General features: G+C 42.9%; 8 protein-coding genes, 1 long non-coding RNA gene, 1 other non-coding gene and 3 pseudogenes across 19 annotated transcripts; 6 read left to right on the top strand and 7 right to left on the bottom strand.

The window, feature by feature from the left end:
- Positions 1-3,814: 3,814 nt before the first annotated feature.
- Positions 3,815-25,242, bottom strand: INO80C (INO80 complex subunit C). The gene is made up of 5 exons (XM_047087028.1): positions 25,047-25,242; positions 12,659-12,769; positions 11,619-11,730; positions 10,619-10,686; positions 3,815-4,231 (listed from the first exon to the last, which is right to left on the bottom strand). Exons 1-5 carry the CDS (start codon positions 25,200-25,202, stop codon positions 4,100-4,102), a joined length of 579 nt encoding a protein of 192 aa, XP_046942984.1. The 5' UTR covers positions 25,203-25,242; the 3' UTR covers positions 3,815-4,099.
- Positions 25,243-110,993: 85,751 nt separating this feature from the next.
- On the bottom strand, positions 110,994-123,671 carry LOC124517529 (Y-box-binding protein 1-like; annotated as a pseudogene).
- Positions 123,672-143,948: 20,277 nt separating this feature from the next.
- GALNT1 (polypeptide N-acetylgalactosaminyltransferase 1) lies at positions 143,949-224,037 on the top strand. The gene is made up of 12 exons (XM_047087090.1): positions 143,949-143,982; positions 159,640-159,885; positions 168,654-168,828; positions 197,776-197,942; positions 203,566-203,773; positions 207,750-207,920; positions 210,140-210,257; positions 211,988-212,168; positions 213,042-213,181; positions 217,810-217,908; positions 218,591-218,725; positions 221,823-224,037. The coding sequence occupies exons 2-12, from the start codon at positions 159,747-159,749 to the stop codon at positions 221,967-221,969; spliced, it is 1,680 nt and encodes a 559-aa protein (XP_046943046.1). The 5' UTR covers positions 143,949-143,982; positions 159,640-159,746; the 3' UTR covers positions 221,970-224,037.
- Positions 220,030-259,587, bottom strand: LOC124517654 (uncharacterized). The gene is made up of 2 exons (XR_006963521.1): positions 259,297-259,587; positions 220,030-220,216 (listed from the first exon to the last, which is right to left on the bottom strand). It is a non-coding gene; the product is annotated as an uncharacterized LOC124517654 (long non-coding RNA).
- An 11,821-nt stretch (positions 259,588-271,408) lies between these two features.
- LOC124517645 (40S ribosomal protein S24-like) lies at positions 271,409-271,801 on the bottom strand (annotated as a pseudogene).
- Positions 271,802-364,947: 93,146 nt separating this feature from the next.
- On the top strand, positions 364,948-366,935 carry LOC124517528 (60S ribosomal protein L7a-like; annotated as a pseudogene).
- A 26,206-nt stretch (positions 366,936-393,141) lies between these two features.
- On the bottom strand, positions 393,142-393,252 carry LOC124517667 (U6 spliceosomal RNA). The gene has a single exon (XR_006963529.1). It is a non-coding gene; the product is annotated as a U6 spliceosomal RNA (small nuclear RNA).
- Positions 393,253-395,311: 2,059 nt separating this feature from the next.
- CUNH18orf21 (chromosome unknown C18orf21 homolog) lies at positions 395,312-401,309 on the top strand. Its single transcript, XM_047087072.1, has 5 exons — positions 395,312-395,483; positions 395,564-395,586; positions 397,806-398,005; positions 398,943-399,139; positions 401,123-401,309. Exons 1-5 carry the CDS (start codon positions 395,407-395,409, stop codon positions 401,271-401,273), a joined length of 648 nt encoding a protein of 215 aa, XP_046943028.1. The 5' UTR covers positions 395,312-395,406; the 3' UTR covers positions 401,274-401,309.
- Positions 401,310-406,924: 5,615 nt separating this feature from the next.
- Positions 406,925-488,802, bottom strand: RPRD1A (regulation of nuclear pre-mRNA domain containing 1A). Of its 6 annotated transcripts, XR_006963506.1 has the most exons (9): positions 488,519-488,802; positions 464,712-464,841; positions 461,646-461,752; positions 461,468-461,565; positions 458,434-458,560; positions 458,150-458,325; positions 420,832-423,619; positions 407,897-408,100; positions 406,925-407,283 (listed from the first exon to the last, which is right to left on the bottom strand). XR_006963506.1 is itself a non-coding variant. In XM_047086928.1 (8 exons), the coding sequence occupies exons 1-7, from the start codon at positions 488,667-488,669 to the stop codon at positions 423,470-423,472; spliced, it is 939 nt and encodes a 312-aa protein (XP_046942884.1). In that variant the 5' UTR covers positions 488,670-488,802; the 3' UTR covers positions 420,114-420,902; positions 423,422-423,469. The 6 variants fall into 6 exon arrangements, 4 of the variants coding, with proteins under 4 accessions (XP_046942884.1, XP_046942883.1, XP_046942886.1 ...); XR_006963507.1 differs by lacking the exon at positions 407,897-408,100 and having other exon boundaries at positions 406,926-407,283; XM_047086928.1 differs by lacking the exons at positions 406,925-407,283; positions 407,897-408,100 and having other exon boundaries at positions 420,114-420,902; positions 423,422-423,619.
- Positions 488,803-521,412: 32,610 nt separating this feature from the next.
- On the bottom strand, positions 521,413-543,680 carry SLC39A6 (solute carrier family 39 member 6). The gene is made up of 10 exons (XM_047086948.1): positions 543,293-543,680; positions 540,714-541,448; positions 539,068-539,251; positions 537,619-537,788; positions 535,588-535,806; positions 530,045-530,150; positions 526,220-526,597; positions 524,942-525,022; positions 523,434-523,624; positions 521,413-522,298 (listed from the first exon to the last, which is right to left on the bottom strand). Exons 2-10 carry the CDS (start codon positions 541,437-541,439, stop codon positions 522,146-522,148), a joined length of 2,208 nt encoding a protein of 735 aa, XP_046942904.1. The 5' UTR covers positions 541,440-541,448; positions 543,293-543,680; the 3' UTR covers positions 521,413-522,145.
- A 322-nt stretch (positions 543,681-544,002) lies between these two features.
- On the top strand, positions 544,003-589,268 carry ELP2 (elongator acetyltransferase complex subunit 2). 3 transcript variants are annotated; one of them, XM_047086946.1, is made up of 22 exons: positions 544,003-544,324; positions 547,363-547,441; positions 549,872-549,942; positions 554,061-554,217; positions 554,479-554,556; positions 557,004-557,068; positions 557,824-557,890; positions 558,371-558,511; positions 559,595-559,690; positions 561,107-561,207; positions 561,405-561,536; positions 565,534-565,683; positions 567,796-567,984; positions 570,297-570,366; positions 570,897-570,992; positions 571,137-571,194; positions 571,937-572,009; positions 579,434-579,626; positions 581,046-581,167; positions 583,615-583,748; positions 584,738-584,851; positions 588,707-589,268. In XM_047086946.1, the coding sequence occupies exons 1-22, from the start codon at positions 544,187-544,189 to the stop codon at positions 588,861-588,863; spliced, it is 2,481 nt and encodes an 826-aa protein (XP_046942902.1). In that variant the 5' UTR covers positions 544,003-544,186; the 3' UTR covers positions 588,864-589,268. The 3 variants fall into 3 exon arrangements, 2 of the variants coding, with proteins under 2 accessions (XP_046942902.1, XP_046942903.1); XR_006963508.1 differs by lacking the exon at positions 583,615-583,748 and having other exon boundaries at positions 588,707-588,794; XM_047086947.1 differs by lacking the exons at positions 583,615-583,748; positions 584,738-584,851 and having other exon boundaries at positions 588,707-588,838.
- Positions 589,269-599,553: 10,285 nt separating this feature from the next.
- On the top strand, positions 599,554-656,469 carry MOCOS (molybdenum cofactor sulfurase). The gene is made up of 15 exons (XM_047086867.1): positions 599,554-599,695; positions 605,898-605,987; positions 609,058-609,124; positions 610,032-610,673; positions 612,848-612,924; positions 615,020-615,219; positions 621,921-622,037; positions 623,331-623,789; positions 631,094-631,256; positions 637,825-637,903; positions 639,160-639,281; positions 645,067-645,172; positions 649,037-649,175; positions 654,364-654,468; positions 656,317-656,469. The coding sequence occupies exons 1-15, from the start codon at positions 599,554-599,556 to the stop codon at positions 656,467-656,469; spliced, it is 2,661 nt and encodes an 886-aa protein (XP_046942823.1).
- A 15,530-nt stretch (positions 656,470-671,999) lies between these two features.
- Positions 672,000-1,147,397, top strand: FHOD3 (formin homology 2 domain containing 3). Of its 3 annotated transcripts, XM_047087059.1 has the most exons (29): positions 672,000-672,164; positions 733,320-733,426; positions 750,162-750,226; positions 877,215-877,282; positions 885,169-885,274; positions 953,184-953,278; positions 968,995-969,106; positions 976,017-976,111; positions 982,632-982,775; positions 998,399-998,634; positions 1,022,405-1,022,506; positions 1,025,514-1,025,867; positions 1,026,283-1,026,357; positions 1,031,963-1,032,070; positions 1,051,185-1,051,319; positions 1,055,475-1,055,525; positions 1,061,475-1,061,689; positions 1,079,729-1,080,007; positions 1,088,306-1,089,189; positions 1,098,873-1,099,031; positions 1,109,319-1,109,501; positions 1,110,905-1,111,024; positions 1,111,711-1,111,872; positions 1,116,411-1,116,601; positions 1,122,924-1,123,116; positions 1,128,256-1,128,279; positions 1,129,829-1,130,003; positions 1,136,957-1,137,118; positions 1,147,315-1,147,397. In XM_047087059.1, the coding sequence occupies exons 1-29, from the start codon at positions 672,000-672,002 to the stop codon at positions 1,147,395-1,147,397; spliced, it is 4,848 nt and encodes a 1,615-aa protein (XP_046943015.1). The 3 variants fall into 3 exon arrangements, with proteins under 3 accessions (XP_046943015.1, XP_046943016.1, XP_046943017.1); XM_047087060.1 differs by lacking the exons at positions 1,022,405-1,022,506; positions 1,025,514-1,025,867; positions 1,026,283-1,026,357; positions 1,128,256-1,128,279 and having other exon boundaries at positions 998,399-998,646; XM_047087061.1 differs by lacking the exons at positions 1,022,405-1,022,506; positions 1,025,514-1,025,867; positions 1,026,283-1,026,357; positions 1,055,475-1,055,525; positions 1,128,256-1,128,279 and having other exon boundaries at positions 998,399-998,646.
- Positions 1,147,398-1,153,433: the final 6,036 nt, after the last annotated feature.

Here is a 1,153,433-nt window from a genome sequence, read left to right as displayed (position 1 = left end):
CTTCCAGCTTCATTTAATTACAAACTATGGACTTGCTTCTTTTTAATAAAGTTAGCTTTCCAGATTTGTACTTAATGCTTTTATGTATTTAATCAATTTGATATCAAATACCCAAATATTTGGTTTGTACCTATATGGTCTTTGTTCACTGTGTTCTCTATTTGTTTGTTTGTTTGTTTGTTTGTTTACATGTAGTAAATTTTTTTAAAATATGAAATTATTGTCAAATTGGTTTCCATACAACACCCAGTGCTCATCCCAACAGGTGCCCTCCTCAATGCCCATCACCCACCCTCCCCTCCCCTCCACTCCCCCCCCCCATCAACCCTCAGTTTGTTCTCAGTTTTTAAGAGTCTCTTATGCTTTGGCTCCCTCCCTCTCTAACCTTTTTCCTTCCCCTCCCCCATGGTCTTCTGTTAAGTTTCTCAGGATCCACATAAGAGTGAAAACATATGGTATCTGTCTTTCTCTGTATGGCTTATTTCACTTAGCATAGCACTCTCCAGTTCCATCCACGTTGCTACAAAAGGCCAGATTTCATTCTTTCTCATTACCACATAGTATTCCATTGTGTATATAAACCACAATTTCTTTATCCATTCATCAGTTGATGGACATTTAGGCTGTTTCCATAATTTGGCTATTGTTGAATGTTTATTTATTTTTGAGAGACAGAGAGAGAGAAAGAGAGAGTGTAAGTAGGGGAGGGACAGAGAGAAAGGGAGACACAGAATCTGAAGCAGGTTCCAGGCGCTGAGCTGTCAGCACAGAGCCCAACGGGAGGCTCAAACTCACAAACCATGAGATCATGACCTGAGCCGAAGTCGGACACCCAACTGACTGAGCCACCCAGGTGCCCCCCAGTAGAAGAGTATTTTAAATAACACTCATCATCTCATGCATTTGGAAGAGGACATCATTCCCAGTCTCTTCGCAAGGTTCCTGCCCTGTTTGTTCTGTCCTATTTGGTTAGGTTCTTTACTCCCTACTCCACCCATTTCTTTCCTTACCCTTTATTTTTACTAAGTTAGGCACTCCCAACTCAGTTATAGGTCACTGGAAGCAGGATCAAGAGTCTGATGTCTCTTTCCAATGGCCATGGATTCAGAAATGAGATTTCCCACCAAAAACACTTTTGGCCCAATTATAAAACAAAATTCAAAATCCAGACGGATGTATCCTTTAACTTCAGAGATGGGGGCAAAATAGGTCCCTCTCATCCACATGGGCCTTGGAGATTACTTGTCCAACATTACAAGAGGTTCTAATCTATGTGTGATAATAGATTGTCCTCCTCCTCTTAAAGTGAAGACAAGTTATCAGACAGATATTGGGAAAGAGTCAAACTCTACTCTGAGCAGACTGGACCTCAGTTTGGTCTTATGAAAACAATCTGATTTCTCAGCTAATGTTTTTCTTTTTTCTTTTTTTTTTTTTTTTTTAAGGGGCTGAGTGTATCCTTTGGACATTAGAGGCCAATGACAGAATTGACAAGGTACCTGAGACAAATTGGACATGATGGGCAAAGTCAAGTTCTCATCCGAAGTTGAGGAATGGCCCTCTGCTCACAGAGGGGAAAGCAGAGGGGTGGAGATTAGACCATTGGAAAGAGAGTTGGGAGGACAGTGAAAATGTCCAGGCAGGAGGTGATGTATTCCTGAAGTTGGGTAGGAAAAGGACTAGACAGAAGAGGAAGGATCAGTGTGAGCAAAGAGGGGACATGGGGACATGGGGACTGATTAAACATGAGAAGAGGGAAGAAGGAGGAATCTCCAATGTGCTGGGATGCTGCATGAAAAGGAATCCTAACCACCCCCTGCCCCCTGCCACACACACATTTCCAAACTGCCCATGGCCCTGTAATGCAAGAGGCAGCTGATCTGTGGATTTGAAAAAATACCCCGTGTGCAATATTCACTTTTTAGTTAGAGCAAAGGTTCTTGACATGGCTGCACATTAGTATCATCTGGGGAGTTTGAAATTCTTGTGCCTAGGCCCCAGCTCAGGCCAGCTGAATCAGAATCCCTGGGTATTTTCATACCTCTCCCCACCTTCCCCTGCAACAGAGGTAAGGCTAACGTGCAGCCAGGGCTGGGAGCCTCTGGGCCGGGGGACACAGCACACAACTACCTGCCTGGACTCCTTATTGGAAGTGTCCACAGCTTGAAGCTTAGTTTGGCTCAGCTTGGACCCCTGTTGCTTGGAGTGAGAGAAATGACCTGACCTGTGGGACTCAGCCCTCTGTGCAGAGGCTGGCAGGGAAAGCCTGGAAGGGAAACAGGAAAGGAAGCCAGGTGTATGGCACACGTGCTTCCCTCTGCCTGTGGAAGGAGGCAGCTGTCACACTTCTACATGTCACGTTCACACAGGGACATTTGTCAGATGCAGATGCCTGGGTCTCACTCTCTCCTTGGGTCAGGAGTCTAGGGTTCGGCCCAGGAATCTGCATCTTAATGGGTCCCAGGTGACAGTGACAGAGGGTTCACCGCACATGTGTGCACGTGCACATCCCCCAAAAACCCTGCAAGGCCTGCAGGAGCAATGGTCTATGGGCCCCTGTGATGGACACGTACAGGCAGAGATTCTCCTTCACCCTGGACCCCGGTCCAGGAGATTCTGAACAGTTGGGACTGAGGTAGTGCCCAGCAATGTAAGTGTTAGAAACGATTAGAACTTCCATTTCTAAAAATGGTTAAAATGTCCACTTGGGGGCCTTCGTGGAAAAGAGGTGGACCTGCCGAAGTTTTCTTTGTTTACTAGAAGGTGGAAGTGAAACCGGAAGGGCCCTTGGCTCACTTACTCCTTATTCCCACCCAAAGGGAAACTGGGGGGCTTTCCGAGGCCGACGCTAGCAGCAAGCGCCAGAGGTAAAGTGGGAGCCGAAGAAGCAGCCTCCGGTCTCAGAGAACTTCAGTTTCTGCAGTGGGTCTCAGGCCGGAGGACCCCTGCCCCAGAGGCTCGGATGTTCAGTGCTTGTGGGCTTAGGAAAGGTTCCCACCTGTCCTGGCCCTCCCTTAGGCCCTCTCCGTGGGAGAGGAGAGCCACACAGCCACCTTGCCACCCTCACCACTGGTCACTGGGAAGGTGCTGAATGACGCAGGGGTTGCTGTACCCGGAGAAAAGGAAGCCAGGTTCTGGGCAGGTGCCACCTGCCCAGCAGGCTGCTCTCCCAGCTTTGTTTTTCCTTTCTCTAAGCCAGGAGAGGGTTGTGGGAGGGGTGTTCCCTCAGGAAGAAAAGGCACCTGGCCTCCTAATCCCCCAAAGCAGAGGCAGCTCAGGCCCAGAGGCCCCAGGGTCTGGTTCCACTGTCCTCCCTAGAGAAATATGGGAGTGGGCTCGGAGAGGCCCAGGAGTGCTTCCGTGTCTCATAGGAAGGGGAAACAAACCCTGCTGTTCCAGAGCAGGCTTCGGTCAGAGGGGCAGCAGCCGGTACCAGGACAAAGGCCCTTTTGGAGGAGGTGTCAGTGTTCACAGCCCACACCCCAGAAATGGGGCCTGGGCTGGTGTTTTCGCCAGCTAAGGCAGCTATAACAAAACGCCACAGACTGCGCGGCTTAGGCAACAGACATGTATCTCAGTTCTGGAGGCTGGGAAGAGGCTGGCCCAGTGCAACAGGGCGATTACTCAGCTCTGTCTTCTCCAGTCCCAATTCTGGACCTCCTCCATGCATTCTGATCAAAAAGAAGGACTAATCTGCTCTAAAGTGGGAGTCACCAGGAATAACCCAGCCCTGTTGTCAGGATTCATTGTAGAGCTTTAAATGTGTTATAAGACAGTTTACAACGTTGAAGCAAAATCCAGGGATGTACATGGGTTAAGTTAAAAGCACAATTTTATATTTTCTCGTCAAACAAGTTGACTTGAGGCAACAACTGAAGTATAATTTAATTCAACAGGAAACATCCCACTTGGAGGGAAAACAGAGAACCAAAAAAAAAAAAAAAAACAAAACTTAAATTAAAGCCAAACATTCTTTCCAAGGCACAGCACTGACATTTCCAGATTGACAAGCACAATGAGTTTGTTTCCATGAAACAAAATCATGAGTCCAGAGTTTGCCTTTGAAACAGCTTTCCACATCATCTCCATTCCTCAAGGCTCAGGGAACGATGCTCGTGGCCTTCCTCAGGGCCAGGTAGCCAGTGACGACATCAGATGGCAGCCTCCGGATATAGGAAAACTCTTCAATGGTGCTGAACCGCAGCTTGCTCTGGGGGTCAGTGTAGTTGGCCTGGGTGGGAAACAGGCACAGGGAAAGGCGGAAAATTGTTGTTAGTGCTGAACATTTTAAGTTCAAGCTTAAAGTTTTTTTCTATTGTACTTAAAGTAAAATATCTTCATTTTGCCTTCCTCTGTCACCACGAATGCTAAACTGCTCACTTTGGCAAAGACTGGTTAATCTTCCCAGACTTGAGAAATAATTCAGGGTATGGACGAAGGGAAGAGGAGTGACCACATCAGACACTACGATTCTTCTGGTTGGTGTCACAAAGGCTAGAAGAAACAGGTCCAAAGTGGAATTCATGAGGATCATCCCTCCCTGGTCCCTGCCTTCAAACCCCCCCTGCTTTGGGGCTCCTGGGTAGGTCAGTCGGTTAAGTGTCTGACTCTTGATTTTGGCTCATGTCATGATCTCACGGTTCGTGAGACTGAGTCCTGCATCAGCCTCTGTACTGATGGTGTGGAGACTGCTTGGGATTCTCTTTCTCTCTCTCTTTCTCTCTCTCTCTCTCTCCCCCCGCCCCCTGCTTCAAACAGATGTTCTAGCTCCATCCCCCAAGGCAGGGAACAGGGGCTTGCCGTGCACACTCGCCCCTCCCTGTCACACCACGCCTGCCCCATGTGCACTCCACTCCTGCTCCTCCACACCGTCCCCGTGCCACTCCTGGGGCTCCCTGGGCTACACCGCAGAGCTGGAGGGGCCGCCCACACCCACCCTCCCACTGGAAGGGACCACCGCCCTACAACTGCAACCAGAGCCATCTTCACAACTTGTGCTTCTGATCATGTCATTCATTCCTCAGCAGATCTCTCAGTAGCTGCTCTCTTTCCTCAGGACAAAGGGCCACATCCTCAAGCACTGCTCCTCAGAGCCGGCAAGCCCTCCTGGGCCCTCCTCCTTCCCAAGCCTCTTCGGCAGCCACACGTCCCCACTCTGGTTCCAACTGCTCTGGCTCTCAGGCCCTCCCTGCATTCATGCCCCATTCGCCCTTTCCTGAGGAGGGGCCCCCAACTGGGCCACTTTACTCCCTAATTGCCTGCTTGTCCTTCAGGACTCGGCCCCCAGTCATCTCATCAGGGAAGCTTTATCTGCTCCCCACTCTCCCCACATCTGTCTCTCACTCTTACACTTATTATCTGCATAACTCTTTGACTAAGGTCTAGGCTGAGAGGCTCCATGAGGCAGGAACCCTGTGCTTTGCTTATCACCGCATCTCTGCCCCTAGTGCAATACGGAGTGCACGGTGGGCCTTCAGGTGGTGTTTGCACAGCGAGTGATGACTGAATGAATGAACGAACAAATGGACTATCAGGATGATCACAGAAAACAGAACTCACTTCCCACTGACATATCAAAATTATCTTTTAGTGTGTTTTCCCCACATGCAAAGTGGAGAAAATAAATTCACTGACTGTATTACCTCAAGTCATGTGGCTTCTACAGATTTTGAAACAAAACATGAGGATGAGTCATTTGGAACTCCTTGAAAAAATTATAAAAGATGCCATTAAAGTCTAGACAGATAACGTCCAGTTACTCGAGTGTGGACTGTCTGCTCAGCGCAGATCAGCTCTGTGTGGCCCCCAGACATGCAGCAGTGCTGTTATTTCAGGGGAGAGGGAAGGCTGAAGAAGCAGGAAGCTGAAGGGAGTCAGTGGTAGGTTTCTCACACTCTATAAAAAGTCCTCAATTCAGCCACAGGGGATCTCCCGAAGCTATTTAACATCCAATGTGTCAGGAAAATGAGATTATTCCTAAAGATTCATTAAAGCTCTCCATAAAATAAAACTTCAATCCTTTGGCTTAATCTAGATCTTGCTTTCTGTACCACATTTCCTGTAATGACAGTAATATCAAGGAAGGCTTAAGTAGAGAGAGAGCAACAAGTCCCCTTTGAGGGCTCCTGGCCACGCAGCGGCCGGACGAACTGGCTGGCAGGGGAGGCTCTACTGCAGTTCCAAGCAGGGGTGCAGGCCTGTGCGTCTGGCTTTGATCATCTGGCCTCCGTATATGAACCAGCTCTGGCCTGGCTCCACTTCTGTGGCTGCCTCACTCCTACCACCACACTGTGCTGAGCCGGCCCGCCCAAGTTCAGACCTCGGTGCCAAGAAGGCTGAGGAATAAATAACGCAGAATACAGAGATACTCTGGCACCGACAGAAAGGTTACCAACAAAAGCTCGCACAGGCCGGACCTGACCTAGTATTCTGAGCAGAAGGGAGGAGGCCAAGTGACACCCCAGAGGTGAACAAGGGAAAAGCTGCACTCCTCCAGTCTGCCCTCCTCGGATTCCACGCCTTGAGCCTGAATACAACAATGACCACCTTCCCGTGGGGCGCCAGTAAAGACCTGTAAGGCTCCCCTGGCTGCAAGGTGACCGGCAGTGTTCACTGCTCACCCAGAACCACTGTACTTCCCATCGCTTTGTAACGAGGGCTAAACACAGGTGTGACCCTGCACACCTCCCTGCCTGCCCACGCCCAGCGGACAGGTGTGGCAGTGTTAACATGAGCTGGGCTTCATTTTTAATTATGTAACTTTAATTAAAAAAAAAATTTTTTTTTCAATGTTTATTTTTGAGAGAGAGAGGCAGAGTGTGAGTAGGGAAGGGGCAGAGAGAGAGAGAGAGAGAGAGAGAGACAGACAGACAGAATTCAAAGCAGACTCCAGGCTTTGAGCTGTCAGCACAGAGCCCGACATGGGGCTTGAACCCATGAACCATGAGATCATGACCTGGGCCGAAGTCAGATGCCCAACCGACTGAGCCACCCAGGCACCCCTATGTAACTTTAATTTACATAAGCAACAAATGGACATATTCAGAGGAAAGGGAAGAGAAGGGAAAAGGAAAAGAAAGGGAAGGAGGAAAACATTATGAATAAGACTAAAGTCCTCTTTTCCAACCCTCTACCATCCAAAAACCCTTGCCTTTCCCCAAGGAAACCACTGTAAATGGGCACGCTTCCAGACCTTGTTTGTATATACCCTTACACATATATACAAACACACCAGAGAAATTACCCAGTATATTTTTGTGAGTGGGTGTTAGTTTCTGCATAAGTGGTACAATGCTGCTTCTACTACTTTGCACCCTCAGTAAACGATACAACTCGGAAGTTTATCCATGTTATTGCATACACGTCAGCCTCACAGGACAGTATGAAAACACCCCCAACCCCACACCCCAGTTGACTGACCTTGATTTTGTTTCCAATATTTTGCTCACCATCACATTTTCTCATAATCACTTCTGCATGAAGCTCCTTGTGCACACTGCTTCCCTAGAAGGCAGACTGCTGGGTCCCAGGCTTTAGCTTTTCTGCCTCAATAGGTATTGCCAAATGTCTTCCAAATAACCCAGACCAAAGTATTCCCACCTCAAAAGGGCCATGTGTGAGGATATCCACTTCTCTATGTTGACGTTTATAACCAAACGTTTTCATTTCTTTTTTTTCTTTTTTTAATTTACATCCAAGTTATTTAGCATATAGTGCAACAATGATTTCAGGAGTAGATTCCTCAATGCCCCTCACCCATTTAGCCCACCCCCCCCCACAACCCCTTCAGTAACCCTGTTTGTTCTCCATATTTAAGAGTCTCTTATGTCTTGTCCTTCTCCCTGTTTTTATTTTTGCTTCCCTTCCCTTATGTTCATCTGTTTTGTCTCTCAAAGTCCTCATGAGTGAAGTCATATGATTTTTGTCTTTCTCTGACTGATTTCGCTTAGCATAATACCCTCTAGTTCCATCTAGAGGCAAATGGCAAGATTTCATTCTTTTTGATTGCCGAGTAATACTCCATTGTAGATATATATACCACATCTTCTTTATCCATTCATCCATCGATGGATATTTGGGCTCTTTCCATACTTTGGCTATTGTTGATAGCACTGCTATAAACATTGGGGTGCATATGTCCCTTCGAAACAGCACACCTGTATCCCTTGGATAAATACCTAGTAGTGCAATTGCTGGGTCGTAGGGTAGTTCTATTTTTAATTTTTTGAGGAACCTCCATACTGTTTTCCAGAGTGGCTGCACCAGTTTGCATTCCCACCAGCAGGGCAAAGGAGATCCCCTTCCTCCACATCCTCGCCAACATCTGTTGTTGCCTGAGTCATTAATGTTAGCCATTCTGACAGGTGTGAGGTGGTATCTCATTGTGGTTTTGATTTGTATTTCCCTGATGATGAGCATTTTTTCATGTGTCGGTTGGCCATCTGGATGTCTTCTTTGGAGAAGTGTCTATTCATGTCTTTTGCCCATTTCTTCAAAGGATTATTTGCTTTTTGGGTGTTGAGTTTGATAAGTTCTTTATAGATTTTGAATACTAACCCTTCACCTGTTATGTTATTTGCAAATATCTTCTCCCACTCCATCAGCTGCCTTTTAGTTTTGCTGATTGTTTCCTTCGCTGTGCAGAAGCTTTTTATTTTGATGAGGTCCCAATAGTTCATTTTTGCTTTTGTTTCCCTTGCCTCTGGAGAAAAGGTTCATTTCTTCCCTACTGATGATTTTTTTTTTTTTAAGTTTATTTATTTTGAGAGAGACAGAGACAGTGCGAGTAGGGAGGAGCAGAGAGACAGAGGGGGAGAGAGAGAATCCCAAGCAGACCCTTGCTGTCAGCACAGAGCGCAACGTGGGGCTTGAACTCACAAAACCATGAGATCATGACCTCAGCTAAAACTAAAGAGTAGGACACTTACCTGCCTGAGCTACCCAGGCACCCCTCTTTTCTACTGTGGAGGCTTTTCCCTTATTATCAGTGAGACTGAATATCTACTTACTGGTCATCTGCATTTCTTCCTTGTAACTGTATTCATATCCTTTTAGCCAGCCCTTCTATGGGATTGTCTTTGAATGATTTGGTAGAGTTCTTTGTATATTCAAATTTTCTTAATTCTTACATACAGTGCGGCAAGAAGTTTTAGGTTAGGTATGACATGACAAGTCCTTGTCCATTACACAAAGGGACCTGGAACAGTGCTTCTCAAAACGATTCTCATGCCTCCTGATGTGTGCAAACCAGTGCAGTAGCCCATGAGCTGCCTAGTGGTGAGGATAAAGCTACCTGCCCATAAACCCTAGCTTCTCCAAGGAGAAATGTCCATTTGGAACCGTAAGAAAATAACTGCTGCCAGACTAGCTCTCCTGCTCTGAACAACTTTTAAAAAAAAAGGGTCAAATACATAAGGTGACTATTTTCAGGCAGGAGACAAATCAGCGTAGGACTACAACATTGCTCACAAGTTGAACTCCCCTCCAAGGTTAGAAGGGGATATGTACTTTGAATGGAGGGCAAAAGAATCCACCACACACACACACATACACACACACACACACACGCATGTGCATGCACACACACGCTGTGTTACAGCACTTCTCTCCCTGTTGTTTTTTTTGTGATCACTGTTTAAGGGTCTATGTTAGAAAGTTTGTAGTGCACCGAGGAGTGTGTGCTTTCCGGAGGAAAAGCTATAATACACAACTGATTCAGAAAGTATAACTAATATTATTTTCAAAAATATAAAAAAACCTCAAATCTTCCCCAGTGTAAAATGTAGCCCATTAGTTCAGTTTGTTACAGATGTTTGGAGTCCTACATTTTTATAAAAATGTAAAGCATTTAAATGATGTCTATGAGTTTTGAAAAGTGAAGTGTGCCTCATATTTCTACAGTTACGAGAAAAGGCCCATCTTCCAAACATAAGAGTGGTGAAAAGGACGGGGAAGCGGGGCTGAAGGAGATGAGGTTCTCTGAGGTTCCCAAGTTCAGCAAGTTGCCCAAGTCTTACTTGTCCAACAACGTTGCTGGTGTTGGAACTGTGTTCCCCAGAAGCACTTTAGGGGTCACAGAAGTGGGGAGGACAGAGGACCAGATCCACACGGGACCACACTGGGTCAGTGGGCTCCCAGGGATTCTGTCAGAGATTTCACTTGGAAAAGCGATGCATAAAATGTTTCCAATGCTTACAAATAAGTTTGAAAATCACTGCATTTACCATAGTGTGTCTTTAGTCTTTGGAGAAGTTTAAATTTGTTTTTTAGAGTACGATCATTTGTAAGATGCGAGAAATTTTTTAAACCTCAGCAGTTAAAAAAGAAGTTATTGTTTCATTCTTGTTATCTCCTATATTAATGAGAAAAGGAAGGGGAAGTGAAACTTGTGTCTCCCACCTTCTGGAGCAATCTTCCCTCCAGCCTGCCCACACGGATGCCCCAGGCTGCAGCCACTCTAAGATAAGCCTGCGAGTGCTTCAGCACAAACCCATTACCTATTCAAAGTATGCAGGCTCCAGGCAGGGTCAGGGCTGGTCGACATCAACACTGTCTAAATAGTATTGTGAAATCTCCTCTTCAACTCAGTGCTAGGAGACAGAGATGTAATTATACTCACAAGAAGACCTGAAACATCAGAATACTTCTTAGCTGGTTTGAAGGATGGAGGAGCATCAATACTGAAGTCTATGGTAGGAAAAAAAGAAAAAAGAAAAGGAAAGAAGATAACTAGGCTGGCTTTAAAATATTCAGATCCCTTTCCTTTTCTCTCCTAAAATGCTGTTGGATAATATTTCTGAAATTAATATTCTGCGATCAAGTGCTCCCAAAACTCTCCAGGGGGATAATGCATTACGTCACAGACCAAGTGCAGGCTCTGGATGCAGCCCTGCCCTGTCCCCAGGGAGCCTGTGCTCCAGCAGAACCACCGGAAAAGCTCATCTGCCCACAAGCCACTCTCACTGTCAGAGGCTACATGGGCTGAGGGCGATGCCAAACAACCCCCGAATTGGGTCTGTGCACCCGGACACCGGAATGTCCACACCCGGACTGCTGACTAATTCACTTGTCACCCATCTGAGTCACCCCCGTGAAAGATGTGCCATGGGACAGGACGCAGACAGAGATTTGACCTCTACTTTCCGATGAAGTTGAACAGAACTTACAACAGTGCTTTACACAGATTGGAAAATACTGCAGCATAAAGCATTTACTCTGAAAAACAACAGCCCAGAAAGCAAAACAGAGTTAGCCTCTAAGCTAGTTGTTAGAAACCCTCCTAAATCTTGGGCAGCCTTGGAAAATACATTTTAAGGGGAGACTCTTGAGTAAGAAGTTTGCCTGACAGAAACGCCAGTACGACCATATCAGGACCTATTCCTCCAGACGGAAATGTTAACGGTGACACCAAAAACCACACACGCATGACGACACAAACAGGTTCAACACAGATACAGTTATGAGGAAATACGTACAGTATCTCCCTATAGTAAGGCAACTATAGAATTCTTAGGCTAAAAGTCGTTTCCTACATTAATGAGGACACAGCCAAATCATGTAGGTTTGCTAGAAGTTGCTAGTCTGAACATTATAAACATGAAAGGCTCCAGACAGCTCACAGTTAGGGTCGTTCAGTTGCCACGGCAATGCCCTTTCCGAAGCGAGGATCTGTTTCAGGTTCTTCCAGGTTCTGTTCTTCTTGCCAGCTACCGCGCCACCGTGGCCAGAGTGCTTGAGTTAAAGACGTGGATCAGAAGAAACAAAACTCAGTGGAGGCTACCATTTCAGAATCTGAATCATGCTCATTCATAACTGTAACACAGCCCTCATTCTGTCAGCTCTCTTGTGCCCCAAGGGCTGTTTTTTTAATTTTTAAGTATGATACTGTACACTTTAATCTTACTTATAAAAACACAACTTTTGGATTATCAAAACCCATGAGTTAGTTGGTGATAGAATAGAAATAAAAGGTGGTTTGTTTGTTTTAATATGCTTATAGAAAATCACATCCTTTGTTAGGACTAACTTTATAGAATTCACTCATGAATTTCCCATTACTTTAAAAGAAATGCATTACAAAATTAAATTTAAACTCATGACTACATCTCTAAACTCCCTTCTGAGGGCAGGTCACTGCCTCATAAATTACTGGAGATCCTGGAAAACCCAAGTAAGCCTCCCATCATGGCATGGCAAACCTTCTGGAAATTTCTTTTTTGTTGTCATTCTATAAAAATGACAAAGTAAAATGGAAAAGAATAACAAAGTCTGTTGCAGGCACTGGTAATATTGTATTTTCAAAACTAATTAATGAAAAACTTCTAATGATGTAATATGAGTCTCTATAATAATATAATTATTATATCCTTTAAGAATGAAAAGAAGAGTAGCCTATTTCTACTTTAGAGCAACATAAGTTAGATTTACTTATGCTAAGGAGGAGCACTCCTCCTTCAGTTAATTATTTTAAGCCTCACCTAAAACTTCTGTAAAACCAATGAAAAGGGATGGTGAAGAATCATGGAAATGACCCACCCTCAAAATAGTATCTTTAACCAGTTCCACAAAAGACACCCAAATCCTTGGGAACCAGCACACTGGGAGATCAGTGGGAAGGGCCCTCCTTCTGCCCCCACCCGTCTCCTAGCAGCCTCCTTACCACAAAGTTTGGATCCTTAAATGGCAATGGCTTGGCAGCTTTTTCCATAGGTCCTGTACTATAATCAGAGGGCACCATTTTATTCTCACTCATGGCTTCCATGCTGATACCCTTAAAATATAATAAGGATAGTCTGAGGTCAGGTTCTTCTAGGTGAGTTCCCTAACTCGGCTCCCAACAAGACACAAGATGATACCACAGGACATGTGAAGAAAGACAGTGTCCCAGAGCCCTAGCAGGTGGCCTGCACCAGAGAAGGCCATTCCAGACTGGGAGCAGCCCCTGTTGTGCAGAAGCCACAGCAGAGACAGCCAGGACCCCAGTTCCCGGTTCCCTCAATGTGCCAAGCATTAGAGATGGGTGTCCTACCTGAGCCAGCTCATTTAACTCGGACAACTGCTCTCTTATCCCCAGTTTCCAGAAGAGAAAATAGAGGCTCAGGGGTATGGCTTCAAGGCCACACAGTGATTGCCTCTGGATTCAAACCTGCTGATCTTTCTTGTCAAACTGTGTCTCAAAACATTGAGACAAAAAACGCTCCAGCCCTTGTAAGGGTGTCGTCAGCCAGAAAACCCAGGCTACAGCTCTTATGCTTAAGGGGCGCAGCAGGATAGAGGCATTCGGAGGAAGGAACAGAGAGAGGGAGAGGAGGCTGAATGTCCACAGGTCAGCTGGCTAGAGCCAGAGCATCCTGACAAGCAGGCTAAATACTTTAAAACAAAAAACATTTTATTTTTATTTTTTAATGTTTATTTATTTTTGAGAGGGAGAAAGACAGCTGTCAGCTATGTGCTGACAGCAGACAGCAGCGATGCAGGGCTCGAACCCACAAACTGTGAGATCATGACCTGAGCCGAAACCCAGAGTCTGACGCCTAACCAACTGGGTTACCCAGGCATCCCAAACAAAAAACCTTTTAAGTCAACCATCACATAGAAAAAAAACAAGCCAAACTAAGAACCACTTCTGATTTTTAATGTGATTTCCAGACTACCATATTGGTTTTTTTTTTTTTTAATGATACGTAATTTACATACAATGAAATGCACAGATCTTAAGTGTAGGTTTCAGGAGTTTTGCCAAATATTTACACTTGTTTCATCTATGTCCCTATCGAGATACAGAACATTTGTATCATCCCAGAAAGTTCCCTCAGGCCTCTTCCTAGTCAATACCTTCCACCCTCAGGTGGTATCTCCCAGAGATGGGATCTGACAGCGGGTACTCTTGTGTTGGCTTCCTTAGTTCAGCACAGAGCATTTGAGACCTGCAGTGTTGCTGCAGAGGTCAGTAATCTGTTTCCCTGTATTTGTGGCCACTCAGCAGAGGAACACCACCACAGTTTATCTACTCTCTGCTGATGAACATTTGGGGCAGTTTTAGTCTTTGGCTATTATAAATAACGCTGCTGTGAACATTCTGTACCAACCTTTGTGCAGACCTGTGTTTTCACTTCTCTTGGGTAAATACCTAGGAGCAGAATGGTTGGGTAACAGGGAAACTGCCAACTCATTTTCCTAAATGGCTGCCCCCTTTTACACTCCCAGCAGCAGTGTAGGAGAGTGCTGGTTGTGTGTGTGTGTAAATTCCATCACCACTGCCCCCACCCCCTCAGGGACATCCATGTGGGGGCCACGGGGCCACTCGCTCTGCTGCAGTGGTTCTCTGAACAGTCTCCTCTCAAAGACCATCCCAGACTCTCTGCCAAGGTCTCTGCATGTGGGCCTGTGCTCCTCCTCTGTCCATACCACCTCTTTTGTCAGGCATGCCCCTCAACTCATTCCCCCTTCACGATCTTTCCTAACTCTTCTCTATTCCAGAGCCCAGCTCGGTGTCAACTCTGTAGGAGCTAAGAGGCTTCCAACTTCTCAACCTTTTCCCACCATCCATAGCCACGAATGTTCTATCTCTTCTCTCTCCCTCCCTGTCCCATGAGTCCTTCCCTCGGCCCTCAGCCTGTATCTGCACCGTCCTCAGCTCTCGGCCTGAGGACGGGCCCTGTGGTGCACACCTTGCCCAATCCCTTCTCTCCAGCACAGTCAGTGACACACTCTTAAATGCAAGCCCGATGTGAGTCCGCAATTTACAGCGGGCCAGTGGGCCCCAGTGACCTTCAGATTAGAAACACACCCTGGCCTCCTCTCCTGCCTCAGCGTTCACTCCCCCATCTTCCTGTATTTTTGTATTTTCTGGTACAAAATCCATTGAGTCATTTTCTATATGGCACAAACAGTTTCCAATTTTCCCGTGCTCATTTGTGCTTTACTAAGATTATTTTCATTGGGATTACTCCATGTCAGTTTTAATTTTGTAACAAAGATTAGATTTAGCATTTTGTACATAACTTTTATTGCCCTTCTACTTTTTCCTTCATGGTCATGACATTTCTGCCAGGTACGTGTATCCTAGGAGACCCAATGTGATGAGGAAAATTTGATTTTCCCATCACATTTAATCAATAATCAATGTTACCTTGTATAGGTTTAGCCAGTTGTCAATGTTATTTTGTGTTGACTATTTGTAAGACTAATATCTATTATAAATTAGATAAATGATGGATAGTTCGTGTTTATGTCTTAGTCGATGAAAAAACAGCAGCTTTATGAAACAGGGAACAACAGACCAGAAGAAGGAGAGACCAAGAGACAGGTGAGCAGATGAGAGACGAGACTCAGAGAGTGAGAAGGCAGAGCAGGGACACACCCTGCCTGCTTCACTGTATAGCTCAGTCTTCCGTCCCCTGCATCTTACCCAGTGCCTGGCACAGAGTAGGTTCCAAATAACAGCTAACTGATTACCTAGTTGGCTAGAGTTAAGAAACAAGACAGCACAGAGTAACTCAGTGCCAGCATCCATATCTTAAGATGCACATGCTCAGGAATTTATTGTAAGGAATCCTTTCTGGGGGGAATGCAGTGGCCGAACACAAGGAAACACAGGAAGGATGACTCAGAAATGACAGGGCCAGGTTACCTATGGGGCATGGGGAACCGGGTGGAAAGGACAAGGAGATGGGAAGGGCAGACAGGAGTAAAACTTCTCTGAGTACAGCTTTGTGTAGAGTTTTGACCTTCTGAACCATGTTAAAGTTTCACATACTAAAAACAAAAAGTAATAATAATAGTAATAAAACCAACAAGGATGGGCAGCAGGTAGGGAAAATGGACTACAAACGAAAACAAATCAACCTAACTGTATTTTGAATGACAAACATAACCACACTGAAGGGGAGGAAGGGAGAGAGAATTCCAGTGACCTCTGAACACAGTATTTTAGCAATATAACCTAAGGCTAAAGGCAAAAATGACCATAAACAATTGGTAGGTTTTTTTCTCACAAGGGTACAGGTTAAGAATTCCGAAACTACTATATACGTATTCTAAGAAGGAGGAGATGAGGAATGACGGAAGGCTAGAATGAAGCCTGTGCTACGGGGCTGAAATCAGAGGTTAGCAATGTGGACTCATGGTTTTAACACAGCATAGATCAAGAAAGAGATACAGAGAGTAAGGGGGAAGAACACACACATACACAAACACACCGATAGTTGCTAACTCTCTCCACTGAGAGGGCTGGAAAACAACAGGCACACCTGTGTTCAGATCCTGGTTTCTGAAAGTTATCTCCATTAAAAAAATAGCTGGTTCTAGGGCTGGGGCAGAAAAGTACAAGATGAGCCTGTGGTTCGAGAAAAGTAAGAAAAGAGCTGTATCAGTTTGCTAGGGCTGCCATAACAAAATGCCACTGATTGGGTGGGTTAAACAACAGAAATTTATTTCCTCACAGTCTGGAAACTACAAGTCCAGGGCAAGATGTCTGCAGGGTTCTCCTGAGGCTGCGCTCCTTGGCTTGTAGATGGCTGTCTTCTTGCTGTGTCCTCACATGGCCTTTCCTCTGTACACTCCCCTTCTTGGTGTCTCTTCCTCCCATAGGGACAATGGTCGTAAGGGATTAGGGCTCCACCTTTATGACTTCATTTAACCTTAGTTACCTCTGTGATGTCCCTATCTCCAAATACAGTTACATTCTGAGGTGTGCTAGGGTTAGGACTCCCTATAAATCTTGAAGGGAGGCGCACTTGAGTGGGTCAGTCAGTTAAGCGTCTGACTTTTGATTTCAAAGAAGGTCATGATCCCACAGTTTTGTGAGTTCAAACCCCACATCGGGCTCTGCACTGACAGTACAGAGCCTAATTGAGACTATCCTCCTCTCTCTACCCCTCTCCTGCTTGTGCTGTCTCTGTCACTCTCTCTTGCAAAAAAAAAAAAAATCTTAAAGGGACATAAATTCAGTCCCTAACAGCACTCAAAAACTGATGGGGGTATATTAAAGGACACAGAAGCCAATTTGAAGAGGTCCCCACTAGCTAAGGACACTTTGAGCAAAAAAACAAATAACACTGATCTAGAATATATAAAGAATTGTTATCACTCAACAACAAAAAGACAATTCCATTTTAAAATGGGTCAAGGATTTCAATAAACATTTCTTTGAAGAAGATCTACAAATGGTCAACATCATTGGTGATTAGGGAAATGTAAATCAAAACCACAATGAGATACCGCCTCACACTCACATGGCAACATACAGGATGGCCACAATCAAAGACATAACGTGCTGGCGAGGATGTGGAGACACCGTAACCCTCATATGCTGCTTATGAGAATGTAAAAGGGTATGGCCACTTTGAAACATAGTTTGGTATTTCCTCAAAATGGTGAAGAGGATTATCCTATGACCCAGTAATTCAACTATTAAGTGTATACCCAAGAGAATTAAAAAAAAAAAAAAAAGTCTGTGCAAAAACGTGCATGTTCATAGAAGCATTTTTCATAATAGCCAAGAAGTGCAAACAACCTACCTGTCCATCAATGGAGTGTTATTCAACCATAGAAGGGAATGAAGTACTGATATATCCTACACCACGGATAAGCCTTGAAAATATTATGGTAACTGAAAGAAACACACACAAAAGGCTGCATATCATGTGATTCCATTTACGTGAAGGGATTAAGATCAGAGATGGTCAGGGGCTGGGAGGATGGGGGAATGGGGAGAGACAGCTAAGAGGAAGAGGGTTTCTTTTCAGGGTCATGGAAATATTCTAAAATTAGATGGTGGCACAACTCAGTGAATATCCTATAAACCACTGATGAGTACACTTAAGAGGGTGACTTTTATGGTATGTGGATTATAACTCAATAAAGCAGTTAACAAATAAACATGGATGAATGAGTAAAGCTAGTCTCAAAAAAAAAAAAAAAAAAAAAAGCTAGTCTCAAAGTATCTCCCCACAGCATACCTTAATACAAACAGTGGAGAAACCCCGCAGACACCATCTGAGTAAGTGCTCCAAGCTAACACTGTCAGTAACAGAACATGTGGCCATCGTGTGCCAGGATGTGATGCACTGAGAAGGGGACAGTGTCACTTCTGTACTCCTGCCAAAAAGGTATTACGCATATCTAATCACGAGGAAATATCAGACAAGCCCAAACTGAGGAATATGCTATAAAATAAGTGACCAGTACGCATCAACAGTGTCAGGTCGTGAAAGATAAAGACCAAAGAACTGCTCTACATAAAAGGAGGCTAACAACATATGACAACTAAACACAATGTGTGATCCTAGACTGGACCCTGGACCAGATCAAAGACAAGCGTACGTTCTATGTATCGGTGTCAGTGTTGCTTCATTGTGAATGCCCTAAATTGGATGGCTGTACTTTTGTTATGTGTTGGAGAATGCCTTTGGTTTTAGGACATCCACACTGAAATATTTAGAGCAGTAAAACAAAACAAAACAAAACAAAACAGGGGTACCTGGGTGGCTCAGTCGGTTACACATCCGACTCTGGATTTCAGCTCAGGTCATATCTCACAGCTCGTGAGTTCGAGCCCTGCATGGGGCTCTGCACTGACAGCTCAGAGTCTGCTTGGAATTTTCTCTTTCCCTCTCTCTCCGCACTTCCCCCACTTGCACTGCTCAAGTGCACACTCTCTCTCTCTCAAAATAAATGAATAAATATTAAAAATAATAATAATAAATAAAATTTTTAAAAAGTACAGTGGCCAAGAGAGATCTCTCCCCTGGGGTACAGCCAGCTGCTAACCTGAAGGCGAATGAGCCAGAGGCTCCACCGACCTCAAGAGGAAGCTATAGCTGGCATGCAGGTCAGGAAGAGTGACAGTCACCTGCTCTTTCAAAAGGCAAAGGAGGAAGCCTAGCCCACTGGCTGGAAGACACATGAGATGAACAGGTCTAAGAAAACCCACTGCTGTCAGAAGAAGCAAAGGGGTCCTTTTCTCAAGAAGCTTAGAACCAGGGTGGCTACGGGACTACTCCATGAGGAGCAGGCTGATGGGCATGGACTTTCAGGAGGCTGGGCCTACAGGATGGCCTAAAGTACATGAGAGACAGGAAAACAGCCCCAAGAACCATGCAGGGAGCATCACATCAAAACAGAAAAGCATACTGTTGGGGTTTTTCATTAAGAAAATGACTACTTATGTAATGTCTCCACCTGGGAGAGAATAAACAAACGGAGCTGCTAAAGCAGCAAGGAGAGATCCCAGAGGGACATGGAAAAGCAGGCCCCAAGCCCCCCCCCCCCCCCCCCCCCCCCGGCCCAATGATTACAAAACCATCCACAGAACACTCAGCTGGCAGCCACCAGCCTCAAGCTATAGCCTTAAGGCTTTCCTCCCCTGCAGGAACTGCAGAAAGATGGCATCTCTCCCTTTCTCTGCATGCCTCTTTCCTGATTCCTAGTGGAATCAGGTGCTGTGTGCACAGTGAAAAACTGGGAAGGAATACGGGGCGCTCTTTGATGCAGGCTGTTCCCAGGCCCCAGGGAGAGACGGGAACGCTGGCGGGCAGAGAGGCCTCGCTGAGATTGGGGAGGCCACCGAGAAAAGCAGGTACCTCAGCAAGTGTGTGCGGGTGGGAAGGTCTGGGAGCTCTGCCAGGGGAGCGGAGGCACCGTCAGACAGGTGCATCTGCTTGGGGGGGGGGGGGAAAGGGTGGGCGAGACAGCCAGAAGTCTGCATCGCCGCCGTTCCAGGCGGCACCACAGAGAAGGCAACAAGGGAACGGAGGTGCTGTGCTCAGGCCCTGATTTTCAAAGCGGACCCCACCTGCTCATTTGGTCCCTCCATCCTCTGTCCTTCCCTTGTCAGCAGGCCAGTGAGGAGCCAGGCTGAGGAAGGCGCAGAGAAAGGAAGCCATCCCAGGGAGACCCGAGCCACATGGCTCCAGAGCTGCCTCCTGCCTGGCAAACTCATGGCTCTCCTCCCTCTCACACCAGGCTCCAAGAGAACACCCCCACTCCGGGCCCACAACTGGGTGTTCTGCCCTTCTCTCCTCCCTCACCCCAACCTCCCAGGGACTGCGCCCTCATTCTTCCCTCCCCAGGGCTTCAGCCATGCCCAGAGCCTGGTGCCTATTAGTGACGCGATCAGAGGGAGCGGCCTGCAAAGGGAGGATCAAGTCTGTGAGGCTGGAACACAATCAAATAACATTTTGAGTGATGTGCAGTTTCCACATTACTAAACCACGTTAACACCAAGAGACTTCATGAGATGAACCGTCCCATCCCTGAGACATGAACACCCTACGAAGAAGAAAGAAGTAATGCTTAGCACTCAGGGCTACCCCTCTGTGCAGCTCGAGAAGAGCTGACCTAAGGCCCAGGGAGGAGATACCTGGCCGTACCAAGGCAGCACAGGCCTGCAGTCCGTAAGGCCTCCGCTCGCCCAATAACAGCTACATCTCTCTGGAGGGCAGCCTGCATAACTGACCCAGACTTCAGGATAACGTGGTCACAAAGAAGAGAGACAAATGCCCTTTGTCTTATCACTGAAAACCCAAATCCTCAGTTACATCCGTCTAACAGTATTCTAGAATCAAATCGCTGAGCCTAAACCAAAACTATAGCGTTGTGGTAGGGTTACTGAAAATAGCTCAAGTGTGAGAAGCAAGCTAACTATTCAATCAAGTAGATTAAATAAGAGCACTCAATCCCTTGAGAAGTCTGTCAACACAGAGAGATTCATGAAATAACGCTAAGTGAAAGCAGGGTCCACAATGTCATACATCAAGGACAATGATGAAAAACTGTATCTCCACGTAGAAAACACAAGCTGTCGGGGAAGAAGTGGGTGACTTTTTATGTCCACTTTAAAAATAGAAAAAAGGAACTTCTAAATCTAACATTATCATGATTTTCTTTTAAAGTCGGGGTAGAATGATTACTTTTTGGACGAACAAATCAGTCTAGCATTCTCTGGTGCCTCCAATTACAGAAGAGTCTATGATCAACTGCACTCTGCATAATAATAACCTTCTCAAGGAGCAACTGCTGCTGCTTAACATATTTAGTTAGATGTTGTGTTCACTGCTTAACCATCACATATCAGTCTATTGTGTAACACTCAGGCGACAGGACAATTAGGTTTCTCTGCAGATTCTACCAACTTCAATATGCATCTGGAAAGTCTACAATGCCATATACTGATCTAATCAACCCCCCCCCAAAACATTTCTCTGTACCATGGATTTGGTTCTATCAAATATTTAATTCTATCTTCCAAGGTAGAAGAGTGATAAGAGTGATATCAAGAGAGGCAGTCAAGAAAAGAGAATGTGGACTCTGGACAATCCACCTGGGTTCCAATCCTGACTACTGTGTGTAGTTTGTGTGATCTCGGGAAAGTTACTCAATCTCTCTCTCTCTCTCTCTCTTTCTCTCTCTCTCTCTATGATCCTGTCTTTTTATCTGGAGAATAACAATTCACAGAGGTTTATTTTAAGAATTAAATGAGGTAGGGGACCTGGCTGGCTCAGGCAGTGGAGCATGCGACTCTTGACCTTGGAGTAGGAAGTTCAAGCCCCAAGTTAGGTGTAGAGATAATATAAAAAATAAAATCTTAAAAATAATAATAATAATTAGGGGCGCTGGGTGGCTCATTCGGTTAAGTGTCCGACTCCTGATTTCGGCTTAGGTCATGATCTCGAGGTTTGTGGGTTGGAGCACTGCATCGAGCTCTACACTAACAGTGTAGAGCCTGCTTGGAATTCTCTCTCCCTCTCTCTCCCTCTCTCCCTCTCTCTCTCTCTCTCTCTCTCTCTCCCTCCCCCTCTCTCTCTCTGTCCCCCTCCCCAACTCGTGCTTGCTCTCTCTCAAAATAAATAAACTTAAATAATAATAATAATAATAATTAAATAAGATAGTACTTAGAAAGTGCTTAGCACACATTGCCTGGGATACAGTAAATCTCAATAGATACTAATTATTATTATTTATAATGATTTCTTTCCCTTTAGCAAGTGTATCTGTTCGCCAACCTAAGTTAACACTAATCATTTCAATGTATCATAACCAGAGTGAAAGGGAAATAGCACTTTCCAGATTATGTCATTATTGATCAACACCGGTATTTTACACGGAAAATACAAATCCAGTTGTACAATCTGTACAATTTAGCAAGCACAAACAGTAATTTCTGCTGAATTAAAGATTCACTTTGATGAAATAATGAAATTATTTTAGTACTATTAAACTATTTAATACTATTTCCTAGGACTGACATAAAGGAATTTCTATAAATGCTTTGCTCAGAATATCAAAAATATCCTTGGGACACTTGGGTAGGTTAAGTGTCCAACTTTGGCTCAGATCATGATCTCACAGTTCACAAGTTCAAGCCCCGCATGGGGCTCTGTGCTGACAGCTCAGAGACTAGAGCCTGCTTTGGATTCTGTCTCCCTCTCTCTCTGCCCCTCCCCCCCTCCACACACTCTGTCTCTGTCTCTTTCAAAAAATAAAAATAAACAAAAACTTTAAAACATATTCTGCTCAACTCCTGAATACTTCCAAACATAAAGCCCTTTAAATTTCATCTATGTACACAATTTTACTTGAGAAACAGCATGCACATTCTAGAAAGTAAAACCCACCTTAAGAATCCACAATATCAAGTTATTTTAACCAATTTCAAAAAGCATTCTAATGTCGTATATAAATGTCCCTTGTAAATTTTTAAATCCCATGAAAGTTTTACAGACACTGCTTTTTTGTAAGAAACAAAATAGCTGAAACTATTGAATTTAGGAAATTTAGATACTGAAAGATCTGTAAAGTCCCTTTGAACTCAAGAAATACAATTGTTTATATAAAGAGCACTCATTTCCCACTGATAAAACCTTAAGCAATCTGATATGTGTGCACAGCTCCAGCCCTTGAAGGCCCTCCCCATTCAGACCCACCACCCCTCAGAATCCACCTCAAATCCCTCTGCCTCCCCACCTTTCCTTCTGTGACTACCGTCCCTGCATGAGTCCTCATCTTCCTGTCTCTCACCACCTTAGGGCACCAATACCATAGAATACCTATAACCAACTTTGGTACATGGTTAGAAATTACTGTATTTTCCTAATTGTTTCATAAATGTGACAGGTAGAATTGTTAAGAAGGCCCTTCAGATCCCTGGCTTCTAGTGTTCATACCCCTTCTACCAGTTATTCAAGCAAACGCTAATATAGGTACCACTATGAAGGGGTTTTGCAGATATAATTTAGGTCTCAAGTCAGCCGACCTCACACAAAGGAGACTATCCAGGTGGGCCTGCCCTAATCACATATATCCTTCAATCTGGGTTCAGAGCTCAGTGTCAAGAGAAGTCAGAAACATCTGTATGTGACAGGGATTGGATGCAAGAGATTCTCCACAGCTGGCTTTGAAGATGGACGAGGCTGTGTGGCAAAGAATGAGACCAGCCCAGTCAACCCTTTGATTTCAGCTTTGTGATACCCTGAGCAGAGAACCAAACGTCAGTCACACCGTACCAGGACTTCTGACCTACAACGAGATACCTGTACACAGCCACCAGAATGGCTAAAATTAAATATGGATGATGCCAAGTAGTGTTGAGAGCATAGAACAACTGGAACTCTCATTCTTTACTGGCAAGAATACACAATAGTGCAGCTACTTTGGGAAATGCCGTTTAACAGTTTGAGGTAAATGTGTGTCTAAATAGTGGATCCAGCAATTCCACTATTATCCATTTACCTAAGAGAAATGAAAACCTGTATTTGCACAGACTTCTATAGGAATGTTCAGAGCAGCTTATCCATAAAAGCCAATCAAATGTAAACTCAAATGTCCATCAGTTATGGTATGTTTACACAATGTACCAGATACCTTGATATAGATAATATGAATGAATGAATGACTCTTGAAAAGTTTCACAGAGAAACTTAAACACAAAATAGTATGTTCTATATGATTCCATTTATATTCTGTTCAAAAAGCAAAGTCAATCTATGGTGAGAAATATCAGAACACTGGTTACCTGTGGCAGGGAGGGTATTGACTAGAGAGGGTCGGTCACTGGGGAATTTTCAGGGGCTCTTGGAAATTCCCTTGATCTGGCCACATAGATATATACATATATAAAAAGTCATTGATCTGTACTCTCAAGATTTGTGCATTTTACTGCATGTCAGTCCTATCTCAATAAAGTATTTAAAAAGGGCAGGGGGGAAGACTACCCATTACAACTACAAAATGCAACGGGCACTTAACATCTCTAGAAGGTCGCTCTTGGTTCTTGGTGAATGATGCCACGCTATGTGCTGTAGAGGACAAAGGAACACACTCTATCTTTTCCCTCTTATTGCTTTAAATAAAAAAGCAGAAGCTAAGAAAAATACTAATCTAACCAAAATACTAATCTAACCAAAACACTCCTCTGCAGAAAATCCTTTGCTGGAATTGTGGAACCTAGATTGCCCAGATACCGTGAAACCTGTGCCAGGCACTGTGCTCAGGGCTTTCCGACCATGACCTCATTGAATCCTTTGAACAACTCCATTGGGAAAGACCAAACCCACTTTGGGACGAAGAAACAGAGTCAACAAAGTACTTTTCTGAGGATGAAGGAAGCCATTCTTGGTATTCCTACATGTAGGACATTCGGGCGCTCTGCACCTCACAGACACTCGATAAACGTCCAAAGAAAGGACGAAGGTGAGACACGTTGACTGAAAGAGCAAAGTCCTGAATCTCCATCTAAATGCGACCTCGACGAAGGAACGATCATGCTACTAAGTCGGTATTAACCCCACCCTCCTGCTCTCAAGGAAAACGCAATGCAGTTGGTGCTTGAACCAAATCCCACTTGTCCACACTAGGGAAAAAAATGTTTCATTTGCACCGCAAATGAGATCCGCATCCACCGGAGGCAAGACAGCAAGGTCCCACACCTTCGCCGGGCCATCAGCGCCTGGCCGCCTGCGCCCTCGCTCGGCCCCGCCCTGCGCACGCGCCTTCGCTCCGCCCCGCACGGCCCCGCGCACGCGCAAGCTAGGCGAGCCACAGCATACCTGCGTAAAGCTGGCGCCAGCCACTTTTTTCTTCTTACTGGCGCTGTAACCCCCAGCGCTGCTGCCGTTGTGGGAAGGACTAGCTGGCCTCTTCTTGCTGTTCCGGGCTATCCCCGGAGTGGAAGTGGTGGCCACAATTGGAATTTGAGCCGCCATCCCTACCGAGTCTTCCTCCACCCCCACCCCCCACCTTCTCTGTGTGGGCTTTGGAACTTCCGGCTCGCTGTTACTTCCGCCTTCATGTGTGAAAATCTGGCCTGGATTCCCAGCGCGTTCGCGGACTTCTTTCGGCCAAATCTAAAAGGCGGAGGTCGGAGCAGTCCCTTCCGTGGGGGCTGGATGGTGTCAGCAGGCGGTGTGCTGCTACTCAGGCGCTCTGAACCGGGGCACGTGCTTGTAAATCCTCAGTGACTGAGGAACAGAAGATCTCCATCTTTTTTCAAACACTGGGTTGTTCTATTAATAACCGTGTTGCCTTTTCTCACGTTGTCAGAAGAATAATTAATAATTGATAATAATAATAACAATATCTGAGAGTAGAGGTAGGGTTGGTCTGAGTGGACTGAACAGACTGAACAGTGGTGCTGGCATTCCCCTTGGTCTCTGCCTTCTCGTGTGGAAGAAATTTGTGTATATTCACTAGGTGTCCAAATGGACTGGAAGGGTAGAGTGGTTTTTAACCTTTTAGGACCCCCAGATCCCTTTGAGAATGTAAGTCCCTTCCCTACCCCCACCAAATGTATACAGGTGTAGACAGAATTTTACGTGTGGATTTCAGGGAATTCACGGATCTGCTAAAACCTAATTATGAATTTCAATCCCCTCTCCCCTGTTATTTGCCATATACTATATGGGTTGTAAGGAGTTGATTAAACCATGTCTTTTTTGCCTCCTACTAGAATGTAAATTCTATAAGGTGAAGGCTAGTTATCTTTTATTCACTTACCTTTCCTGGGTCATACTGCCTTGCAAGTCGTTGGTACAAATTTTGTTTTTAATGAAGTAATTCATAAATGAACAAATGCCCTGCAGTAACTAGTTGAAGCTACCGTGTTCTAAAACAGGAAATGTACATGTATGAATCTGGGTATTTGAAGGAAATAGGCTGTAGAACAAGGTAGATTTAAGAGAGAACAGTTAGGGAAACTAGCTATAATGTTACTGACATCTTTTCTCCTTTGGAGAAGGGAATGCCCTACTGGTGTTAAAATGTTCTCTCCCGTGCCCCAGTTGCTACCCTATTGTCCTCTAAATCTAGTCTTCCTTATTCTTTATCTCAGTGACTGACCCCTCCAACCAGTCACCAAAGCCAGAAACTAGGTGTTGACCCAAAGCCCCTCTCTCTACTGTCCCACCCCCTCAGCTCACTTCTTTCCTTTACTCCTACCCTGATGACTCCATCCCCCTTCATCTGGGTCCCTGCAACGGCCTCCTGATAGAAGTTTGGGCTTCCATCTTTTCCTAATCCTCCCTGACTCCAAGCCTTCCTTCACACCAGCTGCCAGAATGGGCTATCTGAATCATAACTCTAATCATGCCATTGATTTCTTGTATTCTTCAAGGCCCTTTTACCTACAGGAGGAAATCCAAAGAATTTTTTACCTTGGTATATAACTGGGCTCTGCCCCCCTTCTCTTGCTTAGTTCCAAACACTTAATTCCCTGTGCTCCATCCAGGGACTAACTCTATTTCCTAAACTGAAGGTTGTTCTAACTCATCATACTTTCGCTTTCATTTCTTCCTCTCCTAGGAATGCTTAGCTCCTTGCCTCCGTTCAGATGCTACTTCCAGCAAAAAGCTTTCTGCCATCTAGTGCACCCTCCTTCCCCTCCTCCTCCCCTTTTCTGACCCCTGCGCACCCTTCTCTGAGGGCTTTGACCACTGCAGGCTCTGTTGGGCTCCTTTGTATAATCCCTTGGTAAATGTTTATTGAGTTCAAATACCAATCTGTACTTTTAAGGAGTCAGGCAAGTGGATGCACCGCCATCTGTCTTCCCGTGGTGAATTAGGTCCTGATCTTGGCTGAGCCCTTCTTCCTGAAACCCTTCCCTGGGGATCTGGAACACACCATCCTTTTATTTTCCTCTTTCTTAACTAGTTGTTCTCTCTCTTACAGTTATCATCCTCTACCAAATGGTTTCTAGTCCTACCACCAGTTTTTCCCAGTGCAGGTCATATAGTGCTATTCCCCCAACAGATACACATAGTTAAAGTTTTCCAGGTGATTCTAATAATGAGCCACGATCTCCCTGCTCGCTCCTGAGACACTCAGTGTTCTTGATGCTTGGTCAAAGTCTCTCTGTCCTCCTCAGTCTGGACTTACCCCAGCCCTTTCTCCAGCTCATCAAGCCTCAGGTACCATCCAAATATAGACCACTTTCAGATTTGCTTCTGCTACGTAGATCTTTCTCCAAAGATGCATAGCCAGATATAAAATTCCCCACCCAGATATAAACTCAAGATGCTTACAGGATCTTACACTCAGTATAGCAAAAACAGAATTTATCATCCTCCTTGATCCTCTAAAATATGTTCTTCTTCAGTCTTTCCTATCAGTAAATGCCACATTATCTACCAGTTGTTCAAACCAAAAACCGGGTAGCCACCTTTGACTCCTCTCCTTCATCCACCTTCACACCATAACCCTACACCAACCACCATCTCTCTCTCAGACTCCCCCATCACCTTATTTGTCTCCCTGCTTCCACCTTTGGTCCCTCCAACCCAGTCACCATTTGGGGTTCCAGGTGGTCTCTTTGACAATACAGATGTGCATCTTTAGATCACACCCTCTATTTGAATCCCTTCAGTGGCTTCTTATGTTTCATACAATGAAGTCCAGTGTCCATAACATGGTTTCAGAGTCCTTCAGAGACCCACCCATCCATGTCTCCAGCCTTGCCTCTTGCCCAGGTCTCCACATTTCCGTTCAGTTTTCCCTTCTGTCCATTAAAACTGACCAGTTGGCTCCCTCCTCCCTTGGGCCTTGACATATACAGCACCTGCTTATGCTTGGAAGCAGCTTTTCTCCTAGCCATCCTCCTCTGGTCACATTTACTCCCACCCACCCTTCATATTTTTTTTTCAGCCTCCTGTATCCCTGTGGTCTGGTTAAAATGTCTTGTTCCATGTTTCTACCAGTCTCGGTCATGTAGGACCTGTTGATTGTGTGTTTTATGCCAAGCCCTGAGGATGGAGACAAGGATAGAGATAGGAGAGAGACCTTATATTTGTCTTCTCAGCTGCATATAAACTCATTTGTCAGAGTCATCAAGGACTGAGCGGCAGAGCACCAACAGATAACAGCAAGGAGAGTGAGTGGAAGGTGGGAGGATGTCCACTCCAGGGAGCAGGAGCTTTGGCCTGGGGAGAAACCTCTCCTATGTCCATCTGGGCAGCACCCAGCACTGCAGTGTTGGCACATGTAGAGACTGTATGCATCTGGTGCGTGTATAACTCGTGCTCCCATGCCTACTGCTAAAGATAAATTTACACCGATGACCCATGACCTGCTAGCTTGCGTGTTGAGGCGGGGCCTTTCCCAAGTCCCCTCCCTAGTTATTCCTGAGAAGTTGCGGGGCACGTCTCATCTCTGCTGCAATATGAGCCCTCGTGTATTTCCTCTCCAGCATCCTTGCTGGGACCTGCCATTCCTGTGTCCTTCACCAGTGCCACACTTCCTTCGGCAAAAGCTGCTGGAGCCCCCACCGGAGCGTTCATGCCCTCATTGGGGCCTGGAAGGGAAGCAGCCTCAGCCAGAGTCTTGATCCCAGTTAACACTTAATGATTAAAAATGCATAATATACTTGTTAAGCTATCCCATATCGTTTGATGCACCCATGTTACCATCTCGAAAAATCTCAAGAAACACAGTGGATATCTGGAATCACACTACTGGACAGAAGACTCACTGCCCATCTTCTCTTGGGAACTTGTGTGAAGTGTGATGGTCACTGCTCACTGCTCCAGTTGATGCGGGGACTCCTTGGTGATGTGACGAAACCTTGAAGCTACAGTCAAGACCCTCAACTTCCCCAAGGTACAGCCACCACAACAGGCAGTAGAGTGTGCAGTGCATTTCTGAATTGTGGGGATGTGCGGCCCCAGAGAAACCCACTGCCATGAGAAGGTGCTGGAGCCCCTCGGAGGTCACTGTCGTCCTCTCCGGAGTGTGAGAGCAGGGTTCACGTGGACTGGGTGGGAGGTGAACTTCTCCCTGTTGTTCCATCTATCGGGAGCCTTCTCTAATCTCTGTTTCCACTCTTTAAGCCAAGCGAGATGTCAGATAAGGAGGCATTCACAGCAACTGGTTTCCTCCATCACAGATCTTACTACACAGTGTGGTAAATGCCTGTGGGTTGTACCACATTTGGGCAGAGACAGTTTCTTCTTCGTCACTGTTTTGCAAGCACTGCAGACCCGCAGGGATGATCTGCTGAGTGCCTCATTATTTAAACAATCATTGTGTAGAAGGAGAGAGCCAGGCAATGGGGGCTGAGAGGGAGGGAGCTTTGTTCACACAGTTGTTTGCTTATTTTTCCCCTGACAGATGCATGGAAAGCAGGAAAAAATGTGATTGAAAATAAGCCTGACCCTAACCTTTGCAGGGTCCAGGGCAAGAATACACATGAAAGCCTCCATACCATATGTCTTGAGATTTAAATGTACAAATCAAGTACTATACTGTAAAACAGAATACATTCAACCCTCTATCTTGGCAAATATGCCTTCATAACTCAGAAGGCCAGAGCTGGATTTAGTATTCTCAGATCCCTTAGAGTTTTGCCCCAGACATGGTAGCCTGAGGAGAGCCTTTAACCTGCTCCTTTTCACCCCTTGGTGCACTGGGCATTGTGAGGCAATATGTGCACACATGTGGAAACCCAAATACTCAACTTCATCTGTCTTCTGCCCTACCTCATGAACAGCTTCCTCCTTACCATGCCTCCGGCTGGGGGTCTATACTTGGACCTGGGGGAAAGGCCCACAGGGTCATCTGGACAGGAGATTCTGGGGTCCCCAGTACCCAGAGTATGTGCTACAAGAGAGGTGACATGGACCCAGGTGGACACATATCCCTGTCTCCATAGACTCCTTGTTCAGTTCAGAAGACCTTGACCACAAGTGTGGTCCGAGGGACTCCCCTATTACTGAGGTCCTACTCCTAAGAAGGCATCAGATAATGAGCATGAGTGAGGTGAAGAGGGCTTCAGCTTCCCCTGAAGCTGAAGGGGGGAGGAACAGGGAAAGGCAGGTGAGGTAGAGATACAGTTTTGGATTAAGTAGCAGGAAGTTATTGTGATTTCCATCTCTTAGGCTGGGTTTTCTCAGTGAAGGGAAGGTAGTGTCACCTTCTAGGTGAAGTGACAACTCTTAGGAAACTTTGGAAAAGCCAGTGTTTAACAGTATCATGAGAAAGGGCTGAGAAGGAACCTGCAAGAAACTTCCAGGCAGTGCCGAAGGCCTGCCACAGCTGCCCACATACACTTGGGCAGGTAGGGTACGGCCCAACTCCACGATGCACTTTTTATGTCACCCCCGTGTGAATGGCAAGCCCTCGAGTCAGGTTTGCTGCCTCTTGCACAGCCACACCTGGTGGACGGAGGCTCAAGCCATCTCCCTTGAAGTTTGACCTCAGCAGTTAATATCGCTGTGCAAAGTCTGAATGAGGGGAAATAGTTTGAACAGTGCTTATAGTGGCTGGAATTACTTCTTAAATCTACGCCTGTTATGTAAACACTAATTTAACATTACAAATATGGCCCCAAAAGGCTGACAAAGGTTTTCTTAAACAGTGGGGTGCTTACCTTTAATTCTGAGTCCCAGGATCATGCTCCCAGGATAGTATTTTCCTCATCCCTGTAACCAACCCTGGTGAACATTCCCCTCTCAGAGCTCTGGTCCCTCCCTCCTCTCGTACCAGAGGACCCACCCATTACTTAAAATGAATTATTATTTTACTCTGTGCATACCAGAGAGAAAGAAAATAATTATAATTACTATAATTCTCCCATCTCTGAGATTCCCTCCCTATTTTGCTCTCCCTAAACCTCAAATTTGCTAATCCCCACGCTGTGACAACACCTGCCTTCTTAAATTGTCTGCCTGCTTCTATCCGCACCCCCCCCCCAAAAGCCCTGTAGCACATGGTTCCTAACTCTGGGCTATGTTGTTGATTTTTGTTTTTATTCACATGTGACATTTTGTTTCCACTAGCTGTACTTGCACTTTGAGAAAGTACTGGAAAAAAGTCAGTCCAAAACCTCTGGGGACAGTTGCTTGTGGAATAAAACAGAGATGGTATGGAAGCTCAGAGATGTTCATTTTCTAAGCTCAGAAAGAAATCCTCATAAGACTCTGAGAAGCTGGGTCTTCCTCCAAGGCACCCTTCACTCTGCGTCCTCTGTGTCCTCACAAGACAGGGCAAGTGAATCAACCAGTCCAGCTCCTAGAGACTGCCTCAGCCCTGGGGACAGGGGGCAGGGCCAGAAGAGCCCATGGCCAGCCGAGTGAGGGACACCTAATCTGAACAAAAGGATAGTGTCAGCCACCTTCTTCCCTGGGATATGATTTAGTAGATACTGCAAATAATTTTTGTACATAAGCCCCCACTCCCTGCCTTGTCCGGGGAAACCAGACTTGCTGATGAGGCTTCCACCTGCCATTGTTCCAAAGAGCAAGAAATGGAACACATGATTGTGCTCTCGGTGTTTTAGAAAACCGTTCATTCTATAAAGTCTCAAACTACTTAGGATGCACTATGACTGATCTCTGTCCTTCCTTTAACTCTCACTGGGACTTGGTCGGGTTGTGACCACGCCCAGCTGCCCTGCCCTCCATCCGGCTCTTGGAGGGCAGCCCCCTACCCCAGCCTGGCTTCATTCCTACCTCAGCTCCTTTGAGCCCAATCCCTGGACCTGTGTACAGAGTGACTTCTGGCCTCTTGCCTCAGCAACCCCCTGAGACTCTTGTGGAGCTCTTTTCTGAAATGTTCTATTTGGTTCCACCTACTTGCAGTAAGAATCTGAACTTTTCACAAGCATTGGGAATTGTCAGAGAATTAAACGTCTGCACATTTGTACTTTGCTCTAACACAAGCAAGTTCTCATGAGTTATAACTGGTGGATAAGGCATTTTCCCTGTACTAAGTGGCCCCGCACCAATATGCAGTTTGAGTTCTGGCCTTCTGATTTTCATTTCTGCCATTACAGAGTTGGTTTAGACATCCTTCCAGCACATCCATATATTTGGAAGATTTTTTTTTGTTTCTAATATGTTGTGGACTAAAGTGATGGATCCCCAAAGGTATGAGAAGTATGTCTAAAATTGGGGTGCCTGGATGGCTTAGTCAGTTAAGTATTTAACTTTGGCTCAGGTTGTGAAGTCATGGTTGGTGAGTTCTAGCCCCTCCATCGGGCTCTCTGCTGAGAATCCCAAGAGTCTGCTTGGGATTCTCTTTCTCCCTCTCTCTCTGCCCCTCCCCCACTCACACTTTTTTTCCCTCTCTCTCAAAAATCAGTAAACATTTTTAAAAATCTATAAAAAAAGAAGTATGTCTAAAATCATTACAGATTTATGGGAATAAGGCCCTGGTGGGGCCAGAGTGGGCATCCATGGACCAAAGGCACATGCTTCAGTGTGTGGACTTTGGAAACTTCAGTTTGACTGATTAAGGACTTCATCTTTAAGTCTTATAACTTTTTGGCCTCAGTTTCCTTATCTGTAAAATAAATTAACTGTCCTTGTTTACCTAAGTTTTCAGAGATTTTTAAAATATTTTATTTTAAAAGCTTAACACACATACAAGAAAGTATAAGAATCATAAGTGTACAGTCAGATGAATTTTTACAAAGTAAACATATTAATAATCCAGGTCAAAAGACAGACCATGATTGGCACTTAAAAGCCCCTGTTTTATGCCCATGGCCAACCCCTTCTACTCCCCAAAAGTTACCACTGTTGTGGCTTCTAACACCAGAGATTCATCCTGAAGTTTTTGCAAATGCAATCATGCACATTGTATTTCTGTTGTGTCTCTCTTCTTTGGTGACATTCATTTTTGTGTCCTATAGCAGTGGTCCATTTTCAATGCTGTAAGTTTCCCATTGTGAGAATGTACCACATGTATTCACTCTGCTGCTGAACATCTAGGTTGTTCCCAGGGCCTTTTGACTCTATTGAATTAAGTTTCCATGAACATTGTACATATTGGTGCACACATGTACACATCTCTGTTGGATTATACCAGGAATGGAATTTCTGGGTCATAGGATATGATATGGTTTAGTAGATACTGCAAATAATCTTTGTAACAATTTCCTTTCCCATGAGCAGCAAATGAGAATTCTAATTATTTCAAATGATCAAGGAATTTTTTGTCAAATAAATGCCCTTAGCAAAGGGAGAGGCAGTGGAGCATGGTAGCAATCATACTAAGTGAAATTCAGGTGAAGCATGCAGTCATTCTGGACCTCGAAAATCCTCATTTCTGAAGCAGTGCTGATTTTAACAGCACTTTCATCTGTAAAAGTCTTGGCTCATTTTATGAAATTCCATGAATTGAGATGGGACCTATACCATTTAAAAATGAATATATAATCTTTCATGGTGTTCATACACACGTACCCACATTGCTGTTTTTATGAGAAATGCTTCGTTCATGTACTTTCTGGCATCTTCCTGTGCCAGGTCCAGTACTAACTCTGGGTGGATGCTAAACAACAAACTTACACATGTGTGCCATAGACACACTGCTTCAAATGAAGGGATTGAATTGGAGCAAGGACACTGTATGATGGAGAGAAATTTGCAAGAAGAGTTCTTGCCACAGAGTGGAGTTATTCCACTCAGGTAGCAAGGCTGAGCTGGCAGACAGTCAAAATCCAGAAGGAACCAAGGACAAGGCAGTGCCTAGATCACTGCAGGCAAGCCAGCACACTGCTCAGTAGCACACACACCTATCTCCTCTATGGCTGGGCAAGGTAGGTAGCTACTGCCTCCTCTGCCAGCCTCCTGTCTGCAATGCCCTCCTGTGTCAAAATATGGGCTGGGGCCATTGGGGGGGGATGAAGCCCGTAGTCTGTACTCAGGCCCTAGCAGCAAAGAAGACTTGGAGAATGAGGATCTGGCATTTTCAGCTAGAGAGAAGGGGGTCCCACACCCTGGAAGGGGTTCAGGTGTGGGACCACTAGGCCTATGGTTACTGATGATAACAAGAGCTAAGGCAATTACCATCTGTTCATTCTTCCTGGATTTTTAAAAAAAAATTTTATTTAAAATAAAAATATAAATTTAAATTTATATAAAATTAAAAAAAATAAATTTGTTTATTTTTGAGACAACGCAGGAGAGTGCAAACGGCCAAGGGGCAGGCAGAGGGAGACACAGAATCTGCAGCAGGCTCCAGGCTCTGAGCTGTCAGCACAGAGCCCAACATGAGGCTCGAACTCACGAACTGAGAGATCATGACCTGAGCCGAAGTCAGACACTTAACCGACTGAGCCACTCAGGTGTCCCTCTTCCTGGATTTTTAAAACCACAATTAAAGAGTATCAAAACACTCTTTAATTCTTTGTTGTTTTTGTAGTTAAAGCTCCCAAGATCCACACCTTAGTCCAACTCCACCCCGCCCCCCCCAAAGGGCACAAACTGCCAGATGTTTAGAAGTGACACAGCTTCTCAAAACCATGCGAGGGATTCAGGAGAACTGGGCAAACCAAGTGGTGGTTGGAACAAACCACTGCAGTTCCCCATTGTCTCCAGCGCAAAGTTGAATAGAGGAATGAGAGCAGACTTCCTTGTCTATTCCTGACCATAGGGGGAGAGCATTGATCATCAACCATTCAAGTGTGATGTCAGCTATGGGTTTTTCATAGATGCCATTTATCACATTGAGGAAGTTTCCTTCTGTTCTTACTTTGCTGAGAGTCAGGAATAGAGAGGTTAGGTTTTTATCAAATGCTTGTTCTATGTCTATTAAGGCTATCATACAGTTTTTCTTTTTAGTCTGTTGATATGGATAACGATTGAGTGGGTTTTTTAAAATGTTTTTTTATTTATTTTGAGAGAGAGAAAGAGAGAGAGCGTGAGCATGTGGGAGAGGGGCAGAGAGAGAGGGAGAGAGAAACCCAAGCAGATTCCGTGCTGTCAGGCTCCAACTCACAAACCGTGAAATTGTGGCCTGAGCCAAAATCAAGAGTGGACAATTAACTGACCCAGCCACACTGGTTGAGTGGTTTTTGAATGTTAAATCAACCCTGAATTCTTGGGTTAAATTCCACCTGGTCGTGATGTAATATCCTTTCAGTATATTGTTCGATTCAATTTGCTAAATGTTGTTAAGAATTTTTACATCTATGCTCATGAGAGATATTAGTCTGTAGTTTCTTTTCTTGTGTGCCTTCCTGGTTTTGGTATTAGGGTAATGCTGACCTCATAGATTGGGTTTAGAATATTCCCTTCACTTCAATTTTCTGGAAGACCTTGTGTATTATTTCTTCCACAAATATTTTGATGAATTCACCAGGGAAGAAACTATCTGTGGCTATTTGAAAGCTCCTTGGTTGTGATTTTTTTTTAATTATAATCCAAGATACGTCAACAATTGCCAATCCCAATTGCTATTATTAGCATCAACATTCTCATCAGTGGGAGATAGTGTCATTATTGTTAAGCATCCCCACTAGCTTCCAGGAAGAATGGAGCTGGCATCTGAATGATTCTCAGGTGGTACCTCATGGGGCTGAATTCACAAAGAGCTTCTTTCTCATGTGACCCAAATATTTCAGAAACCAATGGTTTTTGAGAATTACTATTAACTATTCCAGACGGCTAAATGATGTTTTCAGCTCCCAGACACTGACCCCTCAGCCCCCTCACTCAGAACCCTCAGTCAGCCCTGTGCTCAGTATATTTGGTTTGTACTCCTTCCTCTGTGCCCATGGTCCCACTGCCCCCACCCCCCAAATGGCATATTCTCTCTCTTGTGGTGCTCCCATTCTCTCCATCCTTCCAGGCCTAGCTGGCATCTTTCCCAAATTCCTTGAGAACCTGTCAACACCACATGGGCCTTTCTCTGAATTCTTGTCACGCCAACAGCCAGAACTACACAATTCAGTCTTTTGTTAAATCCTGCCTTGTGTTATTTTCTCATCGATTCCTCCATATTGCTCTCTAACTAGATTATAAACTACTTGTCTTATATTGCCTCAGAACACCTGATACGAGGTTGACTGATTTGAGGCTAGACATTGTAGCATATGGCATAAGAATTTCTAATTTCACAATGCCTGTTCATTCAACAACCACTCCCCTAGAAAACAAATACCAGGAAGAACATCTTCTCATATCCAGTTTTCTCTCATAAATCATTGCCTGTGTTACAGTTCAGATCTGCTTACCTGCTAAATGTTCCTTGGTTTTCCTGTTGGCAAGATAACTGAACTGATTTTTTAATAAAAACTCTAAATGCAATATGACAAAAGATAGTACCTCCTACACCTGAAGCATCTTTGCCTACATTTCATTACACTCTTCCATGAAGTGAAGAGAGAAAGTCTTCTGTTTACACGGTACAAGGCCCATCTTTCCAGCCCTGACACTGTCGTTCTTCATCTGTGCTTGGTCTCACTACTCACTCCTTGGGCCCCCATGATCTTGGCCTGGAAATCCACCAGGGTCCAATTCAGACACATTTTCAAGTGAATACTATTCACTTCCACTCTCAAGCAGAATTAAAGGTTTGAGGGTTATTTCTAAAACCATACTTTAATTTGCTTCATCACATTTTAAAATATTTTTTAAATGTTTATTTATTTTTGAGAGAGAGAGAGCATGAGGGGCAGAGAGAGAAGGAGACACAGAATCCAAAGCAGGCTTCAGGCTCTGAACTGTCAGCACAGAGCCCGACGTGGGGCTAGAACTCACGAACCAGGAGATCATGACCTGAGCCAAAGTCGGATGCTTAACCAACTGAGCCACCCAGGCACCCCTTATTTTAAAAAATCTTTAGAGGGGCGCCTGGGTGGCTCAGTCGGTTAGGCGGCCGACTTCGGCTCAGGTCACGATCTCGCGGTCCGTGAGTTCAAGCCCGGCGTCAGGCTCTGTGCTGACAGCTCATAGCCTGGAGCCTGTTTCAGATTCTTTGTCTCCCTCTCTCTGACCCTCCCCCATTCATGCTCTGTCTCTCTCTGTCTCAAAAATAAATAAACGTTGGGGCGCCTGGGTGGCGCAGTCGGTTAAGCGTCCGACTTCAGCCAGGTCACGATCTCGCGGTCCGTGAGTTCGAGCCCCGCGTCAGGCTCTGGGCTGATGGCTCGGAGCCTGGAGCCTGTTTCCGATTCTGTGTCTCCCTCTCTCTCTGCCCCTCCCCCGTTCATGCTCTGTCTCTCTCTGTCCCAAAAATAAATAAACATTGAAAAAAAAATAAATAAATAAACGTTAAAAAAAATTAAAAAAAAATCTTTAGAATTCATTAGTAAAATATATTTTCATTTCAAAAATAGTGAGTTGAGGGGTGCCTGGGTGGCTCAGTCGGTTAAGTGTCTGACACCTTGATTTTGAACTGTGAAATCAAACTCTCACCAACCGAGATCGAGTCCCACATTGGGCTCTGTGCTGATTGCACAGAGCCTGCTTGGGTCCCTGTCTCCTTCTCTCTCTGTCCTTCTTCTGCTCGCTCTCTCTCTCTGTCAAATAAATAAATAAGCTTAAAAAAAGTGAGTTGAAAGTCATTTCTATCATTGGAGAGTTGATCAGTATTTCAAAGGGCAGCGAGCATTTGTTCTAATGGCAAAACCCAACCTATCAGCAGTTGTTAAAATAAACACGCTTACCATCCAAACACACAGTCTCAATATACCGTCTCCCTGTTTTCCACTTCCCCATTTTTCTGGCCCCTGTTTCTCCGTGTAGATAATCTTGTTGTCTCTTTGCATCTGCTCATGGTTCTGCTTTGGCCCGGGTCTCCTGGCTATTTGGTTTCTCTTCCCTTTCCTGTTTTTTCCCTGTTACCTTCTTTACCCTTTGGTTGTAGCCATAACTTGGGCTGGCTCAGCATTAGGTCATGGGAAGTCTTGGCCAGCAGGTGTCAAAAGGGCAAGCAAGTCTCAGAAACTTTCCTAGTCACAGAGCCCCACCCTAGTGAGGCACTGAGGAAGACTCCATGTTTTCACTTCTTGCCCCCGAGAAAGCTGGCTCATCATGTGCCTTCAGAGTTTCTCCTTCTTATCTAATATCTGCAGAACAACCATGAGCCTAAGTACTAGTACTAGTACTAGTACTGAGTACTAGTCAGCAGTTGTCTTGACCTCCCCTCATCCTGAGTGTCAGAGGCACTTAGCTCACACACAGCCCCCTGCAGTGTGTACCCAGATCATAGGGCAGCTTAACTGACATGATGATGTGGATTTTATGTGATTATATTTTTGTTTCTATTACATTAAAAACTATTTGGGGATAAAATAACACTTTAGCCTTAGAAGTCCAATGTTACATTTTTACCAGTCTTCCATTTACCATACATTTGGGTTTTAATTCTTCTTTAGATGTCATTTCTTTTATATTTTACACACCTGAAGAGAGGTCATTGACTTCTCTATTCCAAAGATACCTATCTAAAATTGGAAAATCTTCCTCTCGCAAATGACCTTCCAGATCTATCTTCTGCGCTTCCTCCTGCTTTCTACCCGAGGGCTGACCCAGATGGACACACCAAATTCTCTTTCCTCCTCTGGGCTCAGGTGGGTTCAGCTGATGGGGAGCCTCAGCAGGAGGTGGGTCAGGGGATTTATTCCACTAGCTCCCTCTGGGCAAGGTCACTTTGAGTAAGCTGTATCTCTCAACCAGAGGATCCAGCTCTTCTCAAGGAAGCCATCTCTATACCTCTTCTCTTCTTCTTCCAGGTTTCCATAACAGCCCTGGGAGCCACACTCCTCCTCGTGATTTCCACACCTCTCTAAACTGTCCCTGTCTATTTCCTACTGATAGACTTTGAAAAGTACATGAGATCCCCATTTAGAACCGATGACAGACTGAAAAACTGCCACACCACTTTTGGGTGTAGGCTCCTTGAACCAATCTCATAACAAAGGACAGCAAGTGGGGCATCTGGGTGGCTCATTCAGTTAACTGTCCGACTCTTGGTTTCTGCTCTGATCACGATTTCATGGTTAGTGAGTTCAAGCTCTGCGCGGGGCTCTGAGCTGACAGTATGGGGCCTGCTTGGGATTCTCTCTCCCTCTCTCTCTGTCCCTTCCTCACTCATGCCCTCTGTCTCTCACAAAATAAACTTAAAAAAGCTAATCCCCCCCAAAAAAAAGAAAAGAAAAAGAAAAAGGAGACCAACTAGCTCAAAGGAGGCACAGTTGAAAACTCCTTTGATTTCCACTCAAGGCAGTTGTATCTCAAATATATCATTTAAATTCAATGATTCCATAATTATCATAAATCAGTATACTATAACTGCAAATCCTGTATTGGAGTTGATTAAAGTATTTTTTCTGTTTCCTATTTTATTTTTTTTTATTGAGGTATAATTGCATATAACATCTTATTAGCTTTAAGCGTACAAAAAAATGACTCAATATTTGGATGTAATATGAAATGGTTACTCCAATGAGTCTAGTTAACATCTGTCACCATGTATAGTTATAAAACTTTTTTCTTGTGATAAGAACTTTTTTTTTAATGTTTTTATTTATTTTTGAGACAGAGAGAGACAGAGCATGAGTAGGGGAGGGGCAGAGAGGGAGGGAGACACAGAATCCAAAGCAGGCTCCAGACCCTGAGCCGTCAGCACAGAGCCTGACACGGAGCTGTAACTCATGGACTGTGAGATCATGACCTGAGCTGAAGAGGGACGCTTAACCGACTGAGCCACCCAGGCGCCCCAATTGTGATAAGAACTTTTACGATCTATTGTCTTAGCAACTTGCAAACATGCAATACAGTATTATTAACTATAGCCATCATGTTGTACATTACATCCCCATGGCTTATTTTATAACTGGAACTTTGTATCTTTTGACCCCCTTTACCCATTTTGCCTATCTCCCACCCTCTGCTTCTGGCAACACTCATCTGTTCTCTGAATCCATAAGCTCAATTTTTTGGGTTTTGTTTTGTCTTGTTTTGTTTTTAGATTCAACAAGTGATATCATATGGTATTTGCTTTTCTCTGTCTGACTTATTTCACTTGGCATGATGTCTTCAAGGTCCATCCATGTTGATGAAAATGGCAGAAATTCCTTCTTTTATATGACTGAATAATATTCCTGTATGTGTGAGTGTATGTATGTGTGTGCATACACCACATTTACTTTTCCCATTAATCCATTGATAGGTGGATTGTTTCCATATGTAGACTATTGTAAATAATGCTACAATAAATATGGGGGTGCATATATCTTTTCATGACAGTGTTTTTGTTTTCTTCAGATAAATATCCAGAAGTGGAATTGCTGGATCATATGATAGTTCTATTTTTAATTTTTAATTTTTAATTTTTTTTTTATTTAAAGAAAAAATTTTTTACATTTATTTATTTTTTGAGAGACATAGAGAGACAGAGCACAAGTTGGGAAGGGGCAGAGAGAGAAGGAGACACAGAATCCAAAGCAGGCTCCAGGCTCCGAGCTGTCAGCACAGTGCCTGACGCAGGGCTCGAACTCACAAACTGTGAGATCATGACCTGAGCCGAAGTGGGACGCTTAACCGACTGAGCCACCCAGGCGCCGCATCTGTTTTCCATAGTGGCTGCACCAATTTATATTCCCACTAATAGTGCACAAAGGTTCCCTTTTCTCCAAATGCTCCACAACATTTGTTTTTTCTTGTTTTTTGATAAGAGCCATTCTGACAGGTGTAAGCTGATGTCTCATTGTGGTTTTGATTTGAATTTCCCTGATGATTAGTGATGCTGAACACCTTTTCATATACCTATTTTCCATCTGTATGTCTTCTTTGGAAAAATGTCTATTGAGATCCTCTACCCATTTTTAATTAGATTGTATGTTACATGAGTTCTATATATTTTTTGGATATTAACCCTTTATCAGATATATGATTTACAAATATTTCCTCCCATTCTGTAGGTTACCTTTTTGTTTTGTTGATATGGGTGTGAGGGCAATCTGGCTGTGACATCTGTCGCCCCAGTGACATTGGTCACCAGGGTTAATTTGACTGATCTGGTCAGCTGCGCGGATGTTCCCTTCCTCCCTCACTACTCCATGTGTATCCCTCCTGAAGTGGACAGACTTCCTTGATAGAGGAGGGCCATTCTTGGGTCAAGGGTATATGAGTAGCTGTGCTTCCCTGCTTCCCTAGAACCTCCAAATAAGCTCTCAATGCCCATTTTGTTGATAGTTTCCTTTACTGTTCAGAAGCTTTTTAGTTTGATGTGGTCCCACTTGTTTATTTTTTTGCTTCTATTACCTTTGCTTTTGCTGTCAAATCCAGAAAATCATTGCCAAGACCAATGTCAAGGAGCATATCACCTATATTTTCTTCTAGGAGTTTGATTACTTCAGGTCTTATGCTCAAATCTTTCATTCATTTTGAGTTTATTTCGGTGTATGGTGTAAGACAGAGGTCAAATGTTATTCTTTTGCATGTGGCTACCCAGTTTTCCCAACCCCATTTGTTGAAGAGACTGTCCTTTCCCCACTGTGTATTCTTGCCTCCTATGTCATAAATTTACTCACCATATATGCATGGGTTTTTATTTCTGGGCTGTCTATTCTGTTCCATTGATCTATGGACCTGGGGATTTTTTTTGGCAATATCATGCAGTTTTGATTACTGTAGCTTTATCATAGAGTTTGAAATCAAGAAGTGTGATGCCTCCAACTTTGTTTTTTCTTTATCAAGATTGCTTTGGCTGTTCAGCATCTTTTAATTAAAGTCTTAAGGTTGTAAAATTATTACAAAAGGAGTAAATACTGTCAAAGTTGTTTTGAAATGTCTTTTAAATTGAATCAAATTTGGAGTGGGAATTTTAAAAATCAAACTCTTTTAGTTTGAGAGTTTAAGAATCAAACTCTTTCCCTCTTTCTTCAGGAAGGGTAAGAGGAAGTTGAGTTGTAATTTTTTTTTTAAACAAAGTGTTTTTTTTTAATGTTTATTTATTTTGAGAGAGAGAGAGCAAGTGGGAGAGGGGGAGAGAGAGAAGGAAAGAGAGAATCCCAAGCAGGCTCCAAGCTGTCAGCACAGAGCCCAACTGAGGGCTCAAACTCATGAACCGCGAGATCATGACCTGAACTGAAATCAGGAGTCAGATGCTTAATTGACTGAGCCACACAGGTGCCCGGAGTTGTGATTATATGGCACCAGTATAAACAACTTCATTTCACTTTGCTCAGCCAGTTGATGTTTGGGGAAGGCCAAAGTTCAGCCTGAAAACCAAACCTACAAAAGTCCTCAGGCATTTGGGGTGCCTGGGTGGCTCAGTCAGTTGAGTGCCTAGCTCTTGATTTCGTCTCAGGTCGTGATTTCACTGTTTGTGGGTTAGAGCCCCGTGTCAGGCTCCACTCTGACAGTGTAGGACAGAGCCTGAATGGCATTCTCTCTCTCTCTCTCTCTCTCTCTCTCTCTCTCTCTCTCTCTCCCCTCCCCCTCATGATAAATAAACGTAAAAGAAAAAGTCCTCAGGCATTCAATGTCCTTAGCATATCCTACATGCCAGGACCTGTGCCCAGCATGTCACGTCCATTTTCATCCATCCTCTCTCCATCTTTTGGTGTCTCTCCCCCTCTCACACACCCCCCTCACTGGACCTGCTATGCTTTGGGCTCCTTAATTTCATGATGTCCCTGCAGGCTACAAAGGCAAGCAGACAGCCTCTTGCTTGGAAGGGGACACGCAGGGGACACCACTAATGACTCACTCAGGCCTGCCCACAGGTCACTTTACCTGACCGAAGTCACCAAATTATGAAGCAGGACTGCCCCATGATAGCAGGCTGACTCATCGCTCTCACGGCCCATACTGTGATATGCCTTTCAGAAATCAGATGCCGTATCTGTTTTGTCTCATGGAGGGAAAACGGTCTCTGTGAGGACGTAAGCTCCTTTCTCACTCCTCATGAGTGATGTGTTGAGGGAGCAAACACAAAGTAGAATCTTACTGTTTCTCAGAGACAGAGACTCTGGGGCAGCTCCGGGGCTCCTACAGGAAATTGTGGTGATCCCACAGAAGTCCCTGTGAGGAACTGAGCTCTCTGCCCCTCCCAGGCCACCACTGGGCCAGGGTGTCAGAAATGTTAGCCCTTCCTTCAACTCAGGAATGCACCCTGGGTGCATAAATCTGGGCGGTGTATAAATCCGGGCGGGTTCACCTGTTAGTTGGCTGCACAGGCTACTCAGACCACTTGATTATTCCTTGTAACCCGACCCTGTGTTTTACACTGAATTTGGGAGGGCCCCTCCCCCATAGCATTATGGCAGGTGTTATTGTGTCCAAGTGACTTATGAGTCAGGCAGTTTCAGACAGTGAACGGGGAGCAAAGTTGACGGTTCCGGCAGCCCCAGTGTTCCTTTGCCCCATCGGGTGGCAGCCTTTTGAGGCCTACAAATGCTTTCTGACCCCTCTCTCCCTGCCCTGGGTTCATGGCCCCTTGCACAGCAGATCCTCCACCAGACCTCTTGGGCAGATAGCCCCTCTCAGCCAGGGTTTCCCACCCAGGTTCCCTGCTGTGCTTTATGGACTACAGAGTGCTCGGGCTCAGGGGCCCTCCAGGAGCACTGGGGGCTGATGTTGGCCCCTCAAGGACACCCGCTGCGTAGAGAGAAGTAATCATGTTCTCAGAAGTCACCAGGTCTAATGCCACAGAAAAAGAGAAAACGTTGCTGCTATTGGCGTGGTTCCAGACTTCACTATTGGTGTGGTTCCAGACTTCACTATTGGTGTGATTCCTGTCTTCCCTCTTGGTGTGGTTCCACTGTTCACTATTGGTGTGGTCCAGTCTTCTCTATTGGCCAGAATGCCTCCACAGCTTTGCTCCAGGCTGCATTTTTGTGACACAGGACTGAGAAGCATTTAGCTCTCCACCACACACCTCTTCCCGAAGCGGGTCATCATATCTTTCACACACACACGCACGCACACACACACACACACACACACACACACATAATGCATGCACACATACATATCCATGCACAAAATACGTGCATACCTATATCCATATATCACACATATATTCATACACATATGCACACACATTACACATAACATGCACATACTTACTCATACACCTTTGCATACATAACACAGACACATACATCCACACTCACATACCCACACGCATATACAAATACACATACAATCAGCCTTTAGCAGTGTCTCTGTCTGTTGTCCAGGCAGGGTGGCTGTAGTTCTGATTCAATGCTCTCCATCCCCAATCTCCCTTTGATGGGAAGTTGGGGGTGCAGGGTTAGTGGCCACTGGACCAGTTCATCCCTATCACGGTGAGGTGCTAGTCAATAAATAACCTCTAATTCAAGAAGTGGAGTAGCCAGGATTTAGGACATGTATGCTTGTGGCCAAGGTGAGTGTGCTTCTGAGAGTCATATGTTTTCTTCCCTCCAGCTTTGGAGGCATCCAGGACACAGAGGCTTTTTACCTTTTCATTTTTATTTTTTGATGCTTTGTTTGGTTTTGCCTTAAGTCCCTATCACAGGCAGGTGGCGGATGCCTGGTTTTAAGGAATCGATAAACAAATCCATTAGCTAAAAACAGTGACTGTCAATAATGGTGACGACGACCACAAAAATAGATGTTTGAAAGGATGGATGAGAGATGATATGAGAAAAAAGATAACTTGATAAACTCTTACTTTGACCTTTTAATTTTTTTCTCTCAGCAACTCAACTACTCAAAGAAAAGCCACTTGATTTTTTTTTAAGCGATAAATTAATTGCTGGCTCCTAGCCCCAAATCTTCCTGGCTGGTGAAGAACATGAGCTCTCCCTGCTGGAATGTCCTCCTCCTTCCCAGCCTACAAAGCACCAGGGTATGTAAGTGGTGGGGAAACAGCTCTTGTCCTCTGCCCTCAAATGGCCTCTTCGGGACTGGGCTTCTTTGCAGCATCTATTCCAAGGGCGCCTCAGGGAGTGGACATGTGGGTCAAGACAGCCCGTGGTCCGGGTTTCCAAGCTGGGTCATTGGCTCCAGGCATCCGGAATCCAGTGAGTGGACATGAGTGGGTCCCTCTAGGGCCAGACTCTAAAGAGCACTGGGTTGACCACGAACCAGAATGAGGTTCAAATTGTTTACAGCACCACACTCAACAAGGCATCGGTTCTACAACCAGGTCTGGTTTGTGGCCTCCCGGTGCCAGTTCTGCCTCTCAGAGAAAGGGCTCAAACCCGGAGGAGATTGGGTACTTCTGTAATTCTCCTAAGGACATATTTAGAGCACAGCCTCATCTCCAGAGGGCGCAGGATGCCAAGCAGCTTGAAGCAAGTTTCTCTGCTTTCAGGCCCCCACAGGGAGCCCTGTGTGTGTGCATCTCCCTCCATGTCTCCTGCCTTCCCTTCCACATACTCATCCTCAGGGCATCGAACTAAGAGAAGGCTAAAGCAGCCCTACACATTCTGTCCACACCCAGAGGAAAGAGGGAGAGCTCACTGAGAACTACTGCAGTGACTCCAGGGAGGTGGCCTTTCCTTGCCTCTGGGGCAGACTGGTGGGGAGGACAAGGGGGCAGAGCAAAGAAGAAAGTAGCCACACCCTTTCCTCCCTCCCTCCTTAACATGCTTCCTTTGGAGGAGGGGAGAGATTTAGGATTAAATCTGGAGAGGAGTTGACATTTTTTTTAAGTTTTATTTATTTATTTGTTTATTTCTTTCAAATTTTGTTTTAATATTTATTTATTGTTGAGAAAGAGAGACAGAACATGAACGGGGGAGGACCAGAGAGAGAGGGAGACACAGAATCTGAAGCAGGCTCCAGGCTCTGAGCTGTCAGCACAGAGCAGGACATGGGGCTCAACCTCGTGAACCAGAAGATCATGAGCCAAAGTCAGATGCTTAACTGACGGAGCCACCCAGGCGCCCCTTATTTTTTAAGTTTTTTAAAGTTTATTTATTTAGAGAGAGAGAGAGAGAGAGAGAGAGAGAACAAGTGGGATAGAGGCAGAGAGAGAGGGGAGAGAGAGAATCCCAAGCAGGCCCTGCACTGTCAGTGCAGAGCCCAATGTGGGGCTCGAACTCACAAACTGTTGAGATCACAACCCAAGTTGAAATCAAGAGTCAGACCTTAACCAACCAAGCCACCCAGGTGCCCCTGGGAAGGGTTTGGCATTTTAAATTAAATGGCACTGGATTCTCCCAACCCTCAAAGTAAAAGTAAGTCTGAGATGGCAAGGAATCAGGAATGGAAATTCAACTGAGTATGTTTAAAGACAGAAGGCAAAAGAAAGCCATTTCCTGTTTGTGCCCCAGCAGGTTCAGCCTACTAAATAGGTCAACTTTCTCCAGGCCCAGGAGACCCTGTCTACCCTGGGGAAATCCTTCTTGCTTTGAGTTTGTTCCAGACTATCTGGATCTGACTTAGGAGCATAGGAAGATAGAGTCAATCAGACTTAGAGAGACTAACTCTACTCAGCTGCCTGCTGCATCCTTCCCAAGGGAAAATGAGGACAGGGCTGACCCCAGCTCAGACAAGAAGCTGGGCAAAGGGAAGATATAAGAAAGAAAAACTATATACAGATTACTTTCAAAAAACCTTAGTCTGGACACACCAGTAAAAACAAAAACAAATAAAAACAGAGATCAGAGTGGTAAAGAAGAGGGCTGTCCAAGCAAGGAGGTATCCTTGGCTTCCCAAAGACAGGGGCATGATGACTCCTTCCACTCGCTCATACTCTCCGCCTTTAAAGCAGCCAAGGAATCTCCATCTGAGGTCTTGGTTTTCCCTGCCGTCAAAATAGACACCAGAGCTGGTGCCAGCACGAAAACTGCATAAAGCCACTGTGTACCCAAAATTTCCCCCGTCGTCAGTGTTGCCAATTACTGTGGCCCTTATGGAGACTGGTTACCTCTGTAATTCTCCTAAAGATATATTTAGGGCATTCTTGCTCTGTAACTATCTTTGGGACTTCGCAATAATACAGTATTCTGCTAATTTTAAACACGCACGGTCCCAGCTTACAAACAAGTTGTGTTCCAAAAGTAGACACGCAGGTTGGTTAGTTGGCTCCCAGAATTCAGTTTCACATAAAAACCGTGCAAAACCAAATCCATGATAACATGTGCAAACTAGTAAAAAACAATCCTGTTGCAATGTGGTAATGAGGCCAAGCAGAAAAATATATATATATTAAAATTGACCAAGTAGATAATACACTGACTAACTTAAATCCAGGTACTTAAAAAATTCTCCACTAATGCTTGAATGTTGCTGTTTCCTGCCTCTTGAAGCCTTGCGCTGGGTATAAAGTAGATGTAACAACGGGAGATGTGGAAAATTGTGATGGAATTTTTGGCAAGTCAGAGCAACCCACACATTTCCCCTCTTGGACTTCCCGGAGCCAGCCTCCCTAACCGTCTCTATCCACCGACCACTTCCTGGCTCCACCCCACCCTTAACACATTTCTCCGTCTTCCTCCTCCACCTTTGGCATGAAGACCACACACAAGGTGTTAAGGTTTAGGGGAAGTGGGGCTGTCATTTCTATTTTCACATTTACTGAGATAATTGAACTGCAAAAAAAGAAAGTCACAGGTCCTCAATTGCCAGGTGCTAACGCAGCCTGATCTGACGTGGCCGATGTGCTTTGGTGGCACCATGTCCAGACTGAGGGGGCTCAGGGATCCATCTTCAGTCAGTCTCTCCCTGCATCTAGCATGGTTTTCCCATTTAGGGCTGCAGACCGTGTGCTCAGGGCAGGCAACATCATTTGTGGGGCCCAGTACTAAATAAAAATGTGGGGCCAAAAGTATTGGCTTTTTGTTCAAAAACTATTAAGAATTTAAAGACAGTGACCAGCAGAACACTATATTCAACCACAGGGCACCTATACCTTGTCACCATACGGGCTGCGTACACCCTGAACGTGGCACCAACGTGTTGGACAATCTCTACTCTCCTGGGTCATAACCATTTCCCTTCCAGATTCGCCAGTTGACTTTCTTTAGCCTCCTTCCATTGTGGGAACTGTGCAAGGAACCCCTAAGAAAGGCACCTCTGGGGGAGCCTGGGTCGCTCAGCCGGTTAAGCGTCCAACTTCGGCTCACATGATCTCACGGTGCGTAAGTTCGAGCCCTGCGTCCGGCTCTGTGCTGACAGCTCAGAGCCTGGAGCCTGCTTCGGATTCTGTGTCTCCCTCCCTCTCTGCACCTCCCCCATTCACACTCTGTCTCTCTCTCTCTCTCAAAAATAAATAAACATTAAAAAAAACAAAAACAAAAACAAAAAGAAACAAGAAAAACTTCCCCTAATACAAGCTTTCAAAAATAGGAACTCAGGGCTCTCCCACAAAGACAACAGACATATGGCTGCAGTGGTCTCACTGGGTCCTTCCTGTTTCAGTATCTGTTTGTTCATTGGTCCACACCTTCAGCATGTTGGCTATATCCAGGCCTTTCTTTAGTGCTGTAGCCAATACTAAACCCCAGTATGATTGTTAATTTTATGTGTCAGCTTGACAAAGCCATGGAGATGCCCAGATATTTGGTCAAACATTATTCTGTGAGGATGTTTTTGGACGAGATTAATGTTTGACTCAGCAGACTGAGGAAAACAGATGGCTCTACCCCCATGGGGGTGGGCATCATCCAATCAGTTGAAGGCCTGAATAGAACAAAAAGGCTGACCCTCTCGTGACTAAGGGGAAAAAATATCTCCAGCCTGATTGCCTTGAGCTGGGACATCAGCCTTCTGCCTTCAGACTCAAACTGAAACATTGGCTCTTCTTGGTATCCAGCCTGCTGGCTTTCATACCTGGGACCTCCACCATCAGGTCCTCTGGGTCTCCAGCTTGCTGACTACAGATCTTGGGACTTGTCAGCTTCTATAATCGTGTGATCCAGTTCTTTATAATATCTGTCTATCTATCTATCTATCTATCTATCTATCTATCTATCATATTTGTAAATAAATGTTTGTTTTTATATGTCAAGGGATATGCATGTATGTGTATATCCTATTGGGTCTGTTTCTCTGGAGAGTCCTGACTTACACACCCAGTCTGTCCAAAAAGTGCAGTTAGGGTTGAAAGTGCTCATTACAACAAGCAAGTGACCAAAGGCCACCAGAAACACACCTGTAGTTGACTTAGTGGGTTTATTACTCATCACACTGGAGAGCATGCTCACCATGAGGAACTGGGGGCTTCTGCATAAGAGGGTATTAGAAAGAATTATGGTAGATTTGGGCTTTGGGGGTATTTGAGGAGGAGCCTGGACTGCACAAAAAAGTGAGGACAGAAAGTGAGACAATTCTGTCACTGAGTATCTCAACGAAACTTAGCTACAGAGAGGGCTCACTAGAGTAGGTATAAAGCCATCGTTCATATTAGCCAAGAGAGGGATTTATTTATTTTTTTAAATTTTGTGGGTAGCACAGTAACTTTGTGCTTGTCTGCGCTTGGACAAAATTATGAAGTGCCCTTGTTTTTTGTTTGTCTTTTGTTTTTTTATATAAATTTAAAAAGTTTTTTAATGTTTATTTATTTTTGAGAGAGAGACAGAGCGCAAGCAGGGGAGGGGCAGAGAGAGAGGGACACACAGAATTGGAAGCAGGTTCTAGGCTCTGAGCTGTCAGCACAGAGTCTGATATGGGGCTTGAACTCGTGAACTGTGAGGTCATGACCTGAGCTGAAGTCAGACATTTAATCAACTGAGCCACCCAGGTGCCCCTTTTTATAATTTTTTAAAGTTTATTTATTCATCCTGAGAGAGAGAGCAAGTTTGGGAGGGATAGAGAGAGAGGGAGTGAGAGACAATTCCAAGCAGCTCAGAGCGGGGCTTGAAACCACAAACTGTGAGATCATGACCTGAGCTGAAACCAAGAATTGATGCTTAACCTACTGAGCCACCCAGGCACCCCTGAAGTGCCCTTGTTTTGTCTCACTTTATCATGGTTTCGCACTGACCTCTTCTGATGCTGGTGCTCTGTGAGATTATTTATGCCCCTGCCCATGTTCTCAGGCATTTCTACTCCCCTGGTTCTCCAAACGTCTGGCCTGCCCCTCCACCCAGAGGAGAGCCGAAAGCTTAACCTGGGAGGCAGATGGGCTGGATGTCCCCTGTGCCACATGGAGGGACCCGGGAAATTCTGAGGGGAGTAGCCACAACACGCAAAATCTTCTCTCTTGCTTATTGTGGCTCCTTTTCTAAAATCTCCAAAAACTAAGTGCTGTGCTGAGTCCTTTACATATATTCATGAATCCAGTCCTTAACACAACCTCAAAAGGTAAGTATAGGATTGTTCTCATATTATTGATGAGGTATCCAAGGTACGCACAGAGTAAATAATGAACAGCCAAGAACTCCCCTCCACCCCCCAGTAAAAAGCCCCTCGTGGGCTTGGTCACGTGGCACGATGCTGCATTTCTGCATCATGGCAGTCACAGTAAAGTGTCATTTGGCCATCGATCAAAACAACCTGCACTGCTCCCTACTGCCTAGAGAATTAAGCCCAAATGTCCTAACAGCCAGACCCCACCCAATCTGGCTCTCAACTACTCTGTTGTCCTTTGTTCCCTCTTTGCTCCTAAGTGAACTCTCTGCTATAGCCACAGCCATACATCGCAGCCCCCTGAACACAACAAATGCGCTTCCATATCTGTGGCACTCCACTCAGCGAGAATATTCCCGTACCCCCATCCGATCACCGTTCCATCCCTCCTTCCCAGCTCGGGTCTAGCTTCCTCTGTATGGCTTTCCTGGCAAGTATGCTGTGCCACTCCATATTGTTACTTATGTTGTTATGCATCACCCCTGCTGTTCCAGTGAGACCTGTGGTGGGGAGTTTGCAAAGTGATCACAAAAGTTACCCCCCACGGCCGTATGCGGCTCCTCCCTAGTGTGACTTCTACATTCAAGAGGCAGGGTCGATGTCTTCAGTCTCTGAAGTTTGAATTTAAATCTGACCTTTTATGGCCAGTGGAACGTTAGAAAACTCTGACACCACCATGATAGGAACCTGGGGAAGCCCGTGAAGGGGGAGAAACCACCAGGAGCAGAGATAGGTTATCCCAGCTGGTCAACCAAAGCAAAGACGAGCTGTCCTAGGACCAACCAGCCTGCCAACGGCCAAACGTAAGAGTGAAGCCATTCTAAATCGTCTAGCCTCAGTTAAGCTGACCTGGACAGAAAAGGCATCCCAGTCCACCCATAGAATTATGGACAAAATAATAAATGGGCTTTTTTTTTTTTTTTTGGTATGCCAGTGCATTTTAGGATGGTGTGTGTTATGCAGCAAAACATCAACACCTCAAGCTGTCCAGTCAAAGAACAAAAGGCAGTGATACCTGGTGCCCTGCCTAGGTTTAGTGACATTCTGCTTGATCACCATGGGCCTGACTGTGGCTCCCCAGAGAGATTGTAGTAATCACATACCCAATCATTCATGATTGGGTATTGAGTGCTTGTAGCTTAAGGGGTAATAATTTTAAACATTTTATCTTTTTTAATGCCCTCAGCAACCCCGTGAGACAGGAACAACTATTGTGGGTTTTTTTTTTTAATGTATATTTATTTATTTTGAGAGAGAGACCGAGAGCACAAGCAGGGGAGAGGAAGAGAGACAGAAAGAGAAACAGAATCCGAAGCAGGCTCCAGGCTCTGAGCTGTCAGCACAAAGCCCAACGCAGGGCTCAAACCCATGAACTACAAGATTATGACCTGGGCTGAAGTCACATGCTTAACTGATTGAGCCACCCAGGCGCTCCTATTGGTTCTTTATAGATGAGAAAAGTGGAGCATTGAGAACTTAAGTAACTGGCCCACAGTCACATAGCCAACAACTAGCAGTTCCGTGGCTTGAACCCAAGTGTTGTTGTTTTTGTCTTTCCAAAAGCTTGCACCACTTTAGACCTGGGCTGTTAATAGAAGACTGTTCTATCTCCTTTCCTTCCCTCCTCCCTCTCCTCCTCCTCCAGAATTTCAGTGATTCTGCAGCCTGGCAGTTATTTGGGTTGTAACTGGCCTCATGCTATTTTAGCTCTTAGAGGATTGGAAGTGCTTCTTACACATCTCTTTATTTCTTGTTTACCTTTTCTGAAGCTCAAAACAAATAAGAGAGAGCATGACCTGTTCCCTCTAGACAGCTCCTGAGTGAGAGCCTTCCAGAACTGTCAGCCAGCATTTAGCCAACACCAGCCCAGTTCCAGGGTAAAAGTGACTTAGAGAAGACGTTGAGAGGCTCGCTGGTGCTCCTGTCCCAGCGCCAGGCAGCAGGTCTGGCATGTCACAGATGCCACAGCAGTCACCGCTGGCGAGTGAGTGAGTCACCGGATCCAAGATGCAGGAAACAACCTCACCTGTCGATCCAGGACCAGGTTTTTCTACTTTTAGTTACAGAACGTTTTTTTATTTTTTAAAAGAAAAGTCTGGAGCAATCCCTTCCTCCCTCCTGGATATGGTCCTCAGCCCCTCTCCCTCCGCCTCTCCTCCCCTTCCTTTTTCTCAGTGCTTCCCCTCCTTCCCTCCTTCCCTCCTTCTCAGCCCTGCACTTCTCTCCCTCCCTCCCTCTCCCCCTTCACACACAAGATTACCTTTCCCTTTGGTAAAGTCCAACCTATAGTAACTGCGCCCAATTCAGAGCAGCAGGCCTGTGTTACCATGGCAACCCGTTGCCACTGAAGCTTTTCAGCACTCACTTCTCCCCTATATTTTAAATAGAAAATCTGCATGCTACGTCTTGTCCTTCCCTACTTGCCACTTCCAGTTTGAGCAAACCCCAGCCCCAGATTCTCCAACATCTTTAAATGTTTGTAAGCAGCCATATTTCTTTCATAAACTATTTTTTATTGTATTTTGAATAACTTCAGATGTAACGTCATCAATTGAGTTAATTCTGAATACATCAGAACACTTTTTCTCCGTGGGGTGTACCTGGCTTACTTAATGAGGGTGGACAGTTTGAATCTGTCCTTATGCAGAGGCATTGATGGCAGCTGAATTGTGCACACTGAGCAGGATAGGGTTCCGTGGGACCCCTGGAGACTCCGAGGGAAAGCAGGAGCAAACCAAAAACCCAAGGAAATTGCCCAGCCCACCGGGAGCAGGCAGGAGCTTGTAAAAACCACAAAATCATCCAGAACTCAGCATCCCCTCCCAAGTCCTTGCTGAGCAGAAGGTCATAAATCTGTTGCCAAGGGAAGAGTATGTCCTTTGAAATCAAGCAGAACCAAGTGTTTTTCTCAACTTTGTTATTGAGCTACCTGTGCTGGGTAAGCTTGGCCAGGTTCCTTACCTTCTCTGCGTCAGCTCTGTAGTCTACCTTTCACAGTTATGGAGAAATAAATAGGCTAAGTATGTAAAAGGACCTAGAGTCATCCTTGGCACACTCAGTAAAGACTAATTGCCATTATTACTGTTACTATCCTGAGCAAAGCCCTCCAAAGTATCATCGAGATGCAAAGCCAGAGTGAGAACACAAGAAGCCAATACCAAGGTTACCAAATAATCAGGCTAGCTGCACAGCTGGTAACTAACCAGGAATCATGGTCTGAACACACCAAGGTTCAGGGTATGAGCTGTCATGAGAAGCTAAGCCACAAAATCTCCTTAGGCACTGTTACATGAGCAACATCCTAGAGTTGTCAAGAGGAGGAAGTTGACCCAGCAAAAGAACCATATACTGACTGCCTTCAAGGAATTCTTCACTTCTCCTTGGCCTCCTGCAGTTGGAATGTGTGTTAGGCAGGCTGAGGATGGAGTGTGGAACAGCGTAAGGGAGAGAACTCGCACGTGCTCCATCTGGGAGCCAGGTCCCTGCTCGGGCCCAGAAAAGAAGGCTGAGCACACACAAAATGGGCCAGTTCACCTGGGCAAGAATTGGGTTTGGTTCCAGGGCTTGACTCTTCAAGCTGAAAAGTACAGCACGCAGAAGAGTCTTAAACTGAATGCGTAACAGGATGGTAAGTGAAACACTTCAAGAACACCGGGGCCAGATCAGCAGTGCTGTACATTCTGAGACTATACCTAAAAAAGCAATCACTAGCCCAAGACCCCCTTCTGGGAGACGATCAGGTAAAACGAGTGGTGGCTCCTTCTGTGGAAGTTGTCTCCCAGGTGGAGGGAGCAGGGAGCAGGACAGAGAATTTGGCACATGTCTGTTGGAAGGTGGTGGGCTAATGTTTTAGAAAAACCTAAGTGAGAAATTTAAAGTTTCTCCTCTTGGCAGAAGAAGAAGGGGAGCCAGCTCTACTTCCAGAGGCAAAGGTATGCAGGTCTCATGAGTCCGCCATGAGCTCCCTGAAAAGGAACCGACTGTACAGTCACAATTCATGCATTGTTGGAATGCAAAAAGAGGTACAACCCCCCACAGAAGGGATCGGGAAACAGGAATGTCTAGAAAAAGTACATATGCAATCACTCTTCCACATAGCAACTTATCCATGGTATTACATGCCTCCTTCTCTTAAAATTTCACCTTAAGTCGCCTCCTCCAATAGACTTCCCTTGACTTCTCCTGCTAAAGGAGCCCTCCCCTCCCCTTACCCTATTCCCTCTACTCGGTCAGGCTATTCCTTCTCATCTTAAATTCGTCACAAGTCAAATTCCTACTATTTACCTATCATGTTTACTTGTTCATTTTCTCTCTCAAAAGTCAGTTCATTCTAAAATACTAAAGGAAGGGGTGCCTGGGTGGCTCAGCTGCTTGAGTGTCCAACTCTTGATTTTGGCTAGATCATGATCTCAGGGTCATGGGATGGAGCCCCACACTGGGCTGTATGCTGAGCATGGAGTCTGCCTGGGCTTCTCTCTCTTTCCTTCTTCCCCTCTTCCCCACTCATGTTCTCTCTCTCTCTCTCTCTCTCCCTCAAAAAAAAAAAATATATATATATATATAATTAATTAATTAATTAAAATACTAAAGGAAAAAGACCAATGACCCTGTAGAAAAGAAGGGCTAGATAAGAAGGCAATTCATAGAAAGAGAAATGCAAATTGTCCTTCAACATTTGGAAAGATTTTTGATCTTTCTCACAATAACAGAATTATTAATTAGAACCATGATATCTTTTCTCCTGGATGACAAAAAAATCCAAAAATTGGAAGAGGTATTTTGTTGATGAGTCAATGGAAGCACTAACATATTCATGCATTCTTGTTAGAATGTAAAAAAAAAAAAGTATAACACTCATGGGAAGGATTGGGAATATCCAGCAAGAGTACCTGTGCTATGACCCTTTGACACAGCAATCCATCTTCTAACAGTCTTTCACACAGATATACTGACAAAAATATGCAATATCATAAGCATAAAGCTATGAATTATAGCACTGTTTGTAATAAATAGCTACAGCCTGGAAACAACCCAGTTTTCTACAGAGGGAACTGGAATGACTAAAATATGGTACATCTATGCAATGCAGCACACAATACAGCTATGCAAAGGAATGAGGAGGGTTTTTATAAACTGTTCTAGAGTGATCGCCAGGATATATCACTAAGTGAACAAAATCAAGGTGCAGAACAGTGTGTGTGTGTGCACGGTTCCAAAGTCAGAACCATAAGACAAGACACATTCTGTCAAGTCTAGTTTTACATCCCTGCTTCTCTCCATCCTGTTTTCCTCCTGTGCCCATAAGTAATCATGGCAACAGATTTTAGTTTTTACTTTGATTTAAAAATTATAAGCATATATATGTGTGTGCTATATGTATGTGTGTATGTATGTATATGTATATATATATATATATATCTTATAATTTGTTATGCACACATATTTAATTTCCTATTACTGTTGTAATAAATTGACACAAATTTAGTGGCTTAAAACATAAGTTTATTTTCTTACAGTCCTAGAAGTCCTGGAAGCCAGAAATCTGAAAGGAGTCTTGTGGGGCTAAAATCTAGGTGCTGGGATTTTGGTTCCTTCCAGAGTCTTGGAGGGGAGAATCCATCTCCTTGCCCTTGTCAGCTCCTAGTGGCTGCCTCTATTCTGTGGCTTGTGACCCTTTCTCCCATCTTCAAAGTGCATCTCTCCAACCTCTGCTTTCATCATCACACCACCCTCTCTTCTCTGTGTATCAAGTCTCCCTCTGCCTCCCTGTTACAAAAATACTTGTGATTACACTCGGGACCACGCAGGTGATAATTTACGATTATCTCCCCATCTCAAAGACCTTAACTTAATCATATCTCCAATGTTCACCTCCCTCCCTCCGCCCATGTCCAGTAACACTCACTGTTTCCAGGGATTACGACCTTAGGATCTGGATATCTTTCAGGCCCATTTTCAGACTACACATTTTTACATAAAACCTTTAAAACAAATGATAAATTAAAATCTACTGAAAATTATTATTTATGGGAGAGGAAGGAAATAAAAAGACATGAAAACTATGTATGTATATATACATACATATATATATATATATATCTTTAAAGTCAGCTTCACTTTTTAAAAAAAAAATTTTAATGTTTATTTATTTTTGAGAGTGAGAGACAGAGCATGAGCGAGGGAAGGGCAGAGAGGGGGAGACACAGAATCCGAAGCAGGCTCCAGGCTCCGAGCTGTCAGCACAGAGCCTGACGCGGGGCTCAAACTCATGGACCGTGAGATCATGACTTAAGCCACCCAGGCGCCCTGAAAACTATATTTGACTGTATATATCTTGCTGTATGGCTTTGACTTTGCAACTATATAAATGTTTTGTGCAACTATAAAACAGAATAAAAAAAAAAAAGAAAAAAGAAAATGATACAAATTTAACTATCCATCTGATGGATGCTTTAACCATGTAATCAACAGGTAGTAATGTGACTTTAAAACAGTAATTTTTATGGAAACCAATTTGACAATAAATTATATTTAACATAAAAAATAAAAATAAAAAAATAAAACAGAGGAATTTGGGGCACCTGGGTGGCTCAGTCAGTTGAGTGCCCAACTTCGGCTCAGGTCATGATCTCACAGTTCATGAATTTGAGCCCCACATTGGGCTCGCTGTTGTCAGCTCAGAGCCTGCTTCTGATCCTCTGTCCTCCCCTCTCTTTGCCCCTCCCCTCCCCTCAAATATAAACATTAAAAAAATAAAAATAAAACACAGTAATTTGAGGGAGGTGGGCAGGTGGGTTAAATAGGTGACGGGGATTAGGGATGGCACTTGTCATAATGAGCACTGGCTGATGTGTGGAATTGTTGAATCACCATGTTGTATACCTGAAACTAATGTAATACCGTATTAGTTAGAATTAATACTAAAACTTTAAAAAATAATAAAATAAATAAAACATAGTAATTTGTATCTCACCAGTAGGATAGATTCTGACATCAAAGAATTGTGCACACACCCACAAAATTACAAGTATTGTTAGTGTAGTTTGTAAGCTATTATGCGTACATAGTAAGATAAAGCAAACAAGCAAATGTGGTAATACTGTTAAGAATTTAGATATTTAGCACACACACAAAGAGACAAATATAAAATCAAAGAAGTTAAGTAAAATTTCTGTGAGCTTAAAGGAAATAACAATGTGAAATCATGATGATTACTCTTAAAACAATATTGCTCAATTTTGTCCAACAAAAGGTACACAAGCAGTAAGTAACTCAGTAACAATAAACACCTCTAATAGACTGGAGTCTTTAATACATCTTTTTTTTTTTTATGTTTGTTTATTTCAGAGAGAGAGAGAGGTAGAAAATCCCAAATGGCTCCACACTGACAGCAGTGAGCTGGATGTGGGGCTCAAACTCACAAACCAGAGATCATGACCTAAGCTGAAGTCAGTCACTTAACCAACTGAGCTACCCAGGAACCCCTTCAGATTGGAGTCTTTAAAGACAATTTCTCACTAAAAGAAACTATATTAAGAAATGGGTGATTTCAGGTCTGGGATATGACACAAGATGAACCGGAAGCATCTTTCATAACAAAAAACTGCTAAAGTCATGTCAGAGGTCTCAGGAGCCAACTTAAAGGATTTCACTGGGCAAAGATGAGCAATTTGCACCTAGGTATGTATATGAGATACATAAAAATATTAAATCCCTGTGCTTTTAATTTTACTTTTGGAAAATACCCCTGAACTCCTTTGGACCGTCCTTTAGAGGACGCTAGAGCATTAACTCATTCTAAAAATTGGTAAATAATTGGAAGGAATCATTTTCCCTGCTTTTCCTATGTGAAACGTATTTCAAAGTAACAACATAGTTAATGAAATTTCTCCTTTGTAAGAGATTCAAACTATTAAATGTAAAATAAATGGTATATTTAGAATATTGCCATTTTGGCGCGCCTGGGTAGCTCAGTCGGTTGAGTCTCCGACTTCAGCTCAGGTCATGATCTCATGGTTCATGAGTTCGAGCCCCGCGTCAGGCTCTGTGCTGACAGCTCAGAGCCTGGAGCCTGCTTCGGATTCTGTGTCTCCCTCTCTCTCTCTGCCCCTCTGCCACTCGTCCTCTGTCTTTCTCAAAACTAAACATTTTAAGAAAAAAAAATTTTTTAAGTAGAATATTGCCATTTTGCAACCATTAATGAAATAATGTATCTGGGCAATGATCAACAATAACTGCTAAAAAATACTAGGTAACAGGCCAGCACAGAACTGTTAGGTTTTTAATATTCACCTTTATTAATTTTGTCCTGGATGTGCACATGAGGGTTTTGGTTCGGAGGCAGATTTCTCTTTATACTCACAGCAAGACAAACAGCCAGAGGAACCCTGTAGCACTATTTCCCCAGGCTCAGCAAACACCACAGAGTGCCATGCCAGAGACAGCTGGAAAAAAAACAAAAACAAAAACAAAAACAAAAAACTCCGCACACCCCTGGTGGGCTAACTTCATAGGTGAGATACAGAGAAATATGTATTTCTTCTGTTTCTGAAGGGCAAACATCACTTTCACACACACCGCCCCCCCCCCCCATCACCTTCTGAAAGTGTCCTTGGGGATCAGATAGAAGAGATCCTTATCCTAACCCTTTGGTATGAAAATAAATCTCTGAGGGGAAAGATAAGGCCAATGTCTCTAGTTTTACAACTCCAAGATCTCTCCAAGGCCCTGGTCCTCTTAACCACCAGAGTTAGGAAAATCTCTTAGGAATGCTCTCACTGTCTGATTAGTCACAAATTGACTTCCAAGCTGGCTCTCAGGTTGGGGGGGGGAAAATCAGTAAAATTTTTCAGAAAGCCCCAAGTGTACAGAAACATATTTTCCTCTACAATCTCATAAAAACTTTATAATAAATGGATCAGGATAATATACCTGAAGCCACTGATCAATCTTATATCATCAAAAGCCCAGATAACCAGACATTACATGCTTCATGATGCGATATAATAGGAAACTCACAGTACCTCCTTTGAAGTGTTCTTGTCAAATAAGGAAACTAAACCTAATCAAGCCTCTAGACCCAACTACCAGTTTATAAGAAATAAGGAATAGAAGAATATGTTAGATGATGCCACAGGGATGCAATCAGCCAAAACCAGAGTCTGGGAAATTCTACAGGGTAAATGACTTAGTTTCTACAATATCTAAGTACCAAGGAAAAAAGGGGAAGGGGGAAATTCAGAAATTAAAAAGACTTAAAAGACCTAGCAACCAATTGGTATAGGTAGAATTTATTTGGATCATGATTTCAACAAACCAAGTGAAAGAAAAAAAAAAAAGCCTGTTTATGAACACTCAGGAAAGTTGAACACCGGTTATTAGATATTAATTAATTATCATTAATTTTAAAGATATGGTAATGGTATTATTGTTGTTTTAAAAAGAAATTTTATCTCTTAGATATACATTTGGAAATATTTACAGATGATAATTGAGATTTGCTTTAAAATAATGAGTGGAGGGGTGCCTGGGTGGCTCAGTCCATCAAGCATCTGACTTCAGCTCAGGTCATGATCTCACTGTTCGTGAGTTCAAGCCCTGCGTCAGGCCCTGTGCTGACAGCTCAGAGCCTGGAGACTGCTTCAGATTCTATGTCTCCCTCTCTCTCTTTCCCTCCTCTGCTAGCACTCTGTCACTCTCTCTCTCTCCTCTCAAAAAATAAATAAACCTTAAAAATTTTTTTAAATAAAATAAAATAAAATAAAATAAAATAAAATAAAATAAAATAAAATAATGAGTGGAGAAGCACCTGGGTGGCTCAGTTGTTTTAGCATCCAACTCTTGGTTTCAGCTCAGGTCATAATCTCACAGGAAAAAGAGAGTGTGGAGGTTAGCACTTGTTGGTTATAGGCAAAAGAGATTAACTTGGAAAAAAATGGATCTATTTTATTGCAGTATAAATTACCAGAGAATGACTTCAGAATGGTGAATGTCTTGGGAAAATGCAATCAAAGGACATCATGCCTAAAAAAAATAAATAAATAAAAATTAAGGGGCACCTGGATGGCTCAGTTGGTTAAGCGTCTGACTCTTGATTTCAGCTCAGGTCCTGCTCTTGTGGTTTGTGAGATGGAGTCCTGCATCGGGCTCTGTGATGACAGTGTTTGTAGCCTGCTTGGGATTCTCTCTCTCCCTCTCTCTCTGCCCCTCCCCTGCTGGCTCACTTGTGCACTCTCTCTCTCTCTCTCTCTCTCTCTCTTTGTCAAAATAAATAAATAAACTTAAAAAATAAAATAAAATAATGGATGGAGATCCAGAGGGAATGGGTAAGTATAGATGAAAGAGATTGGCCATTTGTTGGTAATTGGTGAAGCTTGGTCATGAGTACCTTAGGGTTCATTATACCATTCTGTCCGCTTTTATGTATGATGAATATGTCCATAATAAAAAGTTTTTTGTTTTATTTTGTTTTTTCTTTTATTTATTAAAAATTTTTTTTTCTGTTTTTATTTTATTTTTGAGAGACAGAGTGTGAGTGGGGCAGGGGCAGAGAGGGAGGGGACAGAATCTGAAGCAGGCTCCAGGCTCTGAGCTGTCAGTACAGAGCCCGATGTGGGACTTGAACTCCCGGACTGCAAGATCATGACCTGAGCCGAAGTGGGATGCCCAACAGACTGAGCCACCCAGGTGCCCTGTTTTGTTTTTTCTTTTAAAGCAAGTTCCAGGAAGGTAGGAACATTGTATCTCCCTCCTTCCATATTAGTTTCTCTAAGGGCTGGCATGACAAAGTACCACAGACTGGGGGCTTAGTCAATGGAAGTTTATTTTCTCCGTTCTGGAGGCTGACAGTCTAAGGTCAAGGTGCTGGCAAGGTTGATTTCTCCTAAGGGCCACAAGGGAAGATGTGTTCCAGGCCTCTCCTTGGTTGGTAGTTCGGTGTCTTCTCCCAGGGTCTTCACATTATCTGCCTCTGTCGGTATCTGTACCCAAATCTTCCTTTTCTTGTAGGGACACAAGTCATACTGGAATACAGCCCAACCTAATCACCTCTTTTAATTTAATTACCTCTTCAAAGTAATTTTGACTCTAAGCACAGTCACATTCTGGGGATCTGGGAGTAAGGGCTTCAACATATGAATTCTGTGGGGACACAGTGCAGCCCATAATACTTACCTATCCCCAGAACCTGGTCCAGTGCCTGGAAAATAGAGGGGCTCAATTAACTGTTGAGTGAATCAATAACTGTTAGAAGACAGCAGCTGGGCAGCAAGACTGTGCCGCCTGAATCCTCCCTTCTCCTTGTGTCTTCTGGTTATAGTTTTTTTTTGTAATGTTTATATTTATTTTTTGAGAGCAGGGAAGGGGCAGAGAGAGAGGGAGAGAGAGGATCCAAAGCGGGCTCTGCGCTGACAGCGAAGACCCAACGCAAGGTTCGAACTCACGAATCATGAGATCATGACCTGAGCCAAAGTTGTATGCTTAACTCCACCCAGGCGACCCTAATGACAGTGGTCCTTTCCTCCAGCCTGTGGGCCTGAGCTTGTGGCTGTGGGGGGATAGTTAGCAGGAGAGCAGTGCAAGGCAGATAGATCTGCATAGGGTTGGATTTTATGGCCACTACAGGTCTGACAGTCTCTGCCACGTGCCCTGATTTACTGGGAACATTTTAGTAAGAAGCAAGACAATCAGACAAGGCTGAATGCATGGCCCCAGGCAGGGTTCAATAAGACCTGGCAGGCTCTGCCTCCCCAACCACAATTGCCTTTCTCCAACCACAACTGCCCTCTTAACCTTTAACTAATGAGTGTTCAGAACCTACCCTCTCAAAGGTGAGGGGGAGACGTAAATTAACATTAACATACAGGAGTTCCATTGAAATGTTTAAAAGCCAATGAAGTGTCTTTAATTCAGCTTTACGCATTAATTACCAAAATGAAACAAGAGCATACCCATAACAAAAATTGTGAATTAAAACCCTTTCAGTCTTGAATACATTTATCTACTTAACTATAGAACCATTTATTCCTTTGATTTTTGCCTGTGATATGAAAGAAAAAGAAAAAATGAAGCAATTAGAAGTTATTGAACATATAGCCTATTTTAAGATTATGTTTAAAACCTCAAAATCAGGCAATTACAGCAATATTTAAAGCATTTCAGATAAATGCTGTTTTACCAGGCTATTTCTTTTTCTTTCCTTTTAATTTCTGGCTTGTAAAATTCAAAAGGGCATTTTAATTTTTTAAGGTTTTTCTTCCTAATTGTAAAGGTAATACATCCTTATTAAAGAAAATTTTGGAGATAGAATAGCATAAAGAAAACATCTAATCCAACCCTCAGAGAAATTCATTGTCAGCCTTCTGGTATATTTCCCTCCAGTGGTTCGTTATAATATTTAAGGTAATGTGATTATTCTCTATAAAGTATTTTGATTCTGACTTGACCAGATCTTTTCCTTATGCTATTAGAATTCCTTGTAAACATCATTTTTTTCTATTTACTTGTTTATTGTGATATTTCTTATATTCAACAAGCACACAAATCTTAAGCATACAAATTGGTGAACTTTGACATATGCGTATACCTGCATAATCACCATCCACAGTTCCACGGGGGGGGGGGGGGGGGCCGCCTGCATGGCTCAGTCGTTAAGGGTCTGACTTCGGCCCAGGTCATGATCTGGTGGTTCGTGAGTTCGAGCTCTATGTTGGGCTCTCTGCTGTCAGCTCAGAGCCCACTTCAGATCCTCATCTCCCTCTCTCCCTCTGCCCCTTCCCTGCTCGTGTTTTCTCTCTCGAGAATAAATAAACACGAAAAATAAAAAACAAACATTTCCACTAATTCACAAAGCTCCTTTTTGCCTCCTCCAATCTTGCCTATTTTTGAGCTTGATTTAAGTGGAGCTAAATTGCAGGTTATCTTTTGTAGCTTAACCAACTGAATCACCCTGGTGCCCCTCACCAGACCCCTTTGTAAAGTGATATACTGATTACCCTCCCACCAGCACCAGGTGAGAGCTCCAGTTATTCCTATTCTCACCAACACTTGACACTGTTAGGGTTTTTTTCCCCCATATTGTCAGTCTTTTCAATTTTAGTCATTCTCCTGGGTATGTTGTGGTTTCTCATTGTGATTTTAATTTGCATTTCCCGCGTCACTAAAGGCATTAGGCACCTTCTCTTTATGTCCTGTTTAAAAAATCTTTGCCTATGCAGCACCTGGGTAGCTTAGTCTGTTAAGTGCCCAACTCTTGGTTTCAGCTCAGGTCATGATCTTACAGTTTATGAATTTGAGCCCCGGATAGGGTTCTGTGCTGACATCTTGGAGCCTGCTTGGGATTCTCTTTCTTTCTGTCTCTCTCTCTCTCTCTGTCTCTCTCCCTCTGTCTCTCTCTCTCTCTGTCTCTCTCGTGAACTTCTCCTGCTTGCTCTCTATTTCTCTGTCTCAAAAATAAATAAACATTAGGGGTGCCTGGGTGGCTCAGTCGGTTAAGTGTCTGACTATCGATTTCAGCTTAGGTCATGATCTCAGGGTTTGTGAGATTGAGCCCTGAGTTGGGCTCTGAGCTGAGAGTGTGGAGCCTGCTTGGGATTCTTGATCTCTCTTTCTCTCTCTCTCTCTCTCTCTGCCCCTCCCCTCTTGTGGTCTCTCTCTCTCTCTTAAAAATAAATAAATAAAAACTTTAAAAAAGCAATAAAATAAATAAAAATTTTAAAAAGCCAAATCTTAAAAAAAAAATCTTTGCCTACAACAAGCTGTGAATTTTCCTAAAACATCATTTTTAATGATTATATAATATTTCATTCTGTAAATTCACCATTTTCCTATTTTGAGATACTTAGGTTGAACCCTACTTCCCACCAGTGCAAGTAAAAGTGTTAGTGCTTGTTGTCTTATGTGGGCCAGGTTCTGTGTTAAGTTTTTACATACATGCTTAAAAGAATTATCCAGCAAGTACTGTTTTCATGCCCCTCTTATAGAAGGATAAAGAAAGGCTGGGGAAAGCTGGTAACTTACCCAAAGTCATATGACTAGTGACGGAACTGAAATTTCAGTCTAGATCGCTGTGCCTGTAGATCCAGGATGATGAACTGTCTTCAGTAAAAGAAAACCATTTACTTTTCAAATGATTATTTCCTCGTGATAAATACCTAGAAGTGGAATTTACTGGGCTGAAAGGTAGGAGCATGTGAATATTCCTGGCAAACACTCCACCAGTCTCTCCCATTTTAATCTCACCATTCATTCGCATTGTAGGATTCCCCGTCTCTTGGGCTTCTTTACAGGGAGAGATTAAGAGTTTTACACACTAACAATTATGCTTAGAACAATGATTACGGTAAAAGAAAAATTTTTTTTAAGTTCTTAGGTATTGAAAACTAACTGTGGGCCAAGCACTTCACATACATACTTTATCTTATTTAAAACCCACAATCATCCTGCAAGGAAGGCAGTGCATTTAGTATTTATAAATGCGCAACCAGGATCAGAGAGAGAAAAGAGTTTGCCCAAAGGCATGTGATTCCTCAGAAGCACTGAGGACTCAAAACATCTAATTTCTGTGCTTTCCAGCTACCACCTGCCACTTTGGCAGGTACAATAGACAGTTCTACTGGCTTCCGTTCCCAGCCTGCCCCACCCTGTTTCCACGATGTGTGCCCCAGGAGGCAGCCTATGTCGGCTCCCTGGCTCTCTGGGGAGAGGCCAGCAGATTAGTGGGAGGAAGGAAGGGAGTGAATTCTAGGTATTCCCACCGACCCCCGACCCCCAAGGTCCCTTTCTATGGGTTGCCTCATCTGCCTGCATCCCCAGACAAGAGCTCTCTCCACACCGCGCCCCTTCCATCCCCTGGTTCTAATGACAGCACCCTCCTTCCCTGCAGTGGAGTGACTGCATCTGCTGTTTCTAGCCTCAGAGTTCTAGATACTTCTTTGTGGTTTAACTGGTTTTTTTTTTCTTCTTGAGACCTTGAAGGAAAGAATCACCTGAATGACAGCAAGCTTCAACACTGTCCCACCAACACACTTGGGCCTTCATCAACCCATCAACTGTTGCAGCTGAACTCTTTTTACAGGCGTGTCCCCTAGTCAGATCCATCCCAGGTAAGGGAGCAGCCCAGCCTCCCTCGCCCCGAGGGTGCTGGTCTCTCCTTCGAGGTGGGGCTGTTGGGACGTTGTGCAACCTCATCTCTCCAATGGCTTCAAAAACATTATTGGAAGTTAGTCTGCCTCATTTTGTGTGTGTTAAGAATGATAGTGATGCTCCTTCCAGCTCTCTACATCCTGAGTAGAATAAACTGATTGTTTTTTAAAAAAACTTTTCTTGGGGCCATAACTTCAAATTTTCAGAAATGTTGCAGATATATGATGCAGAACACTCTTTTTATAGCTGAATTCTCTCAATTTTAACATTTTGCCACGTTTGTTTTGTTATTCTCTCTCTCTCTATCTCTCTATCCTGAATCAGTTGAGAGTTGGCTGAACGCCCCATGCGCCTTCACCTACTAAGACTTGGGTATAGATTTCCCAAGAACAAGGTTATTTTCTTTCATAGCTCTACTGCAGTCCTCAACTTCAGGCTATTTAAAATTGGCATAACACTTTTATCTAATCTACAGTACATATCGTGTCTCTCTCTCTCTCTCTCTCTCTCTCTCTCTCTCTCTCTCTCGTTAACCCAGTAATGTCCTTTACAATGGCCCTATGGGAGAGGCAAAAAATTTGCCTTAGATTCTTTCCCCTTCAATCTTTCAAATGGAATAAAAGCCTTAATCTGTGCATGACCATGCTCTCAGTAGGGGGTGGGGGTGGGTGGGGAGGAAAACCAGCCCAGCTTCCTTAGGCCATTGGTGAAAACTCACTGTAGCCAGGAACAGGGTAAAAACAAAACTGTACCGTGGGATAGGCAGGATTGTGCCCACGACCGCAGCTGGAAGAGGGGCAGGAGAACCGAGAAAGCCCCTCCACCCCCTAAAACCAGGGACATAGTGCATACCTACATCTGAGGCTCAATCAGACCAACATAGGAAATACAGCACCACTCCCTCGATGCCCCCTGATTGCTAAACGAGCACATTTTAAATAATAAGTAACAGCAGAATCTTGGGAGAGAGACAGGATAGCAACCAAATGTTCAAACAGACGCTCTTAGATGTGTGGTGCAAAGGGAAGACCTGAAGTTCAGACTTGAACAGGTATTGTTCTGATAAAGCAAGCCCCATCCTAAACACGAAGGGTCCCTACTGGAATTTGCAGCTTGTGGCACACAGACGGTAACCGCAGCCACAGTTCATGGCAAACCCAGTCTGATGCCTGTCTGCATTACTTCAAACCCCCATACTAACGGTCTTACTGAAGGAAAGACATGTCAATTGCCAGGCATAAAAATGATGACCTTAGTCTTTTTGTCCTCCACAAGATGTCCACTTCCAATAAAACATTATGAGGCATACAAAGAGGTGTGAAAAAACATACTCCCAAGAGACAAAGCAATGATCAGAACCAGACTCAGATATGACACAGACATTGGAACTGACAGGACATTTAAAATAACTCTGATTAATAGGTGACTAATGGAAAAGGTTGACAACATGCAAGATGGGATGACTAATTTCAGCAAAGAGATGAAAACTGTAATAAACTATAATAAATAATCAGATAGAAATCCCAGAAAGGAAAAGCACAGTAGTTACTGGCTGGTCAGTAGACTCAACACCACTGAGGAAACAATAAGGATGTTTGAAGGCGGATTAATAGAAATTCCTCCAACTGAAATACAGATAGAAAAGAAGAGTGTATATGTTGGGTCGGGGGAGGGGAAAGAGAGCATTCAAGGAGTTGAAGGGACAATATCAAACAGTCTAACATATGCATAATTGGAATTCCAGAATGAGAAGAGAGAGATGGGGGCGCCTGGGTTGCTCAGCTGGTTAAGCTCTTGGTTAAGGGCTTGGTTTCGGCTCAGGTCCTGGTCTCGGGTCTTGAGTTCCTGCCTGACCATGGGCTTTGCACTGACAGCAAGAAACCTGCTTGGGATTCTCTGTCTCCCTCTCTCTCTGCCCCTCCCCCACTTGTGCTGTCTCTGTCTCTCTCAAAATAAATAAATAAACTTAATTTTTTTAATTTTTAAATTAAATTAAATTTTTTAATTTTTTAATGTTTTAGTTATTTTTGAGTGAAAGAGCGTGAGTGAGGGAGGGGCAGAGAGAGAGGGGAACAGAGGAGATCCAAAGTGGGTTCCATGCTGACAGCAGAGAGGCCGATGAGGGGCTCGAATCCACAAACTGCAAGACCATGACCTGAGCTGAAGTCAGATACTTACTGACTGAGCCACCCAGATGACCCTAAAAAAAAATTTTTATTTTAAATTTAAAAAAAAAGAAAGAGAGAAAAGAGAGAGGGAGAATGGGGCACAGGAAATATATGAATAAATAATGGCTGAGAATTTTCCAAAATTAATGACTAGCAACACTAAATCACAGACTCAAGAAGCTTTGGATGAATACCAAAGCAAAACAGACACACACAGACATATCGTATTCAAAGTACTGAAAACAAACACAAAGAGAAAACCTTGAAGTCAGCTAGAGTGCAGAAACATTACATACCAGAGGTACAAAGATAAGAGTCGACAACAGATTCCTTATAAGAAAATAAGGTCCCCTGGCTGGCTCAGTCAGTGGAGCGTGCAACTCTTGATCTCAGGGCTGTGAGTTCGAGCCCCCCATTGGGTGTAGAGATTACTTAAAAATAAGATCTTTTGGGGCGCCTGGGTGGCGCAGTCGGTTAAGCGTCCGACTTCAGCCAGGTCACGATCTCGCGGTCTGTGAGTTCGAGCCCCGCATGGGGCTCTGGGCTGATGGCTCAGAGCCTCGAGCCTGTTTCTGATTCTGTGTCTCCCTCTCTCTCTGCCCCTCCCCCGTTCATGCTCTGTCTCTCTCTGTCCCAAAAATAAATAAACGTTGAAAAAAAAATTTAAAAAAAAAAAATAAAAAAATAAGATCTTTTAAAAAAAGAAAAGAAGAAGACAATGGCATGACATCTTTAAAGGGCTGAAAGAAAAAGCTTTCAACCCAGAATATCCTATACTCAGCAAGAATGTCTTTGAAGAAAAAAAGAAAAAAAAAGGAAAAATAAATACTTTCTCACACACACACTGAGGAAATTCACTGCCAGCAGAACTACTCTACAAGAAATAGTAAAAGAGGGGCTCCTGGGTGGCTCAGACGGTTGAGCGTCCGACTTCAGCTCAGGTCACAATCTCTCGGTCCGTGAGTTTGAGCCCCGCGTCGGGCTCTGGGCTGATGGCTCAGAGCTTGGAGCCTGCTTCCATTCTGTGTCTCCCCCTCTCTCTGCCCCTCCCCCGTTCATGCTCTGTCTCTCTCTGTCTCAAAAATAAATAAAACGTTAAAAAAAATTTTTTTTAAAAAAGAAATAGTAAAAGGAAGTTCTTCAGGCCAAAAAAAATACATATCAGACTGAAAACCTAGATCTACACCAATAAGTGAGGGGAACTAGAAATTGAATAAATTAAAGTAAAATATAATTCTTTTTTTCCTTATTTTTAATTACTCTAGGACATAACTTACTGCCTAAAGCAAAATAGTAGTAATGTATTACATGTTGTAAGTAAATGTAAAAGTAAAAAAGTGTGACAATTGCACAAAGAATGAGAGAAAGAAATTGAGAACATTGTTGGAAAGCCATTACACTAAATGTGAAGTGCTATAGTATTATTTCAAGATAGATTCTGATCAGTTTAAAAAACTGTATTGTAAATCCTAGGGAAATCACTGAATTTTAAAAAATATTTTTATTTATTTTTGAGAGGATGGGAGAGAGAGAGAGAGCAGGAGACAGAGGATCTGAAGCAGGCTCTGTGCTGACAGCACTCTGATGTGGGGCTTAAACTCATGAACCACGAGATCATGACCTGAGCCAAAGTCGGTCGCTTAACTGACTGAGCCACTCAGGCGCTCCACTAAAAATCTTTTTAGAGAGGTGTACATCATAATTATAGAGGAGAGAAAACGGAATCATAAAGAGTGTTCAAATTACCTGAGAGAAGCCCAAAAAAGAGGAAAAAGAGAAAAGCCCAGCTAGCAGAATGATAGGATTTAACCCAATCATATCTATCACATCAATAATACATTGAATGTGCTTAGGTCGGGAGAGATAAAACATGTAAACAGGAAGCAAAAGGAAGCTGCAGGGGCTGTATTAACATCAGAAAAAAGAGATTACAGAGCAAGGAATGTTATTAGGGACTAAGAGGTATTACATCAGAAAAAGGAGTAGATTCTCCAAGAATATGTAGCAATCCTAAACGGGGATACACCTAGCAACAGACGTCCAGCCTCTGTGAAATACAAAGTGTTGGAAGTGAAAGGAGAAACCGTCAAATTCACAACTGCGGCAGAGACTTCCTCTTTCTCCTTTCTCTGTCATTGACAGAACAAGGAGGCAGCAGATCCACGAAGATAAAAAAGACGTGAACATCACAACCAACCATATCATGTTTCCTCAGCCTCCGGGGTTGGCCTTTCTAAACTCCAATTCTTATTTTTCTCATTTTTCCCGTGTGATTTCCCTCCTCCCCCCGTCCCAACATGGAAGCATTTAGGATCTCCTCTTTATCCCTCATATTCTGAGATGTCACGATAATGTTCCTCGGTGTGAGTCTTTCCTTCTGTTTGACTGGGCATTTATTTGGTCAGCTGATGCAATCTAGAGATACTGTGTTCTCAGATCATTTCTTCCCTCGTGTTTCCTTGTTCTGTTTTCTGGAACTCCTATTGGCAGATGTTGGATTTTTTTTTTTTTTTATTTTTTTTATAAAAATTTTTTTTTTCAACGTTTATTTATTTTTGGGACAGAGAGAGACAGAGCATGAACGGGGGAGGGGCAAAGAGAGAGGGAGACACAGAATTGGAAGCAGGCTCCAGGCTCTGGGCCATCATCAGCCCAGAGCCCGACGCGGGGCTCGAACTCACGGACCGCGAGATCGTGACCTGGCTGAAGTCGGACGCTTAACCGACTGCGCCACCCAGGCGCCCCAGATGTTGGATTTTTAAAGTTTATTTATTTATCTTGAGAGAGAGAGACAGTGCACACATGTGAGTGAGTGGGGAAGAGGAAGAGGGGGAGGAGAGAGAGAATCCTAGTCAGGCTCCACACTGTCAGCGCAGAGCCCGGTGCTGGTTTTGAACTCATGAACTGTGAGATCATGACCTGAGCCCAGGTCAGCCACTTAACCGACTGAGCCACCCAGGCGCCCCAAATGTTGGATTTTTATATTAAGTCTCCAATGTTCTCAAATTATCCCTCCTACCTTCCTGATTTCTATATCTTTGCCTTTTAAACCTACCTTCTTGGAGATTTTTTCTTTTTTTTTTCCTTTTTAAAAATTTTATATTTTATTTATTTATTTATTTTGAAATTTATTGTCAAATTGGTTTGGTTTCCATACGACACCCAGTGCTCATCCCAAAAGGTGCCCTCCTCAATACCCATCACCCACTCTCCCCTCCCTCCCACCCCGCATCAGCCCTCAGTTTGTTCTCATGGAGATTTTTTTCAACATCATCTTCTATGCATTCTATTACATTCATATATTACAGTTATATTTTTAAACTCCAAATGATCTTTCTTGTTCTTTAATCATTCCTCTTTTTCATAGACTCCTATTTTTATTTCAGAGTGAAATGTCCTTTTTTAAAATGTTTTTGAGGATGGTATTTACAGTGTTTTCTTTAAATTATCTACTGCTTTCTTCATTGTCTCTTTTCTCCAGGTTCCTTTGCTTCCCTTCAATTTGTTTTGCAATCTGACTCATTTTGAAGCCTCACTTAAATGTCTAATAGTCTTGATTGGAAGGGACTACCATTATTTAAAATCTAACTAAAACTTCAGAGTGCATGGAACAATAGACTTTATTATGGAGTGATAGGGGCCTTTCTGGTTACCCTCAGGTTTCTAGAAGCTTCTAGAAGCCTTTTTTTTTTTTTTTGGCCATTCCAACTCTCCAAAAAAGAGTGAAGGAGGAGTTGTGGTGACAGACTCAGCCAGAAAATGTATGAAAGAAATGAGGGAAAATGGGCAGTAAGGAGACTATTGGAATAAAAGAACATAGTGAAATAAATACTGGGTTAGGAATTCCTTCAATCCAAATACGGCAATGAAAGTTGGGAAAAGTTAGGATAAAAACTGGGGGGACACTTGGGTGGCTCAGTCGGTTAAGCGTCCAGCTTCAGCTCAGGTCATGATCTCATGGTTCGTCAGCACAGAGCTTCCTTGGGATCCTCTGTCCCACTTCCCTCCTTCATGCGTGCGCGCACGCATGCGTGCTCTCTCAAATAAAATAAAATAAAATAAAATAAAATAAAATAAAAATAAATAAAAAATAAATTTCTTTAAAAAATACAAAAATACTTTTCTAAAAATTCGGGATATGCCGAGGTATTCAATGTGTGGTTACCTGTGTTGTGAAGACGGGACAGTAGAGAGGGTGATGTTCGGTATTTGCTGTTCACGTGATTTTACCTGTTGCTAGGCCTGCATGTGACCTCCAGCCTGCACTGACCACAGCCGGGCCTGCACTACTCCCTTGCATCCCTATATGTGAGCCTCAGCATTTCACAAGCCCAACTACTTAATTTGTGGGGTCCAGCACAAACTGAAAATGCAGAACTCCTTATTCAAAAATTATTAAGAATTTCATGGGGGAAATGGGGAGATACTGGTCAAAGGGTACAAAAGGTACAACTTAGTGGAAGTTTAGGGGAAACAGTTAAGTGCATGAGATTGGTCTGCTATTTATGACTTCAAAGAGGTATGCATAGGGGTGCCTGGATGGCTCAGCTGGTTGACTGACTTCAGCTCAGGTCATGATCTCGGGGTTCAAGCGCCATGTCGGGCTCTTTGCTAACAGCTCAGAGTCTGGAGCCTGCTTTGGATTCTGTGTCTCCCTCTCTCTCTCTCTGCCCCTCCCCCATTTGCAATCTCTCTCTCTCTCTTTCTCAAAAGTAAACATAAAAAAAAATAGGTATCCATAAAGAAGTAAAGGTTATGAGAGACCCTGGGTCAACAGCAAGTTCACATGGACTTTTGGTGAGGTATTGAATGTACATTTCTCTGCTGGGCCAGCTCTAGAAACAGACTGCCAGGGCTCCTATCCCAGCTTTCCCACTGAGCAGACGCAGGACCTGGACATGTGTCACTGCTTCTCTTTACCCTTTAGTCTTCTTACCTCTACAGCAGGTATAATAATAGTAGCTATCTCATGGTTGTTATACAATAAAATGAGTCAGTGCCTGAGAACCCAAAAACATTGACTATTGAGGTGGAGACAGGTAGGTGAATCTCTGATGGCTGAGGGTAACAGCACCTCTGTGGGATGCTTCCTCTCCAAACAGGAACAGTTAATGGGCTCTGAACAGAACAGTGGCTGGTCTGCTTAAAGCTGGAGGACAGTTCTCATTTTGCCTTCCATAGGTGATGATCACTTGGTTTACCAGGTTGACCTTGGCCTGGAGTCTGGAGGAACAAGCCACTATTTCCATATCTGAACTATTGGTTGAGATGCCGTCTTTCCTCTCTTCTCTTCCATTTCAGTTTCGAAGTCCAAGCCTGTAGGTCTGGAGGGTCCAGATCTGACCCCGCCTTCCCCAAATCCAGTTACTGATGAGGGCTGTCATTGGCTGGGATCCCACTGGCACGTGGGGCACACGCCTGCTGCCCAAGGCTTTTTTTGGATGCTAGTGGCAAAAGCACAGATAGTGTAAGATTAAATAAGAAAGTTTGGGCTACAGTAAATAATCTATGACAAGGCAGGATAGAACAGGCCTCAGAGACAACAGCAATGTGTTCTTTCCCTTCATGTGCCATCTTCTGCCTCTACGTGGCTCTCATTCTCTCACACTAGTGCATATGCTTTGTGAGGCTATCTAAGATATTGTCAACAAACCTAGAGGAATATATGGTGCACGGTGGATAGTGTTTCATTGTGAAAGATAAAGGCTGACTCTGTAACACATCTGAGAGTTCTCATCTCCTTGGACCTTGAGTGACGATAGGCAAAAAGCAAATGACTTCAGAAGGGAAAGCCAGAGTAGAACTGAACACTGCCTGCAGGGACCTTTGATCTTCGTCCACCCAGGCTAGCTTTGAAATGAGCTGTATAACTCCTGAGCATTGGAAATGTTCTGGAGCAGAGGCCAGTTACTGTACTGCACCTGAATAAACAAAGAGTCACGGGACTGCCTCCTCACTTCCCCTTCATCAAAAGCAATTCCCTTCTTAAAGGGATACTTATGTTTCTGCATTCATAATTTCCCTGCCAAAAGAACGAGTTAATGTTATTCTGATTCCACTTGAGAGAAGAGGTAAAATTCCTAGATCCCCTGGAAGAAATAATATACACTCCAGAAAGAAGGAAGCTAGGAAATGTAAGATTCAGAGGAAGTGAATAGAAATAAAACTTGAATCAAAATATTGTTGACTAGGGGCACCTGGTTCGCTCAGTCAGTACAGCATGCAGCTCTTGATCTCGGGGTTGTGAGTTGGAGCCCCAAGTTGTGTGTAGAGATTACTTAAAAATAAAATCTTGAAAATATTTATATTGTTGACTAGAAAAAAAAGGTAGCAGAGAAGTGCACCTGAGTGGTTCTGTCAGTTGAGCATTAGACTTTTATTTTTAATTAATTAATTTTTTTGAGAGAGACAGAGACAGTGCAAGCACAGGAGGGGCAGAGAGAGAGGGAGAGAGAAAGTCCCAAGGAGGTTCCATGCTGCACAGGCAGGGCTCGAATCCACAAACCGGGAGATCATGACCTGAGCCGAAAACAAGAGTTGGACACTTAATCGACTGAGCCACCCAGGTGCCCCGAATGTCAGACTCTTGATTTCAGCTCAGGTCATGGCCTTGGGGTTGTGAAATCAAGCCCCATGTCAGGCTCCATGCTGAGTGTGGAGCCTGATTAAGATTCTCTCTGCCCCTCTGCCCCTCTTCCTGGCTTGCCTCTCTCTCTCTTTAAAAAAAAATAAAAATGTATCAGAGAAGAAAGAAAAAGTGAACAACCATTGTAATGCTAGAGAAGCCCAGTTGAGTGAGAATCTGTAAAACCTTCTGGAAAAGCAACATGGGATGGATGAATGAATAGGAGATAGATAGATGATAGATAGATAGATACACAGATGATAGATAAATAGTTTTCCTGATTACTGGTGATGTTAAAGACCTATTCATAAGCTTCTTGGCCATTTTTATACATTCTTTCATGAACTGTCTGAATGACTTTTTTTTTTCAATGCCAAGATCAGCAAAAGGGACTATAAATAACTTCAGAAACAAGAGAAGGGAGAATGTATAATAGATGCGATGTAACAGATCAGAAGGATAATGCAGACTCTTCAACACCTATTTTGCTTTAGTCCTCTATTTCATGAAGCAAAATCTCCAGGCTAAAAGGAAGAAAGGCAGCCCCATGTATAGGAAGGAATGGTGGATCCATAAGACAAATTGGGGAGTAAGGAAGAGATCTAGTGGTCCACTGATAACTATTTTCCTCTTCTTTCTTGAGAACTTCCACATTTTAGCTAGATATGGGATAACCAACTTTCCTGTTTGCCCAGGATTGAGAGGTTTCCCAGGAGGCAGGAGATTCAGTGCTAGAATTTGTGAGAAGTAAGGGAGATGATTCATTTTCAGAAATACTAAATACAAGCTGTGCTGTCTAATTAACAATAGGTTTACAGCCTATTGGAAATATGTATGAACCAACCCCGCCCGCCCTGCAATGGAGTCCCAAACCCTTGGGTACTTCACTTTCTGGTCTTCTTCCCCTCTCCTTTTCTTGGGCTTATTTTCATAGGCTTTGCAATGAGCGTGCACCAAGAACAAAGGGACAGGTACTGAAAGTCTCTGCATCACCTCTGGGAATGTACATTTGTTCCAATCAGACAACTTTTTGCCTTACATGGGCATAGGTGACTTCCGGGTAAGGCTGTAACCTCTGTAGTACTCAGCCAGTGAGGAATCAGAGGAGGGACTTGCACGCTAGGAGATAAATTGCCTGTTCTAATGGCCTGTCTGTCAGACACCTGCTCTTCAAGAACGTTGATTAAAGCCTCACTTCACTGTGTTCTGAGTCTCCGCGTCCCTCCTTTGATTGGGTCAATGGGCTTATTTCTAACAACCTGGAAAAGACCCAGGGAAACCATGATCACCTAGGTAGGTCCTCGGCGACTCAAGACGAAAATGATTATTTCCCAGCCTCTTTTCCAGCTACATGTGGCTATGGGATTAAGCTAGGACCATGAAATAAAAGAAAAGGTGATGTCTGTACTTTCCGAGGTTTTCACATTAAAAGAAAGAGCCCTTCCCTTCCTTTCTGTCTTCCCACAGGCTCAAAAGGGGAAGAGAGAAGGAGCAGGTAAAGCCATCTTAAACTATGAGATCGAATCCACCTGTTAACAATGCAAGAGCAGCAGGAGAGGAGGATGCAGACTTCCTGGTTATTAGGAAGCTGCCGTAACAACTAGAGATACTTACCCAGCTTTTCTGGGAGAGAAAATAAACTTCTATTTTGCTTAAGCCCCTGTACTTTAGGCCTCCGTTTATAGCTGCCTGCATAATATAAGAGCTTAACCAGGTAAGCTAAATGATGTCAATGGATTTAAACAGGTGTTTTTGAACTTCAGACAAAGGAAGACTGCATGGCCCATAAACCTTAAAGTGATGAGTTTGAAGACAATCTTGGGTCATTTTCCAGAGTAGATTAATAAAAGGATGTTGATGAGTCACTTTAAAAGGCAGCTGAAATTGCTAGGCTCTAAAATGGTGGCACCAAGAGCAAGCCTTGTTAAGCTTGTCTTGGTTTCACTCTTTTGAGACGGTTCCTATGCTTGTAGGTCAGCAGAGCATATACTTGTGACGAGGCTACTGAACAAGAACATGCGTGACATCCATGCAGACTTGTTCTGGGTACACATACAACTAGGTGGGGTAATAACTGGTTGAACAATCATACCCAAAGGGTATTGAGTAATACACCAACGTCAACTTGGAAGGAAATTTCAAGGTATAAGCCTGGATCTAGCTAAATATTTTATCAGTGATTTGGACTGATAGTGAAGTGCGCATCGAATTGGCAAATGACGAGGAAAGTAATAAATACTGGTGAAGATAGAATCAGGACTAAAAGTTCTTGTTGGCTAGAGTGGCAGGATGAAACTAACAACGTGAGCTGATAACTGTGTGTTCGTGCACTCAGATTTTTTTCTGAAAAAACACACGTCTAATAAGAGAAGAAATGGGGAAGATATGAATGAGTGTTGTTTGTGGGAAAGAATTGGAATGTTTTAGCTGATGGTTCAACATGAGTCGATGGGCAGAGCTCGAGCAGTGCTGGCTGACTGCATTAATGGAGTGACATGGTCTTCCATGGAGGGGGGAGGGTGGGTCTGGCTCTGTTAGCAACATTCAAAGTGGCAGTTCTCATACTACCATGTGAAAGGTATAGAGGCACAGCTTAGAGAAGTGGAGGAAACATGAAACTGACCTCAAATATTTGGAGGGCTATCCTGGGGCACTCTCCACAGCCATGACCCTGGTCCCTCTCTCTGATGTTCACCTTTTCCTCCTCTGTTTTATCTGACTATCCACCTGAGGTTTTATCTGACTATCCACCTTCTCCTGAGGTTCAGCTTGGCACTCTGTTCCTGCCGCTTATCTTCACTTATCATTCATCCCGCTGCTTTCCGTGAGAAATAAGCCCACTGACCCAATCGGAGGAGGGACACAGAGACTCACACAGTGAGGTGAGGCTTTAATCAACGTTCTTGCAAGACAGGGGTGTCTGATGGACAGGCACACACGGGGCAGTTAAAGCAAGCAATTTGTCTCCTAGCGTGCAAGTCCCTCCCCTGATTCCTCATTGGCTGTGTGCGACAGGGGTTACAGCCTTACCTGGATGTCGCCTATGCCCATGTAAGGCAAAAAATAGTCTGATTGGAACAAATGTACATTCCTTGAGGTGCTGCAGAGACGTCACTTCTTTGGCACACGCTCATTGCCAAGCCTGTGAAAAATAAGCCAGTGAAATGGAGAGGGGAAGAACAACCAGGAAATGAAGTGTCTATGGGTCTGGGACTCCACTGTGTGTGTGTGTGTGTGTGTGTGTGTGTGTGTGTGGAGGGGGGGTGGTTCGTACAAATTTCCAATGGGTTGTAAAACCTATTGTTAACTAGGCAGCACAGCTTTTCTTTGGTATTTCTGAAAATGAATCATCTCACTTACTTCTCATATCTCTGCTTTGGGAATACTCTCTTTCCGACCCAAGACACTGATGTCAAGGAGATTGAATGGACACAAGAGTGGAGGAGCTAAGGGTGAGCAGTGGGAATGGTTATGCCCCCAAGCACTTCCTCTTAAGAAGGTGTTTTTTCAAATTATGAGATGCATGAAAAAGGTAGTCAAGGGGAACACGTCTTTTAATTACAGGGTCATGAGTTCGAGCGGCAGATTGGGGCAGATTGGGCGTGGAGCCTGCTTGAAAAATAAAATTTAAAAAAGTAGTCAAGGGGCATCTGGATGGCTCAGTCGGTTAAGCATCTGATTCTTGGTTTCGGCTCAGGTCATGATCTCACGGCTTCATGGGTTTGAGTCCCGCACTGGGCTCTGCACTAGCACTGCAGAGCCTGCTTGGGATTCTCTCTCTCTCTCTCTCTCTCTCTCTCTCTCTCTCTCTCTCTCTCCCTCTCTCTCTCTTTCTGCCCTTTCCCCACTTGCGCTGGCTCTGTCTCTCTCAAAATAAATAAATAAACTTAAAAAATTATAAAATAAAGTACCCTCACCCTCATTTTTTTAAAAAAACAGTAGTCAAAAGAAGCAACTTTTTAATATGTTCTTTTCTTTGAATTGTAGAAGTTTTCTATGCTTCTGAGGACTAATTGGTAATACAGGGCAGTATGATGAACTATATACCTTAAATAGCCCTCTAAAGAAACAACTAAAACTGCTGAATAAAAATTTTAAAAACATGTATTTATAAATGCATCACTGAAATTGCACTAAAAAAGCTTCCCAAGCCAAAAATGAAATGAAAATTGAAATCCAGATAGGAAAAACGGCCCTGAGGTTGGCTTTCACCTTGAGGCCATCTGCCCAACTCTAGTGACCTTGAGCTTTCCTTACATAGCCCTTCAGGGCACAAAACTCAGAAGCTAAACTCCAAGGCCTTCCTAAACTGCAACATCTAGAATGATACCCTGCATAAAGCTGGGAACCCCAAAGACTACAGCACCAATATAATGAACTACAAATAAATTTGCTCTGATGAAAAACACAAACTTGCTATATTGACTTTTTAACATTGGATCTGCTCTAGTAATGTGTAATCCTCAGGAGAACTCATGACTCATATGAGTTTTGGCCTCAATTACAACTACCTACGAGGTTTTAAAAACATCAGTCTAAAAGGTTAAAATAACCTTGGGCACCCAGAGAAGCAAGCCAAATATCTTATGAAAGAACATACCTGAAAGTCAAGTCTTAAAGAATTTTCACAGCTTAAGTTCCAGAGAACAGGAGTTCTCTGGCAAGTATTACATAGTATGCAAGAAACAAGGCAACATACATGAGTGAGAGCAGACAAGAGATTCAATCTATAAAAACTTGCATTAATTGGAATTGTCAGATACTGATATAAAGTAAATTTGCTTAATTTATACATAGAAATAAAAAAGGGAGGCACACTATGCTTAGAGAGAAGAGCTAGTTGAAAATAACCAAGCATATGGGGGCACTTGGCTGGCTCAGTCAGTGGAGCACGTGATTCTGGATCTTGGGGTCATGAGTTCAAACCCCACGTTGCCTATAGAGATTATTTTTTTTAATCTTAAAAAAAAGAAAAAAAATAACCAAGCACAATTTTAACGGCCAAAATGTAAATGACACTACAAACCAACTAGACCCAATAGTATGTACAGAACATTCCATCCAATAACAGCAGAATGTACCTTCTTCTCAAGTGCACATGGGATCTTCTCCAAATAGAACATATGCTAGGGCATAAAACAAGCCCCAGTAAATTTAGAAATCAGAGGCACCTGGGTGTCTCAAACAGTTGAGCGTCTGACTTTGGCTCAGGTCACCATCTCTCGGTTCACGAGTTTGAGCCCCACCTCAGCTGGCTACTGTCAGACTGTCAGCGCACAGCCTGCTTCCAATCCTCTGTTCCCCTCTCTCTGGCCCTCCCCACGTGCCCTCCCCCTCCAAATTAAGAAATCAGTATTAAAATCACACTATTTTTCTATATTATATATATTAATGTACATATTAATATATAGATATATAGATTAACATCATATATAGATATATATCATAATAGATATATATATAGATTAAAATCATACTACACATATACCGTATGTATCTACATACTTTATGTGTAGAGTAAAATCATACTATATATTTATCATACTATAGACATCTGACCACTATGAAACAAAATTAGAAATCAATAACAGAAAAAAAGGAGGATATTCACAAATATAGTATATGGAAATTAAATAATATACTCCTAAATAACCAAAGGGTCAAAGAAGAAATCACAAGGGAAATTAGAAAAATACTTTGACATGAATCAAAATGAAGCACAACACACCAAGCCTTATGGGATGCAGCAAAAGCAGGACTTTGAATGAAATTTATGCTTGCAAATGCCTATATTTATAAAGAAGTGGCACACCTGGGTGGCTCAGTCAGTTAAGTATCTGACTCTTGATTTCGGCTCAGGTCATGATCTCAGGGTCGTGAGACTGAGCCCTCTGTTGGGTTCCTCACTGAGTGTAGTACCTGCTTAAGATGCTTTCTCTCTCTCTCTCTGCCCCTCTCCCCCACTTGTGCACACATGCAAGCTCTCTCTGAAAAAAAAAGAAAGATCTCAAATCAAGAGGGTAAACTTCTACCTTAAGAAACTAGCAAAAACAAACAAAACAACAACAACAAAAAAAAAACGTGCAAGCTAAACCCAAAGCAAGTGAAGGAACAAAATCATAAAGACTAGCAAGGAAATAAATAACACAGAGAATAAAAAGAAAACAATAGATAAAATTAACAAAACTGAAAGTTTCACTGGTCTGAAAAGATATACAAAGGTGACAAAATTTTAGCAAGACTGACAAAGAAAAAAAGAGAGATTCCAAATGGTAAAATCAAGAATGAAAGTGGGGGTGGGGGTGGGGGGGTGTGCCTGGCTGGCTCAGCTGGTGGAGCATGCAACTCTTGATCTTAGGGTCGTGAGTTAAAGCCCCATGTTGAGTATGGAGATTCCTTAATTAAAAAAAAAAAAAAAAGAACGGAAGAGAGATATCACTTTTAACCTCTCAGAAATAAAAAGGAGTATAGGGAAATACTATGTATGCCAATAAGTCACATAAACTAAATGAAGAACAAAATACTAGAAAGACACAAATTACCAAAAGCCACACACACACACACACACACACGCACAGAGAGAGAGAGAGAGAGAGAGAGAGACAGAGAGAGAGAATCTGAATAGAGCTATAAGAAATAAAGAGGTTAAATGATTAAAAAAAAAACTTTTTATGAAGCAAAACTCAAGTCCACATGGCTTCACTAGTGAATTCTACCAAACTTTAAGGAAGAATAAACACCAATCCTTTACAAACTCTTCCCAAAAATAGAACAGGTGGATCTACTTCCCAACTCATTCTATGAGGCCAGTATTACCCTGATACAATTAGACAAAGACATAAGAAAACTACAGACGAAAATACTTTATGAAAACAGACTCAAAATACCATCATCAAAATACTACCAAATTGAATTAAGCAGCATATGAAAAAGATTGTACACCATGACCCCATGACCAAGTGGGGTTTATCATAAGAATGCAAAGTTGTCTTATGAAACCGTGAAGACCAACAAATGTAATACACTCTATTAATAGAATAAGAGACAAAAACCACTTGATCATCTCAACAGAGGTAGAAAAGCAGTTGAAAAAACCCAATAGCATGTAATGAAAAAGTACTCAATAAACTAGAGATAGAAGAAAAATTCTTCACTTTGTTAAAGGCCATCTGTAAAAAGTACACAACCAACTACATACTTGATGATGAAATACTGGATGTCTAAGATCAGGAAAAAAGTCACTTCTATTCAACATTGTACTGGAGGTTATATAGCCAGGGCAATTAAGCAGAAGAAAGAAGTGCAAGGCATCCAAATTGGAAGGAAGAAGCACAACTATCTCTATTCATAGATGACATGATCTTATGTAGACAAAATCCTAAGACATTCCTACAGACAAACACAAGTTTTAAAACTAATAAACACTTCCATCAAGATTGCAAGATACAGTATGAATATATAAAAGTCAATTAAATTTTTATACATAAGCAAAAAATATCTGAAAATTAAATTTAACAAAATTATGTATATAATAGCATCAAAAAGAATAAAGCGCTTAGAAATAAATTTAACAAAAGAAGTGCAAGAGCACCTGGGTGGCTCAGTTGGTTGAGCATCTGACTTCGGCTCAGGTTCATGGGTTTGAGCCCCCAGTGGGGCTCAGCACTGATGATGTGGATCCTGCTTGGGATTTTCTCTCTCTCTCTCTCTCTCTCTCTCTCTCTCTCTCTCTCTGCCCCTCCCCTACCTGTGCGCGCTCTCTCTCTCTCTCTCTGCCCCTCCCCTACCTGTGCGCGCTCTCTCTCTCTCTCTCTCTCTCTCAAAATAAATAAATAAACTTAAAAAAACAAAAAAATAAAAAAACAAAAGAAATGCAAGACTTATACACTAAAAATGACAGAATGTTATTGAAAGAAGTTAAAGGAGACCTACATAAATGGAAATACATCCCTTGATCTTCACATTGGAGGTTAGGATTTCAACATATGAATCGGAGGGGTGGCACAAACATTCAGTCTATAACAGGCACCAATAGGACAAAGAATAATCTCTTTGGAAAATGATTCTGGGACAACTGGATGTCCACATGCAAAAAAATGAAATTGGACTCACCTCATACCAGGTACTCACCTCATACCATGAACTCAGAATGGATCTAAGACCTAAATGTAAGAGTTACATAAAGTTCTTAGGGGCACCGGAGTGGCTCAGTTGGTTGAGCATCTGACTTTTGATTTCAGCTCAGATCATGATCTCATGGTTGTGAGACTCACATTGGGCTCTGTGCTGAGTGTGGGGCCTGCTTAAGATTCTCTCTTTATCTCTCGCTCTGCCCCCACCCCCAGCTTGCACATGCTCTACCTCTCTCTCAAAATAAATAAATAAACATTTAAAAAAAAACTTAGAAGAAAATATAAGAGCAAGTCTTTACAACTTTGGATTAAGCAATGTTTTTTTTTTAATCTTTTAATGTTTATTTATTTTTGAGGGAGAGAGAGAGAGAGAGCAGGGGAAGGGCAGAGAGAGAGGGAGACACAGAATCCGAAACAGTCTCAAGGCTCTGAGCTGTCAGCACACAGCCCAACGCAGGGCTTGGACCTAAGCCAAAGTCAGACGCTTAACCGACTGAGCCACCCAGGCGCCCAGCAATGGTTTCTTAGATATGGCATGAAAATCAAAAGCGACAACAGAATAAGTAGATGAATTGGATTTTATCAAAACTAAATAATGTGCTTCAATGGATACCATCAAGAAAGTGAAAAGACAACCCATAGAAAGGGAGAAATATTGTAAATCATATATCTGAAAAGGGTCTATTATCCAGGGATGCCTGGCTGGCTCAGTTGGTAGAGAGCATGCGAATATTGATCTCAGGGTTATGCATTTGAGCCCCATGTTGGGTGTAGAGATTGCTTGAAAGATAAAATCTTTTTTTAAAAAGGTGGGGGGGAGTCTTGTATCCAGAATATATAAAATCTCTTACAACTCCATAATAAAAAGGCAGATAACCCAATTTTTAAAAATGGACATGAGATTTGACTAAAGACGTCTCCAAAAAGAAATACATCAATAAAATTATCAGTGAGTCTAAATATTGTTAACCTTTATGGAACAAATAGAAATAGTGTGTATTTAATCTCTAAACTACCAGATGGGTAAAAATTGTGAAAGGGAAAAAGCAGAATGGATGTTTTAAAAGGCAAAAAAGGACACAAGAAACAAAACAAAAAGGTAAGACAAGTAGAAAGTAAAAATAATAATTTAAAAAAGAAAGTAGGGGGATGCCTGGGTGGCTCAGTCAGTTCAGTGTCTGACTCTGGCTCAAGTCATGATCTCACGGTTTGTGGGTCCAACCCCTGCGTCGGGCTCTGTGCTGACAGCTCAGAGCCTGGAGCCTGCTTTGGATTCTGTGTCTTCCTCTCTCTCTGCCCCTCCCCTGCTTGCACTCTGTCTCTGTCTCTCTCAAAAATAAACATTAAAAAAAGATTTTTAAAAGAAAGTAGAAAATAAATAGGAGAAACAAATTGAAATATGATTCTAAATAGAATATACTCCGTTTTAAAGACAAAGTTAGGGGCGCCTGGGTGGCTTAGTCAGTTGAGCGTCCGACTTCAGCTCAGGTCATGATCTCATGGTTCATGGGTTTGAGCCCCGCGTCAGGCTCTGTCCTGACAGCTCAGAGCCTGGAGCCTGCTTCAGATTCTGTCTCCTCTCTCTCTACCCCCTGCCCCCCCCACTCACACTCTCTCTTTCAAAATAAATTAACATTAAAAAAAATAAAGACAAAGTTGCATGGATTTTAAAAATCTAGTTATATGTCATTTTCAAAAGACATACCTAAAACATAAGGCACAAAGAGTTGTGAATGAAAAGATAGGAAAAAAGTACCAAAACAGAAAGATAGGTGGTCTAGCTATATTAACATCAGAAAAAAAAGATGCGAAGGTGAAATTAAAAGAAGCGGATTTCTTGTCAATGTAAAGAAGAAATGTCTAAGGGAGTCAAACAAAAGTGACACAAGTGACCTCTGGAGTCACTAAATTCCCCATCCCTTGAGAAATTCAAATCTGAGGTGATGACTATTTGGTCAGTGTGTCAGGGGGACATTAAACCACCACAGAAAGGATGGGACTTAATGACCACATAGTTCCTCTCTATCGGGGGACATCCTAATATTTTATCTCATTTTCCCATCGTCTTTCAAATTGTTTCATTCTCTTATGGCTAGAAGATTTCCTGATTAGTCATGCATCAGCAGGAAACTTCTGACGTTCCCACCTCATTATGAAGCCTCATCTTTAAGGTAAAAAGTCTTGTGCACATGTGTGTATAGGTACGAGGGTGATTTATGTGTGCATTAGACTGTATGTGTACCCACATGTCCACTGTTAGGACATCAATTTCCTCCACTTGAAGATTTGTCTTCTAACTATTTGTCTGAGAAAGCCTCCCAAAGGGAGATTGTAATGTCATTCATCATCTAAGTCAACAACTGTTAGTAGCCTGAGTTACTAACAGATAAGCAAAGCAAGATAAGCATTGCAAGGCCTTCAGAACAGGCAACATCTTTTGAGGGTGGGGTGGGCGGCAACTACTTGGCAATAGTATTTGGCTGTTCTTTTGCAATACAGGTCCTGGGGTTTTTAACTACCATCTCACAATGTGTCAAAAAAAAAAAAATCTCAAAGAATTTTCGGGAAGCTCTGCGGGGCTGGGAGTGGATAAGAGCCAGCTCTACCTGCTCCACGATATTCCAAGGGTGGGGCCCGGAGAAGTGGTTTCCTAAGCATCTCCAGAGGATTCTGAATCACATAAAGGACTGAGAAACATGAATTTAAGGTATCTCAGGGCCTTGGCATAAAAGAAGTAAGCTCTTTTCCCATGCTTTTAAGTACCAATGTCTCTAGAATATTCCTTGATTGTTTTCTTTTACAGGAGACACAGAGATTATAAAGACATTAGGAGGTGGTATTCCCACTTTATTCATTTTGGGGGGAAAATCATTTCAGGTCTTTATTTTCAGTCATATTTTACTTATTTATCCACTTTGAAAGGAGATCATGTCATTGCTCAATGTGATGGTCTAAGTGGTCTCGGAATGTACCCACAAGAAAAAGACAAAATATTTGTGGTTTTATTTTCTTTGCTGGTATAGAAACCTAGGTTAGGGAATGTGAGTACTATGACCCTGAAAGAAAGTATAGTAACAGTCTCAAGAGGACAAACCAAGCCAGCAAACGCTCATTATAGATGTGATCAAGTTGCAGGACAAGCCAAAAAGAGGAAATGAAAATAATTGCAACTTCTATAGTCACTTGCTAACTAAATGGTCTATAATAATATGATTTGAAGTGTTTATTTTAAATTATTATTTTTTAAATGTCTATTTATTTATTAAAAAAATTTTTAGGGGCACCTGTGTGGCTCAGTCGGTTAAGCTACCAACTTCGGCTCAGGTCACGATCTCTCTCCCAGTTTGTGGGTTCAAGCCCCGAGTTGGGCTCTGTGCTGACAGCTCAAAGCCTGGAGCCTGCTTCGATTCTGTGACTCCCTCCCTCTCTGCCCCTTCCTTGCTTATGCTCTGTCTCTTTCTCTCTCAAAAATAAATAAACATTAAAAAAATTATTTTAACGTTTGCTTATTTTTGAGAGAACAAGAGAAAGACAAAGCACAAGCAGGGGAGGGGCAGAGACAAAATCCAAAGCAGGCTCCAGCTTCTGAGCACAGAGCCTGATGCGCGGCTCAAACCCACTAGCAGTGAGATCATGACCCAAGAGGAAGTCAATCGCCCAACCAACTGGGCCCCCAGTGCCCCTTAATATTTACTTCTGAGAGAGAGAGCGAGAGCCCGAGCATGAATGGGGGTGGGGGTAGAGAGAGGGAGACAGAGGATCCCAAGCAGTCTCCAAGCTGTCAGTGCAGAGCCCAATGTGGGGCTCAGATTCACAAACTGTGAGATGACCTAAGCTGAAGTCGGACATTTAACCGGCTGAGCCACCCAGGTGCCCTTAAATTATTTTTTAATGACAGTAATGGGGAAGGATTCATAGAAAAGGTAACTAAGTTTTATTAAAAAAAAAAAGAGGCAATAGAGCAAAGGAACAGCTGACTTTGTTCCCTCCTCACAAAGTCGCAGAATTTAATATTTTTACCAGAAGGTACAAACATGAATAGACTTTAGTAAACACAATCTCATCAGACACAAAATATGTCTGAATTCAATTTGGCTCATTATGAATTCATTATGTAAGAGCCATTTAAGAATTCAATCTCCAGCTAAACTGCATGTGTTCTCCTATAGATTAAAGCTCTCTGAGAAATAATTGTGTTCCTCATATATGTACCCCGTATGTCTTCACCACTGCTGACCATATAATAGGATATCAAAAATGCCTGTTGGTTAAATAATTGAATGCTTTTCAAAAAGCATTCATTGTGAACTCGCAAATCCTAATGAAATTTCAGTACACTCAGTTAAAGAAAAAATACTTAAATGCTTCCTGAGAGCAAAAACACCTCGTTCGCAGAGAGGGGAATCATATTGGCTTTCAGATTCTCCAGCTTTAGGCTGGAATACAATGGAACGATGCCTTCAAATGCAAACAGAAAGTGGCTTGGAACATAGAATTCCAAACCTAGCCACTTTATCAGTCTGCAAGTTGGACTGAAAGAACTCAATATTTATCTGGGGGAAAAAAATCACTTGAGTATATGCTCTAAGAAAATGAAAATAGAAATCAAAAAAGGTGAAGCTATGAAATCCAAGAAATAATGGCCACATCTCAGAATAGCAATAAAAAGAATCCCTAGGCTGTTGGCTGGGCAGCAGGTATAAAAGCAGTTGGTTCAAAGTAAAATACATAGAAGACTTGCGGACAAATGTGTTTGATAAGAAAATGGATTCACTTCAACAAATAATGTGATTTAAGAGTTGTATGAACTTAGAGACAGAGTGAAGGTGATTGTTTCTTCTGTCAATGAGGAAAAAGTAAGGCAAACAGAAACTCCCTCAAAAATGAAAATCATGGCTCGTATAAAACAAATCACATGTAGCATGATTCTGGATAGCATATAGAATATCATGAGTGAGAAAATATTAGCTCTTGGTATTGGAAATATTCATTTTGGAGCTATACGTACTGAGGAAAAGACTCATTTCCTTCTTACAAGTCCAACTACATTTCTTGAGTCTACAGAATATCTACCACAATGAGAGTATTTTAAGGCTCCTTATTGGATTTTAGTTTAGTTTTTTTTTTTTTTGAATCAGCTTGTATATAACACATAGAAGACTTAATTATAGTTCCAAAATAGAAAGGAAATATAATAAACCTTCACAATATACGAGTTAGAAAGGGATAGAAAGGGAAGAGAGAATACGGAAGTATAAAGGTACACATATTTTCATTTTTTTATTATGAAGACTTGAAGATACTATCTAAATTTGGGTACTTTAGGCACTGTCTGAAGTTGAAGGGTCAAGAAAGTATTTTTTTCTATAAAGTTATAAAGTAGAACTACTTATAATACATCTAACACAATTTTGAGAAAAGGAGGGAGACACAGGTGGTGTTAATAAGCTCAATTCCTCATCTTTGACAAGTGGGAATCAATAGAAACTTATGTGGGGTAGACTGGATCATTGTTCCCAACTTTCTACTCCCTCTTTGCAGTAGATTATACATCCATACTCTTTGTCATACGATTTTTGCTGTGCCTCCTGGTATGGCATATACCTACCCATTGACTCTGGGCTTAGTCATATGAATTATTTGGAACAATGAGATGTGCTTTAACTATGGCCCTCTGCCTGGGAAGAGCACGTGCCAAGTGATAGACCCTACTTTAGCCCAAGTCCCCAAACTAGAAGACACTTAGAGCCAAGTCTAGCCAAGTCCAGGATAGTGGCAGCCAATGACTCCTAAGCTTGTATAGTGTTTATTATAAGCCACGATTTGGGGATTGTTTATACGACAGCAGCAACTGATAAGCACATTGTCTAAGGTTGATAAATCAAGAATTGGTACTATAAGTATACTATTTAGAGTTAGGAGAGGTATTCATCAGGAGAGGTAGGGATGACAACCACCAAACAAATTAAAGGTCGCTACCTCTGGGGATGCTGTTGGGGAGAGAATTTGTTTTTGCTTCATATCTTCCTATCCTATTCAAATTTTGTATCATATGTATTACTTTTATATTCAAAATGTACAAAATACAGGCGTGCCTGGGTGGCTCAGTTGGTTGAACGGCTGACTCTTAGTTTCAGTTCAGGTCATGATCTCATGGTTTGTGGGATTGAGCCCTGTGTCTGGTTCCATGCTGTTAGCATGGAGCCTGCTAGGGATTCTGTCTCTCTTTCTTCTCACTCTCTCTCAAAATAAATAAATAAACATTTTTTAAAAACGTACAAAGCACAGTGCAAACCATCCAGGAGGTGATAGGAGCCTTAAACACATAAAATGTTATAGCAACAAAATGATGAGGCAGCTAATTTGTGTTGGGGGAAAAATATGCTACAGATGAAGAAGTCATAGGAATTCAGGAGAAAGAAAAGATCAATCTGATTGAAGAGGTTGTCAAATAATCCCGAGGGACTAAGATTGGTGGAGGAAAGTAGTCAAGGCAGCAAATAGTGAAACATGTGGGGAGTCAGGAAGAGTGAGGTAGGTGGTGTGACGGTAGCAGAGAAGTCTTATGAGTGAGCTGAGGGCAAGAGGGCCTGTGGCAGGTGGAAATAGGGCCAGACTGTGCAGAGCCTGGAATCCCTGACTGACGTGTATAGACAGAGAGCAGCTTTGTGAATGAGGTGTTTTAGGAAAACCAGTATAGCAGGGCTGTGTAGGATGGGTGGCCATCAGAATCCTCAGAGCTAGTGGAAACCATCTGAAGGGTCATTTAGACACATGGTACGGCATAGGTGAAGGCATGGTTATTAGTCATGTAGCTTCTGTTACCATATCCCTTGGGCCTAAATTTATAAAACGGTAGGGATATGTAGAATATTATGCAGATAGACTGATGTCCTGCAGGACCAAAAAGCTATGACTTGAGGCAAGAAGAGGCCAAGAAAATGTATTTTATAGATCTCTAAAAGCCACTTTGGGCTGGTAAAATTCTGCAGTCTTCTCCCCAACCCTGTGCTATTCAACACGTTCTTTTTTTTTTTTTTTTCCCATTGAGTCTTCCTAAAGCCATCTAACCATACCATGAATTCCTATGCATTCCCAGTTAAAATTGTGGTCATTTAACTCCATATTATGTCTCCGAGCCCCAAACCCATCAGCTCTTCCATTTATCTTCATTTCAGGTTCATGCCATTTGATTTCTTTTTAAATAATGACTGCCCAAATCTGCTGCCAATTAAGACTTGCTTCTATTGTCCTTGATTTTTGCCCCCAAATTAGGTTTTCCTTATATCCTGACTCCTGGTTTCCTTAAAAATTTTAAAACTTTATGTTGATCACTTTTTCTTTTTATTTATTTTTAAACATTTTTATTTAAAAAAAAGTTTTAATGCTTATTTATTTTTGAGAGAGAGAGAGCAAGTGGGGGAAGGGACAGAGAGAGAGACACACAAAATCTGAAGCAGGCTCCAGGTTCCGAGCTGTCAGCACAGAGCCCGTTGCAAGGCTTGAGCCCATGAGCCGTGAGATCGTGACCTGAGCTGAAGTCAAACGCTTAACCAACTGAGCCACCAGGCGCCCCATGACTCTTTTTAAACTTTATTTACTTAAATAATTTCTACACCCAACATGGGGCTCGAGCTTATGACCCAGAGATGAAGAGTCACATGCTCTTCTGCCCCAAACACCTCTGACTCTTTTATCTTCAGTTTCTTAGGTTCATTTTCATTTTCAGCTCCTTAGTTCTTTCTCCGACATCATTGGCCATGTGTCCAAATGGTGTATCCTGAGCCTTATCAGTGCCTGGCCTGTTCCACCTGAGCCTCTGGCTCTGGCTATCTCAACCTTCTCATTCTGCCATACTTACTGACCTCAGATTCCGCTGAGTCTCTGATCTAGCAGTTTCCGGCATCCCCCACCCCCCGGACCCCTCGCATTGGTTTCCATATAGTAAACATTGTGGCCCATGCAAATGTCCTGAGTGTTATGTGTGGGATTCCCAATAAACCTGCAGTAAATCTTCCCTTCCTTCTGACTCAAGAAAGCCTATTGGAACACAAGAAACTGGACGTGACATTTTTATAGGAATAATCTGCAATCTGCTCTATTTTATGTTTAAAATTTTTTTTTCAACGTTTATTTATTTTTGGGACAGAGAGAGACAGAGCATGAACGGGAGAGGGGCAGAGAGAGAGGGAGACACAGAATCGGAAACAGGCTCCAGGCTCTGAGCCATCAGCCCAGAGCCTGACGCGGGGCTCGAACTCCCGGACCGCGAGATCGTGACCTGGCTGAAGTCGGACGCTTAACCGACTGCGCCACCCAGGCGCCCCTCTATTTTATGTTTTAAAACTTTATTCTCAACTTCTGTTTCCAGAACAAGATGGACTCGTGAAGGAGTACACTTCCCACTAAGAGCAGCTAAAAGCCCCGAACGTTGTATATAAAACAAACATGAGAAAACTCTGAAAGGTAGGGAGAAGAAGCCAAGTTACTAAGGACCGTGGGATCTGAGGAATGACAGGGCAATGAGTTCTCTGAGTTTTCTTTTACTTAATATATCCTGGTCTGAGTGCTGGAGAAGCTGGCAACCTGGAAATACTGTGGGGACAGATTTAAAAAAACAAAACAAAACAAAACAAAACAAAACAAAGCCCAAGAAATGCCTGCTCCCGCTAGCTAAAGAACCAGGAAAGGGGCAACCTAGAAAATGTTTACACAGTAACTACCCAATTCCAGCCAACTGCAGGAAAAAATGCAACCTCACCCCATCCCAGTCAGGGAAGGCTGAATGGACAGTCTACCCTCCCACCTTCACCCTATTGTTACACGACAGGCAGGGCAGCCGTGGTGACTCCTCTAACCTTGGCTGGATGGTGTCAGAGAAGACCAAGTGGGGAGCCAGGCCCAGCTGACAGAGTGATTAGCATAAAACAAAATGACCCAAGTACATGCAAGGGTATTATGCAGAGTAAAAAAAAAAAAAAAAGGCCAGTCTCAGAAAGGTCACATCCTATATGATTCCATTTATATAACATTCTTGAAATGACAAAACTATAGACATGGAAAGCAGTGGTTGCCAGGGGTTAGAGATAGTGGGGCAGGGAGGGGTAGGTATGACTATGAGGGGCTAGAGTGAGGAAGATCTTTATGGTGATGGAATAATTTTGTAGCTTGCTTCTGGAAGTTGTTACAGGAACCTGTACAAGTGATAAAATGGCACAGAACTCTACACTCCCATTGTACTCATGTCAATTTCCTGGTTTTGATTTTATGCTATAGTTAAAAGTTTATAGTCCGTTTTCCGTTACAGATGTAACTGAAGGGGGACACCTGGCTGGCTCGGTCGGTAGAGCATGTGACTCTTGATCTCAGGGTGGTGAGTTCGAGGCCCAGGTTGCATGTAGAGGTTACTTAAAAACAAAGATGTAAAAGGGGGGAAATGGATGAAGGGTACAAAGGACCTCTCTGTACAACTTTTACACGTTCCTATGAATCTATAATTATTTCAAAATTAAAAGTTTAAAGAAAGTGTTATCCTCCGATTTTCATACTTCTGATAGTTATTAAAGTTATAATCCAAATTTTCGCAGCTCTCTGCTTTCTGGGAACAATGCCAAAATTGATTGTATTTTCCTTCTCCTTTAGAAGTTAGATGTGGCAGGGGGTTTGATTTGGCCATTGAAACACAAGCATAAAAGAGACACTTGGGGAGGAAGTATAGAGACCATGTGTGGAGAGGAGAATGGGCAGCCATGGTCTTAAGGCTTCAGCCACAAGGCTTTGGTTGGAAAAGCAAAACAAGGAATAAAAAATCATAAAATGATAGCATTTACACATTCTGCATAACTACCACCTTCTTCATGTCATTTGACTCCTGTGTGGGCTTGTGTTTGCCTATCCCTCTTTCAATGGCACCTTCTTCAGTTCTTCCCCACCCTGTCAGGACATCTGACACCCAATTCTGTAACAGATCCCCTCCCCCTCCTCCTGCTGCCCACCACAGGGCCCAATTATCCTTGGGCAGTTTACCCTGCTTTGGGCAATCTCCCACATCTTCCCATTAACATGAGTCCATCTCTTTCCAGCTAATTGGGAACAAACAACTTGTACTTATTCACAAAAAGAATATTAGCATTATTATTATTGGAAACAAGGAGAGCCAGATAGGAACAATGCACTGACTTAATCATTCACTCAATAGAGCAGCTCCCCTGGTATGCTTCTGAGGCGCCTCAGTGAGAAAAAGTCAGGGCAGGTAGACTAGTTCTTGTAGGTTCGTCCACTTTCAGGGTCGCCACAAATTAAAGGTTAATTTCTTCCATGGTAAAATCATGAAAAAATTCTCAGTCATACCATTATCCAGCCCAAAGACAGTGAGTGCTCCCTCTGAGCACAACAATGTGGAGTTCATCTCCACAACTGGAAGAATCTGGTGAGTCTGGGGCACAGGACTGAGGGGGAAACAAGAATAAAATCGGAAAGAATATGTCAATGTCCTCTTTGGATTCCCAGACTGAGCCCTTTACACCCTGCTCCTTGTTGTAAGATATTCAGTTCTTTCTTGCTCTCAAGCATGTTTACTCTTTTCTACCTCATTTCCAATTCTTTCAGTGGGTAAAAAGGACGATATATTTTGAATGAATAGGAGTAGGTACATTGAGGGTGTTGAAAGTTATGGTGCTTGGTTACACAATCAGTTGTAAAAAGTGCATTTTATTACCTTGTACTGTGCAAACAGCACATAATTTTCCATGTTTTATTTTATACTTTTTTAAAAGTTTATTTTTGAGAGAGCACGCATGCGCAAACGGGGGAGGAACAGAAAAAGAGGGGGACACGGGATCTAAAGCAGGCTCTGCTGACAGCAGCAACCCCGACATGGGGGGCTCCAACTGACAAACCATGAGATCATGACCTGAGCCGACGTCCTACTTTCGACCGACTTTCAACCGACGTTCAACCGACTGAGCCACCCGGGTGCCCCTACAATTTTCCATTTGTTTTAAAAGTTTATTTTACTGCTAAGAACTTGCTACAACTAGATAAGGTGCTATTATCTTGGGCTACTTCTTGGCACACAGATTTTTCCCACTGTTTTATTGAGGTAATATTTACATACCATAAAATTCATTAGTTTCAAACGCACAATTCAATGACTTTTAGTAAATCTATAGAGTTGTGCAAGCATTACCACAATTTGATTTTAGAGTATTTCCATCACTCCAAAAAGGATCCCTTGTTTCCCTTTGCATTCACTTCTTATTCCCACCCCCAGACCTAGGCAACCAATACACTGTGTAGATTTGTCTTTTCTAGAGGTTTCACCGAAATGGATTTATACAGTATGTGCTTCTTTGCATCTGCCCTCACATAGTTTAATGTTTCTACGTGTATCTTCTATGAATATTTCATTCTGTTTTATTGCTGAATAGCATTCCGTTGTATGGATATACCCCCTTTCGTTTATCCATTCACCAGTTCCTGGGCATTTGGACTGTTTCCACTTTTTGGGGATTATGAATAATGCTGCTGGTGAATACTTCTGTACAACTTGCCATATGGGCATGTTTTAAATTTTCTTGGGTATGTACCCAGGAAATGGAACTGTTGGGTCATATGGTACTTTTTACACGTAACTTTTTGAGAAACTAACAAACTTTTCCAAAGTGACTGTACCACTTCATGTTCCCATCTGTAGTGTATGAGGGTTCTAATTTCTCTGTCTCCTTACCAACACTTATTATTGTCAGGCCTTTTTTCCGCCCCCCAGCATCGAAGTGGGTGTGAAGAGCCTTCTCACTGTATGTAGTTCTGATTTGCCTCTCTGTAGAGACTAATGATGTTTTACATCTCTTCATGCTATTGTTGATCATTGAAATCTTTTTTTTGGTTGAGATGTCTTTCCAATTCTTTTGCCCATTTTAAATTGGATTATTAGTTTTATTGAGTTGTAAGAGTTCTTTATATATATATATATATATATATATATATATACATGTATGTGTATATATATATATATTCTAAATACAAGCCCTTATCAGATCGATGATTTGCAGGCCTTTCCCCCCTAGATACAGTATTTTATTTTCTTGACACAATATTTTAAAAAGAGATACAAACTTCAAAGTGAAGTTTCCTTGTAGTCCCCACAGGCCAATCACGATTCACTTAATTTCAAAATATTATAGATGTACCTTTAAAGAGCAACTTTTATTTTAGAATACTTGAAAAATGTAGACAAACACAAAACAGGGTAGTTCCAAAGATAACCTTCGGTAACATCTTTTTGCTTACAGCCTTCTGGTTCTTTCTGTGAACATACACAGCATTTCTTAAAAGAGTAAAACTGGGGCCATTAAAATAATAGTATCAACATTAGTCTCTAATCATTCCAGCTCTTGGATGGCAAGCAAGGCACACAGACCTCTGGATGACTTAAAAGGAGAAAATTAATTTATTAGAGAACGGTTGGTTATGTGTGAGTGACAGAGGACCAGGGTTGTGTCCTCCCTTCGGAGGAAGGTACCGCTGGGGAATGGACTTAGTGCCAAAGCGGAGCTTTTCCCCAGAGGGTACAGTGGAAGGGCCCCTCTCAGAGCACTACGCAGGAGACTCTGCCCCAAACAATCCCCATTCTGCAGGGGGCCGGGGCTGTTTTCGTCCCCCGAGGCCTGGCTGCCTCTTCCGGCGGTGCCGGTCGGTGGCCTCGCCTCTCACCGCCCACCCTGGCCCCCGGACCTCCTGCATCCCGGTCGCCTGGCGCAGGGCTCAGCAGGGCCGCACGAAGGTGCCGCCGGCGGTCTTCCAGCTCCAAGTGCACCTCGGCCGCTCCCGGGCGACCCCGCCCGGGTCCGGAGCAGCCTTGGGCTCGGCCCGGGGTCGACCCAGAACCTCCACGGCGCGGTGAGGGCACCTCCGTTTCCTCTCACCCCGTGGTCTGCTCGACGTGAAACGGCCCGAGTTTTATTCTACTTGCTGCGGCGGCCTCTTTGTCCGTACACAGGTTTAGGTGGAGGCCATCGGCCCGGACGGCACGGCCCCAGCCCGTCGCGGACGGAGCCTCCCGCCCACGGCTACGGCCGGCCGCGCGGCGCCTCGGCTCCGCGCCGCCCCGCGGGTCGGGCAGGCAGGGGTGGGGGCGCCGAGACGCCGGAACCTCCCCCCCGCCCGCGCCGCGGCCCCGAGGGAAGCGCCGCGGCCCCGAGGTGGGCTCGCCGCAGGGGCGGGGGACGGCGCATCCGGGTGAGCGCGCGGCGCCCCCGCCTCCCCCGCGCAGCCGCACGGGCCGCCGCCGCCGCCGCCGAGCACGCCGCGCGCCGAGAGCACTGCGCCCCAGCGGCCTGCGCGGGCGGCCTTGCGGCCCGGCCCGCCGCGTGAGGCGGCCCTGAGCGAGCGGCAGCGGCGGCGGCATGCGGGGCGACCGGGAGTAGCGCGCCGAGCCCGCGAGGCCCGGCGCGGAGGCGGGGGCGGGCGCGGCGGAGGCGGGGCCCGCGCCGGGCCCGCCCGCCCGCCGGGGGAGCCGCCGGCAGTGGCCGAGGAGGCGGCGCGGCGGACGGCGGCCCGAGAGTAGCGCCCGCGCTGCGGCCCGCGGGACCGCGCCGCGACCGCCCGGGCCGGCCCCGAGGAGCGCCCGCCGCCGCCGCCGCCGCCGCGCGCGGACCGAGGTGAGTGTCCGCCCGCGCCCGGGCCGTCCCGGAGCTGCGGCCGCTCGCGCGGGGCGGGAGGAGGAGGGGGAGGCCCGGCCGCGGCCGCGTCTCCCCGTCCTTTGTGGCCGGCGCTGCCGTGGCCGGGGCGCGGGCGCGCTCGGCGCGGGGTCCGAGTCCGGGACTCCGGGGCTGCCGGACACGCGGCGCCTCTGCTTGGCAACTGCGGCGAGCAGCGAGTTTCCGTCCTAGTTTGTCATTGAGTTAGAACCGTTCTTCTTTGGGAGACGGAAGTTTCTTTTATTGACCAGAAATACAGCTAAATATGGCTCCTGGGTTCGGCCCGGCGGCGTGGTACTTGGAGCCGTGGTGCCGGGCTGACCCTCGCCGGGCCGGCGCTACGGGGGAGGGGAGGACACGCGGGCGGCCCGGGGCGGGGGCTTCCCGGCGCACTGCCCGCGGAGGGGACCTGAATTCGCAAAGGTCTGTGGCTGGGAAGTAGCGGGCTTTAGGTAATGTGGCAGCTCTTCCTGGAAGATCGAATGAATGAAATGTCATTTACTCATCCACAGTCAACACAGTGCCCATTTAAAGATTTGCCAGGAATTGTGTTGATGTGCATTGTCATTGCCTCTCTTACCTGATCAGCCTTGCTGAGTGAGGGTCCTCCCTCCTCCAAACTTGTGACCTTGGCCTCATTCTCAAAGCCACTGAGCTAACCAGTCCTTCAAGCCAAGGCGCTTGGCATTTTCTGGCGAGTGTGGGCAATAGGCAAAGTAGTCTTTGTGATTGTGAACTGTTTCTGGAGGGCAGAGAATGTTACCTTAATCGTACCTTATGCTTACTACATTAATTTATAATAATTTCTGAGAAGGGTGTGTGTGTGTGTGTGTGTTGGGGTCTTGTCCTCATTTTTCAGAGGAAGGAGTTGAGGCCTGAAGAAGTTGTAACTTGACAGGTCACAAGCTAAAGCAGCAGAGCTGGGGTTCAATCCTAGGCCTTATCAATCCACTGCTCTTTACATCACATCCTTGTCCAGACTTGGATTGTCCCTTGTGGTAGCTACTAACCACATTTGACTTTAAATTAATTAAAATTAAGTTTAAAAACATTCAGCTCGTCAGTTGCACTAGCTACATGCCCAGTGTTCAGTGTCCAGATGTGACCAATGACTACTGTTGAACAGTGCTTATCAGGACCATACATCCATTTACTGCGAAAATGAATGTTTATTGAGTGCTGTCTATCAGGCATAGTTTTAAGTCTTGTGTGTACTGTGGTGAATAAGAGAGACGCAGTGTCCTTGCCTTTTTGGAGCCTGCTTTTTGCATGATAGTTTGAGGGATGTTTCCATGGTAGTTCAGAACCTTGCTGAATCAAAGTGTGGTTCGTGAACCAGCAGCAGCATCCTCGTCTTCTGGAAGTTGGGAAGAAATCCAAAATCTCAGGTCCTAAACCACGTCAACCGAAAAAGTATCTGTTAAAGTGAGTTAACAGATCTCAGGTGATTCGTTCACATCGAAGGCCTTATTGAGAACATCAGTGATACCCGACTTGAACCAATACCTGATGGATTGTTTGGTAGGGTTTTTAAAAAGCAGGCTCTAAAACTCTTGGGAACACTCACCATTTATGCAAATACTTTTTAAATGCCTGGTTTCTCCAGGCATAAGGACATAAGCTTTATGAAAGCAGAGATTGTGCCTTTCTTTTTTTAGCCTTGTATCTCCAAAGACTTCATAGTGCCTGGTAGGCAGCAGGCACTTAATAAATGCTTGCTGAGTGTATGAATGAGCTTGCTAGGAAGTCAGAACTGGTTGTTGGTCTCCAGCGATTGCAAGCAAGTTAGTTCTCATGGCATCAGGTAAGAGCATGGGACAAGAGTCAAAATGAAGGTATAACTATGTGTAGTTTTTCAACTGTAAGCCCCAGCTGAGGCCTGAGTTTCACTCTTGGCTAACTTGCATGCCCTCTTTTTCTCTCTCTCTCTTTTAAATTTCTTTAAATGTTTCTTTATTTGAAAGAGAGAGAGAGAGAGAGTGCGAGTGGGGAAGGGGCAGAGAGAGAGGGAGGCACAGAATCTGAAGCAGGCCCCCCCCGAAGCTGACCGCTCAGAGCCCTTCGTGGGGCTCGAACTCCCGAACCACGAGATCATGACCTGAGCCAAAGTTGGACGCTTAACCAACTGAGCCACCCAGGCGCCGCACTCTCTTTCTCTTTTTAATGATATAAAATAATATCAACAAGTTTAAATCTCAATCATGTTAATCCTATATATATGTGTGTGTGTGTAAATTATATTTTTTAAATTGAATTCCAGACTTTATTTGGATTTCACTAGTTTTTCCATTAATATTCTCTTTATGTTCTAGGATCCAGTCCAGGGTACCACATTGCATTTAGTAATTATGTCTCCTTAGTCTTTGGTCTGTAGCAGTTTCTTTCTTTATTATTTTTCGTAACTTTGTAGCCTTGAGGAGTACTGCCCTGGCTCTCTCCAGACAGCTTTCCGTATACCAGATAGGATCATCCAGTTCTGGGGAAAGACTCTCATATTCAGGACAATAAGGCTGTGAAAGGAATAACTTCCTCTGCTCTTGTTCATTTACACAATACATATATTAGGCTTATGTAACAACATACAACTTTAGTACTTTTTATTCAGTAACAGATTTCTTGGGATACAGTTCTTGATTGGTTGAGATTCAGAAGAGTATTACAGTATTGCCATTGTGATGCACTATTTTAAAAAATATTGAGTTTTTATTTTTGTGATGGGTTAAGAGCTGGGCGGAGGTGGAGGAGCAGGGGAAAAGATTGGCTGAAAGAGGCAGCAGGTGAGAGAGGGACCAAGGTGAACGGAGTGACGGGTAGTGGAGGAACAGTCGAGAAGAGAACTAGGAGTGAATACTTACTGTGTGTTCACTTGTTCAATTAATACTCATTGAGTGCTTATTGTGTGCCAGACCCAGTACTAGATAGTTGAGATATCTGAAAGTGGGACAGCATTAAGCAAATAAACATGCAAATAAGTATGTAATAGTTACAACTTGTGATGAGTGCTGTAAAGAAACAGTAAAGGATGCTGGAGAGACTGTGGGTGGGGGCAGCTGCTGCTTTTGGTTGTCTGGGTTGATGAGGAAAGGATTCTTTGAGTAAGTGAAATTTGACCTCTCTGTGACTTTTGAGGACCTTCCATAATTACACCACACTGTTTTTTCCATATCGCAACATGTACATGCCTCTTTCTCCATAGGAACTGTGCTGATTTCTAGCTCCGTGTCTTTGTACATGATTTCTTCTCAATAAATCATTGATTGCTCAAATCCCATCTCCTTTATGAAATCTTTCAGTGTTGATTAATGCCTCTGTCATTCTACTCGAGTGTATGGTGTTTGAGGGTAGGGATAGTATTTTACATTTATATCTGTGTGTCTTCATTTAGTCCAGCACAAAGCCAAGATTAATAAGTAGTTCTTAAGAGGCTAGAGCCATTCTGAAGTGTTAATATTTGGATGATGAACCTTAGAGCAGTGAGTGAAGATCCAGTTTGTTTTTTAAATTAAACTTTTTGTGGCATAACTGTAGATCCACATGCGGTTATAAGAATTTAGACCCTGTGTGCCCTTTACCCCGTTTGCCCTCGGTGGTGTCATTTTGTAAAACTATAGTATAGTATCAGACCCATGACCGTGTCACTGGATAGTCAAGATACAGAACATTTCCACTACAAGGTTTCTGCATGTTCTGTAGCCACACCCACTTGCTTCCTACCTTCCTACGTGCTCCTTAAGCCCTGGCAATAACTAATCTGTTCTCTATTTCTATCATTATGTCATTCCAAAAATGTTTTATAAATGGAATCATACAGTGAGTCCCTTTTGGAATTCGCTTTTTTTTTTCACTCAGTATAATTTCTGGAGATTCATCTAGGTTGTTGCGTGTATCAATAATTGATTCTTTTGTGTTGGTGAGTAGTACTTTATAGTGTGGGTGTACTTTTATGGTTCTTTCAACCATTTATCTGTGTAAGGACATCTGGTTGTTTATAGTTTTTGCTGTTACAGCATTATTTGTTGAAAAGGCAACATCTTTCCTTCATCAAATTGGTTGTGTCTTTGTAAAAAAAAAAAAAAAAAAAAAGCAGTTGGGTATATTTGCATGAATCCATTCCTGGGTTCTCTGTTCTGTTCCATTGGTCTGTGTGTCTGTCCCTCCACCGCTGTCACAGTTTTGGTTACTGCGCTGTATGGTAAGACATAAGTTGGTGTAGACTGATTTCTCCCAGTTCTCCTTTTTCAGAATTGTTTTAACTATTCTTGTTCCTTTGCCTGTTCATATAAATTATGGAATAATCTTGTTTATATTTATACAAAACTCTTGCTGGCATTTTGATAGGAATTGTAGTAGATCTGTGTATCAGTCTGGGGAGGATTGACATTTTACTAAGTTGTGTCTTCCAGTCCGTAAACATGGTATGTCTTTCCATTTATTTATATTTTTGATTTCTTTCATTAGTATTGTGTGGTTTTATCATACAAATCTATGTTTTGTTTTTTTTTGTGTGTGTTTTGTTACATTTACATGTCAGTATTTTTATTTCAAGCAGTTGAAAATGATACATATTTTAAACTTTGGTGTCCATGTGTTAATTGCTAATGTAGAGAAACATTAAATTTCTCATGTTGATCTTGTTCCTGTAGTCTTGCTGAATCCATTTATTACTTCTAGGAGTTTTTCTGTAGATTCCTTGTGACTTTCTAAATAGATAAGTATGTCATGTATACATAGGGGCAGTTTTATTTCTTTTCAATCAACTTGACTTTAATTTCCTCTTCTTGCCTTCTTGCACTGGCTAAAATTCCAATCCTATGTTGAATGAGAATACTGACAGAGGACATCTTTGCCTTGTTACTGATTTTAGGGGGAAAGCATTTAGTTTTTCATCATGTTTGGGCCAGTCTCAGTTTATCCATAGTGATACTGTTGATTAGAAATGTCTGGAGCTCTCACCGTTCGTAGACTTTTCCCTTTTGCAGCCAGTGTTGTGGACTGGCTCTTGAAGTTCTTATTATGATTGCAAGACACACCTCAACAACAATCTTTGGTGAACTTTGACAAGATGATAAGGTTTCTTACACACAGGTCCTTGAGGGTACACCCCACGTCTGGGGCACACAGCAGATAGAGCATGCACACCTGGGGTTCTGCTTTTAATGGTGTAGATGGTGAGGTGTCTAGGGTTTTGCAGGTTCACTCTTTACTGGTTAATTTAAAACATAAGAGTGGGAATTAGGGCATGGGAAGGGAAAAGAAAGCTATCCAATGGTTAGTTACTTAAGTGTAATAGCATTTCCTAAAAAAGAGTGGGTGGGGGGACTTCATGGGTGGGGCAGCCTGGTTCTTTATCTAATTGTGTAGCAGGCTGTTCTGTTTATTCAAGATGGGATGATGTCTTTGAAGTGGATGCCTGGGCAATGAAAAGCTTAATGTCAGGCATTCATACTACAGTTGAAAAAATGAATTGCCAGGCACTGATACTGTGCACTATTACGTGTATTATTACCTGTAAATTTTTTGTAGATGCTCTTTATCAAGTTGAGGAAGTTGCCCACTATGCCTGTCTTTCTGAAAGTTTTTATCATGAGTGGGTGTTGAATTTTGTCAAGTGCTTTTTGTGCATTAGTATGGTCATGTGATTTTCCTTCTTTAGCGTGTTGATAGTGATGGATTATTTTGGTTGACTTTTGAGTTGAGCCAGCATTGCATCCCTGGAATAAACCCCACTTGGTCATGGTGTGTAACTGTGTATATTGCTGAATTCTATTTTTGCTAGTAATTGTTGAGAATTTTTTGCATTTATATTCATGAGGGCATTTAGCACTATAAATTTCCATCTCAACATTGTTTCAGCTGTATCCTACAAATTGTGATAGGTTTTGTTTTTTGCCAACTTTTGCTTTCGGCTCAGGTTGTGATCCCAGGGTCGTGGGCTCCAGCCCCGTGTTGGGTTACACGCTGAGCATACATAGAGCCTGCTTAAGATTCTGTCTTTCCCTCTGCTCCCGCTCACACTCTCTCTCTCAAAAATAAAAACATAAACAAAAAAGAGTAAGTTGTTTAGTTTCCAAGTGTTTGGAGATTTTCTTGTTATCTTTCTGTTTTTGATTTCTAGTTTGATGCCGTTGTAATTGGAGAACACACCGAATCATGTTGTGATTTCAGTTGTTTTAAATTTGTTGAGGCTTATTTTATGGCTCAATATATGGTCCCTCTTGGTGTATGTTCTGTGAATGTTTGAATAGAATGTGTTTTCTGCTGTTGAGTGAATTGTTCAGTTAGATCCTGTTGGTTGGTTGTGGTGTTGAGTTCTTCTATACTTGTTGGTTTTCTGTCTGGATATTGTGTCAGATCTTGAGAGGGATGTTGAAGCCTCCAAGTATATTTGTGCATTTGGCTGTCTTTCCTTTTAGGTTATGGCAGTTTGTAGTTACGTATTTTGCTGCTCTCTGGTGCATACACATCTAGGGTTGCTTTGTTTTCTTGATGGATTAACCCTTTCTGTCATTATATGATGTCCTTCTTTGTGTCTAGTGATTTTCTTTGCTCTGAATTCTACTTTATCTGATATTAATATTGCCACTACTTTTTCTTTTGCTTGTTTTTAACTGGGGAATATATCTTTTTTTTTTTATTGTTTTACTTTTAACCTGTATTGTTACTTTTGAAATGTTTCTTGTAGACAGCATGTAGTTGGATCATGTCTTTTAATGCATTCTGCCAATTCCTGTCTTTTCATTGATGCATGTAGGCCATTTACATGTAATGTAATTATTTTTTTGTTAGGACTTAAGTCTGCCATTTTATTTTTTGTTTTTTGATTGTGCCTTCTGTTTTTTGTTTCTCTGGATATCCTTTACTTCCTGTGGATTATTTGAACATTTGTTTTTGGAAATCATGTTGATTTATCTATATTGTTTTTGAATGTTTTTTAAATTTAATTTAAATTAAACAATTTAAATTTTATTTCTGTTTATTTAAAAAATTTTCAAATTTTTTATTAAAGAGGGAGAGGGAGACACAGAATTTGAAGAAGGCTTCAGGCTCTGAGCTGTCAGCACAGAGTCTGATGTGGGGCTTGAACTCATGAACCATGAGATCATGACCTGAGCCAAAGTCAGACGTTTAACCGACTGAGCCACCCAGGCACCCCAAACAAATTAATTTTAATTTAACAAATTAAAATTGTTTTTTTACTCATTGCTTTAGCTGTTACATTTTATATACATAACTATCATTGTGTATTGGTATCATCATTTTACCTGTTCAAGTGAAGTATAGGAACCTTATTTCCTTTTATATCCCTTTACCTTCCCCAATTTTATTTATTTTATTTATTTTAAAATTAATTTTGGCGGGGGATGGGCAGGGAGAGAGAGAAAATCATAAGCAGGCTCCAGTGTAGAGCCTGACAGGACTCTGTCTTCATAAACTGTGAAATCACGACGTGAACTGAAATCAAAAGTTGGACACTTAACCGACTGAGCCACCCAGGCACCCCTTGCCTTGATTTCTTCCTCATTCCTGAAGGATATTTTCTTTGGTCATAGATTCCATCTTGTTCTTTTCTTTCAGCACTTGAAAAATGTTGTACTACTTTTTTCTGGCCTCTGTAGTTTCTGATTGGAAATCTGTTGTCATCCAGTTATCCCTCTGGTTAAGGGGTCATTTTTTCTCACTGTTGTCAGGAGTTTTCTTTTAGTTCAGTTTTCAGAAATTTAATTATGATACATCTTGGTATGGATCTCTTTGGGTTTATACTGTTTGGGGTTCACTCACATTCCTGAATCTGTAGGTTTATGTCTTTTACATAGGTGGGACATTTTTCACCATTATTTCTTTGAGTACTTTTTCAGTCCTTGTTCTTTCTCCTTTCTTTTCAAGACTGATGACTTAAATGGTAGATCTTTTATTATGGTCCCACAGGTCCCTACTGTCTGTTTTTCTTTATTTTTCTCTGTTCAGCTTAATTTCAGTTGCTATATTTTTCATTTTATTTTTTCTATTCCTTCCATTCTGCTCTTGAGTCCATCCACTTAGCTTTTTATTTTGATATTTTTCAGCTCTAAAATTTCTGTTTTGATTCTTCTTTATATCTTCTATTTCTTTTCTAAGGTTATTTGTTTCAAGCATGTTTGAAATCTGTTCAAGCATTTCTGCCACAGCTGTGTTATAATCATTGGCAGATAATTCTGATAAGTCATTTTAGTTTTGGTGTCTACTGATGTGTTTTTCATTGAGTTTGAATTTATCCTAACTTTTGGTATGATGGGTGATTTTTAAAATTAAAACCTGGAAATTTTCACATTCTATGAAATTTTGGATCTTATTTAAGCCCTTGTTTTAGCTGGCTTCTTTTTGACACCACTCCAGTAGAGGCAGGGGGCAGCATGTGGTGCTGTTTTGTTATTGCTTAGAGGAATTAGATGTGCAGGCTCCCCACTTCGGCTTCCTTGACCCAGAAGTAGAGTGTTTTGTTTACCAGGTGGGGTAGAGGTCCAGGGTTTCTGAGGGTGGTGGTGTGGAAGGGTGCCTTGATGCCAGCTGACGTGGATGAAAGCCTGGGCTCCCTGTTTGGCCTTGTCAGTGTCACTGTACCGTGGAGGGGCTTGAGTGCCTTGTTACAGCCTGGTGAGAACATGTAAGTCTAAGCTACTCACCTAACCTTTGCTGGCCTAGGTTAGAGCACAGTTTTTTCTGTATTATTTGTCTGGAGTAGAGGGTTTTGTTTTGGTTTTGGTTTTTTTCCCTGTAAGAGTCTTCTGTCTTGGTAGGATGTCCCATTTCTGGTCCTCCGGCTAGAGAAAACAGGCTTTTGTTGGGATTTATTTTGTCTCTGCCCGTTGGCATTCCCAGGTTGCCAGCTTATTCAGCTCCAAGTCTGGGATGTATGAGGCAAAAATAAAACCCAGGAAACACACCATTGTGTTGCTCCTCAGGGCCTGAGGTCTAGTCTGCCTTCTTTGCACATCTGAGAGTCTTATGTTTGTTTTATATGCAGTTCAAATTTTTTATAGTTAATGGGAGGAATAGGAAAAAGTACATCTACTCCATCTTCCCAGAAGCAAACATTCCTGAAGGACCAGTTTTTAACACCCCTCCTTTGTCATGCGTTATGTAACTCCCAGATTTTTAAAATCATTAGGTTTAATAGATATAAAATTTCTGTCAAATTGCAGTCAGAATTTATAAATGCTTACTCTCAATCTCTGTATGTACCTTTTCATGGAGTAGGTATAAGCAATTTGCTCTCTAAGGACTACACTTTGGTTAGTCCTGCCTAGATCTTAACGACTTAATTCTTTTTGAAGTTATAAATGAACGATTAACAGTTCAGCTTAGTTTCTGCTCTACTGTTTTCCTTGTACTTTTGTCTTTAGAGATGTTCTCAGTGTGAAACCCCTTTAGTCCTTAAGGAGAAGGAATGTTTAGGATTGTTTAGGGCAGCTGTAGTAATAGTGATGAGTGTTGAGACTGCATCTCTGGTTTATGGACCCATTTCTCCTCTAATTTTTAGAATTCCTTTAAATTGTTGTAAATCATAAAATAAATTCTTGTAAGTGTTTATAAGAATATTTTACAGTCGTGGCAGGTTATGATTTCGGAGGTTACAGAGAGCATATGATTCTTTTTGGTTCTGTAAAGACCTCTTTAGGCTTCGGTATATTTCTTTTTTAGTTGACAACCTCAGCTGTAAGACCTAAGAGACACTAGGTAAAGCCTTCTGGAGTGCCATAAGGTGATTTAAAAACTTTTTAAGATGTCATGGTTTTTGCTATATTTTAGTGTCTTTGGTAGTTATGACTTCCTTCTCATTAAAAAAAAATGTTTATTTCAAGTATCAGTTCAGTTATTAAAAGGAGCAGAATTTGCATTGCATTGAGAAGGCCATATGTTAAGTTACTGGGTTGTTCTTCAGAAATTACACATTACATTTTATGATTTATTATTTTCCTTAAGGTTAAGTTTTCTGGTAATAACTCTTATTTTTCCATCCCTAGGAATGAGCAGGGTTATTAATACACAGTTTACTATTATTCCCAAGTTCCTGTGCATAGCAAGGACTTTAGAGGGTTAGAGGGCAGCACTGTCATGATGGTGAGGGTTGGCTGCTTCAGGTATTGAAGTCCATCCATATTCTTCTCATAATAACATTGCAGAACTTAATTTTAATTAAAGTGTTTCCATGCAAAGGGAACACTATCTGATATAATAGAACTGTTGCAGGGATGTAGTAGTCATGAAAGTTTCAACTTTTACCCAGATTAGGGACACAGGAGAACTAAAACACTTTTGCCACGGGGCATGGAAAATGGTGGTAGGATTGCCTTTGATCTGAAACTTAGGAGAGAATTGAGAAAGTCGAGGGAAGAAGAGGATGGTTAATTGTAGACTAACAGTCTTTGAACAGGGCTGGAAATCTTTTGATGAGCAACCTCTGGAGAATTTCAGTGCTTGAGATATAAAGGACACTCTTGGAGAGAAAGGCGCTTTGTGGTGGAAGCTATTGACGGGAAATGCCCTTCAAGAGGGGTGGAATACTGGCAGCTTAACGGCTGGTGCTTATCAGCTGTGGGCTTTTACCTTGGAAGGGAAAGTGAAAAGCTTTAAGGAAGAGTGACTTGGTTCAGATAGACTGGGATGTAGGCTATTGCTAATTGGAGATGGGGTGGTAAAACACAATGTGTATGGCACTGACCTGCGCCAAGAACTATTCTAAGGGTTCTCCTTATCACTTAAGTCTTTATAACAACACTTGGAGGTAAATGCTTTTTTAAAAAGTTTATTTATTTTGAGAGAGAGTGCACATGGTGGGACAGAGAGAGAAAGTGAGGGGAAGAGAGAGAGAGAATCCCAAGCAGGCTCTGCACTGTCAGTGTGACCTGAGCCGAAATCAAGAGTCAGATGCTTAACTGACTGAGCCACCCAGGCACCTCAGAGGTAAATACTTTTTATCATTATCCCCGTTGTACAGATGAAGGAACAGTAGTACAGAGGGATCTGCATCTGTCCTTGTTTCTGTGCGTTTAGCATGGCAGTCTGGCTGCAGAGTTTTTGGTCCTAACCACCAAATTAGACTGCTTTGTGAGAATAGTGTGGACAAGATTGATAGGAGCTTTGAATAGTATGAACTTTGAAGGCAGCAAGGAGCCATTGAAGGACTTTGATGGGAGTATTGGTAGACATCAGAATTTAGCTTTAATGTGCCCATATTTTAAAAGATTAGAGGCAGGAAAATGAGGCTAATGCACTAGGTCAGTTACTTGTGTGTATAGGAACATACAGGTGCATTTTTAGAGATGGAAGCAGTTGTTCTTGTCAATGAGTTAAAGAAAGAGAGAAGTCAGTCACTCAGCCTGTAAGAGGATGTTAACGTCAACAGCAACAGGAAAATAAATTTTGTTTGAGGATAGTTAATGAATGTGTCTTGAGACATGTCCAATTGCAAGTATCAGAATGGGACTCCAGGTGGAATTATCCTGCAGGCATCATAGTAACAATACTTGATCTTGGGAGGCCAGGTCAGGTCTGGACAGGACAGATAAGCATGATTAGCATTGGGGTGCTAAAAATAGGGAGTGGTAGAGATGATTGAGAAATGAACCTGAGGGGATGCTTACATTAGGACTCTAGAAGAGGAGTCCTTTATGTCCTCATCAAGCAAATATTGGTAGCGTGTTGCATGCCAGACACTGTGAATACAAAGTGAATAAAACAGACTTGGTTTTGTTTTGATCACACAATGTAATGGGGCAGACAGAAATAGAAACAAGTAAACAGGGGAAATGACATTTCAGTTGAGACCCAGGGTTCAAAATGGTTTTCATACAGAGAGTGGTGGCAAGAGGATTCCAGGGGAAAAGAATGGTGTATGCAGAGACTGTGTCACTGAGGAGAACTCATTCTGTTTAAGGAACTGCAAAATCCGTGTGGCTGAGGGGTCGCTGGTGCCACAGAAGGTGGGGTGAGATGAGAGAGAAAAATCCGCATGGGGCAGATGTGGCAGGACCGTATTTGCAGTGCTGTTGAGAGGTTTTGGGCAGGAGAGAGCTCTGTTTTGAATTTTAAGCAGACCACCCCTGCTGCAGTGTGGAGAATGGATTTGGGAGAGTTTAGGATGACTAAAAAGGAGGCCTGGTGGCCAGTTGGGAGAATTGCAGGGGGCCTGGACTAAAATGGTGACAGTGGATCTGTTGATGCCGAGGGCGGCTCCAGTGTTTCTCTCAGCAAGCTGCTCTGGCCCTCCCTGGACTTCTCTTTTGTGCTTCTTTTTTCCCCCCTTCTTATCATATCAAGTATTATGTCGACACTGTCATTGTATCCATCTGTGTCCATTCTAGACTGAATTCCTAAGCAAGGGCAGGGACCTTGTTTTACCGGTCTCTTAAGCACCAGTCCCTACCAGCTGACAAGTGATCAGTATGTGTTTAGTAAATCAGTGTGCTTACCTTCAGAGGTGTGAGACTGTGGTCAGTTTTAGACTGAGTCTTTTTCCTGTTGTTTTTGTCCTTGGGGAAACTCTGAAAGCTGGGTTTGCTGGTGGCAGTGTTACAGGGACAGCGTATGCTGACGGGGCCCGTGTGTCATTCAGAGGTGTGGCTAGGTCTCTAACCACGGAAGGTCTATGTGATTTCTGTAGCAGGAGAAAAGCCCAGGTGGAAGACCTTCTGAAGGATGACAGGCACCTATGTCCAGTGCTGTTGAGCAGGCAGAAATGTGAAAAGCGTTCTTCCACTTCCTTGCTTTCTCTGCTCTCTTCAGTTTCGGCAGAGAGGTAACAGTGGAAATCACATTACAGGGGGTGTAGGAGTGAGTGCATAGTGCTAAGTGGGACAGTGAGTGTGGACCCTTCCTTGAAGGAAATATTGTGGGGAGGGGGAAGGGGGGGTGTAGCTTGAATTGGGATAGTTGAGGGAAATGTCTTTTAGAACTGGAAGGAGCAGAGCCTGTTAATTGCAAGCAGTGGGCTGGTGTGGTGGTGGCCGTTTGTGAGACTGGGAGGTAAGGAGCATGCGAGTCTTTTGACCAGGGACAAAGAAAGAGTAATGTGGTGCATTGGAGATGGCAAATACCCATTGAAAGGGGGCCACCAGTAATCAGCTCCTGGGATTTTGCAATTTGGGTGTGCTCATTCAGTGGTGGCAGAGGATTCTAGTTTACCAGAGAAGCCAGGAATCTTGATTTTTCCAGTGAAGTGTCCTGATTTGTAAATGTTGACAGTTCAGTTTTTAAGAGTATTTTTTTCGTGGAGACGGGAGGGACAAAACCCTTCAGGCGCAGTTTGCCTAAAAGTTACCTCGAGAGAGAGGCTAGTGAAGTTGACTGGTGAGTGTGAAAGAAGAGAGGAGTGTTGTGGAACCAGGCTTCTGAGGCTGAAGAGGATGCAGTCAAGTGTACAAGTGAGGCGAGCATGATCCTTGAAAAGGAGGAAGGACTCAGAGGGGAGCAAAGGGAGTGTGAGGTGAAAGTGAGGTGGAGGGGACTTGAGTGTGAGGAGGTGACACTGTAGAGTCAGAGGCCAGGATCCTGTGGGGTGGTCCATGAGGGTGCGCACACGGGAGGGGGTGGTGAGGGGCATCCAAGAGAGGGTTTGTAAAGAGCGGTGAGGGCCCCTCCATCTGGCTACTTAGCATGGCTGGACCGTGGACTCAGAACTTTGTCTGTGATGTTAATATCCTGGAAGTTGGAGCAGAACAAGTGGGCAGTGGGACTCGTCTAGGGTTAGGGATGGACAGGCTGAAGATGTCCAAAAGGTGAGGGATTTTTTTGTATGTGTCAAAATGGCGTAATCACAAAGGTTGTGTGACTTCTAGGTCGGTAGCTAAGCAAGTGAAACTAGAAGCCTTGTGGTTAGGAGAACGGGAGGGGACTAGGAAGCAGATGGAGAAGAGCAGGTTTGGCAGGCAGGGTGAGGGAATCTAAGCGCCAGGGGGTCAGGAGATGGTGGTTGGGTCGTGGTTTGCATCTGGATTTGGTTTTGGCCGAAGTGTCAGTTTACAGGTTGATAGGCAGGTAGGTTGGTGTTTGGCTCCGTGACCAGGATGGTGGCTGCTGAGGATGACAGTGTTTGAAGTCAGCTTGTGTGTTGGAGCCCATAGGATCGGGGGAGGTTTGGTGTGGGGTGGAAGATGGTGGATTCAGTGCTGACTGACATCAGCTCACTGGGGAAGTTGGATGGTGCCTTGAAGATCAGTCTCCTAACAGAAGGATAAATCTTTTTTGGGGGGCAGGGGTGCTAAATGAAGTAGCAGATTTTGACTAGTCTACAATTCAGATTTAACTATTATGATATGCTATTATAATATTATGTAAAATACTCACATAAAAAATAATATATATTTATTTAAGGCCTTTATTAACAGGTGCTTGCTGTTTGTTGACTTTTTTTGGGAAAAAAAATCAAGGTGTAAACTTTTATTACAAATTAAAATGAGGCTCTTAAAAGTCTCAACTTGACCAGATATGAAACAATTTAAAAATCTTTAAAGGTGTATTGGAGGGGGAAAAAAGTTTTTTTTTTTTTTGGTTTTAAGAAAAACCAGGCTTTTTTTTTTTTTTAAACACATTTGTCATCACCAAAAAGTGATGTCTTTAGGTGAAAATAAAAACCCCATGCTGCATAGACAATGCAGATCTGTTTATCTGGTCAGTGGGGAAAAAGCAGTCTTTTGCTCATTTCTTTGTTGGATGACTAAACCAGATGCTTGTAGTGATGGTAAGCTGGCATTTACTCAGCCCCGTCCTGCTCAGCCTTGCTAGCGGACGAATTCTCCACTGGTGGATCGGCTGCCTGTGTCTCTTTGCCATCTTGTGGTTGAGGGTTTTCTGGGTGTCTGCTTCTCCGTAATTGGAAGTTGCGGCGGTACCAAAGCTGAGCTGGCTGCTGACCTTGGGTCTCATCTCCTCGCTCTTCCTTCTCTTCTTCATTGCCATCCTCTCTAGGCTGCCTTTAGCAGGGAGGACCCCTGCAGAATCTTTGTCTGTAACCTCGGTACTTAGTATGTCTCACTGGTCTACCTTGTTCTCCTGCATCCTGCCTGTCAGCACCTTCCATCACTTCCCCCTGCACAGGAGGCGCCGAGGACTGTGGTCTGCATCCACGAGGTCTCTCCTGGTACTGAAGTGGTAACCTCCGCCTGTGCCAGGGCCAGTGCTATGGGGCCCGGCCTTCAGGAGCACTCTCCCATCCCTCTTTTTTTCTCCCACTTCCACTGTTGTAATTCTGCTGGGAATTGCGCCCCTGCCGCATGGAGAGTGTCTGTAATGGTTACGGCCCGCTGCATATTGACTGCCCTGTGCTGGAACTCCACCGGGGCCTGTCACGTTTGCTGCCTCGGCTCCCTTTCTCCTCCCACGACATCAGACCCCAGTCTCCCCTACTGCCTACACTGCGAAGGTATTTCCTGGGATTCTTCTTTATGGCAGTCTGGTGTACAAATACATCTTCCTCTGTGTCATTCCTGTTGATGAAACTACATCCGTTTCTTCCATTGAACCATTTGACTCTGTTGCCATGGGCTTCTTGTCCCCAGCAGGCAAGGTGCAGCCGATAGGAGGCCTCGTTCCCTGTGCCGCTGCCTGTGGTGCCCGGGTTGGTGCGTGCAGCGCTGCGGGCTGTGGTGATGGTGACTGGGTCCTGATGGTGACCTGGCCGGCAGCTGTGGCTCCGCCCAGGGTGTGAGGGTAACAAGGCCAGCTGCGGCGGGCTGCTCAGGGCTCTCTGGTGTCTGCTCTCTGCTCCCGCTACCGCTCAAACTCTAAAATAACATATGAAAAGATTTGGACTGAACTGTTTTGCTTAGGCTGGCAGGGTGGAGTGTACCAGGGGTTAACTTGACCCACACCTACAGAGATGCTCGATTGCCGGCCCTGACCCGTTCTGTTCTGATTTGCCAGCCACTCCCAGACTTGTGAGAAGTGGCAGTGACTAACCCGGTCATTCCATCACCGGGAACCTGAAGGTACTTACTTGCAGCATCACTTCCTCAGGGGTCAGACACTTATAAAAGGTCTTCAGATTTCTCCTAAACTTTCATCAGTGTCAGACCATCAGTTTGTTTAACAGTCAGACCTTAAATCAGTGATAACCAACTCCTGCTTGTCCACTTGCCAACCTCCACAAACAAAAACAAAAAATGAATTTAGAGATGCTTTCTTCTCCTCATCTAATGTCCACATATTTCTTTTTAAAAATTTTAAAGTTTTTATTTATTTTGAGAGAGAGAGAAGGCGTGTGCAAATAGGGGAGGGGCAGAGGGACAGGGAGAGAGAGAATCCCAAGCTGACATGCAAGCCCCAACTCACAAACTGCGAGATCGTGACCTGAGCTGAAGTCAAGAGTCAGATGCTTAACTTATGAGCCACCCAGGTAGGTGCCTTAATGTCCACATATTTCTGCATACAGATACTACTGGGAAAGTAACAGTAAGGTAAAAAAAAAATTTGTGTTATTAAGTAATTGGGATTTTTCTTACTAGAAAAACAATAACATGTTTGTGTGGTGAAATATCGTTACGGTACCAAAAGATATACGATGAAAAGGAATTTTTCCATCTTGTTTTTTTCTTTTTGTAAACTTATAAATGGAACTCAGAGATATTTCTGGGCCAGATGAGAGTTGGTTCAAAAACTTTTGTGTGAATTAGAATATTATGAGGGAATATGATAATTAAGCTAGGAAAGAAACCCACCAATTGGATGTGATTTGCTAGTAGGCAGTTTTTAAAAGTTCAGTTTGGGGTGCATTTTGAGAATTGGAAGAAAGTAGGGAATATGTATTTTGGAAAGGGAAGATTCTGTGGAGACCAGGGAAACAGGACGGACTTTAGGGAGAACTTGGGACACTGAGCATTGGATATAGAGGTTAGGGTAGGGTAGCTTATGTCAGAGCAGAGAGAAGTGCACAGTCACTAAGCAGGAGTTTATTTGAGTCCTGAACTGGGCCAAACTTGTTTTCTCCAGAGATGCAACATGAAAGCTAAAAACAGTAGCTTGATTCAGATTGGGCAGAAAGATGGAAATAGGTAGTAAAGTCAAAGCAGACTTGGATTTAGTGACTTAGACTAGGGTAGTAAAAATAGAATTCCTGGAAAATATTGTTGAGGACTTTAAACCTAAACCTAGCCCACTGGATAACTTTTACACTGTTCTCCTACCTTTGAATATTCTCTGCCCTTAAATGCTCTTGAGCTGTAATAGAGTTCCATTTATGGACTTGACCCTTCTGTATGTCAGAGTATGCTGACCTAGGGAAAAAGGATTTCCACCAGAGAGAGAGAGTAAGAGAGGGAAGGTCTTCCCACTTTCTGTTCTGGTACAGATGGCACCAGTGAACCTGAGGTTATGCTTTTTTATCATGTAACTCTTTAGAAGAGGCCTCATAAAAATACTTGGCCTAGAATTTCACCAGGCAGAAATTCTCATTGGGAAGTAGTTGGTCTCTCTTCTTCCTATGTAACTTACCTCTCACATGGTGGGTGGACCAGATCTCTGGGGGCAGTCCTTCACACCCCTACACTGGAATAAACTTTATCCTGTTGCTTAACAACTTAGCCTTCTGGCTTCTCCCTGTACTTCCAGAGAAGCATCTTTCTAAGACTTGCCTTTTTCATTCTCACAGAGTCCCCATTCCACTCTTGAATCTTAGCACAGTACTTTCATGCTGTACTCCAGTGACCAATCTTGGTCCATTTCTCAGTTGAGATCTTTAGCTACAGGTGTAGAATTTGGCTCTACTAATGTAAGCAAGTAGTAGTTAATCAGAAAGGAATTGGAAACTTAAAGAACTGATAGGACTGCTAGAGAACCAAGGTTAGAAACAGGCAGAAGCTGGGGGGAGTGGTAGGAGGCTGCGGGGAGGGCTGCAAACTGCATTACAGGAATGATCTGGTCCGGATGTTTCCACTGGGATGATGAACTCCACCTCCTTATTTGAACTTTGCAGGTAACTTGCTCAAGATTTCAGGCCCCTGGAGAACACATCTGATTGGTTGAGCCTATGCCATGCTAGGTATACCAGTGGCAAGAGGAGGAATTTAGTTGCAGGAACCCTCCAGAATCCCTGTGGCCTCCATAGTGGGAAGATAGGCACGTGGATTTACAATCTCGGCAAGACTATAAGGCAGAGGAAAGGAATTCTCCAAAAGGAAATTAGGAAGGGGAAACAGATGGGTACTGGGCAGCTGAAAAGAAGTATCTTCTACACACCCATTTTCAACATTAAAAAAAGTCATAATTTTCCACATCATAGTAGTTCACTTGTATGAGACAAATAATAGCAGGAATGTATTTAGTACTTTGCTAAATACAATTTACACTCTGATCCCAGCCCTTTACTTGCTGCCCCTTTAATGTTCACAACAATATTGTGATGTGGGTAATCACTTGTGTGGACTTACCTGATAGCAGGTGTGAGAGCCAGGTGCAAACCCAAGTAGTCTGGTGCGGCACTGCCTCTATGCCATTTTAAAAATTACCATGAGTTAATACTTTTAGGTGAATATGGATTTTATTTTAGAGTATCTGTATATATTTTTAATCAGTATTTCTCTCTCTCTCTCAGTACACATGCATGTTATATAATTTACTCAGAGTCAGGCAGTTTTTCAACTTCCCAAGGCTTCTTGGGCTGTATATTAGGAGTCACTGGCTGTCCTTGTAGTTAAATATGGCTCTTTCCCCACCATGGCTTCTAGTCTTCCCTACTGTGTGGTGGTTGGTGATGGACCTTGAATAATCTAAGGCAATCATGGAAGTCTTATTCCCTTTGCTAGGGATTGATTCAGAAATGGCATATTACCATTTTAGGCTGAAGGAAGTTTGCAGAAGCTTCTAAAAAAGACTTTTTCCTTGTCCTGTGCATGGGAAGACACTACCTCTCCATATGTGAATGTGAGGCTCTGAGCTGCTACAGCAGTCTTGTTATCAAACCCAAGGAGGAAACTAGCTCAAGAAGGTGGCGGAACTGAGGGAGTTGAAGAGGGGCGGAGCTAAAACTGCTAGGTTTAGCTGTCCCTGGATTTCATCCTACCCCTGGACTACCAGTTATGTGAGCCAGTAAGTTTCCTTACTTTTAAGCAGTTTGAGGTGTAATTTCTGTTCATTTAACAGCTAAAGTTATCCCAACTGATGTCATGATTCAGAATTACAATGAAAAGAGCTAACAAGATCTTTCTGCTGGATGTTCAAAGTAAAATTATTAAGATACTATTAAATAGGCTAGTACCCTAACCTGGCAAGGTAGAGACTAATGTGAATCAGAGTTGAAAGGACCTGGACTTTAGTTTCTATTTTGCCATTAACTGTGTCACCAGATTTAAATTTCATTATCAGTAATGACAAGGAGGTTGCCCTGGATACATTGTAATGCACTTTCCATCTCAAATATTCTCTAATTTTGGAACCCATGAAAAATATCTGGTTAAACTTAATTATGAATTAAGAAGATGTTTTTTGAAAGGCAGTTAGCCGTCTTAGATTTTTACTATGATCTAGTAGTGCCAAGACACTCAATTTCTACAACTTGTCTATAAGTAGCACTGAAGTCTTTTAACGGTGTTATTAAAACCTTTTTCATTCTGAGGGCTTAAAACCAGAATGCTTTTTTTTCTTTTGGTTTAAGATTCTTCAGATTGTTCATATTCTCTCTCTCTCTAACTTTTTTTTTTTATTGTGGGATATATGTAGAAGTAGAATAGTATTAATGAACTTATGATATTTTCATCTTCTCACCTCAGGAATTATCAACATTTTGATAGTCTTAAACCCAGTAGCTTATAAGTGCTCACATTTGACTCTTCTAGACAGAGACTTTTTTCCATCTAAACTTTGGAGCTAAATTAGGCCTTCCTTGCTTTTAAGGTTTTAGTTGCCTGCCTGTGTTTATTTACTATTGTTCTTTTTGGCATCGAAAGAAGTTAAAACACTGTGAAAACTTTATTTTAGCACTTACGAGCAAACAATTGTGAATATTTAGGCATTCATGTTTGTGCATGTCAAGGTAGGATGAGTCATACTGTACTAACATAAAACCCCCAAATCTCAGTGTCTGAACACAACTTGTTGGTTTTGTTACTGGTTGTCTGGGGACTCTGTTGTGCCTCATCCTCCTCAGGGACCCATACTGAGGGAGCAGTTACTGTTTTTGTATGTTGGGAGCATTGTCACAGAAAGATAGAGAACAGAGCAAATGGTGCACTGTCTCTTTAAGCTTCTTTGTGGAATTAAGGCATGTCATTTCTGTTCACAAGTCATGGATCAAAGAAAGTCAAGGGGACAGAAAAGTGCAAATCTGCCATTGTCTGTGGCAGACAGAGAATTTCTCAGAGAATCAGAGAAATTTGGTGGATAGCACTAATGACTATCATAGCGTTGTGATAAATAAAAATTCTCATCTGCCTTTGAACTTTATCTGTTAACAGCTCAGGCTTCAAGACTTAGTTACCCTTTAAGACCAAGTGTTGGCAGTGATATTAAAACTAACCTTATTGTATTCTTAACTGTTGCTTATTTTAAAGCTACTTTAACCAGTTCTAAAACATCCTCAAAAGAGGAAATGGCAGTTTCTAGGTTGGATCCCTGGTTCATTCTGGAAGATAAGACTTTTCAGTTCTCTCAGGTGATCTAGTGTCCCAGGGAAGGAGCAGAATAATTGTAGCTTCTTTACTTTGTGTTAACAGAAGACCTTGCTCAGCCCTGGCCCTCCTCCTTTTTAAAGTAGCATTTTGGATTTGAATTTTGACATGGGTAAAATCCCAGGTCAGACCATTGGAACGTTTCAAGTGGGGTTCAGGATTCTAGATCAGTTCTCTTTGTTTGTGTCCTTTACTTTTGGAGGCTGGGATTGAAACAAATAGATTCTGACCATCCCATATGAGTTATATCAGTCATAGCACCAGCCACATTTATATCATCTTCTGGAGGAAACTACCTAACCCTTACAACTACTGTTCATAGGTCCTCTTGGTTGATCATATTTTATACCCCTCAGAAATGCGTACCGGACCCAAGGCAGTCAGCTCACTAGTGGCTGCTGTGACATGATCTGGCTTGAAAAGATAAGTGAGGCCCCCTAGCTCTTCTCTTTTTCCAAGAAGTTAACTTAAAGATTGAGACAGAGGCTCTGAGTCTAACACCATGCCTTGAGAGAGTAAAAGCCATGATTATCCATAGACCATCTGAGGAAGCCTGAGAGAATGGTGGTGGGGATAAAAGAGAGCAGACAGAGCTTGGGGATGAGAAGAATAGGAAGCCAGCTCCTGGAGTCCTGTGTCATCGTACAGTCCTTGAGGAACACTCTGCTAATTCCAACTGCTGGGGTCCTTGTGTTCTTCAGAGCTTTTGCGTTTTTGCTTCCCTCTGTGAGTCCTGGCCCTATGTTCATTTCTGCCCTGCTTCACTTGGGACTTCTGGGTTTCTTGCATGCATTCTGTAGGATAGGATTCGTACTTGTTACAGAGACCCAGGTAAGAGTAGCTGAGAGATACTTATTTTTCAATGTCTAAATCTAGATGTAGACAGCTCGTGGCTGGTATCCATGATTTTCTGGATTCTTGGTTTTAGCTTTCTTTTTTTTTTTAATTTTTTTTTTTAACATCTTTCATTTTTGGGAGTGAGAGAGACAGAGCATGAGTGGGGGAGGGGCAGAGAGAGAGGGAGACACGGAATCTGAAGCAGGCTTTAGGCTCTGAGTTGTCAACACAGAGCCCAGTGTGGGACTTGAACCTATGGACCGCGAGATGGTGACCTGAGCTGAAGTGAGACGCTTAACCAGCTGAGCCACCCAGGCGCCCCATTGGTTTTAGCTTTCTTATCTGCCATCCTGGGGTGTATCTTCATCCTTATGGACTAAAATGGAGCTTGAGCCATCACATTTGTATTCCAATATGAAGGAGGAAGACCAGAAGAAAGAGTATTCTCCAGTCCTTTTAGATAACTCTAAAAGTTGCACACAAGACTTTGCTCCTATTTTATCAACTAGAACTTCACTGCAAAGGATGCTGGGAAGTATATCTTTATTCCAGCAGACCACACGTCTAGTAAAAATGGGGAGTCTGTAAGTGCAGAAAAAGGGGGCATGAATATTGAGTGACACTTCGTAGCCTGCTTTACGTATCTTGAAGACAAACTCTGTTGCTTGAGGCGGTCTCTGTGCTTTGGTATAAAGAGAGCCTAAATTTCCTCTCAGCATTTCCTTCTTTGATTTTATGCCCATTTGTATTTGAGTTTCTGCTCCAGTAATTGTTTCAGCCAAACTAAACAAAGATTTTCTTGTTTGTTCATTTATTAAACATTTTATTCATGTACTTCAAGTATGGTTCTAGGTATTGAAATGATACAAAAATGAAATAGTGTATAATTTCTCCCCTCAAGGAGCTCACGGTTTGGCAGAGAGAGGATGTGTAAGTAAGTGATAACAGTATAGTGTGATAAATGCAGTAATGAATGTTGCAGTAATGAATGTACGGTGTACCTACTAGGATGACAGAGAAGAATGCTGGCCGTGTCTTCTACCTCTTTTCTTTTTTCAAGTCATAGGAAATGAAGACCCACGCCTGGCAGGGGCAGTGTCAGTCCAAATTCAGAGATTCTTTCTTATAAGAACTTCCCAATTCTACCCTATCAGTGGACAGAATAAAAGCTTTTTAAAAATAAATCTCCAGACTAATCACAGTAAAGAGCAATATACATATAACTGTATGTACAATGCTTTATGTCCTAGAAAATTCTTCTCATTACAAACCCCAGTTTCCAGATAATCCAGTTACCTAGTTTGATCAAAACCAAGTTTGGGGTGCCAGGGTGGTTCTGTCGGTTAAGCGTCCAACTTTGGCTCAGGTCATGACCTCACGGTTTTTGGGTTCAGCCCCTGCGTCAGGCTCTGTGCTCCCCACTCAGAGCCTGGAGCCTGTTTCAGAATCTGTGTCTCCCTCTCTCTCTGCCCCTACCATGCTCATACTCAGTCTCTCTCTCTCAATAATAAATAAATGTTAAGAAAAAAAACCAAAAAAATACCAAGTTCTCCTTTGAAAATTTCTTTACGTGACCATCTTTTCATGGACTGACTTAACCAGTGGTGTTTTGTTTTACTTTAAATATTTTTTTAATGTTTATTTTTGACAGAGGGGAGGGAGGGAGACGGAGACAATCTGAAGCAGGCTCCAGGCTTCGAGCTGTCAGCACAGAGCCCTACACAGGACAGGGCTCAAACCCACCAGCTGTGAGATCATGACCTGAGCTGAAGTCTGACACTTAACTAACTGAGCCACCCAGGCATCCCTGTTTTACTTTAAATCTCATCCTCATTTACTCTTCTTATTGTGTGTCTTTAACAAATTGATCTTTGGGGCGCCTGGGTGGCTCAGTTGGTTAAGCATCTGACTTCGGCTCACTCAGGTCATGATCTCACGGTTGGTGAGTTTGAGCCCCGTGTTGGGCTCTGTGCTTGACAGCTCAGAGCCTGGAGTCTGCTTCGTATTCTGTGTCTCCCTCTCTGTCTCTGCTTCAACCCCCCCAGCACTCTGTCTCTCTCAAAAATAAATAACAACAAAAACCTAAAAAGTTGATCTTTGGTATAGTAGTGCTTTAGGGGATATCTACATAATAAGCTTAGAGTGAAATGAATTTTTATACAAAAAAATTCATGTCAGTTAAAGTGCTGTCAGTTTATGCAGAATATATGGAATAAAATGAGATTAATAAAGCATTGCTCCTACAGCCCATCTCCTGGTATGTGGAAATAGCTTTGTTTTTCAGACCTCTTCTTTGAAATGGTGTTTTTATTTTACCTGGAGCCCATTACTACCATTGGGCCTCTTCTCTGTTTGCTCTGTCAGATTTTGTGTTCATTGTACGAGTTGAAACCATTTTATTTTCCATAGTAGATTATTGGATTAATTATAGCTCTTTTTTTTTTTTTTTTTTTTTTTTTTTAAAGAGAGCGTGTGTGCTTATGCTTGCTGGGGAGGGGCAGAGGGAGAGAGAATCTTAAGCAGGTTCAATGCTCAGTGTGGAGCCCAGTGAGGGAGGGACTCAGTCCCACGTTCCTGGGATCAAGACCTGAGCCGAAATCTGGGGCACCTGGGTGGCTCAATCGGTTTAGTCTCCAACTTCAGCTCAGGTCATGATCTCACGGTTTGTGAGTTTGAGCCCCACATCGGGCTCTGGGCTCACAACTTGGAGCCTGAAGCCTGCTTCAGATTCTTTGTCTCCCTCTCTCTCTTTCTACCCCTCTCCCATTCATTCTCTCTGTCAAAAATAAATTTAAAAAAAAAGACCTGAGCTGAAACCAAGATGCTCAATCACCTGAGCCCCCCTTGCCGCCCCTATAGCCACCTACATTTTATTTATTTATTTATTTATTTATTTATTTATTTATTTATTTATTTATTTATTCAATATGTGAAATTTATTGTCAAATTGGTTTCCATACAACACCCAGTGCTCATCCCAAAAGCCACCTACATTTTAATTTTAATTCTTTACTGTCTTGATATCATAATACTATTGGGACTGTCCCCCCTAAAAGTTTTCCTGTAGGAGAATTATAGTTGACCCTTGAACAATGGATTTGAACTGTGGGTGTCCACTTATGTGTGAATTTTCTTCAAAAAACACAGTACTGTAAATGTGTTTTCCTTAAGATTTTAACATTTTCTTTTTTCTAGCTTACATTGTTGTAAGAATACAATATATAATGTACAAAATATGTGTTAATAGACTGTTTCTGTTATTGGTCCATAGTTAAGTGTTTGCGGAATCAAGTTATATGCTGATTTTTGACTGTGCGGGGGATGGTACCTCTAATTCCCATGCTGTTCAAGAGTCAACTGTATTTTCAAAAGTGGAGGGTAGGAAAGACAGATTATCAGAAGCATTTTGGAGAAAGCAGTGACTAGGAGACAAAGAGAATTATTTTTTTATACTGATTATTATGAGCTCTGTGCTTAGTATTAATTCCTTTAGATTCTTGGCTTTGAATGACATATGTTATAATAATGATATCCCAAATAATATTTAGTATTTTTTATGTTTAAAAGTGAAATTAGCTCCTAGGATTTGAATTGTCTTCCATGTACAATTGTTGTTTTTCAAAGACGTAGAATATAGTTCTAAAAGTCATTATTCTGAAACAAATGGAACATTGGTCACCTCAGTTCTGTTTTTTGGAGGTGTACTTTTACAGAATAATAGAATGTTAGAATTTCAGGGAATAGAGCAACTATATAATGTATGTCCAGTGCAAAATGAAAATGTGGGGCCCTCACTAAAAAACTGTTCAGTACTTCAAGACAGTGATGGCAGAGCATTAAACCCAGTGCCAGGGCCCTTTTGGTGCCTGTGTGATGGCATAGGTCATGGGTCCATGAAACGCACTGCAAGGAACTCTGAGAATTCATTTAGTGCTGAGGCGCCTGCATGGCTCAGTCGGTTAAGCGTCTGACTCTTGGTTTCAGCTCAGGTCATTATCTCATGGTTTGTGAGTTTGAGCCCCACATCGGGTTCTGCACTGACAGTGTGTAGCCTGCTTGGGATTCTCTGTGCCTCTCCTACTCTGTCTCTTTCTTTCTCTCTCTCAAAACAAAACAAAAACCACTTTAAAATTACTATTAGTTATTCTCAGTGGTCATAAAAATAATGACAAGAATTGAAATAAATCCCAAAGAATTTTATCTGGAACTGTTTGCTAATTCTCCATCCAACAAGGATTTTTGTTTTTAAAATCTGTTTTGCCCTGGTGCAGAATTTGTTGGCTTAGATTTAAATTTCTTTGTTTTCTTATAAATTCTTTGAGAGCTCTAATGGGCCTTGAAAGGACCCACAGGAAGGGGAGTGAAAAGAAGCAAAGGGGCTTTATAATCTACAATGTAGATTAACAAACTCTTTATAACTGAGAGTGGTGCTCGTGTCAGTGTGGCCGAAGTCCTGTTGCTCATAGGACACACAGAAGAATAGGCAGCATGTGTTTGTTGTGGAAAATCTGCTGTGTACATCCTTTGTCACTATAGTTTTAACCATTAATCACAGTTTCTGTTTTGCTTTTGCAGGATCACGTTAATTGTGGCTGCTGATAGAAATAAATGGAAGCAACCAGCTATTTACGCATGATTCATGGTTAAATCACTTTAAAATGTGAATATTGACCCTGTGATAGCTACTTTTGGGGTGTATTTTTGTATGTTATTAGCTGACAAGATTTTGTGTGATGTATTTTGGTTTTTGTGTGTGGTTTTTGTTTTGTTTTTGTTTTTGCTAAATACCATTTATTTAGATACTTAAATAGATATTTATTAAGGCTTATATTCTCCCGAGGAAGAGTTATCTGGTGTTGTCCTTGACTCCATAAACAGTTCAGAGAAAGTGACACATTCTAATGTTCTAAATACAAGTCTAAATAATACAGCTTAAACTTTAACTCACAGGGTCTTTCGGAGTAAATCATTTTCATTTTATGTTTTAACTCACAGACAATAAAATGAAAATAAGACCTGGTCTTCTAGCATTGTAGGCTCAGATGAATACAGTAGATAGCCAACTGAAGAGAACTTTTAGAAGAGTTTATGAGGAAACAAGCTTGTTCATAGCATGTGAGAATTAAGAACATGGTAAGGTTAAGGGATTGGTAATGTAAATAGCTACCATGTGGTAGTTCTGCCTCCACATAACAAATCAGTTCAGCTGATGAGCAACAAACAGTAAGAATAGACACGCTTCTAAGTGAAATAATTTTACTGTTTTGCTTTCTGTGTGAAGTTGCCCCCTAGAACACTAAATCCACTTTACTTAACCTTCAGTTTTCAACTGACTTTTACAATAGTCCAGTATCTGTCTAATGAGGATTTGCTTCTCTGCAAGCTGAGACCTATGATGTGGATACTGGCCACCTCCTACACCATTAGGGTAAACCAAACAGGACGTATTCCTGTTTGAGAATGTTGCCCTTTGCAAAAAGGCTTTCGAATTTATTAAGTACTTTAGAGATGACATTCAGTAATGTTAATGTGACAAACATTTATGGAATATGTGTGATGTAAAAGGCACAGTGGTGGACTGAGTGGGTGATAGAAAGATAAGCCATAATTCCCACTTTTAAGAGATTAGACATAAAAATAGCTGTAGTTAGAATAACAACTGTGATTCAGTGACTTAGTCATGGTTTGATAGTTATTAAGCACCTACCACTATGAATCAGGCACTGTGCTCAATGCTGCATTCAGAAGTGCCTTCAAGGACTCACCATCAAATGGGTGGACTTAGCATGCAAAAATACAACTGATGACATCAGTACAGGTGGTACAGAGGGGGAAGTCTGCGGAGGTGAGAACCCATTCTTTTGAGTCCCAGCAGTGCGTCAGCAGGCACAGCCGTAGGTCCAGGGAATATGAGAGCTCTGCCTTCATGGACCTTTGGCCCGAATCTTGTGTGAGTTTAACAAGTGAGGACAAGCAGAGGCCATATGAAACAGTGGGAACAGCACGTGTGGAGACATGGAAGCGAGAGGCAGCAGGGCTTATTTGGGGAACTAGGAGTTGTTGGATGTGACTGAAGGGCAGGGCACCTAAAGAAGGTGCAGAGCAGAACTGAAGTGTGGTCGGGGTATGGTGGGCAGAATCCCAAAGGCTCTGCTTGAGATCCTGTTCTGGCTGGCTGCTGGCCCTTCTTTCCAGTCTCCTCCTCCTCCATGACGCTGTCTCAGAGAAGCCTCTCCTGATCACCCAGTGTAAAGGACCTGCCTAGTCCCCTACCAACACGCTCCTTCCTCTTTATTTATAGAGCATTCCTTATTAGCTGACACTTTTTGTTTATTTTTGCTTATTGTCTATATTCCGACACATCATTACATTCAGTGAGAGCAGGAACCTGGTCTGTCCTGTTGATTGCTGTGTCCTCAGCACCTAGAACCTAGCATAAAGCTGGTATTTAACAAATGTTTGTGGAGCAAATGTAGGTATGGATTTTTTTTTACTATGAATTTTGTTGTATTGAAGACCTCAAAACAAAATTTTGTTTTGTGGGTTATGTCTATTAATATTTATGATATTAAAGATAAAAACCTAGACACTTCAAAAAACATTAATTCATTTAAAATAATAAGCCCATTACCTGTTAACATAAATACATTTTTATGAAAATAACTGCTTTCAAAACAAAATTAGTGAGGAATGTGCCCTTGTTTTATATTTGTGTAAATCTCATTGATGTCTGGCTTCTCATAGCTAGATTCTTGCTTCTTCTTTTGCGTTCCTTCTGTTGTGATATCACATGTCGTGTATCCTCTGGAACTCAACTACTCATGACAGAACAAGAGGAAACAGACAAATAATAACTTGGTTTACAAATAGTTTCGACCTTGCAGCCTCCTTAAAAGGATGTTGAGGACCCTGGCGTTGGTTCCTGCTGCGACAGGTGGATGGTTTTGAATCTTTTTAGTGGCAGGAGTACATTTTCAGATATCTTCTACCAAGCTCCAGTGTATAAAACACATAAAGGAAGGTACATATGTATTGGAGGTTAGGGAGGAGGAGGTCCCTGGGGCCCTGCTTTTCCTTTCTCATTTCCTTGGCCTTGCTGCTGAATTGACCATGGGTTTGATGCCTCCAGCATGAGAATACTGTGTCTGAGAGAGAGTGAGGCAGGTGAGCATTATGTGCAGATTTTGCACTCTACCATAGCGTAGCTGTCAGTGACTTCTTTCATGGCTCTTTATATCATAGCAGGCATCGGAATACTTGTATTAATATGTTATCGAGGCCATTTTCCTTTACGTGTGTTATCATTGGTTTGTTTTCATAAAAAGATTTAATTGGGGTGCCTGGATGACTCGGTCAGTTTAGCATCCAACTCTTGATTTCAGCTCAGGACATGATCTCATGGTTCATGAGGTCTAGTCCTGCTGCTAGCCAGCGCTGAGCCTGCTGGAGATTCCCTATTGCACTCCCTCTCAGCCCCTCCCCCGCTTGTGCTGTCTCAAAAACAAGAACAAACACAGTTAAAAAAGATAAATGAAAAGATGTAATTGCAAGGCGCCTGGGTGGCTCAATTGGGTAAGCCTTTGACTTTTTTTTTTTTATTTTTTAATGTTTATTTTGGAGAGAGAGACAGAGCGCAAGCAAGGGAAGGGCAGAGAGAGAGACGGAGACACAGAATCCAAAGCAGGCTTCAGGCTCTGAGCCGTCAGCACAGAGCCCAACGCAGGGCTCAAACTCATGAGCTGTGAGATCATGACCTGAGCTGAAGTCAGGCACTTAACGGACTGAGCCACCCAGGCTCCCAGGTAAGCCTCTGACTCTCGAACTTGACTTAGATCATGAGCTCAAGGTTTGTGAGATTGAGCCCTGCTTCGGGCTCCGCAGCCAAAAAAAAAAAAGCCTTCTTGGGATTCTCTTTCTCCCTCTCTCTCTGCTCCTCCCCCACTCTCTCGCGCTCTCTCTCTCTCTCATTCTCTCTCTCAAATAAATAAAAAGATTTAATTGCAACCAGAGACTTAATTTTGTTTCAGAGGTTTACTTTTCCAGCTTTGTAAGAAAATTTAACGGAAATTTGCAGCAACCTTGTAGAAGTATTTATGTCATCAGACATCATCTAACTCAGGTTTTTTAGACAATTTTCTGTCTTTCATGTCTGAGAGTATGTAAAATAAAATATAGTCAAGGCCCAGTACATAACCAAGATGAAAGTAAGGAGCTAGAGGAAGTCTAATTCTAGTTGCCAAATAGAGGAAGAATTCTTACTGTCTGGAAAACGGAGTAGAAAGTAGCTAGCAGAGGACAGGAGGTTGGACGGTGCTGAAGCATTCTTACCTCTAGCTGATTTTAGTATGTTACTATTGTCTGTCTCAGGCAGCATTCTCAAGACAGTCTGTTTGTTACATGGAACCATTTCTAATTTTTTGTCCTTAGGGAGTCTTCTTTGACATACAACATAAAGTGGCTGTGCTGGAACATTCATTCATTACATTATTACATTATTTATTACTTGCATCATTAAAAAAGATTGTTGTATATAATTATGACACAGTGTTTGTAATATAAGCTCTAGCTTTATTGTCTACCTTATAAGACACGGAAGGAAAAATTGAGTAATACAGAGAAAAGCAATGACAATAATTATAGGACTTAAAAGTACGGTCTTGGATTTGGAGCTAAATATTTTAAGGCATGATTTAATAACTCAACTTCATACATGATTCTTCTTATGAAAAGAGAAAATCCTGTTTTAAGTAGTTATAAATAGGGTAGTAGAGCTCCATAAAAGATAGAATGAAATATAATGGGACTAATTGCCTTCTAGATTAGGTTCAGCATTCGTAAGAACCGCCTAATAGTGATAATTAAATTCTAAATATCTTTAGAAATATAAAAGATAGTGCACATTTAACCATTTTTTCAGTAAATATTTAAGTGCCTACTTTGATCCCAATCATAAGTTTATTTTTATTTTTCTAACATTTTTTTAAAAGTTCAAGTAATCTCTACACCCATTGTGGGGCTCAAACCCACCACCCTGAGATCATGAGTCGCATACTTGGGGCACCTGGTAGAGCATGCGACTCTTGGTCTCAGGGTTGTGAGTTCAAGCCCTCCACTGGGCATGAAGCCTACTTAAAAAAAAAAAAAAAAAAAAAAAAAGTCGTATGTTCTTCTGACTCAGCTAGCCAGGCACCATCATAAATTTATTTTTAAATTCCATTTATTTGAGTTTTAGTTTTTGAATAGGTAGTGTCATAACTTTTTGAGCATCATCTCCAATTATTGATATTAAAATGTGTTCCTATTTCATTGAGGTATGTGGAGTCATATAATATTAACAGGTCTATAGATTGCTAGCCATCCTACTTCACATCAAGAGAAGAAAACTCATGGTTTCTTATGATTTTGTTTAAAAAAATAATTGGTATAATCTTGTGTGGAAATACGAGGTGCCTTACCTTTGATCCTTCTACCTGGCCAATTTCTTCTTTCTTACCATTGCTCTTACTGCCTTCTGTGATACAGGTCAGTTTTACTTATGTTTTTTTTGTTTGCTGTCTGTGCACCTCTCCTTCCACATAGAGTTTTTGAATGCATTAATCTTTGTTTAGTTTACTGATATAAGCCAAGTGCGTAGAACAGTGTTTGGCAGATATTTGTTAATTGAATGAATTATTTTTCCTTTGGCTTTTAGAAGTAGAGATACATTTCTTCTAGGGAAAAATACTCAGGTAGCAGACTATTCAAATATTTAGAGGCTTCAGTTTCTGGAAATGTGTCAGGCTACAGATTTTTTTTTTAAAAGTTTCCCTTTGTATAAGATTAAAAATACTGGACCAGATATTCAAAATAGTTTTTAAAATGCATAGTTGAGCTGACAAACAGGTAAGGAAACACCTCAGTGGTCAAAAACAAGAAATCTTGAATCCAGAGAAGTAGACTAATGTTGACACTGGCTGCTATGCTGGGGCTTCTGGTATCTGTCGATCCCTGGAAGCCTAGAGCTTTGAATTTTGCAGGGTGACAATGGGGTACTAGGTAGAGTGTAGGGATCAAGCAAGATGAGAAGATGCACAGTCTGTGTATAAAGCTGAAACTCCATGAAAGGTGTTGGTGGGTAACTTGGAAAAAAAATTAGACACTTGTCCCACAGTGAGGGGTGGGGCAAGTAGGAGTAGGGGAAGGAGGGTTACTTGTCTCAGCCTGTCTTTCATCGGAGAGGGGAGTCTTCCTTGAGAAATGGTAACTGCAAGTCCACTCTCATTGGGTTTGGACTTGGAGATCCTACTGCTTGAATGGAGCAAAAAACAAAAACAAAAATCCAAGCCACAATAAAAAAAAAAAAGGGATACTTGACCGCAGTTAAAAAAAAAAAAAGCTACCTAGGAATAAATATAACATATTGTCATATAAATATGACAAGTTATATAGAAAGTTATAAAAGTTACATTAGAAGACCTAAATAAATTTGGGGGCCAGCTATGTTCATAGGGAGAAAAACTATGTGTTATAAACATATCAATTAATCTGTCATTAATGTATAAATTCATTGCTATTTCAATAAAAACCCTGCAGGGTATGGCTTTATTTGTTTTTGTGGGACTTGACAAATTAATTCTAAAATTTATTTGGAAAAGCAAACTACCAGGAATAGCCAAGATATTTTCTGAAGACCACTTGTCTTGCTAGATTTTAAGACTACTGTGAAACTATAGTAATTGAGATCATGTAGTAATAGGGCAAGGATAGACACTGGGGAATGGAGGAAAATTGAGGTGAAATACAGAACTGTACATACTTGGAAATCTGATACATAACGGAGCTAGTGTTACAAATCAAATAAGGAAATGGAATACTCTGGAAGTGGTGTTGGTATTATTTATCCACATTGGGGGAAAAAAAGATTTCAACCTCACACCATATTAAAAAAAACTAATTCCAGATGGATTAAAAATGTAATTGTGAAATGATAAACGTAAGCTTTCAGAATAAAATATTAGAGAATTTTATGACCTCAGACTTTCTTAAGAAGATGCTAAAAGCAAAAACAGTTGCAGGAAAAGGTTAATAAATGTGGCTGTATTAAAATTACGATCTTTTATTTCTTCTTTACAACAGAGTGTAGAGACTAGTCACAAGTACAGAAGTAGAAGATATTTTTTGAAGAGATTTCTAATACATACAATTGACAAATTTTTATCACAGTGATATACACACGTATGTATATATATCCACACACATATATGACAATGAGAAAGGTAAATGGACAAGCCATTTCGTAGAAGAAATGAAAAGAAAAGCCATTTCGTAGAAGAAAAATGTTAGGCATTAAATATTTGTCAACCAGGAAATGCACAGGAAAACTATATCGAATATAAAACTTGGACAATATCAGGTATGCCACTGCAGTGCTCTGTGGCAGAAGTCAACAAACTGTCTGTAAAGCTCCAGATAGTAAATATTTTAGGCTTTGCAGGCCATACAGTCTTTGTTGCAGTTCCTCAGCTTTGGTGTTATAGTGCAAAAGCATCCATAAACCATTCATAAAGAAATAGAATGGGTGTGGTTGTGTTCGCATAAAATTTTGTTTATAAAAATAGCAATTTGCCAATCCTCTGCTCTATGGCACCAAAGAAAAGTTAGTCAGCTATTAATACAGCAATGTGGACAAATTGTAAAAACGTGTTGGAGTAAAAAGGTAGCAAAAGACTGTATTCTATTATGATTCCATTTCTGTAAACTCTGGAGGTAGATGATAAAGGCTACAGATTTATGGGTTTTATCATGATTACTGGGACTTGGCTGATTTTGAATTCCGGTCTTTAGAAATTCTGTGTGACTTTGGCCAAATTACCCAACCTTTTAAAGTGTCTGTTTTCTTATCTGTAAGGTGAAGAGCATAACAGTACCTAGCTCACTGCTCAGTGGGAGGCTTATGTAACATAGTGCCTCTGAGAGTGCTTAGCTCTCAGTAAGTGCAGTAGCCTTTGCTGTGCTTTCATTCTCCTTCTTTAACTTCTCTACCCCCATTAAAGGAAGGAGTAGTCTTTCTAGCTTTAGGAACTGTAGATTTTTTTTTTTTTTATCCGTAGCCTTCCACTACATATGGCTAATGGGATTAGTAGTAAGGTTTGAGTAGTGTTTCATTTCTTTTACTTAGCACAGTTTAGGAGACCCTCTGGTGTTTTTTAGTGTCATATTTAAATCACCAAACTCCCTGCAGCTTGCTAAATATTGACAAAAACAGCTTCCAGTGTCACTTAACCTTCCTCTGTAGCATTTTGTCTTGTGGAGAACTCCTTTCTGAGAACTTGGTTCTTTTTTGGTTTTATGTATCACTCTCCAGATTCTTCTTTGACCTCTTAGACCTTCCGGTTCTCTAAATGTGGATGTTCTGCTTACTCCTAAAACATGACTCTTGAGCTTCCTCAGCTGAAACATGAAGATGAACCCACTTGAAAGGTTTGTTGTTAGTCTGAAATTTTCTCATGCACAGTCATCTATAGAGGAACCCTCTACCCATAGATTCTTTTATGCTGAGGTGGAGTCTTGTATGAAGACAGACAGAACTAATGAGTTCTATTAGTATAGAACTCTCTTCTATTTGAGAGTAGCAGGGATACATGGATGTAATGTACATGGCACATCGCAGGCAGTCTGACAGTTTTCCGCTCAGTCTTTTGTCTGTGGCTGCTATTCTCTGTGCCTTCTTTCTGACCACCTGGAATCCTTTATCACAGGTATTCATGGTGACTGTGTCCTCCCTAAGGACAGTGACATTGTCTAACTCTTTGCTCTCCCAGGGTCTAATAAAATGTGTGGCATATAGTAAGTGTGCATTATTAAATTGAAGTTAAGTGAGGGGCGCCTGGGTGGCGCGGTCGGTTAAGCGTCCGACTTCAGCCAGGTCACGATCTCGCGGTCCGTGAGTTCGAGCCCCGCGTCAGGCTCTGGGCTGATGGCTCAGAGCCTGGAGCCTGTTTCTGATTCTGTGTCTCCCTCTCTCTCTGCCCCTCCCCCGTTCATGCTCTGTCTCTCTCTGTCCCAAAAATAAATAAACGTTGAAAAAAAAAAAAAATTGAAGTTAAGTGAATGAGTGTATTCATGCCTTGATTTTGTTCACAAAATGCTAATGTTTGCAGTATTTGGCCTGCCACAGTGGAATGTTAAATCCATTCATAATTCTAACTTAGCTTTGAGCTATCTAGAACAAGCTTAAAAGTTATTTTTTTTTGTATTTCAAAAAATTCTAAATATATAAAAGAAATAGTAAAATGAATCTCCTTAAACCTGTATCCATCTTCCATATTCAACTAAGGTTAAGATTTGCCACATGTGCTTTACTTCTCAATCCCTGCTACTCTTGACCCCCAAGCCCAAGTATTTTAAAGTAATTCAAGACATCATGTCATTTTACCCATAACATTCTTCAGTATGGATCTTTAATAATGAGAATGTTCTCAAATCTAGCCTTATTGCTGTTGTTACTCCTGATAAAACTAACATTAATTCCCTAATGTCATCTAATACCCAGTCAGATTTCCCCAGTGGTCTTTAAAATGTCTGAGTTGGTTTGTAGAGTTGAAAGTCAAACAAATCCACACGTTACGATTGGTCTTTGTGAAAAAACTCTTCTGTGGAGAAATAAAACGATACCTAATTTTTATTATTTCTCTCTCCTTCTCCTTTGCTCTTTTTAAAATAACTCTCCCTCCAGATTAAGGTTCTTTATCATAAAACCATAAACTTTGCTGTATCAGGTAACTCTTTCATCTCCTTTAAGACTACTTTGCTGTTCTTTTTTTGGTAATCAAGCACTTCATGTATATAGGGCAGTACTACAGTTAACAGCACAGCAAAATGCAAAACTGAAAGTTATAGTTAAATTTAACTGTTCTCTGCAGTGGTGTTAGGACTTCTCATTAAAGCTGTAAAATTATTTTATATTCATTAAAAAGTATATGCTCTCGAGGTGCCAGGGTGGCTCATTTGGTTAAGCGTCTGACTTCGGCTCAGGTCGTGATCTCACCATTCGTGAGTTTGAGCCCCGCGTTGGGCTCTGAGCTGACAGCTGGGAGCCTGGAGCCTGCTTCAGATTCTGTCTCCCTTTCTCTCTGCCCCTCCCCCATTCACGCTCTGTCTCGCTCTGTCTCTTAAAACTGAATAAAAGTTGGGCGCCTGGGTGGCTTGGTGGGTTAAGCGTCCGACTTCGGCTCAGGTCATGATCTCACGGTCTGTGAGTTCGAGCCCCGCGTCGGGCTCTGTGCTGACAGCTCAGAGCCTGGAGCCTGTTTCAGATTCTGTGTCTCCCTCTCTCTCTGCTCCTCCCCTGTTCATGCTCTGTCTCTCTCTGTCTCGAAAATAAATAAACGTTAAAAAAAAAATTTTTTTTTAAACTGAATAAAAGTTAAAAAAAATTTTAAATAAAAAAATAAAAAGTATATGTTCTTTGATAATGTTTAAATGTATCTTAACTATTTTAATTATTTTTGAATTTATAGTTAAGGAAGCTAAATCCAGGCTGGAACATAGTAGGTATGTTTGAAAAACCCTGGTCATGTGTGAACTTAATTCTTAAATTCTGTAAAGCTAAAGTAGAGAAATGTCATCTGCAAAAAAAACCTACCTTAGTTACATTTTTATTAGTAATAAAAACATGTGCAACTGTTGAGTGTTAAGTAGGAAGCAAAGAGAACCCTAGTGTTCAGAGGTTTTAGCAGAATTGGGAGAATTCAGTGGAACTGAAAAAAATAATGCAGAAGAAGTGTTTTGAGCTATTGATGTGAATATAGCAGGATTCTTTCAGGGATTTTTTTTTCCAGTAATTTTCCTGTTAACTTTCTACTACATTCTTAAATGTAAACATACTGATCTCAGAGGTTGTTGTCTTGTTTTGTTTTGTTTCTTGGTTCTGAGATCAAGAAGCAAATCCTATTATCTGCCCCTAAAGGACTGAAAAAAATTCCAAGAAAAGGCACTTGGGATGCTAGGGCCTAGTATGGATCTCAGCTAGTGTCAGTGCAGAAGCCATCTGAGACTGGGGGAAAACCACATTGAGGGAGTGAGGTGGGGAATAGCTATTCACAGAAGCACAAGGCAGGGGGCCAGAAAGTTGAATAAAATCAGCAGCAGAGAATGCAGAACAACCACTAACGTTATAAGCTAAGAACAAATTTAAGTGGCATTAGAGAGAAACCAAATAAGTGAGAAATCAAATTAGGAAAAAAAAACCCACGCAAAAACGAATGTACCAAATTGCTGACTAGGTAAGGAAAGAAGATGAAGGGTATGTTTTGCATTGTGTGGTACTTGTGGTAAGTCATGACCACTTAGATTATTGTCTTTCTGTAACAGGCCAGTAAGTACACAAGGACTTTGTTGTTGTTTTCTTTTGTTCTTTTTCACGTGGTTACCTAAATATTTCAGACCATTATCTTGCACCAAAATCTAAAATCTACCTTCATTCCAAACTTGTGTTTTCGTCTGGTCTGTTGAGCAAATTTAAAAAACTTTTAGATCTGAAAAGGTCACTTAAGTTAGTAATGTCACACAGTGTTTTGGATGAAGTAGTTCTGAAAAGAACCTTCCTGTTTGCAGTTGTAAGAGACAGCTAAATTTTATCTGAAGGTACCGTTGTCCTGTGATATTTTTGCTTCTCAGATGATCCAGTTGTGGAAGCAGAAAACTGTGGCACCAGCTCTGGGGAATGCATGGAGAAGGAAAAATAGGGAAAAGGGAATGACAACAGAGATTTCCATTTAGTCTGCAAATTGTTTTTGGTGTTTCTCATCCCTAGCCCGAGCCAAGAGACTGTGGGATTGTTTTGTTATCCAAACTGGCGGTAGCAGTGCTGGTGGCAATAGCATAGTAGCGGTCTGCGCTCTCCAAGTGTGGTTGGCCCGTGTCTGTCGAATTCTTTATCCACTCTGGTTGGCCACCTCATAAAGTATACGTGTTGCCTTTGTAGTTTTTCTTGGTCTGTGGGCCAGCAGTTGTCTGTGGTTAACATTTGAGAATCTCTGTTTCAAATCTGAGGGATAAAAGATTTTTTTAATAAAAAATTAAAAACAGAAAAGTACAGTAGCACAATCTGCCTTATCTTCACACTTTCCCCCTGTTTTCTTCTGTGTCAGTTAGCCTAGCCGTAGGTTTGGTTGCATTTAAAAGATCCCTGCAACCTTTCTTCCCCCTGGAAAAGGTGCTTTAAAAGGGACTTTTTTCCTCTCTGGCTGTGGCAGTTGTTTGGTTCAAGGACTGGACATCTCACTTCTGCTTTCCAGTCCTTACCTCGTAGCTTTCTTTTTTTCTCAAGGTCATCATCTCACAGTTGCGGCTCCATCCTTCACGTCCCTATTCCAGGCAGGAGAATAAATGAAGGAGTAAGGGCAAAGGGTCCCTGTCCCCGTGAAGTCCTCATCCTTTCAGTATCTTTCCCATAGTCCCACTCGGTGATTGCTGATTTTATCTTGTTGGCTACCTTCAGCTTGCTGGCAGGCCAAGAGAGGTAAATTGCCACTGTTATCAATACAGCAGTTTGATGTATAAGACAGAGGAAGAAAATTGGTATTTGGTGAGAAACTAGCAGTCTGCCACAATTTAGATCTTTTGTGTAAAAAAAGTTCCAGTATTATTGAAGCCCTTCCTTCCCTCCTCAGAAATACCCATAATGTGAATTTGGCATATTGTATTCCTGCATGTTATGCTGTTTTTACAATATATGTTTGTGTCCATGGGATGTTTTATTTTAATATGCTTTAAAACTGTGTATAAATGGAACATACTATACATACATTGCTTTTTTTTATTCAATAGTGTTTACCAATATTGATGCACATGGTTCTAGTTTAATTTTAATTGCTTTATATTATTCTGTCACAGTTTATTCATTTTCCTCTTGCTGTACATCTAGGTTGTTACCTCCCCCCCCATAAACCATGCTATAGTCTTTGTTCATGTCTCCTTGTAAGTATGTGAGAGAGAGTTTCTCCCAGGTATATACCTGAAGTGGAGTTACTGAATAATGGGGTAGTGTTTTCTTCAGGTATTCTGGATAATGCCGGACTGCTCTCCAAAGTGGCTGTGCCAAATTACACTTGGAACAACATTGTATGAATGTCCCATTTATTCCTTATTAACATTTGTGTTTTGCCAGTTTGATGAGGTCACATTCATTTCTCTGAATACTATTGAAGTTGAGCATATTTTCATGTTCATTGGCTTTTTATGGTTCCTTGCCTGTGATTTACCCATTACCATGGTAATTTTCATATCACCTTGTTGTTTGTTTTAAGTTGAAGGGTTTTTTTTTAAGTTTATTTATTTTTATGTATTAAAAAAAATTTTTTTAAGTGTATTTATTTTGAGGCGGGGGGGGGGGGGGAGAGAATCCCAAGCAGGCTCCACGCTATCAGCACAGAGCCCAATGTGGGGCTTGATCACATGAACTGTGAGATCATGATCCGAGCTGAGATCAAGAGTTGGATGCTTAAGCAATTGAGCCACCCAGGTGCCCCTGTTTATTTATTTATTTGAGAGAGAGAGAGAGAGAGAGAGAGAGAGAGAGAATGAATGAATGAATGAATGAATCCCAAGCAGGCTCCATGCTGTCAGCAGAGAGCCCACATGGGGCTCTGTCTCCTGAATTAATGAGATCATGATCTGAGCCTAAACCAAGAGTTGGACTCTTAACTGACTGAGCCACCCAGGTGCCCTGGAGAAATTATTAATACATTCTTATATTAATCTTTTCTTATAATTTCTCTTGTGGATATTTCCTCCCTAGTCTTTGGCTTATCATTTAACTGTCTATGATGATATCTTTGGTTATATTTAAAAAATTAATTTTCATGTAGTAGAAATTACTTTTTCCTTTTATGGTTTGTGCTTTTGGGGATTGTTTAAGAAATTCTTCATACCCAAAGATACAAAGATACTTGCTTATATTTTATTTAAAAATTTTAGAACTGTATATCCTCAAATCTTTAATTCACCTAGAATTAGGGGTTTTTTTAATGGTGTGAGGTGGGAGTTTTATTTTTACACGTGGATGAACATTTATTAAACAGTCTATCTTTTTCACACCGGTGTATAGTGACACCTGTCGTGTATCACGTTTGTATGATCATTTGGGTCTGATTCTGTACTCTTCATTCTCTTCTATGGTCCTTTAATCTGTCTCTGCCCATGTATCACACTGACTTAACTACTGCAGCTTGATATGTGGTAGAGTTCTCTCATCCTGTTCAAACTTTTATTTGCTTCCATGGCTTTGCTCTCCCATGTGATTTTACCCTGCTTTTAAAGTTCTATATATAAAAAAAAATTGTATTGAGATTTTGATTGGAACTGTATTAAATGTATAGATTAATATTGAGAAGATTTATTTCTTTAATAAACCATCCATATTTGAGCATGCTATTTTTATTTTTTAAAGAGACTTTCTAAGCAATTTTCTAGTTATTATCAGCAAAAATAGTTTATTGAACTTTGCATGTTGAACTTGTATCCAGCAGGCTTGCCAAAGTTCTCATTAGTTCTAAATGTCTTTATTTGCTTGGATTTCTCTATCATTTCTCTCTCTCTCTCTCTCTCTCTCTGTTTTTTTCTTCTGCTTTCCAATTCTTAAATCTTTTGTTTCATATTCATTCTTGTTTTACTCTTCTGGGTATGACTTCTAGTATGTCGTTGAGAGGAAGAAGTGATAGAAGACATTTTTATCCTTTTACTAACTTTAAAGAGAATGCTTCCAGGACTTTACCAGTAACTGTTTTGTTTACTGTAGATTTGGGGCAGATATCCTTTATCAGGTTAACAAAGTTTATTCTTCATTTCAGTCTCCTGGGATTTCTTTTGTTTGTTTTAAATACCATGAATGGGTACTAGGTTGTACTATTTCACGTAAAATGTAAGTCCCTTGCAACTATGTAGTTCCACTTACTCCCACCTCTATTGTTTGCTCTAATTTTTGCATATATTACATCTTCATACTTACAGATCTGGTGTCACTTCCCTTCTGCCTGAAGAACTTCCTTTATATCATTGCATGTAGTGCAGGTCTGCGAGAGACGAGTTGTTTTGGCTTCTCTTTACCTGAAAATTGTTTTGTGTAATGAGAAGTCAACTGTTATTTTTTCCTCTGTATATAATATGTCTTTTTCCTCTGGCTGCTTTCAGGATTTTCTCTGTATCTTTAGTGTTCAGCACTTTTTTTTTTTTTATTATAAGGTGTTTGTTTTTTTTTAAGTTTATTCACTTATTTTGAGAGAAAAAGAGAGAGCATGAGTGAGGGAGAAGCAGAGAGAGAGGGAAAGAGGGAGAGAGAGAATCCCAGGCAGGCTCTGCGCTGTCAGTACAGAGCCCAACTCAGGGCTTGAACCCACGAAACCACCCAGGTGCCCCTAGTGTTCAGCACTTTTAGTTGGGATTTTCCTTGTATTTATCTTGCTTAGGGTTCACTGGACTTAGATTTGAAATTTTATGTTTTCTCCAAATTGTGTACATTTTCAGCTGTTATTTTTGCATATACTTTTCTGTATAATTTTCTATAGGATTTTTGTATAATCTCCTTTTGCGACTCTGATTTCATATATACTAAACTCTGTGATATTGTACCATAACTCACTGAAGCTCTGTTCATTAAAAGATTGTTCTTTCTTCTCAGATCTTCAGATTGGATCAGATTGGATACTTGCTTTTTTTTTGTTGTTGTTGTTTTTTAGAGAGAGACTGGGCAGTGGAGTGGCAGAGAGAGGGGGGGGGGGGTGGGGGGGAGAATCCTAAGCAGGCTCTTTGTTGTCAGTGCAGAGCCCAGTGTGGGGCCCGATCCCACAAACAGTGAGGTCATGAACTGATCAGGAGTCAGACACTTCACCAACTGAGCCATCCACGTACCCCAGATACTTGCTTTTTGATGTATCTTTAAATTGACTGATCCTTTACAAGCATACCTCATTTTATTGCACTTTGCGGGTGCTGTGTTTTACACACTGAAGGTCTGTGGCAGCCCTGTGTTGAACAAGTGTATTGGCACCATTTTCCAATGGCATCTGTTCACTTTGTGTCTCTGGGTCATATTTTGGTAATTCTTAAAGTATTTCAAACTTTTTTCTTATATTATTATGTTTGTTATGGTGACCTTGAATCAGTGAGCTTTGATGTTACTATCATAATTGTTCCGGGGTGCCATAGACTGTACTCATGGAAGACAGTGAACTTAGTTGGTAAATGTTGTGTGTGTTCTGACTGCTTCACCTCTCTCCCTTTCTGCGGGCCTCCCTATTCACCAAGACACAAAAGAAATGAAGTTAGGACAATTTTAACCCTACAGTGGCCTCTCAGTGTTCAAGTAAAAGGAAGCGTCACCTGTCTCTTACTTTAAATCAAAAGCTAGAAATGATTAAGCTTAGTGAGGAAAACATGTTGAAAACTGAGATAGGCTGAAAGCTAGGTGTATTCCACCAAACAGCCAAATTGTGAATGCAAAGGCAGAGTCCTTGAAGGAAATTAAAAGTGCAACTCCAGTGGAGAATGAGAAGAAAGCCAAACACCCTTATTGCTGATACAGAGGAAGTTTTAGTGGTATGAATATTATGTCAAGCCAGCCACAACATTCCCTTAAGTCAGAGCCTAATCCAGAGCAAGACCCTAACTCTCTTCAATTCTGTGAAGGCTGAGAGAGGTGAGGAAGCTGCAGAAGAAAAGTTTGAGGCTGGCAGAGGTTCATGAGGTTTAAGGAAATAAGCCGTCTCTACAAAAGTACAAGGTGAAGCAGCAGGTACTGGTGTAGAAGCTGCAGCAGTTGATCCAGAAGATGTAGCGAAGCTAATGAAGGTGGCCACACCAAACAACCGATTTTCAGTGTAGATGAGACAGCCTTCTATTGAATGAGAATGCCATCTAGGAATTTTATAGCTAGAGAGAAGTCAGTGCCTGGTTTCAAAGCTTCAAAGGACAGCCTGACTACCTTATTGGGGGCTAACACAGCCGGTGACTTTAAGTTGAAACCAGTGTTCGTTGACCTTTCTGAAAATTCTAGGGCCGTTAAGAATTATGCTGCGTGTGCTCTAGAAATGGAACAACAAAGCTTGGATGGCAGCACATCTGTTTACAGCATGGTTTACTGAATATTTTAAGCCCACTGCTGAGACCTACTGCTCAGGAAAAAAAACCTTTCAAAATATTACTGCTCATTGACAATGTGCCTGGTCACCCAAGAGCTCTGATGGAGATGTACAATGAGATTAATGTTGTTTTCATGTCTGCGACCACAACATCCATTTTTAGCTCATGGATCAAAGAATATTTTTTTACTTCTAAGTCTAATTATTTAAGAAATACGTTTTGGGGCACCTCGGTGACTCAGTCGGTTAAGCGTCTTGACTCTTTCTGCTCAGGTCATGATCTCTGGGTTCGTGAGATTGAGCCCTGTTTTGGGCTCTGTGCTGATGGTGTGGAGCCTCCTTGGGATACAGAATGTTTTAAATGTGTTTTTGTGATGTATAATTCTGTTTTCTCCTAAAGAGTGTTGATTCTTTCTTGTTCTAGCAGGCTGGCTGGACTTAAATTCCAAACTCTGTTTCTCCTGCATTGGGCAGTACACCTGATATCTTGCTCAGTTCTTTCATCCATTTTAGCTGTTGCTCTTTTGGGAGACCTCTGGAGTCTCCTGTGTTGTGTGTTCAGGGCTCAGCTAAGGATTGTGGCGGAGTTTACATATATTAACATATCTAGGATTTTCTTCCTCACTTTCTAATTGCTCTACTAGCCCCAGACTTCATTAGTTGTTGCCAAGAGCCAGTGAATGACTTTCCTCTAGTTTGACCTACTCTACGCTATGCAGGCTTGTATCTGCCCGTAGGCAAGCAGCAATATAAAGGCAAATCTCAGTTCTCCTATTTCAAGGATTGGCTCCTCTTTTCTGTCTTTTGGTTGCTATCCAGTGCTTCTCTAATTGCTTTAATTTCTTTTTTTTAATGTTTTTATTTGAATTACAGTTAGTTAACATACAGTGTAATATTAGTGTTACGTATACAATATAGTGATTCAACACTTCTATACAACGCGGGGTGCTCATCACAAGTGCAGTCCTTAATCCCGATAACCTATTTAACCTATCCAGTGCTTTTCAATAGTGGTTTTTACATTTTGGCCAGAGTTTATAATTGTTGTTTGTGGGAAGGTTAGTCCAGTATAAGCTATTTCACCTTTCTGTGTGTCTTTCACGCTTTCATTTTTTTAAAAGACTTTTTTAAGATCAGTTTTAGGTTTACAATAAAATTGAGGGGAAGGTATAGAGATTTCCCATATGCCTCCTGCCTTCACATGCTCATAGCTCCCCTGTTATCAGCATTACTCACCATAGTGGTACATGTTTTCACCAAAGATAAACTTGCACTGACATATCATAACCACCCTAAGAGTTCACTTTTCGTGGTATACACTGTATGGGTTTGAACCAATGTATAAGGACATTATGTACAATAGACAGTATTTTCACTGCCTAAAAATCGTCTCTGATCTGCCTATCTCAACCCCCACCCCTGCAACCATCGATCTTTTTTTGTCTCCATAGTTTTGCTTTTTCTAGAATGTTATATAGTTGAGATCATACAGTACGTGATTGGTTTCTTTCACTTGGCAATATACATTTAAGATTCCTTCATGCCTTTTCATGGCTTGATAGCTCATTTATATATATATATGTGTGTGTGTGTATATATATATGTATATATATGTATGTATATGTATACGTGGGTGTATATATATACACACATATGTGTGTGTGTATATATATGTGTGTATATATACATATTGTTTATTTTGAGAGAGAGCACGTGCATGCAAGGTAAGGGCAGAGAGAGGAGAGAGAGAGAATCCCTGACACAGGGCTTGATCCCGTGAACCGTGAGTTCGTTACCTGAGCCAAAATCAAGAATTGGGTGCTTAACCGGCAGCCACCCAGTTGCCCCTCCTGTTTTATTTTTAATTGATTGATATTCTTTCTTTCAACTTTGGTTTTTAAGTTGTACATTCTGTTTTTACTTTATTAATTGTTACCTTTAAATTTTCAATAATGTTTAATCTTAAAACGTCTAAAATTAATCACCTATCTTTATCCTGTACCTGAACATAACAACATTAAAATGCTTTAATTTTAGCTACCTTTTTTCTTACACAGTATTGCTTTCTGGTTTTTCATTTATTTAACAAATGATGATTGAACTCTTATGTGCTAGGTATTATTCCAGATGGTATAGTAAAATCATTAAACAGAATTTCTACCCTCATGAAGTTTGTGACACAAGTAATAAATTAATCAATATATATTTTGCTGTAAATTAGTGTTTGGTGTTAGAATGGAAAGTAGAGCCTAAATGTCCATCAACTGATGAATGGATAAAGAAATTGTGGTTTATATACACAATGGAGTACTACAGAGCAATGAGAAAGAACGAAATATGACCCTTTGTAGCAACGTGGATGGAACTGGAGAGTGTTATGCTAAGTGAAATAAGCCATACAGAGAAAGACAGATACCATATGTTTTCACTCTTATGTGGATCCTGAGAAACTTAACAGAAACCCATGGGAGAGGGGAAGGAAAGAAAAAAAGGTTAGAGTGGGAGAGAGCCAAAGCATAAGAGACTCTTAAAAACTGAGAACAAACTGAGGGTTGATGGGGGGTGGGAGGGAGGGGGGAGTGGGTGATGGGTATTGAGGAGGGCACCTTTTGGGATGAGCACTGGGTGTTGTATGGAAACCAATTTGACAATAAATTTCATATATTGAAAAAAAAAAGAATGGAAAGTAAAACATTAGAAAAGGATAAAGAATGGCATTGGGGCAGAAATGCTTTATCGCATATTCCTTTCTGCTGTCTTCAGACATTTTATAAGATTTTTAGGGCTCAGGTGTGAAAAAGTAATTATCATGCTGGAGGAGCTTGCAGGCTAATGAGAGAGTCCCAGGAAGAAGACACAGATACGGGACCCACTGGCACACCAGGGGTGAATCTTTACACTTGGCAAATTTCCCAAGGAGGGTGTGTGGAGTGACAGTCAGCCTGGGGACAGATCCAAGGCAGAGTGGGAGGAACTAGTAAAGAAGACTGCAGAGGATGATCAGAAAAGGAGGAGAACAAGGAATGACCCCGGAGGACAAGAAAAGAAGATGTTTTAGATATTACAAATGATTCGGAGAAAGAGACCTGTTTTGGTAGTTAGAATACTAGAGTAACTTGATCAAACTGTTCACTGAAGCGAAGTCAGACCACACTGGGTTGAGGAGTTGAGAAATTAGAGAATAAAGACAACGTGCACAGAGATGATAATCTGGGGGAGGAGGGCAGATTATGGAGCCCAGGGCTATGGTTGGTGTTTGGGCAGAAATACAAACACCTTTGGAGACTTTGGGGACTTCATAGCCAGAAAATAGGATGAGCCCCTGGCCTGGAGGAAGTTCCTGCCGGATCCTTCCCAAAAACTACTTCCCACTATCTGAGGGGTTTGTCGTTGTTGATGGTGGCCGTGTTCTATTTCCTAGTATCTTGAGTTCATGGTTGGAGGAAAGGTGTACATTTTCTGAAACTGCAGTGACTTGGCATTTGTATAAAAGGGATAAAAACATGGGAACACTATGGTCAACATTGCTCTTCGAACTCATTAGCTTGCTAATCAAGATTTTTCTTGTTCTGAACATACTCCTTCAGCCATGTCTTCCAGTTTTTCTTTGCTGTCCCCTAGACATCCCCTGCATTTTCCTGCCTCTCTTATTTTAGCTCAGACCGTTTTGTCTCCTTGAAATATCCTTTTTCCCTTTCCTAACTCAAACTGGTTCCTCCATCATTCTCCCCCACCAGTTTCTCTCCTTTGTGCACTACAGCCCCTTGTGACGTGGGACCTGTTGCAAATATGTAAAAGCATTTTATAAACTGTGAGGCGCCACGCAGACTTACCTTGTTCTCTCTCCCCCGTGAACTGCAAGCTCATTGAGGACAGGCACTGAGCCTTTTTCATATTCATATGCATCAGACTACTTATGTGCCTTGCACATATTTGGTATTTATTAAAGTTTGAATGAATTAGGGATATGTGAGTCTGTGGTAGATTAAATAATGCGGTGTCTAAGATGGGCATGTTATACACCAAGTTCTGTTTTGTAGCTATTAAATTTATGCTGAAATTCTGCTTCTTTGCCATCTCCTGTAAAAGTAGACTCCTTAATTTGGACCCTTAACTGATTCGCATCTTGTTTTTTTCTTCATAGCATACATACCTGTGTAAATCAATAACTGTAGGTTGCGGCGTGGTGTATTGGGATGCTTTCAACTGTAGTAGCAGAGTACCCGGTTAAACAATGAGGGTTTTATCATCTCAGGTAACAGTAAGTCCAGACATAGATTTCAGGGTTGGTCTGTTCAGTGGCTCTGTGATATTGTCAGGTTCCTATGTGCTTTCTATATTTTAACTTTGTCACCCTAAACATGTTGATGTTGGCTTCCCTCATGAGTCAAGATGGCTGCTATAAATACACTTCTAAATATACTATACACACAATATCCAAAGGTAGAAAAGTATAGTTTCTCCTTCAACATCTTTGAGAGAGGATAACTTTTCCTGAATGCACCCAACAGATTTCCTCTCAGGTGCTCTTGGTTGGGATTTGGTCACTTGCACCAGCAAGAGGAATAGAACAGCCATGGCTGGCTTGAATGAAACGAAAATACAAGAATAGGTAGTCTCGCAGAGAATGATCAGTTGAATTCAGTTGGTAGTCTAATGGAGTGAAAAACATGGTGGGTTGGGGTGGGATGAGGAATAAACAGGACCTGCTCCAGGTGCTATTTGTCTTTGGACTTCCCACCTGGAATGTTAATATCCTGTTAGATTTCTAAGAGGAGGAATGACTCTTTTATAGTCTTTCCACTGAGCTTGAGGTTGGATCTCAGTGATATTTTATTCATTGACTCACTCATGCACTAGACATTAACTAAATACCTACTATGTGCAAGGTTTGGAGAAATACCTATTATGTGCCTGTGCTCAGCATTGGGGAAGTAGCTGAATAAGACATGGTTTTTGCCCTCAGATGCGGCTGACCTAAAGTCAGTGGAATAGCATGGCTGAAGTAAGGGGGGAGGATAGAGTTATTCTGTAATAATCTGATTTTAGGAAATTTATTTTTCAACAGGACATGTGGGACATGTGGATTTGGGATATGAATTCATTTGAAAAACCACTTTGGGGTAAGTTGATAGCTGGGAGTGAATTATTTCAGGGTTTCACTTCCCTTACCTTGGGGTTTGCTTTTACAGCTATGTAGGTTTCACACTTATGTTGATTGGACTTTATGCCTCATATATACATAAGTTAATGGTTTGTACTAAAATCCAAGTTTAGTTATTTCAGAAATGTAACCATCAAGCATAGTCCTGGTACTAATTAGTGCATTCATATTTCATTAGGGAGGTCATTTTGAAGACTAGATGAATGTAAAGTTTAGAAATAAAAAGGTTCTTATTATTTAGGTTTAACCTGCTTGAGCTCACCCAATAATCGTGTCAAGTGGGCTGGAAATCACTCATAGAATCAGTGTTGAAGATTCAAGGTTGAGAGTGCTTAGGTTGTTCAGTCGGTTAAGCATGAGACTCTTGATTTCAGCTCAGGTCATGATCTTGTGGGTCGTGGGTTTAAGCCCTGCATCAGGCTCTGCACTGAGAGTGCAGAGTCTGCTTGGGATTCTCTCTCTCCCCCTTTCTCTCTGCCCCTCCCCAGTCACATAACACTCACGAAGTGTGCACGTGTGCTCTCTCAAAATAAATAAACAAAAAAAGATTCAGGATTAAAGTTTATCTCTGAGCTTTGCAGTACTGTGGCCATTTGAATAATCATTATATCAGTACAAATATAAAAGCTTCCTGATTTTTTGTTTTATCTAAGAAGGTGCCTCTAGAAATACTATTCAATATTTACCGAGCGTGTAGTATAATATTTAAGTGTTGTACATGACCTCATTTAATTTAGTGAAACGGAATTATAAGGTGGGCATGTTTTTCTCAGAGGAATGAAGAGCTCCTGGTTTATGCAAATAAAGAATAACATTGCTAGGATTGTTTATTTATTTGCTTATTTCATTTATTTATTTATTGAGAGGGAGAGAGAGAGTGAGCATGAGCAGGGGAGGGGCCTGATGTGGGGCTCCAACTCAGGAACCCTGAGATCATGGCTTGAGGCAAAATCACCAGTTGGCCACTTAAATGACTGATCCACCCAGGAGCCCCTGCTAGGATTGTTTAACTAGTAAGTGTTGGAATTGAAATTTGAACCCAAATTTGAATTTTAGCATTTGGCCTAATAGACACTTCTTTTTTCATATGCTGATTGTGTTGCGGGTTCCCAAGGCCTTCCCCAGGTTTAGTGATTGGCTAGGAGGACTCATAGGATTCAGCATATAGTTATAATAACAGCTAACATTACAGTGAAAGGATACAGAGCAGTATTGGCAAAGGGAAAAAGTACATAGGGTGAAGTCTGGAGGAAACAAGGCACAAGCCTTCAAGAACCTCTCCCAGTGGAGTCACATAAGCTGTGCTCCAGTAATAAATTGTGACAACATATGTGAAGTGTTATCAGTTGGGGAAACTTATTAGACTCAATGTCACTCTATTTATTCTGGGCTGGTCATGAAGGCACCCTCTGCCTAGCATGTACCAAAATTTCAGTCTCCCAGAAGAAAATCCGGTGTTTTGCACAAACCATATTGTTTGTACAAACAGTTAGACACAGTTAGACACTTATCACTTGAGCTAAGTGTTTTAACAGTGTAGGGAACTGTTTGTCATTCAAATTCCCAGTTGCCAACCAAGGGCCAACTTTGCAAGCCAGCCTTTCTAAGGATAAGAATCTTACGCCTGCTTTGTTAACTTTTCTCCTGTACATTGATTTATTCATTTAAGTAGATTGTGATTATGATCATTTAGCTTCTGAAAAATAATGAGAGAAGTGGGTATTATGGCAAACCAAATGCTTTAATGGTGTTTGTTTTGTGTGTGTGTGTGGGGGGGGTGTCCCATGAATGACTGTCCATTAGTTTGGTTTGCTAGAAGGACTCCCCCAATATAATGTTGTCCTCATGGCTAAGGTTTATTAAAGCAAAGGATACAGTACAGGAACAGCAGGAAAAAAATACATGCAGGTGAATGCCAGGAAGATCAGGCACAAACGTCCATGTCTTTCCTCTGTGAGGATCCCAAGGACATGACTTTCTGTGGCCAGCCCTGGTAACTAAAATTTAGGACCCAACCAGACACCAGGTGCACATCATAAATCTTGGTGATTACTTTAAACAATGCTGACAGCCTGATACATCCTGACCCATTGCCTTTAACATCCTTACCCAGTGACTGTGAACATTCCAGGAGTTTAGTTCTCAGAGTTTGGCCAGGGGTCATTGCCATGGCTCCAGGAATGCCCCAGAGATTAGCATGGACTGAGTGAAACAGACCTGCTATGTTAACTCTTTCCTCACAGTATCCTATGTGGAATAATGTTGCATTTGTTGAATGTACCGTTTAAATGGTGATATATTCTTCAGTACATGATATTCTAAACTTAGAAAAAACAATTGATAGTAAATAGTTGCTAAATTTCACTTCTTTAGAATTCTTTTCATTTCTTCTAGATTCTTTTAAGGATTTATAATAATGGTGACTTCTGGATTTACCATTTTTGTTTACAACTATTTGTGCCATAAATGTTATATTAAATAATAGTACAGAAGGGTGCCTGGGCGCTCAGTTAATTGAGCATCCAGCTTCAGTTCATGGGTCGTGAGTTGAAGCCCCACGTCGGGCTCCCTATCATCAGTGCCAAGCCCTCTTCAGATATCTGTCCCCCTCTCTCTTTGCCCCTCCCCTGCTTACGCTCTCTCAAAAATAAATGAACATTTATTTAAAAAAAAAAAAGATGGTACAGAAATATGAACTTTAAACAGTTCAATTTACATATTACAAAATTAACCTTTGCTTTATGAAGATCTTCCTTGTGAACATGGTAAGGTCTCTTTAATAGAATTTGCAGGTGCACAGAAAAACCATTTTTGCTGGAAAAGAATAACCCATACTTTAAAAACTGGCTGATTGCAGGATTTGAAACCAATCCATTACTTAATCTATTGCTATTTGAAACCTGTTTTGTGTTATGCAAAAAAGACAAAATGGATGGGAAAAGTTCCATGCTTGAAAGTGAGAGGTTCTGAGTTAACTAAATGAAATAGGTTTCTTTATTGCAGAACTTCATAGAACCTTTAGGGCAGTCAGTAGTAGACAGTATGAATCTCCCAGGGCGTATAGAGTATATAACGTTTTCCTAACTTATTTGACCATGGAATTTCTTTAGTGACAACTTGCAGGTATGAGTCGTGCAGTAATAGTAAGAAAAGTAAGAAGCCATTAAACGGTTTTAGGTAAAGGAAAGACAGAAACAAAACAACTACAGAAAAAAAATTAAAGAAAACCTTGTTGCAGAAAAGTTTAGTATCTTGCACTGCCTTCTGATAAAACCTGTTCAGAAACTTCCCTATCTGTCTGTCTTTTTCCTGTCAGGTTTCCTGAGTTGATGTTTGTCTTTTGTGATGTGAATGGCGTGTCTCTTAGATTGGTGTTTGACAGCATAAGTTTCCAGGGTGTGATTTGTTTCAGGCTAGTACCATCTGCAGTACCTGACATGGTATCAAGAACATGGTTGGCCAAGACTCAGTAAGTATCAGAGAGTACAGAATTGACTCTAAAATACCGAAACTTTTTTTTTTTTTTTAAGGAACAACAGTATAGTAGACATAAAAGTTGGACGCTATACATTTATTTTAATAGTGATGTCATTTTATAAGACATTTTTGGGTTTTTCTTTTCTTTTTTTCTTCTTTTTTTAATGTTTATTTATTATTGAGAGACACAGAGAGACACAGCATGGGCATGGGAGGGGCAGAGAGAGGAGGAGACACAGAACCCGAAACAGGCTCCAGGCTCCGAGCTGTCAGCACAGAGCCCGACGCGGGGCTCGAACTCACAAACTGCGAGATCATGACCTGAGCCAAAGTTGGACACTGAACTGACTGAGCCACCCAGGCGCCCCTGAAATTTTTATTTTAAATGGCTCTTAAGTTGAACTCCTTATCACCAACTTCTTTTTTATGACTTGTATCATTATTTATTTACTATTATTTTTAAAAATTATATCCAAGTTAGTGTATAGTGCCATAATGTTTTCAGTAGATTCCAGTGATTCGTCCCTTATGTATAACACCCAGTGTCTATCCCAACAAGTGTCTTCCTTAATGCCCTTTACCCATTTAGCCCATCCTTCCACCCACAGCCCTTCCAGCAACCCTCAGTTTGTTCTGTGTTTAAGAGTCTCCTATGTTTTGTCCTCCTCCCTGTTGTTATATTATTTTTGCTTCCCTTCCCTTATGTTCATCTGTTTTGTATCTTTAATTCCTCATATGAGTGACATCATATGATTGTGTTTCTCTTATTTCGCTTAGCATAGTACTCTCTCATTCTATCCACGTTGTTGCAAATGATGAGATTTCATTCTTTTTGATTGCTGAGTAACACTCCATTGTATGTATATACCACATCTTGTTTATCCATTCATCAGTTAATGGACATTTGGGCTCTTTCCATGATTTGACTATTGTTGATAGCACTGCTATAACAGTGCCCCTTTGAAACAGCACACCTATATCCCTTGGATAAATACCTAGTAGTACAATTGCTGGGTTGTGGGGTAGGTCTGTTTTTATGACTTGTATCATTTTTAATTTGTTTTCTCAGAACAGTAGAATTGATCCACCGTAGACATGTAAATTCTTTTAACTACTAGATTTTTTTTTCAGTATGTGGAATGTTTTTTTTTTGTTCATGGGAGTTAAATGGTTGTCATAGCTAAGGAAGGCCAGTGGGTCAAGGGTAGCCAAGGCCCTCCTTAAGAAGTGGTACAAGGTGAGAAGGCTTCTTTAGCATCTATTAAGAATTATTATAAAGCTGTAATAAGTAAGACAGCAATGTGGTGTAGGGGTAGACGAACCAGTGGAACAGAAAGTAGAAACCTGGAAATCAGGTTTATGACAAAGTTTGCATTGCACACCTTTAGTAAGGGGATGAACGTTCCATACATTGTACTGGGACAGTTGGTTATCCACATGGCAGAAAGTGACATTGAATCTCTACTTAAACCTGAAAGGTAAAACTTAAAAATTTTTAGACATTAGAACAGTATCTTTAATGATCTCTAGATAGAGAAGAATTTCTTAAGACATAGAAAATGTGAACCACAAAAGATACCTCTTATTAAGAAGATAAGGTATAAACTGGGAAAATATTCTTGCAGTGCATGTAATCGACACAAGATTAGAATCCAGACTGCAACAAACATCTTTACAGACTAACAGAAAAAAGAAAACAACCCAGGGGTGCCCAACTCTTTATCTCAGCTCAAGTCTTGATCTCCAGATTGTGAGTTCGAGCCCCATGTTGTGCTCTGTGCTGGGCATGGAGCCTACTTTAAAAAAAAAAAAAAAAAAAAAAAGACAAAACAACCCACTGAATGGAATAGTGGACTAGACTTCGTAGGCACATTAGAGAAGAGGAAATGGAATGACCAGTGGAAATGGAATGACCAGTAATGGCAGAGACCATGGGGAGATGCAACTACATTAAGATACCAACTACACGCACCCGATTGTCAAAAAATAAGAAAGTCTGACATCAGTAAGTGTTGCCAGGGATATAACACATCCAGAGCTCTCATTTTGCTTACTATTTTGCTTCAACCACCTGGGAAAACAAATTGGTCATATTTAGTCACATTGAAAATATGCGTACCCTATGACCTAATACCCTTATGTATGAACTCTAGATCAGTGGTTGGTGACAACTCATGAGTTAAAAATGGTTTTTAACATTTCTAAATGATGAAAAAAAATTGTGTAATTTGTAATGTGAAGATTATATAAAATTCAAATTTCAGTCACCATAAATAAAGTTCTGTTGGAATACTATCATGCTTACTTATTTATATATCATTATGGCTGCTTTTGTGGTGTGGCACCAGAGTTGAATGGTTACACCAGAGATCTTCTGTCTAGTAAAGCCTAAAATGCTTACCACCTTACTCTTTGCAGAAGTGGTTTAGGACCCCCTGCCCTAAATAAATACTCGTGTGTGTGTGTGTGTGTGTGTGTGTGTGTGTGTGCGCGCGCGCGCCAGGAAACATGTTTAGGAATGTTCATAACAGTACTGTTTTTGATAATAGAAACCTAGAAAGCATCACATGTTCGTTAAATATCGAATGGATAAGCCGTGGTATGCTAAGCCAGTGGAGTACTGTTCAGTAGTGGAATGGACTGTAATCATATGCAACATATGGATGGGTCTCAGAACTCAGTATTTAAAAAAAAAACGCAAGTCTCAGATTTTTCCATGTATAAGCAGTTCAGAAACAGACAAATAAATGTAAAAAGGCATTGCTAAGGATACCTGCGAGGTAAAACTATCAGGAAAAGAGAGAATGGTAAGTTTGGAATAGAGGTTGCCTTGGAGGAGCTGGGGAATAGATAGTATTAGAGAGGGAACTTTAAAGATTATGCTCTTCTTCCTTTTTAAAGTCTCATTTTAAGTGTTTTTATTTTTGAGAGAGAGAGAGAGAGAGAGAGAGAGAGCGCGCGCACACACACGAGCGGAGAAGGGGCAGAGAGAGAGGGAGGCAGAATCCCAAGCAGGCTCTGAGCTGTTAGTGCAAAGTCCAGTGTGGGGCTCAAACTCACGAACCGTGAGATACGACTTGAGCTGAAATCGAGAATGACACTTAATTGACTGAGCCACCTAGGCTCCCCAGATTATGTTCTTATTCTTAAACTGGGTGGTGGGTATACATGTGTGTTGTATTGTGATACTTTGTTTCAGTGCTGTGTTTTATACATACTTTTGATATTTGATAAGTTTTTGTGATTTGGAGCATTAAAAGGTACCTTTTCAAATAGTGTAATTTGCCTCATAATGTACAGTTATTTATAACTACCAGAAGGGAACCTCATCAGTGGGCCAGAACCTGCTTGATTTCACCTATAGGTCACTTCCTCTCGTGACACTGCCCGCCCGTGCCCCCCCCCCCCCCCCACCACCAACATCCCAGGTGTTCTGGTTGTGTCAGGAACTGATTTCAAACTCTTAAGCAGAAAAGGTGATTAGTAGAAGGATTGCTGATGTTTCTAGAAGCCAAGGAAGAGTCAGGGACTTGGTCTCCATCGGGACCCTCTGCCTCTTGTTCTGTATGCCTCTGCTTGGGCTCATTCTCTTGGGCTACAGGCGGGCTTTCTCCATGTGTTGGGCATTGTGGTTGACTGCAGAACTACATGCATAGCCTCAAGCTCTGTGACTTAAGAAGCCAAGGGAAGAGATCTTGTGGTTGGCCTGGCCAGATCATTTGACTGTGGCCAAGGGGCTGGGTCTATTACCAGAAGAAACCTTTGGGAGAAGGCAAGGAGAGCAAGGGTCAGAATCATGAACCTGGAAGCCCTCTCAGTTTGCATTTATTTTATGTCTGTTCTTTAAGTGTAAATCAGTATGTGGCATTCAACATAGCTTGGTGAATATCAAGGCTATTTTGAAATGACAAGACATTTGTTATTGCCTAGGACTTGATATTCAGTGGTTGGGTGGGGAGGGGGGTTAGAAATGTCTGTTGTGCGTATTACTCAAAATCAAAATATAGCATTACCACAGAGATCTCTCTTGCTATCCCCTTTATAGTCATACCCATTTCTTTCTTTTCCCCCTAATAAGGACATTTAAAGATATTAAAATGTTTGAGTCAAAATAGACATTATGAACTTGCTTGAAGACATTTACTATATTCCAAATGACTGGGAGGACACTTGGCCCATTGGTGGTATTGTTTAACTGGGATTAGTCGTGTTTAGGTGGTTTTGTATCTTTTACTTTTTTGTGTTTGCCAAATTCCTTGCATTGAGCATATATTACTTTATAATTAGGAAAAATATTAACTTTTAAAGGTATTGCTATAGGTTAAGTCAGTTTATTACCTTGGAAACTGAGATTCCATTCAGGATACTAGTAAATTTTATAGGAGTCTATACCGTGAGAACCCCAAATGATAAACTTGTTCCCCAACCTGTAAACTTGTTAACACCTGGGAAACAGAGAAAGAGAATATCCAAATTCGTATGGAATGTGGACATCATTTTATACAGAATTTTTAGACTAGTTCTTAACTAGTCTTTGTTCAATACTCAGAATGAGAGTATGCTAATACCTAAAAATTGGTTTGCGTTTTTGTCTGGTGAATGAGCCTTCTCAGTGCCAAATTTAGTCAGTAATCACTTGACAACTCAAAGACAGTGGGAGAAATGTTGGCCTAAACACTGCTTCCCAGGAAGCAGAAACCATAAAATTAAAAACTAAAGAACCAGAGGCCATACTTACCTTAGGCAGTAGGTAATAGGCCAGAATAGCTGCTCTTTGTTTTGACAACTTTGTCTTCAGTTATTATCTATTCACAGATTTACTTTTGTTACTGGTATAAGGTAGGATCTAAATTTATTTTTTACCATATGGAAAGCCATTTGTCCCTGTACCAGTTTTCTACTCTGATTTGTAGTAGCACCTGTCCAGTTTTCCACACATGTACAGGTTTGTTTTGGAGAACCACATGGTTTTGGATTCTTTTGTTTTGTTATAAATCCAGTCTCCAACAGCTTACTTTGTGTTTGGATTAGAATTATATTAAATTTATAGATTAATTTTGGGAAGAGACTGTTGTTTTTCTTTACTGAACATAGTATATCTATCCATTAGTCAGGTGTTCTCTTATATCTCTCAATAAAGCGCCACATTTTTGTTATGTCTTACACATATTTTTTTAAGTTCATCCTCAAATACCTTAGGGTTTTTATAGCTATTTTGAATGTAATTTGTTTTCTCTTGCATATTTTAATTAGTTATTACTATACAGGAAGTTGATTGATGTTACATGTTCATCTTGTATTCAGCAACCTTGATGAAACCATGATTAGCTCTAATGGCTTATCTATTGATTTCTTTTAGAGTTTTGGTGTAGAAATCATGCTGTCTGCAGATAATTTTGTCTCCCCCCCCTGCTCATCTTTTCCTTTTCTTGTCTTATTGCTTAGATTCTAGTATGGTGTCAAATTGAAGTAAAGATGCATAAGTCATGTTACAGAAATGCATGAAAAGTTCTGTCATTAAATATGTTTACTATGGGTTGAAGAATTTTCTTTCTAGGCCTATTTTGTTGTTGAAATCTTATAATTGATGAATAATGAATTATCTCCAAAGTTAATGACTCCAAACAACAGACATTAATCGTATTTGCTTTGGGTCAGGAATGCAGGAACAGCTTAGCAGGGTGGTGTTGACTCAGAATCTTTCTGGATATTGTAGTCAATGTCAGCAGGAGCTACAGCCATCTGAAGGGCTAATTGGGACTGCTTCCAAAGGGTTCACTTCCGTGCCTGGCGGTCTGTTGGTAGGAGGCTTCAGTTTCTTTCTATGTGACCCTCTTTATATGGATGCTTGAGTATCCTTCTGACATTAGTGCTGGCTTTTCCCAGAGTGTGATCTGAGAGAAAGCTAGGAGGAAATGTGTTTTATGACTAGTCTTGAAACCACACACCATTACTTCCACCATATTCTGTTGGTTAGAAGCAAGTCACTGAGTCCAGCCCCACTCTAGGAGGGAAATTACAGTCCACAGAAATTATTTTTCATCTTAATTTTTTAAAAGTCTGTCTGCCCTGGGGCGCCTGGGTGGCACAGTCGGTTAAGCGTCCGACTTCAGCCAGGTCACGATCTCGCGGTCCGTGAGTTCGAGCCCCGCGTCGGGCTCTGGGCTGACGGCTCAGAGCCTGGAGCCTGTTTCTGATTCTGTGTCTCCCTCTCTCTCTGCCCCTCCCCCGTTCATGCTCTGTCTCTCTCTGTCCCCAAAATAAATAAAAAACGTTGAAAAAAAAATTTAAAAAAAAAATTAAAAAAAAAATTAAAAAAAAAAAAATAAAAGTCTGTCTGCCCTAACAAAGTTGCATAAGATCAAAGGCTTCTCTCTGTATATCTTTACCTTAGACACCTCCTTTGAGCCTCAAACTTTTGTATCCTAGCTGTGGTTAATATCTCTTCTTGAAGGTATCAGGGTTACCTCGTACTTAACATGTCCAAAGTCAAACTTAAGTTTCTTCCCATCTTGCTTCTCCTTCTTTTCCTCTTTTGTTGGTCACTGTTTCTGTGACTGGCACCATTCTGCATCCAGTTGCATAAGCTAGTATTTCCTCCTGTCTAATTCATCCTTAAATCCCATTGAATTTGTTCCTGAATACCTCTTGAATCTGCCCACTTTTATCCAGCTTCCAGCTTTATCTTAATCACAGGTTTCCTCTTCTTTTGTCTTTGATCCTCTGATCTTTCAGTGTTGGGCTCCTTTCTGCTACAGACCCCTTGCTACTCACCGCCTCAAATTTTTCATCTCAAATCATGTCTTCCTCAGGGAAGCCTTTTTGACAGTCAGATATTTGTTTATATTGCTGTGTACCTCCCCTCAAAAAGTTATCACCATTGAAACTTTATGTATATGTGACTGTTTGATTAATGCTTGCTTTCCTGGAGCCAACTCTAAATTTCATAAGGGTAGGGAGTGTGCATTTTGTCTATTTTTGTATTCCCTACATTTGACACATTCCCTATATTTACCGAATTTGTGTGCATTGAATGAATTAATAAGCGAATTAATATGTTTGATTATAGCTCTGAGAAATAAATGGAATATATAACTAGTAAATAAAATAATTTAACCTTCCCTTACTATGTTAGAGGATAACTATCATGTTTTTAAGTCTTTAGTGTTTCTGACAAGTTCCAGCTACAAATTAAGTGAATAGATCTGCCGAAAGGGCCCATCTCTCCTATCTCTGTTGGGTCAGTATGATGCCAAGCTAGTGATCCGAGGTGCCTGAGAATACTGTGTTCTTGTTAGAGGAGAGATATACACTCCGATGTACCCAGAAGTCAAAAGCTTTAGGTCTAAGAGAATGAAACTTCCATTTTTTCGTAAAGGTACTATTGAGCCGAGACTCTCTTCTTAGGCTTGAAACTTCTGGAGAGCCTTGATTAGAAGTATGAACTGTAGGAGAGAATAATTAGTTCTAGGGGCGCCTGGGTGGCTCAGTTGGTTAAGTGTCTGACTCTTGGTTTCGGCTCAGGTCATGATCTCACAGTTTGTGGGTTCAAGCCTGTGTCAGGCCCTGCACTGACAGTGCAGAGCTTGCTTGGGATTCTCTCTCTCTCTCCCTTTCTCTCTGCACTTCCTGTGCATGTGTGTGTGCACACACACTCTCTCTCTCTGTCTCTCTCTCTCAAAACATTATAAACTTTAAAAAGAATAATCATTTAGCCCTAGAAAAAGCTGATGAATCTTTGGAGGAACTTGACAGTATGACATAGAGTAGGATCAGAAGTTTGCTGGTACATGCTTTCAACAATAGCCAAATTATGGAAAGAGCTTAAATGTCCATCAGCTGATGAATGGATAAAGAAGATGTGGTTTGTATATACAATGGAATACTACTTGGCAATGAGAAAGAATGAAATCATGCCATTTTGCAGCAATGTGGATGGAACTGGAAGGTATTATGCTGAGTGAAATAAGTCAGAGAAGGACATACCATGTTTTCACTCATAGGTAGATCTTGAGAAACTTAAGACCATGGGGGAAGCGAAGGGGAAAAAAAATAGTTACAAACAGAGAGGAAGGGAGGCAATCCATAAGAGACTCAAATACAGAGAACAAACTGAGGGGGGATATGGGGGTGGGGGAGAGCGGAAAATGGGTGATGGGCATTGAGGAGGGCACTTGTTGGGATGAGCCCTGGGTGTTGTATGTCAGTGATGAAGCATGGGAATCTACCCCAAAAACCAAGAGCACACTTTACACACTGTATATTATCCAATTTGACAATAAATTATATTTAATATATATATATAAATAATTAAAAAGAACTCTGCTGATATAATTGATCACTGTACTTTGATATTAATTATGATTTTATAACTTAAAAAATTAGGTAGTCAAATGCATTTCACATGGAAAGTTTTAATTTATCATTGTTGGGACAAAAACTGTGAGCTTTAAGTGACTTCCAAGATAAATTCTGGTGTGTGTCATTTGAGGAAATGTACACCGTTTGTCTGCTTCTGAAATTGGCATTGTTTCTTTGAAGTATTCCCCCCATATTTATCTTTCTTTTTTTTAAGGGAATTGAGGTTGAATTCAGCTTGCCTTTTTAGATGTAGTTTTATGAGTTTGGACAAATGGACAGAGTCATCTGACCACCACCACAAGCAAGATCCTGGAATGTTTTCATTATCACAAGTTCCTTCATGCCCCTTTTGAGGCAGTTCTCCCCTTCCTCCACAGCCCCTGGCAACCGCTGATTGATTTCTGTGTCCATAGTTTTGCCTTTGCTGGATTGCCCTATAAATGGAATCATGCAGTATACAGTATGCAGCATTTTTGTGACTTCTTTCACTTAGCATAATGCTTTTGAGATTCACCCAAATGATTGCATATATATCAAGAGTTTGTTCTTTTTAGTTGCTAGGTTAGTATTTCACTGGTGTGGTACAGTTTGTTTATCCATTTACCAGGTGATGGGCATTCGGATTGTGTCCAGATTTTGATGATTACGATTAAGCTGCTGTAAAGATTTATGTACAGGTCTTTGTGTAGACATATGTTTTCCTTTCTCTTAAGTAAATAGCTAGGGACGGAATTGCCAGATTCTTGTAGGAAGAAACTGCCAGTTTTCCAGAGAGGCTGTACCCTTGTGCATTCCCCTGGCAGCATTATTACAGTTGCAGTTGCAGCAATTCCTAGCTAGCACTTGGTAGTTTTCTTCTTCCCTTTAACCATATATATTGGCACATAGTGGTGTTTCATTGTGGTCTCAATTAGCAGTTCCCTAAAAGCTAATGATATTGAACATCTTTTCACGTGCTCATTTACCATCTGTATTGCTTTTTTGGTGATAAAATTGATGAAACTTTTTGCCTATTTTACTGGATTGTTTTGTGTTTTTTTAAGTTTATTTATTTTGAGAGAGGGAGGGAAGGAGGGAGAGAGAGAGCGAGCACGCAGAAGCAGGGGAGGAGCAGAGAGAGAGAGGAAGAGAGAATACCAAGCAGGCTCTGCACTGTCAGTGCGGAGCCCAGTGTGGGGCTTGAACTCATGAGCCACCAAATCATGACCTGAGCCAAAACCAAGAGTCAGATGCTTAACCGACTGAGCCACCCAGGTGTCCCTGGATTCGGTTTTCTTTTCTTTTCTTTTCTTTTCTTTTCTTTTCTTTTCTTTTCTTTTCTTTTCTTTTCTTTCTTTCTTTCTTTTTTTTTTTTTTTTTTTTTTACTGTATTTTAAGAGTTCTTCTATTCTGGATATAAGTCATTTATCAGATATGTAATTTGTAAATGTCTTCTCCCAGTCTGTGACTTGTTTTTTTATTTTTTTAACTGTCTTTTGGAGAAGATTTTGATTGTGAAGTCCAAGTTACCATCTTATGATTTGTACTTTTTTTGTTCTGTTCTGAGGAAACTTTGCCTCACCCAGGGTCTCAAAGACTTTTTGTCTCTCCTTTATCCTCCTTTCTCCCTACACCTCCTGCTTCATCCATACCCCTCTTCTCCCAAACACATACATACCCACTTCATCTTCAATTTTCTTAATTTTTTTTTTTTTTTTTCAATGTTTATTTATTTTTGGGACAGAGAGAGACAGAGCATGAATGGGGGAGGGGCAGAGAGAGAGGGAGACACAGAACTGGAAACAGGCTCCAGGCTCTGAGCCATCAGCCCAGAGCCCGACGCGGGGCTCGAACTCACGGACCGCGAGATCGTGACCTGGCTGAAGTCGGACGCTTAACCGACTGCGCCACCCAGGCGCCCCTCTTTTTTTTTTTTTTTTTTTTTTTTTTTTTAATTTTTTTTTTTTTTTTTCAATGTTTATTTATTTTTGGGACAGAGAGAGACAGAGCATGAATGGGGGAGGGGCAGAGAGAGAGGGAGACACAGAACTGGAAACAGCATCTTCAATTTTCTAATCTCATTGTGCTGCCTTGGAAAAATTAAATAGGAATGGATACAAAGTAATAGAGATTTACACTGGAGTATTGTGGGCTATAAGCCTTTAAAAAAATAACAATCAGATTTTCGAGAATAGAAAGCTACATTTGAATCCCAGATACTGTACTAGCAGTCAGATTGTTTTACTTTGCCAGTGACCAAAAGAGACAGCTTTTCATGTAAAGTAGCTCAAAATAAAAATTTGTATCTATCTAGCTTCTCTGGAGAAAACTATTGCTTTACAATGCTGTGCACTATAGTGCTTCTGGCCCCCCCCCCCCCCCCCCCCGCCCAACCCTAGTCACCCTAGTTATCAGTACTTGCTCACCGCATGGGACACAGTATCAGATATTAATTGAATAAGTACAATTTTGAGGCAAGCGTATGACAGTAATATACATCCCTGTTCACTGTGCAATCAGGGAATGTTGGTTTGATGAAGGAGGAATGTCAAGAAAACAAAGGTCTCAGAGCACAAATAATACTTTACATTTCTAAGTATCACTTAGTATTTTTTTGGGTGCTTTTCAGGTCGCTGTCTAGCAACCTTGTGAAGTAGGCAAGAACTATTATATATCTTTTTTATAGATAAACTCTCTGGCCTGTCCTGAATTGCTCAGGTAATAAGTACCACTCTTGCCCACCATGGCATGTAAAATTGCCCTTTAAGAAGCTGCTATGTTGCCCATCAGCCCAATCCTTCAGAACATCTGCTCATTTGGCTTTTTTCGTGAGGCACATGTGCAAAGTGTGTTTCTTCTATCCACTTCATCTGAATGCACTTGGCTTGTCTCCCTCCTGATCAGCAGTGACATAGGCCTTTGAGCTTCCATGTCAGCTGCTTATCAGAATGATTCCTGACCTCTCTGAGGTCCCTCACACTGCTCCAGAGCTCCCCAAGATGAGCTCCTTAGTAACAGAAATGTTACTCGTTAGACTATCCCAAATGACTTTCCAAATTGGGTGACAGTTCCTTCCGTCATTTTCTTTGGTGTTTTAACAGATTGAGGGGTGGGGTGGGGGGAATAGAGACTAAAGATCAGAGAAGTCTGTAAAATTACTGTCAAGAGCCAGGACTAGGTCTCGGATCTTAAACTCTTTTCTTCTCCATTATACTTGCTGTGAGTGTTTCTGAATGGCTGGTGACTGTAGTGTTTTAGAATGGGATTCAATGGAACAGAGGGATAAGGATTAGCCCAATAAACTGCTATCGTACAATACTGGGAGACCTCCTATTAGTCCTTAGGACCTGGAAACCTGAATGGACTGAGAATCACTGGTTTCTTAAACTCCTGTGGCAGTTAATGGCTTAGCATTTAACATAGCAGTTGAATAGAAGGCAGTTCAGCCCTGTGTGTTTCATGGATATGAGATAGTGGCACACTATTGTTTTAATTTGCGTTTTCCTAATACTGAATTGAGTGCTTTTCCACATTTATAGGCTATTCAGGTTTCCTTTCTGCATAGTGCTTGTGTATATTCTTCACCCATTTTTCTTTTGGATTGTTATATATTGATTTGTAGGAGTTATTTGTACACTCTTGGCACTATTAATTTTTATGTATTTTACAAGTGTTTTTTAAGTCAAAATTTTAAACTTATTCTGAATAGTAAAATTTCATGTGCATGTTAAATTAATCTTATAGCTCATTTTTAAGGTTCTGATATTTTAAGTTATCTTTTTTCTTTTTGTCTCTATAGGTTATGAACGTGATTTCTGATGAAACTGGATTGGAATAGTTTTCATGATCTTTGCATATTTATATATATATATATATTTTAAAATTTTGCATTTGACTTAAAGTGCCATGAGAAAATTTGCATATTGCAAGGTGGTCCTAGCCACCTCCTTGATTTGGGTACTCTTGGATATGTTCCTGCTGCTTTACTTCAGTGAATGCAACAAATGTGATGAAAAAAAGGAGCGAGGACTTCCTGCTGGGGATGGTGAGTGACGTTTTACACTGATACATCTGTTTCAATAAGTATGTCACTAGTTTGTTCACTAATTTGGATACTATAAAATTTTCATTTTTTTAGATTAATAGTAATTCCTGACTTCCTAAATATGATGATCATGTTACCAACAGTTTTCCAGTGGGTTCCTCCAACAGTTAAAAACAAGATTCAAGTCTCAGTATAGAGTTGCTGAATTCAATATTTGTGTTCACTGTTACTTGTAGTTAATTTTCTGCAAACTGTATTACCAAGTAATGTGGAGAAACTAATATTAATGGTTTTGAAACTAATAACTAATAGTTGGAACCAACAAAATGGTATGGCATTAGTGTAATGACATAAATGCTGAATAGAGTGTTAAAATTTCATTGTTGGGTATTAAAAGATGTTTTTTCCTGCCTTCCCATCTCATTGCTGAGGGAAATCATTCTAGATGGAGGTGGTCTGGAGAGTTCTTTTTGTTAATGCTGTAAATAGCTCCAGTTAGCACTTTTGAGAGGACTTTTGTAAAGATGAGGCTGTATAATAAAGACCACAGTGAGACTGCAGTATCTGGTATGGAAAAGAAAGGAAACACAAATATGAAGGACCTAGGTTTGAAGTCCTAACATTTTGGGCAGTGGACACCTGGAAAATTCAGTTTTGAATACCTGTGTTCAAACCAACAAACAAGTGCTGCTTTTTATTTTTTTAACATAATGAAAATGACTTTGCATTATGAGCCAATAATTCATCTGTTCTGAGCTCTGAACTCTCTATGATTAGTTATAGAAAATCTGGCTATGCAGTAATTCTACTATTTTTAGGAATTCTATGTGAATGATTACTGTTTTAACATCAGTTTTATTTGAATATGTAATCACAGTTAAATTTTTTGTATTTTTATAATGAGAGCACCTGGTCCCCTAAAATTTATAATCTAAAAATATTTGTTTGTATTGGTTAACTGTGCCTACTTACTGTAATTTTTATAGATGGGTTTGTATAACAAGTTCTGTTCATTTCTTCTTGGGAAATTTACCTAAAATTAGATTCAGTTGCTTGCACTGGCTCTAGTAATACCTAGGCTATAATCCCTCCCTGACTTTTTAATTTTCACTTTCCCCTTAAGTTTTTTTTTTTTTTTAATCTTTATTTATTTTTGAGAGACCAAGTGTGAGCAGGGGAGAGGCAGAGAGAGAGACACACACACAGAATCTAAAGCAGTCTCCAGGCTCCAAGCTGTCAGCACAGAGCCTGATGTGAGCCTCTAACCCACGAACTGTGAGATCATAACCTGAGCTGAAGTTGGACACTTAACCGACCAAGTCACCCAGGCGCCCCTCCCCTTAAGTTTTAATAAAATATACTTTAATTCAAAGTCAGCTTATTAATTTGTTGACTTTCCTGGTTTACTCTGTGGCTCTGCTGTTTAGTACCTTTGTTGGTTGACTCCTTAACTGTTGTTAGAACTGTAACTCTGTCTAGATTTAACTCAGAGGGCAGGTATTACCATCTACCAGTAAGTTGGATATTCTTTTCCCAAATAGAACAGATTAACTTTCCCCTCACCCTGCTTTAATTTGTTGCCATTTATAGCGGAAGCTCATGGTGTTCTATTTTAAACACAGAGATGTAAAAGTTAGAAAGAATAGGACCTCTAGTGTGTGAAGATCCACTTGGTGAATATTTTTAAAACTCTGATACGTGCTGGGCAGTATATATATGCTACACAGTTCAATAACAAAAAATAAGGCAAAATTCCTCCCTTTGAGGAACTCACAGTTCAAGAGGAGAGAAAGAATAAGTAAAATACTGATAGAATAAATAGCATTCTAGAGATGTGCACAAGAGCAGAAAGTACTGGGAACATCTCGGGGTGTCTGAGAAGGTTCAATAGGGAAATAATGCTCATGTTGAGAAGTGTCATGGTGAGCAGGTGTTTTTTACGTTTGATAAATAAGCAAAGGAAAGAAGCATGTGCAAGATATGCAAGTGAGAGAATAGAGTTGATGGATAGAGAATGTGAGGAAGGAGCACAGATGAAGCTTGGGAGGTTAGCAGAAGCCACATTCCCAAAGGCCTTTTATGGCATCCTAAGGATTTTGGATTTCTTCCTGTAGGCAGTGGCATGCCATTGAAGGATTTTAAACAAGGGAGTATGTAACCTGATGGGATCCAGACTTTCGGAAGAAAGCCTCGGTGGGCATGTGGCTGGCGTACTAGAAGAGAATAAGGCAGCAGCTAGTCGAAGCTGTCATGAAAGTTTAGAGAAGTTCTTAGAGCCTACAGTAAAGTGATACTGAGGTAGAAAGGAAAAATATATATACATAAGAAATACATAAACAGTGGAATTTACGTAACTTGAGCCACTGAATGTAGGTAGTAATGAAAGAAGAGTTTAAGATACTTCTCAGGTTTCCCTGTTCGATGAATTGATAGGAGGTGGGCCCCCAGAGGCGGAGCAGCTTTGATGGAAGGTGAAAGGATGAGCTGGGTTGGGAGTATTTAACTTGGAAAATTCTGGTAGAGACGTTCTGCAGGAGAGAGCAGTCGAGGCGCAGAATGTAGGTGGTAGCATAAGCCTGGTCTGTGCAGAGGACTGCATCAGGAGCATGTGTAGATTCAGAAGGGACACACCCAGTGTTGAAGAGCATCGTGGAGGTCAGTAAAGAGTCATCTCAGGAAGTTAGAGGTGGAAGGGGAAGCCAGAGGGAGAGTGCTCATGAAAACCCTGGAGTGTTGTTTGTCAAGAGATTTTATCTGCGATGAAGAGGAAGTGTTTCTATATGTTTCTATATGAGGTTTGTTTTGACCCTGGCAGGTGCCATCTGATTGCCAGTAGGTTTGATGTACCCGTGAAGAGTAGAGATGTGTAGCTTATTCTTTAGGAAGCTTCAACACAGAAAAAGGGGTGGTGCATGGGGTGCCTGGCTGGCTCAGTTGATGGAGCATGTGACTTGATCTTGGGGTTGTGAGTTTGAACTCTACATTGGGTGTAGAGATTATTCAAAAATAAAATCTTAACGGAAAAGACAAAAAAGAGAAGGGTAGCGCAGTAGTTAAAGGAATGGAGGCAAAGTTTTATGTTTGTGTGTATTTTTTATGTACATTGAGGGGGAGGTTAAAATATAAGGGACAAAACTAACACCTGAAAAAGCAGGTTCTTAGCAGATGAAACTATGTGGTGTCAAAACCATAAGAAAAGGATTGTATTTGAAGAAATTGCCAAGGTTAATACAGTTTTGAAAACAACGGTGGCATGAGCATCAAAGATAAGAAGTAGCTTTTATACAAAGTACAAAGGTACTAGGTAAAGGAGAAATGGTCTGGGAGTAACGGTGTGGAGATGTGAGATCTCATCCGAACCTTGTGAGACACAGAGAATGACCAGTTCTCCCAGAAGAGGTTTGTGAGGGTGGTGGGCTCTGGGGGTGGGCAAATTTGAGTGAAATCTGGTAGAAGGGCCTATGTGTTGTGGAGAAAGAGAATGAAGAGGCTTTACATTGGTGGGGGGTAGAGGGGATCAGGCTGTTTCACACAACTGAGGAGGAGGGAAGCATGAGAGAATGGCTGAGCAGTAAGCCAGGAGGTGAGGAAACTGTAGGAAGGGAGACGGGGTGAGAGGCTGAGGGTTCCAGACGGGGCTTCAGAGCTAGCATACTTACTGGTTTATATACTGTAAGGAAGCAGAAACATTCCAGCTATCATTGTAAGCTACATCCCAATCAGAGTTGTTAAAATGTGGAAAAAATATTTTGGAATACATAAAAAAGATAATGCCTAAAAACAGTAGAGATGATAATTGTGTACGGGCGCCTGGGTGGCTCAGTTGGTTAAGTGTCCCACTCTTGATTTCGGCTCTGGTCATGATCTCACAGATAGTGGGATCAAGCTCCTCCTCGGACTTTGCGCTGACGCACAGATCCTCCCTCTCTCTCTGCCTCACCCCTGCCTGTGTGTGCTCTCTCTCTCTCTCTCTCCCTCTCAAAATAAATAAATAAACATTTTTTAAAAAGATGATAATTGTGTAATAAGAGAAAATCATTTAGGAGAAGTGGTTTTAGCCTTTTATTTGTATTTTTCCCCAAAAGGGTATCATAACTTTATACCTCTTTATTCTACTTATTTGAGAAAAACACAAGTTAAAATTTGTAAGATTTATTAAAATACATTCAAAGGTAGGTCGTGTGGCTTGTGTATATTAATCTGGTTTGGTGGCATTCAGAGTGAATCTGTAGTTTTCTTGGTAATTAAGTTTTTAAAACATGATACTTTTTGGTTGGCTCATAAGACCAAGAGTTGTGAGTTTGAGCCCCACATTGGGAGTAGAGATTATTTAAAATAAAACATGAGACTTTATTGTTTTATAAGTGAGGTTTACCTGAAATGTAAAATACATTTGTTCTCACATAATACTGTGGATTTAAAATACCTTAGTCTCTCCCTTGTCAGAGTTGATTTGATTTTTAGAAATGATCTGCATGTAAAATTTTATGCCAAGGAAGATTTTCTTTCAGTTCAGAAAATGATATCCAAATCCCATTTCAGTTGGTTTTAAACAAAAATTTTACTGAACTTAACTTTTAATTTACATAAAAGACTGGTAAGTAGAGTGCATGGAAAGTTAATGCTTATCATTTAATCTGCAAGTGCATTAGTAGGAAAAATATATTCATTATCCACATGCACTTTATCCTGAGCTCTTTGCCAAAGAAAACTAGTTTACTAGTCCATTTAATTATTTAGGATATTATAATCTCTAAATTAGAGTATTGTGGTGGATTCTGTAAGTCATCTAGTAGTCATATAATTTTTGGTAATTTCTATTATAGCTTGGAAATTTCATGTGTACCAGTAGGTTGAGTTACTTAATATGGACACTGTACTAGATATTCAGGTTATTAATAAGTACCAGGTGGTCAAATTAGTAACATGTCACAATAGCAGGATTGTGTATGTTGTAGAGTTTTGTCTGCTTCTTTAAGATCTTAAGGCCAGAGTTTTACTTCACAGTGATTGGGCAAGATTTTAACTTTCTGGTCATATAGTCTCTTAAGCTATAAGCAATCAAGCTTATACTTACTAGTCCTCACAGAAGTAATATCTGGAGTCCTCCTTCATGCTCCCACAACCCCCAGGGAAAATGTCAAATATAAACAAAAGTAGAGAAATAGAACTCCCATATACCCACCATCTGGCATCAGCAGTTTTCATTTCAGAGCTGGTCTGGTGGCAATGGATGTGTGGATACCTTTTCTCTCTGTCCTCCCTTTCAATATTTTTGTTGTTGATAATGAAGAAAAAATCGGGTGTTCCCCCCCCCCCCCCCAGTTTCCCACAGTTAGGATTTGCATCCCTTTAACACTTTTTGTCATGTCCTTTGGTGTCTTATATTTTCTGTGAATTGATAGGTAGGTCCGAAGGCTTGATCAAATTCAGGATCTCCCTCTTTCCCCCACCACCTCACCCCAGCAAAAATATGTTGTAGGTGGTATTCTGTATAACTTAATACTCTTACTTTTTTTTTTTAACTTTTTTAAAATTTATTTTTGAGAGAGAGAGAGAGAGAGAGCGAGCATGAGTGGGGGAGGAGCAGAGAGAGAGGGAGACATAGAATCCAAAGCAGGCTCCAGGCTGTGAGCTGTCAGCACAGAGCCTGACACGGGGCTCAAACCCACGACCGTGAGATCATGACTTGAGCTGAAGTCAGACGCTTAACCAACTGAGCCACCCAGGCACCCCATGCATAACTTAACACTCTTAATTTAAAAGCCAAACAGCATGAAAATGTTTTTTTCCATTTTAACTTTAAAGCATCGTCTTATACTAAAATAGGGTTCTGATAACGAAAGATATTTATGATCAGAGCCACTAAATGTCTCCCACCTACTCTTTGTGTTAACTATGCTCTCCATGCACACAGTATAATTGCCACATCCAGAACTCTGCTGCTTTCTCTTGACCCCTGAATATCCCAATCCCCAAATCTGTTGGTTGCTTTTTTTTTTCAGAGACAGACTCAATTAGAATTGACTCTAATAAGAGTTTTATAACTTGTGATTTTTAAATATTTAAAATCATATATGGGGATTATACATCTGTACTTGTATTATAGTTTTTATTACACTTGTGATTGGGAAATCTTGAAATTGTATCAACCCTGATATTTAAAGAGCTTAGTTACTTGGCAAACATTAGGCTTTGTTTTTAAAAATTGTTTTACATGAGTTTCCTATAATTTTCCTATAATTGAAGTTATTTGCTAATATATTTTTAAAGTTTATTAATTTTGAGAGAGAGAGAGAAAGAGATTGAGCTGGGGGAGGGGCAGAGAGGGGGGGAGGAAGGGGGAGAGAGAGAGAGAGAGGAAATATGAATGAATGAATGAATGAATGAATGAATGAATCCCAAGCTGGCTCTGCACTGTCAGCATGGAGCCTGATGTGGCGCTTGAACTCTTGGACTGTGAGATCATGACCTGAGCCAAAACCAAGAGTTTGTCACTTAACCAGCTGAGCCATCCAGGTGCCCCTATTTCCTAATATTTTAATGCCCTCCCCAAATCACAGTTCATTCTGAGAACAAGAGCAAGATTATCTTATACCATTTTTTTTTCTTGATGGTTGTCTAAGACGGGTGTTTTTATATTCTAGACAGAGTTGTTGAAGACACAGTAATTTCATATTCTCTGGCTCTGGTGTTGGTAGGTTGCTTTGTACCACGATCTGAAACAGTCTACAGGTCAGCTTTACCAACTAGTCCTATTCTTGGGCAGATGAAGCCTGGCTGAAGAGAGATGGCTTGTCTACTGCCTTGATGTCTCGATTTTTGTGCAGACTTTTTGGAGGTGCCTAAAACGTAAACAATGGGAGAATAAAATTTTCAGTTTTAAAAATAAACAAAGTAATGAAAGTTTTTGTAATGTTTATTTTTTTATTTATTTTTTTTTTTTAACGTTTATTTATTTTTGGGACAGAGAGAGACAGAGCATGAACGGGGGAGGGGCAGAGAGAGAGGGAGACACAGAATCGGAAACAGGCTCCAGGCTCCGAGCCATCAGTCCAGAGCCCGACGCGGGGCTCGAACTCACGGACCGCGAGATCGTGACCTGGCTGAAGTCGGACGCTTAACCGACTGCGCCACCCAGGCGCCCCGTAATGTTTATTTTTGAGAGAGAGGGAGAGCGCACTGCACACATGAGTCGGGGAGGGAGCAGAGAGAGAGGGAGACAGAATCTGAAGCAGGCTCCAGGCTCCGAAATGTCAGCACAGAGCCTGATGCAGTGCTCAGATTCACAAATTGTGAGATCATGAACTGAGCTGAGGTTGGACGCTTAACCGACAGAGCCATGCAGGTGCCCTCAAAACAGGTATTTTTATCCCATTCTTGGCCTCACCCCATTCTCTACCAATCCCTTTTATTTTTTTAAAATTTTTGCCCCATCCCTTTTAGATGAGAAGTTTAATACACTTTTTTCCAAGTTTAATATATCTGGGAACTTGTTTTTCTTGGAACATTTTTTAATATGTCAAAAGTATAAAACAAGGAATATTTCGAAACTGCTGATCTAGAATATTACCCTTTTTATGTTATCACGAGATAACATGACTTAGAATGATCTTTCATGATACTCCACCTTGCTTGATGCTTATTCTGATGTCTATTATCATTTCTGGGGTTTCATTTTGGCTTATTTTGAATAGCACTTTTGCTCTCATTAATTCAGCATATACTTATAAAACTCCTACAGGACACTGTGCTCAACTCCCCAAAAAGTATGCGAATGAATCAAACCTCAGCTAAAAAGAGATCGTAATCTAGTGGGGAGCCCACAAGACAGGTTAACAATCATTATGGAGGTAGTACTTGATTAGAGATCTAAGAGCCCTAGATGAAATGATGTGGCAGTCAGGAGTAGCAGATGATCGCTGCAGAGAGATTTGGAAAAGCTGCAGGCAAAAGAAGCTGTTGTAGCTGGGACTTGAAAGACAAGTAGGGGTTTGGTATTGTAGAAATTGGAATGGGGAGATGCCATGGGAGGGGACCAGTGTGAGCAAAGGCACCAACACAGGAAAACATGAAGCACTTATGAAGGGAAGTAGTGAGTTGCTGTTTGACTGAAGGATGATGACACACTGGAGTGGGCGTGGGGGGTGGCATGGTGGAGGGCTGAATAAGTGTTAGGTTTGGGAAATTTGGTTAAATTTTCTGTTAAAGAGGGGCGCCTGGGTGGTTCAGTTGGTTAAGTGTCCAACTTTGGCTCAGGTCCTGATCTCACAGTTTGTGAGTTCGAGCCCCATGTCAGGCTCTGTGCTGATAGCTCAGAGCCTGGAGGCTGCTTTGGATTCTGTGTCTCCCTCTTTCTCTGCCTACCCCCACCCCCACTCATGCTCTGTCTCTCTCTTTCTCTCTCAAAAATAAACATTAAAAAAAATCTTTTTTAATTCCCTATTAAAGGGTTAGACTTTAGGAGATCATGGAAATACCATAATGAAGGTCATGCTTTAGAGAGGTTAATGTGGTGACAATATTTGAGATGGGAACGCCAAGGCTGCGTGCGATTCAGGTGAGTGAGTAGTGCAGGGTGTGGAGGTCTTGAGTGAGGATACTTGTGTGGAAGAGGAGGACAGGGCAGCCCCTAGAAGGTGTCACAGACGTAGAGGACGGGCTCAGAAATGGCTCTGGGTGCTGAGGGCACAATTTAAACTCATGTTATTAAACAAATATTTACATTTGCTGTAAAATTGTTAATTAAGTTTCCTCCTTATTCTTAGTTCTAGAGCCAGTACAAAAGCCTCATGAAGGTCCTGGAGAAATGGGGAAACCAGTTGTCATTCCTAAAGAGGATCAAGAAAAGATGAAAGAGATGTTTAAAATCAATCAGTTCAATTTAATGGCAAGTGAGATGATTGCACTCAACAGATCGTTACCAGATGTTAGGTTAGAAGGGTAAGTACCTAGTGTGGTCCTGTTGGCATTTAATTAAACTGAAAAGTGTGCTCTCAAGTCCCAGTAAGTTGCACTTCAGTGTTGACAATTCTGAAAGTGAATGTTATATCACTGTTATTACTTATCCCATTTAACTTATTAAATGTTGATGAAAATAGTACTGATCATTAGGCTATATATTTTAAGCTTTAGATTAGAAGTGTATTTTAAACTTATCAAAATGTTCCTATAATCAGCTTTTAAAAAAGATTCTTTTAAGTTGTAACTTAAAACAGTAATGTATGTAGTCATAGGTGTACATATTAGTGAATTTTTACATATACATATACACCTGTCTCATCATTATCCAAATCAAGATATGTGTGTTAAATGAATATACCATAATTTATTTACACATTGATAGACATTTGGGTTGTTTCCACCCTTTGACTATTACGAACAAAGCAGTTGTGACATTCTTCTGCGTGTCTTTTGGAGGACTTAGACTCTTGTTTCTGTTTGGTATGTCTAGGGGAAAGGAGTAGGTTATACATATATCTAGCATTAGTATGCGCTGCCAAACATTTTTCCAGGACGATTGTGCCACTTTGCATTCCCACCCCCAATATAAGAGGCCCAGTTGCTGCGTGTGAAAGGTACACAAGATATCTGGGCTAGGGGACAACAGGCCCAGTGAAGAGCAAAGGAACTATGCAGAAAACACACGGAACAAGTGGGCAGATACATGTAGCTCCTGAGACCCTACCACCTTGCCCTCTGTGGCTCCCATTGATGCCAACAGCCAGGCCTTCCCTCTCCTTCTCCAGGCAAGAGATTGGAGGATCATTCGTAACACAATAGGACTAAACACAGAGAGGTGGAGGAAAACTGATATTAAGCATCATTCAGAGCTAATAATCACCTTTTTGGTTCCCTATTTTTATAACAAATAGGTAACCAAGGAATATTAGACGATCACAAGAAACCCTCAAACATGGAAAGTATAGTCCCCAAAAAGAGAAGTAAGCAATTTGGGAGAAGCAAAAACTATTCAGGTAGAAGAAAACTTAAAAAAAATAATCCCAAAGAAATAAAATATTACAACCTTAAAACAAGAGTAGGATACTATTCAAAAGATACACTAGGAGAGCCAAAAAGAGTTTTTGGGAGTTTAAAAAGAAAGAAAGAAAAAGGCAGAACTCAATAGCAGCTCAGCAGCAACCCTAGAAACAAAGGAGCAACATTCTAGAGGAAAATAATTTCCAACTTAGAATCTATATCTGTCCAAACTTGCAGTCAAACACACAGGTTAAAAAGGGACGTTTTTGGAAATCCAAAAAGGTCTCATAACACTGAGCTGCCACACATCCTTTCTTGGGAAGTTACTGGAGATTATGCTTCACCAAGTGAGGACTCAAACCAGGGAAAAGATGGACACAGGATATAGAAGACAGGAGATGTGACATAAAATTAATGTGGTGAGAATCCCTTGAGGATGGTGAAGGGAGAGCCCTGGATGAGAGTTGTGTAGGCCAAGAGGCGGCCCACCCAGATGGAAGGAGGCCAGGATACTCAGGCCCTGGAGAGACTTCAAGAAGATGGGGGATGGTACTGCTCAATGTCTCTAGAAGAGATTTAAATCTGACAATTGATGGAGAGTTTGGGATGCAGTTAATATTGTGCATATAAAAATTAAACCGGGGTGGGGGGGATTGAGAGTATCTATATGTTCATCCAGCAGATTCATTGTAAATCTTAGGTTTTCACAAGCTCTTTACTCTCCTGAACAATTTAAGAACAATTTTCTTACTAAAGAAAGCCAGACTCTTCAGGGAAGCCTGCAGTTAAAATTTGAATGATGTCTATGTTAAAAAAGACTCAATTATTTTTGTTTTGGCAGAGTTATTTTTGTAATTGTATTAATTCCCCTATGTACATTACCACTCTTAACACATTTTGTTAAGCATTTACGTTTTGAACAGTGTTTAAACGGTGTGATACACATGCTTGTGCACTGAATTTTGGGCTTGTTGAAGACTGCTCAGATTCGAAAGTCTTACTTTGCACAAGCTGCTAATACATAGTCCTTCCTGCCAGACATTTGGGCCCTGTGGGAGTGGGCCACTTGGGAAGCCGGCACAAGGTCACTACTGCAACTGAACAGCCTTTTTACACCTTCTTGCTCCATCTCTGTGCAAGTGTCCTTTAAAGTTGTTGTTTGTTTAACTTTTATTGTGGGAAGTTTCAAATGTATACAGAAGGAGACAGTAGTATAATGAATCCTCATGTGTTCATCACCTTGCTTCAATAATCCCTAATAGTCTCGTCTCTTAATGCCCTTTTATATGTCCCCCCAGCAGTCTCTGTCTTCTGGTATTTACACCTCTATGTATTTTCTTCCTGCACTGCACTAGCATTGGTCTGTATGACCAGTAGAACACAGTACAGTGATGGAGTGTCACTTTCAGGATTAGGTTATAAAGTGCATTGTGGTTTCCAGTTTGGTTTTTTATTCTCACTTGGATTATTAGCTCTGAGATTAGCCAGTTGACTTGACATGAGCACCCCTGTGGTAAAGCCCATTTGGTTTGTGGCCTTTTGTGGATAACCAGCTGAGTGCTCTTAGAAGCAGATTCTCCTATTCCAGGCAAAGGCATATCATTTGTAAATATTTCATTATGTATCTCTGAAAGATAAGGATTTACAGAGAAAGGAAGGAAGGTAGGAAGGTCATGATACCATTTTTATACCTGAAAAAATAATTAACAGTGACTCCTTAATAACATGAAATACCTAGGTAGTGTTCAGATTTCCCTAGTTACACCATACTTTTATTTTTTTTGTAGTATTTGTATCAGGATCCCAATAAGGTCCATACGTTGCAACTGGCGAACAGGTCTCTTAATTCTTTCTTAGTCTCTGTAAGTTTCCTCTCCATCTTTTTTCTCCTTAGAGTTTTGTTGTTGGAAGACCAGGCTGAATATCTTGTATCTTTCCTCAGCCTGCATTTTCTGGACTGTGTCACTGTGGTGTCGTTGGCTCTTCCTCTGTTCCCTCTCTTCGCTGTGGATTAGTAGCTTAAAGGCATTTTGTACCAGTATCCTTCAAGTCAACTAAATTGCGTGCTTGTGGTAGGAAAGGTGTGCACTCTGGTCAGTCATGTGCGTCTCCATTGGACAGGTGCGTTCTGTGTCCCATCTGTCTGTTTTTTTCTTTTGGAACTCCCATTAAGCCAGGCTCTGGGCTACCCGAATTGATTCTTTTAGTCTCTTATATTTTCATCTGGTCTTTTTTCTCCTTCCAGGGAAAAATCCTAGACTATCTTTGAGCTATTCTCTTGAATTTATTTGTTAAATTTTTTATTACTAAGTCTTTGCCATTGTTATCTGGCATTTTAAAAATGTAGGCACAAAATCCTGCACTTTACCATTTTTATACATGTAAGAATTTGTGAGATATTTAGTATAACAATAGCATTTTAATCTTTCTAGTTTTTAATTTGTTTCAGTTTATTTATTTTGAGAGAGAGAGAGAGAGAATGAGCAGGGGAGGGGCAGAGAGCGAGGGAGACAGAATCCGAAGCAGGCTCTGTGCTGAGCCTGAGTGTGGGGCTCAAACCCACGAACCGTGAGATTATGACCTGAGCTGAAATCAAGAGTTGGATGCTTAACCGACTGAGCCACCCAGGTGCTTCAGCCTTTCTAGTTTTTAAAGTAAATTTAACTTTGGTTTAAAAAATAATCAGTTCCATGAGGCGGGCTGCTGTTAAAGGTCTTCAGAAAAATTGCCGGGGCCAGGATAATTGATTTGGCTTTGAATCCAGGTCATCTGGCTCTTACTTCTCTTTTCTCTTTTCCTAATTGCTGAAAGCTACTTTTTTTCATTTTCTTAACCATTCCTTCTAATGCTAGGTGAAATTATGGAAACTGATTAAAGTAATGTATTTGGTAGAATTCTGTTGATTTTCTTACATCAGATAAGCTCCTCTAGATAACGGGATGAATTTGTGGAGGTTGCTTTGCTTATAATTTTTTAAGATTTTGTATTTTCCAGGTGCTTTATAAATAATTGGCATTTCTGGGGTGCCTGGGTGGCTCAGTCGGTTAAGCGTCTGACTTCGGCTCAGGTCATGATCTCACAGTTTGTGGGTTTGAGCCCCATGTCGGGCTCTGTGCCAACAGCTCAGGGCCTGGAGCCTGCTTCAGATTCTGTGTCTCCCTCTCTCTCTGCCCCTCCCCTGATCATGCTCTATCTCTCTCTCTCAAAAATAAATCAACATTTAAAAAAATTTTTTTAATAATTGGCATTTTTTTCTTTTCTTTCTTTATTTTTGAGAGAGACAGAGTGCAAGAGGGGGAGGGGCAGAGAACGAGGGGGACACAGGATCCAAAGCAGGCTCCAGGCTCTGAGCTGTCAGCACAGAGCCCGACATGGGGCTCAAACTCATAAACTTGAGATCATGACCTGAGCTGAAGTTGGTTGCTTAACCGACTGAGCCACCCAGGTGCCCCAAATAATTGGTATTTCTAAGGCTCATAGATATTTTGTTTCACTTAGATAAAATTTTGTGGTGAATATTCTAGCATAAATACTACTTTTTTGTACCTGTCTTCTAATTTGGTTTCTACCTGCTTCGTGAAATGTAAATTTTTCTGTTATAGAAATTTAGCAAATTCCCTGATGTTTTTTATCTTTTGCCTCAGAGAGACGTGATAAATTATAGTTTAAAAACATGCTTCAAAATATTTGTCTTGAAACTTTTTATATGTATTTTTTATTTTGTATTTGCCATCTTTTACTAGGGATCTCAGAAATTTTATTTTTGTGAAAAACTAACCTTCTGTTTCCTTTAATTATTTCTCAAAAATAAAATCATCTAAACATCCAGAAAGCTATAGGAGGTAACAAACCTTTGTATCAACCACCAGCTTTATTGAAGCTTCAGCTGCCATATTTTCTTTATATTTTGCTTTTATCAATAAAACTTTATGGCTATAGTTGAATCTCTTTGTATCCTCCTCCTCAGTTCCAGGCCACTTCTCTCTAACAGTCATTCTGATTTTTCCATTTATCCTTACTGTTCATGTTTTAAAAGTACTTTTATATGTCTATATATATAAATAATATATAGTGTACTTACATATTTTTAACTTAACAAATGATAGTATAGCATATGGATATGCACATATCCTTCTGCAACTTTTTAAAAATTGTTTTCGTTCAAGCGTTGATTTTGAGATTTATTCATGTCAGTACATGTAATTCTGGATTTATTTTAACTTCTTTGTAGAAGTCCATTGTATGAATATGCCATAATTTATCTATTATTGTTTTACTTTATGTGTACATATTTTGCAGTTATGTCTCTGTAAACATCCTTTTACATGTATTCCTTTCTGTAGATGTAACAGTTTTCTGTAGAATAGTGCTTTTCAAATTATAATTCATGACCCTTTACTTACTAATGGATTGTGAAATCAGTCGTGAATACCTGTTAGCATTTTAGTTACTGAAATAGAAGACATCGGAGTGTGTTTTCATGTAGTAACATTTTTCATTAATCATTGTTTCAGGATGTGTGCACTAGATTAACATAAAATGTATTTGTTACTGTGGGTTATGGTCAGAAGTGTTTGACAGTTGAAGTGAAATTATTGTGCTGAGAGGCATGTGCTCTTTTATTTCAGTCAATTTTTTAAAAATATTGCTCCCTCACTGTTTTCACCAGTTTACATTTTCCAGCTATAGAGAATGAGAGACTTCCTTTCTGCACATACTCATGCACAGGATAATAGTGGCATGGACTGGGCTAGCACAGGTGGAGAAGTTTTAAAATTCTGATTGCATCTTTAAGATAGAACCTATCAGAATGCTGGTGGGTTGGGTATGGAGTAAAAGAGAAAAGGAGGAGTAAGAATTTGGGTCTGAGCAGCCGTCTGAATTGCAGAGATACTTGCCAAGATAGAGGGGGAAAATAGAAATATGGGATTGGTTGAGATAGCAATCAGAGTGGATGAGATGAAAAGGAGGCGAGGTTAAGTGACTGCCTTTTCAGCTTTTGAAGAGTGAGAAGAGGAAGATCTAGCCAAAGGGTACGAAAACATGAGGTACGAGGGGGGAAAGCATATGGAAGTCAAGCAAATGTTTGAAGGAGTAAGTGGTCAACTGTGGTAAATGCTGCTGAGATGTGAGGAGGAGGAGGGCTGTAAATGGCCCAGTGGATTTCAGGGTGTGGAGACTGTTGGAACTTAGATAACATTGTTTCTGTGGAGTGATAGGAATGAGACCCTCATTTAAAAGAATGAGGAAGAACTTCCAGTTTCTGTAATGGCAGCCTCAGTGTTTTGAATCACCTCTTCAGTTGAGGACAATGAGAAAGTTAGGAAAAAATATATATATATTTTTATATGTAAGTCGTTTGCTTGAAAGCATCCGGATGTTAGATGGCAGAGCTTAGAAGGCAGTGAAGAATTATGGAGCCAAGGGATGCCTCGGTGGCTCAGTTGGTTAAGTGTCTGACTTCATTCAGCTCAGGTCATGATCTCACAGTTCGTGAGTTTGAGCCCTGTTTCAGGCTCTGTGCTGACAGCTCAGAGCCTGGAGCCTGCTTCAGATTCCGTGTCTCCCTTTCTTTCTGCCCCTCCCTTCTTGCACTTTGGCTCTCTCTCTCAAAAATAAACAAATATTATTAAAAAAAAAAAAAAAAGAGTTACGGAGCCAAAATATGGGAGAAGATAAAAACTCAGAAACAAGCCTGGAACTTTTACCAGGGGGCCCTCTACTGACTCCAGAAAGTGTATACTGAGAAACTAAATAGTGCTTTTGATAGCCTTTTGGTGCTGGGACATAAAACCTATAGTCCAGAGCCTAATGTGTGTGTGTGGTAAGGGGAGAGTCAGATAGCCCTTCCTGCATGCTTTAGTTTTAGGTTCCTAGAAATAGTGATGAAATTCAAGTAGATCAACCCTGGCAGTGACTGAAGCCCAAGTTTAAACCATCTTAACCCAGGAAACTGAATTAAGATGATTAAGATTTACTGGTGCCTCTGGCTCCCCCTAGATTCAAATGTAAATCCTCTCCATAGAAAGCTATTAGGCCAGTGAATTTTTATTTTTATTTTTTTAAGTTTATTTATTTATGTTTGAGAGAGGAAGAGAGTATGCAAGTGGGGGAGGGGTGGAGGGAGAGAGAGAGAATCCCTAGCAGGCTCTGTACTGTCAGGACAGAGCCAGATGTGGGGCTCGAACCCACGAACCATGACATCATGACCTGAGCCAAAGTCAGCCAATTAAGCCACCCAGGTGCCCCAGGCCAGTAAATTTTTAAATGGTATTTCATGTACCGTGCCTGGCTTCACTAGACACCTGAGGAAATAAGGCAACATGAAAAAAAAAACAAAAAACTAACAATAGACAGTGGAAATAGACCCAGGTAAGGGAGTTAACAGGCACAGACTTTAAAATGATTGTACATAATATTAATGTGTTCAAGGAGATTTTTTAAAAAGATTGAGAATTTCAGCAGGGAACTAGAATCTATTAGAAAATAACCAAGTGGAAATTTTAGAATTGGGAAAGTACAATAATAAAAAGTAAAAACATAATGGATGGGTTTAATAGCAGATGAGATCTAGCTAAAGAGAAAATTAGTGACTGAATTATAGATCAGAAGTAAATATCCAGAGTGAAGCATGGAAGATAGAAAACAGAGATAGAATGAGAAGTGTAGAATTGTCAACAAATTGTAGTCAAAGTAAGAAAGAGAATAAAGCAGTAGCAGTATTCGAAAGTACAATGGCTAAGAATTTTCTAAAACTGATGCTAAAACGGTAAGGCACAGTATCAATAATTTTGATGAATTTTCAGCAGGATGCTGGCCACATCATAATATTGCAAGCCAGAGCTAGAGAAAAGAATTGTAAAAACAAGCAAAGGGGCGGAGGGGACAGTGAAGATTACCTTCAAAGATACAACAGTTGGGGCGCCTGGGTGGCTCAGTCAGTTGGGCGGCCGACTTCGGCTCAGGTCATGATCTCACGGTCTGTGGGTTCAAGCCCCGCGTCGGGCTCTGTGCTGACCGCTCAGAGCCTGAAGCCTGTTTCGGATTCTGTGTCTCCCTCTCTCTGACCCTCCCCCATTCATGCTCTGTCTCTCTCTGTCTCAAAAATAAATAAACGTTAAAAAAAAAAAAAAAAAGATACAACAGTTGAGTCTGACAGCTGACCTCTCTGCTGACTTTTCAAGAGAAAAAATAAGCCAAAAGATGGTAACATGGTGCCTTTTATAGTCTGAGAGATAACTTTAAGCCTAAAATTCTATATCCAGCCAAGATACCAAGTATCTTTCAAAAATAAAAACCTGTAAGATAAACAAAACTGAGATAATTCAATACCTACACTAAAATATAGTAAAGAGTGTTCTCTAAGCAAAAAAAAAAAAAAAAAAAAAGAAAAAAAATCCCACTGGAGTGATCAGGTATAGAAATGAAGGAAGAGCAGTGGAAGTGGTAAATTTGTAGATGAATTAATGTCAACATATAATGGTTTTTTGGGTGTGTGTGTGTATGTGTGTTGTCAAGTCATGGGTAAAAATGCCAGTTAATATTAGACTTTAATAAATAAATCAAGGTTGTGTATTGCAATTTTTAAGGTTACCACCAGAAGAAGGTAAATGTTAGTAGAATGGAGGAAGTAGAAATTTAAAAAATTTAAATTCAGGGGCACCTGGCTGGCTCAGCTGGTAGAGCATGTGACTCTTGATCTCATGGTCATGAGTTCAAGCCCCATGGTGGGCATAGAGCCCACTTAAAAAAAAAAAAATTCAAAAGAGGGAAAGAAAGGAGAGAAAAGGGCAACTATTTCTATTTATGTAAGATCATGGGTTTAAACGCAAATGTATAATTAAATGTAGTGAAGATTTTAAAGGATTTTAGATTAAGAAAAATGACGACTATATATATTATTGTAAGAGGCAGACATTAAAAAAAAAAAAGGATATAGGAACATGTAGGGTAAAGAATAGAACAAAACATACCTGATCTATATTACTGTCAGGTAAATAGAGGAGACTTCAAGGCAAAAAGCTTAACTGCATTAAGAAGAAAATATTTTATCCTAGTTGACAGTGTAAATACGGAGTATCAGAACTTGTGAGGTGCAGCTAATTCCATGTCCAGGTAAAAATAGATACATTTAAATGCAGTTAATGTTTTCAAAAAGAATATAAATGAACTATCATAAGAAATTAGAAAAAGGACAGCAAATTAATTTTAAAAAAATGGAGGAATAGAATCTAAAGTTAATAAGCAAATTTACAATAGAGGAACAACAAATCCAGAAGTTGGTTCTTTGAAAATGCTAATAAAATTGACCAGTCAAGAAAATAAGAAGAGGGACAAATAATCCGTATAAGGTATGAAAAAGGTAACATTACCATAGATGCTGACCTCAAAAGATAATATATTTCAAAGAGCAGAGCTTAATACAGCAGAATGTAAACATAGAGTATGGAGTCAACAAAGCCAAATGTTAGTTATTTCAAAAGATCAAAAATCAAAAAACCCTTTTTTTTAATTTAAAATATTTATTTATTTTGAGAGAAAGAGATCATGCGTGAGCAGAGGAAGGACAGAAAGAGGGAATCCCAAGCAAGATCTGTACTGTGAGTGCAGAGCCCAACAGGGGGCTCGATCTCACAAACCACGAGATCATGACCTGAGCCAAAATCGAGTCAGACGCTTAACCAACTGAGCCATCCAGGCACCCCTCAAAAAACCCATTCCTAAATAACAACTATCATGAATGGAAAAGAGGACAATTACCACACATCCTGCAGACATTTAAAAAATTGTAAGTAGATAGTATAATCCCCCAGGTATCCCAAAATCAGCATAATCTTGATATGAAAATCTGACAAGGGCTTGATAAGAAAGGAATATTATAGGCCAGTCTCATTGATATAGATAAACATAGATATAGGATTCTAAATAAAATGTTAATCAGCTAAATCCGGCAATATGTAAAATTAATACATTAAAACCAAATTGGCTTATGCCAGCATGCAAGGTTGATTTAATATTTGAAAATCATTTAAAGTCACAACATTAACAGGAATAAAGGAAAGAAGTCATGTTATTTCAGGAGATCTAGAAAAAGGATTTGATCAAAATGTGTCACTGGTTCTGACATAAATTCTAGCAAACTAGGAATGAAAGGGAACCTTCTTAATCTGATAAAACGTATCTACTGAAACCAAAATGAAACAAAGCCTCTCAATAGTGAAAGTGTTCAATTTGAGACCTGGAACATGACATAGGTGTGTATTATTACTTCTGTTCAATGTTACACAGGAGGTTTTAGCCAAAATAAGGTGGGTAAGCAAAAGAAATAATAGTTATAAGTACTAGAAAAGAAAAATTAAAACCTACTATTTGAAATTGACATGGTAATATATAATGAAAATTCATAAAAATTACAGTCAAAGGATTAGAATCAATAAGTGTTTAGCTATGTTGATTGTTTTAAGGTTGATGCTTATAAAGAAAATCAGTTGTATTTCTAGGTCACTTTTCTAACAAAAGGCAATAAATTTTTTAAAAATACCACTTACAGTGCAGTCAGAAAATATCAGATATCAGAAACTCTCTTCAAAGAAAATTCTAAAATGTTATTGAGAGAAATTAAAAACCCAAATAATGGAGAAATGCCTGTGTCTGTGGATGGACAGTTCAATGTTATAAAAATATTGACTTTCTGCAAATTGATTTACAGATTCAGTGCATTTCTAGTCATCACGTGTGTGTGTGTGTGATTTGACAAATTGGTTCTCAAATGTAACTGGAAGTGCAAAGACCCAGAAGAGCCAGACGTTTTTGTAGAAAAATAAAGTTGGGGGGTTTGCGGTAACAGTTATCAAAATTACTCAGAAAAGTATAGTAATTAAGGTAGTGTGGTATTTTTGGAAGGATAGACAGATTGGTGAAACAAAATGGAGTTTAAAACCAGTCCCATACTACGTGAACACTTGGTTTAGGGCAAAAATGGTATTGCATAGTAGTAGAAGAATGATCTTCTAAAGAAAAAAGTAAGAAGTGCTGGGATTTAAGGACAAAACTGAAACTCACTCTTTCTCACACCATACAGAAAATCATTTTCATGTGTTTTTCAGATACAAATGTGAAGGCAAAGCAATGAAGTAGATCACATAGAATATTATTATGGGCTTGAAAGAGGGGAAGGTTTCTTAAACAAGGCAAAAAAACACCCAAAAATGTAGGAAAAGTTTGATAAATGGGACTGCATTAAAGACTTCCTGTTCATTTAAAAAAAAAAAAAGTGAAAAGAAAAATACATTGAAAAGACAAGTTACAGAAGATCCAGCAAAATGCTCAGATCCAGAATATATGAGTAACTCCTATGTATCAGTAAAAGAAGACAGACAATCCAGTAGAAAAGTGGGTGAGAGACTTGAAGAGATAATCCAAACTACCAATCAATATATCACAAGATGCTCAACTTCGTTAGTAACCAGGAAGACACAAGACTAATGAAATAAATACCATTTCATACTCTCATACACTATGGTGGCAGTATAAATTGTTATACCCACATTGAAAGCCATGTCAGTATCTACTAACATGAATATTAACATACTTAATGACCCAAGCAGATCCCCACCTGGATATAGCAAATGTGTGCACATATTCATCAGAAGACAACGACAAAATTGTATTTGTTTTTTTAATGTTTTATTTATTTTTGAGACAGTGTAAGCAGGGAAGGGGCAGAGAAAGGGGGACAGAGGATCTGAAGCGGGCTCTGTACTGACAGCAGCAAGCCTGATGTGGGGCTTGAACTCATGAAGTACAAGATCATGACTTGAGCTGAAGTCGGACACTCAACCAACTGAACCACCTGGGCACCCCAAGGACAAAATGGTTAATGGTAGTATTTTTATATTGGCTCCAAACTGAAAATAATCTAAGTGCATATCAGCAGTGGAATGTGGTAGATTCGTACAATGGAGTACTCTACAGCCCGAAATGAACAAAAGCCACAACATGGATGAATCTCACCCTTAGAGTCACACAGCAATATATATGGAATTATGCTGTCGCTAGGAAGGTCAAAAATAGGCAAGACGAAATGATGATGTTAAGTGTTAGGGCAGTTATTGATCACCTTTGGGGAGGAAAGAAAAGGTAATGGGAACAAGAGGACCTTGTGACGTCCTGGCCATGTTCTCGCTCTGCCCTGTCATGGTTGCATGGGTGGTTGCTGTGTGACAACTCATTCAGCCCTAAATTTATGTTTTGTGTCCTCTGTTACACTTCACATAAAATCAACTTGAAAAGAAGAGTAGGGGAAACAAAGTGGGGTGGGGAGCAGGGGAGGCGGCAAGCGTAGCAGTGACTTTGAGTTGTCATTGGAGAAGGGAGAGAAGTGGAGGTGTTGCCTGGGGAGATGGTGTGATGGGGAGGCATTTTCTCTGTCTTTTTAAGACGTGATGTATAGTACAGTATGTTTGTGTGTTTTGATGGGAATGATCCCATTGAGGGAAAATTTGAGAGGGCAGTATTATAGCAAGAACATCTAACTCGAGGGAGTGAGGAGATTGTACTTGGCTTCAGACAGCAACAGGGATAGTTCAGGCCTTGTGTAGTGGGGAAAAGGCACAATGTGCATGATCACACATGCCTACAGGATGGTGTGTTCGTGGGAGTATGGAAATTCTCCCCTGACAACTTCTGGGTTTTCGGTGAAATTGCCACCTGTGAGTAGGAGGAGGTATGGAGGAGATTGGGTATCTGTGGACATGTGAAACAGGTTGAAGGAGGTGACTAGGAAATGGAAGGAAGAATCCTGCACAATGCAGAGCGCCTGCTTGAGGTTTGTGGTTATAAATTGAAAATGAGGTCATTTAGCATGCTTAATAAGTTTTCTTTAGCCATATTCAGCAGCTCAAGTGAGATGCAAAACCAGCAGAAAGTTGGATTTAGCTATGATTGGGATATTCCAGCAAGTGAGATAAAAGAATAGGGAGATACAAGGTGGTGATAATAATAAAGGGTCTGGGATCTAAGCAGAGTAGAGGAACTGGAAAACATGAACAGGAGAACAGAAAGTAAAAAGAGGGTCTGGGACACCTGGCTGGCTCAGTCAGTTAAGGGTCCTACTCTTGATTTCAGCTTGGGTCATGATCTCACGTTTCATGGGATTGAGCCCTGAGCTGGGCTCTGTGCTGACAATGCAGAGCCTGCTTGGGATTCTCTCTGCCCCCCTCTCTCTGCCCCTCCCCTGCTCATGCTCGCTCTCTCTCTCTCTCTCTCTCTCTCTCAAAATATATAAACTTAGAAAAAAAAAAAAAGTGGGAGGGTCTGGAGTGGAGACTCCCCCCGCCTCCCTGTGAAGGAAGCTAAAGATCTGGGATTATTGGAGTAACTGAGTTGGAAGAGTTAGGATTGGGGACAGGGTGGGAAATGGTGACCAGAGATTGTAGTGCTTCAAATGGAGGTGATCATTAATGGAGGATCTAGGGGGATAGCATGAAAAAAGTACATGGGTGATATGTCCTGGAGGACAGTTTCGCTGGAAGAGAGCAGAGTAAAGATCTGAGAAGCCAGGGTGTTGAAAAATTGACTACATAGATGCTAAGATGACCAAAAACGTGTTGACAAGGCTTAGCAATGGAACTGATAGGGAAGGTGATAGATGGCAGTAACAAGGATGGGGTGGCAACTTCTGACAGCACCTTTTTTATTTTTTATTATTTTTTTTAATGTTTATTTATTTTTGAGACAGAGACAGAGCATGAACGGGGGAGGGTCAGAGAGAGAGGGAGACACAGAATCTGAAGCAGGCTCCAGGTTCTGAGCTGTCAGCACAGAGCCCGACACGGGGCTCGAACTCACGGACCGTGAGATCATGACCCGAGCCGAAGTCGGACGTCAACCAACTGAGCCACCCAGGCGCCCCTGACAGCACCTTTTTTTAAAGGACTTGAGGCTTCTTAGGGAAGAGAGAAAAGCAGTAGTCTTGAATCAGCAGTAAGGAACAAGGAAGATATCTTCCCCCACCTCCAGACTCAGTGGTATGTGAGATAGAGAAGAGATGCAGCCTCATCTTGAAACACAACTCTGGGGGCGCCTGGGTGGCTCAGTCAGTTGGACGTCCGACTTCAGCTCAGGTCATGATCCTACGGTCCGTGAGTTCGAGCCCTGCGTTGGGCTCTGTGCTGACAGCTCAGAGCCTGGAGCCTGCTTCGGATTCTGTGTCTCCCTCTCTCTCTGCCCCTCCCCCGCTCATGCTCTGTCTCTCTCTGTCTCTCAAAAATGAATAAACGTTAAAAAAAAAAAAAAAAGAAAGACAACTCTGGAAGCAGTGTTCTTGGTGATATTTTAATCAGTGCTAGAAAATGAAGGGAGTATTCAGAAAACTGTGAATTTAGGATTGTGATTATAGCGGATTTTACTGGTGACAACACCATCAATTCCCCAGAGCACCATGGAAAGGTTTGCAGATATTAACTTGGAAAAAAAGAACAGCCAGTTATTTTACCTGCAAAATGGGTTTATTTGGTAGTAGCAGAGAATTGCAGTTCAGGACAGGCTACGGCAAAACCATAGGCAAATGCAATGATCAGAGGAGAAGACCTTCTTTTATGGAGGTGGGAGAGGAAATTGGGAGGAGTTGTTTTGAATGAAAGCTAATTAGAGAAAAGCAGGAGTTGGGGGTGATGATGGTTTCTCATTTGCTGAGGTGCAGCTAGGGAATCAATTTCTTGTAGAAGATGCAGTGTATGTCTTTTCCTGTCGAGACCTGTAGTTGGTGATCCTTTCTTATTGACCATTCTTCTGTTGGGGCCTGTAATTGACATTCTTACAATCTAGGCTGGGTGGACTGGCTTCTCAGCCTGGCCTCCTGACTCTGTTTCAGTGAGGTTTCTCTTCATTAATTTTCACACAGGTCAGGAGCTTTAGTTAGCCCAATAGCAATTAAACTTTGGGTAATTCACAGTGACGGGAAGCCCTGTGTTTTCTCTTACTTGTTCACAGCATTATCTTATAGTTTTAAAACATTTTCACTAGGTATATAATATATAGTTATTCTCATATCTATTATTTTTTGTTACTTTTCCCCTTTTTCTTTAGATAATCTTGCTAGTGGTGTGCAGTTTTTTAATTTCCAAAGAAGAAGTAGGTTTTTCTTTCGTTTATCTGATTTTTAAAAAATTTTTTTTATTAAAAAAATTTTTTTTCACATTTATTCATTTTTGAGGTGAGAAGACAGAGTATGACTGGGGGAGGGGCAGAGAGATCAGAAGCAGGCTCTGGGCTCCGAGCTGTCAGTACAAAGCCTGACTCGGGGCTCAAACTCACGGATTGCAAGATCAAGACCTGAGCTGAAGTCGGATGCTTAACCGGCTGAGCCACCCAGGTGCCCCTAAATTGTTTTCTGTATAATTATCTCTTCTTCTGTGTTTCATGTTCAATCTGTTCCCTCGCTTGTTTAATTAATTTTTTTTTAAGTTTATTTATTTTTGAGACAGAGACAGAGCATGAATGGGGGGAGGGTCAGAGAGAGAGGGAGACACAGAATCTGAAACAGGCTCCAGGCTCTGAGCTGTCAGCACAGAGCCGGATGCGAGGCTCCAACTCACAGACCGCAAGATCATGACCTGAACTGAAGTCAGACGCTTAACCAACTGAGCCACCCAGGTGCCCCAATGCTTCTTTAATTAAATGCTTAAACTATTACTTAAAAATATTGTTGCTTTCTAATAATTATTAAAGACTCTATATCTATGAATCACTTCAGTATAGCCTGTTAGTTTTATTTATAGTATTTTCATTCTTATTTATTCCTAAGTAGTTTGTAGTTTCCGTTTGATTTTTGCTTAACTCGGGATTACCTAGAAATACATTAAAACATTTCTAGGTACATTTCTTTTTGCCTTTTGATTTCCTCTTTTTTTTTATTAGTGATTCCTAGATTAATTTTGTCATGGTCAGAGAACATGGTCTGTATATGAACATGATCTATTTCAAATGTGTTAAAGCCTCATTTGTAATCTAGAAAGTGTTCAGTTTTTTAAAATTGTTTCTTCTGTAGTTGAAAATAATATTGTTTGGTTGGTTGCTACTTCTGGATTTTTTGTGTTTTAGAGTGCATGCTCTATTAGGTTCTGATTACATTGTCTTAAAAAAAAAACCTCCCACTATGATTATGGATTTGACAATTTCTCTAATTCATTCTTTTATTTTTCAAGGCTGCATCATTGGCTGAATTTATGGCAATGCATAGTATATTGTTGTTTTTAAATCCAGTGTTCACTATATCTTTATTAATTTTTTTACCCTGGTTTTGATATCACTGTACAACTTTTAGTCTGTGTAACATTTTCCTAATATGACTACTATTTTTTCTTTTTCTTTCAGCTATCTGTGTGATTTTATTTTAGGTGTATCTCTACTAAATGGCTGGATTTATATTTTTAATTCATTATAATAATTTTTTTTTAATTTTATTTAAATTCCAGTTAGTTAACATACAGCACAATATTGGTTTCAGGCCTAATAAGTTTTTAATAGGTGAGTTTGATGCATCTACATTTATTGTGACTTGATATATTTGGGCTTCTTTTAGGTTGAACCATATGACATTGATATTCAACCATTTTTGACCTATGAAAATGAGTTTCATAAAGTTCAACTAATAAATCTTGTTTACCATCCTTTTCATTTTTTCCTCCTTTCCTGTTTCGCTAATGGGTACCATTTCAGTTGATAAAATTTTTAAGTATTCATGTTTTTCTCTCTTTTGTTTGGAAGCTGTACATTTTATTTTTATTCCTTTAGTAGTAAGACCCAGGTACATTGTAATTGTCAATTACATTGTTGTACAATTACATTGTTTGGATTTATCTTTATCTACGTGCTCGGTGCTCATAGCATACTTGTGATCTAAGCGTTCGTATTCTTCAATTCCAGGACATTTCTGGCTGTAATCTCAAATATTGCCATGTCACCATTCCCTCAGCCCGTTCTTCTGGAATTACTCATGTGCATAGACTAGAGCTTCTCAAATTGTACTCTTACTTTTCTCTCCCTTTGTGCTTTTTTGAATTATACCTGAATAAATTTCTCATTAATATCCTGATAGTGGCAAAGTCCAGGTCTCTGCCATTTACTCGCTGTGTGGCTTTGGACTAGTCAGTGACCTTTCCATACCTCAGGATCGTCATCTATACAGTAAGAAAATAACAGGGGTTGTCGTGAGGACTTGCAGTGCTGTGAATACTTTGTGGCACCTGGATATGGAGAAGGCCTGTGTTCCGGGAGGGAGCTCTAGGTCCTCCTGTGTGAGTCTCATGAAAGCTGACCGCGAGCATGCTTCCTCCATCCTTTTTACGAATCTCCGTCTGGCTTCTGAGGTGTGTTTACAATGGAATGTGAAATGAGAAACATGAGATTAATGCTTAGCTGTCTGTGCACTACAGTGAACCAAGCTGGCCAGCATATCTTCTTCAGGCCAGTTTGCAGAGGTGGAAGAGTAAGCAGTGTGGATGGCCCCTAGAGTGCAGCATTTCCACCCCCTTTTCTGAACCCTAAGAAGCCCTGCTTGTTCTAAGTCATAGGCTTAACCAGTGGTATAGCTGGCAGTGTACAAACCATCCTGTGCCTGCCAGGAACCGTTACTGTCTTATAGGATCTCCAAGGACACGTTTCCTGCAGGAAACTGGGGGAAAGAATAGCATTGTTCGAGAGTCAAGAAGACTTAAAAACAAAGAATAACTTTTGTAGTGTGTGATCTTAGGGCAGGAGGTTTGAGGCAAATTCCAAGTCACCTAATGTGGCAATTCCATCCTATAAAATTGGTCTCAGATGTTTAAAAAAGTAATAATGATGCCATCTAGTGAGTGTTTAGTATGGACCAGGCACTACACACGTGGTCATGTTTGAGCAATTGAGCAAAATACTAACATGCCCAGTTTACAGGCAGGGAAACTTGGACTTAGGGAGATTAAATGATTTGTGCAAAGTATGGCTAATAAGTGATCCAAGTGAAATCTGTCATTGATAAAACATGTCATCTTAATCACTGTGCCCTGCCATCACTTTTATGGCTGGGTCTTCATTGAACTTGTCTGAATAAGAGTACACGGAAGAGAAATTATAGAACATTGCCAAACACTGCCAGACAGGTGGCCAGCCATCTTAAGAAATACTGACTTGTCATTGGTAAATGGCAGTGACAGGCTGAATTTAGTGGATGATGAAGAATACTTTAAAAACGATAGCCAAAAGGGACAGAGAGAAGAGAATTGGATTATGTGCATATGCACCTTGATTTAGAGTAAAACTACTCCCTTTCCCTAAGCCTCAGTTTTCTCATCTGTAAAATTGGGAGAAGGCCTCTGTCTTACGGTTGTAAGGATAAAGTGGGGCAATGCATAAAAACTCTTAATAATTTTTCAGGCCCTAAAAGGGTTAAAATAAGTATAATGGGACTGTAACAGTTGCAAAATAATATAAATAGTAATTATCATGGGACTTCTACATTCCTGAATTGTTAGGTGTTTGTGTGAATTGATTCTCTGGTAAGCCCAGTCTTGCTGAGATGAACACTGTGCTAAGTAAATTTAATAATCTATTTCCCAAAACACTGCTGAGTCACTCAGGCAGGCCCTCAAACTAACTCTCAGACCACACAGTGAAATTCAAGCATTAGAGTTTATTCAGTATTTCTTTCACTTCTAACAAGAGTGCTTGTTATGTAGGCCATCGTTTAATTACTGTTGTACATAGAGACCTAAATGAAACCACTTGTGTTTTCACTCGTTTAAAAACAAGGGATTTTCAATTTTTTTTTTTCAACGTTTATTTATTTTTGGGACAGAGAGAGACAGAGCATGAACGGGGGAGGGGCAGAGAGAGAGGGAGACACAGAATCGGAAACAGGCTCCAGGCTCTGAGCCATCAGCCCAGAGCCTGACGCGGGGCTCGAACTCACGGACCGCGAGATCATGACCTGGCTGAAGTCAGACGCTTAAACGACTGTGCCACCCAGGTGCCCCAAAAACAAGGGATTTTCAGTCAACTCCAGCTCCACCTCAGTATATAACTTACTCCCATTAAAGGCATCATCAGTCTACTGTGGTAGGATGATATAGTTTCAAAGACCTGCCCGTCTCCCCTCATCCTTTCTCAGTCTGTGTTCTCTGACAGACAAAGCAGTAAACTAAGGAAGAGAAAGACATAGGATATGAAAGCCAGGAGATGCATTGTGCAGAGGGCTCACAGAATCCACAGACAGGTGGCAGGGGGAGAGCCCAGATGACAGTGGTGTAGGCACAGAGGCAGCCAGCCTGGAAAATTCCAGGGGAGCTTGTTTTAAGATTTCAGTGATATTATAGTTAATGCTTCTGAACATCTTAAGAGACTATTTAGATAATTTGTAGAGTCTGTGTTTGAATTAATGACAAATACATAGAAAACTAAGGAAAGGGGAAAAATAATCCAGGGTGAAGTGGAAGGGAATGTTGTACAGAAAAGGGAAAGTATTCACAATATATTAATCAGCTATAAATAGCATTTTGTATAGTCCTTATATGAACATTAAAGAACAGGGAACCAAATTTCGAACGTAACTATATTGGGAGACTGAGGAGTAGCAAGTGTGTATGTGTTAGGATGGGGGTAGGAGGAAATAAGCCCTATATTCTATAGTAAGTCAATATGTAATATCTAGAACTGAAAATCAAATCAAAATTCAGATATAGTATTTAGAATTATGGAGGTAAATACCAAGAGAAAGCAGTGAAAGAATTGCGTGTGGTTTGTTTTATGGGAAAGGAGAAAATGGCAGACAGGTGAGAGAACGGCTTTTTTTTTTTCTTTTTTTCTTTTCTTTTTTTTTTTTGAGAGAACAACTTTTTAAAACAAGCTTTGCAAAGCTGTTTATTCTTTAAGCTATGTACATGGCCTTGGATCAAAATAAAAACTAAATAATGGTGCGCAGGTAATTTTGATCTCTACGGACATCCCACCTCCCAGGAGACTCGCTGCTCCGGTGTAGTGCTGCTCAAACTCAGACTTGCTAGGATGGCAGAGGAGGGAGAAAGGAAAAAAACAAAACAGAACAGGAGTCAAGACCTTTCGGACACTCCTTTCTTGTTCCTCAGACCAAAACAGAGAGCTTCTCTTGGGGCTCTTCCTTAGTGCACCCATTGTGCACTCCAGTTTCGGAGCTGGCTTTGAGTGCAGGCTGGCTAATGCCAGAGGACAAAAGTAGCAAACTCCCCACTGGTTTGGTGAAGTTTCGAATTCTGGTCTCCTTCCCTGGTTGACCTGCTGCTGCTACCATTTACATTTCAGAGTCCCCTCAGGAAGCTGCTCTGTGCACTGTATCCAGGAGTTACAGTGCCCTTCACTGGGAGAGACAGGGGGGAGTGACTTACTCCATCTTTCCTGTAACAAGAAAATACACCCGTTTGAAGTGTAAAATTCAGTTATATTTTCAGCACGTTTGCAGAGTTATGCAAGCATTATAACTTTAGAACATTTCTATCACCCCCAAAAGATCTCTGGTGTCCATTTGTATTCACTCTGCCTTCCCACACTCAGCCACAGTTATTCAGTTGTATGGACACAACACAGTTCATTTGTCCTGTCACCAGTTGATGAGCATTTGGGTTGTTTTCACTTTCTGGCTACTACGAATGTGTTGCTAAGAACATTTGTGTAGAAGATAGGTGTACAAGAAAGTATACAGGTACATGTGTAGATATATGTTTTCATTTTTCTTGTAGATTCCTAATTGCTAGGTCGTATGGTAACCTTATTTTTCACTAAGAAATTGTCAAACTTTTTTCCACAGTGGCTGCACCATGAACCTTCCCACCAGCAAAATGTATGAAAGTTCTAGTTTATTCACATCCTCACCAACACCTCTTTTTACCTGTCTTTATTATTATAGCCATTCTACCGGGTGTGAAGTGGTATCTCATTGTGGTTTTAATTTGCATTTCCTTATGACCAGTGATATTGGGAATATCTTCATGTACTTATTAGCCATTCTTATGTCCTTTTTTTTTTTTTTCATGTTTATTTATTTATTTTGAGAGTGAGAGAGACAGAGCAGGAGCAGAGGAGGAGCAGAGAAAGACGGGGCTGAAGCATGCTCTGTGCTGTCAGTGCAAAGCCTGACGCAGGGCTAGACCCCAGGAACAGTGAGATGTGAGATCATGACCTGAGCTTAAATCAAGAGCCAGGTGCTTAAACCCACTGAGCCACCTGATTGCCCTGGCCATTCTTACATCTCTAATGAAATTTCTCTTTAAATGTTTTGCCCATGTTTTATCAGATTGTCATCCTGTTGCTGAGTTGTAAGAGCCATTTATATATTCTGGATACAAATATGATTTCTAAATATTTTCTCCCAGTTTGTGGTTTGTCTTTTCATTTCCTTAGTTGTACCTTTTGAGGAAGTCAGATTGATTAGTTGTTTCTTTCATGAAGCATGCTTTTAGTATCATATCATGCTTAATAGTACAAGACTAAAATCTTTCCCCTGAGATCAGAAGCAAGGAAAGGATGTGTGCTCTCTGCTTCTGTTCAACATTGTACTTGAAGGCAGGCCAGAACTCAGATACATGTACTGGGTGCAGAAGGAGAGCCCCAAGAGTAACCTACTCCTTCTGAGGAATGAGAAAGGGATCTCTTAGGGGTTAATGGAGAAACACCCCTATTTTTGTCTCTTTTTCTTTCCCCTTCTCTACTATCCCAGTTCCTAGGCAGTGTTGCTGGGGCAGCACAGCCATGGGGGCAACGGCCAGACAAGCAGCTGACTCTGAGGGAGCAGAACATCTGTGGTCTCCAGATCATGGGTAGAATCCTCCATGCTTCTCTCTTCCTGTCTCCCACTGCTGGGCCTAGAGCACAGACACAGGCACAGGCAGTGCCCAGCAGAGTCAGACAAGTAACGCTTCAGTTCTCTAGCTGTGTTGGAACATTCCACGTAAAAGAGGTCTGTTCTCCCCCAGGAGATGTGTAGATTCAATACAGTTCCACTCAAAATCCCAGCAGGGGATTTAAACATTCATTTGGAAAGGCAAAGAAAATAGCAAAAATAATTTTTTAAAAGAGTAAAATTGGAGGAAATACAGTACCCAATTTAAAGACTTACTATAAAGCCACAGTAATCAAGACAGTGCTGTTGGCAAAGAAACCTATAGATTAGTGGAACAGAATACATACTTCAGAAATAGACCCACAGGGATATAGCTATTTGGTTTTTGACAAAGGTGTTAAAGCCATTCAGTAAAGATCATCTTTTCAACAAAGGATGTTGGAACAATTAGATATCCATATGCAAAAATGTGAATCTCACATTTCAGGTGTTTTATGAAAATTAACTCAAATCGGATCCTAAATCTAAATCTAAAATCTAAAAGTTTAGGGGGCACCTGAGTGGCTCGGTCAGTTGAGCTTAGGCTTAGACTCAACTTAGACTTTGGCTTAGGTCATGATCTAGCCATTTGTGAGTTCTAGCCCCACATCAGGCTTGCTGTTGTCGGCACAGAGCCCGCTTTGGATCCTTTGTCCCTGTCTCTCTCCCCCTCTCCACCCCCTGCTTGCTTTCTCTCAAAAATTATTAAACATTTTTTAAAATGTAAAATCTAAATGTTTATAATTTTTAGGGAGAATATTCAGGACCTGTCATGAGGCATAGAGTATTTACACATGAAGCCAAAAGCATAATTTCATAGGAGTGCCTGGGTGTCCTAGTTGGCTAAACATCTGACTCTTGATTTTGGCTCAGGTCATGATCTCATGGTTCTTAGAATCGATCCCTGCATTGGGCTGTGCGCTGACACTGGAGCCTGCTTAGGATTCTCGCTTTCCTGTCTCTCTGCCCCTCCCCCTACTCATGCTTATTTATGTACACCTTCTCTCTAAATAAACATTAAAAAATTAAACCAAAAAGCATAATTTCACAAAATAAAAAATTGATCAGGTGAACTTCATCAAATTTTAAAACTTTGATTCTGATGAAAAGAGAGTGAAAGAAAAAGCTACAGACTGGAAGAAAATATTGGCAAACTATACCTCCAACACAAGACTTGTATCTAAAACACATGAAGAACTCTCAAACATGTAACCCAGTTAAAAAAAATGAATGTGATAAAGTGTCAGAAGATTTGACTTACCCAGGATGCTATATGGATGGCAAGTGAACACATGGAAAGACATTAGTCATTGGGGAAATGCCAGTTAAAACCATAATGAGGTACCACTGTATGCCTATTTAAATGGCTCCAATAAAAAAATATAGTAAGCACTGACAAAGATCCAGGGCAGTTGGAACTCTCATACATTTCTGGTGAGAATGCAAAGTGATACAGTATCTCGAAAACAATTTGGCAGTTTAAAAATTACACTTACAAAGTTATACTTACCATGTAACCCAGCAAGCCCAGCCCTGGATATCTACCCTAAAGAAATGAAAACATGATCACACAAAAATTGATACATGAATGTGTTTAGCAGCTCTCTTCATAATAGCCCCAAACTGGAAAGTACCGGTGAATGAAAACACTGACTGGAATGGAATACCGCTCAGTAAAAAATAACAGACTTTTGATACATATAATTTGAATGAATCTCAAAGACGTGCTGAGTGAAAGAAACCTGTCTCCAAGATTACATGCTGTATAATTCCATTTATATGATATTTGTGAAAAGACAAAACTATAGCAATGAAGAGCCGATATGGATTGCTAGGGGTTAGGTGTAGGGGAGGGTGAGACTATAAAAGGGTAACAAAAGGGGTTCTTTGGAGGTAAAATTGTTCTGTTTCCTGAAAGTGGTGGTTTTATGAAACTATTGTATTTGTTAAAACTCAGAGAACTTGGGGTGCCTGGGTGGCGCAGTCGGTTAAGCGTCCGACTTCGGCCAGGTCACGATCTCGCGGTCCGTGAGTTCGAGCCCTGCGTCAGGCTCTGGGCTGATGGCTCGGAGCCTGGAGCCTGTTTCCGATTCTGTGTCTCCCTCTCTCTCTGCCCCTCCCCCATTCATGCTCTGTCTCTCTCTGTCCCAAAATAAATAAAAAACGTTGAAAAAAAAAAATTAAAAAAAAAAAAAACTCAGAGAACTTAATTACGTCCTTTTGTGGGGGGGGGTCTTTAAAAAAATGACACTCTTGGTAGGTTTGTGGAACAATTGAAACTAACATATTGCTGATGAGAGTGTAAGTTATTACATCCTCTTTGGAAAACCATTTTATGGTATCTGCTAAAGCTGAGCCTATATATACTTTATTGCCCAAAAATACAAAAATGCATACATGTAGTCACCAAAAGACATATACATGAGTGATTTTCACAGTTTTATTTATTTCTAATTTTTTAAATGTTTGTTTCTTTTGAGAGAAAGAGAGAAAGAGAGAGACAAAACACAAGCAGGGGAGGCACAGAGAGAGGGACACACAGATTTCGAAACAGGCTCCAAACTCTGAGCTGTCAGCACAGAGCCCAACATGGGGCTTGAACTCGTGAACTGCGAGATCGTGACCTGAGCCGAAGTCGGATACTTAACCAACCGAGCCACCCAGACACCCCAGCATTGTTTATAATAGCCCAGACTGGAAAGTACCTCAATGTCCATCAGTGTTAGAATGAATATATATATATGTATGTATATATATATTCATTCTAATATATGTATAATAATATATATATTATTTATATAATATATAATTATATATATATAATTTATATGTCCTTTAAAAGAATACTGTGCAGCAATAAAACTGTTACCCATAACAATATGGATGATACACAAACAATGTCAAAGGGAAGGATTAAGGCACAAAAGAATATGCTGTGTATTAGTACTTCTTAAACTGTGATGCTGGGACTTTTGGAGGTCCTTCAGATTCTTTCAGGGAGCCCGCAAGGTCAAAAAGTTTTCATAATAATACCAAGACAATTATTGACCCTTTTTGTCTTACTCAGCTGGTGCACAGTGGAGTTTGAGAGGCTATATGGATCAGGGTCAAGCTGGGAAACTGAAATCATGCAATAATTTGAACAGAGAAAGTTTAATATAATTGTTAACTATAGTGGGATTGACTGCAGGGAGGCAAAGACAATTGTAAAGTATATCATGGGTTGAGAGTACCAAGGAATGTAAAATCTTGGAAGGGAGCCCCCTCCCTAATGCTGGGGTTCAGACCTCATTGGAGAATGTGTAATAACTGGTTACTGGATAGAGGGAAATCTTACCTGTTACTCCTGGTGAGACCTGGCACATGGTACCCTCCAGAGTGGGGGCTGGTAGGCAGGCCTAATAAGCAGGAAATACACTTTGAAGTGCATTGAGGCAGGAAACCAGAGCCAGAACTGGCAAACAGGAACCTCCCCCCTTTAGGGGTGCAGGAAGCCAAAACTGAGAAGCGAGCTGCTAAGGTGGCTGGGAGACTCGCTGAGAATCTGCCTGAGGGGGTAGGTGCTGTTGAAACTCAGTGGAGACAGCGCATCTGGGCGTCCACCACACATTCCACTGGCAGCCACAAAGTGGGAAGGAGAAGAAAAATGAAAGCACACGGGAACCAGGAAGGGAAGTCCTTACTTCCTGCAGTGTCCCTCCAACACCCTCTGTTGGTATGTGTGCCATGCACAGCTTCTGTATGCCTCTTGCCAGCTGCAAAGGAGAAATGCTTATAGGAGCCAGCTACATTGCCACAGAGTAGGCAGTGGAGGGTATATTGGGAGCGAAGAGACCATAAATCCATAATGGGCACACTCTGTGATAGTAATGAATCATCTCTCTGATAGCTAGTGTAATACGTGTTTGTGGATGCTTATGTTTTAAAATTTTCTGTTCTAGTTTACACTTAAGTGTCAATAGCTATAACCTATATAAAAGCACTTTGGGATCATCAGTTTTTAAACACATAAAGGGATTATGAAAAAAAGCTTGAGAACTACTGCTCTATATTATTCTTTTCAAATAAAGTTCAAAAAACAAAAACAAAAAAAAAACAAAACAAAAAAACAGAACTCCTCTGTAATGCTAAAGGTCCAGCAGAGTGGTGACCTTGCGAAGGGGACAAAGGAAACCTGTGGGATGTTGGTCACAGTCGGCTTCATCTGGGTGCCAGATGAAGTAAATAAGTAAATAAACAGTCGTTCATCTGGGTGCTGGCTACTTGATGCATTCGCTTGGTGGAAATTCATTCAGCTGCATACTTGTGATCTGTCTGCTTTTGTGTATGTATGTTATATTTCAGTAAAAAATTAAACCTCTTTTCCCTCTCTCCCCATCCCCACACCCTGTTGTTAAACCTGCTTGTAACTATTTAAGTAGCACAACCCTACACTGGCTAATTTTCATTCCTAAGGATGAAAGATTCTGTTGGGACAGCGTGGAAGAAAGCTGCTTGTGGCCTTCCTGCCCATCCTCAGCTCTGTGTGTCCCGCCCCCAGAAGGATCCCCCACTCTCACCTCCACGGGGACAGGTCGTCCCTCCATGGGAACAGTTTAACTAGAAGGCTGAAAGGACCTTTGGTTTTCTTCGAGAGCCTTATGTCTAGTTTGGGGTGGGGGTTACATGTTCTGATATCAGTTATGTTGACTTTTTCATATTTTCTCTATGTTTTCTATGTTGCTTTGAGAGAACATTTATGAATTTGCTGTGTTCTCTGAATTATTAAATTTAACTGTTTGATTTAGGAAATTATTTTCCCTTTGGTCCAGATCCTAATATTTGTTTGGCTTTCTGATTCTTACATCCTCTTGTGAATGATTTCCATTTTAGTCTCTATTTCTAGTGTTCTTTGAAGTCTTCCTTTCCATACACTTCCAGAATTGAATTCTTTACTGTATCTTCCAAGAAATCTGGCTTCTTACTTTTCTTCTGCAGAATTTGCTTTCTCAGGATTTTCTCTTCTTCCTGTCTGCTTGCTAGCCATGCATACTGTTTATACACTGTGCATTTTGCCTAATTATCTTCTGGGTCTTGATTTTGCTCTTTTGTTGTTTTGTAAGCCAACAACTTTGTAGTCATCTTGGCTGTTTTCTGTGTCCCAATTCTACAATAATGAGTAAAGATTAATTTGAGAAAAGAGATCATGTATGACTTAATATGATTCAGTTAAATAATATTAGAAACACTTTTTCTGAGCCCCCTTTACTCATATACAGGCCATTCCTGATTTCAGAGTCCTGTGCCGGGAGTCTGTGAGTCAGGTGTTCAGGATGAACACCATGAGAACATGAGTGTCTTGACTTGCTCACCTGTGATGTATCTGAAGCATAGTACCGAGTATGTATATAATCTAGCCACCACTTATAACATAACAGAGTTTTGATGGGAAGCTGTTGGCAAAAGTGTTATTTGGAATGCTAAGGGCACAATATCCTTCCCATGGCCTGCACACCTGGTTGTCTGGGCCTCACCAATGCTGCCTGGACTTGGAGCTGTAGACAGGGCGGCAGGCTGTGTGGTGGCCTCCTGGTGGGGCTTGGAATGAACCTAAGGTGAGGGGTGTGGAATGTGGTGTGGAAATGAGGCTGTGGGCCAATGGACAGGAGTAAGGTTATAAGTAATAGGTGATGGAGACCACATTGTGAAGGGGGACTTGGAGAATGGTCAAGAGGATGGTAGGGGCTGAAGAGGGATTTAATGAAGGACAATGGATGCTATATGGATGCTATCTGTTTGTCCTTTTCTCCTTGGAGAGAGAGGGAGTAGTGTTGATGGGGCCCCCACAATGAATGCTCCTCCTCCTCCTTTCAGTCCCTATCCCTTGTCATCTCTTTTCCCTTCCATTTTCCTTTTCTTCCAGCTGCCAGCCAACCGCCCTAGTGTGGGACTTTGAGTAAGTAGGTCATCATGACTGCTTCAGAAGAGGGGTTTCGCTGGTATTTTTCTTCTTTCCCCTTCTTTCCTTTCTCCACTCCCACTGGCAGGTGATAACAGATGAGATTGGAGAGACCACAAGGTTTGAGGAGCTTGTAAGAGAGCAGGAAACAAAGGTGGAAATAGAAGGCTGGAGTGATGGTTGCAGATTGCAAACCAAACCAAAAGAGTTACACGTGCATTTTTTAGGAGAGCTCATGTTCTAAGCTGCATCCCTTGCTAACTGCTAACTTGCGTGTCTGCTTGCTAACTGCTGTTATAGTCCTCTGTGGTTTAGTAGTTTCATCCAGCTAACAAGACTGGAGGGAGAGGGCATGTTGCCTAAAAAAGTGCTGGAAACATATGACTAATATGTTGGTTTTGTGTGCATATATTTTGGGTGTGTTTGGTCTTCTTGGTGATTGCATTTCTAGACCTGGTCTTTACTACACAAGATGCATATTGGTATTTTAGCATAAAGGAAGGGGGGTCACACGTTTTGGTTGAGCAGAGCATGGACTTTGGAGTCCTCAGTCAGGCCCTGCTACTTCCTCATTATGTCTGTCCTCATCTTCTCCTGTGTGAAATGTGTCCTCAGATACTTCCAAGAATTATTAGGAAGCTTCTCTGCCGATACAAAATAGTACTCAGTAAATATGAGTTCTCTTGTGGAAAGTGGTTTTTTTTGTTGTTGTTTAGATTATTAAACTGCATAGATTCCAGTGATTCCATTTTTTTTTTTTTGTCTTAGTTGGATTCTTGAGACACATTCAGTTTCAGATGATGTCGCCTTAATACATTGTCCATTAAATTGAATCAACAGAAAACACTGACCAGGAAGAGGTGCCTAATTTTAAGTATACAGTTAACATCTTTAAGATAATTTACATCTAAAAATATAACTTTAAATAGGTACTTAAATAAACCAAAACTTAAATGAACAGTTCCCAAGAGTCCCACCACTAGAGCAAACTGTCTTTATTGTTCTCATACCCCTCCTACTCCAGGTGCATTGAGTATGCTATTTTAACAGTCACTTTTTATAAAGGCATTTGCTTTGTCTCTAGGTGTAAAACAAAGGTGTATCCAGATAATCTTCCTACAACAAGTGTGGTGATTGTTTTCCACAATGAGGCTTGGAGCACACTTCTGCGAACTGTCCATAGTGTCATTAATCGCTCACCAAGACACATGCTAGAAGAAATTGTTCTAGTAGATGATGCCAGTGAAAGAGGTAAATTTTAAATTTTAATGCCATAATATGCTACAGCTTTTATCATTAATGGTTAAGAAACGTCGCTATCATTTTTAACCTAACAATTTTATAGAGACTTCTAATTTATCCTAAAAATGTTTGTGGCATTTGGACTCATTCACATATGCAAAAAATTACACCCTTGTGAAAGAAACTTAAGATATTACCTTAATTAACATTTAATTTGTATTACAACTTAATCTTGTTTTAAAAAGAAATAATGCTATATCATATAAACATTTATGCAGAACTACTGAAAAAACCCACATAATTTTATTAGAATTTTCCCTTTGGGAAGTTGCGGCCGTGAGTCCATGGAGAGAGACTTGACCTCCTTAGAGCCAGTATGGAGAAATTGAGTTCCATGTGTCATAGGGAAGCACCTCTGGCAAGGAAAATGGAGTCTTGGCTGGGCAAGCCTTAGTTCTCCAGATTCTTCTTAGATTTCCCCATTTTCTCCATTCCTAAGTTCAAGAATGATCTATAGCTGGTTATATAAAAGGCTGAGGAAGGAATTTATGAGAAAGTGATATGTAATATGACTCTGATCTCATAATAAATCTATACAGTGACTCTTGCCCAAATACTCTTCTAGGGATCTCAGAGTTTTTCACAAGCTTAGAATCTCTCAAACTGTCTCATGAAGTCCTTGTTTGGGAAAGGTGTATTAATTTAAAGCACCTTGAGCCAACATCGTTTATTTTGAATTCTTCATGGAGATTTCACACCACAAGGTAGCATAGAGAAGGCTCTGCTAAGTCCCATCTGTAGAGAAACCTGTTAAACTCAGACATACCTGGCATTTCCCAGGCTTTTTCCCCCCACAGCACTATTGAGGATCATTGGTGTCCTGTATTCATTCCCCTAATATTCCAAAAATTTGGAAGGAACTACAGAAAATGTCTCTTCCTTGACCAGCCATAGACTTCCTGACCATTATTTCAGCCTCTTTTGCTGCTTCCGTCTTTCTTGCCTAATATCACTGCATCTACTAAGATGGTTTATCTAAGTATTTTACCTTCTCCTTCCATGACTGTTCTAAATATGTAAATTTAATCACAATCACTTCATGTCTTAATTATGGGGAGTAATTTGCACATTAATAGCAATTTAAATCTCACCACTTTGCCAGATTATAGAAGTACAAATGAAGAGTAATATATGGTCCTACCTTCTTGAGTACCTTGTAGCTTGCCTCCTTGATGTAATTAAGGAGACAGTTTATAAACACACAAAGCATTTGAATAATAGCGTAATATGTAATGTAATTAATGTCAACATGTGAGCTGTTGGAAATTAAGAATACCACACTTAAATAGTTACTGTTGACAATAGAAGTGTAAATCCTCATGTGGATAATTGTTTGCCAGGAGTTAATTAATCCTTTAAGAAAATAAGCTTAAGTTCATTTCAGCAGCAGTATATATATGAACATCGATTCTGCAAGTGACTTACGTTTGTTTTACTTACATGTTGATATTTGCTAAATTAAATACTCAAGGAGAGATCTTTTTCCTCAGATGAAATGAGTTATTTTTCCATTTCCTCCTTTGTATTCTCTAATATTCTGTTGAGTGCCTGAGAGGGCTGTGTGAATAGTACGTTTTTGTAGGAAGTGGTTTAATCAAAGACACATGTGCCCACAAATCTAAAGTGACAAAGTCACATATACCAACTATATTTTCCATTCCTCATGAAGGCCCTTCTTAGTCACCCAGCCTGTATAAACCTGTAAGAGAAAACATGGGCAGAGGTCTACCTCACTGCTCCACCCGGGGCTCTTAGTCACCATGCAGGGTCCCTGAGTACTGTCCCAGAGCCCTGGGTCATGGGCTGGTTCTCCCGTATCTTCCTGCCTGGAAAGCCTCAGATGTGTAGCTCGCCATTTCTGATATTTGGGAACCACTAGGTATTGTGTTTTTGTGGTTATCGTTGTTTGTAGTCCTTCTATCCAGATTGAGAATTATCTAGGGTAATTTTCTTTGGTTCTCTTTTTTAGGTGGTAACTGTTAGGCCCAGGAACTAGAGCAAACTCTGTTTTTATGTAACTCTGTAAGTCTGCCTTTTCTATTCATGAGACACATCCAAGGCACCCTCACTCCTCACCTGGATTATTTTTTTTTTTTTTAATTTTTTTTTTCAACGTTTATTTATTTTTGGGACAGAGAGAGACAGAGCATGAACGGGGGAGGGGCAGAGAGAGAGGGAGACACAGAATCGGAAGCAGGCTCCAGGCTCTGAGCCATCAGCCCAGAGCCCGACGCGGGGCTCGAACTCACGGACCGTGAGATCGTGACCTGGCTGAAGTCGGACGCTTAACCGACTGCGCCACCCAGGTGCCCCCCTCACCTGGACTATTGACACAGACTAGCTGGTCCCGTCTCCCCTCAGACACCCTTGCCCTTCCCATCCGTTCTCCACGCTGTATGAGCTCCAAGCATGGTGAGCTTTTAAACACATGGCTGTGATCCTGGCACTTCTGACTAAAACTGTTCCTCTGAGGCCTGTATGCCCCGGCCTCTGCCTGCATCTCTACTCACTTCCCAAACCACTCCCTGCCCACCCCATCCCCACAGCTCAGCTCAGATGTTTACTCAGAATCACGGTATATTTAGAGAGGCCTTCCTTGAACTCCGGAGACCAGGTTGTGTCCCTCCTAACATGTTTGGGAATACTGCACTCCTCCACGGCTGTCATCAGTTTTAACTATTTCTCCATGTGCTTAACGACCATCTCCCCTGCCAGACTGTACACTCCATCAGGGCTGTGTGCTCACCTCCCTGTTCTCAGTGCCCACAGCACTTATTACATAAACAGTCCAGAATTTAATGAGTGAATGAAAGAATAATCTACCAATTAATCCTCGCCCTTACTTCTTGTCTGTGTGGACTTCTAATTAGGTTGTGTAGCATGCATGGTTTGCTTATGGCCTCAGGATACCCAATTGCGCAGTTAACCTGCTGAGTTGTCAGTAGCCCCATTTATTGCGTATGAAGCAGGTGCTATAATTATCCCTGTTTTACTGATGAGGCTTAGCATAAACCTAACGCTTGACCTCTTAACTGCTACGTACGTCATGTCTCATAACTTCACTGCTTACAGGGTCTGTCATGAAGGCAGAGTCAGGATGAGTCTTTAATTCACGTCAAAAGTTATGTAATTGTCATCTCAGAAGGTTATCTTAAGACCTAGAACTGATACCATGTTCCTAATCTGAGATGACTGTTGCTTTTCTCATTTTACACAAAAGGAAGCAGAGGTTCTTATTTAGTAGGGGTTAGGAGTCAGATTTACTAGACTCTAAATTCCTTGTTCTTTCTATTGCTCTGTAGAGTTCTGCCTAAGATTTCTTCGATGTTGCTGGAAGCAATGAAACTTCCCCCGAAACACTCTCTGGCAGCCTCATGCCCCCTGATGGAGAGATGCCTGGGGACCCATTTATAGGCTAATAGCTATAAAGATATTCTAATAAACAAGATTCTCATTTATTTTTAGATGACATGGAGGCTTCGACCCATAATCACTTAACCCTCTGTGTCTTCATTTTTTGTAGAATTAGGCTTGAATAAGTAGTTTCTAATCCCCTACCCAGCCCTGGGTCCCTAATTCTATATCATCTGTTAGGAGGACACCTATTTCTTAGCCTTATTGCATGAAGGCCACAAAGATGCCAAGAAAATTTGTGGAATAGCAACTTTTTTGAGCTGCCAGACCAGAGAATCATGCATTTTTCATTTTATTTATAGACAGGACAGAGTATTTTAGCTTTCAGAGACGTGGGACTTGGGAATTAGATTGCTTTGATTCTTAAGAAGACTTTAAGCTGTCTGATATTTTTGGGTAAGCTTATCGGGAGACATCTTGTGTATGACACACCCAGCCTCAATTGGTTGAAGCCCTAGAATATATCCCACACCCTAACACATGGGAGTCCATCAAACTCTGGACATAAAGTAATTTAAATTTGTGTTAGTCCAGGTGATCGTACTGTCCTGAGTTGTTCTCTCTGTAGTTCCCTTCTGGGATTTCTTGTTGTGAATGAGAAAATGGGCTTTGAAGTCAGGCAGACCTGGGTTTGAATCTTGGCTCCAACCCTCAACAAGCTGTGTCACTTTGATTGGTTCATTTTATATTCTGAGCCTTGAATTTTTGTGTCTAAGTTACGGGTAATGACATTCTCATAGGGTTACTGTTTTAAGGATTAAATGGTATTAAATTGGTGCAAAGAGCCTGGCACTATGCTAAACAGACACAAAATGATAGCTGCTATTGCAGAATCTTCCTCTTCCCCGGGACTGGTACTGTCCTCACCTTGTTATTCAGAATGGAGTTCTATTTTTTTGACCCTAAGATTTACTTCATAAAATCACAGTGGTGACTCAGTACGAGTTCTACTCCCAGTATTTTACAGATACTGTTTTTAGCCCAGATACTTTAGGAAATATAGGAGCAGAAATGGAATCAGTATTCCATAGTGGGATAGATAGGCCTTTCTCTTTCATAATTTTCATGTCCCTGATTATTTCATTTTTGAGTCGTTCTAGTTCCGACAGGAGAGAACCATGTCATCCCTGTTTTTCTTTCCCTTTGTGTGGCATAGGAAGCCCTTTGGATGCCCATGTTTACTCTTTCAAGAGCCCCTTAATGCATACACTCTGATCTCTGGGACCTACCCCTTACTAGAGTCCTGTGGGACAGAACTAGTCCTCGGAGTCCCAGGAGTTCTGTCTCAGGATTTTCCTTCCCTAAAAAGATTGGAATGTTGGAAAGACATTTGACCAAACCACCATCAATAGCTTCTCTGGCATAAATTCCATGAACTAACCTGATCTGAAAAAATTATTTCTCTTTGCTTTGAGGAAGCTGAGACTTTCCTGCTTTTTAAAGTGTTAGGTATTTTGGAGGCAGGACTTCCTTGGCTTAGGGGCACAACCTCTATTTGAACACTCCAGGATAGTTACTGGTTTCATGTAGCCACTTCCTCATCCTTTCTGATTTCTCCTTTTCCTTCATTTGTGATTCCCCCTTAAGACCTTTGTTACTTAGACCTACTTGTCGGCTAAGGAATTCTGGTCTTGCAGTTATAGTACAGCATTTCTCTTCTGAGCTTGACCTCACTCCATGCTTCCCAATACAAGAACCATAGTCAGAGACTGTAGTAATCAATAAGACAGTTGGTTTCTGCCTTTGATGACATCCCACAATTGCCTGAATTCTAACAGCTGTGACGTATTCTGTTCCTTCTCTCTATTGAGGTCTGGATTTAATGCTCTTGAACTACTTTCTTTCTGTTCCTGAGACTTAAGCATGGTTGGAGAAAGAAGAATTGAGCCAAGAGAGGTATTAGGGAACCGTGGTGACCTGCCTGTCTTTGACTGAGCCTGCACCCAAAGGCTCTCTCCTAAGTCTTCATGCAGGAAGGTAGGGCAGCTCTAGGATGAGCTCTTAGGAAAGAAAAAGCCTCCCTGCTGTGAAATGGGTTTGTGAGTCAGGGGGCCTCCCTGAAAGTGTTCGGGGAAATACTGCACATCAGAATTGCTTTACATCTGGGTAGCACCGGGTTGGTCTTTTCATGTGATGTTTTGTTTTGTTAATTTTTCAGACTTTCTGAAAAGACCTCTAGAGAGTTATGTGAAAAAATTAAAAGTACCAGTTCATGTAATTCGAATGGAACAACGTTCTGGATTGATCAGAGCTAGATTAAAAGGAGCTGCTGTGTCTAAAGGCCAGGTGATCACCTTCTTAGATGCTCACTGTGAATGTACAGTGGGATGGCTGGAGCCTCTCTTAGCCAGGATCAAACATGACAGGTAATTTTCCAGAGTCTATAAACTTGTTTTCAGTGTGTTTGTCCTAAACAGTATGGTAAGCTGCAGAATTCTGTATATTTAAATAAATGTAAAAATAATTTCCTCTAAAGTTTGCTTTAAAATACCAGTGAAGAACACTCTAAACTAAAAGTGAAGGCGACCGTGAAGAAATGTTTGCAGTCTTGTTGATGAGGCTGCATCAGGAAGCAGGTTGTTCAGATGTGCACCTCATGCTCTATTTATTAATTGGGAGCAGAACAGAAGGCTGTGAACTCAGGAGAGGTAGGATACAACCCTTGATCGCCCCTGCTGCCTAAGGCTAAACTGGGGCAGGCAGGTCACCTCTCCTTCTCCACTTCCTTACTGAGACTACAGCACTCAGCCTGTAGCACAGCAGGAAGTAGGAGGGGGGTGGGGAGATCAGCATCGTAGCCCAAGGTGCTTAATTGTATATGGAAAAGCGCTACAATCTCTGAGGATGCAGGAAGAGCAGTGAGAGCAATGTATACATTTTTCAGAGTGACCTACTGCCGGTCCCTGGCACAGTTCTTGTATACCAGGAGGGAAGCTAACTTCAGTCTGCTAGACTCAGATTAGTTGAATTTCTTCTTGCCTTTGCAGTTTGAGCCTGGGCCAGCTCCACATAAAGGTTTGACTTTAGGAAGGGGAACTCAGTACAAGTTAAGTGAAGCACGGCACAAGCCACTGCATCTGTTCTGTTTGTTAGCAAATGCTGAGCCTACATCTCACCCTTTCAGAGATGAATAAATAGGGAAAAACCAGCGCTGGGACAGCGAGAAGGTACAGCAGCTTTAGGGAGGAGAACACTGCCCGAAGAAGGAAGAGAATATCTCTGTGAATTGTTGTCTTTGAGGAGATGACTGACTTGGGAAATACTGGCTTGCGTAAAGAGCACACATAAGCAAGAGCCTGGCCCCAGGGAGAGAAAGCAGGGTGACGAGCTGACAAACTAAAGACGCGTTGACTGAAATGGCGGTCACAACTTCTAGTTGGGGCTGTGTGGTGGCTTAGGTGTCCTGAGTAACATTTCCATCTGAAAGAGTTTGAATGCTGGATAGGTTATAAAACGCATTTCTAAATGCATCGCTGAGCTGGCACTGAAGTCAGAAGTTTTGCAGATCTCAAAAGTGAGGCAAGAGAGTGGTCCAAACACTAAAGTCAGCTCTCACTTGGAGAATTCCTGCCAAACTCAGAGGACACAGAGCGTCTCTGCCTTTAGATAGACAAACGACAGGAAGATAGGAGACCGGGCCTAGGCCCTGCCTGAGGTGGGAAGATGAAGAGCAAACATCGGTGTAAAGCTAAGATCTTGTGCCCCCGTGTGAGTGAGAAAGAGAAACCTCACCGCACCCAAGAACACGCCTGTTTCAACTTTGGTGTGGGGTGGCGGTGGGGAAACAGAATTTGTAAACAGAGTATATAGAAAAGGAGAGAACTCTTTGTGAGAGTAGTAGAACTCTAACATGAAAGACAGTAGGGAAGTATGTGGAAAATTATCCAAATCCACTCATGAACACTAACCCAAAATTCTCAAAATACCAGAAAACTGAGTCTACTAGGAGTAAAAAAAATAACTATAGCATATATTTTTATTTTTATATGAAAAACATGTAAAAGAACATATCATGACTAATTGGTTTAGTTTAATATTACAAAATCAGTTCACATAATACACCGTCATTAACATTTCTAAAACTATGATTAAAACCCTATCATTAAAAATCTGTGATCTCTTCAGTAGATACAGAAAAACGTGTTCATTTATGATTAAAATGAACATCACTTATGATTAAAAGTACTTAGTGAACTATTACAGAATGGAAATTTACTAATCTGAGAAAGGATGGCCTAAAAAAAAAAAAAAAAAGCCTTAGCTAACAAACATCAGATTAATGGAGAAAAGTTGAAAAATTTTTAAAAAATATACAGAACATCCTTATGATGCCCTGAATTAACTACTGTCACTCAGTATTAATAGAAGCCTTAGGTTTTGCAATAATATAAGAAGGGTGTACAGATTGGAAACGGAAAAAAAACAAGTGCTGTCAATTGCAGATGATGTGTTCTTAATGGAAAACAAAATCTTACACAAAACAGAGATAACAGTTTAGCAGTGTTGTCAAATATAAGATCTCCATAGAAAAGCTTTCTCCACACCAGCAAGGAATAGTTAGAAAACAAATTGTAAAAAGAAAAAAAGAAAAGATCCTTTCTATAATAGCAGAGGAAATAATAAGTTATAATTAGGAATATGTTTAACAAAATATGCCTAAAATAGAACATTTAAAATTTACTGGAAAATAAGTGGAGAGAAGGATAATAGTCATGGATAGAAAGGTAAAAATATCAGTTCTCCCCACACTGATCTAGAAATTCAATGCACTTTCAGTTGTAATCTCAACAGAATTTTCTTGGAGGAACTAGCTGATTCTAACATTTATGTAGAAATGCATACTTTAAAAAAATAGGTGAGATATTCTTGAAGAAGATGAAGTATCAACAGGGCTGGCTCTACCAGATATCAAGACTTATTTTGAGGCTATATTAATTGTGGCAGTGACATATTTGTTTTAAATTTTTTAAATGTTTATTTATTGTTGAGAGAGAGAGAGACAGAGTGCGAGCAGGGGAGGGGCGGAGAGAGAGGGAGACACAGAATCTGAAACAGGCTTCAGGCTCTGAGCTGTCAGCACAGAGCCTGATGTGGGGCTCAAACTCACGAAGCAAGATCATGACCTGAGCTGAAGTCGGACACCCACCCGAGCCACCCAGGTGCCCCTGGCAGTGACATTGATGCAGAAGTTCACAAATAAATTCGTGAAACAGTAATGTCTAGAAACCATCCCATGTTTACACAACAACCTGACTTATGACAGAGGAGGCGTTGGTAAGTACAGCAGAAGGAAAAAAGACCATCAGATAGTGTTGGAATAACTGGTTATCCATGAGGAAAATAAATGAAGTTGGATACTTACTGTTTATCATACCAAAATCAATTCCATGAGGATTAAAGACTTAAATATGAAAAGTAAAAATATAATTCTCTTTGAAGACAGCATAGGAGAATACCTTTATAATTTTGGACTGGGAATGATTTCTTAAATAAGACAGGAAAGATGGGGATGCTGAGGATGTTACATACTCTAGAATGTGGCTGCCAAAGGCTGTGAGCAGTGCACCCTTTCCTAGGAAAGAGCTGTGGTCATGTGGAAGTTTTTTCAGATTCATAAAAACTCACAAAACCAATAGAAAAAAATTTAAATATCTGTGATCAGACAGTTTGTATGAAGAAATACAAAACTGGAAGTTTACTCCTAAAGCAAAAGCAAAATACTGGTTATATGAACATGTTCACTTAGTAACTGAATAACAAAAAAACTGTAAGGAACACACATATCCAAGAGTTTTCATTTTAAGAGTAATCATTTTAAAATGATTATATAGTCATTAAAAGTGTTATTTTTGAAAACTGGAAATATTTGGAATTTTGTTTTTTTAAGTTTATTTGTTTTGAGAGAGAGAAGGGAGCAGTGGAGGAGTGGGGGGGCGGGGGGGGAGAGGTAAAGAGAGAATCCCAAGTAGGCTCTTCACTGTCAGCACAGAGCCTGATGAGGGGCTCAATCCCACAAACTGTGAGATCATGACCTGAGCTGAGATCAAAAGTCAGATGCTTAACTGACTGAACCACCCTTGTGCCCCTGGATTGTTTTTATATATGGCAGTTATGTAAAAGTATGAATTAAAAAGGGATGAAAGGTTATCAATGGCTACAAGTGAGTGTGATAAATGATTATGCTAACTTAGTAGGATATAGCAGGAAATTTTTTTATCATTGCTTTTAACATTATAGAATGTATTTTTATTTTAAACACACTTAGCATATAATTATAGTTGTTATACTGAGCCTCAAAAAGGAAAGTTGTGAAGATTTTTTTGTTTGCTTTTATGATTTTAGGAAAACAGTGGTATGTCCTATCATTGATGTGATCAGCGATGATACTTTTGAGTACATGGCAGGCTCTGATATGACCTATGGTGGCTTCAACTGGAAGCTCAATTTTCGATGGTATCCTGTTCCCCAAAGAGAAATGGACAGAAGGAAAGGTGATCGGACTCTTCCTGTCAGGTAATTGATTTGTCAAACATTTTCCCTAAAGTGTTATCAATGGGGGATAGCGAAGCTTTGGGAATCCTATCAAAAGGATTTTAAGTGTATTTTGAGAAACATGAGGCACATACTTCATATAATGTATACCATACATACACGAGGTGTATACCATATATGTAGTTAAGAGCCATCTTTCACGTGTATTAGTATTTTAAAGAGGGCTTTTTACTCTGATCATTTAACAAATTTGGAATTTTTCTTTATATAAGCCTACATATATAGATTTTTTCATTTATATAAATCTATATAAATAGTGCACCTGAAAAGTGATGGTAACATGCATATGTTTTTTCATTCCTGTATGAACAACATTTTGTAAATCTGTCAGATTTATGCTTAGATTCAATTGTTAAGGGTAATAATATTTAGCTTTAAATTAAACTGTCCCTTAATTAATTGTAAGTGTTGGTATGTGAAAATATTACCTAAAAGTGGGTCATTGCACCAAAAAATAAGATTGTAAATTCCAACTTGTACCATTCAGATGATAGTTACTGACTTGATAAGGTTAGAAAAGCTTGTTTCAGATATAAAAATAACTAGACTTGACAGAAGTATAAAAAAGGATTTCCATGGACACATTCTGATTTTTCGTTTGTTTTATATTTGGTCATCTGTAGATTTTTTTTCAGAAAGGGATAAGAATCTTTATGCTGTTCAGAACCTTGAAATTGAGACCTTGAGCTCTGGGAGCCATCCTGGGATTTGTCCAGCAGCACCAGCCTGCTGCTTCTGTAGTGGTTGAGAGCCCCTTCAGAACCAACCACGCCTTAGCTTTCTCCCTTCCCGGCCTTCTCAGGCCTGCTTTTCCTTGAACTCAAGTCCTGTTTTGGCCAAGCTGAGGAGAATTTCATTAATTCTGTGCTTTGTCTCCTGCCCTGCCAGAGTCTTTTTCTAGCAAAGGTACTTTTCCACTCTTTCGCTGACAGTTCAAGAAATCACCATCTAAATCAGGGGCTCTGAAACATTTTGTAGACAGTAGGCTTCTTTGAAAAGTCTGATAAAAGCTGTGAGTCTTCTCTAATAGGGGGAAAATACACATGTGCAAACAGAAGATTGAGCATACAATTCCAGGAAATGCAGAGATAGCTCAAAACCCAGGGCAAGAAACCTGGGTACTAAATGGTAACTCTGTGGGTGTTGGCCTGTTTCCTCTGCCTCCTAAGATAGTAGGCTTTTCTCATTCTTTTTCTCTTCTAAAATCAAAGTATATTCTAACTTTTATGTGGAAACAACTGTTTCTACTGGAAAGGCAAATGCTGCCACTCTTTACAGCCTAGAATCCATAGATTTCAGGACATGGAATCACAGGCGACAATTCATCATGAAATATGATGGCCATAGTTTCCTTTTTCCCTGGAACTTAATTATTTTCTTCTAGTTGAAGCCCATTTTTCTTCATACACATCTTTCATGGAAATCAAATGGTTGATGGGTATTTGTTTATTTAAATCCTCCTTCATTATCATTTCTTTGCTTAACTCCAGTCATTTCCACCCACTCTGCATACCTGGGTCACGTGCTGATGAATTGGGCTCCTCTTCTGCACAGAGTGTGCCATACTTGGTCAGGATGACAGTCCCCTTAGGAGTGTATGGATTTCATTGTGTACTTCATTCCTTTCCTTAAAGGTTTCTGTTAGGTGTAGGAAAAGAGTCTCATTGTTTTTGTCCTATTTAATCTATATCTTTTGCAATATTTGCCACACTTTAAAACCTCATGTGTGAGAGTTAACTAACATGAATCTAGTTGATTATATAGTCAGTGTAGTTGCTGGGAACTGTGGGAAGATACACAGTCAGATGGAGAGAATTATGAGAACTAGCCTCAATTTAAGGAGTTTCAGGTGACTAAGCTTAGTCAGGACTTGAGGACCAGGAAAGGTACTAAAAACAGGAGTGGCCTTGGGACTGGGCAGAGAAGGCTGTCAGGGCACAGGCTGTGACAAGAGTAGGTCCACCGGTCAGCACAGTGGGTGTAGGTCTGCCTGAAGACCAAATAGCAGATCATAAAAACATGGAAAGTCCTTAGGGGCCTATGAATGTTTCTGAAGAGCGTGAGAATAAGCATTTATTCTGTCATTGTATACAGTTAATATAACTACTTTTAAAAACAAAAATTGATTGTAAATTTTAAATTCTTACAACTGACCGTATAGAGTTATGATTGGATTTCAGAACACCTACAATGGCAGGAGGCCTGTTTTCAATAGACAGAGATTACTTCCAGGAGATTGGAACATATGATGCTGGAATGGATATTTGGGGAGGAGAAAACCTAGAGATTTCCTTTAGGGTAAGTTCCCTTTGCAAAAAATAATCTTTTACTTAACCTCAAATATAGGTATGCGTTAATTATTCATGTTATGAATCTCTAAATAAAAAATAAAAATTGAATTTACTCTGAGTTTCATCAGACTCCAGAACCTCACTTCATAAAAAGTTAGGTGTTACTACTAAGGGTTCCTTTTATAAACTATATTTTAAGCAAATAATTCAGTTATCTTAATAGTTAAAGTATAAAACTTACACAAGATCCCCTAGTTGTTTTGAATTTCTGTTACTTACAAGGAAGTAATTCAAGCTCTAAAAATAAAAAACAATATGTAGTTTCTATATGCTACTATGGTACTTGACTGCCAAAAACGTAATTTTACTTTCTGTAATATGCTTTGTCCTTCTGTTGTGAAAATTGTTCTCTCTTATATAAAACTTGGTCACTTTACTGGCTTTACATTTTTCAATAAAAAGAAAAAGACAGGAGTTCTGAAATTGCTCTAATTTAACCCAGTCAACCTTATATAAAACGCTTAACCATTTCACATTCACTAAAATCAACCCATTAAGTGACATTGTGTATTTCTGAAAATGATTAACTTGAGACACCTGGCGTATAGTGGAAACCACATTGAACTGCCCTGTAATCTAAGCCAGCTAGCTCATTTTGTTTCGAGTGGATCACTTTGCTCCCCTAGAAAAGGAGAGGTCTGGACTCTAGATCATCTGGGAGATCCTATCCAGCTGTATCACTTTGTGATCCTGGGAGAACTTTAAAGTAGAGACACTGAATATTTAACAAAATCAGAACTTCTCAAAATCTGTTTTAAGTGTAAATAGCAGATTTTTGACTTACAGAAGAATGTATTTTGAAAGGAGCAGAAGGATAATTTCATTAAACTAAGATTGTGAACCGAAACTTGATGTTTCTTTTACCCTTTTGTTTTTATTCTCATGCAGATGACAGAGCGTGCTGTCATTGTCCCAGTGAATAATTCATGAGAGATCCAGTTTCAATTTCTAGTCGGTTTAATGTACAGGCTATGACAGGTCTGGAGAAGGAGGAGTAGATAGGACTCTGGCTGCATATTGCATGGTCAAAAGTGTTTTGACCATGAGCCATGTGTATACTACACACAAAATCTAACCAATTTCATGAAACAATATGTCCTTGTTAGTGAGTGCTGGTTGCCATTCCTCAGAGTTGAACTTACTATCATTTTATGAGTCCTGGCCTGCAGTTAGAAAAACATTACTCTGGGGGCACCTGGGTGGCTCAGTCGGCTAAGCATCCAACTCTTGATTTCAACTCAGGTCAGGATCTCATGATTCGTGAGTTGGAGCCCTGTGTCCTGCTCCATGCAGTCCGAGTGGAGCCTGCTTGGGATGCTTCGCCTCCGTCCCTCTGTCCCCCGCCCCCTGCTCATGTGCGCGCACATGTGTATGTGCTTTCTCTCGAAATAAATAAACTTAAAAAAATAATACTCTAGACCTTATATCTTTTCTGCATTTAGCCTTTAACATATCTTTTCTGAATTTAACCTTCAACTTCTGGTTTGATCAGAACCAAAAATTACAGAAAAGTATCCTTCTGAGGAAGCACTGGCTTTGTGACCATATAGCAGGAGCTCCACTGTGAGGATGTATAGCCATGATTCTGTGAAGTTTTAACTGTGAACATCCAGAGATGTGAACAGTTTTTAAAAAAACATCAGGGTCTTATGTGGTCTTCTTTTCTGTTGTTTTCAGATCTGGCAGTGTGGAGGAACTTTGGAGATTGTTACCTGCTCACATGTCGGACATGTATTTCGGAAAGCCACACCTTACACATTTCCTGGAGGCACAGGACAGATTATCAATAAAAATAACAGGCGACTTGCAGAAGTGTGGATGGATGAGTTCAAGAATTTCTTCTATATAATTTCTCCAGGTTAGCATTATTTTGCATTAGAAATACAAGAGTATAACTTTCTTATTCCTGATCTTAATGCATCTGAGAGATAAGAAGGGGTAGAAAAGCCTTGAGTAGGGGCAGAGCACCAACCTCACGGGGTTGTTGTAAGGAATAAATGAAATCACACCCAGTGCCAGAGTGCTTAGCAAAGTGCCTAATATAGTAACACAATGAGTTATCCAGGTCAGTATCGCACATGTTACTGTTAGCCCAGGTGTCGTCAGTGTTCTGTATCTATTTTTAACCTAATTGTGTTGTTTAACTTTTATATGAAGATTGGAGTCTCTCGGGGCCAGTGCAGAGCACTGTAGCATGCCTCTAGGGACTTCTGTCCAGGAACTTCTCTGCTATTCAGAATTTTGTGGGAATAGTTGTTCCCTAAGCTCTATATCTTCCTGATGTTGCCACTGCAGCCCCCTTTTCTAATTACCATAAGACTGGCCAGTCAGCTTGCACAGGTCAGTGAGTTGTGGGAGAGAAACCTGACTGGAAACAGTTGCACTGCTTAATACTTGGGCAAAATAGATCTTGATTCTTGTTTTTGCCTAAACATATATATTCAAGCTTTCTGATCCCATAATAACTTATGTTTGTGTGTAATATTACTAGCATTGTATTTCATTCTCACAATGAAAATCTAATTTTTCTTTAAAAAAAAAACCACATAAGTATATTTCCTTGTTTTATATTTTGAACAATGGATTCATGGTATATCACTTGTGTAGTCATATCACCACAATGATACCGCTTTTCCCATTTGCCTGGCTTGTTAATAAATGCGTTATTTACATAGAAATATGTTACCTAATAGAACATGAGTAATTCAGAGTCGATTATTTCTTTCAACAGGTGTTACAAAGGTAGATTATGGAGATATATCATCAAGACTTGGCCTAAGACACAAACTACAATGCAGACCTTTCTCTTGGTACCTAGAGAATATTTATCCTGATTCCCAAATTCCACGTCACTATTTCTCTTTGGGAGAGGTAAAATATATATATTCTGTGTGGTTGTTGTGTTCTCATTTATCAAAAACGATAGAGCTTAAACATCCAACAAGGGAATCCCTCCATATTAAAATTAAATAACTTCAAGTGTGAGACAGTTCTTGTTAACACAGTCTACCTCATAACTTGAAATTTTATTAATTTTTCATGTTATTAAAATAGGAATGTTTCACCCTTAACCTTTCGGAGGTGGACTCTTATTTCAATATATTAGTGTCTTCAGTAGACTTCTTTAACAAAATGTCCCATGAAGTTGAAAGCATATACTCCTGGTGTTAATTAGCCTGAATCAAAGCTTAACAAACATCAAAGTAAAGATAAATTGTAAAGAAGGGACAAAGAAAGTTGAAAGACCATATATAATAGAAGTCACAGCAGCAAATGATATGTGTGGTCAGGGCCACAGCGAGGCCCCATCCCAGGATTCAATCTCATGATATTTGGGAAAAGTAACCCCTGACTCCATAGGAGGCTGTCCCTTCTTCAGCCATTTCATTCATTCAATAAATATTTGAGTACCTACCGTGTGATAGGCACTATTTTATGTACAAGGATTATAGCAGTGAATAAAGTCTCTGCTCTTGCAAATCTTACAATCTGTGGAGGAAACCAGGTTTTTAAAGTATACAGTATGGCAGGTGGTGCTAAGGGCAAAGGGGAAAGAGAATGGCTGGTGGACCTGAGTAGCGGTACTGTTTGGGTAGTTGAAAAAGGCCCCTCATATAAGAGTTTTGATTTTTGAGCAGAGATTTAGAGGAAGTGAATGAGCAAGCCATATGAATTCCTGGGGAAAGAGTGTTCTGGGCTCAGGGAAAAACAGGTACAAAGGCCCTAAGACACGAGTGTACTTGGCGTGTTCCAGAAACAGCAGAGAGGACAGTTGTCTGGAATGAAGTGAACAGGGGCACTGGGAGGGTAGTAGAAGATGAGGTCGAGACAAACTGAAGGTCAAGTCACATGGAGCTGGTAGGCCACAGTAAGTACTTTGGATTTTATTCTGAGTGAGAAGGGAAGTCAGAGAGAGACAAGCTTCACTGGGAGAAGATCAGATTGTCTGTGGGAACAAGAGTAGAGCTGGGGTGAAAGGAAAGGCGTAATGAAGGACTATGGTAAGATTTCAGCCTGAGAAACTGGGGCAGGGAAGTTGGCAATGAGATGGGAAGGCTTGTGGAGAAGGTAACAGCAGGCATTCAGCATTGTAGTTTGGGACCTGTTAAATTGGATCCAGGTAAAAATACAGGGTAGGTACTTGCATTTACAAATCTGTAGTTTGGATGAGAGATTGGGGGTGGAGATCTAAAGGTAGGAGTTGTCAATATATAGGTAATTTTTAAAACCACAAAACTGTGTGAGATCACCGTGGTAGGAGTGAGTGTAGACTGAGAAGAGGGGAGGATTGAGAACAAAGCAATAGAAAACTCCACAATTTAGAAATTTTGAAACAAGAATGAATTAGCCAAAAAGATTGAGAAAGAGTGACCATTGAAATAGGAGAACTAAGAGTGTGTGTCCCAGAGACTATGTGAAGGATGTGTTTAAAGAAGGAGGGAGTGGTTGGGGCACCTGGGTGGCTAAGTCGATTGAGAGTCCGACTCTTGGTTTCTGCTCAGGTCATGATCTCACAGTTTGCGAGTTCGAGCCCCAACTCAGGCTCTGCACTGACAGCATGGTGTCTGCCTGGAATTCTTCTCTCCCTCTCTCTCTCTCTCTCTCTTCCCCTCCCCCCTTTCAAAATGAATAAATAAACTTAAAAACAAAGAGGAAGTGGTTGACTGCTGAGTAAGCCTAGTACAGAGAACTGACCACTGGACTGGTAAGGGAGAAGTTGTTGGTGGGCTCCATCTCACTGTGTCAACAGGGTTCCCATGGAGGTTGGTAGGGACAAAATCCTTGATGGCTTCAAGGAAGAAGAGGAAGTGGAGATCATGAGTCTGGGCAAGTCTTGGAAGAAATTTTGTTGTAAAGAGAGCAGAGAAATAGTGGCTGAAGGGGAATATGGAGCTAAAGAAAGGGTTTTTTGTGTTTATTTTCGCTAAATCAGAACTGTGCTGATGCAACTGACCAAAAGAGAAAATGTGAAGATGTTAGAAAAGAGTACTAATGGCAGTCACCTGTAATAGATGTTGTTTAGATGTAATAGATGGTCATGGTGGGCAGGATGAGAAGGCAGGGTGTCCACTGAAGTAGGAAGGAAGTGGAGGGAGTGGGGACAAATGCAAGGTCAGTCGTGATTGGAGGGTAGAGACGGGTAGTCTGTGGTGGGAAGTTCTCTGATTCTTCCATGTCCTCTTTGAACACAAGATCATCAGTTGAGAGTGGAGAGAGTGTATTGGTGGTGTTAGGGGCTTAGGGAATAAGGACGAGATGAACGTAGAAGAGCAGGATATGGGACAATATATCACAGCAGCAGATATATCACAGAGGGGAGCCCAGTGCTGATGGTGGTGAGTCGGAGTGAAACCATTCAGCCCGTGCCAGCACAAGTACAGGCTACCGTTTGTCCTTAGTAGTTACTGAGGCTACTTCAGGGGAGACCTGAGCTCCCTATGTGTGAACTCTGTAGTAATTTAAGAAATTCATCCTCAAACAGGTGAGGAGTAGGCTGTTTCTTGATTCATTAATGCGACTCTGTTCCCTTTGCTGTAGCCTCATTCCGGTCCAGAATAGCAGTTGTTCCTATAACTTGCCTTCAGAATAGAGGGAATGAGTTGGGTTTTTTTTCCTTGAACTGACCCAATTTTGGATAACACCTAGGCATTGTTAGCTGGGCCAGAATCCAGGCATATTACAAAGAGCCACTTGTCTAACCCACAGTAGATGATTGCCAAGGCAAGTTTGTTCTTTACCTGCTTCTTGCCAGCTGGCTTTCTGTAAAAGGAACAGATTTTACCCACTGTGGCTTACTTGTCACACTGTCTTTTTAACTAAGCAGATGGTCTTAAGCTTGTTTGCCCTCAGTATCAGGCCACACTAGGCAGATTAAAGCTCTGACTTCTGGTGCTGGGGTCATTCTCAAGCACCCACCCCAGTGCAGCTGGGGGTCTCGTGCTGGGAGCATAGCTCCACTTGGTTGAGCTTTCCTATGCTAGAAACTGGAATTTAGCCTTTCAGGGATCTTTTGTCATGCTTCAAAGGGTCTAGAGAAGCCTGAGATCATAGAATTTTAGAGTAGAAAGGGGAATGAGAAGGTGTGAATTTAGAGTCTCTGCCTTTTACTAAGTCTGACTTTCATGGCTCGTGTAGGACCTGAAACTGAATAAATGAGTTTCAGACCTGTTAATCCAGGAGATAAATACACTAAACAACAACCACAGATAACAAGTAAGTCAGATCTTTCACAGTTTAGCCAGTCTTAAGGACTAACCAGTGTCTTCCCCAGACAGATCTAATGATCCTAAGATTTAGTGAGTATGAACTCCATGTCAACTCTATGTCTTGGTCTGAGTGCTTTACAAACATTAACTCATTTTATCCTCATATCAACACTATGAGATAGAGGTACTATTATCCCCACTTAACCATAAGTAAATTGAGGCATAAGTAAATGGTTTAAACACAAAATGGAAGAGACAGGATTTGAACATAGGCAGTATGGCTTGAGAATTTGTGCTCTTAACCATTCACACCCATACTCTTTCTCATATCCAACCAATATTTCTCTTATTGCAGTGAGGGAAAGAGTGAATCCAGATTCCATTATATTGGAATCGAGAAGTCCTTAAACTGCCCGTGTTGTTTTGCCCAGTGGAAGTGCCAAGATCCTAGAGGAGATTATAGCAAAAACTAAGAAACCTGGGCTATAGGTTCCTGCCTGTTTCCCAGGAATGGATGTGCTCAATAGCAAGAAGTAAAAGAAAAAAATATAATAATGTACTCAATAGCCACATATGGCTAGGGTAGGCTAGCCACATATGGTAATATTGGATGGCACAAGTATAGAACATTTCCATCATTACAGAAAGTTCTATTAGTGCTAATTAACACAGATAGCAACACAGGAAGTTGTCTGTCTTGCTGTCATTCCACACATTTCTCCCTGCCAGGCCCTAAGTTGGGGTTTCCACATTTGCTTGTCAAACCCGGTGTTTTAAAAGCTCATAACTACTGTATACCCTGTGTAATCTCAAACAATTTAGGTACATCCTAAAACAACTTTCATAGGGATGTACTGTATCATATTCCCAAACCATCCCGTCAGTAGTTATTTTCCTGCTAGGTTAAGGAGGACATCAAGATCATATTTATGTTCAGGAGTATCTACTCCAATGATGCAAAGCTCCCTTCTTTTCCTATGTCAAGTCTTTAAGGGTCCCTGATAATTTAGAATCTCAGTTGCCATTAGACATCTTGATGTTTACCAAATATTTTACCCAATAAGAGGACATCTCTTATTTCTCTTTCCAAGGCAGTCATCAAGATGGAACTTGGAATGTGAGTAAACTGGAAGGAATTGATAGTGTATTGAAGCCACTGAGCATTCTGCCATCAGTCTACACTGTGTATATGTATGTGGTAGAGAGTTTCGATTGACTTTAATGTCCATATGGATCTATATGTGTGTCCTGTTTATCTAACACCTTGTATTTTCTTTATTCACTGTCCCATAGATAAGAAATGTGGAAACAAATCAGTGTCTAGATAACATGGCTAGAAAAGAGAATGAAAAAGTTGGAATTTTTAACTGTCACGGTATGGGAGGTAACCAGGTGAGTATTTTAGTAAAGCTTTAAAAGGAATAATTTTGGGGGCACCTGGATGGTTCAGTTGGTTAAGCGTCTGACTTCAGCTCAGGCCATATTCTCATGGTCTGTGAGTTTGAGCCCCGTGTCAGGCTCAGAGCCTGGTGCCTGCTTCAGATTCTGTGTTTCCCTCTCTCTCTGCCCCTGTCTCCCTCATGCTCTCTGTCTCTGAAAAATGAATAAATGTTAGAAATAAATAAAAGGAATAATTTTTGGATTTGTTTGAATCTTTTATCTCATGATGTCATTCAGGAAATATTTTCCTACCTATGAAGAGACAATTCTAAAAACCTCTAGGAGAAGGGAGCCTTCAGTCTAATGATTGTTTTTAAATGAAACATTTATAAAAGGCCCCTTGTGAGAACCGTATTTACATTGCTTTGCGTGAGATTTATTTTGCCCTTTATAGTCGAACAGCTTTTGATAGCCCTTGACAATACACTCAGTGTATACAGAGAGCTCACGGTCATTTTTTCTTTCCTGTATGTAAAATTTGTGGTAGCTTTTTCAGAATCATTTATTCTCCTAATACTACGTTAATAAAGTTCAGAAATCAAATATCTTGAGATACTTGTTTTTTTTCTCTGCCAAATTACTGGCTAGTTTCTTTTATTGTTAAAGCTTATATGTGTGCATTTTTGTTTTTCAGGTTTTCTCTTATACTGCCAACAAAGAAATTAGAACAGATGACCTTTGCTTGGATGTCTCCAAACTTAATGGCCCAGTCACAATGCTCAAATGCCACCACCTAAAAGGCAACCAGCTTTGGGAGTATGACCCAGTGGTAAGTTTTCCACTTGCATAGAGGAATGAAATTATGTGTGTTTTGAAGCTAAAAAAATTCTTTATGGCAAAAAGAATGAATTCTTGTAAAGTTTGAAGATGGATCAAATTGTTCTTACATCTAAAAACCTACAGGTGGGAAAAACAAACATGTTTTAATCTCCCCAATAATTAATCTTGCCCCCCATTTCTTGGGTCCTTGTTGCCACTATAGCCAGTCTTCTGTGTGTATGTCCTCAAGCTCTGTAGTCGTCTAGTGTGGGGGAAATGGAGACGTGAGTAGGCTGTTTAAATTAGTGAATTAAACACTTAGGTAAAAGGTGAGCTTTAAATAATTAAATTCTCTGGCTCATAATGATTTTTCTGTGACATATGTAACAAAGCTTTTACCTTTGCTTTCCTCTGGAACCTCTTCCTGTCACCACACGCTGTGTGCTGTCCTCACACACGGGTGCAGAAAAGATCACTCAGAGCACCCCCAGTAAGCCTCCGGCGCTTTGCATCTGGCTAACCTGCTTGTGCTTTTGCTTTAAGGTTCTGGAACCAGCACTGGAATCTTCAGTAGGTCTTTCTCTGGTTCTTTTTCTTCTGCACAAGCACTGATTTTCTTTTTTTCTCTTAGGAAAGACTTTTGCTCCTACCTTACTTTCTACATACCATCATGTGTTACATGTATTAACAGCAAGCGAGGGGCTGGCTGACAGTCCTGCCTCTGGTTCTCCAACCGTGGCTCTAGCCTCGGCCTGACACTATGGAAATAGCTCCTGGCTGCAAAGCCAGGAGCATTCCTGTCTTTTTCTTAACTTCTTTATTAGCATCATGACTTTATTAGCAGTTAAGACTTTGGCTGTCTTTTCTCCCTATACCAGGTCATATGCAAACCCTGGTCTCCTTTAATCATCAACTCTCCTCTTCCTGGAACATACCCTGTACTTTCACACTTCATTTCACAGACTCTGCTGTGTCTTATGGGCTAGAACTTCATCCCATAGTGACCATCTGCAAGGGAGGCTGGTTAAACAGGCGTTGGTTTTCCAGTCTCTAAGGTGTGATGGGGACAGGAAGTGGATGTTCGGAGCCTGTGTATGATCTACGCAATCTGCCACACCTGTTGTTCCAAAAGTAAAATGTGTGCTTAGAAGTTTAAGGAGCCAAAGTAGGTTTAAGGTATTTAGAAAGAATCAGTTGTGAATGTAGTTTTAAAACTTCTGGAGCCCTTTGCATGGTGTCTTCTCTGAGGTAAAATTTTAGTTTTGCAGGCTGGGTTCTATCAGATAAAGTTAGTTCAGTATTCACAAGACAAAGTTCAGTGTTCACAGTGTTTATTAGGGAGCACCCTTTGGATCGACGCCTGTGAAAAGGACAAAGCAGAATTGGGCAAAGGGAGGAGTCACGCTACGATGCAGGTCCCACAGCTTGAGCCAACTGCATGGGGAGCTCCGGAACAGCCTGTCGGCGGTGTCCTGCCTCCATCAGTCTCAACCACAGCAATCTGGAAAAATAAAATATTCATGTCAGCGATTTATAATGTAAACCTAAAATCATGAAACCAAAGGCTCCAAAGGAACCATAGAAATAAAACCCAGGACCTTGTTTTATACACGTAGAGACACTGAAGCCCAGAATGGAACTTGCCCCAGGGTCACAGAGCAGGTAAAATGATGGAACCGGGTCTCAGACAGGCCTGGCACTCTTGATCCAGGATTCTTTGCATAATACCATAGGTCTTTGATTAGATTTATATATTCTTACATCTTAGAGTCTTATTTATATTCTATATCACATTCCATTTATGACACCAGACGCTTCTGCTTTGATGCATGGCTCTGTCCTTTCGAAATGCAGATTTTGACCTAGTTACACTAGAGATTAGGGGCAGGAGCCAGCAAATTACCTTTCCTAGGTTGCAAGTAGACTCTGCAATGATAATTATAGCTTTTATTCTCTGCTTAAAAGGTTACAGTTAGTTATCTGTCACCTGTTTATCTAGTTGCCTTAATTAAGCTTTTTCTGGCGTGCCGGGGTGGCTCAGTTGGTTGAGGGTCTGACTTCGGCTCAGGTCATGATCTCACAGTTCGTGGGTTTGAGCCCCGTGTCGGGCTCTGTGCTGATAGCTCAGAGCCTGGAGCCTGCTTCGGATTCTGTGTCTCCCTCTCTCTGCCCCTTCCCTGCTCATGCTCTATCTCTGTCTCTCAAAGGTGAATAAACGTTAAAAAAACAAAAAAACAAAAAACTACTCTCCTGTGTGGAGAGTAGTCAGTGCTGACTGGGTCCTCTCTTGAACACAGTGATGACAGTCCCTGAAAATGAAATGTTCCAGATAAAAGAATTACATTAGAGGGATGAGTAAGAGTCCGATAAATGTGTCAGTAAACATATTTCACACTTTCTTACAGTTGTATACATTTACAGGATAATGGTTAACTCACGTTCCTACACAGCTGTTGGCTGTGTGACCATGCTGGTGACCAGCGTGCAGTAACAGACACATAAACTGACCTAGGCTAATCACTCTGATAACTCTGTCCTGACATTTTGAAATTATTCTAAATATCAACATGACAGTATTGAGTCTGGAGTACAAATGAGTACATAGAAAGTTACATAGCACCATCTGTCACCCATTTATTAATGGCTGCTTTAAGATGATCTCTTAAGATTTTGAGTCTTCAAAAGGACCTGAATTTTAAGGACATGAGGTTTGGAATCATAGAATTAATTTGAACAGCCTTATCACAGGGAAATGAAGCAATTTTGAAATAGCTTTTGAAAATAGGTTGAGGATCCTAAATTAGGAACCACTAATCTGATCTTTTTTCTTTTTTTTTTTTTTTTTTAAGGAAGCTGAAGCACACAAAGTGAAATTTCTCAGAGCTTGTGCAGAATTGGGAGTAGCTAGCATTGTGGTCATGTTCGTTTAAATTCATTGTAGCCCACTGCACCCCAGTGCCTTTCTCCCTCCCACATAGATCTTAAGGTGGTCTTAACGTAGACACCTTTTCTACGGGGCAGTTTAATACTCGTCAGAAATGATGGCTGAGATATTTGAGTTTTTTTCTGTCACGTTCATGTTAAGATTTCTTTTCTGTCTCTTGCAGAAATTAACCCTGCAGCATGTGAACAGTAATCAGTGCCTGGATAAAGCCACAGAAGAGGACAGCCAGGTGCCCAGCATAAGAGACTGCAATGGAAGCCGGTCCCAGCAGTGGCTTCTTCGAAACGTCACCCTTCCAGAAATATTCTGAGACCAAATTTACAAAAAAGGAAAAAGAAGAAAAAAAAAAATAAGGATTGACTGGGCTACCTCAGCATACATTTCTGCCACATTCTTAAGTAGCAAAAAAGGAAAAGTGCTTTCCTCCTGTGGGGATGTAAGGTTTATCAGCCATTGAAACTTAGACTCTTCTCGCTTTTCACTAGCTGTGAACCAGCCTTCTTGTCCAAGGACGTGAAACTACAGAGTAGCAAGACCGCGCACACTGATGTTTACACGATGGAAAGAGTCTTTCATCAAGAATCATTGTAAAGAATATTCAGGCAGTGAAGCAGTCAACAAACGTGCTTTCCGGGGAGCTGCACCTTTCATGGTTTGCTTGCACATCAGTAACTTTCACTGAATGTGCTGTCCTAATGAAGAGATTTCTAAGATTTTTTTTCTGATTAGGACTGGTAACCAGTATATTAAATATTGATAGAAAAATAAGTGAAAAAGAACTGGAACCAGTTTCAGAATCATGAAAACAACATTTTTACAATTTAAGAAGAAAATATATTAAACAGGGTTTAAAGGAAATTAAAACAGAACTATGAGAAGTACAATTTGTTATAGTATAGTATCAAATTTCTATATAGATTTTATACCTCAGTGGGGAAAAATAACGGATTCCAGTGACATTTTGTTTTCATCTGTGATAGTCATGGATGCTTTTTTTCCTTGGGGTGCTGAAATTGAGCTAAAAAAAAATGGCTCTTTGAACGTAGTTTTAATTGCTTTCTTCAATTTTGTTTTATTTGGTTTATGGGCTGTTTAAATTGTAATTTTTAATTGCCTTCAAAGAATGAAGATTTAACAATGTCTGGTCTCACTGAACAGGTTAGATCTCTCAGTTGCTCTTGGGTCAACTGGCTATTGACTTTCACACACACAAAATTTCCTATTAGAGTTTGAACTTCTTAACTTGATTCAGCTGATTATGCTTAATACCCAAGATTCATACTACTGTACTACAGATTTGTTTTCACAGCAATAAATCTTCAGTTCTTTATGATTCCACTCAACAAAAGGCCTGCAGAAGTGATTATTTGGGTATTTGGAGAGGATCCATTTGATGATTTTTTGGAAAACTTTTTTCACTCCATACTCAGACGTGTTTTATTGTCAGGTGCATATTTAGATTAGATTCTTGTAATGGTGATCTTTTTTTTTTTTAATTTGAAAATGTTTGACTTTTTTTTTAATGAGTTAACCAAAGAAGTGCAGCTACTCTTATATATTAGTCCTGCATTTCTTCCCTAAATTCTATTTAGATTAAATCAGTTTTTTCCTCTAATTTTTAATACCACAGTATAACTTCAGAATCGATTAAAAGTTGAGTATAACAATTAGTGTTTTAATTTCATAGAAGATCTCATTGTGACATCTTTCCTGATATGTAAAGCAGTCCATTGGCAAAAGTGCTTGTATTTTCTTATTTGTAAGAATATATTTAGTGATATTCTTTTCTTTGATTATCAAAGACTCTCACTGCAGGCAGTGCTAGTTCTTGTGCCTAAGAATGTTTCTGAAAGTTGCATCACTAATGGCTACTTGCCAAGTTGAGTGTATAGAAAGTTTCTCATCTCCTATTCAGGTTAATCAGCATCAAACACATATGGATGGTTTAGAGTGAGACTGTAGTACAGAATGCATACATTTTGTCCCCAGGAAATTTGCAGTGAAGCAGGTGCTGGATGGGTTGTTTTTGTTTTGTGTGTGTGTGTGTGTGTGTATGTGTGTGTGTGTTTTTCCTACTCCATGAGCTCTGTTAATTCTGTCTTCAGTAGGCCTAATGTTCGAATAAACCAGATGTCTAATAAATTATTTTCATGCTCAGAATTTCAGGTTTTTGTACTCTAGTATAGCTTGGTCTTATTCCTTATTGTAAGAAAGCTTAAATAGCAATGTGATTCAAGGTTTTGTTTTGTTTTTTAAGAGGGGGATGCGAGTGATTTAATTCATGGGTACTTTTAGAACCTGATAGATAATCCCGTTGCCTTTATTTTTCTAATTAAAGAATTCGTAAATACTTTGAAAATATAAAATATTCCTGAATAGTTGTGCCTTACATTGGTTTTATTTGAAGTTAAAATGGATCCCTATTCATTACAGCTATTTGTAGATCAGGCCGTATGCTAATCACTCTAAGTCAAATTGGGAAGAAAAGAATGAATCAAAAAGAAAGCAAAGGATGAAAAGAGGGGATTATTTGACCAGTGAAGAATTCACCAATGTGACAAGAATAATCTGAATCTTCAAATTTATTCACCTTCTTCCCATCCCAATCCATTTTAATGTCTTTCTGTTCTGATTGGCACCCTGAAAATATAAGTGAAGGGCAGCATGTAGGACATGTCCTCATTTCCCTATTCTACATTTAGCTGAGAAACAGAAGTTCCTCTGTAAAGATCTGGTGCTCTCCCCATCTTTCAAGAAGCACACCAAGAGTAAACTGAACTCAGAATTACATGTTCTTTTAAGGAGAAAGAAAATCAGAAGGTAGGGTTTCTTAAGTGGTAACTGTGAGCAGAGGTATACAAAGAATGAACCATTTTTTTACTCTGGAAAATGAGATGTTTTCAATTATGCAACACTTCTCCCATTGTCTGACTTCCTGAAGATAAAGAATTTGCTTGATCTACCAAAAACTAATAATTTTGCAGGAAATGAGGCAAAACTCTGCTGTATTGACTATACATAGCAACAATTAAAAATTAAAATTTAAAATTACCATCTGTGATCACATCAAATAAGTCAAATATCTAGAATGTTAACAAGAGATATGTAAGACTTCTATCCTGAAAACTACAAAATGTTGCTGAAACTATATAGAACACTGCAATAAATATGTTCATGAATTGAAAGGCTGCATAATATCAAGATCTGTTTCCCACAAATTGATTTACAGAAATCAATTCAAATTTCAGTGAAAAAACAATCCTTCCGCTGAGGCTTTCTTGTAGAAATTTGCAGATATATATGGAAATCCAACAGACCCAGAACAACCAAGATAGTCCTGAAGGAGGGGGCAAATGTTGGAAGACTTAACACTACTCAATTTCATGACTTGCTTTAAAATTACAGTAATTAAGAGAGTGGTACTAGGGTTCAGGACTAATAGATCAGTGGATAGAAGAGAATTGGGAAGCAGACTCGTACATGTATATGGTCATTGGCTTTTCAACAAAAAAACACAAGCAACTCCATGGAGAAACTTTCTGAATATTGATACTTTCACACAATGCACAATGTTTTCAACATGGATCACAGGACCTAAATGTGAAGGACAAAACAATAAATCTTCTAGAAGAAAACAATATCTTCGTGACTCTTGGGATAGGCAAAGATGTCTTAGGACACAAAATAAACTCCATAAAAGAAAACTGATTTGATTTCACCAAAATTACATTCTTCTCATCAAAAAGATAAAGTGAAAAACCATGCTGCAGCCAAGGACAAAATAGTTGCAGTACACATAACAAAGGATTTGTATGCAGAAAAACAACTTTTAAAAGCCACTGCAAAAGCAACACAATATAAAAGTTAATAAGTGACTTGAATACACACTGCACAGAAGCTATCCAAATGCGCAATTAGCATAGGGAAGGGTGTTCAGCATCAGCCATGAGAGAAGGAAGAATGCAACCACCAGGAAATAACTGTTGCACACTTGCCCAGAGGGTGAGAAGGTGTAGAAACTGGCAAAAGTATAAGTATGATCACCTGAGGAAACAGCTTCCCAGTTTCTTATAAATGTAAATGTATGCCTACTCTGATTTCACTTCTAGAGATAAAACCCAAGAGAAATGAGGGGATATGCCCACATTAAGATGCATACAAGAATATTCAAAGCAGTTGTAAAATAACCCTCAAACTAGAAACTACACCAATACCAATCAGCATGATAATGGATAATCAAATAGTTATTGAAATACTAGTCTACAATTTTAAAAAAAGGAATTACTGATACAATAGGGATAAATAGAAAAAGTATTGAACAAAGAATGCTAGACATACTACTTTTATATGAAGCTCAAGAATAGGCCAAATAAACCTAAGGTGCTTACCTTTGGGTGAGTATAGACTTGGAAGTGGCATGAGAAGACTTTCTGGAATGATGGAAGTAGTCTATAAATTGATTTAGATGATGCAAATTATTTAGATAATTTAAAGTTTTACTGAGCTATATACTTAGGATATATGCATTCTGCCATCTGTATACCTCAATAAAGTGCTGGGGGGAAATAAAATACCCTGCTGGTATCAGAGTTTTCTAAATAGCCTTCCACTGCTACACAATACCCAAAGACTGGCTAAATTGCAACAAACATATTCAACTGAACTCACAAGAAAATATGGGAAAACCCTACGGTCCGGTGAGGCAGGGGGAAAGATAAGTACACAAGTCACAGAGGTAATGGTTAAACGTGAAAGCCTTTCCTCTCCTAAAAACAAAATAGAATAACCAGGGCTTGGGGAATGATAGTTCCTAGGCCTTGGCCCTGAACAAAGCTGGGGAATTAAACTAAAGATCCCTACATAAAATTGGAAAATTCAGAGAGCTCTATAAGTAAAAGGATGCATAAAGAAGTCTGCCTTGTAAAGGAAACCAAAGGGTAAAATCTGACAGACTCTGCCCTTTTTCTAGGTAGTAAATGGTGGCAAGGATGATGCCACCACTGTGATCATAAGGCCTAGTTTTTAGATTTTGTTTTCAAGTAATCTCTACACCCAACATGGGGCTTGAACTCAACCCCAAGATCAAGAGCGGCACGCTCCACCAACTGAACCAGCCAGGCACCCCAAGGCCTGCTTTTAAATAGATCAAGAGTTTAAAACCACAGTTACAAAGTCTGCAGATCAAGAAAATAGAGTGAATCTAGATTTATGGCACTTGCTGGAAACAGTGAGAATACAGTATTTCTTTGGGTGGGGGGAGGGGGGGGAACATTAATCCAGGCCCCTATATGCTCACAAGTTAATTATGAAATTATTAAAAAGAGAAAATGAGCCACCAAGGTATTACCAAAACAAAGTTCTGGCAAAGTGATGAAAGCTTGTGTCAGATTAAACCTGCCAATAAATTAATAGTCCTGGACAATAATTTTTTAAACGTTTTAAAGCCTTGGGAAATGAACAAAGGACACAAAATGTAGAGGATTCAACCCTTATTAAAAAGGACCTTCTATATAAGGTAACATATGTATGTCTTTTCCCCAAAGAACATTTCCAATGTACACAACACACTAGAGGTAGTGGTCATACAGATAGAAATTGTTGTCTTAGACCGTATTTATGAGCAGAGTGGCTGGAGATTGGAGAATATCTAAAAAAGGGAGTCACAGAGGAGCCCCCAAATCTGCATATGAATTTCCTCAACTGCTGGTATGATTTGAATGTGCGCAGCATGAGACTCCAAGAAGTCCACAGAAAAAACTTCCCATTTGGAGGGGCTTGATCAACACTTTAGACTTTATGAGCATACCTTTGGAGATTCTGCAGGCTCAATTCCAGACTACTGCAATAAAGCAAATATCACAATAAAACAAGTCAAATCAATTTTTTTTTGGCTTCCCAGTACATATAAAGGTAATGTGTACACCATATTGTAATCTGTTGTGTGATAGCATTTCATCTAAAAACATGAACCATGTACATTCATAATTTAAAAATATTGCTAAAAAATGCTAAACCATTCTCTGAACTTTGAGTAAGTTGTGATCACTGATCACAGATCACCATAACAAATATAATAAAAATGAAAAAGTTTGGAATATTGTAACCATTACCAAAAAGTGACACACAGACATGAAGTGAGCAAATGCCACTTGAAAAATGGTGCCAGTAGAGGTGCTCAATGGGTTGCCACAAACCTTCAATTTGTAGAAAACACAGTGTCCATGAAACAATAAAATGAAGTTCAATAAAACAAAGTATGCCTATGTATTGAAACCCAAGGCCCTGTGTAGGAATAAAGACCATTTCTTAAGGACTTGGGGCTATTCCTAGGGCCAAGGACAAAATGCAGAAAGACCATACCTAACAAAATATAAAACCAGGCCTCTGCAACATCAAGTTGATCTGCCAACAATCTGCTAACTTGGATAAACAGTCTTCAGAGGAAAAGGACATAATACAGAAGTGTTTGGTGCACCAATCACAATGTTGAGTTGTCCAGTATAGAATGAAAAGTAATGAGGAAACAAGAAAGTAGATTTTTTTAAATAGTCAACAAAAAGACTCACTGATGACCTAGATGATGGAATTAGCAGATAAGTTCATCAATAAAAGTGGGGTTTCTTTTTTTTTTTTTAATTTTTTTTTTCAACGTTTTTTATTTATTTTGGGGACAGAGAGAGACAGAGCATGAACGGGGGAGGGGCAGAGAGAGAGGGAGACACAGAATCGGAAACAGGCTCCAGGCTCCGAGCCATCAGCCCAGAGCCTGACGCGGGGCTCGAACTCACGGACCGCGAGATCGTGACCTGGCTGAAGTCGGACGCTTAACCGACTGCGCCACCCAGGCGCCCCAAAAGTGGGGTTTCTTTTAAGATAAAAAACTGATATCATCAAAATGTGGAAAATTTCAGAAGAAATTTAGAAACTGGACAGGAGAAAAGAATCCTAAAATTGAATAATATTTAAAAAATCAATTTAATGTGACACATTAGGAAAAAAGATCAGTGAACTTGAACACAAGTCAATAAAGAATTTCCAAACTAGGGGCACCTCGGTGGCTCAGTCAGTTAAGCGTTCGACTTCAGCTCAGGTCATGATCTTGTAGTTGGTGGGTTTGAGCCCCACATCGGGCTCTGTGCTGATAGCTCAGAGCCTGGAGCCTGCTTCAGATTCTGTGTCTCCCTCTCTCTGTCCCTCCCTCACTCGCACTCTGTGTCTCTCTCTCTCAAAAATAAACATTAAAAAAAATTTTCCAAACTAAACCACAGATGGAGAAAAAGATTGAGGGAGGGAAAAACAGCCTTGAGGATAAAATACATGCATTTGAGACCTAAAAAGAGCGAAAACAACAAAAACTCTGAGAAATAATTTGTTTCATGCCCCCCTCCTCCCTTCCATGATTACTGCCAATCTCACTGCAAATTCTGCCTTTGTCTACACATGGCATTATACTTTCTGTGTCTCTGTGTTTCTCCTTTTTATAAGGATACCAGTTATATTGGATTTGGGACTAACTCTAATTCAGTATGTCCTCCTCTTTCCTAACTACATCTGCAAAAACACCGTTATGGGTTGAATTACATCACCCAACAAAGATATGATAAAGCCCTAACCCTGAGTACCTCAGAATGTGACTTTATTTAGAAATAGGGTTTTTTACAGAAGTAATCAAGTTATCAGGAAATCATAAGGGTGAGCCCCAATCCAATATGATTGATGTCCTTATAAAAAGGGGAAATTTGGACACAGAGAGACAGAAAAAATGGTGAGAAGACATGGGTAGAACCATCTATACGTCAAGGAATATCTGAAGCTACCAGAAGCTAGGAGATAGGCATACAACAGATTATCCCTCAGCCCTTAGAAGCAATCTTCCCTGCCAAAACCCAGATTCTGGACTTTGGGCCTCCAGAACTCAAGAACAGTAAAGTTCTGTTTAAGCAACTCAATGTGTGGCACTGTGTTATGGCAGCCTCAGGAAAATAATAGACTCTATTTCAAATGAAGTCCTATTTTGAAGTATTTCTGAGTAGACATGAATTTGGGGGAAACACTATCCAAACCAGTGCATCCACTTAACCATTTAAAGAAGAATTAACACCAGTCCTTTACAAACTCTTTCACAAAAGAAGAGGAATATCTCAATTCATTCTATGGTGCCAGTACCAAAGCCAAAGATAGCACAAGAAAAAAAATAAAGATGAATATCCCTGATTATTATAGATGCAAATATCTTTGACAAAATACTAGTAAACCAATTCCAGAAGTATATTAAAATAATTACAAAACATGATAAAGTTGGATTTATCTAGGAATGCAAGGTTGGTTCAACATATAAAACTCCATGTAATACACTATATTATTTGAATAAAGAACTGCATGATCATTTCAACAGATGCAATAAAGGGATTTAGACAAAACCCAACATGCTTTCCTGACTAAGCAAACTCAATAGAATGGAACTTCCTCAATTCAATAAAGGGTCTCTATGAAAAATCCGTATCTATCATCATATTTAATAAGGAAAGACTGAATGCTTTTCCCTTAAGATCAGGAAGATAACAAGGATGTCCACTCTTGCTGTGTATATTCAGCACTGTACTGGAGGCTCTGGCCAGGGCAACTTTGAGGCAACAAAAGGCATCCACATAGAAAAAGAAGAAATGAAACTATCTCTATTTGCAGATGACATCATTTCATATATTAAAAAATTCTAGGAAGTCCATCAAAAATTATTAGAGGGACGCCTAGGTGGATAAATCGGTTAAGTGTCCAACTTTGGCTCATGATCTTGTGGTTGGTGAGTTCGAGCCCTACGTGGGGCTCTGTGCTGACAGCTCAGAGCCTGGAGCCTGCTTCAGATTCTGTGTCTCCCTCTCTCTCTGTCCCTCCCCTGCTCATGCTCTGTCTCTCAAAAATGAAAAAACATTTTAAAAAATTATTAGAATAAATGAATTCAGCAAGGTTGTAGAATACAATATCAATACAGAAAAATCAGTTGTATTTCTGTACACCAGCATAAATAGTTCAAAAATAAAATTAAGAAAACATTTAAGGGTTGCTTGAATGGCTCAGTTAAGTGTCTAACGCTTGATTTCTGCTCAAGTTATGATCTCATGGTTCATGAGATCAAGCCCTACATTCTGTGCTATCAGCTCAGAGCCTGTTTCAGATTCTCTCTCTCCCCTTCTCTCTCTCTCAAGATAAACAAACATTTTTAAAAAGAAAACATTTAAAATAGTGTCAAAAAGAATAAAATACTTAGCAACAAATTTGGCAAAAAAGTACAAGACATATGCATTGAAAACTAAAACACATCACTGAAAGAAATTTTAAAAGATCTAAATAAACAGCACAAGTTCATGAATCAAAGTAATATTGTTAAGATGGTAATTTCTCCCAAATTGAGCTACAATTTCAATGTAATGCCTACCAAAATCCCAAGTGTCTTTTTGCAGATATTGACAAACTGATCCTAAAATCCATATGGAAATTCAAGGCGCCCAGAATAGCCAAAACAATCTTGAAAAAGAAGAAAAAAGTTGGAGTACTCAAGCTTCCCAATTTCTTACTACAAGGCTGTAGTTTTCAAGATAGTGTGGTACTGGAGTAAGTATAGACCCACAGATCAATAGAATTGAGAGTCCAGAAATAACCCCTATACTTATTCAACAAAAGTGTGAAGAAAATTTAACAGAATACCAATAAATGGTGGTGGGACAACTGGATACCTACATGTAAAAGAAAGGAGACCCCCTATATCATATCACACACAAAAATTAACTCGAAATGGATCAAACATGTAAATATAAGAGCTAAAACCGTACCACTGTTAGAAGGAAACATATCCGCCATCTTCATGACGTGATCATTGGGCAATAATCTCTTAGATATAAAACCGAAAGTAACAGCAAAGGTAGAAAAGCAAATATATAAGTAGAACTTGGTCTATTTGTAGACCAAATATATTTATATTATATTTAGACCAAATCTAAAAGATTTGGAGTCCGTTCAAGACAGCAATGTAGGAAGATCCTGAACTCACCCATCTCTCCAGATCTCACCAGATCTATAGGTGCAAATCTTGTGGGAAAAAAAGCCTAAAAACTAGTGGAGAAATGCCTTCACATCAGGCAAATGAAGAAACACACACACACACACAATGAAGATGGTAGGAAAGGCTGAGACACAATCTTGCCATAAACCCCATGCCCAGCATTATGACCCACAAATGGGAGTGAGTCAGAGCTTCTCCCTGAGGAACAATGGTTTTGTACCCCACACTGGGAACCCCAATTTTTAATACTGGCACCTGAGATACAACCCCAAAACATCTAGCTTTGGAAACCATTGGGGTTCATGCCCATGAGACCCATGGGGCTGTGGTGAACTAAGAAATGGGTCTTGGGGCGCCTGGGTGGCGCAGTCGGTTAAGCGTCCGACTTCAGCCAGGTCACGATCTCGCGGTCCGGGAGTTCGAGCCCCGCGTCAGGCTCTGGGCTGATGGCTCGGAGCCTGGAGCCTGTTTCCGATTCTGTGTCTCCCTCTCTCTCTGCCCCTCCCCCGTTCATGCTCTGTCTCTCTCTGTCCCAAAATAAATAAAAAACGTTGAAAAAAAAATTAAAAAAAAAAAAAAAGAAATGGGTCTTAAAATGCCTTTATGTGGACTCACTCACCCCACAACCTAGAACAGAAGTAGTGTTTTGAAAGGAACCTGATTTTAAGATAATGTGATGCCTCTAGCTTTGTTCTTCTTTCTCAAAATTGCTTTAGCTATTCAGAGTCTTTTCATGGTTCCATACAAATTTTAGGATTATTCTATTTCTGAGAAAAATGGCATTGGAATTTTGATAGGGCATAGAATATTTTAATGCTTTGGGTTATATGGGCATTTTAACAATATTAATTCTTCCAGCCCATGAGCATGGAATATCTTTCCACTTATGCATGTCTTCACTTTCTTTCATCCATATCTCATAGTTTTCAGTATACAAGTCTTTCACCTAAATTTAAGTGTCAATGTGAGGGGCAGGTGCCTGCTAGGATACTCCTTGGGGGACAGAAGCTGGTGGATGCCATCTTTGCACTCTTCCCCTCTGCCATGTTAAAGCTGGTGTGCACTGTCTTTTTTTTTTCCAGGTGGAAGCCATCTTTGCACTCCCCTCTGCCTTGCTCTAGACAGTAGGTACCATCTTCATGCTCTCCACCTGCTGCACTCCAGAGCATCAGTATCGCTTAGAGGGGAGCTCCTACATGCACCAGTTTTTATGAATGGTGATCTGATTTTTGTAGCTGCCACCCATGGAATGCCCCTTGACTGCCTAGCTGGTGGCCAGGGGAGCTTGTGTTCCTGGGTCCCACAGGACTGTAACAATTGGAGAGACAGTTATTGGCCAACTACCATCCTGAAGGCACTGCACAGACAACCTATTGAATCACACCCACAGTCTTTCTGTAAAAGAGGCCTATGTGCTTGTATTGGAGCACATAGATTAGAGGGGCAGATTTGAGGGGCAGGCTTCTGCTTTGGAACACATCTAGGAGATACATAGGTGACAGGGAATGCAGGCTGGGGAATACTATCTTTTAGCTCTCCCTCTGCTTCACTACCGTTGACTTTTACTTCTCAGAAAGGAGCTTATACACTCATATGGAGCCCTGATTTTTGTGGGACATCTCCAGATGGCATGGCTCTAATGGTCAGCAGGGATTAAGCTTGCAGTCCCACAGGATTGTATATATCTGCATTTTAAAAGCTGCTGCTGAGGGTTCTGGCTTCCAAGCAGCCTAAATTTGGGTGGTGACAGATACCCTCCCATTTGGGACATTAACAGGTCTTAGTAGATCCTCAAACACTGGGAACTATTAAAAATAAAATAGGCTTCTTGGACAATCACAGGTTTGACAGGCAACCAAGAGCAAAAACAGGGTTGAATGGTAAGTTTCATCTCCTACACAAGACTAATTCTCCAAGGCGAGGAGAGGTGGCTTATTCACTTAATTCAAAGAAACCAACAGACAGTCTAACAAAATGAGGAGACAGAGAAATACGTTTCAAACAAAGAACAAGACAAAACCTCAGATAAAGTACTAAATGAAATGAAGATAAGCAATCTACCTGATAAAGAGTCCAAAGTAATGGTCACAAAGATGCTTACTGAACTCAGGAGAAGAATGGAAGATGGTACCATGATCAAGTGGGATCTATCCCAGTGATGCAAGGATGATTAAGCATCTATAAATCAATCAATGTGACACACCAAATTAATAAAATGAACATATTATGACCTTAATAGATGCAGAAGAGCAGGTGACAATATTCAACAGCCATTTCTGATAAAAATCACATCAAAATCTCAACAAAGTGGATATAGAGAGAACATACCTCAACAAAAAGCTAACATCATACTCAATGGTGAAAAGCTAAAAGCTTTTCCTCTAAGATGAGGAGCAAGATAAAATACCTAGAAATAAATTCAACAAGGAGGTGAAAGTCTTGTATACTGAAAACTATGAGATATGGATGAAAAAAACTGAAGACAACTAAATGGAAAGATATTCCATGCTCATGGACTGGAAGAATTATTATTGTTAAAATGCTCATATTACTCAAAACATTCAAATATTCCATGCAACCCCTATCAAGATCCCAATGCCACTGTTCTCAGAATAATCTTCAAATTTGTATGAAACCACGAAAAGACCCTGAATAGCTAAAGCAATTTTGAGAAAGAACAACAAAGCTAGAGGCATCAATCTATCTTATTTCAAATTATACAAAAGGTGCAAACAGAAATTCTAGAGCTGAAAAATATAAATACTAAACTAAAAATTCAGTAGAGGGATTCAATAGCAGACTTGATCAGGCAAACAAACTTGACAGGTCATTTTAAATTATCAAGTCAAAGAACAAAAAGAAAAAAGAATGAAGAAAAGTAAAGAGAGCCTAAGGGACTTAAGGGATGCCGTCAAAGGGACCAATATTCACATTATGGGAATCCCAGAAGAAAAGAGAGAAATGGGGTCAGAGAATTTATTTGGAGGAATTAGAGCCAAAAACTTCCTAAATCCGAGGAAAGAAATAGGCATACAGATTCCAAAAGCTCAAAGAACTCCAACTAGAATAAGTTCAAAGAGAACTACATCAAGACACATGATAATAAAATTGTCTAGGGGTGCCTGGGTGGCTCAGTCGGTTAAACGTCTGACTTCAACTCAGATCATGATCTCAAGGTTCATGAGTTCAAGCCCTGCATCAGGCTCTGTGCTGACAGCTCAGAGTCTGGGGCCCACTTCGGATTCTGTGTCTCCCTCTCTCTCTGCCTCTCCCCCATTCATGCTTGTGCTCTCTCTCTCTCTTATAAATAAACATTAAAAAAATTATCTAAAGTCAAGACAAAATCTTGAAAGCATCAAGAGAAAAAGTAATTCATCATATACAAAGGATATCAGAGTTTTCAGCAGAAACTTTGAAAGCAAGAAGTGGGATGATATATTCAAAATGCTCAGAGCCTGGAGCGGAAAAAAGTCAACCAAGAATACTTTATCTGGTAACACTGTCCTCCAAAAATGAGGGAGAAATTAAGAGCTTCCAAGATAAACTGCTGAGGGATTTCATTACCATTAGACCTGCTCTACAAGAAATGATAAAAGGAGTCCTTCAAGTTGAAATAAAAATGGTAAAGAGCAACACCAATCTGTATGAAAAGATAAGGCTGTTCAATAAACGTAAATAAATGAAAAAAAAAAACATAGTAACTTCTACAATTGTAATTTTGGTGCATATACTTATTTATTTATTTTAAAATATTTTATTTTTAAGTAATCGCTGCAACAAACATGGAGCGTCAATTCATGACTCCGAGATCAATGGTTGCATGCTCAAGGACTGAACCAACCAGGCACCCCTTGGTGCAAAAATTTAATTAACAAAAATAAAAACAGCAATAAATCTATAGCAATAGGTATACAGTAATGATCAGGTTATGATCTCACAGTTTGTGGGTTCCAGCCCTGCACAAGTCTTTCGTGCTGACAGCTTAGAGCCTGCTTGAGATTCTCTCTCTCCCTCTCTCTCTGCCCCTCCCCTGCTTGTGTGCTCTTTCAAAACAAACTTTAAGATAAACAAACTTTAAAACAAACAAACAAACCTTAAAAAATAGGCATACAGTATTTAAAGATGTAATGGTGACATCAATATCATCAGGTAATGGGGTAGAGCTGCAAAGGAGTAGAGTTTTTTTTTGCAGTTGAAGTCATTAGTTTAAAACAGACTACAACTCCAGGATATTTAATTGCAATGATAAACCACGAAGAAAATATGTATAGCATATATATATATAGCAGAAAAAAAAAGAAAATATGTATAGCATATATATATGGATATATGGTATATATGTATATATATACATATATATGTAAGAAACTACGTATAGCATATATATGTGTATATATATACATATATATATGTGTATATATATACATATATATATATATATATATATATATGTATATATGGAAAGGAGAAAGGAATCAAAGCATACCACTACAAAAAAAAAATCAAACAAAAGAAGGCAGTGAGAGAAGAAAGGAGGGACAATAAAGCTACAGACATACAGAAAACAAAGTGTCAATAGTAAGTCCTTCCCTATCAGTTATTAATTTAAATATAAATGTATTGGGGTGCCTGGGTGGCTCAGTCAGTTGAGCGTCCAACTTCAGCTCAGGTCAGGATCTCATGGTTCATGGGTTCAAGCCCCATATAGGGCTCTGTGCTGACAGCTCAGAGCCTGGAACCTGCTTTGGATTCTGTGTCTCCTTCTCTCTCTCTCTCTCTCTCTCTCTCTCTCTCTCTCTCTCTCTCTCTCAAAAATAAATAAATGTAAAAAAAATTAATATGAATGTATTAAACTCCTCAAACAAAACACACAGATTGAGTGAATGGATTTTAAAAATATATGATCCATCTATATGCTATCTATAGGAGACTTTAGACCTAAGGATACACATAGGCTAAGAGTGAAAAGGTGGAAAAAGATATTCTGTATGAATTAACCAAAAATAGAATAAGAGTGGCTATACTAAAGTCAGACAACGTTTAAATAAAAAACTGTTATAAAGGACAAAGAAGGAGAGGCGTCTGGGTGTCTCAGTTGATTGCACATCTGACTCTTGATTTCAGCTCAGGTCATGATCCCAGGATTGTGAGATTGAGCCCTGAGTTGGGCTCCACACTGAGCAGAGAACCTGATTCTCACTCTCACTCTGCCCCTCTCCCTGCTCTAAGAATAAAAAGACAAAAAAAAAAAAAAGATACAATATAATGAAAAAAGGGATCAATTTTACCAAGAAGCTCTATCAGTTATAAATATCTATGCACCACAGCTCCGGGCTCCTAAATACATGAGGCAAACTTTGATACAATAGGAGGGAGAAGGTTCCAGGGAAGATGGAAAAGTAGGAGAACCTTAGGCTCACCTCCTCCCACAGATACACCTAGATAATACCCACATCACTGCAAATAACCCCGAAAACAACCCAGAACAGACTCCACAGCTAAATGTAGAGAAGAGTCCACAATTGAAGAGGGGAAGAAGGGTTAAGATATGATAGGAACCAAAATGACCAGTGAGATTGTCCATGAGAGGAAGGACACCACAGGCATGGAAAAGGGAGAGGAACAGACCCCACACCAGGGACCCCAGGTATGGGGACCCACACTGGGAAAAGCAATCCCCCCAACATTTCCCTTTCAAAGCCAGAGCAGCTTAATTACCTGAATTTTTACTATCAGTGGGGCTTAACACTTGTAACTTTAAAAATCATCAGCTTTGCTCTGAGAGAGCAGGAGGGAGAGACAAAACAGTCCTCACCCTTAAAGAGACAGCATAACAAATGGCCCCACTGAGATACAGCATAGAAGCAGCAGTTTGAAAAATGTCTTGGGTATACCAAGAGATTTATTTCCCAATCTCAGAACAGGCAGGGATCCTTAGATTTCTCCAAGAACAGAAAAGCTGGCCAGTGCCATTTCCCCCTCTGCCCTCCAGTCTAGATACACTGACACCTGTGGGAAAGAGCAGGCACACTCTCCAGCTAGATTGCTAACAGCATGCCACTTCCCCATATTCTTCCATGGACTTGTCCCATCCAATCTGCCCTCAGAAGAAATCCGTCTAAAGCAGTGCCACAAATATGGCATTGTGCAAGCAAACCCAACAGTGGCCAGTAACACTCCAAAGTGACTCCTGCCCTAGGCAGAGGGGAAGATAACCACATACAACAGTTCAAGTCAGTCCCAGGAGTGGGCTCTGGCCAGATATCTGGTCTGACTGTAGGCCCCACCCACCAACATATCCTCTTAGGAGACAATGCAGGGAGAACACCCTGAGTTTGGAGTGACCACAGCTCTGGCAAACACCTGGTCTGACCCAACTCAAGCCCCAATCAGCCCCAGACTGACCCCTTAAAAATGGAGGGACCAGGGGCGCCTGGGTGGCGCAGTCGGTTAAGCGTCCGACTTCAGCCAGGTCACGATCTCGCGGTCCGTGAGTTCGAGCCCCGCGTCAGGCTCTGGGCTGATGGCTCAGAGCCTGGAGCCTGTTTCTGATTCTGTGTCTCCCTCTCTCTCTGCCCCTCCCCCGTTCATGCTCTGTCTCTCTCTGTCCCAAAAATAAATAAATGTTGAAAAAAAAAAAGATTAAAAAAAAAAATGGAGGGACCAAATCCTGCCAACAATAGACAAAGAGAGCCACTGCAAATGACTGAAATTAAGGCAAAAGTGGCTCAGCCACAACAATAGGGCACATGCAACACACACAGCAGACACTCTTGAAGTGCCAGGTTCTGGTGAACAGGGTACACTACACCGAAGGGCACTACAGGACCTCTTCTTCATAAGGGCACTACTTTCAAAAGCAGGAGATGTAGCTAACTTTCCTAACACATAGAAACGGACACAGGGAGTTAGGTAAAATGATGAGACAGAGGAAAATGTCCCAAATGAAAAAACAGGACAAAATCACAGCAAGAAAGCTAAACAAAATGGAGATAAGTAGTATGCCTGATAGAGAATTTAAAGCAATGGTCACAAAGATACTCACTAGACTTGGAAAAAGAGTGGAAGACCTCAGTGAGATCCTCAACACTGAGACTGAAAAGAAAAAAGAACCAGAGATGAAGAAATCAACAACCAAAATTAAACATACACTAGATGGAATACATAGTAAACTACAGGAAGCAGAAGAATGGATCAGTGACCTCAAGGACACAGTAATGGAAAGCAATCAAGCTGAACAGGAGAGAGAGAAAAAAATAAAAAATAAAAAATGAAAATAGACTTAGGTAACTCAGTGATACCACCAAGCATAATAATATTTACATTATAAGGATCCCAGAAGGAGAAGAAAAAGGGGGGCAGAAAATTTATTTGAAGAAATAATAGCTGCTAACTTTCTGAATCTTGGGAAGGAAACAGAAATTCAGATCTAGGAGACACAGAGAGTCCCCAAAATCAACCCAAGGAGGTCCACACCAAGACATATAGTAATTAAAATGGCAAAAAGTAGTGATAAAGACAGAATTTTAAAAGCAACAAGAGAAAAGAAGCCAGTTACACACAAGGGAAATCTCATAAGTGTATCAGCTGATATTTCAGCAGAAATTTTGGAGACCAGAAGGGAGTGGCATGGTATTTTCAATGCACTGAAAGGAAAAAAACCTGCAACCAAAAGTACTCTATCCAGCAAGGCTATCATTCAGACTAGAAGAGAGATAAAGAATTTCCTAAACAGGGGCACCTTTGTAGCTCATCCCGTTGAGTGTCTGACTCTTGATTTCGGCTCAGGTCATGATCTCATCATAGTCATGGGATCAAGCCCCTCATTCACCTTTGTGCCAATTATGGGGCCTGCTTATGATTCTCTCTCTCTCCTGCTCTCTCTGCTCGTCCCCTCCCCACCCCCCACTGTCTCTCAAAATAAATAAATAACATAAAAAATAATTCCTAAACAAAAGTTAAAGGAATTCATCACTAAGAAACCAGCCTTACAAGAATAGTCAAAGGGGGATTCTTTGAGTGAAAAGTAAAGACCATAAGCATAAGAAAAGTAGGCAAGGAAAAATTTCACAGGTACATATAAACATAATAAAAGTAGTAGATTAATTATGTATAAAACCAGTACACAGATTAAAGCACAAAAGCAGTAAATCAAGTATAATATAAAAATCAGTCAAGGATCACCTGGGTGGCTCAGGTGGTTAAGCATCCAACACTTGGGATCAAACCCCACATGAGGCTCTGCACTGAGCTGCTTAAAATTCTCTCTCCTCTCTCTGTTCCTCTCTCTGGTTTGTGTGCTCTCTTAAAAAAAAAAAAAAGTCAAGGGATTCACAAAATAAAAGGATTTAAAGTATGAGACCATATACCTAAAATGTGGAGCTAGCGGGGAAGTTAAAATTTAGTACTTTTAGAATGGGTTCAAACTTAAGTGACCATTAGCTTAATATAGACTGCTATATGCATAAGATGTTATATATAAACCTAATGGTAATCAAAAATCAAAAACCAGTAATATATATGCAAAAAATAAAGACCTAGGAATCCAAGCATATCAGTAAAAAAAAGCCACTGAACCACAAGAGAAGACAGCAAGACAAGAAGTATAAAACAACCATGAAACAAGTAATAAAATGGCAGTAAATAGATACCTATCAACAATTACTTTGAATGTAAATGAACTAAATGCTATAGTCAAAAGACACTGGGTAAATGAATGAAGAAAAAAGCAGGACCCATCTATATGCTGCCAACAAGAGACTCATTTCAGACCTAAAGACACATGCAGATTGAAAGTCAAGGGATGGAAAACATTGATCATGCAAATCGAAGTAAATAAGTCAATGTGGCAATATTTGCATCAGACAAAATATACTGTAAAGCAAAGACAAGAGACAAAGAAGGACGCTACATAATCATAAAGGGAACAATTCAACAAGAATATAAAACAACTGGAGCACCTGGGTGGCTCAGTCGGTTAAGTGTCCGACTTCAGCTCAGGTCATGATCTCATGGTCCGTGAGTTCAAGCCCCGTGTTGGGCTCTGTGCTGACAGTTCAGAGCCTGGAGCCTGCTTCAGATTCTGTGTCTCCCTCTCTCTCTGACCCTCTCCCATTCATGCTCTGCCTCTCTCTGTCTCTCAAAAATGAATAAACATTTAAAAAATTTTTAAAAAAAGAATACAAAACAATTGTAAATATTTATGCACCTAACATAACAGCACCCAAATACATAAAGCAGCTATTAACAAACATAAAGGAAGAAACTGATAGTAATAGAATAATAGTAGGGGACTTTAACACCTTACTTACATCAATGGATAGATCATCTGAACAGAAAATCAACAATGAAACAGTGGCTTTGAGTGACACATTGGACCAGATGGATCTAACAGATATATTCTGAACATTCCATCTAAAACAGCAGAATACACTTTTCTTTGAGGAGTACATGGGACATTCTGCAGAATAGATCATGTTAGGCCACAAAACAAGTCTCAATAAATTCAAAAAGACTGAAGTCATATCATTGCATCTTTTCTGACCACAACACTATGAAACTAGAAATCAACTTCAAGCAAAAATCTGGAAAGAACACAAATATATGGTGATTAAATAACATGCTACTAAACAATGAATGGGTCAATCAAGAAATCAAAGAGGAAAGTAAAAAAATACATGAAGACAAATGAAAACACAACAGTTCAAAATCTTTGGGATGTAGCAAAAGCTGTTCTAAGACGATAAATTATACCAATACAGGCCTACCTCAAGAAGCAAGAAAAAGCTCCAAAAAATAACCTAACCTTACACCTAAAAGAGCTAGAAAAGAAAAAACAAACAAACCCCAAACCCACTGGAAAGAAATAAATAATAATTATTAGAGCAGAAATAAGTGAAATAGAAATGAAAAAACATTAAACAATAGAACAGATCAATGAAACCAGTAGCTAGTTTTTCGAAAAGATCAACAAAATTGATCAACCATTAGCCAGACTCATCCCTCCCATCAAGAGAGAGAACTCACATAAAATCAGAAATAAAAGAGAAAGAACCAACACCTCAGAAATACAAATGATTATAATATTATGAAAAACTATATGCCAATAAATTGGATAACCTAAAAAAAATGGATAAATTCCTAGAAACATATAACCTCCCAAAAGTGAATCAGGAAAAAATAGAAATTTTGAACAGACTGATTACCAGCAATGAAATGGAATCAGTAATCAAAAATTCCCAACAAACAGAAGTCTAGGACCAGATGCCTTCACAGGAGAATTCTACACAAATATTTAAAGAAGAGTTAATAACTATTCTTTTCAAATTATCCCAAAAAATAGAAGAGGAAGGAAAGATTTCAAATTCATTCTATGAGGCCAGCATTACCCTAATACCAAGACCAGATAACAGCACTACAAAACAAGAAAACTACTAGCCAAAATCTGATAAGCATAAATGCAAAAATCCTCAACAAAATATTAGCAAACTGAATCCAAAACTACATTAAAGAAAATTATTCACCATGTTCAAGTGGGATTTATTCCCAGGATGCTAGTGTAGTTCAATATTTGCAAATCAATGTGATACATCACATCAACAAAAGAAAGGCTTAAAACCATATGATCATTTCAATAGATGCAGAAAAAAACATTTGACAAAGTACATCTATTCATGATAAAAAGTCTCAACAGAGTAAGTTTAGAGGTAACATTCCTCAACAAAATAAAGGCCATATGTGAAAAACCCATAGCTAATATCATACTCAATGGTTAAAAATGGAGAGCTTTTCCCCTAAGATCAAGAACAAGACAAGGATGTCCATTATCACTACTTTTATTCAACAGACCACTGGAAATCCCAGCTATAGCAATCAGACAACAAAAAGAAATAAAAGACACCTAAGTTGGTAAGGAAGACATAAAACGTTCACTACTTGCAGATGACATGATACTATATATAGAAAACCCTAAAGACTATACAAAAACTACTAGAACTGATAAATTCAGTAAAGTCACAGGATACAAAATTAATATACAGAAATCTGTTGCATTTATATACACTAATAATAAAGTAGCAGAAAGAGAAATTAAGAAAACAACCTCATTTATAATTGCACTAAAAATAATAAAATATCTAGGAATAAACTTAACCAAGGGGGTGAAAAACCTGTATTCTGAAAACTGTAAGACATTGATGAAAGAAATTGAAGATGACGCAAACAAATGGAAAGATATTTCCATTGCTCATGGATTGGAAGAACAAAAATTGTGAAAATGTCCATTCTACCCAAAGAAATCTACAGATTTAATGCAATCTCTATCAAAATACCAACAGCATTTTTCACAGAACTAGAACAAATAATCCTAAAATTTGTGTGGAACCATAAAAAACTCCAAATAGCCAAAGCAATCTTCAGAAAGAACAAAGCTGGAGGTATCACAATCAGTGATTTCAAGATATACTACAAAGCTGTAGTGATCAAAACAGTATGGTACTAGCATAAAAACAGACACATAGGTTAATGAAACAGAATAGAGAGCCCAATAATAAACCCACAATTATGTGGTCAATTAACCTATGACAAAAGAGGCAAGAATATACAGTGGAAAAAAGACAGTCTCTTCAACAAATGGTGCTGGGAAAACTGGACAACTACATGCAAAAGAATGAAACTGGACCACTCCTTTATACATACACAAAAGTAAACTCAAAATGTATTAAATACCTAATTGTGAGACCCAAAACCATAAAAATCCTAGAAGAGAACATAGATAAATCCTAGAAGAGAACACAGGCAGAAATTTCTCTGACATTGGCTTCAGTGTTCTATATAGAAGTTGTTTGTGACTTGTCAAACATTTCTGCCCAGAGCTGCACATACATGGGTTTATTTGGCTTGTATTCCATTTCTGGACTCAGGGTCAGAACTGGCCCTTCTGTCCTGACACTAAGAGGGATTACTCTGCCTCACCACCTTGAGTCAGACCAGTCTGGCTCCATGGACTGGATTGGAGAGGGAAGAGAAATATGCAGGTTTCCAGGCTCCTAACACTGTGTGATACCGTATGAGAAACAGAGAAAAAACAGCTTGCTCAGCACTGCAGTTAGGCAAACTTAATGAACAATCATAAATCATACATGGGTAATGTGTGTGTGTGTGTGTGTGTGTGTGTGTGTGTGTGTGTATGGCACTGGTGGAAATACTGGGTTGGAAGTGTCTCACCTGAGGGGAGGACGCTCTTCCCAGGACCCTCACTGGGACTCAAACCCACTGCTCACCATGAGGCTTCCCCAGGCAGGAGGCTGGATGCTGTGAGCACCCAATTTGATGTATTAAGACTTCTTTGTTCTCTACACTCTTTCCCTCTTTATGTTAACTATAATTGTTTAATTCCTTATATTCCCTTTCCCTTATAATTAATAAAGCTTTTCTCCACAAAACTAAGTGCGGCTATCATGAATTACTATTATTCAAAACAAGTAGCAACATTTTTCTAGATATGTCTCCTGAGGCAAGAGAAACAAGACCAAAAATAAACCACTGGAACTACATCAAAATAAAAAGATTTTGTAAGCAAAGGAAACAGCAAAACAAAAGAACCTACTGAATGGAGAAAATATTTGCAAATGACATATCTGATAAGGGGTTAGTATGCAAAATATATAGAGAATGTATACAACTCAAAACTGGAAAAAAAAAACAGTTTAAAAATGGGCAGAAGACACGAACAGACATTTCTCCAAAGAAGACATAACAAATGGCCAACAGACATGAAAAGATACTCAATATCACTCATCATCAGGGAAATGCGAATCAAAACTACAATGAGATATCACCACACACATGCCATAAAGGCTAAAAATCAAAAACACAAGAAACAACAAGGGTTGGCAAGGATGTAGAGAAAAAGGAACCCTCTTACACTGTAGTAGTAATGCAAACTGATATAGCCACTGTGGAAAACAGTATGGCAGTTCCTCAAAAATTAAAAATAGAATTACCATATGATCCAGTAATTCCACTACTAAGTATTTACCTAAACAATATGAGAACACTAATTTGAAAAGATCTATGCACCCCTATGTTTACAATAACCAAGATATGGAAGCAGCCCAAGTGCCTATCAATAGATGAATGGGTAAAGATGTGGCATATATGTATATATACATGCATGCATACAAATACACATACATACATGGAACATTACTCAGCATAAAAAAAGAATGAAATCTTGCCATTTGCCACAACACGGATGGATCTAGAGGGTATAATGTCAAGTGAAATAAGCCAGAGAAGGACAAAAACCATATGATTTCACTCATATGTGGAATTTAAGAAATAAACTAAATCAGAAAAAAAAAAAAACTTAAATATAGAGAACACACTGGTAGTTGCCAGAAGGGAGGTGGTGGGGAAATGTGTGAAACAGGTGGAGATGATTAAGAGTACACTTGTGATGAGCACTGAGTTATGTATAGAATTATTAAGTCACTATATTGTACTCCTGAAACTAATATAACACTGTACATTAATTACACTGGAATTTTTATTTTATTTTTTTTAAGTTTATTTATTTTTAGAGAGGAGACACGGTAGGGGCAGAGAGAGAGAGAGAGAGAGAGAGAGAGAATCCCAAGGAGGCCCTGCACTGTCAGCACAGAGCCTGATGCGGGGCTCAAACTCACAAACCAAGAGATCATGACCTGAGCTGAGGTCAGACTCTTAACCAAATGAGCCACCCAGGCCCCCCTATACTAGAATTTTTAAAAAAGGAATAGGAGAGAGAAATACACATCAACACAGCACTAGTTAAAGACTTCAATTCCACTCTTCCAATAATGCATAGAACAACCAGACAGAAGATCAACAGGCAAATGGAAGAATTGAATAACACTATAGAACAATTGGACCTACCAAAGATATAGAACACTCCACCCAACAAGAGCAGAATGTACATTCTTCTCAAGTACACATGGTACGTTCTCCATGATAGACCACACATTAGGTCACAAAACAAGATATGAAGTTACCTTTTCCTATCACAATGGAATGAAACTAGAAATCTATAGCACAAAACCAGAAAATCCAGAAATATGTGAAAATTAAATGATACACTCTTAAACAATCAGTGCATCAAAGAATTTACAAAAAAAAAAAATAGAGAATACCTTGAGACAAATGAAAAATAAAACACAATATACCAAAACATATGGGATATAGTGAAAGTAGTGCTAATAGGGAAGCATATCACTGTAAATGAGGACTATAAAAAAGCAGAAAAATCTCAAATTAACCTAAGGTAATATCTCAAGAAACTAGAAAAAGAAGAACCCAAACATGGAAGGAAGGAAATAAAAATTAGAGCAGAGATAAACTAAATAAAGAGAAAAACACTTAAAAAAAATCAATGAAACTAAGAGATTTTTTTTTTAATATTCATTTTTGAGAGAGACAGACAGACAGACAGACTGCAAGCAGGGGAGGGCAGGGAGAGAGGGAGACACAGAATCTGAAGCAGGCTCCAGGCTCTGAGCTGTCAGCACAGAGCCCGATGCGGGGCTTGAACTCACAAACCAGGATATCATGACCTGAGCTGAAGTCAGATGCTTGACTGACTGAACCACCCAGGTGCCCTGAAACTAAGAGACTGAAAACAATTTTTTTTAATGCTTATTTTTGAGAGAGAAACAAAGTGTGAGTGGGGGAGGGGCAGAGAGAGAGAGAGAGAGAGAGCAAGACAAAGAACCTGAAGCAGGCTCCAGGTTCCAAGCTGTCAGCACAGAGCCCAATGCGGGGCTCGAACTCACGAACCTTGAGACCATGCATGACTTGAGCCAAAGTAGGATGCATAACCGACTGAGCCACCAAGGCGTCCCTTGAAACTAAGATTTTTCAAAGAGCAATATAATTGACAGACCCTTGTCTAGATTAATTTTTTAAAAAGATTCAAAACTAAAATCATAAATAAAAGAGAAGAATTTATCACCAATACCACAGAAATAAAAGGCATTATGGAAAATTCTAGGGACAGTTATCCGCCAACAAATTGAATAACCTAGAATGGATAAAATCCTAGAAACATTCTTCTGCCAAGACTGAATCATGAGGTAACAGAAAATCTGAACAACTAGTGATGAGCAAGATTATTGAATCTGCTATCAAAGCTCACCAAGAGCAAAGGCTCACCAAGAAGGGAAGAGCCCTAGCCCATTAGGAGGCGTTGGTCTAGCTACAAAGGCCAGGGGAGCTGCCAAGCAGACGACCCAACCGTTTCTGAAGGCCTGTCTGGAATGCTGTCGGTTTGAGCTAAAGGTTTCACAGCAAACCAAAGCGCGTGTGAAGATAAGTGGTTGAGGGTCTATTTCCCCAAATGCCTGTTGACTCCAGGATTTCCATTTCCTCCACTCAGGTGGGGGTGGGGTGTCAGTCAACCAACAGTGTGGAACCCAATTATTGTGAAGCCTTAACCTGAAATGGTTCCGCTTGTCCCTGTAACTGTCCCCCCACCATCTTTTGGAGGTCTCCCTCATTTGGGAGCAGTTCCCTTAAGAATGCCTTGGCCCAGTTTCACAGCTTTCTAGCCACCTTCATTTGTTTCATTCTGATATCCCATCTTGAGCTGAGTTCTCCTTTCTCTTCTCTTCCTTCCCAGAGTGTGTTTGGTAGAGGCGGGGGGGGGGGGCGAGGGGGGGGATCTTCCAGTCCACTGTGCACTAGTTCTTCCCCAAGTCCCCTCTAGTGTGGGGTGGAAACTACTCTCTGAGACCAACTCCTAGGCAGGCAGGCCTTTGCCATCTTGCTTCTTGACTTTTAGGAACTAGGGCCCCCTCCCCAGGCAGCTGTCACCGGACATTCTCTCTCTGCTGTTCAGGTGGCAGAGGGAACCCCAGCAAGCCTGCTGACTGATCATATGGGCAGCGTGTGCGGTGCCAATGCCAGGCTCCCTCCAGGCAGGCACCCCGCTCTGCTGAGTGGGGACACACCCAAGAAGGGACGAGTTTCTTCAGAAGGACTGGCTGCCACTCCTCCCCAGCTCAGTGTTCAGACACAGGCTCGGGAGCTGAACATGGGACAGGTCTGAAGGCAGAACGGGCTGGGTCAGAAACTACTGCTTCCCTATAAGCCTGTGTGGAGGGGCTGGCCCACCTCAGCCCCTGCCTCAAAGGCCAGGGAGAATCTTCACCTTCTGTCTTCAGCTTTGGGCCTTTGTCACTTTTCAGGACAGCAGGAGACATTGCACTCCCTGTCCTGTGGGAGGACAGGAGAGGGACATTGCTCCTAACTATGGCATTTGAATGGCCAAAGTAAGGGTGCCGACCGTGAAAGGAGACACAGGCACTATGGAAAGAGCACAGGCTTCAAGTCAGTCACTGGTTCAAACCCCAGGTGGGCCATGTATCAGTCGGGGGATCTTTAGCAAGTAACTTGTCTGTGCCTCAGTCTGGTCATCTCTAAAATGCCTTCCTCAGGGCACCCGGTTAAGTGGCTCAGTCGGTTAAGTGTCCAACTTCCCACTTCCGCTCAGGTCATGATCTCAGGGTTGGGTTCCAGAGTTCAAGCCACACATCAGGCACCCTGTTGTCAGTGCAGAGCCCGCTTCAGATCCTCAGTTCCCTCTTTCTGCCCCTTCCCCCACTAAATGCATGCATGCATACATACATACATACATACATAAAATGGCTTCCTCACTGGGGAGTTATAACATCTTGCCAGCACTAACAAATGACCTTTCCCTTCCTCGGTTAGCATTTGCTTCTGCTGGGACAGGGGCCAGTGGTGGGAGCAGCTGCACCTGGCTGTGTGCCAGACCAGACCAAGGATCCCCTGCAGCTGGACAGCCCACAGAGGATCCCGTTCAGAAAAGTGCCAATCTGGTCCTCCTTAACCAACGCATGGCTTGATTCAACTCCAGCCAAGAAACACATACAACTGCAAAAAGTGTAAAGAAACCTGTTAGTGTTTACTCTTCCGCACTCCCATTTTTACTCAGCTCAGCCCGCCCCTCAGTGTGCAACCTTCCAGGGGAGGCTGTTTCACAGGCCACTTTAGGGATAAAAAGAGGACTTGAAACAGAGAACTGAAAGAGAGAAAAGTCTCAGTCAATCTTTCTCATGATTGCAGGCTCAACACTCCTACACACATTAACAAAGAGAATTCAACATTAGATTAAAAGGACAATTACTTCAACAAGTTGGGATTGTCTCAAAATGTAACTAAGGTTTAACAAAATATCTATGCATAAATTCTATCAGTAAATGTTTGCTAAAACACTACTAGTAAGACTTGTTGCAAAAACATGTGTTTAACATGTTATTTTTAAAGTACTCTTGTACTGGGGTGCCTGGGTGGCTCAGTAGGTTAAGCGTCCAACTCTTGATTTTGGCTCAAGTCATGAGATCAAGTCCTGTGCTCTGCACTGAGTATGGAGCCTGCTTGGGATTGTCTGTCCCTCTTTCTGGGTCCCTCTCTCTCTGCCCCTCCCCTGCTAGTGTGCTCTTTCCCTCTCAAAATAAATAAGTAAACATTAAAAAATGGCCTTAAAAAAACAAAGTACTCTTGTACTTTAACTTATGTTATTCTAAACCAAAAGCCAATATTATATTTGATGATAAAATTCTAGAGACTCTGTTATTTAAATCGAACAAAACAAGGATGCCTGTTATCACCATTAGCACTATACTAGTGTTCCGGAAGCTCTGGGCAATGCATCAGGACATGAAACAGAAAGGAGGCAAAAAAAAATATCATCAAGAACAACAATTTGTTCTCATTATTTGCAGATGATTGTCATTTACTCGTTCATTAATTCACCAAATATACATTAAGAGCCTCCTCCACATCCACTCCATTAAGGACTCAGAATGCCAAACTTCCTGTCCCCACATAGCTGACATGAGGAGAGACCTCGAAACAAAACAAACAATGCGCCTTGAAGAAAACTCATGCAGCTAATGAAATAACAGAGGGGAGGGAGCCATTCTGTATCAGGTCAGCCTACCAGAGGAAGGACTATTTGACCACAGCCTGAAAGGTACAAAAGAGTAAGCTGTGGGGCAATTGGTCTGTTTTCCAGGTCAGGGAGCAGCGAGGGCAAGGCTCTGGCATAGGGACAAGGTTAGAAAGCTGGAAGATTAGACAGCAATGTGCTCAAGCAATAGCTAGGAGAAGGGAAAGGGCTCAAGACAGGGCCAAGTAGCAGGCAACCAGAGGACTAATTGTTGTAGGCAGCATAATGGCCCCCAAAGATGGCCATGTCCTAAACCTCGGAATTTGTGATTATGTTAGGTTACTTGGCAAAGGAGAATCAAGTTTGCAGATGGAAATAAGGTTGCTAATCAACTGACGTGGAGATGGGGAAATTATCCTGGATTATCTGAGTGGTCCCAGTGCAATCACAAGTGTCCCTAAATGTTAAAAAGGGAGGCAGAAGAGTCAGTGCCAGAGTCATGTGTGATATAACAAAGACTCAACTGGCCATTGCTGACTTTGAAGATGGAAGGGGGCCATGAGCCAAGGAATGCAAGAAGTCCCTAGAAGTTAGATAGTGTGAAAACATGGATTATTTCCTAAAATCTCCAGGAAGGAACATAGCCCTACTTCAATTACCTTAAAAATTTTTTTTTATTATCTTGACTTTAGGCCAATGAAACTCATCTTAGACTTCTGATCTCCAGCATTGTATGATAATATACTTGTGTTTTTAAGCTACTAGTTTGTGTTCATTTGTAACAGCAATAATAAGAAACTAATGCAGTGGTGGATTACATTGATTTATTTTCAAATAATGAAATACCATTGCATCCCTGGAATAAACCCATTTGGTGTATAATTCTTTTATAGTGCATCTATATTTATGAGGGATTCTTTTTTGTGCTATCACTGTGCAGTCCGATAGGTTAATTCTGAAGTGTTCCCTAGAAGAGATTTATACAATTTAGAAGTCTTCGGATGTTTAGAATTCTCCAGCTAAGCCATTTGACCTGGAAATTTCTTTTACAGGATTTTAAACTGCAGCTTCAGTATCTCGAAGGTTATAGGGCTAAATTATTTTAGATTAGATGAATTTGATAGTTTGTACTTTTCAAGGAATTGGTTCACTTCATCTAAGATGTTGAATTATTGTGCATTGAGTCGTGTGTAGGACTCCTTTATTATCCTTGTGCAGGGTCTGTCGTGATATCCCCCGTTTCACTCCTGATACCGATCATTTCTCTTCTCCATTTTAAAAATTTGTCAGTCCTGCTAGAAGTTTGTCAATATTATTGATCTTTTCAAAGAATCTCTTTTGGTTTCGTTGATTATTTTCTATTATTTTTCTGCTTTGAATTCCTTAGATTTCTGCCCTGATTTTGATTATTTCCTTTATTCTGCTTGCTTTCTGCTTATTTTGGTCCAGTTTTTCAAGATGGGAGCTTGTGCTTTTGGTCTAAAACATTGTTTCTTTGTTATGAAAGTATTTAGTGCTATAAATCTCCCTCTAAGCACTTCCTCAGCTGTGTCTCACATTTTGATATGTTGTATTTTCACTGTCATTCAGTTCATTCAGTTAACATTCATGTTCATCTTTTTAATTGCCCTTGAGACTTCCTCTTTGACATGTGTATTATTTAGAAGAGTGTTGTTCAGTTTCCAAGTGTTTAGAAATTGTCCTCTTTTTTTCTATTTATTTCTAATTTGAATTAATTATAGTTAAAGAACACCATCTGTATTATTTACATTTTTAAAAATTTGTTGAGATTTACTTCATGACATTTGGTAAATGTTCCATGGGCACTTGAAAAAAAATGTGTAATCTGCTCTTGTTGGGTAGAATGTTTTGTAAATTCAATTAGATTCCATTGGTTGAGAATTAGGATGATGAATTCTTCTATATCCTTGTTAATTTTCTAATTTTCTATCAGTGTTGAGAAAGGGATGTTGAAGTTTCCAAATTTATTTGTGGATCTATTTCTCCTTTCAGTTCTATCAGTCTTTCCTTCAGATTTTGCAGTGCTGGTGTTTAGAGCATCCATACACATGTAAGATTGCTATATCTTCTTAAGGGATTGACCTTTTTATCATTAGTAATGTTCCTTTCCATCTCTTTTCATTTTCTTTGCCCTGAAGTCTTCTTTGTCTGAGAATATAACCACACCTGCTTTGGTTTTTGCATATGTCTTTCCCCATCTTTTAATTTTCAACCTACCTAAATTGTCATATTAGAAGTGAGTTTCTTATAGATAGTGTACAGTTGAGACATTTTAAAATTCAGCTTGCCAATCTTTTAATTGGTATATTTAGACCACTTACATTTAATGTGATTATTGATGTGAGGATCAAGTCTACCACTTTTTTAAATGTTTGTTTTGCTTTTAACTTCTTAGTTCTCATTTTCTTACTTTCCTGTGGGTATTATTTATTATTTTATTGCTTTAGGATAAGACTTTAGAGCAATTTTAGGTTCACAAAACATATATATAAAGTACAGAGATTTCCCATATACTTTCCACACCCACACATGCATAGCCTCCCCCATTATTAACATCATTCACCAAAGTGGTACATTTGTTATCAAGGATGAAACTACATTGCCAAATTATAATCACTCAATGTCCATAGGCTACCTTAGGGTTCACTCTTGGTCTTGTACATTCTATCGGCTTGGAGATATGTATAATGACATATATACATCATAATGTCATACAGAGTATTTTCATTGTCCTAAAAATCCTCTGTGCTCTGCCTATTTATCCCACCTCTAACTCCTGGCAACTACTAATCTTTTTATTATCTCTATAGTTTTTATTTTCCAGAAAGTCATATAGTTGAAATCAGGTCATATGTAGGTTTTTCAAATTGGCTTTTTTTCCCACTTAGTAATATACATTTAAGGTTACCCCATGTCTTTTCATAGCTTGATAATGCATTTCTTTTTAGTGCTAAATAATATTCCATTGTCTGTGTGTACCACAGTTTATGTATCCATTCAAATGGACATCTTAGGGAAAAAAAACAATAAATGGATGTCTTAGTTGCTTAGTTGCTTCTAAGTCTAGGTGTTACAAATAAGTCTTCTATAAACTTTCATGTGTGGGCTTTTGTGTGGACATAAGTTTTCTACATTTTTGGGTGAACACCAAGGAGTACAATTACTGTATTCTGTGTAAAAGGAGGTTTAATTTTGTAAGAAATTGCCAACTGTCTTCCAAAGTAAGGATACCATTTTGCATCCCCACCAGCAATATATGAGAGCTCCTGTTGTTCCAAATTCTTGTCAGCATTTGGTGTTGCTGGTGTTCCAAATTTTGGCCATTCTAATAGGTATGTAGTGGTATCTCATTTTAACTTGCATTTCCATGATGACATATGATGTGCAACATGTTTTCATATGCTTATTTGCCATCTGTTTATCTTCTTTGGTGAGGTGTCAAAGTCTATGGTCCATTTTTTTAATTGGTTGTTTTTTATTGTTGAGTTTTAAGAGTTCTTTGTATATTTTGGGTAACAGTCCTTCATCAGGTATGTCTTTTGCAAATATTTTCTCCCAGTCTGGTCTTGTCCTCTCATTCTCTCAATAGTCTTTTAGAAAAGCAGAAGCTTTTTAACTTTAATAAAGTTCAGCGTATCAGTTATTTCTTTCATGGATTGAGCCTTTGTTTTTATTCTATTCATTTATTTATTTACTTATTTATGTGAGAGGAAGAAAGAGGGATTGAGTAGGGGAGAGTGAGAGAAAGAATTTTAAGCAGGCTCCACTCTCAGCACAGAGCCCAGTGCAGAGCTCTATCCCATGAACCCAGGATCATGACCTGAGCTGAAATCAAGAGTCGGACACTCAACTGACTGAGCCAGCCAGGTGCCCCAAAGCCTTTGTTGTTCTATCTAAAAAAGCAGCACTATACCCAAGATCATATAGGTGTTCTCTTATGTAGTTGTCTAGGATTTACAGTTTTGCATTTTACATTTAGATCTATCATCCATTTTGAGTTAATTTTTGTGAGGGGGTATAAGGCTCTTTTTTTTTTTTTTTTTTTTTTTTTTTGGTATGGAGAGGTGTTGTTCCAGCACCATTTGTTAAAGAGACTATCTTTGCACCACTGTATTGCCTTTGCTCCTTTGTCAAGACTATATTTGTGGGGGTCTTCTGGGGACCTTTTGATTCTGTTCTATTGATCTATAGATGTCTATCTTTTCACCAATATCACACTGTCTTTATTTCTGTAGTTTTATTAAGTCTTCAAGTCAGATACCATCAGTCTTCCAATATTGTCTTTCTTCAATACTGTGTTGACTATTTTTGGTCCTTTGCCTCTCCATACAAACTTTAGAGTCAGTCTATTGAGATCTATAAAGTAACTTGCTAATTTACCCTGAGGATATGCCCTGTTAAGAAGAACAGAGTGCTCTGGCATATTTCAAAATTGTTCCTTTTCCCTACCCCATGCCTGATGCCCTGTGGTGGTGTTTTTTCCTTGATATTTAATTGTGAGAATCTGGTCAAGCTCCTGGAGGTAAATTTCACTATCTTGTGGAGGCTCTCCTATAACTGGGTCCCCCTTTGAGTTTTTCTCTCAGACTTGTCCACACTGAGCCTCTAGCAATTACAGCTTAGATTTTTTGAGCTGGCACCTGGCACTGGTTTCTAATCATGAGTCTCTGCTCCTCTGGTGAGCTGCGACTCTATTTGCCTGTTTGACTCTCCAATCTCAGGGCAGTAGTTTGCTCTATGTCCTCCCCTTTCTTATGGATCCAAGAAGAGTTGTAGGTTTTTTAGTCTGTTCGGCTTTTTACTTGTTGTTAGAATGGAGTAGTGACTTCCAAACTCCATACATGTGGAACTGGAAATCAGAAGTCCTTCCTATAGATTTTAGACTTCCATTTGGATTTTCCTTATAGTTTTTATTTTCTTTTACTTTTTTTTTTAAAGCTTATTTATTTATTTTGAGAGAGAGAACATGAGCAAGGGAGGGAGAGAATCCCAAGCAGGCTCCAAGCTGTCAGCACAGAGCCTGACACGGGGCTCGATCTCACTAACTGTGAGATCATGACCTGAGCTCATATCAAGAGTGGGACACTGGGGTGCCCGGGTGGCTCAGTTGGTTGGGTGACTGACTCTTGATTTCGGCTCAGGTCATGATCTCATGGTTCATGAGCTGGAACCCTGCATCAGGCTCTGCACTGGCAGCATGGAGCCTGTTTGGGATTCTCTCTCCTCCTCTCTCTCTGCCCCTCCCCCCAATCATGTTGTCTCTGTCTCTCAAAACAGACAATACACACGTGTCCTCAATATACTCATGAGATTTTTGTATCAGAAGTAGTTGTCATATTACAGTTGACCCTTGAACAATGCAACCTCTTGTGGGGTGCCAACCCCTTGTACAGTTGAAAAGTCTGCATAAAACTTTTGACTCCCCCAAAACTGAACTGCTAATAGCCTACTGCTGACTGGAAGCCTTACTAACAACCAGGAGCTTTACTGACAACATCAAGAGTCAATTAACACATATTTTGTATGTTACATGTATTCCTATAACAAAGCATACTAGAGAAAAGAAAATATTGAGAAAATCACATGGAAGAGAAAATAGATTTACAGTACTGTATGTATACTTATGAAAAGAAATGATGTTTAGGGAGCCAGGACAGGAGCTGCGGGCCTGGCGCAGGGATGGGGATGTTCAGCAGCCTGGTGGCCACAGCTTAGGAGCAGCAGCAGCTGCCAGGCAGGACTTCGGAGGGCAAGAGCAGCCTGCAAGTACTGTACAGCTGCCCCATTTGCCTGGGGGGGTACCACCAGCCCATGGCCATCAGCAGCTGTGACCACATGTGAGTATGCCAGCCTCCAGGAGGTGACAGGGCAGGGCCCCACCAGGGGGGAGACCCACCACCAAGAGTCTATTCCTGGCCAGGAGGGTCCCAGGCCCTCCAGCTATCCCTGCACAGCCCCAAAGCTGGGGGCAGAGGACCGGGAGCCTGGGTGCTGGGGCCACCAGCTGTCCTTGCTCTCTGATATGTTCCTATACTTTAGCTCCAACTTCTGCCTGCCAGCCCTGCTCGGATACTCAGAGGGCAGCAGGTAAGACTTTTGTGCTTGTTGCCTTAGATTCATTCTTGTGGAGACTGGGCTGGGCAGTTGTAAATCAATGCCATGTGGCTTTTACTGTCAACTCAAGAAAAATAAAAAAGGTAATAGTCCACCTGTAAATGGACCCACGCAGTTCAATCCCATCTAGTACCTGTATTTACCTTACTTACATGCTTCTCCTGTGTCCCTGAAATGATGCAATGAAAGCTAGGTCAAATGCAAAGACACAGTCTATATTTTAAGCGATGAACACAGAACTTAGGCCATTTATGTACAAGAGAAAGCGGCCTCCTTCTCCCTTTTTCAGAGAGTCTCCTTGGAAATGTCTTACTCTAACCCTTTGAAATAAAACCTCCAGAGTCCAAATAAAGCTCAACGGTCAGCTTTTAAAATGTACAAATGTCTGTGTGTCCTTGGTTTCATTCCTTTTGAAATTTCAAAAGCCGTTACCTAGGAAGATAATGTTGTAACCTAGGTGTCCATCCTAGAACATAATCTTTTTTTTTCTCTTGGAGAGATAAGAAAAGGCTACTGGATGGGAATAGTTAGCTCTGCCATCAGGGAAACAAATGATTGCAGATCTAATCCTAATGATATGTGCAAAGTAACATGTTTTGGGAGGTGGGGAGCGAAAAAAAATCCTCTGTTGAATATTAATTTCTAATCTCTGGAGTCTGAGGCTCTGATAGGAACACTGAGAAATCAAGGGGAGACTTATTTTCCCTTATTTCCCTTATTTCTCTTTCCTGCCTTTTACCCTTCCCCATTTACATTACAATTGTCTTAGCTGGTCCACAACGAGGACCACATCAGAAAATGCAGTAATTTTTGTTTCAACCAAACATAATTTAGAAAAGTCAAGGGAAAAAAAAAAGAAAATCTATTATATATTTACTCCTTTTCTGTCCTTCTTGCTGAGGTTCTAAGATTCTTTCGTGTTTTGGTAATGGCTCACCTACATCCAATTCATGCATTTCAAGTGTACGACTCACTATTTTTCACATATTCGCAGAGGTGTGCCACCATCACAGTCATCAGTTTTAGAACATTTTCATCACCCCAAAAAGAAACCCCATACTCTTTAGCTCTCACCCTCCACATTGTGGGCAACCACAAAACTACTTTCTCTCTGGGCAGATTTGCCTATTTTGGAGATTTCATATAAATGGAATCTTGAAATATATAATGTTTTCTGACTGGCTTCTTTCGCTTAGCATAATATTTTCTAGGTTCATCCCTGTTGTAGCACGTGTCAGTACTTCATTCCTTTATATTCCCAGGCAATATTAATAATATTCCATCGGGTGGATATACCATATTCGATTTACCTATTCATCAGTTAATGGACATTTGGGTTGTTTCCACTTTTCGGCTATTACGAGCAATGCTGCCAGCAACATTTACGTACAAATTTCTGTGGGAAGTAGGCTTTCATTTTTCTTGGGGACAGGACTATGTGTGAAACTGCTGGCTCACACGGTAACTCGAGGTTTAAATCTTTAAGGACATGCCTAAAGGTCTTCCAAAGCAGCAGTACCATTCTACATTCCCACCAGCACTATGAGGGCTCCCATTTCCGCACATCCTCACCAACACCTGTTATTGTCCGTCTTTTCCATAATAACCATCCTAGTGAGTGTGGAGTAGATCTCATTGTGGCTTGGCTTTGCATTTTTCTGGTGACCAATGGTGCGCGCGTTCTTTAGCTCTGGTTATTGGTCATTGTTTTATCTTCTTTGGAGAATATCTATGCAGATACTCTGCCCATTCTTAACTTTTTTTCCCCCAAATGACTGACTTGGTAGAGTTCTTTATTATAGATGCAAGACCCTTATCATATACGTGATTTGAGAAACCCTTCTCCATTATGTGGGCTATCTTTTCACTTTATGGCATTTTTTGAAGTACAAATGTTTAAAATTTTTACGAGATCCAAATTATCCATTTTTTCTTTGGTTCTTGTGCTTAGGGTGTTCTGTTTAAGGAAGCACTGCCAAATCCAAGGTCACAAAGGTGTGCTCCCATGTTTTCTTCTAAGAGTTTTATAGTTTCAGCTGTCACATTTAGGTCTTCTATCTTTCTTAATGTTTGTGTATAATATGTTAAGGGTTAAGATTCCTTCTTTTATCATTTCCTTTGTTAAGAATTTCCTTTAGCCATTCTTTCAAAATAGCTCTACTGGCAATGACTGTTTTAGTTTTACTTTTTTTTTTAAAGTTTATATGTAGTTTAAGTATATATAGAGAGAACAAGAACCAGTAGGGGAGGGGCAGAGAGAGATGGGGACAGAGGATCCAAAGCAGGCTCTGCGCTGACAGCAGAGTGCCCAATGCGGGGCTCGAACTCACTGTGAGATCATGAACTGAGCCAAAGACGGACCCTTAACCAACTGAGCCACCCAGATGCCTCTGTTTTAGTTTTTCTTCATTTGAGAAGGTCTTGATTTGCCCTCCATTCCTCAAGGACATTTTCATGGAATATAAAATTGTGCATTGACAGACCTTTTCTTTCAGCTCTTGAAAAATGTTGTACCACTTCCTCTGGTTTTTATAATTTCTTATGAGGAATCTACCATAATTTGGATTATTTTTCCTTTACAGGTAAGATGTCATTTTTCTTATTGCTAAGATATTTTTTGTCTTTCCTTTGCAGAATTTTTATCCTGTATCTCAGTGTGGCTTTCTTGGGCTGATCCTGTTGGGGATTTGTTCAGCTTCTTGAGTCTGTTGGCTTGTAACTTTTGTCAAATTTGGGACATTTTCAGCCATTATTTTTTTGAACACTTTCTCAGCCGCACACTTTTCTTCTCATCTCCTTCTGAGGCTTCAGTAATACAAATATTAAATCCCACCACTCCCTGTGGCTCTGTTTGTTTTTTTTTTTTAAACTGTTTCTTCTCTATAGCTCAGATTGGGTAATTTTCTATTTTTTTATTGCTTATATGGTTTTTACTTTTTTATATGGATATATAATTTATGATGATCTAGGTTTTATATTTAAGGTTATATAACTTATATGTATATTATAGTAATTATTATTGTTATTTGCCTATAAACCTCGGGACCCCCTCCATCCCACTCAAATAATAAATGTGAGCATTAGACACCCACTGCCCATTCAGGCCACTTGTATCACCTCTAAAAAGCTTCACCCTCCCACCTGCTCCCACACCTGCTCAAACTCGGAAACCACCCCAAAGCAATTTTGCCACAACCATGTTAACGAGATGACCCCTTAACCTGGCATCTCAGAGCAAGAAGCTATGTACAGGACAGCACCAAGGGACAACTGGTCAACCAGACATTTTGACACCTCTATCCAAACCCTTCAGAACGGAGTGTGGTTCATGCCACCTACCAAGCAAGCAAAAATCTTCAAAACTGCTCCTGACCCAACAGAGTCACATGGGACTGCAGCTGTCCCGGGGACCCAGCAAGGACTGAGGGACAGGTTCTGTACCAACAAGTGCAAGGGTAGTAACATCCAAGGCCCCACTTGAGGAGAGAATCTCACCTGTGGGTCGTGGGGGTCTCTTTCGCCTTCCAGGATGCCCAGGGCCCCCGGAGGCCAAAGCGTCAGGATACCAGCACAAGCTCCAGGGGCTCCAGGGGCTCCAGGGGCTCCAGGCTTACATCCGCAAGGTCAAAGGCAGGAGCAAACTGAACGCGCAGAGGAACCAAAGGCGAGTCCACTTGATAATATCCGGTGCTGCCAGATTTGGCCACCTCCCACCAGCCAACCAACCGTAGCCAATCTCCTCCTTCTCTACAGAACAAGCTGGTTCGCGAGGGAAAAAAACAGCCCTTAACTCCCAGAACCCAATCCATACTAATGAATACACCAGTAACAGCTGGTCCTCAGATGCCTTGGGATATCTGTCCCGAGCACTGCTATCCAGAAAGAGCTAGGGCTTAGTCACTGTAGTGCACTTTACAAAGGTTTTAGAAAAAAAGCATGACCCGGGCTGAAGTCTGACGCTCAACTGACTGAGCCACCCAGGCACCCTGTAATATTTTAGCTTTAAAGTTTCCATTTGGGTCTTCTTTAAGTCTTCGATGTTTTTGGTGGGACTTCCTATTTATTTGCTGAGAATTTTTAGATTGTTCGTTTGTTTCAAGCATGTTCATAATTGCCATTGTAGTAACAGCTGCTCTAACGTGCTCGTCAGATCCTTCCAAAATCTGCGTTGTGGAGGGGCTGCTATCTGTTAATTATCTTTTCTCATTCAAGGTGCGAGTGGCTTTCATTTCAGCCATTTTGGGTTATGAGCCTCTGGATCTTAATTAAATTTTCTGTTTCGCACGCGGCCTCTGTCCGTGTGCGAGGGGCGGGGAGAGGAGGCGAGCGCCATCTGCTGCCGACAGAGAAGGACAGAAGTTTCCTCCTTCCGCCTCCCTTGACGCGGGGGGAGGGGGGAAGGGCACAGGTGTGGGCGGGGTGGAAGTGTAGGCTCCTCACGAGGGTTTCCTTAACCTGGGGGTTGGGGCCCCTTGTTACCGTGGGGCAAGGATAGAAATCTGGACTCTAGACTCTCCATTTGGACACACGGGCTGGTGGCAGCCAGTTTTCCTGTGGTGTTTGCGTGGAGTAGAAGAGGTTGTTGTTGTTGTTGTTTGAGAGGGAGAGAGAAGACAGAGAAAGCAAGAGCAGGGGAGGGGCAGAGAGCGAGGGGGACAGAGGATACGAAGCGGGCTCTGCGCTGACAGTGAGCCCCATGCAGGCCTCGAACTCACAGCACCAGAGCCGAAGTCAAACGCTTAACCGACCCAGGTGCCCCAACAGTTGTTTGTTTTCTGTCTTGCAGGCTGCCTCTTTCCTGGTCCTTCAGCTGGAGGGAGCAGCCTTTCCTTGAGGCTTTTTTTGGTCCGCGCCCGCTGGCCTACGTGCGACTCCGGGTTTTAGGCTTCTCTCACACCCGTTCTAGAGGCGTATAAAGCAAAAACAATAACAAAAAGAAAAAGCAGAATTCAACATCATCCCCCTCCTGAGATCCTGAGTCTCTAGCTGCCCTGCCTTCTCTCCCCCTTTTAGTGGTTTCTCATTTGAGTTTTATGTTTAATGCCCGATGTTCTTAGGGTGTACTTAGCAGGCCACATGGGGAGACGTGTGTTTATTGTTTCATCTGGAACCAGAAACCCCATTTTCCGTTAACATTTTTAAACGTTTTGCTGCTCCTGAAGGTGGGACGTGTGAACACGTAATACCGAGCCTCCTTCTACGAACCACAACAGCACACGTATTGCTGTGCTTGGTTTACAAAGGGGCTTTACCGTTACCCTCTGTAGCGGTTTTCTAAGGCTGCTGTGACAGATTACCAAAACCTTGGTGGTTTAAAACAACACAGATGTGGGGCGCCTGGGTGGCTCAGTCGGTTGGGCGGCCGACTTTGGCTCAGGTCATGATCTCGAGGTCTGTGAGTTTGAGCCCCGCGTCGGGCTCTATGCTGACAGCTCGGAGCCTGGAGCCTGTTTCAGATTCTGTCTCCCTCTCTCTGACCCTCCCCCATTCATGCTCTGTCTCTCCATGTCTCAAAAATAAATAAAACGTTAAAAAAAATTAAAAAAAAAAAAACAGAGATGTATTATCCTGCAGTTCCATCAGCTGGAAGTCTGACATGCACTAAAATTAGTGTGTTCCTTTCTGTAGTATTTAGGAGAGAATCTGTCCCCGGCCTTTCTCCACCTTCCAGAGGCAGCCCACATTCCCTGGCTCACGGCCTCCTTCCTCCCTCTTCAAAGCCATAGCAGGTCAATTTCTCATAGTTGATGATTCTGACTCCTCTTCTGCCTCCCTTTTACTTAAGGATTCTTGTGACTGTAGTGGGTCCACCTGGATAATACAGGGTAAGCTACCTATGTGAATGTCAGCTGATTAGCAACCCTAATTCCATCCGAAACAATCTTAATTCCGATTTACCACGAAACCTAACATACCCACGGGTTCCTGGGATTAGCATGGGGACATCATGGAGGGCCATGATTCTGCCTCCCCCACCATCTGACTTCATGCAGGCGACGAGCACCCTGACCCCAGGGCTGCCACTTCTAGTGAGAATAACAAGGAGTCCCCACCAGAACTCTGGAAAGCCAGCACCACTACTGTTGTAACCCTTTACAGAGAGAAAAATTGAGGTCCCAGAAGATTAGGTATTTTGTCCTGGGTCACAAGACTCTTGCTTATGGGGTGTCTCAGAGCAGGATCAAGACTGCAAGGTCAGATGTCAAAAGCAGGCATATTTCCAGTCAGAGGAGCCCCCCCCGTGTGTCGACAGCCTCTTCTGTGCCAGAAAAAGCCCATTTTTAGAGCCAGACAGGGCTAGATTCAAATGTGGCCATGAAAAATCAAAAAGACCCCTGCCTTCTGGAACCTGTGGGGATAGTCTAGCCATGCCTAAGACAGCTCACAGCTAGGGTCACAGTCTCAGGTCTCCCTGTCCTCTGCATCCCAGAAAGAGGGTGGTCATGGTGGGGGATGGTAGTAGGATGGGGTGCCGCAGCGACCCCTCCCCGCCTCTCCCAGGGTCCCGGGTCCTAGAGACTAGCCCAGGATGTGATGTGCCCCTTGCTCGAGGCAGGGCTGCATGCAGGCTGGCTCTGTGCTCAGTAAGAGAAAGGGCACCCAGGGGAGGCAACTCTAACTCAGCCACCCTTCCGGGGCCACATGCCCACCTCAGATCACGCCAGCTTTTAGGGGCCCAAGTGATAACTGCACATGGATGAAAGCCCACAGCCCGGGACAACTTGTGTAGCAGGCACCGGCCAGGCACCTTGGCTCCATGATCCCTCTTCCCTTCATCTGGGCTCCCCTCTGCTGGTCTCTGCAAAGCAGAGTCTCCATGGGGGTCCGGGAGGTACCCGGTGGGTCCCAGGGGCTTAGACACCCCAGGAGAACCTCCCCTTGCAATGGAGCCCTTGTCACGCCCCCCCACCCCACCCCCAGAGTTGTCTTTGGAGGAAGCCTAATGCAGACTTCCCAAAGTGTGCCCCATGGACGTGTTAGAAATCACGTGCTCAGGCCCTACCCCAGACCTGATGGAACACAAACTCTGCGGTTGACTCTGGTGGACCACTTCCAGCAAAAAATAAACCTATGACGTTAATAGATATAAAATGAGCATGTGTTAAACATTGTATTTAACTCATTATTAATGAAGAAACCTGGAGGATGTTACAATCAATTCAAAAGAGAATCCAAAGAACAGACACATTTGTATACGTCAGGAATATCAGGGGCGCCTGGGTGGCTGGGTCAGTTAAGGCATCCGACTTCAGCTCAGGTCATGATCTCGTGGTTTGTGGGTTCGAGCCCCACGTTGGGCTCTGTGGCTGACAGCTCAGAGCCTGGAGCCTGCTTTGGATTCTGTGTCTCCCTCTCTCTGCCTCTCCCCCACTCGACTCTGTCTCTCTCTCTCAAAAATAAATAAACATTAAAAAAATTTTTTAAATACATCAGGAATATTAAATGAACTTGGATCCAAAACTGGCTTTTCCACAGGGGAGGATTGTCTTTACAGCAGAGAGAATTCATTTGCATGGCTGTGGACAAAAATTATTTTGCACTATCAGTCACGCACAACTTATAATTATGTTTTAAATTTATTTATTTACTTATTTATTATTTGTTTATTTTGAGAGAGAGCAAGAGAACAAGTGGGTGAAGGGCAGGGAGAATGGGAAGGAGCGAATCCCAAGCAGGCTTATGCTGTCAGCAGAGGACCTGATGTAGGGCTCCATCTTATGAACCGCAAGATCATGACCTGAGCCGAAATCAAGAGTCAGATGCTTAACTGACTCAGCCACCCAGGCACTTCTACAATTTATAACTATAAAACAGCACTTTGGCAATAAAAGGCCAGAATCAGATAACCCCAAGGGTGTGATCTAAACAATTCATAATTTCCATTAAAACATATGTTTCCCCCTACATTTGAGAACCCCCAGCTGAAAGGACCCAAAAGAATTTGGTCACACCACAGCCTGGCCTGCTGGGGACATCTCAGGGAGGCCCAGGGCTCCTAGTTAACCCTGGACACCCCAGCCCCATCACTCTTCCTGAGGACTGGAAGAGGTCCAGGCAGCCCCTGCCGTCGCCAACCCCCCCCCCCCCCCCGGAGTACTGCATGTTGCTTGTTACTTTGACAAAAACCTTGGATTTCTGTGCTTGGATTATTTTGGCTCATAGTAACCCACCTATGAATGTTTCTGAACCCACTGGGAATACACGATTTACGGGATGGGAGTCTGAAATAATTTGCCTCTAAAAGGAATGAATTTGCCAGGGAATACCAGCTTTCATTACGGACAGATATTGCCAGACATTGGATTCTAGTCACTTCTTTAGAGCTGATATCTACTGAAATGACTAGAACGGCTTCTAAAATGTCAAGAAGTGACGGTTTTACGGGTCTGCACCTATTTTTAGCAGCGGAAAGCGAGGCACCTGTGCTGCCGGGGGAGGAGCTGTGCAGCCCATAGGAGCCGCAGCCACCTGTGACCTCTGCCCCCAAGTTCCAGCCCACGGTGTGATATTGTGTTCGCCTTTTCTCAGTCTGACCTGACGCCCCTCGGCACTGACTGAGGTGGGCAGGTGCTGGGGAATGAAGGCCCGGGTACCGTCCGTGTGCAGAAATGGTCATCTGTGAGCCAGAGGAGGGCAAGCAGATGGGACAGGTCATTCCAGGATCAAATAATGTACCCCCAAGAGCAGCGAGAACTTCTCAGAGCAGAAAGCGTGTCCAAAAAGCAACCACGAAGTGTCTGCTACATAGTCATTCCTCAAGAACTGTGTTTAGGGGCACCCGGGTGGCTCAGTTGGTTAAGAATCCGACTCTTGATTTTGGTTCAGGTCATGACCTCACCGTTTGTGAGATCAAGCCCCACCTCAGAGTCTGCTTGGGAGTCTCTCTCTCTCTCCCTCTCTCTCTGCCCCTCCCCAGCTTGAGAGTGTGCATGTGTTCTCTCTCTCTCTCCTTCTCTCGCTCTCAAAATAAAGAAATAAACATTAAAAAAAAGAGAAATGTGTTTAATCAATCCTGATGGCATTTTCTATGCTCCTTTTTTTTTAATGTTTGTTTATTTTCGAGAGAGAGAGAGAGACAGAGACAGAGAGAGACAAAGAGAGACAGAGTGTGAGCAGGAGAGGGGCAGAGAGAGAGGGAGACACAGAACTTGAAGTGGGCTCCAGGCTTCACACTATGAGCACAGAGCCCAACACGGGGCTCCGACTCACGAACCTCCAGATCATGACCTGAGCCGAAGTTGGACACTTAACCTTAACCGACTGAGCTACCCCGGCGCCCCACTATTCTCTGCTTTAATGAAAGTTGGACTCCCCACCTCCCTAGGGAAGGAGGTTTCATCTGGGCTTAAAAATGAGTAGCTGATCCAGGCTGGAGGTCTGGATGGATCAGGCCCCGTGCAGCCTGTGCACAGGCCCCCTGGGAGCATGCACTTAGGGCCAGAGGAGTCAGATCGGGAGCGCAGAGGAGGATGGGCAGAAAAGACGGTGCCCCTGGAGAAGCCAAGAAAGTGAAGGCAAGGAGGCACAACCCCTTCAAGCATTCATTTGTTTAGGAAGCATACACTGAGCGCCTACTACATGCTAGGCTAAAATGGAAACCGTTTATCCAGGAGTTTCCCAGCCGGGGTTGCCTGCAATCTTAAAAGGTGTTCTGTGGGAAATGGATACTGATCACACAGCTGTGTGAAGCTCTGGGTTAGACAAATTTAGACAAATCTCTCTCGTTTCCCTGTGTTCTCACCGGAGGTGACTCTGCCAGGGATGTAAGAGGAAAGTGGCAGAGCCTGTGAGCAGAGCCCTCTGCGGGAAATACTGATGGACGCAATGGGCAAGCTTGTCCCGGCCAGCCTCCTCCTCGGAAAACAAGGACTCTGAGCCTCCAGGGAGGTTGAGAGGCAGGAGGCCGTTTGGAGAGCAGAAAATCGAGGATGATGAAGGAGCTGGCCAAAGCAGCCTCCCCATCCAGGTCCCTCTTCTTCGAGGTGCTCCCTGAGGAGCACAGGGGATTTCCAAGCAGACAGGCTGGCCCCGTCACTTCCCCAAGTCAGTGGCCCCAGAGTGAGTCTCAAGGCTCACTCTGGCGTAGGAGGCCACAGTGTTGGAAAGAATGACATAGAGCCTTAGCTCTGGGCCGCTTCCTCCCGCCAGCCCTGATGGTCCTCTGGAGCTTGCTAGGAGAGCACCGGGCAGCCTGGCTCACTACAGCCTGCTGAGGGTGGCAAACACCAGCAGGTCCCATGTTGGGACTCCCTGATCCTTAGGGTCTCCAAAGGATGTGGGCAATGTCTACTTCCACTTCTGAGTCCAGCTCTGACCGTCAGGCCCTGGTTCCAGCCTGGTTGTGACCTCCTTTCTGCCACTTGCCCCTTGTCTCCACTTTGCACACACCCTCTGACAGGTAGACCCACCTCCTGGCCGGCAGCCAGTTACCACTGGGCCCCAGCACTTGTGGAGACAACAAGCAAAGAACAGCAGGCAAGGGCCACACCTCGTCCTTAGGAATGTTGGAGCCCAACGGCATGGTGGGCACAGAGCACATTCTCCCTGCAAGTCTGCTGACTCACCACCGGCTGACCTTAGCAATGAGCAGACGTATGTGGATGCTGCCCTCATATTCTCATTGTCTAAAAGGGGAAACTGGTATGGATTAAACAACTGCAAACGATTAAGTTAACAAATACATCGAAGGACCAAGGGAAGAAAATGCCAAATTCTGTGGAGGCCACCATCCGAGCTCAGCAGGTAGGGAGCAGTCAGACAGGCTTCCTGCGGGAAGTGAGATTTAAGCTGAGACCCGAAGAATGAGAATGAGTTGGCAAGGTGAAGAGCAGAAGAGAGAACCTTCCAGGTGGAGGGAACAGCATGAACGGGGCCCTGAAGCCCAGCTCTGGCCCGAAACCTGCATGTGGACCAGTGAAGGCGGTGGTGTGGGCCGTGAAGGCCTTATCAGCAATGTGACGCCAGCTGGTTTCACCAGAGAACCCTTACCGAGAGCATCTGCATCAGTGACACAACTGTCCCACCAGCAGCAGCGATTTGTTCCCACAGGTTGCTGCCCCACAGAGGGTTCCTGTAATCTGCCAACCCAGAGTCTTCCCGCAGCAGACCAGATGGCCAGCCCATCGGCGACAGCTCAGTCAGTAAACAAGTGACAAGGTTCATCAAGGGGAGTCCCGACCAGGGAGATAAGGACTGTCATGAGTTCTGCTCTGAGTGATAGACCCTGGTCACTTTCTGTTCTATGGAGGTGGTGCATTGGTATATAGATGCCATCAAGAGAACAGGCCCAGGAATTTAGGGGAATCTTCATGAATCGAGGACCCCATTAAGTCAGCAGCTTGCTTTAGGGTCTGTGGTGGGGGTCCTGTTTCCCAAAAGGCACGTTGCTGTCACTTCCTTATATAAACTAGACATTCGGTAAGGCCAGGCCCACTGGCTCTTGAGTTGCTGTTCCTATGGAACAGAGAGGTCTGTTGGGCTCTTCTCACCTTGCTAGTCATTGAGTCTGAGTTGATCAACCCCAAAATGGGGATGTCAGGTCAAAGTGTAACAAGGCACCCAGGGGTCAAGCATGCGGTTTCAACAAGAGCTTGCTCGTAACCTCCTCAAATAAAACAAGCAAACAGTATACTGGGGGGCTTGTCCACCAGGTGGCACTGTTACACTAGGAAATGCCCTTGGGTAATCAGGCAGCCATTAAACCTGATGAACACAGATTTCTCTTTCTATTGCTGGAATTCTGTATTGTTTCTGCTGGAGCACCAGGGATGGTTTAGGGAGGAAAGAGGAAAGGGGAAAGTTGCAGTCTACATGACCACTCGTATGTTTGTACATGCTGCAGTTCCGGATGGGAGAATCCCTTCTGGCACTTAGGGGAGGGAAAGTGCAGACACAGAACACATGGATTCTTACTATCCTTCAGCAGGGGGAGCCACAAGGGTACAGCGAATGGCCCACAGGGCCCCACCCACGAGGCCACTTAGGCTTTCCTTCCCTACCTTTCCTTCACCAAAACTCCATCAATTGAATTTAGGAGTCTTTGCATGAGAACATGGATCAAGGAGTCTAACATGCATACGAGTCAGGGACTGCAAAGTCCTTAATACCAGGAGACCAGGCTATCCTCTGGCTAGGAGCTCAGGAAGCACAGGGAGTGGTGGAGGCTAGCCCAGGAAGACAGTGGAAGCAAAGCAAAGGAAACAAAGTCAGCTTCTTTTCTCCCTTCCTTTAGGGTCTATACCTGAGCATGGGCACTTCTTCCTCCCAGTTTCTGGTGCCTGTGCCCTGGGGCTTCTCCCCCTCACTGGCCACCACATTCCAACCTGCAGCTGTTGGTGCTTTGGGCACCCATGCCAAGTGCTGAGAAGTGGCCAGGTAAAAAAGTAGTCAGGGTTTACAGTTTGGGCACACACAGTAGGAGATGTAGGAGAACAGATGCTCAGGCAGGACCGTCTTCCCCAACACTTAAGATAATGTCAAAACTAAGGGCACCTGAGTGGCTCGGTCCATTAAGCAACTGACATTGGCTCAGGTCATGATCTCATGGTTGGTGAGTTCACGCCCTGTGGGGGCTCTGTGCTGACAGCTCAGAGCCTGGAGCCTGCTTCAGATTCTGTGTCTCCCTCTCTCTCTGCCCTTCCCATGCTCACACTCTGTCTCTCTCTCTCTCAAAAATAAATAAACATTAAAAAAAAATGTCAAATATATATTAGATAACTTAAAATGGAATACTAAAAACACACACAAAAAGTTTAACCCAAAGATAGGAAAAGAGAAACAAAAATGAAAAATAGAGGGAATAAGTAGAAAAAAATAATAAAATAGGAGGTCTAGATCCAAATATATTGGTAATTACATTAAATGTAAATGAAGTAAACACACGAATAAAAAAGATTGACAGCATGGAGTTTTTAAAAAGTGATCCAAGTACATCCTGTGTAAAGAAACTCTTTAAATATTATGACATAGGTAGGATAAAAGAAAAAGTATTAAAAAAGAAAAAAACAACTATAACATGGAAGTCCCAAACAAAACAAAGCAAGGGGCAACCATATGAATATCAAAGTAAACTTCAGAGCAAAGAAAATTACAAGTTAAAGACAGACATTACTTAGTGATAGAAGAACCAATTCACCAAGAAGACATAACAATTCTAAATGTATGATACCCAAAAATAGCGTTTCAAAATATAAGAAGCAAAAACTGTCAGAGCAGAAAAGGAGTAGATGTATCCACCATTATACTTGGAAAATGCAACTGTCTTCTGTATGTCATATATAGAAATAAAAGACAGAAAATTAGCAAAGATAGAACAGAACAACACCACCAACTACCTTGAATTAATTGATATTTATAGAACACTCCACACAACAGCAGACTACACATTCTTTTCAAGTGCACATGGAACGTTTAACGAGACAGACCATACTGTGAGTCATAAATCAAACTTAAACAAATTTAAAAGGATTCAAATCATAGAAAATATGCTTTCTGACTACAATGGAATTAAACTATAAGTCAATAACAGGAGGATAACTGAAAATTCTCCAAACACTAGGAAAGAAATGACGTTTTTCCGAAAGAAATCTCAAAGGAAATTAGAAAATATATTAAACTGAAAGAAAATTAATATATAACATATAAAAATTTGTGGGATGTAGCTAAAGTGGGAGATGAGTTTACTGCATTAAGTGTTTATATTACAAAACAAGGAATGTCTCGAAGCAAACACCTGTGCTTCCCTACAAGAAACTGATGGGAGGAGGGGGCAAAATAAACCCAAAGCAAGTAGGAGGAAGGAAATAATGAAGAATGGTTATTAATAAAATTGGAAACAAAAAAAAACAGAAAATCAATGAAACCAAAAAGTGGTTCTTTGAAAGACCAGTAAAATTGATTTTCTCTAGTCAGACTAATAAACAGAAAAGGAAAGAAGACAGAAATTACCAAATCAGGAATGGAAAAGGAAAGGCAACTACAGATCTCATAGACATTAAAACAATAACATCTCTATGCAAATGAATGTGGCAAACTACATGAAATGGACCAAACTGTCCAAACCCACAAACTATCAAAACTCACACATCATAAAACAGGTAACTCTCAATTTTAAAACATTCTTGGGACGCCTGGGTGGCTTAGTCGTTTAAGTGTCCAACTTTGGCTCAGGTCATGATAGCGTACTTCATGAGTTAGGGCCCCGCATGGGGCTCTGTGCTGACAGCTCCCGAGCCGGGAGCCTGCTTTGGATTCTGTGTCTCCCTCTCTCTGCCCCTCCCCTACTCACGCTCTCTGTCTCTCAAAAATAAATAAACATTAAAAAAATTTCTTAAACATTCTCATTGCCCCAAAAAGAAACCCTGTGTCCATTAGCAATCACTTCCTATTGCTCCCCAAAAGGCCAGCCTAAGGCCACCATTAATTTATTTCCTGTCTCTATGGATTTGTCTATTCTGGACATTTCATATGAATGGAATCATATAACGTGTAGTCTTTGTGACTGGTTTCTTTCTCTTACCATAATATATTCAAGGTTCATCTATGTTGTAGCGTGGGTCAGTACTTCAGTTCTTTGTATGGCCAAATAATATTCTATTATATAGATATAGCATATTTGATGGATTAGTTATAGACATTTGGGTTATTTCCACTTTTTTTGGTTATTATGAATAATATACCTACAAACATTTGTATATAAGTTTTTGTGTGGACATGTTTTCATTTCTCTTGGGCATATTAGTGAAATTGCTGGGTCATATGGTAACTGTATGTTTATATTTTTAAACATATTTGTTTATTTTTGAGGGAGAGAGCAAGGGAGGGGCAGAGACAGAGGGAGACACGGAATCCAAAGCAGGCTCCAGGCTCTGAGGGCTCAGAACAGAGCCCGCCATGGGGCTCGAACTCACGGACCTCGAGATCATGACTTGAGCTGAAGTCAGACACTCAACTGACTGAGCCACCCAGGTGCCCCACATGTTTATTTTTTTTAGGAACTTCCAGACTTTTCCAAAGTAGCTGTACCATTGGCACTCCCACCAACAGTTGTTATTTTCTCTTTTTAAAAATTCCAGTCATCCTAATGAATGTGAAATAGCAGCTCATGATTTATACGTGCAGTTCCCTGATGGCTAATGATGTTAAGGCCTCTTTTCAACCGTTTATTGGCCATGTGTAATCTTCTTTGGGGAACTGTCTATTCAGATCCTTTGCCTGTTTTAAAATTAGGTTGCCTTTTTATTATTGAATTGTAAGTGTTCCCTATATATTCTAGATTCGAGTCCTTTATCATATATGATTTGCAAAAATGTTCTTCTCTTCTGTAAGTTGTCTTTTTACTTTCTTGGTGGTGTCCTTTGAAGCATAAAACTTTAATTTTTACGAAGTTTGTTTTATCTTTTTTTTTCTTTCATTGCTTGTGCTTTTGGTGTCGTATCTAAGAATGCTTGTTCTGATCAAGGTCATGCGTGTTTACATCTATATTTTTTCCTAAGACTTTTTTTTTCACATAAAAGTTCTTAGTTTATTAACCCTCTCCTGAAAAATTGGCACAGTCACTGCAGAGCCACTGCAGAATCTTTATTCCTTCTGTTGTCCAGTCTCCGGCTCACTTGTTCCCGGCATCAACCCTGTCTTCTGCAGTCCCCCTGACTTTCTTCATTCTGTCCTTGTGTTCCTTTTGCTGTTTTCTTGAGGTCTGTTTCTTCTCACACAGGCCATGTCTTGCAAGTCTATGTTTGGGTTCATTTTTCTTTGCATCATCCAAGGAATCATAAATCATGCCAAAGCCAGTTGTCTTGCCACCCCCAAAATGGGTTGTGAATCCAAATACAAAGATGGCATCTGGTGTGGTCTTGTACATCTTGGCTAGTTTTTCCCCCAAATGTGTCTTAGGTGCTGCTGCCTTTCCAGGGTGAAGAACATCAATGACCACTTGTTTCCACTGAAGTAGTCAGTTGGTTATGAACTTCCTGGTCTAGAGAGTTACTGTGTCATTCATGATGGCGGCTGAGCTTCAAGCAGCCGGACAGGAAAAGAGAGCTTTCTAAGAGTTTTGTAGTTTGAGCTCTAACATTTAGGTCTAGGATACATTTGAGTTAACTTTTACATATGTATGTTTGAGGAAGTGTTCTTTCGTATATGAATATCAAGTTGCTGAAAAGACTTCTTTCCCCATTAAATTGTCTTGGCACCCTTGTTGAAAATCTATTGACTATAAATGTGAATACGAGTTTATTTTTGGACTCTCAATTCTGTTTCACTGGTCTGTATGTCTATTCCTATGCCAGTAGCATATTTTCCTGATACTGTAGCCTTTTTAAAAGTTATTTATTTATTTATTTTGAGAGAGAGAGAGAGAGAGAGAGAGAGCGCATGCACGCACGAGCAAAGGAGGGGCAGAGAGAGAGGGAGAGAATCCCAAGCAGGAACCCAATGCGGGACTTGATCTCACAACGATGAGATCATGACCTGAGCCAATATCAAGACTCAAATGTGTAGCCAACTGAGCCACCCAAGGGCCCTGATACAGTAGCCTTGTAGGAAATTTGAAATGGGCAAGTGTGAATCCTCCACATTCTTCTTTGTTTTGGCTATTGTAGGTCCCTTGCATTTTCATATGAATCTCAAGATCGGCTTATCAATTTTAGCCAAAAAGGCACTTGAAATTATACAGAGATTGTGCTGAACCTGTAGGTTGCTTAGGGAGTATTGTCATCTTAAACATATTAAATCTTCTCCATTTATTTAGGTTTTCGTTAATTTCTTTCAATAATGTTTATAGTTTTCAGTGTTCAAGGCTTGTACTTCTTAAATTTATTCCTGTTTTATTTTTTTGATGCTATTGTAAATGTAATTATTTTCTTAATTTCACTTTTGGATTATTCATTCCAAGTATACACAAGTACCATTTTTTTCATATCTTGTATGCACAGTTTATATTTTGGTGTATTGATCTTGTATTCTGTAATTTTGCTGACCTCATTAATTAGTTCTGGATTTTAGTGCATTCCTAAATATTTAGTCTATTCAAGATTATGTTGTCTGCAAACAGAGATGGCTGAAGGGAAGATCACATAAAATAGTGCACGTGTCTGGTACCGGGCAAGGTCTCCTTAGGTGACAGTTTCTCTCATGCTTCCTTGTTAGGCGCTATTCCCCTCCTGCTACCACAGCTGGGGGTCCCCTCCTCTGCAATCAGTCCTCTGAAGGCCACCGCTGCTTGGCTGAATTCCCAAGAGTTGAACTACATGTATGATCCCTGCCTGAACCAATTTATTCTAAGCCCTGAGCACCACTTTTAGCCCCCTCGTTGGCCCTGGCTCTGGCGCCTTCTTCCAGGCAGAAAAGCAATCCCAGACCCAAACTGTGCCTCCCCCCATGGTGTCCCCCAAACAGAGGAAGAACAGAAGTGGAGGTTTTCAACAGCCCTGCATTCCTTCTTCCCAAGGGCATCCACGCATGAGTCCTGAAGGGAGCGGGTCCTTTGGGGGGTGGGGGTAGGGTACTTAGAGAACAACCCATCTTAGCATAGGGTCCCTCAAACCAAATTCTGAATGGCTCCAAATAAACCAAAGTAAAAAGAGCGACATAAATGCTAATTTTATATGAAAATTATAATATCTATAAATTCTGCCCCATATCTATATTACATGCCCGAGCAGCAGTTTTCAAACACTCGACACATTTTTATTGCTTGCACACACGGGCTGGGCCATGGTCCTACCTTGAGGTACCCACGGGTTCAGTGATGGAGATGAGGTGAGCTGCGCGAGGTGGGCTTTGCCTGCTCCCTGACAGAGTCTACCTTAAACAAGGTAGTTCTTACATTGCTCTGGGAGTTTGAGGGGCTTTCAGGTACACAGTCCCCTCTTAGCTGAGGAGACAGGGCCGAGGGTAACCATGGGCTTTTGGATACACCTTGGGATCCCTGGCTGCTCCCAGGGTGGGCCCCCAGCCTTGATGGGGAGAAGCAGATGGTTTCACCCAGCACCAGGCCAGGCTCATCACCAAGCTCTGCCACAGCTGCCTGGTGCCCTAGTTACTCCTCTCCACACGCAGGGCGGGGGCTGGGCCAGTCCTCCCACAGAAGCCCAATGTCAACGACCACCCACTGCCTGTGCCCCCTGTTCCCAACCTCTGTCAAGTCAGGGCAATAAGGCCTCCTCCAGAGGGCCATCATGAGGATGAGGCTGGCACCTGGCACAGCGCAGGGTCTCCGTGAGGGTCTGTCAGCTCCCTGCCTCCTTCCTGTGTGGGGCAGAGGGTTTAGTGGTCAACACTGGCAGTTTACTCCCTCTGGGTCAGGTGCTGTGCTTGCCTCCTTCGGAGGAGTGTCTCAATTCGGTCCTTGGGTCAGGGCACCACACTGCTCCCTGGTCTGTGAGCAACCCCAGCTTCGGCTACTCTGGAGCACGGTAATCAGCAGGGCCAGCGGGGGACAATTCTAGGCACAAGCCCTAAGCCCTGCCTGATGGCCGCCAAGCCGGGCTTCTGTGCTGCACAACCAGTCCCGGAGGGCGCAGGGGCATGAGTGCAGATTCCGCCCCAGCGGGAGCCCTGATCCCTCCTCCCACGCATCTCCCACCCCCAGGTAATCACACAGCTGCACTCCACCAACACAGGATTTCTCGGAGATATTATTCCCCAAGTTGGGGGAAAAAAAAAAAAAAAACCCAACGCTATTATGAGCAGAGTCTGCTGAAAGAAGGGCTGAGAGCATTTCAGAGATGCATTGCCGTTAGTCGGTTTTATGGCACATTTGCATTTAAATAGATTCTTTAACTCTTTTTCTGAACTTAGCAATAATACAGCCTTAAAACGCTGACTAATAGGGTGACGTGTGCTTAATTTTCACTTTAATTTTAACACTGATACATTGTCTTGTAGCCGTTCCAGCTCAGATGACACTTGCAAATGCAAGTTTTAAACTCTTTTGTTGTTGTTGTTGTTGTTGTTGTTGTTGTTGTTGTTCTTTTTGGTTAAAAATCAGACAGTTCCTGGACCTGTGTTACAGAAAAGGTGCTCGTCTTGTAGGCTGGTCCAGCTGTCCCAGGTCTGAGCTCTTCTTAGAAGTCAGCCTGTCGTTTTCTCCCAGCTCCTGACCTTGGAAAGCTGCGGCTTCCTGCAGGAGAGCTCTGCCAGACAAGGATCCCCATTCCCACAGCCAGACCTGCCCTCGCATCAGCCAGCGGCGCTGGGACCGGCTCGTACCCCCTCTCAAGAGCTGACGATTTAGTTTTTAGGAAATTTGCAAACCAGTTCCTCAACAATCATTATTAAAAACTAAATTATGTAAACTTACAAGCAAACAAAACATATTAAAATGAAGATAAAATATACTCAGAACTCGTTACTTCATTATTGTTTTATTACTGTGTCCTTGAGCTCATTCACAGCCGTGGTGGGAGGACTGTGTAATGGGATGCAGTCAGGTTATGCTGGTGGCTTAAAATTGGCCCCAGTGGGAGCACTTACAAATCAGTCCCCCTTCTTTCCAAAGAGGCAGTTGCTAACCGTGTACCAGCACCCCACGGAGAGCACCTGATCCAGCCCTGAGTAACTGTGGGACTTCTTTCTGTCTTGTTTGTCAGCCTTGGGCTGGACGTCACCGGTGGCCTCCTCCTACAAAGGCCTCCGTGATTTCTCTTGATGTAGCCCAAAGTAGCAAACAAAAGCAGCTGAATGAGACTGCTAAGCGGTCTGTCCTGTTCCTTGCACACTTCCTCCCTCTCTCGACTCTGAGAAAACTCCCCACAGGGATCTCTACCCACTCCTCTACTTCAGCCTTGGACCCACATCTCCTAGGAGATATCTGGGGCCTCAGGCCCAGCAGCTGCTCTGATCCTGAGGGCATCCCAAGGTTCCGGCCTCCCACCCAGATGGCAGGAGGAGCATTTGACTGATTTCTCTTCCCAGGTTTGCACCTCACGGGGCTCTTGCACCTCACCCCTCCTCTCTGCTAGGACCCATACTGGCTCCCTGCTGCCTGCCACAATCTTGACAACTTCCCTCTCTGGGTTTCAGAGATCCACCCCACGCAGAAGTCCAGTCACTATGCTTAGAATGGAGGCTCCAAGAGAGAGCATGAAGAACCGTTGTATATCTTAGTTGGTTAAAAAAAGGAACACTTGCCCATTCTGCCATGACTGAGGCAGAGCATTCTTTTTGTCAAAAAGAGAAGCAGTGAAATGGCCCCAGATGCCAATTCCCAGAGATTTCTACTCCGTGGCCTCCTATCCTCCACTATTGCTCTCCTCTCCTCCTCTCTTCCCTTTTTTTTTCATTAAAATTTTTTTCAATGTTTATTTATTTTGAGAGACAGAGAGAGAGCACTCTCTCAGTGGAGGGAGGGCCAGAGAGAAAGATGGGGGAGGGTAGAGGCATGGGGGGAGGGGCAGAGAGAGAGGAAGAGAGAGACAGAATCCCAAGCAGGCTCCATGTAGTCAGCTCAGAGCACACTGTGGGCCTTGATCCCACAAACCACGAGATCATGACCTGAGCTGAAACCCAGAGTCAGATGCTTAAATGACTGAACCACCCATTGTCCCTTTTTAAAAAAATTTTTTAAATGTCCCTCCCTTTCTAAATCCTGCCCCTGCCCCAGGGCCCATACGAAGGCCACCACCACCTCCCAATCCCTTCCCGCCTTAGAAACAAAGCGTGGTAAGCGGGGATATTTAAAAGACAGTTAGGGCAGAGGCACCATATTGTTGCCATGGTTGAGAGTGGGAAGCCCATGATGCAGGACTTGCCCAAAAGCCATGTGACTTTCATCCACACCTTCATCCAGGGCATAAAAGTTCTGAAAATTGGGATGGGGGGGTTCCCCTTCACCTCAAATACAGAGAGGGGCTTAGCAGGGCACTTGAAGAGCTTGATTTGCATTCTCTGTGGTTTGGGGGGCACCATGGATGTATGTGCAATGCCTGCTTGGAAAATGTGTGAGAGGCAGGTTAGCTCTGGTTTTCAGCACACAGCTGAGCAGAGGTGGGGGATGAGATGCTTGCCCCCAGGGGGACATCAAGGAAGAGTGAGCTGGGTCTTAAAAGGATGGCCAGAATTAAGAAAAGCCTAGATCAGGGAGGGCATTGGAGGCAGGAGGAGCAGAGCATAAGTGCAGAGGCTTTAGCAGAAATGGTGTGCTCCAGACTCAGAAGTCCCAGCAGGTTGGCTGAAGTGCAGAGGGTCTTGCCAGCGAGAGCGAGAGGCATTGGAGAAGGCACATGGGGCCAAGTAAGAGCCCTGCCTTCTCAGCCTCTGTCCCTCCTGCTCTGTCTCCTGTGCCAGCTTCCCCACGGCCACTTTGTGTGTCCCCTAACCTCTCTAGATTTTAATCCCCGCTGTGCTGTGACAGCTGCCAGTTCAAATTCTACCTCTGGACTCCTTCTCCTTATAGTGATGCCTTCTTCACATCTCCACTTGGGCATCCAATCAACTTTTCAAACACAATACATCTAACATGAACTTGTAACTTTTCCCTCAAAACCTGTTCTATTTTCCTCACCTCTGTGAGGAAATGAGACACCATCCTTCCAGCCAGAAGCCAGGGGTTTTCTCTGTCCACATCCAATTTATCTCCACACCTGGTTGGCAGTCTCTCCAAAGGTCACTTATATCCAGCCATTTCTCACTACCTCCAATTCATCTTCCCTATCCAAACAGCCATCTCCATCTCTTATCCAGACAACTGGCCTCCTATATCCTCTACTCCCTATGGTTTATTCTTTACACAGTATCCAGAGTGATTTTTCTGAACATGTAAGTCAAATCATATTACTCCATTGCTTAAACCTTCCAAATGCTTCCCATAGTACTCAGAATTAAAGCAGAGGGTCTTTACCCTGGTCTAAAAGGCCCTGTGTCTAGGTCCTTTCCATGCTCCAGGTTCACCATGTGCCCTCCCAAGGCCCCAGTCACCCTGTCCTCCTCTGCCACCATGGCACACCTCTCCTGACTTGGGGTTTATGCACACGCTGGTCTTCCCATCTGAAATGCTCTTCCCAGGTCTCATTCTTCAGAACTTAGCTTAAATTTCTCCTCCCTGGGGACACCTTCCACGGTCTCCCTGCCACCTTCCACAGAGATTTACTCCCTCTGCCCCACTCTTTAGCCACCATCCCTGCACTTGGTTTTCTTCAGAGTGTTGTATTTTGCTTTCTTCCCATTCATCCCTATAAGGATCCAAGGGCGGTACTGAGAGCTGTCCTAGGTGCTGAAGACATAGCAAGGAAAACCCCCAAGCTCCAGCGTCTTGCCCCCAGGAGTCAAATCCTGCCCAACCCTTCATTCTGCCAACAACGCAGGTACCACAGATGGAGTTATCCTCTTCTTCCCAATGCCCACCTCTCACCTGTCATCCAGATCAGTGGAGGGCATTTCCGTCCCCTCCCTCGCATCAAAAGCAAGCTACCTCCTTGTCCCCACCCACAGCTAAATCTGATATCATGGCCATCGACTGCATTTTGCCCTCCAGAACACCCAGGCAAGATGCCCAGCAAGGTGATTTCTGGGCTATGGAAGGAGACTTGTCTGCATATACCACAGGCTCACTAAAGAGTGGGGGCATAGAAGCAGGAGGAGGACAGACAGCAGTGTACAACTGTGTTTGGGGCTGTCGTCTTACCTTCCTGCTTTACCTTCCTTGCTAAATTAGGTTTATGCCATTTTTAAAGAGCTTTGTAAAGCCTTGTTTAAAAAATTAAAAAATAAATAAAAAAAATAAAGCCTTGTTTTCTGTATCTGCAGACTTTGAGAATGGACTACCCTGGCATCTTCCTGGCTTGAGGTCTGGGGCAGGTCTGGATAAATGGAGGCATTTTTGTGAGGTTAAAGAAAGTTACCTTGGAGCACTTGGCTGGCTCAGTCAGTAGAATATGTGATGCTTGATCTTGGAGTCGGAGTTGTGAGTTCAAGCCGCACATTTGGTGTAGACATTACTTAAAAATAAAATCTTCAAAATAAAAAAAAAATAAAGAAAGTTAACCTTTAGTAGGTTTTTTTTTTCTTGTTTTTGCTCATTTTCTATTGTGGAAAATTTCAAACATATACAAAAGTAGAGCTAATTAAATGATAAACCTTAAACCTCTATACACCTCTTTGTGCCAGTCCTGGTTCATCTTTACCCATCCCCCAGAAGAATATTTTATTTTATTATTTTTTTTTTAATTTTTTTTAACGTTTATTTATTTTTGGGACAGAGAGAGACAGAGCATGAACGGGGGAGGGGCAGAGAGAGAGGGAGACACAGAATCGGAAACAGGCTCCAGGCTCTGAGCCATCAGCCCAGAGCCTGACGCGGGGCTCGAACTCACAGACCGCGAGATCGTGACCTGGCTGAAGTCGGACGCTTAACCGACTGCGCCACCCAGGCGCCCCAGAAGAATATTTTAAAGCAAATTCCAGAATTCAAAACATTTCACCTGTACTTATTCTCATAGTATCTCTGAAAGATAAGGAATTTTTTATGTAAATATAATCCAAATAATCATATCTAAACCTTTTTGACAATTTCCTCATATCATCAAAATGCAGTCAATATTCATCTTTGCCTGGTTGTTTCATAAATGGTTTTATTTTTGTGGTGTGTTTAAGCTAGAATTCAAGTAAGGTCCACACTTTGCTATTGGTTGATAAAGCTCATAAATCTCTTTTAATGTATAACTTCCCTTCCAACTCTTATTTTGTTCTTGTAAAGTATTGGTTAAAGAATATGCTTCAGCTTTAGACATTCTTGCCACGGTCTCTGCTTCTGGTGAGATTCTCAGTTCCTCTTTGCTTTGTCTTTTCTGAGAGCCAGGTAGGGGAGAGGCTGGGAGTCTGGCTGTGATGTCATCATGCATTTAATGTCCCTGTTTTGGAGAATACACCTCTTCCTCAGCAGGGCCTGGTGCTCCTGCAACCACAGTGCCCATTGGCCAATCTCTCGGAGGTTTCCTGCCACCCCTGACTGCTGGCACTGGGGCGGGGCAGTGGGTGAGGCCTGGGACCTGTTGGTGTTCATCAGAGACCACTGGGAGCACACTTGGGTTTACCATCTTATTGCATTGAGAGGGGCCGACCATGGAGAACTGTAGGTGTCTCAGTGAGTGTTAGGAAGGACTTAGGGTCTGGTTTAGACTTGAGTTGGGTGATACGAAGGAGAGCCCAGGGGGGCAGCAGTTCCCTCTGGACTGGGAGCACTGTGGCAAGGAGGAATAGTCCTGTGATGACTTAATGCATTTCATCTAGGAGTTGCAGGGCATGAAGTAGGCTAACGCTGTCATCAGAAGCCTCTGTCACTTGCCTTGGGAAGGGGGGGTGGTCCCTGGGCCATTCTTCAGGTTGGGGCAGTGTTCCGGTTGCTGTCACTGTTCAGGTATGGTCAGGGACTGTCCTGTTGTTATCTTCATCTATTACATCACAGAGTGGCCTTGTCTGATGGAGGCATTCTGTGCAACTGCTTCTGTTGAACAGGAGAACATCATGGCCTGGTTGTGGGTTCCAGGCTAGCTCCCAGCTCTCAGGGTGTGTTTTCATCTTTCTGAGGCCCCAACTGCACCTGTGGTTTTGGTCCCTGAAGCCCCACTGCAAGCCTTCTGCACTCAGGGCCTGCGTGGCTGGCTTCTCAGCTTCCTGAATTTGCTAGGCCATTGATCACGCAGAGATCTGTCTCTCAATGCTCGTGGCCTTCTCTCTCTGCAGCAGTCTTCTGGCCTAGTCTCTTTACCTTTGGGGACTTATGCCTTAAAAAACAAAACAAAACAAAAAACCCAAAACTGTTTTTGTCCCTTGACAGTCATTGAGAGGACTTTCAGGAGAGAGCAGAGGCAGGTGACTACATCCCACAGCATACGTGACTGGCAGTCCTTTAGAGCTGTCATGTGGACATGCCTTGTCAGAGAGCTGCTCCTCAGTGAAGCCCTGGGCTCGATGAGGGGATGCCCGGAACTTATGTCCAATACATCCCTTCCTTGAGAAACTGAGGGGAATGCATGGACCAGAGGCTGCTATTGGAATCAAGAAGGTTCCAGTTCCCTTATTTAATGAGAACTGCACTTTTTCTGATGGCACTCCACTTCATCATCTGATTTTGCACCGAGGGCTGTGTCATCACAGGGGAGTCTCGTGGATTCATTTGTTTTCCAAAGTGGATTCCCATGGCTGAGTAACTCTGTTTCTTCATATCTGGAGCAGTAGAAATATTTGCTTCTTAGAAACTGTCAAGGTAGCAAATGGACACTTTAACAAGAACCACACTTCTCATCTGTGAGATCTAGCATTTTTAATTAGCTAGCTGGGCAGCTACTTGTCTTCTTTAAGGTATAAATTATTAAACACCACGGTGGGGGGAACGTCCGTTTAATGCAATGACATGCTTTTACCATTTATGTCTCAGTAACTTGGCTTCGCTCAGTTGTACTCTGTGGAGAAATAATGGCAATTGTATAAAAGAATCATCACTAGGAAGTGATCCCAGGGAGCCAAGAATGTTCTGCCACTGTCATAATTACACATCCCTGATAATGTGTTAAAGGTGCAGGAAACATCTTTGGTGCTATCAAGAAGCAAGTCAGCTTTGAGGATGGAAAGTCTGATTCCAGTTCTGCAAATCCCCAAATATTTAATGGGGCTCATGGAGAGGAAAGTGGGAGACTGCCAGTGCCAGAGCTGTACAAAATGGTCCGAGATGAAATCAATTTCTAACCCCTTTTAAAAAGCTTGTTCTTCTTCTGGGGCGCCTGGGTGGCGCAGTCGGTTAAGCGTCCGACTTCAGCCAGGTCACGATCTCACGGTCCGTGAGTTCGAGCCCCGCGTCGGGCTCTGGGCTGATGGCTCAGAGCCTGGAGCCTGTTTCCGATTCTGTGTCTCCCTCTCTCTCTGCCCCTCCCCCGTTCATGCTCTGTCTCTCTCTGTCCCAAAAATAAATAAACGTTGAAAAAAAAAATTAAAAAAAAAAAAAAAAAGCTTGTTCTTCTCTATACAATCATATTTTTAAAGAGCCGTATTTGCGTGCTTTGCTACTGGAAGTGAATGTAACCTCTGAATATAACATGAGGAGGGCACATCATGAGAAAGCAACCATTATTATTAATGGTGGGTCAATATTCACAATGGCACCACCTGCAGTGATTTATAGGGCAACCCTTGGGTGCCACGTGTGGTGCACATTTCATTTTCACAACAGCCCTATTTAGCCAGTGAGGAAAGAAAGCCAGAGAGGCCGATGATGTTACACAGTTAGGGAGCGATGACGCTCTGGCTCAAACCTGGGTCTGACTCAGCTCAGGGTCTCCTCCTCCCGGGAGCCTTCCCTGACCTCCACACGCCCTCCATGTGGCACTTGAATCACACCCTGGGACCCAGGGCCTATGCGTCTGCCTCCCATGCTAGACTACAAGACCAGGCGGGGAACTTCTTCCTCATTTATTCCCAGCCCCGACCCAAAGCAGCCTCTGAATAAACTCCTCCAAAATGAACCCTATGTCAAGTCGTGCCCCTCTTTCCTTTGTGGCCAGGCATTGCCACCTCTCTGTCCCTGTGTGTTCTTCTGACTCATGCTCATGGGGACCTGGGGTGTGAACTCTGTGAAAGGGGCCATCTCTTACAGATATAAATAAAGCATGAAGTAATCAGCATTGGGGATGAGTCTTTTCTAAAAACGGAACACAACAAGGGAGAAGGGGCAAATGTTGAGAGATGGCCAGCAGACCGTGAGGACAAACCTCCGCACAGAGATACGTTTTGTCACTGAAGTCTTGCTGGCAGCTCCCTGCAAGTAAGCAAAGGCAGAAAGGGGCCGGGAAGTTCATGGTGAAGGTCAAAGGTCTGTGCAGTTGGAAGACTGGAGACAGTCCAGGGTAAGGGGCCACAGCTCGATGACTCAGGAGGCACAGAAGCCTCATTTTAAACTTAGACCCATATTCACATCCATATTTGAGGAAGAAAAACCATTCACAAGCAGCAGGCTCTGGAAGGGAATGCCAGGTGGACTAAATGGTGGGTAATTATATCAGACATTATAGTAAAGTATGAGCTCCAAGCTGAGACTGCCTGAATTTGAATTCAGCTGTACCACTTTCCTGTGTGGGACCTTGGACTAGTTAACCCGTCTGCCCCAGTTAAACCCTCTGTAAAACGGGGATGATGATAATATGCATTTAACTGCTTGTTCTGAAGATTAAGAAGGTTAATACCTGTGAAGTGCTTGGGTCAATCAACATGGCCAACATGGGCCAGGCACCTGCTAAATGTCAGCACTGTCGTAAGTGCCAAACACGTGCTAAGTCAGAAGATCCCCTTACAACATGCCCCCTGAGGGTGGTACTTTTATTAGCATCGTCCCCATTTTATAGATGCAGAAACTCAGGTACAGGTTACCTACCACCTTCCCCAAGATCACACAGCTAAGAAGCAGCAAAGCCACGGGTTCAATCTGGATACTCTGGTACCACTTCTCTAACCACTGTGCGACGCTGTGTCTCAAAAATGCTTTTTTTGTTAGTATCAAGGTACCTGTTGTAGGTTAAATTGAATTGTTTCCCCAAGAAAGATCCATTGAAATCCTAACACCTGGTATCTGTTTGTTCTCATTTGGGTAGACTTTTCTTTCCCCTACATGTGTCTAAATTTGTTAGGAGTATTTCACATATACAAGGGCTCAGGTAACTGGTGATGGGGCTCACCAAATGAGTAGGTCCTCTGTCATAATATCACACCTGGCCTCAGGTGATGAAAGCAAATCAGTAAACGAAAATTCCATTTTACATGAAAATAAATTATTTCCTTCCAAGAAGAATTGATTAAATTCTGGCTCCACTGTTACCTTTGAAATACTGCTTGACTCCTCTCCTCTGTCCTTCACCCTCCTCTACCATGATCTCTCTCTCTCTCTCTCTTTCTTGGTAGGAAGGAGAAATGGTGAGGGGGGAGGAAACACTCTCCTTGTCACTTCTCTCTGACCAAGAAGCAAGAACTGATTGGTGATATGGAAATGGCAGGACCCAGAGGCATGGGCCCTGGTCCAGGGCACACCCTGGGTCTGAAGGGACATTTCAAGCCAGCAGGTGTAAGCCATAGCTCAGCAAGGAACTCCTGCTCTGACAAAGAAGTATTGAGCAGATATAAGCCAGAAATCTCTATAGCCACTGAAGACCGTGTCAGAAAGTGGGAGGCAGAAGGTAGTACTCACAGCAGGAGAACATTCTTGTAAAAGAATAGAAGGACACCGACTGCCAAATTACAGAGGTTATTTGGGGGTGGGGGTGGGGAGACAACAGGTGGCTTCTGTTTTGTTCTCATTTTACTTTGTTCTGTGTTATTTTTTTTGTGCTTTCTATGTATTATTCAATAAACACCTATGACTTCTGGAATTAGAAAAGTCATTTTTAAGAATATAGCATGGGGTGGAGAGAAGATGGTATATTTTGCAAGGTATCATGAGTGATGACATAAAAGTCACCAATTGGAAGATCACTATTGAGGGGCATCTGGGTGGCTCAGTTGGTTAAGTGTCCAACTTTGGCTCAGGTCATGATCTCACATTCGTAAGTTTGAGCCCTGTGTCAGGGTCTGTGCTGACAGTGTGAAGCCTGGATCCTGCTTCAGATTCTGTGCCTCCCTCTCTCTCTGCCCCTTTCCCACTCATGCTGTCTCTGTCTCTTAAAAATAACTATTAAAAAAATGTTTTAATAAATTCTAAAAAAAAATTAAAAAATAAAAGATCACTATTGAAAAGCAAGCTGTAGGGGTGCCTGGGTGGCTCAGTAGGTTGAGTGTCTGATTCCTGATTTGGGTTCAGATCATGATCCCAGGGTCGTGGGATTGAGCTCTGTGTCAGGCTCCATACTGAGTGTGGGAGCCTGCTTGAGATTCTCTCTCTCTCTCCCTCTGTCCCTTTCCCCCACTCTCTCTGTCTCAAGTAAATTAAAAAAAGAAAAAGGCAAGCTGTAAACTTTATTATTTTTTAAAAATACTTTTTAATGTTTACTTTTGAGAGACAGAGAAAGAGACAGATTGCAAGCAGGGCAGGGGCAGATTGAGGAGGAGACACAGAATCCGAAGCAGGCTCCAGGCTCTGAGCCTTCAGCACAGAGCCTGACCCGGGGCTCAAACTCATGAGCCATGAGATCATGACCTGAGCCGAAGTCGGACACTTAACCAACTGAGCCACCCACGTGCCCCAGCAAGCTGTAAACTCTAAAATTTTACTGTGAAAAAATATTTTGCAACTGATAAGAAATGCTGAAAACTTGGATAGCGAAGAATTTGTCAGTGTCTGCAGTATTAGGAATCAGTGAGCACATTCCTGACTCCGGGCTCTTACACTGGCCTGCTCCTTCTGGCCCAGCAATTTCCCCCAGACTTCTGCCTAGCATCCTTCCTCACTTCCTCCAGGTCTCTGCTCCAACGTTTATCAGACTACCCTGAATAGAAAGCCCTTCCCACACCCCATCACATGTGTGTCTATTGTCTTCTTCCCCTCCCTGGAAAGCCATCTCCATGGTAGCAGGGACTTTACTGTTTGTCTACCACTACATCCCTGAGACCTGAAACAATAGATACAATAGGTACTCATTAAGTATTTGTTGAGTGAATGAATGAATGAATGAATGAGGGAATGAATGAATAGTGAATGCATGCATGAAATCAGTTAAATGTTTCAGGGGGTGTTACAAGTGTCATTTTCTGGCACTGGGTCAGGAGACCAGGTTGCCTCCTCATAGGGCACCTGACGATGACACATATACACAACATAAAGCAATGGCCTTGGCCCCAAACTCCAATGTGTTCAGTCCCTGGGGAGTTTTTCCAGTCCATGAGAAAAGAGTAGAGAAATCAGACATGCAGAATGCAGACTGAAGTCCCTAAATGCTAACTCCCACTGAAAGGAACCAGGATAACTTAGAGAAATGGCTGATTCCAGACCTGAGGCCCAAAGTATATAACATAAACCTGGCATACTTTGTCATGCCTGAAAACAAGGAGCTTTTGGGGCACCTGGGTGGCTGGGGCACCTGGGTGTCTCAGTCGGTTAAGCTTCTGACTTCAGCTTAGGTCATGATCTCACAGCTCGTGGGTTCGAACCCCACGTTGGGCTCTGTGCTGACAGCTCAGAGCCTGGAGCCTGCTTTGGATTCTGTGTCTCCCTCTCTCTGCCCTTCCTCTGCTCACGCTCTGTCTCTATCTCTCTCAAAAATAAAAAAAAATTAAAAAACAAAACGAAACAAGGAGCTCTCAACTACTGCCAGACTGATAACAAAAATCCAAGAGCCAACTTGAGGGGACTACCATTGCCCAAAAAGGAGACCATTTGAATAATGATAACAATGTCTTGAAACACATCAAATATATTGCAATCTATGAGTTCATATTGATACTCAAGAAAACTTCCCCAGATTAATTGATCATCTTGGGAAGTTGCTAAAGCACAAATTTCTTATTCTGAAAATTGATAAAAGGAAAAAATCGAGCATTTATCGAGCTTTCCTCTACAGACTATATTTCAAAATAATCAAAGAAGGGATGATTCTTTCTCTAGAAAGCCATTCTAGCTAATAAATGAAGAAGCAATGAGATAATTAGAAAATCACCATTTTGTGAATTCCTAATGCAAACCAGATCCAGGTAGTAATAATTAATGGCTGCAAACCACTCACTAAAAGTCAGTGGAGTATATTATGATGAATGGATCAGGGTGAAAACCTAAACCCACTGATCAATGTTAGTTAGCATCTCCAAAGGTAGGCAACGAGACTTAGACTTACGTGCTCGTTGGGCTGATGCAAGAGGAAGCGCACAGCACTTCCTAGAGGTCATTTTGGAAAAAGGTAAGTAAAGTCTGAATCTAATCGAGGCTTTAACTCTAACTTTCAGGAGAAGGAGCTATCAAGGATAGAGTAACAGGTTAACAGACAATCCCAGGAAGCAATAAGCCAAATGCAGAAATGTTAGAAGTTCTACTAGACAAATACTTCAGGCTTTTCAATAAGCATATGGTTTAGGGGCACCTGGGTGGCTCAGTCAGTTCAGTGTTGGACTCTTGATTTCTGCTCAGGTCATGATCTTACAGGTCATGCGATCTAACCATGCATCAAACTCCATGCTGACTGACAACATGGAGCCTGCCTGGGATTCTCCCTCTCCCACTCTCTCTCTGCCCCTCCCCTGCTTGTGTGCTCTCTCTCAAAATAAATAAACTTAAAAAATACATATGGTTTAAAAAAAGAGGACGGTATTGTTAGATCAAAGGAGATTGGAGACATCACAACCAAATACAGCGTGTGGCCCTTATTTGCATTCTGATTTGAACAAGCCAACTACAACAATACGTTTTTTCGATAATTAGGGAAAAGTGAATGTAAGCCAGATATTAGGTACGATTAGAAATTACTTATTTTGTTGAATATGATAACATTGTGGTTCGAGTTTTTAAGTTATTACTTTTTAAAGATACATACTGAAGTATTTGCATGTAAAATTATATATTATTTGGGGTTTGCTTTAAAATACTCTGGCAAAATACGTAAGGGAGAGAAGAGCTGAGACAAGAATGCTGACGGGGGGTGGGTCTTTGGGGGCAGCTGTTGGCTTCTGCAGTTTTACACCCATGTAGCTTCTCATCCACCTGGGAGAGGACCGCTTTGCCTTTTTAATTTTATTATTTATTTATTTGTTAAATGCTTATTTAATTTTTGAGAGAGTGAGAGAGAACAAGCATGAAGGGGTGAGACGCAGAGAGAGAGAGAGGGAGACAGAGAATCTGAAGCAGTCTTGTTGTCAGTGCAGAGCCAACACAGGGCTCAAACTCCTGAACCACGAGATCATGACCTGAGCCAAAATCAAGAGTCAGGTATTTAACTGACTGAGCCACCCAGGTGCCCCAAGTTTATTTATATTTTGAGAGTGGGGGAGGGGCAGAGAGACAGAAGGAGACACAGAATCTGAAGCAGGCTCCAGGCTCTGAACTGTCAGCCCAGAGCCTGATGTGGGGCTCGAACCCTCCAACCATGAGATCGTGTCCTGAGCTGAAGTGGGACACTTCACTGACTGAGCCACCCAGGCACCCCAGAGAAAAGAGTTGTTAAAACTATACATGTTTTCCATTGAATGTGTGTATATAAGGGAATATGGAGAATTGCTATTTTACGTTCATAACTTTTTGTAATTTCCCAATCATAACTCAGAGAATTATGAATAAGATAGAGATTCCCCATATTAAATGCCTCTGCACACAGTTTGAACAAAAATCATGTTCATCAATATTTAAAATTATTAATGTGACAAATGAGCTTACTTCTTGCTTGTTAATTTATCTAACCTAGTTTGGACTGCTGACAATACTACTCACAGGGGATAATGTACATCTAAACTTTTCTGTGTTTTGTTGTCATGGCACTTCTGGTAGAGAAATCAGCCTCACAGAGGCGTGTTGACTCGAATGGCAGAAGAGAGTTTACAGTAATTTCAGCAAGCTCAGGATATCCATTTTTAGCTTCAATCAAAAATGAAACAAATAATGTTGTATTTTAAGAATTCATCTTCAGTCTTTGATCAGTAGCTGGGGCCATCAATTTATCCTGTAAAGTTGTAGTTCAATTTAAATTACCCATATCCTTTGATTTTAAAAAATAGATTCCAGAGCCACAGATTCCTTACATGTGCATTATCTTGTGATGGAAAATAAAATTCAAATTCATAGGTGTACAAGTGTGCAGTAATAGGCTACCATCTACATTTCTGATTGTTGTTGAGATCTGCCGTGAAAATCTACAGAAATTCCAAATTTTGCCTTTATCTTTTGATCTTTTCTTGCATTCCTTTGTTATTTTTTTTTTTTTTTTTTTTTTTTTTGGGACAGAGAGAGACAGAGCATGAACGGGGGAGGGGCAGAGAGAGAGGGAGACACAGAATCGGAAACAGGCTCCAGGCTCCGAGCCATCAGCCCAGAGCCCGACGCGGGGCTCGAACTCACGGACCGCGATATCGTGACCTGGCTGAAGTCGGACGCTTAACCGACTGCGCCACCCAGGCGCCCCTTCCTTTGTTATTTTTAAGGAAGTTTTAAGGTCATTAAAAATATCTAAGCTATCAGAAAAATCGGCAAGTCTGGATGTCCAATTCACAGCTCTAAATATTGGATCAAACTGATTCCTTATCTCACAGAAACATAATGAATTTGTTCTGTATTTTATTCTGACAGAATTCTCCCTCGCAACAAGTACTATACCTCAGCATGCAGTAAGAAATTATACTCCACTTCTATCCATCACATAAAAGTAGGATGGCCTTGAATTTAATGCATTTGCCTTTATGTAATTCACAAATTCTTAATCACTAAATACACTATTTAGTTCACCTAATGTTTTGGTTTGTTGGTTTGTTCATTTGTTTGGTAGCAAGACTTTCTCAATGAAGGAAGCAGTGCTTAGATTCATGAGCTCCTTAATCCCGATGACTGTTCTAGAACATTCTCCTGTGCTCCTGTGTATTCAGCTGGCTAGCAAAACACACTCTTACAGAAAACTTTAGCTCCAAACCACATTTGTTGACAATGTATTCTTTCACAGTTTTATATAGTTGTATTTTATTTGGTTGTATAGAGCTAGTTGTATTAATTGGCAATGAGGTTAAAAAGAACTGTTCACAGGGCACCTGGGTGGCTCAGTCAGTTAAGTGTCCAACTTCAGCTCAGGTCATGATCCCATGGTACAGTGAGTTCAAGCCCCGTGTCAGGCTCTATGCTGGCAGTGTGAAGTCTGCTTTGGATCCTCAGTCTCCCTCTCTCTGCTCCTCCCTGCTTGCACTCTCCCTCTTTCAATAATAAATAAAGTTTAAAAAAGAGAAAAGAACTGTTCACATTACCATCCTGTTCAAGTTGCACATGTACTAGAATTGCCATATTAACAAATCTATGCATTCTTTAAGCTACAGTGAAAAATTCTTCACTGGTTTATTTGCTCTGTGGGTTGGATTTCTGTACTCAGAAGTTCCTGACTATGTCAAGCTATGGTCATTGAAACATGGGATCAAAATAAGTGAGCCTGGCTGGCTCACTCAGTAAAGCATGTGACCCTTGATCTCAGGGTTGTGAGTTTAAGCCTCACGTTGGGCCTAGAGCTTACTTTAAAACACACACACACACACACACACACACACACACACACACACACACTAAAATAAAAAATAAAATAAACCACTGGATTGTTACTTTCCTAATACAGCTAACAATTTGCTAAATTAAAAACAAGCTTGATTTTTAAAAAGTTATACAAATAAATAAATGCTTACATTTCTCATGTTTTTGTACACTTTCAGATTTTGATTGACAAACTAAATTTAAAATTATACATGTTGTAATATGTATCTGGTACACAGGTCACACCATACACGATTTATCATGTAAGCTTAACAAATCCAAACTGGTCTACATCCTGCTCCTTGAGATGAGTCCAATGACACACACTTTGAGGTCACAGCAAACTCAAACTGCCATGAAAGTTTCTCAGTGTTGACTCCCAATTTCTGTACTTAACTTCTCGTGAATCAGAAACAAACAGGCTGTGGACACCAAGGTTCACAGACTACAGTTTGAGTAGCACTTTATTGTACTATTCTCTCTACTTTTATGTGTTTATCTGTTTTCTATCACTGCATAACAAATCGCCACAAGCTCAGTGGCTTAAAACAACACACGTTTATTATCTCACCATTTCCATGGGTTAGGAGTCCGAGAATGCTTAGCGGGGTCCTCTGCTCAGGGTCTCACAAGGCAACAGTAAAGTATCAGCTGGGCAGGATTCCCATCTACTGGCCCGGCCTGGGAAGAATGTGCTTCCAAGCTCACTCAGGTTGCTGGCAAGTTCAGTTCCTTGCAGTTGTAGAACTGAGGTCTGTGCTCCTAGGAGCTGCCGCTCTCCATAGGCAGTTCCAGCATGGCTGTTGGCTTTATCAGGGCTGGCAGGAGAGAGGCCTTATTGCTTTGAGTTTCTTTTAACAAGCTTGCCTGATTAGGTCATGCCCATTCAGGTAAATCTCTTTTCATTAACTTAAGGTCAATTCATTAGGGACCTTAACTACATTTGCAAAATCTCTTCACCTTTACCATATAATGAAACCTAATAATGGCCATAACATTAGGAGGTGGTGATCATGCAACTGCCTTAGAATCTTGTTTAAAGGGTGTGTTTTAAAATTTCTTTAATAATAATAAAATAAATTATAGGGGAGCCTGGGTGGCTCAGTCGTTGAGTGTCTGACTCTTGATCTCGGCTCACATCATGATCTCATGGTTCATGGGATTAAGCCCCACATTGGGCTCTGTGCTGATAGTGCAGAGCCTGCTTGGGTTTCTCTCCCTCCCTCTGTCTCTGCCCCTCCCCCACTCATGCTTTCTCAAAATAAATAAATAAATAAATAATATAAAGAATATAAAGAATATATAATATAGAGATAAAATATAATAATTTATGTATAGAAAAGCAAAAATCTATTAGAATAAATGAATTCAGTAAAGTTGCAGGATACAAAATCAATTTATAAAGATCAGTTACATTTCTATACAGTAATAACAAATTATCAGAAAGGGAAATTAAGAAAACATTCCCATTTATAATTGCATCAAAAACAATAAAATACCTAGAAATACATTTAACCAAGGAGGTGAAAGATTTTTACACTGAAAACCATAAGACATTGATGAAATAAATTAAAGAAGACACAAATTAATGGAAAGATATTATGTGCTCATGGATTAGAAGAATTAATATTGTTAAAATGCCCATACTAAAACAATCTACAGATTCACTACAGTTCCTACCAAAATTCCAATGGTATTTTTCATAGAAATAGAACATCCTAAAAGTTGTATGGAACCACAGAAGACCCCAAACAGCCAAGGCAATCTTAAGAACAAGGCTAAAGCATCACATTTCCTAATTTCAAACTATATTATGACGTTATAGTAATCAAAACAATATGATATTGGCCAAAAAAACCCAACACATAGTTCAATTGAAAACAGTAGAGAGCCAAAAGATAAACCCAAGTATGTATAATCAATTAATTTACAACATAGGAGCCAAGAATATACAATGGAGAAAGGATAGTCTCTTCAATAAATGGTGTTGTGAAACTGGGCAATCAGTCATATGCAAAAAAGAAGTAACTGGACCACTATCTTACACCATACACACAAATCAACTCAAAAGGGTCTAAAGACTTGAACATAATACCAGGAACCATAACACTCCTACAAGAAAACATAGGGGGTAAACTTCTTGACATTGGTTTTGGCAATGATTTTTTGGATTGGACACCAAAGCAAAGCCAACAAAAGCAAAAATTAATAATTGGACCACATCAAACTAAAATGCTTCTGCACAGCAAAGGAAACCATCAACAGAATGAAAAGGCAACGTTCTCCCAACAGAATGGGAGAAAAGACTTGGAAATCATTTATATGATAAAAGGTTAGCATCTAAAATATATAAAGAACTCACACAACTTGGTAGCAATTAAAATAAAACAGAACAATTTGATTAAAAAATGGGAAGATGAACTGAATAGACAGTTTTCCCAAAAAAAGGCATACAAATGACCAACAGGTACGGGGAAAAAGCATTCAACATCACTCCTCACTAGGGAGATGCTAATCAAAACCAAATGAAATACCACCTCACACCTGTTAGAGTGGGCTATCATCAAAAAGACAAGATATAACAAATGTTGGTGAGGATGTGGAGAAAAGAGAACTCTTATGCACTGTTGGTGGGAATGTTAATTTTTGCAGCCATTGTGGAAAACGATGATCCAGCAATCCCACCTCTTGTATTTGTATAAGAAAAATGAACATATCTTTAAAATAGGGGCACCTGGCTGGCTCAGTCGGTGGAGCATGCGACTCTTAATCTCAGGGTTGTAAGTTCGAGCTCCACCTTGGGTGTAGAGATTACTTTTTTAAAAAATCTTTAAAACGAAATTAAGAAAATGCAGCCTTTGCAGAAGTAACAGAATGACAGTGTCACATGGACTTCTCTCTCATCACACTGGCACTAGAGAGTCTGATGGTCAAGGGGACACACCGTCTTTGATGACTCAGGTTTCTATGGAATGAAATGATGAATGCTGAGGGGCACAATGAGGTTGATGGTGGATTTGCCTCCAGGGAAGCAAGGTTCCTGCAGTCTGTTGGTCAACGGCTCCAGTGCTATTAGTGGGGCTTTCAATTAGAGCTCCAGGAGGCTGTCTTTGCCCTTATCTTGTCAACACTGTCAGCAAAACTTTGATGGTTGTTCAATTTTCCAACAAAATAGAGCTGGGAAGAAGAGACAACGTGATAGACAACAGAGTGAAGATTTAGAATTATCTTGGGAGCTGGGAATGTCAAATTAACACTAAAAAGATTAATTTGCAAAAGGATGAAGGTCAGGTTTTACACATTCTCCAAATTAATAAATTGTGGGTGAGGACACCTGGAAGAAATCCTGTGAAAAAAAGACTTGGTGATCTCAGTCAATACCAGGCCCGGCGTCAACCAAAAGTTTGATGTAGCAGTGAAAATGATGAGTCCATCAACCCTCCCCAGAGAGCAGGGAGTTGAGGCTGCACTGCCTGCCCAAGGACCACCTTGTATGGGTGTTATGCTTGAGTGTCTCCTCCCTGGCCTCGCAGTGGCCGGTCTTTTCCCTCCTCCCTCCCTGTCTGCCAGCTCCATCTTCATATGTGCAGGACCACTTTCATACCCATACACCCAACCTTCAACAGTTCCTGACTGCCTATCAAATCATGTGCAAACTTTGGCCTGACAGTCAGAGCTCTCTGTATCTGGGCCAGCTCCTCTTTCCAGTATTCTTCTCCCTACATTCTCCTATATGTTTCAACCAAATTTGAGATCTCTCCATTCCCTGAATGTATTTCTCCCATCCCCTCACAGGGTGCCATCTTTCTCCATAGTCTTCCAGCTGCACCTGCTGAAAATTCCAGTCCTTCCTGCCCCTTGCCTTATCACCCCCACCTCTACCTCCAATTTCCTACCCACAAAACTCCATGTTTTTATTCTTCTCTTATGGATATATGTATTTTTTAAATCATGTCTAATTTGTGAGTGTTGGGATTTCTGGGTGAAGTTCTGGTGTTCATCTGGTGGAATTAGGCTTAGGGAGGGTCCCAGAAATGCCTGTATCATGCTTCTCCTCCTTACTTCTCCTCATGGGGCCCCAAACTGAGGAATCTGTGTATAAAGAACATTAGTGGAATGAGAATAAAATGCCATGACTAAATTTGAACCAATGCCCTTGATCCACAAAGTAGAACCCACTAGGGCAATTAAATTGGAATAGGCAGCTTTGGCTTGAAGTCAAAGTGAGACTCTTACTCTTTCCACCTCCACCACCAGTGTAGACAGAGAGAGAGGCAGAGACACTGAGAGAGACAGAGAGGTCCCAAGTGGGCACTGAGTCCACTCACCAGAGTAGACACTGAAAGTAGAAACAGCAGGTAGCTAGCCAAATAGTAGGCTCCAAGTCTTACCATGGTATAAAACAGAAAAGTGAGGAGTGCACCACAAATGGGTGGTGATCTTTTATTTTTTTAAGATTTTATTTTTAAATAATCTCTACACCCGACATAGGGCTCAAGCTCACAACCTCGATATCAAGAGTCATACCTCTACTGACTGAGCCAGCCAGGCACCCCTGGACGGTGATCTTTTAAGGCTCAGCCACCTAGTTATCCAGTAAAATAGGGCCCATTGACTACCCAGGAACCTACCCAACCACAGGTGCAACTTCCCATATAGAGGGTGACTGGGGCAGAAAGAGAGGCATGGAGAGAGGTACAGGATTATTCTATTCCCTACTAGAAACTGCTGGAGAACAGGGCTATTGTGCACATGTATAAATTATCTTTTTATAGTGTCCAGTTCCTAGTGGATACCTGCTACATGGTACTCAATAAATTTTGTACCACTGTATTTGCGATTTTCATCTTTAAAACTAGTTTTCACAAGTTTGAGTCAGCAAGAGACATGGTATCCAGAATGGAGAGAAGTCTAAGAAGTGTATAATAGGAGCAATAGTTGCAGAATTTGGGTCATTTCTAGGGCCGAGGGGGGCTTTTTCTATATTACAGAAACAAGGTCGAATAAGGACTAATGACTGCGGAAACTACAGGGACGTGGCTTAAATCTCTGATAACGTCAGGAAGATGCTTCCAGCAATCAGTCCTTCAAACAGAGGGAAGGGCTGCCTTGAGAGGCTGCCTGAGCTTAGAGCAACACAAAGGAGATTCTGGCGTTGAGTCGGGAATTAGACTCAAGAGCTTCCAAATCTGAGTCTATGAAAATGGACTTCATGTGGGATTTGAAAGAGAGATAAGAGAACGATTTAGCCAAACATTTTAAAACCAGATTTACATTCTTAAAATCCCATTTTTAAAAAAAGGAATCCTATTTCTTTTCTCTTTATCCACCCTGCAGATAATGTATTTCAAAGACACTTGTGCCCCACGTGTTTAATTATGTTGTATTATCACTGGGTCTATGGAGTCAAATATAATCAGTCTCTGAGAATATTGGGTTTTTGCACCATTATGTCCTGAAATCATTTATATCCAGGCTTAAATGGATTAAAATCAACATCCTTTTTCTCTGAAAGTTCAAGGTTATCTATTACTTTGAAGTTGGTAACTAGCTTTATTTATAGGGACACAGCTGGCATTTGACTGAAACATTGCTGCACCAGGGTTGACTGTGGGCTTCAGACAAAGGCCAGATTTTACTTAAATTGCTACTTTTTTCTAACAAAGGATTTGTTACAAAATTAACAAATCTGAAAAAAAAATTAACAAATCTGAAACTGTTCAGGGCAAACAATAGCCTGTATATGTTTAAATATATGAACTAATAAAAGCTACCATCTGAAGCCCAAGAGAAAGTCAGCTATTTGCAATTTTACAACTGGGTGACTGCTCTTTTAATTAATGCGATGAACTTGTGAATTTAGCCCATTTAATTATAGAGGAAAAGCTGCATTTTGTTTATTGCATATTTGGTGTGATTAAAAATTTACTGGAGAAAAATCATACATGAAAGGTATTTTAACATTTTTCTAAATGCCTTAATGACATTTGGTGAAAAAAAAAACACAACAAAGAACTATATTTTGAAACTAATGTTGAGTGATTTTTCTAAATCACTAGCTGAGCTAGATTTGGTCAGAATCAGCCTGTTGTAAATCAGCAGTTGCTGCCACGATTCACCAAAATAAAACAAATGATAGAAAGGTTGTTTATTCACTTGAGCCCCTTCTATTAGTCATTTGCTACAATTTTATTTTATTTCATTCTACAGCATTCTCTGTCAATTAAAGGTCAGTAATTTCTCTTAGTATTTCATATTAAATTGTTAAACCAAGCTTATACAATGCCATTAACTTGTTCTGCTAGAGATTTGATGGGGGCTGGGGAAGGCAACTCAACATAACCAGTATCATGGATCAAGTATCAAGTTCATTTTTTTTAATTATTTTTTTAGAGAGAGAGATTGAGAGACAGCATGCACAAGCTGGGGAGAGGAGCAAAGGGAGAGAGACAGAGAGAGAGAGAAGAGAGAGAGAGAGAGAGAGAGAGAGAGAGAGAGAGAGAGAATCTCAAGCAGGCTCCAGGCTCAGAGCAGAGCCCAAAGCAGGGCTTGATCCCTCAACACTGGGAACATGACCAGAGCCAAAATCCAAAGTTGGACACTCAACTGGCTGAGCCACCCAGGCACCGCTAAGGTTTATTTATTTATTTTTTTTAAGTTTATTGTGCACCTTCTATGTGGCAGGCACCATCTCAGGCTGACGGTACTGGATAAGCAGTATAGACCAGATTTCAGGCTCTGGGAACTCACAGCCTGATAGTCAAGACATATGTGTCAAAAGCCACTGGGGCGCCTGGGTGGCTCAGTCGGTTAAGCGTCCGACTTCGGCTCAGGTCATGATCTCGAGGTCTGTGAGTTCGAGCTCCGTGTTAGGCTCTGTGCTGACAGCTCAGAGCCTGGAGCCTGTTTCAGATTCTGTGTCTCCCTCTCTCTGACCCTCCCCCGTTCATGCTCTGTCTTTCTCTGTCTCAAAAATAAATAAACGTGAAAAAAAAATTTTTTTAATAAATAAAAAAAAGCCACTGTGTTAACAATACAGAGTAGAGATGGTGAAATGAAGGGCACTAAACCAGCAAACACAAGAAAAAAAAGTGAATGAGGTATCTTTTTAGAAACCATTTGACTTTGGGGTCCTTCACCAAGTTTAATGAAGAGTAATATAATGTGTTTAGATTCCTGTTTGAAAATAAATTTTTTTGAATGTTTATTTATTTTTGAAGGAGAGAGAGACAGAGCGTGAGCAGGGGAGGAGCAGAGAGAGAAAGGGAGACACAGAATCCAAAGCGGGCTTCAGGCTCTGAGCTGTAAGCACCCATCGTAAGAGCCCATCATCTTGGGGCTCCAACCCACAAACCATGAGATCATGACTTGAGCCGAAGTCAGACACTTAACCAACTGAGGCCGCCCAGGTGCTCCTGGTTCCCTTTTTATTTTTAAATGTGAAAAAACATATGTATTGGTTAATTTTATGTGTCAATTTAACTAGGCTATGGAATGCCCAGATATTCTGTTAAAAATTATTCTGGGTGTGTCGCTGAGGGTGTTTCTGGATGAGCATTTGAATTAGTAGGCTGAGTAATCCCACTTGCCCACCCCAATATGGGTAGGTCTCATCTAATTCCATTAAGGCCTGAATGGAGCAAAAGGGCTGAGTAATGGAGAATTCACTCTCTCTCCAAGCATCTGAGTTGGGACATGGACTTCTCCTGCCTTTGGATTCAGACTTGGACTAGAAGTTACATGGTACACCATCATCTCTCCTGCTTCAGACTCAGATGCAGCCTCCATAATCACATTAGCCAATTCCTTATAATAAATTTCTTTACATAATACCTTGTTGGTTCTATAGAGGAACCCTGACTAATACAACAAAACCTGGTCAACCTGTGAATATCCATTAGTTTCCAGTAGAAATGAGTAGAAACTCCCTGGAAAGTTTCTCAACTCAAACAAGTTGAACTGATACTAAAGTATTCCTTTCACCGACCTAAAGGAGCACGGGCATTATGTAGAATATGCTGGTCAATTACATTTTCCAGTTAGGTGCAGACTAATCCATTTCTCTCCCAAAGACTCCAGAGCACTCTCCTTTCTCCTGTGACTTCCACCTTCAGAAATGAACATTGTAACCTAAAGAAGAGAAAACAAAGTGGCATCTGGGACATTGTTTCTGAAAATGGGGTGCTCAGATCACTCAGGGCTCTGAGAAGAGGGTGGATTTCTGGGTCCCCTCAGATGCCCCTGGGAACCCTGTGGGGGCAGATGGACTCCAGGGACCCCTATGCAGCCAGAGCAGGTCACACAACATGGCCTGACAACCATTTTCATTGCAGCCTTTTACAGTTAGTTCTGGCAACACGTTTCAAAATGCACAATTGTTTTGTTTTGTGTGGTCTTTGACTAACAACCAAATCCAGTTTCTGCAGCCCTGTCAGTTGTCACAGGCACCCAACACTTCCTGCTGCCTGCCATGGAGTAGCTTTGGAGAAAGAAATCATTTTTTTCTCCTCTTTTTCAACCTTTACCCTAGGCCTTTTCTATTAAAAAAAAAAAAATCAGAGATTGGTCAAATCTGTATTTTTAGGGAATCTTTTTCTAGCTGTGTTAGGGCAATAGTTGGTGATCTGGTGACCGAAGAAATCCCTGATTGATGAAATAACCTGTCCCCAAATGTTTCTGCAATAAAATTGTGCCCTGCCATAAGAGCCCTACCCCAGACAAGGTCCTGTGAGGAACCCCTCAACATGGTAGCAAGACTGCTCAGATGGTCCTGGGAGAGGCTCCATGCCCTGGGGCTCAAGGATGGGCCCTTTCCATCCTTGTAACCTGGGGCATGTGTCTTCTCTTCCTCAACCTGAAGAAGAGAAGGTAGTTTGTAATATTTATGCCTCACTACTCAATTGCCCCAGTAAAATACATAAATGGGTTGGCATGAATTTCGTATATAAAGTTCATAATTTAAACTTGCTGATCTTTTTCCTTCTAGGGGAAGGAATTTCAACCCAAATGCCCATCACATAATGAATAAATAAACAAAATATGGTATATCTATATAACGAAATATTATTTGGCCATAACAAGGATTGGATGAACCTGAAAACATTATGCTAAATTAAAGCAGTCACAAAACATACTTGAAGGGCCCCATGGAACTAAAGTGACAATACATATGTACCCAAATGGCAAATCCACAGTGAGGGTCTGGGGAAAGAAACTTTGAAGTATGACTCAGTGATCTCGTCTTGCACTTTGGCCGCCCTGACATTTACTAGCTTTATGGCTTTAGTAAAGACTCAAACTTCTCTAAACATGAATTTTTCCATCAGCAAAATTACGATAACAGTGTCTTCATTTGTGAGGATTGAATGAAACCATGTGTTCAACACTATAGTAATTTGTTATAGAAGTAGGACTCCAATCACTTCTTGTATCTACACCCTTGGTGGTCCCCTCCCACACTGATTCTGGGATTAGCCATGTGACTTTCTTTGACTGATGGCACATTAGCAAACATAATTTGAGCAGAAGCTTAAAACATACTGTGCATTGGGAATGCCTTCTAATACCACTCAAGTTTGGTATTAGATGCTTGGACTAGCCTGCTGGAGATATGTAGCTTATAGGTCAGGCAGTCCAGCCACCAGCCATGTGAGTGAGGCCATCTTAGACCATCCTATCCTGATTAAGCTGTCAGGTGACCATAGCCATATAAGACACTCCAGGTGCAGAAGAACCAACCAGCTGAGCTCAGCCCAAATTACTAACCCACATATCAAAGACCACTAGAAACACACTTGTAGTCAAACAAAATTAGCTTTACTTAATGTGCTGCAGAAAGGGAGAAAATATACCAAAAGAACCAGGAAGGGAAAATTGGGAGGGTCTTATTATAGGATTTGGGTGTCTGCTGGGTGATTTCATGAAGGGTTTAGAGAAAGCAGAGGCAGAGTTTTTCATCAGGTGCTGTCAGAAAGTAGGGGCAACTTGGTGACTGGATCTCTTGGTAATTTTTATCTATGAAGCAGGAGGATTAAAGTGGGATGAAAGCTGTCAGTAGCAATTTATATTAGCTGGAAGAGGGAGATGTTTCGTTATTTTTCAGTTGCAGGATGTCCTTGCCTCTGTATAGTTGCAGGCATGATCATAAGATAGTCTTGTCTCTGTCTTATTCCATCATGGTCAAAGGATGGTCTTGTCTGAATATTGTTTATATGCCATGAAAATTGCTTAAGTACATTTAGGACTACCTACCAGCTGGACTACCATTAGGACTACCAGCTGTTGGCTCTTGGTGCCATTTTTCATGTTCTTATACACAGCATTGGCAAGTAACATGGTTGTTTGAAGCTTCTAAGTTTGGGAGTGATTTTTAATGCAGCAATAGACAATTCACATGAACTCTTTGTAACAGATAAGTGCTGAGCAGGCTTTCTGATTCCTTTGGAGGTATATATATAGAAAGCCCCAACTTCACTGAAGTCCACCTGGAGGAGATAAGCAGAATGTGGGGAGTTGACCAGGACCTGCTGAGAACAAGGGACAGGTAGGGACCACAGAGGCCTGTGCCAGGAGGCCACATACATGCGGCAGACAGGGCCTGTCTACCCCTTTCTTGAGTGTGGCTCTGCCTCTTTCAGGTGTTGCTTTCCAGGACCAGACCATGATGCTCTATCTTCCTTTCCCAGCCCTTCCCAATCCAGGGCCCACTCCTGGCCCAAAGGGTCAAGTGTAGGTTCCCCAGGACCTCTTCTCTGTTAACATCTTTGACAGGCATATGACAACCTGTGATGATTTGTGTATGAATAATCTATTCTGTTCACACAGGCTCCTGTGGTTTCAGCCATCATAAATAATAGAAAAGCCCATTTGATTTTTGGTAGAAGGATATACCTGCCCTTGCTCTGGGTACAGGAGGTGCTGACCCATTTCAAGCAGATGTGATTGGGGAGTAATAATTCTTGGTTATAGTTTCACCCTTTGAATGACCAATAACCCAAGAGTGAACTCTTACGCTTTTCAACCAGGTGCTTTTAGCTTAAATCACTGTGGGCCAGACCCTGGCAATAAATCTCCTGAGGATAGGTCATGCATCTTGCAGTTATTTCTTCTCTAGCCAAAACCTTCAGTGATGTTCAGGGAAGAGAGAAGGATGGTAAATCTTATTTTCCTCTTACAAATACTCTATGGGCTGTTCCTTACTGACAGTTTAAAAATTGACTCAAACCTGACCAACTTCTGGGAGGTTTTCTTTCATTCAACCACAACAATATGTTTTTCCATTCACCCTCAAAGCCAAAAGCAATCCCTTTATCAGAGTCTGTCAAAGTCAGGTGCAGAAAGATCTACATGACTGAAAAGTAAGCACTCATACTGGTTTCATGAAAAGGAAGAGAGTAAATCCTAGTGGGAACAATGGGACATTTGTCTTGATTCAATAGGTTCTTGAAAGAAAATGAGAAGCACTTGATTCATTTGAGGGTTTGAATTAATTGTATTTTATATGAAAATTTATTATTCCCACCACAGGGAACTCTTGAATTTCAATAGACCTCTATTTCCTTCCTACTTTATCAAACCAGCCAAAAGCCCAACACTGGCTAATTGCAGAGTCAGAGTATCACCTGAACCACAATAAACTGGATCATCTACTCCTGGCTGTACAGTTTGTCAGACAATGTCAATGTTAAGATAGGAATGGAATCCATACTTTGAAACCACAATCACTTAGCAAAGTGTTTCCACCCTTGGTGAAAAATCCACTGGCCAGATTCCTGGCTCTGCCCCCCTCTGGCTATCACATAAGCATTTTGTATCTCAGTGTCATTGTTTGTTTGTCGAATTGCAATGAGGAATGAGCAAAATAATACAAAATTTCTTTCAAAAATATGAAATGATAAACCTATTCTTTGATAAATTTTGTAATTTATTTAATTTGTTATTCCATGACATCTCACTAGCATCACAATGGCAGCAGCTAAAACACATCCTTTCCACAAGTAACAAGAATAACTTGTGAGCTCCCTAGGGATAGGAGCCATTCCAATTCATCTGTATATTCACTGCAACACATATCCCCCAAGGAAACATCCCCAGGATATGCTTGTTGAATAGCTAGATGGAATACTGAGCGTATAGGTGAATGGATGAGTGGGTAGGTGGATGGATGGATGGATGGATGGATGGATGGATGGATGGATGCAGGGCTAAGATGGTATGCAACAGTATGGGTATTCAAGTCATCAAAATATTAAAGTAATTTCACATCAATTGGTAAAAAGCCCTTTCCCTGAGCTCCTCAAGTGCCTCCTGTTGTCCTGGCTGTTCTGAATCCTCCTGTTCCTCCCAGAAATCCACCAGCCCTTTCCACAACCAGCAACTGAAGAGTTGTCATCTGGCACAGCATTCCGTGCTGACGGGTAATCTAAGCAGTTGATGCCAGTGTCCCACTCAATTGTGAAATATTCTGAATTCTATCTTGCTTGGATGGGTGACAACCATTTCATTATTGGGCTACTTTTAAGCTATTAGCCCTTGGATAAGGTTCCTAATAAATCCTATGAATGAGATTTAAATTTGTCAGTATTTCCTAGCTCAAAGCATAAAACTACTTCACAATACTACATCATAACCTGAAGTCTTTTTTTTTAATAACTTGAGGTCTTTTAAGGCTTTAATTTTGTTATTGAGTTTCTTTACTTCACCACACTCCAAAATTTCCAAATAATGATTTGCCATATGTGGGTTGGGGCTTTTCCCTCAATAAATTACTTATTATATTAATTCACTTTTTTTAATAGCATGGGTTTTGGGGGGAAATGTCTGCTGACCAATCATAAAATCATAACCAATGGGTACATCTAGAACAACCCTTCTTAAATATTGGGAGAATTTGTGACAACAGTATATTGGCCTCACCAACCAGAACTCATAGTCCATCTTGTTTTGAAAGAGGAGGTGTTGGTCTCACATAGGCCCTGCTCCAGCCACATTGCTGATGTCCACTTTCCCTCAGTTCCCTGTGACAGTTTTTGAGCAGTAATGCCCCCACACCCAACACAGACACACTTACCAATGATAAATAATAATTTCCAGGGGGTGTCTGGGTGGTTCAGTCAGTTAAGTGTCCGACTCTTGATTTCAGCTCAGGTCATGATCTCAGGGTGTGTGAGTTCAAGCTCCATGTTGGGCTCTGCACTGACAACTCAGAGCCTGCTTGGGATCCTCCCTCTCCCTCTCTCTCTCTGTCCCTCCCCCAGTCACACTCACACACATATGTGAGCATGCACACACACATGCACACTCTCTCTCAAAATAGATAAATAAACATTTAATAATGACAGTAATAACTTCCAGAAACAAAACAGTGTAACATTAGGAAGGGAATACATGTTTTCTGTGGGCCTTTTCATTATTGTGTCAGGTACTAGCTGACCCTTTGGTCAATCTTCCTCTTTCCAGACCATGCCCAGGGTACAAAGGAAGAGGCTTTTACTCACACCTTATCAAATAACTGAGAACATCAGTTTACGAACTGTGGGGCACGGTCTTCCCTTGAGCCGGACTAGAGTTTTGGGGAAGGTGGTCCCCCCCACCTCAAAGTCTCAAAGGCAGAAGAACTACCCCTGAGCATTTAGTCTCAGGGTTGGAGGGCAGGAAGCAGACTCTTTTTGCCCCAGTTTATCTCTTTCTGCTGTGTGTCACATTCTTAAAACCATAGAATGCATCATCTACTATTTGGAAAAGTTCTATCAAAGGGAAGTTTCTCTGAGAAACATAACAGTTAGCATTCAGAATGTGTACCATAAGAAAGACTTTACACAGTCAGGCCAGGCAATGAAATGGATCAGTCGCTTCTGCATTTTGAGAAGGGGAAAACATAGTGGCTGTCACTCTTCAACAGAAGAGTATACTGAATGATATTTTATAATTAGCTCCCACTTCTTTGACACAAAGAATAAAAGAACTGGAATATCTCAATTTCCTCCATCAAAGCATCAGAAAGAAGCATTGGAGTAATATCGGGACAGCCACCTTCAACAGCACCTGCCAAATTTCAAGTGGAGATTTTCTTCTGCCAACATCGTTTTCCATTCCCCTTCCACTAGAGAACTGTTGAATTCCCCCTTCAAATGTAATATTCCTTTTTTTTTGACAAAGCATAATAATAGTGTCAAATAGTAACACATTAGAGGAAATAAATCTAACATAGAAGAGAGAAGTCTTCAGTGTTTGCTGAATGTACCAACCACACGGGTCTCCAGGGTTACAGGGCTGATTTGCATCAGACTCCTACTCTTCCCCATCCCCTTCTGGGCTTCCTGGAGACCCTGGCAGGCAAAGTTCCCATCCCAGAAAATGGCATTTGAAGTTCTCATGCAGGATTCCCCTCACACTCACATCTCCTGCTGTCAGGGCCTGATTGAATGCATCCATGTGTTTCCAGGTACAGCTCCTGCTTGGTGAACTGAAGCCTTGAGCCATGACCTCACCAGGAAGGATTTGCAGCCTGGCTCCCGGTGGGTGGTTGTGGGCATCTGGGAACAAGAACTATTGGCTATAGATGTTTATCTGATTCCCCTTGACAGAGCTGACAATCTGGGGGGAAGGAGGCACTGGGCCCACAGTCTGAGTGGAGGGTCTCATGGCTGCTGCGCAGGGCTTTCCTCACTAACACATAACTTCTATAATCATAACAAATTTAGAATTTTTAAAAGAAAGAAATGAGCTCTGGCCTCCTCACTTCTGAGATGGGAGGAGAGGAATGGAGGAACAAAAGTCTCTTTCCTTGTCTAGGAGAGATGGTTCAAAAAGCACACAGTGAGGGGCACCTGGGTGGCTAAGTCGGTTGAGCATCTGACTCTTGATTTCGGTTCAGGGCATGATCCCAGGGCCCTGGGAGTAAGCCCCATGTCGGACTCCATGCTGAGCATGGAGCCTTCTTAAGATACTCATTCTCTCTCTCTCTCTGTCTCTCTCTCTCTCTCTCTCTGTCTCTCTCTCTCTCTCTCTCCCCCCTCTGCCTCTCTTTCCCACTCAAGTGCGCTCTCTCTAAACAAAATAAATTAAAAAAAAATAAACATTAAAAAAAAGCATAGTGAGAGTGGGGCTCTGCCCAGGAAAACAGAAATCTCTCTAGGTCTCTGAATAGAGAAATGTAATACAAGGAATTTGTTGATCGAGTGACAGGAGCGCAGGGGAATTCAACAGGAGACAGTGGACAAAGTTGAAATTAGGCATAGCAGGAAGCTACCAACACACCAGGGGTTGTGGCCACAGCCAAAGCCAGGTCTTCCTGTAGGTGCTGAGACTGTGGTGAGATGGTCCAGTGGGAGCTGGGACCACAGGGAGGGGCCACGTGGCAGAAGTGGGCCATGAAGAAATGTAGCCACCATTGAGATGCAAGAGCAGAGAGAGTGAGGAAAGCACCAGGGAGTGCTCCCTCCAGTGTCTGCCAGTCCTCCTGTTATTGACCATGCTTATCAAAGGCCACTGGTAAAGGAGCCGGGAAATTGTAGGTCTCTGTGATCAGAGGAGCAGAGGAAGGGCTGGGATGGATCTGAGGGACCACTGGGAACTTGCCTTTTGTTTTTTGTTGTTGTTGTTGTTGTTGTTGTTGTTTTGCCCTGGTTTACAGACCAAGAAGACTAAGACCAAGACTAAGAGGTTAGATGGCCATCCCATAATAAACAGCAGCTGAGCTCTTCTGGCAGCATGGCACCCTTGTGAGAAGGAACAAGAATGTGCTCTGATGTGGGGATGAAAGAAGATCTCAGAAAGACTCTGGAAGACCTGAGGGCAAGGCTGAGAAAACCATAATAAGAGTTTGCTCAGGATGGATTCCTAAGCATGGGTGGGTTCTGAGGTCTGAGGGTTGGGGTGGGTGTCTTGGACAAAAGCAGAATCTAAACCCCCAAATGCATTATGGGGCCTAGGGTAGAGTTGGTCTGTGTTACGGCAGAGGAAGAGAAATTAGGTCAGGGCTTCCAGTCATATAAAGGTGATTTTGTAACCATATCATGTGCTTGCAGTGGACAACCTGTTTGTTATTTGAACCACTAATGCTTTGCACTATAATAATATTGTCCTCAAACTTTTTAACGCTGTAGGTGTGCTGTTGTAAACTGAGATAGCTTAATGATTAGTTGTCCAGCAGGCTGGGGCCAGAAGTCCAATGCTGCCAGAGACAGATGTCCAATGTCGTGGCCAGAGACACCTTATCTAACCTTTTAGTTTCCTCCTCTGGAAAATGGGGTTGCTAATACCTACCTCACAGAGCTGTTACGAGGATTACAGGAGATCATAAACTTAGCAACGAAGCACATAGCACAGACCCCGGCTCCCAGAAGAGGCTCAGATAATGGCAGGATAGGTCTGCAGAAGAGAGAATCATCTCACAGCCTTGGACAGGACCACCCACCTGCCAGGACCCCTGGCTGCTCCAGTCCCAGGCCAGACCAATGAGAACACACAGAAAAGAATAGCCTTCTTCCCTCAAAAAATTAAAAACAGAACTACTATATGATCCTGTAACTTCACTTCTGGGTGTTGATCCAAATAAAAGGAAAACAAACACCAATTTGAAGAGATACATGCACCCCTACGTTCATTGCAGCATTACTTATAATAGCCAAAGTATGGAAGCAGGCTGTGTCCATCGATAGACAAATGGATAAAGAAGTTGTGGCGCGCACACACACACACACACACACTGGAATATCACTCAACCATGAAAAAGAATGAAATTTGGCCATTTGAGACAACATGGATGGACCTAGAGGGTATTACGCTGAGTGAAATAAGTCAGACATACAAAGACAAATACCATATGATTTGACTTATATGTGGAATCTAAAAAACAAAACAAAACAAAACAAACAAACAAAACAGAAACAGTCATAGATAAAGGAAATAAACTGTTGGTTACCAGAGTGGAGAGAATTGGGGGATAAGCAAAATAGGTGAAGAGGATAAAGAGATACTAACTTCTAGTTATTAAATATTAAGGCATGGAAATGTAATGCACAGCATAGGGAATAGAGTCAATACTATCATAATAACTTTGTATGGTGACAGGTGGTAACTAGACTTATTGGGGGAGGTTTTGAAATGTATAAAAATATTAAATCACTATGATGTACATCTGAAACTAATAGGATATTCTGTATCAATTATACTTCAATTAAAAAAAAATAGCTTCCTTGCCACCTGTCTTTACAGGATAAAGAATTAGAGGGTCACCTGGGTGGCTCGGTCAGTTAAGCATCTGACTTCGGCTCAGGTCATGATCTCACAGTCCATGAGTTCAAGCCCTGTGTTGGGCTCTGTGCTGACAGCTCAGAGCCTGAAGCCTGCTTTGGATTCTGTTTCTCCCCCTCTCTACCCTTCCCCTACTCATGCTCTGTCTCTCTCTCTCTCTCAAAAATAAACATTACTAAAAATAAAAATAAAAAAAAAAAGAGTTGGAGGTAGCAAACTGCTTTCCCAGCCTGTGGCTCTTTAGTCACAAAAATACCCCAAATCACAGCCTGTGGAAATAGTCCCAGAAGCAACCTCGATCAGAAGAATACACATTTGCTGGCAAGATACACAGTCATCAAATGCTCATGAAAGTACAATCATGTTGAAAAAAAGAAAGTTAGAAAGACCCTGGTGGAGACGGGAAAACCTGATGATGCAGCCTCCCACTGGCAAGGAGGCTGGTTGTAGTCCCGGGGTCGGGTACTCTGAAGGAGGGTAACTGCTAGGTGGGGGTGAAGGGGCAGTCAGTGGGCTTGTGAAAATGGACAGACATCTCTGAACATCATGGGTCCCCCATCTATCTTCTGTAGACAGCAAAGGAGCAAGGAAGACCTCAATGGGCTGAGTGACCACAGCGAGGGCAGAGGCAGAGGGCAGAGGCGGCTGATGGAATGGCTTAACTACTCATTATCAAGGGCATGGGGAAACCAGCACACAGAAATGAAGGAGGCAGGGGGGTGGGTGGAGCCAGTGAGAGGAAACAGAACTCCACAGTGACAGTCAACAGATGAGTCAAACAAATAACAATGGGAGTAACAGGTAACTCACTTAACTCACAAGAGTGGATGCCCACAGTAGGTAGTAAAATACACAGTTTCCTGGAAGCTTCCTGAAAACATGAATCACTCCTTGAGGAACTTGCTCAGCTTCATCTGGGCTTCTCAGCCAAGATTCTAGGACAGTTTTATTTCCTTAGAGTTGAGGAATACAACCCCTCACTACACTCCCCACCATTGTCAGGGTGCAATCACAATAACTCTGCAGTTCTGTCTAATGTCAAGATAATGATCATTAAAAAAAGAGAAACTACAGTTCCTGCAGGGATGAAGAAAGAGAAGACAAAGGAGAGAAGGCTCTGGAAACTCTTAGGAGGGCCACGGTCTCTGAGGTCCATGATGCAGAGGGTAGTATCTATTTACAAACTTTCCTTGGGCACCACCAGGTGAGCGGCTCTGGGCAAGGCTGCTGAGCTCTGCCCCACACTGTGTGGGACTGCAAAGAGACAGGAAGTGGATGACGCCCAGATGGGATGTGTGTTCTAATGGAGGTAGAAAGGAGGGTGTGCCTTTGTGCCTGGGTAATTCAGGTAAAGATTGACAGCGTCATTCTGATGAGAGTCTGGTGAGCATCTTGGTCAGGGAGGGGTTTGAGGATGGGCACGGTGGGCAGGGATGGAAGTATGGGTGAAGACATTCCAGGGAGGGACAGCTTCGGCAAAGGGGCAGGGGTGGGACGACGGGGCATGCTCTGAGGACAGTTAAGTCTTTTTATGTGTCTTGAGTGGTGTGCTGAGGAGGTATGTTCCCCCAGAAGATATATATTAGTTTAATGTTAACATGTAACACAGAAATCCATGCTTTATCAGTATTCATTTTATTGAAAATTTGGGGGGCTGGAGGGAAGAATCCAAGCTTCATCTGACTGAATCAGCTGTCAAATGGTGGGTGATTCTAGGCATTCTCAGTGATGTGGGACCACAGTAGCTTAGCAGTAGGGTCCCTGGAGGACAATCCCTTTTATGACAGGCTCAGAGGGGGTGACAGGCCTCATGGGCCAGCCTGGTTCTGTAAGGACTAACAAAGATTCTCTGCTTGACCAAACTTTACTCAGGCCCCCAAACCTTCTCCTAGGACCATCTCTGCACATCCTTATAAAATCCAGTTTTAACAAGAACCCTCCCCTCGATATCTGATCACCCTCACATCTGATCAGGCTCCCCATCCCCCTCCCCTCCCCCCCAAGTGATGTTTGATCATGCTCACTGTCTTCAGTAAGAATCAGCAGAATCCTGTTGGGTTGGGTTAGCCAGAACCCCTCTTACCTCTAATGCTCCCTCTTAGTAACATTCCATGGACTGACCCCTACTCTGCTCCTGGGCCATAAATTCCCACTTGCCCATGTTGTATTTGTTGTTCAGGGCAAGGTCTCTCCCTGCTGCAAAATCTCACTGTGGTTGTCCCTACATGTATCACAATGGTCCTGAATAAAGTCTGCCTAACCATCTTTAACAAGTATCACAAATAAATTTTTCTTTAACAGGACCACCAGCCTCCCCACTCCCGCCCCACCTGCCACCACCCACATACTCATTTCCCTCCTTTCCTGCCCATACTGCCCACAGTGAGGCCGCACCTTTCCTGTCCATGTCACCCATGGTGGGGGTCCAGCGGGAGCCCTCCAGCTTGGGGCTGCCCTTGCAAAGGTAGGCACTTCTCCACCTCTGCCCCTGGCACGTGAGAGCTGCCACGGCAGCCCGTGTCCACAGATACAAGGCTGCGAATCGCTCTGTCCCTGAAATATATCCTATTTATATTAAATTGGTCACAAAAGTACATTAAAATAAAACACGAGCATATGCTTTCACAAACATGTGTTAAGCAAAATTAAATGTTTAATATACAAGCTGCCATGGATATTCCCTTAGGCAGATTTTTTGCCTAGACCAAACTGGCTGACACCATTCTTCTTTTTTTTATTTAAACTTTAAAGGAAATACAGAAAAGCTTTTCTCCTTCATTTTCTTCCTCTCAATTCAGCCTTAAAACCATCAGGTAGTGCAAGGTGGAGGAAAGCCCTGGTGGCTCCAGGCAGTGTGCATATAAAAGTATGTATATATATTCCCTAGTTCTGGCCACGTCTGGAAGCAGTGAACCTTACCCCAAAAGCAATGCGCTAGGCTCCCAGAACTCCTAAAAAAATTTTTTTTGAGAGGGAGAGAGAAAGGGTGCAAGTGAGTGAGGGGCAGAGAGGGAGAAGGAGACGGAGAGAGAGTGGGAGGGAGGGAGGGAGGAAGGGAGGGAGAGAGAGAGAGAGAGAGAGAGACAGAGAGAGAGAGAGAGAGAGAGAGAGAAGCAGGACTCACCTGAACCAGGGCTCAAACTCACAAACCCTGAAATCAAATGTCAGATGTTTAACCGACTGAGCCACCCAGGTGCTTAGCTCCCAGAACTTTTAAATATCACTCCAAACTAAAAGAAACCATGACTCCTTAGAAAAATGACTAATACCAGACCTGGAGCAGGGAACCTACAAAATAAGCCTGGGAATCTTGTTGTTCCACAAAGTGGGAAAGTGCTCAAAGAACAATGGGAATACGTCAAAAGGACTTTGGCCTACAGGCAAAATCTGAGACAATTTTATTATCAAAATAGATGATAGGGGCGCCTGGGTGGCGCAGTCGGTTAAGCGTCCGACTTCAGCCAGGTCACGATCTCGCGGTCCGTGAGTTTGAGCCCCGCGTCAGGCTCTGGGCTGATGGCTCAGAGCCTGGAGCCTGTTTCCGATTCTGTGTCTCCCTCTCTCTCTGCCCCTCCCCCGTTCATGCTCTGTCTCTCTCTGTCCCAAAAATAAATAAAAAGCGTTGAAAAAAAAATTAAAAAAAAAATAGATGATAGACTCATTGTCTGTAGTTGAACCAGTTGGGTTGATGACTCATTACAGTAAGAGTGAACACACAGAACAGGGAACCATGGGGAGTTCTCATGAGAGGGTGTCAGAAAACCTATTGTAGGATTGGGCTTTGATTTGGAAGGGTTTGAGGAGAGCCCAACAACGTAGGGTTCACTCTGGATTGCACACTGTCAGAAAGTGGGGACATTTCTGTGATTGGGTGCCTCAATACTCAATAAATTGTATGTCTATCTAGCAGACCAGATCAGGAATACAGCCATAATGGTAAAGAAGCAGTAAAGAGAGGGCTGTTTGGCATTTTGTGGGTTGTATCCTGTCTTCCTTGTGCCAAGACAAAATTATGAAGTGGCCTTGTTTTGTCTCAATTTACCATGGTCTCAGAGTGACCTTGTCTGATGTTGGTGCTCTAGAGATGATTTGTGTCCAACAGAAGGATATAACGTGGGCTGGCTGCAAACACCAGGCAAGCTTCAAACACGACACCTGGCTGTAAGCATCAGACTGGCTCGCATGTCTCAGGGACTGCCTTTTCCTTTCTCAGTAATAATGGACTAGAATCCATGGGACAAAATCAGAATCTACAAATCCTTACAGATGTAAAGAAATCCCAGTTAAATTGAGCTAATGATGAGAAATGAGATTTCAAAAATTAATAGACTTTATGTTTTAGAGTTACAGAAAAATGATACAGAGTTCCCATATATTCCTCACCATACACACACACACACACACACACACAGAGTTTTCCCATTAACATCTTGCATCAGTGTGGTACATTTGCTACCATTTATGAGGCAATACTGATATATTCTTATTAACTAACTCCATAGTTTACACTAGGGTTCACTTTTTGTGTTGTACCTTCCATGGGTTTTGATTAGCGTATAATAACATGTATCTACCATTACAGTATCCTAAAGAATAGTTTTACTACCATGAGCATACCTATTCATGCCTTCTTCCCTCCCTCCAACCCTGGCAACCAGTGGTCTTTTTATTGAGTCCCAAGTTTTCCCTTTTCCAGAACATCATATAGCTGCAATCATATAGTATGTAGCCTTTGCAGATTGCCTTCTTTCACTTGGCAATGTGTATTTAAGTTTCCTCCATGTCTTTTCATGCCTTAATATCTCATTTCTTTTTATTGCCAAATAATACTCCATTGTATGGATGTACTAGTTTCTCCACTCACTTATTCCAGGATATTTTGGTTGCTTCCAATTTTTGGCAATTATGAATATTGCTATAAACATTTATGTGCAGATTTTTGTATGGATATAATTTTCAGCTCATTTGGGTAAATACCAAGGAGCATACTTTCTGCATCATATAGGAAGCCTATGTTTAACTCTATAAGAAACTGCCGAACTATCTTCCAAGGTGGTTGTACCATTCTGCATTCCTACTAGCAATGAAAGAGATGTGATCATTACATGTATTGTGGTATTCTGGATGGGATCTTAGAACAGAAAAAAGAATTAGGCACAAACTAAGGGGATATGAATAAAGTATGCAGCTTAATAAGGTATCGATATTGGTTCATCGGTTGTGACAAATGTATCATAGCAGCATAAGATGTTAATAACAGGGAAAACTGGGTACAGGGTACACTGAATTCTCTGCACCATCTCTGCAAATTTTTTGTAAATGTACAACTATTCTAAAATAAAAAGTTCACTATTTAATATTTTATTTATGTATTTTTAAATGTTTATTTATTTTGAGATAGAGAGTGCTAGCAGGGGAGGGGCAGAGAGAGAGGGAGAGAGAAAATCCCAAGCAGGCTCCAAGCCGTTGGCACAGAGCGCAATGGAGCGGGGTGGGGTGGGGATGGGATGGGGGGAAATTCCATGAACCGCAAGACCATGAGCTGAGCCAAAATCAAGAGTCAGCCACTCAACCAACTGAGCCACCAGGCACCCCCAAACTTTATTTAATATTTTAAAAAGGAATGTAAGAATATCACCATTTTCCAGTCTCCCCAATGAATTAATATGGTAGGAAGCAACAATGACTACTGTAATTACAAAAAGAGAAACAACCAGACATTATGTGCCTCCTATAGCCTTGCCAAAAGAATTAAACTTGAGACTGGTCCAGTTTCTGGCTTCAGCTGACAATCTGCAGGAAATACAGAAGCCAGGGGAACATGTTTTTCTGCATCATAACCAACAGAACCCAACATCACCTATCAATAATGAAAGAAAACTCCAAAATGAAAAACTAGGAAAGAGAATGTAGCAACACACTAATAATAATAATAATAATAATAATAATAATACTCCACCATTTATTTTTAAAGAATAGAATGAAAGGTTAAAAATTTTAAAAAGAAGAGGTGAAATTAACTTCATTTGGAGATGATATGGATGTATACCCAGAAAAAAAAACCAACAAGATAATCAATGGAAAACTATTAGAAATAAGAGAATCGGTGAAACTTGTGTAAAAGTAAAATCAGTAGCTTTCCTATATGCAACAATAACTAGCTAGCAATCTTCTTCACAAAAGAAGATTTCACTTCAAAATAACACAAAAACAAAGTAAAAATTGCTAGGAATAAGATTATTAAAAATGCCAAATATGATAAAAATAATTTTAAATTCTTGACAAAACTGCAAGGACAATTGGATAAATGGAAAGATATATCATGTTCAAGGTAAGAAAATCTACCAGATAACAAGTGTTAATTCTTCCTAAGGTTATCTACAAATTTAATGTGATCCCAGGAAAATAACATCAGTTCAATACTCAAATGATAGGAATTTCAGCAAGAACAAAGACGATGGTAGGAAAAAATTATCAAAGAAAAATATGATTTCTCAAGCAAAACAGTCTAGATTCAAAGGGCCCTTTGAATTCTCAGTACAATAAATGAAGAGGAGAAAAAAGATGCATGCCAAGGAATTTGATTAAAAAAATTACAGAACTAAAGTAATCAAAACAAAGCTCTTAGAAACTTATGTAAAGGGAGAAAATTAAGCTATGACTAAGGACCAAGACTCAGAAAAGCATCGGATCTCCCAGAAACTAACTTTACTGTGAATTAGAAGACATTAGTGAAGAAACTCCTTTAAAATGGAGTTTTTGTAATTTATATCCACAAAAAAATATTTTTTTTAGTAAATAAATAAAGAGGCACCTGGCTGGCTCAGTCAGTAGAGCATGTGACTCTTGATCTCAGGGTTGTGAGCTCAAGCTCTACATTGGGTGTGGAGCTTACTTAAAAACAAACTCACATCCAGTTGAGGTATCACCTAAGTATGGGGATAAAACAGTGACTTTCTGTTGTTCTATTTTCAAAAAAAAAAAAAAGCTATTTATGGTGGAAAAGTCAAATGTGTATAAAATTAGACAACAGTATAATAAACTTCCAAGTACTAGGTTTAACCATGATCTGATCAACAATAATCAGGTTATGGCCAATACTGCTTTATCTATATTCTAACCACATTTCCCCTTCTTGTCCTAGTGGTGGGTCTCTCTAAAAGATAAGAACTTAAAAATATAAGAATAATGCTACTATTGCATCTAAAATAGAATTGAACATCATCAGATTCCAGTATTCAAAATTCCAATTATTTCATAAATGTCACATAATTTTAAAAAATATAGTTTGTTGGGGAGCCTGGCTGTCTCAGTCAATAAAGCATGTGACGCTTGATCTTGGGGTTGTTAAGTTTAAGCCCCACACTGGGTGTAAAAGTTACTTAAAAATAAAATCTTTAAAAAGAAAATATATATATAGTTTGTTTTTAATCAGCATCTATTTAAGGTCCCAACATTGTTAATAGTTTGCTTTCTAAAATATTTTAATCTATAATTTCCTTCTCCATCTATTTACCTTGTAAATTATTTTCTTGCAGGTGCTTTTTTTTTCCCTCTTGAGATTTATTTGTTGAAGAAACTGGGCTGTGTGACCTGTAATGTTCCCTATGTTCTAGATTATTTTGCTGACTGTGTCCCCATGGTATCAATATTCTCCTTTGTTCTATTTCCTGAATATTGGTATTTGGAATTAGAAGAGAATGAGAACTTCCCTTGGCACACTTTCTCAGGAAGTTAAGGAGGATGTGTTCCGTTAAAACCATGAGGTAGACCAAAGACCTGCAGTCCAGCTCAGGAGAGTGGCAAAGATGTTCTCCCAGATGTTGTGGGGATGAGTCTTAGATGACAGCTCTGTAGCATATCGAGGGGGCAAAGTCCAGATTGGAGCAGGAGAATGGTGAGAGCCCCACAGAGAATGTCTCCAAGAAAAAACTGAAATTATTATTATACCTGACATGTTTAATCATGCTGAGAGTAGATTTCCAATTCTATAACAGAATTTAAGACTGACTTGGTGATAACAATGTAGAAGACTAAGAAATAGAAAAAAAATAGGGGCACCTGGTTCGTTCAGTCGATTGAGCATCCGACTTCGGCTCAGGTCATGATCTCACAGTTCGTGAGTCCAATCCCTGCATCGGGCTCTGTGTTGACAGCTCAGAGCCTGGAGCCTGCTTCCGGATTCTGCGTCTCCCTCCTCTCTGCCTCCCCCCTGCTCATGATCTCTCCGTCTCTCTCTCTCTCTCAAAAATAAACATTAAAAAATTTAAAAAAATATATAATTGTATAGGAAAGGAAATAAAAGTATAGTCCACTGCTAGTTCACCCATTACCCAGTCATAATAATGCAAATACTGAATACTGATTTCATCTTAAAGGGCAATATAACCCTGTTGAGAGAAGGGGAGAATGGGAACAGGTTTCAAGGAGAATCTGATCTTACCCCTTATTCCCTGCCAGGAATGTCCACCAGAAGTCAGCTCCAACCAGTTTTTTTCTATTATTTTTTAATTAGTTCATCTATTCACACGTGGATAGTACTTATTACTAGACTGAGACAGAGTTCAGTAAAGGTTCGATCTGAAATTTTCATTTTCATTGATGTAAGAACTGAATACCCTTATCCATATAAATAAGTAGATGGGAGTGGGGGAAGATTTGTCAAACAATCCACCCAATTCTTGGAATTCCTTCCAATTTTATGCTGAAACTCACAAGGAATATATCATCAGATAACTGAAATTTAAAACTTAAAAAAACTTTCCTGTGATGGTAGCTGGGGAGGAAAACTTTTCCCCCAACTCTTCTATATTCTTTGACTGGTAAATCAATATAAAACAGATTAATGGGAGAAAACAAATTTAATTACATACACATGGGAGCCCCTTAAGACTATGAGACCCTCAGGCATACAGGCAACTGGGGCTCATTATGTCACCTTAAGCTAAGGAGAAGGGGTAGGGCTCTCTTTAGGGACTTCAAAGGAAAGGAAGACAATTTACAGGAAGATAGGCAGAGAAGATGTCTAGTAAATAAATGTTTGGGGTGCCTGAGTGGCTCAGTTGGTCAAGCATCTTGATTTCAGCTCTGGTCATGGTCTCACAGTTCACGAGTTCAAGTTCCTCATCGGGCTCCACACTGACAGTACAGAGCCTGCTTAGAATTCTCTCTCTCTCTCAAAATAAATAAATAAACTTAAAAAAACAAAAACAAAAACAAAAACAAAAACAAAAAACAAATGTTTGCCATGTCAATGCAGAGACAATGGAACACAGAGAGGAATTTGATCTCCAGGCCCTGCTGAGCTTCCCCCCAGCTCAACACACCTAGCCCATATTCTTTATATCTCTGGAGATAGTTCTCTTCCTGGGCCAGGCCCTTTATCTTAATTCTTTTAGGCAGCTAATGGGTAGACAAAAGCTCTTCCTGAGTCTTTTGGGCCCTCACTGACTTCAGCTCAAAGTAATCCACATGCCAAAGTGGTACATTGGGGAGGCTCATTCTGAACCCCTTCACAGTATTAAAATATTTCTTGGGACACCTGGGTGGCTCAGTTGGTTAAGCATCCAACTCTTGATTTCGGCTAAGCATCTGACTCATGATTTTAGCTCAGGTCATGATCCCAGAGTTATGGGATCCAGCCCCGCACTGGGCTCTGAGCTGAGGGTGGAGTCTGCTTAGGAGTTTTTTTTCTCTCTCTCTCCCCACCCCTCTGCCCCTCTTCCCTGCTCCTGCACTCTCTCTCTCTAAAATAAAATTCTAAAATTAAAATATTTCCTAATCTGCAATTTTTCCGTATTGAATAAAGATTATAATTATAGCAGTATATGTCTTATCAAAATGGTACATCAGGAGTGCCTGGCTGGCTCATAAGAGCATGTGACTCTTGATCTCAGGGTTGTGAGTTTGAGCCCCACATTAGGTGTAGAAGTCACTTAAAAATGAATTAATAAAGGGGTGCCCGGGTGGCTCAATCAGTTATGCGTCTGACTTTGGCTCAAGTCATGATCTCACAGTTCAAGTCCCACATCGGGTTCTGTGCTGAGTTCAGAGCCTGAATTCTGCTTTGGATTCTGTCTCCCTCTCTCTCTGCCCCTCCCCTGCTTCTGTCTCTCAAAAATAAATAAACGTTAAAAATTTTTTTTTAAAAAGAGATGTACTTCTAAAATGTTACTTTCCATTATTTGCTTTCAAAAAAATTTAAGAAGGCATTATGGTCATAGGAAAATTCTTAAAGTTTTTCATTTCAATTATCATACATATTCTTTAGTACAAAGAAGTATGTTTGGTAATGAATAAAACTTAGGTATTCTCTAACAGAATAAAGTTATTGGAAAAATAGAACGGAATAGGGTTGCTTGGTGCTGGGGGGCTGGGAAACCGGAGGCAGGAGGTGGAGGAGTCAAGGCTGGGGACCCAGGGTCCTAGAGTAATCTCTCTCTCTGCACCCTGCTTCCCTACCCAGGACCCCAGGCCTCAGTTTCTTCTCAGTATGTATTTAAAAATACATATATTTCTGGAAAATAGATATTGTTCTGTTTTGCTATTATTTCACATTATTTTTTCATATATTTCTATTTTTCCATTATCTATTCCAAATTCTGAGAATTTAATTAGCACAAATGTGATTAGGGCAGCCTCCCCTGGGAAGGGGACATTCACACCTGCCTGCCTAGGACCAAACCCCAGAGAAGCAGGTGTTTTAAGGGCCCAGGGCCATGGGACTCATGGGCAGGACTCCTCCATTCTCAAGACAAGGGACCTGAACAGAGACACCAAAAGCATCTCAGAACCCAGGGTTTCCAAACCAGGGTCTCAGAACATCAAGGAGAAACTTAGAAGTTGTCCCCCATCTTAGACCCAGAAGTGCCTGCCTCCTTTTGGGAGATCATTATGAAACAAAAATGTTAGGATATTGAGAAACAGTAATTGGCCCAAGGGCTTCTCCCACCATTTATTCCCCATCAAAATTCATAACTAACTAAATAGACAAGATTTTCTTTTCTTTTCTTTTTTTTTAATACTTATTTATTTAGAGAGAGAGCATAGGCGGGAGAGGAGCAGAGAGAGGGAGACAAAGAATCTGAAGCAGGCTCCAAGCTCTGAGCTATCAGCACAGAGCTCGACGCGGGGCTCGAACCCACGAGCCGTTGGGACCATGACCTGAGCCGAAGTCAGACGCTTAACTGACTAAGCTACCCAGGCGTCCCAATAGACAAGATTTTCTAATAATAAACTCAATGCAGCAATATGGCTTTTGCAAAATATGTCCTTAAATTATTGTTTTTAATTTGAGTTTTGTTGGTTTTATAGTTGAAAATTTATTTTGGTTTTATATAGCCATGGGCATATGTTATATGTTTGCACTTAGTATAAAAATAATTTAAATTCACACAGGGGGTCTAATTTTTTTTCTTTGAATAGGATCTGTTCTTTGCTCAAATTTGAAAAACACTGCCTTAATGTATTGTCATGACAGACTTCAGAGAAAAGCTGGAAAGAGAAAAGGAAAGCCACACCCAGCTCAGACATGCTCAGTATGTCATGTCAGAGAGGGCCTGAGAACTGACAGGGAAGATGCTCCTGGGGCCTTGTGGGTCAGGTGAGGGAGGGTTGTTCTGGGACTGTATTAGGGGGTAAACGAACCATGGCCCTGTAATACTTGGGGCTCTCGGCTGCTATTGACAAAAATCTTAACTCAGACCCAAAGGGAATGTCCTGGCTTTGGGAGTGACCGGGACCAGTTGGAATATCTGGAATATCCTCAGAACCCTTCCCCATTATTCCCTACTGCTCTATGCATCTTAGCTTCATTCTGGCCAATTTTAAGAGGGATTCCCCCACTGAGGGACAGGGGCAAAGCCCCAGTTTAACATCTTCCAAGCTTGGCAACCTCAACAGAAAAGACCTTATTTCTACCACTGTGTATCAGACCCAGGGCATGTGGACCAGACCATGTCCAGGGAGTGGCCCAGGCAGGAATCCTGTGCCCACATGTGGTCAAAGAGAGGGGCTGGTACTACCAAAAGGAGATAAAGGGGACACTGTGCTGGCCAAAGCAGTAGCTCCATTATTCTCCACCCTAGTGTACCTGCTGAGCACTGTTGCTATAAGCCCCAGACCTCAGCAGTACTAAGCCTGGCAGAAAGAGTGGTATTAAAGAAAAAATTACTCTGACGCTTGTTAAAGCAGTAAGGAAGACTTCATTCAAGACTACTGCAACGAGGGAGAGAGATCGGCCTCAACTCTAAATCCAGCAAAGACAGTGGGGATTTATAGTCAAGGAGCAGTGTGAAAGGCCAGTGAACAGAACATTACTAAGAGGAAATATCAAGGGTAAGGGATTCTTGCTAAACTGACTTAATAAGATTCTTGCCCTAGGCAGGCCAAGGACTTGGACATCAAAGGTGGAAGATGAAGAACTTGATCAAATATCAAGGGTAGGTATTCTTTCTAAACTGACTTAATGGAAACTCAGCAAGAATGGGCACAGAAGGCCAAGGTCAAGGCCTAGTCAAGAAGAAGGCTCACAGGGGCCTCACTGACATGTGGTAAAGGAGAGAGTCTTTGTCATAAGAGCTACCCAAACCGGGCTTAGGGACAGGAAGGGCCACCAGAGAGGAGCTTCTGCTCAATACTGCTGCAGTCATAAACTGTAGGGATATGTTCCCGGAAGAGACCACTCACATGGAGTCTTGGGTCTGCCCTGTAAATGTGGGCACATAGGGAGGAAAAATCATTTTCTCTCTACCTTTCTAGGTCGTGTGGAAGAGCCCCCTGTACTAAAAGACAGACTATCCAGAGGAAACAAACAGAAGTTTAATAACATGTGTACCTTAATGGAGCTTTAGGGTGATGGTGGGGTGATCCAGAGCTGATGGCCAACAGAGAATTCTTGAAGACATCTTAGGTGCAAAAAGGTGATTTTATTAAAACATGGGGACAGAACCTGTGGGCAGAAAAAGCTGCACTGGGGTTGTGATGGGTAACTGATTATATACCCTCAGGTTGGGAGGGGGTCAGGGACAGCATAAGTCTCCAAGGAATTTTGGAAGCAAGGTTTCTAGGACCTTGAGGGGCTAGCCGCTGTTAGGAAAAAGCCATTTATTACCATTTAGTAAAACCTCAGTCATGAGACCCTTCAGATGTATATCAGGGGCCATAAGCTTGGAGTATGATTGCCAGCATATATCTTGGGGGAGGTGAGATAAAGGAAGTTTCCAAAGGAATTTTTATATGTTAAAGTAGACTTACAGGTTCCTGCGGGTCAGGATAATATTAAGCCAAGATCCCCTTTTGCTAGCAAAGTGTCATCATGGAGGCAGTTGAGCTCCTAGAGGGAGGTCACTCTGCCAGTTTCAAGGGCTTGTCAACGGGCTGTAGGCAGTAAGGGAATTTAAGTTTTCATTTGCCTTAGTTTCCCACATCACCATGGCAAGCAGTTAAACACCTTTCTTTTGTTCTTGGGTAGCCAGGAGTGTCTGAGGAATACCACACATATTCCAGGTGGAGGCGGGGGAGGGTACTAGCTTATACTTTGCCCTCAGCTTGTGTTCTGCTCCCTCATCTTGCATATACAGAAGACACCCAGGAAAACTGAGGAAAACGCCCTGAAATACCCGCATCATCACTTTAAATACCATCTTCAGTTAAAGACAAAAGAAGGATGTTGGTGGGAAGGGAGGCAAGCTATGGGAGGTTAGCAGGAAAAATCCTGGCTGTTACGGATTTTTGGACAAGGCTGTGATGCAGCTTTGAGTCAGGTGCAGTGACAGGGGCTTCCTGTGATTTAGTCATCCTTCTCTTTCTGGTACAAAGAGGGAGACAGTGTTCCAAACAGAGATTTCCCTGATAAATGTAAATTTCCTTTTACAAAAGAGTAAATTCTACTCTATTTTTAGAGCTTCTCCTGTGTCTGCTTTTTCTGAGAAATAATCAGTTCAAAATAATCCTTATGCCAAAAAGGCACATTTTGGACTGGCATATTCTGCTACCCCTTCAGGGACAACCTCTGAAAGTGTGGAGTATTTAAAACAAAGGCCAATGATGACTGCATGCCCCTTTAAACACATATGAGATTATTGACAAGCTGAAGGGTCATTTGCTGCTCTAGAGAAATGCAACCTGGGTTGACATACTATTAACATACTGTCAACCACCGATCAGACTGTGACATTAGATATTGACTTGCAGAGATCAATACTTTATAAATGGGTTTTGTCCCGTGGTCATGGTTTTCTTGCTTGGGTGGGTATCAGCCAGTTCCCTACCGAATCCAGCAATCTCCTCTCTGCATTTTTTCTTTTGCTGGATGTGCACACTGGTTTCATTTTAAACCGTCTCACTGCTTCAACAACAGACTTGACCAAATGTTTGTCAACAGTGTTTATGCAAATCATTCAACAAAGCTCTAACTATAGTCACTTCCAAACTGATCTGAGCACTCCACCTGCAGAAGGGTTAAGACATTGTCAACCTGTGGGGTGCTGTGGGGATTTTCCGGGTCCCCACAGGTACCGATCTCGGCAAGGGCAGTGGGAGCACTCTATTTGCACAGCTCACACTTCCTCGGTTTAGAAACTTATTGATTCAAATATGCAAAAAAGCCTGGGGCAGGGACTGAGTAGGTGTGAAAGACAGCCTGATGGCTCTGCTTAGCATCAATTAGCATTTCAAAAAGTGTCAAGTTGCTGGAAGACTTTTTTTTAATTGCTACTAATAGGAGGTTCTGGAGGGAGCAAGGAGCTATCCCACAAAAAGAAAGGAGTACAAAGAGAAAAATGAGGGGTGGGGGGAAATGAGGGACAGGGTGGGGCTTCACCTATAACCTCAAAAGGCACTTACTGGGGAAAGGGGGACAGACTTCAGAATCCTGAAAGCTTGCTTCTCTAGCAGAACTTCTTGAGTTTTCCATTCAGTGGAGCTTCAGCCCCAGGGAAGCCACTTTCCTTTAACATCCATGGTGGTAATGCAGAGACAATGCTAAACACTAAGAAAGAAAAATGCTTTTCTGTTCCTCTGCTGTCACTTTATTGTTTTTTTTTTTTTTAAGGAAATAGAGCCATCACCATAACATCACTCCCTTCCCATTACTGAGGATATTTTCCCTTTGAGCAGTTGAGGGTGGGAGGGGGCCGGAGCTCCAGAGCTGTTATGATTTACCCAGTGTGGAGATCAACAAAACCTTCCTGAATGAGAACAGGCAGAGGCTATTTGCTCAGAGCTTGCAATGGCAAGGGAGTCCGTCACCATCCCTTGTGCTTGGCGGGGACTCAACAGCAGGCAAGGGAGTAGGAAAGCTTATAGTGGAAGATAGCGGAAGGCTTCAGGAATGCTCTAATTGGAGGCTGCTGGCATGGGGAAGCTGGAGGAGGGAGGGCTAATCAGAAATGGGGCATCCTGTGGGATTGGTTTGGGGAGCTCATTTGGCATTCTCTGGTTGGTCCTGATTTAGCGGGGTGGTTATTAAAAAGAGAGAGAGAGGGGCGCCTGGGTGGCGCAGTCGGTTAAGCGTCCGACTTCAGCCAGGTCACGATCTCGCGGTCCGTGAGTTCGAGCCCCGCGTCGGGCTCTGGGCTGATGATGGCCCAGAGCCTGGAGCCTGCTTCCGATTCTGTGTCTCCCTCTCTCTTTGCCCCTCCCCCGTTCATGCTCTGTCTCTCTCTGTCCCAAAAATAAATAAACGTTGAAAAAAAAATTTTTTTAAAAAGAGAGAGAGAGAGAGAGAAAGCTGCAATCACAGCTCAAGCACTGACCCTTCGGGGACTGGTTGCTGCAGAGGCTTGAGTCAGAGTTCCATTGTCATGTATGGTCTGACCATTGTCTGTACATTCAGTCTCTCACCAGAGTTATGTTTATCATCCCAAGATCAGGCAGAGGAATTGACTTGTTCTTGGATCAAAGTAAGAGCCGCTACAAATCTAAGGCACAAACGGCAACCAGTTTAAAAACACCTATCATTGCACCTGAAACGGCACTCAGAGGAACCCTGGTCTCCCAGTCCTGATGTCACCAGGAAAATGGGTCACCCCTCCGGGCTGGCTGTCAGTGGCAGTTCGATGGGCTGGATTGCCGTACAATGCAGTCCAAGTGTCTGAGTATGCATGGCTTCCTCGGCCCCTCTCCAAGACTTCTATATCAACAGGCTTCCTAATGCTTCACTGGGGGGGCATCTTAATCAAGTAGCACGTCTGGAGGCAATGCAGGTGCCATGGTGAGAGCCGGGAACGGGCAAAACGCCTGCACAGTGGGTCAGGGACCCAGAGTGGGCACCCACGGGGGCCAGAAAGCCGCCCTTCTCTGGAGGGTCCAAACACTTGGCTAAGAGAGAGACCGACCTGGAGGAAGGTCCAGGGATGAAGGACAGATCAATCAACGGAAGAAATGAACCACGGAGAGCTAGACAGCCAGAATAACTGATGTCACCACAGTTCACTAAGTTGGAACGGAATCCGTTTTTGTGCTTGGCTCAGGCTGCCCAGAGCAACATGACAGCTAATGGAAGAAGTGCCCTGAGCTGCAGCGGTCACGGCTGTCCAGAGACACACTCCCGAAAGGAACCTCGGGTCTGTTCTTATTCTCTTCTCTAAGCCAAGAAATCCTATTGCTTACGTCGTGCTCAAAGTCGGTATGTTTGGCAGAAATATCCTCGTCACTTACCTCCTTCCCCCGAGCCCCTGAAGCTGGGGGCCCCAGCTCAAGCAGAAGTACGAGGTCAGAAACCCTGCCCTGGGTGGCATCTGTCAGCTCTTCTCTTGAAGGAAACCTGGCCCTTGACACTAAGTGGGTTTAGAACGTTGGGTTTAGAGTCAGGAGGTAACCTGGGTATTGAGTGACCCTGGCATAAGCACTTAAACACTTGGTGCTTATTTTAGGACCTGTCAAAATTAGGGATGCCGTCCCTGTCTGAGTCAGGTCATACTCAAATTCTTTTTATCACAATTCGATAGAAAGCCAGGACTCTGAGGGACAGACAGCAGAGGATTTCCACCTCTTATTCGCTTATGCCTATTCCCTTGCCTTATGAAAGGCAAGTCCCATAAAATCCACAAATACCTGGCTGCAACTGCCTCTGAGTTGGGATTCTACACATGACCAAATGCCCTGGATCTGGTTTGGTTGACTTGTCTTTGGGAGCAAAAGAACATAGAGGGCTACAACTGAGGCTGTATCTTTGCAAGGCACAAGGGATCCTAACTTATTTCTTCTACCTCTTTCTTGAGGACAGAAATTCTGGGTTAAAGGCGACATCTAATCACAAGGCTCTTCCCTCATGTGGGTCACAGTGAGACACCCTTCCCCCACCCCCCTCATCCCAGTCTTGACTACAAATGTTTTTCAACAAGCAAGCATAATTTTAAACAAGAAGAGAAAATTAACAAGAAATTTGCAAAATTACATGTACTTTTCCTCATTGCAGATATGCAGTACTTGTCCCGGAAAGGAATGTATCAATTATTGCATCATAGCTTAAGAAAAAGACACTTTTTCTATTCATTTTATCTGCTGCCAATGAGAAAGAAAAATCTCCAGCACCAAAAAGCTTTTCCCCCAAGATTTCCCAAAATAGTATCAGAGTTTCTCTACCAGTCAAATGTTACACCAGCTTGGTCTGTGTTTGCATTCCAGAGACAGGCATGACTGGTAAAAATATATCCTTGTGATGAAACGAATTCTATTTCTTGCAGACAGGGCATGTGTGTTGACTGAGAAAAGATAAGGTTCTTGCTTAGGTTTGGGGGTGAGAGGAAAGAAGGCTAGGAATAAAAGATCCAACATTTTCTTCTTACCAGAAGTGAGCTTTTGATCTTACCAAAGAAGAAAAAGTGGCTCACAGAGCCTGCTGGGGACAGGATGGTGGAGTGATGTGTAAGCAAGCTTCTCAGCATCACTGCACCCCTGCCCAAGAGCTCACAGGGTCTGCTTGAAGCTGACCCCACTGGTCACAGCCAGCCCGTTAGGGGACTTGCTCAGGGTCACTCTCTGACCCAGAGACTGTGGTCATGGTTCGTCGTGGTTGACACCACAGATGGTTATTCCAGGAAAGAATACTATGTGACTCATCTCTAAAACAGTTGTGGAGATGGAAGTATATAAAACTTGTCCTGATGTCCTATATTTCCAGTGGCCATGCAAGGACCCTGTCAGCCAATGTGGGCTGCTGCATGTGACCAGTGACTTGGAATAAGGCCAAAAAGATTGCGACATCAGCCTGGATGTGCTGCTGCTGAGTAGGGTGGGGGCAGCGATGTGGCTGCATGCAGAAATACTAGTCCCAGAAGCTCTCATCGCTCCAACAAACCCGATAAGCCAAAATTCAATAGGGACAAATGTGCCATTCTGTGTGTGAGCTCAAGTGCAAGCAGAATCCTTAGGAAAGAGAATCAAAACTTTAACTTCTTTTCTACAGTTCCATTAGTGTCTTAGTGGATTTATGCAGATTCTTGGCGCTGAGTGAAACAAAAGAAATTCTCTAGCCCAATGAGTCACCATACTGATAAGGACACGGCCCAGAAAGACTTTGACCTAAATGCAGTTCAGTGCCCTTCCCAGTGGAAGTGATGCTGGTAGTATGCATATGTGTTTGGTGCCATGTCAGGAATCAATGTAGAGCAGTGGTTCAGAGTACAAGCTTGGAGCACCAGGTTCTGACAGTCACATGCTGTGAAATTTTGCACAAGCTATTTAACCTCTCCGTTTGCTCATTTGAAAGTAGAGTAGGGGCACCTGAGTGGCTCTGTTGGTTAAGCGGCCGACTCTTGATTTCAGCTCAGGTCATGATCTCATGGTTTGTTAGACCGAGCCTCATGTCAAGATCTGTGCTATCAGCACAGAGCTTGCTTGGGATTCTGTCTCCCTCTCTCTTTGCCCCTCCCCCACCCTCTCAAAATAAATAAACACTTAAAAAAAAGAAAATAGGGTAAAAAGTCAGTAATGGCTTACAGCAAATTTTCAATAAATGTTAAATATTATTTGCATGCTGTGTTTAGTACTTTCTGGAACTCTTTACATAAATGAATATAGACACAAGTTTAGAAATACATATATGTAGGGGTGCCTGGGTGGCTCAGTCAGTTGAGCGTCCGACTTCGGTTGAGGTCATGATCTTGCAGTTCACGGGATCAAGCCCCGCATTGGGTTCTGTGCTGACAGCTCAGAGCCTGGAACCTGTTTCAGATTCTGTGTTTCCCTCTCTCTCTCTGTCCCTCCCCCACTTGCACTCTGTCTCTCTCTGTCTCAAAAATAAACATTAAAAATTAAAAAAAAAAGAAATACATATATGTATGTGCGTGTGTGTATGTATGTATATACACATATAGTTTTAAACTGTATATACAACTGTAGGATAAAGAGAACAAAAGACCTGACTCTGAAAAAGTCCATTTGAAAAATTCTGCAGGTCTCAGCTGAATGCAAGTTCAACAGGAACTAAGGATATGACCAGGCAACTAAACAAACTAATGACACTCCTGGCTCCATTACAATTATCAAGAGAGGAAATTGCCTAGTTTTTGAGTTAATCAAACCACATTTAGACCATTGGTCCCAGCTGCAAATCATAGTGCTGTCACCAAGCTGATATCTAGGATGGTGGGGAATCTTGGAAACCTGTTCCCATAAGGAAAAACTGAGGCAATGGGAAGTATTTAGCCAGGAGAATACTTAGTGCTAGGGGTAGGAGGTGAAGTAGTATCTAAAGTCTATCATTACGATGACAATAATTCAAACAATAAAACCAGGACAATAGTTGGAAGTTAAAGGGATGAATATTTCACCTCAATAGAAAGATGAAATTTTAGCAATCACAGATAGTTACAAACACATGGTTTTCCATGATGCATAGTTAGTCCCTAAGCCCTTTGTGTTGGAGCAGTAACTAGCTGTTGTAAAATGGTTTCTGCATTTAGTGGCTGGAAATGATAACAGCTACCATTATGATCTCTAGTTCTTATAACAACTCTATAAGTGAAGGCCTATTGTCTTCATTTTACAGTTGAGAAAACTGAGACTCAAAGTGGTAATTTTGTAGATCCAAGGTCATACATCTAGTAATCAGACGGACCAAAATTAGCATTCAGATCTGATTCCAAATTGCAGGTTCAATCCATTATGCCCTAATGTTGACCTTTCCAGTTTAATTTCTCCCATTTCCACCAGTCCACCCGACTGGTCAAAATTAAATGCAGAGTAGCAAATTCCCTTATTGCTTTATCTACCTCTGATCAAAGTTGCTTAAAAGTTTTTGAAAGAACTCCCCAGATCCCTAGAAAGGAAAATGCAAATAAACAAATATCCGTAAGTCAAATTTCCTGAATATAATTATAGACTATACCTTAAGTAGAAGACAAAATATACTCCTTAAAAACCAAAATGGGGATGCCTGGGTGGCTCACTCAGTTAAGTGTCTGATTCTTGATCTTGGCTCAGGTCATGATCTCACGGTTCATGGTATTGAGCCCCCTTTCGGGTTCTGCACTGACAGCATGGAGCCTGCTCGAGATTCTCTCTCTTCCCCTCCCCAACTCGTGCATGTGTGCACATGTGCTCTCTCTCTCTCTCAAAATAAATAAATAAACTTAAAAAAAAAAATGAACATAGGTCCAGATTAGCAATAGCCTCCAGAGAGTGAAATGAACATACACTCTGTCTTTTCTCTTTGCATAGGTACCTTTCAGGTACCTGCTGTTGACTGTATGGGGCTCTAATTCCTGCTTGGGAAGAGATGCCAATACTGTGTCAATGTCACAGAGCTTGCCTGGAATAGCACACCAAGGGAAAGCTCTAAGTCTTTAAAGGATGTGAGGGTAGAAGGTTCTTAGTGATCACACAGACTCTTTCCCTCTTATTTTACAGGGAAAGAAACTGAAGCCCAGAGAGGTAGAGGGATTCTCCTCAGTAAGTTGGTATCAGAATCTGGGACTAGGACCATGGACTTCACACTACATCAGTGGGAGCTATATTAAATCTGTGGAGGCAAGGTCCCACTCCAGCATTAGTGAACATTTATGGACATTTTTAATGCTCCACAGAATAATTCGCTGTGCATACATGATTAAATAATTACACTACTATTGCTTTTTTAATCTGCATTTTGTCAATTCCTGTTTATACTTATTTTCATATTTATTTTTATAACAACTTCATTAAAATATAATTCACATACCACAATTCACTCATTTAAAGTGTACATTTCAATGGCTTTTAGTATATTCATAGAGTTGTGCAACTATAACCACAATCAATTTTGAATATTTTTATCATCCCAAAACCCATACCCATTATCAGTCATTCTCCACTTCCCTTCAACCCCTACAGACCTAGGCAACCACTAATCTACTTTTTTGTCCCTATGGGTTTGCCCATTCTGGATATTTCATATAAATGGAATCATACAATATGTGGTCTTTTGTGACTGGCTTCTTTCACTTGGTGTGATATTTTCAAGGTTTATCCATGTTGTAGCATGGATTAGTATTTCCTGTTTATTGCTATTCTCCTGCTTTATTGTTGATTCTGTGGTTACAACATTTTTGTTTACCCTTGCATCAGTTGATGGATATTTGGGTTGTTTCCACTTCTTGATTATTATGAATAATGCCACTATGAACATTCATGTAAAATGTTTGTGCAGATGTTTTCATTTCACTTGGATATATACTCAAGAGTAAAACCACTGGTCAGATGATCACCTATGATGTTTAACTTTATGAGGAACTACCAGACTGTTTTCCAAAGCACCGGCACCATTTTACATTCTCACACCAAACAGTATGTGAGGGTTCCAATTCTTCTACACCCTCACCAACACTTGTAATTGTCTTTTAGATTATAATTATCCTACTGGGAATGAAGTGGTAGTTCATTGTAGTTTTTATTTGCATTTTTTAATCTATTGGGGTTTTTTCTGTATTTTGAAACTACTCATAAACATACAATGTTATGAGACTATTATATATTTTTATTGGAATATAACTTTTATCAATATGAAATAACACCTCTATCCCAAAACATGTTTGCCTTAAATTGTATTTTGCCTGATATTAACACTGCTATATATATGTTTTGTTAATGCTTTCCTGGCATATATTTTCCTATGTCATTCTGTTTTAGAAAATCTCATGTACAACAGAGCTGATTTATTTACTTATTTATTGTAACCACTCTGAATTTTAATAAAATATAGCCCATTTATATTTATTGTGATTAAAGTTTTAATTTATGCTGTCAAATTTTCTATGATTTTTTAGTGTTTCTTTCTTTCTCTACTACCTTTTTAAAGATTAACTGAATTTTGCTTACTTTATTTTCTTTTAGTGGTTTTCCTTAAATATTTAAAACATATTTATTTCTTAACTTTATTTATTAACTTAAGAAACTTAACAAGCTTTTCTTTCCCCCTTACTCACCCCTGCCACCTCTCACACTACAATTATCTGGAATTTCAGTTTCAATAACAAGAATACTGTTGATGTCTGGGTGACCCAGTCAGTTAAGCATACAACTCAATTTTGGCCCAGGTCATGATCTCAAGATCATGAGATTGAGCCCTGCATTAGGCTTTGCACTGGGTGTGGAGCCTGCTTAAGATTCTCTCTCACTCTCTTCCTCTGTCCCTCTACTGATCGTGTTCACTTTTTCTCTCTCAAGAAAAAAAAATACTGTTCATAATAAAAATGGCAACTAATATTTATAGGGCAGTTTACTCTATTCCACAACTTGTCTTAAATGACTTAGAAGTATTAATTCATCAATTCTTACCAATATGTCTATGAGGTATACATAAGGTTATGTTACCTGCCAAAAGTAATGCAATTAATAGCACAGCTTATATTAATGCTATTCATTAACTTAACTCTAAGTTTCACTGTTTCTTCTGATTGGGCAAAGTGGGTGAAAGGGGTGGGGTTATGGAATAAGTAATAGAAATAAAAGGCACCGCACAGGGAATATAGTCAATGACATTGTAATAGTGTTGTATGATGACAGATGGTAGCTACACTTATGGTGAGCATAGCATAATGTACAGAGGTGTTGAACACTATGTTGCACATCTGCAACTAATGTAACATTTTGTGTCAACTATACTCAAAAATTTAAAATAAAATCTTTACTAATTCATTATGTGAGGAATCAGTATTTCAGAATTATTTTGACTTGCACTTCTCTAATTTTGAGTAATTTTGGATATCTTTTTTGTGTGTGTGAATTGTCTTCTCATATTTTTTTATCCACTTTTCTATTGAGTTCTTCAGTTACTTTCCTGCAATTAACTCTATCTGTAACACATATTTCAAATATTTTCTCCTATTTTTTCATTCATTGTTTAATTTTGCTTATGGGTTTTTTTGTTTGTTTTTACCATGTAAAGGTTGAGGTTTTTAAAATATAGTTAAATTAACTATTCAATAAAATTGCCCCATACTTTGAGTGATAACTAGAAAACTTTGCCTATATCTAGGTTATAGAGGAATTCACCAATACTTTCTTCTCAAAAATGTGTGATTTTGTTTTTATCTTCAATCTCTGATCGCTTTGTAGCTTATTCTTGGGTGGCTGATTCTTAAGAGTTCACTGAATGCAGTACTTGCTGAGTTCTTGTATATTTTAAACTGTTTTTCTACAGCCTTGATACTTGAAGGACAGCTTGGCTGGATATAAAGTTTGGGGGTCACACTTTTCTTTCCTTGAATTCCTTGTAATGCCTTCCATTTTGCTTTGCTTTGTATGTTTCTTCTGAGCAGTCTGATGTTAGCTTAATTCTCTTGCCATTTGGTCTTTTTGCCTGGAGGCTCTGAGGATTTTTTTTTTTTTAATCTTTGAAGTCTAATAGTTTCATTAAGATACTTCTTGGAATCAACTGCTCTTGGTGAATTTTCCAGAGTGCCCAGTCAGACTTACCACTATGTAGATTCAAATTTTTTTTAATTCCAAAGTATTTTCTTGGGCTATAGTTTTAAACATTAGTTCTATTCCATTGTTTATTTTTCTGCTTCAGGGAAGCAGAAATTATGTTGACTTTGCTTTGTCTTCTATCTCAACCACTTTCTCCACAATCCCTTTCACATCCTCTGTATTTTGTTTTCATTTTTTGGTTGTTTTCTGCCTTTCTTCAATGACCCTTGATTCAATGTTCACTAGAATCTATCCTCTCTTAGTCATCTTGTAAATTAGTCTTCATTCCTGAGATGATTTTCCTTTTCTTCCATTTCCTTCTTGAGTCTGATTAACTTTTATTTTATTTCCTCTGTCTTTATCTATTCTATTCCTTTTTTTCTTCTTAAGAAAAGGTAGTTTTTCATATCAAGTGTTTGTTGATATTCAGTTTGAAAAGTACCATGTTTGTTTTCTTTTGCTTTATGGTTGGTTTAGGTGGGAACGTTGATTCTTTGTTGTGCTCTTCTAATAAAAGCTTTACATAGGTAATGACTGCATTCATGTATTCATGGGGAGGAGCAGGTTTCTCAAGATTTCTATATTGAGAGCACCCTCTTCTGTCAGTGTAGTGAAGTGCATTTTCTTTAATGGATTGCTTTTTTGTAATGGGTTGAGAAGAGTTTGCTTTCCTTTGAGTTTGTATTCTTTTCTATCTCACAGGATTCTAAAACTCCTCCTCTTGCTTCTTTTTTCCCCCTCATCACTCAGGTTACAAAGGACATCACCCTTTTTTTTTTTTTAATTTACATCCAAGTTAGTTAACATATAGTGCAACAATGATTTCAGGAGTAGATTCCTTAATGCCCCCTACCCATTTAGCCCATCCCCCCTCCCACAACCCCTCCAGCAACCCTCTGTTTGTTCTCCATATTTAAGAGTCTCTTATGTTTTGTCGCCCTCCCTGTTTTTATATTATTTTTGCCTCCCTTCCCTTGTGTTCATCTGTTCTGTGTCTTAAAGTCCTCATATGTGTGAAGTCATATGATATTTGTCTTTCTCTGACTAATTCTGCTTAGCATAATACCTTCTAGTTCCATCCACGTAGTTGCAAATGGCAAGATTTCATTCTTTTTGATTGCCGAGAACATCACTCTTACTTTCTTCTTCCCCAGAAGCCTTTCCAAGAATGCCACTTCAAATTCCACACAATTTTAAGTCTCTTTCCTGTAGTCAGTGCTTTGATTTAGCAAAACTCATTTTCAGTACTTTCCTATTTAGGATGAAATTTCTCTTCCTGAGGGTGATTTCAGCATGAGCTTAGAACCATGATCTTCCACACAGTTTTTCCAAGTCTCCCCTTCCCACAACCACTCTCCACAAAGGATTATAGTGGAAGCTAGAGAGACAGCTCTGCTGGGATTTAGTGTTTATATTAATACTAATAAGTTATTTGGAGCTTGTCATGTTTTTCTATCTTCTAGTTATCCTAAAGCCATCTGTTTTATGTGGTTTATTTGTTCCTCGTGTTGATCTGTATACTTTTTGGAGGATATGTGGACTGATCAGGATTTATGCAGCTGCCATTTTTCTTGGGCTACTGGAATTCTCAATATCATCTTTTACCTCCTTGAATATATTTGGCATTGTTATTTTAAATCCCATATCTGATATCTCAACTATCTGAATCTCCTGTGGGCCTGTTTCTATTGTCTATTGCCTCTCTTATTTTTGGTCAGATAGTCTTGATTCCTTGTATCCTGGCACTATTTTTTTTTTTTTTAAGTACTAGACAGGGTATATAAAAATTATAGATAAAATTTGAGGCCTGGATGTTAGTATCTTTCTCCAGAAAGGATTTACTTTTGTTTCTGGTAGGCAGCCACAGACACTCTCAATCCCAGACCATCTTAATCCAATAAGGGATTAAGAGAATTTGAAATGGCTTCATCTCATACACTGACTGATTATTTCTGGTTCATGCTTACTCCTACGAGGTAGCCTGAGCCAGAGCCTTGGAGTTTGGCAGCATCTTCTTCTAGTAGAATCTTGAACTCCCATTTTCATTCCTTTAAGTCACCGAGTCTACTGAACTTTAGCTTCTTAGTCTCTACACTTTCAGAATCAGCAAACACTTTGAGTTTAAACTGACCCTGCACTCACCCCTCTGGGCCTTTTTCCACTCCCAGATCTTGGTCCTGCAATTTCTCACTCTCTTGTTAGTTTTCTGATGCCTTCAAATATATTTTTTTCTATTTTGTTCTGTTATTGTAAATTGTAACCCTCAGTAGGAAGGACTGGGTCAATTGACCTACTCTGCTATTGCCAAAATACTTTCCACGGCATTGTCCCTGTTTTGTAAAGAATCAAAGTAAGACAAACTTCCAGTTACAAGATAAGTAATATGAGGGATATAAATATAGCATGCTAACTATAGTTAACATTACTGTATGATATATATGAAAGTTGTTAGAGTAAATCTTGAGTTTTTATCACAAGGAAAAATCCCAACTTTTTAATTGTATCTATATGAGATGATGAACAGTAACTAACTGACTGTGATACTCATTTCACAATATCTGTAAGTCAAACCATTATGCTCTCCATCTTAAACCTATATAGTGATATATGTCAATTATGTCTTAATAAAACTGAAAAAAGAAATCATAGTAAGACCACTTTTGTGGATTTATCTCTCCTGTCTGCTCATCCTTCTCTTGTAAGTGTACATAGAACATAAAATACTCGAGAGACTGTTTCCAGGGGCATCTGAACATTACCCTTATCCTTCCTCAGTCACTGTGAACATAGATCTCTCTTAAAGTATCAAGAGAAAACATACTGATTGTGTGTTTTCCTAGGCCTGCTATAACAAATTACCACAAACCCAATGGCTTAAAACAACAAAAATTTGTTCTCTTATTAGTTTTGCAGGATATAGATCCAAAATCAAGGTGCCAATAGAGCCATGCTCTCTCAGAGGCTCTAGGAGAGAATCCACCTTTGTCTCCTCCAGCTTCTGATGGCTCCTGGCATAGCCTGGCTTGTGGCAGCCTTAGTCCAATCTCTGCCTTCTTCCCCACAAGACCTTCTCTACTCTGTGTCTCTATGACTGTATCTCAAAGTATCCCTTTCCTTTCTCTTTAAGGACACTGCTCACTGGATTCAGAATCCACCCTAAATTCAGGATGATCTCATATCAAGATCCATAACATTTGCAAAGACCTTGTTTCCAAATAAGGTCACATTCACAGGCACTGTATATACCAAAGATATACACATATATCTTTTGGGGGGACACAATTCACCCCACTACACTAATCACTCACTATACGCCAGCAACTGTGCTGAACCATTTACAAGGACTGCTCTAGTTAGCACTCATAACAGGACTATGAATAGGTACTATTAATTTACCCATTTACAAATGAGGAAATTGAAGTTAAACTAGAGGCTAAGTAACTTGTCCAAGATTTCACATTCGGTAGTTTAACGATTTGGAACCCAGACCCAGGCAGGCAGACTCCAGAGCCATCACCCTAAATCATGACATTGTACCACATCCTTTAAGCATCAGACTTTATGGAACTGCTACACCAAGGGAAAAAGGGACAGAGGACAGCCAAGTCTCCTTTTGGAAACCATGGAAAAGAGCATGTAAAACAGGTAAGGAAGGCGCTGGGGAACCTCTTCCCTCCCTACTCCGCCTCCATTTCTTCCATTATCTCTCCAGACGTGTTATGCCTGCCATTGGTCTCCAGGTTCCAAGCAAGGTGTGTTGTCAACTTTGGAGGCCCACACAGATTTCAGATAGGCTTATTTTTATTGTGAAGAGCAGAGGCCTACACTGATATTGATCTGTTAAAGGGCCCTAGCTCTTAGAGTATGGTTGGCACATAAGGGAAAACCATGATCACATGGTAACTTAACAGCAAATAGTGTGGTGCAGCTGGGTATCACAGGGATTAGAAGTGGGAGCCATCAGGTTCTGAGACAGCTGGGGAACTGGTTGTTTCTAGCCCTCCCTGGTGAGCTACTTAGCCTCTGTCTCTTCTCCTTGTTCCATTTATTACTAACCACCGCCCCCGCTCCCTTGTGGTTTTACCTCCCTCTTTGGCTTGCACATTGCTTTAGCTGGTCATGGCCTCACGGCCCTGACTGGAACCTGAGCCTGGCAGCAAAAAGGGCAGCTACACAACAGCACAGGTGACAACACATCAGTGGTACCTGATGCTGGCCTTCACCACTTCTGCAGAAAGGACCCAAGTTGCTGCATGTATCAGTTAGGGTCCCGGAAGGTGACAGATGGCTGCTCAAAAGGGACACTAAAGAGAGTTTAAAACATAGATTGTTTACAGAGGGGTGAGTTAGGGTCAAGGGAACCGAAAAGCATGGAGAAGCATCAAGAGATATAAAGGGAGCTCATTAAACCCCTAAGCTGTTAGAGCAATCCAGTGAGAGCTATAACCGCATGAGAGGGTCTGCTTGATGGGAACTGAGCAGTCAGGCTGGACCAGGAGCAGAGAACAAATACTTCCACTCTTTTCCCTCCCATCGTCTGATCTGCTGCTGCTGCCTCCCACTGGCTGATCTAATCAGAAGCCAGAGGCCAAAAACACCCAGCCGCTGCACTCCACAGTGAAGTCAGTCTTTGGGGGAACAGAATGGGAGGGAAGCGTAGGGGAAACAAAATTCCCAGCCTCTACCCACCTCTGGTGTACTCCTATTTCCAGTAGTTCTAGAAATAACTGGATTTGGTGAAGCTCTTCGCAGGGAAGGCAGCCACAGAAAGTTTCCAGAACCCAGGGTCCTGAGAGCAAAGGCAGGAAGGTCCAAGAGAAAAGGGGGGGGGGGGGCGGGGAGGACAACACAAGGGGAGAAAAGGCCGGGCAGGGCGGTAACCGAGGGTCAAAGAGGAGAAAGCTCCCTGTTGTCAAACTGTCACATGCTAATCTCTGAGCCTTTGTTTAAAAATGGCCTCGCTGAGTTGTTTACCCACCTTGAGCACTTTCAACAGCCCCACATCTGTCGTTATTTTGGATGAGCTCTTGGAGCCTTCCACGTTGCTCCGGGGCCCATTCTCTCTTATATTAAAGCACTTTTTAATTGCCACATTTTCCGAGGCAGAGAAAGCCTAATCGGAATGCAGCTTTAAAACTAACAGCAATCAGCAGAGATCCATCAATTAGCATTCGGCATTAAGCAACGCGGAATATTTTCCAAGGCTCCAAGGGCCTCTCTACACCTGAACATTCTACAGGGTTCATTCTCTCCTGTTTGAATAATATTCAGGCTCTTGACTGACAGACCATTTCTCCCAGCTGCCAAAAGAATAACCCATTTTCTACTGTAGCTCTTTTCTAACTCAAAGAGTACAGCTCCAACAAAGCTCTTTACTCTGATACACACACTTTTTTAAAGGAAAAGAACCATCTGCTTCAATCCACTAATTACAATGTATTATAAGAATACTGCCCAGGAAGGTCATTGGGCATCCTGGACTAAGATTTTCTTCAAAGTGAAGTAAGAGAATTGACTCCTGGTCATCTCTGGTATAAATTCATGAGATTACTTACAAAGTTCAGAGAATTCCTGGCAGGAAAGTTACTTCATAATGATCAGAAAGTTGGCATATAGGGTTTGAATTTGGTGACATCTAACAATATTAGAATGACAGCACACAGACATTTCTGATGCATTTCATCTTTGCAGATTTTTTTCCAGTTTCATTCCTGTTTATGATGATAAAAGCAATATGCAGTTATTGCACAACACTAAAAACAAGAAAAGTATTGTACAGTAAAGAGTTAACTCAGCAGGCTTGGGCTGCTCAAACCTGCACCGTCAAGGTCTTCAGGACCTGCTCTTGGCCTAGTCCTTCCAGGTGATCTCTGAGCCTTTGGAGCATTCCACCTGATGAAAGTGTCTTTGTATGCCTGAAGACTTGGGCCACACCAGATAGTTATGCTAACATTGTGATTTATGGTGAACAACTGTTTTTGTGTTTTGGTTCAAAACAGTTTTTTTGAAGTTTTATTTATTTTGAGAGAGAGAGAGCATGCGCGAGCAGGGGAGGGGCAGAGAGAAATGGAGAGAGACAGAGTCCCAAGCAGGCTCTCAGCGCAGAGCTCCATGCAGGGCTCCAACCCATGAACCGTAAGATCATGACCTGAGCTCACATTAAGAGAAAGATGCTTAGTTGACTGAGCCACCCAAGTGCCCCCAAACAACTATTTTCGTATGCTTGAGGCTTTGGCCGTGCTGTATATCCTTTTGACCTCTGGGATGTGGAGTGTGCCTGCCTACATGACTGACCCCTGGATACCAAGGCTTAGTGAGCATCCCCAGTTATGAACCTCCCCGGCCAGCAACACTTCACACATGTTGTCACACACTGTTGCCGGGCAGACTGAGCACCGTCTGTGTGACTCCACAGAGTGAGGACAACTGGAAGCTTGTCCTGGTTTTTCCTGGACTCTGTCCTATGTACCTTTTCCCCTTGCTGATTTTAATATGAGCTTAGAATCTTTTCTGAGTCCTGTGAGTCCTACTAGTGAATCGTCGAACATAATGGATGGTCTTGGGATCCTCAATGCAAATCTAAAAATTAAAATAAAAATTGTTGTCCTACTTCTAAAGATAATGTTTTCCTTAAAAATATATGTATATTTCTCCTGGGTGGCTCAGTCAGTTAGGTGTCAGACTTTGGTCAGGTCATGATCTCATAGTTTGTGGGTTTGAGCCCTACATTGGGCTCCCGACTGATAGTGGGATGCCTGTTTGGGATTCTCTCTCTGCCCCTCCCCTGCTTTCTCTCTCTCTCAAAATAAATAATAAACAAACTTTAAAACAAATAAATCATTTTTAAATTGATAAAAAAAATTTTAAATAAAAATATATGTATATCTGTATGTATGTATATATATACCTACATATATATGTATATATACACACACATACTTAGAGATTTTGTTCTATACACTCCAATATTTTTTGTTAATGGGAAATGGATATTATATACTGTTTAGTAACCTTTTCCAGTTAATATAAAATGAACACATTTTCCTATGCCCTTAAATATACATATGTTACTGGACAGCATTCTGTCGTATCAAACTTATGGGTGCATTTGTTTAATCAATCATCTACGATAGACATTTGGATTGTCTCTCTCTCTCTTTCCTACTCTCTCTCTCTCTCAGTATTATAAACAATGCTGCAATAAACATCCTTGTAGATAACCTCTCTGTAAACTTGTCTTATTACTTGTGATACTGGGACCTATGATACAAAGATTTAAGAATTATGACAATCACTTGATTAATGATTTTAGGTTTCAGACCTCTACCTAGAAGACTCTTGATATTAAAATGATTGTAATTAGACTAGAGTCTGGAGAAATTCTCATCCAATAAACTCCTAAAAACCTATTATCTGAAGTTAATCTGGAGTTAATTTTCAATTATACTCACATCATGGGCTTTTAGGTCCTGAAATATGTATTTTTCATTGGTCCTAAGCACTTAGCCTACTGTTTTTCAATGATACTTATTATAATTCATTACATAGATACATACACATACACATCTGGCCTAAAACCAAGCAGCTACATGATCAAAAATATTTGCCAGTAATTTCATTACCTGAAAGAACAAACCTTAACAATCTTTTGTAAAAACAACATAGCCCAGCACCTATACAATTTATCACTTACAATATCCAGCATTCAGGAAAAAAATTACTAGAAAATGTGATCCATGATCAAGAGATAATACAAAATTAAGCAGATGCATAGATGACTCAGATATTGGTATTATCAGACAGGGATTTGTAAAATAACCACTATAAATATGTTTTAAAATTAGAGGAAAAGTTGTGAGATAAGTGAATAAATGGGAATTTCCACAAGAGAAAGAGAAACTCTTAAAAAGAACCATATGGTTCTTTATAAAACTGAAAATCCAATATCTGAATAAGTTATTCATTGGAGGGCTTAACTGAAGACTTGACACAGAAGAAATGATCAGTGAAATTAAAGCTAGGTCAACAGAAAGTATCCAAAATGAACCACTTAAGATGGGTATCATTTCATAATGTATAAAAATATTGGATCACTATGATGCACCCCTGAAACTAACAGGATATTGTATGTCAACTATAATCAAAATTTTTGAATGAACCATATAGAGAAAATAATTACAATAATAAGCTAGAGCATCTGAGACTTGTGGGACATTAACAGCCTAACATATATGTATGGAGTCCCAGAAGAAGATGATAGAATGGGGAAGAAGCATTTTTAGAGATAATGAATGAAACTGTTCAAAGACTGATGAAATACATTAATCTACAGATCCAAGAATCAAGGTTAACCCCAGCAAGATGAATACAAAGAAAACTATACCTAGGCACATGATAGTAAATTCAGAAAATGAAAGGGAAAGAGAAAAATCTTAAAAGCAGCCAATATGGGGAGGGGGATACATTGCATTCAGAGGAACAACAATATCCATAATGTCTGACTTCTCACCAGAAACTATGGAAATCTGACAGTAGAATGACATTTTCAAAGCATTATAAGAAAGTATTAGTTGGGGGCACATGGGTGGCTCAGTCAGTTGAGTGTCTGACTTCAGCTCAGGTCATGATCTCAAGGTTTGTGGGTTCGAGTCCCACATGGGGCTCTCTGCTGTCAGCCTGGAGCCTGCTTCGTATCCTCTGTCCCACCCTCTCTCTGCACCTCCCATGCTCACCCTCTCTCTTAAACATAAACAATAAACGTTAAAAAAAAAAAAAAAGAAAAGATTACTTGACTTAGAATTCTATACCCAGTAAAGGTATCCTTCAAAAATGAAGACAAAGTATAGCCATTTTGATACAAAAATAGAATTTATTACTAATTGAAATACACTGCAAAAAAAAAAAAATCCTAAAGCAAAATAATCTTAGATAACAACCTAGATTGGGGCAGCTGGGTGGCTCAGTCGGTTGAGTAGCTGACTTTGGCTCAGGTCATGATCTCACAGTTTGTGGGTGTGAGCCCCACACTGAGCTCACTGCTATCAGTGAGGAGCCCACTTTGAATCCTCTGTTCCCCTCTTTCTCTGCCCCTCCCCCACTCACACTCTCTCTCAAAAATAAATTAAAAATTAAAAATAAATTAACAACAAAAAAAGACCTAGATCTGTAGGAAGAAGTAAAGAGTCCTTGCTTTGGTAAAGATGTGGGTAAACACAAAAGACTATTTTTTTAATGTTTATTTTTGAGAAAAAGCACGAGTTGGGGAGGGGCAGAGAAGGAGGGGGACAGAGAATGAAAGCAGGCCCTGTGCTGGCAGCAGCAAGCCTGATGTGAGGATCGAACTCACGGAACTGTGAGATCATGACCTGAGCCAACATTGAGGCTCAACTGACTGAGCCACCCAGGCGCCCCAAAAGACTATTTAAAACTTTCTCTTTTAAAAAACAATCGAAAGCAAGCTTATACGCTTTTTTTATTATAAAATTTTTGTCATGTTTATTTTTGAGAGAGAGAGACAGAGCCCAAAGCAGGCTCCAGGCTCTGAGCTGTCAGCACAAAGCCTGATGCAGGGTTTGAACCCATGAACCGTGAGATCATGACCAGAGCAGAAGTCAGATGCTTAACTGACTGAGCCACCCAGGCACCCCGAAAGCAAGCTTATTCTAGAACGCACATGGAGGGGCATCTGGGTGGTTCAGTCAGCTAAGCATTGGGGTCTTGATTTTGGCTCAGGTCTTAATCTCACAGTTTGTGAGTTCAAGTCCCACACTGGGCTCTGTGCTGACAGCATGGAGCCTGCTTGGGATTCAATCTCTCTCTCTCTCTCTCTCTCTCTCTTTCTCTCTCTCTGCCCCTCCTTCATGTGAGCTGTCTCTAAAAAAAATAATAAGTAAAATGCATGTGGAAAGGCAAAGGACCTAGAATGGCCAGAGGAGCTTTGAAAAGCATAAAGTGGGAAAATTTTTAGACTTACTACACATCTACAGAATTCAAGACAGGATGATATCAGTGGAAGATAAACACAGAGATCAACAAAGCAGAATGGAGAATCCACACAAATATGCCAAACCAATTTCTGACAAAGGTACAAAAGCCGTTCAAAGGAGGAACAGTCTAGTCAGAAAACAGTGCTGGAGCGATTGGCAGAAACCAAACCAAAGAAAAACAAAGAGCCTCTATCTAAACCTCACACCTTATATAAAAAATTACTTACAATGAGCCACAGACTTAAATTTAAAACTGCAAGACTTTTAGAAGAAAACATAGAAGAACGTCTTTGGAACCTAGGGGCAAGCTCAACATCATTAATTCGTTGTTAGCATGACACCAAAAGTAGGATCCCTAAAAGAATATATTGCTAAATTAAATTCGTTCATATTACTAAATTAAATTAGTTCATCAAAATTAAAACCCTTTTTTGCTCTATGAAAGGCCATCAGAGAATAAAAAGACAAGCCACAGACTGGGAAAAAATGTTTGCAAACTATACATATCACAAAGGACTTGTATCTCAAATACAAAAATAACTCACAAACTCAAAGTAAAAAAAAAGCAAGTAATCCAATCAGAAAATGAATAAAAGACATTAACAGACATTTCACCAAAGAGGATATGTGGATGGCAAATAAACATAAGACAAGTTGCCAATATCATTAGCCATTAGAGAGAGGCAAATTAAGAACAATGAAACATTACAAATCACTGGAAAGAGTAAAGTAAAGATGATAATAATGTGGATGAGACTGTGGAGAAGCTGGGTCTCTCATACATTGCCAATGGGAATGTAAAGCGGGACGATCAAGCTGGAAAATAGTTTGGCAGTTTCCTATAAAACTAAATACATACTTACCATTTGGCCCAGCACTTACATGCTTGGGCATTTAGCCCAGAGAAACTGCAACTTACGCTTACACAAAAACCTGTACATGAACCTTCACCACAGCTTTAGTCACAATAGCTAAAATATGGAAACAGCCCAAATGTCCTTCAATGAGTGAATGGATAAACAGACTATGATATAACGGAATACTACTCAGCAGTAAAAAGGAGCAAACTATCGATACATGATACACATTGCATGGATCTCAGAGGCATTATCCTGAGTGAAACAAAGCCAGTCTAAAAGATTACATACTATATAACTGCACATGTAAAACATTCTGAAAATGGCAGAATTCTAGAGATCAAGGACAAATTAATGGCTGCCAAGGGATAAGAATTTGCGCGTGGGGTTGGAGGGGGTGACTATGACGAGTGAGTAGCACAAGAGAACTTCTCAGTAGTGACGGACAGGTATGTATTTTGCTTGTGGTGTAGTTATATAAATCTGTATTGCATGAAACTATACTACACACTTATCTGTGAAAACTGGTGAAATAGGCATAAGGCGTAGTTAACAGCATGGCACCAATGTCAATTTCCTGGCTTTGCTATTGTATTCCAGGTACGTAAAATGTTACCACTGGGGGAAGATGGGTGAAAGATACACGTGATTCTCTGTACCAATCTGGCAACTTCCTGTGAGTCTATAACTATTTCAAAAGCAAAAGATTTTGAAAAACTGTTGACTGTTTAATGCAAAAGCAGTAACAATGTGTGGAGGGCTTTATGACAAATATAATAGTAAAATACACAACAAAAATAGCACAAAGCAAGAAATGGAGTTAAATACTGTTGTAAGATTCTTATAATTTTTTTGTAGTGGTATAATATTAATTCATGGTTGAGTGTGATAATTTAAGGATGCATATCTTAAGCAGCCACCAAGTTATCTTACCTATCTATCTATCCATGTAGCTAAAAAGCAAATAGAAGAGATAAGATAGCATACTAAAAAGTATTTGCTTACTCTAAAAGAAAGCATGAAACACGGAACAAAGAACAGATGGGACAAATATAAAATGAGAAAACAATGGCAGATTTAACCCAACTGTATCAGTAATTATGGTAAATGGAAATGGACTAGACACTCTAATAAAAGATATGGATTATCATTTGGATTTTTAAAATACAACTATATATTATTTATAAGAGGTACACATGAATATAAGGACAAAGGTTGGAAATAAAAGAGTCAAAAGTTATATGTTACGTAAATACAAATCATAACAACTGGTGTGGCTTTGTTAGTAACAGAGAAAGTACTTTCAAGACAAGAATTGTTACTAGTAAAAGAGTAATGTTTCATAATGACACAAGGTTTAATTCAATGGGACATGACAATCCTAAATATATGCACCCCATAACATGCCTTCATGTTACAAATACATGAAGCAAAAATTGATAGAACCAAACAAATCCTTCATGTTAGTCGGATGTTTTAACCCTCTTCTCTCAGTAATTTGTAGAGTAAGTAGACAGAAATATTAGTAAATATATAGAAAATTTGAGGGGCGCCTGGGTGGCTCAGTTGGTTAAGCATCCGACGGGCTCAGGTCGTAGTCTCATGGTTCATGAGTTCGAGCCACACAGCAGGCTCTGTGCTGACAGCTCACAGCCTGGAGCCTGCTTCAGATTCTGGGTCTCCCTCTCTCTGCCCCTCCCCCCCTCTCAAAATAAATAAACATGAAAAAAAATAATAGGAAAAAAAAGAAAATTTGAACACTGCTATCTACCAACTTTACCTAGTTGACATTTATAGAACTTCCCATCCAACAACAGTAGAATGCACATTCTTTTCAATGTGCACCTGGAATAGTCACTGATATAAACCATATATTGAAGCCATTAAACAAGTCAATAAATCTCAAGAATTGCAATCATACAGAATATGTTCTCTGACCATAATGGAATTAAACTAGAAATTGATTTTTTTTAAAAAAAACAAAATAAGTCTTCACCTATATATCAGGAGTCTCCTTGACTCAAATGATATAGCTAAGATAGTCTCAACCCCTCATACTTTATGGAAATCTGATAGCCCCTCCTGTATTATCAGGGTTCTCCAGAGAAACAGAACCCACAGGATATGTAAATGTATGGATATGGATATGTAGAGAGAGAGAGAGAAAGAGGAAAAGAAGAGAGAGAGAGAAACTGAAAGACTGGTCTTAATGAACTGGTTTATGAGATTATAGAGGCTCGATAAATGCAAGCTCTGCAGGGCAAGCCAGCAAACCAGAGACTAGGAAAGAGGTGCAGTTCCAGACCAAAGGCAGTCAGCTGGCAGAACTCTTTACTCAGAGGAGGTCAGTCTTTGCTCTCTTAAGGCCTTCAAGTAACACGTGAGTCCCTCTCACGCTGTGTACAGTAATCTGCTTTACTCAAATTCTACCCATTTGAACGTTAATATCATCCAGAATAATACTTTCACAGAAACATCCAGAATAATGTTTGACCAAATATTGACACAGAAAATCAACCATTACCTCTCCCTACCATGATTTCTTAACTTTCTTGAAGGTTGATCATTCCTATGGTTTCCAAATGAGTATTTCTCCTAAATTAGTCAGTTTATGAATCATCAGGCCTCCGCACATGTGCTGTGAATGTGAAACTCAGCCTCCTCCATCAAATTCCCCCAAAACCAACAAGCCAATAGAAGCCCATTCACATGAGGCCTTTGTGGGTGTAACATTAGTGAATACAGGATAGGTTCTTTCTCAGCAACACAAACAACTTCAAATTGCACAGTAAAACCCCAAGATTCTGACTTTCTCTCTTCTCTCACCTTCCTTTTCTTTTCTTTTCTTTTTTTTATTTGCTAGAGAGAGAGAGAGCATGTGAGGGGCAGAGGGAGAGAGACTCTTAAGCAGGCTCCATGCTAAGCGTGTAGCCAGACACAGGCCTCCATCCCAGGCTCTGTGATAATGACCTGAGCCAAAACCAAGAGCCAGACGACTGAGCCACCCAGGTGCCCCTCTCCCTCTTCCTTTTCTGTTCTCTTCTACCCCCCAATTATTTTTCATTTCTTATTTATTATTTTGAGGAGAGAGAGAGGGAGGAAGGGGAGGGGCAGAGAGAGGGAGAGAGAGAAAATCCCAAACAGGCTTGCAGAGTCCAATGTGGGGCTTGAACTCATGAACCTCGAGATAATGACCTGAGTCAAAACCAAGATTCCGACGTTTAACCAACTGAGCCACGCAGGTGCCCCTTTCATTTCTAATGTAAAGCAATCTGTTTGTTTTTACTGATTCCTCGAGGTCTGCCAAACCACATTTCCAAGGTCTTCCCGTCCCCAGGTATTTTCCTAAATAAAGACAAGTGCCTGAGAATTCCACCAGCAGCTGTAGGCCATTTCTTCATCTCAACCCCTTAACAATCTGGTTGCCCCAGCAGGGCTGGTTTAAGTACAGTCTCTCATTTTATTCTACTCCCCTCCAAACCTTTCAAAGAAGGAAACAGTTTAGCCTATTACATTTAAAAACTAGTAGGTTTCTTCTAAAAGAGGGGGCCCTGTGAACACCTTGAGGCCGGTGGGAAGTGGGAATAAACATGCTTTCTACTTAGGACTCAGGGCAGATGTGGAGGAGGCACGCGTGGGGCCACGGGTGGAGCCTGCTCTGGCTGGAGGAATCCTGTTGTGCGGAAATACGACCCGCAGACTCCAGCTGTGAAGGCAGGGGTCACTCGCTGGGCCTTGTGTCCCCAGCCCCCCACCCAGGGTGGAGCCCGACCTAATGGTGAAGGGAGCTTGCCCTTGACACCCGTAGGGCGCTGTGTTGGAGCTTCTTCCCTATTGAAATTCACAATCTGGTTTCACTTCCTGTCTCAAGTCTTTGTTACGCTGGAAGACACCATAATCAAATAAAAGCCAGGTGATGCCCATAGTGGCATCATTCAATCTAGGACCTTGCAGAAAATACTCATTCTTTTTTTTTTTTTAATTTTTTTTTCAACGTTTATTTATTTTTGGGACAGAGAGAGACAGAGCATGAACGGGGGAGGGGCAGAGAGAGAGGGAGACACAGAATCAGAAACAGGCTCCAGGCTCTGAGCCATCAACCCAGAGCCCGACGCGGGGCTCGAACTCCCGGACCGCGAGATCGTGACCTGGCTGAAGTCGGACGCTTAACCGACTGCGCCACCCAGGTGCCCCGAAAATACTCATTCTTAAAAAAATTTTTTAATGTTTATTTATTTTTGAGAGGGGTGGGGCGGAGAGAGAGGGAGATACAGAATCAGAAGCAGGCTCCAGGCTCTGAGCTGTGAGCACAGAACCCACATGCGGAGCTCGAACACACCAATGGTGAGATCATGACCTGAGCCAAAGTCCGTATGCTTAACCAACTAAGCCATCCAGGTGCCCGGAAAATAACTCCCCTTTTAATAGACAACTAAAAATGCCAGTGCTTTTTGGCACAAGCTACCGAAGCGCACTGGGGGTGAGGCGAAGCCCTGCACGGAGAATGATGGCGCACCAAGAAGGGGTGAGTCGGCGGGCTGCCCCACGGGCCACCCCGCCCCGCACCACACCTACCTTCGCCCCATCTGGGCCTTCTGCCGTCCGCCTCGAGTCCGGGGGGCGGGGGACGGCGTTGCGGGCTCCGCTGCGGACCTGCGTCCCTCCGGCTGCAACACAAGACACGAGGGGTCGGAGCAGCGCCCGGGTCCCGTGTTGTAGCCCGAGGTCTCACACCGTGTTGTGGCGAGCCCGGCCGGTGGGCACCTGCCCCGCTTCCTCTTCCAGGTGGGCCACCTGGCTTCCGCTTGGCGAATCCGACTTGCTGTGCACCGGGACGGGCAAGCTGGAAAACAGAGGGTGGCATGGGGGCTAGGAGCTGCGGCTGGGGCTGGACCCTTGGCAGCGGGGGGACGCCAACGGCCTCGGCGAGGGGCGGCCTGGAGCCTCCAGCACCGAGCCCCGCGCGGGGCAGCGTGCGCGCCACGCTCTCCACGTGAGCCCCCGGGCCTGACGCAAATGCTCAGAGAGCCTATTTGCACCCAGGTACTTAAATGCCCACACGTCTTTTCCTTCAAGAAATGAATTATGGCTGTTTACAAGCCACTAATTACAGTTTATTACCACAATACTTCCTAGGAAATGGGTTCTTCCTCTAATACTATGATGAGAATTTTATAAATGCCCGACTAGTACAATGAATTGCCCTGAATTATAATAAATATCTGCCCTTTGGGAGTAAGGCGGTAAACACGGGGTTATTGCTCTCCATTTCCAATGGTCCTGCGGAGGATTTATTACTTACTTATGACTTATTTTTATTCAAAAACTCCTACATATCATTTTTATGTGGATTCTTTTTTTCGCGAACCATTTCTGTTTTTCCTTACAAAATAAAAGGAGGTGGGTCCAGAATCAAAAGAATGCTCCACGTCAGTTCCTCCAAAGGTGACCTATTGAAATGTCTCCTCCGGACTCCCCTTCGGCTAAATTCCACTGAAGTCACTGGCTTTGGGACTGATGGAGTCATCAGAAGCAATGCTCACCCTACTGCTGTCTCCCATCTTTCAAAAAGGACTTAGAGCACAGATTAGACAGTAAATAAAGTATAGAAATATCACATGATTTTCTGCCAATAAGAGAAGACACGAATCCCTGAGGCTCACAGAGTAACCTTGTGCCCACATTTATACAGACTGAGCAGATTAAAAATGAACAACTTTGAAGGAAAATAATCCCTTCTCCTGCCTAAACGGTATAAAAGGGTTCTTCCCAGGGCACCTGAATTCTCACCATTGGATCTAAGTGTGTGCAGTGTCTTGGAGGTACACGTTCCCCAGGTAAGTTATTTTTCCCCCAAGTTCCTTGCACAAACCAGGCAATTCTCACCCAAGACCACATGAGGTCCTGGGGAAGCAGCACAAGACACATGGCCGTTCAGGTACGGCTGGCTGCCATCCCGTTTCCTTTCCCTGCTGCTTCCTCCCCAGCAGAACCACTGATGGGTTCCCAGGGGCCATGTCCCAGCGTTCCTTACAGCTGATGGCCTGATGGCCTGTGAATTAGTTCTAATCATGAAGGATGTAAGCTGTTCTTTTTCTGCTGTCATGAGGGCACACAAGAGGAGGCATCTGCTTTTTGGCCTTCAGCTTTCATCATCTTCTTGCCAGAAAGGTGGCTGTGCTGCCTGGCAGTCATCTTGTGAGCATGAGGAAGAAAGAGCCCATGTCCTCGACGGGCCACACACCAGCCCTATCCTCTACCTCCAGGCTTCTTTTTTTTTTCTTTTTTTTTTTTTAATTTTTTTTTTAACGTTTATTTATTTTTGAGACAGAGAGAGACAGAGCATGAACGGGGGAGGGGCAGAGAGAGAGGGAGACACAGAACCGGAAGCAGGCTCCAGGCTCTGAGCCATCAGCCCAGAGCCCGACGCGGGGCTTGAACTCACGGACCGCGAGATCGTGACCTGAGCTGAAGTCGGACGCTTAATTAACCGACTGAGCCACCCAGGCGCCCCTACCTCCAGGCTTCTTGTTACATCCATGCATTCGTTCAAGGAATATAGTTGGAATATATTGGATAGTTGGAATTCTAGAGAGTTGGAATTCTAGATAGATCTGACAGTTGGAATTCTAGACATTGAGGACACAGCAGGTACAAAGCAAAGACCCCATCCTTATAAAGGTCACGTTCTAGGGGGAAACAAATAATGTACAAATAAGAAGCAAATACACGATGGAAGGGGAGCAGTGCTTGGGAGAAAAATAAAGCAGGACAAGGGGACTAGGAGGGCAGGGCAGGAGGTGTGCTGCAGTAAACATCACAAAAAGGTGACCTGAGAAGGTATGAAGGAAGACAGTGCACGGGCCACATGACATGGGCCACAAGGAGGGAGAGAGGGAGGCAGAAAGAGCAGACTGCATCAACATTGCAGGCTTGAGCGGATGGCAGTAGAGAGAGAAAAGGGTTAGTGTCTTGTTCTGTCCCTTGTGTGTTAAATAGAATTGCATTCCACTTCAAGGAACAGAAAACTGACCCCCATGGCTTAAACAGGCATGGGGCTCCTGTCCTCATGCCCATGCCTGCCATGGGAGTCTCACTCCCTCTGCTCACCTCCACCAAGAAGCTCCCACTCCCCGGATCCTGCCCTCCACAAGCTCCTGGAGCTTTTATGTCTGTCTCTTCTGGGCATCCCCCACTTTTTAAGACTTGGTTGTGTTCTCAGGGTCCAGGACAGGACCTCTGAGAAAGGAGAACCTGTCATGGAGCCACCAGGTGGTGTCCTGCTGCTGGCTGTTGGGAGAAGCTCCCCGCTCACCAGGACCTCTGCTTAGAAAGTCCTTAGACACCAGATGGTATTCGCGTCCCCAGGCAGCCACGCTCAGGGGGCTGGCTCATTCTGACTAAACTCAGAAGAAACTGAAATTCAGTACACGATGACCTTGCCTTTGAAAAGCAGCATAAGTGGGTTTGCGTGATTGAGTTCCATTTTAGGAAAATGAAGTTATCCCCGTGTTTATCGGCACTTCTGACTGTGAACATATGTGGCACCCTGTGGTGTATTTTGAGAAACTAAGGGACACAGAGGGAGCCAGGACACTGAGGAGAAAGCCCCATGGTGATGCAAAAGCAGGGACACTCAAACCCCAGCCCTGGCCAGGCAGCAAGAGAGGGTGAGGCCGTGATGAGCAGATCCCACAAACAGATCCATGATGAGCAAACACACGCCCTGCCCATTTGCCCGACGCTAGGAGAGCTGGTCTCTAGGAACCAGCAACCGAAGTGTGGGCCAGCGAGGGCCAAGCCTCAGACCACTGGAGTCCTTTTGCACCTGCCCCATGGCACATCCCCTGGGTGCTGTGGGTGGGGTCTTCTACCCTAGTCGGAGGCCCGGCCCACATGGGGGCTCAGCTGGAACAGCAGAGGGGCAGGGGCAGTGGTGGGTGCTCTGCCCTACCCTGGGCCGAGGGGAGCAGCCAGAAAACCCTGGCCCCAGCCAAGCCGGAAGGTGAGCCCAAGGCCGGTGGGAAGCAGAGGAGGCCTGAACAGTGGAAGGTGACATTGTTGCAGGAAGGTGAGAACGACACAAGTCTCCTGCCCCAACTGGCTGTCTGGGCCCTTCCCCATCCCCCAACCCCTCATGGTCCTGGAGGGAACCAGTGGTACCCTACATGCCCACGCTTAGCCAGAGCTGCCTGGCTTGTGTGTGCCAGTGAGAGGGCAGTGTGAAGACAGAATAGGAATCAAAAAGAAAAGCTTAGAGCAGAAACCCCAGCTCACAGAACCGCATCTGCCACATGGTGGAACAAGGAAACCAGCACAGGGAGGGCAGCAGGTTGAGGACAGAGGAGAAAAGATGCTTTGGGTGAGTCAAAGAGCACCTGCAGCAAGTGCAGACCATGTGGTGGAGGGTCGGGGCCTCCCCAAGAACAGTGATGGGGGGAGACTTGGGGGAAACAAGAGGCGGATTTTCTTCCTCAAAGGCCAGTGGCCTTGATGAAGCACAGTTGGATTTCAGGGCAGGACTGGACTGCACAGAGTGTCCTGGCAGCTTCCCCATTCGGCAGGGCTGCGATGGTGCAAGCTGGACAGACTGAGGCCTGCAGGTGGAGGGCTGGGAGCAGAACCCCACCCTGGGCCGTGCATCTGGGGCGCAGGCCCCTGGGTGTCCTGCTGTAGGGGACCCTGCCCGGAGTTTGGAAGGGAAAAGGCTGCGGCAGAGACCACAGCCTGTGAAGGACCCTGGCATGTGAATGTCAGCAAAGGCCTGGCTTCCCTGGTTGACAGGCCCCCTGACCCTCATGGGGGCGGCCCACAGAGGGCCCTGAGCCGGGCACGCTGACCGGCCTGGCCTGGAGAACTCGGCAGCCCCGGCCACCACCATCTCCGCCATGCCTGGCCCAGGGCCAAAACCTGGAGGGAGGTGGTGAGGGCAAGGCATGGGAGGGAAAGGCAGGGCCAAAGACGCCCCTCATTCACTGGGAGCTCTAGAACATCTCGAAGACTGGCAAATAAGCGAGAGACTGCAGAGCTACTTCTAAGTGACAAAGTAGGAAATGTTTAAAAATGGCCATCACTAAGCAGGGAGGTGGGCTGGAACAGGGGCACCCACGAAACAGGCCCATTTGCCTTTCATTGGCCACGGGTTCTCTTTGGTCTCTATTTTCTCCTGTTTATTTTTACACCCTAAAAAAAAGCGCTTCTACATTAAATAATTACCTTTCATCCATTTATAATTCTCTCCCTCTGGGGCACCATAAATTTATATTATGATCATGTTAGAGAACCTAATACATTTTCTTCCCTTGCCTGCCAAACATGAGACTCACAGATGCTTCCCTAAGCAAGACAGGAGCCCACACGGTGAAGGAAAGGCTGCGGGCTACTGGATTACGGTATTTAATACAACAGGCCCACTGGTAAAACCTCTACACCTAGTTTGGAGGGAATGCTAACAAGAAAAGAAAATCCATGCACCTTGGCTTCTACCATGTTATTTAGAGGAAAAAGCAAGTGATGAAAAAGGAATACTGACCTCACAGTTAAATAGATAGATAGATAGACAAATTGCTAGCTAGCTTTGGAATTCTATGCTGCGATGCCCTTACTCTGGGACTTCAGACAAGTCACTTAAAGTTTCTAAGACCCAGTTTCTCCCTCTGCAAAACGGAGATATTAAAACCTGTCCAGGGGCGCCTAGGTGGCTCAGTCGGTTAAGTGCCCAACCTTGGCCCAGGTCATGATCTCACGGTTCCTGAGTTCGAGCCCCGCGTCAGGCTCTGTGCTGACAGCTCAGAGCCTGGAGCCTGCTTCGGATTTTGTGTCTCCCTCTCTCTCTGCCCCTGCCTGGCTTGCGCTCTGTCTCTCTCTCTCTGAAAAATAAGAATCCACATTAAAAAACAAAAACAAAAACAACCTGTCCTGGCCTCTGCCCAGAGTTGTTTCCACAGGTAGAGCAGCCGAGGGTTTTCTCTGTCACCCACGAAGCGGGAGTGAACAATAACAATACAATGTTTTGTTGATGGAAGGTAGGAGAAGAATTACTATCAAAGGAAATTATTCACTCTTCATTCATTTAGCAAACATTTACGGAGGCTTGACTGTGTGCCTGGTTCTGTGCTAAGCACTGGAAATAAAATAGCGAACGCTATACCAGTTCAGGCCGTAGTGGCCAGCATCTGTTACCTGCAGCCAATGCAATCCTATCTTCTACCCAAAGAGACAGTAAGAAGGTTCAGTGTATAGGGGGAGCCAGGAGCCAGGGCCTAAGCTTTGGAGCCAGAATGTTCAAATCTGGGTTCAAATGTGACTCACGAGCTGTATAACTCGGGAAACATTACATGATCCTTGTGAAAACACATTTGTTTCCCCATCTTTATTTGTTTTATTATTTTTTTTAAGTTTATTTATTTTTGAGAGAGAGACAGACAGAGCATGAGCAAGGAAGGGGCAGAGAGAGAGGGAGGCACAGAATCCGAAGCAGGCTCCAGGCTCTGAACTGTCAGCACACAGCCCGACACGGGACTCAAACCCACGAGCTGTGAGATCATGACCTGAGCTAAAGTTGGGCGCTTAACCCACTGAGCCCCCCAGGTGCTCCGTGTTTCTCCATCTTTAAAATGGGGATATAGTGCTGCGCTTACAGCGCAGGGGGGGATGAGGCACCATGGCATGGGATGAGGGCCAAAGAATGTGGCCCACAGTGCCTGGCACAGATGAAGCACCCACAGGCAGCAGCCGCTCTAGCTGCCGTATGCACCAGCAATGAGGTTTCCTTCCTGGTGACACGTTCAGAGGTGATATGATATGTTACTCTCCAGGCTCCCCACAGAGGTGACCCTCAATCCACTCCTCACTGGAGGTCAGTGTAGATCCCGCCCAGCAGATAACCCTCTACTCCCACCACCTCCAGAGGGAAGGACTGGCCTGTGAGACAAACCACCAATGTGCCCCACACACTCCGGAAAGCAGGATTTCAGAGCAGCTCACCATGTCTGGCATCCATGCAGGTAGCCAGCTGCTGGCTACACCACAGGGCTCAGAGTACCCAGCTGAATGGGGCGCCTGGGTGGCTCCCTCGGTTAAGCGTCTGACTTTGGCTCAGGTCATGATCTCGCAGTCCGTGGGTTCAAGCTCCACGTTGGGCTCTGTGCTGACAGCCTGGAGCCTAGAGCCTCCTTTGGATTCTGTGTCTCCCTCTCTCTCTGTCCCTCCCTGCTCACATTTTGTCTCTCTCTCTCAAAAATAAAGAAACAGTAAAAGAGATTTTTTTAATGTTTAAAAAAAAGAATACTCAGCTGAATGAACAAACCAATAAATGGAGGTCTGAGCGAGACCTTTCCTAGAAACCACGGTTATGAATTGTGCCATCGGCTGTGCACATCCTGGGTGCCAGGCACGCTCCGCAGGGAGAAGGCTCCGAACCAATTCCAGCAGGTTTGGGACTCACTGCCAGGTACGGGTTACCTTCTGGGGAGATTCAAGGCACCTCGCGTGAAACCACGTGACCGTGGGATCAGCTCAAAACTGCAAGATGGCAACCTGCAGATGAGATAGATTTAGTAGGTTAATTTCAGATCATTGAAGTTGGGGAAGAGAATGTCTTGGAGGCTGGGTCCCCTCCCTGCTGTACCCCACTCAGCCTTATCAAACCCGGTGCTAGCTTCTGACAAAAAGTGAATCTCACCCTCCTTCAGACTTCACTTGACACAGGCTTCCCAGACTCTCTGAAACTACTGAACTAGTTCCCCCTCCCCTCTCCAGGCCTTCATGGAAACTGCCAACAGCTCTCTAGCATTTAAAAATGGTTTACGGCCAGATCTCTGTCCATCTCCAGCCTCTCCTCCATCAGCATCTCACAGTCAACGCCATGACTTTGCTCACAGCGTCCCTCCACGGCGAGCCCTTCCCCAGTCCCGCCTGTCACTGCACTGCCCACCTTTCCAGGGGTAGCTCTGATACTCCTTTTTTTTTTTTTTTAAGAGAGAGAGGGGGCGCAAGTGAGCAAGGGGAAGAGAGAGAGAGAGAGAGAGAGAGAGAGAGAGAGAGAGAGAAGTGGGGCTCACCTGGGGCTTGTGTTTCACCAAAGCGGGGCTCATGTTCACCCAAAGTGGGGCTTGAGCTCACCCGATGCAGGACTCAAACTCACAAACTGTGAGATCATGACCTCAGCCATCCAAGCACCCATGAGTGCCCCTTCTCATTAGACACCCCCAGTTCTCATCTCCTCAAGTGCTATTACTGAGCCACATTTTTTTTGAACTACATTTTTGACACGTCTTTATAGTGTAGGACTTTGAAAATATAAATCTTTTCTAAAGTCCTGGGTTGTAAACTCCATTAGATCAGGAACTCAATCACGTATGGCTTTGTGTACCCTGTGGCCCCTAATAAGATATCTTGAATATTGAGGATGTGTAATAAATATTTGTTGCATAAATTAATATTTAATTACTTCATAAATGTGCCCCTATTTATCCTGGAAATGGACTCTTTTTCTTCCACAGTCACAATACAACAATCCAATATCTCAGAAGCTTTTGCCGATACAATTTTTTCAAGCACAGTTATTAATAATTTGTCTTAAAATGCTCATTTAAGTGCCCAACAGGAAGATAAGAGGTCTGCTTTCCTGTTGATGCTCATACTCAGCCATAATTATCTGTCACAAGAGGCATGAAGAGGTGTAAAGATAAAAGCTCAGAAGGTCAGATGTGCTGCCTCAAACTCCTGAAACAGGGGGCAATTATCAGCAGCCTTGAGCGTGGGGCGGGGGTTGGGGCACAGATTAATCATGCAGGAGGCATTTGTTCTGTGAGTCACAGAACTCAGTCTCCCCTCCCCCATCCCACCCCCAAACACAACACACAGACAAACCACACACACACACCAGACATACACCACATAACACACACACAGCCTCCCCTCCCCCACTCTAACCCCAAACACACACACACACACACACACACACACACACATGCACACACATACACCACCCCACACATATACCACACACATACCTACACACACATGTGCACACACACACCCACACAGCCACCTCCTCCCTGCTGGGAGGGAGAGCCACAGATGTGCAGGTCTGAAGGTAACTGAAGCATGCTCATTTGAGGACCAGAGCTGAAAAACATGTAAGGGTCCCGATGGGACTGCCCAATCTTCCTAAACATGAGATTCTTAACCTAATTCAACCTTTCATTTATTGCTCAGTTATTACCATGAACGTTATTTATCGTGTAATATAGTCATACAGTAATTTCCTCAGAAGCTCTGTGCCTTTTCCTCTCAAGTGCTAAAATATTTAGTTTCTGTGCCTGCTTTTCATAATTTTTTTAAATCTCATCATGATTGTTGGATTCTCTGTGGTCATTTCATAAGCGGACAGCCTGCAAAAGCAATCCCCTGTTGACAAAGGCTAGGGAACTAGTTAACCAAGCTGGTCATGGCTGTGTCTCAGCAAGATGTGTCTTGTGAAGGTAGAGAACTAGTGGTCCTTGCTACATTTATTCTAGAAAGTCTAAGGCCTTTTCCTACTTGCTCCCTAGCTCCCTAGAAAGTTCAAGATGTAAGTAAAGAAATCCCATCTTCTGATGAAGATGGTAGATGAGCTCTGTAGTAATGTGAATATAGTCCTTACCTCGTGATCAGCGAATTGCCTTCAGCACATCAGCATCAATCATTGCATTAAATTAATACTACTAATTTCAATTTTATTGGCTTTGTAGTTTTTCTTACATTCAGTTAGAGTTTGTTTTGGCTTTATAGCTGTAGATGAGCTTATATGTATGTATGTATGTATGTATTTATGTATTTATTTTTCATTTTATTTTTTACTTTTTAAAATTTACATCCAAATTAGTTAGCATATAGTGCATATAGCTATATAGCATATAGTGATTGGCAATAAACAATGATTTCAGGAGTAGATTCCTTAGTGCCCCTTCCCCATTTAGCCCATCCCCCCTCCCACAACCCCTCCCGTAACCCTCAGTTTGTTCTGCATATTTATGAGTCTCTTATGCTTTGTCCCCCCTACCCTGTTTTTATATTACTTGTGTTTCCCTTCCCTTATGTTTGTCTGTTTTGTCTCCTAGAGTCCTCATATGAGTGCAGTCATATGATTTTTGTCTTTCTCTGACTGACTAATTTCACTTAGCATAATACCCTCTAGTTCCATCCACGTAGTTGCAAATGGCAAGATTTCATTCTTTTTGATTGTCGAGTAATACTCCATTGTATGTATGTGTATATATATATATATATATATATATATATATATATATATATATATCTTCTTTATATATAAAGTGCTGCTAGAAACATTGGGGTGCATGTGTCCCTTCGAAACAGCACGCTTGTATCCCATGGATAAATGCCTAGTGGTGCAATTGCTGGGTCATAGGGTAGTTCTATTTTTAGTTTTCTGAGGAACCTCCATACTGTTTTCCAGAGTGGCTGCACCAGCTTGCATTCCCAGAGCTTATATGTATTTAAGTAGCATTACAATAATAAAACCAACCCTGGGAATCAGTAAGAATTTTTCTCAGTCCTGCCTTACAAAATCTTCCTTGGTTTGTACCATGTGCCTGACACTTGGCCTGCTCACTGGGGAGGCCTGTCCTTGACTCTGTTCTTGCCTAATGGTTGTTACTGGTGCAAAGTGATTGGCAATAAACAGTCATGCCACAGAAAGTACTGATATCCCCCAAGGAACTAGATTAAAAGGCTAGAAAGAGGTCACGCGCATCATCCAGAATACACTGATAATCATCCTTTTATTACCATGAAAATATCCGTGTAGCTTTTTTAAAGTTAAACTTATTTTGAGATAATTGTAGATTCACACGCAGTTCTAAGAAATAATACAGAGAGATTCCATGTATCTGTCACCCAGTTTCTACAGTGGTAATTTCTTGTAAAACTATAGGCATATCATATCCAGGATGTTGACATTGACGTCAGTGACAATGCACCAATCTTCATCAGCATTCACTGGCTTAACATACACCGACTGATTTGTGTTTATTTTTGTGTGTATTCCATTTTTTTTTAATGTTCACTTATTGTCGAGAAACAGTACATGCTTGTGAGTGGGGAAGGGGCAGAGAGAGAGGGAGACAGAGGATCTGAAGTGGGCTCTGCTCTGATAGCATAGAGCCCAGTGTGGGACTCGAACCCACAAACTGTGAGATGGTGACCCGAGCCAAAGTCGGACCCTTAACCGACTGAGCCACCCAGGCATCCTTGTGTGTATTTAGTTCTATGCGATGTTACCCTGTGTGTAGTCTCCACCATCACAGTCATGATCAGGACCAGTTCTGTCACCACAGGGATCCCTAGAGCTACCCTCTTATAACCACACACATCTCCCTCCTGTGCCGCACCCGTCCTCAAGTCCCTGGCAACCACGAATCCATTCTCTTTTTGGTCATTTCAAGAATGTTACAGGGGCGCCTGGGTGGCTCAGTCAGTTAAGCGTCCGACTTCAGCTGAGGTCACGATCTCCCCGTCTGTGAGTTCGAGCCCCACGTCGGGCTCTGGGCTGATGGCTCAGAGCCTGGAGCCTGCTTCCGGTTCTGCGTCTCCTTCTCTCTCTGCCCCTCCCCCGTTCATGCTCTGTCTCTCTCTGTCTCAAATAAATAAACGTTAAAAAAAAAATTAAAAAAAAAAAAAAAGAATGTTACATAAATGGAATCGTACAGGATGCAACCTTTCAGGACCAGCTTCTGTACTCAGCAGAATTCCCTTAAGATCCATCCAAAGGGTAGCGTGCCTCCATGGTACGTTCCTTTTTATTGTTGAGTAGTGTTCCACAGTACAGGCACAGCAGCTTGTTTAACCACTTGCCTGTTGAAGGACATCGGGGGGATATCAAGTTTGTGGCTATTACAAATAAAGTCGCTATGAACTCATGTACAGGTTGCTGTATGAACATAAATTTTCATTGCTCTGGGATGAAAGCCTAGGAAGGAGAGTGCTGGACTGTATGGTAATTGTATATTTAGTTTTATAAAAAAAAAAATCTGCCCAACTTTTCCAGAGCACCTGTACCATTTTACTCAATATAACATTTTAAAATTCTCATCAGCGGGGCGCCTGGGTGGCTCAGTCGGTTGAGCGTCCGACTTCGGCTCAGGTCACGATCTCGCGGTCCGTGAGTTCGAGCCCCGCGTCGAGCTCTGTGCTGACCGCTCGGAGCCTGGAGCCTGTTTCAGATTCTGTGTCTCCCTCTCTCTCTGACCCTCCCCCGTTCATGCTCTGTCTCTCTCTGTCTCAAAAATAAATAAACGTTTAAAAAAATAATAAAAAAAAATAAAATTCTCATCAGGGGCACCTGGGTGGCTCAGTCAGCTAAGGGTCCGACTCTTGAGTTTGGCTCAGGTCACGATCCCAGGATCATGGGATAGAGCCCTGTGTCATGCTCCGCGCCGAGCGTGGGCCCTGCATGAGGTTCTCTGTTTCTCCCCTTCTCCCCCTCTCCCCCACTCGTGTGCGCACTCTCTAAAATTAAAAAAAAAAAATTCTCATCAAGAATTTGTGCACTCCGGTTTGCAAAACACTAATATAGTGACAGACACCAGATGACTAAAACATCAGCAAGGTGTCCTTGAAGATATAAAAAAGCAAGTAGATAGTTCTGGATGGAAAAAAAAAAAAAAAAAAACGACCTGTTAATAAACAAATGCTGGAAAACTTTAAATTAAAATTTCAAGTAGAGGGCACCTGGATGGCTTAGTTGGTTAAGTGATGGACTCTTGATTTCAGCTAGGGTCATGATCTCACGGTTCATGAGATCAAGCCCCATGTGGGGCTCTGTGCTGAAAGCATGGAACCTGCTTGGGATTCTCCCCTCCCTCTCTGTCTGCCCCTCTCCATCTTGTGCAATGCGCACACTTGGGTTCTTGCTCTCTTTCTCTCTCAAAACAAATAAATACTTAAAAATAATAATAAAATAAAATAAAATCCAAGCAGTTTTTTTGCCTTCCAAATGGTGGAGTCTTGAGTTTTGAGGCAGTGTCTCTTGTAAGAAAAACATTCTAAATGCCTTTTTGTTATTCATATGAAAACAGGCCCAACTTCCTCAGGTCTGGAGGTCCACTTCACTTTGCAGGCCCTGGAAATATCATCATATATTTCTGTAAAATTTCTAAAAGTAAGGTCTTTTAACCACCAACAAATGAGACTACTGCGTAGGTCTACTCCAAACTCCCTATGTCACACTCTTCTTTTTTTTTTTTTTTTTTAATTTATTTTTGAGAGAGAGAGAGCATGAGCAGAGGAGGGGCAGAGAGAGAGGGAGACACAGAATCTGATGCAGGCTCCAGGCTCCGAGCTGTCAGCACAGAGCCCGACGCAGGGCTCGAACTCACCGACTGTGAGATCATGACCTGAGCCGAAGTCAGACGCTTAACCAACTGAGCCACCCAGGTACCCCGTGTCACACTCTTCTTTAGGCCAGGTGACTGTGGATGGCCATGGCATTTGGGGGATCAGGTTGGGCATACATTTAGTTTGGATTTAGCAGATCCATTTATGTGGTCTGCATGTGTAGGTCAGTTATTGCTGACTGTCCTGGAATTCTTATTCCTCCAGGAACGGGGCTACCACCCCCTGGGCAGGGTCCCCCAGCCTGGCCATGAAAGCTGAGGGCTCATGGCCGTACTGTAACCTGAGCATGTCTTGGGGCATCCAGCCACAGAAACATGTGGGCAGGAGGAGAAACAAAGTTGGAAATGCACAGAGCCAGTAGTAGCTGGTCTACAGGAAGTTCCTTGAATCACCAGGTACAGAAAAGTGTAAACAGAGGATTCAGTCCTCCTCAACCCTCGTCAGAATGGACATTCTCTCTTGTAGGAACAGCCTAGATAATGAAGGTTATATGATTATAAATATACCATGCTCTTTTCTCGGTAGACGTTTTCAGAATCTCCGTTTGTGGGATATAAACCTGAAAAATACTACCAACACTGACTACATCACTATGGAGTTGCATGTTTTATGTATCCCAACATGTCAGATTCCATTTTAATAAATCTGACACATCTTGTCCTGATGAAATCTGGGGTTCCAGCTGAAGTAAATTTTCACCAGTCATGCTAAAGGAAATTATGCTAATCTGAAATTATGCCAGATAGAAACTATTCTCTTTCTCTTCTTTCTGGAGAATGTGGTAAGTGATCAAGGAGTTTGCAGTCAAAAGAATAGAGACAAACATAAAGGCGTGTCAGGCTGTTCATTAAAATGTCAGGTTATTTTCCTGGATTTTGTGCTACTTAAGGCATTTTTAACATTTTAAAATTTGAAGTTGGTTGTGTTTTTTTTCTCATTTCATGTAAATATTCATTTTTGTAACTAACTTGTATTTATAACTCTGTAATCTGACCACCCTCTAACACTGTTTCTTTGGGAGACACATGGCCATTGTCTGAATGGACCCTGGCTGTGAACTCCCACCTATTATTGTCTGGCTTACTTGGGTGGTTGTTTTCTGGGGCCCACAGTGAGGGTTCAGATTCTACCCTCCACCCGCCACCGGAGGAGGCTGTTCTACAGGCCACGGGCTGCTCAGACAGTTCCCCTGAAAGGGTGAACATTGTACATTTATATTCTAATGTCTTTGGAAGCCATAAGGGGGAGGGCAGGTTTCCCCTTTCGAGAATGGACCTTCTCACTGTCAGTCGTCCTGGGGCTGGAAGTGGGGCTCAGACCAGGCCTTAATACTGGGTGAGAGAAGGGGACAGCCACCTGGGGCAGCGGGATCTGCTCTCTGAGTGGTGGTGATGTCCAGAGCTTGCCTGGCAGTGAGTGGTCCTGTGAGTGTCCCTGAGGACAGGCCTGGCTCTGCGGGCCCCATGAGCCACCTTATCTTTAGGGCTTGTCAGCTGCTCTCTGGTGTGCTTCCCCTTTACTACCTGGAGCCTCAGGAAGGCCTGGGGTGCACTGCCCCACCTCAGCTGCCCTGTGGGGACTCACAAGAGGGCCTGTCTTCTACTTGGAGCCTGTAACTGTAGGGAGAGCAGCCTCTCTTGAGGCCAGAGGTTTCCAGAAGAGGAGGCAGTGGCACAGCACAGCCAAGAGGCTGTGCCGGAGACCATGGAGGGGCCCTGCCCTAAGCCCCAGTGAGCATATATCTGGGGAATCCTTGGGCACAGCTGTGGGATACTTGGAGAGATCCAATTTACATACAGTAAGCTGGAGGAATTTACACTCGCAGTGGCCCTCAAGGGCTTCCTCAAATCCTAGTGCCCAGACTGCCTCCCCACATGTCAAGCCAGGGATAGGACCCCTGTTGGGGGTGCACCAGGCCCTAGAATTTTTCAAAGCTCCCCAGTTCATTCCAGTATCCAACCAAGATTAAGTGCCACTGAGCTATTAGAATTTGGGCATTTAAAAGGAAATGTAACCTTATATTACAGCTATAGTCCAGTGCTAGTAGGACTTTGCATCACCTCCAAATTGTTGTGACTATTAAATTGTCTACTAGAATGGTGGGAAACCTTAGCCTCCATATATCATCTCAACTGCTCCCACCTTCTTCAGCCTCTGGAAGCTGCCTTCATAGATGTCCTCTCCCTCCAAACTTACCAATCCCACCTCAGTCCTTAAAGTGGTTACATTTGGAGGGGTGACTTGGTCACCCAGCCTCCCCACCAGCCCTGAGCTCAGTGGCCTAGGCTCAGCACTTTATCCCCCAGTCTCATTCGCTATGCCTTTAACACCAGTGACCACCATGGTGTTCTCATGCATGCCTGAAGGTCCGGCCCTCCCCACCCATGCACACCACTTGTCTCTGCTCTGGTTCCAAGCCAGGAGTGCTGTTCAGTGGCTGAGGTCCCACTGCTCCACTCCAGTAGGCCTCCTGATCCCAAGTCCAAGGTCCCATTAGCACTTAGGCAGAGAGCACTAAGTGGCCTCCCTAACTCTTAAGCACTGACCACCCTGGTCTCAAAACTCTGGCAACTGTCCTTGTCTGAATCACACCTGAGCTAGCCCTACCTTTTGGAATGAGGCTCCCCACCTTCCATCACCTACCACACCTCTGTGACAGCACAGGGCTCATGCCAGGGCCTGGGGCTTTTCAACCTGCTCAAGGAATCACTGTGCTTCATCAGCAGGTCAGAGCTATGGAAGGAAGGCCATCAGCACAGGAGTCAGGAGATGGGCACCTTAATGTCAGCTTTACCCCCTGGATTAACTTCCTGTTGCTGATGTTAACAAAATATCATAAACTCAATGACACAAAACAACACAGATTTACTATCTTTCAGTTCTGGAAGCCAGAATTTCGATGCAAGTCTTATAGGGCTAAAAACAAGGTGTTGGCAGAAATGTGTTCCCTCTGGAGGTTATAGGGGCAAATTTGTTTCCCTACTCTTTCAGGGTCAGAAGTGACCTTTATTCCTTGGCTCATGGCTGCATAACTTTGACCTCTGCTTCTGTTGCCACATCTCCCTTTTTAACTCTGACCCTCATTTCCAGCGTCTCCATGAGCAATTCTCTTGAATTCCCATAGTTTTAGGATGGGATGGGTTGGAGATGCAAATCTGGAAGTCAGCAGAGATAGTATTTAATGTACCCAGTAGTCTGTATGAAATCACATGGAGAGTGTCGCAGGCAGAGGAGAGACGAGGTGGAGAAGCAAAAAATGGGGCTCCCCAACATTTAGACACGTTCGAGAATGATGAGCAGTGGCCAGCATGGCAGACTGGATAGAGGAGCAGTGAGACAGAAGAGCAAGAGACAGTGCTGCTCTAGGGGTGCCTGGGTGGCTCCGTCGGCTGAGGATCCGACTCTTGATTTTGGCTCTTGATTTTGTGATCCCAGGGTCATGGGATCAAGCCCTGTGACAGACTCTGTGCTGAGCATGGAGCCTGCTTGAGATTCTCTCTCTTTCTCTTTCTCTCTCTCTCTCTCTCTCTCTCTCTCTCTCTCTCTCTCTGTCTCTCTCTTCCCCTCTCTCCCTCTGCCTCTCCCCCCCCTCCCCATTGCCAAAAAAAAAAAAAAAAAGAAAGGAAAAGAAAGACTTTGCTGCTCTAGAGGCCGGGAGAAGAAAGTGTTTCAGGAAGGTAAGAATAGTCAGTGTGTAAATGCAACCGATAAGCTACGAGAGGCTGAGGGTCAACTGTTGGGTTGTCCACATGGAGGTCACTGGCAGCAACACTGTGGGTGGTTTTGGTGGAGTGGCAGGTACAAAGCCCTGCCCAGAGTGAATTCTAGGGAGAACCAAAGACAAGTAGGGACAGCTACCTTAGACAATTCCATCAGAGAAGTTTCTGAAAAGAGAATCAGGGATGATGGGCAGTATCCGAAGGGGAAGCCAGGTCAAAGAGAGGGTTTTTGTAAATGCGAGAAATTATAACAAGGGTGAATCCAGATGGTCCAGTGGAGGAAAATCCACAGGAGCAAAGGGTCTACCAGAGAAAGGCGAGGGAGCCATCCACACTCAGCCATCGAATACAACAGGCAAGATTCAAATACATGTGTGACGTTCTGAGTCTAGCACGGGACCAATTTCCTCATGAAGGCTGCTTTGTAACAGCAGCTCATATTCTGAGGAGAACCCAAGGGTACACGTTACATCAGTGACATGGAATTTCAGAGGAAAAGAAAAGGAAAATAATGCAAAAAACCTAGACACTTGCCCTACTTTCTCAAGAGCAGCTCTACAGTCAGCTGGCAATCTAAAAGCTCGGACCTTCAAGTCAGCCAATCATTCTGAACTGCTCTATCACAGACTATATTCTAAGGTGGTAAGCAATAGGTAATTGCATTTTTGTAACACATTAACTTGGTCAAGTTACCAAACTTTTTAGTTTGTGGGACTGAATATTGGCTCACACAAAAATGGTCAACTTGTCTGTTTTGCCTCACCCCAGGTGTGGGGCAGATGCTGTGCTTGCACAGCATATCATACTATCAGCATATAAAACTGTTCAGACAGAAAGTAGGTTAGTGGTTGCCTCGTCCTGGGGGTAAGAACGGGGTGTGAATACAAATGGGGAAGAGATTTCTTTTTTGGGGTGATGGAAATGTCCCATAATTGGATTGTGTCATGTATGTACAACTCTTTAAACATACTGAAAACCATTGAATTGGATACTTTAAACAGGTGAATTTTATGGTATATAAATTCTATCTCCTAAAACTTTTTTAAAAAGAGAGAGGGGGCAGGGGCGCCTGGGTGGCGCAGTCGGTTAAGCGTCCGACTTCAGCCAGGTCACGATCTCGCGCTCCGTGAGTTCGAGCCCCGCGTCAGGTTCTGGGCTGATGGCTCAGAGCCTGGAGCCTGCTTCCGATTCTGTGTCTCCCTCTCTCTCTGCCCCTCCCCCATTCATGCTCTGTCTCTCTCTGTCCCAAAAATAAATAAACGTTGAAAAAAAAATTAAAAAAAAAAAAAAAAGAGAGAGGGGGCATCTGGCTGGTTCAGTCAGTGGCACATGCGACTCTTGAACTCGGGGTTGTAAGTTTGAGACCCATGCTGGGTGTAGAGATTACTTAAAAATAAAATCTTAGGGCACCTGGGAGGCTCAGTCAGTTAAGTGATCAACTCCTGATTTTGGCTCAGGTTATGATCTCATGGTTTGTGGGATGGAGCCCTGCATTGGGTTCTGTGTGGATAGCGTGGATCCTGCTTGGGATTCTCTCTCTCCCTCTCTCTTTGCCCCTTCCCTGCTTGCATGCTCTCTTTCTCTCTCTCAAAATAGATAAATAAACCTAAAAAAAATTTTTTTAATAGAAAAACAGGGGCACCTGGTGGCTCAGTCATTTAAGTGCCAGACTTCAGCTCAGGTCATGATCTCACTGTTTGTGGGTTCAAGCCCTGCGTCAGACTCCATGCTGACAGCTCAGAGCCTGGAGACTGCCTTGGTTTCTGTGTCTCCCTCTCTCTCTGCCTCTCCCCTGCTCATGTTCTCTCTGTCTCTCTCAAAAATAAATGTTAAAAAAATTAACAATAAATAAGTAAATAAATAAATAATCTTGATATTACCTACAATTCTCTTTTCTTTTCTCTCTCCTCTAGCCATCCAAGATGCTGAAAGGAAAGAAGACCAAGGGGAAGAAGGTGGCCCTGGCCTCTGCTGTTGTGAAGAAGCAAGAGGCCAAGAAGCTGGTCACTCCCCTGTTTGAGAGAAGGCCCAAGAATTTTGGCATCAGACAGGACATCCAGCCCAAAAGGGCCTCACCAGCTCTGTCAAATGCCACGGGCTGCAGTGGCAAAGGACTATTCTCTATAAATGCCGAAAAGTGCCTTCCGTAATTAACCAGTTCACCCAGGCTTTGGACCACCAAACAGCTACTCAACTGCTTAAGCTGGCCCACAGATACAGACCAGAGAGAAAGCGAGAGAAGCAGAGATTGTTGGCCCAGGCTGAGATGAAAGCTGCCAGCAAAGGGGATGTCCCCACTAAAAGGCTGCCTGTCCTTCAAGCTGGAGTTAATACTGTCACCACCTTGGTGGAAAATACGAAGGCTCAGCTGGTAATGATTGTATATGATGTGGATCCCATTGAACTGGTTGTCTTCCTGCCTGCCCTGTGTTGTAAGATGGAGGTTCCCTTGGGGCAGCTGGGTGGCTCAGTCAGTTGAGCATCTGACTTCAACTCAGGTCATGGTCTCATGAACTGTGAGTTTGAGCCCTGCATCGGGCTCACCACTGTCAGTGCAGAGCCCATTTTGGATCCTCTGTCCCCCTCTCTCTCTGCTCCTCCCCTGCTGGTGCTCTCTCTCTCAAAAATAAAGAAACATTAAAAAAAAATGGTGGCGGTTCCCTGTGGCATCATCAAGGGGAAGGCCAGGCTGGGGCATCTGGTCCACAGGAAGCCCTGCACCGTTGTCACACAGATTAACTTGGAAGACAAAGGAATTCTGGCTAAACTGGTGGAAGCCATCAGAACCAATTACAGTGACAAATGTGATGAGATCTACCACCACCAGCCACCAGAGAGACAACGTCCTGGGTCCTAAGTCAGTGGCTTGCATTGCCAAGCTGGAAAAGGCAAAAAGAACTGGGCACCAAACTGGGCTAAGTGGATGCTGTTGAATTTTCTGTACATAAAAATAATAAAAAGTTCTCTTTCAAAAAAAAATCTTTAAAAATAAGTAAGTTACAAAAATAAAATAAACAGAGCAAACTGTTCTGTGAAGACCTGGGTCCTGTAGGAGGAGGTGGCTCAGAGGGGAGGCCACTGACCTCCAGCTCACTTCCTCCAGAGGCAGAGCCTATCTTCAGTGCTGCTGGAAACACCAGAGTCACTTGGCAGAAGCCAGGGCTCTGTCTAAAACGAGCCGCAAGAGCTCCTCAAACAAAACAAGGTCTAGCCCCTGGCGTGTTTGTGTGGTGGTTTAATCTATAATTACTTGACCAGTAATCCACAAAGATTTTTCTCAGCTAGTAATGACGCAGAGAAACTGAAGGGCTCCATAAATATCTGCCTTTTGCTCCTTTTCTTGCTACGACCTGCACCACCCCACCCCCAACTTTACACATGCCTTGCAACGTAAATAGCGTATGTCCTCCTTGTAAGTGGGATGAGGAGTTAATGATTTCTCTAGGATAGATAACATCGAAGGAAGGACCAGGTGAGAATGACCAAAGTTATCATAGGCATATTCCAGACCACCGGAGCTAGACGTCTCCATGCCAAGGCACCCTGACTCCAGGGAATGACACATGGGCCCCTGTCTTTGTTCTAACCGGTTAGAGGTTAGAACGTGCCTGAGAGGACATGTACACCAGGCACCATCCTCAGTAAAAACCCAAGACCCTGAACAAAGACAAGACTCACGCTCCTTTCCTGAGTCTCCCTGAAGCCCCATCTGTATCTGCTCCATATCTTCCATAAACTCTGCTCTCACTTCCTTCTGGCTCATGTTTGATTTCCATTCTTTGTGAAGCTAAGGACCCTCCTGGCTGGTCCTGTGACCCCCTCTGGGTCCTTGGACCTGGCCTGCCGGCATCAGAAAGAGCATGGTGCCCGGTGCTCTTTGATAAGGGTAGTGGTCTTCAGGGAGAAATAGATGGCGTTCACGAGGAGGAACAAGGCTGTGCTCATCCGACCACTTTGTGGTGCTCACTCCGTTCCAATTACATGGAGATTCCCATGTTCTCCCTTAAGGTTCAGCTCAGTTTTGGGTTTGCTCCTGACTATCTCAGGAGCTTTGAATCTCTGTCCCAATGCCCTGCACAGCAGGGTCCCCTGTGTGATGACAGTCCACCCCGTGGATTATAGGTCACTACTCCCGACATGCAGCTAGCTCAGCATGGTCCCCTCTAGAAACTGCCTGGGCTCTCTCTCTCAACACCGAACTACTAAAGGGAAGACAGCAAGCCTTGGCTGGCCCTTTCACTAACTGCCCCAAAACCTCAAAGGCCACACCTCTGGCGGCCTTTAACAGCACGAGGGCTCAGAGATGGCCTCAGGATATGGTGCTATTTGGCCAGGGGATAGCAGATCGTCTAGGTTTGGGAGGTAGGTTTTGTCTCCCTCTGGTTCTGGCTGTAGACCTCCTGAACTGTGCTGTCTCAGCCCCACCCCTCGATCTGCCATTGGCCTCTCTCGTTTACCGTTCTCAGGCTCCTCACGTCCTCACTCTTCACCATGCCCTGCACACTGCCATCTCAGACCACCACCATCCACATCCTTCTTTGTTCGATCTGGGCAGTTGAGAGCACAGACTCAAATCCTGGCTCCTCCTCTGATTCACGGAGCATCTCAGGCAGGGACTTCACCCATCTGTGCATCAGTTTCTTTGTCCATTGTGGGCGCTGAATGGGTTAATAGGAGGGAAGAGTTTTTTAGTGCAGGCCTGCGCCTGGCAGTAAAAGCGCAGTCTTTGCTAGCTCTTCCACGGTCAATGAACCTGCTCATTGCAATGCCTTTAGGGGATCTTCAGGTTTGGGGCACTTTCCAGCAGCCTTTGGTGTGGTTGTTTGTGGCCCAGGAGTTACAATTTTACTGCCAGAGATTTTTTTTTCCTCTTCTCTTTCGTGCTGTTGCCGAAGTTTGCAATTGCTGAGCTGCCAACTCTGGATAACAAACATGCTTTCTGTAGCTATTTGCGCTTATTCCAAGGGAAGCCCCTGCCAGGAGTCACTGTAGCTATCCTTGTCCCTGTGCTGTCCCCATTCCTCCTTGCCTCTCTATCACAGGACAGAGCAGAAAGTGTTGTGTGTCAGGCATCCACATTTGTCACCGCAAAACTCTCGTCTTGTGTAGGGAGTCATTTTCCCCTCCCTGTCCTAATTCTCTGCCCTTTTAAACCAGAGCTATTATTACTTCTAATTTGCATTGAATGGTCCCTTAGCAACCATCACACATTGAATGGGATATCAACTTGCTTCTAATACTGCTAGATTTACCAAAATCTTAGCTCCACCAGGGTATAACTTAAAATGTGATAAACAGAAACGTAAACAGCTTTCAGCACATCCACATACATAAAGATCCTCCTTTTTAGAACAGCTGCATGATAGCCAAGTTGACTAGAAGGCACATTTTGGATGAATCCCATTTCTCCCTTGCCATCAATAAAAAGCAATCTCATAAATCTATTTATACTTGAAACATTTTTGGACCTGAAAACAGGGCCACTGTTCCTAAGATTTAAGGGGGGAGGGGGGCGGGCACCTGGGTGGTCCAGTTAGTTAAGCAGCTGACTGTTGATTTCAGCTCAGGTCATGATCTCACATTGGTGAGTCTGAGCCCTGCGTTGGGCTCTTATTGGGCTCTGCGCTGATAGCATGACAGTTTGGAGCCTGCTTAGAATTCTCTCTCTCTCTCCTCTCTCTCTCTCTCTCTCTCTCTCTGCCCCCCTGCATGTGTGTGTGTGTGTGTGTGCACGCACGCACATGCACTCCCTTCTTCTTTCTTCAGAATAAATAAAATAAAAACTTCGAAAAATAAAAATAAAAAATAAAAACACATATAATGGGTGCCTCACTGGCTTAGACCATAGGGCATATGACTCTTGATTTGGGGTTGTGAGCTCCAGCCCCACATTAGGGGTAGAGTTTACTTAAAACACACACACACACACACACACACACACACACACACACACACAATATTTAAATAACATAGCTATTTCATAATACTTTTAGAACTAGTACTTTTAAAAACATATTTATTAAGACTCTACCCTTTGTAGATAAGAGAGAGACAGTGATATGCTGGTAAACTAGTTTTCTGTAAGAAAAAAAAGAAACGATTTTGTAGTGTCTGCCTATGTCTGTGGTGTAAATACTCCCACCATGGTTGATTTCAAGCCCTGAACTGTTTAACCAGGGGCTCATAAAATTCCTGAATAGAGTGTTTAACAACCTCAAAGGCTCTAGCACACCCCTGGAAGGGGAATAAAAGGATGCATAAAATGCAAGAGGGCAACTTAAGCAAAAAGCAGGTCAAAAGGAAGGAATGAAGCAAGGATAAAAATATAGAATGGAGCCAGGAATTAGTAAATATGAAAATGCTTACTTTAAAGCCCTATAAACAGGTTTAATACTCTCACCTGACTTTAAGAAACTTCCAGCACTGAGAGAAGCTTCCTTGGTTCACAGTGTCCTTAAGATAAAAATAAGTCTCATGCTGAGAAGTGCCAGTTCTTCAAGTAGGTCACATTTCTCCTGAGGGTGCCCATAAAGCAAAGACTGTGTCACATAGGGAATGTCCTCATCCACATCAGGGTGATGGCCTGACCTTGAGACTGCAATTAAGCGAAAGCAATTCTGGAGGCTGCTGGGCCCAGCCAGGGTTCAGGGACCAGTATTCCCACATTCCCAGTTTAATCCTTGCCAGGTGGAGCTGGGGATGTCTTCCAGAGCCCTTGAGTTATCTCCCAGACTTTTTGCTAAAGAAGCTTGTGGCAAGTTTGAACTTGTTCTCCCAGACCCTACCTGAGGGTCTCTCCAGAAATCCCAGTCTTTACAACATTCACATGACGGGGCCTCTGCCTCCAGGCCCTGATCAGCAGGCTGAGCCCCAAGAACAGGAACTTCCACGTAGACTCAGTTCATGTTCCTGCCAGATCCATCCAGAGCTACCCACAATCTTTGGAACCTTGTAGTTTGGATGGCTAACCACTCCCTTGAGGGTGAGCCCTCTAGCTGGTCTGGGTCTCCGGCCCCGACCTATCTTCCCTCTGTCCTCCTTGGCACCCCTATGGCCACCCGCACACACCTCCACCATTGGCTCCAGTTGGGTGGGGATTCACATTCATTGGTGTGGGCGGATAGCAATGTTTCCCAGAGCAAGGATCAGTCCTGGTTCACTAGGCTGTCTTGTACCATCACCAAAGACACAGTGGATTCAACATACGGTCTTTTAGATTTCTTCATTCCTGCCTTTTTAGGTAGAAGTGAAGGCAAGTAGGGAAAGGTGTTCAGCAGTTGACCCTAATTACCGAAACGACAGCAACAACACCTGGAATTCACAGCCTCTTTCCTGTTATGAAGAAAACCTCAGGGAACCTTGGCCTGGTTTTCCTCACGGAGGACAGAGCCACCAAGGTTTGTACTTCACTCCAAACCCTGGTGAGATGCAGGCACCCTGGCCTCACTCAGCAGAGGACAAGCTCTCGGGACATCCGAGTCAGGGTTCAGACATGGCCAAGATTACTTGGGGTGCCTGGGGGGCTCAGTGGGTTAGGTGTCTAACTTCAGTTCAGGTCATGATCTCGCAGTCTGTGAGTTCAAGCACCACGTTGGTTCTCTGTGCTTTCAGCTCGGAGCCTGCTTTGGCTTCTGTGTCTCACTCTCTCTCTGCCCCTTCCCCGCTCGTGCACTGTCTCTGTCTCTGTCTCTGTCTCTCTCAAAAATAAATACACATTAAAAAAAAGAAGAAGAAGAAATGGCAAAGATTGTCTCTTGAGGCATGTTACAGCCCCATCCAGCAAATATACCATTCATCCACCCTGGGTCATTCACTCACAAGCCCGACGCTGCCTAGGCTGTGGAATATAGCCAAGCCACAGCTCTGCAAAGGAACCTGTGCCAAACCACAGTGCTCCTCTAAGAAAAGGCATCTGACAGAGGCCATTTCCTAGGACTAGTCCATCAGTGAAAAATGTGCCAGAGGTAAAGAAAGCAGTCGATGTGTGTGCGGGTATATGTGTGTGCACTCACACGTGCAGGTACACTTACAGGGCTTCTTCTTTTCCATCAATTCTGAGAACCCTCTATTAAATTCTTCCTGCAGGGCGCCTGGGTGGCTCAGTTGGTTGAGCATCTGGCTCTTGATTTAGGCTCAGGTCATGATCTCACAGTTCATGGGATCGAGCCCCACGTCAGGCTATGTGCTGATGGCGCAGAGCCTGCTTGGGATTCTCTCTCTCCCTCTCTCTCTACCCCTCTCTCAAAATAAATAAATTAACTTAAAAAACATAAATGATTCCTGCAGACATAAATTATAACTAGATATAGGAAAATATAGGAACTGGGGGGGGAAAGGGTTCTTTTCTTTTTTTTTTTAAGTTCATTTATTTATTTTAAGGCAGAGACAGCATGAGTTGGGGAAGGGCAGAGAGACAGGGAGAGAGAGAGAATCCCTGACGCAGGGCTTGAACTCATGAAACCATGAGATCAGGACCTGAGCTGAAACCAAGAGTCAGAGACTTAACTGACTGAGCCATCCAGGCCCCACCCCTGACTTTGTTTTTAAGTTTATTTAAGAAAAAGATTCTTTTTTTTTTCTTTTTAAATTTACATCCAAGTTATTTAGCATATAGTGCAATAATGATTTCAGGAGTGGATCCCAGTGATTCATCCCCTATATATAACACCCAGTGCTCATCCCAACAAGTGTCTTCCTTAATGCCCCTTATGCGATTAGCCCATCCCCCCAACCACAACCTCTCCAGCAACCCTCAGTTTGCTCTCTATATTTAAGAATCTCTTATGTTTTGTCCCCCTCCCTGTTTTTATATTATTTTTGCTTCCCTTCCCTTATGCATCTGTTTTGTATCTTAAATTCCAAATATGAGTGAAGTTATATGATATCTGTCTTTCTCTGACTAATTTCGCTTAGCATAATACTCTCTAGTTCCATCTATGGTGTTGTAAATGGCAAGATTTCATTCTTTTTTGTTGCCAAGTAATATTCCATTGTATATATATATACCACATCTTCTTTATCCATTCATCCATCGATGGATATTTGGGCTCTTTCCATACTTTGGCTATTGTTGATAGTGCTGCTATAAACATGGGGGTGCATGTGTCCCTTCGAAATAGCACCCTTTTATCCCTTGGATAAATGCCTAGTAGTGCAATTGCTGGGTCATAGGGTAGTTCTATTTTTAACTTTTTGAGGAAGCTCGATACTGTTTTCCAGAGTGGCAGCAAGGGGTTATTTTCTTAAAAAAATTGGAACATTCCTTGGGTAAGTAATAGGACAAAACAGTGTCTAGAGCACTCTTTCTGAGTGCTCTTTGCAGAAGTATATTCATCTCCTTTAAGGATTTTTCTGGTGTAAAGCATTTAGTGGAAACACTGAGCCAAGTACAAGTGTGCCTCCTGGGCATGGGAGCCCACTCCTTCTCTGATGTACTAAAACTCAAATCTCAGATCAGTTGCCCATTGGTTGATGGTCTCTAAAAAAAACTGCAAATGTCTGGTGGAAAAATGTGACAGATAAGGAATATAGCTGCAGGAAGCTTTCCACCTGCCCCATTCAAGAGGCATCACAAGGCAAATTCTTTCTGGAGACCAACAAAAAAGTGAATGTTTTGATAGGACTTACAAGGCCTCTCAAGACACAATCTGGCACTGTCCATGGCAAATAAATGCAAATACACACAGTTTTATAGTAGGTCTCCTTGTGGTGGGTCAAAGTCCTTCCATGTTCTCTTTTCATTTGCCCTATTAGATGGAGATGGCATTTCAACTCACCGCCACCCCCCCCAGCCACCTGGGGACTGTGCGGCACCTGGGGACTGTGTGGCACCTAGGGGCAGTGCGGCACCTGGGGACTGTGTGGAGTCACAGAGGCAGTCAGCACCTGATGAGTCCAGCTCAGACAAAGCACTCCCGTCCCTCTGGCTGTGGCGTCTGGTTCAGGGATGGGCTCCCACAGAGTATGGCTCCCACTGAGTGAAGCACTTCATTGAGTGAAGGGCCTTCATTGGAGGGAGCTGGTAGTGCCCACCTTGCCAGGAGGAAGTCAGTCTCAAGAAAAGCCAACACAGAGGAGAGCTCAGCTAGGAGAAACCAAGAGAAATAAAGCCAGATGCAGAACCCTGATCAAACCACTCTTGGAGCTCATCGGGCACTTGGGTGACAAATCCCAATGAATCTCCTCTGATTCAACTCTGTGCACTATTTTTTTAAATAATTTTTAAAATGTTTATTTATTTATTTATTTTGACAGAGAGAGAGAGAGAGAGAGTCAGACAGCACAAGTGGGGGAGGGGGAGAGAGAGAGAGAGAGGAAGACACAGAATCCAAAGCAGGTTCCAGACTTTGAGTTGTCAGCACAGAGCGTGATGTGGGGCTTGAACTCACGAACTGTAAGATCATGACCTGAGCCAAAGTTGGACCAACTGAGCCACCCAGGACTTCTAAGTCTGTGCATTAAATGGGATTTTCAGTAACCCGTAATCAAAAACGTCCTAACTAAAACACCATGTCTTCTGAATTACTAAACAATTTAATAAAATGGAGACTGCCAACATCTTGTGTAACAGGCTTTAGGAATTCTGGCTTTGAAAGGCACTATACTCAGAAAGACCTAACAACCAACTGACTGTAACTATATTTTCATGGACCAATGACACATCCAGTAATTTTCCACTTAAACACTGCTTCTACGAGGATTTGAGTAAGCTTAGAATTAAAAAAAAAAATCTATATATTAGGACAATTAAAAGAAGAATTAAATATCCAGGGGGAAAATGGATATATCAGAAAACAGCAATGAAGTACAATCATTATATAGAAACATACAATTTAGTTCAGAGCATCCTGGCAGCCAAGGTAAAACAAACAAACAAACAAACGCCACAACACAACAGCTTAATTTTACATAATTCTTATTATCTGAGAAAGAAAAGCACCCCTTTTTGCCAGAAGATAGACATTTTTTCCAGCAGTAAGTAAGTTCTGCAGTGGTTGTTGGCAATTTAGAAAGTTTAGGCACCTGAACATTGACATTAGCCAAACCACTTCAGCTTATCCGTATTAGAGGGTCAAAGTGTCAACATTAATCTAAGTACTGGCAGCATTAAAATGTTTATATTAGCACTTACAAGAAAATACAGTAAGATGCAGTGAATTTTTTTTTTTAAAGAAAGCACAATATGACACCAGCCCCACAGGGTTCCAGCCAGAAACAGGAAGGCGCAATGAGGGCCTCTGCACCCAGAGGACGGACAGGTCAGGAAGGCAGAGAAGCAAAGAGATGTCAAAGGAGCAGGGAGCCCATGTGGCAGTCCCTGATGTATGTGGCAGGAGAGAGAAGGCGTACTTTATATGCTGACACAAGGCTCCACGTTTTCCTGAAGAATTATGGAAGCACAGAGAAGTCGTGCTTGAGCTCTGGACACAATTTGGACTAGGAGACTGTGGCTGGATAACCATATCTAACTTTTACTGGGCACAATACTCCATGAGGTAAAGGACTATTATCCCTATTAAAATGATAATATCACACGAGGAAACTGATGTTTGGTTTTTTGAGCAAAATTTCATGGCTAATCAGTGATGGAGCTAAAGGTCTGATGTGAGATGGTCTGGCTACAAAGCCAGCTGCTCACCTCTGGTGACCACGTCCATCCCATCCATCCACTCTAATTGAAGCCGAGCTGTAGGGGACAGCTCTGTGTGAACTGTGACAGCCCCTCCAGCTTGTGCTACACTTTTCCGTGTTCCTACACTATCCCACTCTACTCATGGCCCAGAGTATAAGGCAGTGGAGAGCCCTGGGTAGCCTACAACCCACGGGCCACAGAAGCCAGAGGAGAAATGCTCCACGAGCAATGCAACAGCTCGAGGGCTGTAAGAAGCTTCTGTATGCTTCCTGCAGGTCCTGACGGAGAGACAGTCTCCACTCATATTCGCCTTCCCTCCCTGCCCCCCCCCCCCCCACCGACTCTCCCCTCTCCTGGAATTACCTTCAAAGAACCTGCCTGAAGCAAAGCTCTTGTCTCAGGTCTGCTCAAAAGCAAGCTTAACCAAGAAAAGGCATCAGCATACAGGACATCATAGCTCAGAAAGGACAGCTCGTCAAATTCTTAGCAGGTTCGGACTTTTATTGTTAAAGCCATCGACCACTGCCCTGCTCTGAAGAAACAGGTTACAGAGGAGAAAGAGGGGTTCAGGGAAAGAGGGGTTCGGTGGCCAGCCAAAGGCAAAAGACTTCAATAACCAAATATGTCTGACTGACGATATATTTTCTGAAGGTGGACTTGCCCATTTCAAAGTGAATCACGACAGGAATCATCAGACCATGGAGTTGTTGGACAACATGTGGAATTCTCAGATAAATGGACTTCAAAGTACTCTTTCTCTTGGGCAGTTGGACAAGGCTGATGAAATAGGTCTTATTGCTTGCCAGTTTCCTCATAAGTGAAGCACGTGCTTCTGATTTGAAGCACTAAAAAAAAAAAGGACATGTTGACTCCCTTTGCGTATCCTAATGCTACAGGCATGCATCAAAAAAAAAAAAAAAAAAAAAGAAGAAGAAGAAGAAGAACCTTTAGTGCCTGGAAAGAAATCTAATCTCCAAGCACTCAATTTTTACCAGCTGTTTGCAAAATGTGAGCCAATGTGCTGAGAAAGAGACCTTTCATGATCGCATTGTATCTATGCAACTGTATCCAATGGTCACTAGAGAACCAGGGGTTTGCCTGAGGACAGCAAATGAATCTACCTCTAGACAAAATGTATGGCTCCCCTTGAGCAAGGAGAGTCCAGAGTTTTGTTTTTTTTTTTCCTACCATCATTCTTAACTCAACGGTCCAGCTTCTGACATTATTCAGAAAATAAAATGCTATTACAGAATTTCATTTCATGGGGCACCTGGGTGGCTCAGTCAGTTGGGCGTCCGACTCTTGGTTTCAGCTCAGGCCATGGTCTCACAGCTCGTGAGATCGAGCCCCGTGTCAGGCTCATCGCTGTGGTGCAGAGCATGCCTGGGATTCTCTGTCTTCCTCTCTCTCTGCCCCTCCCCTGCCTGTGTGCACACGCTCTCTCTCTCCCTCTCTCTCTCAAAACAAACAAATGAACTAAAAAAAAAAAAAAAGAGAGAATTTCATTTCATGAGACGATTCACAAGAAAGTTCTCCAGCAACAGAAGGCTAGTTTTCTCAGACACAAGAGGGCAAGCTCCTTCCACAGACGCTGGTGTTTCAGAGCTGGTGAGAAAGATGAGATCCAGACCTGGGACCCAGAGCCCTGAGGAGGGGGCACTGACTGGTGGGTGCTGAGGTGTCTGAGCTTGGACTGAGGCCTCATGTGCCTGGAACTCAGATCACTAGGAGGGGGCACTGGGTAGCTGGTGCTACAGCCTCTCAAAGTAGTGTGAATCTAGCTTTGGAAATGTTGGAAATGTTGGAAAAACTACAAATAGGATCAAATAGGATCCATTTGCTTCCTGGGAGGAACTGTCACCACCAGGGTGGGGAACTGTTATTGGAGCGATATTCACAGGAACCCACAAGCCGGGGGAAAGTGGGAAGAGAAAGTCCCTTCCTCCTGCAGCCTCATAGCTTCTATTGAGCGCTCCCTCCTGACAGAACCTAACTGGGTGTCAGTTTGGTGGGGTGGGGGTGGGGGGTTTGAGGTTTGCAAAGCCCCAGCCCAGTTGCCCAGAGCAGAGAAAGATGGGTTTGCGGCCAAGAGACAACAGCTTAATGACTGGCAAGCACTCACCAAGGCTTTCCAGCCTTGGAATACTAAAGCTCTAATTTTCAAATAGTTCCTCTGCTTGGAATTCAGTGAAACAGTAAAATATCAAGGAAACTACAGAGAGCTGTAGTGTCCTATTATGCTGGCAAAAGTGCACTCAGCTCAGAAGGTGGGCTTTGGCTAAAACCTGAAGACAGCGAGGGATGCATCTCCTGCATATTTTAGCAACATCAATATCACTGAGGTAGAAGGGTTGAAGAATTGCACTGCGCTAGAGATGCATTAACAGTAGACAACATCTGGGATACCACCGGAAAGTCAAAGGACAGGCTGATGGTAGAGAAAGAAAAAGGTAGAGCTTTTCCAGCAGTTAAGAAAGCATTGTGCATTGTGGGAAAAGACTGCTTCTGCTTATAACTCATTAATTTTGAAGAAAGTGGCCTCATTCAACTGCCTCCAGGTCTGCAGCCCCACATTGTCCTTTGCACTTCTGTGAGGAGGCCAACTGGCCAATACCGGGAACTCTTGTGAGCCGGAGTGTGCTCCCTCCCAGGGCGTTAGCCACTGGTGGTCCTAGGCTCTCTCCCCATGCTCCCCAAACAAAACAGTCTGTTCAGTTGAGTAAGGTCAGAGCATGTGTTATGTGTTCGGAATGCTTTCTTTTCAAAGACAGGACATGTGGATATAAAGGGCTGGCATTTATTAATTCAGAATAACTCATGTTCAAAGTCCCAGGATAGTCAATGTGCCGCCGACAATTGAGAAAAGGAAATCAGCAAATCCTAGGGAAATGACCTCTGTGAGATTTGCACTCACAAGCAATGCCTGAAAGGGTGAGGACCCTTTGAAAACATCAGGATGGAAATCTTGGCCCCTCCATGGAGAAGGAGACCCTCCCTCCACTTCCTGGCTTCCTTTCCAGGCCTCGCAGCACTGGTCCTGCCTTGCCCAGAGTCACATGGGGGCATCTCGGCCCCTGGCATGGCCTTTTCCTATTAAATGATGATAAAGAAAACATTTAGGTTTAGAACAGGAAAACATGACAAAATTATGCAATAAATGTATAAAAATGCCCTGAGGGTAAATGCATTATGCACCTTCTAAAAAGTCCCCACAGCTCTAAATGCCTATGATTTTGGCTCTGAACTCTGTTGTTTGTTTTTGTCGCATTTAACTTTGGCTACTTGCTTCTGTGCAGAGTGGATGTTTTTCAAGTTCAAAGTGAAAACTATGCCTTTTATCTTTCTTATGAGGCTTTTCTAATCTTCACCTGGCATTCATGTTCTTTTGGCAACAGACGTTTCTATCCCGTCTCCTTACTCGGTCCTACTCGGTCCTACTAAGTAAATTCTAATGCTTTGTGGGTGCTGTAATTAGCTTTTGGGGGGTAAAAGTAATTATAATGTGGTAATAGTCCTTTAAGAAGTCAGCTGCCTCCAGGAGATCTGTCCTCCTCCGAGACTACCAGCAAAGAACCAAGGTACTTAGAGGTCTCAGGAGGTTGCTGAAGTCTCCCCAAATTATACGCAAGACTTTTTGTGCATATAACCTGTGCTTTTGTGAGAGAAGATGGCAGTAGTTTTCTCCAGATACTCAGAGAACTTGTTGACCTCAAAAAGGTTGTGAATCTAGACTTGAGAGAGCAATGTGTTACTGAGACCATCCAGACAGTATACCTGACTGCACCTTGTTAAGGCCTCTATGTCAACTTTTAAGATTCTTGCAGGCGGGTGTAGAGATCTACTCATCTTGTAGCCATCCAAGACAAGCCTCATGTGTATGTTCCCTTTCTTATTAAAACTGCCACCTACCTATTTATCCAAAGGATACAGGTGTCCTGTTTTGAAGGGGCACATGCACCTCCATGTTTATAGCAGCACTATTGACATTAGCCAAAGTATGTAAAGAGCCCAAATGTCCATCGATGGATGAATGGATAAAGAAGATGTGGTATATATATATATATATATATATATATATATATATATATATATATACAATGGAATATTACTCGGCAATCCAAAAGAATGAAATCCTGCCATTTGCAACACTGTGGATGGAACTGGAGGATATTATGTTAAGTGAAATTAGTCAGAGAAAGACAAATATCATATGACTTCACTCATATGTAGAATTTAAGATATAAAACAGATGAACATAGGAAAGGGAAGCAAAAATAATATAAAAATAGGGAGGAGGACAAAACGTAAGAGACTCTTAAATACAGAGAACAAACTGAGGGTTGCTAGAGGGATTGTGGGTGGGGGGATGAGCTAAATAGGCAAGGGGTATTAGAGAGGACACTTGCTGGGATGAGCACCGGGTGTTCTATGTAGGGGATGAATCACTGGATTCTACTCCTGAAATCATTCCACTATATACTAACTAACTTGGATGTAAATTTAAAAAAATAAAATAATAAAAATAAAAATAAAAACCCTGCCACGTACCAAAAATTCTAAACCTGTGAATCCTAAACCTGTCTAAAATCTGTTATATGAATGCATGGAAGAAAACTAATAAACAAAATAGCTTTTTTTGTCCATTCAATTTCTTTTCTTTTCCCTATCCCCACCCCATTCACCTTGCATTTCCCTACCCTTCCTCCTCCTACACTTAGTTCCTTTAATCATTAATAGCTGGTCATGATTTTTCTGAGCTCTGTCTATGGGGTTCAGCCAGTTCCTTTCAAACCACACACGAGCCAATGGTTAGTGTGTATAATCACATTCCCTGGGAGGAATATTCTGGGAAATAATTCACTTCATCTAACATAATCTCCTTGCCCTGGTGTGGAAAGGCCCTTCAAGCTGTGGGTCGAAGGAAGTTCCCAGGAAAGGAGAAAGACTCCTACATAAAGTTGCAGAGAGAGGGAACAGCAGAGAAGCCTCTGAGGGAAGTGGGTAAAGCAGAAAACAAGGGGCTCCCGCCTGCTGGGCACACACATCTCTCCTCCACGCCCAGGCTGAGCTTCCTGACAGCAGCTCCTACCCAAGGGCCAGCCTTAATGCCTGACATTCACACACACACCACAACCACCACGACCTGAGCCCTGCCAACTCATGCAGACACTTTTATTCATTCAATGAGCCAACACTTTGGAGGCCTAATTATGCACCAAGCACTGTACTAGGTATTGAGGATCAAAGCTGAGTAAGCTCAGAGTCCACAAAGATGGCAAACAGACACACACACAGCTTACGGTGCGACACTGGTCTTGTTTCGGCAATGCCACTTGCAGAGTGGACACACAGATGGGTGGGGGAGATGCATCACTGGTGGGCATCACCATCCTTCTGTGATGATGGCAGCTGCCCAGAGGACGGAACCCTACCCCCCGTCTGCCAGAAAGCTGGTGCCTGTCCTGACTGCTCGGTCTGCTGGGTCCTACTCCAGCCTTTAAAACGCTACCACATTTGGGGCGCCTGGGTGGCTCAGTCAGTTAAACGTCCAATTCTTGATTTTGGCTCAGGTTGTGATCCCAGGGTAATGGGATCAAGCCCCGTGGCAGGCTCCACACTGAGTGTGGATTCTCTCTTTCTCTCCCCTCCCCTGCTTGTGCTCCCTCTCCTTCTAAAATAAAAATAAAAATAAAAATAAATTAAAAGGCTACCACATTTAAACCTAGTAGACACATGGGCAAAGATATAAACAACCAACCCACATGCCTACAAAAAGATGCCCAACACCACTAGACCACTAGTTGTGAAAACAAATTAAAACAATACTAATAGATGGGTAAATGTTTTAAAGATAGCCAGAACTGGTGAGAATGTGAGGAAATGCACACTCCATACATTGCTGGTGGGAGTATGAATCATTACAACTTTTTGGAAAATAATCTGACAATATCCACCAAAACTAGAAAGACATATCAACTTTGACCCATGAGTTGTACTTTAGGAGATTTCCCCTACAGTAATTAAAGCAATATCATTGTTTATAACAGAAAAGGAAAATAAAATTAGAAACATCCTAAATATCCACAATTAAGGAGCAACTAATTAAATTATGTTATCTGTACCAGGGAATATCACACAGCCATGAAAAAGAACAGGTTACATGTATACATATTTGCCTAGAAATATACCAATGATGTATTATTTAGAGGAAGTGTATACGAGAAAATTATGGGGGCACCTGGTTGGCTCAGTTAGTAGAATATGTGATTCTTGATCTCAGGGCATGAGTTAAAGCCCTATATTGGGTGCAGAGATTTCTTTAAAAAAAAAAAAAGAAAGCTATGGATAAATATATATAAAGAAGCTTATTTTTAGACAGAAATATAAAGAAAAATGCACATACACTTACACACACACACACACACACACACACACACACACACATGAACGTTTGAGCAGAGAGAAAGATATAGAAGGTTACAAACCAAACTATTCAGATTGGTTGCCTCAAAGGATGGAATTGGAGAGAAAGAGAGGATTATTTTATTTTTGTTAATACATCTTTGCTTTGTTACACGTGCAACAAGGGCATGATTTTTTTGCCCAGTAATCAGAAAACATCTAGTCAAGAGAACGAGAAGATAAGACACAAACTGGGAGAAAATATTTGCCAAAGATATATCTGATATAAGAGTTTTAAAAGGAACACTTAAAACCCAACAATAAGGAAACTGAACCTGATTTTAAAAATAAGCAAAAAGATCTGAACAGACACCTCACAAAAGCAGATATAAAAGTGGCAAATAAGCATATGAAAAGATGCTCAACAGCATGAGTCATTAGGGAATTGAAAATTAAAACAACAATGAGATACCACTACATACTTATTAGAATGGCCGAAATCCAAAACACTGACAACACCAAATGCTGGTGAGGATGTGAAGCAACAGGAACTCTCATTCATTGCTGGTGGGAATGCAAACTGGTACAGCCACTTTGGAAGACAGTTTGGCAGCTTCTTACAAAACTAAATATACTCTTACCATATGATCTACCAATCACATTCCCTGGTATTTTCCCAAATGAGTTGAAAACTTATGCCCACACAAAAACCTGCACAGGGATGTTTATAGCAGCTTTATCCATCATTGCCTAAACTTGGAGGCAACCAAGATATCCTTCAGTAGGTGAATGGTACTTCTCCACATTGGAATATTACTCAGCACAAAAGAGAAATGAACTATTAAGCCATGAAGTGACCTAGAGGAAACTTAAATGCACATTACTGAATGAAAGAAACCAAACTGAAAAGGTTAAATACTGCATGATTCCAGCTATATAACATTCTGGAAAAGGCAAAACTAAGAAGACCGTAAAATAATCAGCGATGGGCAGGAGTAGGGGGCAGTAGGGCAGAGCACAGAGGATTTTTAGGGCAGTGAAACTACTCTGTATATACTATAATGGTGGATACATGGCATTACACTTGTCAAAACCCATAGAATATACAACACCAAGAATGAATTCTAATGTAAACTATAAGCTTCTGATGCTAATGATGTGTCAGTGTAGGTTCATCGACAAATGAATAAATGTTCCACTCTCTGCTGGGGATATTGACAATGGGGGAGACTAGGCATGTGTGGAGGGAGGGGTTATATGGGAAATCTTTGCACTTTCTGCTCAGTTTTGCTGTAAATCTAAAACTGCTTTACAAAAATAAAGTCTACTAGAACTTGGTTTAATAATTCTGAAAAATTCTAGCGAGGTGTTGAGTTTTAGATCCAGCCTATTTGGAAATGACCACATGGGATTGGTCGATCCTGGTCCTGCCATTCAAGAGGAGGCTTTGGAGCAGCTAAAAAGAATAAAATGGAGCCATAGATGCTGCAGTGGAAACACATCCCAGCCCTAGAGATGGAAAAAGAAAATACGTCATAAGAACACGTACAGTGTTGAAATAGAAGCAAACCATGCAAGTACATGTTTGTTGATGTACAGAAAAATTGCTAGAATGAGGATAAGACACTCTTAGCAGTGGTTGCCTACCTCTGGGGGATGGGAGGGAGGTCTCATACCCTCTTGTCCTGTCTGAACTTGATAAGAGTACATTAGCTTATAAATAAGTAAAAACTAATTGTTTTAGGAAAAGCGTCTTCCCCCCTTGCCTCTTATCAACAGACTGCACGGAGATGTGAGTATACAGTCTGACCAGTGGTTATAAAGCCTGTGTCAGGCTCGAGCTCACAAAATCAATCATAATTTTCTACATGTGGTACCCCCCTGGCCCTCCAGTGTTACAAAAAGAAACATCACAACCAAGTTAGGGTATGTCCAACTTAAAGAATTACAGGGATGCCTACATTTAGATAGTGCTTTACAATCTAGGAAGGGCAAAAAGTCCCCTTTGAGGAATTTGTCTTCATGGAAGTAATATATAATAGAAGCAGTAATTTTAAAGGTATATGTATCATAAGCAGAATGGCAAACCTGTACTCACTATAAACACTTACAAAATATATCCAATAAAGGCATCAACAAACTGTATCATCCCTGCCCGTAGCTACTAAATAAGCAATTATGAGAGAATCCACTTTACACAAAATTTTAAACCCTCCCTGCATGGAAGATCATATGTACATTGGGTTAAGGCACAGCCTAGAACAAATTGAAACTGTGTCTTTAAGGGGTGCCTGGGTGGCTCAGTTGGTTAAGCGTCCAAATCTTGATTTCAGCTCAGGTCATGATCTCACTGTCATGAGATAGTCTCCACACTGGGCGTGACACCTGCTTAAGATTCTTTCTCTTTCTCTCTCTCTGCCCCTCCCCCATTTGCTTGTGTGTGCACATGCATGCACACGCTCTACTTAAAAAAAAAAAAAAAGTGTGTCTTCAAAAGCACCCAGATGTCCCTGGTTTTTCTCTTCAGTTGCCTCTGTCCCAGGGGGAGCAGTGTAAGTCCCACCCAAAAGCTGCATTGGGGGACCATGTGACATGGAATGCAGAGGAACTCCTCATGCTTTCAACCTCCCCACTCACCCCAGAGTGAAACCAAGTGTATGTGATATACAAAGACTTTTGGTTATCTTTAGTATATTATCAGACAATGTACCTTTCAATTCATAATTTTGAAAAAAAGATTTGCAGTATTTTAAAAGAAGCTTTTATTTTATTAAAAAAAATTTTTTTTTAAATGTACATCCAAATTAGTTAGCATATAGTGCAACAATGATTTCTGGAGTAGATTCCTTAGTGCCCCTTCCCCATTTAGCCCATCCCCCCTCCCACAACCCCTCCAGTAACCCTCAGTTTGTTCTCCATATTTGTGAGTCTCTTCCGTTTTGTCCCCCTCCCTGTTTTTATATTATTTTTATTTCCCTTTCCTTATGTTCATCTGTTTTGTCTCTTAGAGTGCTCGTATGAGTGCAGTCATATGATTTTTGTCTTTCTCTAATTTCACTTAGCATAATACCCTCTAGTTCCACCCACGTAGTTGCAAATGGCAAGATTGCATTCTTTTTGATTGCCGAGTAGTACTCCGTTGTATGTATATACCACATCTTTATCCACTCATCTATCGATGGACATTTGGGCTCTTTCCATACCTTGGCTATTGCTGATAGTGCTGCTATAAACATAGGGGTGCATGTGTCCCTTCGAAACAGCACACCTGTATCCCTTGGATAAATGCCTAGTAGTGCAATTGCTGGGTCGTAAGGTAGTTCTATTTTTAGTTTTTTAAGGAACCTCCATACTGTTTTCCAGAGTAGCTGCACCAGCTCGCATTCCCATAAAAGAAGCTTTTAAATGTAGTAATGTGGTTGAAAATAATCTTTTCAGTGAGAAAAAAAATTCTCATTTTATGACAGACATCTATGGGAAAGTATCACTTGACTGATAGCTAACTTTTCAAGATCATCAGTTCCATAAAGGAAGCTCACAGTTGCTTGTGTAAGTTACAACAAAACAGTAATTGCCATGGCCATCATTTATTGACCACACACCATGTGTTTACATGCACTCTATCTTTAATCTTCACAATAACCCTATGCAGTGGGTACCATTAGTCCCAATTTACAGATGAGAAAACTGAGGCAAAAAGCAAGAAAGCCTGCTCAAGGTCCCACAGCCAGCAAGGGGTGTAGCTAGGACTTGATCCAGGGTCTTCAGAGCTCAAGTACCACGTCACTCTCCTGACTAGGAAAGGGATAAGAGGTAAGGGATGCGCAGCAAATCCAGAGCACGGCAATGACCTTGCCATGGCCTGGTTGCAAAATAATCTGATCCAAGGTTTCCACTCTAAGAACAAGAGCTAGGTGACCTGACAGCAGCAGGGAGCTGCAAGCTCACAGTGTGCACAGAGACGGTTCAGGAGCTACCTGAGGGGTACGGGCACAGAAGCTTCAGAGAAAAGGGGCTGAAGCAGAACATAGGAACTCAGCTTATGTGGGTGATCCAATCTCATCAATGCCAAAGGATGTGAGTAACCATCCCAGGGGACGTGCTGGGATGTTGTACAAATTTCTACCGTGTCCAGTGCAACTGAGGACATCACTAATGAACCTCACTTCTTGGACATCCTGGCATTTGGAGGCAGGGGGCCAACTGATTGTGTTTCAGCCCAATTCAGCAATGATTTATTATCGCTGACAATTCTGTAAGTTGGCAGGGCTTACCTGGGTGGTTCTTATGTTCCATGTGGTGCCTACTGGTGCTCAGCTGGGGCTGGCGCATCCCAGATGGCTTCATGCACATGACTGAAACCTCAGCTGAGGATGCTGGAATAGCTGGGGACTGGCTACATCTCTCCTCCATGGTTCATTGTTTGGTAATCTAGTGCAATCCTCTTTACATGGCAGCTAGATCCCAAGAGGGCAAAAACAGAAGTAGCAAGGCCTAGTAATGCATTCTATTGGTCAGAGCAAGTCACAGGGCCGGCCCCCACTCCAGAAGAAATAAATTTCACTCCTTGATGGAAAAAGTGACATAAGCAAGAATTACTGGCAGCTATCTTTGCAGACGATCTACCACAAAATGTGAGTGGAAGTTGTTACATCTTATTCAGCTACCGGGTGACCTTCTGCCCTTCTCCCTTTCCTCCTCATTCCTGCCTACAATGTGGGTGCGATGACTGGAACTTCAGCAGCCATCTTGGAAGATGGAAGCTACACACTGAGCACAGCAGAAAGAGACAAGGAGATTAGGTGCCGGGTGAGATAGAGGAGCTGCTATGCCAGCCAAGGGCTGCCCCTACTTCCAGAGCATCTACACATTTAAAAAATTAGTAAATTTGTAAATAAATAAATAAAGTACAGACCTCTACCTTAGTTAGGCAATAGTTATTTGGTTCTTCCAGGGGACATAGGCTCAAATGTGAACCACTAACAGAAGGAATCACATAGCCCACACTCATTTCCTGTTTAAAAAAAAAAATAACTAATAGTACATGCTCTGTTTAATTGTTAAGTTCCATTAGAGCCATATAAAATGAGCTAAAGCAAGATTTAAGGTAATAGTTTAGTGACAAGTACCTTGCCTCCAAAGTACTAGGATGCAGTCCCTGGAAGCTTATGAGAAAGTGCTAAGAGGCTCCTCATATAAACCCTGCCTCAGAAAAATACTTTAAATGTCTTTCGGCCAAACCTAAGCAGAGTACCTATTCTGAACACCTCACCGTGGAGGAAGAAATAGTATGCAAAGTTCAAATAGTTCAAATAAGATCACCATAGCCTCCCTCCCCTCCCCATTTCTCACTTCCATCCAGTCAATAAACCCTCTTCAATAACCGAGGCTTTATTGCCGTATCTGATTCATGGATAAGTAACCTGCCTTTTCTTCCCCCTTTCAAATTTTTAAAAACATCACAAAAGGCAAGTTTTATAACACAATAGGATGAAGAAGAAGAAGAAGAAGAACAACAACAACAACAACAACAACAACCTAGGAAGACCCTCATACTGGTAAGCTAAAAAGTGGCAAGGCCATTGAGGTATTACAAGCCTGATGGGCACACCGATGGGAGTCTGCAATGACAAATATCCACTCAGCCCTCAAATACAAGAGCGGAGGAAATGGCAGCATTCGCGCATAATACCTGTCTTTTGAAAAGGAGCTGAACTTGCCTGTGTTATTACTTCACTCATTTTCATGTAGGGTTTGGCAAATGTTCTCTTTGACTTTCGTATATATTTCAAAGTATTGGAATATTTTATATTCTCATCTATTTTAAACTAGTAGTTAGCTATCTAAAACAAATGAACACATTCTTGAAATACATTTAAATGTAATTAGAGTTCTGCTGCCATAGACAATATTGAGAGCTAGAATAATGAATAATTTGTTGTGCTGGTTTTTACCACTTTAATCCTGAAGCCTAATTATTTGCACTAAATGCTTTTCTAGAGATTCCTCCTTGAACGTTCATCGAGGTATAGAAAAACACAGCACCGTGCAATTTATCTACTAATCCAATTACATATCTTATCTTATGATTATATCTTACCGTTTGATCATTTGTCAAAAGAAAACTTGTCGCCTACATGCTGCATCCGTTTCTATACCTGTCGTGATAACTTTTAAAATCCCAGTGATTAACCAACGTATTCCTAACTAGAGGCCTCCTCTGACTCCAGGGATGGGTTCAGGGTCCTGTCCCCACACATTTCAGCCGGCACAGCTCTCCCGCGCTCTCCCGCGCGCCTCACCGAGCTGTGGGATCCACTCGGCTGTTTCCAGGTGGTTTTTGTTTTGTTTTCACTTCCCATATCTTTGCTTCTTATCTTTCTGTTCTTTGCTTTCCGTTTCCAATCTCTCTCACTGCTTCAGCATCCGCTGACTTTCAATCTTAAAGCCCCCCTGAAGTGGTGGCTTTCTGCCCGTCTGCAGCTCATGATTTACCCACGCGGTTACTCAAAACTCAGGGGCACAGACCCAGGCTGTGCCACTGGTTACAAAATAAACAGTTTAGCCAAGGTCCTCAAGGGAATGATTAATGCTCAGCACTAATAACAACTCAACTGCCTCTCCCATACACATCATCTCATTTGCATGATTTGTTTTCAAGGCTAAAATACTACGGACCCGCTTGGTGGAAGAAGGTCCTTTCAGATCTCCTGACCCCAGCCCTGGGAGGCAGAACTGTGCCCAGGCCCGGACCCTGAATCACCAGCCGGTCGCGCTCTTCACTTCAACCCATTTTGCCCACGGACTGCTTGAGTCCTTGGACCCGACTCTGACCGAGGCGCTGGAGTGGCCGGACGCGGGCTCACCTGGACCCGCCGGGGAGCCGGGCGCGGGCTCACCTGCTCACTCGCGGACTCACCTGGATCACTCTCAGACCCGGGCGCGGGCTCACCTGGTCACCGCGGGCTCACCTGGTCACCGCGGAGCCGCGCGGCCGCACCTGGGTTCGCGTCCTGCCCGCGCTGCCTGCGGCGGCTCCGGAGGCGGCTCTGCGCTGCCGCAGCCCTGCCCGCGGGGTCAGCGGGGAGGTCCGGCCAACTTATCCGTGTGCCCCTTAAGAGACGGCGGCTGGAAACGCGGACACCCTATTTCGCGGGGTCTTGGCGTTCTCAGGGACCCCTGGAGGCCAGTTCCCTCGGTACACTGACACAGACCTCCCCGGCGCTCTTCCCTTTTCCTGTGGCTAGGGAATTAACGGCTAGGCGCGGGATCCATCGAAAACAGAAAACTAATTTCCCCCTGCTGGTGACTGTGGGGAACTGCATGTGATGGAACAAACCTGCCACCGAGGATCCTTGGCCTCCCGGCTGCTAAGGTTGGGGTCCTTCCACCCCCCCACCCCCGTCAAAAGTTAGAAAACCTTCCTTTTATTCATTTTTTTAAAGTGTCGTATTAAGAGAAGGCAACTCCGTTTTAGCCTTCAGATTAGTGAGAATGAGAAAAATTAAGACATTGCACAAACTAATTTTTTTAACAATTTATTTCCAAGGAAAATTGTGAACATAAAAGGCAGCAGAAAAGAATAATGAGGTCCTAGCTTTTGGTATCGGTGGACTAATCTTCCTGCAGATAATGATTATAAAAGCTGAGTAAAACATTTAAAAGCGGCATTTGAAGGCCTTGGAGACTGACCAAAAGACGACAGAAATTGGGCAGGAGAGCAATTTTGAAAGATGAACAGAAATTGTTGAGATTTGTGAGTTTGTGGCTTTTTACCTGAGGGCAACCTCCAAGCCATGAGCAGCTCCCAACTGCAGACAGCCACAGCCTGACTGGCTTGAAGAGGACAGAAAACAGTGTGAGGCCATGAGGAGAACTAGAAAGGGAGGGAAGGAATTCAGAGAGGAATCAGTGGAGAGGATGAACCCCTAAATATACACTGTATTAGATTTCTATGGCTGCCATAAGAAACTACAAGCTTAGTGGCTTAAAACAATAGATTTATTATCTTAAAGTTCCGGAGGTCAGAAGTCCTGAACAGGTCTCACCAGGCCAAAGTCAACTTGTTGACAGGCTTTGTAGAGGCTGTAGGGCAGAATCTGTTTTCTGCTCACGCAGATTGGTGACAGAATTCAGTTCCTTGAGGTTGTATGACTGAGTGTCCTGCCTTCTTGCTAGCCATCGGCGAGGCTCATTCCCAGCTCCCACAAGGCACTGCTGCATCCCACGACTCGAGGCTTCCTTACTCCATCTTCCAAGGCCACCACTTTGGGTTGAGTCTCTTTCATGCTTCAAATCTGTCCTCCTTTTTCTTCTGTCTCATCTCTCTGACCAACCAGGAAAGGTTCTCTGCTTTGAAGAATCATGTGACTAGACTGGGCCCACCCAGATTATCCAGAATAACTTCCCCATTTTAAGGTCAGTAACCTTAATCCCATGTGCAAAATGCCTCTTGCCATGTAAAACAACATATTCACAGGTCCTGGTGATTAGGTCACAAACATCTTCAGTGGGCCATTATGCTAACAGAGTCTGCCCTCTGCCCTCAAAGATCACCTCCTGGTATCAGGAAGTACCTTAAATACACGAGGCATGCCAATTAAATGACAGAGATCGTCAGAATGGATTAAAAACAAAACAGAAACTTAAAAAAAAAAATTGCACACTATATACAAAAAAAAAAAAAAAAAAAGGACCCTGAGTACAAAGACACAAGTAGATTGAAAGTAAAAGGACGGAAAGAGTTATACCAGGCAGCGAGAAAAAAGAAATCTGAAGTAACTAGCAAACATGAAAAGATGCTCGACTTCACAAGTCATAAGAGAGATGCAAATCAAAACCACAGGGAGATATCCTCTCAGACCTACTAGATGGTCACCACTAAACAAACACACACACAAGTCAGGCAATAACAAGTGACGGTGAGGATGTGGAGAAACTGAAGTGCTTTGTGTACTGTTGGCAGGACTATGAAGTGGGGAGGCTGCTGTGGGAGATACTTAATTTCTGGAGGTGCCTCCAAAAACTTAAAAATACAACTACCATGTGACCCAGCAATCCCGATTCTGGGTATTTATCTAAAAGGAATTTTAAAAAAGAAAATAATTTAAAACAGGATCTGAAAAAAATGTCTGCATACCCACGTCCGTTGCTGCATTATCTAAAGTGGCCAAGAAGTGGAAGCAACTCAAATGTCTGTTGACAGATGAATGAATGAAGAAAATCTGGTATATACACACAAAGGAATATGCTGCTTTTCAAATACAAAATCCTGGAATGTGTGAGTGGCTCAGTCAGTTAAGCGTCCAACTCTTGATTTCAGCTCAGGTCATGATCTCACAGTTCATGGGTTGGAGCCCCGCATCAGGCTCTGCATGACAGCACCAAGCCTGCTTGGGATTTTCCCTCTCTCTCTGTCTCTGCCCTCCCCCGCCTCTCTCTTTCTCTCTCAAAATAAATAAACTTTAAAAAATTTTAATAAGAAGCAAAAATAAATAAATAAAATGATAAAATCCTGTCACATGTTATACAACATGGAGGAACCTCAAAGACATGCTAAGTGAAATCAGCCAGTCACAAAAGGACAAAATCTGTGTGATTCCCCTAATATGAAGTATCTACAGTAGTCAAAATCATAGAAATAGAAGATAGAAAAGTGGTTTCCAAGGGCTGGAGAGGGTGAGAAGGAGGGTTTACCAGCATTTCAGGGTATAGAGTTTCAGTTTAACAATATGAAATGGTACTGAAGATCTATATACCACAACAGTGTGGGTATACTTAACACTACCAAACTGTACGCTTAAAAATGGTTAAGGGGCGCCTGGGTGGTTCAGTCGATTGAGCATCCGACTCTTGATTTCAGCTGAGGTCATAGTCCCAGGGTGGTGGGATCGAGCCCCGCATCGGGCTCTGTGCTGAGCGTGGAGCCTGCTTAAGATTGTCTCTCTCTCTGCCCCTCTCCCCTGCTCAAAAAAAAAAAAAAAAAAAAAAAAAGATTAAATGATTAAGATGGCAAATTCTATGTTATGTGTTTTTTACCTCAATTTTAAAAAAGGAATCTGAAGTGACTGTATTAATATTTGACAAAATAGACTTTAAGGAAGAACATTATTACAGATAACAAGGAAAATATCATAATGATAAATGGGTGATGCATCAGGAAAACATAACAATGAAAGTATTTATGCACCTAATATCAGAGCTTCAAAATACCTTAAGAAAAACAAACAGAACTAAGGGGAGAAATAAGCAAGCCCAAAATCACGGTGAAAGACTTTAAGACCCTGTTCTTGATAATATATAGAACAAGTAAATACACACAAAAAAATCAGTAGAATATCTAAAAAACAATACAGATCAGGAATTGGTGAACTATGGTCTATGGGGCAAATCCCATGAATAAAGATTTACTGGAAAACAGCCACATTTACTCGTTTATGGATTGTGGACGGCTGTCTGTGGCTGTTTTCACGGAGTGGAGGGGAGGCAGCAGAGACCATAGGTCTTGCCTCAAATACTTACTACCAAGCCCTTCATGACAAAAGCTGGTTTTACTGTTTGGTGGAGCAGTCGTACAATAGCTGTGGACAAGTCGTTGCCAGATAATTCCAACATCTGTGTCAATTTTACTGTTGATGTCTGTTGATTGTTGTTTTCCCACGTGAGATGAGATTTTCTTGGTTTTTCATATGCCAAGAATTTTGGACTGTCTCCTGAAAATTATATTTTGTAATGAGACCCTGGGTCTTGTTTAAATCCTATGCAGTATGTACATATTTTTGTTTTAGGCAATAGACCTGCTTAGGGTCATACTACAAGCTCAACCTGCCTTTTGTGAGTTGTGGTTCACATTTAAGTTGTTTCCAAAGCCTTTGCAGTACAATTTGGATAGACCCTGAACAAGTTACTACTCAGTGGTCATCTGGAGCCTGGTTGATGGTCTGTTAGTTCGGTTCTCCAGTACTTTTCTACAATGCCCCTTTCTGGCTCTATGACCAGAAAGCTGGAGCTGGAAAGTTACTCCATGGTCATGTGCCTCTGTGACTGCTCCCATCTTTGGCCAAATGGCAGGAGGCAGAAAGAGAAACAGAGGTCTGCAGAGCACAGCTAGGCAATTTTGTTCCAGGTGCAATGAGGAGTCTGGAGACTCTGAGCAAGGACATTCCATGTCCAAAAAAATGACTTACATTTTAAGAAGGCCACTATGCCCTGTGAAGAATGGGCTGGGAGAGAGGACGCAGGAAAAGAATGTAGGGGGCCATGCTAGGGATGCAGGCAAAAGGAGAGGGTAGCCAAGGTGTGCGGAGAAGTGAAGAGTCCCCATCTGCTCCTGGTGGGGAGCTGGCACCCCAGAGTGGATTGGCTACAAGGGGTGGGAAGAGGACGCAGCAATGGTGCTTGGTGGGGCTGACACGGAGGAAGACTGGGTGGCTGGGCAGGCTGGTGGGGGAAATCAAGAGTGCCATCTGGGCCACGATGTGTCTGAGAAGAGAAGTTGCAACACAAGCAGAGATGCTGAGGCGGCATCTGGAAGTAGGAGTGTGGTGCTCAGAGGCGAGAGAAGAACTGAAGGAAAGTGTGGTGGAGGGCAGGGGAAGTAGGTGTACGTGCGCACACAGTGCATTTCTCCTCTTTTCTGCTGTATTGGTTAGTGAAGCAGATAAAGACTCTAGAAACAGATGCAACTGTGTTAAAAAAAAAAAAACCTTATGTGATAAACTGGCATTTCACCTAATGCCACGGGGTATGAGGATTATATGAGCTACAAGTAAGATGCTTAGAAATGCCTGGCACACATTCAGTGTTCACTGCATTGTTTAAATTTCAATTCCAATAGAAAAAGAGTAATTTACCTAGTAAGAGTTATTCACGTAACTTGCTAACCATCTGGAAAAAACGTCAGTTAGATGCTCTACCCTATACTTAAGTACAAATACATTTCATATTGATTAAAGATGTGCATGGAAGAAGTCAAACTAGAAAAGTATGAGAAAAACATTTGGATGGATAGTTGGTTGTTTAGCCTTGGCATAAATGAGGCCATTTTATTTTATTTTATTTTATTTTATTTTATTTTATTTTATTTTATTTTTAATGTTTCACAAATTTGCATATCATCCTGCATGGGCAGGGAGGGGCCATGCTAATCTCTGTATCCTTCCAATTTTAGTATATGTGCTGTAGAAGCAAGCACTAAGCGAGGCTTTTTAAAGCTACACAGGAAACCCAGATCCAGTAATGAAAAACGTTTGACCACATACAAAATCCTATATGGCAAAAATGCTATAAACCATGCCAAAGAAAAATTGTAAGCAAGAAAGTATTGCATTCTATATGACAAGCAGAGGATAATTTTCCCCAAGACACAAAGATCTCCTAGTAGAGAAGATTTCCCTTCACAAGAGAAAATGCAAGCATCAAGGAACATATGAAAAGAGACTTTATCTCACTTGTATTTAGGAGAACCAATGGCTTTCACATTTTCACCCATACAGTCGAACCCAACTTTCTCAGATATTATGCTTAGAGTACAAATTGCTACAACCTGTTTTGGAGGTCTGACAAATACAGATGCGCACATCATTCCACTCAGTAATTTCTCTTTTAGGAATTCAGACAAAAGAAATAAAAAGTACCGGTTCAGACAAGATTTTTTGCTGTTGCAAAAATATATGTACTGACCTGGAAAGATGTCTGCGGTCTTTGGTTAAGGAAAAAGGCAAGTTATGTAGTAAGGGACTAACTTTCTAATTTTCGCTTAGCTTTTTTTATGTATGTTTTGGTTTTTTAGTGCATGTGTATGTGTTCGTGGTAGTGGGGACAGTGGTTAGAGGGGATGTTTATACACGCATCCATTTACTTATGTGTGGACGTAGAGGAGAAGATACCTATCTGCTAAACGTCCATCAACCAGAGAAGTTTAGTCAGACGCAAGGTGAAATACAGAACATGAGTAAATGGGGCCTTGCAGAAAAACAGCAGAGATGGAGCCTTTCTGAAAATGGAATCCTTTCAGTTTCCCTATCTCAATTTGAGTCCTTTCAAATATTGAAAATGAAGGATAAATAAGGGTCTAGTCTCCAGAATATATCTTTTAAAACTCTAACAACTCAACAACAAAAGGCAAACAACCCAATTTTAAAATGAGCAAGGGACTTGAATAGACATTTCTCCAAAGAAAATATACAAGTTGTCAACAAACACATGAAAGGATACTTGGCATCATTATTCACTAGGGAATGCAAATCAAAACCACAGTGAGATGTCACTTCACACTCACTAGATGGTTAGGATAAAAATACAAGAAAATAAAACAAAAACCAAAGTGGAAAATGAGGATGGTGAGGATGTAGGAGAAACTGGAATCCTTGTTAAACATGGCATTACTTTAGGATCCAGCATTTTCACTCCCATTTACCCCCCCCCAAAATAGAAAACATACATGTTCACAGTAGCACTATCCACAGCAGCCAAAAGGAAATAATCCAACTGTCTACCATTGATGAACGAATAAAGACTACTTGGTATACATACGACGTAAAGTCATAAAAGGGAATGAAGTTCTGATATAGACTACAAGGCGAATGAACATCTTAAACATTATACTAGGTGGAAGAATCCGGACACAAAAGATGACAGGTATGATTCCACTTACAAGAAATGGCGAGAATAAACCCACAGATTCAGAAAGCGGACTCGTGGTTGCCGGGGCCTGGCAGGGAGGGGAGAATGGGAAGCAACTGCTAAATGGGGAAGGGGTTTTCTTTAGGGTGATAGAAATGTTTCCAAACTAGGTAACAGTGGTGTTTGCGCAACACTGAGAATATACTGAATTGTCAACACTCCTATGTGTATTTCACTTCAGTTAACGGGGGTGAAGGTAAGCTCGCTTGTGCACTGAGAGAGTAGGCTGGCCCGCTGCCGCGCTTACCCCGGTGGCCTCCTTGCGGACCCAAGTCCACATCCTCGATGGAGAATCTAGAAGGCGGCGTGGGCTGAGGAAACGACAACAGGGGTATCACATAGGACGCCATCAGGAGCCAAAGACAGACCGGCGGGTCACTCTTTTCCAGCGTCGAAACCACCGCCGGCTCCCGCCACTCAGCGCAGGCGTGGGTCTGAAGCGGATCCGGGGGGACGGGGCGGAGCCTGGGGGCAGGGCCAAGGGCGGGGAGGGGGTCGGCCTGAGCGCCGGGCGGGACTCGAGGGAAACCGGAACGCCTCTGCGCCGGGCGCCTGTTTCCGGGGGGAGCTTGGAGTCCGAGGTCAAAGTCCGGTGCGCTGGGAAGCCGGCTTCCGGAGTCCGTTGTCGTCTCCGGGGCTTAGCGGCGTGGGAGCGGTGGGAACGATGAGGCAGAAGCATTACCTTGAGGCTGCGGCGCGGCAACTCTACGAGAGCTGTCCGGGCCAGGCCCGGTATCTCCTGTAAGAAAGGGGCAGGAGGGGATGCGGGCGGCGGTGGTGGGTCTTCCCTCTTCGCTCACGGTTCTCCTCCTCCTTTACAGCTGGGCCTACAGTTCGTCACACGGTAGGGAGAACGTCCGACGGTTGCGGGTCAGGCCCTCGTCGCCCCGCTCCCCTCCATTCCGCACAGCGCTCAGGATGACCCAAAAGAGAAATCTCATCGACCCACTGCCCTCCTAACCGCCTCCCCCCGCAACTACCCCAGAGGCTTCTCTTTCATGAAAAGTTCCAATTTCCTTGGATCTCTTTTCGTTAACCTCACTTCTTTGTGACAGTTTTTCATCCAGTCTCATGGCTTTTAAATTCTGTATGCTGAGGACTTCCAAATTTGTACCCCCAACCAGGACTTCTCCGCATTCTAGACTTCTATCCAGAAGCCTTCTTGACAATTTCTTTTGATTGTCTGTTAGGCCAAAACTCGAGCTTTACCTCCCAACCCAGCCTTCCTCTAGTTCTTACCAGTTCAGTTAGTGGGAATTCCATCCTTAGAGTTATCAGCGCCCAAACTCTGGGGCCATTTTTGACTCCCTAACAGCTCTCCTCCCCAAGCCAATATGCCAGCAAATCCTGTTGGCTTTAAAATATATCCAGAATCTAGCCACTTATCACCATCACTTATCATGTTACTATCCTGGACCACGTCAACAAGCTCTCATGCATACTACAGTCCATTCTCAATTGAGCGGCCAGAGTAAGCCCAGTAGAAACCTAAGCTAGATCATGTTATTCTTTGCTACAAACTCTCAAATAACTTCCCATCTCAAAGTAAAAGTGAAAATCTTTTAAATGGACTACAAGGACCTACATCAAAGGTCAAGGTTGCCTCTCCAACCTGCTCTTCCCTTTTGTTTACTCAACTCCAACCACTGTTAGCCCTCCTTGTTCTAACGCAGCCTTTGCAGCTGTCCTTCCCTCTACCTGGAATTCTTAACCTCGTGTATCTTCATGGATTCCATTCTCACTCGCTTCCTTCTGCTCTCTACAGATGTCATTCCACGAAGCTTTCTGTGGCTACCTTATTTAAGATGACAGCAGCTGTGTGGGCGCCTGGATGGCTCAGTTGATTAAGCATCTGACTCTTGATTTGGGCCCAGGTCGTGATCTCACAGTTCGTGAGCTCGAGCTGCGAGTCGGGCTCTGCACTGACAGGAACAGTTCCCCCTTTTTCTGCCCATCCCCTGCTTGCTTTCGCTCTCTCTCAAGATACATAAAAATAAACTCTAACAAAAAAAAAAAAAAGGACTTCAGCACCTCCATTGCCACTCCCTATTCCCCTTTTTTTCCCCAGCACTTAGTATTTGGTGTTGCCATATTTACTTTCTCTCTCCATGAATTGTCCTTTATTCACTGTTTTATCTCTTGCACCCAGAACTCTTCCTGTCACTTTACAGTCACTAATAAATATGATTGAATTTAACATATGGCAGAGCTGGGTTACAAGCATGGTCTTTAGTTGTATATGTAGAGTGCTCGCCAATAAATATTTGTTGAATAAATTGATGGTGTACCCACCTTCCTTTCCAGCTGCATCACTTCCCCAACCTCACCTTTCCCTAATAGCCGTGCTTTCTTTTTCACTGTACTTCTGCCTGAAAGCCCTTTTCTAATAATAGATGCCATTCTCTAAATATAGGTATTTGACCTCTCTCAGGCCACTTCTTTTGGAGTGTTTCTGGCTGGTCTATACAGAGTTTAATAATTTCCAGGGCATTTTAATTATACTCTATTACAGTTCTTACCAGAACTGTATTTTCTTTTGCTTAGGGCTCACCTAGAATGTGAGTTCTTTAAAGATAGCAACTCTCTTACTCCATATTTATGTCTCCCTAGCCCAGTGTGGTAGATGGCTGTCTTGATTGCATAAACAGTCTGGGGCAAGTCTGTTGTCCTTTTACCTTGCACTGAGAGTTATCTGCAGAAAGCCTGGCCCACAAATCACAAAATTATGCTAATTGTTTAAAAAAGAAACAATCAGTATAATTTATTGTTTTATGATAAATATGTAAAATTGGCAAGATCGTCTTTTTTACTTAGTAACAAGTAATGAGTAACATCGCAAAGAGTGGGGACTTAACCTGTCGCTAAAAGGAATGAATGGATAGAATTAGTGTTTTGCAAAATGAATTATTGCCAGTTTATCTTCTTGTAAGTTCTATTTTGAGTTTGCTTAAGGAAAATATATATCTGCTTATATTGAACAATACACTTTTTCACATAATATTGGCTTGAGGTAACAAACTATTCTGATGGACTAAATCATGAGTTTCATCTGTATAATTTCAGATGATAACAACACTTTTGAAGGAACATGTCCATACTGTTTCCAGTTGCTGGTCTCGGATAACTCTCGAGTGCGCCTCAAACCCAAATCCAAACTGACACCCAAAATACAGAAACTTCTTAACCGAGAGGCAAGAAATTGTACACTCAATTTTAAAGAAGCAAAAATTGTGAAAAAATACAAAGACTCCAGAAGTGTATTGGTAAGATTTCAATTCTAGTATGTATAAATAAACTAGAATTTTCTTTTACTTAAATTGAAGTTGGTTAAAGATCAGACTACATATAACTCAGAAGTGTGTGATCATACATTCAGATTGTCAAAATATATACATAAGTTTTTCTTCTAGTGATGTTTCATCAAGAGTAAAGCTTATTTTTAAAAAATTTGTGATTGAAGTATATAGTTGACATACTAGTTTCAAGTTTACACATAGTGATTTGACAATTACATTATGAAATTCCTACTATTAAGTCAGCCTCTGGAGCTAATGGAGTGAAGAGGTAGGAGAATGTGAGAATTCATTTGATTGGTTTTATAAATTAACTTAGACCTATATTTGCAGAATCACTAAGAGTTTGAAGAGGTCACTTAAAATTTCAGTGATAATTTGCCATGTTTTATTGGAAAACCACTTGGAGTTTGTCTGCAACAAATGTTAAATGTCAACTGCTGTTGTAAAGAACATCCTTCCAGATGTCAAAGGGTTTCAATGACAGTCTCCTCCATTCTCCCCAAACATGGTTTTATATTGAGAACGTAGAGGCTTTGTTATCTTTAAAAGGTGTTTTAGGGGAACCTGGCTGGCTCATTGATCTCAGGGTTGTAAGTTCAAGCCCCCACATTGGGTGTAGAGATTATTTAAAAGTAAAATCTTTAAAAATCAAATGAAAATAAAAAGGTGTTTTGAATTAAATACAAATGCTTAACCAGTAACTTTTTATCGAAGATTTTCTCATTTTAAATTTGTGTCTTGTCTGATTGCTGCCGCTAGATTATAAACTCCCTCAGGGGAGCCCCTGTTACTCACCAGTATTGCCTGGTGTAGTCCCTTATGTACAAGAATTTAATGAACATGTAGTTTATTGGATTAAATTGGAAAAGAAATCAGGCCCAGTATTTCTTCTTTTTTATGACAGTTGGTTACTTGTAAAACATGCAACAGAACAGTTAAACATCATGGTAAAAGTAGAAGCTTTCTATCCACACTGAAGAGCAGTCCTACCACTCCTACGACTAAACTCAGCCCGAAGACACCAGAGAGAAAGACTCCGAGTTCCACAAACCTAAATCACACGTGTGGTTCCAAAGGCAAGAGGCCAGCCTTTGTGTTCAGGTATCTGAACTCATTAAGCTATTTGAATTGCTGGTGTTAACTCTTATTTCTTCTAATTTCCTTTGTTTAATATACACTCCCTAAATTTGCCATGCAGGTGAGGCCTTGGCCCCTTTTTTCCCTCCATATCCTTTTCTTTTCTAATGTCCTATGCTCCCATGTTTTTCATTCTCCTCTCTGTTTATAACTTCCAGGTATATTCCTCTACTTCAACCTCTCCTGGGCCCGTTCCCAGCTGCCTGCTAAATACATCCATTTTATCCCCCCACCATGTCCCCACAGCTGACTACTCAGACCTCTTCATCCTCCTAAGTTCCTTATTCTGTCAGTGAACATGCCCTTGACATTCTGACCTGACATGGTGAGTAGAGTTGACAGCTCCTACTCCCTTGGTCCTTGTCCAGTTAGTTGCCAGTTTCCATCTGTCCTACCTCCATGGTGTTTGCACCTGTTCTCCTTTTTTCCTACTGCTGTGTTCAGGTCTGTATCCACCTTTTGCTGGGATTTACTACTGTAATGGATTACTGTATTATCCAGTAAATGGATTATTTTGCTGGATTACTATAGTAATTTCTTGCTTCTAGTTTCAAACCCTTCTAGCCTGATCATTTCCCTAACGCACAGCTCTAATTAGAAGCCTTTCACACTTCACCTCGGTAGCATTTGGGTCAGATGTTCCAGCCTGGCTTCCCAGCCCTTATTACCTGGCACCAATCTGTCTGCCTGTTGTACTTTACCTTAATTCATCTTACGTATCACCAAAACTGAACCACTCAGTTTACTTTCTTGCTCTAAACCTTTGTTCTTGGTATTTCCTCTGATTTCCTCTGTCAGAAGTTCCTATGGAAATCTTGCTGAATAGGGATTTGTCAGGTGCTACTAAATTAACTGTATGACTGAGCACATGTCTTATTTTTGTAGTTCACAGTACTATATTCACTTTGATAGTCAGTAAATTTAGTTTCATAGAAACTGGGAAAGGAATTTTTGGACGTTTTTTGCCGAAAGAGAAACAGTCTGGTAGTTTCTTGAATATAAATAACATAAGTCAGCAAGGACTGAATTATCTCTGTTTACTGAATTGAGTTTTTTATATTGGTGTTGACATTTATCAAATTGGGTAAGAATTAAAATTTCAAGTCCAGTTTTCTCCATATTTTGATTTAATTATTTTGATATCTGGCTGGTAGGAATTCATCACAGAAGTTTCTACTTTATTGGACAAATATAGATAAAAGAGGATTTGGCATATTTAAAATAATTAACTTGTATTTAGACCAGACTGCTTTTTAGATATATGCAGGAATGGGAAAGATGTTTCACATTTATCATACAGATGGGGAGTGGAAGAGGGATCAGACTGACAAACCCCAATAAGGGTTCGTGGGTGTGGAACACAACTGGAGGGCATGAAATAGAAGGAAGCTAAATACATACACAGCAGCTGGAGAACCATTTATCCAGGGAATATTTTTAGAAGACCCCTTCTGTGCCTGGCACTGCTAAGTAGCGGGGGAATGCACGACTAGTAGTACACAGTCTACCCTGGGGAGCTTACGCAGGCGGGGAGATACGATGGAGTGGCACCTGCGTGTGGAGGTTGAGTTCTTCAGTTTTGAGAAAGGAAGTGATCTTGAGCTGTGAAGAAACAGGTTTTTAAAGTCCTTAGAATTGTCAGGAATCCCAATGTCAGACTTAAAGGGAACTCAGACCCGATGACACTTTACCTTTAGCCTTCTTGAGGTTTGATGGAAACTTCCAGAACCACCCAGCATACCTCCTGAATATTGCCTAGAGCCTCTGTAGTCAGGGAGTTTTTAACAAAATGGGAAATGAATGCTGGGTCCAGCCACTGCTCATATGTGGCCATAATACACAAGGGTAGAAAAGGATTCTAGTAGCAATTATCTAGGCTAAGTAGGAAAAACACTTTTAAAACTTACTTATCAGTATACCTAAATGTGGTTTTATGTTTGTTTTCAGGACACCGACATCTGGACAGTCAACACCCACCTGCTCAAAGAGTGTGAGCAAAACTAAGAAACACTTCTCTAAATTAAAATTGTTGCTTAGTCGGAGTGAATCCCAAAAGAATTCAAAGGTGGACTTCAGAAATTTCTTACTGTCTTTGTAAAGGATAGTCTGTGAAATAAATGTTTTGTTTTGTTTTTTTAACGTTTATTTACTTTTGAGAGAGAGACACAGAGCTCAAGAGGGGAAGGGCCAGAGAGAGAGGGAGACACAGAATCTGCAGCAGGCTTCAGGCTCTGAGATGTCAGCACAGAGCCCGACGCGGGGCTCGAACTCACGAACCGCGAGATCATGACCTGAGACGAAGTCGGACGCTTAACCAACTGAGCCACCCAGGCACCCCTGTGAAAATAAATGTTTAATACAACTCTGAAACTAAAGTTAGTCACAAAAACATCTTTTCTAAAACTTTTATTATTTAAATACATGGAAACTAAGGTCCAAGAGCAAACTTCTCTGGGCTCTTTTCAATGTTGATGGAGAAAATGCTTCATTAAAATTAATAACCGAAACCTATCTACTTCACAGGGTGGCTGTGAGGATCAAAAATATATGAAAGGTCCTTGTCAATAGCAAAGATATTATGGACATTGAGTGATTATTATTTTCTCTTCCCTTAATTAGCAGTTTTCTCTCATAAGGAAATTGAGACCTTTATGAAAGGGCCTACTCCTTTCTAGGTGTCTATCATTGCTAATTCGGGAAAAGGATCAAGTGTCCTTGTTTTCCACAATCATCTGCATAACTGTATTAGAAGAGCTGAACATGATTCTTGTTTTGCATGCAAAAGTAAATATATGGAACATTCTTGATTCTAAATCATTCATATACACAAAATTTCATTTTTACAAATTTGTTGTTCCTAGTAATATCCTAGTAATATTTTATAATGTGTGGCATTTCATTTGCTTTGGTGAAGACTTATTTCTGTGCCTAAAATTTACAGCAGAATATAACATAGTAACAGTTTAACTATCTTAAACCTTTTCTGGAACATAGATATACCAAAATGAAAGGCTGGGGTTGTATTCAACCTGTCTTTTAAAAATTCTTTAAATAAATAATTTAGATACTTTAAACTATAAACTGTTTCCAAGCCTCTCTGCTGCTTAAAAATTTTAAACTTAAGTTTCTCCCATGAGCACTTGGCAGACTGAAAGGCCAAGGTTATTAATGAGTTGGTCTTATATGAAGTGAAATTATACTAACTAGTGCCAGCGTCAGAGAGGGATGGCAAGAGTCATCATTTTGAACTTCTTTAGCCATAGGGAGGCTGGACCTTCCCTTTGTGTCCAGGGCACCTAGCACAATACTTTGGTCATGGTGCTTTACCTTTCTGGCTAACTTCTCACTGGAACATGTTTCTCTTCTTGCTCTTGCTTCCTTACCACCATTCCTGATCACCCATAGTGAGCTCTTTGTAGTTCTTAGAACATATCATTTCTCGTCAGCTTTGGGCCTTGGCATGCTTTTGCATACTGTCCTTCACTCCAACCCCACTGCATTATGAGGGGCCACTCTTATAAAAGTGGTGACCCGGTAGTTTCCTGTTTCTGATTGTGTCCTCAACTGCCTGTGAGCTCTTTGCAGGCCTGGATGATCTCATTTGATTTGCCCCTAGCACATAGCACAAGTTTTCCAAATATCCCTAAGCCACCACATTTACATTTGAATTCCTTACCAGGTTTAGAACTAAGGTCCTTTTAATCACATGACTGGGAAATGGATAAGAAGTAGTAAAAGTAGGGGCACCAGGGTGGCTCAGTCGTTGTGTCAGACTCTTGGTTTCAGCTCAGGTCATGATCTCATGGTTCATGGGTTTGAGCCCCACATCAGGCTTACTGCTGACAGCACGGAGCCTGGAGCCTGCTTCAGATTCTGTGTCCCCCTCTCTCCCTGCCCCTCCCCTGCTCACACTTTGTCTCTCAAAAATGAATAAATGTTAACATTAAAAATAAAAAGTAGTAAAAGGAACTTCTAGGTGGGGAGTTATTACCTCAGTTGCAAATGAAAAACCATGGATTCTTTCTTTTGTGTTTGGTAGAATGGTCTTTGGGCATCTCTAAAGAGAATATTAAAATTATACTGTGGACATAAAACTTTAGAAGAAAACCTAGAACTAAATCTTCATAGCTTTGGATTAAGCAATGGTTTCTTAGTTATCACATCAAACACAAGCAACAAAAGAAAAAATAGATAAATTGGACTTCATCACGTTAAAAACTTGTGTTTCGTTTTTTTCTTTTAACGTTTATTTATTTTTGAGAGAGAGAGATAGAGCACGAGCAGGGGAAGGGCAGAGACAGCGGGAGACACAATCAGAAGCAGGTTCCAGGCTCTGAGCTGTCAGCACAGAGCCCAGTGCAGGGCTCAAACCCCCACGAACTGCAATATCATGACCTGAGCTGAAGTCAGACTGAGCCACCTAGGCACCCAAAACCTGTGTTTCAAATGAGGACACCATCAAGAAAATGAAAAGCCACTGAATGGAAAAAATGTTTGCAAATCATGGATCTCTTAAAAGACCTATATCCAGAATTATAAAAACTCTTAAAATTCAATAATAAAAAGACAAAACACGGACAAAGATTCTGAGCAGACAATTCCCCAGAGAAAATAAATGGCCAGCAAGCACATGAAAAGATGCTGAACATCTTCTATCTAACACCCATTAGGGAAATGCAAATCAAAACAGAGATACCTACCAGTTCATACCCACTAGGATGGCAAAAATAACAAAGACCGTAACAAGTGTTAATGAGAATGTGGTGAAATTCAAACTCACATCACTGGGATTGTAAAATCTGTGCAACCACACTGTAAGAATTTGGCAGTTCCTGAAGAAGTTAAGCATAAAGTTACCATATGACCCACATTATATACCCAAGAGGACTGAAAACACAAAATCTTACATGGGAGTATTCGTAGCAACATTTGTAATAGCCAAAAGGTGGAAACAACTCAAATGTCCATCAACTGTCAAATGAACATATTCCATCCATATGGTGGAATACCATTCAGCTATAAAAGTGAATTAACTGATACATGCTAGAACATGGATGAACCTTGAAAATATGTCATTTGAAAGACTGCAGACACAAAAGGCCACATATTGTATGAGTCCATCTATATGGAATGCTTAGAATAGGAAAATACACAGAAATAAATTAGTGGCTGCCTGAGGCTACTAATCTGGCTACCTGTTCCTGGGGGAACAGGGAATAACTTAACCAGTATGTAGTTTTTTTAGGGTGAGGAAAATTAGGGTTCTGGAATTAGGATCACACAACTCTGAATACTCGAACCCACTAAATTCTACACTAAAAGGGTGAATTTTATCTCAGTAAAGCTTTCATTAAAAAAATGAAAATAAACATTACCTAAACAGATTACAGTGTGGATACTTTGGTTTAAATGAACATGATAGTACTGGGCCTGGCGTGGGAGGGAGCGTAGCAGCGCAGGCAGTGAACAAGATGCAGTGCTGAGGCTTGATCTTTGCCCTCCTCACCCTGCTGGTGCTCACCAGCACGGTGGCCAAAAAGAAAGACAAAGTGGGGGTGCCTGGGTGGCTCAGCTGGTTAAGCGTCAGACTCTTGCTTTCTGCTGAGGTCATGATCTCACGGTTGGTCAGACAGAGCTCCAGTTGGGCTCTGCGCTGACGGTGCAGAGACTGCTTGGGATTCTCTCTCTCTCTCTCTCTCTCTCTCTCTCTCTCTCTCTCTCTCTCTCTCTCTCTTGTTCTCTAAGTAAATAAACTTAAAAAAAAAAAAAAAAAGACAAGTGAAGAAGGGTGGCCCCGGGAGTGAGTGCACGGAGTGGACCTGGGGGCCTGGCACCCCCAGCAGCAAGGACTTCAGCGTGGGCTTCTGCAAGGGTACCTGTGGTGCCCAGACGCTGTGCATCCGGTGCAGGGTGCCTGCAACTGGAAGAAGCGGCTTGGAACCGACTGCAAGTACAAGTTTGAGCTGGGGGCGGGGGGCATGTGATGGGGCACAGGCGCCAAAGCCCGCCAAGGCACTCTGAAGAAGGCACAGACCAATGCCCAGTGTCAGAAGACCATTCCCGTGACCAAGTCCTGCACCCCCAAGGCCAAAGCCAAGAAAGGGAAGGGAAAGTCCTAGCAGCCAGGTCTGGATGCCAAGAACCCAGGGCCCATGCCCTCCCTCCCACAGACCCAAGATCTAATTTACCAGTGCCTTTTGTCCGCTTATCAATCCTACCCTGCTTCTTCCCTCTCACTCCTCCACCCCCACCTCCAAGTGTCCCAGATGGGGAAGGACAGGGATTGTGGACAGCTTGATGTATTTCCTGGTACATCCCCACAGACGCCATTACTAAGAAACAAAATAAACCCTCATTCCCACTACCACCTCCCCACCAACTGGGACTAAACTTACAACAGGAATTTTATGAATAAAAATAAATTTGTATAATCATACTAGCAATTTGAAAAGAAAATTTTTCTTTAATTTAAAAAAAAAATTTTTAGGGGCACCTGGGTGGCTCAGTCAGTTGAGCGTCTGACTTCGGCTCAGGTCATGATCTCTCGGTTGTGGGTTCGAGCCCCAGATCGGGCTCTGTGATGACAGCTTGGAGCCTAGAGCCTGCTTCAGATCCTGTGTCTCCCTCTCTCTCTGTTGCTCCCCCGCTCACGCTGTCTCTCTCTCTCAAAAATAAACAAACATAAAAAGAATTTAAAAATATTTAATATTTATTTTTGAGACAGAGTGTGAGTGGGGGAGGGGCAGAGAGAGGGAGACAGGATCTGTAGCAGGCTCCAGGCTCCAAGCTGTCAGCACAGAGCCCGATGTGGGGCTCGAACCCATGAACCCTGAGGTCATGACTTGAGCTGAAGTCGGATGCTTAAACCAACTGAGCCACCCAGGTGCCCTTTAATTTTTTTTTGAAATGTTTATTTATTTTTGAGAGAGAGAGAGTGCGAGTGAAGGAGGGGCAGAGAGAGAGAGAGAGAGACAGGGACTCTAAAGCAGGCTCTGTGCTGTTAGCATAGAGTCCAATGTGGGGCTTGAAGTCACAGACCGTGAGATCATGACCTGAGCTGAAGTTGGATGCTTAACTGACTGAGGCACCCCACATATTTTCTTTTAAAAGAAATTATGGAGACAAATTTTTCCAGAGACTACTTGCTTTAATTAAGTACAATTTTAATTTTCTATTTTGATGTTTAAATTGTTATATCTTGGCCAATGGGAGCCCCCTTTAATTCTTTCAACCCCAACAGAACTTCGAAAGTGCCCTCCTTGCTGTCTTACAAAGAAATTTCCAGGACCCTCTTCACTCTCTCAGGCCTATGGCATGGAGGCTTCCACTTTCCCAGAAACCAGGCTAATTTTGAGCAGAAAGTAGTGATGCCAGAAACAGGAGATAATTCTACTGAGGGACAGTAATGGTACTGCTACCAGATCCCTCCAGAGTAAGGGCTGGAAAACATGAATTCTTAAAAATCCTGAGTTCTCATATTTTTAAAAAATTGTTTCAACGTTTACTTATTTTTGAGAGAGAGAGAGAGAGATACAGCATGAGCAGAGGAGGGGCAGACTGAGAGGGAAACACAGAATCCAAAGCAGGCTCCAGGCTCTGAGCTGTTAGCACAAAGCCCAACACGGGGCTCGAACCCATGAATGGTGAGATCATGACCTGAGCCAAAGTCGGATGTTAACCAACTGAGCCACCCAGGTGCCCCTGAGTTCTCATCTTTAAAATTTACCTCTGACATCATCACCAAATGCTTAGTTACATGTTTTAGCCCTTCAACCAAATGACAGTATCTTATAAACCATAAAATTATTCCTTTAATTATAATTCTTAATTCTGACCAAGAATTACTTGTTTGGGAGGCAGTACAGCCTGCTGGTCAAGACTGTAGTCTTTGCAGTAGGCAGTGCCATTTAATTAACGGTGCAATCTTTGGCACTCTTAATTTCTGAGAGTTTGTTTCTTTATATGTAAAGCGACACTAATAATAGTACTTTACCTGATGAGGATGCTGTGAAGACCCAATGCGATGGTACATGAAAAACACCCAGAAGAGTGGCATATGGAAAGTGTTCAAGCAATTTGTGCTGTTATCGTAATGGACTCCCCCAAATCTATAAGATATGAACATCAACATCAATTAAAAACATAATAGAAGAATAATAAGGTCTAGCATTATCCTAAGGTGGTTGTCCTTGGAATGCATCTCACTGATGTAGGCAAACCGTTTTGAGGTATTTGTAAAAAAATCGTTGCGATTATATTGATGAACACTCTCTTCTTGACCAAACATTACACAGGCTTCTCAGAGCCCCAGGTTTGACGAGGCATCTTCCTTGGGCTCTTCCACCTGCCTAGCCCCGTTTAAGCAAGAATTCCCCCACCCTTTTTATCTGATCATCGTGGCCTGCTTTTGACGAGAATCCCATTACCCTTGATGTCTCCCTTTGCTGATTTTCTACCCATTAACCCCCTCGGTCTGTTCCTTTGCTATAAATCCCAAGCTGTCTTTGACATCTTCAGAGTTGAGCCCCATAGGTCTCCATGGGGATAATCTTGATACATAATACAAAAGTCCTGAAGAAAAGTCTTTCTTACCCTTTTAACAAGTGTTAGAATAATTTTTTTCTTGGACAATATCAACACCTGTCAAGTATTTCTTCGTCTAATTGTTTAAATTCACATTCAGTTCAAAGCAGTTCAGTGTTCTAACAAGTGGAAACTTACTTTGGCACTTGGTTCCTTGAGGTGGCATGTAAGTAGTGGAGATTGAGGGAAGTCTGATCTGTGAATTCACCTCAAGAAATGCAGAAAATCCAGTGGTTCAGTCTCCAAAGTTCTGTCTCTAAGGGTCCTTGCCACAGCAGATGCATCCTCCTGGAGTGGCTCAATGCGTAGTTGGAAGTACAAGATTTTTATACACCAGTTTCTCTGGAATAATTCCAAATCATCTTTTACTTTTCTCAAGGACAGAAACTGTAGCAACACTTTTGGAATTAACAAATTCTTTTAGAAACTGGGCATCCCAAAATGTTAGTTTTAAACCTGGGTACCATGATCAATTGTCATTAAAGTTAACAGACAAAAGTTTAAAGTATACAGTTTTTAATACATTCAATTCAATTTGTTAAGCCCTTTTACCCTTGTTTTGATATGAAATATTTTAAATTTATCTTTCCTGACCAATTAGCTTTTTAGAGAACATTTCCTTACTAACTTTAATATGCAATTACATACACACATATGCATCAAACATACATATAATTTACAATATTTAAAGTATGTCTTTAAATCCTTAACTTTGAAAAATATACAATCTTCAGGGATTCCTGAGTGGCTCAGTTGGGTAAGCATCCAACTCTTGATTTCGGCTCAGGTGAAATCATGATTTCAGGGTTGTGAGATCAAGCCCCTTGTAGAGCTCTGTGCTGGGAGGGGAGCCTGCTTAAGATCCTCTCCCTCTCTCTTTGCCCCTCCCCCACTCATGCTCTCTCTAAAAAACAAACAATTCAGTGGAAACATACCTCCTTGCTAATACTTGAATAGTATAGATTGGATAATGAATTCTTTTAGAAGTATTATACTTTATGTACTGTTACTTTATGTCTCAGTTTTAATTGAACATTAAGGGAATGTGGTACTTAGAGAGTGACAGAGAGAGAGTGTGAATGGGGGAGAGGGAGAGAGACACACAGAATCTGAAGCAGGCTCCAGGCTCTGAGCTGTCAGCACAGAGCCCAACGCGGGTCTCGAGCTCACAAACCACGAGGTCATGACATGAGCCCAAGTTGACTGTTCAACCGACTGAGCCACCCAGGTGCCCCAGGAATGCAGTATTTTAATTATAACTTTGTCAGTATCTTTATCTAGAGGACTGTTGCCATTTTTGTCCTTTATTTTTTGTCACCAAGAAAAGCAGGATTACATTTTTTTTTCTTTCAGATGGAGTTGCTGTAGTGTGTTCTTGGTTATCAATATACTCATGGTTTGGGGACTTTGAAATGGTAAATATTCATGGTGTGTGAAAAAGCATGACACATAACTGTACAATCTTAATTACATGAAAATGTTTAGTTGTGTAGATACACACATGGGACCTAGAAGTCAAACTGTGATTATGGATGACTTTGTTCTTTATTTCTTGTGTTTTTCAGTTTTCTTTCATGCACCTCTTAACTTTAAGTAATTTTTTAACCACCCCCCCCCCAAAAAAAACCAGGAAATTATACTAATTTGAGATTGGTTGTTTCATCATTTCATTCTGAACTGAGGAAAAAGATCACACAAAACTCATGTAAAGGTTAGATAGCGGTGTTAAGTATCTATGTTTTGGGATTTTGTTTCAGTATCTTGAAATTACATTTACAGCGTATAGATCTAAATAATAATTCTGCCTGTTAGGATTAGCTAGCTATACTACCAGCTACTTTTTTTCATAGACCCTCAAGGAAACACCAAGCAGGACACCTGGTATTTAAATATGATTGTATGTGACTAATAAAAAGAGACAAATAGAAGTTTTTTAAGTTAGGTCTAAAATTTTCTTTTAACTTTTTAACTTTGTAGCAAAAGCATACCTATTTTATTTACTTACTAGTGACAGTTTTTATCTTTTTAAAAGTAGTTTTATGTTGAATTCCCAAGTCAATATAAGCAATGTTTCTGAATTTTAAATACATACTCAAACTTCTGCCTTTGCATTGATCAAATACCTTTTAGACACCTGGAATATAAAGGAATAGTTGGGTGGCTGCCTTCAAGATTCTGTTTAAACTGCTTAAACTGTTTAATTTTTTTAAAACTTTTTAATGATTACTTATTTTTGAGAGAGAGAGACAGAATATGAGTGGGGGAGGGGCAGAGAGAGAGGGAGACACAGAATCCGAAGCAGGCTCTAGGCTCCGACGGGGCTTGAACTCACGAACCGTGAGATCATGACCTGAGCTGAAGTCGGATGCTCAACCAACTGAGCCACCCAGGCGCCCCTGCTTAAACTGTTTAAAACTCTCATCTGGACTTAGGGATTTTGCAGGGAGCGTACTCCTCTGCTAAGATTTCTGTTAAGTGCTGTGTTGTTTCCTCATATCAATTCAGTAAGGACTTTCACTATTCCCCGAGCTTCAACTATACCTCTAAGACGTACTATCTTGTCTAGGATAAAAGTCCTCATTAGACAGAATGGTTTGTCTAAAATATTACTGGCATTTCAATTCTATTCTAAAGAATTTAGGAACTTTCTAACCAGCCTTAATATATGTGCATCAAAAATGCTAATATTCTCTCTTAAGCATTTCCCTAAAAACTATAGTACTTAAGTGCATGAGAGAAAAATACTCGTAGTCTTAGTTTTACCTGGGGGAATTTGATAACCTCAATTAACATGTGAGTGCTTTAGGCTCACAGAAGCGTTATTAACTTTAATAAAAGCAGGAGAATACATTCTCAGTCCTTAGGTTAAACTAGCCAGTCCTTAAGTTAAAACCATAAACAGAACCATCACTCAGGTCTTTATAATAAAGGTCCAGGTCTGAGAGACACAGCCAAAGCTGGGTGAAAGATGCCCCTCTAGAATTCAAGTATTTTGCTTCAGCTACTACATAGTTCTGGCTGTTGCTTCAGATGCTTTACACAGTCACAAACGGCATTCCTCAAATGATGTGGTTAGACAAAGTTAGATGTTGCATTCACCCAAGAGTAAATCTACTAATTTTAGCAACAAGAGAAAGTGGCACGGTCCTTGGTCTAAGACAGTCTGTCCCACTGTCCCTTTGTCAAATACAATCAATCCCAGCCATCGCAACAATATAGTGAAAGAAGTTGGATTGCCCATCATTTCATTTTTTCCTGTGAGGGTCTTTACTGGTCCATACTATTACAATTATTGCAATTGATTTCAGATAATGGAGTCATGTTCTAGCCATCACAGCATTTCGTACTACATGGACCGAATAAAAAACTGTATTGCCTTTTTAGCCACAGAGAAGAGAAAAATAAATACACAGCTGTGGCTTGGGGCGTGGGGGTTGGGGGCACAGGGAACAATTTTAAAGACAGCTTGTGTTGTTTGACCGAAGCAACACATGCTTGAAATCAGGCAACTACATTCATTGTTCTTTAAAACCCTAGTCTTCTATCCGGTAGACCTACTCTAAACTTAGCCATTTTATTCAACATGAGTAAAAGTTAATGCCTTCAGATTTCCATCGAGCAAAAATCTATGTTTATGTTTGTTTATATATACTATCCCATTTAGTTTTTCACTTAATTCATGAGTATTGTTGAGACACCAGGTAAAGAACACATTCAAAAAAATAAAAATAGGGGTGCCCGGGTAGCTCAGTTGGTTAAGCATCTGACTCTAGATTTTAGCTCGGGCCATGATCCCATGGTTAGTTAAGTTCAAGCCCTTCATCGGGCTCTGCACTGACAGTGCAGAACCTGCTTGGGATTCTCTCTCTCTCCCTCTCTCTGCCACTCCCCCATTTGTGCTGTCTCTCTCTCTCTCAAATAAATTTTAAAAAATGTTTTAAATAAGAATAAATAAAAAATCTTTTAATTATGTTTTCAACCCATGGTCAGTTAAGCAACTTTCAGAGGTGAGTTCAAATGCCATTCACCTTTTCTGTAACATTTTTTCACACCATCGTGTAGAACTTATGATATTTTAATATAGTCGGTGTGTGTCTCCCACATTAGATTCTGAGTTCTATAAAGGCAACATGGTATCTTTCTCTGTTTCAATTCTCTCAGCTTCTGGTATTGTATTTGCCACAAGTTAAAGGCTCAACATAACACATTCATTCAAAAACCACAGAAACTACATTTGCTTTATTAAATGGAAAAGGGGTATTTATTTAGATATATTAATTGGGCTTCTGGCAACTTAGGTCCATAAAATCTTGAAAAGCTGAGGAAGTTATGGACTAGGTATTCTTGGGAAACTACAACTCTGAGAACATATACCTCTCACTGGTTACTATAGTTCAGTTGGCACCATTCTCGAAACTGAAGAACTCATCAAAATTTTCACCTAGACAGCAAAGAAATACATTTCAATTCCCATTCCAGCTCCAGTCAATAGGTGATGGCTATAGTACATGGAAGTACATGGAAGTCAATGATAATGATAAAACCACAGCCCAAAACTTCTGGAATGCAGCAAAGGCGGTCATAAGACAAAAGTATGCAGCAATCCCGGCCTTCCTAAAGAAGGAAGAAAGGTCTCAGATAACACAACCTAACCTTACACCTTAAAGAGCTGGAAAAAGAACAGTCAATAAAATCCAAAACCTGCAGAAGACAGAAAATAATAAAGATTAGAGCAGAAATTAATGCTATCAAAACCAAAAATAAAAACCAGAACAGATCAATGAAACCAGAAGCTGGTTCTTTGAAAGAATTAACAAAATTGATACACCACTAGCCAGTTTGATCACAAAGAAAAAGGAAAGGACCCAAATAAATAAAATCAAGAATGAAAGAGGAGAGATCACAACCAACACAGCAGAAATAAATACAATAATAAGAGAATATTATGAGCAATTATATGCCAATAAAATGGGCAATCTGGAAGAAATGGACAAATTCCTAGAAACATACACACTACCAAAACTGAAACAGGAAGAAATAGAAAATTTGAACAGACCCATAACCAGTAAGAAGTAGAATTAGTAATCAAAAATCTCCCAAAAAACAAGAGTCCAGGATCAGTTGGCTTTCCAGGGGAATTCTACCCAACATTTAAGGAAGAGTTAACACCTATTCTCTTGAAGCTGTTCCAAAAAATAGAAATGGAAGGAAAACTTCCAAACTCTTTCTATGAAGCCAGCATTACCTTGATTCCAAAACCAGACAAAGACCCCACTAAAAAGGAGAACTATAGACCAATTTCCCTGATGAACATGGATGCAAAAATCCTCAACAAGATATTAGCCAACCAGATCCAACAATACATTAAAAAAATTATTCACCATGACCAAGTGGGATTTATACCTGGAATGCAGGGCTAGTTCAATATCCGCAAAACAATCAATGTGATTCATCACATCAATAAAAGAAAGGACAAGAACCATACGATCCTCTCAATAGATGCAAAGAAAGCATTTGACAAAATACAGCATCCTTTCTTGATAAAAACCCTCAAGAAAGTAGGGATAGAACAATCATACCTCAAGATCATAAAAGCCGTATATGAAAGACCCAACGCTAATATCATCCTGGGGAAAACTGAGAGCTTTCCCCCTAAGGTCGGGAACAAGACAGGGATGTCCACTCTCGCCACTGTTATTCAACATAGTATTGGAAGTCTTAGCCTCTGCAATCAGACAACACAAAGAAATAAAAGGCATCCAAATCAGCCAGGAGGAGGTCAAACTTTCACTCTTTGCAGATGACATGATACTCTATATGGAAAACCCAAAAGATTCCACCCAAAAACTGCTAGAACTGATTCATGAATTCAGCAAAGTTGCAGGATATAAAATCAATGCACAGAAATTGGCTGCATTCCTATTCACCAACAATGAAGCAACAGAAAGAGAAATCAAGGAATCGATCCCATTTACAATTATACCAAAACTTATAAAATACCTAGGAATAAATCTAACCAAAGAGGTGAAAAATCTATACACTGAACACTATACAAAGCATATGAAAGAAATTGAAGAAGACACAAAAAAATGGAAAAAGCTTCCATGCTCCTGGATAGGAAGAACAAATATTGTTAAAATGTTGATACTACCCAAAGCAATCTACATATTCAATGCAATCCCTATCAAAATAACACCAGCATTCTTCACAGAGCTATAACAAATAATCCTAACATTTGTATGGGACCAGAAAAGACCCCAAATAGCCAAACCAATCTTGAAAAAGAAAACCAAAGCAGGAGGCATCACAATCCCAGACTACAAACTGTATTACAAAGCTGTAACCATCAAGACAGTATGGTACTGGCACAAGAACAGACACTCAGATCAATGGAACAGAATAGAGAACCCAAAAATGGACCCACAAACGTATGGCCAACTAATCTTTGACAAAGTAGGAAAGAATATCCAGTGGAATAAAGACAGTCTCTTCAGCAAGTGGTGCTGGGAAAACCGGACAGTGACATGCAGAAGAATGAGCCTGGACCACTTTCTTACACCATACACAAAAATAAACTCAAAATGGATGAAAGACCTCAATGTAAGACAGAACGCCATCAAAATCCTCGAGGAGAAAGCAGGCAAAAACCTCTGTGATCTTGGCTGCAGCAACTTCTTACCCAACACGTCTCCAGAGGCAAGGGAAACAAAAGCAAAAATGAACTACTGGGACCTCATCAAAACAAAAAGCTTCTGCAGAGCAAAGGAAACAATCAGCAAAACTAAAAGGCAACCCACAGAATGGGAGAAGATATTTGCAAACGACGTATCAGTTAAAGGGTTAGCATCCAAAATCTATAAAGAACTTATCAAACTCAACACCTAAAAAACAAATAATCCAGTGAAGAAATGGGCAAAAGACATGAATAGACACTTCTCCAAAGAAGACATTCAGATGGCCAACCAACACATGAAAAGATGCTCAACACCATTCATAATCAGGGAAATACAAATCAAAACCACAATGAGATACCACCTTACACCTGTCAGAATGGCTAACATTAACAACTCAGGCAACAACAGATGTTGGTGAGCATGCGAAGAAATGGCAACATTTTTACACTGCTGGTGGGAATGCAAATTGGTGCAGCCACTCTGGAAGAGGTTCTTCAAAAAATTAAAAATAGAACTAACCTATGACCCAGCAATTGCACTACTAGGTATTTATCCAAGGGATACAAGTATACTGTTTCGAAGGGACACATGCACCCCAATGTTTATAGCAGCACTATCAACAATAGCCAAACTATGGAAAGAGCCCAAATGTCCAGATGGATGAATGGATAAAGAAGAGGTAGTATATACATACAATGGAGTATTACTCGGCAGTCAAAAAGAATGAAATCTTGCCATTTGCAACTACGTGGCTAGAACTAGAGGGTATTATGCCAAGCGAAATTAGTCAGAGAAAAGACAGATATCATATGACTTCACTCACATGAGGACTTTAAGAGACAGAACAGATGAACATAAGGGAAGGGAAGCAAAAAATAAAAATGAAAACAGGGAGGGGAACAAAACATAAGAGACTCTTAAATATGAAGAACAAACAGAGGGTTACTGGAGGGGTTGTGGGATGGGCTACATGGGTAAGGGGCATTAAGGAATCTACTCCTGAAATCATTGTTGCACTATATGCTATGCTAACTAACTTGGATGTAAATTAAAAAAATTAAACAAACTAAAAAAACCAGGTGATGGCTACATGAAGCTCTGATTTTGATGGGGCTTCATAAATTAGAAATATATGCCATAAGCAAGAGGAAGAAACTTATGGGGAAAAGGGCATGTAGGACATATAGACTGTCACCCCTGTTCTAAAGAAAACGCGGCATGGGTTCGGGCACAATGAACACTTGCGGAGTTCTTTGATAAAAAGAACTGAAAATGATACAACTTTGAGTTTACAACTATTTTGTTGGCTTCTACTGAGTACTTTAGATGGTATGTCTTTCTAGAAAGTGAGACTACTTATTTTTTTAATCTGATGACCTCTGACAACAATTGCTGAAATCAGGTTTTAGTTTTTTCCTTTAGAAAACAAAAGTACATTGTGCAGAAGCATTCTTAGAGAACATAAAATACAAATGACCATTTCATTAAGTGGCATACAATGAAACAAGTCTGTACATCCTTAACACTATTTTAATAACAAATGAGATTTCTAGGAAAGAGGTTTTAACGTGCCTACCGAATGCTGTCACATCCATATGATGCACTGAATAATGTAACAAAAATAGAAACCAAATCAAAGTTTGGAACTAAAAATGGAACAGGAATATTTTAACCACATGACGCTTAAGACCGGTGCTAATTTTTATAATAAAAATAACTATTTAGAATTTGTAAAATGACAGCAAACAAGCACTTAATAAACCTCCTTACTGTATCTAATCTCATTAAAGTATTCAAAGGTAATTATTAAGCTGCCAGAAATATATCTAGTGAATATTGTATTTCAAATATTACTATGACTAAGTAACATCTGAAAATAAAATCCCATACTTACTGCCCTAGGTTATTTTAACTAGTTGTTTCATTATAGAACTACAAGGATTTTTAGACTAATTTAAATAATATAGAGCTCTTAAAAAATTCACACTGAAAACACTTTATATTTAAAAAGACAGGTTTTCCGCTCGAAAAAATTATGTATAAAAAAGGGGGCTCCTGGGTGGCTCAGTCGGTTAAGCATCCAACTCTTGACTTCGGCTCAGGTCAGATTCTCACGGTTCTGAGCTCGAGCCCCATGTTGGTCTCTGCAGTGACAGCTTGGGATTCCCTTTCTCTCTCCCCAAAAAAATTAAAAAAAAAACAACATAAGAAGATAGGTTTTCTGTTTAATATTATTTTCAAGTCATCTGCTTTAAAAGAGATATTTAGCCTTTAAAAAAAAACCCTCCTCTCTGCCATGTTGCAACTGCTAAGAAAAAATTCCACTTTAATCAATTAGTCAATAAACTCAATCCTTGGCAGTTAGCTTTTTATTGGTTCCTGGTGAGGAAAATTATGCCCAACTGGAAAAAGAGCTTTGTGCTGTTGACACAAAATTTCACAACTGTAACCGTTCTGTCCATCAACGGATATAAAAGCAACAAACCAAAGATCAAGGAAGTAGGTATTTCTTCATCAAGCTTGCCAAGAGGAGGAGAGACTAGCAATTCAAACAGGGAGACTGTTAAGCACAAATAATGACATTTGCCTCAGGCTAGAGTATCTAGAGTTAGGAGCTAGGAGCTGGATAGGAAAAGGAAGTAGGCATGAACCTCACCTGAGTTCTTGCACTGCTCCACATCAGCTCAAAAAGCAGCATGAAACAGTTTAATTTCCCTCCATTAGGCACATTCCAGCTGCAGTCTGTAACTGCGGAACCAATTCCCACCTGAGGGGAATTATAACTGAATCATACAAAGAGATCTTAAGAAGAGTTCCAACAGCATCAGTAGCACTCTGCTATTAACTTGATCTCCTAAAAGTACTACAAGATTTTATAACTTAAAAGCAAGAGCTGGGAAAAGGAGACAATAAATACTAATGTATTAATGCACAATTTAAACCTCTTAAAATCTCTCATTAAACTTGTGTTTCCATAAGTAAAATCAAAATTTCTTTCCTGAATAGGACGAAAAACTTCACTTGTACTGAATTTTTCTAGGATATCAGAATAAGCTAATGACTCTAACAATTTCACTTAACTTCAAAATTTCAGTTTTAGGAGCTCCTGGGAGGCTCAGTTGGTTAAGTATCCGACTTCAGCTCAGGTCATGATCTCAGTTTGTGGGTTTGAGTGTCGCATCAGGCTCTGTGCTGACAGCTCAGAGCCTGGAGCCTACCTTTCACATTTGAATTCCATGCATCGTGATAAAGTACAGAATTGGATTTTAAAAATATTTATTTTGAGAGAGAGAGTGGGGGAGGGGCAGAGAAGGAGACCCAGAATCCGTAGCAGGCTTAATTTGTCACTGTATTTCATTCCCACTAGGTTGTAAACTTTGAGAGCAGACATGTAGTTGAATAATCTCTCTGTATCTCGAAAGATTAGACACCATGCCAGTAGGTATTCATTAAATATTATCTAGAATACCCTTATCAATAGTTCATTCTAAGTCCACTTTGTTGATGTGAATATAAGTAACTCCTCTGAAAACAACAAATGGAAAAAAAAAAAAACAACAAATGGAAATCAAAGCAAGAACTTGCACAGGTATTTGTACACCCATGTTCGTTAGCAGTATTGTTCACAATAGTCAAAATGTGGAAGCAATCCAAGTGTCCGTTGACAGACAAATTGATATACATAATGTGGCACATTCATATAATGGAATACTATTCAGCCTTACAAAGGAAGGAATTTAATTCTGACACGGGCTACATGGATGAACCTAGAGGACACAATGCTGAGTGAAATACACCGGTCACAAAAGGTCAAATATTTTTAATTCCACATATATGAGGTACCCAGAGAGAAGTCAAATTCACAGAGACAGAAAGTAGAACAGTGGTTGCCAGGGGCTGGAGGGATAGGGAGTTATTGTTTAATGGGTAGAGTTTCACTTGGAGAAGACGCAAAAGTTCTAAAGATTAATGGTGGTGATGGCTGCACAACAGTGTTAATCGTCAATGTACTTAATGCAAAGTACACTTAAAACTGGTAAATTTTTTGTTATGTGTTTTTTACCTCCATAAAAAACAAAACAAAAAAACTCCCTGGATTTACCATCTTTTTACAAGCCCACTCCAGTAGTGCTTTTAACTAAGATGTTGGTTTTTAACTTGCCTAATGTCATAATTTCACTATAGCTTGACACGTTATGCAAAACATGGATTTGGTGATCATGGAGCTGCTACACAACCGATCAGTGTTTCAGGCATCATCATGTAGCGGTTAAGAAGCACAGGCTCACTGGGGCGCCGGGGTGGCTCAGTTGGTTGAGCAACAGACTTCAGCTCAGGTCATGATCTCACAACTCGTGAGTTTGAGCCCCGCATCAGGCTCTGCGCTGATAGCTCAGAGCCTGGAGCCTGCTTCGGATTCTGGGTCTCCCTCTCTCTCTGCCCCTCCCCCACTCATGCTCTGCCCCCCCCCCCCGTCAAAAATAAATAAACATTAAAAAAAATAATAATAAATAAATAAAACACAGGGCTCAGAGCCAATCTGGGAGCTGGATGTGAGTCCCAGCTTCACCATTTGACCTGTTCAGGGGCACACAGAATTGACAGTGTCTTAGTTTCCTCATATGTAGAAGTGGAATGAATAATCAGAGTAAAGGACGTATGAAGTGCTTACAGTAGTTCCGGATGCATATTAAGTACCATACATGTGAACGAACATTATAATAGATCATAGACTACCATTTGCTTCAAAGGGCGTTGTTTCTCAAAGTGCAATCTACGAATGACACGCATCAATCAAAATCACCTGGGTACCTTGCTTAAAATGCAGACTTCTGAACCAGCATCTTTGGATATAGGTTCCACTGTCTAAAACGTCCCACTGCAAAGGTGGAAAACTGGAGTGGGGATGGGAAGCACCTGGATTCAGATAAAGTGACCAGAGGGCCTTCTAGGAATGGAGAACCAGGGACAGTGGTCAGAGGACAACATTTCCCAAACTTTCTAGACGCTAAGAATCACAGAAAAATCTGACTTAGTAGATATGTGCCCTTTATGAAAATGTCCCAAGTGAGTCTTATCACGGAAGTTTGGCAAATGCTGCCCTAGAGATTCCCACAGATTTTTAGCATATCCCAATCTGCTTTAAATGCAATATGTGGTGAAGGCCTGTGCTCCGGAAGTTCAAAGTACCAAATGAATCCGTTCACTCCAAACCACTTCAGCATTACTGGGCAGTAGAGGAGGTGATCTTGTTCTCTCCCCATAAGGAACTTACTATAGGATGAGCTGTAAAACCCTTACTTTATTATCGCATTACCTGGAATTACAAATTGTGAAGTAAGTCATGGACTTCAAAGTTGGTCTGGAGTACTGGTTGTCAAAAATGTGGTCCCTAAACTCAGTGGCATCAGCATCAAATTGTTAAAAATATAAACCAGCAGGCCTTATCCCAGAAGCTCAGGGAGTGGGGCCCTGCAATCTGTAGTTTAACCACCCTCCAGGTGACTCTGATGTTCGCTCGAGTTTGGGAAGCACAGGCCATGCAAAAGGGATCTCCTTCAGCGGTTTCTCGGCCAGAAAGTCACGGAATACTGCCAATCCCTTGCTTCCTTCCCAGTCCATTAATCTCTCCCCTCCCACGTCACATTCAATCAATCAGATTCGCAGAAATTATCTACACATTTCAAAAACAACATAAAACTTTATTAAGAACATCTTATATTGTCATCAGATACAGCCAAAGAAAAAGGGGTAAACAGGGAAACTTCATCTTCCCATGTGCTACCGCCACCTCAGAACAGACTCACGTGCGGATGGCTGGAAGTACAGATGGCAACAAATGCTCTGTATAAATAAATTCAGTGTGTAACACAATGCTCCCTTTCTATACAGAGAAGAACTGAGTTTACACTTTAAAAAGCTTCGATATAGTGCAACAACTATGAAACAAGACTACATCTTTAGGAGCTATTTCTTAATAGAATACAAAGCAGTTTTGTAGCTTTATGTTATTTCATATAATACAAATTTGTAGAATGTAAAATTCAGAAAGGGCATTCTAACTTTCCCAATTAATTTGTACTTTTAAGTTTTTTCTTTCTAAAGATTTCTCAGAACCAGTTCAATGACTACACTTTAATAGATGAGCTGCTCATCTACCGTGACAACTGACAACCTAGTTTTGTTCTTTTAATTTTGCAAATCAAGACAACCAGGTCATCCCAGCGTTTGCTGATTCTGAAGGAATTCTTATAGAAAAACCCTGATTCAGAGTGCATGTGAGAAGAGGTACCAAAATAGCTGCATCTGCACTGGTTTTCCTAGAGGGGGAGGGTGGCCTTTGAGCACAGCTGATTTTTCTCAGACTCCCGGGTTCCCCCATGTGGTTCTTTTACTTACTGTAGTGATGGAAGGAGCGGAGGGAACTCCAGGGAATCTGTTCAAATGGCCACTCCAGACAGCTCTCTGCACTGTTTGTGGAGAAAAGAGTGATGGTATCCATTCAAACCACAGTACCCCTGCGGCAAGTGTGGGGACATGCTTCTCTCTTGAGGGGCCGGGCCAAACTGCACTCAAAGATGCATGATTTGCCTCATGTTCATACACAGTGGAGAAAACACTCATGATTTCGAATGTGGTATTATAGTACCCCCATCTAACCCCATTTATTGAGAAAATGTAAGTCTACCTTTTAGAAAAGAAGACCATTCACTGCTAAGGCTTACCATGTTAACATAAGGCTGAAAAGACAACTTCTAAACCAGACCGTATCATTTGTGTTTACAGTTAGTGAGTTAACCAACAGCTTAAAGGTTTGTGGAGGACTGGTCAAAGGGTGCGACTGGGGGCAGGATTCAGGTTGAGTACTATCACTTATCACAAATCGCATCGAGCTCTTTAAAAAAATAATGCCTTTTTATCATAAATATTTAGAACAGATACTGGCATTAAAATCAGTATCTAAGTCAGAAGTCTGTCTTAAATGGTGAAAATATTCCAACAAACTTCGAATAATTCAAATCTTCCCAGGAGTACATAGTTTATAAATTAGTTTTAAATGGAAAAAAATATATTTTGAATGGATAAACCACCACTTTAACAGATCATAAATAAGGTGAAGACATTGAAAATAAATTAATATACAAGTTTTTGCTTTCACTTTAACAAGAAAAACTAACTTACATGGTATACTTTTAGAACAGGTATAACTAGGTTTTTGTAATTGTGCATTTGTTACCCCACCACCCCCATGCTGAATCTTCTTTTTATATAATCTACACCTAGGGACAGAGGTACACAAAACAGACAGACACCACAATGTGTGAATCTGGCTGCTGCACACCATTTCCTTAGTTAGAGTGATGTTACAAATGCTGATCAGGATCTATTAGTAATTGTCAACCACATTACAAGTTAAGTACATTCATGGTTAAGTGGATTAGGTTCCCTGGTGACCTTTGTGTGGTAGTGTTTATAGGGAACCTAACTACTACTATTCTTTCTGTGAGAAAATGTGCCCAGAATCCCAAAAGTTAACTAAAAGACTTTGGAATATAAGCCATATATGGATGGGGACTACTAATATGTGTCTATGTTCTGGAGAGAGGCCAAACTGTTAAAAGCACTGTTTCCAGAACTTTTGGCTACTGAAAATAAATATTTGCCTTCTTCACATAGAAATTCATTTTAACTATAATTTCTAATATTGAGAAAAAAAGAGTGAAGCCATTCAGACTAGAGAGACATAATTGGCTTGTGGGATTTAAAAGATGTTTTATTGACTATCTAATTTGAATCTGCTTACAAGGAAAAGCAAAATGTCTAATATGTAATGAATAAAAAAAAATGTTTATCCTAAGTCATTATTGAGTACAAATCCACAGCTTAACAATGTGATTTTAAAAAGAAAGCAGGAGAGCATGCAACTGCTCTAACACACAGGGTTAGAAATAAAAGGTAAAAGTACATTTGTTTTGGTAATTCTAAATATACAAATATAATATTTGCCAGATCTACCCTGTAGTGTAGCACTGCTTAATTTCCAAATATACAGTCATTCAAAAACCTTAAGGAAACATTAAAAATGTTCCAGGCTATTTTACTGAACTTTAAGGAATATTGTGTTGAGATATTAGAGCTAAAAATACTATTGTTTTTAAAGTTAAATGGCTAAGCGAATAATAAAAGTATTTTACGGTTCTTTTAATCCCATAGACGGCTTTATGTTAAAGGGATCAATTATGTTAAAAGGAGACTGATTTGAAAATAGCAATCAGTTCCAGAATCAAAGTTGTCGTCTCGGTAGAAGGTCAAATTTTACAACATTTCCAAAGCATTTTCATATTAACCTACTCAAATAATTCTAAATAGTTTAATCAAGGGGGTCCCTATTTAATATTCCTTTTATTCTACACTGGCAGCTGGAATGGAACCCCTACAGTACTATTGTGGAAAAGTTCTCTAAGCTTTGATCTGACCCTCAGTTTAGTGTTCAATTCCTGACCTCTGAGGAATAAGGAATCAAGGCATTAAGAGGCACAGAACTGCTATTTTGGTCAGGGAGAAGGGTGGAGTTTAAGTTGGAACATTTAGTCCCTTCTACAATCAAGTCCTAACTATACCATAATAAAGTCTCTACCAACTCCTGATTAGTTCTCACCCTTAGGAATTACATACTATACAGTGATTAGATATTGAAGAAAAAAAAAGAAAAACACTTGAAAATACATGAAGAAATAGAAACATGGAATTTCTCACAAGGCCCTGGATCAAAAAAATTTACAAAAAGATCTTTTGAAAATAATCACTATTTGTGAGCTTATTAATACACAGAGATCATCACTTTGTTTAAACTAAGTCATGTTAACTTACCGATAAAATAGTAAACAAACCAACACTTTAAACAATTTTATAAATTACTTGTCACTTCTTTTGTTAGTCATTCTCTCAACCATATACAAAAATAACGCTACAGGACTGTCCACCTAACCTGTCTCCATCTCTTGCAAAGTCCTGGGCCCTGGAAAGAGACTGGTCATCAGTCTTCACTGTAGATGTCCCCTGCAAAGGGCAGGTGCATGTGGCTTCCAGTCACGTTGGGTAATCGGGATAAGTCTGGCAGGCTCTGGATCCGGGACCTGAGTTCTTTGCGCACCAGGGAAACTCTGGCTAACTTGCGCTTGTATTCCTGTAACATCAAACCACTTTCATTAGCATTCTGGGAGTTGAGAGAAGAGCTATCTAGCTAATGGTCTGCATAAAATCTGGTATTACACTCAGTTAATGCTAAAAAAAAAAAAAAAAAAAGATAATTACCAAGTTAGCATTAAGATCAAAGGAAGGGCTTTGGAAATATACTACTAAACTCTATTATTATGAAAAACCATCATCTTAAACAGTTGTCACACACCTGTGAAAAGAAGATTACCATGTCAATATAGTTAACCTCAACATGTAAGATCTTCACGTGTCCTTGAGCTTGGATAAGAAAAACCACATACCTGTTTTCACAAACCTAAACTGAAATTTAGCACTGTTTTCAATTGTGAATGCTAGCAACAAATCACAGTATTATCCGTAACTGTGAATTTGTCTTCAATGGAAACAAGCTGCTATGATATTACATTACAGTTTTTTAAAGCTATCTTGAGCTGCTGACATTTATCATGACTTTGAAATTATGGTAATTCTCAGACCAAACATTAAATGTTATTTAATGTGTCAATAAAGAAGCATATATTATTGTACAAATATGTCAATAACTGTACTTTAATATAACTTGTTTCCTTTGTAATGCTAAGCAATTTATTTTCTACATTAAAATACTGAACTTGAGGTGCACCTGCTCAATCAGTTGAGCATTCGACTTCGGCTGAAGTCATGATCTCATGGTGCATGGGTTTGAGCCCTGCATTGGGCTCTTTGCTGACAGCTCAGAGCCTGGAGCCTGCTTCGGATTCTGTGTCTCCCTCTCTCTCTGCCCCTCCCCAACTTGCGCTCTCTCTCAAAAATGAATAAATGTTAAAACAAATTTTTTTAAAATATTAAACTTCAGAAGGGCCCAAAGCTTCACCAGACCACTAAAAGTTCCAGTGGCCCCCTAAAAGGTTAGGAAACCTTGCAAACAGTGGCCTAAAGACTCAGAAACTGGAAACCAATCAAGATCATGTTTGGTTTTGGGGCGCCTGGGTGGCGCAGTCGGTTAAGCGTCCGACTTCAGCCAGGTCACGATCTCGCGGTCCGTGAGTTCGAGCCCCGCGTCGGGCTCTGGGCTGATGGCTCGGAGCCTGGAGCCTGTTTCCGATTCTGTGTCTCCCTCTCTCTCTGCCCCTCCCCCGTTCATGCTCTGTCTCTCTCTGTCCCAAAAATAAATAAACGTTGAAAAAAAAAAATTTTAAAAAGATCATGTTTGGTTTTGAGGGAAACAGTCCACTGTCTCTACTGGCAATATTTCCTTTTAATAGAAGTTTCCAGACTTCCACATGGAGAGACAGGATCCTTCTATACTCCATTACCTAGTAGAGGTGGGACAGGAAGGAGGTAATCTAGAATATGGGTATTCTTCCTTCCAGAAAAAACTAGAACATCCTCCTCCTAACCAAGGCTGATCTCACAAACAAGACAGAACAGGTGAGTGATAAGCTTTCATTCTGGGAAGAAGGCTGATCCACAGAGAGCTCTTTTTAGTGTTCCTCAGCTCTATACATCAGAATCAGCTAAGAAATTCTTGAAGAAACAGATTTTTCAGGAGAAGCTCAGTCCTCCTACATATCAATTAAATGAGGATAATTTTTAGAAGTGGGTCCAGAGTTCATGGATTTTACACAAGTTCCCCAAAGGATGCTAATACACAGAGTTATGAGCCACTTTTTTAGTTTTTCTGCCTAAAATGAAATCAATTAGTGGGGTTTCTTTGAATGACTGAACCTCCTCCTTTAAAGAATAACCACACGAGGGGCACCTGGGTGGCTCAGCTGGTTAAGTGTCTAACTTCAGCTCAGGTCATGATCTCATGGTTCATGGATTCACGCACCACATCAGGCTCTGTGCTGACAGCTCCGAGCCTGGAGCCTGCTTCAGATTCTGTGTCTCCCTCTCTCTCTGTCCCTCCCCCATTCATGCTCTGTTTCTCTCTGTCTCAAAAATAAACAAAAAAAAAGTAAAAAAAAAAAAAAAGCCCATGTGGGGAAAGGGATTTGTCAGACTTACTGAAACTCCACTGTTCTAAAGGAAGGAGGAAAAGAGACCTTGGAAGCATGGGGGACTGGGCACAGTGGCAGGCAAAGCAGGTAAAGTTGAAGGCTGGAAAAGTTCAAGCATAGCTTCGGGCACCTGAGAGAGGTGTCAATTCTTGCCATGTCTACCTGTCCCTGCAATTCTAATTTATCATGAAGATCAAGATGGAGTAAAAGAGAGTTTAATAGAAATCTGTAATCTCAAGGTATGATTTTCTTCTTCCCCATCCCCTTCACCAGTGATACACACTGGAACACCAAGTAAGTTTTAGCACAGCAGCTCAGAGTGGCATACGAAAGATTCACATTCCAGAGGCCTACTTCTCAGTAGTAGGCTCTCAAAACACACGTCCACATTTAGCACGTTTCTTCCTCAAAACACACCGGTATGGGGACAAACACTTGTCTCCATCTGTCTCACTGTTCTTAGCTGAATCACTCTTGAATACATAATACATAAAGCACTCTGGGGTCAGCATGACACATTTAGATGTTGTTCAAACATGCTCAAAAGCAATCATTCTCTGCTAGAGACTTGAGAAATGTCATATGTGCTGTTAGTGGTCATTACTGCTCAGCCTAATTTTTAGTTTCTAGCATCCAGATAGGTTGTTCTTCAACTAAGATTTCATTCAAATGATACTGGCAACTAAAAGCCTTCAGCTTTTTTGGTATATACTGCAAACAAAATATTGGTAAATATAAACAAAAGCTACCATTTATTGAATGTCCATTATATGCCAGGCATTAAAATATGAACTCATTTAATCCTCTCAATAATCCCATGAGAAAAGTTATTATCCTTCATCAGCATGTGAAGCCATACTTTCCCAAAGCTTTCTGCTACTGTCACAGGCAGGATCTCCTACCCAGAAGATTTAAGGAACTGTGGCAAGCTGTCTGATGTGAGTCTGAAGAAGAAACTGGATTTCACCTTGTAACTACTCGATTACATGAAGCAGGCCATAGTCCTAAAAGTTTTAAATTGCTAGACTAGGTGGTCTAGAAAGAGGCTCTAAGATTTCACAGGTTGGTTTCATATGGCAACAATGCTTTCACCAGGATGTGTGTATTACTTTGATTCTGAGGTACAATAACGTCAGTACTTCTCTCAGATTAGAATCTTCACAGCACCATGAATGTACTCCCCTCTTTCATGGCACGGCAGTCCTGCCATATGGCAAGTGTATATTTATTGAGTACTGGAGATACAGCATTAAGCAAAACAGATGAGGTGTCCTGCCTCCACAAAACTAACCTATCAGGAGGAAGGAGACATAAAACATAATCTCAAGTATAAATACAATGAAGAAAATAAAGTTGGGCAAAAGGAGAATATGATGGAGCAATACTGGGGAGGGTTAAGAGAGGATTAAAGATTGAAAGTGTTAGCTTTCAGAGCCACTGACCTAGAGGAGGCTGACTTCCAGCATGATACAGCCAGGAGCTCAAAGGCCCCACTCCTTGGTGAGAACTATTTTTTTTTTATCTTTAAATTTATTTTTAACATTTATTCATTATTGAGAGACAGAGCATGAGCATGGGAGGGGCAGAGAGAGGAGGAGACACAGAATCGGAAGCAGGCTCCAGGATCTGAGCTGTCAGCACAGAGTCTGACGCGGGGCTCGAACTCACAGACCGCAAGATCATGACCTGAGCCAAAGTTGGACGCTTAACCGACTGAGCCACCCAGGCGCCCCAGGTGAGAACTATTTTTAAAAACCCTACTGGCCATTTCAAGCCTTTGGAAATTATCCTAAAGGCAAAGGACCTATGAAGAAACATCTATTCCAGAAAATCCATTAAGAAAGGCAAGCGTCTGTGGTATGTAAACCAAGATATTCCGTCCCTCCCTACTCCCAGCTCAGTAAGGCAGAGTCCCCTGAGACTGCCGCAGCTGAGAACCCAAGGATCACTCCCCGGCAGACAGACTTTCCTCCTGAGAAGGCTAGGCCATTAGCGTGTAATCCTCCCCAAGCTACCTGTTGCTTACACTGTCTGCCTCAGGATAGTTTAGAAGGCATGGGGCTCGGTTCTACTCAGCCCCCACTGGTGATAAAAAGGCTCTACCTTGGATGTGGCAAGCTGAGAATGCTGGGGCACTCACAACCCTTGCCCCCGACTCAGGAGGTAATGTTCTAACCCAAAGGGAAAAGCTAAGATGAACACAGGCTGCCACACACCTCTCATTTTTCACTAAAAGCTCAGCTCCTACAGCAGGGGTAACCCTAAAGAAAAGTTTACTATGGTCCCCACCCCTAGTTACAGACCCCTGACACAAAAGATTTTTGCCTGACAGAAGAAACAGGCAATAAAACAGAACCTAATCTCTTCACAAAGGAACTGATTTTAGTTACAACAAAGCAAGAAGTTGTTCAAGCCTAAGGGTACCGCCAAGAACAGTGGAAGCTATGGTGAAAGGCAATTAGGAGATTCATTCATAACAGGGGCTAAGCTGAAGACCAACTAGTTTGCAGGACAGAAACGCAGTAAGACAGTTGGGAGGTGCCGTCCTGGTGTCAGATATCTAACACTGGCCTCAGAAAGAAAATCAGTTATCTCGAAGAGGTAACTGAACCCCCATGTTCACTGCAGCATTATTTACAACAGCCAAAATATGGAAACAACTAAGTTTCTATCAACAGATGAAGGGATAAAGATGATGTGGTGAATACACACACACACACACACACACACACACACACACACACACACAATGGAATACTATTCAGCCATAAGAAAAAAGATAATTCTGGTATTTGCAACATGGACAAACCTAGAAGACATTATGTTAAGTGAAATTAGCCAGACAGAGGAGCATCTGGGTGGCTTAGTCAGTTAAGCATCCAACTTTGGCTCAGGTCATGATCTTGTGGTTCGTGGATTCAAGCCCCGTGTTGGGCTCTGTGCTGACCACTCAGAGCCTGGAGCCTGTTTTGGATTCTGTGTCTCCCTCTCTCTCTGCCCTTCCCCCACTTGTACTCTGTCTCTCTCAAAAATAAACATTAAAATTTTTTTTTTTAAAACTAGCCAGAGAAAGATACATATTGTATCATTTATATGTGGTGGTTATCAAGAGCTGGGATGGCAGGGGGAAATGTTGGCTACAGTTAATAATAGGCTGTGTACTTGAAATTTGCTGAGAGATCTTAAGTGTTCTCACCACATATACACAAAACTATGTGAGATGATGGATATTAATTACCCCAATTATGGTAATCAGTTCAACAAAGTACACATACATCAAATCATCACATTGTACAGTTTAAATATATAAAATTTTATCTGTTTTATCTCAATAAAGCTGGGAAAAAAGAAAGCTCTTCTTATTACATTAGTAAACCACCCACACCCCCCTCTCTGAAAAAAAACTAAAAAAGACCCACAAAAACCCCTAAGCATTGAAAGAGAAAACATACCTGTGGGCCCAGCGGCACACCTGTACTGTATCAGGTAAAGACAGGAGTGTGGACGCCTAACCTGACAAGTAAACCAACAGGTAAAGGCCAATACTGGTTTATCAGTTATTTTCAGAACCTTCTCATCCTTTTCTAACTAAACCTGCATTTTGCAAAAACAGCTTTCAAAAAATTTATTTTGTGTTGGGGTGCCTGGGTGACCTTTTGGTTCAGGTCATGATTTCACAGTTCGTGAGTTCGAGCCCCAAATAGGGCTTTGTGCTGGCAGTGTGGCGCCTGCTTGGGATTCCCTCCCTCTCCCTCTCTCCCTCTCTCTCTCTCCTTCTCTCTCTCTCTCCCTCCCCTGCTCACATTCTCTCTCTCTCAAAGTAAACATTTAAAAAAAATCTATTTTGTGTATAAACTTTTTTTCCTAAAATAACTTAATTGTGTTCCAGCACCAAAGGGAGGAACCCGAATTTTAAGATTTAAGATAAAAAATTTCCCCAGAGCAAAACCATTAAGAAATTAAGTTCTCTCCCTTAGCAATAAATAATGAGCTGATATATACGGCTTTTACTGCAAATGTATAGTATTCTGGCTATTCTGTGGGTATGAAAAACTTGTGATGCAAATCAAAACCACAATGATACCACTTCACAACTACAATTATGGCAATAATCAAAAAAGATTTGACAATAAAAAGTGCTGATAAACATCTGGAAGAAATGGAACCCTCACACAGTGCTGATGGAAATGTAAAATGGTCTGGTAGTTCCTAAAAAATCAGAGTTACCATATAACCCGGCAATTCTACTCCTAGGAATATACAAGAAGAGAAATGAAAATGTATGCCCACACAAAAATTTTAACATGAATGTTCATAGTTCACAATAGCTAAAAAGTAGGGGGAAAAATCCAAATATCCCTCAATTGATAAGAGAAACAAAATATGGTATAGTCCTACCATGTAATATTATTTGGCCATAAAAAGAAACAAAGTACTGACATATGTTACAACATGAAAGACCCTTGAAAACATGTTAAATTAAAGAAGCCAGTTAAACAGATCATATACTGTATGGTTCTATTTATATGAAATCTCCAGAACAGCCCAATTTATAGAGACAGCAAACCCGAGTTTGCTTAGGTTTGGGGTGGGATGAAGTGAAAATGGATAAGAGGTTTCCTTTACGGTAGACAAAAATGATCTAAAATTATACATTGTAGTGATGGCTACAAAATCCTGTAAATATATTTAAAACCTGTACACTGTAGGAGCACATGGCTGGTGCAGTTGTAGAGCATGCGACTCTTCATCTCAGGGCTGTAATACAAAAAAAAAAAAAAAAAGCCCCACATTGGATATAGAGATTACTTAAAAATAAAATCTTAAAAAAAAAAAAAAAAAAAAACCACAACACCCCGTACATTGAAAACACCAAGTTACATGGTATGTGAGTTACATCTCAATAAAAATGTTAAAGAGAGGGGGAAAAAAAAGTCGTTGTGAATTAGTCTGAGAACCTCAGTGCCACAAACAGTATTGCTTTTAATGGCAAATGGATTCCAAGTTTTGCTACTTTACAAAAAAATTCCCTTAAAAAAAGCATTAAGGATAGGGGCGTCTGGGTGGCTCAGTTGGTAAAGCATCAGACTTGGGCTCAGATCATGATCTCACGGTTCGTAGGTTTGAGTCCTATGTCAAGCTCTGTTGACAGCTCAGACCCTGGAGCCTGCTTCAGATTCTGTGTTTCCCTTTTTCTCTGCCCCCACTCCCTCCTCGTGCCCTGTCTCTGTCTCTCAAAAATGAATAAATGTTCAGGGGCGCCTGGGTGGCTGAGTCAGTTGGCTGTCCAACTTCAGCCCAGGTCATGATCTCAGCACTGGGGAGTTCAAGCCCCACATCAAGCTCTGTGCTGACAGCACAGAGCCTGGAGCCTGCTTTGGATTCTGTGTCGCCCTCTCTCTCTCTGCCCCTCATCTGTTCATGCCCTCTCTCTAAAACATAAACTTAAAAAAATGAATGTTAAAACAATTTAAAAAGCCGTTCAAGGATAAATTAAAGGTGAGCTGGTTATTCTAGGTGCAGTAAATGCCAAGCTCATACAATACACTCTCCACCAAATTCCAACCTGACTTCTTGGAAAGACCAATCTGTTAATGCAAATATTACATAAAACCCAGTGATGAACATGAGTGATGGTCCAAAGGGTCAAACAAAAGCAATTCCATACAAAATAAACAGATATTGTTTATAATAACTGTTTGTATTATACATCACCTGTAACTTCTAACACCTACTGGTTTATATACCAACATTTGAGCTGTCAGTGTGACAGTTTTCTGAGTTGAGATTCTAGCTCTTACTACATATTATTTGCAATTTTCAAACAAACGCATCATTCTGCTGTTTGATACTGAACTCGAAGGTCTCAAGTGATCTACTCCATACTTCAGTTCAACTAACATTTCTTGAGTATCTACTATAGAAGGTGCCAGTCACTGTCCTGGGAACACAAAGATGAATCATAACCCTTATCAAGAAGAACATACAATTTAATAAGCATGCGAACAAATGAGTAATTACAATAAAGTATAAGATGTTCCATCAGAGGTGAAAACCGCTATGACATACGAGAACTGGAGGACGGAGGACTTTACCACAGTTCAGGGAGGGTTTTCAGAATTAACGATAGGTGAAGAGAATGCAACAGGATTACGGTAACAGCAAGATAACAGGCTAGAGAGGATAAATAGCATGACAGGAGCACGACAAGTCACTATTACACAGTGCATGGTGCAAAGTGAAGAAATTAGTTCCATTACCAAATACAGTCACATTTAAGTCATGAGAGAATTAGTCTGGATATAGTATAGAAGAGGATGAACCTGAGGAAGAATCCCAATCAGGAGTTAACAGCAAATGTCTAAGAAAGAAAGACTAGGGCCTGGACCAAGCCTGTAGTGGTAGAGCACTGCACAAATCACATCGTTCGTCAAGTAGCAATGCACTTCACACACTACATTGGATGCACATAATACCTTAATTAAAAAGACAAAAACAATGTGTAGTAAGAAAACTCAGGGGGCGCTTAGGTGGCTCAGTCGGTTGAGCGTCCAACTTTGGCTCAGGTCATGATCTCGCGGTCTGTGACTTCGAGCCCCGTGTCAGGCTCTGTGCTGACAGCTCAGAGCCTGAAGCCTGCTTTGGATTCTGTGTCTCCCTCTCTCTCTGCCCCTCCCCCGCTCCTGCTCTGTTTCTCTCTCTCTCTGTCAATAATAAATAAACATTAAAAAAAAAAAAGAAAAAAGAAAACTCAGCAGCACTGGTTGTAGTTCTGATGTGAGGAATGAAGAAGTTTCAGGCTTGATCAGTGGCTAGATGGAGGTGTTGTTACCTAAAATAGCAAAAATAGGCAGACACTCCTTTGGGGAAGATAAACAGTACAGTTTTCATCATGTGAAGTGTGAGTTATCCTTGAGGACTTCTGGTAGTAGGTACTTGGAAATGGAAATGTGGTTTCTAGCATTCTGAACTGGAAGTAAGATTTCGGCTTGGGCAGCAGTATAAAAGTCTATGGCCCATTAAGCCTACATGGGTGTATAGAGAAATGTTTCTGAGTCATTTTAAGCCATTTTGCCTCACCCTAACACAACTCTATCTTTTGCATATCCACCATCAGCCAAGATTTTGTCAAACTCTGGTTTTTGTGGTTTCAGAACAAACAAATCTCTACAAACCTGATTTCCTGAATTATCTACCATACCACACTACATCCTATGATTCTAATGTACACCAAGAATATGGCTTGTCCCCTCCCATCCTTGGCTGGGAATCAGACATACAAGAAGAAAGAGAAGTAGGCTAACGACGGAAGGCAGAAATGTTCCCAGTATTAAAAAGAAATGAAAAAAGCAGTCAAAGTTCATCAGGAAAGTATATACATGGAAAGGTTTGAACTTTTTTTCCTCAGGGAAATACTAATTTTCCCAACACATGCTTCGTGTACTGTGACTAGGACTATCCAACCCTCAGAAGAACAATATACCACTTATGTTCATCATCTGAAGAACTCAGCAATCATACTTAACCAACTCAAAATATCTGCTCTCCAAGTTCTTATGAGAATTCAATTCAAATTGGTTGTAATTTGAGATTTCAAAAAGATCCATTTAAAGCATTTCAAACTTGAAAAGTTTAATGGATTGCCACTGCTCAAGTGTGGGCTGCACACGGTGACTTATTTCTCAAGAGTAGAGTATGAAAAGAGAAAAAATCAACTAAGTTTACAATGAAGAAGCCTGACAAATACTGCCTCAGCCAGGTGATCAAGGGCACATCAACACTGATTAGTCATTTGAGAGTAAGTATCCCTGATAAAATGTGATGCAATTGACAACTTATGTCTGTGCTCTTTCTTTCCAAAATGCATGAACTCCAGTCTAATTTTAAGAAAAACATCAGACAAATCCCAACAGAGGGACATTCTAAAAATCCCTGAGCAATATTCCCCCAAACTATAAAGGTCATCAAACACAAGGAAGGTCTAAAAGTGTCACAGCCAAGAGACTAAAGAGACATGACAATTAAATGTAATGTGATAACCCAAATGGGATTCTGGAATAGAAAAAGGGCATTAGGTAAAATTTGAAAAAATTATGGAATTTAGTTAATAAAATATATCTATATTGGTTCACCAACTGTGGCAAATGTACCATACTAATATAAAATATTAACAATAAGGGAGGGGCAGTCGGTGGCTCAGTTGGTTGAGTGTCCGACTTTGGCTGAGATCATATCTCACAGTTATCATGAGTTCAAGCCCTGCGATGGGCTCTGTGCTGACAGCTCAGAACCTGGAGCCTGCTTCAGATTGTGTGTCTCCCTCTCTTTCTGCCCCTCCTCCGTTCACACTGTATCTCTCTCTCTCAAAAAATAAACATTAAAAAATAAGGGAAAATGGATATAGGCTATATGAGAACTCTGTACTATCTTCATAGCTTTTCTGTGAACTTAAAATTGCCTAAAATAGTTTATTTAAAAAGAAGTCTAGTGGACAAATTAAATATTTTCACAGATTACCAAAGCCACTTTGCATACATTCTTATCTTAAACTTCAAAAAATCCTGCAAGAGGTATCACTATCCTTGTTTTATGGATGAAAAAACTAAGAATTAGAAGACTAAGCATAAATTGCTCGAGTTATAAATGCCAGAAGCCAGCCATACAACACATTTTGTTTAATAACATTCATCAAAATTAATGAATAATAAACCAATAGATCTTAGTTATTCTTGGTCAAATGCTACAACAATCAGCATGCAAAAGGATGATATAATCAAAAATTTTTCAAGATGTTTTGTAGAATACCATTTGTATTATTCACATTCTGATGCAGATTTGCTAAGAATATTGCAAAACCAATTGCAATTTCAGATTCTGAATAACAGAATAATATACTAAATTTATTAATAAAAATATGAGGAACTGTATAATATTAAGCCTGATCTGGATACAAAATTTTTGTGAAGTCAAAAATGGTACATCTTTAGAATCTTTTGTCCAAATTATTCCTCTTTTACCTGTCAGGATCCTCATCCCATTTTTATCCATCCTTCAAGTGCCAGCTTAAACCCCAAGCCGTCCAAATGACCTTCCCTGATTACTTCTCCCACACTGAACTTTCACTACTGTTTGTTGACCACTCAACAACATCCTGCTTTGACATGCTGCTAACTATTCCCATACTACATATAGGATACACTTAAAACGTTGATGAATGAGAACACCAAAAAATAATAGAAAAAAATTTGTATCATCTGAATGGCTAAAGCCCTTTCACACAAATATATCACGTTTCTGAAGAAATGCAATATTCATAAGCAAGAAAATACAGATCTTTTCTTCATATAATGGTTGAGTTACATCCTCTAAAAAAGTTTTGAGAAGAGGATATAAATAAAAAAATTTACCTGAGTGTTTTTCTACTAGGAACAAATAACATACTTAAATTAACCAGAGGCAAACTTTACATCCTTTTCCTCTACAAATTCTGCCCTCTTTTCTATCGTAACCACCTTTGTTTAGCCAACAGCTATTTATAATATTTTATTTAATTTTAAGAGAGAGAGAGAGAGAGAAGAGAGAGATGGAGAGTGAGCAGGGGAGGGACAGAGAGAGAAGGAGACAGAGAATCACAAGTAGGCTCTGCACTGTCAACATGGAGCCCAATGTGGGACTCAAACTCACTAACTGTGAGATTATGACCTGAACAGAACAAAAGTCAGATGCTTAACTGACTGAGCCACCCAGATACCCCCTACAATATTTTAAATGAGACACAACTTAAACCCAGAACTATTTTTTAAAAGTAGTCTCTACGACCAATGTGGGGCTTGAACTCATGACCCCAGGATCAAGAGTCACACACTCCACTGACTGAGCTAGTTGGGTGTCCCCATAAGTGTATTAAGTACACACTATACTCTTGCTGGTGTATATGTTATGTATCCCAAACTCTACATCAAAAGATAGATTTTTTTCAGAACCCCAGGCTTCCTCATACCCTCTTCCAACTTTTAATCAGCTCTGTTGGGCTACTTTGGATTTAACTCACACACTGAAATAAACACAACTACTAGAATAAATGTTCTCAGGCACGAGCATGGCATGAGTATCACCTTGGGAATGAATGCTTTACAACTCACTCCTGTCAACTTTATAGAAGTCATTTACATCTCCTTCATTACTTCCTTCATTTTAACAAGGCCCATATTTCTGTCTTTAATTTACTGAAACTACCTCTGTGTTTTTTCATTTACAGACACACACCTGTCTGTCTCCATCCCAAGGACTGAAAACTATAGCACCAAGTACTTCAACATTAATGAATCAGGAGGTCTGATCTGCCTTGTGTACACTCAAAGTGGGTTAATCTGAACCTTAAGAAAACGCTTTCTTTACAGCTGAGTGTATATTGAGTATCCAATCTTCCCCATTTTAAAAGACCTACTTTAATGCCAGACACCGCCACAGGAACTTTTTCTACTTTAGTCTCACACTAACTTCCTATGTTCTGCTACTATTAGAGTTATTTCTGAACTTAAATACTACTATAGGGTTTACTAGTGGAAACACACTTTGCATCCAGCAGAGCACTGGGTATGAACAGGTCCCAGTCAATATTTCTGGGCATGAGGTCAGAAGATCTAAGTGCAAGTACTGCTTCCTCAATTTACTACCAAACGATTTTATGCAAGACTCCCTAGTATTACCTAAGCCTCAAATGCTTTCTTTATAAAATAGGGGTACGTATTTTTTAGAGTTGTGAGGATTAAATAAGTTAATGCACAAGTTTTTAAATTATGAAGTGCAAAGAAAACAAATGTCCCAAAATTTGTTCTTATTCCATTTTAGGGCTGACCCACATACAGTTGTTCAAAATTCCAATTGCTTTCAATGTTTTAACTATTTTTTGAATTTAAATATTTATATGGCTGCCTTTTTCTTGCATATGCTACTAATAATTCCTCTCTTGTGCCTTGACTGTGACTTTTTAAAAAAAAGACTTGGGATGTATGTAAGTGATGAATCACGGGAATCTACTCCTGAAGCCAAAAACTACACTGTATACACTGTATGTTAGCTAACTTGTCAATAAATTATTTAAAAATAAAATAAAATAAAAAAAAGACTTGGGAGAATTTCAACTGCTTCCACATGCGGTCATTAAAAACCATGGTCAACAACTACAAGCATCATGCCTACCAGGTCACAGCCCCCTGCTCCCTATACACTTCCTGAGAGCCACTGTAGCAGGAAGAATGCATCAAGCAAGGAAACCAAATCCCGATTCTAGTGAGCAAATTGTGCAGTGTTTGTAGGATGCAAGTTTGAACAGAGTCCAGGTTTCAGAATGCTCTGAAAACAGGGCTTTGAGAAGTCATTCTCTCACTTTTCATTTGTAAAATCAATCTTTAAAAAAATTTTTTTAATATTTATTTTTGACAGAGAGAGAGACAGGGTGAGAGCAGGGGAGAGGCAGAGAGAGAGGGGGACACAGAATCTGAAGCAGGTTCCAGGCTATGAGCTGTCAGCACAGTGCCTGATGCAGGGCTCGAACTCACAAAACAAGGTGAAATCGGACACTTAATCAACTGAGCTACCCAGACACCCCTGTAAAATCAATCTTCAGGATCCCTTTCAAGTAGAACAGTATGATGGACTGGAAAACACCCAATAAAAATAAAAAAGATATACTAGGATATTTTTTCAGCAAAGAAAACAGGAACATCTGAGCATGATGGTTAAAGACCACCCCACCCCAAAAGTATTTCTTAAAGATAGATAGGGTTGTAGTATTCTCATAACTCCTTATTTCCAACATATTCCAGAAAGCAAATATCTAAGCAATTTAATTTCTCCCTGTAGATCTCAATGTATGTATCATTAGACTGAAATATGATTCAGTTCTATTTAAAATTTCTCTATTTTATCATTATTATTAGTCCTTATTATAACTAAATATTTGAGAATTAAGTGAATTCTTGGGTCACAAAAGAACTAATGTTGAAGATAAGGCTAGTTATCTTCACTCAAAATAAATATCGAGACATAATCTTTATATTACAGAACCCCACTTTCACAATCGTGGTTCCTTTTGTTCTCTTGCAAACCCCTAAATGGTTTTGTTCTTTGACATGTATTTATGTCCTTTGCCTCTCTTAAAAAGTTAACACAAACATTTTTCTTAAGCCTCTCTCTTCAATTAAACTATAAGCTTTGATTCTCATTTTTCAGGATCCACTATAATTCATTTCATTTTGGTTCTCAGATTGGATCTCTTTCCTAGGATACAAAAAGTTAATAAAAACCCAAAAAAGGGCAGTTTTTTTCTTTTAAGGCAAAAAAAATTCCATGATGTTGGGGACTTTCTGGAGACTGATTAGTCAAGTCGGTTGCCATCTCTAGGAGAAAGAGGGAAGATCTCAGTGGTTTGCTCTAACTTATCTTCTAAAAACAAATACCCAGGGGTACCTGGGTGGCTCAGTTGGTTCAGTGTCCAACTTCAGCTCAGGTCATGATCTCACGGTTTGTGAGTTCAAGTCCCACATCACGCTCTGTGCTGACAGCATGCAGCCTGGAACCTGCTTCGGATTCTGTGTTTCCCTCTCTGCCCCTCCTTCACTCGTACTCCCTCTCTCTCTCTCTCTCCTCAAAATAAACATTAAAAAATTTTCTTAATAAATAAAAATACCCAAATTTAGCTTGGAATCCAATCCTGCTTTTGATAATTTTTTTTAAAATATAAAACACAGGTATCAAATCCTCTCTCATTTCTTCTCACATCCCAGTCCTCTCTGATGGAGTTATTTTTCCCTGACAGTGTGCAGCTTTACCATTTAATGGGAAATACTTAGGGTAAATGAATAACCTCTACACACCCTCTGACATCCTTTGAAGGCTTACTATCATTCTCTTAAATAAGTTTTCTAAAGACAGATTTTACTTTAAAAATATCCTTGAAATGAGCAATTTCCACCTGTTAAGTTTCAATTCTATTACTGCAAAGGTTCATTAGCCTTCTAAATTGTTAGCAAACAAGTAGAAAAGACAGTTTACTCAGGGACTAATTTTTCTGCAAGGAACCCAATGCCCACCTGGCTAGCAACTGAGTTTTGGAAAATCAATGCTAACTTGTAATGAGGATACTGTTATAATTAAGTTTATGTATTTCTAGATGTAATTTAGTATACTGTGACCCTAACTAAAATTTTGATATACTTACTAAATGCCAATCATTGTTCTAAGTGATCCATTTAATCTTCATAAGTAGAATTATTAACCATACACTACAAATAATGAAACTAGAGCACAATCAACCATTGATTAAGAAACTTCCTCAAAGTCAACAGATTAAGGAGCAAAAAGGAATTCAAACCTAGACAGTCTGGGTTCAGAGTCTTCATGCTTAACCATTAAGCTACCCTGCCTTTCATATCTTGGAATTATTAACGGGATGGGTATTCTGAAGTAGGTTATCCAACTGAAAGCTACTTAATACCAAATACAGGACCACCACAGTGACAGGGCTAATTCATATCCATAAAACAAAATCCTGTAACTAAACGAATTGTGACTTGTATTAGGTAGTCTAATTCTGCCATTAAAACATCTCTGGAGGGGGCGCCTGGTGGCTCAGTCGGTTAAGCATCTGACTTTGGCTCAGACTTCGATATGCTGGCTCAGGAGTTCGAGCCCTGCCATGGGCTCTGTGTCAACAGCTCAGATTCTGCATCTCCCTCCCTCCCTCTCTTTCTCTGCCCCTTCCTCTTTCACACACTGTCTCTCTCTCAAAAACAGAAATTAAAAAAAAAAATCTCTGGAATTCCCAATAGTGGAGAGTTGTCCTTTTCTTATGAATTATAGCACATGGGCCTATTAATGTTTTTAAACACAAGAGACCAATAAAAAACAGCAACACAAAGACACAAGGGAAAAGACACAAGGGGCTAGTCCAATTAGGAATGATGACGAATATTCCAGGAAAGCAGAACCTGCTGATAATGTTTTGACTTTGGTGGGGAAGAGGCTGTCCAGAAGCTAATAGCATATAACTTAGGCTGATTCTATTTATTAAACAACTTAAAAATCAAGTAAGGAGGGTTGCCTGGGTGGCAGTCAGTTAAGTGTCAAACTCTTGATTTTGGCTCAGGTCATGATCTCACAGTTCATGCCATTCATGCCATCAAGCTCTGCACTGACAATGCGGAGTCTGCTTGGGATTCTCCTCTCTCTGCCCCTTCCCTGCTCACGCTCTCAAAATAAATAAATTTTAAAAACCAAGTGGGGAGAAGAAATTTAAGTAAATGAGCTATAACAATCAAGGTGATTTTTTCTATTTGTACTAAAGTTTAAATGAGGAAGTAGACTTAGTCATGCTATCTTTATTCTCGTCTTCCTGTCAAGTTTTTAGCCTCACTCCCTTAGTATGTATTATCCAGTTACTAAAGAATGACTCTCAGGGTCATAAAGATCAGCTAATCTGGGGCTTCCCAAATTGGGTGTCTCATGGAACACTGCTGCACAAGGTTTTAACAGGCAGACCATAACTCAGAGATTCTGGGCTGTTTTGAAGCAAAAAATAAGTTTCTTAGCTACATCCCTGCTCCAACCCTTAATATGCTCATGTCCAGGGCAAAGCTCCAAGAGCAGAATCTGCTTTGTAAAATTCCTCAAAATCACTGAAACACATTTTTGATGAATACATCCTACCATCTTGCAGGGCTAATAGTTTATATATAGAATACAAACAAGAGACCCGACATTTCTCCTGTCCTGGTCATTCAACCTCTTCTTGACAACTTCCAACAGCAAATGCACTACTTTATTTAACCTTCATTCTTGAAGAATAGTTTAATTGGATACAGAGTTTTAGGTTGGTGATGTTTTCTTTCAACACTTTTCATTCCTCTTCCCTTCTTCCTTGAGTGGTTCAGCTGAGAAACCTGCTCTAATTCTCATCCTATAGGTTAAGAGGTATCCCTTGCCCCAGTTCTTTCAAGGTTTTATCTTGGTTTTCTACAGTTTGAAGATATGTCTAAGTGTAGACTGTGGGTTTGTTTTTTTGTTTTGTTTCGTTTTTTGTAATCCTGCCTCGTATTTTTCTTGGAATTTCCTAATCAGTGGTTTGATGTCAGTCATTAATTTTGAAAATTCTTGGTCATTACTTCTTCAAATACTTCTTCTGCTTCAATTGTTCTCCCGGTGTTCCAAGAATATGCATGACATCTTTCCAAAATGATCCCATAATTCTTGAATCTTCTGTGTTGGGCTTTTTTTTTCCTTTTTGCATTTCAGTTTGGAAATTTCTATTGACCTATTACATAGCTGATAGGTCATTTCCCCAGCAATGTCCAATCTACCGAGGTGACCACCAAAGGCACTCATTTGTCATTGTTTCTCATTTCTAGCATGGTACCTACTTTTCCATTAGAGTTATTAACATATTAATCAGTTACTTTAAACGCCTGGTCTGACATCTCCAAAAGTTGTGTCCTACATGAATCTGTTTTGTCTCTTCAGACCGTTTCGTGACTTCTGACATGCCCTGTAATTTTTTCAAAAGCTGAACTTGATTATCAGGAACTGGGGTAAGTAGGCCTTTATTGTGAGGTTTTATCTTAATCTGGCCAGGAGTTGGGCTGTGTTTGCTGTACATACAGATGGCAGAGGCTGAAACTCATTACTTTAATAGTTCTTTCATATTAATGTCATTTCTAACTAGCAGAATGGTCTTGTCACCTGTAACATACCCACTGGTCCTAGTTTTGCACTCTTGCCTAAACCCAACTCATCTCTTCTGACAGTTTTCAAAGCATGTGAAGATAGGTAGCACAAGTCTGATCTCTGATATCCCCATTTCCTTCAACTGTTCTCCAAGGTATTGTGTCTCTATTTCTTTGCCATCCTGGCCCGTACCTCTGGATACACTGTAGTTAATTCCATTAGCCAATGTGCAATCCAGAGTTGAATACAGAAACCCAGCTGTGACTGAACCAGCTTTCAAAGAAACAGAACTTACTTGGCATATTCTGAAAACTTGGTGTAGCTTAACACTGTTTATACCAGCTACGTCACAATGCTAACTGCTACATGACCAGTGCTTTCTCTCATGAAATGATGCCAAGCCATGTCCTAACTGTATTGATGCAGTGAGTTTAGGAGGAAATAACTGGAAGTTTTTAAGCAGAAAAAGTAATGCAAGATTCCCACAGATCCCCATTAATTTTGCACTGGTTACGGAACAAAGGTCATTAAACTGTGAATCACTGTTCGTCTCAGAGGTGGCTCTAATTCAACTGAAGTTGTAAGCAAATTTATGTGCATATGTGGATTTTTCAAAGATGCTGGCAACTCAAAAAAGGTTAACAACGTCTATGTTCTTCTCGTATTCTATAATCTTCCTGATTTTCATGAACACTCCTTTTTTTTTTAAATAAAAAAAAAAACCTAAACACACTTAACCATATTCCCAAAAGTCAAACGGTAACTAGAATTTTATGAAGAATTAGAATACAAAACATATTAACTGCAGCATAATGTTAGGTCTAGCATCTAGTAAGTCATCAAATTGATCAAGTTTACTGATAATGAGCTGCCTTAATATCTATGCATTTTGTTGTATGTGCATTGTTTTAAAATGTATTGTTAAATAAATGCATTGCTTATTAATCCTAAAACCTCCCAAGAATGTTACTTTATATTAGAGTCAGATGACTGGATCTTAGAAAGGTTCCAAGGAGAACAGGCTTTGCTCTGAAGCAGTTACTTTCTCCAAAAACTGATCTGAACACGGCCAGATTCAGGAGATGCTTAAAAAAGAATTCTCATGTTAGGAAGTTAAGTCTGACAGAGCTCTAGGAGACTGTTAGCATAAATGGTGCACAGTTCTCCTTAAACTTTTCATTTACTGAACTACATGAGAGGTTCACATTTTACTTGAACAAGTCTGATGTGTGCAATGGTATTAAAATTATCAAGACTTAAGTTCTAGTTCTAACACAAATCTTACTTCAAAAGCAAGAAGTGGATAAATTAAATGGCATAGTTACAATACCACTACTCCCCTAATTACAATGGTGTGCTGAAGGAATTAGACATAAAGAGGCAATGACTTTTATTAAAATTTAAATATTCTTGATAGTACATATTCCTCCACAATTTTGTCACAGAGACCTAGTTCTTTAAATAGGTCCAACAGGTATAACTTATTTAATTTAATATGGATAAATGGTCTTTTTCCCCCTTAAAGCTCCACTCCTATTTGAAATGAAGGAAACCCGACTTCAGCCAGGTCACGATCTCGCGGTCCGTGAGTTCGAGCCCCGCATCAGGCTCTGGGCTGATGGCTCGGAGCCTGGAGCCTGTTTCCGATTCTGTGTCTCCCTCTCTCTCTGCCCCTCCCCCGTTCATGCTCTGTCTCTCTCTGTCCCAAAAATAAATAAAAAAAACGTTGAAAAAAAAATTTATGAAATGAAGGAAACAAAAAAAAATAAATAAAATAAATGCTGGCCAGCAGCTGTCGATGTTTAGAAAATCACTTACACAATTTAAATAAATGAAACTGAATATACACAACTACTTAAAAACAAAAGAGTGGAACAAGTACATCAAAATATTAATTAAATGTTTTCACTGGTTCATGTAAACCAGTGAATGTTTTTTTGTTATTTCTTTTTCAGTATTTTCTGGATTTTTTCTTCTCCTTTTAAGTAGGCTCCACGCCCAATGTGGGACTTGAACTCACAACCCTGAGATGAAGAGTCACATGCTCTACCGACTAAGCCAGCCAGGCACCCCTACTTTCTATAATAAACATGTATTGTTTTTATGCTGGGAGACTACTGTATGAAGAAAATGGCATATTGCTTTTATAAGTTGAATTAAGATAAAGTACTTAGAAATTTCCAAGTATAACATAAGGGATAGGGGGAAAAGTCAAGAGCACTGAACTTTAGAACGTTAATAGACCTTATAATACATCTACATCCTAAGGTTGAGAAAAGAACAGGTTTGATACTATACAATTTCTTCAAGTTCATATAGTAAATTCTAGAACCCATAACCCTTAAGTTCTAGGTTCATTATTCTAAATCCATACTCTATTCACTGAAGACTAAGATATCCAAGTAGAATGTAAATGTAAATTTGTACATACGGTATGGCTATTAACTGTTTTTCAAGATAAAAATTTTTTTGTTTACTTATTTTGAGTGAGAGACAGAAGGGGGGGGGGGAGAGGGGCAGAGAGAGGGAGACAGAATCCCAAGCAAGCTCCAAACTGTCAGCACAGAGTCTGACATGGGGCTCAATCTCATGAAACCATGAGATCATGAACTGAGCCAAGAGCAAGAGTTGGGATGCTTAACTGACTGAGCCACCCAGGTGCTCCCCGCCCCCATTTTTTATTACAGTTTACAATAATGTTTCAAATCTATGATTTTCATAAGACAAAAGAAAATGTATGAAAATGTTCTCAGGAGCTAAGTGGTTTTAATGTATTCATTTAAATGGATTTTTCAAATTTCCTTGGCATATGTTAATATTTCTGAGCCTCAGTGTTCTCATTTGTAAAACATGTGTAACTATAGTTATCTACCTCATAGAGCTACAAATAAAAACCGGACCAATACTTACAAAAATTTTGTTCTAAAATGTAATTTACTTTTATTCACATTTTTAGGAATGCATTACATGGAAGGATGGAGCACTGACTTACTATATTAAGTTTAAACTTCATCAGTAGCTTTACTTTTTCAGAATCTCACAAAGTAGCTCACTTGTCCCACTGTTTGTCTTATACTCCCATTTTACAGCCATTATGACTTTAATGCTATTGCTTATAGTTTGCTTGCTTACTTGCCTAGAATTCCCAACCATTCCTTTGTTGATAAGAATAAGAAAAGTAGAGAGCTTTCCCTAACAGGGTTATGAGGACACTCTATCTGCTGATGGCTACTCATTAGAGGCGGGCTGGGACCTCCAGGTGTTTAGGCACTTTCAGCACATCACAATGCTGGGTTTTCTTTTTTCTAAAGTTTATTTATTTATTTTGAGGGAGACCGTGGCTGAGGGGAGTGGCAGGGGGAGAGGGAGAGAAAATCCCAAGCAGGCCACATGGTCAGCACGGTGCCTGACACAGGGCCTGATCCCATGAACCATGAGATCAAGACCTGGGCTGAAATCAAGAGTCGGACATTTAACTGACCGAGCCACCAGGCGCATCCTTTTTTCCCCTCAAGTTTACTTACTTTGAAAGGGAGAGGGAGAGAGAGAAAAGGAGACAGGTTTCTATGAACTATTTCCTAGGGGAAATTTCTTCCCTCTGATTCTTATATATTGTCTTTCTGAAAATGCTTGGTGGTTCTGGTGATATTATCTTATGTAACTACAGACTGTAAGTACAACCTGCCTGGGTTGTCAGTAAAGTGGGCAAGATCCAACATGGATTACAGCAGTGAGTGGTTTTCCAGATACAGATGATCACCATCACTCCTGGGCCTCACCAGGCAGAAGGAACACTGCTTTTCCTCTGCTCCAAGATCCCATACAGACAGGTTCCTCACCACTGCAATCTGGTCCAAGAAAGGAGATGCACAGGAGCTGACCCTCCTGGTTATTTCCACTGGAGCACTTTCAGTTCCAACCTCCTGCTTCCAGGTGTTCAATGTGGGGCAAAGAGCATTTGTGTAAACGCTCCCACCTGAAGAAGAGTAAATGCCAAGATGTGGTTCCTCTCTTCAATTCCTGCTCAGTATCTGCCTTCTAAGAATACTGCCATAGGGGGCACCTACTGCATTTCTTCTATTAGAGCAGAGCTATTACGTATTTTATATATAGTAAATAAAACTTCATTTCTCATATATCTCTCCATTTTATCTATACCTATCTTTTAAGCAAGGCTGATCAATCATTACAAACAGAACTTTCTGTGACAATGAAAATGTTTTGTATTTACACTGTCCAACAAAGTAGCCAAAAGCCACATGAGGCTATTGTGCATCTGAAATCTGGATAGTGCTGAGGATTTAAACTTTGTTTTATTTAATTTTAATTATTTTTTTTTAGTTTATTTATTTTGAGAGAGCAAGCAGAGAGAGAATCCCAAGCAGGCTCCAGAGCATCAGAGCAGAGCCCGACGCGGGGCTCAAACCCACAAACTGAGATCATGACCTGAATCGAAATCAACAGTCAGATGCTTAGCTGACTGAGCCACCCAGGCCCCTAATTTTAACTAATTTAAATAGCACAAACAGCAAGGGGCCTACTGAATAGTGCATGCAGCTATCTCTCTATATTTCACCTCAATTCCTTCATCTTGTCTTTCCATTTTATTTCTCTCCCCTCACTTACCCTCTTTTCATTAGATCTTTTTATTTTGCGTTTATGCAAATAAGATACGTAACATAATATATAAGGTATCTTTATATACATCTTTATTAGTTACACTAAGTTTTATATATTTATTCTAACATCTTAAAATAGAAGTCATGGGTAGAATGTCTGAACAACTATCCTGCTTTTGTTTTTTCTATGGAATAGAATGAAAATCTAAATCATCAAGGAAATCATGTGACACTCTGACTGCAAGTCTCTTAACATAATCAACTACACTCCAGAACACTGGGGTGAAATATAGAAAACATTTTAGACTAACTTAATTTCTGAGACAATTACCTTCAAGAAATCATGAAAAATTACAAAAAGGGTGAATTGTACCTAATTTTGCAAATTATTACAGTATTGCAAATACCGTACCTAATTTTATTTATTTGGTACCTAATTTTATTTTTTTTTTATTTTTTTTTCAACGTTTATTTATTTTTGGGACAGAGAGAGACAGAGCATGAACGGGGGAGGGGCAGAGAGAGAGGGAGACACAGAATCGGAAACAGGCTCCAGACTCTGAGCCATCAGCCCAGAGCCTGATGCGGGGCTCGAACTCACGGACCGCGAGATCGTGACCTGGCTGAAGTCGGATGCTTAACCGACTGCGCCACCCAGGCGCCCCTGGTACCTAATTTTAAAGAGGTAGATTCCATAAACAGACAAGTAGGCCTTGATACAGATAAATCAGAATCTCAAAAAATGATTATACATATTAAGAGTTTAGGAATCCAGGCACAATCCCTGAGATGTTAAGAATATAACTAGCAATATAAACATCTCCTTTTTTGAGAGGAACTATAGATACAGTAAGACAAGACACAGGCTGGCTAGAAAACCTCCACGTTTTCTTGTTTGGGCCCGAACTTCTGAGGTAGTTACTATAAGCTGGGCAGTTTTAAGCACCCAATTCATGTAAATCACATAATAAACATATAAAGCAGGTGTAAGTATTATCCCTATTTTACAGACGAGGAAATTGATGTACAAAGAGGTCAAATGCTTTGCTGAATGTCAGTGAGCTAATAAGCGCTGAAGCCAGAATTTAAACTCCTATAATCCAGTTCGAGAGTCTTCACTCGTCATCACAAAGCTAAAATGCTTCCTGAAGTGTTCACTGCTCTAAGGGCAAAGTCACCTAAGAAAAACTTCTAACCACAGACCTATGTCCTGGCCTTATATCTTTAACACATAAAAACATTTTAATCTTTAATTCAGAATAAACATATTCTTAAGAAATCTAAAAAGAAAGCAAGCCAAAATAAGAAATGACAAGTCAAGTTTTTAAGAAATCCCATAGGATGAAACACTAAGATAAGAAAGATATATTATTTTAAAAATTAATTTTATAAGAATCTGATGAACAACTTCCAAGAATGGCTGATGTTAAAAAAATAAAGAGGTTTAGGGGTGCCTAGGTGGCTCAGTCGGTTAAGCATCCCCAAACTTTTGATTTCAGCTTGGGTCATGACCTCACGGTTTGTGGGATGGAACCCTGTGTTAGACTCTGCACCAACAGCACAGAGCCTGCTTAGGATTCATTCTCTCTCTCTCTCTCTCTCTCTCTCTCTCTCCTCTCTCTCTCCCCCTCTCTCTCCCCCCCCTCTCTCTCACTGCCCCTCCCCCCTTTCAAAATTAACAAACTTAAAAAAATAAAGCGATGAAGTAGTACCAAAATTAACATGATCAAAAATGCTGATGCTACATTGTCAAAAATATTACACTTCATAAAAAAAATACTTCAGAGCTTAGAAGTAAAGCTTATACACAGCAGAAATAAACACCATAAATTATTCATGCTGTAGTAAAAAACTGTATTTACTGGACCTTACTTAAATATTCTTTATTTTAAAAATAAGAAATACAAAGACACATTATAGGTCTTACTGTAGTTACATGTTGTTTACTGAAATGATGCTTAGATTCTTTCTCAGAGCCCACTGCTTTCATCAGACATACACTTTCACATATTTACTCGCATAATTCCTAAACCCATGGATTAGAAAAAGTAATGTAAAACCAGGGAGAACAAAAGCTTTAAGCACTCATTGCAGGAAAAAAAAAAAAAAAACAACACATTAAGGTTTATAAAACTTAGTGTCTAATTAAACAGTATTTTACATTTACATTAAATAGGTCCAAACACTACTGCAGATTGTATCAAGCTTTTCGAGGTGTAACTAACTTGTTAGGAACATTTATACTTGATTCTCCTATGGGTCACTTCAACAGGGAACCTGTGCCTGCTGGGACTCCCAATACCATGATGATCCAGGGACTGCAATAACCAAATCAGTACTGAATGCTGCGGTTGGTGTGCTGGCAAAACAGAGGTAAGGTTCCAGCCAGATCTGGGCTGACTTGTCAAACTCACAAAACTCTGGCACTACCATCTCCTCTGACTGATTTCCTTCTGACTTGTCCCAGAATGGGAGGATCTGTGAGTTGTCCCAGTAAAAGCTATAATAAATCCCTTTGTTTCAACAGAGTCCCATAAAAAGGTAAGAAAACAATCTCCACTCCCAACATCAGACAAGCAGGCTGTAAGGAAGAATACAACAAAAACAACAAACTCAAGGGAAGGGGCACCTGGGTGGCTCAGTCAGTTGAGTACCCAGTTTTTACACTGGCTCAGGTTGTGATTCTGGGGTCATGGGATCAAGCCCCATGTGAGGCTCTGCACTGAGTGTGGAGCCTGCTTAGGATTCTCTCTCTCTTCCTGTGCCCCTCTCCCACATACTCTAATCAAAAAAAAAAAAAAAAAAAAAGTTTGGAGCATCTGGGGGGCACAGCTGGTTAAGTGTCAGACTTTAACTATTTGTCTATTTGTGAGCTCGAGTCCCGCACAAGGCTCTGGGATGTCTGTGCAGAGGCAGCTTCAGATCCTTTGTCCCTCTCTCTCTGCCCCTCCCCAGTTTGCACGCATGCTCTCGCTCTCAAAAATGAACATTTAAAAAAAATACAAGGGATGGGGCACCTGCATCCAACTTCGGCTCAGGTCTGATCTCCCTGTTTGAGTTCGAGCCTGTGTCAGGCTGTGTGCTGACAGCTCAGAGCCTAGAGCCTGCTTCAGATTCTGTGTATCTCTCTCTCTCTGACCCTACCCCACTCTTAACTCTGTCTCTCTCTCTCTCTCAAAAATAAATGAACACTAAAACATATATTTTTTAAACACTCAAGGGAAACTAAAGGAAGATTATAGACATGAGGAAAAATGAAAAAAGATAAGCATGAAGTCAAGATTCAGAATACTCAATATATACATAAGTTAAAGAGAGGGGTGCCTGGGTGGCTCAGTCTTTTTGGCGTCTGACTTCGGCTCAGGTCATGATCTCACAGTTCATGGGTTCAAGCCCTACATCGGGCTCTGTGCTGACAGCTCAGAGCCTGGAGCTTGCTTCGGATCCTGTGTCTCCCTCTCTCTCTGCCCATCCCCCATCCCCTCTCTCTCAAAAATAAACAAACATTAAAATATTTTAACTTAAGAAAAAAGGAGAAACCATAAAAAATCAGAAGCAAAAATAAAAGGCAACTTAGATCTTTGCAATTAAAGGGAACATCAACATCAAACAAAATTACTTTTTTAAATGTTTATTTATTTTTGAAGGGGGGAGGCAGAGAGGGAGACAGAGAATCCAAAGCAAAAGCCTGATGTGGGGCTCCAACTCGTGAACTGTGAGATCATGACCTGAGCCAAAGCAGGACACCCAACCAACTGAGCCATCCAGGCACCCCTCAAACATCAGGCAAAATTAAAAGACCAATATCCTATGTATGTGTAGGCAAAGTGTTAAATGTGCAAGAGAAAGCAAAAATACATTAACTAGGCCAAAAGAAAAAAAGAAAAGACATGATCCAAGAATTCTACATTCAGTGAAGCAGTCAGTGATGGGTGAGCAAAAAAGAAAGCTGTTCTCAGACATGCAAGGACTTTTTACTTTTCATGACTGCTATATCCTGTCCTTTATTTTGACATAGTTGACAGAAATAGCTATTCATGTAAATTTTTTCATGACAAATAATACATGAATAATGGCAATAACACACAAAAAATAGGATTCTTTACACACCAATAAAAGGATCTAAGATCCTATAAACAAAATTGGGTCTATAAAAAGGAAGGGAAGATAGTAAGGGGCTATTATTTCAAATTATGCATTTTCAATATCAATAGCAGATTTTGGTATTTATCTTCCATTCTGGATTTTTGGTATTTTCCATTTTCCCCAATGCATAAATGTGTATGTATGTACACACACACACACGCAAATATATATATTTGAGCAAATACATTTGTGAAAATGTTAAGATAAAAAAGTATATATGTTCTAGCAGTTTTCCAGAAAATGGAAAAGACTGCTCTCAAAACAGTGTGTTCCCTTTACATCAGAAACATTCAAGTAGAGAATGTGTTTTGGGAAATGTTCCAGAATAATTTCCAGCACTGGTGCATTAAATTATCTCCAAACTCTTTTTAATAACAAGTATCAACTTTAGACTATATCTATCTATCTATCTATCTATCTATCTATCTATCTATCTATCATCCCTTTATAACAACAATGAAACAAACAGCCCATTTAAAAAATAGACAAAGGACTTGAACAGACATTTCTCCAAGATGATAAACAAATAGCCAATCAATTAGGATGGCTACTATCAACAAAAACCCAAATAAAAAGTGCTGTCAAAGATGTGAGGAAATGAGAACCCTGTGCATTTTTGGTAGTAACATAAAATGGTGCAACTGTTATGAATGGTATGCTATGGTACATCAGTTTCTCAAAAAATTTGAAAATAGAATTGTCATATGATCCAGCAATACCATTTCTGGGTATAAACCCAAAAGACCTGAAAGTAAGGACTCAAAATAGATACATGCTAAGACCCCATGTTCATAGCAGCATTATTCACAACAGCAATAAAGTGGAACCAACCCAAGTATCCAAAAGACACATGGGAAAACAAAATGTGGTATATACATACCATGGAGTATTTCAGCCTTAAAAGGGAAGAAAGTTCTGGCACATGTTACAACACCAATAAACCTAGAGTACATTATGCTGAGTGAAGTAAGCCAATCACAAAAAGCGCATGATTCTACTTATATTAGGCACCTAGTCAAATTCAGAGACAGAAAGAATGGTGGTTGTCAGGGCTGGAGACAGTAGGGAATGAAGAGCTGCATAATGGGTATGAGTTTCAGTTTGCAAGATGAAAGAATTCTGGAGATACGCTGCACAGCAACGAGAATGTACTTAACACTACTGAAGCATACACTTAAAAATGGTTAAGATAGTCACGGCACCTGGATGGCTCAGTGGGTTAAACATCCTTGACCCTTGATTTTAGCTCAGGTCATGATCTCACAATCATGAGATCAAGCTCCACCATCAGGCTCCCTGCTGGGCATGGTGGCCTGCTTAAGATCCTTTCTCTCCCTCCCTCTACACACTCTCTTTCAAAAAATAAAACTTAAAAAAAATGTTTTTAAATAGTTAAGATGGTCGATTTTACATGTATTTTACATGTTTTTTAAGTTTTTAAATTTATTTTGAGAGAGAGAGAAAGTGTAGGAGGGGCAGAGACACAGGGAGACATGGTTAGAGTGGAGCTCAAATTCAGGAACCATGAGGTCATGACCCGAGCCAAAGAGTTGGATGGTTACCGACTGAGCCACCCCGGTGCCCCAACTACGGTTTTTTAAAATACAAAAGCAAAAAATATACCATCACTTTAATGGCTCCCAGAATTCTCCCTACCAACTAGCTACTCTGAGAGCATTATGCAATTTAAATGACCTGGTAAAAGGAAAAGAGCAGAAAAAATAATTATGTAAAAATAAGGGTTTCTGAGACTTATTATCAACTGTCTTCACACAGGTTGTGTCATTATGAATTTATATCAATTAATATGCAGTTGAGACATCTCCACTTCCACCTCCCTTTGTCACCAGACAGAATATCATTTTGTTTTCTTAAATTCTAGAAGACTGAGCATTAAAATTACCTTTGCTTCACTGCTTTCATTTTTTCCCCCTACATCTAGGAATTTATGAAAAAATTATCACAGTGTCTGGGTAGCTCAGTCGGTTAAGCGTCCGACTTCGGCTCAGGTCATGATCTCACGGTTCGTGGGTTCAAGTCCCACGTCGGGCTCTGTGCTGACAGCTCAGAGCCTGGAGCCTGCTTAGATTCTTTATCTCCCTCTCTCTCTGCCCCTCCCCTCGTGCTCTGTCTCTCAAAAATAAACAAACATTAAAAAAAAGAAAAAATTATCAAAAATAAGCAAGGATTTACCTAAAGTGTGATTCAAAACCATGTTTTTCTAATAACAAGAAACTGGAAAAAACAAACGCTAAACAATAAATAGCTGGTTAAAGAAATACTTCATTTTAGATGAGAATATAATCGTGAGAAAATGTTTACTGTAAATGTGTAAAAAAGACTACATAAAATAGCATACACTGGGATTCCATCTCTCAAATCTTATCAATGGTTCTTTAGGAGGTAATGAGATTTTAGGTGGCATCTGTGTGTGCTTATGAATGGCTTCTAAACTACGAGGAACATGTACTACTTTTACAACTAGAAAAACTCTGGTGTCAACTATATTTCAATTTTTTAAGAAAGCAAAAAAAAACCCCTTTAATTCACTCATATGCCAGTTATCTCAATAAAGCTGGGAAAAAAATAATAATATACCTCACTGCACAAAAATGAAAGTGAAAAAGTTAAAAAATTTGACCTGCCTAAAACCAAATCATCCTCCTCAGCATAACTAGTCCCTTATTTTAGTATCTTTTTAGTCAATGCCAGATTCATTTGCCCCATGGTTTCCAAAATTTCATTTATGACTGATTCCTTCTACTCTCTATGCTCAGACCCAATTAAATTATGATTCAATTGTTCCCATCCCGCCCATTCCTTTGTTTTCTCAGTGCTATCACCAAGTAAGGTTCAGGCCTACATTATCCGCAATATAAAACTTTCTAATTAAGCTCTGTTTCCCTATTGAAATTTGTCCCCATTGTAATCCACTCAGCAACTTCAATCAGGCTGTCAAACACTGCCACTGCCACCATTCCTCTCCATCCTTTGGACTGTTACAACCAGCAGCTCAACCTGCTACATGCAGGTAAACACCTCCAGCAATAAAATTTTAATTTAAAATTTTCAGTACTATTTAAAACATTATTTCCTATAGTAAGAGAGTTAATATTAGAAATTTCTAATCATTAAATATCTTAGGGAAAGGGCACCTGGGTGGCTCAATTGGTTAAGTGTCCAACTCTTGATTTTGGCTCAGCTCACGATCTCACATGAGTCTGAGCCCCACATTGGGCTCTGTGCTGACAACGCAGAGCCCTCTTGGGATTCTCCCTCTCTCAGCCCTTCCACCCACTTGCGCTGTTGCTGTCTCTTACAATAAATAAATTAAAAACAAACAAACAAATAATAAATGCCTCAGGTAACACAAAATTTTTCTTAAGCATTTAAAAAATGAAAATTAGGTTAAGCATCGGGGGGCTCAGTCCCACAAACCTTGAGATCACGACCTGAGCTAAAATCAAGAGTTGGACAATTGATCAACTGAGCCACCCAGGTGCCCGAGAAAACAAAGTTTTATGAAATTAAATACTTTTGAAAATCCAGGAAAATACCATCTAGCAGATAGAGGGGAAGGATAACAAGAGTAAACAGTACATTCAGAAACCGGTAAAAGGCCAAGTAAATTAAGAAACATCTACTTAGCAAAATGGCATGAGAAATATCAAGTATGAAAGCTATAAATATGTATAAAGTGGGAAGAAAGTAAAAATTCATGTATACAATAATCATTATTTAAATTGTAGATACAAACAATACCAAAAATAATACAAACAAAAATCTGCATAAGTAAAGGTAGGTAAGACAAATTGGCCAACAGAATAGAAAAGGGACTAACTACATTCCCATGTGTACACACACACACACACACACACACACGAATTAAGTATAAGAGAAATGGCACTTCATAACATAATAAGAGACAGACTGAGTCATTGATTAATCATTAATACATGACAAGGGACATTCACTATCACTTTCAATTAGATCTCTATGTCACATCATAAACAAAAAAAATCCTAATGGATAAAAATATTAGGGGAAAAAACAAAGAAAAATAGCAAAGTATTTTTACAGTAATGAATTGAGAAGACCACCTTAACTATATCCAGAAAGCCCAAAATCTACAAAAACAAAGACAAATATTAACATACAAACTTAGAACCAAAGAGAAAAGTAGTTAAAGGATATAGGAAATTTGAAACAGAAATAAAATGGCTAGGTTTTTTGTTTTTTTTTTTTAAGTAGGCTTCATGCCTGACACTGCTTCATGCCCATCGCAGGACCCAAACTCAAGACCCTGAAATCAAGAGTCAGATGCTCAAGCAACTGAGCCACCCAGGCGCCGGGCAATAAATATTTTTAAAAGATGACCAATCTGAGTGAACAAAAAAATAATTTATAAAGTATCAGATATGCAAAAATTTAAAAGATCACTGATAGTAAGTGCTAGGTTACACAGGAAGAGATGTACTCCTACGATACGGAGTTTAAAAAGGGAGAACCTGGGGCACCTGGATAACTCAGCTGGTTAAGTGTCCGACTTCAGCTCAGAGCCTGGAGCCTGCTCCGGATTCTGTGTCTTCCTCTCTCTCTCTCTCCCTTCCCCGCTCACACTCTTGTCTCTCTTTCTCTCAGAAATAAACATTAAAAAAAAAAAAAAAACGCAGAGCCTTTACACCTGAAACTAATATAACACTGCATCAACTATATTCACACATACATACATACATAAATAGATGCAGTACAAAAAAATTTAAAAAATTGAAAGAGCAGAATGCTTTGGTGGGCTTGAGTATACTGTCAACACTTAAACATACATTCCCTTGGACCCAGATTATTTTATTCTGCTTCTAAGAATCAATCCCACAGATATACCTGCACAATTATACAGGCCTGATCACCAGGATGGGATGTTCTCTGCAGCACTATATATAATGCACAAAACTAATAAAAGCAACTCAGTGGCTGCAATCTAACGCCATGAGAAGAGGGACAGACTTAAATAAACAACATTCATACAATTAATATTATGCCTCATTTAAAAAAATGAGCTAAATAAGAACATACTGATGTAAGACTGCAAAAGATAAACACAGTCTTCTATGAAGTCCATCCTGACTTCCAAACCTTAGAACTATAATTTAAGAGCCATCAATCAAATTGTGATTTCCAATTTTCTACGTAAAACTACTCCATAAACTAGACAATTTTCTATGGAATCCTAGCACACTGTCAGTGTACAATGACATAGATAGGGATTTGATAAAAGCATGTTTTCTTATACTGACTGTATCATGAAAAAGAATCCAAAATTGAGCATCAAAGACATTACCTTACTGAATGTGAAAGAATTTCTGATCTCTGTATTTTTCCCTCTCCAACAGTATCAAAATCAAAATGTCACTTTACGTTTCCTATCCATGAATGCCTTCCAAAATAAGCTAGGTGAACAAAAGTTAATGCAATAATTTTAACTTCTAAATGGTGAAATATGATTTCTACAACAATCTATGACATGGATTTTATAAATACAAATTAGATTAATAGTCCATTTAGACAGTTATCTGCTTAATAACCAGCTAAAGTTCCAAAAATGATTCATAATACCCAAAATTTTTAAAAACACTTCATCTTTTCATTCATTACAAATGCTTTAACAGCAACCTCCTTAAAAAACATGAAATAGACAATCCCTGAACTGATACTTTAAATTTTTGTTCCATTTGAAGAAAAAAAACCAAAAAACAAAAAACGAAAAACCAATGAGTCATCAATACCTGGTCAATGACAGGTGATGCTCAAAGATGCAGATAACTGAAAACTGTCTGATGACATCACAGCTTACATGGGAAGTATAAATCTTGACCTCTCTGTCTCAACTTCAAAGTGATGCCACCTACTTGACACAAAAAATGTCTAAATATCTAAAATCATTTCCATAATCTTCTGAGAAAGAAATCAGTTATAAATGATAATTTACAGAGTTCTGTAGAATGACTTCCTGATTTATTAGAGATGTAAATTTTTTTTTACTTGTAAAAAAATGTTGCATAATTTAGGTCGTCTCTTTTTACTATGATAATATCCACGCTGAAAAACAAAAACATTCCTAGAATACTTTAAGACAGTGATTTCTCTGAAGAGTAGATTCCTCTGAAGAGAGAGGAAGCAGAAAGAACTGGATAGGGTTTCAGTTTTTGCTTTGATCTTACATTTCTTTAAGTAAAACCCGGAAGCAAATGTGTCTTTTGGAGGCGGAGTCCCCGGGTTCTTAACAATTTACAATCTCTTTGTGACCTTGGGCAAGTTATGTAATTTCCCTGTGCCTCAGTTTCTTTACCTGTAAAGTGGGGATAATTCTTCCTGCTATGTAGGATTAAATGAGCTGACAGATGTGACATGCTTACAATAGCACCTGACACATGGTAAATGTTACTGTTATTATTATCATCAACCTCATCACCAGAACTATCAACTACGCAATCTAGCTGAAAGGAACTGGGAAAAGAGGTAACTGGAGGGTGACATCTGATCTATTCCTACACTTACATTTCAAACATAAATTCTATTTTTGTAACCAGTAATAAATAACCAACTTAAGTGAAAAAGCATACAGTAGAAAAACAAAGTTTCAGTCTTGAATCTTCAAAAACATGAGACGATACAGGCTTTGGAGTTTGATATTTATTTTTAGCAGGAAGAATATGCTAATGATGATGACATCGTTAGAAGATACGCCCATGTCCAATACCTGCAACAGAAGCTCAATAGAAGTTAAAGAAACCATACCAAAAGACTAAAGACAAGAATTGCACATTACTTACCCTTAATTCTGCTAACAGTAAAACAAGTACAGTAGGTTTAAGACAAGTTGCATCACAAGATCAAAACTGGCAAGTTACGTATCACATGTATCTTTTTAAAATTGTTTACCTTTTCCTTTTTATGTACAATTGGGAAACCTTTCTAAAGGTGGAGGATGGTGCCAACAACTTTGCTCCACACTGAAAAGGGGTAATGCTAAATGAAGAGCTGAGAATTTGGGGTGGGAAAGCTCTTGATCAAACAGCAGGTCTCACAAGTAGAAGGGACAATCCTCTTTGGCATAGAGACTGCTAAAACAAGAACACTACAAAGCAACTTAATAGAGGCAGTATCCTAACAGACCTACAAATTTACAGAGAACGGTTTAAATAAAGGGATCCAGACAAGTTAGAAATTCTATTACATCGAATTACAACAGGAAATTGCTACAGCAATAAACAATTTAAACAAGAACTAGTCAAAAAAGATTCTTAAAAAAAAAACAAAAACAAAAACAAATCTGGCCCACCTACCCAACAACAGCTACTCTGCTCAAAGAAAATATGAGAATGTTTCTTTTTTCACCCTGCACCTCCAGATTCATCAACTGCAGCAATCACCATTTAATTTAAAGGAGCGACTTTCTACCTAAGGGTGTGTATGAGCCAGGAGTGAGGTGGGAATATGTTAAGCATCAGAATCAGGGATGGAACAAAAGAGTAACTTGAAGACTGACTTTATGAACAAAACTGATGAATTGTTCAGGGACTGGGAGAGGGGGACTAGCATACCCACAGCAAATTCTACGCCAAAAAAACTCTTTTTATTTCTTAACTGTATACCTAAAAGCCTGCATGTATTCTGAACAGGAATTCAATAAATCCAACCATAATTTACTATAGATGACACCAGACTTCATACTAACTGCTATTTTCCCACTAGTTTTGTTCTTGAAGAGTTTAAACTCTTATGATGAATTACTATTACTGGGATTTCACATCAATAATTTTAAAAAGCAGCCCGTTTCTGTAATTCCACATTTCTAAGTTTACTTAGGTTGACTTGGTCCAAGTAGAAAGAAGCCCTTTCCTGCAAGGAGAAGCTTACCTGGGCCACTGTCTAAAAATATGCAAAATGTACAGGAACAGAAATATTTTGAAATTCCTACCAAAAAATAAATTAAACAAATAAGCACTGAAGAAGGAAAAGGTTACGCACTTCCAATTTATGCTCTTTCTCTGCAAGGGCTTCCTTTTGACAACGAAGAAAATCTGCTAACATTCGAGTGAGTTGCTTCCTATCATCTATTTCAGCCGCCAATCTGCCATTGTAATCTGCCAGCAACATACAAGCATCCTCTACCATTTTAGAAAGCCTTTCTCCAGATTCTTTATCTAAGAAAAGCACAGAATAATAGAATTATTACACAACAAAAACAATGCCATATGCCGTTCCCTCACCCTGACTTCCAAAAAGTTCCAGATCACATTTTTTTTTCTTACCTGTTATTTTATCTAGTAGGGATACTTCTTGGACTTCAACAGGCAAAGACGCTATCCTCTGATGAACCGCTGCATCACCTGAAGCTGCATTCTCTAGATCTTGTAATGCTCTAACAAGATCTAGAGTCTAAAAAGTTACACAACTTTAGAACCAAAATAAATGAAGCTTAAACAAATACAAAAGACCTCAATTTTATTTCATATTCCTTTATCCTTATGGGCTATATACTTGTTTAAAGTTTCAAGTATAAACTGCTTTTAAAGATAGTCCATTTCTTTTATATATTAAGAAAAAGAAACTATACTATGTTAGTCATTGGAAATATATAAATTGGAAACTAAAATAAGACATGGCCCTCAGCTTTGAGGAAGTCATACTCAAGCAATGGAGACAGTGTAAAAATAATTACTGGGCTCTGAAAGTGACATGGTTGATTTATATGCCAAATACATACAGTGGTAGAAGGGAAAGCAGGCTATAACTTCAACCTAGACGTTACACGTTTTACATATGACATATTCATTATATTATTATACATGAGAATTTCTAATACTAAATTAGACATTGGGGGAAGGAGGATACAAATCATGTTCTGCTACAACACAGAAGAGTCTCACAAAGTCTATTTCTAAATGATGTACTTAAAGCACAAAAGCAATGTAGTTTTGGAATATGTTCAAATATGGTTATCTATGTTCAAATATGGTTATCTTCAACTATCCTACAGTTTGCTAATAAGATCATTAAGAGATCACAAAATTCCATATATCTGACGCTAATACTTATATTACACTTAACCAATGTAAAAATTATTTTATCATTAGAATATTTTACTTATACTGTTTTCATATAAGATATAATTAGGAAGAAAGGGCAAGTCTTTGCTGATAATTTCACAATTCATAATATTTATAAATTTACTCCAAAGAAAAATGAATATTTTATTTTTACTGGTTTCCATCCCCGTCCACCTCCTTTTTTTTTTTTTTTTAATCTCTAAGACTAGTTCCTGGAACAGTAGGAAATTATACACACACTTGAAAAATATAGGATATAACCAATTCTGTGAATACATTGAGATGACACTGATAGTTACTGATTTTTCTTTAAGCTATTCCCTGACCAAAAAAAAAAAAAAAAAAAAAAAATATATGCTATCACTGGGGTCTAGCACACAGTAGATGATCCAGCATAACAATGAATGACACCTAATAAATATACTATCCCATGTATGCTTTTAATTCGTTACTATGTTTTTAAAATTCTAATATTTTACAAAATAATTTTGTTATAAGATACATCCCCCCTACAAATGAAGGTGAGCTTAAGAGCAATGACGATTATCATGAAGTTTTTTTTCTCGTGGGCCCCAATTAACTTTTATATTGTCATTTCTTAATGAGTCCTAGAAAGTTCTAAAGCTTTCTGAAGTTCTGAAAAGTCATATGGCTTTATGGTCCCGATACGCATGCTTTCATCTCACATTCACATTCCCACATGAGTTAATTCTAAGTTTCTAGTGCTGGGTCAAAGATCAGATAAAAAAGCACAGTTGTCTGAAAACAACACTAGCCTACAACTTCTACGAAGAGAAATTTTAGTCATTCTTATAAAGAATGACACAAAATGGTAACTACAAAGCTGAACCACTGAAAATTAAGCAGTACAACTAATCTGAAAATAGTCATCATAAAATGAAAAGCAACAGTGTTTTATTTAAGTACTAGATACTCCTAAGAAGTACAACTGGAGTTAGTCTGTCATCAGGGAAAATAAAAAAGGATCAGACTCTGTATCTAAAACTCAGATAAAATACTGTTCATGGAATCATAAAAGGGCTTGTTGCACAAAGTGCTTTGTCTTAAATTATTACCAAATAGAAAAAAATATACACCTTAAGGTTTGGTTGTTCAAAACATTATGTTCTTATTACTTTTTTATTCAAGCTCTTGTCCCTGGTGATCATATGGGCTTCAGTACCTCCTATCAATGAGTGAACAGGCAGTTTGGTTCAGGTCCCAGCTGAGCACCTTGGTCAGATTCTTTCTGCCTCCCCAGTACTACTACGAATATACACACAAAGTTCTAGGCAGTGATTGGTTCTATCTTTCTTTCTAACTGGGGAAAGAGTTTCAACCAGCCTCTGGCTGCATGCAGTGAATTCAGGTCCAGTCCTCCAACTCCCATGGAGCACTGTGAGTTCTTATTACCCTACAGGATACTTATTTCTGAAAAGCCATGTCTGTTTCCTGACCAAAGCTCAGCAAGAACCAGGCTCTGGCCCACATATTGAATTGTGCTTCTGTACCATTTCTAGTCCACAAAGATATTTACCTTGTTTTATGAGTATGGCTATGTCTTCATTTTCTCCTTTTAAATTTTATCTGTCCCTCCTATATGTTTGAAACATAGAAGGAGGAAGCTTTAACACTCAATGCCCACATAATTAAAAGTTAAAAATGTTTTTCTGGAATCATTTGATGGCTAAGGAATGCTATACTGTACCAGCCTGGGAGGACATGGGGTATTAAGATAATAACTCTAATCTGTCTTATTTTACCATGGAACTATATGGTTCTATATAGTTACATAGAACTGTATGAGTACATGCTTGCTGCTATAACACTCATTTTTACATGTTTAAAAGCAAAAATACAGTAAAGGGCAGTTGTATATCTCTAAGAATGGCATTCTCAGTGTAGTTAAATCATACAACAAAGGGTTTATCATACAATGTTTTATTTATTTAAAAGGAAACTATTTAAGTGACAGATATCTCACCAGACCTAATCATACTTAGCAATCAGATAACCTCTTTCTATGTAAAATATAACTGCCTAATATAAAACATACAACATACCATAATAAACATAAGCAATCTCTTAATCAGAAGAGATATTCACAAAGCTTCTTTCTTGCACTCAGAATTATAATAAAAGTCAATTTATATTAGTAAAACCTCAAAATTAATAAAGCTTAGTGGCCACATGAAGTAATAGTAACACAACTCCCTTAACAGAGAAAAACTTCTACCTGTGGTGGTTCACTTGGAGATCCCAGAGAGGAACAGTTTTCATTTTCATCCACCTTTATCTGTTCATAAGTTCGCTTCCTAGGCTTCTTATCGCCATCTGAATTGAAAGAACATCAAAAGTTTTAATGAAAGGAAACATTTTAATGGAGAGATCACGATAAAAGATTACACACTTACACAGAGCTTGCTTAAGTTGTTCTAACACATCATTCTCATAAACAGACCTTTCTTCCCAAATAGATAATACCCTTCCAAGGTGCTTCTTACAACTTTCATCAGTTTCACTAAAGAAAAAATAAAAATATTAACAATTAACAGTGTTACTGAAAAGGCAATGGTGATTTAAAATACAGTCAGACATTCATTCTCTGAGAAAAAGCAGTCCAAATTTTTACTGAGCACAACTATGTGATCAGAAGTTCAGAGTGAAGTGATCAAGACAGACATACTCCCAGCTTCCTTTAAAAGCTTACAGACATTTTTGTTTAAGATTTTATTTTTAGGTAATCTCTACACCCAACATAGGGCTCAAACTTACAACCCCTGAGATCAACAGTCACATGCTCTGTCAACTAAGCCAGCCAGGTGCTCCCAGACATCTTAATAAACAAAAAATTACCAAAAAAAGTGCTTGTACAAGCTACAGGTGTTTAAAGAGAAGATGCCCTTAACCTAATGGCGGCTGATTATGAGGCCAAGAAGATTTCAAATAGGTGATTTTTAAATTTATTTAACAAATATTTATTGATCAAGGCACTATTTTTGACACTGGAGACACAAATGGAGCTTTACGGCAGCTGTTATTTACAAGTGCCATAAAAAAGAACCAAGTATTAAAAAGAAGCATCATGCAGAGATCTGGCCCAGTTCAAGAGAGATTAGAAAAGGTATCTGAGCAAGCAGTATTTGAGATCTGAGGACTGGAACATCAAGGAAGTGGCAAACAGACTACTCCCAACCATGTCCTACTGCCTTCATCACTACCACTGCAGACTGAACTGCTATTACCTCTTGTCTGGATTTTTAAAGTCTTCTCATTGGTGTCCTCAGCTCTTACTCTTCACTCTATGCTCTACTATTGTAAATCAAATCATAATGCTCTTCAATCTGCTAAGAGCTATCAATCATACCAAAAATAAAACCAAAAAGCCTTATCCCAGACTATAAGGTAGATATGTTCTGCTTTCTGGCTACTTCTCAGTCCACATTCCCTTAATACCTTCTGCCATACAATTCTCCCTGCTGATGCTCAAACATGCCCAGCACACAACTGTCTCCTTGTTTCTGCCAAGTATTCCCTCTACCTAGAATCCTTGTCTTTTAGATGCTCAAGTGACTCATTTCATCCTTTCCGTCAAATGCCACCTCTCCAAAACTTTATCTCATGAGATAAAGTTCTCATGAGCACTGTCATACTCTCTAGTTCTTCCTTACTTTGCTTCTTCACATTACTTATCTACTGGCATAATATATATTCATCTGTCCACCTAGTTATTACTTTGGTCAAAAACTGAAATGTAAGCTCCACTAGAACAGAACTTTATCTTATTCACTACTGTATCGTCAGGGCTAGCACACAGTAGGCGGTCAAGAAATATTTTATTGAATTCCTTGGGAGAGGCAACATATATAAAAACCTTAAGGGAGAAAGAACTTAAAGAGGTTCAGTTAGCTTCAAGTGTGGACTATAAAGCGTGGGTGTGTGGCAGGAACGTGAGACATGTGTCTGAAGATGTAGACAGGGCCATGAAGAAGCATCATCACCTTAAGTCCTGCTCAGGACTTCAGACTTGATCTCTGGGATCAAGTTTTGAGAACTCAAAGGCAAGGGAGTGTTAGGATCAGCTCTGCAACTGTGGCTAGTTTCCTAAATGGATTAAACAACACTAGAGGTTCTTGCAAATTATATAGAAATGACATTATAGAAAAAATCTAAACTGTGGGAACTATATATACTACATGGATAAGGGGAGTGAAAGAGAAAGGAGAATGTGATACACTATAAATTACACTATCAAAGAAAGTTTAAGATGACACCTAGTTTCTCATATGGGCATGCAGATAGACGGAGTTGCCATTCACTGGGAGAGTGAAACCTGGAGGAGGAGCAAGTCTGACAGGGGCGCAGTGACGTGAATTCAATATGAGACAGAGTCCATCTGAGATGTCTGGAAGCATACAACTAGAAATTCCTTAGGCAATTAGACACACAGGTCTAAAACAAAACACATCCAGTGGCCCCTGGATGGCTCAGTCACTTAAGCGTCCAACTTCGGCTCCGGTCTTGATCTCACAGTTAATTGAGTTATTAGGGTGTGTAATAACTAAATATATGCAGTGTATGAAATCACCCAAAGGTCAAGTGAAGAATATGACCATAGGAAGAGGGACTAGGACTGAACTCTTAAAAAATGGCAACATCTGAAAAGATGGTAAGACAGTATCTAAATTGAAAGATAAATAATGTTCATTTAAGAAAGTAACATATGGTAGTATTTCATATACTGTAATTTTTAAAAAATGCATCCACTATGACTGAAGTTTTTGGGCATGTGGTGAGCATATTTTCATCCTTAAATCATTCAACACAGATCTTCACTTACCACTGAATTCTGTAATTTAGACTGATTTAACAGTCTACCCCAATAATGTTTACCCAGAAATCTACCAAACATTTGCATATGTTTGGAAATAAGCATTTAAAAAGAGCATAAGCCAAAGCACCAACTTTTACCCTTAGAACTTTTCTGTAGCAAAATTTTTCAACAGGCTTATAATTATTCTAAATAAATTCCTGTACTTCCAAAACACTTTAAAGTATTATGATATATACCTAAACACTAAAAAAACTTTCAAATTATATGCAAGTAAAGGGTACAACGTTTATCCAGAAATAATAGCTGGAAAACAGACAGCTTTATAAGCACACAAGTTTTCAATTCAATACTCATTCATTCTTAATGAAGTCCATTCCAAAATGGCAGTTGCTTTTTTCGGTCTCTTAAAGGAAAATTGTTAATTCAAGTACTCCAAAAGCCTACCACTTTGTGACAGTTCAAAAATTTTCCTTTACAGAAAGTATTTAACACATTTACAAATGCCATTTATAGTTAAGTCTTTTCAAATGAAAATTTCAAAGAAATACATTCTCTGTTTTTTGTTTGAATGGCTTACAGTAAATTTTAACAAAAGGCCATACTATGCATTTAAAACATTACCTAGTACCCAAAACAATTATCATACCTTGAAACATGTTTAAAAGCCTCCACTATAACTGGCGCAAAATCTTTTGTAAACTCCGGCCCCTTCCTTTTGCTGTTCTGAATGACATCATTGGCTAGGTAGAGAAAAGTAAGCTTCCTGTTTGGTTTGGCTGAAAAATAAAAAAAATTTAAAAATCTACTTAAAATATCCTCATTTAAGTTAGACAAACATTCTCAATATCTGAATGAAGCAGTTTGAGAACTACAACATGGCTACTAACCTTTATGTAATATATTCAACTCTAGCTTCTCATTCTACTACCAAAGTCACAATTCTTTACCTCACTAAGTTTCTATAATTCTGGAGATGGATCATGTGAGGAAAAAAGAGGACTCAAGAGGCAGAGAAAATCAATAATTAATCTGTTTCCTTGCACTTTTACCAAACTGCCCAAAATACTTACCCTTGATTCCTAGTCTTATCACAATTCCCAAATTAATAGTTTTATACACTGAATCCTCATCTCTGTAAAACTGCATCTCTGTAACTCTTTCTGTACTAAATTTTGCTAAAACTATTAAACACTACCTGAAATAAAGCTTATTTAAAGTAAGATGGGACGCCTGGGTGGCTCAGTTGGTTAAGCATCTGACTTTGGCTCAGAGGTCATGATCTCATGATGTGTGGGTTCAAGCCCTCCATCAGGCTCTGTGCTGACAGTTTGGAGCCTGGGGCCTGCTTCAGATTCTGTGTGTCCCTCTCTCTGACCCTCCCCCGCTCATGCTCTGTCTCCCTCTCCCTCAAGAATAAATAAACATTTTTTTAAAAATAAAATAAAGTAAGATGGCAACTGGTACCATTAAAATGGTACCCTGAATCTTGAATTTGACTGTTTTAATACCCACGTTGACTTTATAGTCGATCATTAAGTTACTGTGAAACAAGAGTACAAAACATAAAATAGGTTGAAAGAAACATCACTTCAATGATTATGGATTTTTTGTTTATGAAATAAATATTTCCCAAGCTAACGGACTAAATGTTAGAGAGACCAAATGGGTGGTTTAGATTTTCCCCTGCTTTGAATTACATGACCTTAAATAACCAAATTCATCTTGACAAAAATATGTCCCTACTCACTATATTCTGTGGGAGTAGTCATCCTTCTAAAAAGAACAGAAAAGATTTCAACAATTATGGGCCAGAATACATTTTTACTGGTTACAAGGTTAAGTGGCTTATTATTAAGTATGACTCAAGTAAGAGTCTTACAAATGGGTAAAATTTAGTTAGTTGAACATGATCTTTTGTACTATTTTCATAACGTAATTTTATCAGAATTAAATCTAAATTATTCAAAGTTGTACCATCATATTCAGAAACACTATACTTTGTGGCATCCACATTCAATGATGGAGGAAACTTCTGGTCAGGAATGATAATCCAGTGCACCATTAATGTTGGCCACTTACTGGTTTTAAGACAAAAACAGGCAGGCTATATTTGGTCCTCTAGATTTGAGTATTCAGTTTAAGTGTTCAATGCATTAAAAGCCATTTCTAAGTTCACATCTTTCTTGAGGGGAAACTAGTAACACGATCTTACAAGAAACTAAAATACTGAGTTAGAGATGACCAGACTTTACAAACCTATGCTATCCGCTGCAGAATCTTGTTTGCCTATCTAAAGATGTGGCCCCACACTTTTCATGTTTTTCAAAGTCTTGGAATAGAATAGAGATATGAAAGAGATGGCAATAACAAAGACCAACTTCTGATTTTTTTTTTTGGCTTGTCTGGTTAGATAAACTATACAGTATAACTGGTGAAGATACTAGGACCTTTTCCCATGAAGATGACAATAATGTCAACTTTCCCAATATTCAACCCTATTTTTTTTTTTTTACCTAACCCTGCCCAAAGAAAATCCTACCCAAAGGAAAGGTTAATATTACTTAATCCAAGTATTTGCCTTCTCAGCATCAAAATGATTTTAAAAATTCAAATTTGTGTTATTACCCAATTGGGAGGGCATCTGCAGTACTTTGAATGGGTACCTGAACCAATGGGCTCCTTTTCCTAAATAACAGTAACATTCAGCAAACTTTTACTATGTGTTACACACTATGCTAGGCACTTTACGTATAATTTACATTTAATACCTAATTTAATCCAAGGAATGTGAGGTACCATTATTACCTTCATTTGGCAGTTTAACAAATTGGCATCAAAAGGGTTAATTGCCCACAGTGAAATATCCAGGAAGGGATCAGCCAGGATTTGAATCCAAAGTCCAACACCCAAGCTTCCCTCTTAATAACTGGACTATGCCTCTTATGACTATGTTATAAATGAAAGAGAATGTTACCTTTGGAAAAGATCAAGGAGCAACTCAATCAAAATATTTTAAAATGTTAGCAGCATTATTCACAACAGCAAAAGGTAGAAACAATCCAAGTATCCACGGACAGATAAATGAACAAAATGTGGTACATCGATATAAATGGAATATTATTCAGCCTTAAAAAGAAAGGATCCTGGGGCGCCTGGGTGGCTCAGTCAGTTAAGCAGCCGGCTTCAGGTCATGATCTCGCGGTTCACGAGTTCAAGCCCCGCGTTGGGCCCTGTGCTGATAGCTCAGAGCCTGGAGCCTGCTTCAGATTCTGTGTCTCCCTCTCTCTCTCTGTCCCTCCCCTGCTCAAGCTGTGTCTCTGTGTCAAAAACAAATAAACATTTAAAAAAAATTTTTAATAAAGAAAGAAAGGAAAGGAAAGGAAAGGAAAGGAAAGGGAAGGGAAGGGAAGGGAAGGGAAGGGAAGGGAAGGGAAGGGAAGGAGAAAGGACATCCTGACACAGGCTACAACATGAATGAACCTAGAGGATATTACGCTAAGTGAAACAAGTCAGTCACAAAAAGACAAATACTATATGGTCCCACTATATGAAGTACCTAGAATAGTTAAATTCAGAGACAGAGAGTACAATGGCTATTGCCAGGGGCCGGGGGAAGAAAGGCATAGAGAGTTACTGTTTAATAGGTATAGAGTTCCAGCTTTGTAAGATGAAAAGTTCCAGTTTTGGAAATGGATCGTGATGATGGTTTCGTAACAGTGTGAATGTACTTAATACCAATAAACCAAACACTTAGAAATGGTTAAAATGGTAAATTCTGTTATGTGTACTTTACTATGCAAATTAAAAAATGTGTATTTTACAGTATTTTTTAAATCCATGGGCTACCATCTCTTAAAATTAATGCAGAAAAGTTACAATATACATTAAAGCAAAAATTCACAAGATTTCAAACTGCAGTTCCCAGTGTATTCCAAAAACAAACCATACCAGGAGCGTGGATTTGGTATGGGGTACAAATATCAAGATATTATTTTCATTTTGTTTCCCTTGTGGAATCCAGGCTAAAATATGAGACATACCTAGAAACTGCTGTAATGTATACTCTTTTCCAAGTTTTCAGTGAAAAAATTTACTTTCATTTAAAGCTAGGTGTACCTTTATGTAGAGCAAATTAAACTAAAGGAACTAATCAAAACAAGCAATTCCAGAAGAAAATTACAAAAATGACTTTCAAGTGAATTTTGATAATTTGAAAATAACAGGGCCATAAATTTTTATTAAGGCATACAAAATTAACAGAAAGAGCAACAAACCATTTCATAATTCCTTAAAGAAAAACTGTTGGCAATAAGGCTTAAAACCGAGTCTGATCTAGTCACTTCCTTTACTTCTACTGTCACAGGGTTCCTTATTTTCCAAATCTTCCATTCAATTTAAATAGCGTCCCATGCTGGGCACAGATCAAAAATAACCTTTCCTATTCAATCAAGAGCTTGTAAGCTCTATATAAACTGGTACGTGATAGGTCACATCACTAAAAATGGAAGTTCTCTTTCTTTATTCCTTCTCTCCGACGATGTATCACACAAACACTGGAAACAATCTTAAATACAATATTATGTCCCAGTGTATCTGTATGTGTCTGTACTGCTATATTTGCACCAATAAAGTATAAGCAATTAAGGACCGGTCAATATTTATATTGTGAGGAACCATTTTCTTATATCTCACCTGTCTGAACTATAAATTTTAAGCTACTATGGGTATTAAGTATAGCCCCTTTTCCTCGGACCTTGTATGTAAACAGGTACATCAAAACAAACAAATAAAAATAATAAAATCTGGCTAATATGTGAGGACATAATATTACCTAAAATGTTAAGCATATCCCCTAAAGGGCAATAGAAGTTCAGTTTGTCACACAAGTAAGAAAGAGTTACAAAATTCACATAATTCAAATAAAAAACAGATCAACTACAAGGCTTCAAAAAGAAGAGTCTGGGCTATTAGATAAACAATATGAAACAAACTTAATTAGTCAAAGTACTACATAAATTCCACCTAGTTTCACTAATTCATAATCAGTTCAGAATTCAGTTTTACTTATTCATAATCAGGAACCAACAACATTACTTATTTTCTTACACTGTACAAAGCATATACCTATTCATTTTGACATAATACAGAATATTATAATATAATTTAATCACCCATGTTTTTACAGGGACTGAAATTTAAAATCACAGATAATAATGCCAATAAATACAACAAATAGCTAAAATTTTACTGTGTTACCTATTAACACAAGAACACTCTTTACAGAGGAAGCCCTATAAATGGGAGAAGCAGCAAGAAAACTGAATAAATGGGTGTCTGGTGACTCAGTGGGTGGAGCATCAGACTTGGCTTCGCCTCAAGTCATTCCCAGGGTAGTGGGATCACGTGGGGCATTACACTGAGCATGAAGCCTGCTTAAGATTCTCTCTCCGTCTGTCCCTCCCCTGCTCTCATATTCTCTCTCTAAACAAAATAACTGAATACACACACACACACACACACCAATGAGCATTACTATAGGTCTTACAGAAAGAAATCAGAAGAAAAGCCATTACCTTGAAATAAAATTCTATTAAAGACTTACTACTGACTGTTGGACAGCCTCATTTATTTCCCTGATAAACTGATTATCACTACAGACTAGAAGAGATGCTCATATAGATAAATAGTTGGTTATATGGCAGAAACTAATTTTCTTTGTCACAGAAACTGTATAATCCACAGGTGATTCCTGAATGGATTCTATCTGTCCCAGACAGGACCACGGAGTTCAGTCAGCTGCAGCTGGCTGCTTAACAGCTGAGGTGGGTGAAAAACGAGGTGGATAAAGCCAGCGTATTCCTGTACCATTGCCACAGTGCCTCAGATTTTTGGCAGCCCACCCTTTGCTTTAAAATCCTTCAAAGATTTTCTATTATTCTCCAGATAATATTTTAAATCCTTAATATGAACCAAAGGCCCAAAAATGTCTGTCTCTGCCGTCTACACTACTCTCTTCATGCCCAATACAATGCCTCCTCTAACTTCCCCAACTCCTACCCATCCTTTAGACCTCAGTTAATAAGTTCTTCTGGTTTCCCTTGACCACCTAGTACACACAGGTCAGGCAACCCTGATATGCTCTCGGAGCACCCCATACTTTACTTTGAACACTTAATCCCAACAATATCATTTTTATTTAATCTAATGCTTCCCAACAAAACTAAGTTCCATTGAAAGCAACAACTGTCACTCTCATCTACCAATCTATGGAATCAAGCCCAGCAGTCGATTCAAAATTTGTTCAGCTATTTACTAAATAACTTTGGCCTAGACCTGTGCCTTTAATTATCTGTTCTACTAAGTTGGCTCCTGGTCTTTACCTTGCCCAACACAACAGAAGATGGGAACAAGGATATAATTAAATCACACTGCTCTCATAAACCTCAACTTCAAATTCAGATTATGAAAGACAAACTTTCTTACAGATCTAGCTAATCTTGCTTATTTTCAATGTATTGAATTCAAATATTTTTATCTCCCCCTCCATTCTAGAGTTCTCACAAATCAATAACCTATAGAAAAATGGGCTAGTATGAATGGAAAGGTCAAAGAAACACAAATACTAAGCAATTAAAACCAACATCATTTTCCACCTATTAAAATGACCAAGATGGAAGTCTGACACTAAAGTTGGCAAAAGCATGAGTAAGATTATCACCTTTAGACAACTTCAGACATTGGTGGTTAATAAATAAATTAGTGCAACCTCTCAGAAAAATCATTTGGCAGTATCGATGAAAAATGTAAACACACAATCCCCTGACCCTGCAAATTTCATGTCTAGGAATTTACCCTATGGATATATTCTCATAAATGCACACAGAAATAATTAAGGACACTCATGACAACAACAAGAAAAAGATAACTAAATAAATCATGGTATATCCATATAATCCAATATTCTACAACTGTTCAAAAATGAGATATTTACATACTGATATGCAAAATTATCTCAAACAGACATCTCAGACGTAGTGTTAAGTTATACATATTCACACAAACACAAACACACAACAGACAGACCTACTTTGAGGGAAGACCAAGAAGTAATTTGGGGAGGCGTGTGTGTCAAGAGTTACCAACAACTCGGGGAGCCTGGGTGGCTCAGTCGGTTAAGTGTCCAACTTCGGCTCAGGTCATGATCTCACGGTCCGTGAGTTCGAGCCCCGCGTCGGGCTCTGTGCTGACAGCTCAGAGCCTGGAGCCTGCTTCAGATTCTGTGTCTCCCTCTCTCTCTGACCCTCCCCCATTCATGGTCTGTCTCTCTCTGTCTCAAAAATAAATAAACATTAAAAAATTAAAAAAAAAAAAAAGAGTTACCAACAACTCATGTATTGGTATATTAAACAATTAACTTGAACCTACATGCTGAAAACGCCTTTTGGGTAGTGCTGACTCAGTGCTCCTCCACCAATATGACTTTGTCCTGTAGGTGTATTTATCAATGGTCTCTCCTATTTCAATGTTTGGTAAAAACAAACAAACAAACAAACAAACAAACAGGCACACCTCCACCTACACCCAAACAAATGGACATCTTTCCCAGTCTAATAGGTTAAAATCAATTCAAGTTCCTGAAGTAACTTTAAGTTTTTTTATTTTGATATATGCAACAAATGAATTTTTTAAATCTTAAAAAGAACAAACTTCATCCTGAACCATCAGACCATTATAAAGGACACTGTCAAATGGAAGAGTTCTCTTAGAATACACACTATATGGTTTGTTCACATTATGCCACTACAGTAGGATGGAGACTAAAAATTTTTTGCTCCTGGGGCGCCTGGGTGGCTCAGTCGGTTGGGCGTCCGACTTCGGCTCAGGTCACGATCTCACGGTCCGTGAGTTCGAGCCCCACGTCAGGCTCTGGGCTGATGGCTCAGAGCCTGGGGCCTGCTTCTGATTCTGTGTCTCCCTCTCTCTCTCTGCCCCTCCCCTGTTCATGCTCTGTCTCTCTCTGTCTCAAAAATAAATAAACGTTAAAAAAAAAATTTTTTTTTTTAAATTTGTTTGCTCCTTTAAGAATAACGTTTTAAAAATAATATTGTGGAATTCTCACAGCCACTGTGGAAAACAATACGGGGGTATTTACCCAAAGAAAACAAAAGCACTAATTCAAAAAGATCTATGCACCCCTATGTTTATTGCAGCATTATTTACAATAGCCAAGATATGGGAGCAACCCAAGTGTTCACTGGTGGATGAGTGGATAAAGATGATGGATACACTATGGAGTATTATTCAGCCATAAAAAAAGGATAAAATCTTGCCATTCACCACACAGATGGACCCAGAGAGTATAATCCTAAATTAAATAAGTCAGAGAAAGAAAAATACCATATGATTTCACTCATATATGGAATTTAAGAAACAAAGAAAAAAAGAGACAAACACAAAACCAAACTTATAAATACAGAGAACAAACTGATGATTGCCAAGGGGAAGAGAGTGGGTGGGTAGATGAAATAGATAAAAGGGATTAAGAGTACACTTATTTCGATGAGCACAGAGAAATATACAGAATTACTGAATCATCAGACTGTAAACCTGAAACACTGTATGTTAATTATATTTGTATTAAAAAATATATGCATTGACTATTTCCTTATAACTAGGCACTGAAATTTGGTATTTTCTATATTCAATGATTTTATAATTTTATTAGCCAAATCTATTTCCTACAAGACCTCTTGGACCTTATTTAGAAAATCTTTGCACAGTGCAAGACTAGAAACAACTATAAACATGTTTTCCTTACAGGATTCCACAGTTGATTTTTTTTTTCAGTGTTATATCTTTAACTTTATGTATGGTATCAAGTAGAAACCTAAGAATCATTTAATATTCTAGCCTTTTCCGCATGAATTTAAAGTGCTTACTTTACCAAATTAATGATTACCAAATTACTACATAAAATGGGTTTCCTCATAAATCTCTGGTCTGTTCCTTCCATATATATTTTTATTTCTGTTATCAACATCATACTCTTCTACCTTCAGTGCCTTCACAGTCTGTGCACAATACCTCCATAACTGTTTTCCCTTCAAAACTGTCAAAATTCACAAAACAAAAATTAAAAATGGCCTTGGCTGTTCCTCCACATTTACTTTTCCCAATGACCTCTAGATTTAGAGGTCTTTTTTTTTTTTTAAACCTTTTTATGTTTATTCATTTTTGAAAGACAGAGGGAGACAGAGCACAAGCAGGGGTGGGGTGGAGAGAGGGGGACACAGAATCTGAAGCAGGCTCCAGGCTCCAAGCTGTCAGCACAGAGCCCGGTACAGGGCTTGAACTCACGAATGGCAAGCTCATGACCTGAGCCGAAGTCAGATGCTCAACCAACTGAGCCACCCAGGTGCCCCTAGATTTAGAGGTCTTATAAAAGACCTTGCCTTGTAAAATGTCTTGTAAAAGAACACATTTCTTATAAACTGCCCTGAACTTATAAATTAATTTGGGGATAACTGGCCTCTTTGCAATACATTTTTACTTAGCAATTTACATACTACTGTGCTGTTTTAAATTTTACAAGTGTGTATTTTAAAACAATAAAAAGTAGAACTGTTTAGCAGTTATATTAAAATAAGCTTATTAAAATACTAATACCAGATGCAAACCAGAAAGTATCTTAAAATATCTCGGACAAGAAAATACTAGTAAAAATACCAGTAAAACTGATGTGCCCCGGTTCCAATATAAAGACCAGTTTTGTAGGGAACATATGCTTCCAGGAAGGTAAGAGCAGATGTAGTTTTCCCTATTTTTCTTGGAAAGTACAACTATAAATCCTGGGCATCATAAATAAAACAAATATAAGAACAAAAAAGGCAGCAGACAGGCTAGGGACCTTGCAACCCAAAGAACAATACAAAATGAGCTCTCGGGGTTTTCTTTTTGCCTTTATCTCAGATTGGGAGTTGAAAAAGTCAGCAACCCAGAAATCCTAACAGGTGCAGACATAAAGAGTTCCAACACAAACCTTCTCATTACAGCCAAAGGACCAAGAAAAGGACAGCCTAGAAAGACAGAAAACTTTTAGACAATAACCAATCTACTCCAGCCAAACATGACAGGGGAAAACCAAAAACACAAAACAGTGCCCCACTCACATCCATATCAGCAAAGGCTAAGCAGGAAACCAAGCTGTGATATAGAGACTAACACCTCTCAAGAGTGGTGTCAGAGAAGACAAAGTTAGAAAGGCCTGGACTTCCACCCTTACCCAGCGGTAAGAAGGCACTCCCCCTGGGATGTGCCAGTGAAGAGTCAGGATTTTCACCATGGCCCAGCAATACTAACACCACACATTCCTAACCCCTTACTCTGTGGTGTCAACCAAACTCACTTGCACTCAGCAGTAACAAAGAGTACCTAACCTTCCCCTGATGGGTTAATATCATAGAAATCCAGATAAAACAGGATTAAATAAAGTCCAGAGTTTCAAAACATAATACATACAAAAAATTATGAATCGGGGCACCTGAGTGGCTCAGTCGGTTAAGTGTCTGACTCTTGATTTTGGCCTAGATCATGATCTCACACTTGTGAGATCCAGCCCTGAGTTGGGCTCCAAGTTGGGCATGGAGCCTGTTTGAGATTCTCCCTCTCTCCCTCTCTCTCCCCTTCCTCCACTCCTCCCATTTGCACAGGCACGGGCTCTCTCTCAAAAAGAAAAGTATGAATCAATCAAATATCACTCATTATACCAAGAACCAGGGGGATGTGAAACTGAATGAAAAAGGTCAATCAATAGATGCTAACGCCACAATGACAAAGGTATGAGAATTATTTTAAGGTATCCATCATAAGAACACTTCAATTAACATATGCAAATAAACTGAAAAGATATCGTACCAAAATCTGTGGGATAAAGCGGAAGCAGGGCTGAGAAACTTTTAGCACTAAATGCATATAATGGAAAAAATGAACAAGTCCCAAATCACTAATCTAAACTCTCACCTCAGAAACACAGAATAATAAGAGCAAAATTAACCCAAGGAAACAGAATGGGGAAATAAAAGTAAAAGCAGAAATTAATGAAACCGAAAAGAAAAATAGAGGGAAAAAAAATATCAGTGAAACAAAGAGCTATTTTCTCCACCAGTTTTATTGAGATTTAATTGACATACATCATTGTACATCAAGTTTAAGGTGTGTAGCACAATGGATGGACTTGTACTGTGAAATGCTTACTACAATAAGTTTTAACATCCATCATCACATACAGTTGCAAAAAAAACATTTTTTCTCCATAGGATGAGAACTCTTAGGATTTACTCTTAATAACTTTGATTTATATAACACAGCAAGGTTAATTACAGTCACCATGTTGTACATTATATCCCTAGTACTTATTTACCTTGTAACTGGAAGTTTGTACCTTTTGATCATCTCCTTACAATGCCCCTTCCCACATTCCCACCTCTGGTAACCACGCCCCAATTGATCTCTTTTTGCTGAATCTGGGTTTGTTTGTTAACGTATAAATAAGATCATGTAGTATTTGTCTTTCTCTGACTTATCTCACTTAGCATAAAGCCCTCCAGGTCCATCCATGTTACAATTGGCAGCATTTCCTCATTTTTTATGGATGAATAATATTCCATTGTGTATATATAAAACAATTTCTTTATCCATTCATCTGATGATAAACACTTAGGTAGTTTCCTTGTCTTGGCGATTGTAAATAATGCTGATATTATTAACATGGGGGTGCAGACAGCTTTTCAAGTTGGCATTTTCATTTTCTTTGGATATATTCCAGAAGGGGAACTGCTGTGTCATATGGCAGTTTTATTTTTTAAGTTTTAAATCTATTTTAATTCCAATTTTAATTTTCTTTCAAAAAAAATTTTTAACGTTTATTTTTGAGAAAAAGAAAGTGCTTGCAGGAGAGGGGCAGAGAGAGAGGGAGACACAGAATCTGAAGCAGACTCCAGGCTCTGAGCTGTCAGGACAAAGCCCGATGAGGGACTTGAACTCATGAGTGGTGAGATAATGACCTGAGCTGAAGTCAGGTGCTTAACCAACTGAGCCACCCAGGCACCCCTCCAATTTTAATTATTTAATTTATTTTTAATTCCATAGTAACTGTACCAGATTATAATCCCACCAACAGGGCACAAGGGTTCCCTTTCCTCCACATCCTCTCCATCATTTCTCTCTTTTTGATGATGGACATTCTAACAAGTGTAAGGTGATATCTCATTGTGGTTTTGAGTTGCATTTTCCTAATGATTAGTAATGTTGAGCATCAAAGAGCTGCTTCCTTGAAAATATGAATTCAAATGATAAACTTCTACCAAGAATGACAAGGAAAAAAGGGAAAACACAAATTTTCAATACGAGGATTACCACTGGTATTGAAAGGACAATTAGAATAAGGGCAAACAAAAAACCCCAGACACATAAATTTGACACTTAGAAAAAATGGACTATAGTTCCTCAAGAAAAACACAAACCACTGCAAACTCACCAAATATATGAATATACAGAAAATATACAGAAAACCAAATATATGAATATACAGAAAACCTAAACAGCCCTGTAACAATAAAATTGAATATGCAATTTTTAAACTCCCAAAAAAGAACTCTCCAGATCCAGATAGTTTCTGCCAAATAATTCTACCAAGCATTTAAAGAAGAATTTTAAAAATTCTACACCTCTTCCAGAAAACAGGGGAACAAACCTCAATTCATTTTATGAAGTCAGTGCTACTCTGATTTCAAAACAAGACACACATGTGCATGCGCGCACAAACACACACACACACACACACACACACACACACACACACTATAGACCAACAGTCCTCCTGAATACAGATGTAAATACCCTTAACAAAATTAAGCAAACAGAATTCAGCTATATATATATATATATATATGTAAAGAATTAACAACCACAAACAAGTGGGATCTATTGTAGGGATGCACAGCTGGTTCAAGATTTGAAAACTGATCAACATAATACACCATATTCACAGGCTAAAGAAAAAAATCACATGATCAAATTGATGCAAAAAAGGCTTTTGACAAATTTCATCAACATTTTATTTTAGTATCTCTCAAAAACCAGGAACAGAGAAGAAGTTCCTCAACTTGATACACAATCTAAAAATAAAACTACAGCTAACACTATATGTAATGCTGAAAACACTGCTTACCCACTAAGGAAAAAGACAAGGATGTCCACTCATCATTCTTATTCAACACTGTGCCTGACATGCCAGCAAGTTCAATAAGGTAAGAAAAAGAAAAAACCACAGAGGTCAAAGATGAAAAAATAAAACCATACCCATTTGCAGATGACATGACTGTCTACTCAGAAAATCCCAAGGAAACCTACCAAAAAACTCCTACAACTAATAAGTATGTTCAGCAAGGTCACACAAAACAAGATAAATACTTTTTTTAAAGCTTATTTATTTTTGGAAAAGAGAAAGAGTGCACACGCAAGTGGGGTAGGGTCAGAGAAATAGAGAATCCCAAGCAGGCTCTGCACAGATAGTAAAGAAAGGGGAAGATATGCCATGTTTATAGATTGGAAGACTCAGAGTAATAAAGGTCAATTCTCCTTACACTGGTATACAAGATTAAAGAACCCTTATCAAAATCCCATCAAAATAATTTTTATTGATATAGACAAGAATATTTTAAAGTCTATATAGAAGAACAAAGGAACTAGAATAGCTATAATAATTTTGAAAAATATAGAAGAAATAAGTTTACTCAATTTCAAGATTTATTACATAGTTATAATAAAGACTATGTGTGGTATTTATTGGTACAGGGAAAGACACATGGATCAATAGAATAGAGAACCCAGAAAAAGACGCATACAAATAAGCCCAAATCAATTTTAACAAAGATGCAGAAGTAATTCAATGAAAGAAAGACAGCCTTTGAACAAACTGTACTGGAGATTCTGAACATCCACATACAAAAACTGAACCTTGACCTAAATTTCACCCCTTCCACAAAAATCAACTGAAAAGGCATCATGGACTTAAATGTAAAACTATATAAACATTTTAGAACAAAATGTAGAAGAAATCTTCAAAATACAGGGCCAAGCAAAGCTCTTAAACTTGTTATCAAAAGCAAAATTCAGGGGCGCCTGGATGGCTCAGCGGGTTAAGCATCTGACTTGGTTTCAGTTCTGGTCATGATCTCATGGTTTGTGGGTTTGAGACCCACATGGGGCTCTGTGGTGACAGCGTGGAGCCTGCTTGAGATTCTCTGTCTCCCTCTCTCTGCCCCTTCCCTGCTGAGAAAAGGTCTAGGATGGATGATGATGCCAGTTGCAAAACAATGTGAAAATACACAGTGCCACTGAACTGCACATTTAAAAAATGGTTAAAATGGTAAATGTATATTATATATAACCTACCGCACAAAAAACCAAGAAAAAACATTAAAACATTAAATTTTATGTTACATATACTTTACCACAATAAAGAAATGTGCACGTGTGTGCACACACACAGAGTCATGCACTCAAGGGTCAAGATACAACAAAATTAGTAGCGTGCGCTGCTTTGATAAGCAGTCAGGAATGTGATATATTTTTCAGCTGTGAATGTCATGTGAAAGGTACAATGAATTTCAGTAGAATGGTCCCTCTACCTTTATTAATATTTAGGCACTAACCGTTTTCATCCACACCTGCTTTTTACACTAACGTCAACACAGTCAAAAGGGGGAAAATATCTTAGAAGTATTACAAAAATAATTTTTACCTTGTGGACTCATACATTCCCTAAAAAGGTCTTGGTGATTCACTGACCACACTTTAAGAACCACCACCCTAAGAACTGATAAATATGGGAAAAGCAGAACAGTATGACAGACTGAAAATGGTGGAAATTTTCCAAGTTTTTCTCATTAAGGGAAATATTCACAACTGGAATTCATTATTTGTCTTAAAATGTTGGAAGTTCCTAAGTCAGGCACTATCTTTAAAAGAAACTGTTTAAAAGCAAAACATTCTTTAATACTCCTTCCAAGATCTAAAAATCTCAGATTCTACACACTTTCCAACATTCATTCAGTAACTCATCACGTATTTTACTTCATGCTAGATTCTGAGGCAACAAAAGAAATAGGCTCAGTCCTCTAGCAATAGGAAACTCAACACAGAACCATTAAAATACAGTGCAATAAGTAGTATAAGAATAGCAGTAGCAAGTACTTGATGTCAGAGTTGGGAGACCCAACAAATTTGAAGAGAAGACCACTGAAATGGGAGTGTGGAGAGCAGAAAGAAAAAGAATGAAGAAAAATGAACAGAACCTTAGGGTTCTGTGGCACACCATCAATACAACAAACATACACATTACAAGAATCCCAGAAGGGAGGAGGGTGCATAAAGAATATCTAAAGAAACAATGGCCAAAAATGTCCCCAAATCTAGGAAAGACATGAATCTACAAATCCAAGGATCTCAATGAACTCTAAGTAGGATAAACCAAAGAGACCCACACTGAGACACAGAATCAAACTTTAGGACAAAAAATTATGAAAACAGCAAGAAATGACTCACTTTCACGCACAAAAGAGACTCAGTAAGACTGAGTAACAAGGACAGCCAACTTATCAGAAACTATGGAGGCCAAAAGATGCCAATACTGAAAGAAATCTGGCAAAACTATCTTTCAATACAAAGGAGACAATAAGACATATTAACCTAAACAAAAGCTGAGGGATTTTGTCACTAGCAGATCTGTCCTACAAGAAATGGTAAAGAGACTCCGGCAGGCTGAAATGAAAGGATGTTAGATAGTAACTAGAAGACATATAAATAAAGATCATCAGTAAAGGTAACTATATAATTAAATATAAAAGCCAGTATTAATTGATGTCTTAATCTGTAACCCTCTTTTTGTTTCCTATATGACTTAAAAGACAAATATATAAAACAGCAATTTTAAGTCTTTTAATGGGCACACAACTTACAAAGATGTAACTTGTGACAGTAATAACAAAGGGGGGGGGGAGACAGCTCTATAGGAACAGTTTTTGTATGCTATTGAAGAAAAGTTAGTATCAATTCAAACTAGATTATTATAAATTTAGGATGTTAACTGGAATTTTTATTCCCAAAAAAGGATTAGGGACTATAAATGGACAATTAACTCTTCCTGGGGACTAGGGGAAGCTGCAGAGAGGAGTAGGTAGACACCAGAGCTTAGAGGCTAGGAGACAGAGTAGAAATAGAAACAGAGTATATAAAAGCACAGAGACACATAAAAGTGCAAGGTGTTTATATGACTTTTTTCTTTTAGGAAATTACATAACAAAATTAACCACATTAAAGTATCTAATTCAGCAGCAGTTAGTGCATTCATAAAGTTCCACAACCATCACCTATACAGTATCTAGTTCCAAAACATTTTTGTCATGCCCCCAGATGACCTCATACCCATTAAAGTCATCCATTTTCCATTCCTCCCCTCCTCCCAGCTCCTGACAACCACTTTCTATCTCTGTGGATTTATCTCTTCTGAATATTTCATATGAATACAATCATAAAATGTTACCTTTTGTCTCTGGTTTCTTTCACTTCACATGTTTTTGAGGTTCATTCACACTGTGGCAGAATTAGCCCTTCATTCCTTTTTATTTACTGGCTGAATACTATCCTACTGCATGAATTCCACTGCACCATATAAATTCATTCATCCATTGATGGACATTCAGGTTGTTCCACCTTTTGGTACTCTGAATAGCACTGCTATAAGCAGTCTTGTAAAATATATGTGTGAATCCTTGAATATTTCAACTCTTTGAACATATACCTAAAAGTGGAATTACTGGGTCATATGGTAATTCTATGCTAACACTGGTAAGGAGGACAAGCAGATGGCTAAAGAGACTAAATACAAGGAAATTAGATGGGAGGCTATTGCAAGGGTGTTAGTGAAAGATGAGGACTTGGGCAGTAGAGATAGTGCTAAAATAGCAACAAAATAGCTCAAGGTGAGGCACGTATGGAAAGGGGCCAAGCCAAACTTAAAGTTCTGAGCTTAGGCAACTGGTGGACAGTAATGTCTTTCACTGGAACAGGAAAGCCCCCCCCCAAAAAACAAAACAAAACAAAACAAAACCAAAAAAACAGTGGGATGAGAGTGGGGAAAGATGACATAAAGGGTTGTTTTGTGCAAGGTGAGTTTGTAGTGCTCAAGAAATGCCATTCAGTAACATTGAAACAGGGGCTAAAAAAAGAGATCACTAAGTGTGATCAGCATATTGATGTTTCTACCATCACTTAACATCTAAAGCACCAAATTATAAACACATAAAATGAAATTATTTTTAGTCATGAAGAGTTTTCTATGTGCTATATGTTAGTTATAGCATATCAACTGCTTTTTAAAAATTCTCAAACAGGGACTTATTTGGATTAAATCCACAATTAATATAGTTGATTTACTAACGAAATCGTAGTAAATCCAGATAAAGCTGCTATGTTATAAGGGTTCTCCAGAGAAACATAACCAATAAAATATGTGTGTATATACATATAAAGAGATTATAATATTAAAAGGAAGTAGCTTATAAGATTATAGACGCTGACAAGTCCCAAGATCTGCAGCTAGGTCCCGTGGGTCCCGTCTGCAAGCAGCTCCAGACCCAGGAAGAGTCCATGTTTCAGTGTGAGTCCAAAGGCAAGAAAGAACAGTCAGGCAGGAAGAGTTCCCTCTTACTTATAGGAAGGTCAGCCTTTTTTAATTCAGGCCTCCAACGACAGAGGTCAACTCACATTAAAGGAGGGCAATCTGCTTTACTCAGTCTATACATTCAAATGTTAAATTTCCAGAAATTACTTCACAAACATACTGTATGACCCAATATCTAGCTGCCTCATGGCCCAGTCGGCATGCCACATAAAATTAACCATCATTTAGTGCTGTTAAAGATAATAATTCATGATACTCTGCTAAGAAAACTGAATTTTCTGATAAGCAAAATATGGTCCTTGACTACCCAAATAAATTTGTTATTTTAAAAAGTAATATATAAAACAGAATACAGTACACAGTACGATTTGCACAAATACTAATGAAACAAACACTGGTGAGTAGATGAGGATTTTAAGTCACGCTCTTGAAGCAGAATGATGTTCCCTGAGCTAGACCAAAGCATGCCATCACAAAAATCAACTAAGGCAAGCCATTTTCTCAATTTACAAAAAATATTTTTTCAGTTTTAAGTCTTTCTGTGTAATGTGGCTTAATCCTTTGACACAACCTTCTGTTAGTCTGTACTAGAATTAAACAAGATACATTTAGCACAAAGTTATTCTAAAGTTAAGGGTGCACTGCACAATAGTCTTTACAAACCTTTATAAATATCAAGAACTGATATATAAACAAGCTTGAGAACCACTTATTCAAAGAATTACAATAAATACATTTAGAGTAAGACAGCACGATTCTCAGCCCAAGATGATTTACCATTAAAAAGATGTGAATTCTCTTTAAGCTAATATATAAACTGAAAAGGTCATGATCTCACAGTTTGTGAGTTCGAGCCCTGCACCAGGCTCTGTGCTGACTTGTAGTCTGGAGCCTGCTTCAGATTCTGTCTCTCTCCCTCTCTGCCCTTCCTCCACTCATGCTCGCTCTCTCTCTCTCTCTCTCTCTCCCTCTCTCTCAAAAATAAATAAACATTAAAAAAAATGGTACAATACACTAATGCCTAACCATTTCTATCATGGTCTCTCTCTTTTTTTTTTTTAATGAAATTACTCTTTAAAAAAATTTTTTTTTTAACATTTATTCATATTTTGAGAGACAGAGCATGAGTGGGGGGGGTAGGGGCAGAGAGAGAGGGAGACAGAATCCAAAGAAGGCTCCAGGCTCTGAACTGACAGCACAGAGACCGACCGCGGGGCTCGAACTCACAGACCGTGAGATCATGACCTGAGCCGAAGTCGGACGCTTCACTGACTGAGCCAACCAGGGGGCCCCTCTATTATGGTCTCTTAAGTCAGCTGAAACCATTAAGAAAAACACTAGAATATTTAGTAACAAAAATTAATATATAAATATTAATATTAAAAACAGACCCATCCTATATGTTCCTCAATAAAGAAACAGTTATAAATTTTGGTGCGTCCAAAAAACAGAATACAATGCAGTAATTTTTTTTTAATGAAGCAACACCATTTTTATCAATATGCAACAATCTGAAAGATATATTAAAAGGAAGAAAAGCAAAGCAAAGCAAAGTCTACATGTTGGTCTATGTAATACTCTACCATTTGTCTAAACAAGAAAGAAAAAAATTATATATATGACTGTATATACATAGAAAATTCTGGAAAAATATATAAACTGTTAAATTGATTCTAGGTGGGGAAAATCTGTGGGTAAAGAAGAGAAGAATAATGGGAAGGAGTCTTACCCCTCTTTATAACCTTTTTTCGCTTTTTAATTTTACATTATGTGCATGTTATTACTAAGATATATCTGTGTATTTTTTAATACACCTGGAAAGTCCAAGCATCTAATGTAAGCACAGTAAAATTTTTACTTAATTTCTCAGTTATTAAAGAAGGGACTAAGGAAAAATTATAAAAAGAAGATTATAGGTACCTGAGAGCAGCCAAGAGTTATGTTACAGAACCAAAAATGACCAAATGACCTAGAAGACAGCAAGGTAACTAAATAATTCATTATAATCCTCCTAACGCATTTTATAAACATAAAAATTTCAAATATCTTAGGGGCACATGGGTGGCTCAGTCCGTTAAGTGTCCAACTCTTGATTGCAGCTCAGGTCATGATCTCACAATTTGTGAGATCAAGCCCCGAGTCCAGCTCCATACTGAGCATGGAGCCTGCTTGAGATTCTCTCTCTCTCAAAATAAATAAACATTAAAAAATATGTATCTTAGGGGTGCTTGGGTGGCTCAGTTGGTTAAGTGTCCAACTTCAGCTCAGGTCACGATCTCATGGTTTGTGACTTCTAGCCCCGTGTCGGGCTCTGTGCTGACAGCTCAAAGCCTGGAGCCCACTTCAGATTCTGTGTCTCCCTCTGTCTGCCCCTCCACTGCTTGCACTTACTCTCACATTGTCTCAAAAATAAATAAACATTAAAAAAAATTAAAAAAAAAAAGAGATACAAAGATTTGCAAAAATGTAAATCACTCCAATCCTTAATATTTTTAGGAAATCGTTATCTTTTACTAAATGTTATTTACATTAACATGAAATCAATTTGGGGCGTCTGGGTGGCTCAGTCGGTTAGGTGTCCAACTTCAGCTCAGGTCATGATCTCACAGTTCATAAGTTCGAGCCCTGTGTCGGGCTCTGTGCTGACATCTCAGAGCCTGGAGCCTGCTTCGTATTGTGTGTGTGTGTGTCTCTCTCTGCCCTTCCCTTCCCCTCTTTCAAAAATAAAAAAACATTTTAAAAAAATGTAAAAATGGGCAAGAATCTGAACAAACATTTCTCCAAAGTCAACATACAAATAGCCTTAAGCACATGTAAATGTGCTCAATATCCTTAGCCATCAGGAAAATACATATGAAAACCACAATCATACTTTACAACCCAATAGGATGGCTACAAAAAAAACAGGTAATACAAGTGCTGACAAAGGTGTAGAAAAATTGGATCCTCATACACTGCTGGTAGGAGTATATGAAGCAGTCACTGTGGAAAAGTCTGGCAGTTCCTCAGAAGGTTAAACATAGAGTTTCTGTATGATCTAGCAATTCCACCCATAGGTATATATTCAAAAAAAATGAAAAAACATTCACACAAAAACCTGTATGCAAATGTTCATAGCAATATTACTCATAATAGCAAAAAACAGAAATAACCAAATGTCTTATCAACTGACGAATGGATAAATCCCTATAATGTATTATTATTTGGCCATGAAAAGGAATTAAAAATGCTACAACACAGATGAGCCTGGAAAACATTATACTAATCAAAGGAAATCAAGCACAAAGGATGACATGTTGTATACTTCCACTATGTAAAATGCTAAGAATAGGCAAATCTATAGACAACACAAACTAATGGATGCCTAAGGCTAGGGAAAGTGGAGGGGTTTGGGGGATAATGGCTAAAAGGCATAGAGTTTCTTTCTGGGTGATGAAAATGTTTTAAAATTGACTATGGTGGTGGTCTCACAACTTTACGATACACTAAAAACCACTGAACTATACACTTTAAATGAGTGATTGTATGATACGTTAATTATATCTCAATAAAGCAGTTAGAAAACAACAAAATCCTTACGTTTTTTGGTTACACTCTATCACATTTCTCAGGGAAAATATGGCTACTTTATAGTCTTCATAAAGGCCTTGGGATATATACCTGCAAACAGAAATTCTTTTTTTGTCCCCACCCCAGAAATTCTTTAAAAGAGGCAAAAATAAGGAAGGTGGAACAAAAAAGGAAATCTTCAAAACTGGATAATTACCATGTGTGACATTACCATTTTACCTGATTCTTATATTTTGAACAGTAATTTTTCCTACCCATGTCACATTTGTCTTCTTTAATCACTTCAAGAAACTAAAGAATGCCAAGCTTAATACAAAATGTTCTACTGATTTTACTTATTGATTTCTTTATTTCAAATTTGACCAATTCCTTTTATAAATATTTATTTTATAAAGATTATGTGAGGATTCACAATATCACAGTAAGATGGCTAAAACAATGCTGATATTCAGTTAACTATTCCCCTTGTCATTATGCTACAGGCCATGGAGGATCCTAAAGCTGATGAGGAGGGACGCTGCGGTGGCTCAGTCAGTTAAGAGTCCAACTTTGGCTCAGATCATGATTCCTCACTTCATCAGTTCGAGTCCCACGTCAGGCTCTGTGCTAACAGCTCAGAGCTTGGAGACTATTTTGAAATCTGTGTGTCCCTCTCTCTCTCTCTCTCTCTCTCTCTCTGCCCCTCCCCAACTTGCGCGCATGCGTGCGCACACAAACTCTCTCTCTCAAAAATAAACACTAAAAAAAATAAAGTTGATGAGTAAAACACTGCAAAGGTGGGGGAACACAAAGGCTCTACCCTACAAAGGTACAGTCATGTCAAGGAAAGGAAACTTCTGGCAGAAAATGCAAAACCAAACAAAACTGCAGCAGCGAGCATGATCATCACCACCATTACCATCATCACCATCATCACCCAACACCACTCGCCTCCTACAGTATCTATTTATATGCCTTCAATTTTTTTTCTAATTATAAATCGTTTAAACATATGGAAATAACCCCAAGCCCAGTTAATAGCACATCTTATCATTTTCCCCCAGGTATCAAATGATTAAAAAAAAATACGAAATGTAAGATACCACAGATCCATTTTCACTTCCTCTCTCCCTTATGGTAAGCACTATCTTGCAACGTGATGTTAATCATCACTATGCATGTTTTTCTAACTGTAACTACAGGTATCTGTGAAGGAAGCAGAGTATTGTTCCTGCATGTTTTCAAACTTTACCAGATGGCATACTGGTCTGCACCTTGCTTTCTTAGCTCAACATTTTCCTTGTTTGTTGTTTTTTTAATTCAGTGATGTTGTTTCATGGAGCTCTAGTCTGTTCACGAAAACTGCTGGCCGGTATTATATTCCATGAATGTTTCAATATATTCACCCACAGCTGTTTCTAATTTTGTTACTAAGAAGCTACAATAAACATGACTCCTTGAGGACATGTATTAGTTTCTAAGACACATTCCTAGAAGAACTGCTAGGTCAAAGGATATATACCTTCAACTTCATTAGGAAGTCATGGAGTTTATCTCCTTTTTACACTTCAACCAGTAGTATAGAAGAGTTCCTGTTTCTCCCCGTCTTCACCAATTCTTTTTTTTTTTTTCATCTTCACCAATTCTTGCAAACTGAAGGGTATAAAGTGGTACCTCATTGGTTTATTCTTTCCTGATCAGTAAGATTAAGTATCAATCATTGGCCTTTCAGGTTTCCGCTCATGGGACACCTTTAATAGTACTGCCATTTTTCTATTGCTTTGTGGTAGTTCTTAAGATAGTCTGGGTACCAATCCTTTATTGATTATGTGTTTCTGATACTCCTCCCTAACCCCCAAAAAGTATAAGCCTTTTGCTTATTTCGAAATAAGTAAAGTATAGGAGCAAAGACAACTACTTCCTTCTCAGAGTTCAGCTATTTTCCAGACCTTTTTATCTTATGTTTCTCAAACCTTTCTGGTCACTCACAGAAGATGAATTCCTCCCTGAGCACCAATACAGAGACACACATATGAACTGAAAAACCTCACTCCAAGGTCCATTTCTCTTAAGAGATTAACCACAAGCAAATACACAAGAAAAGGACAGTTTGTTTCCATTCCCTATAGCCAATGCCACATTTTGGCTCTCATATTAATACATCACATCATACAGCTTTCATATAGGTCAGTAAACAAGCATCCATTTTGATTAATAATGGCTGTTAAAACCCCTAATTAATAAATAACCAGCATATCGATACATGAGAATGTCTGAAGCAATAACGAGAAGCGCACATTCTTTCTACGCAATGAATTAAGAATTACGGTTAAAACCCAGACTCTAAGCAAATGATTTAGTCTCACTGACAATCAGTCCTTACAGATAAAGTCGCTCTGCAGAAGTGAAATGATTCTGAGTGTTTTAGCGAGAGCGGACTACTGCTCAAAAAAGTTAACTTCATTTACAGGACTGATGTTTTGCAAAACAAACATGCTGCCCTGAAAGTACATAATCATGGAGCAAGAAAAGACTTTAGATGACTCAATGTAACTCCCTCATTTTCAGGTGAGGCAACCGCAATCCAGAAATTAATAATAAATTCACCGAATGCTAGTCCTCTAAAATCTACAAATTCAGGGTTCCTTCACTGCATCAGGCATGGATGCAATTCCACATTCCCCAATTCTAAAATTCCGATTCCTCTATTAATTTTTCAAGACTGAGTTGATGTGTTATAGAAATGATGGAATTAACTCCCATCCGCACGCCAATCTTTTCCTTTCCACTTCCCTTTTTTCACCCTTACCCTCCATTATAACCCACAGAATGAAAAAGATACCTGACTGCCTGAATTTCTGGCCCTAATTAGAGGCAGAGTCCCGAGTTCCTGGCTACGGCCTCTGTGTTAAATCAGAAGGAGTTGTGTTTTGTTTTGATCCTTCATTCCTTATGCAACAATACCTACTAACCGCAGGTTCTGCGGGAAGCGCAGTGCACGCCGCTCCTCCTAGCCGGCGGACCACCGACGCCAGGAAGCCGGGCACGCAGGGTAGGGCGGTGCCGGGCAGCGGGGAGCTGGGGTCGCTGGGGAAGTGCAGCTCGCGGGGAGGGGGGTCCCGGCGGCACCAGGGAACAGGCCGGGTGGCGGGGCGACTCACCTTTACGCAGCTCCCGCTCCCACACGGTGACGATGGGCCGGGAATGCTTGCGGTGGTGGATGAGCCACAGGGACAAGGTCTGCACGCTCTGCTGCGAGTTGCTCAACTCCGACAGCTTCTTCTCCAGCGCCGCCTCAGAGAAGGCTGACATCCCTCCGACACCGCGTTCACGCCGTCCCACGCGGTGGGGCTGAGGGGAGGAGAGTTTCGCCGCCCGCGCCGCGGCCTCGCCCCCTCACCCCACCCTTCCCCACGCCCTCACCACTGCTGCCGCCACATCCAAGACCGGCCGCAAACCAGCAAGATGGCGTCCGGCCGGCAGTGACGTCACGGCCGACCCACGCCCCGCCCCCGGAAGAGGCGAGGCCAAGCGGCAGGTCCTCTGAGCGGAAGGGCGGGCCAAAACTGGCGCACGGGAGGCATGTGGGGGCGTGCAGCTTGGGTCAGGCGGGGGCGGAGTGGGGTTTGCCCAGTCTGGGACCCTCGTAGGTTAAAACTGTCTGCCAAGAGAGGAGTGATTAAAAATATCTACATAGGCGTGTGAATTGGCATAGCCAATTTGGAAAACTATTTGGCGTGATAATTACATTTTAAAGTTACAATTTCCCTGTGACCCTGCACTTTCGCTAATTGCCCTCAGTGCTAGGGAAATCGCATGCTTGCCCAAGGAGCTGTATGCTAGTTTCTTGTCAGGCTTACTAACCCTAAAGAGATGGGACATTCACAACAGATAGATGGCTAAAAATTGTAATACTGCATATTACAGAGTACATGCAGCAGTTCAAAAGATCAATAAATCCCGTGGTGAATTGGAGGGTTTTTGTTTTTTTTTTAAGTTCCTGGGGGAAAATACAGTATAACATTTGTTTTTTTAATATAAAAATGTACCTTTTATATGAATTCATAAGTATGTAAATGCAGGGCAAAAAGTCTGGAAGAATATACACTACATTAATAGTGGTGTCGGGGCACCTGGGTGGCTTGGTCGGTTAAGCGTCCGACTTCGACTTCGGCTCAGGTCATGATCTCACGGTCCGTGAGTTCGAGCCCGCGTCGGGCTCTGTGCTGACAGCTCAGAGCCTGGAGCCTGTTTCAGATTCTGTGTCTCCCTCTCTCTCTCTGTCCCTCCCCTGTTCATGCTTTGTCTCTCTCTGTCTCAAAAATAAATAAACGTTAAAAAAAATTTTTTTTTAAATAGTGGTGTCAAAGGGAGGATCAGAATCGGAGTTCTTAAGCTATGTTTCTATTGTTTTTTTTACAAGAATGGTTTCACATATTCCTTGTATAATTAAAAACTAATTTCAGAAATCCCATAATTGGGGCGCCTGGGTGGCTCACTTGGTTGAGTGTCCAACTTCGGCTCAGGTCATGATCTCACAGCTTGTGAGATCAAGCCCCTTGTCGGGTTCTGTGCTGACAGCTCAGAGCCTGGAGCCTGCTTCAGATTCTGTCTCCTTCTCTCTCTGCCCCTCCCCACTTGTGCTCTGTCTCTCTGTCTCTCAAAAATAAATAAATGTAAAAAAATTTAAAAAAAGAAATCCCATAATTAATCTAGCATTTTGACATATGACAAATGACATGATGTGTGACAAATCCATACATTTTGACATAGTACTACAATAGTTCACAAAAGAAACAGGTACTGTCACATTCTAAACATTAATACAAACTTCTAGAAAGATACATAAAAAAACACAGGAATTCTTATCTTTTGAGAAGCAGTGTTCAAGAATTTTGCACCAACTGGGCATCAAATACGTTTTTTGTTTGTTTGATCGTAAGTATAGTTTATCTTTCCCATTAAAAAAAAATAGCATTTATTTTTGAGAGACAGAGACAGAGCACAAGTTGGGGAGGGGGAGAGAGAGAGGGAGACACAGAATATGAGGCAGGCTCCAGTCTCTGTGCTGTCAGCACAGAGCCCAACGCGGGGCTCAAACCCAGGAACTGTGAGATCATGACCTGAACCGAAGTCATATGCTCAACAGACTAAGCCACCCAGGTGCACCTCCCCCCCATTTTTAATGTTACTACAGCTTGAGGTTCTGCCATACCTCAAAAGGTGAAATGACTTCTTTCTCTTCCTCTCACTCCTAGGTCTATTCCTGTCTCTACACTCTTGTCTTTCCCTATTGTACATCCTTTTGTTTTTCCAATCTACTTAGTCTAGTTTTTAGCCTTCACTTTGTTCAGGTTTAACTTACCTGTCTTCTGAGACCTCAGTGTATCTTCTACGCTATTCTCATTCAGCCACCAGAATTCCTACATATCATTTCCCAAATTATGTCTTTACCTAAAATTCTGATTATTCCCACTCCCTCCTTCTCTACCTCAATTCTACCTGAAATTTAAAGACCATCTTAAATTCCACCTTCTTTTCCTTCCCAGCCAGTTCAATGCATGTAAAAAGTTCCTTTACTGATTTGAATGCCTTCTTTAGCACTTACACTACTAATCTATGTTATGTATGCTTATATAGTTTATCTGTTCTCTCTCCACCGATATTTTGCTCTCAGTGACCCAGTAAAAGCACCAACTCTTCCGTCTGCCTTGGTCCTTGGTCTGATTTGGCTGTTCCTGCTCTGAACTTCTACAGTATTCTGTACATGTATGTGACATGGCTTTCCACACTAAGCTGTTAGTTCTATATTTACTGACATTGGTACTTATTGCTGTGTTTTAAAAATATTGGCTGTAACTGCATATGCCCTTAGATAATTATAACTTGTTTTCATAATATACTCTGACTATACTTCTTTAAAAAAAAAACCGTCAAATTATGTCACTTTCTTTTTTTTTAAGTTTATTTATGTATTTTGAGAGAGATAGAGACAAGCAGGGGAGGGGCAGAGAGGAGGTGGTCAGAGGATCTGAAGCAGGCTCTGTGCTGGCAGCATAGAGCCCTATGTAGGGCTCAAACTCACAAGCAGAAAGATCATGACCTGAGCCAAAGTCATGCTTAACTGACTGAGCCACCCAGGCACCCCTCCTCTGACTATACTTCTTGATTTGTCTTTCCAAATACAGGCTCAAACTCAGAATAATGTTGGGACACCTGGGCAGCTCAATGGTTAAATATCCAACTTGGGCTCAGGTCATGATCTCACGGTTTGTGAGTTGGAGCCCTACATCAGGCTCACTGCTCTCAGCGCAGAGCCTGCTTCAGATCCCTCCCCCGTTTGCAGTCTCTCTCTCTCTCTCTCTCTCTCAAAATAAATTAAAAAAAATTTTAAATCAGAATGATGCATTTTCCCCCCATAAATTATCTTTGGCTTGGGGCACCTGTGTGGCTCTAACCATTAAGCATCCGACTTTGGCTCAGGTCATGATCTCCCAGTTTGTGAGTTCAAGCCCCACATCAGGCTCTGTGCTGACAGCTTCAGATTCTGTGTCTCCCTCTCTCTGCCCTTCCCACTCGTGCTCTGTCTCTCTCTTTCTCTCAAAAATGAATGAACTTTAAAAAAAAAATTAAAGACAAAACTATCTTTGGCTTTCTTGGAATGGCCACTAAGTAACAAAGAGATGCGCTCCTTCAACTTAAAAAAAAAAAAAAGAACATTGTTGCAAGAAGAGACTAGACCAATATCACTTATGAATATGGAAGCAAAAACCCGTAACAAAATACTAGCAAACCCAATCCATCATCCTATTAAAAGGATTATACATCATGAGGAAGTGGGATTTATTCCAAGAATGCAAGGGTAGTTCAAATACAAAATCCAATCAATATTATACATCATATTAAAAGAACGAAGGTAGGGAACCTGGGTGACTTACTCGGTTAAGCATTTGACTTTGGCTCAGGTCATGATCTTGCAGTTTGTGGGTTTGAGCCCCTTGTCAGGCTCTGTGCTAATAGCTCAGAGCCTGGAGCCTGCTTCAGATTCTGTGTCTCCCTCTCTCTCTGCCCCTCTCCCCCCTCCCCATCTCTCTCTCTCAAAAATAAATAAACATTAAAAAAAATTTTTTTAATTTAAAAGAATGAAGAAAAAACACGTGATCATTTTAATTGGTGAAAAAACAAAAATTTTTGACAAAAATCCAGCATACTTTCATGATTAAAAAAAAAAAACCTCATCAAAGCAGGAATAAAAGGGAACTTTCTGAACATAATATTCTATAATAATAATACATATATAATGTTATATATATAGCATAATAAAATGTATGGGAAAACCCACAGCTAACATTATACTCGATGATGAAAGACTGAAAGCTTTCTTCCTAAGATCAGGAACAAGACAAGTATATAAATTTTTGCCACCTTCTATTCAACATTATACTGGAAATTCTAGCCATAGCAATTAGGCAATAAAGAGAAATACAAGGTATCCAAATTGTAAAAGAAGAGATAAAATTATTTCTATTTACAGAGGACATGATCTTACACATAAGAAAATCCTACAAAAAAAACCAAAACAAAACAAACAAAAAACCTAAGGAATCCACAAAAGCACTGGAGCTAATAAATTAATTCATCAGGGGGCGTCTGGGTGGCTCAGTCGATTAAGCATCCAACTTCCACTCAGATGAAGATCTCATGGTTGGTGAGTTTGAGTCCTACATCGGGCTCCGTGTTGACAACGTGAAGCTGGGAGCCTGCCTTGGATTCTGTGTCTCCCTCTCTCTGTGCCCCTTCCCTGTTCATGCTCTGTCTCTCTTTCTCTCTCAAAACGAAATAAACATTTTAAATAATTTTTAAATTAATTCAGCAAAAAAACAGGACTAAAGTGAATACACAAAAATCAGTTGTAGTTCTATGTTCTATATACTAGCAATAAACAATCTGAAAATGAAATTAGTAAAATAATCCCACTTATAATAGCATAAAAAATAATAAAATACAGGAATAAATTTAACCAAGGATATTTTCAGGTATACACTGAAAACTGCAAAAATATTTTTGAAAGAAATCAAAGAAGACCTAAATAAGTGGATAGACATAACTTGTCCATGGATTAAAAGACATATGTTGTTAATATAACAATATTACATAAAACAATCTTCAAGTCCAATGCAATTCATGTTAAAACCCAGTGGCCTTTTGTGCAGAAATGGGAAAGCTGATTCTAAAATTCATGTGGAATTGCAAAGGAGACTGCATAACCAAAACAATCTTGAAAAAGCAAAGCAAAGTGAGTTTCAAAACTTACTACAAAGCTATAGAAATCAAAACAGCATGGCATATTATTAAGTGAAAAAAAGGAATGAAGCAGCAATAAATAAAGCAGCATCTAGAAGATAGATGAACTTTAAAAGCATTATGTTAAATGAAGGAACTCATACACAAAAGGCACATACTGTATGATTTCATTTATATGGAATGTCAAGAATAGGTAAATCCAGAGCTAGAAAATGGTTGCCAGGGGCTGGGGGGGGGGGGGAGGGGGAACAAGGAAGTGACTGTTTAATGGAGTTGTTTTTTGCAGTGATGAAAATGTTTTAGAAATAGATAGAAGTAATGGTTGCAGTGCATTGTAGATGTACTAAATGCCACTAAAGTTCACACTTTAAAATGGTTAATTCTGGGATGCCCAGCTGGCTCAGTTGGAAGAGCATGCAACCCCCTAATCTCAGGGTTGTGAGTTCAACCCCCATGTTGGGCATAGAGATTACTAAAAAATACTAAATAATAGGGGTCCCTGGGCGGCTCAGTTGGTTAAATGTCAGACTCTTGATTTCAGCTCACGTCATGACCTCACAGTTCGTAAGATAGAGCCCCACATGGGGCTCTGCACTAACAGCACGGAGCCTGCTTGGGATTTTCCCTCCTCTCTCTGCCCCTCCCCTGCTCATGTGCTCATGTGTGAGTTCTCTCTCTCTCTCTCTCTCTCTGAAAATAAATAAACTTAAAAAAAAACAAAACTAAAAATGATTAATTCTATGTTATGTGCATTTCACTTCAGTACTAAAAAAAGGGGGGGGAAGTCTAATAGAAATAATTAGATTGATGGTTTATTTCATATTTTCCAAATTTTTTTTTTTAATTTTAGAGACAGACAGAGAAAGAGCTCACGAGCAGGAGGAGAGGGACACAGGGAGAAAAAGAGAGAATCTTAAGCAGACTCCACACTCAGCACAGAGCCCAATGTGGGTTTTGATCCCACAACCATGGGATCATGACCTGAGCTGAAATGAAGAGTCAGACACTCAAGCAACTGAGCCACCCAGGCACCCCCTTCCTTATGATTTTCTTGGTAACAATTTCTTTCTCTAGTTTACTTTATTATAAGAATATGGTATAGAATGCATCAAACACAAAATATGTGTTAATCATTTGTTTATGTTATTGGTAAAGCTTCCAATCAACAGTAAGCTATTAGTAGTTAAGTTTTAGTTATAGTCAAAAGCTATGTGTGGATTTTTGACTGTGCAGGGAGGTTGGCACCCCTAAACCTTGCCTTGTTTAAGGTCAACTGTACTTATATCCCTATAGACTTCTCTGAAATCATTAATATTACTAAAATGTTCCAGGAAACAAAGAAATTAGGAGATCGGGTACTTTGGCTGTTTTTCCCCGTACGTGTAAGTACAGCCATGGTCACATCAGATGACTCAACAGCTCCTGTTCCAACAGAAGAAACATGATTACTGACTTCAGTGCAATAATAGATGATGTTCTCTAAGAAACCTTCCAATCAATGAAATCTTGACAATGGGTCTGAACATCACAGAATAACATATCCTGCAGGCTGACTTCATCTGCCCTTGCTAACATGGGGAACTGAGAAAGGAAAAAGATAACCCTGGAAGCTGATAGCTGGGCTGTAGTGTTCCTAACAAAACATCAACTATCCGGGGCGCCTGGGTGGCGCAGTCGGTTAAGCGTCCGACTTCAGCCAGGTCACGATCTCGCGGTCCGGGAGTTCGAGCCCCGCGTCGGGCTCTGGGCTGATGGCTCAGAGCCTGGAGCCTGTTTCTGATTCTGTGTCTCCCTCTCTCTCTGCCCCTCCCCCATTCATGCTCTGTCTCTCTCTGTCCCAAAAAAAATAAATAAACGTTGAAAAAAAAAAAAAAAAAAAAAAAAAAAAAAAAAACATCAACTATCCTCATAGGATATAAAGAGTAACTGGACAAGGTCATTCTGTGACTGTTGTGGAACAAAACAGAGTCAAGGCCACCTTGAAACCACAAAAATCACTAATGTCTTCCTCTTATAACAAACATAAATGATTACAGCTCCTTTACCAATAATATCTCTAACCCCACCCACCTTAGTCCTTTGGCATTGTAGATAGAAATTACCAAAGATCTACGCACTCACCAAATTCTCCCTGCTTCCTGACAGCATCCAATCCAGAACAGATCCCTCCTTTCCCTAAAATCTCCATAGAATCACCCAACTCAAGCTCAAATCTTATAAGCCCTTCCCAATTCTTTCCTAAAGACTCACCCACAGTGTCTCTGATGTGTGTTCTTCAGTTGCAGCAAGCTAAATCAACCGAACTTTAACTTGATGTGGTTCTTGTGGTCTTTCAGCTAGACAGCTTTAATATAAGATATACATCAAACTGTTAACTAGTGGTTAGCTCTCTGGGTAAGAAAACAGGTAATGTCTTCTTTACAATGTAGACATTTCAGTAAGGTTTGAGTTTTTGACCACAAGCATGCACTGAGAAAAATAATACGTATATTTTGATTGGGGCAGGTGAGGGACCTCCATTGGCTCCCTTTGCTATAAGAAAAAAACCACGTCCTTAGTCTGGTGTAGAAGGTTCACATTAATTGAATTCTACTAGTCTTGGCAGCCCCATTGGTCACAACTCCCCTATGTTCTCGAGCCTCTAGCTGTGTCAGACTCCCCAATTATTTCCCAAATCCTATGCAATTCCATTTTCCACTGCTTTCTACCCATTTAAACATGCAAACAATATTCTTCCTGCACCTGCCTGTTCTCCCCCACAATGAAGAACTTCCTTTTGAAGTTTAAATTGGTTTGAAAATTGGTCTGAATCTGGGGCGCCTGGGTGGCTCAGTCGGTTAAGCATCCAATGCTTTATTTCAGCTCAGGTCTTGATCTCCCGGTTTGTAAGATCAAGCCTTACATTGGGCTCTGTGACGACAGCTCGGAGCCTGCTTGGGATTCTCTCTCTCTCTCTCTCTCTCTCTTTCTCTCTCTCTCTCTGACCCTGCCCCATGCGTGTCCCACTCCCCACTCAAAATAAATAAATAAATAGGGGCACCTGGGTGGCTCATTTGGCTTGGCGTCTGACTTTGGCTCAGGTCTGATCTCACCGTTTGTGAGTTGGAGCCCCACATCAGGCTCTGTGTTGACAGCTCAGAGCCTGGAGCCCGCTTCAGAGTCTGTGTCTTCCTTTCTCTCTGGCCCTCCCCCACTGGCACTCTGTGTCTCTCTGTCTCTTAAAAATAAATAAATATTTAAAAAAATAAAAAAAATTATAAATAAACTTAAACAATGGTTTGAATCAATAGAATGAATGTACAAACAAAATGCAATACATACATACAATGGGATATTGTTCAACAATAAAAAGAAATTAAATTCTGACACGTTACAACATAGGTGAACTTTGAAAACATTATGCTAAGTGAAATAAGCCAGACACAAAAGGACAAATATTGTATGATTCCACTGTATGATTACACCAGGAACCTAGAATAGGCAAATCCATAGAGACAAAAAGTAGAATAGAAGTGACCAGGGGCGCCTAGGTGACTCAGTTGGTTAAGTGTCTGACTTCCACTCAGGTCATGATCTCATGGTTCTTGAGTTCAAGCCCTACATCGGGCTCTGTGCTGATAGCTTGGAGCCTGGAGCCTGCTTCAGATTCTGTGTCTCCCTCTCTCTCTACCCCTCTCCTGCTCACGCTCTCTCTCTCTCTCTCTCTCTCTCTCAAAAAGAAATAAACATTAAAAAAAAAAAGTGACCGCTACTAGGTGGCTCAGTAGGTTAAATGTCAGACTTCAGCTCAGGTCATGGTTTGTGAGTTCGAACCCTGCATCAGGCTCTCTGCTGTCAGTGCAGAGCCTGCTTTAGATCCTTTGTCCCGCGCCCCCCTGCCTTTCCCCCACTCCTGCTCTCTCTCTCTCTCAAATAAATAATAATTTTATGGGAATGCAAGATGGTGCAGCCACTCTGGAAAATAGTATGGAGGTTCCTCAAAAAATTAAAGATAGAACTACCCTACGACCCAGCAATTGCACTACTAGGCATTTATCCAAGGGATACAGGTGTGTTGTTTCGAAGGGACACATGCGCCCCAATGTTTCTAGCAGCACTATCAACAATAGCCAAAGTATGGAAAGAGCCCAAATGTCCATCGATGGATGAATGGATAAAGAAGATGTGGTATATATATACATATATATATATATATATATATATATATATATTTACACATATATATATGTATATATATGTATATATACAATGGATTATTACTTGGAAATCAAAAAGAATGTGAAATCTTGCCATTTGCAACTACATGAATGGAACTGGAGGGGATTATGCTAAGTGAAATTAGCCAGTCAGAGAAAGACAAATATCATATGACTTCACTCATATGAGGACTTTAAGAGACAAAACAGATGAACATAAGGGAAGGGAAACAAAAGTAATATAAAAACAGGGAGGGGGACAAAGTATAAGAGACTCATAAATATGGAGAACAAACAGAGGGTTACTGGAAGGGGTGTGGGAGAGGGGATGGGCTAAATGGGTAAGGGGCACTAAGGAATCTACTCCTGAAATCATTTTTGCATTATATGCTAACTAATTTGGATGTAAATTTTTAAAAAAATTAAATAAAAAATTAAATTAAATCAAAATTTAAAAATAAAATAAATAATAATTTAAAAAAATTAATGACCAAGGGCTAGGGGGAGGAAGGAATGGGGAGTTATTGTATAATGGGTACAGAATTTATGTTTGGGATGATTAAAAATTTCAGGAAAATAGTGGTGATAGTTGTACAACATTGTAAATATACATAATGCCACTGAATTATACCCTAAAAAATGATTAAAATGGAATTAAAAAAAATTTTTAATGTTTATTTCTGAGAGAGAGAGAGAGAGAAAGAGAATGAGCAGGAGAGGGGTATAGAGAGAGATGGGGAGGGGTATAGAGAGAGATGAAGACACAGAATCAGAAGCAGACGCCAGGCACTGAGCTGTCAGCAGTTAGCCCAATGTAGGGCTTGAACCCACAAACCATAAGATCATGACCCGTACTGAAGTTGGACACTTAGCCAACTGAGCCACCCAGGTGCCCGTAAAATGGAAATTTTTTAATTAAAAAAAAATTAAAAATTTGTTTTCATGTTTATTTATTTATTTTGAGAGAAAGAGAGAAAGAGAGAGAACATAAGCAGGGGAAAGGCAGAGAGAGAGAGAGAGAGAGAGAGGGAGAGAGAAAATCCCTAGCCGGCTCCATGCTGTCAGCACAGAGCCCGATGGCTCAGCCTCACCAACTGTGAGTTTGTGACATTAGCTGAAATCAAGAGCCAGACACTTAACCAACTGAGCCACCCCAGTGCCCCTAAAAAATTTTTTTAAGTAGGCTTCATGCCCAACGTGGTACAGGGCTCAATGCAAGGCTTGAACTCAAGATGGTGAGATCAAGACCTAAGCTGAGATACAGAGTTGAATGCTTAACCAACTGAGCCACCCAGGCACGCCTTAAAATGATAAATTTTATGTAATATATATTTTACCACAATAAGAAAAGAAAAAACTTGATTTGAATTTTTATTATACAAAATTTCAGGAATATACAAAAATTAAGAGAAAAATTTAATGAGCCTCCATGTACCCATCAACACTCAGAACAATTATCAATCCCTGGCCAAACTTCTACCCTTTCTCACACCCTCCCCTCACCATACATACACTGAATTATTTTGCAGCAAATCGTAGACATTATATCATTTCATCAACAAATATTTTAGATGCTCCCTCTAAAATAATGTCTTGGGGCACCTGGGTGGCTCAGTCAGTTAAGCATCTGACTTCAGCTCATGTCATGATCTCTTGGTTCATGAGTTCAAGCCCCACATCAGGCTTTGTGCTGACAGCTTGGAGTCTGGAACCTGCTTCAGATTCTGTGTTCCACCAACTGAGCCACGTAGGCACCCCATGGCTTCTACTTCTAGATACAAGTAGCATCTCCCTCCCCTTTGTGACAAACAAAAATGTTTCCAGATAATTGTCAAATGTCCCATGGGGAGGCAAAACTGCCCCCAGTGAGAACAACTTCTTCAGAACTACCCTTAAGAACAACACTGACTATCAAAAAATTAAAGGGGCGCCTGGGTGGCTCAGTCGGTTAAGCATCCGACTTCAGCTCAGGTCATGATCTCATGGTTTGTGAGTTCGAGCCCCGCGTCAGGCTCTGTGTTGACAGCTCGGAGCCTGGAGCCTGCCTCAGATTCTGTGTCTTACTCTGTCTCTGCCCCTCCCCTGCACACGCTCTGTGTCTCTCTGTCTCTCAATAATAAATAAACGTTAAAAAAATTGTTTAAAAAAATTAAAAATAGAACCACCCTATGACCCAGGAAATTGCACTACTAGGTATTTATCCAAGGGATACAGGTATGCTGTTTTGAAGGGGCACATGTACCCCAATGATTATAGCAGCACTATCAACAATAGCCAAAGTATGGAAAGAGCCCAAATGTCCATTGATGGATGAATGGATAAAGAAGATGTGGTATATATATACAATGGAGTATTACTCGGCAATCAAAATGAATGAAATCTTGCCACTTGCAACTATGTGGATGGAACTAGAGGGTATTATGCTAAGTGAAATTAGTCGGAGAAAGACAGATATCATATGACTTCACTCATATGAGGACTTTAAGATACAAAACAGATGAAACATAAGGGAAGAGAAGCAGAAATAATACAAAAACAGGGAGGGGGACAAAGCATAAGAGACTCTTAAATATGGAGAACAAACAGATTGTTACTGGAGGGGGTTGTGAGGGGGGGACGGACTAAATGGGCAAGAGTCACTAAGGGAGACACTTGTTGGGATGAACACTGGGTGTTATACATAGGGGATGAATCACTGGAATCTACTCCTGAAATCACTGTTGCACTATATGCTAACTAACTTGGATGTAAATAATAATAAAAAAAAAGATTATGGCTGAAAATAGTGATACATTTTGCTAACTGCCGATTGTGGCACAAATATTTCCACTTTTAACATCTGAGTTTGCCACCAGGGAGCTGTGCCTCATGCAGAGCAGAAGGCCCACCTACTTAAAAACCACCCCTCCCTGTGCACCAGCATTGAAACCAAAATGTAACAGGAACTCTCATGTTGATGACAACAGCAGAATAAAACGAAAAGGAAAAGAAAAAGAAGGTGGATACAGTATATAAGAGAATGTTGGAAGAAATACTTCAAATAATGACAGAATTAGTGGGAAGGCAAGCTGGTGCTGCCACTCTGGAAGAGTGTGGACATTCCTCTAAAAATTAAAAATATAAAACTACCCTATGAGCCGGCAATTGCACTACTAGGAATTTATCCAAAGGCGATAGGAGTGATGATTCATAGGGGCACATGGACCCCAATGTTTATAGCAGCGCTTTCAACAATAGCCACATCATGGAAAGAGTCCAAATGTTCATCAACTGATGAATGCATAAAGAAGATGTGGTTTATATATACAATGGAATACTACTTGGCATTGAGAAAGAATGAAATTATTCCATTAGCAACAACGTGGATGGAACTGGAGAAAGACAGATATCATATGTTTTCACTCATGCGTGGAACCGGAGAAATTTAACAGAAGACCATGGGGGAAGGGAAGGGGAAAAACAGTTTCAAACAGAGAGGGAGGCAAACCATAAAAGACTCTTAAATACAAAGAACAAACTGAGGGTTGATTAGGGTGGGGCTGAAGAGGAGGGAAGTGGGTGAGGGGCACTGAGGAGGGCACTTGTAAAAAAAAAAAGAACTACACTGCCTAGGTTTGTTTCATGTCTGTCTTCACTTCTAGACTGTGAAATCCTTAGTGACATAGACAGCTTCTTCATTTTAGCGTCACCAGTGTGTGATTCTTACTGGGATCTTCATAGGAAGAAAGCTGGGAGGCCAAGTGAGTTTTGGTAGATCTTCACAGAACTTCACAAAAATCTGAAGCTATTAGGTCTAGCCTTAGTTACTTCTACAATATCCTAGTCCACTATTCCTGCAGCGTCTCTCAAGAAGTCAAGTCATTGGGATTCATCCTCCTGCAGAGGGGCTCATTTTGTTAAAATTCTTAGGGTGAGTGGAAGCTTGCTCACTCTGTTACTTTATCCATTGTCTCAACTCCACCCTCTGAATTCTTATAAAATGAACTTGATTTCAGTCAGGTTCATAGGGCAGCCCTTCAGGTATGTGAAGACCACCCTTATATTTATTCATTAAATCATTCAAACATATACCTACTTGAACAAGAAAAAAGCCTCTCTTCCTTGAAACCTACCCCAAATTACCTACCAAAAAGTCTGAATGCTTTAAGCCCTCTAAGTGAGCCGCTCCCTGGTTCCCTCTAGTGTACATTCTCCCTCATTACAACAGCTAAAAAACCCAACTTGATCAACTACCGTTGTATTCCTCATGGTCTTTGGCAGGAGGACATTGAGATATGAAACACCTAACATGAGCCGGGTGCTGCGGATACAGCAGTGAATAAAACAGACAAAAAAACTCTGTCCCTCATAGAGCTTACATGGAGGTAAATAATGAGCCATGTATGTAAGTGTAATACAAGGCATGGTGGAGTAAGGGCCATGAGCAAAAGTAAATAGGGGGGGAGGTAGCTTATGTTAGAATTTTATTTATTTATTTATCTATCTATCTATCTATCTATCTATCTTGGGTGCAAAAGAGATCCTCTTTCTCTGCATCCTCGACAACTTGTGTTAGAATTTTTAAATTGCTTAGCCAGGGAAAGCCTTACTAAGATGATATTTTGAGATCTGAAGGACAGGAAGCAAGGGGCAAGCAACTATTTCAGAGTGTTCCCGGCAGAGGGAATGGCAACAGCAAAGGCCCTAGGACAGGAGTGTGCCTGTTGTGGCTCAAGAAATAGCAAGAAGTCCTAGGGTTGGAGGGGCGTGATCAGAGAGTAAGAGGAGGCAGAGAGTAAGATGAAGTCTAGGGGCGGGGAAGAACGAGCATACAGCACCTGCAGACCACTGCAGGGACTTCAGCTTTTACTCTGAGATGGAAAATTGTGGGAAAGTGTTGAAAAGAAATGTAACATGATCTTATTTACATTTTATTTTATTTTTTTTTTAAAAATGCTTTTAGGGGCACCTGGGTGGCTCAGTCGGTTGAGCATCAGACTTCGGCTCAGGTCATGATCTCGTGGTCTGTGAGTTCGAGCCCCGCGTCGGGCTCTGTGCTGATAGCTCAGAGCCCGGAGCCTGTTTCCGATTCTGTGTCTCCCTCTCTCTGACCCTCCCCCATTCATGCTCTGTCTCTCTCTGTCTCAAAAACAAATAAACGTTGAAAAAAAATTAAAAAAAAATAAATAAACATTAAAAAAATTTTTTTAAATGTTTTTAAATGTTTATTTATTTTGAGAGAGAGAGAGACAGAGACAGAGCACTAGCAGGGGAGGGGCAGAGAGAGAGGGAGACACAGAATTTGAAGCAGGCTCCAGGCTCTGAGCTGTCAGCACACAGCCTGATGAGGGGCTCGAACCCACTAGCAGTGAGATCATGACCTGAGCTGAAGTTGGACTCTCAACCAACTGAGACACCCAGGCTCCCCATTTGCATTTTAATGAACAACAACAACAACAACAACACTCTAGCTGCTAGGTTGAGGAGTCACCAGGTGAGGGGTAGCAGCAAGCGAGGAGACCAGGTACTTGTAATAACCCAGTGAGAGTTGATGGTGCTTTGGACCAGGCTAGAAACACAGGAGATGAAAAGGTGACAGATTCTAAATCTATTTGGAAAGTAGAACAGGCTAGATTTACTGGTAGGGGGTAGGAGTGAAAGAGAGAAGAGTTACAACTGGAAGGCAGGTAGTTACCATTGACTGAGACAGGGAGGATAGTGGGACAGCAAGTTTTTTAGGAGGAAAGAATAGGAATTCACATAACATTTGCAATTACCAGTGGAGATGTTGGGCAGGCAACCGAATAGCCCAGAATCCAGAAGAAAGATCTGGGTTGGAGTTATAACCTCTGAGTTTGGTGATGGACAGTATTTAAACTCCTGAGACTGCATGAGGGCAGCCAGCTGGGAATGCAGGGTAACAGAGAAGGTCAGGGATTGAACTCAGGGCACTCCAGTATTTAGACATTGGGGAAAGGCAAAGAAAGAAGCTAAACATATCCAAAGGAATTGCCATTGAGATAAGAAACTAGCAATGTGGAATCCTAGAAACCAGAAGAACGCATTTGAAAGGGAATGATCAAGTGTCAAATGTTGCTAATAGACCAAGATAAGGATGAGAGTTGACTATTAGCTTTAGCACTATCTTCCTTGGGACTTTTCTTTTCAGGAGAATATTTTATTCCATTATCCCCCCCCCCTTTCTTTGTAAAATATCACTTTTTTAAAAAAAGTAAGCTCAGTGCCCCACATGGGGCTCACACTCATGACCCCAAGATCAAGTCACATGCTCCACCAACTAAGCCAGCCAGATGCCCCCAAATGTCACTTTCTAATACGCTACATAAGTTGCTTATTTATCTTCTTGTCTCTCTATTCTTGCTAGAATAATAAAGTAAATACTAGGGCAGGAATTTTTATCTATTTTGCTAAATAACAAAATTCTGCATAGAGCAGCATCTGGTCATAGTGGGAGCTCAATAAATATTTGTTGAATGAATGGTTTTCAGATCCATCATTATGTTGGTCTGACATTTATGAACACGCTTGTTTGGCAATGTTTCTCTGAAGCTATTAGAATATGTTCTAGATAAGTCTTAAAATACTAAGGTGGTTCTCCTTTGTTTATAGCCTCGCATTTTATGGCAAGCTCAGCCTGTCTGGCGGACAACCGCCTTGCAACTTCATGCCTCCCTATCTGGCACCGTGTACTTCTACTGACCTGAAGAAAAACAAATCCATAGCCAGCCAATCCCACAGAGCTCAGGGTATGCTCCTCATCTCTAATAATGGAATCACATGTTTCAGAGGAAATGGAGAAAAAAAGACATTGGACATCAGATGGGGAAATCTCTTTTAAGACAAGGGTGCCCAACCTGAACTCCCAAATTTTTCAGCTTTTGAGGCTAATGGGAGTTAAACTTCTTCTGTGGCATCACGTGGCATTGAGACTGCTGATCAGGTCTACACAGCAGGGTTGTCATAAAGATTGAGAGGATTATGTATAAGCCTACAAGAGACTTTAATAAACGCTATCATAACCCCTTCCCATTTGCCAAGTGTCTTCAGCCATAATAAAGTGGAAGCAGAGAGCTTTTTTTTTTCCAGTAACATCATACAATAAAAAAGCACAAATACGGTATGTGTCCTTTTGTGTCTGGTGTATTTCACTTCGCATAATGTTCTCATCATGGTTCATCCATACTGTAGACAGTGAAATTTTTGAGTTGTATTTTTTCTCATGAGTGAGAAATTTTGCAATACGTCATTTTTTATACAATGAAGAGCGATTTGAATCTTTGCCCGTGACCCCACAATTCATGTCATTTGTGACTTCCTCCTAGCCAAGAACAGGAGATACCTTTACGTTTATTCAAATATTTGTGTCCATTAGCAGCATTTTATCTTCCCATAGATCTTGCACAGATGCATTAAGTAAAACTGGTTCTTTAAATTTAACACAGGAGAAAAACCTAATAGTTGAACACAGAGAGCATCATCTATAAATTCTAGTCATCCTCTCAATTTGTACAATTTAAGTTGCAGTAAAATTCCACAAGGCGGCAGACTGGTTCCATTAAATTGGCCTCAATGCACTGATTTTTAAATACATTCTAGATACTCCCAATATTGGCATCCCCAAGTATAAAACAAATTTTTAAGCCAACAAAGGGAATCTATGAAGATATTTTCTCCCAGAAACCACTTTACAAATCTAGTTGACAAGTTTTACCATTAAATTAGTTGTAATAGAATCATAGAACTTTACATTTAAACCACGAGAACATGACCTGAACCCAAACCAAGAGTTGGACACTTAACTGAACCTCAGGTGCCCCAAAAACTTGATATTTTAAATTGCGTAACTAGTTTAAGAGACAAAAATCTACCTCACCCTTGTTTTGGAAAAAAAAGTTTGAGGCACCTGGCTGGTTCAGTCAGTGGAGCGTGTGAATCTAGATTTTGGGATTGTAGGCTTGAGCCCCACACTGGGTGCAGAGATTACTGAAAAATAAAATCTTCTTTAAAAAGTTTTGTTGTGTTTTGTTCTGTTTTTTTTTTTTTAAGTTTATTTATTTATTTTGAGAAAGAGAAAGAGAGAGCGGGGGAGGGCAGAGAGAGAGAGGGAGAGACAGAGTCCCAAGCAGGCTCTGGTGTCAGCATAGAGCCTGACTCGGGCTTCATCTCACAGTGAGATCGTGACCTGAGTTGCAATCAAGAGTCAGACGCTTAAAGGACTGAGCCACCCAGGCCCTGCCCACCCTCTCCACAGCCCCCCACTCCCCACCAAAAAAGTTTAACATACAGGACAATTTACTTTAAAATTTTTCAGTACGGTTCTATTCATTCTAATACAATATAGATTTGTGTAACTGCCACAAGAATCAGAATGCAGAATGGTCTGTCACTTCAAAAAGCTCTTTGTGTTACCGCTTCACGGTCATACCTTCCCTCTGAATGCTAACCTTGGGGAACTACTCATGTATTCTCCCTATCTTACTATTTTTTTCCAGAATGTGATGTAAATGGCAACATCCGATAGGTAACCTTCTGTATCTGTCTTTTTCTGCTTAGCGTAATGCCTTTCACATTCATGGAAGTTGTTGCCTGTATCAATGGTTCGTTCTTCTCATTGCCGAGCAGTATTGCATTGAACAAATACACCAGTGTTGGCTATTCATTCAACACTTGAGGGACATTTGGGTGGTTTCCAGTTTCTTGCAGTTATGAATAGAACTGCTATGCAGCTTTTTGTGAAAATGTGTTTCAGTTACTCTAGGGTAAATACACAGGAGAGGGATTGCTGGGTCATAATGTGAGTGCATGTTTACTTTCATAAGAAATTGCCAAGGGGCGCCTGGGTGGCGCAGTCGGTTAAGCGTCCGACTTCAGCCAGGTCACGATCTCGCGGTCCGTGTGTTCGAGCCCCGCGTCGGGCTCTGGGCTGGCAGCGTGGGGCCTGCTTGGGATTCTCTGTCTCCCTCTCTCTCTGCCCCTCCTCCACTTGTGCTCTGTCTCTCAAAAATAAACAAAGGTAAAAAAAAGCTTTGTAAATAAAAAAGACACAATACAAATTCTACACAAACTGTTCCAGAAAACTGCAGAGGAGGAAATATTTCTAAGAGGCTAGCATTACTCTTTCAACTTAGTATACAGCATTTATGGTTGTATTTCTAGTTTTTTCTAGATATAAGCACTTGGCATTTCTTAAACCTTGCCACTAGAAATATGCTACTAGTTTCAGAACTCAGTAAGAACTTCTTCCAAAACACCCAGTAACATTTCAAAAACATTGTTCTACCCCTGACATGATTTACTAATTTGTATAGGATACTTCCATAGTTGGGAGATATTCGAACAATTTTTTTTGCTACAACTCATGATAGAGGATGTTCATGTGTGGGACACTCTCTCAAGTAGTAACAGAGACATGAATAAGATAGACTATGGCTTTTAATCTTTCTCAGTACTGTATGTACATAAATTACTAAATGTAATTTCATAACGTTATAGTATTGACTATGAATCTACTCCCAATTTATTTTTGAAAAGTAAGTTACTGGGGCACCTGGGTCGCTCTGTCGGTTGGGTGTCCGACTTCAGCTCAGGTCATGATCTCACGATTCGTGAGTTCGAGCCCCACATCGGGGCTGACAGCTCAGAGCCTGGAGCCTGCTTCAGATTATGTGTCTCCCTCTCTCTCTGCCCCTCCCCCGCTCACATTCTGTCTCTGTCTCTCTCAAAAATAAATAAAACGTTAAAAAAATTTTTTTGAAAAGTAAGTTACTTCCAGATTGTATTATTTTTAACCATCATTGGAAACATGTTACTTGCAGAAAGGCTCTTAACTAATAGTAACAATGTGACACATTACTGTTGGACTATTAGAGAACCACTACTCTATACTATTTGCTTATTTTATGTAAATTGTCTAATTTATCACCATATTTTGCTTATAACATTCTCTTATCCTTTTGACTTCCATAGGATCTAACTTTTCTTTAATTTATAACATTGGGAATTTCTGTCATATTTTTTTCCTTGATCAATTTGGCTAGGAAGCTTATCAATTTTACTGATCTTTACAAAGAAAGATCTTTTAGGGTGCTTGGGTGGCTCAGTTGGTTGAGCATTTGACTCTTGATTTCGGTCCAGGTCATGGTCCCAGGGTCATGGGGTGGAGCCCTGAGTTGGGCTCTGTACTGAGTGTGGAGCCTGCTTGAGATTCTCTCTCTCTCTCTCTCTCTCTCTCTCTCTCTCTCTCCACGCCTCTGTTCCCCCCCCACCCCCACTCACACTCACTTTCTCTAAAATAAAAAATTTAGGGGCGCCTGGGTGGCGCAGTCGGTTAAGCGTCCGACTTCAGCCAGGTCACGATCTCGCGGTCCGGGAGTTCGAGCCCCGCATCAGGCTCTGGGCTGATGGCTCAGAGCCTGGAGCCTGTTTCTGATTCTGTGTCTCCCTCTCTCTCTGCCCCTCCCCCGTTCATGCTCTGTCTCTCTCTGTCCCAAAAATAAAATAAACATTGAAAAAAAAATAAAAAAAATAAAAAATTTAAAAATTTAAAAAAACCCAGCTTTTGGTTTTATTGATTTTATCTATTATTGGTCTATTTTCTCTGTCACTGGTTTTTACTTATGGTTTTAGTTTGTATTTTCCTAATGATTATTTATGTTCAACATCTTTTCATGCCCTTATTTGCCACCATACATCCTCTTTGGTGAAATATCTGTTCGAGTCTTCTATCCACTTTAAAAAATTTTGCTTTTTTCCCCCTTTGTGTTATGAGAGCTCCTTACACACTCTAAATTCAAGTAACTTTTTGAACATGTGATTTGCAAATATTTTTCTCCCAGTCTCTCTTTTGCATTCTCACAAAATATTTCACTATTTATGAAGTTCAAACTATGTTTTTTAAAAATCTATCTATCTATCTATCCATCCATCTATTTATCTATCTATCTAGTGCTTTGGTGTCATGTCTAAGAACACTGCCTAACCTCAGGTATTGAAGATTTTCTTCTATAAGTTTCATTGGTTTATGTCTATGACCCATTTCAGATAAATTTTTGTACAAGCTGTGAGGTTTAGGTAGATATTTATTTATTTTTGCTCCAAATGTTCAATTTGTTGGAAAGACTATTCTCCATTAAACTGTCTTCTCACTTTTGTAAATAGCAAGTGGCCATCTTTGTATGGGTCTATTTCTGGACCCTCTATTCTATTGCATTAATTTATGTGTTTATCCATTGGCCAATACCAGAGTACTGATTATAGTAGGTTTACAGTAAGTCATAAAGTCAGATGGTATGATTCCATCAACTTTATTCTTCAAAATTGTTTTGGTTATTCTAGTTCCTTTGCCTTTCTATAGACATTTTATTTTTTAATGTTTATTTATTTTGAGAGAGAGAGAGAGAGCACACACCCATAGGTGGGGGAGGGGTGTATAGAGACTCCTAGGCAGGCTCTGCTCTGTCAGTGCAGAGCCTGACACAGGGCATGACCTCATGAACTGCGAGATTATGACCTGAGCCCAAATCAAGAGTTGGATGCTTAAAGCGACTGAGCTATCCAGGTGGCCTATATATAAATTTTAGAATCAGCTTGTCTACCTTAAAAGATCCTGCTGGAATTTTGGCTGAAATGGACTTACTTTTATGTCCAGCTTTCCAATCTATGAACATGGTATGTTTCTTAGTTTTTTCTTTTTTCTTTTTTTAAAGCATTTTCTAGTTTTCAGCATATTTTGTTAAGATTTGTAACTAAGGGTTGCATTTTGAGGGGAGCCATTGTAAGTGGAATTTTATTTTTAAATTTGTTTCCAATTGTTCATTGCCAAAAATAGAGATATGATTAACTTTTGTTTGTTGACACTGTATACAGTAACCTTGCTGAAACTGCTTATTAGTTCTTGGAAACATTTTTGTAGATTTCTTGGAATTTTGTATGTAGATAATTATGTCATCTGTGGTTAGGAAAAATTTTTATCTCTTATTTTCCAATTCATATGCACTTTAATTTTTTTCTTGCCTTATTGTACTGGTTAGGAGTTCCAGCAAGATGTTGAAAATGAGTGCTGAGAGTGGACATCCTTGTCTAATATCCAATTTTAGGGGAAAAGCATTCATTCTTTGACTAATAGGTATGATGTAAGCTATCATTTTATTGTTTTTTCTTAATCATAAATGGTTGTTAACCTTTGTCAAATATCTTTTCTGCATCAATTGATATGATCATTTCTTTCTTGTAGTTTTCTTGGTTTCAGTATCAGAGTAATGTTGGCTTCATAAAATGAGTTGGGAAGTGTTCCCTCCTATTTTCTAAGAGAGATCATTTACTGTTGGCATTATTCTTTTTTAAATATTTGGGAGAATTCACCACTGAAATGATCTCAGCATGGAATATTTGTTCTCAGAAGGTTTTTTTTATTTGTTTTTCGTTTCGTTTTGTTTTCAGAAGGTTTTAACCGCAAATTCAATTTCTTTAACAGTTATGGTACTATTTAGGTTGCTTATTCATCTTGGGTGAATTTTGTTTATTTGTAGTTTTTTAGGAATTGGTTTATTTGCTCTAAGTTGCCAAATTTTTGTGAATATAGTTTTCCTTGATCCTTTGTTTTGAACTAAAAATGAAAATGCAACATATTAAAATGTGTAGGTTGTAGCTAAGGCAGTATTTAGAGAGAAATTTATGATATTAAATGAAGATAAGTAGAAATGTTTCAAATGGATAATCTAAGCTTCCACTTAAATAAACTAGGAAACAACAAAATAAACCCAAAACTTATTTTAAAAAGTGCCAAAATTAATGCAATTGAAAACAGATAAATAGAGACAATCAATGAAACCAAAAAGTGTATTCTTTGTGAAAATCACAAAAATTGGTTGATAAACCTGTAGTCAGACTGATCAAGAAAAAAGAAAAGAGACAGGTTATCAATAATAGCAATGGTATCACTACTAACTTACTGCTGTTATTAGGAGGATAAGTGAATACTTTGAACAACTCTGTGCCTATAAATTTGCAACTTAGATGAAAGGGATTAATCCCTTGAAAGACACACAGTACCAAAACTCACTCAAGATGAAATATCTGAATATTCTTGTATCTATTAAATAAATTGAATACAGAGATTAAAAACTCCAGGGTCAGATTGTTTTAGGAGTGAATTCTAACAAATATTTTGAGGAAGAAATATCAATACCATTTCTACACAAACACTTCCAGAAAATAAAAGAGGAGAAAACGCTTTCCTACTCATTTTATGCAGCCAGCATTATTCTAACACTGACACCAGACAAGGAAAGTGCGCGAAAACTACAGACCAATATCCATCATGAACAAATACAGAATAAAAATACTCAATATTTGCACACTGAACTCAGCAATACACAAAAAAGATAACATATCATCTACAATGGGATTTATTTGAAGAATGCAAGGCTGGTTCATTTAAAAATTAATTAACCTACCATATTAAAATTACATTATCATATCAATTGATACCAAAAAAGCATTAAAAATTTTTTTTTAATGTTTGTTTATTTTTGAGAGAGACAGAGTGTGAGTGGGGGAAGATCAGAGATGGAGGGAGACACAGAATCCACGGCAGGTTCCAGGCTCTGAGCTGTCAGCACAGAACCGATATGGGGCTTGAACTCACGAATCGGGAGATCATGACCTGAGCTGAAGTTGGACGCCTAACCGACTGAGCCACCTAGGTGCCCCACCCCCTTTAAAAAAATTTTTTTTTTTATCAAAAAAGCATTTGACAAGATTCAACATTCATTCATAAAAATTCTTAGCAAACTAGAAGCAGAATTTCCTCAATTTAATAAAGGACATCTACAAAAAATTATAGCTAACACTTTATCTAATGGAGAAATACTGAATGCCTCTCTAAGATCAGAGCAAAGCAAAGATGTCCATTTGCACCATTCCTATTCAACATCATACAGGAAGTCCTAGTATAATGTAGTGTAATAAAGGAAAAGAAATAAAAAGCATACAATTGGAAAGAGAGGCATACAATAAGCTCTTCTCATAGATGACATTACTACATAGACAATCAAAAACTATCTACAAAAATCTTAGAATAGGGGTCTGTGGGTGCCTTGGTCAGTGTAGCATGTGACTCTTGATCTCAGGGTTGTGAGTTTGAGCCCCATGTTGGGTGTAGGTGAGTGTGGAGATTACTGAAAAATAAAAAAAATCTTTAAAAATCTCTCAGAATAAATGAGTATAGCAAGGTTGCAGGATATAAGGTGAATACACAGAAATCAATTTTATTTCTGTATACTGGAAAAGAAATTGGAAATTGAAATAAAAACCAGAATGATTTATTAATGGCACCCAAAACACGAAATACTTAGGTATAAATCTAACAAAATGTGTGGAGGATTATGCATGCTAAACACTATACATCGATGAAAAAAAAGATTTTAAAGACCTAAATAAATGGATAAACACGGTTGTTCATTGATTAGAAGACTCAATATTATTAAGCTGTCAATTCTTCCCAAATTTACCTATTGTTTTAACCTGATCCTAGTCAAAATCCAAGCACAATATTTTTGGACATTGAAAAAGTGATTCTAAAATCTTTATTGGAAAATGAAGACTAGAATATCCTAAACACTTTTTTTATCCTAAACATTTTTGAAAAAAGTAAACAAAATTTGATATGTCATGATTTCAAGACTTGATTTCAAACTTGTGAAAATTTAGGGGCACCTGGTTGGCTCAGTCAGAAGAGCACATGACTGGTGATCTCAGGGTCATGGGTTTGAGCCCCACATGGGGTGTAGAGATTACTTAAATATATAAACTTAAAAACAATTCAGGGGATGTCTGGGTTGCTCAGTTGGTTGAACGTCCAACTCTTGATTTCATCTCAGGTCATGATCCCAGGGTCATGGGATTAAGCCCCTGCATTGGGCTCCACGCTAAGTGTGGAGCCTACTTGAGATTCCCTCTCTCTCCTCCTCTGCTCTTCTCCCCTGCTCTCGTGTGCTGTTGAAAACATTTTTAAAAATTAAAAAAATTCAGTAATCAAGACAGAATAGAAACTTCAGTAACAGATTCAAATAGCCAGAAAGTTATAATAGGCAAAACAGTGTGGTACTGCATAAAGACAGATAAACAGACCAGTGGAATGGAATTGAGATTTTGTATATATGGTCAAATTATTTTCAACAAAGGTAAAGACTATTCAACAGAGACAGGACAGTCTTTTCAACAAATGGTGCTAGGGAAACTGGATATCCACACCCAAAAGAATGAAGTTGTGCCCTTACCTAATATGATATACAAAAATTAACTCAAATTGGATCAAAGAAGTAAGAGCTAAAACTATAAAACTCTTAGAAGAAAGCACAGAGGAAAAGCCTTGTGACATTGGATTTGGCACTGGTTTCTTAGATATGATATCAAAGGTACAGACAACAACAACAAAAATAAACAAACTGGACTTAATCAAAATTGAATACTTTTGTGCACTGTAGGACAATTTAACAGAGTAAAAATCCCATAGAGTGGGGGAAAATATTTGGAAATTACATATCTGATAAGGAGTTAATATCCAGAATATGTGAGGAACTCCTACAAGTCAACATGAGCACGAAACAAACAACCCAATTAAAACACAGGAGAAGAACTTGAACAGACAATTCTCCAAAGAAGATATAGCAATGGCCAAGAAGCACATGAAAAGATGCTTACGGTTAGTCATTAGGGAAATGCAAATCAAATCCACAATGAGACCCCACTTCCCATCCAGTAGGATGGCTATTACCAGAAACTAACCTACAAACAAACCAGAAAACAAATGTTGGTGAGGATGTGGAGAAATGGGAACCCTTGTGCACCGATAGTGGGAATGTGAAAATTGTGCAGTCGCTGTAGAAAATGGTATGGTAGTTCCTCAGAAAATGAAAGCTAGGATTCCCATACAATTCCACTTCTGGTTATATACTCCCAAAGAACTGAAAGTAGGGAAACAAGATATTTGTACCCCTGTTCCTAGCAACATATTTACAATAGCTAAAAGGTAGAAACAACTCAACTGTCCATCAATGGATAAATGGACTAACAAAATGTAGTATATACATATAATGAAGTAATATTCAGCCTTAAAAAGGAAGGAAATTCTGGCGCGTGCTACAATAGGGATGATACTTGAAGACACACTAAGTGAAATAAGCTAGACTCAAAAGGACAAATTGTAGGATGTCACTTATATGGTATACGTAAATAGTCAGATACATAGAGACCAAAAAAAAAAAAAAAAAGTTGGACAGTGGTTACCAGGGGCTGGAGAAGAGAATGGAGAATTACTGTTTAAAAGTTACAGAGATGCAGTACAGGGTGATGAAAAAGCTCTGGAGATGGATGGTGGTAATGGTTGCACAACACATGAAGATAGGTGATGCTATTGAACTGTACCTTTAAAAATGGTTAAAATAGTAAATATTATGTTTATTTTACCAGAATTTTTTTAAAGGAAAAATTCTTTCTAGTTATCAGTAACATGGTGTTTATGATGACAGCTATGAAATTGTGGTACTTTGCTACCTCCTTTCTCATGATACTTTGTATACTTTATATGGGAAGTTCAAGCTCTGATGTTTTTGGACTTGTAGTTTCTCTCTTTTTGGTCTACATTAGTTCTTCCTTCTCTGCACAGTTCCCCTCCCCTCTTTTTTTTGTTTTCACAAAAATATTTTGAGAGACAGCATGTGTGTGTGCACACGAGTGGGCGAGTAGGGGAAGAGAGAGAGGAAAGAATCCCAAGCAGGCTCTGTGCTGACAGCCTGATGTGGGGCTTACGAACTGAACCTTAAAATCATGACCTAAGCCTAAATCAAGTCAGATGCTTAACCAACTGAGCCACCCAGGCACCCCTCTCCTGTTCTTTCTCAAGCCCTTGACTTCATAGGATGGGGACACCAAAAAGGAGACAAGTTTTTATTTTTTTTTTAATTTTTTTTTTCAACGTTTATTTATTTATTTTTGGGACAGAGAGAGACAGAGCATGAACGGGGGAGGGGCAGAAAGAGAGGGAGACACAGAATCGGAAACAGGCTCCAGGCTCCGAGCCATCAACCCAGAGCCTGACGCGGGGCTCGAACTCACAGACCGCGAGATCGTGACCTGGCTGAAGTCGGACGCTTAACCGACTGCGCCACCCAGGCGCCCCGAGACAAGTTTTTAAAAAGGCAAAAGATTTATACGATTTGAAGAGAAACCAGAGTATATAAAGGAGACAAGTTTTTAAAAGACTTCCTGAATTCCAAAACATTTCTTGTACTCTTAATATGCTAAAATGTTTTCCTTTAATCCTGAAATATTAAACTTAAAAAAAATTGTTTTAATGTTTATTTTTGAGAGAGAATGCGAGTAGGGGAGGGGCAGAGAGAGGGAGAATACAGGAGAATACAGAATACAGAATCTGAAGTAGGTTCTAGGCTCTGGGCTGTCAACACAGAGCCTGATGTCAGGCTCGACTTCACGAACCGTGAGATCATGACCTGAGCTCAAGTTGGATGCTTAACTGACTGAGCCACCCAGGTGCCCCCTGAATTATTTAATTTCTGATCCAGTTACGATTGTATTTTTCTCTCTTTAACATAGATTACAGCAACAGGGTTTCTGATGAACAATGCCTACATTCCTAGGATCACCTTACCTGATGATATTATAAACAGAGTTAGCTATTTAGGATTCTTGTACCTAATGGCTCCAAACCCATATCTTCCTATAATAACACTGAATGTAAACGGACTAAATGCTCTAACCAAAAGACATAGGGTATCAGAATGGATAAAAAAACAAGACCCATCTATTTGCTGTCTACAAGAGACTCCTTTTAGACCTGAGGACACCTTCAGATTGAAAGTGAGGGGATAGAGAACTATCTATCATGCTACTGGAAGTCAAAGGAACAAGCTGGAGTAGCCATACTTATATCAGACAAACTAGACTTTAAAGTAAAGGCTTTAACAAGAGATGAAGAAGGCATTATATAATAATTACAGAGTCTATTCATCAGGAAGAGCTAACAATTATAAATGTCTATGTGCCGAATACGGGAGCTCCCAAATATATAAAACAATCACAAACATAAGCAACCTTATCGATAAGAATGTGGTAATTGGAGGGGACTTTAATATTCCACTTACAACAATGGACAGATCATCTAGACACAGGATCAATAAAGAAACATGGGCCCTGAATGATACATTGGATCAGACGGACTTGACAGATATATTTAGAACTCTGCATCTCCAGTGCACATGGAACATTCTCCAAGGTAGATCACATACTGGGTCACAAAACAGCCCTTCATAAGTACAAAAGAATTGACATCATACCATGCACACTTTCAGACCACAATGCTATGAAACTTGAAATCAACCACAGGAAAAAGTCTGCAAAACCTTCAAAAGCATGGAGGTTAAAGAACACCCTACTAAAGAATGAATGGGTCAACCAGGCAATTAGAGAAGAAATTAAAAAATATATGGAAACAAATGAAGATGAAAATACAACAATCTAAACGCTCTGGGATGCAGCGAAGGCAGTCCTGAGAGGAAAATACATTACAATCCAGACCTATCTCAAGACACAAGAAAAATCCCAAATACAAAATCTAACAGCACACCTAAAGGAAATAGAAGCAGAACAGCAAAGACACCCCAAACCCAGCAGAAGACGAGAAATAATAAAGATCAGAGCAGAAATAAACAATATAGAATCTAAAAAAGCCGTAGAGCAGATCAATGAAACCAAGAGTTGGTTTTTTGAAAAAATAAACAAAATTGACAAACCTCTAGCCAGGCTTCTCAAAAAGAAAAGGGAGATGACCCAAATAGATAAAATCATGAATGAAAATGGAATGATTACAACCAATCCCTCAGAAATACAAGCAATTATCAGGGAGTACTATGAAAGATTATATGCCAACAAACTGGACAACCTGGAAGAAATGGACAAATTCCTAAACACCCACACACTTCCAAAACTCAAACAGGAAGAAATAGAAAACTTGAACAGACCCATAACCAGCGAAGAAATTGAATCACTTATCAAAAATCTCCCAACAAATAAGAGTCCAGGACCAGATGGCTTTCCTGGGGGAATTCTATGAGACATTTAAAGCAGAGTTAATACCTATCCTTCTCAAGCTGTTCCAAAAAATAGAAAGGGAAGGAAAACTTCCAGACTCATTCTATGAAGCCAGCATTACTTTGATTCCTAAACCAGACAGAGATCCAGCAAAAAAGAGAACTACAGGCCAATATCCCTGATGAATATGGATGCAAAAATTCTCAATAAGATACTAGCAAATCGAATTCATCAGCATATAAAAAGAATTATTCACCATGATCAAGTGGGATTCATTCCTGGGCTGCAGGGCTGGTCCAACATTCACAAATCAATCAATGTGACACATCACATTAATAAAAGAAAAGGTAAGAACCATATGATCCTGTCAATCGATGCAGAAAAAGCATTTGACAAAATTGAGCATCCTTACATAATAAAAACCCTTGAGAAAGTCGGGATAGAAGGAACGTACTTAAACATCATAAAAGCCATCTATGAAAAGCCCACAGCTAACATCATCCTCAATGGGGAAAAACTGAGAGCTTTCCCCCTGAGATCAGGAACATGACAGGGATGTCCACTCTCACCGCTGTTGTTTAACATAGTGTTGGAAGTGCTAGCATCAGCAATCAGACAACAAAAGGAAATGAAAGGCATCAAAATTGGCAAAGATGAAGTCAAGCTTTCACTTTTTGCAGATGACATGATATTAGACATGGAAAACCCGAAAGACTCCACCAAAAATCTGCTAGAACTGATACATGAATTCAGCAAAGTTGCAGGATACAAAATCAATGTACAGAAATCAGCTGCATTCTTATACACTAATAATGAGGCAACAGAAAGACAAATAAAGAAACTGATCCCATTCACAACTGCACCAAGAATCATAAAATACCTAGGAATAAACCTAACCAAAGATGTAAAAGATCTGTATGCTGAAAACTATAGAAAACTTATGAAGGAAATTGAAGAAGATATAAAGAAATGGAAAAACATTCCGTGCTCACGGATTGGAAGAATATTGTTAAAATGTCAATACTACCCAAAACTATTTATACATTCAATGCAATCCCAATCAAAATTGCACCAGCATTCTTCTCAAAACTAGAACAAGCAATCCTAAAATTTGTATGGAACCACAAAAAAACCTGAAGAGCCAAAGTAATTTTGAAGAAGAAGACCAAAGCGGGAGGCATCACAATCCTAGACTTTAGCCTCTACTACAAAGCTGTAATCATCAAGACAGCATGGTATTGGCACAAAAACAGACACATAGACCAATGGAATAGAAAATCCAGAATTGGACCCACAAAAGTATGGCTAAGGCAATCTTTGACAAAGCAGGAAAGAATATCCAATGGAAAAAAGACAGTCTCTTTAACAAATGGTGCTGGGAGAACTGGACAGCAACATGCAGAAGAATGAAACTAGACGACTTTCTTACACCATTCACAAAAATAAACTCAAAATGGATAAAGGACCTGAATGTGAGACAGGAAACCATCAAAACCCTAGAGAAGAAAGCAGGAAAAAACTTCCCTGACCTCAGCTCAGCAATTTCTTACTTGACACATCCCCAAAGGCAAGGGAATTAAAAGCAAAAATGAACTATTGGGACCTCATTAAGATAAAAATCTTCTGCACTGCAAAGGAAACAACCAACAAAACTAAAAGGCAACCAACGGAATGGGAAAAGATATTTGCAAATGACATATTGGACAAAGGGCTAGTATCCAAAATCTATAAAGAACTCTCCAAACTCCACACCCGAAAAACAAATAATCCAGTAAAGAAATGGACAGAAAACATGAATAGACACTTCTCTAAAGAAGACATCCAGAAGGCCAACAGGCACAGAAAAGATGCTCAATGTCTCTTCTTATTAGGGAAATACAAATCAAAACCACACTCAGATACCACCTCACACCAGTCAGAGTGGCTAAAATGAACAAATCAGGAGACTATAGATGCTTGAGAGGATGTGGAGAAACGGCAACCCTCTTGCACTGTTGTTGGGAATGCAAATTGGTGCAGCTGCTCTGGAAAACAGTGTGGAGGTTCCTCAAAAAATTAAAAATAGATCTACCCTATGACCCAGCAATAGCACTGCTAGAAATTTACCCAAGGGATACAGGAGTGCTGATGCATAGGGGCACGTGTACCCCAATGTTTATAGCAGCACTTTCAACAACAGCCAAATTATGGAAAGAGCCTAAATGTCCATCAACTGATGAATGGATAAAGAAATTGTGGTTTATATACACAATGGAGTACTATGTGGCAATGAGAAAAAATGAAATATGGCCTTTTGTAGCAACGTGGATGGAACTGGAGAGTGTTATGCTAAGTGAAATAAGTCATACAGAGAAAGATACCATATATTTTCACTCCTATGTGGGTCCTGAGAAACTTAACAGAAGACCATGGGGGAGGGGAAGGAAAAAAAGAAAAGGTTAGAGAGGGAGGGAGCCAAAACATAAGAGACTCTTAAAAACTGAGAACAAACTGAGGGTTGATGGGGTGTGGGAGGGAGAGGAGAGTGGGCGATGGGTATTGAGGAGGGCACCTGTTGGGATGAGCGCTGGGTGCTGTATAGAAGCCAATTTGACAATAAATTTCATATTTAAAAAAAAGGATTCTTGCACCTATATCCATTTTTTTCTTTTTCTACACAATCCTATAGTTTTGTGAGGGCCTGAGATTTTATCCAATTTAGAAGCTGCAAGCAAGCCTGAGATATTTCAGGGATAATGGCTGAAGACATGAGACTTCCAGGACACAAAGGATTTGACTGCTCACAGCATAGCAAGCATTTGCATCGGTACTTCTTGACCCCAAATCCTACAGTAGCAAAGTGAAAGGTCTCCAGTGGATGTTGTACATGGTATAAATCTGTGCAGCAGCTGAACCTGGGGAATTCACCTCACATACAAGCCTGATCTTTGTCTCTGACCTCATCCTTCAATGTTGTTCACTGAGAAATGACCCAAGCAAAGAGTGGTCAGGGTCCTCCATTCTCGACTTAGCTAGCAAGAATGTAGGGAGTCTTAGGGAACCAGGTAGACTGCCTTTCCCAGCACGGTTTTATTTCAAGCTTACACTACCCTCAATTAACATGGTGAACATTCTTTTTTTCTAATCCCAGAAGCTATTTAAATAAATAACCTAGGGATTTATGTGCTGCTTGAAGTTTTGGTAAAATTCACAGCAAACAATGCCTTGTCAGGGAGGAGGAAGGCGGGAGTTTTGACAGGATTATTTTAACAGTAATTGACTTTCTATTTTTTTGAGTGGCCATTTTCCAGAAAATTAATCCATAAAGTTTTCAAGTATACATAATCTACTCTATGCATTTTTCATTCAAGGTATTATTTGTGCCTTTTTCTATCAGTCTTTTAAGTTTTCCCTACCCTTCCCCCACTCCCTGCCTGATCAGCTTGTTTCATATTCTACAGCTCCTACATTTTTTTTTTTTTAACATTTATTCATTATTGAGAGACAGAGGGAGACAGAGCATGAGCATGGGAGAGGCAGAGAGAGGGGAGACAGAATCCAAAGCAGGCTCTATGAGCTGTCAGCACACAGCCCGGCGTGGGGCTCAAACTCACAAACCGTGAGATCATTGCCTGAGCTCAAGTTGGACACTCAACCGACTGAGCCACCCAGGTGCCCCCCTACATTTTCTTCTCATCTCCATTCTCCCCCATATGGAGCCATGGAAACTACTTAAATCTTCCACAGATCTACAAAGGAGTTTAACCTGGAGTAGGAATTATTTCCAGATCATTGTTTTGTGGGCTGGTCCTGCACACCTTCCACCTTCAGAGTCTATGAAGTCTGTGTTCCCCAAACTCAAGGAACATTTCCAGCTCTTCCAGAACTTCCTCATCTTGCAGTGATTTAGTAGTAGCAGTACTTAAAATTAGACATCTCAAATTCATAGAGATGAAAGTAAAATGGTGGTTACCAGGGGCTGTGGAAGGAGGAAATGAGGAGTTGTTATTTAGTGGGTGTAGAGATCCAGTTCTGCAAGATGAAAAAGCTCTGGAGACCCAATGCACAGCAGGGTGAATATACTTTAATGAACTGTATACTTACAAATGGTTACGACGGTAAAAGACAGAAAAGAAAATCAGGTATCTGATACCAAGCTGACATGGGGGATTTATTTTGTAGAAAAGCAACATCTAGAGAATGCCACAGACAGCCCTAGTATGTCTAAAGTACTACATATAAACATGATAATTGCTCAAAGTGACAACACTGAAGCACTGAAAGATACCAAAGTACTTTCTGAATCCAAGAAGTCAAATTACACTCAGAATGGTTTTCAGGTCTTTACCTATCTCAAAGTTCTAATACGCTGACATCTGGCAAACCAGATAACCAGAGCACTCAACAGCCAAGTTTCCTGACCATACATAAACTTACTCGTACTCATCCGGTATATCTCCATACAAATATTTTAAGATTCCAATTTCTTGGTTAAGCTATATATGCTTGAGCTCATTAAATATACTTAGACTTCTCTATTATACAAAGTTAAATGTACAACTAAATTAGTAAAAAGTGCTCACTGTGGTTTATTTTACTCTGACAAAAATGTTTATGCATGTGTACTCTATACTAATACTGCTTTTTTTTTTAATTCAAAAATTTCCTTCTCTTTTATAACTAGTTTTGTGACTTTTTTGGGTAAGACATCTGTGTCTTCTTTATTCTTACAGATTCTTCTTTTTATTTCTTAGCTTAAATTCAGTACGAGCTTTATTGGTATCTTAGGCTTTGTGTGCGTCCTTGCTCCTCAACACCAGCAGTTCTTCAGAGGTCTGACATCCAGCACGGGGCTTGCTGTGTTAGATTAGTTCTACAAAAAGGATTCAAGACATTTTTCCTGAAATATACAGAATATGTCATGCCAAATCTCTTGTTTATACAATAAACTGGTAAAACTGGTAAATTGCACATACAGCTCATATTCCCAAAACAGAATAACTTAAATATTAAAACGTACCTTTATGTTACCACCAAAACTGACCTTATCACAACAAATGGAAATACTCAATTAAAAAAAACACACAAAATCCACTAACTGTAAAGTCTGCGTATCACAGCGTAAGAACTCTCATTTCCCTATGACCTATTCAAACTACAGACAGCTATATTTTTTAAGCTACTCTAGAATTTACACCCTAATTAGAAATTTATACGAAACACAATTTTATGTTCAAATATGGAAATAAGCAACATAATTCCAAAACCCAAAAGTATTCCAGCATTCTGTAAAAAGAAATATCCCCAGCGGCTACATCCATGGTCACTAGCATCATTGTGCAGCATCTCAGGTACCTTAAAGAAAAAAAAAAAAAGGGCAACATTTAAGTTTTCAGAACTACAAATTTGTTTTTATTACAGAACAGTATACAGTATATAGTATACGGTAATATTAGTTGTATACGTAGCTGGATATACTGAGTCAACTCCTTAAAACAGGATCTTAAAACAGGACATGTTGACTCTAGCTAATACTGCCACACAGCATTTCCCAGCAGTTTATCTTTTTTTATGCTTATTTGAGAGAGAGTGTGTGCATACGGAGCACGTGCACCGTCAGCGCAGAACCCAATGCAGGGCTTGATCTCACGAACCACGAACCATGAGATCATGATCTGAGCTGAAGTCAAGAGTCAGACACTTGATAATCAACTGAGCCACCCACGCACCCCTCCCAGCAGTTTAATTAATAATGATTATTCACAGTATGCTCAACAAGCCACAGTCTTTATTGGTCCAGTTTGCTCCACTATAAGATGAAGAGCTATACTGATTATGCTGCTTCAGTTACTGTGTATAGCTGAAATGAACATGACATATAGCTCACCTAAGTTCAGAGATCTGGAACTCTTAGATTATATAGAAGTTCGGCAGATTAGCTGGGATTATTGTGTGGATTTTGGTGACAAAAAAAAAAAAAAGTAACTCCTTTGTCCATTAGTAAGAAACTTATGAACATTCTCAAGTATACACAGCATGCCAACAAAATGTGACATGTGCTGGGTTTCCTACAAATCTATACACAATTCAATACCTGATTACTGAGATTCTACCTTCAAGAAGACACATCAGAAAGGGGTAGATATTTCTGTGTATCCTGATACACATTAGGATAAATGTGCTTGTGATCAATAATCCAAAAAGATAAACTCTAAAGGGCCTGTATTTTCTATGTTACCTTACTAAAGTATAGACTCCCTTATCACTACGGCATTTAATATAAAGCCTTTTTATTATTTATTTATTTAAAAAGTTAGCTCTATCCCCAATGTGGGGCTTGAACTCACAACCCTGAGATCAAGAGTCACATGCTCTACTGAGCCAGCCAGATGCCCCTTAATCTAAAGCCTTTATAAAAATAAGGTTTCACTGAGCATTTTCTCTATTTTATCATTAATCAACACTATAATTAAACTTCTTAAAAACTTACCATATCAACCAGAGCAACATACATGAATAAGCCAGCAGTAAGTGCAAATATCCACATAGAAACATTTTCAGCATAATGACCAATGAAGATTCCCGTTGCCATTCCAAGATATGCCAGCATGGCTGACAGAGCATTATAAAGAACAGCCTGCTTAACAGTCATGCCAGCCTTTAGTAAAACAGCAAAGTCGCCTTTCATAGAAAACAAAAAGGGACAAAGTAATGAAAAATCACTTTTAAGACACAAACCCAACAGATTTCCCAATTTACAAAATTCTCTAATTTTTTTGAGGGGAAAAGAAAAAGCAGCAAACTTAAGAATTACCCAGGGGTTAACAGTGTTAGTGGAAATCACCTAACAGCTCTATAAATTAAGATTTTGGTTTTTAAGTTTGTGATTGTTTGCTTGTTTATTTATTTATTTTGAGAGAGAGAGAGAGGGCAGAGAGGGAAAGAGAGAGAATCCCAAGCAGGCTCCACACTATCAGCACAGAGCCTGATGTGGGGCTCAAATTCACAAACTGAGATCATGACCTGAGCTGAAATCAAGAGTCAGATGCTTAACCAACTAGGCCACCCAGGACCCCTAAATTATTTTTTTCCAGTTTTTGTTATGGCTTTCACTTTGTCGATGAATGATAAATACCACAAACCTACTATTTGTGGTCTTGCACTGTCTTCAACAAGCTTGTAACTGGCCATCAAGAAGAGGAGAGTGGAGAACAGATGAAATGATTAGCATATGATAAAGGCAATTTATAATTAAGAGCTAAAGAGTCTAATGTTCCAGTTATAAAAGGAGAAAAAGAGACAAATTAAGATAGGAATAGCTGAGAGAGGCTTAATGAAGCATGAAGGATCTAGAATGTGGAACATAAACCAGATGTTGAGGATCATAAACATTGAGTAGGCAGATGGGAGGCCTTGTGAAAGGCAGAACACATGCCAAGGAGCAAAAGTGAAAATGGCATCACAGGTGTGTGCAAATATGTGTCTGTAAAAAGAAAAACAAGGACATGAACTGGGATCCAGAACAACTCTGGGAAGGTTTTAAGTCCTGGTGACAGAAGAGAAAAATATTCAAAACATAATTCATCAACTTCCCTTTTCTTCAGCTGTAACAAGTCTCTTTGCCAACTTATCTCTGTTAACAAAAGATGACTCTTATTCCTGTGGTCTTATTCATATTGTAGGTATGAAGATAAAGATCACTGATGTCACCAGCATGCTGGTGTAAGAAGATATGTGGTAGGGAAAGAGGACAAGGGAGGAGACCCAGGTTTCTCTCTGGCAACCCCACATGGACAATTGTGTAATTATACTTATAGGGTCAGAGTTCTGGCTGGAAACAAACTTGTACTCAGTAAGAAAAGAAAGCTAGACAGGTTAGCAGACTTCTAAGAAGGAATGAAAGTTACAAAGAAGTTTGCTGGAACTCTCAATAGCAAAAGCCAGCAATACTAGGATACTTCATCCCCCTGGAAAATGCCATTTATGTGGTTCTCTTACCTAATTCATGTGGCAACTCGTGACAAAACACAGCAACAGAAGTACTTAAACCACTTGATAAACCTTCAGTAAAAGCAGCCCCTGGGTAAAAATCAGAGAAAGTTTGGCTACATTATATTGTGGGTGTTTTTAAAAACAACTTACCAGCTTACAAAACAAGGTAAAAGATGTGAACCATATTCTGGTCGTAAATAAACAGAACTTTCCCAGCTGTACTCCGTATCTCCTTTATAAGTAATGTTAGATTACATTCCATTAGGTTTACATTTCCCAGTGGAGCATAAGCAGGTACGAGAGAGAAGGGAAAGTTCCCCTATGCCTCAGAGTGATTAGAGGATCTTCCCACAGACCTGGGAAGTAACTGCAACCACATAAAACATTTATGTAAAAAATAAACTGATTTAAAAGGTTTAAAAGAAAACACAGCAGTCAGGAGTACAAATATGTTTCGCTGGCCTCAGAAGAATTCACTATGTAATTAGACTTGTTTACATTCATTCTTTCATTGTCTACCAAGGACAGTCTACGACAAATGGCTCCCCCCATTTTAAAAGCTAACACCATATATAACCGACTGCTTATACAGAGTGACTGAGCACCTGCACGTCCTCCTTTGCTGCTCATGCTGTGCACAGTACATACAGGAGGGAGAGCACCAGGCTTCCAGCGGGCCAAGGCCTGGGCACATCTGCCCGGCTGCACAACAGCACTACCTCCTGGGGCAGGTGGTTCGCTTTGCCAGGCCTCAGCTGCCTAACCAGTAATCATTTCCATTGCTCCTTCCAGCATCAAGTTACTAAAACTCATAAGTATTCTATTATCTCTCGATTGTGATACAACAATTTAATAGCAAAAACTAGTTTTTTGGATAGAGATTCGTAACTGAACTTATCAGACATGCCAAGATGATTTTGGTATAAAAGATGATGAAAATTCTCTTCCCTTAATACTATTTTATAGATAAGGGAACTTAAATGTAAACAAAAACAAAACCAAAACACATGCTCTGTACACATTAGATCTTGATCTTAAGACTGCAAATTAAAACAACTGTTGATAGTTACAAGTTAGGTAATGGGCTAGGCAGTTGTAGCACTTAACCTTACCTAATATTTATTGAGAACTTCGTTGTCGAAGTAGCTACAGAAGAAATAACATTTTGATAATCTTAGAAGTTAACAGCCTTATCAAAATCAACCTATTCTTTGTTAAAATTGGACTGGTAGTTTAATGTGACATTTTCAGAGTCAAACAACAAGCAACTATGTAGATGTATACCAATTGCCAGGCCATCGCTGAAATTGTGCAGGCCGTCGCCCATTATCACCATCCAGGCCAATGTGGCGATGCCGGCGTCTTTCAGCTCCTCCCGAGAGTAGCGCTGACTGTGGCTGTGGGGGTGGTGGTTTTGGTGGTGGTGGTGGTGGAGGATATGATGATAGTCATGATGATGGTGAATGAGATCGTCTGATTGGCCGAGGGTATCATGGAAATGCGAATGGCATTTATTCTTGCACCCTCGGGGTACATATTCATTATAGACTTCTTGCGGATGAGCATGAGCTATCATGACCTCTTCTTCTTCCAAGATTGCTGGCTGTTGAGAATCAAAGTGGGAAGGCTCCTGTGAGTCTGCTCGTAAATAGCCTTCAGGTCCTAGGTATAAACACAAAGGACATTGGGAAAGAGTCAGAAAACTTTGTTAATGTGCCTGGACACATTTCAAACAGTCCCACTGACAAAGTCCAAAAAGATCTTAGAGCATGGCAAGTACTAAACAGAGTGAAGCTTATGAAAAACATCATCAGGCTTCACAGCGACATGCAGAAGAATGAGCCTGGACCACTTTCTTACATACACAAAAATAAACTCAAAATGGATGAAGGACCTAAACCTAAGACAGGAAGCCATCAAAATCCTCGAGGAGGAAGCAGGCAGAAACCTCTTTGACCTTGGCTGCAGCAACTTCTTACTCAACACATCTCCAGAGGCAAGGGAAACAAAAGCAAAAAGGAACTATTGGGACCTTATCAAGATAAAAACTTCTGCACAGCCAGTGAAGGAAACAAACAACAAAACTAAAAGGCAACCTAAGGAATGGGAGAAAATATTTGCAAATAACATATCAGATGAAAGGTTAGTATCTAAAATCTATAAACAATGTATCAAACTCAACACCCAAAAAGCAAATAATCCAGTGAAGAAATTGGCAAAAGACATGAAGACACTTTTCCAAAGAAGACATCCAGATGCTTAACTGACACATGAAAAGAGCCTCAACATCACTCATCATCAGGGAAATACAAATCAAAACCACACTGAGATACCACCTTACACCTGTCAGAATAGCTAACATTAACAGCTCAGGCAACAACAGATGTTGGTGAGGATGCAGAGAAAGAGGATCTCTTTTGCACTGTAGGTGGGAATGCAAACTGGTGCAGCCACTCTGGAAAACAGTATGGAGGTTCCTCAAAAAATTAAAAATAGAACTACCCTACAACCCAGCAATTGCACTGCTAGGTATTTATCCAAACAATACAGGTGTGCTGTTTTCAAGGGGCACATGCACCCCAATGTTTATAGCAGCACTATCGACAATAGCCAAAGTATGGAAAGAGCCCAAACGTCCATTGACAGATGAATGCATAAAGAAAGTGTGGTGTGTGTATACACACACACACACACACATACACACACACACACACACACACACACACACACACACACAATAGAATATCACTTGGCAAAAAAGAATGAAATCTTTCCATTTGCAATTAGAGGATATTATGCTAAGTGAAATGAGCCAGTCAGAAAAAGACAAATATCATAGGACTTCACTCATATGTGGAATTTAAGATACAAAACAGATGAACATAAGGGAAGGGAAGCAAAAATAACATAAAAACAGGGAGGGGACAAGCAGAAGAGACTCTTAAATATAGAGAACAAACTGAGGTTTGCTGGAGGGGTCGTGGGAGGGGAGATGGGCTAATGGGTAAGGGGCATTAAGGGAGACACTTGTTGGAATGAGCACTGGGTGTTCTATGTAGGGGATAAATCACGGGATTCTACTCCTGAAATCATAATTGCAATATATGCTAACTAACTTGGATGTAAATTAAGAAAGAAAGAAAGGAAGGAAGGAAGGAAGGAAGGAAGGAAGGAAGGAAGAAAGAAGAAAATACAAACATCAACAGGTTTTATTGAATTTTAAGAAATGGTCTCACAGATTAAGAATGGATTTTAAACTTTAGCCTTCAATAACAACCGCTCAGATTCTTCCTTGATTTCTTCTGCCTTCTTACGTTTGTTTTTTCTTTTTCAAGTTTTTATTTAAATTCCAGTTAGTTAACATACAGTGTAATATCTGCCTCCTTACATTTTTGAAAGATGACTGTTTTCCTGATTATAAAAGCACCACATACTTTAGAAAAACATTTAAGAAAAATACTGAGATTTGGAAATAAAAAACATGCTTAATCCTATCATCCAACTTCTTCTGTTTTGAGGGCAAAGTTCAAGGAAAAACAAGTACTGTATTTGAAATACAATTATCACCAAGGACCATTTATTATGCAAAGAGAAGTAAATTAAACTGCAACAATAAAGTTTTGTTTTTTTCTCTTTGTCTTATCCACTGATGACACTTTTCTTGGGAACATTCTGACCCTGTGGTCCAATCCTAGGGCAGTTATTTCTGCTCAATGTTACATATTTCACTGGACTCCATTAAAAAGGCTGAAGAGAGAAGAGACACAAGAAAAAGAGCAAGAACATTTCACTTACTCTTTAGAGAAAAAAACATGTGAAAAAACAAAGGGTGGACAGGAAACCTTACAAGTAGGTGGTAGCAAAAAAGTAGTTTTTTCTCCTTTGTCAGCTGGCAACTATGTAGTGAGCACCTACACTGGCCAGTACCCTGCTGGGCACTGGGGATGGAATGGAGCATGACAAGGTCTCTACCTTCAAGGAAGTTACGTTCTTGTGGGGTGACAGCCATATTTGATAAGGAAACACACGTATAAATAAGGTCATTTAAGGCACCAGAAAGCATGGAAAAAAACAGAAAAGGTTAATGTGAAGGACAGTGACCAGGAAACCTTTGTCTTTTGGTGATCAAGGAAGGCCTCTGACCCCCAAATGATGGGAGAAGGAATTTGTGTGAAGATCTGATTAAGAGGCTTTCAAGAAGAAACAACAGCGAATGCAAGGCTCCGAGATAAACCTGGTGCGCTCACAGAATGAAAAGAAGGCCAGTGAAACTGGACACAATGAACAATGAAAGAGAGTTCATGGCAAGGAGTCTGGTTTAAAAATTTATTAACTCAATCTAACAAGAAATGCCAAGCTAATAGTCAAGTTACAGGAAAAATAGGAACTTTACAGTGGAGCATCATGTTAGGTGGCACATCATGTCACTGAAAAGGATACAATATCACGTTGTGGTATTCCTGCCCAAAATGATCAATTAATCATAAAAAAAAAAAGAGAGAAACCCCAAGTGGGGGACAACTAGATGCAACATTTGATTCTGGATTATACTCTGGACCAATTTTTTCTTTGGGTGGAGGGAGAATATAAAGGAGTCATTAAGACAACTGGAAAAACATGAGTGATATCTACAGAGACTAGATAATGGCATAGTATCAGCATTAATTTCCTGATTTCAGTAACTGAACTGTGGTTATAGAACACAGTATCGTTTTTCTTAAAAAAAAAAAAAAACATACTGAGCATTTGGGGATACACAGACATCTCATCTGTAACTTACTTTCAAATGGTTTAGCAAAAAATTGTGTATGTGTATTCACAGAGAAATAGAATGATAAACGTAGGTAGAATAACTGGGGAATATACGAAAGAGATACAGAAATTCTTTGTATTATTCTTGAAACTTCTCTGTATGTCTGAATTTACCTCTGGAAAAATAAATATAATATAAACAACTTACAATTAAGAAGAAAAGGTATAAGATATTTCAAAAGTAAAAAAGAAAACATTTAAAAAGGGACATAGTCCCCTCTCTTCCAGATAGTCTAAGCTGCCTGTAAATCACGGAGCAATCGACTACCTCCAGCCCTCAGATGTGTTAAGACTTACGATCGTCTGCATCTACTTTCTCCTCATTTGTTGAAAGTTGAGATTCATACTTGGACAGCTGCTTCTTAATCTCCACATCATCATCATTTTCAGGTTTTTTCTGATTCTAAAATGGCAAGGGAAAGCCATACTTTAAAACAGTTGACTTGCTTAGGTGTACAACTGTAAACAAACAGTTAAGCAAAAGATTCAGAAAAAGACAACACAGTAAACTAACTTTACTGGAATAAAAGTCATCCAAAGGCAGGCAGGGCCTATAGTTAACTTATACAGCACCTAGTAGTGTGTTCTAGACATAATAACTGCTCAGAAAGGTGAAGTGTCAAAGCTCCAATAATAGGAAATGTTGCAAAATCACATAGTCATCTTTCTCAATGTCCCCCATGTCATCTACTTTTAAGTGTGCTCTGGGAGCCTGTTAGAAATGAACAATCTTGGGCCACACTCCAGACCTAATGAATCAACATAGGGATTTTAACTAGATGCCCAGATGATTCATACGCACATTAAAATTGAACTCTGCCCCAGGCCATCAATTTGGAATCAACTAGAGACATTTTCTCCAGCATTTAGTGAGCTGCTAACCAACTACTTGGTTCTCTCTCCATTACTCTTTTGGACACTGAAACCACATATTTCCCATACTTTTTATAACCTGAAACTATACTGTAACACTGATTAAGTATTTCCTATTAAAACTAAAATACTTTTCCTGTAATAAAACACCATTAACAAGCTTTCTTTTTTTATTAAAAAAAATTTTTTTTAAATCTTTACTTATTTTTGAGAGAGACAGAGAGACAGCATGTGAGCAGGGGGGGAGCAGAGAGAGAGGAAGACACAGAACAAGTAGCAGGCTCCAGGCTCCGAGCTGTCAGCACAGAGCCTGATGCGGGGCTTGAACTAACAAACTGTGAGATCATGACCCGAGCTGTAGTTGGACACTCAACCAACTGAGCCACCCAGGCGCCCCCAGCTTTCTTTTTTTCAACAAATCTCTACTGGTTAGCCTTAAACTTATCATTAGGTTTTTTAACCACCTCAATACCATGCTTGAGATATTATCCTTACCTCTGAGCCCAAGCATAATGGTCACCATTTGAACATTGGTGCCTATGCATGATTTACTCATGTAGAAGGTAATATTCAAAATGACATTCAACATCTGTCAATATTCAGTATTCAAAACTGTCACACAAATAATACATTTCTTATTTGCAGTACTTTTGAATATGACTTAATTACTACTGGACCTGAGATTTCATTCTGGTGACAGCATATAAAATATCTGTACATTCTTATACATTTTTAAAGGCAAGCACACAGACACATCTTTTAAAAAAAATTTTTTTTAAATCTTTATTTTTGAGAGAGACAGAGTGTGAGCAGGGGAGGAGCAGAGAGAGGGGGAGACACAGAATCGGAAGCAGGCTCCAGGCCCTGAGCTGTCAGCACAGAGCCCGACACGGGGCCCGAACCCACGAACCGTGAGATCATGACGTGGGCCAAAGTCGCACGCTCAACCGAGCCACCCAGGTGCTCCCATTTTTTTTTTTTTTTAACGTCTTATTTAATTTTGAGATGGGGGTTGGCGACAGGGGGAGACACAGAATCCGAGACTCCAGGCTCCGAGCTGTCAGCATTATAAGCTGAAGTTGGACGCTTAACCGACTGAGCCACCCAGGCCCCCACATCTTTTTTTTTTAATGATTATTTATTTTGACACACACAGAGAGAGAGAGAGAGAGAGAGAGAGAGAGAGAGAGAGAAAATCCAAGCAGGTTCTGCCCTGTCAGCACAGAGCTGGACACGGGGCTTGATCTCAAGAATGCTGAGATCATGACCTGAGCTGAAATCAAGAGTCAGATGCTTAGACTGAGCTACCCAGGAGTCTCCACAGACATATCTTTATACCTACCCCTAGCTTAATGCCTTAAACAGAGAAAGTACTTCAATATTTGTGACAAGAGATGAATTCAGGATATTTTATATCACTTCAGTTAATGCTTTCTTATTGGGCAATGACTCACCCTAGAACCTACAGTTTAACCAATTCTTTCATTCTGTAAGTATTGGGGACCCATAATGTTCCCTATGCTAAGTGCTGGCAATATAGCATAAAACAAGATACGCCTGGTCTCTGTTTTCATGGAGCTTATCACCCACGGGAAGGGAGACTGCACAGATACAATGATTAAACAATTCTTCAATTGCTATTTTCGATATGTTTTATAAAGGAAAAACACATAGTGCTATGAGAGTGTATAACAAGACGCAACTAAGTTCCAGGACAGGCTTCCTTGAGAAAGTGATACTTATACCAAGACCTAAAGAAAGCAGGAGTTTGTGGGGGGTGGGGTGGCTGTGGAGGTGCAGAGGTGGATGTATTCCAGGCAGGGAAAAAAGCAGGTGGGAGGGCCCTACAACAGGAAGGGGCCAGCCCCACCCCACCCCACAAATGAAAGCCACGTAAGGTGGTTGGGCTTAGTAGGTCAGAGACGGGGCTAGAGAGGAGGCTGGGTGGCAGAAAGAGACCTAGACAATGCAAATCAAGTTAAAAGTGTGGACTCTGTCCTGAAAGTATCAACAAGTCACTGGAAGGATTTTCAGTGGTGGTTACAACTTCACCAGATTTTCCATTTAAACAAATCACTTTGCCTGCTCTGTTCTGGACTGGGAGAAGAAAACAATACAATAATGTAGACAGTCCAGTTAGGAAGTGACTGCTAACACCTAGGTAGGAGATAAGCATGGTTTAGACCAGCATCATAGCAAAGAAGAGGGAGAGAAACTGAAAGACTGTGGATGTATTTAATAAAACTAGCTTGGATACGAGGATAAGGGAGATGTTATACATGACTTTCAGGTTCCTAGAGTGAGCAATAACCTTCACTGGTAGAAAAAAGGTTTTGACGTTGAACTTATTATAAAGGCCCAACTATCTATAAAGTATGAGATGTAACCTAGTCTGCATATAGAGATTTCAGATTGACATACATAGTATGATATATGGAATCATCCAGAATACAGAATGGATGTCTTAAGGAAAATGCTAGGTAAAATGTCCTGTTATGAGGCTGAAGAAGCTCTCAACACTCACCATATAATGGAGAGTTTTTATTTAATGTTTCTTATACGTTCAACAAATATTTGTTAAGTATCTATTATGTGCCAGATGGCATTCTAGGCATTGGAGATGTGGCAGAGGTCCTGGGTCTTAACAGTTTATATTCCAGTAGAAACTATTTTAGAAAAGATATCATCAAGCTTCTTTGACTACAAGCCAAAGTAATGTGTACATAGTAAAAGACATAAAACATCATAATATCACTGATGCATTTAAAAACATTGGTCATGGGGCGCCTGGGTGGCTCAGTCAGTTAAGTGTCCAACTCCTGATCTTGGCTCAGGTCATGATCTCATGGTTTATGGGTGTGAACCCCACATCAGGCTCTGCTCTGATGGTGCCAAGCCTGCTTGGGATTCTGTCTCTCCTTCTCTCTGATCCTCTCCCACTTGTGCTTTTTCTAAGATGAATAAACAGAAAAATAATTTAAAAACATTGGTGATGACAGAAGACTGATTTCACAACTCATTGAATTATAACCTGGAGTTTAAAAATAATTGTTCTCTATTAAATAAGAGAGAACCTACTTCTTAAGAGTCTCATATTAAAGAGTACCAGATTAAAGAAAAGCTATCTTTAGGTAAATTTGAAAGCTAAATTGAAATTAGAATGTTAAAGAAATGATGGCATTTGAACCAGGGAGACAACAATACAAACAGACCTCTAAACCCCCCCTCTTCCAAAAGAAAACTAAAAAGGATCATTTGTTTTTCTAAGGAAAGAATTCCAGAGAATGTAAACAAGTAGGATATATCCTCAAATTAGTCCCAGGGAAGTGCGTGGGACGATGGGAACGTGGAAGAGGACTCCTGGATTAAGAATGAACAAGCTATTCTTACTTCCTTTCTTTCCACTAAATTTAGGTCCAGCAAGGAGAAGGCTCAAAATTTATAGCTTGAGATTTTAGTGGATGTCAAATCTATCGGGGCAAATAGTCACAGGATGAACGAGGCACTCTCCTGGTCACACGTGCACTTGTTTCCCACAGGGAGCTCTGTGTTCAGCAAGAACAACTATGTTCGTTTTCAAACCTCTTCATGCCAGTTATACTTGTTATTGTAATTGCACAATTAAATTACGTACAGCTCAAATTGTGAAATGATGGTGAGAATAGGTACATCTGTGAAACCTTAAGTTGAATGCTTTTGAAAGATTCAAAGGCAAGGTGCTTAAAAAAAAAAAAAAAAAGACTATCAAGTTATGTAAAGCAACCACTGCATAAAACTTTAAGAATTTACAAAACCTAAACTCTACCTTCGAATAGCTTTGCTAATGTATAACCTCTTGCTCAACTTGAGAAAAACTGAAATTGGAGATTGTGGATGAAGTCGCATGGCTATAGGAAAACAATGGTCATACGGAACTCCAACTCAAAATCCTGGTCAACATCAAATGACCAGAATATGAATGTATGAATGTTTTATATTAATTAAGACATCTAAGATGTGTACGTGCCATTTTTACAAGTTTCCATAAAGACAGTCTTTTGACTGACTTGCCTGGTCACATCAGACGAGAGGTGGCAGATAACCACAGGCGACACATTGGGTGTTTTTACCAGAGATAAGGAGCCTACTGTTTGCCTTCATACTACTTTCTGGTGTCAATTTGCAAAGGACAAGACTGTGAAAGTCACAAACCCTCTTAAATGCAACAGAATATTCAGCTACTGGGTGAATAAAGTTAATCAAGCAGTTAATGCTAACTACCAATAAATACCAACAGTGAATCCATAATGCTTCTTTAAAAAAACACAAGCCGGGGCGCCTGGGTGGCGCAGTCGGTTGGGCGTCCGACTTCAGCCAGGTCATGATCTCGCGGTCCGTGAGTTCGAGCACCGTGTCAGGCTCTGGGCTGATGGCTCAGAGCCTGGAGCCTGTTTCTGATTCTGTGTCTCCCTCTCTCTCTGCCCCTCCCCTGTTCATGCTCTGTCTCTCTCTGTCCCAAAAATAAATAAACGTTGAAAAAAAAATAAATAAATAAATAAAAATAAAAAAACACAAGCAAACCTTTACTGACAGGTATGATTGACACTGAAAACTGTGCATATTTAAAGTATATAAATCAATGAACTTGGGTATATATCCCCGTGAAACCATTGCCACTATAAAGGCCATAATTGTGATGCTTCTGACCTTTAAGGCTTTAAGGCTCTGCGTGTGTCTTGTTTGGTCGTTTATACAGATGTTCATCCTTTGCAGTTCTTACCTCGCCTGAGTTTGAAAGGAACACTGAAAATAGAGAACTCCCGGGTTATCAATAATATGAATGCCTCTGGGAACAAAAACTATCTCAGGGTACTGAACTCCTCTCAAATGAAGATCACACCCCCTGGACAAGCTCAGCTAACAGTCTAGTTAGAGTACTACTCAAATAAATGTCTGATGTATAGTAAGTACACAGTACTTTTTCTTACCTTTTTCTTCTTATCTTTAAATTGCTTGATCAATGTGAGCACATGTTCGACGAGAAACATGAAATACAAGCCACCCAAAGCTGTCAGACCCTTCCACGTGGAATCAAAATAGGTACTTTCTTCTATGTTTTCAGAAGACAGATGACTGAAAAGTGGCCCTCTCTTCGCTTCCATTGCTGGTTCTTCATGGCTGTGACTGTGCTGGTGACTTGCGTGAGACTAAAGGGAAAACAATGTGTGTTTTATAAATTCATTAGTTTCACACGTGTCAGAAAAACTGGCCAAGATAATAAGGTCAAATACGAAAACATTCAGAATTAGTCAAGTAATGGGATACTTCAGAGCTCAGAGGGAAGTTCAATACATGAAAAAAAAATGACCCGCAGTCAGCTAGCAATTTAGATCTTAATGTACCATGTGCTAAGGCACTTAACAGACTGCATTTGTTTAGTGTGAAGACAGATACCTTCCTTAATAACTCTCACATAGGTAACGGGTATTTTCAATGTTTGACAAGTGACCAGGGCCACAGATAGCAGGGAACTGCCAGATTCAACAGACATACAGTGTTTACTGTCTACACTCCAAACTGAAAAAGCCCACACTAGTCCTGTCACTGTGGTTACAAGAAGCCCCGTGTGTATCACGGGCCCTGGCAGGTACCTGAGATCCAGGTGTGTGGCCCCAGCAGTCCGCAGCTGGGTGCGGTAGGAACTGCCACCACTGCGCGTCAGGCAACTGAGTGTGGAGCACAACAGCCGAGACAAGATGGGGGGTGGGGCACGGGGCACCCTACGCATCAGCTGCTTGGTGCAGCAGGTATTCCTGAACAAGTGCCTTCTGGGGCCCAGGGAACTTATCACAGCAAAATATATGTAGTACTCTAAGAATGATTTTTTTCCCTGCTTACCTATGAACCTCTGAGGAAAATTTAAAGGATGAGATCCGATTATTTTAAGTATTTAATGGAGCTGTCAAATAAACTTTACATAATTTAAGAATTTACTTGTGTCAATGAGTGTGAATCTTATAAATTCAACTCTCAAGGAAAATTCGTTTCTTGAGTACATAGAGAATCAGTTTATATTTCTGTGGCAAATACACTAATGTAAGCAGATAATTCACGTTGCAATCTATCACAGTAATAATATCTGAGCAGAATCTGTCTCCTTCTATTAACTGGGTCCAAAAGTTAAATTCTTTATTTAATAAAGTCCCTTAAAGAAAAAAGGCAAAAAACAAACCATGAACATATATGCAGATCTAGAACAAAAATGCAGCTTTCAGTTACCAGTTTTTTTTTTAATTTTATTAAAAAATTTTTTTAACATTTTTTAAAATGTTTATTCATTTTTGAAAGAGATAGAGCATGAGTTGTGGAGGGGCAGTGAAGGAGACACAGACTCTGAAGCAGGCTTCAGACTCTGAGCTGTCAGCACAGAGCTGACGTGGGGCTCAAACTCACAAACCATGAGATCATGACCTGAGCCGAAGTCGGATGCTTAACTGACTGAATCACCCAGGCACCCCTAAAAACATTTTTTTTTTAAGTTTTAAGTAATTTCTACAACCAAAATGGGTCTTGAACTCACAACCCTGATATCAAGAGTTGCATGTTCTTCAGACTGAGCCAGCCAGGCACTGCCACAAATATATTTTATTTATTTATTCAACGTTTTATTTTACTTTAAAAGACAGAGAGGGACAGAGCATGAGCAGGGGAGGGGCAGAGAGAGAGGGAGACACAGAATCGAAAGCAGGCTCCAGGCTCTGAGCTGTCAGCACAGAGCCCGATGTGGGGATTGAACTCGTGAACTGCGAGATCATGACCTGAGCCCAAGTCAGATGCTCTACCGACTGAGCCAACCAGGCGCCCCTCCAGCAAATGTATTTTAAAATCAACTCTTCTAAACCAAATCTCTAACCTTTTATATATACCAACACAAAGAATTCTAGTACAAACCAAAAGTTCTTGAATTTTTTCAATGTTGAATAATACAATATACTAATAAGACAAGTGACTGTACTTACATGTGGGAGGAGGTGTAAAAAAGCATCACCACTCAATGTCCCGACAGCCAGTGCCACAAGGAAACTTAGGAGAAACTTGAAAAACACCCGATTCATGAGAGGCACTAAGATAACGCCCAGCAAGGACAGGAAACTGATGATGGAAATGGCTATAAAGCCACCAACCCAGGCTGTCAAATAAAACACAGCAAAAGGAAAATTATATAATTGTTAAACTTTGAAGAGTTTTTTAAAAGTTATTTATTTTGAGAGAGAGAGAGAACACGCATGCACACAAGCAGGGGTGGGGGAGAGGGTGAGACGGGGGGGGCGGGGGGGGAGATGGCGGGCGGGGGGGGGAGGGGGAGAGAGAGAGAGAGAGAGACAATGAATGAATTTCCAAGCAGGCTCCATGCTGTCAGTGAAGAGCCCAGTGAGACGTGGGGCTTGATATCACAAACCTTGAGATCATGACATAAGCCGAAAATGATTTGATTTGGATGCTTAACCAACTAAGCCACCAGGCACCCCCAAGTTGCATTTCTTAATCTTTTTTTTTTTTTTTTGATGTTTATCCATTTATTTTCGAAGAGAGAGAAAAAGGGATGCAGGGGCAGAGAGAGAGGAGGACAGAGGATCTGAAGCAGGCTCTGTACTGACAGCAGAGAGCCTGATGTGGGGCTTGAACTCACGAACTATGAGATCATGATCCAAGCTGAAGGCAGACACTCAACTGAGCCACCCGGCACTACCTCACGGCCCCCCACCCCGCCCCAAGTTGCATTTCTTAAGCTAAAGAAATACAAACTCAGTGGAAGAGGGCTGTGGTAATAGAGCAATAACCAAGAAACCTGCTGCTGGCTCAAATCAACAATCTGACTGAACCCTCCTGGTAAAGAATGTAAGTCTAGTGGAAAGCTCTTTCAGATGGGGGTGAAAAGAGGGCAGAATATTGCTACCAACGATGATTTCTACATCATTTGGGAACTGAGCTTTTCGACTCCCATACAGCTAAATTATGAAAGGGAGAAGAGTTAAAAAAAAAAAAAAAAGAAAAGAATGAAAGAAAGAGAAGGAAACCAGGAATTCAATAATTTCTTCAGTGAACAAAGCAACTATTCACCATACTTTTTGAGCAACACAGGTCTACAGAACAGAACTTATCCTAGTTTATTAATTTATTAATAAGAACATACCATTAGGCTCCTAAACAGCAGATATTAACTCTGACCTTCTGAAACAGTGTGACAACATAGAAAAAGCCCAAATTTTGGATGGCCCTGTGGGATGTCCTCACTTACAGTATATTTTTGTTTTTAAGGCAAGGCTAGCCAACTTGCTTTGTTCACACTCAGGGCAGAGAACAATTAAGATTAGGCTGAAAATGAATGGATTCATGTCAATATAGGGAAAAGGACAACATAAATATACCTACTTGAAATTATCTTTACATAAGAAAGGCTACCCTACCTATTTGTAAAGAATAGGTCTTTGGAGGGATTTCAGCTTTCTTTTCACTCGTTGTATGAATTAGACACGATCTAGCGTCAATTTGATTGATGATGGCTGGGCAGAGATAGTTGAACTCTGTTGCATTCAGCAGAACCTGGATGCCCATGCCATGAGATGTGAGTAACCTGGACGCATTGAAACACTGTGGGAAACAAAGCAGTGAAAATCACCAGAAAGCATTCCCATTAGACAATCCAAAAAAATTGTCTGATGATACAACACCCTTTCCACACTGAAGCTACTTCCTTATTTTTTCAAGTCAACCCATTAGCATCAACTGTTGTTTTGAGTACTTTGGAACTTGCCTCAAGCTTCTTGGTGATACTGTGTGACAATGGTGGTGTCCCACTTCTTCTGCCTACTTCTTGGGAGAAGCAGTTTAAATCATCTAGAGAGAAAGCCCTGAGCGGAATAACCTTCAGGATAAATGGACATTCACAAGCCTGTTAACTCATTGTATAAACCTATTAAGGAAATGAGCTTTAGTTTTGAGATGGGAGCTCATTAGAGATTGAGAAATATGTTGATTTAGTACTAACGCTACCCTACCTGGCCTAAACAAGTCCAAAACATGTCACTCTTCCAGCAATGACTGTACTTGCAAAACTTAGCTCAGTTCTATCTCCCTGGCAAAAGCTCTACAAGAACGAGAGATTAAATTATGCCAATTACTCTCGTGGAGGGCAAGGCTGGTTAATAAAACAAACCTGTACCAGCAGGCAGCTGTTTCAACAACGTAATTAGATGACAAGCTCAGTTTGAAGAGAATCCCCTCTAGGTAATCTGAACGCCCCTTCTCACACATACACAAAATTGGCAATGGCACCTGTTTCTCATCTTCTGTAAAGTTACTTTAACTTCCCACAGTTCTTGGCAAATACTACTCAGAACAAACTTTATTACCGGTGTTGCTATGGGAATGACCATTAAGATTATTCTGGAATTGCTACAGTCATATGATGATTTGAATGAAGTGTTCTTTAAGTTTTGCTCATTAATGTGTACCAACTAATTCCTTGTTCTTGACCTCTCTCAGCCAAGGAAAACTGTGCACAGTCTGGAAGTCTAGTCTAAGAAAAATACATGAATTCAGAACCTCACTGCCCAGACTTTTAATTTGTCCACCACATGGTTCTTGGTAGCTAGGACTCCACAAGCCACAGAGATACTTCTTCCAAAAAGGTAACACTATTCTTCTTGCCTTCTTTTGTGTCTTCAGCCACACCTTTCCCTAAAACATGGATTCTAACTGCTGCTTTTGTGAACTCCCATTTTCTACTTTTCATGAACAAAATCCACCTTTTAAAGGTATTTACTCCAAAAATAACTGATAACTGCCTTCCACACTCATTTTCAATTCTATTAGAAAATAGTTTTAGCTGCCAGCACCATCGTTACCAAAAAACTATCCCCCAAGTTTTGTATCAGGAATGTTTATAACACAGTAGAGATCAGGACTTTTGGACCAAATGCCTGGATGAGAAAGCAGACATTCCCTTTTCAGTAATTCATCATTTTATTTTTACTTTATACTCCTTACAACTAAAGATAGAACGGCAAGGATGGGACAAACAAGCAGGCATAACGAAAAGCAGTCATCTTACCTCCTGAGTATTTTCATTTGTGTTTCTGGAGTACATAAAGCCTTTTCTGGGCTCACTCACAGATTCATTTGTTTTCCTACTGGCCAGCTGGCTCATCCGGCCTTTTTCTGTGATACTGGGTGGAGTAGAACTGCTCACATCTTTGGGGAAAAGTTTTCCAGGTTTTGGAGTGTCTATTGTCTCTAGAAAGTGAGTTCCTTCAGAGACAGTGTTATACATAGTTGAGGTCACTTCACTAGCCGTAACACCATCCTTAATTAAAACATTCCTTCTACTGTTAGCATGTTCTGATCGGTGAGATCCTTTTCCCTGGCTGTTTCTGGGATCTTTACCCGAACTATCAGGCTCATGGTCTGGGCAAAGAGCTTTCCGATTATTTTTATTGGACGGAGCATGATTACGGTGAGAATGGTGATCATGGTCAGAGTGATGGTCGTGGTCATGGTGTATATGGATTTTTTTAATCTTATCTATGCCTATATTCTGAAGCAATTTCCTGAATCCTTCAACTGACAAGGAATTATTTTCTCCATAGCGATGGAAAAGCTGCTGTAGATGATGTCGCCGTGTGGTGACTGCCAAGTCAACGTTAATGCCAGATTCCCAATTTGTAATAATTTTCTCAGTGGTCTGAGGGAAAGCAGTTGCTGGTTCTAGTTCGTGGAGGGGATTTGTGACTGACAGGGTGAGGGTCAGAATCAAGATTACAGATAAATTCCTCGCCATTGCACCTTCCTAGAGAAAACAGAAAAAAAAATCTTGCTTTCACTTTTAAAACAATTTGAATTAAGAAATTTCATGCTGAAAATTGATACTGAACAATCAAGGTTTACAGAGTATCATTTAGTATGGTTAGTGTAATGCTACATACAGTGAAAATATAAAGAAATATACAAATATACAAATATAAAGAAATATACAAAAATACAAAGAATTCTAGGCCCTATCCTTGAATATACATGAAACAACTGGAGAACAATTGAGTGCTAAGGGACCATAATTAGCACTGAGAAAGCAACAAGTAATGCAGAAACTGGAGAGATTCATGTGGTTGCAGCCATACTGGTAATTTGTTATGGTAAGAACAATGATTCAAAATGAAACAAAACCCAATTATCTCCACCATCATTATTATTTCATAAAACAATCTTTTTTTTTCTTTTTCATAAAACAATCTTTTAACATCGGAAAAAAAAAGTAGAAACGGTAATCTCAGAATTCACATTTATAACTTTTCTTAACTGTACACAAATCAATTTAAGTCTTCTCTCTCCCAATCCCACTCCTCAAAGGTAACCCATTTTGCCAGTTTCTTGTATATCTCTTAGGATATTTTCTATCCATAGTCAAGTAGATGTGTCCTTTAATGACACAAATCGGATCCTTTTTCCCACTCAACAAATGACACCTTTCAGTGTTGGTACATACAGATTGATCTCATTCTCTTGAATGACTGCAAAATGTCACCTCTAATTTTTTTTTAATATGAAATTTATTGTCAAATTGGTTTCCATACAACACCCAGTGCTCATCCCAACAGGTGTGTCACCTCTAATTAAACTTCATTAAAAAAATCGTTATGTTCCTATAAAACAGTAAAAATTTTATCATGGACTATCATCACTCATTCACACAATAGTATTTGGAACCAAAGGCCTAACCTCCAGGAAAAGAATCAAGTTGAGCCTTGGGGCGCCTGGGTGGCTCAGTGGTTCTTGATTTCAGGGTTGTAGGTTTGAGCCCCACGTTGGGTGTAGAGATTTAAATCTTAAAAAAAAAAAATCTTAAAAAGAAATTTTATTAAAAAAAAAAAATCGAGCCTTGAAAAGCAGAACTCAGTTAAACAAGGGAAGGTATAGTCCAGATAAGCAGAAGGACTGATACCTCAGGACCCAGATGTCCAGCACCAATGATGGATGCTGACTGTGACCAAATTCACCTGCCTTCAGCCAAAGAGGTGGAGGTCGGTTCTAGAGCTAGAGAGCAAGGACGGGGTAACTTAGTTCTACCACTTTCAGCCGTCTCCTGCACCAGGAAAAGCTGGTGCTAGGAGGGCTAGCACCTTACAGGGCTAGACTCCTCAAAGAACAATTTTCCAGGCCTGAAGTTTTGGGAATTCAGTTAGTATGCAAAGGATAAAGATTAAGAAATCATTCGCAGAAGAGAAAGTCAAGGACCAGAGTGGGTGGGGACAAACACAAACGGGTGGCTCAGAGGGCAGTTCCATGCCTTTCTCCCGGGAGGATGCTTACTTAGGGCGGTCAAGGACCGGCCGCCGGTTCTTCCCTACAAGTCAGCGTGTGTTGAAGAAAAAAGAAAACCTAAAGACAAGGGCCTGGAAAAAGGGGAGAGTGGAGAAAACGGGAAAAAAGGGCACAAAACTGTTTCCAAAGGCTTTCGTATTTTTAAACACGACAGTACCTTCCTCGAATATGAGATGAACAGGACAGACCGTTTCCTCCGAAAGTCCTCCGCTGGACTCCGAAACCCATCTATGCACCCGAAACTGGGAAGTCCGGCCTCCACGGACCGCGAGGTTCCCCCTCTCCGCTGTCCCCTCCCGGACCTGCGGGACTCACCTCTCCGCGGCCTCGCCGTCCCACGGCCCGGCCCCGCGCGCCGGTTCAGTTCCCCGCGGGCGGTCCGGAGGGCTCGGAACCGGTCCGTGCTTCTGTCTCAGAAGCCTCTACAGGGCACGGAGAAGCGGCGGTCTCATCTGCCCGGCTGCCCTTCGGGCCGGGCTGGGGTACCGCCGCGCAGCCACCGGGAAGCCGCGCCCCACGCGCCTCGCCTCCCAGGAGCAGGAGGACAATTACTAATTACCGCCGCGCGCAGCGCGCCGCCGCGAACCACCGCCTCCGCCAGCCATGACTGCAGGGCATGCGCAGTGCGGCCCGGAACCCCGTCCCCGTCAGGCGGATCCACGAGTCCGCCTGTTCGCCCGCGCCGCGGGGCTCGCAGGGGCGGGTGAGACGAAGGCGCGGTCCGAGCAGGCTGTGAGAGCCGGCACCAGTTAGGGGCCCTTTCGTCCAGCCTCTCCCCGGCCCTGCGCCGCTCTGAGGCCCGAGATTCGCTCTTGAGTTCCCCCGGCCAGCTTCCGTCCGCTGCTGGGAGCCTGGCTGTGAGGGGCAGCGGGACGTTCCTGACGCTCCCGCGGCACACGAGCCCCGGGTCTTTGTGGAGGACCCTGAGCTACTCCACGCGGGTCTTCGTTCCTGCGACGCACCCTGTGCTTGGGCGCTGGGCCACGGTCCAGCACAGAGTGCCGGTAGCTAGCTGCGCCTAGACACTAAAGACCACTCGCGCCAGGAGAGTGGGCGGGCCCGGCGTGGGCGTGGCCGCCTCCGCCCCCGCCCTCGGACGCCTCTGAAAAGCGGTGTGGATAACGCCAGCAGGAAAGGCCACCACGCGGGTAGTTCCGCTCCGAGGGCGGAAGTGCGCGTCCAGGCCTCCGACGCGGCCCAGCCAGCAACATGGTAGCGCCCGTGCTGGAGGTAACTCACGTGTTTTGCTGCCCAAACCGGGTGCGGGGAGCCCTGAGCTGGAACTCCGGGCCCGGAGGACTTTTGGCCTTCGGCACATCCTGTTCCGTGGTGCTCTATGACCCTCAGGTAAGAGAAGTGGCTGGACGCCTGTTGCCATGTTCTTCGGGGTCGGAACTCTCTGGGTGCGCTGCGGCCAGACTGTAGACACTCCTGCAGAGCGGCAGATAGGGTGTGTGGGCGAGCCGCACGCCGCGGCAGCCTGGGGTCACCGTGTACTGCCGGTAGCCTGTTAGTCTCACGTAGCCCCCCACCTGTCCCATGTAACTCCCCACATGAATGACAGCCGTTTCTGAAAACTTCCGTGGGAACGGCCGTACTGTTAATGAGTTCGGGTTTTGAAAGATTCGCAATTTAGGTATGGATGAAAGCCATTACCGCAGGTGGTACCTCACTTCTGTATTTCCTTCAGATTTACTTAACAAGCTTGTATTGGGTTTCAAAGAAATATTACTTGTATTTTGACTTAGGGAGTAGATATTTTAAAGAAGGCGCCGGTGGGGTAAATGTCAAAGGGATTAGGAATCCTAAGCAGTGGTTATAGGGCAGGGAGTACATATTCTTGGAACTTTACCAAGTCTATTGATTGTTTTCTTGGTGCTTTAACCAGGCTTTTTTTTCTCCGCCTTTAAAATGTTTGTTTATTTTGAGAGAGAGAACGCATGCAGGGGGAGTGTCAGAGGGAGAAGGAGAGAGAGAATCCCTAGCAGGTTCGGTGCTGTCGGCCCGCGGAGCCCAACCACAAGCTCTGTCTCACCAACTGTGAGATCTTGAGCTGACCGGAAATCAAGAGTCCAGCGCTCAGTCTCGGGAGTCCAGAGCTCAATTGACTAAGCCACGCAGGCGCCCATAACCAAACTTTCCAAGTGACTAGTTTTTGCAGTCTTACCAGAGTTATTATGACTCCATTCCCACTGTCTGATTTTGGAGGATACAATTAGTATCACTTCTCAAAAGGAGCCTCAGTGTAAAAAGTAGAGTGCTAGAAATGAAAATGCAATGCGGGAGATAGCTCTATGTATTTCTTATTGTACTGCTTTATTTGATTAAAAATCTCATTCTCATAATCTTTTCACATTCAAATTTATATATGAAATAGCTGTATTTTCTGTATCTTGAGCTGGCTTCCTGCCTCTTTGTTTCCTATTGTTGCCATGCATTCTTTTTTTTTTTTTTTAATGTTTATTTTTGAGAGAGCATGCACGTGTGCATACGTGGTAGGGGAGGGGCAGAGAGCAAGAGAGAGAATCCTAAGCAGGCTCAGAGTTGTCAGCGCAGAGCCCCAACTTAGGGCTCAAACTCACCATGAGATCATGACCTCAGCTGAAACCAAGAGTTTAACCGGCTGAACCACCCAGGTGCTCCGCCATGCCCTGCCATGCGTTCGTAACTGGCAGGAGAAAGCATGGAAAACCAAGGAAAACTTTACTGAGACAGTCAACCAAGGACTGACTCAGCTGTAGAGGGCAATTTTTCTGCAGCCACGTAATGTATTTGTGCCCGTGTCTTCCATCACATTTTTACTTTTTTTTTTTTTTAATTTTTTTTTTCAACGTTTATTTATTTTTGGGACAGAGAGAGACAGAGCATGAATGGGGGAGGGGCAGAGAGAGAGGGAGACACAGAATCGGAAACAGGCTCCAGGCTCCGAGCCATCAGCCCAGAGCCCGACGCGGGGCTCGAACTCACGGACCGCGAGATCGTGACCTGGCTGAAGTCGGACGCTTAACCGACTGCGCCACCCAGGCGCCCCATTTTTACTTTTAATGATAGCCTCGTGGCCATGTTAGGGGATTTTAACTTACCAAAAAAGAAGTATGTTGGGCCTAAAAAGTACTTTGTTACATATCTGTTGTTTGGGCTCTAAATTAAATATAGGAATAAGAGCATGTCAAATGCTAAAGTAAAGTTTTGGTGTGATACTCAGCAGATTTTTGAGGACCCTCTGTGCTAGTCCTGGACTGGGTGGTGATGACACAAAGACAATGGGTAATAATTCTTGCCCATCAAGGAATTCTATTTTATTTTTTATTTTTTTAATTTTTTTTTTCAACGTTTATTTATTTTTGGGACAGAGAGAGACAGAGCATGAACGGGGGAGGCGCAGAGAGAGAGGGAGACACAGAATCGGAAGCAGGCTCCAGGCTCTGAGCCATCAGCCCAGAGCCCGACGCGGGGCTCGAACTCACAGACCGCGAGATTGTGACCTGGCTGAAGTCGGACGCTTAACCGACTGCGCCACCCAGGCGCCCCAAGGAATTCTTAATCTAGTGAGAGAGACAGTGAAATACTATAAATTGTTTCACAGCCTCAAATAACTTATGTGTGAAATATACCAGTTTTTGCACATTCACATCTGAATTTCAGTTGGCATTTAAGCAGATAGGAAGCTTGTGCTGTTCATAGTAAATAGGGAAAGTGGCCCTAGAGGAAGGCACTGTAGTCACAGAGTTAATATCTTTAGTGCGTGAAGTAAAATAAAGCCCAGGTGTGGAGGGATGTTACTGAAAGCACAGTCTGAGCGGCTGCTGGGAACTTGACTGTACCCCTTGAAAGGATCCCATGTCTGAAGACCTTAGTTGTGGCCTGGTAACTTTGTTTCTCTAAGGCTGATCACCCAACATCTCATCAGCCATGGCATATAAAGAGAGCCATGAATTTGACTCCAATAATCATGAATTTCTCTATTGAGGGGTTTTTTTTGGTCAGTAAAACCCTGAGATTGGTACAAGCATGGTAGCAGTAGGCCCTGAGACCTGTGGGAGCACAAGAAAGAGTTAGCCTGGGGTATCCAGACAGGCTCCCCAGTAGAGAAGGACCAAGGTGGTCAGGAGGAGCTAGCAGATAAAGACCTGAGAGCTCAGTGTGCTGAGAACAAGGAACATCCAGAATATGGAGTGGAGTGGTGACAAAGGCAGGCACACATTAGAGTGAACGGATAGTTTAAGCTATGGTTTAGAGTTTATGAATTAAGGGAAGTGATTCTGTTTGAAATAATCCTGAACTTTTTATTAGCATCAAAACCATTGACATCTGACTTTTATTAATTTATTAATTCTTCTGTAGGATAATTTGTAATTTACTAACTGGTGTTTTCTTTTGTAAAGGAAAGGGTTGTCACCACCAACCTGAATGGTCACACTGCTCGGGTCAATTGCGTACAGTGGATTTGTAAACAAGATGGTTGTAAGTATTCATCTGTTTGTTAAAGGTACTTTCAGTTGTTTTCTGATAAGTATGGTTAGTCGTGTTTCTAAAAAGAATTGCTTTTAGATGGTGCTTCCAAAATCCTTTGGAATTTGCTGAAATGTCTTATATATACCTACTGTGGTATTCTTATGGACTCTGAAATAATTTTATTTTCTATTCCATAAACACTTATTGAGAGCATTCTGAGCCATGCACAAATACAGAATTTGCTGAATAAGTATGACTTTGCTATGATTTTATCTGTGACATTAAAAAAAAAGTTTAGGGGCACTTGGGTGGCTCAGTCAGTTGAGGGTCTGACTTTGGCTCAGCTCATGATCTTGCGGTCTGAGGGTTTGAGCCCTGCGTCTTTGCTGACAGCTCAGAGCCTGGAGCCTGCTTCTGATTCTGTATCTCCCTCTCTCTGTCCCTGCCCTGCTCACGCTCTGTCTGCCTCTCTCAAAAATTAACATAAAAAGATAAAAAGGTTAATAAGCCACTTATTTCAATTGGTAATGCAGTATTAGTCATGGTAGGTCAATAAAAACCATTAAATAGTAGAAAGAGTGGCTGTTGGTGCAGATATTAAAGCACAATTGTAATTATATTAATTGCCGCCAAGTGACATCAAAGACTACTTGAATTTCAGTATAGGGATTTATTATAAAATGTTAATTTGGGCTTGTATATTTTATCTTTAAAAGTGAGGTTATATAAAATGAATTGCTTGTGTTTCAATGTAATCTGTAACTATTATGTTTGCTTTCCTGAGATTAGGGCTCTACCAGTAGATAATTAAGATATTTTTTTTTTTTAAACTTTTTTTTCAATGTTTATTTATTTTTGGGACAGAGAGAGACAGAGCATGAACGGGGGAGGGGCAGAGAGAGAGGGAGACACAGCATCAGAAACAGGCTCCAGGCTCCGAGCCATCAGCCCAGAGCCCGACGCGGGGCTCGAACTCACGGACCGCGAGATCGTGACCTGGCTGAAGTCGGACGCTTAACCGACTGCGCCACCCAGGCGCCCCAAGATATTTTTTCTAACCCAAGTATTAGTGATATATAAAATGTTAATAATATCATTTCATAATTTTAGGAGAACCCATCTGGCTTGGTTTGTAGAGCATGTGACTGGATCTCAGGGTCATGAGTTTAAGACCCATGTTGGGTGTGAGCCTACTTAAACAACAACAAAAAAACCTTTCATATTTTTATTTTCATTTTTTTAATGTTTATTTTGTGAGAGAGAGAACACGGAGGGGCAGAGAGAGAGGGGGACAGAGGATCTGAAGAGGGCTCTGTGCTGACAGCAGAGAGCCCAATACAAGGCTCAAACTCACGAACCATGAGATCATGATCTGAGCTGGAGTTGGATGCTTAACCGACTAAGCCACCCAGCTGCCCCATTTCATATTTTTAAAATGTCTGATTTTTAACACATTACTTTTAGGGGCCTTATAGTAATTCTCAAAATCATGTAGTTAAATAATTGGCTTAGTGTCTGTGATCCATGAAGATATTAAAGCCCCAAGATCACAGCTGGCTGGCAGTAGGGTTTGGACATGAACCTCGGACTTCTGACTATGGATCTAATGTTCTTCAGACAATCCCCCTGTTGCTCCCCTAAATATCTAGCACACAGACCAGAAGAAACATAAGTGGAAAATTATATTTGATTATTTCTCCCTTTTTGGTTGTTACTCCTTATTCTTCTGTTATCCACAAGAAGTTGTTTAAATGAGCTACTCTGAAATATTTGTCTTATTTCAAAAATATGTCATATATTTGATAGCAGTTGACTGTAAATGTCTCATATAGGTCACTCCTGCTGAAAGTATTCAGCGTGCATCTTACATGTTGAAACAACCAGGTATATCCAGATTGAGGGACATTTGCAAAACAACTGGCTGGGACTGTCATTGTCCCTAAAAAAGGGGACTGGGAAACTATTCTAGGTTAAAGGATATTAAAAAGATATGGCCAGTAAATATGCAATTTGTGGTCCTTAGGTTCAGAATTTACAAAAGTTACAAAAGACGTTACTGGGACAATTCAGGGTAATTTAAATATGGACTGTATGTTACATGGTGATACTGTATCAATCAACAATTAAACTTTTGAATATGTTAATTGTCCTGTGGTATGTACGGAAATGTTCTAATTCTTAGATTACATGTAATAAAGTGTTAGAAAGTCAGAGGTCCTGATGTCTGCAACTTATTTTTAAATGGTTTGTTAAAATAAAGGGATCTATGTATGCGTGTATAGAGAAAGTGAGATGTTAGGCAAATGTGGCAAAATGTTAATAGTTGGTGAGTCTAGATAAGGGTATATGAGTTTTCTTATATCTTTTCTGTAGCCTTGAGAGTTTTCAAGACAGCTGGGGAAAAAATAAAAATATTTATGGAGATATAACTTTTTTCAGCTCCTTCTACTGAATTACTTTCTGGAGGATCTGATAATCAAGTGATTCACTGGGAAATAAAGAATAATCAGGTGGGTGGACATGTTTATAGTTATAAGAAACGACCTTTATCTGCTTTTATTTTCAGGTCTTTTTGTCCTTTCTACTGTATTCTTTTATGAAGTTGCTTTATTCTTATCAGTAATCCAGGTCCTGTATCTTCTATACTTCACATGCCCTGTACCCTTCCTTCTGATATTTGCTCTCATATTCACATGCTGTCATTCATTTCTGTGAATTTCCCATCATTTTGTAGTAGTTTTCACACTGCACATACAGGGGCTATTTGTTCTGTCTTCACTGATAGCATAAATTAGTACTGCCTTGTTCACAGGACAGCTGTTACCATGTGGATATAGATTTACATAATTCTGAGTGATGTTATAATATGCAGTGCTGAGTATGGACGGATTTCTTTTTTTTTTTTTTAATTTTTTTTTTTTCAACGTTTATTTATTTTTGGGACAGAGAGAGACAGAGCATGAACGGGGGAGGGGCAGAGAGAGAGGGAGACACAGAATCGGAAACAGGCTCCAGGCTCTGAGCCATCAGCCCAGAGCCCGACGCGGGGCTCGAACTCACGGACCGCGAGATCGTGACCTGGCTGAAGTCGGACGCTTAACCGACTGTGCCACCCAGGCGCCCCTGGACGGATTTCTATTGATGGACACTAGGTTGTTTCTAGTTGTAAGCAAAGATTAAAAGTTAGCGTGTTAGACATTTGAACATCTGTCATGCAGTAGATGTAGATGAGGCAGAATCCTATTCATGATTCACGTACATGGTTTTGAAGGCAAAATCTACTTGAAGAGGTAAAGAGCAAGGGTAGCTCCATAGATAATGTGCTCTACCTTGCTGTACCACAACCATGGTGCTGTGAGTTTAGTAGAGTTTTAAGAGGTGGTCTTTGAATTGGGTCTTAAAGTATCAGGTGGTTTCCTTGGGAGGAATTAAAAAAAAATTTTTTTTAATTTTTATTTATTTTTATTTTATTTCTTAAAAAAAAATTTTTTTTTTTAATGCTTATTTATTTTTGAGAGAGAGAGACAGAACGTGAGTGGGTGAGGTTCAGAGAGAGGGAGACACAGAATCCGAAGCAGACTCCAGGCTCTGAGCTGTCAGCACAGAACCTGATATGGGTTTCTAGTCCACAAACTGTGAGATCATGACCTGAGTGAAGTTGGGTGCTTAACCTACTGAGCCACCCAGGTGCCCCTAGTGTTTGTTTATTTTTGAAGGAGAAAGAGACAAAGTGTGAGCAGGGGAGGAGCAGAGACAGAGAGAGGGAGACACAGAATCAGAAGCAGGCTCCTGAGCTGTCGGCACAGAGCCAAACATGGGGCTTGAACTCATGAGCCATGAGGTCATGACCTGAGCTGAAGTCGGACACCCAACCGACTGGGCCACCCAGGTGCCCCTCCTTGGGAGGAATTTAAGGGTCTAGAATTCCTGGTAGGAAATTCCTGGCATGAATGAAAAAGCTCAGTTGATAAAGAAGACCACCTGTTCAGCAGTATCCAGTCTTAACCCAAGCCTAAGCTTTAAGACAGGGCTTTCTAAAAAAGTTTGTTCAGGGAAGTATTCATCTCTCAAGAAGTTAAGTGAAAAAAGGAATCTATGGCCAATCAAGGTTGGGAAACACTATATTCTATACCTCCTTTAGAGAGTCCCAGTGCACCGTGAGTATAGTGAGGGCTCTGTAAAGTTCTGACATGGACCAATATGAGTATCTTTAAGTACCATTTCCCAAACTTCATTCAAGTCTTAACTTTTTTTTCCCCCTTTTAAGTTTCTTAGCATTCCTTGTAACTGAATGACATAATTCTGGACATGTTTCTTGATAATTCATTGTAGGCAGTACTACTAGAGAAGTACGGTAGGGGAAGATCATGTGGAAATGTAGATACCAGCTTTAAGAGTTTGTTCTTTATTAGTAGGCACTAGGAAGTCCTTGATGATTTCTAAGCAGAAGAGTATGAATAACAGAAGAAGATTAATCTGACAGCAATGTGCCATATCAGAGTAGGAAAAAATAGGAAGAAAGCGATGTGGGGTGTTTTTGAAGGCAAAATGATTTTGACATTGACTAGTTATTAAAGGAGTGGGAGCTGGTGTTAGGGGAGTAAGTAATAAAAATAGTGGGATTCTGTTTCCAGGTCTTGGGAGAAAGGTGCTTCTACAAAATAAGATAGGGAAACTGGAGGAAAGATGTGGAATTTACTTGTAGACATTTCACTTGAATTGCTGGTCTGGCATCCATACTTGTCCTCAGAAGGAGAGGGCAGGTGTGGAGGTGGGGATTTTGGAAGTACCTAGACGTGAATGAGAACAAAGGGAGGTGTAGCAAACTTAACTCCTGTTTGGACTGATCTTGGTAGAGGAATCCAGAGGGAGTGAGTGATTTGAACACTTGATTTTGAGATCTTGAGGTGAGACTTGAAAAACTCTTTCCTCATTGCTGCCCCACGCTTCTGTCAATAGGGGATCACAGACTGAGCAAGTATCTGGTGGCAGCAAACTTCAGGAGGAGCCAGAGGAGAAAATGTGAGGCCAGACAGGGAGGACGGCAGGAGGGTGAAAGGCATAAAAGGGGGTTAAAGGGAATGAGAGGATTTAGAGGAAGGGGCCACACATGGAAACCTTAGAGCCTTACAGGCTCCTTTCCGTATGCATTTCCATGTATGCAGGTGTTCAACACACCTTGACTTCTGATAAAAGGAAATAATTATAAGCTGGTAGAATGAGAGGTTTGTCTTTGAAGAGTGAGCATTGTTTTTTTAACAAGGTGACAAACTTGAGAGGTTTCTTTTGAGTTTTTAAAATTCTCTGATGGTTGACATACACCCCTGCTTAAAAATGTAAAATGAGTATTTTCAAGAGATTTAAATTTGGGGGGAGTAATGATATAGACACATGTGAAGGAAGTTTACAGAAAAGAATGAAGAAGGAAAACAAACTAAGTACAGAACCTCAACAGAGTTAACATTCTAATGAACATTGTTGTAGTTCTCTATTTCGTGTGTATAATTATACATACAAGAGATTATATTGTACTTGAGTTTTTTAAAATGAGTTTTCCAAGAAGCCAAAAGTTAATGGCTGCAGGAAGTTAGTGTACAGAACCTTATACATAATTATTTTCTTGAATGGCAGAGTTCAGCTTAATTGGGAAAACAATTGAAACATTTAAGGGACCCCACTATTTTGGGAGATAGCAAATTATAGAAGATACTTCTCAAAGGATATGATGGAATCTCACACATTTTGAACTCTAAAAAATACACCTAAAATAACAGAAATGATACCACAGGGCATAATCTTGCATGGCAAGCATTTAGATGATAAACAAATGGAATTTCTTAGTTCTGTTTGCCATTTTTTTTTTTTTTCATTTTCCAGCTGTACTTGATTCAGGCAAGTATCATGAGTGTATGCTAAAAATATTTGGTTAAAGTTTGATGGAGAAGTACCAAGTTCCAAAGTATAATCTTACATAACATTACGAAAAAAATTTTTACCTTCGCAGTGAAAAAACATGGCAGACACTACCTTTACTAGGATACCAAGCTTAACTTCACTAATATTGGCACAGAGTGATATCATGTGCTTCCTGATGGGATGCACATGGATAGTAATGTCAAAATGTATACCCTGAATCTATTCATGAGGAAATATCAGACTGATCCAAAAGAGAAACATTCCACAAAGCTGGCCCTAGTCTTCAAAAAATATCAATGTTGTGGTTGTCTTTCCATGTTATCCTTTTTGTTGACTACAGTGTGTATCTACAATAATTTAATCAGTTCCTCGTAAAAATTTTAGGTTGATTGCAATTTTTCACTAGGATAAAGATTGTGTGATGAATCTTTTTCTGCATTTGTTTGTTACTATTTGTTACACTAGTGTGGTTAGCATCTCACAGTAGATTCTTAGATGTGAAATTGCTGTGTCAAAGGGTATGCACACTTTAAGTGTCCTTACTGCAGTCAGACCAACTTCTCTGAAGTTTGCTTTCTCTTCAACTCTAGAGGATGTATTTCTGGGTCAGGTAGTTTAACAGTACTTTTAATTCTTTGATTTTAATTCAGTAAAGGTAAAACTGTTAATTCCTTTTTTATCACCGTGTTTTTGTCAATTCTTTCTAATGTAGCTTTTAAAAGCAGTCCATCTCCAAGGCCACGAAGGACCTGTTAATGCAGTGCATGCTCTTTACCAGAAGAGGGCGTCAGGCGTTGCATTCGGTACACTGATGGCGTCTGCAGCTTCTGATTCTACTGTTCGAGTCTGGTCTAAAAACGGTTCAGAAGGTAGGTTTAGAGAAATTATAATACAAATGAAATAGTAATTGTCAAGTGATGAAAGAACATACATGTCAATTTCTTTCAGTCTTTGAAGTCCTTTTATTCTCTGTAACGTTAAAAATTGACCATTTACGTCCACGTGGTCATTGGCTCTCAGGATTGACTTCTCTCATCCCCTGTTGCACCCAGGGCTGTTGACGATGCTGCCCAACCTTTCTATTTGGATAAGCTCAGTGTTGGTTGTTCATGGTGTTTTTTATTTCTTAGTAACATGCCTTCAGACCTTGAACTTTGGAAATGGATTCACTCTGGCTCTCTGCTTGTCTTATTTGCCTAATACTGATGGTGAGTATCCTGCTGAGTATACGTTAAAACAGCAGTATAGGTGCCTGGCTGGCTCAGTAGAGCATGTCACTCTTGATCTCTGAGTTGTGAGTTCGAGCCCCATGTGTAGACCCTACCTAAAAATCCCAAAACACCACAAAAAACAGCAATATATTTTTGTATCTCCCTACAACCAGACACGTTAGGTTTTAATATTGTATCTAGATAAGTTGAAACATGGAAAATAGACCTTTTAAAAGAATGGAAGTATAGGGGCGCCTGGGTGGCTCAGTCGGTTAAGCGTCCGACTTCGGCTCAGGTCACGATCTCGCGGTCTGTGAGTTCGAGCCCCGCGTCAGGCTCTGGGCTGATGGCTCAGAGCCTGGAGCCTGCTTCCGGTTCTGTGTCTCCCTCTCTCTCTGCCCCTCCCCGTTCATGTTCTGTCTCTCTCTGTCTCAAAAATAAATAAACGTTAAAAAAAAAAATTAAAAAAAAAAAAAAGAATGGAAGTATAGTTGACACAATGTTACATTAGTTTCAGGTGTACAACATAGTGATTCCACTACTGTGTTCCTTATGCTACATTACCCAGAAGCGTACTTTTGTTTTCAGTATTCAAATGATTTGTTATAGAACATAAAATTAAGAGAAGTTGTAAGAATTTTGATAGCTGTTGAAAATTTAAGAGACCTAATATGTACTTGGGATTGATGCTATTTATCGTGTACGTTATCAACATCTATAGATCTAATTTGGGAAAATGAACTCTTTGAAGGCTGAGATCTGGCATAAGTTGAAAAAAATACTAAAGATGAACCCTGTGAACATTCCTCTGAAGATGAGAGCCTCTTCACATCCTGCATAATGACCATTGGCCCAAGATCACTTAGAATCTCCCAACAGAAAAACTTCCCTTTTGCTATGAAACCCATCTGTACGTACCTTTGATTGTCCCCCACAGAGTTGTTGGCCAATGTGGTTCAGTCTGTCTCTGCCGCCTCAGTTGTCTGGAGGACATACCTGGTGGAGAGAGGCCACCAGCCTCCCTTGCCCTCTGCAGCAGCAACTGCAACTCTGTGTTACGATGTGATGAACTTTGTGCAAGGGCTCCCCGGGAGGAGGAACTCCCACATTCTGACTTCACAGCAGAGAATTTAGTTTCTTCCCATCCACAGTGAGGCCAAGTGACTGGAGATTTTGTTTTTGTGTTTTGTTTTGTTTTTTGATGTTTGTTTGTTTGTTTGAGAGAGCTGCCAGCCAGCGTGGGAGCGGTGATGAGTGAGGGGGACAGAGAATCCGAAGTGCTGACAGCAGCAAGCCCCATGCCCTCAAACTCACAAACCTTGAGATCATGACCTGAGCTGAAGTCGGATGCTCAATCGACTGAGCCACCCAGGTGCCCCTGGGGTTTTTTTTGTTTTTTTGTTTTTACCTGATTTAGAGTGAGAAAATCTTTGAAAAACAAATTTAGAAAAAGACTCCTAATTTTATCTGCTGTCTTTTGGTAACGTGAATTTTTTTATAGTCCTACCTTTCATAACATTTTAACCGTGTATTTAATTACCTGCTCTTTTTTTTTAAAATTGAGGTATAATTGACACATATTAGTTTTAAGTATACAATGTAAGGATTTGATATTTATATATATTGTGAAATCACCACAATAAGTCTGGTGAACATTCCTCACCATCCATAGGTACAGAATTTTTTTCCTTGTGATGAGAACTTTTAAGATCTGTTCTTTTAGCAACTTTCAATTATGAAGTAATTATATGCGCTTTTATTTTGTTCTCTACTTCGTGAATTTTGTTTTACTGTTGAATTCTCAAAGTGTAAGGTCCTTGAAGTAACAAACCCTTAAAACTTTGTGCAGTAGCCATGATGCTGGACTCCTACATAGCTCGTACATTTTCTGGCTGTGTTGCACCAGCAACTTTTCATATTAATCTTCTGGTTGACATGGTGAAATGCTCCCAACTTGCTTTTTGTGTTTCTCTTTTCACTGCTGCTTCTATCATAAATGACACAGAATGGAGGAAAGGACTCGCAGCTAATTAGCAGTGATTCTTTGCTGAGTAGCTGTTTGGTTTTTTTTTTAATTTGTTTTGAGAGACAGCGCAGGGGAGGGGCAGAGAGAGAGGGGGAGAGCGAATTCCAAGCAGGCTCTGTGCTGTCAGTGCAGAGTCCAACACAGGGCTTGATCTCACAAACTGTGAGATCATGACCTGAGTTGAAATCAAGAGTCTGATGCTCAACCAACTGAGCCACCCAGGCACCAAGTAACTAATAGAACATTTGAGATTATTTATTTTATTCCTACAGATGTTTATTGAGCACTTTCAGTTTGTTTGTGCAGGGTGTGGGACATAGAAGTCTGGATTCTTTACCAAGTTCTTAGAATCCATCATAGGTGATAATCATAACATGTGATGGAATATTTACAGTACAGCCTCTTTTTATCCTCCCAGTACCAATATTAGCATGTGGTGATGATGACTGCAAAATTCACTTATTCGTTCAACAAAATGACCAGGTAATTAATGATTTACATTCTGCTTAATTACACATTTTAATGCAGCCTAGTTCCAGATGATAAATTTTAGGGATGTTCTACTACTCTAAATCCAGTACGAGAATCTTTTTTGAAAGTCCTCTTTTAGATGGTTTTCCACCCTCTTTGAACACAAGTAAGTGCTGCCTTGGCCACCTGGTCCAGAGTTGTTAGGTGGAAACGGATCATTAGATGGTGGAAGGACAGGAGGAAGATACTGTGGTGGTGGTTTATAAATTTTTTTTTGGCAAATTCTAAATAAATTATATCTATGGTGAAATACAGCTGGTAGTGTTTGTCTTTCTGAGCTTACCCAGATATTGAGACATTAGAGGAGAGAAGTTCCAGAAGAGGGGTTGGGTCACTTAAAACTTCAATAGTAGAGATACTTCTTTCTTTACCTTCTATAGTAAAGTTTAAAATGGTTGTGAATGTCCGACCACCCGACTTTTTTCTACAGAATAATACGTGTCATTTTATCCTGTAAAAATTTAGAGTATTTATCTATTTATAGATATTACGTACTCAGCATTGCTCCGTTAGATAAGTTAGATGACTATGAGATTTTTTCATTCCCAAATGAGAGCTCTACCTTATGTCTGATCAGATAGTGTTGCCAATTTAAAAAACAAAAAAAAAAGTGCATTAGGACTGGCTGTGACCCCAAATGAAATCACTGATATACATGAAAATTTAAATTCTTACATCAAGTCTGATGATTTTTGTTATCTTACTAGTTTCAGAAAGTGCTTTTTCTCTGTGGACATGAGGATTGGATAAGAGGCGTGGAATGGGCAACCTTTGGTCAGTATGAAATCTTGCTGAAGTTCATATGATGGGGCAAGTGTGTGGAACTTCCTGGAAAGCAGCCTGTTGTGTTTTCATTTAAAATTTTCTTTGTAGGTAACATTTTTCTGTTGTCCCTTTTAGAAAAGAGGATACTTACCCCTTTTGTTAACTATCAATTGGGGTGGCAGAGGATGAAAGCAGTTGATGTTTTAAAGCGGACACTAGCTGACTATTACACATGTAGACATTCTTGAGGAGTTCTTTGTAGAATTTTGTAGACGGTATAAGAACACATGTCGTAACCATTTATTAGTATTGTGTGTATATTTGCCAATGTTACTGAAAAAGAATATAGGTCAAGTGAATAAAGGGCTGGGAGGCAAAGTCTAATTTTTTCAGGAAGTTTAAAGATCTGCATATTGTGGAGGAGAAAGTCTTACACGTAAATTTAAGATATAATGTTTAAAAAAATAATAAAATCTGTTGTTTTATTAGGTAGAGATCTTTTCCTGGCGAGCTGCTCACAAGATTGCCTGATACGAATATGGAGGCTGTATGTAAAATCAACATCTTTAGAAACTCACGATGATGATAATATAAAGCTGAAGGAAAATACTTTTACGATAGAAAATGAAGGTGAGTAATAATGAAAATATTTGATGTTAACAGTTTCCTGACTCATTCATAATATTATTAACACAACACACCTAGGTGAAGGTTAGTTTTTCAAAAGTATCAGATACCTATGTGAAACGGATACTGTGCATTTTTAAAAACAATTTTTTTAAGGATAAGTTATTTTTCGTATATGAAACTTACTTTTCTTCTAAACCACGTTTGTAAGATTTTTAGAAATTGCTGAAAATGTTTACTATTTTCTCAATTATAAATTATAAGATGCCAGATTTTTCGTTTAGCATCGGAAGATCTAAAAGAATAAAGTAAGTTATCCGTACCTTTACTGGATGAGAGAAGACGAGCCAGAGCCCTACATTTGAGTGGGATGTGTAATTCTGATTTTCTATTGGGTGGTAATGAGAGCAGTACCCCTGCATGACAGATCCTGTTGGGATGTTGTATTTGAAGGAAATATTTTTAAGTGTTCAACTAAATTATAGTGTTGTTCACCTAGGAGTGCTCTCCTTTGTTGTTACCTTCTTGGTTTTGAAGCCCTTTAGAGTTGAGATTTTGGTACGTGGTTTTATGGGGAAAACCTAGAAATCCTTAACCAGCATGTCATTAGTAGCTGGCTGTTCCCAAATATGAAATTTTGTTAACATTTTTATTAATGACTTTGAAAGGTCACAGTACTGATTTGACCTCCTTTATTTCTGCATTTTTCTTAAGTTTTTTTAAAATGGTATTTTAGGCTATTATATGCTGATAATGACTGAGGATAGCCAGAAGGCTGACATGTCTGTTTTTCCTTTTTCATTGCAGTATAACAGCAGCTATCCCAGAAAAGTTTTAAAATTGGACATACTCCTTAATATGTACTTATGACTAGAGAAAAATTTATGTAATTTTAGAACTTTTCTCTTATAATTTTGAACAATGAGTGAAGTCAATGAAATTTATTTTTTTGTTGAATTATTGACTCTAAATCATGTTTCTGTTCTGACTTTTGGAAAGGGAGTACATAGTTGTACAACTTTGTTGGTAACGGAAATTCTTTTTAGAAGAGCTTTCAGTAAGAATATGTCATTCTTTTTGTTGCAGGTATTAAAATAGCATTTGCAGTTACTCTAGAGACTGTGCTGGCTGGTCATGAAAACTGGGTAAATGCAGTTCACTGGCAGCCTTCATTCTACAAAGGTAGGAAGAAAACATACTACATACTTGTCATTTCAGTTGAATCACACATGTAGAATTTTAAGCTGACCAAATGCAGTGGAGGAAGTGTTTTTAGTGTGACCCAAGTGCTCGCTAACTGGCTGGCTCAGTCAGTAGAGTGTGCAACTCTTCATCTCGGGGTTGTAAGTTTGGGCCCCGCATTGAGTGTAGAGTTTACTTAAAATCTTGGGAAAAAAAACCAAAACAAACCTAAAAATCTCATATATAAGACATTTTTAAGTTGGCACAGTATAATACTACAGTTAGGTTCTCCTGGACATTCAGTCCCATTGAAACTTACACTCCTAAGTGGGAAAAGTGATTCCTGCTGTGATGCTGAAGCCACCATATCCCTTTTCACTTGCTCTTTAAATGCTTTCATCTAGTCTTCATGGCGTTTAAGAGAAACTGACTTTTTTTTTAATGTTTTTATTTATTTTTGAGACAGAGAGAGACAGAGCATGAGCAGGGGAGGGGCAGAGAGAGAGGGAGACACAGAATCCAAAGCAGGCTCCAGGCTCTGAGCTGTCAGCACAGAGCCCGACGCGGGGCTCAAACTCACAGCCCGTGAGATCAAGCTGTGAGCTGAAGTCGGACGCTTAACCGACTGAGCCACCCAGGTGCCCCAAGAGAAACTGACTTTTAAGCCAACTTCTCTGGAACTTTTCCCCCTGGAAATAGGAAGTTGGTAATACTGAGCCACATCATTTATGAACAAACAAGACTCTTTCTCCCTCTTTCTTTGGCCCTTAACCTGTCTTCGTTGCTTGCTGAAGCTGGTGCTGTATCGTACAGCTGAACGAGGCACAGGCCTCATAATCTTCCCCTGACCCCCTCACCGAGGCAAGAATAGAGACTATCATTAATGAATACTCAAGTAACCGCCATCCAACTGTTGTTAATATTGTCATATTTTTGCTGCAATTAAAAAAAAGTAGATATTATTGGTATTGAGGGACCCCTGTGTATTCTTTCCCGAACTCTTTCCCCTCCATTCTTCCCTTAGGACAACTACAAGGCTGAATTCACTGCATATCATTCCCATGAGTGTTTTTATACTTCTACTATACATTTCTGTAGCCACAAACAGTATTGCTTTACAGTTGTTAAAACTTGATAACAATATGTATTCTCTTACATCTTGGCTTTTTAGCTTAACGTGTTTTAGAGTTGTACTCGTGTTGATTCATGTAGCTCTAATTTATTTTTATTGAAGTATAATCCATTGTCTAAATGTACCACACCTCGTTTATCTGTTCTAACGTAAACCTCTGTTGTGTTTCTAAAATGTTGCTATTGCTACAAGTGAATGTTCTTGCAGTAACCGTGTTGTGTTTTTCTGGTAATCTACAAACAATGCTTGTTGATCACCTAAAGGCATTAGTTTTTATTCTTTAGATGGTCTTCTGCAGCAGCCAATGAGATTGTTGTCCGCTTCAATGGATAAAACCATGATTCTCTGGGCTCCAGATGAAGAGTCTGGAGTTTGGCTGGAACAGGTAAAAATGTGAATATTTATGGAACAGAAAATTGGGTTTAATAAATGATATTAAGCCTCCAAGTCTTTGTTCCTAGAGCTGCAAAAGTGTTCACTCTTTGTATGTGTTAAGTAAGTGAGAACATAAAAATCTCTGGAATCTGATTTCTACTGTGAGAATTGTGGACTCTTGATTACCACTTATTTTCTATTGCATAGGTTCGAGTAGGTGAAATAGGTGGAAATACTCTGGGATTTTATGATTGCCAGTTCAATGAAGATGGCTCCATGATCATTGCTCATGCTTTCCATGGAGCATTGCACCTTTGGAAACAGAATACGGCTAACCCAGTAAGAAAAGCATTTTTATTTTTTTTTTTTTTTTATTTTATTTTATTTTTTTTTAAATTTTTTTTTTCAACGTTTATTTATTTTTGGGACAGAGAGAGACAGAGCATGAACGGGCGAGGGGCAGAGAGAGAGGGAGACACAGAATCGGAAACAGGCTCCAGGCTCTGAGCCATCAGCCCAGAGCCTGACGCGGGGCTTGAACCCACGGACCGCGAGATCGTGACCTGGCTGAAGTCGGACGCTTAACCGACTGCGCCACCCAGGCGCCCCAGAAAAGCATTTTTAAATAAAGCATTTGTTCTCACATAGAGTGAAATGAAACTTAGGTAAACAGTGTTATGTACTTCCTATACTCTGCCAGAAACATAGTTGGGGTGTTTAAGTTCAAATGATGTCTTTCTTATTCACTTCTTCTTGTAGACGTTATACTGTAGTTACACTAAGTGAGAAACTTATGCTTTCCTAAGAGGAAAAGTATTCATTTGTTCAGTATCGTTGGGGTTTTGAAATTTGCACATAGATCAGTTTTCTATGTAAGTGAACTTTAAGCTGTATAAATTTTTTTTTTTTTTTTTTTTTTTTTTTTTTTAGCATTTGTTTATTTTTGAGAGAGAGAGCGAGCTAGCAAGGAAGGGGCAGAGAGAGAGGGAGACACAGAACCTGAAGCAGGCTCCAGTCTCTGAGCTACTAACAGAGAGCCTGATGCAGCATCTGAACCCACAAACTGAGATCATGACCTGAGCTGAAGTCGGAGGTTTAACTAACTGAGCCACCCAGGTGCCCAAGCTGTATAAATTTTAGGCTCTGCCTTTAAGCTCTATAAATTTTTTGATGAGAATATTTCCTATAATGTGTAACATCCTGTCGTCTTTAAAAAAAAAATTTTTTTTTTTTTTAACATTTATTCATTTTTGAGAGACAGAGTGTGAGTGGGAGAGGGGCAGAGAGAGAGAGAGGGAGACACAGAATCCAAAGCAGCCTCCAGGCTCTGAGCTGTCAGCACAGAGCCTGACATGGGGCTCGAACTCACAGACCATGAGACCATAACCTGAGCTGAAGCTGGACGCTTAACCGACTGAGCCACCCAGGCGCCCCATGTAACATCCCTGTCTTCTTAAACAAGATAACATAATTTGGTCTTTTCTTGGGCAGCGAAGTACTCCATAGACAATTACTGGATGAATGACTGACAAAAGGGCAATAGGACCACCTGTTATTTTGTGAAGGAATATATTCATGCTCTCAAGTTGTTGATGGGTGTAATTTTAAATAGTCCTGTAAATACTGGGCTATTTTACATCTTTTTTATAATTGTTAGTTTCTTCTCAAAGAGGAAATTTTCCTTTAGTCATCTAGCTGCCTTTCAGTATTATTCCTTCTCTCACTTTCTTTTTTTTAAATTTTTTTTTAATGTTTATTTATTTTTGAGACAGAGGGAGACAGAGCGTGAGTGGGGGAGGGGCAGAGAGAGAGGGAGACACAGAACCTGAAACAGGCTCCAGGCTCTGAGCTGTCAGCACAGAGCCTGATGCGGGGGTCGAACCCATGAACTGTGAAGTCATGACCTGAGCCAAAGTTGGATGCTTAACTGACTGAGCCACCCAGATGCCCCATCTCTTAACTTTCTAATTTGCTTCTGATCCACTTCTTTGGGTTTGGGGAAATGAAATTGCAGGAAAAGTGGCTAAGAGCACAGACTTTGGAGCTGGACAGTCTGGCGTCAGGCCCAGACCCCAGCACTTACTGGCTGTGTGCCCTCGAGGTCTTTGCCTAACCTCTGTCTCAGGTTCCTCCTGAGGAGAGTAAATAGAAAATGTAAAACGTGAATAGAAATATCACCTACTCTGGGGTTTCTATGATGCTTCAATGAGTTAATATTTGTATACTATGTAAAACGGGTCTGGCACCTAGAGGTTACTGTATGAATACGTTAAGTAAATAAATGAAAGAAATAAGAGCATTGAGTGAAATGTGAGTCAGCAGATTCTGAATGTCCATCTGATGGCTTCCTTTAAAAAGTAAAAATTCATGGATTTGCATAAACTTTAGTTGGTGGGCTTTGTAATAGTTGTGTCATCTGTGAGGCTTTCTCAATGCATGGAGTGATTTACTCTTTCCCTTATATCTTCCATTTGGAGTTGACCTTTGAAGACTGTTTCTACAAGTATGGAATCAGACCTGTAAATACAGAGAACACACTGATGTTTTGCTGAAGGGGAAAGGGGACGGGGGTTGGCCAAGTAGGTGAAGGGGAGTGGGAGGTATAGGCTTCCAGCTGTGGAATGGGTAAGTCACGGGAATGAAAGATACAGAGTAGGGAATATGGTCAGTGGGTATTGCAATAGTGTTGTATGGTGACAGATGGTGGCTACACTTGTGGTGAGCATAGCATAATGTATAGACATGTTGAATCACTGTGTGGTACACCTGAAACTAATGTTAACATTGTGTGTCAACTGTACACACACACACACAAACACACAAACACACACACACACACACACAACAAAAAGATTGTTTCTACTATGAAATGAGCTAAGGCACTGTTAAAGAGGATATTTTTTAGGATAAAATTTGTTCTTGGAGCTCCTCTGAGTCATATGCAGCTTTAGTTTTTAGGGCTTTCATAGAAAAAAAAGCATCAGATGAGTAAAAAGAAACTCAATCCACGAGACAGAATTCAAGGAAACTTGTGCTTATAATATGACTTCCAATTTATATTAGCCCCTTACTAAGGTGACTTTTTTTTAAGAGACTTTATTATTTTTTTCAAGAAGTTTTAGGTTCACAGAAAAACTGAACAGAAATTACAGACAGTTCCCATATACCCTCTGCCCCCACACATCCACAGCCTCCAGAGTGGCACATTTGTGACAATCAGGGCTGATTTTTTTTTTTTTTATTTTTTTTTTTTTCAACGTTTATTTATTTTTGGGACAGAGAGAGACAGAGCATGAACGGGGGAGGGGCAGAGAGAGAGGGAGACACAGAATCAGAAACAGGCTCCAGGCTCTGAGCCATCAGCCCAGAGCAATCAGGGCTGATTTTAAGAAGAAACACTGTCCTTTAGGACTGTTCTAGTGGAAAACTGTACTGATAGTCCATAAGTGCTGCCTTTCTTTCAAAACTTTTTGGAAACTGCCATTGGTGCTTACCATAGAATCAATTTTTTTGTCACAAAAGAAATTAATAGCATTTCTTAGTCACAACCTTTTTATTTTTTTGACCAGAAAATAATATAGCTTAGCTTAATCACTGTATTCAGCATACTTGTCTTTGAATGACGTTTTATTGATACAAATTTGATTTTTCCTCTAAAGATCACATTTTACCACTACTTGTGATTCTGTGTGGACCAGAGATAAGACATTTTGTGTATTTCATTGTCACTTGTTCACATGGTTGCTGGTACAGGTTCCCTCTGGAGGTGGCCAGCTAGGTTTGATTTGGACTGTGTTCTCTACACCTGCAGCTCCTTTTGTTTAATAAAGCTGTCAGAATCTACCAGTTTTACGTAATACCCTTTATTATGTAGTTTAATAGAAAAATACTCGCATAATACCTAGTATGTGCCAGCATTGTTATGAGTGCTTTACAAATATAAATTCATTTTATTCTCATAACAGCCATACAAGCTTGGTAACTTTCCTACGGAAGAGTTCTTTGAGGCAGAGAAAAGTTAAGTAGTGTCTGACTTCTAGGAGGCATTCAGTAAATGATGAATGGAGGGAAATTTCCGTGGGTTACTGCTTTAAAGGAATATAGCACAGATTTGAATGTTAAAGTTCTCATGCTTGATTGGAAAACCCATCCTTTTATTTTAGGATCCTACTATTTTAAGATCCCATCTTTTTTTTTTTTTTTTTTTTTTTTAAAGCTTTTCACATGCCTGGGGGCATCAGTCTTTTTCATCATTAGCCCTGAGGGCATTATGAAATGGATTCTGAGTAATGCTGATCTTTGATTATTTGGATGTGTCACAGTACTTTCATTGCAGAGAGAGTGGACTCCAGAGATTGTTATCTCAGGGCACTTTGATGGTGTCCAAGACCTGATGTGGGATCCGGAAGGAGAGTTTATCATCACTGTTGGTACTGACCAAACAACTCGACTTTTTGCTCCATGGAAGAGAAAAGACCAATCACAGGTAAGTGACTTCCTACTTGACTGATCTACATTAAAAAACCTCCATGAGCACATGAAAAGTGGGGCAACATTGTTAGCCCCTGCAGAAGTGCAAGTTAAAACCATGCCGAGATGCACTGAAGTAGACGGTACTGACGGTGAGGAGCGGTGGGAAGGGTGCAGAGCGCCTGCAGACTTCTGTGTTGCCGGTAGGGGCGCAGAATGCTAATAGCCAGGCAGGAGGGCAGTTTGGTATTTTCTTAGAAACTTAAACATATGTATACTCTTGCCAGTTTAGACAATTTAAATGTTAGTTGTTTTCAAAATGTGTTTACTTCAGTTCTTTTTTTTTTTTTAATTTTTTTTTTTAACGTTTATTTATCTTTGAGACAGAGAGAGACAGAGCATGAACAGGGGAGGGTCAGAGAAAGGGAGACACAGAATCAGAAGCAGGCTCCAGGCTCTGAGCTGTCAGCACAGAGCCCGACGCGGGGCTCGAACTCACGGACCGTGAGATCGTGACCTGAGCCGAAGTTGGCCGCTTAACCGACTGAGCCACCCAGGTGCCCCTACTTCAGTTCTACATAAAAGTTCAGTTATCCCTTGTAATTTTAGGTTTAATTCATAAAACACTGCCAAGTCTGTAACAAAAGCTAATTTCTAAAGTCATATGGTATTAGATACTAGTGCTTACGGGCAGTTTTTGTTGAGTAACTTTTCAGTCTTGGCCTTGAGCTCAAAAAGTCGCAACAGAACTTTACCACTGACAAGCCATTGACCTGTGCTATGTGGTAGAGGAAGTCTGTGTACTCAGCTTCAGTTCCTGACAAAAATTCATGGAACTGCCTGTGGGTTGGTTAGTCCATAGAAACGAGTGAAAACTGCCACTGACAATACTATTTCGGTAGCGGTGGGAGGTTCAAATTAATAGAGTTGAGTTAGTTAAAAAACAAGGCAAATGATTTTCACTGGTTTTCTGTGGCTCTTTGTGACTTGTTACCCATATAGCTCAGCTGTTGTTTATTAATCATCTATTTAAAAAATAGATAGGGGCACCTGTGTGGCTCAGTCAGTTAAGCATCTGAGTCAGGTCATGATCCCATGGTTTCTGAGTACAAGCCCCACATTGGTCTCTGCACTAACAGCACAGAGCCTACTTGGGATTCTCTCTCCGTCTCTGCCCACCGCCACCCCCCTGCCTCAAAATAAATTAAAAAAAAATTAAAAATTAAAAAGTGGATAAATCAGACTTGACTAAAATGTAAAATTTCTGCTCCTTGAAAGATACTGCCAGGAAAATGAGAAGTCCAGTCACAACTGGGAGAAAGTATTTACCAAGCACATCTCTGATGAAGGATTTATATCTAGAGTGTATATGTATGAAGAATATCTCAGAAGTCAGTACTAGGATAATAGTCCAGTTTAAAAAAACCAAAAGGGCAAAAGATTTGAACAGATATTTCTCCAAAAAAGATATAAGGAAATAAGGACAGGAAAAGAGTCTCAACACCATTAGTCATTAGGGAAACGCAAGGTAAAGCTGCAGTGAGATACCATCACACATTCACCTATCAGAATGATTAAAGTAAAAATACTGAGTGTTGGTGAGGGAGCAGGCAGCTGGCACTCTCGTACACTGCTGCTGGGATTGTAAAGTGCATATCCTCTTGGGAAAATAGTTTGGCAGTTTCTTAAAAATGTAAATATGCATCTATTATATCATCCAGCCATTCTACTTATAGGTAGTATCAACCCAAGAAAAGTAGCAGCCCATGTCCATGCAAAGACCTGTACAGAAATGTTCACAACTGCTTTCTCAATGAAAGACAAGCTGGAAACAACTTGAATATCTATCAGTATGTAAATGGATCAGTAAGCTTATATGTATGTGTATATATATGTATACACACACACACACACACACACACACGTATATATATGTGTATGTCTCCATACAAGAGAATCCTACTCAGTAACAAAAAGGATTGAATTATTGGTAAATACAACACAGATGAATCTGCTTTGTTGTCCTATTTCCATGCATGATAAATGATTTTGCATCTGACATTTTGCTTGTTGAAAAGAATTTGATTTTTGAAATGGTCATTTTTATTTATCCTATTTTAATACGCAGGTTACTTGGCATGAAATTGCCAGGCCTCAGATACATGGGTATGACCTGAAATGTTTGGCGATGATTAGTCGGTTTCAGTTTGTGTCTGGAGCAGATGAGAAAGTTCTTCGAGTATTTTCTGCACCTCAGAATTTTGTGGAAAATTTTTGTGCCATTACAGGCCAGTCACTGAATCTTGTGCTTTGTAATGTGAGTATCCCTCTGAATTTAGTTATGTGGAACTTAATCCATTGACTTCATTTAAAAAATATTTGCTTAAACCTGTAAATGGAGATTATGGGTAGAAAGGAAGTCAGATCGGATTTATTATTGTCTTGACAAACTTGCACACTGTGGCATGCAATAATTTAAATGTTTAAACCAGAAATTTCTTTAAAAAGTCGTCTAAGACACTGAAGAATTAAAGTGTTAAATCAAGGTAGGAATACCACGTATCATCACTGTGATTGGTACTTAAAACAATACGTGATAGGTAGGTCATATTTTCAGGGAGATTGCCATGTAACTGTGGTTAGAGGTAGGGAACAGTAGAACTGAAGTGCTTGCACTTACTACATAAGACCAAGGATTTTTTGGTGGCTAAAGTAAAATATTCATAGAAGGAAGAGGTTACTGTACTAATGAGAAAATGTTTAATGGGACCTTATTTGGGTTTTGAAAGGGTAAATTTTTTTTATGTTTATACTCTTTTTACAGAAGATTTGAGCTACTGATAAAAATATATAAGTTATGGGGCACTTGGGCATTCGGTTGGGAGTCCAACTCCTGCTGTGGTTCAGGTCATGATCCCAAGGTCGTGAGATCGAGCCCTGCATCAGGCTCCATGTTGAGCATGGAGCTTGCTTGGGATTCTCTCTCTCCTTCAGCCCTTCTCCCCCTCTGTCATGTGTGCATACTCTCTATTTCTCTCTCTATTTGTTTCTCTTAAAATTAATACATACATAAGTTATAAAAATTATAAAGTAACTACTTTTGAAGGAAGGGAAATTAGGAAAATAGTTGTGTTACATAGAAGTGTACCATCCTATGGTTCTTAAAGTTTGGTCACAAATTTCGTTCTGAGATTGAAAAGGGTAGGTAGGTACACTTGATAGGGAAAAGGGAGGAGAGAGAGAACACGCACATGCACGCAGTAGGGTGGCTCTGGCTGTTCGAATGAAGAGTAGTATATCCAGAGAAATGGAGAGAATGGGAGAAAGTCAAATGCTGGAGGACCTTGGGAGGCAGGCACAATTTAGACTACAGGATGCTGTTGTAGGTCCCTAAACAAAGACAGTGATGAAAAGTACTTTGGGGTGAAGAGAGAGCAGGATACATTTGAGCCTGGAGACTCTGAGGACAGGGCAACTAGCACCAGTCCGGATAAGACTGGAGAAGAAAGTGTCATTTGAAATAAAATTTCCACCTAAGTTCTATAGAGTGTATACTGAGCACCCCATGACACAGGCATTCTTGATTATGTGAAGAGGGGTTAAGGTTCTGTTCTGCTTCTTCCTAACCATAATAAACAATGGGAATGAGATCAAAAGGGAAGTCTTGATTGGGATTATAATGCAGTGCCACAGTGTGGGAGGGCAGTTAGTTTCAGGATCTCTTAGTTCTAGGGATTGAAATGTGGTTTTAGGGCTCCATGAGAGCCTTAGTCCCAGGTAGACAATCAGTTCTGTGTCCTAAGCTAACAGAGGTTTCATGGACTAGAAAGCCTCTTGCTGTATTTTGGGTTTTGTTCCCCTGCTGAATGTTGGGTTAGGTTTATAGGAGTGCTTCTTACTGCTCTTTTCCATGCAGTTTTTTCTTGGTTTCTGAGATAAAGCATGCTGTGGCTTATGTCCCAGGTGGCTGTTCTCAATGGTTTAAATTCCCATGCTCATGTTTATGTTGAGTTCCACCTCCTGTATTAAAGTCTAAATTGTGAGAAATGTTCTTAGCATATGGACATACGCCAGTTTTGATGGTTATCATATCGTTTTTTATGAGATGATTTGGTTGGTATACATTGCAGAGTATAAACAGATCATTGGCGCTTCAAATGGCACTCTAAAAGTTTTTAAAAATAGTGAGTTATTTAAATATGTTTAATGAAAATACTATATGCCTTTTTGGGAAACAGCAGTGTCTGCATGCGCATCATTAAGGATGTGCTTGGGAGACTCTTGGAAGTAGAGCCCTGGGCGTGCCATTTCAACCCACTCTGCTATTAGAAACGAGCCCAGTGCATGCCCTGTCAGACTCCAAAACTCACTGAGCTGTTAGGGTTTGATGAGCTCATGGATGACAGGATGCCTGACTTTATGGATTGGGTAGAGACTTGGGTTAACTGCAGCCTGTTTGTGGAGAGTGCTTAGCATTGCATCTTTGGTTTAGGAAATGGAAGTGTGGGCAGATATCCACACGTGTGGTCTTTAAATTGTTCCTCTGCATTTATGGGCATGACATTTTTGGTTTCCTGAGGTAACAGTAACTTTTAGTGTTTAAAACATGTATCATACTTTTTATTCCAGCAAGATGGTGATCTTCCAGAAGGAGCTACTGTCCCTGCGTTGGGGTTATCAAATAAAGCTGTCTTTCAGGGTAAGACTTTAGTGTCCAACATTTTTGAACCCATTGTATTTTAAAACCTAGTTACACACTTGTATAACATGATCCTCGTGTTCATTACTGATCTTTTTTTTTTTTTTTTTTTAAATCACAACACATGCATTTGCTTTCTCCACCAGATATTTCACGATAAATACTCCGTGCATACACAGACCCTGAAATAGGTACAGTTTTCACAAAGTGTGTTTCATGGAGCTCTATCACCACACATGCTAATACGGGTAGCCTGAAGAATGTGTCCGATTGTTCTAAAAGTTTGGGAAGTGTTAGGTCAAAGAGAGAGGAAGAAATCGTTAAGGAATTGACTAGCGCTTCAAAGAACACATTTGGCAAATACTGGAGTACTGGAAGTACCCTTGGATTTGGAATTGCATTGATACATCTTGAAGTACAATCAGTACTTTGAAGTTCCACTACTTTGTAATTGATGCTCTTAATATTAGGACGTATATAGGACGTATAAATACCGTGTACATGATGTTGACGTGTTTCTTTTAAACTAGGAGATCTAGTTTCTCAGCCTTCTGATGAAGAGGAGCTATTAACGAGTAATGGTTTTGAGTATCAACCAGTGGCCTTTCAGCCTTCCATACTTACTGGTAAGAAATGGTAAAAAGGTGGTTTGATAGTCATTAGTACACATAGTATGGTACCCATCACTATTGACCTAAAAAAGTGCTATAGAATTCACTTATTTGCGTGAAAATAGAAAAAGTAATTGCAGTGCTATACATTTATCGTAGAACCTCCCACTGAGGGTCATCTTCTGCAGAATACTTTATGGCCTGAGGTTCAAAAACTGTGAGTTAAACTGTGCTAAGCTCTCTGATCTGATTCTGTCATAACTTGTGATTTTTTTTTTCCCACACAACTTGCTTTTTTCCTTTGCTTTCTTCATACCTACATCCCCCCCCCCCCCCCCCCCCCGCCGATCTAAAAATCTTCAGTGGCCTTTCCAAGAGGCAAGAATCAAACTTCACATAGATTTTTATATTACTATGCATTCTATTTCCTAGATTTGTTTATTGGTCTTAATTTTTAACATTGTATTTCTTTTCCTTTCTTAAAAGGACTTCTAAGATTTATTATTCTGTTTTTTGTTTTTGTTTTTTCCCCTTTGGTGGCTCTCTGTCAAAACCTTTCCCAGATATATTGTGTATTGTATACACTAGCTAGGGGTGAAAACTTGTATTTTAATCTAATTGTTTGAGTAACTTGTATCACTTGTAGGAAGCTGGCATTTTCCCCAGTATCTCTGCTTTTTCCCCAAATGTTTGCCTCGACAGAAATGTACTGTCCCCTGAAAGAATTGCCTGTTAGCTAGATAGATTGATGTTCTTCTCACGTTTTAAAACTTTGCAGCATGAGAGTAGGTACTTTTACTAATACAGGGGTCATATATTTTCTCTTAAATTTTCTCTTAAATTTTAGATTTTCTCTTAAATTTTCTCTTTTTAATTTAAAAATTTAATTTTTTAATTAAAATTAAAATTTTTAATTTAAAAATTTTAAATTTTCTCTTAAATTTTCTCTTAAATTTTAGATATGGACACGGTTATGAAATATTTTGTGTTGCTTGTAGCAATTCAAAGACTCTGCTTGCCTCAGCATGTAAGGTAGGGGATTATACTTTTTTATTCCACTTGGTCACATGAATCACATGAGTCCTTAGGCACCTGCAGGTTGTGGCGATGGAGGCAGAACCCTACGTGAAAGGCCACTGGGGCCTGCTTTTTTGGAGTTTTGTTTTCTCAACCTCTTTTTCCTTCTGTCCCTTCAAAAGCTTGAAGTTGAGGAGCGCCTGGCTGGCTCCGTCCTCGGTAAATAAAGCGTGTCACTCTTGATCCTCGGGGTCATGAGTTCAAGCCCCAAGTAGGGGGTAGACCTTACTCAAAATAAAAAGCTTGCAGTTGCATTTTAAATCTGTTTCTGCCACACACTTTTGTTCTTAAATACTTGGTTTCACCTGATTTACACCTGATTTATTTAATCAGGTATTTTTAAATGACCTAAAAATGTGATAAATAATTTGAATAATTGGAGTCCTGGAGACACAGGGGAATGAGAAGATGAAATCCATAGTGCGCTCTGTTTGACCGTTTCTCTAGGAACAGACTTGGGACTGAGCAAAGTGCATGGGGTCGCTCAGCCTGTGCCGGGTTGGGACAGGGTGGTGGCCAGCTCACTAGCGTGGGGCACTGCAGAGTAGTACTTTTCAGTGTTTGCTTGTGAGACTAATCTCGTACTCCCTAGTCCATATTTATCCCTGTTCTGTGCAGTGAACTAGTATGTATGGAGGATCGTCTGAAAGGTCTTGAGACCCCCCCGTTTTATCTACATTGTCTAAAGTATATTTACTTGTTTCAAGCGTGATGATGTGAGTTGCCTATCTGGCAGGTCCCTCTGTCCCTGCTTTTGCTGCAGCTTCTTGCCGCTAGCCTGTATTGAGAGGCATCATAAGAAATATCGCTGTGCTGCTTTGCCTGTTGTCCTGTCTGTGAGAGTGCTACAGAGAGTACTTCTTCTGTTACAGGGGCCTGGGGGGGAGAATAGAGCTTGGTGGCAGGAATAGCTATGCTTCTGAGCAGCCAGTTCGTTTTTAGCTTTCAGCGCTGTCAGTGATGTGTAATTGATTATTTCCTTTTCAACTTGGCTTGCTTGTAGCAAATGTGTACTTGGTTTTTGTTATTTGTATACTTTTTCTAAGTATTTTATATTTTAATAAACAGTAGAAAAGAAGTGTGGTTGATAGTGTGGCTTGCAAAGTTTAAATCTGAAGGTTTGTCTAAACTCACTTGCCCAGTAGAAGGGTAAATAATCCATGGAAACTTCCTAGTTCTGGGCACCAACCTGAAGGTGGCTTGGTTTCTTGAACGGAGGATGCCAGCCACAATTTTGTTTTTGACTGGTAAAGCAAATGATTAGATCCATCTTTCTTTGAAACTTAACATTTTAAACAATTTTATTTAGATGTTGTTAGCTTCTTATAAGTTGTGTGTTGAAACTGGCTAATTTGATAAATTTTGACATATGGTTTCTACCTGTGAAATCATAACCACAATTAAGATAATGAACATAGCCATCAACCCCAGAAATTTCCTCTGCCCCTTGGTAGGTCCTCTTTCCTGCCCCTTCTTACCTTCTCCTGCTCCATCCGTAGGAAACCACTAATCTGCTTTTTGTCATGGTAGAGTACTTTGTGTTTTCTAAAATTTATATAAATGGAATATGCAGTTCATTCTCTTTTAGTGCTAAGTAGTTTTCCCTTCTACAGATGTATTACAATTTGTTGATCTCTTCACTTATTAATGGACATTTGAGTTGTTTCCACTTTTTGGCTTTTACCCATAAAAGCAGTTGTGAATATTTGTATAATGTCTTCATTTGGGTATATGCTTTCGTTTCAGTTGAATAAGTACCTCCGAGTAGAATTGCTAGATTATATGGTAGGTGTATATTTAAAGTTTTAAGAAACTGCCAAACTATTTTCCAAAACAGTTAAACCTTTTTACTGCCCTGCCAGCAGTGCGAGTTCCAGTTGCTCCACACCCTCACTGACCCTTAGTATGGTCAGTGTTTTTAACCATTCTGTTTGGTGTGTAACATCTCATTGTGGTGGTCATTGGCATTTTCCTAATGACTAATGATATTGGGCATCTTTTCATGTGCTAATTTTCTTTCTATATCTTTTATTGATGAAGTACCTGTTCAGATCTTTTGCCCATTTCTTTCTTGGATTGTTTGCTTATTACTCAGTTTGGAAATGTTCTTTGTATGCACTGGATACAAGTATCAGATATATGCAATTTAGATAATTATTCCCAGTGACTTATCTTCATTTCCCGTTTTTCAAAGAGCAGACGTTGTATGTTTTGGTGAAGCTTAATTTACCGATTTTTTTCTGTATTGGGTTGTGCTTTTTGTATAGTAAGAAATCTTTGTCTAACTCTAGGGCACATCTGGTTCTCTGAGTTTTAGAGATTTTAAGTTTTATGTTTAGACCTAATTAATTTTTGCATTTGGCCTAGAATATAGGTTAAAGTTGGTTTTCTTGCATGTGGATATCCAATTGTTCCATATTTGTTGAAAAGACTATCCCTTTACTGCCTTTTGCACCTTTGTCAAAAATCACTTGTCCATATATGCGTAAGTCTGTTTCTGGACTTGTGTTTTTTTCCATTCATCTTTTATTCTTGATGCCAATACTACATTCTCTAAATAGGTATAGCTTTTTGTAATATGTCTTAAAACCAGGAAGTAATTATCTTCCAATTCTCTTCAAAGTTATTTTGGCTATTCTAGGTTCTTCACTTTTTTATATAAATTTTAGAATCAGCTTGACAGTTTCTACAAAAACACTTACTGGAATTGTTTGGGGATTACATTGAATCTATAGCTCAATTTGAGGAGCGTTTTAACAATATTGGGGGTTTTTGGACACACAAATACAGTATGTCTTTCATTTATTTAGGTGTTTAATTTTTTAGGAATGATTTTTTTTTTTTAATATTTATTTTTGAGACAGAGCAAGCAGAGGAGGGGTGAGAGAGAGGGAGACACAATCTGAAGCAGGTTCAGGCTCTGAGCTGTCAGCACAGATCCCGATGTGGTACTTGAACTCCCAAACCATGAGATCATGACCTGAGCCAAAGTTGGACGCTTAACTAAGCCACCCAGATGCCCCAGGAATGAACTTTTCTTTTTAATAAAGATTTTATCTTATTTTAATTCATTTTATTTTATTTTTTAAGTTTTTTATTTTATTTTAGTAAACCTTTTATTTTAGAGTAATTCTAGATTTAACAAAATGTTGCAAAGATAATAGAAAACCTCTCACCCAGTTTTCCCCAGTGTTAACATCTTAATATTATTAGGACTGTTTTGTAATTTTCAGTGTCTGATCTTACACATATTTTATCAGATTTACCCTTAATTTGTATATTTTATGTCTGTTCATTATTTACACATGGAAATACAGTTGCTTTTTGTTTATTAATCTTATATTCTGTGAGTTTCCTAAACTTAATTATTAGTTCTTGTAGCTTTATTGTAGATACTGTAGCATTTTCCATATGAATGCTTATGTTGCCTATGAATAAAAAGTTTTATTTCTTCCTTTCCTATAAGGATGTCTTAATGTTGGATACCAATGGTGATAGCAGAAATCCTTGGCCTTATTCCTTACCTAAGGAACAAAACATTGCTTCTTTGCCCATGATGGATTATCCCTATGTCCATTATGGATTTTGTGATTCTTCTTTATCAGGTTGCCTACAATTTCTAGTTGAGAGAGTGTTTTTATCAGGAATGGATGATAGATTTTGTTGAATATTTTTTCTTCATCTGTTGACATGATTATATGGTTTTCCCTCTTTAGTTAATTAACATGGTGAATTACATTGATTGTTTTTTCAAATAATAAACCAAAATTGCATTCCTGGAACCAAACCCCATCTGTTTGTGATACATTATCTTCTTATATAGTGTTGGGCTTATTTTACTAAATTTTTGTTTAAAAACTTTTATGTATAGTACATGAAGGATATTGTGTATAGTTTTCTTTCTTTACAATGGCTTCATCTGGTTTTGGTTTCAAGGTAATGCTAGCCTCTTAGAAATATTTCCCCTGCAGTTTTCTGGAACAGTTTGTGTAGAATTTGTGACGTTTATTTTTTGAGAGACAGAGCGTGAACAGGGGAAGGGCAGAGAGACAGGGAGACAGAATCTGAAGCAGGCTCCAGGCTCTGAGCTGTCAGCACAGAGCCCAACGTGGGGCTTGAACCCACAAACCATGAGAACCAAAGCCAAATTTGGATGCTTAATGACTGAGCTACCCAGGCACCCTGATTATTTCTTTTTCAGATGTTTGAGAGAATTCCTCAGTAAGCCAACTGATGCTGGAGTTTTCTTTGTGGGAAGGTTTTAACTACAAATATAATATCTTCAGTAGATATAGGACTATTTAGGTTATCTAGTTTTTCTTGAGTGTATTTTGGTAGTTTGTATCTTTCAGAAAATTTGTCCTTTTTACCTGAATTGTCAAATTTGTTGTCATAAAGTTACTCATAATATTCTCTTAGGATACTTTTAATATCTAAAGAATCTCTGGTGATACTACCTTTCTTATTCTGCTATTAGCAATTTGTATTTTCTCTCTCACACCCTCTTTTTTCTTTTTGTGGGGGGAGCATTCTGAGAATTGATAAGGAAACTAATGATATTTTGATATTTTCAAATAATTCTACTTTTGGTTTTGTTGATTTTCCTCTGCTGTTTTTCTTGTTTCTATTTCATTGATTTTTGCTGTTTTTTTTTCTTTTACTTAGATTTCATTTCCTCTTCTGTCGCTAGTTTAATAAGGTTAAAGCTGAGGCTATTGATTATAAATCTCTCTTTTTAATATGGATGTTGAGTGCTATAAATTTCTAAGTATTATTTTTGAGATATTCCATAAATTTTGATATGTTGTTTTCATTTACACTTAACTAAAAATATTTTTAAAATTCCCTTTGATTTTTGTCTTCTACCTATAGGTTATTTTGAAATTTATTATTTAGTGTCCATATACTATTTTCCAGATATCTTTTTACTATTGATTTCTAATTTAATTTCATTGTGGTCAGAGAACATAGTATGATTTGAATCCTTTGAAATTTAATCTTGGTAAATTTCCATGTTCACATGAAAAGAATGTGGATTCTGTTTCTGTTGGGTGGGGTGTTCTGAAAATATGAATTATGTCAGATTGGTTGATAGTATTGTGCAAGTCTTTATCCTTTCAGTTTTATTGAGAGTAGCATTTTGAAATCTCTGACTATAATTGTGGGCTTATCTTTTAATCTTTGTATTTCAGTTTTTATATATTTTGAGGCTGTCCTGTTAAAACATTAATGATTGTTATATTCGCTTGATTAGTTGACTAGTTTATCATTATGGAATTATTCTCTTTCTTTTTGGTAATATTTTGTGCTCTCAAATCTATGTTGTCCAATGTTAAAATAGCCACTCCAACTTTCTTTTGAGAAGTGCTTGAGTTAAATATCTTTTTCCATCATTGTGCTCTTAAGCTACTTGTTTCCTTTTATTTTCAAGTGGCCTTCTTAAGGGCAGCCTACAGTTAGGTCTTGCTTTTTCACTCATCTTGATAATTTTCCTTTTTATTTATTTATTTATTTATTTTTTTTATTATTTTTGAGAGAGAGCACAATAGGGTCAGGGGCAGAGAGAGAGAGGGAGAGAGAATCCCAAGCAGGCTTCATGCCCTCAGCACAGATCCCAATGTGGGGCTTGAACTCACCAACCACAAGATCATGACCTGAGCTAAAACGAAGAATCTGCCGCTTAACCAACTGAGCCATCCAGGCCCCAATAATCTTCCATTTTAATAGGGGCATTTGTTAGACCATTTACATGTAACATAATAACATGCTTGGATTTAAATCTGTCATCTTGCTATTTATTTTCTATTTGATCCATCCTTTCTCTGTTCTGTTTTACTTATTTTGGATTAATTGATTACTTTTTATGAGTCCGTTTTATTTCATTAGTTTGGTTAGTACATATAACTGTTATGTTATTTTACTGATTGTCTTTCATTTTATACTATAGTTTTTTTTAAATTTTTTTTTTCAACGTTTATTTATTTTTGAGACAGAGAGAGACAGACCATGAACGGGGGAGGGTCAGAGAGAGGGAGACACAGAATCTAAAACAGGCTGCAGGCTCTGAGCTGTCAGCACAGAGCCCGACGCGGGGCTCGAACTCATGGGCCGTGAGATCATGACCTGAGCCGAAGTCGGACGCTTAACCGACCAAGCCACCCAGGCGCCCCGATATACTATACATTTTTAATTTGCCAACATCGGCCTTAAGTGATGTTGCACTATTTTAGGTATGATTTAAGAACTTTACAGAAGTATACTTTTGTTTCCTTTGTGGTATTGTTTCACTTCTTCATAGAATTAACACCATATATTGTCATTTTTTCTTTGAGTAGTCTGTTCTCTTTTGAAGAGATTTAAATAATACAAAAATTTCCAGCAGATACCATTGTCCTTCTGCCTAGAGGATATCCTTTAACATTCCTTATAATGCTCTTCTGCTGGTCGTGAATTTTTTTGAGCTTCTGCCTGTCTGCAAAAACCTATTTCTCCTTCATTTTGGAATGATTTTTATAGTGGGTAAAAAAAATGTTGGTTTTCGTTTCAGTACATTAAAGATGTAGCTCTGTTTTTCTTTTTCTTTTTTTTTTTTTTTTGACTTGTATTGCTCTGAGTGGAGTCTGCTATAATTTTTTTGTGTCTTAGTGATGGGTTTTTTCCCCTCCAACTGCATTTTTTTTTTATGGCTGATTTTAAACAATTTGCTTATTGTTGGTATAATTTTCTTCATGTTTTCTGTGCTTGGGTTTTTCTGGAACCTCTGGGATCTGTAGGTTCATTGTTTCTATCAAATTTCAAAATTTGTCAGCCATTATCTTTTTCAGTATTTTTTCTTTTCATCCTTTTTGGAGACTCTAGTTATACCTATATGTTGCTGCTTAAAATTGTCCTAGAGTTTAGTGATGGTCTTTTCTTTTTCTTTTAGCTTTTCTACTCTGAGTTTCATTTTGTCTCTCAGAGATCAGTGTTCTTTGTTGCCAGATATCTCATATTTTGGAGTGTTGTTATTTTCGGGTGTTAAGTCTAGTTTTTTAGTTCTGTCACACCAGTGCAGTCTCGTTCGTCCCTGTTACTCCATCATGTTGACCAGAAGTGAAAGTCTCTAAACTATTAACTATACAATTAATACGCAAATATATGCTTCTTGTAAAATGTTGAAACTCTGTGATGACAATGCCAGTCTCTGATGAGTCACCTTAGTCCCAGTCTTCCTTTTCCCAAGGTTACACTGGCTCGTAGTATGTATCTCCTCAGAATTTTTTTTTCCATTTATACATATACATAAAATATACCCATAGAAACAGTATACTGTTTTTTAAATGTGTTTTTTTCTGTTCATCTTAACTTAAATTGCTTGCTTGTTTCATCTCTATCTACAGGCAGCTAAGAAAGAGCATGCAGCTATCATTCTTTGGAACACTACCTCTTGGAAACAGGTGCAGAATTTAGTTTTCCACAGTTTGACTGTCACACAGATGGCCTTCTCACCTAACGACAGGTTCTTACTAGCTGTTTCCAGAGATCGAACTTGGTCACTGTGGAAGAGGCAGGACACAGTCTCACCTGAATTAGGTAAAGTAGCTTCTGATTGGAAGATTATTAGTGAAACACTTGTGAGCATTTTATCTCCCTTGAGTAGCTACTAGGTGAAGAGGAATAGAAATAATAACAGGGTGAAGGACAGAGTCTCTGTTATGAAACCTTTCAAAGTTGTGTTATAAGTGAGGAAGACTTGACCTTCCTTGTAAGATTTAAATGCAGACGATCTTTGAGTTGACTTCTTGTGATTATCTAGTTGGGATGGCATGTGTTCAGACATCTCAGTTAAACATAAAAATACAAAATATAAAAATATAAAATACAAAACATATATACATATAAAAATATAAGCTATAAAAACAGATTTTGTGGATGGTTACAGAATGCCAGTGTAAAACCAAATGGATAGTATATTTTGAGCTAGGATTTTATGGTACAGGATTAATGAAGACACAATTAAATTATGAAACCTAAAAGGACATTATTTTTACCCTTTCCTACTTCCCCCTGTCACTTTGATAATTAGGAAGGGCATTTTCGGTATCCATCTGTGAATACCGTGGCCCGTGGGCAAGATATTAACACCTACCTGCGTTCTGCCCTGAGCCTGGCATAAATTAAAAACAAAAGGGAAAAAAATTGTGTTGTTGGAGCAAGGTGTATTTGTATTCCCCTGGTTTCTTTGGGTAAACTTTAGAGAGTATTTAAAATATCTTTGTGTTATTTAATTTCTGTTTTAATTTTTCTATTGATAGAACTTGCATGCAGATCTATCTTGTGATATTCATAGTCTTTTAGTTTCTTGTGCTTTAGAGACTGACATATTGAACATTATATGTTAGAACAGACTGACTCTTTTTGCAACTAGTGATTTTAAAAAGTTAGCGTGATACCAAAAATATACCCATAAACTGTTGTGTCTTTATGGATTACGAATTAATAGATGCATTCCTCTTCCCTCTTTGTAAGTAATTAATGTGTTTTAGGTTTAGTCCATATAAGGACTAGAAGTTACCTTACATTTAAATCTTACAAGGGTAAAGATTTTTTAAGGTTTTCATTTGTTTTTTGTTTTGTTTTGTTTTGTTTTTAAGAGTACATTAATCTTTTTTCCATATATGTAAATCGGGCTACTTCCTGAGTAAAGTTAAATTGTTCAGGCTTCTTTCATGGGCATAAGTTGAACCTTCAGTTAAGTGCCTGGAAGATGGTTGCCATCTGTCACTAGAGAGTGACTAGTAATATAAAAGTGTTCCCTACCAGGAAACTAACTGTATGCCCATTGCCTTCTGATGAGGGTCAGCCGCTGAGCCATGGTCTGTTGCAAAAGTCAGCATGTGTAATTGGTTACTACAGGATGTGATGTATATGGTACATAAACATAGATTTCTGACAGAGAAAAACCTAGATTTCTGTCTGCCTTGTGAGTGGTGTGTGTGGTGATTCTTTCAGACCCAATTTTCAGCCTCTTTGCCTTCACCAACAAGATAACTGCTGTGCACAGTAGAATTATTTGGTCTTGTGATTGGAGTCCTGATAGCATGTATTTCTTCACTGGGAGTCGGGACAAAAAGGTAATTCTTTTTAACGTCATATTTTTTAAAATGTGAAATAATATTACAGGTATGTTCGGATAGAAAACACATAATCCTGACCCTGATACAATTTTTAAAAAATCATGGGGTGCCTGGGTGGCGCAGTCGGTTAAGCGTCCGACTTCAGCCAGGTCACGATCTCGCGGTCCGTGAGTTCGAGCCCCGCGTCGGGCTCTGGGCTGATGGCTCAGAGCCTGGAGCCTGTTTCCGATTCTGTGTCTCCCTCTCTCTCTGCCCCTCCCCCGTTCATGCTCTGTCTCTCTCTGTCCCAAAAATAAAATAAACGTTGAAAAAAAAATTTTTTAAAAATCTATGTATACTGTGTTTTTTTTGTATGCATGCATAAAAAGGCTTTCTTGTTAAATTTTGCAAATACCCATCTCCAAAATATCCAATATGAAAAGAAAGCCTTTCAGACACATGATGGTCATCAAATGGCCCCAATGGGAGAGAAGTAGTAAATGAAATGGTCCAAAACTAACAAGGAGAGCAGGAGGTGGTGAATGGGCATAAGGAGGAAAATAGTTGCTTCTTTTCTTTTTCATACTGTTATGAATTAAAGATTTGTTTCTATAGTAGATGATTATTGCCTTTTCATTCATGGGAGGAAGCAGTGTGTGTGTGTATGTGTTTCTCAAGCTTCAAAAAAATAAAACAAGTTAGCTAGTAGTAGACTCTTGACCATGGCCCTCACCCTGTCTTCTGGTCTTTGCTGTTCTCACATTCTTTTCTTTTTCTTTTTCTTTTTTTTTTTTAAAGTTTATTTATTTATTCTGAGAGAGTGTGTGTGTGGGAGGAGCAGAGAGAAAGAGAGAATCCCAAGCAGACTCCACACTGTCAGTGCAGAGCCCGATGTGAGGCTCGAACTCAGAAACCATGAGACCATGACCTGAGCTGAAACTAAGAGTTGAACACCCAACCGACTGAGCCACCCAGGTGCCCCATTGCACTCTTTATTTAAAAGGTCCTTTCCGGGGCGCCTGGGTGGCTCAGTTGGTTGAGCGTCCGTCTTTGGCTCAGGTCATGATCTCACGGTCCGTGAGTTCGAGCGCTGCGTCAGGCTCTGTTCTGACAGCTCAGAGCCTGGAGCCTGTTTCAGATTCTGTGTCTCCCTCTTTCTGTGACCCTCCCCTGTTCATGCTCTGTCTCTCTGTCTCAAAAATAAATAAACGTTTAAAAAATATATAAAAATAAAAATAAAAGGTCCTTTCCTTGGGGTGCCTGGGGGGCTCAGTTGGTTAAGCATCCAACTTTGGCAGTTGGGTTTGTGAGTTTGAGCCCCGTGTCGGGCTCTGTGCTTGACAGCTCAGAGCCTGGAGCCTACTTTGGATTCTGTGTCTCCTTCTCTCTCTCTGCTCTTCCCTCACTCACGCACTCTTTTTCTCTTAAAAATAAATAAACGTTAAAAAAAATAATAAAATAAAATGTCCTCTCCTTTTTCTGTAGTGCCTGCAGACCAGAGACGGCGAGGCAATTGAGCATTTCCTTTCCTCCCCTTGCCCCCTCCAGTTGTTGTGATGGTACAAATCACTGAAGCAGGGGGCTAGCATGGACCTGCAAACACGGAAATGTCAGCCTCTAAACCTGTTTCTGTTAGACTTTCACTTGCATTCATTTGCTTGTTCATTTCTTCCCTGGCATTTATGTGCCTGTGCTGTGCTCACCGCTGAGGAAGCAGGACTGCTTCTGCGCTCCACAGCCCCCCCACCTCCCAACCCCCACCCCCCCAGTAGCAGATGGTCCACCTGTGCCTCTAAGCTGAAGTGGACAGAGAGCATCACCACCACACATTCTCAGAAGTGTACTTCTGTGTACTTGGACAGAGCCTTCTGCTTGGAATCTTGCTTTGGTCTTGCATTTTATAGCTCTTGTCCACTTCCCTTCCCTCTCTATTCTTTGTGACCAGTCCCACCCCCCGGAAGTGTGAGCTTCCAGGGAAGCTTCCTTTCTTATGCAGGGTATCCTGAAGGTTAGGTCCTCGTGACTGCTGAGTTGTTCCCTTAGTGCCAGTGGTGGTGTAGAGGAAAATCCAGGACTTGATCGGTCCCCATACGCTGTGTGGTAGCTTCTTGGAGAGGATCTGACCTCTCCAAGGATCTGACTCTCCCTGGATCAGAACTGGTTTCCTGAGCATAAACGTGCATGCTAGACAATCTCTGGTCTCTGGGCAGGGAGAGTCCATCTTTGGACCGGCACAGTTAGGTAGTTGAGGACTCAGAGACTTGTGTCTACTACACAAGTCGTCTGGCTTCTCTCTGATGCTTGAAATACTTTGAAATCTAGAACGTAATCCACAAATGTAAACGAGGCATTTTTTTAAATGCTAGAGTGAATATTTTGCATTTATCTGTGCCATTGATACTCTAATGCATTGCTGGAAGTCTTGCAAAGAGAAGTCTTCACAGAATTTGATCTCTCTGTGTTAGGTGGTTGTCTGGGGTGAGTGTGACTCCAGTGATGACTCCGTCGAGCACAACATTGGCCCCTGCTCCTCTGTCCTGGATGTGGGGGGAGCAGTGACAGCCGTCAGTGTCTGCCCCGTGCTTAACTGTGCCCAACGGTCAGTCTCTGAGCGGGGCTTTGTTTTAAGTTTTTGCTACAACCACTTGGTTTCTTAAGATGTAGCCCTCTATACTTTAATTTGTTATTTGTTATTTCTCTTAGCTTCCAAGTTGCTATTTTTTTTTTCATAATGCTTATGTTTCTCGTAAGAATTGTTAAATTGATAGAACTTGATCATACTCAGAGTGGGGAAAACGGGGATTGGGAGTGTGGCTCAGAGGATCGTATTTCACCAAATTTAGAACCTGGTGCTTTCTCAGTAATGGCATCCGCAGTAGAACAAGGGTCCCTGCAGCCAGCCAGGGCAACACTGGCTTGTGGGCTTTGCTAGCAGAGGACAGGGGAGGACTTGGTGCACCCTCGGTAGAGAGGAGGCTCCATGAGGATGTAACAGAGCAGTGCCTGGTCTCATGGGCTGGTGCTTTTCAGTAGAGCCTTTTGAGGGTGCCTGGATGGCTTAGTCGGTCCAGCTTCTGACGCCTGATTTCAGGTCAGGTCATGATCTCACAGTTCTTGGGATTGAGCCTCGCATGGAGTCCCGTGTCGGACTTGGTGCTGACAGCGTGGAGACTACTTGGGGTTTTCTCTCCCTCTCTCTCTCTCCCCCTCCCCCATGCATGCATGTGCACACACGTGCTTTCTGTCTCTCTCAAAATAAGTAAACATTAAAAAAAACAGCCATTTGATTTTTAAAGTTTATTTGAGAGAGAGAGAGAGAGAGAGAGAGAAGGCAGACAGGTAAGTGCAGAGAGAGAGAATTCTAAGCAGGTTCCGCACTGTCAGCATAGAGTCCGATGCAGGGCTTGAACTCCCGAACCACGAGATCATGACCTGAGCTGAAACCAAGAGTCAGACACTCAAGCGACTGAGCCACCCAGGTGCCCCCATGGACAGTTGGGAGCACTGTAAAGAAATACTTTAGAGTGATAATGGAGATAACAGAAATTCATGCTAATTAATCACTGTCTTCTCCTCCCTTAAAAATAGATACGTTGTTGCAGTAGGATTAGAGTGCGGAAAGATTTGTTTATACACTTGGAAAAAAACTGATCAAGTTCCAGAAATAAATGACTGGACTCACTGTGTAGAAACAAGTCAAAGGTATTTTACTATTTTTGCTTCCATAAGATTAGATTTTGTTATAATTATACAAATTGTAATTATATTTGTTATAAAGCATTTAGTGGCAGTTTTTTCCCAGTTTTATTGAGAAGTAATCGACATACGTCACTGTGCATGTTTAAGGGGTACAGCAAGATTTACATACACCGTGAAATGATTATAGCTTCAACTTACATCCATCTGCTTGTGTAGCTACAGTAAAAAGAAGAGAAAGAAGAATAAAGAGAAAAAAATCTCTCCTTGTGATGAGAACCCTTAGGATTCACTCTCCAAACAACTTCCCTCTGCATCATCCAGCAGCATTCTTTGTAGTCATCATGTGTACATTGCGTCCCTAGTACTTATTTGTCTTACTGTCGGCAGTTTGTACCTTTCGACCACCTTCCTCTGATTCCCCCTCTCCCCACCGTCTGCATCTGGTAACCATAAATCTGATCTCTTCTTCCATGAGTTTGTTTTTGTTTGTTTTTTTAAAGATTCCATGTATAAGTGAGATCATGTAGTATTTGTCTTCCGTGGCGAATTGATGCCACATTCACATGGAGAGGAACACAGATCTCGGTTAAGGTGCTTACCACTAAGTGATACTTCTGTGTTCTGTGGTAGCCTCTTGAGATTGATGCTTGCTGCTGTGTTGCACTTGGTTTTTAAAAGTTTGCTTTAGCCGGTTGCTTGCTGCATACTATTGCCTTTATACACAACACATTTGAGATGAAAGTGATTTTCATAATGAAATGGTCTAGAATGTGACTACGGTAGATTTTTAGTAAAACTGGATTAAAAATGTTGGTGATGTTTTGAAATGTTGTAGATTGTGTTTTGGTAGCCTCATCTTGTTTGAACATGTCAGCTCAGATCCCATGATGGGGAGCAAACTCAAGTGCCCCTCAAAGCCACATGACTGATTTTAAGCCCGGTAAGTGCTCCCTGGGCACACGCCGTTGCCTCCTGCTGTCTTAGAGCACCTGTCATTTACACCCTTCTCCCCACCCTCACCCACCTAGACAGCAGGATCATTTTTTAACCTAATTTTAATCCATTTTATGCTTTAACAATGTCTAAATTATCAAAAAGTCAGTAACCCCATTCTGTCAGATTTTTTTTAAGGATCCTTCAGCCTTCATATCAAAATAGAATTTCAAATACAATTCCAAATGACAGTGTCATGATGAAAGTGATGGGCTTGATGGAGAAAGACCTGTGAGCCACACGTCTTTTATGTGATATTTCATCCAGGGGAGTTTGTCTCCTTGTTAGCAAAGTATGTTAGTGCTCATAATAATTGCATTTGTTAAAATGTGATTTCTCTTTATTCCTGCTGCCCTTTTGGCTTCTTTCCCACCTCTCTGATGCTGGGTTTAGCAGTTGAAATGGTTCATGCTGTTGCTTACCGAAGAAGGGAATACGTCAGTGAAGTATTCATTTGAAATTTCATTTTCCAGTCATTTGAAATTTTCTCTCTTCCTGGACTCCCCTCCCTTCTGTTTTCCTTCCTTTCACCCTGCCCTGCCTATGGTGCTTGCTCCTATTAACGTGCTAGATTTAAAGAATATTACCCAAAAAAAAAGAAATTCTTAAAGCTTGTATAGCTAAATAAGTACTGTTCCTCAAAGTAGCTCCCCTGGGAAGCAGTATACAGTCGGTCCTTGAACAACATGGGAGTTAGAAGTGTGTACCTTTCAACTCCACAGAAGCTAATTACTAATGGCCTACTGTTGATTGGAAGCCTTAGTGATGAACAACGGATTGACCCATATTTTGTATGATATATGTATTAGGTAGTGTATTCTTACAATAAAGTAACCTAGGGAAAAGAAAATATTAAGAAATCATAGGAGAAAATACATTTATGAGACTGTGCTATGTGAATTGAAACAAATCCGTGTATAAGTGGACCTGTGCAGTTCAAACCTGTGTTGTGTAAGGGTCAACTGTATTATATATACTTGTTTCAGTAATGTGTCAGTACTTCCACCATTCCTCTGATGAAATGAGAAATCTTTAATGGTATCAATAATGAGCTTCCAGTGATGTTTGTGTCACTTAAAATATTTCTGGAACTTCTCTTTAGGAATTGTGTTCGGAAGCAGCTCACTACGATGCAAGAAAACCAATTCTAATACCTTTTTATAGTTGTACTCGTTTGGTCCCTTTTTTTTTTAAGTTTGGCATTGATTTTATTCGTGAAGCTCATCTCCAGAGGACTCTTGACTGCCTCCGGTAATGAGATTCAAACTCGCAGAAGGGTCAGTAGCGTTGAGGGTAGTGCTCAAGTCCTAGCCTGCAGAGAATGGGAGCATTGCCTTGAGAAGACGTTCAGGAAGGGCTACTGGACGACAGCCCTGTCGAGCCGTGTGTAACCTCCAGGGTGGCCACTTGCAGGTCCTCACAGTCGTGTGGTTGTGTAGGCTGTGGTATGCTGATTTTTAAAACGCGTTTCTTTACCTCAAGGTTGTGTTTCATTCCTACCGAGAGCGCATCTGGTGACGCGTGGGCTCTCAGCAGCTGAAAGTATAATTGTGTGCTCTGGTATTGTTTTCAGGGTTGACTGCCTTAAAACCTATTTAGGTTTTTTACTTTATTCTTCCTTGGTTCTGAGGTCTGATTTGCAGATTGAATTTGTAGAGGGTGTTCTATTCTCCTAGGGATTTATTAATAACCTATGGTGGCATTCTAGGCCATGGGGTTGAGGGGGCATTAACAGGAGTGTGTTGCCCAAGGTCATGCAGTTAGAGGTCACGTTGGAGTCCAGGGTTGTTTCATTGGGCAGTTTATTAAATCTTTCATTATCTTTCCTTACCCAGCAGTGAACATGTGAGTAAGAGTCTCTTCTATGTCAGAGGGATGTCAAGGGAATAAAATAATCTGGAGTATGTTGCAAAGTTAGAATTCTTTTTTTTTTTTTTTTAACGTTTTATTTTTTTTTGAGATAGGGAAAGACAGAGTATGAACAGGGGAGGGTCAGAGAGAGGGAGACACAGAATCTGAAACAGGCTCCAGGCTCCGAGCTGTCAGCACAGAGCCCGACGTGGGGCTCAAACTCACGGACCGCGAGATCATGACCTGAGCCGAAGTCGGCCGCTTAACCGACTGAGCCACCCAGGCGCCCCAAGTTAGAATTCTTTAAAAAAGAAACCCATTTAGTAATGTTACCTGAAAGACTGATTTTAATAGCCATTTCGTGAATTCCACTGATCATCGAAAGAAAATTCAACAGAAATTCATTGTCTGTATCTCGCTGGTGGTGTCCTTTTTCATTAAGTAAGATATTTAGTCTGACAGTTTTAAGTAAATAGAGTAAGATGTTTTCAAGGTTAGGATAAAATTGCAAAATTATTAGTGATGGTATTTTAAAACCTCTAATTTTTAAAAACTTTTTTGCCATTTTCTTCATTTGAGTATAGTTGACATACAGCGTTACCTTAGTTTCAGGTGTACAACTTAGTTCATACATTATTCTATGTTCCCCACAAGTGTAGCTGACATCTGCCCTTTTATATCACTATTACTGTACTGTTGACTGTATTCCTTACACTGTGCCTTTTATTCCTGTGACTTACTCATTCTATACCTGGAATCCCATATCTCCCTCTCCCCTTCATCCATTCTGGCCAACCCTCCACCCCACAGCCCTCTGACAACCATCAGTTTGTTCTCTGTATTTGTAGGTCTGACTCTGCTTTTTGTAAAAACTGTACATTTTGATGTTCAGGTTTTGACTTCCATTTATGTTAACATCGATAGCAAGGGCATAGTAATTAAGTGAATATGTAGGTAAAATATTTTGTAGTCACAGCATACGTTCATTTCGTGATTTCTCTGTCTTTGTTTTAGCCAAAGTCATACACTTGCTGTCAAAAAATTATGCTGGAAGAATTGTAATGGGAAAACCGAACAGAACGGAACAGAAGGTGCTGAGTGGTTACACTTCGCAAGTTGTGGTGAAGATCATACTGTGAAGATACACAGAGTTAACAGACGTGCACTGTAACGGACTTAGTAACTATAGGCATACAGGCACTGGTGTCTTAAGCTATTTGTCATGTAAATAGATGACTCTCTTTACCTCAAAATTTCATTGATTTTCATTTTTAAGTCCTACAGCAGTAGTACTACTCACTGGGTCACAGACCCTTTGAAATGTGATGACAGCTGCAGACTCTTGTCACAGATGTGTATATGCACACACCCTTGGAACCTTGCCCACACTTTCAGGGGTCCAGACCTGCATTTCTGTGTCCCAGATTAAGAACCACATTCTTCATGACTGAATTTGCCTAATTTTGTGTTAACGTGTGGGGCCTTTTCTTTTCATATGCCTGTCTTTGGGACATTGCCTTGTTTATTACCCTCTTCAAAGGGAGGACATAGAAAATAAAAAGAGACAAAACTCAGATTATTCAGCTTTAACAGTTTTTGTGCATAAACGGATCACACTTTATGTGGTCTTGACCCTTCCTTCCAGTACACACCAGCCATTCTAGGAATTTGGCAGGTGGTTGTGAGTTTGAACTGCAGTGAGTTCTTTTATTCTTTAAAAGTACATAGATTGTTTTACAGTTTGACTTAATGCAGAATATCCTGACACACTGATAGACGGAGGGGCTGAAAAGTGGAGTTCCGTGGCGATCCTGTGAATTGATGTGAAGTCACATACATGAGTCATGAGAAAAAGAGGGTGAAGGAGTGGTGGGAGCAGAGGGAGGAAGAAGATGCTAGAAACAGAGTGTTGAGTGTGCCAGCTGAGGTTTGGGAGGCGGGCCGTGACAGTCGGGAGCTTGGGAGCTTGGCAGTTGGGTGGAGGGAGGTTGAACCCGGGAGAGCGCTACTGTGAAGGCTGGCACGAAAGTGGAGGAGATCCTAGAGTCATCTGGCAAATTGGCAGTGAAATGAGTGCCGTACGTAATAAATATGCTGAAAAGAGGGAGGTGGGGATTTTCTTGGTTGGAGTTTGCCATTATCTAACATGATATTTCGCTTCCAAAGGAGTGGCGATACTTTGTTTAAATGGAGATTTCTAGACTAGCATTATCCACTATCTCTAGCCCAACAGAAGCATAATGTGAGCTGTATAAGTAATTAAAAGTTTTCTGGTAGCTACGTAATAAAAATAAAAAGAAACGGGTAAAATTTATTTTAGTGACATGTTTTATTTAACCTAGTATGTCCAACATAAACAAGCTATACGTTTCAACATAAAGGATTGTGGAGGTATTTTACACTTTTTTGGTATAAAGTCCTTGTACGATATAAAGAACATTTCATACTTTAGTGTATACTTAGAGTGTTTTATACTGAGTGCATCTCAGTTTGGATTAGCCGCATTTCAAGTGCTCACTAGCCACATGCTGTTAGCGGCCATCTGTATTTGGACAGTTCAGTTCTAGACGATTGAGTCTGTGTAAGCTTGTCTTACTCCCTCAGGCTTGTGTGTGCATGTATGCACCAAGGCAGGGAGACCCTGAGTTCCAACCTCAGAAACCAGGACGGCCTGCAGTAGTTCCTTATTTATCAGCTGAGGGATATGAGTCTTTACCCCCACCGGCATGCCGGGATTTGTTGGGATTCCAGGGCAGAATCTGTGAACTAACCTGGTGTTGTAGAACATTTTCAAGCACAGAACTCAACCCCCTAAGGTTCCCTGAAAACAGGCCTAGTCCTGGGAAGACTGAATTCGTAGGTATTTAATTCGTCAGTTGGGTTTGTGTTAGACACTTTGCCCAAGTTGTCCTGAAGCACCTTCCTCAGGAACAACCTGGGTAATTCAGTTCAGTAAGCGTTCAGAGGTCGTGCTATTCACGTGGGCAGTCTGCATTGTAATTCATACACATACATCGTAATTTGTCACGCATCTTAATCTGCTAAAGGAGCACCCTTTGAAGCATATGATTACAAACCATATAGTTCAACACCTCTGAAGCAAAAAGGTACCCTTGGAACTTTGCTCCAGGGGAGTTGATGGGGTGTTTCAAAGTCCCTGACCTGCCCTTCCCCATTCCCCCCATCTCCCTTCTCTGCCTCATTCACGGCATCGCAGCTCAGATTGATGCCCAGTGCCAGCCTAAGCAGTCGCTGCCTTCTGACCTGTACAACTTCCCTAGACGGGAGAGGTAGTTGGGTGGTTCTGAGGACACTGTTACCTTCAACAGCACAGAGCCAAATCCCTTCCCAGTAGCCTTGGGAAGCAGAGTCAGTTATTGATTTCAAAGGGGGAATGTGGGAAATGGAGGGAGAGTGCAAATTCAGGAATAAAATGAATAGAATCGATCTCTTTTAAGTTAGAAATTGTGGCCACCCCAGAAAATCCTGGGCTGTCCAGGGAATGCCAGGCCTGCGAACCACTATGTACAAAGCCCGTGTGTTTCTCAAGGCACTCTAGGTGGGGGTTGGAGCCCGGATGGAAGGAATCAGAAGCGCCTTTGATCCTGGCTCACACTGGCAGCGATTGCGGCTGTTTCCCCTCACCTCTAAATGCAGATACTACCAGTGGATCAGTCTGACTTCAATTCGCCTATGTGTGAAAGAAAACGCCAAATGTTCTTTCTGGCTTTTGCAAGGTAGAAGTTTTCTCTCAAAAGGAATCAAGATAGGCAGACAGTGACAGACAGGGGGACTTCTCAACATGATCGGGGACGCGGGCTCTTTTTCTTTGGGGTCCTCCATCCTCAGTGTGAGGCTTCCTCACCAGCCAGGGTGGCTGCTTGGCCTCCTGCCGTAATCTTTTGCATTCCGGCCAACAGAAAGGAAAGGCTCATCCCGAGCTTGAAGAAAACTTCTTGGAAGTCCACACAGTTCTGCTTCATCTCCTTGGCCAGAATCTAGGCTTGTGGCCACACCTCAAGAGAGACTAGGAAATGAAATTTTCATTCCAGAGTCCTTGCGTTCAGCTAGGAATTGAGGTGTTTTATTTTGGAAGAAAGAACAGATGTTAGTCTCATTTTGCAAAAAGCAACTACTTTGTAGGGTTGTTTTGAGGATTAAATAAATGAGCCAGTGCATGAAAAACGCTGGTTTAGCACTGGGGTATATATAATAAGACACCAACTATTAGGATTAAGTACATCTCAGCTCATGTCACCTCTGCAGAACCTTAATTCCCTTCTTTCAAGTATTTCTTTCTCTGAATGCCACCGTATTTTATTCTCATTGTCTTTTATGGCATTTCTCATGTCCTATCTTTTATTTACATATGTCTTACACTATATCAATTAGATTCTGCGGTAAGAAAGTTGGTCTCAAAATGATTTGGGGAATCATTAGATCACATAATTGAAAACAAATTTAGTGGTAGGACAAAGTTCAGGTGTAGTTTCATCAGGACACTCTTGCCCCTTTGTCTTCTTCTTTCAGAGGACCTCTCCATGGGTCAGCGTTCTTCCAAGGCTGCCCTCCCCCATGGATGAAAGCAGCCGTTAAAGTTACAGATTTCCTTGCTCGTATCAAAGGGAATACATTTTTAAACATTAAGCTTTGCTCAGCGGAACATCCTGAACTAAGCAGTGGGCAGGGGAAAACCGCACGTGGAGTGGCGTGGGCCTGCCCATCTGACGCGGCAAGAGCCATGAGATCACTCTGGGACTGAAGGCAGGGTTGGTCCCATCGGGACCTCATCCTGATCTGGCTGGGGTGGTTTTTCCAAATCAAAATCAAGGGCAGTGGGCGGTGGGTAGGCAACCAATGAAATCCCACTATACAAGCCTACCAGAGCCTAAATACCTGGGCATTAGATTTGTTTCCTTGTTCTCCACAGCATCTAGCACAGTGCGTCTAGCAGTGTGTTGTTAAATATTTGCTACATTTAAGGGTGAGTAAATTTGACAACACAGATGGCTGGCTGGTGGAGGACGGATTCTCCAATGTAATCCACTAGTCAGTAAATAGCATGACTGGTATCAGATCCTTTCGGTGGCATAAAGGAGTAGGAGACAAAGAGCAGGAGAAAGGTGTCATCCAGAAGGGACCAAGAAGGAGGCAGGCTGGTCCAAACCTGCCCCTGAATGAACACAGAGAGAAGCTGAGCCCCCTGGAAAGCAGCCCTCAAGAAAATTCCCCCTCAGGGTCCACCCACCCTGTCGCTACTGTGGTCTCCCTAGTACTGGTGGGGTTTTGTTGTTTTGAATATTATGGATTTAGATATAATGGAGCTTTGTTCATGATTCCAAACTGCCCTTTTAGCTTCTATTCACAGAAAAGGTCTCCTTTCCCTCTAGGGGAGGGAGCTTCCTGAGGTTTCTGATCATTCTTTCCACTGCTTCCAAGTTGTTTCTCCCAGAACTTCTACAGTGCCAGGCTTTGGGGAAAAAGCTGCTCCATTATTGTCTCTCTTAGTCCTGTTGTGTAGATGTCCGAGGATCTCGGTCAGCAGGTTCTAGTTGTTAAGGGGGGATGCATTTCACTCTAGCAGGAAATAATAAGATCACTCTCCCAACCAGATTTTGCCTCTGCAACACCCACCCTCCATCCTGACTACTTGGCAGGAAATTGGAGCCATCATAATTGCAGCCCCCAGACACCTTCAGGATCAAGAGCCTTTGGGGATTAGCCAGTAGGAAAACCTCTACCCCTCATCAGCATTTAAGACTTGAATGGAGCTTGTAAAATGGAGCTCCCATCCCCACCAAGATAAAAGTGTCTCACTTCGGTCACCGCACACCCCCTAGCCAGCACATTCAATAATCTGATTGGCCCTTGTCCTAACTGGCCTGTCGGCCTAAGCACCCCAAGGTGCTGGCTGTCTCCCCACCTCTCTGACCAGTTAGCAGCATGGAGGCAGACACCACTTAAATGTTGCTATCCCCACGGCTCTGTCTCTCCCAGAACACTCCAGAGCCCCTGGGGTGACCTCTGCACAGGCCTCTTCTGTGAGTTGTGTCTTCAACCCCCGACACCGTCCTTCCTGAGTCTGGGCCCCAATCTCTACTTAGATGTCCCGAACCTCTTGTGTCCCTGTGCCTTACCCCCACCCCCTGCATCCACCAAGGCATCCACTCCAACACTGTTGAGTCACCCAGAGCCTGTCCTCCCTCAGTCCCCATTTTCCCTGAATTTCATCACCTCCGCAAGGGTCATCTGGACCCTCATTGCCCCTCACCAGGACTCCTGCCCAGACTCCCTACATGATCCTCAGTGCTGCTGGGGTGCCAGAAACACCTTTGACACAGCCACTGTCCTGTGGGCGCTCCGTGGCATCTTCCTGTCCCTTCCGTCTGCAGAGTTTGGCTCGCTCCCTTTCCTCACTCCCCATCCCACCCCTTATCCCTGCACAACCATAGCCTGTGCTCCAGCCTCACTGAGGGTCCTGCTTCTGTAATTTTCGGGGCCTTTTCCTGTCTCCAGCACTTGCACCTGGAATACTGCCCTCCCTCTCTCGCTTTCTCTTCCAGGACTTCTGGAGTCCCAGATTGGGGAGACTCTCTCCCTCGCAGCCTTGACCTCTTTGGAAGCCCCCTTCTCTGGCACTGTGCATTGTGGAGGGGTGATCCGGCTGCGGCCCCATCTCCTTCCCTGTCCTGGGGCCTCCCAGGCATGCAGGCTGCTTTGTTGACTAATGTCTCCCCGGCTCCCCAGTGAACACTGGATGATGCCCCTGCCAAAGCCCACTTTCACCTCTGGTGCCTCAAGCCTGGAGGTTGCAGGAGGTTGTAGCTGGTCCTCTGCCCCCAGTTCTTACCACCGCATCCAGCCTGGTCATGGCCATTAGATGGCCTGCCTAAATCACCTCTTCGGAGCACTTTCTGGCTCAAATATTTTCAGAATGAAATTCCAGTCCCTTTGGGTGACTTATACCTTCCAAAATCTGCCCTCAAGCCTACCTTGCCTTTTACTTCAACCACTGTAAACTTTAACTCTGAGAAGTACTCGTTGACCTTTTGCCGAGTGAATGAATGAAGAATATATGAATGCATGCCTTGGGCATAGTAGTGATTTCTGGAAATGGACTCTATTGCCAGGGGACACTGGGGGTGGGGTCCTATAGAAGTCTGTTAACGTGGGAGCAAGTGTTTTTGGCAGATATCGTCCTGAGTCGAAAACCAAGCTCAGTGAACTGGACCAGGGACAAAGCCTTGCCCAGGGGGAGAGATTTTAAGTACAAAATCAAGGCTCTCATGTCTGCCCAATCTGGCCTTTAGGCACATATTTTTCACGGCTCCCAGGCGAGACAGGGCTGTAAGTAGGAGCCGAATAGCTGTTTACCTATGAAGCTCTAAACTTTGGGCGCAGAGGCTAGCTTCTTGCCACCTCAACGTGGACTGGCTCAGGCTCCTCCAGGGCCCCAGGGCCAGTAGCTGGACCAGGTCAGACGAGGCAGTGGCAGCCCCACAGCACAGGACCCAGGAGCTCGTTGAGAGATGGACACGCGTTAAGACATTCACCGGTGGGGGCAGGGTAAGAATGAGCAATCTGATTTCTGACAGCCTCTTTCTGGCAGGAGAGGCCTGGGGAATCTTGGTGAAATAAATCTGAGAGTGCCAATTAGAGGCTGAGCCTGCCAGCGTCCTCAGACCCCACTACTCTCCCTCCCTTTTTCACAGGCTCATTGCTATGGCCCAGGTCAAAGGCTTCCTCCTTTGGGGTGCTTTCCCTGAACTCCCTGGTTGCAAGTAGCCCATTTTCTCTTCCCTGCAATCCTACACCTGCATCCTGGAGCAGTGGTAGGGAACTCAGGCCTCATGGCCTTGTGGCTGGCATTCAGTAGTTCATTTCCCTGCGTGTCTGTAGGTGAAAGTCCTTCCCATCCTCCTGAGCAAGCAGTGCTCTGGGAAGAGCCAGGAGCTTAAAGATGTTTCTTTCTTTTTGAGAGAGAGAGAGAGAGAGAGAGAGAGAGAGAGAGAGAGAGAGAGAGAGAAAGTGAGCAGGGGAGGCAGAGAGAGAGGGAAAGAGAGAATCCCAAGCAGACTCCACACTCAGTGCAGAATCCGACTCAGGGCTCAATCTCATGACCATGAGATCATGACCTGAGCCAAAATTGAGTCAGGCACTCAACCCCTTTAAAGATATTTCTTGACTGAATGGTAGTTCAGTGACTTTTAATGATCTTCAAGAGTTCTGCACTGTACGTAAAAGGATACGATTAACAAAGTGAAAAGCCATCTATAGAATGGGAGAAAATATTGCCAATTATACACCTGACAAGGGGTTCGTATTCAGAAAATATAAAGAACTCCTACAACTTAACAATTAATTAAAAAAAAAAACCCAATTGAAAAAATGAGCAAAAGGCTTGAATAAGCATTTCTCCAAAGAATACATACAAACGGCCAAAAAGCACAGGAAAAGATGCTCAACATCATTAATCATTAGGGAAGTGGACATTAAAACTGCAATGAGATACCACTTCACACCCAGTAGAATGCCTACTATAACAACAGCAACAACAACAACAAGAACAACAGGAAACAAACGTTGGTGAGAATGAGGAGCAACGGGAACCCTCGTGCACTGTAGGAATGTAAAATGGTGCAGCTAATGGAAAACAGTATGGCGGCTCCTTGAAAATTAAAACTACAACTGCCACATGATCCAGCAATCCTACTTCTGGTTATAGACCCAAAAGTAAAGTCTCAAAAGAAGTATGTGTATATCCATGTTAAGAGCAGCATTATTCACCATAGCCAAGAAGTGGGAGTAATCCAAGTGTCCATCCATGGATGCACGGATAAAGAAAACGTGATATATACACACGATGGAACATTATTCCGTCTTAAAAAGGAAAGCAATCCTGAAACACACCAGAACCTGGATGAATCTTGAGGACATTATGTAATTCAAATAAGCCAGTCACAAAAAGACAAATATTGTATGATTCCACTAATGTAAGGTACTTAGAATTGCCAAATTCAAAGAGACCGAAAAGAATGGTGATTGCTGGGGGCCAGGGGAGGGGGGAAATGGGGAGTTTTTTAAATGGAGACAGACTTTCAGTTTTTGCAAGATGGAAAAAGTTCTGGAGATTGGTTGCACATAATGTGAATATACTCAACACTACTGAACAAGTACACTGCAAAATGGCTAAGTCGGTAAATTTTTGTTATATATATTTTACTACAATTAAAAATTAAAAAAAAAAAGAGTTCTGCATTGAGTTGGCCCATTCAGATTATTCACTAGGCAGGCTTGCCCGAAAGCAGCACCCTAGTGGATTTGAGATTTGTTACTTGGCCACAGAACACCGCGAGGAGAGAGGTAGGTACTCCTTACATTCCCAGGGAAATAAGGAAGGCCTTCGCTCCTCAGGGTGCAGTTCATGGACCGACTAACAACATCACCCAGGTTCCTTACAAACAAAGAAGTTCAGGGGCGCCTGGGTGGCGCAGTCGGTTAAGCGTCCGACTTCAGCCAGGTCACGATCTCGCGGTCCGTGAGTTCGAGCCCCGCGTCAGGCTCTGGGCTGATGGCTCAGAGCCTGGAGCCTGTTTCCGATTCTGTGTCTCCCTCTCTCTCTGCCCCTCCCCCGTTCATGCTCTGTCTCTCTCTGTCCCAAAAATAAATAAACGTTGAAAAAAAAAAAATTAAAAAAAAAAAAAGAAGTTCAGGCCCCAACTTAAACTTGAAGAATCGGAATCTGCATTTTGATAAAAGGCTTCCAGGCCACTCATGTAAGTTAATGCCTGACAGACATGGCCTGGAGGAGATCCTCCCTGGGAAGTAGGGCAGTAAAGGAGGGGTGAGTGGCACACACACCATACGGTGTCTGGGACGACCAGCTCCCACCACCCTCCCAACTTAGATGTGGGGAGACTGAGACCCTGAGGACCAGAGAGGCTGCTGAACACATTTCACTGGTTGGGCTCTGGAGACTGACTTCACAGGTGCTGGCTTGTCCATTCTCTTCCAGCTGTGTGCTCTTGAGCAAGTTACTCTATGCCTTTGTGACTTAGCGTCTCCACCTGTAAGAGTCACCTCATCGACGTGCTGATTTAATTGTGGACCAATTAGTACAGGTCAAAGTGTACAGGTGCCCAGGGCAGTACCTGCTCGTATCATTGTTGCCAGAAGTCACATTGCAGGAAGGAGTGCTGTGGAGAGGGGTCAAGATGGCACCGGAGCCCAAAGTTCCAGGTACAAGTGTGGTCAGAAGGTATGCAGAAGAGGATGGGGGTGGAGTCAGTGAAGCCAATGAGCAAATTCGGGCATTCGTTCATGAATATGTTCAGTCCTTCCAGAACAAGTATGAATGCTTGTCCAGGAAGAACCTGGAGATCTGGCAGAGAGGAGGATGAGGCTACCTAAGCAGGGGGAACCCCGGGACTGGCTCTTATGGACGGGGAACCTCTGGCCAGGGCCATATAGACCCTCCACCCCCCGGTGCAACCTGGTATTGGGGGGCTGGGCTAGGAGGGGCAGGACTGTGCATGGCCTTCTGGAAGCTCTCTCAAGCTGGGCCCATCCACAGCCCTTGGGATGCTTTTCACACAGGCAGAGGCTGGGCCCAGGAGTCTGCAGTGCACATCATCAGGCATCCTAAGGCCCCGGAGACCCACGCACTGGGTGACAGTGGGCGTGGCTGTGGTGAACTTGTGTCTTGGGCACCCTTTCCACCTCCTCCCACCATGGTATGCTTCGAAAGCCAGTGGTCCACCCCACCTTGGGCCGGTGGCCCCACTGGGCCCGCACCTGAGTCCCTTCACCTGGGCTGCCAGCACGTTGTCTCCCCTTCCACAGCAGGTTCTGCACTAAGCGCCCCAACTTGGTTCCACACCAGGCACCTCGCCCAGGCCCCCGTTACTTGGTCGCCTTTCACTCCATGCTCCAAAGCGGCCCCGACCCTGAGTTCTCTGTCGAGGGAGAGCGGGCCTCGATCCACCTGAGTTCTCCCTGTCGCGCACCTGGGCCCCGTGTTGTGCACCTGTCCACTCGCCCTGACACCGGCTCTACACTTCCTTCCGACGCATGGGTTTGGCCTGCCGCTCAGTACTGAGACAATGGAGGCCCGAGACAGAGCAGCTCTGACGCCGGCACCCCGGATGCAGGACCAAGGGCGGAGCGCCTCCGGCGCTAAGGCCCGAGTCGCATCCGAGCTACTGTTTTCGACCTTGCGCAGCCACGGAGACCAAATTAGCCAACCAACCTCCTGGATCCCCAATCTTTTTCGTCTTCCACCCTTTGCTCAGCCGCATTCTCAGACACGCCGAGCACACAACCCAGTGGGGAGCAGCAAGGAGAACTCTCCTTGCAAACACCCCACAAGAGTCCCCCCCGCCCCCCCCCCCCCCCCCCCCGCCACGGGGAGCGAGGGTCCCGGGTGCTATGCCGGGGTCAGGACCGGTAGAGTCAGGCGGGAGGATGCCCAGGTTTCAGGATGCCGAGCAGGAGAAAGCAATGCGTTACTTCTGCCACTTTAGCCTTTTCGTGGGACCGTAGATAAACGAGAGTTTCGTGTTCCAAGGGTCTTTGGGGGCATCTCCCTGGGCTCCACTGGGAAGCTGTTTAAAGAGACAATGAAAGCGGGCACTTCCTTACCCCGCCCCCAGGTGGGAAAAGGGCCGGAAAGAACTGCAACCCTGTGAGTCAGCTCCCCTGGGAGGCCGGGCCGCCGGGAGAGGCGCCACCCTGGGCAGCGGACCAGGTGCCCCTGGAGGGCGGGGAGGCGCGGGCGCGGCGGGGGCGGAGTCGGGCGGGCCGGCCTCGGCATTCCCCCCCGGCCCGGCGGCCGCTACGGCACGGGCTGGCGGGCCTGGGTCATGGCCGGCGGGGCGGCGCCGCGGGGGGCCGAGCTGCTGGCCTTCGCGCGGTTCCGGGACTCGAGCCCGCAGCCGCTCGCCTACGGCTATGGGCCGCGCAGCCTGCGGGACATGCGCGAGCGCGAATTCGGCCGCCTGGCAGGTGAGGCCAGCCGGGACACCTGTGCGGGGTGGGCAGGGAGGCCGTGGCGGGCACGCGTTTTCTGGCACTGGCGTGGAAGGAGCTTTTGCTTTAGGTGGGAGCAGCGTCACCTCATTTGGGATGTGTTTTGGATCGAAAGACCCGGAGGGACACGTCCGCGCGTCCCTGAGGTCCCACCTGCAGCCCAAGGCTTCTTGCTACCCTAGCTCCTTAGACTTCCCCGTGGTGCAGGACTAGCCTACTCCTTTCTCACCTGCGCTCCCTCTCCGCGGACCACGCTTAGGAGTTCTTTTGCCCTCGCCCGCCGCGACACTCCCGGCTCTAAAGGTCCAGCTGGAGCCGGCGTTGCAAAATGCAGGAATGTGCAGCGGCCATGACTATTCAGGTGCTCGCCTGCGGACAGGTGCAGTGCGTGGGCGGCGGGCGGCCAGTGCTCCGGGTGGGGACCGCAAGTCTGGGGGCGTGTGCGCTTGGGGCCGAGAGGCTACGGACACTAAGCTCATAAGCAGCTTTATTTTCGAAGCCCATTTTTCTCATTCGTGCCATCAGAACAATGCCTTCGAACTCTAGCTCGCTGGGCGTCTGGAATTAGCAAACCGTGAAGTTTGAGCTTTAAGTACATACAGGGCGAGCCTGTAACACGAATATCGTGCCTGTAACACGAGCCAGGACACGAGTATCGATCGCGATCACATCATCCTTTTGATACCCGCAAGGCGGAACAGGCTGGTTAACTTTTAAACGAGCTCGATGTGGCCCTGTGGCCTTGCCAAGACGTCACAGCCCGGCGGGAGGGCTCCCGCACCGGGTCGGGAACCTTGCGTGAAGGTCTTCCTCGAGCCTTAGGACCGCGTGCCGGTTGAGCAGGGAGGGACCGCAGGTTAAGTGGGCATGGTCGTGGCGCCAGGATTTGAGGTGTATTTATTCTGTCGCAATTAGCAACTGGTGACTGCTCCCTTGCTTGCGGCACAACAGCGGCCGCTGTGACTTAACGTTTCAGTAATAGGGTAGCTGATTGCAGCTCTTTTGAGTTATTTCTTCATGTTTGGGATAGTGACACTGTTTTCTGTTTGGGAGCTTTGAGGGCTGTGGCCTCCTCCTTGTGTGTCACCTGTCTGTACTTCAGTAGGGAAGCCCGGGAGGGAGATGGGGGGACCTTCTGGTGGCCTCTCTACTACCTCGCCATTCTTGCCAGTGACACATTCACCTGGAGGAGACAGCATCTCACCCTTCTGCTTCCACTTGCTGTCTCTGAAACGTTTTACTGTGGAAATTTCTACCCGTAGAAATAGACTGATACAGCAAACACCCACAGGTGTGGAGGGAGAGAAGGAGGCTCCCCATTCTTTTGAAGTAAATCTCAGAGGCTGTTTTCTCGCAGTCCATAATTATTTCAGCACCACACCTGCTTAATCCCCTAATCCCTCCAGCTCTGATCCCTCACACCCATCACTGGCTGACCTCTCCCCTCAACGCTACCTTGGGAAAGCAGAGGTATGTTCTGGGCTCCTACTTGTTTTCCTTGTGTCCTTCAGAGAACGTTTACTTAAATGTAAAATTTAAATGTGGTACCCAGATCCCAGGCTGCCCCTCAGAGCCCCTTTAACATCTATCTTATCGTATTCTTTCTTTCTCTGTCTGTCATCTATCTAGTGCAAGTTCCTAGCATTTCCTCTACACTATAGGGTTGAAGTAGACTTTTGTGGATTAAACCCATCCCTCCCACGGTTGGAAGTCTTAGAACATATCCACTTGCTTTCTCTCCTAGGGCAGGGAAAAACAAACAAAACAAAGCAAAATAATGTAACCTTCACCTCCTGTTCTTTTCCCCTTCTTCCCCTCAGAGTTTTTGGGCAGGCTTGAGAGTTTATCTGGTTAAGTGGTAGCTCTAGATAATTACATGCTTAATCTTTAAGTGCTGAAATATTTTGCCTAACCAGTTGGAGGGGGATTCCCTTGTCTTGGTGAAGGGAGAGTATTGGGTTTTCAGATGTGGTTCGAGTGGTTCTTGAAGCCTTAGGGTGCTGCTGCATGGCCACTCGCCCTGTGTAGAACTGAGAACTTAAAGAGCATGATCTAGAAGAGACCCTGGAATTTCCTTTCTTGAAGACCCAATACCAATGGGTTTTGGGGTCATTTGCCTCCTTCTACTAATAATAGCCAAGTCTTAGAGCGTCACTGTGTGCCAGGCACTAAACTGGGCTCTGTTATACCCACTCATTTAACCCTCATCCCATTTGCAGATGAAGGAACAGGGACCCAGAATGGCTAGTGGTGTAGGAGGATTCAGTCAGGTTGGTTGACTTGAATTCTGCACTGTTAACCACTGTGCTGGCCGATTGCATCTAAGATCTGATCTCTAGCTGACCTAACATGGCCGCCTTGTTTTGCAAAATTAACTACTGGACCAAAGGCCAAAGCAGCCTTCTCCCAAATGGCTTCCTGGCCCTGCAGAAGGCTGTGGGTAAGGCATGTGGTGCTCCCTGGGAGCCCCTCAGGTTTCACATGTGTACTGTGGCTTCACATGAGCATGTCCCTGATGGCTGGGCGGACCAAGGCCTTTCTTTTGGTGTGGTGCATTTGTATTTCTGAATTTTTGGTTAAAGAGACCATTATTCTAACACTAAATTTTTGGACTAGGTAGTACATTTACACAGCACTCAGAAGGTGCCAAAGGAGGGTAAAGAATGCCCAGGGAGTCCCGCTCACTCCAGCTGCGGCCATGGTGACGGCCCCAGGGTCAGCTCCTGCTACTCGTGTCTGGTGTGCCTTTTGACTTGTGGTCTATATTTTTGTAAGGGTGTACTTTTTTTTTAATTACACAGTTGAGCCGTAACATTCATTATCTGACATAGTTTACATTTGTTTGTCTTTCTCTGTCACTATCATACCAGCTTCTCTCTTTTGTCTACTTTTGTGTCTCTTCCACTTAGAGCAGTGCCTGGCACATGGTCAGTACTCAATAAACATATCTTGAACATCAAAATACAATAAACTAGGAAATCAAATGACCTCATAAAGGCTGTCTACAAAAAACCCACAGCTAATATCATACTTAATAGTAAAACACTGACAGGTTTACCCCTAAGAGCAGGAATAAGACAAGGATGTTTGGACTCACCATTTCTACTCAACATTGTCATCAAGGTTCTAACCAGGACAGTTAGGCAAGATTGCAAGGGAAGAAGTGAAACATCTCCATTGGCTGATGACACAAGCTTGTATATGGAAAAACCTAAAGAATCCGTATATAAAACTGTTAGAACTAAAAAATAAGTTCAGCAAGGTTATAGGATACAAGCTCAATACACAAACATCAACTTGATATCCAGATGCTAGCAAGAAAAGCTGTGAAAATGAAATAAAGGAAAGCGTCAAAAAGAACAAAATACATAAGGAATAAACTTATCAAAGGAAGTAGAAGATTTATATACTGAAAACTACAAAATGCCATCCAAGGAAATAAAGGAAGACCTAAATAAATGGAAAGGCATCCTGTATTCATGAATTTGAAGACTAAATATTGTTAAGATGACAATATTCCCCAAACTGACCTATAGACTGATTGACATTCTGATCAAAGTCCCAGGTACTTTTTTGTAGCAATTGATAAATTGATTCTAAAATTCTTACAGAAATGCAAGGGACCCAGAATAGCCAAACTGACCTTGAAAGAGAACAAAGTTGAAGGACTCACATTTCCCATAAAAGTAAAATAAGTAAAATGTATATAAAGTTACAATAATCAAAACAATGTGGTACAACTTTGGTGGTACCATTTCGTACAACTGGTACAAAAACAGATGTGTGGACTGATGAAGTAGAATTGTGAGTCCAGAAATAAACCCATAGGTCTATGGTCAGTTGCTTTTTAACAGAAGGCCAGGACTATTCAGTAGAGGAAAGAGTAGTCTCTTCAACAAATAGTGTTGGGGTAGCTGGCATGCAAAAGAATGAAGGCGGACCCCTACTTCACACTGTATTAAAAAACGAACTAAAAATGGACGAAAGAGCTAAAAATATAAAACTCTTCAAAGAAAGCATAAGCAAAAATCATCAGGACCTTGGATTAGGCAATGGTTTCTTACGACACTAAAATCACAAGCAACAATAACAACAAAAATAGACAAATTGGACTTCATCAAAATTAAATACTTTTAGGGGCGCCTGGGTGGCGCAGTCGGTTAAGCGTCCGACTTCAGCCAGGTCACGATCTCACGGTCCGTGAGTTCGAGCCCCGCGTCGGGCTCTGGGCTGATGGCTCAGAGCCTGGAGCCTGTTTCCGATTCTGTGTCTCCCTCTCTCTCTGCCCCTCCCCTGTTCATGCTCTGTCTCTCTCTGTCCCAAAAATAAATAAATGTGGAAAAAAAAATTAAAAAAAAATAAAAATAAAAAAAAAATTAAATACTTTTATGCTTCCGTGGATACCAATAAGAAAGAACAACCCACCAAATGGGAGAAAACAGATGTCCCCACACATCTTGCACATAGTCATGATAGCATCGTTTATAATAGTCAAAAAAATGGAAGCAGCCCACATGTTTATCATTGGATGAGTGGATAAACAAAATGTGGTACATCCACACAATGGAATACTATTCAGTCCTAAAAAGGAATGAAATGAACATATTATGCACCTTGAAAATACAGATGCATCTTAAAAGTATTATGCTAAATGAAAGAAGCCAGACACACAAGGCCACTTTTGCATGCTTCCATTTATATCAAATGCCTAGAATAGGCAAATCTGTAGAGACAGAAGTTCGATTAGTCGTTGCCAGGGGCTAGGGCTGAGTGGATTGGGGAGTGATTGGTAATGAGTATGTGCTCTCTTTTTGGGATGAATGAAAATGTTCTAAAATTAGATAGTGGTGATGGTTTATGAATGGTTTATGAATGGTTTATGAATCTGCTAAGTGTACCATTAAAAGGGTGAATTTTATGGTATGGGAATTATATCTCAAAAAAGATGTTATAAAAGAAACCAAAAAGGGGCACCTGGCTGGCTTACTCTGTTAAGTATCTGACTTCTGCTCAGGTCATGATCTCACAGTTCATGAGTTTGAGCCCCACTCTGTGGGCTCTTTGTTGACAGTGTGGAGCCTTCTTCAGATCCTCTGTCTTCCTCTCTCCCTGCCCTTCCCCCGCCCCCCGCACTCTCTCTTTCTCTCTCAAAAAATAAATAAACATTAACAAAAGAAGACACCAAAAAATCTATTTTGCATAAAAGAACAACAACAACAACAACAACAACAACAAAACCCATTTAAGTGAATGAAAGAAGGAATGAATCTATTCATATTGTATATTCTTGAAAAATGCATCTCAGAGTTTGCTCCATGTCTACTTATAAAGTACTAGTTGGAGGTGTAAGAATTCTTTATTTTAAACACATGTTCATGGACACTTAAGTCATTTCCAATCTCCTGCTATTGCAGACAATGCTGCACTAAATGTCCTCGTGTGCAGGCCAGTTCACAAACCATAGGTATTTTCCTAAAAGAGGAGTTGCTAGGTCAAAGAGGGTTTGCATTTTAAAATGTGGACGATATTGCCAAATTGCTGTGCCTAAAGAAGTTGTATCACTGGAGCCTCCTATCCATAGCCATGTACCAGCTGGCCCATGTTCCAGTACCCTTGCACACACGGTGAGTTATCCAGCCATCTGGTCTCCCTCATCTGATGGGAAAACCTTCGTAGCTCACTCTCATCTAAATTTGCCTGTCTCTGTTTATGAGAGAAGCTAGAAAGCACATTTACATTCCTGGTCATCTCCAAAGCTCTCCAAGCTGTTCTCGGGTTGAGGGATATAGAATTCACTGTGGGAAAGCATAATCAGGGCTCGCCCACCAGGGAAGAGGCAAGGAAATCCCAGATAGGAAGTGAGTCATAATGTGAAATTGCTTTACTGTCATTAATCACAAATGTCTGTTGGGCTCCTCCTCTGTGTGGGATGCTGTTCCAGGTTCATAAAAGAGCTGGTTAATCAGGAAGGCTTGCTTGGGGCTCTAAAGGTCATTCAGTATTGAAAGTGCAATCTTGCATTGCCCATGCCTTGGATTAAGAAGCTCATATCAAGAGGCTTGGAGAAATCAGTGGCCTGGTGGTGCCCACTGCTCAAGCTCACACAAATCACATCTAGGTAAAATGAGTGGAATACCTCTGGACAATAACCCCAGCTCGATTCTGTGTTTTCTTTCAGGAACCGTCTACCTTGACCATGCAGGAGCCACATTGTTCCCCCAGAGTCAGCTCACAAGCTTCACTAATGACCTCATGGAAAATGTTTATGGTAAAGAAAAACACACCCAAACCGACTTTTATATGAATAGTAGCCAACAACATTCAGCTGATCTATCTCTGCTTAATAAATATCAGATTTATTTAGAACAGTGCTGAATAGACCCCATGGGAGAAGGGTGTCAAGCAAGCACTCAGGTCGGTCCCTATGATACATGTGTGGCCAGGATAGGAAGGATCGGCTCAGGGACACAAGGTTTACTTCCAGAAGAAGGGGTCAGTGTCAGAAGGGCACAGAAATACAAAGCTGCTGTGTTTGACAGGATGACCCTGTGCAGAGGGTGGGGTGGTGGGAAGGACATTCATTTATTCTTTCACTCCAGAAATGTGTGTTGAGCCACTTTACTGTGGGGGGCACGGTGCGACAATGAAAACAGAGGAAGCACAGGCCCTGCCTTCGTGGACTGTGATCTGGTCAAGACAGGACCTTAATCAAGTGAGCTCCAAATGAATGTAAATGACCAACTATCTGAAGGGCTGTGAACAAAAGGCCCATGATACCACAGGGTCTGTGGTTGCAGAGTGACAGGGCTGGCAGTGTGAGTGTCAGAGAAAGCTGCCTTAGGAGAGGGATGACTGGAGGATGAGCAGGGATTCACTTGGGCACGAGGAGAAGGGTATTCCAGACAGAGGTAGTAGCATGAACCAAGATCCTTTAGTGGTTTCAGGAATTCGCCCCGGAGCACAGAGGAGGGGAGGAGGGTGGTGGAGACATGAATGGAGAGGTAGGTAGGGGCATTGTAGGTGCTCTGCAGAGTTTGATGTTTATTCTAGAAACAATGGGCAGTCCTGGAGGACATTAATCAGCAGCACCGTGTGATGAGGAGATAAGCATGGAAAGGGAGCTTGAACTAAAAACAGCTCTGGCTGTTAATGGTAATAACAGCGAGCACCCTCTCCTGAACACTCACCATACACTTCAGGCACTGTTCCAAATGCTTGATCTCTTCTCTCTCCCTCCATTCTCCAGCCAAACGAGGGTACAGGTTCTGTTATCAAACAAGCTAAGGTACAGGTTCTGTCATCACTCCTGTTTTACAGGTGAGGGCCCAGGGAAGGGAGGCAGCTAACCAGAGGCCACACAGTCAGAAAGTGCTGGAGCTGGGAGAGTGGCTCTCCAGGCCAATGGGCTCCAGAGCACAAGCCCTTATCCCTTAGCAGACTGCCTCAGTTCATGACAATCCTATCATGCCACACTAAGGTCCTGGGCAGTCAGCAGATATTTAAATCTGGGGAGTTGTTTGTAGGGGAGATGTCACTGAGGGACCTTATCTTGATTTTACCCCATGATTTGCAAAGAGACCCACAAGTCTTCCTTAAATTTTGCAATTGTCCTAGCTGTGGGAAAGGTGCCGAGAGGTGACGATCTGTAGACTGTAGGTAGTGCTGATGGTGCTGAGCTAAAAACCAGGGTGGTGAGAGGAAGCAAGGGTAAGTACCACATCCCTGGGTTACTAGTGCATATGGAAAAGGAGCATTGGTGGCTTCAATGACCAGAAATCCAGTGTGACCAGACAGTATATATGAGAAAACAAACAAACGAACCCTAAAACAGAAAAGGTCAAGACTGTGTTAGTGTGGTCTTGTGGTCCTGCTCCTGAGAAATGCTTGTGCCTCACCCCTGCACATCCGGCCCCTTGAGAGGTCTGTGTCCTCGTCTGGGGGCCATGTTTTGAGGAGGTAATGATACTATGGGTCACACTCATGGGGCATCCAAGGAGGGGAGGAGAACTAGAAATTGACAAGTGAAATTAGGAGACTTAGGGTGCCTGGGTGGCTCAGTCATTTAAGCATCCAACTCTTGATTTCAGCTCAGGTCATGATCTCATGGTTCATGAGATCAAGTCCCGTGTGGGACTCTGCACTGTCAGCATGACACCTGCTTGGGATTCTCTCTCTCTCTCTCTCTCTCTCTCTCTCTCTCTGTCCCTCTCCTTCTTGCTCTCTCTGTCTCTCAAAATAAATAAATAAACATTTAAGCAAATCTTAAAAAAAAGAAATTAGGAGAGACTATAGCCTTGAGAATGGGCTAAGGGGAGATGTGATGGTCCCTTTCATATATTTGGAGGAGATAGATGTGTTTCTGCGGGAATGATGCCAGTAGCAGGGGTGTGAATGCAGGGCAACAGATGGGGACTTAGATTAAGTGGCATTCATGGCTCTGTCTCATGGTTGGGGGCAGGGCGGGCGGCAGGGGGCGGGGAGAAAGGGCAGCCTCCTGAAGTTGTGTGCTTGGTTCCCTGGAGTTAATTATCAGAACCACCTGTCAGGGAACTTGTAGAAAAGGTTCTTGCATTGGTCTGGCTGCCTGAGAGCTGACTTCCAGCTCCAGAATGTTCTTCCCCGATCCCATCTTGCTTTACTAGGTGGGGGCGGAGGTTGGTTGGTTGGTTTAAAAAAATTGAATTTTATTTTACATATCATAAAATTCATCTATTTCAAATGTACAATTTAGCGATTTTTACTAACTTTACCAAGTGGTGCAACTATCATTATAAATCACTTAGAACATTTTCATTCCCCCACTAACATCTCTGATGCCTATTTATAGTTAATCCCTGTTGCCCCCTCAGTCTCAGGCAACCACTAAATCCATTACTTTCTGAATCTCTCTCTGTACAGTTGCCTTTGCTGGACATTTCATATAAATGGAATTGTATACTGTGTGACGCCTTGTGTCTGGTATCTTTCAGTGAACATGTTTTTGTGGTTCATTCGTGACCTAGCCAGCGGGTTCCTTTTTATTGTGACTACTTTCCCATTGTGTGGATAGATCACATTTTGCCCATCTGCTCATCAGCTATCTGCTGTCTGCTCACGATGGACATTCATGTTGTCCCCAGGATTTGGCTTTACCAACAAACCTGCCTGTGAGCATTTCTGCGCATGACTCTTCGAGTGGATGTATGTTTTCACCTCCCTTGAGTGTATGGGAGGGGCATCGCTGGGTCAGACAGTGGTTGTATGCTTAACTCTTTGAGAAACTGAGGGAGAGGATTGGCAGGGACACAAGAAGAGAGACACAAGTAGTGGCCTGATGGCCTTTCTCTGTAACCTGCCAGGTAACCCTCACAGCCAGAACATCAGCAGCAAGCTCACCCATGACACCGTGGAGCACGTGCGCTACAGGTGAGTGGCAAAGGTGCCAGCCCGAGCGGGCACCCCCAGGTGGCTGGGCTGCTTTCCTACCACTTACCGCCTCCCACAAAGGTTCTGAGCTGGTTTCGGGAAGATCACGGTCAGCTAAATGGTCAAGTGCACAATGATGAACATCAGGGGCAGAGGACGACGGGAAGGTGAGAGACAGTGGGTGTGGAGCAAGGCGGAGCCGAAGCGCAGGTGGGTGGCCCTGAGGTGCTCACGGCCGTCTCAGGTGGCTTCGGGCCGGTGCTAGGGTGCCCGGGGGCCAGAGCGACAAGGAGCGACCACTTCCCAAGTCTCACCTTCAGAGAGAAGAAAAACATTCAGTCTGGGCTTTCCTTTCGCATTTCATTAGGCGCCTTGTTTTACTCATCCCCAGCCCACCCAACCTTTTTACGAATATGCGCGCCTCGGACAACTCTTTATGTTTTTCCACAGGTGAATAGTTAGTTTTCGTAAGTAATTTCCGGGGGGTGCCTAACGTTCCTTCAATTCCTATAATTTCAAGTCATTTCCAACTGGAAAGTGGTGCTGGGCTGCCACGTATGAAAAGTGCTGCAAAACAAGTTGGTGACCTACCACTTGCCGTGGCGGAGACAGAGAGCTGACCGGGGAGAGAGTGTGTCCTGGGATTACGATCATCGCGGGTTTTTGCCTTGTCCTAGGAGGGTGCGGACTTGGGAGGCGGGAGGTGCTTTTGCCAGTTTGAACCTGCTCGTCAGCTCTTCCTGCGGCCCGCTTGGCCCCTGCCCTAACTGCTCGAGGGTGGCCAAGCCGGTGTGGGTCTTCTAGATGTGAAGGTAGAGAGATGTCACATTCAGTAGAAACGCAGCTACCACTGGACGTTTAACACTAGTGAGACCAAGGAGTTGGCATGATACTGTGCTTCTTCCAGGATTTTGGAGCACTTCCACACCTCCACAGAGGACTACAGCGTGATTTTCACGGCAGGGAGCACGGCTGCTCTTAAACTGGTGGCAGAGGCCTTCCCGTGGGTGTCCCCGGGCCCGGAGAGCAACGGGAGTCGGTTCTGTTACCTCACCGACAGCCACACGTCCGTGGTGGGCATGAGGAAGGTCACCACGGCCATGAACGTCACTTCCATCCCAGTCAGGCCGGAGGACGTGTGCGCGGCGGAGACACGGGGCACTGCTGCCAGTGACCCTGACTGCCAGCTCCCGCACCTCTTTTGTTACCCTGCTCAGAGTAACTTTTCCGGAACCAGATACCCCCTGTCCTGGATAGGAGAGGTCAAGGCCGGGCGGATGTGCCCCGTGAGCGTGCCTGGGAAGTGGTTCGTGTTGCTTGACGCGGCCTCCTACGTGAGCACCTCGCCTTTGGACCTGTCGGTTCACCAGGCCGACTTTGTCCCCCTCTCCTTCTATAAGATCTTTGGATTCCCCACTGGCCTGGGCGCTCTGCTGGTGAATAATCGTGTGGCTCCTCTGCTGAGGAAAACCTACTTTGGAGGAGGCACGGCCGCTGCGTACCTTGCGGGAGAAGACTTCTATATCCCAAGACAGTCGGTGGCTGAAAGGTAACTCGCCACGGGAATGGCTGGCTGGAGTTCAGCCAGGCAGGGGTCCGGCATGTGTCCCCTATAGGATCATGCAAGGGACTGGGCTCGGCCACCAGGATTAGGGGGTTTGGAGGCAGGGACGGAGACAGAGGTCGGCTGGAGGGTGCCCCAGGCAGCTCAGTGAACTGGGCCCCCGTGTGCGGGCTTGTCCAGAGCTGTGAGAGGACAAGGGCTGCAAGCGGAGGCCGTGAAGGGCTCTCAGGAGGGTAAGGAGGGTTGGCCACCGGGCCTTTCCCCAGAGCACAGGCAAGAGGTGCCACAGTTTATCAAAGCGGTCTTTTAAAAAGATGGCATCTTCTGGAACAAGTGTGCATGCATGTTGACGGCACAGCTGGTTTTCAGCAGCTGGAATCTGCTCAGCTTGGTGGCTGGTTGGCAAGAAGAATTAGTTAATTCAGAAGCCACCAGACATGTGGGGTGCTGTGAGCAGGCTCTGTGAGCCCTGTGAGTGACAAAGGGAAGTTTGGGGGCAGGGAGCTACTTGCCTGCAAGTGGCAGAGGCCTCTGCCCGGGTTTGCTGGTGTATGCATCTTCCTCAGGCTGCGGGGCACGGGGTGCGGGGCAGGCCGAGGAGCTCTCCCACAGGGTGATGGCTGGGACCCATGAGGTCGAATGTGTGAGAGGATGAAAGTGACAGCTGACCCAGGGTTCTGCTGGGTCCAACAGCGGGGAATACCATGGGATTGGGCCAGGGGGCTAGTGACCCTGCTGGTGCCTGAGAAAACCCGGAGCCTGGATGGGAAGGGGGTCAGATCCCCCATAGACCCAGGTGGAGACTCAGGGTTCTGCGGATGGGGGCGTGTCCCTGCCGGTAGAGTCATGGGTCAGATCTGTGGGCCCCAGAGCTGGATTGCTGGCGAGTGAATCCCGGCTTCACCACGCACCAGCAGCAGTGGGGACAGGGGTGTATGACTTGATCTCTGCACCTAGTTTTCCCTATAAAGTGGGTCTCTGAAAGCCTACGATTATTGAGAGCTCATATAGGTGAAGTGCCCAGATAGAGTTGGCGTCAGTGGGGCTATTTGGTGTCTCTTTTATTTCGGACTAATCCATAGCTGGGGGATTCTGGAACAGGAACTCTGCTGTAAGACATTTTGTATCCGGGTGTGATAACATAGTGAGTAGTATAACCAAGCGGGAAGAGAATGACAGGCACAGCATCACATAAATTAAAGGCAGATCACAATGACAACTCAAACTTTATGGAGCCAGCAGGAACGTGTGGAGGCCAGGAGAAGTGGGGCAGTGCCTACCGGGCAGGATGGGGGTGGCCTGAGCTGGACCAGACCTCTGGCCTTCGACTGGGCGGGTTGCCTCACGGCTGGTGCTGCACCAAGATTCCTAGAAAGCCGAATGGTTATTCACCACTAGAAGTCTCATTTTTTTCTAGTGGACTTAGGACTAGAACTCGAGAGATTTAATACCCAAACCAAATATGTTTTGAACATGTACCCCGACCATGTTCTTGTTTGATAACCCAAGAATGTACAACCATTGATGGAAACAAACAAACAAACAAACAAACCCTTCCTTTTTTCCAAGAGTCTATTGATTATTGGTTAATGAATAATTATTTACTATATATCGATAACTTAATTCATTATTGGCTAACAATGTTTAATTTATTAGAGATTATTTATTAATTCACTGGTGATTAACCAGTTAGTAATTGATTCATTATTGACTAATTCATTATCATTATTATTTTTTAAAGTTTTTAATATTTATTTTGAGAGACAAAGAGTGCAAGCAGGGGAGGGGTGGAGGGAGAGAGAGAACAGAGAGAGAGAGAGAGAGAGAGAGAGAGAGAATCCCAAGCAGCCTCTGCATTGTCAACACAGAGCCTGATGTGGGGCTTGAACTCACGACTGTGAGATCATGATCTGAGCTGAAATCAAGAGTTAGATGCTGAACTGACTGAGTTACCCAGGCACCTCTTATTATCATTATTAATTCATAGTTAATTCATTAATTGTTGAGTCATATAGCTAATTCATAATACATTAGTTTTATAAGGAAATTAAGATTGCAGTAACAGGGTTCTGAGCAAATCCTCTCCCTAGAATATTAAACTACAAAGCACAATATTTCCTTCCATTGAAAGCTTCGGCTTGCTTTGTTCACTGTTCCAGGTTTGAAGATGGCACCATCTCGTTCCTTGACGTGATAGCACTAAAACACGGGTTTGATGCCCTAGAGCGCCTCACAGGTCAGTGGATCCTTTTATCCAGTTGCTCCCGTTGCCTGTGTCCTTGAGGGTGTCCCGGCACGGGTGTGATTTAGATAAGGACCCAGGGGCTGTGCGTGGGGCTGGCACAGGGCAGCTGTACAGCGAATGCAGTTGAAGCTAATTCTAAAGAATTTCGGAATGACTTCTGAGGCAAGAGCAAGAGACTGCACCACATTTTTTTTTTTTTTAATTTTTGTCAGTTAAAAGAACATTTTAACCAGTAAGAGACGTTCCAAACCAGGAGATTAGTCACTTCACAGAAGCAGAAGACCCACCCTTGGTCCCTGGTCTGGGAATGGTTACAGATCCTGAGACCTTACTCTGCTGTTACCTTGCTGGGTCCTCCCTCCTGTCTCGGGGGGCGGGGGGGACTGTGTGATGAAGAGCTAACGCTCAGAGAAGTTAAGTGCCTTCTCCAGGGCCAGGGACCTCGTAACTGGGAGGGTTGGCCTAGGCCGTAATAATGCCTAACCCCGAGCCCCTGTCTCTGCTGCTGGGCTTTGTAGTGATGCACATTGTCTGTCCCGGCAAGTATTTGGGGTGTTGGGCAGGTGGGGGACACTCACTGTGGGCTGACACACACACAGATGCCACTCCCCATCGTGTGGGGCCTGACACAAACACATAGGACCAGAAGAACCTATGCTTCACGAGCCAGGCACCCGCCCTCCGTCATGCTCCTGGGCACTCCTCCAGAGGCTGAGCTTCTAGAGCTGGGTGGTGCTGCTTGCACCCTCCATATGGAGGCGGGGTGGTGGTGAGCCAGGGGTGTGGCTTAAAGATTAGGCAGTCCTTCCTTTCTCTCCTTTGTTACAGTAACGGGACCTTGCAGGTTCTCAGCCTGAGCCCAATACGGGGCGGGCGCGGAGGGAACGGACAGGCTTCACGGGAGAGGAGGGTGGCACTGATGGTAATACAGGGAAGTGAACAGACAGCATCCAGGACAAAGAGGAGATAATAAAAACAAGCACTGAGAAATGAGCACTTTCCCCAGAAAGATATTAATAGATGGCCGAACAGCAAGATACAGGTCTGATAGCTCCAGGGGCGCCTCGGAAAGCGGACTGACAATACCTGCTCCGTAATAAGGCAAACCCCTGATTGTTCCTACCTCATTGCTCCTTTGAAAAAATGTGTAGTGAAGTACACATAACATAAAATGCATCACTGTAGCCAATTTAGTGTGCATTTCCGTGACATTAAGCACGTTTACATTGTTATGAAGCCATCTACCGCTGACCATCCCTGGGACTTTTACATCACCCCAAACTGAAACCCACTACACAGTAACTCCCCATTTCCCCTCCCTCCCAGACCCAAGTAATCTCCATTCTTTCTGTCTCTATGAATTTGCCTCTTCTAGGCACTTAGATAAGAGGCATAATACAGTATTTGTCCTATTGTGTCTGGCTTCTTTTACATAATGTTTTCAAGGTTCACCCATGCTGTAACATGTATCCTTAATTGATCTGGATCCTATTGAAATGAGTTACACATTGAGGGTGCCTGGGTGGTTCAGTTGGTTGAGCATCTGACTCTTGATTTTGGCCCAGGTCATGATCTCAGGGTCGTGGGTTTGAAACACGTGTTGGGCTCTGCGCTGAGGGTGGAGCCTGCTTGAGATTCTCTCTCTCTCCCTCTACCCCTCTCTCCTGTTTGAGCACTCTCTCTCTCTCTCTCTCTCTCTCTCTCTCTCAAAAAATGATTTAAATGTTAAAGATACAGCAAAAAAAGAGGTACTTCTAAAGATAAGGTGGTGCTTTTTTGCCATTTGTAACCCAAGGGTCTAAATTCTCTGAATGCTTAAGTGGCATTATTAAAGAAAGAAAACAAAGAGGATGACAGGAATTCCTATGGAAGATTCCACGGAAACAGCAACAGTAAGGTGTTGTTCAGTCCCCCAGACCTACACATTAACCATATGGACAGTACCACACCGTATTTACCCGTACTTACAATTGTTAATCTGAGGTCCAGCTTTGCCGGTTAGAATGATCTTGTGTTCTTAAAAATGACTGAGTGAATTACGTGGAAAATTCATGATTCTGTCTGACATTTCACAATCGCTTTCGAGGTGGAATGGAGAATATAAAGCAGCACACCTTTACCTTGGCTCAGTACACCTACACTGCCCTGTGTGCTCTCCGGTACCCCAATGGAGCCCCTGTGGTGCGGATTTACAGCGACTCTGAATTCAGCAGTCCAGAGGTGCAGGGTCCTGTCATCAATTTTAATGTTCTCGACCACAGTGGGAACATTATTGGTTATTCCCAGGTGGGTTTTCTCCTTCCCTTCCCTCCCCTCCCCTCCCCTCCCCTCCCCTCCCCTCCCCTCCCCTCCCCTCCCCTCCCCTCCCCTTCCCTTCCCTTCCCTTCCCTTCCCTTCCCTTCCCTTCCCTTCATAATTTATTGACAAGTTAGCTAACCTACAGTGTATATCGTGTAATCTTGGCTTCGGGAGTAGATTCCTGTGATTCATCACTTACATACAACACTCAGTGTTCATCCCAACAAGTGCCCTCCTCAATGTCCATCTCCCATTTTCCCTGACCCCTCAACCCCCCACGCCCATCAACCCTCAGTTCTCTGTATTTAAGAGTCTCTTATGGTTTGCCTCCTTCTCTGTAACTTATTTTTCCTTCCCTTCTCCTATGGTCTTCTGTGAAGTTTCTCAAATTCCACCTATGAGTGAAAACATATGATATCTGTCTTTTTCTGATTGATTTATTTCACTTAGCATAACACCCTCCAGTTCTGTCCATGTTGTTGCAAATGGCAAGATTTTGTTCCTTTTCATCTCTGAGTAGTGTTCCATTGTATGTATATCCAGGTGGGTTTTCTTGTCACCTTGAGCACCTGTTCACAACAGAATTTCTCTCCCCTGGAACTCTGCAGCCTTTTGGAGCCCTGACATTTGCAGTCCAGGTCTGTGAGTCCTTGCAGTAGCTGTGAGAAAGGCAGCCCGTGCATGGTTGGAGAGGCCCAGCCCTTCCTTAGAGGCTCTATACTCTCATAGGCACTCCGTTCTAACAGGTGTGGCTATTTAGTTTACCAGCTCTCCTTTTTTTTCAGCCAGAAATGGTCATTTTCAGGCGTGGGGAGAGAAGGTCCGAGTCCTTGATAGCACTGGAAGGTGACAGCTGACAGCTTGCCAGCAAGGGAAGACACCCTAAAACAATGTAGACAGAAAAGCAGTGTAGACAGAATACCACGTCCGAGGTCATTTTATGTATATTCAGCATGGTAGTCCCAGGGATACATCAGATGGTATCATGGCATTACACGATATGGGCCTGCTACCACCAGGTCTTTGAATTCAGAACTCTGAATTCAAACCTGGAATTCAGAACTCTTTCTTTATGGTAAGCAGAAATGCTGTCCTTAGTACCACAAAAGCTCTTGTTTCTGCCATAGTTCGTGCATATTATGAGTTGGAAAGATTTAGTAGTTCAGTTATAACATAGTTTGTGCAGAATACCCTTTGTATCTATTTTTCCCATGAAAACAGTGCAAATAGTGGTTTGTGTTTTGGGAACTGCTTGGGTCCTTGCCATAACTGAGTAAGCTGGTCACTGCTCAGTCCATCAAAATGTCCAGAGGCATAGCAGGCACTCTGCCATGGCGATAGATGGTCACCAGATGTGTTGTCACAGACTGGCGGGGATGGGGAGCCCAAGGCCCTTCCCAGAGCCTGGGTTCCTAGAGCAGCTCTGTGAGGAGCAGGTTCGATGGTCAGATAAGTTTGGAAGAAGGTGTTCATCTTCCCCTGAAAGCCATACTCCCTATCACCTTTGTTAAATGCAGAATTTCTCAAGGAATCATTCCTCCACCCCTTCTCAATAGCCATAAACTATCTGAGGAACACAGTTGAGAAATATTCTTCTGGGGACGTGTTCATTCTCGTATCTGGAAGTGGACCCTCTACAACCACAGGTTGTCTCTTGGGTGGGTTTACAGTGCAGACACCCCTTAGTTATACGCTGGCAGCCTGACGCCGCTAAGAAACAGGCAATTTTGAATGCTTTTGGTGGTGGTGGGCAGGGGGCGGGTGGAAAATGGAAAATGCATCAAGAGTAAAAGTTTTGCCTTCTTAAATGTGTTATTCTGGGTGATGGGTAAAATAAGTTTCATTCTTGGACCCAAATAAGTTGTACTTCCCTCGAGGTGTGGAGGAGGGCAGGCGGGTGACCATGACATGTGTGGTGGCAGGTAGAGCAGGGAAAGAATTCCTCGTTGTCCCAGAGACTTCTCGACGAGAAGGAAGAGCCTAGGCGGGGAGAGCTTCCTGTCTGGGTGCCCCGCTGACTTTACCAGGATTCTGGTTCCCCGAGGCCAGACACGGGATGAGTTTCTCCCTCTGTGCGTTTGTAGAGGAGGCTCGTATCATGAATGGATTCCGTGGCTGAGGCGTGACCAACTGTGCCGGCTCAGGAAAGTCCAGCATGGTTTTCCTGGGCCACTTCACCATGTGGAAATTCCACAGGGACTTTGGTGGCCTTTAGAAAGATCAAACGTGTCATGGTGGGGTTTGGCTCTCTTTTCACGGGATGTGTAAAGTAATTGAGCTTTCTTTCTTTTTTTAAAAAAAATTTTTAATGTGTATTTTTGAGAGACAGAGAGAGAGAGAGAGACAGACAGACAGAGCACAAGCAGGGGAGGGGCAGAGAGAGAGAGAGACACAAAATCTGAAGCAGGCTCCAGGCTCTGAGCTGTCAGCACAGACCCTGACGTGGGGCTTGAACTCATGAATTGTGAGATCATGACCTGAGCCAAAGTCAGAGACTCAACCAACTGAGCCATCCAGGTGCCCCAAGAATTGAGCTTTCTGTAAGAAGCTTTTAGGTTCTCATTTCTTTTTTTTTTTTTTTTTTTACATTTTTATTTATTTTTGAGAGACAGAGACAGAGCACAAGTGGGGAGGGGCAGAGAGAGAATGAGACACAGAATCTGAAGCAGGCTCCAGGCTCTGAGCTGTTAGCACAGAGACCGATGCAGGGCTTGAACTCACAAGCTGTGGGATCATGACCTGAGCCGAAGTCAGACGCTTAACTGACTGAGCCACCCAGGTGCTCCAAGGGTCTCGTTTTTGATAGCCAGGGCTCCTAATTTCATTCTCCCCACTGTGGAAGTCACTCTACACAGTGGTTAAGAATGTGGGTCCAGATTCTGACTGCCTTTTGCTTGGCTCTCTGAGCTTGGGCAAGTTAATGTAAGCTCTCCAAGTCTCCATGAAATGGGGATAACTAAGTACCCTGCTGATAGTGTTGCTGATGAGGATTAAATGAGATATAGTATATACTGCCTGAGCAAGGGGCCCTGGTATGAAGCAAGTGCTCAATAAACAGTGAGCATAAAGGCTCCTGGGCGGGGAGGCTCCAGTGTGCACTGTGGTCAGGCCGGTTCCTTGCCTTCCAGGATGCAGTGCTCATCCTGCCGCAGAAACCAACTCTTTCACCTGGCTGGGCACAGGCTGGGATCCCATAGGGCTCAAGGTGAGAGGGTACTGCCTCATGATGGGGAATTAGGAGGAAGCGTAGGTGTGGCCCAGAGAGCCTCTTGCACCACATCCTCTTCTTGATGGGGGCCTTCTCTCTTCTTGAATCTCAATGGGTTTGTGACTCTCTCATAACCAGTAACGTGCCACAGAAGGTGACGCTGTGTGGTGGAAAAAGCAATGCCACATCAGCATTATTCCTCGGGACATCCACTTTTGGGCCCCAAGTTACCATGTAAGAAGTTCTATCCTAAGGCTGCCATGTTGTGAGGAAGCCATGCCATGTGGAGAGGCCAAGCACAGACATGATGGTGGCAGTCCTGCTTTGAGCCTTCCTGGCTGGGGGACCAGACACACACATGCATAAGTAAGTCTCCAGATGATCCCAACCCCCAGACACAATGTCACTCCCAGCCTCAGAGACTTCCCAGCTGGGACTTGAGAAATCATGGAGCAGAGTCAAGTGACTCCTCTGTGCTCTTTCTGAATTCTTGACCTACTGTAGCTGTGAGCACGATAAAATGGCTGCTACTTTATCCCCCCACGTTTGGTGGCTTGTGTCGCAGCAGTGGTAACTGGAACAGTGAATGTGGGGTGGGGGTGGGGTGGCCACTGGAGCCTTCTAATTCCGCTTGGCAGGAGTTGGGGTGGGGCAATGAGGGGACTTCCGTAGCAGCTGCCCGTTGAATGGAGACCACCTGACTCTGGAGATGGAGTGGGCCAGACCCAGTGGTGCTGCTAGGTCTCAGCTCAGAGAGCCAGGGGACATCTGGATTTCATTAGCAGGCCTCCACGTCACTGAGCTATTTGCCCAGAGTAAAGGAGCAGAGTTGTTTTCCTGAGTCCCCCTCAGTTCAACCCAGACAATGGCTTCTTCTCTGACAGTCCAGGGGAGACAGCTAAAATGAAGACAGCCATGGTCTCAACAGGGTGGGAGGCACCATTGCTGTGCACAGCCTGGCTGGGAGCGTGTGCTGGTCGTGTGGTGGCCTGTGGTCTGTGGAGAGCACCGTATGGCTCCTGGCTGCCTCTGGCCACCCTACATTGTGAATTCCCAGGGAGAAAAGTTTCAAAGGTTTGCCCAGCTGGGCACGACGTGTTTGTTTTCCCAAATGCAGTTAGGTGACTCCCCTGAGTTTAGCCTAAGTCACCCAGGCTGAGGACTCTCATCGGGCTCCTAGACCCTTGGGAGAATGGATCCCTCGACTCATAGCCAGAGGAACCCGGCAACTATCCCTCATGCTAGCCCTGCCTTTGAGCCTTGAGTGAAAGCAGGTCACCTCCCAGAGTCTTCAGGAGACAGGAAAGAGCCTTGGAACTTCTAGATTGAACAGCAGTTCTGCGATTCAACCCCGAGTGAGGGACATGATGGGGAGCAAATTGATAATGCACAGTGTCAACACAGTAATGTGTGTAGGCCAGGCTGTGTGCCCCGACAAGGCTGCTCCGAGGGGTAGCTCAGCTGGGGACTGCTCTGTGATCAACCCTGTGCAGAGGATGCCAAGGAGCCACTCCACGTCCAAGCTGCAAATCTCACGGGAGCATGTGGGCCCTGTTTAAGAAAATTAAGTTATTATTTTAAAAAATTGAGATAAAATTGGGGCACCTGCATGGCTCAGTCGGTTGAATGTCTGACTCTTGATTTTGGCTCAAGTCATGATCCCAGGGTCGTGGGATCGAGCCTCACATCGGAGGCTCCCATGCTGGGCAGGGAGCCTGCTTGGGATTCTCTCTCTCTTTCTCCCTCTGCCCCTCCTCTGCTTGCATGCACACTGGCACTGTCTCTGTCAAATTGAAACAAAATTGAGATAAAATTGACGTATAATATTGTATTGCTTTTAGGTGCGCAACATAATTTTTTGATATATGTATACAATGTAAAATGATGACTACAGTACGTCTAGTTAACATCCATCACCATACATAGTTACACATTTTTTTTCTTGTGATGACAACTTTTAAGATTTACTCTCTTAGCAACTTTCAAACACACATATAACAGTATCGTCAATTATAGTCACTATGCTGTACATTACATCCCTAGGACTTATTTATCTTGTAACTAGAAGTTTAGAAGTTTGTATCTTTTGGGGCGCCTGGGTGGCGCAGTCGGTTAAGCGTCCGACTTCAGCCAGGTCACGATCTCGCGGTCCGGGAGTTCGAGCCCCGCGTCAGGCTCTGGGCTGATGGCTCAGAGCCTGGAGCCTGTTTCTGATTCTGTGTCTCCCTCTCTCTCTGCCCCTCCCCCGTTCATGCTCTGTCTCTCTCTGTCCCAAAAATAAATAAACGTTGAAAAAAAAATTAAAAAAAAAAAAGAAGTTTGTATCTTTTGACCACCTTTACTCATTTTGCCCACCCACACCTCTGACAGCCACCAGTCTGTTCTCCATATTGATGAGTTTGATTTTTTTTTTTTTTTGGTTCCACCTATAAGTGATATCATACAGTATTTGTCTTTGCCTTTTTTTAAAGTTGTATCTGATTTTTAAAAAAATTATCCAAGTTAGTTAACATATATTATAATAATGGTTTCAGAAGTACAATTTAGTGATTCATCACTTACCTGTAATGCCTGGTGCTCATCACAGGTGCCCTCCTTAATGCCTATCACCCACTTAGCCCATCCCCCACTCATGTCCTGTCTATGTCTGACTTATTTCTCTTAGCATCATGTCCTCAAGGTCCATCCATGTTGTCACAAATGATAAATTTCCTTGTTTTCTTTTTTTATGACTGAAAAATATTCCATTGTAACTGTATACCAATTTTCTTTATTCATTCATCCTTTGATAGATACTTAAGTTGTTTTCATGTCTTAGATGTTGTAAGTAATGCTGTGAGGAACATGGGGTGCACATATATTTTCAAGATAATATTTTCATTTTCTTCAGATAACTACTCACAAGGGATTGCTAGATCACAGGGTAGTTCTATTTTCAATTTTTTGAGGAGCCTTTAAACTGTTTTCCACAGAGGCTGTGGCAATTTACATTCTCACCAATAGAGCATGAGGGTTCCCTTTCTCTACATTGTTTCTAACACTTGTTATTTCTGTTTTCTTTGTAATAGGTGTGCAGTGATATTTCATTGTTCCTTTGACTTGCATTTGCCGGATGACTAGTGATATTAAACATCTTTTCATGTACCTCTTGGCCATTCGTATGTCCTCTTTGGAAAAATGTTTATCCGAATCTTCTGTTCATTTTTAATGGTACTATTTGTTGAAACATAAGCTCCTAACTTGGGAGTTCGGCCTGAATTTTGTATTTTCAGTTTTCTCAAGCATACATTATAATCCATCTGGATAAACTGTAATTATCAGTGACATTTTAGTAAACCCATGACAGATTATGGCACTTGGGAGCAAAATTCCAAGCTCATATTTTCATTTTATTGTTAGGAAAGAGGTCCAGATACTGATGCAGGTGCTCAGAATAAAGCGACATCCTTAACACTGGTTTCGTGTCCTATTGACCCCACAGGTGGATAAGATGGCCAGTCTTTACAACATCCATGTGCGAACTGGCTGCTTCTGTAACACTGGGGCCTGCCAGAGGCACCTGGGGATAAGCGACGAGATGGTCAGGAAGCATCTTGAGGTTGGTAATGGTGCTCAGCAAGACCCAGTGGTGGCATCTTCAGCCACCCTGGAGGCTGGTCTCATGGCTGGGGTGAGGGCTGGTTCTGTGGGCTGGGCTCATTTCTCCGAGCCCACCCTGTGGATCTGCGAAGGAAAAGGGGTCAACAAAAAAAGAAAACATAGCACCGCTGTAGCATTCATATTTTGCTTTGAGGGCAAAAATTTAAAGGCAGAATATGGGTGTTAACAGGGGGCAAGCATACGCAAGAATGTGCTTTTATGTGCAGAGGGCCCTTACCTAGTTCAGTCCTACCAGAACATCTCCACACTAGAGTTAGCTCATCGCTGGGCGAGGGGACAAACTCTTCCAGGGGCCAGTCTGCATCTCCCAGAATCCTCTCATCCCTGCCTCTCCTCCTGGCTGAGGTTTTTCACTTCAGGGTACAGCTAATATTTTGAACCATTTCATAAGAATAGTTCAAGTGGCAAAGATAAGAATTGTTCAAGTGGCAAAGAACTCTTATTTAGTTTGGAGTAGTTTCTAACTTGAGTTTCTTTTGTTGTCATTAAATATTGTATATACTAGATCCCAACCAACCACGAACTGGATTTTATTTCAAAAGAGAGAGGAAGTCCCGGAATACAAACAAATGCAGTTCCAGATATAATATTTGATCCTGCAGAGTACTGTGGCCCCAGCTCTTGGGTGGCTGGCCTGGGTTCAGTACTGAGGGAGGTGGGTGGCCAGAGCAATGACCGACCTTGGGCAGCCCAGCTTGGAGAGGCTTGGGGACTTTTTGCCTTTCTCTCTCCACCTCCCAGTAGGAGCACCCAGCCTGCCTTTGGCTTTGGATAGGCCTCGTCTGGTCACTCCCAGAGGGAGCATGTCTGTCTGGCCTTGTTGTCAAGGACAGCTATCAGGGACACGGCCCTCCCTTTGGTTCTGAGGGAGGCTCCAGGGAGCATGGGTAGACCAAGAAGCTGACCCATAGTGCTTCTGAAACTTCGGTCCATCTTTTGAGGGATCTGTGGGTTGGTATTGTGTGTGGCTCTGGGTAAATGCCTTCCCTGATGTATTTCTTTTAAACTTTATAATGATCCCTTGAGATTGGTATTGACCCCAATGTATACTTGAGCAAAGTGAGACTCTAGAAAGGGAGTCTTTGTGCTCAGGAAATCCTGCCTCAGGCACACAGCACGTATTAGTGTTGTCCATTTTGTTTTCCTGGGTTAGTTTTCTTCTACAAAACCATTTCTGATTTATCCCTGAGGAATGAGTCACTCTGAATGACTTATTTCCCTTTTATTCTAGGCTGGTCACGTCTGTGGAGACGATGTGGACCTCATAGATGGGCATCCTACAGGATCTGTGAGGATTTCTTTTGGATATATGTCTACACTTGAGGATGCTCAGGCCTTTCTCAGGTTCATCATAGCAATGCAACTGCACCAGTGTGATGGCCAGCCTCTTCCTCAGACCACCCCTGGGGAGGTGGGAGCCCCATCAGAGAGCGAGGCTCAGGACGCTGTGCCTGCCACCGTGGACAGATGTAGTTCCTCACCTCGGGAAGATGCTCCCACAGACTCTGGGGTTTCCAACGACTTGCCTACCACTGTGGCTGCAGTGGGTTTGCGCCCACCTCTGCCGATGGCCACCAGAACCCAGCAGACCCCTTCAGAGAAAGCAGCAGGAGTCCTGGATGGGGGCCTTGGGCCACGTGTCATCACCAACCTTTACCTCTACCCGATTAAATCCTGTGCTGCATTTGAGGTAAGGGTTTTAATGGCAGCACAGAGACTGCTTTTTTGTTTGTTTGTTTGTTTGTTTGTTTACTTTATGACATTGTTTTGATAAAGTGAAGAAAAAAGTACAGAAAGCAAAGCATGCAGAAAATCAAAATAATATTCAGAGTATTGTGACATATGAAGAGTAGTTCTCCTGCCTCTCTTGGTTTGGGCTGACTTTTGAACATGGCTCTGCTTAGGACCCCTGAGAGGCCCTGTTTCTGAATGGTGGATACCTAGTTACTCTGCATAATTATGGACGTAAGTTTCACCGAGTGTATGTGCTGGTTCCCTGCGGAAGCATTTTACCTGCTTTGTTTGGTTCCATCTTTGAAACAATAATATGTGGGGCGCCTGAGTGGCTCAGTCGCTGGAGCGTCTGACTTCGGCTTAGGTCATGATCTCACGGTTCGTGGGTTCGAGCCCCACATCAGGCTCTGTGCTGATGGCTCAGAGCCTGGAGCCTGCCTCGGATTCTGTGTGTGTGTGTGTGTGTGTGTGTGTGTGTGTGTGTGTGTCTGTCCCTCCTCTGTTCATGTTCTGTCTCTCTCTGAAAACAAATAAAATATTTTTTAAAAAGTTAAAAAAATAAAACAACAATTTGCAGTGTGTGGTAATGTCATCTCCATTTAATAGATATGGAGCCTGAGGGCTATTGAGGTTAGGTACTTTGCCTAGTAACCAATGATAGAGTAAAGATTTTAGCCCAGGTCTGCTGATTCCTTGGGTCAATGCTTTTATGTGACTTGTTCTGCTCAACCCTCCCTGTGGATATGAACTACATTATGTCTTGAGACTGACCAGTCAGTCCTGATACCCCTCTATGGCCAAACCGAGGCTATCTTCCTATAATCTGAGTGTGTCCCAAGTCCCAGGCAAAGGTCTCAGACTCCTGAGGCTCTGGGATAACAGGCTTGCTGGTTCCTAGTCAGAGATATCATGGTCATGGCTGTTTGTGGCCTGCCTTTCAGGGTGGCCCCATGGGAGCCTGTGCTCTAAGGAGACCATAAACAGGCAAGTTCACCTTCACTCTCTAATGGAGGAGGATGTGGAGTCCATGTTTCCCCTGTGTGTCAGCACTCTTATTTTCACGGACAGGTCATGTTCCATAGGACGGCCACATAGGGGAGATACTCTGGGTGGGAATTAGTGTCCCATTTTACAGATGGGGACAGTGCTACTCAACAAGGTTTGCTAAAGGTCTTCTATCCATCTGCTCATTCAACAACTGCATACCAAGCACCTGCTACCTGCCAGGCCTTGGGCCAGCACCATTTTGATGAGCAAATGGAAATTGTTCTTCCCTCAGAGAGTGCAACATCTCAGAAGGGAAACAGACACAGGACCAAACACCACCTATGAATAGAATCACACTGGTGATAAGGGCCAACAAGGCAAGACGTGGGGTGTACGAGAGAGTTCTGGTGGATGGATATCTTAGTCCATTCAGGCTGCTCTAGCAAAGTACCATCAACTGTGTGGCTTGTAAACAACAAATATTTATTTCTCATGGTTCTGGAGGCTGAAAATCTAAGATCTAGGTGCTGGCAGTTTTGATGTCCAATGGGGGCTCACCTCTCATTCATAGAGTTTTCTTTTCTTTTTCTTCTTTTTTTTTTTTTAATGTTTATTTATCTTTGAGAGATAGAGAGACAGAGTACTAGTCGGGGAGAGGCAGAGAGAGAGAGAGGGACACAGTATCTGAAGGAGGCTCCAGGCTTTGAGCTGTCAGCACAGAGCCTGATGCAGGGCTCGAACTCACAAACCGTGAGATCATGACCTGCCCTGAATTCAGACGCTTAACCGACTGAGCCATCCAGGCGCCCCTCATAGAGTTTTCTCACTGTGTCTTCATGTGGCAGAGCTCTCTGGGGCCTCTTTTATAAGACCTTTAATCACATGACAGCTCCACCCTCATGACCTCGTCACCTCCCAAGTCCTCCTAACCACCCATGTGATGGTATTATCTGAGGTTTCCTTATGATTTCTGTATTTTGGGCAGAAATTCTGTAAGAGTCATGCTATGCTTTCTCAGTGCATCCCAGAAGGAGACATACTGTTGATTTGTTCCAATGCTGGTGACTTAACTTTTATCACTTGCTTAACATGGGATCTGCCAGGTTTCTCAACTATTAAGTTCATTAATAAATAATTAACCAATGTTTGTGGAGGGATAGTTTGAGAACATGTAAATACCCTGTTCCTTGTCAAACTTTTATTCACTAGATTTAGCATCTATTGGTGGGCAACCTACATCAGTGCCTAAATCAGTCATTGGTATGATGACTGCAAAATGGTAATTTAAGAAATTCTATCATTCCTTCTAGATTTATCAGTAGGTATTCTATTATAGGATAGACCTTTCTTTCTTCCATATTTACTTCATCATTAATTCTTCTGTCTCTCTTTCTTTTTGTATCTGCATGAACTCATGTATTCTTATTTTGCTCAAAAAGTTACAACTCATCATTATCAGTACTTATTTTTTAATTTATTTTTAAAAATGTTTATTTATTTATTTTGAGAGAGAGAGAGAGCATGCACACATGAGCAGGGGAGAGGCAGAGAGAGAGAGAATCCCAATCAGGCATCACATTCAGCACAGAGCCAGACACAGGACTCAATCATGTCCCGTGAGATCATGACCTGAGCTGAAATCAAGTGTTGGATGCCTGAGCCACCCAGGTGCTCATCAATATTTATTGTGATGCTTAAATTGCCACAGACTTGGCCACTAGGAGCTCCTTCAAGTCAGATCCTGTGTCCTTTGATATGCCCCCATCATTCTTTGAGCATTCCCTTACTTTCTGGTGCAACAATAGCTTCTAGACTCACTCTGTATTTCCCCTGCCTGAGAAATGGAGTTGACAATTTCATCAAGGCACTTCACTTCTTATATTAGACAATAAATGATGCTGAGAAACATATATTTGGTTGCTAGGTCTGATTCTTGCTTCTGGGATGTTATTACTCCCAAGCTCTCTCAGTGTACAGAGCTTAGAAATATTTGCTGCTGTGACAAATTATCGTAAGCTTTTAACAGGACTTATCTGCTGAGATTGGGCCCACCTGGATAATCCAGGAAGCTCTCCCTATCTCAGGGTCCTCAGCTTTAATCATGCCTGCAAGTCCCTTTTGCCTAATTCCAGGGATTAGGATGTGAACATGTTTGGGGGTACCATTATTCTGTCTACCACATATATGTATGTGTTAAGACTTTTGGAATACTCTTCATAGTTGTGTGTACACACACATCTGTATCTATCTATCTATCTATCTATCTATCCATCCGTCTATCACCTATGTCAGCTAGCCATGCTCCTGATTTCCCACTAACACCTCCACTTTCACTCCAACACCACAGAGTTTATTCTATCTATCCCCCTTTCCATACTTGCAACCCCTGTGAGAAACCTGGCTTCCATATCTTCAAGAGATGTTTATTTGCTCAACTCCACCTTATGTAACCAAACCCCATCTTACTGGGGTTCCCCTCGCCTTTAGCACGTGCACACTGGCTGAAAGCTTGGCTCAGATGAAGAGGAAGAAAAAAGGAAGAAGGGGGAAGCCAACACATTAAATTTTAAGGTGACAAATTAAAGGATAGAAAATTATAGATTTATTTGAACAAATAGTTGTGAAGAACTGCGAAGAGACTGAAGTTTACCCTCCTTGTAAACTAACAAGATAGCCTACCACAGTGCCCTCAATGCTGGCAAAAGGCACGAGACTCCTGGTTCAGAGATAAAGGGCTTTATTACTCACAGAACAGCAGGTAGCATTAGCTTCGTGTTCGGGTTCCTTCTCTGTGCCCCCCAAGTCCCAACAGGGGGTACAGAGGGGCCCAGGTGGATGCTGTGCACATGGCTGAGGAACCCCTCGCTCAGGGAACCTGACTTGTTTTCATAATGGGATGCGAGTAAACCTGCCTGGCTGTTTCTCTGGAGGAAGACATTATAATACTGGACTTTGAGCAAACCTGTTCTCCTCCCCAGAGGTTATACAAACATCTTCAAAAAGGTAGTCTGGAACAAAAGGGAAATGAGTGTTTCTGCTTGTTACAGCAGGCACACAGCAGAAACGAGAGACCATGGAGAATTGTCTCCAGTAATACATTGTCTTCTAAAAAGTGATTTGTAATTCAAAACATGTTTTCCTATAGAAATAATGATTTAATGATGGTTTCTGGGCTCACCCATAAAGACTTAAATAGACCATAATATTGCTGAGCTCGGGTGTTGTACTAACAGAAGCAGCTACAGTTTATGGACAGAGTATTTGATACACAAGAAAAATTGATGGGAGAGGTAAAGGGATTAACATCTATCGATTATCTGATATATTTTAGTTGCTTTACATTTTATATTTCATTTTAGTTTTTAGCCAATACTATGAGAAATGAGAATAATGTCCATCTTGCCTATGACAAAGCCAAGACTCAGGAAGGTTTGGAAGTTGTTCAAAGTTAATAATGGTTGAGGTGGGATTTAAACCCAGGTCTCAGTCTCCAGAGTACCCCGACCCCCCATTACATGACATTTTCATTTCCTGTATTCTTCCTCCTTGAGTTCTGCACCCTCCCCCTGTGCCAGGCAGCTCTTCTCCTTTACTTTCTGTGGTGCCTCGGTCTTCCCTGATGTCCTCTACTGGAAGACCCACTCCCCAAAATGCTCCTTCATTAAAAATTGCTTCCCTTTCTTCATTACCCGCAAATGAAGTCTTCAGGTTCTTTCGGGTAGCTGAATCTAGTGCTCAGAGGAAAACAATTGCATGAAATTGATTCACAACTGGTTCAAGAATGATTGTCTCTTAACTATTTCACAAGTGTTTTTTCCACCTTCGCCTGTGCTTCTCTTCAGTGGAGAGCTGGCTCCAGAAGAGCCCTCACTTATGGGACTACTGTGCATGTGCTGTCACATGAGTACTGTTAGCAACTAAGCTGTGGACAAAGCTACTATGAAGACCTGGTCATACTTCAATTAAGTGTCGTGATTTTTCCCCTAATGCCCTTTTTCTGTTCCAGGATCTCATCCAGGATGTCATAGTATATTTAGCGGTCATGTCTCCTTAGGCTTGTATGGGCTGTACCAGTTTCTCAGACTTTCCTTATTCTTGATGACCTTGACAGTTTTGAGAAGTACTGGTCAGGTATTTTTTTAGCATGTCCCTCAGTTTGGGTTTGTCTGATGTCTTTCTCATGATTAGACAGGGGTTATGGGCTTTTTTTGGGGAGGAAGACCACAGAGGTAAAGTGTTATTCTCATCATATCATATATATCATATATCATATCATATCATAAAACATATCATTAGTACATACTATCAACATGACTTATCACTATTGATATGAATCCTCATCATCCAGGTTGAGATGATGTTTGCCAAGTTTGTTCACTGTAAAGTTTCTCCTCTACCCCCTTTCCATACTGAACTCTTTGGAAGCAAGTCAGTAAGTATAGCCCACATGTAAGGAGTGGGGAGTTAGGCTCCACCTTCTTGAGCAGGGAGCATCTACATCGATTCTTTGAGGTTCTTCTGTATAGGAGATTTAACTTCTCTTATTTACGTATTTGTGTATTTATTATTTATTCAAGCATTTATTTATTTTGGTATCAACTCATGAATATTTATTTTGTATGTTGGGTTATAATCCAATACTACATCATTATTCTTATTTTTGCTCAAATTGTTTTGAGCAGTCTTGGCCAGAGGCATGCTTTCAGTTGACTCCTGCATCCCTTTGCCATACTCCCATCATTCTGTTTTTTGAATACTTCCTTACCTTTCTACCACCACCAGATTCTCCTGATCCAGTCCTAGAATCAACCATTTCTCCAAGGAATCCCAGTTCTTTTATATTGGAGAGTGGTATTAGATTGCAAGATCTATATAGGCAGTGGGTGTAATTTACATTTTAATTTTGTAGAAATATGAAGAATTCGGGAAAACTTATACACTTAAAGTGGATCAACTCAGTGACCACTCCAGTGTAGCCATAATTTGTGCAAGAAATATGTCTGCAGTATCAGGGTATGCCTGTACAGGAATTCACCACTGTGGAAGGATATACAGAAAGCAGGAGTGATGGAGGCTTATGGGAAGGGGAGCTTGGGGACTGGGTGGGGTGGAGACGTACTTTCTTTTTATTTATTTTTTATTTTTTTTATTTTTGGGACAGAGAGAGACAGAGCATGAACGGGGGAGGGGCAGAGAGAGAGGGAGACACAGAATCGGAAACAGGCTCCAGGCTCTGAGCCATCAGCACAGAGTCCGACGCGGGGCTGGAACTCACGGACCGCGAGATCGTGACCTGGCTGAAGTCGGACGCTTAACGGACTGCGCCACCCAGGCGCCCCAATACTTTCCATGCACACTTTTGTTCTCTCTGAATGTTGCTCCATGCACACACATTATCCATGTAAAAGACAGCTTGATGGGAATGCAAGCTGGTGCAGCCACTCTGGAAAACAGTATGGAGGTTCCTCAAAAAACTAAGAATAGAACTACCCTACAACCCAGCAATTGTACTGGGATTTAGGTGTGCTGTTTTGAAGGGACACATGCACCCCCATGTTTATAGCAGCACTATCAACAATAACCAAAGTATGGAAAGAGCCCAGATGGCCATCAATGGATGAATGGATAAAGAAAATGTGGTATATATATATAATGGAGGATTACTCGGCAATAAAAAGGAATGAATCTTGCCATTTGCAACTACGTGGATGGAACAAGAGGGTATTATGCTAAGCGAAATTAGTCAGAGAAAGACAAAAATCATATGACTTCACTCATATGAGGACTTTAAGACACAGAACAGATGAACACAAGGGAAGGGAAGCAAAAATAATATAAAAACAGGGAGGGGGACAAAACAGAAGAGACTCATAAATACGGAGAACAAACTGAGGGTTACTGGAGGGGTTGTGGGAGGGGGGATGAGCTAAATGGATAAGGGGCACTAAGGAATCTACTCCTGAAATCTTTGTTTCACTATATGCTAATTTGAATGTAAATTTTAAAAAATAAAAAATAAAACAAGTTAAAAAAAAAAGACAGCTTGAAGAGGAGAAAGGTAAGAAGTGGATCTGCAGGGTGAATGGAAGGTATCTCTCTCACGGTCTCTTTTGCATTGTCTGCTTTGCTTTACTTTCTTTTTTTCCTTCATTTCCTCCTCCAAGAGTATGTCCTGAATTCGTGAAGATTGTCTGTACTTGTGCAGCCACTGTGCAATAATGTGAAGACCATTTTTGAGGAGCCCTGCCCTAAAATACTTACCTTTTTCTTTAGGTGACCAAGTGGCCTATAGGAAGCCAAGGGCTGTTGTATGACCGGAGCTGGATGGTTGTGAATCACAATGGCGTTTGCCTGAGTCAGAAGCAGGAACCCCGGCTCTGCCTGATCCAGCCCTTCATTGACCTGCAGCAAAAGATCATGGTCATCAAAGCCAAAGGTGCGAAAACTGGGTTCGTCTTTACGAATTAACCGTCAAGAGTAGCTTTTCTTCTCCCATGAGAGAAAAATAATAGGTTTTCCTCTGCCAAATATTAAAATAATCCTGACGGAAGTGAAATGATGTCTGAAAGACAACAAAATGTTTCTGCTCCTTGTGTTTAGAGAAATTTCTGGAGAGAGGTAAAGATCTAATGAATCACTCCAAAAATAAAGAAATATAAAATTTGATTTGTCTTTTTACTTATATTCTCTTTATTTCCATCACCTGTCATGATATGTACTCAAACTTTAATTCTTCCTTGTTGATTTTTTGTTATGAACTATCTAATATATATAAAAGCATAGATCAGCTCTGTGCAATGGAACTTTATTTGATGATGGAAATGTTCAGTATCTATTTAGTCCAGATTGGTAGCCATTAGTTACCTGTGGCTATTGAGCACATGAAATGTGGCTAGTGGGAAATGTATGGTTCAGGAGTTTTTTGGTGTATTCACAATTGCCTCTTCTGAATGTTTCATATCAATGGGATTGTGTTGTATGCAACTAAGCATCTTTCACTTAGCATCATGTTTTTGAGGGTCATCTATGTTGTCGAATAATATTCCATTGCATGGATATACCATTAAAAAATCCATTTATTAGTTGAAGGATATTTAGATTGTTTCCACTTTTTGGCTATTCGAAATCATGCTGCTGTGAACATTTGTGTACAAGTTTTTGCGTGGACATGTTTTCAATTTTCCTGGGTCTGTACCGAAGGGTGGAATTGCTGGGTCATGTGGGAACTCTGTGTTCAGCATTTCCAAAGTGGCTGCATCACGATTTTATATGTCCACCAGCAATGTATGGTGGTTTTAATTTCTCCACGTCCTCAACACTTATTATTTTCTGTTGCTTTTGTTTTTTAATAGCCATCAGAATGGTGTGTAGTGGTACGTATGTGGCTTTGATTTGCATTTCCTTAATTATTATCTTTTCATGTGTTTATAGGTCATTTGTATATCTTCTTCAGAAAAATATCTATTAAGATTCTTTACTTGTTTATTTTTGAATTATTGAGTTCTAAGAGTCCTCTATACATTCTGTGTAGAAGTCCCTTTTCAGATCTATGATTTTCAAATATTTTCTCCCATTCTGTAGGTTGTCTTTATACCTTCTGGATGGCTCTTTTACTTTTTTTAAATTTTATTTTTTATTTTTTAAAATTTACATCCAAATTGGTTAGCATATAGTGAAACAATGATTTCAGGAGTAGATTCCTTACCCATTTAGCCCATCCCCCCTCCCACAACTCCTCCTGTAACCCTCTGTTTGTTCTCCATATTTATGAGTCTCTTCTGTTTTGTCCCCCTCCCTGGTTTTATATTATTTTTGCTTCCCTTCCCTTGTGTTCATCTGTTCTGTGTCTTAAAGTCCTCATATGAGTGAAGTCATGTGATTTTTGTCTTTCTCCGACTGACTAATTTCACTTAGCATAATGCCCTCTAGTTCCATCCACGTAGTTGCAAATGGCAAGATTCATTCTTTTAGATTGCTGAGTAATCCTCCATTGTATATATATACCACATCTTCTTTATCCATTCATCCATTGATGGCCATTTGGGCTCTTTCCATACTTTGGTTATTGTTGATAGTGCTGCTATAAACATGGGAGTGCATGTGTCCCTTCGAAACAGCACCCCTGTATCCCGTGGATAAATGCCTAGTGGTGCAATTGATGGGTCGTAGGGTAGTTCTATTTTTAGTTTTTTGAGGAACCTCCATACTGTTTTCCAGAGTGGCTGCACCAGCTTGCTTTGCCACCAACAATGCAAAACAGATCCTCTTTCTCTGCATCCTCACCAACATCTGTTGTTGCCTGAGTTGTTAATGTTAGCCATTCTGACAGGTGTGAGGTGATATCTCAGTGTGGTTTTGATTTGTATTTCCCTGATGATGAGTGATGTTGAGCATTTTTTCATGTGTCGGTTGGCCATCTGGATGTCTTCTTTGGGGAAGTGTCTATTCATGTCTTTTGCCCTTTTCTTCACTGGATTATTTGTTTTTTGGGTGTTGAATTTGGTAAGTTCTTTATAGATTTTGGATACTAACCCTTTAACTGATACGTCGTTTGCAAATATCTTCTCCCATTCTCTTGGTTGCCTTTTAGTTTTGCTGATTGTTTCCTTTAGTCTGCAGAAGCTTTTTATTTTGATGAGGTCCCAGTAGTTCATTTTTGCTTTTGTTTCCCTTGCCTCTGGAGACGTGTTGGGTAAGAAGTTGCTGCAGCCAAGATCACAGAGGTTTTGCCTGCTTTCTCCTCGAGGATTTTGATGGCTTCCTGTCTTACATTGAGGTCTTTCATCCATTTTGAGTTTATTTTTGTGTATGGTGTAAGAAAGTGGTCCAGGTTCATTCTTCTGCATGTTGCCATCTGGTTTTCCCAGCACCACTTGCTGAAGAGACTGTCTTTATTCCACTGGATATTCTTTCCTGCTTTGTCAAAGATTAGTTGGCCATATGTTTGTGGGTCCATTTCTGGGTTCTCTATTCTGTTCCATTGATCTGAGTGTCTGTTCTTGTGCCAGTACCATACTGTCTTGATGATTACAGCTTTGTAGTATAGCTTGAAGTCTGGGATTGTGATGCCTCCTGCTTTGGTTTTCTTTTTCAAGATTGCTTTGGCTATTAGAAGTCTTTCCTGGTTCCATACAAATGTTAGGATTATTTGTTCTAGCTCTGTGAAGAATGCTGGTGTTATTTTGATAGGGATTGCATTGAATGTGTAGTTTGCTTTGGGTAGTATCAACATTTTAACAATATATGTTCTTCCTATCTAGGAGCATGGAATCTTTTTCCATTTTTTTGTGTCTTCTTCAATTTCTTTCATAAGCTTTCTATAGTGTTCAGTGTATAGATTTTTCACCTCTTTGGTTAGATTTATTCCTAGGTATTTTATGGTTTTTGTGCAACTGTAAATGGGATTGATTCCTTGATTTCTTTCTGTCGCTTCATTGTTGGTGTATAGGAATGCAACCGATTCCTGTGCATTGATTTTATATCCTGCAACTTTGCTGAATTCATGGATCAGTTCTAGCAGTTTTTTGGTGGAATCTTTTGGGTTTTCCATATAGAGTATCATGTCATCTGCAAAGAGTGAAAGTTTGACCTCCTCCTGGCCAATTTGGATGCCTTTTAGCTCTTTTACTCTTAATCTGCCTATATCACTATATTTAAAGTGAGTTTCCTGGGGCGCCTGGGTGGCGCAGTCGGTTAAGCGTCCGACTTCAGCCAGGTCACGATCTCGCGGTCTGTGAGTTCGAGCCCCGCGTCGGGCTCTGGGCTGATGGCTCAGAGCCTGGAGCCTGTTTCCGATTCTGTGTCTCCCTCTCTCTCTGCCCCTCGCCCGCTCATGCTCTGTCTCTCTCTGTCCCAAAAATAAATAAACGTTGAAAAAAAAAATTAAAAAAAAAAAAAAGTGAGTTTCCTGTATCCAGCATACAATTGGCTCGTGCTTTTTTATCCACTTTGACCATCTCTGTATATTTATTGGTGTGTCCTGTTGGGATTTTTATTGCAAAATCACATATTTTGCAGTCATATATTTGTAATCATATTTTGATTGTAGTATCATATATTAATTTCAAAAGAACTTACATCATATAATATCCAGTCTTTTATTTACAGTGTTTCTCTCCATTTAAGACTTTTTTAATTACTCCAAAATTTAATAATATTTTCCAGAAACTTTTACACTTTTTTTTGCTATGTAATAGTTTATTGGAATATTTTTAATACTATCTTTTTTCTATTAAATATTTTCATGGCTATCAATGCATATAGAAACACTATTGATTTTTGTATGTTAATGTTTTACCCAGTACTTTTTCTGAATTCTTATTAGTTTTATTAGTTGGTCTGAAGATTTTCTTGCATATTCTGTGTAAATAGGTATATTGTCTTCTAATAATGGTAGTATCATATCTTTCTAATTTTTATTTATCTTCTTTCTGTTTCTTACCTTATTGCTTTGGCTAGGCCTTCTTATATAATGGTGGAGCAGTGATGGAAGATATCCTTCTTTATTACTGATTTGAATAGAATGCCTTCAAAGTTTCAAAAATAAGAATGATGCTTACTGTAGGTTTTTGTTAGATTTGCTTTACCAGGCTAAAGTAGTTCCTTTCTTATTTAGCCAAATGATGACTAGTAGTCAATTCTTATTAAATGCTTTTTCTGCATCTGTTGGTCATCATATTTTTTTCCCTATAGTCTATCAGTGTGATGTCTTACACTAGTAGATTGTCTAGTAGTAAATTATCCTTGGACTCTTGGGGGGAAAAACACTACTTGACAATGATCTTTTGATACATTGATGGATTTGGTTTGCCAATATTTTGTTTAGTATTTTTTTTTCTGCCTATTTATTAGTGAGATTGATACATCATCTTCTCTTACTGTGCTTTTCTTATTTAAGTTTAGGTACCCAGGATATTAACTTACAAAAATAATTGAGTAGATTGCTTCTCTTCCTTTCTATTCTCTGAAGCATAAAAATATATATCATGACTAAGTAGGGTTTGTCCCAGAATGTAAAGAATGGGAGAAAGAAAGAAAACAAATACCCAATATCTTCCACTCCAAATCAGCAGCACTTTGTGAGGTGGTGTTGTGCCCCCTCCCACCATATATCAGATACTCTGCTCACTTTCAGGGGACTCCTGCATTGTGGGTGGAGTAAGGACATCCTTTGGCAATGCATGACAGGACAAACTAAATAATAAATAGTAAAACAAGACATTTTAATGGTTTCATGTGTGTGATTTGTCACTCCCAAAGATTTTAGGCATCCAGAGGCCAGGCTTTTTTATTTCTCAGTATCTCTGATCTGAGCATAGGGCTTAGTACATAATGAACTCATTTCCCATGAACTTTGTTGGGGGCCCTTGAGTTCAATTCATGGATGGCTTCCAGACTTTGTGGTCTTAACCAGAGGCCTGCAATGACCTTTAGAAGGCAGCTAAAGGCCAAAGACCCTGTGTGATTTATTTAGAGCCTTGGGTAAGGATGCAAAGAGGCTGAGCACAGGCCTACCATTGGCTGTCCAGGGTGTGCAACTGTCCACATTGTCCCCACTGCTGTGGTTACTTCCTCATAACCAATGCTCCAAGCTTGCTGTACTGCTCTCCCCTGTGTGTGCATACCTCCACTATATCCTTCTCCCATCCATACTCCTTTGACATGACAGCATCTATAATTACTCAGCACAACACATTCCTTCTCTGAACTTTTTGAGCATTCTGGATTAGTTCTTCTGGCTTTCCCCACAAAGGGCCAGGAGTGTGAACTGGCTGTGCATGGGTAAGGTGCAGACAAGCAGAGGACGTAGTTCCCTATGGAATTCTAGATACTCAAATCGTTGCATCTCTTTCTTTGTCGTGGTGAAAGCCCTGTTGTGATGGACAGGGCCTGAGCAACAGGCATGATCTGAAGCTTGTGATGCACCAGTTTGCTGTGCTCTGTTGTGCTCTGTGTGATGAGGAAGGACCAAGAGGGGCAGGGACTCAGGCGTGCATGACATGAGCTTGCCTGAGGGACAGTGTGAGCGGTGTGACTGGCAGCCATGCTGAGAGGGCTAGAGGGCACAGGTGAGTCACACAGGAGGAGCTCCTTCTTTGAGTGTCTGCAGAATAGAGGGCACCACACATTCTGCTCAGGTGCCTTGGCTTCCTGCCTTTCCCTATACTCTTAATGGCTCATGGAGGACAAGGAGTGCAGAGTGACAGAGGGCCTGGCAGTTTCAGCCTTTACCAAAGGTCTTTCACACCTTAATGGCATTGGGCTAGTTTCCTCTCATTTCATCCACGTATCTCACTCTGATTTTATTAAAGAATGGATACCACTTTAGCTGACTAATGGGTACATGAGTGTTAACTATTATTCTTTAAACTGTTACATACATATGCTCTATACTCCTTCATACATATGATACATGTAACTAATTTTTAAAAAAGCTTCCCAACCCCACTAACATAGTAACAGTTTTATTTCTGTCTGTCTGTCTGTCTTGTCTACCTATCCATCTATCCATCATGATAACAATGATTGGCACAGGAATCCAATTGGATGCTGACTCCCAGGAGCTGTTGAGAAATACCGCTCCATGCTGATATCTTTACAGAATGAATCTTCATGCCTGCCTATTTCTAAAGGATGTAAGGGAAAACAATGGCTTTAGTATGTGGAGTCACCCAGAGGTAGAGAAATCTTCTAAGGGATTTATAGTGTCATATAAATATATATATATGTGGATGTGACTGTGGTGGATGTGACTGCGGTGGATGTGACTGTCTGAGTGCAGGGTCTTCCGTAAGAAGGCTGTTTGGTGTACAAGCTATTGTTGGTGATGACCATGCTAAAGAGAATCTCTGTGTTACAAAGAGATTTCCAAGACCTGGCCAATTATTTGATGCAATCAATTTCCAGGGTCATGACAATTCTTGTATACTTTGTGATAATACTTACACTTATATTGTTGTTCTTTTTGCGTGATGGTAAATCTGTCTCTAACCTTTGTTCATTAGCGATGGAGCCTATAGCGGTGCCTCTTGAGGAAAATGGTGAACGGACTCAGATTTGCCAAAGCAAGGTCTGTGCAGACAGGTGAGACTCTGCCACAGGTAAAAATCTCAGGTTCATCTGCAGGGTAGTACAGAGGGGGAAGAGAGCAATGCCCTGTAGATCTGCCCTCAGGTGCACCGCCCCCTCCCATCCAGTCTGCTGCCTCTTTCCCCTCATGAACTCCATGCTGACCACACTGCCCCCTGCTGTTGTTCAAACCTACCAAGCATGTTCCCTAGCCATTTAGGGATACCTGCTGTTATTTACAAGGTGCATTCCTGGTTGTACATTTGAGAGGAATGCTGTTTTCTGGCTAATAAAGAGGTAGTTAGGTCTCTTCTCAGATCCATCAGTGCTCAGATGAATGAAAACAGACTTCAGTGCAATCTCTCAAAGCATCGAAGAGAATGTGAAACTAAATGAGGTTTCATTCTACTCTTCCCTTTCTACATACAGACAGGCAGCTATTTGATCCAGGAAAAATTAAGGGCATGTCTATCTTGTAATCCCAATGTAGGTTATTAGCAATTTTGCATTGTGGATTCTGGTGATGGGTAGATTTTAGAATAATTTTTAAAAATTTAAATTCTTGGGGCTCCTGGGTGGCTCAGTCGGTTGAGCGTCTGGCTCTTGATCTCAGCTCAGGTCTTGATCTCAGGGTCAAGCCCCGTGTTGTTCTCCATGCCCAACATGGAGCCTACTTAAAAATTTAAAAAATTAAAACAATTTTTTTGAATAAAAAAATTAAATTCTTGAAATTATACTTAAAAAGTCTCTAATATTACAGAGTTTTTAAAAAACTGGATCAATGAATGCACTTATACTGGTAACTGAGAGGCATAGTGCTCTTTCCACAGACCAGACCTATTATTCCATGTGGTCTGGCCATGAGGGAAAAGATTCGCTGGTGTGTAGTAAAAACCCAGAACATATGTCTGGGTTCAAGGGCTTCTTAAAGCAAAATGTTGCTCTGGAAGCTCTCAAATTCTAAGCTTTGTGGTATTCAGTGGCTACAATGGACATAAACAAGGTCTTTTAAGAGGAACTTCCAAAGCTTCTTATCTGATCTGAAGGCTTCGCATGAGCACCGGACCTTGGGTCTTCCTGTGCTTTGGGGGTATTCGCCTGCAGCTTCCTGAGTGCTCCCTTCTCCCTGGGGCCCGATATTGTATTTACGTTACATTTAGTATTATATTGTATTGTATTGTATCTTACAACTGAAAATATTTTTGCTATTTATATTATTACTTAAAGGAATACTATAGAACATTCACCACCCCTCCCCTTTTCTCCCCCAGGGTAAACACTTATAATTGTGGAGAAAAAATTTCAAGCTGGTTGTCAAGATTTTTTGGCCATCCATGTCAATTGCTCAAACAAAGTTCGAACTTTCAAAGAAGTGCAAAGAAGCGGGTCAAAGGTATCATATTTCTGGTTGGTTCTTAGGGGACAGGAACTTGGGTTTACTCTTGCATACATCAAAATCAGCCCATGATTTATCAGTTCGAGCCCCACATCAGGCTCTTTGCTGTCAGCACAGAGCCTGCTTCAGATCCTCTGTCCTGCTCTCTCTGCCCCTCCCTTTCTTCTCTCTCTCTCTTCCTCTCTCTCAAAAATAAAAATAAACATTGAAGAAAAAATCAGCCCCTGAAGTGAATTCCCAGGGTGACTTGCTCTTGTGCAGAAAGCAGGGTGGTCTAGAGGACCCACGTGTGGTCTCTAGGATGACCCCGAGGAGGTAGAGGTGGGGTTCCACCCTGCTGTTTTGCCTCTGACAAGTGCTCTGTCTCAGTCTGTCATGTTTAGAAGCACAATTTCATTGGGGTTATATAAAAACACTGGTAGCTTGGGGACACCTGGGTGGCTCAGTCGGTTAAGCATCCGACTTGGGCTCAGGTCATGATCTCACAGTTTGTGAGTTTGAGCCCCGCATCGGGCTCTGTGCTGACAGCTCAGAACCTGGAGCCTGCTTCGGATTCTGTGTCTCCCTCTCTCTCTGCTCCTCCTCTGCTCATGCTCTGTCTCTCCCTGAAAACAAACAAACAAACAAACAAACAAACAAACAAACAAAAAAACATTGGTAGCTTGCTATGTCCTCAGTTTGTATGTGGGAACGAGAAAACCTGGTTGCTGGTCTTGGCTCTGTCACCACATGCCTGAGAACTTGGCCAATGCAGAGCCTCTTGGTGCCCAGACGGGTGTAGACCTCAATGCCTTCGACTTATAAAAATGCTGGTGGTTTTTCCTGCCGTAGCTGTTGTGAGCTGAAGGGAGACAGCAGAGAAGAAAGTACAGTAGAACCTTGGTTTGCAAGCATAATTTGTTCTGGAAACAGGCTTGTAATCCAAAGTACTTTTATAGCAAAGTGAATTTCCCCATGAAATAATGGAAACTCAGATGATTTGTTCCACGACCCAAAAATATTCATATAAAAATGATTACAGTACAGTGATATGATACAAAATAATAAAGTAAATACAAAATATAAAGAAAAATTAATCTGTACTTACCTTTAAAAACCTTTGTGACTGGTGTGAGGGAGACAAGAGAGAGGAGGGTTATTATATAGGACAACTTTCATTATCACTAACAGATGTTGACTACAGTACAGTATTTAAAAAATTTTTTTTTAAACATTTATTTATTTTTGAAGGAGAGAGAGAGAGAGCCTGAGTGGGGGAGGAGCAGAGAGAGAGAGACACAGAATCCAAAGCAGGCTCCAGGCTCTGAGCTGTCAGCACAGAGCCCGATATGGGGCTTGAACTCACGAGCTGTGAGATCGTGACCTGAGCTGAAGTTGGACGCTTAACCGACTGAGCCACCAGGTGCCCCTCCAGTACAGTATTAATGAACTCTTGTCAGATACTATGTTTAATGTTACTGGCAATAAGGCAGCAGAGGAAAAGGTCTATATCTGCAGGCAGCCTGACCTAGAATGAGGCAAAACATTCCTAAGCTTACTCTTGTATGGAAAAGCAAAGGACTGTCCATAGGTGCTTTGAAGTGACAAAAAAATACACTAGTGCCAGCTGTGGGCACCTTCCCACATTCTGAAAAATCACTGATTTCTGCCAAACACTGCAGCTTGAGACTGACCATCCAAGCATGGGACATGATCACCCACAATCCCACAGTGAGAGAGAGAGAGAGAGAGGTTTGCTCATCTTACGGAACACTCAGAGAACAAATTTCTCGCAATCCAAGGTTTTACTGTACTTGGAAGTTAACAGTACCACATGGGAAGAAGAGATCGCTTTCAGGTGTCTGCTCAAGTGCCAGCTTCTCAGGGAAGCCTGCTTGACTGCTCTCCTCAGGACCAGAGCCCCCACCTGAACCTCTGTGGTTCGTTCCCTGTTTTATTTTCTGTGGGGTGCTTTTCGCATCTGATAGACCATGCATTTCACTCAGTTATTCTGTTTATTAGACTGTGATAGATTTTAAGCCCTGGGAGGATGGGGATTTTTGTGCACTTTGTTCAGTGCTGCATCCGCTGTGCTCAGAACAGCGTCTGGCACATAGTAGTTGCTCAGTAAATACTAGATGAAGGAATGAAGGGGTCACTGCCACATTACTGATTTGTGTAAGGATGACCTGGCTTAGTGATTAGCTCCCAGAGAGACTGGCTTGTAAATCTGAGTAACATTGTGACAGTATGGGGACCAGTGACTGGATCTAGTGACCTGCACAGATGAACCCATGAATCCCTGAATACGTATGATAGAGAATTCAACAGATGTAAAATACTTGCACATTTTAGAAGTGTTGACAGTTTTTCATGTCATAAGTTGTGCAAGAAGTTGAGTTGCTATGTGATGGAGAACGGGAATAAATGTATGCTGCTCTTACTGAGGGGGTGAGCTGATGGTGTTTGGGAGTGGGTAAGCTTAGAGACATGATGAAAGGGGAGAGAGAGATGGGCACTCCGAGTAGGGACATGCAAGGAGTGGGGCTCGACGGGACCAGGGTCACCATCTAAATGAGTTGATAGAATAAGGTCCAATGGTTCCTGGTGCCTGCTGTCTACTTGGGGCTCAGCTGGGTCTTTAGGATGCTGGCTGAGATTATGAAGCAACGGCTGTGGTCCTCCAAGATCTAAGCTTAGAGGCAACGACCTACCAGTACACAGTGACACTAACATAAAGGTGACAATAAAGGTCTATGCAAAGGGCATGGGTTGGTGGGGGGAGGTATCTTCTACACAGGGAGTGAGTCACGGAGGGCTTCAGGGAGGAGATGACTTTGGCACTGTGTCTTAACATGAGAGCAGGAGTTTTCTAGGCAGAGAGAGGCGGGAAGGTTAGTCGGGAGCAGTATGGCAGGCCTTGGCATTTCATGGGCCCAGAGAGGTGTTTAGGAGGGTTGAAGGTGGGAGGGGAGCCATGGGGGAGAGCTGGGGAGAAAGGATGAATGCTTGGCTTGAGGAGTCAGTAAGTGCTACCTTGTGGTTGGGGGCATTCATTGCAAACTCTAAGCTGAGGAGTTCCGTGATGCCACACGTGTTAGAAAGATACTCTTGGCGCGATGTGGAGGCTGCTTCAGAGAGGGAGGTGAGAGAAGCACAGGGGCCGGGCAGGAAGTGGCAGTGACTGTCCTCGTGGGAGGTGGGGACCTGGGTGAGGCAAAGGTAGGTGCGGAGAGGTCTGTCCCCTGCATGATGCAGTGTCAGGGAGCATCAGCTTGAGAACATTATACTTTGAAGATGCCTTTTATGGTGGAGAGGTCCCTGACGGTCTAGGCCACTGGTCTTTGAATGATTTTAGGTTGGTACACCTGAGAGGAACCTTTTTAAAGCTACGTTATTTACGCTGTCATCTAAATTGGCCAGTGGAATTTCAATATTTAGTGGTTTGATTTTCAAGAATATTCATTAAAGTATATATATGGACAAACTGTCTTTTGATGGTCAGGAATTTTCTTTCTTTCCTTTCCCTTCTTCGACTTATACTTCCATTCCACTCCCTTGACGGAATTTTATCTTAGTGTTATATATTGTATGCTTGAAAATCTTTTCTTGTTCACTCTACCATATTTATGTGAAGCCACAATTATATATAAATTGAAATGTATACACATTTTCCTAGTTTACGGTGATCACGAGTCTAAGTGTTAGGAGATCTTTTTGGTTGAGTCCCTCTTTAATGGTACACAGTTTATCAAAGCAACAGAAGTATATTATACATTATACATTATACATTATACATTATAATGAACAGAAAGAGAAAACATTGTTGAAAAGGAATCTCTTACTGGGATGCCTGAACCCTCCCCCACCGCCCCACCCCTGCCATTCATTCCCGTATCCATGAATGAATGTCACCTGTGCCCAGAATAGCCCATGCTCAGCCCTGATTCTTTTCTGGAGAACCCTATTTAAGTCACTACAGAGCTGGGGACTGAAGGAATTTGGTTAATGCACTGTCACTCAAACCTTTCTTCTGAGGCACATGACCAAAGCACAGGGATCTAACATTATGATGACTTAATCATCTGTCATGTGGCCACTTAATTAGGTTGGGCAGTTTTGTGTATAGTGAGGAATGGGAACCCATCTGACCTAGGGGAGGCTCATTCACCCAAGCTTTAGAGGCTTGTATTTTCTCAGCACACACCCCAGGGCTTTGAATGGGGCTTTTGTTTTCCACCCTGGAGTTTTAGCCTCCGTGGCAATGTGCTTTAGGAGAGGCGAGCCTTTCTTCTGGGAAGTGCAAAAAGGGCCTTTGCAGAGGGGCTGGGATTCCACCTCCCTCCTTCTGACAGAACCATTTTAGCAAAAAGAACATTTGGAAGTAGAGGATCTGAAAAGCAATTGTCTTAAAAGTATCCATTCTTGTGTGTGCTGGGTTCCACACATTTGGTTCGGAGACAGCTCGCTAGGCTTTGGCCCAGCTGACACTTTTTCTCAACATCTCCCGTGAAGACAGCGACGGCCTCCCAACGAATGGTCTGACAGACAGTGCTAGCAGTTCTGGGCACGCTTGATATTTTCTTTCGCTGGCTTTTTCCCTTCTAGTAGTTTTAAAACTCGTATTAGTTATTTCTGAAGTCAATATCACACACTTGCCTAAGGACAAAAGACAGCTTTCCCTGACCGGACTCAGACCTTCCTGGGCCTGTGGCTCTCATCAAGGTCCCGCTTTCCACCATCTTGGGGAAGCTCCCTATCCCTGCCTCCCTCTCACTTCTCCTTCTCTAAATGTTGCCTCCCGGTCTTCTTTGCTGGGGACAATTTCACTTGGGCATTTTATTATTATTATTTTTCCAGATTATTAACAGCTCATTTTCTATTTCTGAGAGGTTTAAGCAATGCTTAGAACATTTTTATTATTTCCAGGCCACCATTTTTTTTTCCCTTATAGAAATCGTCTCTCCTTTTTAAAAATGCAAGCCAATGGAAGCAGGATTCGTTTGCATGCCGAGAAAGCAATTCTTCTTTTTAATTTATTTAAACTTTTTTTATTGAGGTATACGTGACATATAACACTATATTAGTTTCAGACGTACAGCATAACGATTTGGTATTTGTATGTATTGAGAAATGGCCACCACAATAAATCTGGTTAACATCTGTCACCATACACAGTTAAATTTTTTTTCTTGTGATGAGAACTTTTAAGATTTATTCTCTTAGCAACTTTCAAATATGCAGTACAATGTTATTAAGTATAGTCACCACGGTGTACATTACCTCCTCGTGATGTATTTATTTCATAACTGAAGCTTGTATCTTTTGACTCCATCCTGTATCCATCCTGCCCTCCCCCACCCCCTGCCTCTGTTCACCACCAGTCTGTTCTCTGTGTCTATGAGCTTGTTTTGGTTGTTTGTTTTGGATTCCACATATAAGTGAGATCATATGGTATTTCTGTCTGACTCATTTCATTTAGTATACTGCCCTCAGGGTCTATCCATGTTGTCACAAATGGCAAGATTTCATTCTTTTTTATGGCTGAGTAATTTATATATATATATATATATATATATATATATATATGTATGTATATATATATACATATATACACATATATATACATATATATGTATGTATATATATGTATATATATATATACATATATACATATATATATACATATATACACACATATATATATATATATATATATATATAAGTACATTGTGTGTGTGTGCGCGTGTCTGTGTGTGTGTGTATTTAGCAACTTCTTTTAAAAATACCCCATCACTTTTAGATCAATCTGCTGGTTCAACAGCCACCCTTTCTCTGGTGAATGAAGCTCAGTATTTGCTGATAAATAGACCCAGCGTTTTGGAGCTTCAGCAGCAATTAAATGCCAGGTAAGATCCTTTGCCTTGGGAATAGCAAGCAGGTGTAACCACTTGACTCTGAGGGTGAGCCTTGCACCTGCCTGGGGAGTCGTGGAGTGCAGACGAGAGACTGAGGCCCCAAGAAGTTACAAAGCCCTTTGGGTCCAGCTCCCACGTCTCTCTTGATGACTTCATGATGTTTAGCGAACCCCAACTCTCATTTTTAATCATTCCATTTCTTAGCATTTGCTTTAATGGAATTGAACTTGACCCAGTTTCATTGCCCCTCCTCCCACCGCCCCCTGTTCCCTAGGAGCCTTGCCCTATTTCCATAATCATTTTGAGTGAAAAGGGTGGTTATGAAAGCTTTTAAAGTTGTAACTGTAGATATTATATGTTTGTATCAGCAGACAGAACCGAGAGCGCTGGCTGCTCACTTCCACCCGAGGTGCTGCTAAGGGCCCTGACGTATTAGCGGGTCAGCTCCAGAAAGAGTTAGTTCAACCCCCTTCATTGTATTTAGAGGAAATTGAAGTCCCAAGGGAATCAGACTATTAGGGCAAAAAATGGCCCCACTGTTATGTGACAGCTGTGTCCGGCTGCTTATTCCTAGTCCACAGGCCAGGAGAGGCGTGCACACGCCCGTCACCGTGAGCCAGGGATCCTGTGACTCTTACGTGCCTTGTGGTCTTGGGCACATGTGTGCACACTCAGAAACACGTACAAAGGTAGCTTAATAAAAATAACAAAGATGGGCTGTTTGTAGTGATTCCTGTTTGTAGTCGTTGGCAAAAACGTGCAACAGAGTTCCCTGGCCATGGCCTCGCTCGCTCTCCTTGGGTCTAGAAGTATGGTGCAGCTTCATGGTCCCTGGGTGTTCACTGAGCTATCCCGGCATCAAGTGACACTCCTCCTCAGGGACCCAGAGCCCTGGAGAGAGCAGGTCAGTGGTTTTCTAGGGTTCTTTGTGTGGAAAAAATAGGAGGGGAAGACCGGCTTGCTGCAATCCTGGTTCCTACCAGGAGGGGACCGTGTTTCCTACTGGGTGTCTGAGCCCAGGGCTGACAAGCAGGCAGTGGGTGTGACAGGTTAAGTGGACCAGCCTGTGCCTCGTGCCTGGGAGGGTCGCTGGGGGCTGTGGTTGCTGTATCTCTGTTCTACTTTCAAATTTGATGGACTCTATAGTGTATATGCTGATCATATCTTTTTTAAAAAATGTATATCCAAGTTAGTTAGCATGTAGTGCAATAACGGTTTCGGGAGTAGAATCCCCTGATTCATCCCCTACATAGAACACCCAGTGCTCATCCCAACAAGTGTCCTCCTTAATGCCCCTTCAGCCATTTAGCCCAACCCCCACCCACAACCCCTCCAGCAACCCTCAGTGTGTTTTCTATATTTAAGAGTCTCTTACGTTTTGTCCCCCTCCCTGTTTTTATATTATTTTTGCTTCCCTTCCCTTATGTTCATCTGTCTTGTATCTTAAATTCCACAGGAGTGGAATCATATGATATTTGTCTTTCTCTGACTAATTTTGCTTAGCATAATACCCTCTAGTCCATCCACATCGTTGCAAATGGCAAGATTTTATTCTTTTTGATAGCTGAGTAATACTCCATTGTGTGTGTGTGTGTGTGTGTGTGTGTGTGTGTGTATATATATATATATATATATATATATCTCACATCTTCTTTGTCCATTCATCTGTTGATGGACATTTGGGCTCTTTCCACACTTTGGCTCTTGTCAAAAGAGCTGCTAGAAACGTTGGGGTGCATGTGTCCCTTCGAAACAACACACCTGTGTCCCTTGGATAAATACCTAGTAGTGCAATTGCTGGGTCGTAGGGTAGTTCTATTTTTAACTTTTTGAGGAATCTCCATACTGTTTTCTCGAGTGGCTCCACCAGCTGACATTCCCACCAGCGGTGCAAAATAGATCCTCTTTCTCTGCATCCTCACCAACATCTGTTGTTGCCTGAGTTGTTAATGTTAGCCCTTCTGACAGGTGTGAGGTGGTATCTCATTGTGGTTTTGGTGTGTACTTCCCTGATGATGACCATGATATCTTTTGAACATAAAACTTTCCCTTTTACAAAACACAAAGGGAACGTTTGTAACTTGGAGGCTAAATCCAGAATCCAAGGATTTTAGGACTGGAAAGTGCTAGCCCTCTCATTTCAGATGTAGAAACTGTAGTTCTCATTGCTTATGGGAGTTGCACGTAGTGCTGAAATTAGACTTGGTTATCCTGGTCCCGGCTTTGCACTCACCAGCCCCTGCTGGAAGGGGATTGGGATATTACAGCCTTGTCCTCCACCAGGGCTTTTCAGCTCTGTTTCCAGGGAAAATTCTGGGCGTACTTTGGGACTACTCCATCCCCCAACTTAAAAAAATTTTTCTTTGTTGAAGCACAACAAAGCACAAAAATTGTAAGTACATATCTCAATTAATTTTTACATATGTGTATATATATATATACACCCATGTACCACTGCCCAGACCAATTAGAGAACATTTCTAGTACTCCAGAAATCTTCTTCGTATGCCCTGTCAGTCCAACAGAAGATCACCACTATTCTGACTTCTTGTATCATCGATCATTTCGCTTGTTCTTAAACCCAATATAACGGGATCACACAATGTGTTCTTCTGTTGATGTTTTCAGATGCTTTATTTAAAAAAATTATTTTTTACATTTATTTATTTTTGAGAGACAGAGACAGAGCACAAGTGGGGGAGGGGCAGGGAGAGAAGGAGACACAGAATCCAAAGCAGGCTCCAGGCTCCAAGCGGTCAGCATAGAGCCTGACGTGGGGCTCGAACTCACAAACTGAGAGATCATGACCTGAGCCGAAGTCAGACGCTCAGCTGACTGAGCCACCCAGGTGCCCCTCAGATGCTTTATTTTTCGTTCTTTTTCCCTTTGGTGCACGGAGGTGCAGAGAGCCGTTTTATGGGACCTCATGGCCATAAACCAAAATCTTAAACAAGAATTACAAAAATAGTGAATGCTCATTAAAACTGCAAATAGTACAGAAGTTAGGAAGTAAATTTGTTTTTATGGAGATAAAGTTGACATACAACATTATATTAGTTTCAGGTGTACAATAGCATGATTCGTTATTTGTACATAGTGAGAAACAATCACTACAATAAGTCTGGTTAACATCTGTCACCCTATATAGTTACAAATTTTTTTTCGTGTGATGAGAACTTATAAGATGTACTCTCTTAGCAACTTTCAAATATGCAGTACGGTATTAACGACTATGGTCATCGCACTGCACGTTACATCCCCATGATGTATTTATTTTATAACTGGAAGTTTCTGCCTTTTGGCCCCCTTCACCCATTTTGCCCGCTCCCACCCCTGCCTCTGGTAACCACCAGTCTGTTCTCTGTGGGAAATCAATACTAAAACCTCCCATATGTACGCATTGTTGCTTTATGGCGTGCTCATATCCAAAAACAAAGTAGGAGCTCTTGGAACATCTTAGGTCCTTCGTAGTTAAGCCTGTTGACACTCCTTAAGCGCCTTGTCCAGACGCGCGATGTAGAACTGGTCTTTTCGTAGAAGTTTGTTCATTTGACTCCTGTTCCCTTGGTTTCCAGAGTCCTTTGTCTCTTCAGCTAAGATCTACTTACTCTTTGCACTGCCTCTTGTGGGCCTGTCCATGGAGATGGGACCATCTCCCATGGAACACCATCAAGGTCTGCCTAACGGATGCGTGTCTGCTGGTCTTAACATTCCTGGTAGAAGCTGGTTCTGATCATCTAGGCTCGGGCCTGAGAACAGTTGATGAAGTCAGGCATCAAGGGCTAGAAATGTTGAATAATTGCGCCTCCATTGTCTACTCTTCCCACTACCCCCCTTTTGGCATGTCTTAAACAGTGATGCGAATGGAAAGGAGGAATTATTCCCGATGAAAGAACTCATCTCGCGTTTCCGTGCCAATATTATTACCAGTGGAACAAGCGCTTTTGAAGAAGAGACGTGGGATGAGATTTCAGTCGGTTCCTTGCGTTTCCAGGTGAGTCGGGGATGTTCAGTTATCCTCCCTCAAGGGTTGCCGATGGAGACTGACCTCCGTCTGTGGCCAGGATGATGGCCTGGCCGGTGGCAGGTGGGAATCCCCTGTCTTTGACTCTGACCTGCAAAGCCTCAGCTGGGGGGTTTGTGACATCTGCATTTTGGGACTCCCCTTGGAAGGATCCATCTCTTATTCCCTACGAAGGTGGCAGCAGTCAGTTGCCCGTGGGACAGAGAGAAGGTGCTCCTACAGGTGGTCAGGGCTCAGTGCCGCCTCCATCTCATAATTATGTTTGGGCTTAAACTGTGTTTTCTTAGAATGCTTGTGTCTATGGGAACATTCTTCTCCTGGAACCTGTTGCACTTTCCTGATGTCGGGTGCTGGTGGAGGAGGACCCAGATGTCTAGTGGTCCCTCAGTGTCTGTGGCCACCACTCTACCTTCTTCCCACGCCCTGGCTTCCTGCCTTGCTGGCCTTTGTGGAGGAGCTTACAGTCAGAGAGGTGAAGCTGCCCCCTGCCCTCTCTCCCCAGGCTCCGGGCTCCCCAAACAGTGCTGTGGGCTTGAAAAAATGTGAGAGAGCCTTAGGCTAAAACCTACATTCTTCCTTGGGGACAACAGGGCTCCTGAGACCTGATCCCTCTGACCTCTCTAGCCCTCCCGTTGCCTGCCACACCATCCTTCTCTACATTTCCTAAACACGCCAAGCTTCCTGTCTCAGCGTGTCCCTTCTGCTTGGCGTGTTCTTCATGCAGCCACTTCAGGGTCTCCACTCAGATAGCACCTCCTTGGGAAGGTCAGACTCTTAAGCATAGCACCTGCTTATTCCTTCAGAGCACACGAGGGTGGGGACTAGTATGTTTTGTTCAGCTGTACCTCTAGGGCCCAGAACAGTCTTGGCCCAGAGTCAGTGCTCAATAACCATCGAGAGAATGAATGGACAGGAAAGATAAGGAATAGCTAGGGACAGAAGGATGGGTCATCTGCACAGAATGTCCTTGGTACTTTAGTGGGGGATGATATATCTTAATAGTAATATTATTAATCTTGGTATTCACCGTCTACCTTGGGGCTATCTTGTGTCCCGGCTCTGCACTTGGAAGGAACACCACTGTGGTATCCAGAAAAGCAGCAGGCAGTCATTTAAATCTTCCTGGAAGAATGGTGGAGGTCTAGGGTTGTGGACGGCACTTAAATTTCACGGCATGAAGAAGTCCCAAAGAATTTTTTTTATCCACTTACCTCCCCAAACCTCCTCTTATCCTGGCAGCTTTTCTTCCTTGAAAAAACAATCTCTTCTCTCCCAGACATTGATGCCCACAGGCCTCTCTCTGGCACCAGCCCTCCTGCTGTTCCTCCTCACCCCTGCATCTGACTTACTCTTCTCTTCCTCATTTCCTGTTTCTCTGTCCCTGCTGTGTCTTTAAAACACTTGCTCTTATGTATCCTGCCTGATGCAGAGTAGGTATTAATACCTGTTGTTTGATAAATGGAGAGAAGGAGGAAGAAGAAAAGGAAGAAAGGGGGAGGAGAGAGAAGGAACTAGAATGAGCTTATTGTCACTGTCAGACAATTCTGATACTGTTGTCACTTGGCAACAATAGCATCTGCAGTTTATCAGCTACCTGGGGCCATAAATACAAGGAAGATTCTTTAAGAAATTTTTCTGAGATGTTCTGCTCTCCTTAATTTTTATTAAAAAATTTAAAAATATTGGGGCACCTGGGTGGCTCAGTCGGTTAAGCATCCGACTTTGGCTCAGGTCATGATCTCGCGGTCCGTGAGTTCGAGCCCCGCATCGGGCTCTGTGCTGACAGCTCAGAGCCTGGAGCCTGTTTCAAATTCTGTGTCTCCCTCTCTCTCTGACCCTCCCCCATTCATGCTGTCTCTCCCTGTCTCAAAAATAAATAAACGTTAAAAAAAATTAAAAAAACAATTTAAAAATATTTATTTTTGAGAGAGAGAGAGACAGAGCACGAGGAGGAGAGGGGCAGAGAGAGAGGGAGACACAGAATCCGAAACAGGCTCCAGTCTCTGAGCTGTCAGCACAGAGCCCAACGTGGGGCTCGAACTCATGGACCGCGAGATCATGACCTGAGCCGAAGTTGACTGCTTAACCAACTGAGCCACCCGGGCGTCCCAATGCTTTGTTTTCTTTAGATCAGTGTTGTTAATAAACATTCAGTAGTAAAAGTTAAAATATGCCTACCCTTTGGCCTAATCATCTCACTTATAGAAATCTAGTCCATAAAATACACCTGTACAAGCATGCAGAGTTCTATTACAAGTTTATTTATTGTAATGCTTTTAGAAATATGAAAAATTGAGGGGCACCTGGGTGGCTCAGTTGGTTAGGCTTCCGACTTTGGCTCAGGTCATGATCTCACAGCCCATGAGTTTGAGCCCCGTGTCAGGCTCTGTGCCGACAGCTTAGAGCCTGGGCTGCTTCAGATTGTGTCCCCCCTCTCTCTCTGCCCCTCCCCCACTCGCGCTCTGTCTTGCTCTGTCTCTCAAAAATAAATGTTAAAAAAAAAGTTTGCAAACCAGGAGCCCCCAAACAAAAACATGAAACATGAAAAATTGGAGGCCATCAGATATATCCATAAAAGGGAGATTGTTTAAATAAATTATGCTATATTCAGACAGTGTAGTCCTGTGCAGGCACTAAAAAGTGTGAACTATAGTTAGTACTATGCCTTGCAAAAACTAAATGCTTAAAAGATGTTTGCCGATGATAATACTCAGGCTGAGGCTGTTGCAATGCAAAAAGACTTAGCACATCTCTTTTAGAAAGTCATTTTTCACTGGGTATCATCAAATCATAAAAACTTTTATACCCGTTGGCTTTATAATCTCATTTAGAGAGATCAAACCCCCTCCCCCCAAGTTTTAAACAGCAAATAGGGTTATGTGGATTAAGACCTTCACTGCAAAATTATTAACAGCTAAGAATTATAAACCGGCTAGTAGAACTTGGCTTCATAGAACATCACCCCACAGGAATGCCAGGCCATCATGAAGATCTCAAGCCCAAGGATGAGGTAGGTGGTCTCTGTGTATAGACATGGAGGGCGCCCAGTGTGTATTGTGGAGTAATGAAATCAGGGAAGACACCCTGCGGCCTCTGAGAGCTCTGGGAGTGTGTTGCACGGGTGCATGTGTGGTTGTGTCCAGCTCCAAGCTGCAGTCTGGAGGGATCTATAGCCACATCAGCAGCACTTGCCTCTCAGGACAGCAAGGGAGGCCACTGCCGAGTGCTTTCTCTTTAAACCTTTTCTAAATGTTTATTTATTTTGGGGGGGGGGCAGAGCGCAAGTGGGGAGGGGCAGAGAGAGAGGGAGACACAGAATCCAAAGCAGGCTCCAGGCTCTGAGCTGTCAGCACAGAGACTAACTCAGGGTTTGAATTCACGAACTGTGAGACTGTGACCTGAGCCTAGGTCAGACGCTTAACTGACTGAGTCACCCAGGCACCCTGAGTGCTTTCTTTTTTTAACTCTTAAAGCTGCTCTGTATAGTTGGAGTTATTTTTCAAAGAACATGTATACTGTAAACAATTTTTTTTAAATGCCAGTGGATGAGAGGGCTAGAGAAAAATGCTTAAAAAAATGATGATGTTTTAAGAAAATTGATTTCTTCGCCTTGGTGTTTGAAAAAAGTGTCTGGAAAATATTTTTCCCTCTGCCAGCTTGAGAAACTTTTAAGAGAGCCTTTTGGCCAAAGCGACAGGAGTTTTAGATGAAATGCTATCTGTCAGGTGGCAGCTGGGGCCCAGGCCCAGGACTGGTGGGACGTCCATTCTGTGGGACGTCCATTCTGTGGGACATAGCTCTGCAGGGCCAGAGGGAGCCTGGCCTGGGAATCATAGTTTTCTAGGCAGAGGAGGTAGCGTGTTCTGTACTTGCTCTTGGAGGGCTTAGTGTTCTATCTCGAGGCAGTCTTTTTCCATCTCAGACATTCTCATGCACAAGAATCCTGGGCGTGGCAGCCTAGAAATAGTGTCTGGAATCCTCACCAAATCAAGTGAAGGGGCTGAGTGAGGAAATGAGGCCTGGAGAGGTCATAGGTCTGCTCAGTGTCAAGGCGAGTGCTGGGCAGAGCCCTGTACAGCACAGCCCAGCTGCTTGCGGAGGCCTGGGAGCCTTGACTTTGGTGCTACCTTGAGGTTGTATTTCCACTGGTTTAAGGTCCACCAGCCAGAAGGCGAGTGCTAGGAACAGGCCAAGACACATCCAGATTTAGCCGTTTCTAGTTTCAGTGCGTACTTGGTGTTTGCCCCCAAGTGAGCAGAGGAGCAAATGTGAAAATCAAGTCCCTTCGCCCTTTTTATAGGTGCAGCAAAAGCAGCGTCTCGTCACTGCTAAGCTGCAGGCTTTCTTGTTTTGTGTTAACATTTGTGGGAGATTTTTCTCGCTACAGAGCAAGTCTTGCTCGTGGCAGGCCAACAGGATGACCCCTGTTAAGAAGCTCTGTGTGTGTGTGTGTGTGTGTGTGTGTGTGTGTGTGTGTGTGTGAATACACATGTAATTTTCTTTCCTGCTTATTTCACTTATAAAAATAAGTATTTACCATTTAAAACCCTTTATAGATTAATTTTAATACCTGCACGATATATTCATATACCTGTAGTGTAGCCATTGTTCTCTACTATTTGGTGTTTAAGATGCTCTCAGGTTTCCCCGATCACAAACAACATGAGAAAGATTGTACACGAACCTGTGTTTGTACTTGGGGTTCTTTTCTTGAGTGAAATTCCTAGTAGCGAAGTTTCTGGGTCAAAGGACACGGACACAGTAAGGTTCTTTCTGATGAGTCAGTGCTGGGCCTGTGGGTGTTTATCTTCTCTTAGTTTACTCTCCAACCAGTTAGTTCTTTTCTTCCTGGGAGAATCTCCAAGATTCTCTGATAACCATCCGAGATTCACAACAACTCTTTTCTTTGTCTACAAAGCCCGGAAGCAGCAGTCTTTCAGTTGATGAACAAACATGGATGATCCCCCAGGACTGTGTGAGGAGCGGCTGCTTTCTGGCTCCTAGCAGTCAGAGCAGAGTAGTGAGCATTGCTGTGTGAGTGGGCCCAGAGAACACCTCTGACAACCGGTCCTCCTGGACCCAGATTCCTCCCTGCACTAGCAGGAGCGTCTGGCCACTTTCACGGCAACGCTGTCTTTTCCCTTCTCGCCCCCTCTAGGTTTTAGGTCCTTGTCACAGATGCCAGATGATTTGCATCAACCAGCAAACTGGGCAGCGAAACCAAAATGTTTTCCAAAAGCTTTCTGAGAGTCGTGCGAGAAAAGTAAGCATGATTGCAAACTGTGACACCTGTTTTAAGATCCCGTTTTGTTTTTTAAGTTTATTTATTTATTTGGGGGGGGCAGAGAGAGAGAGAGAGAGAGAGAGGAAGAGAATCCCAAGCAGAGCCTTTGGCGGGGCTCAAATTCATGAAACAGTGAGATCATCACTGGAGCCCAAACCAAGTTAGACGCATAACTGACTGAACCACCCAGGTGCCCCTAAGATCCTATTTTAAGATCCTGGCTTGTTATCTACACCCAAACTGTAGTTCTGAGTAATAACGGTGTGTAAGTTTGAGAAGTGCGGAGCCATTCTGAGGCTGATCGGCTACCATTAAGGTTCTGATCTCATCCATGGCACCATCTTAGGTTTCTTTTCCATCCATTTTCTTACTTTTTGGGGGTCTTATGTGTATTTTTGATGCTCTCAAATTTTGTTGAAGAGATACAGGGTTTAAATAAGAAATAAGTAAATAAGCCAAGTAATTTTATTGTCTCGATCATTATTTTCTTCACCACAGGTGTCTCATGAGAGTAAAATGCCCTGTGGTGAATAGAGTAATTGCATAGGCAGATTCAGTAAATTTCACTCTGAGAAGGCTGTAAATAATCTTCTTGAAGGTTAGAATGACTAGGTGTGGTTTTTGTGGATTCCAGGTTATAGAAACTGAATTTCTAACAGACTGATTCTTTAGGAAGATTTATGTCCAGGCTAGGGCTTTCTGGTTTTGTTTGCAAGGAGTTCTAGGAAGTCAGGTAAGCAATCAAGGTTGCATGGAACATTTCTTGAAAATTAACTGAATTAACATAAATATTCAATATCTCTCCAACAATAAATTAGAAGGTAAACTCATGGTAAAATGTTGCACATCGTTTCCCATGTTTCTCCAAACCAGGGTTTCGTTTCACAGTATTTAATTGCCACAGTCTCCCTACAGACACAGGGTAGATATCGTCTTCACTTGAGTGTTTTGTCAACATGTCTGTTCGCTCAGCTGAGGCAGGCCGTGTCACCTGAGGGTGTGAGGACCTTGAATCTGTGCCATGCAGGTTGCCAGAGGACAGGGGATGGGTGTGCACAAATACTATGATGCACGGAAGGAAATCACTGTACTTCTGAGAACCACTGTAACTCTCTTGTGCACACACCTTTCATTTTTTAAAAAATATTTTGGAATAATTTTAGATTCACGGATAAATTGCGAAGAGAGTACAGAAAGTTCCTGTGTACCCTTCTCCCGCATGTGCACACATCTTAAGGAATTAATTTGGCCTCAGCCCCTAGCCTGGGTCGTGGAACATGGGGGCACCCAGCTGATGTTATCACAGGAATGAACAGATCTGGGAGTGCATCACATGCTCCAGGGAGTTCTTATTGACTCACTCGCATTGATGGCAAACTCTGAGTAGACTCACACAGCTCTTTATTTTGGGCCTTCCATTTCTGTTCTAGAGAGTTTGGAGAACTTAACCTACATCACAACAACAACAACAAAATCACCTCAAAGAAAATGCAGAATTTTGCTATTACTTTCACAAAATAGTTTTTACATCAGGGAACAGAGCAGAAATTGGCCTGGTCGTGGTCAGAAGCAGAGAGCAGGACGCAAGCCCTCCTACCAGAAGCTCAGGGTATATAGGAAGGAGAAAAACAGGTGTGTGGGGGAGGACTGTCGGGAAAGAACATTATACATGACAATCTTTGTCTGAAATTGGGATTCTTGTTTCCCACTACATCCTAGTACCTGTCTTTAAAGATCTGACTTGATTTTAGTTGATCATTATTATTTATAAAATTATTTCAACTGCTAAAATAATCTGGCTCGTTGTTGCCGCTGTCTTGTTCACAGGTGAACTTTGGAGTGTACCTGATGCATACATCTTTGGATTTTTCTTCCCCAGCTTTCCTGTCTGTAGGATCTCAGGTGCTCCCTGTGTTGAAAGAAAACACAGAACACCATGAGCTACCTGCTTCCACGAAACATCAGGATGTTATCTTCTAAAAAGTATTTTCAGTGTAAATTAAAATTTCTCTTTTACACCTATGTCTGCTGTAATTCACGCTGGCACATGGCTCAAAGAACAAGGAGAGTTCTCTTCGGGGGGGTAGGGGAGCTCTCGTTGGCCGCCTCTAACTTCCACTCTCCACATGTGCACTGGCCAAGCTCATGAGGGCAGTTTTGGGCCCTCTGTGCTTTCCACAGCTGTGCTGCACCCAGCAAGGTTCCCATATGCGTTTGAAGTAGGATTATTTTATTTTATTTTATTTTATTTTATTTTATTTTATTTTATTATTTCTTTTTTGATAATTTTAATTAGGTGAGGTTTTTTTTTTCCAGTTATAATTCTCTCTCTTTATTCTATCACTATTAAAAAAAATTTTTTTTAACATTTATTTATTATTGAGAGAGAGAGACAGAGCACGAGCAGGGGAGGGACAGAGACAGGAAGACACAGAATCTGAAGCGGGCTCCAGGCTCTGAGCTGTTAGCACAGAGCCTAACACGGGGCTCAAACTCATGAACCACGAGATCATGACCTGGGCTGAAGTCGGAAGCTCAGCTGACTGAGCCACCCAGGTGCCCCATCACTATCTTTTTAAATTTAAGTGTAGTTGACACACAGTGTTAGTTTCAGGTGTACAGCATAGGGACTCACTACGTCTACATGTTCTACTATGCTCACTACAAGTGTAGCTAACACTCGTCACTGTAAAAAGCTATTACAGTGCCATCAACTATATTCCCTATGCTGTACCTTTTATCCCAGTGACTTCTTTCTTTCCATAACTGGAAGTAATTATGTGAGATCTTTAACGACGCTCCCTGGGAATGCTGAACCTCCATTTTGCCATTTTCCCACATGGTTACTTTGTCTTTAGAAAGAATCTCTAGTGCTTGTCAATCCCTCTATAATGAGGGTGGGAGCTTGTGTCCGGTGATCTTGAGGGAATGAGAATGTGCCCCTTTCCTCTCGTGGACATAGAGGAGGTGGGCTGATGAGTTGTGGTCACGTTCTTTCGGGGAGATTTGACCAGGATATTTATGTGTTGAGCAAAGGCACAGGCTGGCAACCTCCCCCTCCTTCCTTCCTATCCCGGCTCACTCCTCCTCTCCCGTGTTGGGTTGATGTTCTGGGGGGTGCTCACGAGCCCGAGGCCACACTCAGTGACTGCGGTGCTCTCTGAGCAATCATGCTCCCTCGACAAGCCCACTGGGCCATGTCAGCCTACCCACTGACCGAGCCACCCAGTCTCCAAATCCCAGTTCAGAGAGGAACTTTGGAGGTTCAGGGGTCCCTTCCCTACCACCTCTGACCCTGCTCCTGCAGCTTCCAGTTGAATACGTCCAGTGACGGAAAGCTCACTCTCTAATGAAGCTACCTATCCCTCTGAATTGTTGAAAAGCTCCTCCCTGTATTGAGCTTGTCTCTGCCTCCCCATGACGTCCAGCCATGGGTCTCGTCCTGTCATATATAGCCGTATGGAGCAAGCATGACATCCTTCTACGTCCGCTCTGCTCAAGTCCTTCTGAAGCATGGAGTCCGCATGGGAGCCCCAGGTCCTTGCTAAGGACCTCAGCACCTCCCACCTGGATTGTTCATGAGTGCAATCACCTCTTCCCCAAACCCCTGCCCACCACTGCCCACAGTGTCTTCCTAAAGCCAGTGTCCTGCTTCTCCTTCCAGCCCAGTTGTCTGCATATCAGGCTCAGGTTTCCCTGCCTCACTTACTCAGACCCCTTGGTTAGGGGTCGGTTTCTTCCATTATATCATTTGCAGAACTTTGTGATGCTTTCAGTACTATGTGGGGTTTGAAAGATGTTTTCAGCACTATGTGGGTTTTGAACGCTTGCCTCTGTTCTGGAGGGTTTGCTGGGACGGAGCCATGCCCTTGCACTCTCATTTTGCATGCAGAGTTAGGTGTAAACACTGACTTTCCGGGTGTTCCCTTCATGGTTCTTGTAGCTGGGGGAGAGATTCTCTTCTGCACGCCTTGGGGTAAGTACCAAAACTCCTTTGAGGAAGGTGGTGGTGTTGACTTCTTCCCACTGAGACTTAGCCTTGTGGGAACAACGAGGGAGCAGGTGGTGATTCCTTCCTCCTGTTGAAAGATATCCATCCACTTGCTTTTTATTCAATATGTGCCATTCAGCCTCTAGGTAAGGCTATGGAAATGCAAGAAACAGAACATGCATTCAACGATCTCACCACAGAGACAAAAGCAAGAGGAGAAAGACCCATACATACTCAGGTGTTATGAGGAATGTTTCAAAACCATGCTACTAAAGATGTCCTTTGGTGAGAAGATTCTAGAAGGGTCACAACTACACTCAAATATTCCTGGATATTAGTGCCCCGTGTTATAGTTTGACTTCTAGGCTGAGATAGATGACCTGCATTCCAGGTCATGCAGGCTTACACTCCTTTAGAATTTGTCCCTCCATACACGTTCCATATTTGGTTTTATCTAAGTGAAAATAGAATAGCATATTTATAACTGTATTGTGAATACCCCATGTTGGAAAGGGCCTAAATGTCCATTAACAGGAGAATGGATATAAGGTGGTAGTGGAAAGTGAAGGGATTAGAACTACATGGGTCAGCATGGGTGACCACGGTGTTGAGAGAAAGAGGCAAGTTGCAGAAATTCATGTGGTAACATTGAAGGTCAAAGATGAAAAAAAAAAACCAAACAGACCAAGCAGAAAACTCCTATACTTTGCCTTAGGGGTACATGCATATGCAGTAAAAGTATAAAGAAATAGAATGATAAATTATGCATTTTGAGGGTGAGGTACTAGAAATAGGGAAGGTATATAGGGGCATTGACTCTATTGGGAAGGTCTTATTTCTTAAGCTGTAGGATAATAGATGCATAGGAATTAGTTGTGGTATTCTTTATATCTTTTCAAATGACTTAAATGTTTAATAATAATTAAAGAAAAGTTTTCAGGAAAATTTCCCATTAGTTCTTTCCATTGCTTAAGAGCAAAACATGGAGCAAGAGAGGGTCCCAGCCTGCTGTCTGACTTCTGAGAGCGTGCCCTGCACTAGGCTAATAGATTTGCTATGTTGGTAGCAGATAGTGTTGTCCGGAACTTATGAATTGCGTTTTTAAAGGAGAATTTTTTTTAATGTTTATTTATTATTGAGAGACAGAGCATGAGCAGAGGAGGGACAGAGAGAGGGGGAGACACAGAATCTGAAGCAGGCTCCAGGCTCCAAGCTGTCAGCACAGATCCCAATGCGGGGCTCAAACTCATGAACCGCAAGATCATGACCTGAGCTGAAGTCGTCAGACGCTTAATTGACTGAGCCACCCAGGTGACCCTATGAATTGCATTAAAAAAAAAAAATTATTTTATGGGAGTAAGAACACTTAACATTAGATCTAACCTCTTTTTTTTTTTTTTAATGTTTACTTATTTTTGAGAGAAAGAGTGAGAGAGAGCACTAGCAGGGGAAGGGCAGAGAGAGGGAGCCACAGAATCCGAAGCAGGCTCCAGGCTTTGAACTGTCAGCACAGAGCCCAGTGCGGCGCTCGAACTCACGAACCACGAGATCATGGCCTGAAATGAAGTCGGATGCTCAACTGACTGAGTCACTCAGGCGCCCCATGAGATCTAACCTCTTAATAAATATTACGTGTACAATAATTTTTGTTGACTGTCGGTACAGTGTTGCATAGCAGATCTCTGAGAGCGTACTCATGTTGCTTAACTGAAACTTTATGCCTGTTGATCAGTCACTCCCAATTTCCACTCCCCTCAGCCCCTGGCAACCAGCATCACATCTTTGATTCTGTGAATTGACTATGTTAGATATCTCATATAAGTAGAATTATACAGTATGTCTCTTTCTGTGACAGGCTTATTTCACTTATCATAATGCCTTCAAATTTCACCCATGTTGTCACATGTTTCAGACTTTCCCGCTTTATTTTAAAGGCTGAATAGTATTCCATTGTATGTATGTGCCACATTTTCTCTGTCCATTCATCGGTCAGTGGTCACCTAGATTGTTTCTACATTTTGGCTGTGGTACATAGTGCTGCAACGAACATGGGAATTCTAATGTCTTTTCAAGATCCTGATTCCAGTTCTTTTGGATAAATACCCAGAAGTAGGATTGCTGGATTATTTGGTAGTTGTACTTTAATGTTTTGAGGAACCTCCATGTTGTTTCTCAGGGCAGCTGCACCAGCTTGTGTTCCTACCAGCAATGTGCATAACTCAAATTGCTCTGCGTCCTTGCCAACACTTGCTGTCTTTTGTTTTGTTTTGTTTTGATTTTGATTTTGTTACTGTTTTTGTTTTTTTTTTTTTTTTTTTTGGTAACAGCCATCTTGACAGGTGTGAGGTGATATTTCATTGTGGTTTTGATTTGCCTTTCATTGATGATTAGTAACATTGAGCATTTTTTCCCATATATCTGTTGGTCATTTCTATGTCTTAGTTGGAGAAATGCATATTCAAACATTCACAAATCAATCAATGTGATACATCACATCAAGAAGAAAAAGGGAGAAATACCATATAATCCTTTAAGTAGATACTGAAAAAGCATTTGATAAACTACAACATCCACTCATGATAAAAACTTTCAACACGGTAGGTTTAGAGGAAACATACCTCACCATCATAAAGGCCAAATGTGAAAAACCTAAAGCTGACATCACACTCAATGGTGAATAATGGAGAACTTTCCCCCTAAGACCAGGAACGAGACACAGATGCCCACTATCACCACTTTTATTCAACATAGTATGGAAAAGTCCTAGCCACAGCAATTGGACAAGAAAAAGAAATAAAAGGGGTTAAAGTTGGTAAGGAAGAGGTATAGCTTTCACTCTTTGTAGACAACATGATACTATATATAGAAAATCCTGAAGACTACACCAAAAATCTGCTAGAATCAATGAATGAATTCAGTAAAGTCACGGGATACAAAATTAATATACAGAAATTTGTTGCATTTTTATGCAGTAATAACAATGTAGCAGAAAGGGGAATTAAGAAAACAACCTCAGGTACTATTGCATTGAAAAAGAATAAAATACCTAGGAGTATAAGGTACCAAACATAACCAAGGAGGTGAAAGACCTCTACTCTGAAAACTATAAAACCTTGATGAAAGAAATTGAAGATGTCACAAACAAATGGGAAGATATACCATGCTCATGGATCGGGAGAATAAATATTAAAATGTTCATACTACCCAAAGCAATCTACAGATTTAATGCAATATTTATTAAAATACCAACAGTATTTTTCACAGAACTAGAAAAAATAATCCTATAATTTGTATGGACCGACAAAAGACCCCCAATAGCCAAAACAATCTCAAGAAAGAAGAATAAAATTGGAAGCATCACAATCAGTGATATTATGATATGCTACAAAGCTATAGTGATCAAATAGTGTGTTACTGGCACAAAACTAGACACAGAGATCAAAGGAACAGAATAGAGAGCCCAGGAATAAACCCACAATTTTATGGTCAATTAGTCTGTGATGAAGGAGGGAAGAATTTACAGTGGGAAAAAGACAATCTCTTCAACAAATGGTGTTGGGAAAGCTGGTCAGCTACATGCAACACAATGAAGCTAGACCACTTTCTTACACCATACACAAAGACCATGATGCTTGGATGGATGTCCAAGGGCCAGGGGCACATTTGGGAGTGTGGGGATTGGCCTGGGGTGAGAGGAAGGGAGGAAGGTGATTGGAACAGTGCCATCTCCTGTGTGTGACAGAAAGCTATTCAGGCTGAAGCGGCCATGTCCCACAAATGTCTCTGGCCTCCAGGGCCTTTGGCAAGGGAAGAGATAAAAAGACCATTTTGAAACACACCCCAAACTTCCAGCTGTGGTGAGAGAAGTTAAGCCCAGCAAGGCTGGCTCCAATGAGGGCCATTTTCTCTTTAGAGTGACCCTGCCCTGATCAAAAGAAGCCATTGGGACCACTGGTGCTCCATCTTTCTCAGCTTTCCTTCATCCAGGAGGGAGGTGGTGAGTGGCTGAGGAGAGCACAGGCTGTGGGGACCCAGTGCATCCAAAGCCCCACTGTTAGAACCGAATGCTGGTGGGCACTTGAGTGTTCTGAGGCAAGGTGCCTGGTGGGGATCCAGGCAGTGGATAAAACCTTCACTCGGCAGGCAGAGTTCCAAGCACCCGATATCTCTGAGAAAGGCCGGGCCTCTTCTCGCTGCAGGGCGAGTTCAGGGCATAACTGGAAGCAGAAAGAAAGCTGGCAGACACTTTTTAGCCTGCCTTTTCCCAGTTCCCCTGTTTTATGCTGACAGAATTGATTTCTATGTATCGCATTTTGCAAACTCCCAAATTAAAGTCTCAGCAAACCTCATTGTATATGAGCAAGCTATCGAGCAGCTCTAAGCATCATCCGAAAAGTGAGGAAAAGGACAATACTTGATAAAATTGAGAGTTAAATGAAACGTTTGTGTTCAGCATGTCTCAAATGGTGCTGAGTAAGCCACGTCTACCACCTAGCGGCAGCATTAAGTAACCGCAGAGTTTGTTACTTGAGGCTGAAAATTGGTTCAGATTCAGTGGGCAAATCCCAAAGGATGGCAAACATCTCTCTGCCTGGCTTCCTTAGTGGAAGCTCCGAGAAACTTTTCGTTATTGACGTTTGCATGTTTTGAAAGTTAGGACCTGAATTATTTCTTGGTCAGATTAATTTTCAACTGGCATCGCACCCATCATTCTTTTGGAGTCCTCTATTTTCTTTCTTTTTTTTTTATGTTTTTTTATTTTTGAGAGAGAGAGAGAGAGAGAGAGAGACAGAGTGAAAGCAGGGGGAAGGGCAGAGAGAGAGAGACACACACACAGAATCCTAAGCCAGCTCCAGGCTCTGAGCTGTCAGCACAGATCCCAATGTGGGGTTTGAACTCACAAATCCTGAGATCATGACCTGAGCCAAAGTCAAACACTTAACTGAGCCACTCGGCGCCCCAGCTGCAGTGTTTCAATAGCATGCTGGCTTGGCTATTTCAAGTTCTCTAGTCTTGGTCTCCCAGGCGAATCACATGAAAAATATACTCCCTTTCTTCCTTGGTGTAACCCCTTGTTTTTATGGTCACTTGTTATCTCCTAGGAGGCAGCAGACGCAGTCTGAAGAATATGAGCCAGAATGGCTTCAGGATTTAGAGAAAATAGGAGTGTGTGGCACTAAGAAGTGGGTGGGGGGTGGGGGTGGAAGGTAAGGGACGCTCTGCAGAGTGAACAAGTGGCCCCGCCCCTCCCCCCACCCAGCTCTAGTGAGGCAAGGAGGCAGAAAGATGCAGGTCTACCTTCAACGTAGGTTGAAATGGCCTCCTTCAAATGGCGGCCCACTTGCCATCTGTCTAAATATTTAAAATTCATGAATCGAACAAAATGGTAAGTACGTTCTTCCTACTTTGACAGATATACCTTTATGACAGCTTAGAAGGACCGATGTGAATTTAGAACTCTGACTCCTTGGCCCTCTGCATGGGAATAGGATGACACTAGGAGGGCTGGCCCAGGCCCTGGTTGCCAGCCACAGCCTATACCCTTTTTCTTCCCCCTGTGAGCCATGAACCCCAGATGTGTGGACACCTGATCTCATATGGGTAAACTCTGCCTCTGTTCCACTGCGAACAGCCACTCATTGACCTCTTTTCAGGCCTCCAGGGAAAAAGCACACATAGGCCTTGGAAATATGTTCAGGGTCATCCAGTTGCCTGGAGAACAATCTAGGGAGAGAATAGCCAGGTGGGCATGGACTCTTGGTGCTATGGACTCCTTGCCCTTTAGGGAGGGCTAGGCAGGGTGAGGCCCTCTAAACCATGGAACCTAAGGCAGGGGCCCCTCTTTCTCTGGGTGAAGGACAGTATTGGTAAGAACTTTTCTGGGTAAAGTAAACTACCCCAGAGAAGACCCAAAGACACTCCAGAAAAAAATCCATTTGCCTACCAGCCTGGTCTACAGTGAAGCCCACCAAACAAAGTGTCTCTGCTATATCCTAGAACTTCCAGTCAGTTTTTAATACGAATGAACAGCTGAGCATCACAAGAATTTGGGAATGACCTCTGTTACAAAAGAAAAAGGCTGAAAGTAGGGGGGGCAGGAAACACGTCAAAGAACACATACACTGCAATGAAATGAAAACTTTAAAGAACATGTAATGAATCATATCAAGGAAATGAATGCTAACCATTCATTTGTGTAATGAATACTATTACAGCATGTAATGAATGCTAACCAAGGAAATCCTGGAGACAAGAATAAGATACTTCTAAAAAGGAAAAGTGGAGAACAGGAAAGATTTTCTGAAAATTAAAAACATGAATGCTGTAATTAAAAATTCAGTAAAAGAGAAGGGACATATAGTTGAGGAAATCCCTCGAAATGGAGAGCAAAATAATCAAAGAGACTAACAGGGTGGAAAAGTTAAGAAAATTAGAGGATTCACGTGGTGGTCCAACGTCCAAATAATAGGAGTTCCAGAGACAGCAAACAGATAAAACTGCGGAAAGGAAGTGATCAAAGACGTGAAACAAGAACATTCCCACAAAACAAAGAACAGAAAATCTTTGGGAAATACCAAGGGAGTGTCAATGCAATAAATGGAAAATAACTCATATATGAAATTTCAGTGTATTGGGAGCAGTGAGAAGGTTCCAAATCTTCCAGAGAGAGGGAAAAGAAAAACTTACAGATACCACTTTGATAGTCTTCTAGTGGCAACAGTGCAGCAATGCCTCAAAATTCTGAGTGAAAATTATTTCTAACCTAGAATTATGTATCGTGTGTGTACGATTATTGCAAAGTTGAACACAACAGTTTCTTATATCTAGGTGTTCGTGCCTCTTTGCAATGTGATTTTGCTTCTCCTCCCATTAGGGAGTGGAATCTATTATCTTCCTCCTTGAACCTAGGCTGAACTTGCCTTACTTTGACTGAAAAAAGAAAAGCAAAGAATGGTGACAAAAGTGACACAGCATACACTCTGAGTTTAAGGCTCCAGAGACCTTGTAACTTTTTCTCTTGAACTTTTAGAATGCTACCCTAACACCGTCGGTGGGAAGAAGCCAGGTCTACCTTACTAGATGAGAAGCCACATGAAAGGAGAGATGAACCATCTCATGTGAAGTCTCCTAGACCAGCCTGCTGACAGTACATGTCAGCAGATTCAGACGGAGGCTCTTTTAGTCCCACCAGCCCCAGTCAAGCTTCCAGATGATTGCAACCGCATGAGTGACCCCAGCTGAGCCCAGCCCAAATTGCTAACCCAAAGAACCGAGAACAGATAAAACAGTTAGTGTTTTAAGCTACTACTTTTTGGGGGTGGTTTGTTATAAAACAAAGACGAACTACAAGAAAAATTGGTACCAAAAAGGAAGTGTTACCATAAGGAAACCCTCAAATGTGTGGTGCTGGTTCTGGAACTGGGCAGGGGTTGGGGCAGGGGCAGAGGCTGGAAAGGTGGTGAGGAAACTGCTGTTTGAAGCTTCACGCAGATGACACCTTTCAAGGGTACCTCCTCGGGTAGTGCTTCTCTGATCCAGAGACCCGTGACTTAAACAGACAAGTTGCCCCTCTGACACCTAATATACAAATGGTGAGACTAGGGCATGACACACCCATTCACAAATAAAGAGAACGTGGGACACACAGCAGGCACTGATCCACGACAGTTCTCAACCCCAGCCTGGGGCATGTTTTCAGTTCCTCCTGCTCCAGGGGAGTAGGGCCCAGTTCTGCGCCCTGTGATGGTTCCCAAGTTCACTGTTCTCCATAGCTCTTAGCTCCACATTCTGGTAGATCCTTACTTTCCCATGTAAAACAAAACAAAACAAAGCAAAGCAAAAGCCCGGCAAATACGAATACAAAACAATGGCTCCATGATTACAGCTGAATAGCTTTCTTATCTGGCTTCTTACCATCACAAGTTGGAGTTCCAGAGGTTTCTTTTTATTTTGAAGAATTCTAGTTCCCTTTTAGTCCAAATTTGTTGTGATTTCATCAACACAACTATCTTAAATTCTTGGTGGATTTTCTATGAATCTTACTAGGGTTTGTCCCAAACACTACATCCATGATTCGTTTTCATTTGGGTCTGCCAGGCTGCTATGCAATAACACCCTTAAGGATTCTTAGAAGCCCTTTTCTTTAAATGAGAGTATCTACTAGCCACTGCCTTAAATCTCTCTGAGATCTTGACAGCGGGTCTTAAAGCCACATTTTAAAATCGATCTTTACGAAAGTCAGTTACTAGCTGGACAGAACCAAGGATGAGATTATTTTATTTTACAACCTAGCAAGTCTTAAGCCTTCTATATTTCCTCTAAATTCTACTTGCAAACAGAATATATTATTACATGTAGTTAGCAGCACCTGACACATACCTCCAGCATACAGTCCCGAGGTCTCCTTAGCTAAGTCCATAGTTCATTACATACATTTTCTATCTCACAAATCACTGCAGGCAGTTGGGCAGTTGTTTTATCAATTGTTTCACTGCCGCATAACACAGCTAACTGTATTCCCGGTCTTCAGTAGTAGTTCTCTTACCACTTTCCTGAGGCTAGACCTGGCTTCCTCACGTGGTAGTCTCAGGTCAACATGCTAAGAGGGTGACAGTGGATGCTGTAAGACTTCTTGGTGTCTAATTTCAGAAGTCACACAAAGCCACTTCCAACATATTCTATTTGTCAAAGTAAGTCACAAAGTCACTTGTATCCAGAGAGTGGGGAAATAGTCCCCATCTTTTTAGGGAGGAAGTGGAAAAGTCAGATTGCAAAGTGGTGGGAATAAAAGGAGAGGGAAGAATTCCTATGGTCATTCTTGCAAGCAAAACGACCACATCAAGACAAGTGTGAGGACAGAGAATGAAGATACTTTCAGATACAAAACTTCTCAAAAACTTATCTTTTAAGGAAACCGCTGGGGTATGTATTTATAAAAATTGAGAATATAAACTGAGGAAGAATAAGACAAGTTAATGGAACCAGGAGCAACCACACAAGAGAGAAGCCAAGGAAATCTCTAGGAAGATAGGGCTGAGAGAGCCACATTCCAAATGAGAGCAGGAACAGGGAGGAGACCCGGAGGAATGTCTCTGAAGAGGGCATCTTACGGGACAGGAACATGGAGGAGACCCGGAGGAATATCTCTGAAGAGGGCATCTTACGGGAAAATACAGCACTGAGAAATTCTTTGACAGTATTGAAAAAGGTATTTGCAGAGCTGTTGTCGGATATGAGAAGACCTAACCAGCTGTTCAAGGAACAAAAAATAAGCAACTGAAAAAATTAAAGCAAATACTAACTTCAGAAAAACAAAAAGTTGTGCAAGAAAGGCCATGTAATCATGTGCACTACGTAGCACAAAAATGAACAGTATTAACACAATCATCATTTTAAAAAATCACTGAATAGGAATTTAATTAAAACTGTGATAAAACTGTAATGGGAAGATGGAGATAGGGAAATTGTCTGTAACGAAGCTAAAATCCTCATTTAGCATGACAAAAAGCCAATATATTGTCTAAAATTCATAGATCAGAGTATATCAGTGTACTTACATTATTTAAAAATGGGTGCCTCTGAGAAGTGGGGGGGGGATGGGAGTTGTAAAGTAGGGAGCTGATTTTTTTTGTTATAATGTTTTATGACTCTTGACCTTTTAAATGAAAAGAAAGCATTATATTATTAAAAAAAGAATGATTTCAAAAAATAAGTTGAAAAAACAACATTGGTTATTAATCAGGAGAAAAAATGTTGCTCAAAGCACTTTCAAGGGAGTGGTCAGGGCAAAAATCCTTAGAAGAATTAAGGATAACTTACATCATTAAAATTTTTAAAGGTTTGACTTCTGATGCCAGTCACTCTTTGAAGTTTTAAGACTAAAACTGAGTAAGGCAATTCCAATCCTGGAAATCTTACAGTTTATTAGAGCATAGGTAAAATATAGGTAAATAAAAATATAGGTAAGCATGTATGAAAGGTGCTACCAAAAGGACATGTAGAAAGTAGTCTGGGACCACAGAAGGAGAGACCATCCGTGTTTGGGGTAGAGTTGGAGATGGCTTTCTAGAAGAGCTGACCTTAGACATGAGTGGCGAAGAGTAAGTTGGTTCAGCTGGCCAACCAGATGGGATAGAACATTCCTAATTGAGAAGCTCACTGGGAAAAATCCCAGCGTGTTTGGGGAAGGATAATAAATTCAGTGTGTCTTGAAGCAGGGCATGAAGGGGGGAATGACCAGACACGAGTCTGGTGTGGTAGACTGCGGAAGATCTTACAGGTTCTCGTAAGTCAAGGGAGTTGGCGTGTAAGGATTCTGCCCTAAGGTGTGACACATTAAATGCACATCCTTGAATGCTCACTGGCTCTGGGGAAGCCAGTGGCAGATCAAATGTAGGATTCGCACCTGAGGAGGGGAGACCTCCCCCTAGAAGACTAGCATAGGAGTGAGAGCTAGACAGGAGGACAGAGTTGAGAAACGTTTTAGAGACGGATTCAGTGACAGGTCATAGCGACCAATTGCAAGATACAGGAGTTAAAGATGACTCTGGTGTTCACTCATTCATCAGGCATCTCTTGTGTGCCTTTTCTGTGCAGAGCACTCTGCCAGGCACTGGCAGAGGTGGGGGGAGTAATACGATTGAATGTAGTATGGTCATTGCCTTAGAGGAGCTTTTAGTTTAGTGGAAACACAGGAATAAAGTAACTGTAGCTGTGATGCTCTATTCTCAAGGATACCAGAGCCCAGAGGTATGGATGGAGGAAGACGCTGCAGAGGAGGAGGAGGAGGGAGGCAGCCCAGAGTCGGTATAACTATTGAAGGTGAGGGAAGAGAGTTTGGGAAAGGGGTGGTTCATGGTGACAGATGCTGCCGAGAAGTGGGCAGCAGGGCCCAGGTGTCCCCTGGATGAGGCAATTAGGATCGCATTGATGATCTCAGAACAGCAGGGGTTTGCCCACCAGGTGTTGTGGGATGTGGAGCCAAGAGGTAGTGACGATGCTGAGAAATGAATATAGCTCTTTTCTTCCGAGACTGGTCAGGAAGCAAAGAAGAGATAAGCCAGCGAGAGGCAGAATTCATAAAGATGCAGCTTTTAAGATGGAAACCATTTGAGTGTGTGTGTGTGTGTGTGTGTGTCACCAGGACCAGCTGTGTAGCTTGTGGAGCTGACTGCACCATGAAAATTTGGGGTGTCTTGGCTACGTCATTCAGAATTGTAAGACAGCAACAGCAGAGCCTGAAGCCAGTGTGGGGCTCTTCGAAGTGGAAGGCTCTGTGTGACTGCACTGGTTGTAGGCAAGGAACCCAACCCTGAGGCACAGGGGAAAGAGCCCAGGGAGGAAGGAAGAAGGGGGCTACTTCAGTAACAGAGCTGGTCCCAGAGCAACTGGGAAGGGAGGGACTCAGGGTCCAGATGGAGATAGAGCCTTCAGGAGGAGGAAAAACAAGGCTTTGGTTATCTCTTGAGATGTGGGAGATGGAGGGTGGGAACGGAAGGTGGAGAGGAGGGAGTGTTGGGAGGGGAGGACTTTGTGCTAGAGACAAGTTTCTGTACTGAATAAATCTGTAGGTAGAGGAAAGTGACAGAAACTTCTGGCTGCCTAAAGGCAGTGGGGAGCCAGCTTCATTGGGCAGTGCTTAGGAGCCTGGGGTGGGGGTAAATGGGTCACTGAGATTGGTTCCACTGTCCACAGGCATTGGCGAGATGGGGCAGGGGCAGGAACCTGCCCAGGATCTGACAGGTGGGAGAAGCCTAGGGAGCAGTGTGAAAAGGAGGCCTTGAGATGATGGGTTGGGATTCATTTTGGGATAGTGACGATGGGAAATGAGGTGGCCAGAAAGACCAGAGGGCTCTCTCAGTGGGCAGGGAGTTGGGGTTCAAAGTAGGAGGGTAGGAGGCCCCTGGCGAGGGAATAGAATTTGGGGGTTTAGTATTCTGGCCATGAGCTGATGGCGAAGTTGCTGTAGGGGTCTGCCCAGAGGACTCCTTCAAAGGGTTAAGGAGCAAAAAGTAAGGAGAGCTAGGAGTTCTGCTGGTATGAATAGAAGTGTCCTGGCTGATTGTTATTTTAAGACCAGGCGTTAAGTGTTGCACATGCAACATGGAGAGGGAAGGTTAAAGGTGCCGGTGAAGGGGCTGGAGGGGCGGCTGGTTGGCTCAGTAGGCGGAGCATGGGACTCTTGATCTTGGGGATTGCGAGTTTGAGCCCCACCTTGAGTGTAGAGATTACTTAAAAATCTTAAAAAGAAAAAAAAAAAAAAGTAAAGGTGCCAAGTATGGGACAAGGATTTCTTTCTCCTTGAAACCGCAAAAAAAGGAGAGAGACATTATAGAGCCGCCTTGTTAAGACGTGGATGTGAAGAGCGATTGGGTATTATCCCGGTCATCTGTACGAGGTATGAGGCACCACGAACTTGGCCACAGCCTGCGAATGGAGAAAACTGTGAATTCTTATTGGGAACGAAGGGGGTCGCCCGCGAGCAGCGAGGAGAGCGGTGGGAGGCCGAGAGGAGCCCCGAAGCTCCCGCGCGGCCGAGGTGGGCTGTGCAACCCTTTCCTCCACGTCCCTCGCTTGCGAGCAGGTCACTAGCTTTCCATCGCCCCTCTGCATCTCAGTGACCTCATCCGAAGCGGTCCTCGCGGCCCCACAAGATCCAGTTAGGGTATTCGGGGACCTAACTGGTCAAGAGGCTGCGGTGATACGGAGGGTCAACTAGCACCCACCAGGTGGCCCCGGTGTCACGCCTGGCGCTGGGGTCCTGGAGCAGAGCGGCGCAGTCCCCCAGGCTTCGCTCCTAGCGCCCCCTGGGATATCTGTTAGGAGCTGCTAGGGTTCCGCGGCTCACCCTCCTCCTCCTAAGCTTCTTTCTTCCCAAGGGAAACCTCCGGGTAACCCTCGCCTGGGCTCCAGGTGGCTGCCACCCCGTTTGCTTGCGGGGGGGCCGGCTCCCTCCTCTGCAGGTGCCCAGCTGGGGTTTTCCAAATCCAGGCAGCAGGAGCCCCCCACTGCCGCCTTCATCTGTAAGGGGTTAAGTCCTCTCGCAGATGGGGAAGACCCGGAACTCCGAGGGGTGCAGCTCCGTCGGTGCTCCCCACGCCGAGGGACGCCCGTGCAGCGGGCGGCCCAAGCGGCGCCCGCGCTGCCGGAGTCAGCCCGCCGGGGATCCCCGCCCCGCTGCGTCTGCCAGACGGCTTGGCGCAGGGCTGCGGATGCCGCGGGAGCGGTTCTCCCTTTCCCTTTCCCGGCGGCAGGCTCCGCGGTCGGGGCAGCGGGGCCGGGCGCGAGGGGACTGAGCAGGGGAGGAGCCGGAGGAGGGGACAGAGGGGCCTGTCGGCCCCGCCCCCGCCCCGCCCCCCCGCGGCCGGAGCCCGGGCTGCAGCCGGGCGCGCCGGAGCCTGCGAGCCCGCGAGCCAGCGATCGGCGGCCGCGGCCTCCCCTGCTCGCGGTGTGACCCCGGCGTCTCGGCCCGCGGTCCCGCCGATCCCGGCGCCCGCGCTCCCAGGGGCAGGGATGCATCATGGCCACGCTGGCTTGCCGGGTGCAGTTCTTGGACGACACGGACCCTTTCAACAGCACCAACTTCCCCGAGCCCAGCCGGCCGCCGCTGTTCACGTTTCGCGAGGACCTCGCTCTCGGCACCCAGCTGGCCGGGGTCCACCGGCTGCTGCGGGCGCCGCACAAGGTACGGCAGACCGATGCGGGCTGGGTTCTCCGGACGCGGCCCCTGCTGCGGGGCGCGCGGGGGTAGGGGCGCCGCGGGCAGGCTCGGATAGGCGCGGCCCCGGGGGACTGGCGCCCAAGGGCAGACTTCCCCCCTTCCCGTTAGGTAGAGGGGCCGGGGGCATCCGCCGGCTGGCGCGGGATTTCCTGGGCGCGAGAGGAGGACAGCCTTGCGCTCCGGCCCAGAGCCGGAGCGGGCGGGGCAGAGCAGGTGCCGCGCGGGCCCGAGGCGAGATGGAGAAGGTTCCCCCGCGCCGCGCCGTTAGCTCGGCTGGGTGGGCGGGGTGGGGCTCCGATGCCGGCGGTGGGCCCTGGTACCTGGGCCGGCGCCGAGCCTGGAGCGGAAAGAAACCGGGCCCCGGGGGACTCAGGTCTAAACCTCTCAGGCCTCTGGGGCCGCTGCGGGCGGCCGCGCGAGCCTCACGACAAAGCACTCTTCCTGGGGGACACCGCCTCCTCCTCCCCCGCGGGGCATCGCGGGGGATGCCGACTGCGCACTGAGATAGCTCTCGGAGTAGCCCCCTTTTCTCTGGAGAAGCAGGTGGCCTTGGGAACCTTGGAGAAGCGGTAGCTGTGGGAGGAGGGGCGGGGGCGCGGAGGGGCGGCGCGCTCACAAAGCCAGAGCCTCGCAGCCCGAAATGAGTGTCCCCTGGGAAGAATGGCTTCTCAGTCCACCCGATAGAGGCTTTTTTCTTCTTTTCTTCTTCTTCTTCTTTTTTTTTTTTAACCCTTTGCAGGAGGACAGGCATCTTGCAAAGTGTGTGTTGCAAAGAGCTGGGCATTGAAAGCTAACCATTTGGTTACTCAAGAGAGCCCTCCCTCCTACTTAAACAGATTGCACCTTGAAGAATTACTTACCGGCACTTTTTTTTTTTTTTTTTTTTTTGCTTGGGTTCATATCAAAGCTTGGAGATGATTTATTCAATGAGGATCAACACTGATAAATATTTGGAAGAGATAACCCTTGATACCAAAAAGAACAAAATTGATTTTTCAAAATTCTTTAGATTTCTGTATGATGTTCACATGCCTTGGAAGTAGAGAGGGAGTTTGTATGTGGAAACTGGTGTACTTGGGCAGTGCTGTTAGTGTATCAATGCTTCTCTCCTTAATTAGTAACCTGCTTTCAGGAATGAGGAATGGGGCAGTTCCGTCTCATTCTCTCTGTGTTGGTGCAGAGTGGATAACAATCACTGTTTGGGGGAAACTTTCTGGCCATAAAAACAGGATGGATTGGGAGATGGAGGGACAGAATGATGTAGTGTGAATTCAGCGAATCAGAATCACTTTTGTAAATTATTTGGTTCTTCTTAATCAGTAGATTGAGTTGAAAGTTTCAAAGGACTTCTTTTGGCATCATGATACTCCATTCATTATGATCACTGATTACAGTGATCTTTTGTTGAAACCACAGAAGGCTCATAATTGTGGCCCTATGACCTTGAAGTGGTTTTCTTGGATTTCAAACCCTATATACATAGGTTGACCTTTCAAGCTGGAAGCTAAAGTACTTTTTTATGTTTCTATAGAGTAGCCCCATAGTCCTGATCCAGTGTTCCTCCTCTGTTCTGGTAGGAGGAAATGATGGTGCTCCAGCATTGGCCTTCCCCACCTCCCCCCACCCAGCTAGAAGCCACAGCGCTGAAGTTGCACTGGCTCACAGAATGTTCTGAGGTGTTGCCTGTAGAACAAGGAGAACCTGGAGATAACCTGTAGAACTCCTTGACTCCTGGTCTTGGCAGCCAGCTATGCTTGGTCTCAGCGTCTTTTGCCCAAAGACCCCTGCAGTATATTCAGATGTTTGACATTGTTTTTCATGTCTAGAGCTGAGTGATTGGCTGATTCTATTAGCCAGGGCTCTGCAGAGCACAATTCAGTGCATTTTTATGCCTTGGTGCACATTCATGTTTAAAAATGCTCATTAATTTCCAGCAGAGAATCTTAAAATTGGATGGTCCCCCTGTGATAGAGCTAACGAGTTGTGAGTCAGTGTGCAATATCGTTTAATGCTACATACCTCTGTGAATGAGGCTACTTTTAGGATCCCTATTTTGCAGATGAGGAAACTGTGGAAGAGAGCAAGTAAGTAACTTAGTTTTTTTTGCTAGGACTAGAGAGCTGAGATTCAAACCCTGGGTCTCAGCCCCCAGTGCTGTTCTGCTCCCTGGACCAGCAGTGTGGGGTGGGCGGAAGTCGTGGGGGTTCCATTGCATTACCTTGGGGAGCTCACCAAATCACCTTTGTGTGCCAGGTACTTTTTGGCCTGGGGCAGGTGAATGTTACAGGCATGAGTAAGAGCCTTGAGGCAGAATTCCTGGCCTGGTAGATTTCAGAGTCAGAGGTGGAAACAAGTAGTTACCATCCTTGCTGTGAATTAGCTGATGGTGAGGGAACCCAGAGCTCTCACTCCAGACCCCTGCCCTGAGTAAGCCTTCCCGAAACACAGGGAATGCTTCTCTCAGGTCCCAATGAGCCTGGCCTTGGCAAGATGGGGAGTTCCTTGTGGGAGGGCAATCTGTGTGATGGAAAGGATGGAGAAGCCTGACTGTGGAACATGCAGACACCCTCAGTGTACCCAGCTGTCCCACACTTTCAACACCCTGTGGGGAGTAAACTTTTGCTTGAAGTAGATTGTACACACAGAAAAGTGTGCAGGGCATAAGTGAGAGGCTGGATGGACGGTCACTTAGTGAACGCACCTGTGTAACCGGCATCTAGAAGGCCCTGTGGAGGGTTCTAATTTATGCAGCACCCCCTAAGAGTCTCCTGTGCTGGGAACGTTTGAATTGGATCTCTCAGGCCCTTCCCAGCCAAAACTTGAGTCTGTGCATCTTTTTCTAACTTAATGATCTATTAATTTAGCTCATGTCTGCTGACTCCTTTAGAAGTTAGCTGTTAACTAAACCACTGTCTTGGACAAAAATGATATATTGTGCTTATTATGCTTTGTCTTTTCCAAAATTGCTAGTCATTCCAGGGAAGATAAGTAAATTAATGACGAGTGTGATAACAAAAAGGTCAAAACAGATGCTGTAGACTCACTGGGGAGATGTTCATTTTGGTGGTTATATGTTCTGTCTGGCCTAGGTAAGCCCTTTTGTTCTCAAATGTTGCATAAATAGGTGTTTATTTCTGGTTCAGTGTTCTAAGGAATTATAATTATAGGACCTCTAATGTAGAAAACTATACAGTAGAATTAATAAATCATATGCCTTTCACAATTTAAATGTTTTGGGGTTGATTGATTATGAAAGACTACGGATTCTTGTTTCCTTTTGATAGACAAAAGTGGAATCGTAGGCTATTTTTACAAACTAAGTGATAACTAGCTTATCTGTTACAATGGCAGTTAAGACTTAGTAATTCAGTTCAGGAAATACTTCGGTGCCTTTTGTGGACCAGGCAGAGTGGAGTGATAATAGTGACTGTGTTCTAGGCGCTTGCCCAAGACAAGGAGCATTCTAGATAGGCATCATTTCGCCAAGTCTACGGATCAGGTACGGGCACTCTTGCATTCTGTGGCAGAAGAGACCCAGAACAAAGGAATCCACCTGGTCACACGAGTGGGAAGTTCCAGGGATGGCATTCCACACCAGGCCTCAGCTCTCAATGACTCCACTTTTGTGTCTTGGATGTCTTCCTTCCAGGCAGCCTGTCCATTTTCCAGAGTTCCGTCTCTTGACTGTATTGTGTTCATTTTTTTCTCACGACCTCTGTCTCTGTGGTTGCCTTCCTGTCTCAGCTGTTCCACCTGCAAAACAACAGATCGCAGTGAGAATTAGAGCCTTGGTCCTTCAAGGGTGGGCTGGGCGTCACCTAGACTCCTCTTAGAAAGGGGCTGTCAGCCTCCCCAGACCTGTTGAATCAGGATGTGTATTTTTTCCAACATGCTTTGGTGATTCCTAAGCAGCATGGATTAGAGGTCATTTAGGTCAGGCTCTCAGTATGTGGGGCTCTCACTGTCTCCCCTGTTACAGATCAGTTCTTTGAGGGAGAGACCTGGCTGGCTACTTCTCCCATGTTTTTCTTGAAGCTGAGTAGTGCGAAGATGGAGTGTGCCCTAAGTTGATTGATCGGTGTTAGTTATAGAACACAAATCCACTGGTATTATTGCTGTAATGAATTTCCACCTTAATCCTCTTACGGGACACATCTGTTTGCTACATTACATTGAGATTTTTAGAAGATGAGATCATTAGTAAAGTTGGCAAGTGTGTTGTGGCACAGAGCATCTTAGGACAGAAGTGTTTAAGAATGTTGTATGAAGTGCTGAGAGCATCTCTGTGCAAGCCGAGGTGAATCTGACTGTACCATAATTAGCTCAGTTGGTTGGAGCCACGCTATTGAGATCAGGATCATGGGATTGAACTCTTTATGGGTCAGTTGGCTTTGCTTCATGCATGGCCACAGACGGCATCGGTAACCCAGCCGGACGCCCTGCAGGTGCTGTCATGGCTTCCTTCAAGGATGTGGTGTGGAAGGGACTGGCAGAAATCTTTGGGGGGCAAAGGCTAACACACAATGGGAATGTGCTGGGCACTACACTGTAGGCCTTCATGCATAACTTCATTTATCCTCATAACAGCTCTAGCAGATGAACAATAGTATCCGCAAGTAACAGGTGGGGAAACTGAGGCACAGGGAGACTAAGCAGGTTATCTAAGGCCACACCGCTTTTAAGTGAAAGAGCTGAGATTTAAGGTCGTCTTTTTTTTTTTTTCCTCCAAAGCCTGTAGCCAAGTGTGTCCCATTATTAGAAAGCCAGCAGCAGAGCACACGCTCTCTTGTGCAGGGGAAGCACAGGTGGGGGAGGGGGGCTGCCTGCGTTGCCTTCACACGCGGCTGCCTGTCACAGGGCTGGGACTTAACCGGTCGTGCTCTGGTAAGTCCTTCCAGCATTGAAGCTCTGTGAGGCCGTGCCTTTTGTCCTCGGAGTCCAACCTGTGTCCCTCTGGAAAACAACAGGCCAGCCTGCCCCCGCCCTCCCCCTCCGGACTCTGAAATGTTAGTTCTTAATGGTGGCAGATTTAAAACTGATTAACATGCTGAGGCCAACGCTGAGCTCCCCTCCCCCAGCCTTCTTTCTCCTCCAGGGTTTATTTCTCTCTGAAGATGAAACTTTGAACGCTTGCGAACCTTTTTGTCCTGAGCCAGTCACCACTCCTGGCAACCTCCCCACCTCATCTCCAGGTGACGCCCCTGTGGTCTGTGGCTGGCTCAGGAATGTCCCCAGTTTAACCTGGCTTTCTAATCAATGTAGCTGCTTCCACTTCTGGGGGACATTTTCAGAATCTTGTGTTTGTCAGCATCTGCTCCTTTAGAGAGACAAGCAGATTGCTTTTTGTTTTTATTTTTGCTTTATTAGCTGTTTTATTGGGAAGTGTTTCTGGATCTTGTTCTGAACTAAGTAAGAAAGAATGGGGAAAATTAAGCTACAATGAATGTTAAACCTCACTGCAGGGGTGCAATCAGCAAAATCCAGATTGTGGGAAACTATGGTTTCTCCAAAAAATTAAATTGCAAAGAAAAAAAAGATGGAGGGGAAACTTAGATTAAAAGAGATTCAAGAGATATATCAACAGCTGATTGCAATGCGTGGCTAATTGGGTCCTAATTCGAACAAACACGCGGTGAATAAATATTTGAAATCATTGAGGAAACTTGAATGACTATTTGGTATTAACATTTATTAAATTTAATGATACATTGATTTGATGTTAGAAATTATTAAAATGTGATAATATTATGGTTATAGTTCAAGAAAGTTTATATTTTTCAGAGATACATACTGAAATATTTATAGGTGAAATTATATGATATCTGGAATTTGTTTCAAAATAATCCTGGACAAGAGGCAAGTAGGTGGGTGAATGTACAGATGGGGCAAGATCGACCATGAGTTAACGCTGAAATATGGGTGCAGGAGGTGGGTCATTATACTATTTTCTATACTTTCGCAGATGTGGAACTTTTAAAATAAAAGAGCTAAAAAATTAGGTTACGAGTTCCAATGTCCCCTTTGGGATCAGAGTCCTTTCATTAAGTGTCACTGGGTGTCCTGAGTGTGTTTACTATGGCCGAGATAGCCAGTTTTTCTGTAGATTTTTTGTTATGCTTCCACTGATACTTTTCTTCCTACCCTGATGTTTATGTACTCCTTAGGATCTTTGAAAGCAAATGTGGGACATCAGTCTTTTTATATTTAGGGTATCTTTCCAGGATACATTCTTTTTTTTTTTTTAATTTTTTTTTTTAATGTTTATTTATTTTTGAGACAGAGACAGAGCTTGAGCAGGGGAGGGGCACAGAGAGAGAGGGACACAGAATCCGAAGCAGGCTCCATCCAGGCTCTGAGCTGTCAGCGCAGAGCCTGATGTGGGGCTTAAACCCATGGACCGCGAGATCATGACCTGAGCCGAAGTTGGACGCCCAACCGACTGAGCCACCCAGGCGCCCCCAGGCTCAGTCAATTCTTAAGATGTAGTCAGCAAGCATCAGTTATACAAACTCTTAGTTTGGTAAAAGAAGTATTAACGTAGAGATATTATACGTGTAGCTTCAGTAGCTGCCTGTAAATTTTTATCATTAAACTGACATATTGCTGAGGCTATACTGAACGACACCTGTATAAAGGTACTCGGTTTCCCAGTGGCTTTTGGAGCCTGTGACTTACTCTCATGGCCACCCGCAGGCTCGTACCTGATTCCCAGTGAGTCAGTTCTACCTCCACCTTTAGTATGCCTCAAGAGAGCATAACTCAGTGCATGGCAGTGACGTTGTAACGTATATGAAAATGTAAGTTGATTGTATATGTTGGCATTCGTACCGGCAGCTTTTGATTTCTGTGGAGAGATTAAACCACGTCATGGATTAGCTATTGGGAAGGGGGAAGATTGAACAAAATTTAAAAATTAAAACAAATTTAAAAAATAGATTACCATGCATCAGTGAAATTATATACCCAGAAGTTTATCTATTTTTAGAGCCACATAGGAACAAATGGAATCTACATTGTATCTGTTTGCAACTTGGGGACCTACTTTTCTTTTCACCACTTAGATTTGTAACCAGAAATTAAAATTTCAGACTCTAAGGGAAAATGTTTAGAACTTAATATCAGGGGGGAAAAAAATCTCGAAATTGTTGAACACATGGGGAAAAGGGAAAATGTTAAACGTCTTGCAATTCAATATAGGACAATGGTTCTAGATTTGGCACAAAGGACACAGAAAAATGGATTTGTTGATCACTTCATCCAATATTTTTTAAAGTTTATTTACTTATTTTCAGAGAGAGAGAGAGAGAGAGGGAGCAGGGGAGGGGCAGAGAGAGAGAGAGAGGGAGAGATAGAATCCCAAGCAGGCTCCATGAAGTCAGCACTGAGCCCAACTCGGGGCTTGAACTCATGGACTGTGAGATCATGACCTGAGCCAAAATCAAGAGTCGGACGCTCAACCAACTGAGGCACCCAGGCGCTCCACTTCCATCAAGTATTTTTAACATTCTTGGAAAGAAAAAAAAAACCCAGAAGAAGACTTTGCTGTTACTGACTAGGCTACTCTGCATCTTCATGCACCGGTGTTATGGCAGCGAATGAAGTGCCCGGGGCCTTTACCAGAGTGCACAGGACATTCCAAAGACTATTTTGAAGTTCTCAGAATAGAAGATGTGACTGACGCATCTTCTGTCCGATACATCAGATCCCAGGAGCGGCTTGGGGCTCGTGGCGGATGCGTTGATGGGCAGATGCTCCTGAGTGGCCAGACACTGACATGTTTAGAGCAGGTGCAAGACTGAGCAACGGGTCCTTGGGGGAGCGGATGAGGAGGAGGGTCCTTTTGGCCAAGCCGGAGTCACATGTAGCACCGCTGCCATTCACGTTGCCTGCTCGTGCTGGCCAGTGCTTTGACTAGAGGAGTTTATACTGCTTTGGTACCAGTTTTGTTTTCTCCATGATTTGAGCTCACCTTCCCCAGTCCTCCCCTCATGGTAATTGTTACTCCAGAGCCAAAGGTAAATCCCTCACAACTCAGGAACACACATGTGTGGTGGTGCTGAGGTGGAGACAAGTGGTTTAAACAATGCTTCCTTCCCCTCTCCTATTGTAATTTCATTAAATGAAATTCGGTATTCAGTGTACCACACCCTGAAAAACCCAGCTTTCAACCCTTGTGAATAATTATGAGGGGACTTCTGTCTGGTCCTCTGATTTGCCCACGCAGGCTGCGTGCAGCTGGGTTGGGGGGGGGGTGGCTCGGTGCTGGACTCCCCTGGAAAGCAGCTGACTGAAGACAGAGGTTGACGATACCCCAGTCATAGGGAATGTGGGGGGGCTGGGAGCACAGTCTTGGTGGTGCCGCCCCGAGCCACTTGTGTCCACAGCCCTGGAGGGGTGTTTCTGGGCCGTGTGCTCCATCGTCCAGCAGTGTGTTCTTGTGCTGACAGTCCACCGTCTTACTGACTGTGGTTTACGGGAAGTCGTGATATCTGTGGGGTAGAGGTTCTCCCCTGGCCTTGGAACATAGCCACTGATAGGAAAAAATGGTTCAAGAGGGTCCCTTTAATTGATTTTAAGGTGAAGGAATACCGAGGAAACAGACCTGTGTGACCCATTAAAGAGGAAAAAGAGAGTCAGAATACTTCACTCCTCTGCTCCAAACCTCCCTCAGCCCCCTGTCCTTGAGGGTCAACTCCAAAACCCTTGAGCGGTTGGCCCACTGCTCCACAAAGGCAGGGTTGGTTGGTTGGTTGGTTGCTTGCTTGCTCTTAGGGTCTGTTGGGTTTACTGCTATAGCCCTAGAGCCTAGAACAGTGTCTGGCACAAAGCACACGTCTAGCAAATGGTTGTTGAATGGGTGAATTACCATAACATTCAGGGCTGGAGGGAAGGAAGAGTGGCCTCATTCAAACTCTTTCCATGCAGAAGTTCCTCCTGCAAAGCCTCTGGCAGCCTGTTCTAGTTCGAGAGTGAGTAGTTGCCCCTCCCTTCAAGTGCCACCTTTCTCATTTTTGAGCTCCACTTGCAGAATTTATTCTTTACTTGTTCCTGGTTTTCACTTACAGAAGTGGGTCTTCGTAGCTCAACAGATGGGGATGGAGATGGGTCTGGACGGTTCATCAGTTGGCTGGTGCCTAACAGGGTGGAATTAGGATGGATGAACCAGAAGGACCCTGACTACAGGGTTTGGTAGGTAGAGTGACCTGTGACCTGCAGATAGTGCCTAGATACAGACTGGTCACTTTTCCCTGTGGGAGCAGAAGTAGAAAGCTAATTTCTTCTCATGTTAAAGCTGAGCAATGGAGTCTGTTTTCTCCTACTTCGGTCAATGTCATCTATATTGCTCTGTGTATGTTTGATATCCTAAACCATCTTCACACCTGCGGTTCCATTTAGCTGTGAACTTTGTGGAATCAAAGTGACGTTGCCGGGGAGAGGTTACCACGAACAAAGCTAGATCCAAGGAGAGAAAGGCCAAGAGGCAAGGAGCATCCCCGTGTAAAACTAACAGGGCATCTCTTCCCGTCACAGTATGAGCACGTGTATAAATTTGGAGACGACAGAAAAGCACACTGAAGGCATAGAAACCACTCTGCTCACCACCCAAAGGGAACCAATCACTCTTAACCCTTTGTGTCTTACCAGGATTTTAGTATCTATGCATTTCAAAGTATAATATTATGAATACTTTCCAGAGCCATGAAATACTCCTGGAGCATATCTTCTTTAATGACAGCATGGTAATCTAGGACATGCATCTACTGTGGTCCGTGTAAACATTATTCCCCTGTGCTGTGAGGGAAAGGGCTCTGTCTTCTTCCGTGTGTATTAGTCATGTGCTTGGTGCTTAATAAATATTCATTAAACAAATGCAGGAATGAATGAACCACTGGATGTTTAGGTAGTTGCCAATATAAAAATGCAGATGATGCTATAATATATATATATATATATGTATACATATGTATATGTATGTATATATATACATGTATATACATACATATACATATATATACACATATATATGTGTGTGTATATATATATATATATATATATATATATATACTTGCAGAAAGAAAATCTTTGCACTTCTGTCTAATTATTTCCTTAACATGAATTCCTAGGTGTTTAGTTGTGGAGTAGAAGGGTAAAGAATTTATCTTGGATGGAAGCAGTTTCCCCCATTTTAAGAAGGTGGTTGGAAAGGTGGTCCCTAAATCAGTGTGGAGTTGGTGAAGAAAGGGCTAGACCGGGGCGCCTGGGTGGCTCAGTCGGTTAAGCGGCCGACTTTGGCTTAGGTCATGATCTCGCGGTCTGTGAGTTCGAGCCCCGCGTCGGGCTGTGTGCTGACAGCCTGGAGCCTGTTTCGGATTCTGTGTCTCCCTCTCTCTGACCCTCCCCCGTTTATGCTCTGTCTCTCTCTGTCTCAAAATAAATAAACGTTAAAAAAAAAAAAAGAAAGGGCTAGACCAAGTTTGAAGCCCAGCTCCAGTCTGACACACAGCTAGCGTCACAGCTGAGAGTGACATTTGAGTGCTGGGATTACCACCAGGTGGTATTCAGAGAAGATTGTTCAAACCCCTAGTAAATTATTTGTGTGTATCCCATTGCCTCTCCCTATTTTGAGGGACAAAATCATGACTATAGTTTAAAAGTCAATGCTAAACTTAGAACTGTTACTTTGTGTACATATAACAGTATCATTGTAGTAAGACAGAGGTACATCTCATTGGTTGCTAATGCTTTGAGGAAACTAAGGCACTTAAATGCTGCAGGTAGTGTAGTCCATGATCCTCCCTCTTTCTAGAGACTTGGCAACACATGCAATTCATAAAAACGATTATTTTGGACTGGGTGACCCCACTTGCAAGAATTATTTGAAGAGAGAAATAAAAATATAAAAGGTATTTGAGGGTTATTTTAATAATGAAAAGATAAGACAAACTCCGTGTCCAAGCACGAGGAAGATATTAAATATGTTTTATTATGCATAGAATATTGGGTAACTATGAAAATAACTCCTATATAGCACAATACCATAGACTGGGGGCTTAAACAGCAGACATTTATTTTCTCAACAGTTCCAGAGACTGGGAGTCCAAGATCAAGGTGCCAGTAGATTTGGTTCTTGGTTAGGTTCTCCTTTCTGGCTTGCAGATAGATGGCCACCTTCTTGCTGTGTTCTTATATGGCAGAGAGAGGAAGCTCTTGTGTCTCCCCCTCTTTCTCCTCCTTCTTTCCCTCTTTGTCACTTTCCCTCCCTTCCTTCCTTCCTTCCTTCCTTCCTTCCTTCCTTCCTTCCTTCCTCTCTTTTGTTTCTTTCCTTCTTTCTTTCTTCTTCTTTGTGGTTTTATACCCTTAACTTCCTCTTCTTATAAGGGCACTAATCCCATCATGGGGCCCCACCCGCATCTAAACCACAGGCTCTCCCTCTTAATACCATCACATTGGCAGTTAGGGCTGCAACCTGTGAGTTTTGAGGAGACATATTCAGTCCGTGACAACCCCCAGGAATCATAAAATTGTGCATATGGAAATGTAGATAAGAAATGCCAAGAATGGGATGAGTGACCTCCTTCTCCCAGACCTGCTTACATCGCCTCTCCATCTTATTCATCAGAAACGCCATGAGAACTGTGAGTCAGCCTGATTCCTCTGCACCCATCCAGCCCCCTTCTTTCCTTTCCTGAGTCGTCTTGGTTCTCCTTTGGACAGGAGTCCAGGCTCTGGAAAATAACTCTGATCCATTCTCCCACTCCCCAGTTGCTTTCCTTACCTCCTCCTCCTTCACTCTGGTGGCTCTCCAGTATCTACAGGTGAAGTCCCAGCTCTTCACAGGGACACTCAGGGCTCTCTGTGACCTGTCCTTTTGTCTGTCACTCCCACATTATCCCCGATTGTCCTTCCCTCCCTACCCCTCCGAAACCCTGTGCGAAAATGCCTGCAGTTCTCCTGATAGGCTGCCCCAGATGGTTGTTCAAGTTCTTGCCTTTACCTGGACTGCCTCTTCAGCCCTCCAGTCTGGGATGAGACTGTGTCTAAGGGTTACCTCTGTAGGCTTTCCCAGCCCTCCCCCAGGCATGTGTGGGCTGTGCTTCACACATCCCTCACCCATGACACTCTGGTTCTTATTTCATTCTGTGTTACCATCTCCCCAGCAGGTATAACCCTTCAGTAGCAGGAAGTGCATTTTTTAAAGTTTATTTATTTTGAGAGAGAGGAGGAGGAGGAGGAGGAGGAGGAGAGAGAGAGAGAGAGGAGAGGAGAGAGACAGCATGAGTAAGGGAGGGGCAGAGAGAAAAAGGAGAGAGAGAATCCCCAGCAGGCTGCACTGTTAGCATGCAGCCTGATGGGGGACTTGAACCCACGAACTGTGAGATTATGACCTGAGCCGAAATCAAGAGTTGGATACTTAACTGACTGAGCCACCCAGGTGCCCCAGGAAATGCATTTTCCCTTACCTTCCAGTTCAGAGTTCCTAGGGCAGCACCTGATACATAATAAGCCCTAGTAGATAATTTTTGAATATTTGAAAGAATGTTAGGTGGAAAAGTATAGGGTATATTTATATCATGATGATTGCAACAGTGGAGTAGACCCTTAACTTTCAAGATCCTTCATCAGATCCCTAATCCGTGAACATGATTTGCATGTTACAATTTCCCCCACAAACTGCAGGTGAATGAGGTAGAACCAATTCTTCAGAATAGCAAAACCTTGTTTTCTGGCCTTTTCCGCACTGGGTCTGTGCTAGGATCTCAGACAGGAAGCCTGAGGTTGGCAAGAGAAGGCCCACTGTCCCGCCAGTGCTATCTCCTGTTGGGTTTGGAGGGTGTGCACATGGCCTGCGGCTCTGCTGCACGGGGGTGGTGAGGTCTCCTCCACGGGGCCAGATTTGAGGCCTGCAGTGCACGACGAGGAAGCACTGTGTCATGGGCCAGATGTCCCTTCTGCCTCGTTCCCGGCCTTCTACACAGCCTTGTTTACTGTTCTGCCCATGCTGACCCGGGGGGAGGGTGAGGAGAGTTGTGAGCTTGTGTGAAGGTCAGGGTCCCTGAAGCTGGGGAGGCCAGCGCGGCTGTGATTAGTGGGACGTCCCAAGAGGAAGGTGGGTCTGGGAGACGGGAGTGGGGGCCACAGAGTCCAACTGCCCTTCCTTCCACACGGGGAGATTCAGCGCTTTGCCAGCCTCGAGGGTTCTGGATAGGTTCAATTTCAGGGGATGACACTCAGCTAACAGGGATGCATTACCTCTTGGCCAAATCACATCATACTTTCAGGCTGCAGGAGCGCTCAGGCTGGGTCCTGACCACAGCTTCCAGAAATCACCGACCCCCTGGCTTCTGCAGTATCCTGGCAGTTTCCGAGTGGCTAGTGTCTGAGTGGCTAGTGCGCGGACGTGGGAGAGGTTATCCAGTCTTCCTGGGGGTCTTCCATTCAAGTTCAGCAGCACCGTGTGTTTGCGGGCAGGAAAAAAGAGCTTTGGCCTGCCTGTCCAGAACAATAGTCAAGGATATGAGTGGTTTTTTGTTCCCAGAACTGGGTGCATTTTTGTGGACAGTGATTCATCACTGAATCTGCCAGTAATAGAACCACGACGTGTCTGTGCAGCTTACAGGGCACTGGGACATAGGTTTGCCTGGTTGATCCTCACACAACCCTGAAAGGGGGCGAGATGGGGCCTTTAGGCTCCATCTCCAAGATGAGAAAACTAAAATCAGGTTGGCTTCACGACGGATGCTCATTAAGCTTCTCAGAGGGCGGCAGGGCGAGGTCCAGCATACATCTTCTCTCCCCCAGGTTCTAAGTCTCTCCAGCGAGGACTCTCCTCCTCAGTCCGTCACAGATAAGCATAAGGAACATAGATCGGCACCCAGGGAAGTTTGTGGAGTGAACGTGATCAGGGGGAGATTTCAGCTGAGCCCATAGACATTATATGTAACCAGCTGCTGCTGATTTTTATGAGAGCTGCAGAGCAGAGTTTGGTTAAGTGGGAAACTTTCTATCAAGGCCACTGATCCCAGGCCATGAAAATCATCTCCTTTATGGCTATGATTGGTTGGGGAAATCAGTCATAGACATAACACAGAGTGAAGTAACAACTGACAGGTCAGCATATGACTCATGTCTGTGTGTGACATAGGCAGTCGGGCTATAGAAATGTCAGAAGTGGGGAAAATCTGTGTGGGCTCACAGTCCAAAAATCCTCCTGGAGAGAGTAGGAATGGTTGAGGAAGCGAATAGAAAGGTGAGGACACTCCATGCAGGTGAGAAATGGATGGGATGTGGCATGGGGGTCAGGTCTGGCCGGCTCTGGGCAATTGAGAACAGCCCCTGATGGTGGGGCCCCACGGAGGTAGACCGTGGGCTGGGCTGGCACACTGGGGTGTCATCAGTGAGCACAAAACGATTTCAGAAGTTTACTTCCATTCCACACAATGGATAAAAGTAAGGGAAAAGGAAGGAAAGAGGAGAGAAAAATGAAAGTATGAGAAGAGAATGATTACAAAAAAAAAAAAAAAAAGGTGAGGGAAAGGAAGAGAAGAAAGGAGAGGGATGGACAGGCAGTCACTGAAAAGCCACCTATGAAGAATGCATGGGAGGAGGATAGTCAGAGACAAGACACAGGATGGGCCTGGCCTGGGCCTAGAGGATGGGGTCTCCTGCTGTCCATGGCCCCTGGTCACAGCTATTCTTGGTCAGTGGAGGTATTAGCCAATGAGGGCTAGGATGAGACCCTTTTGGGGACTCTCCCATGTTCCTCTCTTTCATGAATGTTTATGGGGTATCTGCACAGTGTCAGTCTCTGTTAAGGCCAGCACAGTAAGCCAGAGAAAGGAAACCAAGGGTCAGCAAAGTGGTGGTGGGGGCCAGCTCCAGCCCCGCCCTCCATATTCCCTCTCCTAAAACCTTGGACCTGTAGCATCCTCCCTTACAGGGATGTTGTGGACAAAACCAAAAAGGATCCTACCTTTGCATTAGTGGCCTTTAGCCCTAGCTGCCACGGTGGGGGGCACCTGTTTCCGGGTCCCTCCTCTCCCCTGCCTCACTTGTAACTTCACAGACAAAGCAACCCCTGCCCCACCTTGTACCTTCAGCCTCAACTTCCCTCTGGGATGGTTCCTTTAGCATGTAGATGGGCTGGAGCCTCTTTCATCTGGAAAACACTCCTCCCTGGTCCCCAGATCTGGAGTCTTCCTTCACCCCCAGGCGTCTTAGACCTCGTCTGAGCTCTGCTGTCTTACCTCATTTTCCCTCCTGTTCCATTCTCTCTCCTGTCTGCCCCACCGCAGTGAAATTCCCTGCTGAGGTTGTTGTCTTTAATGCAGGGGATGCTTTTCTGTCTTTATCTTATTTAACCTCTTCGCAGCACTTCCTAGTTCTGGTCATCCCCTCTGAGGAATGCTGTTCCAAGTTCGATAGTGACAGATTCACCCTCCCAGTCTTCCTTCCCAGTCCGCTGTGCCCTCCTGCCCTTTGAGTGTTGACCTTCTTCAGGGCTTTGTCCTAAGACCGTGCCTTCTCCTCACAGTTGACCTCATTTTCTGGGTGGCTTCCAGGGCCTTCTGATAACCCCCTTGTTCTTATGTCTAGTCCAGGGCTCTCTCTGGTCCTTAGGCCAACTATCCAGCTGCCCCTAGACAGCTCCCTTGGGATGTCCCACAGATGCTGAACATGCACTGTGTCTAGATCGGATCTTGTTAATGCTGCCTCTGTGAGGGACATACCATCTGGCCAGCTGCCCGAACCAAGCACCTTTGTCTGGCTCTGGACGCCCATCTCTTAGCCCTTAGGTTCTGGTGATTCTCTTGCTCTTGGCACTTCTCGCCCCGTTCCATGTAGAGTCCCTGGCGTATAGAAAGTGCCCAGGAAATGATGAAATGAAGGAAAATAGGCAAGACAATGTATGAGCAAGTGTCTGTCACATGACAATTGCTCAGAAAATGCCTTTATTAGTTGCCCATGGCTGTGAACAAATCACTCTGAAGCATAGTTGCTTAAAACATTCACATTTCTCTCAGGGTTTCCTTGGGCCAGGAACTTGGGAGCACCTCGCCGGGTGGTTCTGGCTCTGGCTGTCTCCTGAGGTTGCAGCCGGATCATGGCTTCTCCAGTTGGCAAGGCTGTCCTCTGGGCTGGGCGGATGCAGAGGGGTGGGGGCTCCTCAGGCATCTCTCATTATCTCTCTGGTCTCTCCACCCGTCTCTAATACGGTGGTTCCCGGGTAGCTGGACTTCTTCCTTGGCAACTCAGGGCTCCAGACGGAGGCCAGGAGGGTGCTGTCTCACCACTTCTGTCTCTCTCACTGGTACCCTGCTCGTTAGAACAAGTCAGCAAGGCTGGCCAACGTTCGAGACTCCATTGTTACATGGGAGGAGCGTCCAGGATTTGTGAGCTTCTGAAAAAGACATTTATATACAGTAAAACTCACTTTTACTTTTGGTGTGCAATCTTAGGAGCTTTAACTCATACATGGGTTCTTGTAATTACCGCAGGATACAGAAGAATTCCAGCAACCTGAGGAATTCTGTAAAGCAGATGTGCTAACCGCTACACTATGGAACCAACCTGAAGAATTCCGGAGGGCTATCCCTTTGTAGTCAGACATTCCCCTCACCCCCAACCTCTGGCAGCCACAGATCTGTTCTCTCGCCCTGTGGTTTTGTTTTTTCCAGAAAGCATGTAGTCTGTAACCTTCAGAGACTGGCTTCTTCCACCCTTCAAGGGTGCCCTTGAGCTCCATCTAGGCTGTTGTATGCCTCGTTCCTTTTTAATGCTGAGTGGTATTCCATTGTATGGATGTACCAGTTCATTCATTCACTTCATTCATTCACTGTTATTTCCAATTTTTGGTGATTGCAAATAAGGCTGCTATAAACATTTGACCTGGAGGCTAATCTCCTAGCCACGATGTCCTACTGCCTTTTCTGCTGTAAATGTTTGCGTGGGGATTTTGTGGGAACATACGTTTTCATTTTTCTCGGGTAAATACCTGGAAGTGGGATTGCATTTTGGCAGAGAATTACCTGGTACCCTCCTTAGCAGGACTGTCAGGGCTTTGGACTTATTAGGCAAATTCCCCTTTGTCAGAAGAGTTTGTTATTTGAGCCTTTGAACTTCAGAGTCTAAGAACCTTTTCAAACACTTCCCAGAGAAAGGACCATTAATTTAAAAATCATTGTTTATAGGTATTTGACAATTCTTTATTCTTTTTTTTTTATTTGTGTTTTTTATTATTTTTTTTAATATATGAAATTTATTGTCAAATTGGTTTCCATACAACACCCAGTGCTCATCCCAACAGGTGCCCTCCTCAATACCCATTACCCACCCTCCCCTCCCTCCCACCCCCCCATCAACCCTCAGTTTATTCTGTTTTTTTTTTTTTATATATATATATGAAATTTATTGACAAATTGGTTTCCATACCACACCCAGTGCTCATCCCAAAAGGTGCCCTCCTCAATACCCATCACAATTCTTTATTCTTAAGCCTTCAGAGGCCCTGATGGGGAGGAATGTGAGGTGAAGCCCTGGGGTCCCCCTTTAGCCTCATTGCCCTGAGCTGTGACATCACCCAGCATTCACTCTGGACCCTCATTCCATGACTTTGCAAAGGGACAGTCAGTGCCTGTGACAGAGCTGCGTGGGGACCATTTGGCAAACCCCATGGAGCGCAGATCATCAGAAGTTCTATCGGTTGGCAAAAGACCATAAGTCAGCGAAGCAGCAAGCCGCACTGGAGGATCTCAGAGTATGAAAAATGCACTTTGATCATCACACAGATGAAGTGAGCGGGGGTGGGGGATATGTGGCCCGATGGCTGTGGTTTCCTTCCTCTGGCAAGTCAGAGAAGAGACCGATCTGACGTGAACGGGAAGGTGGTGGGAACAACGGGTATTATAGTACACAAATCAGGTCAAGGGCCTAAATAGAAGGAGTTTGGTGTGATTCTTTGAGTATCTTTAGAAACTGAGGAGGAGGGCGCCTGGGTGGCTCAGTTGGTTAAGTGTCCGACTTCAGCTCAGGTCATGATCTCACACTTTGTGGGTTCGAGCCCCACATTGGGCTCTGTGCTGATGGCTCAAAGCCTGGAGCCTGCTTTGGATTCTGTGTCTCTCTCTCTCTCTCTGCCCCTCCCTTGCTGGAGCTCTGTCTTTCACTCTCAAAATAAATAAACATTAAAAAAAAAAAACAACCGAGGACATCAGCTCTTCTCTAGGAACACACAAAGACGTGAGATGTGAAGTCATGCCTGACGTTTGCAGAAACCTTTCACTCAGCCTACATCCATGTGAGTTTTTGCTCTTTGTCAGGTTCTCTGCAGTGCACTTGGAAATCAAAGAAGAATACAGCGTGGGCCTTGTTGCCAAGAATTCATGGGCCATGATGGTGGCAGGCTGGCCTGATACCCTCACTATAGGTTTCGCTTTATTTCTATGAAAAATGCATTCAGAATTCTAGATACCAAGTCATGGTGAACTTTTGAATGCCACCCATGGGTAAGCTGAGTCTGCTTATGGAGGAAATTGTGATTGGCCCGGTTTCAGTTTCAGTAGACATTTTGGTTGTGTCGATGTTTAGGACAATGTCCTTTAGTTGCCTCCCTGAGAAGTCAGTCTCTCTCTCTCTCTCTCTCCCCCTCTGTGTTTCCTGGTCTCTGCCCATGTCCTTGGCCATGTATTCCAGATTCTGCCTCCTGTGACCAAAGTCTTCTCCCTCTGATATGTCAACCTGACTCCGAGCCTCTTGGTTTTCTCATTCACCCAGTGTGCAGATGCTTCTGCTAGGTTCCCTGTGGATGAAAGTGGGGGCTCCTCTGAGGAGATGTGGGGTTAAGCCTCTGGGGGCATCCTGAGATTTTGAATTTTGCTTGTAACATTAGTGTCTGTGAACGGGGCTTTGGTTAAGGCCTGGCCCGGTATCAGCAGGGAGCGAGGACTTTGAAGAAAGCCCAGAACCTGTCTGTGCTGACATGTGTGCATCATTAGTTCTTGCCCTGCGCCCGGCCTGCACCAGAGCCCCCCTCGTCTGCACCGTCCCAGCGAACCCCAGCAGTGCTCAGCCAGGCACACTCCCCACCACACCTGTCATCACCCTGACTTTGGGGAACAGTTTTGGTTTCCTGATTTGGTGTGTGTCCCCTGTCTCTTCCTTGGTGAGCTGTCCCCCTGTGCTGTGACTTACCAGGCCCCGAAGTGGCAGCTCTCTGCCTCCAGCCTGCTGGCTCCGGGCTGCCTGTTAGGCAGCCTCGAGGAAGGAAGACAAGGGCTAATCCGAGCGGGAAGGGAGAGGAGGGGCCCACACTGGCCAAGAGTTCTTTGTGTCCCAGGGCTCTGGTGTCTTTAAGCCTCTTTTCTTCCCCCACATGCTTGGAGAGCCATCGCTTTCATTTTACCAGAGTTCCTCCGTCTGCCTGGTCCCCAAAGCAGAACACAGGAGCGTCATTAAATTAGCGTATGCAGTTCTGCAAAGTCTAAACGGTTTAAATTTCATCATTCGGGGCAGTGTTGGGGATTAGAGTTTGCCAAAGCAGGAGGAATCTGGGAGGGGGCAAAGCAAGGTTTTGCCCGCTGCAGTCCCAGGACCAGTCTTTGCTTCTCCCTTCTTGCATGGAAGAGGGTGGGCGCTCCTCAGGGGGGCTCTGCCACACTTCCGTTGTTCACCAGCAGACACGCCATTGCTCTAATTCTACTGCATGGGTCGCTGGGGCTGGGAACCCGTCTGACGGGGTGAAGGTCAGCTCTTGGGATTCATGGAGCTGTCTGCATGTTCCACGGTGTATTTTGGTCATATGGATCAGTCACTGTTGATGGAGGGGTCTTGGGTATCATTAGTGTCTCCAATCGGTTTATATAAGGCTCAGAATAATGAGTGCATTGAGGACTGACCCCATAAGGCAAACTCCGCTCCCCAACCCTGGCACTCTGTCATTATGCAGCACGGTTCCTTTTAGGGTGTGTTTAGGTGAGGCTACTGTTAATCCTTCTGGGATCAATAACTGGCAATGTGTTGTCCTCAATGTACATCACTTGTGACTCTGGCTAATTAGCTGTTAGTCATTTATCCGTTCACTCAACACATTTTTGTTGAGTTCCTGCTATGTGCCAGGCTCTGTTTTAGGTGCTGTAGAAACACCGGCAAATAAAACAGGCAAAAATCCTGACCTTCTTGGAGCTTGCATTCTAGTGGGAGAGATGCGGAGAGAGAGATGATAGAGAAAACAAAATAGCAAGTGACATCGTGTGGTAGGTGAGCCGTGCCGATCTCTCAGCCTTACATGTCTTCACCCGCAAAATGCGAACACTGGACCCGACCCCAGTGGTCCTTGCTCCCTGCTCCCTTCTAGATTTCCTTATCAGTTGTTTTGCAATGTTCATGAGGAGAGCTGGCGATCTTGCCTACCTGCAGATATGCTTCATGAGAGCACAGAATTGTTTCCATCTGCACGGCTCTGTGATGTCATACTTTTGGTGCCAGTGAGCATGTGCATCTCCAGGTATCCGGTGGGAAGTGATGTGACTCCGTAGTCTATGTTGCATGTGGCCAGAACCCATCCCTGCTTCTGTGGGTTCTGCTGAGCCTGGTGCTCCCACGCGTGGTCCGTGGGAGGACGGTCAGGTCCACTTAGCAATGGGTGCGCCCCTCTGTGTATGTGTGCAAGGGAGGCTGGAGGGACCTGAGCCTTCACAGGCCACAGCTCAGCCTCCACGGCTTCTGGATAATGGGGGTGTGGAGTAATCTGTCTTTTCCCTCCTGGCTTGGGGTCTTCCGAGAATGGGGCCGTTGTTCACCTTCGTCAATACCGTCGTACTTTTGGAATCTATAGAACTGCTGTTTTCCCCTCGGTTTAAATCCTACAGTTAAGGCCAGTACCTGGGCCAGGTGCGTGGGATGTGGGCGGGAGGAAGTAGCAAACAGCCCTCTGGGGGCCCTGTGCCCAGGAGCAGAGCTCAGCGCTGTCGGCCCTTCCCGCCAGGTGCCCGAGGACCCGGTGAATGTGCGGAGAGGGCAGCTTCCCACCCACGGAGGAGGGGAGTGGGCTGTTTCCTGTGTCCACCCTGCCATGTGTCCCTGGGCCACGAGGGAGGGTGCAGGGCTGCAGATGATGCCGCGCGTCCTTGGACGCTCCCTCGGGTCTGGATGCCAGAGAGGCGATGAAGCCTCGAGGTCCCGGTGACCGCGACCAGCGCCAGAGCCCCCCGCCTCTAGGACACTCTCTCTTGGAGGTGTGTGAGTGTGAATTTGTCAACTTTCTGGCCGTGAGTTTGTGTGGCTGGTAAATGGGACCCGGTGTCAGCGTGGCGGCTGAGGCACGGGATGCTAGGCCACTGAGGCGGGGGTTCTTCTGAGACGGTGGCCGACGTGGGGGCGGAGGGAAGATTGTGAGCGGGTGCCAGGGTCCTGAGGGCCAGAAGACTGCCCACTGGGGGGGGGTGCACTGAGCCAAGAGAATGGGCCAGGGGACACGCTGCTTCCTCTTGAGAGGGTGACAGGGAGAGGGACACCTTGGGACGTCTCCAAGAGGGCAGTAGATTGTGCCCGTTTTCTTCACCGCTGCATCCCAGTCGGGCCCCGCTTACCGTGCGGGGGAAGGAGGAAGGCGAAGGCGGGGGCCGGGGAGGCAGCACTAGGGACCTGGGCTGTCCTGGAGCCTGTGGGCCTGCAAGGAAAAGCAGGTTGCAAGGGAGAGTTGGCGGGCTCGTGTCGAGCACAGGCGGTTGGCGTTGCAGGACCCAGCCGGCCGCTCCCTCCGTTCCCGGTCATCACCGACACCTGGAGGCCTGTGGGCCTTCGGTGACCCGGCAGGGTCTCTCTGCCCAGTCTTGTCCCTTCCTGCTCTCTGTCTCCTGTTTTATGCTTCAGCAACCCAGCTGCCTTAGTTCCTCACATTCCTTGCTGCTTCATGCTTGCTCGCCTTTGCCCCTGCCTTCCCTCGTCACCCCGCCCCCCGCACCTCTTCCTGGCCGGGTCACCCTCGTCTTCTTCACCAGTCAGTTCTGGTGTTAAGTCACGCGTCCATTCCCTTGGCACCTACGGCTGCCTGTCAAGTGCCAGCTATGGCTGCTGGGCCCAGCAACGTGCCCCCACACGGCCCCCTCAGGCCACGGAGGTGCCCTTTGTGAATGCTCCTTTGGCTGTTGAGTGCGGCACAACGGTTTAAGGCAAGGCTTTGGATTCCATAGACGTGGTTCCAGTCTCTGAGTTTCAGTTTCTGCACGTATAAAATGGCAATAATAATGCCTTTTCCAGAGGGTGTTTGGAAGCCTTACGTGAAATTATATTTGGAAAGCATTTAGCACGGTGCTTGGCCCGCTCAGGGAAAGGGAGGCCTCTGCGGCTGCTTCTCTTTCTTGTGTTATCACTGGCTTGGGATTCCCTGACTGGTCCCTTCCCCTGTGGGAGTCAGACTAATGTGGTCAGGGGGTGGCCCCAAGACGGAGGTAGGGTGGAGTCAAGTCTGGAAAGAAGACGGGAGTGTAGGTGGGCGGGGAAGTAGAGAGCAGGTCAGAGGCTTGGAGAAGGGGATGAGCCCGGCCAGTTTATGCAGAGCTTTGGATGCCAGGCCTCAGGTCTGGCCTTTGGAGTCAGGATTTGGTGTATCCAGAATCACTATCATAGTGATGAGTCCTGGGGATGAGCAGACCTGGGGGTCAAGCTACAAGGCTTTCAAGCAAACTGAGAAATGCAATCAGTGTAATTTGAGTTTCAGATGTGGACCAAATACCCGGGGAGGCATTAGAACGTGTCTGCCGGGTATTCCTAATCTAGAAATACAGACTGGCAATATGATCTTGCGTGATATATGTTGTAATTGGGGGTGAAAGTATTTGGGGAACAGCGATTCGGCAGGCTCACAATACCACCCTGAGAGGGCTGCCGCTGGCTCCGTCTTCATTCTGAGAGGACACAAGGCTGGGGTGGAGGGCAGGAGCAGCCAGAGATGCCTCAGTGGCGGGAACCGGGACACAGGCGCCGCGCCTGGTGGTAAAGTGGGTCCTCTGCTGCGGGGATCCGGAGTTTCACTTTGCTTGACCACTCACGCCGGGGCTGCTAGAAGGGATGAATAGAGGCATCCTGATATACCTGAGGCAATGACCCCCAAGCCAGCCACGACTGCCGTTTGTGAGTAATAAAACGTGCTATTTGAAGTCTCCTCATTATCTGCAGTCTAGCCTCACAGGTAATCCCATCCAGTGCAGCCTTTTCTTTCTTTTTTCCTATGTGTCTTGGCCGTGGTGTTAAGTGGGAGAACTTGACGGTGTGCCCTGTTGCTGGACTTGGTGTTCTAACTTTTGCCTGCCATCTGCTTTGCGTGCTGCTGCTGACTCCCCACCTTTTGTGGCCTTGGCGCATGGTGCCCATGAGGGAACTGTGCTGAGCTGAGTTGAGAGCAGAAACATGGTCTGGTTAGAAGAGCTTTGCTTTGGTTTCTGTGGCCAAAGGCCTAAGTAATTTGGTATTCTTTTTTTATTGTTTATTTATTTTGACAGAGAGAGAGAGCATGTGAGCATGCCCATGAGCAGAGGGGAGGGACAGAGAGAGAGGGAGAGAGAATCCCAAGCAGGCTCCACACTATCAGCCAGAGCCCCACATGGGGCTCGATTCCATGACTGTGAGATCATGACCTGAACTGAAAGCAAGAGTTGGATGCTCAACTGACTGAGCCACCCCGGTGCCCCGTAATTTGATATTCTTTTTTTTTTTTTTTTAGTTAATTTATTTGTTTGAGAGAGAGAGAGAGACAGTGCAAGTGGGGAAGGAGCAGAGAGAGAGGAAGAGAGAATTCTAAGCAGGCTCCACACTGCCAGTACAGAACCTGACATGGGGCTCAAACTCACAGAACCATGAGATCATGACCTGGGCCGAAACCAAGAGTCAGACACTTAACCGACTGAGCCACCCAGGCGCCCCTAATTTGATATTCTTAATTTGACATTCATGGCTCTCTACAACCTGATTTCAGCCTGTCCTCCATCCCTCTGTTCCTTAACACATCGGTCCAACAGCCGTTTCTTTTCCCTTTGTGGTATCTCTCTTTTCTATATCCATGTTACTCCACAAGCAGTGGTCTCTGGAAATAAATAGACAGAAGCTGGTTCTGGGACATTGCGTCTTAGTGTATTCCACAAGCTATATACATTAGTGAAGGTAGGTTTGGAGAGGCAGGAAATAACTTGGTTTCAGGCAGCTGCCTCCACCCACGCTAGAGCCCGTCGCTGACTGAGCCGTGCTCTGCACCCCCACACCAGTGCTCAGCTATTTCCCTCTCCCCAAATCCTCCCCATTTCCAGGGACTGACTCAGATAGATGCTGTCACCTACATGGAGGCTGGTCTGTCAACGGTGGCCGGAAGCAACCGTCTTCCTGCTCGCCTTCCCGGTGATGGGTCTCCACTGTCCTCAGGTTTTTCTTCTCTTTAGATTATGAGAGTGTGTTTGAATTCTTTCACCCTGAGGAGTGGAAAAACATTCACTGGATAGGATCCTGCTCTCAGTCATCTTTGTATCCCCTGAAGTCATTGCCGCTGCCTTTTCCAACACTTTCTCGGCCTTTTCTTTCCTTTTTTTACTTTGCTTCAGATTTACGGTATTACTCTTTTTTTGTTTGTTTGTTTTTGATGAGTTCTCCATCCTAGTTCAGGGTTTCTGGTGTGTATGTTGGAAAGTGACCTGAAGACTAAATCTGAAAAGGTCAGTTCCATCTCAGACTTATCTTTTCATATGTTACTGTCTAGTCTCTGAGACCCCCCCTCTCCAAAAAAAATTTTTTTTTTTTATTCATAAGCAGCACAGGCTGAGAGGTTGAATGGCAGAGCAGAGCTGTAAATAGTCTCATGATGCTAAGGAGATAAAAATGAGAGCTCAGGGCTTACAAAAGTGGAGAGATCTTGGAAACACCCCATGTTTATAAACACCCTCCACTTCAGTCAGGAACCCTGAAGGACTGTATCCCAGGAGAAATGGCTTGCTAAAAATAGGCCAACTTTATAGTGACTGAAACCCAGCCTCAAACTAGTTGATGAGAAATAGACCAAATTTATGAAGACTGAAACTAAGCCTCAAATCAACTCAATTCCTGATTGGACTAAGATGATCTGTTCCTGACCTAGTTGCCTGTCACAAACTAAAGAAAAGCAGAAAATCATATAATGTAATCTAGATCCTTTGTAGTTTAAAATACATATACATACTTATAAATTTATCTATATATCTATATCATCTATATCTATATCTATATCTATATCTATATCTATATCATCTCCATCATTCAGTTAAAGAAATACTAGGTATAATAAGAGGCAAAATCAAGAGAAGAAATAGACATTCAAAACAGACACACAGGTGATACAAATATTGCAATGATCGACAGGGACTTTAATGTCAGTATTAATAGGTTCAAGAAAGTAAATAACATGATGGAGAATTTCACCAGAGAATTAGAATCTATTTACATAAAAAATCAAATAGAAATTCTAGAACTGAAATAGAATCAATGATATCAAACATAAGTAGGTGGACTTAAGAGTGGCTTAGATACAGCTGAAGAGAGATTAGTGATCTAGAAGATAGGCCGGTAAAAAATATCCTGCCTAAAACAGAAAGAGAAAAAAAAAAAAAAAGATAAAAAAAAAAAAAAAAGAAAATGCCCACAAAAGATATATGATATATAATGAAAAGATCTAACAGACATGTCATTGGAATTGCAGAAAGATAAAGGAAGAAGCTCTATTTCAAGACATACTGACAGAGAACTTCCCAAAACTAATGATAAGTACCAAACCATAGACTAAAGAAGTGCTATCAACCCTAGGTGGGATAAATGTAAAGAAAATCACAAACACATGCCAGTAATACTTCTGAATATCAGACAAAAAGAAAATTTAAAAGCAGCCTGAGAAAAAAAGACGTATTACTGTCAAAGAAGCAATAGGAAGACGAACAACTGAGTTCTCAGCTGAAACTATAGAATCCCAAGGACAATAAAATGAATGCGAAACTAGAATTTTATACCCAGATTTTCCTTGGAGTTAAAAATGAAATAAAGTCATTTCCAGAAACAAAGACTGAATTTATTGCCAGCAGGTACATCCTAAAAAATCCTAAAAGGAGTTCTTCAAGAGGAAACATTTATGATACCAGTGAGAAGCAAGGAAATGAAGGAGGGAATGAAGAAAAATGGGTAAGGCAAACATGTCAGGAAATCTAAATGAAGATTGACAGTAAAAAACAATACTAATGTCTCATGGGATTGAAGTACATGTAACATCAAAATACACAATAAGCAATAGTACAAAAGGAATGAGGGGGCGTAAGTGGGACTGAAGTGTTTTAAAGTCATTTTGTTTTCTGAAGAATGGGAAAAGTACTGATCAATAATAAGTGAAGGATGTTATTTACATGATAATCTCTAAATTAATAGTAAAATAATATATAATTAACAAGATAATAGAGAAGGGAATATTAAAAAAATTGAACAATAGGAAAAATAGAAAATGTATAGACTGTAGATTTAAATCCAAATATATCAGTAATTGCATTAAATAAAAATGGGTTAAATATTTAAATTAAAACTCTGAAGTTGTGAAATTTCTCTCTTTCTTTCTTTTATTTTTTAGAGAGAGAGAACGAGAGCACAAGTTGGGGAGAGGGATAGAGGGAGGGCGAGAGAGAAAGAGAATCTTAGTCAGGCTCTGTGTGCAGCCTGGAGCTCAATGTGGGGCTCAATTCCACCACCCCGGCATCATGGCCTGAACCAAAATCAAGAGTCAGATGCTCAAGTGACTGAGCCACCCAGGCGCCCCTGAAGTTTAATTTTAAAAGCACCTAGCAAAATCCAACTAAATGCTGCTTACAAAAATGCCTTAAATGTTGGGGACACAAGAAGACTGATAGTGAATGAATGGAAAAATGATATTCCATGCAAATAAGGTGACATAGCAAATGAGATGAAGTGGAACTTAAGGCAGAAAACATGACTAGCTACAAAGAGAGACAGTCAACCAAGGAAATACCAGAAACCCCAAATTTGTTTGCATCTAATTACAAAATCTATGACACAGATTTTGACAGAACTGTAAGGAGAAATAGACAAATTTACAATTAGAGTTAGGCTTTTTAGCATGCTCTTTTAGTAACTGACAGCAGAAGATGACAAAAAAAGTCTGCTTGGCTACAGATGATTTTATTTGAATGCTATCAACCAATATAAACTGATTGACCTGTAGAGATCATTATATCCCATAATGGTGGAATATACCTTCTTTATAAATGTGCATGGAACATTTGCCAACATTTGCCATATTTGGGTCTTAAAGAAATTGAGTCTTTAAGTAAATCCCTTCTATCAGGTAATCCTCAAGCTAAGATATCTTCATTAGTGAATGCTACCAAATATTTAAACCAATCTTATACCAACTCCTGCAGAGAATGGGAAAAGAGGTGAACACTTCCAAACTCATTTTATGAATATAACCTTGATCCCTACACCTGACAAGGAGATTACAAGAAGGAAAACTGCCTAGGTCAGTGTCTTTCATAAATATAGATACAAAACTAAAGAAAATGTTGGCAAAATAAGTTCAGCAGTGTATTCAAAGGAGAAGACAATGTACCAAGTTGGATTAATTCTAGAAATGAAAACTTGGTTTAATATTTAAAAATTAGTGTTATTAGATATGCTAACAGACTGAAGAGAAAAATCATGTTCACAATACAGAAAAGGCATTTGTTAAAGTTTGTACCCATTTGTTTAAAGAAAAAAACTCTGGGGCGCCTGGGTGGCGCAGTAGGTTAAGCATCCGACTTCAGCCAGGTCACGATCTCGCGGTCCGTGAGTTCGAGCCCCGCGTCGGGCTCTGGGCTGATGGCTCAGAGCCTGGAGCCTGTTTCCGATTCTGTGTCTCCCTCTCTCTCTGCCCCTCCCCCGTTCATGCTCTGTCTCTCTCTGTCCCAAAAATAAATAAACGTTGAAAAAAAAAAAATTAAAAAAAGAAAAAAACTCTTACCAAACCTGGATCTCAGCAAACTATAGATATTGATGAATGGTATATCTTTAAAAATAGAGCAAACACCATATTTAATGGTAAAATATTGAAAGCCCTGAAGCTGGGACTGAGACAAGGAGGTCAGTTATAATCATATCTTTTCAGCATGCTACTGGAAGTCCTAGCAGGTACAAGGCCAGGAAAAGAAATAAAAAGTATAAATTTGAAAGAAAGAATAAAATTGACATTTGTAGGCATTATGATTATGTACCAAGATTATTCAAAATGATCTATAGTTCATCACCTAGAATTAACAAATGAATTTAACAGTCACTGGATATGAGATCAGTGTGCAACAATCAACTTAATTTCTATATTATAGTGACAAAAACCAGAAACTGAAAATGATTAAAGAGTAAAATCATCAGATATCTAGGAGTACATTTGACCAAAGATATTCTAGACCCCTTAGAAAACTGAGAGATATTTTTAAGAACCAAATTAAATGGGCAGGTAACACAGTGTTCATACATTGGAAGATTCAACATAGCAAAGATGTAATTTGTCCCAAGTTGATACATGTGATCCCAATTAAAATCCAAGTAGATTTTCTTTGTGTGTAAAAACTGAGAAGCTGATTCTAAAACTTATATGGAAATGCACAAAGCCAAGAAGGGCCAAGGTCATCTTGAAAAATGACGAAACTAGAGGACTTAACATTGCAGGATGGAGACTTGTTTCAAAGGTATAATACCTAAAACATTGTGGTATTGGTGCAAGGACAGATAACTAGACCTTGGAATAGCATGGAGTCCAGAGACATACCCACACATGTATTGTTGATGACAGAGGTAATGCCGCATTCTAGTAGGACAAGGTTTGTCCTTTCAGTAACTGGTGCTAGGTTAACTGGATATCCACATGGAAAGAAAACATCTCACTTCTTATCTTGCACTATACTGAAACTCAATTCCAGATGGATCATAAATCTAATGGTGAAAGGTGAAACAATAAAGCTCTTAGACGATGATAAAGGAAAATATGTTCACAACTTTGGGTAGGCAAAGATTTTTAGGCAAGAGACAAAAAGCACTAGCCGTAAAGGAATAAATGTGATCATTTGGAGTACATGAAAATTAAGCTCTGTTCTTCAGAGGACAACAATACAAGTTGGAAGGCAAGTCACACAATGGGAGAAGATATTTATGTGCTCTTTATCTATCTGTGTGCATATATTATTCAACAAAGGACTCATCTTCAAAATACATACAAAGCTCCTACTCCTACTAAATGAATAAGACAGACAGTCTGATAGTAGAGGAGGCAAAAGACTTGAACAGGCACTTCAAGATGATATCCAAATGGCCAGTAGACTTTATTCATCAGGCACATGCAAATTAAAACCATTTTAATTTGCATACTCACCAGAATGGTTAAAATTTCAAAGCATGATAAAAGTAAAGGTTGGCAATGACGTGGAACCAAAGGAGTGCTCACCTACCCACTTTTAAATCCTCTCTTACAGCTAAAAACTGAGCATCTGCATGCTCCGTGAGTCACCAGTTCCATACCTAAATAGAGACCCGACACATACGCATAGATGCTCCCTAAGACATATATAAAAATGTTCAGTTACAATCTGTGTGATACAAGATAACAGAGCAATGCAATATTTACCAGTAGAGGAGTGGATAATTGTGTTATATTCATACAGTAGAATACAGTACAACAGTGAAAATATGGGTCTCACATATAGTTAAATGAAAGAAGCTAGACCCTGGAGAGTACCTACATGATTTATATCAAGTTCAAGTATGGGAAAACTAGTTTATGGTTTTACAAGTTAAGATAGCAGTTACCTTTGGATGAGAAGGGGGATTTGGTGGCCAGTTTGGGCCTCTGGGGGCCAGGAAATGTTCTATTTTCTTACCTGAGTGGTGGTTACACAGATATAGTCGCTGTAAAGATTCATTGCTTCCTACACTTTTCTAAATGTGTTATAATTAAAGGATAAAAAAAAAAAACAAGTACTTAAAAAAGACAAAGGGTGGAAGAAGTTGGTAAAGAATCTCTTGGCTTTTGCCATTCGGGAATTGGTTATGTGGAAAAGGGGGCGGTGGTGATAAAGTCCCAGATATTTTTCAGATACTCTGACTTTGAGATTGTCCAGGGTCAGATTTATTTCCATCGCGGAGCACAGTGAGTGCCTTAGCATCATGGTCTCTGAGGAGCCTCAGGACCAGGAATCAGTGAAATAGCCATTTCTGTGGCCCTTTCTCTTCCTTGGAGACACTAGAGCTCCATCATTTCTGCCTTATCCATAATAGATGATGCTGGCAGTGGGCAGAGCATTGTGGGCAGAAGGAAGGAAACCAAAAGTTCTTTTTCGTCTCCCCTTTTCCCCCTTCATCCCCCTCCTCTTTTCTTCCTCTGCTGCACAGAGTGGAATTCTTGATAGGGGAGCCCACACCCACAGATGAAAGAGACAGAAGGGCATTTATTTAGCAAAAGGACAGATGTAAATGTGTAGACTGAGACGCAAATGCTAAGATTTCAGAATATAGCAGAGCTTACACTCAGTGGGCGGTAGAGAGGGCTTCTTTGAGAAGGCAAGAATTCCATTTGCAGAACCTGAATGAAAAGATGTTTTAAAAAGTTTGCTCGGGGAGTGTTATGGGCTGAATGGGTCCCTCCAAAATTCATATGTTGAAGCTCTAAAGCTTCTAATGCGATGGTTTTTGGAGTGAAGCCTTTGGGAGGTGATTAGGTTTAAATGATGGCATAAAGGTGGGACCCCCATGATGGGAGTAGTGCCCGTATATCTACCTAATAGGGATTTTGTTTCTTTATAAAACGAGGAAGAGGCAGGAGAAATCCCTCTCTTCGCAGAAAGGCACCAAGGAAAGGCTATGGGAATCCACAGTACGGTGGTGGCCATCTACAAGCCAGGAAGTCCTAGAAGTGAATCTGCTGGCCTGTTGATCTTGGACTTCCTAGCCTCTGTAGGAAATAAATATCTGTCGTTTCCGTCACCTAGCTTATGATATTAAGAAAAATTTTTTAATGTTTATTTATTTTTGAGAGAGAGAGAGACAGACAAAGTGTGAGTGAGGGAGGGGTAGAGAGAGAGAGAGAGGGAGACACAGAATCCGAAGCAGGCTGCAGGCTCTGAGCTGTCAGCACAGAGCCCGACGCGGGGCTCGAACTCACGGACCGTGAGATCATGACCTGAGCCGAAGTCGGACGCTTAACCGACCGAGCCACCCAGGCGCCCGTATGATATTTTGTTATAGCCGCCCAAGATAAGACAGGGAAGTAAAACTTCACTTGCTTTAATGGCATTGGCTCCTCCCAGCTGGAGCACAGTTCCCTGTTCCCCGAGGATGTGTGTCTGTGAAGTTCTGTTAGCTGGGACCACTCAGGAGCCTAGGCATGTCCATCTTGTGTGAGCATGGTGGTCGAGCTGAAATAAAAAAATGCCTTGTGTAAGCATTAGGGTTTTGAGTCTGACCCCATCTTGGTAATGGGAAAGTCGGGGAATGAAACGAGAGACACTTGGGTTTATGAGAACTCAAAGACTCAACTATGCATGCCAGGGTCATAATTAAGTTGACTTTCAAGGCAGGCTTTCCCTTTAAATTCTACTTGTTGTTAATCTCACCGAGTAAGTTTTTTTTTTTTTTTTTTTTTTTTTTTTTTTTTTTTTTTTTTTTTATGAAGTTTATTGACAAATTGGTTTCCATACAACACCCAGTGCTCATCCCAAAAGGTGCCCTCCTCAATACCCATCACCCACCCGCCCCTCCCTCCCACCCCCCATCAACCCTCAGTTTGTTCTCAGTTTTTAACAGTCTCTTATGCTTTGGCTCTCTCCCACTCTAACGTCTTTTTTTTTTTCTCCCTTCCCCTCCCCCATGGGTTCCTGTTGAGTTTCTCAGGATCCACATAAGAGTGAAACCATATGGTATCTGTCTTTCTCTGTATGGCTTATTTCACTTAGCATCACACTCTCCAGTTCCATCCACGTTGCTACAAAAGGCCATATTTCATTTTTTCTCATTGCCACGTAGTATTCCATTGTGTATATAAACCACAATTTCTTTATCCATTCATCAGTTGATGGACATTTAGGCTCTTTCCATAATTTGGCTATTGTTGAGAGTGCTGCTATGAACATTGGGGTACAAGTGCCCCTATGCATCAGTACTCCTGTATCCCTTGGGTAGATTCCTAGCAGTGCTATTGCTGGGTCATAGGGTAGGTCTATTTTTAATTTTCTGAGGAACCTCCACACTGTTTTCCAGAGCGGCTGCACCAATTTGCATTCCCACCAACAGTGCAAGAGGGTTCCCGTTTCTCCACATCCTCTCCAGCATCTATAGTCTCCTGATTTGTTCATTTTGGCCACTCTGACTGGCGTGAGGTGATACCTGAGTGTGGTTTTGATTTGTATTTCCCTGATAAGGAGCGACGCTGAACATCTTTTCATGTGCCTGTTGGCCATCTGGATGTCTTCTTTAGAGAAGTGTCTATTCATGTTTTCTGCCCATTTCTTCACTGGGTTATTTGTTTTTCGGGTGTGGAGTTTGGTGAGCTCTTTATAGATTTTAGATACTAGCCCTTTGTCCGATATGTCATTTGCAAATATCTTTTCCCATTCCGTTGGTTGTCTTTTAGTTTTGTTGGTTGTTTCCTTTGCTGTGCAGAAGCTTTTTATCTTCATAAGGTCCCAGTAATTCACTTTTGCTTTTAATTCCCTTGCCTTTGGGGATGTGTCGAGTAAGAGATTGCTACGGCTGAGGTCAGAGAGGTCTTTTCCTGCTTTCTCCTCTAAGGTTCTGATGGTTTCCTGTCTCACATTTAGGTCCTTTATCCATTTTGAGTTTATTTTTGTAAATGGTGTGAGAAAGTGGTCTAGTTTCAACCTTCTGCATGTTGCTGTCCAGTTCTCCCAGCACCATTTGTTAAAGAGACTGTCTTTTTTCCATTGGATGTTCTTTCCTGCTTTGTCAAAGATGAGTTGGCCATATGTTTGTGGGTCTAGTTCTGGGGTTTCTATTCTATTCCATTGGTCTGTGTGTCTGTTTTTGTGCCATCACCGAGTAAGTTAAAAACCTTACTTTCTCTTAAAAAAGCATAATCGTGGAAGAATTTGCTGTTGGTTCTTAATGAGTGCTGCTTCTCACGTATCAAGTCTGAGTTGAAAATTCTTTGCTCTGATTTCACAGACAGAGTGTGTTTCAGTGGTGCAGAATTCCCCCCACATTTTTCTTATTCCTGGAGTAGTTCAAAGTTTAGAAAAAACTTGAGAAAATAATACCGTATATTCGGTTTGTGAGAAAGTCAAAAGGATATCACTGGCTTAGGAAACAGAGACCTAGTGGGAGCCGGTGCCCAGCAGAGTTTGGCTTTGCCACACTGCTGTTTCTCTGTGCGGAGCCTGGCATTGAAAATCCAGTGATTCCAGAGTTTGGCCTCTGCAATGACCAGTTATCTGCTAACCAGCCAAAAATAGCCACCAAATCAGTTGCTTTCCATGGTATCTCTGCGGAGTGTGGCACGAGGCTTGTTTGAATCTGCAGATTTTCTTGCTAATTTGGGAAGCAGCTGAGGAGATTGACGGAGGTCCTGACTGTCACCGGGATCCATGTGGCTCTCCAAGTCAGCTCGGGGCTTTCCCTGAGGCCCCAGAGTCAGTCCTTTCCCACAACAATGCTGAAACCATGGGCTTCATCCCTTTATTTATTTATTTTTTTAATCCTTATTTTAAGAAGTCTTACTCATCAAGGTAAGTAAAACCCATTGGAGGTCTGGCACAGCCCTATTAGCGTCTCTGTGAGGGTTAGATGACTTAATACATGTGGAGCGTCAAGTCTGTACATGGAATGCAGTAACTTGTCAAAAAGACTAGTCTTGTAGACCTAGTGTCAGCCAGCCGTTGCTAGATTTTTTACCTACAAAACTGCAACCCCTCATAATAGTTCTGTAAGGTGGTTCGTAGTGTTTCTTGTTTTATTGATAAGGAGGAAGAGCCCCAGAGAGGTGAAGTTATTTATGTAAAGTCACACAGCTGCTGAGTGGCAGCACTGGAGACTGAATCCAAGTCTTACTTCTCTGCCACTGCCGTATTCTGGGGTCTGCGCCTTCTGGAAGGCTTGTGGGGTGTTTTGTTGTGGGATGGTAGTCCGTGAGTTCATAGGTTGAAAGATTCTGCTTTATGTAAGAAGTTGAAGGCTGTTTCCTGTGAAGGGCCAGAGAGTAAGTGTTCATGCCCTGTGGGCCATAGCATCTTTGTTGCAACCACTCGACTCTTGTGCTACAGCTGGGACCATAGACAATACTTAAACAAATGTATGTGTTGCAGTAAAGCTTTATTTGCAGAAATAGGTGATGGGCTGGACTGGGCCCGTGGGTCATAGTTTGCTGACCCCTGCTTTATTCCATGCTGCCTTCTTTTCTCTTCAAGGTACTACATCCTTGTTGCCCCCACATCTCTGTTAATGGCATCACTATTTTCTTAGAAGTCTTCTCTTCTACCTCTCAGTCATCAAAGTCCCACATTCTACTAATGTTTCACTGGCTGCCATATGCTGGGCAGTGGGGATAGCGCAGTAGCCAGAACGAAATTCCTGACTTCTTGGAGCTGACATTTTGCTGGGGAGACAGACAGGTATTATGTCAGGTGGTGAAAGGTAAAAAGAATAGGGCAAGGGGCTAGGGAGTGCTAGGGCTGCTATTTTATAAGGAGCAGTGAAGGAAGGACTCCGGACAGGTGACATTGCAGCAGAGGCCTACAGGAAGGGAGGGGGTAAGCTGTGTTGCTCTCTGGAGGAAGAGTATTCCAGATTCCAGGCACAGAGAACAGCAAGTGCAAAGGCCCTGAGGCAGGAGGGTGCTTGGCCTGTTTGAGGAACAACCAAGAATCTAGACTGGCTGGAGTAGAGTGGGTAAGGGGAAGAGTAGTGGGCAGATAAGGGGAAGATAAGGGGAAGTTCACGTGGGGCCGTGTAGGTCACTGTAGGACCACAGTGTGCAGCCGCTGAGGGGTTTTGAACAGCAGAGTGCCATCACCGTTTGGCCTCTGGGTGGAGACAGTCTGTAGGGGTGAGTAGAGGTGATACCAGGAGCCTTGTTAGGAGGATGCCAGTGGCCGAAGTCAGAGATCCTGAATGTAGGGTGAAGGCAGACCGCACCCTACAGGGTCCGGTCAGGTTGCAGTGGGAAGAGGGAGGAAGAAGAGAGTCAAAGCTGATGGGCGGTTATGGGCAGAGCAGCTGGAAGGTCAGAGTTCCCCCTTGCTGAGACTGGAAGAGTACTGTGCCAGAGCAGGTCTGTGGGCAAGACATGGGGCTTCGTTTCAATGTATCAAGTTGGGGCCGTAGGTTGGATAGCCAAGCGCAGACAAATAGGCAATGGGTTTTCAGGTTTGTCTTTTAGGTGGGGGCTATGTGATAGGGATGGGTGGTCTTTGAAGTCACGAGCTGGCTGGGCCTGCCCAGGAAGTGAGTGCAGAGGAAGGGTGGGCTTAGCTGGAGGCCGTAGCTCCCTCCTGATTTCACTGTCCCACGTCGATTTCGTGCCTCAAGGCTCTTACTTGAAACCACTAACAAAAATGCTTATTTATTTATTTTGAGAAAGAGAGAGAGAGAAAGGAAAGGGAAGAGAGAGAGGAAGAGAGAGAAACCCAAGCAGGCTCCGTGCCGTCAGCACAGAGCCGAATGCGGGGCTTGAAACCACGAACCGTGAGATCATGACCCAAGAAGAAACCAAACGTGGGATGCTTAACTGACTGAGCCACCCAGGTGCCCCCAAAGCACTTTTTCCCTTTTAGATTCTACTTTATTTGGCAAAACTCCGAAACTAACCACCACTTCACATCCTCCCACCTCCTGCTCTCCGAAGAAGCCAGCTCCATAGAGACAAAAAAGCTGTGGCTTGGGGGGGGCGGTCATCCACCATCTCCAGGTTTCACAGTCAGGCAGCCCATGGCCTGTGGCCAGGCCTGCAGACCCAGAGCTCTCAGCAGCAACAGAAGGAAGCAAGCTCCCACTTCCTGCCGTCTGTTATCCCCAGAGCTACCGGAGATTCCAGCAACTTGACACCAGCCCAACCCCTCCCCTCTGAAACCTTTGTTGTGTCTGCACAGCCTGCAGAAGAGTGTGCAGAAGAGTGTGCGGGCACCTTTGTCCCCTGCGATCTGCCCCGGCCTGTCCTTCCACCCTCTGTTGTGTCCCACGTCCGCCCTCAGTCTGCATGTGAGCAAAGCAGAGTGAGGTTCTGTCACTCTCCTTACCAGTCCTGGTCTCCATGGTTCTTCTGGGAGAACCACTCCCTTATCCAGCGTTATACAACACATGTGTAGCCACCGTGCTAAAGGCGTGAGAAGAGTCTAGAGAGATGTAAATCATTGCAGGGCAGCGACGTCCAGCTTTTAGAAATATTCCCTCATGATGTTGAAGAAGGGGTTGGAGATGTGATCGGAGACCTGCTGTGGCTTTGCAGTCTGGTGGCTGCCGGGTTGCGGGACGGGGTGGTTCGATCACATAGGACTGTGTTAGGGAGATGCAAAAAGGGGGAGCGGGTGAGTTGAGTTTTAGCTTGACTGGGAATGAGGAGAACAGGACTGGGGACAGCAGGAGACCAGCTGGTATTGTGGCCCTGTCATGTGCGCATGTTCCCAGCAGGGCTACAGATGCCTTGGGGATGTCTGAGTGGACCCCTGAGCCACCTCTCAACAGGAGATGGCGTCCCAGGGAACACCTTAAGCAGGGCGCCCAGGGCGCCTGTGGCTTTGGAGGGGCAAGTCGCTTTCTCTTGCTTATGCCAAGTCAGATCGACTGATAATGCCTGCCTGGGGTGCAGCTTGGAGGTCAGGTCTCAGGTGGAAGAATGTGGTGATCGTTTAGTGATGTCTACCAGGAGTGTGTGCGGCTGGGGTTGCGGGTCTGTCTGCTCCTGGAGGCTGTTTCTGCAGTGACAGAGGGTGTTTGGACTGTAGGAGCCCCTGGCATTCCCCACACACCTGTGCAGGCTTGTGCTGCAAGAACCAGATAACCACTGAATTAGATTTGGCTTGAAATGAACCGACTTAAGTGCAAAATAACCAAATTGATTAATTTTTTAAAGAAAAGTCACAGGTTTTCTCCTCATGCTTTAGAGGTGACCCTTAATATTGTTGTGGTCTGTGTTTTCTACGATGGAGTCAGTTACACAGAAGCCTCTAAAGAAATGAAAACAAAGCATCTGAGAGAAAAAAATATACAAAGTAGCAGCAAGGGAGTAAAGAGCCCTATAAATGTAAGGACTTGTTGTGCATTGCTTGAGGCAAACCAGTTCAGTCATGATGCTAACAGTCACCGAACAGACTTCCTTAAGGCTCTTCCTCCTATGAAGTTCCTCCTCTTGGAACCTGAAGACAGCCTCTGAAGATGAGCTTTACCTGACCTGGATGAAGGTTTTGCTGGTGAGGGCAGGCTTCAGGCAGGGCCGTGTGGCCATGTAGGACCCATTGTCCATCATGTCGATGGCCAGTTCATCCATCAGAAATCCCGCTCGTGAAAGATTGGCTGTGTTTCCAACTGTGTGAGTTGGCCTCACATGAGGAGGCCAGTCCAGTCACTGAAAATGATTTTGGCTTCTGGGTACCTTGCTGTTGATGGGCTCAGCAGGGAGGTCTCCTTGGGAAATCATATCAAGGTCAGGAGCAGTTTAGTGAATGCAGTATCAGAGTATGTATTTCATTCCATTCCTGTCCACTTTCGGTGAGTGAGTGAGGAGTGAGCACACATGGAATTGGAGCCATGAAGGTGGCCCGTAAGCATTGGCAAGCCAGGGACTGAGCATGCTCCGGGCAGCTCTGATCATATCCCTGCTCCCAAGAGGAGACATTCCTTATTTCCTCCCCAGTCCCTCCCCTGACCTCTGGGTTCTGATTACATCCAGATCATAAATGCTTCTGGGTGCTAATCACTTTGCAAAATTTTGCTTCTTCTTCTTCTTCTTTTAAATATTTATTTATTTTTGGGAGAGCGCAAGTGGGGGAAAGAGCAGATAGGAGGACAGAAGATCCGAAGCAGGCTCTGTGCTGACAGGCTGACAGCAGCGAGCCGATGTGGGGCTTGAACTCATGAACCGTGAGATCATGACCTGAGCTGAAGTCAGACGCTCGCACCAACTGAGCCACCCAAGTGCTCCCCAACCCCAATCCCGCTTTTTAAAAGAATATTTATTTTTGGGAGAGCACAAGCAGGGGAGGGGTAGAAGGATTTTGCTTCTTTGGATTTCTTCCAAAGAGGTGTCTTTCCAGTTATTTCCTATTTTCTTTTGTAAAGAGGTAAAAAGTTATTGACAGTAAAGTACACATATTTTTTCCTGCATTTGATAGAAATAGGCTATAAATATTCATTGTTAATAAGCATCCAAAAAACTTCTGGATTGACTGACAATTTAAGAACCTTCAAGAAGAGGCCTTGAGTCACTGTTCCTGGCTTCTGTATACACTCAGTTGACCAAAGAATAGGATTGATGGGCACACACTACACTCAAAGTTAGTGTCTCTACTTTGTAGGGGGCCCCTTGTTCCTGTGTGTACATTGGTGTCAGCAGTTTGCTGGCCTGGCCGTACCCTTAAAACCGTAGGGCTTCTTTTGGGGACACATCAGGGACAGTTCCTCTGGTGTTATGGTCTGGGTCCAGTTGGGAGGTAGAAACCACACAGTGATTAAAACAGGGAAAGTTAATTATTAAGAATATTAAACTATGGGGTGCCTGGGTGGCTCAGTTGGTTGGGCATCGGACTTTGGTTCAGGTCATGATCTCACAGTTCATGAGTTCGAGCCCCACATCAGGCTCTGTGCTGGCGGCCCAGAGCCTGGATCCTGCTTCAGATTCTATGTCTCCCTCTATCTCTGCCTCTCCCGCGTTTACACTCTCTCTCTTTCAAAAATAAAAAAATAAAATAAAATAAAGTAAAGTAAAATAAAATAAAATATGAATTAGTAAACTGTGATGAAAGAGTATTTATAGGATATGTGAAAACTCTTCATGGTACTCCAGGGCTGAGGGAGAGTGTCCAAGGAAGGACAAACTTGAATGGGTTGTAGGCCTTGTTGGAGAAGGTGTAGTTGATTGCACTAGATGCCTGAGAAGCTTGCTGGTTTAGCTGGTCCTTGGTTGCTGGACAAACAGGAAGCAAGGCTCCAGAGTTGAGGTGGGGTGAGTGAACTGTGGTGGTGCGAGTGTGCGGTGGGAGGGGACACCAGTGCAGACAGGAGGCCTGGAGCCCAAGTGTCTGTGTCCAGAAGGCTGTACCGTCATGAGGACCATAGGAGAGAAACCTGAGGAGGCAGTGAGCGGAGGAAATCGTGGTGCCAGGGTAGGCGGGAGGCCAGAAGGGCCTGATGTCTGTCCCGAGAGGGGCTGCAGGGGGGCAATGAGGGGTAGGCTGTCCAGGGGCTGTAAGGTTGCTGGGAGATAGAACATTCTGGCTGTGGGGCTGGATGTCCTCACCCCATACCCCAGCCCCCAACCCCTGTACCGCCTTCCTCCTGCACTGTCCCTCCAGCACCCTCTGCTGAGAAAGCTTAGTTGGGGTGGGTGGATGTGCCCTTAAAGGTGAGGTGGCAGGTGCAGGTTGAGAAGGGCCGGGTCCTTCAGCATCCCTCTGCCTGGGCCCCAGCTCCTGGACATTCTATTGAACTGACCCCAGATGGGCCCTGGCATCTATAAGGCTTTCATAGCTCCCCTGTCCCCGCCCCGTGGTTTCAAAGTACAGGCAGGACCCAGGTCTGAGCCCATCTCTGCTCCCTGAGGGAGGCACCTCCTGGCTCGTAATCCCTCCATTTGTTCATTTGTGTGTCTCACTCAGCTGTGGCCTATGAGCATTTTGAAGGCAGAGGTTTTTCATGCTCTTTGTGTATCTGTTGCCCATACCGTCTTTGGCCAGTGGCAGCCTTTCCACAACTTCTGCTCACCCACCAGGCCTTGGTCCCCCTGAGTCAGTGGAGTTGCTGGTGTCCCCAGGCTTATCTCACAGTCAGCTCCAGAACCTCACTGACTCCATCTGTGAGAGCCGATTTTCTAGATTTTCTCAGGGTCTAGTTTTTACTTGCCAAGGGAGGCAAGGAGGAAAATTAGTCTTGGAGAGGATGGCTGTGGGGCATCCATATTTGTCCTGGAGCACTTGACCAGCTGACATGTAGGGTGGGTGTTTGTCAACTCGAGTTCTTCTCTGGGAGTTCGTCTACAGACTGAAAGGGTTCTACGGAGTTGCCACTTAATTTGGTGGGACGGCTTCAAGCCCATTGTAAAGCTAATCCAGAGGGACGTATGATTCTGCCCGTTTGGATTTATAACCATCTTTGCCTTGGCAGGCTATAACAGGAACTTTCATAGCCATTTCCAGATGGGAACAGTCCACCTCTTTGAGACAATCCAGTTGTCCTCTCTGGAATGTAGTGTGGGCGGGAGGGGGAACAGAATCCTTTGTCTTTGTTTGACAAACCCTATCCGAGCAGTTCTCAAAGTGTGGTCCTTGGGCCAGCAGCTTCAGCGACACCTGGGTAGTGGTTAGACGTGCAAATTGCCTCTCTGTCAGGGGTCCAGAAACTCTTGGGGGTGGGTCCCAGCATTCTGTATTGTGAGAAGCCCCCTGGATGGCTCTCCATGCTCCTGTTTGAGAACTGCTGCCCTACCCAGTGGTCAGACTGGATGCATGATGCCTTAGTGTTCCACGAGTCCAGTTTGTGCTTTCTTTTCTTTTTCTTTCTTTAACTTCCAAGCCTTTATCCCTACCCATCCCTCCATTCTTCAGGTGGGCCTTTTGAAATCATACCCATATTGCTGGCCACAGTCAGATATTACTTCCTTCCTGGGGCCTTGCCTGACTCCACCCACCCCCCAAGAGAGGTGCTCTTTGCTTCCTGATGGGACTTGCTCTGCCTTTTCCCTCTCCATCCCTCTTCCTTCCTCCTTCCCACCTGCTTTCCCCCCTCCCCTTTACCTCTCTCCCTGTGTCTCTCTCCCTCTCTCCGACATTCACTGCATGTGGTCTTCTCATGGAAACACCAGTATCAATGGGCTCTTGTGAGAGATGTGGAATCCTGGTCCTGTCGCACCTGGTGAATTGGAACCTGCATTTCACAAGATCTGTATATGATTCCTGTGTACTTTAAGGATTAGGAGGCACTGATCAAAACCACTCTGAATGTACTAAAAAAAATTATTTTTTTACTGATCACATTTTTAATAATACATTCATAAACAAACAAACACCAAACACAGAAAACCCTGAGACTGACACTGATGTGAGCAGACTCTTTGGGGGTCATTATTCATGTACCTGTTCCACCTGTGTTCAGGAGGAGCTATATTCAGATAACCTGTTTTTGACGCAGGCGTCATGCTTTAAACAACAGCTAACACCATGTCTTGCGTAAAGCAGGGGTTCAATAACTATTTAAGGACACAAAAGAAGGGATTTAAGAGTTCTCTACTACTGTAAGGTATTGTCTCCTTTCTAGAACTTGGAGTCTCAGTGTATTAAAAAGGTAGATTAAGGCTGTTTTTAGCTGAGCTTTTCATGCTTCTAAATCTTGGTGCAATGGCCAGAATGCCTGTCTGAAACCCCCATGGCTGGCTTTCGCCAGGGACAGTGAAGCTTGGTGAAAAGCTGTCTCGTGCAGCTCCCAGGCATGGTTGAGATGCTCTGTTCCAGGAAACCCACTCTCTGACCTACTCAGAGAACTATAACTGATAACATAATTGTAGGTTTTCCTAGAATTCTCCAGTGGGAATGAGACAGGAGTGGGGTTGGGGAGAGAGGGAATTGTTCAGCCTGCCACTCCGGCTCAGAGCCTAGGGACTAATTTAATTAATCTGTACAGAACTCCAACAGCTGGTGAGAGGCAGTCTGAAGCATTCCAGAATCCACCTTTAGCCCATTCATCCTAGCACCCCTGGCTGCATGCCCTGTCTTTTAGGAGCTGTGCCTGAGGCCTGTCCCCACCCTCCTTGGCCCTGGGGGCAGTTACAAGTCTCCAGGGCCGGGTGTGGGCTCATGGATGCCCACGGGAGTCACCTAGTAGAAGTAGCGGTGACCTTAGAGTCATAACCCAAGGTTCTAGTCCTGTCCAGCATTTCATTTCAGCCCACTCTGTCCTGTTTGGGCAGCTTTGCTAGAGCCGTATCAGGGAGATGCCCAGATTGCTTCATGTAGATGCAGTGGGACAGACACATCACCGTTCTTGTCCTTCAGGCGGGCAGAAACTGGGGTGCTCCTGTGCTCCTTACAAACCTCTGTTACTACGGAGTGGTGGCTCTGAAGGGGTCAGTGCAAGGGGCCTCAAGCGTGAGTGGCTCCTGCCTGTTCGGCCATTACCCCCCATGAGGGCTCATGAAGGTGTGTGAGACCAGGTGTGTGCGCGCACACGACGGTCTGGGCATCTTGCTGCAGGAATAGCATAAGTGTCGGTGGCAAACTTACAGGACACGGGACGCGTTCACACACATCTGGTGCTCCAGCGTCTGCCTGGCCAGAGCGCTTCTCCTAAGCATCTGGGAGCAATTACTCTCCGCCAGAACCATACTGTGAGGTGAGCATATGAAGCTCGCATTTAGGTGAATTAAAAAAGTAAGCAGCATGGGGCGCCTGGGTGGCTCAGTCGGTTGGGCGTCCGACTTCAGCTCAGGTCACTATCTCGCGGTCCGTGAGTTCGAACCCCGCGTCGGGCTCTGGGCTGATGGCTCAGAGCCTGGAGCCTGCTTCCGATTCTGTGTCTCCCTCGCTCTCTGCCCCTCCCCCATTCATGCTGTGTCTCCCTCTGTCTCAAAAATAAATAAACGTTAAAAAAAATAAAAAAAAAATAAGCAGCAAACGTGCTCATGTATGCTCCTCTGTGAAAATGGTAGGCATGAGGTTTTGTTTTCCATAAACACCAGAGTCCCTTTACCTGAGTGCCCCATCAGAAGGGGACCTGAGTGGAGTCCTGTCACAGACGTGCCACTACTTATAACTGAAGCCACTGGAACTGTTTCCGGGACCTGAAGAAAATTGTGATTTTGATTTTTTTTTTTTAAAGTCAGCACCGTAGTATGCTTTTTAGCTTCAGAGTATCTCCAGATCCCAAATGATGATGACTGACGACAGGTCTGAAGCTACAGATTCAAAATTTCAAAGTGGATTTTCACTCACCAGAAAACATATACTACGTTGAACATTTTCATTGATTCCAAAAGCTTGATCCTGAACAATCTCAGATTAAAAATTACTTTTGTATCATCGGGCACCGGGGTGGCTCAGTTGGTTAAGCGTCCGACTTCAGCTCATGTCATGTTCTCTCAGTTCGTGAGTTCGATCCCTGAGTTGGGCTCTGTGCTGACAGCTCAGAGCCTGGGGCCTGCTCTGGAATCTATGTCTCCCTCTCTCTCTCCCCCTCCCCTGATTGCATGCTCTCTCTCTCTCTCTCTCTCTCTCTGTCTTAAAAATAAATTTAAAAAATGTTAGAAAAATTGCTTTTGTATCAAAGGTAAGATTCTCCAGACTCTCAAATGAGCTAACTTAGAATGTAGCTGGAGTCATGTACTGATGATTTTTATTTTTGGTTTCATAAATGTACAACCTGCATAAAGCAGGAGAGCCCCAAATGCCCCAGACCTGGCCATGGAGATAGCTCTGCTCCAGGCTGCGATATAATGTGAGGAATCCCAGAAGAGGTGATGATTTTTCTTTACAAACATTTATCAAACACTAGTTAAAGATGACAACACGTTTGGGGCTTTTTCAGGGAATATTTACTTGAAGCATACAGCATCACGAATGGAAGTTTTTCCACTTTTGCTCTCCCCTGCATGTGGCTGTTTGGAAGGTTGGCCTTCAGTGTCCAGAGGCTCCAGGAGAGATCGGTCTGTGAGTCATGTGGTCTTCGGCTCAGGAGCAAGGGCAGTGTTTTTTTGTTTTGTTTTGTTTTTTTTTAATTAAAAATGGACAAGTTGTAATTTAGAAATACATGAATGCCTGCGGATTTTTAAATTGGGTTTAAAAAAGTCATGGCAAGGAGTACAGGGACCAGGCTTTAATGACAGCCCTCTCCGGCCCTATACTTTATCACGTGAGGTCGGGGGGGGAGGCAGGGCTCTTGTAACCGGGGCATCAGGCATCTCATGATGAGGCTTCCTGTTTGCCATGGTGACAGAAAAGAGGAAACAGGGGAGTAGTGGATGCTGACTTGGGGACCTGGGACGCTGAGGATGCTAACGGCAGCACGAACCTCAGTGAGCCAGTAAAAAGTAGAGTGTCTTATTGCGGGGTTCCAGCTGATCACCACACCAGGGCTGTCTGGTCACATAGTTAATGAATTGCTAAGGGAACAGAGTAGAGCCACAGAGTCTGCTGGTCTCACACTGCTGATTTTGAAACCCTCGGGTTGTTGAGAATGTGTCAGGCGGAGAACGCTAGTGTTCCGCACAGTTAAAACTAAACGAAGAAACTGCACGTTGAATCACAGAGTCAATCTATTTCCTTTTTGAGGAAAAAGGACCTTTGAGTCACCTGAGCCGGGGTCCAGACTGGTGTTGGGAACGAGTCGGGGGGCAGGTAGCCTGGGGGATCAGAAGAGCGTGTACCCCGAATGAAGGATGTGTGCTGCTCAGCCCAGCCTCCCTGGCCTGGGAAGGGATGTTCCAGGGTTTCCGGATCCTCCCATTCTTCAAGAGAAGCTGGAAACCTGGACTGTTATGTACAACCTTCGTTGTACACATTTGGCAGTTAACCAAAAATATTTGAAAATGCCATGCAGGCCAAGACTGAGCGCAGTGGTGAGCTGATGTCCGCCCGTCTCCCTCGTTTTACAGACAGTGCTAACTGGCTGGCCCAGAGATTTTGCTGCTGGTGTGGCAGCAGCCCAAGACCCGGAGACCCAGTTTCTTGTCTCTGTGGCTGATTTTCTTTTCTCCCCATGGGCCACTTTCTGGGGGTGCTGTGGAGTGACTAGAGTATTCAGGGTTTCCTAGCTGGCAGGCTGCTCACCCTCTAGTGTTCTTGAAAGCTCTTCCTAGAAGTCACGGTCATGGCCAACTGGACCTCCCCTGAGGCGTGGCTTCTGCTCCTGGGTGTTCATGGCATGCACGCCAGGTAGGGCTGGATTCTTGGCCCATCTGTGTGTTTTCCTAGGAATCAGTGGACCTTCTTTGGGGCATGGAGTTAATACCCCCATACTTGGACCCAGACACATACTGGCTCAGCATGAAGAACACCATGCACAAATGTGGTGGAGTAGGAAGGAGGTGCTGACGACTGGACGAAGAGGGAAAAGTTCCCCAAATCCAAAGGGATTGGGACCCCCTTCCTGCTGAGTTTCTACTCTTGGTCCTCAGCCTAACCAAGACTTCCATCCACCGCCTGCATCCCAACCCCGGGGGCTAACATGGTCGTGTGGCACATGTTCTGAGTAGTGTTCTAGGCTCCCACATCAGATCACTGTTTGTGGGAAATGAGCAGTGTTCTGGGCCCTGCCACCCGGACCCTCAGAATTAGAATATTGGAGTGTGACCCAGAACTTCCTTTTAGACACGTGTTCCAGGAGGTTTCTTATACACACAGAAGTTTACGAATGACTGTTCTAGGGACGGCAGAGGCGCTGGGCAGTAGGGTCCTGTGAATCTAAGTCACGCTCTGTAGGCCCCACCACACAGGAACACCAGCGGGTCAGAGCAGCAAGGGAGTCAACTGGCCCTTTCTGGCCCACAGCCCAGAACCCAGGGGGCAGTGGTAAGTCGTGGTCCCAGGAATGCCTTCACTGGTGCGTGACCAGTGTTGTCATGCAGGGCCCTGCACTTGGGGTTTAATGCTCTGCTCTAAAAAAAAAATATATTTTTTTATGTTTATTCATTTATGAAAGACAGAGAGAGACAGAGCACAAGCAGGGGTAGGGTGGAGCGTTAGGGGGATACAGAATCCGAAGCAGCCTCCAGGCTCTGAGCTGTCAGCACAGAGCCCGATGCGGGGCTCGAACCCACAAACTGTGAGATCATGACCCGAGCTGAAGTCGGACACTCAACTGACTGAGCCACCCAGGTGCCCCTAAAAAAATACTTTTTAAGACACTTTTGAAATGCTTAATATGTCTTTCAAGTGAAGGCTAATGGGACAATGGAGCTTAGAGCCTCTGCTCATATGTGGTCTTATCTGCCTCTGCCTCCCCAGGTGGTCTTATCTGTTCTCTGCTGTGGGCTCCCACTCGACCCCACCCTGCCTGCCTGGTGATTTCCACTGCCCTCCACCCCAGCAGGAGCCTGAGTGCAGGCCCGTGACCATGTGCTGAGTTGTGGGGGTGAGGCTGTGGGTGCTGGTGAGGGTCTACACTGCCCAGTAAGTACCCCTGAGCCTGAAGAAGTGCAATGAAAATAGAAGAGAAACAAAACAAAACAAAACATCACAACACCATGACAGGTTGGAAGACAGGCTGCTGAGAAAGGAGAAAGGGTTTTTTCTGCTTTTTGAACTTGGGACCCCACATTTTCAGTTTGCACTGAGCCTTGTAAATCCTATGGTAGGCCTGGATGACCGTAGTCATAAATCATATTCTTAGTGGATTTATTTTGCTGGTGGCTTACATTAGTGAAATAATATGTTCCTTCCCTTGGTCTCTGTGTTCCCATTTTATCAACTCTTCCTGTTGATTGTAATACTCAAAGTCTTCCATATGTTGACAAGTTTCTTTATATCATACATTCCAATCTTTTTCTTTCAGTGAATGTGAATCAAAGAAATTTTGAACAGCAAAGCATTAATAAGTTAAAAATTCCCTTGTAAGTTTTATGTAAGGGTTTCGAAGATTTTAAAGAGAATCTGTGAAAGCTATAATCTTTGCGTGGTTTATCTAATTATTAAGTGTTCCATTTCAGCTGCTTGCATTTGGTTATGTGGTTTAGCTATTCCAGAGTGCTTTGCACTGCGTCACCTGGGCAGGCCAACCTAGCATGGTGCACTTAGAACACAGGTTGTGCTCAGGGAATACAGAAGGAAACGTGTGAGAATTGGATGTGCCCATGTCTTGGCAAAATGTTTTAATTTTTATTGTTTGAAGGGATAAGCAGCTGATAACACCAGGCCTGCTTATCTTCAGATAGAAGTTGTTACAGTCTGTGTCTCAGGGACCACTTTCTTAAAAAAAAATTTTTTTTAATTTTTGATGTTTTTATTTATTTTTGAGACAGAGAGAGACAGAGCATGAGCAGGGGAGGGGCAGAGAGAGAGGGAGACACAGAATGGGAAGCAGGCTCCAGGCTCTGAGCTGTCAGCACAGAGCCCGACATGGGGCTTGAACCCACGAACTGTGAGATCATGACCCTAGCTAAAGTTGGACGCTTAACCGACTGAGCCACCCAGGTGCCCCATCTTTAAAAAATTTAAAACAAAATTATTTATTTATTTTTTGAGAGAAAGACAGAGTGCAAGTGGGGCAGGAACAGAGAGAGAGGGAGACACAGAATCTGAAGCAGGATCCAGGCTCTGAGCTGTCAGCACAGAGCCCGACGTGGGGCTCGAACCCACGAACCGTGAGATCATGACCCTAGCTAAAGTTGGACACTCAACCAACTGAGCCACCCAGGCGCCCCTCAGTTGACCAATTGCTACTTGGGATGGGCTTCTCCTGGTGTTCCTCTCATCCCTCCGCTGCTCTCTCTCAGTCTCCTTGTCTTTGACTCAATCTCTGAATGTTGGAATTCGGAGGGCTTACTCCTGTGCCTTTCTTTCCAACTCATTCTATATTCTCTTGTAGCTAAGAACATAGGCTCAGAATCAGGCTGTCTGGGTTCAGTTGCTACCACTGGATTCAGTTGGCAATCTTGGCCAAGCTGTTTGGTGAAGTTACAGTTTTCTGTGAACTTGTGCTCCATGGTTTTACATGTTATAAAGTAAGAACAGTAATAGTACCTTCCCCATAGCTGGTGTGAAGATTAAATAATTCATCTTAATTAATGTCAAGTGAATAGTAAATGTTTTTAGCTACTAAAGGTTAGGTGTTTGGGCTTCTGCTTCTGACTATAATGAACTAGCTTCTGGCAGACCAGTACTCCTATCCAGAACAACCAGATAAGGCAGACAAAACGTCTCCTTGAAGGCCCCAGAGAGCTTTTAAGGCAGCCAGGACTTGGGAAGCCAAGATCCCAGAGAGGAAGGAGAGTCATTGAGGTCAGAGTCAATGAGTCTGACATGCTTTTCACCTTGATGCACTTACCAGTTCATCAGTGGCACGTGCAGAGACTATGAAGGCAAGCAGAAAGTGACTGAGAGGAGGCTGGGAAGTCAAGGAAAGCCATGAACAGTTTCTTAGTGCTGAGGAGAAGAAAACAGAGCCCAGAGCTTATGGAAATAGACGGATCTTAATAAACACTCCGTGTATTCAGTCGAGACTGAAAGATTACTCCTAGAAGTAAGGGTTAACTGAAAACAGATTAGGCCTACAAAGACAGAAACCCAGTTCTGAGTGAGCTCCATCCTTAATTGGATTAAGGTCATCTACTCCTTAAACTTGCCAGAGCTAAGGAAAATCGTCTCTGGAGAAAGATATCACCCAGAGCCTTAAAGTTTCTTCACAAAAAAATGATTGCAGTCAATAAAATATACAAAGTATATCCAGACATGGACCATAGAAATATCTGTATGTGTGATACAGATCCTAGAGTTATCAGGTATGTTCATTAAAACAATTGTGATAAATACACTCAAGAAAATAGGCAGGATAGAGAATTTTAACCAAACCAAATACAGCAGGGGTATATAATATAAAGAAGCAAGTAGAAATTATAGAAATGAAAAATACAAAAATTAAGAATGGAGTAGATGAGTTCAACTGAAGATTAGGCACATGTGAAGAGAAAGTCAATGGCCTGGAATAGCTCAATAGAAGACATTAAGAGCAATTTGTGGAGAGCAAAAAAGGGAAAATTCAGAAAAGAACCTAATAGGCATATACTACACAGATCTAAGATACATGCATTGAAGTCCCAGAATGGGAGAAGAAGGAAAATGAGACGGAAGCAACATTTGAAGAGATAATGATGAAGATTTTCCAAGACCAAAAATGATAACAGGCCACAAGTTCTGGAAGTGCTATAAACCTCAGATAAGATAAATATAAGGTAAAACACGCATAAGCACATCATATTAAAATTGATGGAAATTAAAGACAAAGAGAACATGCAGCCTGAGAAAAATAGACTCTCTTAGTTACAGAGAGGGAAGGAGGCAAACCATAAGAGACTCTTAAATACTGAGAACAAACTGAGGGTTGATGGGGGGTGGGGGAAAGGGTAAAGTGGGTGATGGGCACTGAGGAGGGCACCTGTTGGGATGAGCACTGGGTGTTGTATGGAAACCAATTTGACAATAAATTATATATATATATATATATATATATATATATATATATATATATATATATAAATAGATTCTCTTTAAAAGAACAACAGTAAGATTGGCATCTGATGTTTCAGCTGTTACTGGAGTAACAGTTTGCTAGTACTCCAAGAATTCTGTATCCTTCAAAAATATCTTCCCAAGTGAAAGTTATATGGTAATCAAAAGTATCAAGAACAAAAGAAAAAACAAATTGTATTTTATTAAAATTAAAAGCATTTGTGCTTCCAAGGATATCATTGAGAAAGTGAAAAGACAACCCATGGTTTGGGAGAGCATTTTGCAAATTGTATCTCCAAAAAAGAACTTGTATCCAGAATATATAACTCAACAACAAAAAGACAGTCCAATAAAGAATGGGTAAAGGATTTGAATAGCTATTTCTCCATGGAAGATCCACAAATGACCAATAATAAATACATAAAAAGATGCTCATGAAACACAAATCAAGCCCATGAGATACCACCTCACATTCATTATGATGACTAGAATCTAAAAGAAAACAAGTGTTGGTGGAAAACAAGTGTTGGCAATTGGAACCTTCATGCATTGCTGGTGGGAAGGTAAAATGGTGTAGCCTGTGTGGAAAACACTCTGACAATTTCTGAAAAAGTATACTCAAGAGAAATGAAAACATGTGTCTATATAAAAAGTTATATGTTATAAAAAGTTAAATGTTTGTATTAGTATTGATAGTAGCCAAAACGTGAAAAGAATCTGATGTCCATCAACTGAAGAATGAATAAATCAGATTTGCCATATCCGTACAATGGAGTATTATTTAGCAATAAAGGGAAGGCAGTACTGATAAATGCTATAATAGGGATGAATCTTAAAGACTTTACCCTAAGTGAAAAAAGCCAGCCACAAAAGACTACATATTGTGTGATTCCGTTTATATGAAAGGTCTAGAATAGGCAGATAAATCCATAAATCTTTAAGACAGAAAGTAGATTAGTGGTTTCTGGGGGCTAGATGGGAGTGTGATTGTGGGAATGACGAGTTACTGCTCATGGATATGTGGTTTCTTGTTTGGGTGATGAAAATATTCTAAAATTGTTGTGATGGAGGCACGAGGCTGTGAATGTACTAGAAGCCAGGGAATTGTACACTGTAACTGAGTTATATGGTATGTGACTTACATCTCAATAAAGCAGTTACCCTAACAATGGAGGTAATGTAAGGATGTTTCTAGACAGTAGGCACTGAAGAAATTTGTTGCCAGCATACTTTCACTAATGAGATACTAAAGAGAGTTCTTCAGGCAGAAAGAAATTGTCACAGATGGGAGCACAGAACGGCAGGAAGGAATGAAGTGTGAGAGACGAGGTAAATATGTGGGTAAATTTCAATGAATATTGACTGCTCAAAACAATGCTATGTCATGGGGTTCAAAATACATTTCTCAGTATCTCAAAAGGTCTAGACCATACTAAAATAGCCTAGTGCCCTTAAATTGGGAAGTGATAATGCTCATTTTTAGTAGGTTACTTCTGATTTCAGGAAGCCTTGTGGTCATCTGTAGGGCAAATTACTAAAATAATAAATAAGGGGGCAGATAAGAATGAATGGAATAATAGAAAAGAAATTGAAAGGAAATATGGAATAATAAAGAATAGTAGATTAACCCAAAATATGGCAAAAAAGGAGGAAAAAGGAAACTAGAACATATAGATTTGAATGTAAATATAAGCAATCACTTTAGGTTAACAGACTTTGATTAAATACTTGTATTAAAAAACTAAAATCACTAGGGGCACCTGGGTGGCTCAGTTGGTTAAGTGTCCAGCTTCAGCTCAGGTCATGATCTCATGGTTCCTGAGTTCAAGCCCCGCGTCGGGCTCTGTGCTGACAGACGGGAGCCTGGAGCCTGCTTCGGATTCTGTGCCTCATCTCTCTGCCCCTCCCCTGCTCGTGCTCTGTCTCTCCATCTCTCTGTCTCAAAAATAGAAGTAAACATTAAAAAAAAAAATGAAGATCATCAGATTGGACTAACAAAACTCATGTCCTTCTTAAAAGAGACACATCTTAAATATATGGGCCCCAAATGTTGTAAGTAAAACACTGGAAGAAGATAAGCCACACGGCACTAATGTCAGAGAAGTGGTGTGGCTGTCCTGGTAACAGATGGCGTAATGTTTAAGGTGAGCAACATTACTGGAGAAAAGGAGGAAATCTAATACTGCTCAGATTGTCAGGTCACTAGGAAATATCAACCAATCAATCAATCAATCCAATGTTGATTGAATTAAAAGGAAAAAAAGAAACATTCACAGATAGTTAAAAGCAGCGTGGAGAGAAATCTGAGAATCCCGCGTAACAAACATGTAGCTGTTGAGGACATGTCTTTTCCATTTACCGGGCCATAAAATGAGTTTCAAGAAATTTCAAAGAATTGAAATCAGAGTATATTTGCTGACTGCAGAGAAATTAAGCTGGAGATCAGCAATAAAAAAAAAATACTTGAAAATCCTTAAATATTTGGGAAGTATGTCACACATTTCTAAATAACCCATGGATCAAAGAAGAAATCCCAGTGGAATTTAGAAAATACTGTGGACTGGAGAGAGTGAAAATAGGGCATATCAGATATTGTGCGCTGTAGCTAAACCCGACTTAGAAGAAAATTAGAGTCTTAAATGCACCTAGTTGAAAAGAAGAAAGACTGAAAATTGTTAAGATTTTAGATGTTAGAACAAAGCAGCATATTAAACACAAAGAATGTAGAAGGAAGGAAATTAATGAGATTAAAAAAACCAAAATGGTGGAAAAGCAACATAATGAAACCTTGGTTCTTTGAAAAGACTAATAGATGAATGAGGGTCCTCTCCTAAACTGTTAGAGAAAAACGGGAGGAAAGCACAAATTAGCAATATCAGGAATGAAAAGGGGATAGCATTGCAGATCTTGAAGACACAAAAAGCTGTAATCTTTAGGTACACCAGTGGTTTGTGAGATTTCATCTGCCATGTTTGTATTTAGGCCCAAACCTCCCAAAATTGATTTCTCTACTCAGCACCTCTACTTGTTTTAGACATGTTAACAGAAATCCCAATGTTATCCTGTCTCCCTGCCCCCAAGAGCTTTTTGTCTAATGTTTCTCATGTTTGTGAAAGGTATCACCAATATATATTAATTTGCTCCAGCAGGAAACTCAAGATTTTGCTTCTCTCTGTTGGATACACCACACCTAATCAATCCCCATGTCTCTCTGGCTTTTCCTTCTCTCTTCTCTCTCTTGGCCTAAATCAGCCCTCTCCCTTCTCCTCTGTCCGTCACCACAGCTTCCACCACTGTCCATCACCCCTTCAAATTGCCCCCCAATTCCTGCAGTGGCATTTTCACTTGTCTTCTCCCTTCTGTCCCCACACTGCAAAGCTGGTCCTGCGGGCATCCATTTACAACCCTTTCACGGCTTCTTGTTTTCCTAGAATCAAGTCTAAAATCTCCTGTGGCCAGGACGACTCCTCTTCCACAGTCCTGGCCTTTCTTCTTTCAGTGTTCTGACTACTCACACTCCTCCCGCATCAGGGCTTTTGCAAACTTCAGCTCCCTGCTCCCCAAACTTGTCCCGCCATGAAAACAAGAACAGACACAACAAAGGTGACTAACGCATTGTCCTCATTTCCCTGAACTCCCACCAGCTGTTCAGGAACCAGTCCCATCTACAGTGGGTGAGTGCTCCCTGGACTGTCATAATCATGGTCGGCTCCCCGGGACGTGGCACCATGCCTGGCATGGAGAATGAGCTCGGGAAAGGATTATTAATCTGCATTAGGGAATGGAAGAGTGATAATGGATCAATAATAATCCTGGAATGTAGCGCTGATACGGGGTTTCAAATGGACTGAAGTGAAACAAAACGGAAAAAGGCACCTGTAAACATAAGTAAATATTCCAGTCTCTTCAGGAGAGAAGTTTAATGCGTTCTTGGTTATTTATTTAATGATAAAAAGGTCTTTGAAAATAATTCAAATATTTACCAGATTATCACACCCCCTCAGTTTAAGCTCTTAATGGGAGAAATCTTGCCTTTGTCTTTCTTGTAGACTTTGGCAGAAGCCCTTGCCTTTGGTTAGTGAGCTGTACAGTTTTGTTGACTTAAATAGAAATCGGAGGCTTGATTTGGAAACTGCCTAAATCAATTTCAGGACATTGCTTCTCTTGCTGTAGTTGGTGGCCACAAATAACATAACTTACTAAAGGTTTCTGAGGAAGTAAAATCCAGCCTCTTTCAAAGTAAATATGTTCATATTACTTCATCATCCATATAGGCTGGATCTTCAAAAATATCCTTGTACTTTACCCTAAAACATTTATTAAAATACCTGTGATGTATTTGTTGTTCTGAATAAATTAAATGGGCACCTAGGGATTTAAAAGTTTGAAAAGGATTTGTTGGGGCTGGCCAGCAGGACCTGTTTTCTGATATCACGTAAATCAGTTTCATTTGGCCTTTCTGTAGGAAGACGGGCCAACGTTACTTGTATTTTTTAAATATGTAAAATGACATCTTTAGATGAAACCAATCATTTTTCATTGTGAAATGTCTTATATATACAAAGGAATAAATGTGAAAGGTTTGTACAGTCTGAAGGACAATGAAATGCATGCCATGTCCTCGCTATCCATCTTAGGAAATGACAGAGGGCAGCCACAACGTGCGTGCCCCCCCCATCTTGTCCCTTTGCAGCGGTCCGTATGGGTTATGTGGGAGCCACAGCCCACAGATGCTTGAATGGCTGAGCCAGGGTTTTGTGCAGGTTTTATTAAGAAATTGTGAAAGGATCATGGGACACTGCTTATTGGAAAACTCTCTTCCCTAACTTTTTTTGCTTGTCACCTAAGTCCAGTTCCTTGTCTTTGCTGTCTTTGGAAGGAGCCACAAAGTTTAAGGAAGCCACAAGCTTTGTAGCAACAGATGCGACATTTGAGGGCGAAACAGGGGTAGTGCTCTTAGAACTGACCAATGGAAACATGCTGACGGCCTTTGTACTGCTCTTAGCGCTGGGAGGAGCCTCAAAGTGTGGCATCCAGGGGGCCCACAGTCAACCGTGCTGGAGAGAGACGGGACCCACAGCCACGCTTCATTTCTGAGCCAGTAGTGGGGCCAGCTTTGTGGGTGTGTGACCAGTGCGGTCAGAAGGGCCCTATGCTTGCAGCTGCCATCTTGAAAGGCTTCATACTTTTCTCTTCGAATGCGCATTTTGTACAATGGGACGATGGAACACGCTCTAGAGGCTTGGAACCACAGCTCATGCATCATTTTGCCTTTTGCTGCCCCCTTCCCTCCCTGGGAGGGGTTCACAGCTGACTACTCTCCACTCTCTGATGCTCCAGGCCTTTCCGCCAAGCACCTGCTGTTGTCCTCTGTCCCCGGTAGGGGCTCCAGGAAGGACATGCATGATTTGTGGCATCTGAGGGCTGGGCATGATGGTGGCATTCCTTCATTGAGCTGGCAGTGTCCTGGTGTGTTCTTTGGGCACCTTGGTGGAGTGAGCTTCTCACCCACCACTGGTCTGGACACTAAGCACTTCAAGTGTGAAGTTTCATTCCCTGGGGGCTGCGTGTCTGCTGTGGGTTGAGGTGGCCGGCTCACGGGAAGAGGAAATTGACCTAAAACAGCAATCATAAGATGTTGCTTCAGAGTCTGTGGGTCTACTGGGTGGTTCTTCCAGTTTGGGCCAGTGTGGCTGACACCTGCTGGGCTCTCTTGTGTCTGTCATCAGCTGGTGGGTCATCTGGAGGCTTGCTGATCCCTATTGGCCTCAGCGTGTGGCAGTTGGCAGGATGTCGGCAGGGGCAGCAGGAACAGACAGACATCCCGGAGGCTGGCTAACCCTGGCTTCTTCGTGTGCTGGCAGAGTTCCAAGAGCACTAAGCGAGGACAGCCCCAGGGGAACAAGTATTTTTCAAGTCTCTACTATGTCACATTTGCTACTGTGTTGGCCAAAGCAATACACAGGCCAACCCAGAGTCTAGGAGTAGAGAAGGAATCCACCTCTCGATGGAAGGAGCCACAAAATCATCTTGTAAGTGGTGTGGATCCGAGGACAGGAGGAAACCAATGAAATGACATTAACAAATGATATTTTGGGTTTTCTTTATTTTTTTCTCTTAAAAATCAGTGTATGTGTTCCCGCTTCTGAACTATTACCAAACTTAGCTTCAAGGATAACCCCTTGTGTATATTTATAGAACACTTCCATGCAAATCTATTTTATTGCCTACACTAAGGATCACTGGAGACCCGCTGCCAAACCCAGGTAATCATTAAGCTACCCCAGTAATATGCCACTTCGCTGGATTAATGAAAGAAAAGATTATACAGATCGAGACGTGACATCAGCCTTGTTTTAGATGTTTTCTTTCTTTTTTTGTTTTTTCCAGGGTGGTGAGTCTGCCTTTTCTTTTTGAATGCACTGTCTCTGTAGGAATAATCCAAAGAACCCGAGTGACCTTGGGCCACCTGTCTGTAAGGCGTGGAGGGCCTGTTTTAATGGTTTGTCAAGGTGGAGTGACACAAAATTCCAGGGTATTTGGAAGGGCCCTTCTTGTGGCTCTGTGAGCGACTCCCTCCTGAGCACCCCGTCTACCCTCCCACCCCCCCAGAATCCTGGCCACAGATTTATAGCCTGCAGCCCGATCTAAAGTTTTCCTGTCACACCACCGTCCCTGCCGCTCGACTTCCCTAACGGCCACACTTCTGGAACAGCCCTGTAACATTATCTTCCCACAGGGCTCCCTGCTTTGTCTTATGTCCTGAAGTGCCCGGCAGTGTCCTGGCCACTCTGCCCCCAGAGCCAAGGAAGGAGTGCAGGGGACATGCTGCCCGGGGGATCAGGGTTGACATGAAAATTGTTGGAGTCAGGAAATTCCAGGGCCCTTAAGTCATTCAGGAAGCCAGTTGACATGAGCGGCCAAGGATGGGGATCAGGTTGCCTTGGGGTTAGTTAGTAGGAATTGAGGATCCCTGTCAAGAAGTGGTGTTTCAGGGAGGTGTCTGAGTCCTCCATTGTGTAGGCAAAGTTTGGATGGTTCCGTCTGAATCTTTTTTTTTTTTTAAATTTTTTAACGTTTATTTATTTTTGAGAGACAGAGACAGAACACAAGTGGGGGAGGGACAGAGAGAGAGAGAGAGGGAGACACAGAATCTGAAGCAGGCTCCAGGCTCTGAGCTGTCAGTGCAGAGCCCCATGCTGGGCTCAAACTCACGAACCGTGAGATCATGACCTGAGCTGAAGTTGGAGGCTTAACCAGTTGAGCCACCCAGGCGCCCCTCGTCTGAATCTTGAGAATCTCCAGGTCGGAATGAACCTCCACTCACTCCCCATTCACGTTGTTGTGTTCTTTTGTAACTGGCCCTTCGTCATCCCTGACCAGATCGAAGAATTCATTTGCGTTTACTTATCAGTTTGCTTTTAAAGTGATACCCGAAGCTGACCCCCTTAAAGTATTTAGGGGATTTTACAGTTTCAGTGTGTTTGTCCAGCCCAGAAGCCCTTTATTCTTACTCCTTGGCTCATGTGATGGTTTAAATATTAATCTCATGTGTCTCGGGTGCACCGATGAGGTGGGGCTTGTGTTATGGAATGGAGCAGTCAGTGTGTGTTGACTTGTGTGGTATCTTCACAGGCCACCTGTGCTGTGGGGACCCCCGTTGTGCACGTGTATCCCGCTTGCTAAAGGCTGCGATGTCTGACGTTGACCCTTTCCTGTAGCTCCGCATACACTTCCTGACAGATTAAAAGGCACACGTTCATCTTTTCCGTTTTAGTTAAATTCACTAGCACAAATTGCCCATCTGTTAATTAGGGGAGCAGGGTTGTGACACTGGCTTAGGAAGTAATGGCGGCCTTTCTTCTGGAGGGAGGACTGGGGCATTTCTATGGAGGCTGCTTGGGTCCCGGGAGCCCGTGGCTGCTAATTATAGAGAAGGAATACGACTGAGGATGAACGTCCACACATTATAACAGTTGGTTTAAATTGCTTTTTTTTCTCTCCTGCGTTCTATTTGTGTGTTATATTTACTCCATAAAATGATCTTTGAGGGGAGGAAGCGTTTATGTGTTCCTTGGTGCCCAGCCCGTGGCTGACATATAATTTTGTTAAAATGGAACTATGGAAAGGGTAGTAATGATGCCCTGAATGTGAGGAGAGGGATGATGAGAACAGGCAGTCCGGCTAAGCGTTTGGGATTCTGTTGTCAGAGGCTGGGAGATTGTGGGGTGTTTTGCTGTGGTTCCAGGCTGGCCGGGAGCGTCCGAGGCAGATACTCGGTGGGCCAGGGTGAAGGTGAATGAAGAAAACCAGGTCTTCGTATTCATCTCAGGCTCCTGAGAATAAAGTCAGAAGGTGTGGGATGGAGAGGATGTGCAAAGTGGCCACGGTGGCCAGTAAGAACGGGGCTGTATCTGCTGGTGGCGGGGGAGCCCTGCCTCTGCCCCCACTGAGGAGATCAGCATAGGGCTGGGTGGGGTGAAAGCCAGCACGGGGTGCTCCCTGCTCTCTCCACGCTAGGTGCCCCAGCTGAATGAGTGGGAGGGCCACAAGCCGTGTATGCTGGAGCTGGCCCGGGTGGCCGGAGGGGGCTGAGAGATCAATTCTGGGGAGTTTTGTGAGCACGTTGTTGAGTGTAGCCATTATTAAAAATGAAATTATGTAAATGTACAATTAAAATAAGTTCTCTTCAAAACAAAGGTAATAAATACTCAAAATGTCACTTCTTAATGGTTTGATTATATTGTACTGCTACCCATGCATTCGAGGTTCCTGACATCTCTTGTAACTCTGTGGTGAAAATACTGTATAATGGTGGGGTGCTATGTCTCTTTTTCCAACTCCACACTCAGTGACTTCACCTTGGTGGCTTGAAACCGGCCATGGTGGGAGTATTTATACCACATACATGTGCACGTTCTGCATCTTTCCACACCAGAGCACGCTTCCTCTCTGACTTTGTTCTGTCTGTCTGGCCTGAGTGTGGACCCCAGCCTCTGAATGACTCACACCCCCTTGAGGAGAAGCAGAAACTCTTTATCCAAATGCCTCTTTCTCTGGACTCACACATTTCCGGGGGCTGAGGCAAAAGAAATTGTTATGGCTTACAGGGCTTTCCTTATCCCCATCTTCTGGTCTGTTGATTATAAGTGGGATTAAAGACAAGCACAAGTGTTGGTCCTCCCAACAGGACAGACTAAGTAAGTCTTCTTAGTTAACATCAGTAGGAGGTCGAAGCAAGACTGAGCTGCGGTGATTCTAGCTCGACACATGGTTTAGTGTTAATAGGTCCAGTTTCTGATGGAATTTTCCATCTAGGAGTGATCAAGTCTGATTTCAGCCCACAGGAGACCCTTGACCCAGGAGATGCCTTCTGCAGGAAATCCTTCCTGTCTGCCTCTTCCGCAGGCTGGGGGAGGTGGTTTTTCCGCGTGTTTCCCCTAAACCCTGGGCGCACCTCTCATGCCACAATACAGTGAGTTTGGCCAACTTGATCCTTGGGTTTGAATTCTTTTTCGGATCAGATGATCTATCTGTAAAATGCCAGTTAAGAATGCTGAACCTCACCAGCAGGCCTTGAGTAGTTAAGAGGGGCAGTTTGTTATTGGAGAAATAAAATAAGTGAATCGAATAGGATTAACCCCTTCAAATGATTTAGCTAGGTATTTCTTACAAATAATAAAAAACAAATTCCTTTCATTCTGTTGAGGATAACTAGGAACAGGAGCCGCGGGGTCTCTACAAGAATCAGCAGCCTGTTACAGATGCCAATTCTAGACAAGTCGACAGCCTACCTTTCTCTTGTCAAGGATAATGAGCAAAGCTTTTCCATCAAAAGAGACTAATTCCTAATTCCTTGTTTGAAATCTCACTTATAGTGGGAGGATTACCAGGCATTTATCTAGATGTTTTAAAGTAGTTAAATACTTGCCTTCACTTTCCCCCAATCTCTTGTCATTTTGGAATAAGAGCCTCGGCTCATCAGGTAGATGAATACTGAGAACCACCCTTACAGCCCAGGAAATCAAGCATGAAGTTGGATTTCCTCATAATGTTCATCTTTAGTAAAATATTTTCCTGTATTTTAAGTGTATCGATCCTTCTAAATGTCCTGTAATGCTGGCTGCTGCAGCAACCTCAAAATCTGCATGATTTATCACAGAGAAGGCTCTTGTCTGGCTCTTGTCATCAGCCAGGATGGCTAGTGGATGCTGGGCGACAGAACGCTCTCTTCCACGCGGTGATTAAGGAACCGGTGCTCCTCCTGTCCGGAGCGCTGCTGGTTTCTAGACTTTGGAGTCCTCCTCTGGCTTCTCTGCATCCGGCCAAAGGCAAGAGAAGAAAGGTGGATGTGCAGGGGTGCTAAGGCTGGCCTGTTGGGGGCCCTTTTTACCTTCACTGAAATTCCATTGGTTGGTACTCAGTTACATGGCCGTTAGCCCAACTGTAGGCTGGGATATGTGTTCTCTGTGCCCAGGAGGAAAAGGGAATGGGGTTGGCACACCTGTGGCATTGTCTTGGCTATACCAGAACACTGAGATGACACATACTACATTTTGCAAGTGTGGTATTGTCTTTTTAAATTTCTTTTTATGTTTTTTAAAGTTAAAAAATATTTATTTATTTATTTATTTATTTATTTATTTATTTATTTATTTAGAGTGCATAAGTAGGAGAAGGGGAGAGAGAGGGAGAGAGAGGGAGAGAGAGAGAGAATCCTAAGCAGGTTCCACGCTGTCAGCACAGAGCCCAATGTGAGGCTCGAACTCATGAACCATGAGATCATGACCTGAGCTGAAATCAAGAGTCAGATGCTTAAGTGACTGAGCCACCCAGGTGCCCCACAAACATGATATTTTCAAGTCCTCTGTAGGTTTGTGGCCATAGAAGGACGCAGAGTGGTGTAGTGATCGAGAGCATGGCCTCGAAGTAAACTACCAGCATCCAAATCCCAGCTCTACCATTTACCTGTTGTGACCCTGGGCATGTAACAATCTCTGTCTGTGCCTTAGTTTCCTCATCGTTAAAGGGGGATGACAATAGAAATGGATAGGGTTTGTGTGAGCATCCGATGATGTAATATATGTAAAATACTTAGAATTGTGTATGGAACATAATTAACAACATGTAAGTGCTAAATAAGTTGAAAAAAATTAGACTAGTAACAAAGGGACCTAATGTCTCCTTCGGTACGTTGTAATTTGGATCGGCTGTCATTCACGTGGAGAATGGCTCTTTTAGTTCAACTGTAAAAATGCTCATTGAGCAACTACTCATCGTAATGTGCCAGGTATGACCATAGAATCTGAATGAGCAGGCTTCTCAATAAAAGGAAATGACATGTTCTGTGACTCTTAATCTGTGGTCACATCAGCATTATGATTTTGGTTTCCACACGGCACATCCTCCATGGCTATTCCTGGGGCCCTCAGAGTGGAAAGTGACACTGGCACCAGAGGGCTCCTTCTCCTCCTCTGTCCACATCGACCAGACGGTGTCCGTGCCACTCCCTCAATAGGTGTTATTTCTGTCTACTCACAATGGAGTTTGCTCCCAATTTGTTTGTACGAACACATAACCTCTCCAAGTTATGATCCAAATTTCAGAAGAATGCTTGATTTCAAAAGACACATGAGGGCAATGTGAAGTGATTTCTCCATACCAAGTCCCCATCCCAGGAGGAGGCTGGGCTTAAAGGCTCTTTCTCTTGCAGCTCGACGACTGCACGCTACAGCTCTCCCACAATGGCGCCTACCTGGACTTGGAATCCACCCTGGCAGAGCAGCGGGACGAGCTGGAAGGCTTCCAGGATGATGCTGGGTAAGAGCGACGGTTATCCCTGCTGACTAGTCCCAACTTTCCAAGATATGGGGGGTACATTAAGGCCTTAAAATATTCAGGGGAAACCACCATAGCTTTGACGGTCTCTTCACTCACAGTCAGGCAAAAGAAGGGAGATGCAAGTGACTGACCAGTAGTATTTGCAAACGCTTTTGTATTTTGAGTTATTCTTCTTGACGAGGCCACTCAGGGGCAGGGAAATTTCTGGCATAGTTTAGTTAAGTGGCTTGTAAGTTTTTTCTAAGTTTATTTTTTTATTTTGAGAGAAAGGGAGAGCATGAGCAGGAGAGGGGCAGAGAAAGAAGAGAGAGAATCCCAAGCAGGCTCCATGCTATCAGCACAGAGCCTGATGTGGGGCTCAAACCCGTGAAACTGTGAGATCATGACCTGAGCGGAAATCAAGGATCAGACTGAGCCACCCAGATGCCCCTAACTTGTTTTTTTTTTTTAAGCCAGATATAATTAAATTAACATTTTCTAGATTTTAGTAGTTGACAACTATTTTAAGCATTGTTTGTAATATCTTTCTGGGTATTTAGTTTCCTTGGAAGATGCCCTAGTAGTTTATTTTGTCCTATATCATCTTTTGAACTCATTACAGTGGGGAAAATAATTAGTAATTATGTTAATCAACATCAAGTTACTTTCAGCTTACATTTAGAATGCTTAATACTTCTGATTGCTGTGAATCTGAATACAACAATACACATAAAAAATCAGAGATGTGTACAGAAAGTAAAATCACCGTAGGAATATGAACATATGGTCAGCTGTTCCTGTATTTATGAGGTTATTGAAATAGCCTTTTGATTGGGGCCCCCTGCCTTCCTTTCTGTTCTCATCCACTCAGAATCAAGTATATCTCTGATTTCATCACCTTCCTCCTTAGAAACCTTCAGAGATTTCTTGTTGCTTCCAAATAATGCTTAGCTGTATTAATCTGATGTTCGAGGTTCTCTGCAAAAGTTGCTCTGAAGCTGCCTTGCCCAAGTTAAAAATAGATTACAGCCAGATGAATATTGATTCTTCACGAATGGCTCAATAAATGAGGGAAAGTGGGAGCCTTCTTAGTTTTCTACCTGACCCTAGTTTTCCCTGCCTTAACACCTGCCACAATTTACAGTCCTTTATCCCTTAATTGTCCCCCAATTATCTGCTGCTAAAGCTCTACTAGGTCAGAAGTGGGCCTGTCTGAATATCTGTCATCTAGCTTTTTTCCAACACATTATAGGTACTTACTGAACATTGGTGACCAGGTAAATGGCAGGATTCCACAATGGAGTCCTGAAAAACATTACCATGAGCCCTAAGGCTAGGGTCCTTGGTAGGAACCAGCAGGGTTTTCTGAGGACCCAGCTGTGTGTGGGAACAGACCTGAAAACTATGATAGGCCGTACACACAGGAGGGGTATCATTATTATGTCACACCAGATTCTATTCATCATCATTAAAAAAATTAACATTATTAGATTGATAGACTTGAGAAGATTCCATTGCTATAGTTGTTTTTTTTTTTTTTTTTTTTTTTTTATGAAGTTTATTGACAAATTGGTTTCCATACAACACCCAGTGCTCATCCCAAAAGGTGCCCTCCTCAATACCCATCACCCACCCGCCCCTCCCTCCCACCCCCCATCAACCCTCAGTTTGTTCTCAGTTTTTAACAGTCTCTTATGCTTTGGCTCTCTCCCACTCTAACGTCCTTTTTTTTTTTTTTTTTTCCTTCCCCTCCCCCATGGGTTCCTGTTAAGTTTCTCAGGATCCACATAAGAGTGAAACCATATGGTATCTGTCTTTCTCTGTATGGCTTATTTCACTTAGCATCACACTCTCCAGTTCCATCCACGTTGCTACAAAAGGCCATATTTCATTTTTTCTCATTGCCACGTAGTATTCCATTGTGTATATAAACCACAATTTCTTTATCCATTCATCAGTTGATGGACATTTAGGCTCTTTCCATAATTTGGCTATTGTTGAGAGTGCTGCTATGAACATTGGGGTACAAGTGCCCCTATGCATCAGTACTCCTGTATCCCTTGGGTAGATTCCTAGCAGTGCTATTGCTGGGTCATAGGGTAGGTCTATTTTTAATTTTCTGAGGAACCTCCACACTGCTTTCCAGAGCGGCTGCACCAATTTGCATTCCCACCAACAGTGCAAGAGGGTTCCCGTTTCTCCACATCCTCTCCAGCATCTATAGTCTCCTGATTTGTTCATTTTGGCCACTCTGACTGGCGTGAGGTGATACCTGAGTGTGGTTTTGATTTGTATTTCCCTGATAAGGAGAGACGCTGAACATCTTTTCATGTGCCTGTTGGCCATCTGGATGTCTTCTTTAGAGAAGTGTCTATTCATGTTTTCTGCCCATTTCTTCACTGGGTTATTTGTTTTTCGGGTGTGGAGTTTGGTGAGCTCTTTATAGATTTTAGATACTAGCCCTTTGTCCGATATGTCATTTGTAAATATCTTTTCCCATTCCGTTGGTTGCCTTTTCGTTTTGTTGGTTGTTTCCTTTGCTGTGCAGAAGCTTTTTATCTTCATAAGGTCCCAGTAATTCACTTTTGCTTTTAATTCCCTTGCCTTTGGGGATGTGTCGAGTAAGAGATTGCTACGGCTGAGGTCAGAGAGGTCTTTTCCTGCTTTCTCCTCTAAGGTTCTGATGGTTTCCTGTCTCACATTTAGGTCCTTTATCCATTTTGAGTTTATTTTTGTAAATGGTGTGAGAAAGTGGTCTAGTTTCAACCTTCTGCATGTTGCTGTCCAGTTCTCCCAGCACCATTTGTTAAAGAGGCTGTCTTTTTTCCATTGGATGTTCTTTCCTGCTTTGTCAAAGATGAGTTGGCCATATGTTTGTGGGTCTAGTTCTGGGGTTTCTATTCTATTCCATTGGTCTGTGTGTCTGTTTTTGTGCCAATACCATGCTGTCTTGATGATGACAGCTTTGTAGTAGAGGCTGAAGTCTGGGATTGTGATGCCTCCTGCTTTGGTCTTCTTCTTCAAAATTCCTTTGGCTATTCGGGGCCTTTTGTGGTTCCATATGAATTTTAGGATTGCTTGTTCTAGTTTCGAGAAGAATGCTGGTGCAATTTTGATTGGGATTGCATTGAATGTGTAGATAGCTTTGGGTAGTATTGACATTTTGACAATATTTATTCTTCCAATCCATGAGCAGGGAATGTCTTTCCATTTCTTTAAATCTTCTTCAATTACCTTCATAAGCTTTCTATAGTTTTCAGCATACAGATCCTTTACATCTTTGGTTAGATTTATTCCTAGGTATTTTATGCTTTTTGGTGCAATTGTGAATGGGATCAGTTTCTTTATTTGTCTTTCTGTTGCTTCATTGTTAGTGTATAAGAATGCAACTGATTTCTGTACATTGATTTTGTATCCTGCAACTTTGCTGAATTCATGTATCAGTTCTAGCAGACTTTTGGTGGAGTCTATCGGATTTTCCATGTATAATATCATGTCATCTGCAAAAAGCGAAAGCTTGACTTCATCTTTGCCAATTTTGATGCCTTTGATTTCCTTTTGTTGTCTGATTGCTGATGCTAGAACTTCCAGCACTATGTTAAACAACAACGGTGAGAGTGGGCATCCCTGTCGTGTTCCTGATCTCAGGGAAAAAGCTCTCAGTTTTTCCCCGTTGAGGATGATGTTAGCTGTGGGCTTTTCATAAATGGCTTTTATGATCTTTAAGTATGTTCCTTCTATCCCGACTTTCTCAAGGGTTTTTATTAAGAAAGGGTGCTGGATTTTGTCAAAGGCCTTTTCTGCATCGATTGACAGGATCATATGGTTCTTCTCTTTTTTTTTGTTAATGTGATGTATCACGTTGATTGATTTGCGAATGTTGAACCAGCCCTGCATCCCAGGAATGAATCCCACTTGATCATGGTGAATAATTCTTTTTATATGCTGTTGAATTCGATTTGCTAGTATCTTATTGAGAATTTTGGCATCCATATTCATCAGGGATATTGGCCTGTAGTTCTCTTTTTTTACTGGGTCTCTGTCCGGTTTAGGAATCAAAGTAATACTGGCTTCATAGAATGAGTCTGGAAGTTTTCCTTCCCTTTCTATTTCTTGGAATAGCTTGAGAAGGATAGGTATTATCTCTGCTTTAAACGTCTGGTAGAACTCCCCTGGGAAGCCATCTGGTCCTGGACTCTTATTTGTTGGGAGATTTTTGATAACTGATTCAATTTCTTCGCTGGTTATGGGTCTGTTCAAGCTTTCTATTTCCTCCTGATTGAGTTTTGGAAGAGTGTGGGTGTTCAGGAATTTGTCCATTTCTTCCAGGTTGTCCAATTTGTTGGCATATAATTTTTCATAGTATTCCCTGATAATTGTTTGTATCTCTGAGGGATTGGTTGTAATAATTCCATTTTCATTCATGATTTTATCTATTTGGGTCATCTCCCTTTTCTTTTTGAGAAGCCTGGCTAGAGGTTTGTCAATTTTGTTTATTTTTTCAAAAAACCAACTCTTGGTTTCGTTGATCTGCTCTACAGTTTTTTTAGATTCTATATTGTTTATTTCTGCTCTGATCTTTATTATTTCTCTTCTTCTGCTGGGTTTAGGCTGCCTTTGCTGTTCTGCTTCTATTTCCTTTAGGTGTGCTGTTAGATTTTGTATTTGGGATTTTTCTTGTTTCTTGAGATAGGCCTGGATTGCAATGTATTTTCCTCTCAGGACTGCCTTCGCTGCGTCCCAAAGCGTTTGAATTGTTGTATTTTCATTTTCGTTTGTTTCCATATATTTTTTGATTTCTTCTCTAATTGCCTGGTTGACCCACTCATTCGTTAGTAGGGTGTTCTTTAACCTCCATGCTTTTGGAGGTTTTCCAGACTTTTTCCTGTGGTTGACTTCAAGCTTCATAGCATTGTGGTCTGAAAGTATGCATGGTATAATTTCAAGACATCAGGGGACTAATGAACAGTCACGAGGAGCTGAAAAACGCTTTAAAGGAAATGGAAAACAAAATGCAAACCACCACAGCTCGGATGGAAGAGGCAGAGGAGAGAATAGGTGAACTAGAAGATAAAGTTATGGAAAAAGAGGAAGCTGAGAAAAAGAGAGATAAAAAAATCCAGGAGTATGAGGGGAAAATTAGAGAACTAAGTGATACACTAAAAAGAAATAATCTACGCATAATTGGTATCCCAGAGGAGGAAGAGAGAGGGAAAGGTGCTGAAGGGGTACTTGAAGAAATCATAGCTGAGAACTTCCCTGAACTGGGGAAGGAAAAAGGCATTGAAATCCAAGAGGCACAGAGAACTCCCTTCAGACGTAACTTGAATCGATCTTCTGCACGACATATCATAGTGAAACTGGCAAAATACAAGGATAAAGAGAAAATTCTGAAAGCAGCAAGGGGTAAACGTGCCCTCACATATAAAGGGAGACCTATAAGACTCGTGACTGATCTCTCTTTTGAAACTTGGCAGGCCAGAAAGAATTGGCACGAGATTTTCAGGGTGCTAGACAGCAAAAATATGCAGCCAAGAATCCTTTATCCAGCAAGTCTGTCATTTAGAATAGAAGGAGAGATAAAGGTCTTCCCAAACAAACAAAAACTGAAGGAATTTGTCACCACTAAACCAGCCCTACAAGAGATCCTAAGGGGGACCCTGTGAGACAAAGTACCAGAGACATCACTACAAGCATAAAACATACAGACATCACAATGACTCTAAACCCGTATCTTTCTATAATAACACTGAATGTAAATGGATTAAATGCGCCAACCAAAAGACATAGGGTATCAGAATGGATAAAAAAACAAGACCCATCTATTTGCTGTCTACAAGAGACTCATTTTAGACCTGAGGACACCTTTAGATTCAGAGTGAGGGGATGGAGAACTATTTATCATGCTACTGGAAGCCAGAAGAAAGCTGGAGTAGCCATACTTATATCAGACAAACTAGACTTTAAATTAAAGGCTGTAACAAGAGATGAAGAAGGACATTATATAATAGTTACAGGATCTATCCAGCAGGAAGAGCTAACAATTATAAATGTCTATGCGCCGAATACCGGAGCCCCCAAATATATAAAACAATTACTCATAAACAGAAGCAAACTTATTGATAAGAATGTGGTAATTGCTGGGGACTTTAACACCCCACTTACAGAAATGGATAGATCATCTAGACACACGGTCAATAAAGAAACAAGGGCCCTGAATGAGACATTGGATCAGATGGACTTGACAGATATATTTAGAACTCTGCATCCCAAAGCAACAGAATATACTTTCTTCTCGAGTGCACATGGAACATTCTCCAAGATAGATCATATACTGGGTCACAAAACAGCCCTTCATAAGCTATAGTTGTTTTTTAATGTGTATTTATTTTTGAGAGAGAAACAGAGTGTGAGTGGGGGAGGGGCAGAGAGAAAAGGAGACACAGAATCTGAAGCAGACTCCAGGCTCTGAGCTGTCAGCACAGAGCCAGAAGTGGGGCTCAAACTCACGGATCGTGAGATCATGACCTGAGCTAAATAAAGTTGGATGCTCAACCGACTGAGCCACTCAGGAGTCGCACCCATTGCTATGGTTTTTACCAAGTGTTTGACAATGACATCCCTTTATATAAGATGTGAGAATTCAGGCTGGATGACCGTCTAATTGGATGACTTCACTCCAGGAGTGTTATGAGTAGACTGCTGTCAACCTGAAAAATGTCTCTATTGGTGTTATAGTTGAAGACCATGCCCTGTTTGATTTTTTTTCTTTATCCAAATTTGAATTATTTGGAGTTGGGAGCTTAGGGGAAAAAAGCAACACTACATTAGACACCAGTATCAAGAGTTAAAAATGGAGAAGAATATAACATTTACAGAATGCCTGCTATGCTAGCCACTATACCAACCACCTTATTCACGGCATGTGCATTTAATAGTTCATCTTAGTGGTCATGCGACTGGATTTGGTTGTTTCTGTTTTTCATCTGAGACAACTGAGGGTCAGAAGTTAAATTACATGTCCTAGGAGACAGAGTCGGTAGAGGGTAGAGCCTAGTTTGAACACAGGTAGACTGATTGCAAGTGTGTATTCCCCCAGCCATCCCAAGAGCTTCCGGGCAAAGGCATTTCAGGTTTACTCAGGATGTGCATTGGCACCTTGGGTGACGTAGGTTGGTTCATGCAAGGACATCATCGGTCCCAGGCTAAAACGCTGGATTTAGTTCAAATAGCACTCAAGCACACTGCACGGAGGCTCCAGAGAAGACACATTTGCTGCCATCATCTGGCACTGTCCACGTCAGCAGTCAGGTGCAGCCATTCCTCAAGAGCCAGGAACCCTGCTGTAAGCTCCCAGAGGAGATCCTGGGGCTTTACTTTCTCACTCCGTTCCTTTGTGAATCATCACCTGGCCATCGGTCCATCTGAGGGGACCAGCCATGACCCCATTTCTGCACCCTAAACCTAAGATGAATCATGGCAAGACAAGAAGGCAGGACTCATACGTGGGAAACTGTGAACAGGAGAAGGTAGCCAGACCATGCTGGGTAGCTGTGTTTTTGGCAGGTGGGCTCCAAACTCACCCAAGATGGGGCTTTGTATCGTCTTTGAAAAAGCCTGGGTCTGTGGTGACCCACCCCTTGTCCTTTGGAATGTACCTAGGATGACATTCCTTTTCGTCCAGAGGAGTATGAAGAAGCTACCTTTACTGACATTGGTGGGGAGACCCCTCTGTCCCTGGCCTAGGTTGCAGAAGACAGGCCAGGATGATGCTGTCCTGGCATTGCCGGGTCACTCTGTTGTCTCTGGGTCATTTACCACCACTTAGCTCTGGCAGCATGTGGCAAATTGCTGGGAACTAGCTGCAAGCAGCCTGAAGGCTGAGTTTTCCCACACAGGTGGGACGTGTCTGGGTACATACACCTGCAGTGTCATTTGTGCTGAGTGTCCCTGCTAAGTCCTCTCCTAGGAGGTGTGGCATTAGGCAAAGGTCATGTGCCTAAAAGCTCATGTCTCCCACAAATGGCAGTTAAAACACAATTTCTTTCTAGTTAAGAATTGGCTTTTTGAGGTATGAAAAGGGCAAACGAAACCATTCTTTCTCTTGATTTGTGTGAATTACAGCAAAAATCTGCTAATGTTGTGACCGTGTAATGAAGACGTGTGGCAGGTAGTGTGCAAACGGTAGGGTTTTTTTGTACAGTGTGTTCTGAGAGAATTTTCCTTGCTGGAGGAGTTTCTTTGTTCTTGTCCATTACCCTGCTCTTTTATGCCAAGACTAAAAATTAACTCACTGCTTGTTTAGAATTATCACGTAAGCTATCGCTAACTGGAGAAGAGGAGAAAGACCTTCAAAGGTAGAAGGACAAAGCAATTATTATGCTGCCAAAATGGAGCCAGGTCGATTTATTGCCTTCTAAGGCCAGGGAAATCAGCAACCACAGCATGGTGTAGTGGAAACAGAAGCCCTGAACCCCCTGGATTATTATTCTTGACCCTGCCATTGTGTGACCTGGTACGAGCCACTTTATCTCTAATAGAGGTTTATAAAATGAGGACAGTATTACCCAAGTCCATTTCCCTCCCCATGTCAGTGGGGATCCCAACAAGTTCTCTGGCACCGGAGGAGAGCACGGTGGGGAACAGCACGGCGTAGTGGTTGAGGACATGGGCCCTGCGGTTAGTCTCATGGCTGTGTGACCGTGAGGATGCTACTTCACCTCTCTGAACCTCAGCTTCCTAGTAACTGGGGATAATCCTATCACATCCTTGTTGGGTTGATGCAGGCAAAGCTATGATGATGTGTAGTATCTGAAACATTAAGCTAGTTCCCAGCATAGAATACAAACTCAGAAGTAGTATCTTCTACTATAATTACAGTTAGAATTTGAGGAGATACACTGAAACGGGAATCACTGGATTTTAGACCTGGAGGGGCGCACGCGGGTGAACCGCTCTGAAATCTCTTTTCTTCGAGTTAGGGCAACCGAGGCGAGATCCTTGCCCGCAGGGCAGAGCGGGGCCAGAGAGACTGCCCCCTCCTCTTTTTTGCTTATTTCCACCTCCTTTGAACTCTGAAAGAAAACCAGCACCAGCTGGAGGGCACAGGGATCTGTCACAGAGAAGGTGGGGCCAGAGGTTGGCCCTGAAGAGGGTAGTGGCTTTGCGAGGTTGAGGGGGCCGTTGCAGGGAACGCAGTAGAGCTACGAGGGTCTCGAGGAGCACAGTGCTGCCGAGTGCTCTGAGGACCAGTGTGGCTGTTGCACGTGGGGCGTGTGTCCCCGGGGCTCCTGCCTTTGTCTCAGTCACTCAGGGTGCTCACCTTTAGGCTCCGTTCAGGCCTGCGTCTGAAGGTCAGCTCTGATTCCTTCCCAGGTTCCTCATCTGCCAGGGGGGCTGCTAACTGCTCTCCGCCGCCATACCTGTCTTCACAGGGCTGAGTGGTGGTGGGGAAGTCGGGGGCCAGCCGTGTGGGGTGGTGGTGGGGGGTGGGGAGAGCTTGGCAGTGTGAGGGTTGTGGCTCAGACAGGAGGGTGTCAGGCCAGGCAGGGCTGGAAAGGGCTGAACGTTCGCAGGTACTTAGAGCCAAATACTCCTGGCCAAAGCTGCCTAGAAATGCTGGCTTCTAGGTGCCTGCTTCAGGAGGTTGGCGTGGGGCCCGGGATCCTGGCCTCTTGGGGAGCTCCTCAGGTGGTCTGATGTTTGCTCAGGCACCTACAGCACAGTCTTGGAGAGTATGAGCACCACCTGAGGAACTTTAACAGGTTCCCTCCCTGCCCAGCTTCAGACCAATGAAATCAGAACTTGGGGGTGGGCCCAGGCAGAAGTGCTTTTAAAGCCCTCCAGGACTGCCTGGAAAGACCATTCCTGAAAATGCTGCCGGAAGTTGAGTGAGGGAGTGTGATTCCCCCTACCCCGCCAACGCTGAGCAGACGACGGTGCAATGGGGAAGGCTCTGTGTGCACTTGAATGCAGGTGGGGGAGCCCGTCTGCTGGGGCGTCAGCTTTGCAGTCGATGTGCTTCGGGGCCCTGAGGGGTTGGGGGGAGCTCTCATTTGACGCTTAGATGCCTAACTTCTTGACCTGTAGCTCATGAGCCTCCAGAAACTATGTGTGTGTGGGTCCATGAACCCCTGACGTTTCTGTGCAGTTTGTGCATATGCAAAGTTTTGGATGCGGGAAATAAGCAATGAAGAGCTGAGCACTGAACTTGCCAGGATGGCACCTTTTGTTCGGAAGGGCTGGTTGTCTCCCTCACGGCGACCAGGGGCAGGCAGGCTTGGTGGTCTGCAGTTTGAGCCTTGCCCACACTGAGAAGACAGCAGACCGTAACCTTCAGTGATTTGCTAAAGGAGCCTCAGGCCCCAGGCCTGCACTCTCAGCTGAAGGTAATCCCTTACGAGGAAAAGGGGGAAAACTGCTCGTTGCTTCCTATCCATGCCCTAACCGGAGTCTCTTTCAACTTGGGAGGAGTTTTGTGCATAGTTTGTTTTTTCAGGTTCAATAGGTTTTTAGATGTAGGTTCAGTATGTATTTTAGGTGATTTCTGTATTCTAGACCTAGAAACAAAGGAGACACAGGTAAAGATGTGATTGGATAAGGTTTTTAACCCCCACATCACACCGCAGGACAGGAAGATTACATATTCCTTCAAACTTGACATTTTTGGGATACAAAGAATTCTTTGAGAATCTATTGAAAGGCTGTGAAACTTCTCCCCACGCAAAACCTTGTCCACCAGTCCTAGGCCAGTGCTAGGCTGCCTATCAGTAACCTGGAGGAAACCTGCTTAGAAATGCTGAGTTCTAGGCAACTGGGCGGCTCAGTCGGGTACGCATCTGACTCTTGATTTCGGCTCAGGTCACGATCTCACGGTTCGTGAGTTTGAGCCCTGCTTTGGACTTTGTGCTGACAGTGTAGATAGAGCCTGATTGGGATTCTCCCTTTCTCTGCCCCCCCCCCCCCCGCCCCCACACCTTTCTCTCAAGATAAATAAGCTTAAAAATATTTTTTTTTTTTTTTTTTTTAAAATGCTGGCTTCTGGGCACCTACTGCAGGAGGCTTGGTGTGGGGCCTGGGATTCTGGCCTCATCAAGAGCTCTTCAGGGGGTCTGATGTTTGGTCAGAAGCCTATAGCATAGGCTCTCCGTCTTGGAGAGTACGGCCACCACCTAAGCAACTTTAACAGTTTTTCTTCCCACCCAGCTTCAGACCAGTAAACTAGGAACTTGGGTGGTTGGCCCGGGCAGTGGTGCTTTTTAAAGCCCTTCAAGGCTGCATGAAGGAGACAGTTCTGTAGGAAATTGGACAGGAGAGAATGAATTCCTATGCTGAGTGGACTGTGGGAGTGGAAAGGCTCTAAGTAGCTTCAAATGTCAGATTGCATCCCTGGACAAAGATGGCATCAGGTGGGCCTGGGTGAGCTGAGGTGGGCTCTGGGCTTTAAGGTGTGGGTGGGCGTCAGAAGAGACCTGAATTACAAAGAAGGAACCCTCCCAGAAGTCAATCAGGTACCAGGAAAGGTGGCCGCTGTGACCTAGTGTACCTGAACCTGATAGCTGAGGAAGGCGGGGTTGGGGGGTGGTTTGGGGTGTGTGGTGGGAAGGGGGTGCTGTGAATCTAGAGCTGTGGTACTAGTTGACGGATTACAGCAAAACATGAGTAAAATGGGCTACATGACATTAATAGCTGGGTAACAGTGACTTGAGAAAAGTAGCAAGGTTCTGGGGTGGGAGCCATCTGGGGAGAGGGAGAGGGCTCCTGCAAATTAGGTTGTGTCGAGCCATACTCGAGGTATGAGGTGGCCAGGTGAGACACATTGGCCTGGGACCCAGGTGAGAAGCATCAAGGGCCAGGGAGGCTGGGGTGATCCCTTGGAGGAAGGGAGTTGTAAACCTAAAACTTCTCTTTAAAAACGAGGTCCAATTAAAACGAGGGTAATTAGGGCCATTTGAAGGATGATGTGTTGATGACAAGACGCTCATAGGAGCCCGGACTTATTTTATCCTTCTACTTTGCTGTCTTTAGGATGTGACTTCCGTCTTTCCTATTTGATCACCCTTCAAATATGGCTGCTCGTCTTCTAGCATCATTAAGGCAAGAAAGCATGTAGTGGTTAGGGTAGATCTCGAACCAAAATAGGAAGGTTTAAAGATAAGTTTGGGGGTACTTGGGTGGCTCAGTGGGTTGGGTGTCCGACTGGTTTTGGCTCAGGTCAGGATCCCAGGGTTGTGGTATGGAGCCCCGCCTGGGGCTCCACGTGGAGTATGGAGATTGCTTAAAGTTCTGTCTCTCTCCCTCTGACCTTCTCCTGAGCTCCTTCTCTGTCTTAAAAAAAAAAATAAATGGAAAAAAAGTAAGATGAATTTGTTTCTTGTTTAAGAGTTCAAACGTAGACAGTCATCCTTAGGTCTGGTAGAACAGCTGTCACGTCCTCAAAATCCTTCCATCTGTGTGCCCAGAGTGGTTTCTTCAGTTTTACCTTCTCCTCTGCCTCCCAGCCCCTGGGGAGAAGGGAAAGGACAGCGGGGTGTGTGTCCATTCCTTGTACACATAACTTTGCTGTGAAGTGAGAGGAGTTCTCTTTTCCTGTCTTGAGGTGGGATGTACCTTTTACCTTGGCATATCCTGTGCTCTCCAGAACAAAGCAGACACCTTGGAACATGGGTGGACCAAGGGAATGAAGGAACATCAATCTGGGAGGCAGATGTAGGGAGGTGATAGTTCAGGCTTTGGGGTCAGACTTGCTGGGAGGAGCCTGAGCTCTTTGAATTTCTAGCTGTGTGACCTCAGCAAGGTTGCTTAACCTTTCTGGGCCTTAAGTTCCTCACTGTAAAAATGGCCATGTAACCTACTTCGTAGTAATCTTGTGAAGACCAAATCTGCACAAAGAGAGGCCTGGTACCCAGGTGAGAAGCGTTAAGGACCAGAGAGGCTGGGGTGATCCTTTGGAGGAAGGGAGTTGTGAACCCAAAACTTGTCTTTAAAAATGAAGTCTAACTAAAAAGAGGGTAGTTACAGGCCTGGCACATAATAAGCTTTCCGTAAATGTTGACAATTTAGGATTATTGTCTGAACCCAAACTGACCTAGTATCCTATTGGGAGCAGAGGAAAAGTATATCTGTGATTTAATTTCCTCAAAGTTTTAAGCTGTGAAACAGGAGATGTGGGCATATTTACTGGAAAAAGTGGGGATAAAATAATTAGATACCTTTTATTTCTCTAAAGCGAAAAGAATTAGCCAAAAGATTGTAGAGTCAGTGAAAGTGAGAGGGTCACATATTAAATAAAAATCTTTCTCTATTATGTCCAGTAAGAAAACTGTGGAGGGAGGGAAGTAATCAGATTTAAAGGGTCCTTATGATTGGTGTCCTCCATGCATTGACCTTTGATACATTTTTAAACTTTTTTTTTTTTTTGACATTTATTTTCAAGAGACCCAGTGTGAATGGGGGAGGCGCAGAGAGAGAGGGAGACACAGAATCTGAAGCAGGCTCCAGGCTTTCGAGCCCCATGCTGGGCTCGAACTCACTAACCGTGAGATCGTGACCTGAGCTGAAGTCACACGCTTAACCGACTGAGCCACCCAGATGCCCCGATCTTTGATACATCTCTAAAACCTGAAACTTGCTGTAATTCTTGAATTCTTCGAATAAACCTAATTTGGTTAGCCAATATTTTCTTCATTTGCATCATAATTTTTTAAAACCTCTCTTCCCCCATTTATTATTTTTTAAATGCTTATTTTGAGAATCCCAAGCAGGCTCCATGCTGTCAGCACGGAGCCTGACGTGGGGCTTGATATTGCAAACCATGAGATCATGACCTGAGCTGAGATCAAGAGTCGGATGCTTCACTGACTGAACCACCCAGGTGTCCCTGCATTGTAATTTTTTAATGCGTGTGCTTTTTTGTTAGGTTCTTAGCCTTGAGGTTAAGCCAGTCTCTAAGAATGCCTCTCTTGACCCTTTGTAAGCCCTGGGGAAGGTTACCTAGTGAGGTGATCCTGCAGCAAAGGGCAGGATGGTGCAGGTGACTCTGGAGTCGTCCTGCTTTCAGCCTGGGTCTGTTCCACCAGCCATGTGACTTGATGCTGTTGATCCCCTTTCTCCAAGCTTTACTTTCCTCATCTGCAGAGTGGGCATAGCCATGACACCCACATCAAAGGTGGGAGAAATGGGGGGTGGGGTGGGGTGGGAGGTGAAGGATACCTTCTGTGGACCTGCCTGCGTGATCACCACTTCCCTCCGCCTAGGCTAGTCCTCTTCTGTGCTAGGAATTCCTGGGATTTGGAGCCTCCTTTGTCTCAGGGGACTGCCGCTGCCGTGGCCCCCAATTCCATACAGGTTTCTTTCACTGAGGATTTTGTGTATGGGGGCAGGCGGGGAAGGAGGTAGAATGTTGAAGCAGAGGAATTGTAAGTGCTAAACTACGAAATAGGACTTTTTTTCTGTGGTCATTCATTTTTAAGATTATTTAGTGGGGGGCACTGTGGAGGGGACAGGGAGAACCCCAAGCAGGCTCTGCACTGTCAGTGCAGAGCCCGATGTGGGGCTTGAACTCCTGAACCACAGGGTCATGCCCTGAGTGGTGAGGTCATGATCTGAGTGGCAACCACGAGTCAGACACTTAACCGACTGAGCCGCCCAGACGCCCCTGTTCTGTGGCCTTATAAATTCCCTTAGGGTTTAGCATAACCAAGCCAATTGCTTGCTTTCTCAATGTACAAGCACAGAAAAGAGGACCCCTCCAGTATGGTGTGCCTGCCATCGCTTCCTCAGGAAGACCGTCCTTGTTTGCGTGCAAGTGCCCGGAATCCCAGAGCAACCATACCACATGCCTACTGTGGGACCGGAGAGTTCTGTGGGAAAACAAGCACTTCCTCAACATTGGATTTTTGTCATTGTTTAAAGATAAAGGCAGGGCTATCAATTGGCCCTTCTGAACTTTTCCAGAACCTGAGGTTTTCTGAAATATTTTACCCGGCCATTCCCTACTTTCCCTCCACATCTGGGCATCTAAAGCATGTACTTTGTCTCCATGCTTTATTTATTGACTCATAACTCCTGATAACATGAGTTACAGAAAATCTTCCAGATCTGTGGACTTAGGGTTGGCTATTACTCATAATTAGGGTCTGGCCTTCACTCTTTGATTCTCTGGTCACTGTTCCAAGCATGGCTTCTGCCCATCTCTGGGTGAAACTGCACACTTGGTGGCTGCTCCCTGCCCCACCATCCCGGAACCCATTTCCTGTTGCCTTTTCCCAGAACACACTGAAGTCTTCTCCCTCATTCTGTTCCATGCGCTTAGGACTTTCTAGTATGATCACAAGAACTGAGGGAGTGTCAACATCTAGATTGTCAAGAGGAAAAGGGTGTGTGTGTGTGTGTGTGTGTGTGTGTGTAGAAAGTCTTGAAGTCTGGGTTGATAGGAATCCAACCTTGTGAAGATGGGTCAAGTGTTGTGTATTTGTTACAAGCTCCTTGAGCCCAGTGCCTTGCACATGGCAAATGTGAAAGCATCAGATGAACACAAAGTAGAAAGGAGGGATCTGAAGGGACCATAAATGTAGGTCTTGTGCTTACAAGCAGCTGCTGGGGTGGAGGCTACTGCCTCCTCTTGCAGGACTATGCAAGGGGTTTTCCTTTGTCCTTTGAAAGAAACCATTTTAAAAACCATACTTCTTTGTCCTCTTACCTGGTCTCGAGAATAAAATACACTGTTTCATTGATCGTGAATTTATAACCACGATATTAACCGCGTGCCCTGGTCAGATTTGTTCCCTTCCTTCCAACACAGCCACAGTGCAGGAAGCAGGAAAGCACTGTCAGACTGTGTTGTAGGGGAAGCCCTGATGGGGAGAAAGGAGCTGCCAGAAGAGGGATGGCAGGGGGTTCAGCAGCTTCGAGAGCCAGCAGGTTATCTGCTACTGTGCTGGTTGGCTGGCTCCATTTTATCATTGTCCACCGGCTCCCCACTTTGTCCAAATCTCAAAGCCTTTGCTACCCTTAGGTAGACAGGTCTGCTCTTTTCTCCCATATATCCGCTTAACTGTTACGTGGTTTAGTCCTTCTCAGCTCAGGGTGGGAGGACCCCCCACTCCCATGCCCCACCCCCCGACCCCGGGAGCAGAGTTGGGGCACAGGGCCATCCTGGTTGCTTCCCTGAAGTGAGAAAGAGGAGGAGGTGAGACAAAGCATGGCGTAGATTGGCATTCCTGAGAATAAATAGCCTGTAAGCTATTGGGTAGACTCCCACCTTCCTGTGAGCGAAGAGTAAAAGCTGTAACAGTATTGCCCTGATGGACAGCAAGCCAGCTCTTTGTGGTGACTCCACTGTGTATGCCCTTCTTCTATATCCAAAAATGTAAACGTGGGCAGGGGAATGATCAAGCAGGTTTGTGTTGTCCTATTCCAGGGATTTCACTTGGGCACAGATCTTAAAATTGTCCCAGCATGGGGATGTGCAGACTCTGTGGACGGGATGAGTTGACCAGGTTTGGTAATAAAAGCTGTGTGCCCATCCAACAGAATCAAACCAGATTGTTTTATTTTCTGTAAAGCCCTGTGACATGTTATTTCTGGATAAATTCTTGTTCTGTACAGGTCCCTGCTGATCTAGAATCTCTTTGAGGTGGGTGTGCCAGAACCTTAAAGCTGATTGATAGCATGTATGTGTCTTTTTGGTGACTGCTCTGATACCCATGTATATTTTGTCTCCTGTCTCCATTAGGCGGGGCAAAAAGCACAGCATCGTCCTGAGGACACAGCTGTCCGTGAGGGTCCATGCCTGCATTGGTGAGTGACAGGTGCAGAAGGGGAACTTGCCATCGGCCCTCGAGTGATTAAATGTGTGATAAGAAATGTCATCTAAATGTTAATCCCAATAAAATACTTGGGAGTATGCTATTCATTGGGGTTAGTCCTTACCACAGGTGGTTAGTTTAGTGAAGTCATTTTTGGCAATAGTTTTTGAAGCCCTGTTTCATTGCAACTTCCTTTGCTTTTTGGTTAGTCAGCAGAGCTTGAGGTAAGACATTGTTGATGAGATTCTTGATGGGGTTGTGTTAGTGTGAACCTCCAGCCAATTGAAGTGATATTCACATGCCTTCTGGTGGCTCCATGAAGCTCGCTGTGAAGAAGTGGGGGCTGAGCCTCCAGGCTGTGCTCAGGTGACAGGGAAATCTCAGGTCAGTGTAGGATGGGGCGTCTGTAGATCGAAAGCAATATCGTGTCAAGTGGATGTATTTGTGGTTCAGAATGGTTTGCCAGTGATCATACCAGAACCCTACTGGGGCCATTCCTGTAGCCATTTTCCTGTACCTGTTTGTTTTCCCCATCTATACATGTGGGTTGAATGGCAACGAAAGCAGTTACTTATGTGACGTAGCCAATTTTTATGTGAAAGGTATCTAAAACCGGGGCCTGATTTCCTCCTGGCATCGGGCCAAGTTGAGGCAAGTATCTAGTAACATAAAGAGAAGAAAAAAAACTATAAATTATTTTATACGTAGAAATTTTCCATGTTTGAATAGTTTTGCTTTTATTCAGGTTGTGGTCTTAATTCAGGACACTAATTAAGAGAGCATAAGTCATCTTCTAGAGGCCCAGTCTATACCTCGGATGTGGTAACTGAGTGGAGTGGAAGGGATGGTTTCTGGTCCCTTCACTTCCTATTTCCTTGTTGGAGAATCAGGGATGGAGGGAGGGAGGGGATGAATGTACATGGCAACTGTGTAATTTAAAGTCATCTGGTATTAGGTGTGCAAGGTTAGGGTCTCCGGTGACAACTTTCGTGGCCAGCGAGTAATTGTATAGCAGACTCCTACACCTCAGGGGTGGGGGGGTTCCTAATCATGTTGGAAACAGTGAGGTCTGTAGGAGCCTCAGTAGTGACTGTTGACGTGTCAGCTGCCTGTAGCACTGAGTGACCATGAACTCTGTACTATAAAAATAGGCAATATATATTTAATCATTAGCTTTATCACCTGCTTGACACTTTTTCCAGTTATATATATAAATCTACCTGATGAAAAGGTCTGTGACCTAGGACTTGGCATGACCCCACCTTCCCCCAAATCCAGATCTAGAACAAATTCCAATATATAAGGTGCTGAACACCACTGCAGTGAAATATTGAAGTATAGCTGATAACCAGTAGAGATAGGGGACAGGAATATGAATTGGTATTTCCCATGAGAAATACCATGGCAGAGTAGGCAGGGCAAAGCAGATGAACACTAAAATAGGCTAGATCAGAATCCTAATGAACTAATTCCTGTTAGGTAAATGCACTTTTTTGGAATATAAATATTTCAAGTACAGTTTTTTAAACAGCTATGCCATTGACTTGCATTAACCTAGGTATTCTACAGTCTCGTGTAATACATGTGGCATGTAAAACACATAACTTATCCCCGTAGCACACCGAGCACCAGCAGCTGGTCCAGGGCTCTCCCAAGACACACATGCCTTCCTGCTGGAGTGCTTGAACCAGGTGCTGACAGGATCGGTGTGTTTGTTCCCCAGCCTCCTTATGCCAATTGCGCTTGCTATTGGACTTAAGTAATGGGATGAAATAGTAGGTGAATATCTTATAAACGGATTAAACAGGAGTATAAAAATCACTGCTTTCAAAATACATGGAATGGTTTGGACAAGATTCAAAACTAGTTACTATCAAAGCATTCATCAACATAGGTGGGTTTGGGACATCTATTAAGAGTTGGGGAACATGGGAAAAAAATCCAGAAGGGCTCTAGTCTTCACAAGTATCTCCGTTCTTGCTCGATTTCACAGAAACGGGGATTGGAAATCCCAGGCCACATCATTGGAGGAGTTCATGACAGAAGGTCCACGGATAATTCTAGTTAGTAGACTCTTAGTCAAAGAAAGGTCATAGCTTGAAATGACCTTTTCACACCCATAGCTTGGGTGTGAAAGTGTACACCCTTACCGTGCCATATCTCAAAACAGGCAAACCGGGATGGTCAATTTCGATAGCTGCAGATTAAATAAAGTTTTAAGGTATTTGTTACCTTAAAAAGATTTTGTGCTTTAGTTCTCACCACTCGTTACCTCAGCCCCAATTGTGTCAGATGGGAGGGCTTGACTGTATAACTTAACATGGGTACCCAAGAGTCAAAGCTTTTCCTTTGTATTAAAAAAAAAAAAAAAACCCTTTCTTGTTCCATTTCCTATTATTGGCAAGATCTGGAATAGATTTATTGTAACAGCACTAAATATTATCCTTTGGTTATGTATAGAAAATGGAATGTATGTGTGATGTGTATGAAATACCAACCCCCATTGTGACATATCTTTTCCTTTCCAAATGGCAATATTAGATGAGCTTTCTTTGGGATGGATAAACCAAACCTGGAACAATCTTCAGTTAAAAGGAGAAAAAGAAAACAAGTGGGGGGAAAACCTTTTTCATAACAGTTGGTTGAGTCCTTGTTTCTTTTCCAGATGGTTTCCATCCCTTGCCATATAAGCCATGGTTAAGCTATTACAGACATCAGACAATGACTGTTCTTAGGCCTGGCACCATATGCCACTTCCCCAACGACCCCTTTCCTGCTACACGATTGGGCTGGAAGGATCCAGGATCAGTTTGGGCTCGGGTTTAAAATGCTATCAAGTAAATTTCTCCAAAACGTTTTTTACATCCTACAATCCTCTTACTTCCTATTAAGTATAGGAATGTTTAGAATCCAGGACTGCATGTTGATGAATTGGAGGTGACCTGCCGTTGGAATTCTCCATTGTTAACTTTGGAACTCTGTACCCAGTTGGGACAAGAGTGGCGTGGAGCCTTTGTGGTCAGCAACCAAGCCAATCTCCCAAAAAGTGAAGGCCACTGGACGCAGCTTTGAAGGTCACGGCTGGCAGCCAACAGAGGCCTTTTCTGATAGCGCAGCAGTGCTGAAGCAGGAAGTTGGAATGGGATTTCGGTGTGGAGAGAGACCCTTAAGCTATTTGTACCTCTTTGCTCTTCTCCACTCTCATTCTTATTTCTTTGTACATTTTGGGTATGACCACTTGATGAAATGTTGCAGCAAACGATGCATGACTAGCTTCCATCCCTTAAACCGATGGTCCTGTTGTAGGCATGAACTTAGATACAGATGGAGGAAAAAAAAAACCTGATTGGCATTAAAGTCTGCATTTTTATGAGGTTAGCTAGAGAAAATAAATTAGTTGGTCCCTGCAAGTGATCTTATTTCCAGACACCAGAAAAATGTTCAGAGGGCCAGCTGGCTCTGATGACTCAATCTCCTCTTGAAGAGAAAGGGTGCAGAATAATTGTAGGGATAATAAATGGAATTGAGGATTTAAAAACAAAAAGGGTTTGAAATCCTTAGGATTCTAAAGGTGTTTTCTGAGGGTTTTCTACTGGCTTACTTCAAAAGCATTTTGTTGGGCTTAAAACTTCTGCTTCAGTTTTCTGGACCAGACCCTGTCTTCTCATTGAGAGAATAAGTAAACCCTGTCAAGTGATGGTCTGCGACCTGTAAGGTGGACACTTTGAGATATCCAGCATTGAATTAAAAGGATACATTGGCTTAAGATGGCAAAGTATAATTTCTGATTGTAGTAGTGAAGAACAACCTGGTACAAAGGACTTTTAGAGCCTTTAGAGGGGTTTCCCCAAAACCTAGCAGATGATGAGGTCTGCCCATGAAGATAGAGGTGAGGAGGGCAGAAACTGGCGAGGTAGCTGAAGTGGCTAATCTCTCCATGGGGTTAGTCTCCTTGCTCGTAAAAGGTCAAATCACTGAGAGAGGACATTTGTAGAGGCGAGAAAAGCACATTTGGAGAAGGCTGCTTCATCCATGGATGAAAAAGTAGTCCATTTCCAGCAACATAGACCACAGAATGAGGCTTCCATATAGCATTTGCCAGGCCTTTTCCTCTCCGGAGTGGAGTCCTCCGGCTCTGTGCTTCGTGCTGTGCTGTTCCAGCAACGGGGCTAATGACAAATGGAGGGAGTGGGCAGCGTTTCAAGAAGAATCTTCTAGTGCAGGAGTGACCGAGGGGATTCAGCTCAGGTGCTAGCTGTTTGAGAGGGGGATGCTCCCTGGGGCACGGTGTTGAGAAGGTTCCTGAGGCTGTGTGCAGCCTTGCTGGTTAAAGGTCTTGGATCAGGACTGGCTTTGGTTGGTAGTGATGGAGGTGGTGTTAAAGTCTGTGTGGTGTGCCTGACGGCTCAGGGGCTCCCGGTGAGCTACAGGTTCTGCCTAGTGTCTGAATCTTCTTTGGCTACAGTATGGGTTCTGTGTTTAGAAGTTGGAGAGGGGAACTCTACCCATGATCCCTGACCCACCCCCCCTTTTTGTTCTCTAATCCTTTTCTCAGGCTCTGCCTTGTTTAGCCTGTGAATGAGCGTGGCTCCTGTCCTCTCCCCACTTGCTGAGCTTTCTGACCGGGCAGAGTACCACTTGCCCGCTTCTGAGTAGCTTGTAAAGTTTGAGCTGGGGTTTTATGTGGCCGAGCCCTCCTGGCCCTGCACGGAGGCCTCCCTACAGCTGCTTTTTTGATGTTGCACTTGCTCCTCAGGTGGGCTGTTAGGGGACACTGGGTTTGGATTGTTAATTGGATTCCAATGTGGTGCTCACTGCCTCTTGATTCTGGAATTCCCATGAAAACTAGGTTTCCTTCTGCAAACCTCAAAATGCCTTTTGGACCCTCTTGGGCTTAACACCTGGTGGTATTTAGCTAGTAAAGTGGTATTTAGCTATATTAGCTAGTAAAGGTGAGGTGCCCCTTAGCACGGTGGGTGCTGAGACACCTGAGGCTTGTGCAGTGAATGTGGAGCCCTTCTAGCTTGGGTGTGCTTCCCCTCTGTCCGTGTAGGTGTTGCTGGCCCCATGTTATAGGTGGCAGGTCCCCAAGGCCTGCTGGGTGACTGGGAAAACTGTAAAATAGGCTGCACTCTGACCAGAAGCAGCCCCCCACCCCAGCCGTTCTTTCTCCTTTTGGCCCCCCTGCCTTGATGTGTCTGACTTCAAGTCTTGGGCCTGGGATTCTTGCTGACTTAGTCCTATGTCCTCCCAGGTGCCAGCTTCTGCTCTTACCTTTACTCTGTGGCCTTGGCAGAGGTTTCCTCCTGCCCTGTTTGTGGATGTCACAGTGGCTAGGCTCCTAGTTTCCTGGTCATAGTCTTCCCTTGTGGGGTTAGGGACAGTGGGTCACATTTCCTGTCCTTCGATGTAGGGATCCACTGGTTGCCCAGAAATCCTGGAGCCCATCTCCCATCCCAGCCTTCTTCTTCTTCTTCTTTTTTTTTTTTTAAATTTTTTTTTTCAACGTTTATTTATTTTTGGGACAGAGAGAGACAGAGCATGAACGGGCGAGGGGCAGAGAGAGAGGGAGACACAGAATCGGAAACAGGCTCCAGGCTCTGAGCCATCAGTCCAGAGCCCGACGCGGGGCTCGAACTCACGGACCGCGAGATCGTGACCTGGCTGAAGTCGGACGCTTAACCGACTGTGCCACCCAGGCGCCCCTTCTTCTTCTTTTTTTAAAGTTTATTTGGGGAGAGGCAGAGAAAGAGGGAGACAGGGAATCCCAAGAAGGCTCCATGCTGCTAGTTCAGAGTCCTACATGGGGCTTGAACTCCGGAAACCTTGAGATCATGACCTGAGCTGAAACCAGGAGTCAGATGTTTAACCAACTGAGCCACCCAGGTGCCCCTCCCATCCCAGCCTTCTTTCTGGGATCCCCAAGTGGCTAGCCACTGCCTTGGCACAAATTGTGCTCAGATTTGAAATCCTGAGTCTCTCTTTGCTACAGGAGACTTTTAGTGCTTATAAATCTTTTTAAATCTCCCTTTTACACCCCATCAGGTCTGTGACCTGCTGTTACCCAGAGTTCTGTTATCTGGGTAAAAATGGGCCCTCTCGGCTAATCAGATAAATACCTCCCATCATCTGGTTCCTATTAATCTACTTCAGCCCCCAGGTGCAGACCCCACAGAATGCTCGTGTGTCTAGAAGGCCATTGGGTCTGGGCTGGGAGAAGTCAGCTTGTCAGACTCTTCACTCTGTGGGGGGCTACTGCTAAGGTGCCTTATGGCCAGTGATTGACAGATGTGCCCATACCCCTCTCCCCCAAAGGAGAAAGGGTAGAGGTAGGATGTGGAATGTTCCATTAGGTGGTTAAACTGCCCCAGGGTCTGGTGTTTAAATACTCCTAGCCATTCAGTTCTGTCAAATCTATCTACATAAAGATGTGGACAGTACACAGAGAAGTCAGGAATGGTTTGTCGCCCCAAACTAAAAACATGTAGAGAATGAACTTAAAGAATAACTCTACTGACGGACGTGCCGGTAAACATAAATACAGGGGGTGAATAATAAAAGGAGACGCACCTATGAGAGAATTCGCCTGGGAACCTTCTAGATCCAGCTGGAAACTCAGGTCAGCTATGGGAATTAAGAGGAAGGAAATCTGAGCAAATGTGGATTGACCCACAAGAAAGAAAAGCACCTACACAAGGTCTCTTAAGGTCACATTTGTGTCCTTACTCTCCCCTTTTGACTTTCTTTAAATTATTCATGGCTTCTTTGTCACCTTTGATCTCTGAAGATCCCTAGTTTGTTGTATAAAATTTGAGCATTGCCTTAGAACCATTATCGATGTTTACTTTGCACTGTCCTAATAATGGCTTACATCCTTGACAAGGAATATGAAATTTTGGCAGAAATTGACTCGGGAGAATGGAGTCATAGTAGTGGGGAGACCTGTAACAGATGTTACAAGCCAGCATATGGTTCAAACTTGTCAGCTAGATTCCAAAGTTGCTGTCCAGCAGAACCTTTAGTTTTATCCAGAAAAACAACCCCTGAGAAGGAAACCACCATGCTTTTGAACAAGTTCTAGAGTGTTGCTACAGACGCTTTTTACTTCCGGCTCTGAGCTGCCTGGAGGATGTAATGCAGCCTCTGGTGGTGAGCTCTCTGCACCTGTGGCTCTCCCCATGAAGAAACAGCTTCATTTTTGCTCATGGAACAGTAAAAGCATGTCAGGAAACAAAGTGATCTGTCTGGTTACTAGAGATTTTGATAGCAGGTCGGATGGCTTGCAGATACCTTGTTACGTGGAGGTTCTTCAAGGATTGGGTGGGCACCTATGTTTTTTGGGTCTTGCTGAGGGACTTGGAGAAAATGGATTCTTGGGTGGGGATTCTGGGCATGTTTTACTGATTGCTGTTGCGCTAGAAATACCAAATGGGAAGTATTTTAATTTGGGAATAAAAACACATAGAAAACATTAGTGTTGAGTCAAAACATGCAGCCGGTTCAAGATCTAATTCAAAGGAGATAAAGGTGTTTGGGAATTGGTTACAAGTGCTGGAGTCTCAGTTCACGTGCCAGGGTAATAGTGACAGAACAGCAAAGGAGAAAATAAAAAAGGTGAGCGTAATTGCAATCGTGTTAGTATAATTGAAAAAAAGAAAACATTCTGTTCAGTGTACTGTGAGGTGATGTGATTTATCTGCATCCTAGTAACGGCTGTGATGGTGTGGGCAGGAGAGGATCCATTTTACGTGGATTCAGGGAAATCTTTGTGACAACGTACAGCATTAGGTGGTTGATATTTGAGTCATTTCTTAGCCTTTTAAGAAGATTCCACTTTAGATTCAATGGCCGACTTACTATCACCCTGGAAATTAGATAATGTATTTGCAAGTATTTCAAGTTGTAAAATGTCACAAAGATAGTTGGAGAAGAAGTCTACGAAATTGTAGATTGTTAACCTTGGCCATTTTTAAAAAAGTAATGTGAACCATATTCACAGAGTGGCACCTTGGCAGTTGGGTCTTTACCCACCCTTGGTCCCACAGACCCTCACTAGTCCTCTGGAGCTGTGGGAGGGGCTAAGAGACTTGAGGCCTCCAGGAGATCTGGATGTGATATCAAGGTCCCATCCTGGGAGGTGGGGGAACTAAGGCCTGAATCTCTTAATTTCCTGACTACTGCTCTTTCTACCGGCCTGTTATTTGCTTTTTAGGACATTTTTAAATGGTCTTCGGCTCTTTTCTGTACACATGATTACAGAGCCTGGTGCAACCCTTCTGGTCTGAGAGGTCTGAAGTGCTGACAAAACCTCTAGATAGGGCTTCCAAAATACTTTCCCGAAGCAAAGTTTCACCAGGCTTCGAAGGACGGTTTTCTAGTGCAGTTCTGGTGTGATTCGTAGACGGTCCTAGGATCTGAGGAAAAAATGGATTTCATCCTTCAAGAGCTGATAATGTTTTGTTGTGCAGCTGAAACTCCCTTTTCCAAGCCGGGCTGCTAACTGCTGTAGAAGAAGCCGGAGTTTCTGCGTCCCTTTTCAGACTTCCATCTTGATCAGCTGGACTTGGCTTCTCATTTTGGACTTCTTGTTGAGAAGACCTGGAAACTAAGGCTCCTAACTGACCAGAACTACATGCTGGCAGCTCTGGCTTTTGGAGCTCCTGGAAAGGAACACAAATGTTCTGGGCTGGAGGCTGGGAGTCTTCCTGCTCTTGGTGTGGAGGTCTGGTCCTTACCTGGGAAGATATAGGAGGTAGGGTTTATGTTCCAGGTAGCAGTTAGCTCTTGAGCATTTGAAGGTGGGCTGTTTTGTGTCCACACCATAGGAGCAGACCCCATAGTATTTGTTGATTGAAGAAACCTACTGTGATAGTGATATAGGATAAATATTTGAACTTGATCCTGTTTGTGACACAAAGCTCCTAAAACCTGTGAAATTTAAGCGAGGAGAGCAACAGAATATTCTTTTTGTTAATGAGGTGTCTTGATCTCCACCTAAGGATGGGGGTGGGTTACCAACCATGTTATTGGACAGCTTAGAACTTTCAGTTGCATCCCTTACCTTTTAGCCGTTGGTGAGTGATTCAATCACTCATGCCTATAATGAAGGCTCTGTAAAACCCCAAAAGGATGTGGTTCAGAGGACTTGCTGGTTGGCGGACACAGGGAGATTCAGGAAGAGTGGCACATCTGGAGAGATTATGGAGGGGCCGTACCCCTCTCTCATATCTTGCTCTATACATCCCTGCCACGTGTCTATTCTTGAGTTACATCCTTTTCTAATAAACTGGTAGTCAAGTAAAATGTTTGAGTTCTGTGTATCGAATTCATCAAACTCAACGAGAGCTTCATTCGAACCTCTGATCAAAAGCTGGTAGATCAGGGGCACAGATGACAACCTGAGTTGACTATTAGTGTTTGAAGTAGGGTGCACAGTCTTGTAAGACTGATCCTTTAACCTGTGGTACTTGAAGTTCTCCACAGGTAGATGGTGTCCAAGTTGAGTTGAATTGTAGGGCACTTAGCTGGTGTCTAACTGGTATGTGGTGCGGGGAAGCCTACACACGCCTATGTTGCGATCTGGTCCAGGAACCCGAAAGAGCTGCTAAAAGAGTCATGGTACTGACGGGCATTTAATGCATTTATTTAAGAAATGAATTTGTTTGGTATTTTCTTAGGAAGAAAAGGCAGTAAGTGGAACGTGAAAGTAAATAGAAAGTAACAAATCTGGGGGAGTGGGCGGAGTGTCATTTTCAAGAGTTTGCAGGAGAGCCCCGGGCTCTGTGGGGTACGGTGTGAATCCAGAAGCACAGTGCTTGTGACCGCTCGTGGCCTGTAGGTGTGCCAGGCAGAGCACTGTGAGTGGGGCCTGGGGCATCCACTGCCACCTCTCCCACCTTCAGCCTTGTTAGGTCTGTCTGCTTATCGATAATGGGAAGGACAAGGGAGCCCTGGTGCCCCCCTCCTGGCAGTGATGGAGCTAGTATGTGCACAGTACAAGCATGGTGCTCAGGGGCTACTACCTGGGGCAAATGGTGGTAAATATCATCATCGTTCTTAGCAGTTCTGTGTGTTGTTGCTTTACAAGTTGTTAGAGTGATGGGAATGCCCAGTGGTTCTCAAAGGAAGGTACGTGGGGAGTGTCTGGCGTGTTTAGAGACAGAACTCCCTTGGATGCCATGTATGTCTTGCCCCCAATTCTTGAAGGACCTTCCTTTTCCAGAATTGGATCTCAGAATTGTATTAAATATTAAACTAGGGAAAGACATCGTCAAATTCTTAAATATAAAACCTAAATAATGCTCAACTAAGGTGTTTCATGTGTGATATAGCCCCTATCCTTTTCTGCTTTGCCGACAGATTTGAAACTACAGGTCAATATGTTTCTGTTCACATGTTACTTGATGCTGTGGGATGGAGTTGGCCGTCCTGAGTCCACAATTCCTGTTGAACTAGTGGCCTTGCACTCTGTGGTTTTCTTCTCTTCAGCTATCCTGGTTTTGATACATTGTAGGGTGTTCCACTTTGGGCAAGCATCGAATGATCAGCATGTTTGCTGAAATACTCCAATCTTCACTGAAACTAAATGGGTTTTGTGAAAGTGAAGGCAGCTTGATGGCACCCTTCTATGTGTCCCCAGATGGTGTTCTCCTGAAGGTACCGCCGAGAGGGAGGGTGAAGCTTCTGAGCATGTGCTCCGCCATTAAATAAGACAGTTGGGTGCGTGAAAAGGAGTGAAAACACCATAACATAACACCAAGTGCTAGTTATATTGTGTAACTTGAAAGTGGAAAATTATGTTCTAAGCCCTATAAAGGTAGTCAAAATATTCTGAGTTGATATTTACAGAATGATTGGATAAGCTGTTCAAACTGCACCAAAAAAATAGAAACTTATGTTTGTTTTGTCTACAACTCCACTAGTGATGGTAAACTTTTGACACATAAATAACCTGGAATAGTAATTGTGAGTGGACTGTATCTGGAAGATTTTTTAATGACTTGCCTGGCACAGAGTACTTTAAAATGATGGTACTTTAAAGTGATGCACTAAAATGCATGCACTAGCTTTTCTTCTACCTCCTGTTCTGCAGTTTGGGTCCTGGGGCTGGTGAGGTTGGGGATGGGTAGACTAGGCGCTTCTTGCCATCACTGGGCAGTGGCTCCCGGGCTTCAGAAGCCACCAGGAAGCATGTAGAGAGCCTGGAGCACTTCACACCTCATCAGAAAGCCATAAAAACAATTACCAGCCCATTAGGGACTTGACAAGGAGCTCCACAAAGCTGTCCTGGCTGGGAATTGCCAAGGCCAGAGTGAGTCACTGATGAGATTCATGCTGTGGACTTTTTTTTTTTTTTGGTGGAAGATAGTAGATTCTAGAAGTGAGACATGTCTGTTGAGATGGCCTGGAAGAGCTCAGGCCAGGCTTCTCAAGGGTGGAACTGGTGGTATATGCTTTTGCTGCAGGTATTGGGATGGTGATCCTCCCATCTCCCAACTCCCAACTCCCAAGGCAGTTTGGTGTTGGGGTTCAAGTTGTAGCCCTGCCTTTCCTCAGCTGTCATCCAGAGTTTGCAGTTCAGTCCTTTCTGGGATCTGACTCCAGGCTTGGCCTTCATCGGGACTCTTAAGTGGTCCCAGGCTGTGGCATCTGGTTCGGAGGTGTGGGGGATATAGAGTACTGAGTCCAGCTCAAGGGGTGGGGGGTGGGGGCGCTGCTGACTTGGGCCTCATGGGAAGGACTTGTGATGTCACCTCCAGATGAGGTTGTACCTAGAATCCAAGCTTAAATATTTATTTATTATTTTAAATTTTATTTATTTTTTAAATTTGTATCCAAATTAGCATATAGTAAAACAATGATTTCAGACTCCTTAATGCCCCTTACCCATTTAGCCCATCCACCCTCCCACACCCCCTCCTGTAACCCTCTGTTCTCCATATTTATGAGTCTCTTCTGTTTTGTCCCCCTCCCTGTCTCCCTGTTTTTATTTTGTTTCCCTTTCCTTATGTTCTTCTGTTTTGCCTCTTGAAGTCCTCATGAATGAGGTCGTATGATGTTTGTCTTTCTCTGACTAATTTCACTTAGCATAATACCCTCCAGTTCTATCCACATAGTAGCAAATGTCAAGATTTCATTCTTTTGGATTGCCGAGTAATGCTCCATTGTGTATATATACCACATCTTCTTTATCCATTCATCCATGGATGGACATTTGGGCTCTTTCCATACCGTGGCTATTGTTGATAGTGCTGCTGTAAACATTGGGGTGCATGTGTCCCTTTGAAACAGCAGTCCTGTATCCCTTGGATAAATGCCTAGTAGTGCAATTGCTGGGTCGTAGGGTAGTTCTATTTTCAGTTTTTTGAGGAACCTCCATACTGTTTTCCAGAGTGGCTGCACCAGCTTGCGTTGCCACCAACAATGCAAAACAGATCCTCTTTCTCTGCATCCTCACCAACATCTGTTGTTGCCTGAGTTGTTAATGTTAGCCCTTCTGACAGGTGTGAGGTGGTATATCAGTGTGGTTTTGATTTGTATTTCCCTGATGAGTGATGTTGAGCATTTTTTCATGTGTCGGTTGGCCATCTGGATGTCTTCTTTGGAGAGGTATCTATTCATGTCTTTTGCCCATTTCTTCACCGGATTATTTGTTTTTTGGGTGTTGAGTTTGGTAAGTTCTTTATAGATTTTGGATACTAACCCTTTAACTGATACGTCGTTTGCAAATATCTTCTCCCATTCTCTTGGTTGCCTTTTAGTTTTGCTGATTGTTTCCTTTGCTCTGCAGAAGCTTTTTATTTTGATGAGGTCCCAATAGTTCATTTTTGCTTGTTTCCCTTGTCTCTGGAGACGTGTTGAGTGAGCAGTTGCTGCAGCCAAGATCAAAGAGGTTTCTGCCTGCTTTCTCCTCGAGGATTTTGATGGCGTCCTGTCTTACATTGAGGTCTTTCATCCATTTTGAATTTTTGTGTATGGTATAAGAAAGTGGTCCAGGTTCATTCTTCTGCATGTCACCGTCCGGTTTTCCCAGCACCACTTGCTGAAGAGACTGTCTTTATTCCATTGGATATTCTTTACTGCTTTGTCAAAGGTTAGTTGGCCATGTGCTTGTGGGTCCATTTCTGGGTTCTCTATTCTGTTCCATTGATCTGAGTGTCTGTTTTTGTGCCAGTACCATCCTGTCTTGATGATTATGGCTTTGTAGAATAGCTTGAAGTCTGGGATTGTGATGCCTCCTGCTTTGGTTTTCTTTTTCAAGATTGCTTTGGCTATTTGGGGCCTTTTCTGGTTCCATACACATGTTAGGATTATTTGTTCTAGCTCTGTGAAGAATGATGGTGATATTTTGATAGGGATTGCATTGAATGTGTAGATTGCTTTGGGTAGTATCGACATTTTAACAATATTCTTCCTGTTCAGGAGCATGAAATCTTTTTCCATTTTTTTTGTCTTCAATTTCTTTCATAAGCTTTCTATAGCGTTCAGTGTATAGATTTTTCACCTCTTTGGTTAGATTTATTCCTAGGTATTTTATGGTTTTTGGTGCAACTGTAAATGGGATTGATTCCTTGATTTCTCTTTCTGTTGCTTCATTGTTGGTGAATAGGGATGCAACCGATTTCTGTGCATTGATTTTATATCCTGCAACTTTGCTGAATTCATGGATCACTTCTAGCAGTTTTTTGGTGGAATCTTTAGGGTTTTCCATATAGAGTATCATGTCATCTGCGAAGAGTGAAAGTTTGACCTCCTCCTGGCCGATTTGGATGCCTTTTATTTCTTTGTGTTGTCTGATTGCAGAGGCTAAGACTTCAATACTACGTTGAATAATAGTGGTGAGAATGGACATCCCTGTCTTGTTCCTGACCTTAGGGGGAAAACTCCATTTTTCACAGGATGATATTAGCATTGGTCTTTCATGTATGGCTTTTATGATCTCAAGGTATGATCCTTCTACCCCTGCTTTCTTGAAGGTTTTTATCAAGAAAGGGTGCTGTATTTTGTCAAATGCTTTCTCTGGATCTGTTGAGAGGATCGTATGGTTCTTGTCCAAGATTAAATATTTAAAATGTAACAGTATGTAATACATACTATATATAATATGTACATATAAATATATTTATATACATGTATAAAATATAACCCTCCTTTAGGATGTTTTCATGTGACTTAAATGGCTTAGGAGACAAAAATAAATAAGAAATGAAAAAGCAGATACCCTGGAGCAGTCCTGCTAAGATCTGGGCATCCAGATTGTAGCTGAGGGTGTTGGCTCCTCTTAGGGGTGTCCTAGTTTAGGGGAGAAGGTGGGTGAGGGAGGAGCAGTGACAGGCAGGATTCTAACTGCAGAATCAGCATGGTCAGGCAGTTAGACCTGGGACGTGGCATTGACTTTTCCAAGACGGGAGACCCTCAAGCTTCCCCTCTGAACTGCGGAAAGCATTGATGAGCCATGCAGCTGTCTTAGGTCCAGAACCTGGCATCTGGCAGTGCTACACCATTTTCATGAACTTGAGCTTTGATGCTTTTGCTGTCAAGAGTCAACAGTGTCTGGTGGGTGGGATTGAAAACATCACTGTTGTTTATATTACTGTAATGTCGGAAATGTCTAGCTTTCCACCTGCTTTGGAGAGTGACTCATCACTACTTAGGTGCCTACTGGGTGCCACTACCGTGGTAAGTGCTGTAAGGGAAATAGGCATGTTAAGTACACGCAGTACAAAAAGGGGGGCATTTCCATCCACTCTCATGATTCTGACTAGAAGCTGTGTGCTTGGAGTTTCTAACTCTTAGAGTTCTGGATCTGCTGTGTGCTGTGCCCACTGGATACCTGAGCTTGATCCCACATGCATCTCCTATTTCTCACTCCCCACCAGAAGGGCTCGGCTCACCCGTGCCTTGTGTTCCCAGTGTGTTCAGCATGGGATACTGACCATTCACCTCTTCTCCAACTGTGTGACCCGTGTCCTATTTCCCAAGGATGCTAGGTGACTCTTAAGAGCAGGAATGGAGGTCCTTCCTCTCTCTCAGGGTGGAAGGGTAAAGGGGCCTTGAAGGAACAAGGAGTTGGGTTTCAAGGAGCTAGTCCTAGAACCCCTGAGTCTCGATTTCTCCACTTGAACTTGGGGATAGAATTCATTTCAAAGGTGGAGAATTTTCTATGCACATTTAACAAGTGTGTATGTGTACATATTTTGTCTCTTTAATAGGATGGTTACATTGAACTTTCTCTTGAATCTCGTCCTTGTTGTCATTCGCCAAGGAAGTTTGCACATAAAATTCTAATGGTACCCTTGATTTCTCCTGATCCTGAAGTGTACAGAATCTGACTTCTATGATTCTTAAACTAGATGTGAGGCTTGAGCTAAGCAGAGGAAAAACAAACCCCCAGTGACCCCCCAGTGCCTCTCCCAGGTCTGTTGTTTCTTAGATACAAACAGAAAATGGGCAAACTATACTTTTGGGACTGGAGCTCGGCCCCATGAAAAGGCAGGATGTCAGAGTGGGATGGGCAGCTTTTGTTGTTGCCTGTTGCTGCAAGGTGCATTTTTTTCTTTCCTTGCTCCTTTAGGAGGGCAACAGTCCCAGACCCAAGAGTTGAAGAAGTCCTCACCTTGTGCCCAAATGAACTCACATGGTTACTGGTTATTGTCGTTTCCTGGAGCATTGATTTTCTTTTTTTTAATATGTTCGCGGGGCACCTGGGTGGCTCTGCGCATTGAGCGTCCAACTCTTGGTTTTGGCTCAGGCTATGATCTCCCAGTTTGTGAGTTGGACCCCTGAGTCAGGCTCTGCACTGGCAGCACAGAGCCTGCTTGGAATATCCTCCCTACGTCCCTCCCCCCCCCCCACTCTCTCTCTTCCCCTCCCCTGCTCACTGTTTCTCTCAAAATAAGTAAAAACTTAAAAACAAAACAAAACAAAAAAAAACAACTTCCCTATGCACATGGACCCTAGGATGATGTGGCATGGATTTTTACTTGATTCTGATAGGGGTACATCTTAGGGGAATCCTTAAATCCTGCTTTCCTTACTTGCACAGGAGCAGGAAATTCTACTTGGCTCCTCAGAAGGACGCTGGGGCTGCCCTCACCTGCCCTCACTCCTGCCCTGGGAGAGATGGGTGGACATGGGGTAAGGCAGTGATCCAGTGAGGCCCAGGTTTTCCCTTTTCTTTGAGTGTAAGAATCCTCAAGATCTTTGCTTAGCCATGGGTGAGCAGCCTGCCCTCGGCATGGGCCAGGGGTCATTGCCTGAACCACTAGGAAGCCTGTCTGGCCACGGATGGGAGGCCAGTTCTCTCCAGGGGGCATCAGTGGTAAGGCTGCATCAGTGTGGCTGGCATGCCTCTTTTCCCATGGGCCTCTGAACTCAGGAGGGAAAGACCACAGTGTGGTTTGTGGACCCCTAGAGCCCCACAGAGAAGTTCTGTGTATATGAGGCTCAAGAGTTAGGCATGTGGGTACTTGAGCTCTTCCCCTTCTCCCAGAGGCCTAGAATGCCAATGCCAGGTAGCTTAGAGATGAGCTGTGTGTGCAGCAGAAAGGGATGATGTGTCCAGAGTGGAGATGACCAGCAGCTGCTTCTGCCTTCTCTGCAGGGTTTCCAGCTTGGAGTAGGGTGGCCGTGCCAGGCTAAATTAAAACTGGAGGTGCCCTGAGCTTTCTTCTTTTTAAGGCTAGAGTATTTGAGGTGAAAGAGAGGGAGTGAGTCTAAAATAAAATCTGACTCTGTTGGGGGGTGTGCAGCCAGATGCTCTCTTTGGGCTCACTGTTCTAGAAGAGATGGAGCCTGGTTCGTGCTGGGGTCTTGTTCTGACATGCATGATGGCCATTGTCCTGACTTCTGCCTGTTTTTATCTGGGAGCACGTTCTATACTTGGATATTTTTGGTAAACACTTCCTTAAATAACAAAAGCGATGTAGGACATCGTCCTCTGATCTCTGGCTTTGGTGTGTCAAGGTGTGAACCCCACACGGTTTTGAGACGAGAGCATCTGTGGCAAACTTGCTTTAGAAAAGTCCCTTTGTTTAGAGACTGATATAACTGGATGGTGACGGTTGTAGTACGCTTGGCATGATTCTCCACTCAGCGTTCTGAGGGCAAAGTGGGAAGTTAAACTCACAAACTCTGGGACCTGGAATAATCCTGGAACAGAATTTATGGAAGCACTGACTGATGGCAAGATTTGGGGAGAAATAACGACAGGACCACATAGATGAATGACCTGTGTCGTTCATGAATGCAACCAACTTGGAAAGATCAGGAGTTCACCTGTGTGGACAGGAAGTGACGCTGCCTTAGCTTTCATTCCTCCTGCCTGTGACACATGGCCTATGAATACTCTAACCAATAAGTGGTACTGCCCACGCATGGGAAATGAGCAACTGGAGGGTAGAGAGCCCAAGAACTGGAGTTGTAGTCAGGGTTCAGTTTCTGATGCTGGAGCCTCTTCCCATGAGCAAAATGCCTGGTTTTGTGTGATGAGGCCAATACTCCTGAGGACGGGGTGCTTCAGGCAGAGGTGTGTAGTATGCTGAGGCTCAGAGCCTTTCCTTGGTATGGATTTTGAGGACCTTAGAGGCCCTTGGCACTCGAGCAACCTGCTTCTGAGGGAGAGGGCTCATGGAAGAGGTGGAGAGAAGTCACTTTGCCAGCAATTGGCCCTCTTCCCACACAAGCACTAGGGTCCCTGCATCTGAAGGGGTGCTGACAGGTGCTGGAGAGTCCAGACAGGGATCCCTCAGCCAGGTTGGGGCGGTCTTGCCCAGGGAGGCTTCTTCATAACAGGGGTAGGTGCTGCAGGGGGTACTGTGGACAATGGCAAATTCAGGGAATTGGAGCTCAGGCAAGTTCAAGGTCTCCAACCACAGGGGGCATGGCCTGGGTCTTAAGAAGTCCTGAGACATGCATGTGTTGAGCCTTGGTCTTATCACTCCAGTAGCATGTGACCTTGAGTAGGTTACTTAATCTTCCCAGGCCTCAGGTGACTTTCTTGTAAAGGGGGAGTCCTCGTTGTGTGCATCTCATGGGGTTGGCTGGAGGTCTGGGTAAGATGATGTAGGTCCTGCCCCTCCAGCTTCAGCTCTGCAGGACTCCTAGGGACTTCCCAGACAGGCCATTTGGCCCATGACTGTGCCCTGTTGGTTGACTTCTATTCAGACTTTGGGGCTTCCCTCACATGCCCCGCCACACCACAGGGAAAATGATGGATGACCTTGCATGCCCCCTACAGAGGAGATGGGGCACATCAAGTGCTTGTCATAACCCCCTGCACGTGGTAATTGGTGGCTCTTGTGTGGTAGTGCTGGTCCCCGTGTAGGAGGGTAGACATTGGATGGAGCTAGTCCACCTGGCTCACACCCTGGCTTTACCACTAAAAGGCTTGTGATCTTGAGCAAGTTACTTCTCTCTGCCTCCCTTTTCTCCCCTGTAAAATGACACAGTCATAAGGCTGTTGGCATTAAATGAGTTAATCCACATCAGGTGTTGAGAACCCCATTGGGCACCTGGTAAGACCTATGTAAGCATGGTAGGGCAGCTACGATTAGCTTCCCTAGCACAACGCGCAGCACATAGTGGGGCCTAAAATACCTCTTTGAGTAAGAAGGGCAGAAGAATTTGGGATTATGGTGAGTCAAGCTGAAATATTAGACCCATAGATTTGTCTTCCTTTTCTTCCTGAAACCTTCTCCAGTTTCCCTGTAATGTTGTTAAGATATAGAAGCCAAAGTTGATGTATCTGCTTTAAAAAAAAAAAAAAAGCCTGCCAGAGCAGGGCACAGAAGGACTGCTTCCCACCCTCCAAGACCCTGACCCTCAGCCCCAGTCTCCTCCACTGCCCCTCCCCTAGGGATGTGACAAGGCTGTGTACAGCAAGGACAAAACTTTACTGGAACCAAGCAGGATGCATCTCTTAGTTCCCCTCTGGTCTTGTCTGCATTTCATGCTCAGGCAGCTAATTTGTACCTCACCATGGAGCACATTTTTTTACTTCTGGCTACTGTAATGGCACATGGGAAGGGAGTCTTTAATGAATTACTGTTTTCTTTTGGAGATTAAGCTTTCATTATAAATATAATTGTGGACACTTAGCCTTCTGGTACTTAGATATCATTTGCCAATTAGGATAATGGATTAGAAAGTCCCTTGGAAAGTGACAGGGACAAAGTTAAGCCTGTAACGCAGCTCAGGGTGCTGGCAAATGAATGCTTTGCCAACTGGAAGCAACATAGATCAAGTCTGTCCACAATATGTGTGTGCTAAGAGGTCTGAAAATATTCATGACCTTTGAGAAAGGGAGATTAAAATTAGTAGGCAGCCGTGTGGCAGCCAGCTCCCTTAGTTTGTGATGTGGTCATTCTGGAGCCACTGCCGTGCTGCCACATGCTTCTGGGATGGCTGCGGGGCAGGAGGCTGTGCTGCATAAGTTTAGAATTCTGTAATGTAACGTAATGTAATGTAATGCTGAAAGCATTTGTGATGGGTCTGGATCTAATGTGGTGATGTTCCCATCACTTGTAGAGGGCCTGGGTCTTCTGGGTACTTTGTCTTGTTCCTTCCAGAGCAGGATTTCCTCACCGCAGCAGTGTTGATATTTTGTGCAGGATACTTAATTATTGTGGGTCATCCTGTGCATTGTGGGGGTATTGACCAGCATGCCTGGCCGCTGCCTGCTATATGCCAGGAGCAACACCCCTAGTTGTGACAGAAAAAAAAATGCTTCCAGACATTGCTAAGTATCCATTGGGGGGCAGAATTGGCTTTTCCCCCCTTACGTTGTGCTAATTGGGTCTATTCCTAACTCTTAAGTGTGTCGATACTAGGGCCCCAACCTTCAGAAAAAAGAGATCTCTGGATATCCTATGTGAGCGTAGAGAGCTAGCCACATGGATTTAAAGGCCTAGGGTCTACAGATAAACTGGTCTTAGGGAAGGTCTTGGGAGGTGAGTGGTTTGATAAAAACCTGGAAGGATCTTTACAGGTAACATAGAAGGGGGCTAAAGAGACACTTGGAGAAAAGACACCTGAATGGGTATGGGCAGGAGCAGAGTGAACTTGGCAGTAGAGGGAATCCACTCTACTTGGACAGAGGATAGAAGCAGGAAACACCATGGGTGGGGATAGGTGTGGGTGAGAAATACTAGGCAAAGAAATGCATGGGTTTTCTGACCTACCCACTGCTTCAAGGCTTCATTGTTTGGTTCAAACGAGATAATTTAAATTATTGGGTTGCCCAAAGATAATTATTAAGGTCCTTGTATAGACAGTCTTCAAATAGATGAGATTTTAATTTTATTTACTAAGTAGAAAATCAAGGAATCACTGAATAAGATTTTTAGCAGGGGAATAAGATGGAAATAGGCTGTAAAGAATATTGTAGAAATGGTATATAGAATGAATAGTATGGAAAGAAACCAAAACATGAGGGTGGAGGAGAGGAGGCTGGTGTAGCTGACCACCTTCCCTCACTGCCAGAATATTTCAGGGTTTCTGGGTGGTGGTGGTGGGGCTCCAGGGTTATACTGAGAAGTGTGGTTGAGGGATGCAATGATTGGCCTGATTCCATGATGAACTGAATATGGTTATACTTTTCTTGCTTCCCAGATTGATTGAAAGTGATGTGTAGTATTAAAACAACACAAAAAAGTATTTTAAACAAATGTGGATCATGACAAATCAGAAAGAACAAAGAAACAGATGATACTAGGATATGGGATGAATTAGTTCCTGTAGCTGGTCATTCAACATTAGCACTAAACTTGCTGGTAGTTGAATGCAAAGGGTGAATACTGCTTTAGAACCTAGATGTTTCCCTTTGTTTGAAATATCTCTTTGAGATTATGTAGAGGGTGAAACCAGTGTTTGGGCTCTGATTTGGATTATTATACAAAGGCACAGAATGTTTGTAGCTACAGGTTTAAAAAAACCACCCAAACCTTGTTAAAATGGGCATCTCTTATATTGAGCCATTTTCGGAAAAATGGAGGCACATTGAAAAATCTTGCTTCATTGGTCTTAGTGGTGTCATTTCTGTTTTTTTCCAAATCCCTTTCTGAAGCTCAGCTGGTGCCCAATGGAGCATGGCCAGCCTGGGAGGGTTGGCTGACTTGGGGAGACTGTTGTGCATACAGTATTGGGCAGACTGAGTTGAGATTATATAAGGACAAGATCTGTTACTTAGGAAGATGGTACTGCAGGCATGTGAAAGGGGAGAAGTGGGCTGTGAGTTTAGGGTTTCTTCTGATGCTACCCACAAACTCAGGGGTGGGTACAACTAGAATAGCCCAGGTTGACCCATTCACTTTACATCACACTCACACTCATGGAGGTACCAGAATAACAATACTGCTGGCACCAGCAATATAATTACCTAGGAGAATTAAATTTTTTTCTTTCTTTTCTGCTTCTATGTTCCTCACTTTTATAGTTCTGAATCTACACTATCAAATCACAGACCCATTTTCAACCATCCTCTCCATTGTAGCCCTGATATACTGAGAGTTGCCCAGTATCCTCCTGTTTGCATTTACCACCAATGCCTATGTTGACACCTTTCTAGACGTTTTGAGTGTCCCAAGCTCATTCCCTACTTAGGGAGTCCTTGAGGTCAAAATTGGTTCTGTAATAATTCTAAAATGTTTACTTTCCAACCCCCACCTCTTTCTGTTAAGAGTATGCAGTGGAGTTTTCCAGATGCTATGACTTAGGATCTCCCCACAAACTGCATAAGCAGGTAGGTGAGTCAGGCTGTTGTATATTAAGAGAGAATGTTAAGAGATTTACAAAAAAAAAACCCGCAATGCTGTTGTACTTACTAATTATTTTTGTTTGGGAAAACAGTTATTTTCCCTAAAATGTTTATTTATGTTAGCATAAAATGGGGCTGTTATTTTTTGACGAGTAAAACATTTAAAAATTTCTGTTTTAATTTCTAAAAGGTAAATAATGTGCATATCACCCACCTTTGTTTTTTATCATGAACAAAGCTCTTTGGGCTCCTTGATAATTTAGAGTATACAGAGTCAGAGATTAAAATTTGAGGATCCTCACTCTAGTAGATTCTTTAGGAAGGGCCTTGAGGTTTTGCACACTCACAGTTTTTTGGTACACTTGATACTGAAATTTGTTGCTTTGTGTAATATACTCGGCTCTTGTTTTCTTGTTACTCCATTTCCTTCTATATCAAATGTTACTTTAAAAAAGTCTGGTGATAATCTACTTCATAAGTCACTTGTTTTTGCTTGGACACTCCTTCCTCCCCCCCATATTTTCTTCTGTAAAATTCAGTAATTAGACTGTGTCTTGATGTATGTTCTTCTAGGCCAGTATTCTCAGGTACATAGTTGGCTCTTTGAATATGTATTTTCAAATATACAGATTAATTTTAGGAAAGCCTTTTTATATTACAGTTCTTAATATTGGTTCTCTTGTTTTCCTTGTGGGCTTCAGGGGCTCCGATTTTCTGTAGGTTAGATCTTCTTTTTCTCCTTCTTGCAGTAATTGACTTTGTTTTGAATCCTTTTTTTCTTTACGAATTAACAAAAAGTTCTCCTTGAAATTTACATATATTTTAAGCATTATCTGTTGTGTTCCTTTACTCTGGTTTCTTCCAGTTTAGTATTCATTTCTGAAATGATTTAATTTCAAACATCCAAGTTCTGTCATTTCATTTAGAAGTTTTCCTAGTTCTGATCTATATTGTTCTTGTATTATATTAATTCTCTGTATCTTTGATATCATTTTTTAAAAAGTAGGCCATGGATTTTTTTGGGGGGCCTTTTTGGCATGCTTACATTGTGTATAAGATGGTCATTCAGCTCCTTAATCACTTTTTCCCCTGTAGTAACTCTGCATGTGATTTGGCCTTTTATACTTTTATGTTGCTCGTTTTTATGTGACATTAATTTTCCTGAGCTTTTAGAAGGCAGCTTGGTTCAGTGTTGTTTTCCTAACATCACAGTTTCCACATCTATTTCAGTATAGTGTTCAGAGACATGGCTGCTTGCATTCTTAGACTTCTGGGCTCCATTCCTGTCTATTTTTAACTGGATCGTCTCTTTCCTTTGTGTTGTTCCTATCTCGCTCAGTCTTGATGCCACTCCCAACAGTTTCTCCTATCCTGGAAGGGTGCCTTGGCAGCCAGTTTGAAGAGGTCACAGGGTCTAGACTGCTCCAAGTCATTCAGTCCTGACCATGGGCTCATGGACTCGCCTGGTATGGGATTGGTCAATACCCATCTCAGTTTCTGCTGCTGTTCTCAAATTGGCCTACCATACTTTCCAGTGAATACCTGTTAGCTATTTTGGGTTCTCCTGTTCTCATGTCTGTCAGATGTCTCATTGTTTCCTCTATTTCTGCTAAGCAGGTGACAATACCATGCATGTCTTAAGGCTAGTGGTAATGTCCTCACCCACTTATATTTTAGTGTTTTGGGTTTTTTTTTTCCCTTACCCACTTGTAGCTGACATTAGTCATTTGATAGGAAGAGATGTTGGGTTTTTTGGTCTGGTTGCTTTTTTAAAGATCAAATTTACTTAAAATTGTTTCTTAAAATTGTGTTTACCTTTGTATAACAAAGCCCTCAAAACAATAGTGAATGGTTTGAAGATAAAAGGTTCCTTCTCTATTGTGTAAAAGAAGCCAGAGCTAGTATGGCAGGTCCAAGTGTTCCAAGGTAATCAAGGACATAGTTCCCTCTTTGTTGCTGGCTCTGCCATTCTCAGAACATCCCCTCACTGTTCAGAATAACCACTTGAGCTCGAGTCATTGCTTCTGAATTTTAGGTAGCAGAGAGGAGGGAGCTCTGAAAAAGTGCCTTTCTGGAAGTTTCCACCTACAGAAGTTAGTTCTGTACCTACATATAGCTGTTAAGGAGTCCTGGAAATAAATGCTTCCAACTGACCTCAGGGCCACCCTCAGTAAAACTGGGGTTCTTCTCATGAGAAGGAAAGGGAGAGTGAATGGATCTTTCCTGCTGTGTACATGAACAAACATAGAGAAAGTGAATAAATATGTAGGAAGGTGAAAGGACATTTTGAGTATGATTTTAATCTTTAACATATTTTTCTTATTTATGCTGTTCTTCAAATGAAAACATTTCAGTGCTGTGAGTTGAACTTTTTGCACAAATCTTGGAATGCTGATGGCATCTCAGTGAAGATCTTGAGTCTCTTGGTGGGAGGGGACAGGTGACCCTCCTTTCTGCCTTTCCAGCAGTAATTCCTAAGTCTGTCTTTTCACTGTGGTATTATGCCAAACCCTGAGTACATCCACGCTGTGATGGCTGGATTTAAGGATTCTGTGGTTTCTTTTTTATTTAGATAGGTAAGCATCCATATAGCCATTAAAACATACGTATCATGGGAAAAGTGCTGGGTGACTTTTCCACTTTCATACTGAAGCTGGGATGTCCTCATGGGAGTTTTTGCAGTTCCTGGACTAACTAGAGTCACAGAACTTGGCAGAATCTGAGTCTGATGTTAGTTTGGAAAAATCTGTATTGGGTTCACTTTTCTGTAAAGTGTGAGGAGCCACAGATGGTCTTTGGTGACTTAGGTAAATGAAAAAGCACACTCTTTGCTGTTCTATGTGTGTTGACTATTGTGAATAATGCTACAATAACATTGGTGTCTGAGTATCTCTTGGAGACCTTGCTTTCAATTTTTTTGTGGATATATGCTCAGATATATATCTGGATATATATATATATCCAGATATTGGCTGGTGTTGTTGCTGGATCATAGAGTCATTCTATTTTTAGTTTCTTGAAGAATAGCTGGATTTTCCATTGTGGTGGTGCCATTTTACATTCCCACCATCAGTGCATGAGGTTCCATTTTCTCCACATCTCCATCAACACATTTAATTTTTTTTAATAGCAATTTTGATGGGTATGAGCTGATCTTTCATTGAAGTTTTAATTTGAATTTCTGCCGTTAAATCTTTGAGCCCTTTCTTTCACTCTTTTAAATGGAGAAATCGTAGGGTATTCTTTTTGTGGAAAGAGTAGTTGTTTTGGAATATTACGGGTTTTCAGGTGGTTTAGTGCTGCCACCTGGGCTGAGAGAAGCCACCTCTGTGCTTCCTGGAGTCATTTTTCAACTCTTCACTGAAACTGTTACCACATTGCTGTTGTGCTGTGTCTTTTTTGCAAAAAGTACAGTGGAAGCACAGAGGCTAACGTGAATTACCTTTATAGAGAATCTTCAGAAGCATAATGGAAATATTTTGGCTTCTTGAAAATGCAAAGGTCTTGGGAACACCTGGGTGGCTCCGATGGTTGAGTGTCCGACTTTGGCTCAGGTCATGATCTCATGGTTCATGAGTTTGAGCCCCATGTTGGGTTCTGTGCTGACAGCTCAGAGCTTGGAGCCTCCTTCAGATTCTGTGTTCTCTCTCTCTGCCCCTTCCCCCCTCATGCCCATGTGCGTGTTCTCTCTTTCAAAACTAAACATTAAAAAAAATTTAAAAATGCGAAGGTCTTGCCATTGCTTGCTTAAAAATTATTTGCTGTTTATTGAAAGTTTGAATATAAACATTCTGCTGAAGTGGGTGAGACACTAGGCTCTAAATACTGTACTATCCATACTGATCCCCCCCCCCCAACGGAAGATGTGTTATAACTAATATCTCAATCACTTTCGTTGGGGGGAGGGGTTTGATCAGGTCCCTCAGTGATCATACAAATTAAGTCATTTGGTCAGAAACACCCAGAATCTTCCATAGAAAATCTGGCTTTTTTTTTTTTAATTTTTTTTTTTAGTAGACAAGTTCTCTCTAATAAAACAGTACGTCTTGGCTCTCAGTTTCTTCATCATTTCTATTTTGTTGTCCCTGTGGCCTGTCTGTTCTTACTCGTTCCCTTTGCTTGGTCTAATTATTTTGAAATGCATCCCCACACCCCCCAACCCAAGCCACACTTCTTGGCAAACTGGTTTTAAGGCACACATTTGCAAGCAAGTTATGGACCATTTACCCCTGTAACCACTTAAAAAATGCAAAACACACATAGGTAACTGTCTGAACCATTTTTAAGTGTCTGGTTTAGCGGTATTAAGTACATTCACATTGTTGTGCAACCCCCGCCACCAGCCATAGTAGAACTATTCTCATCTTGCAAACCTGAAACTCCTTTCCCATTAAACAGTGACTTCCCATTTCCACTGCCCCGCGGCCCCTGGCAATCACCATTGTACTTCCTGTCTCCGTGAATTTGACCACTTCCTCCAGGTTGCTATAAGCAAGCAAGTGGAATCCTACAATGAGATGGAAACACTTTTCCTGCCCACTTCCCTTGTATATGGGCAGGGGACTAAAAAAAATCTGGTTGGTTGCTCTCTGCCCGTACCTCTTGGCTCTTGGATGGAGACCTGAGGACCTGCTACTCAAAATGCAGTCTCCAGACAAAGTTACGGTAGAGCTCCTCAGACCCCACCCATGTCTTTTTCTCCAGGTTTCTGGGCAGGTGGTGGGCACATTCAAGTCTGAGAAGTGCCTCTTGGGCTGATTTGTGAGGGAGGCCTCTGTGAGGCCATAGACCTGTATTGTGGGGAAAGGACTGGCATGAGGGAGGTGATCTCATTTCTTTTTCACTTTTTTTTTTTTTTTAATTTTAGAGAGAGAGGGGGAGAGAGGCAGAGGGAGAGAGAGGATTTTAAGGAGGCTCCACACCCAGCACAGAGCCCAAAGCAGGACTAAATCTCACGACCCTGGGATCATGACCTGAGCCAAAATCGAGTTGGATGCTCAACTCACTGAGCCACCCAAGTGCCTTGCTTTTCTTAGTGTATCTACAGAGACGACAGCAGGACTGGTACTGGGACAATGAGGGTGATGGGGGTGGGAGGGGTGGAGGTCTAACCAAATGTGACCAGGAAGTAAGTGTCTATGGCCATCTTCTTCGGGGTGGAATCCTTCTCTTTTTCTCCATGGAACAGAGGAGAAGATGTAGTCCATATGTAGAGTGAATGGTCAGAGGAGAAAAGATTGTGAAGGCATTTGACATTGAGGGAGGAGTTTTAAGGAGGAGAGCTAGGGCCACAGGCTTCTGTCTCTGTGTCTCAGTTGTGAAGATGGGAGCTTGGCTGACCTCTTGATCTAGGTGGACAGTGGGATAACTCTTGTTTCCAGAGGTGAGCCACTGAATGTGGGTTGTGGTGAGGGAGCGTTTTGGAGGATGGGATGCATGGTCCTTTCTCCACTGCCAAGAACATGGGGGAGATGGGGCAGGCAAGTGTTTTCTAGAGAGCCCTGGACTAGGAGGCTGGATCCCCAGATTCATGCTGGGCACCATTTTCTACTTGTGTGAGACCTTGGTTGGGTCATTGTACCTCTCTGATCCTCAATTTCCCAGTCTGTGAAATGGGCGCAATAATACCTTGTGCTCTCTGAGCTTTAGTGAAGATCAGATGTGGTAAAGGAAGTAAGAGTGCTGTGAAGCACTCTTTTTAGTCCTCAGCTTCTAGTGACGAGGCAGCTCCTACAGGACGTCTCACATGGGGTGCACTGCAGGATGGCTATAATTGGCTACAAAAAGCTGAATGCCCATTTTGCCAGCTTACTGACTGACGTGTATAAACAAGTCAGTCACATAAGAGACGATGCGCACACAGATGTAGCCAGCTCATTTCTGTCCTCGTAGGTCTGCTGGCTGGGAGCTGGAGGCAGTTGGGTATTGGGGGGAGCTTCATTAATGGCATTCCTCAGATATTTGATGGTGTCAGATGGAGGTAGCCGAGTGTGACCAGCCTGTATCCTAGGGACTGAGGGTCGGGGGGGGGGGCGGACAGGTTTCACCTCTGTAATGCTGCCAGGAGATCTGATGTTAGTGTCCCATATATTCAGGTACATCTGCTCGAGATTCTATATTTTGAGATAAAATCCACATACCATAAAACTTCCTACTTCTGAGAAAGCATTTATTCTCCCTGGTTATTTAGTAAATTCAGAGTTGTTCGACCATCATTCCTGGCTAAGTCCAGAATGTTTTCATTTACCCGCTGAAAAACACCTTGCGCTCACCAGCAGTTCCTCCCTATTCTTCTCCCCAAGTCCTTGGTAACCATGAATCTACTTTGTTTGGATTGGCCAAGCCTGGAAATTTCATATAAATAGAATTGTGGGATATGTGGCCTTTTGTATCTGGTTTTGATTGAGCATATTTCTAAGCTTTATCTGTGTTGTAGCATGGATCAGTACCTGATTCCTTTTTATGGTTGAACAATATTCCATTGTATGGATATACCACATTTTGCTTCTCCATCCCCCAGTTGATGGACCTTTGGGTGGTTTCCACAGTTTCGGTTATTAGGAATAATGTTGCTATGGGCACTGAGGTATGAATGTTCACATATGGACGCGTTTTCAGGTCTCTTAGATAAATGCTTTTAAAGTTCATTAAAAAAAAAAAAATCCATTGGCTTCTTAAGGCAGACGTCTTTTAAACATGGTGCTTTTGAAGTCATCGTGATTCACTGATAGCCCTGAGCCCAGGAGGTGATGACAGGGAGCAGTGGGCAGGATGGAATTACTGAGCCAACAGGGCTTTGCCTTTTGGTGTCTAAAAGCAGAAAGTCTGACGAAGCTCCAGGGCCGAAGAAGGCCAGCATGTCTCCCTTTCTTTGATGACAGCCAAGAGGCCTTCCTCAGTAAAGATTCATAAGCTCTGAAGATGTTAAGGAACCTGAGTGCTTCTCTTGGTCAGTATCTAGGTACGGATATGATGACCATGTCGCCTGAGAGGAGGGGTGACTTATCTAAGGTCACACAAGAAGCACTGGCAAGTCCAGGGCTGGAGTCCACTTTTCCATGACTTTCGATCAGTCCTCCTTGCCTGACATCTCCTCTGATGCGATGTCGTGGGGCCTCTGTGAGCCTTTCCCTTCCTTTATGTCTGAAAGGGAAATGGCTTTGTGCCAAGTGGGATTTCATCTTTCTGGATTTTAAGGCCTTGACAAATCTGTTCCAGTTCTCCGAGTATCCGAGCTTGAACCACAGTGAGTTTCCATCAGCTGCAGAAAACCCAGCAGTTACTCACAGCCTCTTTTGTTTCACATATGCCGAGAGGCGTGTCTGCCGGGCCCGAAGCTGTGGCCAGCGGTGACGCAAGTTAGAAACTCCAGCTGGCTCGGTGCTAGGAAAGCTCTCTTGGTTAGACTCTGCTAAGTCATGACAATGAAGTGAAAATCTGCCAGGACAGTTTGGGCAGGAAGGGGGCTATGGAGGTGCAGGGAGCATGGACGGCTCAGTGAAAGTCCTCCAGCGCTGGAGCTGGCAGAGCCCTGGCCCAGCTCAACTGGGCGAGTGGACAGTGTAGGCAAGGGCATCTGGGTTGCCCTTCTGTTCCCCCGGGCACTGGCCAAGCTTGTCTGCGGGCCTCTGCAGGCTTCCCGCAGACCCCCCTTTGGAACAAGTCTGGCAGAATAGAGTAGGGCATCGCTTTAGGTGACAGTGACCTGGGGGTGTGGGTGTAGAAGGAAGAATCCTGGTTAGTTCACAAAGCCCCGCAATTCACTTCGTACCTTTAACTCAATGTCTCTGAGACCATCTGCAGGACGAGTGGCAAGCCTTCCTTTTGTGCCACCTACCAGGCTGGGGACATCAGAAGCCCTCCTGGGGTGTTAGGGTGTGTTTACCAATACTGCAAACTTTTTTTTTTGAATATTTATTTTTGAGAGCAAGATCAGGCGTGCCACCAGGAGAGGGGCGGAGATGGAGAGAGACCGAATCCCAAGCAGGTTCTGTAGAGCCTGACCAGGGACTGGAACTCACAAACGGGGAGTTCATGACCTGAGCCAAAAACCAAGGGTCAGATGCTTAATCAACTGAACCACCCAGGCACCCCAATACTGCACACTCTTAAAGTGGAACTTATCATTTAAGGACCTCACTGTTCATCTTTACAACAGAGGATAGGCCCCAAGAAAGAGTTGGAACACTTAGTCATAATAAAAACTGGGAATTTTGTTAAGAAATAAAAAATAAAAAGTTAAAAGATGTTAGTGCAAAAATTACAAATTTAATTGGAATAATTCATGTTGTAAGTTATTCCAGAGTTTCCTCAGCATCTGTCAAAGACACTTCAATTTAAGGTAGGATTATTAGTAACTGTGTTAGTATATCTGAACAATTTCTAGAAGGAATTGGGGCCTGAACCCCGCTGCAGTCCGGTCCACTCTCTGAGGGTGGGGCCTGGGCATTGGTGTCCTTTAAAACTTCTCCAGGTGGGGGTGCCTGGGTGGCTTGGTCAGTTGAGCGTTTGACTTCAGCTCAGGCCATGATCTCACGGTTCGTGGATTCGAGCCCTGCGTTGGGGTCTGTGCTGACCGCTCAGAGCCTGGAGCCTGCCTCAGATTCTGTGTTTCCTTCTTTCTCTGCTTCTCCCCTGCTCAAAATCGGTGGTGCTCGGTCTCTCTCAAAAATAAACATTGGAAAAGAAATTTATTAAACTTCCTCAGGTAATTCTCAAGGGTGCTAATTCAAGCTCCGGGGCCCTCAGGGTAACTATAAGCCGTCGCTTGTTTTGTGCCCCACCTGTGCTAAGCAGTCTACTTACGGGGATCACATTTCTGCCTCATTAGCAGAGAGGTTTTGTTATTCCTTCCATATAGCGGCAGAAACTGAGCTTAGCCGGGTTAAGTAACCTAGGGCCCCCCTTCCAGCCCCCAGCTGCCCCCTGAAAGTTTGGACAGTGCTGGCTCCCAGCCCAAGCCTTCCTCAGCTCTGGGGGCGATCCTGCCTGCTGCAGGGACTGTCTCCCTCAACAAGCCCCCCAGGAGAGCCAGCCCCAGGTCAGGCAGACACAAGGTGTTGTCTGCTCCAGGTATTGGTGACCTACCTCCCAGGAGAGAAGTGGCAGGGCCTGGGGGCTGGCTTGGTTTATGGACCTAGGCTTTTGCTGCTGTGAGGTCTCACCTGACCTCTTGAGGGTTCCACTCTTATCTGTAAATCAGGGATTGTAGTGTGTACCTTAGAGGGTTGATGGGGGGAATTGCGTGAGCCAGAAGGAGGATTTGGCATAGTGGCCAACACGTGACAAAGATGAGGGTTGTATGTCATGTGGCCCAACCCCCTACTAGGCTGCACACCCCGCTTCTGTGTGCTTGTGTGTCACCTGGAGACATGGATGGGGTAGGTCTGGCATGGGACCTGAGATGCCGCGTTTCTGACAAGTTCCTAGATGACGCTAAGGCTGCCCGACTCTGCTCCTGGGATTCTCACGCAGCCAGCGCAGTGGCCAGCAGGGTGCTGCAGGCATGGCCGTGGGGTGAGTCGAGGTGGTGTGTGTTCACCGCGTTGGCCCTCGTGTTCCTGGATCTGGGGCTGCCATTGCTGCTTTCCTTCTGGCGTGGCCATGGGTGCTTCTAGCTGTTGCCTAGAGGGTTTTTCAGTCCTTTGAGTTACCGGTCACTAGAAGGATCGTAAAATCAATGATCTTTTTACACGTTGACATGAAATCAATGGACTACTAAATGACATACCTAAAGCTCTGTTTCATGTTTTGGCTCTTGTGAAGTCATTGCTGTTCATTTCTGTCCTGTAAAATCTCAGTTCCCATCACGCACAATGAGAAATGGACGTGGGGTTGGCAGTTGTGGGTTTAATTTTTGTCCCTGGCAGTTAGTAGCTGTTTCCTTGGACTTCTCCAGTCCTCCACTTGTGCATCTATAAAATGGGCCCGACAGTACCAGGCTGTTGAATGGAAACAACTCAGAGGCACAGATACCACCATTTTTGTCTAATTGAATTTTAAGGGAAAAAAGTTTAAATTTTCGGAAGGAATTTGTTCAGAGATCAAAACCTATTTTTAAAGCTTTGGACATCTTCTTTTCTTGCCCCCTCCCTGCTTTCTCAGGAGGTGGCGGCAGTCGGGGGTGGGGGTGCTGTCATTCCAGGAGCCAAACTGATAGACAAGGGATGCTTGCAGGATACAGTTTATATCTTAAAGTTCAAATTTCTTTGCCTACATTATTTAATGGATTGTGACATGTTAATGAAAGATTTTTTTGAACAAGTAAGATGCAGGTGAAAATAGGATAATAAAAAACCAGGGGAATAAAGCTCAGGAGCTATATTTATAGAACTTGGGTCGAACAAACAACACATCTTCATACGCTTCCCAAGGAACCAGCTGTGAGGACATTTTTATATGACTGTGAATGTGTCAAAATACAGAACAGATGTGATTCTTGTCCACATGGAAGAACAACTCTTGTTTGTGGCTGTAAGGTTCATGTATGCTGGGAATTGCATAATAATTATTTTGTCTTTTCTCTCCTTGTTGGTGAAATGAAGCAAGATTCTGTTTCTATTTAAATATGGTATGTCAAGTTGGACGGTGGTTTCCGGAAGTTGAATCAGCTGTGCAGGGGTTTGCCCAGCATTACCAAGCACTTAGTAGGTTCTTGATGATGGCCTGATGGGAAATTCATTTCAGGAGTGCATACTTGGGTAGATGGTCATCTGCCCTAAACTCATATTGTGGCCTTGTCTGTTTTTAAAAGCAAGATGGCACCTGCAAACGCTCTTGGAAGCAGTGGGAAATGAGTGCTGGCTTTCACAGATGCTGCCAGCGGGTGCTGGGTCACATACTGGCTGCATTCGGCATTGAGCAGGCATTGTGACTGCATATGGACTTGTGGAGATGTGGCCCAATACAAAGACAAGGACTGAGGTTCTCTGAGCTGGAGCGCTCACAAACCCACCCACCCTCCTGCCTTGTTTGGCATTCTCGTGTTTTTGAATGCTAAATCTTACATCTTTGTGAGAGTTTTCTGAGTTTCTATGTGTGCCTGTGAACATAGCCTTGGACACGTGGTGGGATGAGCATGGCATGTTTTATTGGAACCCTCTGGCATAGTGTTAGGGGTGGGATGTGAGAGAGGGATACAGATAGCTCTGACACCTAACACGGAGAGGAGGTACAGTTGGACTAGGAAAGTCTTCCGAAAATCTGCCTCGTCTCTCCTCTGGCAGTTATTCTCACCTTGAAATGAATGCATTTGATCTGATGGTCTCTTACCTGAGAACAGCTGCCCACTGGGACTGGGCACTCTTATTTTCAGAGTGTTACTGGGAATTTTGGAGTTAATGATGTTGCATGATCTGGCCGGCAGCTTTAGAGAACAGTCTATAAACCATTTTCATGGGCTGGTGAAGAGGAAGGGCTGTTGGCAGGAGGCTATGTATTAATGGTCGGCCCCACCACTGGGACTCTCACTGAGTATAATCAGACCACATGTGACTTTTCATTTGGGCTTGTCACATCACCCACCCACCCACTTGGCACCCTCCCACCTGTAGACATGTACTAAGCATACACGCTTATGTACCTTTTGAGGGATGAGGTCATGTAGGTGTCTAGTGCTTTGTGCATAGTAGGCTCCAGGGTCCATTGATGGGCAGCGTAAGTGTGTGGTCTGCTGGGATCACACAGGGCTAAGGCTATGTCTGCCATCTTCTGGTCTGCCTGTCTACTTGCCTCTCACCTTATTCCTCCCCCAGTATGTGGAGCTTTTTGAAAAAGCAGATGTAAGGCAGGCCCAGGGGCTTTTGTAAGACCACAGAGCTTCCAATGTGCAGTCAAAATAAGAATTACTGCTTCACAAATCTCCTTTGGCTCCAGTCTCCACAAATTGCTTGAGTCTCCCTGATTTTGCATTTCGCCACTGGTGCTGTCTCTGTTACCCGTGCTTCTGAACAACGATGGTAGTAACAGCCCCAGTGCTCGAGAAGCACATCTGTCATGGGCTGTCAGCCTGGTGTTGGGAGGCTCACGCTTATTATTTCAGTCTAATTCAAGACTATCAGCCTTGCAAAATAGATACTGGCATTCCTATTTTGCAGATGAGAACTGAGGCTCAAAAAGATTCACAGATTGCCAAAGACAGAGGCGTCAGTGGTTGAGCAAGAGTTCGTAGGGAGGTCTGCCTGATCCCAGAGCCATATTTTTTGCATAGGTTAGGTTGGCTCACTAAACCCTATTTTGAGCTCTGCAGACTTCCGACATTAAATCACAGTCAGTGGAGACTAGGTTTCAGAGCGTGGACTGGATTCAGAACCTGGCTCTGCCACTCATTGGTTGGGTCTTGAACATCCTGCTTAACTTGTGCCCCTCAGTGTCTTCATCTGTAAAACGGTAATAATGATGCTTGCAGGGTTAAATGATCAGTGATTGTCGAATATTTTCAGTAGCACAGTCCTTTCTTAGGAAGAGACAAGAAAGGCAGATGAGGTTGGGAGTGTTTGAGGCTGAGGAGTATGAGGCCTTGGCTGCTCAACCTCTTGCGGAGAAAGATCCCGCAGCTTTGAGACCACCTTGCAGAGTCCTTGGGCTGTACTTGATGCCACCTTCTCCATGGTAATCCTCGGTCCTGCGCATTACCAACCTTAAAAACAGGAATAGGGAGTTCAGTTGGTGGTGGTGATGCTCTGTTGTGAAGGAAGAAAAGAGCTGAATGGTGTGCAGACTTGGGGGGGTGTAAATGAGGAATCTGAAAGATTGTCTTATTCACTAGGAGGACGTGCCCACATCAGTCCTAGTTGATGGGATGTCCAGGGCAGGGCCTGCATTGGTGGATAGTCCTGCATATCCAGGAGATGGGTGTTTAAAAAGGTAGAGGTTAACCCCTCTAGGTGGAGGTGCTGTGGACGGGGCTGTCTGGTGTTAGCAGCTGAGGAGGAGATGTGGAGGGTGTAGGGAGCATGGGGTGGTGGGACAGCAAGTGGGAAAGATGCCATCAAGAGATCTGTTGGCAGACAGAGGTGGCAGCCTTGTCTCACCAGAGGATGAAGCTGAGGACTGACACCTTGAGTTGGCTCATATCCCGGATGCAGTGCCAGTGGCTACCCAGAGGTACCCAGAGGGTGGATCGTTGGGGAGCTGCCAGGGAGCAGCCAGGGGCTGGAGAGTGTCCATCATGAGGAACACCAAGGATGTCCAGGGCTCAGGAGCCAAGCCCAGAGTATGTGGTGAATAATATCCTTGGAAAGGGTGGGTCTCATGACTCTATAGTGAAAGGGATGCATTACTGGGCTGGCTAAGTAAAGAGTGCATGAGAGGTGACTGTGCGGGCAGGTGGTCCATTGTGGTTAAGTCACCCAGGTCATGCAATCCTTGTTATTGCTGGGAGGGGCTCCTGGAACTCTTTGCTTACTTGACTGCTGGGGAGCTAGGCCTGATGAGAGCTTTGGCCATTGGGTTGAGGTCCTATAACCAGTTAAAATCAGGGCGAAGACTTGAGCTGGGGTCTTGCCAGTGCTTCTCAGGGAGCTGAGCCTGGAAGCCTGCCAAATTCTTTCCCCCCAGAAGGAGACCATCCTCCATTGACCATGAGTAACTCCTCCTCCACTGTGGCTGAGACATGTGCTCATTTCTTTGAGCTCCTGCTTTTAAAGGCCTGGAAGAATTAAGCTGCTAGTCTGAAGCATGTAGGCATGATATCAATAAACAGACCAGAGTGGCTGTTTTAAGGAGTGATCATAACACATGGTTGGCAGTTCCAAGAATCTATAAAAGCCCTTCATCCATTCTGTTGGTGGTCATGTGTGTTCCATGCTGATCACGCTTCCCTGCTTTCCTCACTTGGTTGCCTCTCGTCTTTCACTGTTCAACTCCATGTTCGTTCCTCCAGCAAACCTCCTTCATTTCATCTGCCTGGTCTGGATGCCCCACATTGGTATTCTCAGGTGCCTTACATGTTATTGTTGACTTGCTTTCTCCTTTACTAGTCTCTGAGCTCTTTGACTTTGTTTTTAACTTTTATGCTCTCAGTGCCAAGCACTATGTATAATTCAGGGCCTGGTACTGAGTAGACAATCAATGTTTGAATGAATGAGGAGGACATAGTTTGCCCTCAGTCTTCAGAACTGACCATCAGGCACAAACTTCTGGCTACTGGAAAAGCCAAAGCTTTGGTGTCCATGCCACAGCTCTGCTGGTATGGCCTGGTGGGGCCAGAGAAATCCTGCTCCCTGTTTGGAAAGTGGTGCCTTGGTGGTAGCTTGTCCAACTCTTAATCCAGACTTGGAAATCAAATGCCCTCTTTGCCCTGAAGACCTCTGTCCATTCAACCACTGGTGTTGGAGACCTAGCAGGGCAACAGTACTCATGAGAAAGATGACCAGAGGAAGAGGACCTTGGCCAGGGGCCCCATCCCCTACTAATCAGTTTCCTGCTTCTGATTTTGTGTCATGTAGGAAATAGTTGGCTAATCAAATATCATAATCATAAATATCATAAAGCTTTATTCCTATCTTTTTCTCTGAGTTTTATTTTAATTCTGACATTTAGGTCTTTGATCCATTGAGTTTGCATTTGGTGTGAGGTAGGGGGTCCAACCTATTGTTTTGCATATAAATACCCATTTCTAGTTCCATTTGTTGAAAAGACTATCCTCATAGGTTTTTGATGAATTAATAAAAGTATTTTATTGTGTTTACTTTTTAAAATGTTGATACATTTTGAGAGAGAGTGAGAGTGCATGCATGATGCGCAGGTAGGGAAGGAACAGAGAGGGTGAGCAAGAATCTCAAGCAGGCTCTGTGCTGTCAATGAAAAGCCCAGTGATGTGGAACTGGATCCTACCAATGGTGAGATCATGACCTGAGCTGGAATTAAGAGTTGGATGCTTAACTGACTCAGCCCCCCAGGTGCCCCAGCAAATGTATTTTTAAGGTTTGCTTTTATAACTTAAGTGCTCTTGTTAATTTCCTTGGGATCTGTTTTAAAGACAGTTGTTAAAAATAATGTAATTTCTCAAAGGGAAATAATGTGATCCTGAAGGAAGAATCAATTTCATAGCTCTGTTTATATTTTAACTAACATGAAGAAAAGAAGATAATGACTGAATTTTAGTTCTTAAAGCACACAAAGGTCTGGCCTTTCAGCATCTTGTTCCCATTTTTCAGTGGTGTTTTTCATCTTACTCACTGTGTTTTATGTGTATTTGCTTCCTTATTACTGCTTTCTGTTGGTATAATAGAGAGCACCCCCATTTACAGTGTTTGGAGCCCAACGTGGAGTAGGTACACCCATGGATTTATCTTTATAACGTAGCCCCAGTGATACAGGAGAATACTGCAGTGGTCAAGTTTCAAAAAGAGCAGAACCAAGATTCTGGTTCCTCTTCCCAAAGTGAGAGGACCTAACTTACTCCTGAGTCTCCTGACACTCTTCGGCTCTAGAACCTAAACAAAGGCCACTGTTCAGCCATTGGCAGATTGACCTGTCGGCTGACTTGCTGCCTTTGAGTAGCGCCTGCCGTCTCAATCCCACCCAGATACTGCTCCTAAAATAGATACTGCCCTGATGGGCCATCTGCAGGGTGACAAATGGATCACTGGAGTTGTAGAGTAGGAATTGACCCCTTTGTATAAAGTGTGCTCTGTACTTGGCTAATTATAACCGGGACTGCCCCTCACCCCCTACCCCACATAGGCAGCAAATGGGGGATGTTGACAGTGTTGGGACTGTGGCCTCGGGGAGGGTGACAAAGGACAGAAAAGCTTCTCAAGCAGAGCCCTTTCTTGAGCACTTTTAGAACAACCAAAATAGTGTCTGCACAAATGCAAGGGCCTCCCGTGTGTGTGCTCAATATACACATGTAAAGAACAATTTGAGATGAAGCTACTTAGCAAGAAAATAAAAACTAATTTATTTAAAATTAAAATATATAGAAACATAGCTCACTATAAAGGGAAAAGACACCATTAAAACACAACTAAATGTGGCTTAAGTGTACATAATTTTTAAAAATTTATTAATTTTATTAGAGGGAGAATGTGTGAGCAGGGGAGGGGCAGAGGGAGAGAGAATCTTACACAGGTTCCATGTTCAGCATGGGGGTGGGGGTGGGGGAGCCTATGCAGGGCTTGATCCCACAACCCTGGGATCATGTCCTAAGGTGAAATCTAGTTGGATGCTCAATTGAGTGAGCCACCCAGGTGCCCGTGGTGCACATAATTTAATATCAGGATGATGGACAAGTGACGCAGAAAAAAAATCACATTTATTCTTGAACAGCTGGGAAAGCTATCAACGTGACTTGGAAGGTTATGATGTTCTCCTCACGTGGAAGTAAAGGTGATTCTGGAGAACAGGTGCCCAGGTGAATTTATGCCCCCCCCCCCATAAAGCAAGATTTAAAGTAGAGAGAAGTTCTTCCTTTTAAAGCACTTTCATAAAGTCAAAATCGCTTTTACCACAGTCACTTCGGATGTTTTGGTTTAATTAGTAAAAACTCACTACTGAATAACACGAGTGGTTAAAAAAAAATACTAGGCATGGAAATCTAGTAGGGAAAAGAGCATGAAAAGCCAATATGGAAAAAAAGAGTGAATGACAGAATTTTCTCACAGCCTGGTGGCCCATTGCCACGGCACGTGTGTCCCAGATGTCTCACCAGTGAGGCTGTCTCTCGAGACTGGTCAGGGCCTCTGCCTACCATGTCCACGTGGTGAACCTTGGTTCCCTGAAAGACTCCATGGAGCGGCCACCATTGGGCGGGGCCAGAACCTGAGGGTTGCACAGTCTCAGGAGCTGAGTTGTATAATTGAAACACCCTAGTTTTTAGTAGTACTCAACAGAAACTTACCAAAAGTTTGGCTCTTCATGTTTTCCATCGTAAGTCAAAAGTTTACAGTCTGGTTGTGTTTGGAAAAAGAGACCTTAAGAGTATGTCTTGGTGGTGGGTGGCTGGCGATGTCCTACCTGCCCAGAGGTAAAGATACTTATTTCTCACACAAGTAGCTCAGTACTGCCTGTGTTCAGGTTCTCCTGCAGGTGCATGCACAGAGACCCCCAGGAACCTGTGGCTCCCTTCCCAGAAGTTCCTTTCTTTGCTTTGCTTTTTTTTTTTTTTGTAAAGACTGTTACTTTTTATAATTTATTTTAAAGTGTACTTATTTTAGGGAGAGGGGGAGACAGAATCTGAAGCAGGCTTCAGGTTTCAAGCTGTCAGCACAGAGCCTGACGCAGGGCTTGAACTCATGAACCGCAGGATCATGACCTGAGCTGAAGTCAGACGCTTAACCGACTGAGCCACCCAGGTGCCCCTAAAGACTATTTTGAGAAAGACAGCTTGCGTAAGTGGGAGAGGGGCAAAGAGAGAGGGAAAGAGGGAGAGAGAGAATCCCAAGCAGGCTCTGATGCAGGGTTTGATCTCACGAACCTCTGAGATTATGACCTGAACCGAAATCAAGACTTGGACTCTTAACCAACTGAGCCACCCATGGACCCTCCCAGAGGTTTAATATTGGTCCTAATTGAAAAGTAGAAAGTGATGTGTCTTAACTGGGAGCCTAGGAGCCTTGGAATATGAGACTAGGTGATTCTGCAGGCTGTCCTCTGAGGTCAGGCCTGCCGACAGGGGCAGTGAGCCCTTACTGCTTGGGATGATATTGCCTGGGATGACAAGGGCTCCTTGCCCTGTGGATGGGGGTTGCTTTTAGAGTCAAGATAGTCCCACATCAGATCTCCATTAACTCATCATAGCCGCACCCATAATGTCCAGCAGCCCAGGTTTATATATTTCATTCATGGTCAATTCTAAGGCACACCACTTAAATTTATCAAATTACCTATATATTCTCCTTATTTTCCAGCACTCACCATATCTGTGATTCAATTAACCTTTACTGTGGTAAGAAATACCTAACAAACTCTGCTGTTTTAGCCATTTTAAGCGTCCAATTCAGTGGCATTAACTACATTCACGATTTTGTACGACCACCATCTCTATTTCCAAAACTTTGATTTTGCCAAACAAGCTTTGCAACAAAAGCGATAACTCCCCATTCTCCCCTCTCTCAGCCCTGTAACCTTGAAACTACTTTTTGACTTTATGAATTTGCCTATATAATTTTAAAACCTAATTTAAAATACTATTTTAAATTGGTCTTAGAAATTAAGTTTATATGAGTTCAAAACTTCAAAACAGCACTTCAGGTTTTATAGTATTTTAGCGGAGCACATTTAAATCAGCAAATCTGGGGCGCCTGGGTGGCGCAGTCGGTTAAGCGTCCGGCTTCAGCCAGGTCACGATCTCGCGGTCCGTGAGTTCGAGCCCCGCGTCGGGCTCTGGGCTGATGGCTCAGAGCCTGGAGCCTGTTTCCGATTCTGTGTCTCCCTCTCTCTCTGCCCCTCCCCCGTTCATGCTCTGTCTCTCTCTGTCCCAAAAATAAATAAACGTTGAAAAAAAAATTAAAAAAAAAATAATAAATCAGCAAATCTACCTCACTTCCACACTTAGACTACTGCTAGGAGAGCCAGAAGATGGACAGAAGGGGACTGAAATTTGGAGGAGGTATCCTGTACCAAGCACAGGAGGAACCGTGTGGATGTTCATCTGAGCAGTTGCACATGGCAACCTCAGCCAGTGACTCACTTCTGCTTTAAGAAGATGAAACCGATTTTCATTGTGAAATTCATTGACATATGAAAGTCCTATTAATAGAGGAGTTAGAAAACAAAATCCTTCTGATCTCTGTGTCCCTCTGAGGTCCTCTGTCTTCCAGAGTGCATAGAGGACGTTTTGTAAGGGGGGGGCACACATTTCTCCCCTTTATTAAATTTGGCAGAGTGAGTTCCAGAGTGCAAGATAACAGCAGTGCCAGGGATGGCCTGAACAACACTAAGGACAAGGCGAGGGGGGTCTTGCCTTACCTGAAGCCACTCTGTCACTTGTCTACCCGTGTCAGCTCATCGCTGGTCAGTCATTGGTGCTAGGCCCTGAGAGGTGAGCTAAAGGTCCCAGCTGGCTGCCAATGGTGATGACAGCAGTGGGGACAGTAGCAACACCCCCCCCCCGCCATGTTTATCAAGCACATTCGACAGCCTGGACCTGGGTAGGGCATTTCGTTCTATTCTCTAGAACTCACACAACCTGTAAGAGAGATGGTAATGGACTGAGCATGGGGCAGCGGAAGCTCCCAGAAGTCATTTGAGGTTGTCAGGAGAGCACTTGGCTGATGGTGGCAGCGTGGGACTCAGGAGAGCCTCAGTGGTGGCTGTCAGCCTTCCAGTCTGCTGCATCCCACCTTGTGCTCTGTGCCGGGGGCGTGGGTAGGGTCAGTCTCCTTCTCCCAGGTCACTCCTCTGTGCAAGACAGACGCCGGAGTAGCCGAGGGACCTGGCCAGCAGGAGGGAAGTGTTGGGGGCCTGGTTGAGCAGAGACTGCAGGGGAGGAGTGTTGGACGTTTCCATTTCTGGACTCCTTGGCTGGAAGATCCTCAGTGTTTTAGGGAGATGTTGGGCCTCTGCTGAGAGCCCCTTTCTCCTTGTGAACAGCACAGGTTGAATTGGAGGCAGGCTTCCTGGCCAGGGCAATCAGAAAGTTAAAGTCATCTGCCACAATTCTACGTGTTGGTGCTAATTTGTACATTGGAAATGTTCTCATGTGACAGTTGTGTATTATCATGTGCATATTGCTATCAGCTTTGATTTCATTTCTTCCCAAAATATCAACAAAATCAAATTAGGAGTAAGGCTCCTTTGGACAGTCACAACAGCAAGAAGTAGGGGTGCAGGGAGAATTGATTGGGTGGTCAGAGAAAGGGGAAGAAAAGATGGGAAGATTTGACTTTGTAAAAATGACTTAGTATGCAAGGATTTATTCGTACATCGTTAAAATTTAAATTGTATGATTTAGGTTGTCACTGAGGACAAAGGTGTCTTTTCGGTTCATTTCATTGGACCTGTTTTTATTAAGGCAATAAATATTTAATTGGTAGATGTTTTAAAGTTTACCAGGCTGCAGTAAATCTATATTTAGCGTAAACCCCAGGAACGTTGTCAGCCATTTCCAATAGGATTAAAGCTATCAGCATATTTCTCTAACCCTGAAAGAAATCCCAAACTCTGGATATTTACAGTTGTTTATTCTCAATTTCAGACAGACATTTTTGTTCTATGAACAAGCGATCCTTTTTCCAAGACCACACGATAAGGGTGGTGTAGCTCCTTTCCATGCTGCAGCATACCCGAAAGAGACAGGAATCTGGTTCTATGAAGGTTGATGAGCTAATGCCTTCCATATTGCTTAACCTGTGAACCAGCTGAAAATAAATCGGCTTTTCACACAAATCTCCAACACCCTAGTGTCTGGGTATCATGGACATGAATGTCGTGTCTTCACCATCTGTCACTACACAGAAGTATGAGAAAAGTGGGTTAGATGTCACTTGCAAAGTGTGAGGGGTCCTTAACCCCCATCCTGGGCATGCTCCTTAGCACGAGGGGCCTGTGGGCTATGCTTCAGACACAGGTAATGGAGTGAACCGTAATCTACTACTTAGCATACCTCCTTCCACAACTATTGGGTTAATAGTGCTTACTTTGGTTAATCTCTAATTTCTGCTTACTAAAACAAAATAATTCGGATTTGTACAGCTGTTCCCCTGAGCTCCCTCTCTCTGTTCCAGTTGCTACCACTTTAATTTGGGGTCTTGACACCTCGGTTTGGGATATTGGTAACACTCCCCCTGGGTTCTCTCTCTCTCAGCAGAATTCCCTGCCAGCCCTTCATTCTTGGAGGTGATCTTGCTGGAGTGCAAATCTGACCGGACGTTCTGCTGCTGATAGCCTTTCATGGCCCACCCCCACCCTTGCCTTCCAACCACATCTGTGCCCTTAGGCTGGTGCGCAAGCACTTGGTCCTGCTGGCTGGTGTCCTGTCCCCTCCCATGCCCCTCACTCTGCCTGCAATGGCATCCCCACCTCTTGTCTCCTTGGCTGCCCAGCTTTTCCCTTGTCTGTCCAAACGTTCAAAAACTAAGAGGCCTACTTCCTTAATTCCGTTTCAATTTCTTGCCCCTTGGGTGAGAGATACTGGAGCAACCAGAATATGTCTGTACACAAATGTTTTTATTTCATGAGATTATATACTTCAGAAACTTCTTTACATGCTTTGTCTCTTACTGCCTTTGTATAGATTTCTGAGCTAACAAGGGAATAAGAGAGGAAGAAACAGATATGGAACTTTCAGTGACATTCTTTCCCCCAGATACTTGGAAAACAATTAAACCACTCAAAAAATGAACTGCCTTAGAGCAGATTATAATGTTGACCTTAATTTCTTTTACCAACTTTTCATTTCCTTGAAGTGTGTCTAATCAAGTACTATTTACAGTCTTGGAAAATTTTTTGGTTTAACTTTTTTTTTATTATTATTATTAATAGTTAACTCTGAGTTCAAGAATTTTAGGTTGGGGTGCCTCATTGGCTCAGTTGGTTAAGTGTCTGACTTCGGCTCTGGTCGTGATCTCGTGGTTCATGAGTTTGAGCCCCATGTCGGGTTCTGTGCTGATAGCTCAGACCCTGGAACCTGCTTCAGATTCTGGGTCTCCTCCTCTCTCTGCCCCTCCCCCCACTCGTGTTCTGTCTGTGTCTCTTAAAAATCAATAAACATTACAAAAAATTAAAAAATTAAAATTTACTCTGGAAAATGTTACTTTTAACAAAAGAAAAGCATTAGATACATTAATGCATGTAATTAAGCATAGCGTAAGAAATGATATTGTTTGATTTTCCCACCAGAAATTGTCAGTTTTCATCTGAGCGATTTGTTGACATTTGCTCCAGCAGGTAGGTTGTTATATGGAATTTGGAAATGCTGCATCTCGTTTTGGCAAACATCACCACTTCTGACTGGGTTCAGAGTGGTGAGGTTAGCTCACAGTATAGAGGGATGTTCCCCACAGTTTCATGTTTTCATGTATTCTGAAAAGGAATTTCACAGAGATTAGCGTCTAGAATGTGTCTCATTCCAAGTGAAGACTTTAGGGTAGAAAGATGGAATAAAACGCTTTATACTGCAGTGTTCCGTTTTGCTCGTTTTTAGAAAGCACACAAGTTGCTTTTGTGAAAACAGTTCAAAGATGCCTCATGTTAGTTTGAATGCTTTGTACACCACAAGTAGGCTGAGATTGGGAGGCACCAAGGTGAAACTGAGGTAACGGGAGTTGAGGTTTATGATGAAAATGTGTTCAGGAAAGGCATGCGGAAGTCAGACCCTTTTTCAGCACCTATATTCTCTTGCCAGATGGGAATTTCACTCTTCTAAAGAGGACTGAAATGGTGGTCTGGAAGGGAATGGTCCCTGTTACTGGGAGAGGAAGGGAAGGAAAAGCATAGGGCTCTCAGAAGAACTTTGAATAGAATTGAGGCTTATTGGTTTTACAATAGGTCTGGCCATAAACATATTAAATTCTTACCAGTATCAAATTTAAGGAAAATGTTGTGAAATAACACTGGGTGCAGTAAAAGGAATTTTAAAATAGTTATAATTTGCCATCTTCTATTCAGTCAAGAGTATTTTGGAATCTGACTCCCTAACAGTGCAGTCATAAGGAACTGTCCTTCTTTCTCAAAGCATTTGGCCATGCTCTGTTGTTGACTGTCTCCCCCTCGGGTTCATGGGGAGGGCTCCTGGGCAGCTGGTGGCCAGGGCAGCTGTGCTGACCTAACTCCGGTGTGCCCCTCCCATCGATGGAGCTCCCAATTTAGCCGTTGGGTTTGTGCGTAAAATGCCACAGCACAGCAATCTGAGCTCTTGCTTGCTGCTGAAATAAAAAAGCAGATGCTTCACACATGTTTTCATGAATCGACATAAACCATGGAAGGAAAGAATGCTGATACTCAATAGTCACCCTGTAGCAGCTTGTTACTTGTAATTTTTAGGTTTACTGTAAGAGCAAATGCTGAAAGCCAGCCACGCATGTGTGCTGACCCCGGCTTAGGAGTCACCCATGCTCTTTGAAGTGCCTGAGTAATGGGTGGACGGGGCATCTATAAATAGTGAGCTCATGTGTCTGATGGACCTCAGACGGGATGGCTTCCTTGGACCGGCATGGGCCCATGTGGCTGAAGGGAAGAGGGTACTCGCTTGTTTTCCATGCCAAGAAGAACAGACAGACGCTTGAGTCACAAAATTAGTCTGCTGAGGAGCATTAGGTCTGGAGCACAGGCCACTGGGAAGCTCTAAAAATAGGACTGAGGAAGGGTTTGCCCCTTTGCTTTAAGATAATGGCTTCTATGACTTTAGAGGCATCAGAGGGCTCCCCACAGGCTATCCTGTTAAGTGACACTTAGCTCTTCGGTTTCTTCCCGGGCTCACTGCTTGATGAAACTGATCTTTTCTTTGAACGTAGGGGCTAGAGAGGAAGGAGGTAGGCCCTGGATACTCCTTAAAGTTATGCGGATCTACCCATGACTGTACCGGGCACATGTCATTGTTGAGTTAATGGACAGTGCACATTCGTAAGCAGATAAACCACAACTTGAGGGTCATCTATGACCCACACAGAGTCAGGTGTCACATGGACTGAGAGGTAGGGCCTACAAGTCATGAACCTACTGCAGACACTTAGGGAATGGATTGTTTGTCGTGTGCTCACCTAGAATCATGTCTCTGGCTTGCCACCTGGTGTGGTGCTGTGCCCTCCTGTGTGAATGACTACCCATAAGGGCCAGTCTGCTCACACATGTTGAAACCCCAGTGCTGTCTGTGTGTGCTGCTTCGGAATGGTGGCCCTGTGAGATCCATTGGCGGGGTGGGGGGGGGTGGGTGCAGGGAGCAGGTCTATTGAATAAATAAGCTCATCGTTGTACATGTGGCTGGTCTTTATTAGGGCAGGACAGCTGGCTTCCTAACAAGCTTTTAGATACCAACAGTTATAAATTCGGTGGTAATATTTCTCATCCTCACAATTGAGGGTTTTTAAAAAAGTAGCCTTTGCCTAAAGGAAGAACCAGCTTCTGGCAATGGGTTGGGCAGGAGCCCTAGTATTTGGCTAGCCTCCTTAGTTCATCTGTGATTAGCTTAGATGCTTGATAAATTCTTTTCCCATTTCAGTAGGTTTATGACCATTGGAGTCCGTCTGGTGGCAGTTGAGGGTAGCAAGTAGGAAGTCACACAGTCTGGGTAGTGTGAATGGGAAGTGGAGACCTGTCTTACTGGTCTTTGATTGCAGCTGATGACTCCACAGGAGTGCTAGGGTTTTGATGTTTATCATGGTTTCTATCACTCCCACCCATTCCTTGCCCAAAAAGACAAATGGTGAGGTTAAATGAGGCTGTGACTCAGCCAGTGGTTGGCGAAAGCCCAATCATGACCATCAGGAAAGATGTCCTACAGTCACAGGCTTAGTTTTCACTAAGGTTTTAATAGCTCATTATTAGAACTTACTCTGACAATTAGCTGATAATTCTAAGACCTGTTTTAAATAAAAATATAGATGAGTTAGACTTACCATGTGATGTTTATGTATGAATAAATACACACAATTGAACAAAATCTAGCTTTCAGGCTTAGATGATGGAAAATGTTTTTGAGTTTTCAAATACTGATTGAAGCAATAACCAATGGGGAAGTTGGATAGCATCTTCTGGAAGACTTGTCATTCTTATAAAGGTAGTTGGCCCTGAAAACTTGAGTTGAACCAAGACCTTGTAGAGCTGAGGTCTCAAGGATCTTAAATAATGCAACCTAAAGCAAGACTGAGGTTGTATATGGTTAATTTTTGGTATGGGTTAAATTCTAGAAGGAAGAATATGGTAAGTAAAGTGGTGACTGGCTTAATTTTCTTCTTTAGAAAATATTTCTAAATTGTATGTACTGTTGAAAACCTACAAGGTGGCTCCCAAGTCCAGTGGAGGTTGCTGGCAGGTCTTTTGGGGTAATTCTCCAGAACTGGCAGTTGACAAGAACACAGGAGAGGTGTGCAACCTTGTCATCCAGCCAGGGCTGCCATGGATGTCGGTGGTGGTTTTGAGTCACGTGCCAGTTCTAGGGTACAGCAGGGCCATGCTGGTTCCTGGGTGGCAGCACCTGTGTGAGTAGGCTGTTTATAATGGGGAGAGGGAGTGTGCTACCTGAAGAATTATAAGGGAGTCAACATCGGAATGGGCGGGACCAGAGTAGAGACAGGAAGAGGAGGGCAGGGGTCCCCTGGATCCCAGTGTGCCCAGAGCCTCCCTGCTAGATTGGTGTACAACCATCACTTTCAGAGTGGGGATGGCTTTTCAACAAGGTGTACAGCTTTTATTTTAGTTTTTAAAAGTTGTTTAATTAAACGTTTTATTATTTTAAAAAGCACATTCACATGGCTATGACTTTTGAACAGTGTAGTAAAATACATAGTACAGTAAAATATTCTACCCTCTTCTCTCTGCCTAAGTTCTGTACTCCCATTCTTAAAAATCACTAGTTGGCTATCACACTTAATTGGCGTTACTAATTTACTGTGTTTTTATGCATGGAGAAGAAATAAACTTTCCTTCCTCCTTAGGATAAAAAAATATAACCTGTCATGTGCTCTATTTTTCACGTAATATTTCCTGAGGCTCTTTCCATATTAACAAATAAAGCACTTCCTATTTTAACAGCTGCTTAATACTGCATTTATATGTACGTAGAAACTTTTATTCAATACATCTCCTCTTGGAAGAATAGTTGGTTTGTTGTCTCTTCTTGGCCATAGTAAACAGTGCTGCAATGAATACCTTTGTATGTGCGCCATTTTGCACATGTGCAAGTTCATCTGGAGGATAAATTCCAGGGTCAAATGGTCTGTGCACTTAGAATTTGGATACATGTTGCCAGATTGCTTTTCATAGGACTTGTTCTAATTTTCTCTCTCATTGGCAATATGAGACTGATCAACTTGAATGGGTTGGAATACTTTTAAGCATGTCAAATAGTAATGGGAAAGACATATTCTATGTGTGGTCCGGTCCAAAAGCACCATCAGAAATGGGATCGCAGTACTTGCCAACAGTGCAGGAGACCCAGCGGGTCTTGATGTCACATAAGAGAAGCCCACCCTGCCCAAGGACACCCCTCTCCCCTGCCACCCCTCCCACCTGCCACCCCTCCCACCCCCGCCTGGGGAAGCTTGAATGGGCCTGTGATTCAGCTCAACCTCCTGGCTGCCCAGATGGGGCATCATTCTCTAATTCCCCAGCAGCAGCTGTGGCTGAAAAAGCCTTTTGAGAAACAAAACAAGATGCAATTCAGATTAGAAAACACAAAGTAGGGCCCCCGAGTAAGCCCTTAATCAAATCTGATTTAATTAAACACTGACAGAAGCTGTCTTGATCAGCTGTGTAAGAAGGGTGGCGCAGGGAGATGAGCAATCATCTTCAAATCTCAGTATTTTGACAGCACAAAAGATTGAATGTTTGCATCGTTGTAACATGAAGACCGGAAACCAGCAAGCAGGGAACCATGGCTCAGGGAGCCTTCCTGGGTGTCCCCCTTTCCCCTCTCCCCTGCCATTCCTGCTGCAGATCCTGCCTCCTGGAGGGTTTACTGCACACATGTTCCCGCAGCCCCTCTGCCTGCTTCTCCTCCTCCTGAACCTTTGTGTCCAAATCCTCGTTCTGCTATGAACTTTAAAATGCACGAACTGAAAACTTTCTGGTAATAAGAGCAATACACGTCTATGATAGTAAGTGTGCAGTATGGGATTGAAAGCTGCGATTATGATTTTGGACTCTTGCTAGAGGTTAGTTTGGGTTAGAGTGAGGAATGAGCAGATGTGGAAAAGGAAGTTGGAAATGGGTTGTACTGAGTTGGAGGGAAGTTCTCAGAGTATGTGGAACAGCTGAAATAGCTCAACAGAGTCTTGGCCACTGGGAAAGTGGGAAGAGAAGATAGTCTACCAGTTTTGGCAAGGGTGAATCTGCAAATTCCTGAACACACAACAAGATGATGGCGGACACTCCGAATGTGTTCAGCATCACATGTGGTGCTGACTTGGAAATACTCTGCTGTTGTTGCAATGTGTTGAATCCTATTGGCTTACCATGGTGAGGAATAGTAGAAAGTACCCGAAACCCCATTGAAGGGCTGTGAGCAGTGAGCACGGTGTTCGGAGGCCCTGTGACCACAGCACATACTTCTGAAGATTGGAAGAAGCACCAAAAGGATGGCAGGGTTGCGCATAAAGGAAGTGCATGTGTAAGTTTTTTATTAATAGTAGGTATAGGGGCGCTTGGGTGGCTCAGTCGGTTAAGCGTCTGCCTTCGGCATCAGGCTCTGTGCTGACAGCTTGGAGCCTGGAGCCTGCTTCCAATTCTGTGTCTCCCTCTCTCCCTGCCCCTCCCCAACTTGCGCTCTGTCTCTCTCAAAAATAAATTTAAAAAAAGGTATAAAATAAAAACAGTTCTATAGGATAACACATGAAGAAATGAAACAATATCCTAATTCAGGTTGCACTTACCCTGCTATAGTTATTCATGGCAATTCTCACCTTATACACTCAGCTCTGTATGACCCTTGTTTTTGAAATTCCTATTTGTTCCAACATGCTGGATATATTACTGAACCATTGGAGCAAAACATGGGTTTTGTGTTTGCTTATATGTGATTTTCTTTGCAAAAGCACTAGATAAATGCAGGAAACTGCACCCAGCTGAGCCAAGACACGCGGGAATACACAGCGTACGCGCACACACCCCTGAAACCTCGACCGGCCGCCTCAGTTCACATCCTGTTGCATGAGGCACGTTCTGTCCCTGTGTGTTAGAACTTTCTGATTTAGGATCCTCCTCCTACCACTTCACAATTGCTCAGTCCCAATGTCCACTTTTCTGAAGCACATTTTAGGTTCTTTTTGTTTGCTCGTTGCAGTAGAGTGCCACGTTTAGTGTAGTATTGGTGCATTCCTTCGTTGTTTGGCATGTTTAAAATTGTGTTTTTATTACGTTCTTGCCTTTTCCATTCATCTGGCCTTTGGTGTTGATTGTGTGATTTTTGCACAGCGTGCTGATTTTTAGGGCATGCATGTGTGGTGTTCTCACAGAACTGAGTCTGACTGCCTTGTTTATGCTCGTTGTCTTGTCTCTGGCCCTTGCCCCCAACAATGTCAGTTCAGGGGGGCAGGGTGTTTTGGTCATTGGCTCACTCTTGTGTTCCCAGCCCCTGGAACAGAGTAGGGGCTCTGGCATAGAGTAGGGGCTCAACAAATACTGGTTGAATGAATGAGATGTGAGATCTTTTATTGAAATAGCATTGTAGCCACATTCTGTTGCAAAGTAATGGCCCTATTAAAATTACTACATTTAAGGGATATAGCATAGTGGATGATTTTGGCAAACTTGTCTGGCCCTTTGGCTGACAGCTGATTAAGGGGGGGGGCGCAAAAATGGAAGTGTGGAATATAGGTCACACAGCTTTTTAGAATTGGAATTTGAGAAGAAATGTTCTAACATCTTAAAAGTCCATTAAAGTAAGAACAATCAGAATAATAATAAAAGTGCCCAGACCCATAAAAGAGGTTATGTTCATTTAGTAAAAATAGTGGGGGGGAAAAACAAAGCAATCTTAATAGTGGTGTTTGACTCCAAAAGAATTCAATAAATGAAGAAAGGATTTTAAGAAAGACCTTTTGATCAGTTGTTAGGAAGGACCCAAGTTTGTTTGTTTAAACTAAAATTCTTTTTTTTTTTTTAGATGTCACTCAAAGAGGTTTTTTTATTTTTTATTTTTTAGCTTTATTTATTTATTTATTTATTTATTTATTTATTTATTTTTAATATATGAAATTTGTTGTTAAATTGGTTTCCATACAACACCCAGTGCTCATCCCAACAGGTGCCCTCCTCAATACCCATCACCCACCCTCCCCTCCCTCCCACCCCCACAGCCCTCAGTTTGTTCTCAGTTTTTAAGAGTCTTATGCTTTGGCTCTCTCCCACTCTAACCTCTTTTTTTTTTCCTTCCCCTCCCCCATGGGTTCCTGTTAAGTTTCTCAGGATCCACATAAGAGTGAAACCATATGGTATCGGTCTTTCTCTGTATGGCTTATTTCACTTAGCATCACACTCTCCAGTTCCATCCACGTTGCTACAAAGGGCCATATTTCATTCTTTCTCATTGCCATGTAGTACTCCATTGTGTATATAAACCACAATTTCTTTATCCATTCATCAGTTGATGGACATTTAGGCTCTTTCCATAATTTGGCTATTGTTGAGGGTGCTGCTATAAACATTGGGGTACAAGTGCCCCTACGCATCAGGACTCCTGTATCCCTTGGGTAAATTCCTAGCAGTGCTACTGCTGGGTCATAGGGTAGGTCTATTTTTAATTTTTTGAGGAACCTCCACGCTGTTTTCCAGAGTGGCTGCACCAGTTTGCATTCCCACCAACAGTGCAAGAGGGTTCCCGTTTCTCCACATCCTCTCCAGCATCTATAGTCTCCTGATTTGTTCACTTTGGCCACTCTGACTGGCGTGAGGTGATATCTGAGTGTGGTTTTGATTTGTATTTCCTTGATGAGGAGCGATGTTGAGCATCTTTTCATGTACCTTAAACTAAAATTCTTAAGTCGTTTGATGATTGCCTTGCACCTATCATGGTTACTTAAAATATGAATGTATTCGTGCTCAGGAAAGGCATGGATTAAGTGTGCATGTAAAACCATTGGCTAGAGTTGTAGACCCAGAGATAAGTGCATGTGTATAACATGCACACACAGGTAACTTTGCTGCAATTCTGGGAATTGCTCTATATGCTGATTTCAGTTTATCCTCCCGATAGCCCTATATGGAAGCTGTTATTTTGTCCTCTCTCAGACGTGGACACTGAGGCCCAGAGAAGCTAAGTAATTTAGTGAGGATGATGTAGTTGGTGAGTGGGGAGCTGGGATTTGGAGATGTTGGATTCTGAGCCCTGTCTGTCTGCACTGAGGGCATTGCATAGGTTCTGCTGATTCCAGTGAAAAATCTTTGTCTCATGCCCTCCCTCAGAGGATATGGAGATGTAAATAAGAAATAACGGTGGGGTTGGTACCCATGGGAGCAGAGCACAAGGAATGTGGGGCTGGGGAGCAGGGACCTAGCTGCTTTATGTGGTGGGCCCTCTATCCTTTAACTAGGTGCTTTGGAAGGTGGCCTACATCAAAAGGAGCCAACCCCCCCCCCCCCCAAAAAAAGGCACAGGTGTGTACATGCAGGAAGGAAATAACATTTATTCTATTTCTACTTCATTCTGAGACGAGTTGATTTTTACACATTGAGTTAATAACTGATAATTTTGGATCCCGACTTGGTGATAAGTGCTTTTACTTGTTCTGTTTCATGTAATCTTTATTCCTGAGGTTGGTTCTGTTATCTGCATCTTCCATGAAACTCACAGAATGTGTCCAAAATCACTTTGGTTTTGTTCAGTTCTCAAGCCCCAACCAGTGAGATAGGAATTATTTGAGACAAGAGGACGACACACAGGGATAAAGTAGCATGGTTAGGATTTAAACTCAGGTCTATCTTGATAGCATCTCTTTTTCCGTTATACATAAGGCACATGTTGAGTTGAGGCATGTTTCTAGAAGAAGGGCAGGAGATCTGAACAGAAGTGATTACATTTCCATAAAGCTTAATAAAAAGAAACGTGTACTTACAGTAATGCAGATCTTCTATTGCAACACTCCAGGCTTCTCTAGTGAAACTTGATTAATAGCCACTGGCCCTCGGATTCTGTATCATGGTCACTGCTAAAGAAGCTGAAGACAAACTAGATTATTTCACTGTTTTGGTGTACCTATTGTCTGTTCCCTATAGAATGTAAGCTTCACAAGGACAGGTGTATTCATGGAGTTACATGAAGATGATTGTGGGTGAGGATTAAAGAATGCATGTAAAGCTCTTACAGTTGAATGTGGGCATTGCCTAACTAAATAGAACATTGAGTCACTTCTAGCCAGTGTATATTTCTAGTACATTTGAACTTTGGCTTTGACTGTTGTCATGTGTAAATTTTGAAAACTGTGGAATAAGGTTGATAGAGTTCTGCAAAAAACGTTTCAGCGGGAGTCAGTTGAAAGGAGAATGTTAAATGAAGGGGCCCACGTTGCCCAGACTTAAGTTAGAGATATACCATGCTGGAACATGATCCTTTAGCCTAGGAGGGTTTTGACATCTAACTAGAAATTGAAGATGGCAGACTTGCTTGTGGCAGGACATCTGGGAAAAAGAAAGTAGTGGGGCAGACAGTAACTGGAGTGCCATTTAGGTGGGTTTCTGTGCTCTGAGAGGCAGTGCTCTGAGGCCAAGGGCTTCTTTGGGGTGGGATGTGTGTCTGCTACATTTGTGGGAGGCTAGCGGGAGTGACCGCTAGCATAGTATGAATCACTACCAATCTTAAAAAACTAGTCCACTTGAGTGGGAGAAGGGGGCTGAAGAACTAAGTAGGCTTACAACTAATGATAGAGCCTTAGCCAAACGGGTGTAGAGAACACCCAACTTTGCGTGACTGGCCCCGGTGGGAGCCACCCAGGGCTCCATTCTCACACATGACCGGTCTGCTGTGGAGAGGCCTCCTCACAGCCTTCATACTTGGAAGCAGTCATCAGAACTGTTAGGAATGAAATCCATTCCTTGGCTGTGGGGAAAAAGAATGGCTTTTAAAAATGTCTAATTTTAGCTTATTAACATAGGTTACGGAAGTCCTAGGATTGGAGAAATAGTGGGGGTCAAGGTAGAAAGGGGGTCCAAGGCTTGACGGGAGATGAACGCGACGTAGAGGGCAGGAAAGGGAGGGCATGGCTGAACTGAGGGAGGGAAAAAGCAGCTGGACACCGTGGAGCTGCAGGGGGAAGTGTGTTTCTTGGGCAAGTGATGCCTCCTGGTCCTGGAGCGTCCAGAAGGCAGACTGATGGGGCCGCCACTGGGAAGGGATCTTGTTGCTCTGTAGCAAGAAAACGTGAGAAGTAAGCTGTCGAGAGAGCTGACCTACTAGCAGACCATGTGTCTTGTTGGCCCAGTGGGGCAAAGGGCCTGACCAGACTCTGGGAGCTCGCTGGTGGGAGTACACAGCTGTTGCCTCATGCAGGCTCTAGACTTCTGGGTTTATCTCCTGAGGCCTCGAGGTCCCGGGTGTGAAGCCGCGAGATCTCAGAACACAGGAGATGCTCTCATCTCTTTTTACAGTTGAAGGATATTCCTTTGGAAGAGAACAAAGATAAGGGACTCTGACAGCTCAATGGTGTTGATGTAAATTACCAGTTGTTTCACGATGACAGATCTCTGTTTGCCAGAAGACCCGGTTGGGCAAGTCGCCAGTTTTTAAAAATGGAAAATAAACAAGGTCAAAATGTTGTGCTCCTGGCAGTCTGACAGAAGTGTGCGGTGAAACCCGTACCACTCAGCACTTAGTAGATAATAATTTATTGAATAAAGAGTGAAATGTTGAGGCAAACTGGTAAGCGTGTTGTGAGCATTTCTGAATGATAGAGAATTAGTAGGAACCATGGTGGGTTAGCTGAGAGAAAATTGTGCTAAGCCAACCTCGGATCAGAGATAACGGTGGGTTGGTGGGTCTCATTTTGGGGAATCGATGTCAGAGGGATTCTTGCAGTGTCCTTGTGGTCTGCAGGTTAGTGTCGAAGAAATCACTTCTTAAAAAACTTTTTTTTTTTTTTAAAAGTCCTCAGAATGGAACAGGCAGACCCAATGGACGTTACCAGGCTGTATTTAATGGCTTTATTTAATAAGAAAGCCTGTCCTATATCTTAAAGACATACTCAAAGAATTACAAGTGATAGGTATTCCTATCAGCTTCCTAAACTTGCATGGCAAGCAGAGGTCTCAGGAGGTTAAGTCCACCAAAAACGTGGAACAAAATTGAACTAAATGTCTTGCCTCTTGGGTCAAATGTTTGGACAGGAGTATAGATAGAGCCTTGAAAAAACAGCAGGTCTGTAAAAGACCTGTATGTTTTAGTTGGCCGCATTGACAGGATATAAAGCTTTGCAGGATGAGACGGCCTACAAATCTTTACTTTCCAGTAAAGGGATATGAAGTGTTGCTTGCTGTGGTGACCTGAAAGTCCTATCTTAGGGGGGCCGTGCCGTGACTCTTGGGAGGGTGTACCGGGGAGCATGCAGGACAATAGTGGACACCCAGAGGGCCGGGGGAGGCCTGGCTTGGAAACCTGGTAGGGTTGAATGAAGCCTCTTCCTGATGGTCACATCTGTGCTGGGGAGGCAGCAGGCCTGTCCCCTGAGGGCAGCACTACCTCTGTGGGTCAAGGTTACTGGTGGACAGATCAAACTCTGTTTTGAGCAAGCTTGATGGCTGGGTTCGGGTGTGTCTTCAGTGGGTGGAGAGCGGAATTCAGTAGCCTCTCTAAATCGGAGATTCTGCAGTACTGGACATTCTACATTTTAATTTTGGAGTCACTACCATATGGTTTAGAGATGGGTTTATCATTATAATTTGAGTTGTGTAATACTATAAAAGGAAACTGTGATATGACTGTCCTTTAAGTGGGAAGGCTCAAGGAAATTTCCAGAGAAGCGAGAGAAACCATGTCTGTTTTTGCAGAGAGTGAATCTTGGGGAATGTGCTTGGGAGGATAAAAGAAGCGTGTTATTCGAACAGGACAGTGAGTGGAGAGTGGGCAAGAGGACACGTGTGGCAGTGGTGTGCGGAATGCGTCTCTGAGAATGCGTTGGCATTTAGTCCGTAAAGGTTGACTCTGTTCAATAAATCTTGAAGATCAAACAAAAAGCCCTTTCTCCCTTTGGTAATTCTTTCTGAGCATGTCCGCTTTCCAGTAATCATAGCTTTGATTTCCCTGGAACGCTGTGCCTCTCAGGGAGCTGGGTTTTTCAGAGCGGTTATTACAGCTGGCATGGGTGGCTAAAGACCCATGGCCCATGGCTGGCCTGGAGATTTTCTTCAGAAAGAGACCCTGATTGCTTCTTATTTTTGCTCATGTTGTTTTACTCTAATCTGTAATTTAAAATCCACCATACAAAGAGTCTACAGAGTGCCAGCTGGATGCTAGTTGAAAGACTTTCTCTTCTTTCTCTATTTTTTAAAATTTTAAATTGGACTGTCAATTTTGGTGTTTGCTGTTTGGAAATTGGTGAGACGCGTCTCTTGGTCTCCTTAACTTCAGCGGATGGGGAAGGTTGAAAACAAAAATCACCAGCTGAAGATTTATGTTGAAGTCTTTTTTTTTTTTTTTTTTTCTTTTCCTAGAAAAGAGGGTTGGAATACTTCCGCCAACTTCATCTGACATAGAGGAGGGAAGGACCAGCAGGTTTCTGGAATTGGTCCTCTGATTACAGCCTGAGAAGTTGTGATCTCAGGGGACGTGTGCGTGCACGCACAGTGGGTGCCTGGCCCTGCCATTCTCTGGGCATGTTGGGGTCACACGTGGAAGGCAGGCGGGGCGAGACAGTGCTCGCATTCACAGGTCACGGTCAGCCACAGAGGGCAGTAAATGGCACCTTCTTGCAGTTTTTGAAAAGCGAATGCTTAACTTACATATAATAATGGCTCTGTCTTTTGTTTAGTGCTTTTTATCCTATATTTGGACTGTATTTGGGAGAGGGTGGCTTTTCTTTTTGATTTTATGATTCTCTGCCTTTCAGCTCATTTTTTAAATTAAGTTTATTGTTGAAAATTTATTTTGAGAGAGAGAGAAAGAGAGAGAGAGAGAGAGCGAGCATGAGTGGGGGAGGGACAGAGAGGGAGAGAGAATCCCAAGCAGGCTCCACGCTGCCAGTGCAGAGCCCAACACGGGGCTCTGTTTCACGAACCTGGAGATCATGACCTGAGCTGAAACCAAGAGTCCAATGCTCAACTGACTGAGCCACCCAGGAGCCCCTCTGCGTTTTCAATTTAGATGAAAGCCTTGCTCTTTCCCATTCCCTTTAATTATTCAAATGTCTTAGGCCCACACATGGACTTGTGAACAAAATCGTCTATAAAATCCAAACTTAATAGGACATTGTGAAGTGGATGTTCCGGAATCTGCTTTTGCTTTGGAAGAACAGTTCTTTCAGAAAATATTCTTTGTCCCAGTAATTTAGCTTCCAGGAATCAATCTGAAGGAAATCTTATGAAATGCAAGCCCTAAACATGTCCATTTTAAAGCATTATTTGTAATAATGAATTCTAATAATAGTGTAAACAAACTCTGTGCCCAATAGTAAGGGGATGGGTGTTACTTCTTTCCCCTTGTCTGTATTTTTTAGCATCTTGTTAAATGTGTTCATGTGATGTGTTCCAGCAAGTCACGGGACCAGATCTTTTATGGATGAGAGGCTAAGACTAGAGGAGGTTTAAATTACTTTGTGTGCACAGCTTGTGTAAGAAAAAAAAAGGGGGCTTGATTTAAAATATCTCCTACTTTTTGAATGTATGCCCTGGGGCTTCTGTTTCTGGCAGTATGGTAAACGGGATATTTTGAAAACCCTCCTCTTACAGAATGCTTAGTACTGCTGACTATAAAACATTGAGTATGTACGTATGTATGTTTTTAATGTTTATTTTTGAGAGCGCGAGAGGGACTGAGCATGAGCAGGGGAAGGGCAGAGCGGAGGGGAGACACAGAATCTGAAGCAGGCTCCACTCTTCGAGCTGTCAGCACAGAGACCTATTGCTCTGTGATGTTTCCACCTATCTGACCCCGCCCCCCCCCCCCCCCCCCCCCCCCCCCCGCCCAATCCCTCTTCTGGTAGCAGCACTCCCTTCCCCCTTGAGGGACCAGCCTTCCGTAGAGCCTGATGTTTGGGGAGGTCCTGTGGAGGCTTAGGTGTGAATCTTACACCACAACTCCCTGACTCTGGGTCCTGCTGGGACATCTATCATCTGCCTCATTGGAATCCTGATTTTGTGGGGAGTGATACAAGGTGGTGGGGAGTGTATTCATCCAACAGCAGAGGCTCTGGAAAATTGGCGAGTCATCAGTTAGCTGCGTCCCCAGGACTGCCGTGCTTCTAGCACTCTCCCAGGCCCAGCCATTAGCCTTTCTTCTGATTCTGAGGGCTTAGCTTCTATTGTTCATGCATGTTTCTGTTGTTTATTTTACCAGTTACTATCTTGCTTGGGACCCTAGAGACTTAATTGATTTACTAGGTGTTTAACCTTCTGTCTTTCTGATAAGCAAGATGGAGTGTGGAAAATCAAGTGATTCTCCACAGGTCTAGGGTCCGTAAGGGTAGAGGCTGAACTGGAAACCAGATCTGGCCTGGGCCAGAGATGGCTCTCACCAATTGGCCGTGTGGCCTCCCTTCATGGGCTCCTGTGTATATTGAGACAGCCTGTTTCTTTGTTACAACTTGGTCGCATCTGCTTTTCTTTCATGATGATATCTCTGTATACTCGCACATCCTTGGGGTGGAGACGTGTCAAAAATTTGTATAAATGTGAATTACAGTTTTGGATTCTCCTCTTCTAGTTTCCTATTGTTGCATAGTAAATTACCACAAATTTAGTGGTTGAAAAATACAGATTTATTTTCCCACAATTTACATAGGGCAGGAGTCCTAACATCGCTTAGCTGGGTCCTCTGCTTGGGATCTCACTAGGCTGAAATAAAGGGGTCAGCCGGGCCTTGTTCTCATCTGAGGCTCAAATTCCTCTGCCAGGCTCACTGGTTGTTGACAGGATTCAATTCCTTGAGGTTGTAAGCTGGAGGTTCTCAGCCTCTACAGGCTGAGGCTACTTGCCCTTGTCTATCACATGGCTCTTGTCAACAGAGCAGTCACTATTTCAAGGCCAATAAGAAAGGTCCTCTGATGCTACTTGTCTCTACCTTCAAACCCACTATTCAAGGAATCACCTGATTAGGTCAGGCCCACCCAGGATAATCTCCCCTTGGATGGACTCAAACTGATTTGGGACTTTAATTCCACGTACAAAACCTCTTTTTCTTTTCCTTACAGTGTAACCTAATCGTGGGAGTGATCTTGTGTCCTATTCACTGGTCTCATTTAGAGTCAAGGGGAGGGGATTATAGAATTTGTATAGCAAGGAAGGGAATCTGGGGAACCATCCTAAAATTCTATCTACCACACTTCTCTAAACATTTGGCATTTAAACCTCAAAGAATTGCACCAGGATAGTAACAGTTTTTCCTTACAGAGCCTACATGCTTTGCCTGCTCAAGTTCATTCATTAGTACTTTATTAGGAATGTCACCCACATCTCTATAAAGGAATGAGCTTCAGCGCTACTTTTAGCTTAAGTGAAGAAGTTAACAATTTTTTTTTTTTCAGTTTTAAAGCGTGTTGGGATTTTATTGAACATAAAGTATTCTGGGCAGGTGATCAGGACAAAGCTACTCAAAGTGTCATCTGTAGATTACTGCTGATTTGTGAACTGTTGGCTACCATGTCAAGAGAGATAAGTATAGAACCTGAGAGTAAGCATTTAGAAACAGTCCTATCTGAAAAAGACCTATCTCTTCTTTTTTTTTTTTTAAATTTTTTTTTCAACGTTTATTTATTTTTGGGACAGAGAGAGACAGAGCATGAACAGGGGAGGGGCAGAGAGAGAGGGAGACACAGAATCGGAAACAGGCTCCAGGCTCTGAGCCATCAGCCCAGAGCCTGACGCGGGGCTCGAACTCCCGGACCGCGAGATCGTGACCTGGCTGAAGTCGGACGTTTAACCGACTGCGCCACCCAGGCGCCCCTAGACCTATCTCTTCTTACTGCACTTTGCTTAATTGTGCTTCACAGACAATGCATTTTTTCACAAATTGAAGGTTTGTGACAATCCAGCAGAGAGCAAGTCTATTGGTGCCATTTTCCCAACAGCATTTGTTGGAATGCTTCATGTCTTCTGTGTCACATTTTGTAATTGTTTCAGCATTTCAAACTGTTTCATAATTAGTTACAGTGATCTGTGATTGACTCACTGAAAGCTTAGATGATGGTTAGCATTTTTAGATGATGGTTAAACAGTTTTTTAGTTTCTCTCTTTTTAACATGATGCTATGGTACACTTAATAGACGAGTGTAATGTAAACATAGCTTTTATATGCACTGGGAAGCCGACAAATTCATTTGATTTACTTTGTGATATTCACTTTATGGGTGGGTTTAGAATGGAACCTGCAGTCTCTCCAGGGTATGCCTATAGAATAATTTAATAGTGTTACACTATCCCGGCAAGGAATCAGTAGCCAGATCCTGTGCGCCAGAGTATAGAACAGATTGGGTATTGTAGAGTTACGTATCCCATAAGCTGTGCGTTAGTCATGTGTTTTACAACTAGGCTTCAAGGTGTTTCATTCTTAACCAACTTGATTGAGGCATATCTTACATTCAGAAAAATGCACCCATTTAAGTGACAGTTGGATACGTTTGACAAACGTATACCTCCACGTAACAAGCACTGCCACGATCTATGTTCCTAGATGTTTCTTGTACCCCTTCTCAAAGAACAGAGGTTTTGAATTTTGGTGGGGTCCAATGTATTAGCTTTCTCTCTCTCTGTATCCTACTTAAGAAATGTTTACCTGTGCTGCTCTTCTGAAGACGCTTTCTCTGCTTTCTGGTGGAAGCTTTATATTTTTAGTTATGTGTCTTAGTCTGTGATCCAGCTGTGAGTTAGTTTTGATGGATGACGTCAGGTATGGACATGCAGGTGTTGAAGCACTGTTCGTTGAAAATCCTATCCTTGTCTACCGAATTAGACTGGCACTTTGGTTGAAAATTAACTGGCAGTGTAGGAGCTTCTAGGTGCAGATTCTGGATTCTGTTCCACTGCTCTCTGTATGCTTGGGGCAATACCATACTGTCTTGTCATTTTATAGTATGTGTGGATGTTAAGTAGCCTAAGTCTTTAAATTCTTCAAAATTATTTCGGTTATTCTGTGCCCTTTGCATTTCCGTATGCATTGTAGACATCAGGTTGCTATTAAAACACATGGGATTTTGATTGGCATTGTAGTGAATCGATAGATCAGTTCGAGGAGAATTGACATCTTAATATTGGCCTTCCATTGCCTTTATTGAGATAGGTATCTCCATTTATTTAGGCCATCTTCAGTTTCTCCAGTGCTTTATAGTTGTCAGGGTACAGGCTTCAACACAGGCTGTAAATGTATCCCTAAGTATGTCATTTTTGGATGCTAGTATAAATTTAAATTTCCAATTTTTATTGCTTTATATAGAAATAAAATAGATATTTATATAGGGGTGCCTGGGTGGCTCAGTCTGTTGAGCGTCCAGCTCTTGGTTTCAGGTCAGGTTATGATCGCATGGTTGTGGGATCAAGCCCTATGTCGGGTTCTGTGCTGACAGCATGGAGCCTACTTAGGATTCTGTCTCTCCCTCTGTCTCTGCCCCTCCCCTCCTCATGCACGCAGGCTCTCTCTCTTTCAAATAAATTGAAAAAATTGCTATTTGTATTTTGGCTTTGTATCCTGTAGTTTTGCTACATTCCTTTATAGAAGCTTTTAAAAATTCCATAGGATATTTTAAATACATAATTATATCCCAAGTGAATAAAGATAGTATCTAAAGGGCACCTGGTGGCTCAGTGGGTTAAGTGTCCAACTTCAGCTCAGGTCATGATATCCTGGTTGGTGAGTTCGAGCCCCGCATCAGGCTCTGTACTGTCAGCACAGAGCCTGGAGCCTGCTTTGGATTCTTTGTCTCCCTTTCTCTTAGCCCCTCCCCTGCTCACACGCTGTCTCTGTCTCTCTCTGTCAAATAAACATTAAAAATTTTTTTAAAAAACTTAAAGTAGTATCTTCTAGCTTAAATGTAACTAAATATTTTTCAGTAAATGTATATGAATTCTGACTTTAATGATGGCAAAGCACATGCCACTGGACTTCTTTTGCAAAGACAAACCTCCTTATCTGAATGCACGGTTAGTTGTAAACAAAGTGGTGATGGTGGAAGCCATGTTGAGAGCAAAAGGTTTAATATTCATTTTAATTGGCAGTAGGAACCTTCGTACATTTAATTTTATAGCCATAGTTAGCCAAATAAACAGCCTAAGCACAAAGTGTTACTTTGTGAGAACGTACTGGCTGATGAAGAAATAAGAGCATCCATGCTTCAAGCATGTGTGGATAAACCAAAGAAATAACATTGAAAAACAAAAAGAATTATTTGAAAGCATCCAGTTAAGCCAGTTGACAGATGCAGGGGTTCAGTATTTCACATGTCAACATTGGTACTTTGTGGCTTCTCATTAAATAACTTTGATTTGCTAAAAATGAAAAGACAATATACAGTTGTTGAGACCAGCATCAAAAACGCTGGTGTGGAAATGTTGGCTGAATCTAGGGCAAAGTAGTTACTCAAGTATCAATTGCCAGTGATGTATTCTGAAACTGGCTAGTGGTACAGAAAACAGCCCATAGAACAAAGAGTAGAGAAGTTTCCGTGACAGCTTGAAAAATATGCAGATTTGCTGATGTGGCAATTCTAGTAGATGTGTAATTTGAGCATGATGTAGAAAGGGAAGCATTCTCAGCTTTATTGCTGATGAACACAACGAACTCTGAACCATATAAAACTGAACAATTACATGGTCAACAAGTATAGTTTGGAATTGGTTTTATGGAAGAGAATGTGTTCTGATAGAAGAAGAGAATATTCTAGAGCTGCCACGTGGGTTAAGGAGCTTCCAACACAGTGTAAATCATGGCGTCCTTTGTCCATTGAGAAACTAGTATGGAAAAATGTCATCTGAACTATATGGTGTGCTTAGTGATGATGTAAGGATTGTAAATTGTATAAAAACAAAGGTGTTAAAGATTATCCTTCCTTTTATGTGCTATTATGGATTCTAATAATTAAAAACTGTTATTGCATGCTGTGAGGTATGATGGTTATCTACGGAAAACTTCTGTGGAAAATGAACTGTGAAATAAGTTTCAGTGTTTCTTGAGGACCAGCAACTAGTTTGGTATCAATTCTTTAAAGAGAGGAGTTAGCCAGATTCCTTAGTTGTTTGATATCCTAGGTGTTAAAAGTTCCACGCAACAAAGCAATGCATCATGTTTTTAAATGGCAGATAAGATCAAAGGACAAAAACAACTTTATAAGAACAGAGTCCGCAGATTGCTATGTTATATTCCGTGATTTAGCTACAGTTAGTAGTGAAGTAGGTAATAATCTTGACATTGAACATCTAGGAAATATTACCGCTGAATACCTTATGAGTTTCAACATTTTGAATGTGATTTTCTATCAAAGGAATTCATGCTTGGGAAATTTATGGACCTGGTATGTACTTACTTCATTGAACGATACTTTAAATTGAACCATAACTGCACAGGATGGATTGGGGAACCGGCAACTTCTGAAGGAATAAAGATGCAGTTGGGAAATACAGCATCATTTGCTTTCGTTGTGAATAAAAGCTAAAAACTAATGTTCTGACTTTGTCACAATTACGCTAAATTCTCTTTCCCTCCCATTTCCATCAACATGACTCTGTGAGACTGGTTGCTATGATGAGCATTACTAAACAAAATATAGAAACAATTTAGGTACATTGAATACATATTATCCCTTGAGAGTAATTTGGTTGATACCAGACTAAATTAACAAGTGAAAGCTCAGTTAGTTTTTCTCATTAAAGATTTTGAATACTGATACATGTAGCTTTTCTTCATTGTGTGTGTATTAGGTTCTAATGTGGGAATCTTGTCACATGTGACTTTTTGCACTACAACAAAGCTGTGAGAGTCCTGGTGACTTTGTACATTAATTGCCCATATGCTTTCTTTTAGAGGCTTCTGTGTGTAATTCTCTTTGTGTTAGATTTTTTAGATTACTAATACAGAATTTTGTGCATTGAGTCTAGTGGTAAAACATTTGGTACTGTATGTCCTGTTTGATTTCCTTTACTGGCACTTTATTTTTGTTGTAATTGACCAAAGCATTGGTCAACAGTGGATTGGAAATGAATTTCCTAAAAAACTGTTCCTTCAACATGGATCGTTAGAGAAGCACTTGAGTGAATGTTTTGTTTTTTCCTTAAGCGCACGTATTTTAGGTGGCAAGTCCCCTGGACTGCCTGCCATATCTCCCCTCTAAGAGGTGGTTCCCAGGGGCGCCTCGGGGCTTGTTACTAGAAGGTTCCATGATAGCAGGAGGCTGTGGGGAGCCTCAGTGAAGACTGGACAGTAGAAGGCATTATTCAGAAATACACTTCACTTCACGTATACCAAGCAGACCAGTATGGCAGGTATTGTCCACAGTTGCTTTTGTTTGCCTCTGTCCTGAGGACAGACCAGCACCCCCGGCCATTTCCTCACGGACACCATCAGCAGGGAATGTGCTTGCAGGTCACCAGCTACTGCATACTTGCCAAATGCGGGGACCTTTTTTCTTGTTGCCTGCCTTCCTCTGAAGCACTGGGGGCAGTTTGCCATCTGTGATTTTTAAATTGCCCTCTCCCCCTGATCTCCAGATAGCAGGCTTCCCTGCTTTCTCCCTCTCTTGTCTGGCAGCTTCTGTGAGTCATCTTTTGGTTGCTTGGGGTTACATTCCCCCTCAGCCCTTTCCTCAGGTCTGTGACCATTCTCCTCCACCTGTGGCTTCTCAGTAGCCTTTGTAACCAGACCCAAGTTCCTCCCCTCTGGCCTGCGCCTCTGTCCACAGATGTCACGTCTAGCAGCCCCCCAGACTCAGCCTATCCATTAACTGCAGAGTTCAGTCCCCCTCTTGTCGGCAAGAGCTGCTGGTGGCCCCCCGCCTGGCCAGGTTCCTTCCCTGCCCACTCACTCAGTCTTGGAGATCCACACGTGGCATTGCTGCCTGGAAGCCCTCCAGCCTTGCTCTCTGCTTCCAGTTCACAGCCTGACTTGGCTCTGGCCCTCACTCTCTGACAGACGCAGCTCCCTATTTCTGTCCCCTGCTGCTCTCCTCTAGCTCCCCCTCCACTCGTACACCTGAGCTTTCACTTAAAAAACCCATTTCTGATCATGAATTAATCTCTCCGTGGCCTTGGGGTGAGGCCCAGACCCTCCACATCCTGGCCTGAGCATGTCTGGTGTCACCTCAGGTGACTCTGTGTCCAGATCGAACTCCCACGTCATGCCCATCACAGTCAGATGCTGATAGAGGCTGTTGAGGGTCCGTGTTTTCTGCAACAAAACAAAGTGAATCTACCATGTCATGGAAACTTGGGGCAAGAGAGGATGGGAAGGTTTGTAGCCAGCAGAGGCCGCTGAACGGAAAGAACACATGGCACCTTAGTGACTGATGGAAGCTGTATCACCCCGCTCCCTTGGCTTTCTCTTCCTGAGGACCTTGTTAGGTGCCTTGTCAGATCTTTGGATCTGCCCCCTAGAGGTATTTTTTTTATTATCAAAATTTTTTAAAAAATGTTTATTCTTGAGGTCGGGGGGAGGGGAAGGGCAGAGAAGAAGATAGAAGATTCCAAGCGGGCTCCGTGGTGTCAGCACAGAGTCTGATGTGGGGCTTGAACCCACATCATGACCTGAGCCGAAGTCAGACGCTCAACTGACTGAGCCACCCAAGTGCCCCAGCTCCTGGGTTTAGCAGAGAAGTCAATGAATGCTTGAAGAATAAACAGATTGATATTCCTGCACTTTAAGGGGTGCCTGAGTGGCTCAGTTGGTTAAGTATCTAACTTTAGCTCAGGTCATGATGTCATGGTTCATGAGTTCAAGCCCCACATCGGGCTCTGTGCTGACAGCTCAGAACCTGGAGCCTGCTTCGGATTCTGTGTCTCTGTCTCTCTCTGCCCTCCCCCTGCTCATGCTCTGTCTCTCTTTCTCTCACAAATAAACATAAAAAAAAATTCCTGCACTTAAGAGTGAACCATTGCTTCTTAGATCTTAGTGTGTATGTGATGTTTCCAGAGATCTTGTCAACATGTAGGTGATGCTTCAGTAGGTCCAGTGGCACAAACGTTCTGTGCTTCTCACAAGCTCCCAGCTGATGGTGCTGGCGCTGGTCCAGCCTCCACGCTTTGAGTAGCTATGGGTTGGGGACATTCAGGTTCGGCCAGCCACTTGTTGTGAGGACTGGCTGAGCTGTTACCTTCTGTGGTAGGAGCTCCAGGAAGCTGTTCTGCATTCACCTGGGGGGAGCCTTTGCTTCCTGATGGGGGGCTGGGTTACCCACCTGATCTCCAAACTCCCTTCCTTGTCTGAGTAGCCCATGAGTAGCTGCACGTGGGATGGGAAGGGCCTGAGGTGCTGTTGCAGTTGGGTGCTGGGACCAGCTGCCTGAGTCTGCCTCTGGAAAACAAGGATTCCACCGGCCAAGCTCCAAAGCTCTCCTGGTGCTCCTACTCTGCCACCAGGACCTTGAGGCTCGCCACTTGCTGCTAGGCCCCAGGGGTGTAGATTATCCTGGGGCAGGGGAGGCTGAGGTTGAGTTCTGAAATTTTTGTTAATGAACCTAAGCACCTTCATGGTAGGAAAAACACCCCAATTCATAAACTCTTTGAATATCTTCCCACATATCAACATAGTTTACATACTTGTCATTTTTAAGTGGCTCAGTGGTTCTGTTCCTTCAGGTTGCCTGGGTAAAGCCATGTGTGGTCATTCCCCTGAGGCTGACGCTTGGCTCACCTCCAGGTTTTTTTCCTTGTATTTTCACTGATGGGGTTGTCTCTGCTGAGATTCTCCCAACCCCCGTTACTGCCTTGGATAACCTTCAGAAATCGGGAGTTTATGTGATCCGGCCCGTCTGGTTAGATGTTCTTATAGCCCTGCTATGCTTTTGTTTTCTTTCATGGTGTTTTTTGCAATTGTAGTTACATAATCATTTGCATGGTTACGTGTTCAAAGTCTGTCTCCCTCACCAGAGAACATCTCAGTTCCACAGGATGGCCTCTCTACCTTTGCCATTGTGACGTTCTTGGTGCCTAGAACGCTGCCTGACATGTGGGGGCTCCGTTAAGTGGGTTACATGAAGAAGTGTGTGCTCTGTGGCTGGACTGCACGTGTGGTCAGGTGCTGCTTGCCCCCCGCCCCCCCCCCCCCCCCGGGCTCTCCTTGGCTGCCAGTAGGCATTAGGTGCCTGTATGGGCCAGATGTCATGTCGGACGCTGGTGCAGAAGGGTTTGCGTGGACCTGCCTTCAGGTAGCTCAGTTCCAGCTGGGAGACTTCATTGTTTCAAGGGCCAGAAAAAGTGAAAGCACAGGGATCTTTGGGAACACGGAGGAAGAGGACCAGATTGAGACTTAGGGTCCAAAGGAAGTCTACTTGGGAGACCAGGAGGCCTGAATTGGGGTGTGGAAGACTTCAACGCATTTCCTGATAGTCCAATTGTGGACAAGGTGTGATCACTGCTTTGGTAGGCAGAGCCCTTGCTGGCAGGATTCCTCTTAGTGTGGTGTTTTCTAGTGGGCTCCTTTATTTTGATTGCTAAAGTCATTATAGGGATGGTACATTGGGAAACCACACGTCACAGTGGAAACGTCACTCAAACAGTTGGCTGTGCAGTTGCCTTCATGAGCCTTAATCACAGACCGCATGGTCCAGCACCAGCTCTCTATCACATTTTGGATGTAGTGCCTGCCCTGGGGAACAAAACGTACCTTCTCAGATTGGGGGACCCTTTGAATTTGTTTGGTGGAGTTAGCAAGGACCTTGGTAAAGTTACTGACACACTGGTTGATGGAAAAAAGTGTCCCCCTTCCCCTGCCCCCACTGTCAAAATGAGAAAGGCTAAGCCAAGTTAAGCTAAGTTAGGATTTTTTACTTCAGTTCATGAAAGTCCGTGAATAAAGCTGAGGAATAGAATAAAAAATGACTGATTACAGACTGTTTCCTCTATGAGTCATGGTGTGAGAGAGCGTCATTATTTTTCACAATTTAGAAATGACATTGCCAGTGACTGGAATACTCAGCCACATTCCATGTGTTCTTGGATCGCCGATCGCCCCCTCCCTGCTCCCAGTCCCCCACATCCCCCTTCCTGTTTGCTCTGTTTCATGTAATGTGTTTGCAAGATAGTGGTTGAAGCATTCTTCTAAGTATATGGCATTCTTTGAGCTGAAAATAGTCTGTGGAGGCTAACAGTTGTTCTGTTCTTTTTTTTTTTTCTTCTTACAAGGTATATTCATGATAATGTTTATCATACCCAGGAATGTATTTCCATATTTAGCTCAAAAGCGGTGGATTTTATTCCTCATTTCTTTCTAAATGGATTTTCCCTCCTAGATTTTTTATTGGATGATTTTGTTACATTGGCATTTGGACTTCTTACACTGATAAGCTTCTTTTTCAGTCTGTTTCTCTGTCTTACCTTATGTGGTAAGATAGAGAAATACAGGCAAATTCCCCCCAAATGAGGATTTGTTGGGGAAGTTTTGTTGGAAGGTGTTTTTATATTGAAACTCTTTCATTCTGAAATAATTGGGACCTTCCCCCCACATTACAAGACTACTACATAAACTTTCTGTGTGCCCTTCACCCAGCTTCCCCAAACGTTAACATCTTACAGACCGTAGTACAAACATCCAAACCAGGCAATTAATATTGTGACAATACTACCAACTATTCTTCACACTTCATTCAAATTTTGTCAATTGTTCCACTATCTTTTTTCAGTCCCAGGGCCTAACTAAGCCTTCATTCCAGTGTCCCATATCTCATTTCAGCTGTCACCTCTCCCTAGTCTCTTCTGCTTTGTGACCACTTCTTACTGTTTTTCTTTCGTGACCTTGACACATTTCAAGAGTACTGGCCAGCGATGTTGTAGGATGACTCTCAAAATGGATTCGTTGGATGTTCCCTCATGATTGAATTGCAGTTTTGTGTTTTTGACAGAAATATGGCAGAAATATTGTGTCCTTCTCAGTTCATCAGATGAGGGAGGCACATGATTGGGTAAGTTTCACTGTTGCAGATGGTAACTCTGGTCATGTGGGGTAGGTACTATCTGCAAGCTTTTCCCCCTTGTAATTAATATCTTGTCAGGAAGTGCTTTGAGATGATGCAAATATTCTGCTTCTCATCATACTTTCAAATCCGTTGATAATTTTTGCCTGTGACAGTCATTACTGTGATGTTTGCCTAATAGTAATTTTCCATTTCTGTCATTTTATATGCACTTACGAATTGAAATTCTGTAAGGAGCATCTTCCTTTCTCTATTAGTAATATCAGTATGAGCTTAGGGATATCTGTTTTGTTCTATGGGTTCTAACCCATTAGTATCATTTATTGTCTGCTCTCTCCAGATTTGACCATTGGGAGATCGTTCTCCCACAGGTTGACTCCTGTGTCCTTTAGATACTCTGTTATTATATTTTCTTGGACTTAAAAATTTTTCCCATCTCAAGATGCTTTATCCTCCTCTTGTGCTTGCCGTGTTCAGTCCTGGAAGCTGTTGTTTGTCCAAGGAGCTCTGTTTGCTTCAGTGGAGAATGGTGTTTAGAGAACAAGATCTTAAGAAGCTAGGTGTGCTCATTGATACTGGAGTGTCATTGGTTTTATACCTTTTCAGAGCGCAGAGCTAGAATACGTGTGTGTGTGTGTGTGTGTGTGTGTGTGTGTGTGTGTGTGTGTAAATTCACATACTTCCCTGTCTTGATGTTTCAAAATCTTTGAGTTTGTAATGATAGGACTTATTCTAATCTACCCACACAGGGCTACTTATAGTCTTTCCCCTTTGTCTTATATGTAACTCCTTTCTCCATCAAAAAGAAACCTGGATCTTGTTAGCCACAATATATTTACCTATTTTCTCAGTCTTACAAAACAGAATAAAGTGGAATAGTTTCTGAATCACTAACCCATGAACTTTTGGGGAAAAAGCTAAATAGAATATAACAATTACTGTACAATCCTTTTATCATTAGCCTGACAGTGTCCCGTCAAGATACTGTTCTCCAAAGTTACTTATCTCCTACCCTCTCCTTCAGTGTGGTTAAATGGTTCATTCATTTGTAGTACCTTTAAGTTTGGTGGTTACTTTTTGTACACCACTTCAGGTGCTTCTCACTTCTTGGTTGATTTTAATTATTAATTTTTTGGAATATGTGAGAAACTAGGCACAGTTATAAAAAATGAAACCATTCAAAAGAGACACTCAGCAGGATTACTCCCCCTTAATCCATTGTGTTGCCATCCGCCCCCCCTTCCTGCCACATTGTTCCCAGCCATACCCTGTAGGTAACCAGTCTCTTTAGTTTTTCATCTGTTATTCTGTACTTCCTGTTGTGCAAATGAACAGATTCACGAGTATTTTCTTACCTCCCCGTTCTCACATGAAAGGTTTCAATACTGTGGATACTCTTTTGCAGTTTGCTTTTCTTTCTTTACTTCAGAGAATGCTATAGAAATCACTTCCGATCAGTTCATGGAGATCTTTCCCAGTCTTGTTTGCAGCAGCCTCGTATTCCATTTTGTGGATGTGCCACAGTTTATTCAATTCTTAGGCGAGGCATTTAGGTTGTTTTCAGTACATTGCAATTACTGCACCGGGTAAGCCTCCTGCATGTGTATTCTCATGTTGTGGGAGGCATATTGTTGGGGTGGATTCTTAGGCGTAAAAGATACGGTGCCTCTACAGTTTTGATGTGGTAGGATGATTTAAGTAGGCAGGCCTAGCAGACTGACATGGTGGGCTGTGAGGACATTGAGTGGTTGCAGAGATGTGATGGAGAGCGTGAGCAGTTCTCCTGGAGGACCTGTTGTCCTTTCTCTCCTCCTGTCTTCTAGGGCAAGGGTACAGTGTAGTGGACAGAGAATGGAGGCCAGCTCAGGATTAAGTTAGTCATCCTTTCCAGGCCACCTCAGGGTCATATGGGCTGCTGTTCATGATGGTTCATGAAGTGGTTTCTTAAGGAAAGAGCATGGACTGAGCATGGGAGGTGGGTTAAAAGCTTCTGAGTTTGAGTCCTGCCCTGAGTTTTAGTGGTATGACTCCTAAGCAGGCATTTCCCACCTGAAAAATGGGGGAAATAAATCCTAACGTATGGAAAATACATTTCATGTGTCCAGTAGGGTTGATAGGGTTGATCTGAGGAGTAAACAAATCATAAATGGAGTTGTACACACTGAAGCATATTGCCCTTCTCCACTCTCAAATGCCGTTCAATTTATTTGAGATCAGAAGACAGAGTCTAGATCATTCCACTGACCGTGAGGCTGTGTTTAAAATGCCTACAAAAATAAGTTTTCTTTCACTTCAATATTTGACAGCCTGTCTAAGGGTATGATCACAAAGGTTGGGGCCTCTGCCTTCCCTTGGGTTTCGTCTTTCCCTCTGAGGATGCCTTGTTGCTGAGTTCCAGGAATTGGGGCATTTCCAGGCAGTGACCACTGAGGCTTTTTATCTGGTTAGCCACCACGATTGCGATTACGGTCTCCCAGATCTTAATATAAGTCAGATTGAAACCGAAGTTGCAGATTTCTTCTAAATCAATTAATGAAGCCTTCTTGACCCTATTCCAGGGTTTTCCAGTGTTTTTGTTGCGTCCGAAACACAAACGCCTTCCTCCAGGCTTGTGCCGGTGAACTGATGACCTGGCTCTTATACTGGGTTAGGCTTTGATGGCAGGAATGTGTTGCTGGACAGCAGATGTTAAAGGGTTTAGAATTGCTGAAGAATTGACTGTGGCTCATCCTGCTTGCAGACACACGACCGACCCATGCAGGGTGAGCGAACTGTTGGAAAACCAGACCTCAAAATGTGATGCTGTCACCCAAAGCCACCACTTGGGGATCCAGAACACTGGGAAGCTGGTTTCCCTGCAGTGTAGAAGGGCCCTGGGGGTTATCAGAATGATGGATCATCAGCAGTGGCAGTCTGACGTCACCAGCAACATGAGAAGCCAGCAGCAGAGTCAGGCTGTCTTTTAACAGCTTTAAATCTCCGTATTGATTTCTCCTTCTCAGCAGCATGAGCCTCTGTGGGCATTTTTCTTTTCCAACGTGCTGGCTCATCGGCCCTGGAGACTGTTCCCCGGGGAGGTCATGGGATAATTTCTCACTGGCAAGTTTTACCTCACTTAAATCCACACGTCCCAAGTTGAACCCTTTTTGAATGGAAAGGCTTTGCAAGTCCGTCAGGATCTGAAAGTACATGGAACCGAGGGGGGCATCCCAGTTGGGGAGGTTATGAAATGACCTCCTGTGGAGGTGGGTCCTGAAGGAGAGCTGCCCATTCGCCCTGGTCGGCATTCTCGTTACCCCCTTCCCCATGTCCTGACTGAGCTCTTAGTCTATGTACATGGGTGCTCTCCAAGTGGTTCTAGGTATCTGCCTCCCTCCGAGAGGATAGAGTTCCTGCAAGGTGAATGTCGTCTTCATCTACTTATCTTGTGCGTGCATGACCTTCGGTCTTTGACAACGAAGCCTCCCTTGACGGAGGGGTGGATCGGTCTTCCCCCTGCATGTGCTGCGATCGCCCAAAAGGTCTTTCCACGCACCTGTGGCAGTGCCTTCTCTTTTGGATTTGAGCTTGACTTCTATCAGAGATGAGTGCCTTTACAGTGCGGAGTTTGGAGGAAGTCGTGTGTCCTTAGGGCAGCACTGCTCAAACTGGAGCCTCTGTGGTGGACGGGTCCGCGCCTTAACTGCCTGCTTCTACCGAAATGTTGAAATCTTTGCTTGTTTGTTTGTTTGTTTCTTTCTTTCTTGGCTTTATTTTACAAACTCATTTGGACTATGCCTTCTACTTTCTAAGGATCACTGATTCATATAAATGTAATACTTTAGAATCCCAGATGTTTGAGTAGGAATGAGGCTCAGGATGGGGGGCCATTAAGCCCGCGGGCTAATGCTGTGCCATTGTGGGTCCCTGGGGCATGAGCACGTGTTGGAAGGGGCCAGACCAGAGCATCTCTCAGGATGCCATTATCCACATACCTTCGTGCTTGTCTGGGAGCCTGGTGTTTGGTTTGGCCTCGGCGTGTGACAAGTGTCTAGGCATCATCAGCTTGACCAGGCTCCATTCGACAGGTGTGTTTTTTCCATATGAGCTGGTCTGTTCCACAAAGGTAAGCAAGGCCGGTGTGGACCTCACGCTTGCCTTTACCTTCAGTGTGGTTATTAAAAGGGTTGATGAAGGTGGGGAGGAGGACAGGTGTTTCCAGCCTCAGGCGGTTTTCCACAATGTGGCAAAAGCTAACCAGTGTCCCCAGATGGCTATTGCAGCATTATTTATCATGAAAGTCGGAAAGCAACCTTACTGTTTAATTGCAACAGGATATGTTTATTGAAACTCTCAAACTAATGGAATATCACGTAGTCACTAACATGATTCTTAGTGCAGCAACCTGGAAAAGGGTTTTTAAGGTACGTAAAAGCCTTTTTAGAACTTAATTTAGAAACACATAAAGTTGATATCTGAACAAGAAACTGGTTTCTTTGGCTGCCTCTGAGAAGGGGCATCAGATAGCTGGGGAGACAGGGGAGGGGTGTGAGAGATTGACTGTGTAGGCTTTTGTAACTTGTGACTTTTATAGCATGTGAAAGTATTTCCTTTTCAAAAGTAAAAAATAAGAAATATGTCACAACTAAAAGGAAATAGAGCAAAAGGTTAGTCCTTGTGTTAGATGATGCTATGAAGCATGCTTTCATTAAACCCCAAGCTCCTTAAGATAATAAAGAATTATTACTACTGTTTTGAAATAAAAGATCAAGCATGAGTATATACATGGCAGGAAGAATTTTCCTGAACTTGCTCAAATGTCCAAAGTAGACAGAACCCACTCTATGTCTTTGGTGTTGGTGCGTGGAGGATGGGGGAGGAGCCGTCTCACAGATAATCCAAAACCAGGGGGGTCTGTGACAATAATCTGGAAGTTTGGATTGAATTTTTTGTTGCAGAACTATACGCATTATAGCAATGAAGCCCTATTCCTCAGACCCTTGCCAACACCCCTCGTCAACATGCCTCTGCCTGGGCTACTGAGGCCTGGAGGTGGATGGTGATGGACTGCACCTTTTCCATCGCTGGGACCGGGCTGACCTAGTTTCCCAAACATTTTGTGCACGAGATTCTCTGCTTCCACCTGCATAAAAGAGTGCTTCCTTTTGATAGCCTTGAACAGGCCCAGGCTGGGGGTGGGGTGGGACGTCTGAGCACCGTTCCTCCTTCCACTTCTGGCTGGGCCCAGTGAAGCTACAGGCATGGTGTGTGGGATGACTCAGGATGGGGTGTCTGCCAAGGTGCAGAAAGAAAGCTCGTATGCTATCTGTGGCTGTCCCCTGGGGGCTACCCTTAGTTGGTCTTGCAGTTGGGAAATTTGTCCTCAGTGCTTTCCTTGCTGTGCCTCTTGACCCCCCCCTCCCCCGAGGCCTTACCTCCTTGTACTCTCTGTGAGCACACATTCAGCCTCTGTCCTCTTTCACTCGTCCCAGAGATCCCCATTCTCCCCTGTTCTACCTCCCCAGTTGCCCAAGTTGCCCCTCCAGGACAGCCATTTATCAGTGCTGTGTTTTCTGGGAATGATGGGAAGAACTTCTTTAATCTGAGGCCTCATGAGGTTATTTGTGTTTAAAAGATGCTGGAAGAGTACAGGGTTTTAACAAAAGAATTAATCCCTGATGGGAAAATTTGGGGCTGCGTAGATAGCATGGACACTGAATTCCTTTCAGTGGCTCTCAAATCACTCCACCTTAGAAACTACCTACATGCCCTATTTGAAGGTAGTTCTATCATGCACTTAACTGCTAGATACGTGGGAGGAAATGGTATATATATGTCTTAAGTTTTTATTATGTTAAGATCAAACATACAGGGAAGGCATAGAATATTGAGTATATAGCCTGTAATAATTTTTCATACTATTCTTTATGTTCTTTACATGCCCATGTTACATCTGTGTTGTGTATGGCCTTGTGATCCTGATGCTGTAGGTGTAGGGTGGAGATTTGGAGCACTGAAGGCACCTGTCTACTATTGTAGACCCAGAAAGCAGGATTGGAACCCAGGTCCATCTCACCCCAGAACTTGAGTCACTGCATTAACTGTTTCCCTTACTTGAATTCCTTTCTTCCCCAGCGTGTTCCCCAGACTTTTCCTGCAGGAGATAATTACATGCATTCTAAAATAGCAGCAAAATGTAAAGCCTAAAGAACTTGTGATATTTTATGCTTGGCTAGAATTCTTGGAATTTTAAAAATGACTTTTCTTTCCTCTTGTTTTGATATGCATAATAATTACTCCAGTAAGTTTTCCTTGATACATGTATTTTGAAATAAGAATGACTTAGGGAAAAATGCTTTTCAAGTCCAAATTCATTATTGGTTTATTGTTGAATGGGGGCCCACTAAACACTAAAGATTTTAGTTGATAACCATGAAAAGGAACATATTCTATTTGGGGGGACGTTTAGAATCAGGTTTTTATTATAGTTAGTTAAGGAAACTTGCATGCTTAACAAGCAACAAGTGATAAATCTAGAAGGAGAACCGTATGTGAGAAGTGGGGCTCCTGGTGGGGTGGGGGAGACAGGGCTGCAGGGGTCTGAGGTGACATCATCTATGGTGTTTTGAAGTGAAGTGGTTAAACGAGGAGTATTTGGACAAATAAGATTCATAACAAGTATTTTTTTAAAAGAAAATTATACTGGAGAATATTTAGAAAATATGGTTTTAGAAATATTTAGAAAACATTGTTTAAAAAAACTTTAACCTTAAGCATAGGAAATAACTTTTTAATGAGCAGTAAACCCCGAGAGGTTGACTCTGGCTTCCAATCTGTGGGGTCTTTACAGAAAAAGAGTTTATAATCCTTTTCCTTCACATACTTGCTCCTGCTGCAACCACCCTCCAGTTCAGTTTCTTTTCACACACTGAATGTACTCATGTCTACCTTATAAATTTTCCTGGCAAACCACTTTCATTGCTGGATCCCAGAGAAAGAAGAAAATACCCAAATCAACTGAAAAATAAAATATCACCCTGTTACGACATCCCAAATTAACCTAGTGCCTGTCTGATGTCCTCTGCTGGTCATCACTCCTTGAAATGTGATGGGTACAGGAAAGAGAACTACTTTATACGTGATGTTACAACATGCAGCCCAGGTCACAGAGCGGGGTGGAACCCGGGTGCTGTGTATCACCTTTGGAAGCCAGGGCACCACAGACCCGTCCTGGAGAGGGGTACTGGGGTGGGGGGTAAAAAAAAAAAAAAAAAAGGCTCCAGCAGCCAAAGGTCATTTCAGAGGAGCCATTGGGTCTTGGCTTTCTTGAAAGTGATGACCAGAAACTCACTTTCTCACCTCTCCCTGTCTGTTAGAACTCAAAGCTGCCTAGGATAGAAAAGCCAAAAAAAACCCCTGGACCTTCTTTCACACCTGGCACCCATGGTGCGGCCCATCCCACCCTTCCCACCTCTGCTTTATTTTATTTTATTTTTTTTTCAATATATGAAGTTTAGTGTCAAATTGGTTTCCATACAACACCCAGTGCTCATCCCAAAAGGTGCCCTCCTCAATACCCATCACTCACCCTCCCCTCCCTCCCACCCCCCATCAACCCTCAGTTTGTTCTCAGTTTTTTAGAGTCTCTTATGCTTTGGCTCTCTCCCACTCTAACCTCTTTTTTTTTTTTTTCTTCCCCTCCCCCATGGGTTCCTGTTAAGTTTCTCAGGATCCACATAAGAGTGAAACCATATGGTATCTGTCTTTCTCTGTATGGCTTATTTCACTTAGCATCACACTCTCCAGTTCCATCCATGTTGCTACAAAGGGCCATATTTCATTCTTTCTCATTGCCACGTAGTACTCCATTGGGTATATAAACCACAATTTCTTTATCCATTCATCAGTTGAGGGACATTTAGGCTCTTTCCATAATTTGGCTATTGTTGAGAGTGCTGCTATAAACATTGGGGTACAAGTGCCCCTATGCATCAGTATTCCTGTATCCCTTGGGTAAATTCCTAGCAGTGCTACTTCTGGGTCATAGGGTAGGTCTATTTTTAATTTTTTGAGGAAGCTCCACACTGTTTTCCAGAGTGGCTGCACCAATTTGCATTCCCACCAACAGTGCAAGAGGGTTCCTGTTTCTCCACATCCTCTCCAGCATCCATAGTCACCTGATTTGTTCACTTTGGCCACTCTGACTGGCGTGAGGTGATATCTGAGTGTGGTTTTGATGTGTATTTCCCTGATGAGGAGCGACATTGAGCATCTTTTCATGTGCCTATTGGCCATCTGGATGTCTTCTTTAGAGAAGTGTCTATTCATGTTTTCTGTCCATTTCTTCACTGGGTTATTTGTTTTTTTGGGTGTGGAGTTTGGTGAGCTCTTTATAGATTTTGGATACTAGTCCTTTGTCCGGTATGTCATTTGCAAATATCTTTTCCCATTCCGTTGGTTGCCTTTTAGTTTTGTTGGTTGTTTCCTTTGTTGTGCAGAAGCTTTTTATCTTCCTAAGGTCCCAGTAGTTCATTTTTGCTTTTAATTCCCTTGCCTTTGGGGATGTGTCAAGTAAGAAATTGCTACGGCTGAGGTCAGAGAGGTCTTTTCCTGCTTTCTCCTCTAGGGTTTTGATGGTTTCCTGTCTCACATTCAGGTCCTTTATCCATTTTGAGTTTATTTTTGTGAATGGTGTGAGAAAGTGGTCTAATTTCAATCTTCTGCATGTTGCTGTCCAGTTCTCTGAGCACCATTTGTTAAAGAGACTGTCTTTTTTCCATTGGATGTTCTTTCCTGCTTTGTCAAAGATTAGTTGGCCATACGTTTGTGGGTCTAGTTCTGGGGTTTCTATTCTATCCCATTGGTCTATGTGTCTGTTTTTGTGGCCCCCCCCCCCCCGCTTTAGAGCTGCAGGTAATAGATCGGCCTCGCCAGCTCGGTAATTCCTCAGCCTCATGCCTCCCTCCTCCTTTCTTGTCCTCCTGGCGTCCTGGACTGTCCACACCAGTATTCCGGAAGGCTGCCTGATGGGAGCTGAGCCCTCCTCAGGGCAAGGTGCAGCTTCTCTGTGGCCACGGTAGGGTGAGGGGGTGGGAAGAAAGCCAGACTGCTCACGGTTACCCAGGCTGACTGTTCTGTGCTATCCTGCACGTTGCTCCTCCTGGTCAGATGTCACGTGCACAGAATACACTTGGCCGGGTAAAAATGCAGCTTACCACAATTGCTCTGCACACCTGTGGTCTTGTGTCAGCTCCTTTTCAGCCTCAAACCACCCTGCTCTCCCAGCTCCTTTCTTTCCTGCCTGTGGTTCCTTCTCACAGATTCAGCCCCATAAGCGTCTCTTTTGCCCCTCCATAATCAGCAACCTCATTTGCTTGCAAGTTCCCTTGAACCAGGCTCTGGGGTACCCGGGGGTCCCCCTCACTCGCTGGAGTGACGGGCCACCATCACAAACTCTGATCGCAGCTCACTGTCACCAGGAATTAGGATTAGGAGAGGGCCTCTGGGCGTTTTTTTGCTGCGGTGAACACTGGGACTTGAATCATAAAGGCATCTCATGAGCCTTCTCGGTGTTCATGCCGCCTTTCCAGAGCTCTAGGATCTAACGGTATTTTTCCTCAGAGAGTTAATGAAGTCAGCCTGTAAAGCAAGCCTGTCTGGCTTGGAATTACTCACCATTTGTTGTCAATGTGAGTCAAGAAAAGAAGCCCAAAGAATTTGAGAAGTCAAAAAGAGAACCAGAGGTCTCTGGATTTTGAGGTTTATAGATTAATTTTATTGCAGTAAGAACATTTAACATGACATCAACCCTTCTGACAAATTTTTAAGTGTATAATACAGTATTAACTATAAGCACATTATACAGCAAATCTCTAGAATTCATTTTGAGTAACTGAAACTTCATGCCCATTGATTAGCAAATCCCCCATTTCCCCCTCCACCAAGCCCCTGGGAAACATTTTCTGTGCTTTGCTTCCTTGAGTTGGACTATTTTAGATACTTCATATAAGTGGAATTGTGTAATATTCTTCTGTGATTGGCTCATTTCACGAAGCATAATATTTTCCATGCTTAACCATTTTGTTGTATATTGAAGGATTTCCTTTTATTAATTTTTTTTAATATTTGTTTATTTTTGAGAGAGAGAGGGAGGGAGTGAGGGATTGGGGGAGGGGCAGAGAGAGAGGGAGACACAGAATCCAAAGCAGGCTCTAGGCTCTGAGCCATCAGCATAGAGCCCAACATGGGGTTTGAACTCCCGAACCATAAGATCATGACCTGAGCCCAAGTCAGACGCTTAACTGACTGAGCCACCCAGGCACCCCCAGGATTTCCTTTTTTAAGGCTGAATTTCGCTGTATGTATATACCACTTATCTTTATCCGTTCATGTGTTAGTGGACACTTAGGTTTCCACATCTTGGCTCTTGTGAATACTGCAGTGAATATGGCAGTGCAGATATCTCTTTGAGATTCTGACTTTAATTCTTTTAGGTATATACTAACAAGATTGCTGGATACAATGGTATTCGCTGCTATGGAAAACTGTATGGAGGCTCCTCAAATTTAAAAATACCGACTCACTGCTTTTGCCAGAGTTCTTTGCGGTGCAGCTTAATTCTAGCTTGGTGTTGCTCTGACCACATACTCATTTTCTGTTACTTTCCTGTCTTAGGTCAGATGCTAAGGAGACATCAGGATCAAGGGATTGGCTTAAAGCGGTTCTGGGTATAAAAACACCATTTGTTAGGCAGAGGTTTCGATTTCTGTGATGATTTGATCCATCAGGTAAGAGCTGTGGAAAAGGGGCTCTGAGGAGAGTCAGCCTTGAGGACACAGAGCTAGTGGAAAAGGAGAACTTGGGTCTTCAAGATAGTCCTGTGACCTCCAGTGAAGTTCTGCTACCATGGTCTGCTACGGTAGTGGGCGTGTGTGTCCTGTGTTCCCCACAGGAGCCTCTTCAAGAGGCTTTCTACCTGGTGTTGGCTTCCACGGAGCCTATACCTTGGAGGGGATAGGAGTATCACATATGTATGTTAACCGCCCGTAGCCTTGAAGCGGGGTGATCGTGGGGCCTGGCAAGGGCTGGGATAGGGGGCCGGGGCATGTCAGCACATGCGGCGTCCTGCTTGCTTTTCTCTGTGTCTGTTGTGAAATTATCCCAGAATTCTGATAGCACTTTAAAAGAAGAAAAATTCCTCAATCTGTTTGGACACAGCAGAAATTCCACTTGTTCAATTTTTTTTCTGGACTTTCTTCTTGGTGCCCATCCCTGCAATCTCTACCCCCACTGGGTTTTTTTCTCCCCCACAGTCCCCCACTGGAATTTTTTTTTTGTTTTTTATTTATTTTTGGGGGGGGGGGTCTTATGATGGGGGCACAGTTGGTTTCCTGGCCCTTGGGCACAGGAAGGGAATCCTATTATCTAACCGCTCCTTTAAAACTTGACGCCAGTCCTCTTTCCAGCTCTGCCCTGCGTCTACCTTTCTGCACCTTCTTCATGGTCCTGTGTGGGAGCTTCCCCTAGTCCGCAAAGTCCAAGCACATGCCCGTTTACCTCCTTGCTCAGAACCACCAGTGTGAGGTTTGCTGTTTGTGGAGCAAAGGCCTAAAGCCCCAAGAACAAAGAAAACGTGGAGAGGAAGTAGCAGCAGGGCAAGCGTGTTGGGAATATTTAGAAAACCGGACTGCCTGTGTCCAGCGCCCACGTTTAGCTGGAAGACACTTCAGCTTCTTAGCGGTTTTCTAGCTGATGCCTTGCAGGAACAATTCTAGAACCTTCCAGCCTCTGCAGAGCCCCTGCAGTCCTGTCTCCCTGCTTCTGGCATGGAGCCCACCCAGTGTGCTGGTTTACCAGCATCGACTCTAGGAAGAGCCTGTTGGGGCAAAGTTTCTTAATACAGTTTTATTAAGACAGACTTGTTTTCCATTTAGAACAGGTGCTGTCAATATTTTTTAAACTTCCATTTGTTTTTAAAGCTAAGGACCACAGGTAAATGCATTGAATATGGGAAAGGCCAAAGAATTTATTAAATTATATAAGCTGCGCGTCGGGTCCTGCCTCCCTCAAGCTCTGAGATGAGTCAGCAGTTAGCAGAGCATACATTTTCCTGCTCGCCACCCAAGCTTTGATTCTGACTGCAGCTACTGTTGGAGGCAAAGGTAGAAACAGATGGGGCTGCAGCCTTCAGGAGAGCGGCAACCTCATTTCTTGGCATTTGTGGTTTGGTTCTACCCTTCCCTCCAAGTCTCTGCCCCTGTAGGGTGCTACCCTCTCCATGTGGCGTGTTAACGGCTGGAGCCACCTGCCAGACGTGAGTGTCTCCGGGGTCCTGAACCCTAGGGCGGCGGCTCTCCGTGTGAATACTGCCGGGTCCACGTGCACTGGCATTTGGATCCCCATCCCTGAGGGCCTGTACTTTTCCAGTGTTTGTTTATTTATTTATTTTTGGTCTCCCCCGTGAGTTAATAGGGCTTCTGTTCCTGTTGAACTCCTTTTGTCTGGAGCAGTGAACAGTGACAGGTCAGTCTAGCTCCTGGGCCCCTGGTACGGTTATAATGAACAGTGGGCCATGCATGATTTTCCATCTTTGTGCAACCTTTGAAGGGCTGTGGTGAATCCCCTTCTGACAGTGATTGGAAAGGAGTATGTTTTGATGAATGTAAAAGGTTGCTCAGAGAACTGGGGGTTCAAGCTGGAGACTTGTACCAGCTCGGGGGTTCATAGGTTGGATGTGCTATTGGCTTCCCTTCTTGAAACAGAGAAGGCAGTTGGTTACAATGCATTAGAAAGTATTTTGAAAGGAGATGACCATTTCTTATAAAAACAAACATGTGCTCTTAGATCCCAGGGAAGAATGGAGGAGGAGAAGGCTGTTGAAATCATCCAGGCTATAGTCTTCCAACCACTCACTGAGGCCCTCAGTGTCCCCTGGGGGCTGATGAGAGGGGTAGAAAAAGGTTTACAGCCTGTGGGTCCCCCCAAAGGTGACAGTGTCAGTGATGGGGTCAGAGAAGGGATCTCACTTCTGTCTTCCTGCATTGAGCTCTCTGGGCTGCACCAACCTTCCCGAGAGAGCGCTGCTTGAAGACCAGGACTTTGTACAGGCCCCAGCTCGTGCCCATCCATGTGAAGTGGGACCACAGGGCTGTGACTGCATCTTCCCTCTGTCATGGGATGACTTGTCACAGCGCCATTTAGTGCCGATAAATGAGTCTGAGAAGGAAGACCCTGGTGTATAAATACTCTCCTTGAAAGGGATCTTCTTTTAAAGAAGGACTGTGTATTACTTTTGTGGAACCCTGAAGAGAAATACTAGAAAGGAGACAGACCGCTTGGAGCATGGAAGTTGGACCTGGCTGGTGGGGAAGTGGGAAGGGAGCCGGAAGGGCCAGAGTGCTTTGGGAGGAGAGAGATTTCAAGGGAAGAGCTGCGAGGATGCATGTGGTTGAGTGAGAAAGACAGGTGAAGAAAACCTTGAGAGTGTTTGGCTGTGTGTTGATGCCCGTTCAAGAAATTCAGTATGGATTTAAAAAACCGTTGAGGATTAATTTGATGTTGACTAGCATTAAAAAAAAAAAGAGCTATAGCTGCACAAGTCCCTCAGCTTGGTTAGGGTCCTCCTGTGGTGGATCATCCTACACACCTCGTGGTGACCGTCACAGCCATTGGTATTGGTGGCTTATCCACTGAGATGAGTATTGGCTCAACAGTAAGCACAAGCTTCTGTACAGAACATCTGGTTTTTGCAAGAATTTTGGCTTAGGTTCAAATACTAAGGTCGTCTGAATCCATCAGGGTATTCAAAGGCAGAGGATGTGAAAAGAAAAAGGAGCAGCTTTTGTAATTTACCTTGATTGGTAGAGCTGAAACTGATGGCATAGGGTTTGACAGTTGGGCTTGCCAGTATGCGAATGAGGGAAACCACGGTGCTTGTGCAGCAGGTGGGGGAGGGAGGTGTCTGCTCTCCCAGTGTTTCTTCTCTGAGTCAGTTCCTGCTCTTTCTTGAATTCTCTGACACATCTTAAGGGCTTCGTACAGTCAACTTAGCTCAGGACCTCACAGCTTGGAAACAGTAAAAGACAGAATTTGGTTTTTGCCTCATCGTATGCCATGTAGTTAGCAAAGACCTAAGACAAATTATAGCTTCACGGTCTCTGTGCTGTTTGTTCCATTTGCTGTTCTTAACATTTGGATAGCATAGGGAGTCCTGGGCTTACCAAGGGGTAAGTACTACAGTTCCTGAGGAGGGAGGAGAACACTTGAGAATCCATAAAAAAAAAATTAAAGGAAAATAGGAGAACCAAGAGCAACAGAGAGTCCCTTCCCCTCCTTGGATCCCAAATCTTCCTAAGGACCTCCAGCGAAGGGTCCTTACTCTGAGACTGGATTAAAGCAATCATCTGCTTGGTGTGAATGATCAACTAACACAGTCCTCCCTGGAGGTATTTGGAGGTTCACATTAAACTCACAAGAATGACTATGTTGAAATAAGAAAGGACAGATAGGGAGCCCGAGTAGTCGGGTTGGGCACTGGGGGTGAGGAGAAAAGTCTGAGTGCCCCTTCTGGCTGCCTTTTCAGGTGGCTGTCTCCCCCTCCCCCGTCCAAACCCCTACCCCTTGATAACTGTGCAAGGAGTGAAATAAGAGAACTGAACAGTTTTCAAAGATATTTTTTGGTAGCATGCAGCTTACCACCGCTCACTTACCCCTTGTCACCTTTATGATGAAATGTCTGCACATCAGGGGTTGCTGCATAGAAGGCTGAAAATGAGAATCAAGGATGGAAGTGTCTCTGTTAATTGTGCTCTCCTCTGCTGAGAGACGCTTCCCTGCCTCCCCTGCTTTGTGGACCTTGAGCTACAGCGAGGGGAGGTGGGACAGTCCTGGCGTTAGAGCAAATGCTCACTTGTTGCTTGGTGGAAAGCCCTCCACCCCACCTCCCTCTCATCATGAAACCTGCAAATAGCTTTGTTACACCATCTGAATGAATTGGCCAAACTGAATCTCCTGAATCCTCCTTGCCTTTTATTTTTCACCTTAATATTCAAATAAATTTTAGTTCTTTCCAGCCTAAAAAAAAAATCAGTCTCTATCGAACTTGACCTGTTTTTGAACTGCATTATTATATCTACATATTTGCTTGATCACTTGGCTGAGGTAGTGTTGGTCTGGTTTCTCTACTGAAAAGTTACTCTTTTTCTCTCCTTTCCATACTGGGCCCTCTGGAAGGAAGTAGTTCACTATATGTAGCCCAAATTCAAAGGGTGGGGAGTTCTCTTCCTGTTTGTCTGTTCTTCTCTTTAGTTATTCAGTCTTTTATTTATATCAGTTTAGACTTGTGGATATTTACTTGATATTTTAGACTATAATTTTGTACTACTTCTTAAATGTATTTATTTGTAATTTTTTAAATGTTTTTTTATTTATTTTTGAGAAAATGTGCACCAGGGGAGGGGCAGATAGAGAAGGAGACACAGAATCCGAGGCAGAATCTGACTCTGAGCTGTTAGCACAGAGCCTGATGTGGGGCTCGAACTCACAAATGGTGAGATCGTGACCTGAGCCGAAATCGGATGTTTAACCAACTGAGCCATCCAGGCGTGCCCCTGATAATCCTTTGTACTACTTTTAAGCAGGGGTTTTGGAAGCCACAAATCACTATGCAGATGCGAGGCACTAATGTAATCAGTATGTTACATGCTAACCTGGTGGTCATTTCCCCCATGAAGAGTTGCTATTAAGGTATTTCCTGAATGGTCCCAGAGACCTGTGCAGCACACAGTTGGGGCGGTGTGGTTCAGTAACTCGTAGCTTTTGTGTGCAGTGGCTTATGGGAATAAGCGTTCAGGGTGCTGGCTGGTGGGATGGCACATCTCCCACTTCGCCATGTGGTCACTCACTGGTAGATTTGAGTCCTGATTCCTCTCTTGCCTGCCATGTAACCTTGGACAATTCACTAAATCTGTGTGAGCATCGGCATCTCATTGGTTACATCAGGACATTAAGACCCGTGTCAGAGGGTTGTTGTGGGCGGTCAAGAAAGAGGTACCTGTGAAGCACTTGACATGGAGAGGGTGGTTGTTCAATTTCCCACTTGCCTTTCTTCCATGCCCTCACTTGATCAGGGAAAGGGAAGCCCCCTACCCCCACCGCCCCGGGATCTGGGGTGTTGGTGGTGAGCCCTCCTGTGGTAACAGGTGAGAGTTGGTAGAAGTGGGAAAGAGCACAAGATGAGGATGGGTGGGGTGAGCATGGGGGGTGGGGATGAGGGAAACCAAATAGCTAGTGGCAGTGATCTCCCTGCAGAACGAAGGAGGGGCAGGGCTTGCACAGTACCTTTCTGCACGTCCTCACATGGCGCTCTGCTCCTGTCCCCTGCACTGGGGCTGGCTGCCCATGTCCTTTTCCATTGCCGCCACCATTGCTTTGGAGCAAGGCTTCCCTCCTTCTTCTGTGGGATGGCATCTTTACCCCATCCTCTCTCTCTTCCCTCATTCCTGAAGGGAGAAGGACTGTTCTGACTTCTAACTCACCAATACAGTAGGTATACCGAGGAATAGTGAAAGGATTTCTTCAACCCATCCTCTTCTTTTTCCATGAGAGTCCTACTGAAATAAATTCTATTACTCTCTGCTAAGGTTGGGTGAACCTGATTTTGAATTCAGGCTGGTCTCCTTCCAAAGCCTTTGTATTGACCCACTTTGCCTCTGCGAGTTGACCGTGAGTTGGCTTATGAGTCCCTGCTTGTGCGGCCCTGGTACCTGAACTTAGAGGTATTGGAGGACTTAAGGAGTCCCTGAGGGCTCAAGGATTACCCACTTCTGCTTCTCAATTCACTTTTGTGGGCTGGCCTGGGAAATAATCCAACATCGGCAATGTTGCTTTCATAGGGAAATTGCTTTTAAATTTCAAGTAACTAATTTACCAGTAAGCTCTTGGAACAAAGGTAGTTTTCTCCTTGCAGACTTGGGGTTCTGCCTGTCTGTTGTGTAAGAAAAAGCAGGGTTCCAGCAGGGAAAGGGTAATGTGGTGGAAAGAGCTGCCCTAGGAGTTGGAATACCTCTGCCTTAGTCATGGATCTGTCACAAATTATGGGGAGCCCGAGCCAATCCCTTCTAAGCTTGAACTTTTCTTTTTTAATAAAATCAAGTTGGACTAGAAGATCTTGAAAGTCTCTTTCAGATCTGAGAACTTAGGCTCCACTTATAGAAAGGTCTGCAAAAGTGAAATTGGTTGTATTGATTGTAGTGATTTTTTTAACATTTTTTTTAACGTTTATTTATTTTTGAGACAGAGAGCATGAACAGGGGAGGGTCAGAGAAAGAGGGAGACACAGAATCTGAAACAGGTTCCAGGCTCTGAGCTGTCAGCACAGAGACTGACGCGGGGCTCGAACCCACGGACCGCGAGATCATGACCTGAGCCAAAGTTGGACGCTTAACCGACTGAGCCACCCAGGCGCCCCGGTTGTAGTGATTTTTAGATGATTTTATACAAACCCGTTTTCATTAAAGTTACTTTATGTCCTCTCCCCCACCCCAGTAGAAAGTTCTGACGACTGTAACTGTTCCTATACTCCAACCCATGTGCCTAGTAGGATTGCTCACTGGCCAGATGCCGTAGGAAAAGGACAACCACCTTCTGGTCCCCTTGGTGGAGCTGCTTGGGTACAAGCAAATGTAGGTTTCCCTCTAGATACTTTCTTTTAGTTCTCTGGTCTTTGTTTTAGATGGCTTAAAATAATTGGTGTTCAGTTCTTTGGGATTATTGGTTACTGGACCTAGAAGGTTCCCAGTAACTTAAATATAGCAACAAATAGTGATGTGTCTCTTGGTGCACATTACCCGCCCCCTACAACTCTGATTTGCATGATTTCTGGATTTTTAAGATTGACAACTTTGTTAATGGGAATTCTTATTGCTAGATATTAACTGTTTTTTTTTTTTCCTCCAGAGTCCAACGTTCTCAGTAAAATCTAAATTAGGTAGGTGGCAATCTTCGGTTTCCATGATCTCTGCACATTTAGGACAGAATACCTAAGAATTCTTCCTGATAGCCTTGCAGGCTGTGACCAGCCCAAGTGCCAGTTTATCTGCAGAAAAAATAAAATTTCTCAGTGCTTTCTTGTGATTTTAGGCTTAGGAGACATTATTAATTGGGGAAATTAAAATCCAGTAATTTCTTGCAAGTGTTTCGTGGATGGATAGATTAATAATGTAATAGTTGTCTTTAAAAGAGTATTTTTTTTCCTTCTATGGGTCCTGTTTACTGATAAAATACTCAAGACCTAAATAAAATTCAGAAAATGGGTTAAGCTAAGAAGAAACCCATGGTATTGGTGGAAATGTTCTCAATGATATGGCTGGTAATTTTTGCAATGAGATTAAATAGGAGAAAGCAACCAGCTTTAATTTGTATTTAGTCAGAAAAACCTTCTGTTTTCACTAGCTGGCCTTCAACTTGGACCATATCTGTGGCCAGGTTGATAATTCTCTTGGGAAACATGCCACTCTACTAGAGTTTTCAGATGATTGTGTCAATATTGACGTGTCGAAGAAATGGACTGCATGCCTCTCTGATAAAAGGTATCTGGGGAAAGGATTAGAAACGGACAAGTCCATTACAGAGCAATGCACATTCCTTTCATTAGTAATGTCCGAGTGGTTCCTGAGGACATCTTGCTGCTCTTAAAATTCTTCCAGTAAAGGCTCTGAATGGTAGCAGCATGCTTCCTGCTGCGTGAGGTGTTCAGCGAGGCCGACCTCTGGGTAGCCCTGTGGGCTTCGCACGAGCCGTGCTGTGTGACTTTGTGCTGCAGCCTGGGCCCCAGCACCCAGCAGCTGGAGGCCAGGGACAGATCGGCTCCTGCGGGGTGAGTCAGGCCCAGCCAGGGAAACTTGGGTCAAGAAGATAAAAATTCCATCAACTCACAGTGAAGAGACATTGCATTTCTTTTCCTTTGCAGACTGCCAGTGTGATAACTTGCAGAAGTAGAAAGGATCTGAGTGCAAGTGGAGAAAGAGAGAGTGCTAGAAACCCAGAGTCAGGGAGGGAGATGCTGATAGGCCCCGTGGGAGGCAGGAGGCTCGGGATGAGGAGGAGAGGGGGAGGGAGGCCCCAAGGAGTAGGTGGTGGTGGTTTGGCTTCAGTGGAAGCAAGAACAAAGACCCATTTCTGGGCTCCTCTGTCCATCCCTCCCTATTTTCTTGCCCCCTCCCTCCTGCTCCCCTCAGTACCATAGGCCCTGAACATCCACAGGACCGCTGCCCTTCAGTGTCTGTTTCTCTGTGTATGTCTCTCTCTCTGGTACAAAAACACACGTACACAGGCAAACTACCATGCTTAAAACTTTTAAAAGTAAATTTTAAAAATGAGTGTGACAATTTCAGGCACAAAATAGATACGGATATCAGAACGCAGTGACCTTTGTGGCCATCTTCCTGTAGCCATGGGTCCAGACGTGAGCTAGAGTGACCAGAGGTCTGGGCTGGCTTCTGCAGAGCCCTGGGGTGGGGGCCAGGCAGTGCAGCACCTGCCTTCCAGCTCTGGTGGAGGTCCTTCTAGTTCATTTCTCCTGTCCCTGACATGTTCATTCAGGGATGTAATGGGAGAAGGCTTGGCTGCTGTCTTCCTAATGTTTCCGGGTTCAAACCTCTGCTAGAGATGAATCGTCCACACACAGATTGAAACCGAGGATCCCAAGTAAGTTTTATCTCAAAAGGTAACACGTATTTATGGATAGTGAATTCCCAGAATGCTGCGTTAAGAATGATGCTAAGCTTGTGCATAGGCCTGGTGGGTTCAGTTAAGCGGTGACTGCCATGGGGATAGTGGGAGAGAAGTTTGGTTTTCTTCTTTTTTCTTTCCCTTCCTCTGAATCCCATTAAACTTAGATTTTCCTCCCTCTTGTCCATGCATAGGTACATTGCGTCTGCTCAGACTGAGATTGGATCTGACCTCAATTCTAAACCATAAAACTAGAGCAAGTCCTTGAAGTAGATAGTACTTGTCAGTTTCCTGTGGACACTGGCTCTCTCGCCCCTGCCGCCTCTCCACCTCTCCATACCTACAAAATGTCATGAAGTGCTGACACTGGAAAGAACTAAAGATTTGTCAATCCTGCCGCAGAGAGCTGCCATGCTCTCAGGCCACCTTCAGGGACGGAGGTCACTGTAAATGGGCGAGTTTGCCTTCAGGCTTTGAATGAGTGCTTGTCTGGGTTTGGCTTCCTGGCCTGGTCTTCCCAGACCCCATCCACTCCTGCTGACCAGCAATTCCAGCCCTTTAAATGAGGTGGAGACCTGGCCTTCTGGGCCGGGAAGGATCTAGGTTGCTAGGAGCTGCATGTCCCAACCTCTCCTGTGTGCTTCCCACCTCCGCCTTTGTCTTGGGAGATGGAGCATCCTCTTGGTTTGTGTTGGGCCCTCCCGTGATCCCGTAGTAATGCTGACAGACCTCCAACAGGCCATGAATTAACTTTCTCCCGGGGTGGTGAGAAAGTCATGGCGTGAAGCATGTTTTTGAGATAAAAGTAGAAATGCCCTTTCCTGGGTACTCTGTGTTCTGAGAGACGAGAGAGAGAGAGAGAGAGAGAGAGAGAGAGAGAGAAGCACCTTGCAGGTAAAGAGGTAAATGGGTGGCTTGTGGCTACCCCTCAATGCTTTCCAACAGGGGCCACTGGCTTCCAGGGCAGAGGCAGGAGGTGGTCCTGGCTGATTCCCACAGCATGGGCAGAAGGAGTGAGGCGGTAAGGCCTTGGGGCTCTGACGGCCTGAATTCAAATCCCAACTCCTTAGCTTGTGGCTGGGGACATCCATGGGACATGATTCCCACAGCGTGGGCAGAAGGAGTGAGGCGGTAAGGCCTTGGGGCTCTGACGGCCTGAATTCAAATCCCAGCTCCTTAGCTTATGGCTGGGGACAGCCATGGGACACCATTATCCTCCATTTGTTACTTTATCAAAACCAAGAAAACACCATTCCCTACTCATGGGCTATGGGGAGGCCAATTAAGATCATGTGCAAAGTGCTCCTTAAACCATCTAGCATCCTAGGAGCTCGCGGTGCTGGCCTTTGTGTTCCTCTGCCTCTCCAAGATGTGCTTTGCCCTAGTTAAGGTTCGATCCCATAAGACTTGGGTCCTCTCATACTTCGGGCAGGTGGGGAGAGGACATCAACTGTCCTCTGTGGCATGGATGCCCACACTGCAGACCTGGCAGAAATGGAGATACTTGCCAAAATAAGTCCAAATGCCAAGAAACCCCAGAAGATGTGCACAGTCTGCAGGTGGGGGGGTGGGTTTGTCCTGAGCTGGATGGTTAGGGTGGCCCCAAGGTCTGTCCCATTTCCCACCCCCACTCTATACTGGCATGAAGACAGGTGCTCCTGTGTGAGCTTCTGGCTGTGGAGGGAACAACAAAGTGAGAACCAGCAAACCTTGGCCGACCCAGTAGCAGCCATATTCGTGCTCTGTGGGGCCCCAGTCTGACTTGATTGCCTCTGATGTCCCTTCCACCTTACAGGCTCTGCACTTTTGAAGCCACAGGAATGGTGGTGCCTCCACCCTGGTCTGTCTGGGTAATGTAGCAGGGAGGCCCAGATAGGAGCCAGGGGGACAGAACTGCTAGGGTAAGAGTGATACTAAGAATAGCCAGCCAGACTCCGTGATAAGGGCCCAGATGGTCAGGGGTGTCACTTGGGGACAGGGAAGGCAGAGGTGGTGGGGAAAGAACAGGGTGATAAGATAGGAGCTGCACACAGGCAGGCACAGCTTGGGCTCTGGAAATGGCTGTGGGAGCATGCCTCCAACAAGGTCTCCCCTAGGCCCCTGCTGAAACTCTCTGTGAGGGAGCTGCCCAGAGCCCTTCCTGGGGGTGCCCTGTGGGTGCAAGCTGGTGTAAAGGAAGGGTAAGCCCACAGACTGGGCAGTTGCCGAATGCCAGAACCAGCAGGATTTTAATGATCTTCTGGTCTTACCCCTACCTGCCCCACCAGTACCTGATGGGGGAGAAATCTGACTCAGACACCGATCCCTCCAAGGTGGGTGGCCAGGCTTAGCCCGACCTCTGCTCCTTCTTCAGATCACCCTGCAGGGCTCCTCCCCATTGCCCCTCACCCCGCAGCCAGGCCCTCCCGTGGCCTCTGCTGTGTTCCCAGAGTGCAAGGCATCTCCAAGTGGGAGCCAGGAAGGGTACAGCCATTTGTAACCCCGCAGATAAATATTACGGAGGACCTTCTGGGCAGCAGCTCTGGGCTGCTGGAGATTCAGTGGGAAATAGATCAGGCCTGTGGCTTCCTGGAGCTTGGGGAAGGACAGAAGACCGAGATTACACAAGTAAACAAGCGCATGGTTATGTTGGTTTCAGATTGTGAGGAGCCCCGGGAGGCAAACAGTAATGTGGGGCTTGAGCCTGATCCTGCTTCACATTTTGGCCTTGCTGTATCTAGCTGGGAGGGGGACGGGGAGGGGGGGGTCTTCTCCTTTTAGAATTGTGACCACTGCCAAGAATTGGGGTGAAATTTCCTGTTTTGTATGTGTCCCTGTCCCCAGCCTAGTACCAGGTACAGAGCTAGCTGCCCTGAGGAATGAGCCTCGTGGGGCTAGATGGTTACCGATCACTTTGCCCTTCTGAAACTTAGGGAGACGTTTCTTCCACGGTTGGGTTCTGTGGGCATTTGCAGGCCACACTCAGATCTCTGGGCCTTGCTGATGGCCTCGCTGATGCTGTGGATGGCGGTGTGGACAGTCGTCTGGCTGGTGCTGTGATGGGGAGGCTGGTAGCAGCTCTCAAACATCTGTTCCCTCCCTTGTCCCCAGACCCTGCAAACTAGCTGAGCCCCCCTCAACATAGCCACCACCCTTCCTTTGGGAGTGAGGGTACAAAGTGCCATCTCTGTTTGAGACACGGAACTCAGACTGCTTCTTCAGATCCCAGAAGTCAAGCCTTCCTACTCTATCCTTTGACCGAGAAGCAGCTGATGCCAGCACAAAGATCAGTTGGCAGGAAGGTCCGGCTTCACAAGGGGCTGCAAGGCCTCATGGGCGCGTTTGGTGGGATCCTCCTGTGAAACCAGCTGGTGCTCCATCCAGGTTCAAGGTGCATTCAAGGGTTCCGGAGCTGTGGGCTCTAGCAGGCCTCCAGGGAAGTTGTTGGAGGTTAAGGGGGTGGCCGTGGGTCTGTGGGGAAAGCTCCAGTGCTCTGTGGCTAAGCCAGAATAAGCATTATTATTTCCACAAATCAAGCCATTTTCATGCATATTTCCCCCTTGTGTCCTGATCTATGTAATTATGGAATGCATATGTGTGGGAAGGAGGCTTTGGAAAACGAGTTCCTGTTCTTTGTCAAGAGGCTGACCTAAGAGCTTAGGAAATTGGGTATGAGGAAATTCTGTAGCGTAGAGCTGGCAGGAACTCCAGATGGTGGTAGAGGGTGCAGTGCCCTGAGGGAGGGGATTGGTCTGTGCTGCTTTGTCCCTTGCGACCCTGACAAAGGTCACAGGCAGAACGGTTACCACAAAGAGGATATGAACCTGGGGCAGCAGTTAGCATCCTCTTTTTTTTTTTTTTTTAAATATAATTTATTGTCAAATTGGTTTCCATACAACACTCAGTGCTCATCCCAACAAGTGCCCTCCTCAATGCCCATCACCCACTTTTAACGTCAGGAGCCTCTTGGGGCGCCTGGTTGCCTCCGTCATTTAAGTGTCTGGCTTCATCTCAGGTCATGATCTCATGGTTTGTGAGTTCAAGCCCCACATAGGGCTCTCTGCTGTCAGTGCAAAGTCTGCTTCAGATCCTCTGTCTCCCTCTCTCTCTGCCCCTCCCCAGTGCTTGCATACGCGCGTGTGCGCTCTCTCTCGCTCGCTCTCTCTCGCTCGCTCTCTCTCTCTCTCAAAAATAAACCTACATTAAAAAACAAGGTTGGGAGCCTCTTGGATGGGATTTCTGTTCTGCCACCAAGAGGAAACTGCACCTTTTTTTCTGGCCCATCACTATCCCCACAGTTCCTAACACATGCCTGGCGATAGTAAATGCTCAGTAAATATTCGTGATATGAACGAGTATTACATTAACTGCTTTTGCTCAGAAATGGAAAAGGATTTTATCATTCCTGTCTGTGCCATTGTCTTGGAGGACAGGAGAGCTTTGTGGAGAGGTTTAGGAGACAGATTTGGTGTGGCAGTGGGGGAGGGGAGGCAGCGTGCACTTCCTAAGGGGACGTTGTCATGTTCTGTGCTCTCTCAAACGTGTATGGTTCTATAGTTACATAGCATGCACATATTTAAAGTCTATGAGAGATTGTTCACCGGGATAGTGCTCGATGACCTGTACAGACACACTGGATCCCTTCAGTGACTTTGTACATTCCTTGGTGAACAAGAGCCTCTCAGGGCCCTGCTTCCAGAGGGCCAAGGCAGACAAAGTTAGCCAGATTCCTGCTTAGCTGTGGAACATCGAGCAGAGTGAGGTCTCCTGGACGTTGATATTCTCACTGGCAGTAAGGGATTAAAAAAAAAAAAAAAAAAAAAGCCAAAGTCACAGGGTTGGAAGGGAAGAAACAGAGCCGTCAGGTGGTTGACACTGAGTGGATGGTGAGGAACTCACAGCTTCACCTCCTTGACTGATCACACCTTCTTAGGGAGAGGCAGTGGCAGCTGGTGTGGGAGGAGACCTGAGGGGCTTGTAGTCCTGGCTTTAAAGGCTCGCAAGTATTCCTTGTGACTCAGATACTGCAGCATCCCAGAGTTAATCATGTTAATGCTTTTCTGCTATAAAATACGAGGGCAGAGGGGATGCACTTCTTGGAGGGAGCAGTTTTGGGGAGGTGAGGATGCCCTCCCCGCTCCTCTGCCTAGCTCCACGAGGCAGGGGATGCAAACCCATGCCGTGCGGGTGCTGCCACAGGTGTTGTGAGCTGGTGAATCCTAGCTGCCTCCCGATGTATCCGGTCTCCTTCCAGGGCCCTGCACCCTGGTGCCTGCTCCCTGACCCTAGCTGGCACACTTTCCCAAGGTTTCCTGTAGTTGTATCTTCCCAGGGGCTGCATGGTCGTTAGGGTTCGAAACCACACCTTATACTTTCCTCAGTCATCCTGTGTCTATGGCAGGTGGTTGTCACTAGTGGCCCCCAGGTCCTCCTGAGCACTGGTCTTATTCAGAACAAAGAGTAGTCCATGCGGTTAGGATCCAGACAATGGCGTATTGAGCGCTTCTCCAAGTAAAGGCTCCTTTTGTCCTGATTGCTGACTTTGGAAAGTTCTTGAGGTTTTGCTGTAGGAAATTAGAATCGCCAGGGTGAAGACAGTAAAAGAGAACCTACCCGTGGGAGAGCGACCCTGTTTGAAGGTGGTTGGTTTTCCACTAGGCTACAATTGCTTGTCTAGCTACAGCATAAGGGATATTTTCTTTGCAGTACACGGAAAGTTTGTTTGTTTTAGGGACATAGCTTTCAGAGCGCAATTTTATTTCTATCCCAGGGGGTTTTACATAAATCAGATGATATGAATAATGACTTTCCTAGATGTTACGGTTAGTAACAACAGGATCCAAACCAGGTAGAGGACCGATCGCTGTTTTCCATCGTTTCAGCACCTGGGGTGTCCAGTGCCACAGCAAATAATGGTTGAGAGGATAAAAATTGTCAGACTCGGGTAATGATGGCGCTGGAAAAAAACTAGAAGTCTCTAACCCAAAACGAAGGGTGGTAAATGCAAACCCCGTTTCTCTATAGTGTATATATTGTCATAATCTCAAGTTACTATTTGCCTACACCGTTTGCATCAGAGATGCAACTTTTATGAACTCTGAAGCGTGAATTAGCATCTGGTAATGTTTTTGGCTAATGCTGTTGGAGGCTTTGTGTGGGCAGGTTCGAAATGCTGGTGTTACTAGGATGGCAACCAGCTCCGCAGCGATTCATTGTGGGTTACTCTTACGTCATTCCTGTTTTATAGATGAGAAAGAACCCATCTAACTTGTCTAAGGTCACGCATTTAGCAAGTGAAGGTGCTAGGACTTTCAAAAATAGCTTTATTGAGAAATAATTTGCACACCTTAAAATTATCCTTTGAAAGTGTACAGTACAACAGATTTTGGTACATCCACAGAATTGTGCAACGATCACCAGTGTCTAATTCTAGAGCATTCCATCACCCCAAAAGGAAACCCCATGTCCATTGGGAGTCACTCCCCATTCTGTGTCTTCCCCTCCATAGCCCTAGGTAACCTCCTTGCTGTCTCTATGCCTTTGCCTGTTCTTGGCATTCATAAAATAGAATAATATGATACTTGGTCTTCTGTGACTGGCTTCTTTCACCTAGTCTAATGTGTTTGAATTTCATTGATGTTTTAACATTTTTATTGATATTCCATAATATGCACATAGCATGTTTCACTTAGGCATTTATCACATTTGAATATTAGGGTTGTGTCTACCTTTTGGCTGTTCCACAAAACACTGCTGTGAACATCATGTGGGCATAAGGAGCTAGAGTTTGAACCAGGGTCTTAACTCAGCTGTCTGCACGCGGTTGTCACAAGTGCTCTGCGTCTACACTGAAGAGAATAGGATTTTACAACAGGAGAGTCCTGGGAGATGAACAAAGCTGGTTCTAAGCTTCCCTCATTTGAAGTCAGAACAAAAGCCTAGTGAAAGGAAATGAGGTACTCTGATCCTGGCTACTCAAGATTGCGGTCTTTAGACCAGTGGCACCAGCTTCTTCTGGGAGCTTGTTAGAAATGTGGAATCTCAGATCCCACCTGCTGAATCAGAACCTGCATTTTCACTCGATCCCTGGGTGATGTGTCAGCTCATTAAATTTGGAGACTCACAGCAGGAGCTGTGATTGCCTAAAATTTCTAATCTAGGGGATTTCCCCCTCTGTATCACATCTGGACATTTTTAGAGTGCATTGTTGTTCTGTAAAATACCAACAACCTCCTCAGTCCATCAAAACATGAGATAAGCATCAATGCAGTGGAAGAGATGAAATGCAAGGGGAGATACTTAAGCATTGCCCTTCATGGTTGGCAGAGTGTGCTGCTAACCACTCACATCCCCTGGGTCAGCGGTGTCTAACCACCCTCTGCTAAATTTCCATTCCACAGGAATGTATCCGTGCCTCTGAGAATAGCATGGTAAAGAAAGCTCTTTATTCTAGGACACATTTTTTGAGAAGCATCCTTAGTAATACTTATGTGCAGGCGTACCTCAGAGAGATTGTGGGTTCATTTCCAGACCACTGCCCTAATGGGAATATCACAATAAAGTGAGTTAAATGAATTTTTTGGTTTCCCAGTGCACATAAATGTTAGGCTTACACAGTGCTGCATCTATTAAGTATTCATTAGTATTCTATGTAAAAACACCATGTGCATACCTTTATTAAAAATATTTTATTGCTAAAAAACGCTAACCGTCAGTTGAGCTTTCAGTGAGTTGGGATCTTTGTGCAATGGAGGGTCTCGTTTCCATGTTGATGGCTGCTGACTGGGGCGGTGGCAGCTGAAGGTTGGGTGGTTGTGGCAATTTCTGAAAATAGAACAACAATGAAGCTTGCTGCATTGAATTATTCTTCCTTTCAGGAGTGATTTCTCTGTAGAATGTGATGCTGTTTGATAGAATTTTATCCATGGTAGAATTTCTTTCAAAATTACAGTCCATCCTGTGAAACCCAGCACGGCTTTATCAACTGACTTTATGTAATATTCTAACCCCTGTCTTGTCATTTCAATAATCTTCATAGCATCTTCACCAGGAGTAGATTCCAGCTCAAGAAACCACTTTTCTTTGCTCATCAATCAGAAGCAGCTCCTTATCCGTTCAAGTTTTGTCATGAGATGGCAGTGATTCAGTCACATCCTCAGGCTCCACCTCTAACTTTAGTTCTCTTACTGTTTCCACCACATCTGCAGGGACTTCCTCCACTGAAGTCTTGAGCCCCTCAAAGTGACAGTTGGAATCACCTCCTTCCAAACTCCTGATAATTCTGATACTTGGAGCTCTTCCCATCATACATGTTCTTAATGGCATCTAGAATGTTGACTCTTTTCCAGAAAGTTTTCAATTTACTATGCCCAGATCCATCAGAAGGACCATTATATCACAGCTATAGCCTTACAGAAATGTATCTCTTGAATAAGACTTGAAGGTTGAAATGACTCATTGATCCATGGATGCTGTGTTAGCAGAAATGAAAACATTAATCTTGAACGTTTCCATCAGAGCTCTTGGGTTATGAAGTACATTGCCAGTGAGCAGTAATATTTTTTTAAGAGTTTTTAAAAGATTTATTTATTTATTTATTTATTTATTTATTTATTTATTTATTTATTTAGAGAGCCTGAGCACAAGCAAGGGAGGGGTAGAGAGAGAGAGAGACACAGAATCCAAAGCAGGCTCCAGGCTCTCAGCTGTCAGTCCAGAGCCCAATGCAGGGCTTGAACCCACAAATTGTGAGATGATGACCTGAGCCAAAGTCAGATGTGTAACCAACTGAGCCACCCAGGTGCCCCGTGTATTTTGAAAGGATTTTTTTTTTTTCCCTGAGCAGTAGGTCTTAGCAGTGGGCTTAAAATATTCAGTAAACCATGATTTAAGCAGATGTGTTGTCATCCAGGCTTTGTTGTATTTCTAGGGTACTGGCAGAGTAGATTTAGCACAATTTGTCAGAATCCTAGAATTTTCAGAGTGGTCAATGACCATTGGCTTCAACTTAAAGCCATCTACTGTATTAGCCCCTTATAAGAGTTAGCCTGCCCTCTAAAGCTTTGAAACCTAGCATTGACTTTTCTCTAGCTATGAAAGTTGTAGATGGCATCTTTCAATAGAAGTCTATTTTGTCTACATGGAAAAATCTGTCATTTAGTGTAGCCACCTTCATGAATGATCTTAGCAGGATCTTTTGGATCACTTGCTACAGCTTCTGCGTCCTCACCTGGTGCTTCATCTTGCACTCCTATGTTACAGAGACTGCTGCTTTCCTTGACCTTCATGAACCACCCCCATTAGCTTCACACTTTTCTTCTTCAGCTTCCTCATCTCTTGCAACTTTCATAGAATTGAAGAGAGTTAGGGGCTTTCTGTGGATTAGAGTTTGGCCTAAGGAAATGTTGTGGCTGGTTGGATCTTCTATCCAGACCACTAAAACTTCATTCATATCAGCAAGGAAGCTGTTTTGCTTTCTGTTCACTCGTGTGTTCACTGCTGTAGCACTTTTAATTTCCCTCAAACACTTTCCCTTTGTATTCATGACGTGGCTCACTGGTGGAAGAGGCCTAGCTTTTGGCTGATCTTGGCTTTTGACATGACTTCTCACTAAAATAAATCATTTCTAGCTTTTGATTTAAAGTGAGAGACATGAAACTCTCTTTTACTTGAATACCTAGAGGCCACTGTAGGGTTGATTGGAAGCATGGGGAGGGGAGGGAGAGAGAAGGGGAATTACTGATGGGGGGAGCAGGCAGAGTGTTTATCAATTAAGTTTGTCATCTTATGTGGGTATGGTTGGAGCATTCCAAAACAAAATGGTAACATCAAAAATCACTGATCACAGATCATCATAGCAAATATAATAATAATGAAAAAGTTTGGAATACTGCAAGAATTGTCAAAACATGACCCCAAGAAAGTGAGCATATGCTGTTGGAAAAATTGCTCAGATAGACCTGCTCAATGTAGAGTGGCCACAAACTGTCAATTCGTAAAAACGCAGTATTTGTGAAACTCAAAGTGAAACACAATAAAATGAGATATGCTTGTATTAGGTCTCTCCAACGAAGTGGAATCAATAGGATATGTAGTCAACTCTTGAATAACACAGGTTAGGGGTAGCCATCCCCTGCACCATTGAAAATCCACATATAACGTTTGATTCCCCCCAAAACTTGACTACTAATAGCCTATTGTTGACTGGAAGCCTTATGGATAACAAAGCATTGATTAACACCTATTTTGTATGTTATGTGTATTATATGTTGTATTTTTACAAAGTAAGAGAAACTGCTAAAAAAAAATAAGGAAAAGAAAATATATTTATCATGCTATAAAAAAAATCTATGTATAAGTGGACCTGCACAGTTCAAACTTGTGTTGTTGAAGAGTCAACTGTTGTATACGTGAAAGATTTCTCATAGGAGTTGCCTCATGCAATTGCTGAGGCCTAGAAGTCCCAACATAAGCTGTCAGCAGCTGGAGAACCAGGAAAGCTGCTGGTATGATTCAGTTTGAGTCCAAAGTCCAGGGAACCAGGGGAGCTGATGGTGTAAGTCCTGGTCCCTGTCTGAGGAGCCAGGAGCCAGATGCATAAATGTCCAAGGGGAGGAGAACTTGGATATCCCAGCTCAAACAGAAAGCCGATTTCCCCTTCTTCCACCTTTTGTTCTATTTAGGCTCTCAAAGGATTGGATGATGCCCATCTGCCTTCCTGAGGGTGGTCTTCTTTACTCCTCTACCAGTTCAAAGCCTAATCTCTTTGAAAAATGCCTTGATAGACATACCTGGAAGCAGTGCTTTACCAGCTATTTGGGCATCCCTTAGCTCAGTCAAATTGACATATAAAATTGACCAACACAACTTGGAACCCACTTTGAAAAATAAATCTGATCCCAATATTGCTGATTCCACATCCCACCCTTCCCCTGTGTTACAATCATTTAAAAAAATTTTTAATGTTTATTATTTTTGAGGGAGAGAGAGAGAGAACAAGCAGGGAAGGGGCAGAGAGAGAGGGAGACACAGAATCGGAAGCAGACTCCAGGCTCCGAGCTGTCAGCACAGAGCCCGATGCGGGGCTCGAACTCATGGACTGTGAGATCATGACCTGAGCTGCAGTCAGCTGCCCAACCGACTGAGCCACCCAGGTGACCACCCCCTCCCCACCCCCTGTGTTACAATCATAAGCAGTGATGTCTAAGTGATTCTTTTCCTTCCAACTTGATTCTTCCATTGGCCATAAACATATAAAATTCAAAAGAGCTTAGAAGGGACTCCGATCCCTAAGGAGTCATGATTGTTGGTTGGCCTTATAAATTATACTCCAGGATATTTACCTGTTGGTTTTATGGACTCTTTCAGTATGTCCAAGGGGAGCATGGTTCCATTTGTTTTGTCCCATAAGTTCATTCCCTACAAAAGAGATGCAGCAATGGTCACAGAAATGTCCGGTAGGAGGGAGTCAAGTAGGACTGAGACACTGATGTTGCTCCCCTAATATTTGACAAGTGCCTTAAGGACCATTCTCGTCCTATCCCGGCCACCATGTGGGCCATGCTTTATAATTGGGAAGCCCGGTGTTTAGAATAGGAGGCAAACTGTAGACTGAGAGCTAGGGCTGTTTCCTTGCAGCAGGTGGCTTAGAGCCTGATGGTCCTTAGAAGATGAGGATTCCAAAGGGCCAAAGCCAGGAAAGCTGATGCCTGAGGAGATGTGGGTCAGAGAATAGGGGAGGCTGGGGCCAGCCCTAGAAACCCCAGGGAAGAACCTTGAGGTGGCTGAGGTCTGGCTTGTTGACTCCCCAACCCCCCACCTCTGCCTTGGACCTGGCCTGGGACACTGGGGTGGAAAAGGCTCACAGAACCAGGAAGGCCAGATGTTTCTCTCCTGACCCAGAGTGGATTCCCAAGACCTGTGGTCCCCTGGCAGGTTGTTCCCTCTGGACTTGGGAAAGTGTGGCATTTCCCTTCAACATAAGGTCAAAGCTGTGTAGAGTTGCAGGCCTTTATTGGCTAGTTTGGGGCTTAGCTCAGTCTTCAGGATCTTTTGAGGAAGCCAAATATCTTAAGGCTCTTAGAAGTGTAGGATTAGTACCAGAATGTTCTAGGGGTCAAAGTCTTCTGGGTTATTTCACATCCTCTGCATTTTGTGAAACATCAAGGGCTTATGTGCTCCACTCACTGATAATGAAAAATGTGTGTCCTCACTAGCTGCCAAGGAGGGTGTTTTAAGTAAGTCCGATAGTTTAAATCTTAGGGGTGAAGAAACACAAAGGGAATTGGGAACTTTAATGGGAAAGACCTGCTTTGAAATAAACCAATTTCTGAGAAACTTTCCCTAATGTCATTAGGTACAGATAGTATCATTCATACTGCTTAGTTTAAGTGTATAGGTGGTGTTATTCTATTCCTTTAACACATCTGGAGGTATATCTCAAAATCTACAGGGTTAGGATTTTAGGAGAATTTTATTTCATAGGTAGATATATCATTTATAGTGTTTTATTCTCTTGTCTGTATAACTATAGCACTTCTTTTTTACAGTGGAAATGCACTTTTATAATCAGAGAAAATACATTAAAAAAAAGTGATGGCCTAACTAATGTTACCTAAAGGCTATGAATTGAAAAAAAAACATGTGACTGATAGAATCTATAGTTCACTAGATATGTTAGCAAACATATGACCCAATGATTGATCAAAAGAAATTTATTTTTATTTTTATTATGACTATTTAAAAAAACACCTTTTTTAATGTTTATTTTTGAGAGAGAGATTGAGCACAAGCGGGGAAGGGACAGAAAGAGAGGGAGACACAGAATCTGAAGCAGGGTCCAGGCTCTGAGCTGTCAGCACAGAGCCCCACATGGGGCTCAAACTCGTGAACCACGAGATGAAGTTAGATGCTCAACTGACTGAGCCACCCAGGTACCCCTTATTAGTACTGTTTTTTAACGTTTTATTTTTGAGAGAGATTGAGACAGTGTGAGTGGGGGAGGGGCAGAGAGAGAAGGAGACATAGGATCAGAAGCAGGCTCTGAGCTGTCAGCAGAGAGACCCATGTGAGGCTTGAAGTCACAAACTGTGAGATCCTGATCTGAGCTGAAGCGGGGTGCTTAACTGACTGAGCCACCCAGGCACCCCTTTCTTTTGTTTTTTTAAAAAATGTTTATTTTGAGAGAGCATGGGAGAGTGAGTGAGCAGGGGAGGGCCAGAGAGGGAGAGAGAGAATCCCAAGCAGGCTCCACATTGTCAGGGCAGAGCCCAACGTGGGGCTCGGTCTCATGAACTGTGAGATCATGATCTGAGCTGAAATTAAGAGTTGGCTGCTTAACCCACTGAGCCATCCAGGCACCTCAAAAGAACTTTAACTTAAAAATCATTTAACTAATATAGTGGCTTAAAGTTTCTAAGTTCATCCATTCACTCACTTGGTGTGTTGGTCTTTTACTGAGCCCTGTTGTCAGTCAGTGTTGGTTATGTTCCAAGGATGCTGAGGTGCCCGGCCATGGTTCCTGGCCCCATGAAGTATTATTTTGTTGACCATGATAGCCCTGTTTACACCAGATGCTGCTGGTAGGGAACGTCTGCACAGGCTGACAAGGGACCTTGAAAGGCATTCTTGTCTCTGCAGGGGTGGGAAAGATGATGCCATCAAGTGGGCAGGAAGGGATCTCTGTGTCCTGTCCATGGTGGCCTCCATTGGCCACAGGGTCTGGGACTGTGTTATGGAGCCCATTCTGCTATACAGGGTAAGCTGCTCCTGGCCCTGTGTCATAGGGTGCACAAGGCAGCAAGACTGAGGGTGAAAGAGCCCAGTGTTGGGAATGACATGGTGGTTGGTGCTCTGGCTTCCCACTGGGGAAGGGGGCCTGGCTCTGAGAAGAGCCCAACAGCTGATGTCATCCAAGAAGGGCTCTTTGGAAGGGGCTGCCTGTGCAAGGGCTGGCCTGGAGGAGTCTCAACCCCATGGGAAGTCTGGGAATGGTGAGATGGAGGTAGGGGCGTTTAGCTTCCTCTCGTTGCCTCTCAGTTTGTCCCTTCCTGATTCTCTTTGCTTGCCCTTAGTTGTCATGATATTGAAATAAGTCATGTTCTCTTACTAGGGGCACCTGGGTGGCTCAGTTGGTTGAGTGTCCGACTTCGTCTCAGGTCATGATCTCATGGTTTGTGAGTTCAAGCCCCGCATCGGGCTCTGTGCTGACAGCTGGGAGACTGGAGCCTGCTTCGTATTCTGTGTCTCCTTCTCTCTCTGCCCCTCCCCCACGTGTGCTCTGTCTCCCTCTGTCTCTAAAAAATAAATAAATGTAAAAAAAATTTTTTTTAAAGAAATGTCACGTTCTCTTGTCAAATTTATTGAATAGCTTGAAGGTTTTTATTCTTCTTTTTAAGTTTATATATTTATTTTGAGAGAGAGAGAGAGAGTGAGCTCATATGGCAGGGGCAGAGAGAGAGGATCCCAAGCAGGCTCTGGACCATCAGCAGCACAGAGCTCAGTGTAGGGCTTAAACCCACAAACTGTGAGATCATGACCTGAGCAGAAACAGAGTCGGATGCTTAACCGACTGAACCACCAGGTGCCCTGAAGGGTCTAACGTTCTTATTCTTAAAGATATAAATAATCATACTGCTTTCTCTTTTTCCCTTGGAAATATTTTTCATTACAGGAAAGAAATTTTTCTTTACCGTTGCGTTTGTTTTTATGGGTTAATAATTTTTAGGTGAAAAAGGACTAAGAAGGACTTTTGGGCCAGATAAAGTGATAAAATTATAGCATGGTTATATCTAAATTTCCTGGTTGTCCAGATGAGGATTTTGTGGCTCATCTCCTGACCAGGAACTTGCAGGAACAAGTTGTAACTCTCTCTAAACTAATGAGGCAGTAAAGCCTTGCTCTTTCGTGAATCACTGATGGCCAGACAGGACCTGGTGGAGGCTACCTGTACGGAGGAGACAGCTGAGAGGCCAGGGTGGGCTGTCCCAGAGGGGACTCCCTTGCCCACAGCCCTGAGACCTGGGTGTGTGGGAAGGGGATGAGGACTTGGGTTCTGGGACACCTGCCTAGAGTGATGATGGAGATGCCAGAGGCAGCAGTTTCTTAATAATGGCATAATGGGGTTTTGTTCCTTGAGTGCCCTTTTCTCCAAGCCCCCTGAGACTGAAGATGAGGAGATCCTGGTACTTCCTCTCCAAGATGTTGCCGAAGGAAACTTCTCTGGCCTTTGGCCCCCTGTAGCTGGGAGAGGTCTGTAGAGTACTTGGCGCTTTTATGTTTAAGTCAGATACGAAGCCAGTTTGAGTCACCGAATCCCTGCGATCAAAGGCAATAATTTCACCTCTTTTAGCTACTTCGAGGCAAGTCATGGAAAAAATTAGGAATCTGAAAGCAAATTGAATTACACATCAAAGAAAAACATCTCTTGACCTTTCTTCCTTCCTTGATCAACTGTTGCTAAGTGTAAAGGTCCAAACTGGATATAGCCAATTCAGTATGGGGAGATGGAAGTCAACTAAACCACGGGACTCCTTGAACACTTTCTTTACCAAGGAATGTTCTTGGAGCTGCCAGAATATGGAAGAAGCACAGGGTGAGGGTTTTGTCATCAAAGTACTTACCATTTGTTGGGGAAGCAAGAGCAGCCCACAACACAACTGTCATGCAGAGTCTGGTTAAATGGGGAGCTGGGTGCTACAATGTGATGTGCTATGGGACTTGAGGTAGAGCAGCTTGGTGGGAGTTGTTCAGTGCAGTGGGATTTCATAACAGGCCTGTGAAGGTCTGTCGAGCCTAGAGGAGGGTGAGGCACCCAGAAGGAGGAGGGTGAAGTACGGGGTGTGCCTGAGGGTAGTCAGACCTGACTTCTCAGGTGGGGAAGAGGGTGAAGCTGGATGGGTGGAGTGGCCCCCATTAAGGATGGGTCTCTGTGGTTGGACGGAATGCCAAAGACAAAGCCAGACACTAAAGTAATAAGGGCAGATTTTAATCAGTAATCTACTGCGATAGGGAAGAGAGTCAAGTGTGAACGGAACTCAACTTTGATTTGTGCAGAGGTGGCTGGGCAGTTTAAAGAAGGGGTGAGGTAATAGGGAGAGGTGAATGGGGGTTCATTAGAGTTAGGGGTGTAAAACATTGGAAAAAAGTGGGAAGGAGACATTGGTCTGTGCTAAACCCATCTGAACTTGTGAAATGGCACTTAGCAAAGTTAGGCTCTTACCCCTGTAGTGGCTGGGAAACGGGGGCCCCATCTTCAGGTGTTGGTTGGAGCAAACTGAATTCTTTTGGCAGCCATAGGATTTCTCAGGCAGGCACTTTAAGTGGGGGGGGGGGGCTTGAGTCATCCTAAGAATGTGACCTTGAAATGTTAGAAACTGTCAGTGTTTGTTAGTCTTTTTTTTTTTCTTCTTTTTTTAAAGTAGGCTTCATGCCCAATATAGGGTTTGAACTCACGACTCTGAGATTGAGTTGCATGCTTTACCGGCTGAGCCAGCCAGGCCTCCCTGTTGAAGTTCTCACAGGCCAAGGTTGAGGCCTAGTAGAGAAGAAGGCTCAGAGGAGATTGGCCAGAGTTTGGTCAAGGAGAGACTCTTCCTCAGGAGGCAAGAAATGGAGTTGATAGTTTTTAAAGGGGGAATAAATAGATAAAGGGGGATGAAAGAGATATTAAAGGAGACTAGATGGCCCTTGAATCCTTTCTCCTTGAATCTTAGGGCAACAAATGACTAAAGAGGTAGTTAAACTTAAAGCCCTATATTTACAGAGGAGGTAACTGAGATCTAAGGGATCAAGTGGTTTTCATCCTGTGAAATGAAAATGGTCAGAATGTATGTATACTACCACTGTGTGTGTGTGTGTGTGTGTGTGTGTGTGTGTGTATTAGGAATGTGCTAGGCAGTATGGGAGGCACAAATGTTTGTCCTAAAAAAGGACGTCAGTATTAGGGAAAATTTTGCATTTTTCATACATAAGCAGGTATTGGTAATCTCAAGGATTATCATGATGCCTTGAATTGCCTCTGTTTACATGTCCCCACCCCCAACCTTCCTCCTTTGACTTGCCTTTCCAGTCAACTGCCCAGTTAAGCTGTGCTTGATGCCCCCACTCCCTTCTACCCACTCCCCTAAGACTCTTCCCAGCTGCAGCTACAGGGGGCTGGGTCAGAAACAAATTCTTTTTCCTAAGAATGGTCATCCAGATCCAGGTAGAAGTAGCTGTTAAAACCATCATGTTCAACCAAATTGCCAGCATGTCCTAAGTGATGAAGAGAGACATGTAAATTCCACGGGTTGGGTTTGGCAAATGGACATTTTTCAAATTGGCCTGCTTCCATGCAGGTACACCTTGATGGCCTAGTAGGAGATGGCTTTTCTGTGAGCCACAGACATTGTGGGTCCATTGGCCGAGGCTTCTCTTCCTCCGTGCTGCTCTAGACATATTGAGACACCATAATCAATGTCGTGCTTTGTGTACTGCCTCCAGTTTGCTGTGTTCTAACACCATATCACCAGGTGCATTAAAACCATGGACAAATTTTGATGTAATTCTGAAGAGAAGTATTTGCACACATGCATGGAGGTGTCCACTGTCCATCAAAGGTTTCCATGGCAGAAAACTAGGGGTAGCTATAGTGTTCTCCCAGAAGAAGAAATGCCACTTAATTATGGTTCTTTTGTCCTAGGAACACCAAACATGAGGCTCTTGCCTGTGGCTTCAATGACATTATTACTATTGACAACCATTTAAGTTATTCAAAGACTTTTTCTACTTGGCTGGTTTTTAAACTTTATTCTGGAGGTTTGCAGTTCCTGTGACAATCTAGTGAAGGGGGAGAATGACTATAATCATCTTGCTCACTATTGTGATGAGATATTATGCACAAAAGAAATTGCAGCAAATAGCATTTGGTCCTTAATTGATATCTTTGTAGCAACCCAGTTCAGTAGAACAGACCAACTTCAACATTAGTGCATAATTGGCATTTCTTATGTATAAACAGATTTTAGTAATGATCTCAGTTAAGGGTCATCATGATGCCATGAATGGCCTCCATTTGCCTGCTCTGCTTTGGGATTCCAAAATGTTCCCCAAATCTAAAGTTGGGATTCCATCAGTATTCTTCTCCTGTTTTAACCCTTTCCTTCCTTGTGGCATTAAGAGAGCATTCAGACTTCTCTGGAAACTCAAGTCCTTTCCAACCATAGTTTCCTTGTGCCGCGTTGGGCTGGCAGCATTGGGAGTCTTTTTGCTTTTGAAGAGTGCAATTCCTTTTGTTAGGGCTTTTAAAGCATTCTGTAGCTAGTGTTGGAAATAAACCTTAATTTCCCATAGATTTTCTTTTTTTTCTTTCACCGAAGGAGGAAAGCAACGGGATGGAAGGAAGGAGGGGAGTGGTAGAAAATCATTGTTGCATTCTGTGTTTGCTGTCTACTTCTCTTTTCTTAGTAAATTGCCTCAGGAATTTCTGCAGTCAGCTGTAATCTACTCTTGAAAGGCCTCCTTTTGGACCAAACTCTTCAAGTGAGCCAAAACTCTCTAGGACTACAGAATTTCAGAGAAGACAATGAAAAGAAAGGGAGTATTAACATGTGGTCCTTCTATTGAGATTGCAAATTTTCCTTACGTTGTTGTACTGGTGCCTGGGAAAAAGGTGGAAAACTCTGCTTTTGGTAAGGCAGTGTTCACCACCCTCCCTTTCTCCCTGTCACCTTCTACCTTGTTTTCACCCAAGTTGGTTGCCACAGAGAGCTTTTTTATGTGGTGCTGAAAGTGGGGACTGGTACCATGGACAGATACCAAACAAGTATTTTTGTCTTGATATTTTGAATTAACACCTCGCCTCAAAATAAACCCAAAATGCAAATTATAAAGATGTGACTTTCATTCTTCCCAAGTTAATTAAACATGGAAAATAATGTTGGGGATAGGTTAATCACAATAGAAACCACCAAAGACAAGTATTTTTATCAGACAGCTGGCATTTTAAAAAGCATTCCTTCCCCTCCTACCCACTAAAGAAAAAGTCTCTGTACTCCCCAATCCTAGGCAAGCTTTCTGAACCCGCAACTTCTGCCATTAATCTCCTTGAGGGTGAGAACAAATTAATTCATTTTTCCTTAATTTAAAACAGTGATGTGAAGGAAGCTAGGCACTATTTGACGTCAGGATCTGGGTTGGAGTTTTAAGGAATCAGGCAGAAAGTGGGTGTGTCTGACACTTAAAGATCCTGAAAGCTATTCCTAGCTCCCAGAAATTATATAAAAGAAGGGGGTGGAAACAAACTTCAAACACCCTATTCATAAGATCAGAGGGAGGGGAGGGAAGGTACTGATTCTTTCATTCACTCCACAAAAATGTATTCTGTACCTATTATGTGTCAGTCACTGTTTAAGATCCTGGGGCTATAGTGATGCATAAAGCAGGCACGAATCTCTGTTCTTGTAGAGCTTGCATTGCACTGGGGGAGACAGATAGTAAACAGGGTAAATAAGTAAAGTAAAGAGGGTAGCCTGTGTTAGGAACAATATGCGAGTTGTGTATATTTGAACGCACATTGGTGATTTGAAATAGGGTAGCCAGGAAAGGTCTCATCCAGAAGGGAGTGTCTTCTTAAGGGTCTGAAGATGTGAGGCCATGAATCAAGTGGGGACAAGGGCAGAAAGGCAGAGCAACCAGATAGGAGGCCATTGCATGACCCAGGTGAGGGAAGATTGCTTGGACCGGGGGTGCAGAAAGGCAGTCATAAGAAAGGGTTGGATGAGCCCCCTGCCAGATGAGACTGTGCACGTAGGAGGGAGAAGCGGAAGGGCTGGCCACGGGACTCTAGTCTGAGCATCAGGAGCAGGCCCTGGTCCCTCTGCTGTGGTCTCTGAAGCAGTCACCTAAGACTTGTGGAATTGCTTTGGCACTAGTTGAGAAGTTCCTAGGGAGCAAACCTATTTTTCTTTCAGACCTGAGTCCAGTAAATACTGGTTTGAACTGAATTGAATATTCCAAGATCAGCATGTAAGAGACAGAACACTGTAGAATACCTACAGGTTCAAAATGCATGAGTCACATGTGGTAAGAATGATAGCCAAGGGCCACCATGGGCTCTTCTTGGAGCCAACCAGATGCGCTCATGCCCTGGGAACAGATGTATGAACTTAGAACCCGGGAAGAGGGGTAGAACCTCCCTTTATTTTTTTTAATTTTTATTTTTTATTTTATTATTATTTTTAATCTTTATTAGTGAGAGAGACAGAGTGAGAGTGGGGGAGGGGCAGAGAGAGAGGGAGACAGAGATTCTGAAGCAGACTCCAGGCTGTCAGCACAGAGCCCGATGCGGGGCTCGAACTCATGGACTGTGAGATCATGACCTGAGCCGAAGTCAGACGCTTAACTGACAGAGCTACCCAGGCGCCCCCAGAACCTCCCTTTAAATGCATCCCTCAGGCTCCCTGTGCTGGCTCCAGAGTGGCCTGGGAGCATTGTGCTTTGGGAGGGAAGGATTGGAAGAATTTGGGGTTTTTCCAGGTAGTGACTTCTGGTTGGAAGGCCAGTCGCTGCAAATGACCCAGGGTTTTTTGTTTTTTTGTGTGTTTTTGTTTTTTTTTAAGCACAGCTGGAACCCAGGACGAGGCAGCAGGGCAGGGTGGCTCATGGAGAGGCCGGAGCAGTCTGGGTCAGTGCCGCTAGACGTGAATCAGTGGAATCAGGCTCGGCTCCTTGCTCCACTCAGCCAGCCAACAGTGTCTATGAGCTGAAAAAGGAAAGGACAAGTGGTAGCAGTTCGCACCTGTTCTTTTCCCTTTTTGGCTTGTCATTTTTTGGTGTTGTGCTGTAGATGAGTTAATCTCTTCATTGAGCGGGGAAATCATGTATGTTTCAGGGGAGTCTACCCTCTACTGGCTCATTTTGTTCCATTCCCGGGTAAAAAGGTTGTAACATTGGTAAAGGGCGTTACCAAGTATTTTCACAGGAGCAGGGCGGGTTTTATTTTACCCTCATATTTCTAGTGAAGGGCTGGCTTGAAGATTAACTGCGGTTCAAGGATGGATGGAGGTGCCAGCCCGGTCTGTCTAGCCAGTGACCTATCTTGACAACCACACACTGTGTGGTTGGAGAAGTATTTTGTTCTCTCCCCTGCTGGTTAATGAGCCCTGAGGATCAGGTATAGACAGCAAGATTAGAAGCACCTGTAGTAGCTACACTTTCCATGTACTCCTTCAAATTCTAACTAGTCCCCCTGGTGTGTGGCCTCTCCTTCAGGGTCTTCAGGTGGTAACTAAATGCCCCAAGGTCAGTGGTTCTCCCAGGGTGGTCCTGGGACCTGTGAGTTTGATTGAAATGCAGAAAGTTGGGCTTACCCCAGATCTACTGAATCCAGATCTGCAGCAGACGACTCCCTAGATTTCTGTGCACATTCCAGCATGAGAAGATTAAAGGTAATGTGCATCAACTGTTTACATTGCACTGTGGTTTTTTTTTTATGTTTATTTTTGAGAGAAAGACAGACAGAGATGGAGTGCGAATGGGGGAGAGGCAGAGGCAGACTGTGACACAGAATCTGAAGCAGGCTCCAGGCTCTGAGCTGTCAGCACAGTGTCTGATGTGGGGCTCAAACCCATGAATCTTGAGATCATGACCTGAGCCGAAATTGGACGCTTTACTGACTGAACCACCCTGGCATCCCTACACTGGACTGTTTTAAAGTAAACCCTGTCGGGGTGCCTGGGTAGCTAAGTCGGTTAAGTGTCCGACTTCGGCTCAGGTCATGATCTTGTGGTTCTTGAACTCAAGCCCCGCGTCGGGCTCTGTGCTGACAGCCCGGAGCCTGCTTCAGATTTTGTGTCTCCCTTCTCTCTGTGCCCCTCCCCTGCTCATGCTTGCGTGCGCGCGCTCTCTCTCTCTCTCTCTCTCTCTCTCTCTCTCTCTCTCAAAGTAAGTAAATGTTAAAGTAAACCCTGTCGTGTGACTGTTCCATCTGTGGATGATTCTCAGCCATGAGGCAACCTATGCCTCTCATTGCTTCCTTTTGTTGTTGATTTCTCGAGACCTTTTTCTGTTGACTTGTGCAATTCTTTTATTATGTGTTGCAGAAAGCGTGCAGTGCGAATTTGATGATTTCCTTTGCAACCAAAAATAGGATGTGGCTGTATCCCTTCTGTGTCCCTCATGCGCCACATACGGGACTGGACAGGGCAGAGTTGCTCTTTAAGTTCTTAATTCGTGAAGGTGCCGAAAAGTGCCTCCATGACTTACCGGCTGACTTTGCTTAAATTTAAGTGTCCTCTAAATACAGGTATTAACTGGTGAAATAAGGCTAAAATCTAGTAGTTTTAGATCCCAAAGAGAATAGGAGGGAAAAAAACAACAACAGGTCACCTCCTAATTTTCAGGCTAGGAGAAAAATGAAACAAATCTCTACTTCCTTGCACCACAAAGCAACAGTTAGGGTGCTTGGTTTTGTTCTAATGGCACCTTTATCCGCAGTCAGTGTTGGAGGGAGCCTCTAAGTGTGGTATAATGACGGGTCTCCATGTCTCTTTCCTGGGGAAAGAGCTTCAGCCCCTCGGGGGGTGTGGCGAAGGCTGGGGCCCTGCTGTCCGACCACAAAGATTACTGAGGACGTTTTCCATGCCTGTGGCTCTGGTCTGTGTGGAGTGAGGGCAGAGCCCAAGGGAGAGCCCGCTGGGGGCCCAAATGGAGCCACCCCTGCCAGCTTCCCATTCTTGGTTCTGTCACTATAAGTGCCACTCGCTCTCAGTGGTTGCCACAGAGATAATGGTTGACACGGAGGGTGTGGCTGAGACAGCCCCATAGCTTTTATCACTCACTTGAGTTTCTACTCCTGGAAATACATCTGCCTTTGGGAAGGAATGCAGGCTGCTATCTGTGCCTGCGGGAGTGTGCATGGAGCTTGGGCATGAGGGGGTGGGTGGATGGTCGATCGCCACGAGGCAAAGAGAACTTGAGCGCTTACAAAGGCCCCGTTCATCACCAACATGCCCTGCCTCTTGTGTACCACTCAGAAGTTTACTCACTTGCCCTGCCTGAAGTCCTCGAACCAGTGGTAGGTCGGCCCAGTTCCTGGTGATGTGAGGACTGCGCTGTGGTGTTAGAAGAACGTGCCTTTTTGCTTGTCATCTTCGGTCAGTGGCCTGTGGTTGTGACTCTTGCTTTTAAAGGCTCCCTTGGCTCAGCCTCCAGTGGGGGATTGCTGGAGAAGGCCCTGGGAGGGTGAGAGCCTGCCTGCGGAGCTGATCACGGTCCTGTGGGTAGTTGGGCTCTTCAGCTACTCCCAGCCCTCGCTCCCCACAAGTCCTTGTGGATCCAGGGGCTGCCCTAGTACTTTCGCTTTGCGGTGACTCAGGGGGAGCAGGTGAACCCCAGTGTGGAGCTCCTGCTCCTGAGGCAGAGACCCTAGAGGGGGAGGGAGTCAGAGTCCGCCAGATGTGAGCAGTGGGCCTAATAGGCAGATGGGGAGAGCGCTGCTGGAGTGCTTTAATTTGCTAACAAATGGCACCACCATGGTAAGACCCCACCCACATTCAGCGAACCTAAAACTTAGCATGATTACTGGTACAAAATGGCTGACATGGTGTTGGTCAGTGAGTCAGCCTACCATGAGTGTGATTGAAGACTGCTCCTGGAGTCAGCCTGTGTCTCATCTGGAGACATGGAACGATCCTGCCCATTCGTGGCTCCTCTCCTTGGCATCATAGGCTTGCAAAGGTTGCCTGGTGACCCCAGATGCTCTGACTTCTTGGGGTCTGTGGCATCTGTGTCCTCATCCTGAAATCTATTCCTGCCTTTATTTACCTGGATGACTCTGACTCCAGAATTGGGCTGGAAGTCTTAGCATCTGGAAACCTCCTTGAACTGCCAAGTTTACGGAACACCCTTTCCCCGCCGAGCCCTTCCCACACTGAACTGAACATACTTGTTGACAGATCTGTCCTATTAGACTCTCGGTTCCTCACGGGCGTGCCATCTTCTGTACGTCTTTGAGACTGAGATGCGCTCCTCCTTCCTGCTACGGTAACTGCCTGCAAGTGGCTCGGAGGCAGTAGCCCCTGTGCTCCATGATGGGAGAAGCTAGCTAGGCAGAGTTTACTTCATTAGGAGATACTGATGAAATATTAGGTTTAGAAAGACTGATTCCACAGAGGCTTCTATCCCTAGATTTTCTGGTTCTCTTCTGTGCAGTGGAAGTCTGCCTGAAACTTGAAGCCACACGCACAGTGTTTCCTAATTCTGTTCTCCACTATATTGGACTCTCTCAGCTGTTACCACGGAGGGGGCAAGAAGCTATGCTTGGGTCATTTTGCGTTTTGTCTGCAGCTCCTTGCTGCGGAGGCACGGACCTCGGCCTAGCCCTCCTTGGCACAGCCTGGAAATAAACACAGAGGGAAAGTGTCAGGAGCTCAGGAAGGACTGGCATGCAGTTTGTGCTTTTGATGTGTAGAAACCTTCAGTTCAGATGTGAGTTTTTTCAGGAGACAAAACCAGTATTTAAGGTTGGCTGTGCTTAATTGTAAAAATGCCATGCACACCTATGTTTATAGCAGCACTATCGACAATAGCCAAAGTATGGACAGAGCCTAAATGTCCATTGATGGATGAATGGATAAAGAAGAGGTGTGTGTGTATGTATATATATATGTGTATATATATATATATATATATATATATATATATATACACACACACACACACACAATGGAGTACTACTCGGCGATCAAAAAGAGGAAATCTTGCCATTTGCAACTACATGGATGGAACTGGAGGGTATTATGCTAAGCGAAATTAGAGAAAGACAAATACCATATGACTTCACTCATATGAGGACTTAAGAGACAAAACAGATGAACATAAGGGAAGGGAAGCAAAAATAATATAAAAACAGGGAGGGGGACAAAACAGAAGAGACTCATAAATATGGAGAAAAAACAGAGGGTTACTGGAGGGGTTGTGGGAGGGGGGATGGGCTAAATGGGTAAGTGGCACTAAGGAGTCTACTCCTGAAATCATTGTCACACTATATGCTAACTAATTTGGATGGAAATTAAAAAATAAATTATTAGGAAAAAATGCTGTGGTGCTTCTGGTCCTCACCCCGTGGTTGGTGAATAAAACTCTTATCAAAACAGTCATTTAAAAAACTCAGTCTTGGGTGCAGTTTTGTTTGTGTCCTAGGATACTTGCCATAGATGAATGGCTGTTGCCATCTTGAAAGACACTTAAAGGAAGAGTCTGGCCCCATGGGGTGGGTCAGGTGAACTGTGGAGTTTTGCCATCTCTGCTCGGTGACATGATTGATGCCAGATTGTTCCCTTTTGACCCCAGCTAATGATCCTTATCTTTTCTCGAGGGATTAGACATTCACTTCTTTTCCTCAAAATGTTTAGGACAGGGATGGTGAACATTTTCCCTGTCAAGAACCATTGACCCCAGGAAGGAAGAGGCTATCTCTTGATCCAGGGCAGTGATCGTGGTTGGAAAGGCACCCCCAGGGCCCAGCCAGGGCTCTCTGAGCTCAGGCGACCCTCTCAGCACGCAGTTAGAAAGCCCTGACAGATGACATTAGGTGCCCTGACAGATGACATTAGGTTCCCTGCCAGTCCCATGAAAGGCTTGCCTCTTCCTATGGAGAGTCTTGGGTATTTTTTAGAAACCTCATTGAAGCCTTTGGGGTGGAGAGGGAAGGAAAAGTAGTCTTTACTGAGCATTAAGATGTGATTTGCCGGGTGATTTGCCAACGTTATTGTGTTATCACATGACTTGAAAGTGTCGGATGTGTACTTCTAAAAGTGTTTCGCTCATAAAAAAAACCGAGGCACAGAGAGGAATTCCTTCTGAGTTGCAAACACTAATTTAGGAGTCTGCATAGCGATGTTGTCCCAGGCTATGGTGAAACAGTGCAGAAGGCTGAGGGCAAACCATAGCAGTGCACGGTGCAGGGCAAGGACCTTGCCAACTGGTGATGCAGGGGAGGGCAGGTGAAGGGAATACAGTGCCCTATGAGTGGGCAAGAGAGGAGGTCAGGGGCCCAGGGTGGCAGTTTCTGTGAGCAGAGGCTGGGAAGAATGAGGTACTTTGCAGAGACCAAGGCTAGGACAGTCCTGGCTACAACTGATACCTGGGTAAGAGGGTTGAGTGTTTTCCATGGGTGTCCTCAGGAGCTGGTGGGGTGGGTATGTGGTTTCTGGCCCTTGTCCTGAGGTGGTTTTCTTCTCCTAAGTTTTCTGCCTGGAGAGTAAAGCAGGGTTGGGCTTGACCCCTGATTTGGAGGGATAGTCTCCTGTGTATATCACCTGGGACTCTGGAAGCTTCCAGAAGAGCAGAGCAGGACTCCTTTGTTTAGGCAACCTCCCTTCTCTTTACGCCCTGCCAGTAGGGGGTGAGCAGGGTGCATGGCAGGGCAGTGACTGCCATTATGCTGTGGCCAGCTCAGGAGAAAAACACCCTCCACTCCAGCAAAATCAACTTAGCGCTGTGGTTTCCTTGTTACTAAAAGAGAACTAGAAAGAAGGGCACCTGGGTGATTTAGTCGGTTAAGCAATCAACTTCTGCTCAGGTCATGATCTAAAGGTTTGTGAGTTGGAGCCCCACATCAGGCTCTGTGCTGACAGCTGAGAGCCCGGAGCCTGCTTCGGATTCTGTGTCTCCTTCCCCTGCCCATGCTCTGTCTCTCTCAAAAATAAATAAACAAAAATAAAACCTTAAGAAAAGAGAACTAGAAAGAGAAATATATGTAACGTTGGAAGAACATACATCTAAATGTCTTAACTGAATTTGAAAAGGGAATGATACAAGCCTGTAAATAAAATATCTTGAGGTTCTCCAGATTCCTAATGAGCACAAAGGAAGAAGATGTAGCAGGAGAGGAGAGGAATAAAGCAGGGGGGCAGACAGCCAAGCCATTTATTAGAGAGGCAGAGGTGTGGGCCAATGAGTTCTGAAGTGACCTCTGAAGTAAAAGGTCCCCGTCACCTGTTTTTCACAGCACTGCTTGCCTCAGGGTGTTGGTGCTGCTTTTCAGATGATAATGATCTCATTACCCCTGGGTCAGCAGCCTTTTTAGAGGGGCACTGTCAAAGTGCTGACCCCTCTTGCCTCCTAGGGGGTTCTCTGGATTGGTCAAGGGGCTCAGCTTCTCCAAGGACTGGTGGGACTGCATGGTTGTGGATCCTTCTGTCTCTACATTCTTTGATACTGGGGAGAAAAGAAGTCACGTTAAGAAAAATTTATTTTAATGTTTATTTTTAAGAGGGAGGGAGAGCACGAATTGGGGAGGGGCAGAGAGTGGGGGGCGGGTACTGAGGATCCCAAGCAGGCTCAGAGATGACAGCAGGCAAGCCAATGTGGGGTTTAAACTCATGAACTGTGAGACCATGACCTGAGCCCGAAGTTTGATTCTTAACCGACTGAGCCAGGAAGGCACATTTTAAACAGAATTCCACTTTGTGAAGTGTCTTGCAGTGGCTGATCCGGCCTTTTTGCATCTGAGAAGGGACACTTTTGTGAAAGCGAAGATAGGAACAGACAGAAGTGTGCTTCCCTGGGGGCCAAAAGCTAGCCGGCTCCCTAAAATTCAGAGGGAGAAACAGTTGCCTACAAATGAAGTTGGAAGTGAAGGTACCTGGCTCTGCCTGGACCACCTTCTGACCATGAGGAAGGGGGCACAGTGACTCCCAAGGTAACAAGCAGGAAGGCGCGTGGAGCTGGGCAGATGGCGATGGTGATGGCGGGCAAGCAGCCAAACGTGCCCTCGGTCACCTGATTTTTAAGTCTGGGGCAGCCTCCTTAGTCAACAGCTCCTTGGAAGCTGTTTGCCACTTGAAGGGGGCCCTGCATGACAGGCGTCACAATATAGGTGAATACTAGGGGTTCTCAGAGGGTTTGGGAGATGCAGGAGGGTGTCATCAGGAGGAGGTGACTGGCGAGGGGTGAGGTGGAGGAAGCAGGGAAGCCATGGTCCAGGCCAGGGCTTGAAGGCTGGAGCGTGTGGCCTCTTCTGACCCCGGAGATTCCAGGATGGTATTCAGCTGTCCTGGGGGGTCCATGTCAGGGCAGAGGCACTGCTCGCTTGCAGCGATTGCCCATAGTGTCCCATGTCTGTGGGAGTGGTCTCCTCATGAGCCCGGTAGGCAAGCTGGAGATCTGGGGGTCCTTCACCCATCTCAGCCCACATTCAGCTCTGTCCCTAGATCACTCCCACATCAACCCCTCCTCGCCGTTCCCACTTGCTTGTCCCCACCTACCATCCCTTGCTCAGGCGACCTTTTACTTGCTTTTCAGCTCCTACCCACTCCCCATTCCACTTCCTCTGCCCTGGCTGCCTGTGCTGGCAGTGAGCTTGATAAAAATTTGTGTCAGTAGATTCCTTCCTGCTTGGAAATTCTTCCGGAGCCCTCCATCCCTGCCTGAGAGACGTGTGACGGTGTGGCAGCATGAGCCCCCTCTCTGCGAGGACTCTCCTTGTCTCTGGCCTCACAGCCACAGCCTGCCGGAGTGCTTTGTGCTCTTGGAACCTAGTGCTTCCTTCTGCAGCATCCAGGCTGCCCACCTGCTCTCTTCTCTTCCTTGGGTTCCCCTCTGCACCGCGCTTCTCGCCGGGGTTAACTTTTAGTCCTCGAAGTTTGTTCAGTGTCACCTCTTTTGAATCTGCTCCCCAGCCTCAGGGGGCACAGGTGTTGCCTGTCCTTCCTTGGTGGTCCCTTAGCATCACCATCAGGTTCTCACATAGCCTTGGCATTATTTGGGGGCATCTGTCTCCCTTACTCTGCTCTTGATGGCTGAGACCGTCTTCCTCCACCTTGGACACCCTGCTGCTCAGCATAACATCTGCTTAGTAGAGAAGCAATAAAGGATTCGTATAAAGATTACGTGACATGAATATTTACACTGTGATAACACTCCAAGGGAATTTGGTTTTAATAAGGTGGCCTTGAGCAGTCTTCTGTCTGCTCAGGACTCACAACCTCGCTATCATTCACTTGTAGCCTCTTTAGGTTGAATGGGCTGCCTCGGTGGGTGGGGGAGGGGTGCCCTCATGCATCCCTCCTCACCATCATCACCACCGCTCACTTCTCAGAACCGATGGCCAGAACAGAAGTCCTTGCTTTTGTATGTGTGTGAGTTTTCTCATTTTACACAGTGACATGAATGTCATGATTAGGACATGAGTTTCGGTGGCCCAGTTTATTTTTATTGTACAAACCGAACACACAGCTAGTTCCATGTCTACAAGCCATTCTCAGTTCCTTCCCCCGCCCTGCTGCTTAGGGCCTCCAATCCCAGTGCTGGGACCAGCAACCCTGTACCCCTCAGGTCTTAGTTTCTTCACCTGTGAAATAAAGATGCTGGGTTAGATCAGGCTGGGAAGCCGTGGTCCACACAATGTCCGGGAGCCCACGGGAAGTACCTGTACCCTTTGACATGAACGTTGTTGGTGACCTGTATATAACTTAACAATGAAACCATGACTTTGAAAAGTTTATACGTTGCTAGAAAAAGATGATTTCTAAAGTATCAGTGTGTTCCCTGGCAAATTTTCTACTATGCCACTTTGGTTTTTTGAAGTATCAACACATACTAAGGAAGCAACACTTGCGGGTTGAAGTGGGTTTTATTTGATGGTCATCAGTGTGTCGGTGGCACATTGAAAGTCATGGGAAGAATGGCCAGAGTGGAATTCTTTGGACTCACTCAATGCTGATGGGTGCTTGGGCCTGCAGACTTGCTGGGGAAACGGGGCATAACGTCAGCCTGGCCAGCGATTTCTGCAGGCGGTCTTGTGTCACTTTGCAGAGTTCCTCACCAGCGCTCTGATGGGTGGCTCTGAAAAGCCGATGTCACCCAGCCAATGCCTGGGTCGCTTCTCTTCGCTCCGCCTGAAAAATCACGATGGCTGTGTTCTCTGTAGCTGGTGCCAACGGAGTTTTAAATGGAGATGTGAGCATTTTGTCTATGAATAAATCTTCTTGGTATGATGTCTTTTGTGGCAGCCCAAGGTTTTATTTTTAAGTTTTTAAAAAATGGTTACTTTTGAGAAAGAGAATAGGGAAGGGGCAGAGAGAGGGGGGGACAGAGGATCCAAAGCAGGTCCCAAACTGACAGAAGTGGGCCTGATGTGGGGCTTGAACTCACGAACTGTGAGATCATGACCTCAGCCGAAGTCAGACGCTCAACTGACTGAAACACCCCTGTGGCAGCCCAAGGTTAAGAGGAAACTTACTATCTTGTTACTCTGTGCAGAGGAGGGCCTCCTGGGTCTTGGTCCAAGCTCTCCCATAGAATGCTTGCTTAATGTGTTTGGCACTTGGTGAGAGAAGGGTGCTGAAATTATTAGCCCTAAGTCAGTGATTTTTATGGGTCTTGAAGCATGATGTTCTAGAATGATCTTTCATTTTCCTACTTCCCTTGTCACACTCACAGATGCCTTGGGTTCCTCCCCTCCACATTCTGTCACTAACTTAAATAGGTTCTCCCTCTCCCTCCCCCCCCCCTTCTTTTTATCGATTCATTCTAACCTCCTGGTCTGCTTTCCCCACACGAGGTTTTCGTCACTGTGCTCTTGGCTGAGCAGGCAGCACAGGAACTCTCTGGCTGTGCCTGTCAGCACTGATGTTTGCGGGCCATGCAGCTTTCCTTCCCAGTGATGGAACAGGAATGGTCCCTAATGACCTTTAATTAATTTGCCCTCGGCTCATTATTGTAAGCTGGTTTAAAGTATGATGCATTAATTGTGTCTCTTAAAGGAACAGGTTTCATTTTAAAAGGCATGAATTATGGAGACAAAAGATAGGGGTAGTTATTCTGCTGATGCCTCCTTTCCCCACCAAATGGAGGCTCAAAATAGTCTTTCACTCAAAGGCTAGTGCTATACAAATGACTGCATCCTGGGCAGATTGAGTTTGGAAGAAGGTGGAGAATAAACACATATTGGCCAACCACGGGCTGTACTTGACTTTAATAAGAATGGATGCATCATTGGCCCATTACAGCCTTGCTCACTACTGGAGCTGGCCCGGCCTCTCCCATGGGACCTTCTGCCACCAGAGCTCTCAAGACTTCTGTCCACCCTTGGGGCCGTGCTGATGGAAGGCGGGATTCCTCTTTGCATACCTCCCACCTGGCTGTCTCCAAGCTTGGTGAGAATGGCAAATCTTCTGGACTCCAATCTGAACCCAGGCCTCCTTTTTACACATAAGGTTTCAGTTTTGAGTTGACATGTGTTTTTTTGATACTTGCCACTTCTTACATGGGCATCTTCTTCCCCAGTGCTCTGACTTAGGACTCTTAAGCTGAGTCTGGGGCGGCCAGATCTGTCTTTTCTTGTCCCCCCATCCTCCCCAGTAGAGGCTGCATGCTCTTTAGCATGTGTTCACAATGTAGGCGGACAAAGAGGAAAAGGGAGAGAGGCTCTGTGAGCTCCTGGGAGAAGCCTCTGGAGATGCCCTCTTACTGGCATAGGGTGGGCTCTGGGCCTCTCTCCCTGCTCTACATTTGATGCCCTCTCTCTTTTGTGTTAGCTGACTTTCAGGCAGTAGGGATGTATGAAATTCCCTCTCTCGGGATATGGGACCCATTAGAACAGTCTGCACAGTGGATTGGGTGTGTGGGAGAGTAAGAGGACCTCCGAGCTCTGTTTCCTCCTTCATAGGCTGAAGCCCAGTGTGCACATGGATGTGCACGCATGAGGATGCACACAGAGAGCAGAGGCTGTGGACACGGAGGGCAGAGCAAGGGAGTGCCACGGTTCTCAGTCACCCCTCTGTAAGGAAGCCTTGCGTGTACTCCTGTAAGCCCTGATTAAGACTCACACCTGAACTCTGCATAGACTGCTGCTTCTAAAGGAGGAGTGATTGATGTGGATGCATCCAGGAGCTATGTCAGACATACCCTCAAGAAGCTACCAGGCCAGTCGTATTCCTAGGTGAGCCCTGCACACTCTAGTCTAACTTGAAAGGGAGGCCTGCACAACCATGGTGAGTCTGACTTCCCGTATGGTGAGGCCTGGATGTGACACAAATACAACACTTAGTTTCTTGAACTCCAGAGAGTGGCCAGCAGTTAAAGCTCGAGCCCATGCCTCCCGTGGCATGGGTAGCCCTGAATCGAGGAAGCTGGGACCTGGGCGGTAGGAAGGAATGTTTCTCCTTTGGCCTGTGTGGGCTGCTCTTGAATGACACCAAAAGGCTATCAGTAGTCACTGGTTTGAGCCCAATACCTGATGTGATGAAATGTCTGCTGGCTGGTCCTCTACCAGCAGGAGTTGTGTGTGCCTCTCAATGTGATAAAGGATATAGGTATGCTTCATTTTATTGCACATGATTGCACTTGGCAGATGGTACGATTTTCTTTACAAATTTGAAAGTTTTATGGCAACCCTGTGTCAAGCAAGTCTATTGGTGCCATTTTTCCAACAGCATTTGCTCGCTTCATGTCTCTGTCATATTTTGGTAATTCTCACAATATTTCAAACTTTTTTATTGTTATATCTATTACGTTGATTTGGAATCAGAGATGACTGCTGAAAGCTCAGATGGTTAGCTTTTTAGCAATAAAGTTATTTTTAAATTAAGATATGTACATTGTTTTTTTTTAGATGTAATATTATTGCACACTCAATAGATGATAGTATAGTGTCAGCGTAACTTGTATATGCACTGGGAAACCACAAAATTCTCTTGACTTGCTTTATTGTGATAGTTACTTGATTGCATTGTTTGGGAATTGAACTTGGGATATCTCCAATGTATGCCTGTATGTCACTTACAAATGTGCTTGGTTCCTAATCCTATTTGTTCTAGGTAAACACTGGTGTCTCCTAAAATGTATGTGAAGAAACAATAGAACATGTTAGGATGAGTATAGAGGCTATCTGGTATCACTATGTTTTAAAAATAGAGGGCAATTTTGAGTTTTAATTAAGCACTGTAATTTCATTTTACCCCATGATCTTGGTTCTTTAAGAAAGGCAATATAAATGATCTTATCAAAATCAGAGTAATACCTCTTGGGATAACTAATTGGTCCTTTTAATTTCAACCACAGTGGTGAGGATTTCCGTGTTTTCATGTTATAGAGACCGATGCATGACATTTGTAAAAATATCAGCTGCATAGAAAAAACAAAAAAGGTTTTGCAGTACTTGGGGAGAAGATACCTTGGTCCATAAAAGTGAAACATCACTGCTAATCACTTCCATGAATGGTTAAAAAAAAAACCAAAAAGGGGCTCCTGGGTGGCGCAGTCGGTTAAGCGTCCGACTTCAGCCAGGTCACGATCTTGCAGTGCGTGAGTTCGAGCCCCGCGTCAGGCTCTGGGCTGATGGCTCAGAGCCTGGAGCCTGTTTCCGATTCTGTGTCTCCCTCTCTCTCTGCCCCTCCCCCGTTCATGCTCTGTCTCTCTCTGTCCCAAAAATAAATAAACGTTGAAAAAAAAATTAAAAAAAAAAACCAAAAAACTACAATTTAACAGATGCCAGATTGGAAGAATTTCTGGTCTAGACCTCATGGAGTGCTTTTAACATATGGAATAAAAACATTTTGCCCTTTAAAGGACATTTCAGCCAAAATATGTAATATTCTTAAATAAGATGGCTGATCTTTTGAGATTTGTTATTAAAAAGGCAAAACTACATTAAAATATGTGAATCTTTCTCTGAAGTTTGTAGTGAGAATTCTCTGGCATTAAAGAATTATTGGGGAACTTTACTATTTCATTAAATAATTATTCCAAACAGCTGAATGAATGAATGAATAAAATTAATAACTATAAATAGTCTTATTTTTTAATTAAGGACAATTGAAATAGAAAGACTTTTCAAATAGAAATTGTGGTTTGTTTTAATTAAGAGAGACTTGGCAAAAAAAAGAGTTTTTTGGCACCACTCAAAGATATTTTTGGCATTTGTACAAGCATGTTTCTCATCAAAGGGTGGAAGGCACCATCAGGCCCCCCTGAGGTCTTCTGTTCTAGTGCCACCACAGAGTCCTTTGTGATGTCCTAGATGCTAAAAATGTGTGGTGGATGCATATCAACTAAAAGAGAGGTTATCAGACTAGATAAAAACAATTGCAACTATAACTACGAGAAACTCTACACCATGCAAATACTAACCAAAAGTGACCACTGAGATACCACCTTGTACCTGTCAGAACTGCTACAATTAACAACTGAGGAAACAACAGATGGTGAGGATGCCAAGAAAGGGGAACCCTTTTGCACTGTTGGTGGGAATGAAACTGGTGCAGCTGCTCTGGAAAAAAGTATGGAGGTTCCTCAAAAAGTTAAAAAAAAAAAAAAAAAAGAATTACCCTGCGACCCATCAGTGGCACTACTAGGTATTTATCCAAAGGATACCAAAATGCTGATTTGAAGGGACCCATGCCCTCCAATGTTCATAGCAGTGCTATCAACAATAGCCAAAGTATGGAAGGAGGCCAAATAGCCATTGATGGATGAATGGATAAAGAAGATGCGGTTTATCTATATACAATGAAATATTACTCAGTGATCAACAAAAATGAAATCTTGCTATTTGCAACATGGATGGAACTTGAGTGTATTATGCTAAGCAAAGTCAGTCAAAGACAATGAGACAAATCATATGATTTCACTCATGTGGAATTTAAGAAACAAAGCAGATGGACATAGGGGAGGGGAAGAAAAGATAAAGATGGAGGCAAGCTATAAGAGACTCTTAAATGTAGACAGCAAACTGAGGATTGCTGGAGGGAAGGTGGGGGGGGATGGGCATTAAAGAGGGCACTTATTGAGGGTGCCTGGGTGGCTCAGTTGGTTGAGCGTCCACCTCTTGATTTCTGCTCAGGTCATGATCTCAGGGTTTGTGGGTTTGAGCCCCGCATTGGGATGCATTCTGACAGTGTAGAGCCCACTTGGGATTCTATCTCGTTCCCTCTCTCTGCCCCTCCCTCCTCATGTGCAGACTCTCTCTCTCAAAATAAACTTGAACAAAAAGAGGGCAACTTCTTGGGATGAGCACTGGGTGTTATGTGTAAGCAATGAATCATTAAATTGTCCTGAAACCAATACTACACTATATGTTAACTAACTCGAATCTAAATGTTTTTAAAAATTCCAAAAAAAAAAGGAGGGTGATATACTCTATTATGTAAGTTTGAGAAATGAAGAAAGGCAAAATAAAAAGTTCTTATCATCTTGTTAAAAAAAGAAACTAGAAATCGGTAACAAAAAGATACTTGGAAAATTCCTAAATATTTGGAAGTTAAACAGTGTACTTCTAAATAAGCCATAGGTGTAAACAAACAAACCAACACATTTTGAGTGGAATGAAATACTCATCATTCATTCAATTTTGAACTGAATTAAAACAAAAACAGTGTATCAAATTTTGCAGAGTGTAGCCAAAGCTGTGCTTAGGGAGATGTTTATAGCACTAACTACTTACATTAGAAAAGAAGAAAGGTTTCAAATCAGTCGTTTCAATTTCCACCTTAAGAAAGTAGGAAAAAAGAACAAATTAGGCCAAAAGCAAGCAGAAGGAGGAAAATGATATAAAAATTAGGAAAGGAAAGAACAATGAAATCAAAAGTTGCTTGAAAAGAGCAATAAAATGTGATATATCTTTAGCCAGACCAAGTTAAAGGGAAGAAAGACACAGATTACCAATAACAGGAATAAGAGAGGAGATTGCTAAAGTCAATAAAAGGATGATCGGGAATATTATGAACAACTTTATGCCCATACATTGAACAACTTAGGTGAATTGGAAAACATTCCTTGAAAGATACAAATTATTAAAGTTCATTCAAGAAGAAATAGAAGAGCCTTATACTAATTGAAGAGATTGAATTCATATTTGAAAACCTTCCAATAAGGAGAACTCTTGGCCCAGGTAGCATCACTGGAGAATTCTGCCAAACATTTAAGGAATATATAATACCAACTCTATACAGACTTGCTCTGAAAGTCGAAGAGGAGGGAATACTCCCAGCTCATGAGATCAGCATTGCCTCAACATCAGGACCATTAAAAGGAAACAAAACTACATACACATCAATATGCTTCATGAATATAGATGAAAAATATCCTCAACAAAATATTGTCATTTTCAGCTAAATTTGAATTTTTTTTTTACCTGATTTTGACTATCATACCAAGTACTAAAACCTTAACAACCTGAACACAACTAACCATCATTTTCATTCACATGAATCAGAAGCCAGGACAGATCATTGGTAACTAAAGGAGGCTCTGTGATAGTGTGAATTCACTTAAGACTATTTCTGCTGGTTACCTAGTGGTATATATGCAAGAAAGTCTACCGCGAGCCTTACCACCTTATAAAGAGGTACTTGGAATTGACTCTGTCTTCTGATCCTCTTCCTGGATAAGATAAATCTGCCCTTCTTCTTGATTTCTATAGCCCCATACTTGCATCTGGTAGATTTGTTCTTATTTATTAGAAGTGGTAGTGGCAAAACCCAAACTTTGAGAAATCTGAGATGTTAGCTGTGGAAACTGAACAAGTGATCGCCCCGAGGACCAGACCCAGGGGTGATGCAGTTAACTCCATTTATTTATTATTTAATGTATTTTGAGGCCATGCAGACATTTTAGAAGTCAACTTGAAAGTTGTCTGGGCTTCATGTCTTAGGGTCTATGATAAACTAGATGTTCATTTTAGGGGTGGTTGATTCCTCTAGAGTTTTCTCAGATACTTGTTTTTAGGAAGACAATGCATACTCTCTTAATCAAAACTCTTCATAATAAGTGATCATCAACTGTATATTGTATAGACGTGGTAGATTCCATGGTGGTCAAACAATGAGAAGGCCTTGGGGTCAGACACCACAGACCTCCCAATCTGACGTAATCTAGCCTCTGCCACTTACTGGGTGTCTTCATAGGTTTTGAGTCTGGAGGAACCTGACCCCTGCCCAAGTTGCCTGGAGAAAACCAGTGTCTGCAACGCAGTGAGGGAGGCGGCCAAGGCTGCATGATCAAGGGCTTGATGGGTCATACAGAGGATCTTGGGTTTCATTCTCCGTGCAGGGGCAGCCATTGAAGGGTTTAAATAGGAGCGGTGATGTCATCAGGTGGTCACCCAATCCTTCTGGCCTTGGTCTGGAAAGTGGATGGGAAGAGGTCAAGATGTCTGTGGGGAGGCCTTTGGAGGAAGTTACCACCATAATTGCTGAGTCCCACCTGCCCTACATCCTCCTGAATCTAAAGTGGGAGCCTGTTCACTTTCAGAGCTACTGTGCAAAATGGGAATATTCTTCTCATGAGCAGACTTCTGCCAACTCTTTTAGACCTGTGTATTCCATGGCCTTCCACTCAAGTCTATGACATAAGCAGAGAATGTGATTCTGGGCATTGCCCCCCATATGCTGAAATTGAAGCTCAGAATGGCCAGCCACCAGAATAACACTGCTATTGACTACTTTATTCTTAACGTTTTAAATGCTTTGGTATCTGCCTTTGTCCTATCAGTGTTTGGCATAACACAAAACTTTCATCCTCTAAGTCTATTGTTACCTGTTCTCATTTTATAGACCAGGAAATCCAAGGCTTAGAAGTAGACTACTTTGTTCAAGGTCATCTCCCAAGTAGGTGGTGACACCAGCTTTGAAATGCAGGCTGACTGCTTAGTTGTTGCTCTTATTAAGTTCACTCTTCACTACCTGGTGCCTAGAACAGTTCCTGGCAGACACTCAGGAAATACATGTTGGGTGCTCTGTATTGGGAAAGCCTGGTGCCCGATGTGAGGAACCTGACCTGCCAGCAGAATCACATGGGTCAGGGCCACTCTAGAGTTGTGTGAAGCTGAGTACTCTGCACTCCCAGGCCTTCTGTGTAGACCGGGATAACTGGTTTCTCCCCTCCTCCTATGTGCCCTCGGCACTTTGCAGCTCTCCTCCGCTGGCTAACTAGTAATTGTGGCATATTCATTCATCTTCCTGTCATGTTGGGACCTCTGGAGGTTGGGTGTTAGGTTGGGGTCACCTCCTTATTCGCTGGGCCTGACCTAACGAGAATGTGTTAAATATGACTGAGGGGAACACGGGGGTTGTAGGAGTTGGCCTGCATCTTGAGCCAGAGAAGCCTGACACAGGGCTCCTCTGTCTGCCTGGCTCAGGGCCAGACCCATTCTTGAACATGAGTGAGAGCCCAGGAGCAGGCAGAGCAGAGGCTGCTTAGAGGGTCATCGCCAAGACATCCAGTCCTTAATCCAGCACAGCGTCCTGTGCTGCCCTTGGATCTTTAAGGCCCTTGACCGTTAGATCCCAGGAAGAAGAGGTCCCTCAAAGCTGAGCCCAGCTGCAGAAAGCACAGTGGTGCTGGGGCTGTGAGGCCAGGAAGGAGGGAGGCGGGAGGATGCATTCCATCATGACTGTGTTCATTTGCCGGATATAGTTGGCTATCGAGTACAATGGTCTACAAACAGCTGGGACTAGAAGTCTGGAGAGAGGGAGGGTGGTGGCTGAGGGTGCACGTGGGGTGTTGGTCTCTAAAACTCACTCATCCCCTCTTCCGGCCACCTGTAGCAGCCTAGACTGTTCCTTGTACCATCTGAGGTGAGGTCTGTATCTTAACTGGATCCAGTCCCCTCACCTCTGCAGTGGACATTCTGTTCATTGTTCGTGTTCTCTCTGTGTCTTTACCCTTGATTGCGTCAGTTTAATTAATTTTATATGTTATGTTTTTTATTTCAGAAAAACTGTACAACTCCAGTGGGCGAGATTTAAGAAGGGCCCTTTTCTCCCTGAAGCAGATATTTCAGGTAAAAAGACAAGTGTTCTCACAGGTCCTGTTTTTTGTATTGCTTATGGAATCAGATACAAACCTATTTCTGCCTCTTACTGGTTACGGAAAGAAAAGTTCCTTTCGATTAAAATGTCAATTAGGTCAGAGTCTCAGTTGAGACTATTTTTACCCTATTAAATATTTCAAACATAAGTAAAGACGACTTTACCAAATCATGTTTTTCCATACTGACTTCAGATTTTTAAAAAGAAAAACCTACTGCAGATATAATTGAGGTCTTGCGTTGTCCCCAGTACTAACCATCTTCCTCCCACCCCAGGCCCCCTCTGTATCCATGTTTCCATGCTGTTGGTGAATATTCACCAAGAGTATGTATATCCTTTGTTAACTTCATACATGTTATGCTGCATGGATCATACTCCAGCTTATTTAGTGAAAACGGGATAGATGTAGGCGTGACTGACATAGCTCTGAGTCGTCTATTGTATGAATAAAGCATAATTGGCTTTGTTCACTCTTCTATTGGTTTATTCCTAATGTTGGCTATTTTAGCAACCATGCTGCTGTGGATGTGTCCCTTGTGCACACATGCAGGGTCCATTTTATCCTTTCTTCCTAAGCCTTCCCTCTTCCCCTGCCTTGAGAAAGTCCCGGGCCTAGTGAAGAAGGCCAGGACAGGAGAGCAGGCAAGCTGAGAGACTCTCACTTGTGAGCAGCCAAGAGGAGAGAGGGACAGAGCCAGGAGAGGAGGGGGAGGCTGCTGTCTGGGCAGAGTCAGGAGGTAGCACGTGCACTGAGTGTCTGTATATTCCTAGGGTATATCCCTCTTCTCTTCAGTTCCCGTCTTAGCCATATTCTTAAAAAGTTTTGTCAGTGATAGTTTTTTTTATTTTTATTTTTTATTTTTTTAATATTTTTTTTTTGAGAGAGATGGAGCACAAGCAGGGGAGGGACAGAGAGAGAGGGAGACACAGAATCCAAAGCAGGCTCCAGGCTCTGAGCTGTCAGCACAGAGCCCGACATGGGGCTCAAACTCACGCACCATGAGATCGTGACCTGAGCCACAGTTGGATGCTTAACTGACGGAGCCACCCAGGCACCCTGTCAGTGATAGTTCTGCCAGAGTGGCAGTTCCCCTTCATGGATGTCTTCCTGAGAGGGGACTGGCAAAAAGGCCAACAGTCCATCCCATCTGCACATTCTCATCCTGTTGTTCCTGAAATGTGTTCAGTCATGCCCTTAACCTTCTCCCAGAGCAGAGTCCCTTCTCCGTGTTAACATATCTGGACATGAACCCTCTTGGCTCTTCCAATAGTTATGGTGGTGAGCCTACCCTGTCATTGCTCCTCATGCTGCCATGTCTCTGAAACACCTTGCGGTTGGGGTCTACCATGGTTCAGACCGGTTCTTCTGGAAAAATGGCAACATCTGTCCATGGGCACTGCCTGCTTTTGGTTCTCTCCATCTCAGTCTGTTCTTTCTACCAGAGGGGTTTGAGGAAGGCCTTCTCTTGCTGGTCCCATGTAGCCTTCTAGATTACATCTGAATTTCTCAGTCTAACGTGAAGCCCTCGTGGAAGCCTCTGCTGCCCAATTCTCTGCCCTTGGCTGCATCTTAAATTCTATTCATGGGTGCATTCTGGGAGCAAGCTGTACCCTTCCTTTTCTGCACCTTTTCCCCTGGATCTATTGCTTCTATCCCATAATGTGTTGCCACCCCACATCCACTCTCCATGTCTCTCGGTTGACCTCCTGGTGTCTCCTCTTGCTAGTGCCCTTCTCCCTAAATGAGTCCTTCCAGTGCCTCCAAATACCTTTGAAGTTCTCTGAGCTTACTTGTAGTATAGAACTTACGGTACTTGTCTGAGTCTAGCTGTCTGCAAGCTCCCTGGATTTCATCACTGAGTCTTTGGGGCCAAGCACAGTATCTGGGGCTGTGTAAGCAATGGGTGAATTGGATAGCCTTCTAGCAGATGTGTATGTCGTTAGTCTTTCTGGTTTCTAATTTAGTAAACACTATACTAATTGTCCCAAAGTTCCATCTGTATCTCCTTGTTCCTTAGCCAAACAAAACGAAACTTGTTTACCTTTGATGACATCCTTCTCTTTAACTCAGATCCCCAGCTGCAGTTGGGCTGGACCCTCACTGTACCACCAGAGGGCCAGGCTCATGCCATTTCTCGTCCTAATTCATTTAGTTTCTCAGCCTGCCTGATGTTTCTGTTCAGCTTTGACTTCTTTCAAAACCTGTGTTCACCTCATTGAGTATCCAGTTGCTGGCAGAAACTGAAGAGAGAGGAGTCAGTTATTCCAAGTGACTTTAAAACATTGTGATTTGTGTGCTTTGAGTAGATATATTCTTTTTTTTTTTAATTTATTTATTTTTGGGACAGAGAGAGACAGCATGAATGGGGGAGGGTCAGAGAGAGGGAGACACAGAATCTGAAACAGGTTCCAGGCTCTGAGCTGTCAGCACAGAGCCCGACGCGGGGCTCGAACTCACGGACCGTGAGATCATGACCTAAGGTGAATTTGGCCGCTTAACCGACTGAGCCACCCAGGCGCCCCTGAGTAGATATATTCTAAGAACGAAAGGAACCACACGCCCAGTCAACTGTTTGCAATAGTCCCATTGCTGCTGCTGGTGTTGTGTTGCTGTTCTAAGACCGGTGTATGTGTTCTAATTTGGTCATTCTTAGAGTTGTTAAGCATTAAGACTCTTGGTGTGTGAGGAAAAAGGAGATAGAAAGGTAGAAGAGGTTAAGAACTCTGTATTCCTGAATTTAATTGAAAGTATCAGCATGAACCCATGGTGTTTATTGTCTAACTAACAAGCAACTAAGCATATTTCCAGCTCAAAGTTTACTAAAAAGCACTAGGAACAATGGTCAGCCTATTACTTAAAGCACCACTAGCCCCAAGGTTGTGATGTTGAGATACTGAAAGGAACAATAGATCCTTGGAGAAATAGCTGATTCGAAGTCTGGAGTAGGAAATGAGTAAAAAAAACAAAAAACCAAAAAACCAAAAAAACAAAAAAAAAACAAAAAAACCTTAAAGCAAGGACGGTATCAGGTCCTGCTAGGATTCTTGCCAAAAGAACAAAGAACTCAGGAGCATGTTGAAGGGTCTTCTACTGGTGGTTGGAAAATAGCAACATCAATAAGGATGATAAATACAATGGATTGAAAGACATCGGGAAAGTTGGCATTGATGAGTTCATGATACTAAAAAATAACGATGAATAGGTCACCTTAGGAAGATGCTAGTGAATCAGCTGATTATTTTGAAAAAGGGTAAAGTTTAAGAATCTCACATTTATCTTACCCTTTGCCTTTAAAATTTTTTTAATTCAAGTATAATTAATATGCAGTGTTATATTAGTTTCCGGTGTATAAAATAACGATTCAACAATTTTATATGCTCATCTATACTGCTCTTGATTCCCTTTCCCTGTTTCATACATCCCTCCACCTACATTTCCTCTGGCAACCACCAGCTGTCTGTATTTGAGTCTATACTTTTTACTCTGGATCTATTTTGTTTCTTAAATTCAAGTGATTTCACTTAAAATTATAGCCTCTAGATCCATCTGTGTTGCTGCAAATGGCAAGATCTCATTCTTTTTTATGGCTGAGTAATATTCCACTGTATGTATATATGTATGTGTATATATAGATGTATATGTCTATATATAGGTAGATATACCACATCTTCTTTATTCATTCATCTGTCCGTGGACACTTGTGTTGCTTCCATATATTGGCTATGGTAAATAATGCTACCATAAACATAGGAGTATATATATCTTTTTGCATTAGTGTTTTCATTTTCTTTGGATGAATACCGTGTAGTGGCATTACTGGATCATATAGTAACTCTATTTTTAATTTTTTGAGGAAACTCCGTACTCTTTTCCACAGTGGCTGTACCAACTCACAGTGCACGAGGATTCCATTTTTCCTCTACATCCTCACCAACCCCTGTCATTTCTTGTTTTTGATTTTAGCCATTCTGACAGGTATGAGGTGATACCTCATTATAGTTTTAATTTGCATTTCCCTGATGATGCGTGAACATCTTTTCATGTGTCTGTTGGCCATCTGTATGTCTCCTTTAGAAAAGTATCTATTTAGGTCATCTGCCCGTTTCTAAATCAAATCGTGTGTGTGTGTGTGTGTGTTGGTGTTGTATAGGTTCTATATATATTTTGGGTATTAACCCCTTATCAGATATATCATTTATAAATAACTTCTACCAGTTAATAGGTTGCATTTTTGCTCTGTTGGTGGCTTTCTTCACTGTGCAAAGACTTTTTATTTTGGTATAACCACAATGGTTTAATTTTGCTTTTGTGCTTCCCTTGCCTTAGGAGATGTCTAGAAAAATGTTGCTAGGACTGCTGTCAAAGGAATTACCACCTATGTTTTCTTCCAGGAGGTTTACAATTGCACTAAACATCATAAAATACCTAGGTATTGTACCCTTCTCTATGTAAACTTTAGGGTAATGGAATGGTAGTTGAATGGAAGTTTTGTTTACCATAATCTTCTAGCTAATGGGGAGGAATAATAAAATTAAAATATCACAGTTTTGTAGCCCTATGTAAATTGATCTGGGTATTGAACATCAATGCCTGCGCTGACATGGTGGAAAAGAGATAAGGCCAGATTGTGTGTCGTTCCTCGTGGGAATTCGCACTCCCATCGGTGGTGTGCTAAAGCCAACAAAATCAACTCTGGATCTCCTCATGTCCCCCTGTGCAGTACCAGTTTAAAAATGATCTAGGATAGAGGCACATGCTAATCTTCCCCACAGTGGTGTAATGAATAAAGTCCAGACTGTAGGCTACTCTACAGGACAGATGACCTACTTTCCTAAACACCTACATTTCAAGGAAAACAAAAAAGATGAATTAAAAAGACCTTTAAAACTTATCAACTGAATGTCACATGTGGATCTTGTTTGGATCCTGGTACAAAATGTAAAAAATGGAACAGTATTTATGAAACAATTGGAGTTTTGGTCACGGACTGGACATTTAGTAATATTAAAGCATCAGTTTTTTATTGTGAGTACATAACTTTAAAAAGAGTTTCTGTATTTTGGAGATGCTTATTGGAGTATTTATGGATTAAGTGATGTGATGTCTGGGATTCCCTTTAAATTAATAGGGCAGCAGCAGACAGACAAATTAATATGGGGTGGTAGGGGAAACAGGACTGGTAGGAGTTGACTGGCACCTGAGGGTCACTCAACTGTTCTGTCTTCTGTATATGTTTCAAGTTTTCCTTGGAGAAAAAAAATTCAACAACAAAATGAACGTGGTTGAGGTCTTGTTGCACATTCCTTCACTGAGTTTGTTCTGTGGTGTTAACTCTGAATTCTCAGGGATGTTATTTCTGCCATTTATTCATCACATGGATAGTTTTGAGCAGCATTTGCTGGTATTATGTAGTCAATAGCTCTAAACCAGGCAGGCATCATTGGGTATTGAATGGATTACACAGGCGTAAACTGTCTGGGGCTTGGATCACCTTCTCCCATACCCATAGTCTGCATTTAAGTCATCTTGTGTTTTCTACATGCAGGGCTTCTTTCTGGAACTTAAGAGTGTAAGGGTGTAAAATACCAAGCCATTGGTCTTTTGCATTGAGCTGAATAGTTTTCCTTGACGAATGAGCATTAAAAAGAAAAACAAACAAAAGATCACAGGTTGAAGTATGGCTAGTGTAGAAAATTCTGAAATGCAGGGACAATCCCTGATCAGTTGGTGTTAACGTTCTGATTTCATTCTAGTTGGAAACCAGTGTTTTAAATATCATTTATTAATGCCTAAATATTTTAGGATATGTGTTCAAAATCTCCTACATTGCCAACTTGGAGGACATTCTCCACAATTTATTAGCCACAAATGCCTATTTCTTAAGTGCCTTATCTACATATGTCCATACATTTTAGTTAAGGTTCTGAATCTTCATAAACACTGTCTCCCTGGTCCGAGGATTTGGTTGCTGAGTACCTTTGCCCGGCAGCCAACTCTCGGCTGTATTAATATTAGTGATTAGCTTGAGTGGTTTCTCGAGGGCTTGTTCTCACTTTTTCACCATGAAGTCATGTATGAATCTAGCTTTAGTTCAAGTAATAAACATTTGTTACATGCTTGGAAAAACCTTCTGACTAGACATGAGCTCATCTAAATGTTCACTTTTCACATATGCTGGTGGAAAAGGATGTGGATGGAGGGAGAATTATTTTTATTTCCTTTATACATACGAGTGTAAAGTAATTTTCCAAAAACTCATGATATTGTCCCATTTTCTCTTGCTTCTAAAGCCGTGATTATCTTAAAGTCTGAGTTAACACAGCTGTCTTTCATTACCTTCAGGGCACAAGCATCTCCCACCCCCACCAGTGCCCTCTGAACGTTGAGAGTGTTTTCTTGGTTCAAAGGGAGCCTTCGCCTGGCCTGCCCACATTTAGCTCAAGTCCTCCATCCATATAATTGGAAAATGCCATAAAGTCAAAATGAGGGGCTGATTTCACATAGGGACAGGAGAATTATGCCCATTTGTCTAAATTATTTTTTTTCTTTTTTGGAGATAAACTATGGTTGCTGACCATTCCTATAATAATAACCATTCATTATTCCATTAAGCTTCCTACTATTTACATCACTGAGGTTTTTTTTAATTTTTGCTCTGTTGTTATAATTGAAGATGAATGTTCCAGTCTTACGCTAGCTGCCTCTGAGACCAGGCATTGTCCAATTCAGGACATCTCCTGAAACAGTAGTGGAAAAATCCCTCTCATAGAGCTCTGTAGAACTTGGTACTGCAGAAAATGATTGGGCTTGGGCGCTGGCTGGACATAGGTGATCTCAGCCCAAGTTTTGAGTCTTCTGTAAAGAGAAGGTAGGCTTAGATCAATGGTCCTCGAAGTGATTGCCCTTAAGGATTTCCTGGGGAAGTTATTCCCAGCCAGAGCCCTGCCCTCAGAAATTGTGATGAAATTCATCTGGGCAGATCCTGCTTCCTAATTCTTTTTAAAGATTCCCTAGATGATCCTAATGTGAAGGAGTCAGGGGTGAGAACCATCGGAACATCTCTGAGTCACCTGGGGGGGATGCGTTAAGCACAGACTGCTGAGCCTCATGGTAGAATTTTCTATGCAGTAAATTGGGGTATTTGCATTCGTAACAAGTGCCCAGGTGATGCTCATGCTGCCGGTGAGTCTGGACACCTGTCTTTGAGAACCACTGCATTAGATGGTCCCTGAGATTCCTTCCACGTCCTGCCTCCTGTGACTTCCTGTGGCCTCCTGAGGAGGCCCCTTTGCAGACAGATGTGGTTGCTCCAGATGCACGGCTGGTCATGTGCCTCCTGGCTTGTCCTGCAATGCAACTTGGGAGGAGGAGAAACTGCTTCCTCACTCAGATACCATGTGCAAGACCCTTGTAACCACTGACCTTAAGGACGGTTTTTGGAACACACGAGTGGCTTTGAATCCGCCACTTGATGGTCTGTGCTGCAATCGAATGTTTCCTGTTGCTAAAACCCAGCAAGCTTCATGTGGCCCGTCCCGAGGGACCTGTGGGGAAGCAGAGACTGGTGATTTTTGAAGAATGAAAAACAGAACACTATAAATATTCTTGACAGGGGATTCATTTGCTTTATCTTTATTAGATTGCCCAGAAGGCAATAATTGGTCTTTGGCAAACAACAACGTGGAGACTGGTTGTAAAATTCCTCTGGCAACAGTTAAGATGCCTCATTTGAATAGAGCAGAACACTCTTTAGAGGTCAGTCTGGCTTCAAAGGCTCGTACATAGTTTTAACAGCGTGGACAGAGCATGGACTGGGACAGTATTTGAAGTCTTTTTTCTCTCTCCTTTCCTGCCCAGGATGACAAGGATTTGGTGCATGAATTTGTAGTGGCTGAAGGTCTGACGTGTTTGATCAAGGTGGGAGCTGAGGCAGACCAGAACTATCAGAACTACATTCTGAGGGGTAAGTTCTGATGTGCCTGCTGCAAGGGGGCCCTGGCATTGCTTCCAGAAACTTCGATACTGAGAGTTTTGAAAAAGACTTGGATTACAGAGTAAGATGATAAAGACACCCCCGAACAAAAGATGACACTTTCTTCAGGTTTTATCACTTCCTGGTAACTAATCGGTGACTGAGCTAATTTTTGCCCCACACCTCTTCCTGGTTATTAAGGAAAATACTCCTTCTCAGGAGGTTCTCTACAATCCCTTTTATTTGGTGAGGAAAGAAACACACTACGGGGGCCTGCATTTCAGCAGAAAGTCACCCCAAACCAAAGAGGCCAATTTCTTTCCTGGGAAATCAGTAACTTGGGTTATTACTCAGAATGCTTGTCAGAAGCATACACTCCTCACTGGGTTTTCATGTTTGTGACTCGGTAGGTTTGGGGTGGGCCCACAACTTGGATTTTAAGGAATGATTCTGGAAAGCTATCTGTATAATTTCATTTTTCAAAAAAATGTTAATTTTTGAGAGAGAGAGACGGGGAGAGAGTGGGGGGACGGGGGAGAGAGAGAATCCCAAGTAGTCTCTGTGCTGTCAGCCCAGAGCCTGACTCAGGGCTCTATCCCACCAACCAGAAGATCGTGACCTGAGCCAAAATCAAGAGTCAGACTTTCAGGTGCCCCTCATTTTTTTTTTAAGTGAGGTACATGTGGTGTTTGAAGCACTGATTACTGTTTCCGTTCATAAAATTAATGCTCTTTGGTCATAGTATTTTTGTCCACCTTCATATAAATAGTTTTACTTGATCCCATAAAAATGTGACAAGGGAGAGCAGGAATTATTAGGTTGGACTCTAAGAAATGACTGCTATCAACAGTTTTGAACTATAGGTCAAAGGAGAGATTTAATGTAGTTCAATATTATCTCCATTTTTACAACTAGAAGATTTGAGACTCAAAGATGTGGAGTAGTTACCCAATCAAGTCCCTTTCTCTTGGGCATGGTCAAGCAGGGGCCATGCCTGGGCCCAGAGGGAATATCTCATCCCCTCTTCACGTATACCTGTAACCCCATAGCTTTATCTCCCTGTTCACATAGGGGGGAAATACTGCTTTTCCTTTTCCCTTGGGTGAAGGACAAGTGCATGAAACATGATTTAGTATCAGATATCCATGGTCAGGCTTGAATGAGACAGGCAAAGTGAAACTGTCCCCTGCAGTTCCTGTTGTGTTTTACCCTGAGCAGAAGCCTCCTGACCTGTCTTGGTACCCAGCACAGCGAACTGAGTCCTGCCCTCTTGGACCCTGTCCCTGGAGAGCCACAGGGGCAAAAAGAGAGAAAGAAAACTTAGGGCTCGTTAAGAAAAAAAAAATTAAGGGCATATTTTCAAGGCAGTGGTCATGGTTTCTGTTCTTCTTGATAAATGCCGAGTGTGTGTGTGAGAGAGTGTTCCTCAGCCTTCTGCTTCTCCATGGTGCTGGGGAGGCTGGGAAGTTGCCTCTTTCTACCCATCTTCAATCTTTTCCCGGGTGTGTGGTTGATCCTCATTACAAGTTGTCAGTAGAGATGGCTTCAGGATGAATTTGATGATTTGTCTTCCCATAATGAAAACATGGAAACTTGTGGGATTTGTGTAGACAAATGAACCGCACACTTGGTCCCACTGTTGCCTGTCAGTGCAGCTTGGTGTCTGAAGAGATTCTCATCCTTAGCTTTTGTTTCACACGGGTCCAATACCTAGAAGGGGGGGAAGGCACCAAGATAAGGACAAGGGAAACTTGTCTAGTTTATTTTCCACCTGACATATGGATGTTCATAAGTTGAACCTCCTGGAAGGAAATAAATCTAAAATTACCTAATTCTGAATAGTGAGTCCACACAGTAGGGTTTTTTGTTATGTTTAAAGTATACACACACACACACACACACACACCTCTATAGAATGAATATTATAACCATCTATGTATTTAATTTCTTGTGACCCTCATCTAGGAGTGTGTGTGTGTGTGTGTGAGTGTGTGTGTGTGTGTGTGTGTGTATTTTTATGGGGTAAACCATCAGTGTAAACCTCCACATTGATCTACAGCCAAGCCTGGGTTGAGGGGGATGGCCCTGGTAGGTGGGGTCAGCCCTTAGCAAGAAGGCCACATTTTTGTCGAAAGCCCCTTGCACATGTCTCCCACAGGTTGGAACTGGGTCACATGAGCACCTGTAGCTGCAAAGGAAGCTGGCAGATGACTTGACTTGGCTTCCTGGACTCTCAGGGCAGGGCGGGGTGGCAGCAAGAGAGAAAGGGGGTGGCTCTGGGCCTGACGATCACCAGTGCCTGCCACACAGACCAAGTTAGGAGGAAAGAGTTCAGCCCTCACTCCCTCCTGACTGAGGGCAGGGTAATCTCAGTGGCTGTACAAGGCCCCCAAATGGTGAACTGTGTGAATTGTGTTGCCTGGTCGGGAAAGATGTTTCTGATGTAGAATACTTTAGTGAGGCTCTCCACCTTAATGCTTCTCGTTAAACTGGCAACGGTTTATTAACTTGCAGTTGTAGTACTAGGAAGGTGCCAAAGTCAACTGCCACATTTTTAAGAATCAGAATACCCAAACACAACCAGGGGAGAGTCCTGTCACCCATGTGCTGCTTGTCTGTGTAGAAAATGCCACCGAGGTCCTCCACCCTTTCATTGCCACCACCAGGGCCTTGCCTTCAGATTTTTCCTCTCCATTTGTGTTTGTTGATCGAAGACCAGAAGCTCCCCAGATGTTCCCTGGAAAATGAACAAGTTCTCCCTCCATTGGGGTTACTACGAGGCACTCTGTTTTCCATGGAATGGAGTTGCCTTTCCCTGCCTGCCTCGCTCGAGCTAAGTCTCAGTAGACTCGGTGTGACCAGGGCGCTGTGTGCAAACATCAGCACATTTTGATGTATCTGACCAGAATCCATGCCAGGAAGGTACCTTCTGAGGGATGTAAATGACAGATTTCTCAGGGTGTGACTTTTGTGTTTTTATATAAGGAAACTATCATTTTTCCCAGCCCGCATGTTGAGTCACCCCTTTCTGACTTTGAAGAACTTCTCTTGCAGGCTTTTTTAGATGGTGATCAGCTGCCGGCAGAACACCAGACATTTGCAATCAAGGACAACCTTTGAATTGCCTCTTTGTTTAACCTCATTTCAACCCTATTACCTTGGGTGAAGTATGGTGAGGCCAGATGCAGATCCAGAGAGAAAGTGCAGAGTGTTTTATAGCTTTGTAACTCACAGTTTCCTGGGGAGAACACAGAGTGCCCCACGGAGGCCACTCAGGAGAAGCATGGGGGTCAGTCATGAGGCAGAGGGAGAGGGCAAGCACCTTTGTTGTGGTTTCCCTAGGAAGGAGCTGGCAGGGTGGGGTCAGCCAACTTACCCCTGTGGGCCCTGGAGCTGTTAGAGTAGAAGTATCATGGCCTACAGTGTGAGAGCCCAACATGTCAGGTGGCTGGGGGTGTGCACTTCAGCTGCTGGAGAAGAGCTGACCGACCTCTACCCAGAGCCTCAGAACTGCATCACTGTAAAGTCTTACAACCTCAACAGTAGATTGGTGGTCAAAATCCTGTCAGGAAGGGTGTGCCTTCATGAAGTTACCTCGGAGCTGTGCTCATGTGTGAGTCCCCCAGATCCAAAGGAAACCAGCATTTGGAGAACCCAGTGCTTTCCACATCTGCTTTTAGAACTCGATTAATTTATCTTTATTTTTGTGCTCAGCTGTCTGTCAGCTTTTCTTTTTTTTTTTAAGGCCTAGGAATGTGTTGCTTTTAGTAGAGGATGTATCTGCTGAGCAGTAAAGATAGGTTTTGAGTTATGGTGTAGCCCAGTGCTCTCTGAAACTGTGAGCCAGCTGCTGGGAAGAAGTCTAAATGCACAACATGCAGAAATAATATTTATCTGACTTATTATTCTTGGATGGTTCTAGCTAATGACCTAAAGTTTTTCAAGATAGCCAGTATTTAATATAAGTCTCCTGTGGAATTTTGTACCTCGCAATTATTCTTATTCAAGTAGGACCTCGAATGGTATATTCCTGGGAACTTTCTGCACACATACTGAGCCTTCATGGGGGGGGCCCTTTAAGCCCTGGGGACGTGACGATGACAGCAAGATACAGGCATGCCCTGGCCACTTCATCTGTTGTATCTCATACACCTTACATATTTAGAGATTATGTGTGTATAAGGGGATCAGCTTCGGGGCCGGGGGTGGGGGATGAGAAAGAGATGAGTAGAATCCGTGAGATCAGCTGCCTTTTCTGGCTGTACTTCAAGGGAAGCTGCCTCTTAAGGGCTAGTTTTACATGGAGAAGTCTGATTTGATCATTTCACCTGAAGCAAAGTACCCATTAATCAAAAAAACACCACTGTTGTTATCAGAGCTGGATAAGGTCTTAGAACTCCTATAGCTCAACCCTTTCATTTTAGGAGAAAACTGCAGATATTTTGTTTGTCCCTACAATGCATCTTAAAAAATGTTTTCATGCCTGTCAACATTGAAAAATCAGAACATTTGACCTAAAAAACAACAACAACAACAACAACATCCAGATTTCAGGTAGCTTTGGGAAAACTGGAACCAGAGAATTTCAGTGCCCTGCCAAATATCACTTAACTGTATTCTACTCTGGGGGGAAAATGCCTTCCATGTCAGGGGATCTCTTAATGAGGTTCAAGACTTCTGCCCGGCGGGAGGGGGGGTGTGTCAGCACCAGCATCATCTGGAACAGACACATTATAGACAGAGTGCAAAGAGATTTGTGATCTTAGGTGGTGGTGCAAAATGATCAAATGGTGTTTAAACCAAAATCTTCCACCCTGGCAGAACTTAGAAGTCTGCGTTTTTGGCATTTCAGAACAAAGGAGGAGGACAGAGGTTTGGTTCAGACTATAGACTGGGAGCATAGGAAGGGGCCCAAACCGGCCCCAAAGTGGGAGGATGGGAGCAGAAGTGGGGAGCTACTCACCTCCTGAACCAAGCTCAGGTCCTTGGTACCATGTTTACTCCTGAACGGCCGGGCCTTACTCTCGACTCCCTTATGCTGGTCCAGGGGCACACCTGACCTGTGTTGGAGGAACCTTCCTCTCGTGAGATGAGTACATCAGGATGTTTGGTCAGGACTTAAGGGATCAATCATGGCAGCCACGTGGCCAGACTTTGGTGTGGATGACAATGGCACAGTTGCACAGGTATCTGGGTCACCCCCTAGACTCTCACCAGCCCTTGGTGGTTGAAGCCACTGTCAGTGATGGAGTTCTTTCTCATCAGATGTCCCTCCTCATGCTAAGTCCATATGACCGGGACTATTCCCAGGAGGGAATCATGATGGCTGGCACAAATTGGCACCCCATGAGGCCAGACTAAACCTGCAGGTATTTTATTTGCCTCATAGAGTATGTTAAAAATTTTTTACAAGAGTTACGAACATTTTTATTTATTTTTTTGTTGTTTATTTATTTTGAGACAGTATGCAAGCAGGGGGAGGGGCAGACAGAGAGGGAGAGAGAATGCCATGCAGGCTCCACACTGTCAGCACAGAGCCCGATGTGGGGCCCGAACTGAAGGACTCATCATGACCTGAGTGAAACCAAGAGTCGGTAGCTTAACAGACTGAGCCACCCAGGTGGCCCAGTTATGAACATTTAAGAACTGAGGGATTGGACATAAAATTATGGATATATGGCTTCTTCTGTAAAACTGAAAGCTCAGGCCAACACAGGGACTTTATCGCTGCGTGGCCATAATTAGCGAGAGTTAGAAGAAGCAGTTTCCTTCACAGGGAGCTCATGGGCTCTGTTGACCTCCGTTGCCACCACTCTTTTGTGTGTTGCCCCTGGGTTGTTCCGCTTTGTTGCCTCTGTGCCCCAGAGGCATGTGAAATCACATGCCTAATGAAATTGCTATCTGTGAAACCAGGGTTACAGTGATGTAAAGTAGAAGAGTCTAGCTCTGTCCTAGCTGGGCATACATTGTGCTGTCGTTGCTGCTTTGTGAACTTGGATCTCAAGTCCAACACGATGTTGTTTTTTTTTTTTTTATTCTATCCCATCCTGGCATTTTTTTTTTAATGTTTATTTTTGAGGGAGAGAGAGAGCATGAGTGGGTGGGGGATGGGGAGAGAGAGAAGGAGACACAGAATCTGAAGCAGGCTCCAGGCTCCGAGCTGTCAGCACAGAGCGTGACACAGGGCTTGAACCCATGAGCAGCGAGATCATGACCTGAGCCTAAGTTGGATGCTTAACCGACTGAGCCAGGTGCCCCTCACCATGGTGTTTCTTAGTATGCGATCAGCACTGTCCTCTGTCACCTTCCCCATCCGAGCTATTATGTGAATATCTGGGGAGAGAAATCCTGGCACCACACAGGTAGTGGCATCCTACAGTCTGAATTTCCATCCAAAGTTCTGAATTTGGGAAACAGGCTGAGAGTAGGTGGAGCTGCTGACTGAGGCAAGAGTGTGTTGACCAGAAGATTCCTGTTGGAGACTTGCTGCATTGGTTGCACTTGTAAGGTGATAAAAGCAAGGCTTTCATGTCCTAAATCATGTGCCTTGGACTCAACGGCAGAAAGTCCTCACTGTCCACGCATCAAAGGAGGGGTCCAGGTATGTCCCAGAGAGAATGTCAGAGTGTCAAAGCCAGCAGAATAGAGACAATCCAAGATGGACGTGTCTGAAAAGAAAAGAGATTAAAACTGAGTGATATACAGATTTTTCTTAAAGCGGAAATAGACTTTTATAATTGCTTTTCATCGTGCAGTCCGTGGACACACAAGAGTATGGAAAGCAAATGGCAAAGAAAGGAAAAAAACAAAAATCACCTATAATCCTACTGAACAAAAATGAAAACCATTTTCTACTCACATATATACATGCCTGCTTCCCACATGCCTTTTGCAAAAATGAAGTGTCCTTTAAGTATGTTGTCAGCTGTGTCTGCCAGAAGGGAGTGGCTTGAAAATACACACCTTGGAAGCTGGCTTTGTGACATATCTTAGACCTTGGTGCAATTATTTAACTTCTTTAAAGTGCAGCTTCCAGGGAGATACCTAATTTTAGGAGTGTTATGAAGGTTACAGGGCTCATAGAAAGACCTGACTAAAGGATTGAGTTGTAACTCTGACAGTTATTATCAATAATAGTCAATGATATGAATAACCACCTGTTATGGGCTGAATTGTGTACTTCCCCCAAATTCGTCTGCTGAAGTCTTATCCCCAGGACCTCTGGATATGACTGTATTTGAAGATGCGGCCTTTAAAGAGGTGCTTAAAACGAGGTTATTAGGGTGGACCCCGATCCAGTATGACTGGTGTCCTTATCGAAAGAGATAACGACAGATCTGTGAGGGAGGGGGATGTGAACACCCAGGGAGAAGACAGACAAGCTAAGGAGAGAGGTCTCAGAAGGAATGAGTCATGCCAACACCTTGATCTTGGACTTGCAGCCTCCAAAACTGAGAAATTTCTGCTGCCTATACCCCTAGTCTGTGGTATTTGTTACAGCAGCTTCAGCAGACTGATACACATCGTAGCCTACAACCCTCTGGGAGTTGCTTGTATGTTACCTGGGGTGAAAGTCTTGAGGATACAGTTGTTGTGTTAGAAGGTATGTACATGTGCACCTTGTTTGGGATTGAATCATTGTCCTGAGAAAGGATATGGAAATTTATGCTCCCACCCATGTTCCTTTCTGTTCATTTACTCCAGGCCTGGGGTGATCCTTCTCTGTGATCTTTGTTACTCCTGGTGATTAGGGCACCCTTATTACTAACAATGAATTTTATACTCCTTTTTAAAAAATGGTTTGTAATTTTGGTTGTCATTGTGTTAAATCTGTCGATTAATTTGGGAAGAATTGACATCTTTATTTGAAAATTCAAAACTACTGCTTACATGCCCTTCTGTGTCCCTGGGGCAAATACTCCTCAGGAGTAAAACTCCAGTATGTGTGCATCAGACTCTTGTGTGAGATGTCTACTTCCTTTGACTTTGGTAAAGAATTTTGTGTGTACTCCTCTTGGGTGTTTTTTTTTTTAATTTTTTTTTAATGTTTTATTGTTGAGACAGAGAGCGTGAACAGGGGAGGGGCAGAGAGAGGGGGAGACACAGAATCCAAAGCAGGCTCCAGGCTCTGAGCTGTCAGCACAGAGCCCGACACGCGGCTCGAACTCACAAGCCGCCAGATCATGACCCAAGCTGAAGTCGGACGCTTAACCGACTGAGCCACCCAGGCGCCCCATCCTCTTGGGTGTTTTATATTCATTCTTGTTTCGTCTTATTTTTGAACTGGGCCTGATATTTCCCACATTGATAGAGTGAGAAAGTTGTTTTGGGTTTTTTTTTCTTGTTTACTTGTTTCGTGAATTGGGTTTTGGAGTGTTGTCTCCTGGGAAGGGTCTTGCTCACCATGCCCCCACCCTTGGGTGTGTTTTTGCTGCAAACAGGGACACTCTGTGTCTGGGGCCGGGATTCCTTACTTGTAGCAATAACTTGGTGAAGACAGTGAGAGAGTTAGCTCCTTTTCCTCTGTATTTACATGTCTGAATCTTTTCTTTTTGCACTTAGGCCAGTAGCCTGCCTGATGGAGGTTTGGTCTGGCGGTTTGGGGCATTCGCCAGCCCATGGCCGAAGGTGGGCCTCTTGAAGCTGGAGGATATGGTCTTCTTGTTTTGTTGGTTTTATCTTTCCCCATGTTGAAACCTATGCTTTTGGCGTCTAACCTTCTCTGTGCCCTGGCTGTGTCTGACCTCAACCTAATCCTTTTGCTCACGCACTTGGCATGCCGTTGGTGATGTGACCTCCAGGCGGAACCAGCCACACTGCTGAGAAATTTGGTCAGGGCCGGGAAAACCACAGCCCTTCCTGCTTGGGGAGGGAGGCTGAATTCTTCTGGCTGCTGCTATTGGTGTATGGTGGCAGAAGTGCCACCCCAAGAGCACTCTGAATGTCCCATCTGTGGCCCTCTTGTCCCCCTGCCATCTCTACCCTGCATCAGGCCTGCACCCCTTTTAAAAAAACTGAGTCAGCGAGGGGCGCCTGGGTGGCTCCGTTGGTTGAGCATCTGACTCTCGGTTTTGGTTCAGGTCATGATCTTGCAGTTTGTGGGGTCAAGTCCAGTGTCGGGCTCTGCTCTGGCAGCACAGAGTCTGTCTGGGATTCTCTCTCTCTCCCTCTTTCTCTGACTCTCTCTCTCTCTCTCTCTGTCTCTCAAAACAACAAGAACAAAAACTGAGTCAGAGAATAGCTGAGAGATGCAGTTCTGTCCTTCCCTTCCAGTCCATTTGTGCACAGAGGCCCAAAATGGGCTCACACTGGTGCAGTTCACGTCTCTCCCTTGGCCTGCCCAGATCATGGGTTTTCAGTGGGTTCAACTTTTCTCCATGATCTTCTATAACGTTGCGTTTTCCAAAATAGGGAATTGGATGCTGGGCCCAGTATTCCCCTTGAACCCACTGCAATCTCTTACGTATGTTGATGGGCCTCAGAACCAGCCGTGTGTGATTGGCTACCCCTCGTCTCACGGCTGATGGAATCTCTTGTCCACCGGCGCCTCTTTGGTTATCTGGGTAGATTGGTAGGAAGATAGCTTCGAGGCTGCTTGTGTGGTGCCATTTTTTCTGGTTACGTTACTGAATCATTATTGCTGGTGGTCTGTGCCTTGGCACGGCCCTGGTCTGCAGGGCCATACATAGGAATGACGTGTCAGGAAGAGGAGAAAAACTCGAGGAGGCAGTGAAAGGCCAGAGCTGGGTCCTGACCTCCGATGAGACAAAGTGCCCTTTGTTTTTCCTCTCCGTGCTCAGGTGGGAGAGGAAGTTACTGGGAGAGACTGCAGGTGACATGCCGCAGCCTGAGCCCCTCACCACATTTGGCAGCCAGTAGGCTATTTGCCTGCAGTTTCTTTGTCTCAATTTTTTTTTAAAGGTTTTATTTATTTTTGGGAGAGAGAGCATGAGCAGGGGAGGGGCAGAGAGAGAGGGAGACACAGAATCGGAAGCAGGCTCCGGGCTCTGAGCCACCGGCACAGAGCTCAATGCAGGGCTTGAACCCATGAACCGTGAGATCGTGACTTGAGCCGAAGTCAGTTGCTTAACCAACTGAGCCACCCAGGCGCCCCTGCTTGCCTTTAGTTTCTAACTCTACGTGGACACTTCAGCTGTAAACATGATTTTGATTTTCCCTCTAACCCCAGTGTTTCTCCGTTCCCCTGTAATTAGAGAATGTTTATTTCCTGGTAATTTTGCTTTAGGGTTAAAAGTTTATCTTTCAAGCGTTAATTTTCCTGAAGTAAAAATCAATCATTAATACTATTGAATATAGCAAACATTAAGTAGTAACAGGAACACTTTGCATGACGCAGTCTTTACAAAGCAGTAGACTGCTAGGTCTGCCTGGCAAACACTATTTTCAACGTGGAGCATCTAGGCTGAATCAGGTGAAATTGCTGACAGGGGACCATTTTTGCTTATAAGAAATGGTAGAGTTGAATGGTTTTATGTAATATTTGTATCGTAGTTTGATCTTGATTAATTCCTGGACTTACTAGATGCTTCTTTAAAATTTGCCTTGGAGCACCTGGGTGGCTCAGTCGGTTGAGCACCTAACTCCTGATTTCAGCTCAGATCATGATCCCAGGGCCATGGGATTGAGCCCTGCCTTGGGCTCCATGCTAACTGTGTAACCTGTTTAAGATTGTCTCTCTCTCTCTCTCTCTCTCTCTCTCTCTCTCTCTCTCTCTCTCCCTCTCTCCCTCCCTCCCTCTCTCCCTCTCCCCCTTTGCCCCTCTCCCCTGCTCATGCTCTGTTTCTCCAAAAAATAAGTAAAATAAAATTTGCTTTGCATTTTTTTAAACTTTCAATTTATTTTTTTAATGTTTATTTGCTTTTTGGGAGAGAGAATGAGAGAGAATGAGAATGAGAATCTGAAGCATGCTCCAGGCTCTGAGCTGTCAACACAGAGCCCAACGGCGGGGCTTGAACTCACAGACCACCTTGCATTTTATATAGAATCATAGCCCTCCAGAAATTCAGGCAAGTTTGCAGATGAAACAAAACAAAAAAAACCTTGAAATTTTCTGCTGTCACATCTCTGAGTCCTTTGATCTAAAGAGTCCTTTCAGTCACAGTTTCAGCCAGAGAGATTTCTCCAGAATTTTCATTTCCACCAGAAACCTCCATCTTCTTCCTTTTATCTGAGATGAGATAGAAGAAAGACAAACAGAGTTACTTGGCCATTCGTGTGTGTGGAATTTTCCACAACCAAATCTCATTGCTGTGTGTTCATCAGGAATTTTTCCACTCTATTCATACTGAAGATGTGCCTCCTCACCCCATCCTTCCCTCCTTGCTCAGTAGACTTTTCCAGAAGAACTGCAGGCTAGGGGTACCTTGAATCATAATCTTTATTTCCTTGGCTGTAACCCAATCTCACATGTGATCTCCTTTATAGGGCTTCTACTACAAATTCAGGTTTGTAATAGAACAGAATGTCTTGAGCAAATTTTAAACCCAGCCCCAAACATGGATTAAAATTGTCTTCTTGCCTAGGATTTTCTGGGGAAATGTCAGTTGCCATGTTCAGAGATGCCTGCTTTCTGGAGTTTGGGGATCTCTTGGTAGATTGGGCCAGCCTCCCAGCAGGATGCTACTCTTCTTCCTGGCATTGTGGCTTCCCCTGCCATCCTTGTGTGCAAGGTGTCCAGACCTGCAGAGTCAGCCATGTCCTGGGTGTCCCGAGTGCACTATGTCCAAACCTAATCCATCTTTACTCCTTGGTCAGCACTCCCATGGCCCCATTCATCGTGTCTGTGAACAGCAGTCCTCCATCATGCTCAGGACCACTGCCTCCTTCTCTGTAATCATCAATTGCCACATCTGGACTTCTCTGCCCCTCACTCTTTCAAGTGCTTTCATCATTTTTGTTCCCAGTTCTAGTTTCTGACTTCAGACCATCGTTTGTTCCTTCGCAATCTGTGCCACCAGCCTCCTGGCTGGTCTCTTTGCTTTTACTCTCTAGGCCATTTTGTACCCTGTTGCCTGGGTTGACTCTCCGCAGTGCCGATCTGGTCTCCTCAGTCCTTGGTGTAGATCCTTCAGAGGGTCCTCTCATCCTCAGGATGGAGCCCTTGCTCTCCTCTGTGCATAGCACCCACCTTGGTCCTGCAGGGTATGTGTCTGTCCAGTCCATTTCAGCATTGTCTCTGACTGGGGCATCTGCCTACGAGGCCCTTCCTCACCTGCTTCACACTTTATCCCTTGATTCCTGCTCTTACTCAGGATGGGGCTTATGTACAATATTCTGCAGGAGACCTTTCTCTGCCCCTGATATTTCAGTCCTCTGTGCATAGCTTGGTCCTGACACTTCCCTCCCTGATTGTATTTGTTAAGCATTTGCTATGGACCAGAGACCTTAGGATAATTCTGTGGATGATATTTGGGTGCCTGCTTGTCAGTTTCCATCCTTGATGCCAGGCTCATTTTAGGAGTTCAGCAAGATTGGCTGAAGGAGAGGATAGATGAATGATAGAACGTCTCCAGGGAAGAGAGCTCATGACACTCAAGGAAGCTGCTGGTCTGTGCTAAGAGTTTGAGAGAGCTCATGTCTGCTCATCTTGAAGCTTTAGCCCAACAGATCTCTTGTTCTTGAAGAACTATAGCATGAGTTGATTTGTTTTCAGTACTTAAAAAAGAATGCCAAGTTACTGAATTTTCCTTTTGATAATTTTGCTAGGTCAGTAGGTCAAGATGGTATATAGCTTGATTTTAAGTATGCCACGATTTCTGCAAATAAAATACATGCCAAGTGGCTTATACCGTATAACCTGTTTTATATCTCAAGGAATTATTTACCTGCCTCTGAAACCGAAGTGCCTTGGTAGCAGGAACAGTGTCGTCATAGCTTTTGTGGCCCCGGCTCTAGGCTGCTTCTTGATGCCTTGTTAGATGCTCAACAGATATTTGATGAAAAAAACAAATGAATGAGCGGAAGGGAACTCTGTCTTGGTGTTCGTGTTTTGTGAGTGATTGTCGGCAGCGTGTACTTTATATTGAGAATTGGGCCTGCAGGATCCTAAGATGTGAAACGGTGAGACAGTAGTATTATAGTAAATGATGAAATGTGATTTGGAGGGTTTTCATTTGATTTGGTTTTCAATATTCTCATGATCTCAACCACATTATCTCTTGCTTCCTCTGCCTTGCCTCTCCTTTCCCCAGCTCTTTAAACTTGGATTCCCCCAAAGCCATTCCTATGCTAGTTTGGCCTGACTCCTTTCTGGAGCCATTTCCTGCAGGCAGGATAGCCCCCACGGCCCCTTGCTGCACACCAGCATCTCTGCCCGCAGTGCCTTTTTGGCTCCAGAATTCCCAGAAACATGACTGGAGTGTCCTGATCAGCCAAGTATTAGAGCTCCCTTCCTTTCCCTTCTAGGTAACTCTTCCTTAGAGCTGGCCTTGAGCCTGTGGGGGCTTAAGTGGGGGATAAGTTTTAGATGTAGTTAGATAAGTAAGGGGCTGTTTTTGGAGGAGGGGACAAAATTGTTGCTTTTAAAGGCAGATTAGGAGCAATGGGTAGGAGTTATAGGAAAGTGGTTTTTGACTGAAGACAAACTCCAAGAACAGAGTTGGAAAATTCGTTTATTTCTCTTGCCAACATAAACTGATCAGTGGTGACTTTCTGGAGCATTCTGTTGAGGATTCTGAAGCCACATCCAGCATCAGCAGAAAAGAGTGCCACAACTGATTAGTGATGTCTGTCAACAGCCTGAGAGGTGGGGATTGAATAGGAATACTATATATGGTATTTGTTTATTCTGGGGAATCCTCGGGGTTTTCAGAATCTTGGTTGGGTTGATTTCAGAAAGGTGTGTGCCAATTAGTTTTCTAATGACAGAACACACTATTTTGCATTGGGAATGCTCCAGTGGAGACCAGATGACCTGTTAGAGTTGTAAGGCTTGGGGAAGGGTGAAGCTGGGTGATCTCTAAGATCCCTTCTAGTTCTAAGATTCTGTGATTCTCGGTAAAAAATAAAAAGCAGATGGGGAATGAAAATAGAGCTCCTTGGCTCTCCCTCTTGTGTGTGCTCTGTGCTAGTTGCTGTAATATTCCCAGGCTATCACCAAATATATATTGTCATGGTTCAGCATCAAAGAAGGCCATCTGGTTGCACGACACAGAGCCCAGCCAAGTCATTGAAAAGGAGGATGAACTGCCCATCATTAAGGGGCTGATGTTCGTGTTGATCTATAGAATTTCAGAGGACTAACACAGCTGAGAATTTGTTTCTACCCAGGGTTTCATATGTACATGGTGAGGTCAGGAGCACAGGAGACAGTGGTGGGTTTGCTGTTTCTCCAGAGCTTGAGGGCCAGGACACCATGAGGTTGGACTCCTTGGTCAAAGCAAGGTAGGGCTGGAGAAGTGGGTTGGTAGTCGCAACAAGAGTGCCCACTGGCTGGGCTGCCTCTGCTGCCTTCCTGACTTTCCTTGGTGTCAAACTACCAACAATGGTCTGAATAGTTTCTCTCACCACATGCATTTTGCTGCCTTACATCCCTTTTTCCATGTTTCCTTCCTATCTTTTTCAGCTTCTCAGGTCTTAATTGGAGGGTTGCATTAAGATTGATCTCTCCCAAATTCTAGATTTCATTGCTTTTTGTCAGTTCGTGGTCCCAATTTTTCTATGGTTGGAGACCTCAATAAAGATGGGTCAACTGGTCCATTCATTTATTAGCGTGACTTGATTACCTTATGAGTCAGTCACATTGGGCTCTGAGTATAGGGTAGTAGAGAAGAGTACACACCAAACAGTTACAAGTTGTGCTGCTAAGTCCAAGAATAAGGTATTAAGGAGAGCAAGCTTAGAATTTAGTAAGGGAAGTGACGTGCACACTATGATAGGCAGAATTCTAAGATGGCCCCTGTGATTCTGACAGATGTGGGAATATCAGGGAACTGTGATTGTTTCATTACATGGCAAAGATGAAAGAATTTTGCAGATGTAAAGTCCCGAATGCGTTGCTTTTGAGTCAGTTAAAGGGAGATTATCCTGGGTGGGATGAGCCTAAACAGGTGAATCCCTAAAAGAGAGTCTAGAAGTCAGAGACTCTCCTGCTGATCTTGAAGAAGCAAGTTGCCATGAGTTCTCCAGCTGCAAGGAAATGAATGCTGCCAACAACCACATAAGCTTGGAAGGGGACCCCAAGCCTCAGATGGGACCACAGTCCCGGCTGACACCTTGATTGCAGCCTTGTGAGACCCTGAGCAGAGGACCCAGCTAAGCTGTGCTTGGATTCCTGCCCTATGGAAATTGTGAGATAATACGTGTTGTTTCAAGCTGCTAAGTTTGTGGTGGTTTGTTCTACAGCAACAGAAAACAAATTTGGTCACATACAGAGAATCACAATACAAAGCCATCTGGATGTGCTCAAATTGGTACAAGATACCATGTGAACACTCGAGGCAGAGGTCTCTGCTGGGGTATTAGAGAAAGGTTTCATGAGGTCATTGACTTCAGATTTTCTTCCTGGGCTCTTTAGGCAACCACGTGCCATCCATTCAAACTGAATTCTCCTCTATGCCACTACTGCTGCTTGGGTGTGAGCCTCTCCCATGGTCTGCTCAGACCCTTTGCTCACAGCTGGTGGTGGTTCCTTTGGGTCTCTCAGCTTTGGTGACACTCGCATCCATTCAAGTAAAGGGCTCTCTGCTGTACACAAATAGGTAACTAAAGAAGGCGATTCAGAAGAAAATTCAGTGTTTTCCAGTATGCCATTGTCATGAGAAACCATGGTGGTCTTCAGATTGGGCTGAGCTTCAGGGAGAACAAGGGAAGCTCGTAAGCATCATTTGGGTCATGTTGGGGTGATCATGCTGGTTAAGTCTGACATGGATAATGGGGGCACAAGGGCTCTGGGACAAGTCTTGCTCCTCTCCAGAGATGGTTTTGGCTCATCCTTCTCTGTATCTGCACCATTCACTGCTTCACGTGTTCATGTATCGTGTCCTATGCAGAGAACTACAGTTTGGGGGAGGGGAGGGCGGGCTCCAGCTGAGGCCCCTCACCACAAGGAACTTGGCAGTGGCCTTAGGATAGGAGCCATCTAGTAAGGATGGATATACAAAAAACACTGTATTAAGTTAGGTTTTGGATGAAAATCCTGAAATGATCATTTTTCCCCCTCAACTTTGCTTGCATCAGCATTATGTTTCCTAAGGTGGTTGATAAATTGTACATAGTTCAGTCCTATATGATCCATTTCAAAGACATAGGAAACTATTTTTCACTTCTTGCTCAGTCTTTCAAGATGTTTGCTTTTCAGAATTCAGCTTTTCTTTTTACAGAATCAGCTTACTGTATCAGGTTTCATGAGAATTTCATAAAACTTGAAATGTACTTGAATCAACTATTCTCATGTATGCAAAACATAGCACAGAGGTTTTTAGGCATTATCAGGCTTGAAATAAATATGTAATTTACTGGTTTTGTTTCTGAATTCCATGTGGATTACAAAATCCCTTTTGTATCAGTTCAAGTCCTAATGTGAAAGGTGCTTGGAACAAGAAATGCTAACAGTTGTGTAAACTGAAGTTGAGATAGTAGCAGTCTTCCAGACCTATTGAGTGGTGTGGTCGTTTCCCCACCTGCTTGGACAAGCAGATACTCTGTGGAGGCCGCCTCTGGGTTCGGTGGCTCTGGGAATGGAGCAATGGCTGACTGGCTGCTCTTCCAGTCCCTGGGAGCATGCTCCGGCCGAAGGCCCTTCTCCCTGTTCCCGTGGGGAGCTGTGCCTGGCCAACACGTGAGCAGGTGGTTGCTGTTCTTCCCCTGAAGCTGAAAGGCGAGGTGTATCATCCTCTGAATCATCTGGTCTAAATTAGGTTTTCTGACTAGTCCTGCACTAAGAAATAAATATAATTGCTCATAAAAAGGGATTTATTTAAAAGGTTCTGAACGTACACTGAGTGTGCTCGAATCTGCCAGCTCTGAAAAGGTGCTCACATTGCAACCTGTCTTGTAACCTAATGGGCCCCCTAGGTCAATTGACCAATGCTTTCCTCTTCATTCTTTGTCCACGGGGGAGACGGCCTGGGGCTGTTTTTCCCCATGCAGCTGACCGCAAGGGGTGCGCAAGCCCCCTGTCTCTGTTGGCATCTCGGGCTTCTATCACTTGAACGCAGTGGGGTCTCCTGAAAGTTGCCACACAAACACCTTTCAGGACATGTTCGTTTTCAAGGCATATGGATGCGGAAGGGAGAAAATATTTACCCCACCACTGGGGAAGATGGACTCCACTTTGGCTCTGTGAAGGGGCGTATGTAGATTGGACTCTTTGGAAGTGTCTGTATCTACTGGGCACTTGACCTCTTTGCTCTGGGCATGCTGACCCTTATGCCTCATCCTCCTTGGCTTACTGCTGGGCTTCTCTTTACCTTTTCCATGACACCCTTCTGTGATGCCTTCGGGAGAGCCCTTCCTAAAGCTGTCTGCGGGTGTGGCCTTCCTACCTCACAGAATATTTGTAACTGTTTGTCCCCCCTGTCCTTCCTCACCATGGGCAGTGTCCTTTTTAAGAAGCAGATAACTCTTTCAGGGTGCCTGAGTGGCTCAGTCGGTTGAGTGTCCGACTTGGGGCTCAGGTCACGATCTCACAGCTTGTGAGTTCAAGCCCCACGTGGGGCTCTGTGCTGACAGCTCAGGGCCTGGAGCCTGCTTCCGATTCTGTGTCTCTCTCTCTCCCTGCACCTCTTCTGCTTGCGCTCTAGTGTGTGTCTCTATCTCTCTCTGAAAGACACATAAACGTTAAAAAAAAAATTGGAAAAGAAGGCACTCTAATTTGCACCCATGTCCCACTCTGAGCAGGCACCTTGTACAGTGCCTGGTGTTCGCTAGGCCCTTCATAAAGGAAACCCGTTGACCAGACACTGTTGGGGGGAGAACAAATCTGTGCAACAAGGATAAGGCAGAGAAGTCCTAGAATCAAAAGCTAGAAAAACAGAAGGAAAGACCCACAAGAGATGAACATGGTCATAACCAAAACCATGTCCACACATGTGGACAGTTAGGTGGAAACCTTGGCTTTCTTGGCTTGGCCCATTTAGGCTGCTGTATTAGATACTAATGGGAATCTGGAATGATGAGCCCCTTTCTGGGTATTTGGGATGGTTTTCTGGGAACAGAATGCTCTGTGTTCCCGATGAGAGCCCTGTGTTTCTCAGGAATAAAGTCTTCCTTTGGGGGCTCCCTTTTTTTCTTTTTCTTTTTCCTTTACATAGAGGGCACAGTCCCGAGAGATCCAGAAGACAATTGCAGGATGTCCTGGTCCTTTCCCCTCGAGACGATAAGCTTTCTAGCCTGTGTGTCTGAGCTGTTTCTCTGTGGCTTTTTCCCTTTTAGCCTCATGCAGTGTAGGAGGTTCACCCTGATGGTCTGGGTGTTGGGTGATCTCATTTGCTCAGTGTTTACGTGAAGCCTGTACCGCGTGTACAGCCGTATGCCATCAGCTTCCTCTATTAACTGGACTAGTGTAGTATTAACAAGGGAACATGGCTGTTGTATCAGATTATGCCTTAAAGGTCTAGGGTGCTGAAAAAGCTGACTTCATTGCATAGCCTCTGCCCTCTTGGAGAGCTGGACTTGACAGCCTCTCACCTATTCCCACACCGGTTTCCACGCCGGTGTGTTGGGCCAAATCCCCACTCACCTTGCTTCTCACATGCTCTGGGCTCTGCTGATGGGTTGGTGTCAGCTGGACAGAATGCGGTGTATCGAGTCTGGCCATGTGTGTGGGTGTGTGAGATTCTGACCCCCAGCAAACGTCCCCATCATTTGCTATAAAGAGGGGGTCTGGAGGCAGGTTTCTCACTTGGAGTTTTATAAGTATATATGGCTGCTGGTGATACTCAGGCTGGCTTTGGATGTTGGTTCCCTAGATACAGCAGAACACGAGGGTGTTTAGCTTTGATATCCTTTTGACGGGGAAGTTCCTGTGGTTCTAGAAATGTGGCAGCCTTCAAGGACAGATGGGTATAAATTCAAATTCCTCTATCAGACTGATAGACTTTGACATGTGATTTTCTCTGTTGCTTTTTGTTTAGCTGGCTGCTAGCATCATACAGTGAGGCAGTGGCCATGTCTTTTTCTAACATACCAGTGATTAAGATTGGGAAGTGGTCTACTTCAGACACTTTATATTTCCAGGGGGAGAGAGCCTTCCTTGAGTAATTGCATCTTGCTTTCTGATTTTTCTTTTCAATGAGAAACTAAAGAGACAATTTTTTTTTTTGGAATATTTTCATATCACTTGTGTTTTAAAGATGCGAAAAGGCGAAGGCATTCTACGGTCTGAAAGCCTCAGTAATTTGGAGTGGAAGCCCTTTGGCCCACACTGGAAGTCACGTGTCTGATGAGGTTCCTTGTAGGGATCTATGGCAGAAGGTGCTGCGAGGATTGGCTGCATTCCAGGAACATCGCTCTTGACCTTGAGAGTCTCTGCTTTTTGGGAGACACCAGCCTCCCCTGTGGGAGGTTTGATGTGGGGGTGGGAGACAGGAACTGTGACTTGCAGTGTCTATGCCTGGACCCACCAAAGGCGTAGAGGCTCAGGGGCTCCCCCTACCCCTGGTGCACACTAGGCTATCTGTGCAGGGAAGGGGTGTGTGTGGGCAGGACAGGTGACTTGGGATCATGAGGATGGGATATATTTAAGTTTAAGGTAGAAGACCACCTATGTTGCCATCTGTTAACTGCTTCCTTCTCAGCCACAGTTGTAATTGAAATTACTTTGAAATATATCAGACTTGAAGGTATAAAGAGTAATACAAATGGACCCTGGTGTGCTCAGCTAAAGGTAAGGAACATTACTGATGCACAATTTGGCTTTTCCTGGCCACTGTGTAAAATAGTACCCCCTCCCGAGCTTGCTCGTTCTCGCTTCATGCTTCTCTGTAGGGTACAGCATAGTGTGTCCTACCATGTGTGTTACTTGATGGTGGTTTTGGTGAGGGAGCGTGGGGCAAGCTGAGTGAAAGATACAGGCTGCCACACCCCCCTCCCCCAAGGTGGAATATGTGTGATATTCCTCGGACATGCCTGGCTACCCAAGAACAAAGGAGAGGCATTTAGGTGCTTGCCAAGGTGATGTGGGAAACTAAGGCAAATGAAAAATTAAATTCCCTTACTGCCTACAGCCCACTGACAAATCCTTGAAACCGGCAGAGTGACCTCCTTCCAGGAGGTCAGCTGCTTAGATGGTGATACTTTGCTAGGGGCAAAAGAGAACCTTAGCTCAACATTATCCCAACCTGGGAGATCCTGTAAGTCAACTTCCTTTATCTGAATTGCCCCAAGATATATGCTGGCAATCATATCCAAGCTCATCCCCCCCTACCCCCCATATACAGCTAAAGGGTCTTAAGACTGAGGTTTTACTAAACGGTAATAAATGTCTTTTTCCAAGCAGCAGCTAGCCCCTCAAGGTCCTGGAAACCTTGCTTCCAAAATTCCTTAGAGACTTACTCTATCCCTGACCCCCTCCCAACCTGAGGGTATATAATGAGTTACCTGTCATGACCCCAGTGCAGCTTATCCTGCCCGTGGGTCCTGTCCCCATACTTTAATAAAATCACCTTTTTGCACAAAGATGACTTCAAGAATTCTTTCTTGGTCGTTGGCTCTGGACCCTATGAACCCCCCATCACCCCCAAAACATCATCAGTTTCTTTTCTTCCTGCAGTGGGGCAGGGGCTTCATCCATTTTATTCAGTCATGTGTCCCCACTGCCTAGGACAGCATCTGGGTACAGAGTGTTGTGCTTGTGGGTACTTGTTGAAAGGAGTGAAGAGAATTAGGTGAGATTCACCTAACTGCTAATGTGGCCTTGGTCTGTCCATTTTCACTACTTGGTAGTACTTTAGTGCATTGAGATTACTTATGGGTTCTCAAGTTGGTCCACACCTAGGTTGAGTCCGGTTTCTCTGGAATTGTAAATGATGTAAATGTGCACATTCTCGTGCATTTGTGTGAATTTCTCTGGGGTACACGCAGAGGAGTGGAATTGCTGGGTCAAGGGGGTTTTTGTATTTATTCTGTCACAGGCTGTGTGTTTTCCAGCCTGAGTCAGAACTGTTTCTATTGAACACAGCCATCTTGCATTCACAGTGGGTTGCTTCTCAGTAGTTGGGGCTTTTGTTCTGAGTCTCCTTCTCCCTCAGGCCCCTGTGGTGAGTGGCCATGTGACCTGGATGGCTGGGGACCCTAGTACCAGAGTCTTTGGGCTGGGAAGAGACTTTTCCTTGGCTTAGTGCCAGCAGCTCTCAGGGCCTTGTCTCTGTGACCCTGCCTGTTCTAATTCAGTGTCCCATTCCGGGCTGGCCTGCCTGCCACTGGATATTAGAGCCAGAAGATGTCTTAGAAGCCTCACGGTCAGGGGCCCCTGGGTGGTTCAGTTGGCTAGCCTCCGACTTTGGCTTAAGTCATGATCCCATGGTTCGTGGGTTTGAGCCCCTCGTCAGGCTCTGTGCTGACAGCTCAGAGTCTGGAGCCTGCTTCAGGTTCTGTGTGTCCCTCTCTCTCAGCCCCTTCCCCGCTTCCACTCTGTCTCTCAAAAATAAATAAACACTAAAAAAAAAAAAAAAATTAAAACCTCCTAATCAGGTCTTGCCATGGCACCCATGGAGAAACTAAGGTTTAGAGGGCTGACATGACTTGCCCACAGCCTCACAGCTGCATAGTGCCTGAGCTGTGGATGTCATACAGGAAGGTGCTTTCCAGTGTGAGCAATGGGCCCAACACAATAGGTGCAAACAGCCACTCTCTCTGTCTGTGGCCAACCTTGCACTTCATTGTGTCTATGGCCAACCTGGTAGAAGTGTATGGCCCTGTGCACACAAACACACCTCACTCCCTCCCCTTGGTGACCCTTCACCTGCTTTCTCCATGGAGACCCTGCCTTCACTGTGGGCCCTGTTGCCTTTCTTTCCAGCCAGGACTCACTTTAGCTCTCCTGCTCACTCCTGTCCCATGCTGCTCTGGCTGTGGGGACTCTTCCCCTCACTGTGTGGTCACCAGCTCTCCTCTCCCACCTCTGAAAAGCACTCCTTGTGTCATCATTAGGAGGGATGTCCCCAGGACTCATTTGCATTACCTCAGATGATGTGGACTCCTGGGTTTAAAAGGAGCCTGTTTGGTATTTAAAAATTGTGCCTTGGGGGCACCTGGGTGGCGCAGTCGGTTAAGCGTCCGACTTCAGCCAGGTCACGATCTCACGGTCTGTGAGTTCGAGCCCCGCGTCAGGCTCTGGGCTGATGGCTCAGAGCCTGGAGCCTGTTTCCGATTCTGTGTCTCCCTCTCTCTCTGCCCCTCCCCCGTTCATGCTCTGTCTCTCTCTGTCCCAAAAATAAATAAACGTTGAAAAAAAAATTAAAAAAAAAATTGTGCCTTGAAAGCCCTGCTTTTTGCAGCAAAACTTTGAGGAATGGGTTAAAACCTACCCAAGTCAGGAAAAATGTCTCCAAGATGAAGTCTCTGGGTTGACTCCTAATTCGACTGCTGTCCCACGTCTTTAGCTGTCTACAGTCTGCCATCCACTCAGTGTCAGGTGCCCCAAACCAGAGATGTTGGCCCACAGGCTGGCCCCTCCCTGGGTTTCCCCGTGTAGGCATGTGCCCTGCCCAGTGCTGTGCACTCCATTTATCCTTTACCGGGCCTTGTTCTTTCTTGTTGAAGTAGGCCTCCCTGCCGCCCTTTTCTCCTGCCCTCACCCCCACCCTTGGCCTTGCTGCCTGCCTGCTTCTGCCCTTGGCCTCTGGAAAAATCTCCCTATCATGAGGCTCTTAAGTCATCATTGGAGGAAAACCTGGAGTTCCGCCCATGCTCTAAATCATGCCCCTGAATGTGTGTTCTCCATCACTATAATTGAAGACATAGTGAGGCTCTGTAATTTTAAGGCTTAAAGTCGGCTAAAGTCTGGAGCGTCTCATTTTTCAGTAGGTCTGCAGTGTATACACAGCAGTGACTGCCATGATTCTCTAAGCCTTTGGTCTTGGTCTATGTGTTTGAGGAACTCCAGGGCCCGTCTTCTCCTCTTCTCCCAGCCCCTCCTCTCTAGTCCCACCCTCCCTGGAGGAGACGAGGCAGGAGGGCAGATGCCCACGGTGGTTTCTGCAGGCTCCTGGTGTGAGACTGGCCACCAGAGACATATTTGGGGTGTCACGGCTGGTGGAAGGGGCTACCACATTACCGGCCTAGTTCTCAACCTGGCAGAGGGTGGGTTTCCTTCACTGCCAGAAACATTTCTGAGATTCTCACCTGCTCTCTTCTTGGTGGGAGACGGGGAACCAAAACTTTCTCAAGAACCCCTGTGTCATTTTCAGATCTTCTCAGACTCCCATTCGTATAAGGAACCAGGGCTTTCTACGTGTTACTCTAAAAATTCTGTGGTCCTTCTAAGGGACCCACTATAACCACAAGGCCTCCTTTTTTGGTGTGTTATATATTTCAGGCTTGTGTGTAAGCACTGTTTTGAAAAAGGTTCTGTTAAAACAATTAAAGGTTAGAAACCATTGTGAGGCAAAAAGGAGTGTTTCATCCCATCATTCAAGGCTGTCTATAACTGGTCTCCAACATGGATGGTCATTCACTGCTCCCAGCATGATGCCTGCTCAGTGGTCTGCCCAGCTGGGCTCCCTGTGGTGATGGTAGGCTTCGGAAGGACCCTCCCTGTGTGAAGCTGATCTATGCGTCCTCTGCGCAGTGTTGTCCCTCCTTCCCAAGTACAGTCATGTAGGATCTAGGTCCATGCCTGTGGATCGAGAAATGGGCTCTGGAGCAGTCATTGTCCTTGCCCCTGTCAGGGACTGCCCTGCCCATGGGTCCACTCCCAGAGCCTGGACCCTGGCCCAAGTGTGGAAATGCTGTGCACATTCCTTAAAGCAGCCTCCTGTGGGCGGCCTCTCTGTCACCACGTCACCGTTGCTGGCTGGAGCTACTCAGGAGTCCTATGTGTTTGGTCTTCATGCCCACAGTCTCAGGGGAATAGGGAAGGATTTGAAGAAAGATAAGAGAGAGAGGAGGAGAGGAAAATTATATTTTATGCCCAAGCGTGGACATAATGGTTTGGTGTCACTGAGGACTCAGTTGTTTTGCTAGCTGTAGAGAAAGAATTAAAGCTGCTATTCTCTTGCCTCCTGTCATTCAGTCTTCCATTGGGTCAAGGATGGTGTCTTCATCAGCCAGACTTAGATGTTGAAAAGCAAGGAGGCCATTCTTAACTGCAGTGATGAAATTCATTCAGAGACCTCTACTGAGAGCCTGCTGGATACTGGGCCTAGAGATAAAGAAATAAGACGAAGCCCCAACCTTTCTGTCTGCCTGGGGTAAATTGATGCATCATAAGTTGGCCACATCGTCCACAGGGGGTCTGCGCTGGCACAACAGAATCCCCAGCAGTGTTAGGGGGAATTACCCCACAATTAACCAGGTGGCAACTATCCCAGGTAGGGGTGAGGAGAGGGCAGCAGCAAAGAGGTGGTAAGCGAGTGTGGAGAATAATAGGTTTGGGAGGGAAGCGTGTATGACGACGACGACTGGCAAGGGCACAGGGGAATAAAGGCACAAAGTAAAGGGACAGCATGATGCCTGCCAACAGCTTCCGGCTGCTGGGTGCTCAGGGCAGGTGCGAGGCAGGGGCGAGTAGCTTGGAGGCTGTGGGTGTAGTGGGGCCGGACGGTGCAGGTGTCAGCTATTCTGCAGAGGTGCTGGATTCAGACATACAGCAGAGAGCAGGGTGTTCAAAAGGTCTGGGTAGGAGGGGGCGTGGTAGGATTTGGGCTGGGGAGATCATGTTAGGACAGCGGTGGAGAAGGGGGGGGCCAGTGTGGAGAGAGGGGGGAGATGAGAAGACCCTGACCGAAGGAGTGGGGTAAGGGGGGGGGGCAGTAGCTTCCCAAACGGAAGTAGACTCTTCAGTGCCTGCTGGTGTGCCGCTTGAGGGAGTCAGAGGCATCAGGTGACAGACGGGTGCCCCGGCGGTAGTAATAAGACACGCAGTGACATCACTGAAGGAGGCAGAGTGCAGTAGAGGGCGGGGTGTTTGGGTTGGAGCTGCTTGTGGACATTATGTGGAACTGTCAGCAGGTGGTTGGATCCCTGAGTCTAACATGCAAGAGGGACATGGGACGGGCCATCCAGGTTAGGGTGGCATCAAGGTTACCTAGGTGTTGGCAAGGCAAGGTGGAGCCCTTGAGGGCAGCCCCAGCCCTACCAGCCCGGGCTCGAGGCCTTGGTGGGCTGCTCCTACCTTCATCCTGAGGACAGATGGGGACAAGAGTGTGACCGATGCAGGGCAGGGCCCGCCGAAATCCTCCTCAGGCCCATGTGTGAGCAGGAACTGTGTGCATAGTATTGTACAGCGAAAAGGAGGGAAGCCTCCCATGGCCAGCTGTGGTGGAGACCGGAGCACAGGGTGATGTGGAAGAAGGGACATTTCTGCAGCTGGTCCTGGGCGGGACGGGACTACTGTCCACCCAGGATGACCATCAGAGATGGAATTTTTTTAGTGTGCTGCAGAAATCCAGCATCTGCCTATCCGGTTGCTTTGGGTTATTACTGTTGACCAGTACCTTTGAAGGTGGCCCAAGTGCCTTCACCTGTAACTGTTTTTGCAAAGCTCTGCTTGGCCTGGTGGCTCCTGAGACACTGCCCAGCACGTGAGAGGGGGTGGGTTTCCTGGTGCTAACATGCAAACTCCAGGGCTAGCTTTTACTTGACCGTGTAAGATTTGCTGTCCTCAGAAGGCCATTCAAAACACTCATGACCATCTGTGAAAGTTTGCCCCGCCACGGGGGCGGTGAGGCACGGAGACCCTACTGGGCCACTGGGCCACTTTGATGTCTTTATCATGTTTTTCTTCTTGTGTCTCTTGTTTTTCAAACTTGCCCCATTTGTTCCTTCAAACTGTATTTCACTGCTACCCTAGGAAGCCTACTTTTTCAGACGAAAAAATAGCAGTGTTACAAACAAACAAAAATTAGCATTACCGAAGCAGGCATTGCCTGGGACACTGGGCTGTGACGTGATATGCAAGGCTCAGTAAATTGGTGAAATAGGTTACATGGGCAGTTTTCACTCTGCAGGAGAGAATTATTTGTTCTAGGCTGAAGACTTTATCCCAGATTAGAAGATCCAGAATGTGTCCCCTGTCCAAGGGTTCTCACCCTGTCCCGGAGCCTGTAAGCCCATGCTCCTATCCAGCCCGTGGAAGCCACTGTCCAGCTCCCTGCTTCCTCTCCCTCTGCACGCTTTGCCTTACTCTCTCCCACAGCCACTTTTTGGGAGAAGAAAGGGTTAATCTGAGGGCTGACCTCTTGAAGCTCATCAAAAGTAAAAAGCTGGGTCAGTGAGGCAAGCATTTAGATGGAATCCATTTAATCAGGTTCAGTGTTATTTCCCTTTGCCTGAAAACAGAAGGGCCCTTAGAAAAAGTCGGGGTTAGAGAATGATTTAAAATAAATGGATTTGTTGCTCCTAGGTTAGAGTCACATGGGCACATTGAGTGTACCTTAATTGTGCTATAATGAATGGGTAATTATTTAAAATTCATACATTTTTTTGTGTGTGTGTCAGCTTTAACAATATTTCAAACTTCTTTTTTGCTATTTTATATTACTAGTTCATGCCAGAGGTAGCAAACTTTTCTGTATAGGGCTGGTAAGTAGATGTTTAAGGCATTGCAGACCAAAAGAAAAAATGAAGGATATTGAGTAGGTACTTCTGTGATGATAGAGAAGGCAGATTTACACAGACATCTTATTGGCTAAGTTCAAATACAATAAGTACAGTGGTCTTATAACACAAGTCTAATGATACAAATAGAATTTTGGTGGGTAGAGATAGCATTTCTCTTGAGGTTCAAAATTAGTGTTTTCTATCATCAAACTGACTGTTCTTAGCTTGCACGCTGTTCCAAAGCAGGTGGTGAGTTGGATTTGGCACATGGGCTATAGTTGACCGACTTTGATTCGTACAAATGGTTTGCTTAGAAAGTTCATCCCTCCTCCTCATGAATGGGGCCGAGGTAACTGTCTGCTCTTACACAAATACAATTTTCTCTAAACTTAATGGTCTTTTAATGATGATGAACTTTGTGATTCTTTGATTTTAAACCATTGCTCTGTGTGTTAATGTAATTTTACCAATAAGTCTTGGTGACTTGCCATCATTAACAAAAATGAATTTAAGGAAGTGGGTGTCCCACTGTGCCCACTTAGATGTTTTATAGTGTGCTGTAGAGAGGGGGTCACTCACTGAGCTCTTCCTACTATATGCGTGGCTGGCTCCCTGTGTGTTTTCTCCAGCTAGACCCGTGCTGGCCCCACATGCATGCATGTGCCTCTGCCCTGCCTCTGTGACTTCAGCCACCTGCCTGAGGAGCTGCCCTGAGCACAGACTCCCTGCTGAACGCAAAGTGAGTCTGCACAACATCCTGGTGGGGATCAAAGCAGGAGGAGGAGGGAAGGCCCTGTTCCCACACCCCTGTCTGTTTCGGCTGCAGGGACGCAGCATCACACCAGGCCAGTCGGGACACACTAATTCTGCTCGTAATCCTGGCCCCGATACAAATGTCCAGGAAATACTCCTTTTTCCCCTTAGTTCAGCTAAAATAGAGTAATTTTTCAAATGGAATCTTTTCTAGAAATAACAATAAAAAGGAAAGAAAAGCAAAAGTAGAGAAAGGTAAACTTATGGGTGCAGAGTAGAGCTTGATTAAAATGTTTTAACATGACTACCATCTGACATGACCTTGGCTTCCCCTAAGTACAGACCCCTCACCCTCCTTACCCTGTCTTGTTTTAAAGCCAAGGCTTCTGCTCGATGCCTGCTTGCTGCTCCAGGCTTAGCCTCCAGGCTGCAGCTGGTCTGTCGGGTCTGTTGGTGGTCAGGCTGGCCTGTCTTTGCTGTAGATACAACATCAACTCCCCTTCCCCCACCAGCCTTGTACTTTCACTGCAGGGAGGGGGCTCTGGCTTCTGAGGTCCTTGGAAACTCTCCATCATTCACAATTGCTATGGGCCAAGGATCCCAAGGTGTCCAACTTTCTTGGCATCCCCATTTGTCATCATTGCAAACTTGCTCTGCGTCTCTCCACTGTCACGTCTTGTCGCTTCCTAATGATCTCCACACTGTTCTCAAATGGGGAGCTGGGACATTTCTCCCCTCCTAGCAGTAGGAGGGTCCCTTCCCCAGGAGTTTGTGGAGACTACATGAGGACTCGAGACACTTACCCCTACCTAATGTGAGCCCTTCGCCTTGCTGGGGTGAGAGCCAGAGAGAGCTAGGTGGATAGTCAGGACTTTTCTTACTGCTGTGCTGAAACAAGGCAAAGAAAATTACCAGACAGAAAAGGATATTCTATAATGATAAGTTCAGTCTACCAGGAAGGCACAGCACTCCTAACTGTGCAAGAAACAACAGAGATATGAAGTAAGTGAACCAAAAACTGATAAAATTGAAGGGAGAAATAGACGTGGTTAGCATGAGACTTCATTGCCCTTCTCTCAACAACCAGAATGAGGAGAAATCAGGGATACGGAAGAATACAATAATAGCATCAAACATTTAAAGAGCGCTCCAACTGATAATAGCAGAATATACATTTTTTTCAAAGACCTATGAAATGTACACCAAGCACACCATATACTGGGCCGTAAACCAGACCACAACAAACTTGAACTGAAGTCGTACAGAGGGTGTTCTCCAAACCACAGTGGAATCAAACTAGAAATCAGTGACAGGGAGCTAACAGGAGCATCTCCAAACCCTTGGAAACTAAGCAACACCCTTCTAAATGATCCATGAATCACAGGCAAGTCTCGAGGGAAATAAAAAAATATACATACTGAATTGAGTAAAAATGAAAATGCAGCTTATCAAAACTTGTGGGATGCAATAAAGGTATGGAAGGGGAATTTATAGAACTAGATGTTGGCATTAGAAAGGAAGAAAAGCCTCAGTATTCTGTGTTTCCACTTCTGGAAACTTAAGAGCAAAATGAGCATAAAACAGAGGGAAGGAAATAATAAATAAAAATGAAAAAAAAAATCAAATGGCCCAGTTGTCCCTCAGTAGGTGAGTAGTTAAACAATCTGGTGCATCCTGACCATGGCGTACTGTTCAGAAATAAACAAAATGAGAACCACTGGCACTTACAATTTGGATGGATCTCAAGGGTGTTAGGCTGACTGTTGAAGCCAATCCTAAAAGATCACATTGTTGAAACAACATTGTTGAAGAAATGAAAGACAGGTTGGTGGGGGGAGGGGCGGTTAGAGATGCTGGTGTTGGGGTGGGGAGTGAACGTGTCTGTGGAGGGGTAGCACAAGTGGATCTTTGTAGTGATGGAGTAGTATCTTGACTGTGGTGGTAGTGACACAGATCTGCACATGTGATACAATGATACAATGACACAGAACTCTCCATGCATGTCACACTGATGTGAAGTCCTTGGTTTTGATATTGTACTACAGCCACGTAGAATGTAACCATTGGGGGAAACTGGTGAAGAGCACCTGGAACCTTTCTGTGCTACCTTGGCAATTTCCTGTGTACTTATATCTCAGAGTTAGAAGTTAAGAGCAAAAAAGATCAGTGGGCATCATCTGTCACTTAGCTATTATGATAGACCCCTTCCAGCCCCCGACCCTGCCCCCAAAGCATCCACAAACAGCATGGGCTGCATCGATGAATTTGTTGTGTCTGATAAAGGGATGTCACGAAGTCTTCAGGCTGTCTATGCTGATTAGGCCTACTTTGAGGTTCTTCTGCACGTTAAACGCCCATGGGCTGATCTGGCCCGAATCCAGTACATGATGAGCATTGAAGGAACCTTCATAAAGCTCACCACGGGAGGGAATGCTATGACTTTATTTGAGTAGTTCACAGGTATAGAAGACACACAGCTATGCTGTGTGTAGGCCCTGAGGCCAGAACCACTGCCAGTGGATGGCAGGTATCTGGAGTGAGATTGGGGTTCATTATAAGGAAATCTAGTCACTGTCCAGAGAGGTAGGCAGGCTGCGGCTCTCCCACTGCTCAAACACATGCGACGTGCTGAGCAGAGACTTGGTAAACATCCATCAGGGATGCTGTCAAGGTGCTGACTGCAGTGGCAGACATGAGGACTCCGTGACTCCTTTCAATGGCATACCAAGGCTGTTGGCCAAGTTGGGATTAAAGGAGTTCATCACTAGGTAGGTGCAATCAAGGATGACCAAACCTTAAAATGGGCCATTGTTTTATCTCCACTGTTTTGAGAAAATCAAAGCATAATTTTCTGGTCTTATTTTTAGTCCCATGAGGATATTGGCTCCCGAGTAGGAATGGCAGGATTTGAGGATGATGTTCATGCAGCTCTCTACATCCCTGTGAAGCCTTGGACTTCAACAAAGAGAAGCCCTATAGGATGTTCTCTGTTGCCTCTGGCTTCACATAGCCTACATTTCAATAATAAGCCCTTTCATTATGTTGTTCCAACAAGCACGCTTTCTACAGATCAAAGCAGATTCCTCGATGACACACATGGAACTGTAGGCGTGGAGTGCAGTTGGCCTGAAATGTTAGGACCTCTGAGAAAGGAAAAAAAATTGTGCATCTCGAGTACATCCACTTTGGCCAGGTTCCAGTTATGGTGGTAAAGTTGTGTGTCAAGGAAACAGGATCCAATTATACTTCTATTTGCCAGCGCGCAGAGCAGCCACGTATAGTTTCCCTTAACATTTCTTCTTTTCAGAATGACTCCGGAACTGCCTAAGCGGAGGTAGTTGCTAGAGCAAAGATCGTCGTTGCTGTACCAGGAACCCTCAGGAGTGGAACTGAGGGTTACTCCAGGAAGGATGTTTGTAGACAGGTGCACTTGGGCAGAAAGGCACTCCTGGTGCCAGTTCAACCTGGAGACATTGGGAGTCTTATGGATTAATTGAAGTTCACGTGTCTGAAGGAATACAGTTGACAGAGCTGCTGCATCCAGGCCTGCCCTCGCCTGACTTCCATTGACTGAGCAGGACCCAGTGATTTAAGCAGGCATAAGGGAGAGAGGGGGTGGGAGGAGGAGGGAGAATTGTATAAAGTGAGGACAGGAAGGGCTGGTTGGTTAGAGAGCAGCTTTCAGGGACAGAGCTAAAATCATCCTCATCCCAATCCCCAGCCCCCTGGTGACTCCGTGTGGCATCTCTGTCACCAGGCTCTACCTCAGTGGGGCACGGCTTGCTTGATCCTGTGCCCATTCCCTTGACTTCTCTGTCCCCCAACTTTTTTCTCAAGGCTGGCTTGCCCTTACCCACAGGAAGCGTGCTGGGTTCTGTTTCATTTCTTTTCCTGTTAATGTTGCTTTTCAGAGGGAGATCATTATAAGAAATATTGCTGTGAGTTTATTGTTTTGCTTTCCATTTTAAGCAGTCAGAAATCTGAAACAAGATATAGATGTATGCATGTTTATTCATTCCAAGTAACGTGGGAAGTTAATCGGGTAGTCAGTAAAATGTAGAACTAGCCCCAGGACATTAGGATAACAGGAAAGTTGTTACTGTGTTTGAGGTTCTGAGTCCAAAGTTTCCTAAAACCTTTTTAAAGTTTAACCTTTTTAGAGTTGGCATTTGATCTCATGTGCCTCTTTATGGAGCACAGTTGGGGTTGAACCTCAGAATTGAATTGAGCTAAATCTCCAGGTTATCCCCCTTGAGAATTCTGAGAAATTAATGCCCTTTCTTTTAAGCACTTAGAGATCTTCAGATAACAATAGGCTATGCTTATAAAGGATCCTTTACAAGAGCACTAGCCCAAGGGAGAGGTTGGAGATCTGTGGCAGCATCTAAAGGCTCTCAGGAAATATCCTCACTTGCCAGTCCAGTCCTCACCAGCTCCACATCAAAGCTATTTCACAAATGGGAACTTGGATCCCAGTTTATAATGCTAGGATTAAAAGGCTGATGTACTGTGGATAGAACTTTTTATAATGAGGATGATTTTAATGGGTTTCCCCATAGCCCTTTGTAGAGTTAGTACCATCCTTGCCTTTTTATGAAGACAGATGCCCTGTGAAAATTAGATGGATCAGAGCTGGAGTCCAAACAGGAAGTACAACCTGTCGTGATTTCCACAGTCGACACGCTTTTCATCCCACGGATGCCAAGGCGGGTGGGTAGGTAGGGGTGGAGGTGCCTTGATGTCTTTTATAGATTGCTATCTCTTGAATTTTTATTTTTAAGGATTTAAAAAAATGAGCACTAGCACTTTTTTTTAAATACTAAGAAAAATAATAGATAATTACTTCACGCTAATATTTTCTAAAAACAAAAATAGTTAAAGGAAGGACCACTCAGTTTCATTGAGTGTTCTGTATTAGGTTTCTTGGCTTTGACATTTACCCTTTTACCTGCTAAATATATGTGGTCCTCCCTGAATGATCATCTTTGTCCCAGAATAAATTGGTTGAAAAACAATTATGCTGGAAAAATCCACTGTGTCTTAAAACACTTTTTGTTTGTTTTCAAAAATTTGATTTTTTTCTCAAAAAAAAGTGGTTTATCTGGAAAAAAAATTCTTAAACGTGATATTTGGGTGAGTTCCTTTGTAAAGGGAGAAATTTGTAAGTTGACCAGGAGGAAGAGGGGAGTGCATTAATTCCCTGTGCTGGTGAATTTTATATGTCAACTTGACAAGGCCACAGTGCCCAGATATGTGGTCAAACACCATTCTCGATGTTTTGGTGAGGGTGTTTGTGAATGAGATTAGTATTTAAGTCAGTGGACTTTAAGGAAGTAGAATACCCTCCATAATGTAGGTGGGCCTCATCCGATCAATTAAAGGCCTGGATAGAACAAAAGACCTCCTTCAAGCAAGAGGAAATTCTGCTGCAGGTGGCCTTCAGATTTGAACGGTAGCATTGATTCTTCTTGGGTCTTCAGACTGCCAACCCACACTGCAGATTTTGAATTTGCTGACTTCTACAATTGCATGAGCCAATTTCCTAAAATAATTCATATATTTGTGTGTGTATGTCCATCTGTCTGTCCGTCCATCCATCCGTCCATCCACCCATCCTATTGGTTCTGTTCCTCAGGAGAACCTTGACTAATACATTCCCCATTTGAGAAATCTACCAACAGAGAAATCAGTGATCAAGTAATTAATTGCATGATGTTTTCCTTGATACCCTGGTTGGACCGTATGCCATCATGTATGCACTTTTCCTGCTTATGTCCAAAGAGGAAAGTTCATGGCACTTGGGAATAGCTGCCCATTGAACCAAGAAGTATCTCTAATCAATTAATCTACCTAGGATGAGCAGGAGACAATATTCTTCAAGTTTCCAGGCGTTGCAAAGTTTTTGAGCCAAGCTGGGCTAAGGTTCTGAAGACTTAGGAGTCCTGCCCCTCACTGGGGACTTGGGTAGAGGTAAAGAAATGGGGCTGGTGTGTCGGCATTGAGGTCCAGCTGAGTGCTGTGGAGGAAGGCATCAAAATGAACAATGTGCTTGTTCTCCTCAAAGCTTTTTCTCTACCCTTTAAATAGTATTTCGTGATAATGCCAGTGCTTAGTGTTTCAAAAACAGTTCTACTTCTTAAAATAAAAATGTTTATGGAAAAAGATCATGCTTCTAATCTCTTTCAGTTATCTCCGTGATGGAAGCTGGGCACTTCATGGCTCAAATCCAAGTTTAATTGTCCAGGACGGAAGGAGGGGTTTGAATATAGCTATAGCAAATTAAGTCTTCATGCAAAACATAAAATTGTTTTAAAGTCTTTTTATGGGCTTCTGGCACATAATAGGTGTTCATTAAATATGTCGTGTAAATGAGAAATTCTCTAGCTCTTCTCCAGAGAGAGAGATCCATATATTTATATCTGTAGTATTATCCTTGAATATTAGAGGAGGTGAGGTGTAACCCTGGAAGAAAGGCTCATGACAGGTTCTTCTCAAAAGTGAGATGCAGGTTTGTAGAGTTAGTACCAGAAACTGACACAGGCTCCCTGCCCTGTGTCCCCACACATGCTCCTTATTGTAGTGCTACACCCAGCCTGCTCACGGGTTGTTATTGGTGAAGAGCACCCACTGCTTGCCCATCCATCATGTGTTGACTTTCCTTTTTAGGTCTCCTTGTTTGTTTCTCATCTAATTGCACCTAGTCTATGGGTAAATGCTTTATTAGTTGGGACCAAAGCCCAGGCATCTCTGGGCCCCATGAATCAGGTTGTGTCTCAAGTCAGCTCTTGCTGTGAGGTGCCTGGGCACCTGAGTCACTCGGAGGTTGGGTGGCTGTAGACGCCACAGTGCCCAGTCACGATCACAGTAACCAGCTACCCCAGTGCCTCTGGATGTGGAAAAGTTTTGGCAAGCTGAAGAGTTGGCCACGGATTGAAAACACCAAGGAGAACCAACCAGGGCTGTGGAGCAGTAAATGTGTTTTGGAGGAAACCTAAAAACCAAGTGAGTATCGGTGGACAAGTTGAGGCTTGGAGGCCAAGCGTGCTCACCCCTTTCCTGCTGAACCTCTCAGACATGTCTCCTCTTTTCTTAGCATCTTCCCTAGGCGTTTCTTTGAACAGAGTGGCGGGTACCTTTCCAACTATATATCAACCTCCAAACAGAAACTTTACACATGATTTTAACTTAAGAATTAGACAAACAGTATCTTCAGAAGTTGGGATTTCTTAGATGAAAGCCTTAGGCAACATAACTTTCTAGTTTGCTCATCTCTAAAACTAGGCTTAATGATATTATCAATCAAATATTGCCATGAGGATTCAATGAAGCGGTGCTTGTAGATTATCTCAGTGTTGTATATGTTAGAATGACAAATTTAGAATTTACCCATGCTCAGCCTCCCTCTCACCCCTTTCTCTTCTCACTTTGGTCAACAAACACTCGCCATGGAGCCAGAACTAGGGTATACAGTGGTGAGTTGGATGTGGCCCTGCCTCATGGAACTTTCCATTCTGGGCAAGGTGATAGATAAGAACATATAAAGGGTGTATGTTGTGATGATAGGTGTTGAGAATTGTTGTGAATGAAGATAAAGCAGGGCACAGGGATGGAGGGTAGTGGACGTGATGTGGGCAGGCTCTATATTATATATAGTGTGGACAAGGAAGGCCACTCTGAAGAGGTGATATTTCACCTAAAGAATGGGGCAAGCTGGGGGTTAATCTAAATTTAAAAAATAGACGGCTTCAGGCATTTGAAATAAATTCCTGAAATCCTCCGCAGCCAGTAATGCTGCTGATAACATATTAGCTCAGAGATATTTATCCTGAAACGTTTCTAGGTTCTGGAAGTAGTTTCTGTGTGTGTGTATTGGGGTGGGGGGGTGTGCCCACGCACGCACACATGTGTGTTTTTGATGAGTGGGGACACTGCCTTTTCAGCATGGCTTACACTCTCCCTCATGAAGGCACCATTGAAAGAAAAGCTTCTCAGCGGCACGATTTAGCAGAGCTTATGTTGTAGGTAGAGGATTTGGGTGATGTTGGGGTTTGGTCCCCCCTCAAGCAGAGGTTGAAATGAACTATTATTGCTTCCTTGACATGTAGAAATAGATAAAAACTTTATATACCTTTTTAAAAAATCTGTTACTTTGATGTTCAAAAAAATGCCACTTAAAAGGAGTTTTGTGTCCCTATGACTGTCAGAGCACCGAGCTGGCTGCTGGGAAGGAGCTGTCGAGGACCAGCTGCCTTGGAAGCCTCTTCCCTGGAAGGGCCGCCGTGTGCCATGTGAAATCTGTGTCGGATGTGTGCATCATGGCAGGCTTTTCCCCCTGAAGAACTAAGGGCTGCAGCTCAGTGGACTAGAAGCCCTATTGTGTAGGTGTAAAGGAAGAAGAAATCCCTGTCAGGGCGCGTTTCCCTAGGCTGTCATCCCACTGCATTTCATCTTGAGCCGTTTCTGCTAATCGTCTGTTTCGGTGTTACTACCAATTAGGGTAGCTTACCACCCTAGGCTATACCTAACTGCACAGGTTCTTAGTGGTAGTTCGGCTGTTTTTATTTCACATCTGTGCATTTACTTACTCACAGTTTTTCTGTTGCTTTGTACCAGCTCTTGTCGTTTGTACCTCAGTTGTTGTGATAATTCTAAAAAAACTGACCCGGGCAGTGTCACAGCGACTTTCAACATGTGTGTGTTGATTGGTGAGTTTCAGCTTTGGTGCAGCTAACAGAGAATGGCTGTCTTTGGAGCAAAGCGTTCTTTCAGATGTTGGTCTCTTGTTTTCTTTAGAGTCACATTAATGAGCAACTCAGGGACGTTCCCTGTGTTCCTAATCTGACAGCTGGAAGGGAGAGGAGTGGGCTGGAATGTGCATTAAGGAGAGTTCAGGTTCTTCCCTTTTGGGATGAAGCGGGTTGTTTTTAACTTGGACATGCGGATCTCTCTTCAAGGTGTTCAAAACATTATATCCAAGGCTTACAGGAGAACAAAGGTAGAAGAGAATACTGTTTTGTTTTTCTTACTGTGAGGTAGATTCATAACAGTTTAACATGGATATATTTGCTTGTGCACTGGGATCTCCAGTACACTCAGGGCATTTTGGTGTAATATTTATTGGGTGCTGCAGGAGACACCCAATAAACAGCCTGAGAAAAAAGCAATGCCACCGAATAATGGTTTAATGCTTCTCTTGGAGTCTCAAATGCAGACTCCCTCAGGCCTTCTGTTCCTTTTTTTTTTTCATTTATGGGGAAATCATTATAGAAGCTGAAAGCAAGAATTGTGATCTAGGGACTTGAAAGTCAGGGCAGCCTGTGACAGAGGGACTAACGTGTTGACTCATACTGCCTCACAGAACTGATCCCTCCCTGCTCTAAGCCATCTCCCGGGGACAGCCTTCACCTTGGTCCCCTTGCCCCCCTGCCTGCAGGCACAGAGTGACACTGGAGGGGAGTGGCATCCTTGTGGGGACAGAGGGCACAGGAGAATATGGGTGAGGAAAGGGTACCCCTCTGGCAGCACGGGGGCTGGGCCATTGCACACAGGGTTAAGTCCGTGGTCTGATGCACTGATTCGGGTGGGAGGGCCTCTCCCTGTCACTCTCTTCAAGATTATTGTTTCAAAACATAACAGCCAAGGTTTATAGGAGAGCAGTCAAAGGTAAAAGAGATTATCATTTTGTTTGGTTACTCTTACTGTGAAGTAGATTCCCAACAGTTTAAATAGTCTAATTTTAAAACCAAGGATATGGAAAAAAAAAACCCACCAAGGATAAGGATCTTAAACATTTAGCCCCACAAATACACAAGAAAAAAGGGGAGAGAGAGAGATCACGGATGGCAGACTCTAGAAAAGTTCAAAAAGGGAGGTAACGTTTGTGGGAGCTGGCCCTCTGCTGGTAGCTTTATACATTCTGTGTTCTTTCCTCCCTGTGGTGAGTTGTCAGCCTCCAGCAGGAGTCCAGCGTGGGGGCACCTCGGGAGACCGTGCCTTCATGAAGTTGGTATTCCTGAGCTAAGTTGGTATTCCTTGAGCAAAAAAAGAATGTGAAGGAGTGATACTTGAGTTTGATGGGTTTGTGCATGTATTGAGCAAAACCATCAATTGAAAATCGACAATTTGTGAGGCGTTCCCAGGGACTGGAAGAACAGCTCTGGGAGTGCAAAGATTTCTGAGTGAGATTGCAAGAAGCTTCCAACTGACTTGAGGAAGAGAGTGGACTTGTTTTGGTTCCTTTTAATTGGAGAATATTTCTTTTTCTGTTAGGTGCAACCGTGTATTTCAAAACCACTCTTGAGGTCAGATTGACATACAATAAACTGTGCCTGTTTAAAATGTACAATCTGATCTGTTTTTACATATATATACACTAGTGAAACCATCACCATGATCAAGATAGTGAAAAGTATCCCTTACCCCCAAAACTTTGCTTATGTTAATTCCTCTTATCCCCAACTCACCATCCCTTCCCTAGGCAACCACTGATCGCTTTTCCATCACCCTAGATTAGTTTGTATTCTCTCCAAGTTTATATAAATTACTTCATATAGTATATCCCCTTTTATTGTCTAGCTTCTTTAGCATAATTATTTTGAAATTCACGTTGCATGTTATTAATAGTTCAATCTTCGTTATGCTGAGTAGCAGCCTCTTGTATGGATATACCACAGTTTGTTTATCCGTTCACATGTTGGTGGACATCTGGGTGTTTCCAGTTTTAGACTTTTCAAAATAAAAGGTGTTGTGAACATTTGTGTACAAGTGTTTTTGTTGACATATGCTTTCATTTTTTTTTTTAAGTTTTTTTTTATTTTGAGAGAGAGAGGGCGAGCGAGACCCTGCCCGAGTTGGGGAGGAGCAGAGAGAGGGGGGAGAGAGGAGAATCCTAAGCAGGCTCCACATGGCCAGCATTGAGCCTGAGGCAGAACTAAAACTCATAAACCGTAAGATCATGACCTGAGCCAAAATGAAGGGTTGGACACTCAACCGACTGAACCACTCAGGTGCCCCAACATGTGCTTTCATTTCTGTGTGATGTTCTTGAGGGAATCACTGAATTACAAAATAGATGTATGTTTGACATTTTTCCAAAGTGTTTTTACAATCTTAAATCCCACCACTATTGTATGAGGGTCCAATTCATCTACATACTTTCCCACACTTGATGTAGTTAGTCTGTTTAACTTTTGCCATTTCTAACAGGTGAGTAGTGATATGCCTTTGGGGTTTTAATTTGCATTTACCTAATGACTAATGATGTGGAACATCTTTTCATGTGCTTATTTTCCATCTGCCTATCTTTGGGTGTTCAAATCTTTTGCCAATTTTTAAAATTTATTTATTTACTTATATAACTTATATAATTTATTGTCAAACTGGCTAACATACAGTGTGTAAAGTGTGCTCTTGGTTTTTGGGGTAGATTTCCGTGGTTCATCGCTTACATACAACACCCAGTGCTCATCCCTACAAGTGCCTTCCTCAATGCCCATTTTCCCCTCTCCCCTTTTCCCCAATCCACCCTCAGTTTGTTCTCTGTATTTGAGTCTCTTATGGTTTGCCTCCCTTCCTTTCTGTTTGTAACTATTTTTTTCCCCTTCCCTTCCCCCATCGTCTTCTGTTAAGTTTCTCAAGATCCACATATGAGTGAAAACATGGGATTGTTTATTTTGTCAACTAGTGTATTTCCTATTTCTGTTTTTTTAGGATTTTAAATTTTTAAATTTTTATTTATATATATTTTTAGAGAGACAGTGAGTGGGGGAGGGACAGAGAGAGAGAGAGAGAAGGAAAGAATCTTAAGCAGGTTCCACACTCAGCACGGAGACCAACCTAGGGCTCCATCTCAGGACCCTGAAATCATGACTTGAGCAGAAATCAAGTCAGATGCTTCACTGACTAAGCCACCCAGGTGCTCTTATTTTTTTGAGTTTTGACAGTTCTTGATAGGTTGAGATAGAAGTCTTTTATCAAATGTTATTTGTAGATATTTTCCTGAGTCTGTGGTTTGTCTGTTCATTTTCCTAAGGGTATTTTTCAAAGAAGGTATTTTTAATTTTGAAGAAGCCTGATTTATCAGTTTTTTTTTCTTTTATTGACTGTATGTTTAGCATCTTATCAAGGAGATCTTTACCTAACTCAAGGTCTTGAAGATTTACTCTGACTTTTTCTTTTAGGTTTGTAGCTTTAGGTTTTAAATTTATGATGCATTTTGAGTTAGTATTTGCATGTGGTATGGATCAAAGTTCTTTACTTTCTTATGTATAAACAATGGTTCCAGCACCATTGGCTGGAAAAAAAAAAAACCAACTATATTTTTCTCTGTTGAATAACCTCTGAACTTTTATTAAAAATCAGGTGACCATGTACATATAAGTCTATTTCTAGACTTCCTGTTCTGTTCCATTGATGATTTGTCTATTTTGATGCCAATGCCACACTGTCTTGATTACTGTAGTTTTATAGTAAATGTTGAAGTGAAGTAAGTCTCCCAATTTTGTTTTTCTCTTTCAAAAGCCCTTTCCATGTGATTTCTATATTTGGCCTGTCAATTTCTAGAGAAAAAAAATCCTGTTGAGATTTAATTGGAAGTGTATAGAATCTCTAGATCAATTAGGGGAGAACTGACATCTTCAAAATATTGAGTCCTTTAATCCATGAACATGGTTTATCTCTTCATTTATTTAGGTCATTAATATCTCTCAACAATATTTTGTAGTTTTCATATTTTTGATGTGTTTTTAAATTTCAATTTCTAGGGGCGCCTGGGTGGCGCAGTCGGTTAAGCGTCCGACTTCAGCCAGGTCGCGATCTCGCGGTCCGTGGGTTCGAGCCCCGCGTCAGGCTCTGGGCTGATGGCTCGGAGCCTGGAGCCTGTTTCCGATTCTGTGTCTGTCTCTCTCTCTGCCCCTCCCCCGTTCATGCTCTGTCTCTCTCTGTCCCAAAAATAAATAAAAACGTTGAAAAAAAATTAAAAAAAAATAAATTTCAATTTCTAGTTGCTCATTGGTATTACATAGACCTGAAAACTGAATTTTGAGTATTCACCTTGGTATTGTGCAACCTTGTTAGTCACTTATTTGTTCTGCCACCCTTTTGTAGGATCCCATAGGATTTTCTACTTACATAATCATGTTGTCAGTGAATAAAAACAGTTTAGATTTTCTCTTTGCATTGTAGATGCCTTTAAATCTTTTATTTTCCTTATTGTCTGTAAGGTTGAATAATGTTGAATAGAAGTGGTAAGAGTAGTGGCACCCTACTGAGCGTGGCTCAGTTTGTTAAGCTGCTGACTCTTGATTTTGGCTCAGATCATGAACTCAGGATTTGTGGGTTCAAGCCTTGTATTGGGCTCTGCACTGACGGCATGGAGTCTGCTTGGGATTCTCTCTCTCTCTCTCTCTCTCTCTCTCTCTCTCTGCCATTCCCCTGCTTTTGCTCTCTCATATTCTCTCTCTCCCTGAAATAAACATAAAAAAAAGTGGTAAGAGTGGACATTCTTCTCTTGTTTTCTGTCTTAAAAGGAGAGAGAACATTCTTTAACCATAACCATGGTTAAAGTCTTTAAGAGATAACCATGGTGTTACTGTAGTTTTTATTTATTTATTTATTTTTGTTAGAAATCCTTTTTCAGCTTGAGGAATTTTCCTTCCATTCCTTATTTGCTGGGAGTTTAAATCAGGAATATATCAGGAATAACATTAGATTTTGTTAAATAATTTTTCTGCGCATATGGAGATATTTGTAAAATTTGGTCTATAGTTTTCTTTTCCTTTAATGTGTTTGCTTTTGTCTTTGTGGTAATGTTCATTCTTATATCATTGGATAAGTTGAGAAAATTGTCTCCTCTTTAATTTTCTGTAAGAGTTTGTGTAAAATTGACGTTCATCCTTAAGTGTTCACTAGATTTTCCAGTATAGCCATCTGAGCCTGGAGACCCCTTCCTAGAAAAACTTAACTAAAAGTTCTATTTATTTAATGGATGTTGGGTCATTCAGGCTATTTATTCTTGAGAGAAGGTTGGTTAGTTTGTGTCTTTCAGGGACTTTGACATTTCATCTAAGTTGTCAAAATATTTTGGCATAAAGTTCATAGTGTTATTTTAATATCAGCAGAGTGTATAATGTTGTCATTTGTCTCATTTTGATTTGTGTTCTCTCCCTCCCTCCCCCCCTCCCTCCCTCTCATCAGACTGGCTAGAGATGTATAATTTTATTTATCTTTGCAAAGAACCAGATTGGTTTTCTTTATTGTTTTCCTTTTTTAAAAATTTTCATTGATTTCTCCCGATAGATATTATTGCCTTTATTTTGCTAACTTTGGGCTTAACTTCCTCTTTTTTTCTGGTTTCTTAAGGTGGAAGCTAATGTAATTGACTTGAGAACTTTATGACATAGACTGGGTACTGTAAATTTCCCTCTACTGCTTTTGGCAGTATCATAAATTTTGGTATATTGTATTTTTATTAATTTTAAAACACTTTCTAATGTACTTTTTGATTTCTTCTTTAACCTATGGGTTATTTAGAAGTGTTGTTTATTATACAAATAAGAATTTTCAGAGATCTTTCTATTTGTTTATGGGTTAATTTTATTGTGATCAGAGAACATGTACTGTGTGACTCAAATCCTTTAAATTTATTGAGACTATTTTTTTTGTGGGTCAGAATCTGGTCTGTCCTTAGGCATTTGAATAGAATTCTTCTTTTGTTGGGTGGAATATTCTATAAATGTCAATTAGGTCAAGTTGATGGATAGTTTTGTTCCAGTCTTCTACATTCTTAGGATTTTCTGTTTTCTTGTTCTATGGATTACTGTGAGAGTAGAGTTGAAGTTTCCAGCTATAATTGTATGTATTTCTGCTTCTCCCTTCAGTTTTTACTTCAGGTACTTTGAAGCCCTGTTATTACATGCATAGCTTAGGATTGTTATTTCTACTTGATAAATTAACCTCTTTATTATTGTGAAATTACATCCTTCATCCCTGGAAATAATCATTTATCTTAAATTTATCTCATCTGGTTTTAATGTAGTCACTCCATTGTTCTTTGGATTAACATTAGCATGTTTTTTTTTCTTTCATTCTTTTACTTTTATCTCGTTTTTGTCTTTATAGAAAAAAATCTTTTTTTGTAGAAAGCATTTGGGTCTTGCATTTTTTTCTTTTTAAAAATATCTGACATTAAATTATTGTTTATAACATTTATATTTGATGTGATTAATGATGTTTGGGTTTAAACTATCATTTTGCTATTTGTTTTCTAGCTGTACTTTTTTTTTGGCTTATTTTAGATCACTTTTTAGGATTTCTATTTTGTTGTTTTTTAGCTATAAATCTTTGGTACTTTTGCGGGTGCTTTAGGTTTATAGTATACATCTTTAATCCATTACAGGTTTTCTTTAAGTGATATACTACTTCATGTACCATAGAAGAAACTCACAATATAGTGTCATTTCTCTCCTATTAGTCTTTTTGCCTGTTGTCGTACCTTGTACCTTTACATATGTTATAAACCCACACTACATTGTTGTTTTTTTCTGTCTAGGCAGCCATTATATTTTAAAGAGACTTCAATATTTTATTTTATTATTTAATTTTTTTTAAGTTTATTTACTGTTGAGAGACAGACACAGAGCGTGAGCAGGGGAGGGGCAGAGAGAGGGGGAGACACAGAATCTAAAGCAGGCTCCAGGCTCCTAGCTGCCACCACAGAGCCTAACACGGGGCTTGAGTTCACGAGCCACGAGGTCATGACCTGAGCTGAAGTCGGGTGCCCAACAGACTGAGCCACCCAGGTGCCCTAAGATTTCAATATTTTAAAAAACTACATATTTACACATTGTTATGTTTTCCAGTGTTCTTTATTCCTTTTTGTAGATTCCTATTTCTATCTGGCATCATCTTCCTTCTGACTGCAGGATCCCTTGTAATGCAGTCTGCTGCAGCTGAATTATTTCATCTTTGCATGTCTGGAAAAGTCTTTATTCACTTTTGTTTCACTGGGTGTAAAAACTAGGGTGACAGGGTTTTTTTCCCTTTACATGTTGTAAATATGTTATTCTCTTGTCTTCTCATTTGTATTGTCTCTAGCAAGAAGTCTGCTGTCATTCTTATCTTTGGTCCTCTGTATATATTGTCATTTTTCCTCTTTTAATATTTTTTTAATCACGGATTTTGATCAATTTGATTATGATGTGCATTGGCGTAGTTTTCTTAATGTTTCTTTGACTTTTTTTGGCTGAGCATCTTAGACCTGTAGGTTTACAATTTTTCATCAAATTCATTCAAGTATTTTTTTTTGACACTTTCTGTATCTTTTCTCCTCGGGACTTTGCATCACACATGTTAGAATACTTGAAGATGCCCCTCAATTCATTGCTCTGTTTATTTGTAAATTGTTTTTTATTTTGCTCTCTGCTTCATTTGGACAGTTTCTATTGCTTTGTCTTTATATAGAATTATAGCTAGTCTTATATAGAATTTAGCTAGTCTTCTGTATATAATTTGCCATTAATTCCATTTAGTCTAATTTTCATTTTGGAAATTAGGGTTTTCATCTAGAAGTTCAGTTTAAGTCTCTTTAATATTTTTCACGTCCCTACTTTTATTTTTTGCATGTAAGGGACACTGTTTTAGTACCTGTTTAATGTCCTTGCCTGATAATTCCAATATCTGTGTCAGTTTTGTTTCAGTTTTGATTACATTTTCTCCAGAGGGACATATTTTCCTGCTTTTTTGCAGGCTTGGTAATTTTTTATTGAATTCCAGAATGAGTTTTACCTTATTGGCATGCTTATACTTTTGTATTTTTATAAATACTTGCAAAGTTTGTTCTGGAACACAGTTACTTCGAAATAGTCTGAACCTTTGGATTTTGCTTTTAAGCTTAATTAGGTGGTATCAGAGAAGCATGTAGCATAGGGCTAACAATTATCCATGACTAGGACAAGATACTTATGATTACTGTATGTACCCAATTCCTGTGAATTAAGAGATTTCTTTTTAGTCTGGCACATGGAAATAGCCCTGTATGACCTCTGGTATTTTTCCTTCTAATCCTTTTGGGATGGTTCTTCTTCTGGCTTCAGGTATTTACATGCACTGATTAGTACTCTGCTATATACTCAGAGGGAATCCTTTATAGATTCCTAAGTTCTCTCTGTGCAGCTCTCTTTTGTATTCTGTCCTGTGAACTCCATCCATCTTGATATTTCAGATCTCCCAACTCAGGGAGTCTGATGACTTCCCAGCTTTGCTTTGGGTCCTCTTCCCTATGACATGCCTGGGAATTTTCTCAAGGCAGTAAGCTGGGGTTTTGTATGTTTTAAGCAGAAGGGGAAATTTTGATACTTGTTTCTCAAACTTGGCCAGAACCAGAAGTCTTGCAACCAGTTATATTTAAAATGTATTGACAATGTGTAAAATCATGAAAAAATGATCAAAATTTTTGACTTGTGATCCTATTACTGGAAACATATCTTAAATAATTCTAAAAATGAAAAAGCTATGCACACAAAAATACTCCGTATGGTGTTGTTTATAATGGAAATGGAGTTATTTATAATGGAAATCTATGTTTAGGAAAAGGAGATTGGTTAAAATTAAGGCATATCTATGCAGTAAAATGTTGGGTCACTTTAATGACTATGGCAAAGATTTTCAACATTAAATATGTTTAATGTTAAACTCATTAATGATATATAAAAACATTCCGTGGTATACCATCACTATAACCATATTACACGTTCGTATATATAAGCACTCAAAGAGAATACCCAAAATGACGGAGCATTTTAAGGAGATTGACCGTTTTCCTCTACTTTAGAGAATGTATTCATTATTGTATTAGAATCTGTCAATTTGGGATTCATTGAATCATTATTCCTTTAAATTTATTACAAAATATTAAAAGCATGCAGAGATTTAAAGAAAAATAAGGTAAATCCCTGTGGGCATATTATATGTATGTGTGCGTTATATGTGTACCTACTTTCACTGTCCTGTGACATATTTGTGTATGGATACATAGCTTCATGAGCCACCTCCTGATGCTGACGAACATTTAAGTTGCCTCAAATTTTCACGGTTTCAAACCTGGATGTTACAAAATTCTTGTACAGGTGTGTGAGAGTTTCCCTAGACAAGTATGTATTGGTATGGGAGAAGTTACAGTCTCCCATGAGGTTAATAATTATGTTTTATGGAGCTAAGTTGCATAACCTGTCTCGTTTTACATGTTCTCTGGGAGAAGGGGTACCTTACATCTTCAGGTACATGTTAAGAACATTTTTATGTGATTCTTAATCAAAGCACCATAAATTGTGTTATTAATCAGATCAAATGAAATTGAAATGAGACTCTGGAACATTTGTGGGTAATCTTTATAGGTATACCTTAGTTATCTAGAATTAGGGGAGTTTTGGGGCGCCTGGGTGGCTCAGTCGGTTAAGCATTTGACTTCAGCTCAGGTCATGATCTCACAGTTTGTGAGTTCGAGCCCTGCATTGGGCTCTAGGCTGACAGCTCAGAGCCTGGAGCCTGCTTTGGATCCCATATCTCCCTTTCTCTCTGCCCCTCCACCACTCATGCGCGCGCGCTCTCTCTCTCTCTCTCTCTCTCTCTCTCAAAAAAAAATGAACATTAAAAAAAGTTTAGAATTAGGGGAGTCACTTAGAATTTTATTTTGATGCCATTCCTAAGTGATTGCTTCTGCATTGAACCTTTGTATAATGAGACTCTTGGCGGTTTCCTTTGGGCCACCCTGAGGCTAAATTCGCCACCCTGCCCTAGCTGTGAGCTGAGGGGGTATCAGGTCTGTGCTCACATTCACATTCGCACCTCTGTACCTTCTCAGCTTTCAGTCCTGCTGCCCCTGGCGGCCTGCCCTGTTGCCACCATTGTTTTCACAGAACAGGAAGAACCCTGGCTCCCCCCACCTCGCTCATCTTTACCTAGTAGAAAGCACTGTCTTCTCTCTTGGCCTTCTCCTTGGATTACAGTCCTCACTTAATGTTCCTTGAAGGTTTCTGGGACTTGGATTTTTCTGGGCATGCTCACTGAGCTTTTCAGGGCAGGATGGTGTAGAAAACGCAGAAGGTTTCAAAACTCTCTGCCTTTGATCACCCTGCTATTCCAGGATCACCTACCCGCTGCCGGCCCAAGGGCGTTGTTTGTCCTCCTGGGATCCCTCTCTCTGCTGCTGCTTCTCCTGGCTCAGCCGGAAAAGCCAAGAAAGAGAAGAAGTAGCAACACCTGCTCCCACGCAAATCCCTCCTCAGCTCAGAAGGGAAGCTTTTGAAAAAGGACTAACTGGTTCACCTTTTCCTCCTTTCTAATAGGTGGCATCTTGCATGTGATTGTTGTTCACTGATAATCTATTGTTTGGCTACCAATGCCTCTGCTCCTCTGAACCCCTGACTGCAATTCATTTTAGCACCTTGCTTGGACAGGACACACGTTTTAAAGAGAGCTGCCCAGTGATTTTTTTCCTCATTGTGTGAGGCTGGCACTTGCTGAGGATGTGTCTACTTTGGTTATGATCACTGTCTTAGTCTGAGCTCTTTTGTCCTCCGTAGGCCTCTTCCATCCTGTCAGAGTTTATTTCCCTGCCCCCTCCCCCCAGAAAAGCTCAGGAGAGTTCTGTATGGGGGTGACTAGGATCCACACAAATGGCCGGTGTCACTTCTTCATACATTAGTAGGCATACACTATCCAGCTTGTGTGGACTGAAGCTTATATGACTTGGGGGTACAAAAGTGATTATTTTTGAATGAGAAAATGAATCACGACAAGTTACAGATTGTAGGAGGCTGACGGATACCATAAACTCCTCAAAACCCAGAAAAAACTATCTTAATATTTTTATTACACTAACATGCCTCTATGATATAGTTTTCCCTGCATTTTCTGCTTGTAGCTTTCTACACTCTTATTATTACAGTGATTTTGTAGTGTTTTCTATGGAGAAAGCAGGAAGGTAATTCAGTCTTTGTTCTAGTATGACTAATTGAAATTTGTTTTGTATTGGTACTTTAGAGCGGGGATCACCAGACTTTTCCTGCAAAGGAACAAATGATAAGTATTTTAGGCCTTGGGAGCCTCTGTATCAACTAATCAATTCTACTTTTATAGGCAAAAGCAGCCCTAGGCAATAAATAAATCAATGGGTGTGGTTGTGTCCCAGTAAAACTTGATTTATAAAAACAGGCAATAGACTAGTTTTGGCCAGTGGGCTACTGTAATTTGCGGGACCATAATTTGCCAACTCTTGCTTTAGACTGGTCTTTTTACCTTCACAGCTCATTCATGGTAATCTTTTGGAAATGTCTAGGATTTTCTTTAAATGGGCATTAAACCTCTATTAGTTTTCTTCCATATGGGAGCTATAAGAACTAGAACAGTCTATCACAAACTTCTAGCTCTTTCATCTGAAGCACTGGTACCCCTACTCACATCCTTGATGTGCCTCAATCAGGTGAGTTGCCCCGTTGGGCAGCGGAATGTTCTGGGAGTCATTCCTTCATCAGATGACAAACAAAAATCTCTGTACACTGAAGAGACTGTAAGCTATGTGAATACATCCCACCACACTCCCCCCCCTTTCCCTCCCTTATCTGAATTCCCCAAATGCCCATGATCATCCTTCTACCTGTCACTCGAGAAAAGGATAATGGAACCAGCTTGTAAAGCAGCAGTGGTCTTAAGTGACTGCTGTTAAAGTACCTTCCTCTTACCAATTGTGTGAAAATACAGGACCCTGAGAATGCATTGCTAGGGCCCCTCAGGATCTGGGAAGGGGCCTCCGGGAGTGAGGGGCTTTGGAACATCAGTTTTACAGCATAAATTAACCCCGCAAGGGAGGGTACGCTTGAATCTTACCTTTCTCTGTGGAATGAAAGCATGTATCCACTGATAGTCTTAGCAAGAGGCATACTTCTCAAAGGCTTATTCCTTCTAGAGCCTCTCAAACCGTACCCCAGATGCAGACAACTTTTTAAACTGCTTATTAGTTTAGTTTGTGACAAGTGAACTTGTGTGTCCTTTCAGTATGTCCTTGGGCACACAGAGTAAGTGACCTGGCTAGACCTTGGCTCGATGAATTAGCATAAAAAGAGGGGTACATGTTGCTGAAAGTCTTCATTGACTTAGATCCCCTGCCTGCTGCTGTTCCTATTAGTCCTTGGGTCTTTCAAGTTGGGCTTTGCATCCAACCTCCTAGAGCCCATTCTTCTGTAAGCTGGCCTTGAAGCCAGAGTTTGCTCCACGGGAGAGTTGCAGGGCCCTAGCAGGAGTGTTGAATGCATTGGCGTGCCCTGTCCACTGACAGAAATCGTGACGACCGGCTATGTACTTTTGAATTACCTATTTCCCCTGGTGAAGCTCTTGCTTGAGCTTGCAAGAGCCCGCTGTGCTTTGTTATCTCTCACTTGATTCTCTATGTAACCCTCTCTGAAATATCACCGTGTCTTTTCAGAGGAGGGGTCTGAAGCAACAGAGGTCAAATCATTTGCCCAAAGCAAAATCATTTGCCACGTGACCTGAAACGTGGGTCTCTTGGCTTCAGCTCCCATGCCTGTGACCACTTCCCTGGCCTACCACCTGCTACCTCTCTTCAAGATTGCATTTGGGCCAGGTGTCCAGGCACCTTCACTTGTAATGGCTGTGGGGCTTTGTCCATTCGGATGAGGGGGATCCTGCCCAAATGGGCCCAGCGGAGTGCCTGACTCTTAACAAATGCTCGTGACTGCTTGGTGAATGAAGACGCATGTCAGGCTTAGTGAAAGCTGAGGGAGTTTGGACCAAACGGAGAGTAATGCCCAGCTGAAAAGACTGGAGGGAGGTCTACAGCAAAGCCATCCACTAGCCTTCCCTGTAAACTTCTTTTCAGAGCTTTCCTTTTTCTTTGCTTTGCTTTCCTTTTCTTTTGTCTTCTTTCTTTTTGTGAACAGCAGCTGGTTTCTGTTTATTTTTGGCCTCAGAAAAATCTTTAATTATAGTATACAAAGCAATGTTAATCAACCTTTTTTTTTTTTCATTCCCCTAGGGACATTTTTTCTTTTTTTAAAAGTTTATTCATTTTTGAGAGCGGGAGAGACAGAGCATGATCAGGGGAGGGGCAGACACAGACTCTGAAGCGGGCTCCAGGCTCTGAGCTGTCAGCATAGAGCCCGATGCAGGGCTCAGACCCATGAACTGCGAGATCATGACCTGAGCCAAAGCTGGATGCTTAACCGACTGAGCCATCCAGGCACCCTGGGATACTTTTTCTTGATCACCCCTGTCCTCAAAACCCATGATATGTCAATGCTGCAAGCATACTGTGTATCTATTGTGTACTATGTCCCTGTAGAAGACCCTGAGCCATTGTAATACTTGAGATATTTTGTGCCCAAGAACTAATTTTTTGGTTGGTTCTTGCCCTTGTTTGAGAATGCATGGCCTAGAGTCTTTGTTTAGCTTCAGTAGCTGATGACATGTGAAATATTCCTAGATTTATAGGAAGGAAAATGAAGTACTCATGGTGGACAGCCTGTAATGACTGTTAGCACGACCAAACAATCCAGTTCTAAGGAGCGTGTGATGTGATGACAGCTGCCAGGGAATAGCTACTAATTAGATGGGAGTCTAACGCATTGGCTAAGGAGACAGGATGGGTGGCAGCGGCATCATGTATGCACAGCCTGGTGGCCTCTGTCAGCTCTGCAAGGGTTGATCTCATCTTCTGCCTATTTGTGCACAGGGAATTGCCTCCAGAACTTACAGAGCACACACCTGGGTCGGAGGACAGGTCACCTGACTCTTAAGACCTTTTAGTGGCTTTTAGGATTTTCTGCTGTGGACACTAGGCCATTGGCTTTTATTGTTTATTTTTTAAAATATATATCTCCTATAACATAATGCATAAATAACATGTATGACAAAATTTGCCATTCTAACCATTTTTAATGGTGCAATTCAGTGGCATTATCTTTACAAAATGTTGTGCCACCATCACCACTATTTCAACAACTTTTCATCACTCCGAATACTGTATGCACTAAGCAATAACTCCTCATTCTCCCCTTCCTCAACCCCTTTTGTTCCTCTCTGAATTTGCCTATTCTAGATATTTCATATAAGTGAAATCATGTAATATTTGTCCTTTTGCATCTGGCTTGTTTTCATAGTATGATGTTTTTTCAAGGTTCATCCGTGTTGTAGCATGCACCTGATACGATTTTTTTAAATGTATCCCTACTGGGGCGCCTGGGTGGCTCTGTTGGTTAAGTGTCTGACTTCGGCTCAGGTCATGATCTCACAGTTTGTGGGTTTGAGCCCTGCATGGGCTGTGTGCTCTGCAGACCCTGCTTGGGATTCTCTGTCTCTCTCTCTCTCTCTCTGCCCTTGTCCCCCTCACGCTCTCTCATCTGTTTCTCAACATAAATCAATAAACGTAAAAAAATTTTAAAAATGTATCCATATCTATTTCAGCTTTTTGGAATATAGATATTGGATTGGATATTTACAGTCAAAAAGGGGATTTGATTATTTTTCTCTTTAAAGGATGTTTCGTTATTTCTCTTTCTCTTCCTTCTTTGAACATCCCCAATATAGAGGCAACAGGTACAAGTATAGATGAGTCACAGTAGAAAGGTTTTCTTGGACTGTTTTGCATATTTGGTTTTGTTCTAGTCCTAAAATACATGTAAAATATCATAAAAATACACTTGGCAAATTTGTAATACTTACAAAGAACTTAAGTTCTAGTCAAATAACTCCTACACTGGATCCACATTTTTAAAACATCCTTGAAATCTCATTGCGGAGATCTGCAATAAAGTAATAATGTCTTCTGAGAAGAAACTAAAGGATTCTCTTATTTAAAAACATTATTTACGGGGCGCCTGGGTGGCTCAGTCAGTTGAGCTTCTGACTTTGGCTCAGGTCATGATCTTGCGGTCTGTGAGTTCGAGCCCCGTGTCAGGCTCTGTGCTTACAGCTCAGAGCCTGGAGCTGCTTTGGATTCTGTGTCTCCCTCTCTCTCTACCCCTTCCCCCATTCATGCTCTGTCTCTCTCTGTCTCTCTGTCTCAAAAATAAATAAACATTAAAAAAATTTTTTTAAATAAAAATAAAAACATTACTGTGTTACACAATGGTACGATTTTTATTTTAATGTTTATTTTTTAAAGGAAGTTTGATATTTTATTTTTAAATTTTTTTTAATATTTATTTATTTTTGAGAGACAGAGACTGAGCATGAGTGGCGGAGGGGCAGAGAGAGAATGAGACACAGAATCTGAAGCAGACTCCAGGCTCTGAGCTGTCAGCACAGAGCCTGATGCGGGGCTTGAACTCACAAACTATGAGATCATGACCTGAGCCGCAGTTGGATGCTTAACCAACTAAGCCACCCAGGTGCCCCAATATTTGTTTATTTTTGAAAGCGACCACACAAACAGGAGGGGCAGAGAGAGAGGGAGACACAGAATCTGAAGCAAGCTGCAGGCTCTGAGCTGTCAGCACAGAGCCCGACATGGGACTCAAAGTCACAAACTATGAGATCATTCATCTGAGCTGAAGTGGAATGCTTAAGGGACTTGAGCCACCCAGGTGCCCCACACAATGTTATGATTTTAAAATAATGCTTAAAAGTTGAAACTTTGAAACTGTCAATCAAACATGATGAGTGCTGGAAGCCTTTTCTAGAAATTTGGAGTTTGGGGAGGAAGGAAGTAGGTTGGGCTGGTAGAAAATAGTGTCATCCACCTTGTTCCTATCCACAGTCCTCTGCTCCGTTGGAAACATGGGAAATGGCTATTGGACATGGGAATTTGGTTTTTCCTGTGTTTGCCTTTGAGTTTGACTTTGCTTAAAAACAAGTGCTGAGAGTGAGTCAGGAGAGAGCCTAACCCAAGCACATCTCCTAGATAATGGTTTAGTTTAGTATCTACCAGTGGTTTCCGTCCCTGGCTGCTCAGGAGAATCACCTATGGAGCTTTGACAAGCATGGATGCCGCGTCCACACCCAAGACCAATTAAATCAGGTGCTGGAGGTAGGGCCCTAGGGGCCCTAGGCAATGACTGAGGTTTCCTAGGCAATGATTTTCTCCTGCAGTCCTGCCTGAGAGCCCTGGAGAGGCTCACTGCCTGGGATACTGGGAGCCAACTTAATTACAGGGCATAGGTGCTTTATAGGGGGTGCAGAGGCAACACCCTGGAGAAGGCCAGCACCATGCAGGAGGCCAGTAGCAAGTCCCCTTTTAATGCAGATTCACCAGTAGTTGGTAGAATTTAGTAAGTTGGAAAGTTTCATAAGTTGAGGCTTTTTTTTAGGGAGTTAAAATTTTAAAGGTGTTGAAATTCTAAATAGAAGTACAAAATTAGCGTACCGGAATATACTCTGGTTGCTTTAACTGATGCCCAAACATTTATTTCTGATTTTTTTGGAGTCAGATCTCGGGTGCCTGGGACTGCATATATAAACACCCATTAGGAGTGCTCCCCCTGGTGCCAGACACTTCATATTACGTCCCCACAAGGGGCTATAATGTCATGAAAATGTAGGATTTTGGAGCTGGAGGGCTTTGGAGGTCTTTAGGTTAAACCCTTCCATCTCCCAGATGACAGAGCTGAAGTCGAGAGATGTAGTTAAACAACAGCATCGGTGAGAACTCCTGGACCATCAGCCATGTGTTGGGCTAATACATAACCTTGTTTCATCCTTACAACATGGGATCCAGGTGGGACTTTCCTTCCATTTTAGAAATGTGTGAATTGAGGCTTAGGAGCCTGGGCACAATTGGCAGAGGCAACATGGAAAGTTCTAGAAGTTTTCCTTGATGCTACACTGTCCTGAAAGCAGAAATCAGGGGAAGCATTGACGTAAGTTCTCTCTTGTCATGTCCTAGAAGCTTTCTGTTTCCTTGCAGGTTAGTGTGCCCCAGTGTTTAAGGTATGGCTTATACCTTATGTATAAGGTGCAAGAGGTATGTTGTCCTCTTCTGTGAAGTCTTCTCTAATTAGGCTTTACCAACCCCACCCATTTCTAAATTGGGGTGTTTATGAGCTCCATCCCACTTCATCCCACCCACTGCTTGGGTCTCAGTGGTCTCCCCAAGCCTCATGCCTATTGCCTCTGTCACCCCAGTGTACAGGTAAGTCACTCGGAGGGTGGTACTCTTGTGTTTGCTTCCTGTGTGTCCCCTCCCTAGCCCAGGGGAGGAGCTCCTTCCCCAGAGGCACTCAAGTGCCTCGCCACAGACTCCTGGTGCCACCCTGGGACCCTGTGGGAAAAGCAGAATTAGATGGAGCACCTCAGATGAGCAGGAAGTTGGAGTCATTGCTGGGCCTGTGGAGTTTGTGGTTTATTTCATCTCTGGCTCTGTGACGCCTTAGGAAGGGTGTGTGCATGTGCTGTTATGTCACTGCCTATGAGTTCTGGGAGATCGTCATGGAGCACATCATTAGAGTGACCCTTCATAGAAAAATTAGTGGTCTGTTAAAAATTTTTAGAAGCTCAAAAGATGCTGATGTGTTAAACTTTTCTTCATTTCTTTGGTTTCTCCTTATCTAAAAAAATGGGGGGATGTACAATGGCAGAGATTGAGAGAAGTTAGGGAGCAGAGGGGTGATCGAGGCCGTAACAGCCCTGGCTATAACGAGGCTGTTTCTTTAGCGATGGCTGGGGAAGGGCTACTTTTAAATGTGCAGCATGAGAAACTGGGGTTTGGAAGGTGAAGGAATCGGCCAGAAACAATTTGGTCCTGTGTGAGTGGTCTTAGATGGGAAAGGGGGATGTGGACAGGGCTTGTCTGCGTAATGACCTGATGGGAAGGTCTGTCAGAAAGAACCACACCAATGATCCTGTTTTAGGGAGCCTGGGTGAAAGGCCCTCCCTTATCTGAGACTTAGTCGTTAAATTTACAAGTGTCAAATGAGGCCCTTAGTCCTGATTTATTTTAGAATTTATCTTGGGGACCTTTGGGGCATTCACGGGTGAAGAGAGGTTAGTAATTTTTCCAAGAATGCTTTGGAAAATTTGCATTGCAAATACTACTAAATGTCAGCAGGGGACTTGAAACTCTGACACCTTGTTGGAGCTCTTTGTGCTGATTAAATTCTTGTCTCCAGTCTAGAATTGGCAGCTTATTCTCCTTAATTTTCATGCAGTAATCAGTGTCGAAAGAGTATTTCTTTGACAGTTGCCCTTGGGGAAAACTGGGCCCGGGCTTGCTATTTAGGGCCGACGACGGTAGTAACTCAGACTCCACGGTCTCCACTTAGTTCTAAGAATGTCCACATTATTAACCTCTTTTCACTATTTACTGCGGACTTTGGTGAATAATGGAAATTGGGGATCTGCAAATCCATTTCAGAATTAAGAAGAGTGAGTTCTAATGGTCTGATTAAAATAAGATGAAGTCTTGTGTCTCAGATGAATTAGCTCTTTTCAGAAGATAAGGTTTTAGTGGTAGTGGTTTTTCCCTCTCTGGAGATAACTTTGATTTAAGAACTCTCACTGCAGACTGTCAGAGCACCCACTGTGTTCTGCTTGAAGAAAGCAGTGTCAGTCTTGGGCTTACATCTGCCTCCGGGAAGAACGAATTGTATCCAAGAACACGACAACGTCTATCTTCACTTCCAATGGGCAAGTCACAGGTCACCCTCCCCCGCCTCCAGAAAATACCTTTGTGACCACTAATAATTGTTGGTCACAGACAGTTGCCCTTGTTGTGAGGCAATTTTTCTTTAATTTTTCATAGAGTCGGTCTGGTTTTCTGTGCTTTGGGTTAAATAAATAATAGTAATTTGCAGTCACGTTTTTAAATGGTAAAATATCCGATGTTAGGAAATGGCTGAGGATAGGCTTTCCTTCCTCCTGCTTTTGTGAAAAGAAAATCAAGAATGGGTAAGTGCAATACGTAAGTCTAAAGATGTAATGTAGAAGCATGATGACTGTAATTAATACTATGTTGAATTCCTGAAATATTCTGGGAGAGCAGATTTCCAGTGATCTCAACACACATACACGAATGTTAACTATGTGAAGAGGTAGGTTAATTAGCTTGACTATGGTAATCATTTCACTGTGTGTGTGTGTGTGTGTGTGTGTATCAAATCATCATGCTATACACCTTAAATATACCCATTAAGTACACAATACCCAATGTGAACAGTTAATGAATTTGGGCAAAATGTATGTGAGTAAACAAGGGTTGCTTGTGCTATTCCTATAACTTTTTGTAATTTTGAAATTACAAATCAAAATGAAAAGCTCCCCAAACATGCAATAAAAAAAAAATCATGTGAAGGTGATGTAGAATGGTAAATTGAAATAGTTAAACTTTAGTGGGAGGAATCTTTGGTTTCGTGATGGAAACGTAGGGTCAACTATGCAAGTAGATACCTTAGTTTACAAACTGAAGCCTTGTCTAGTATATAAAAGGGCTGTTTTATAGTAAATTATGTGATATAGGTATATCACACAGCACTTTGTGTTGTATAGATACAACAGCACTTTAAACAACTACAATAACACTGAATTAAAAACACTTAGGCCTAAATTTAACCAACTCCCTTAAGCAGATAAATACAGCTCTTGAATCTCTGTACCTGTTTCTAGAATATGTGTGACCTTAAATTTCACTATAATATTGAATAAGAAGAAAGAATGGTTGAAGGGTTTATTAAAAGATTACACAGGGCAGTAACATTGGAGTGCTTTGTTGAAAAAGTCAGGATGAGTCTGCCAGGGAGGAATCACCTTTCAGCTTCTTCCATGGCATTTTTTGGCACTTGGGCCAAAAGGAAGGACACGTATAAGAAGGCAAATAACCAATTAGGGATTGTTTTCTTGTACCTCTCTGACGTGTAAGAATTTCTTCAAGAAAAGTTACATCTAACTCTGGTTTGTAGAATGAATGTATATTTTATATGTAATGACTTCTCTTAAATGTGAGGTGCGGGTAACTAATTCAAGGTTGATAGGCTCAGCGTTGAAGCCCTTACATAATGGCAGAAGGTTCAGAGTCCCAGAAGCCCAGGTGGTCTGGGCAAGAAGCTGAAAGGCAGTAGGTTGATTAGGGAGGTGAGGGTTCCAGTCCCCCTCTTAAGGCAGGAGGGAGCCGGAAGGTTTTCCAGCTTTTAGCTGATGTGTTTGACGCTTTGGAAAACAGAATGGTAACAATGTCTACCGTGGATTAGCCTAAAGAGTGAGAGTCAAGGTAGGGACACCAGCTGGGATCAGCATTTGGTGCAATTTGGTAAAGATCATGGAAGCCAGACCTGAGGCAGGGATGAAGGGAAGACAAGATGAATTTGAAGCCTGTTTCACAGAAGAAATGAGGGAATCAGGTGACTCTTTAGAGGTGGAGGATAAAGGAAGGGAAGGAATCTGGAAGAGTAGATTCTTTTTTTTTTTTTATTTTTTTTTTTAATGTTTATTTTTTTGAGACAGAGACAGGGCATGAACAGGGGAGGAGCAGAGAGAGAGAGGGAGACACAGAATCCGAAACAGCCTCCAGGCTCTGAGCTGTCAGCACAGAGCCCGACGCGGGGCTCGAACTCACGGACCTTGAGATCATGACCTGAGCCGAAGTCGGACGCTTAACCGACCCAGCCACCCAGGCGCCCCACGGAAGATTAGATTCTAAACTCTTGTGGCCAGACGCCTCCAGGAAAAAAAAATCAGATTTACAATAGAATGAAGATAGTCCTTATCTGAATAAATGAAGTTTATTCTATTTTCTATTGTGTTTTGTTTCCTGAAAGAAGCAGTGCAGGTTCACTAGGTTGGCTCCATAACCCAGTAAGGGTCTTTGAAGATGCAGGTTCACCCAGAGCTCCAGTGTCTAGCCTGGGTGATTGGGTGCTGTGTGCTGTTAACAGGGCCCTTTGGGATCCACTGCAGGGGTGGGGGGTGGGGGGCTAGTGTTAAGGTGCGGGAAGTAGTCAAAATCCAATAAAGTGTCTGGGAATTACCTGTTGACAAGGATTCCTTGTAAGGGCTGCTTGGAGTAAAAGACCTCCAACTTAGGAAAAAAAAAAAAAGAATGAACATAAGGAACGAAAGTAAAAATGAGGGAGGGAGGGGAAAAGAGAAAGGAAGAAGAGAGAAGGTATTGAAAACCATGGGGTTAGATTCCAGAGGCCAAGACCCCATAGGACGTGCTCTCTCCAAGCCACCTTCCATGTCGCTGCTGGAGTTCTTACTCTAATTTTTTTTTAATGTTTATTTCTGAGAGAGACAGAGTGTGAGTGGGGAAGGGGTAGAGAGAGAGGGAGACACAGAATGTGAAGCAGGCTCCAGGCTCTGAGCTGTCAGCACAGAGCTCTACGTGGGCTCGAACCCACAGACAGTGAGACCATAATGTGAGCTGAAGTCGGATGCTTAATTGACTGAGCCACCCAAGCATCCCTGGGGTTCTTGTTCTAAAAGCAGAGCAGGGAGAAGACTGGATTCTGGGTGAGATGGAATAAGCAAACGCGATCCCATGTCTCCCATTAAATACAAGTGTAAGCTAGGGCAAAACATAGGGCAACTACGTGAGGGCCCTGAAGAGTAAATGGCAGAGGAGGAGAAAGTCTAGATTTTGAAATAGCATTGAACTGATGGTACTTCTAACATTTTTATTGTGTTCTCTGGTCTGGACTCAAATCAGCCTGAAACCCAGAAATGGGCATTGGTATGGACAGGGAGCGTTCCAGAAGCAGCCTTCTGCTTTTGGCTTGAGTAGGAGGAAAAAGGATTCCAGACACTCAGAGTAAAAAAGCTTCCCATGTTTCTTATCCTTTCCTGTGTTATCTTGCACCCTAGCTCCTAGGTGACTCCATAGTGAGAATAGCCATGGTAATTGTGTGCAATTGGGGCCTGCAGCACCCAAAACTCAGAGGGAGGGAAGGCGTAAACTTTCTCTGGGAGGGAGAACCGTGGTCACGAGAGGGTTCGGAGGCACACATGTTGTTTCTTTCCCGTGGTTCTCCCACAGCTTGACTCCAGATATGGACACAGTCACAGAAAATAAGTGGCAGATCAGGGTATATAATGGCCCAGGTTTCTGGCTGAAGGACTAAGAGGGGGAACCCCAGGGAACCTAAAAGTATCAAGGAGTTATGTAGGAGGAGCTCAGGAAAGTTACCTGAAGATTTTTTTCATGAAGCCCTGTGTTCACACAAACTGTACATGCATGAATCTGGCCCTAAACAGCGTACCGCAGAATGTGGGAATGGAGCAACAAGGTAGGTCATGCCCGAGTCTCAAACCAGTCACTGGGTGGGACAATCCAGAGGGCACAGCGAGAATTTTGAAAACTGAACTGGCGCTAGAACCACAGCCCATGAAAGACAGGTCAGAACTTGTGGCTTGAGTTGAACCAGGTTAATTTCCTGCTTAGACAAAAATGTCAACATTTTCTGGAATATTTAAACAAAATTCAGAGTCTTAAAATTTTCAAAGTGTCCAGGAAATAAGCCAAAATTATTTTGGCATACAATAAAATAGGAAAATCTCAACTTGCATGGGAAGAGATAAATCAACACACCCCAGTGCCAAGGCAACATAGATACTAGACTTTTTAAATACTTTTAAAGCAGCCAGTCTAAAAATGCATCAGAAGGAAAGGGCAATGCTATTGAAGTAAATGGAAAGATAGAAAGTCTAAGTAAAGAAAGATATAGAAGATATAAAGAAGAACCAAATGGAAAGTATAGAAATGAAAATAGCCAAAATAAAAAGCTCACTAGATGGGCTCAGTAACAGATTAGAAATGATAAACCTGACTTCAGATGCACCAATAATTACATATAACTGGCTTACTCATAGCACTTAAAAGGCAGAGATAATCAAAATGAAAACACAGGATCCAATGAAATGTTGCCTACAAGAAACCCACTTTAGGGCGTGCCTGGGTGGATCAGTCGGTTAAGCCTCCGACTTCGGCTCAGGTCACGATTTCATGGTTTGTGGGTTTGAACCCCACGTCAGGCTCTGTGCTGACAGCTTGGATCCTGGAGCCTGCTTCAGATTCTGTGTCTCCCTCTCTCTTTCTGCCTCTCCCCTACTTGAGCTCTGTCTGTCTCAAAAAAATAAACAATAAAATAAATTGAAAGAAGCCTACTTTAATTAAAATGCTATAGGTAGTTTAAAAGCAAAGGGTAACAGAAATAAATACCATGCAAATGTTAATTAAAAGAAGTCCATGTTAACATCAGAGAAAGTGGACTCCAGAATCATCATCATCATCATCATCATCATCATCATCATAGTAATAATAAAACAGCAAGGAGTAAAGAAGGACATTATAATGATGAAAGCGTCAGTTCACCCAGAAATGAAAAAAAACTGTAGAGCTTCAAAATAGATAAAGCAGAAGCTTAACTGAAATAAGAAATGGAAAATCATCAGTTATAGTTGGAGAGTTCAGCATTCCTCTCCGGTAATCAGTAGAGCTGGTCAGCTAAAAGTCAGCAAAGCTATAGAGGAACTATATAGCACCCCCAGCCAACTGACTCCAATTGAGAATCTCAGAGCACTCCACCCAACTACAGTGGAGTACCCTCATTCTTCAAATGTGGGTAAAACATTCACCAAGATGGACCACATCCTGGGCCATAAGGCAGATCGTAACAACTTTAAAAGAAACGAAACCATATGATAGGTTTTCGGACCATGATGGAATTGAACTTTTTAATAACAGAGATAACAGGTGTATTTCTGTATGCTTAGAAATTAACATACTTCCAAATAATTTCAATGTTAGAACTTCTTGATGGAAATTGGAAAATATTTTGAACAAATTGAAAACAAAATAGCAGAAATTGTGAAATGTGATTAAAATAACGCATGGAGGGAACTATTTAGCATTAAATGCTTATCTTAGAAAAAAAATGCAAACATTCACCTTAAGAAACCACAATAAAGGTACGCCTGGGTGGTTCAGTTTGTTAAGGTTCAACTCTTGATTTCACTCAGGTCATGATCTCATGGTTCATAAGCTTGAGCTCCACATCTGGCTCTTTACTCTCAGATTCTTTTTTGGGATTCTCTCTCTCTCTCTCTCTCTCTCTCTCTCTCTCTGTCTGTCTCTGGCATTCTCTGTCTTTCAAAATAAATAAGTAAACTTAAAAAAGAAGAGGAGGAGGAGGAGGAAGAAAAAGAAAACAGAATGGAAAAAAACTGGAGCAAGTAGAAGGAAGGAAATAATAAAGAGTAGAAATTAGCAAAATTGGAAACAAAATAAAACAGTGAAGCAAAAATAAAAATAGATTTTTTTGAAAAAAAAGATGGGAAAAAAAAGACACAATTTGCCAACATCTGGAATGAAAGTATATTATGATAGACCCCACAGACATTAAATGAGTAATAAGAGAATTATAAACTGTTCTAAGCACCTAAAATTGATACCTTAGATGAAATGGTCTAATTCCTTAAAAACCACACACTATTAAAACTCACCCAAGGTAAAATGGGTAACCCAGTTAGCCCTATTTTTAACTGTTACTAACAATGTCTACTAAAGAAACTTAATTTGCAGTTACTAATCTTAAAAAGGAATCTCCAGACCCAGGTAGTTTCCTGGTTAATGTAAACATTTAAAGACAAAATAAAACCAATATCATACAGTCTCTTCCAGAAAGTAGAAGAGGAGAGGATGCTTCACCAAATGGTTCATTTTATAAGACCAGAATTACCATGATAGGAAAAGAGATAAAGATAGGATACTATAAACCAGTATCTCTCATGAGCCAAGAAGCAAAAATCTTCAGCAAATATTAGTAAATGCAGCAATATATAAAAAGAATAATGCACTATGGCCAAGAGGGAATGCAAGGGTGGTTCAATATTTGAAGTTCACTCTGTGTAACCCACGACATTAATTATGTGCAGAAAATCCACATGATATTAGTTGAAATAGAAAAAGCATTTGACAAAAATCAGCATTTACTTATTAAAAAAAAAAAACAACATCAAAAAAAAAAAAACGAGCAAACTAGAAATTAGAGGGAGCTTTTTTGCCTTGATAAAGGACAATGTAAAAAAAAAAAACAAACTACAGCTGATGTCATGATTGTGAAAGACTAAATGCCTTCCTCAAATTATTGAGAACAAGGCAAGGGTGTCTACTTTTATCACTCCTGTTCAACATTGTACAGTACAGTTAGGCAAGATGGGGGTTGGGGAGGAAGGAAGAAGATATACACTGGGAAGGAAGAAATTAAATTGTTTTTGGTCACAGACAGCATTATTGTCTAAGTAGAAAGTCTGAAGGAATCTACAAGGACAAAACCTAAAAACTCTTAGAACTAATACATTTAGCAAAGTTACGGGATACGAGGTCAACACACAAAAATCAATTTTATTTCTATATGAGAGTAAAAGAGTTGAGAATGGAAATTTTTTTAATATAATTTCCAGTAGCTCCAAAAAATGTGAAAACCTTAAACTTTAGCAAAAAGTCATATACAGAATCTGTAGTTATAAACTACAAAGCACTGATGAAAGCAATCAGATGATTTAAATTAATAGTTCATGGATTAGAAAAGTCAGCATAGTAAAGATGTCTGTTCTTAAAGTTTATAATGCATTTCTCCTAATACTTCCAAAAAGATTTTATGTAGATTTAGACAAGCTGTTTCTAACATTTATATGAAAAGGCTGAAGGACAGGAATAGCCAAAAGAATTTTGAAAAGGAGTGAAATTGTAGGAATCCTATTACCTGATTATAAGAATTACTCTAAAGCTATGGTCATCAAGATAGTGTGGTATTGGCAAAAGGATAGATGAATGGAAGAGAGTCCAGAAATAGAGACACACAAACATAGCCAATTGACTTTTTTTTCCTTTTTTTTGCAAATTTGTGAAAGCAGTTAAATAAAAACAGAATAGTCTCTTCAAAACATGGTGCTGGATTCAGTGGAAATGTGTATGGGAAAAAAGTGAATCTCAATCTAAACCTCACAATTTACACAAAGATTATGTCAAAACAGATCATATATCTAAATAACTGAAACTACAATTTTTAAAAAAAAATTTTTACATATTTTGAGAAGGATTGTGTATATGTATAGGTGCATGTAAGTGTATTATAATGACTTTGTCATATAGTAGACATCTCTTTTTTTAATTTGAGAAAGCATAAGCAGGGGAGGGGCAGGGGGAGAGAATCTTCTTTTTTTATATTAAATATAATTTATTGTCAAATTGGTTTCCATATAACACCCAGTGCTCATCCTAACAGGTGCTCTCCTCAATGCCCATCACCCACTTTCCCCTCTTCCCCACCCCTCATCAACCCTCAGTTTGTTCTCAGTATTTAAGAGTCCTTATGGTTTGCCTCTCTCCCTCTCTGTAGCTTTCTTTTTTCCCCTTCCCCTCCCCCATGGTCTTCTGTTAAGTTTCTCAGGATCCACATATGCGTGAAAACGTATTGTATCTGTCTTTCTCTGCCTGACTTATTTCACTTGGCATAATACCCTCCAGTTCCATCCATGTTGCTGCAAATGGCCAGATTCTTTCTCATTGCCAAGTAGTATTCCATTGTATATATAAACCACATCCTCTTTATCCATTCACCAGTTGATGGACATTTAGGCTCTTTCCATAATTTGGCTATTGTTGAAAGCACTGCTATAAACATTGGGGTACATGTTCCCCTATGCATCAGCACTCCTGTATCCCTTGGGTAAATTTCTAGCAGTGCTATTGCCGGGTCATAGGGTAGATCTGTTTTTAATTTTTTGAGGAACCTCCACACTGTTTTCCAGAGCAGCTGCACCAGTTTGCATTCCCACCAACAGTGCAAGAGGGTTCCCATTTCTCCACATCCTCCCCAGCATCTATAGTCTCCTGATTTGTTCATTTTGGCCACTCTGGCTGGCGTGAGGTGGTATCTCAGTGTGGTTTTGATCTGTATGTCCCTGATGAGAAGTGACATTAAGCATCTTTTCATGTGCCTCTTGGCCATCTGGATGGCTTCTTTAGAAAAGTGTCTATTCATGTCGTCTGCCCATTTCTTACTCTCCATGCTCAGCATGTGGGGCTTGATCCCACGACCCTGGGATCATGACCTGAGCCAAAATCAAGAGTCAGACGCTCAACCAACTGAGCCTCCCAGGCACCCCCAAACTATAAAATTTTTAGAGAAAACTGGAGGAAATTTTTATGACTTAGCATCAGGCAGAAGGTCTACTCTCCTACTTCATGTCTTTGAGATTCTTTCAATGTGTGCTTCTGTTCAGTGGATAATGGACTTCAGTGAGGTAATTTAGAGGACTAACATTTATTAAACATTTACTCTGAGTCAGGCATTGTTCTAACTCAATCCCTACAACACCCCTGCAAAATAGATACTATAATATTTACTATCTCACTTTTGAGATGAGGAAACTGAAGCACAAATATTCATAAGTATGACCAGAGTAAATTCCACAGCAGCAGAACAGCAAGTGCCCTGAGCACTCTGTTTTCAGACCTGGGCTGTTATCCACTCCTCCGTTCTGACATCCTCATCTTCCTCATTCTTTTTGAAAATGCAAATCACTGATTTTCATGACTCCCGCAACCCAGGCCATCTACTTTTTCTTTCTGTGTGAGTTCTATTCATCCGCCCACATTTAGGTTGGTGGGTTTTTGTGGTTGAATCAGAGCAGCGTTAACCCACTTCAATCCATTTAGCGCCCTCTTGTGTCTGCAGTGGATTTTACAGCAAGCAGTGCTTCCGCATTAGGGCTGGGATACAAAAGATCTAGTGGGAAAGCTTCTGAGGATCAAAATGTGATAAACTGGTGTGATCAGAAACTTGAATGCCCTTAGACGTGAACTTTCCGGTGAGTTGCCTCCATGTGATGTGTCAATAAGAATAGAATCTTGGAGGGAAGCCGCTGACAGAAAACTTACAGAAATTCAAGTTGGCTTTTAAATCTCATTTTGCTATCTTCTTTTGTAGTAGGGCCTTGGCCTTTGGGCTTCCTGCATTGTGGGTGGCCCTGAGCTGTTAGGGTGAAAATCTTCATTCCTAGCTTTTCAGCCTTAGAGGCAGGGTCCTCTTTAGGGGTGCATCTCTCCAAAGGGTAGAGGGTAGATTGCTTCCCCCGTGCCTTTAGGCCAATTTAGAAGAAAGTATTAAAATCTGCCGGAGGATTTGCTTCAACAGTGAAGTAGAATAGGAAGAGGACAGTGGCACACGCTTCCCTTCCCTGGAGATTTGCCAGTTTGTTTTGGGTGGGAGAGGAGGAAAGAAAGGGGGAAAGGGAAAAAATGGGGGTAGAATGTGCTGAATTCTCAGCGTTACTCCCTGAAGGTGTGGGCTGTACCTTTCTGAAGGAGGGAGGTATATGGAGAGGGATGGGCTAGGAAATAAATTGTAAAAACCAAGAAAAACACCTGATACTTTCTATTAAACAATCATATTTTGTTCTTGTCTATTTATTTACTTCTCTATTACAGATGTAATAGATGTCCATAGTGGGAAATACAAAAGGGAAAAAAACATATCCAAAGAACATATACCAATCATATTTCATGTATTTAATATTTAATAATTAATATTTAACATTTCATGTATTTTCCTTCCCTTCTATGCATGAAGATTTGACTGTTTTGTTGAATTAGGTCATGTTTATAATTTTTTACTTTTTAATTATCTTATCAGAAGCATTTAATGGGTTAGGACATAACCTATGCAGTCATTTACTAGAGCTGAGTTCTAGAACTATGATAGATATTTAGGTCTTAGTTAATATTTCATTTTACTTTAGTACTGTTTATTTAGAGAGAACAGAGGAGGGGCAGAGAGGGGGAGAGGGAGGGAGTGGGGGGGAGGAATACCAATCAGGCTGCCCGCTCAGCACAGAGCCAGTGCAGGGCTCGACCTCAATAATGGCGAGATCATGAGAGCTGAAATCAACTGACTGAGCTGCCCAAGTGTCCCAGGTATTAGTTAGTATTTTAATAGAGGTGACACTTCAGTGACTGTCTTCACTGCTTTATTATTATTATTATTTTTTTAACTTAAGGGTTTTTTTCTTAGTGCAGATGCCTGAAATCACCATGATGGGGAAGAGCTCAGAGAGGACTTTAAGGCTCTCAGTACTGACATAAAGGAGCCCACCTACCCTGCCTACCCTGGCTGGAGGTGGCCTCCGCCCCTTGGTATCAATGGTTTGTTTGTTTTGTTTTGTTTTTTACTGTCTGTTTATTTTTGAAGTAGAGAGAGAGAGAGAGCACAAGCAGGGGAGGGGTAGAGAGAGAGGGAGACACAGAATCCGAAGCAGGCTCCAGGATCTGAGCTATCAGCACAGAGCTGACGGGGGGCTCGAACCCACAAACCGTGAGATCATGACCTGAGCCAAAGTCGGTCATTTGACTGAGCCACCCAGGCCCCCCTGGTATCAATGGGGTTTGTAGAGTGGTTCCTGCACTTTCAAGAGCCTTGTGTTTTTTTCCCCTCTGTCAAATGGGAGTAACATTTCAAGTGCCCCCTTAGAGCTTGGCACACAGTGGGCATTAAATGAAATTATTTTAAAGCAATGACAGCACTGAGTAGCCTTATTACAGGATTTGTATCAGTTTGCCTTGCCACCTGTAATGTGTGAGGTTACTTGTTGAACCTCTTAAGCATTTGATACCTAATTATTTCTTTTAAAAAAATACCTCTGCTGATTTAACAGAAAACGCTACCTCATTATCTTTTTAATTTTTTTAGCATAGTGATGATGGACAAATTGGTGTGTTATTGTAGAATAGCTTGTTGTCTGTCTTACGAAATGCTTTTGACTTTTTTCTCTTGGCATTTAGTATTTTCTTAGAAATTTGTATGAATTGTGTATACAGTAAATCATCTAAGCCTTTATCATACTATCATATGGCTGTTTATCTATTATTTCTTTACCTTAAACTTTGATTTTCTTTGTATGTTACATACACCTTTCTCATGAAGATGATAAAGTGGTCGTAATTGTGATCTCTTCATTGTAAATTCTGTAGATGAATTTTTAATCAGGTCTATATTTCTTGCAAAGAATGACAGTATTATATATTCATTTCCAACCTTCCTACCCCTCGTTAATTCTCATGTCTTTTAAATTTGCCTGAAATTCTATAATAGGGCTAAATAATCATGGGGCTTAGTGGGCACCATCTTTTAATTTTCCTGATTTTAACAGGAGTATCTCCAGTGTTGCACCACTAAGTAGAATATTAATCAGTTATTTTCACAAATGTAGTGTTTATTGTACCAAGCATATATTCAGTTTTTTGTAAATTTGAGTTTTTGCATGTTGAAGAGCATCCTTTTTCTCACAGCAATTGTGTGTTTTTGTTATTTGATCTTTTGTTGGCTAGGAAAGTATTTTCTAACATCACACATATATTTCTATGCTTGGAATTAGTGTATGCTCACTATTTCATGTTTTACTCTTTTCATTCAGCGCCATTTTCCTACAACCTACATATAAACATGGGTATGTGTGCACGTATAATGAATAAAAGAGAATATATCTGTGTGTTAAGAATGATTATCCTAGAATTATGGTGGCATTATTGAATTATTTTCACTTCACTCTTCCGTATTTTCCACTTTTCTAAAATGATATGTCCTGTGACCACGAAAAAAAGTGTTGCCTGAAAATGTTAATCCTTTGCCAATTAATGATGGGTGAAAGGATTTAGGAGGTCACCCGTGATTTAAGAAAGCCTATTTATGTCATGTATGTAACTTACTTGTTCATTATCTAGAATCCCAAGTGATTTTGATATTAAGGGAACTGAAAAATTAGAGTTAATAATTTTTTTTTACAAGGCAGTAATATGGCCTATCTTTTCTTTCTGGTGAAAAATGATAATATGCACTGACTGTCTTTTCCTTAACTAAGAATTTGGGACTTAGTATCTGAAAATTATTTTTCTCATGCTTTCTGACATTTAAAAGAATCTGAACAGTCTTTCAAAGGAATTACAAATAATAAAATACGTATTTATCTCTTATCTAAAGGATTAAAATGATAATCAGGAGGGTTGCATTGCACCTGAGACCTGCCAGGTTGCTTTTAAAAACTTGATTTTTCCTCTTGGCCCCAGTGGGAGGCCACAATCCAGACACCGTCCCGGGGGTATGGCTGCCCCGTCTGGGACTGCACACAGATATAGAAACATAAAAGCATGCATTTATGCATCAAGACACACAGAAACAACAATCACTGTATTTGGTACCTTAATTGCATCTTCCAGACACCAGGAATAGCCCTTGCTTCCTCTGCCATGGTCAAGACTTTCTCTCTGAGATGAAATTTAGCTAATTTCAGAAGAGCTCAGGAAATCTCTTCAGATTCAGTTTGTAACACACCGTGCACTTAAAATATGAAAATCTCAACCAACGTTATGATCACCGAAGATTGCATATACATATAAAACCATAACGTCTCCTCCTTTTTCTCTTCTCTTCTGTAGCTTTGGGCCAGATTATGTTGTATGTGGATGGGATGAATGGAGTAATAAACCACAATGAAACCATTCAGTGGCTGTACACGCTCATTGGGTCAAAGGTAAGAGAAGGTTATGGTCGAACTTTTACTCAGTTTGCATATCATATACCTTTCTTTTTGTTTTCTCTGAGATGGCTTTGTGGAAAGAAATTCTGTTTAGCTTGGTTCCAGCCGTGTAACAGTAGAAGTGAGGATGACTATTTTACAGATTTTAAAATACATTCAAATTGCAAAAAGTTTATGAAGTTTTAATGCATTTTATGTTCTCTTCTTTCAAGCTTTAATCAGATGCTTTTGGCACCTCTAGTTTTTAATGTTTAATTTAAAAATTGTACTAGAGATATAGTATCAATCTTATCTGTTTCATGTTCATTTATGTTCAGTTACATAAGGACATATGTGTGTGTTGTGCATATGTGCATATTCTTCTGTGTAGTTGAAGGAATTTGAGACCACCTTTCAACTCTACCATCAGTTATAAAAGTAGCAGTTAGTAAAGATTGACCAGGCCCCAGGCACCATAGTAGGTGTTTTATAAGCATTATCTCCTTTAATCCGTGATGAGATAAATGAGACCATGATGAGATAAATAACATCATCCCCATTTTGTAGTTGAGGAAAAGAGTGCTTAGTTGGGAGAATCCTCTGATTTCCCCCATGCATCTTGGCACGTGATAACCTGATCCATCCATGACTTGGCTGTGAACCCCACACTCGGGAAGTGCCCCAACAAGGCAGACCTACCCTGTCACTTGAGCTGGGCAAGGCTCTGACGTGGTCCTCCCTGCATCCTCAGGTGGGGCCACGAGAGGGGCCGTTTGGAGGGGGGATTGAGGAAGAGTAAGAAGGGATCCTGTCCTGAGTAGGTGCAAGTGGATCAGGCTGGAGTGTGGTCAGCTTTTGGGGCGAGGGTGGGGTGGGGCAGCATGGAGGAGATGAAATTGACTATAGTGGGCAACAGGGTCAGGCAGAGGGGCAACTAGAGGGCCTGCATGGGGCAACTAGAGGACTTGCACAGGTCACAGGATCAACATAATGTTCTGGGGGGGGGGTCTCTGGAGAGCACGTGGTCAGCCTAAATGGCTCCCATCCCTGTCCTCACTGCCACCGCCACTCTGGCGAGCCACTCAAGGCTGGTGTGCGCCAGTGACGAGCTCATCATGGTGAGTCTTATCCCTTGGCCTGACCTCTCCTGTTACCTGCTTCCCAAAGACTCTGCTGTGCTTCAGGAACATTCAGCCCTGATTTGACTTTGTGTCGAGAACAGATTCCATTTGAGGTTTATCGTCCTTACAGACTATCGTCCTGGTGATGGTGCCCTTGTGTCGTGAGAAGGGCCTTTTCTCCGTGGATGGCCCCGATACGCAGGACTCATTGCATCCCAGATCCTTGGTTGACCCTTACATCTCCTTCTCAGTTTTCCTTTTTCTCATATTATTGATGATCGATTTTTTTCCCCATTTCATAATAGAAATAGCCATGGTTTCTCTCAGAAGACTAATAATTTTTTCTCCTCTCTCTCTCTCTCTCTCTCTCTCTCTCTCTCTTGTTTTTGGTTTTGTCTTCTATGGAAAATGGAAATGAATCTATTTACAAACTGCTGTAGGTGACCTTAGATGCTGAATGAAATGCTGGCTTTACTAGGTTGATTTAGCCAGGCTGAGGGAAGATTTATATCTCATATCCTGTTACAGTGTTTTCTGTTTTTTTTCCTTATGCTGGGAACCCTCCCCAAGCTTCATGTTCATTTGGAAACTGCTCCCTTCCCAAGGCTCCCTGGATGGTCTTGAAGACCCCACAATCTAGGGAGATGGGAGGAGATTCTGTGATAGAAATGGACTTTTGGTAAATGTTAGAGACAAATAAATCTTTATAGCTTTATTTATAGTCATGATAAAACACCAATAGCCAGCTCTATTTCTGAAAGGAAATAAAACCTAACATACTTACAGTAGGAAAAGTGACCATCTTTTAGCTCATCAGCAAGAAGGGCATAGAGCGAGGGCAAGATCTAGGTGGTGGGTTGGGAGAAAATAAGCGAGGATACAGAGGGAATGTCACGGAGGGAAGACAGGGAGATGGAGAAAAGTGAGAGGAGAGATCCCAGGGGTGGAAAAGAAAAAGAGGAGAAGAGAAAGAGGAAACAGGCCCAACAGTGATCATTTCTCTGCTCAGTAGATGGGAGGAGGACTCAGTCTTTGGTGTTGCAACACCATGCTGCTGATTTTTCTTTGGAATCATTCTTTTAAGAAAAGCAAATGAAAGGAACCTCCTTCTTGCATTTCTGTGTAACATGGAGAAACCCTAAAATTAGAAGTCTTCAAGAATAAGTTTGTAGGAATTATGCTTTCCCAGCCTCCTTTCACATAGTGTTCATGACCCTGGGCATCTCTCCCTGAGGCCTCTGTCTGAGGTGGAGTGTTCTCCTCCTCCCCAGCCACATGGGGCATCGGTACTGGATCGGTGCTGGTTTTTTCTCCATCTTTGATTTTTCAAAGGAGGGTCCATGGTAGTCTCCAGCTCCTGTGCTCAGCACTGAGCCGGTCACTCTGAAGACAAGAAAATAGAGCCCATGGTCAGCCTGAGCCTTGGAACTTACAGTGTTGTTAGAAGGGGGACCATGGGTGACTCGCAGCCTATATCCACCCACTGTGATGTCAGCTAAAGGACTCGCTCTGTTCTGCAGGGTGTGCTCAGTTCCAGGCTGGTGGCTGAAAGTCAGCAGTGGGAGCAGCCAGCAGATTGATTTTCCGTGTAGTTCTGATGAGATCACCTCTTATTTGCAAAACCAGTAAGGGAGGCCCCTGACATCCCCCTTACCCCCAGGTCTAGATAGTAAGGTATCTGCAAGAAACATGGGTGCACAGACCTGAGACCTTTAGGCTTGGGGAAGGAAGCCTCTGTCCCCTCCTTACACATAGGTTTTCCAAGTTGAAATTAAGAAATCTGGAAAGCCAGAGGTCCTAGGGCTTTCTTTTGACTAAGAGTCTGATTTCTCAGAACCTAAAAGGTTTACCTTGAGTTCGTATTGTTTTGGCCTTAAACAGGAATGGAGCTGATAAATGAAATCTTGGGTTAGAGAAACCTTGTCCTTCTGTTTTCATAATTGTTCGTTTTCCTTCCATGAAAGGCAACAAGATGTGATTTTGCAGCCTGCCAGAGGGTCATTATGCAATGCATATTTGCAGATATTTGAGACTCCTAGCCAGAGGAGAAAAGTATGCATTTGCAGCCAAATAATTACTTTTTAAAAAGAAAGAAAAGAAAGTGTTTTCAATAAAGTGTTTCATTTTATTTACAAAAGCCCGTCTTTAAACTCCGCAGTCAGAGGTAGGGAGAAGATGCCCATCTCTTGACTTCTCACACAGTATGGAGTTTTTTCTCTTCATACATCTGAAGTCCAATAAATTGGGGTGAAATGATTCAGCTTGTACAGCATGGCCTTTCGTCGCTCTAACACAGAAAGTCCGTCTCTCTTTATAGATCTCCTTCTGGCCTATGGGGGAGGCCCAGGGTCCCCCACCTCCTTGTGGGTTCTCCAGGGATGCCTCTTGTTGTAGTCATGGAATCTTCCCTCTCTGGATTGCTCCACCTTGGCTCAGCCTGCTCTCTCTTTTTCTGCCCCCTACCCCCCACGGAATCTAATTTTTTTCAGCTCTGCCCCAGGTTGCTGATCACAGATCTCTGGACTTCCTTTTTGATGGTTTGGAGGTAGGCATGCTCGCACAGTAGCAAAGCTGTGAGGTGGTGACACCTGGTCGCAAGTTGCAGGGGAAACCGAATAATGGAGATATGGGGACATCTTGAGGAATAGCTTCCTCGGTTTGGGTTTCTGGATATAGATAAGTAAAAGCAAAGATAGGGTCACAGCTTTGAATCGGAGTGGCCAGGAGTCTGGCATTGCCTCTGATAGGAATAGAGAAGTTGGACATTGAGATTCATTGGCAGGAGAGCTTTGACATACTGTTTTTTTGTTTTTTGGTTTTTTTTAATGCTTATTTCTGAGAGAGAGAGAGACCGAGTGAGCAGGGGAGGGGCAGAGAGAGGGGGAGACACAGAATCTGAAGCAGGCTCCAGGCTCCGAGCTGTCAGCACAGAGCCTGACTTGGGGCTCGAACTCATGAACTGTGAGATCATGACCTGAGCTGAAGTCGGACGCTCAAGCAACTGAGCCACCCAGGCACCTGACATGCTGGTTTTGAGGTGAAGGCAGTGTCCACAAGGGCAGCTAAGCTGGTTCCTCCATAGTGCCATTTGCTCCAGGAGGAGGGGAGGAGATTGAGTGCACCCTTTGGTCTCAAGCCCTTGGCATGGCATCTGATCCATCAGATGCCCCACATATGAGTGAGATCTGAAGCTCTTTTTGAGTTACATAACATAACATAACATGGAATCCTGGCCTTGAAGAAATGGTGAAGTCTTGTTAAAGATGTTACTGATGTTCACCAGCCACATTCCTGATACTTCTAGAGGCAGAGGGAGTGTTACTGTTGGGCCCTGGAATTGGTGGGAAGCCTTCCTTCCTGGGACCCACATCCACCTATGTGACGTTAAACAGACCACACCTCCGATGGCAAAGTGGTGCAGCCACTCTGGAAAACAGTATGGAAGTTCCTCAAAAAATTAAAAATAGACCTACCCTACAACCCAGCAGTTGCACTACTAGGTATTTATTGAACGGATACAGGTGTGCTGTTTCGAAGGGACACATGCGCCCCAGTGTTTACAGAAGCACTGTCAACAATAGCCAAAGTAGGGAAAGAGCCCAAATGTCCATCGATGGATGAATGGATAAAGAAGATGTGGTGTGTGTATGTGTGTGTGTGTGTGTGTGTGTGTACGTACACACACACACACACACACACACACACAATGGAGTATTACTTGGCAATCAAAAAGAATGAAATCTTGCCATTCACAACTATGTGGATGGAACTAGAGGGTATTATGCTAAGTGAAATTAGAGAAAGACAAAAATCATATGACTTCACTCATATGAGGACTTTAGGATACAAAACAGATGAACATAAGGGAAGGGAAGCAAAAATAATATAAAAACAGGGAGAGGGATGAAACATAACAGACTCATAAATATGGAGAACAACCAGAGGGTTACTGGAGAGGTTGTGGGGGGTGGGGGCGCTAAATGGGCGAGGAGCATTAATGAATCTACTCCTGAAATCGTTGCACTAGAGGTTAACTCACTTGGATGTAAATTAAAAAAAAAAACGAACAGGGGCGCCTGGGTGGCGCAGTCGGTTAAGCGTCCGACTTCAACCAGGTCACGATCTCGCGGTCCGGGAGTTCGAGCCCCGCGTCAGGCTCTGGGCTGATGGCTCAGAGCCTGGAGCCTGTTTCCGATTCTGTGTCTCCCTCTCTCTCTGCCCCTCTCCCGTTCATGCTCTGTCTCTCTCTGTCCCAAAAATAAATAAACGTTGAAAAAAAAAATTAAAAAAAAATAAAAAATAAAATAAAAAAAAAACGAACAAAAAAACCCGCCTCCTTGTGGGTTTTCCAGGGATGCCTCTTGTTGCGTTAAACAAACACCATGCACTGCTTTCTGGAGCAACACAATGTCACTTCCTCCCTGGAAACTCGTTGAGTATTTAAAGGCAGTTAGCATGTCACCCTGTCCAAGCTCAGCTTGATTGTTTCTGCAGATAGTCGTTGGTGACATAATTTGCAGTTCCTCATCATACTGGATATAGCATCCTTCTTCTACACATCCCACTTTTGATTGATTAGGCTTTTCACCGGCAGCCCTGGGTGCTAGCTCAAATTAGACTGATAATGCCCTAAACTTCCCAGGGTTTTTGTTTTTGATATGCCAGCTTCTTCCATTCTGCATCTCCGTGATTGACTTACACCTAGATGCCGAGCTTTGCATTTTTTCCCCGTTGGTATCATCAGAGTTCCAGCCTTAAGATGATTTTGCGTTTTGCTTTGGCTATTCATCATGTTAACTGTTAGTCCTAGGGTTTTTGTTTTTGTTTAAAAAAATTTTTTTAGTTTATTTTTGAGAGAGAGCGAGCAAGAGAACAAGCAGGGGAGAGGCAGAGAGAGAGGGAGACACAGAATCTGAAGCAGGCTCCAGGCTCTGAGCTGTCAGCATAGAGCCCGATGCAGGACTTGAACCCACAAACTGGGAGATCATGACCTGAGCCAAAGTTGGCACTCGACCAACTGAGCCACCCAGGCGCCCCAGTCCTAGTTTTATTTAACATAAATTTAATGAGCAGAATTTCTCTGCCGTTAACCAAAACATCGATAGAGCCAAGGAATGCATAAGCCCGTGCAGCTTGCAGGTTGACACTGATAGTCATTTTTAGACCATTTTAGTGGGAAGGCGCTGAACTCTGATCATTCAGCCTCGTTTCTTCTTTGAGTTCCAAAGCCAAAGTCAACGTATGCTGCATCTGCTGTTAAGTGCGGATCCCTGAGACCAAATACACTTGTATGATCCTTTGGGTGGATTGCTTTTTCATATATAGAATGGGTTTAATAAATGATAAAATGGGGATAATAATAGTGAAGAATAGGTAGAACACTGAGCATTGTATCTGCAAACAAGTGTCCAGTGTTGTAAATCAACATCTCTTTTCCCTCACCTCTTTTCCCTCAACCTCCTGTTTAAAGAAGGAGGTGGCCTCAGCTTGCCAGAACCTGCTCACCTGGAAACTGCTGGTCCCAGGTGTCTGTCTCTCTTTTCTAAGTGCTTATGAGACTTTCATCCAGAAAGCCTTTGGAGCATGTTGCCAGGGATCAGTTAGAAGGTTTAATGAAATGTAGGATATAAATTTTTCAGCTTCATCTATAATCCTTCTTTCTGAAAATTGGGACATGAACTTTGCATTGTGTGAGATGCCTGCATTGTAAATTCTCAGAACGTCACATGTTATGCTCACTTATTCTTAAAAGTATTATGCGGGAGTATATTAATTTATATGCTCAAATGTGAAAAGTAAAATATAGTTGCCATGTTGATAAGCCATTATTTGAATACCTGTTATCCCTCCAATGGAACATCAGATGTGCTATTGTTTGAAGGACGTAGTTTTCCAGGATTCTTAATTTCTGCATCTTTGGAGCTTGACATGAAGAAATTGAGATTGTGTACCTTCATTTGAATCATTTTCCCTTCAGCAGGATGCTTGTTAAGATGTTCTTGCATCTGGCTTCTGTCCAGGAAGGGAAAGTTTGGGGCTTTAAAGTGTCGTCTGTGATTGACATCAAAATATGCTTCACATGGTTAAAACTGATTCACTCTCTTTTCCTCTGTTGCATCTTGGGCAGTTTCTGTTGTCTTTGCTCAGCTTGTCTTCGTTAAGTCTTCCTGATGAACTTCAGAAATACATTCTTTATGTCTTTTACAGTGCTTATTATTTCTAGCATTTCCATCTGACTCTTTCTAGTTTCCCTCCACTGAAATTTCTCATTTGTTCATGCACGTTGTCCACCTTTTCCAGCAGAGTTTTTAACATATCGATTGTTGTACATCATAGAGTTCCAAAGTTAAGTTAAATCTGTTGATTGCTTAGTTTCTTTTTTTTTCCATTTATCTGTTTTTTTTAATATATGAAATTTATTGTCAAATTGGTTACCTAGTTTCTTTTTTTTTTAAGTTTATTTATTTTTGAGAGAGAGAGAGGCGGAGAGAGAATCCCAAGCAGGCTCTGCACTGACAGTCAGTGCAGAGCCTGATGTGGGGCTCAAACTCAAGAAATGTGAGATCATGACCTAAGTCTAAATCAAGAGTTGGATACTTAACCTACTGAGCCACCCAGGCACCCCTGTTGACTGCTTACTTTCTTGACAGCAGGCATGAGGACTTTGCGTTTGTAAAACTTTGATTTTTTTTATGATCATAAGTGTAATATACTCTTTGTATAAAACTTTAGAAATACAAGAAGAGAAAAAATCACCTGAAATACTTCTGTATAGATTCAACGACTAACTTTGTACATTTTCTTCTAATTTTTTAAAACTTTATTACATAGTTAACGCTATATTGCAAGCATTTTCCTGGGTCATCATACTATTTTAAAAACATGTTAAATGCTTATGTAATAGTTATAGAAATGTACTAAATTCATTGGACTTTTCTTGTGTTAATCAACTTGTTTGATGCTATAGCGTTTAAAGAGCTTTGTTACTAACTTGATGTTAACATGTTTAGTAAATGAGGTTGTGTTTGAAAAACATGTTTTTCCATGTTTATCGTTGTTCCGTTAGGTAAGAATTTTAAAAATTCTACAAGTTTCAATGGAATGTTCAAGTAATATTTGTGTTAGATAGGGGACACAAAGGGCTCTCTTCCCCCTGAGGGCTGTTGCTGTCCTTCTGGTTATTTGGGTACATATGACTGGAAAACTAATTCTCACCTATATGATCTCTTGGGTGTCCATATGAGGATAATCTCAGTGCAAGAAAAAGAAAAAAAAAAAAAAAAGAAGACCTAGTTTGACTCATTGTTATTTTATGAAGATGTCAGGGAGAGAGACCAGAGATTCAAGCCAGACCTTACAGGAGCCAGCGTGCCGAGGGGTTCTGGTCCAGAAAGGCTCTCCAGCCACAGGACTGGACAGCAGTGTCTTTAATCCACTTTGAGATGATCATCTTCAGGGAGCTGATAGGCGGTAGGAACCATAACTCTAAAGAGGCTTGTGGATAACCTGGAATTGTAGCTTACTAATTTCTGCAAGCAAGATCCCCCATGAATAAGAGAAACAGAAGCAGGGGGACTTTGACCTTTCTGCCTTTTTAGGGCATTTGGTCAAGGACTAGCAGCTGTGTTCTAGATTCTGGAGAGACTAGGGATGGGTGGTTCTAAGACGGGAGAATATCTGGGGGTGATGCAGACATCCCAGAGCAACCCATGTGCTGTTCCTCGGGAAGCAATGCTCTGAGAGAGTTGGATGGGCTGGAGAACCGGAGGAAGTGTCAGCTTCCGTGAGCCAGCCTGGGAGTGGCCCTATCAGCTCAGGTTTGCTTTTGCCAGCACTGCTAACCCTGCTCCCCACAGCCTTTCTCCACCGGCCAGCCCTCCTCCACCCACTCTAAGGAGATGGGAGCTGGCTGTGGTGTCCTCTGTCATGTTTCCAGGGCTGATTATTTACTTAGGAAAGCTCTTTAACCTTGATTATAGCTCGAGAGAGAATATTTGTAGCATTTCCCCAAGGCTTATGTGTTTGCACCGGAGGGAAAGATGGGACTCCCCATAGTATAGCAGAACGAATCAGATTGGCCTTTGTGTTTTCTTTTGACGTCTTTCAGAAATTAGTCGTGTGACAGGTTAGGTAGCCTTCTAGAACATGAGATTTTGCATCTGAGAGTAGGGATGTCACTAACGGGACAAGTATCCAAAGTTGTTGATTTCCCTCCTTCATTTGGCAGATGTTACCAGGGTGTTCTTTAAGGCAGTAGTTTAGTGTGGAGGCTTTGGTATTCCTTAGTTAACAATATCAGTGCATATATGTTCCCTCGTATCAACTAACTCTTCATAATTACATTGAGTATCCTAAGAGAGTTAGCAAAGGGGGTGTTTTCTGACCTTGTCCACTTTTATTCATTGTTCTTTAAAGAAACCTCCTGCTAAGCCCCAGAAGTTTATCTCAATAGAAAGAAAATGTTCACTGGTAGCATTTTTTATTATTTTGATATTTAATTACTTCTGAATACTCTGCTGTGTTACATTCTGCAAGATTTCCTCTCCGTTAGCTCGTAAACACTTACAGGGTTCCCAGACTCACACTTGGCTACTACATGAATCACAAATGTAGTTTGGTTCCCTTTCTGCAAATTCCATCAGGTCATAAGGAGGTCAGCCATCAGGCCTGGAGGCCATAGCACATGGATTTACTGCAGGTGACTTCCTGTCCAGGCAGAGGCACCAGCCCTGGTCTCTACATGCCTCTCCCTGTGCCAGATACCTACAAAGCCCTGGCCCAGACTTCTGTACTCCCGTAATCTGCCTGGGCCCACACTGTATTTCTGACCAGACCCAGTTCATTTTGCAGGCAGCATCTTAGAAGGGGACAGATTCAGGGTCAGAGGTATCTGTTGGACTGTTTGATAACCAGTTACAAAGGCTCCAGGGCCCATTCTGAGCTTCTGGCTCAGGGATTCTGAGCTCAAGGATATGTCATGGGGATAAAGTATTTAAGTGTGAAGGACTTAAAAGTATCTTAAGTCGCTTGACTCTTTGTTGTTGTTAAAATAGTCCATATGTTCAGGGTGCCTGGGTGGCTCAGTTGGTTGGGCATCCGACTTCGCTCAGGTCATGATCTCACACTCTGTGAGTTCGAGCCCCGCGTCGGGCTCTGTGCTGACGGCTCAGAGCCTGGAGCCTTCTTCAGATTCTGTGCCTCCCTCTCTGTCTGCCCCTCCCCTGCTCATGCTCTGTCTCTCTCTGTCTCAAAAATAAATAATAAAAACATTAAAAAAAAAAAAAAAAAAGCCAGTCCGTATATTCTTAGTTCTGGTAACCTGGTAACCAATGTGGCAAAGCGTTATAAGTCAAGCTATCTTACCAATTTCTAATTCAGTTTTAATAACCAGTATCCACTTCCAGAACATGTATCTATGCTTTTTAGTGGAAAATGAAACAAATAGAATGAAGCATGTTTTTCTAACCCCCTTTGTAATTTAAATCCTGAGGTTTGGAAATTGTTTTCTTTTTATGGTTGTTGAATTTTTAGAAGAGTAGGAATTTGGAAATTTTGTTTGGAATACTTTTATTTCTACCTAATAAGCAGCATATTTGACCTTCTAAGTATAGTTCTTGTGTTTCTCTAAGTACAATAAAACACAAAGGGAGTTCGTTTGCTCTAATGTGCAAAATTATTGAGAAACTGGCTTTTATGCCTTTTCCGTACATCTGGTAGTTATATTTTATCTAAAACGCAGCTGCCCGGGTTCTGTACTGGCTGACTCCACACCCTCTCTGTGGGTTGGCCCAGAAAATTAAAAAAAGGGAAAGTCCTATGTCGACAGTATCCTGCCACCCCTCCCCCAGGCCCAGCTTCCTGGCATGGAGGTGACATTGGATCCCCAAGTCGTTTATGGAACCCGGAGGCTCAGTCCCCAGACAGAGGCTTGACCTGACAAATGTTACATCCCTGGGGCAGCTCTGTTCCCCTGAAGGTTCATGGCCTCTATTTTATGCTGAGTAAGAACAGAGTGCAAGATGATGGTTGCAGCTGAAAGTAAACCTCAGCCCTGTCACCCCCAAAGTGTGCTAAATACTTATGAGGAGCACAATTCACAGCTGGCCGCCTGTTCTCATCCTGCCGTCGTAACACAGGGGTTGTCTAGAGTCCTGTTAAAGACTATGATTTAGCTACGTGTTTTAAAGCGATATGAAGCATAGTTTATTATAATGGACAGTGTTAAAATAGAGCACTGGGATCCCCTAGCATGTAATTACAGAAAATGTAGGTAACGTGTAGCTCAAAGGCTGAATCTGGACCCCCGGTGTGCTCCCTCTGTCCCTAAGGGAGTGGGATTATTTGCGGGAGTACGATCCCAAAGGCTGACACGCAGCTCTTGTGTTGCACGGAAGCCCACAGGCGGCTGGATCAGCTCCGACCCTGTTCCCCCGACTCTCCCTCCCCACTGTAAACGGCTGTCTTCTGGCAAGTGCTCTCTGTCCTCAGCAGCCTGGCTCTGAGAGCCTGTAGTGCAGATAATGTTCAATCATGTGGTGTGGAGGTATTTTGAGTCTTCTCTCAGCGGTGAGATGACCATGCCCTTGAAGGCAGGGCCATGACTTTCTCACTCCCTCACAGGTGGTGGGCATCTGGAAAGCACTCAACATTATCAAAGGAAGCAGCACAGCATCTTGGGGCAGGAGGGACCTTAAATGGGGTCAGCCCTTCCACCGCCATCCGTGTTCTGAATTTCTTCCTTGGTAGCCTTCACGGGTGGCCCCTCTGATCCTCCAGGTGCGCGAGGAACTTGCCCATTTGTCTTACAGCCGCTGCTTTTCAGACGGACTCCTTTTTGCCCTGTACTCATGTAACTGTTTTATGACTGGTTGCTTCACCTTCTCATGTGATTGATGTACCTTCAGAATGAGAATCAATTCTTACTGATTTTCCTTCGGTCGTAGACAGATGGGCAAGTGCGTGAGCCTGTGAGTCACTGCATTGGAACTTGTCATTAGAACATGAAGGAGCACGGGGCAGAGCTGAAAATCCAGCAGTTCAGATTGCAGGGATGCCGCCTTGTCCCTTTGAGGGGCTTTCAGTGGCTGAGCCATGCCCTGGTGTGTGTGTACGGACACCTGTGTCACCTGTTCCCACCTTCCTCATTCACTGTCCTTGCTCTTGCCGCCATGCTGGGCCTGCCTCTCCTTACCTGTCACCGTCCTGTGGTTTGTCCCTTCCCAGTGGATACGGGCTGGCAATCCCCATAGCCATTTCTATTAGGATGTGTCCAAGATAAGTGCAGTGGAACCTAGAGTAGATTTTTAAGAGCTTTGAGATGAGCAGCGTGTTTGGACTTGGAGGGATGGGTGTGTGGCCTCCACTGTGGCTGTTCCAAAGCTTTGGAGGGTTTTGACTGCATTCCAGATACTTGTGGGCATCAAATTAAATGATTTCTGGATAAATAAGGGTTGATGTAGAAACCTTTTAAAGTCATGTGCTTTTATTACTTTCAAGTCTCTACAGTAATGCTAATAAGGTATTTCTGGGGAGAAGTCCTGCTGGACGTATTTGGTGATTAGTTAGGACATGCTTGCAATTAGTAGCATGCATTTCCATAAATTCACATTCTGCTCTTTTTTCTAAAGTAGTTTAACTATCGAACATGTTTGTTATTAATTTCACAGAGTAAGGCTTCCAAACACACACAAATACACACTTAGGCTCAATAGAAGCCAATTTCATAGAAGCCTAAAATCGTGAATCAGAAGAGTTTGGGATATTTTTTTTTTTTTAAACACAAATACAATGCCAAAAGAACTCCAAACAGAACCTTTACAGCAAAGGAGAAGTAGACATGAATAGACATGTTGAAACCAATAAAAAAAAAAAAAAAGACTTTGCTAGAAAACAGTGGTTTCTTAAAATAAGCTTCATGAGGGAAAGTGGCTAAGGGGTTCTGGGTCCCTGGGACTGTGTTGGCCAAGATCTTGTGACCACAGAGATGCTCAGGAGGAACACTGATGAGAGGGATGCGAGAGGGCCCCTGCAGGGTGGGGAGTGAGGAGGGCAGCAGCCCAGATCTTGCCCAGGAAGGCACTGAGAAGGCTTAATCTACTTAATAATAGGCCGCCCACTGAGGAAGTCGCCTGGGCTTGCTAGATTTTATTTACTTGAAGAAATGTCTGTAGCTCTAAACATACAAAGATAGCACAGTTCATTATGCCTTGCCTTCCCCTTCTACCCCCAGCCTTGTGGTTGAAAAAAAATACTCAGGAATTCAGTCCGGGAGCAGGGGACTGAATGCAGGACTCAAGTTATGAAAGTAGAAACCCTCTGAAGAGGTCAAAGGCCTCTAAAGAATTCAGTGTTCATTGTGGTAAGGATGTAACGTTGAGAATGGAAGCCGAAAGCACTGCTTGCCCTCCAGACAATTGTGGTGGGTGGATGGGGGGTGGGTAGTATTGCTGAGGACTAGGCTGGTGTGGAGGATAGAAGCTCGGGGCCAAGGTGAGTGCTCCACGTGACCTGAGGGGGACTGCATTTGAAGAACAAGCCTCACGTGCAGTCCTGACCAGTCAGCTTTTCCAGGACAGATGACAGTTCTGGTGTGTTGCATAAAGCACCTCTGCCGCCAGGTAGCTTATGTCCTGGCTGGGGGCAGTAGATGAAGGTCAGGTGCATATGTAGCAATTTCAGGTCGTGGTAAAGGATGGGAAGAATATAATGCACCGATGTAAGAGTCACCAAGGAGTCCCTTTGGATGAAGGGGGTTAGGAAGGCATTTCCCATGAGGGGAAATTTTTCATACCTGAAGGATAAGGAAAGGCCAGTCCTGTGGTGACTGGTTCCAGGCAGAAAATAGCCAGTGAGAAGGCCTCGAGTCATGAACAAGCTTTAGTAGATTAAAAATACATCATCACATGACTGCAAAAGGGTAGATGGAGGGAGCACACTGGGCAGGAAAGAGAGTCACAGGTGGGCCAAGCTGTAAAGGCTGTGGGAGTGGATTCCGTCCTGAGCTCGGTGGGCAGGGAAGGGAGGGTTGAGAGTGTGGTGGTCACTCCAGCTAAATTTTGTCCGTTTGGACATCAGGGAAGGTGGGGACCAGTCTGGAATTACTTAAGAGGCTCTTACAGTGGTCCAGGATGGACAGAGAAGCAGAGAGGTGGATGGATTCAGGGCGGTTCTTGAGGGAAGATCTGACAGCCCTCGTGGATCGATCTGCTGTGGGGATGGGGTGAGAGAAGTACAGGGTGACCCCCCACTGGCCACTCACTGGGTGGCAGGGCCTCATGCTACATGGGGAGTGGAGGGAGCAGGCTGGAATGGTCGACGGGATGGAATGAGCACACGTGAGATCAAGGGTTCTCTTTTGGCCACCTGAATTTGAGGAACTTGTTAGCATATGAGGAGCGATGCCAGAGCCCAGGAATTTGGTCAGGACTGGAGTGCAATAGTTAGCATCAGGTCGTAGACAGAATTTAAAGCCAAGAGACTGGAAGGGCTCACTTAGAGGGAGTGTATGGAAAGAGAAGGAAAGAATGCAGGAGTGAACTCTGAGGCCTCCCTCCACCTAGAGGTTGGATACTCTAGAAGGAGCCAGTAAAGGAGTGGCCACTCAGGTAAGAGGCTGAGGTTGGCCAGGGTGAGAGGAAATGGTCCTTGGAGGGAGCGGAGCAATTGTGTCATGTGCTGTTAGGGGTTGAAATGAGCAGAGAAGTAAGCATCGGATTGGTCAACATGGAGGCCAGTGGCAACCCTAACAAGGGTAATTTCCAGTATTCACTGGAGTGCACGATGTTCCAAGCTCCTTGTAAGATCTACATGTGTCCCTGGTATGTTGACGTGAGCTCCTTGTTTCTTAGATGTGTGATTTGACGCCATTTCCCAGAGAGAGTTGGTGGGTGAGTTCCTTTAGGAGGAGGTTCTGGGAGGGAATCGAGGCTCAGGGTAGGGAGACTATAGGTGATGAGTTGCAGCAGGAGCCCCCAGAGGGTTGGGAGGGAGGTGACCTGGAACCCCCTGCCCCCACCAGGCTGCCAGGTAGCCCCCAGGGCCAGTTGATCTTCAGCTGGGAGGTTTGGGAGTTTGGGTGGGCGACCTGTGACCTGTGCAGGGAAGGCCCCTGGGCTGACGGTGCCTCCTCACTAATGCTGTGCCCTGGGACGAGCAGGACGGGACTTGGTTCAGATTCCCAGTTGCCTCAGCTGGGTGGTGTGGCTTTGGGCAAGTCCTTTAACCTCCTGGGTCCACTTCCTCACCAGAAAAATGAGCAGTGTGATCATCCGTACCTCGCACTGTTCTAGGCTGGATAAAATGAAGCAACCGACCTGGCAGGTGCTATGCTACCTTGTTGGTCGAGAGACCACAGGCTATGGGCTCTGGAGCCAGAGGCCCTGGGTTCAAATTCCAGTTCTATTTCTGGGTCGGGCAGGATAATCGGTGCCTCCGTTTCCTGATCTGGGAGGTGAGCATAATTCTACTTCCTGTTTCTGAGGCACCCAGCAAAGGCCTCCGTGTGCTCACTGAGAAGAGTTCCCCGGCCAGAGCAAGTGCCGGGTGCCAGCCTGCCTCCGGGTGTTTCCAGACCATCCAGAGCTACATGTTGGTTTTCTCTTCTCTGGGCAGTTCCGCCTGGTGGTGAAGACAGCCCTGAAGCTGCTGCTGGTCTTTGTGGAGTACTCGGAGTCCAATGCACCTCTTCTGATTCAGGCCGTCTCTGCTGTCGACACTAAAAGGGGTAAGTGGCCCCCATCCACCGTTGCATCAGGGCAAAAGTGTCTACTGCAGGCAGGCTTCCATTTTTAACATGTTCAAAACAGAACTGAGTGCAAACAATTGTGCAAACTCCCCACTGCAGGAAACGTATTTTTCAGAAGAGTACATCTACAAAGATTAGGGATGGAACCTGCTGTAACAGTGCCAAAAGAACCACACAAAACAAACAAAACACCCATGGGCTTGTCCAGGACAGGTCAGACCCTGAGCTTATGTCATTTTATTTTTAATTTTTTTTTAACATTTATTCATTTGTGAGGGACATAGAGTGAGTGGGGGAGGGGCAGAGAGGGCGGGAGACACAGAATCTGAAGCAGACTCCAGGCTCTAAGCTGTCAGCACAGAGCCCGACATGGGATTCGAACCCACCAACCACAAGATCATGACCTGAGCTGAAGTCAGATGCTCAGCTGACTGAGCCACCCAGCTGCCCCAACCCTGAGCTTATTTTTATGCCCTGTCCCCACCCCCTCCACTGAACACATAGAACCAGCTCCTTCTCCCCTTTTCCCATAGTGTCCAGGTCACCCTGGTTCCTTTCTCCCCCTCCTCTCACAGCTGGTTTGTTGGCTCTGACCCTTAGCTGTTTCTTGAATCTTCTCCCCTCCTTCCCTCCATCTCATGCCCTTCCTACTGGGGGCCTTTACCATCTATCACTTGGCATCCCTCACCTCTGCTGTTGGAAAGTCTTCTGAGACACAAATTTTGTCTTATTATTTCCCTGCCAGTGGCTTCCCCCTGCCTATAGGATTAGGTCCAAACCCTGCAACTGACCATTCACCACCCAGCCCCTGTCCACCTGTCACCCTCCTCCTCCCCCCTGGCCTGCATTGTCCCTTCCCTATCTCAGGTCCATCATGGGCACTCAGAGCCCTGTATGTCCCCTTCTCTCCTGTGTTGGTGCATTGATGTTTCCCACGACTATGTGCCCGGCCTGAGGGTCTTTGGCTCTCCTCTTGGTTTCCAGGCTCACAGCTGCCCCATAGCATGCGGGCCTTCCATACATACTTGATGACAAAAAGGCCTTTGGATTTGGTTTAGTGTATAACATGCTGTGACTCCAATAATATTGTGAAGCCTGAAGCTAAAATGTTAGGGGCTTTTTGTTTTGTCCTTTGAAAAACTTTTGGGGGGTTGTTCTCTCAGTAGGACAGTATTTACCGCTATTATCATCCCCACTAAGACTCAAAATCAAAAACTTCATGTCATTTTTTTTCTTCTTATGATTATAACAGTAATACTCTCTGTAGAAAATGTGGAAAATATAAAGGAGATGATAACAAATCACCTCTAATCTCAACAGACAGAAATAATTGTTAACATGTTGGTGTATTTCCCTAGAGTTTCGTTTATATGTTTCTGTGCATACACTTCATCCACAAATCGGCCGAGATACAACTGTCAAGAAGAAACAAGGGGCCTAAATTGCACTCTTTGATTCAAGCCATTTGTGTCTCTGGTTCTGCATTGCTCAGAGACTCACCTTCCAGGTGAAAGAAAGTAGCTCACTAGTTACTTTGGAAGTTGGAATATCAGTTAATAAAAGCCATCTAGGGCCGTAAATTGAGCTCCCATGCCTTTCCCACAAATGCCCAGGCAGATGTTAGCACCAGGCATGGCGGATCACAGGTTGTGTGAGAGAGACAAACCCTCATGCATGGACAGGGGCCGTGAATCTGGAAGATGGATCCCAGACCAGGGCAGGCCTGTGTGTTTCTTTCTACAACAGCATGTTTCCATCGGGTGCCAGATTTTAAATCTCTTATGGCCAAGAGCATATTATGGGACCAGCTGAGAATCCTTGATGAAGACAGTCAGTGGCTCAGAAACCAGGGTTTGTTTCCATTTAATGAGGTTTAGGGCCAAAGGTGGGTGTATGGGAAGATAGTGAGGTGGACCCTTTTATTGGTCCTTGGAGGGGTCATACTCCATCTGCCAATTATATCTGGGGATTGCTTTGGGGCAGTTAATAGACTCCTTGTTATCCTGTCCTAGATTTCAGGTAACCCATGTACCATTCTCATGGAGGCTGCATTCAAAGGATAAGTCTTCTCATGGCCTTGGGGGTCCTCCTTTGGCTTCATTTAGTTGAGATCTTAGAGTTTCCTTTCTCGGACTTAACTTTGCATGAAGGCTGGCGGGGGGAGGGGGTGGTGGATAGAGGAATGATCTTGAGATCACCCAGGGCTTGGTACCCACATTTAAGACCCCATCTACCAGCCCAGCCCGAGGCTCTCTGTTCTCTTCAGTGTCTTCCCCAAGACAAAATGATGGCCATCTTTTCCCAATTAAAAAAAAAAAGGGGGGGGGCAGCTAATGGATTGTTTTCTCAACTTGATGGTCTGCCTATAAAATTTGTTAACTTCTTGGCAGCTACTGCCATCTGTCTGCTACTGAGCGCTAGCAGCTGGGGAAAAAAAAAGCAACACTAATGGAAAAACTCAGACATAGCATATCACGTGGTTCAATAGCATGTTTCTCTGTGGACATGTGTGGTCTTGGCCATGATTTTATAATGCATACATATAACATCATCCTATTTTACTGCTAGTAAAATTGTTCCTGAGCCCTGTGATGGAATGAAACCTATAAATATGTCAGGGCGCTCTGCAGAGAGAACCGTGACTTCCAGGTGTGTTTCCACCTCATAGGATTCGAAGCAGCCTTCTCTTTCCCTCTCAGCTGGGTGAAGGGCTGGACGGAGATGCCAGAGGTGACTGAGCGCCAACCGAGCATGTCCGTTTGTGCACGGGTTTATAAATAAGCCATAAATTGTACTCCTCAGAGTGGCTTCAGAGCTATTCCTCTGTGGGGTAGGGTGGAGAATGGGCGTGCTGAAGTGTAGGCTGGCATTTTGGTTTTTGTTCTTGGAAAGGAATTCTTTTGGATGATGAAAACTGTCAGATTTAAATAATCAGCAAAGAAAACCAGCACATAAGCTATGAGTCCTCAGCAGTTACTACCACCTACAGCAGATGAAGTCCAGAAAAAATTCCTCTGGCTGCTTTGTGAATATCATGCCTGATGCACGTAGGTTAACCAGTAGGGCTCGTCCTGTGAGTGGGGATGATTTGCCCTTTGGCCAGGAGTAGGCCGGATGTGGGGCAGGGAAAAGAGCTGAGGGGTCATAGCCCATCACAGGGACTAATATTGATGAGTTAAGGAATATTAAAAATGCCCCATTTGAGCCAGGCAATTGGCACATTTGTCCGGGGGCTGGAACGAAAGGTGGGCTGGTGCTACTGTCTGGGGCATGGCGCAGGAATGCCCATCTGCTCAAACTGCTGGGTCCTCTCTTTTCTTGAATTGTCAGGTCACTTTCGCTTCCTAGTGGACAGGGTGTGGCAGGAAGAGAGAGTGAGTGTGTGCAGGAGCCTGTCTTTGTCATTTTGCCATCATCAGAGACTCCCTTTCATCAAGATTGTCCCTCTGGGGTCGGCAGGAAACTGATGGAGAGAGCTCTGCCCCCGCCCCCCACCTCCCCAGGAAGGTGCCCTTCCCTCTAACTAGATGGGTTCCCCTCTCCGAGGGTGGGGCAAGTGACCAGACCGGGTAACTTAGTTTGAAATTTCACTTACAAGTCTTGAGTCCCCCTAAATTGGGTCAGCACTGCTCTTGTAGAAGCTCTATTTTCATTTGAATCTCGTGTAATGAGATATGGCATAACTCCTAAATGTGTGTATCACACGTGATTAACAGGGAAAAAAATCCAGCCATCGTTTCAAGCCATCCTGTCTCTGACGTCTGCCCCAGGATACACTGATCTGTGACGAACTCCCAAAGCATGGTAGAGAAAACTCCAGCTCATTTTTGTGGTTATTTACAGCAGAAGTATCTGTGTTACATGTGTTTGTCAGGCACGTAGAAAGATGTGGAACATGCTGCAAGGACCTTCTGACTGAGTGGTAGACCAACTCTATGAGGCATTGTGCTAAATCTCTTTTTTGGTCGGGGAGCAGCTACCCTAGAGACCTAGGAGGAGAGTAAGGGGAAGAAAGTATTGAGTCATCCGTTGTGGGCTGGCTTCTTCTGGGTTGAGAGAGTAGCCCTGTGGTTTGGCGGGAAAAGGGGACCTGCCTGGGAGTCCATGTAGAAGGCCTGTGCGTAAGCGTGAGTGTCACCACCACCCCCCACCACCATGACGGGTACAGCTACTGACATTACGTAACAGATACTGTGCTAAGTATTTTTCATATAAAATCCATTTATTCGATAAATATTTAAGTGCCAATGATGTACTTGAAACATCGGAGGAAAAACGGGCTCTCGTGGAGCCTCTACTCACAGAGCCAGTGTCTGGGGGTGGAGCTGGAGAGAGAAGGCAATGATTAGGGAAATTACTGTCTTCTAATATGCTTCGTTAGTGCTCAGGCAAAAGGACTAAGTGCTCTATCTCAGGAATTCTCCAAGGTTGATACGAATGCTCCTATTTAGATGCATTTCTTGAGACTCTGTTCATTCCACTACTTTGGGGCTCAGTTTCTTTCTCTGTCCTGTGAAGGGATAAGATCATACAGTTGATGATTCGAATACAGGACAGCCCCCTACCCACACAAGCACACACACACTCTGTATGGTGCAAGCAGAGGTCGGTGGGGAGAGGGGTTGACCCGTACCATTTAGTTCCAGCAGGTGCGGCTCCTGGGGAAGCAGAAGCTGCTGGTGCTTCACATGGGCCACCTTGAGCCCTGCCAAGGCTGTTTTGTTACACCAAAATGTTTCCTCCCCTTTACCTTCTTTCTTTTACATCTTACCTATTTTCTGGTCCCCAAAAAATCACAGGAGAGTTAACCCTCATCTCAACAGTGTAGGAATATATGCAACTTTCCGGACTTGAAATCGTTAAAAGGTAATCAGATGTCACAGCTGAAGAGCCCATTTTCCATTAAGTTAAGCCAGTGTTTGAATGTTTCATTATAAAGGACTGAAAGGTGTGCACATGGGTATGTCTTTATGGTCTGCCTACTCCCCTCGTCCCTCTAAGCCTGCCTCTGCTTCTTGGCCTTTCCTTCCCCAGGCCCTGTTTGGCCTCTTTGGCTCCAAGGTATGCAACCAGGAAGCCTGCTCTGGGCCCCCTAGTGCCATTGGAAATGCTTAGTTTCACTGCTGGTCTTCCTTTTAACCATAGGTGGACAACCCACTAGAACCTGTGTTTTATGCTGAGGTTGGGTGCCGAGTGTGAATAATACAAGTTGCACTTGTCCTAAACACAGCAGAAGCATTTGGAGTGCTCGAACAGTATCTGGACAGTGGGACCCAAGACCTACTGACCACACTGATTGACTGTTATGAGGGCAGAAACAGTTATTTTGCTGGGCAGGTGAGGACTTCAGAATAGTTGGATAGTAAAAATCAGCAAGGAGGTATTTTAGAAGTTAATGGGCAAAAGATCGTGGTCTTGTGTTTGGAATTGGGAAAGGTTAGGGAAGCTTCCCTAGTACTGACCAACTGGGCAATTTTGGCAAAAGAGCTAGGAGAGCTCTGTTCCCGAGCTAGGAGAGCCAGCAGACCTCCATATTAAGCTGTATCTGCATTTTTAACATCGTATAGTAGGTGCCTGTTCTTTTTTTAAAAATTCTCCTACCTCCTTCCTTCTCGTACTGTATGCATTTGCCCTCCTGTTGTTTTAAAACTGCTCCAGCTTAACCCAGTTCATGCCCTCTCAGAGATCCTCATTTACTCTTCAGACATTTTATTGAGCTCCTATTATGGGCCAGGCACTGTGCTGACAGCAAAGAGGTGAGATAGATAACGTTGCTGACCTTGGGGAGCTTTGTTTGCAAGGCCAGGAAATCAGCTCTGACGTTACCCATCCAAGAACTAGCATTTGGAAGCCATTGCCTTTCCATTATATCAGAATTTACTTTTATCAGCAAAAATAAGCAATCTCCCTTTGAGATTTGTTGAGAGAAAGCAGGAAAGGCTTCATGTTCCCTACCACCGTGCCAAGGGTAAGGCAGTATTTCACTTCAAATGTTTATCTCAGACGTAGGAAATTGTGTCCCGTTTTGGTGTTCACCTTGTGACGTTGGCCTTGGCTTATCAGTCCTGAATGTGATGGGTTTTCCTGCCCTCTCCTGGAGCCAGGGACTAACCACCCCTGAGCCTTCACCTGCAGAGCCCCAGTGAAGTGCCACTTCTTGCCTCGGGCTCTCCTTGACCATCTGCACCGCAAGAGACAACCCTTGCTGAGTGACAGGCTTAGCTAAATGGTTTTGCCTCTTAAATACTTTTAGTTTCTGTTGAGGTGTGTTCTTGAGTTTATGCCTAAGTGTTCCACTAGATTATAAAGCTCTTGAAGGCAGGCTCCAGTAGACCCTGTTCTTTGTACCCTGTTGATGCTTAAAAAGTATTTGTGCCTTGACTGAACACAGGTCATATACTTCTGTTCTTAAAATGTTTGCCAGACGGACGTTTCACTGTTACTTTTTGGAGTCCACTGTTGGAGTCAATATAAGGTTCTCCCACGTCCCTTTCCCTTGCGGAAGGTCAGAGCATAACATGCTGAGGGACATTCCGAGAGGATTTATTGAGAGTTTCCATGCTCAGAGAGTGAAATTCATTGGCTTAAAAAGCAGCACGTGAATGGATTTTTTTCAAATTACATATTTAACATAAAGGGAGCTTTGAAGCAAATTGATAGCCATCCTGACATTAAAGAGTGTACATTTTCAAGTGGACGAGAACGATGTGGTCTGTTATTGCCAAATGAGAAGCATGTTCAAGTCCACCCTGAGGATAGTGCTACCCTTTGAAATTTGGTGAATGAAAGACATTGTCATCATGGGTGATGAGTCTTCGGATGAACTATGGTATGAGTTGGATAAGGAACATTGACTCGCTGTTTCTAATGATTATTGCTTTGTTCCTAGGAGTCACACCCTGGTCAAATATCATGGAAATCCTGGAGGAAAAAGATGGGGTCGACACAGAGCTGCTGGTTTATGCCATGACTTTAGTGAACAAGGTTGGTTGATGATTGTTAAGGGTTGAATTATGTCCCCTTAAAAGATATGTTGAAGTCTTAATCCCTGTGAATACCTATGAATGTGACCTTATTTGGAAAGAGAGTCTTTGCAAAGATGCAATCAAGGTAAGATGAGGTCGTTAGGGTGGACCCTAATCCCATATGACTGATGTCCCTAGAAGAGGAAAAGAGAGGTATACACATAGAGGGGAGATGATGTATGCACATGCATATGAGGAAGACAGCCATGTGTAAACAGTCCGAGAGTGGAGAATACATCTCTTAGCTAAGGAATGCCAAGGATGATGCAAGGAAGGATCATCCTCTAGAGCCTTCAGAGAGAGCATGGCTCTACTGACACTTTGATAACAGACTTCCAGTCTCAAACTGTGAGAACAAATTTCTGCTGTTTTAAGCTCCTAGTTTGTGGTATGTTGTTATAGTAGCCCCAGGGAACTAATACGATGTGAAAATCTAAAATCTGCCCCCTGAGCAAAGACCACCCCCATCATGGTGGCTGGAACCATGGCTACGGTGTTCTTCTTTGCGAGAGAAAAACCCTTTCTGCCCACATACGATGTGCGTGCATGGTCTTTTCTAACAAAACCAGAGAGATGGCAGTGAGAATTTTCTGACTGCTTTTCCTATCAAGATGTCCCCTTGAAAACATTTTTCTGTAAGAGCATAAATGAGCAAGTGGTACCCTATGAAAATAGTGTACAATCCAGGAGAAATGAAGGCACTCTTGTTCCACTGTGTATTGAATTCTGACTGCTGGGAGTGGGTCTCATTCTCCTTTTATGAAAGTGACATCACCCTTATGCTCTCCTCCCTCCCAACCCATCCCTCCTGGTCACCACCTGGCAGGGTAATATCAGTATTCAGCATCCATCCCTAGAGGTGGTGCTGACCCCACGCTGCCCTGAGCCAGCCGACCCTCGGGACTGGTGTCCCTTCCTCCTTATAACTGAGGTGGTGTGTGTGTTGGAGGGGTGTCTCCTGCAGATTGCTGTGCCCTAGACCCCAGGAATCTCACCAACCACCCCGTGGGCCTGCCTTCACTCCTCAAGCTGCTGGGTGCAGGCCTATAGTACCAGCTATAGTGATGGATGGTTCTTCAGAGAAGACTGAGAATCTCTTCATGAAATATAACTAGAGAAACATTTCCCCTGATGCTGGGAACATATAGTAGAAAGCATTATGAGAAGTAATTTCTTCTAGTTATTAAAATGTCATGCAAACTCTGAAGATTAAAACAATGTGGTCCTGGCCCTTTCCTCGGCGGCCAGATGAAACAGACCTCACTTCACAGAGCAACTAACCTTAGGGTTGAAATCACTGGGGATGGGTTAGCTTCATTCATGACTGGGGAGGGGGTGTGCTAAATGGAAATGAACATACATGCTTTGACCAATACCGAAATGAATTCCAGACAGATTAAAGAGTTGAATGTAACACATGAAACAGTAGAAAAAGAAGGAGAGGGGAAGATTAATTTGTTTCTGGTAGATGAAGATTATTTTAATAATCAAACGTGTCAAAAATATTCCAAAGAGAAGGGCTTTTAAATATTTCACTGTATTAAGTTATAAAAGGTGTTATTTATAAAATGAAAACCACAAATAAAAGCTAAGGGCAAGCAGCACATTGGGAAATGGTTTGCAAAAAATAGGGCAGAAAATTATACTATTACCGATTTATCAAGAACCCAGTTGAAAAATGAAGGACATTAAATCTATTAAGATGAAAATAAATATACAGTAAAACAGACATTTCCTCCCAGGTCACATTGGCAGGGATTGCTTTTTAATGAAATGTCATTTTGTTAACAAGGACCCGGGAAATTCTAGTATGGTCGTGGTGGGGAATGGGCATCCTTTTCTGTAGGATAATCCTAAGAATTTTGTTTATGTTTTCAAAGAATTGGCGAGTATACCTTACCATGCAATTTTAAAGCAATTTTCTGTTCATTTATTTTTAAGATCAGGGTCATCTATTTCCTGTCCTTTTCAGTCAGTGACATTGGTTTTGGAAAATGTGGACTTCAGCAAAAATGGAATTTTCATTCTTGGCTGGTGTTTCCATTGTAATGCTACCCATCCTCTTGGCGGAGGCCATGCTCGGGTGGTTCGATGGTCCTAACAGCGGGGGCGGGTGTGGCCATTCTGCTGCCGGGCGCTGGCGAGGACCCAGCGCCCGTCACACTTTTTTTGGCATCAGATGGCATTTAACGTCCAGGAATTCCTCGCTTACTCTTTCTCTTCTGGAAGTTCTGTCTCTTCTCGTGTTCGTTCTGGCTCAGGGGAGGTCGAGGAACGTCCTATGGACAATTGCTCCAAATGTCATCCTTTCCTCAAGGTCAATAAGCCACTAGAATCCACACTGGGTTTGTTTTCTTTTGCTGAATTTTAGTCATGTTTATTGCCCCAGTGAGCAAAATCTTCTGAGATCCCAAACAAACAAAAAAAACAAATTGAAATGTTAATATGGGTCTGGAAAAAATTCAGGCTCTGAAATCTGGGAAATTACTATATTGCTTTTCTAAGTTTTCTTTTAAGCAAATAAAAGATGGACTAATAACGTGGAATTCAAAACATGAACATTTTTATGACAAAACAGGGGCACTAAAGTTTAGCCTGCGTATGGTTCTGAGACTGACGCTTGCTCTCTTTGTTAAACAGAGACGTTAGTGGGGGATTTCCAAGATCCAGGCTAATCCCCCCCCCCCCACCAATCTTGTCCATACCCCTGACCCCATGTTATCAGATTTGAACGAGTATCGGAAAGTAACCCCTTCTCATCCTGCAAGCGGAAGTTCTATAATGCCCTCTCTACATCCAGCTGAAGTCCCCGCAGTGGGAATCCCCCACTTTGAGGGGCTCAGATATTGCCCACCTTGTTAGAACAGGAAGAGGTAGATGAGGGACAAGAGGTGTTACTGTGGGGCTGGCTTGCAGCTTTCAGGGAAGGGCTGGGATTCATGCTGAGTATTTGCCTTTATTTTTACATTCCTTTTATTGTACCGTAAACTTTTAAAGAATTTAGCTGTGTGGGTTTTACCACTTGTATCGTGATGCATAACCTTCACAGTTAGAATGTAGAACATTTCCATCTCCCCCCAAATCTCTCTCAGGTTATCCTTTTCTAGTGATATCTTGATTCCCTCTTCCAACCCCTGACAACCATTCACTATCCCTATAGTTTTGTCCTTTCCAAAACGTCAAATAGCCTCAGAGAGGATGTAACCCTTTGAGGCTGCCTTCTCTCAGATTTATCCGTTATTGGGTGTACTAATGGTTGCTCCTTTCTTTTTTTTTTTTTTTTTTAATTTTTTTTTCAACGTTTATTTATTTTTGGGACAGAGAGAGACAGAGCATGAACGGGGGAGGAGCAGAGAGAGAGGGAGACACAGAATTGGAAACAGGCTCCAGGCTCTGAGCCATCAGCCCAGAGCCTGACGCGGGGCTCGAACTCACGGACCGCGAGATCGTGACCTGGCTGAAGTCGGACGCTTAACCGACTGCGCCACCCAATGGTTGCTCCTTTCTGCTGCTGTGTAGTATTCTGTGATACAGATACACCACACTTATTCTCCCATTGAAGGAGATTTGGGTTTTTACAGCTTTTGGATTTCACAAGTAATGTTGCGATGAAAATCTGTGTGCACAGGGTGCCTGGGTGGCTCAGTCGGTTAAGCATCCGACTTCAGCTCAGGTCATGATCTCGCAGTTCATGAGTTCGAGCCCTGTGTTGGGCTCTGTGCTGACAGCTCAGAGCCTGGAGCCTCTTTCAGATTCTGTGTCTCCCTCTCTCTCTCTCTCTCCCCCCTGCTCACTCGCTTGCATGCTCTCTCTCTCTCTCTCAAAAATAAACACTAAAAAAAATCTGTGTGCAGGCATTTGCCACACTGGTTTTATTCTGTAAGAAAGATTTGATGCGACCAGTGAGAACCCAGGAGAGAAAAATAAAATGCCCTTTAGGACAGAACTTTCTCCTTCTGAGAGATGCCTGTGAAGATTTATGTGTCACAAGCCCTGGCAAGACAGGGTCTGAAAGAAAACAGGAAGGGGAGTCAGGAGTGTCATCTGAAAGTAAAGGCATCAAGAGACATTTGCCTCACAGACTTTCTGAAATGGCTGCCACGTTTTCCAGGAGGAGGTAACTCAGAGGCGAGGTGTCCGGGTGGAACTGGGAGAGGACAGGCCAGGGAGGGATGGGGCCGTGGAACAGTTTGTGGAGATATTAGAGAATCAGCTGAAAATAGGTGAATGTCCTCTTCCTCTGCAAGTGGAGAAAAGAAGCCATATTTGTTTGTGGCAAAAGGCCACCTACCCCTGCAGCCACACATGGAAGGGGTTGGTATGTGGGCTTGGCTCCAGCCCAAAATGTCACAGTGGAAGTGACAAATGACCTCTTAATACCCTCACTTTCTGACCTATTTTGAGCAAGTCTCCCTGAATCTGTTCAGTTCTATGGACCTAATTGTTTATTTAATAGTACTCCTACCCCCCCCCCCCCGCCCCGGCTGGCATCATGGTTGGACTTGCTAAGGCCACAGGAATTAGGTTCAGGAATTTAACTCCCTGGGCTAAGTTCTGTAAGAACTTGAGTTGACTTTCAGGGAAAAAAGGGAAGGGAACTGAGAGGTGAGGAGGCTTCTGTCTGCCTCGTGGCCCCCACACTGTTGAGTAGGAAGTTGTCAATCAAACACTAAATATCACCTCACCTGGGTTCCTCAAATTGCAATTCTGGCCGTCTGCAGTCAGGGCATCTCTGATCACCAGCCCTGTCCTTGGCCTTGGGCCCCATTTCCACTTCCTCATCTTTTAACAAGTTCAAGGGTTTTCACTAAAACCAAAAGATGGATTGTTCTGATGATAGGATTCTTTGAACGGCTGCGTAGTTTTTCAATTAGCCTCAGGAGCCAGGGACAGCTCAGGATTGTGGTTGCCTGCTAAGGCAGAGGCCCCACCTCACCTGGCACCTGCAGGCGCTGGCGGGTGCCTTCACACTTGGCCGCTCGCCTGGGAGCACCTGTTTGTTATGGAGTCTGACTGGTTCACAGCCTCTTGTTCTGGGTCCTTCCTGGGGCCCCTGGTTAATTAAGCTCTTGCATCCCGGTTATTTTTCCTTCATTTCTGATCTCAACAGCACCGAGTTGTGTCCTCTTTGGTCAGCATAGAAAGGAGCAAGCCATTATTTGTGTTACGAATGGAGACATTCTTTCCAATGTTAATAGCCTCCAAATAGAAGTGTTGGAGACGTTGGTCTTAAGACAGTGTTGGTCTTTTCTTTTCCAAGAGTTCAGAATAAGTTAGAAATCTATCTGTAGGGTTCTTGGAAATGCAAAGGCAGTGAAATAGGGAGTAAAAACCTGTGTTGGAGATTCCAGGCCAGAATTATTTGTGTAGAAGCATGAGTGTGTGAGGAGAGGCTAGGCTTTTGTCCCAGGTCGGCAGGAACTTCTTGTTCCCTCAGGCAAATCCCTTTCCTCCCCAGCTCTCATCTCCCTATTCCTAAGATAAGGACTTGCAGTAAATAACCTCAAGGTCCCTCCAGTTCTGAGCAGAAGCCTGCTCTGAGATCATCTTTCTTTTAAGAGACACAGAATTCAAAGAGAAGTCAGCTTCCCCCCACCTCGCCCTCTGTCGTGGGCTATCTTTTTGTCTCTTGGTTGCTGCTTTGAAATTTCTCATGTTTGCTTAAATTTCATAGACCAAGGGGAAGGTCTACCAAATTGAAAGAAAAAGGAATCATTAAATTGCTATAACTCCAGCTGTTGGTAGATTGACCGTGACAGGAGTTTCTAATCACTGAGCATGTTAGGTAACAAATTACCACAAATTTAGCAGCTTAAAACAACACAGACTTATCAGCTCACAATTTCCATGGGACCGGTTCCAGGCACCGCCTAGCTGGGTCCTCTGCTCAGAATCTCACAAAGCTGTAGTCAAGGTGTCGACCAGGACTGGAGTCTGGTCTGAGGTTCGGGATCCTCTTCCAAGCTTTTGTGGTTGTTGGCAGAGCTCATTTCCTTGCAGCTGGAGAACTCATGGTGGCTCGCTGCCTTCTTCGTGGCCAGCAGGATAATCTCTCTACTCGTCTCTGAGCTCCGGAAATGCCTAAACCTGCTTTTAAAAAGGCCCACCTGATTAGGTCGGGCCCACCCACCCAGGTTAATCTTCCCTTTCACTCAAAGTCAGCTGACTTGGGACCTGAATGATACCTGGAAAATCTGTTCACTTTTGCAATATAATGTAATTTAACTCTGGAAGTGTCCTTCTTACGCTCAAGGGAAGGGGATTAGACAGTACCTGTATACCAGGGAGTGGGCTCTTGGAGTGCATTCTGCTACCACCCTAAGAGTTTTTTTTCTCAAATGATCTTGTCATCTGTCTTGCTTTGTCCCATAGAGTTATAATCCTGGCTTACTGGCTCCCCTGCAAAAAAAAAAAAATGCTTTGAAAGCCTTGAGACAGCCCCCTAAGACATGTTTGTGTCCTGTTCTTTCTTCATCCAGACGCTGTCAGGATTGCCAGACCAAGACAGCTTCTACGATGTGGTGGACTGCCTGGAGGAGCTGGGCATTGCAGCCGTGTCCCAGCGGCACTTGAACAAGAAAGGGACCGACCTGGACTTGGTAGAGCAATTGAACATGTATGAGGTAACAGCACACTCCTTTTGTATGGCATTGCCTAGCTTGGACACACGCCAGAGGCTGAGATAAACATATTCTAGACCGGTGGTTATGAGTGTGGTATAGCAGCGTCCACACCACCTGGGAGATTCACAAAATGCAGGTTCTGGGGCCCCACCCCAGGCCCCCCGAATCAGAGAGTCCAAGAGGAGGTCTGGCGATCCACGTTGTGGAGGCCTCCCGGTGTCTCTGGCCTTCCTCAAATGTGAGAACCCCTGATGGAGGAGATGCATGGTCACTGGCTTACAGTTAAAGATACTTCCCAGCTTTTCCCTTTCTTCTGCAATCTCTCTTGCCTCGTTATGGGGTTTTATGGTCTATTTGCTATTTAATGCCACTGTAAGGACGTAAAAATTGAATTTTTTAAGTTTTAGCATAGATTTTACTGTTCTTTATATTGTACAACGAATGCCAGTTTAAAATGCAAATATAAGAGCGTTTAACTTCCATGCAGAATCATACAATTTCCATTTTGTAGCTCCTTCCTACATGCCTATGCATTTTGTTTCTGCTGGAACAGTGTAAACGCTATATAAGACGAACTGAGCTATTTTTATTTCACTTCTTGGTGTACGTTCCTTCTATCAGCACTCCATCTTCACGTTACTGGTGAGTACAGAAGGGCTGAAAGGAAAAGGAACCATGGGCCACCATATCTTTCCATTTTTTTCTATGTCATTTCAGTGTAAGTGGTTGGCTTGTACTGCAGAATAACCTGGGTGAGAAAGGATTTCGTAGGACCCTTGGGTTACCATCTGTCTGCATTCAAAGCCAGTTCTGGTTTGCACGGGGGGCCTCCAAGGCTCTCAGTACCTCTGCTTAGTTACAAGGTAACACACTTACCTTGTACTCTGTTGGAGGCTCCCTGAATTCTCACATATTGTGCACCTACCGTCACTCTAGGCTCATGGGTGCAGGGAATGGCAGACATACGTATTGCATCTACTTCCCCGACTTGTGCACCTGCTCCATTGTTCCATTGGACATCACTTCTAAAACACAAGTTTACAGATAGAATTAGTAAGAATTTCAAGTTGGTAAAAGAGCATTAAACCACGGAGCCCCGCAGAGTGTGAGCCCGGAGCCCTCTACAGTCGCACCCATCCCACTTCTATGAAGGTGGCCTTGATTTGGGTTATACATCATGGCTTTATGGCTTTGTTGACTTGAGTTCATATTGTTTGCTGTGGGTTAGTTTTAGGTCCCATGCCCCTTTATTAAAGTTACTTGTCTGATGTAACTATTGTCTGGCCTCTAATTGAAGGTTAGAGCACACTTTGTGAGTAGCAAATTGCATTCCTCACTGTTGATCCTCACTGTTTCCTTCCATGGCCGGAAGGGGGCAGAATCCAGAGATCTGATTCCGTTTGGGTGTGTGACTGAACAGGAAAGCTTGTTGCTTTAGGCACGTGCTTAGCCATAATGTGTGAATGAGGCTATAGCTGAGGACGTTCCATCTGTGACATTTCCCTGTTTTCCCCTTGATATTCACATACCACAGAAGTAACCACTTAAAACTTTAAAGTCCAGGGGTTTTTAGCATGTTCACAAGGTTGCATACCATCACCTCTATCATATTCCAGAATGCACTCATCAACCCAAAAAGAAACCCCATACCTGTTAGCAGACGCTTTCCGTTATTCCCTGCCCCCAAACCACTAATCTACTCTCTGTATGGATTTGCCTTTTCTAGACTTTTCCTACAAATGGGACTGTACAACATGTGACTTTTGTGACTAGCTTTCACTTGACATATTTTCAGGGTTTATCCATATTTTACTATGTATCTGTACTTTGTTCCTTTTTGTGCTAATATTCCGTTGCTTGGATAACACCATATTTTATTTCCCTGTTCATCACTTGATGGACATTGGGGTTATTTCCATCAGTTTGGCTAATACAAATAATGCTGCTGTGAACGTGCGTGTACAACTTTCTGTGTGGACATATACTTTCAATTGTCTCAGGTGTATGTCTAGGGAAAATTGCCGGTCATATGGTAACTTGACGTTTAGCTGTTTGAGGAGCTGCCGGACTATTTTCCACAGAGGCCGCACCATTTTACTTTCCTACCGACAGTGTAATGAGGCTTCCCGATTCTCTTCATCCTCCTCCATGCTCGTTATTGTCTTTTTTAAAAAAAATTATAGCCATTTCAGTGGAGTGTGAAGTGGTACACATTTTGGTCGTGATTTGCATTTCCCCAATGATTAATGACGTTGAGCATCTTTCCATGTGCCTACTGGCCATTTTTATATTTTCTGTGGAGAAATGTCTATTCAGATCTTTTGCTCATTTTTAAAGTTTGTCTTGTTTTGTTTGTTTATTTAGAGAAAGAGAGAGAGAGGGCTCATGAGAGCAGGGGAGGGGCAGAGGGAGAGAGACAGAATCTTAAGCAGGCTCCCTGCCCATCTTGCAGCCCAACCTGGGGCTCGATGTCATGACCCTGAGGTCATGAGCTGAGCCAAAATCAAGAGTCACTTAACCAACTGAGCCACCCTGCTGCCCCCATCCTTTGGATGTTTTTAAATTGGGTGGTTTTGTTACTCATGGGTTGTAGGAGTTCTTTATATATTCTGAATATTCTTTATATAATCTATTTGTCAAATAGAAGTTTTCATACATTTTCCCCATTATATGGGTTACACCCCGTATAATGTTGTTCCACTTCTGACCTGTCAAGCTACCTCCCCGTCTCCCTCTTCTCTTTCATACCAACCTTTTCAGAAATTGTTCTGTATTCACCGTCTTCCTTTTGTCAAATTGCATTTGCTTGCTACTTTTAGCGTCAAGTTCATATCGTTCACGAACGTAGCATATACCTGTTATTCAAAGAACAATGAAACAAGCACCCCTTGTGATGGTTAATTTTCTGTGTCAACTTGACTGGGCCACAAGGTGTTCAGATATTTGGTCCAATATTATTCTGTGTGTGTCTGTGAGGGGGGTTCTGGATGAGATTAACACTTGAGTTGGTAGATGAAGTAAAGAAGATTGCCCTTGCCAGTGTGGGCAGACCTCAGCCTATCTGTTGAACAAATTCTCTCCGCCTGATGCTCAGGATCTGGGACATAGGTGACCACTACCTTTGAACTCCATCTGAAACTAACACCGTTGTTTCTCAGGCCTTTGGACTGCCAATCTTGGGTCTTCTCAGCCTCCACAATCATGCAAGGCAATTCTTTATAGTCAGTCTCCGTGCATATCCTGTTTATTCTCTGGAGAATCCTGACTGATACACTCATGTATTTAAGAACTAAAACATTACCAGTAACTTGGAAGTATCCTTTGTAGCCCTCCCTCGTGTCACCCCACCAACCCCAGCACTATTCTTTTGTTTTCTTTATACTTTTACCTGAAAAGCTCTTATCCTGTGATAAATGATTGAACTAACTCAAAGGGTCAGATTATTAAATCAGAGCTGACAGATATCTAGCTGTACTAATCTAGCTATGCTAATAATTTCAAGAGTACAGACTACAGAGGTGCAGAGGAAACAGGGAGGGGTCTGGGTCATCCCTGGACTCCTAGGTCTTTTCCTCATGCATCAGACATATGCTCTCTGACCCAGAAAATAGGTGAGGTCTCCAAGTGAGGATCACAGGTCCCCTCCCCACCCCCGCTGCCCAGTGAGTAGTATTCGGTTATGAAACCTCTCTACTGTATAGCGTAGAGAATCATGGCTCGTGAGCCCATACATTCTGCACCATAGGTAGTCCTTAGTCAGGTGATCCTTAACCAGTCCCATCCTGGTAAGAGCAATTCCAGAAACAAGAGCTCTCATTTTAGCAAATAGTATTAGGCTGTTTATTAGGTAGTCTGGTTATTAGCATACTTACAAAAGATTAGAAGGAGTCACTTGCCTTCTTTCTTTCCCCAGACTCCTTGCTTTATAGAAGGAGTGAGGAGGTCTTAGTCCAGCTGTTTTAATTCCTTTCTCCCAGTCTGTATCCCTAAACAGCATACTGTTCCCAAATTTTTTATAAAGGGAAACCTATCATTTGTATCCTTCTACAATTTCTCATCGGCTTATTGTTTTTGAAACCTACCCATGTTGTTGTGTGGATTTCTTGTGTATTCATTTTCACTGCTGGTGACTGTAGGACAGTTTACTTATTTGCTGTTCTCTCAACGGATGTTGGTTGGTTTGAACTTTTGTTGCCACGACAAACCATGCGACCTCGAGTATTCTTGTACTTTTCTTTTCCTGTGGGTATGTGATCCTTTTTATGTTTAAGTATCACTTTTATTCTTGATTTATAAAAATATTTAGAAGTTTGTATTCTTTCTCTCTGCCCTTGTCTCTGGTCTTTGATGATTTGATAGAATTCCCTTGGGAAATTTGGGAAATTCGGGAAATTCTATCCAATGTGTGGGCCTGTGCGAGGAAGAGGAGGGGAATATGTGCATGCGCATGTGCACGCATGCATTGTTGGGGGGAAGAAAAAAGTCTTTGGTAACTTTTTTTCTATGGTGATTGGTCTACTTAAACTCCTTATATTTAGTGGGATCAATTTTGCTAAATTATATTTTATGAGGAAATTATTCATTTCTTCTGGAATTTTAAATGGACTAGCAAAGAGATAGATAAATCTCTTATGAGTGATTTTAACTTCCTCTGTTCCAATAGGTATTTCCCTTTGTTATTGAATAATTTTTGTTTGTAATTATAGATTAACTAGTAGATTGTCTATTTTGTTGGGCTTTTTTTCAAATAATTTTGATTTATGTATGATTTGCACTGCTTTTCTTTCTTTAAATTTTTTGAGAAGGGGAGGGCCAGAGAGAGGGAGATACAGAACCCGAAGCAGGCTCCAGGCTCTGAGCTGTCAGCACAGAGGCCACACGGGGCTCGAGCTCATGAACTGTGAGATCATGACCTGAGCTGAAGTCGTACGCTCAACCAACTGAGCCACCCAGGCACCCCATGCACTACTTTTCTGTTTGTAACTCAATGTTTGTTTTTAAAATTGAGGTATAGTTGGCATCCAACATCCTATTAGTTTCAGGTGTACATCATAGTGATTCATTAGTTTCGTATGTTAGGAAATAGCCACAGTAAGTCTAGTTACCTGTAACATACAAAGTTATTACAGTATTATTGACTGTATTCCCTAGGCTGTACATTACATCCCCATGACTTACTTATTTTATAACTGGAAGTGTGTGCCTCTTATTCCCCTTCTTCTATTTCCCCTGACTTTGGACCTCCTCCCTAATCTGGTAACCAACAGCTGGTTTCTGGTATCTATGAGTCTGTTTTTTGGGTTTGTTTTGTTTTTCACATTCCACATATAAGTGAAATAGTAGGGTATCTGTCTTTCTCTGTCTCATTTCACTTAGCATTATACCCTCTTTGTCCATCCATGTTGCTGCAAATGACAAAGTTGTATTCTGTTTTATGGCTGAGTAATATTCCATTGTATATGTGTACCACATCTTCTTTATCCACTCATCTATCAGTGGCCACTCAGGTTGCTTCCATATCTTGGCTATAAAGAAAACTGACAGTCAACATAGGGGTGCATTTATCTCTTTGAATTGGTGGTTTCATTTTCTTTGGAGAAATACCCAGAAGTGGATTGCTGATCGTATGATAGTTCTTTTTTTCAATTTTTGAGGAATCTCTGTACTGTTTTCCAGACTGCACCAATTTATGTTCCCTCCAACAGTGCACAAAGTTTCCCCTTTTCCCACATCCTCACTAACACGTGTTATTTCTTGCCTTCTTGATAACAGCCAATCCTGATGAGCGTAAGGGGATATCTCACTGTGGTTTTGATTTGTGTTTCCCTGATGATTTGCGATGTTGAGGATTTTTCATGTGTGTGTTGGCTATCTGGATGTTTTCTTTGGGAGAATGTCTGTTTAAGTTCTCTGCTCACTTTTTAATTGGGTTGTTTGAGAAGCTGTGGAGGTTCTTTATGTATTTTGGATATTAACCCCTTATTGGATGTATGATTTGCAAGGATCTTCTCCCAGTCGGTAGGTTGCCTTTTTTGTTTTGTTGATGGCTCCCTTTTCTCTACAAAAGATTTTTAGTTGGATGTGGTCCCACTCGTTTATTTTTGCTTTTGTTAACCTTGCCTGAGGAGACTGGTCCAAAAAAATATTGCTGGGGTTGATGTCAAAGAGCTTATTGCCTGTTTTCTTCTAGGAACTTTGTGGTTTCTGGTCTTACATTCAAGTCTTTACTTCATTTTGAGTTTCTTTTTGTATATGGTCTAAGATAGTGGTACAGTTTCATTCTTTTGCATGTAGCTGTCCCGTTTTCCCATCACCATTTATTGAGGAGACTATCTTTTGTCCATTGTATGTTCTTACCTGCTTTGTCAGTGACTTATTGACTGCATAAGCATGGGTTTATGTCTATTCTATTCTGTTGATCTATGTATCTGTTTTTGTGCCTGTACCATGCTGTTGTTGTTACTGTAGCTTTGTAGTATAGTTTGAAATCAGGAAGCATGATACCTCTAGCTTTGTTTGTCTTTCTCAAGATTGCTTTGGCTATTTGGGCTCTTCTTTGGTTCTATGCAAATTTTAGGATTCTTTTTTTCTAAGTCTGTGAAAATGCCATTGGTATTTTGATGGAGACTGCATTGAATCTATAGCTCACTTTGGGTACTGTGGACATTTTAACAGTGTTCTTCCACTCCATCAGCCTGGTATATCTTTCCATTTATTTGTGTCATCTTCAATTTCTTTCATCAGTGTTTTATAGTTTTTAGAACATAGGTCTTTCACCTCATTGGTTAAATTTAATCCTAGGTGTTTGTTAATGCAATGGTAAATGGCATTGTTTTCTAGTTTTTCTTTCTGGGAGCTCATTATTAGTATATAGAAACACAACTGATTTCTGTATGCTAATTTTGCAACCTGCAACTTTACTGAATTCACTTATTCTGATCATTTTTTTTAATAGCATCTGTAGTCCTTTATATAGTATCACGTCATCTGTGAATGAATTCTTCCTTCCCAATTTGGATGCCTTTTGTTTCTTTTACTTGCCTAATTGCTGTGGCTAGGACTTTCAATACTATATTGATTAAAAGTGATGAGAGTGGGCATCCTTATCTCTTTCTGATCTTAGAGGAAAAGCTTTCAGCTTCTCACTATTGAGTATGATGGGGTTTTCTTATATGGCCTTTATTATATTGAGGTATTTCCTTCTGTTTTTTTCTTTTTGAAGTATTTCCTTCTATACTCACTTTTTTTTTGAAAGTTTTCATCATAAATGGATGTTGAATTTTGTCAGATGTTTTACTGCACCTATTGAGATGGTGATATGATTTTTATCCTTTGTTAATATGGTATATCATGTTGATTGATTTATGGATGTTGAACTATCCTTGAGTCCCTGGAATAAATCCCACTTGATGATGGTATATGATCCTTTTAATGCATTACTGAATTTGGTTTGCTAATATCTTATTGAGGATTTTTACAACAATGTTCATTGGGGATATTAGCCTGTAATGTGTGTGTGGGGGGGGGGGTTGGGGGGGGTGTCTTTATGTGGTGTTGGTAACAGGATAATCCTGGCCTTGTAAAATGAGTTTGGAAGTGTTACGTCCTCTTTTTTATCTTTATAACTTTCTTCGTTAACTTTCTTCCAGTTTACTTTGTTGGTATATTTTTCTAGTTTTTTTGAGTTGGTTATTTAATTCATTTCTTTACTTTTGTAAACCATCCTTGTGCTCCTGGTCTATAACCCACTTGGTCATGATGTATCCTTTTTTAAAATGCGCTGTGGAAATTGTTACTAACTTATTTCGCATGTATACACAAGTATTCTTTTTTTTTTTTTTTTAATTTTTTTTTTCAACGTTTATTTATTTTTGGGACAGAGAGATACAGAGCATGAACGGGGGAGGGGCAGAGAGAGAGGGAGACACAGCATCGGAAACAGGCTCCAGGCTCTGAGCCATCAGCCCAGAGCCCGACGCGGGGCTCGAACTCACGGACCGCGAGATCGTGACCTGGCTGAAGTCGGACGCTTAACCGACTGCGCCACCCAGGCGCCCCTATACACAAGTATTCTTAAGCACAAGATTGGCTTCCCCTCACCTTCCCTCTATCTCTTCTCTTCCTCTCTTTTTCTGTATGCCGTCTTTATCAGTTTGGATATCACTGTTTGGCTAGCATTTTGAAAGGATGATGCTAATGTTCATGAGACTACTCCTATGTGTTGTTTCTGTATTTCTGGTGGCTGTGTGTACCGACGGCTCCAGAATATCTCTCTAATCATTCCTCCTCAGTGTCCTCCCCTGAATCTTTCTTCTCTGACCTTCTTTTCAGTGTTGGGCTTCCCTTATCAGGCCTCCACTCTCAGTCTATGTGGCCTGTTCTTATTTACCTAATGAGTTCCACAGCTTTTGAGCTTTTGTGGCTGATATTTGACCTTGAGCTTTTTCCAAGGCCCCTGGCTCCCTGCCCCTCTGCCTGCTTCTCTTCTTGTGTTACATTCATTCATGGAAGCCTATTATATGTCACATACTTTGCTGGGGCTAAAAATACAGAGAGAAGTCCCTGCCCAAGGAACTTTAAATCTATGGTAAAGACAAGCAAGTATCTGATTGCCCCCAGCAGCTCAGTGGTGCCGAGGGATACGGACGCTGCCAGGGAAGTTCTGTGTTGGGCATGGCTACTTGGGAGCTGCACATGACATGTAAGCATTTCATTTCTCCACCTCGACAAGCAGTGGGGTCTCCCATGTTACAACCCTGGAGCTATCTTGGACTCCTTTTTCTTTTCCTCTGCCCCCCATTTAGAAATCTGATTTCTGAAAACCTCACTTTGTTTATTTCACAGCTCTGGCCCCATTGTTTCTTACCTGGGTTATTGTAATATCTTCTCATTCATTTGTTCCTCTGTGAATTTGTTTATTTAGCACAACTTTATTGAGCGCTGCTATGTTCCGGGCACTTATTCTAGGCCCCAGGATATAGCAGTGAACTAGACAGACAAGGTCATTGCCCTCAGGGAGCGCACACTCTGATGGGATGCAGACAGTAACCAATTACATGAACAAGCAGAGAATATGAGCCTCCAAACATGTCTATGAAGAGAGACAGGATGAGGTAGAGGTGAGAAAGTGAGGCAAGAGTAGGGAAGACCCTTCTGAGAAGATGGCCTAAAGACAGTGATGGAGGGCAAAGCAGTGGAGGAGCTCTGGCTTGGCAGGTGTGAAGGGTTGAAAAGACGTTGGTGTGACTGGAGGGGTAGGGGCTGGGAGAGCAACATGAGCTGAGCCAAGAGAGGCTGGCATCCTGCAGGGGCTGCCTCCCCTGGGGGTTTCTCTACTTTCTCTCCCTTCCTAACTCCCAGCAACTGAAAAAAAGGATCCTTCTGAAAGTCAGATCTGACTATTAGGCCATTTCTCTGTTTACGAGAACAAATGTGAGCAAGCAAATGAGTGAATGAATAAATGAAAAACCTTTTCTGTGGCCGACAGGATGAAGCCCACACAGCTTGAGTCGATACAGGGGTCTACTACATAGTGTGTGGCCTTTATGCCCCTGTGGCCTTGTCTCCGGCCGCTCCTATGATGTCTCTGAAGTTTCAGCCATACTCAACTTCTTCTGGCTCTTGAACATGAAAGACAGGTCTTTGCACCAGTGCTGTGGGGTGGGATGGATGGGCTTTCCTTTATTCTCTTTTCTTTGCCTGGAGTGTTCTTCCTTCCTGTTCTCATAGTTGGCAAATTCCTACTCCTATAGGAGTCACCTTAGCCGTCCCCTTGTCCACCAGGCCTTCATGGCAAGATCAAAAGAGTTCCTACCCTTGTCCCTTCCTCTTTGTTCACAACTTACGAAAGGGAACTCGCTATGACTATACCTCGGACTGAGCAGTCCTCAGGACATACTTGCCTGTCAGTCTGCCTCTGAGTTGCTACTCTGAGTCATGTCTCATTTCCCTCTTTGGCCCCAGGGTTTATCGGTATGCCTGCTCAGAGTAGAAGTTCAGTAAGGGCTTGAATGAAGGTCTCTCTTAAATATCACTTGTTTTATGACTGTATTTGCCAGATGCTGGGTTGAAGGAAAGACATGATTTAATCAGAGTGCAGCTACCTTAAAGGAAAGATGCCCTGAGTAATAACTCAAGGTGACAACTCAGTGCTTGAGATAGCAGGCAGAGTCACAGGGTTTTTATTCCTTTCTGAAAGTTAATGTTTTGAACAATATTTACTGTTACAGGACAACCAAGTTCATTATATTCAGGAGCAGCAAAGAGACCTATAAGCAGAGCTAGTCTTTTCTTCACAAAAGCTATGAATGTTTTCAAGTAATTGAGAGAACTTGGTTGGGCTTCTAGAATTCTTCTTAACAGTGGAGGATGTCTGGTGACCACATGTCCTGGACTTTCTGGGGACAGGCCCAATTCCATGTAATTTAATTCCATTTCAGAAAGGTGATTTAATCCCTGCTTAATTAAATTCATTGTAATTTTTATAGCTTTATATGAGTTTTCAAATATATAAATTCACAAATCAAGATATAAAATCTTTTGTCAGATTATATGTTCTAACTTTTGACTCTGAAAATGCGGTCCTAGTAATGGAAAAGTATATTAAGGCTGAAGGCTTTGGGGATGAGAGTGTGATATTGTGATTTACTATAAGAAATATGTATTTGGTCATTATTCTCGTTTCTGGCTCACAGCTCCCAAAACCCTGGAAATTGCCTAAGTGTTGAGGGTGATAAAGGTATCTTTTGTTATGTTGGTGAGCTGACTTTTGGAAAGCACTTCTGGATGGGGGCAGGCTGAATCAGCCAGTGGCCAGTGACTTAGTCAATCATGACTCCACCATTAAGCCACCATAAAAACCCAAGAGGACAGATTTTTGATCCCTTTTGGAGAGCTTCCACTCTTGGGGAAGTAGAACGCTCCCAAATACCAAGTTCCAAGAAGACAGAAGCTCCTTTGTTTGAGAACTTGTATTATATATCTGTGAGTCTGGCTATTGACTCATTGAGAGAGAGCGCATGTGCACATGTGAGCAGGGAAGGGGCAGAGAGATGGTCTAAGATGGCCTCGTTCACTTGCTTCGGCATTTGGTGCTGGCTCTTGGCTAGGCTGTGTGTCTTCAGCAGGCTAGCCTGCACTTCTTTACATGGTAGCAGCATTTCAGAAGGGCAAGTCCCCATGTGCAAACACTTCTCAGGCCTTGTTTGTATCATGTTGGCTGATACCCCATTGACCAAAGCAAGTCCCATAGAAAATGGACTCAGTGTAGGAGGGGGCTACACCAGAGTGAGGAGACAGGGAGGTGTGGTTCTCTGGGAGCCCAGCACCGTGACAATATTCTACGAGCTGTCATTAGCGTAGTTCCTTCTTGAAATGCTACTGGCATTGGTATCACTTCACCTAAAAGCTGAACCAGGATGTATAGGTATGGATGTATATGTGTAGGATTACAAAGAAGGTGTGAGATAGCAATATGGAACAAGATTGTGTCTATTATGTAACAATGGTTGCCTGTCATGATGTGAGTAGTAATATAATATAAACTCAAAGAAGTAGTTTTTAAAAATTTTTCTTAGTGTTTGTTTATTTTTGAGAGAGAGACAGCATGAGCAGGGGAGGGGCAGAGAGAGAGGGAGACACAGAATCCAAAGCAGGCTTTAGGCTCTGAGTTGTCAGCATAGAGCCCGGTGCAGGGCTTGAACTCATGAACCATGAGATCATGACTGGAATCAAAGTCAGATGTTTAAGCAACTGAGCCATCCAGGTGCCCCAGAAATGTAATAGCTTTTGACCTCTATCAAGAGTGTTCACGTTAGTGGATATTTGATGATACTAAGAAATTATTTTAAGTGGAAGGAATCTACTCCTGAAATCAATGTTGCACTATAGGCTAACTAATTTGGATATAAATTTAAAAAAATGAAAAATAAAACAAGTTAATAAAATTATTTTAAGTGGAACGGTAATATGGTGGTTATGGGTTTTAAAAATCCTTATCTTTTAGGGATATATACTAAAATGTTTACAGATGAAATGATGTGATCTGGGCTTTACCTCAAAGTCTGGGGTTGGGGCAGGGAGTGGGGCGTAAGTAACACAAGGTTGGACAGGGTTGATACTTGTTGAACGGTCATGGGTGATAAACACATCACAGTCTTTGTACTCTCTTTCACACTGTGCGTATGTTTGAAAATGTCCCTAATAAAAACTTAAAGAGTATTCAGATCATTCACAGTCGTTGAGACGACTGATGGAAGTTGTCACAGATGCCAACCTAAGTTGCTTCTAATTGCTTTCCTAGTAAAGTAGGGTAGACTATGTAAGCAAGCCAGTACTGGATTTGGAAACTGCTCCTCATGTGGGTTTTACTTTATGAGTAGTGTTCTACATTTAATTAAAAGAATTACAGGGCATTTGGGTGGCTCAGTGAAGTGTCCGACTGGGGCTCATGTCATGATCTCACGGTTAGTGAGTTCGAGCCTCACATTGGCCTCTCTGTTGTCAGCACAGAGCCTGCTTGGGAACCTCTGTGCCCCTCTCTGTCTACCCCTCCCCCCACTCCTGCCCGTGCTTGCTTGCGCTCTCTCTTTAATGTTTAATAAATAAACATAAAAAAAAAAAAAGAAAAGAAATAGCACTTGCTGAGGGGCCCAGCAAGTGAAACACTGCATTATTAGGGAGAGACTAGAGATTCTTTGGGACATTATTGATCTCATCTCGTGTTTGGTGGGGACACTCCTTGCACATGTAGTTACTCAGATCTGACACCACAGATTCAGAGTAAGAGTGGTGGTAAGTGCTGTTCTCTCCAGATCTTTGCTAATTCTGCATGTTCTTGACTCTAATTTGTTGTGGTCCCTAGAATCTAAGGACCTGGGCACTGCCGCTCTAGCCCTGCGTGTGAAAGTAAAGCCTTTCTTCCTGTCTTCGGGAGATACCGGTGATTCTATAATTCTTGTTATAAAAACAACATCATGAGTGAACACCAGCCCCAAATTTCAAGTTCCCTTGTTGCTCACTGTGAAGCGCGAGGTTGTCATTGAATCTACTTGGATCCGGTGCCCCATTTACCCCTTCTGCGCACCCCTCTCGTTTTTTTTTGTTTAAGAGATGAGTGTTTTGCTGAGGATCTGAACTTTAGAAAGCCCCCATTAAAATTTATCTTATGGGGTTGCTTTGATAATTTTTCCAGATTTTTCTTTCCATTTAAATGTTTTGATTGTCTCCATCTTCTCTGACAAAAGGCAGTTAAAGTGGATTTCACTTTGTGCACACAGAGTGTGCCTCTCGGGAAGGAACACTATTTGATCCCTGGATCTCTGAGGTTAGACAAGGAATTAGAAATATCTGAACTCTACTTTAGCCCCTAATCTTATCATTCCAAATGTGTGCTTAATAAGAAGCAGAATCAATACTTCGGGTCAGAATAAGTTCAAATGGTCTAGAATTTTTACGTCTAAAACCGAAGAAAAAACGATTGGCTAGAAATATTTAAAAAGACTGTCCTTCATCAGGTGTACAATCATTCTCAAACTTGCCCAGAGAATGCAGTATAAAGTGTTAATGTTGAGATGGTAAATGTGATTAACCCAATGTATAACTTCATTCTTAGTTCTTGCAATTGTATTGGAGAGGAGACCCCTAGGAAACAGACTTTCCAATGACATTTTATAACAGGGCTTTTTCTGAACTCTTATCAATTATTACGTCAAACCTCCCAACATTATGTCTGACTAGTAAATTCTGGGAGAACAAATAGTCACAATATTATCAAATTGTCCTCCTCTGTGTGAGCTTGTTATAAAATGTATCTGGCACGAAGATAGGAGAGGTTTCACAAAATCGATCTCACGCAAAAGCCGGAGCCAGAGAAAACTGGACCTGGGACATGTGGATGGTGGGTGCACCCCTGTGAAACAGGCCGCATGGCCTAGGTGTTCATCCCTGTGAAATGGGACGAGAGTGGCCCACCTGGTCTTGACACAGCCAAGCTCACCTTGCTAGATGAGCACAGGTGTGAACACTTTGGACACGGGACACCACCGATTTCGCAATAGGTCGGTTTTCTATAGATAGGTGATGTTAGAGCCATATTGCACGATTAGCCATCTGGGTCTTTATATTCTCCGTTCTCTCACCCGTCAGGTCTGAGTTGTAAAATGTGACCAAGAGCACCTATGTGGCTGGAGAATTGGCACCTTTGGGGACGTAGGACTGTGTAGTTCCTCGGTTGCCAGGTCAGAGAGGCTGCTGGACTTGGCCGGGGCTGGCTCGGGCATGCCGTATCTGTGAGAGGGAGGAATAGGTGGGCATGTTTACTGGGGGGTATTTATTGAGTACCAGTCACATAGATCATCTTTACATAAGTTATTCTTACCGCAGTCCCACGAATGCAATACTGTTATCCTCATACGGTGAGCTAGAGAGAAGGCAAATAATTAGCTACAGGTCATAGCTGGCTCGTGAGCCACACAGCCAGTGTGCACAGATCTAGTTAAGGACAACCTGTGCTTTTCCTACTGTCCAGTTTTAGAGAGGGCGGGCGCGCGCGCACACACACACACGCACACACCCCTTACAGAAGCTGGAGATACAGGTGAGTGTAGCCCTTGGCTGGGAAGGACAGGCGTGGAGAAGCAGGGAGGCAAGCAAACACATAGGCAGATGGTGTTAACCTAAAATGAGGCAGCCATGCAGCAGGATCCGGGGCAAAGCGAGATTAGGAGATGGCAGAGCAGGGCCTCCTGAGAGGGCGCCAACTAGGAGCAGGAGTAGAATACCCTTTGGAGGAGGATAGCTGTATGTAGGCATGCTGCCAGTTGGCTCAGGTTTCCATGGGAAATCCACAGTGGCAAAGTGTAAGGCAATTATTCTTCTGCACAAATATGCATTACTTTTAAGAGGAGATGAAAAAAAAAACTAATCTAGAGGTGAAGTCTATTTTGGGTATATATTTTCGTGACTAGCATATGCAGGCTCTCGAATGTAACTCGGGGCTCCTCCCCCAACCCCGGGCCCGGGATGGGAGGGTAGCCTGATAGCAGTGCCCAGCAGAGGTGCTGACATCAGGCCGTACGTGCTGCCGAATAGGCCTCTGCAACGGATCCGGGGGTGAGGCCAGATCCGCTCACCAGGCGCCTTGTGGCTCTTGCCTCTGGGCAGAATCCTTGCTGTGCTCTTCTGAGCACCCTCGTTGGGAAGCAAGCTCAGGAATGATCAGGAACTTCAGGGCTCCCCGCCGCTGGGCTTCAGGACCGACCTCACCTCCTGGACCAGAACAGAGCCGAGGGGGGTCCAGGAGAGACGCGGCCCCAGAAATGACAGTGCTGGGCTCCAGGGTAAAGATCCTGTCTAATTACGAAATATTTCTCGGACCTACTCATGATCTCTGTTGGCTTTTTCATACCCATTTGGGAAAATGCACGGTGGCAAGCATCTTTAAGTTCGCGGACTGCGCTCTGGCACGCGTGCGGATGTGACGATCTTGCAGAGAAGCTGAGTTAGCAGGATGGAATGACAGTGTTAAATGCTCATTAAGGGGACCGTGGAATGCAAAGTCACACCTAAGGCCTGGGAGAGGATGTCAAGTCTGACCTTGCACCGGGCGCTGTCTGCTTTTTCAGGTGGCACTGCGGCACGAGGATGGCGACGAGACCGCAGAGCCGCCCCCCAGCGGGCGCCGGGACCGGAGGAGGGCCAGCGTGTGCTCTGGAGGCGGCAGCGGAGAGGGCGAGCAGCGGGGCCTGGACCGCAGGCGGAGCCGCAGGCACTCGGTGCAAAGCATCAGGAGTCCTGTGTCGGCCCCCACCAGTCCCAGCTCCCAGTCGGCTCCTGGCTTCAAGCCCGGTCAAGTACGAGAGCACTGTGAAAAGTAAGCATTAACCCAGCCGTGGAGCGGAGGGGGGGTGGGCACAAGGATCCTGAAAAGGTGGGAGGGGTCCCATCCCCACAAGCACCCACTACCACCCCCTCCCCGCTGGCCTCCTAACCCCTCCTGACTTCCTCCCTGCCTTTTCTCTACCCTTGAAACACCACCCCGAAGTCCTTTGGAGCACCCCGGGACAAGGTGGCCCTGGTGACCCACGTAGATGTGATCTTGTTAACCCCACGAGCTCTTCTTCACCCATTTGTGTTTTTATATCTGTATCTCTGTAATGTCTGAAAAGCTGTGCTTTATCAAATAGAAAAGAATCCAAACCCCAAAACTTTACCTGGAAGTAAATGGTGGTGCCCTCACGTGAATGCAAGATTGTAAGAGTCTTGAGATACTGTGGCAGTAGATGGTGGAGGTTGGTTTTAGTTAAATAGAAGAAACCTGTATGAATTAAATATATGAATATAAACATATGTAAATATATATTATGTTAAATACATTTTATATATGGGTATATGATATATATATATAAGTATATGTAAATTTCAGTAAATACTATCGCCGTCACTTTTTCAGTGTTTGTTTTAGCGAACATTTTTATTGAGAATGTGTTATAGGCCAGCACTTTCTGATGCCGTGAAGATATAAGGTATGATCTCTGTCCTTACAAACCTCACATTTGGGCTGGGAGAAACTAAGAATGAGATTGGCAGATAGGAAGAAATACAAAGGTTGACAATCTCATAAGAAACTATGTACAGATATACAAAGGAAGACCTTTTGACACAACCTATAGGAACTTAGAAATGGTTCTGTAGAACAAGTGTGCAGCAAAAGGATGGCCATGCTGTTCTGGAGTCTGGGTCCACTTCTATCTTCCCAAGTGAATGCTGTCAGTTCATTAGGATGATGGAGCTCTGTGGACCAGTCCATGCCAGCCAGGTCCACCTGGACTGACTGGGACACTGGTTTGCCAGCGTATCACCTCCTGCTGCTGGCGTGCAGAAGCCCTGCTTACCTCATTTGTCCGCAGCATTTTCTGCCATCGTGGAGATCCACCTGGGAGCCAAGTGCGGGTCACGAGGCTGCCTGGTGAAGAAGAAAATAACTCAGAATAAGTTGGATGACCTTAAGAGAGTGATCAAGATATGTCCCTTCCTTTCATCCCTAAGGATAGATGCCCCAAGCAGTCTGGTACTCATGGAATCACTTAACGAGCCATGCCTTTGGGTGCCTCCTGTCATAGTTGGAGTGGGAGTGATGTGTGAACCACAGTCTGTGTTGACACCCTTTTCTACCACATAATTGCCCATCTACAGATTTTTCTGTTTCTGAGAATCTGTGTGCAGCAAGCTCTGTTAAGTGAAAAAAAAAAAAAAGACTAAAACTTCTAAACAAATTGAGGAATGAGAACATCCACCATAAACATCACACCTTGTAGTCTAAGATCTTCAAGAAACTTAGGCAGTGCTCAAAGGGCACTTAAAGTTCTCTCCAGCTCTTCTCCTAGCTAATGGCTTCAGAAATTAACATGGAGAAAAGTGTATACAGTAGATTAAAAATCTCTATGTAAAACCACCACAGATGCTGGGGACGGTTATTTGAAGTCCCCGTCAGCAGCACTTGGCATTCTCTTGTTCTGTTCAACTTGTGTCCTGTATGTTGCTGGTCTGTTTCTTGCTATTATACTTTTCAAAGATCCCCATCCCCATGTTGTGAGTTCAGATGGCCATGCCTTGTGACAGATTGGCAAGGATGACAGAGGTGCAGTGAGCCATGGGCGCATGGTTTTGAGGTGCAGGGCTTGGAGGGATCTCGAATGCGAGGTCACACATGCAGCCCTGCATGCTTCCTGTCTCATTCTTTTCAAATAGGACTGATTTTTCATTTTACTGACATTAGTACTTTGATGGAAATTTAGTGCATTTATTTGAGAAGAATACACTTCCCCACTTAGACAGATAACATTTTACAGATTGATTATGAGGTGGCTTCATCCATGAAGTCTGTTGGAGGGGTTTTGCCCTATGGTCCCCAAACAACAGTAGAGTTTTGGCAGAGGTGGGAGTGGAATAGAGGGGGAAAGGGTGACGAGAAGCCAAATGGGAAATAAGCCCTGCATGCATAGCTTAGTCACCTGCTCAACATCTGAGCCTCAAAACAGTATCTTAGAATCAAGTAGTTCATTGTGTCAAGTAGTTCATTGTGCCCATAGGCTTTGCCTGATTTCGATTGCTCTTCATCTGTGTGAGCATTCTGGCCCTACTTCTAACTTGTAGCAACATGCCTTGCATATGCCACATAGGAATTTTAGGCTGGATTTTATAATTCTGATGCAACTAATGCCAGTACTTTTGAAAAGAAGATAGGAACGCGTTAGAGGTTAGAGATTCATGGTGCCCTAAAATGCATATGGTGCCTCTCCACTCAGGTGGTCCTTTGACATCATCTGAATTTCTCTGTAGGATCTAGCAGGACAAGCGTCTTCATCCTCTTTTTACAAGTGAGAAAACTGGGGGTCAGTGACTTGTGATGATCCCAGGACTAAGGGGCTGAGCTGTGGGTTAAACACAAGTCTTTGGCCCTTGCCTTTCAATGTCCAGATCACACAGGACCACTTCCTAATCCACCGTTCCCAAACATAGTCACTGAGTGAGATTAGCGCTTCTGACTTTTTGGAGAGGGAATTTTATTTACATACCATGTAGGTGTGTTTTTTTGATGTAAATATAAAAATTCGAAGAGTTGAAAAGCAGAAAAATCTCAGTCTCCTTAAGACTTAAGCCTACTGGGCTATGTGTTTTAGTTCCAGTAAGGACTAAGACTCCAAACACATTTTGGGTTGTTTTGATTTCTTAAGAAACCTATACTTCTACACTGAGCATTTACCAAATCAAGTATGAGTATTGGTCATCTGTCACCTAAAAGTATCTTTTGTGACTGTGTGTGCCATAATGAGTTTTATCTTTGCACTTAAATTTTATTTTTTTTAATTTTTTTTTAATGTTTATTTATTTTGAGAGAGAGAGAGAGACAGAGTCTGAACAGGGGAGGCGCAAAGAGAGAGGGAGACAGAATCTGAAGCAGGCTCTAGGCTCTGAGCCATCAGCACAGAACCTGACACAGGGCTCAAACCCATGAGCAAGATCATGACCTGAGCCAAAGTCAGACGGTCAACCGACTGAGCTACCCAGGCGCCCCTGCACTTAAATTATAAATTTCATCTTTGTATTTCCATCTTTGCACTGGAAGGAATAAAAATGGTGGTGCTTTCATTTTTTACCAAGAAAAAATTACTTTTAGCCTCAAATCAGCAGAAGGATCAGTGTTTCTGGTTTAAATTGTAACAGGATATAATCTTAGGAGAAAAAGCCTTAAAGCCTAGAGCAGGAGACCATTCTGTGAACTTCCACTCACAGACACTCTCCTTTCTGGGGCACCTCACTCTAGTCCTGAATTTTTCCCTCTTTAAGGAAGGTCTTCTGACCTAAGTGCGTTCCATAATCTTATAGCTCTATTGCTGCTTAGCATTCTCTCACATGGATAAAATTTCCCCATAATGTTTCCCTGTTCATCGTGGTTTTCCCCTCTGTCAAAACATAGCAGATCTTCTTCCTGCTCTGTATGCCGGTCTTTCTGATAATGAACATCGCATGGGACTTAATATATGAAAATTTTCACCCTGTCAATTTCCACACAACATTCCAACCTGTAGAGGTAATTTTGAACTTCAGCCACTAATGTTAGCAGTTGTGCCATCCAGCCTTCAGTCCTGTGTATATTTTAATACACATGGAAGAGTGACCTGGCGGGTAGTAGATGGTGACAACTGGTTGGGAGCGGATGGTACAGACCGCTGCCGCGTGCCTCAGAGGAAGGGGTTGGAAACTTTCTCTGTCAGGGGCCAGGTGGTACGTATGTTAAGCTTTGCAGGTCAGACAGTCTGTTGCAACCGTTCGACTACATTCCGCCTTTGTGTAGTACAAGAGCGGCCGTGACAATAGGTAAGCAAATGTGTTTACTTGTGTATGGACACTGAGATTTGAATTTTACATGTCATGAAATATTCTTCTGGTTTGCTTTTCAACCATTTAAAAATTTGAAAACCGTTCTTAGCTGACAGACTATATAAAAACAAGCGGTAAGCCAGATTTGACCCACAGGCTATAGTTTGCCAGCTCCTGTTCTAAGGGGCTGGGTTTCTAGAGGGAGGTTGGGAGGGAAATGATCTGGAATTGGCAAAGAGGAGTATGTGGGGTAAGAGAGAAGAGCCCATCATGTGATATGAGAAAGCTGTGGGGAACGGTGTCCTAAGTTCAGGGTAGGAGCAAGGAATATTCCATGAAGAGGTTGAGACTATAGGGGATCTTGCTGAGAGCTACTTGTAAATTCCAGGGCACAGCAGAAGGTTGAAGGGATTGGAAAAGGCAGGAGATGAGTTAGATTAGGAGACACACAAAGCCAGTGGGGAGAAGGGGATATGGCCATGAGTTCAGGAAAGGTTGGGCTACTCTGGGAGGTGGGAGCATCCTGGAATCAGTTCCAGTGCTCCCATAAGGTCATGGTTCTCAGCCGGAGGCGGTTTTGTCCCTCAGGACACTTGGCAATGTCTGGACACATGTTTGGTTGCCATAATTGGGGTGCAGAGTGCAAATGGCACCTCATGGGTAGAGTCCAGGGCTGCTGCGGAACATTCCACAATGCTCAGGACAGCCCTCTCCAACCAAGAAATACCTGTTCTAAAACATCAGTGGTGCTGAATCTGAGAAACCCCACCTTAAAGGACAGCATGTAATTGGCTACAATTTTCAATTCTTCCTAGGGGTGATTCTGAGGTAGGAAGTACTTTGTTGGAAAGGGAGTGTTTTTCTTAGAGGCACATGGAACTCTGTGGGTCTACCTTCAAATGTTCATGTGCATGAGTCGAAGTTGCCTTTTTTTTTCCGAAGAAGATAATTCTCAAAGTTCTGGGCTACCAGCTAGAAAGTAGAGTCCCTTTTTTGTTTGTTTTTGTCTTAACTCATTTGGCAAAGTTTTACATTTCAAATTCTTAGGGAATATGCTGGACCCTCTTTGGAGGGGACCGGAGGTTTGACTAGATCTCATGATCTTCTCAGGAACCCACATGCCCAGTGAACCCAACTCCAATCAGCTTCACATCTATCACATTCCCCAAAATTGACATGATGGAACGTGACACCAGCCATACAACAAAGCGGCAAGACAGAACAATGGTCATATCACCGAAGGTGTGCCATTCTTCAGCCAGGCTCAGGGATCTATTCGGAAGAATAGGAACATGGGACCAGCTCTCTAGAGACCGTCTGTCTACCCAGGGCTGACAGATGCTCAAGTGGAGTTGAGGACTCAGGGCTGAGAAGGAGCAATGGACACTTTCCTCTTGGCTGGTGGTATTCTCAGCTGGTGGTCAGGAGGTAAAAAAGTTAAATTCAAGAATTGCTGTTTTGTCATGTAAGTTAGATAAGAGATAAACATTTTAAAGGCTTAATGTGTGTTGCACAAAAGCACTCATTCTAATACGTTGAAAGCAATAAGGAAGTAAACGGACTGTGGCCAGGCCTTGAGCTTGCTGCCGGGAGGGACTGGACACAGTCCGCCCTGTAGACAGACCGGCAAATGGCAGAGGCATGGTATAGCCTGGCTCCAGCTAATCCCAGAGAAGGGGAAACCAGGAGGGCCCATGCCCAGGTGGGCTGCAGGCCACAGGGGCTGCCCGGGAGCTAGTCAGTCCGCTTGTGCTTCAGGGAAGACGAGTCAGGCCAGGGTATTGTGTGGGGACAGAGTGCAGACCCCAGCATCAGAAGCTCAGTCTGCACCTGCTGGTGGAGAATAGGCTGTGGCTCCTAAAGAGTACACAAGCACCCAGTCTGCACAGTCCTCCCCAGCGTGGCATTTGGAATCGCTGCAGCAGGGGACCTAGGATGGGGGTACTGAAGCATGGAAGAGGCTGCTTGGTTCTGCCACCAATAGCCGTGTGTCCATTTAGATATGACCTCAGGCACATAGGGGGCACCCAATACTGAGCAACTCTGTGTTTCCAAATGAAAATGATACAGGGTGGGGCTCCTGGGTGGCTCAGTCGGTTAAATATCCAACTCTTGATTTCAGCTCATGACGTGATCCCGGCGTCGTGAGATCGAGCCCTGCATCTGGCTCAGCCCTGGGCGTGCAGCCTAAGATTCTCTTCCTCTTCCTCTGTCCCTCCTCTGCTCAAGAATGCTCACGTGCGCGCGTGATCTCTCTCGAAAAAAAAAAGGTATAGGATGTAAATGTGTGGTACCAACTATGCAATATACAACGCAAGTATTTATTTTTTTTAAATTTTTTTAATGTTTATTTATTTTTGAGAGAGAGAGAGACAGAGAGACACAGAGCTCGAGAAGGCAAGGGCCAGAGAGAGAGGGAGACACAGAATCTGAAGCAGGCTCCAGGCTCCAAGCCGTCAGCACAGAGCCTGACGTGGGGCTTGAACTCACGAACCGCGAGATCACGACCTGAGCCGAAGTCAGGCGCTTAACCGACTGAGCCACCCAGGCGCCCCCACAACGGAAGTATTTAGACTATATAGTGCAAAGGTGACAATAACACCAGCAGTAGCTGCAACAGTGGCTTCACCTCATTATCTGCCAGGCATTATGCGAAGAGCTTCAGTGTACCAACTCCACTAAGTTGCCCCGTGAGTTACGTGTGGTTACTATCTCTATGTGGAAGGAGGAGAAACTGAGGCACAGGGTGTTGAAAGGACTGTCCAGAGCCCACAGCTAATACATAGTGGAGCTGGTTTTCGAGTTCAGGTGGTCTGCCTCCAGAGTCCCTGTCCTTCCCCATTTTTGTAAAATACGTTTGTTTTTTCCTGTGATTCTGTAGAAGGAAAAAAACATCCCTGAGACTTGGCAATTAGTAAGCAAGCAACTATCAAGTACACATTGCCATCTTTATGCGTTACTACTTCCAGATTTTCATGTTCGTACATTTTTAAAAATCGTGGCTCAGTGTTCCGTTATATGGACATACTGTAAAAACAGGACGCCTTCATGCATCTTGCCATGGTTTGATTGAAGTTTTTTTCTAGTACTAAACTTTCTGGGATGAGCATATACAAACGTGTTAGTACACGTATGTTAGCATTCTTTTAGGAGAGATGCTTAGGAGTGAGATTCTAGATCAAAGGACTCTTACGTTCTAAATAATGGTACCACCGTATTGGCCTTTACCACTTTGTTGTCCCACCCTCAGCATATGATTGACCATTTTCTCATACCATCACCAGCCCTGGATGTTAGGGGTTTCTCAGAAATTAGTATTTCTGAAAAGTGAAATGTGCCTCAGCGTTTCACCTTGCATTTTTTTTTTAATTACTATTGAAGTTGTTCACCTTTAATTGCTTCATTGGCTGTTGAACTTTGCCTTTCTGAGAATGGCCTGTTTATGTCTTTGGCTTATTTGTCTCCTGAATGGTTCGTCCATTTTCATTGATGGACGGCTACTCTACGTCAATATTTCATATTTCAGTACGGGAATTTTCAGATACAAAAGCAGGCAGAATGTAAGTACTCTTGATACATTCTAGGCATTAACTTTTGACAACTGTGTCATAAATATTTTTCCTTGTCTATTAAATACCTTTTATGATGCCTTTGGGTGGACGCCTAAGGTATACTGCTAGGGTATGCCACGTGTTGCTATTTGCCTGTGCATCTTTTCGGTGTCGTGTTTATTCCGGGAGGTGTATCCTCTTCCTGACGAGCCTCTGTGTTGTGCTGGGAGGCTGCTGTGCTGCCGCTTCACTCTCTAGGAGGTAAGTAGTGATAGCCGGAGCTAGCGCTATGGAGCACTTACTTGGTGCTGGCTGTTGTGCTAAGCAAAATTACATGTGTTGTAAATGGCATGAAGAAAGTAGAAGACTCCTCCCCATTTTACAGGCTGGGAAACTGAGGCAGAGAGAGGTGAAAGAGCTTGCCCCCGATCTCACGGGTGGCAAGCGGCACAGCTGGGTTTGAACCCTTTCATTCCTCGTCCGGGGTGTGCATTCAGAACCAAACGCCCCTGGAACTAGTCTCTGAACCTACAGAATGTGTTCAGTAGTAACAAGTTTTTCCTCTCTCGAGGATGAATCGGATTTGTTGAAAAGACAGAAAATCATTCAGAGCAAATATTTACTGTGACTTGGTAGTCCTAATGAGCTGTATTGTTTACAGTCACTGTTAGATTGTGATCCTGAGATAATCATACTGATTTGCTTGTTTTTCTCAAAAATTGGCACTGAAGACAAGACGGTTCCTAAAGAGTTCTGAAGCATTCAGAGCAATAACTACAACCATGGAACAAGCCTTCCTTGTTAATCGTGTAACTAAGCAGCCGTTATCTTGGTGATAGAGGTCATCTGGTTGAGAGGAAGCCAGAGTTAACAACTATCGGAGACGAGGCTGTCCTCACCTTTTTGGGGCTCATGCCCGATGTGAGGCCCTGTTAGTGGCCCAGTGGGTGGTGGGAAGAGGAGAACCAAGTCTTGAGGCTGGGCCTCAGAGTGGGAACTGGAGGGAGGCAATTGGAGCAGGGCTTGTTTTCTGTTTTCCTGCAGAAGTAGGAAGGGGTATTGGCGCCTGTCCATCAGCCACAGGAACCAGTGAGCAAAGGGGGAGCCTCATTATGGAAACATGCAGGGTGGGTGAGCTCATCTTCCGAGATTTCGACGGGAAGAGGCGTGTTTGGATGCTGAGTTTAGGGCAGCGTGTTGCTCTGTGGTCTGTCTCACGCCTTGTCCACAGGACTTCATTGCCAGAGGTGACAGAGTTCTTTGGCCAGTTAGTTGGAGGGTTTGTAGCCGAAATAGCAGAGTAGTCCTAGCTCCTTCTTGGAAACAGTTAGCAACGGCAATGATCTTCAGACAAAACACTTGAGGCAAGTAGGTGTTGTGTAATTGGTGTTAACCTGCAACATCTACAACTCTGTGACTCGTGCAGTCCTGGGTCCTGGGGGTGGCTTTGGCCAAGTGCGGTGTAAAGGAGCAGTGGCTGAGGCGGTCGAGAGCACCTGCTCAGTCTTCACAGCCACAGACTACGCTTCCTCTCTGGGCTTGGCCTCAGTCTTCTCCCCTGGAAGCTCAGGATGATAGTACCTCCTTACTAGGGCGGTGGGTGAGGAATGAGAAGCAGCACAAACGTGTGCTTAGCTCAGTGTTTTTACCACAGTCACTCCATGCCCTGGAGCTTTCCTGGATGTTGTCCTTTTAAAGAAGGTAATTGTTAAATAAATATGGACGTGAGCTGGAGAGAAGATTTTGTGCACTGGCATAAACATGCTAGAGGATTTCACAACAGCCAGGTTAACAACCACTGGTACCGTGAGCGGCAAGTGGCTACCTAGGAAGATTTATCTGAGGCAAATGATTTGTTATAAACGGGTTCACCGACAAAAGGGATGTGACCTTGTGAGGTAGGTACGACTGGAATACAGCCAGCCATTCAGTATGTACCATTTAGTGTCCAGAAGGCTCTTTCTGGTTTCCTGAGTGTTGACTAGTAAGGGGTGGTAGGAGGGGAGAGCCCTGGGGGCCAAGGGGCGTGAGCTTGAAACTGGCAGAAACTACAGGAAAAGGCAGCAGCATCGAGGCCTGAGGAAGAAGCAGCTTTGCAAAGCTCCTTCTGGTTTCTGGGGCAGGATCTGCAGGATCTCTGGTTTCTCAAAATGTCACTGTGACTAGATTGCAGATTTCTTGGGGATTTGGAGTTTGCTGGTTTTTAAATTTAAGTGGTTTTTTTTTTTTTGATGTATTTGCTTTTGAGAGAGAGAGAGCGAGAGAGTGAGCGCGTGTGAGTTGGGGAGGGGCAGAGAGAGAGGGAGACACAGAATCCGAAGCACAATCCAGGTTCTGAGCTGTCAGCACAGAGCCCGATGCAGGGCTCGAACTCAGGGACTGCGAGATCATAACCTGAGCTGAAGTCAGACCCTTAACCGACTGAGCCACCCAGGTGCCCCTGGACTTTGCTGCTTTTTTAAACTTAAAAAAAAAAAAATTATTTGGGGGAGGGGTCAAACAGGAAGGGAGAGAATCCCAAGCAGGCTCTATGCTCAGCACAGAGCCTGATGTGGGACTCAATCCCACAAACCATGAGATCATGACCTGAGCTAAACTCAAGAGTCAGATGATCAACGGACTGAGCCACACATATACCCCCTTTGCTGCTTTTTTTTTTAATTGAAGTATAATTGACATACTCTATTATATTATTTCCGTGTGCACAACGTAGTGATTCGACCAGTATCTGTATATATTTGGAACTTTGCCACACTGAATTTGGGGATCTTTCTAGGTTCTGAAGAAACTGGCAATATTTTATCTTTAACACTGAACATAGCTACTGATGAACTTTAAGTGATGTGTGATCAGGGTTGTGTTCCGGTGAGACCACTCTGAGGAGTGGAGAGAAGATGGCAAACAGAGAGATGAGTGAGGCTATGCCAACAGGTCAGGAGAGGGCCTGGCTCAGGCTGTGACCAGGAGAGTGGCGAGTAGGAGCAGGTGAGGAGACTCAGGGAGGATGTTGTTTGCAGGATGGCGAGTGCATTTTGTGGTGGGAAGAAGGGTTGTGGGGGATTCCCAGGCAGCCAGTGGTCCAGCATCATGAGGTGGCTGTCGGGCCACTTCGCAAGCTTTGGGCATTAAGTGTATCAGTGGGTCGTCACAAGTCAGTTGGGTAGATGCTTCTGGAACTCGAGTACGTGTAGGTGACAGTTGAAGTCTGGACTGAGACGCCATAACCCAGGGAAAGAGCAAGTGAGCGTGGCAGTGGCTGGTTATCTAACCCTGGAAAACAACGTGTAGAATCAGCATCTAGTGAAGTGCTGGTGCCAAGAAGTTCAAGTCAATGAACCTTGAAATTGGTTGTTCTCAAGGGTGAATATTTTTCAAGCTAGAGTGGGCCGCCATGGTGCGATGTTTCAGGAAGAGACAGCCTTTACTGTGGGAGCCATAGTGAGTACATTTCAAAGAGAAGGAAAGGTCCTTGTGTCTCGTTAAATCTCTGACTTGCTTTGGGAATTTTCTTTCAGTGTCAAGCCTGCTTCCCCTTGACCTACACATATACCATGTTTCCTATAATGCACACCTACCCATCCATGTTCTGAATGTTCAAAGCCCTTTCTAGCGGAGCTGGATTTTCCTTGGTAGTCCATGCTGGTGGGGGTACGGGTGGCCCCTCCAAAGAGTGAGTGTCTGTCTCATGCAATTCCCAGGATCCCTTTGGAAATGGAGCAGGGGTGTTCTAATGATTAGTGAGGGAGCTGTTTGAATCCAGTCATGCAAGGAGGAACGCGATTGCCTCTGCTTGACAAGAGTCTGTGGAAGAAGCTTGGTGGTATTTCTGCATTGATAAAGGTTGAACGAACAGGGAGATAAAACCCTGAAAATGTAGCTTGAAGAGGCCAAATCTGACATGGCAGAAAAGAAAGAGCCGCCAGAAGTGAGGCTGGTCTCGTTTTGCAAGAGAGCCTTTTGGGAATAGGCTTTGGAAATTGAAGAGGGAAGGCCCAAGGAAAGAGAGACCTGGCCTGACGTCATTCTTGTCTCACAGCACGTGCTCAACATGCTGACTGTGATCTCAGGAGCATTGTATTCATGCTGAAAAAATATTTATTTCTAAGTGAGATTATTTTTACAGCTCAGAAACTGACCAAAATTAACATGGGCTGTAGCCATGGCCCAAATATGTCTCATGTAGTTATGGTCCAAATATGTCTCATGGTGCCCTACGTCAAGGTGTCATTGAACCTCCTGGTGGGAAGGGGCCTTGGTGAGATGGGCAAGGACTGAGAGCTGGTAGGCACACCATTGCTCATCAATTCAGTAGGAAAACCGTGGATGTTCAGGAAAGAATCTGGAAGAAGGAAGGATTAGTGACTTCTTCCTGTCCTTACCTAGAAGACACTTCCCACCCCCCAGCCACAAAGAAATTATCATAGCAGAAGTAGCATAGTGGTTAGGAGCTTAGATGCTAGAGTTGGACTACTTGCTTGGGTTCAGATCCTGGCTTACTAGCTGTGTGACTCTGGGGAAACTCCTTACCCACTCTGTGCCTCAGATCCTCATCCAATAATAGTACCAACGTCAGAAGCCCCTGTGAGAATTCAAGGAGTAAGCCAGGTAAAGTGCTTAGCATGAGAATGCTCCGCACAGAGTATGTTAATTTTTTTTAACATTTATTTATTTTTGAGAGACAGGGACAGAGCAGGAGCAGGGGAGGGGCAGAGAGAGAGAGAGAGAGAGAGAGAGAGAGAGAGAGGGAGAGAGGGAGACACAGAATCTGAAGTAGGCTCCAGGCTTTGAGCTGTCAGCACAGAGCCTGATGCGGGGTTCGAACCCACAAACTGTGAGATAATGACCTGAGCTGAAGTTGGATGCTCAACCGCCTGAGCCACCCAGGCACCCCTAGAGTATGTTAAATAAAAAGAGTAAATGAGTGAATTTTACTCCCCCACCAACCCCCACCCTCCAGCCTGCTTTCCTTGGAGGGATCCCAGGGAGGCTTAGCCAAGAGGGAAGCCAGCCTTGTCTTCTGAGAGTGCCCTGGAGAATTCAAGGAAGCCTGGGCACATCCGGGACAGGTATCTGCAGCCCAAATGCCTTTTGATGATTGTGATAGAGCATGCTTCCCAAAGACACATTAACTCAGGAATTCAGAGACAATTATATCACACTTCAGGAATATTCAACTACGGTATTCACATTGCCCCAGAAAAACAGTTCCATTCCTGAGAGTTCCCCCCCCCCCCCGCAACTGTGTGGTTCTGATTTTATAAACATGAGATTAAAAATGGCTGGAGATGGGCCCCCACGGGGAAGTGGTCGGTCAGGGCCTGCTGCGTGCAGGTATCTGTCTCCCAGAGGTCTCAGGACAGGGCAGAGTATGAGTGGGACAGAGGGTATTGTGACTCTGTCCGTGGCAAGCCTCCAAACTGAAACAAATACTGACTTCCTAGACTTGAGAAGATACTTAACTTTTTTTCACCTGTGACAAGCTTTGTAAAATGCTCTTCCAAATAGAAAGGTAAATAATTTTGATCATGAAGTGGAGAAAAAAACATGAAACCAAGATGAGGTACCTTTGTGTTTGTAAAAAAAAAAAAAAAAAAAAAAAAAAATGGCTGGGACTTGGGACTTGGGTCCACATCATAATAGCTCATGTCTGTAAGGAAATGAACAAGCCGCCATGCCTCTAGGAGAGAAATCCCCAGTACTGAGCAAGTCATTTCAGAGTAGCCTTACATTAACTGACTTCTTAGTATTGAAATTTTATATTACGATTACTGCCTTGAGTTTGTGGCAGAAATACTAGTTGATGGGCTAAAGGAAAGAAGAATCATATTGATGCATTCTTCACTCAGCTCGTATGTTCTTGTGCCTGCCACCTTCCTGGTTCTGAGCTGAAATGGTACAAATGACCCTTCTGAAGCCTCAGACGGTGCGTGCGTAATTATTGCAGCAAGTAAATGTGGGCAGCTTGGGAAGAGGGCTTTTGAAGGAAGTAAACAGGGCTGTGTGATGGAGGGTCTCAGGGGTATGAGGATATACCCTTGAGGAGAACTTGCAGAAGGAAGAGCAGTTGTAAGGGCAAAGAGCTGGGGAACGGCTAGGTAAATGCCACATGGACTAAACAGATTATGGAATGCAGCCAGCGGTTACAGGAAATGTACCATCTCAGAAGTACCAACCCACTTGTGTTATGTCAGTTGCTGTATAAAAAGATTGTAGTATAATAAATGTTAAAAATTTTTTAACCTGGTTATTTTCTCACCTGATTTGTAGCAGTGGTTATCTCTGATGCAAGGGGACTTCATTTTTATCAGTAATATCCTCCTTTTTTTTTTTTTAATGTTTATTTTTGAGAGAGAGCATGAGCTGGGGAGAGGCAGAAAGGGAGAGGGACACACAGAATCCGAAGCAGGCTCCAGACTCTGAGCTGTCAGCACAGAGCCTGATGTGGGGCTCGACCTGGCAAACTGCGAGATCATGACCTGAGCTGAAGTTGGAGGCTTAACCGACTGAGCCACCCAGGCTCCCCGGTAATATTCGACTTTTTGAAGGAAGCCGATATTCCTGTAATTGCATATTAATTTTAAAAGGTTCTTTAGAAAGAAGGATAGTAGGATGAAGGTCGTCCAAGATGTCTCTTCTGGCATTTAGGCTGTATTTTCAAGGTTAAGAACTCACTGGGCCGAGGGAATGCCACCTTCACAGGGCAAAGGGAGGAAAGAGCTTGATGGCCCCGGGTAGTGAACAGGAGTCTCAGGAGACAAGGTTATAGAGTGTGGATGGGGACATAGAGGTGACACAGAGATGAGGTTGCAGAGAAAACAGGTAAAGTCATGAGGACCGTGGAAACCAAAGCATAGAGTCTGGTGGTTATTTGGTATGTAAAGCTTAGCCACGCACATCTGAAGAGATGCTTGTCTTCCTGGTGGGGATCCGATTGGAGGTGAGGAAAAGTGGCCCGTGGGACCCTGGGTGGTAGCCGTTGATGCAGAACTACTGAAAAACATTGGTACCTTGGACTAAGGCAGTGGTTCTTAACCGTGTGCAGCACTGAAAATCACCTATGGTCAGGCTACACCTCAAACTCATTGAATACAATTTCTGAAGGTGGGACCTGAGCACTAACATTTTAAAATAATGTATCTCAAGGGTGAGGATCACTAGGCTGGAGGTTTCTTTCTGCCGTGGAGAATTTGAGGCCCACAGTAGAGAAAGACTCAGTGGTCATCACTGCTGGCTGGACCTCCCTCTCAGACCAGGCTGCGCCCCAAACCGGAACATTGTGGAAACTGTGTGATTATGCAGGGCAACGTGTGGACTGGTGGCACGTGCCCAGTTCCTTTGGCAATAATCTTTGTAGGTAATTCTGGCCCTTTGCTGTTCTTTTTTTCTCTTCTTATTACCTCCTTTTTGTACAATTCATTCTTCATTGGCATCTTCATCAGCGGACGGCCAGTGAAGTGGAAAGCGAATGCTACCCAGACAAGGTCATGTGGTTACTCTTGGTAATTTGGAGGCATGACTTGAGGGGGTAGAAAATAGAAGATGAGGTTGTTGAGAAAAACCCTGGCTGAAATATAAGATTTGAGGTTTATCTCCAGATGTCAATTATGTGTACTTTATTGCCATATTAAGAGTTGACTCTGGTGGGTTCAAGTCCAAAGCATGTGCAAAGGCCATTAGAATTCTAGAATCAAACTGAGTCATGAGTTAGAAAGTTATTACTGCACACAAACTCTGAAACACATTGGCTTCCTTATGGTGATTACATTTGGGATGTGCTTCTCAAAGACACACACACATCCTGTTGCCCTGATTGATAACTAAAGGTTTTTTACTCTTCAGTATACTTCTCTTACCGTTTGTGAAAAACATGACACAGAATGTGTGTGTGAGAGGGGCCATTACTTGAAATATTTAAAATTAAGCTTAACCAGTAAACACATATGAGACTAGTAGTGGCATAACTTCTGGAAATGGGAGAACTTGTCTCATGGCCACACGATTATGTGTCTTCAGCTTTCACAGGCTGCCAGAGCTGGGGGCTCCCTTTCTGCTTTTCCACTTTATTGTATGGGTGAGATAAGTAGGAAGCCAAGCCAGACCCAAGGCAGGGCTGTTTTCACCTCTGGAGGCAGCCATCTTGAAACCTCAGCCTGGGACTTGGCGTCTCTTCTGTTTTCAAAAGTTCATAGAGAATTCCATTCTCCCTTTATCCTGGTTTCACTTCTCTCCTAGACCTCTAAGGGACATTTAACAGAGTTTACTAGTATCTGTGGCTTAGAATGAAGGTTTTTTTTTTTTTTAACATAAAATCAAAGTCCGCATAAAGTAGTGAGGCACCTCACTGCCTATAAGTATCATTGAATTGATTTGCTTTACACCTGAATTGGTTGCAACTTAGCTAATGCATTTTTTCCTATTGTTGTTTATACTCTACAGACTGGAATTCTGTTATATTAAACTGTTTTCAGCAGAAAGAGTGTGTTGGATCCATTAGTATTTTATTCTGAAGCAGTAACAAGGGGCACCTGGGTGGCTCAGTCGGTTAAGCGTCCAACTGTTGATTTCGGCTCAGGTCATGATCTCATGACTTGTAAGTTTGAGCCCCACATCAGGCTCCTTGCACTGACACTGGAGAGCCTGACTGGAATTCTCTCTCTCTCTCCCCCTCTCTCTCTGCCCCTCCTGCGCAGGCTATCTCTCTCAAAATAAACTTAAAAAAATAAAGCAGAATAACAAAATAATGGCTTATGCATGAAGATTCTAGCCAGTGGTCCAGTTCTTAGGTATATTCGGTATCCATGGCCTGTGCTTCATACTCCTTCTAAACTTTGCATGCTACAGGGACAATAAATACTTTCCTGTCTAACTTTGGGTTCTCACCATGGAAACATCAGCAACAGCTGGGCTCAGTTAAATGTCTTTTCATTCTTTTGGCTGGCAAAAATCTTTTAAGGGAAGCTTTTTTTTTTTTCTTTAGTGGCTAATAAAACTATTTTTGAATGAAATCACTGCTTCACTTGGTCAGATATGTGTCTTAACTGATTAAGATCACTAACTGGAAATTTTCAAATCTCATCTTGGCCCTTGGTAACCTAGAAACAGTCTTAAAGTTAACAGAAAGTGTGAGTCACCACAAAGCTAAATTCAAACTGGTTTAAGTATTTGTTAACACAGAGTGATGCGGACGGAGCCCAAGGGGACGCTTTCTCTGTCATAAATTTAACAAAACATTTCTAAGAGATTCTTTTTCATCTAATTTTGATAAGTCATGTACATTTTACAGAACTAAATGGAGCATATAAACCTTATCTAAACCTTCTTATCTTATCTAAACCTTCTTATCTTATCTAAACCTTCTGACAGAGCTTTCCAATTAGTTGCCTCAAATGTCATACCTATGTCAAGTGTCATACTTATGTCAAGACACTGATCTCCTCAGGGCAACCAGGCAGGTCTGGGGTAACTGGGCCCCTCAAGCAGCTTTGTCCATTGTTCTAGTATGCCGTGTATCATGTTGTCTATGCTGTGCAAGAGGAGGGAGGATTGAGCACAGTGCAGGAGAAGAATAGTTGCTTTGGAAGAATAGTGCAGTGATGCTAGAGCGATGAAACCAGTGGAGATTCTGCTTTGGTTTCAGGGGATAAGCTGGCTGGTAGGAAGGACCTTAGGCTGGGGGTGCCTGGGTGGCTCAGTCGGTTAGGCTTCGACTCTTGATTTCGGCTCAGGTCATGATCTCATGGTTCGTGTGTTCGAGCGCTGCATCGGGCTCTGTGCTGACAGTGCAGAGCCTACTTGAGATTCTCACTCTCCCTCTCTTTGCCCCTCCCCTGCTTGCACTCTCTTCTGTCTCTCAAAATAAATAAATAAACTTAAAAAAAAAAAAAAAAGACATTAGCCTGGTTATCAGGAGACTGGAGGTCTTCTTGGCCGGTTGTGTGAACTTGCCCTCTCTGGACCTCATCGTTCTCTTCTGCAACGTGGGAGGTCTCTGAGATTATATCTCTGTTCTTGCCAATCTTTTTTTTTTTTTTTAATGTTTATTTTTGAAAGCGAAAGATAGAGCGTGAGCAGGGAAGGGGCAGAGAGAGAGGGAGACACAGAATCGAAAGCAGGCTCCAGGTTCTGAGCTGTCAGCACAGAGCCTGACGCAGGGCTCGAACTCACAAACTGCAAGATGACCTAAGCCGAAGTCAGACGCTTTACCAACTGAGCCACCTAGGTGCCCCTGTTCTTGTCAATCTTGTTCTTTGACCACCCTTAGCAAGTGCCTCTGTGCTGAGCGTCATGCTAGGTCCACAGTGCCAAAGAACTGCAACAGTCAGCACGTATTTCCTGGATGTCCCTGGGGGGTCTGGTCCCCCAGAAAAGTAGCTGGAGGAGTCATTGTAGTCAGGGAAGTGGCTCCTGCAGGGGCCCTGAAGCTGACATACCGTGGGCATTGGGTGGAAACCTCAACAGACTGATGAAGACTGGAATAGGGAGGTACAGGAAGGGAGCGTAGGAGATGAAGTTGGAGAGATGGTAGAGGGGGTTAGAGTATTGGCTGGGTAAATTGGACTGAATCCTAAGGCTTCAGTAGGGCAATGTCATGTGCAAAAGTTCTTCTTGTCCTCTGGTCAGTCTCTCCTTGGCCTTCTGAGTTTCACCCCAAGAGCATTGTGTAGAATTCTCACTTTCACGGCCAGTCAGCTCCCCACTCCCCAGGTGAATACTTCTTGGTACATTTAGTTGTTCAATGTCTTTCCCCCCATGGGTCTGTAAGCTCCAAGGGTGGGATCCAGAGTCTTGCACATAATAAGTGTTCAATAAATATTTGTTGGATAAAGGGAGAGGGCCCTCTTGCCCTGTAGTTAAAAATTTTTTGCTTTTGAAAAAAATTATTGTTACCTATTTATGGGAAATCTCTACATCATCTCAATTTTACTGTGAACCTACAACTTTAAAAAATTGTTGTAAAAATCACAATTGTATGGCGTTGGATCATTCATAATTTTTGGTTTATGGTACTTTATCATTTGCTGGTCCAGGTGTGGCCCTCTTCTAGCTTATTTGTGTGTACAATTTACTTATTGGTATAAAGGACACCAATGAGACTATGGCCTGGCTAAAAACCCAGAGCGTTTCCCATAACTTCTATCCATCCATGCACTCCGTCTTTCCCATCTCTGTGCCTGGGTAACCCGCACTCTGAAATCTTGTCTATCGTTATCAGGTTTTTTGTTGTTTCGTAGTAGTATCAAACATGTAACTAAACCCACCCTACAGTTTTGCCTTTATGAACTTTCAGGAAGGTCATATTTATTGTTCCTTTTTGCGCTTCTTTTCTCCACATTATGCAGCTCCTGTTCATCCATATTGTCACGTGAAGTCAACTGTCCTCTACTTTCACTGCTTGGAATATACCACAACCTGTTGATTGCTTTTGTCGCCAGTGAGCATTTGGGTTGTTTCCATTTTTTGGCAATTACAAAAAGTGCTGCTGAGAATATTTTTAGACTCCTATCTTGGTGCACGAGTGTTTCAGTATCTCTAGGGAGGGTTTTTCAACCTTGGCAGTACTGACATTTTGGACTGAATTTTTCTTTGTCGCGGGGGACGGTCCTGTACGTTTGCAAGATATTTAGCAGCATCCTTGGCCTCTACCTGCCAGGAGACGGTAGCACCTGCTCCCCAGTCGTGACAACTAAAAAGATCTCCATTGACAAATGTCCCCTGGGGGATGAATCACCCTAGTCAGAAGCACTGCTCTGGGGTATAGTAGTGCCATCAAGCAGTGGCACTGCTGGCTCATGGTACGGGAATTTAACTTGACATGATAAAAAATATACGTTCTTTTTCCTAAGTGCACGCTCCTGTCAGCAATATGTGAGTCAGACGACCTATAGTCTCTTCAGCGCTTGGTGTTTCCAGACGTCTTAATTTTTCCAAGCAGAGATAAGATGGTATCTCACTGTGGTCTTAATTTATATGTCCTGATTGCTAGGTTAAACTATCTCTTCATACATGTTTATGGGCCATGATCACATGTTTTGCACAATTTTATAGTTGTGTTTTTATTTTTAAAATATGTTTTGTATATTTTTGATATGAGTTTATGTCTGTTAGGTGTGCTGAAATGCCTTCTCTGAATTTGTGGCTTTACTTTTCCTCACCCATAGTATTTTGGCCCTAGAATATACTTTAATACTGTTTTAAATGTTTCTGTTGTACTTTTGAAAGGCTCAGCAACATTCATTGTCCTGTTTGTTTAATTTTTTTTTAAATGCTTATTTATTTTAGAGAGACAGAGACAGAGAGCAAGTAGGGGAGGGGCAGGGAGAGAGGGAGACACAGAACCTAAAGCAGGCTCCAGGCTCCAAGCTGTCAGCACAGAACCCGACTCGGGTCGTGAACTAAGGAACCGTGAGATCATGACCTGAGCCAAATTTAGATGCTTAACTGATTGAACCACCCAGGTGCTCCTGTTTGGTTGTGTTTGTGTTGTTTGGTTTTTGAAGCCTAAGAAATGTGACATCAGCCTGAGACCCAAATTTGGGAAGTAAGGTTGGCTTTGAAGAAAACTCTGCCCTACAGAATTGGTCAGACTATGGGCCTCTCAGTGTCTTTTCCAACGTGGAAGGGGTGGTCTCCAGTTTGAGACTATTGTAAAAAGGAAAGTGCCTATTGGGTTCACAGTAGACCTGTCCCCTGCAGTAACTCCCCATCAGTTAAAAACAAAACACCCCTAGTGGTATTTGAAAAACAAGGGCCAAAGGCCCAGAATTCTTTTTGCACAAATATAAACAAAGTTAAGTTCTACTTTAAGAGAAAATTCAGCGAGGGGAAAAGCAAAATTGTCTGAACTTATTCTTCATCTTAAATATGATCAGCATAAAAGATTCTGTTTGACTAATTTCTTCACGGTCTGAAACTAAAATCAAGCATAGAAATTCCCGCATACCGTGAGGCAGTATTTCTTTCTCCATCCATTTGGATAGGAGGGCAAGGCCAGTGCTTTGACCATAGGGCATTCTGTAAGTGGGCCCTCCAAGTAGGTCATTGTGCTGCCTGCCCTGGTCGTGTCCTGCCACTCATGAGAGTAAAGCCATGGCACACACAAGTCATGTGACAGTTTGGTGCAGACTCAGAAGCTGTTGAGCCCAAGGGAGACAGTTTGGTAATAAGCTTAGAGGGATACATAGGGGAATATCTCTGAGACCTTGGTGTAGGCAAAACAATTTAAACCAGGACACAAAGGGTACTAACTATCAAAAAAGATAAGTAGGACTTCATTAAGATTAAGAATTTTTGTTTATTAAAAAAACACCATGACTGGGGCGCCTGGGTGGCTCAGTCGGTTGAGCGACTGGCTTCGGCTCAGGTCATGATCTCGCGGTCCGTGAGTTCAAGCCCCGCGTCGGGCTCTGTGCTGACAGTTCAGAGCCTGCAGCCTGCTTCTGATTCTGTATCTCCCTCTCTCTCTGTCCCTAACCCCCTCGCATTCTGTCTCTGTCTCTCTCAAAAATAAATAAACTTAAAAAATAAATAAATAAACCCACCATGAGGGGCACCTGAGCTTCTGACTTTGGCTCAGGTCATGATCTTATGGTTCATGAGTTCGATCCCTGCATTGGGTTCTCTGCTGTCAGCTCAGAGCCCACTTCGGATCCTCTGTCCCCCTCTATCTCTGCCCCTTCCCCTCTCATGCTCGCTTATGCTCTCTCTCTCGTTCTGTCTCTCAAAAATGAATAAACATTAAAAAAAAAAAAGTAAAAAATGACACCGTGAGGTGAGTCCAAAGGCAACCCACAGGGAGGGAAAAGATTCTTGCAACACATTAAGTATGACAGAAGGACTTGTCCCCAAATTATATGAAGAAGTACAAATCAAAAATAAAAATACAACCTGGATTTAAAACAATGGGCGAAGTACTTATATTTCAGAAAGAGGATATCTGAATGGAGAGTCCCGAAAAGTATGACAAAAGTGCCCAGCTTCACTAGTCATCAGAGAAAGGAAACTCAGATCACAGTGAGATGTTGCTACACACAGATTAGATGGCTAAAATGAAACAGACAAAACTCAAAAAGAAAAACAAAAACCACCAAATCTTGGCAAGGATGTAGAGCAGGCAGTGTATTCATATACTACTTATGGGAATTTAAATTTACCAGGTCATTTAAAAAAATTTTTTTAATGTTTATTTTTTCTTGAGACAGAGACAAAGCATGAACAGGGGAGGGGCAGGGAGAGAGGGAGACGCACAATCAGAAACAGGCTTCAGGCTCTGAGCTGTCAGCACAGAGCCCCACACAGGGCTCGAACCCACGGACCGTAAGATCATGACCTGAGCCAAAGTCGGATGCTTAACTGACTGAGCCACCCAGGCGCCCCTACCAGGTCATTTTTAAAAACTGTTTAACAGTTCCTGATAAAGATGAACCCAAGCGTATCATATGACCAATAAATGTCATTCCTAGATAACATACTGCATAGTAATATGTACATGTGTTCTATTAAAGACCTGTGCTACAATGTTCGTAATAGCCCTGTTCAAAATAACCCCAAACTGAAAAGTGTCTGGTTATCATCAGCAGTAGAATGGGTAAACTATATTGTGCTCTATTCATACAAGGGAGTGTTATATAACAATGAGAATGAATGGTCTGCAATGACCTATAACAGTGTAGATGAGTCTCCCAAGTGTTACATTGAACAAAAGAAGCTGGATATGGTACGATTCCTTGTAGATAAAAGAAAACCAGGCCAGGCTAACTGACCTCTGCTGTCTGAAGTGAGGGAGGGAAGGGAAGCAGTCGGAAGGGAGCATTAGGGGAGTGCTGGTTTTATGGATGTGTTTATTTTGCGAAACTTCAGTGATTTGTGTACTTTTCTGAATGTACTTTATACTTCAGTGAAAAGAGAAAACAAGCGGAGGACAGTGGGGGGCAAAAGGGTTGAAGATGTTGGGAAAATGATGCCTGGGGTGGGGAGTGGTGAATTCTGGAGGACTGAGGGCGAGAAGGAGCTGGCAGCATTGAGAGGGTAGAGGATGGCCACGAGGAGATGACAGTGGAGCTCTGGCGGGAGGTGAATGAGAGCTAGGGGGTGAATGAGGGCTTGTGGTCGTGGAGGGGTGGGGTGGGGGAGGAGGTTTGGATGTAAGATCTCCAAGGTGGACCGGTTCTGTTTGATGGTGAGGTCCAGGGTGGGAGGGGCTGAAGTGACAAAAGGTGAAGGTTACTGGAATTCAAGAACACAAGGGATTGATATGTCCACGGGGCCTGGGCTAGGTGTTCTGTGTGGGCCATGACAGGAGTCACGTGTTGACAGGGCTTAGAGCCCAAAGGAGGGTAGTGACTCAGTTATCGAGGCCTGTACTCATGTAGCTGCAAGGACAACACCCAAATTAAACTGTCTTAAGCAAGAGTGAGAATTTACTATCTTCCGTTAGCAAAAGGCGAGGGCGGAGCTTCAGCAGTACCGGATCCAAGGGTTAAACTTGTCGTGGGATTGCTACCTGCTCCCACGCCCACACTCTGCTCTCCGTGGGTCGTGGGTCGGCTGCAGGCAGCCTTTCTCCACCAGGAACAGCAGGCGGCCCCGCACTTAGGCCACCCTCACGGTTACTCATCGCCGGAGGCACCAGGAGAAATCCCAGAGGTGACAGTTGTGACTCCACCCGGGCCACCTGTCCACCCTCCAGGTGGAAATAGATCAGCGTGCCCTGCACCACGTACACTGAGAGTGAGGGAGTGGCTTGTAAACCATGTGTCCCCCCCACCCCCACCCTGCCATGAAGGTGAGTTCCAGATTGGCCTGACCCTCAGTGGTTTCTAACCAGCATGGTGAGGTGAGGACTCTGTGCCTTCTGCGGGAGCTGGACATCCCCAAGGACACTCCTGCATGGTTCCGTGTGGAGGAGGAAAACCACAGCAGGGCCCTGCCCGAGGCCGGAAGCTGCTCGGAACCGCGTGTGGGGGGAGCAGGGCAGCGGCAGCCAGCCAACTTGACAAAGAAATTCGGCCTGTGCCGGGTTATTGTATCTCTGCCCACATTCAGATTTCCTCATCTCAGAACTGTCTCCTTTCTCCTCTCAGACTGTGTTCTTTTCATCTCAGCCAGCTGGCTGGTTGGTTTTTTGTTTCATCTTCCCGTTTGTAACACTCACCTCGCTTTTCCATCTTGTCTCTGTGCATTTCTCTTTGCCTTGCCTTGTCTCAGGGAAGAGGAGGAGGAGGAGGAAGAAGAGCAACCAGTCACGGAGCCCAATTCAGAGGAAGAGAGAGAGGATGATGCCCCCTGTCGGGGCAAGGACAGGTACCGAGCCTGGACACTCCCAGGCTCCCACTAATGGCCCGAGGTTCCTTCCTAATAGATAGTTTGCAGCCAGCCACCTTTCAGGTCTCCCTTCCTCACTGGCTTCCACTGGCAAACCTTTTCCCTGAGCACGGAGCCACAGAGCGACTAGTTTTGTAGAAATAACTGAGCACGTGTTCATTAGAGAACCACACTTTCCCTTCCTTAGGATGCTTTATGGAAAACTCACCCTGCTCCTCCCTCCCTCATTAGTGCTTTGGCTTAGTCAGATTGACAGTGACTAGAAGGATGTTCATCTCTGATCAGAAAAAGTTATTAACTCTTCCAGCATTGTAATAAGGATAATTCCATGTGTCTCCTTCTTCCTACTAATTTTACTAATGTAATATTTGCTAAACTGGCACAGGTAGCTACGTTGTTAATGATGCAGCTCTGCTTTTTATCCAAGTGGACAGGAGTACTTTTTCATCCCCTGCAGCCCAGAAAATTTTCCTGTTATTTATTTTCATACCCAGAATAAGTAACATGGTTGGTTCTACGGCCTTTTGAGGGAGTTTAGTGTCCTCTGCTCATACCTTTCCAATATACATTCTTTCTGTCTTCAGGCAATGTTAACAGATACAGGCACCTTGCAGATATTTTTTACTTTTATAGATATTTTCCCCAAATGATGTGTTTATAAAAAATAAAAATTGATCGCAGGCAATCTCATTTTCTAGTATTCAAAAGTAATTCTAAAGTCGAATGTTTTTTCATTTAATTGATTACCACTGCAAATGGACTCCTTTACTGTTTTTCTGCAAATAAGCAAAATCAAAGAGATCTTGGATAAATTAGGGTGAAACCTCTTTCTTACCAACTTCAAAGTCGGTGTGATTCTTTGCCGCCTGGCCTCTCTGTCCAGACCACCAGTGCACATAAAAGTGGCCGTTTGATGTGCTGAGACACCCACCATTCCCAGGGGCCGTGGAATCTTCTGTGATCTGACAAACTAGTGATTGTTTCCCTGCTTTGGAAATAAATGTCTGGGAAGAAGTCAGCAGGATGCGGGTGCCAAGAGAGGGAAGGAATGGCCCAGTCACAAAGAGTGAGCCACACAGGTCAGAATGGGGGAGGGGGGTTAGAAAGGTTGCTATTAGAGCCCCTCACCTCGCCTATCTGGAGCTGCCATGCCTGAGGGGAATGGTATTCAGTTAGGGGTGCTCTGGGAAGGGAGGAAGTTTGGTTGGTAGTCCCACCTTAGGTTGAAAATTAACCACAGGGAATCATGTAGAAATCAGTAATACACTGGTATGGCTCCATATGTGTTTAAATGTACATGTTCTGTCTCACCTACACAAACCCATCCCCCCTTGGCTATTCTCATGGGACAGCACCTAGGACCAGAGAGAAGAATCTGACTTTGAAGGGTAACCTTCAAAACATCCCTCCTGATGTGCTGTCTTTACATAGGATTGTTACTTACATAGGTAGATGGTTATTTACTGTTTTGAAAGATCTTTTAAAAAATTTTTTTTAATATTTATTTTTGAGAGAGACGGCACACGAGCAGGGGAGGGGCAGAGAGAGAGGGAGACACAGAATCTGAAGCAGGCTCCAGGCTCCAAGCTGTCAGCACAGAGCCTGATGGTAGGGCTCGAACTCACGAGTTGTAAGATCATGACGTGAGCCGAAGTCGGACACTTAACCAACTGAGCCACCCAGGCACCCCTGAAAGGTCTGTTTTCTTTATGACCTGATGCTGGAGGGCATTCTTGAACAAACTGCAGTTAGGCTTTTCAGTTTTAGGAAATAAAGTTGTGCATACCGGGACTTGACCTTGACAGTTACTAAGGCACTCATTAACTTTGAGCTGGATATATTTATTTCCTGGCATAATCCCACCAGACCTTAAAGTGGCAAGAAAGATTCTGCTTACTTCTGCTGGGTTGGTGTCCTTCACAGCTTGCCCTGCCTGCTGCCTGCTGCTTTGTGTATGCCAACCCCATGTCCCCACTGTGTGTGTGTGTGTGTGTGTGTGTGTGTGTGTGCCAGACCTGGGCTGAGACTGCAGTGAGTTCTCATCCCATTCTCCCCTCGAGCCAGGGCAACTGGTATGTCCCTGCCCTTCTATATAGAGGGAGCTCTGAATCTGAGCTAGGAGAGAAAACAGCTCCCATCCGATTCCCAATGGGCATGGCTGGGAGTCTAGTTCTCCGAGAGAGGGACTGTGGTTTTGAAAAATGCAGAGTTTAACGGAGATGCTCAGGTTATAAGGGTGTATTTCAAAATATCTAAGTGGTCCAAATCCAGTCCTGTGAAGGTGGAAAAGTTTTATAACTGTGGCAGAATTGGGCTGCCTGAAGGAGTCCAGATGGGCTTAGTCGTGGAGATAGGTCGTGGGAAAAGTGTGAAATGGACAAAATTTGACTTTATCATGCCAGTCCCTCCTTGCTGGCTCTTGGTACTCCTGGCAAGAGACTAGCATCTCTTTTCTTTTTCCTTTTCCATACTTCCTTTCAAGAATGCACCTGAAAGCCGTGACCTAAAGTATGGGGCTTGGGGGATGCATCTTCCTTAAGACTGGGCTTTTTAGGAGGAGGACAGAACCTTGATTTGACCAAGAGAAAGAAATGCAATTCAAATTGTGGAAATTCAGGTGCCAACACAACCATTGGGGAGAAACTGGGGAGGCTTGGGAAGCCATTGAAGAAGAGCCTTAGGGGCTCTGTTAAATTCTCCACACAAAAGCCTCTGAAATGCCCAGATGCCATACTGGTTTGCAAGGATGTGTCCTTGCCCTCAGCAAGTCTTGCCTCCCAGATGGACAAGCTCAGGGCGCCAGGATTTTTGAACAAACCAAAGCTTCTGTTGGCCGGCCAGCTTTCATGCTGCAGCTCAAGAAACATAGCTGGATTCTGAAGTTAAGTGGCCGTAGCAGTAGTGGGGGTTTGTGTGTCTTTTTCTCTTTCCTAACCTTCACTTCCCTTTCCTTCCCTGTTTGCCCTCCACCCTGCTGGGTCGGCAGAGAGGCTCGCCCTGCCTCTGACCAGAGCCCTGCTGGAAAGGATACTGCTCCCCAGAGCTCAGCTCTCCCTACTGCTTCGAATGCCGCCTCCCAGGGAAAACGATGTCCAGCCAGCACTGCAGTGGGGGGCCCCTTGCGCAGCAGGTCCTCTGGGCCTGCCCTCGTGCTGCCACCCCTGACCCCTGCCTCTGCCTCCCGGCCCTCTTCCTCCGCGCCTGGCCCCCCGAAGGCATCACCGACCATAGAAAAGCTGCCCTATGTGCCCCACAGCCCCTTCCACCTCTTCTCCTATGACTTTGAGGATTCGCCCTTACCCACCAAGGAAAAGGAGGCTGAGGCCCAGAAGGAAAGCAGGTAGATCCAGCCACCTGGAGGCCCGTGTGAGCTTAATCCAGGGAAGGAGACAGCATGTTACTTGTACTGACTGGCTTGTCCTCTGCTGTGCGTGTGTGTGTGGATTCCAATCCGAGCAGAGGGCGGTGGTGGTGTAAACTAACTCCCTGGCCACTAACTAAACAATTACCAGGATTTAGGCAGGAGGCAGAGGAAAACTGCCGTGTGTTTGAATCAAAGAGCTCTTCTGTTATAACACAGTTACTAAAAATGGATTTTTAAACCTTAGGTTTTTAAAAACATGCATGGTCTGACAATATCTATGCATTTCACACCTTACTGTGTGGGGTGCATCTCGTTTGACCTACCGAATACAGTGAAGTGCTGTGCCCCTTCCTATGCAGCGTTTTGAGTGGGATTTTCCTTCCTTTAACAGTCCCTCTGATTCTCTCCATTTGAGCACATACTCTGCCTCTGAGCCTTACAACTTCCGGTCTTTCTCTTCTAATAGGTGGGTGTCTTTATTTTCTCTCTCTTTTCTCCAGCTTTCTGCTTTTATTCTTTTTTAAAAAAAAATTATTTTTTGAGAGACACAGAGTGCGAGTGGGGGCGGGGCAGAGAGAGGAGGAGACACAGAATCCGAAGCAGGCTCCAGGCTCTGAGCCGTCAGCACAGAACCCGACGTAGGGCTCGAACTCCCAAACCGTGAGACATGACCTGAGCTGAGGTCAGACAATCGACCGAGCCACCCAGGCACCCGTTTTTATTCTAATATATACATATTTCTTTCACAGATTGCTCATAGCTCCCTGCGAGAGGCCAGTTGCCCTTGGAATCCCTTCACAGGCATTAACACAATTACATTGTTGAAGTGTGAGCACTGCAATAATTCTTACAACAATTGGAGAGGGGAGCAGAGGGAGGGCAGTGTGCAAATCGGAACCGCACGAGGAATTTTTAGCAGGTGCTTGTCCCATGCCTGTGTGCCTGCCCGACACTATTATTGCCTGGGTTAGGAGCTCTACAGAGCGGGGAATGGGCAACCAAGGGTTTGAATATTTTGAACAATCAATTGTTCAAAATCAATGATTGATCATACTTGTGGCTGCTCCCATCTTAGAGTAATAATAATTGATAACATTTATTTATTATGAGCCAGGCCCTGTACTTTCCATGAAATTAGCATTTCAAAGCATCACTTAACCCTTAAGAAGTAGTTTATATTACTATCCCTTATTTACCATGAGGAAACTGAGGCACAGAGAGCTAGGGAAGTGGGGAGTGGTTTCTGCCCCAAGCATCCTGGCCCAGCTTCTGGTCCTAACCTGTGCGTTGTACAGGCCTCTCTTTTAGAGAGTCTGTCTCTTTCCTTTCTGGGGTCATCTACAGATAACTCCAAATGCCAGACCTTGAACCCTGGCCTCTCCCTGCCAGGGTTCTTGAGGCAAGTCCTTGTCAGCAAAATGCTTTTGCCAGAGAGTCTGTGTCTGGGGTACCCTTGGCCTGGGTGTCCAGTAAGAAGTTACGCCTTATCTCGAGTGAAGGCTTATCGGACACAGACCTGGAGAATGGCTCTTTCACACCACTGATAGAACCAGTTGCGGTGTGTGTCAGATTTTCCATCTAATACAAAGAAGAATTAATCTAGAACTGTGATCATCAACCTTTTCTCCCCACATACAACCTAAAAATATTTTCGAACTTCCCTCAAAGTTTTAAATAGCCTGTCTGAAGTTTTTTGTTGTGACTTTAAAGTTGTAAAAGACGTGATCTTTCTGTCGTACATGTGCTTTAAATTCATTTTTGTCAAAGGGCACCCGGGTGGCTCAGTCAGTTAAGTGTCTGATTTCTTTTCGGGTCATGATCTCACGGTTCATGAGATCGAGCCCCGTGTTGGGCTCTTCACTGATAGTGAGGAACCTGCTTGGGATTCTCTCTCTCTCTCTCTCTCTCCCTCCCTCCCTCCCTCCCTCCCTTCCTCTCCCTCTCCCTGTCTCCCTGTCTCCCTGTCTCCCTGTCTCCCTCTTCCCCTCCCCTGTGCTTTCTCTGTCTCTCTCTCAAATAAAATAAGTATTTTTTTAATGTTTATTTTTGAGAGAGAGCATGTATGCACGCACAAGTGGGGGAGGGACAGACAGAGGATCCAAAGTAGGCTCTGTGCTGACAATAGCCCAGTGTGGGGCTGGAACTCATGAACCATGAGGTTGTGACCTGAAGTCAAGACACTTGACCTACTGTGCCCCCCGGGCACACCTAAATAAATAAACATTAAAAAAATATATAAATTCATTTTTGTGAAAACCTTGGGGTTTCACATTTAAGTGATTAAATTTTAGGAAACACCTACGTATGCCTAATTGGCAAAGCCTGTCCTCAATGAGACTTTATTTCTGTCAGAAAAAGTCCAACGTCATATTTCAATTCAAATACGCACCTATGCATCCCTGTGACAACCATCTCACTTCTAGAATTGAGAGGCAAAACCGGACAGACTGGGGGGTATTTGAATTAACTGCTCAGGTATTTGCAAAACCAAAGGAGTGGGAAAATGCATTATGCTTGTTTTATTTCCATAATATCATTTCAACACAATTCATTGGTAGATGGGCAGGTAGATAGAGATGACATGTGAGACTTGCTCTGAGGTTACTCCTGGGTACAGCAGCGCTGTCTCCTTCCACAGTATTTCTTCATATATATATATTTTATATGTATATATATATACATTTTTTTTAAGTTTATTTATTTCAAGACAGAGCCAGTGTGAGTAGGGGAGGGGCAGAGAGAGAATCCCAAGCAGGCTCCGCACTGTCAGCACAGAGCCTGATATGGGGCTTGAACTCACGTGAGATCATGACCTGAACTAAACCAGGAGTCAGACACTTAACTGGCTGAGCCACCCAGGGGCCCCTTCCTCAGTATTTCTTAAGGAATTCCCTCAGGAGTGAGGCTTTCCTACACTCTTCCTTTGCCTGGCACCCTGGAGGCTTTTCAGCTCAAAGCATTGCCCCACATTGATTCGGCCTCGGTGAAGGTGTTGCTTTTTTTTCCCCCTGAGAGTGGAAGGCCATCGTGGAAAGGGAGGCAGGGAAGAGAACTTGGAGACTCTAGGAGTGGCCACAGGCAGACCCGTTTTTAAGAAAAGAGCAGCTATGGAACTTGGGGCTCTAAGACACATTTCCTCTTGTTTCCAGGATGGCTTTGTATGCCTCCAGGAGTGTGTGAACTCCAGTTTGAGTACCTTCAAACTACAGGTTCTCTAGGAGTCTCTTCTAGGTCTAAACTTCCAGGCTTATTGGATCATTCACATGACTTTTATGGAGGGCGTCCAACATGGCTCTTATGTCCTCCAAGAACAGTATCTGTGTACAAGTTAAGAGCTGTACATTTGACGGGAATAAAAATAACTTGGCAATCTCATCTTCCCCAGCAGGGTGGTGTTAGCCCATGATGGTCATTCTGGACTTTCTAGTGATGGTCTCAGAGCCTCTGATGGGGCTTTCCTGGATCTAGGTCCTTTCCACTTGGTCTTTGCTACTGCTTACAGTCCTAGGGGACAGGAGTAAGAGGAACATAAATGAATGAATATACACATAAATTTACAAAAACAGCCTCATGCTTGTGAATAAGGTTTGACTTATATTTAACTGAGAAATTCTTACAATTTTTAATTATTTGACAGGAATTCGAATGCTGTATAAATACTGTTTGCACCTATTAGTTTTCTGATGTTCACTCACTGTGGTTTTCATGGGGTCTGTAACTGCTCAGTGGTTGAGTGCAGTGGAACTGGTTATAGCAGGCACCAACTGATTAGTCAGTACAAAGAACCAACGGGAAAAAGTACAGTGAACCAAGTGAGATGTATGATCCAGTTCGTTTGGCTGAAATTGAGAAGCAAAATTGAACAGACTGTGAGGTATTTGAATTAATTGCTCAGCCATTAGAAAAACCAAAGCAGGGGGAATATGCATCATGCTTGGTTTTATTTCCATAACGTCATTTAAACTCAGTTATGGTAACGTAACCCTCTTAAAACATTCTACAGGATGTCCACTTTGGGTCAGAAGGGGGTTGTTTTAGATGCTTACAGGGAATAACAAGCCAAGGGTCCAGGCAGCTGGGTGACACAGGGCTGGTATCTAGGCCCGGGGGCTCTGTCTCCCTGAGGACTCCAAGCTCTTGACGGCAGCCTCCTTCCCTGCCCATGTCACAGTGCTTTCTGCCTGCTTCTCTCCCTCTTCTTTGCTCCTGAGTTTTTTTCACCCTTCTCTACTGCTTCCTTTCTTTGTATGTTCCTCTCACCCTTTGCTTTTCTGCCTTCTCTATGCCCTGTGGTTTGGGAGCTCTCTTAAAAACTCAGTCCAACCCTCACATGGAGAAGCAGTTAACCTGTTAGGCATGTACATGTTGGGTTTTTAAAGAGAAAAGAAAAGGGATGCCCAGAAACCATGTCCCATGAGAGTGATGTGTTGGCTGAGGATGATGTAGTGAAACTGTGTGATCGGAGTCTCCCTCTGCCTGGTGGCATGCCTGTGTAGTGACACAGGCCTGACCTGTGATGCCAAATAAATAATAAGACCCATAGCTAAGCAGACCAGACTTAGCAGCACAGGGTAGAGTTGGGGTAATAAAAATGTTTTATTTATCATTATAATGATATAATTTATGAGGGAAAATGGAAAATATATCTCTCTAGTCCACTTTGTAAAATAGCCTGTTTCTGATTTTTTTCTACACATAGCTTTTGACCTTTGTGAATATTTTTGTACAGTTGAAATCAAACTATAAATATTATATTCTGATATTGTATTTCAGCCTGTATATAAACATTTTCTATACTATCATTTACAGAATTGGCCATCATTTGTAATCATTGCATATTATTCCACGGATATTCGATCACACGTTTTAACCATTCTTGCGTTGTTACCTGGTTGGGTAATTTCCAGGTTTTTTTCACCATGGTCTCAATAATGCTCCTGTATTGCCATGCATGACATTTTCAGTATACAAATAACCATAAGGTTATGCTAGCTTTCCAAAAGGAGGCTTACTCTGTCAAAGGATATCCACATTTGAAGTTAAGGTTCTTCCCAGAATGGTTAGTGCTGGCTTCTGTTGATGGGAGTTTGAACTGGATTCACTGTGTGCAGGAAGGTCTTTGTGCACTTATCGCATAGTGACCCATAGGGTCTCACGCACCCAAGTGTCCCCAACCAGTTTAGGAGAAGCAGTCAGCCCTGACTTGCAGCTGAGTAGGTTGAGAGGCAGATCATTGGGTCTCATCTGTAACTAATCATGAGTGTCTGCCCCCCACCCCCCCCCCCGCCCCGCCCCGCCCCGCCCCGCCACAAGGGCTTCAGGTGATGATTTGTTTTCTGGGAACACACTGAGTGATAATAAGCTAAAGGACAGCTATTCTGAAAACCGAAAGAAAACTCTAGAACTTTACTCATCCGGAAACTTGTCAGAGATGACTGGGAAATGATAAAGGCTCATTTAGACCCGGTGGCTGTACTTTGGGTTCAAAAGCAGCATTGGATGAAAGTGTGAACACATGTACCTCTAGCCAGCAGGCCAGTCCAGCAGGTCTGAGGACATTTTCTCCTTGGTCACTGGTCAGGTGACAAGATTACATTTAATGAATGACACTGATTTGGAAATACCTAAAACAGACTTTTTAATAAGATGTTTGTTTAGCTAATCATTTGGTATTTTCTACAGATCTTTGACGGATTTAACATTAATTGTACCGCCATGAGAGGCAAGAAGAATCTTCATAGATTCAAATGAACATAATTGGGATTCTTTATGTTAGCAAAAAATTTTAACGTACATTGGACAAACAAGGAAATGTGAAGGTTTTATTTAAACCCCTTGTCATAAATCTCTCTGCCCAGTGGTTTTGGCCTTTGGGAAACCTCTCTCATGAGAAAATGAAGCAGTTAGTAACTCTCTTGTAATTAGAAAAATCACTAATGGTGTTAGCATTTCCAAGCCTGTTTTTCTTGCAAAAATGAAGATAGTTTGCTAAGTGTTATTCAGTTACTGACTTGTACTCATTTCTCTCTCCTTCCACCCTGCTCCCTACCTTAAACTTCTGCACTGTTTAGATACAACAGCTTTGGCAACACCTCTTATCACTCAAGACCTTCTGGATCTGCTGTGCCCGCCACCCCCACGTCATCTCTTTCACCTCCGCAGGAGGCCAGGCTGGAAAGGTGAGTTTTATAAGAAGGAAGCTGATGGCTTTACCCTCCGGTGGAAGAAATCAGTTTGATGAAGAATGACTAACGGAAAAGAAATACAAAGCATAATCCAAAGTATTTTTCTGTACATAATATAGTCCAAAGGCAATAATATTTTCTTTCACACTATTTACTAAGTAAATATTTTATTAGAAGTGATATTTTTTAATGTCTCATCTCCCTATGTTCTTTCCATAGAAAGTATAAAAAAATTTGTTCCCAGTTACTTAAATGTGAAGGGTTTGATTGACCTATGAAAAACTGTTCTCGAATTTGTGTAAGGTCTGCATTTGGTCCTATAAACATCAGTTTTTATCTTTGAATGAACAATTCTATATAAGTCAGGAGGTAGTGGGCCTATTAAGGTCTGTACCTTAATGTAATTAATCCAGGACCTACCAGAAGGGAAAAGAATTGCATGGGTCCGTGGAAGGAATTTAACTTGGCAAGAGTATTAGACCACTAGAAATTAACTAACTATTACTTCTGGAAGCGAGTGATTGCACAAGGATGTGTTTACAAGGAAAAGGTAAGACCTGTAATTTTAGAACAATTAAAAACAGTTACCCTTATATGGCAAGAGTGCTGAGTTAGGGAAGACTGGCTGGGGTTCCAATTAGTCACTGGGAAGTTATTTAATCCTTGAGGGTAAAATGCCAGTTATGACAACTCTTACCTTAGAGGGTGGTTTTGATGAGCCACTGAAAAGGTACTCATTAAAGCATTATGTGAACCCCACCGTGTGGGTCCAGTGGGAAGTGACAATATGTGATGACAAGATATAACACCCAGCAGCGTGTGATTGATCAGAAATCTAGACATGAGCAATTCAAAATGATCATTTGCCTCAAATCCTGAATTTAAAACAAACTCGACCTGTATTCTATACTCTAATCATCTGTGTATTCTGAAGTGTGTTTTGCTGAACGTGGCTGGTGATTAGAGGTTTGGTTGGGATGTAGAGCAGGCAAGACCTTACAGCCCCAGGAAGAGGGGCTGTCCAATGAACTTTGCCTCCCCACACATGGTGTTAATTTCTAAGATGACACATAGGCTCCACATTGTCAAAATCTCAGGTTTCACAGCCCAGCATGGCCCTGGGCTGGGTGTATCTGGGCTTAGTAAGATCTTGTCCGTAAGATAAAAAGTTGATTTCCTTGAAGACACTGTACCCTTCGCCCTAGGGCACCTCTATTTGGGATCAGCTGAAATCACTGTGGTCCCAGAGAGGTCACCAGTGAAGAGGGTCCTTATCTAATGGGATGGGATATTGGGGTCCAAAGTCAGGAATATTAAAGTTTTACTGATGTTACTTCTCACATCTTGTTCCTGCTAGTCTGCCAGCTCCTTGGGAACAAGAACCAGGTCCCCTTCATTGCTGTGTCCCCCTTGGTACCTGGGGCCTGACTATGGCAGAGCCACAGTAAACACTAGTTGCAGGATCAGGTGAATTACCCACTCATTGGTTGGGGAACAGTGTGGAGGTCCCTGAAGTTGACAGGTTATCAGGATGGGAAGTTTATAGGTTTCCAAAGCCCTGGGCTTTAGGGGAGATTCCCCTATGGGTCCCCTTCCCATCCCCTGGAAACCCAGGTCCAGGTTTGAGCTGGAGGGTTAGGGGTGTAGGCTCTGGAAAGACTCTTGCCTGTGTCTCCTTCCCTGCTTGATCTGGCTGAGTGTCTCCTGGGGCCTGGGAAGGGGGGGTGGGCATTGGGCGGGAGCATTAAAAGAGGCAGGGTGGGGCTGGATCCCAGAGAGCCTTGAATGCCCTGGGGAGGAGGTGATGCTTCATCCTGAGACATCAGGGGCTGTTAGAGTTTTGAAGCAGCAGGTGGGGTGCTCTAATCTATCCATGAGTGGAGCCAGTGGGTCGAGGCTACAGGGACAGGGGCTGCTGTCTCTGAGTCTGAGAGGGCTGACCATGCCTAAGAAGGGCAGTGGCCATGGGGCTTGAGAGGAGCAGTGAGTTGGGGCAAACTTGGAGGAAGGTGGGAGCAGGGGAAGCAGAATGAGTGAGGGTTCAGGCTTGCTCAAGCATGAGGATGTTAGAAACTAGGAACAGAGGCAGAATTTACTGGGAACAAAAAAAAGCAAATCACAGGTGGAGATGTTCAGCCTGGGGCATGCGAGTCATCAGGAGTCTGTATGACACCAGGGACACAGTGAGGGTCCCTGGGGATAGGTGGACTCAGTGGTCCTTGGCTTGAAGAAGTTACTTACATGAAATCCCTCCAGCCAGCCTGCATGCTGAGATCTGGCCACCAGAGAAGCCAGTAATGGAAGCCTTTCTTTTCTTCCCCCCACCCCCCGCCTTTTTTTTTTAATGTTTATTTACTTTTGAGAGAGAGAGAGCGTGCACAAGCGGGGAAGGGGCAAAGAAAGACAGACAGAATCCGAAACGGCCTCCAGGCTCTGAGCTGTCAGCACAAAGCCGGACACGGGGCTCAAACTCACAAAGCATGAGATCATGACCTGAGATGAAGTCAGATGCTTAACCGACTGAGGCACCCAGGCACCCCAATGGTAGCCTTTCCTTTCCAATTCCCTCTTACAGCATACTCTGCTACAGAAAGTTCTCTACCTGAACCATCTGTTGTATCCACTGGCAAAGAAAGCTTCAGAGTTACTTGCTTTACATTCGCATGTTTTTTTCCCAATTATCACCATTTATGGCTTCACTAAACATGTGACCAATCATTTGAAACATCAGATATGCAGTTTCATTATTAAGACCAGCAAGCCCTCCAGCCTGGCCACCCCACCACGTTTTACTCTGGCCTCACTGGCTTATATTTATGATATAAAAAAAAAGAAAAAGAAGGAGGGGTCCCAACTTCAACTTATATTTGTATACATCACCCAAATGTACAATGTAAGTTGTATTTATTATAATATGTGGTTTTATACAGTTTAATTTTTTTCATTTTTGACAACTGAATTATTTGGATGTCACTCATCTATTTTCACATTTGCAACAGTTTTCTGCCCTACTAAGGTGTGTGATTGTTTTTACTGAAGTATATACTTCAGTAATTTGTAAGATTGTTGAGATGTTTTATATACCTATAATTCTTGAAACCAAAAAGAAAAACTCAGGAAAGGCATTAAAGTATTATGAACAATAGTGGCATTCTTGTAGTGAGAACCCACATTTTATTTTTCTTTTTTTAAAGCTTGATGCTATTTTTTTTTTAAGTTTATTTATTTATTTTGAGAGAGGGCGAGAGAGAGAATCCCAAGCAGGCTCCACATTGTCAGCACGGAGCCTAATGTGGGGCTCGAACCTACGGAACCATGAGATCATGACCTGAGCCAAAACCAAAAGTAGGACGCTTAACTGACTGAGCCACCCCGGTGTCCCGAGAACCCACGTTTTCTGTTAACACACTCCTGAAAAATTAGATTCATGTCAGGGTGCCGTGCAGTACTGGAAAGATCTAGAACTCTTTTCCCTTGGTTTGGAAATAAGACTCACTTCCCTTAAGTCCTAGGAAAATCAGGCCAACTAAAACACCCCTTCAAGCAGGTCAGCCCACTTTGGAAATCCAACTAGCCATCATTATGAGTTTAGTGTTTTCCATATTTTTCCCAAGCATGCTAGTATGTTGGATGTTAATCAAATTTAGAATGATAAATTGACCTAGAAAGGAAGAACTAAAGAAACAATATACAAAATTAAGTCAAGTCAAGGGTATTAAAATGAATCCATCCCCACATCTCCTATTATGACTTTGTTTATAGGGCTGTCGTTCAGAAACAATGTAACATTAATTTTCATGAAATTGGAAGTTGAGCTGTGCCAAAACAAAAGAAAATAAGAAATCCCGAACTATTTGCAAAGGCCCTCTGGGATACAAGATGCCACTGTTTAATGAAAGCAGACTTTCTAATTGTTTCAATTTTGAAACTGTGCTTTTTGAGTGGAAACATTCTCAATATTTTTAAAAGAAGAATTATAGGAATATTTGAACCGTTCATGTCGAATATTCAAATGAAACAAAGAAGCAAACAATAATTACACCACAGCAAATGAGTCTGGGAAGCTGGGAAGGGCAGAGCCCGTCTCTTTCCATCCCTGCAGTGACATCTCCATCTTGTGGGCCTTTTCAGAAATGGCGCCAGATGCTTGTTCGGTGTGGTGACGGCAATTACTGAGCAATGACCGTGAGGGGATCAGACACAAGTCAAGTGCCTGGGGCTGAAGGTGCTTTGAGGCCATCAGTCTGGGCGTTGAGTCTGGGGAGTGCGCTGATAATGAGGCCCAGCTTGTACCATGAAAGGGGGTATTAGCAGGTGAACACAGTGAGTGCTCTGTGTGGAAAAGCACACTGGAAGAACCCCAGATCCAGATTTTAGGGACCAGGAAGGACTTCACTCATTGAGCTAAAACACGAAGGATCAGTGTGTGCCTTAAGTATTGATTCTGTTCTGTCTTCCACTTACAACAGTACCGCTGGTTGTAAATGACACTGCTGTAAATGACAATACCCTGCCTGTTCTACAGGTTAATATCAAGAGTCTTCAGAAAAGTTTGATGGCGTGCCTGGGTGGCTCAGTTGGTTGAGTGTCCAACTTCGGCTCAGGCCATGATCTCACGGTTTGTGAGTTTGAGCCTCACATCGGACTCTCTGCTTTCAGCACAGAGCCCACTTCAGATCCTCTGTTCCCTTTTCTCTCTGCCCCTCCCCCACTTGTGAGTGCGCACATACTCTCCCTCAAAATAAACATTAATTTTTTTTAATTTTTAAAAATTTAAATAAAAAGCGAAAAAAGGGGGGGGTGCCTGGGTGGCTTAGCCTAAGGCTGGGTGTCCAACTTCATCTCAGGTCATGATCTCGTGGCTCGTGAGTTCGAGCCCTGTGCTGAGCTCTGTTCTGACAGCTCAGAGCCTGGAGCCTGCTTTAGATTCTGCGTGTGTGTCTCTCTCTCTCTGCCCTTCCCCCAGTCACGTTCTGTGTCTATCTCTCAAAAATAAATAAACATTAAAAAAAAATCTTTAAAAAAGTTGAAAAAGAAGAAACGCTTGGGAATTGTTTGCCCTGTTTCATGGCCCCAGCAGAGAGAGTCTCCCTACTTCGTGGAGGACAGTAAACCCACATATGAGCAGTGGCACCTCTGTTGGGAGTGATAATGGATAGTAAGGATGGGTAAAGGATGCAGCTTTGCATTTTATTTTTATATGGGCTTTGCATGTACACAGTAGAGCATTTAAAAGGTGAAGGGCTGTACAATGAAAGTGAAGCTCCCTCCCCAGAAGCGATGACTCCTAGCGATTTCTTACGTGTATGTCCAGAGACATTTATGTTCACGTAAGCGTGGACATGTTTCATCTATCTTTACACACATGGTAATACCCTGCACAAAACTATTGTGCGTTCTGCTTTTTCGCTTAAAACCTGCATCTGGGTTCTTCTTCCCCCCTGCGGTACTTAGAGTTGTTGCATTGTTTTTAATGTCTGCATCATACTTTTTTCTCTGAATGCTACTTCATATACCCAATTCTGTATTGATGGGCCCCAGTGTTGTGCTGTGACCAATGATACTGCAGCATAATTCTTTGTCCATGTGTCACTTTGCACACGTGTGGTTGTCCATAGGATAAGTTCCTAGAAATCTAGTAAGTCAATTGTTTACGCATTTTAAATTTTGATTGACTTTTATCAAATTGCTTTTCATGAGGATTGTACCAGTTTTGATTGTGAGCCATGCTGAGTGAGAGAGCTCGTTGCCCACCCCCATGCAGAAGGACCATTCACAGTCTCAACCATTGGCCACCTGGTGGTGAAGAGTTCTCTGGTATTAAAATTTAAATGTGCACTTCCCTTATTAATATGGTTGAGCATGTTTTCCTATGTCCACAAGCATTTAATATTTCCTTTTCTGTGAAATTTTGGCTCATGGTCTTTGAGTTCTTTTTCTTACTGAAGTGTAGAGGTTATTTATAAACTCTGATAAGAGTAGCAGTTATTTTCCTCAGTCATTAGTCTTTTATTTCATTTCTGGTGCTTTTGCCAGGCAGACAAATTTAAGTTTTATGAGTTAAATTTATTTATTTTTTTGTCTTCTGGTTTTGTGTTCCTCGTGAGGACACCTTTTCTCCCCTGTATGCTTCCAGAATTTCAAGCTGCAGTTTTCACATTGAAATATTTTATCTAGCTGGAAGTTATTTTGGCATATAGTGTGAGGCAGAGATCCACCTTAAATGTTTTCACTTGTTTGCAGACCATTTATTGAATGAACAATCATGTCCCTACTGATTTGTCATGTACCTACAGGAATCCCGATTCACGTATGTGTCTGTGTTCAAACTGTTCCCTTAGGAGTGTGTCCCACCCCCTGGCTTCTGTGAGGCTGTCAGGAGCTCTCCTTCCTCCCAATTCTTGTCTTTATCATGCAGTCAAGTAGTCTTTGAAGTAGGACTTTGTCACGTGCTACCTTGAAACAGTCCTGTTGTTTTTGTCTTCTGCTATTGTGCAGTTGTTTACAGTGATGGACAGTGCCAGAATAGAGGATGGGCAATATCTGGGGAAGCTGGGACCCAGCAGCTAGGACTGGGAGGAGGGGAGCCTGCTCTGCTGAGCTGTGACTTCTGTCTGCCAAGTCAAGCTCCCCCTTGTGGGCTCTCCCTTCTTATGACCCCCTTCAACACCTGTCTCCGCCACTGGGGCGGTAACTCCTCCCTCAGGATGAAGATGTCCGTTTCCATGCATTTCCTGCCTGTTTTCAGTTACTTCAGGTTTTGTATATATTACCTGCCTGGCAGGCCTTTTGACTATTGCCCTGAGTGTAACTTGCTGGTACCTGTGTCTTCCTCATCCTAATCTCCTCCTCTGTGTGGGTTGTCTGTTGTGCATGGATCTGTGTGCTTGTGTCCTCTTGTCCTAGTCAGCTTTGGCTTTTATCATTTCTTGCCTTCGCTCGTATCTACGTGTGCCTCGAGGTTTTACTTGTTTGGATTTAAAACCACTGATTTTTCCAAATAGATGATTCATATGTTTTTCTGGGTCTCAAATACTTGCTGGCTGTGTTCCATCACTTGATCTACACCGTACTTCTTACAAAACTGTGTTGTGGAGTCAAGAGCACCATCGTGCAATGGAGCTCTAGTTAATTTTCTTTTTTAATTTTCAATTTGAATTGGTCGAAGTGGGTTAAAAAAGACCCCTCAGACATCACTGAGAAAATCCTGAAGAGCATATAAAATAAGATCAAAGGCATGTTCTTTTTATGTGATCAAAATTGGTGGCACCCAGTCTACAACCAGTGACAGGATATAAAGGTACCAATGTGGACTGAGTCCCTACCATTCACAGAAGCTGTGTTCTCCTTTTACCTTGCCTGCTCCTTCCCACTTGCCTGCTGCTAGTTCCTGATACCAGTCTTGTTACACACAATGAGTTCCTGTAAGGCACAATGTGGTTCTGATTAATCGATTGTGATTGCATCCAAAGTGGAGGAGGGGAGACGCGCTGGTCCGTTGACAGAGTGAGTATACGGTAGGTCTGGCTCCCCGATGGCATCTATCTGCTGTGACTGTGGGTGTGTGGGGACCTGGGTTCTACATCAGCCCTCTGTCCTGCGGGAGGACTCTGAGTCCTCAACAGACTCAAGGGACTCTTTCTCCCACGTGTGTTTTGGAGCTGACTCCTTACCATTCCTACCATAGATTTAGTTCAAGATCTATGTCATGCCCGGACTATCTATTGAGTGATAAAGGTCTTTCTGAAATGTAGATCTGAGCGGATGACATTTCCCACTTAGAAACTTGAATGACTCCTCTGCCAACCAGTGAAGCCCAACTTGACTAACATCACCAAGAATATCTCTCACATTTGGGTCCTGCAGGCACCTTCCAGCTTCATCAACCATCACGTCCCTCAGCCTCACTGTACTTTAACCCCATGGAGATGCCACTATGAACATACCAGACTCTCCTGGGGACTCTTCCTTCCAATTTGCTCTGTTCTTTGGCCAACCTCTCCTTTATTCATCCACTTGACTCCTTCTCGTCCTCTAAGAGCCACATAGATGACATCTGTCCTATAAAACTCCTCTGACTTCCTCAGACAGGATGAATTGTAACATCTTTGTGGGTTCATATGCTACCTCTATTTCAGCTCTCAGCCCTTTGATGTGTTTGTCCTTTTGTTCCTAAAATGGGGTTCATCAATCTACAGTGGTCCATGGTAGTAGGTTTGGGTCCCCCAAAGCCATGGGATCAAGATGGTTAACTTTCCTGGATTGGATATTTTATTCAAAGATATGGGGGGAAATCTTTAAGACAAGCAGGACTGTGCCCTGTAGGATCTGTGTTCACATGACTCGTAAAAGCGAGTTTTTTCTTTCTGCAAGGAGACACTCTATGCTGTTCTCCTGTTCCTTCTCCTGTAGGGGGCATCTTTACTGCTTTGTTGCTGCTGTTGGGCAGCAGCCACTTCTGTGTCTCCCGCATGAGATTCTCCAGCCTCCTGTTCACCGCCCTGCCCCAAACCTCTTTGTCACATAAGCAGGCAAGCACATGCATGACCAGTTTGAATCTCCCCGAATCCTGTTTTCTTCCTTTGGGAAGTGGGATTAGAATACATTTTTTTTAAATTATATAATTCTCTCATCCTTGTTTATATAAAAGGTAAACATAGCAACCTTAAGCGTATCTATTGTAATTCCACTGGGAAGTGAGAATAGTGCGTGTCACAGAGTTAGGTGAGACCTAGAACAAGGAAGTGCAAAGGTCACTCATCAAACAATGCAGATGGAACACCTCCACCCACAGAGCTGTAGACACTCACAGGTATTCCATGCTGCAAGCGGAACCCCTGGGCCAACACCCTCGTGTGCACCCTGTCCTAGTGGGTCAGCCCCTGATGGCTGGGTTTCTGGTTTCACACTAGCGTTGTTCAAAGATTACGGAGTGAAAAGGGGTAGGAACAAGGGAGAGATTCCTCATTCAGAAAATGTACTCCTGGGTCCCTTCTCCCATTTCTCCCACTCGTTTCCACACAGCCCAGCCAGAAATGAGTAAGTCTTACTATTATGGTGGGAGAGGCTGAGTTTCTTCCTGGGTTGATTTGAGAGAGAGAGAGTGAGTGAGCGTGTGTGTGTGTGTGTGTGTGTGTGTGTGTGTGTGTGGACAGCTAGATATTTAGATGGAATCCCCACTCTTTCACATTCTGTTCTTCTGCTGTGCCAGTGTAAAACCAAAATATCCAGCGACAGCTAGAAACCTAGCCTCTGGGGCTGTACACACTCATACACACATATAATGACTCCTATATTTCATTCGGTAAATATTTATTGGGTGCTCACCTTGTGCCACCTGTGCTGCCATGAGAATCTGACATTGATTTAATTAGACCTGCCCCTGGCTTCACCTGGCTTACACTGTACTGGCAGAAACAGAAGAGAAGCAAATCATCAGCAAATGGATAGTTTCCGCTGCAGTAAATTTTGTGAAGAAAATGAAATTTCATAGAAGTAGAGAGAGAGACCATCAAAGTCGAGAGCCTAGCATAGGTGTTCTATCCTCATGAGGGACACCTCTAATAAGAGGTCTGGGAAACTGAGTCACCAATGTAAGACATATTGCAACTTATCCCTAGGTTTGCCAGCTCTCGTGATGAGATGAGCAAGCCCACTTAGATGAGGGAGATTAAAAAAAAAAAAATTGAGTGAGTCCATATTTTTCTTTAAAACATGATCCCGAGCTGGAAGACTATGTTTGGAAGAGATTTGGTGTTTAGAGAAGGGGTGGGCATGCACAGGAGGTGTGAGTTGGCCTGGACAGGAGAGGAAGAGAGAAGCTGGGAAGGATGAACCTTGGTCCGGGCCTGCAAGGCCAGGAAGCCACGACTCAGGAGGTGCTGGTGGCAGTCCGTGATTTGGAAGCTGCCCAAAGAATAGTTTAATCATGAAGCCACGTTGTGGTGGCCCGGGAACTTGTGACAGGAGGATTGACCTCCTCGCTGGAGGACTCGCTTGGTCTTAGACAGGAGGGTGGAAAGTAAGAACAAACTGGCAACTGCTTGTGAGCCTGGGGTCAAGGCCTGCAGAAGGGGTCAGGGGACAGGTCGAAGCATGATGCCAGCTATGCCTAGGGGAATGGCACGTGCCCTGCACGTGAGTGAGTGCAGTCACATGAGACTGCATGTGGGGCCAGTGTCCACAGCACACAATGTGAGCCGTGCTCTTGCCTCCCATGGCTGGGAACCTCAGAGCTGCACTGAAGCGGTGTGTGACAGTTGGGAGGAGAGAGAGCAGAAGGAAGCCTTAAACCCATGTCCCCCTCTTTGACAGCAGATGTCTCCGTGATTGTAGCCACGATGATGGAGAAAAGTTGCCTGGTTCTTAGGGCTGCCTCTGGGGCTTGCTCGTTTCATCCTTGAGAGCTGGGATGTAGCCCTGAAGGGTGAAAGAAGATTCTGACATTTCCTCATTCCAGGGCAAGCAAATACTGCTTGGCACAACCCAGAGTTACCTCTTCTCCTGTGATCTTTAGATCGAGTGACCCCCGATTTTCACAGCTAGGTTGTAAGGACAACCTCATGGTTTTGCACCAATGAATTGCCCTTTCAGTACCATTCTTTGACCTCTGTATCTTATGTGAAATTAACTGCTTGTGAATTCAGTGATAATTTCAAATATCGGATAATTTGTGAACTTAGTGTGACTTTTGTTACTATTTCACCAGTGATCATTTTTTTAAATAAAAAGTGTTGAAGATTTGCTTCTTTCACAAATAAGACTTTTACTTAACTCAAACTTACCAAGGGAGCATGTGTGTTTACATAGCTTTTCCAGTATAATTGACATAAAAAAGTTGAGCAGAAGTTTTGACATATGTATATGCAAATGAAGCCATTATCACAAGTTAATGCAAATATCCATCACCCCAAACATTTTCTCATGCCCTTTTGTGCAAGGCTGCCCTTCCTCATTCTAGGCAACCACTGGTCTGCTTTCTGTCGTCATAGATTAGTTTACACTTTTTAGAGTTTTATATAAATGTAATCATACTATATGTACTCTTGGGGAGGGGTTGACTTCTTTCAAATAACATAATTGTTTTGAAATCCATTCATTTTGTTGTATGTTTCAATACTTCATTCCTTTTTATTGCTGACTAGTACTCCACCATACAAATATACCACAGTTTGTTTATCTGTTGAGGACATTTGAGTTGTTTCCAATTTTTGGCTATGAACATTTGCGTACGAGTCTTAGTATGGAAATGTGCTTTCTTTTCTCTTGGATAAATACCTAGAAATGAAATTGCTGAGTCCTATGGTAGGTGCATGTTTACCTTTTTAAGAAATTGTCAAGCTGTCTTCCAGAATGGTCTTACACCAGAGTAATGCTGTCCTCAAATGAGATGAAGTGTATTCCTTTCTCTTTTATTTTCTGTAAGACATTGGTTAACACTGGGGCTCTGGCCAACAGGCTTGTTGAAATGCCCACCTCTACTGTGTCCTCAATTTAACTCTTCTGGCCTCAGTTTCTTCTTCTATAAAGAGGGGAATAGTAGAACTGAGTACAAGAGGTTGTAGGCATTAAAAGAATCATTTCATGTAGGGGCGCCTGGGTGGCTCAGTCGCTCGAGCATCCGACTTTGGCTCAGGTCATGATCTCACAGCTTGTGAGTTCAAGCCTCGCGTCGGGCTCTGTGCTGACAGCTCGGAGCCTGGAGCCTGCTTGGGGTTCTGTGTCTCCCTCTCTCTGCCTCTAACCCATTCTCATTCTGTCTCTCTCAAAAATAAGCATTAAAAAAATTTTTTAAAGAATCATTTCATGTAAAATAGTACCACATGGTATTGTCTCCGTAAGTGGTAACTGTGATTACCAAATACATTTCAGTGAAATGGAATTCTTGTTTCAGGCATCTCGGTGAGGGAGGCTTTAACCAGATGGGTTTCTGGGGAAGCCCCTGGAGCCTGGTATGGTCAGGATTAAATATTGCAATTCCTCTCACTCAGAGTAGATCATCCGCTCCATTGCAAAATCTCTCTCTGGCTCCTCTCCACCTGCATTCTTACTTGGCTTCACTCGGCTGCAGCTGCCTCGGCTGTATCGTAGACGACTTCAGCTTTCCAGATGTGTTCCGGGGTGGCGCGCAGCCCTGGTGACTCACCCAGCTGGTAGCCATGGTGGGAACGTTCACGTCAATCCCCCGGCCCATTCTCGCCTCTCAGGCTGGGAGCTGCCAGTGTCACATTCCAGATCTGGCCCTGATCCTGCAGCTTAGCCTTCCCTTGCACCCAGAGATTTTAGGCTTCCAGCATAAAACGAGATGTGTCATATACCCAGGATGGCCCAGGGGCCGTTCTTTTTTTTTTAGTTTATTTATTTATTTTGAGAGAGGGAGAGAGTGCGCATGAGCTGGGGAGGGGCAGAGGGGGGAGAGAGAGAATCTCAAGCAAGCTGTGCGGTCAGCACAGAGCTTGATGAGGGCCTCGATCTTGCAAACCGTGAAGTCATGACCTGAGCAGAAATCCAGAGTCAGACACCTAGCTGACTGAACCACCCAGGTGCTCCAGCCCAGATGCTGTTCTAAGCAAGCTCATACATAAACTCTCATGTCAACCTGATGGTGCTTCATAAGTTTCAAGTATTATTATCACTAATTACAAACAAGTAAACTAGGCTCACCGGGGTTCAGCGATTGGCCATGCTCTGGTTTTCTCTAAACCTTGTTGTGCTCATTCCTTTTTTGCCATAGCTGGTCCTCAGACCAGCCAAGATTAAACATGACAGCAACTTCCAATCACTGTAAGGATTGTTCCTGAAAAACTTAATACGAAAGATAAAAATCTGTTAATGATGCCCTTATAAGGAGAATTTACCATACTAACTTGAATTTTGGTGTTTTTTTTTTTTTTTAAAGGTTGATTTGGGATTCCCTTTTGTATGGTTTGAGTGCATTCTGGATTGATATTATGGGTTGAGCCCATTTCCAGAAACAGGACCACAGTTTACATTCTCACATGTTATATTCTCACAGTTTATATTCTCACATGTTGGGCTTCTCCAGAAAACCTAGGGAAATTTATGAATATGATGTTTATAGCCTTTTGTTTCCAGTATAATCAAAGTGACTTCTATTCATTTAGGACAGAAAAGCCCATGGGAGGTCTTTAAATTCTCCCTTCCTGCTACAGGGATCTGTGTTAGTGTGCTCAAGAGAATGGATCTTGAATTGCTCAAGCCATTTTGCTTCATGTCCAGAATAGAGGAACCACTCTGCTTTGCTTTGAGCTAGCTTGCATTTCAGTTCTTTCAGAACTGAGGAACCAAGGAAGGAGACTTCCCGTGTTGTTAAGGCTGCTCATCAGTGCGTTTGCTGTTGCGTTCTGGCCAGCAAGTCAATATGAGATCTGTTCTTACGAGGTGGTCCAAGTGGGCAGGGTCGAAATCTGCAGGAAGGAATGACATACCGACCTGACTAAACTGGACACACTACTTAACGTTCTTGAGTTATAATACTACTTTAATTTTATTCAGGCTCCAATATTCACAATTTCCGTAAGGAAATGATGTTAATGTGTGGTATAGAGAGGCTTCACTTTGACTTCATTAGCACAGCCACTAATGGCCCATTATTAAGTTATGTGTTAAGTCTTTCCTGAGATCAGAGCAAACATTTAGAAGAAACTAAAGTCAGAAGGATAAGGGGGAATGGCAAGGTCCTTATTCTGCTCTTCACCGAAGCATGAGCACAGACCACCAAGCATGCTCCTGTCTTTTGTTCTGGAAAGAGAACTCAGAAGGTAAAGATGCTAGCACTTGAGGAGACGACCGCACAGGGCAGGCTGGGAAGCTGGGCTGGATTCAAATTCCCCACATAGTCCTAAAATAATAACTCTCCTGTGTAGAATACCTTATGTTTTGTTTTCAAATTCTGGAGCTAGACTTAACTTTTGAGGTTCACCTAGCTCGGGGCTTCAAAGATACTTGATGTTAAAAGAGAAGTGCTTTTGATTATTTTTAAATAAATTTTGTTTAATGTTTATTATTGAGAGACACAGCATGACCATGGGAGGGGCAGAGAGAGCAGGAGAGAGAATCCAAAGCAAGCTCTAGGCTCTGAGCTGTCAGTGCAGAGCACAATGCAGGGCTTGAACTCACAAACCGTGAGATTGTGACCTGAATCAAAGTTGAATGCTTAACCGACTGAGCCACCCAGGCGCCCCAAGAAGTATTTTTGATTCTTGAAGAGCAATAGAATAGCTTCAAAAATATATTCCAGGCTTACAGAAAATTTTAGGTAATGACAGAAAATTATGGAGCTATTGTATATAAAATTGAAGCCCTTGTCCCTTGGATTTATTTTCTTCCCCAGTGATGACCACCTGAAATTGGCTTTGTCATTTCCATATATGTTATTATAATCTTGCTAAATATAAACGTACCCCTAAATAGTGTATGGTTTCGCTTGGCATGTATTTAAACTTCATAGAAATGAAAGTATATCGTTCATGTTCTTCAGACTGCTTTTCGCTGTCAATATATTGTGCTTTTGAGAATCATCCATGTTAGTCCATTTCACTCTATTTTTTCACATGTATAAAGTATTTCTTTGTAAAAATATACCATATTTTTGTTTTCCTATATAGTTTCTAGTTATTAACCATTAACAGTGCAAAACAGCGTAGCACATGGTATTCTCATACGTATCTTCCATCTTAGCATGCAAAAGTTACTCTCTAGTATAAACCTAGAAGTAGAATTGCTGGATTGTAGGATATGCACATCTTCAGTTGTATTGAGTGCTTCTCCAAAATGATTATATCAACTTAGACCCCCAGAAGGTATGGAAGAGAGTTCTTGTTGTCTGCTTCTGTGCCGATGCTTTGGGTTATCAGGCATTAGTTTTGGTCAATCTGCAATCTGAGACGTTTGAAATAATATTTCACTATGGGTTTAACTTGTATTCTTTTTCCCTGATTTCTAGTGAAGATGGGCATCACTTATATATCTGTTGGCCATTTAATTCTCTTCTTCAGCAAAATGCCCATTATCTTTTGCTCATTTTTCCACTGAGTGGTTTCTTTTTTTCTAATGTGGAGTGGTTCTTTTTGTTATATGTATACTAATCCTTGTGGTTTATATGTGTTATAAGTAGCTCCTAAGTGGTGGCTTCTCTTTATTCTTAACTTCTGTACTCTTTTAAGTGCATACAGATTTTAAATTTTAATGTATGTAAATGTATCAAGTTTTTCCTTTTTGATGGCACTTTTTTTGTTTCTGGTATAAAAATTCTTTCCTGAGATAAATATTGCAAAGTTTTTACTTTTTACATTTTCCAATCCCAGAATTTTTCTTTGTGTTTGGTATGTGGAAGGCCTCACTGTATTTTTTTGTATGTGGTTAATAATCCTCTCAGTACCAATTGTTAAATAGTCCATCAGTTCCCTGCTGATTGATCAATTCTAACATTAAGATGCACTTAATGTTCCAGCATTGAGTAATGTTTACCATAGTTTAAAAAAATATGTTGGCTAAATACCCATTGTCAGGTTAAGAACACTCTCTCCAGTTCTGTGCTTGCTAAAGTTTTTTTTTTTTTTTTTTTTTTTTTTTAATAACGAATGAGTATTGTATTTAAAGCTTTTTCTGCATCTACGGAGGTAGTCATGGTTTTTCTCCTATAACCTATTAATGTGGTAAATTACATTCATTGATGTATTCATCTTAATTTTTTTTTTTCAACGTTTATTTTATTTTTGGGACAGAGAGAGACAGAGCATGAACGGGGGAGGGGCAGAGAGAGAGGGAGACACAGAATGGGAAACAGGCTCCAGGCTCCCAGCCATCAGCCCAGAGCCCGACGCGGGGCTCGAACTCACGAACCGTGAGATCGTGACCTGGCTGAAGTCGGACGCTTAACCGACTGCGCCACCCAGGCGCCCCTGATGTATTCATCTTAAACATCCTTGGATTCATTGGACAAACAGCATGATTTTATTTCAGATTTTGCAGTGGTGTTCATATTTGCAATCAGTATATAACTTTCTATCCTCATACTGTTCTTGTTTAGTTTTTGTGTCAGACTACTACTAATCACATAAAATGAGCTGGGGAACTTTTATATTCTCTGAAACTTTGTATATGATTAAGATGAATTCTTCTTTGATTATTTGGTAGAAATCACCTTTAAAAATATGAGCCTCGTGGGGTTTTTGTTTTGGTGTGTATGGATATATCTGTAATTAATTGATTCAATTTCTTAAAGGTTAATAGAGCTCTAAAATTTCTATTTCTTCCTCAGTGATTTCAATCATTTTTAGAAAAACATCATTTCTTCAAAGTTTCCAAATGTATTGTCATCGAAATTTCTCATTTTCTCATAATTATTTTTGTCTCTTGTTATGTTCGTATTTGTATCTATGTGCCATTCTTGAAAATTGCTTGTTAGTAGCTTTTTTCTTAAACAGTTTTGACAGAATGTATTATTATTTTTAAAAATTATAAGCCAGCTTTGGTTTTTTAAATTTTCTTTATATTTTTCTATTTCATTCATGTTTGTTCTTATCTTTATTTAATTTATTTTGCCTTATTTGAATTTATTCTGTTGTTGCTTTTCAAACTGTTGAGTTGACCACTCATTATTTTTTACTTCTTTTCTAATACAAACACTTCGGGTGATAAATTTCCTTCTAAATACTACTGTAGAAGTATTCTATAAATCTTGATATATATTGTATTCATTATAGTACCCTTTGGATCATTTCTAATTTTCTGTATTTTTCTTCTTTGGCTTGAACTATTTAGAAGTGTTCACAGTTTTCCAATTATATCAATTTTTAAAGTTTATCTTATTCCAGCTCATTTACATTGTTGAGAGGAGGGTAGCCCATATGAAACCAATTTTTGGCATTTATTTATTAGCTTTGTGGCAGGATTGGTGGTCTCTGTATTTGAGAAGAATGTGTTTTCTCCACTTTGGGATAGTAGGTATATATGCTCATTTGTTAAACTTATTAATCAGGTTGAAACAATCTGTTATGTCTGTAACAATTTGTCAGTCACTGCGTGAGAGGTACAGTAAACCTGAACACTCTATGGATTAGATTTAGCCTCACATGACAGAAAAAAATAAGTAACAGCTTAAGAAAGATAGTCTAGATTTCATTTATATGAAGGAGAACTCACATTCTATCCATGCCCAAGTGTCCAGGGCTGATGAAGTAGCTCCCGAGAGAGCCTGGAATATGGGATTTGGTTTCTCCCTTCCTGTAGCCGGCAGGAATGGTGGCTTCTTCCCTCTGCTTCTGACTGACAGCCAGAGGCAGTTCCATGTTGCTAAGGAGGATGGCTGTCGGACTTATGGCCGAATGTGAGTGATACCAGAGTCCCATCTTTCTCCCGCACTAAGGAACCTTGTGTTCCCCACCAGGCAGGCATATTTTCACTGGATTCAAGTAGGATTTCATCCCACGTATATTTCAGCAATATTTATATCTTAGTTTTAGAATTTTTCCAACAAATGAAGGCCTCATTGTCCATACAGATTTGTCCAGAGGTCCAACAGACCCCTCTTCCCGGTGAACCCCCTTTTGTATTTTTCATGAGTTTACATAATTTTTTCTTTTCCCACCCATTCTCGTGACTTAACATTTCCTGTGATTCCCACCACCCTGATCCCTCACTGAGGCCTCTCGCAGCCAGTTGTCCCCATAATGCCATCTTCAGTGAACAGTCCACATTGAGTGGTATCACCAGCAGTCAAGTCCTTTGAACATGCTATATGTTCTTGGATGCTTCTTGATGTAGAATAAGATTTCTTTATTTTCAGTCAGATTTCAGACCAGTATTGTGTCTTTTTTTCTTCATCTGTTATCTTAACACCTGTTTTAAGATGACACAGTTATTTTGAGGAGGTATATCAAGAAGCTGGTATATGGTAAAATATTTTTAGCATATGTAAAATAGAAAACAGTTCTAGATTGAATGTTGATTCTATAACGTCTTTCCATAGATCAAGTTTAAAATGCGTGTGTATCTCCAAACTGGTGCAGCCACTCTGGAAAACAGTATGGAGTGTCCCTCAAAAAATTAAAAACAGAACTTCCCTACAACCCAGCTATTGCACTACTAGGTATTTAACCAAAGGATACCAAAATGCTGATTCGAAGGGGCACATGCACCCCAGTGTTTATAGCAGCACTATTGACAATAGCCAAATTATGGAAAGAGTCCAAATGTCCATTGACTGATGAATGGATAAAGATGTGATGTGTGTGTATAATATAATATACATAATGTGTGTGTATAGGTGTGTATATATATATGTGTATATATATATATACACATATATATAATGGAATATTTTTGGTGATCAAAAAGAATGAAATCTTGTCATTTGCAATAACGTGGGTGGAACTAGAGTATACTATGCTAAGCGAAATAAGTCAGAGAAAGACAAATATCATGATTTCACTCATGTGAAATTTAAGAAAACATGAACATAGGGGAAGGGGAGCAAAAATAAGATAAAAACAGAGAGGGAGGCAAACCATAAGAGACTCTTAAATACAGAGAACAAACTGAGGGTTGCTGGAGGGGAGGTAGATCGGGGGATGTGCTAAATGGGTGATGGGAATTAAGGAAGGCACTTGGGATGAGCACTGGGTGTTGTATGTAAGTGATGAATCGCTAAATTCTGCTCCTGAAGTCATGATTACACCGTATGTTAACTAACTTGGATTTAATTAAAAAAAAAAAAAAGAATTAACCTCTACAAAAAACTGTGTATCTCTCTCTAGAGAGAGAAAGGGAGTGGGAGAGAGGATGAATCTGTATTTATGAGAATTCTTTTTGGTAATAACAGCACCTATTATTGATGACTGCTTATGTGCCAGGCATGGTGCTTAGCATTGTATGCACATTAGTACCTTCTCCTCCTCCTGGCGCACGAAGCAGGCTACTTACCTCCATTTACAGATGAAGATCTGAGACGCTCAGTAATTTCCCCCCAGCAATACCTAGGTACCAGCGGACTGGACCCTCACTCGAAACCGAAGTCTGGCTGGTTCCTACTTGGGTACTTTGAATCACAGGCCAAGCCACTAAAACATTAACTCTGTATCTTTAGGTCTTCACTGAGTGGTCTTCTCACATCATCCTTTAGGCAGCATCAAGAGTCATTGGCAGCAGAGAGAGAGAGGCGGCGGCAGGAGAGAGAAGAAAGGTTGCAGAGAATAGAACGGGAAGAAAGGAACAAATTCAAGTAAGAGGAATTTCAAGACTCTCTAAATAATGGAAAATTGAAGCGCATGCCTTCGTGCTCTGTATGATGAATACTGGTGTGAAGGGTTCGATAGTGATATGTTTGCTTTAGATTCTGTCTCTGTTTTTAAGGAACTGTAAGACATTCCTGAAACGGACTAGCTCTGGCTTGTTATGGCCATTTCCCTCTAACCATATGGCAGGAAGCACAGAAAGCCAGCCAAATACAATTAGGAGCTTGTGTATTTTTGGGGCCTCCATTATCTAAAATGGTCTTATCCAGGCCTTCCTGAAGACAGAGAGCCTAATTGTCTTAACTTAATTTGTCATTTCCCCCTAAAGCTACTCATGTTTTATTCATATTCCATTGGATGCCAAAAGAAAATGCATTTCCCACTTTCTGCTTTGCTCCTTGCTCCCTCTTGCAATCTTCAATGTATTTTTTTAAACAATAATCTCTCTTCCTATGGAGGAGAAAGCCATTCTGCCGATTACTCCCAGCCCATTATCCCACTGATCTCTTTGGTCTCCATCCAGCTCCCAGGCTGTGTTCCAGTCTCAGCCTGTCTGCCCCAGCTGAGTTCAATGTCACTCCATTTCTCCTCCAGCCTGTGCACCTGTTCTCACCAACCTCCTGGTCAACCTCCTTCCACTTCTCCTCCTCCCTGCCAGCTTCGTGCTGTGCAGTGCTCTATGCAAAACACTTGCTGAGACCATCCTTACACATTTCGTTCCTTCTGCTCTTTTCTCACATCCTCTCCCCCTCTTCGTCGCTGCCTTTGTCACCGGCACAGTCATTGTTCCTAGACCTTCTGTGTTCTTTCTTGCTTTCATTTCTCACCCCATCTTCACTTCCTGTTTCGTCAGTTTAGTTTCTTTGGCAAACAGTATCCCCTTTCAATGACTCCCATTTAAACCCACAAAGAATATAAAGCAGTGTCAATAAGGATTTATAGGTTCTGTTACATTTTTCCAGAACCCAGGTAAGTATGAAATGGTCAAAATAGAAGCTGAGTTGTAAAGTTGCCTTAACTATAATTCACTATTACATGGCAACAAATATCCCAAGTCTGTGAGTGAAACGCTAATCTTGGCTTTTGTAAGGCTGGGTTAGTGGCTGGCACGAAGTCAACTTAACTTCATTCCTCCGCTGTGATTGCATAGCAGACCCTGAACTGTCGGACTTTTACCAAATTATATGTGGAAATGCCCGACCTGTATGCACCATTTCTCATGAGGTAACTCTGCGAGTCGTCACTTCTGGAAAGACCAATTTGTAAAACCACTGGAACAGGTGAAATCCTTCCTGATCAGGGCTTTCTGAGAGTTTGCATAGTTTGCCACCAAATAGCAGCGGCAAATCTGACTGAAACACACAGATTCAGAGGATAGTTTGCACGTACAAGGATTTGGGCTGAAAACCTACTAAAACAGGGTGTCAGTTCAGGGGAAGATGGAGTTGGCACACTCCCTCCCATCTCTTCTGTGCCACTGAGTGCCACCCGAAGCCGTGGACAGACACACAGAGCTCTGAAGACTCTGAATTGTAAAAGGGAGTCAGTGAACTGGGGACAGAGGCTAGCATTCAGAGTTCCAAACCAGCAAGAGTTTACCCTTTTCTTTCCTCTTCATCACCTGGCGTGTCCTCAGAGGTGCCCCCAAACCCAGAAGTGCGTACCAAGTGTGAACTGAAAGAGCTCTAAGAGAAGGCCTCTCTTTCTGAACTCAGGAGCAGAAAACGGAGTTCCTAAGAGTCAGAGACTGGAGAAATGTCCTGTATTTTCATATTTTTTCCCCTTCTTCCCTACCCCAGTCTCCAAGCTGTATTATTACCGAAGCACAATGATGGCAGCAGTGTCCAGGCAGGTGCCTGAAACTCTGAGGGAGGGCACCCCTCCTCTGACCAAAGGAGCTGTGGTTCCAAGAGCACTAGGCAAATCACCCTCGTTCTCCCTGCGTCCTGCTGTGCTGCCCTGGGTGCAGACGGAGTTACTCAAAGTATGCACCAGAGCATGGAAAATAAAGCCCAAGCTTTCTGGCTACAGGGCCAAGAGTGGAGACCCAAGGAAGCCGAGAAATTATAGGAAAGTCACAAAGGGTAGAGAAATTAAGAGAGCATTCTGGGTTCATCTCCCAATTGTGCACATGTGGCTCAGAACTTCCAGAGCATACCACAGACTTTGAGAACTAAATACAGAGTGGACTGCCACTCAAGGTCCAGGACTGGCTACTGGGTGGTGCACACAAGGGCCCAATTTGAATAGCATTAAAAATATTTGAAAGCTGAGCTAATATTGGAGCCAGTGTCAGAACTGGCAGGCTGGACCTAACCCAGTTGATTGCCTGCTTAAAGAAAATAAGATTCTTCATAGAATTCAAGGAAGACCCAGAGTCTCATTTCAAGATATTTAGAATGTTCTGGATGCAATCCAGTGTAACGTGTCACACAAAAAAACTACGAGGCTCTTAAAGGGGAAAGAAAATCAAAATGTGCTAACTGCAAAAGGACATAGATGTTATTATCAGACAAAGACTGTAAAGGAGCTACTATAAACTTGTCCTAAGAAGTAAGGGCAAATACTTTTGAAACAAGTGAAAAAATAAGTCTCTGTAAAGAAATAGAAGCTGTAAAGAAGAACCAAGTGGAAATACATATAGCACTGAAAAATGCAGTAATCAAAATAAAAAATTCGCTGGATGGAATCAGTGGCAGAATGGAGATAAGAGAAAAGTCAGTAAACTTGAAGGTAGAACAACAGAAATTATCCAGTTTAAAAAATGAAGCATAACATTGGGAAAAAAACATAGCATATCAGGGACCTATAGAACAGTAACAAAATGCCGTGCATTCATATCATTGAAGCCCCAGAAGAATAGGACAAGAGCGCATTGTAACAAATACTAAGCTGTACATTCATATGCTTGTGTGTCTAGGTACAGACCGTGCTTGTAACTATCCATTATTTGCTTTTCGTCCCGAGTGGGTCTCACTTCCCATGTAAGACACAGATCCAGGAAAAAAGAACCCTGTCCAAGAAGGAGTGCTGGTCAATCGTCAGGACAGACCACATACAACTATTAATTATGATGACTGTAGCTCCAGCCTGAAAGTCTGAGGATGTGAATGAAACGAATTTCGAAAAAGGAAATAGTAATTCAGCCATTTATTGATTTAAGTTATTCGTACTTCTTTTGGTTTTTTCCCTTGGAGAGCATCCTTACCTGTTTTTATTTTTGTTGAATATGATTTTAAGATTCCTGGGTTATGGGACATATTATTTCTAATGTGGAAGGTAATGAGGATGAGTGCTCGTAAATGCTAACAAATCTGGGTCTTTGTTTCTTTTTCTCTGTCTCCTAAGCTGCTTTAGTTGCTTTGACCTACTGTCCCTTTATATCCTGTTACCAGTGCATGGGGGGGGGGGGCGGGTAGAATACTTAAGCTACATTGTGATGTCCAGTTTAGGAAGCCACGAAGTCATAATTTTTCAGAAAAATAAGTGGTCCACTGAGAAGTTGCTGATCCTAAGTCTTCAACTTAGATTCAAGCTGGAATCTCATCAGCAGGAGCAGAGCAACAAACGTGGGAAGTGGACAAAAGTTGGGCATCTCACGAGTGCAGACAAGAGAATGTACAAAGCAAGAGTTTCCCATGATCTCTGCATAGGGATGGAGAGGAAGAATGCACTGTGGCATGAATGTCCAAACTGCAGGGTGCAACACAAAATGGCCTAGACACCTGGACCCACCTAGATTTAATCCTTGAGATGAAAATTGTGGAGCTAGCAGGACTTGATTGGACATTAATCATCTCTGAAAGCTATTGCTTGCTTGAAGTTGCCGTATTTTATTTATGTGTTGTTTCACCTTTTAAAAAACTTTTTCGTCTCCTCTCTCACCCATATACCTAAATTCTTCTTTCTTTAACTTGCAGGATTTCCCATGTTTTCATCCCTGTGATTCGATAGGAAATCCATTGTATTTAGTAGTTTGAAAGGGTAGCCTTTGTATATATTTTTTTTAATCCAGCACAACCACTTTCCATTTCTGAGGCAACAGTCTTTCATGAAACACTAATAATTTCTTGGCAATTTCATGAGCATCTAATTCTGTTCTTTTCCTTCCCTATTTTGTTTCTTCTGCATATTTCTGTTAGCCGAGAGTATTTAGACAAAAGAGAGGAGCAAAGACAAGCAAGAGAAGAAAGGTTTGTATATATTTTCTTTCCCATTGTAACCAAATAGCACTTGACTTTGCACTCTTAACCAAGCATGCTAAGGGAATTGTTAATTAAAATAGCTCACTCAAGTCACCTAAGACTTTGGGTAACTGGTATTTTGTGGAATAGGATGCCCTAGTTATCTACGTTTTCCAAGAAAGTACAGACTTAGTAATTAGTGCCATTGTGGTGTGAACTGTATGTCTGTTCCTCCATACTCTTCACCAAATGAGGACGTTAGTTTAGCATACTGACATATGGTATATATTTTAAATACCCTGCACGACCGCTGCTGAGTCTGGGCTACGTGTCCCTACTGTGTGCTTCCAGGTCACGCATTCCTTTAACAAATATTTGAACACACAAACCATGCCAGGCGCTGGCTGAGGTGCCAGACATTCCTGAGACTCGTACACGATGTGCCTGATCACTTACTTTGTCTCCCTACTGAACTATACTCAGTTCCTGGATGGCAGGAACCATGTCTTGTTTTCCTGGTTGTCCCAGTGCCCTCCGCAGTGCTTGGCACATAGTGGGCACTTAGGAAGGAGGTATATAATAAAGGAGCAAATGAACCAACAGCTTTACTTAAAATACTTAAGCTGTAACTATTTTATTTTTTCAAATCATGGCAACATGATTTGAATACCACTAAAATATAGAAAGTGAATATATTCTGTGTCTGATAGACTTAGGTCACCAAAAGAAACCGTTTTTTGGAAGTAAACCAGCAAAAGGCAAGTTTTTACCCTGTAGCACTGTAGCCTGCAGTTATTCCCTCTACCACCAGATGGCGATACTACATGGAGCAATGGAAAGGCTGATTTTCCTACTAGAGCCAGTTGGGAACCTCACAATCTGAACTATGCCAATAAGTGGAACTTTGCTGAGTTTTCTTAGACACCTTCAGCTAAATAGTTCAGGACAGTCTGAGGACAAGAAAAGTGCAGTCTGTCTGTGTTCAATTAAAAAATTAGATGCTTAGGCCAGCCTTATAAACAAAACTATGGCATTGCTTTAATTCCAGTGTTTCATTAGATTATTGCCACCATAATAACCAGTGGTGGCCAGCAAATTTAGAGTGGAAGAAATAAGAAACTTCTATTTCTCTAATGAATACCTGTTTTTGACATTGGGGGCATAGACTTTGACTGAAAATGCTGTCGACTTCATGTCCAGGCTTAAGAAACCAAATTTTATTTTAGTTTTTAGCTTTCCCTCCAGATTCTGCATTTTTTTTTTTAACTTTGGACAGTTTGACTGTTACGTTCTGTCTCCACAAGCAAGGCTTTAAAGCTTCTGAGAAGATCTCAAGGTTCAGACTGACCTCAAAATTGTCCCAAACCACTGAAGTCTACCTCTTTCTGGATAGCAATCACTGATTTTTTCACTAAAGCATAGCATCACTTAGGCCTGGAAGACCTGTGCAGAGAGAGAGGTGTTTGCCACTCCTCTCCTGTCACCTCTTGTTTTGACCTCAGTCCTTGCCCTATGTCACCCATCTGCCTGGGGCTTCTTCACTGGTGCAGGAGTGGCCTCTCCGTGGCCTCATGTGGGCCCCATCTCTGTTTACGTGGAGGATTGTGGAAGCAGCCAAGAATTTCCCTTTAGTTTGGACCAGCCACTTTTCTTGATTAGTTTGCTTCTTGAATTACCTGGTGAAGATGGGAGAGAGGGTATAAACTTTTCCCCAGTTTGGAAAGCTGTTGGGTTCCTGGCAGACCAGGAATAGATAAGATTTCCAAGTATAATGGGATTCAGAAATGGATGGGGTAACTGGAGATCAGAGGTGGAAAGAGCTTCAGAAGTAAGGAAGAGGGCTCCATCTAGAAACTCTTCAAGGTAGACCCAGGTGTGTTTGTTGGGTCCCATGTCTCTTTCTCGAAATACAGTGACTCAGATAAAAATGGCCAGAATCACAGCAGATGGTTTTTTAAGGTTTGCGTCATCCAGTGTAGCAAGATGAGTGTGGTTTTGCTATTTTGAAGTGTAAAGGCTATCTAGTCACGTTTGATTTCATTTTGATTTATTTTGTATTATCTCATTCCAGCATTTGAGGCAAACTAGTTTATGGACAATGGTGCAGATCCAGAGTAAGATTCTGGCGAGGTGCTGCTTCTTCTTTAGCGTTAGAAGAAAGGCTTTATCTGATCATGATTCAGTGACATTCACAAATAAATTTTTTTTAACGTTTATTTATTTTTGAGACAGAGAGAGACAGAGCATGAACAGGGGAGGGGCGGAGAGAGAGGGAGACACAGAATCCGAAACAGGCTCCAGGCTCTGAGCAGTCAGCACAGAGCCCGACGCAGGGCTCGAACTCACGGACCGCGAGATCATGACCTGAGCTGAGGTCGGATGCTTAACCGACCGAGCCACCCAGGCGCCCCTCACAAATAATTTTTTAAGGGAATAGTAAGGAATGAGATCCAGGCTGAGGCTGGGGGTGGGGTTGGGGTGGGGTCAGGGCAAGGATTTGTCTCAGGGGGATGGCATAGGAAATGCCTATGGCAGGCAGGGGTTATGGGAAAAAGTGCAAGGGGAAGGTCAGGACTAGGCTAGGATTTGGGAAATTATGCATGAAAGTGATCAATGAAGCAGTAAGAGAGGATTCTGAGCATTGCTTAACTGGTCTGAGGACAGAATAGAACTTGGAAGGAGTCAGATTTTGGTTTAATGTAAGGAAGAGTTCCCAAGTAGAAGAGTGGCAGGAAAAGTTATCAGTAAGTAGGTTTAGTTAATGTAAAATCAAACAGAGTTTCTATAGGGCCCTGGGGAACGACATCCAAGCCTGTATATGCTCCCTCGGCTGTAATACTAGCCCTGCAGCCCACCACCTTGGTGGATGTGTGAATTCATTCAAAAGGTTTGTTTGCCTATCTCTCCCACTGAACTGTGAGCTCCATGGGGCGGGGGGAGGGGGTGTTTATTATTAAATCTCTGGTACCTACTGCAGCACTTAGCACATGACAGGCACTCCACAAATGTTCAATAAATAATGAAAAGATGAATGAATAAACAAAAGATATGGGCAGAGATGGGATAAATGGGAGTGTTCAGGTGAAAGTAGGAAAGGTGAAAAGTCTTTTCTTAAGGCTGTGGCCTGTGGATAGAAAACCCAGTGCTTTGCATATAGGAAGCTTCAGGAGAGTCTCAGCTGGGGGTTGTGTTGCAAAGCCACAGGGACGTAGGACCCTCGACCCTCATTTCGTGGGCTGCTGGGCTCCTGGGGGAGTAGGTACTGTTGGGCCCCTAAGTGCACTTAGAGTCTGTCTGTAAGACAAGGTTGTGATATAGGGCAAGCTTCCTCCCCAGGAACTGCCAGAGGTTGACATGGGTCAGGAGAGGTTGCTAAGCTGTGAAGCTCTAAATGCCCGGTGGCCTGGCTATTCCCAGGCATGCCAGTCTCCCCTCACCACTCCGGCCCATTGCAGATGGCCACTGGCACTGCTTTTTCCACAAAGATTTACTATTGACCTTGGTGCCCCTCCCCCATCCCTGCCCTATTTTAAAGTCTTTATAACTGTGGCAAGATACACAGAAGATCAAGTTTACCATTTTAAGCGTGCAATTCAGTAGTGTTAGGTATGTTCACATTGTTGTGTGCCGTCTCTGGAATTCATTTCATCTTGTAAAAGAAACTTTCCACCCATCAAACAAGTCCTCAGGCCCCCTCCCCTGCCATTTTTGTCTACCGGATAAACATCCTCAGGAGAATTCCTATGAAATCCTTGACTCTTCCCATGTCCCCCAGATCCTTGAGGATGACATCTAGGAGGTGAAGGGTGTGCAGGAAGCCTTGGAGTCGTATCCAGACTCTGAAGGAATAACCCCTGGAGTCCCCCAGAAACTGAAGTGAACTCTCTGCCCACACATACCTGCCGGTCTGGCTGCCCACGGAGAAGGGGACCAAGAGGCCGGGGCCAGGGCTGGATCACCTGAAATGAAGGTCATAAATGGGTTGTCCTCTTGGCCTGAAGCCTTGGACCTCTGCAGGTGCCCTTGATTGCACACCCTCCCTTGCCTGCCCCTTTCTCCTGTCACAGAAGGCTCGGACTCAGCGTGGGGATGCCTCACAAGCTCCTCCTGGGCTCACGGCATTCCTGGCCTCGACTGTGCCACCATCTCGTTTAGAACATGCCTCCTGTTGGGATTCTGACTCTTGCCTTCAAGGTCACTTTCTTCCAAGATTCCATAGCCAGGTGGTTTTCCTTGCTGGTCCAGATTAAGTTCAGAAATACCTTCCTTTTGTCACCTCTCCTACCTTTTGAGAGGTGACATTGCTGACAAGAGAAGTCCAGAGTTCCTTCGCCCCATAACCGTGAGGCTCTCCAAACCTCGCCCAGACGTATGTGTATGCAGACCCCTCACTCATTTTTTCTCAGAGATTCACCATGAAAGTAAGCTCCCTCTCTAAGAAGTTGAAATAGATGCGTTGGCCACCCTCGGCCCCCGCTGCTGCGGGTAGACCCCTGCAGCAAGGTGCCGCCTTGCGGGTTCCTCACCGCATGCCTTGCCTGCTTCCCCTGGGCCCGGCAAGTGCAAGGCGCCAAGGGAAAGAACAAAGGATGGTAACCTTCTGTTCTCAGAAATCCTATTATCTGCTTGTTGAGAACAGACACACACATGTGAAAAGATGACTAAATATGCCAGGCAGTAAATGTAAAATGCCATCTGAGTTGAATGGACTACATATCCGACATGAGTTCAGAGGCAAGGCTAAGATCACTTCCAGCTGTGGTGGTCAAGGCAGGCTTCGCAGAGGGAGACACGCGTGCGAGCCCGGCCTGCGGGGCAGATTGCCTCGGGCCTGGCAGGGAGCAGGGGTCCCCGTGGCAGACGTTGGGGAGCCACGCCCACATTAAGGATGCATGAAGAAATGCATGCTTTTTAAATGCATCCTTTTTAAGGGTTTCATATATATGCTCTGCCTTTCTTGGGCGCGTGAATCCGGAATGCCGTGTGTGGTGGGGGCTTTGGTGGGCTAGGGTTGGGGGGACCTGCCCACCGGGAGGGACTGAAGAAGCAGTGAATCCCGATGGATCTGAGTGACGGTCTTGAATAACCTGTCTCAAAGTTTAGTGGTTGGTGAGACAGAAACCTGCTACAGCTGAATTCATAAATTCACTTCTGAACAAATAATGGTGGGTAAAATTAGCAGACATCTGGAAGAGGCACATATTTCAAAGTTATTTTGGTCTGATCTATAAAGCACACTATGAGGAATATGATTGGTAGCTGGTCTTAATAAACAGTTAGTGGGTTCTGCCTGCCTGAAATGCAAAACAGATGTATCTTTGTTCTTTTAAACTGACTTTGATGAATAAACTATATGTGACGTCAGGTCCAAGCTATTGGATGTCTGAGTCCTACTCAGAAATATTTTAGAATATAAAAAAGTTTCCATGGTCGACACTGGGAGAACAAAGCGAATTCCAGTCGCGTTGCTGTTAGCGTTGAAGCAGGTTCAGAAATTCAGAGAGGCCTCCGTCCAGCAACCCCTTTCGGTATTTTGGGGGCATTGTTTCTCTCCCCCACACCGAGGCGCCCTCCCATTTTACAGCTGCAAGCTCTGAGTGCGTGTGGTTTTCAGCTGTCACTGTTGGGGCTTTGTAATGGGCATTATTGCTGTTTTGCTTATTTGTACACATTTCCTAAAAGAGCAAAGTAGGATTCTGCAGCAGTGATCCAGTCTCTGGAGACTGTGTGATGTTGCCATTTCTCCCAATTTGTTTGGTTATGAATGATGCGGGGATTTTAATCATTAGCATCTTGGCTTCGCTGGCTGTTTTTGGCAGACTGGTCCTCCAGCCAGCCCTGTGCTGTGCTCTGTGCATCAGGAAACCAGCTCACTCTGCAGGTGTTTCATCCATAAACAAGCATCGGCCACGGGCTCCTCTTTCTTTTCACGGAAACCCTTTGGAATTTAACTTTCAGATACAAATACTTGGAGCAGTTGGCAGCCGAGGCGCACGAGAGAGAAGTGAGAAGCCGGAGCGCGAGCCGGGGCAGAGGTGACCTCTCCTTGGACCTGACCTCCCCGGCGGCCCCTGCCTCCCCCACCCCTCTGAGCCATAGCTCTCCTTCTCTAGACTCACAAGAGGCTCTCGCAGCATCATCCTCTTCTCTGGGAACACCTCAGCATCCCCAAGGTGAGTGCTGGGAGAGCAGAGGGAAATTAATGTTAGGCTTCTGGGAAGTAGGAACCGTTACTACGTGCAAACTAGTACTGAGGGGCAACTAAGGGTAAACTCAGGGTGACTTCACTGCATTGATAAATTAGATGCCTTGAGAGCCACTTCTGTTCAAGCAGAATTGTGTATAATGGTTGTCAATGCATGGTCATTGAGAAGGGAGAATATTAAAAATAAGGCTTACTTTGCCATTGCTTTCTAAATCACAGGGTATTAACTTAGTACCCTGTAATTTGGACATTATTTATTTATTGGGTCTGCCCAATAAAGTGACCACTTTAAAATGTTCTTGCCCTAGGAATTGTCGGTCTGTTTTAAATTAAACTGATGGAGAATAAAATTAATCAAAGCCAGCAGAAAAAAAAAATGTGGATCTGGTGGAAATAGAAATGTTGAAGAAGAAAAAAAGGAATATAGTAATGATTACTGGCACGTGGTGTGGCTGTAGATGCTTGTGTGCAGACAGAAAGGCTCTCGCCGGGGAAATTGTCTGTCATCTTAGCTTTATTTGGAGAGAAACAATATTGTACATTGCAGCCGGGGAGCATCAGCTGTTTTCCCGATTGCCCTGAGAATGGTGGGACCGTTTTCTTTCACATTAACAGAGACGATGGGTCTTGGGCACTGGCGTCTACAGTGCGTGTTGACGAGCCTGCAGCTAGCAGTGTTCAGTTTAACCGAGTGTTATGGCTTGCAGCCTGACCAAGACTTAGCCAACTGAAGACAACAGAGACGCTCAACTTTTAACTCTCGGAGGGCTGACTAAATATGGCGTAAAGCTTAATTTCAACAAGGCAGGACTGCATGACCTCAGCAGAACTGGATGTAACGGAACAATCTTGTCTGTCCAATTCTCCGCTGGCTCTCCAAGCCTCAGGGCTCATTCTGCAGAAGCGGGCTGGCTTCGCCACAGCTTTCCATCATGTCCAGTTCCTGCTGGTCCCTGAGCCATGGAAGATTGTCCCAGGCAGATGGCTCGGTCATAGATGAGTAATGTCGGTCTTAAAATACTGAGACTCTGAGAATCAGGAAAACAGACTGTGCTTTGACAGCTCTGTGCTTTCCAGACCCTGCCTGGTATCCTTGCTCTATCTAAATTGTGGTATTTCCAGAGGCGATATGAAAAACATTCCCCTGCAAAGCGACGGTTCAGCACTTAATCTTGGAACTTTTAACTCTAAGAGTCGTACCCACTCTTGTTCCCAGAATGGTTGTCTAAACTGTGAAATACAGAAGGTCCCCAGGCTGAGAGAGAAGTGTCAGTATCTATAAATATCGTTTGTCCTCCAAGCTTTTAGTCTCCTTGATGTTTGTGACAAAAAGACAGTTCCTCAAGTATTTTGTCCAGCTGTGATCAAACTTGAGGCTGTTCTATTCAATTAAATGGGCAGAATATTTGAAACTCCAGTAAGAACACAGAAAATACTTATTTGGGGTATATGCAATATGCATTGGGGGGAAATAAAGTTATTTATGTATGCTTTCAGAGAGATAAAGAGTACATGTCATTTTCCTCTATGGAGAAGGGATTAGTAGAGACTGAGAGAATGTTTGGCTGAAATCACCACGCGAGCATCTGAAATAGGAATACTGGGCTTGAACTGAGACACGATTACAAATTAATGAAATAGCACTGTGTGATGTTTGGGTTGTTTAAAAAAAACAGGGGTTCTTGTGGAATCTACAAGAGATGTTCATCATAGGTTACATAATTATCCAAAGCAGTTGGAATCAGCAAAGTAATCTGATGTCTATGTCCTAATACCTAGCTGAATTATACAATTAGAAATTTTAAGCGTATAAGAAGACATGCTATGAGAGGATTGTCTCTGAAAGGTGCTGAGACTTCCTTCTGACTTGGAGACCTTTGCCCTATGACAGAAGTACAATGATGGAATGACCTTTTTTTTTTTTTTCAGCCTAGCTTGTTATTCTTCTTTGAAACGTTCTGCCAGCATCCCATTAATAATCTCTTCTTTTTTACCAGGCCCCATTTTTAAATGCTCAAAGGCATTTTTTTTTTTTGCTTAGCCCTAACATTTACAATGTCACAACATCTGGGGGAAGAATAAAAAAATATAATCACACATCCAGATGTTTGTCCTGCTCCAAACACCTGGCACTATGTGGTCCAAATGTGCCAGGGGTTGACTCGCTTTTTCATTCTCTCTGCTTGTGGAATCATACGATGATAATCTTCACTTTTCTGTCATGCTCTGCCCCTTCCTCCCAAACGCTACTATTTAACACCCACTCGAGCAACTGAGTAAATGGGGGAGGTTGGGGGTAGAACCCACTTTTAACCGTCAACCTAGCCATTTATCAGGGCATCGTGGTACCCCAGTATTTGTGGTGGCGTGCACATTAACGCCACATGATCCCTTTGCTTCTACCCTTTCCCCAATATCTGCATAAATCGCAGCCTACCTTTCAGAGTTGTATTTTCAAAGAAAAGGAAAAACAGCTATTTGTTACTGAGTTATATATATTTCAGGATTAAAGGTCACTTTATAAGTTCTTTTATTGAAACTCCTTACTTGGATTCTGGATAATTTTTAATAGCAGAAGATAGGAAAACATTAAAAACTTCTTTACCTTTGCCCTTACAAAATATATTTCAAAAGAAGGGTAAATGTGAAAAGACCAATAGCATTATGTGCTATCGAGTGAGAACTTTCAGCCAAAAACCTTCCCAGCTAAATCTGCTGTAACTTTTGTATAAATTATGCCACTACCCCCACCATCAAGTCAATGTGTGCTTGAATTATTTTTCCATCTGGCCCTCTTGTGGCTCCTAGCAGATGTTTGTCCCAATACTGCCTAGACTGGTGATGGTTGGAGTATTTTTCCTCTGTGTGAAACTACCAGGCCCAAGTGAGGGACAAACACATGCGTGTGTTCTCCTTTGCACTGGGCTGCAATTAATGGAGACATGTTACCCCAATTCAGGGAAACATGAAGGGCCTCTCTCTCCATCCATTGCTTTAATTAGCCTTTCCTTATTTTCACTGAGCCCTGATGGCATACATCAGAATATCTCACCAGTTTATTTCCTGTTACTTTAAGAAACCGATGTGTCAGGAAATAAGTTATTTTTGTTAATTAGAGGAAAAGGTGCAGTATTCTTATTGGGATTGAATTCTCTGATTTGACTCTTGGGGAAGTTTCTCCCTGGAGTAAAAACAATAATCTGTGTACCCACAGGTGAAGTCATTTTAGCAAAGTAACCTATTATCCCAGTGGGTGTCAGATCCGGGGAGCCTATTTCATGGAAACAGAATGGAGAAACCATTCATCTCAAAACCAGGTGTTGATGACGGTCCCTGCAGGGTATCCCTTTTAGGAACTGCCTTCCTTGGAGGCTAGAACTATGTGGCTTCCCTGCCCCCTGGCTGGCACACCTGGGTCCATCCTAAGGCTTAGTGGAGAGAAATTACCTTTCCTATTAGAAAGCAGCTGCTGTCAAGCACTTATAAGTGGCTTTTACCCACTAATGCAGCCAGGAAGGCTACATACTGGCTAGATTATTTTTCTTATTTTTAGCTCAGTTGTCTCTATATTGCACACAGAAGTAATACTTTAGAGATGCATTTAAAATTTTTACCATGCTATATTAACTTTATGTCAGGGAAAAATAAGTTCATTGGTGATTTTTTTCTACCTGTACCTGGATTCCTAGATTATTTCCAAATGTCTTACTGTTGGGCCTTGGAGATACAAAATATGACCGATGTGGCCATGGACTACTCACCAGTATTCACTCAGAGGCATTACAGAAATTATTGACCTGCTGAACGGATTATTTTCTCTCACAGATCCAAGCATATAAAGTGCCGGTAACTAGGACTATTCCTCTAGCTTCCTTACCCTCTCACCTAGAAATAAAATGTAGCTGTATAGTAATATCATGAAATGTTCTGCTGGTTTAAATGAATGATCATTTTTCACGTGGGCGTCATTCATCATCACAGCTGTTGTCATTGTTCCTAGCCATTGACTGAGCATCTTTGTCACCTTCCTTGTGTGACATGTTTTGAGTCTCTTTCAGGTGTAGACACTCTCCTAAGTTACCCAATCCTCGTGGCAGAAATCAGAAACATCTGGTATCCTGTTTCCAACTGGCACAGTAGCAATGGAATATCATCAGTCATCAGCGTTATGCATGCTGGTTCCCTTGCATAAAGCTTTTGGACACCTCCAGTCCAGTATTTCACGAATTGGCAGGAAACTAGATTCCTGTGGTTCTGTGACTCAGGATGGCCCCACCTCCCCACACCTCACCTGACTGCTGCTACTTGATGCCATTTGGTCAGTGAGACAAAATCTCTCAGGAACTCTACCCAAGGCCAAGGCACCACCTGCTACACCTGCCATGGAATGGCTTTAAGAGCCTTTGCAAATCATTGGATTTTCCTGCCTTGCTTTTTCTCAGTCTCTAAAAATGGAAAAGGACAAAACTTTCCCTTTTTTCTCTTATAGAAAATGACAGTTGCCTGCAGTGTGTTTTCATGCACCGTATTTTATTTTACTTTATTTTATGTTATGTTATTTATTTATTTTTGAAGTGGGGGAGGGGTGGAGAGAAAGAGAGAGTCCCAAGCAGGCTCTGCACTGTTAGCTCAGAACCTGACACAGGGTTTGAACTCAAACTATGAGATCATAACCTGAGCCGAAACCAAGAGTCAGATGCTTAACCGACTGAGCCACCCAGGCACTCCTCATGCACCATATTTTAAAACAGTTTTGAATCCTTTTGGAGTAAACCAAATATGAATCTTAAGTGTGCTTAAGTAAAGACAAGGCACACATGGCATTGGAATAGTTGTTAAAGAGCAGTATTAGGTGATCAACATGGTACTTTCATAGGTGGCAATTAGGTATCAAAAACTCCAAAGCTTGACTTGACTTTTAAGTTAGTAAGTCAGCCTGCCACAATTTTGTGGATGTGGGCACAAGACATGAAACTCCAGGGTCAGAGACAACAGACTTTGTTACTCATAGCAATAGTAGTAGCCAGAGTATCAGCATTTGTGCCATTTCTCCAAGCCCCAGTTCCTGTAAGGTGATGTGAATAGGCCCAAGTGTTAGCTTGGTATGATAGCTGCATACACAGAGAGGAACCTTGAGCTTGGGGACCCCAAATCTTTTATGTTGGGCAGTAAATCTGTCTTCCCTTTGTCCCAGAGAGAGACATTATTTTTATCACAGTAAGCTATAAACCAACCAGTCTATTGCTCCAGGGGGAGACAAGGTCTCTGTCTTCCACAGCTATTTGCTATGCACACATCCTTGGATATCCCAGAATAAAGACTGTCACTGTCTCTGCTTATAAGACTGCAGAAACACAAGAGACCCCTGGAGAATTGTTTCCAAGCATTGGATTATAATGGTGTGTAACCAACATTTACAAATTTGCATCTTAAAATCTGTTTAATGGAAACGAAGTATTCAACTTTAGAACAGAAATTAGCTTGTTTGATCTTACTTGACAAAAAGAACATCAGGTATTGCAAGACCCAGCCTGGAGCAGGCTCCGGGGGTTAATGAGCTTGTCTTCCTCTGGAGGTGCTAATAGGGAATCTGGAAAGACATCAGTGCCTTTCATCCAAAGTGGGAGCCTTGGGTAAATGCTCTCAGGGACATTCAGGAGACCTCCACAAGTAGGGACATTGAGCATCCTTCAGTGTGGTACTTTGAATTTCCAGAGTCATTGACTATGAACTGGGAAATAACAAAGAAGAATAACTACCTGGTTCCTTCTAGCATTCTTATCTGTGGTCAAGACCTTGATCACCACTCTGCCATCTCCACTTTTCCTTCCAGCACCCCTGCCCCCAACTCTACCCACCCCTACCTTTCCCCCACCCTCATAAGGCGTTTGTGCAAAATGGTACACTGCTTACAGTGTGGCAGAATAATCACAAATTAGCTTTCCAGTCCCTATAAGTATGCTTTTTCTTTTTTTTTCCAGAAGGTTTCCCTTTATTATTTTTTAAATATAATTTATTATCAAATTGGTTTCCATACAATACCCAGTGCTCATCCTGACAAGTGCCTTCCTCCCTGCCCATCACCCACTTTCCCCTCTCCCACACTCCCCATCTACCCTTAGTTCTCAATCCTTAAGAGTCTCTTATTGTTTGCCTCCCTCCCTCTCTAACTTTTTTTCCCCCTTCCCCTCGCCTATGGGCTTCTGTTAAGTTTCTCAGGATCCACATATGAGTGAAAACATATGGTATCTGTCTTTCTCTGCCTGGCTTATTTCACTTAGCATAATACCCTCCAGCTCTATCCACGTTACTGCAAATGGCCAGATTTCATTCTTTCTCATTGCCAAGTAGTATTCCATTGTATATATAAACCACACCTTCTTTACCCATTCGTCAGTTGATGGACATTTAGGCTCTTTCCATAATTTGGCTATTGTTGAAAGCGCTGCTATAAACATTGGGGTACATGTGCCCCTATGCATCAGCACTTCTGTATCCTTTGGGTAGATTCCTAGCAGTGCTATTGCTGGGTCATAGGATACATCTATTTTTAATTTTTTGAGGAACCTCTGCACTGTTTTCCAGAGCAGCTGCACCAGTTTGCATTCCCACCAGCAGTGCAAGAGGGTTCCCGTTTCTCCACATCCTCTCCAGCATCTATAGTCTCCTGATTTGTTCATTTTAGCCACTCTGACCGGCGTGAGGTGATATCTCATTGTAGTTTTGATTTGTATTTCCCTGATGATGAGTGACGTTGAGCATCTTTTCATGTGCCTGTTGGCCATCTGGATGTCTTCTTTGGAAAAGTGTCTATTCATGTCTTCTGCCCATTTCTTCACTGGTTTATTTGTTTTTCGGGTGTGGAGTTTGTTCAGTTCTTTATAGATTTTAGATACTAACCCTTTATCTGACACATCTCCAAAGGCAAGGGAATTAAAAGCAAAAATGAACTATTGGGACCTCATCAAGATAAAAAGCTGCTGTACTGCCTAAGTGTGCTTTTTCAAGAGAACTCTTGGGGTCAGTGACCCTGCAAGGCATCTTATCTGCCTCTGAACAGGACATGAATATTTAGAGCCCTCTGAGGCTGGAACATCTTCTGAGAAAGCTGCCTCCACCAGATACATTTGGAAGTTCCAGTAGATTTTTGTTGACTTTTCTGATCAAGCAGCTCTTGGTCCTTATGTATCCTCTAGATAATCTCCAGACTCAGTGTATTATTTGGCTTTCATATTTTCTGCATTTCTCATCAGTATTTTCTCATCTTTTATCTCAGTCTTTCTCATCAGTTTGTTTCAGTCTTCTTACTGACTCTTCTTCCTGACCCTTAAGTATTGGGTTTTTCCAAGGGTCCTTTCCTAGCAACCTTCTGTTTTTATGCCTAATCTGTGCCTGTTTTCTTACATCCTCACCTGTGATGTTTAACTACCTACCATGTGATAAAAATCGCCAGATCTGTATCTCCAGCCTTGGCCTTCTTGAGCTCAGAACACATGTATCTAAGCTCCTTAGACATCAGTATCTACTCCTCAGACATGTCACACTCAACAGGTGCCAGTTTGGGACATTCAGATGGGAGGGTCACCTGTCTCTCACCTGTAAAATCCCTACCCCCTTAACCTGTTCATACCTTCCAGTCCTCATCTATTTTAGACCATATCTCTTGGCCTAGTCATTTAAGCTGGAAGCATGCCTGTAATTTTTGACTCCTCCCTCAATGCTCACACCTGTATGCAGTCAGTCACCTAGTGTTTATGGCTTCCTTTCTCTCAACTCAGCCCTCCCCATTGCTACTGCTTGAGTCCACGTCTTAACCATCTCTCATCTGGACCATTTCAGTAACTTCTAATAGACCTCACATCTTCCAGCTTCTTATTAGCAACCCAATCCCCCCCCCAAAAAAAAATCCTATCTATACCTTGTTTTAAACAGCTCCAGTGGCTGTCCATTATCTATAGCAAAAAGGTAAGACCTTATACAGCACTCAAGACTTTGGTTATCCACTCCCTACAACCAGTCTTTTACCTCCACAACCACCCCTACATGTTATGTTCCATCAGCATCAAACCACTATCAGTACCTGAAAGGTGCTCTGTTTTCTCACATGTGCTCTGTGCTTGAGAGCCCTTTTCCACTGGGTGCCCACTGGACTCTTATCCATCTTACCCATCTAGTTGAAGGATCTTCTCTAAAGTCATCTTTGATTCCTCTTTTGTATTTCCCTTACATCTTGTGCATACCAAGGATACAGGGGCTTATCTCACTGAATAGTCAATAAATGGTACCCCGTCCTCCTCCACTTTGTGTTTCCCAGAGGAGAGCCCATGCCTGCACTCACCTTTGTTATCTCCCAATGCTTGGAGCAGAATAGACATTCAGTAAACGTTTTATGAGCTAGAATGAACAAACAGCATGAAAAAAATAAGGCAGACACATTACTCTATAGAGACAGCTATTTCCCCCTATACCCAGACATTTATTACATGGATCATGATGGAGGACACATATTTGACAATATAGGCCACTCTATAAAGACCAAAGAATAGATGGTGGTTTAATGTAGAAAGGGAACTTTTACAGAAAGTTGACATTATGTGGGCCATTTCCTTCTGAGAATCTAACACTAAAAGAGGAAGAAAAGTTAGAGGATGATTCTTGATAAATTGATAGTTAAGATATTTATTCAACCACCTATTAAAATACCCCTTAAGTGGATCTTCCTCCATTTTTTTTTTGTGAATTAATTTGCTAACAAGTTCAGATCAACTGAGATATTGACTAAGTGGATTATTCACTAGGTATAAATGAAGAAGAGTCAACTGTTTGGTGTGTGAATATAAAAGTAAGATTTCTGGTGTATCCCGGTTGTAGGCCACCTGGTTCTGCTTAGGCTTGGTCAGACTCTCCTGGCAAGAAGATCTAATATTTTCTTTAGATATTAGTTGTTTTGATATCATAATGTCTCTTGGCTAGACCACTTTATCTTGAAAAATATTCAGGGAAGATATTTTTTCACATCCGACTTCCTGATGCCTAGCATAGTGCCTGGCATATCAATAAATATTGCTGGAATGAATGAGTGTTGCTACTAATTACATTAGAACATTTAATTACATTAGGACCATCTAACATGTAATTAAAAGTAACTAGATGCTGCTAAGCCTGAAAAAGTGAATTAAGAAAAAACCTCAAGTTCACTCCATTTATTTGCTAGCTGTTCTTACCCGGGACTATCCATTTTAGTGCTAGTGTATACTTTCCAAAATCACTGCTTTGTTTTGATGTCATTGATATTCTTGTCTGGGACTTGACAAGCACTAGAGGTGCTCTTGAAATGCATTGCCAGTTTGGAATTAGACCATGTCTTCATCCTTGAGGAAAGACTTGTCTTCCTATGTGCTCTTGTAAGAAAATGAGCATGTAGTTAACTCAGGAGCTCTACTAGCCCTACTGGGCATGGAAAGACAAATGGATAATGGCATTAATCATGTTTGACACTGGTTGAATCAAGACAAGATCTGTCTGATTTTGTAAGAATTTAAGCTCAAAGAAAGTCTTCGTATCCAGGGGTTGATACTTGAGGTTATATGGTTTGAGTTCAAGATAATGATAAGGCAATGATACAATACAGATAGAGAAATGATATAGGATACAATAATCTTAAATTGCCCTTTTTAAAAAATTTTCTGTTTATAGTGTGAAATAGAATCTATTCATTAACCAATATTAAAATAATTGGACCTGAAACTAGAGGCTTCTTTTTTGTCCTATATGATAATACAGTGGAATTTATATTCTATACATGTTTAACCAAGTGGACTCAATCAGAAGCATATTCTGAGGGGTAAAGGTGGGGATAGTGAAAATTACAATTTGAGTAGTGCTTGTAATCTTTCCCAGCATCCACCTCAGATGGAGGTTTCCATTGTGAGCATGACATGAGGGCCACAGCTCTGCTTTTTTCTAGAGTCATTCCTGACCTTCATGTGCCTTTTGTAGTATGAACAACTTGCTGGATCAAATGTGATTTTAGAGTATAAGGGTTTGTATTTGTTGATGACATAACCCACCACTACAAGCCCAGTACTTTTTATGGCATTTCATTGAAGCTAAAGGAAATCCTTGATTGTTGGAACCATGAGAGTTGGTATGGTATCTATAAAGTGGCATCTTCCAAAATGTCTTCTGAAGGTAATTTTGGCCATGTACGGTTTTCATTTTAAGAGGTAGCTTAGGCTGAATTTTGAGAACAAGTTGCTGCTAAATTTTGAAGGCATGCAAATTCACTAGACTGATGAATCAGTATTTTGCAAATGACAAAGTGGGCTTTTTGTTTGTTTTTGTAAAGTTTGCGTAGGCTGAGTTTGAGCCCATCCTAATGAAACTATTCCTTTAGGGTAATGATTCTCAACACAGGACAATCCCTGCTACCTCCCCCACTCCCCCAGGAAACATTTGGCAGTGTCTGGAGATATTTTTAGTTGTCACAACTGAGGAGGAGGTGCCATTGGCCTCTAGTGGGTAGAGGGCCAGGAATGCTGTTAAACATCCTACAGCACACAGGATAGCCTCCCCCCTCCCCCCACAACCAAGAATTATTCAACCCCAAATATCCATGGTATTAAAGTCAAGAAACCCTGCTCTAGAGTGAATCTGAGCAAACGGCTTAGCAAGAACTGGCCCAACACCAAAGGCAAAGTCTAAAGAATTTTCAAAGTTGTGAGCTTTTTCTCGTGGGACCTTTTTCACATTTATGTGACTAAACCACAAGTTTAAAGTTGATGGTGTTAGTTATTAGCTCTGAACTGGGGAGGTCCCTGGAATGTACATGATTTGGAGCAACTATTATAGAATTGGCTGGCCCAGCCCTTGGTTTCATAAGACCTGCCAGAGAGCCAAGTCCTGGCAGAGTCGTCGAGACACCATAACAGATTGAAATCAATTGAAGCCACCCAAAGACTTATTAAGTTCAGATCTTTCTACCAGCAGTTTATCTCTTCAAAGAAAAATTGCATGGCAGGAGATTCCAGTCAGACATTCTGGATTCAGCTGTCAGGGACATCGATGAAAGCCGACCTGGAATGTTTGTGCACACCGTATGTTGAGTGTTTGTGTGTGTGTGCGTGTGTTTGTCCTTTGAGGAATGATGATGAACTTCTCCCTTGCAGCATAAGTCACCAACCTCACAGTGTAACATCGTGATTAACAGAGGTTCAAGGCCCATCGGGGTTCAAATCCCAGGTCTGCTTATCGGTGAGGTCGGAAGGAGATGGACATGCTCAGAAGGTGCCTGGGGGCAGCCAGTGTAGGGACAGTTCACAGAGGTGTGGAGAGTGTCACAGGTCTGTCAGGTGGGGAAGTGCCCAGGGACTAGCAGCACTGGGAGATGTCAACACTACTCCCACCTCCAGGCCTGGGGGAACTTGGTTAGTGCCTGGGACTGGTGAGAGCTGTAGCCTTGGGAGCTGTAGCCTTTCTGCCCATGGGACAGAAATAGTGGCCTGACAGTCTCTGCCAACCGGAGGCCCCACGTGAAGAGGGTGGAGGCATAGTCTAGCCTCTCTTTCCTCCCTCCTGTGCTGCTACCTCCCAGAAGCTGACCTCTGTCACACTGAGAGGGAGCCAGCCTCCTGGGGCACAGAGCAGAATAGAAAACGGGTCTGGAGGAGCAGCCGTGAGCTTCCAGCCTACTGTGTAGCCCTGGACAAGTTGCTTAACCTCTCTGGACACGTGTCCTTATTTTTCACACTGGGACATTAATCATCCTGCTGGTATGAGGGCTACACAGGGTGATGTGTATGTGGTTCCTGGGAGGCACCAGGGTATAGAAGGTACCTGGTACCTCGTGTGCAGGGCCTGGCATCTAGTGAAATCTGGGGGACCAGATGAGGAGCTGGTGCTGGGCTTTTGGAGGGGCAGAGAGCAGTAGCTGTTAGGAGTCCATGTCTGCCCTGGCTCACTACTCAGGGCCTACTCTCCCTCCTCTCTCTCCCGGTTTTGTGATCTGCACGAGGGAAGTACCAGCATCTGACTGGGCACCCTTTTATATTCTCTCGACAGTAGTACTGGAGTTTTCCCTCTTTCCCTATGGCTCTCGCGTTGATGGGTTCCAATCCGGCTCCTATGCCCAACCTCTCTGTCCTGCAATGTCTGTGTTCTTTGGATAGAGAATTCCCTTCAGTGTCTGCGTTCCGGCTACGGGTTCTTTCCCACAGCATTGGCGACAACCAATTGGTTCTTCATTACTTCCTTCTGAATATACTGGCGACCTCTTCAACGATTTCTTCCATATTAAGTAAATTGTCCATTCCTGTATCTTTTTATACAGTTTCATTTTGATTTTTTTTCTCCTCTCCCTGCTCTGACCTTAACATTTAGTTTAAAGCTCTCTGAATCAGGTCAGTGCCGGTTCTGGCCAAATACATTTTTCTGGCCTTTGCTAAGTGCCTTCTGGCAATGCCAGGATCCCATCAGTCTGCTCACTTAGGATGTGGTCCAGGAAGACAGGTCCCAGTTTGGGATGCCTTTTGTGTTGCCAGGAGTTTCTTGCCATGTCCTCCCTTCACTTCCACACTCATGCCCACTGTGAGGAGAGGGGTAACCTGGCACCTGGCACAGGAACTTCTCAAATCTCCTCTCCTTGGCCCAGCCCCAGAGATGCGGCAGATCTTTGCGTCTTTCCTCCATCCAAGGTGATGGGCAGGTGTGGCTGGTGAGAGATGAGTGGGGGGTTCCTGGCAGCTCCTGACTTGTAGGGTTGGTATATTGCAGTCACTTCTGACCCTCCTTCAAAGACAGGGCTGCAGGCATGTGCTTGGGAGTGGGTGCCCTGCCCCTTCCTGCCCAGCACCATGGTCTGGGCCTTCACTGTTCCCTCCTGGCCTCACTTTCTGAGGGCAATAAGAGAGGCCTCACCACAGAGGGATCTTGAGGAGACAGCATCCCACGCTCCCTTCAGAAGCTGACACGCTACCTGTCCCAGTGCTCTTAGATTGGAAACAGCTTCCCACTGGCGCCATGTTTTTATTCATCATCTTCTCTTGAGCCCCGGGGTCTGGCATTCGTCTCTTCCTCCTCAGTCTCTCTGTCGTCAGGGTTTGCTTTCTGGACTGTTTGCTCCACGCTAACAAGGAGCTTCACTGATAGCACCAGACATGCCTCAGCTGTCCCACTGGGAGGTGTGGTCTGTCTGTCTCTACCTGCAGCAGCCATCACTGCCCTTAGAGTAACATCCCCCCTTGCAAGGCCCATTACCATGTGGCAAGACAGCTCTCATTCCTCCAGTGTCCCCTGGGCTCCTGGTCTTTGCACATACTCTCCTTCTGCCCAGAACATTCTTATATCCACTTTACCCTGCTTTTCTTTAAAATTTTTTTAACATTTATTTATTTTTGAGAGACAGAGCGTGAGTGGGGGAGGGGCAGAGAGAGAGAGGGAGACACAGAATCCAAAGCAGCCTCCAGGCTCTGAGCTGTCAGCACAGAGCCCAGTGCGGGGCTCTAACTCACGAACTGTGAGATCATGACCTGAGCCGAAGTCGGACGCTTAACCAGCTGAGCCACCCAGGCGCCCCTACTTTTCCCCCATTTTAACTCCTTTTCATTCTTGGAGACCCTGTTTAAATGTCATTTTGGTACAGCGGCTTTTATGTTCCTTCCCAGGCCTTGTCAAAGTCCCTTGCCATAACCCCCCGCCTAGGGCACTGTGCTTTTAATCTTAGGACACTGTCACATATAGATATTTTTACCTGTGTCTGGGTGAGGTGAGGGGCTGGGGTTTCCCCGTCCACTGGTGGTAGGGTTCCCCCACCTCTGCCACGCCAGGCAGGTAGGTTCTCCTTGCTCCTCTGTAGTCCCTGTGATGACAAGCACTGGGTCTGTCACTTGTGTCACTCATGTATCACTGGGTCTTTTACCACCAACACCATTGGGGCAGAGAAAGGCCCATTAAATACAGGAACTGGCAGCGATGGGAAGTCGTGAGCAGTCTCCACCCCTCAGTGTTGACAGATGCCTTAGTTCTCTGTAGGGCTGTTCCTGAAGACTAATATGATATGGTTCCTCCTGCTTCCTGGGCACTCAGGGTGGGTAGATGATACTTGTTCCCCTGTCTTCCCAGGGGGCAGCCAGCCTGGCATGGGGCAGCAACTCAAGGATAGGGGATTCATGTGGTGGGGGTCGTGCTGACAGGGAGGTCCTGATGCAAGAGAATGGGAAAGGGGAGCAGAAACGTTCTGGAACTTTTTGAGCAGATGTTGGCCCAGTACCATGCAGAGGGCTCATGGACATGAGAGGAAGGCAAGGTCTGAGCCCTCGGGGATCTTTTGCTCTTGTCGTTCCCGTGTTTGATTAGCACAGCTGCAGAAGGGCTCTGCCGTGGGTCCCAGCTGTTCCTTCCAGGAACCCCCTGTCGCCTGTTATCCAGTGCCCTCTCTTGGGTACCTGGCCGCATACCATGGTGACCCCAGTTGATGGCTGTTTCCTCAGCCAAGGAGTGAGCCTTCTGAAAGCAAGGATGTTATGTCAGTGACACGCGTGTGGCCTGGCGTGTGTGGTACAAGGAGCAACTACGTGTGTCTGCTTTCCCACTGTCACTCTCGATCTTTGCTGGTTCTGCTTGACTTGAATGTGTATGACTTTTTTTTAATTTTTTTTTAATTAGAGAGACAGAGCATGAATGGGGGAGGGTCAGAGAGAGAGGGAGACACAGAATCCGAAGCAGGCTCCATCCAGGCTCTGAGCTATCAGCACAGAGCCTGACGCGGGGCTCGAACTCATAGACCGTGAGATCATGACCTGAGCCGAAGTCGGAAGCCCAACCGACTGAGCCACCCAGGTGCCCCAAAATGTGTGTGACTATTATTTGTTCATCGTTAGGACAACCTCATGTGCCACAGATTTGCCGGCAGGGCTTGTGATGCTGAGTCTGCATTCTCGTCGGGAGGTGGTTCTGGAGATGGCCACCTCCCCAGCAGTGATGACAAAGAGAAGCCACCCAGTGGTCGAATCACACAAAGAAATGTCTGACTCCACGAAGTGAGGCCCTAGCGGATGGGGATAAAATTGTGTAGCGTTTTAGGCACAAGAATTTGTGACTCTGTAGCATTTGCACACCCGTTCCCGTAACTGTCCAGACGGCCACCGCTTCCCCGGAAGGAAGTGTGGTGGCGGGGTGCACGTAGGCTGAAGTCAAACCAGCAAATCGTGCATCTTTCCTGCTCTGTCTGCCAGTCTCCTGGGGATAGAGAGTAGACACAGGCTTATGACAGCCCCCTGCGGCCATCTCCCTGTCAGTGATAAAGCCACGTGGAGGCCCCCTAGCCAGTTTTCGCCATATGCTCACCAATTGCAAGTCAAATGCGTGCCACATGCTAGACTGTTGCAAACACATTTTCGTTTTGATGTGGCTATTCTGGAGTAAATGTGTGCAAGGATGCATGCCTTCTGTCAACCAAAGGATGACAGTGCTCTTGGTAACACTGTGCTTCTGCCGTGCTTGTGAATGAAGGGCTGTATCTCCTTGCTAAATACTTCATTATCGGATGAGAAAAAGATCGCCATAATAATTCCTTCAGTACCAAAGGGAATTTTTCTCCAGGACATATTCACTCTTTGCCTGTACTCAGCTCAGTCTTTGCTTTTAAGGAAATGTATCCGACATGCCCATTCTTAGGCATGTGGGCTCAGGGTCGTGCGTCCTTTGGCTTTCTCCTGCCATTGCCAGGCGGCATATCCCTGCCTGGAAACTTTGTCCTCATATCACCAGGTCCATCTTGGGGACGCCCAGCAGGGACAGCCAGCAGACAGCAGAGGCCCGTTGCCACCCCAGCCTGCCTTTCCTCCAGTGTCCCAGGGAAGCAGGTTCCTGTACTAGGCTAGAAGATATACAGACAGTCGTGAGGCCCCGGGCAGGTGGAAGGTAGAGGCTCTGTGACCTCTGCACCCACTTCCTACCTGAAGGGCCCTGGGGAGATTCCCACGGAGGGGTCCTGCTTCCCTTTGGAGTTGGAAGTTACCCAAGGACACGAGGAAAAGCTGACGTTGCAACTTCCTCAATTCCCTCGTTCTCAGAGGAAGGAGGCTGAGAGCAGATGAGGGGTGAGGGTACTGGACCCAGCTGGAACTGGCAGCATGGCTTCTGGCTGGGAAGCTGAGGGCAGCTGCCCCCCCCCCCCCGCCACCCCCACCCCAGTGAGGCCTGAGCTTTCCTCTGCCTTTTAGCAGTTGCCCCGCCTGGCCTCCTGGAGGGCCTGTTCTGGTATCTCATTGCCAGCCAGTCCCCACTCGCCTGAGCCAGCAGGATGCCTCCACGAGACACCTCCCTGATCTGCTTGTTCTTCTGGGGTCTCTTCCAGGTCCTGCCCCAGGCAGATGCTGCTGAATTTCCGTATTGCTTTGAGTAGCAATTGCCTAGGGCCGGGGGCACATTGCCAGGATTCCAGCAATGTAGTTTTTCCCAGCTCTGAGGGTCACACTCTCAGGACCGACCTGTCCTCCTCTGGCCTTCACATGTGACAGTTGGCACAGAATTTTTTGTATTCTCTATCATTTGCTATGGATACACTGTGCACAGCTGAGAGATTTGTTGTGTAAAACCATGCAAAGCCATACTGTGCCATTTTCCCTTTCCTCAGAGGATGTCACATAGGGGAGCGTGAGCATTTGACCTTGCTACAAGCATCAGATCTCCAGTCTTGATAGGTTTGCAAATACTTCTGGGCCCAGCAGTGATTCTCCTGAACAACTTTCAGAGTTAGGGCCTAACTTCAAATTATGAGCAGACCTCATTCAAGCAAAGTGGGGGCAGTCCTCACTGGTTTGGCAGCCGATAAAACATCAGGCTGCTACTGCTGTGTAATAAATTACCAGAAACACAGCGATTCAAAATATAGCCATTTATTATCTCACAGTTTCCACAGGTCAGAAGGCCAGCAGGCCAGCATGGCTCAACTGTGTTCTCAGCCCTGGGTATCACAAGGCCACAGTCAAGGCTGTGGCTGGCCTGTCTCTTACTGGGAGCTGAGGGAGGCCCTGGGAAGACCACCTCCAGGTTCATTTCGGTTGTTGGCAGACATCAGTTTCTTATGCTCACAGCCCCAAAGTCCCTGTTCTTTATTTCATGTTGGCTGCGAGTTGCTCTCAGGTTTTAGGGACCACTCGCGTTCCTTGTCTGTCATATGGCCCCTCCATCTTTATGGCCACATGCTTTTTTTTAAATTAAAAAAAAAAATTTTTAAGGTTTATTTTTGAGAGAGAGAGAACGCGAGCAGAGGAAGGGAAGAGGGAGAGGGAGACACAGAATCTGAAGCCGGCTCCAGGCTCTGAGCTGTCTGCACAGAGCCCAACACGGGGCTTTAACCCATGAACCCCGAGATCACGACCTTAGCCAAAGTCAGACGCTGAACCAACAGAGCCACCCAGGCGCCCCTTAAGCCACACACGTCTGATCTCTCAACTTTCTTTTTTGTTGCCAATCAGAAAACACCCTGCTTTTAAAAGTCTCACCAGGGGGCGCCTGGGTGGCGCAGTCGGTTAAGCGTCCGACTTCAGCCAGGTCACGATCTCGCGGTCCGTGAATTCGAGCCCCGCGTCGGGCTCTGGGCTGATGGCTCAGAGCCTGGAGCCTGTTTCCGATTCTGTGTCTCCCTCTCTCTCTGCCCCTCCCCCGTTCATGCTCTGTCTCTCTCTGTCCCAAAAATAAATAAACGTTGAAAAAAAAAAAAATTTAAAAGTCTCACCAGATCGAATCAGGCCCCCCTAGATAACCTCTAGACCTTGAAGTCACGTGACTTGAGACTGCACCGTCAGCTACACGGTCCCTTCCCAGCAGTGTTAGTGTTTAGCGTTTAACTGAATGGCCAGGGGATGGGAATCTTGGGGGTCGCCTTTCGAATGTCGCCCACAGCAGACAGCCAAGAGAAATCAACCTCAGGTCTGCTTTCATACCTCACTTGACATTCCCAGGGAGTTCCTGTTGTGATCATAATCTCCATTGTTGTCTCCACCAGCCAGTGCTGGGGATCCCGAGCCTGGACCGGAGGCGGAGGTAGGGCAGAGTGCGGACGAGGCCAGCCCTGAAGTAGCCCCTGCCCGCGTGGGAGCAGAGAGTGAAGCGGAGCGAGCACTGGAGCAAGAGCCAGAAGAGCGGGCCTCCCTCAGTGAGAAAGAGAGGCAGAGCGAGGAGGTGAACGAGAAGGACAACTGCTCCGCCTCCAGCATCTCATCCTCCAGCAGCACGTTAGAGAGGGAGGAGAAGGAAGACAAGCTCTCCAGGGACAGGGGACCTGGTAACGCAGCCCTTTTTTCTCAGTAAATAAGTCCCAGGGAACCCTGGGGTGGGACACCTGGTTTGCTGGCCACTGAGGTGACCTCCCGGCTCAGCTCACTCACTGGCCGTGGCACCTGGTGGCTGGAGGTGTGAAGGATGCGGCCACACTGTCGGCAGCCCACAGCTTCCTGCCCCTTGTGGAGGTGGCCCCACACCCTCTGCCATGCTGTCGCACCATCACTTCTACAGGTGGGAGAAGGGCTTGATAATGAGGGCAGCAAAGGACTTTTCCTGAGGAATAAGCCCCCAAAGAGAAATTCCTCTCTTCCTTCTAATTGCTTGTTAAGAGTAAATACAGCTCTTTTTCTGATTTAAATTTAGAGATCTGTCGTGTTGCCATCTGCTCCCTTGAAAGTTTCTTCGGTGAAGTGTGCTAAAACCATTATGATGGGCGTTTCAGACCAGAGCAAATGTGCTAAAATGAACTGAATGAGTATTTCCAAAAAGTGGCAGTTCACGATGTGCTGAGGTCAATTTGGTGTGCTTTAATGGAATATATATAATTTAAGTAACTTTCTACAATATACTCAGGGCCACTTGTTTCTTTGGTATGAAATATATGCTTTTCTTTATGGAATTTGTTCTTTTTGGTATTATAGCTGATATTTATTCAGTTCATCTGTGTAATGGTGACTCTATGGTTAAGGGCCAAATGGAACATTAATCCTCCCTGGGGACTCAGGGAGGGTGCCATAGAGGGTTATCGGAATTGTAAAAGATTGATATAATCATTTGAATTGTGGTTCATATGCAACACCATTGGGTTGGTTGTCCTGCCCATGACTTGTGTGCTGTTGAGATGACAGGGTGCCCCCTCTCTCACCTAACACTCCTCATCAGTGGGGGCATGCCCTACTAGCCAGCCTTCAGTAAGCTACACAGTGATACACACTCAAGGAGCCTATGCCTTGGGTCCAAAGTGCAGCATGAAGGCTCTGCAGGGGCCTACCAACTGGTGGCATGACCCATGCATGGCTTGTTAGTTCACACATAAAGAATACATGGTCTCTGAAGCATGGATGTATGAATGAAAATGGAATGAATGGATGAATGAATGAATGAAGCCATAATGTCTGCTACAAGAACTATCAGTTAAGAGCTTGGTCTTAGTTAATATTTGAGTTTTCACCAGCTATATTACTAAATTTTATTCTTTCTATTGCTAGTCCCTATGACGCACTGGAAATGGGACTTGAGGACTTTATTAGTTTATATCTTAGTAATTATTGCATTGAAAATCTTGTGTCTGGCTGGAGATGTATTGCTGGAAAGTATTACATATATTGATATTTACTTAATTTCTCTCCAGTCAGATTGCAGTTAGTCTCCCAAATTCTACTTGTTCGTGTTCTCCTTCAATGGGATTAGGGCCATAGTACAGTCGGGTAAGTCGTCTTGCTCAGGTTGGCCTTAAATCATGTTTAAGTCATTATAAATAGCTCTAGGAATTATTCGTCGTCACTAGGTTTAGCAGGCCTAAAACATATCAACAAGTTGCATTAGTGAAAAGAAGCCAAGGAACAGGACTTTCTTGGATCAGATTGCCCAGTATTTTTCCAAATAAGGGCAACTTTCCAAAAATGGAGACTCTACTCCCAGTGAAGAACCACTGACTTCCTACCAAAGTCAGTATCCAAGTGTATCGACTCAGGAGTTAGTGCTTTGCAGTGATTTTTTTTTTTTTCTGCTTTAGTCAGGTGCTATTAAGAGACATGATCATAATTATTTGCTGCAACTTTAGCTCCTAGAAAATCCCACTGCTCACAGGCACGATCAGCAGCTGTGGAGTCAGGGTGGTTCTGTCATCATAGCTCTTGCCTTTCAGAGTGTTCTCAAATCACAAAGGCAATCATAACGATTCTCAATCTTATTTCTTCTTTATTCACTTAAATTCAAGTTAGTTAACGTACAGTGTATTCTTGGCTTCAGGAGTAGAACCTAGTGATTCATCTCTCACATATGACACCCAGGGATCATCCCAAAAAGTGCCCTCCTTAAAGCTTGTCACCTAGTTAACCCGTCCCCCCTCCCACCACCCCTCCAGCAACCCTCAGTTCTCTGTATTTAATAAGATAAAAACAGAGAAGGAGGCAAACTATAAGAGACTCAATCTTATTTCTTTTTTTTTAATTTATTGTCAAATTGACTAACATACAGCATGTAAAGTGTGCTCTTGGTTTTTCGGGTAGATTGCCGTGGTTCATCGCTTACGTACGACACCCAGTGCTCATCTCAACAAGTGCCCTCTTCAATGCCCAGACTCAGTCTTCTTTCTGATGATAGTATCCATTACTCAGAAATGAGTTTGTAGGTCTTGAAAGAGTCTCAACTTATTCTGGTTGTGTGGCTTTCTTTTTGTTTCCCATGTTCCTCTCCATGGCATCAGCATGAGAGACTTTATGGTAGCATTCGTTACAGTTGGCAATAATGACTTGTATAACTGTCTTTTACCTCCACTTGAATATAAAATTTGTGAAGACAGGATGTCTGTCTTGTCTATCGTGAGTCCTCACTTCCTTGCGGTAGGCCTAACAACATAGTAGAGGCTCACAAAACTGTTGATGAATAATTGAATGAAGAGACAACTGGCTAAGATACAGCAGCTCTATTGTTCCCAGTTCCTCCCTCTAACAATTAAAATATCAACACCCTGGGCATAACAGAACAATCAATTATAGGAGGACTCTGAAAAGTGGAAGGAAGACAGACTGTCTAAGGACCTTTGGACTAGAATGACATGGCAGTAAAGCTCTAATTAAATCCTATTCCCATAGCCAAAGAATTGGCGAAAGGATTGCCTAACAGAACAGAAAATTTTTTGGCTGTTAATACATTCCCTACCCTAGACAAGCACTAATTGAAAATCTGCTGTCCTGCCCCTCCCCAACCCAGTAGCTTTAGTGGGACCAAAGAGGAGGTGATCTTCTATAACCTCCACCTTATGGAAACGGGTTTCTGGAGGGGAGGTGCGTGAAGGGATGGGCTAAATGGGTGATGGGCATTAGGTAGGTCACTTTTTGGGATGAGCACTGTGGTGTCAACAGTACTTAGTAGAGAAGCAGTCCTCTGCCCCCTGCCCAACAGAAGCAGATGGTGTTCTCTCATTTCCTTGCTGGAGTAGTTCTCCTAATGGGGAACTGATATTCTATCCACTACAGGGCAAAAGCAAGTGGCATCCCAGTTTCCCTACTGGAGAAGTGTCAGTGGGGTCTTGTAGAGATCTAAGACTTCACCTTCAGCCAGCAGGAGACAGACTTAAGCAGTGGAAGAAGACTGATCAGAATTCTCGTTCCCCTGCCCTCCTTCTCTAACACCATCTGGGCCCAGCCAGGGAGCTCAACCTCCATCTCCACCCAACATAAACAAGGTAGAATGATGTGGTTGGAGGTGGAACTAGTCTGCGATCTCTTTTCCCCAACCCAGCATCAGTAGGGACCAGTGGGAAGCCGAGCCTTCCCCTCCACTTGGAGGCAATGTAAGTGCTCCACTTTCACTGGAAGTATGCCCGTGGGGTCAAGAGGTTGCTCAACCCCCATCCTGCCCATCTGCAGTGAGGCAGTGTGAATCAACCCTCTTGCTAGGGTGGTGACAGTTGGACCCAGTAGGGAGTTGAACATCTATGCCCATCAAGACCTGTACAGCACACCTAAAAAGGGTGACTGCCTGCTGAAAGAGAAGATTAAACATGATCCAAAGTCCAGCAAATAATACCCAAAATATCTAGGATACACTCTAAAATCACTCATCATATCAAGAACTAGGGCATTCACAACTTGAATGGGAAAAGACAAGCAACAAATGCCAACATTGAGATGAGCCAGTTGTTGGGATTATCTGACAAGGATTTTAAAACAGCCATCATGCTAATATTTCAGTGAACAGTTATAAATATTCAGGAAATATGTAAAAGAAATGAAATATCTTAGCAAAGAAATAGAAGATATAAAAAAGAACCAAAAGGAAATTATAGAACTGAAAAAATACAATGGCCACAATAAAACACTTGGGCCGTATAGTAGATTGGAGACAACAAAAGAAATAATATATGCAGTTGAAAACAGATGAGTAGAAATTACCCAACCTGAATAACAGAGGGGAAAAAAAAAAACTGACTGAAAAAATGAACAGAGCCTCAGGTACTTGTGAGACTATGTCAAGGGAACTAACATTCATTTCATCAGGGTCTGAGAAGGGGAGGAGAAAGTATGCAATGTTGGAAAAATGTTTGAAGAAATAATGACTGAAAATTTCCCAAATTTGGGAAAAGGTGTAAACCCACAGATTTAAGAAGCTAAGCAAGTACTAATGGGGATAAATCCAAAGAAATTCACACCAAGACAAATGATAAGCAAACTTCTGAAAACTAAAGACCAAAAATAGAATGTCTTGAAAGGGACTGGGAAGAAACAAAGTGTTACCTACAGAGGAACACCAATTCCATGGCAAAACAGTTCCTCATCTGAAACATGGAGGTGAGCGGGAAGTGGCGCAGCATTTGTTGAGTGCTCGAAGACTAGAGTTATCAACTCCAGCAAAAGTAGCCTTTAAGAATGAAGAGAAAACAAAGACATACTCGGTTAAAGAAAAACTAAGAGAATTTAGTTAAAGAAAAACTAAGACAAATTAAGACCTACTCTTAAGGAATGACGAGAGAATGTTCTCTGAACAGAAAGGAAATGATGACAGAAGGCTCAGAATTTCAGAAAGAAAAAGAACAGGGGAATGGATAAAAGTAGTAAGTAGAAAAGACTGTCTCTTGCCTTGTAAGTTTCTTAAATCTAGTATGTGATGGTGGAAGCAAAAACTGTAACACATGAGATGTAGTGCCCACTATACGTAGATGAAATACTTAAGACAATTACATTTTTTTGAAGTAGGGAGGGTAAAGGACTCTAAATGGAAGTAAGGGTTCTATGCTTCAAACTAGTGAAATATCAACACTGACAGATAAGTTAGTGTGCATATCGTAATACCTAGAGCCACTGCCGAGAAAATTATATGAAGCAGGGTACTCAAAAACACTATAAATCAAATTGAAATTCTAAAAAAAAAGTGTTCAAAGAAAAGGAGACCAAAAAAAAAAAATGAAACAGGAACTAAAACAAACAGAATGAATTAAAAAAAAGTGGCAGACTGAAGCCCTAACATATCAATAATTTAAATGAAAAGATGGAGATGTGCAGAGTGGACAAAAATACAACCCAGCTATATGCCATGTGTTCAGAACTCATTTCCTACATGATGGCATAGGCAGATGGAAAGTTAAAAGCTGGGAAAAGATACATCATGCTAACATTGATCAAAGAAAAGCAGGAGAGGCTATATTAGGATCAAAGTAGACTTCAGAGCCAAGGAAATTGCTAGAGACAAAGAAGCATATACTACATAGCGATATAAGAAGACCTAAGTGAATGAAGAGATTTTTTGGCAAAATAAAAAACTTCCACTTTTCCCAGTAAATGGGGAAGGAGACCAGTCAGCCACTCCACCTGCAGCAGCCCCGTGACCTCAAAACTGTCTTCCTAGTTACAGGACTGTCTGGCCAGTCATAGGGACTGCAAATACCCAGATGTTCCCATCATGTCCTCAAGTGCCATCTCCTCCCTCTTTGATGGTGGTTGTCTCCTAAGTGTATTTTGTGAAACCTGCAAGAGGGTTCAAGGGCTCCTTGTTCTGGTGTTGGTCCTTTGGTGAGGTCAGGCCACTCCTGAGCAAGGTACAGAGGATAAAGCTACATTGGAAGAAACAGAGCACCAGGAGGCCTTTGTGCCTCCTCAGTGAATGCCTCCTCTAAGATGAAGTCAGAGCCATGTGAGACCGACCAGTGCATCCCCTGGCGTGTTTGATCAGGACATTCCTCTTTGGTGGAACAAGAGCTCCAAATGCTCAAGTCTCTGGCCTAGGTCTCTGCCATCCCTCAACACAAGTATCCACAGAGGCCCTGGGTATCTGATGAAACTCATTTCCTGAATGCCTACCAAACAGCCTTGCTGGCCCTTAGGAAGCAAACTCAGAGGAATAACATTCCTGACCGTTCATTTATTCATTCATTGATCCATCGTGGATGCTGAGAATCCAACAGTGAGCAGCAACAACAAAACCCAATCCCTGCCCTTGGAGAGTTTACATTACAACGAAGAGGACAGCTTACTGGTGTTAGGACAAAGGCAACAATAAAATAAATACAGAAAATGTGTGGAAAATTAGGCTGTAATAAGTGCTCTGGTGACTAAAGCTGGAAAGGGTGATAAATAGCTCCGGGGAGAGGGAGGGAGTGTTGCATAATTCTAAACGAGGTAGTTGGGAGGACTTCACTGAGAAGATACTGTCTAAGCAAAGACCTAAAGGAGGTTGAGAAGCAAACTGTGTGCTTAAATGGGTGCCGTTTGTCCCGGGATGGGCAAAGGCCCTGAGGTCAGATCATGCCTGGTGAGGTTAGAAATGTCAAGCAGCTACTGTAGCTAAAGAGGTTCAGGCACGTTTGTCAAGAAAAGTAAGGGGGGTTCGTGCAAGGCTTGTGAACATTGAAAGGTCACACTGGCTTTTTGTCTTGGTGAAATGTAGCACCGTTAGAAGACTTTGAGCAGAAAGGTGTGATCGACCATTTCAATACATCCCTTGGTCATTGTGTTAAGAACTGACTCTAGGGGCCAAGAGTGGAAGTTGGGACCAGCTGGGGGGCGCCCCTCCAGTGCTGCAGGCAAGAAACCATGCTGTCTCGGCCCAGGGCCATGGCGGGGCAGGTGATGAGAAAAGTTGGTTGGATTCTGGATGTGACAGGAAGATTTAGCTAACAAGACACCCTGTTGTGTTGGATGTGTGGGATAAAAGAACAGGGGGGATCAGAGGACCCTGAGATTTTTGGAATTGGCAGCAAGATGGATGAAAGTTGCCACGTCTGAGATAGGGAACAGCTAGCTGCAGGAGAAGCAGGTTCCGAGATGGGGTGGGGGTGAGAGCAGAGGTGGTCCCTAAAGCCCAGAGGCTGGATGAGATGGTGTCTAAGAGAGTGAGTGTCCAACTACACAAGAGGTCCAAAGACATTTAAAGGTTAAAGATAAGGAGGAACCAGCACAGCAGACTGAGAAAGGACAGCCAGGAGAAAGGAAGCAGACCAGGTGAATGCAATGTTCTGGAAGCCAAGTGAAGAACAGAAGTTGAGGAGGGAGCCGTCTGCTGGGTCTAGTGCAGCAGCAAAGTCTTCGACCACCTGGGAAAGAGCAGCTTTCAAAGGTGGTGAGAGCAGAAACTTCATTAGGCTGGGTTCAAGAGAGAGAATAGAGAGAAAAATTGGAGCAGTGAGCAAAACAACTCTGCTAAGCAGCTTTACTTTAAAGGAAAGGAGAAAAGTTGGATTATCGCTGGAGGGCTAAGGAGAGTCAAGTGAGGTGTTTTTGTCTTAAGGTGGGTGAAATTATGCCATGCTTCTATGCCAGCAGGAAGTTCTAGTGGGGGGAGCATGGGAAATGCGGGACAGAGAACCACTGGAATGGCTTCCAAATGCACACATGGAGCGTTGACCCTGCTAGGAGGGATGGTTTCTCGCTAGTCACAGGAGAGAGGCCATGGCTGGGGTTCAGGTGCGAGCAGGGGGAGGCTGGATGAGGCCCTGGAACATCTCCCCTGACTTCTTCTGTTAAGCTGTTGAACCAGGAAGCAAGGCCATGCTTGTGTGAAGATGTGTGACAGTGGGAAGGTTGGAGGAGAGAGAGGAGGTAGGCAGAGTCACCCAGGAGAGATTGTGATGAGGTTACCAGGCAGCAGTAAGGGTTTCCCAAAGACCGGTGACCATGGACTTAAAGGGCTTGTGCCTTTCCCCAGGCACTTTGAGCCACATTGGTGCACGTGTGGAGTAGTGGGGAGACGGACATAACTCTACAGCCTTTCCAACACCTGTCCCATGGTGGGGGAGGGAGCATCTTCCTTGCCTCCCTGTGTCTAGTTAGGACAGCAGCCCCTTAGTTACCTGTGGCTGGGTGGGTCCTGACCAGCTGCCCTGGGTAGGCAGGAAAAGTGGGGGAAATACTCCTATGAGCCAAGGTGCGAGCCAAGAGCAGTGTCCTACCTACCAGAGTCGGGTCCTGGAGCAGGTCATTGCAACTTTGATGGGCATCTTGTCAACCGGGACCACCACCTCTTCAGTCACTTCATTTCAGTGTTTTCTCTCTGTATAAAGCCTCTGTATTACCTAACTGGTTTCTCACAGGATTAAGGCACCTGCCACTTGCTCATTTTTTTTCCTCCTGTATGCTTTCAGGTTTGTGGTCCGCGGGTGTTCAGGATGCCGGTGTAAATGAACAGTGTGGCGACATCCTTACCAACAAACGGTTCATGCTGGACATGCTGTATGCCCATAACAGAAAGCCCACGGATGACGAGGAGAAGGGAGAGGGCGAGACCGGGAGGACTGAGCCGGGCGCGGAGGCGGTAGCCAGCCTGGCTAGCAGGATATCCACCCTGCAGGCCAACTCTCTGGCCCAGGATGACAGCGTCAGGAGGGTGGACGTTGGCTGTCTGGACAATCGGGGCAGCGTGAAAGCCTTCGCCGAGAAATTCAACAGTGGGGACCTGGGGAGAGGGTCCATCTCCCCTGATGCCGAGCCTAATGACAAAGTCCCAGAGAAAGCATCCGCACAGCAGAAGACGGAATCTGACTACATTTGGGACCAGCTCATGGCCAATCCGAGGGAGCTGAGAATCCAAGACATGGATTTCACCGACCTGGGGGAGGAGGATGACGTCGACGTCCTGGATGTGGACCTGGGTCCTAGGGAGGCTCCGGGGCCACCGCCCCCGCCCCCACCCACTTTTCTGGGTTTGCCTCCCCCGCCCCCACCACCCCTTTTGGACAGCGTGCCTCCCCCTCCTGTCCCCGGTAATTTATTGGCTCCTCCTCCTCCAGTGTTCAACGCTCCTCAGGGCTTAGGGTGGCCCCAGGTACCCCGGGGTCAGCCGGCATTCACAAAGAAAAAGAAGACCATCCGTCTATTCTGGAATGAAGTGCGGCCGTTCGAGTGGCCATGTAAGAACAACCGCCGCTGCCGAGAATTCCTGTGGTCGAAACTGGAACCTATTAAGGTGGACACTTCCAGGCTGGAGCACCTGTTTGAGTCCAAGTCTAAGGAACTGTCCGTCTCAAAGGTACCGCTAGCATCCCAAATGCTTCTTGATCTGCAGAGTTACTTTCTGCTGTTGAGTAGGACTGGGAGATGTGTTGTATATAAAATTCCCTTCATGCTGCTTTTGCTATATGGTAAAAAAAAAAAAAAAAAAAGAAAGAAAGAAAAGGCAGTTGGTATAAACACCTTTAAGAGATGAGTCTTTGTGCCATACCCTAGATGTAACCTAAATGACTATGGGACCCTTCATGGCCAACATGGACAGCAGCTTCCTAACACCATTAGGCAAAGTAGCTTTCAAAGAACCAAATAACCCAGAGGAAAAGACAAAAACATTAACCAGGGAATATTAGCCGAGCCCACCAGCAGATGCTGATGTTAACTAGAGGAAAGTAGTCTTGCTAATTGATCGACCACCTGAACTTTATCCAGGAGACGTGGTTATTTACTCTCACCTTGATTGGTTATAGTGGATGGTAGTGGTAGTTTGAACCTCCAATATAACCACACAGTAATTTAGAGTAAACTTGCAAGAACTTACCATAAATTAGTTTTAGCTCCGTCTGTTCCATTTATCATCATTTCGGGTGAGTACACGGCTACCTGAGCTGGACTCCCCGACCAATTCCGGATCAAAAAGTAGGTGCAACATTCTCAGGACAAGAGGGCCCTTTAGACAAGGAGCCAAGTGACAGAGTTTGTGCCTAGGGAGGGGTGGGACTAGGGGGGCCTGGAACCAGGGGCGCTGCTCCTCCCGAATTGGCCTTCGCCCTGGTGTCGATTTCTGCCTAGTCTCCGCAAGAATGTGAATCTCAACTGGTCTAGCCTCAGGAACACCCCCCCCCCCCCACCTCAGTTCAGAATTAAAGCTTCCTCCTGTTTGTAAATCCAAACTGCTAGGATCCAACTCAGCACGTCATGTCCAGTCAGTCCTCTCCTTCCGCTGAAAGTAGACCCCCTTTTGTCCTCTCCAGAAAATGACACCTAGGAAAGTGAGGTTGGGCATCCCCTCTCAGTGTCTCTGTGTCCTGACTTTCCCAGGACTGGTGGCATGTTGTGCTGAGCCACTCGTGTGTCCCCTTGAGTTCTTCCAGTGCAGCATGGCATTTGGGAGAAACTATTCCTGGCTGGTTAAAACAGCAGTCTCTGGTGGCCCGGAGTTATCCGGGGCCCACCCTCACTCGCACCACCCTCCAACCTACTGATCTAGTTGGCTGGTCTCCTTCAGCCACCACCTCCTCACATGGGCTGGTCTGGCTGGTGCGCCCTCTGGGCTTCCACGGGTTGCTCAACACCCTTAGGTTTCTGGCCCTTGCTTGGGTTGGAGGAAGTAAAGGGAGTAACAGTTTGGCAGTGAAGTTCTTTCTGACTTTGTTTTTACAAAAGGAAGTAGCAAGATTAAAAACTTCATTGAGGGGACCCAAAATGGGCAGTTCACCCGCCTCCCTCCTTCTCTTGACTCTACTCTGGTTGGTGACAAGAGTCTGGTCACTGCCCTCTCAGTAGCCTGAAGTTCCATTCTTGTTTGAAGTAGGTGGTGACCTCTTAAAATGCTTGATTGCCTGGCTAAAGAACAATTGTTTGCCTAGTTTTTCTAAAATGAGAGCATAAGAGAAAAGTAATATATTGAAATTTTTACCAAACAGATTCCAGAATGTCCTACAGTGGGACCTAGGAACCCATACCTCTGTTCTTGGGAGCAGGGTGGGCGGAGATAGGAAATGTGAGAAGGAACTAATTTACAAATATTACAAAAGGTAAAAAATGCACATTAAGATTAAAATACATCACATTGGAGAGTTGAATCTTTATGTGTATGTTATTAATGCAGATATAACCAATTTTACTTCCGTTTCTAATCCTTGATTATGATTTTCATACAGCACAGGTGTAAACAACCACTTCTGAATTCTGGCTTGTGAATTCATTCATTATTCATTAAACACAATAGCAACACAAATAAAAATGAAATAGACTTCACAAGCCAGCACAGAGCAAAGGGAATCGGTTTTGGTTTTTGTCAGAAAACTTATACCAGACCGGAGCTCCAGAGCATCCTTCTGACCATCCAGGTCACCCCTCAAAATAAAGATTCATGTTCCAGATCCAAGGCTGGGTGACCAGTTAATGGAAATAAGAACAGGAAAATATGCTTTTGTATTTCCTTTCCAAAAAGTTTTTGGAACTGGATCTATTTTTCTGTCTCAGAAGGAAATATATATAGCTTTTTAGTAAGATGACTTTAATTATGTTTTGTGGAGAAAGACAGAAATCCTGCGCTAAATTTCATCGTGTTGTGTTCCTACTGCTGGTCTGAGATGCGGTGAATCACATAGAAGATCACAGGAGTGACCCCAGAGAATGATGTCAGGGCAGAAAGCCCCTGGAGGTATGGGGATGTACCCTCATGGACTTCGTATCATCCTGATGAGCCCCAGGAAGTGGCCTTCATCCTATGTGCCTAATCAAGAGCAGCAAAGTCCCTCCTGCTCCCAAAAGGCAGTTTTTATGTCCTAAGTTACAGACAGTACACAAGACAGGTGTGGACTGGAAGAGAAAACTGGAAGGAAGAAAGGGACTTGGTCTCCCCTTTGAGGGCTCAATGCTGTCTTCCTCCCCTGGGCTCATTAAGTTTATCGTGGGGAGGGGATTCCAAAATGGGTTTGGAGAATTTTTTTCAACTTTATTTACTCTGACATTTCAAAACATATCAGAAGCTATTCACAGTGACTTTTTAAGAAAATTCAAAGAATGATGAATTATTTGGTCTGGGGTGAGCCCCAGCCTGGGTTATTTTTAAAAGCACCTCAGGGACTCAACCAAAGTTGTGCACCATTGATTTAAAGTGATAAATGAGGCACCAAGGAGGGAGGCATTGATCCCTTCACCACCGTGTTCCACGTTGACTCCCCCATCCCCCAATCCATTTTATTCTCCCAAGAAGGGAGTCAAGTTTTCCTACCCTATACTCAAGTTCAGGATATACTGAAATGTTATTTTATTTAACATCACCCTCAGAAAAACCTGAATTCTATCATATGGAAGTTGAAAACCCAACTTTGGGACTTCAGTGGGGTGACCATACATCTAATGTATCCAGGTTGGCCCGGGTGTATGCCTGTTGTCCCGGCATGTATGTAGAGCACTCCCTTTCTCTCTCAGATGTCTTCTGGTTAGGGTACTAGACATACTCCATTACCATCAGTAAGGCAGCTGTGTCGCAGCCGGCCTCAGCTATGGAAGACTGCTGCAGAAGAACTGGGAAATGAATGCTTTTTTTCCCTAAGCTTCATGATAAGGCAAGCCTATTCTGCCAAGTTCCTCAGAAACTCTATTCCTAGCTACAGGTTTGTCAGCCTTTATGCAAACATAGTTGGGTGATGTCGTTGTTGCCTTAATGCTTGCCCATGTGTATCAGTCTCCCTTGTTACAAGGACTTAGGAATATTCCACAGTTGTCACATCTTTATGACATCTGTATTGTGGTCTCATTGTCATTGTCACTTTCTCAACAGGCAGTTTTGAAAATATCCAGTGGCGTCACTCTCTTGGCAGTTAGTGGAGAGTGAGGAGGAATGATTTATCATTGCAAAGCCAGTGCCCTGCTGAGCCAGACCCAGGGTCTGTGACTGCGATGCTGAGAAGCATTTTGAGAGGTCGTGCATTTCATGGGAGTGCTCTCCAGCTGAGGGGTATTTGTTGACTAAATCACATCCTTAGTTCAGTTTCCGTGTTTGGTCACAGCACCTTCTGGGGTGGCAAGTTCTGTATACTGAATATCCATTCTTTAAATGTTGCATCCTTTATTTCTAGTAAAATCAGTCTTTAAAAAGTCGAAGGGGGTGATTCTTCAGGGCAGGATGAACACACTGGAAAGCAAGCCCTTTTACCTGCCCAGATGGCATGCCTCCACGTGTGCTTCTCATTTCATACTGTCCCCTCATGGGGAAGTTTCCTCCTTCACCGTGGTCCTTCTCTGGACCTTGGACCTCCTTATGCATGTGCCACGGGCAGAAGCCACAGGGCTGTGTAGAGGCATGGAGCCAGGTTTTCTGTCTTATTTCCAAGAACCGCACCCATGATGTGGTTGCATGGAGTTAGCTGTAGCAGGATGTGTGGCCCTGCCTTCAGCAGTCAGCTGCACCCAACCCCAGAGCCTTGCAAGCTGGTTTACCCCTGAATCTGGAAAAACTGTTTCTCCGTCATCGACAAATTAGCTCCCGGTACTGGGATGAGCTCGGCATTTGTTGGGTGTGTCAGGGTCGTTTTAACATCAAGAAAAACTCCCTGCATTGTCTGTAGCTGTGGGGACTTGATCCTACATCATTCATAAAAATGGCAGGGCCAGTCCTTATTGTGTCTTCGAATGGATAGGGGACCCTGTTACTGTTTTCTATTTTAAGAAATGTTCTCTTATCCCTCCCTTTTGTTTCCTGTTTTTAAATTGCATTCCTCTTTAAAGAACAACTTTCTACTCAGCAGTCCTGTCTCAAAAGCCTTTAGACTTTCAAAAAGTCTATATCAGTCTCTCTAGATGCATGAGAGATCATTTAACATCTATGATCCCTGTGTCCTGCTCCAGACCAAGGAGATCAGAATCTCTGAGGATGATGCCCAGGCGTCACTGATGTTTAGAAGTACCACTGAAGATTCTCTTGTGCACTCACCATTGTGCTTTGATCTAAATAAACTACATTTTCTGGTTTTCCTTCAGAAGGTGTCAGGAGATTGATCAGTCCTGTTTTCTTCTCAGATACATAATGCTGAGTTTCTCCTATCTAGTGATAATGAGTCACTTAATGTTGACCCATCTGCCATCAGTCATGGAAGCAGTCATGTCTCCTGGAAAAGGAGAATCTCCTGTTGTTTCTCCAGAATGCTCCTTTCAATTAGTCCTAGAGACCAGTCTGTTAGCCTCAGAAGGGAATTTGGCCTGTGGAAATCACCGTGATATTCTCTTTGTTAAAAACAGAAACCGAGGTGTTCTCTACATTCTTTTTTGCAAGATCTTTAGTACCATTCAAGGAATACTCATTTTCTGGGATTCCATGTGCCTAGAGGTCTGTGCAGACTCTAATAAGCACCCATGAGCTATTTTCAGTCATTTAGAAAGCCCCTTGAGAGTTGTCCGTATCCATGGCAAGAGCTTTATAGGCTAAATTGAATATTGAGTCTCTATACTTTCCTCTGGAATTATCACTCTCCAGGGTAAGGACACTGATCTGATCTGACCTTCTTATTTATGTAGATGTCTTTGATCAGCAAATGTGGTAGACACATTAGTCATGAAAAATATATACTGGTAGACCATGTATTTTTAAAATGTCAGTTGAACAGAAATGATAAAAAGGAGTCATTGGTGGTGAAATAGCTAAGAACTAATTTTTAGAAAGTAATGTGTTCCAAGCATTGTCATAACTGCTTTACATGTATTAATTCCAGTAATGCTATTCTTTTTTTTTAATGAAATTTATTGTCAAATTGGTTTCCATACAACAGCCAGTGCTCATCCCAACAGGTGCCCTCCCCAGGACCCATCACCCACCCTCCCACCCCCCATCAACCCTCAGTTTATTCTCAGTTTTTAAGAGTCTCTTACGTTTTGGCTCCCTCTCTAACCTTTTTTTTTTTCCTTCCCCTCCCCCATGGGTTTCTGTTAAGTTTCTCAGGATCCACATAGGAGTGAAAACATATGGTATCTGTCTTTCTCTGTATGACTTATTTCACTTAGCATAACACTCTCCAGTAATGCTATTCTGATAGTTCTAGCAAATACCTCTGTAGTGCCTACCGTGATCCAGGCATTGTTCTTGCTGCTTTACATCCATGGTCGCATTTCATTCTCACAGCAAACCTTGCAAGGTATATGCCAGAGAGGAAACTGAAGCACAGAGAGGTCCAGTGACTTGCCAAAGTCACACAGCCATGAATGGTCACATCCCAGCTGAAGTTAACTTTCAGGGCTCCCGAGTCTGTCCATGTGATCCTTGGATTCCATTTTGTTTCTGCTACTTTTTGATAAAAAGGTCAATCAGCCAAAGTTTGGTCCTCCACCTCAGTGAGTCTCGAGAACCATCAGGGAAGAAAGGCTTGCTAGAAAGAGGCTCCCTTGGGCCCAGGCTCTGGGCATAGCATGTTAGATTAGGACTTGGCTGAAAGTGAAATGGGAACACTGGACTCTGGCATGAGATAGTTGCCCCAGCAAAAGAGTGATAGTAAGGTAGTGTGGGGGAAAACCACTGTGGATCTGTCTCTGTACATGCCATTTTTCCAAATATGTCCATAAGTGTTCAGGGGAAAAGGAACTTGTTTAAGGGGTATGGAGCACCCTGGGAAGAAGCCAGGCTCTGTTTTGCTTCCAGAAAACCTGGTTAAGCTGAACTCTTGACCAGAACCAGGCAGTAATGCCCAGCATATAGAATAGCACCACCTTTGAAGCCCCAACTTTCAGGGATCCTCTAGTGTGCCAACAGTTGCCTTTCCAGAAATACTGTCTCTGGGGAAATGCTTCAGTCTTGTATGCCATGTAGGGCTTGTTTGTTTTTGTTTCTGATTCAGCCAAGAAGATTGTAGGGAGAGGGGAGGCGGTGTAAGGTCCAAACTGGTGAGAGAAGAGGTTACCGTCCATGGAAAGAGATGCTATAAAGGCAAGCAGAGACCTTGGATAAGGGTCAGGAAGGAGGTCACTAAGGCAATTCAGCTCCTTTCTCCCAAGCTGTGCAAGAAGACTGAAGGTCTAGCCTCCAAGAAGACAGAAGTGTGCCCCTCCAGGAAGAGGCTTCAACTAGGCAGCATCCAAGACCATAGAGTTGCAGGATTTTTGAGAAGCATAGAGGAGATGGTCAATTTAAGTGGTTATTAGTAACTACCAATGCTTGGGGAGAAGGCTGTGACCATTCCCTGCAGCCCCAGATTCACCTAGTGATCAGCTTCCTGGGATGGGGCCCTGCTCTAAGACATAGGGCCCTGCAAACAGTGTCGCAGGATCATGTGAAGGACATAGTAAAGATCAGACTTGCTGAGCTGGGACTTTGATCACAGAATGACAATTAAAATGGATCGAATTTGATGACTGCTAATCCTGAGACATGGGCATGTGCTCCTGGGCACAGAAAACTTTGGCTTATTGCAGGTACTGCTCTAGGTTATCGTGGAAGGGAAGGAGAGAGTCGGCCATCCCCACATGATCTCCTCCTTCATCTTGGGCAGAACGGACGCCAGGGCACTTGGGTGCTCAGTGGCCTCTAGTGGAGTCTGTGTTAATGATGAGGAACAGCATTTAAAACACCTTTTGGATAAAATCCAGAGATTGAACAATTCAATTTCAGATATTACCTTCATTCTTATTCTTTCCCTTACCAAGTGGGTCAAAGTGCTCTGAAAACACATGGAGTCACCTTTGGGGACAGCTGTCCCTGTTATTTCAGGATGCTCAGCGGCTTGCTTCTTCCTGACTTGTAGGAGAGTATGTGGGTGTGTTCACTGGTATAAACTGAATGCTGTTGGGAATGGAGACAAGGACATGCCCGGCTCAGAGCCATCACATAGGTGTGTGCAGGCTGTGTGCTGTGCAGGCTGCCATGGGGCTGTGTCTCCCCAGGGAAGGCATCTTTTTCTCATTTGCACAAAGGCTAGATTGGGCTGAGTCTGCTCAGGCATCTTTCCAGGCTCTTGGAGTAAAGAGGGCCTATATAGATGAGGGGCTAAGAGCTAATGATTCCCAGGGAATCCCTGCCTTCCAGGAAATGTCTCCTGTATTGGAGCCTGGCTATGGGTAGTTGCCTCTCCTATGCCAGGTCCCAGGCTCCTTCTGCCATCCATGCTGCCCTCCTTATGCTCACAGGATGTCTACTGAAGCATCTTCAGGCCTCGTGTCCTGGCATCCCTCTTTGTTGCCTGCATTCGGCATTTTGCCAAGCCTTTTCTCATTCCTTCTTAGCTTTCCACACACAAAATAATATGTTAGATTTAAAAGCTGAATATCAGGGGCTCCTAATAAGCTTACTTGATTAAATACACAGCAGATAAGCTCGCCCTGCAGAGTGGAATGCTTCTAGGCCACATGTCCCTGGGCATCCAAACCTGATCACACCCACAAGAATTGTTCCTCCTGGCCACCAGGCTGCAAAACAGCTGGGGATGCTTTCAGTTATTGTCTTCGTGAGGAAATTTTAATTTATTCCCAAATGCATATTTAAAGACTTAAAATAGAATTTTAGCAATTGAGTTTGGAAGGGCTTAGTAGGGCTTAAGGAACCACAGTCCATTTCTCCTTGCCAGCTTGCAGCCTTCAGTGTTAAAGCAGGCCAGCTTCTCCAGAAAGCTCAGCTGTTCGAAGGCCCAGCCAGTAGGGAGGGCCTCAGTGCAAGAGACTGACAGCAGCATCAGCCACTCGGCTGGGGCCTGTGTGCAGCAGAATCAGAGCAGCTGGTTCCTGAGGTCCCTGCATATGGCCCCCAAACCTCCTGCTTCATCCCTGGCAGTTTCCAGCAAGCTAGACAAAGCCACTTCTTATCTCCTTATTTTCACTCCCCAACTCCAGGCTCTCCCCTAGACATTCCCTAGGGCCCAGGTCAATGTCAACTCCTTCAGAGCCTGACCTCTTCCACCACCCCGCCACTGAGCCCTTGCCCATGGGGAGCACACCCATCACCGTGCTGAATGTGTCTTTTCCTTCCGGACATCCCTTGTGCCTTGCTCATCATTATCAACCTGGGCTTGGGCTTGTTACATAGGTGAAAATAGTCATCCTTCCAGCTCTGTTTGTCCCAGGGGAGGAATCTGAGCGCACACAGAGTGCCGGCTGAGCCAGAACTCCTCCCCTCTCCTCCGTTGCCACCTGCCCTTAACTCCCTGAGAGCTGAAGGGTGGGGGCTTTGTCATCTCGACTCTGGACACATGTTGGCTTACCAAGTCCCATACTTGGTAGGCTCTACCAAGTCATGTGCCAGCCCAGAACCTGCCCCCAAGGAGCACCCAGGTCAGCAGGGAAGCCAGACTCACTAGCGCTCTTTGAGGACACCTGGACGCTTCTTGTCCCCTGTCTCCCTCTTTGGCCTCTGTGCCCATTCATCCCTCATTCTTGTCGAGCAGGTTCCCTTTTGCTTCCCTTCCTCAGAAGGCGCCCCCTCAGCTGCCCAATGGGCAGCCACCCAGATGTCTAAGTGTGGCAGGTGCTCCATTATGAGGGGCACAGGATGTTTAAATGGTGAGGGGATTCCCTGAGACAGTGTGGCCAGGGATGCAGGGGGGCTGGCAGGCCAGCGACGCCGGATTCTCCTCACCACTCCTGTCTTCTCGGCACATACCATGTGCACTAAGGCCAACCAAGGCACATTCCGACACCTTGCAGCCTGCAGGAAGGGAACTTTGAGAGGTTTTAGTTCTGTTTCCACTGCCTCTATGGAAAAAAACAGGTTTTTTTTTTTTCCTTGCCAAATATCACATTTTTCCCAATTGAAGGAAAATCAATTTTATTTTGTAATGTGTCTGACTCGTGAAGTTCCATTGCTGACCCATGCTTGGCGGCTTCTCAGAGCTAATCCCTGATCTCTTTCTTCTGTGCTGAGCAGTAGCCAGTCCTGAGCTGAATCAGGGCCATTTGTTTTCATCTCTAAATAAGTAGTGAGTTTGCTTTTAATAATGAAACACAGAAAGGACCAAAGATGATGCATTAATCTTGGATTCTCCTTATTTTATCACCAAGAAAACTGCTGCAGATGGAAAAAGGCAGGAGGTCATCGTCCTGGACCCCAAGAGGAGCAATGCTATTAATATCGGTCTGACAGTGCTGCCCCCCCCGAGGACGATTAAGATAGCCATTTTGAATTTCGATGAATACGCCTTAAACAAAGAAGGAATTGAGGTAAGAGAAGCTCTCTCAAGCATTATTTGTGCTCTGCTAACATGTCCCATATGTAAAGCATTACTGTGTCCAATATGACTTTCTCCGCAGGGTGCCTTGCCATTTTTCTGTTTCAGCCAAACTCTGAATAATGTTAATAATTCGCACATTTTTTTTTTAACTTCTGGGTTGTGGGGGGAAGCCCCGCTTGGCCTATGAAGTTCAGTGATCCTCACTGTCTGGTTCATTTACTGCCTGCTTTCTGACCGTGCTCGCCTACCTCAGCACAGAAGAATAACCTTTCCAACCAAACAAGCTTAATGAACAGTTTCACAAGTAGGGATTTTGTTGTGTGCTCCCACCCACGCGAATGGCTCTCTTTCACTCTTGGTGCTCGTTGGGACGTGCAGAGATAGGTTTTGTGTGACACACTGAAGAACCCATGCCACCCGCCTTTGAGCAGGTGTTGATCTGAATGGCAGCAGTGGAGGGAGACGGGTCACTTGCTGTGACTGCGTGGTCTGCTGGGCTCAGTGCTCTTCAGCCAGGCCCCGTTCTGCCTCCACCATGGGCTGCTATGACTTTGCAGCAAGTTAAAGCTCCTATTCTAATCATGGAGAACACGTGAGGGGAGCGAGGGACCCCGCAGGTTCCGCCAGATGGGTGACAGAGCCTGGGGCCCCCTGACTGGGTCACCGTGGGGACGTGAGGGTGTTGCGTTGTGGTGTTAGGTGACACTCTCACCATCCTCCTAGTGGCAAGGAGCCCTGGATCCCTTTAAAGCCTTCCCATAGTTGGGGTTCATGGGTGCACAGCCTTATCTGCGGCACTGGAGAGTGGACGGGACCAGTGAAGCCTGGCTGAAGAGGGAGGGTGAGCCCCTGACAGTGAGGAAGGGCCCAGGCCAAGCTGCCAGGCACACCCATGGCCCCAAGTGTGGGAAGGAGCAGTGGAGCCCTTGGGGCCAAGTGGGTCTGAACCCAGCAGGCCAGGCATGCTTCTGTACTTTGGAAAGACGAGGCCCCTCAGGAAAAACTGTGCTCCTAGAGGCTTATATTGGGTTAGTAGTATCCCTTCAAAATCTACATCCACCCACAAACTCAGAATGTGACCTTATTTGGAAGTAGGGTCTTGGCAGACGTAATTGAGATAAAGTCATATTCAATTAGGGTGGGCCCTACTCCAGTGACTGATGTCCTTATAAGAAGAGGGAAGTTTAGATAGAGACACAGAGAGGGGAATGCCATTCTGTGAAGACCGAGAACACACAAGGACACACACAGAACAGACTGCTGTGTGATGACTGAGGCAGAGATTGGAGTGATGTTTACAAGCCAAGGGACGACACTAAGGGCCACCTGCAACTACCAGAAACTAGGAAGGGATGAGGAAGAATTCCACCGCCCCCCCCCCCCCCAGGGCCTTCAGAGAGAGCATTGCCCTGCTGACACCTTGATGTCAGATTTGTAGTCTCAGACCGAGAGAATTCTGTTGTTTTTAACTACCCAGTTTATAGTATTTTGATGGCAACTCTAGGAAACCAGTACAAGGCCTAAGCAGCTCTACTCTGAGAAACAGACACATGATGCGTTCCAGGAGCCGGATCTCAGATGTGGCCTGCATTTGCCTTCTGGCTGGAGAGAAAGTGGAGCCGGGAGCCCTGGAGTCAGGCGAGGAAGCAGAGCAGGTGAATGTATCTAGGTTCGCAGCCACGGAGTGAGGGCATGTGGCCCACTGAGGCAGGGGTATAAAGGAGAGAGAGCAGGTGACAGCAGGCAAACACAGAGAGGGACACTGAGGCAGCTACTGGACGGTGAGAAGGAGGCAGGCCAGGCCTCAGTGTGAGGCTGCCCCTCTCTGGGGCCCCCGGAGAAGCAAGGGAGGAGAAGGGCATTGGCTGGCCCCCAGGCAGATGGGGGCTGCCAGCCTGGATGAACCAAGTACAACGTGTCTTTCATCTAGAACAAACTGCATGGTGGGCCCTCGCACACATTCCAGCCGTCCTATTTACTTAACAGTGTCTTTCGGCGATTGCAAAAGCTTCAGATTCATACAAAGAGAGGCTTCAAATGCAGCCAGAGCCAGGCTGATTGAAGGAAAAAATGACAGCTTCCCCTTTTAAAAATATTTCCCCTTCTTGTCATGAGAACTTGAAAGTCCATCAGGAGAGATTGATTCCTTTGGGTTTTGCCTTTTTCTTTCCTGAAATGTAGCTCTCCTTGGGTAGGGAAAGTTTCAGATACAATAAGTTACTGAGATTTTAGAATAACTCAAATCACTTTTTTTTTTCCTGTTTTCCAGATGAGTACCTGGTTTGTTTGTTTTTTTTTTTTAATGTTTATTTATTTTTGAGAGAGAGAGAAAGAGAGGGGGACAGAGTGAGACAAAGGATCCAAAGCAGGCTATGCGTTGTCAGTGTGGAGCCCAATGTAGGGCTCGAACTCCCCAGCTGTTAAGATCAGGACCCAGGCCAAAGTCAGACGCTTAACCAGCGAGCCACCCAGGTGCCCCATTGAATATCTTTTCGATCCAGACAGGAATAATGATAACAACAGTAGTGCTGATCGTACAGGAACACCACCACAGCGCTAAACCTGACTTCCGTAGCTTTCTTCCTGTGGGCCCGGGCACAAGCCGGGTGCTCTACGCAGATTCTCAGGAGGTACGGCCATTTTGTTCCCCACCTTCAAGATGAGGAGAGAGTCCCAGTCTCAGTCTGTGCCTGGCTTCCACAAGCCAGTATGAAGTCTGAGTCTGAAGTGTAGACCCTGAGCCTTGGGGATGGAGTGTATTCTGTGCCGGAACTCGTGCGACAGAAAGAACAAGAAGGAATCTGAAAGGTGATGAGGAGCCCCCCGGAGGAGCACAGGCCCCCCGACAGCGCCACCTGTGGCGTGGCCCCAGAAGTGGCTGATGTGTGGAATGGTTTTCTGTGGGAGGGCACAGCCGTCGAAATCACTGCTGACCCTGCCTGGGAGTTCAGTGTGCTATGCGAGCTCATTAAATGCATCCTGAGTCACAACAGCAAATGGACTTGTGCATTTTTTTTTTTTTTTACCAGTTTTTATCTAAACAGCATTTCTCAGCCCTGTCACTACTGACATTCTGGCTGGGGCGGTTCTTTATTGTGGGGGCGTCCCCTCCCTTGTAGGACGGGTGGCAGCATCCCTGGCCTCCACCCACCCAGTGATACCACCCCAGCGACAACCAAAAGTGTCTCCAGACTTTGTCAGACATCCCCTGGAGGCAAACCTCGCTCTAATGGAGAATGTCTCATCTGAAGGCTGCCCGTGCGTATTTTTCACTTCTTATCAGCCATGCCGAAGAGTTTCCAGTGGAAACCAGACACACTCATCTGTCACCTGCCGTCTCTGGCCACTGATCTCCAGGACCTGAGAGGCCTAGATACTCTAGATCCATGTCCTGGACCATTAGCCAGAGCTTACTTTCTGGGCTTGTTGTTTAGGAGCTAAGTCAGGACTGAGAAGCGATGGCTGTTGTGTATTTACAGATCTTTACTAATAAGATTTCGAGCTTGTGCCCAAAGGGCGTTTCGCCAAATAAACTGTCTGCTTCTTGGACACAGGCACGGTAGCCTGGCACCACGGCTTAATAGGGCCATTTGAAACCTCTGGGTACCAAATGTGATTAGGATGTATTAAATTACATCCTGTGGCTTTGCTTAGCAACCCAGTGATATGTATCCGGCTGTGCCACGAAAACCTGAGGGAGCGGTTGACTAACTTCATTAAGGAAGTAATTTTTCATAAGAGTATTAAACTTGAGAACACATTTTGGGGGCCATCTCTAAGTAGTATTAATGATATTTTTCCAAGCAAAATGTCATCAGGTTATCACAAATGGAAGTATGAAGGGGTTTCCTTTTTTCTTGTGGTTTTCTAATTTTTATACGGTCTGTGTCTACAGAGGGTAGCATGACTGGATGGTCCCAAGTGATACTTAACGTGGCTCATTTTGGCTGCCAGGCCCGCCAGCATCCTAGAAACAGAAAGTTCCTGGGGCGCCTGGGTGCCTCAGTCAGTTGAGCATCCGACTCGAGCTTCCGACTCTTGATTTCTGCTCAGGACAAGTATCTTGGACTTCGGGAGATTGAGCCCTGCGTTGGGCTCTGCACTGGTAGAACAGAGCCTGCTTGGGATTCTCTCTCTCCCTCTCTCTCTGCCCCTCCCCCACTCATGCTTTCTCCCTGTCTCTCAAAAATAAATAAACATTAAACAAAAAGAAAGAAAGAAACAGTCCCTTTGGCTGCATATACAGAATGATAGCACCTTTTCAGACAGTTCGTGCTGTTCAGTCCCTGTCCAAGTGTGTGCCAGACACACAGACAAGCCTGAGCCCGGGAGCCACGGTCGATCAGCAGTGCCAGGGAACCAGAATATCCCTGCAGCTGGGCGCCTGAGCCACCCAAACCCTGGTGGTTTTGCATTTTTGGTTGAAAAGCCCTGAATTGTGGAGACGGTGCTGGAAAAGTAGGAGCAGCCCCTTGGTGGTCCTCCAGCTCTGCCTTGGTTGATCCAACGTAGCCTCAGGCACCTCACTTCCTCTGCAGAGTTGATGCAATATTTTCTGCCCCACATGCTTCACTGAGTAGTCCTAAGAATGAAAGAAAATACAATCAAGACGCCTTGAGAAGTAAAGGGGGAAAAAAAAAATCCCTGCATAAGAATAAGGACATGAATAGAAAGCCATGGTCTCAGGAGATTATGCAAGTTGTGCACAAGCCAGCCTCAGCTCGAAGTGCTCCACCTTTCTGTGATTGTCACCAAAATCCCTGGGCTGGATTCTCATCCACAGCTGGGGCCAGGGTTCTGTTCAAAACTCACAGGGCAAAACAATTCCTTGTTATAGTCTTATCTGCAGGTGAATGAGATGGCCAAACACCAAAGCATTTGGGTTCATAAAAAAATGAGACTTCTCCATTTTTCTCTGAAATCTGCTTTTCAGATAGCAAAGCAAGTATACTTCAAGCGGTGCTGGCAGGATACTGTCTGGGAGAAAGCAAAAAAAGAAAACAAACGCTGGGATTATTACGTAGTAGTTTTGTTTGATGTCTTTTTCCCTGGGAAACCAAACGGTGACCGTAAAATCACCAATAAATTCACCCACATGGTAGAAGAGCAAATTAAAGGTACCTCTTTGTGCTCATCCCCTTAGCATCTGCTCATGGAAGAAAGCCATCAGCTCCTAGAAGGTGGGTTTGACCTGCCCTTCTACTGTCTTATGGCTATTTTTATTGCCAGGGATGTGTAAAAAATAAAGTGAAATAAACCGGCAGCTGGCAACCTCATAAATCTGCAGCGGTGAGCAAATGGTTTAAATTAGTCAGAGAAGTACAAAACAAAAGTAAGAGTGTTTGATTACTTTCCCAAAGGAAAGAAGCAACTAAAATCATTGCCGGAAAATGCCTTCTGAGGAAGGAGGAAAAGTGTTGGCAATTTTTTGTTCTGGAGTTCTTGTGCATGCTTTAAACAACTTAAGCAGTAAGAAAATGAGAACACAAATTTTAGTTTTTGTTTTGAAGGCTGGTTAAATTCAGATCCTGAATGTTTTTAAAGCGGTGACATCTGCCTGCATTGTTTGGGTTATTTTTTTAAAAAACCATCTGTGTGGACAGGTGGGAGCAAAGAGCATTGTTGCTGAATAAGTGCCCTGATGCCTGCGTTCCACCCACTCAGTCTGTGTCGGGGCCACAATGAAGGGAATATTGGAAGAGGAGGCTTCTAGGCTCCCCTTCTGCATCCTCACTGCGACTAATGCACAGAAGACACAGCTGAGTGTAGTTTGGCCTCTCTACCTTCTAAGAAACTCCAGAGATGCCCATCCTGAGGACTCTCTCATCAGGCCCAGGATTCCAGCCACCGCACTCGGATACGTCGTGCACACATCTGCGTGTTTGTGGATTGTGCTGTCTTGTCCGGTTTTTAATTTTATTTTTAATTTTTGTGTGTGTGTTATTATAGAGGAAAACTGACCTGTTTTGGTGTCCAGTTAGTTCTGTGAGTTGTAAAATCTATAAGTTCATGAGCAGTGACCATGGCAGTCAGGATTCACAACAGTCCTATGTCCCAGAAAAGGTCTTATGCTAGTCAAGCCCTTCACCTACCTGTAGCCCCGTGGAAACCACTGATCTCTTGCCATGACTATGGTTTTGCCTTTTTGAGAAAGACAAAAAATTCTTTTTGGAACCATGCAGCATAGCCTTGTAAGACTGACTTCTTTCACTCAGCATGATGGGCACTTTTGAGATTCATCCAAGTTGTGGTATGTATCTATAGCTGGTCCCTTTTTATTGCTGAGCACCGTAGCATTGCAGGGATGTGCCACGGTTTGTCTGTGCGTCTGTTGAAGGATTATGTAGCCCGGTCTGGTTTTCGGCAAGTGTGAATAAGACTGCTACAGATAGTCACGTACAGGTTTTTATGTGAACTTCAGTTTTCATTTTTCTAGGGTAAATACCTCCAAATGGAATTGCTGGGTAGCATGATAAATCATAACCTTTTGAGGAACTATAATTTGTCTTTCTTTTCAGTGTCTTTCACAGATAAAAAAGTTTCAATTTGGATAAAGTTCAGTTTCTCAACCCTAGTCCCTTTTGGTGTTGTGTCTAAGAGTTTGTGGCCTAACGTGGGTCGCAAACATGTTCTTCTATGTTTCCTCTTTTAAAGAAAAAATGTTTTAATGTTTATTTTTGAGAGAAAGAGAGACAGAGTGCAAGTGGGGAGGGACAGAGAGAGAGGGAGACTCCAAAGAATCCAAAGCAGGCTCCAGGTTCTGAGCCATCAGCACAGAGCCCGACGAAGGGCTCAAACTCATGAACAATGAGATCGTGACCTGAGCTGAAGTCAGATACTTAACCGACTGAGCCACCGAGGCACCCCTCTTCTGTGCTTCCTCTTAGAAGTTTTGTAGTGTTACCTTTGACTTTTAGATCTGTGAACCTTTTGAGTTAATTTATATGTAACATTTTTTGCACATGGATTCCAGTTCCAGCACCATTTGTTGAAAATACTATCTCTTCTCTATTGAACTGCTTTTGTACCTTGGTCAAAATCACTGGGCTGTATTTGTATCCTCTCTTTCTGAATTCCCTGTATTTTCCCACTGACCCATGTGTTTGTCCTGTTGTCCATGCCACATTGTTTTATTCCTATACCTGTATGGGAGACCTTACCTGTTTTCAAAATTGTTTTTGTTGTTTGGCTCATCTGTCTTGCCACATAACTTCTAGAACCAGCTTGCCTATATCCACAAAAAATTCATGCTGGTATTTTTATTGGAATTGAGTTAGAGTTATAGATCAGTTTTGGGAAAGTTAATACTTGACTATATTGAGTCTTTCCATGAACATGGTATTCCCCATTTATATTAGATTGTCTTTGATTACTTTCATCAGCATTTTTACTTTCTAGCATACAGATCCTGTACATGATTTGTTAGATTTATACCTAAGTCTTTCATTATAAATGGTATTTTTTTTTAAATTTTCAGTTTGTAATTGTTTACTGTTAATAGAGAAATGACATGAATTTTTATGTATTAACCTTAAGTCATACAACATTGTTAAACTCACTGTTTCATACATTTTTGTAGGTTCCTCACAATTTTCTATATAGGCAAGTACATTCTGTGGTAGGAATAGTTTTGCTTTTTCCTTTCTTATCTGTATGTCTCTTTTTTTTTTTAATCTTAAAAACTTTACTTTTTCTAAATCTTAGAGGGAAAGTATTCAGTCTGTCACCATCAAGTATGATATGAGCTGTAGGTGTTTTACAAATGGCACTTATCAGATGGAGGAGATTCCTTCTATTGCCAGGCTGCTGAGAGGTGTTTGTTAGGGATGTATATTGAATTTTATCAAAACTGGTTCTGCATCAATTGATGTTATTATGTGAATTTTCTTGTTCAGACCATTGATCTGGTCGATTACTTTCACTGATTGTTTTTTGTGTTTTTTTTTGTACTGAATCAGCCTTGTGGTTCTTGTTTTTAACATATTACTTCATAAAATACAGCAATGTTTATATGTCTTAGTATATTGACATTAATATATTTAAAAATAGTTTTGTTAAGGGTTTGTGCATCTAAGTTATTCAGGGATGTTGGTCTGTGGTTTTATTGTAGTATCTTTGTCTAGTTTTTGTATTGGGGTAATTCTGGTTTGGGGGGAAAAAAAAGAAAATTATTCCCCCAGTTGCTTGGGTTCAGGCCACAGGCTCTGACCTGCCTTTTTTGGACTGTGATTCCAGTATCAGCTTTCACAGCCTTTGATACATTGTTTAAGGTCAGATTCATACATAAACAGCTCAGGGATCACCCCAGAGGTTCTTAAACCATATTTTGTACCTGCTTTGCCAGGCTCTTCATTTTTCCCTTACCTCCCTAGTACTTTCTAGTTCCCTGGGGGCTTACCTTTCTGGTTCTCCAGCTGAAAGGTGGGGCTCGGTTACCTCACTTTGCCATGCACTTTCTGTGCCGGTGTGTGGGGTCAAGCAGAGGGAAGACAACACGTGCCTAGGGACATGTGCCCATCACATGGGACTGCCTTATACCGAGGAGAACTCCACCTGTTATTTACCTTGTACAAAAATTAAAAAGAACAATGTAAAGCCAAAATGTACATTTTTTTTAAGTTTATTTATGTCGAGAGAGCACGCACACGAGCATGCACGAGCGGGAGAGGGGTAGAGAGAGAGGGAGAGAGAGAATCACAAGCAGGCTCCACACCATCAACACAGAGCCCGATGCAGGGCTCAATCCCACAGACCATGAGATCATAACCTGAGCCAAAATCAAGAGTCGGACGACCCTTAACCGACTTGAGATACATAGACACCCCCCAAAATGGACATTCTTTGTAATCTTATTTTGATTCTTTTTTTAATTGAAAGGAAGTGGCAGAGCCACTTTGGGACCTTAAGGATGGAACAGACCAACTGGAAAACAATAAAACCTTGGTCTTTATCCTGTCTACTCCCTTAGTCCCACCCTTTGGGACCACAGCCTCTTTGATTGGAAAGGAAGGTTTCCTCCCTCAGAGCTTTAGGTGTCTTGCCAGCCTCTGCTGCCACTAGTGTCACTACTAAGAAACCCTTTCCCACTCCATAATTGGGCACTAGAGGATTTCCCTGCAGTTCTCTCTGTCTGTACCTGATGTCCTCTTCCAGGTCTGGGGCTATGTGAGCTCAGGCTGGGGAATGCCAGAGGACAAAGAGTCAACTCATTGCAGTTGAGTTGAACTTCCAATTCTGATCTTCTTCCCTAGTCCACCTGCCACTGTATACTTTTTAGAGGCTTCAAATATCTGCTCCATTCATGCGGACCAGGGTGTATACTTGCATTCAGTGAGATGGGGTAGAGTATGTCTACTCTATCTTACCCAGAATCAGGGCTCCATCCACTTCTATCCAGATACTTGCTACTGGAGAGCAGCAACCAAAGCCATTTAGAATTAATGAATGAATAGAAGTTACCAAAAAGTGTGGCACAACGCTAGAGAAGGAGAAATGAGAGAAAAATAATGACCCCTTACCTTTAATAATGTTGCTTGTGAAATGTTACATAACGGGAATTTTTACCTTCTTTTAAAATACTTCTCATAATCACTAAGGAGTTTGAACCTATAGGAATCATCATCCTTCCGATGACTTTTTGCCACCTCTGCCTTCCATTGTTAATTTTAACCAGAAACAAATAGAAGCATAAGATATTTTTTTCATTAGTAGGTAGGTTTTGCTGTTTTGCAAATACCATCATCATTTTTCTCCAACCAGACTTGAGTTTGGTATTATTTCAAGTGTTTTCATTTCTACATAAAATGTGAAATACAGTTTAAATATTAGTATGCTCCATGTACAAAAGCCAGTCTGAGTTCTCATACAGTCTTGACAAATTTTCCTGTTTCCTAGGGAGCAGGGAGCTGTTCTCTAACCTTCCATCTTATTCTTTCACCATTCTCTCACCTCCCATCCCCCCTTTCTTGTCTAGAATGTCCTTCATATACAAGACCCAGAAAATTTAGGGCAAATTGTTTAAATTCCTTATGGAATAGGAGGTTAAAGGAGAGAGAGATCATTTTAGAACAAATGAATGTGAATTTTGACCCTACCTGGGGCTCTTCTTCTCTACAGTATTTGGTTTATAATGATGTACCACTTATAAATGATATGAACATTGGTGACAGAATCTCTTTACTACCTGATTGGAAAATTACAGTATGATTTTGGAAATGTCAAAGGGCTGGGAGAGGGTCCATCGCTAAGAATATACGATATCATTCCATCTTTCCAGAAAATCCTAACCATGATTCCCACCGAAGAGGAGAAGCAGAAAATCCAAGAAGCACAGCTGGCCAACCCCGATGTGCCACTGGGCAGTGCTGAGCAGTTCCTCCTCACCCTCTCCTCCATCAGCGAGCTCTCCGCTCGGCTTCACCTCTGGGCATTCAAAATGGACTATGAAACGACAGAAAAGGTACGCATTTAGGAAGGGAGGCAGCCAGTCCTCATCCCCAGTGTTGAGAAAGTCAGGTTTTCATTTGTGAACTATCATTCTTAAGTGAGGGTTTGAAAGGCAAGTTAATTATGAGGTTGTGTCTACACTAAGGGATTGGCAGCTGGCCGGTGAGGCATTATTCTCCAATGTCTGCCTGGCACCAGCCTCAGACATTTGCTTGAGGGCATCAGATGACTGGTTAAAAAAAAATAAACAATGTTTGACTCTATATACTCAGTGAAGAAAATTTAGAAAACGTAGAAATGCCCATATAGAAAGTGACCTGTAATCCTTCCACCTGATAATAATCACCTCAACTGTCATTGACTGTGACGATTAGCCAGCATCGGGTCACTTTGAGAGAGTATCTCTGTAGGAAGTTGAGAATGAAACAGTGCAAGAGGTTTGGAGGAGAACAGAAGGAAAGAGCCTTAACAGTGAAGGCATGGGGAGACTCATCTGGGTAGGAAGCAGAAGGAGCAGGTGTCCTCTGGACTGGGGGAATTTACAGGCTGAGTAGAAGGAACCAGTAGAGAGGAAAGAGATGGAAGGTGAGCTGGAATGAGCATAATTGAGAGGAAATGCCCAAAGGAGATAGACTGAAAGCATAGGAAGAGAGGCTGTGTGGTCTCCATCCTCTGACAAAGGAGGCAGCAAGGTCTTATGCTGAGGACAAAATAGGTGGCAGTGAGCATAGGGGCTTCAGGAGGGAACCCGTGGTGTTTGGATTCATTCAGGAATCAAGCAGGGATGAAGAGATGTAGGACTGAGACGACTTGGCATGACATGGTCTCAAAACCAGTGTGGAAGTCTGAGACTGGGTGTTTGGAAGGGAGTGGCAGTAGTGAGGATGGTAGCCTTCTAGAAAGTAGCCCAGGCTAAGAAGTGACCAGCCATAGAGTCCTAGAGGGGAGGTTAGGAGACCCGAGGGGTCAGGGGACAGTGAGGGACAGTTTCTGGTGCCATCTGCCTAGAAGGAGAAAGGTGAGAGGAAGACTGTGGAAGATGCTGAAGGAACATGCAAAGGAGGAGGGTCCTAGAAGTTAACCATCGTCAGAAGGGAGAATAAGAGGGGAGTGTGGTCTAAGGGTCCTGCCTGAGCTTGGCACATGGGCAGGAACAGCGGAAGATGGAGCATTTGTCACCCCAGCACAAGTAGCCACAGGTACCCATTTGGTCTCCACTGGGGAGACTTTGGGGACTAGACTTCCCTGCTCCCCGTTGGCACTTCCATACTTAAGAGCATGTGCTCATAACATGGGATTGCCTTATACCCAGAACTCCGCTGTGGTTACTTTGTACAAAAGTTAAAAAAACAAAACCAAAGTAAAGCCAAAATGTCCATTCTTTATCATCACCTTCCAACTTTTTTTAATTGAAAGGAAGTGGCAGAACCACTTTTGGATCTGAAGGAAGGAATAGACCAACTGGAGAACAATAAAACCTTGGGCTTTATCCTGTCTACTCTCTTAGCCATTGGGAACTTTCTAAATGGAACTAATGTAAGTCTTTTATATTCCTCATTCTCCTACCTCCCTTGTCACGAAGTTCCTGCCTTTCATTTGCTGAGGGAGGTTGTACCTCTGGTCCTCCAAAGCACAGATGAACAAGTTAACTTTTGTATTGCTGGAAAATCTAGAAGGAATTTTGTCCTAAACTTACCAGGGCCTATTTATTTGAGCCTGTATCTTGCTGTACAAACAGGAAAACTTAGAAAAAAAAATTGCTACTCTCGAAATGACATCGGAGAGAGTTTCTTTTGTCCTCCTCCCCCATTTTTTTCCCGAACTTATTGCTTGAATGTTTGTACTTATATACATTATAAAACAAACTTTTTTAAAAAATGGCCTATCTTTGGTCAGGAAGCAGCAAAGTAGAGGGCAAAGAGAGAAAGAAAGTTGAGATACCCAGATGCCAGAGACCCAGCCTCCCAGCACTCTGATTTAGGCATAGAGGCCTGGGGTAGCTCATGTCTGGGAAAGGGCTAGAGGCTCATTTCATGTTCAGTATGGCTGGTCTATGTGTGATCAGCTAAGGACAATGGAGCATGTGGCCTGAGAAGCTCCAGTCACAGAGGAACTAAATATTAGGCTACTCCAACAGGACATTGATTCCAACCATTTGTGCCTTTCGAAGAGCCTGTGTCAAACTTGTGCTCCTTGTCTTTTATTTAATGTTCACCAAACAGGCCAAAGCGTTTGAGTTAAGCTACCTCGAGAAGGTTCCAGAAGTCAAGGACACCGTGCACAAGCAGTCGCTTCTCCACCACGTGTGCACCATGGTGGTGGAAAACTTCCCAGACAGCTCCGATCTGTACTCGGAGATCGGGGCCGTCACCAGGTCAGCCAAGGTATGTCTGTGGGCCCAGAGGAGTGGGCCGTGTCTCTCCCTCAGATGCTGGATCTTTGCCAGTCATCTCTGAGGGGCACAGGCTCTATGAAGTAAAAGTGTGCAAGTGCTGCTTGCAACCCTTGCTCTAGAGTTTGTGGATATGACCTGTCTCATGCTGTTGGTAATGGACTTTTAAGATCCTTTTCCCATCTCTGGTTCTCCATCAGATTCTTTCCTACTGAGGTATGTGAGGCAAGCCTGCCATCCCAGTCCTGACTGCTACATCCACGGCTGAGCAGTGTTACTCACCAGGCCTGGATTCTCCCAAGCTTTAAAACTTCCCAGCTTGCTCGGAACTTCCCAGCTCAGGCAACAATGTCAAAAAGATGCAATTTGGCTCCTGCTAAGACTTCCATGGGACCCTGCTGTGAAACGTGGAGCCAGGAAACAGGGCACACCTGGCCTCCTGCTCCCCCCCCCCCCCCACACACACAGATTGGCTATTCCTGTGATCTTTCACAGAGGGAACCGTTTTATAGGGCTGTAAACAGTATAGAGCATTGGCCCCTCGGCTGCAGACTCTTAAATTGAGTGCAGAGCTAAAGAGCTTCATGAACTTGTGTTTATTAGAACAAAGACAGTCGCAGTAGCTGGGCACCCAGCTGCCCCCACTTGCAGGAACATCACTGAGGCTGACCAGCCCCAGAGGAACCCCAAACACAGCAGAACTGGGAGATGTGAGGGTCTTGGGAGCAACAGGAAACTCATGGGGAGGGGCTGAATAGGGCAACAGGAGTCAGAGACCAGTGTGGAGGAAACTTCTAGAAACCCAACCTGGGCAGGCTGAGGAGCTGAAAGCAGACAGCCTTTAGCTCTGGGACACACTGGACTCTAGTGTAAGAAGAGGAGAGAGAGAGTGGTGGGAAGAGGGGACACATGGGGAGGGGGCTTTGCTGAGGCCTCCTTCACGGAACTCCCTCTCTCTGCCTTCTCCCACAGAACTGGCCTGTGCGGGCCCCAGGGGCTGGGACCCTCCTTCACCTGCCTCCGGAGCCACAGGCTGGCAGCCGCCGGGTACAACGAGCAGGGGGTCCTGGGCCGGCCTGATGTGCACCTGCCTTGAGGTAGAAGGAGGCAGGCCGGAGATCTCCCAGCCTCAACAGCTGACCACAGGCTTCTAAGTACAGACTCCTTTACTTCACAGGCAGCCTTACTGCGTTTACTCTGCGCCAGGCACTGTTCTGAAGTGTTTACAAATATTACTTCAGTATCCTAACCAAGACAAAAAGCCCCTCTGAGTGTCTCAACAGGGGGTCCTCCAATCCCTGCTCTGACACCCACCACGAGCACCTTCTCAGAAGGCAGTTTGTTAGGAACACCTCTGTCTGAGACAGAGTCTGCTGCGTGGCTAGGGTCATCTTGGTCTTGTTACGGGACCCACGCAGATCAAATCGGTTCCCTTTTTATAGGTGGTCCTTTGTTCTTTCCCAGGGCCTTCTCCTAGGTGGAGCCTGCTTCTAGCTAAGTAGCCCTGGCCTAGGAGTCCTGATACCGGGCTGACCCCCGGTGACTGGCCCAGCGCCCCCCTCAGTATCAGGCCTTCCCCAAAGGATGCTTGGTGATTAGTTAAATAAAAACTAAATAACTTATTCTTGTCTGAAGATTGGCTACACGAGCCAAAAGTGCAGGTAGGTTTTACCTATTAACTTCGGCAATTACTAGAGATGACTATTGACCCAGCTCTCTGTGGCTTGCGAGAGGGTATCTACCGCTACTCCGCCTTTACTCCCAAAGCCTTTGTGGGTATTGAGGGATCCTTCTACGTGGACCGGTACAAAATAAGGCTCAAGAAACCTCAGCCCTAGTTGCATTCACTCTGTCCTGTGGTGTCACACGTCAGGCCTCAGCATTACAACCCCCAAGGGGCAGACTGCCCTGGCGTCTGCAGGATGACTGTGTCCCTGAGCCGTCCCACAGCATCCCAGTCTGACTTGATAAGGTTTGACTTTGCTTCAGAACACAGCTCACGGGTCTTCCTACAGACACAAGTGGCCCCTATGGAGCAGTCCTCAGGAGAGGTCTCCTGGCAAGGACTTCCTTCTCCAAGAAGGCAACAAGTCCAGCTCTCTAACTGAGGTGGAATTAAAAAAAAAAAAAAATTTGTTTTTAATGTTTATTTATTGTAGAGACAGAGAGTGGAGGAGGGGCAGAGAGAGAGGCAGACGCAGAATCTGAAGCAGGCTCCAGGCTCTGAACTGCCAGCACAGAGGCCAACGCGGGGCCTGAACTCAGGAACCATAAGATCATGACCTGAGCTGAGGTCGGACGCTTAACTGACTGAGCCAGGTGCCCCTCTGAGGTGGAATCTTAAAGGGGCAAATCTAGGCGTAAGGCATGCCGGTTGAGAACTTAGACCGAAGAAACTCAGAGAAAGCCAGAGAGATTGAGGGTTCAGATCCCAGTTCCACTGCTTACGGCTGTATGGTCTCTCACAAGTTACTTAACCTCTCTGTGCGTCGGTTTCTCCCCTGCAAAGTGGAGCTAGTAGCAGAATCGGAGGTCATGAGGGAATTGTGAAGGCTCAGGTCGCGTGTCCTAGCAGGCCTTCGGCCAGGCAGGCAGCCAGCCAGATGAGGCAGCCTTCCAGCCCCCCTCCAAAGAAGCTGCATTAAGCTCCAACCCTGAAATGGCACTTCCTCACAAGCCTCCCACCTGGCTCCTGTCGGCAATAGGCTTCTTTCTTCTGCCCCCACCTTAAGGGCTAAAGTGTCACCTGGTCAGACTGCACAGGGCTGCTCAGTGCAGATCTGAGCTGCACTGAAGTCATTTTATTGTGTAGCCGGGCCCTGCCAGATGCAAATGAGGACAGATCCAGAGAATTATGGTTAGACCTATTACAATTGCCTTAAAATCTCCTAGACATTACTTGTCAGTCCCAGGTCATCCTTTGCTAGACTTATTCTTTGAACTATTTAGTCCTTTTCTAAATCTGCTTTTTTTTCCTCCCTCTCAGTGGAACACCTGATATATATTTTTTTTCTCAGCTCTACTAAGACCCAGAATCTGTCATCTAATCTGGACCCAGAATTCCTTTGGTTTCAAGCAAATCATTTTTCTCAAAGTCCCATGAATCCCCTGCTTACCTGAATCCCAGGACTCTGCCCAAACTTGCCTTCTGTTTTTGGCTCTTCAGCACCCAAGAAACCCAGGACTTGCAATGTCTTGCCTGGCCCCCAGGGCATCTCTTGTGCTCAGCAAGGCTTTATCCTGTCTGGTGAAAGATCCCCTCATTGAATTGACCTTTCTTGACTTGATCTCTTCCATTGTCTCAAGGAGAGCGGGACCACTCCCGCAAGTGCCCTGGGCACTCACGTCTCTTGACCTCCATCATCTAAGAATGGTGGTTCACCTCCAGGCATCTGCTTTCTCCTTCTGACCTTGATTTGCCCTGTGTTCACCTTTTCCCACCAACTCCCACTCTCCATCTACTTCTGTGCCCTCGGTCTCCTCCCTAGGTTTATCTGTTTCTGCCTCTCCTCCTAGCCTTCTCGTTTGTTTCCCCTGTCCTGTATCTCTCTCCATTAAATGCCCTCAAATGCATTTTTTTCCATGACTCTTTAATTCACGTAATTTCTAGTCTAGCAATTCAGTAAAAGAATCACTTTAAAAAGCCTGAGTTCAGGCAACCTCCATTAAGCCAAGCTGTTCCCGCTTCCTTGAAGAGCATAGTGGGTGCTATGACACATCTGTTCTTTGCACACATGGCTTCCAGCTGCCAACAAGAGCTGTGTGTGCGTGTCTCTCTCTCTCCAAAACACACACACACACACACACACACACACACACACACACACACCTGGTGGGTTCTGCACATCCTCAGGGTTTGGTCTGTACACCTGTTTATACAATAAGCCTCCTCAAGAACAGCATCTCGGTCTCAGTCAACATTTGTCTTGGTGTTCTTAGCGCCTGGTATAGGAACTGACATATACCGCTTTCTCCATGGGTGTGGGATGAATGAATGAATGAATGGGTGGATAAATAGTATTTGTCACACAGTGTACAAAAGGCCAGCTGGGAAGAGAAGCTGCCTGCCCCTTAGCCGGCCCCACCATATTAGAACCATCCATGTATGATATGAGTGGTGTATTCCTATAACCCTAAGTGAAAAATCATCTCTGAAGAACAAGAGTCCTCTGAAAAATTTTATGAGACATCTGCTCAGTTCATCTTGTACTAGGCTTCCTTCATATCATGTTTTAATTTACAGTTCCCAAAGACTTTCCTAAGATTTCTTTCCAAATATGGGGGGGGCGGTAGGGAAGAATGATATTTGCATTGGGTTCTTTTGGAGAACAGTTTTATCACTAAATAATCTGATGTCAAGATAATGACAAATACACATGTAGATACTTTTTAGGCCATAAATATGTTTGTATTTCAACATGTAAATTTGGTTTTGATGTTTGTTTCTTCCCGGAGGCAGTTCACTTTCCTGGTTCAGGTCGATGTCTGGTTGTTTCAGCACATTTGTAATGTTCTCCCTCTGATTTTCAGGTTGACTTTGATCAACTTCAGGATAATTTATGTCAGATGGAGAGAAGATGCAAAGCTTCATGGGATCACCTCAAGGCAATTGCAAAACATGAAATGAAACCCGTTTTAAAACAACGAATGTCAGAGTTCCTAAAAGACTGTGCAGAACGAATTATAATTTTAAAGATTGTCCATAGAAGAATAATTAACAGGTAAGTAGATCAAGGAACTAATGGAAACACCTGTAAAATGGCATGTTGAAAATATTCTACAAACCAAGATCTGAAGGTTAAGGTTCCAAAAATTGTACTGTAAATCCTTGCTACATAGAAAATACACCTTTGTACATGTTTGTTTCACGGGTATTTAATTTTCTTACACACACACACACACACACACACACACACACACACACACCCAAGAATATGATGCCATTGAATTTTGAAGTTGGAAGGAATCTTAGGGATCATGTGATCCACACATCCCATTTGAATAGGAACTGCATCTATAAGATCCTTGACAAGCTGACCCCTGTATCCCTGCAGCTGCTTGAACAGTTCTGCATACCTACGGCACGTGTCGTCGCAAGGCAGCCTGACTCGTTCGAAAAGCTCTTTCTCTATATAACGTGCAGCATGCCCTCTAAGACCCTCCCCTTGTTGATTCTCCAATGGCTGCTCCACTGCCGCCCTCCTGGATGAGGCCTGGGCCCCCCAATGGGTGCCACCCTCTGCACCAGCCTTCCTTAGGGTCACAGGGATGTGCAGGGATGTGTCAGGCCTTTCTTGCCTACGAGGAGGCTGGCCAGGGTCCAGGCCTGTCTCAGCTGTGAGCAGAGGCAGCACCAGGACCAGAACCTGGGTCTTCTGACTTCCGGGGCCAGGGCATTTCTAACCACACACCACCACTCTCCTCTCTTTGCGATATCACAGAATACAGTTGTAGGCTTCTCATCTGGGCCTTCAGGGTCTGAATGCTCTGTCCTGGCCCTACTGAGCCTGTGGACCTACAGGCCGTGGTCTCCCTGGAACAGGTGCTCTGGTGACAGACCTTCTGAAACAGGCCTCGTTGTGGTTCTGTTAAGAGAGCCCCTTGGAGCCAGCTCAACTGCAGGCCTTTCCCAGAGACCTGCCCCTTGGGCACACTCCCAGACCTCTATCTGAGCACTTTATTATCTTTTTAAGCAAATCGGCCGTATTTTCATTTATCTCTGTACATTTCCTATTTTTTATTCTTTTTTTTCTCTTCCTCTCTTTCATCTTTTAGCTTTTCTTTGAATCCACCCAGAACATCAGGAACCTAATTGCCTTGCCTGCATGTGAGCTCTTGCCTGGCTTATGCCATTTGCTGCTTTGGGAATTGTACCTCCTGGGTCTTGGTCCAGGCTGTTGTAGGGCAAACAAGGTGGTGGTAGTCTTCAAATGGTAGACAGAGGGCGCCTGGGTGGCTTAGTTGGTAAAACATCCAACTCTTGATTTGGCTCAGCTCATGATCACAGGGTACATGGGTTTGAGCCCTGAGTGGGGCTCTGTGCTGATGGTGCAGAGCCTGCTTGGGATTCTCTCTTTCTCCCTCTCTCTGCCCCTCTCCATCACTTGGGCGCACTTGTGCGAGCGCTCTCTTGCTCGCTCGCTCTCTCAAAAATAAATAAACTTAAAAAAATAAAAATGTTAGGCAAGACAAGAATAGGGAACAGAATCTTCCCTCCAGGTTGAAGACCATCCGTTACTCAGTACTTCTGGAATTTAGTTGTAAATCCCTCTCCCTGCACTCCACCTTGACCTCTTAGTGCCCTCTGGGGAGGAGGGTCTTATCAGAGATTTGGTCAAATTTCTTAGTGAAATCAAAGTACACCATGCTTTTGACATAGTGAGCAAGTGGAGGTGGGGAACGTGAGCTGCTTCGGGCCTCCCTGCTTTTGTGTGATACAAGCAATTTCCAGCTTAAAACTACTCAAATAAACAAATAGTTTCCACTTGGAATGTTATGAAACTGGAGTAATTTTCTGAAAGTCTTGGAAAGCTGTTATGCCTGATCACATTAGCCATATTATCCTGGATAGGTAAAAACTCATTTTGGTGATTCCTTAAGCTAGTGTGTGTGTGTGTGTGTGTGTGTGTGTGTGTGTAAAATGTATATAGTTTGCCCTGGTTGTCCTATTCTCCCTGGTAAGCTGGTCACCCAAATGATGGTTGCTGTTGCATGACCTAGATCCCTGTCTCCTCACTGTTGGCCATCCCATGCGGGATGACCAGCACGAGCTAGGAATCCACCGTAGTTATTGTGGATGGTAAAAGAGCATGGCTCTGTGCTGACAGCTTGGAGCCTGGAGCCTGCTTCGGATTCTGTGTCTCCCTCTCTCCCCCTCCCCCACTTGCACTCTGTCTCTGTCTCTTTCTCAAAAATAAACAAACATTTTTAAAAAAGGCGGGGCTGGGGGTGTGCGGGGAGGCAGGGCTAAAGGGCAGGTCCAGGTAGTGGCCAAGCCGAAGCATCTAAGCCATAGAACCCTGGGTTTGAATGAAGTGGTTAGCCGGAAGGCCATATGTAGAACTGAATAAAGCCGGAATATCTTGTCAAAATGGCACTGGGGGACTGAGAGCCCCAGCGGCTGTGTTTCCTCTTTCCCTCCCTCGCTCCCAGCATTCCCAGGAGCATAGCCTACACTGCTGTGGTCTAATATGTTCCCTTTACACTTAGAGAACTGAGACCCAGAAAGGACTAGAACCCTAGGTGAGGTGGGTACAGGTGCCTTATGGGCTTGCAGGTCAGCCTAAATATTGCAGATCAGAAACTTGGAAGTAGCTAGGCCTTCATTTTTTTTCCCTCACCTGCAAGTATATAAGAGTTATATTTTTATCTGTGTAATTAGGAATTCATTTAATAGGGCCCTTTTTAAAAGACACAGTGGTGACACAGACACGGCTCTGAGGCTCCCCGAGTATGAAGGTCATCGGTCTCTGGGGCATTAACTCAAGCCTGTGCAGGGAGCAGAGCTGCGGTTCTATTCTGAGGACGCTCAGCTGTACAGACAAAATAACTTTTGCTTATTTCGCCATTCAGCTCACCTCCTCAATGACCCACTGCCTGGCTGGGTAGCAGTCTGCCGACCTAGTCAAAGGATAAGACTAAGCAGCTAAACTGTTAGTCTCCCGAATGTTTGGACTTCAAGAGTTCGACTCCTCCGAGTTACCCCTCCCGAAGTTGACCTTGAGGAAGTCCAGTGATTTCTAGAGCCCAGTGGTGAAGATGGGGGTAGGTTCTCCGATGGAGCCCTCTGGAAACTCACTAGCCTCCCACGTGGACAGGCCAGGGCAGTTCTGCTCAGCACCTCCTGGTGTGACTGATGGGCTGAAAGGACAGCTCATCAGGTCTCCCCTCTGCTCCACTTGTGTCCTCAGACTCCACAGGCTCTCTGCTCTCACCCCCTGGGTCCCTAGGGTCCACTGTCCACCACACAGGATCCATGAGGGCCAGTGAGTCTGGCCAGACCGTACTGCTTCCTCACCTTACAAGGCTGCCCTTCCCTCTCTGCCGGGGGGGGGGGGGGTCCGTTTGGGCCCGGAACCCTCTGTTTCGTACCAGGGCCTCCTGGTGGGACAGAAGTTCCTCTTGCCCTCGGCACCCCTTAGCCTCTCGGCAGACTTCTCCCCACTCCAGGACCTTCTTGGGGAGAGATGAGAACGCACATTGGGCCTCCCACCTTCCTTGCTCCTTCATTCATGAAGCTAAAGAAGCAGATGCTTCTACCTCCCTGTCCTGTCTGGCCCTCCCTTAGTCCAGTGGGTCTCCTCTTGATAAAGGGAAATATAAAAGAACTTAGTCCTCTTTAGGTAAGACTTAGCTTTCAAAACCATTGCCTGGCTGAGAAAATCTCGTTCTGCATGGCTGAATCTGCGTCTTACCCTTTCCCTTCGTGCTGCCCCTCCAGCTGCCCCTCCAGCTGCCTCGTCTCACCTGCAAGCCCCTCACTCAGCTCCCGCAGACCTGTTAGGCTGAGCTGTATACGCTGTGGTGGGCGCTGGAGTGTGGGGGCCCAGATGCAAGTGCGGAGGAAGGCCTTGCTGGCCGGCACAGAGACAAGTGACACCCTGACTGGCTTCCTGGTACCCCCAGATCCACCCTTCCCCTTCCTGGGCCAGACCCTCTACTCAGTGGCACACTTGATGAAAAGGGTGGATGATGGGACCGATCAAAGATACTGGTTGTCCCCTGGTACTGGTTTTCTTGCACACGCTTTCCTATCTCAACACATCATGTTTTATACAGCCAGTGTATAATGTCAGGTAGTAGTAAGAGCCCGGAAGAAAAATTAAGAGTATAATTGAGACAGGAAGTGACACGGTGCTGTTTTACAAAATACATCAGGGAAGGCTTCTCTGAGGAGGTGATATTTGGGGCGGGATCCTTTAGGATGGGAGAGAGGGAACGGCTAGGAGTGGACACCTTTCAGAGCCTGTGGTCCTGCCAGTGGAATGCCTCTCTGCCCCTCTCACAGGCCCTGCAGGCTCTTAGCTCGGCCGTCTCCGGGTCCACATAGCACGCCTGGAGTCCAAGGCTTGTTCAAGGGATCTTGAGGAGTCTAGTGCAGCTGGGGTCATTGGAGGTGAGACAGGAAGTGGGGCCAGTTATGTGGTACTGTGTGTGGATAGACCACATTTTGTTCATTTATTGATGGACGTTTGAGTCGTTTCTACTTTTTGGCTATTATGATTAATGTTGCTGTGAATATTTCTGTAGAGGTTTTGTGTGGGCACATATTTTCATTTCTTTTGGGGATATATATAGGAGCAAAAGTGCTGGGTCATATGGTAACCCTATGTTTAACTTTTTAGGAACTGCCAGACTTTTCCATAAGCAGCTGACCCTTTTTATGTTCCCGTCTGCTACTGATTGAGGGCTCTAACTTCTCTGCACCCTCACCACCACTTGTTATTGTGTGTGTTTCTATTATAGCCATCCCAGTGAGTGTTAAGTGGCATCTCCTTGTGGTTTTGGTTGGCATTCCCCTAATGCTTAATGATGTCAAGCACCGCGTCATGCACTTATTAGCTATTTGTATATCTTTTTTTGGAGAAATGTCTATTCAGATCCTTTGTCCATATTTCATTTGTCTTTTCAGTGTTGGGTCATAAGATTTCTGTATATATTCTGGATACAAATCTCTTATCAGACATGATTTGCAAATATTTTCTCCACTTTGTGGGTTGTCTTTTCACTCTCGATGGTGTCCTTTGACACACAAAAGTGTTTAATTGGGGGGGGGCACCTGGGTGGCTTAGTCACTTGGGGGTCTGACTCTCGATTGTGGCTCAGGTCATGATCCCACAGTTTGTGGGATCAAGCCCCGCATCAGGCTCTGTGCTCACAGTGCAGAGCCTGCTTGGGATTCCCTTTCTCACCCTCTCTCTCTCTGCCCCTCTCCCACTCGTGCTCTCTCTCTTTCTCTCTCTCTCAAAATAAATAAACATTTTTAAAGAAGTGTTTAGTTTTGATTAAGTCCAATCTATCTGTGTTTTTCTTTGGTTGCTGATGGTGTCAGTGTCACATATAAGAAAGAAATCATTGCCTAATCCAAAGTCATGAAAACTTACAGTTTGTTTTTCTCCAACAGCTTTATAGGTGTAGCTAAATTCTCTGGTAGTAAACATTTTTTCAGCCCCTTTAATTACAAGTTGTATGTTTTATTATTTTTCACATAAGGAATAAGCCAATTTCTCTCATTTGAAAACCAATCAAAACCCCTATTCAAACAGTAAAAATTAGAATGATCAAAATCCAAAGTAGTTGTCCATAAATAGTGGTATCCTTTATATAATACTGTTCCGTCTACATAAAAATGTCCCTCTGTCTTCTTGTATCTTCTTTCTCATTTCCGGATAACTAAAAATCGTGTACATGTTTGCTTATTTAATTTCCTTTACAAAATTGCTAAGTCACTAAAATCCACTAATTTTTAATTTAGAAGTTAAATAGCTGAAATTTATTTTGTGCTGCTTGTTTGGTGCTTCCTAATAAAATTAAGATTGTATATGATATCATGAGAAAATATTTCGGAATATTTACTCACAAAAAATTTTATCAGCATTTTTACAAACCATCTGTTGACAACTCATGTGATCACGTGTGTTCCAGTTGTTGTGAAAGCAGGTCATCGAGGACTCACTAAGCAATATTCCCTTATTCCTTATTCAGTTCCTACATAATCTAGAAACTGCGGTCTTTTCTTTAAGACAGTGCTTCATCCTTTCTCTTACGAAAGATTTGCGTACACATTTTAGAAAAGCATTAAAACACTGATAAGCAAAAGGAAAACAGTAATCTAAAATCCTAACACCTAGACATCCTCCTTCAGCGAGAAAGCGAGTTGAATTTGACTTCTGGTTGCATTTTTCACTCAAGTCTCTTCAACCCCAAAGCCTGAGGAACGAAGCACGATGCCTGCCTGGTTGGTTTCTTACTGAAAGTTTTGAGACCGTAGGTTTTTGTTCTTTAAAACTGAAGCCATCACCATTATCGTGTGTTTTATCGCAGGTTCCATTCCTTTTTGCTCTTTATGGGCCACCCACCTTACGCGATTCGGGAAGTGAACATAAACAAGTTCTGCAGGATCCTTAGTGAATTTGCACTGGAGTATCGCACCACCAGGGAAAGGGTTTTGCAGCAGAAACAGAAACGGGCCAACCACAGAGAAAGAAATAAGACCAGAGGGAAGATGATCACCGATGTAAGTTTCATGTCATTTATTGTGAAAGTAGATCAACCATAAAATCTCCCCGCAGTTTGGGAGCTGTGCTCCCCACCCCCCACTGTGAAAAAAATGTCCATCTTTTAAAAAGTGCTCGTAAACTATTACTCTACTATTTCTGCGAAAATCTATATAACGTACGTGGGACTAATACATGTAAATTAAGGATGTGTGGCTGGTGGAGGGACTTTAACCCATATTGGGGTGTTGTGGGATGTGGTGTCATTAAAGGCTTGATTCTTCAACCTCTGGGATGTGGGTAAAAGTGGAAGAAAAGAAAACAGTTAAATGGTGATGCCACTTATCATAGGAAGACAGGTATACTACTGATTTGGGAGTTGATTCAAGAGTTTCATCATCATAACGATGCTATGTGCAACCAACCAGTTGACCCATGGGCAACCCATTCTAGGCCTCTGAATAGAGAAATAATTGGTGAGGTTGGTCAAAGACATAATCTGAGGGCTTCCTGGCTGTCCCTTGAGTCAGAGGATATTCAGGTGGGAAGAAATCTGGACAACAGTGAATCCAACAGGAGTTCCCTTTAGCCCCTCGGGGGGCGGTCGGGGGGGAGCCTCTGCACACTTACATGCTTGCCTCGCTCCTGGGCTTCTCTCTCCCACCTCAGCCCTGAGCCCCCCAGGTCCCGGGTGCCATGGGCATTCAGATGGGAGATGTTCTATAAGTAGAGGGGAAAGGGATGTGTGAAGAAGCCAGAGACAAATACATACCATGCAGGTGCCTCTTTCTGATGTGTCTTTATGAAATTGATCCCATCTGTGCATGGACTCGAGAAGCACACTGGCTCTGTGATACAGAGGTTGGAGAGGGTAAAGGACCAAGCAACAGGGAGTGTCATCGTCCTGGGGGTTGCAATTCTCAGTGAAACTCCAGTCAGACATATTTCTTTAGGGAGGAATAAAAGCAGTTAAGAAGACCCCAGGCTACCTTCTGCGCCCCGATGCGTGTGTGTTGTGGGAAAAATGGAGTGCACACGATTCCTGTCCACATTCTTGAGGGATCTGACATTTATGTGGCGACCGAATCCATCATCTTAGAAATCTTGTCATTTTATGGCAGTTCTGCGGACCACCAGGGACCAACCCCCTCACCCAAACTCCTTGTTCCCTTGGAATTTTCTTGACCCTTAAAGAGTGCTCAGTTCATTTGTCTGTGGAGGGAGTCCTCTGTGCAGCCCCCTGGCAGTTCTGAATGCCAGTGCCATCACTGAGAGTTTTCCTTCTCCTCTCCTGAAATCTGGGTTCAATAGGATGTTTAGCCTCCCAGAGGACAGCAACAGGAAGCAAACTGAATCCATTTGGTTAAACTGTGGCCCACTTTGCATTCCACGGTGTTATTTTTAAAAGTTTAAAAGGGGCTTACTTGCTTTTGTGGAAATGAGACACATTGGAGGGTGAAAAATACAAGCCCAATATGCTTATAGTTACGAAAACACATGATAATTTCTTGCCAAATTTTTGAGATTTTTTTTTACAGATCCCACTAATTTTTTAATTCTGTCCTTCTCCGAAAACATTAAGCTTGCCTATTTATAAATGGGTAAATGTTTCTGCAGTTTGATTCAAAAATATTTAAATTTCCATTAAAATGTGGGCTGTACAGGCTTCATCCTCAACATAGTCCCTGTTTTCAGTGGTCAGAGTGGCATCATCCACGTACAAAGACTGCCATCTGCTGGAAAACTAGGATATTGTCACTTAAGGCAAAGTGTATAGCTTCTTTTCTCAATTCTCACTTATGTGCCCAGCACTGCACTGGGCACTAAGGAAGATGTGACTGCATAAAAGACAAGCTATACCCCAAGGGTATCCTCATGATCTGGTTAGAAAACAACATATACACAACTTACACTACTAAAAACATAGGCGATAGATTGAGTCCCTGAACAGTAGGGCTGTAAGTGATTTTTAGAGAAAACTGTGTAGTAAATCATTTTTAATAAAGATTCTGGGTAAAATGAAGGTGGAAGTGGTAGCAGTCAAACAGACATGATTTGGCGGAAAAACTTTTTTTAATGTTTGTTTATTTTGAGAGAGAGAGCGAGAGGGCGCACGTGGAAGGGGCAGAGAGAGGAAGAGAGAGACTCTCAGGCAAGCTCTGCACCATGCACAGAGCTCGACGCAGGGCTCAATCTCATGAACCGTGAGAACACGACCTGAGCCAAAATCAAGAGTCGGACACTTAGCCAACTGAGCCACCTAGGTGCCCTGAAAAAGCAATTATTTTCCAAGATAGAGTGAAATCTGGGTAAAATCTGAAGACCCTGTGTTTAGAGTCAGCCCTGTATCTGTCCTTGTGTGCCTGTCCCTCATCTTCTTTCTCTGTTTCTAAAATGAAAAAGGCTTCCTTTCTCAAAATCCAGGTGTCCTCCCAGCTAAGGGTCAATATTAAATTAAATTAAATAGTTCCTCCTCCTTGTTCCCTGAAGTAGTTCTAGACAAAATGGTGACATAGACAAGGCAGCACAAGACTGCGGTGGCCTGTCTACTGTCATCATACTCAAGATGGGCAGCAAGAACTCAGGCTATCAGTCCCATGACCTCCACATCCAGGGACAGTGGGAGGTCTTGAAAATGAACCAGCCAGTTATTTTAGCAACAAAATGGGTTTATTTGGGAATGGCAGAGGAATTGCAATTTGGGACATGTAAGCTATGAAAAAACCATAGGGCAAGTCCAGAAAACAAAGGAAAGGAATGCTACTTTATAGACAAAAGAGGAAATTGGGAGAGGCTACTTCCAATGAAAAGTCCATTAGAAAAAAAGTGAGAGTTCGGGGTGGTGGTGGTTTCTCATTGGCTGAGTTGTGGTAGTCTCTCATTGGCTGGGCTGTTGCCAGGCAAGAAGGAAATCTTCATCCCTCTTGCTGGGGTGCTAAGGTAGGCTTCTTCCTGTTGGTGGCTGCAATTGATGACAGCATTAAGGCATGAGAGCTTCCCCTTCTGGCTTCCTATTTTAAATGTTTCCTTCAGTTTCACAGACATTTATCCTCCATTAACCCCAGCTTCCTCTTCTAGAAAAAGGGAATGCTAGTTACTTTGGAGGATGTTGAGAGGGCTCGAGATTCTGTATAGGTAACACCTTATACATGTGCTAATGATGAGAAAATGCCAATCATCCTGGTAAAATAATAAGTTCTAAACTAGAAATAAAAATAGAGCAGGACTCTTATCTCTGAGTGTGGTGTCATTTGCCTGGGGATGGTGTGGAACTTGATGAATCAGAAGCATTTTGTCATTTCAGCTGCTGAAACTTTAGTCTGTTCTCAAAACCCTTGTGTCTGAGGGAAGCAGGAGTGCTGACACATAGGGGCACTTGTACCCCAATATTTATAGCAGCACTTTCAATAATAGCCAAATTATGGAAAGAGCCTAAATGTCCATCATCTGATGAATGGATAAAGAAGATGTGGTTTGGGGCGCCTGGGTGGCTCAGTTGGTTAAGCGTCCGACTTCAGCTCAAGTCATGATCCCACGGTCCGTGAGTTCAAGCCCCGCATCGGGCTCTGTGCTGACCCCTCAGAGCCTGGAGCCTGTTTCGGATTCTGTGTTTCCCTCTCTCTCTGACCCTCCCCCGTTCATGCTCTGTCTGTCTCTGTCTCAAAAATAAATAAATGTTAAAAAAAAAAATGAAGATGTGGTTTATATATACAATGGAGTACTACTTGGCAATGAGAAAGATTGAAATCTGGACATTTGTAGCAACGTGGATAGAACTGGAGAGTATTATGCTAAGTGAAATAAGTCAGAGAAAAACAGATACCATGTTTTCACTCTTATGTGGATCCTGAGAAACTTAATAGAAGACCAGGAGGGAGGAGAAGGGGGAAAAAAAGTTACACAGAGGGAAGGAGGCAAACCATAAGAGAATCTTAAATACAGAGAACAAACTGAGGGTTGATGGGGGGGGGGGTGGGGGAGAGGGGAAAGTGGGTGATGGGCATTGAGGAGGGCACCTGTTGGGATGAGCACTGGGTGTTGTATGGAAACCAATCTGACAATAAATTATATATATTAAAAAAAAAAAAAAAACAAATCCTTGTGTCTGATCTGTGGGCCTGGTCTTGTAACCTCAGTGGAAACAGGTTAAATTGAGGGTGTGTTTAATCTAAAATCAAGAGATGGGCATGACTTTCACCTTCAGTTTGTCTTTTTTTTTTTAAATTTTGTTTAATGTTTATTTTTGAGAGAGAAGGAGAGAGAGCATGCACATGAGTGGGGGAGGGGCAGAGAAAGAGGGAGACACAGAATCCAAAGCAGGCTCCAGGCTCTGAGCTGTCAGCACAGAGCCTGACACGGGGCTCGAACTCATGAAGCACGAGGTATGGCCTGAGCTGAAGTTGGTGCTTAATTAACTGAGCCACTCAGGTTCCCCTGCCCTCAGTTTATCTTTGAAAAAAGATATTTTATTTAAAAGTTACTTAAAGAAGTTTATCTGGTGATAATTAAAAGTTTGGCATGTCAGCTCAGAAAGCCTCCATGAGGGGCAGGTAAGAGTTTTAGAAGAACTGAGTTTCATGTTTCGGAGGAAAGGGTAACAGGACCCATTCTACTTGGGTGGTTGTTCTGCGTGTTCTGCCTTCCCTGTGTGTGGAGGGACCTGGCAGCCTAGGTGGGGAGGGCTCTGGCATTCGGGATGAGAGGGAGGACAGTAGCTGGCAGAGAGCATTGGGCAGATGGAGGCTGGTCCACTTACGGAGGGCCCTGGTAACTGGCAGTTGTGGTGGGTTCCACAGGACATGGCCAGCTGAATCGCAGGCCACAGAGCCGGGAGTCAGATCTTAATTGTCCGGAAACCAGGTATGCTGGCTATCAGCCCTTGGGCAGCCTCAGGAGGTTGGTCTGGAGCCCCACAGATTCCTCCTGACTTTGGTCAGAACTGGCCTTGGGGCTCACAGAGGGAATGTCTGGACGAGGGCAGGAGGGTTGTGCAGTCAGGGCCTGGCAGTTCCCGAATCAGGAGGGCGCACCCCGGTTTTGATGGCCAGTTTCTGTATTTGGAATTTGCTATGACATTGAGATGCTCTCATCTTTGCTGACTTCTACACCGTCTAAGAATCCCTTCTGTCTTTTCCATCCTGTCCTGTCCTCTCGGGCAGACTGACGAAGAGGATGAAGTGGAGGTAGGACTGTTGATAAACATGAAGAATGCCACATTTGGCCTTCCCAGGCGTGCTGTAGAGTCTAACTTAACATAAGCGGCATGAGGCATCAGCACCATTCAGTGCTCTAAACCATGCATGGTTGTTTTCTGGTTGCTTTCGTGTGATCACTAACCTCCTGACATGGGTTCTCATCATGCTGTGTATGCCAGGAATCAAGGGTTACCTGCATTTTCCAAGCTGTGCCTGAGTCCCAGGCCTTGTCAGGAATGGCCAAGTTCTAATATTGGAGATACTCTCCAATATTGGAGAAGTGGACAGGGAATTTACCCTCAAGCCCCCTGCCTGAGCCTTTTGGCAACTCAAATATGAGAACTGGATTCTAGAATAACCGTAGAAAGAGCCCTAAAACCAAACAGGAAGTGGGATAGTGGCCACGAAAGCAGTCCCCTCTCATGGGCAGCCTTTGACTTGTGTCTATTTTCTCAGCCGGAATCCATCGGGTTCGTTGGGATTCACGTGTGCAGGAGTGGGATGACAGGGCTCCTCCTCCTGGGTCCGGTGCAGATGGGAGAACCAGAGACCAAGTCAGGGCTGATGGGCCCTGGGAGATGAGGAGGGAGCAGTGCAGATGGCACGAGCAGATGAGTCCTGGGCTCTGCTGCCATGGCTGAGACACTCGATGACAAGAGGAAGCCAGGAATCTGTAGAGCTGCTCTTTGCAAACATTAGTCTGACTGACTTTCTGTTTCTCCTCCAGATGTTTGCCCTTGTGTACATATGGCCCAGTGTTCTAGCATACCTCTTTTAAAACATCTAAACCCTGATTCTTTGCTCAGCTACAATTAGAGAATTTCACCACGTACATGTACTGCATGTTCGAACAACTACATTTCTGACACGGCCAGAAGTAGCGAGTGTTGCCCAACTCAGTTTCAGCATGAATTTCTGTGTCATGTTCGGGTCTGGGCCCTGCAGCTGATTCCCTTGGGGTCTTTGGCATGTCACTGAATCTTCAGTTTCCTTCTCTGTAAAGTGAGATGGGACTAGATCTGGAAAGATTCTACCCATTGCTTACTGTGGTATGATTGTGTGACTGAATCCCAAGTTTTAAACCATCATAAGTGGTAGATAAGAAAATTTTAAGTGCTTTCTGGTGGTAAATTTAAAAACTTGATAATGTGATTAACGGGGCATGTTTGAATTCTCACATCAGGGCTTTGGGGTTGGAAACAGATTTGGTTTCTGAGTGCTTCCCAGGGTTGATGTCAGTCGTCCCTAGCAGGCAGCCACCGAGGGAATCTGCAGTGGGCCTGGAGAGACTGGAGAGGGGAGGGCCAGGTGTGGTCCTTCTGGGACCATGGCTTTTCTTTCTGGTCAGAGAACTTGCGGCATACATGGATGGGTGTCATTGGCTCATTGACAACCTCAGTGACTGCCCTAGCGAATGCATCTGCAGAATGCACACAAACAACGAAGAGGGAGGTTTTCCTCAACAAAACGTTTTGTGGGCTTGAGTTGGTGTTTTGGGGAGTCACCTCCCCCCCTCACCCCTACTTTGGTCTTGTAGTCCGGCAAGTTCTCCAGCAGCTCTCCGGCGCCTCTGAGCCAGCCGCAGGGCCTGAGCTACGCGGAGGACGCCACAGAGCATGAGAACATGAAGGCCGTGCTGAAGACCTCGTCGCCCGCCGTGGAGGACGCCACCCCGGTGCTGGGCGTCCGCACACGCAGCCGAGTGAGCCGAGGTAACTCCTGGGCCGGGGGAAGTTGAGGGGGGCTTCCCCAGATGACCACCCGCGGGGACCCGGTTCCCAGCACGAGGGTACAGGTTACTGGGCCCAGGAAGTATCTGCTCAGGGCCTCCGACTACCTGGGACCTCCAGTCCTGACCACACACGTTCCTTCACGCACACGTTTGTGACCCACTGTAGTGCTTCGTCTCAAAGACCAATCCTTCCAGAGGTATAACTGAATTCACACAAGAGGAATTATTATTATGAATGAATCCTTACGGGTTAAAGTGGGGGGGGGGGGGGGCAGGTAACTACCAAATGCAGCCAGCAGAGTATTTGGTAAATGAGGTTTTCTCTAGGACACGGCCAAGTGTACCCACTGGTGTGTTGTCTGTGGTGCCTGAAGGCAGCCGTGGCCTGGCTGAGTGGTGGTGGGAGAGACTGTGAGGACCCTACAGCCTAAAGTTTTCATAAGCTGGCCCGTGTAGAAGAAGCGTGCCGGCCCCTGGATGAAAGCACTATCCCTTTTTTGCCTTTTTAAATCTTTAGAGGCAATGAAGCGATGAAAACCAAAGATGGTAAAGACAGATAAGAGTTCCCAGATTTGTTTCATAACTTGGAAGGGATATTTTATTGTAATTAAGAATGAGGTGCATTTTTCGTCCGAGAATGTTTACTGGTGTCCCCTAGTCTAGTCTGACACCACATGATCCCCTCCTCGCTTTCCTCACTGCCTGCAAGACGTGGCCCACACTGCTCATGCTGTCACTTCAGGCCCCTGTCGCTTCAGGCCCCTGGTCTCAGCTTGTCTCCCACACTTGGCACTCACTGGCCCTCCCACTGGGCACCACCCTTCTCTGCACCCGCATCTCCCTGAGCCCCGTCCGCTGTTCATGCTGTCCCCTTTTCCTCTGCCTGTCCAGCCCCCCTTCACCTCCAGGATCCTCCTCCTCCTTCGTCCTCCTCAACTCACTGGGCCCATCCTTCCTCCCATGTACTCCTGAGCACCCCCCTTCAGGCTGCCTAAAGATTACAAACTTTATCACTAAAGACAATGAGCTCCTGACGGACAGGCTGTCTCTCCTCTTGGTGTTTGCTTCGCACATACACTGCAAACAACTAACAGAAAGCATATTATTTATTGTCCAAACTGGGGTGCTCTGGCACCTGAGAGCAGTTCTAGTAGTAATTAGAGAGGGGCAAAAAATAGAACAGGCCAGGAAAACTGGGTTGTGGGTTGGCTTCCACATCACGGAAACTCGGTAAGGAAATGCGTGCATGCGATGCCCATCAGGCATCCTCCCAGACTCTGGAGAACATTGAGACTCACAGGATGACAGATGGCAGCTACAAAGTAGAGTTGTGAGCTGGAGAAACCCCTCAGAAGGCCCTTCAGTGACTTCTAATTGGCTTTGTGTTTTTGGAATTTTGCTGTTGTCAACCCTGTTAAATGTAAGAAAAAAATAGTAATGATAGTAACAAGAACTTTGACATAAGAGACAAAGTAAATGCAGTTTCAAGTTTTCTTTAGAAGAAAATGGGTCACACATTACATTTGGTTTCTTGGAACTTCTTGTCAACCCAAGGACCATAAGCTGCCATTCAAGGAGGAGTCTTGAAAGGGCTTCCAAGCAGGGTTCCAGGTCCCTAAGGCATATGTGGGATTCCCTAGGGGAGCTGCACTTCAGGCTTTTTACAAAATTACCACATGTTTTTCTTACTTCATGTGAGTTCAATATCACTCTAGCTCCTTTGTCTGTTTCTTAATGTTGGACTTTGGTTTTTACCCTTTTTGCAGGGGTTTTACTTTGATATGCAGCTAAGAATATGCCAGAAAAAGGGCTGCCTCCCTTCACCCTTGTCCCAGTGGTATCCTGAGACACAGACAGCAAAGCAGGAAAGTCATATCTTCTACTACAACCTTGATTCCCAAACTATACCTCAGATACTTCATATACTATGATTACATCAAAGAATCAAAGACTGGGTTCTCTGGGATTTGGTTTTTCCAAACCCCCTGACTTCTAGGTATTCTTGGATATGGAATTAGGAGAAAATAAATGAATATATGAATATTCTGCTGTAGCAATGAAAGGGCTGCCTTTTGGTAACCAACAGCAGAAAGACACAGCTGTGAACAACCACAGCCCTGAGCACTTTATGGGGTATGTTCTGATTGTCCAATTTTCTATGAGGAAGGAGAGGTATCCTCCACTTGGCCAGTGCTATTTATAAAAGGCCCTCCATTTCTCAGAAAAGCCAAGTAGCGACACAGAGGAAGAATGTATATACAAGAAAGAATCTAAGAAGAGAGAAGAAAAGTGTTGAATGTGAGATGGTGAAGAAGGTAGTAGCATTAGAGGCATAGCAGTAGAGACTATCATTCTCAATGCTGCTTTTATGAAGCGTAAAACAAGGATAAGAGTAAATAAAACAGCTTTGCGGTGTGGTGGGGTGTGTGGAAGGGAATCACTTATACCTATGGTACTCAAAACGACCTAAGACATCCCACGGATGAGTCTAGACTCTCTGGGCCCAGCAGCTCTTGCAGGCTTTGTGTCCTGGCCTGCACGTGGCCACCAGGAAGATGAAGGGGAGTGTCAATGCCCACATGGAGTTGACCGCAGCCATCAGGGGTCTGGAGCCCTATACCTGGGTGGCTGCAAGGGTAGCTCGATGGAAGCCATCTGCGGAGATGGAGCCTAGTTTGTCTAATGGCACATAACAGGCTGCAAATTTTAAGAGAGAAAGAGATGAGAAAGGAAGACTGTTCAGTTTCTCTGCACATTCAGGGACTTCTGCTTCCAGATGGCACATAGTAGGGAGGGTCAGGGCACCACTCCTGCTGAGACAACTAGAATTTGTTTTAATACAGTGGCAGAAGCTTTCTTTTAAAAGATATCAGCAAACTGGTAAGGGAAAGAGGACTAGACAAACTAGAATTGTAGATGAGCTGAGAGCCCCTCCTTAGGACCATTTGCCAAATCTGGACACAGACCCGAGAACTGGGCCTACCGTGGGCAGAGAGACTCAAATAGTAGAGAGAAGTCAGCCAAATGTCTAATAGCTACGTGAGTTGGCATAAGGGTTTGGAAGTAGAGGGTCTCCAAACTCCAGAACTGTTTTCTCCATGAGACATTTGCTAAGTGCTGGGGCAGCATGATGAGGGGGAGGCTGGGTCAGAAAAGTTGGAGGAAATCTCCTGTAGCCTTGAAGGGCCGAGGAAACAAAGACGAGCTTGAGTAAGCACCTTCGACAAATACATACAGATATTTAAACACAGAGGTGGACTGATTCTTCACTAAAACTACAGTCTGGTCCCGACCTCATTCCGTTCTTCACCATGTCTGCTTAACAGAAAAGAGCGAAGGCTGGGGGAAATAACATGAACTCCAGTGTCTGCATCCTTCTGTACACAAAGTCCAGTGCAGAGTCCAAATTACAAGCCAAGAGAATAAGAAAATGTGCCCGACAAGGAAAAGGAAACACTAGCAGCAGATCCACAGGTGATCTGGATGTTGAAATTTGCAGCCAGGGTTGAACCATTCCGAATGTTAAAGGACACAAAGGAAAATATAGACAAATTGATTAAAAGGTGGACACTTGCAACAGAAAATTGGAATTTATTAAAAAAAATAAATGGACATTCAAGAACTGCAAAAGAAATGTCTGAAATAAAGAACTCGTTGAGTGGGTTTAAGAGCAGACTCATCCCAGCAAAAGAAAGGATTAATGACTTCACAAATGAGTTATTAGAAAATGTACAAAGTGAAGCATAGGAAAACAATGGGAAGAGCAGAACAAAATGTAAGAGGAATGAGGCACACAGTCCAATGGTGTAACCTATGTATAATGGGAACAGCAGGAAGAGATGGATAAGAAGCAATAATTGACAAGGTCACGGCTGAGAATTTCCCAGAGCTGATGATAGGTATCAGCCCCCATATTTAAGAAACTTAGCAAATTCAAGGAGAATAAAGAGGAAAGCATACGTCGTACAATGTAGGCAGACTGCGAGAAAACCAAAGATAAAGATAAACTCTTTTAAAAAACCAGAGGGAAAAGATAGATTACCTTCTAAAATACGACAGTCAGGATGAGGGCTCACTGTTAACAGAAGCCTTGGAAGTTAGAAGAAAGAGAAATGACATCTTCAAACCGCCAGAAAGAAAAGCTTTAAACCTAGAAGTCTATATCCAGGGAAATTATTTCAGAAACAAAGGCAAACTTGTATCACACTCTATTTTGATGTAATTATTTCCCTTTTAGACTATTTCTTTAGGTTAGATTTTTAAGGGGAAAAATAAACTAGTGTTATCTTTCAAACTACGCTTTACATTGTTTTTTTTTTTTTTTTTAACTGAAGTGTAGTTGATATACAGCATTACGTTAGTTTCAGGTGTACAACATTGTGATTCAGCAAGTCTAAATTATCAACTCACATATTTTTAAAAATGAAGTCAAAGTGATACAGTGCTATCATAGTCTATAATACTTCATTCTTTCTATTTCGTCTCAGTATATAAATGTCTTGCTAACACTTGGGAGACTGTGGCGAGCCAGTGGCCCTTTGGGTCTGTAAAATGTATGGGCAGTGTTTCCCTGATGCTATGTGTGGGTCCAAGGGTTCCAGGAAAAAAAAATCCAACCTGAACATGACCAGGATAAATGCATATAAACAGCTCTCAGGCAGGCAAATAACCAAGGAGGGGTGGAGGTTAAAAAAAAAAAAACAGGACAAGGACTGAGGTCATGAAAGAATGACATCATCACAAAACTGAGTCTGGCAATCCTGAACATATGGCAGCATGTTCCTTTGAAGCATCTCCTGACACATTACGGTGAAGGCAGCTCTCTGGGGATGTATAAGATGGGAAGAATAGGTAATTCTTGGTAGGAAGATCAGATGATGCCTTCATTTTCTGGCCCAGTGCTCTGAGAATATATTATGAGCAAATGCAGTTGATTGAAATTTGTGTGTTTTGGGAAGGGTAGTTTGGCGTTTTAAAATGAGACGCAGAATTAGAAACCAGTAGGTAAAAGGGAAAACAGGAAATTGCTGGGCAAAACACAATTGCACTATCGATTGCTCTGTCTGCTCTGAGGAGGACCATTGTTCAGAAGCTCTGAAGGGTCCCAGTGTGACAGCTGTGCCCGTATGAGGCCTCTTGCCTCCAATTAGACCACCTGGACCATCTTGAGAATGCAGAAACATTCAGCAATTTCAAAAGTTCTTTTCTGAGAGGAACCTTTTTTAAAGGGTTTAATGATGTTGAAAAATCTAGTCTTATGGGAGCAAGTAGACCAGGTGCCCTTGGGCATAAGCAGAGAAAGTACAATTTACTGTTTTCGTACGTGCCAGTGCTGTAGCTACGCTCCCATTCGTAAAATAAATGTTTAAAATAACATAGGCAACAACACAAACCTTGTCACCCGAAAACATATGGACCTATCTAACCACAGGTCTCAGATACGTGCAGGTGGTGGAGCCCCAGGAATCCTACTCCTTTTGCAAAGTGTGAATTATTTATGTACGCACTTCAGCGGTATGCATTTTACTGGCTGAAATTATAACTAAATTATAGCATATTACATATTTGCTGTAAAATTTCAACCACAAACATGTAGCCACAAAAATCACAGTCTACTCAACTGTGAGCAGCTATTCACAGCTATTGTCATCAGTATCCAAACGCCAAAAGTTTTAAAAAATTAGTATGGAAGTAGAACTCCAGAATTTAAGATGTATATTTACTAACATTTTTTGCCTGTGGTTTAAGAAAAGCTGGCTTTTTTTCATCTTCAGCTGGACCTTAGGCTCTGAGTAGTGTTCCGTAGGCATAGAGTCTGAGAACACTCACCTACAGGCTTTTGAAGTCGTATGTTTATTACAAGGGCAGTGTGTGTGGAGGAAACACAGTTTTGAGCCCATTGCACATATTTCTTCTTACAGAAATGTATTTCCCATCTTAGAGAAGAGATTTCACAAGGAAGTTGATCTATCACAAAGGCATAGTTCTTGATATGTTAAAATAGCATTCATTTCTAACTGTTGAACATTGCTTGGTAGTGCATGTTTTCATGATGCTTTCTTCTTGCTTGTCTGTAGGCAGATGCTTTTATGCCAGACTTAGACCTGCTCTGCTTTAATATACAGTTATTTATAAATGTGTTTACCTGGGCAAGGAGCAGAGAAAATTTTATGTCAGTTCCCCCTTTGTTAGTTGAAGAATGTTATTCTGTTATGATTTTTTTACTGTTTATTTATTTTTGAGAGAGAGAGAGAGCACGCAAGCTCAAGCAGGAGAGGGGCAGAGAGAGAGGGAGACACAGAATCTGAAGCAGGCTCCAGGTTCTGAGCTGTCAGCACAGAGCCCAACACAGGGCTCAAACTCACGAACATCGAGATCATGACCTGAACTGATATCAGGGACTTAACCGACTGAGCCACCCAGGCACCCCTGTCCTGTTATGATTTTTAAAGGTTAAGTAATCTGAAGATAGACTGCCACAAAACCCACTGATTTCTGTTTAACTGGAAGAGAAGTTAAGGGTAATTGACATTTACTAGGCATATACAGCCATGGATAGAGAGCTGAATTAACACAGAACTCCAGACATTAGTGGACATACATCACTGAGCATCTGTGATGCACTCTGTGGTGTGGTATCTGCCCTCCCATGATCCTGGGGCCTATTGGGTGGAGGCCTTCAGTAGCTGTTACAGGGTAGTATTAGGTAAGTGCTCTGAGGGGGAGTTCAGTGCCTGGGGGGGGTAGCAGTCACAGGTCACAGTGGTGCCCTTGCAGTGGGGTGGGGTGGGGGGGCGGGTGAGTGCCTGGGATCTGCTGCTGTGATCCATTGCTGACAGAGCTCTGTGCCTGGAAGAGTAGTGTTGGTATTTTCTCTAGTATGTTCCTTCTCTCTGAGTACATCTCTCTCTCTCTGGTTGTGTAATCTTTCAGGATCTGCTAGTTCGTGGACTATGGGAACGGATGACTCCCCTAACGTCACAGATGATGCGGCTGATGAGATCATGGATCGCATCGTCAAGTCGGCCACCCAGGTGCCCAGTCAGCGAGTGGTGCCTCGGGAGAGGAAGCGCTCCCGGGCCAACCGGAAATCTCGTAAGTGCTTTGGAGCTGGGGTGAGGGACTTACCTGCAGGTACCTGCCCTCCTGTATGCCCTGGGAAGGGCAGCCACTGTGAGGCTGGCTCCAGCCAGTTGTCGGACGATGCCTGGAGGGTCCACCCAAACTCATCGGCAAAAGGCTCCCTGCTCGACAATCAACGTTGCTGTCGTGGAGGAGGGGGGCTGCAGCCACACCTGTCCGGCATATTTGCCACTTCTGGGCGGGCCTCTCTCAATTCTCACTTTGCCCCCAGGAGTGTCCAAAAGACCCTGAAATATCTCTGGTGTGCAGGGGGGCCATTGCCAAGTTCTGCAGATGCTTTGCTGAGGCCATATTTCTGCATCGGGGGCCACTTTCTAGCTGAAAATGGTTCCCCTCGGAATTCACTGCTACTCCCAAACGTCAAAGGTGAACACCAGTGATTTTATGGGGAGTAGGGTGCTTAAAATACTTAATGTTAACCTAGGTTGACCAGCTTGTTTTTGTTACTAAATCAAAGGACCTGTTTTTCCCCTTTGTCTGAACCCACTGCCTACTTCTGCCCACAGAATGAAGGAGTGGGGCTGCCTCTGCAGGCACCTCGCTAGCACTCAAAGGGGCTGCACTCCGTAGAGAAACACAGTTCCTCTGCATCCTTTGACATGGGTCTGCATTAGCTGTGACCCTTGCATGTTTTATTTTTAAAAAATTTTTTTTTCAACGTTTATTTATTTTTGGGACAGAGAGAGACAGAGCATGAACGGGGGAGGGGCAGAGAGAGAGGGAGACACAGAATCGGAAACAGGCTCCAGGCTCTGAGCCATCAGCCCAGAGTCTGACGCGGGGCTCGAACTCACGGACCGCGAGATCGTGACCTGGCTGAAGTCGGACGCTTAACCGACTGCGCCACCCAGGCGCCCCAACCCTTGCATGTTTTAGGAGAGAGCTCAGCCCCCAAGATTGGGCCGGGGATGCTGGGTCACTCAGGAGACCTAGTCTCCACCGTCTCTGCCTCCAGGAATAAGGGATGGTGACTAGGACAGGGATTTATGACCATCACAAGAAGGAAGCCTGGTTACGTCCGCCTGTACTGGCTCCAAAAAGTGAAAGGAGAGTGACTCCAGGTAGGCGGGAGTTCAGTAAGAATTCACAGTGTTTGGTGCCACCTTTGAGATTCACACAGGAGGTGATTGGGGTTTGAGCTGCAATGTCTGAGACAGAGGGCTGGGGAAAGGAGGCCAGGCAAGGGAGCGTCCTTACAGAGGTGAGCATTGTTGGGCCAGAGACCTCGGAAAAGGAAACTGCATGACCCAGTGGCCTGGTCAGTCCCCAGAGGCCCAGGGTACATGTTCTGCCTCCAGGTTATATGTCTATATTGGCAAAGAGTGTAGGCCCTCCCTCTGGTCTAGAGAGAACCAGATTCTTAGAGAGACACATAATGTCACTGGGAACAATAACACAGTCATAATTAATTTTCCTTTTCAATCTGGCCAGAGAGATATTTTGCCTGTTTTTGTGGCCGACGTAAACTCATTTCCTGTGGTATCGTTTCCATTCCAATCTTATGCAAAACAGCCGTATACTCTTTTTATTTAGCCAAACACATTTTATTCTGCAATGCAGTTACTACAACAAATACAAGACTGCATGTATGTAAGTGTTTGTCTGTGACGGGTTTAACTTATTAGTAATGGCACCATCAACAGAAATTTAAGATGGGGGAAAGTTATTTTGATTTCTGTTTAAGAGGAATGATAAACTCCAGCTTTCTTGCAAGAGGTTAAAGGAGTAAGAAAAAATCCACTTCGCAAAATCGATGTGAGGTTTCCTGGTGTGGGCCTCCCTCTCAAACAACGTTGTATTTGATTTGATTGTTTAATGGTGGTGATGAGGCAAGTGGGTAATGAATAACCAGCGTATTTCTGCTATCAGTCATTTGGCTAAAGGCAATAATAGTCCAGCTGTTGCAGGAAACCAAACAGAATCCATCCCATAACCTAGAAATTTATGACCTGCAAGCCACTTGAGAATCCTCCAAGATAATTAAATGTCTGCTTTCGTGTTTGATGCTGGTGACTAGGACCGCGCGCGCCAGAAGTCCTGCTAAAGCTTGAAATATGCAGCCAGTTGGGACACAGCGAGGGCATCTTAATTGATTCGCAGGTTCCCATGGCTCCGTGCTGCGTTTCCAGCCTGTGACAATCCAGTTGTCTTTAAGTAAACTGTTTTGAATTTCCAGTTGATTTCTAGCCTGTGATATGATTGATCCAATGCACTTCATGTGCTTGCCCCAGATTCTGGCCAAGATTCTCCGACTGGCTGGTGAATCAGACCAAGGGAGAACATTCTGGGAGATTCTTGTTTTTTTCTTATTTTGGTTTCTCATTTCATCATATTGGGGCATCTGTTTTGTCCCAGGGCGATTTGTTCTCTTCGGCCTCCTAAATGTTGGCCTTCCCGGGAAAATCCTGAAGCTGAATGGCATTTGAGATCTCCTTACTAGTGTGATTCTGTACGGTGTGCCCTGGTGGCTGGTAAGGAGGGGACGGGGAGCTGCTCCCCACGTTCTTTTCTCTTGGACCTATCTTTGGAAGAAGGTCTCTGCCCAGCTGGCTGTCTGCATATGGCCACTAGCCCAGACTATCACAGAACAGAACTGGGGTGAGGGACTCATAGTCTGTTCTCTTTTCCCAGGGGAGCCAAGTCTTGTCGTGGTTGAAAGGGGCTGGGTACCATTTTCCTGTTGAGCTTCCTTTTAAGGTGGGGGTCTGGGCCCCACCTGTGACATGACTATGAAGCCTGGGCACAGAGCTGTATTTCTATAAAGATGTGATTACTTTGATATGACTCACAAATAACTGACCAATTTCTTAGCTAATTAAGATCTTAAGGCTGGTCACTCTTATAAAAATAGTTTCTCAGTGGAAAGAGCTGGAAGTCCAGTTCCAAGGGCTGCTGGGAAAGGAGCGCAGAAGTTTGATTTGATCTGACCCCCCTCCCCCCAACCACGACTGCCTCCTCATCATGTCATAAAGCTTCAACATCCCTCTCAAAGAGCATGTGGCATATCTCACATTGATTTGATGTAACTAAAATCTTATTTCTTTTATAGACTTTTGAGGGATGTACCCACACTAATAGGGTACTAAATAAGGTACTAAATAGGATTTCATGGAAAAAAAAATATCAAACCTGAAAAATTACTGAATTTGTTTTAGGGAAAACAAGAGACCTGCCTCACAAAATACTAGGTCCAGCCCTGGATCTGATCGGTACAGAACTTAGTTCAGTTGTCTCTACATCTTCAAGGTGGCACTTGAAAATATCCAGCAATTGTCCCATTAAAGTCCCATTGAGAACAATTTCCCTGCATTTTGTTTAGTTTTTCCTTACTGACCATGAATCAATTTTATATTCTTTTAGAAGGCAAGCTAACAATGGCAATAAAACAGAGGCTTTAGAACTAATGCTTTTGCAATACAGTCAAATAAGATGTTAGTGGGAAGGACCAAAATTTCTCAAACTTTTGTCTTTTCCAAAACGGCCTCATTCCTATTTACTCAGTGCCGAATTATTCTTAGAGCTCATTATGGATGGACTGAACTGACCTGCCTCTAAAGATAGCTGAGGGAGCCCACCCATGTGTCCGGGACATAGGTCAGGAGGATAACTAGAGGAAGTCCAAGAGAGGAACAAGGCCATGGCCCGGGCCAGAGGTCAAGACTCTGATGCAGCACGAAGCTCAGATAGAAGCCTCAGGTCAAAGAGGCAGATGCAGGGAGAGTTTGGAAATGTTTTATTGCATTGGCTCTCCAGCTGTTTCCTGTTCAGACAAATCACCCTCCCAAACTGGGAACCAGCACATTGGGAGAGAGGAGTCTGGCTCGTGTGTCTTCCCCCAAGGCTGGGTGCCAGGCACCCATTTGGCTCAGAGTGGAGGTTCAAGAGGAGGGAGAATCAGTGAAAAGAGGAATCTGGGAATCCGTCTTGCCTTTGAGAGCTGTTCTGAGGGCAGAGCAGAGGGTTTCTGTAAAGGGGCTTTGGAAAAATGCCAAGCACCTCCCCCACAAGAAGTTACTGTATTTCTTTGCTTTTGCTGCCCAGGCAGCAAAGGAGTTGGTTTCCATGTTTGGAATGCACACATTCATATGAGAGAGGAGATGGGGGTCCCCTCGTAAATTACCTGGCCTCACCGAGCCTCAGTGTGCTGCTATCCACTGAGGCCAGAGGTGCCACCTCGCAGGATGTTGTGGGCATTAAGTGAGGTGCCTATGACAGGTTCCCACCACTCTCCCTCCCCAGCTCTGTCACACTACTGCCAAGGGACCCCAGCCCAGTGGGAATATGAAGCTGCCTGCAGGTACTTGGGCTGCTGTGCTGAAGTTTCAGGGGAGCCTGTGCACAGAAACCACACCTATCCAGCCGCTGCTCCACTCCCATCACCCGTCTCACTCCCCTCCCACCACTGCCCACCTCACTTGGCCATCCAGGATTAGACCAGACTCCCCTTCACCTCCCTTTTTACCCCCAGGGGGCTCGTTCAGTGGACTTTTACCTGTGCACCGAAGGCTGGCTTGTCACCATGGTACTTGTCTGGTGCATCTCTGATGGAGAGCGGCTGTGCTGGGCCTCATCTGGAAAGGGGGGAGGCATTGTCCTGCCCATGAAATAATGCTGAGGACCCCAGAGTCTGTGAATCTTGAAGCCTCTTCTTTCTTGTCTGCAGAATCCCCCAAGTTCATGCAGGCTGTCCCATAAACAATGGAGAGAACTTGTTTCCTGACTCCCTTCCCTTACCCATAGCACACAACATAGGAGACAGTCTGCTCTTACATCTGAACTGTGAATGCTTTCTGGTAAGGGCCTGACTAGGAGCAACAAAGTGTATTGGGGGGTACTGGATTCAAATGTAGCCACGGACTAGGCAGAGGTATTTCTGTGGAGCCAAGACTGTGACCAGACCAGTGGTTATAGAAATCGCCTGCTGCCCTAAGTATTTCCAAGAACCATCTCCTCATGGGTGAACATACTTCTGGATTAGGCAGAACTCAGAGACTTCAACTCTGTTGTCACAAAGGCCATCACTTCTTGAGGGCCTGCCTCTCCCTGTGTCTTAGTTAGGTGGCAGTGATTTAAGTCGGGACCTGGCTGGCCATTTTAATCTTCTGGGGAAGATGAAAATGCAACATATGGGCCTTTCACTGACACTCCCGTTCAGTGTATCTGGGCTGAGTCTAAAGTTGAGTTTAAATCAACCAGGTTTGAGAACCTTTAATTTTTGTTATTGTTGTTCTGGGTTTTATTTATTGATTTATTTACTTACTTATTTTGAAAGAATTTTAGAAAATAGAAAAGTTGCAAAAAAGAGGACATTTGCCTTCTTTCACCCGGCTTCGCCTAATGTTAACTAACACCTTGCACATCCTAGGACAATTTATTGGAACTAAGAAATTGACGTTGGTACAATACTATTAACTGAACTATAGGCTTGATTTGGATTTCGCCAATATTTCCATTAATGTTCTCTTTCTGTCCCATTGTCTTACCCAGGCTGTCCCATTGCATTGAGACATCATGCCCCCTCTGATGTGTGGAGGACATTTTATGACCTTCACACTTTTGAAAAGTACTGGTCAGTTATTGTGTAGAATTCCTGTCAATTTGGGAGATCTCTGCTTCTAATGGACAGATTTTATGTGGGGGAAAAAAATATATGGAGGGTGGAAACAAGAACTCAGATGGCTAAATGATGGACATTGACAAAACAAAACAAACCAACCCACGGAAAGTCTAATATTAAATCCATAATGATAGAGCTTAAAACAGTTCCCTGTATTGATGTACAAAGAGGCATGACCGAATCCACCGTTTTGACTCCACTCAGCAGACAGGTCACTCAAGGAACAAGGAGTGAGTAAATAGCAGTAGGCAAGTTACTTGCCAACCACAAGATACATTTAAGACCTCTTGAAGTTCTGATATTAGTCCCTATAGTCCTAAGCGCTCTATTCTCAGTATACTTGGTAGAAGATCTTTAGAAACATAGGGATTACAACAAAGCTAACTTATTTCCAAATTGTTTGGCATTACATACAGAAGATAGAAAAACTGTCTGTCAGTGATCTAAAGGTAAAAGAATACTGGGGCACCTGGGTGGCTCAGTCAGTTGAGCGTCCAACTTCAGCTCAGGTCATGACCTCACAGTTTGTGGGTTCGAGCCCCGCATCAGGCTCTGTGCTGACTGCTCAGAGCCTGGATCCTGCTTTGGATTCTGTGTCTCCTTCGCTCTCTGCCCCTCCCCCTCTCACGCTTTGTCTCACTCTGTTTCTCAAAAATAAATACATGTAAAAAAATTTTTTTTAATAAAGGTAAAAGAATACAAATGGATTTCTGGCATATGGAAGTGAAACTCAGTGCATGTCCCATAAGATATGAAAAATTGTCAGAATGTGTCCTGCTAGGCGTCAGCAGGGTACAGCTGTTTCTAGGGTGGGCTGGGTCTCAAGTGTCCTGGCTTAAATCCTCCTGCACCGCTTACTGTGTGCTCTTGGGCCAGGGACTTGATCTCTCTATGCCGTCTGCTCACTTGCTGGAACGGTAATAACAGGACACTTCTCATAGGGTTTCCATAGTGAATAAATGGAATAATCCAGGTTAACCCTCAGTAGATGCAGGCTGCTATTATTCTGCAGGCTGTAGACCACTGTTATTTTCAGATTTATTTTGCAAAGACTCACCCGAGAGCACTTTGTAGAATTAAAAGCTTTTTCTGTGCTGGGGGTGGGGAGAGAAAAGGAGCTTATGGTTTTTCCCTGGGTCCCCAGACGCCCTTGTGCTGCATGTTGACAGCGGAGGTACTCCTGTGTCTGATCCCACTGCTGTCACTGCCACATCGTGAGAGCTGTCACAAGTGCCTGGGGCAACCAGTGGCTGCTGGTGCCAGCAAAGTGACCCCTGCCGTCTATGGAAGAGCTGCAAGGCAGACAGGGATAAACATTTCCACGGTCTGTTCTCTGTTAAGCGGCTGCAGGGAGGGAAGGCAGTCACATGAGACAGGCTGGGGAGCAGTTACACTGCAGCCAGAGCGTTCAAGCGAGAAGCGGGAATGGGGGGGGTGGAGAGGGGCCCAGACATTATCTTATCAGACATATGCCAGCCTGCCCCCAGCCTAGTACTTGAGAAATCCCCTATTTGAGAGAAGACTTGTTTCTATCGTACAGGTTCCATAACCTGCCAGTGCCTTTGCTGGTCCCCTCGTTTTATGTTCTCTGTCCCTTTTTGCCTTCCAGAAACTTTCTGAGAGCCAACACCCTATCCAGACAGGGTCTGCTACCCTGAGCAATTCTTCTCATACTATGTCCCTATCAGCCCCCCTGCCTCCCTGACTACAATATTGGCTCAGGGTGGAGGCTCAAATAACATTTGCCGAAGGATGGAAGGAAGGAAGGAAGGAAGGAAGGAAGGAAGGAAGGAAGGAAAGGGGAGGGGAGGGGAAGAGAAGGGAGGGGAGGGGAGGGGAGGGAGCACGAAGCTGATTTCAACTGATTATCTTCATTTCACACCTCTCTTCAAGTGGTAATGTGAGTTAACTTTGACTTTTTAACAGAGGAAGGGTTCAGATTCTTAAGGTCTTTTGGGGTTAATCTATTTACTGTATTTATTATGAGGTGGTTTTATTTATTTTATGTTTATTAGAGAATTTATCTCAATTGTCATGAAGTCCCACAGAAAGTAGGATTCCATTAATGGGGCAGGTTTTTCTATGAATACCTTTCTAGGGACACAGCTGACAAGCAAATGTACCTAGCCAATACTGGCTTTTCTGAAACCACAGCAGAGAACACCTGAACCCAGGCAGAGGGGGCACGGGAGGGTCCCAGGGGGTCTGGCCCATAAAACCTGAGAGGAGGCTACCAGGCTAAGGGCGCACTCTGTACAGTCAGGCAGCGAGGCTAAGGTAGCATTTGTTCTAGTAAGCTTTGTTCTATTCCCTGAGCCTGTCTCAGAGAGGCTGGTCCAATGCCCATATCAATTAGGAGATCACTGCACACCCTGTAAGGTGCCAAGGTCCTTATTCAAGTATTTACATGAACCGAACTGAACACCGCAGTTACAGATTAAAGCAAATGCGTGAACACATGTTAGGGGAGCATCTCTAAATGCCCATCAGTTCGTGAAGTCTTCTGTCGTCATTTGGCCAAGCACGCATACCTCAAGACTCAAAGATTACAGTTCATAGACACATGTCCTCGCCACCTCTGCGACTAATGAAATTTAAGATGCCCTGCTAGTGCAGCCTGGACTTCTTCAAGGCAGAATTTTGTGTTTTGGAAGAGAGGTCTTAGCAGTCCTTGTCAAGAATGAGAAATATTTTATCTTCTTTTCTGCCTTATTAAAATTATCTTTCTTTGACAAACACTTGAAGGAGTGTTTAAAGAACATAAAAGGTTATTACAAACTTGTATTTTTATTGCTGCCCCATAGAACAAATTCCATTACTCAGTTAAACGCAATCTGCCTCCAGCCAAGGCTCTGGAGCCAAACATTTTGTCTGGACGAGTTAGACAGTCTGGAGCCCAAGGGGCCAAGGGTGGGGGGGAGGGTGAGCCAGTGCAGGAGCGGCTGTAGATGGATGGCTTAGGAGCCCAGAGCTCGGCTTGGAAATACAGTAGTGTGGGGGTGGCATGATTTGAGGGCAACTTTAGGCACAGATCTTTGTGTCTGTATTTGTGTTCAATCCATGCTTGATGTCTCTGAGTCTTCTGTTGGTGTTCCGGTTCTTTAAGTGCTGGGAACACAGTAGGTTTTCTATTAAGTATCTGTTGATTGACTAATTGATGGGTTCGGTGTTGGCTCCTGTTGAAAGTGCTGATTCCTGGGAGAGAAGAAACCATTTGTTAATAGGTACTTAGACCCTGTACGTTCTACCAGATCTTTTCAGATCCTTTGTACACGGGCTAAGCGGGCTTTTGCTTAGGGGAGGTTGGGAAGGCACTGGAATATGGGGTGTTGCTGGCAGGAACATGAGCTGTGATCCTGTTGTCTGCATCCTCTGAGGCTCCCCCCCCCGAGGGGGAGGCTATAGGCCCCCCAGTCACAGGGGGCGCGGGGAATTGGGTCTGGCACTGGACGATGGGAAGGCATGAAGGGTGAGCTTTAGTTTCTCTGCATTCTGATCAAGGGCCTGCCGTGTTCACCTCAGGTCCTCTGGTTGATTTAGGATTGAGGTAGATCCATAACACATCTTTTCTGAAAATAGAGCAAATACCCCAAACTCCGCATGACCTTTTGTAGAGAGTAGGCCAAATACAACTGAGAAATCAAGGGAAATGTAATTAGGCAACCTTTCAAATGAAAGGACTTGTCTTGGAAGGGGCGGCTGCCTCCCCAGTCACCCTTATCCAGCCTTTATTTTGACGTCAAAATTGATCAACACTAAATAATGGGAAAACCCAGCGTGCCAAGCTAAGCACAAGCAGTTCTTGGTTAGATGTGAGCATTCCTCCACCTGCCACTTGTAAGCCCCAGAGAAGAGGGTCACTGGTCCTTCCTGAGCCTTGTGTGTTTCACAGAGAACATTTAACAAATCCAGCCAGAAGTTCGGCAGTTTGCTCCTTGATGTCCAGTCCATAAGGAGTCAATGGTTATTGTCTCCAGAGGCCCCTTGATGAGTTGAGACTAAGACCCACAACGCTCATGGGGAGACTCCTCCTGACTGCTGCCCTTGCCTGGTTCTGTTAACACCTTGCTCTGCGGGGCCAGGTCATCATTGCTCATCCTGTAGATCTGTGGGGTTATCTTATCTAGCGTTTGCAATCTTTGGAACTTGCGTTTTCCTATGCTCTGTAGTGACTGTTCCAGTTCTGATCCACTCCTTACACTGGTCCACATGCCGTCTGTACTTGACTATTGCACCCATTTCTCAGAAACCTTGTAAGGGTGGGCCTCCCTTCTTCCCTCTTACAAGGTCAATCCCTCCACTTGGCTCTTCAAGCCAGCCTCTTGCAGCCCCCAAATTTGTTCTGCCCTACGGACAGGTGGCCAGGCGCTTCAGCAGAAGCAGGATGTGGCTGAGCATCTGTGAGCCCCGTGACGACCCTGGGAATCCTTGGGGGTGGCGGGTAAGGCGTGGGGCAGACGGACTACCATGTGCTGGCTGCTAACACCCCCCTGTCTTCTCATTCCTTTGTGACCTGCGGATGCTGCTGAAGTGCGAAGGACCCTCAAGAGCGGCCTGACTCCAGAAGAAGCCCGAGCTCTGGGCCTGGTTGGCACCGCAGAGTTGCAGCTGTGACACCTGTGGGCGCCCTAAGAAGTGTGTCCAAGATTGTGCAAACTCCTGCTGGACGGAACCCCTCCAGATGAGGGAGGGGAAGAGACTCAACGTTAACATCCGAAGGTTCTGAAGGGGAGTGTCCACATTTCTGATGTCCACGCATGGCCCGCTGGGCATAGATGGGGCTCTCTCGGAGTCTCTCGCACACACTTCCTTCGTTGTGTCAGCTGTGTTTCTCTGGTTTCCTTGACACCTGGTTTAGTAGTTCCAAAGCGTGACACCTTTTCTGTGCAAGGAGCAGATCACTTCTGTCACGGTTACTGTGGTCCTGTGAGGCAGTTTGATTAGATTCACAGACGGGGTCTCTCCACAACACCAAAATATCCAGATGTAAACTCCAAAATTGTACACAAAAAGAAAGCACAGATTGTTTACCAGTTGTGGATTTTAGATGTACTAAATGTTTATACAAATTCATAAATGTACACCATGTTTCAAATACTAAATAAATAGAGTTTAATGCCGTAACTGGAAACTTTTCTTCTCTCGGGTGTAAGGGCCTGACACAGCTCCACAGATGCACTTCCTTCTCAATCAGCCAAACCTTTTCTCAGGTTCATCAGAAGGACCCTGGCGTGGAATGGCCTCCGGGCCCTTTGGCTTTCTTGTTGTCGTCTGTTTTTTTGTGTGTGTTAGTAGAGTGAGAAGTGCCCAACAATGTGCTCTCTGTAACTCCTTATTAATTAGGCATCAGTATTTGTCGTGCGACATGTTAGCAATGACCTCATATAGATCACCTTATCCGCGAGCTTTGCTTTGGTCCAACCTGGTGTTGAAGCAAAAATTAGGGTAGTACTTACAAACTGAACTATTCTGCCACTCTCTCCCTTGCTTCATGTGTAAAAATTCATTTTCTCAAAAAACAAGTCCCCAAAACAAAAGGGAAATTTAAAATTTTGTCTACAGAGTACCTCGGAGGGACAAATGCAGTCCCTGGCAATCGGGTACAGGTCATTAGAAGCTAAGGCATCCAGTGGGACAGGCATTGCCCACGAGGGGCTCTGAGTGACTGCAAGGCGTGTTGAGGTGGCTGGTGCCCAGGTGGTGGCCGAGCCTCCACAGGGACCCCGCAGCCCGGTGTCGCACGGTTCCCTGTGAAGAATGTCTCTGGAAAGAGGGAAAAGATAAACCGCTGCAGCAGGTATTTGGGGGCCGAAAGATCAAGCCATTAATTCCATCTTTGCCTCACTTTGAAAACCTCTATGACTCTGTGTTCCTGTGTTCTTATGCAGTTGTGTTGTCTGAAGAGCTAAAGATAAGCTATTCACCCCACAGGCCTCTTGTCCTCCCTCTTCTGTACCCCCCACTCTACTGGGAGACAGGATGCTCCTTCAAGCCCGTATTGGTCAGATAATAGGTGATGAATGTGAGCACCCCAGCAAAGCCTGGCATCTGCCAAGAGCAGGTCTGTATGTTACAGACAGTTGAGTTTAATCACTTTATTGAAAAGGATACATAGGGTATTGATGTTTATTTTCTTATGGTTCTAAATAACGTGTAGTAATCTGATACGATTTCATAGTTTGTCAGAGCATTTGCCTGTTACCTCAGCACTGAATACAAAGGATATGTGTATCACTGGGGATGGGGAAGTGCAAACAAAGAGAAGATGCATCCTTGCTGCACCCTGTGGTGAACAGATACCTCGCGTCCTTCCAGGGGACCTTGGCCTTCTGCCGGAGTTATTGCTTTGGAATAAAAGGTCACATTTAGAAGGAGGTGAGTGAATAAATCTGAAGGTAGTTTTATTTTAGGAATTAAAAAGTTCTCAGAGGAAGCAACCAAGGTCAACTAACTTCTGGGTTACAGCCAGGTAGAGAGAGTCTCATTTTATTGAGAACTTGGTTTAGTAGTTTTTAGTGAAATTGGGGGGTTATTCCTGTTGCTCAGTTCCTTCTCCTTGTTGCTATTTAGTCTGGCTGCTTCTGTTAGTATGTGCGTGTGTTTAAATTTTTTAATGTTTGTTTTCTTTTTTTTTTTTTTGAAATGTTTGTTTATTTTTGAGTGAGAGGGAGACACGGTGCGAGCAGGGGAGGGGCAGAGAGAGAGAGAGAGGGAGACACGGAATCTGAAGCAGTCTCCAGGCTCTGAGCTGTCAGCACAGAGCCGGCCCTATGTGGGGCTTGAACTCACAAATGGCAAGATCATGACCTGAGCCGAAGACGATGCTTGACCTACCGAGCCACCCAGGCCCCCCGTGTTTATTTTTATTTATTTATTTTTTATTTTTTTTATTAAAAAAAATTTTTTTTTAACGTTTATTTATTTTTGAGACAGAGACAGAGCATGAACGGGGGAGGGGCAGAGAGAGAGGGAGACACAGAATCGGAAGCAGGCTCCAGGCTCTGAGCCACCAGCCCGTAGCCCAACACGGGGCTCGAACTCACGGACCCCGAGATCGTGACCTGAGCTGAAGTCGGACGCTTAACCGACTGAGCCACCCAGGCGCCCCTATTTTTATTTTTGAGAGAGAGAGAGAGAAGGAGAATGAGAACAAGCAGGGGAGGGGCAGAGAGAGAGAGGGAGACATGGAATCCAAAGCGGGTTCTGTGCTGTCAGCACAGAGCCCGACTCGAGACTTGATCTCATGAACCAGGAGATTGTGACCTGAGCCAAAGTTGGACTCTTAACCTACTGAGCCACCCAGGTGCCACTCTGTTAGTGTTTTTTTTTAATTCAGGAGGTTCAGGTATCTGAAAGGTCTTTGAGGAGCAGAATGAATGGTACCTTACCCTTGGGAGATGCTTTGCTACCCTTGCTGGTCATCACTATAGATATTATTGTGTGTATTTCTTAAGTTAGGTTGAAGTTACAGAACTGCCAGTAAAGGAGGGTGAACTCTTTTAAAGATGCCTGAGGTTTGGTTTCTTTGGAATCATAAGGGTTTTGTTCGTTTTTTTGTTTTTTTTGTTTTTTTTTTTTTCTATTTTAAAAATAACTTACTGAGGGATTTGGGGATGGAAGGGAGGATGCACAGGGCCCAGGAGGGCTGAAGACCCAGTTTTGTTTTCTCCCAAGTCCATCACTGAACACAGTACAGGAAGGAATAGCAGGGAGGAGAGTTAGGAAAGCTGGTTTCTGAGCTCCTAACCTGTGAGTGGCTGTATCATCGTCCACTGCTCCCAAATCCACCGTTTCTGTGCTCATGTCCCTGAGATAGTGTGTCACCAAATACCACTATAGTAGGCTAAATAATGGTCACCCAAAGAGAACAGGTCCTGATCACAGGAACCTGTAAATGTTACAAGGAAGGGTCTTTGCAGAGGTGAATAAAGTAAGGATCCAGATAGGGAGAGATGATCCTGGGTTATCTAGGCATACCCTAAATCTAATCACACATGTCCTCATAAGAGAGAGGTAGAGGGGCTTTCATATGCGCAACAGAGGGGCAGGTACTATGAAGACAGAGGCAGAGATTGGAGTGATGTGGGCACATACTAAGGAATGCCAGCAGCCACCAGAAACAGAGGCCAGGAACAAATTCTCCACCCGAGCCTCTGCAGAGAGCGTGGTGCTGTTGACACCTTGGTTTTGGCTCTGTAAAACTCATGCTGAACTTTTGGCCTTTAGAACTGTAAGAGAATAAATTCCTTTTGTTTTAATGCACCAAGTGGGTGGGAATTTGTTATGGCAGCTTTAGAAAATTTATACAACCATCTATCACAAATAGGCACTGAGGGCTTATTATAGAGGTAACCCTGTGCCGGGAGCTGGGGATTCAGCTGGGAAAAGGAGAGTCATGATCCCTCCCCTTAGGGCCACGAGAGGTAGTCATCAACTAAAATGAAAATTTGGTTTAATCTGCAGCTATTTATACATTTTGCCAGAGAGGTAACTAAAAATAAAAACATCTGATTGCCTCAGAGAAATGATGGAAGATCTTTGCAAGTGCAGTTAGGGTGCGTGATATTAAAATGCCCCATGAATTCTGTCACAAAAGGTAGTTTATTTGGTAGAAAAAAATTCTGTTGCTAGGGAATTATGGGGGATGGACTTTCTGCATGATTTTTACAAGAGCTAAAATATTGACGGCATCTGTGTGGATACTCGTTGTGTATTTTCTTACCTAGGATCCACGTAGCCATTCTGCATTTTCATCTTACATAGAAGCGAGGATGAGGGAGGCTGAACGACTTTCCCAGGGCAAAAGATAGGAAGTGATATTTGCTGGCTTGTCACTTTTTGCTAGTTCTGGTTTTGTTCTTCTAGAATCCTTAAGAAGGCCTGGTAATTGGATATCAATAACTCTGCTTCTGGCCCAAACCTGTGGCACAGACTGAACAGGGGTGCGGCACATGGGTGGAGGGCAGTCTTCCCCACCTTGACTAAGCCCAAACCCTGGCAGCCAGGTTGTGTACAGGTGGCGGCACCATCTAACCTCCTTTTGATAAAGGTTCGTAATCCTGCACAAATTTCACATCGGTAATTGATAATCCACTCACCTCACCCCTGCCCATCCATCCACGTACATCTAGTAGAAGTAGGAAAGGTTCAGGAGCTCCAAAGCATCATCTTCTGAGATTTTATGATAGAATGATTCCCACTCCGGTGAAAGCACATGGTGAGAGTTTATTCAGATTGCTGCTACTCAACCAAGTGAGGGCCAAGCCACTTCTACTCTCTTAATAAGCACTATTGAATTATTGCCCTTAAAAAGAGTATTTAGATGATCCACCTGAAGAAGTACCAATTTATGATTTTGTAGTTCAAACACCATTTTCAGTTGCTGACTTAGTGGAAATTGGTCCTAACTACTGGATTAGTAACAATGATTTTCTTCCAAAACGTCCTGTAATTTAGAAGTAGAGCATTCCATGTACAGGAAAATGAAATCGGCTGGATAATTAGAGCAGCTGAGAATGAGAAACAGCACATCCTGGCCATCAGTGGGGAAGGACCGTGACCAGCGGTTCATCAGGATCACGTAGGACCCGCGTGTGCCAGGCCCACTGCACCTCCAGGGCTCGGTGCGCCAGGCTCCCTGCTTGTGGCTGGTGGGGCAGGAAGAGGTTTGCCTGTACCACTCACCAAGTCTGCAGACACTCACCTCCTCATCTCCCATTAGAGGGGCTAGACAGCTGGGGTCTACTTGACACATTTTCTTCTATTCATTTTGAAATAATCTAAAAGTTAATCTGATTTAGGTGGAAACGGGAAGAGATGGGTTTTGGTCAAATAGAGGACCTGTGTGGCATGTTACAGATAAACAACATTAAATCAACCACAAGGTAAGTAGGGCACCTTCTATTACTATGTCGGCAGTGGGTTTTCCTCTCTTTTGAGAAGTTATGGCAATAATTGGGACTATTCCGTTGATCCAGCTAAGCAGGGGCATGGTCTCTCGTGCTTTTGGAAAATAAAACAGAAAGCTCATTTTCCTTCAGAATCTCTGCCCCTTAATAGCATCTGCCTAAAAAAAATGCTTTTAAACCTGCACTGCTCTCTGAAGGGGTTCCAATGAGGGACAGCCAGATGCTTCTGAAAACGGAAGTGGGCTAGGAAATGGAGACAGTCACCCTTTCCAAACAATACTCGAATTGTGTACCCAGTGGAATATACTTTTGCAAACCTCAACTTTCAAATAAAGAATAAAAAACATGGTAGCTATACAGGAAGAGCTGGGTGCTTGGGAAAGCTTTTATAGTTGCTTTATCTGGTCTCTTAAAAAAACATCCTGGATGATAATACTGATTTAGATAAGGTCATCTACACTAGAACTCTGTACATAGCAGCTGGTGGTAGACCTGGACAGGATTAGAGCAATTCAATCAACGTCAGAGCCCTTGATTTAGAAGATTGAGGCATAAGATTGGAAACGGCAAAGGGAATAGAGTCGATTCCCAGCTCAACCCAACCTTAGAAATACAGACTCAATGGAAGGAAATGGATTCTAACCCAGCATCCCTCCCAGCAGGTGGTATGAAAAAAATAATTTGCATCACTTTGGAAGAAAAACTGTCCTGAAATTGTAAAGGTTATGGAAATTGACAACTT

The sequence above is a fragment of the Lynx rufus genome, unplaced genomic scaffold, assembly GCF_022079265.1.
Source record: "Lynx rufus isolate CCGP_SWC_20201006 ecotype Redwood Valley unplaced genomic scaffold, mLynRuf1.p SCAF_22, whole genome shotgun sequence".
Taxonomy (NCBI): Eukaryota; Metazoa; Chordata; class Mammalia; order Carnivora; family Felidae; genus Lynx; species Lynx rufus.
This window is presented reverse-complemented; position numbering and strand designations above follow the sequence as displayed.

Excerpts from the sequence above, each read along its gene's own strand:
- INO80C (XM_047087028.1), bottom strand. The coding sequence starts at position 25,202 with ATGGCGGCTCAAATTCCAATTGTGGCCACCACTTCCACTCCGGGGATA. Across the intron at positions 12,770-25,046 it reads CTGGCGCCAGCTTTACGCAG|GGTATCAGCATGGAAGCCAT; the intron begins GTATGCTGTGGC and ends TTATATTTTAAG. Across the intron at positions 10,687-11,618 it reads GCAACTGAACGACCCTAACT|ACTTCAGTATTGATGCTCCT; the intron begins GTGAGCTGTCTG and ends TTCCTACCATAG.
- GALNT1 (XM_047087090.1), top strand. The coding sequence starts at position 159,747 with ATGAGAAAATTTGCATATTGCAAGGTGGTCCTAGCCACCTCCTTGATT. Across the intron at positions 159,886-168,653 it reads AGGACTTCCTGCTGGGGATG|TTCTAGAGCCAGTACAAAAG; the intron begins GTGAGTGACGTT and ends CCTTATTCTTAG. Across the intron at positions 217,909-218,590 it reads ACGGTATGGGAGGTAACCAG|GTTTTCTCTTATACTGCCAA; the intron begins GTGAGTATTTTA and ends TTTGTTTTTCAG.
- CUNH18orf21 (XM_047087072.1), top strand. The coding sequence starts at position 395,407 with ATGAGGCAGAAGCATTACCTTGAGGCTGCGGCGCGGCAACTCTACGAG. Across the intron at positions 395,587-397,805 it reads GGCCTACAGTTCGTCACACG|ATGATAACAACACTTTTGAA; the intron begins GTAGGGAGAACG and ends GTATAATTTCAG. Across the intron at positions 399,140-401,122 it reads AGGCCAGCCTTTGTGTTCAG|GACACCGACATCTGGACAGT; the intron begins GTATCTGAACTC and ends GTTTGTTTTCAG.
- RPRD1A (XM_047086927.1), bottom strand. The coding sequence starts at position 488,669 with ATGTCAGCCTTCTCTGAGGCGGCGCTGGAGAAGAAGCTGTCGGAGTTG. Across the intron at positions 461,753-464,711 it reads GCTTTTAAACATGTTTCAAG|TGAAACTGATGAAAGTTGTA; the intron begins GTATGATAATTG and ends TTTTTTCTTTAG. Across the intron at positions 423,620-458,149 it reads AGAAAGAGCATAAATTGGAA|GAATACAAGCGCAAGTTAGC; the intron begins GTGCGTAACCTT and ends TTGATGTTACAG.
- SLC39A6 (XM_047086948.1), bottom strand. The coding sequence starts at position 541,439 with ATGGCGAGGAATTTATCTGTAATCTTGATTCTGACCCTCACCCTGTCA. Across the intron at positions 535,807-537,618 it reads TTTTACACCTCCTCCCACAT|TCTCACGCAAGTCACCAGCA; the intron begins GTAAGTACAGTC and ends TTTTCCCTTTAG. Across the intron at positions 526,598-530,044 it reads GAAAGTAGATGCAGACGATC|GACCTGAAGGCTATTTACGA; the intron begins GTAAGTCTTAAC and ends GTTTATACCTAG.
- ELP2 (XM_047086946.1), top strand. The coding sequence starts at position 544,187 with ATGGTAGCGCCCGTGCTGGAGGTAACTCACGTGTTTTGCTGCCCAAAC. Across the intron at positions 557,069-557,823 it reads TCGTTCAACAAAATGACCAG|TTTCAGAAAGTGCTTTTTCT; the intron begins GTAATTAATGAT and ends TTATCTTACTAG. Across the intron at positions 565,684-567,795 it reads AGAGAAAAGACCAATCACAG|GTTACTTGGCATGAAATTGC; the intron begins GTAAGTGACTTC and ends TTTAATACGCAG.
- MOCOS (XM_047086867.1), top strand. The coding sequence starts at position 599,554 with ATGGCCGGCGGGGCGGCGCCGCGGGGGGCCGAGCTGCTGGCCTTCGCG. Across the intron at positions 609,125-610,031 it reads GTGGAGCACGTGCGCTACAG|GATTTTGGAGCACTTCCACA; the intron begins GTGAGTGGCAAA and ends TGCTTCTTCCAG. Across the intron at positions 623,790-631,093 it reads AATCCTGTGCTGCATTTGAG|GTGACCAAGTGGCCTATAGG; the intron begins GTAAGGGTTTTA and ends CTTTTTCTTTAG.
- FHOD3 (XM_047087059.1), top strand. The coding sequence starts at position 672,000 with ATGGCCACGCTGGCTTGCCGGGTGCAGTTCTTGGACGACACGGACCCT. Across the intron at positions 1,061,690-1,079,728 it reads AACACCTCAGCATCCCCAAG|CCAGTGCTGGGGATCCCGAG; the intron begins GTGAGTGCTGGG and ends TGTCTCCACCAG. Across the intron at positions 1,080,008-1,088,305 it reads CTCCAGGGACAGGGGACCTG|GTTTGTGGTCCGCGGGTGTT; the intron begins GTAACGCAGCCC and ends GTATGCTTTCAG.